This window comes from Halichoerus grypus, chromosome 8, assembly GCF_964656455.1.
Source record: "Halichoerus grypus chromosome 8, mHalGry1.hap1.1, whole genome shotgun sequence".
Classification (NCBI taxonomy): domain Eukaryota; kingdom Metazoa; phylum Chordata; class Mammalia; order Carnivora; family Phocidae; genus Halichoerus; species Halichoerus grypus.
The window spans coordinates 64,466,179-65,397,559 of NC_135719.1; the positions used below are offsets into that span (position 1 = coordinate 64,466,179).

Below are 931,381 nucleotides of genomic sequence, written 5' to 3' on the forward strand. Positions count from 1 at the left end.
ACATCGTGCAAATAACCACCACAATAGGGTTAGTTAATACATCCGTCACCTCACATCATTTCCATTTTATTTTTGTGGTGAGAATATTTAAGATCTACTCTCTTGGCAACTTTCAAATACATAATACAATATTGTTAACTATAGTCACTATGCTGTGCATTAGCTCCCCAGAACCTAGTCATCTTATAGCTGAAAGTTTGTACACTTTGACTGACATCTCCCTATTTCCCTCACCCACAGGCCCTGACAACCATCATTCTGCTCTGCTTCTGAGTTCAGCTTTTCTAGTTTTCACATATGAGTGAGATCATACGTATTTGTCTTTCACTGTCTGACATATTTCACTTAGCATAGTGCCCTCAAGGGCCATCCATGCTGGCACAATGTTTCCCAACTGTTTTTTTTTTTTAAGATTGATTTATTTATTTAGAGAGAGAGAGCAGAGAGAGGGGCAGAGGGAGAGGGAGAGAGAGTCTTAAGCCGACTGCGGGCTGAGTGCAGAGCCCGATGCAGGGCTCGATCTCAGCACCCTGAGAGCACAACATGAGCAGAAACCAAGAGTTGGACACTTAACCAACTGTGCCACCCAGGACCCCCAAATGTTTCCCAACTTTTAAAATGCTTTTCATTACACATTGGTTTTAATTTTTAAGATCAAATTTCTCACTTTTCCTTCATGACATATATTTTGTATCTTAGTTTAAAAATTATTTCCTTTCACAATCTTACATCAGTCTCTTAGACTTTTTTCTGAAATGCTAGGTTTTGCTTTTTTACATTTAAGTCTGTAATTCATTTGGAATTGTGAGTGTGTTGTCATGAAATGAGTTAAAAATTCAATTTCATCTTTTTCTATAAAGGTATCTATTTAGATATCTAATTATCTTAACATCATGTATTAAATAGACTATTCTTTCCTCATCGTCTCGAAATGCGATTTTTGTCATACCCCGATATTGTGTATATATGTGTGTCTGAGTGTGTTGTTTGCAAGCACATGCATGTGTGTGTGTGGTGGGGGGAGGGAAGGAGGGAGGGAAGGGTAAGGGAGAGACTATTTCTGGGCTCCTTATTCTGCTTTGTCTATCACTGTGGTAAACCACTTTATTTATTTTAGCTTTATAGAAAGTCTTGTTATCTGAGAAGGTGAACGCTTCCTCTTTCCCCTCCTCCTTCTTCTTTATCTTCAAAATTACCTAGGCTATTTGTGGTCTTTTGTTACCCCATATATATTTTAGAATCATATCACAATTGTTAATGCACACTTGTTAAGTTCCAGAAAAAGCCTGCTGGTGTTTTTCTTATAATTGTATTGAATTAAGATTAATTTGGAGAAAATTTATTAACTTTAGACTTTGTTGAGATAAGAACACAATCTAACATTCCAAAAGTAGCCATTAAAGAATAGAAATGGAAAAAAAATAGAAATGGAACATGTAACTTCTAAACCAGCCCAAAGCAAAAAGGAAATAAAGAAAACCCAGTGTAATCTACTATTGACATTTTCACACTCAGATAAACCATCTTGGAGGCATGGAGGGCCTGGACTTGTATGCTACACCCCCCCCACCCCCGCCAAAGCAAATATTAAATGATATCAAACAACAAAAAAACCTGATCAGTTATAACCATGTCAGTATTAGCAAAAGGCTACAAGGCACAAAGCCTTACCAAGACTAAAGAAGACCATAATTCTATGATAAAAGGAAATATTTACCAGGAGTAATATGTTATATGTATCACTGATTTGTAATCCCAATATGACAACAAAATATACAAAAGAAAATTGACAGAATTACAAAGAGAAAATAACAAATAGACAACCATATATACTGTTTCCTTTTCAAGTCTACCTGTGCTTTTACTTAGCGCCTAGTGACTATCTTAGGGTATGCACACGCACATGCACGCACAGACACATGCACACACATACACATATATCTTCAGTGGTTTTTCGGTATTCTTACTTATATTCTCTTCCACATTCTTGTCCTGTCACTCTAGTTTCTGGACAAGAAACTAGAGTGTTTAATCCTGTTTTATCTGCTGACTCTTGCACATGGTAGATTGACTCCCTGAGTATAATGATTTTCATTGTAGGCTCATCTTTAACAGACACGCTCTCCCCACCCCCCACCCCACCCCAGAAATCCCTGTGGATTGGGCTGGGACCTGCGAGGTGCGTTTGCTTTTGCCAACTACCTCAGAAGTATCACCAGCTTTCAGACTATATTATGTTAATTTCTTGGTGCAGAAGCTCTTGGAAATGGCCTAGTATGAATCTGGATGCCTGAACAACACAAGGTACAGGTGGGGTAAGCAAAAGTCCTGGTTTGCCTAGAATTGAGGGCGTTTCAAGGAACCAGGACTTTCAGATTTAAAACCGAGACAGTCCCAGGCAAACCGTGACATATGATCATCCTCAGTAAAGGCCTGCTTTCAATTCTTCTCCTCCAGGGAAGATCGGTTTTCCCACCCATGTCTCAGGCAGAGACAGGTAAGCTTCTATGTCAGGCCCCTAACAAGGATAACATCTTCAAGTCCACCCTTCCAATGAAGCTGCCACCTTTGGAAGCTCCCAGCTTTATTCCAGAGCCTTGGTTCCTACTTTCCTCTCACCTGCTTCAAAGACCCTGTCTCCTGTCCCTGCACAGACACCCTGGCCCCACTCTGGCCCTCCTGCTCCATTAGCCTGTGTGCTTCCAACTCTTATTTTAGCTCTGCCTTTATTTCAGGCAATTGGGTGCTCCTCTCCTTCCTCATGAGCTCACTTTGCCTTTAAACATTTTATTTTGTCATATTTTTGCAACATTTTCTGTCTTTGTAGTTGGAGAATGGTCATATTATCTTCATCTGCCATCTCTCCGAGACCAGAACTCCTCCCATAACAAATTTTTTACCAGCCTGCCTGGCCCTGCACATCATAGCCTGTAAAGTCCGTAAGTACAGAGAGTTCTAAATGATTCAAGCGCATAGGTTTGCCAAAGAACAGACACTGGATAATTTGTGTCTATTGGTAAGGGTTCTCCAAAGAAACAGAACCAACAGCATATATATAAGGAGGGATTTATTATAGGATTTGGCTCACACAATTATGGAGGCCCAGAAGTCCCACAATCTGCTGTCTGTAAGCTGGAGAACCAAGAAAGCCAGTGGTGTAATTCAGCCTAAATCCAAAGGCCTGAGAACGGGGACCAGTGGTGTTAAGTCCCGGTCAGAATCTGAAGGCCCAAGAAACTCTCCGAGAGCAGAATAAGATGGATGTCCCAGCTGAAGCAAAGAGAGCAAATTCACCCTTCCTCTGCCTTCTTGTTCTATTCAGGGCCTCAACAGATTGGATGACGCCTACCCACATTGATGAAGGCAATCTTTTTAACTACCAATTCAAATGCTAATCTCTTCTGGAAACACCCTCACAGACAGACCCAGAAATAATACTCTACCTGCTATCTGGGCATCCCTTAGCTCCATCAAGTTGACATATAAAATTAACCATCACAGCATGATTCACCATTTCTATAAATTATTTCTAAAAGTATGCTGTGCAGTAGAAAATACATTGTTTAGTAAAACAGACACAAGAAATTCTTCTTGATGGCCTTGGTAGTCAAGAGAAATCATGCAAACAGTTTGGCAGGGGATATATAAGTGAGAGGATTTATTAAAAATGCTAATATCGATCAGTTCACCAGCATCCCGTATATTTTGTCTCCCATCACTATGACAATAACCTGTGGCTGAGTCAAAACTGTGGCCCATTCTGAACTGTTGGTTCAGGAAAAGGTAACCCACCTAGAAGGAAAGATGTATGTGAAGTGTATGTAGACCTTAATGTTATAGGAAAGTTCTTCTGCTGGGCAAGATCCACACATCCTCCCTGAAAATAACAGAGGCTCCCATCTATAAGTAAACGGACTTATTCAGTAAACCGAAAGAACATATTGCTTTTCTAGAAATTTGAAGAAAGGAAAAAAAAATCTTGAAAAGAAGATAATCTCACCAAAAATATGTCTCTGAAACTGCAAAGGTTTCAATGTGAAAAAAGATAAACCCAGAGAGATAAATAATATGTGCTGTGTGTGTTGCTGTTCTAGTCTTGATCAGTCTACATATCCTTACATCTTGAAATTTTGAGCACTGGAGCCAGGTCATGTGAATAAGTCAGCATTCCTCACTTTTATCTCTACCTTTGGCAAGAGGGCTTTGCTCCTGAAAGATGTCATGGAATGGTGGATAAATGGCATTCAGGATGTTATTTGGCTTTTGAAGCCGAACCAGGTATGCTGGTTACATAACCAACAGCCATTTCCTCTTTGTTCACAAATCTCTAATCTCATTCAGGTTCCTACCTTTTCCCTAGGTCGCTCTGGTAAAAATCCCGATTCATCTTGGTCAGTCACTGCAGTCCCATTTTCCTTGCCAGTAAGTGGGTACGGGAAGGGAATGCGACAGAGCCAGTGGGAATTAAGAGGAAATCTGGTGGGAATTTTCTAGCAAAGGAATCCTTCTTTAAAAATGGACAACTGATAGTAAACAACGCTCTCCTTTGACTGGACTTTGTTGTTTGCCAATAATGTTTGTAGTCTTGGAAGTCATCTCGAAAATTGGAGGAGGAGTTTGTCAAAGACAAGGCTGCTCTGCTGAGGTTGGAATAGTGGAAAGAAGAAGGAACCAGGGTCTTGGTGTCCTTGAGTAGCTTTATGGAGGTACCCTAGAGCCATCTGATGCTAGGACTTCTTGTTGTATAAGGTAATAGTTGTCCTTACTGTTGAAGCCAGATGAGGTGGGATTTTCTGTAATTTATAGCCCAAGTCATTCTAATTGAGACAATAGCAATCTTCAAAGGTCTTGGCTTAATCACCACTCAACTGGCCCTCGTAAGATTTGGAGGACAGGGGCAGAAAGGCTTTGAGAGGTCTTCTAACTTCCCAGATAGCCTAGTGTGGGGAGGGATGATAGATGTGAAATGAGGAGGCTGTAGGGTGTGACATCAAGGCTATTTCTAGCATTCTGTCTGAGGCACAAAAACTCCATTACCCATTTCAACAGAACCTTCTAACTCTGCTGGAGGTACCCGCTAGCTGATCGTTCGATGTTCAGGCTGCTGTGGTTTAATTAGTAATGGGGCTCTTGCCTGCATCGAAAGTACAACATTCTCCATTTTTTTCTTTTCTCCTGTGGTACAAACACTGTCCAAGATGCTTGACACTGCAGGGAGGATAGAGGGATGCGGAAAATCTGTTTCTTTGGCACCTTCACCCCCTGGCAATACTGGAGTCTAAGAGGTTGTGCTGCTTGTTTTGCAATTTGAAAAGGGCGGGAGACTTTCTCCAACTTTTCCCAAGTGAATACAACAGTTCTGAGCAACTGATGACTGCCAAATAAGAATCTGATCTCTTGTTTTGTTTTGCTTGCTTGTTTGTTATTTTCTCTTAAAACTGGAAACAGCTGATGGCCAAAGAGCTCAAGCTTCCAACTGTGAAGCTGTGGTGGACACGCTGAGGCAGGTCCTTGGGGCTGCCTGAATTCCAGTGCGGTGGGCGAGATGTGTACATGAGAATGAAGGACGTGCTCCAAAATTTCCTTCCTAGGAATGCCGTGCTCTAAAAGTTCATGCCAAAATAGAAAAACACCCCAAGAGCAACAGATACCCATCCTTCCTTCCTGTTACTCCCTCCAACCAGTTGTAACAACCACAGCAGTCTGGCTGCAGGTAGGACCCTGCCGTGCTTATCACAACTCTACTGCATCTAGTTTTTCAAAGCCCCGAGGGGAAGGGTGGGGAGTAGGAGGTAGGGGGAGTGGGGAAAGAATATTCTAGGATTGAGCAATATGTATCAGACTGTGGCCAGGAATTATACATGGAGATTCAGAAAATGCTCCCTTAGTGTCACTGCTGTCCCTAATTTGCCACTAGTGTTCACATCTGCAGCCGGACTGCTGAGTCTGAGACTCGCTAGGTCCCTGCACCGGAGCAAGGAGGGTGGGAGGGAGGCTAGTCTCTCACTCGTTACGATTTTCCTCTGTTGATAATTGGGATGGACCCTGGTAAGGGAGGAAAGTGTGAAAAAGGGTCGAAGGGTCTCAGACTCTTTCTCCATTTTCAGCTTTCTTTTGTGGCAGAGTTAATCAACTGTCCTTTGCTCTAGTTACGACTAGCTGGAGTCCAGCCAAATAGTGGGGATTTAAAAATCAAACAAAAAGGTAATCACCCAGAAATCAGATTTAAATCTTCAGGGACTAAAGTTGCTTTGTTCGAGAAATAAAAGTGTTGAGAAGGTTTTTTTCTTCGAAGGCTACTCCACAGTCGTAGCTGGCACAAACAGGTTTGGGGCTGTTTGCATTCAGTGATACAAAGCCCACCTTGCATGTGGAAACAGGCCGTATTTACTTTGATTTCAGGGCTCTTGCAATCGCTCTGAAAACCGGAAACCATTCCTCACTCCGACTTGGAAGAATTGATGCTTTTCTTACTAATTGTCAAGACTCAAAATAACACAAACTTGCTTTTGGTTGGATTCCCAAATACCACCCCTGCATCAGGAAAATGAGAAGACAAATTTGACACGGGAGCCCAGTGCAGGCAAAAATTACAATGCATGTCACGCTGTCATATTACAAAGTGACTTTTTAAAATAGGAAATAAATAAATAAAGCCAGAAAAAAACCCACAGAGACATGTTAATGCCTCAACCTGGAACAATAAAGATCCGTTAAAACCACTTGCCATTAGCCACCATCTGCTGTCAGCAATTGGGGGTAATCTTTATGTCCTCTTGACAGCTTTGCCTCGTTCCTTAGCCCCTTGATGAAACAAAGACCCCGACATGGACAAAACACATAGGGATAAGGATCCCTACCTTACCTAAGGATCAGTTCTGCTGCTTTTCAGTGCTCTGAAGCTTGGTGACCAATGTTCAATAATCTGTTTTGCAAGACCACGTATTGAATTAAGGAAAATCTGCTAACCGTATTTCCTTCGCCACTCATAATGCTCAGTGGGCTCACTCCCCTTGACGTATTTTGGGATTTGGGAAAATAAGAGAACTATGTTCTTACTCTGCTCTGATAAATGAGGAAAGCTGTGTGCAGCAACAGGATTCTCTTGATCAGAATGCTTCCAGGGCACCTGCATTTTTCTCCCATTTGAACATGCGCTGGTAGACTATTTAGTAAATATACTTCTTGTTCACACCAAAAGTAAACTTATTTTCTCTTTCTAGTACTGTGGGCTAAGTCTTTCAAAATATCAGCAGGATCAATGGAGAGTCACGCGCTCCCTGACAATTTGGCAAAGAGCTCTTGTGCAGATAGAGGTACAGAGCAAAGGAAAAAATGCTATTAATATTCTGAGTGCATTCAGACCCCGGTTTCCATCTTTCAGATGTAATCTTACTACATATGAGGAATACGACTAGAGCAGGGAATGAATGCTGTGGAGGTAGAATGTGTGAATGACAGACACTTGTTGCCCTTTACTCCCTATGGACATTTTCCCTGTTTAGCTCTCCGTGGTGGCACTGAGCCATAAAATGCACTTTGATTTTTCTAGAATAGTCCTTCTCCAGTTTTTGGACTACATGGATTTCTTTGAGACAAAGTTCCTGTGTTCTTCTGTGAACCTGCTTATTACGGTAGAGGAAATGGACAGAGGGCATAGAAATGGTCATGGGACAGGTGATTTCTTCAACAGTCTTCAGTCCCAAGGGCAGTGCCCCCTGATCTGCTCCAATCATGCTAATTGCGGTCATGCCCTGTTACTTCAGTTTTGGCTTGTGTCTCCTGGTGGAGAACTGAGAAGGAAAAGGGGATGCAGGAGGGGGGAAGAGTAGAGAAGGGGAAGGAAATACAAAGTGGGCTTAGGCCAGCCTATCAGATGTACTATCTTTCACCCACATTTTTGCATTCCTCTTCCTCCTAACCTGTGGACAGTATTCCTTGCCTTAGTCTCAAAGACTTTATGATTTACTTTCCATTTAAACCGGTGATGATAGTGACATCCCTGTGAATCTATCCAGAGCACTCACAATCTATTGGCAAGAAGTTGCTCTAGACACACAAATTACCCAATCTCTTCTCTTTTCTTTTTTTTAAAGATATTCTTTATTTATTTGAGAGAGAGAGAGAGTGAGTCAGAGGGAGAAGCAGACTCCCCGCTGAGCAGGGAGCCCGATGCGGGACTCGATCCTGAGACTCCGGGATCATGACCGGAGCCAAAGGCAGTCGCTTAACCAACTGAGCCACCCAGGCGCCCCCCCCCCCTTTTTTTTTTTAAAGATTTTCTTTATTTATTTGAGAGAGAGAGAGAGAGAGATTCTCTTTTCTTTTCCTTTTTCTTTTCTTTTCTCTTTTCCTCTCCTCCTTCTCTTCTCTTCTCTTTTTTCTTTCCTTCGTTTTTCTTCTCTTTTAAATCTTAGACTCACTGTGGACTTCATCCAGTCCAAAAATGTCACCCTATACTTGTCTGCTGGTAGTCTGGAGGACCTCAGAAAAACAGTAGACATTATTCTAAAGAGTGAGAACCTCTGCTCTAGGAATTCCTGTTATCTTGAAAGATTCCAAAAATAAGCACTTTGCATAGGTACATGATTTATCAATCAGAACTTTCCTTCATCTACTTGTACCATGTGTGTTCTTTTATGGCAACATGGAGAAATTCCGGAATACCTTTGATAATGGGGATTTATTGCAATCCCTGTGGTATATCCACTCAGTCTCATGGAGAATAAAAATGGTAGCTCTCCACTGTTTGGAATATTGCTCAAAATCAAAGAATGCTTAGTCTCAGTGCAAATCAATAATCATAACTCCCAAGAGAGAGGATATGATCAAGTTAGTTTTCACCATTCAGTATCAAACACCCCACTTAATCAAAGGTTCACCTCATGGTCAGGTGGCCTTGTTTATGTCCAGACCAGTCACCATTTTCATCAACTTTATCAACATCATCATCATCTCAACATTTATTATAGGTCTTGTTATGAGCATTTTACATACGTAAACTCAGTTTAATTGTATCAACAACTTCATAAGGCAGACATTATCATTATCCTCATTTTATAGGTAAGGAAACTGAGGAAAAGAAAGGTTAAGTTACTTGCCCAAGGCCACTCAGCTGATGTTGGAGGAGCCAGAATGTTGGCTCAGGACCCATGCTATTAATTGGTAGCACATTCATACATCCTTGCTGGCCCTGGCTTATCAGCAATCCCTAATTCAATCAGATAGGCTAATTAAAGTGATAATGCTCCAATGTGTCCTGTAGGCCTCTTGCTGTGGCAGTTAAATCTTCAATTGCTGGGTCATGGGGAAGTTCTGGGGTCCTTAAGAAAGAGCTGGGCAGCCTCTTTAGGGCTGGGGGAAGAGCTGTTTTTCAACTGGTAAGGAGGAAGTATTTCAATATGTTAATAATGGGTAGTCCCCAGTGACACGTACAGCCCTCTGAATATGTATGCATATTCACAGTACTCAAATTCTGTCTACTTTTCCTTAATTGAAAGTCCTGCTTCCTCCAGCCACAAATAAAGGTGCCAGTTATAACACCTTTTTTCCAAAACATGCACACCATTTCGGTAATGTACTGTCTGTACTATTTGTACTATTTACTTAGGAGCAAGTAATACCTACATGGGCTATCTTTGGAGCCTATATCTGAAATTAGTTCAGATGTTAGTTCAGATGAAATTAGATCAGATGAGATTAGTTCAGACAGAGAAGTTTACATGTATAACTCATTTTCAAAGATTATTATTAAAAAGGAAAAATATGTTCTGAGGGCCGGACAGCATCTCATTTTGCATTTAAAAAGTATAAGTCTAGGGGCACCTGGGTGACTCCATTGGTTAAGTGTCTGCCTCCAGCTCAGGTCATGATCTCAGAGTCCTGGAGCCTGTCAGGCTTCCTGCTCAGTGAAGAGCCTGCTTCTCCTTCTCCCTCTGTCTCTTTGCCCATTCTTGCTCTCTCTCTGACTCGCTCTATTGCAAATAAATAAATAAGATCTTTTAAAAAAAGTGTAAGTCTATTTAACAATCCAGTAGAGTCCAGCCATACTCTAAGTAGAGCCTAAGTGAAACAATGTAGGAATCAAATATAGTAATTATTTACAAAGAGTTCATTTAATGATATTAGAATGAAAGAAGGAATCAGGTGTATACAGCTGTAAAGCTGAAATTACCACCCAACATTTTAAACACTTGCACTGACTTAAGTATGTTACTGAATGCAAATAATTCACCCTAAGGGGGAAATTAACTGCTTTAAGAGTGACTACAACAAAACTGAAAACAAACGTTGATCTCAAGCCCAATGTTGTAATCAACTTTTGCATACAAGATCCATAATTATATGAGCGGGAGAATTGACTTGCTTGCCCACATATAAACCCTTAACAGCTTTTCCTCGCCCCCAAACTGAGGGAGCCATTGTAACTTGGACAAAGTGAAACACCTTCTTTTTAGGCCCTGTAAGTTTCATTAGTCCGGAGTTCAAGGTCCTAACCTGACAAGAATTTTAAAAAACCACCATGACTACCCACGGCAGTGAAAGCCATATTTTCCGTTGTTTTCCCTTCATCTAGCAGAAAAGATGCATCATGGAGATTCTATGAGGTCCTGCAGCAGACAGGATTCTGGTTAATTCCAAGGTCACACAGGCAATTCTTCTGGAGATACAATTCTGAGAAGAAAACTTTGAGGAAGTAAGGAGGCAAATCTCATGGACATGCTACTTTGAGAAACCTCAGAGCCAGTCACCCTCACTTTTTTTTTTTTAACTGTAAAAAACAAGCTGAGTGGGATAGCTTGAAATTGCCTCCAAGTATAAAACTGCAGGGTGATGAAAGGTAGCTGTTCTCATTAAAATGGTCCCAAGAAAGTCTGTTTTTGTTTATGTCCAGTTCTCCATGAATAGCTGATAAGGAGCAGCAATTGTCAAAGTTGCCAGGTGGAAATAGGTTTGAACCAATTTGACATGGCACCTCTTCTCACATGCCAAGCCTTGACATTTTTCATGTTGTGCCTGAGTTATATGCCCACAAGGACTTAGCTCCTCTCCTCTGATAGCCTTGTACCTCACACCAACTCTAAGTCTTAGAAGAAATAAGGAAAATTTAGTGTTGAAAATGGCCCCTTTGTGACAATAGTATTGCTCAGCTTGCTATCTACTCCGGTGGAGAGCATTCCCTTAACCTCAAACATGCCAGTCCTTCATAAACCACTCCTCCTCCTGGGGATGAGAATATGGCCCACCCCGATACTATAATCCTGGTTACAAGCTGATGGGGTGGATTTACTATAATTATAGGGTACCCAAGCTTCAGGTTAAGACTTCCTTCTTTGACTTTGAAAGACAAAGGTCACTCTGGTTTGAGATATTCCATTCTTGGGGGCTATTTTCTTCTCTCTTTATTAGAGCTGCAGTGTTTTAAGTGAGGACAACGATGACTAATGGCCAGGGATAAAGATAGAATTGAGGTGCAAGAAAAAGCTAGCCATCACTTCTGAACCTTCCACTGTCATCCCAAGGCAATTTGAAATAATTTCTATTCTAGAAGAGGTGAGAAAACTCTTGTCATAATCCAATCAATCTTAGGGGCTTTCTTCCCCTCACCCCCTAAGAATTGTTCAGTAAAAGAATCTGAGAAATCCTTCTGGGGGGATATTTGTACTGCATCATATCTAGTTTTGTCAAACCTTTATTTATTTGTGTTGATTCATGAATCTTTAAGAGGTTGTTCAGTTCAACCAGCTCATTCTACCGACGAAGACGCCGAGGCCTCTGAGAGAGTGAGTGATTTACCTAAGATTCCAGTGTGAAAGCATGGAAAAGCTGGGATTCAACATCAATTCTCAGGACCTGTCTGAGTTCATTATGACCCCATCCCTGCGATGCAATTTACTGCTTAGTAATAATCCAAGTTATAGTACCAACTTCCAATCCACTGAGTGGGAAAAAGATCTGATAGATAAGTATCCATGTCAGAGGGAGTAGTAGAATCTAGGGGGGAAAAAAAGACTCAATCTGACTTTGTTCTCCAAGTTCACATATATACTTTTTTCAAATAATTTCCTTTTATATACTGGGCACAATTTTTACATTCAACATGAGACAGAAGTAGAGCGTGTTTCTAATTTAAGGTTAACTCAAGATAGGTCATGGTTAGAATTTTGTTGGTAATAGAATTGAAAACGTATGTTTGAAGTTAACAACAAGATACTCATTGCTTGTTTCAGATGCCCCATGACTCAAGTCCATTCATGATCCAGGACTCTCTGAGCCACAGACACAGCCATCACACATCAAGGATAAAATCTGAAGGCTAATTTATTTTGCCAAGCAGTTCAACAGATTGTTATCCCAATTTTTAAAAAATGTATTAATTAGATTTTATTCATCAGAACATCTTATGTAATAGGAAATGTAATGTTCAACTTTGAATTAAGGTAAAATATACATAGACGAAAGTTCATATAAGGTTTTGGTTTGATGAATCATCACAAACTGAACGCAGTCATATAAGCAACACCTAGATGAAGAAACAGCACATTATTAGCATCCCTTTTGGACCCCCTTTCAAGTCCCTACCAACCCCACCCCCATCTCTAGTAACCACCCTCCTTTCTTCTACCCACTTATGCTGGTATTTCCTGTTTTGTACATATAAATGGAATGATGCAGTATGTATTTTGGGGTCATCTAAGTTCTTTTGCTCAATCTTGTGCTTGTGAGGATCACCCACATTGTCACATTTATTTGTAATTGTTCATCTATCCTGCAACTATATCACATTTTTTTTAATTTTTAAATTTTTTTATTTTATTATGTTATGTTAATCACCGTACATTACATCACTAGTTTTTGATGTAGTGTTCCATGATTCATTGTCTGCATATAACACCCAGTGCTCCATGTAGTACGTGCCCTCTTTAATACCATAACCATTCTACTTGTTGGGTATTTGGATAGTTATCCTAAAGACTTTTTATTGTGTTGAATTGTTTGCAAAAAACATTAACTCAAAGGTAATAAACTCACCTTTTAGAAGTATGAGAGCTTTAGAAGCTCACACTATGGAATTATTTTCCAAAATCTAGTGTATATTTTTCTGTGTGTGTGTGTGTGCGTTTAGATTTATTGTCCTCCTGACCAACAGTTTCTATTGAGTCTTTCAGTGGTTAGAACCTGAGCCTGACAGTAAGGACCCTTAACATTGCATGCTCCAGTCAAAATGAATGGCTGAATTATTGTGACATTAATAAGCAGGTATTTCATTTCCCATGTCATTGCTCTTCACCTTGAGCTGGTTAGCCAAGCTTTTTCAAAAACCCCAACTTGTTTGACCTGCTCCCAGTTATAGTCCATTTCAAGCTCTTCTGTATAAAATGCAATCTTTTCAAAAGGGAAGACACCTGCTCCCAGCAGGAGGGTTACTCACCAACTGCCAAGTCCTTTGTTACAGTGTCTAGAAAAGAAATGATCTTTCCACCTGGAATGTGTCTGCCACCATGACTGCCGTCCTTGGGTGGACTGCCAACCTCTGTTACAAGAAAGAGGCAGAGACACATGAGAGGAGGGTGCTGGGACATGGATGTTGATGAGTTCTTGATATTGTGATTTTAAAGCTAATTTTCTCTGAAGGAGGAGCATTTACTTTCTGGGTGTCCTCAGCAAAATGCACATATTTCTAGGTCTGGTTTCTCCTTCTGTGACCCCAATTCTAGCTCATTTACTTCTTCTTGCCTATTTAAAAATTTTAAAAAGCCTTCATCAATTCTCACTTTTTCTCTAAAATATTCTCCTTCATGGAAAAGAAACTCTTTTCTTCAGGGCAGGAGAATCCAGTGAGCTGCCTCCCTGCTTCACTGCCCTCCCCAACAGCATGGGACACTGGAGTCCTCTGTCCAGTGGCAGTTAGGTCACACAGACACATGGGTCAGTCCCTTTGCAGTTCAGGCCCATTGAAGGAGGCTCCTCTTTCTAGCTGTTATTTAACACTGTGAGCTGAGTCCACTTGATGGTTAATTGGATGCAGGTTTTCATACCAACCCCCTTCTTCCTGATTGAAAATTACCAGTGTCCCCACAATTTCCAGCAGCCTGCTCTTCAGAGTCATGAAGAAGCAGAGGGCTTCTGAGAAGGTTGATTTTATTTCTATCTCCACTGGGTTGTGCCCAGAACTTAGACATATACAGTTTTCAGATGGTAGATTAATTTTATGTCACACAATGGAAAGTGTACACCAACATAAAGAGAGCATTTTAATAAACAATTAAAATATTTTTCAAGATTACTACTCTCCATTGAAACTCATTTAAAAGATGAGTTTTCAACTCATCTAAGATTTCAACCGGGAACTATTATTTGATGTAATTGTTTTGGATGGGATAAAGGACACCCAGTTTGATGCTTTAAGATAGGATATAGAGAAAGAAAAACTTAACTATTTAAAGGCATTCTATAAATTGTAAAATATGGCACAAATGTAAAGTATTGTTATTTTAATTGACCTCCAGGAATTAAGCGTTTAAAAATTATCTAAATGTTCTTGGTCTCCAGATTGAGTGTAATCCTAAAAAAACAGTGACCACCAAACTACAAAACAAAAACCCTTCCCCTGTAGAAGCTCAGTACTAATCTCTCACTCTGAATTTATTTCCTCAGAAGGTAAATAACTTCCCATGGGCTCCATCTTTGTATCCTATTTAATTAAATCTACACTAATCACCTACTAATCTAGCTCACTCTTAACAAAGTATTGTATTCTAACAAGTCTGGTTGTTGTTGTTGTTTTTTTAATTTGGTTTTCCTCCTCCAGGGAGAAAAAAAAAGATGAGAAAAGGTAGGTATTTGTTTGAGGTCAGCAAGGAGATTTATGTAAGAAAACTAAAGCACCAGGGGAATCAACTCCATTTAGCCATAAAGCATTTCCCCCCACAAGCTCAGGAAGGATTCCAATTATTAACAAACAGATAACATTGTGCAGCTCCCCCAGTATTACAGATAAGTCACCAGAAAACAACTAGTTTGACAAAATTGCCCAGCAGCTCATTAACTGTACAACTCTGCTAAATATCCACCATGGACATCCCTCTGGAATTTGCTAAGGAAACATGGTGGAATGAGTTCCCCACCAGAATTCTGGAAGTCATAAAATAAGAAGTAGGAAATGGCTTATATCACTGATGCACCATTCTATCATTTGAAGGACTTGTTTTCATGTGTGTGTGAGTGAGTGAGTGAGTGTGTGTGTGTGTGTGTGTGTGTGTGTGTGATTGAGAGATTGAGAGAGAGAAAGGGCATAAATAGATGGTAAACATGGAGTAAGAGTAGCTAAATGTTCTGGACCTTCTAACTGTGAATGAATGTTTTATTACAACCTGTCAAGGGGTAGGTCAGCTTAGTGATCACTAAAGAAAGGTGTCTCTTTTGGTTCAGTTTTTGAGAGTGAAAAGTTGTTTTCTTCATCTTACTGTAGATACATTCCTATTGTACTATGGTACAATTGGGAAGGAATTCCGCCATACTAAGCCTGAGACTCTGAGACAAAATATATGACTCTAGTTTAGTGGTTAATGTTTAAAATCCTACCAAGCAACATCTTTGAAGGTCTTTTATTTTCTGCTCCCCTACGATATCTTCTCAACAGACATTGAGAGACATCCAGGTCATTTCTATGTTCTGGGTGGGCGGGGGCGGGGGGGGGGGACACTCTTGGTGAAAAGTTGTTTCTCAAAATAAAGATAAATCTCAAAATAAAAATTACAAAAACTGATACAATTTAAATATTTGTATTTAAGATGTTAGCACTTTGAACACAGAAAATACAGTTTAATACAATTGTGCTATTCCAAACATAGAGGATTTGTTTTAAAATTTAAATTATTGTCATGTATAAGTAGTTTAATCTGGTAATGGAACAAAAGCTTAAAATTGTTGGATGAAGGTCATCTTCTTCCAATCCTGTTACTTCATCTCTGTAATTACATATATAAATAACTTCAGTTGGAGATAATGTCCGAAATCTAAATTTCAGGCAGCCATGGTAATGGGAGGTCCAGGACACAAGGACCGCTGCTGCTTTCATGCTCCTGATAGGCTATTACCTGGCTTCATTTCTACCTGTAAGGTAGAGTAAGGTCTGAGTGTGGGAAGTGATTTGAAGAAATAGATGATTCTTACCGGTGGTTCTCAGAGGCAAGTCCCTGAACTGTCACTTGCTTCAGAATAATCTGGAATTCCCATTAGAAATATAGATTCTGGGGTGCCTGGGTGGCTCAGTCGGTTGAGAAACGACTCTTGATTTTGGCTCAGGTCATGATCTCCGGGTCCTGGGATCGAGACCCACGTCAGGCTCTCTGATCAGTGGGGAGTCTACTTCTCTCCCTTTCCCTCTGCCCCTCCTCCTGCTCGCTCTCTCTCTCAAATAAATAAATAAATAAATAAATAAATAAATAAATAAATATTTTTAAAAAAAGATATTCAGATTCTTGGCTCCACTTAAGACCTTCTGAGTCAGCATCCTTGGGGTGAGTCTCAGAAATTTGCATTTATTATAATACCTATGTGATTTCAGAGGCACAGAAATGTTTGGGAACCACTGAGCTATGGGTTGGGATTGAGGGTAATGAGGGCTGATTTCAGATGTGACTACAGTTGCCACCCACATTTTGGTGGAAATGCTACCTTATAATGGCAATATTTTAAATGCTTACATTCTATCCTTGGGGTCATCTGAGCGGTTCACTGGATTGGGAAAAACTAGGGACATTTTGACCAAGCCAATCTCAAAATCCAATTTTTTTTAACCAACCTGGTCTTGCTCTTATGATGAAACATGGGAAGCAGACACTCTGGGCCCAAGAAGCTGCTGCACTTTCCTTGCTGGTGGGGTCTTGAGCCACTACTTTGAAGGAAATAAGCCTCTCTTCTCCAGAAAAGGCTCCAGAGAACTATGAAAAATACTTGCATACCACATGCTTGGCAGGAATTTACCCTGGGGTGAGGGCCCACCAGGGACACGAAGGCAGGGTAGCAGGGCAGGGCTGTGCCATCCCGGTGGCCTCCCTCTACACGCTGCCTCAGGCTCAGCTCCAAAAATGCATAGGATAAAATCCTTCCCTAGGAGTGAGATGGAAGTTCAGAGATTCGTGGCCAATGGGAATATGCTGTGCCTAAGAACTTGAACATAGGTCAGCCCTCTTGCACCATCCATGCCCAAGCTGTATTTTACTTGGATAGAGAAAGAATATGTTCAACAGGTGAAAAAATACCTGGCCCCTCCCACAGAAAAGGACTTGGAAAGAGTCCAAAGATCAGAAGTGGACAAGTCCTGGGAACGGTTTACAAGGAAGTGAGCCCTCGCATGGCATTGCGGATCACGCTGTTCCATTAACATAACCAGAGGGCAGAGTGTGCTGGCCACAAACGACTCCATTAAGTTGGGTGCTGAAGTAGCCATCCTGGCTTGGGATGGTCTTGGCTAAATTGTATCCCTGAATAAGAAAAAGGAGGTGAAAGCTGCAGATAAATTATAAAACAGTACATGTGTTAGTTGCTACTCTTATCGTTAACAGCAATCAGCAAATTACTAGGTGATGTCACTTGCTAATTAATCATCTCTTTTGATGGAAGGATTCTACCAGCTTTGGCACTGTTACCACGTCCAAACAAAGCTTTTTGAACCTATTAAAGTTATACATTGTGCTGGCACTTGTTTTGATTCTGAATGTTACATTTCGTATTATGAAGGGAGATGTGGGGTACTGCTGAGAAGTCTTATTTATTCCTCCCATCCCTTCCTCCCCACTGAAATCCTTCAAAGCCCAGCACAAATGTCACCTTCATGGAGTTTTCTGACAGCCCTCTCTCCATCCAAAATTAAAAGCTCATTTCTCTGCATTCTGGAAACTTGTAATTTGTACCTCCTTTTAGCATTTCTATCCCTCTGCCTTATATGATAGCTGTTTCATGCCATCCTCTTACTAGATAATGGTCTCTGGGAGGACAGGGGCCATGCCATCTCTGCTTCCCCATAAGCTTACACCAGGGTTTGCAAATAGCAGGCATTCACGAAACATCCACTAAATTCAAGTTTGTAGTCCTACGACATGAGTCACAAACTGGCCAGCCACAGGCCAGAAATATCTACATTTTTGACATAACTGCCTATTGGATTTCTGGCATTCCCCACGGCGATAAGCACCTTGGACAGAGGGGCAGCTGCCCCTTTAGAGGGGACACACTCCCTCCAGTTTCCCGTAATTGTTTTTCCATCATTCATATTACCTGCCTGTCCTCCATGGACACCCTTCTCACAGAGATACCATTCCCTTACCTTCTTTGACGTTGGTCAGAACTAAATGCCTCCACGAACCGGTGTGTGACTATGGTTATGGTGGGCACAGTTCAGAACCAAAGACTATGTTTGCCTGGATAGATCATTTAGAGGTCAGCTGGTAATCAACTGGGTTGCTGTGCTCAATAATCTAGTTTAGTTTTTAAGGGGGCAAAATGTGATCTGATCATATTTTGGTTAATTGATTAAGGACTTTGTGGAATACCAATCAAGCTTCAGTCTGAAGTCAGTACAGATAAATTAATGTAAACATTAACACTTTGTTCTTATTGGTCTGAGTTTCTAGTAGGGTGATACTTCACAATCTCCCTCCTTAATTACTCCTAGGAATCTACTCAGGGTATGCTTATAGGTTCACAAGGTTTTCTCTATCTGAGGTCTCTATCCCCCCACTTCCCACTTTTTCCTTAACCTGCTCCAGCCTGGTCTCTGATACTATCGTGCTAGAGACAGTTCTGATATTAGCTTCCATGTCACCATGGAACATTTTTTAGTGCTCTTTGTATCCAATCTCTTGGCAATTCTTTTACAATTGACCATGCCTCTTTTTCCTGAAAGTCTTTTATCCTTTGGTCACTATGATATCACACTTTTCATGTATTCCTGGTGCCATCTGGCTTCTCTTTGTCCAAAGCTTCTCCTTGCATATCTCCTTTCACCTGGTGATTAATACTAGACGAACCATGAGAGACGATGGACTCTGAAAAACTGAGGGTTCTAGAGGGGAGGGGTGTGGGAGGATGGGTTAGCCTGGTGATGGGTATTAAAGAGGGCACATTCTGCATGGAGCACTGGGTGTTATGCACAAACAATGAATCATGGAACACTACATCAAAAACTAATGATGTAATGTATGGTGATTAACATAACAATAAAAAATTAAAAAAAAATACTAGAGTTCTTCAAGGCTGAACCCTGCTCTTCTTTTCTTTTTTTTCTTGTCATTCTATATATTCTTCCTAAGAAACATACTCATGTCCTTTACTTTAATTACTATTCATATACCAGTGATATAAAAATATATTTATAGCACATATCTTTCCTTTGAGCTCTGGACCATGTAGTCTACTATCTACCTGACATCTTCACTTGGATGTCTCAAGAGCATCTCAAGTTTAATTGATCCAAAAACAAATTCACACCTCCTCCCAAACCAATTTTTTCAGGGTTATCTAGCTAGCAAATATCACAGCCATCCAGTTATGCAAGCGAGAAAACTAAAACCATCTGCCTCACCTACCTCCCCACCCTATGGTTTCCACCACCAAGCCTGATATTCTGTCTCCTAAATGCCTTGAAGCTGTCCCCTTCTCTCCATCTATGTCATCCTATATTGGTCCCAGCTACACCAGCTATTACCTAAACAATTTAGTGAATCAACTGGCTTCCTCCATTTTATTCCTGCCTAGAGCCAGAATAATCCAAATGCAAATGTGACTGTGCTTAAAGGGTCCTTTCAGTGGCTTTCCCCAGTTCTTAAAGACCAGAGTCCCTGACAAGGCAGTACAAGATCTGGCCTCCACCTACTTCCTTAGCCTCACCAGCACTCTCTGTGAGCCAACCATACTGGACCTCTCCACATTTCTAGTTGCTGCAGACTCCTTCCCATAACAGGGCCTTTGCTTACATAGTTTTTTTCTGTCCACATACCTCTATTTCCAAACTGCCCCTCTTCAACTAATTATTTCTATTTCCTTGTTAGATGTCAACTGAAACATCACTTCTCCAGAAAGTCTTTCTTGGCCTCCTTTAGTGTGTCCTCTTCGTAATGGGACTAATTATAGTCTGTAATTGTACATGCATTTTGTGACACATTTAATGTGTCTTTCCCAAACTATGTTTTTGCTCGTTGTCCCCCTAGGACTATCTGTAGCCTCTATGTAATGCAGGGGACAAATATATACACTTTAGGGGTAAAAGGTGTTACTTACCAAATTAGTGATCAGAAATATCTGAGCTCTAAGTCCAGCCCCTCCAGACTCCCTGTTATACTTCAACATGTCACTTCCCATTTCAAAGCAATGCCATATGTAAATTGTCTATAAGACAAAGTTAATAGAAATGCTTTAATTGAAAATAAGAACAGATTTCTGTGTATGGAGCTCCACACATTCTCTATTCACACCCCTCAATTTAAAATTCTTTTGTAGTTTCAAAAAGTAAAGTGTCAAAGATGGATGGCTAATGGTAGAATATTTAAATTACTTCAGTAAAACCATTAAAGAGAAACTGGGAACAATATTTTGATTGATGCAGCACAGGAAACAAATTGCACTGATATGCCTCTAAATTGTTGCTATCATGATCTTTAGCAATTGTATAGTGTAAATCATTGCTCAATCAAGCACTCAATATACTGTGTGAGCTCTAAGAAAAATAGGCTAGATATGATAATTAAGCAAAAGTATGATCGTTACATGAAAATGAACATGAGGCTTGTATCAATTTTGTGATTGTGTACAGTCATCTTGGTCCTCGTATACTGTACTAACAATTATTCCATTACTTTAAGATTCCCTGTAAGGCATTAATACACACTTAAACTCAGGTGAAATTTCTACATCTGAAACACAAAGAATATTATGACTTGGGTTTAGATTTAAAAAAATCCACAGATTTACTGATTTCAAATTTCCAATCACCATTTTCCCAATTGCAGATTTCCTGAATTGGTTGCCAGGGAATGGAGGAACTATCTTGACAGGATTTTTCTGAGTATTGTCAGGCAGACATCCGCAAAAGACAGACCTAACTGGGAAGCCAGAGATCATAGAAAATATTTAAAAGTCAAAAAGCTGTGTTCTCTAGGCTCTGAAATATTTTTTAAGGCAAACCTATTAATTATCAAAGACAAGTGTCTTCCAAGCAGTTTGACTTCCAGTTTCTCCAGGTTGTTCTGTTTGGTCTCAGAAATATCAGTTTTCAATGTCATATGTTTGTACACTCGGTGCTCCTCATCTAGATAGTTCTCAAATCAGAATAGACTTTCAGTGAACACAGGGTAAGAGATGGTCTTTGGTGAGGGCAGAATGTGATCTGAGTCATCTCTTCAGCAGACATTCTGACTAGACTCTGGAGTTGGTTTTTGTCCGAAAACAGATCAATCACTGACCTGCAATGTGACGTCAAATGGCGTTAGTGCTGTGCTGCACTTCTGAGCATTGGGGATCATTCAGAAATCAAATCTTCTAACACAATCAATGACCGCCATTTATCTTCCAAAGGCACATTTGACTAATCAGATTCTCTCATTTTCCTCTATTCTGACTTTCAGCCCTGCTTCCTATTAGATAGAGGAGAAACACAGAACTCTCCTTTCAACTGCTTTCCATACAATTAACATCAAAGAGAAATAAGTGACTCACAATCACAGATAAAAAATTAGCCAATTATATACTGAAACTGGGACAAACAATTATGTCAATAAAATCGACTGGCACAAGAAACCAGACCCATAAAACCAGGGCATTTGGCAGAATCTCATTCTCCCTCCAGTTTGTCACCCACTAGCACCACTGGACAAATGGACAATGGATACCGGAGACTGGGAAAAAAAAAAAAAGGTCATGACTCTGGTGAGGGGGGGGCATTTAGGGCCAATTTATCCAGCAGGATTGGATGAGTCTGGAATGGACAAAAAGCACTTTCCCTTTCCCCTAAGCAAACCTTCACATAAAGACATTAACTTAGCAGCCCTTAGGACAGATGAATGTTATTTTTCAGACATGATTATTTTTTTCCTGGCATATAATTTGGAGGGGAAAAGAGTCATCAGTTTAAAAATTTAAATACTTCAATCTTTGAACACTATTTGCCAGACAGTAAGAATGAATGGCTTGATTCAAGGTCATGCCTCTATGCAATGAAACAACCAGCCGGAAGCAACACCGAGCCAGCTAGCGCGCCATCTTAATGGCACATCAGTTTCTGAGTGGTCAGGGCACATGAGGCACATCCATCTGGATTGAGTAGACAGGCCACAGTGATCCAAAGTGACGGGTTCTATTGCTCCATGGTCTTTCGTTCCAGTTGATTAGACACAGCTTCAATTTTGACTAGTTTACAGACGGAGATGCTCAATGCATTCTAATTTGCGATGATATTATTGAGGGGCTAGAAACTGAGCTCTCATTGGTTATCCGGAGCCTGTGTGGGACAGATAATAAGCTAGAAGCTCTGTCATCCCCAGTGTGTGAACCCCTGCCCAGGAGAAAGGTGCTTAGAGAGGCTTATTAACTATTTAAGGCCATTCAGAATACCATTTAATGCATTATTGCTACAGTAATGCACTCTTACCCTTGCAAAGGAACAGCATGGCCATTTCTGTGGGAGATGGAGAAATGTCAGTTAAGCTTGGCCTCTGACATCCTCCTAACATCTCTAGCCATGCCATTTCCAAGGGGAGTAGCTCTATACATTATTGCCAACAGTGGGGCAAGGGAGGGAGCCTGTACTTAACTAGGACATAAATTTGCACTCTTATAATTACAGTATTTTTTAAAGTCCCAAATGCTGAGAGTAAATTTCTAATAACCAAAAAACAGTTTGGACACAGTATCTGAAAGCATCACTTGATCTTTTTGCTTGTCATTGGGTTTATTTCTTTTAAGACCAGAATTGCATTGGCAATCAAATTCCCTTATCTGTCTGAGGAAGAGAGATGTGGAAGTGGGAGCATGCCTCCTGTCCTGTGTCCCTTCAGATCAGACAAAATATCTCCTTGCCCTGTGTCCAGAGGACCAGCCGTGGAACATGAACACGGGGGATGGAGGATACCCAGCCAGGGCTGACACAGTACCTCCTGCTGCCAACAGGACATGAGGAAATGAGGCATGCCTTGAGATAGCCTTGTGAAGGTCTGATGACCAGGCAGAGTGGCGGGCATTGGAGTTGGACAGAAAAGTCTTTGACATTTTAATTTTCATGTTATGTAACAGATTTATTTCTTTTAAAAAAAAGCGATTGTATTTATTCATTTGACAGAGAAGGACACAGCGAGAGAGGGAACACAAGCAGGGGGAGTGGGAGAGGGAGATGCAGACTCCCCGCCGAGCAGGGAGGCCAATGCGGGGCTCCATCCCAGGACCCTGGGATCATGACCTGAGCCGAAGGCAGACGCTTAACGACTGAGCCACCCAGGCGCCCCTATGTAAGAGATTTCTGACACCATTCATAAACCATCAAGCTTAAGACTCAGACTTCACTATTCTTTAAAAGACAACAGGCTTCTAGTGCATGAGTTGAGAAAGAAAATCCCAAGATCAGCTAACTCCAAATCCTCAGCAATCTTCTTTTCAGTTTTTCCTCCTCACCATTGACCTCCAAGCTAAAGTCCACTGTGACTTGACAGAACTCTCCTGCCTATAAGTGATTTCGAGAACCAAAGCCAGCTGTCAGGAGGAGGGGTCATCCTTTTCAAACATGCTCCCTGGGCTGGTCTCATGGAGTCTTTTTGTCATCCCCATGCCAAACTTAGATAGCAGTGAACAAAGTAGCTGTAGCTTAATTTCTCTCTAGCATGTAGACAAGATTGAATAAGAAGCAGTGCAAGATTGAATAGGAAGAAGAGCAACTGGACCGGTAGGCTGGGACAGGGTTCCAAGCATCAAAATACTCAGATTTTAAGTTTCTCAGCAGCACTTTCGGTGAACACTGACTGAGTGTATCTATGTGCACGTAGAGGGTCAGAGAGGAATGCTTTCTGACAGTCTGTTGTCCCCCCTAATAAATTAATAGACTCGTTTTAGAGGGCTTTAGGTTTATGGAAAAATAAGTGGAGAGTATAGAGTGTTCCCATGTACTCCTTCACCTCCCCCCACATTTTCCCTTATTATGATCCCCTTGCATTAGTGTGGTATATTTGGCCACACCAGTGAGCCAATACTGACGCCCAAGTATGAATTCCAGCCCACAGTTTACACAAGGGCTCACTCTTGGTGTTGTACATTCTGTGCATTTGGACAAGTGTATGGTGACATGTATCCTCCACTGTAGTATCATACAGAATAGTTTCATTTCCCTAAAAATCTCCTGTGCCCTATCTCTTCATCCCTCCCTCCCCTAAACCCCCAGCATCCACTGATCTTTTTACTGTCTCCATAGTTTTGCCTTTTCCAGCCTGTGATGTAATTGGAATCATACAGAATGCAGCCTTTTCAGATTGGCTTCTTTGGCTTAGTAATATGCATCTAAGTCTCCTTTATGTATTTTTGTGGCTTGATGGCTCATTTCCTTCTATGGCTGAATATTATTCCACTGTCTGGATGTGCCAGTTTGTTTACCCGTTCACCCAGTGAAGGACATCTTGGCCACCTCCAAGTTTTGGCAGCTATGAATAAAGCTGTTCTAAATATCCATGTGCAGGTTTTTTTGTCGACACAAGTTTTCTGCCTTTCTGTTTTTCAGTATGGAACTTTGAGAACTGGGGCTCGATCATCTCAGCCGGGGTTCACATACATCATAGATCAAGGAAGGAAGACAAGAGTAGTCACTGCACACCCCAGGTGTAGCACACTGCTGGGCCACTGTAGCTGCTTGGTAAATTGTGGTGAAGCAAACCACTGAATGACCTATAAAGAGGCTCCCTCGGGGTGTTATAGACTGAGTTTTGTCCCCTTAGAATCATATGTTAAGGGGCGCCTGGGTGGCTCAGTTGGTTAAGCGACTGCCTTCGGCTCAGGTCATGATCCTGGAGTCCCTGGATCGAGTCCCGCATCGCGCTCCCTGCTCGGCAGGGAGTCTGCTTCTCCCTCTGACCCTCCCCCTCTCATGTGCTCGCTCTCTCTCATTCTCTCTCTCTCAAATAAATAAATAAAATCTTTAAAAAAAAAAAAAAAAAAAAGAATCATATGTTAAAGCCTTAACCCCCAATGTTATTGTGTTGGGAGATAGGGTCTCTGAGGACATAATTAAAGTTAAATGAGGTCATAAAGGTGGGTCCCTAATCTGATAGGACTGGTGTCCTTATAAGAAGAGGAAAAGACATGCACACACAGAGGAAAAACCTCACGAGGACAGAGTGAGCCGGTAACCATCTGTACCACAGGAAGAACGCTGTCACCAGAAACCAGACCTCCATCTTGGACTTCCAGCTTCTTCCAGCAGACTAACAGAATGGTCTCTCTTCCACCGTGTCGTTGCGGGAGGTGAAGATAAGGGGATAGAGAGGAAGCTTTGTCTATTCTGGGCGCCCCTGTGGGTTTGCCTAGGTGAGAGCTCATTTAGCCCTAAGCTGAGTTGTGACCTCCTTGTGCAGGAGGCACGGAAAGGAGCTCTAATAATGCATCCCTGATTATTTCCTTGGAATTAACTCTCAGATGTAGAAGTACAGAGTCCTTAGAGGTAGAATTTCTGGGTTAAAGGGCATATTCAGCTTTAAAGATTGTTAGATGTGTTGTCCAGTTACCAACTACACCCATTTACGTTTCTACTACAAGTTTTTTAAAGTATTCATTTTACCACATTACCAATGTTGCCTATTATTACTATAAAAGATAAAAGTAAAATAAACCTTGTTACCTTCATAAGCAAAGCACATCTGACAGCTTTTGAAATTTTTATTTATTTGGAAATTATTGAGGTGAAGTATTTTTATATTTTTGTGGTCACCTGTATTTCTTCTGTGACTTGCAATTCATATCTTTTGCTCCTTTTACTGTGTGCTCCTGTTTTTCTTATTAAGTTGTAAGAAACCTTTATATATTGATAAGACTGACACTATCAGCCAAATTGCACATTTTTTTCCATGACTTTCTTTTGACATTTAGTTGTATGTAGGTACTTTGATGTGTAATTTTTAAAAAATTTTTATGTTACTACAATACATTGATCTATTTGGTTTCTGCCTTTAGCATCATGCTCAGAAATCCTCACCCATAGCAAGGTTAAACATTTTTTTCTATATTTTCATCCAGTATTTTGTTGTTTTGATTTTTGCAATTAAATGTTTCATCATCCTGGAAATTCTCCGTGTATAAAGTGTGCAATAAAAATCTCCTTCTGATTCTTTTTAAAGAAGTGTGAACCAACCTCCTTCTCTGTCTCTGTTGTTTTACTCTATTTCTCACTGACTTCTTGAGAAAAATCTGAACTGAATTTGAAGATCTTCCACCAATAGAGGTCATGAAAAGAGAGCTGGGGAGAGAGGGAAGAGAGAAAAAGTGAGATCAAGGGGAAATTCTTGGTTTAAAAAGCCAAGTAGAAAAGTCACTTTGGTTGCTCCATCTTCTAAATGAGCAGGCTGGACAGGATAATCTGTGGAGCTCCGTTCCGGCTCAGTTTCATAGGATTTGAAGATTTGGAGGGCAAACCACATCTCTCATCCCGTCTTTCTCAAAGGAACTCGTGCACACTAAACAACTCTAAGCTGAAATGACTTTTAAGTTCAAGAAATACTGCAACCCGAAAGGATCTTTGAGAACTTTTAACCTCAATTGAATCATTTTGCTGATAAGGGCAGAATCCGGGGGAGGTTAATGGATCTGCTCCAGGTCCCCCAAACGGTCAGTTGCAGGGGGCCTGGGGCCCAGGCCCCCAGATCTGCATGCTGCCCCCCTCCTTCCCACTTCTCCGGTGATCTCTTCATTTCCTCTTGCCTTCCTTGTCTTGTTACAGCTTTCAGGATGAAATTCATTTCACTCTAATCATGATTGCTCCCACCCACTGGATGTGGCACTGTTTGACAGTGAAAGCTGTGAAAGAAGGTGACTTGCAGCAGGAAACATGTAATGGAGAGAGTATCTCTCTTAGGAAATTTACCACTTAAGGCCACTGTGTGCTTTAGCCCCCCTCAGGCACTTTAAAATATTTTCCCCTGGGAGCCCAGAGATCTTTTCAATTCTCTTCTGAGAATCTGACTGCAACCAAAGCAACAGACGCTTCCATTTTTGCCTAAAAGCAACGAAATTATTACCTATATCCTTAATTTAAATTCCCACTGACAGCTCAGACACTGTTGCAGCTGGAGGGGCAAGCTGACCTTCACATCTATTGTCAGTGTAGAGACAGAGGGGAATTTTATTGACCAGAGAGGATAATGTGCATTAGGGAAAGCGAGCAAGGATGTTCTGACCTATCGGAATATAGTGCAAGGTCAAAGGGCGCAGGAGTGGAGCTGCGTGGCATCGTTAGCTTAAATGCCAATCGTGTCCCTTTGTGTGCTCTGCTGCGTCACACGCCTGTCTGTACCTTGGGGACTGGCAAGAAGGTCTCTTTCAGCTGCTCTTTGCTTATCTATGGTATTGAGAAGAGTCGCTCCCAGCGCGCCCCCCCCACCCCTGCCCCGGGGCTGCCTCTTGAAAAAAGGGAAAACAACCGATTGCAACATTGCAAATCCCAGAAATTCCATCTGCATATTTTCAGAGGCTCTGGTACACTGGGTCACTCCTTAGGGGGACAGATTACTGTATTTGCCTTTAGAAATGAACCCTCAGAAATCACTCAAGGGAATGCCCGATGAACAATTCCTTTTTCTTTCCTCCCTCCCGCTCCCCCCGCTAAGTGTCTCTGAAAAGTGCCTCTCCGGGGACACTTGTTTGTGGTATTATTGAACTCCAGTAATACAGAGGACTCCTGGATATTTTTGTTGTGTACTTCTTTCCTCACTTTCCATGTATAGGAAGAAAGGGGGAGGCTCCAGGGCCCATGAGGAGTTCATCAGATGTTCTTAGGGGCTACCGAGCCCTCTTACAGGCATATAGCTTTGTTCTGAGTGGCAAGCACAGCCCTCTGTGTTTGATTGACATTTCTCATTATATAGGTATTACTAGTATTCCCATTTGACAAATGAAGAAACTATGGCACAAAAACTTAATTTCCCAAGGTGATACAGAAAGCAAGTATAGAAGGTGTGATACGAACCAGGCATGTTGGCCCTAAAGCTCATGCCCTTAGCCACTGCCCTTTTCACCAAGACTCTCTCTCTCTCTTTCTCATTCTCTCTCTATAGCAGATGCTCTTGATGCCCCACCCAGAACCCCTTTAGCAGGCAGTGCACCACCCATTAATTACTATCCATGTTGACTGTTCCCAGTTCCTGGCCTTCTCTATGCCCAGGAGGTTATCACCCCCTCCCTACCTCTTCAGTTCTAGGAGTAGCTCATAGAACTAACTGACCAGCTTGGTAGTATAAGAGGGGCCCTTGTCCCAAGTTATGACCAACTGTCACATGCAAATCCCCCTCCAGAGGTGTCAGTAGCATCAGGTCTCTGTTGAGACAACATCCATGCTTATCTTTATTTCTTTGTCCTACTCTCCTTGCCTCACTACCTACCCACCTTTTTTGAGAGCGACTCCTTAATAAATAACTTGGAAAAGGATCCCCTTCTCAGACTGTTCTTCTAGCCAGTCCAATCTCAGACACTTACCATCATGCTTCTCTATGCCCCTCTGTCTTGCTTTCATCTTCAGACTGATTTTTCCATGTGGCCTCGAAACGAGCCCAGTAGCTCTGAGCTTACATTGTCTCCCTACAGGGAGAGAGCTCCTCTTTCTCTCTTAGTATTTTAACAGTCCCTGAAGATAGGTTCTCATGGACCACTCTGGGTATCATGCCAGTGTGTTGGGGTGAAGTGGGGTCCTGTGACTGACAGCTAAACAAGAAGAGAAGAAATATGTGCAAAGAAGAAGGGTTGGAGATGCCCGAGGGAATAGTTCAGGGGGCCATAGAGACTGACAAAGTGACCCAGGTTGCTTATACCCCTTGCTGGCATGTGACAGTCATCACAGAACAGAGAGAACTTGAATTCACACATCCTACCAGGCTGGAGTTAGGGAAATGGTTACCATGGTTCAATTGCATGGCTCTCACTAAGGTGGAGCCAGGGATTTCTGGGTGGGGGCTGACAGGAAGAAAAGGAAAGAGGGGGAGACCTTAGAGAGACAAATCTCCCAGGATCAATCCAGGTTTGGGTCTATTTGGGCAAAAAGTCAACTGGGTGAATGATAATAAAAATGTTTCACATCATTCTGTGGATGCCATGTGTATTGGTGATTGGTCCTTGAGTGAAAGTTTTCTTTCTTGTAATAAATAATGGTTTTGAGTTTTCAGACATTGCAAGGACTCATAGCACATCGATTCTCCCAACAAGCCTAAGGTAGGTGTTATCAGTCCCAAGTACAGATGAGAAGAAAGAGCCTTCTCAAAATCACACAGCAAATCTGCGGCCAAACCCAGATGCCAGCTTCTTATCTTTTGGCTCTCCATGAGTTAGCAGATGGTGGCTTTGTATTTGCTAAGCAGAGGCTGAGGAGTTTATAAGTCAGAGGTGCCAGAGGACAGTTTAAATCATAAACAAAAATTTAGGGTCAAAATTTTCCCTTCCCCCTTTCTGGTGAGTCAACCTGGGACGTATCGTCAACTACCAGCCACTGATTGCTCCTGAACTAAAACAGGTGGTAGGCACTGTGGTTATAAGTCTAGCCGCTAGGGACTCAGCAAGGAGCCAGAACAAGAGCTTGGCTGGCTTCAGACAGGACAGAGCCTGCACCCACTGGGGAGGCTCACACAGCTGGGGAAGGTTTCCAGGAGAGGGCAGAGGAAGGTCAAGAGGAAGAGGTTGTGCCGGCACCAAGACAAGATAGACACTCAGGTGTTACATGGAAATAGAATCAGAGGGTGAATGTCACTACAAAGGTGCAGCAATGGTCTCCGGGGGAGACAGGAACATTAAAGAAAACCATGACCAGGTGGCAAACAATCAGGGGTCCAAGATCTGGGGCCAGCATTTTAATTCACCAGAGAATTGGAGAGCAAGTTCCTCACTTGCTGGAACTGAAGCTCAAGTTTTTAAGTTTACTGTTCTTGCTATAGATGGGTCCTGACAAGTGCAGGGAACATGGGACTCTGATCTCCCTGAGGAGGAATGCTGTTTCTAAGTCTTTGTTAGGAATGCCTTAGCAGAACCCGAATACGGCCCCATCTATAGTTAAGGATGTCTCCAGGCATCAATTGATATGAGTTAATGTGCCTAAAGTCTTTTTTTAAGACAAGGGAGAGATTAGTGTGGTGAGGGCATCTGTCCCCCTGCTCAGCCCTATAGTTCCTACAGATAGATGAAGCACAAAGACAGGCTGTGGGAACTGCTTTCATGAGGATTTTTGTGAGGAATGGAGAAATGATGGCAGCACAGCCCCATTCTGAGGCCTGTGGGGCTTCTCAGTTCTCATTCAGAAAATAAGAGAGCACCCAGAACAGGACAGCATTCCCCTGCACATGGAGTAGAGGTGGCAGGGCACCTGGAGGACATGGTGGGTACTCACAGGCATTGTGAATGCCCAGTGCACAAGACTGGTCATCCAAAGGGGCCCAGGAAGAGGCCGGTAAAAGGTACCTGAGGCTCGTCTTAGGTGAGAGGAGACTTCAAGGGGAGTTTGACAAGGGTTAGAGGGCCTGTGTGTACAGGTGGGTGCCAGAGCAAGGGAATCAGTTTGTTAAAGTTAATACCATTTCATCTGAATTCATAGCTGATGAGGCCTCAGGACACACTAGTTAATATTACCGAGCGATATATCCCCTTAAAAGTTAGTGGCATAACACAACCACTGTATTTTGCTTACATATTCCATGGGTCAGGAATGCAGAGAGGGTGTAGCAGAGACATGTTGTCTGGGGCCTCAGCTGGGAAAATTCAAAGGTTGACAGTGACTTGACAGCTGGCGGCTGAAATCATCTGGAAGTGTCTTCACTCATATGTCTGAATGTTGATGTTGGTTGTCATTAAGAAGGACAAAAAAGACCCAGGATGATCAGCCATCTGCAGAACACATAGACGGAGGGCAGAGTGTGCCAAAAGGGAGCCATGGATCTCACTCATGGAGGGCACCATGTGAGGGGTGGGCTGATAGGATGCATGATCAAATCCAGACTCCAAATGGTCTTGACGTGCTACATCCTCATGCCAAAACCCTGCAGATGAACTTTCTTACTCCTCTTTCTGGGGCTCCCACCTTTTCTCAGGTCCACTTGGTGGTGACCTCCAAGTCAAGCAGGACACGGTCTGAATGCCTGATCATTCCTGAACGCTTTGGGAAATACTTACAAGTCTGTCACTAGATCAAAGTATATGATGATTGGAAGGAATCTTAGAAACTATCTAAATTCGTAATTTTTAACATTTAAAAGATTATCTTAACATGTTTTTCCCAAAGAAAACATAAGGTCCAAAAAAAAAGAAAGAAAGAAGGAAAAGAAAGACAGAAAGAAAGGAAAGAAAAAAGATAACAAGGTCCAAGCCCAGTGTTTAGAGCAGATAAAAGACAGCTGCCCTGATGAAGCAGGGGTGGGGGTGCCACAGTGTCTACACACTCAGCCTCCCATTGGACACCTGTGTACAACCCTGGGGCTCTTTTTGATGAGGAGGGCATTAAATTCCAGAGAAAGGAAATGACTTATCCAAGGTCACCCAGCTGGTTTTTGATGGAGGTAGGAATGGAATTTAGGATTCTGACTCTCAGATTGGAGCTATTTCTATTTTCTAATTAATATTTTTCATTTCAGTTACATAAATAGCATAGTCATTGTAGAAAAATCTGAAAAATACAGACACATACAAGAAAATAAAAATTACTTTTAATCCCACGACCAAGGAATAAACACTTTTATCATTTTAATATATATCATCCCAGTCTTTTTCCTTTGTGGATATATACATGGTAACCTAATACAAACATTGTTTTACAGCCTGGTTTTTTTCTCTTTATAACTTCATGCCAAGATTTCCCATGCCATTAATTTTTTATAACACCATTTTAATGGCTGCACATAAAGAGGTAGCATGATCTATTTAATGGATCTCCTGTTATAAGATTTTTGCCTATTTATGCTCATTCTTCTCTTTTGCAACATCAAACTAAATTGTGATAAGCATCTTTGCAGACACTTCTTCATGCACATCTGGGTTAATTTGATTATAATATATTCCTAGGAGCATATCTTTGGGTGAAAATCTAGACACATTTATTAAGGTCTTTTGATACCTTCTGCCAAATTGACTAGGATTCCTTCTCTGTAACACCAAGGGTGCCTCTTCCTAGAAGACCACTCTACGTTGCACAGTATAGGCTTTCCCCCCTGGGGAGTGTGATATTTATTGTTTTGAGTTCTCTTTATAAGAAAGAACCATAGCAACACTGACCTGGAGAGAACTTCAGAAGGTGGATACACCATCTCTCTCCTTACTCTAACTAATACAATTTAACCTGAGAGTGAGTGAACTGAGGAGAAAATTAATGACAGGAAATCTCAAAATGCTACCACTCTAGGGTCATTTATAAAAGTAAAATGACTAACATAAAGAAATAAGTATCAAGATCCCTTGCATTAGCTTAAGCTTGGATTTAGGGATATCTGGTTATGCTCAGAGGAAGGGTGGAGTGTGCCTGCCAGGGGTATCCTAATAAAAGGAGCCTGAGGAAATGGTTGATTCAAAGATATTGGAAGGAAGGGAACATTCTGAAAAGAAGGATGACCATCTCTAGGCCTGTATTAGTTTCTTCTTGCCACTGTAGGAAATTACCACAACTCAGGGGCTCAAAACAACAATATGGCTCTACACTTCCGGAGGCCCAAAGCCCTAACTGAGTCTTATGGGGCTAAAATCCAGAGGAAGGCAAGGGTGGTTCTTTCTAGAGGCTTTAGGGAAAAATCCATTCTTTGCCTCTTCCAGCTTTTGGTGGCTGCTGGTATTTCTCGGTCTGTGGCCACATCACTCCAATCTCTGCTTTGTCGCATCACTTTCTCTTCTTCTGTAATCAAATCTCCCTCTGCCCCCTCTAATAAGGACACATGTAATTACATTTAGGGCCCTCCAAAATAATCCAGAATACTCCCCCCCATCTCAAAATCCTGCACTTAATCATATCCACAAAGTCTATTTTGTCATTCAAGACAACATTCACCAGGGCCGAGGATTTGGGCCTGTGTATCCTTGGGGGTCATTATTTGGCCTACCACAAGGCCCACCTGCAAAGAACTCACGCCTAAATTGTAGGTCAAGGAAGCTGTGATAAGATTGTCAAGGGGGAAATTACCCTGAAAAAGCGAAGCCATTTCATACAAGTCGGGATAGTGGTAGACTCGCAGAAGCAAACAGGAGCGAAAGGCAGATGACGGCATGTCCTCTGTGTGTCTTCACCGGAGTTACTCATGCGCACAGCATAAGTGCTGATGGTTCTAGTGTCAGTGCTGTTGGCCTCAGACTCAGAACCTGAGCTTGGAAGATGGTAGTAGAGCCATGTGCTTTCCTGATGGTCCCTTGACATGGCCTTGCTGCCATCTTGGTTATCACCACAGAAATCTGGAGCAGAAAAGAAGAATTGTTGGAAATGTAGCCACAAGGACTAATATTCAGAGGCTGCAGAGGTTATAGATCTAAGAACCATGTGGGGACTCGAAGGGGGACAAATTTCCCATGGAATAAGTGTGGTGAGGTTGAGCCAGAAACATCCTATGTTGAGCTTCTGGTAACCATTCGTATCTGTAGACTGGTGGGCCTGGGAAGTGTGGGTTCGACACACAGGTCAGAGCTCATGTGTCTGTGGAGAAGGAAATACAGACTCTTGTTAAACAAGAGGGTGGTGATGCCTCAGCAGGAGCATCACCAGGAAGAAATGCAGAGTCTTAGGTCCCACCCCAGACCTACCAAATCAGAATCTGGGTCCACAAGACCTCCAGATGACTCATCTGCACCGTCGATTTTGAGAAGCACTGATTTCTCAGAAAGGGGAGTGGACGCCGAACAGTGACAACAGATGACTGTTACACAAATTTCCCTGTGATGGTGTTAAATTGATTCTGACAGCGTCTTCCACGGCGGAGATCACTAATGAGTTGAGCAGTTATCCTTTACCAGTTTGAATGTTTTCAGTGACAGATAAGGAAACTCCAACTGAACAGGCTTAAAGAATAGGGAAAAAATTATTATCTTACATGAGAAAATGAAAGTAAAGTAGTTCTTGGGCTTGTTAATTCTTTTTAAAACCTTCCCATGAAGGGGCTTGGTTAAGCTTCTGCCTTCAGCTCAGGTCATGATCCCAGGATCCTCGGATCTAGCCCCGCATCAGGCTCCCTGCTCAGCGGGGAGTCTGCTTCTCCCTCTCCCTCTGCCTCTCCCCCAGGCTTGTGATCTCTCTCTCTCTCTCTCTCAAATAAACAAATAAAATCTTAAAAAAAAACAAAAACAAAAGCAAAAAAAAAACCCTTCCCATGAAAACATATGCCTCCCTGCATATTTCATTGACCGGAACCAGCATCCATGCTCACCTCTACACTGAGGAGAATGGGATCTCCATCCCTGGCCTGGGCCATTCAGGATGTGTCCTTGACTCATGAGAGGAAGGAGTAGATGCCAAAACCAAATCGGGTTCCTGTCAGCAAGGAGGAAAGGCCATTAATACCCAGGGATCAACTTTAGCTTCTTTGGTGTATTTGTGGAACTTCCTAAGATTGCTACTATTTTTGCCAGAACATAGGTCAGTATGCTCCATTTCCTTTTAATCAGTCATTATTTTAAAGCTCTACCTGAAAATAATTAACTTTGTTTACACATCTTATTTTTCCCCGAAGAAGCAAGGACACTTTTTAATAACAGAAGGAAAATAGAGCAAGAACAGCAGGAAAGAATTTTCATATTCAGACTTCTGATTGAGTGTGACAAAAGGCGAAATAAATAAAAAAGGCCCTTGACGGACTCCTTTATAGAAATGGGTCTTATTTGTTTTGTGACTGAGCAGCACAGCTTCCTTTTCCAAGGCCTGCAGCTGGGGTCAGACTGTCTGATCAACCAGGATCACTAGAATTTTTGGCATTGTGCTACTCAAGCCCTGGGGCACACATTTAAATTGTCACACTTGGTCTGCCTCACAATGACATTCTTCGGCAAGGAAAGGAAAAGAGAGTTTGTGGTTGGTGTGAAAGAGTAAAACCGGATACACTTGCAAGTCACACAAGAAAGTCGGAGGTTTTTTTCACACTCAGGCTTGTTTTACTTCATTAAGGTAAAAGACCAACATTGTTCTCAGTTTCCTAAGAACAAGGCCCAGCACTGGGGTGGATGAGAAGATAGTTAATTATGCCCAGTGCTGTGTCAATCCTCTATTGATGACGTGAGTGTTTGTTAGGCAAGGGTGAACAATCCTGAGCCCCCCAGGGGCCACAGTCACTGAATGGATGCCCTCTCTTCAGGGCTCTGTTTAATAAGGGGCTCTCCAGCCACCTCGGCCCCCTGCCTTGTGGCCCACCAGTCTGTTGTGGTAGGGGACAGTGGGTGGTTTTACACTGGCTTTATTTAGTGGCTGAATGGATGGTTTCCTCATGATTTCTTTTGTTCCCATTTTATTAGCAATCGCCCTGTGCAGAGGAGTTTTGGACCAGGGTGGATGCTGGAAGGAGGTTATGTTACAAATTTCACAGGCTTCAGAATGGTCTGGCTGGCACTTCATCAGTCTCCAGCAGGTTTTACTCTTAAAGCCCGGTTGTTTTTGAACATTCGTCTTGGGTTTTACAACAGAAAAAGCATTTGTCATAATTGAGGGTCCTGGAGCTGCCAAGCCCTTTATATGCAGTTAATAGCTCATTTAATGCTTTCAATCACCCTTTGCAAAGTGTAGCATTATCGCCATTTAAAATATGAGCAACGGGGGCTCAGAGAGGTTGTGACTTGCTCATGGTTACACAGCAAGTAGGTGGGAGACCCAGAGTTAAAATTCAACTTTACTTTACACCGAAGCCTGTGCTCTTTACTGGCCCAGGCCCCACCCTGTTTTTTGGACTATGTTGGCAGCCTCCTAAGGAAGACAGTAATTGAAGGGAGCAGAGCCCAGGCTCAGAAGCTTGGAAACCACGGGATCACAGACTGCCCTCAGGGGATTGTCCCAGCAGCAAACCAGGAAACACAGACTTCACTTCTGTGCTCAGAAGCTCACAGCCCTCACTTTCAGCCCTCACCCTATCACTTGGGGCAGGTGCGTGCTCCTCCAGGATGGAGACATCTATCGATGCATCACTGTCTTCCCCGAGCCTAAGAGTACCTAACACATGTGCAAAAAGCACCAGCTGCATTTGAATGGGTGAGAGGGAGTAGGGGTCACAGCAAAGGAGTAGTCCCACTTTTTCTTTCTTTTAAAAAAAAAATTGCCACAGCTTACTTTTTTTAGCTTGAACCTCAAATTGCAAATTGTTGCTGTGTGATTGGGCAAAGTACTAAACATCTCTGACTTTTCAAGATCACAATATTGACCATGCAGTTTTCTTGAGGTAATTAAATAAAATGAGATGTGGGATAGAAAGGGTTTAGCTCAGTCTCTGGACGCGGCAAGCTTTTAATAAATGGTGGCTATCATTAATGGCATCTTGCCAATGTTGGGAATAGTAATTTCACCTGGCTCCCGGAATCCCAAACGGACTAGGTTCAGTGTTTTGCCACCGACAAAATCCAAAGGTCAGGTGTTGAAACAAGAAAGGGATTTATTTCTGTGAGTTCGACACTGGGAAGACAGCAGACTAACGTCCCAAAGACTGTCTCCAAAATGCTGGAAATATTTCTAGGCGTCTATAAGGAAACTGTGGGACGAAGGTGGCTGGGTACTTGCAGGTGGGCAGTAAAGGTAGGGGGATCACTGTCTTGGGATCAATCTCCGGGATCTCGCCCGTGTCAGTGCAGTCCCTGTTGCTGGAGGGGTAGTTTCTGCTCCTACCACGGGATGCTTTGCCCACAGGGTCCTTTGCCTGAGTTAAAGAGATAAGCTGGAAAGAGGAACTCAATCAATTATACAGACCGAGGTCAAAATGGAGGTAGTTAAAGTCCACTTCCAGTAGGAACCTCGGTCTGTTTTCTTAAGGCAAGAACATTTGTGTTTCATGGCTCCCAAAGAAGGTGTCACTCGACCACGTTGCTCTGCAGGGAGTGGGCCTGGAATTCTGACCAGGGTGGAAAGGGCTTCCGTGGATTTCTATTTTCCACACCACTTGCCGCTTTCACAGCTCTGTTACCTGAGGGTTGACTGCTCTCACGAGGCTCCTGACCTACTAGAGCCCTATCATTTCAAGAAACAAACATTGGAATATTCCCCTTCCAGGTAATACAGAGCCTAACTGGTGTTTTCCCCAATGAGTATTTTAAAACTAGAGATTTGTATGGCTCATTCAGAACCATTTTAGCAGAAGAGGCAGCCGTAGGGAAAATGACTTGACAGGACACACGAAAGATGGACTCAGCCTGTCTTTGTGGTAACAGAAATATTGCTGTTATTAATATCATGCACTTAGAGAGTGCTGCTTTCCCAAGGAGCTCAAAGCATTGCACATATATTATCTTATTTCTCCTTGCCGCATGCAAGAGAGGTAAAAGACAGGAATAGGCAAGCTTCAGTAAAAAAAACACTGTTTACTGAAGCGTATTTGGGTTGAACTAGAACCAGACCAAATCATCCCAGTCTGGTAGGAAGAGAGCTCATGAGTCATATTCCCAGGAGCACCCAACTTCCTGCTGGAGGCCAGGGGAAGTAAGAGGTCCCTCTGAGTGAAACACCTGCAACCACACCTTGGACAGAAAGTTCACGGAGTCTCTGGGCCACTCAGCAGCCTTCAGGACCCACAGCTGACCTGGGGGCCCCACTGCCCCCCGAGCTGTGCAGCCTCCTGGATGAGCGACTGGGTCCAGTGCCTGCCCCTAGGCATTTTGTTGATCTTGGTTTCTGATGTCTTCCACGGGTGTTTGTGGAATTCTACAGGTAGAGTCAAGAGCATTCCCCATGACACAGGGCTCTTCCTCTGGAGGATATTGGATGCATTTAGGATTCGGTTGCAGAAGATGCCCTGGAGTGGACTCTTTTATTGCCCCAATGATGGGAGATTGCCTGTGGTGTTGTACATCTAAGAAGCAGTCTGGGAGTTCCGGCATTTATTTCGTGCTCTACTCCCTCAGCCTTAGTTCTCATCTGGAGCATGTCACACTTGAGTCCATCCTAACTTAAATTTGACTCAATAAAGAGCTAGCAGTGATGGGCTACATTTAGATCAATGTTATGCTGTATCCAAACTGGAGACTGGAGGACACATCATTCCCATCTTCGTAGGTGACAGGAATTTAGGATGAAGTTGGGGGCATTTGGGTACAAGCAGCACTCAGAAGACTACCTCAGGACTGCATGGTGCTCAAGACCTCTTTAGATGTCAGATTCTGACAGAATGGAATCTGAAGCCTCAGATCTGCACATACTTACCCATATGTTCTTGAGAAGTCCTTTCAAATTCCTGAGTCTTAGTTTCCTCATTTATAAAATGAGAACCATGACATATATCGAGGGGGTGATTAGAGAGGCACAAAACAGGCTCTTCCTCCTGAAGGGGAGCTCGGGTTGAGACTGTGGGAAACTTCATCTCCCTGTTTTGCTTTTAGGCACAGGTAACTTAGGGCCATTGGTGTTTTCAGGAAATGGTAAAATCCCTGTAGGAAAACTCCAAGGAAGTACTGGCATTTCCTAACTATTTATTATGAGAATATGGGTTCATCCATTTATTCAGTCGGTGAGAGAACAAATATTTAACAAGCCTTGGGCACTGGGCTAAAACTCCAGACACCATGATGGAAAAGGACACCATCCCTGCCCTCAACGTGTGGAGGCTATTGTGTTTGGCCCATTTCTCCCCCCTAGTTGGTGATGTGAGAACCCCAAGTGGCCTAAGTAGAGTTGCTGTCTGCAGGGCAGTGAAAGGAAACAGCAAAAACCCTCTGAGTAGACATAGCCCTGGGATTCAGCAACTCCAGCCACAGCAATTACAGCATTTTCTGTCAAGGTTGACCTTTGAGGAGATTGCCTCAATTATAAAAGGTCAACATCTCCTGGTTCCGGCACAAGCAAGTCCTGAGCAAGGTGGTAAATTATAGCCAAAATTACCCCATGGAGGTCCTCTGCCTTTGCCATTCAGCAGTGACCCAAGGCTATCAGACACCTTTGTAACATAGTGGTTAAATAGTTCCAACAAGCAAGTGTGTGATGCCAAATTAGCACTTACATCTTAATATAAGTAAGTCGCATGGGCTTTTTTATTAGCAATTCACAATGTGTTTTCATAGCTAGTTAGTGGTTACTCTTAAATGAATCCGTTCCAAAGGTCATGTACTTACTTCTCCATGTACTTAACAAAAGTTAAGGTGTATTAGTTAGAGCAGTATTAGGTATCTTTTAGAGAACTCATTCCTCCAGGTAGGAGGGAAAGTGGGCAAGGATATTTGGTATCAAGTGCCTGTTTTTTATCTTGCTGCCTTAACACAAACTCCAAGAAAAGAAATTACATTCCCTGACATTGCCTGTCAGGATAATAGTGACTCTTGACCTAGATGCAATTTTCTATCGTGAAGCTCCATCGTCCTAGACTACAAGACTCTATCTCCCAGTGCCCAGAGTAGAAGACAGACTGGGCAGAATGTTCTCTTCAGAAGGACAAGACAAGGGACGAGGGTTCATAGAGAACAGTGATCTGGGTCAGACCCCCAGCGATTCTGTGGAATTGGTTTCCCACCCGCACAGTTTCTTCTGTGAACCAAATCCAGCCCCGTGTTCACACCAATTCCAGGAAGATGTCCTTGGTGTCACCGGACCAGAGAATTGGCTTATTCTCAGGCCAAAGGCACAACAAAATCAGACTGGGAACTGATTTTGAAGCACATTTCACATAGCCTAGATTTCCTTGTCAGGGAGGGCCTGGAATTTCTAACTCTGTGCCCCAGACATTTAGTTTGTTTTTTAGCTCGAGTTATCAGAAGATCTTTTGATAAAGTGCTCTATCAGACTTCTTTGCTCATTTTTCTCAGAGTACTGCTGGTAGGGCCTTTCTGACGTAGTTAAATATTTGTGCTGCCTGTGGGTTAGTGTTCTCACTTAGACTTTACAGAACATAGAAAAGAGCTCTTAACTTTTAGGGCTCAAGGTCAGTGAATGGGCTGGAATCCTTATAATTATATGCAAGCAATTTTGGATATGTATATTTTTCTAGGGGAAAGAACTGATGTTCTTAATCAGATTCTCAAAGCAGTCAGTGACCTAGAACATATTAAAAACCACTGATCTAGATGAAGTTTTCTTAACTTTGGTAGCTGATAGGTGACTGATATAGATTAGAGTTCAATTATAATGAGAGATTATAATTAGAGAGAGAGACACAGAGAGACAGAGAGAGAGTGAGAGAGAGAGTAGGAGAAGATCTGTCAGCAGTAAGAGGTGATTCTCAGACTCTTTGCGATATGAGTATTATAATCATGGGCCTGGCTCAAATGGAATGCATTTTGGCTTTTGTGTCTGTGTTCTGGCTTCCTGAGACTTCATCCTTTCATTCTGTGTTGAGTTTCTTATGAAGAGATTTGTCCAGAGAAGCACCTCACTTTGATCACATGTAAATTGTAATTTCACAGACTTCTCATGGGAGCAAATGAGAAAGTTTTGCAAATTTGAATTTTGTTGTATTCTGGCAAGACATGGTTTTACTGTCACCTTATCAGGGGAACACCATTGCTGTTACCCAATCTTTTGTGTAACTAGTAACTAGACAGCTAAAAAGCACAAAGCAAATGAGGAGAACTACCAGGACCCAAATAAGCCATCAAAAAGCTATGGAGAAAAGAAATAACTCATAAAATGAAAGAGAATAGCTTAAGACTGTCCTAGATAGTGAATTCAGGGAGATTAGAAAATATACTTTAAAAAGATTTGAATGCTATGAAAAAGAAACACTCAGAGAACAAGAAAAAAGAAAAAGTTCCCACTAATTGAAACATTTTGCCAAAAGTAAAGAAAAAAAATCAATCAAAGGATTAAGTCTAAGACATTTCTCTGAAAATAGAGGAAAAAGAGAGGGGGAGAAATGCAAGGAAAGGGAAGAGACATAGGGAAAGGAAACATCCAGAGAATTCATGCTGAATCAATAAGCTCCCTAGAAAGAAAGAATCGAGAAAATAAAGGGAAGTAAGTAATAAGAAAAGAGATTTTCCCAAAGCCAAAATACTGGGATCGGAAGATTGAAGTAGAAGGACACCAAATGCTAACTCCCAAGTCATGGAAAGACCTCCTTATCTAGATAGAGCCTTGTGAATTCAGAACACCAAGGTTAAAAAGAAGACCCCAAACCTTTCAGAATTTTTGTTGAACATACAAAAAATAAAAACAAAAAACAAAAACAAAAAAGAATATGACTGACTTCACCCTTCTCAAAAAGCAACTTTGGATGCAAGAAGACAGTGGAGCAAGCAACTTCAAAGTGTTGAGGAAAGTAATGTTCAATCTAGAATTTTTGCCCACTCAAGTGGGAAGTCTAAATAGAAACTTTTGCAGATATCAAAGACTCAGAAAATGGGGGCGCCTGGGTGGCACAGTTGGTTAAACATCAGGCTCTTGGTTTCAGCTCAGGTCTGGTTTCAGGGCAGTGAGATCGAGCCCCATGTCAGACTCCACACTCAGGGTAGAGTCTGTTTGGGACTCCCTCTCCCTCTCCCTCCGCCCCTCCTGCTCATGCTCTCTCTCTCTCTCTCTCAAATAAATAAATAAACCTTAAAAAAAAAAAACTGTATGTCTTATGACTGGCAAGTTTGAAGTGTCAGATTGGGAAAAGTAGAGCATAAGGGGAGGCTAAACAGCACCCAGAGAGTTGCCCAAATTAGATCACAGCTTAGTTGGGTGGGACACGACTCCCACCTCCACAGAGGATGGATAACATGGCTGGTCTCACTGCTGCTGCTGGTCCTGGACGCTGGACCTTCACTCTCTGTCTTGGAATCCACAGAAACTCAATACTCTGGCCACTGTCACCAACACCACCATCCCATCCAGAACAAATTCTCTGTGCTCCCTGTTTCTTTGAGTCACTAGCTTTTAACTCAGTCTTCAGTAGGGAAATCTGATAGGTAAATCCTAGGTAACTTGTCCATGCAGAGGAGATTAGAGAAATGGGTTGTAGGCATTTTGAGGTTCCAATAGAGGAACTTGGTCTTTGACCCCCAAAGACTCAACCGGTAGAAAATTCCCCATACATAAAGAGAGAGTTTAGATTCTGAGTAAAAAATTCATAAGATAATTTGGACATACTTGGTGATATCTTAAAGTCCAACATGCAAACTAAAATAAAAATAAAATTGAAGCTCCAAGAAAACAAACAAAAGCAAAGGAGCATAATGGGCCCACTGTGGAGCAAAGTAGAACGTTTGATTTTATGTAATTGATTGTGTATAATGGAATAAAGCGCTTTTAACTTTGATGCTAAAATTTTTTCTACCAATGACTCAGGGATCAGGAGGTGAGATCTGTGAAGAAAGAATGTAATCCTGGCGTGCTGTTTAACACAGCACGGAATACAATCTACACAATCAAAATAATGTTAAGGGTTTTCCTTGTTGTGTTCAATGTTTACTATCAGTTCGTGAATAAAGTACACTTGCTTGTGGTTGCAGCACAGAATGCAAATGTAAGTGACACTGGAAATGCCAATGTGTGGGTGACCGAGAGAGGGACGTTGAGAGTAGGAGAAAGGGTGGAGAAAAATGTAGGACACGAGTATCCTCACCTGACAAGTAGGGTATCAAGAAATACACTGAAATTCAGTGGGGCAAGAAATAGGAGAGCATTCAAAGCTACACCGGGAAACACTAGAAATTTTTCAAAACAAATTTAACTATCAAATGTTAGGAACAGAAGAGAAGGGGGCAGCTTACATGACTAAGATCCTCATCTTTCATATTTGGAAGTCAGTAGAAAAATTTCTTAATTTAACAAATCGAGACACAGTGTAACAAGCCTATCTCTAGGGGTACAGTGATTACCTCAGGATGACTGAAAACTGACGAGATTTGAGATTGCTTTTGGGGAGTGGGGCTAGGAGAAAGAAAGAAACCTGAGACAAGAAGTTTGGCTTTCTATCATTATCTCTTGAGTTGTTATACGTAACTTGGATAAACATTAAATTAAAAGTAAATAAATAAGCATCTTTGATGGAAAAACAACCAAAATGACATTCACTTATTTCCTTTGTTTCGTGAGTAGAAGAAAAACAGGATTGTGTAAAAAGTAGCTGATGGCATTTCCCCTTCTTTATTTTTGTGACGTACACAATTAAAGAGCAATGGTTTATTTTATTTTTACTGAAAATTATTCCTATAAAGATGCTGAAGAAGCATTTTATTTATTTATTTATTTATTTATTTATTTATTTATTTTTGCTGAAGAAGCATTTTAGATGTGTAATATATGTGAGCTCGTTGTGAAATATAAAACAAATAATACGTTTTCAAATTCCTTTTTGGTAAGTATAGATTTGCATGGAGAGATTTTCTTTTTCTCTTTCTTTCTTTGGGGTTGTTACCTTCTGAATTTCAACTTTAGAAGACACCAGCAAAGATCTGCAAAAGAAAACTATATTTTCAAACAAAGAACTTTACTTTGACAGAAGCTGCTGAATTCCCTAATTAATTCTTGTCTGTAGGCCAATGAATTGCGTAAATGGCAGATCAACCTTGACAAGATGCAACAAATACAATCATTAGTGAAATCCTAACAATGCAGAACAATCAACTGTTTGTTGGTTAGTTTGTCTGCCTCGAAACACTTCTCCTAGGTACTATTTCATACTCGATGAGTCCTTATTGTGTGCTTGTCATCTTTTTATAATTGTTCGCAGATAATTTTAAATAGTCTCTGTTTACTTAAAAAATATTTACTTAAGAGATGTGAATATGTAGAACATGGATAGCAGAGTTAACTTGAGGTTTTAACACAGTGTAGGAAACACAGCAGCATGCATATTCTGAGATTCTAGAATAATACTTATGTCTAGAACATAAAGTGGATGGTAGGGCATGTAGGGAGGGGAACGGGTCTGCTGAGAGTAAGGGGGTGGGGTGGCATTCTCTCTCCAGAAGACATGAAAATCTGGACCTGGGGTATTCACTGAAGAATTTGAGAAAGGACAAAAGCAGAGAGGAACCTAAGTGATGGGGCATCTTTCCAATAGGAATGTCAGATTTGGCAGGCAATGGGCCCACAGAGAGGGTCTTCTTCTGCATATAGGGTGGTGCCCGTCTTTTTTCAACATTAAAAGTCTTCCATCACCTTCCATCTGATTGGGTTTTTGTGCTGCTTCCTCCTTCCCATGGAGAATTCTTTGTGGCTCTAAGAAAGACACGACAGGCTTAGTCATATTTGGTTTCCTGGGAGGTTAGTGGACCTGCTGTTTTCACTAGGTCTCCTTTGTGCACAACAGCGTGGTGATTAGGAAGCCCTCCAGGTATGCCAGGCAGACATTTACCCTTCTTACCAACCAGAAAACACAAAATGATCCTGTTTTTATAAGCTTCCCAGGAGGCTCGTGCTTAGGAGTAAGATGCTCTCTAGTATTTTCCCTTCTACCTAACAGTGCCTCTTCAACATTACATTCAGAATTCTTAATCATTTTTATAAACATCTGAGAACAAGGTCTTGAAGGCAAATACAAAGCTCGCTGGAGGGTCTCAGTGCTGCCAGGTTTAATCCTGTTACATCCAGAGGGGCAAACTTTCCCTTGGTCATGAAGTTAGTCAGTCCTCTCAGAAACACAGGCTTGGTGCAGAGATTGCTCATCCCACCTGCGAGGAGGATTGTGACTATTACTAGCCACTTTTCACATACCATGACCTCCGCACTGCCCCTGACACCTTTTCATCATAGTGGGTGCAACGTGCTAAGAACAGAGTTTTTGGACTTTCTAAATCTAACTCTTGACCTTTCTTCTCTTCACTGCTCCTTCATCTGCCCTCTTCCACTCAGAGGATGTATCTTTAGCTTTCCAAGTGCTGAAGCCAGAGACCAGTGAGCACTTCTTGTCTTTATGTTTTTATTGCACACTCTCTCCAATCTGTTCCAAGTTCTATAGACTTTATTTCAAGTTCATCCACTCTGTATGTCCCCATTCCCTCAAGTCTAAACACCCACCCATGTCTCTTTCCTGGACAACAATAATCTAACTGGTCTCCCTGATTCCTTTCTTGGACCTTTGCAGTCCATTCCGCACATGGCTGTGAGAATGATCTTTAAAAAACCAAAACCCATAGATTTCACCATGTCACTGTTGAGCTTAAGGTCCAAATTTTTTAACATATTTTTACAGTGCTTTGAGATGTGGCCCCTGATTCCTTCTCCAGCCTCCAGAATGTGGCCCATTCTTCTCCTGATTCCCACACTCCAGTTACCCTCACCTTCTTCCAATTAGTTGAATGTGGCCAAGCTCTTTCTCACTGTGAGGTCTTACACCGCTGAAAAGTTCCTTCCCTGTTTCCACCTGAATGACTCCTTCCTACCTTTCAGATCTTCCCTTTAATGCCACTTCTTAAAAATCCTCCCTATGATTCCCTCTATAAACTTACATATATGGCTAGCACTGTATTTTATAGGACGGCACAGTTCTCGGGGTGTAGGAAAGGCAAGGCTAGCCTAGCTCCTGCTTTATCTTTGCCTACTTCTGCCTTTCCCCAATTCTACCAGCCCATGGCCTTTGCTCTTTGCATTTTTCAGCATGTCTTGGCTTTGTCCTCACTAATGTCTAGCCAAATCTCAAATTTTTATATGGTTCCTTGGTTGAATACTCAGCACTCAGAACTACACATTTGAGGACTCTAACGATGCACAAACTGGCCCTAGATATACTAAGCTCCATTTGTGGAAACATACAACAAAATTTTTTTTGTAGCTGTGACATGGCAGGTACTGTGCTAAGTACTGGGAACAGAAAAGTGAACGAGGTGGAGGCTCCTCCTGCATGGAGCTCAGACTTGATGAGGGAGACAGATATTAAGCAAATACGTAACCATACACATGGACACGTGCACACACATGTATAATAACACACTGGTGTAAGTTGTTGTAAATTCTACGGTGAAAGTATTATGACTGGAAGATCTATGATTTCACATTCTATAATAACTAGATCTAAAAAGGTGGGGAAAAACCCCCAGTGAAATTACTTTTAATAAAAATATTTATATTTTTTCTTTATCCATAACCAAAATATTATTTTTCAACATGTAATCAATATGGAAAATTAATATTTTCCTTTTTATGTATGAGTCTTCAAACTCTGCTGTGTACTTTACCACACAGCGTGTCTCAGTTCAGACCAGCCATGGTTCAAGTACTCAATAATCACCCATGGCCAATGGCTACCCCATCGGATGGCACAGCCATACGATTCTCAAAGGCTTAATGGTGTGCACCATGAACTTGCCCTAATTTTCTCACAAAGGGATATTATCGCTCAGGTAGGGCAGGACTTGGCTCCTTGAGTGGCACACTCCTGACAACTTTAATTCCACTCAAGGTGAAGGTGGTAGGTAAAGCCGACATCTAAAAGAGAAAGTTTTTGTGTGTCTCCGATAGGCAGAACTAGAACTGAATTTCAAGGAGGCAGATTGTACTCAAAACTTTAAACAATAAGAACTTTCAGGAATCAAATGAAATGCCCTGTCTTGTACTTCTTGTCATGAGAAGAGCCAAGTAGAGGCTGATGCCCACTTGGTCTAGGATTCAATAATTCAATGAAGGCTTCTATCAGATGATCTCTCAAGTTCCTTTGAATCATGAGATTCTGTAATTGAATTAAACTTGAGACATTCTTCCAACAAAGAGTGGTATTTTTTTCTTTTTTGGCCTTTATTTAGAAAGCATTAGAAAATGCCTTTGAAAGCATTTTATTTTCAGAAGAAACAAGTTTTCATCTATAGCTACACATACAGAGAGAATTTAAGAATTTAGGCAACCATTTAGAGAAAAAAATGATGAAAATATTTGAAAGTATCTCTTTAACTCCTTGTTTAGTATAACTATTTGTTAGTATAAATTAGGCCTAATGAATTTTCACCCTCTATAGCATGTTGGACTCATCTATAATATTTTTTGAAGATTTATTTATTTATTTGAGAGAGAGAGAGAGAGCATGCACAAGCAGGGGAAAACAGAGGGAGAGAAGCAGACTCCCCGCCGAGCGCGGAGCCCCGATGCGAGGCTCTATCGCACACCCCGGAGACCACAACCTGAGCTGAAGTCAAGAGCTTGGAAATTCAACTGACTGAGCCACCCAGGCGGTCCTCATCTATAATCTTATTTGACTGAATGATGTATGTCAGTGATGGTAGCTCATTTTTTAAATGAAATTATAACTATACATTTATAAATATAAATACAAATTGTAAATAGACAGATTTTCTATACTGTGGAACTCAGTGGGCCTGGGAAATGCTGACTTACGGTAGTCACTTCTCCATAAATATTAAATCAATACATTTTGCTTCCTGTTTGTTGCCAGGAGTGGCCTTCATGAGGTCTAGGCCTGCTTGGTGCTGAACATTCACTTCCATAATGCTGGGAAGACAGAGCTCTGCTTAGCCAGACAGCTAGGGATTCTCCCTGCTTTTAACCTGGGAGACAAAAATTAACATTTTTTAAAAATAAAAGCATATAGGGGCACCTGGGTGGCTCAGTCGGTTAAGCATCTGAGTCTTGGTTTTGGCTCAGGTCATGATCTCATGGGTCATGAGATCAAGCCTTGCAACAGGCTCTGGGCTCAGCTTGGGGAGTCTGCTTGAGATTCTCTCTCTTTGCCCCTCCTCCCACTCAGGCACGTATGCATGCTAATTGTCTCTCTCAAATAAATAAATAAATCTTTAAAAACAATAAAAACATATAAAGTTGGTTACTGGGGGGGGATGGGTGAAATACATAATGGGGATTAAGGAGTGTACTTAGGGTGACGAACACCCGGTGATGTATGGAATTGTTGAATCACTATATTGTACACCTGAAACTAATATCACACTGTATGTTAACTAGAATTAAAATAAATAAATAAATAAATAAAAGCATATAAAGAAATAAAGTTGGTAATATGAAGAAGAGTGAGATAATGTATTTTGCAGTAATAAGCACTCATTTTTATTTGGTTTTTTGTTTTGTTTTGTTTTTAAGATTTTATTTATTTATTTGACAGAGAGAGGGACAGCGAGAGAGGGAACACAAGCAGGGGGAGTGGGAGAGGGAGACACAGGCTTCCCGCTGAGCAGGGAGCCCGATGGGGGCTCCATCCCAGGACCCTGGGATCATGACCTGAGCTGAAGGCAGATGCTTAATGACTGAGCCACCCATGCACCCCTTTTATTTGTTTTTTAAATGACTAAGGTTAAGGTTGTTTCTAGAAATCTGCAAATTTTCTTTAATTTTGGTATTTATGTTATGATTATTTTCAACGTGTTTACACTTTGTTTTCTATATTTATGGATCTTCTCTTATTAACTCTGTGCATTCCAATCTATCCTCCATGTGCTCTACACCCCTCATTCATGTCCTGCCTCCTACAGCATAGGCACACACCGCCCTCGCACATGCCTGCTGGCCTCACGTGTGCACACGTGTGCATGTGCGTGCTCGCGTACACCCACACACAGCAATAGAAGAGTCCACTCTTTTTTTTAAAGATTTTATTTATCCATTTGACAGAGAGAGCACAGAGGGAAAGGGAGAGGGAGAAGCAGGCTTCCCGCTGAGCAGGGAGCCTGATGCAAGACTCAATCCCAGGACCCTGGGATCATGACCTGAGCCGAAGGCAGACGCTTAATGACTGAGCCACCCAGGTGCCCCCTTTAGCTGATTTTTTAAATGTTTTATTTTTCCCATAATAAATACTCATAGAAAAATTAGAAAATCTGAAGGACTAGAAGATTAAAAATTTAGTAATAGTCTTAACTCCCATAGATAATCAATAGTAACATTTTGATGTATTTCCTTCCAGCCTGTTCTATGCATATTTTGGAAACTTTTTTTGTGATCATGCTGTATGTACAATTTTGTATTTTTTGTTTTTTTTATTTAAAATTTTATTTTATTTTATTTTATTTAAAGATTTTTATTTATTTGAGAGAGAGACAGAGATAGCGAGAGAGAGCACGAGTGGGGAGGAGAGGAAGAAGCAGGCTTCCCACTGAGCGGGGAGCCCGATGTGGGGCTGGATCCCAGGACCCTGAGATCATGACCTGAGGCAAAGGCAGACGCTTAACCAGCTGAGCTACCCAGGCGCCCCAAGGAGTCCACTCTTCTAAGGCTGCAAACTTCTTCTCTATGTTCCCAGGTGAGGTACCGTACCTTTAGAACTCGCTATCTCTTCTTGGGCTCTTTCTGTCCTATCCGTTACCAGATTTCCTATGCAACTAGTTCAAAGCCATTAGTTTTATGCTCAAAGAATAGTTTAGGCCTTAGAAGAAGGTACAGAGTGCTAAATGGTTTCCTTGTCTTATTTAGAAAGGATTTCACTCAGGTGAAAGTGAAAAAATGGAGGGCTCCTTCCTTTTTTAACCTTCCTGTTTAATTAACTGACCTTTTCATTCACTCATTTAGTAAACATTATTTCTGAACTCATGCTTCACGCCAGCCCTGTAAAGGAGGGTAAGCCCAGTCCATACTTACTTTGTTCACAAGTAAGCAGAGGGACATGTTCACCAAAACACTGACTTCACTACCACGTGACAACTTAGGTAATGGATAAGTGTGCGAGATATCATGCCATGGGCATGCTGGGGAGGGAGTGATAAGCTCTGCCCCCCTCCCAGAAGACATGGTATTTGGGCCAGGCCTTCAGGAATGCTGTGCACTTCTGGCACGTGGCAGAGGGTGGGGGGCAGCGGTCCAGGCACAAAGCAGGGAAAGCACCGGGCATGGGTGGGGGGCAACAGGTGGTGTGAAGTGACTGGCTAGCTGGGAGTCAAGGCCACAAAGCCAAGAGTGGGCAGGTTGTGAAGAGCCTAAGGGCTGGAACTGCCCTGGGGACTTTCATCCTTCTCTCTTGACCTTTTGAATGTTTTTTTCTAGGTCTAAAGATGGAGACTAGAGAGTCTTCCAGAACACTAGATGGGAAAATATGAAAAACAATCAGGCTACATTTTGGTGGTGCTAGCAGCAGGCAGGGGTGGCTTCCCCCTCCTCCCTCTATAAAATAGTGAGAATGCATCTTTTTGTAATAATTTTGTGAACAATAGTGCATAGAATGCCTAGACTTAAGGAGACACAGGGAGATTTGGGTACCACTCTGTACTAGTTTTCTCTTCAAAAACAAAATGCTGTTATCTCATACACATAAAATGTTCATGAGTTGGGTTTCTGTGCCCACTGGGAGCCAGCCATGGGCCAGCTCTGCTGTGGAGAGCGCTAGAGATTGCTGAGTAGAATGTCAGAATTCAAGTGACCTCAAAGCCCCATTGTGACCAAATGGCCCTTAGCATGAATGGGGATGTTCACACTCCGGCCTGTGGCCACAGAAAAAGGAGCTGATCCACCATCCCTAGACGATTATGCAGTCTCTGCAAACTAGACTACTCAGAGGCGTGTTTTCTCCTGAACTGAGGCTGTAGATCCCATGGGAAAGCAGAAAAATCAAATGTGAAATCTGTGCCCTACACTGGTTGTAATATCTGAAAAGCCACCATGATGGAAAATGACTGATTAATCTTGTTGACTCTGGCGAGCCGGTACTCGGATTTTAAGAGCCAAGATCACATTAGTATGCCAGTCAGACTAGACTGATCAGAGTGGCCGAGTTATTTTGTGCATACAGACACAGCCTGGATTCCAGCAACAAAGAGTATCTTGGCCTGACTTTTGATAAGGCACTTCCTTGTATATAGGGTAAATTCTAAACCTTTGCTGCTGATCTAAGCACTCTACTCCTTCATCCTTTAAAGGACCAGGTAGCAAGCATCCAGACTTGCAAGCTCACAGCTACAAACATTTTTCTGAGCTCACACAAGGCCATCCCAGGATCACCTTCATGCATTTCAGAAAGGGATGTAAGAGATCAATGAATTGAATTTTGGCAAAATTAAGCCTCTTATACTTAAACTAATTTCTCCAAAATCTCCAAAATCCATCTCAACTTTTGTCCATCTGTATCTATCGTCAGATCTCCCATTATTGGTCCTCACCCCAACCCGTCCACTTATCCACAAAGTTTGTTACTTTCTGTTTGCTCAATCTATTCTCCCCTTTTTTAAGAAGTCAGACTCTTTTTCTCTTACCTAAATCCTTATTCCCGTAGTTCTTGTGGCTCTGCCTTGTTTTTCATATGATCTAGAACTCTTTTCCCCACAATCTCGAGAAACCACAGATAACTCCCCTTCTTTCATTTTCACTGTAGTAAATATTTATTGAATGCCTACTTTATGTCAGTATTGTGTGCTGTGAAGAACATAAAGGTAGGTTAGAGTCCCTGTCCTAAAGAGCTTACAGTTTAAAGAAGAAATTGGTGAAGTAGACAAGTACACCAGTAAGGCGTGGAGAAGTAAGTGCCAAGCACAGTTGCAACCCTGTGCTTTGGAAACCCTAAGGAAAATGGGACTGTGACTGGATATGAGAGACCCACAGAGGCTGCAGTTGAACCCCACCTTGCTGAATGTGAGTAGTCTTTGATTTCTGATTGTTTTCAGTACTTGTGGTACCTCGTACTGCAGCATTTAATTAACACAATGCATTTCTTTAAACATAATGTGACAGTGTTTTACAATATATGTTTTGCTTCATGACCAATTTTGTCACCCATGGGTGGATCTGATCTCCCTGGCAGAGAGTAAACCCCCTTGGTGGCAGCCCTGTCATCATCTGCTCTTCAATTCTCCAGGGACACAGCACACAATCCATTACCCCTGGCTGGGCCATGATGGGTATCAATAGATTTGGTTACTTCAAACAATGTTAAGAACCCAAGACCTCCTTTAAAACAGGGCCTGTTGTTTAGAATCATAATGCGCCACGTGATGTATTTTGAAATCCAACAACACTCTTTAAAGCTGCAGCCCCACCGGAGTGTGCTTACTGTCCCCAAAGGACTCTCTGTAGAGGCCCCTTTAGAGACACTGAGATCTTAGAAGCTAAATTTAGAACCAAAGTAACCTGATGTTGGTGGCCACATATCAACCTTGTCCAGAGCACAGCTAACTCTGCCCTGTGGTCTGGTATGATAGAAGGGGAGGAGCCTTCAGGGCAAGTGGGCAAAGCCCACGTGGGACATCTGGGCAATCCCTACTGCCTCCAATTCCAGACCAAAGCAAAACTGTACCACAGAAGCATTTTTTCTTTATTCCATGAACTTGGTATTCAGTCGATGCTTGTTCTGTTACATGGTAAGCTGTTCATAGACTCCGGGAACTCTGACTTCTTGACTGATAATGCTTCCCAGGAGTTGTTACAGTCAGTCTTCTTGCCTGCTAGAATTGTTGGAAAGATGGATAGATTGTTCATGGGCAATCCCAAACATTAGGAGTCTACCGCAGTCACCTCACCCTGATGTCGGGGCCACATTAGTTTCAAACTGGATGCAGTATTCTTCCTGGTGGCTCCTTGCCTGGGTCACCTCCCTCAACCTTTAGAAGTCAGCAAAGCCAGATCTTGGCTTATCAGACATCAGCAAATGATGATTCCTTCTGCATCTCCCTCTGGTACAATGGAACAGAATGAAGGGCTGGCCACTTGAATGTCTCCTCATCGCATTGTTTTCAAGATTTCAGTTATCACTGTCATGCAGCAAAGCCCTTCCGATCAGGGAAGCCTCACTGTCTAAGGACTTGATTTTCTGCCCTGCTAGCTTGTGTTCAAGGATGTTTGTTTCTCAAGCATGGCACTAAGCAGTTTTAGGAAAAGCTGATACAACTGTAGCAATTTTCCCCAATTTGTTCCTGACAAAGGACTCTCTTCAAAAATGAGTTGGCTTCTTTTCTTTTGTTCGAAAACGCTGGTAAACACAATTAGCCTCATTAACCTCAGTTTCTGTTTCATAACTGAAAATTAGCCTACAATCACTGGTTTGCTGGAAAGCACAGTTGTAATTAGTCTTTAACTGACTGATATGAAAAATCTGCCTATTCTTTAATTTCTTTGACATCTCAGTGCATTTGAAAACACATCTGAACTCTCTCACACTGGCCCTGGAGATGGGAGTAAAAATAGATCAGGGATTTAAATCAAGGATCTCAAGCTGAGACATGAAAACTGATATTCTTGCACATGGAAACTGGAGACGAGGAGGCATTTGTCAAGGAGGAGATGATGAGAAGATAGATCCTATGAAGTCTATTCCCCATACCACTTCTAACGTGTCCAGAGAAGGTTGCTAGGGTGCTGATGAATCTGTCATCCATACGCAAAGTCAAATGATTATTGGCAAAAAAAGATTGGGGAGAAAAGTAGTTGCTCCCTTAGCACAGGTGAAGAACCACTATCCCAGTTCTCGAAAACTATATTGTTGACCAGCTTTACAAGTCCCCTTTTGTGTGGGCAAAAGAAGTCACATTTCATGAGCAGTCTTGGTTCTTGTTCCTTTTTCAGCCAGCACCTGAGGCTGGACTTCCAGGCTTTGTGATCAGACAGCTGGGATGACGAGTTTCATAGAGAAAACCTATGGCCATCATCCCTCCAGTGGACAGGAGCCTAAAGAAAGTGTCCAGTGCAAAAAGGATGAGGATATTCATTTCCTTTCAATCACCCCACAATCTGCTGAGATAAAGGGAAAGAATTTGAAGTAGTTCAACCAGGTCCCTGGGCCTGAGTTTAACAGGGTGTGATCCAGGGAGCCCGGCTGTGACGGACATCCATTTGGTGGAGCCCATCAGTCTGGGTTAGTCACTGAGGTTATACCGACGTGTGCCCTTCCAGGTTGCTGGCTTTGGGGATGGCATGATGGAGATGAATGTGTCAGTGCTCAGAAATCTCAGGCCACTGGGACCTCGTGTGTGTGTGTGAGAGAGAGAGAGAGAGAGAAAGAGAGAGAGAGAGAGGGTAGATAATGTAAGGCACGTCCTTAGGTTGAAGCGTGGATGACTCCAAATGAAGCTCATTGTGTAGAGATATCCTGAAATGGAAGACAGGAGAGCTCTGAGTTGCAAACGTCTTTTCCTTTATTGGCCTCAGTTCCCTTTTGGTGGAATGAGGAGTTTGGAGGTTATAATCCCTAAGACCCATCTAGCGCTGGCACCTTTGAGTGGACACTAGGCAAAATCATAATCTCCAGCCTGCACAAACAAATACTGGATCCCTTAATATAGACATAATTCTTTTCTTTGTCCCTTCACCTTCTCCCTAAACTCCTTTGTTCTCTTAACCCCCACTAAATGTTCTTAATTCCTGAGTTGTTTCTCTATAGACTTCGACAGTGCCCCCTGGCAGACACATGCTCAAGGACTCTGAATTGTCTCCCTGCCCATGTGGACTCTGGCTGGAGGGCTGTGAAATGGAACCTAGCTGTTCTGTCTCAGTGCCCAAACTGCAAATGAGAAATCTTATAATTCAAATTGAAGTTCTCCCGTGTCACTCCCCGCACTCCTTACCAAGTCCCGTAATACTGAAATAAAATAGTCACTAAGTCAGGAAATAATTCAGGGCAATAAAGTAGCTTTTATTAGGCACCTAAGGCATCAGATGCAAATAAAATAATGAGAAAGGAAATTAATATTATTTTCTCTGTGCTTGTAGGAAAAGGTGGTTTGTGACACTTGACTGAGTGGCAATATCTTTGAAACATCTTCCTTATTCTCTTCAGCTTGTAGAAGTGACTGAGTTGGGAAATCTGAAGAATTCCCAGGAATGTACTATTTAGGAACCACTGTATTCCAAAGAATGACACTGAGACTCTTACTTGCAGAGACACATTTTTGCTTAGCTGTCCCCCACCGTATTCTACCTTCTCTGGCCTCACAGCCATACGCTTTTCCATTTCATTTTCTGTTCATTTCAAACAAGCACCACACATTCCCACAGAAAGAGGAAGATTAGGGGTGGTTATTTTGACGAGACACTCAGGAATAGGCACCTCCCTCTTCCTTTGGCATTCATTTCTTGCATGTTTCTTTTGGGTAATTAAACACAGAAAGGTCACCTAGCATCCTGGCAAGTACAGGAAATGGAAGGGGGGAACATAAAGTAAAAGCGAACAATCAATATGAGAAAGTCAACACTGTGTTTTTGTTTTTCTTCTAGTTTCTCTAGAAAGGGATTAGTTATGTATTGATTATTCATATGCCACCTACTTCCCCAAAGATTTTTGAGGCAGTCCAGTGTGAGAGCTTTTCAGTAACACCTGCATGCTCCTAAATTTAATTTCTTGGCAAAAAAAAAAAAAACCCAACAAGCCAATACAAAAATATGATTTGTGTGCTTCTAAGTTCCAGCGAAATAAAAAATTGGTCTCAGGGAAAACATCTGTATTCACTTGTTCCAGCTCTCTGTTCCACCATCCAATCATGTTATCTTCATTTCGTGAAAATGTTTGCTTCTCTGCCCGCTCACATGCCAGTGTCAAAACAGGTACAGCTCCAAGATCTGAAACTGCCCATTTCTTGCACCTTCTTGGCCCCACCCAGCAAGGAATCCCCAGCATCTAAGGGGCTTGTGTCAGAATGAACCCTCTTTCAGTAGAGCTACTTCTGTAGAGGATCACCATCCTCTCCAGATCAGTTCTTGTAGTTGATATCACGATAGTGGTCATTTTGAAATTCTGCTCCCTTTTCATTAAACTGGGTTGTTGCTATTCTGTGAACATATCTCAGGCTTTCTCATTCCATGGTTTTCTTTGTGCTATTCCTTTGGCTTGAAATCCTCCCTATTTACACTGCCTGTCACAATCCTCCTCATTCTTCATGGTTTTGTTGCAAGACTGCTACCTCATGAAGCCTTTGGTATCAATTGTCATGATAAAGCTGAGGAACAAACACTTCATCAAACTGTAGTAGCAAACTCCAGGAAACACTGTTTGATCCCACAGGTCTAAGGGCAACTGCATGGTTCTTAGGGTCTCAGTTGGATTCACCCATGTAACAGCAGACAGCTATGTGATGACAGAAAGGTCTGTTAATCTTGGCTGGGCTCTCTCACATATGAGATGGTTGGCTGGCTTTGAGGTAGCCTAGGATAGCCTTAGTTGGGACAACTGTGCTTTCCTCCACAAGGTCTCTTATCCTCCAGAAGGTTAGCTTGGGCTTGGTCTCATCATGGTTGACAGGGTCTGAGAGACAGATGCAGTGTGCAAAGTACCCTGGAGCTTAGGCTCAGAACCAGCACACTATCACTTCTGCCGCTTTCTATTGGCCAAGGCAAGTCACAGGGCCAACTCCATTTGAAGGGGTGGGGAACGAGACTCTATCCCTTATGGCAGAAACGGCAAAATCACATTGTAAAGGGCATGGAGAGGGAGAATGAAAAATTGGAAAATTTTTTTCAGTCAATCGACCACAACTTTTCTGATTACCTGGCTTGAAGAGGTTTTGTATTTCTTTTTGTTGTTTTGATAGCAATTTAAAAATAGAATATTATTTGGGCACTTGCTTTGTCTTCCTTTATGACCCTTAAAGTCAGAAGCCATGTCTCATTCCTTCTTTGGGCCTCAAGTTGCTTAGTTCAGTGACTTGTCCCTCTTAAGCGTTATGCATATTTAAACATAGAAACAGTCTACAAATAAAGCAAGATAGAAAACATAAGCACACATAATTTTCAATCTGGAGCGACCTCAAAAGTTCATTCCACCATTCTGTCTGGTTGTAGTATGTAAGCTGCTCTAAATAGAAAGCTGATAAAAAATAGTCTCAAAATGTAGAGAAGTCCTTCACTTAATCAATGCCTGTTGCAAACATCTGTGCACCCTAACACTCCTGCTTTACGTTTCCTGCTTCTTAGCAGAGAAAGAAGAGCTATTTTCCCATTTTCATCCTAGCCTTCACTGTCTGCCTTCTTCTTCTCACTATGATCCAGCTACATACTTCGTTGGTGACAATGACATCTGCTCAGCATTCCAAGTTGGAAAGAGAGCCTGAGTGTCGAGAACAGTGCTTTGTACATAGTAGGTGCTCAGTAACTGCTGTAGATGCAGGAGATTTTATTATATGATCCTGCGGGGAATTCTGGCTTCTCTGATGTCTTTCTTGACTTCCTTCCTGAAATGTGGCTCCCAAGGGAGCCAGTCCACCTCCGACCTTCAGAGCACACTAAGTCTCCATCTACTTGAATCTTCCATCCAGCCTTTTGGCCAGAGTTGGCTTTTCAGAAGACAAAGCCAATCCATTTGGGGGGAAGGGGAGGGTATGTGGCAAGGAGTGACTCTGCTCTGAAGAGAAAGAGAAGATTGAGTTCTATATTGATTCATTCATCTTGAGTTCTCTCCATTCTGCAGAAGGGAATTCAATTAATATTTCAGGTTTTTAATGAAACTTGTTCTCACCATGACTTTTCCTGTCACCATTGATTTGAGTTCCAGGTTTGTAGACCTCAGTACTAAAGGTCTTTTATAATCAGTATATACCTTCATAGTTTTCCTGTTTTTGGTTTGCTTCCCCAGCCAAATCACTGACAAATAAAAGCCTGTTTTTTCTTTTAGTTTGGGAAGAGTTTCTAAAGAAGGCCTTTTTAAATCTATAATTCTGTACCCTTTATTGTTAGTTCTAGGTTAGTATGTTTAACCTCAGTTTGTAATACAATGTATCTTTCAGATTCTCTCTGACTCATTTTCTTTGAATCTGACCGTGTGATGGTTAATTGTATGTGTCAACTTGACTGGATCCCGGGGTGCCCATATACTCGGCTGAAGACTAGTTCTGTGTCTGTGAGAGTGTTTCCAGCGGAGATTAGCATTTGACTCCGGAGCCTGAGGAAAGCAGATTGTCCTCCTCAGTGCTGGTAGGCATCGGCCAACCTGTTGAGGGCCTGCATAGAACAAAAAAGTGGAGGAAGGCAGAATTCACTCTCTCTGCCTGACTGCTTGAGCTGAAACTTTAGTCTTTGGCCCTCAGACTGGGACTTACACCATTGGTGCTCCTGGTTCTCAGGCCTTTGGAGTTTATACCACAGCTTTCCTATGTCTCCAGGTTGCAGACGGCAAGTTGTGGCACTTCCCACAGCTGTGTGAGCTAATTCCTTACAATAAATCTCTTTATACATCCAATTGGTTCTATTTCTCTGGAGAATCCTGACTAATCCAGTCCCTTATCGTGATATGACTATGGCTTTGTGACTTTAGGACAACCTGATATCTGGTCCCCTCTGGCCATTTATCCTCAACTGCCAGCATTTCTCCATCAACGGAGGTCAACAGAAGTAATCAAATTGATAGCCCCATCTGCCTTTTTACCTTTCAGGATGGTCTACTATTCTTTATGACTTTTAAGATTCTATCTTCCCTGATTTCCTCAAAATTTAGTCTTTCCTATCAGAAGAGGACAGCTTTCCACTTTTGCCTTTCAAAAAAAAGGCATCTTTCTCTCCAAAATCATTTATTTTCTTTTCCACAGTCAAGGTCTATTTGAAATTTTATATAGTACTCTTAAGACAGGCTAGAAATGGTTACTAGACCTGCAATTTAGAGTGATGAATTACTGGCTAAAATCTTCACAATGTTTTGTTTCAAAATGTTTTTAAAATGAAATTTCAAAGGTAGCTTTAATGTGACTTTTTACTCTATAATTATTTATTCCTGATATTCTCCCAGAGATTTCACATAATAATAGACTTCTCTTTTCTTTGTTTGTCTTTCTCCTTTGAGAGAAACCTTTATTCTGCAGAGAGTTAAAACAACATTTATTGAGCAGCTGCTAGGTAACTGGCACTTGTTTTGGAGACTGAGGATCCAAACATGAATGCCCTCAGGTTGTGCAAGGAACAGTTTGTGTGTCTTCCCACCAGGAGCTTGATCAGGATCCTGAGGGTCCCGACTAGGAAGGCTGGGTAAGCCTTTCCTTCTCTCCTCTTGCTCCCTCTGATTCCAGAATGATGTTTTGAGCACTTGATGTTCATCTAGTTAGTGAGTAAGGTATTGAACAGGTTTCTTTCTTGCTAGGATGCAGTTTTAAAGGGGAATATCTCTGTTGTGTTCTCTCTCTCTCTCTCTGCCACTTTTGAATATTAGGCTGTGGTCATTCCAAATCTTATGTCTAATCACATCCCAGGTAGTATAATCTCTATACCATCAACGATTTATGCTCCCTTCTTTTTCTGGCTGTGCTTTTTCCCCTCCTAAAATGTGTTTCTGTCTCCTCTCTACCAGCCTTTCCCATGAATGCTCAGGCGCAGAATTTTGTTCAATTTTCTGTCATCTCAGTGTCAGACACCAATGAATAATCCACCTACCATTTTGAGGACTTGCTGACCTTTTGCTTCTTATCAACTTGACATATTTTTATTTTTTGTCTTTAGTTTTTACATATTTTTGCTTCAGTTCTCTGGTGTGGCTTCTTTGCACCCAACTCTGCACGCTGGCTACCTAATTTTGCTTTTCAGACCCTCGCTTTCCCTTTCTTCTCTTTCACAGAGGCTCCTCCTCTCTGAGGCTCTTGTTCCCATGCTTCCTGCTCCTGCCTTTCTCCCCAGGGGTCCGCTGTCTGCTTAGCTGCTTGGGTCACAGCTTGTCTTGCCTTCCATTCATGTATTTACCTCTGTGCCCTTACCCTCCTTCTCTTGCCTATGCTGGCTAAATTTCTATTACCGAACTATGCAAAGCAGAATTTCCCGAAAGTGGAAAGCCTCTTTCTTTACCCACCCCACCCCAACCTCAGTCCCTATCACCACTGGTCACAGTGAAACACTGGGAGCTCAGGAGAGGCTGACTGAGTTGGGCAATACTGTGAACAATAGTGACAATGCCTTATGGTCTCTCCCAGGGACAGCATCCCCTCTCTACTCCCTGCTTCTCACCCTCTCTTTATTGGCCACTGAAAACCTATTGTATCATGCAAAGAGATTTGGTTAATATTTTATTTTGACAGTTTCAACTCACAGAAAAGTTGCATAAATAGTAGAAAAACTTCCCATGAACTCTTGACTCAGAGCACCCTTCAAGTTTTGCTATATGTCTCAGCAAACTCCCTTATAGCAGAAGGTCCACACAAAGATCAACTACTGAGCCAGTTGTCAGTATCCCAAGTCTTTTAACCTGGACTGTTCCTTAGTCTTCCCTAATCTCCATGACCTTGACGTCCTTAAGTCCGTAGTCCAGTCATTATATGGAATTTTCCTCAATTTAGGTTTTGCAGTGCTTCCTCATGATTAGGCCCCAATTACATATTTTGTGGAGGGAACATCATAGATGCTGTGATAAATGTACTGTGGGGTGATATTTTGAGACTATGTAAAATCGTTTTTCTCATCCAATTTTTGCCCACAAGTTATAGCATCCTTTGGTATGGGTTTTTTTGGTGTTTTGTTTTGTTTTGTTTTTTTGTTTTTGCCCGAATTGATTATTACTGTGATGGAAATTGCCATTATCCAATACTACCATTCTTTCTACATTCATTAGTTGATTTCCTATCCTAAGAAAGACTTTTCTTCTCAGTTCATTAATTTATTCATTCATTTATTTATATCAATGTGGGCTCATGGCTTCCTATTTTACTCAACATGTTGTAATGCACTCTTATAGTATTATCTATTTTGATGCTCAAATTGTCCAAGTTTGGCCAAAGGAAGTCCTATATATGTGAAATTTGGCATGTCTCCATCATTTCTTGATCATTTCCTTACTTTCTGTTATGAAAAAGATGTCCCAGACTCACCTTGTTCTTTGCCTGACTCAACCCTGGGAAATCAGTCATTTATATATATGTATATATGTGTATGTATGTATATGTGTGTGTGTATATACATGGATGTATGCATATATATGCATATGTGTATACAAACACACATATACACATATTCTATATTTATTCTCTTCCCAACTATATTGAAAACCATGGGTGCTCACTGATACTTTTTTTTTTTTTTCAGATTTACTTATTTATTTGAGAAAGAGAGAGACTGTGATCTGGGGGAGAGGCCAAGGGAGAGGGAGAGAATCTTCAAGCAGACTCCCCATTTAGCTCAGAGTCTGACATGTGGCTAGAATCTGGGACCCTGAGATCATGACCTGAGCTGAAATCAAGCATCAGACACTTAACTGACTGAGACACCCACGTGCCCCCTCACTGGTACTCCTGATTCCAATACAACACCACAGGGTTTATTCTAGCTTTCCCCCTTTCTATACTTGTACTTCCTTTCCCTGACAGTGAGAAAGTTGGCCCCCAATATCTCCATCACCCTGTATGTGACCAATCTCCTGGTCTCACCTGACTGCTATGCTCCTGCCTCCTTCAGATCACCTGCATATTTATGACCGTCTTAGTGTCTTTTTAATAAAGGAAATAAATAAAACAAGAAATATCTTTTAAAGAAGGGAAGAGAAAGAGCAAATGCACAGTGCTAAGAGTTTTTATCCAAATCACATTTGTTATTTCCATCTCTCTTTGAACTTAGACAATTACTTCTTTACCATGTATGAAATAATCCAAAATAATTTAAAAATACATTTTGACTCCTTTGCTCTTATATTTATATTTATATTTGTTGACTGTATGTGCTGTTGCTACAAATAGTTACTGGTCAATTGTCTTTGAGACTAGATGGGGATATAGGACACCCAGTTTAGTGCTGTGAAGAGAATAATTTCTGTTTTGATCGAAATGTGTTGTTAAGCTGTACAAACAAGGATCCCCCAAACCTCAGTGGCTTAACCCGACCAACACTTAGTTCTTGTTTATGCAATATGCCCAAAGCAGGTAGACAGATGGAGATCTCAGAGGCCTAGAGTGATACAGGCTTTATTTCTAAGTGTGTTCCCGTGATTTCCATAGTTGTAGGAAGAGACTGTGACTAATTGCACACTAGCTTTTAAAGTGTCTACCAAGACATGAAACATATTATTTCTGCTCACGTTTCACTGGCCAAAGCAAATCACATGACCAAACTTCCCAGGAGATGGGGAATTCCTATCATGTGTCTTGAAAGAGGAGAGTATGAAATATTTGGAGAAGAGCACTAATGACTCCCAGAGTGTCCATGGATGAGGAACACCAAGGCCGGCGCTCTGACTTTGGCTCTGCCATTTACTACCAGTCTTACCTTGTATTGTTTCCATTTCTTTACCTGCAAGGAAGGAAAACCTAACCCATCTGGTTATTACAACAAAAATACTAAAAGTGCTTTACAAAATGTAAATACTGTAAGACACATGATAGCATCATGACTTCTCTAATAATAATGTCCCCAAATAGCAGATAATCTCCCCGGGAGCTTCCGTATTCCAGGTGCTGAGGAGGATAACCTTTTGATCTAATTATAAAAGTAATAAGTACTCAGTGTTGGTCACTTGCCCAATACAAAAACACATAAATAAGAAAATGCAAATACCCATTATTTCAAAACAGAATATTGTTTACCTTTCGGTATTCATCTTTCCAGTTTTTTTCTGTGTATAGCTTAAGTAGTTGAAATGATGCACAATATTTGGTATTGTTACATCAGTGCGCATTTACTTTCAAGTTGTAATTTGAACCTATATGCAACATTTTTCTATATTTTTACTTAATCTTAAACTTTAAATTTTTTTCTCATGTAATTATAAATTTCTTTTAAATAGTGTTTTTCAAAGCCCACGTAATAGTTCATAATTAATTAAACATTTATCTATAGTTGAGCATTGAGGCTGTTTTCACATACATGATATTCATGATTATTTAACTCTGCCGAAGATGAAAGAATTCTTTGGTTCCACACTGTATGCGTTCTGTGCTCAGATCCCTTCCTCATCCCCCTCTGCTCTGCTCCATGTTCCAGACCCCAGGGTCAGTTGGCTGCTGGCTGAATTCACCTCGTGGAAGACACTAACAGAAGACTGCAGGATAAGGGTAAGAGAGATGCCCAGCACTCTCTTCCCTTCCACTTGGCCTTGGATGGTTTCTCTGGCAGTAGCCATGCCTCCTCCTTGGCTCGGGCTCTCACCAGATAGGATCCCCTGGACATGACCCGACTCCTAGGCCCTCCTCCCTTTGTCTCTCTGACCTGGGTATGATACTGGTTTCCTGCTGTTGCTAGTCTTTCATTATCTCCTGATTGGTACTCGGCTGCTCCATCACTTGCTTTACCAATTCCCTGCATCAAATTCTCTCCAAAGAATGGCTGCATAGGAAAACCACTGGGGCCTGAAATGGAGAAGAGTTTCCTCTGTGATGGAAGGAGTGAGGGAAATGGATCAAGGGATGGATAAATATTGGCATTGGTGATGTTTTATTTTTCTAATTTTTTAAGACTTATTTATTTATTTTACAGAGAGAGAACAAGCACAGGGGAGAGGGTCCGAGGGAGAGGGAGACAGAGAATCCCACTGAGCATGGAGCCCGATGTCCCTGAGATCATGATCTGAGCCGAAATCAAGCTTAACTGACTGAGCCACCAGGCACCCTGGTGATGTTTTATTAGATAAGCTTGATGGTGAGTATAAGTGCATTCATTTTATTATTACTGTTTGAACTAAGTTAAATGTGTATGCTTGCATATGTGATATACTTAGAATAAATATAATGTACATATAAAACATATATATTTAATATATAAAATATGTAATGCGTAAAATGAAAATACTTCTAAATCTCAGTTTATAATTAGCGAAAGCTTAATTTTGAAAGAATAAAGATTTTAAAATGTGTTTCCTTTACTCTATATCTGTTATTGCTGCTACAGAAAATGATGCACAGCTGCAAATATCCAGGTTTTTCTACTCTAATATGAAAATCCTGTATAGAATGATTGCTATGAAAAGTTTCCTTCTGCTTACTGCAGTGGTAGGAAGTTACTGTAAATTTTCTTATCTTCTTGATGAAAAGAAAGTCATCTGTGAGGCTCTTTCTTATGACTCAAAGGTCCTGATTCCATGGCCATTTCCTGTGTGACAACATCAAGCCTACCACCTGACCACAGCAGCTGGGGATGAAATGTGTTCACTTACCATCTCACTGGGCTTTTGCCATTTAATGTTTAATTCCTCCCCCAAGTGAACACCTTATGCAAGACGTATCCAGGGGTCACTCCATCAATCACTCCCTGTTGAGTGATTCTGCACCCTTTGTCTATAGTTTAAATGTCCATCCTCCATCCTCTCATCCAGTCATTTTCAGGAGGAAGGGGACCCTTAATGTCCCCCCAAATGGGAATACTGGCAGAGCCTCTGCTTTTATACTAATTTGCCAGGACGGTGGGTTCCTCATTTGAAGTGTTTAAGTTGTTTTTAACTCCTGCGCATGCATATCTGCACTTTTATTTGTATCAGCCACAGTTTGGAAGTCAGGTCAGGTTCTGTTGTTAGTCATGGCCACTGACTCTCCAATTTTTGTAGCCAGATGTCCCTCAAAACATGGCATTTTTCCAATGTCCCTGGGAACAGCCCTTCCCTAAGGGTTTACCTCTTGCCACTTGTTTTCTTGTGGCATTTGCAGTGATGTGCTGGAGGGAAGCATAATAGCTAGTGAGAGCTGATTGTTAAATACTCAGGAATTTAGCAAGCCACTTGTTAAACGATTGTTAGCATGAAATAAATCATGGTGGGAGTGCTTACACCATGGAAATTGGCAAATGCTACATAAATCAGGGCTTCCTCTCCCCCCAACCCCTGAGAAAGTCAGTTTACTAGCACACCACCACACTTGGGTAATTAAAGTAAAAATAATGAAAATAAAGACATATTTTGTGAACATGGACAACCAGGAAATTTTTATTATTGAGGATACTTAGAAAACGTTCTTTAAAAATTTCGGAAAAAAATGACCCAAACAGGTAAACCAAGATTTTCTAAAGGAAATAAAAATGCTAAATATAAAAGAGTTGATAAACTGGACTTCGTCAAAATTTAAAAATTATTTTGAAATACTGTTAAGAAAATGTAAAGGTAAGGCACAGACTAGAGAGTATATTTACAATATGGCAAAGAGCTTGTATCTAGAATATATATAAAAACCTCTGTAAATACACACATAATAAAAACAACAATTCGATAATGAAGTGGGAAAAATATTTGAATAGACACTTCTCAAAAGAAAGATGTAAATGGCCAGTAATCACATAAAAAAAGGCTCAACATCATTATCATTAGGAGAATGAAAAATAAAACTGCAATGAAATGCCATTTCACATTGACTAGAATGGCTTAAGTCAAATAGTATGTCTAGGACATGGAACAACCCGAGCTCTCAGACTGCTGGTGGAAATGAAAAATGTTGTACCACTTTGGAAAACTATTTGGCATTTCCTTGTAATGTTAAACATACACCTACCCTTTGATTTTGCCATTCTACTCCTACTCAAGAGAAGTGAAAACATACCCACAAAAAGACTTGCATAAGAATCTCTAGTAGCTCTATTCACAATAACTCCAACCTGAAAGCTACCCAAATCCCCATCAACAGGAGAAGGAATATACAAATTGTGGTACATTTATATAATGGAATACAACTCAGCAATAAAAAAGAACAAATTATTTGTAAGTGCAATAACATGGATGAGTATTCAGAACTTGTTGAGTAAAAGAATCGGACACCACAGACTATGTATAGTGTGTTTCTATGGATATGAAGTTCAAGAACAGACAAAACTAACCTTTGAAATCAGAACAGAGGTTACCATGCAGGGGATGGAAATGGTTGAGAATAACTAGAAAGGGACACAAGACAGCTCTCTGGAATGAGGGAGGTATTCTACGCCTTGATTAAGGAAGTGGTTACACGGACTTTGCATGTATCAGAACTCATTATCTGTGTGTTAATTCAACCCAATACTAAGAAGAAGAATAGAAAAAAATATAAGGACACAACCAAAATGAGACTTTCATCAAGTCTCAGGACAATGAAGTAACATTTTCTCTGGTTTTAGTGATGGAAAATATATATCACGGGACGATATCACACAGAGTATCAGACCGTAAGAGAAAAAGAGCAGAGAGCAGAAAGCAATTTAACCTTGTACCATTACACATTTAGCATGATATTACATGAAAACTCTCCACCAATCATTTTATTTCAGCTTAATGGTACCTCAGGAGTAGTAGTTTCATTCCTGGCCTTTAAAAAAATAGTTTGGCCTGTTTGCTCATATTGGTGGAAATAATAAATCTAATAAATCATCGCAGCCTCCCACGCTCCGTGGCTGGCGGTAAGTCGCTGGCTGATGGTGTAGCCTCCAGGCTTGGCAGGCCCTGCACCCACCGGGCTGCTAACTGCTGGGCTTCCACAGGGATCTGAGGAAGAGACTGGAGGAGAGGAGTCAGGGAGTTGAGGAAGGCTGCCTAGGAATTACATGATGGCAGAGGCTGTCAATCAGCATTTTTGAAACTAGATGTGGTTAGTCCACCCTGCCGTGCTTGGTGCTATGGCCCCCGCTGTGCTCAGAGAACAAGGTGGTTTCTAGGAGGAGCACTCAAGGGTCATGGGACGCAGTCTCCTCCCGTCCTGGATGTCCAGGTTAGCTTTGTGGTTTTTTTGTTTTTGTTTTTTTTTTAAGATTTTATTTATTTATTTGACAGAGAGAGACACAGCGAGAGAGGGAACACAAGCAGGGGGAGTGGGAGAGGGAGAAGTAGGCTTCCCGCGGAGCAGGGAGCCCAATGCGGGGCTCGATCCCAGGAGCCTGGGATCATGACCTGAGCCGAAGGCAGACGCTTAACGACTGAGCCACCAAGGTGCCCCAGCTTTGGTTTTACTATTAGAGGAAAATGGCTCCAGCCCATCCCCCATCTTGACTGCCACACTTTTAGTGACCTCCCGGACACTTCTGAGAGTTCCTCTGGGGTCCCCAGGTGTCGTGGTGTCACCTGTGAGCAGGCTCTCCAAACCCGGCTCACTTTCTCAGTCCCTTTTGGCCTCTGGGCTCCAGGAACCTCTGAGCATAGCTCACCATAGTGGTGGTGTCACCAGTGAGACCCTAAACTTAATGGCTCATCAAGCTCTCTAGAAGGCATGAGGGCCACCAGCACAGACGAGTCAGACTGAGACTGGCTGTGGAACGTCAGAGTCGCTGAGCTCTCCGCGTTGGGCTCCCCATCACGGGGAGTCCTTTCATGGGAGCTCTTTCCCCAGGCCTGACTTCCTCATCTTATCGCTGGGACCCATGTTCACCTGATTGAATCCCCTCTACCCCAGCCCGCTCCTGAGGCTGGGACAGATGAAAAGGAAACCTCATCTCACAGGAAAGCAAGCTCTCAATCTCATCACTGCTTTGCCGTGCACGATAGTTTACGTTCTTTTGTCTTGACAACCCCATTCCGTGCCCTCGTCTCCCTAACAAAAACCCCTTAAATAATAGTGCTTGTCTGTCCTCACTCATGATTTCCACACACATGGAAACCCCCACACCCAGTAGGCTGAAAAACTGCCTTCAGTTTCACAAAACAGTGTTTGTTCCTTCCCTTTAGCTCTATTATTTTAAACTCTGAATTAGTTTTCCTAAGGCTGGTGCCCCTCAGGCTAGATGTTTGTAGAAGCTCGGCATTCTCTTGATAGGTATGTACTATTGCCGTTTTGTTACGTATTTTATGGTGGTTTTTGTAGTTCTCTGTTCCTTTCTTCTCTCACTCTCTTCTCTCCTGGTTAGTTGGCTTTCTTTAGTGATATACTTGGATACCTTTCTCTTTATTTTTTGTGTATCTATTACCGGTTTTTGATTCGTGGTTACCATTTGGCTTGTCTAACAAGCTCAGCATTCTACAGAACATAGCAGAAGGCACGACTCCGTGCCCTGCCGGCAGGTCCTCTTGCCTGGCTGTGGAGTCACTTAATTTCTCAGTGATTAGATGAGCTAGTGTCTGCCTCTGCCACCTAGGGCCCTTCCTCCAGGCCACAGAGTCCCCTGCATATGAACGGAAGTAGCCCAGGGAACACACAATGGGCAGCACGTGGTGAGCCCATGTGTTTGTATTAAATGCTTTCCTTCCGCTCAGTGGCTTTCACCCGGGCTCTCCTGTCTGGTCCTGAGTGAGGCGCCTAGTGAAGGAACCACGGTTCTCCGTACTGCCAGGTATAGCCTCATCTGAGGCTTCCCGAGACCACTGTTTTCCAAGGGCTGGTCTCCTAAAGCAGTTTTGGAAGAAGCTTTGCCATTTTTTTTTCATGTAAAATAAGAAGACACCAGGGCCACTTGCCGTTAGCTCCAGCATCAACTGCCCTCGGTTTTACGCTGCGGCAAACTCTTTTTCTACGAGACTTCTGACCCATAGATGAGGCTGCAAGGGCAGACAGGGTCAGTCCTGGCTGCCTGGCCGCAGGCTGAGGCCAACTATAAACAAACCTGGATTAGCATTTTCAAGCAGGCGGAGAAGTATTCAGGACAGAAGAAAATTCTCCTAGTTGGAGCCCTCTCAGACTGTCTTTAGACATTCTCCCATGCCTTTGTTCTCCCGTCCAGGTGCTTATTACAGTATTTACAAAAAAGCTGAGCACGAGCACCGGGCCCGTGAAGCTCCACGTTGACTAGCCTGCTCTCTCTTCCACGGCGAGGAATGAGAAACTGGAGCTGAAAATGAAAATGTTCACTAGCATTTTCTATTACAGTGCACCAGAGGAGACGGCCATGGCTCTTCATTTTTCCCTTTCTTTCTTTCTTTCTTTTTTTTTTTTTTTTTAAATAAGTAGCACCGGGAATTGCAGACATCCAGCTCAGCTTGGGGCAACTTTAAAAGCCCACCGCCAGACTCCCCCCCAGGATAAGCAGCCCCCACGCTGAGATGCTCCACCATCAACTAAGAGAGATGACTGAAGCTGACGATAGGAAAGGGGAGAGATGCTTTTACAAAAATAACATAATTTGGCCCTCTGAGAAAAGGAAAGGCAAAATGCAGGTTGTGTTCCTTTTCCTCTCCCTTGCTTGCCACCCTGGGCGGAATCATTAATAGGCTTAGTGCTTATGAAGGTGAAATCAAAATGAGAGGAAGACAGAGAAACTGCATGAACAATATTCCTAAAGTTTGAGGGTTTCCAGCTGGCTCATTTGCTTCAAGAAAGGCGCTTTGGGGAGTGCTGGGGCTTCTCTCTGCCTTCATTTAGTTTCAAAAGGCAGAAGGAGGGAAGAAGGCGATAGCTAATGTAGAGAGTATGATCCAAAATGATGGAAACTATGTCATGTTTTCACTTCAGCAAGTATTTATTGAATGATTATTATGTGCCCAGCACTGTGCTTGATATGAGAAATATCAAAAAGGACTTAATCGTAGCTTCCCCTTCTCACATCTTTATCATTTAATCTCTCCGAGGATGAAGCAGAGCTCATTGTTGTGAAAGGAGGCCTTCCACTTTCTGGATTGCTGAGACAGCCTTGGATGATTCAAATGGATCAGACGTTAGCAACAGTTAAAATGTCCTATTGTGGGTCATTTCTGAGTCTCTGCAGTGGGGTTGCTGTGCTGATTTTAGGATCAACTCACCCACTCTAATTTGGGAGTTGTTTATCTTTGCCTTTTTTCCCCCGACATCCTGCGTCTGAATTGTTTGCACCACACTGACGTCACTGATGTGAAACTAACCGAATTTCTTTCCCATATTCGACCTCAGTTTCTTCACCTGCGTAGTTACAGAATCATCTGGTCCTAAGTCATTCAGTGTCTTGGCAGAGGCTCAGTACATTTGAAAGCCAGTAGGTGCTTGTTTCAAGTCCTAATGGTTCAGTCCTCCCTGTCTGTCAGTCAAGTGTATCTGCTTAGTATCTCTGTGTATTATGTCTATAAAGATGCCTTATTGGGAAAAAAATCCCTGGAAATACTCACAGGCATAACAGTCTCTTTTCTAGTAATTTGGAATTGTTTTCTGTCGAATAATTACAAAGACTCCAGGAATATTGTGCATTTAAATTCAGGTTCAGGACAGACTGACATTGAAAAGATCTGCTAGAATTCTTCCTTTGAAAAAGAATCTGGCTATGTGGTGCTATAAGCAGCCGGACGGGGCCATGTTATCTTCTCTGGCTTTTTTAAGCCTAGCAGTATGCGTGTGTGTGTGTGTGTGGGGGGGGGTTTGAAAAGTTGGAATGGAAATGAACCTAGACATTTTTGCAGAAATTAAGCAATTACTATTTGCTGATATAATGTCAATTCCTAAGTGACCCTTTAATAGCATCAAAGCAGATCACTTGGAAATTAAAGACAATAACCACTTCACTGAGCAAGCAGATGTATTTGTTTAGGTAGAGCATCCAGGAGTTCCCTAACCCTGCAGCTAACCCAGACTGCAAAGAGACGGTGCCCCACATGCCCATCAGCCCGAGGAGGGACTCGGAAACCTCCATCGCCTACGGCCCATGGGTTCTGACAGCAAAGTGAATCACTTCTGGGGAAGACAATGACTTGTTTACTTTTCACTGAATTGAAAATTGAAGATATTTCATAATAGGATCTGGGAAAATTCGCCAGATGTTTCATTCCACTGTGTTCTTCTGGCAGGTCTACAAGATATAATGCTGAAAAAGGCTAATAAATCAAGGTAGGTATGAAAAGCTTAGGGACAAAATTCATAAAAACTTGAACTGTGGGAAGACACCTTTTCCCTAGCTGCTAGAATATGAGATTTCCTTACTTTTTTTGGTGCTTCACAGACAAGCTAATATAAACTATAGATCTTACTTTTACTCGTTTCTCTCTCCTCTTTTCCTCTTTCCCTTCTTCCTTTCTGTTCCACTTTTGCCAATCTGAGGATCTCTAAACCCAGAATAAGAAAATATATCTTCTAAACTATTTGGATAAATGACCACAGCTCTGGATATAGCTTCAGTGTGAGGGCTTTTTCACCTGGCCCAAGGAAAAGTACACTGGAACAAATTTTGAGATGTTTTAAAGAACAGATTCATTTTGCCAAGAACAAACACTGAATGGAAAGCTTTTGGCTCATTTTCCTTTTCTTCCTCTTCAGATTTTTAAGGTGCTAATGAACTGTGGCATTCACTAAAGGAACACTGGTACAGACTTTATAATGAAAGTCTGTGTCATAGTGACTACAATCCCAGTTGCTGGAGGTATCTATTACTGCATAAAGAAATCATCCTAAAACCTCGTGGCTCAAAACTACAAACATATTGTCTCAAATTTCTGCTGGTCAGAAATTTGGGAGTGGCTTAGCTGGGTGGTCTAGCTCAGGATCTCTCGTGAGGCTGCAATCAGGATGCTGACTGGGGCTATAGGCAATGAAGGTTTGACCGGAACTGGAGGATCTGCTTCCAAGATGGCGCACTCACATTGCTGTTGGCAGAAGGTTCAGTTCTTTACAGCGTGGACCTCTCCATGGGCTGCCTGAGGGTTTTCATGACATGGCAGCTGGCTGCCCCCAGAACAAATGCTCCAAGTGAGAGAGTGAAAAAGAACAAACATAAAGCCACAGGGCCTTCTATGATCTAGTCTCCAAAGTCACACCGTGTGCTTTATTCTATTTGTTAGAAAGCCCTAAGTCCAGTCCATACTCAAGGGGAGGGGAATTAGTCTCCATCTCTGAAAGAGAGGGATATCAATGAATTTGTGGACATATCTTAAAATCATCTCACTGTTTGAACAGCATTTCTAATTTGTGCAGTCGATAGGGAAATATCAATAAACACCATGCCAAAAATAATAATAAAAAAAGAGAAAGAAAAAGAAAAACACAACTCTATTCATGTCACCCTTTATTCTGCTCCACCAACTTCCATCTCAAGCTCCACCCTCACCCCTTATCCCATTCTGACACTGCTTGGGGCTTTAACTAGCTTCTCCCTAACTCCAACTGTCAGTTTTAAAATTGCTGAGATCTTACAACACTGAGATCTCTCAACTTCTTATGGAAAAGAACCCAACAGAGGCAGAGGCCCAGGTACCCCTAAAGTCTGGAGTCACAAGGAAGCCAAAACTCTATGGAATCAGAGGACAAAGGTGAAGCAATAACGTAAGGAGGAGAGAAATTCTTACACGTGTGATCCTTTTTACCCGCTGTCTCCCGGAGTTCTGGGAGGCGTTGCTAAGGCCTCCCAGAGGATCCCCTCTTCTAATGACAGGAGCAGGCACTCGCACCTGCGTGGGGCCAGCACGTCTGGTCTCTCATCACTCCTTCGCGGCTCCTCTGAGCTTCCGAGGCCCGGTACTTCCGGCCTGCGCTGCGCAATAATCACAGCACTAAATCACTCTCTGCCCATTATTATCCAGAGTTTGCCCGTGGACATCTTTACATCCCACCAGCAAGTCTGTTCTGATCAGCCGTTCACCGACTTCCTTTCATACCTACAACAGGCAAGAAAAGTGGCTTCCGGGACTAGCAGCTCACAGGGCGCAGTCAGTCCTAATGGCCTTATCACTCGGCTACCTGCTCCTCCTTCCCAAAGGGAACACCGGTTAGTGTATGTGAGCCAGAGAGTCTGGCTGAGCCATCCTATTACTGTTTTATATAAAGCACTTACTGAATTCCTAGAGGGAAGAGGAGTCTCCAAGGGGGATTTGTCTCATTAAACTGCAGCCTGCTTTCCAAGCAGCCAGAGAGGATCTAAAAGGTGATGAGCAGGGAGGCAAGACCTTTGTGGGTCTTGGTGATGCTAATGCGCTAAACTCTGGGCATGTGGGCAGTGTCAAGGGGGAACAACCTCAGAGGAGAAAACGAGAAAGGTACTTTTCTCCTTTGTCCCATTTAATGGAGTTGAAGAAGAAACAAAGACATTTTTATAGAGTGATAAAAATATGCCCAGTATCAAAGTTTCTTGGTTCCTGCACCTAAAAATGCTTTATGATTTATTCTTTTCTTTCTTTCTTTCTTCCTTTCTTTTTCATAAAGAATGTTCTCCTTCTGTCTCTGCCCTATAGAATTCTCTACTTAGCCTTAGATAGATAAAGAAAATGGCTTCTGAAGATGTGATCTTTTAAAAGCTTGGAAAAGAAAGAACAGAAATTTCTTTAAAAGGCCTCTGGCCATGATGTCTTTTAACTCTAGTTTATAAGAACCATTCACAGTAACCCTCTGGAAAAATGGCTTTTTGCTAAGAAAGCACCACAGAAAACAAGCCAACTCCCGGGTTGACAGAATACTATCTGCAGAGAACTTAGGGATTGCATTTGCAAAGGTTTCCAGAGAAGAGTGATGCACCTGGATGCAATGGACTCTGGGTGTCAGATCATTAGGGACTTCTTTCTACTGCCGAGGCTAAGTCTGGAGGAAGAGGAGAGGGAAGCCCTCGGCACAGCGGAGGACAATTGGGACATGATTTCTGAACACTGTTCTGTCCCGACAGGGGGCTGGGAAGCTTTTACTTGTCCCTCTTCTTAGCTCTTCAACGCAGAGTGGGAGAGTCCAATTCTCCTCCCAATACCTGATGTACATGGGCTAGAGAAAGGTGACCTCCCTGCCTAAAAGGAGACATATGTTCTTTGTGGCATGCATTCCAGAACCTTTCTCCCACGAATGAGACCAAGGCAAGGCCTTACCTTAGACCACATCCTTGTTAGGCTTCTTCCCCTGCCCTATCCTGTGCCAGGCTCTGCTTCTAAGGAACCCAGCCCAATTCAGCTCATCTCTCCTCAATCTGTCATTCCATATAACCCCCTTCTAGAAAAGCCATTTTAACTGGTAGACAGACTGCTTTGCTGCACGGCTGCCCTTTGGAGGCTCTATGTAATCCTAGCAAATTTCCTCAGTGGTTCATTTATATTTAATGAATATTAAATATAGGGCTAGTGGGTCTTTGGTAATAATGTCTTCAGATCATGGGGGAGGAGAAAATGAGGCCCCGTGCTGTAGTGGAGGAGTACTGGCTTAGAATGAAGGGGAACTGGGTCCAGTACCATGATCAGCACTCATTTGGACAGAGGATACGTTTGTGTAGCTCTTGGGTCTCAGTTTACTCCTCTGTCAAGTGGAGAGAGGGAGAAGGTGAGCCTGAATGGAAGTCCCTTCCTGTTCTACCGTTTTAGGAGCTGATGATTCACACTCTTTCCATTTCCACCCAGAAGGAGCATGCAGAAGAAATACGTGGATGGGGTGGACCCTGAAGTCTATTATTCACTTTCTGCCTCCAAAGCAGAGAAGCTAAACACACATTTTGGTGATATTTATTCAGCACTTAGTGCCTTCAAAGAACTGGTTTTGGATACCATGATCTAAGCACCTACTTTTTGGTGGAAGCTGGCAGGAGGGATTTCTCATTTCACCCTGGCAACCACTCTCTTCGTGTCTCTCAGCATTCATGGAACTGTAGGAAAGCCTGTTGAAAAAGGCAAAGCCTGTTCAAATCAGCTCAGGGCTCCTCCATATAAAGGGGGGTGCTTGCTGAATCAATCCTGGGCCATTCAAACATTCATTTAAAAAGTGAACTGTTCACTTGTTTTTTCTTTCCTTTTAATTTTCCAAAATGCCTTCACATCCATTCCTCCATCCATTCTTCCTGGGTCTTGTAACCTGCTAACTTGCTACTCCTTGTTACCTTGTAAGGCACCTCTATTTGGAAAACAAACAAACAGAGGAAAAGCATGGTTATGTGACTTGATTTTAAAGTCACAGAGCTTTAATGTCAACAGTAGTCCTAGAGCACAATCCTCAGGCTCTTAGCTGCCTGAATTTCTACCAAATTACATGGCCTTTCTCAATAGTTGAGAGTTTGCCTAAGTGTTCTCTAAGGATTTCCAGTTCCTTGGAAGGTGGGTACTTGTTATGCAGAAGGGAGTGGCCTATGATGAAATAAGTTTGGGAAGTGAATGCTATGTTAAGCAGGCTACTTTTCGTAGGACATCTCGGAGCCTTGTGCTACTGAAGTGTTCCAAGACAAGGCGATGCATGTAGGAATTCCAAACATACATGACCAGACAGACCTTCACTTCCAGGTCATCTTGCATCTTGGAAAGCACTCTAAGAAAGCATATTCATTGGTGTATATGACACCCAAAGTCTGGCTATTTGGATGATTTCCAGTACCAAGTAAGCATAACCTACTATTCAAATTATTTCAGTCACCAGTACCCTAATGCCTCAGTTTTGGCTTTTCGTTTTTGTTTTTATTATTTATTTTAGAGAGAGACAGAGAAAGAGAGAGAGAGAGTGCGAGTGAGCATGCGAGGGGGGAGGGGCAGAGAGAGAAGGAGAGAGAGAATCTTAACAAGGTTCCACACCCAGCATGGAGCCTGATTCGGGGCTCAGTCTCAGGACCCTGAGATCATGACCTGAGCCGAAATCAGGAGTCAGAGGCTTAACCGACTGAGCCACCCAGGTGACCCTGGTTTTGTTTGTTTTTTGAATTGGTGCATGCCTATATGCTAGCAAACCCTACTTGGTTGCAATATGATGAGGACTGACTGACCACCCTTGCACAACTGATTCGCATCCCACCCTCACAAAGGCTGCAGTAGGCTAAAGGGGCCTCATGACTTCCAATATTCTGGGCATTCCAGGTATACCACATCTGAAACAGCTTGTAATATCTTAACATTAAAGCCCATCCAAGCTGCTTTCCCATTAGAAGCTCCACAGCCCTCCAAAACAGGTTGTCAGCCATCTATAATTACAAGCATTTAATTGCGCACATAGAATAAAATTTCAAGGACTCTCTCACCATTGTTTCCGTGTAGACATATACTTCTTTCAATTAAATAGCACGTACCTATGTTGGACTCACTTTATGCTCCTCTCCAGATTGCTCTGCCCGTCATGTCCCTAGGTCTTGGATTTGGCTCGGGGGACAGCCCCGGCTGTCGCCACCCTGTTTGCTCTCACCACTGGCAGCAGCTCAGGTGCCCTCTACAGACTTTGTTGGATCCGCAGAGGTTCAGGCTCTCTTCATTTTGGGACATGGATTAAACACCAGGGCATGAGGCGGGGGTTTGACCCTCTCTCAGAAGGGCTAACACAACCTGGTAGTGTGTGTGTGTGTGTGTGTGTGTGTGTGTGTGTAAGGGGTGAGGTTGGTGGGATTAACACCCGGTAAGAAAACACCTGACCAGTAAGAGGCAGGAGGCAGAAAGAAGCCAACAGGAAAACTCTGCTTCTGCACCCACCCCCCCAACAGATTGTTCTGAGATTGCCCCTTGTGACATCTCCTGAGCCTTCGTAGCAACCAGCTGTGTTTTCTTGTGCAGCTACAGCCTGCTCAGAAGGCACCACTTTTGACTTGTTCTGCCTGCTTCCCTTGCCTGACTCCCTATGCCCTGGAATCGTACCCCCCGGTGAAGTGTTGGCATTTAAACCCCGCCTTAAGCTCTGTCTTAGAGAACCCAGGCCAACAGTTCCACACATATCCAAGGGATTTCCCTATTTTTGAAACAACCATCCTCATAATCACAGCTCATGCATGCCGAACCTTACTATACAGACTTTTACACATAACATTTCTTACTTGCCATTTGAAGAGAGTACAATAGGCAACTGCTTATAACCCTTTGTTTACTCTTAAGGGTCCTAAAGTAGATCTTTCCCAAAGTCTTTCCTGTAGAGACAGATGTAAAAGTTCATTAAGAAAATATTTAGGCTCTAGGGGCGCCTGGGTGGCTCAGTTGGTTAAGCGACTGCCTTCGGCTCAGGTCATGATCCTGGAGTCCCTGGATCGAGTCCTGCATCGGGCTCCCTGCTTGGCGAGGAGCCTGCTTCTCCCTCTAACCCTCCCCCCTCTCATGTACTCTTTCTCTCTCTCATTCTCGCTCTCTCAAATAAATAAATAAATCTTTAAAAAAAAAAAAGAAAATATTTAGGCTCTAGACAAGGATGCTGCCAGGTTTTATCACTGTTGAAACATGATCGGCTCATGATCTTCCACCCCAATTCTGTTCAAGGGATAAAATGCATTCAGATGTGAAGTGGGACCAGCATACTTTCACAAGCTGTAGGGGCTGTAGGTTGCACACGGGCCTAGAAAGAAACACAGATTAGTTTAATAGTAAACTTCAACATAGCAATAGAAAAAAAATGGATTAATTCTCTGTTTCCATAGCGAAATTATATACAGCTAAATTTTTTATGAAAACTTGGTTCTTTCCTGTGGCCTAGATAATATATATATTTCCTGAACTGGAAGTGAGAAGGATTTTTTTAAACAGTCATCTATAGAGATGTTTCTACGAACTAGGAACATAGATTCTTTCTGTTGGCAGCTAGAAGACCCCCTCTTCCCAGAGGAGATTATGAGAGTCAGATAGAACAGAAAAGGCCAAGTTACTATAACAAGGCAATTATCTTAGTGGCTTTATAATGGTAAAAGTTTGTTTCTTACTCTCCCTCTATGTCCATCAAGGGTAGGTATGGGCTCTGCTCCAAGTCATCCTCAATTTGGAAGCAGCCATCACCAGACCTTACAGTCACCTTGGCAGGGAAGAGAAGAGGTGGTTTAGTAACTCTTAAAGCTTCAACAGAAAGTGCCACAATTATTTCCACCCAAATTTTAGTGAGCAAAGCAAGTCAGATGGCCACAGCTCATTTCAAAGGGGTTGGCAGACAAGAGTTCTACCAAATGTCCTCATGGAGTATTAGAATATTTGCTCTCAGCCCTTATGACTGGCTCTAGGCACTGTCAGCAAAGAAAGCAATTACATCCTGGGAAAGGAAAGTCAGTAAACATTTTGTTCTAAGTGCAGCTGGCCCAGTCTGAGGTCACAGCGGACATCCGGTTGTTCTCAGACATTGGAAGGTACCACCACACAGGCATAACCACCTACTACTACTACATACACACACCCCTCCTCAGATTGCCTAGGAAAAATGTTTACTTAAACCCCCATAGAAGAGGGAGGAGAATTGGACTCTCCCACTCTGCGTTGAAGAGCTAAGAAGAGGGACAAGTAAAAGCTTCCCAGCCCCCTGTTGGGACAGAACAGTGTTCAGAAATCATGTCCCAATTGTCCTCCGCTGTGCCGAGGGCTTCCCTTTCCTCTTCCTCCAGACTTGTCTCCTTTTAGGCAGGGAGGTCACCTTTCTCTAGCCCATGTACATCAGGTATTGGCTGTAGGCCTCTGGGGAGGGAGTTTATCTTCCCAGGCGAGACAGCTTCTGTCCTCTGAGGGTGGTTCTCTGGAGAAGGGAGTAGCTGTGAGTTATTAGTGACCACCTCTCACAGCAGGTTGGGTCTGGGCACTGGCTGGTTGAGGGGATCTGGGCCCGGCCCGCACAGCATCTGCCACAGAAGCAGAGTGTGGGTATGGGAGAGGGAAAAGGTTTAATAGTGGGCAGAGAGAAAAAGTCAGGTTTAATGTCATTCCCTTGGAGATGGGTATTTGTTCAGACCCATCAAGACTGGGCGGAATAGGCAACCATGTGAAACCATCAGACGAATATGTTTGTCTTTGCTGTCGTCATGGTCAGAGAGCAAGGGCCTTCCCAACGTCACATTTCCTTAGGGTTTCTTCTGCATTTCAGTTGTAATATTCTAAGCAAAGATAACAAAAAGGACAGGTGTGATGATATCTCTGAATGCATTGGCAGCCATCCTGCCAAAGTGGACTTGACTTATGAGCAGTGATTTGAAGAAAAAAGATCAGGGCCTCCTAACTACAAAAGCTCTCTCTGGCCCTATCTGGCACCCTTTTTCAGCCCTGATGCTTAAAATTCACTGTTCAGGATTTATTTCTTTAGGTATTGTGGATGTCCTTGTCTTAAGTAAGCCTATTAAAATGTAATGCTCCCGAGTGAGGTGAGTAAAAGGCATCAGGTAATACTTTCAGCAATTTGTCGACAACTGAATGACAGCTAGCTGAACACGGGATCTGGAGGAGAGAAAACAGAGGAGGCCTGCACGGGGGAGGGAGCAGGGTGGCAAGAAAGAGGGAAAGGTGTTGAGAGGAGGAGGCTTCGCAGTTGTGCCCGCGGCCGTGCCTGAAAATGTGGCATGTGCAGGCCAGATAGGGGGTCAAGAGGAACTTTGTTTGGCCTCAAGTTTGATGGGTGGTGCCCAGGCCCCAGTTCTAAAGGGGAACACAATACGTGTTCAGCCGATGGCCTCCAGGAATGAGAGTGTGGCTTCCGAATAGTCCACCTTATTTGGTTTGAAGGGAGAAAGAGGGAGTGCCGCCTCACGTAAGACTCCAGTTTCTCTTCTGCTTCTGGGGAGACATGAGGAAGGCAACCCCAAATTTGGATATTCTTAGACCCTGTCAGGAATCTGCTTGTACATCCTGCAAACTGGTACAGACCTTACATGAACCTTGCTCCAGTCTTCTGCAGGGTATGCGTGGCACTTTTCTCCAAATTTGGATTCTCTTGCCTGCCCATTCTCTAATAACTGAAATGTCACATAGCTCATGGTGAGACAGCTAAAAAGTTGAAAAGTGAACTGGCAGAGCATAGAAAAGAAATGGAAGAGGAAAACCAAACCATCGCAAAGAAGATATCCACATAAAGAAAATACAGAGCAAGAAGTTGGATGGAAATGTTGTCAGGACACGGATAATAGACCTGAGGGAGTGATCATTTTAGAATCATAAGATACAATTTAAAAAAAATAAAGTGAGAGCAATACAGTGAAAACTATGAAAGGCAGAAGATAGACAAAGGCAATCATATGTACATGAAAGTAGAAGTCCATTTCATGGGTATTACAGACTGAGTGTTTGTGTCCCCTTCTCCCCAAATTCATATATCGAAGCCCTAATCCCTAGTGTTTGTATTTGGAGATACGTCTCTGAGGGGATAATTAAGGTTAAAATAAATGAAGTCATAAGGGTAGGGCCCTGATCCAATATGATGTGCCCTTACAAGAGGAAATCCCAGAGAGCTCACACTCTGTCTCTGTCTCTGTCTCAGTCTCGCTCTCTCACTCTCGACCATGTGAGCACACAGTGAGGAGATGGCCATGTGCAAGTCAGAAGACACCAGAATCCAGGCATGATGACACCCTGATCTCATACTTGCAGACTCCAGAACTGTGAGAAGTTAATGTTTGTCATTTAAGCCACACAGTCATTTTGTTACAGCGGCCCAAGCCGACTTACACAAGAGGTGAGAAAATTAAGGCACGGAGAGATTAAGTAACTTAGCCAAGTTCACTTAGAAGGTCAGCAGCAGAGCTGATGTTTTTGACCCCTGCAGTGTGGTTCCAGGGTCCGTGTTCTAAACTGCTGTCCTCTACAGCCTCTCATGGGATACAAAACAAATGGAGTCTGAAAATATTCAGAGATCTAATAAAACAAAGTTTTGTTGAAACGTTAGGAGGAATGGTAAAATATCGTATGGCATTTACCGTGTGTCAGGCTATACAAAACAGCTGACAACAGAAAACCTGATGAAGTGATCTACATCAAAGTAACTCATGATACATGATTTTTAAAAAAGAATCTTGTGGGGGCGCCTGGGTGGCTCAGTTGGTTAAGCGACTGCCTTCAGCTCAGGTCATGATCCTGGAGTCCCGCATCCGGCTCCCTGCTCGGCAGGGAGTCTGCTTCTCCCTCTGACCCTCCCCCCTCTCATGTGCTCACTCTCTCTCATTCTCTCTCTCTCAAATAAATAAATAAAATCTTTAAAAAAATAAAAAATAAAAAAAAATAAAAAAGAATCTTGTGGCACCCAAGCAAATCATAAGTATGAGAAAAATATGAGTGAACTCACACTACTCCATGACAACATTTAATGATAAGCTACATTGACCACTCATGAAAAATCCATATGAAAAATAATTTTGATTGCTTTATTTTTATGTTTACCTTAATTTACACTTTTGACCCAAACAATTACATTTATTATATGAAAATTACATTTTATGTTAATTTTTTATCTCACTACTGTCAGTGGAATACAAATTATGTGAAAATCTCAATTATAAGAACATAATGTGTGACTTGGCTAAAATACAAAAAATAAATACTTAATACTTCATAAATTGTGTATGTACTTGATCACTTATTTAAACATCGAAACACATCAGTTGGAGCAAAAATAATTATATTCAATTCTCTATGATATTCGCCAACTTTTAGCCATATGCAGAAACTATAGTTTTACACGTTTTTTAGTTTTGTCATTATGAAAGTATATTTGTCAAAGTAGGAGGATAAAGAGAATTTCATTTAAGAGCTAGCATTTATAATACTTAAATGTTTAGGCACAGGTTAAGTGGGTTTTTATTTTACTGTTGCCTCAGACCTCACAAAAGTTAGGGCCCAATTAATTAGCATAAATAATAATAATCATGACATGGAGAGAAAGAGCAGGATGCCAATTTCCTTATAATTTATTCCAGAGAATCGATAAACACTGTTGAAAGTCAAAAAGGAAGTTTTGTAAAAAACAAAAAAAAAATTCTCAAGCTATAAATGCTATCCATAATCTTCCCTTTCAAATTTTAAGCATCTTTTAGAAATTTAAAAAAAAAATTATCTGAAAACCGGTATGTTTTATTTTATTGGCTTTTATCCTGTTAACATTTAGGTAAGTTAAACTTAATACATTTTAATAAAAATAGCTTGTCTAGTAACTTCCAACCCTGTTTCTTTTTTTTTGTTTTGTTATGTTAATCACCATACATTACATCATTAGTTTTTGATGGAGTGTTCCATGATTCATTGTTTACATATAACACCCAGTGCTCCATGCAGAACGTGCCCTCTTTAATACCCATCACCAGGCTAACCCATCCCGCCACCTCCCTCCCCTCTAGAACCCTCAATTTGTTTCTCAGAGTCCATAGTCTCTCATGGTTTGTCTCCCCCTCCGATTTCCCCACCCTTCATTCTCCAGCCCTGTTTCTTCTATCTGTATATAGATCACTGAAATGATGTTCCCTAAAGTTCCCTGACACCTCTATTAGGGGTTATTTCTACTGGGGTGACTTCATGTAGTTTTTTTGCTTTGCTCTTTGTACTCTATATTGCTCAATTCCCCCCATACTGCAATCATTTTCTCAAAAAAAAAATCATAAAAGTGCATGTGTATATATGTGTTTAGAGAAAACAAAGATAATTGTATTAGCTTCATCTCCCAGGACACAGTAATCGTTCCACAATTTGTTGGATTGGGGTTCCCTGGTTTGATGATATCAGCCTATGTCATCTCATTTAGATTCCATCTGAGCTGATTTGCATCATCCTTGCTGATTTGCATAGCACCATATGCTGCCCCGACTGAATCTTTGCACAGTATGAAATAATTCCTTTTGACATGATAACCGTTATTACAGCAGGTAGGCCAAACTGGGGGAAAACTATAATCAAATTAAGGAAGCAGTAACTAGACAATTAGGTTTACCCCACCACCAAATGCTGGCACTAATCTATTCAGGATATCTAGAGAGCATTTGGTTGTGAATGGCTCAAGGGCCACTTAGAACATTACCGCAGTGTGAACAGGAGACCTCCTGAAGATTCTTATTCATAAGATGTTTAGGCCTTATTGGTGGTGTTAAGTCCTGATTTTTGCCATATTTTGAAAAATGAACATTTTAGTCCATGCCTCAAAACCCAAAGGTATAGACCCAGGACCAAGAATGCCAACTACAGATTGGCTTTTCTGTTTAACCCAATGGCCTCATGCATTAGTTTAATAACCACGTGTTTAAATTTTAGTGTCATAGGTTAATGTTTAATTATCTGACCAGAAGATACAGTTGCATACTCTGGAATGTAATGCTCGGATGATCCTTCCCATCCTACAACCCTGCCATCTTCCTTCCACCTCACTTCTGTGCTGTCAACAAGTAAACATTTCAGTAAGGTACACAGCGTGGATGTGATTTTACAATTATCGCATAGAAAATTCCTGCTCATGTGGGCAGGCCACAGGGCTCTAGTAATCCCTTTATATTCTGAAACCTCACCCTTTTCCTTGATCAACATGAGGCACTTGACCCCTAGATTCTCTAGAAAATTGCCCCCCTCCCCAATGTGTGTACGTGCACAGAGCTGAGACCCCCCAAGCCAAACTGAAGTGTCTGAGTTGAAAAATTCACTCTGGAAATGATGGGATGGGAGAGGTCAGAATTCCACTGGACATCTCTAGGAGCAAGCGAAGCTTCTGTTCCTAAGGAGGCTGAGCCATTCTGTAGGATGCCATGGAGGTGAGAATGCTTTTTCATGTCTCCTGAAGTTTGAAGAAAAAAACTTAAGGGTGTAATTGTGGGATCTGATGGCTTTTTTATAACCTGGGTCTTTAAAAAAAGTCAATTAAAGTTTACCTGCTGGAGCATTTTGCAGAACAAATCAATATCACATTTATTAAAAATTAAGAACCCATAAGCTTCGAATACACAAGTGAAAAAGCAGGGGGGCCATGTAGTAATGAAGGCTTGGAGGACTAAGGGGGATAAAAGCATAGCATACATTTATGATTTTTTTTAAAATATTTTATTTATTTATTTGGAAGAGAGAATGAGAGAGAGAGCACATGAGAGGGGGGAGGGTCAGAGGGAGAAGCAGACTCTCTGCTGAGCAGGGAGCCCGATGCGGGACTCGATCCTGGGACTCTAGGATCATGACCTGAGCCGAAGGCAGTCGCTTAACCAACTGAGCCACCCAGGCGCCCACATACATTTATGATTTAAATATACCACCAAGTTCAGAGTGTTGTCATGCTGTACTGCATGGCATAAGCATAATCAAGTTTGCTTACTTTTAGTTTATGAGCTATGAGCTGCAGTTAGGCTTGATTTGTATTCTGTTTCTTCCAGATCACAGGCTCCAGCTCTGAAAGCAGGAGAGGAGTTAAAGAAGGGACTCACAGAGGCTGGAGAGATAAGTAGACTACCGGCCTTCTTTGAAATAGAATAGGAAACAGAAAACATGGCCGAATGGAGACTTTTTTAAGATTTTATTTATTTATTTTGAGAGAGAGAGAGAGAGTACATGAGTGGGAGGAGGGCAGAGGCAGAGGGAGAGAGAGGATCTCAAGCAGACTCCCTGCTGAACAGGAAGCCTTGTGCAGAACTAAATCTCAGGACCCTGAGATCATAACTTGAGCTGAAATCAATAGTGGGGTGCTTAACCAATGGAGCAACCCAGGCGCCCTAATGGAGACTTTTCTTATTGAACTTTCCACTTGTAAATTTTGAGTGGGTCTCTTCACCCAAAAACAGCCCCATCCCCAGAAAACAGGTCCTCTCCCCACCCCATACATAACTTTAAGAACAACAGGCCATTGGCATTCCACAGATGCTCTTGCCTGCCGGCTCCACAGCTCAGTCACTGATTGGCTCATCCTGTCAGTACCTGTAGCCACAAATTCTCAAGCTTGTTCGTGCATTTGAATCACCTGGAGAGTTTCAGAAAACACCCATGCCTTGGTCCCACCCCATAAACATTCTGATATAATTGGTATGGGGCACAAGTTGGGCATTGGGATTCTTAAATTCCCTAAGTAATTCTGATGTGCGGCCAAGTTTGAGAACCACTGAAAGGGTTGGTGCTTCTCAAAATATGGTCCTCAGACTGGCAGCATCAGGATCCCCTGGAAGCTTGTCTATCACCACCTTAATCCATTATCTCTGGGCTCTAACTGTCCCCTGGTAGGTCTCCCTGCTGCCAACTTTGCACTTCACACAGAAGCAGGCTGATCATTTCATAAACTATTCTCATATTATCACCATTGCTCTCCCCTCATTGCAAAACATTCAAATGGCTTTTAGAGAAGATCCAAACAGGGCCTTGTGGACTTTGGCCTCTGTCTTCATCTCTGACTCCCCTTCTTCCGCACTTCCTCTACTCCAGCCACAGGAGCTCATCTCATCTGTGGGCCTCCGTACTGTCCCTTTCCTCCAACCAAAACTTTCTTCCCCCAGGAAATTGCATGGCTGTCTTCCTCTACTCAAGGCTGAACTCAAGGGTCTTGTCCTCAGAGAGGCCTTCCCCTGACCACACTCTCTGAAGCCAGTTCTCTTCTCAACTTATAATACTCCAACATCTAGGCCCATCACTATTTGAATTATCCTGTTAATGTTTTTTTCCCCATTGTTCCTTTGTGTGTATCACCACCAGAATATAAATTCATGAGAGTAAATACCTTGTCTGTTTTATTTTTTATATAATGGGCCTTCCATAAATCAAAGAGAATGGTGGCAGGAGATATCGTCTATGCTATCTCCATTTCCATGTTAATTCATTTAGTTTTATACCAGATATAAACAAAAAGAGTTGACAAAACTAACTGTGCAGGTTGGAAAAATCCATATAAATGGACCCATATTTGAAACATCAGCCATTACCCCAGCGAGCTGGGGTACCACGTGATGTGGTGGGAATGAATCATGACTGTTCTCTGCTTTCTTTTTTCAGACCTTGCCTGCATGCTGTGCTTTAAGACTCTCTTCAGTTCTATGATGTTTTCCCACATTTCTTGCCACCCAAAGGAATCACATTCAATTTGCCACTCCCTCTTCATATGACATCCATAAGCCATAGAAACACACCTGGTAGGTGTCCTATTATTTCGCCTATCATTTTATCTTTATGACAGACTCATACTACTTGATGGCAAAAAAACCCCAAATAATCTGATTTAAAAATAGGCAGAGGACTTGAATAGATACTTTTCCAAAAGACACAAATGACCAACAGGTACATGAAAAGATGCTCAACATCATTAATCATCAGGGAAATGCAAATCAAAACCACAATGAGATATCACCTCACACCTGTAAGAATAGCTATTATAAAAAAGACAAGAGATAGCAAGTATTAATAAGAACATGGAGAAAAAAGAACACTTGTGCACTGTTGGTAGGAATGCAAACTGGTGCAGCCACTCTGGAAAATAGTTTGGAGTTTCCTCAAAAAATTAAAAATAGAACTACCTTATGATCCAGCAATTCCACTCCTGGGTCTGTATCCAAAGGAAATGAAATCACTATCTTGAAGAAATATCTATACTTCTGTGTTCATTGCAGCACTATTCAGAATAACCGAGACATGAAAACAACTTGTGTCCATTAACAGATGAATGTATAAAGAAGATATGGCGTCTATATAGACAATGATATATTATTTGGCCATAAAAAGAAGAAACTCCTGACATTTGTGACAACATGGATGGACCACGGGGGCATTATGATAAGTGAAATAAGTCAGACAGAGAAAGGCAAAAACTGTTATGGTATTACTTATAAGTAATCTAAAAAAAACCAAACTCATAGGAACAGAGAGTAGAATTGTTGCCAAGAGCTGGGAGTTAGGGAAAAAGAGAAGATGTCTGTCAAGGGTACTAACTTCCAGTTACAAAGCGAATAAGTTCTGGGGATCTAATGTACAGCATGGTGACCATAGTTAACAATAGTGTATTATATACTCGAATGTTGCTTAGAGAGTAGATCTTAAATGTTCTCATACAGAAAAAATAGTAATTATGTGGGGTGATGGATGTGTTCACTAACCTGATTGTGGTAGCTATTTCAGAAAATGTACTTGTATCAAATCATCACATTCTACACCTTAAACATATACAGTGGTTATATGTCAATTATATCTCAATGAAGCTGAGGAAAGTTCTTTAATGATTCGGGGATATTTTGTATGTTCGACCTACACAATGACTCATGGTCTTTTCCTCAGTTTTTATTTTCTTTTCAAAAGATGAACTAACTTTTCATCATGTTATCTGAGAGATTTAGTTTCATACAAGGGGTGATTAAATCGGTTATTAATATTTTTCTCTCCTTCTCTACACGTATACACGTATACAGATATACATACATCGGCAGTTTCCCAATACGTCCTCTCTCACATGGGAACATTTGATCAATAAGGTCATTTTTAATCTAAACAAACTTATTCTCTTCTCGGTGCTATAGTTGTTGTTCTTAAATAATATATCTAAATATTACAAGGTTTTTTTTTCTTTACCTTTAAGAGAAAGTTGTCTTACAAAGGAGGAAGGAAAGAAAAGAAAATATTAAGCACAGCGTTGCCTCAAGTCCATTAGAATTCACAACAACTGTTATTAAAATTTCACCTCATTAATGGAAACTGAGCTACACTACAATTCAAATTGAAGTTTAAACTAAGATCATCTCAACCGATGGTAGATATGTGATAAAGCAAGTATATTAAAAATGTCAATGGAGGGGCACCTGGGTGGCTCATTCAGTTAAGCATCCAACTCTTGATTTTGACTTGGGTAGTGATCTTGGAGTCGTGAGATTGAGCCCTGTGTCAGGCTCTGTGCTGGGCGTGGAGCCTGCTTAAGATTCTGTCTCTCTCTCCCTCTCCCTCTTCCCCTCCACCCCTAAGCTCACTCTCTTAAAAAAATAAAAATTAAAAAAATAAAGTCAATGTTTTATTATAAAATAAAATCAATAAAATCAATGCTGGATATACAGTTGTTCATAGTAACATTCTTCCAAGTTGGTTGTATGCTTACAATTTCAACATAAAAACCTGGAGGAGAAGGAAGAGAAGGAGATGGAAGATTTGATCATCAAATAGCTCCTCTTTCCTTATTTCTCCCCTTCATGAAAGTACTATTTATACTGAAATGCAGTATTCCTATTTCTGAAAAATAAACTAGAAGAGGGAATAAGCAGGACATGATTACAAATGATGCTTCCATTAAGAATTTCCATCTGTTTTCAAGTTTCAGGTTTAATTTATGCACTTATGACCCAGGGGAAGAAAGGACCTTGAGGTTCTCTACTGGTTTCCAGCCTGAAGCAGGAGCACTTTGTGGATGCCCCAGGGACGTCTTCAAAAGCCTGTAACTGGAGCTCAGGAGGACCTCCTGCCCCTCCGACTGGGACTGAAACACAAAACTGTCCATGTGGAGAAGGAAGGTGAAGGAGGAAGAAAGGAAATAACTTTGCAACACTCATTGTTTTCACTTTTCCTTTTGCTAACTCAGGTGGCAGTCGCTAGCTGATGTTTTATTTTAACTCTGTTCACTAAAAAAAAGAGAAAGAAAGAAAGAAGAAAAGAAAACTAAAGAAAGAAAAAAGAAAAAAAATTAAACAAAGAAAAGAAAAAGGAAAAGAAAAAAAAAAATAAAGAAGATCCCGTGTATGTAACGTGCCCATCCCAGGCTTCACCAGCCAAAGAGCACAAGCTGTTTGAATATCTACATCTCAGTGGCTTCAAGCCCCTCACATATTTAACTGTATTACCCCACCCCACCCCATTTCCAGGGTAACTGGTCTTTATGATCCATCTCTACTGCTTTCTAAACTTGTACTCTGTCTCATGGAGACTCTGCAGTCCTTCCCTGATGTTTCTAGGGAGGGACCATTCTGATTCTAGAACGCAACTCTTGTCTCTGTTGCTGTTGCTTGAATCCTGCAGAAATTGAAAATGAACTGTTCTCCATGTCAAGGAAACTGGAACGCTACCTGGCACCTGGAGGCCAGAGATCCTTACCTGAAGGGGAGGGTGGGGCCAGGAATGTGGAGGGTGGAAGACAGGATTTCCTGCAGAAATTGAGCTTGAGTCTCAAAATACCGCCGGAATTAGTGGTGCAGCTCCTTCCTCTTCCTCTTCCCTACCAGATCAGCAGCCCACACGTGAGCAGCTAGCTCCTCAGAGATCCAGGTCTGAGGTGGGAATGTGCCGCTGCAGTCGTGAGTGCTGCCCGCACCTAGCCGAGGTCTGAAGTGGGGTGTACCAGATGTCCAGAGGGCAACATTTTCAGAGAAAAGGGGAGAAAATGACTTCATTTCTAGCTTTGAAAAAGAGTAAAGTTCCCAGCATAACATTACATGAGTAGCCCTCAAGTATTTGGAGATCTGTTTTTCTATTTCCATACACACACACATACACACACACACACACACACACACACACACACACTGGTAGTGAGTAGCTGGATGTGGTAGATTGGAGATGTGGGTAAACTCTCCAATGCACATTCGATGGCAAGCAGGTCTAGTTGCCTCCCTGTGAATCTGGCTGGCCTGTGTATGGCTGAGAGTACAGGGGAGGTGAATCTACACTGGATCTGTGCCTGGTCTTTAAGCTTCTGCCCTGACCTCTTGGAGCACCACACCATCATCTAAATCCAACCACCCTGCTGCAAAAACTGGGTGGAGAGGAAGTGGGCCCTGCTGAGTCCAGCCTTCCAGCCATCCTGCCAAGGCCCCAAGCATGTGAGGGAAGCCTCTGGCCCCTCCAGATGAACCCAGTCACCGGCTGAATACCACAGGCTGATGCCAGTAATGCCATCTGATGCAGAGGAATCGACCAACCCCTGACCTGTCTACAATGGTTGTTGTTTTAATTCACTAAGTTGGGGACTCCTCTGTTATACAGCTACCCTGTTATATAAATCCTGGAGCCTTGGATAAGGACCATTTCTACAGGCACCTCTAAGCTGTGCTCAGAACTCCCATTCCCTCTCAAGACCTGGGCCCTGTTCCTTATCTGACCCCCCTCACCAGACTCGTTTCCACTGGGTGCAGAACTTTTGGGGCCCCCAGAAGTACAGTCCTCACGACACCAACCAGGTTCGTTAGAAGAGTCAACTTAACTCCTCCCAGCCATTGTAGGTACAACTACTATATTCAAAAAGACTCACTCAAAATATTGGAGCCCCATTCTCTGCCCAGCCAGGATATCCTGTTAGACTTATTTTACAAGTTGCGATAATAGCTATTTTAAAGTTTTTTTTTTAAGGTTAGTTGATGAAGATTAAGCAGGAGAAAAGGGAAATATTTTCAGGTTTTTTTCATAGAATATGAGTGGAAGGAGATATTCAAGGATGCTAAGTGCGTGGATAATTATGGTACTTTAATCCTTCCTTATTTTTCCTTTGTAACCATTATATTTCTCTTCCCCAAGTTCCAACTCCTAAAGACTGTGCTGCGTTTCAGGATATAAATCCAAAAGTTTGTGATTAATATTTTCCATTAGAGCTATTTTTTTCCTCAATTCCTCTTTTTCTTCCCCTGCTAAAATTAGTGTTCCTAGCTGGGATCCATAGTTAACTCAGTATGTTGCTCTAGCTCTGAGTCAGACGCCAAGAACACCTTTTCAATCTGGTTCCCAGGGTGTTGGCATTGATATGCTATGCTGGAGCATCAATATGATGTTCAGTGATGCATAGTTCTTTCTGTTCTAAGGACTACATTTGACTGTTTATAGAACAGCAAGAAACAGACTAATCTTCACCTGCTGACAAAGTGAATGTGGGTGAGATGCTTCTAAATTCATGGCAGTGATGCTTGTGACCAGTGATCAGCTGAGATTAGGTGTGGCTTGCAGGAGGCAGGAGCTTACTGGATCTTAGATCTTCAAATGGCCTTTTCATTAGATTTGTGCATGAAGAGACCTTTTCTTAGCTGGCCAAACGCAAGAAAGATTCAGGAATTTGATGTGTCAAAGTTACAATGCTCTATTTATCAGGGGATCTTTAAGTATTTTCTGATCTTCTCACATCCAGTTGCACGGTATTTGTGAAAAGCATAAAAAAGAAAGTCTGACTGAGGAGGAATTGAAAGGGTTTGTTAGAACGTGTTATTTCAAGTTACAGAAAAACTTGACTGGCCATGTGATTTATTATCTAAACTACAGTACTTTAAGAGTGAAAGAAGGCATCACTAATAATTATTCCACGACAATGGGTATAAACTTGGACTGTTCTAGGCAAATGGGACATAATTTCACCCTTAAAATACCCCAATTCAAATTGACGTAAGCAATAAAGGGGATTTCAGGCTGATTGGGCTTCAACACAGCTCAACAAGTTTCTTCCAATACCTCTACTCTGCCTCCTGGATGGTACGTTTATCCTAGGACTGGTTCTTCCTGTGGTCATAGGATGAGTGTCTGCAGCAATCGGAGCATCATGCTGCTGTTTTACATTAAGCAACAGGGAGAGCACTTCTGCCCCAGCATTCTCAGCAAGATTTTTAAGGTTTAGACATTTATGTCACATGCCCACCCCTATGTAAATGACATGGCCAGGGAAATGGAAGGCCTTGATTAGTTTCAACCAACAAGGGTCCACTGTTGGAGCTGTGAGTGGGGTCAGTTTCTCACAAGTACTGGGGCGATTTGGGGGTGAGTGACTTTTTTTTTTATGAGAACCCGAGTAATATTAAGAAATGAGAGGGGGATGAATACTGGACAGATAACCAGCAAGGACCTGCTCTATTGGAAACAAACCTGAAATGTAATGAAGTGACTGTTTTAAGCTGTGGTAGTTAGGAAGAGAACTTCCTAGGTGTACATCCAGGTTTTACCATTTAATAGCCACGTGAATTTGGGCAAGTTGTTTAACTTCAATCTCGTTTCCCCAACTTGGAAAAGGAGATGATACTATCCACTGGCCTTACACGGTTGCTATGGTATTAAATAAGATAATATATGCAAAGTGCTTGTGACATTGTCTGGCTCATAGTAAGTGCTTAATAAATATGAGCTTTGCTGTAATGGTCATTTAATTGACTCTTTAGGGGGATGTTCATGGGAATTTGTAAAGAAATGTTAAGGTATCAACAATAGAGAAATCCATTTACTTGGTTGGAGGGGAAATAATGAAGGCAGAAATAAGAGCTGGAGGAAGGAGTGGGGTGAGAACTGCCTAGAGGGGAGAAGAATGACCACAAATAAGCAGATGAGTAAATTTGGATTTGAGAAAATTTAAAACGGTTCCTGTCCAAGGCAAGTCTGTCATTCTTAAACATTACAAAACTCTCTTAGGAGCCTTTGCCAATGTTTCATGTTCAAGAAATCCTCTCTTACATTCAAGGTAAATCCCTCCAGTTGTCACATTAGCCCATTTTATGTCTTCACACAGGATAAAACATGGGTAAAGGTTTAACAGAGTTGGAGAGCGAGGATGGAACTTTAGAGATGTTGCAAAGGAAAAGTGACAAGGCTTAGTGATATCTAGTGCTTAGAGACAGGGAGAAAGGGGTAGTGTCAGATGCAGGCTTGTGATAGTGAGCATGAAAGATGAGGGAGACAGCAGGGTCTCTGACACAGAGGGAGAGGGGAGAGGTTAGTCTGCCTGATAAGGAGTTGGATTTATAAATATAAGGTACTGGTATTCCCAGAGCTTTGCTAGGAAAATCAAAATGTTGCCAGAATAGTAAAGAAGATGTATCCTCTCCCCCTCTGTCCTCTCCTGGATATGTAGGCCATTAAAAAAGAGGAGAGGGGAAAATGTTGCAAACAATGAGAACTTTTAGCCATCTGTACACATTCTGGCAAGGTTTACTCATTAGAAAAACATCAAAAACAGATATTATCAAATCCCAGGGGTTTTTTGGGGGGCGGGGGTGGCTGGTGGTGTAGAGATGGTTGTTGGCTTTTCTTTGCTTCCCAGGGACTTTGATAACAAAAGTGGTACTTTTTTGCACCAGTTATCAATCAAGTGAGACTTCTGCTTTGTAAATGCAGTCTGAACCATTCCCAACAACCACATATGTGCAGTCATTATAGTTTTTGTTTTCCTGTATTTCCCTATGGATTTTCTGGGACACTTGTCTCCTGTATTTAAAAAGAAATATTTTCTTGTGACTGGTTTCAACAAAAGACAAACTGGATTACCCAAATTTTGGTTGCTTATTATATATAACTGCATTAACTTATATAACTGCATTAAATGTAACTTCCCCAAAAATTAAATTCATTTTCATTATAAAAAGTTATCTGTGGTTTTATAACTACTTAACTTGCTATGCACGTAGCATCTGGTAATCATTTTGCATCAAAAATAATGAAGAGTAGGTAGGGGTCTGCCTCTGAAATTTATACATTGATTTGGGAAAAGAAATATCTAATATCACTGGTAGAAAATTGAAATCCTAAAGAGGATTGTGTGCCATGAAAAAGAAAGAATATGAAAAGAATTTGTTTTTTTCTTCTTTTTTTGCTTTCCCAGCATACTTGTGTCACAAATTATGGATTTTTTATACAACTATCTTATCTCCATTATCAAATTGATTGCAAGTAATGTGCTTTTTTTTTTTTTTTTTTAACAAATAGGAGTTGTTCAAAAAGTGATTGTGAATGGATGAATGAATCTATTATACTTGAGAAAATAATTCAGGGTTCTGAATTTGTCCATGAGTTGCACTGAAATATTCTGTGTCTTGATGCAAATTTATGGGCACAATAAACTTGCATTTTATATTTGAAAATTATCTAACCCAATTTATTAATATGTTTAAGAATTTAATTCTTGCTTAACCACTTGACCTACCACTGTCCACTAGTTGCAATTACTTAACAACCTAAACTGACACTTAATAAGTATGTAAATGGAAAGCACCCTAACGTAATACAGGTATCTTCCTAAGTGCCAATTATATGCCTCAACATTCCCTTCAATTTGAATGTGTTAGTAAGAATCTAATTACACTGGTTTATAGCTGATGGAATTACAGAAGGAGAAGATTTCTCTCCTACATACTTATTAGACCTCAATAAGTGTTCCTTTGCAATCTGTTGCTATTCAATTACCAAGTAATAAGTGTCTTAATGAATCTAATTGAAATGCTTATTTCAGACTCCTATCACAAAAAAAAAAAAAAAAAAACACTTCGCTTAGAGTGATTCCACTGGATGGGGCCTGACTTGTTTATCCAGAAAGAAGTAACTTCACTGGGTAGAGGTTCATGTTTGTGACAGTTTTTGCAGAGTTTCAAGGACATTCACTTCTCCATCATCCATATGTCATAAAATTGAAGCCCCTCCGCAAAACTCTGCTACTTAAACCCATGCCTACAAGAACAATCACACAATCACTGGGCCTGTCTTTTCCCTTCACAATGAGAAACTTTGGTTTAGCTCTCCTCAATGAAGACAGAATAATAATAAAACTTAAAATATCAATAGCTAATATAGAGAGGGTACTTCCTGGTGCCAATGCTGCCTAAACACTTTACATATAGAAACTCACTTAATCTCCACGAACTCCCTAAGAGGAAAATACACTATTATCATACCCATTTAACAGATGAAGAAACTGAGGATAGTTTATTTTATGGAGAAGGGCAAGTTTGTACAGCATATAGGCTAATTAATGGCAGAGATCATGGAGCAACCCCAGGTCAACTGGCTTCAGCAGTAGAAACTCATAAAAGTTACACTTGAAACACATGAGAACTTGGTCGATACAACCTCTTGTTACTTAGGAAATTGAGGGTTGGAATTCATACAGCAAAGACAGGACAACAAAATAGTTACAAAACAAAAACAACAAAACCCCTTGAGTTAGATGTTCTATGTAACACTCCCTGCCCCACTCCCTCTGCCATTTTGTAACTTTTATTTCCATCAGCAACTGTTAAACTCTTTCATTTCAAGATGATGGCAGAATTTGTTTGAAAGGATGTATATGAGGACAGCCCAAAACATACCACTCTGTTTATTTTCTTAAAGAAACGTAAATTTTCTTGGCCAGAAGTGAGATTGATCCAGGAACCTGTGGATCCCAGACAATTCACAATTTTTATAAGGATTTTGTACGGCTGCCCCACGTACACACGACCACGTCTGGAGAACCAGCAGAGCCCAGGAGCTGCTGACGCAGATGTGCTAAGCCCAGAGTCTCACTGAAAGTCAAGTTAGCCCCAGCTGGCTGTGCTCTTCTCAGATTGGGTCCTCACAGTCATGGAGATGGACAGCCGCCACAGTCTAGCGCTGGGACATATGCTGTATGGATTTTCTTCTCCAAAAATGATGGTGGGTAGCCAGGTAACAGCTCAGTGATAGCGGGGATTTCTGGTGCAGTTTGTCTATGGAATTTACAATGATTTTAGATACAAAAAGACCTGTCTGACAAGAATAAAACCAATGCTTTGTATAAATTATCTAGGTTTGCTGAGGTATCACCTCATGGCTTACATGAATGTGATTTTTATTTGTAACCATTGGTTCCTCTCAGCAGTGCCTGGGGTCCTTGCCCCAGTTAGGAATAATCAGAGAGGGAGTCCCTCAGGCCGTCTCTGTCCCTCATTGTCATCTGTGCGGCATTCTTCTCATTCTAAGCTGTGATGTTTTTCTGCAGACATCCATGCTGGTTCATGCCAATTCCAGGGGCTTTAAGGCTCCTTTGGAATTCACTCAGGAACGTTTTTAAAGAGCAAAGGTCCTGATATCTACCTAGTTAACAGTATCAAAACAGAGACTTCTAATAGAGCAATAACTTCTTTTGTACGGAAAGAAAACACACACACACACACACACACACACACACACTAGGAGTAAGTTATTTATCCTCTGGAGGAAGGCCTGAGTTCCTCCAGGCAGCCAACCGAATCATTTTTGAGTTCCATTTATGTGCCATGCACTGTCCTGGGTTCCCTGCCTTAGGATTTACAGCCTGGAGAACTACAGCTTATAGTTCTGGAGAAGCTCCCAGGAATGTCCTTACAATGATGTCCATGGGAAATTTGCAGTGGGGAGCAAGGAACACGGTGTTGCCCGGTGGACTGGGGAGACCCCAGGCCCTGAGACCTTGACCTAGCCTGGCTAAAAGGTGTCCCTGAAGGTTCTTGGTCTCATCATGAGAAAGAATTCAAGGACACACACAACACAGAGGATGAGCAATACAGGCAAGCAGGTTTGTTAAAGCCAAAGCACACTCTCATGATGTGGGAGCAGGCAAACTGGAGAGAGAGCTGATGCTGTGGTTTGTGTTTCTGCCTTTCACTGACAGCTGTTAACAAGGGGGTGGAATATTCATTACTTGAGGCGGGGATTTCTTGGAAGCAAGGGTTCCTGCTCTTTCTTCCTTATTTGGTCAAGGGTTTCCGGCCTACTTTGTCAGCTATCTTGTGTTTGCAAGTGGTTTGATCTGGCTTCTTGTGGCTTTATTTTGGAGAGCTGCCAGGACAGGCCTCTGACTTTCCCGATAGCTGGCCATGACTTCCTCCCTGCTGGCCTCCAGGCATCCTGTTAGAACCCAACGAAGGGCCTCTAATAACAGGATGGAGAAATGAGAGTTTTACTTAATCCTGTCCTTACTAAGCACAAAAAACCCAGAACAAAGGTTCATGTAGACAGCCAGCAGGCAGGGCCAGTTCTATGCAGAGAAACTGGCTTATGGAATAAAATTCAAAAATTGTCAAGAATTTTTTAAATCCAAAATTGATTTGCGGTGGGGGCTGGGGGTGGGGATGACTACTTATATGTATAGAAGGATCATATGGATTTGAAATACTTTCATTCGAAATTTTACAATATTTTAAATGTGGATCTGCATAGGTGTATTCTATGGTCACAAGCAGTAAATTTAGTAGAGCATGTGGGAATTTTTTTTCCGCAGGGGAATAGATTGTATAGTATTTACAGAACATGTGCTACATACTCTATTCTCAATTGATTTTTTTTTAAGATAGTGGATTGTTTGGTTTTGAACTTCGACAAGGGGTATTTATTTATTAAATTGGGACTCTTTTTACTTTGTTGTTGCTTTAAGGTGCAATATCAACAATCTTTGAAGTGTTTGTGCACCACCCCATCTCCTACTCCCCGCTCCCACTTCTCTCTCACCTTTTGCTTTTTCTCGGTTGACTCTTTTTCTCTTAAAGTATCAAAATCAACTTCAGACTCCCTATTTTGGGCCCAAAGAGTTGATGTGGGTAGAGTTTAATGATTTAAACTCTGGGTTTGGAGATCTTGATGCAAACGGAAAGGAAATAATCCCAGGCTACCCATAGTGTAAAGGGAGGTTTACAGCATTGAAGAAGAGAGTGTCTCTCATTCATTCAACACGTAGTTACTGAGTATCAAGTATGTTTCAGAAGGTAAAGCCCTGAATGAAATGAAGTCCTGCCTCTGCATGGTGCACATTATGATTGGATAAAATAAGTAGATAATATACCAACAAATAAGAGAATATCTGATGGTGTTATAAAAGGGATAAAAAATAAAGGTAGAGCTCAGGAGGAAGGGGTTATTTCAAGTACTAAGGACTCCTGTGAGAAGGCAACATTCAAATTAAGACCTTACAAACTATGTAACTTTAGATCAATTACTTAACCTTATTGAGTCTCTGGAGGGTAAAATTAGGTTGAAAGTACCCAGCTCTTAGTTTATCATAAGGACAAAGGAGAGGAAAAAATATATATAAAGTCGTCCCACAAATAGTAGCTGTTATCACTGTCATTGACAAAATACGATGTCAGTTAGGGTCCGAGCAAGAAACTCACAACACACTCATATTAGGATAATTTGAGTAGAGTTTCACAGGGGAAGAATTTACAAAACTGTGGATGGGGTGTAAGGAAACGAGAAGGGGAAGTGCAGTATCTGGGGTCCAGTGAGAGCGGGCATGAGTATCAACTCTAGACCCACGGGAGAGAACAGAGTTGGTTAGGTACTCGGAGGCAGAGAGAGCTGTGTGGAGCAGGCAGCCAGACTGAGTTAAAACCTTCAGTTTTGTGGCCTTGAGATGTTTGAGGGTCTAATTATGTTCAAGATTAGGTTAGGCGTTGTTGGGGATTACAGAGGTGTGCTGGCTACTGGAGTTTACCACCAACAGACTTATAGTAGAGAATGGGAAATGACAGGTACGTGAGATTTGATTGCGATGTAGACTATAATAAGGGCCATCAAAGGAGTTCATAGAAAGAACCAAGGAATCTCTGGGGCTCCATTGCTTCCAGCCAACAAATTAGAGGAAGGGCCAGAGAAGAGGTGACTGTGTTTGTCCTGGACCTTAAAGCAGAGACAGGATTCACACATGTAGCAGTGGTGGGAAAACCCTACAGGTGTTGGGTTGGGTTGGGAAGTTGAGTTTGACTGGAGCCTCTGGCACAAGAAGGAGATTTAGATTTATCATTTCTATGAATCTGTCCACAAACCAACATGTCTATGAACCTTGTCCTTCTCCTTTCCTCTTTCAACCTATATCTTCTCTCTCCATCTTTCATGGACTTTCTCATCTTTCTTATCCCGTTGTTGGTCTTTTTTATGAGAGGAGGCTTTGGGTGAATGAGACGTTGTGGGGCTCTGAGGAGTGTCACACAGCACGCCGTGTCTACATTTCCCAAGCTCGAGCTCAGTCCTAGTCTGGGACTGGACATCACGTGACAGGATGGGAAATGACAGGGAAAAGAAATGAAATGACCCCATAATGAAGGCTATTTATTTGGCTCTTTAACCCAATTCTCCTGCTTCTCTCCCCATTCTCCAAGAACCAGAAGCAGAAAACATAGGGAAATAAATGGGCAATAGATCTTTGAGAATGTGAGCTTGTCCTTTGTCCTCAGTCTGCCACTGCCATTTTCACAGCCCCACCTCTGTGGACAAGTGAGCTGGTACTGGGGGAGTCAGGAACTTTCTCATGGGTCACAGAATGGCAGCACTTTCTAACATGCTCTACAGCCACACAGACTAGATGCTCTTCCTCTCACAGGACAGCGTGCTTAAGGAAAGATGGCTAAACTGTCCTGCACCTGCCTTTGTATGCTTTCTTCTTCTTCCCCTTCTCCTCCTCCTCCTCCTCCTCCTCCTCCTTCTTCTTCTTTTTTTTGTTTGTTTCTTCATTCACCCTGGCAGCCGAGTTAGAGTGGAAGGTTTAAACTTAGTGCCCTCCCACGGGTTTCTCTAGGTACTTTCACAATGCTCACTGAATGTACATTGAATGAATGAATGTTTGCAAAAGGGTACCAAGGTTGAAGAGCCATCAGAATTATCCCACTGTGTCCACTTTAATTGCCATTTATTATCTTTATTCTTCTCTCCAGTGAGCCTTGCCCAGACTGGGGAAAGAAACAATACTTTGTTCATCTTTGAATCTCTAGGAACTAGAAGACTATCTATGCTTCATAAAAGGTCCTCAATGCATACTTGTTTGAATGAATGAATAACTAAATTAATGAATGAACAATCCTGGTTTCTAAGCATGATTTAGGGAAATGATGGGACATAATAAGGTCCCATCCTTGAGGCCATTTTGGCAAAGGCCTTGTATATAAGACTGAGGAGGTTGGGCTTTATTACTTAATCTTTTTGCTCTAGAGAATGACTGAAGATTTTGAAGGAGTCAGGGAGTAATTTAGTGACCAAGCCTATTTAGAAAGATCCTTCTGATGGTTATGCAAAAGATTAATTGCTGTGGTGCAACATCTAAGTTACTGTTGATCTCAAAGAGTGACAATGGAAACTTCAGTTAACAAAGGACTTTTTAGTTTAAACGCAGAAATGGCTGCCTTAAATCTATTGTCTATTAATGGAAATAAATACATGTTACCCCCTTTCTATTAATGGAAATAAATATACTTTATTTGTCTTATGTGGTTGAAGAGTGTTGTAGAGTTTTAGAAGAAAATGTGTCCTCGTGAAACTAGTATAAACTAAATGTGTGCAATTATTTATCATTTCAGTAAAGTATAAAGTTACAAGGAACTCCTAGATCCTTAATGGCAATCAAGACATCCTCAAACGATGAGAGAGAAATGCTCTTCTTCTCATGTTTAACATCCCTCTGGGAAAGAGAATTCTTTGATTCCTGTGGCCCTTCAAGGTGCTGGACATCAAGTTGTGTGATGTAGTCACTCTAAGATGTGAAAGGTTAGATTTGTAGGAGCAGATTGTTTTGTTTGTTTCTGTCATCTGAGTAGCTTGCCCCTGATGGTCACACCTTAACATAGTTTTGGTCAGTCACTTGGAATTTTCTCAGAGTAACCTGAAATGTTTGGGGCTATAGCTGAGAATAGCTCAGATCCATCTATTTGTGCTTTTTTGTACCTCTAAAATCATACTGAACACCTTTTTATTAACATATCATCATAAATATTGATTACTCACTATGACATATTATATATGGCCATACATTTTTTTACGGCCCCTTCCATAAAGCAGTGGAATCTGTTTCTCCCACTCCCTGAATCTGGACTGGCCTGATGACTTGCTTTGATCAAAAGCAAGGGGCAGACATGATTTTGTGTGATTTCCAGCCCTCTGCTTCAAGAGCCCTTAGATAAGCTTCTACTCTCCCTCTCTTGGACCTCTACACCTTGAAACAAGCCCAGGCTAGCCTCTCTGAACACGAGAGAGCCTGTAGAGAGAGAGAAAAACAGAGAAAGACCATGTAGTGATAAAGGTCCAGCCATCCCAGATATCCTACCTGAGGCCCAAGATGTATGAGGTCATCCAGGACCAGCCGGCCTCACAGGCAGCTCTACTAACTGACTGAGTGCAAACATACCAGTAAGCCCAGCTCACCCCATGTGGAGCAGAGGTGAGCTGTCCTAACTGAGCCCAACTGCCCACCTACAGATTTGTGAGAAATAAATGGTTATTGTTGTCAGCCGGTATATTTGGGAGTATTGTGGTAGACAGAATTCTAAAGATGCTCTCCTGCCAAGATTCCCATTCTCTTGTTATTCAATCAAACACTAAAGTAGGTACTGTTGTGAATGGAGTTTTCAAATATAATTAAAGCCCCAAGTCAGCTGACCTTGTGAAATGGCCCTGACATGATGATTTAAAATGCCGAAATGAGCACTTTAAAAATCAGTCAGGTTTTCTCTGGCTTATTAGAGAAGGGTGCATCATAGAGATTCAAAGAATGAGAAGGAGTTGTTGAACGCTTGCAGATTCACGGATAGAAGGGGCCACGAGACAAGGAGTATGGGAGCCTCTGGAAACTCAGAGCAGAGCCTCAGCTGACAGCTAGCAAGTGGGCTGGGATCTCAGTCATACAACCACAAGAAATTGAATTCTACAAAGAGCCTGAAAGAGTTGAAAGCAGATTCTTGCCCAGAACCTCCACATAAGAGCCTTGTTTAGTCACAACCTTGATTTCAGCCTTGTGAGACTCTGAGCAGAGAACCCAGGCTAGCCTGCCCACATTATCTCTGACCTACAGAACCATGTGCTAATAAGTCTCTACGTTTGTGCTAATTTGTTATGCAACAATAGAAAATTTATACAAGCAGTTATTTTTCATAGTGCTAGATGACAAATACACACACTAACATTTTTACAACACATGGAAAGACACAACACAGAGTAGAGGATTTCAGTTCTGGCTGCACATCGAAATCTTGTGGAGAGAACTTTAAAAATACCAATGCGTGGGCCCACCCCAGAGATGCTGATTTAATTGATTTAATTGTTCTGGGATGTGGCCCAGGCATTGGTATTTTTGAAAAGCTCCCCAGGTGATTCTAATATCCAGCTAGAATTGAAAACCACTAATAGAGAACAAAATATATATGGACAGATAAATGAGAGAGAGAGGATGATTTCCAGCCCCTCAGCCCCCAACCTCCTCCACGCTGAGATAACCACCTTAAGAGTATGCTGGGGACTAATATTCTACTACCAGTTCCAATATGTGGGTTTCTTCCCCACACCCGCAACTCATGGACACTGGCAGGCTGTCCTACAATTCAGCTCAAATCTGACACGACCTACTTGAAAGTAGTGTCAGATTCCACAGGTTAAGGATTCAGTCCTACAAGACTGCTCCACATCTCCCCACTTCAGATGTCAGTTTGGGCTGTTGCCTGTGCTTGGACTAACCGGCTACAGACTGGAGATTCCAACAACCCCCCTTCCTGAATTCAATTAATTTGCTAGAGTGGCTTACAGAACTCAGAGAAACATTTTATGTACTAGGTTATGGGTTTATTACAAAAGGGTTTAACTCAGGGACAGCCCGACGAAAGAGATGCACAGGACAAGGTATGGGGACAGGGTGCGGGACTTCCACGCCCTCTCCAGGCATGCCACACTCCCAACACCGCCACGTGCTCACCAACCTGGAAGCTCTCTGAACCCCATCCTTTTAGGTTTTTATACAGGCTTCATTACATAGGCACAGTTGATTAAATAATCAACCATTGGCAATCAATTCAACTTCTAGCCCCTCTCCCTTACCTGGAAATGGGGGGATGGTGGGGGGGGTGGGGAGTGGCAGGATGGAAAGATCCAACTTTCTTATCATGGTTGACTCCACTGACAACTAGTCCCCATCCTTAGATTACCTAAGGGCTTTCCTAAAGCTGCCCCATTAGTATATATATATATATATATATATATATATATATATATATATATAAAAGACATCTTTATCTTTCTCATCACTGGAAATTCCAAGGGTTTTAGGACCCCTGTGCCAAGAGCTGAATGACCACATATATATTGTTTATTATAAATCACAGTGTCATAATAGCTCTATCACTTAGGGGACTTTCAGCTGGAAGAAACAATATTAGATCAGCAATGGGAGAGCAAGAACATTAATTTCTCCCTTAATAGCAAATCCAGATACAGGGGTCTTTAAAGTTGGCTAGTTCAGGAGCTCTATGCAGCCGTCAAGGGCTTTCCATCTCTTTGGTCTGCCATCTTCAGCATGTGGGCGTTCTCCTACTTTGCCTTTATTGTACCAAGATGGCTGCTGCTGATCCATGGACTATATGTCATGCCATCATCCAAAGGGCTGAAGTTTCTCTTCATGTACTCTCTTTCTATTAAGGAAGGAAACCTTTCTCAAAGCCTTCCCATACTTTCACTCAGGTTCTACTGGCCAGAATTGGGTTATATATCCATGTCCTCACTGTAAGAAAGACTAGAAAAGATGTATTTGGCATTTTCAGCTTCTATAGTGGGAAGTGGGTGTGCTCTCCTAGCAAGTTAGAAGCAGGGGAAGGTGGGTGGATGGTTAGTGGGTAGACTAATAATCATGTCAATTCTTTCACCTCCTTATGCTCACATAAAAATACTTACTTATGTTTGCATATGTAGATATACACACGTGAATGAGATTATATCATAGATGTCCTTTACTGTGGTCATCCTCCTCTCACAATGCTTTATTGTTATTATAGTTTGGACTCACTGCACTTTATGCAGTAACAAATGTTCTCACCTGGTGTTTAATAATTTTAATAATTTTCTCGGTGCTGGGGTACCTGGGTGCCTCAGTCGTTAGGCATCTGTCTTCGGCTCAGGTCATGATCCCAGGGTCCTGGGATCAAGTCCCGCATTGGGCTCCCTGCTCTGCGGGAAGCCTGCTTCTCCCTCTCCCACTCCCTCCCCCTGCTTGTGCTCCCTCTCTCGCTCTCTCTCTGTCAAATAAATAAAATCTTTAAAAAAATAAATAAATAAAATAAATAAAACATGTCAAACAAAAATTAAAAAAATAATTTTCTCAGTGCTTATATAAAGCATAAAAAATGCATACACTTATGTGATGGAGGTGGGGGGTGTCATTTATTTAACAAATAGGATCATGTAGCATATTATGGCAATTCTTTCAAGTCAGGTACATAGAATCACTTAAGTGTTCTCTAAGTACTTCTCTAGTTTTAACCAGCTATTGTTAACTAACTTTATCTAACTAGCTGCTCACATGCAGAGAAGTTTTCTGGGTCTCTTGTCATTAATTTTGTCCCTCCTAAGCTTCTGGAAGCTGCATTATCTCCTAGGGGAATTTAAGACTTTCAGATGTTTTGCATTTCTAAACATGCCACATTTTCCCATGACTTTTGCTACCCAAATGGTAGAAGTTTCCTATTGCAGGCTGGAGAGGAATTCATTCTTTTAAGACTCCCTTCCTTCTCTTCCCATGTTTATTCCAACGGAGGGTTTCTTCACAAAGCTCTAAAATTCAACTGTTCTGCCAAGGATTTCTGTTTTGTTTTATTGTTGTTTATTTTTAGGAGCTATGGGCTTTCTGTTATTTTTTAGTTAGATGTGAACAAAACCAAACTGTTGTTAGACAAATTTGTATAGGAGTTATGTTATAGATCTCTGTCAAACATAGTTAGCCTGAATCTTTTATGCGTTTCTTCTAAACAACTCCCTCCATATACTGGTGTCTGAGGAGAGAAGAAAAGAAGCAAAAGACCTGATCACTGGAAAAGACATAAAACCATTCAAAAAGGATTACAGCAAAATGTGATTCCCGGCCAGCTATACTTCAGGCACAGGGCTTTGTCAGATGGGGGCCTGACCAGATTCTAATCAAATGTGAATAAGGTGTAGAGCAGCAGGGCGCTTGAAAAGTTGTAACCAATGTGTCTTCAGTGTGCCCAAGTGACCTGTTTTAGGAAGTGGAGACTTAGAAATTAAAATTACTCAATGGGGGTGATTTCATATGTAAAGATGGGAAAAGTACTCTTCCTTAAGAGATATCTCTTAATTACCTGGTAGTAGGTGACTAATCTAAAATCAAGAGACAAGTCCAGTTATGTGACTAATTAAAGTGTTTTTCATACTGAGGGTAATTTTCTCTATAGTGGCTTCATTCTCCCTTTTACATCTTAAGCTTATTCTCAGAGAACAAGAAATTGAACTGTCTTGCTAATTGACACTATTGATGTAAGTTAGGACAGTGGAAACACCAATGAGAAAAGATGGTAATACAACATCACTTATCATCAGGGAAATGCAAATCAAAACCACAATGAGATATCACCTTACAAGTGTCGGAATGACTAAACTCAAAAAGATAAGAAAAAACAAGTGTTGGTGAGGATGTGGAGAAAAAGGAACCTTCCTGCACTGTTAGGAATGCAAGCTGGTGTAACCACTGTGGAAGACAATATGGAAGCTCCTTAAAAAATTAAAAATAGAACTACTATATGATCCAATGATTCCACCACTAGGTATTTACTACCCTGCTCCAAAAAGAAAGAAAAAAAAAACCAAAACACTAATTTGAAAAGACATATAGACCATTACGTTTATTGAAGCATTATTTACAATAGCCGAGATGTGGAAGCAGCCCAAGTGTATATCAATAGGTAAATGGATAAAGATGTGGTACACACACACACACACACACACACACATATATATACACACAATGAAATATTCCTCAACCATGAAAAAGAATGAAATCTTGCCATTTGCCACAATATGGATGGAGCTAGAGAGTATTATGCTAAGTGAAATAAATCAGTCAGAAAAAGACAAATACTGTATGATATCACTCATATGTGGAATTTAAGAAACAAAACAGATGAACAAAGGAAAAAAGAGGCAAACAAACAAACAAACCAGACTCTTAAATACAGAGAACAAACTGGTGGTTGCCAGAGGGGAGGAAGATGGGGGGCTGGGGATGGGTGAAACAGGATTAAGGATTAAAAGCACACTTAACCATGGTGAGCACTGAGTAAAGTATAGAATTGTTGAATTACCATATTGTACACCTGAAACTAATATAACAGTGTTAATTATTCTTCAATTAAAAAAAGAAAAAATATGATGATATACAGCTAAATGATAACTTACAGGCTGAATTCCATTTTGACTGCCTACACCAGTTAAGATGATCCAAACACATCTTTAATCTCTGTGGTCCACAGCTATGATAGATAGGAGGGGCAAAATCCCTTCTTCAAAGAGAAAACTTGTTAAATTGATAAAATTCTTTTTTTTAAAGTTTTATTTGTTTAAGTGGGGCTTGAACTCATGACCTGGAGATCAAGAGTTGCCTGCTCCTCTACCTGAGCCAGCCAGGACCCTCCAAATTCATTTTTTTTTTTAAAGTAGGGGGAGGGGAGGAAACGCAGGGACTTTTGGGAGGGGGTGTGGCTTTCCTGACAGCCTTAACAGGCTCAAAGTCACAGAGAGGATTTTGCTCTACTAATTATTTTGTATTTTCACAAGTTATCATTACCATAACAATCTCATTGTCCTCAGATCTACCTGCTCTCTATTCATTAGCTTCCTTGCTTTTTGTTATTCTGGAAGCCAGGGACAGAAGACAAAGGAGTAAATGGGGCTTTGCAGGTTTCTGTGTCCTGCCCATTGAGGCTGACTCAGATTCTCTGTTCTGAGTTCCTGCTCTGGGTTCTGAGGCTGCTCAGCCAGCTGTCCTGGCTATTCTGCCTCAGTGATAGTTCTGTCCCTTGGAAGCCTCTTTTCTGCCTTTCAGTATTTTCACAATTCCCATATTTCAACAGTTCAGTCCTAATATCTCCTACTAAAAGAGAAATACTGTTTAGACCCTCTAGAAGCCAATGGACATCTAGGTCTATCGTAATCACAGACATCTCCCTTGTAGCTAAATTATACATTCTAGGAGTTTGTTTTTGACCGTGGACTTCATCATTTCTTGCGACCAGATAACTAAGTAAAGTCAGAGGCTGTTTCCAAGGTTTGTTTTTTTTTTCTTTTTTAGAGTAAAACTTAGAGACTTTTCCACAATATATGTTTGAGTGGAGCACATTTCAAAACGATATGTTAGTTTTAATGATTACAACCAGTTTTCAATATTTTTGTATGTTTCTTTCTAGAGTCCTTTCTATATGTGTATATTTACATTTAAAATGATTTGAATTCTATTGCTTTCTTCAGGTTAGTATTTTGCTATTTTCATTAAATAAATTTATAATAAATATTTATGTTAATTGAGCAAACATCAAGAGTTCAACTGTTTCCACCTCTCTGAATGTGGGTTGCAAAGGTAATTGGAAATAATCTCTGAGTAAGTCCTGGTGATCGGATGGACTTATTAAGGGGCAGCCTTAACTGAAGAGTCAGTCATCAAGTCAGGTTGGATCCTAAGTTTGACTTCAATTCTATGAGCTGCTGCAGGTACATAACGCCTAACAAATATCCAGTTGCCTAGGCCAGCAAATGGTCTTATTTTTCACCCTGAGCTGTTATTGAACTTTGGAGCCTAACTCAAATCCCAAATGTTCACTAACACTAGAGGCTTTCACATTTGCAAAAGTATTCCAAGGGTTCCATTTCCTTTTTACAGTTTCTAAAGTTTGTCCCCCAAGTCCATGGAATGCTCCTTTCAGAATGTTTAAAGAGTTCTATAATCCTCTTATCTGGGGACCTGATTTTGCAAGCGCTAAGAATGAGTGCATGCTTCTACTATCTTATTAGTATTAACAATGTTGCAAATGTCCAGCCAGGCCATGCTACTTGACCTAGGACGAAGCCCTGGAGCAGTCATTAAATTTGGTCCTTCAACAGACCTTTTCTATGTGCTTACTCTATGCCTCATGGAGGGCCAGGCAGCTCAAATCATCAGGAAACATTCTCCTTTAAGATAAAGTCTCACTCCTATAGTTCCCCCAACCAGAGGGAGTAGTCAAAAAATTACAACCATATTTAACTCCCAATATGTCACCCCAGCGCAATATGAAGCCATTCCAAAATAAGAAATAAAGTGAATTCTCCCCTGAGACTCTGACAGTCCACAGATGTAGATCTGGCAGGATGCCCAGAAACTTAGATGGGTACAATTTGGACACATCGGGTTAGTTTCTTTTAACATCTCTGCATTCATCCTCTTTGGTTGCTTTCAGCCTACACTGTGTCAACTCAATCCATGGACTTTTTTCCAAATAATTGATTTGGCGTGTTCATTACGATGGCCCAGCATGTGACTGATTCACTGAATGTTTCATTTTTCACTGGATGTTTGGCACTTACTCCTGGATACTGTAATTATTCTACCTTTTTTGTTTCTCCTCATTATACATGAAGCGTTGGAGAGAGGCCATCCTTCCTGATTGAACACTGATATTCCCTTTCAGCCTTTCATGGAGGGTGTTGGTTTGTGCACAGGGCATGAGTGTGAGAATATGTGAATTAGCCCTGAGTTGTGAATTGGCTGTCATCTACATTTCCATAGTTGTCAGCCCTGTTGACCTCAATTTCTGTCCCTTGAAAACGTGAATGACAAATCTTATCCCTTTTCAGCAAAAAGCATGTTGCGGATTAACTGCATAGGGCTCAAAAGCACCAGGAAAACACAAGAGGAGCCTGTCCACCCAAACCAAGTGCTGACCCTCTCTCGGGTACCAATGGATGGGCTCATAATAGTTTCTAAATAAGGAAAAAATAAAAACCCACATCCTCCAACTAGATCTGTGATTAGGTGATCAATTGTGAGCCCAGCTCACCATGAAGCACAAGGTGGATATATAAAATGCACAAGGTGTGTCTCGTCTTTTAATCAGAGTCAAATTTGCCTTGGAATTGCTATATTCCGAGCAGCAGTCTGACCTCTAATAGTTGTGGCAGAAGCGGCAGTGGCTTTCTGGACCAGTGGTGTCCAAAATAGCATCTCAGTGGCATTGGCTATATTCCAAGTGCTCAGAAGCCATATATTGCATGCTAGTGGCTACCATATTGGACAGCACATATACGAACATCTTCACCATCACAGAAAGTTCCACTGGACTGGGTTGCTTGACACTGACAAATCTTTCCTCTCACTACTACACTAACTAGCCTCAAGTCCATATTTAGCATCACGTGGGTCCATCTCATACAAAATGAAGAAGAGTCCTAACTAGCAGTGCATATGTAACAAAGTCATGTTTTCATACTTTCCTTCACCCTGCATAAGAAGCTAAGATAAACCAAAGGGCATGTTACAAAGAGATTTATCAACCAGTAATCAATATCTCATTTTAAAAAGAATTATATCATGGGCCAGGGTCTAGAAATATTCTATTTTCTTTTATATGTGAATTCCAATTGATTCATGGTCTGAATATCTGGGATTTGACTGTCCCCCACCCCATCCTCTCACCTCCCCCATTCCTCTCTGAATTAAAGATTGATTTTATTATAGGTCTATTTCCTTCTTGTTTATGGCATCACATCTATTTGATAGAGAATGCAACATTGGCAGAGATTTAAGTATTTTGCATGTTATATATGCAAAAAGGGTAAACATCAACTATAGACCCAAGCTGAATGTCTTAAAGTGCATTGTTTATCATGCCTGATTTTATTGCTAATCCCACATATATCTCACATCTAACAGGGAACAGGCCTCACACACCCATAAAAAGCCTACAAACCAAGTTATTGAAAGAGTAATATTTAAGCATAGCATTCATAAAATACGTAATGGAATTGTAGAGTTGACAGATACCATAGAACTGTCAACAAAATGGATGCTGAGCCATCTCTTTTCAAAAATGAGAAAACTGAAATCCACAGAAGTATAGTGCCACAAAGTTATTTGCTGAGTGACAGAGTCAGGATTAGAACCCAGCTCCCACATGGGAGCCAGGGCTATTTTGGACACCTCCTTTGTTGCCCTGCTCTGACAAAGGGGATGGAAAAGATGAGCTGGGAGGGGAAGACAGAAAGATGGCCACTCTAAGATGGCAGGAAACCGAGTCCTCCTGGTACCTGGCCAGCACCCAGGCTACCCAAGGCCCACTACCTTGGATGGGAGATACTCTTTCTTCTTAGCCTACATAGGCATCTCAAGTGTTCCACATGGCTTCAAAATTGCCATTTCCCAGAGTAACCTAAATGCCAATCAATGGGATTTCTGGAACGAGAGTACAGGTGGTCTGTCCTGGTTAATTTATTTTTTGAGTGTGCCTTTATGATGTCTTCCTTATGAAAAGCTCCAAGTTCTCTAATCCCACATCTCTCAAGTGGCATCTAAGCATTTATCTTGAGGATTCACAGATGTGGTTTTAGGGGTCTGTAAATCCCCTGAAAAGGAAAATGAAATTCAGCTCCCAGGTGGTATTATTCATTAAATTATCAAAGATATCCATGATTGAAAAAAGCCAAGAGAAATCTCCTATAAAGGGAGAAGAGAAAGATGCACTTTTTTTTTTTGAGAGAGAGACAGAGAGGGAGAGAGTGAGAGAGAGAGAGAGAGTACAAGCAGGGGGGAGGGGCAAAGGGAGAGGGAGAAGCAGACTCCCCACTGAGCAGGGAGCCCAATGGGGGGCTTGATCCCAGGACCCCGGGATCACGACCTGAGCCAAAGGCAGACACTTAACCAACTGAGCCACCCAGGCACCCCAAGAAAAATACACTTTTTAGAAGAAAAAAAAATCACTAAACCCAGAAAAACTGGCATGATGACCATAAGGCATAATAAGCACCAATTTAATAGAAATAGGCAATGTAAATGAAGGAGAAATCAATGGTTAGGAAGCCCAGGAAGAAACAAGATTGAAGATAGAGTTTCCTTAGTTGTCTCTTCCTTCTTCCATTTGCCCAAACCCTAAGAGTTATAAACCAACTTCTGCAAGTCAGTGGGTTGGGAGGAAACCTTCCACCTCCTCCAGCACTGCAGGGGGCCACAGGCTGACCCAGCCTTCCCGCAACAGTGGGGCAGGCTTTCGAGTCCCAAGTCAGGCTCCATGACCTGTGGCAGGCACCGGCTCGCTGACTACCAGCTGTAGTGGTGGTAGCTGTACAAAGGGGCAAATCACCCCCCCCCCCCCGCCCCAATCTTTTCCTCTCATGGGAGAATCCCTGCAAACCTTCCCTCGCATCTCTAGACGGGAGTATGCCATGACAGGAATGAAAAAGGACCCCGGAATACCACTGAATGAATAGTGAAATACAGCAGCCTAATTAGATGACACCATGAAGGAGAACAAGGCCCCCGGACAGGAGTATGGCAGCTCCAATTTCTGCAGAGACGCTGCTGGGGCTCCGGGAGAAAACAGGGCCAGGGAGGAGGTACAGAGGGGCTTGGGGCAGGAGCACAGCTGGGACCGAGGGCACAGGGATTGCTATGGACACTCCCGTCGTCTCTCCCACAAGTGTCGCGACACCTTCAAAACCCCCAAGAGGCAAGGACAGGGGCCACCGGCTCAGCCCATGCTAAAGGCAGGACCAAACGGAATCATAATTTTGTCTCCTAAAATGGGATCATGATTTTGTCTCCCATTGCCATATTTGGGGAAGATACCTCTTAACGTAGTCTGTTCGATTAAAACAATGGGATGGAGAAAGGCCGTCTACCAAATAGCAAGAAATGTTCCCGGGAACCTGGTTTTCTAGCTGTAATTTTGGACTAAAAGGACATCAAAATTTTCACATGGGAATACAAATCATGCGTTTTAAAACTGCCTGTCGAACTAGGTGTGTGGACAAGGCGAGTCGCTGGTACGTCTGCCTGAAGCATTTGCCTGTGGATGGGGGCACAGTTCATCGGGCTTTCTGCCTCATTTCTCAGTTTCTCAGGGGCTCTGCCTATCAGTATCAGCTTCCCAAGAAGAGATCAGTATCAGCTTCCCAAGAAGAGAACAGTGGCGGAACCATGACCAAGTAGCAAATATTCCAGATAAGAATATTCTGGTACATTTTAAAAGAAACTCTCAGTGGTGCTGACTGACTCTAATAAACATGGTAAGTCATAAACCTCTTCCGTATCAAGAGGCAGGATATAATGATTTGTATATTTTATTTTGACTTTACATGCGGTGTTAAAAACCCAAAGTACATATTATTTACACATCCACAATACAAGTTTACAAGATATCTATACATGTTAAAGTACTCTATAAAACAGTATAGAGCCACTTCACTTTAGGGTTACTTTTTATGCCGTACCATTAAAAAAGATACAATCTGTGTTTACCTTTGCACAAATGGATAAAGCATTTAAAAATTAAATTAACAGGATAGAGACTAGATTTTATGTTAGAAATTTCAACATAAATACCAATAGAACTCACATTACAAACTACAAGGCAGCACAATGTTACAAAATGTTATCCGGGTTCACATAGAGTTACTGTTCCATTTTCCACACGCTGGGATTAATATTGGTAAGGTGAATTCAAACACGTTTGTTGGCGGTGGACTGAATAGTATTTATCGTTGGTTGGTTTAATTTATTATTAATCTGTAATATTTTAGTTGCAAAGCTGACGTGTTTCAAGAACAGAAGTTCTTCCTAGTTTTTGAGTTTCCAGAGATCTCAGGGAATCACGTTCCTTATAAAACAATATTCTCAAAGGAAAAGAATAACTGTATCAGTATTCTACAATCTGTATAAAAATGCTCTGGTCTTCTGCAACCCATCCTCCCCCAAGTGATACAGATCATCAGTGTTATCACAAGAAATCAGTTGAAATTACTTGTCTAAGTCAGGAGCATTCCTCTGCCTTGGTACTTTCTAGATTAGGTTCAATAAACCATGGTGTGGTGTGCAGCATATTAACTGAAACAGTCATCGGGGTTACACATCATCAACTGTAAGTGGCTTCTGCAAAACTACGAATAAATGACTCTACGGTTCCCGCAGGTGTCACATTACCCGAGAAACCTCATTTGACTTCACATTATCACTGTTTCATCCTTAGGAAAGCAGGAGTGGAATGTTTATCATGGCAAAGGATGTAATGCTGCTATTTGGGTGGACTGTTGGACAATTAATTGTTCTAGGTTGTTTTCACGATTTTTTAAAAGTCTTTTCAGGTGCTGGTTGAAAAACATTTACAACTGGCACTCGGTAAATGATGTGCTATACTGAAAACACTTGACATATTTTAGTACTTCTATCATTCTCATGAATAAGGCACAAAATGCACAGATTCAGGTAAACTCACATGTAATATTTACAGTATATTGTCATTACCTGCATGACTTAAAAGAAAATTCTCATATAACACAACATAGACAACATGATTGCACCACTGTTCGGTTTTCAGAGACTCTCTCTGTTAGGCCAATTAGAAATCCTTTCACATCCCCTTCTTTTGTCTTCTGTTTTGTTTTGTTCTTTGATCTTGGGGGTAGGAGGAGTTAAAGGAAGAGAAATTATACTACACAGGAGAAACCAAACAACATCAAAATAAAACCTTATTAGTGTGTCCAAGGTTAAATACAGTGAGTCAGGTTTGGATTCACAGTGGACAGGTAAATTTTACTACTGAATACTGGTTGATAAATCAAGGATACCTCTTAACATCTCTATCTCCTTAAGCTGGCAAGACTGTAATAGAAGTTTTAATGAATAGCAGCACAAAATTACTTAGAACTCTTACATTCTGGCATTGGGGACCATGTGAGTCAAGTGAATCATTTTGATGGTCAAATCAGCCTTGATTTTATTTGTTTCTTTTCTCAAAGCTGAACCCAATGGACTGCTGTGGGAAGAAGTTATTGTCTCTTGTTCAGTCATGCTCAATGTAAACAAGTCCATAGCACAAAAAGATGCAATGGGCACCAAAACAAATCCTAGTGGGTAGAGAACACACACACACTCACACACACATATGCACGAACGCACGCACACAAACGCACACACACCACAGTTCATTGTTGGCATGAAAAAAATGCCACACTTGAAAAAAATGCTACAGTTTGGGTCAAAGACTGAATTTTTAGCAAATCGTTTGGTAATCTACAAGTTCATTTCTTTGAGACATTACCATTGTTTTTTGACATTTGTGCAAGAGGCAAGGTGAATGCATACAATTAAAATGTTCACATTTAATGGGAAGACCACACACAATGGTAGTCTAAGTTGAACCCATTTTCAAGTATTTGCTCACAGATTCTTCTGAGTACTGTATCAGCTCTCTCTACTGGTAGGGTAGCCCCTGGGAGCTACACATCTCTTTAGCTTCAAACAAAAGAAATGGAATGACCAGCACCTTCCTTTGTTTTCGGGCAAGTACACAGAAGCTTTGCTGTTGTAGCTACATGTGGCAAGTTCTGATGTTGCCAAAGTTAGAAAGAGTTTCTTTGGCCACTTGGTTCTCTTAAAATACAAGGGAGTCTCTTATCTTAAGGTACCCTTACAACATCATCCTCTCAACAACATGGACAGGATAAAGCCACACGGAGAATAGCACACTTGAGGCCTAGTAAGTGTATTTGTTCAGTGGTCTGACAGACGTGGTTTGAGGAACAAATGAAGGCTTTGGTGGCACATCAGGTTTTAAGGACGGTGTCCTCTTTAGTCCCGTCCTAGGAAGGGTGCCATTACTTGTATAGCTGCTCTGTCTGGAGAGGGAAGGCTGCAGATGAACACTCACTGGCGTGCCCTGAATATAGTCCACCTTAGCCCCAGTGGGGGTGGGCATGTACCCTCCACGGTTCATACTAGGCTGTCTAGACAACAAAACACCATTTGGTGAGTTTAAGTTTTTAGGCATTGCAGATATAGAGTGCCTCTGCGAGGAATTTTTGTGATAACCCCTTTGTCTTTCCAGAGATGTCATTGGGACTCCAGGAGTGGTGGGGACGTCCACTCGCTTGGTTGGGCTATTTCTGGGGAGAGTTGAAGGAGGAGAGTATAGTGATGCCTCCCGGTTGGGGACCTTGGGTGGGACCTCAGACATAGGTCCCACAGGATCCAGCATTAGGGTCTGGTGGGCCATCTGGATATCTCCCATGATGGCTTTGGGGTTGCTGTTTGGGTCATTTAGATGCTTCAGGAGATCATTGAGGGTATTTCTGGAATCCACAGAACGCCGGTGATCTCTTTTACTGGATGACTTGGTAAGTGGGTGGTCAATGTTTTGAAGCTTCTTTTCAGCTTTGTGAGCATTGGAGTTTGAGAAAGACATGTTGTAGTCATGAGTAGCATTAGGAAGAACAATGGCACTGGGGATATGCCCGTGACTTAATGGGGAATGGGGTGGTGGACTAGAAGGGAAAAACTGTGGGGTTTCTTTCCTTGAAGCCCCATGGCCATGGGCCTTGTCTGAGTGGCTCTTCATGGCCTGCAGGGTCTTCTGGTGAAGCACAGGTGTAGACTCAGGCGTGGGGAGAGCAGCCAGTTCGGGAGGTTGGCCCCGATGGTCCATCACCATGGATTTAGTATCTCCGTTGGGAGGCAACTCTTTCCGACTGGTCAGCAGGTTACTGTACAATTTGGGAGAATCGATATTCTGTTGATATTCCTTGACTGGGCTGTCAAAGAGACCATTCAGTTTGGCAAAACTTCCACTGGAGTCTGTGCACGACTGGGCAGATTCTGCATCTTTATGAATCTTTCTGTTTTTCCGAACAAACAGGTCACGATAGCAGTATACTGCCACACCTGCAATGAATGCACCCAAAACAAAAGCGGCAAAGACACAGGTGATGAGGACATTCATGTGGACCATCTGGTTGGACTCCCCCGACTGGACCTCCCATCGCACACCTGCAACAGACACGCAGAAACAGAGTCTGAGTGAGCTGCTTCTTTCCAACGATATGAGCCAGCAAATGGCTTCCATTGAGCCAATACTACCTTCTCATGGTCCATATGCTTAGCCTGGAGGGTCAGGGAGACTCTCAAATTCTCATCTATTTATTTTTCTTGAGTCATGATCGGATCCCCAGAGACATATACGATTGCTGCAAATGCCAGGATAACTCTGATCTCCCACTGATCCGTATGCATGTGTGTTTTTCCCCGAAATCCCTTCTAAGTAGTTGTTATCTAACATTCAAAATTTTAAGAGTTTGGGGGTCTAAAAATTAGAGTTAGAAAGTACGTATTTTCTAAATGGCCAATTTAGAAATGCTTCGAAGTGTTTTGTCTCATGATTTTCTCCTAATTCGTAAGTCAGGATTACTGGGCAACTGCTGGAATTAGGAAAATGTATGGGTTGGCATAAATGTACATTATGCTAAAATAAGTATGCTAAAATAACTATGCTATCTTAACTAGAAAAGACACACAACTGGTTCACAAACAAAAAGCGCCTGCTTGGTCGTTGCTAGCTACAAATACGGACTTCCATGTTTGCTTTGATATTTTTTTTTCATTCCATCTTGGAGTGAATTACTCTTGAATTGCTTGCTATGAAAGAAATCCAGAGAGTCTAGAGAAGTATAATATGTAGTAGTTAAGTGATATTATCCAATTGTCTTGAGATATTTAGGAAATATTTAAGTTAGACTAGAAGAAGAGTGGATTAGTTTGTAATTGTTGGGATTTTTAATGCAACCACAGACATCTAACAGTCAATCAAAGAAATGTTAGTTCAAGAGGTATCCAAGTCTGTTACATGCTATAAGCACAGCTATCCCAGGATAAGGTTAAATCAGAGTAATTTTGAAGATTCTGTTGCTTTAGGTTAGTACTAAGGCCTTTGAACATTAGTTGCTTTTAATCAATGTTCGGGATTATGGAATTCAGTGGCACTCGGAAAGACAAAGAAAGAAAAGTAGAAGGAAATGATACTACTGAAGGAAACAAAACAGAAAGAATGATTATAAAACTGTTTACAATGAAAACGTGTAAAACCCAAATCAACAGACGTAAATCATAAATGACAATGTACTGGCATAAAAACTGATTGGAAACCTGATACCGTAGTTTGCTAAGCACCAAAGAAGAGATTTTTTTTTTTTTCCCAGAGTAATATGTCTACTAAGCTAGCTCACCAGGCAGCTGTTTTATAACTGCTTCTATTAAGGGCTGAAAGTGATAGTTATGGACAAGTGCTCTGTTATGTTTTATTGCTTGTGACATTCAAGCAACTCACTAGCACCTTGCATATCCTTTTCATATTGCATATGGAATCGAAGCTAAACAGAAGGCTGGGAAAGGCTATTAGACAAAACATCTGATACCAGGATATTTGCAATTAATGAGTTTGGTGTTTTGATGTTGTTGGGGTGGTCCTGGAAATTCTCTGACACTGAGCAGCCTCTCAGCATCTTCAGGCAGAAACCAACACAGACTAGATTGTCTGAGGGGCCATCTTCTCAACCTTTTCTTTCACAGCTTTCCACCTCTTTGGTCTGTGAAGGGACGCACTCCATACAAGCACAGAAACCGGAGTGAGGGCAGCCAGGGGAGGTGGCGTGAATAACAGCAGAGCTGTGTCAGTCCACCCCCGGGAAACCCTACATCCACCAGCTTCTCAGAGATATCAGGAATCAGGTTTCCACTCAGCAAGAGATGAGTTCCCTGGTGAGGCCTTACCCTTTGGGATACCTGATAAAGGATCAGTAAAATCAGAAGTGTTTGGGTCATCTTGAACTACAAATTTCCGGGAGCTCGTCAGTTTAGGTCTCCAGGTATCAATCACTTTAGGTGTAATTTCTGGGATACTTGCCATTGTGGTAACAGATGATGAAGATACCTCCATGTCTGTGGTGGCAAACAGATTTTTATTAACGTGGGTAGTGCTGATAGATTTCTCTGATCTGTTGCATTTTTAAGTAAAGTTTCAATCAATTTTATGAGAAAGCCTGTTCTAGGATTTCATAAAAAAAAACACATTCAAAGAGACTATACGAAACCTCTTTCTTGCAAGGGAAAAAGAAAAACTAAAAATTAACCATAAAGACAAATTAAGCGGATTTCAAAACTAGAGACACTGAAAACGCTCCTACCGAAGCCCCTATGTGATGAATGACCCTCGTGGAAAAGGTAATACAAATCCCAAAGATGAACTGCTCCTTTCTCGTCTTTTTGTGAGATGGCATCAGTTCATTTCTTTTTGTGTCTATGTCTAAAAGCATTGTCCTGGACGGTTGGAGACTGTGGATCCTTCACTGGGGAACCTACGGGGTAACTTCGCCAGGAAACACCTGCGTGAACACTTGACTTCTGACCCACTGGAGCAGGTTGTTGTGTGTCTACCACGGACCTCCCGTCCATCTGTGCAGTGAGGCCTCCCACCATCCGCGGTAAAGCACTGAAGCAGGGAGGAACCTCACCTGGGCTTTTCAACATGCTCAGGGAATTTCTTCCAAAGAATTAGCAGCAACTCATGCAAAAGAAATGGCATTTATAAACTGAATAAGGATGCTCTGATACGTAAGATCTGGCATCCTTTTCTCCCTTTTGAGGAATGAAACTGCTGTGAGCTTTAGAAGCAGCAGGAGGACCGGAAGGAACTGAACCTCTTAGCACGTGTGTTACTGATTTCCACAAAGTAGCTTTTCCCTCAGAATGTAAGCATACGGTTTTAGGTTAAAATTCTGGAGACCCCCGTTCAGACTGGTGCAATGGTCGCAGATGAAGACTCCAAAACAGATACAGACAGACGGGCACGGAGAGCCCACTGAACACCTTCATACATCAGATACCAGCTTCATTCAACGGGAGCCTTCTGCACACCACCGAGACCACAACATTCAAAGATTCCCGGGCTCACTGCAAACCATTCAAAAAAAGATGTCTAAAATGTATAAATACACATTTTGGGGAAATGTGTATTTGTTTACTAGGCCTTAGGAGAGGTGAGGAGAGAAGGGGGAAACAATGAAATTCTGCCATCCATTCAGTATAGATGGCCAGAGGGAGCATCCACAATGCACAGGGGTGAGAGAGAAGAAAAGCTTGGGTGGGCGGACGTGCAGCTGGAATGCAGTCTACGTGAATCCATTTGATTTTTCTTACGGGATGTGCCTTGGTCAATGATGAACTGTTAACATGCTACACAGGGGTGGAGTGCTGAGTAAGAAAAAGTCTTTCAGTACCATCGGTGGGATTATGAGTGAAAGCAGAAACATGAAAGGCTGCCAAACTGCGCAAAAGGAGGGGAGAAGGGGCTGAAAATGCTGAACTGAAGGAAAGAAAAGGTTGTTAATTCAAAAAAATTAAAAAAAACTAACCAGATGTTGGACCGCCAAATATTTTGTAATCTGGTGTAGTTGAAGTAGGCAAAATTTCTAAAAGAATTAAAGGAACAAGTAATCAGTAAAAAGTAACCAAAAGAAAGCAAAATTTATGAATTCCAATTAACTAAAAAAGTCAAAAGAAAAGACTATAAATTAAAAGATTAACCTACTGGTTAGACTACCTTTCTCTAGATTTTCTACAAAATTGTAAACGGTGAAGGAAAAAAAAAAAAAAGTAAGATTCTTCTCTAACGCATCCCCATGACCAAACAGCTCAGCTTTTGCGAAGTTTAAGTTAAATGCTAGGTGGTATGTGTCCTGAGCCATTAAAAGGCTGATTGTAAAATAATGTTCACGTGCAAATGTGGTCAAAAAGAACTGCTAGAAGGAGAAGGAAGATCCGGGCTTACCATGGCAGTCCCCTAGGTGGGCCGTGTTGCCGTATTCTGTGTCTTGTTCGTATCCTCCAGCGCTGTGGTTATGGAAAGCAAAGAAGTCTTCGGTTAACAGCCTTCATAGGGACATAAGTGACAACCAGAGCAGAACCAAGAACACAGACCGATTAGTAAGAATGGGCGGAGAGAAAAAAATGGACATTTCAACACAGCTTGCTAAAACGAGTATTTCTTCTTTCAACATCTGGCCACTAGAATGTTTAAGAGAGGAGAGAGAATCGTTTGTTCTCTCCATCCATTTCCCTCAGGTATTATGCTGTCTACAATCTTCCTTCCTTATTACAGCCCCAGATCTGATCTTTTCTTTTCTCTTTTCTTTTTTACTTCTCCCATATCAAAAAAAGAAAAGAGAGGAAGGAAAGAACAAAAGTAGTATTACTGGAATTTTTCTTAAATGTCTAGCTTTAGAGACCCCCGAGAAGACAGAGGCAGCTCTCCGAAGATCCTGGCTAATGTGACAGAGCATACTTACAGCATCCCTGGGGTCACTCTGCCACAGGTGCCCTGGCTTAACCAGCCACAGTACGGGTCCCGAGATGCAACACAAGACCTGTATAAAAACCAAACAGAATGGAACTTGGATTTTCTCATCATCAAAGGTCACGACGCTGCAAGACCCATGGTAAGGAAAGAAACATCAGCTTACTTTTTACAGGATCCGTAACGCTCACAGCGACTGAGGGGGAGGCGAATAACGCAGCTGGAGAACGCCACGTACACAGCGTGATGGTCTTTATCCAACTGTAATGAGATGACCTTTCTGTCCTCCTCATTCTCAGCATTACACCTGTATTTGGGGATACATTTGAAGCCCTATGTTTAGGAAGTCGAAAGCTACACGAAATATGCAAGGCAAGTGGGGTTTGGCTTTGCAATTACTAAGAGCTGGGAGATCCTGAGGGATATTCTCAGTAGCAAACCAGTTAAGTACATAGTTTGGGAAGTAATAATTCTAGAATTGGTTAAACTTCAGGTTGGACAAAGAGTTGTTTTTTTTTGTTTGTTTGTTTGTTTTAAGATTGCTTTCTTGTTCTGGTGACGGAAGGGAACTGTGTTTGTGAAGACCACTTTAGACCAAAGGGAAAGAAAAAGGCCAGGGTTTCAATGCACTTAAATCTTGCTGGGCTAGATGTTTCTGATCTCTTTAGTCTCCTTTGCTCCATTTCTCTCACCTACTTGTTGTTTGTTTTAACGGTCCAGTTATCTTTTGTATCAGTGGTTGGAAGACTTGCATTGTGAGCGTGCGCATGTGCATACTTGCAACCAACTGTCTGCCGCAGGCAGCGGCCGAAAATAAACCTGCGGGGCATCAGGGGTGGCTACTAACACGCCATCACTGCCCATAGGTGGAAGAAATGAGGGCTGGATTATTTTTAAACGAATCCACTGCCCACCATCCTAGCCCTAGTGGACTCAGGAAAAACAACAAACTCAGGATTTATTTCCCTAAGGAAAGACAAAACCAAACCAAACACTAATATGCCCAACCACTGCTAATTTCTGGGGCGCAAAGGAAATTACTAGATGAAATACACGCCGGAAAGTTTCGAGCCGTGCTGAAAAGCCTTCTCGTAAAATATACCTACTTTGCATGGTTGTATGCTTCAATCTCTTCCAGCAATACACTGTCATTCAAAGAGAAAGGACTGGTCTTTGCCAAAACTTTAAGCACCACGCCAGCTTCAGAGCCAACAAAGATGACTGTGTAGTTCTGGTGGGGCCCGGCAGTGTGGTCGACGGCGATGGCCGTCAGTCTGTACCTGCCAGAGGAGGTAGGCCAAGTCAGAGGGGGGGCCGATGGGAAGAGAAGGTGTTAGAGGGGCGGGGCTGCTGTTCCAGCGGTATTACCTGATCCGGGTCTTTGTGAACCAGGGCTCGTCGGCAACGGGTGGGACGGCAGAGTCCATCAGCGGGTGGGATTTGATGAACGACAGGGTTTCATCAGGGAAATCGATGGAGGTTTTATAAGCTTCGGCAAGGCCATGCTTTGCACAACAGCCAGGCCTGAAAGGAAAACAGTGTGTTTTTTCCCCCTCACAAACTGTATCTAGGGGAGAAGTGTCCATTCTGAAAGAAGAGGCCGAGAAAGAAAGGAGAATGGGCAAAACCAGAGGAGTAGCGCTCTCTCCCTGCGCTCAGAAGGCTCTCCGCATTCACCCCCGCGGGGCTCAGTGGACTGGCTCTGTCTGCAGTGCCCCCCCCCCCCGCCCCGCGGACCCCTTCCTGGCACGGGAGGTTGGTCCCCCTGCTCTCTGAGGATGGATGCTTCCAGTGACCAGAGGGTTTTGTTAAAGACAAAAACCACTTTCTGTCTTTTTTTTCTTTACCTTGGCTTCGGTACTTTGTCTTCGGGGACTGCTGTCCACACAGAATCTGGGGTTTTCTGTTCTTTAAACCGTCCTTTGAATACTTTTTCAATGTCATCCATGCTAAATGCACACACTGCAGACCCAGGAATGCTGCAAAGGGGGACAGCATCAGGGAAAGCATCCAACAACAGGAGGCCCACTCCTGGGTCCCAGAAGCATGCACAGAACAGCTTGAGAAGTGCCAGGGCTCGGTTCTCACCTGTTGAGCTGTGTGGTGAACACCCCGACCACAGTGGGGATGCCATTGATTTGTATGATGTCTGTAATAGACTGCAGAACATCAAAGTAGAAAAACGAATCTCCGGGGACAGAGCAGTTAAGCCGAGCCTTCAGAAATGAAGTCCAGTGTTTCTCCAGGACCCGCTGGGAGCCACCCATGTCATTTTTACAGATGCGGGCCACACGGGAATACACAGCCTGCCCAGGGGATGAGAGCAAAGCCACAGGGTTATGCGCAGGGAGGGGGAACGGAAAGGAAAAGTTGCTATTTAACACAAAAGTGCTAAAGATACGTCTGGCTCGAAAGAATCTAGCAATCTTTTCTCTAGGGATTTGTCTGGTAAGAAGGTAAACTAGATTTACCTGGGAGAAAAGAGGGCCATTTTCCTGTTCTGCCAAACGAGCTCCCCAAGAAGTAAGCTGTCGATCTGGCTGGGGGAATGCGAACCATCCCCACACTTGGTCTCCCACTTGGTCTCTTAGATCGCTAATGAAATGTGCCATCCTTAAACTTGGCAAAACGAGGCTGCGATGCTTTAAAATTATACGGGCTTTTACTGAAGCCCTCAAAATTGAATAGGGGCCTCTACTTTCCATCCTGCCTTTTGATGCTGAGAGAGAACAAACGATCAACAGATTTCTAAAGCGTTAAAGAAGCATCCATAGCTCAAGGGTGCCTGTAGAACACTCTCGGCGGTGACAGAAAAAATGAAACCATCTCAAGGCCTAAGGTTGCTATTCTCACGCTGGCCATTGTTCAGGTGTTTTCCCGCAATTATTCTCATGATAAGCAATTCACTTCTCTGCACTTGGCCCTAAATGCACTGAGTGCTGGAAACCACGCAAACAGCAAAACTCTACCAAAGCGGGCTCAATTCCATGCAGTACAAGTCCAGGATACAAGTCAAGTGCATATACTTGCCTTGCCTAAATTATTATGTTCCACAGCAATTTCTCGAAAGAAGAAATAGACAAAGTTTCCATATTCTATGGCATGAAGAAAATGTGGCTCTGAAAGAGAAATCGAAAACAAACTGGTTCTTAAAGGATAGTTCAATTAGCACAAGACCCCGGCTGCTCAGCATGACTGACAGACGACACATAGCTACACACAAACTAGTGAGAACCCCAATATGCCAACGCACTCAAGGAGTCCCAGTATGGGTGTGTTGAAGCTTCAAGGAACCTACCGTCTTTCATGTCAGCTAATGGACTGTAAAAAGCCTATTGGAACTGAACTACAGCAAAGGTCTTTGTTTCAACAGATTTATTCATTAACCTATTTAACTAGGGAAGAAAACTTCTTACATGGAGAATGAAAAATCTTGGTATCTAGACTCCAAAGAACAAAGTGGCTCTGCGGAGATGAACTAATCGATAATCAGTGCTAAGTCTGGAGGATAGGTAGATGGGAGTGGACAAGGAACATTATGTGTATTCAGAGGTAGGCAAATTGGCACAGAGAAATGAGCTCTTTCTTTTTTGAGGTCAACTGGAATATAACTGTAGATGAATCTACTTTCTTGACATGGCAACTTATTTCCTCTTTCCTTGTCAATGCTCCCGCTTACAACCAAAGCAACTTGTACTTGCTCTAAATAAATAACATAAAGTCATGCACTGAGCCTCCTGATGCCATGGCTCCTGGTCCCATTTGGCCATCCCACTACCCTTGGCAATCCCACAACGCTGCTTTTCAAGGGTACCTTTAATCCATTTGGAATCATATTTTATTGTACGAAGGGCAGATCCATCACCCATGCTTCGATAAATAACAGCATCGCTGGCCAAGAAGTCAGCCACTGTGGCAGAATACAGCTTCCCATCTGAAACCAGAGTTATAATTTGGGTAAAATAACCATAATTATCCTGTAGTGTGTTATCCTATGTAGTATGTTATACCTTTTGGAGTGCTTTCACCTGTTACCCCTATATATACAAATCAACCTAGACCTGATGCTCATAATCAACCTGTGACAGGTTGCCCCCTGGTATCACTTCATTTTACAGATTAAGGATCTAAGTATCAGAAACCTAAGCCACTTATTCAGGGTCATTGACCTAGTTAACAACAGAGCCCAGTGTCAGAATACTTATAATATGCTCACTTTTAAATCCTCTTTTTTGGAAATTTTTTTCCTAGCTCCTAGACTATGAAACACCTATAACAAGGTAGCTACCCCAGTTATGAGCTTTTTTCCTTTAAATTCCCTTTTACCTTCAATGTCATTAATCATTTATATTCATTACACTAAAGGATCTTACCAGCAAAAAGGGCAACATTGGTTTGTCTGGCATCAAATGGGCATCTTGCCAGGCCACTAATTTCCTCCCCGTCATACTCTAAGGTATTCAACTATAAAAGAAAAATAAATAGCTGGTGTCACATCTGTTCAATGTACCTGTTTGAAGGCAATACTGCTTTATTTGTACTGAAATTCTATTTGAAGAATTTTGTCTTTATTCTTCCATAGCATTAGAGATAAATGGGTTATAGCAGAAAGGATTCAACTCTAACAGCATGACAGCGAAGAAAAAAAGTTGATAAAAAAAGCACACCATATGAAATATACTCACCCTATAGTATCTACACATGGGATTAAATGCATTGGTACCACATACAAAAACCATCTCATCGTTTCTTGGAACAAATACTTTGATAAAGTTGTGGCATTCATCCTAAAGAAAGTAATAATTAAATTACTATTAGACATTCCATATGCTGACATTGTTGGGTGAAGCCCACATAAAGACTAACTCTGGCAGATAACTCGTCTGTTTTACTTACTTTATGTTTGCCTTTCATAGCACAGTTTTCTCGGTCCTGTTGTCTTGACCGCCATGTCAGTTTCTGTATTAACCAAGTAAAACCAAAGTTCGGTATTTTAAGTGAAAATTTTTGGACGGGAGGGAGACATTATCCAAGTTCTGAGGGAATGCAAATAAATTTCACTTGCTCACCTTGCTCGGTATTACTTCTGTTTTGGGGATTTCATTCAAGTTTACTGTATAAACTTGATCCCTGTTGGAAACAAGGCAGTAAGTCATATCATGTGAATGCATAAAAGTGTTAAGCTGCTTCTTCTTATTTTATTTTTTACAGATCTGCCTTTATTGTATTTTGGAGATCATTTGGATTTTCTCTGTCTCCAACAAAGTCAACAAAGAGTACTTTTTCATTAGTGAGATGCTTTTATATATCACTGTGGTTAGGGAGCAAAGAAAGCTCTTCTCTTCAGGCATGGGTCAAACGGCTACTTGGTATTAGCATAGACATACTTCTAATATTTGCTTGAATAATTCCAAGTTAAAAAAGAATAAAGAAAGATTTTATTTTCCCCTGCTGCTTTAGGAATAAAGAATGGTGTATGATTGCTTGATGGCAGTAATAAAATAGCACTGCTGAAGGCTTTAGCTCTGTATTTGTTCCTGGTAACACAACACTGACTCTTCTCAGTGAATATTTTTGGCTACTTGCAATTTTTGATCACAATCACATATTAGTTTTTCATGAACTAGACACATTAATGCAAGCACCACAAGAGAAAAGAATTTTAATCTAATAAACCAACGAGAGGAAAATTACCTGCCAGCAATATAAAGTGTGTCTCGAATTTTCAACATCAGCTGAAAGTCCAGCCTGTGCTGGGATTCATTGCCTGAAGGGCGTCCTCTAAAAACCGGATATTGCCTTGAATCTGCAAGTAAAAATGGGCTAAACTATCAGTCAGGATTATGGAGCTGAAGAATCAATATACAGCATTGATTAGCTGTATATACTAGTTGTAGAAGGGTTTTAACTAAATTCCTCTCTTAAGGTCTTGAATACAAATGAATAAAAGATGGTGAATGTTAGCAAATGGTCTTTTTCTTTTAACAGAAAATATATAACCTATATATGGGTTGCTTTAGAAAAGCAACCAACAAAGCTGTCCCATTTTCTCCAAACACTAAGAAAGGACTCTGGATCAATTAATATGCAAAAACAGTTTTGAGACATATAAAACTCTCTTTCTAAAAACAAATACACGTAGAGGATCAAAACCAAGAAAGCTCCCTTCTCAGAAAAGAAGAATGCTCTTTAGATTACTTACAGTGATAATCAACTGTATTGAGGGGTTCATCATCTTCAGGAAAGCTGACTGCCCTCAGCTGGGAAATCATCAGGAGCAGCATGTAGGCACAAAGCAGGAAGAACCTCATGGTGGGCCAAGATGAAGTCAGAGCAGCCCCTCCTCAGAAATCCCACTTAGCTACCTGGAAAACAGAAACAATTTGGAAAGATCTCTATGCTGTGATGAAACTTTCTGATTTGTAATCAGTTCAATTTTCACCACAAGCTCTCTCCGGTGCCCCCCTCCCACCAGGAGCCCTGGCAGTGGTGGGTGAGGTATCTCTGAAAACACAGGCCAAAGATGGCAACATGCCAGCTCTGATTAAAGCATCTGGTGAGTATATGGAAGTTTTAGGCACATTTGCAGGAGTTTTTGAGGTAACTATGTATGTCATCACAGCAAGATCACCAGAACCACAAACAGAAATGCTGGCTGCTGACTTGGCAAGAAGATGGGCTAAGTTGGGATTAGAATTTTAATTAAACTCCAATCTGCTTCCCTTCCCCCAGCCTGAAATATATCCAGTACAGCTTGTCTCTGCACACCCCCCCCCCATGAAATGCCCAAGCTGTCTCACAAATATCCAGGGAGCTGATGGTCCTGTCGCCCCTCATCAGATCCTTGCTAAAGGCATTGCCAAATTCCCAGCATTACTCAAGCCTTAGGCCTAAGTTCTTAAGTAGAACAGTTCCCTTAGCTTACTGAGACCAACATGGAAGCAAGGAGATGAATGACATTGAATCAGGGTGAAAGAGAATTAAAAGAAATGAAATGATTTCACGATCTACCCATTAAGCAGGACAGGACTGAAGCAGCACAGCTGACAGCAGACCACTGGGGAAGTCTGCCTTTTTACATAAAACCATTTGGACACAAACCAATACCCTAAGTATGCCTGGCCTCTTAGCTTTATTGAACTTTAGAACCACAGGGGGCCTTAGGGACCATCTAGTCCAACCCCCTCAATTTTCAGATGAGAAAACCATGGGCTGGAAAAATTAAGGGACTCACTGAATTTCAGGGAGCTATTTAGAGCATGATCAGGGTACAGACTCACATCACCTGAGTCTCCATCCGGGCTCTTTTCATCAAATTAAATGACGAAATTAAGTGACTGGTTTTTTTTTTTTCTTTCAAAAATATAGCATTACAAAAAATCTTTTTGGACTAATGAATATATTCATTATCTTTATTGAAGTGATGCTTCACAGGTGTATGCATATGTTAGATTTTCTCAAATTGTACATTTACAATGTGCAATATATTGTATGTCAGCATCTCAACATTAGTTGAGCATAATATTAAGCATTAGTTGCACATTACCCGTCAAAAAATTTAAAAAATCTTTAGCTGTTATTAATTTATTAAACAAGAAAATTAGAGCTCTGCTGGGCCAACGGGATGGCTTTTTTGAAACTGTAAATGCTCTACTTTGCAACAATACTACCCCGTCCTCGGCCATAATTATCCCTTACAGCTACTATACCGAACGGTATAGCAGTTAGTTTTAGCTACAGTCTCATCTACCTAAGAACTTTAGGAGAGATCATGAGAATCACTTCAAATTCTGGGTGAGTCCAACTACTCAACTGGGTACTTACTGTGCCTCTTTTATCTTCTTAATGCCAAACACACAGATGCACAGGTATGTAAGCTCTGCAATGCTCTCAATGTTTGTCTTTCTAACTAAAGTAGAAACCAAGTATACGTGAATTTTAGAATCCTAGTTTTGCAAAAGAGAGAACAATCTTGCAATACATTTTTTCTTAACGGAGGATTAATTCAGCAGTAAGTTAACACATCGAAAATGCTCTGCAAAAAGCATGGTGGAGTGGGACCCGTGGCAGCATCATTTTGTACTCAAGTCAAAAAAGTGTGGTTGTTGGCAGTAGTCTGACTTGGGCTTGGTTGGAACTCCACAATTACTAGCTGACTGACCTGGGGAAGCTTCTTCTGTCTCTCTGAGTGTTCATTTATTTATTTATAACATGGGGATAATACCACCTTCCACTGGGTGAAAAGGAAGTAAATGTCTGGCTCCTATAACTTCTGAGCAAAGTTAGATCTCCTTACTCATTCCCTACTGAACACCATGCACATGACCTTTACTGAAGAATCCGGGCAGAGTCTGGGAAAAAGATGTCCTAAAATATTAAAGCTATTTGGCCATTTTTTCCCCACAGAGAGTTATTTTAAAATACAAAAGGATTATCTTTAGAATAATTTTCACAACTTGAGCCTATTTATTAAACCTAGAAAAGAAGGTAAAAAACAATCACTGTCAATCTGACCATCCTAACACAACAACTGTAATGATTTGGTTCTAGTCTTCCTGTCACATGCACATATTTTCAATGATGACAAGGTGACCTCTTTTAATGTACGACTTCTCCTAAAGCAGAGTCTTCCTGTCTCACTTTTCCATCGTGCTTCCATGTTTCGCCATTTATACAGACCCTGGAAAGTTGAAGTAGTATAAACACGTGAAATGTTGCCGTAAGAACAACATGCTGTTATGACATCAATCCCAAACTTCATCCTCTGGATGGAAAGTCACTGGGTGTTTCTCCTGGGGTGTCAGGGGAAAAAATCAGGAGCACCCATCAATCCTAAAGAAACTTAGAAATATCTGTGTGAAAACAAGAGGCAGACAGTTCTGTGAATCTTTCTCCACCATGACAGGTAACTGAATGGTTCACATCATGTGGGCAGAACCTTGATGTCCCAGACAGGAGGACAGGGAGGGGCCCTCACCAGGAAGGGTGTCTCTTGCATCTGTGATTCCAGCATTGAGGCTGAGGATGAAATCACTGCTGACTCACTGGCAAGCACCAAGTTGCCGGCTGAGCTATCATTTCCTATAACTCACTCAACTCATCTGACACTGCAGAAAGCAATTTCTCCTCATACCCTACCCCCACCTATCTCATCCTCTAAAAATAAAGCCCCACCACTAATTGCTTCCTGTCCCTGCATAAAGCTTTATTTTAAAAAATTACTTTCAGATTTGCCATAGAAATTATAAATGGAAGTATTTAATGTAAAATATATATCAAAGTAAGACTGAGTTGGGAAGGGAAGGATCTAGAAATACCTGCGAGAAATGAACCAGGGAGATTTATTTTGCATATAAACTCCTCAGACTATCTGGCTTTTACCTTATTTAAGGAAATATCTCCTAATTCTGGGGATCAGTAAAATAGTGAGACTACTTATGCTGAAGGAGAACAAGTCAAGAGGTAGGGCAAAATGTTGGAAAAATACAGACCTTGGGGTTTGAAAAGTCTGGTTCAAACTTGCTTGTGCCATTTACTTCCTGGCTCTGGGATCTTGTTTAAGACTTAACCTCTTAAAGCCTCAGTTTCCTTAAGCGTAAATTAGGAAATTTGTCATTACTACCTCCTAGGCTCTTCTGAGGATTAAATGAGACAACCTAAATAAAACACCTAACATAGAACCTGGCCCATAATAAATGCCTAGTAAATTTTAGCAGGTATTATTATGACTATTATTGTTACATCTTATTGGGCAAACATGACCCCAGAAGGGGAAAGAAATGCTTATTACTCTTTTATCATGTACAACCATTCACAAAACCATTTATGAGTACCATCATAACAATGACAGGGGTGTTCTTAGAGGATTAAGATACAGTTTCACAGACATAGATGCTTCTGAGGAGGAGGAAACCACCTTCCTCATGTGTAAGGGTACAGTAAAGAACATGCCTAAATGAGATTTTTTTTTCCTTTCAACCAGAGAACGGGGGAAACTGAGTAAGTATATTTTGTCATTTTTTGTATTATATATAGGTATCTCCCACATATATCTGATGCTAAAGCCTAAATATAATGAGGGAAGTTCTTAAAAGCAGTTCAGAGCTGCCAGGATAGCAAGGGTTTGAGTGGCAGAATCCTTGAGAGAAGGGAGGGTGCCAGGAAATGAGCTCCACACTTAGCACTTAATTTCATATTATGGGATTTGCTACTTCTTTTTTTAAAAAGATTTTTTTTTTTTATTTGCAAGAAAGAGAGAGAGAGAGTTGGGGGAGGGCCAGAGGGAGAGAATCTTCAAGCAGACTCCCCGCTGAACACAGAACCTGATGCGGGGCTTGAACTCAAGACTCTGAGATCATGACCTGAGCTGAAACCAAGAGTTGGACACTTAACCAACTGAGCCACCCAGGTGCCCCAGGATATGCTAATTCTTAAGCTACCTAAAGATGAGAGTGTAGCTATAAAGAAAAGCCAGATTTTTGGTAGTATCAAGTTTAGGGCCCACCATGAAGGAATCCCAATAAATATCTGCAGACTTTCTTTTGGACCTCTGAAGATCTATACCCTAAGGAGAGGAGGCAAACATGAGGTAGACCAAATTGTATAAAAACTCCAACTTGGTCTCCAAAAAACCAAGTCCTGGATTGAATAGATGTAATCTCTTCCCACTCTAGCTCCTTGAATAAAAGATAAGGTGAGTCCTCTCTAGAGGAAAATAGTATTATCTGGAGACTACAATTTTTTTATATAAAATTCTTAACAGCAATTACTAACATTCCAAGAACTAAGACTAAGAGAGAAAGGAAGACAACTGAAATAGGCCCATGGGTAAGCCAGATATTAGAGTTATGAGAGATCAATTTAAAAAATAATTGTTTATTTTGTCCAAGAAAAAAGATGACAAAATAGAGAATTTCACCAGAGAACTGAACTCTATTAACAGAGAATTAAATGGAAAGTTTACAACAAAAAAAGCACAATCATTAAAGTATTGTAATAGATGTGTTTAGCAATGTATTTCTTATACCTGAAGACAAAATTAGTGAACTAGAAGATGGGCTAATAGAAAATATCAAACAGAAACATGGAGAGCAAAGATGTTGGGAAAAACAGATGAAAGAGTAAGAGACACATAGGATCTTATGAAAACATCTAACATCAGAGTGCTGGTGAGTGAAGAGAGAGAGAGATGTGGATGGAAGCAACATTTGATGAGATAATGGTGGCATTCTTTTTCAAAACTGGCCAAAAACCATAAGTCTCATATTCCAGAAACTAGAACTTCTAAATACAAAGAAAAACATACTTGAACACATCATAGTCAAGATGCTGAACACAAAGACAAAAAAAATGTTAAAAGCTAAAAGAAATTTTACCTTCAAAGAAGCAAGAATAATACTGACAGCTGCCTTACCAGTAGAAATGATGGAATCCAATAGACCATAGAATGACATTTTTAAAGTGCTGAAAGAAAGTAAATTCTCAGGCAAGATTTCTATTACGAGTGAAAATATTCTTCAAAAATGAAGGCAAAATAAAGACATTTTAGACAGACAAAAGCCTAGAGATTTGTTGTTAGCAAATCCAGACTAAAAGAAATACTGAATGGGAGTTCTTTAAGCAGGATAATGTACAGGGTTTGTTAATAAAAGTTCTTTTTTTTATGTTATGTTAGTCACCATACAGTACATCATTAGTTTTTGATGAGAAGTTCTTTTTATAGTTATAGAATAGTGACCAAATTCAAAATTAATGAATCCCAGATAAATAAATTGGCATAGAATCTCTGTCTCCTTGAAAATTATATTAGTGCAAAGGAAATGAGAATTCAGAAATGGAGTAGGCCTACTTTATCCCCAACCCAGAAGGATACCATGGAACCCAGAAGGATACCATGCTGATTTTAAGGCTCTGGCTATCTTCTGGGGATGCCACTTCTTGAAGAGGAGCTGTTCAGACTCTCCTACTGCATATAACTCAGGATCTGAAAGTGGAGTTGGTTCCTCCCACTTTCCCAATTATTCCTCCAGATCTTGGAACTTCATGCTCTTCAAAACAAATCTTTCTATTTGAGGCCTGCCTCTCCTCCTCCTTTTCAGCTGATAATGTCCTAGTCACTTTCTCTAAGAAGTGAAGTTCAAAGACTTCAGTAGTCCCAGTCTATGGTTCCATTCTGGCACTTGTCATCAGCTGTAGCTTCTTCACCTCAAAACTCATAAAGTCATGCACTTCATGCTTTGCTGTCAATCTCTTGTCCTTCCAGCTTATTTGTCTCACCATTTTCACCGTGACTGCTCCTTCTTCTCATCAGGGCCATCAGTCTCCTAACTGATCTCATTTCTTCTAACTCATTAGGCTTCCTCAATCTTGACATATCACTTTATCCATCTTAGATGTAACAGTCAAATAGTCAATCATTGTAATAATACTTTAGCCCATATTCTAGACTCCTTCATCCTTTGTATCCTTATCAGGCTTTCTTGTAAAGTTCTTGGATGAACTCAACCCTTCACCTTCTGCACCTGCCCCAGGGCAGCTGAGCCCCAGTGAAGACAACCACACTCTGGGACAATTTGGTAGTAACATCACAGAATTCTTGGTCACTGACTACAAGTAGCACTATAATCTGTGGGGATGCTATGTTTCTCTACCAGGTTTGCCCACTCCCCAAATCAATAAGTTTAAACTTTTCCTATTCTCTTCAAAGCCCTCATCTGATCTTTTTCCTCACTCTACTACATTCTTCCCTGCTGCCCCATAGCTACTTCACTCAGAAAGTAAAAGCCATGAGACAGGAACCTTCCTCAATTCCCCTCCTCCCCTTCCCATTACCAGTCAGACTCATTGCATCCTCATCTAGTATTTCTTCCTTCTGTCCTGTTTTAAGAGAGGTTTTCACCGCCCCCCCCCAAGTCCTCTCCATGTGCTTTAAACCCAAACCTTTCTGTCTTTCCTGGAATAGAAAAAGCATGGACTATGTTTTTCTCTCTCTGGTATAGTCTCTAACTTTTTATTGATTAAATACTATCCATCAGCACTCAATTTGTCTAAGCTTCTCTCATCTCAAAAAAAAAAAAAAAAAAAAAGAAAGGAAAAGTAAAAAGCTTCTGTGACCCCAGATCCTTCTCTAGCTACCACCTACCTCTTTCCTTCCATTCACAGACAGACACTTAAAGTTCTATATTCTCACTGTTGTCATTTCCTCACCTCCCACTCATTCTTCTACTTCCTCTGTTCTAGCTCCTCTCTCAATAACACTTTTCAGTAAAGACATGATGACCTCCAGGTAGCTAAATGCAATGGGTGCTTCCAGCCCTGTCTCATATAATTACCCAGTAGCTTTAGACACAGTTGACTGTTCACAGCTTTTCAAAACACTACCAATCCCTGCCTTCCCTTATATGGCATTCTTTTGACCTCTTACCTATTCTGCCTGCCCCTTGTTTGTCTCTTGATCATGTCTAAATGCAATAAGCATTTTCCTTCAGAAAATAAAGCTTATATAATCTCACAATCCTCCAGTAACTTTCTATTACTCTTTGGGGAAAGCCCTGATCTTTGTAATGGAGCCATTAAGACTTTCCGTGTTCTGAGTCCTGTCTCCATCTCCAGTCTTATTTGAGCCTGTCTCCTTCTTTACTTGTGCTTTTACCACTCTGGCCCTGTATCTGGCCATGGACTGTGTCATTCCACCTACTTCCATCAAGCCTTTGTTCCTACTTTCACTCTGGATGTCCCTTCTTGTCTCCCATCCTTGGCCTAGTTAAGTCTTCTTCATTTTTTTTTAGAGCCTAGGGAAGATTCTTCTCAGTGCCTTGGGATAAGCATGTCTCACAGTTGTCTATACTTGAGACAACTGTGAATGAGCAGCAGATGAAGGAAGAAACAAAACTAATCATGGGCCCTGAATCACTACAAGCCCTGCTGAATCTCTCAGGGCAAGATTAGCTTTTCAGACTCCTGTCTAATCTAGATTTATTTAATACTGTTAAATAAACAAACAACAACTATAACAAAGGGCAGCAGAGCCAGGAAACCCTAGGTTCTACTCCCAAATAGCATTCTTTTAGTTGAATATGCTGTGACTAAAGGAAAGAACGGGGGTGGAACCAGAGCTGTAGTGTAAGGGGCACCATTCATTCTATACTCTATGAAATTCCAGGGGGCACTGTTCACATTGCAGTCAATGAGAATGATGGCCCCTGGAGTTACAGGAGTTATAGGTCTGCCACCTAACAGCCCCACAGGACAGAGTGGAAAGGGAGCAATGGGTTTAGGTAGATTGAAAAAGAGCAAAGAGAAGCAAGTTAATTGTTATTCTTTGGAACCTACCAAGACTCAGAAGGTTGTAATTGAAGGTCAATTACAAAAGGTTCTTGTTTATATAGCATTTTCATGTCTGGATTCAAGCAGTATGTTCTGTGTAGGGCTGTAGATTTTAGTAAGTGCTCAACATCAGTATTTAATCAGAATCATATGACAACCAGGCTGACAATATAGCCTTTTAAATATAAGAAGATGAGAGGAAGAGATGACGAACCACTACTAGTTTCAGAAGACCCTTAAGCAGAGTTGAGGTGGGTATTCTAAGCCCTTCTGAGGACCTGGTAGCTCCCTGCATCCAGGCTCACCAAGTGACTCCTGACCAATGGGATCTCTTGGAAGAGCACCAACTCTCTTGTGTAAGGAATCTCTAGTGCTACCCCCACCACACCCACCCAATCGTCTCCTTCACACAGGCTTGTGGACCAGGTGCCATGTGTGAACAAATACATCCTCTCTTACTCTGGGCCAGGAAGAGGTGGCTGAAAGGCTCTTGAATCTGAGACCCTTCTGCCCTCTGGGAACTTGGGTACCCAAGTTCTCAAAGTGCTCAAAGAGGCTTTGTCATTTTAATGACACTTTATAATCAACCACCTAAAACACTGCCCCATGGCTTGTTGAGGAAATGACGAATCAGCTCTCTGACTCACCCTCCACACAGCTGAGTTCCTGCTGACACATCAGAATCTGGAAGGATGTGCATTTTCAAGGAGCAGGGAAGAAACCTTGTGGGGAACTGGGGACTTGGATAAAGAACACATCAGGGATTCTTTTCCCACTGACACTGGCAGCAGGAGGGGAAAGGGACCAGGAACCAGGAGATTTGGGAACACAGACTTGCTGTGTGATCCCCGACAAGTCTCTGGCTTGAGTTTCTTCATGTAATAAAAGTGGGGTGGGGGGACTAGAAGTATAGGAACACCTCTTTCCCTAAGAGTCCATGATCTTCTGAGGGCTGGAGGAGAGAGGACTCCTTCTACCTACTCAGATAAACATCCTGGTGTAATCCCCATTGCTCCACAGGTTCTTTCCCCTCAACATGTGAGCATCTCAAGTGACTCCCATCAGACACACAGTATCTCCCCTGATCCTGAGGTGGCCTGTGTTATCTCCCTATCTCTCACCATCTCCACCAAGTTTCTCTGAAGAAAGGTCTGAGCCCATTGTCTCCATTTTCTCACTTTTTATTAAGTTTTTCACCCACTTCAGTCTAACTTCAACCCTTGTCCATCAACCACCAAATTGCCACACCCAACTCAACCCTCATTCTAAATCTTCTTTCATCTCCCCGAGGTATTTAATCATGTTGGTCCCTCCTCAGCTCTTGAATATCACCTCTGGCTTTCATGGTAATCTCCTTACTTGTCTAGCTACTCCTTTTCAGCAAACTTCTCCAACTTGTCCCACTACACTCACTCTTAGATGTAATTCTTCATGGTTCCACTTGGCTCTTTGGAGATTCACCCACACTATACCCACCTTTTTCACTACCACCAGTTAACTGATGAATGCCAAATCCATGTGTCCAGCACAGACCACATTCCTCAGCTGCAGAGCCAGCTGTCCAAAGTCTCTGTCCAAAGTCAGATATTTTGACCTCAGTAAAATATAAGCACTTTAAATTCAGAAAGTGCAAACCTGAACTTCATATACTTTGCCCTGACTTGTCCTCCTGCTAAATTCCCTACAGAGCACAGGCTCTGGGCTCAATGTGCCTGGGTTCAAATTCATACATTATCACTTACCAACCATGTGACCTTGGATATATCACTTCATCTCTCAAAGTCGCAAGCTTTCTCACCTAAAATGAGGATAATTCCAGCACTTACATCATTACAATGATTCAGTGAAATAATCTATGCAACACATGTAGCCAAATCCTCTGCAACTGGTAAGGATCCGATAGTTACAACTACTCTTATTGTTGTTGTCATTACTGATATTTTTAATATCCTACTCAGTCATTTAAGCCTTAAACCTGAGAATCATCCTAGATTTTTCCCTCTCTATCATCTTCTCCAATCTGTTAGCACACCCTATTGAATTTCTCCCTTTATTGCTCTAGAACACAGCCTTAACTGGTTTTTGCTCTCATAGACTTAAGTTCATTCTCCAAAAGCCACTAGAATGATCTTTCCAAAGCACAAACAGTATCATGTTACCTTCTTGTCTAGAAACAATTTAATGGTTCCTCCTAAAGGCCTGATGATAAAATTCATTTTCAAGATTTACAGGGTTCTCCACAATCTGATTCTCACCACCTTCTGTTTCATCTACCAATAATTCCCCACCTTGATCCCAAAGCATTGGCTCCTATGAACACTATTTTCTCTCAAATGCCCTTCTTGGAAACTGTCTACTTACCAACTCAAAATGTCGCTGGCGTTTGCCTCTTTCCTATTCTTTCCCTCAACCCCAAATTCCTCTCCTCTGGCCACACTGTTCTCCTAAGGATGGCTAATCACACCGTACTACCATGTAAATACTTCTATTACGGAACTTACCATATCATAGTAATTACTTGTTTTCACATTTTCTCTATTAAACTGGGACGCTCAAAAGAGAGAGCAGATCTTAGTCAGCCTCTATCCCAGCATCAGGCATGGGGACTGGCACCTAGGAGGTCTTCAGCCAGTATTTAATGAATATAGGAAGAGGTAGATATATGAAAGAGGTTGTACATGTGACGGGACTCGGCTATGGCACAGGTGCCACATGCACATGTCTCTACCATTGCCCCAAACATCTACAGTCTTGAGTCTACAATGTTCTCCTATGACGTTGGCACGCGATCCTCATTAGCCCCCAGTCCATGAGTTTCCAGGTGCTGCAAAACCAAGAGGTTCTTTACAAATGGCAACAGATGCCTCTTTTCACACTTACCCATCATTAACAAATGGCTCTTTGATCCAGGAGTGACGGGTAACACGGGCCAAAGGGGTAAATGATTTCTGTCACTCCCCACCGGAATTCCTGTTCATTTTGCAGCTTTCCCAGAACAAAGGAGAGGAAAGCAGAGCTGTTCCTGAGATTAAAGAACAGGGTCTATGGGACTGGCAGGAAGCCTATTTGACCCCCCACTACCCAACAAACAAAAATAAAATAAAAATCAGCCAGCCATTAGGCAGAGATCCTGCAATGGGTAATTCTTCCCTTTGGCTGATAGCCTCTTTCCAGCTAAAAAGTAAGTAGTGCTAAAGCATAACAAAGCCAGAAATCAGTATGAATACCTTTCTAAGATCTTTCCTTTGGGCTTGATTCTGATAGAAGAAAAAAGGAAGGAGGCAGTAGATGCCCCGGAAGGGAGATGCGGGCACGCTGCAGGGTACGGAAGCCTGTTGTGTTCTCTATTAATGCCTTGCCTTTATAATCGATGTCTTCCCCAAAGTCGGGTCAATTATGTTTATTTTAATTTAATTTTACATGCATGAGGAAAGCTGGTTATTTTTAAAGTTTTCTGAAAATTAAAGCAGCTCTTATGTAAGGTTTTCAGTTTAAGTCTGAAGTTTTTTAAAGCAAAGCACACCGATATCTCCATCAGTAATGCTTCTGGTCAAATATTAATAATTCAAAAAGGAATTGAACTTAAAAGGAATTGAGCAGGAAGGGACATAAAACAGGATCTAACCTGCCTTTGCCAAATCCTAAGCAAATCAGAAACAGAGATCTCAGAATTTGACCTCTGAGAAGAACCATGGCTCCAGGGAGCAGAATTCTAGTGACAACTTATCTACAAGTTTTGCCGGTCCGTCCTGACTCAAATTGGGTAACATTTTAAAGCTAAATTGTCCTAGAAGCAATCTTCATTTAATGTGAAAATAACACAAGAAAGTAATGAGAGGATGAGCCCCATATCTAAGCCGAGAGGATCTGCCATCCAGGCAGATGACAAACACATCAACTTCTTAAGAGATCAAGAGGAGGGCTAGCTTTGTGAAAACACAAAACATAGGGACCTTCTATGATTGAAAAAGAAAAAAGAAAATTAGATAGCAGAAGATTGCTGTGGCAGATATGAGCACAACAGTGTATCCTTTTTTCAGGGAGGACTGCAGGGCTTTCCAGGCTAACTTGGTGACAAGAGAAATTAAAAGCCTTTTTTTTTTTGTTATCTCCTCCATACACAGAGCCCCAGCTAGGCCCAGCTGCTCCCTGTGGGCCTCCAGGAAAGGAACCATTCTAGACAAAGGAAGAGCTCAGGGTTCCAAGGCAGCACTGAGATGCCAGAGGACTCAGCCTGTCTTTGGAACATTGGCTTATTCTACCAGATGACCTGCTGGGGCTGCCATATGGCCTGCGCCTGACATTCTGTTCAGGATAATAGGGCCTGGGTCCATGCCTGGTTCTGCCCTCTGGGCTGGGATGACAGAAGTAGAGCATGTTTGTTCTGATTCCACTGATTTGTCTGATTCTGCCACTATGGAACCTTAGCTTTCGATATCCTCCATGGCACCTTTTTCAGGTTTTCAAAGGACATGAACGATACCCAGGCAAGGAAAGACTAAGGATGAGCGGCTGCCACTATTCCTGGAAGAGAAGAAGCAGATAAATTAAGGCACATGGGATCCGAGAGGGGGGAAGTCAGTGCAGAACCTAGAAGTCCCCAGAGTCCAGTTCACCATCACTGCCAACAACTAGAGCACTTGCTCAACGTGAAGAGTTCGTGTCTCCATGTTTTATATTCTGCAAACTGCCTCACCAGAGACTTCCAGGAGATGTTGTGACTTAAAATGGTGTCCGAGCGTTTACAGAGGGGTTAAACTCTAACAACCCAGAGAAAGAGAGGTGGTCTTTTTTCATATTTTAAAAGCCAAAAATTCCTGGTTCAAGGCCTATGATTTTCAGTTGCCAAAAACATGGCCTTTGAATTTGCCTTCTGTATTTGAAAACAGTAATAGTTGCTTGTCCGTGGCAGATGTGGTGAAAGATCACGAATGGTTCAGAAGGGCCCAGAGCATCACCATTATCCACATTCCGTTAGGAAACGCAGTTCTACTTGTTTTGAAGAATGCGTTTCACAGGTGGGTGGAGAGTGCATGGCCTCTGTACTATTGTTGCAACTTCCTGTGAGGTTATAATTATTTCAAAATCCTTTTAAAAAAAAAAAGTGTTTTGTCCTACTGATAGAAATGAGAGCCCTGGTGACTTACGTTAGCCCAACAATCCTGAATTAAAAAAGAAGGTGTCATCAAGAGTGAGAATAAATGGCCAGAGTGAATTTCATGGCTGGCAAAACCTCTGGGAAGGCCCAGCCTGGGCCTGAGTCGTTTCCCTGGGACTCACCTACAGACCTCCATCTGCACTCCGCAGCCGAGATCTGAGTTTTTGAAATACCTGGGTCCGCCGAGGCACACTGGGAGCGTAGGTAAATCGTGCCAATTCCTGATTTTTACTAAATCAACTCAACACTCAGAAGGTATGAGAAAAGCGGGGCCCTTCCTTCTGTGAAGGGTGGGGCCTGCCTGAAGTACCGGGCAAAGCACTATCAGAGTGGGGATCGTGGACTCTGGAGCCAGAATGTCCAGGTAGGAGGCCCAGTTTTGCCACTTAACTAGCCATTTGCCCGTGAGCCAGGGGTTAACTACTCTCTGGACCTCAGCTTCTCTGTAAACCGGGAATAAGGCTGGCCGCTTTCTCACAGAGTTGCTCAGAGGATTGAATGAGTTATTAAAAGAGCATACAGAATTCCCAGCACATGTTAGCGATCGGGTGAGTGGCAGGAAGACTGTGCAGGGCTAAAGGCACAACCTTGAGAAAGGGTTGTGTGCTTCTAGCACTAGTGCTGGAGATAATTATGCTTTACATGTTATATTACCCTTATCTACATTTATTCTTGCCTCGCCTTATGAATCACCTGGGCGGGGGGATACTAAACTTACCTGCAACATCAAACACACCTGGAGTTAATAGGGAGTTAGGAAATCTGGATTCTACCTTTGATTCTGCTTCAGCTAGCGGAGAGGCCATGAGAAAGTCAACGCACCTCCTCTGGCTTCGGTTTCCTCCTCTATATAATGACAGGGTTGGGCTAGAATGTCCTTGGTCTCGAAGGCCCCCTCCAAGTCATTAGATTTTATGATTCTGAGTTTGGTGCCTGGTTTGAGAAGGGTTCTTTATCAAAAGCAAAATTATTCTCAATTCACACTTCTAAATTTTCCTATAACATTGATGTTGCCTCTTTACCTCTCTCTCTGTCCCCACACATACTTCAGAGCTGACAGAGGTATTTCATTCCCGTCTGTGTGTGACAGTGGCCCTCAGCTCTCGGGGATATTCATCCTACACCAGGGGCTGGGCAATGAGGTTTTACTTTTTAGAGTGTTTTATGCTTTTAAAGCAAATATGCCTTATCTATTTTGGTCCTTAAATGTTAGGACAGAAATTATTATCGCTACTGAATTTCACGTCAGCTTCATGAGGACAGAAGTTACTTCTGTTCTGGGCTTTATCTTTTTTTTTATTTTTTAGAGAGAGGGAGGGGGTCGGGGCGGGGCAGAGGGAGAGAATCTTAAGAAGACTCCCCACTGAGCACAGAACCTGATATGGGGCTCAATCTCAGGACCCTGAGATCATGACCTGAGCCAAAACCAAGAGTCAGACATCTAACCAACTGAGCCACCCAGGCGCCCCTCTCGGCTTTACCTAGTACCAGATACCTACTTAGAGAATCTTTTTTGCTGAGTTAGTGAATGGATCTCCACTATACAGATGAGAAGTTAAAGAACTGCTCGAGGTCAGGCTGTTAAAAAAAGGCTTCTGCATCATCTGTCTCCAGGTCTGTTGCTCTTTCTATCACCTCAATGACTAATCTCAGAGAGGCTCAAAATGGATTTGCATAGACAAAAATAAAACCTATGTTTCACGGCAACACTCGGCAGTGACCTTAGAAATACAAGGCCGAAGAGGGACCAGGAGGCAGCGTTTGGATGATGCTTCTCTTAGCACCCCACGTTCTGGGTGTATGGATTCACCTAATTCCCAAAACAAACCTCCCTCTCCTACCTCTCTGCCTTTGCATGTGCTTTGCCTACCTCCTGGAATGTTCTTCTTATCCTTTCCTCTTCCTTGATATGGCCAACCCTTAATCAGAAATCATGTTCCACCAAGATCTTCTGCCACCGAAATCTGAGCTCACCTTTGTCAGAGCACATACCACACAATGTTCTATTTCCTCATTTTCTCAACTTCCTTTCTCTTCCCCAGCCCCACACTATAAGTTCTTGAGTACAGGGACTGTATCTTTTACATCCATAAATAAATTCCTAAAACGTGGTTGGTACACAGGGTTTTAATAGTTGTTGGTTGAATGAATTGTTGTGTGCAATCCTGTACCTTATCAAGAGAAAAAAAAAAAGTTGAAAAATCTCCAAAGAGCACTTTTCCCCCTTACGATGAACTGGTAGCAATAGGTCACCCGTATGCACCAGTAATGAACACAGGCCAATGTGAGATTATGCTGCGGGACGTGCGGAAGGCATTCTCTCTCGTGGCTGCTGATGTGACCACAGGAAGACATGGGCTGCTGTGGATGTTGCAATTGCAGGGATGGACCCACAGCAGTCACACTGCTCCAGGGATATTGTCTGGCCCATTTCCTACAGGGACCAGAGCCTTGGGCCTGGGGCCCCAGATTCCATCCCAGCCACAGGAAGTGGAAGCACCTGGGGAAGCTACAGAAAAAAAGAGTGTTGCTTTACACATGCAGACAGGCTGAAAAGATTGTGGGGAAAAAGACTGAGGGAAATTAGCCTAATTACCTTTGGAAGGAAAAGTGTGGCTGGTTTTCCTTTTCACCACTTACCCTTATTATAGACTTGCAGCTCCTTGGTAAAAAGCATTATAAAAGTAGGGAAGGTGGGGGTTTGGGGTCTTTTGTATAAAGGATACAGGGACAAAGTGGGATTATAACAAGAGTAAGTAAAGAACTCTACCAGGACTAGGGAAAGAAAACAGGAGGGACCCCTAGGTTTCTTCCCAAGCTGTGTCTATTCCAAGCTGGGGTGGGAGGGAGAGCTATCTCTTTCATGTTGCACATACTGAAGGTTCCAGAGAGTCTTCAGGGTAGTGGGAACTCAAATAGAGGCGGCCATTAACACAGGCACAAGGCTCACCCGAGTGGGGGTGGGGGCACCACTTTCAGAAGCATTCTAATCAAAAGTTGCCAGGCCCTAAGCTCTATCTCAAGTGAGTCCCTAACACCTTCTCTGCTTCCTGTGTCTCTGCAGTACCCAACCTTCCAAGGCAGAGGAGGAAAGAGAAGGTGCTGCGGAGCATCCGAGGGCTGGGCGGCCAGGGCCCCATGGGCACGTGTGGACTAGCGTGGCCTCCCACACTCTCAGGCCAGCCCTGTTGCCTCTCCTGAGGTGAGATCCGGGAGCATTGCCGCTGAGTGAGAAAACAGAAGTAAAAATACTTTGACAATTGTAAAGGTGCTATACAAGCGTGAAGAAGTAGTATTATTATCAGTGCTTTATTTAGCTGCAGTTTGCATCAGCACTGTACACTGACATCGCGGATGCTTTGGCTCCAATACATATGAACATTCCTCATTCCAAAGACGCACCTGCTCCATGAGTTACCAGCCTCACTGGGCCTCCTGCCCTTTGTTCCTGCTGTTCTCTGGACCTGGAAGGCCTTCTGAATGAGGCTGCTCTGACTGGCAAGTTCCTAATGGTCCCTGAGGGGCCACCACCCTTTTCCATCTCTCTCTGGTCTCCTTTCACAACACCCCATCCATTTCAGCTAGGGACTTGCCACGGTGGGGAGCACTGGCCACCTCCTTGCTCGCCTTTCTGATTAGACTGTGAGTTCCTGGAAGGCAGGAGCTAGGACTTGTCAGTGGAAATACGCTCACAGGCCAGTATGTGAGATGTTCCTCTAAGAGAGCAAAGTTTGCCGTCCCTAACAGACTCTTTTGGCTTACACGCCCCACACCTGGAGTTGTGTGTAATCTGCGCATGCTGGAGGCTGGAGAAGTACCAGTGATAATGATCAGGACAAGCCATGGAGGAATGCTAAGGAGGCATGAGGCATTGTGCTAAGCACCCCCCCTAGGCTGCTCATGCTATTTTCCTGAATTTGTAGATGAGCAAATAAAAGAGGCAATCTGCCTTAGGTCCCCAAACTAAATAGCGGGGCTTAAGTCAGTTTGACTCCAACATCTATGGTCTTAATCACTACACCAGGAGAAGATAATGCAGAAGAAATGGAAAAGAGAGGAGAAAAGAGGCATTTGTCATTTACTAAGAAAAGAATATCCTATTTTTAGCTTGACTTCACTATTGTTGTTTTAAGATATGAACAGCACTATTTCCCCTACATCCCTTCTTCTAGTCTAATGACCTGGCAGGTAATGGCAGCAGACAAATAAAATTTCCATGAAACAATAAAATAATACCAGAGGACTTTCATGCAGAAGAGAGCCAAGATCCTGCCTCCCTAAGTCTCGGGAGTTGGCATCCACCTCTTCCTCCCATCTGCACCTTTGAAATGGTCAGAGAACTCTTCCCTCCCATCCTTGACTTAGCAGCAAAGACCTCCAACTGTTTCCAGGGATGACAGGGCAGGGGTGCAGCAGGGGCAGGGAATCGCCTTGTTCAGAGGCTCCTGCGTAGACACAAATTAGGATGGAAGGCCTGACAGGCCCCTTTGCTGCCAGGTCCTTCAAAGCTAAAGAAAGTTTCACTTGGGAACCCCTTCCATTAAATGTCTGGCAGGCCAGTCAGAATAGATGTGAGGGGAAAGCACGTTACAGGGTAAGTCTCTACCTCTACAGAGAGCTTGTCTACTTTTTTTTTTTTTTTTTTTTTACTTTCTGTCTTCAAGGACCAGTAAGAGAGCAGCAAAGGGGAAGTTCTCACCTACACCCCCTCTCAACCCCATAAAATGACTGGAAAAGGGCTGTCATTGTGTGGAACTCAAGGGAAGAGCAATGGGATGATGGTCCATTCTCGTACCACTCCTGAGAATAAACACCCTCATACAATTCAATGAGGAAGCAAGCTTTCAGAATATTCTGGCTCCACCACCCACTAGCTGTGTGACCTTGGAAAAACTACTTCACCTTGTATCTGTAAAAAATAGAAAATGATTCCACTTGTCTTAAAGAATTGTTCTGAGGGTTATAGGCTCAATATACAGCAAACCTTTAAAACTGTGCCTGGTAAATAAGTGCAGTAAGTATTAGCTGTTAGCATAGTTATTGCTGTTAGTATTATTATTAGCATCACTCTGTTTTCTCTCTGCTCTGTCCCCTGCCCTGCGATAATCTCACCTATTCTGAAGATAAACACTAGAGATTACAGTTCCAAATTCTCTCTTGTAATATTCTTTGGAAGACTGGACAAAGAAACCGACTTCAAATAATTTCCCTTTTCGTGGCACTGGTAATAGAAACACCTAAGTCAACCACTCAGCATTCAGGCAAGATTCTCATAAAGATGGCTGCCAGCACATTAGAAGTTAAGCATTTTGCCAATATAAATGCACCAAATATACCTAATGTCATTATTCTTGAGACTCATCACACACTCAAGCTCATCTTTAATATCTATCAAACAGAAGAGAGCCATGATGACAGATGATTAATAGCACTGAGACTTGGCTTCCTGAAGAAGGCAGGATAATGGAAGGAATACCGCTACATTTCCAGTAGAAGAGAATTCTGTCCAAGAGATGCTGGACTGAATTCTTTGTGGGAAAGGAAATGGGGTGAATGGAGAACTCACTCCTGATGCATTCTGGAAAGCAGGGGTGGAGGTTAGTGCTACAATACATCCCAGTCCATGATGTTCCAAGTATCTAGATGTTCAAACTCTCAAAGGGCTAGAAACTCCGTATAGCAATTTAAAAACATGGCACCCCAATATTTTTATACTGTTCCCATTTAGAAGTGGATATATATATCCTCCCCTTGCATCTGGGATGTAAGTGTTTGAATAATGGAATATGGTGGAAGTGATGTATCAGTTTCTGAGCCCAGAACTTAATAAGTGGGCAGCTTCCACTTCCTATTTCTTCAGACACTTGATGTTGAACCAGCCACCATTGTATGAGGAAGCTCAAGTTGCTCACGGAGAAGGCTTTGTGAAGAGGACCCTGTAGAGAGGAACTCAGGCCAGTCCTAGCTCAACTCTCTGCTAATGAGCCACACTGGCCCCCATGTGAGTGAGCCGTCTCAGAACTGGATGCTACAGCCCCTGGCTGAGCTATCCCAGGTGATACTATGTGGAGCAGAGTAGTATCTGCCAAAATGTAGATTCAGGAGTCAAATCAATGATTTTTTTTTTAAGTAAATGCTGTGTCCAGTGTGGGGCTGGAACTCATGACCCCAAGATCAAGAGGAGCATGCTCCACTGACTGAGCCAGCCACCCTTCCACCCAGACTCCTGATTGTTTTTGTTTTAAACATCTGGTTATGGCATGGTTTCTAATGCAGTTAGATAACTTAATGTATTCCATGTTTAGGGGAGAATCCCTTCCTGGATCCTTTCTAGGTATATTCTCTATCTTGAAATATTGCTTTCTTTGCTTTCTCCTCTTAGACCAGCAAAAGACTGAAATTAGCTGTCGGATATATTGCAGATGACAGTAGTTTTCAGATTGTCTATGTGTCAAACAGTACAAAACTCATCCCTAAGATGTTTTGTCCCAGTCTCTTAAGATAATTCTTCTTATTTTTTATAAGATTTTATTTATTTATTTATGTACTTATTTATTTATTTGAGAGAGAGAGAGAGAGCTCGAGCAGGGGGAGGGGTAGAGGGAGAGAATCTCAAGCAGACTCCGTGCTGAGTGCCTAGCCTGACACGGGGCTCGATCTCATGACCCTGAGATCATGACCTGAGCTGAAATCAAGAGTGAGACGCTTTACCAACTGAGCCACCAGGTGCCCCTTCTTATTATTAATCATAGAGAAGCAAATTATATCAATGAGGTACAATCTCAAATTAGCTTTTTTTTTTTTTTTAAGGATACTATTTAATGCTGGTGAACTTGGGATGAGATCAATATATCACACATGGCAGGATAACTTAGGACAACCATTTAGAAAACAATTTGACAATGTGCACTACACACACTCCCATCCATGTACATTAGCAATACTAACCTTTGACTCAGTAACTTTACCTCTAATGATTTATCTTAAGCAAATAATCTGAAATAAGAAGAAAAAAAAGGAACCTTATTAGAGGAAGATGCTCATTGTAGCCTTATTTATCATGGTGAAAAAATTGGAAGCAGGATAAATTTCTAAACTTGGAGAAGAAATTAAAATAAAAGTATACTGCATCAGCTTCGTGGAATATTATGCAACCATTAAGATGATAACAAGGAAGACCAGACATCCTCAGCTTATGATGTAATACTAAGTGGGAAAAGAATCAGAATATAAAACTGTATATATACTGACTACAACTTTATATAGACAGAGATACATATAAATACACATTAAAATGGAAAAGATAAAAAATTAAGTTATTTTATATAATAACTTACATTAGGTTTTTTCCCCTTTAGAAAGAAAACTTTGTATTTCTTTAATATTTAAAAAGGTAGGAAGGAGAGATGATCCATTAAAAAAAATAAAATTACCCTCCAACTCAATTAAGCAGAGAATTTTCTTGGTCAAGATGGTTGTTATTGCCCTTCTGTTGAATAAAACCAAGAACTAATACTTGGATCCAGTGGAAAATAATTTATTTTAGATGGTAACTTCTTAGACAAAGGTATCTCTATCACTTTGTATCATATTTATCCTTTGGGTGTTCAGTAAGAGAAAATGGAAGTAATTCAGAAATTGAAGTTAAATGAGCACATTATATTTTTGGCTTTGTTCCTCTCCCCTCCCAACCTTCTACTTTTCCCTTCCTAGACTTTCAGAATATGAAGTGCTAAAATAAACCAGCAACAACAGTTTCTATTTTTAGAGTGAACTTTAATCTAATTTTCACCAAGATCCATGCCAATTCAAAATCACTGCTCTTCTCTTGGTGCTAGTAATACAGTGATGGTCTTTTGCATTAAAATTTAAGAATTACAGTCACATAGGAGAAAGAAAAACTTGGCTTAGACTTCTTAGTGGTCAAATGTACACTGGCAAAAGCAAATGGAAAACTGATTGCAACTGTGTACTTGGATATTTAAAGCCAACACCATTTTTACCCCAATGGCTCAAATATTGGCATTAAGGTCCCCTTTCTTGACTCTAAAAACATGCACAGGAAAGTGGAGAAGGAAGGCCTGGCCTATTCAAATTCCAAATTTCCACTTACAGCCCTGCAAGCGAAGGGGCAGGAAGTAAGGACACTTCTTCTGCCGGCTTTCTTGCTCACTGCTGTAGTCATCCCCCTCCTTCACCACGATCCAAATAAGTGACCATCTAAGCGTTAGATTAACTTTTATTTCGATGTGTGGCAAAACATTAAGTACGTGTTCTTATAAACTAATTTCCAAGCAGAACTGTTCATATTTTACCTTAGAGATAAATGGCTGCTAGAACACTGAATCTATCTCAGAATTTGGTCACATTGAGCCATTTTTCTCAGGCATAAAATAAATACCATAGCAGATAAGGATAATTCTGTGCTTCTGCCATTGGTTGTTAGAGCAACAAGAAGCCAGACTTCAGCTCTCTCTGTAGCCATTTACAAATCAGCCCACTCAATACTAATGCAAATGTAAACATATCATTCTGCCAACCACTGGGGCTGAAGGAATATCTTGGGAGCTAAAATGTGAACTCCCATTTGGTTCCAAGGCTTCTAGGCTAAGCATCCTATTGCCACAGTAAAACAGGCGGAAGTCAAGATGTTCTCCATCAGAAGAAAATAAAGTTAAATAAGGTAAATTAAACTAAAATAAGTAAATATAAACAAACCCCTAAACTGGGTAACTTTTAGGAGGCCCAAAGACAGGATACTTGTAGCTCTTGAAAATAGAAAAATTACCATTCTCTCTCTCTTTCTTTCTCTCACATACACATACAAAACCCTAAACTATTTAAGTTGTTTAAAAGAATCTACATTAACACCTCTTGGTCACGGTCAAAGTAAAAATCGCTTATTGTTTCAAAGAATCTACATTAACACCTCTTGGTCAGGGTCAAAGTAAAAATCGCTTAATATTTAAGTGATGAAATCCATAGCACTAAGCATCAAGGCTTTGATCTTAATTAGCTCCTGCTACTGTGACTTACACCAGAGTTGTTTGTAGGCTTTTAACACTACAGACAGGCTCCCCATCTCTTTGCTCTAACAGGCCAACAGCATGCCTATAAAGTAGAGAGGTCCACTTGATGATGCAAATGTGCAGGTGGGTGATTAGAGACACTTTGAGCATCGACTTTTCTTGTGATCTAAAATTTGCTCATGTAGAAGGTGGCTTCAGGCAGAACTAATGATGTATCTAAAAATGATGGCTGCAGAATCTGTTAATTTAGAGGGTTTTTTTTTTTACTTTGAAATGTCTTTATTCAATGCAATTTGCCGGTGACCTCAACTTAATAAAAAAAAACATGAGTGTATCTGAAATCTGTGCTTGCCATGAAATAGCTGTTAGTTTTAATACAGAATTCGTACCTGTGCTCTCAGAGGTGTCAGAATGACTGAACCAGAAAAGATCGCGGTTCTCACACTGAGTAAATGCAGATTCAATGGTGGTGCCTTATTTTTTATACCTTGGAGACACTGGATCTCTGTAGATATCTGGGCCGCCATGAGGATGGTGGCACCTTTCTAAAAGTTAATACTGAGTATAAGACGACCCGGAACACATCTTGAGCTGGCATTAACTTGGTCCCGCACTGTGGGGTGTGTTTCAATTGGTCAGTGCCCATGCCAAAGGGCTGGCTAAATATTTTGATTATCACCTTGCAATATACCAAACTTCTTGGATCGTAAATTAGAAAATTCTCAAAGATGTCAATATTTGTATATTAGAATTTTAAGGTCTTAGACATGGATTTCTTTTTAAGTGTGGCAAAAGTACTGGAGTGAGTTAAGTCTCCTCTGGGATATTAGCCTGAAAACCTAGAGAGAGGAAAGGACAGATCCAAATGAAATGAGCAGAATAATGCCAGCACTCAATGAATTTGATTTTATGTTGTAAAACTATCAAACAGCGTGTAGGCTTAGTCTAGGGTCAAAGGTTTCAACAAGAGCACTGATTTCAACTTTTTTTTTTCTCCTTTTGGTCCCATAATCCCCATGTCTTAATACCAAGTTTTGAGAGTGTGATCATCACAGTTATAATTCAAATGCAGGCCCGACATAATTTTATACTAGTATCTTAGTCTACTGAACTGTGAGGATTGCCCGCAGTGACCCTGGACTCCATGTCTATTCTGCCCTAGTTTACAACCGAGAGAACCAATGCCCAGGGAAATTAGGTGGCTTGTCTCAGTATATGATGCAGTGGGAACTCAGACCCAGAGCTTGGGACTCTTTACAACTCATGTCTGTCTACTCAGATCAATACAAAACAAATGTCATTGGTGAAAAGAAGCTATCAGGATGGGCCACATGATTTGCAGGGGCCAGTGTAAAATGAAAATGTGGAGGTCCTAATTAAAAAATTATTAATAATTTTAAGATAGCTACAGAAGAGCATTCTAGGCATGGGGCCAAGTGTGACTGCACAGGTAACACACCCAGGAAAACGGACCCTGGGTGTCGCGATTTCATTATTTACTGGATGCTGACTCTTGGAAGGTAAAGGGAAAGAAAGGCTCTTTGAACACTGAAAATGCTCAAAAATTATCTGTCACATGGATAAGTGAATGAATGACTATGCACATGAGTGAAAGAATGCACCTAGGAAATTACTACTAAGACTCGGGGGCAGGTTGAGTTAATGCAATAAGTCAACATGAGAACTTGGTCCATTCCTTAACAGTCACAGTTCATAATCTGAAAATACCACGTAACATGATCAACCTTCCCAGCCCCGACACAAATAAGTTATGAGAACTACGTCCAACATGCGAGTGGCCACGTGCGCATGTGGTAGGCATTACTGTGCTATTATGTGCTCAAGAAACGCCAACTGCTTACCAGAACTGTTTTGTATTTTTTCTCTCTTTTTGCATTTAGAAGTATCCATCCAGATACATTTTATGGAACCCATCCATGTGCAAAATCTACAAGCCCTTCCCTTCAGATATGAATATTTCATACATTGCCAGGCATCCTTGATTTAAAAACAATAGTAATAATAATAAAACTACTACAATTTATTGAGTTTTTATTATGTCAAATATCATGCCAAGTGCTTTGAATATATTTCCTCCTGACGAGGGCCTCATAACATCTCTATGAGGTAGATATATTACGCTGATTTTCCAGCGAGGAAAACCAGGCTCTGAGAGGTTGAGTGGCAGAATCAGAATTTGACCTTAGGACTATTTGGATTCCTGAAGACTCACTGCTCTTTGAAAAGAAAATAGTGCAAGTTGGACACACCAAGAAGAGCAGAGCAGGAGATATTGCTTGACTTGAAAGAATGAAACTTTTATTTCATAAGGCCTGAGTGAAGTTTCACTTTGGGGAACAGAAGTGAAAATCTAGGTGGTTAATTTTCAGCTTACTACAAAGGCCCATCAGTCGTACAAAGACATGTGGAGGAGGAGCCTCCTTGCCCACATTTTATGGGGCCTTCGGCCTGATTTATTGCCTTACTATACCAGGAAAAGAGGTTAACAGTGTAACAGTACAGAGTGAAAGAAGGCTCAGAGCCAAAGCTAAGATTTCCTCTCAGGTAGTTTGTAGGATGTTTCATTAAGAGACAAGACAAAGATTTAAAAAAAAAAATGTGCATAACTTTCCTCGGTAGATACAGATTTACAATGTGTAATAGAAACACGGGAATCGTTACCTTTAGAGATTCAGGGGTTAATGGTTTTTGGAAGTAGGAATCATAAGAAAATGTGAGTTTATAATCATGAAATGTCTCAGAATTGAAGAAAATATAGTTAGTGTTTCTGTCTCTCCCTCTCAGGAGATAAAAGTGCCTTCAGAGTTATGGCTTCTATTTATTATGATGTTTCAAAGTGTTAATCTGGCAGGAGTATCTTATTTCTTATTTAAAACAAGCTACAGAAAAAAATAAGGAAAAAATGTGGAAGCGTAGCAAAAGCAAATTCATTTTATATATATTCTGTCCACATTTTGTAGCATTGTCCTCCAGTGTCATATCTTATATATTTTTTAATTGCCTGATTAAATAAAAAGTCTATTTTAGGTATGCAAAATTTTCAAATAACGGCAGAAAAATATTTCTGGCCAAACACCAAAGTTTTATAGCTTGAGAACACTCATGAATATGTCTATGTAATATATACTGTATGTACATAGTATGCGTATATAACAGTGTGATACATACAAATAATTTGTAACAAAATGCTTATTTTGTTCATGTATCCATCCAGTGGTAAGAGAGTCTCCGGCATCTAAGTCCATTGGGATGGTCCCATTCCCCTGTCCAAGATTGCTTTAGGCTTCAGCCATGAGCAGGTGTCATGACTATATACAGAGACCCAGGAGAAATGTGTTACTAAGAAAGGTTTCTTAGTTAGACTTGGTCTCTTGATCTGCTGGCTATTCACTTGGAATGTGCCAGTTTTACTGGAAATATGAAAAGAGCTAGCCAAGGACAGGACAACAGGCTGGGAATGGCAGAGAATACAGAAAGAACCTGAGTCTTTGATGACATTGTTGAACCAAAGAATTTACCAACCCTGGAGCCACCCCATCTCAGGACTTCTTTTTATGTGACTTAATATACATGTCCTCATTGCTGAAGCAACTTTGAGTTGGGTTTTCTGCTACTTGTAGCCAAATGCAACATGACTGACACCTATTATGTTCAAAGAACTATTCTGGCCAATTTCCACACATTTTCTCTAATTGATTTCACATCTCTAAGCTAAGGGATATTTTCTCCACTTAAGAGAAAAGGAAACTAAGACTTGGAGAAACTAATCATATACTCACATCCAGTTATTAGATAGGACAGGATTGCAACCTTAGTCTGCTTGACTTTGAAAGTTATCATTTAAAATCTCTGTACGTGGGGCACCTGGGTGGCTCAGTCAGTTAAGGGTCTGACTCTTGATTTCAGCTCAGATTATGATCTCAGATTGAGCCTGCTTAAGCTTCTCTCTCTCCCTTTCTCTCTGCCCTTCCCTCCTCTCTCTCCTTAAAAAAAAAAAAAAGAAAGCCTCCTAAAATCTCTGTATGCCTTTGTGTACAAGTGTGGTGGTACTGCATTTTTATATATGTCCACACTTATATACCTGTGGTGAAGGTGTTATCTGTGGTAGCCCATCATTTATCACATTTTTCAGTCTTTGAAAAGCTAAGATGTTCAACATAAACATGTTTAACATAATAATGTTAAAAAGACTGAGGCAGAATTGAGGGAATATTTGATAAAATAAAGCAAATGGCATGAGCTGGGAAAAGTAATCATTACCAGGTTTCCTTTTCCACGGGGATTACTTATTTTCCTTCTCATGGGTCAGAGAAGTCCAGCTCTGTTCTTGCAGCTAGCTGAGACATCAGCATCGTGCCAGATGACATCTGCATTAAATACTTATCAATCTGTATGGATACCATTAATGAGGAGGAATGTCGTAAGGGAGATATGTGTCTCTACAGAAGATACCGAATCAAAGATGGCACATTTCCTGGATGGGGGCTACCATGCACCTTCCATTTTCAAAGAAGACTTTCCTAATCAATCAAGGCATTTCTTTTTCTCCCTGACCTTGGATATAGACCCACAGATTTCTTCAACACTAGCTGCGGCAGCCACTACCAATCAGTCAGGTGTGGCCCTCTACTTGGAAATTCATTTGCCCTGTGTGTCCTACATGTTCCACGGGGGATGGCTCTTCAGGGACATAACTGAAATTACAGGGAAATTGTGCAATGCTAGCTTATCAACCCCTGAGAGCTGAATGAAGCGAAATTACTGCTAACTGAAAATATTATCTATGTATTTCTGAAAATTGAGTCTAAAAACTATATTAGCAGCAATGAAGTTTAAGTGACCCCGAAAGAAAAGGGCAAAGTGTTGTAAAATATAAATGGCAATAATAAATTTGAAAGTTGGACTATTTGTGTGTTCGTCTCTTTTTTACAGATAGCTATATGCACATTCGTGAAGTGAATTCATATTTTGAAAAATCACCATTGGATTCGATCCTATCACCTAGCTAATTAAAATATGAAAATAAATACAACATTAAGCAATCCTACTACTAGAAAGAATCTTGGAGATTCTCTAGACTCTCTGCTGCCCATCCCCACCTCACTTTGTTCTAATGAGAAAACTAAGGGCAGCAAGGCCAGTGCCTTGTCCACAGATATTTGCTAACTCCATTAAAACACCTTCCTCATAGCCCTCCAAAATGACCTTCTGGTCCCCCAAATTCTCCTCCTTTACTCAGTCACCCCATGAAAGACAACAGGATTCAGGGATTCTGTAAATGCAGTTAATCAGGTAAATAATATTCATCCTCATGAGAAATAAACGAAAGACTACGAACAGTATGCTGAGTACAAAGTAGGACACGAAGATCAGTATGGTGAATGTTTGTTTTGTTACTACTATAATGATTATTTTTAAAAGCCCCCCAATTGATTATTCTAAAAGTAACAGGGCCCTCCTGAGCACTTATGTTCTATGACTTTATTGTTTCTTCCACTGATGGAACCAAGGAGGTTTTCGAGTGAGTGGCTGAGTTGTGGGCTTTGAAGTCAGACAGGCGTGGGCATGAATCCCGACTCTGCCACGGCCTGCTCCTGGTGAGGTACTGAGCTGTGGTAGACAGAATAATGTCCCCACCCCTCCCCAAAGATGTCCACACCCTAATCCCTGAACCTGTGAAGAGGCTACTTTACCTGGCAAGAGGGACTCTGTATATGTGATTAAGTAAAGGATCTGAAAACAGGGAGATTTTCCTGGATTACCTGGGTGGGCCCAATGTAATCATCAGGGTCCTGAAAAGATGGAAGGAGGAGGCACATAGCCAGGAAGGAGCTGGGACTACAGAAGCAAGTGAAGAAAGGAAGGCAGCCTCCAGAAGCTGGAAAAGATGGTTAAATGGCTTCACCCCAAGGCCTCCGGAAGAAATACAGCCCTGCGGACACCTTGCCTTTAGCCCAGTGACACCCATTTGGGTCTTCTTCTGTCCAGAACTGCGAGGTCACACAGTCGCGTTGTTTTAGGCCTCAGAAGCTGTGAGAATTTGTTATGACAGCAATGGGAAACTAACTGATGCTCCTGAGCATGTGTCCTCATCTATAAAATGGGAATAAAAAAGTATGTGCCCCACAGGGCTGATGCAAAGATTTTATTAAGAGAATATAAAGAAAACACGTTAGTGCTTGGCAGAGATTAAAAACTCAGTGAATGTTCACTGTCATTATACATGTGATATCATCACATAGACTAGGGATTTATATAGTGCTGATTATAATAAACGGTGATTCCATAAAATGTAATTCATTCTATCATAATAATACCTTACATCTGAGCAGCACTCATCTGGCTTTTACGAAGAACGTTTACCTCTGCTGTCTCAGGTGATGCTTATTAGAATTGTGACTCCACAGATGAAGAGACTGAGGGCCCGAGGGGACAGTGCTTTCCTCAGTCACTCAGAGAGCACTCTGTTGACCAAAGTTGGAGTCCAGGTCATCTGATTCCAAATACCATACACTCCCAATCTCATCGTGTGGCTTACAGAAATATACGGGCATGATATGCAGAATCTTAATATGAAACAAAAATGATAAAGCCAAATGATGATGGGGTTATTCATCGCACACCAGACCATTTCCCATACAACCTCACCCAGCGACGTCTTCTGCCAGGGCCTCCAGCCCCTGCTCCTCCAAGCGCAGCCTGAGTACTCTCCCTAATGCATCTAGTCAATTGTGCAAAGCACAAGGGAAAAAATTCCATCCTGACCGCAGCAGGCAATCACCTTATGCCCTGAAGCATGAAGTTTGATTACCCTTATCTCAGTTTATCATTAAATCAAAAACTGTTGCTATGAATACTGGCCTAGGACTCCATTTATGAAATGATATAGGCCAGTCAGCAGAAATAAGTGAGCGCTCTTTTTCTTTCTTAATTTCTGCTCACTGTGAAGATTTTTTTTTTTTTTTGAACGAGGGGAAAAAAAAAAGCCTCTTTAGCTTTGAACGGATTTTATTACTTTCTTCACTCTTTCATGAGCTAGCCGGGATGCCTCTGGCTCATCACCATTCTCCCTGTGCTGTAGGCAAGAGGTTTCAGATCTGATACCTGGTGGCCTACCAATGCTAGCCTTGAAGTCTACACCTTGTTTGGGTAGGGATCTGCACTCTGGCCATACCAGAGCATCATTTATCAAAGCATGGTCAAGGGACTGCAGGGTGTGGGTCACCTGAAAATGCAGACTCTGGACCCAGCAGAACAGAGCTATTAGTGCTGGGGCCCTGGGAATCTACCTTTTAACCCTACGTGATACTGATGAATTTTATCGTTGGAGGACCACTGGTAGAGATCAAAGCTGTGGGTAATGACAGGAATGGTCTGGGAATGTGCCTGGATTTCCCGGGTGCTATTCAGCTTTTCATCAGCCCAGGGGTCAACCAGCACAGAACATATGCCAATCATCTCTATCGGCCTTCAGTACAACCAACAGTAGAAGCCAGATTTCTGCGCTCATGAATCCAAAATGGCTGACATCAGGGTCAGGGTTATGCAACTGGGCATCAGGGTTGGGGTCAATCTCCAGGCCACTGGACCTCTCCTGCCAAACTCCCCTTTCCAGTCTGGCTGAATGTGCAGCAAGTGTCGTGCATGAGGGTAGAGGGTGGCTGGTGGGGAAACTGACTTCAAGGGCTACAGATCAGTTAAAGAGACATGATAAAAGCCCCTGGGAAGATACAGCACAGTATGAGGGCTAAAAGCATGGGCTCTGGAGCCAGACTGCATTTACTTTTGTTTAATAGACACCAAGGCATAGACAGCACTCACCACCTGCCAAGCACTATTCTAAGTGCTGTTCAAATATTAATTCGTTTATGTCTCACTACAACCCTCTAGGTGGGTACTACCATCATGGTCCACGTTTTCTGTGGTGAAACTGAGCCTCAGAGAGGTGAAGTAATGCGCTCAAGACCACAGCTGATCAGTCACACAGCCCGGACTCACACCCCGACGGGCCGGCTCCAGGGTTCATGCTGTTCGATACCCTGCCACGCTATTTCTCATGGACCCAACTCCCCTGGTTTGACCCTTGGAAAACTGCATCAGCCCCCATCCCTGCATAAAATGAGGACATTATTAATAATAGAACCTACCTCCAAGAATGCAAATCAAATCATTTAATAGCTGCACTGAAAAGTGTATCAGGCACACAGTAAGCACTCAGTAAATGCTAGCTCTTAGTTCCCAGTTGGTCCTACACTCTCAGGGGCAGCCTGAGGATTAAATTAGATAACATATTCAAAGGGTCAGGCACAGTGCCATGGCACACAGAAGTGCTAGCTGTTATTATTAGCTGAGTTGAGCCAGGCCAGTTTATTTTAGGTCCTGTCTGGAAGGCAACTGTGCTTTATGCGGGAGAAGGCAGCCAGTCCTCCAAAAAAAATAACTGGGTGGGAGCCAGACTAATTATTAGACTGAACAGGTTCTCTGCTTTATGTCACTGGACTATTCCTGAAAAGTTCCTGATAGTGAATTTGTATATGCTTAATCCTTTTTCCCCACTGACCTATTTTATAATTTCTGATTGATCTTTCATTGGCGGTGATTCTTGACTTAAGTCTTCCCTCAGACTGTCATGTAACTATTAACTTGTAAAAGACTTAAATGTACCAAGGAAAATTGAACCACTGGAACAACTCTTGCCAAAGTAATTGGCTTAATCATTCCCTAATGTAATTGTTTTCATTTTATTTTTCCTGTATTATGTGTTCTAATAAGCACGCTTCTACTACACTGAACGTCCCGTCTTTCCTTCCATGAAGATTATCACCTCCACTAGTAAACGTAACCGTAGTTAAGTGGTTTGATTACAATTTGTGTTAAGTCAAGGGGTGAATGAAGGCTTGGCAACCCTCATACCCAACAGCCTAGCTTGGAGTAGGGTTGGGCATGGGAGGGAGGAGGGACGTGGGGAAGGAGTTGAGAAAGTGGGCTTGTGGGTTGCAACTGCTGGGAGGTGAGTTTATCCTGAAAGCTCAGACCCAGAAAGTGCAGCTGAATCCCTAGGGTCTCTCCAGGATGGGATTTTCCAAAAGGAAGCATTAGGAACTTTCCAGGTTGTTTACTGCTACTTTTTCACTTTATCAGGAAAAAACGGTCAGCTCCAACCCCATTTTTTGCAGAGTTTACCAGGCATGATAGGATCTATCTGCAATGTAATAAAATGTTAAACTCAACTGACACGTTTACTAAGATGTTTGCTGCGCATCACTCTGCTACCTTTCAGAGACGAACAGGCAGTCCAGCCTCACTGGACCTGCAGTGTGGTCTGAGCACTTACAGTCTAGCTCTTATCATTCTCACAGTTTTGACAAGTTTCTACACTCTTCTGCTTCCTCTCCCCACATCCCCTTTTCCCCTCTCCAAAACCCCCCATATATGTATGCAATTTATTCCTTACCATAGAGTCTATGTCTAACATAGAGTTTTTTCAAGTTTAAAAAAGATGAAACCAGTGAAGCAGGACCCTTCTAGTTTGGTTCTGCTAAACATCCCCATGGGGGGAACTGTCTCACTGGGTAATTTGAGGCAAATCATGTTATCCCTTGCAATGTTCCTGTGCAACACTGAACCAGTTGGCAGTTGATACGGGGTTTTTAGCTCTGATCACGGAGCAATCTACTGAATTGCCGCAAGATTGATCCCATTCATTCTGATGGCTTAAGCCATGGGGCCATCTGCTGAATGGCTAAGTAGAGAAAGTAGACCAGAGATACTCAATAAATATTTGTGGCTTGCATGGCAAACTGCCTCTTCACACCTGAAATGCAAGTCTGTCCTAGGCTAGGACTCAAATGTGGACAACTGATCGAGACCCCACCCCCACCCCCACCCCCACCCCAGGGCCTTTGCCTAAGCTGTTCTCTATGCTTGGAATGCCCTCCCTCTCACCACCTCCCCCACTGCCCCTCACAGTCCACCTGTCCAAATCCTACCTAGTTCAAGGACCAGCTCAAATATCAGCGGCTCCACAAAGCCTTCCCTGACTACTCTAGCCAGAAATAACTTCTCACTCCTCTCAATTTCCATAGGTCTGTGTGTTTGTTTTCGGGCCCTTAAAACGCTCGCCATTTTATTTTGGCTATGTGTTTACCTGGTCTTTTCTATACCACTCAGCAAGACCCTTGAGCTCTGGAACTATGTGTCAGTTCCTGAACCATCTCCCTACCCTGGCACCTACTTGTGCAGAGCAGACATTTGGTAAAAGTTGGCTGAATGAACAAATGGTCACCCCAGCAATGACAAAAACAGAAACAACTGCAACATTCTTTATTCCTTCTTCTGCCTCTCCTCCTCCTCCTTCTTCTGTAGCTTTGCAAAAAATGTTTACTTGATCCACCAATTACCCAGGGGAGGAGGTTCAGGGACTTACTGATAGATGTAGACAACTCCACAGACCACAAAAGCTTCCAGAGACCCCTATAATGACAAGTGATGCCTAGGCCAACATAGACGCTGGGGGAGTCTGAGTCTCTGGTCTGCTGACAGCCGGCTCCTGGGAATGGAAGTGTTATTTTCCCAAAGAGCTTCATCTGCTCTGGTTCATATGTGCCAGTTCCTCGTCTGACTAGAAACTCCTGACTTTATTTTTAAATACAGACTCCAGTAATAGGCTAAGTAATCGCAGATCTTCCCGAGACCTTATTTTACATGTCCCAACATACTGGCCTTCTTCGAACCCATATTTCTTTCCTGTAAATACATGTTGAACACCTTAAATTTCAGCATTCTATGTAGTGGTAGTATGTATTTGTTTTTTTTTTCCCCCTCCCGTAGGAATCCTGAACAAAAAAAGGACAACAAAAGAAATGCTGATGCACGAGTGACAATTTCTCAACAATGCGCGTCTGATTACTCGTCTAGGTAAAAGGATTCTCCTGCAACCATAAGTAAGAAAAATGCGTATGACAATGTAATACATAGTCAAACGTCAATAATACAATTTCCATCCTGGTGCCACTAAAGCTTGAACAGCTGCAGCTCTCACTGTCTTTGCTGATGGGGCCCATAAATACTCCTGGGAAATGGGACAAGGATACATAATGGATCTTCACCTGCCAAGAGCAGGGAAATGAGTGTCAGTCGCACCCTGACGCAGACGCACTTCTTGGTGGAGAGTGATGAATATTGCCGTTTGTCCTATGTCACTGTCATCTGGGACAGGAAAGCCTACCATGGAGAAAAATGGTGGCAGAAGAAGCTGTTCTAGGACACTTGAAAAGAAGAGTGTGTCATAATTATTTGGCCACCAGGAATAAAAGTGAAAGAAGTGTATAACAATATGATTTAGTTTAGAAAAGGTTAAAATTTAAGAGGATCCCCACACTGTACATATCCTTTCATTCGGTATAAAATTTTCCCTCAAAACAGGACTCTTTTATTGAAGACCACATGTGAGAAATATCAGGGAGGCACAAAATTGTAGGGTTGTTCATGTTCCCAGAAATAATTCAGTGTAGTGATGAAAGGGTGCGGGCTGACATGTTAGGCAGAAGTGAGTTCAAATCCCGACTCTACCACCCCCCTGCTGGTATGACCTCAGGAAAATGACCTGACTTCTCAGGTCCCTGAGTTTTCTTTTTAGATAGAGCAGTGATAATAACAGAGCCCACCCTGTGCAGCTGATTGAAGGTTACGTGATATAATTATGATGAAGACTAAGAGTAAGTGCTAGGTATTGTGTAGTGGCTGTTGTTTTCCCCCTCTTCCTCTTTCTCCATCACCGTCATCTTCGTCCTATCATCCCAGCTGGTACGAGGCAGTCTCCCCAGCCCACATCAAACTCCAAAAGCAGTACTTCTAATCATAAAAGTTTTCTTTTTAAAGCTTCGCAACATAACAAATGTATCCACCTAACTCATGTCATGCTTGTTTTATCAAGCAATGATTATTGTAACAGATACCTTCTTAGTAAAAAGAAGAACCCCCCTGCAAAAAAAAAAAAAAAAAAAAAAAACTGATAGAAAGTATTGGGTACGATCAGACACAAGGCCCAGATTTAGGGACATCACATGTTCTTTGTGAAAAGGGAAGAAGCAATGACATGCCCAGTTCTCCGAGGAACTTAGACAAGGTCTTTTTCTGTTTTCAGTCATTTGGAATCACAGGCTAAAGCCTACTTCATTCTTTTCTTTGCCTTTTTAAAAAAGACTGCCTTCCGAAGGTCTAGGATGAGTGGTGTCTGAGTGGCTTCTTCTAATTCTGTAATTCTGGTGGTTTAATTGTATCAAGCCCACAGAGGCTTTCCCGTGGGTTGTCTAAGGCTGTGGCAAGTCCTCTCACCAGTGGAGCTCGCCACTGCGAGTCGGCAGGGCCTTTCCGCAGGTGTGCCCCCAGACCTGGATGAGGGGCCCAGCCCAGGTCGCCAAACAATGGAAACTTCCCGTTCTGGGTGTTAACTTTAGTTACCACAGCCAGACAATGCTGCCAGTGGTGTGGAAGAAAAAATTGCTGTAGCCAGCTGTGCTGTTCACAGTCGGATGGATTCTGTGTAGCTCCAAATGGTGATGGAGCCAGCAGCCTGTTGTAGCCAAGGACAGGATGATGGATGATCTACATACTGTGTCCAAGTAGAGAGAATGGCAGAAGTTCACTTCAGGGTTGTTAAAATGCTAATCTGGGGGAGTTAACAAAGGCTTAATAGAAACGAAAAGTTTGAGAAATAAGTACACCTCATGTGGTATCTATGTGGGCCACTGATTTGATCGCCCTTGGTTACCTAAATGGTGGCTTTTCACAGTAAAAACCCTTCCTAGTTTTCCTGTCGGATGAATGGAAGCGGCTCCAAAGTATCTAGCCACACTGCCACCGTTGTCATGGTCCGAGTAGAAAAGTCAGCCCAACAATAGCCACCTCAACTGAAGAAGGTTATGATATGCTTAATATAGTTATATGAATTTTATTCTCTCTCTGTGTCCTGGGAATAAATCAAAACACACTTTTTTTTCTCTCCAACTACAAGTTGGCCGCTGTTCATGAAATAAGCAGCAACCTAAGACATGGGCTTTGGTGGATTTCAAAGTGAAGTCTCCATTCGCATGAGTTCCCCTGTTCTAGTGACAGTTTCAATTCGTAAATTACACTTACAGTATATTGAATGATTAGTGTTCACAATTTAGGATTCAATGGCATGCTTCAAAAAAAGGGGCATATTTACATTTCTTGCCAAGTGATCCATTTTGCCACGCTCTAGTTCTTTGCATTCTTACTTAAGTTGAACATACAGAAACGTGTGTGCCTCACCTGGCGTTGGAACACTGGCTAGCATAGCTTCTTGCAAACGACAGGTACTCAATAAATACGGACTGGTTGGCATACCCCAAGGGCCTCTTGCTTCCTCTAGAAATGAATCCAGAATGTGCAGGCTTAAAGTCTATTAATTGAAATAAAAGGTAATATTTTATCCTGCGATGTGTGAGGGAAGGAGTTCACCTCCTATGGTTACACCAATAATGGTTAGGCATTCAGCCAGGCTCTTAACTCTGCATAAAATGCATCAGAAGGGTGAAAAATGACCCCATTTCAGATGTATTTTTCACTCTTTGTATCTTAGTGAAATTCACATGCAAGAACAATGACTAAGTTAATTACCAGCGTTTATTATGATGGAGCAGCAAGAAGTGAACTTCTCCAGTTTCAGTTAAGTCCTTAGCAATTATGGGCATCTTTGTGAATCAAAGCTCTGATTCCTGCTTACTTGCCTGTGTGCCTTTCAAGCAAGAGAAACCACCACAGGAGGCTGTAGGGGCCCACTTACCCAGAGCACAGTTACTGGACAGATCCTTCCTGTGCAGTAAGCAGCCAGTGAACTGAAATCCACTGGATTTCTAAATTGCCCTCACTCTAAGGGCTAATAGGTTTACGTCAGAGCCATCTTTCAAATCCATCAAACCAGGGAAGACATGACCAGATGGTGCTATTAGTGGGCACCAAAAAAATGAAAGAGAGAGAGAGAAGAAGGAAGGAAGGAAGGAAGGAAGGAAGGAAGGAAGGAAAGAAGGAAGGAAGGAAGGAAAGAAGGAAGGAAGGAAGGAAGGAAGGAAGAAAGAAAGAAAGAAAGAAAGAAAGAAAGAAAGCAAGAAAGAAAGAAGGAAAGAAAGAAAGAAGGAAAGAAAGAAAGAAAGAAAGAAAAGGGCAGAATGCCCACAAATCTAAATCAAACTCGAGTTAATCAGCTGTTTGGTGATGGAGAAGTCACAATATTCTTGGCACACTGTCCTGCATCACAGAAATGTTCCTCAAAAAAGGTCATCTATGTAGCATCTCTAGTAGAAGTGAAGATAGGTAGCAATATTCTGTAGGATCCAATAAGACACAGTAACTGTTTGTTAATCTAACTAAATGTGCCAGTAGAAGAAAATGGTTTGCTAAACAACACATTTTGGAAATCTTAGGGTTATTTATTTAACTGTCTTTCTGAGAGCACATTCTAGGGACCTAAATCAGAGCATAGACAGTAACTATAAAAAACACAACCCAGCTATGGCTGGGCTATAGTTTATTTACCTTAAGATGTTTTAAGTTCATGATAATATAGGCCCAAATCTCAGGGCTTACTTGACAATTTCTATTTATCTAAGCCGGGTAAATGTTTGTGTAATATTTGCCAGCCTGACAGAATATGCCCATCACCCACTACATTAAACAGGACTACACACAACTTAATCTCCTGAGTTAGATAGCTAAGAGAGCACTAGGATTTTTTTAACAACTTGAATAAACCAGCATCAAAACCTATTGTTTATTAAACCAAAAGGATAGTAAAATCCTCATCTTGAGCTGTCGGGGATTTTTCTCAATTCTCCAAGGACGAAACCTGGAAAAATTTCTCTGAACAAGAATTCTTCCTATGCTGAGGGACAGAGACCAAACCAGTTTAGAAAAATGTTAAACCTTTCCCTAGGACTTTAGCCTTGAAATAAACAAAAGAATCCACTTTATTGCTCCAAACATCAAGCAGAGGGAAGGACAATCCTGAAAAAGCAACTAGACTTTTTACTGCAGACTTAAAATTCTCAGTAGCCAGAAGTTCTTGGGAAAATGACCCTAGACATTTCTTTTCCCAAGTCACTGGAAACACTACCGTTATTTTTGAGAGAAAGCAGTCTCCCACAGTGGTGGAAACCAGGTCCAATTACTGTTTACAAAGTCTATATATCTATAATAACGATCTACTGTCCCTTCTGTGTGAAAGTCACCCAGCTGAGACTGGCGAGGGATTGGGCTGCTGGAACGTGGGTTGCTGACTGGTCACCTCAGAACACGGAGTACTACCCTGAGTTCTTCTAATGCTGTAATTAATACTGCTACTTCATTCCCCTCTAGCTTCCACGACATTTAGCTCTTTATAAGTTCAGGATTTAAACACTCTCCCGACAGCGGTGGTCCCGAGAGTCGATTTAGCAGAAATTTTTAAAACCCAGTTCTCATCCACACCAAGTCTTTTATGACCTTTTATTTCAATCCAAGACTTATGCATGATAGAGGAAGCTTTAAGCCCTTCCAAGTTACCCAAGGCGGCTGCTCTATCAGTTTCTGCAGACCAGGAACAAACATCATCGCTGTCAAGACGGGAAATAAAAGTTTCCCTACCTTCCTCCTCACCATCCCCCAGCCAGCGGCTGCCGACGCGAGCGGCGGCTCCCTCCCGGCCGCAGGACGCCTCTCGCCGCGGGAGAAGGGGCTCATGCAAAATTGACTCTTCCTTATTTGTTTCCATCCATAATTGATGGGTAGATGAGAACGTAACACATCTCAGCGCTGGGCTCTTGCCTCCTGGCGGAGACCCTGTCCAAAACGCTTCCGTAAATCATTTCCAGCCGTAGAACAAAGCACGGAAAGTTGCGGGGGAGAGTGGCCAGCGGGAGAAACCGGGGCGCCGGGTGGGCGGTGGGGGTGGGCGGTGGGCAGCTCCGGGCCCCAGAGCCCGCCCGCGGCGCGCTTGGCCAGCAGGGGGAGAAGGAGGGTGGGAAGCGGCTGCCCTCCGGGTTGGAGCCGGGGCGGGAGGTGGAGGTGGCCGAGTACCCTGAGCCCCCGCCCCCAGGCGCTGCCGGGGGCTGTCCGAGCCAGGGGCGCACTGACAGGTAGCGGGCGTCCGCGGTGAGCTGCTGGGGTCTCGGCGGCGGCTCTGCGCCCCTTCTTCGAGCGCGGGCGAATGCCCGCTGGTCCGCTCCTCGCCTTGCCGGCGCCGCGCGACCCCGACGGTCCCAGCGTCGGCTCCGGGGCGGGCGGGCGGGCGGAAGGGGGCGGCCGAGCCCGCGGCCGGTTCTTTCGGCCTTGGCTCGGCTTTCGCGCTGGCTGGAGACGCCGTGCCCGAGCAGCCAACAGCCCGCGTTCCCTCTGAGAATGTGCGGGGAGAGCGCGGAGCCGGCTCTGCCTGGCAAGAAACTTTTACTTGCCCCCTCCTTTCGCTTTTTTTTTTCGGGGGGGGCGGTGTGCACAGTGGAGGGGGCCTCCAAGTCCTCGTGCCCCTCCCCCTAAGCCTCCAGCAATGCCAGTTTGGGCCGGTCCGCCCAACCTCTCCGGCCCGCTGCGCGTCCCTTGCACGGCAGGCGGACGGGGCTGCTTGGAAGAGAAATCAACTCTCCAGTGACAACACACACGCACGCACATACACACACACACACACGCACGCATGCACACAGGCACACGCACATACACGGGCTGCGATTCAGGCTCTGAGGATCTGGGTCCGATCCCCACCAGGCGCCCAGAGCATTAGCAGATTATAAGACAGTCTTACCTCATGGGGCGGGGGGAGGGGGGGTCGGCTAGTAAAAAAAAAAAAAAAAAAAAAGAAAGAAAGAAAAAGAAAAGCAGCTCGTCACGCGCAGGGAAAAAAAGAAAATAAAGAAAAAAAATCCGTCTTTCTCTTTAGGTCTTGGCTTCCTCGATATAATCCTGAAACTCGCCACCACCAGCCCTTGCAGCAGGGACGGCAGCAGCAGCGGGACGGAGCGGGAGCAAAACAAATCGAGGCAAGGCAAATGGTGTAATTCGATCCATCTCCAAGTCAATCCATCAGGCGAGCCGGAGCTGGTTCCCTCCCCGCACCAGGCAGCTCGCGACGCGGGGCCCACCCCCGGGCGCGGACGGCAGGAGGCGCGGGCGGCCCGGCACGCTCACCCTTGGCCGAGCGCCGCCTGGAGGCCCCCAGCCCGGCGCCGCGGCCCCGCTGACCCTTGGTGGCCCCCGCGTCCCTCCTCCCCGGCGCACCCTCCCTCTCCCACCTCTGAAGGGCTGCTCCTTCCAGCAACTCCCAGAGCCTCAGTCATCCGGCTCGCGGTGGCCGCTGCAGCCTGCGAAGCAGCCTTCTCGCTTTCCTCCCTCTTTCCCTCTTTTTCTCCTTCCCTCACTTTTTTTCGCAGCTTTCCTCCAGACATCCAGAGGACAAATCATTGCAGCCCAGAGGAGCTGCAGACGCAGTTGCTCTGTAAAGTTCGGCCTTGGTTTCCTAATCTAAGATTTATTTTTTAAGCACATCCTTACAAAACCGCCCCCATATTACCTTTCTCGTCCCCCAACCCCCTCCAATTTCTCTTTATAACCACTAAGCAAAACAGCTGGGAAGAAGCAATCAAACGTGGCTTTATCTTTACAAAATACAGAAATTGCCTACTAAAAATCCCATTTCTACTTTGAATGAAAGCCATTCAGTACAGTATAATTTTGCAGGCTAATGAGCCGGTTTTACAGGCAAGTGTTTCGTGTAATATGTTGTGGGAGAAATGAAAATGTCCTTGAAGTGACATCATTTAAAATTGACTGTCACAAATGAAAGGGAAAAAAAGGCCATATATTCCAAAACAAGAGGATTTTAATCCAAACTTCATTTCCAAGAACGGGGGCTGTGTTTTATTAATTTCCAGTTGAATTATGAATCACGGAAGGCTCTAAATGGCTGGAATGAACCATGATATCTCTATTTAAAAAAAAAAAAGAAGAGAGGTTTTTCGCCAAACTTTTAATTTTCATTTGAGTATGGTTAATTACCAGGCAAGAGAGAAGAAGGGACTTGAGAAAGGATTTTCCTTTCCTCAATGGTTCCTGCTTTCTCCCCTGCACAAAGTTACATGTTTACATTTAGGAAAAATACCCTGTTCTGAGTTGTTTCTGAAACTTCCACTGACAGCCTTCAAAAGGAACTCAAAAAAGACACCCCAAGGAACTGCATCAGGACTCATCCGGAGAACTGTTTCCTCACTAGGTTACACTTTGTTACCAAAAGGAAGAAGGAGGGAGGAGGAGGGAGAGTCTTTTAAAATATAAACTCTCTTCCTGCTGTTCTTCCTATTCGAAAAAAAGGGTAGGGGGCGGAAAGAACAGCTTTGGCAAGGCTGCTCTGTGATTTTTCTGTTGTTGTGAGGGCTTTTGTTGGCTGGCTGGCTGGTGTTTTCTGGTTGTGCTGGGCTCTGACATCATTGCAAGTTACTTGGCAGTCTGAGCCCTTCCCCAGCCAACTTCTGACCCAGAAAGCTGTGCCTGTTTTACTGGCATCCAGTCATCCCTCCCGCATTTTCTCCATCAAGAGAGCAGGCCCCACTTGCAGGCAGAGGGCTCTGTGCACTGAATGAAGATGCAAGGGGATGACCAGTGGCTTCCATGAGAGTCAAATTGCCACCCACCTGGAGGCAGAAAGCTCAGGAGCTGTTCTGTGTCTGCAGTAGCAGCAAAGGGGGAAAAAAAAAGTTCAGTTTTTTAGATTCCTGAATTCTTTGCTGAAACTCCACGATGGCCAACTTTACAGAGCACCACCCAGTTTATCGTGGACTGAGTTCTTAAATCCAGGAATAAAAAAAACTTTGAGGCTGCAGAAGGATGTGCTAATAGGTCATTTCGAGCCAAGGATTAGACATTTTTTCAGTCTAAATATCAGTCTCTGAGCCAATCTCGATGTTTTGGTTCACTGGGGCAGAGAAGTAGGGAAGTAGACAATCCACTGACATGGAAAGAAAGACACCTTGTATCTTTTGGTCGGGATCAAGACATTACTCTTAAGGATTCATCATCTCCTTGGTTCCCAGAATCTTGATAGTCAGGAAAATGACATTCTTTTCATTTGGATTTTATTTTATTTTATTTTTTTTAAAGATTTTATTTATTTATTTGAGAGAGAATGAGAGAGAGCACATGAGAGGGGGGAGGGTCAGAGGGAGAAGCAGACTCCCCGCCGAGCAGGGAGCCCGATGCGGGACTCGATCCAGGGACTCCAGGATCATGACCCGAGCCGAAGGCAGTGGCTCAACCAACTGAGCCACCCAGGCGCCCTTCATTTGGATTTTAGTGAGAAGAAGTGTAAGGGAAGTGCTCACTCTATGCAATTTGTTATCATTTGTCCTTTCTGTTGATTTTATACACTTTTAACCTTTCAGCCCTGTTTACTTCTCTAGTGCGACCCTCCGGCGCACGTCCCACTTTACATCCATGCTAGGCTCTAGCATCGCATGGCCACTGGGAGCTCCCCACCGTGTCACACTGCTTCATGTCGCCTGTCTTCACTTGTGGTGTCTCTGCTTTTAGGGCTGCTCTTTCCCCATAATTTCAGGTACTTTAATTTCTGCTTTTCTTCACCTTTACCAAAAATTTTGTCCAGGTGTCAGAATGTCCCTCCTCCCACTAGCCCCAGGATGGGTTTAAGCACCTCTTTTCTATGCTCTCCCAGTAAGTTCATCTGTGTAATTTACCACATTGACGGGAAAATACCTGTTTAGGATGTCTTCTCTACTGGGTGCTTCTTGCCTTTTGACCTGGGTAGCCCCCGTGCCTAGCACAGTGCCTGGCATTTACTGGGCGCTCAATAAATACTTCTGAAACAGGTCAGGTAAGGGAGCTTACAACTTTCTTATATTCTTTTATGTGCTAAACCAGAGAGTATAGTCATCTCTAGATTGTGTGCTCCTTCGGAGTAGGGATTTATTCACCTGTATCCCCTGAGCAAGCAGAGTATCCTTGTAAGGATATTGGTTGAGTGAGTGAGCAATGAAGGAAGAAAGAAAGAGGAAAGGAAGGAAGATACCTGGCTCTTTCCACACTCAGAAAGAATACTTAAAGGACTCACTGCTGTAGATGGTTAGTGATGATGATGCTTTAGTGTTATCTGCATACATCTCCCATTAGCGCTAAGTAGTAACTTAATTCACAGTCCTTTGTTTCCTTTAGGAGTAAAATTCAGAATTTAATTTCTATGTTTCATTCCCAATCTTGTTTTCAGAATAAAAGCTATCTGAAAAGTATAGAGAATCTGCGTGTAGTAGTCAATGAAAGGATATCAATCATCAAAGAGTACAACTCATTAACTACTACAGCACAAAGCTTTAGTGCTTAACATGTGCCAAACTCTGTTCTTAGCATTTTACAAATATTAACTCACAACAATTCTATGAGGTAAGTACTATTATTATCTTCATTTTATAGAAGAGGAAACGAAGCTTACAGAGTTCACGTGACTTGCCTCAGGCCACACAGACAGTAACTAAGTAGGACCTGAACCCTAACTCTTGCTTAGTTGTAACAGTGTTTAATAGCGAGGTCACAGTTAATAGTAGTAGTTAATAGTGAAGGCTGTAAAACATTAGACAACCTGGACTCAAGTCCATGCTCCTCCTCTCTTGGGATAATTTATTTGACTACACTGTGCTTTAGTCTTCTCATCTGTGAAATGGGTGATAACAATATTTCAAATGGGACTTATGAAGACTGAATGTGATAATGCATGTAAAGTGCTCAGCATCTTACCTGGAACACAGCAAGCACAGAATAAATATTAGCTAATGTTATTATACATGCCCTGAAGGCAGTGCAATCTTGGAAGCCTGCAGAATTGAAAGGGAAACTTAATCCAACCTCACGTTAAATGTGAGCCTTAGCGCAAAAGCACATGGTATACAATAGGTTTGCAATACCTTTTTGTTCCATTCCCTCATCTATGTCTATATATCTGTTAATTCAGATACGCACACTACTCACTATCCAGTGGATATGAAATACCATTTTTGTATGAATTTTAATGAATAATACAGTTTAGGATCTAGAATTTCATGTTCCAGAATAAAAAGAGAGGTATTGAAATTTCAAAGGTAGCTACAGCGCCTGTGATTACTGTAATTTGGAATGCACATATACAATTCCTTGCGTTCACACATTATAGAAAGTGCTTTTGTGGCAAGGGATTGCTTTCAAAACTAATCTAAGCTCTCCATGACATGATAAATCATTAATAATATAGACCCAAATCTCAGCATCTGCATGGGCACAGCTGGCCTCCTTGTGTCACAGTCTGCATATGAAAGTGACTCTGCCAAGATATTTCACTTTAATGAAAAATATTTATCACGCTAAATCTTAAACTTCAAGATTTTACTGACATAATTCTATTATTATGTACTATGATAAGATACCACCACAGCTATGCTTATGTTTTGAATGATAAAAATGTGCCTTTTTAGTCACTTTGATTACTATTCCTTAGCATGAACAATTTTTGCTGTACACTCTAAGTAAAGGGAATGCACCATGCATTTATGGAAATAATAAATCAGTTACTTATCTAATTTTGCTAATGACCCCACAGGTGCCACTGTGTGGAAGGACAATGAGTGCTCAAGCCAAATAAAATCAGACTTTTTTTTTTTTTTGTACCATCAGAAAGATGAATGGTAAGCAGCCCTTAATAATACTGCTCTTTTGAAAACAGACAAGAGATCAGAAATGCTATCATCATTTTATCAAAGATGTTTTGAAACAGCAGAAGCAAAATAAACTTTTTAGAGGGAGGGTCAAACAAAAAGATGATAACTTAGTCCAAGTTGTTTACTTGTACTTATATGTACTTTGGGAAGGAGTGCTTAGGATACAGGGATGCTAACTTACATCCCTGCAGATATAGGGAAGCTGAGACTCTGTAAATTCCTCAGAGCCTTCTCTCTACAAATTTACAGTAACCAACCCCCTGACCTTGAGGAATTGGGGCTGAATAATATCTATTAAATGTTAGAATCTCTTCACAAAAATGAAAGATAATACAAATAATCAAAAGTGGTAGAGAATTAGAATATTTTATGTTTTTTTGAAATATACACTTTTTAATTTTTTTAACAAAGATATCAGATATCTTTTTTTATAAAAGATTTTTTATTTATTTGAGAGAGAGGGAGCATGAGCAGGGGGAGGGGCAGAAGGAGAGGGGTAAATGACTCCCCACTGAATGGGGAGCCCTATGCAGGGCTCCCAGGACCCCAAGATCATGACCTGAGCGGAAGGCAGACGCTTAAGTGACTGAGCCACCCAGGTGTCCCAATTTTTTTTTTTGAAATAGACCTCACTGCCTAATCACCCTCTTCTTCTTCTTTGCTTCCCCCTCTTTCTGCTTATTTTTTTATTTTTTTATTTTTTTTGCCTCAGCCAATGTTAAAATTCAAATCAACAAAGGGAGAAGAATCTAACTGGGTACTTATTACATCTTAGATACTGATGAGCTACAATAGTGTCCACTTAATTTTTACCATAACTCTTAGAGACAGGAATCATTTAGGAATGAAGAAACCCAGGATTGTTTGAGCTAACCATCTCGTTAAGGTTTCCAGCCTCGTAGATGATGGAGTCTAGAGTCTACCACAGGTCTGTTTGGCTCTCAAGCCTAATTTGCTTTCTAGCACACCATGCTGTAAAAAATGAAAATAGCACAGGTTTGAAAACCAGTGTGTCTTGGATAACACAGGAAATAAAAATATTTAAAACCCACAACTACACTCTCCAAGCTAGGTTAAAAATGTGTGCTTCAATTTCTAATTCTTTGATAGTTGTTGCTTGTTGCATACAAACTAGTATCAGGAATTCTGTGATAGGGTTTATAGCATACTTTAAACTTCCCTACATTATATGCATACTATTACCCATATAACTCCTCTTGATCACTTATAAATAATAATTTTTAAAAAACCTATTTAACAGCATGCAAATTTATATTAAAATAATCCCCACTGGGTAAGCTACAAATGTTTCAATTAATGGTTAAGGCCATAGTGATGGTACCTTTTGCCAAAAAAAATCCTAATCTCTAAATGCTACATATATTAGAACTGTGTATTAGAGCTACAGACTCAATTCATTGCTAGAAACCACTAGCGCCACCTATTGGTTAAAAAAAAAGAATAGGATTCTGGGTAATTTCCATTTTTCCAAACAAAGCAAGCAAGGATACATTTTTTCTTTCCTTTTGCCTTCTCAGGAGGATGTCTTCTATTATGGACATTTGATTAATATTGAATATGTTGGAGTCATTTAAAAAAATGACACTGGTAACGTGCAAGGGAGTGAAGGGTAATATGTGTATGGGAGACAGGAAAAAGTTGACATTCTGGAATAAAAATCAATAGCAAACACTGTTTGCATTCTGCTGTAATTATAGGAGTTGTCTAAAATCCCAAATGCCTTATTAAACTGTGATGAAGTGGCAAGGGCCAGCAGCACATAGGGAGATACATTTGGCTAACAAGTGTTTAAATCTGGGTCTGGGATATGGTGTCACTGAGTCAGCAATGACACAAATGAGGTAATAGGAGGTAACGGTGTCTCCATCAGCCCCAGCGACTGGAGTTTCATTTATGTTCTACAAGGAGGCTCAGGAGAAACCTGCTGTTTGTCTAAGCTTTCATTGGTTCCACGAAGTGATCTCTCCAGATCTCTCTGGCCTTCAAAACCAGAACCCGTCATCAGTATACAGTCAGCAAGTAAAAACAGTTAAGGATCATAAATTTTTACAACAGAATTTTCTTGCTGGGATGATCTTAGCAACCAAGTTAGATTTAAACATTATCCATTTTACTTTACTGTAGTTGAGGATGAGCTCCTCAACGGCTGCCTTCTAAAAGTTTGAATTGTGATATGCACTGAAAAAAAAAATCACTTCGAACTTACATTCTTTTTTTAAATTTAATTTAATTTTATTATGTTATGTTAGTCATCATACAATACATCATTAGTTTTTGATGTAGCGTTCCACGATTCATTGTTTTTGTATAACACCCAGTGCTCCATGCAATACATGCCCTCTTTAATACCCATCACCGGGCTAACCAATCCCCCCACCCCCCTCTCCTCTAAAACCCTCAGTTTGTTTCTCAGAGTCCATAGTCTCTCATGGTTCATCTCTCCCTCCGATTCTGCCCCCCTTCGTTTTTCCCTTCCTTCTCCTAATGTCCTCCATGCTATTCCTTATGTTACACAAATAAATGAAACCATATGATAATTGACTTTCTCTGCTTGACTTATTTCACTTAGCATAATCTCCTCCAGTCCCATCCATGTTGATGTAAAAGTTGGGTATTCATTCTTTCTGATGGCTGAGTAATATTCCATTGTATATAATGGCAAAAATTGACAAGGCAAGAAACAACAAATGTTAGAGAGGTTGTGGAGAAAGGGGAACCCTCACACTGTTGGTAGGAATGCAAATTGGTACAGCCACTTTGGAAAATAGTATGGAGGTTCCTCAAAAAATTAAAAATAGAGCTACCCTATGACCCGACAATTGTACTACTGGGTATTTACCCCAAAGACACGCATGTAGTGAAAAGAAGGGCCATATGCACCCCAGTGTTCATAGCAGCAATGTCTGCAATAGCCAAACTGTGGAAAGAGGCGAGATGCCCTTCAACAGATGAATGGATAAAGAAGATGTGGTCCATATATAGAATCGAACTTACATTCTTAAGGAAACCTTTAAAAGAGGAACCTCAGAGGTTGCCATTGTCTTAATTTGTATTTCAATTATAAAGCTAAGGAAAGAAACTGTTTGGCTAGAAGGCTTTCTGGAAAATCCAGAAAGGGTCCAGAAGGACTGTTTAGAAGCTTTTAACAGTATCACACATCCATTAAATTAGAATCTTTCCATGTTACAGTTGTATTCAATGGTTGACTTTTCAAATCTTATTGCATCTGGATGCACACACACACAATGTATGTGTATGTGTGTATGTGTGTGTGTGTGTGTGTGTATTTTTCTTCTAAGAATTCCTGTTTAAAGTATTCGTGAGTTCTTTCACTATATTAAAATCTTTGGAATTGTGCTCATAAACCAATGTGTTCTGAATTTCTGGGTCATAATTACAGACTAAATAGATTCATTTCTCATCACAAATTTTAATTAAGAATTCCAGTTATGCAATTATTTTCTAATGAATAATACCTACTCAGTACCAAAGCATACTATTAAATATGTTTACTCAAAAGTATGTTTTCTAAAGATACTTCCCATGGGTCAGTTCCTCACTTTTAAGTCATCAACCTTATATTTAAAATAAGAGGAAAACATTTATCTCCTATTTTATTGAGATATGTGAGAATTCAGAAGATAAGGATAGTAGCTGGGAATAAATTAATATTAAAGTCTAATCAATCATGACTTCAGCTCCTCAAAAATATCAAGATACTTAATTCTGTGATTTATCTTTGTTTAGATCATTTGGTGAGTCTACCCAATTGCTTATTCACTGGCTAGGCTTTTGACTAGGAAAGGAGTAGTGAAGGCAGTTATTTGCCCCATGTTTATTTATTTGAAAAAACTACCCCCGGCTACTGATTCCTTCAATATGCTCTTGGTTTCCATGTAATAAGGGAACAATCAATTTGCTTGTTTTTGACTTGTCAGCTTTTATGTTGATGAACAAAAAACATAAATAAATGAACAAATTACTCATCCCTTTTGATATCAGGTAAGTGTGCAGCCTATAGAAGGGGTGTTATTTCTGGGAATTTCAAACAAAGTTAATCCTTTCAAGTTAAACCACTGGAAACACAAAAGGGCTGAGGTAGTCTATCTGTAAAAATGTTTCTCCAAGAGACAGTGAGTTCCAAGGGAACAGAGGACCTTCCAAATCAAAGCAGGACATTACAAAATCCAATCAAGGTGACAAGAAGAGATCCCCCAGATACGAATGTAACTAATGTGGAAAAGGGCAGGATCATTCACGCATTCATCCTTGCATACGTTCATTTCACCATTTGTTATTAATAGCAGCAATCTGCTTTGTGTAAAGCACTGTGCAGAGATAAATGAGATATACCTTGCATTTAGACAGCGACTTCGAGTTTGAAAAGCAGCTTTATCAGTCAGAGTCCTGGCAGGGAACAGATGGCACATTCAACTTGTATAATTTGAAGAGCCTTTAATAAACAGATTATTTGTAAAGGTGTGGGTAGAGTGCAGGGAAACCACAGGGAGAGTTACCCTGGGGCCTGACTACCCCTAGGACCAAGGAGCCAGAGGACAGAGCAACTGGCAGAACTTAGAGACATAGAGAAAATGTGGGGAAGACCCCCTTGCTTAGAAGTCAATTTCTAGAGGTACAGAGGAGAGAAAAAGGACAGAGGCTGCATCTGGTGGAACAAATGGAAACCCATTATTTAATTTTATTTTGATTCTTACAGAATAGTAGGTGGTAGAAATCCTAATTTTGCAAATGAGAAAACTGAAACTAAATTTGCTTATCATAACTTAGTTACATAGCAGAGCCAGACCTTGAACTTGAGTCTTCTGAATCGAAGTCTGGTGCTTATCAACCTATCTCCATATTCCCTCCTTTGGATTTCCTTATGACACTTATCATATTGACTTACTAACATGTTTTATCACTTAGTAGACCGAGCTTCTTGAGAGAGAGAACTAGGTCATTGTATTTAGTGTATAGAATTGCAGCTGGATACGAATCCTGGAGACCTCTGATGGATAGAATGGAAAGACCATGCAACCTAACTGGAGAGACAGATGTATGAGGCTAACATCACATATAGCAGAATGCTGCAAATGTTAAATCCAGAGGTAGAGGGAAAGTGCTGTAAATGGACAGAGAAAGGAGGAATAGGTAAGAGTGTGGGTTGTGAAGACTTTATGATGTGGGGTCATACGAGCTGAGCCAAGCACATTGAAAGACAAGTGTCAAAGGTAGAGGACTATAACCAAGTTATTGTGGGCCGAGGGGACAGCAGAAGCAGGAGCGGGTGGGAGGGCGTTGTGTAGCTGGGCATGCTTGACATTCCTGGAGGCAAGTAGTCAGAGATGTGGCTGGAAAGACAAGATAGGCTCATAGCATGGAATTTCTGAAGTGATACTTGTTGGAATTAGAATGTCTTTCTCAGGGTGTTTAGAAGCCATAGATTTTTGAAGAAAAGGTGATCGTAATCTAGGCTGTGCTTTTGAGAGACAGTGCTCAAACCAAAGGGTGGAAGAGGTTGGAGAAACAGGCGGTTTCAGAGTAAGAATGCTAGGATAGGGGTCAGGGCAGAAGATGGCTTCAGTGGTGTGGGAATCAGTACATACCAGAGACACAGCAGAGTAGGCCGATGTTTGACTATTGGTATGGGATGTGGGAGATTTTTCCCAGTTTTCTTGGTGTGGCCAAATTTAAGAAAATTTGAATTATTAGAAGAGATGGAGACACAGGGAGTGGAGCAAGTTTGCAAGGGGGATAATTGAGGTTGGCTTTGGGTACGTGGAGCTTAAAGTGCTGGCATGGTATCCCTGACGGGCAGCAGCAAATTAGAAATTGTCGTAATAATTATAGTTAGTGGACAGGGGGAACTTTCTATTTTCTGGAGAAACAGCAACATCTAAATGAGCCAAATACATAGAATAAGGGAAGAGGGAATTCAGTTTTTATCAAATGACCTAGGTTAGCCTTCATGCCCTCCTAAAGTCTCACGTGCTCAGAGATGCTCGGGTGAGAAACATAATCCTTCCCATTCCTGGACTGTTTGCTCCAACACAGAAAACATACACTGGAGAACTACAGAATTATTTCCATTTCTCAGCAATGTCCACACAAACATAGGAAGAGCGGACCTGGCAATTCATCGTATTTTATCTAATACCGTCTGGGCCGACTGTTCAGTGATCATCTGTTTTACCTGACACTTTTATAGAAAATGCTGATGCATACTTTTAAAACTTTTTGTGAAACTATTCAAAATCATTATTTTAGCATGCTAAGGGAACTTTGATGTTTCTTAAAGTGGTGTAGATGAGAAAAGTGTCCAAAAATTAATGGATTTAAGCCATTATCACTCCATGTAAAATTAGGTATCCCAAGGATCTGATTATCAATATTTGCTACTGAAATCTAAATGAACTCAAAGAAATACAGTTCCATGGTTTCTTCTCCCAATTATCTTAAACAATGTGAACATTGCCATTTTACTTGACTTGAAATGTTAACATGAAATAGAGAGTGGATCGTTTCAGAGTAAGAAATCACATCTTGACAGCCCGATGATAAAATGCTGTAACAGTAAAGATTAGATCACTTCCAGTTCTCTTTACAAAAAATTTGGGAAAAAACAGAATATGACTTTAAATTCTTCAAGCTTAGTTTTTCTATTTAGAAGAAGAAAGTGAGTGTGGGGGCCATGAACATCATGATATTATTTAACTGTTAGAGTGAGCTTCAAAGTAACTTCTATCAAAACAACTTATAATGTAATGTTTATAGGATTTGATAAGTTTCTTCATTTATGTTATGTAGGTTAAAAACATATAGTGTTCTCCCCCAGTACATAAGGGAGAGAGATAGGAGAGAAGAGGGGGTGGGGCAGAAAAAAAGTAGAGCAACAAAATGAAAGAAAAGGAAGGCAAATGAGAAATCTAATTAAATTTAACGGCACATTTCCAAGAAAAAGATAAAGTCTTTTGCAACATCTGCAGGTTCAGTTTCTGAACCGTAGGTACTTACATGGCAGGAACTTACTTTTCCCCCTTTTTATTATTTGCCGTTAATGGGAGGAGAAATAAAATAGATGTAAGTATTTGTTAATTTCATGCAACCCATTTCAAATTACACAGAATGTCATAGAATGTAAGCTTAATTACATAAGCAACCTTTGTATTAAAAACATCACTTTATTACCCTCTACAAACATTTTATGAACCCGTTTAGTTTATGGTTAAATTAAGAGGAAATGAAAGGCAGGGATAAACTACAAAGGATTCTTTCCTCATCTTTTAAACTGACTTCATTAGAACCATAATTTAGTGCTACGTATATCTGAGCAATCCGAGCGTAGAAATGGGACAAATCTACACTTGTATTATTCAGTCAAATGTTGAAAAAGTAGTGTTTGGCTTTTGATGAATATTTAATATGCCAGAGAGCTCTCAAGATTCCACTTTAGCAGTGAGATCTGGAGCGGTTTTCAGCAGAGACTGAATTGCTGATCTGGCCCCCTGAGCTCGCTCTCCACTTTTCTTCCTCTGATATTCCTTAAGTTGCAGAGAGGTAGAAAAATACAACACCCTGTTGCCCAAACAGTCTCCTATGTGTACTGTGTAAATGAAGAAGGTTAGGAAAAGGACCCTGGGACTGAGGCAGTCCCCACTCTGGAGAAGGAGCCTGGTCTTGGTTTGAGGCCACAGGAGTATGACTATCCAGCAAAGGTTTTTTACTCCCTGGTAATGGCCTTAAGCCTCGAGGGCTTGATAGTAAGCCAACATTTTTCATACAGCAGTATAGAATTTGGACCCAATCTGAGCATTCTGGACCCTTCCTTGTCTCTTAATCAGCACAAGCCAATGTGGGATAAGAACACAGGGCTTTCACAGAGGATCGGGTCTTAGTTATTCCTGTAATTCAGAGGAATTGCGAAAAGCACTCGTTGGGCTGGCCTGGTGTGATCAGCCGGTGATTCTCTGGTTCCAGTGGGAAATGGTGAGCTTCTGGGCAAAAAATCAGGAAAGAATGAATTCTAGAACCTCTGTGAAAAATTATTTATTAAGTCATATATTTTGTTATTCAATTATTTTATTAGGGTAGGTGTACAGGTTTTGGTTTTTTGCTTAGCTTTGGTATCCTAACAATTCCAAGTTTCAGTTTCCTCTTCTGTAATGTTGAGATATTTAATATGAGGTTACTGTTAGGAGTAAAGTAATCAATGTTTGTGAAAACATTATATAGGTTTTATAGAGTAAAACTGTAAAACCTTAAATAAGATTAGATATTACCAAAGTTCAGTGGCCCACCTGGTAGCCAGGTAAGAATCACTTGGGATGCTTTGTTAAAGTATGTGTCACACCTGCTTCCTTCCTTTCCTTCCCCATTATAATCTGTTCCTCCAGTGTCCTTCTCTTCTCTCTCATTGAGTATCATTACTTTAGTGATCCACTGTTATATTGTGTCTCATAAGTTCTTCAGAGTAATAAAAAGGGTAAAAGTAGCTGCCTTTAAGTAGTGAGTGCTACAAAGTCATATTTGTATCTCCAGTGCTTAGAACAGTTATCTGGCTAAATACATATTTATTGACTGGACAGTTTAAATGATAACACAGAGATTACTACCAGAAAGGTGAATGCAATTCTACTACTATAGTACATCTTTTAAAAACTTTAAATACACCTTAGCTACCGCACTGGAAAAAAAAAAAACAACAACCTAGAATAGGATAATTCTTCAACATGATCAAAATGCAAGCCACTCATATCAAAAGCCAACAAGTTCCTTATGGTAAAATACAAGAATTTCTCTTAAAAAAAAAAAAAGCCGTGGCTATCAGTCATCAAGTTCTTCTCTAATATACCATAATTTTAAATGTGCTAGCCAAAGCAGTAAGTCAAGAAAGTAAAATATAGTCATAAATATTAGAAAGAAGGAGGCAAACATTATAAAGCTTTTAGAAAGAATAAGAGAGGGGCACCTGGATGGCTCAGTCAGTTAAGCATCTGCCTTTGGCTCTGGTCATGATCCCAGGGTCCTAGGATCAAGCCCCACGTTGGGCTCTCTGCTCAGCGGGGAGCCTGCTTCTCCCTCTCTCTCTCTGCCCCTCCCCCTGCTTGTGCTCTCTCGCTCTCTCTCTCTGTCAAATAAATAAATAAAATCTTTAAAAAAAGGAAAGAATAAGAGAGTTTATCAAGGTTAATAACTTATAAAATAATGCAAAAATTGGGGCACCTGGGTGGCTCAGATGGTTAAGCGTCTGCCTTTGGCTCAGGTCATGATCCCAGGGTTCTGGGATCGAGCCCCGCATCGGGTTCCCTGCTCGGCGGGAAAACTGCTTCTCCCTCTCCCTCTCCCACTCTCCCTGCTTGTGTTCCCTCTCTTGCTGTGTCTCTGTCAAATAAATAAAATCTTTAAAAAAAAAATAATGCAAAAATCACTAGTCTTCCCATATACCAAATACCACACAAATATTGCAACATATAGTGGAAAAAATATCACATTCACAAAGGCAAATGAAACATAGATTACCTGAGGATAAACTTGGAAAGAAATGTGCTGGATAGACTATAATGCTCTTCAGAGGAATGTAAAAGAAGATGAGTAAATGGAGAACCAGATTTTATTCTTAAATAAGAAATCTCAATAAATATGTCTAGGATCTCTAAATTAAACTTGAAATACAGTATACCTGTAATTAAATTCCCAGTGCTTTATTTTGAGGGTGTATTGAACACTGCTTTAAAAAACATTTAGAATTGTAATACATGATTAATCTAGATAGTTGGGGACAAAGAATGTAACTCTTTCCTGTTTGAACAATAATATGTATGTTAAAGCTACAACTAAACAATGCTACGGTGATGCAGGAAGAAGCATCCAAGTAAACAGAACAGAGTACAGGTATAGACACAAATTTTTATATAAAATTAAATCATTAATATGCAAATTAAAATATAGATATGGTAGCATTTCAAGTAACAGAGAAAGGATAAATTCTTAAATAACCAAGCTGAAACAACTGGCTTTTTTTTTTTTTTTTTTTTGAAAAAAGAAAAAAAGCTGGAATCCTGTTTCATACTTCATTGTCTGCCAAAAAATAAATTTCTAATGGATCATATATCCAAATTTTGAAAAGAGGTTATAAAAATGTGTAAGTGATTATTTCCACAAACCTAATATAGTTTCTATATATGACACAAAACCAAAAATCAGAGTAAAAGACTGATATTTTTCCTATAAAAATATGAAGATTTATACACAGTAAAAAACAATAAAACTTAAGAACACTAACTAGAAACCATCTGCAATATAAAAAACAAAAGGATTATTATTATTTTCTAAATAACGGCTGTACTAAGATGTGATTCACATACTAAAAAGCTCACTCTTTTACAGTATACAATTCAGTGGTTTTTAGTATATTGACAGAGTTGTGCATCCACCACCACAATCTAATTCCAGTATGTTCACATCACCCCGAAGAGAAACCCTCTACCCATCAGCAGTCACTCCTCATCCCTTCCTTCTCCTGACCCTGGTAGCCATTGATCTACTTTTGTCTCTGTAGATTTGCATATTCTGGACATTTCATACATGTGGAATCATACAATATGTGGACTTTTGTGTCTGCTCCTTTCATTTAGCATAAAGTTTTCAAGACTCATCCATGTTGTATCATGCATTGGTACATGGCTGAATAATATTCTTTTGTATGGGTATACCACATTTTATTTATCACTCATCAGCTGATGGACATTTGGGTTGTTCCTATTTTTTTGGCTGTTATGAATAATACTGCTATGGAAATTTATATACAAGATTTTGCATGGATACATGTTTTCATTTCTTTTGGGCGTATACCTAGGAGTGAACTTGCTGTAATAACACTGTCTTTAATTTATTGAACGACTACCAAAGTGTTTTACACACTGGCTACATAATTTTATATTCCTATTAGCAATGTATTAGGGTCCTAATTTCTTTACAACCTTTGTCTTTTTGATTATAGCTATCTTAGTGTGTATAAAGTAACATCTCATTGTAGTATTATTTTGCATTTTTCTAAGGACTAAAGGTGCAGAACTCTTTTCATGAGCTTACTGGCCATTTGGATATTTTTTTTTTTTTTTTGAGAAATGTCTATTTAAATTCTTCACCTATTTGGGCACCTGGGTGGCTCAGTCGTTAAGCATCTGCCTTCAACTCAGGTCATGGTCCCAGGGTCCTGGGATCGAGCCCCGCATCGGGCTCCCTGCTTGGCGGGAAGCCTGCTTCTCCCTCTCCCTCTCCCACTCCCCCTGCCTGTGTTTCCTCTCTCACCGTGTCTCTCTCTGTCAAGAAAAAAAAAAAAAAAAGAAAATCTTAAATTCTTCACCTATTTAAAAATTGGGTTATTTGCCTTTTTATTACTGAATCGTAAGAGGTCTTTATATATTATAGGCAAAAGTCCTTTACCAGATATATGATCTGCAAATGTCTTCTCTCGTTCCATGGGTTGTCTTTTTGCTTTCTGGATGGTGTCCTCTGGAGCACAGAAGTTTAAAATTTTGATGAAACCCAATTTACTTATTTTGTATTTTGTTGCTTATGCATTTGGTGCCATATCTAAGAAACCACTGCCTAATCCAAGATCATGAAGTTTTACTCCTATATCTTCTTCTAAGAGTACAATAGTTTTAGCTTTTACATATACAGCTATGATCTACTTTGAGTTAATTTTATATGGTGTGAGGTAGGGGTCCAAGTTCATTATTGTGCATGTAAAAAATATTATCCTTAATATATTAAGTTCACTTCATAAGAAAAACTGCAAATATGCCAATAATAAAATAGACAAATGATATTGAGCAGTTACTTTCAATCAACTGAAAAGATATCAACCTCAAAAAGTAATCAAAATGCAAATTAAAATAATGAGTTATAATTTATATACAGTAAGTTTAGTATTAACTAGAGAGACCAGTAAAATCCAATGTTGAGGATGTATGGGGACATGCACTTCCTTGTATATATTGGTGGGAGCAATTTGGCACCACGTATCTGAATGTAAGATGTACTTTTCTTTCAACCAGAAGGTTCATCTCTGTGAATTAATTCTTTAAAAAAGAATAATGCTACTGCACATACTTAGGACTACTTATGATAGCAATAAATTTCAAACAATCTAGATATCTATCATTAGAGGACTATTTAAATTATGGTGTATTCAGTCAGGGGAATAGTATACAGCTATTGAAAGGGACATTAATATTTTGTGCATGGAAATACATCTACTACATACTAAGAGATAAAGATAGACTATAGAGCAGTTTATTTCATATGTTTTCATATTTTAAAAACAAAACCCAAATGAGGGGTGTGTGTAAACATAAATAAAAGTGTTAAAAATCCCTATGGTTTTAAAATAGGTGATTTTCTTTCTTCTTCACATCTCCATGGACTATCAGAAATTTTTCTCTTTTTATCAAGAAGGAATTAATTTTATTAGCAGAGAAAACTTAATTGTTTTTAACAAAATCTAAAGCCTTGTAAAACTTTCAATATGTTCCCATGTTTGGTGCATATACACACATAAACCCGCCCCATCTTCCTTCCTTTCCAAAAAAGAGAGAGAGAGAGAGAAAACTGGGCCATTATTTAGTATTGGACCCAAATGTTATTTACATCTCCATTATTGATATGTATATTTCAGGGAGAGTTTTTTTCCTCCCAGGATTATCTAGGTAATTGTATTAATTTTCCACTTTCCCTTTTGGAAATGTAAATTCAAAGAGTACGAGCCATCTTGTCCAGGCTTCATTTTTCCCTGCAGGAAGTTTCTGGAAATGCTCACAAGGTGAGTTGCTTCATGATGGGTTCTTTTCTCTTTTTCCATAGGAACAGTGATATCCATGAAAGTTCACAGAGCTGATCAAAATGTGTCATGTTATTGATATTACGACATAAATAACAGCCTTAGACAATGCCGAACATTCAAATATGCAAATATGCCCATTTACATTAGCTTTAAATAAGAAAATTATATTTCATGTGCTATACAAAAATTGTGAAAATATTTTTATTGATTATACAAAGGGCCCCCAAAACTATAAAACAAATGTATAGCCTATAAAAATACAATTCCACCATGCTATAAATTACAGTGAGCTAAAGCTTATGGGCTAGCTAGAGCAAACATTAAACACTTTGACTAACAATATGTACACGGGCTTTAGAGCTTAGAAATTCTTTTGGAGAATGTTTCAATAGACTGCCTTTTTTTTTGAAAAAGTTGTACATGGAAATTTGAAATAAGGATTTTTTATTAGTAATAAATTCATGGACTGTATTCAAAACCTTTCCATCTATCCTTTTCTTTAAACACACACACACATTGTATCATAATCATTTTGGGGGAGCATTGACGATCATTTGGCTACAAGAAGGGGATTGGAAAGTAGGAGTATCTTAAATTGGATTTTCTTGCTTTTCCTCTGTTTTCTTTTCTCCCCCAAATATTTCCCTTCCTTTGCTACCGAATTGATGCTAAACACAAGAGGGTAATTTAAGCAACTTGTTTAGGCCTGACTTGGAGAGACAGCCACTCTTCTCTGTGGCTGGTAGCTTATGTGTCCAGGACTCCATTTGTTGACCTTTTTTAGAGGTAATTTGATGTAGTGGAAAGAGCACTGCATAGAGACAAATAAACCCAGGTTTATATGCCAATTCTGTTCCTTAATAGCTGTTGGAAAATTACTTAATAAGTTTTAATTTCCTCATGTATAATATAGGAATAATATCAATCCTCATAGGGTTGTTAAACACCTAAAGGAGATAGAATTGGCAAAGCTCTTAGCATAATGCTTGGCACACAGTAGGCTTGCGATAAATATTAGGTCTTGTGTTATTTTTACCTAGGTCGTATGATTACATGGAGGTTAGTTTCAGAGAGGAAATATAGGTGCTGAGTGAACAGTGTTGAATAGAAGTAAAATGAAGGTCTTTGTAAAGCTAGCATAGGCTGACCCTTCACAACTCCACAGGGCTGGGCACAGAGTAGATCTTCAATAAATCATATAGACAGGCTAGAAAGGCAATTTAGGGATTACTGTTTTTTCACGTTCTTCCTCTTTTTTAATCATAGTCACTTCCCTTTTGTCTGCCTTTGTTCTCACAGCCATTTTAAAATTTAAGTTCATTATACAGAGGAGAATGTTATAGCTACTACTTTGGCAGTGGCGGCAGGCTAAAACAGAGCCTGGAACACCACACCATTAGGGACCCAGTTAGTCTCTGGTTTATAGGAGGCAAGTAAGTGGAATATATGAGGCCAACTCTGCTAGATAGTGACTGCATGGGCTACTGCATTGCCAAAGACGATGTGGCTGGAGAACACGTGGGGAACAGTACTGACTGATGAGTTATGCCTGTCATGGGTGCAACAGTATGGACTAGACACCTCTGCACCATCTATTTCTATTTCATATATGGGAATCAGCTATGCCAGAGGGGGGGGTGAAAAATGGAGGAAAGGGAAAAGTAACAGGTGATTTCCAGACAGGAAGGGAACAATCAAGTTTATAAATGTTTCTCATTTAGTGGATTCACATTTTTAGGTCCCATCTACATCAAAAATTTTTTTCATTTCCCTCTTGAGAAGTTTTCCTTGCTAGGAAGATTTTAGCAGCCATACCTTGAGGAAGTCTTCAGAGAGTTTTAGTTTTATTGCGAGAGGTTTTGCCATAGAAGCAAAAAGCATTTATAAAATTTTGTTCTTGCCATTGGAAAGTTTGATCATTTGGTCTGTTAAATATTATCTAAGCTTACACAGGCCCTCTTTTTCTCCTTTTCTCATCTATTCCATTGGTTACATAGAGGTAGGACATCTAAAGTAGCTTTCATTTGAATGTTCATTGACCAAGCCCTCACTTCGTCATAAGCACTGTTCAAATATTAAATTTCATGGATTATGCAAAGTATATGTAATCCCAAGGGGATCTCACCAAACCCATATTTTAATAATGGAAAATATCTATTTTGAGGACAAATAAAAAAGTACACATAGTTCCTACAAGCATATGTTAAAGATCAAGGGATTTCTGATAGAATAAACTCAAAATTGAACAGATTCTAAAGATTATCTATGGTCAAGTCTTCTATTTTACTGGTGCGAAAACTGAGGCCCGGGGAAGTTAGTGATCCTTTGGTCTTAGTGAGTTAGGTAAGCACCATGTTGAAGTGGAATCCAAGTCTCTTGACACTCAGTCTTACCATTTTCTACTAAAGGTCACTGCCCCTGAAAAGAGCTGTGTCAGAAATAAGATGATAAGGATGTGTATTCAGGATGATGCTAGGAGGCTTATGTAAAGGAAAGGGTAGGTAGGTTGTGGAAAAATGAGGAAGGTTTAAACAGCAGCAGACATTGAATTGGATTAATCTCAAATCAGCAGAGCTTCTCAGTGTAGGAAGAGAGATTTTGAAAGAGACTAATGGACAATTGAAAAACAATGAATTAAAGGAGTTTTGGAGTCTGAAGCCTAACAAATGTAGTTTATTGGAGTATTATCTGAGAACAATTCAAAGTTTGAAGTAAAAATAGAATCAACCTTGGAATCCAGTGAGTGTCAGTCAATAATCAATTAAGAAAACAAATGCCACAGCATTTGCTAGTAGGAGAGGAGAAGAGGCAAGAGGTCAAGATGGCAACCAACCATCATGTAGGCACTCTGGATGTCCTGAGACATTCTTAACGGGGAGTTCAGAGAGGGGAGTGAGTCAGGACTGGCTCTTTATCGGAGAGCAGGATAACTGCTAACCCTCAAAATGCAGATAAGGATACCCTGTGCATGGACATGCCTTCCTGTGCTTCTCTGCTCTGGCAGTGAGGAGAGATCTGTAGGTCTCTCCACACCGTGTTCCCTTGTTTCTAGCAAGTTCACAGATACGCATTGCCCTTGTCTTTCCTGGACAAGGGGGATGCAGCTGACATACCCTAGTATGTCCTTTAAAACCTGGGCCTGGTGTGAGAGTGAGAGGAGCAATAAAGGCACCCTTTTCTCTATGTGATAATTGGATAATCTTACAAAAGCTTATCGGACACTTATGAAGTGACAAGCATACCATTATAGTAATAGGGGCCTGGGTAGGACTTACACGATGATGGGGATTACAATGATAATAATAATAACAGCAGTTTCCATGTATTGAGTCCCTACTGTGTCAAGTACTTAATTGGATACTTTAAAAATATGAATCTTTATAATAAATCTATTATCACCAGTAATATATGTATATCCATGACATGTGCAAGCAGTCCCTAGGGCAGGGGCTCAAAAGCCAGGTGTATCACTACCTGTGTGACTAGAGAAAATAACTGAACTCTTGGAGTCTCAGTTTCTTACGTGTAAAATGGGAGTATTAATTCCCACATAGCAGGGTTGTTGCTGAAGTGCCTTTCACAGCACATGACCTCCAAGAAGCCACAGAACAGATGTCAGATCCTTTCCACTGCCTTCCTCCTTTCTCTTCACCTTGGCAGCAGGATAAGTCACTAGGAGCTTTTGCCAAGTTTTCTCACCACAGAGAACCCCTCTTGCTTCCCCCCTCCCACCCCTGCTTCTAAAAATAGCTGCTGAGAGTTGTAATCCTGAGCAATGTCTAAAGCGTGTTGTTAAGGCTGAGAGAAACCCCTGGAAGTTTCTCTTCCCTCTTGAACTTAGCAAGAGACCCTGCTCCTCAGGAGACTTCCAGAATTTCAGTGTCACACAACTTGGACTTGTAGGGATGGTTGGAGAATGCAAAACATCTAACCAACACTTGGAGTGGATAACTATAACCCGGTGAATTTGAAGGCTGAGTTCTCTAAAGAGACTTGGATTGAAAACAAGTTTTTAGGTCCCCAATAAAAACGTGGAAAAAGTGGAGTTCAGATCACCCTCTTAACTCATCAACTGACATCCAAGAAGCACGTTGGAGGTCAGTGAAGAGAAGACTTCTCTTGTGCTAAGGAGAAACATATTTCTTAGGGGGTAGAGGAATTAAATAGCAGAGATGTGCGTGCACATTGGTAAATATGTATGTGGTTTTTTTTCTTGCAACAAATGTTCGCAAACGTGTACTAAAAAGACAAAGGACCTATCTGATTGTAACAATGCGTTACTGAAACCCCTGCTTACTGGATGCACTGACGGCTTACTGGTTACAACAATGTCAGCTTAGTTTATCACAGATCAATAACTCATTACATGCTCCAGAATATACACAATACAATATGAAGCAACTTGCTGTCACATCCAGCCATTCAAATCCCACACCAATATGGACCTTTAGTCACGTGATTCTTCACTTTTCCTTCCTACCCTCTACCAGCTTTGGGGATTAAAATACATTTTATGTTTTGTTAGATAGAAAAATAATAAAAAATATGTTTAGCTTTCATTTGGAAAATTTGACAGCTGAAGGAGTCAGCAGATGAGGATAAAAAACAAAATCTTCTTTAAAAAAGACCTATAAATGTGTGTGTGTGTGTGTGTGTGTGCGTGCATGCACACGCACACGCACACACATGCACAAACAATGCCTCTCTTTCCTAATTAGAAGTTGTCAGGGCTTCCATAATTCAAATTAGCAAATCTATTCCTGCTGATTTTAGCAGAGACCATCCTTGGTACATGGTAGGGGAATGAAGATACCCAAACTGTCCCTATATTGTCTACGCCCATAACGTACTAGGGCCTGAAATACAGCTTCATGGAAGGGAACATAATTTACGTGGCTATGCTAGCAAGATTCTTAAAGGCCAGCAGGAACGGGAACACATTACCTTCTTTTCTCCATTTGAAAAAGTAGAATTTGGGTTTGGCATTACAGATCAGTTTGAGTCCACAGAAGTTTGATTTACATTTGGCCACAAATGAGGAATTTCATTAAGTGTGCCCACTAAACAAGCACTGACCCCCTAGTGACCAGGCAATGTGCTTGTCTGTGTAACTTAGGTTTTAAGCCCTGGGGGCATATGTTAGGCACAGTGTTGCCATCCAAGGAATAAATAACCCCCGTCAGCACAATTTAATTTTTGCCTACGGCAGGGCCTTCCCCAAGCCTAGCATGTTTGGGGCTCTGGATCCTCTCCCTGTTACCTACCGGCAGACATCACTACTTTCTCAGTAATTGTAACACACACTCCAATTGGACACAGACGTATTTTAATTACCAACCTTCTCCACCATGACTTTTCATCTTTGTCACTTTCGTATAAAAATGAGTCTGATTTGAGAAAAGCTGCTGTATTCTTCCTGTGCCCTGCTGCAAAAAATAACTTGCACCTGACTGGCCACAACAGACACATGCGTTGATCTTTTCACAGCTGGGTTGTTTGTATTCATATGAGCCTAGGAAAAATATTGCCATTTGTATCAGGTGAGTGAACCCACAGCTCCACCACAGGCCTGTAAACCTCAGCATGGAGATTGATGGCTACAAGAAGCAGCCCCTAACTCAGCTGGAGGGGACATGTGGCAGGACGGGAGAGGCCTTTCCCTGGGAAGTATGCTTATTTTGCAATTAAGAAAAGGTGAAACTCTCTCTTCTAAATTTATAGTTTGGTGGGTTGGAGCTGGAGACGAGGGGTCTCAAGTTCCTAAACTGGGATCTTTGGACCCTGAGACATCCATGGACCAGAGAGGTAGACCGTGAACTCTCTGATATTAAATACAAAATTTGGGGCACATGTACATTTTGTGTGTGTGTGTGTATGTGTGTGGAAATGGTCCAACTTTTCAGATTCTCATGAGCTTCCAACATGTAAAACCTCAATGCCCTAGATCAGTGTTTTCAAACATGAGCATACATCAGCATTATCTATAGGGGTTGTTAAAACAGTGATCCTGGAACCCCACCCTGAGAGTTTCTGGTTCAGTAGGTCTGCTGTGGGCCTTGAGAATTTGCACTTCTCACAATTTTCCAGGTGACTCTGACGCAGCTGGTCTGAGGACCAAACTTTGAGGAGCACTGAACTAAACGAATGCAAGGTTTCCAAATCTATCTGCACACTGGAATCAATTGGGGGAACTTTTAAAAAATACCAAGTCCTAGTCTCTGCTCCCTGAAATCCTAATTTGATTGATCTGGGGAGCCCAGGTATTTTTTTTTCCCAAATTCTCCAGGTAGTTCCAAAAGTGTGAGGCAGGACTGAGAATCACTGCCTCAGAGCAACAGGGGAGTTGTGGTGATAATGGGGGAGGGAATGTATTGACATAAAAGATCCCTTTCACTTTCAATGATTTAGACTTCTGATTTTTTCCTTTCATCTCAGGTGACAAATGATTGCATGAGTTTGCTAGGCCTTCTGGACGAAGAGCCACAGACTGGGTGGCTTACACAACAGTAATTTAGTGTCTCAGTTCTGCAGACCAGAAATCCCAAATCAAGGTATCTGCAGGGTTAGTTCCTTCTGAGGTCTGGGCAGGAGGTTCCCTTCCAGGTGTCTCTCCTTGGCTTGTAGGTGGCAGTCTTTTTCCTGTGTCTATTCAGATTGTCTTCCCTCTGTGCACATATCCAAATTCCCCATTTTTATAAGGCTGCCAGTCAAACTGGATTAGGACCCACCCTAATGACCTCATTTTAAGTTGATTAGTCCTGCAAAGATCCTATGTCCATACAGGTCACATTCTGAGGTACTGGGAGTCAAGACTTCAACACATGAATTTGGGGTGGAGGTGGGGAATGCAGTTCAATCTGTAACAATTATACTGTTGTTTCTAAAACCATAAATATCTGGGGATGGGAGAGGGATACTCTCTGCTCCTTTTTGCAAATTTACCATTCAAACCAAAGCCTTTTATAATTGTAGAAAATCAATCTTTTGTAAATACTTTCTTCTTAGCTTATAACTGCAGAGTCCAAACTTCATGCTATGCTTTTGAGGCAGAGCATTGAGCTGCCAGAATGAGGTCCCAGGGTCATTGCTAAACAACTAGAAAATAGACAATCTCAAATCAGCAGAGCTTCTCAATATAGGAAGAGAGTCACTGGTATGCAATGGATGGCCCATCCAGTTGACACCATGGGTCATCTCTGCAACAGATCCCAAGAAAACTTGAACTCTTTTCAGTTCAGCCAGCCAAGAATTTTCTGACAGGTTTACATGACTCTGCTTTATTCTGAACATTGGAGAATCGGGTATAATGTGTTTTTAATGTAACGTGACAATATTTAAGGTGCTAGACAACCTTGTTTTCACAGCTTAACTCTCTGTGCTAAAGGGATGCTAAGTTTGCAGCATGCTTAGGGATTTTTTTAAGCAGAGAAAATTGTGTAATCAGCAAGTGGACCTTAGCAAGATCATTACTAGGGCGGCGGAACAGTAATTGGTATGGAAGATATGGGAAAGCAAAGATGGTAAGTGGGTGCACCTTCAGTATTCTGATATGTTCACAGTGGAGGAAGGAAAGCTTTTGGGATAAATAACACTTTCAACTACGAGCAAAATTAAGGTTAAGGGCTGGGGTAGGGGGAGAAATACATTTCTAATACCACCAATGACTTAGAAAAATGCCTAAATCTGAGCAGAATGCTAGATGGTCATCAACAAAGGGGAAAAAAACATGTAAATAAACTTTCTGAAGAGTTTTGGTTATTAAGTATAGTAGCTCTTAAACTCTTCACTCTGTTCCAGTCACTCTGGCCATCTTGCATTTTCTCAAACATCTGAAGCTCTTTCCCATCTTAGAGTCTTTGCCTTTGTAGTTGCTTCTTCCAGAAATGCCTTTCTTCTGGCTCTTTATATAAAGCAATCCTTGTGGATGCCTGGGTGGCTCAGTTGGTTAAGCGACTGCCTTCGGCTCAGGTCATGATCCTGGAGTCCCGGGATCGAGTCCCGCATCGGGCTCCCTGCTCAGCAGGGAGTCTGCTTCTCCCTCTGACCCACCCCCCATGCTCTCTCTATCTCATTCTCTCTCTCAAATAAATAAATAAAATCTTTAAAAAAAAAAAAAGCAATCCTTGCTACCTTTTGGGTTGCATTGTAAATATCACCTCTCCAGTGACGTTTTCTTTTACCATTCCATCTACATATGTTGCCTCCCCTATTTTTTTTTTATAAGAGTTTCACACTGTAATGTTTTCCATTTATTCATTGGCTCGTCTTTCATTATAGTGTAATTTCCATGAAGACAGGGACTATACAACCAGCACCTAGCTTCCGGTAGACACTCAATATAGATTTTTTGAATGAATGAATGAATGAATGAATGAATCAGGCTAAACTAAAGGTCTCATGAACAAGGACAGCTGACCAAAGTTACAAGGAACAGAGACATCTAGCCTGTTTCCCATCAGACATGGTGAATACTTTTTATTAAGTATCTATAATGGGCCTGACCCTAAATGGGAACCTTTTATTTATAATCTTTAATATTCAAATTAATCCTGCAAGATACATACTATTATCACTACTTTGAAGAAAAGAAGGCTAATACTTGTCCAAGACCACAGATCTATGATTTAAAGTGAGGATGATGGAACTCATATCATTCTCATTTTATCATGAGTGTACTAATAATTGTCCCTTAAGTCACTGTGTTCTCTTGCAAATATAGACTATAGACTAAAGCAGCTAGTGACAGGGGTAAAGATGGAAGAAGTATTTACACTGCCTACCACCTTCAGTAAACATAGATACAAATGAGAAAGACCGTATTTCAGCTTTGTTTCAAGCACTCTGAGGTGCACAGTGATTACTATGATGGGCTACATTGGCTCTTGGGTATCATCCTGGAACTCTAGCTTTTAAAAATAATAGTTCAGGGGCACCTGGTGGCTCAGTCATTTGAGTGTCTGACTCTTGGTTTTGGCTCAGGTCGTGATCTCATGAGTCTTGGGATCAAGCCCTGTGTCAGGCTCCTGGCTCAGTGGGGAGTCTGCTTGAGATGTCCTCTGCCCCTCCCCCCACTCATGTGTGCACCTGCATGCTCTCTTCCTCTCTCTCAAATAAATAAGCAAATCTTTAAAAAAATAAATAAAAATAATAGTTTCAAAGAGAAGAACAGTTATTTTTGCAATAGAGAAACCTGGGAGTCACCACTTTAAGCAAGTAATCAAAATTAATATCACTAGTAATAAGACAGAGTGACATCAAGTACCTTCTAATATGATGTTCCGAGATGGGCTTAATATTACTTCTTTGGTATTTTTGAAAAAATGCGTACTCTCATTTTAATCATGAGATAATATAGATAACTCCAAATTGAGGTATATTTCTAACAAATAACTAGCCAGTACTCTTTAAAAGTGTCATAAGATCATGAAGAACAGTCCCAGATTAGGGGAGACCAAGAAGACATGACAATTAAATGCAGCGTGGATCCTGGGTTGACTCCTGAACCAGAATGAGGATATTAGTAGGACAATGACTGAAATTCAAATGAAGTTTACAGATTAGTTAATACTGTTGTATCATTGTCAATTTCCTGTTTTGGATTACTGATCTGTAGTTATATAAAATGTTAACAAGTGGTGGTGAGGGGAAGTTGGGTGAAAGGTATAATAGAACTTTGTGTATATTTTTAGAACTTTTTTAATTGAAGTATAATTAACAGTGTTATATTAGTTTCAGATGTACAATATAACGATTCAACAATTCTATATATTTCTCAGGGCTCATCAAGATAAGTGCACTCCTAGACCTCTTTATCTATTTCACCCATTTCCCCCACCCCCAATTTCTCCTTTAGCAAACACCAGTTTGTTCTCTGTATTTTGGAGTCTGGTTTTTTTGTTTGTCTCTCTCTCTCTCTTTTTTAATTTGTTCATTTGTTCTGATTCTTAAATTGCACATATGAGTGAAATCATATATTATCTGTCTTTCTTTGACGTTTTTCACTTAGCAATTATACCCTCTAGATCCATCCATGTTAGAAATGGCAAAATTTCATTTATGTCTCAGTAATACTCATATATATATATATATATATATATATATATATATATATATATAACACATCTTCTTTATCCATTCAGCTATGGATGGGCAGTTGGGTTGCTTCCATATGTTTTTTGAAAATTTTAGAGTTTAAAATTATTACAAAATGAAATGTTAAAAAACGACAGTTTCTAAAAAAGTAATAAAAATATTCCGATTTCAAAAAACTAAAACTAAAACACGACCTACCAAAGGGAGTTTAGAACAATGTTTTCTTGTAACTTGGGGTCTCTAAGTTTGGTGCCACTGGGAACCACTGTGTAGTGCCGAAGGTTGTTCAGTGGATTCTGAAGGTACAATGCTTTGTTATTATTGTGTCTCCTAGAGGAGGAATCAAGAAAAAAACTTGGAGAATCAATAGTATATCTCTGTATATATGAATGAAAACAGATAGTCTTTGATTCACTCCTTCCCCCATTCTTGAGAAAATGAGGAATTCCTTGCGGAGAATGTAGAGAAGTCTGAACTCAAGAAATGAAGTGGATACTAATTGTCTATGTAACAGCTATAATACCTGTTAAGATTTATGGTTCCTCTTTTCTCCATCTATCATGAAAGACTGATTCAGGTGCCACCCCAGCCCTATCTTTACCATACATACCACACCTGAAACAGACCAAGGAAAGTTCACAATAAGGCACTCTGGGAACACTGACTTCTCAAAGCCACAAGGGGTAATCATCTGGGTTTTGAAGCTTCTGAGCTTTATAGTAGATGCAAGTTGTTCCCTATTGTAGCCAGACTTGAGCGTCACATATGGGCAAAACGCCATGCCTATAGAGGGGCGACACAGAGTGTAATTTCTGGAGGGAGCCAGGGCCTCTATCTATGACAGTAACACTCCACTTACAGACAAACGGAGGTGTACGGCCACGAAAGGAGCTTTGTAATGGCAGAACCAGCCTGCCCAGGCAGTATGTTTCAGGGCAACACTTTGCTCTAAATCCCTGCTTTCCCCGCCCCAGAGCAAATCTCCTGCTGCCCAGGAAACCCCTGCAGAGCTGTGAATAGGAAAGGGATGATGATGAGCAAATTCATGCATACAGAAAAGCTGTGGGCCCCTGCGAGCTCATTTCATCAGACTATTGTGGAAGCTGATGATTTGAGGGAAGGCAAGCTAAGGAGAAGGGGCAGGAATGGAGTCAGGACCTTGCTCTAAAACATGCAGTCCAGCTCATTTCCCAAATAAGTTGGCAGTGCAGCTTCAGGTAGTGGCCAGAGAAAATTAGGCTTCTTAGAGGCCAAATCTCTCCCTCTGCTAGAGCTTTTAGGTTGACGGGGGCTCTTTATTAAAGCTCTGAAGGGAGGAGAGGCCTTTCTTCATTTTACCCACTACCCAGGGCAAGCCCTCACACTGTGATATCAGGAGAAAGAGACTGCAGAAAGCAAACCAGGTCTGTTTATTTTCTAATGTTCTTTCCTATTACCTCATTGAACTAAAAGCTGACTTTACATGGTCAAGACTGCTACCCTAAGATATAACCAATTGGCTAAGCACGAACAAAATTCTCTGGGAATTGCCGTCTGATTGGCACAATTTTATATGTGCTCATTCATGAAGGAACCAAATCAACTTTTACTATGGAATTGAGTTACATGCTGAAACTGCCTTCCTATGGCAACTGTTAGGATTTCAGCATTTTTTGAACAGGCCCTCAGAACCTAGAGATGTTCCAACTGTCCATATGATGAAATTCAAAGAAATGACTAAAATAAAAAATCTGAATGTAAGTGCCATTGTTGAGTATGATTAGTGTGAACATATGACATATCAGTGATATACTTTGCAGTGAAAATTCTAAGCTAATATCTGCCGAGGCTTTCCCAACCCTCCTTTTCCTGGACGGGTCTTTGAGCAATAGCAAATCCCTTAAACCCGGCATGGGCATGATTCAAATGGCTTATCTCTGACTCAGAATTGGTTTACACTGTTTTTGCCAACTTGCACAATGAGCCAAGACTCATTTCCTTTGCCTCCCCAGAAATTATTATTATTATTTTTTAAGTTCTTCCAGCCAACCAAACCATGTATGTGATGCATTTGCGTAACTAAGTGTATTTGGTTACATGTGGGTAGACAGTCTGGTCACGAGTATTACCTAAAGAGGATGAACCTTCACAGAGTTTAGGGACCTCAGCAGATACTTTGTCAGTTCCTCATCTTTCAGTGAGGAGACTGATCACAGTCTGATGAGGCTGCCAGGTTACATTATTACATGGTTGACTCAAAACTAGAAAAAAAGTCTTCTTCCAGGTTGTCCACTAAAATGTTGTTGCTTCATGTATGTCTCTCTCTCATCCCCAGTGTGAATCATAGAATGCCAAGGTTGGAAAAGTACATGAAAGCTGTGTTAACCTACTTATTCAACTGATCTTGTCATTCTCCCTACAAAATCCTTACCAGGTCTTCACCCATCCTATGTTTAAATACCCCCTGTGACAAGGAATGTACTACCTCCATGCCTTTAATAAATAATTGTGGAATAAATGAATACATAATAATTTTAATCCAGCTTCTATGTGATTGCCCTTTTAATATTTGAAGATGAATCATCTTTTATTTAGACTGAGCATTCATGCTCATTTCAGTAATTCTCAGGCTTTATCTTGGTTTTCAGTCACTTCATCACCTGGACCTTCTCTTCTAAATCTGCCTCTAGTGTGGTGCCCAACAATTAATATGATACTCCCAAGGAGAACAGGACTCTCCATTACCTTATTTTAGCACCGGACAGGGTTTTAATGCACACTATCATTACTTTACCTTTTTGTAAAGCCGTATAGCATTTTCGATTCTTTGAACTTAGTGTATATATTCAGAATGTACTTCCTATATATTCTATCTCTAATTCTCTGGCTTCATTTATTCCCATGGCATTACTTATCACATATATGTTGACTATCAAACATGTACCTCATTCAATGAGCTTAGACCTCATTCATGAGCTCCAAATCCTTATGTCCAACTGTACCTCGGTCATCTGTGCTTGAATAACCCACAGGAATGTCAAATTCCACAGGACCCAAGTTTGAATCATTTTCTCTCCTTAAACTGCTGTTCGCCCAATATTTTTATTTCACTGAGTGGCACAATCATATAAGCAGATACTCCAGCCAGAAATGCTCCCCTTACATCTCATATATAATAACTCAGCACATCTAGTTGCTTCAACCTCATAAACCTCTTCCTATTTGTTTCCATTTTTACTGTTACTGGCTATTAGGTTGTCTTGCCTGGGCTTCTCCTACATATGCCTATTTCCACATGATTCCAGGTTGATACTTCAAAGACTCATATCTGATCATGTTAGTTTCCGGCTTAAAACTGTTCAGTGGTCAGGGTGCCTGGGTGGTTCAGTTGGTTAAGCATCTGCCTTCAGGTCAGATCATGGTCTCAGGGTCCTGGGATCTGGGATCAAGCCCCACAGGCTCCTTGCTCAGCGGGGAGTCTGCTTCTCCCTCTGCCCTCCCACCCCAACTTGTGCGTGTGTACTTTCTCTCTCTCTCTCTCTCTCTCTCTCTCTCTTAAATAAATAAATAAATAAATAAATAAATAAATAAATAAAATCTTTTAAAACAAACAAACCTTTCCAATGGGTTCCCCTTGATTTTCAAGTAACATCTAATCACTTAATGTGGCTTAAAAGACTTTCATGATCTGGCTTTTGTTACATTTTCCGATTCTTTGAATAAAACATGCCGCGTACCATTCCCTTCTGAAACACCCCACAACTCTGCCTTATTTAGCTAATTTCCAATCAAGCCTCTCAATCCTCTTTGAGGTAGCTTTTCTTGAAGAACCCCACACCACTGAATCACATGTATCCTTCCTCTACACAACAAAGTTGGTGTAACTATGTTTAGATGCCTCACCCCTCATGTCTAGGGATGAAACTTCCACTGAGGCACTTTAAGGAAGTTTCAGAAGGTTGGAACTTACTTAAATGACCCTTCTAAAATATCTAAATGTTGAAAGAGTTTTCCTTTTGCCCCCAATTTATGATTTGCTTTTAATTTTACTTGTAAATCATTGCAAATGATTTTATAATATGACTTATTCTCCTGGGAACAAGGTAGCTTATAAATGACTCAAAGTCCTCTTACTGTATCTTGCCATGAGCAGGAATGTATCAACCTCTTTTCCCATCCAGATAGTGGCTGAGATTAAATATCCACATTTTTGTTTAAATAAATAAATAAAGAATATCCAATATTTTCATTTCTATTCCTCTCTGCAAATCCAGACCCGCTTGCTCTCCAGTGGACTCTATGTCAGTAATCATACACTCCTCCACTGGCCCATTTCTCAGGTATGCTTCTTTTAGTCAGACTGTCTTTTCTCCCCCATTACGAGTTCTCCCAGCAGTGTTGAATGGAATCTCAAGGAGATGCAAAGCTAAACCAGGAACATGGCACATCTTCCTGGGGTCAGTTTTACTCACAAGTTGAATCAGACTCCTCATGTTGTCAGCCCCAGATCCCCTGGGGCTCGCCCGTCTCTAGGATCCTTGGTCACATGTTTCACCATACTGTTTTTGGTTTGAGACTCCTGCTAGGGGGTCTCAAAACCCTCCTACCACTTTTGGGCTCAGACAAAGCACTACCTACTATAGGAGATGTGACTTGCTCCATGGCTTGTTGAAAGGGCTGTGTGGTCCAGTTCAGCATTCGGGGGAGTTAACTCCATGTGGGGCAAATTTTAATAAATATGGAAGGAAATCAGCAGATAAATTCCTCCAGTCCCTTCCCCCATCCTGTCCAATGGACTGTTCAGCAACACAGTAGTCTCCGTAGGGCCTTCTGACCAGACCAGGCAATCATTGTCTTTGATATAAGTCCTGGCTAACTTGGTGATGTCCCCTCATGTTCACTCTCTCTCCTTTGCCTCATCCCCTTTCTCCTTCCCACTGGCCTCTCTGGAATTTCACTAATCAAAATGAAGTGTTAGCATGGAAGTGTTTGCCTCAGACTTTGTTCTCTAGGGATTGTGAGAAAACTTATTGGATGGTATTGCAAAAAAAAATGTCATGAATTTTATGATAAAACATGATTCTCCAAAGATAGTTAATGCTTAAAATGGACCCCTCATGATATTCATCCAGAACCCTTGGAAGACAGATTTGTTCTCATCTGCTATTAGAAATTCTTCAGTAAAAACATTTGAGAAAGACTGGAATAAAGTGTGAGTTTTTCAACGTATTATTTAATCTTGAATTTTAGTCCACCCTGTCTTTCTCCTCTTCCTTCTTTTGTGACACAATAATTATGTCACTGTGTCTATCACTAGTTTCTTTTATAAGTTTCCTTATGTCTCTGATATTTGGCATTGAGCCTGGCACAAAGAATCTGACTAGTGAATATTTTAAAAGTAAATTTATAAGTGAATGAATGAGTGCACAAATGGGTGGATGGAGTAACTTTCACTTCCTTACCATAATGATTAGATTGAATAACTAAAACTGATTGTACTTATAATAAATCTGCCAATACAGTTTTTAAAAAATGAAATTCCCATATTAAAAGGTCTTATAATTTGTTAAATATTTAACTTTCAATTATAATTGGGTGACTGCTGGCATAGTAATCTTTGACAAACTACTTTCATTCGTTTATTCAACAAATAATTATCAAGACCCTGGTATGTGCCAAGCATTATTACAGACTCAAGGAAACAAAGCAGTGTACTACATAGTCAAACACTCCTGCGTTCCTAGAGCTTATGTTCTTTTTTTTTTAATTCAATTAGCCAACATATAGTACATCATCAGTTTCAAATGTAGAGTTCACTTAATCATTAGTTATATATGACACCCAGTGCTCATCACATCACGTGCCCTTCTTAATGCCTATCACCCTGTTACCCCATCCTCCCACCCAGCTTCCCTCCACCAAACCTCAGTTTGTTTCCTATAGTTAAGAGTCTAGAGCTTATGTTCTATGTCGTGTCTCTGTGCTTTAACACTAACTGTAAAATGGGTGCACACTGTATCTCAACCTTAATTTTTAAAAGAAAAAAATGATTATACATATATATATATATAATAGTATGGATTATATGGTATTATAGTAGATAGTATTATTACATAGTGTTATATAGTATTATAATACTATAATATGGATATATCTATGTCTAAATCTATATCTATATATCTCCATAGTTTTTAAGGTACTACCAAGGTCCTACCAAACATGTAGTTGACACTCAGTAAATGTTAGTAGTTGTTATTCTAGATTTTTTTATTATTATTATTAGGCTGGGGAATGTTCCATAAAACCATATAGCCCACATGAAGATAATGCAAGCTTGACCACCCGGTGAGTGCAGGCAATATTTGATGTAGCCTTTGGAAGGCATCAGCATCTTTTAGGGAGAGGGGAATGAAGCCTATAATGCTTTTCTTTTAGCTAAAACTGCTTAGGTGTAAAGACCATTGAGTCTGCCATTCTGAAGATGACTCCATGTCAATTGATACAAAACATATCCATTCCTTTAAAGAATCCTGCCTCTTTATCATCTGTCTTCAGTACTTCTTGAATTTTGCTATCACTAAGTATTAAACTTTAGGAGTGCTACTAAGTGCATGTTGCTAGAAAAAAGTAAATCAGTTACACAGCACCAGAACTGAACTGAATGAAGACACAACTAATTTTCTTTGTGCAGTCAATATTTCATTCAGTCATGGCCTCAATGCCTGGACTCCCAGAGAAGAATGAATCATTCATATGTCAGTACAACCACATTAATACTTAGGGAAGTAAGGCTAATAGTAGTAATACTTAACTATTTTGAGTATATTCAGATGTATGATTTCTGTTGATAAAAACAAGGCAAATATCAATACAAACCAAATAAAATGTTCATGGATGAATTTTTTCCTGAAATTAATGCAGGCAAGATAAACTAAAACTTATATTCGGATAAACAGTAGGTACTAAACACAAAAAAATACTATGCTTTCCAGGTGCAAAGTTAAGGATTTTGAGATTTTCAGAAACTACTAGCTTTTCTCTGTTCAGAACTTGGACATCACTGCATTTAGGTGCAGATCTTGGCATTAAAAATATGCACACAGACTAATCATTTCTCTTCATGGTCTGCTGTTTGGAGTTTTGATGCAGCCATGGGAATTAAACCTGAGTGAATTCACTGTGTTCAGGAAATCAATCAACAGCATTTATACGCTTAACATTAGTGTTGAGCATGCTCTTTTGCTGGGGAAATCTATCCCCTTCTCTCAAGTGGTGTTTGTGTGGTGTCCAGGGTTTCTATCTTCATTTCTCCCAGTGGACATTTGTGAGGAGAGTTTTATGTACTGATTAGGCCAAATGACTAATATCAAAAATGATTTAATTTTCAGCCTAACTAGGATATTATTAATTGGCAGAGTTGTGTTAGTCTTAGAGTGCAATACCAGTTGATTTGTAATAGTTTTTTACTTTGCAGTCGTCTTTTACTTGTAGAGAATGGTGTGGGGTAAGCCATGCTGGTAAAGAACCATCCCAGACTTGGTATGTAGGGTGAGTAAACCAAGTAAACTAGACCCTGGAAATGGGGGAATAAAGAAAGAAGTCAGTCAGTAAAGTCCTCAATTCTTGGCATATTTTAGTTTGCGATTTGAAGAATGATTTAGAACGATGTGAGTACTGCAGATGTAACTACCACAGCAGTGGCACCTTTGTATCCTGAAATACTACCTGATTGAGAAGAGACCTAACAGTTAACTTTACCCTTTAGAGGTTTATGTATATTCCCTAAATCACACCTTACTCAGTGACATTTAGTAAGATTAACGTTATGGAGCTGAAACGTGGCTTCTATAAAAATTGAATATTATTTGAAACAACTAGGTCATTAGATCTAAAAGCTTTCTCTTAGAGAGTAATTTCTATGATAAATACATATTTTTTAACTGATCACACTTGGGAAATTTTGTCAACAGCAACCACATCCCCATGATTATCTCTCCTTTAGGTGAAGAATACTAACACAAATTATGATAACAATAATAAACCCACCTTTCATTTTATAATGCTTTACAATTAATGATCATTTCACTTTAACCTTACATCAACACTGTATAGAAGATATTACCATCTAAGGATGGGGGAGGTTGAATATCATGTGCATTATACAGTGAATGAGTGACAAAGATTGGTCTGAAGTAGGCATTCATTCATCCACTTACTTATTCATTTTTTTCTTTTTTTACTGTAATATGAGATCAACCCTCTTAACAAATCTTTAAGTACAGTATTTTTTTATACTTTCTGCTCATTTTCTTTTCTTTTATTTCTTTTCTTTTTTTTTTATTATGTTCAGTTAGCCAACATATAGTACAGTATTGTTAAGCACAATGTTGTATAGCAGATTTTCAGAACTCTTTCAACTTGCATGACTGAAACTCTGTACCCATTGATCAGCAACTTCCCTTTTCTCTTCCCACCAATCCCTGACAATCACCACTCTACTTTCTGTCTCTATGAGTTTGGTTGCTTTAGAGACTTCATATAAGTTGAACAATGCATTATTTGTCCTTCTGAGACTGGCTTATTTCACTCACCTTAATGTCCTCAAGGTTTGTCATGTTGTAGCCTGTGTCAGACTTCCTTTCCTTTCTAAGGCAGATTAATATTCCATTGTATGTATATACCATATTATCTTTACTGATTCATCTGTCAATGAGTTTTAGGTTGTTTTCACCTCTTGGCTATTGTGAATAATGCTGTAATAAACATGGGAATGCAATATTTCTCTGAGAAACTGATGTCAATTCTTTTGGATAAATACCCAAAAGTGGGATTGCTGGCTCATACGATTATTCTATTTCTAATTTTTTCCAGGAACTTCCATACTATTTTCCATAGATGCCCACCATTTGACATTCCTACCAATAGTATACAGGGGTTCCAGGTTCTCCACATCCTTGCCAACACTTGCTATTTTGTTTGTTTGTTTGTTTAATAATGGCCATCCTGACAGATGTGAGGTAATATCTCACTGTGATTTTGATCTGCATTTCCTTGATAATTAGTGATGTTGACCATGTTTTCATATATCAGTTGGCCATTTGTATTATCTTCTTTGGAGAAATGTCTATTCAAATTCTTTGTCCAGTTTTTAATCGGGTTATTTGTTTTTTTGCTACTGAGTCATGGGAGTTAATGTTTAGATATTAACCCCTTACCAGATGGATGGTTTGCATATATTTTCTTTTTCTATTATACCATCTAGTAACTGTTTATGCTGAGTCATTTGAGAAATTGGCAAGGCTCCTCCTTGCCAATAAATATCTGACTTTTTGATATGTCCAAGTAACTACATTTATGTCATTGGCCTCATTCTTTTAAGGATAAGGACAGAAAGCCTTTCAACATATACATGTTATCTGGAAGGGGCAATATATTAACCAATTAATACCTACAATTTCATATAAAAATGAATTATTTATTAGGTTTCTATCGTGTTCTTTGGCTCAGAGCAGAATTCATAAATTATGTGACAACAAATACAAGAACTCTAGTGGTGAAGAGGGTCAATTCAGTTGAAGAACATGAGATATACTTAGGAGAACAGGTTTTGGGATATGGAGATGCATTTCAGGGAGCACCTCTAAATTATAAGAAATAGTATGAAGATTCTGGACATATGCTAGTTGCTGCAATGGGCAAGTGATGAAAAGGGCAATAGAGGCAAAATTTTGCTGTTTTGTCATGGAGAGAGGAAGCTAGTTCCCATAATCTTACCTGGACAGTACAGGGAGCCTATTTACACTCTGGGGTATTATCTTTGGAGTCTTAAGCAGCTGAGAGGGGCAATTCTAATGTGGGGGTTATCTGGTGATTCTTAGGCCCTTCATCCTTATATGAACTTAACTGGATTCAGTAATGCTTTAAGGCCCACTTCTGCCATTTAACAGCTTGGAGATATGAGATAATCTAGAAAACAACTCAAACTTAAACCATCTGGATCCCCAGTTTTCTTCTCTGTGAAAACCAGGATTGGCATGAGGACAAAATGAGCCTAAGACTGGGAAAATGATTTAATATCTATAGAATATTATGTTATTAGTGATCACTATAATTGTTTTTCCTTTAGGTGTCTCAGCATTTACAAATTTTGTCATGGGAAAATTGATTTTAACTTTTATCAATTTAAAAAAGTTGCCCTGTGAACCACTTGAGGAGAAGATAGGGAAGTTGTAGAACAGAACAGAATGATGGGGTGCTCCTCTCTGGCAAGGGTGAGCATCAGAAGAGACTGAAAGAGGCTGAAGAGCCAGAGCAGAGCTCCAGGGAAAAAGCGTGTTTTTTTTTTTTTTCTTTTCTCCCATGAAAATGTGAGAGACTCACTTGGAATAATGGAAGAACTCAGGTCAAAGTATTCTCTGTCTTTCTTAGCCAGAATATATGGATGGATAAATACCATGGTTTTGGATCTCAGAATCCTCTTCACGACTATGTAACCCATCCCTTTATTTTATATATAAGGCAACTGCCCAGTTGCCTGAAGAGGGCAATGAACTCCCTCACAGTCACACAGCCCTAGGTGGTAGAGTTTAGGGTCTTCTCATTCTCAATTCAATGTTTTTCACTTCACAAAAATGGGATTTATATTAAAAAACACATACTATAGAACAGTTAATCAAAGCACTTTAATTTGCAGCAGCAAATGTAAGTAAATTCTATGTGCATTAATACACTATTACATTGGACTGACTTTTAATATCAAATTCTTAATTTTCAAGAGTCTAGAAGTAAAAGTATAGATTCATCTTCTCAAATGACCAGAGTTCATTAGGATTTTAGAATCTACCTTAGGAATAGTTGAAACCTAGAGATAGACATGGCCTTTATTCCTGGTTCTAATACTCAGTAGCCTCATGACCTTGGGACCTTAATTTTATCTCCCCAGGCCACGGTTTACCCACCTGTAAGTGGGCCTAATAGTAGAAACTGTCACACAATAACATTATTGTGAGGATTAAATAAATTATTAAAAATAGGTCTAATACAGAGCAAAACAGATAGAAAAGACTCAGTAAACAGCCATTACAACAAGAGTTATGACTAAAGGGATAGAGGAAGTGTGCTGGAAAGAAAATCAGTACTTCACCACTCCCATCAGCAACACTTTGCCAATTACTAGCTATGTGTTCTTTGGCAAGTCTCTTAATTTACAAGAGCTCCTTTTCCCTCAGTTGTGGGAATGTGGGCAATAGTAGTTAGCTGTATCACGGAATTGATGTAAAGAGCCAATGAAATAATTTAGATAGCACTTTCTGATATATAATATACCCATAAGAAAAGATAAAGACAAGAAGGATGGGATGAAGGGAAGAAAGCAGGAAGGAAGGAAGGAAGGAATAGGAAAACATTAGAAAATCATAAAGCATTTTTCACTGTCAGAGGCTAAGAAAGGGACCTCTGTCAATCTGTGGCTGAAAAGTTGCTTTAACTTCTTGCCACAGCTCAGTCAATTGACTTATTGTTTGATGCTGGGAAATCATTTAATCTCTAGATTACGATCTCAGTGCGTGTATATAATTTGTACTCTTCTGCCCCGTATCACTGCATTAGATAAGATGACGTTGAGGTCCCCTTCACCTCTAATTTTCTATGATAAAATTATTTTCCTGTGCTGGTGGTGCCTCTCCAATAAAAAGAAAATAGTAAAACCTTAGGCTAGTGAATGTGTCAAATGCTTTGAGATTTGCAGGAGAAAATTAATGTTCGCGGGGTGGTTCTCTTTGAGAGGGGATACTCCCCATTTTCACACACCCTTTTTCTATTGAGGCTTTTAATTTAGTGGAATTATAATGCTTCTTTGCTGCTCTACAGCTTTCAAACATGGTGTGCTTTTGTGAAAAGTCTTTAATCATCTAATTTCTTACATTCTCTGTCTAAAAGCTACATGAGGATTGCTGGCAATTTAAACTTTTCCTTTTATATGATTTCTTGGTTTTCAGGACATATAGCTAGATAGACATAGATGTCGTTGTTCACAATGAACAAAACACTGAATATTTTTAGTGTGAATGAACTGTAAAAAGTATCTTGTTCAATTATCTCATTTAAGAATTAAAGACCCTGGGGCTCAGAGAGAGAGAAGGCATCTAAACCAAGATCACACAGGAATGGACTCCAATTTCCTGATTCTTAGTAATTATGACAAATGGCATTTTCTAAAGATGGTTGTAACATTATTTCCCATTCCCATATGCTTGTCTGCAATGTGGTTTTTTTCTACTCTTCCATTAAGATATGGAGGCTAATTCCTTTCCCTTTGAATCTGCCTAATAGAATGTGGCACAAGTGACATCAGAAAATAGCAAGACTAGGGCATGAGGGACCTTAAGTAGCTTATGTCTGGGCCTCTTGGGATGCTCTCCCTTAGGATTCAGCCCCCATGTTGTGAGAAGCCCAAGCCACGTGGATAGGCCATGGGTAGGCAACATAGTCAGCAGCCCCGGCTGAGCTCCCAGCCCATAACTACAAGCTACTGCTAGTCAAGAGTGTGAGTTTTCTTGGATGTTCAGCTCAGTAGAACCATCAGAAGACAAAAGTCCCAGCCACGATCTGTGACCCCATGAGACATCCCAAAAGAGAACTCCTCATTTGAGCCCAGCCTACCCACAGAACCATAAGATAATGAATATTTGTTTCAAGATATAAGTTTTGGAGTGTTCTGTTATGCAGCAAAAGATAACCCAAGAGTACCCCTCCATTTCATTGGCTCTCAGATTCCACACTACTTCCTTTTGATTCTACACTACTTCTCCAACTATTTGGGATTAGCAGGTTAATGTCATTAGTACCCTGGTCTTAACTGTTGTATGGAATTGAAAATGAGAGCCAATTTGAGCTTGACAGGAGGAACAACTTAATGTCAGAATTCTTGAAATTGTGCAAATTGTAACTTCCCATCTTTTGCTCGTATGGAAAACTTGCCTTGGTTTCTCAGATTGCCAATATTGGACAAGCTGTCTCTAAAAGTATCAGACCTCATCAAGTTTAATACGAAAGGAGTCAAGCATGGAGATGTGGAAGTACTTTTTAAAGATACAGTGGCAGAAACAGCTATTTGCCACTCTATCTACTTTTCCCATCTTCTTTGGTCATAGAATCCTAATTCATTCATTGTGTCAGTGGACCCACTTAGTACACTGCATTTCTCAGCTATCTTTGCTACTGGGAGTAGCCATGTGACTAAATTTTGGCCAGTGAGATACAGGCTGAAATGTTATATGTGATTTTTCGAAAGACAGCTTAAAAGAGTTAACTTAGCCAGGAGGTAAGATCTTTTCATTCTCCTTTAGCTTCCTTCTTCTTCTGTCCCAGAACTAGATTTGATGGGTAGAGTACCAGCACCTAGCTCGGACAATGAGGTGATATGGAGGATAGAAGTTGCATCTGGCAGGATCTCACCAGGAAAACAAAGCCACATTTTGTTAATACTGATTAAATTCAAAACAGGGTATTGGTTGCATAGGTATTGGAAGAGCTGAGACGCCAAACAGAATGGTGAGAAGACTTAAAAATTAGCAATATAGGTAGCCACTACCAGTGCAAGGTTGGAAGACAAAGGAAGGAGGCAGTGTTCTTGGAATCCAGAGTGCAGAGTTACCCAATGCAAACTGTAACACCGTGGACCTACCCTGCTGGAACGAGAACCCCAGACAGACACAGCTGCTCCAGAGGGGCAGCCCAAGGCAGAAAACCTTCATCCTTTCTCCTGTCTCCTGAACTCTGGCCAATGCTTCCCATTGGCTAAATGCAGCTTGGAGCCAATAATCTCAGGAACCAGGGAGATACCATCTGCAGGGTCAACTTCCTTGTAGTACAGGGCAGATCAGGGAAAAGGTTCAAAATGACTCTGAGGGCAAATGAGCCCAGGACTACCACAGAAGCTAATGCTGGCATGATGAAAGAGAAAGCTAGAAGGAGGCTAACCCTGACGATCATGGAATTACCATATTAGAAAAATGTCAGTCGTCTGTAAGTTGTTGTTATTTTGGATTTTCTATTACATACAGCAAAACACAATACTAACTGATCTTAATGTCTCTTAGGGAGGGGAGTATATTAGTTTATTAAGGCTACGGTAACAAAATCCAACAGACTGGGGCCCTTAAACAATGGAAATTTATTTTCCCACAGTTCTAGTGGCTGAAAGTCCAAGATCAAGGTGTCAGCATGTTTGGTTTCTTCTGGGGCCTCTCTCTTTGGCTTGCAGATGGCCGCTTTCCTGCCTTATCCTCACATGCTCTTCCTTCTGTGTGCACATGCCCCTAGTGTTTCTCTGTGTGTCCAAATTCCTTCTTGTAAAGACACCAGTCAGATTGGATTAGAACCCACCCTAATGGCCTCACTTTAACGTAATTCCCTCTTTAAAGGCCTTTTTATCAGTCACGTGAGGTGCTGGGGGTTATGGCTTCAACACATGAATTTTTGGAGGGGACACAATTCGGCCCCTAACAGAGGTTAAGAGGAAGAATCAGAAAATTGGAAAACTAAGTCAATCTAAATTATATATGCTAAGTAGGAAATAACAGTATTGATAATGGCAAAAAGCAAATAAATTAAGAAACATTTTTATGTGGCTTTATAATACTGTGGTCACTCCTTGATCTTGCTCTGTGTTTTGCATTGTTGATAGGCTGTTATGTAACTCAGCCTGCTTTATTTGCTCATGTGGAGGCCCACCATTAGTTATCACTTAGATCACTGAGCCAGGAGGTCTTCCAAGAGACCTAGGATTTGGCAGGTGCTAATTATTCACTAACCCCTCGACTAACAGGAATTCCCACTTCTGCTGGGGAAAGGATGCAGATGCTCATGAATCGTCAATAAAGGGGCAGCCTCAAAAAACGGTGTCTCTTCCATAGTTGGCTCCTATAATTAGCTCCACCTTAATCCTCATGTACACAATACCTTCTGAGACTACAAAAGCCCAGCCTTATCCAGCTGCCATTCTTCCCCTCTAAGCTTGCTTTTGGCTGGACCATGCTGCTTCTGAAGATGTGATTAAGTGTTTTGGTTGAAAGGACAAAATCTAATAAGTGATCTTGAGTGGTGATAAACAGAATCCTGACCCTCCCAACGGCTACGGCTATAAACAGGGTAAGAGAAAGCAGAGGTAGGTAGAATGTCAGTGAAGGGGGCAAAAGTGACCCAGCAGGTGGGACTTTCAAGCTATTCTCTTAATCAAAGAACAATTAATTGATGATGTTTTCAACCTGAACCAAGCTTTCTCAAAGCTGTGCTCTATTCAAGTTAAATTACGGGTTTAACATGGCCTCAGTGACCACCCATGGCAATGGTGTTGGTGGCTGAAGGGTGGGATGCTCTTTTCATAATCTCCTTTTTTCCTTCCAACTCTTTCTTGCCACGCTCCCTTCTACCAGGAGAACAAGCCAGGCCTGAGGATACTCCAGTGATCTGAAAATTACCCTAAAACTTATTTTTGAGGTAGACAGTAAGTTCTTATTTGGAAATGATTTTGCTATGAACAGCATATTCTCCTTGTTCCACTTTTCATGGGTTCAAACCAATGGGCCTCTGGGGGCACTTGCCCCAGGACGGGTCCCTGGTGCCAGTGCTGGTTTTGTGTGGAAGTGAGGCTGTCCCGTAGGCCATACAGGATGATGGAAGATCTACAGAGAGCGTCCTGGGACAGACGTAGGTGCAACAGCCGGAAGGACAAGATGTGAAGAACCAAATGGGAAGCAATGAGATAAAAAGCAGAGGTGTTAAGACACAGCAAAGCCAGCCTCAGAAAGCACTGTACAGGGGCACAGCCTGAAGACCTATCCTAAGGAACGAAGCAGAGCATTACTTCTCCCACGGAAACCTTTATTACTGCCAGTACGCAAGTTTTCTTATGTGGGCAGAAGGGCATTTCTGCAGGCATCAGGCTAGTTGGGAAATTCACTCCTTGGTTTCTCTTCATAATCTTTCTTCTCTCAGTTATCCTGGTGCTAATCCCTCCCTCCCCCACCCCCCACCCCCACCCCCTCTCGTGCTGAACCACTACAGCAGCTCCCTTCTTCCTTTTCCCACCCCGCTGCAAATTCCTGAGCAGAACTGGCTTTGCCCCATAGACTGGGCTGGTTTTCAGCTGATTATGAAGCTTACGGTGTTGCCACTGCATCCAAACAACAAGCTTTCTCTGCAAACCTTATCCCTGGATTGAACGTGACATATCCCACTGAATGCTTTCTGGACCAGCCCAGTTGTGTGACAGGCATGTAGGCAGCATTCCCAGACATGGATTCTGGTAGACAGCCATTTGAAAGCAGGGGTTAAGTTGGAGAGGGAAAAGGGGAGGGGAAGTGTTCTCAGCTCGTGTTGATTTCTGTCAGATTTCAGTTGAGGTTTGTGAAGAGATAATTGTGTTATATTTTCTCATCCTTCACAGCCTGGTGGTTCCTGTATAATTATATATGCCTGAGCTTAATATTATTTCAGAAAGAAGAAAAGTATACAACAGATTTTTAGCCTCAGGCTTCTTATGATTGGGTACAGATTTTACTCTTGCAAATAATTTAGTTCTTTTTTCCCTTTGCAAAGAGTAATTGTAGGGATGTGGCTCAAGTGGATAGCTGGCCATTGGGGGATTTTCTGGGGATGAGGGAAGATTGCCAGGCTCTGGGCATATGTCGTTCAGGACCCGATGAAACGCACAGAAGTGGTCCTCTGGTGTTTTCGACAGCAACCAGGGAGATGACGGATCTTTCTGCCTCTGGCATCAGAAGCTAAAGGAGTTGGCTTGCAATGAAAATCCCATTTGAAAAAGTTCCTTGTCTCTCTGATAACCCAGCCGATTTGTTAAAATTGTAGGAACATTTCTGAATGTCATTTAATTTTTGCCACTTACATTATTAATGTGATTAAATATTATTAGGTCATATTTATTATGTTGCACTGAATTATTCTGGTAATTATTAATACATTGCCTAGAGTGGAAGAATAAAAGGAAGCAATTCAAACTGAGTGAAATTTTCATATTGATGTTATAGAATTATCATTATTTAACCCGAAAGAGAAGCTGATGCAATTAGGAAAATAAAACATAGTCCAAACGTTTTTATTGATATCATTAATACATGTGCTCAGGACTGCCAATAAACATTTTAATACAACTTGGTGATAGAATAAATTACATCCGTAAAATAATTATTTCAAGTTAATTAAAATATTACTGGCATATATTTTTCTTAAAGCTCAGGATTTAACCCTATGTTCTTCACTGCACTACTTTCAGGGTTTCAGTCTCCATATAGTTGACTTCTACATAGAACTTTGTTTTGGTTTTGCCTTCTTTTTCATAAACTTTTGTTATCTATAGCCAAGAGAGCAGTGGGCATTCCCTATAATACTTTACTTTCTAAAATATGGATATGTAAAATGGGAATGATCAGGAAAGTAATTTCTCACTACTGTTGGACTTTACCTGGTATGATTAGTTAGAGCATATAAAATGCTTTGCAGCATAGCATAGCAGTTGAGTTCAGACTCTGGAGCCAAGCTACGTGGTTTTGAATCCTGGCTTTGTGTGTAATCTTTGGCAAGTCACTTAACCTCTCTGTGCTTCAGTTCCCTCCTATGTAAAAGAGAGATGAATATATCACGTAGGGATATTATAAGGATTATATGTGATAATAATATCATGCAGGGATTTTAACGGTCGTCTACGAATTCATGTAGGTAATGTTTGCTGTGATTATTAGCAGACACCTTGTATACAGTAAATGCACAATAAAGAGTAATAGTTGTTATTCTCACACACATACCCACACATGCATGTCCTTGAAGCAGAACATCACAACTTTCTATTCTACTGTAAACATTGGGATCCTATTCCTCTCTATCACTCAAATTTGTTCTCTCTTGCTTGCCCTTTTATCGACCCAGTTACCAAGCCTTATTGCTGCTTCTTTCACATCTCTTCAGTTCTACTTTATTGCTACCACCACCAGGTTTTCAAACTTAAAATATTGTAACAGCTTCTGAACTGCTATTCCTGCCTCCGATTTCTCCCATTCCAATCCATCCTTTGTGGTAGTAAAAGACATGTTTTACCTGCTCACTTACTACTCGGAGTCCCATTGTCCAGATTCCTTATTTTGTCCACTTGAGCTTTCCATCTCTGGGCCCCAAATATGTTATTTCCTTTCATTACCCAGTGCTCCAGCCATGCTGATTTATCCCTCATGCTCTCAAAAAGCTATAAGCATCATCACTTCTTTTTTGTCTGAAGTCCCCCTACCAACTCAAACCCTAATGCTTTCCTGCTTAAGTTTCTCTTTCTATCCCTCAAATATTTCTCATTATGTCAATTCCTGTAGGTCTCATCTAGATCACATACACATTTGCCATAGGAACAATACTTGTATTGCATTATTTTGTAATTTGACCTGTGTCCACATTTTGTATATACCCTGGAGGGCCTTGGCCACTTCTGACCGTTCTCTTATATGCCCTCCATTACCTAGGATAGTGACAACCAAAATGGTAGGTATTTGAGAAATTCCTAGAACAACTATCTAGCCTAAACTACTCTGTTTCATTTTTCAACTCAATTCAGCATGATTTTCTGGTTCTTATGCACAGTGTATAATGAGATTTGCTTTGAGTTATCAACACCGCAGGGAAATGTTTAAATTAGAAGGGAAAAGCCTACGACCAATTTCTTTGAAAATAGAATAAAAACACAAAGATATTTTTTCTATATTCTATTATCAAAATAAAATCTAAATCCAAAGCTATCATCTTGACAATACCGTTGTTTTTTCAAGAATGCAAACTTGGTTTACAGAATGTACTTATTGAAAGTAATTAAATGGAAACCCAAATCCTTCTAAAACACTACTGTGTAGTATTTCTCGCTATAAAAAAAAAAAATAGGATTGGCTAATGCTTAGTAACTAATGCAGCAGGAAGAAAAAGCTGATACCCACAAGAAAGCCAGTGGACTTGGTAATTTAATACAGCCCTTTAAAAATGAGTGAGACAGGAGGAAGGCAAGTAGGTTCATAAGTGTTAAAGTGTATGTGTACATATAGGAAGGAGGCACTTCCTTCCTTCCTCCCAAAAGGTTCTTCCTTTTGTTCTTCAAGCTTCAATTCCTTAACTGTATTAATCCCTTAGATGTTTTTTTTGTGCATATCATGGGAACAGAAAACCCACGAAGCATTACTTCCAGGGAGTCTACAGTGGTGGGAAGACATCATTAAAGCAGTGCTTCCCCATTTCTCATTGGCTTTCTGCTGCAAGTTGGCCCCAGGAGTCTTCACGGTGGTTTTTTTGGTCAGTCATACCAATAACCAAGCAGGACAGACACAAGAAAACCATACCCATCTCACTTGCAATACTCTGTAAAGTATAACTATTTCTCAGATAATGTACCACATTCTTGATGGTAGGGTTAGCACATGTGTGTATAAAACAAATGAAGACACTAGAGCTCTCAGAGTAGTGCTTTATGACTAGTGTTCACAATGCAACATAATGGATATTTTGTAACAGTGTTAATGAAGGCTAAGGGAGCATAGAGAAGGGATTGACTATTATTCATTCTTGGGTGTTGAAGAGGAGGGCTTATACTCCAGGAATGCTTCACAGTGAGTATGGCATTTGGAATAGATCTTGAAAGATGTGCAGAATTCCTCCAGCTGTAGGAGTGCTAAGGATATCTCAGGCAGGCCCAAAGGTGCAGAATGAGTGAAAGAACTCAGTGTGCTTCGACAACCAGGCAAGCATGGGAACTAATGCCAACTTACTGGCTAGCACATGCTAGGTAGTTGTCTCACAATGCTACTGAACTTACAGTTATCTATGATAACAACACCAACCCCATATTCCGGAAGAATAGAGGCTCGTAACAGCTGTACAATGTTCGAGCTAGGATTCAAGTCCAGGTTGGACTTCAGGGCAGTCTGTTCTACACCATGTAGAATGGGGTGTGATGAATCTCAGAGGCAAGTGTTGCTCAGCAAAGGAAGAAGGATGTTTCATTCTCTGAAATAACTGAGAAGGAAAGGACGGATAAAGGTGAGGAGAATGCAGCTGATGGAGGAATTGATAGGTACACGAGAAGAGGCAGGCTGGGTCATTTTTGATAGTAAAAGGAACAAAGCTGGGATGAGAGAGGGATAAGAGTTCTGAATAGTAGCCATGGAGAATGGGAAAGGGCATCTTTGGATTGTCAGGGAAGGCATGGCAGATGGCTAAGGGAATGAGAAGCTTTGAAGTTCTGGGATGGGAAACCAAAAACGGACTATCCTCATTTAGCCATTCATTTATTTGGGTAACAGTTAACAAACATGCACCATATGCCAGGCACTGGGCCAGGAACTGACAATGCAGAGAAAAATAAGAGAAGGATCCCTGCCCTTAGGGGCTTATAGTGAATCAAGAAGATATAAATTTAGGGCGCCTGGATGGTTCAGTTGGTTAAGCAACTGCTTTCGGCTCTGGCCATGATCCCAGAGTCCTGGGATCGAGTCCCACATTGGACTCCCTGCTCAGCTAGGAGTCTGCTTCTCCCTCTGACCCCCTCCTCTCTCATGCTCTCTCTCACTCTCTCTCTCAAATAAATAAATAAAATCTTTTAAAAAAAAGAAGATACATATTTATATGCAACTCCATGCAAGGACTCATTACATATGCTAAGGCTAAGGTATACATGTGAAAAACTAGAGGAGGATGCTCAAAGGAAGAGTTGAAGATTCCATTTGTGTGGAAGGAATGGGTTCCAGGAAGGACTTCAAAAGATGGTGCTTTAAAAATGTCCTTGTCCTGAGGAGCTCTGTGCCAAAATAGTCACAGATGAGGTGGCCCAATGGTTCCTTCCCAACTTACTTTCAAACTATACAGCAAGAGAAAAGAGAGATAGAAATTTGTGGATAAAAAAAAGAAGATGTGGATAAAGCCAAAGGCAGCAAAATGATAACTGGTGGATCTATATGGGTGTTCCTTATATTTCCCAACTTTTCTGTAAGTTTGGATTAAAACAAATTAAAAAGTGGTGAAGAGTAAAAGGAAGCACCATACAATGAGAACCAAACCGTAAATTATTTCCTGCCAGTAGACAAAAGATGGGAGAGTGTCCAATCTGAAGAGGCTATGTGGGCATCTGGGTGGCTCTGTTGGTTAAAAGTCTGACTCTTGGTTTTGGCTCAGGTCATGATCTCAAGGTTGTGAGATGGAGCCCCAAGATGGGCTCCACGCTCAGCAGGCAGTCTGCTTGAGGTTCTCTCTCTCTCCCTCTGCCCCTCCCCGCACTCGCACACACACACTCTTTCTCTCTCTCTCAAATAAATAAATAATAAATAAATAAATAAATAATCGTAAAAAAAAAAAAAGAAGGGGCTATGATAGCACAGAGGCAAGACTCAGCCTTGGTGGGAATTGCAAGCAGCAGCATTCATTCCTGGAAAAATCAGAACCTTCCTCCAAGCAGGGGAAGTGGGGAGAGATGAAGCTACAGTGGCAGAGAGAGGCCAGTCGTGGTGAGGCAAAAGAGGCTATTCATTAAGTCAAAGAACAGTGATATTGAGGTGTTGGAAGAGACTGTTCCTTCTCTATCTGCAGAGGGTCTCGCTCTGTAGGTTCAAATAAGCTTTTGGTTTCTTGAAGTGGAGCATGCAGAGAGAGGTGAATGGAAGGCAGGATGGCATTTATCACATTGATTTTGTAATTTCTGAGATGTATGAAACCAGAGCAAGCTTCTAGGAGCAGAACAGAGCCCATATATTACCCAGCTCTTTATACATAAGATGTTGGAATAGTGTATATGTTATAAACAGTGGAGTGTGAATTAGTTGGCCAAGAGCTGGAATAGGTCAGACTTCATTTTAGTCTTAACACTTTCCAGTGTTAGATCAACTAGAGGTTTATAGTACGACACAGAACAAACTGGCTCAAGTTATTTCAGAGCCATTAATACTGGGCATTGTTTTTTAGATTATTGTTTTAACAGAGTATATTCCAAACTTCAAAGTACATCAAAGGGGAAATAAAGTCAGTGGAATCCAATATCAGTGATACTTCTGAGTAACCTTGGAGATAAAGAAATACTCCACAGTTGCACTTCTAAGGCATTAACTTTTTCAAAACAAATTTCATAAAAATTGTAATTAACTGTATTTGTTTAAGATGATTTTAAAGGGGCACCTGGGTGGCTCAGTCAGTTAAGTGTCTGCCTTTGGCTCAGGTCATGATCTCAGGGTCCTGGGATCAAGCCCGGTGTCAGGCTCTCTGCTCAGCGGGGAGCCTGTTTCTCCCTCTCACTCTCCATCTGTGCTCGCTCGCTGTCTCTCTCTCTCTCTCCCTCTCTCTCTCTCGCAAATAAATAAATAAAATCTTAAGAAAATAATCTTTAAAAAAGATGATTTTTGAAGCAAAGAATTAAAACTTTTAAAATGTAGGAACATAGACAGAGAATAAGCATATGGAAATAAATAGAGAAGGAGAAACTTTTCCTTATCATGGAGCCTGCCCAAGTGGGCCCCCAGGACCCTGGACACCTCCCTCAGTGTCACGGTTTATGGATCTGTCTGGTCTCTCCTGGGGACCACCCAGTCTGAGGAATTAGGCATCTTCATGTGGCTCTCTATGAAGCGTGAGTCCTGATATGCTAGAGAATGCTTATAGCTTCCCACAAAATTGGACTATGTTGCACTCGAATAGTGCTTTTATTTTTTTAAAAATTTTTTTACCATTATAACACTGTTTTATTTATATACATATTTCACTGTATTTTATAAAAAAATCCTTATTACACAGAAAAACAACAGAGCACTTCTACTGTGAATTAATCCATAATCTATTCATTAATTTATTATTATTTGATAATTATGATAAAATTTGATAAAAATATAATTATTATTATCAACAGAAACATGTAACACTTCTTAATAAATGCCTCATATCTCCAGACTACCAAATGCCATTTATTCTTCAAGATATAAATTAGAAGTTCCCCAATCCCCTCCTCATTCCCTACAAATTTCTTACTGTAAGTTCTTTATGCTCATTCATTACTGTCAAATTTGCTGGAAATATTCTTAATTTGTACTTCTCCTTTTAATGAAAAAAATGAAAATTTTATAAAATCCAGCTTTTTCCTTTCTCCTGTGTTTTGATATACATTTTTCTCTAAATTTTCCCATATTTTGTTTTTCAGGTCTCTGAAATTAATTTTGACATAGGGTATAAGGTAAAAGCTAGATAATTTCCCCCCAAAGTTTCTATTTTTAAAGACAAATTTTCCACACAATCCCTCTTTTGACATAATAAATTTTCATATACAATAGGAAGAATATTTTTCTGGCTATTATTTTACTAATCTGTCTATTATTGTACCATTATTTCACAGTTATTGTTTTTTATAATATTGTCCATATCATGTTTTAATTTTTGAAGCAAAGAGTTCTGTTTTATTACTCTTTTTTTTTTAAAGATTTTATTTATTTATTTGACAGAGAGAGACACAAGCAGGGGGAGGGGAGAGGGAGAAGCAGGCTTCCCGCGGAGCAGGGAGCCTGATGTGGGGCTCGATCCCAGGACCCTGAGATCATGACCTGAGCCGAAGGCAGACGCTTAACGACTGAGCCACCCAGGCGCCCCTGTTTTATTACTCTTATGAGAATTTTCTTTGATGTTTTAGTATGTCCACACACACAAATTCCAATTTGGACTTGTTTTTTCATTGGTATTGCACTAAAATCTTATTATTTTGTGTACTTTCAAGAGAATTCATACTCAAGACTGGCATTTTTAGAATATTTATTGCCCACACAAGAACTTTATGTGTTCTAGAATTCTGGCTTTCGAGCTTATAGCATATTTGGAGCGGCAAATGATAAAAATTTACAAATAGAAAATGTGAATATCTCAACACCTGAATAAGAAATTAAGAGTTATCAAAGCATTAGACAACACCACCCTCCATCTTGCAAAAGTTCCTTACTTGAATATATTTATTACTGAATACTTTTAGAAGTTTAGAAGATAATGTTCAGATAGTTCTTGTGAAGCGAAAAGATATAGGGAAAGTTGTCAGTTCATTCTGTGGTGGAAATATGGCCCACACTTACCAAAACGTAACAAATAGCACAATAAATAAAACTACCAATCTCACTAATTCACTTATAAATACACACCCCTCCACTACCTGCTCTGATCCTGAAATTCTTAATTCTAGTTAATAGAATTCATCAGGGTATTAACAATTAATCAGATAGTGCTTTTAAATACCCTCAGTGTTCTGTATAGCTATTTAGTGTTTCAGCAAATCAAAACTTCAGAATGACAAGTTCATTAATGATGATGGTGATTGTTTCAGTTATTCTCACTTTGTAACAAACCACTCCAAAATGCAATAGTGTAAAACGCCTGTTTGATTATGTTCACAGATTCTGGGGGTCAGGAATTTGGACAGGGCATAGTGGGGATGGCTTGGCTGTGCTCCATGATTTTTGGTGCTTCCGCTGGAAAGACTTGAAAGCTGGGGCGACTAGATAGTGCTGGAATCATCTGGAAGCTTCTTCACTCCCATGTTGGACAGTCAGTGCATGATGACTCTAAGACTGAGCCCAGTTAGGACTGTTGTTTGGAGTGCCTATGAGTGCCCCATGTGACTTGGGATCTTTCCAGCATAGCAGCCTCAGAGTAGCTAAACATCCTACATGGCAGCTTATTTAGGGCCATGTAAGAGCCATGAAAGGGCCATGATCATGATAGTAATAATTTAGAAAGCACTTTTCTTTCAAATACATAAAATGCATTCACATTGAGAAGCTTCATTTGCTGTTCATGTGATGAACACATATTGCCTAGATGTAGAGACTTGGGAGCAAGAGCCAAAGGAGCAGGGGATTCTCACAAGTGGGTCATAGTGGAAAAAATTTATCTGTATTTTGATAACTCTAAGAAGAAAAAATTCTATAAGAGCAGAAAAATTCAGCACTGTACTCTGCACACTAAGAGCATATCTACTTATGCATATCTACTTGTCTCTGTCTTGCTCTCCCTACACAGTTCTGGTTTCCGAAAGATGCCACAAACCCATAGGACACACCTTGCTTAAAAGCTTAAAAGCGTTCTCCTAGCTATAACCTCCCCAATTCTCTCCCTAAATGAAAATAAAGGAGTTCGTGACTAAGCATGGGATTATCCCTTAAATGTCACAATTTGGCCCCAGCCAGTTTGGTGCTAAATATAATTCCTAGTACAATTACTCAATGGGGGTAAAATAGGGATTTTTCTCAGGGCACTGGCCTTGCCATTACGTATAGAGACATGTCTGAGCCCAACTTCCTGAAGCAGAAAGACAGTTCTAATTCTTATTTTCTCTCAGAGCATTCTATGACACTGTGAAAATGCAGACACTGTTAGAGCAGGACTTGCGAGTAGGAATCTGTAAACAAGCATTTCTGTAAATTCAGAAAAACACATCACACAAAATTTCCCCTAACTACTGGCTGAAAATTTTACCATGGATGTCTTGGAAATCTGGATTCTCATGTTGCTGGGACCATCAATGTATTATTCACAAGCACCTAGTTTTAGAACAGAAATATTTTACAAACTAGGAATTGGGACACAAGGTCTAACAATAGGAAGAACCCAGGAACTCTGAGTTTGTTCTGGATGCTCTTGGCTGTAGTGTTGCCAAACTTAATTCCCTAAGGTTGTTTCTTCATCTGTAAAAATGTGAGTGCCAAAACTGATCTAATACTGACTTTTTCTTCTCGATTACGCTCTAAGGGTAAACATTTCTTTAAAAGGGCCCCGAAAGTATTTACCTTAGGCAATGTTTGCCCACACCCTCTCTCTAACTATGATCTTGCTCTTTGCCCTCCTGATGTTCTGTCTTCCTGAAAAGGTTAGAGGATCAGAGAAAAGACTGGAAAGGACATGGCAGAAAATAAAAGACAAAAACATGAATAAAGAGGGGCAGGTACCTGGGTGGCTCAGTTGGTTAAGCATCTGACTCTTGATTTTGGCTCAGATCATGATCTTGTGGTTGTGAGATGGAGCCCCTCATTGGGCCCAGCGCTGGGCATGGAGCCTGCTTAAGATTCTCTCTCTCCCTCCCCCTCTGCCCCTCCCCCTTCTTTCTCTAAAAACAAAAACAAAAACAAAACATGAATAAAGATAGGACCGGGAGACAAGGCAGGAAGGATGGAAAGGGAAGGAGGGAAGGGAAGGAAAGTCAGGAAGGATGATGGACAGGGAACTGTGAGCTTATAACACTTAAGTGTAGAGGATGACTTAAAGCTGCAAAGACAAGAGTGAAGAATAGTTTTCTTTTGACCCTTCCCCTTTTCCTGTTCAAGGGCTGAGGATATCAAGAATCATTCATAATTGCGATTTAAATAAAAAAGTTAAATAACCACTCCACCAAGTCAACACCTATTTGCTATGGCTAGAGGGGATATTTGACAGAGAAAGACATTACATTATGAAGCATAAAGGGCTCTTGAGATGAGAGATGAGAGAGGAGCTTCTAGATGACACTGTGCTTGGGAAATTCCCCCTACTTCCCCCACCCCCATTAAAGGTGGGGAGATGAATACAATCAGAGGGATTCTGTAACAGTCATGGTTGCTGAGGTCATCCATTGAGCCTGCCCAGTACTTGCATCTGTCTTTCCAATTAATGCAAATGCTGTGAACAGTATAAAGACTCGATTGGTAGGACTCAACTCTAAAGATGAGTTTTGAACAAATACAAAGAGAATGCTTGAAAACTTTGCAATTAGATGTTCAGTGTTGATACTAGAAAGTGGCTAGCCACCACAGATTGGCGTGGTTCAAATGAAGAGAACAGGGCAGGTGCCAATGGGCACAAAGGGAAAGGGAAGCCAAAAGCAGGACCAAAGAAGAGATCTCATTCTTCCTGAGGAAGTGCCTTCATAGAGATGCTAAATGCTCTGCCCAGGGCCACATCCTAGCGAGAAGGGGCTATTATGTGATACAAATTATAGTTATGCCTACAATTGTGTGCTACTTAGTTTTGAATATTTTATAGCTGTAATACATGATAAATGGTTCAGTTCCCATTACAGTACAGATTTGAGTCTAAATAATTACTTTATTTATTTTTTTAGGTTAAGAAGACTTCTTAAGTCGAATCACCACTACCTGGAACTTTGCCTGGCACATGCTCACTAAATAGTAGCTCACTATTAGTAGGAGCTCACTAAATATTCTATAAACAGAAATTAGTTATTATAAAGTGAGGAATCTTCAAAAATAACCAATCAGAACAAATTCATCTGTAGTTGTGCGTGCATTTGCAAAGCATAAGGTTGGCACCTTATAAATATAAAACAAATGTCACCCTTTTATGTGTGTTTATATGTAGGTATGAATACATGTTAGTTGAGCAGAAATAACTATAAATAAAAAGTATCTACAGTAGATACAATACCATGGGTTGAAAATTGTTTTGATCTGAGGCTGTGTTAATACATTCACTGTCATTTGTCTTCAGATTTGGTCTAATACTGACTTCTGGATTTTTTTATTCAGAAGATGAATATCTACTCAGTTATGATGAAAAAGTCTGACACAGTAAAATACAAAGAAACCCAGAAGTCAAAAGACTCAGGGTCTGATACAAATGCTCCTAACAGCCTAGGCATCCATGAGCAGCTACTCCGTACTTCGGGAGCTGCATTTCTGTAGCTGCGAAAAAGAGAGCTGAGGCAGATGACTTTAAGTGTCATATCCATGTGCCCAGATTATCTAAAGGACAGTTGCATTTTCAAACTTTCTCTCTTCTCCCATGCAAACCACTAGAATATCTTAGAAATTCCAGCACTTCGGTTTTCTAATTACATTACACGGCTGACTTTAAACTCAAAGAAGCACTGAGATTTTTTGATTGATTTTTGTTTCCAGAATTCTGGTGAAGAACTCTGATGAGTGTATTCCAGGTACCCCCTTCCTATGATATTAAGCTTCCCAGGTCTTTATTTCTGGACACCAGAAGGCCTAGCACCAGTTTACATATAAATGTCTTTTTTCCAAAGCTTCCAACCCCATTGCTACTGTGGAAACAAAACAAAGCATCATCTGTTAATTCAAAGATCAATCCAAGATTAATTCAGGATCAGGAAATAAGGTGATTCAGTTCTAGTGACACTGAATTGAGTCAGAATAAACAGTTTACTGGCCAAAAGGAGTGAAGGACTTCAAGTATCTTTCTATTTGGTACGAAGAAATTTTCCATTGCTGAACATAGCTGGACTTTGCATCGTGACCAGTGTTCTTGGAGCACTCTTTCTGGAAATTGTTCATGTCTGGGTAATCTTTAAGGGCTCCACTGCCCACAGAATTAAAGGAACTGATGTTTATTGAGCACCAATGTTATACCACTATTAAATGCGTTACGTATGTTGTTTCATTTGGTCATCAGAATTGCTTTAAAATATATTATGAGTATTTTACTCTGATCTTCAATGGCTTCTGTATGGTCTCAAGTTAGCTTTTGAGCTTACTTCTCCCCAACATGTAGCATAAGGTTATTTCATACTAACAGAATTATATGGTATTCCCAAAATATTTGATTTGCCCTATCTATAACTTTTATCATCCCATATGAGTCAATTGTGTGTGTGTGTGAACAATACCTACTTACTTTGAGCTCCTTCTCTCCTACAACCTAACCCCTCAATCTAGGTGAAATGCCATCTGCTTAAAAAAAGTCTTTCTTACTCTACTCAACTCAAAATTGGTACATAGTAGTACTCAAAATATATATATACTGAGTTTAATTGAGTTCGCATATTCTGTGTTTAAAATAGAACTTTAAAAGAAATTAACTCCAAGAAGTGATGTAAATATGTATACATACAGAATGCCTAATGAGGCAAGTTATTGCTGAAATGTATTCGGACATATTTAGGGCTCAGATAGAGACAGAGGAAGATAAATTCTGAAAAGGATGCACAAAGAGTGATGAGCTAATAACAGAATTTTCTGGCCTTCCTGATTTTACAACACTGTCATTAGCAGATAAAACTGAGATGAATGCTATTTCATAAAGACTTGGCTAATTTTAGGTTTCAGTGGTGCATTCAAAGAGGATGGCAGAAACACAGAAATGGATTTACCACTGCCATTCTGCTGCTACTTGTCCTGCTGCTTTTGGGGATGGTCCTCAAAGACTGAGAACACAACACAGACACACAGGACTCTGCCAGAGAGTGTGTGCATGCAGGGTGGTGGTGGCAATACTCCTGCTCTGACACTGCATCTCTTTTGTATGCATAGCTTTGGAAACATTGCAAAGCTGCAGACACACACTGATACACTTTAACATAAAACCTCGCGTGCTCTCTTTGGGTTTCCAAGGGGAGGCAAATCAGATACATACCTTGCATTTGCATGTCACACTGGAAGTCTGCAGTGACTGGCTTGGAATGGGCCTCAGGTCAATTCATTGCAGGTGTTAGAAATACCAGAAAAGAAATGAAGACGCAGCTAAGCACTTTCAACTAAGTGATTTGTGGAAGACAACTGGGCTGATTGTCTGATCAGGGCAAGAAGTGTGTCTGAATAACAAAATTATGTATTGGTATCATTTAAAATTTTTGTTTGCTTTATTTTAGGGACACGGGTTCTAATTCTACTGCTGTCCGAACTTTTGACATTTAGAGCAAAATCTCTCCGTAACTAGGCAACGTGGTTTCGCTTTGAACAAAAGGACTCCAGCATCACCTTCTGGGGACACAAGCTGGCCATTCTTCTTCTTGGACGCACAAGCATCATTACCTTCAAAGTCCCCATTTTCCCACAGAGCCAGCGCTTCAGTTCCTCTGTTCACTTCCTAGAATGTGCTTTTCACGAATTCTGTTTTTCTCTCTGAGTTTCTCCCTTCAGGAGAGAATGTGAGAAGCCAGCTCTTCATGCAGTTTCCATAGCTTCACCCCTCACCCAGAAAATCTTAAGGATTGTGGATTTAGCAGAGGAGTGCCAAGGTGGCAGAACCAAAATGGATTTCAAAAATCTTAATTCAGCCTGGCAGGCAGAGATTACATCATCGGTATTTTCATCATCATCAAGTTTTATTTCATTTTTGTTACAATAGAAATTACAAGATGGATAAGTATATAAGAAAAGAGCATTTAAAACAGGCCATCTCAGAAACAAATAGAGTCAATCTTTGTATACATCTCTTATGACACAGTTTCCTGGGGAAATGCCTTATTAGAAAGTCCATGGGGGAGGGGGTGGGAAAGGGGACCAGCAGGTAAATGTTCCCTAGAGAAACGTGCAATGATAAAAGTGGTGCCTAAAGCCGATTAAGAAAGAAAATCTCCTTTTCTTTTACTTGGATTCCTAAGAAAATTAAGTGAATATGAAAAAGAACTGGTATCTGTGACTCAGAGTTCAAAATTGACTGGCTCTCTTTTGCTCGGAGAAGACATTTGGCAAATGTGACTGTGTTTCTTTATCCCAAACCTAACTTTATTAACAGATGAAACAGCAGACTATGCTTGCTTTTCAAATTACTTAAATTTGCGTATGAAAACATGGGTTCTCCTGAACTGTCCAAACAACTGTAAAGAAATAGTGAAAAATCAACTCTTCAAGATCTTCAGGAAGTTTGTGAGTCACTCAGAATGCAGAAAAATGTCACTTGTCATATCAAAACTGGTTCTTAAAAAAACTACATATTTTCATTGAAAAAGCAATACTTGTATATGGCAAAAATTCAAATATTACCAAAAACCATCCACCAAAAAGTAAGTTTTCGCCATACCCTGGTAACTGGGTTCACTGCCTTAGAGCAACTCCTGTTATGAGTGACTTGTTTATCCATACAAAAATAGGTAAATAGAACTTATGCAAGCATCTGTGTCTCCATGTGTCTGTTATTTTTGCCTACATATCGACATACAGTTTTCTGTACCTTGCTACTCTTATTTTCTAATCTTAGAACATACCAAAATTCTCTCTACTTATAGATCTAGCCCATTTAAAAAAATACAAATTATTGCATTATGTCAATTTCTATATTTAATTTAGCCTCATATTCATTAACATTTAGATTATTTCCACATGTTTATCACAATTTTTCATGAAGTATTTTATGCCCTTTATAAGAAACATGACCAGGTGGGCGCCTGGGTGGCTCAGTTGGTTAAGCAACTGCCTTCGGCTCAGGTCATGATCCTGGAGTCCTGGGATCGAGTCCCACATCAGGCTCCCTGCTCAGCAGGGAGTCTGCTTCTCCCTCTGACCCTCCTCCCTCTCATGCTCTCTGTCTCTCATTCTCTCTCTCGCAAATAAATAAAATCTTAAAAAAAAAAAAAAAAAAAAGAAACATGACGAGGCAAGTTATTTAATACATGTCTCAGTTTCTTTATTTGTTAATTGGGGACAATAGTAGTACTCATCTATGGCAAAAACATTTTTTTTTTAAGATTCATTTATTTATTTTATGGGGGGGTGAGTGCAAGTGTGAGAGTGGGGGAGGGAGAGAGTGAAAGAATCTCAAGCCCACTCCCTGCTGAGCGCAGAGCCTGAGATGGGCTTGATCCCAGGACCCTGAGATCAGGACCTGAGCCCCAAATCAAGAGTCAGACGTTCATGGGGCGCCTGGGTGGCTCAGTTGGTTAAGCGACTGCCTTCGGCTCAGGTCATGATCCTGGAGTCCCAGGATCGAGTCCTGCGTCTGGCTCCCGGCTCAGCGGGGGGTCTGCTTCTCCCTCTGACCCTCTTCCCTCTCGTGCTCTCTGTCTCTCATTCTCTCTCTCTCAAATAAATAAATAAAATCTTAAAAAAAAAAAAAAAGAGTCAGACGTTCAACTGACTGAGCCACCCAGGCACCCCTCTGTGGCAAATACTTTTGATTGCCTATCCAGCAACTATTTCCTCCTTTTTTAAGTTTTAGAATTCTGACTTTGTCTTTTTGGCCACACAACATGCTCAGGTAAGTCGGGTCCCTCCCCTAGTCCTACAGGATGAAAAAAATAATTTGTTTTAGCAAGATTAGCAATTATATTCCCATTTGTTAGGGCTTAGTTTAAGCCCAAGCAAAAGATATGGTGATATAATTAATTGTTTAAGAGTGTAACTCTTACTATGTTGAGCTATGTTCCCTCTAAACCTATTAAAACTCTCAGCAAAGTAGGTTTAAGGGAACATAAATCAATATAATAAAGTCTGTATATGAAAAACTCACAGCCAACATCATACTCAGTGGTTAAAAACTGAGAGCTTTTCCTCCAAGATCAGGAATAAGACAAGGATGTCCACATTCACCACTACTATTCAGCATAATACTGGAAGTCCTAGCCACAGCAATCAGACAACAAAAAGAAATGAAAGGCATCCAAATCAGTAATAAAGAAGTAAAACTTTCACTATTTGTAGATGACATGATACTATATATAGAAAACCCTAAAGACTTCTCCAAAAACCCCTAGAACTGATAAATGAATTCAATAAAGCCACAGGATACAAAATTAATGTACAAAACTCTGTTGCATTTCTTTACACTGATAAAGCAGTAGCAGAAAGAGAAATTAAGAAAACAATAATTTGCATCAAAAATAATAAAATACCTAGGAAAAATTTAACTAAAGAGGTGAAAGACCTGCAGTCTAAAACCTATAAAACATTGACTAAAGAACTGAAGATGACACAAATGGAAACATATTCCATGCTCGTGGATTAGAAGAACCAATATTGTTAAAATGTCCATACTCCCCAAAGCAACCTACAGATTTAATTCAATCTCTATCAAAATACCTGACATTTTTTCACAGATCTAGAACAGATAATACTAAAATTTGTATGGAAGCACAAAAGAGCATGAATAGCCAAAGCAATCATGAGAAAGATGGAGAAAGCTCAAGGTATCATTATCCCAGATTTCAAGATATACTACAAAGCTGTAGTAATCAAAACAGTATGGTACTGGCACATTTTAGACACAAAAATTAATGGAACAGAATAGAGTCCAGAAATAAACCCATGCATATATGGTCAATTAACCTATGACAAAGAGGCAAGAATATACAATGGAGGAAAGACTGTCTCTTCAATAAATGGTGCTGAGAAAACTGGACCACTTTCTTACACCATACAAAAAAATAAACTCAAACTGGATTAAAAACCTAAATGTGAGACCTGAAACCATGAAACTCCTAGAAGAAATCGTAGGCAGTAATTTCTTTGACATTGGCCATAGAAACATTTTTCTAGATGTGTCTCCTCAGGCAAGGGAAACAAAAGCAAAATTAAATTAGTGGACTACACCAAAATAAAAAGCCTTTGCACAGCAAAGGAAATCATTAACAAAATGACAAAGCAACCTACTGAGTGGGAGAAGATATTTGCAAATGATATATCCATTAAGGGGTTATTATCCAAAATATATAAAGAATGTATACAACTCAACACCAAAAAACCCAAATAATCCAATTAAAAATGGGAAGAGGACCTGAAAAGACATTTTTTCCAAAGGAGGCATATAAATAGCCAACAGACACAGGAAAAGATGTTCAACATCACTAATCATCAGGGAAACGCAAATGAAAACCACAATGAGATATCAGTTTACACCTGTCAGAATGGCTAAAATTAAAAAGACAAGAAATAACAAGTGTTGACAAGGATATAGAGAAAAAGGAACCCTTGTGCACTGTTGGGAAGGCAAATTGGTTCAGCCACTGTGGAAAACAGTAGAGTTTCCTCAAAAAATTGAAAATAGAATTATATGATCCAATAATTCCACTAATGGGTATTTACCCAAAGAAATGAAAACACTAATTTGGAAAGATATATGCACCCAATGTTTATTGCAGCATTATTTACAATAGCCAAGATATGGAAGCAACCCAAGTGTCCATCAACAGATGAGTGATAAGGAAGATGTGATAAATACACACACACACACACACACACACACACACACACACACACACACTCTGAAATATTACTCAGCCATAAAGAAGAATGAGATCTTGCCATTTACAATAACATGGATGGACCTAGAGGGTATAATATTGAGTGAAATAAGTCAGTCAGAAAAAGACAAATACCAAATTGTTCCACTAATGTGTGGAATTTAAGAAACCATCAACCAGCCAAACAAACAAAAAGAGAGACCCTCCCCACCCCCGACTCTTAAATACAGAGAACAAACTGGTGGTTGCCAGAGGGGTAGTGAGTGAGGGATGGGTGAAATAGATAAAGAGGATTAAGAGTACACTTGTCATCATGAGCCCTGAGTAATGTATTAAATTGTTGAATCATTATATTGTATACCTGAAACTAATATAACACTATATGTTAATTATATTTCAATAAGAAATAAACAAAATAAATAAAAATTAAAATCCACATCCACACAAAAAATAAAACAAAACAAAATAAAATGATAGATGCTAGAAGATGATGAATCAAATCTTTGGTGTTGGGGTAAAGACTGCATAACCTGACACCAAAATTGGACAAAGATAGCTTTTTCCAGTGTCATTTATGAATGTCATGGCTAAAATTGAAAATAAATTCTTCAAATTTAAATTCAGGAGTCTTCTATCATTTCTTTAATTCTAAGCTATACAGTTTTTATATTTTAATGTCTTTGAAGATAAAAAGCACCCTATAACCCATATGTATATTTTACATAGTAATGTTTCTTTTTCCTGTTGAAAATTTCTTTACCATAATAATTGACATCTAAGATGTGAGAAAATACTATAATACATTACAGCCATGTAGGTTCTCCACCCTCCCACTCCAGGAAAGCAAGAATGGTTTAGTATATTTATTAATATGATTACAGCTGTTCAAAGAATAAAATGTATGAATTTATTGAGAGATGTTGAAAGATTTGGGTAAGATCAACAGCTGATTTTTTTTTAAAAGTTAGTAACATACTAGATAAAGAATAATACTTGACTACCATCATAAAAATATCTTAAACCAATTACCACCATCATTCTTAAATAAGACACTACATACAAATGTTATATTAAAGTCAGGATCAAAAGATGAAGTCTTTCTGTCATTGCACGGAATAAATTTTTCTATTAATTCTAGCTTAAGTCTTGTTAGATTAAAAAAAAGGTATAAATGGGCAAGGGAGGAAAACATGCATTGTTTTCAGATATATTCTTCCTCTTTCTGAATTAAATTTTAAAGTAAATTCAATTAAATTTTTAAAATGCCAAAATCAATGAATTCCTTATGCTCTTGTAACCAGGTGGTCCAAAAGTGGTAAAAATATTGTTCATGGCAACAGTAATAATTTTAAAAACCTAGGAAAAAACTTAGAATGAGTAGGAAAAATTGAAGAAAACCAAAAAACTGCTAAAGACATAAAAGCAACTTAAAGACATGAGGAATTATATTACTTCTTTATATAGAAATCCCAAGTATGTCACATATATGATTTTAAGGCACTTAGAACCTACAAATATTTAACAGCTTCCCATTCTTGATTCTGATATTAGGGCTTAAAAGCTTACTACTCAGCTGACTCATTATCATTTGTCTGTGCTCACCCATTTTTGTCTATTAATGTTAGCATTACATTTTTGCTTCTGTCTTTTGCCTTTCACTAGAGGAAGACAAATCAAACTGTACAATTTCCCCAATGCTCTGATCCACTACAGAGATTGAACACATCCTAGTCCTCAGAGTAGCACATTTAGGGTAGCTCTAACATTGGATACAATGGGTGACCTAGAGAGAATCCTTTGTTGGATGACATGTTTTCAACATGGCAGTCTGACATCCTCTAGGATTATAGGCATTACACAGGGCATTCTTTGTGCCCTAATCATTGTAGCTGTTTGCTTTTTTTCCCTTTTGTCACTTGTTATTTTCCACTGTCAGAGTGTCTACTGGTTTCCATGCCTGTTTCTGCTTCTAATTGATGTCACCATGCTGATCACCATCCTTCTCCTCTGCATGTTTTGTAGCTTTTTGCAAAAGGCAGGCTTAGTATTTCATCAAAGGGCTCTTCCCATCCATGTGGCAGCTTTTATCAGCTGCATTTGGTGCTGTGCTGAGTCTTTGTGGCTAAAAAGTTTCATGCATTTTTCCAGCTATTTATGAGTTTGAAGGCTTTCTGGAAGTCTGGCTATTCTAGAAAGCTGAATTCTGGACAGTAAAAGCTTGCATGGAATTGTCTTTACAGATAAGAAAAAATGCAATTTTTATTACAAATAGAATCAATGTGCTCATTGATATCTGGACTTAATTAAAAATAATTTTAAGATGAAAAATCCAAAGAATGCATAAGAAGGGCATGGAGGCTAACCTCTTCTAGCAAGAATTATCTGCCAGCCTATCATGCTGGATGCTTTGTACAGTCAATTCTCATTATTCAAGGTATTTATGTTCTATAAAGTCACCACAACCACTAAATTAGAGAATATGGAACCACTGCTCCTATGGGAAATACAGGGTTAGGTTCCTGTGAGCCTATGTCACAACATTTTTGTCAACTAATCAATACATAGCCTTGTTATATGGGTGTTTTTATCTAAAGGCACCTTATTCAATATATATTGTTCATTGTTCGTTGATTTATTGACATTGAACTCATGGCCAACAGGACTAAACAGGACTATAACTCAGGCCTGAGTGAAGTTTATCTAACACATGCATTTTCTCCAAAAGGCACATCACAGCCTTCTTGCACTTAGAAACAACAGACCAGCCCTTCAACTAACTCTACACTTGGATACATGGAAGCCAATTTGTAAAGCAGTGAAGTTACCAATAAAACAACAGCAACAAAAATCCAAAACATGGCACTAAATAGACCAGGGAAGGATAGTTGTTTACAGAATGAGGGCTGAAACAAGAAGGCAGAACATAGCCTTCTTTGACATCAGCAGGGAATGTGTGTCAGGCAACTCAATTTTCCACCCCTTCGTGCACGTCCATAAAGGACCAGGAAAGTGTCATGAGCATTGATTTTGGAGTTACAAATAAATTTTGGCAAGTAGGCTAATTCACAATTACTGAAATCATGAATAATGAGAATCATTTGTATTTGGATTTTTATTTAATATTTTAAAAAACTCTCAAAGATAAATCTTGGTATCCCCAACTTACAGATAAGAAAGCTGAGATATAGAGAAGCTTCACAGCAGAGAAGTTCCAAGAACATGTTAATAATATGTGGTGCTTTGTTCGTTTAATTCTAAGACCCTAATTCTTCCCACAACAGTTTTCCAAATATGAATAATGACCTTCTAATTCATTTTCTTTGAAGAAACTTGAATATATTTGCAATATTTAAAATAGGTGCATGTACACCTAAAAACAATGAAAGAGTGATCTATGTCATTTTCTTGGGCTTCTTATAATGTTTGTAAGTATTTACAGCAATAATATTCCCTCTTAAATTCCTGACTTTCTGTTTGGAAGAGCTTAAGAATAAAATTATGGAAAGGCAAGAATTATAACCGTAGTTCTTAACTTGGGCTTCACATCAGAATCACTTGAGAAGTTAAAGAAGGAGATATGAATGACCAAATGCCCAATTAATTAGAACCTCTGTGGGTGAGACCTAAGCATCTGTAACATATTTAAAAACATGCCAGGTTATTTGAATGTGCGGCCAGGTTGAGATCCATTGAATTGCGGAGGGATGCAGAAACCAGCCAAGCCAGTTTACTCCATTTTCCTCAATATGGGGTCCTAAAAGGTATGGAAAGAAAGGTAAACATCCATTATAGAATTATAAAACTGTCTGAATAGTGGTATAAATGATAATCTAACACCACTGAGTTAAACAGAAAGAAGAACCTTCTAATTTGGAATTGAAAGATTATCATCATCCCTCCTTTTCTCCTCATCTTAGATTAAGACCTAAATATGGGTCTTTGGTAGAGGATTTACAATCATATCAACAGGGAAGATAAGATTCCATATTACTGAAAATGCCCTAGGGCAAAATAGGGACTATCCCTATTTTGCTTGCATCTGAATCTCCAGAGCCCAGCATAGTGCCTGGAAAAATATAAGTCTCAATAAATATGTATTGAATATATTAGTAATGCATTGCACTGATCTGAGAATGAGTGAGGCAGGGACCTTTGATCCTTGATTAATTCTCTATTCATTTATTCATGGACAGTATCTCCTCCATGTACATGCATGCCTCTGTGTCTCCGTTTATTGTGCAATACATATACAAAAGAAACCACCAAGAAACTTACACTACTGTTGCATGGACAAGGCATATAAAATATTAGTAATCCATATTAAATAATTATTTTAGCAACACCACACTGAATCACAAAGATAGTAAGTATTGCTGTTGGGAGTGTTTAGGCAAAGCTTTACAGAGGCTTTGGGTCTCTCCTGGAGAACCTGCAGGCTCCGCATAGAAAAGAGCAAGTCAGTCAAAGGAACCTTCAGCACATGAAGGAGAGGCTAGTGGCGTCAGCTCTATTCTCTACAGGCCTTGCTATGAAGGAATGAGCCTTCTTCTCTGGGTTTGGGAAGAGTGCGTGGGTTCTAGTAGATGAGCACCAGCAGTCAATTTTCTCTGCTTTTTGTGATTTTTATTTTCATCGTGTATTTGAAGAGTCTCTATTATTTCCTGCGGAGCCAAGTTTCTTTTTATGTGCAGATTACATCGCACATTAAGCATGCTTACATGCGGATAGCTTCGGGTTACTGTTCTATTTGAAGTTTTTCTATGTAAAGAGCGATTCAGCCTTGATTTAAGAAAATTTCTCATTATCTTGCATTTTCCTTGTAAACTGATCTTCCCTCAATTATACCTTGCCAGGTGTATGGGCATGTTTATCTGCTGAGAAGACAGAATTATTTTTACCATCCCCTTTCCTAGCCAAGGAGAACTGGAAGTAGTAAGTATGCTTGAAGAGCAAGTCTCTCAGTGCTCCTGAGTGCTCGGCACCACAAACTCCGTGTCCAAGGAGTACTAGGCTCCTGTATGTTTCACTATTTAAATAATTTTGGTTGCTGCCACTGTGTGGTGAATTGATTTAAAACCAGCTTTACTGTAGTTGGACTGAGGGCCCCTCAAAAATACTTCCACTCACTGATGGGGAAGGGCAGCAGGGGTGTATATCTGACTCTGAGGCAAAGCAGAGACCGAAGTGCTCAATCCCTTAAATAAACGAGACACCAGTGAGCCAACTGTACACCAAGCCCGTCCGCGAATCTTTGCTTGGACCTTGTTTTCTCTTGAGATGTGCGGGACACAAGCTCCATGCAAAACCTTTGAAGAGTATTATTATTAATTATTATTATTATTTTAGGTAATAGTAAGTGCCACAGGAGCACAGTCTGCATTGGAGGCAGATCCAAGAAGACCCTAGCAAAGACCTCTGTGTATGTATGACTCAAAAGTATTAAGCATTATCTAGCTACGTAATTCCACAGTCGCATCTCTAGTGCTCCCTGGAAAGTGGAGAGTGGTGGGAGCTTTAAAGAAGAGGAGGTGGGGGGGGTGGGCTGGGGAATTCCAGAGCCTAGCACAGACTTCAAAGTCCTATTCTTGCTAATCTCATAATGTCCTTGAACTCCTCCACAAACAGCTGCACTTGTTAGTAAAACTCTTCTTAACCCTTAATGTACTAGTACCCTGCAAACTCGGATATCCACACAAAGGCCAGCCAGGTGGCATATCTTGTGAAAACAATGGATTTTTTTCTGTTTTTCTTTCTCATCTTTCTCATCATCTCAGCATTAACTGAGCGGACTTCCTACATGCAAAGTGCTATGTAAAGAGAGTAGGGAATTCCAAATTTAAGAATTATTTCCTGACTACCAGGAGTTACAGTTCTCCAGTGAAGATGGATCAGTATACGTGTAGCAAAAACGATTCAGAAAATAAGGTTATGAATATTAGGAGTAGGATGAGATCACCACCAATGTGGGAAATTAGGGAAGTGTTCCAATATTTAAGCAGGCCATTCTTGAAGGACACACAGACTTCTCACTGACAAAGGTGCATTCAGGCAGGAGCAAGATGCAGTAGTTGCAAGGTGCAAGGGAGTGACCCGTACAGCTGGGGTGAAGGAAGGTTCACATGGGGTGGCAGTGATTGATAAAGCTGAGCAGGGACATTAGGGCCTAACCATATAGAGTGATGAAGTCTTTCTCAGTAAGAAGTACATAGCAGAGAGGATGCTTTAGGAAAACGATTGCCTTATTGGTATGTGGTATTGTTTGGAGACAGGAGAAGATAGAGTATACAGGGCAGTTTGCGGGGTATGAATGATAGTCCTATACATTTTGTGTAGAACTTCACCTTTTATGAAGTGCTTCCACATTTAACTCTCTTAGTACAATAAGGAGGGGAAACTGGGGCTCAGGAAATTTCATGGCTTTCTTGGCAAAACCAGAACACAAATATGACTCTGATTCGGAGTTATATGACAGGGATTTCTTCTGATTTACCACAGTCCCTACTGTTCTGTAAGGGTCTCGGATCTGTGAACTGAGGTGGTGGCTGTGGGAAAAGGAAGGAGAGATGGATATAATAGAAGTTGTAAAGAAAGGACCCCCAGGTCTTGGTGACTGATAATGCAGGGCATGGCTTGTGGGGCAAGAGAACAATCTAGACTCAACTCCTGACTTTCATTTTTTTTATTGAACATTTCATTTTTCTGAATTCCTACAATACGTTGTCTAAAGCACATATCATCCAGTTTATTCCTTCCTAATATGTTCTCTAATTGTTTCTGGAATGTTAGTCTTTTATCTCCAAGTCTAAGATTACCCAAACATGAGACATTACTTTATTTTTGTTGTATTCCCCATATCAATTAGGCCATTACTGGGAAAATACAAATAGATTTATTAAATAATGTTCTATCGTGTGTGAAATGTAACTTCTTTAGGTAATCATTGAGCCAAACATGTACATCATGGAAAGGAAGGAGCATACGGAGTAACAATACTGATTAAGAGATGGATTGATAAAATGTTGACATATTATAATTTTTCCTGATCTAAAAGAAACTAATGTTTGGACACTACTCATTCATCTGTCACTATTTCAGAGTTTCATTTCCCGGAGGTATTAAGGGTGAGGATTAGCTTTTTTTTGTTGTTAAACAAGGCTGTGTTATAACACAGCTAGGAATATAGTCATTGATTCATTTAGCAAACATTAATGGGTGAAATATGTACTCTTATGAAATATGTACTGTCCCACAGAAGTGAACTAGCACTCTGAAACTCTAGCCCTTCATGGGGGTAGTGGGGTGGGTTTCCTTGGGACTGGATAGCAAGGCAAGGAGTCCTAAACTGAAACAATTGGAGATGCTACTCTCAATAGTATATCAGAAAATGTTTAGGACACAGAGAGGGTACAAAATTACTGAGAGGAACATCTAGTAAGTAACATGGCTAGAATATCAGAGTAGAATCAGGAGGTCTGACATAGAAGAAGATTCACCAAAGATAAACTAGGATTGAAGACAGGGGCAGGACATGGAAAGATCCTGAGTAATTGCCTTACTTTAGAACATTCCTTAGGTGTCAAGATTCATAATGCAAAGGTAGTTTAACTCTGATTTAAAGGCCTCAATCAGATCAGTCATGAGTGGATTAGGAATCAGACAGAACAATTTCCACTGGTAGAAGCTCTTTAGGACAGGATCTTTGTTTATTTCATGTTTGTATTAGTGTCCCTGTTACTTGAATCTTATTAATTTTTTGACGGTTCATAGTTTCCAGTAAAGGAAAAGGAAAATGGACCTTTACTTCCTCATGTTATTGATGTAAAGCTTTGTCTGAAAATTATTAATAAAATCATAAACAAGAAAACAGCAAACAATTATAAACACATTCGCTAGCAAGCAGTAAACAAAGAACAGATGCAAACATTATTGTTCCAACGAATCAACAACACAGTAAGATCAGTACTAACTTCCAGATACTTTTAAAGTTCCTTCTTATAACATGTCAGCAAATTTGAATGTCATTTTCATGTTTTCCAGAGGAAAGTATGATCTGAGCAGACTTGAGATGCAGCAGAGTAAGAGAAATATTACCCTGAATTTATGGTTCAGGTCGGTGCGGCACTAGCCTTGCAGTTTGATGAATTAATTAATTCCTTCAAGCCTCATTTTCCTAATCTGTACAGTGAAGACAAAAAAAAAATGACTGTTTTACCCATGTTCCAATGTTATTGTCAAGACAAAATGAGTTAATAAATGTGAATTTGGAAATGAAGGCTTCCTGTGGTACAAACCACTATATAAATGCATGGTACCTGAATCAACTGAGAAGGAAATCAGCAATTAATTACTGATTTGGGCATCAGCTATGTGTGTGTGTGTGTGTGTGTATAATAATAATGTATGTGTGCATATATATATATAATATTAGTATTTATATTGAGCATCTTCTATGTGCTAGGCCGCATATTTTCAAATTTGAAGTCATCAAATACCACTCAGCTGTGAGTTCCCACAGAGCCAGAATCGTTTCTTGGATGAGACGTTGCCACGCTTTTTGCATCACAAGTCCCTCCCCAGGTGATTCTGATCTCTTCATCTATGGATTGATATGTGGACATGTTGGATGAGGTTGTGCAGCATGGCACTCGTGAGCTAGGTCTCTAGAGTAAAGGCAAACCTAAAAAATAAAGCCTGAAAAATAAAGACCCTTCAATGAATACAATTCCAATCAGGAAACTGGGGTCTACTCCTGAATCCTGCACTTAACCAGGAACGTCACCTTGCACAAGTCAGTAAACTCAATGCTAGAATTCTCTGTGCAGGATTGCTGGCAGGATAAAATATCACCAGGCCTGTAAGTGTTGAGCACGTTACTGACACGTCACAGGTGCTCAAAAATGCTTTCTGTGTTGGTGGTGGTGGTTGAGAAAGGACACCAGGGGCCAATAATCTGGTTTCCAACTCTGTTTTATTACCTGGGGATGGTAAACAGCTATGTTTCACAAGAAATACTTTCAGTGCAGCCTATCCTTTTTCATGTACCTTTTTTTTTTTTCCCAGCCAAGACTGAGCTGGTGGGGAAAGAAGTTTTAAGAACACACTACTAGCCCTCACTGATTCATTATGGAAACTGCCTACAGGAACTATTTCGTAGCAACATTTTTGAAAAGTTGTAGGCATTTGGCTTCTATGAAAGTGAACTGCCATCTGTTGGTCCTGCAGGCATTTGCACAAGAAAGAGTTGTAGCCCTTTCTTTTGACGATTTGTGGCTGGCGCCCTCTTTTTTTTCTATTTTCGTGAAGGTCTCTGAGGGAAGCCCCTTCCTGTGCAGGCCCCTTTGATTGGTGTTGGATGGTTGTTCTCCTGTCAGCTGATAATGTTCCAATGGCTCGTGCAGTTCAGCTTTGAATGACTCAGTGTCATCTGTGTCAGGCATTTATTTTTAGTACATTTTGCCCCACAGATACATCTCTGAGATGTGTCTCTTCCATCTGTCTATCTGGCTCAATGCTTCTGTTTAAGTGACACATAAAGCTTTGTATCCAATTCTTTATACCTAAGCCTTTCCATAGCCCTTCTCTTCCTTATGCCATTGAGACAGCCGCACAGAGCTACAGGATTGACCATTTATTCACATGCATAAATGGGTTCCTCGTGGCCATGACTTCAGTACTATAAATACATGTTGAAAAGAGGCCCATTGAAAGTATACAGACATGCATGCATGTATGCACACGTACACATTTTCATGCAATAGATGTGTATCCATTTATAAATACCCACGTCGATGTATTTTATATATATAGTGTCAATATTATATTGTCATGTTAAAACATATATACACATTTATTTATTTATACAGAAATACATTTTTATGTATACATATAAACTGATGTATGTTTTGCTCATCACATTCTTCTTTTATTGTATGTTCCTAAAATTGTCCAGAATATGAACATGTAAATGTGCAGAAAGGAATATTTCAGTCAGCATCTCTTTGTCCCTGCTTTGGGATGAAATGTTAAATTTACTTTTGTAGTTATGTTACACTTCAGGGAGTGTTCTGCTACTTCTCAGCTGTGCTATATAAGAAGCCATGGCCATCTTACAATGTGTAGAATAATTTAGGCTATTTGGATCCCCTGCATAATTTGACTCCATGAAGGCTTTGTCCACAATTGGGCGTGCTCAGTGTGAGTTCTGATCTAGGAACTCCATTTAGTAGAACTTTAAAGATTAAAAATGTGTGAATTTAGTTTCGTCTGCAATTGACCAGGCTGATTTAAGAATTAATGTGTTTCTATTTTTTCCTCTTTCTTTTTTATCCATGTGCTTTGTCACTAAAACATCAATATGCCCATGTTCATTTGGAAATATTAAATATTTTTGCATGACATTTGCACATGCAAAAAATACTCAATACCTCTTTAAGTGTATCCTCCATAACTTATCAGGCATTTCATCTGTCAGCCTGAAAAATAAAGACCTTCAATGAATACAATTCCAATCAGGTAATCCTGCTAGTTCAAAGTGAGCTTCAATAGCCCTTGACAGACCCCAGCAGAACAAGCTCACTGCACGAAAACAAACCACACAATTCTGTTTTTATATGCACATTGGTATGTGTTGTCATACTATTAAATTGTTTTAATAGGATCTACTTAGGAAAGTGTATATCTTGGTAGTTAAAACCTACTACATTGTAAAGTACACTTTATATGCAAAATATTGCTCTCATAGGAAAATTGTAATTACAATGTTTAGACTTCATACCCAAACTATGTTGCTTATGTCTTGTCTTTGGAAAACCTATACTAAGCTAAAATTGTACCTGTCATTGAATCAGCAGTGACGAGAAAAAAAAAAAAGATCACCTGGGGATTTAGCAGAATATGGAGGGTGTAGGTTGCTGCACAATTAACCACAGTTCTGCTTGATTATTTTTGGTCACAGAAGCAGTGTGGATGAAACGTAAATGTCAACCTTTTTTCGTCTCTGAAAATCCTGTTCTTCCATGAAATTTGTTTACCACAGTTTTCTCTCAGAGAAGATGGTAGATAGTGATACATTTTTCAGCTAGTGACATATTTTGCCAAAGGGGACACGTTTACCTAGTGAATAAGTAAATCCAGTCATACTCACACAAGCAGTCACTTCCTTTCATTCTTATCCTGAAGTTGAACTCCCTGGTTGCTTTTGTCATCATATCCAAGAAAGTGAATGCATGGTCCTAAGTATGAATATGGATCAGTATATGCTCAGCCCTTTGGGCTTAGAGAGAAATACTGTGATTCAGAATTATGCTGTCCATAGAACATTCCCAGTTTAGCTACAGCAATTTGATTTTCTTCTTTCCACTCTAAAAATCTTGAAAATGCCATCTGATTTTTCTCTTTCCCCCAAATGATTCTACCAATGTTCAGGAGTGTCTTTTTCTTATTTATAAATGGAGATAGTTCCAAATGTTTTCAGCCAGTTCTCCTGTCTAGGTGGGCATTATAACCTCAAACATCCTTCTTGAGACTTCCTGGCACACATCTCTCACCCACTCTGCCACCACCTGGGAGCCAATCTGCAGGTAAGTTAGTCTATGTAGAGAGAAGATGGGAGAGAAGGCCAGGGAGTGAGCAAGGCAAAGAGCAACTCTGGAAGATGCCATTGTTTTCTAGAAGTGTTGTGAATTACACATGGCAGCATACGCTTGCCCTGTGTCTTCAGAGAGGGAGAAGTGGTCCCTTAAGTTGGAAATTGTTTTTTAGTGATGACAATAGCAACAACACGATAGATGAGAAGAAGAAGATAAAAGGGAGATGCTCATTATCCACAACTTGGCTGTTTTCTTAAAGATGTTTCCAATAAGGGGCTAAAGCAGCACATAATTTTGCCAAGCTTCCCTTTTCCTTCTTGTTTGGATTATCAAAGCTGCAAACGATGAACCAGATTTGGAACCCAACCAGGTCTCTGATAGAGTCCCCGCACCCACATGCTTACTTCACTGTGGATAGGCTGATCTCAACATCTTCACCAGAGTGGATGTTCTTTTGTTGTCTTGGAAACAGATGTGTTTGCCCTTTTAGAGACACATGGATCAGCACGTTTTGTCCCTGAAAAATCTCCAATATGCTAATTTTAGTCCCGCTCTTAATATTAGTAAGCTTCATTTGGTCGTTAAAGACTAACTCAGGCCTCCAAAAGGAAACACCTACAGTTGATAGGAACAGGACAGGTTCCAAGAGCCACCTGAGTTTTTTTCATGACCCACCAGTAGAAACTATTTAATGTGGAAGAGCCCTCCTTACTGTGAGTAGAAAGCTAGAATTAATTCCATCAAACTGTAGAGTTGACACAACCCACTTTTGTCATAATTAAACACTTTTACTTAAATGACATAACATCATCTATGACACAATGATATTTAATGCTGACTGGGTACTGTGTATGCACTTAACATCTGTATATCATTTTCACTCATTTATCAACCATGCATTGACTGAGGATTCACAATATGCCAGAAACAGATTAATTGTCTAAAAGTTTATGATATTTGCAGGAATAAATATTAAGTAGGAGGACAAATAATGGTACAGATATTTTGATCTTTGAATATATTCACTACTTCACACAAATAAAACAGAAAGGCTGGAGTGAGACTTGGCGTAGATAATTTTTAAAAGCTGCCCAGGCATACTCAGGGATGAGGGTAGTCTAAACGAGGGAGCATTAATTGACTGCTTTCCAACCTCACTTATGATCAGGGTCACCATCTCCTGGAAGTTTGTTCTGAATGCAGAATCCCAGGCCTCATGCTAGAGCAACTGAATTGGAATCTGTATTTTAGTAAGGTCCCCAGGTGATTGGCAAATACATAGAAGTTTGAGAAGACCTACTCTGCCACATCACACACTACAGCTGGATTCCATATCTGAAGCCTATAACGAAGCCTTGCCACCTTCCCCCTTCCAACCTGCCTCAGAGGCTTTGCTGGAGGCCCTGAGAAGCTGCATTGTACAGGCAACACACATTTTCCTCCCTTGTCAGATCTTCCAGAGCAGTGGGAATGCAAGCCCTAGACACTTTACGTGCAGAGAGAGCCAAGTCCGTTCATGGTAACTAGTCCAAAACATGTTTTTCATCAGAGAAGTGGAGGTCACATGTGCAAAGTAATAGATTGAAGCCTCTGCACTCACTGTGTGTGGTGTACTCACCACGCACTGTCTTCTTGTTAATACAAGCGTGATGACTGTAGAAAAAGACATCGCACGTATGTGACTCAGTAAAGACTCACACAATTCCAGTCTCCTTTTTCTGGTGCACGTGGGGAATCCTACCTGGTAGCTGGACCGTACAACAATGCCCATCCCTGTCCCTATTTCTGTCTGTCTGTCTCTCTTTCCCCTTATTTCCACCTCCATCTCTACCTCTCAATATATCTAGCTACTCTACCATTTTCCAAGCATTATCTGAGCTGGTTCACAGCAAAAGCACAGGATGAAATCATACACCACCAAACCTCTCCTGCCTTACTGCCTTGTGCTTGCTCTCCTGGAATGGCCTTCTCCACCGTTATTGCACATTTAGCCCCATCTCCCAGAGGGCACGGTCCATTCTCTCTCTGCTCTACTACACTGTCCCTTTTGCTCTCTCTCAGTCTCTAGCTCTCTCTCACAGACTCCTGGCTGAACCACTCCAGGCCTTCTGAAACCTCGTGCCTCCTCTCGGATTGCTGCATTGCTTTTGTCTAGATATGTGCATGCCTTGCCTCTCCAACTAAACAGAGAAGTCTTTGAGGGTGAGGCCTGTGGCTCTGGGTGCTCAAAAAGCCATGCACCCTGCTGTACTCACAGTGGGTCCTCAGCAGCTATGTATTCAGAGTGTGTGTGTGTGTGTGTGTGTGTGTGTGTGTGTGTGTGTGTGTATGTGTGTGAGCGCTTATCTGTTTCTATCACAGGGTAAAGAGGAGTAGAAAAAGCACTGAGTTCTGAGTCAAAAAATCACAGTGTTCTCTAATGACTTCTGTCAAGATATTTAAACTCTGCACCCCAGTTTACTCATGTGTAAAAGGAGGGGGTTGCACAAGTCATCTCTCCATTTCTTTCCAGCTCAGACTTGCTCTATTTCTGTTAGTATCCTCGGATAAGTCCTCTACTGGCACTGACGGCTTTCAAGTCCACTTTAATAGGCACATGACATATCTGTGCACAAAACAATAATGTCCATCATTTTGTCTCTAAAATACAAAAAAAATCCAATCCTATCTCGAAAATACAAAGAAATCATCACCAAGTTAGGTAGGCTGACTCCATTAAGAAGGCTGGGGAAACAGATCATGATGAATCCGACAAACATTTACTGAGTAGCTCTATGTGCCAGACACTGTGCTGAGGCCTGGCGATACAGCCCTCACGGCTAGACGGGGGGGAGCAAACAAAGAAACCAACAATTGTAGCACAGCATGCTCTGCTCTACCTTAGAGGTACACACAGTACCATTAGACAGTAGGCATGCTGCGGATTATCAAAGAGGTGAGTTTTCTACAGAGTGAGCAATACCAGTGGGCAAGGTTGGGGAGCACAGTGTTTCACGGCTGAGGGAGTGGTGGGTGCAGACACGAGACTGGGGGAAACAAAAGCAGTTCAGTACAGTTGAAAGGCAAGAAAGTGTAGAGGCAGAGAGGGCTGAAGAGGAGCAGGGAGCAAAGTCCTGTCAACCTGGATTCCTGGCTAAGGAATGGGAGTTTAGGTGGGACAAACCAGGGGGATTCCCTCTTCCTCACAAAAGGAGCTTCATATCCCCCAAACTCCCGGCCAAGGACTCTTGGAAGAACCCAGCCAGCCGGGATCTAAGCCTTGTCAAGATAAGGATTCCATTAACCTTAGCCCATAGCAGTTACTCTCATAAGCATGAGGCAGAAATTAGGAACTAGAAATTTTGGAAAAGGTGAAGAGAGAGCAGGGAGAGAGAGAGAGAAACACAGAAAGACAGAAATAGAGACATGGAGAAGACAGAGACATTCCTAAGGCTACACAAACAGCAAATAACAGACCCAGGATTCATAGATAGATCCTCTGCCAACAAACCCAATTTTCACTCCTTTTTAGCCTCCAATTTTGAAAAGTGTCCATGTGTTTTTAAAAATCTGCTTAAAGCCATGATATTTCTATAAGTGGCTCTTGTTTCCTGCTGTCCTTGCTGCTCAGCATGGCCACTCATTATTTCACCCTGCTCCCCAAGCTGCATAAACATGTGGGAAGGGGATAAAGGAGGGATGGATGCTGCAGCTGCCCTCAGGGCCAGAAGAAGCTGTGGGGACCTGGTGCAACTCCTCCCCCCTCCCACTCTGCTCCATTTAACTTGGCTTTGAAAAGGCAGACCATTGGGGACCAGGTTTTTTATCACTAGTGACTTCCTTTCCCAAGAAATGTGAGCCCCGTGGATATGAGGAATAATTGGTGAAGTACTTTGAGATTTCTTGAATATAAAGGACTGTGTAGGTGTGTAATATTATTATTACCACTTTCTGTTCAAGAAGTGATCTTTAAAAAAAAAAAAGTATGTAATTTTCAGCTTTTCTCCCAGACTGGCCTATGGCCATATTTAACATTAATATCGTATTCTTTTGGGTGCACATAATTAGGATGTTTTTTATGACTAGTTAACTCTTGACTTGGGAAGTGTATTATATAACATCATCTTTTCTCCATTACTAAGCAGCAAGGAGGCAGAGGCAGCCGACCCTGGTGACCTTCAGTTCATAAAGGAGAGGAGAAAATATCTGCAATACATCAGATAAGGCTGCTAAGACAGATTATTTGAAAAGATACCATGAATGTATAAAATTCTTTTAGATTAATAAACAACTTCCTTTATAATGATCCTTTAGGTACATTGGAAGCCTTTTCAGGGGGTACTGATTTCCTATTTGTGAGAGAATCACTAGAGTACAAGACATTTCTGAGCTCCCTCCAGGCCCAGATAATTTCACAAGTTCACTCTAAGGTGGAGTTGGGCAGGATCTCAAAGGTTGCTCTAAGACCACAGCAAGCTTTTGAAGATAACAGACGTATTTGTATCTTAACGACAGTCCTGATTCTTTATATAGCCTTTTCCTGAGACACCTTGGTTCATCCCATCTGCAGGGAAACCCCTGCAGATGGTGAGATGACTTGTACATGGGAATCTCGCCTTAGTCCCAGCCTGTTTGTTCCTCACACTGTGAATTATCCTTGGTGTCCAATATTTCTTAAAAGAAAAAATTACACATGCTTTTTTAAAAATAGACTTTATTTTTTAGAACAGTTTTAGATATGCAGAAAAATGTAAAAGAGTTACAGAGACTTCCTATATATCCCTGCATCCAGTTTTCCCCTATTATTAATAACTTACATTAATATGATATATTTGTTATATTAATAAATCAATATTGACACGTTATTCTTAACTAAGGTCCACAGTTTATTTAGATGTCCTCTTTTTTTTTTTTTTTTACCTAATGTCCTTTTTCTGATCCTATCCAGGATACTACATTACATTTAGTTGTCAAGTCTTCTTAGGCTCCTCTTGGCTGTGGCAGTTTCTCAGACTGTTTTTGATGACCTTGACAGTTTTGAGGAGTGCTCATCAGCTATTTTGAAGAATGTCCCACTACTGGGATTTATATGATGGGTTTTTTTTTCATGATAATATTGGAGCTCTGGGTTCTTGGGAGAAGACCACATAGATAGAGTGCCATTTTCATCACATCATATCAAAGACACAAACTATCAACATGATTTATGACTGTTGATGTTGGCATTGATCACCTGGCTGAGGTAGTACTTGTCAGGTTCTCCTGTAAAGTTACTCTTCCTCCCCACCCCCCTTTCTATTCAGCCTTCTTTGGAAGGAAGTCACTATGTGCAGCCCATACCTAAGGAGTGGGGAGTTATGCTCCCCCTCCTTGAGAGTGGTGTTCCTCCATAAATTACTTGGAATTTTCCTGTGTGGGAGATTTGACTCTTATCCCCCATTCATTAATGTGTCCAATCACTTATTTATAACATTAGGTGTTTATGGATATTTATTTTATTTTTTGGGTTATAATTCAATACCATTTTATTTATTTTGTTATCCAAATTGTTCCAACTTTGCCCATTAGGAGCTCTTTCAGTTGCCTTCTGTGCCCCTTTTACATACCCCTATCAGTATGTTGGCTTTTACATTTTTTTTTTTTTTACTTGTTTTAAGCATGTCCTTATTTTCTGGTACTGCAAGATGCTCCAGGTTCATCTTGTACCCATGCTTTTCATTGGTGGAAAACATCTGGTCACCAGCAGTTGTCCCTTTAAAGAGATTTGCCCTCAACCTTTGAATGAGACTGAGAGTGGATGTAGTTTAAAACTCCACACTGATTGGTACCTTGTGGAAGCAGAATTGCATCCTCCTAGCTGAGAAAGTGGCCCCAGCTCCACGTGTCACTGTGCATGGATGTGAGGGAGGATGGCACAGACATGCAGGTGACCGGACAGAAAATTATCAGAGGGAGATTGCAGCCGAGCCACTTCTCTTCCTGAGACTAAGTCCTATTTTCTCAAGCTCAGAGAATTGATCATTCTCAGCTGAGAGCAACCATGTAGCCAACCTGATCCATCTGCTCACAGAACATTGGAGTTGAGGCAGCCAGTTTTTAAAGACATTTGGGGTAAATCTTTGGTTTAGACAGGAGTGAGAAATAGGGAGAGCAGAGAGAAGCATCTCTTTGGTGTCATGTGCCAACTGAAATTAACAACTAATGAAAGCAGATTGTATTTAACAGATTTTAATATAAATTAGGTTAATGGTGACACATTTGAAATAGTGCACTGAAAAAATCAGTCTGTAATAACAAGCTAACAGATGTTGGCATTTTTATTATTAATTATACATTTCATTATCATCTGATTATTGTCAAACATCATCATACAGAAAAAAATCATATAAATGATTCATACACATTTGTTACGTTGTTAAGGGGTGCTAGTGTCTGTTTTATTAATGCAGTGACTTGAATATTCTAATATCATTCCAAAAATCTTAAGTTTAGTTAAGACTACTGAGGCATACACAATATGTAGCAATCATCTTTAGCTGTGCTTGTCATTTCAAAGAATTTCACATCCTGATTTGTCTTACCCACCCTTCTAGCCTCTTCAGTGTAAGGCCTATAGTGAGGAGGTTCAGGTTTTGAGGGAATATTACTGAACAAATATAATGGCATCATCACATACCATATCATTATTTTTCAAAAAGATCCCGGAGAGAAACCATTATGAACCTGCTGTTCTAAAGCCTGGGGAACTGAGAAATTGGGTGTTTGTCTTATATAAGCAAAATGAAATTAAGAAATGGGCAGCATAAATAGTCAGTCACCAGACCAGTACAATTTTAAGGTTTTTTTCTCAGATATTCTTGGTCAAATCTGCTTATACAATATATATATCCTACCGATAGTCTGTGCCAGCAGCATAACCTTTCTACTTGGATATCATCCTGGTTATGGTTTGCTGAATACTTCAGACAGATTAGGGACTGTCATAGAGTCTTGTGATGCATGCTTTTTTCTGAGACTTACATTAGGCAAATAGCTCCTTAACTGTGTTGGAGTGTGGGTCATTGATGAAGACTGCCAAGCAAGGTGTGGAAGCACCAGATGTTCCCTCCATAAACAACTGGTAATGGAGTTGGAGATACTTAGCAGAAAGGACAGCTTATATTTGGCTAGTGGGCAAATACTTATTTGCATGATTGAAAGGTTCTAAAAGCCCTTCTGAAAATATCTTCTCCCAAAAGCTTATCATAGCATCATACCTGTTTACTACCCGATCTGTGATTCTCAATGTGAAAGTCATTCCCCTTGGAAAACTGTGAAGATGTCAGTGGCAGAACGTGAGTGTGAAATGTTCCCATTTCTTGAACATAGAGGAAGGCTCATGGTTCTCTGCCATTGATACACAAGGAAAAAAGTGTGTCCTGTATCAGTCAAGTGATTTACCTAGGAGCACTAACCTGGCTCTAAGAACATAGTCAGAATAGTGGATGGACCAGCCAAGCAGCTGCCCACGATTCCCAATCCACATGGGGTGATGGAGCGTGAACAGAAATAAAACAAGATTCAAAATATCACATCAATCAGAACTTCTCAGGGAGAATGATGTTTGGGGTAGAAGAGTATTTTATTAGCTGCTGGAGTATAAGTCAAGGTGTTCTGGAGCATGCTCTAGGAACAATAGGTGGCAGCTATACCGGCTTTCTAGAGGAAGTGCTCAGATCAAAGTGAACCTTTTTTTTCTCTGAGAAGATGTAAAAAAAATGTGTCCAGAGCTAGGTTGCTGAGAACCATTCATGGGGTCTGAGCGTGGGTTCCCTTCTCTGCCCTTCTCTTAACAGCATTGAACTCATTTCTCCTTCAGGCTCAACCATTATTTCAAGAACTGTGTTAACTGGGCTTCAATTTATTAACCTGCTAAGTGTGTTCACACATCTCAGCCAGGCCTACAATAGTCATGAGCAGGTATGGGCCTGATGAAAAATAATTAGGGAAACCTCCAACAAGGGGAGATCAGCTAGCAACATTGATAAGAGATTTGTATATGCATCAGGTAGGGTTCCAGGGCCCTTTTGCACTGCAGGTCCCAGTGCTTTTGCAGCATTCTAGTAGGACTGAAGCCAGTATGTGGCTTCTCCTCTCTGACCCTGGTACAGTGCTGTCTGTGGGGACTGGTAAAGCTGCACTGGGGTCAAGGAGTTTCTTGCCTTGGTCACGAGGTGTTCTTGATGTTAGAAGCATGGAATCATATAAGGAATTAATAGAAGAGGACTGGCCAGAAGGCATCACCTGGGGTTTGGGTAATTGCAAAAGCAGGGAGCCCTGAGAACATACTGTAGCCAAGACGGGTAGGTTCAGCTTGATGAGACATCTGGGGCAGGCAAATTCAGGGGATGGCTCTACTCTATGTTGAAAAGGAGAAAGAGAAAGAGAGAGAGAGAGAGAGAGAGCACCTTGCAAACAGTCTGCACTTCTTTCATAATTCTGCTCATGCTTGGCTTTAAGAAGAGCTTTACCAGGGACAAAGAGGTGCATTCATGTCCTCTTTGGGTGTTATGCTAGTTCTTCCATGATCAACATTAATCTTCAAGAATATAATTCACGTTTTTAAAACTGCCCTTAATTCAGAAAAGAGGAAATTCTATTTGTGGCGCTTTTTATTCTATTACTCTTTTAATTTTTTACAATTTAATAAATTTTATAAATGTATAAAGTTGTGCAACCATCACTACAATCTAGTTTTAGAACATTCCTATCATCTCTGAAAGTTTCTTGGGCCTGTCTGCAATCAATCCTGCTCCCCATCTGCATCAGTTTTGAGAGCAAAAGCAACACACACAGGTTGAGTATTCAAGATTGCCTCTGTGAAAACAGTTGTGTGCTTGAAGCTCCTAATTAGAATGATCCTTCTTAGTAGTAAGATTTTTTAAGATTTAAGTTTTTAAAATCTTTATTTTTTGATCACGGGCAATCTTTATTGATACAACCAGGAGAGAATTTCTGACGCATGTGTATTTAGTTAAAATGTACATAACATCTGTAATGCATGTCTGCTGATGTGGTTGCCTGCCTGTCAAAAATCAGATCCTCAATTTTGGCTGCATATTTTGATGCCCTGGTGTAGGGTATTTTCCAACATCAACAACAAAGTCTCTGATGCCCCAGACACCAACTGCATGTTCAAGAATTCAATTTTTACACCAACTACCCATTGTTAGCACAGACCTCAAAGCTTAGGGGTTCAGTCCCACAAGACTATCCCCCATTTCAGATGCCAGTTGTAAGCCCTGGGACTCCTCTACTTTTGACTGACTAGCTATAAATCAAGGGTTCTCATGACCCCTTCCTCAGATTTGATAATTTGCTAGAACAGCTCACAGAACTCAGGAATACACTTTACTTTCTTTTACTACTTCATTATAAAGGACATTATAAAGGCTACAATTCAACAACCAGTTGAAGAGGTATATAGGGTGAGGTCCTAAAGAGTCCCAAGTGTAGGAGCTTCTGTTCTGTGTGGCTGGGGTACACCACCTTCCCAGCACATGGCTGTGTTCACTAACCTGGAAGCTCTTGGAACCCCATCATTTAAGGTTTTTTATGGATGTCTTGTTATGCAGATATGATTGATTAAATCACTTGCCACTGGTGACTGACTCAATCCCCAGCCCCTGTTCTTGCTCTGGAGGTTGGGGGTGAGGCTGAAAATTCCAAGATTCCAATCTAGATCTTTCTAGTGACCAGCCTCCATCTGAAGCCATATAGGGGCTACCAAGATTCACCTCATTAGAACAAAATATACTCCTATAACCTTTATCACTCAGGGAATTCCAAGAGTTTTAGGAACTCTGTGCCAGGAACTGGGGACAAAGATCATGTATCTTTCTATGATACCATACCTGGAATCACTTTAAAAAGTCTCAGTTCATAGGCTCTACATCTAGATTCTGATCTAGTTGATCTTAGGATGGTCTGGATGATTTTAAAAGTGCTCTTGGTGAGTCTAAAGTATAGCTGAATTTGATAATCACTGTGAAATATCTGTTGATCATCTTCTATGTGCTTAGCAGGGACTATAGAGAACTTCATGGCAATTACAAAGGGAAATAAAACTTATTGCAATACCTCAAGGGATTTATAATCTAGAGTTAGGATCAGATAAATGAGTGCATATATGATAAAACAAAGAAGTGTGTTAAGAAGATATATTATCATTCTATGAAGACACAATAAAGAAACAATTGCTTTTGGCTAGAGGGAGTAGATAAGGCTCTAAAGAGGTGGAGGCCTGTGGTCTGGGCTTTGAAACATGAGTCTAACCGTTACAGATAGAGAATGCAGAATAGGTATTACAGTCCCAGTATATGACTTATCTTCAAATTTCATAGACAACTCTGATGTCTTACCATTGTCTTTCCTTGAAAAATAACCATTCCATTGAAAAATCCAGGTATACATTTATATATTCAACAGAGATTTTTTATTCCTTACTTGCTCTACAAAAAATTTGAGATTAACAAATAATTTAAGGAATTTATGCAAAAATTAGTGAAGACCAAAATAAATATATCCCGTGTTCTGGTACACATCACTCTGGCATACAAAGTATGTACTTGGTATACTTTTGTACAGTGAGCTTGACGCATTTCATATGAACAGTCAACCCATGGTCTGGGAGGGAAAGTGTGCTAAGACAGATCTGTGGAATAACACCTGTTCTGATCTTAATGCAAATTGCAGGACTGTTTATTTCATAAATGAAGGGTGTTTGTATCTCAAGTATGTGCCTTCTAAATTTTCCATGTATTTCTTAAAGCGAAGTTAAAGTTTTATAATATCTGGCCTTTGTTAGGGAGTAGAGAAGACAGTTCACATAGGATTTATCATGGAGGAACAGAGTCTAAAGCTCGAAGGTCATGGCATTGAGATAATGAAGTAGAGCAATTCAGGTAGCTCCAAACTATTAACAGAGCTCTGGTGTTCACTGTCCTATTTAAAGAGTCAGTAGGTTTATTCCATTTATTTGTTATTTATCTCTGTGATTCTATTTTTTTATTCTTTATTTTTTAATTTTATTATGTTAATCACCATACATCATTAGTTTTTGATGTAGTGTTCCATGATTCATTATTTGTGTATAACACCCAGTGCTCCATGTAGAACGTGCCCTCCTTAATACCCATCCCCATGCTAACCCATCCCCCCACCCACCTCCCCTCTAGAACCCTCAGTTTGTTTTTCAGAGTCCATCGTGTCTCATGGTTCATCTCCCCCTCCGATTTCCCCCCCTCAATCTTCCCCTCCTGCTATCTTCTTCTTCTTCTTCTTCTTCTTTTTAACATATAATGTATTTTGTTTCAGAGGTACAGATCTGTGATTCAACAGTCTTGCACAATTCACAGTGCTCACCATAGCAAATACCCTCCCCAATGTCTTTCACCCAGCCACCCCATCCCTCCCACCCCCCACCACTACAGCAAATCTCAGTTTGTTTCCTGAGATTAAGAATTCCTCATATCAGTGAGATTATATGATACATGTCTTTCTCTGATTGACTTATTTCGCTCAGCATAATACCCTCCAGTTCCATCCACGTCGTTGCAAATGGCAAGATTTCATTCCTTTTGATGGCTGCATAATATTCCATTGTATATATACACCACATCTTCCTTATCCATTCATCTGTCGATGGACATCTTGGCTCTTTCCATAGTTTGGCTATTGTGGACATTGCTGCTATAAACATTGGGGTGCACGTACCCCTTCAGATCCCTACATTTGTATCTTTGGGGTAAATACCCAGTAGTGCAATTGCTGGGTCGTAGGGTAGCTCTATTTTCAACTTTTTGAGGAACCTCCATACTGTTTTCCAGAGTGGCTGCACCAGCTTGCATTCCCACCAACAGTGTAGGAGGGTTCCCCTTTCTCCGCATCCCCGCCAACATCTGTCATTTCCTGACTTGTTAATTTTAGCCATTCTGACTGGTGTGAGGTGGTACCTCATTGAAGTTTTGATTTGGATTTCCCTGATGTGGAGCAATGTTGAGCACTTTTTCATGTGTCTGTTGGCCATTTGGATGTCTTCTTTGGAAAAATGTCTGTTCATGTCTTCTGCCCATTTCTTGATTGGATCATTTGTTCTTTGGGTGTTGAGTTCTTTATAGATTTTGGATACTAGCCCTTTATCTGATATGTCATTTGCAAATATCTGCTCCCATTCTGTCAGTTGTCTTTTGGTTTTGTTGACTGTTTCTTTTGCTGTGCAAAAGCTTTTTATCTTGATGAAGTCCCAATAGTTCATTTTTGCCCTTGCTCCCCTTGCCTTTGGTGATGTTTCTACGAAGAAGTTGCTGTGGCTGAGGTCGAAGAGGTTGCTGCCTGTGTTCTCCTTTAGGATTTTGATAGACTCCTGTCTCACATTTAGGTCTTTCAACCATTTGGAGTCTACTTTTGTGTGTGGTGTAAGGAAATGGTCCAGTTTCATTCTTCTGCATGTGGCTGTCCAATTTTCCCAACACCATTTATTGAAGACACTGTCTTTTTTCCATTGGACATTCTTTCCTGCTTTGTCGAAGATTAGTTGACCATAGAGTTGAGGGTCCATTTCTGGGCTCTCTATTCTGTTCCACTGATCTATGTGTCTGTTTTTGTGCCAGTACCATACTGTCTTGATGATGACAGCTTTGTAGTAGAGCTGGAAGTCCGGAATTGTGATGCCACCGGCTTTGCTTTTCTTTTTCAACATTCCTCTGGCTATTCGGGGTCTTTTCTGGTTCCATACAAATTTTAGGATTATTTGTTCCATTTCTTTGAAAAAAGTGGATGGTATTTTGATAGGGATTGCTTTAAATGTGTAGATTGCTCTAGGTAGCATTGACATCTTCACAATATTTGTTCTTCCAATCCATGAGCATGGAATGTTTTTCCATTTCTTTGTGTCTTCCTCAATTTCTTTCATGAGTATTTTATAGTTTTCTGAGTACAGATTCTTTGCCTCTTTGGTTAGATTTATTTCTAGGTATCTTATGGTTTTGGGTGCAATTGTAAATGGGATCGACTCCTTAATTTCTCTTTCTTCTGTCTTGTTGTTGGTGTATAGGAATGCCACTGATTTCTGTGCATTGATTTTATATCCTGCCACTTTACTGAATTCCTGTATGAGTTCTAGCAAATTCGAGAGATAAGTGATACCATAAGATGAAACAATATTAGAATAATTGGGATCCCAGAAGAAGAAGAGAGAGGGGGGCAGAAGGTATATTGGAACAAATTATAGCAGAGAACTTCCCTAATTTGGGGAAGGAAACAGGCATCAAAATCCAGGAGGCACAGAGAATCCCCCACAAAATCAATAAAAATAGGTCAACACCTCGACATCTAATAGTAAAACTTATGAGTCTCAGAGACAAAGAGAAAATCCTGAAAATCCTTAGAGCAGCTCGTGAGAAGATATCTGTAACCTACCATTAGATTAGAAACATTAGATTGGCAACAGACCTATCCACAAAGACCTGGCAGGCCAGAAAGGACTGGCATGATACATTCAGAGCACTAAATGAGAAAAATATGCAGCCAAGAATACTATATCCAGCTAAGCTGTCATTGAAAATAGAAGGAGAGAGAAAAAGCTTCCAGGACAAACAAAAACTAAAGGAATTTGCAAACACAAAATCAGCCCTACAAGAAATCTTGAAAGGGGTCCACTAAGCAAAGAGAGAGACTAAAAGTAACATAGACCAGAAAGGAACACAGACAATATACAGTAACAGTCACCTTATAGGCAATACAATGGCACTAAATTCATATATTTCAATAGTTACCCTGAATGTAAATGGGCTAAATGCCCCAATCAAAAGACACAGGGTATCAGACTGGATAAAAAAACAAGACCCATCGATATGCTGTCTGCAAGAGACTCATTTTAGACCCAAAGACATCCCCAGATTGAAAGTGAGGGGGTGGAAAACCATTTACCATGCTAATGGACACCAAAAGAAAGCTAGGGTGACAATCCTTATATCAGACAAATTAGATTTTAAACAAAAGACTATAATAAGAGATGAAGAAGGACACTATATCATACTTAAAGGGTCTATCCAACAAGAAGATCTAACAATTGTAAATGTCTATGCCCCTAACATGGTAGCAGCCAATTATATCTGTGATTCTAATGACTAGAAGATGTCATCTTCACAGATAAGAGCATCTCTAAAGTGAGGATCCTAAATGAAAATCACATGTGAAAACACATCCCTCTGATGGAATCTTCCAAGTGAAAGGATTTCACTTAAAATATGTTTCATTTACCATATGTATGATGTCTTTGAATTACCATCTTCTGGTGGGAATTACAATCTAAATTTGGCAATTACTATTAGGGACTTTTGTTTTTAAAAAGTCACATATAGAATATTAAAATCAAAAGGGAACTTCTGGTTCATCCAGGATGGAATAGCCCCATTATTCTCAGATCCTCCCTTTTACAACTAAAAAACTGTGAACGTCATACAACAACAAGCATAGGTAGGTTCTGAAAAATGAGAAAAGGCAAACTGTATAGGGACATCAGGATTTGAGGAATGACAAGGTGGTGAGTTCCCTGGATTTCTTTATTATGTCCCATGTATCCTTCAGAGGGGCTTTAGAAGCCAACAGGCATTTACTTAAAAAGTGCCAAAAAAGGCATGTTCCCCCAGATGAAAAACCAGGAAAAGGTGACCCAAAACAAGAAAACTTTTTGATAATACTTGCCATACTCCTGTCAAACACCAATGGAAAACCTGTACCATCACCCCCTATGAAGTTTCAATAGGGAAAGTAGAGAATTAATCTTCCACTTCATACTCCACATCTGGAGAAGTGAACAATACTCTGATCATTTTGCCTAGTGGTGTTGATGGGCAGGAAGCTGATCTTCTATTTCCCACCCAGCAGACACAAGCAGTGCTTCAATTTCTCCCAGTGGTAGAAGAGTGTCAACAGGGTCTAGTAGTGAGTTGGACACAATAAGACTGAACAAGGTTAGCTAATACTCCTGTTCTCCCTCCCCTCCCCACATGTTGTATGTCATGGGATGCAGTAGGTAAGTGAGCCTCCACTTCTGCCCCCCACCCAGAATCAATGAGGGTTTGAAGAAGGACTAGTGGCACTCTACATCCTCTCCTCCCCTCCTATGGTGGCAGTGGAGCCCAGTGGGGAGGGGAACTTCTGCTCTTACCCTGCAGCAACAAAGTGGTGTGAGTCCTTTTACCTCTGGTAAGTCATTTTACCCTTGGTGGGCCAGTGGGGTGATAATCTTCCACCCAACTCAAGACAATGAAGGAGTATAAAAAAGGAAGATTAAGTAGGATCCAGAGTCTCATAATATAAAATCCCAGGGGTGCCTGAGTGGCTCAGTCAGTTAAGCACCTACCTTCAGCTCAGGTCATGATCCCAGGGTCCTGGGATCAAGCCCCATGTCAGGCTCCCTGCTTAGTGGGGAGTCTGCTTCTCCCTCTCCCTCTGCTTGCCTCTCTGCCTACTTGTGCTCTCTCTCTGAGTCAAACAAATAAATAGAATCTTAAAAAAATATATAATATCCAAATGTTCAGATAAAATAGAAAAATCACTAATCATGCCAAGAACCAGGAAAATCACAACATGATGAGAAAAGATAACCTAAAGATATCAAACCAAGATGAATCAGGAGTTGGAATTATCTGATGAGGACTTAAGCAACCAGCATGAAAATGTTTTAACAAGTAATTACAAATTATCTTGAAACAAATGAAAAAAAAACAGAATATAAGGAAAGAAATAGAAATTATAAAAAAGAATGAAATGGAAATTACAGAACAGAACTAAAAAAATGTAATAATCAAAATAAAAACTGGCTGAATGAATTTGATAGTAGAGTGGAGATGACAGAGAATAGAATCAATGAACCTGAGGACAAATCAATAGAATGTACCTACTCTGAACAACAGAGAGAAAATAGATTGAAAAAATTAACTGAGTCTTGAGGGATCTGTGGGACAATAACAAAGTAGCATTTGTATCTTCAGATCTCAGAAGGAAAAGAGAGAGAACATGTTACTGAAGAAGTATTCAATTAAATAATAGCTGAAAATTCCATAGATTTGACAAATGACATAAATCTACAGACTTAAGAAGTTGAGTAAATACTGAATAGGGTAAGCTACCGAAATTCATATCAAGACATGTTATAATTCAATTTCTGAAAACCAAAGACAAAGAAAAACATTGTGAAAGCAACCATAGAGAAATGACATAACTTTAGGGAACACCAGTTTGAATGACAGCAGATTTCTTATCTGAAACCATAGAAGCCAGAAATGCCACATCATTTACAAGTACTGAAAGAGAGAACTATCAACTATGATTTCTATATCCAGTGAAATTATCCTTTAACAATAAAAGGGAAATAAAGACATTCTCATACAAAAGAAAATGAGGAGAATCTGTTACTAGAAAACCTACCCTTAAAGAATGGCTGAGGAGGAACTATGGCTAAAGAAAGTAAATAAAAACAGAGAAGCTTTGGAAATTCATAAAGGAAAGAACAGTAGAATGGGTAAAAATAGGAGTAAATATAATTGAATATCTTCTCATTAGCTTCTTAAATCATGTTTGGTGGCTGAAACAAAAATTATAACACCATTGAATGTGGTGTTCAATATATGTAGAGGATATACTTAAGACAATTATGCTTTAAAAGTGGGGAGGGTAAAAGAACCTAAATAGAATTAGGGTTTCTACATTTCACTTGAAGTGGTAAAATAATGACACCAGTAGACTATGATGTTATGTATGTATATTTTAATAATTAAAGTAAACATTAAGAAAACTATTAGATCATAATATACTCATAAGCACTATAAATAAATCAAGTTAGAATCCTAAAAATATATTCAAATAACCCACAGTAAGATATGAAAAAAGAAACAGTAATAAGAAAGAGTGGAAGCAGAAAACATACCAAAATGACAAACTTAAGCCCTAACATACCAATCATTATCTTAAATGTAAATGGTCTAAATACATCTGCCAATAGATAAAGATTGGCAGAACTGATAAAGGAAAAAAAAAATGGCTTAACTATATGCTGTCTACAAGAAACTTCAAATTCAACGGCATAGGAATGTTGAAAGTAAAAGGATGGAAAAGATACACCATGCAAACAGTAACCAAAAAAAAAAAAAAATCAGAAGTGGCTATATTAATATCAGATAAAATAGAATTCACAGTAAAGAAAAATTACCAGAGACACAGAGGGATCAATTCACTGGGAAGACAAAATGATCCTAAATATGTGCATATCAAATAAAAGAGCCTCGAGTAAACCAAAAGCTGGTAGAGCTGAAAAGCAAAATAGACAAATGCACAGTTATGGCTGCAGGCCTCAACATGGCCTTTGCAGCAACTGATAGGACTACCAGACAGAAAATCAGCAAGGCTATACAAGATCTGAACAACACAACCAATCAATAAGATCTAATAAACAGACAGCATATTCTATTCCAAAATAGCAGATTTCACCTTTTTAATAAGTTCCCATGGTACACACTCCCCAAGATAGACCATTTCTTGTGCCATAAAACAAACCTCAACAAATTTAAAAGAATATAAATCATACTGTGTTCTCCGACCATAGCAGAATGAAACTAGAAATCAAAACCAAAAAGAAAATAGGAAAAATCTAGAAATACTTGAAAATTAAACAATACACTTCTAAATAAGCCATGGTCAAAGAGGAAGTCCCAAAGGAAATTTTTAAAAATACAGAGCTAAATAAAAATGGAAATACAACATATCAAAATATGTGAGATGCAGCCAAAGCCAGTAGTGAGAGGCAATTTTATAGCACTGAATGCTTACATTAGAAATGAGAAAAAGTGAAAAATCAATAACCTAAGTTCCTATCTCAAGAAAATAACAGCAAGAGAAAGCAAAATAAGTCCAAAGCAAGCAAGAGAAAGAAAATCATAAAGATCATAAATCAATGAAATTGAAAAGAATAAAATGATGGGATAAAAAAATCAATGAAACAAAAATGCAGCTATTTGAAAATATCAGTAAAATTGATAAATCTTTAGCAAGATTGATGAAGATAAAAAGAAAGAAGACACAAATCATCTATATTAGGAATGAAACAGGGCATATCACTTCAGATCTCGCCACCAGAATAATCAAGAAGTATATATTGGTTTCCTATGACTGCCATAACAAATTACCACAAATGTGGTGGTTTAAAACAACACACATTTATTCTCCCATAGTTCTGGAGATCAGAAGTCCAAAATCAGTTTCACTAGGCCTCCCTTTGGAGGGTCTAGGGACGGATCTATTTCCTTGCCTTTTTCAGTTTCTAGCTCTTCATTCTTTGTGCTTCTGGCTCATGGCATCTTCTTCCATCTTAAAAGCCAGCAGCTTAATTTCTTGGCTCAGTCACCACATTGCCTTCTTCTCCTTTTTTAGCCAAATCTCCCTCAGCCTCCATTTTATAAGGACACATGTGATTGCATTTATGGCCCACCTCTATAATCCAGGATAATCTCCCCATTTCAAGATACTTAAGTTACAACAGCAAAGCCTCTTGTTGCCATATAAGGTAACATTTACAGATTCTAGGAATTAGAACCTGGATACTTTTGAAGGCCATTATTCACCCTACTACAGAATACAACAAATAACTTTATGCTCATAAATTCTATAATTTAGAATAATGGATTTCAAAAATCATAAACTGCCAAAACTCAACCAAAATGAAACAGAAAACCTGAATAGTCTTAAAATCATTAAAGAAATTGAATGCTTAATTTAAAAGCACCTAAAAAAGAAATTTTCAGGCCCAGAAGTCATCACTGAAGAATTATACCAAACATTTAAAGAATTAACACCAGTTTTATACCATCTCTTCTAGATAATAAAGAGGAAATATATTACAACTTATTTATGAGGCTGATATTATCCTGACACCAAAATCAGACAAAGACAGTACAAAAAATTATAGACTAATATTTGTCATGAACTTAGATGCAAAATCCTCAAAAACTTTTAGCAAATCAAATCCAATGATATATAAAAAGAATTATATACCATTACCAGGTGGGATTTCATCCAGGTAGGAAAGCCTGGTCAAACATTCAAAAATCAATGTAATACACTATACCAATAGATAAAAGAGGAAAAAAAATCATATGATCATATCAGTTAACAGAGAAGAAGCATTTGCCAAAGTCTAAACTCATTTATGATTTTAAAAACCTAGAAAAGGAAACTTGATTTAAACAATCTGCAGAAAGCCAATAATTGGTATCACCATATATAATGGTGAAAGACTGAATACTGTCCTAAGACTGGGAACCAGGCAGGGATGCCCATTTTTATTACTCTTATTCAATATAGAACTGGCATTCCCAGTCACTTGAAGCAAGCAAGGAAAAGAAATAAAAGGCATATCAACTAGAAAGGAAGAAATAAAACTGTTCCTATTTGCAGATAACATGATTGTCAAAATAGAAAATCTCAAAAAATCTACATTGCAAACTCCTAGAACAAATGAGTTCATCAAGATCACAGGATACAAGATCAATATCTCATTAATACATAATTAACAATGAACATGTGAAACTGAAAATTGAAAACACAGTATCATGAAATTCACTCCTAAAAAATAAAATACTTAGATAAAATTAACAAATATGTATAGGATCTGTATGATGAAAATTAAAATACTGATGCAAGAAATTAAAGGAAACCTAAAAAAATCAAGAGATACAACATGTTCATGAATGGAAGTCTCAGTGTAGTAAAAATATCAATTGTCTCCTCCAAATTCATCAGAAGATTTAATGCAATTCCTATCTGGCTCCTAGGAATTTTTTTTGTATTCATAGACAAGCTTATTATAAAATTTGTATGGATGAACACAGGCTTTAGACTAGCTGAAACAAACTCAAATAATAAAGTGGGAGGAACCTCTCACTCTAAAATTAGAGCCTAGTAGATAGTGGGAGAAATCAGCCCACCCAATTTCATGATTTATTATATAGCTACAATAATCAAGAGTGTGTGGTATTAGTGGAGAGATATACACACAGATCAATGACACAAAATACAGAACTTAGAAATAGACCCAAACAAATTGTCCAAATGATTTTTGACAAAGGTGTAGACAAGCAATTCAATAGAGGAAGGACTGCCCTTTCAACAAATGGTGCTGGAGCAATAAACAAAAGATAGATAGATAGATAGATAGATAGATAGATAGATAGATAGATAGAAAAAATTTTGATCTAAACCTCACAACTTATTAAAAAACTGGCTCAAAACAAATCACAGACTTAGATGTAAAATTAAAACTATAAACCTTTTAGAAAAAAAAAGAGAAAGTCTTCAGGATTGAGAGCTGTGCAAAAAATTTATAGACATGACACTAAAAGTACAATCCATAAAATAAAGAAATACCTCAAATGTCTTCAAAATTAAAAACTTTTGCTCTGCAAAAGAGCACTTTAAGAGGATGAAAAGATAGGTTATGGACAGAGAGAAAGGATTTGCAAACCTCATATCTGACAAGGAACTAGGATCTGGAATATTTTAGAAACCATCAAGACTAAATAGTAAAAATCAAATAAGCCAATTAGGAAAAGAGGGAGAATTAACTGAAGAGAACACATGGATAGCTAATAAGCACACGAAGAAATGCTCAACATCACTAGTTATTAGGGAAATGAAAATTAAAACCACAATGAGATATCACTACACATCTAAAAGACCAGCTAAAATAAAAAACAGTGACAACACGAAAGTTGATGAGAATGCAGAGAAACCTAATCACACACATTGTGGATGGGAATGTAAAATGATACAGCTACTCTGGAAAGTTTCTTAGGAAAAGGAAACATGCAACTACCATACAGCAATCTTGGGCATTTATCTTTGAGAAACGAAAACTTACATTCACACAAAAACCTGTACACAAATGTTCATAATAGTTTTATTTTATAATAATAGTTTTATTCATAATAACCAAAAACTAGAAACAACCCAGATGTCTTTCAGTAGGTGCATGGTTAAACTGTCGTATATGCATAGCAGGTAATCAAAAGTGTGTGATAGGGCGCCTGGGTGGCTCAGTTGGTTAAGCGACTGCCTTCGGCTCAGGTCATGATCCTGGAGTCCCGGGATCGAGTCCCACATCAGGGTCCCTGCTCAGCAGGGAGTCTGCTTCTCCCTCTGACCCTCCTCCCTCTCATGCTCTCTGTCTCTCATTCTCTCTCTCGCAAATAAATAAAATCTTAAAAAAAAAAAATTAAAAAAAAAGTGTGTGATATTAGTGGATGGGTAAGCTAACAGAATAGGATAGCATGTAATACTATTCAGCAAAAAAAGGGGGGGCAAATTATTGATACATGCAACAATGTGGATGAATCTTCAGGTAATTATTCTGGGTGAAAAAAGCCAATCCCTATACGTTACATACTGTGTAAGTCCATTTATACAACATTCTTGAAATGATAAAATTATAGAATTGGAGAATAGGTGAGTGGTTGCTGGGAGTTAGGGGCCAAGGGAAGGGGAGAGGGCTGGGTGTAGCTATAAAAGGGAAACAGGAGGGATTCCTGTGGAGATGGAACTGTACTCCATCTTGACTGTATCAGTGTCTATATCCTGGTGTGATATTGTACCACAGTTTTGTAAGATACTACCACTGGAGGAAACGGGGTAAAGTGTACAGAGGCTCTCTCTGTACCATTTCTTACAACTGCATGTGAATCTATAATTATTTCAAAATAAAACATTCAATTAAAAAAATCAAATGGAGGTGAGAGGAGGACTAGCATTTATAGAGCACTTCCTATGAGGCAGAAGCTGAGCTGAATGCTTTTCACATATTAGAGCATATATCCTCACAATATCTCTGGGAGGTATGGATCACTGTCCCATTTTATAGATGGGAAACTATAATGGCTTAGAGACGAGAGTTAAATTGATTTAGGGAACATAACTGAGAGAGGCAGAGCTAGAATTTTAACCCTGGTCAAATTTTAAGAAGTTAGAACACAGATCAATGTGATCAATTAATTGTTTTATTTCCACATCATCATGATTTTTGCTTATTGGGTATATTACATATTCTCAGTGCTGTTCCTTTAACAGACTGATCTCAAAGCAGCATTTGCTATAAATGGATCTGAGAATAAGCATGTCAAAGACAAAGATGAATTTATTTTTATTTCTTTACACTTTCCCCCCAACATCAACCCACACCAGAGCAGGAGGAGGTTGTAGTAGGTGCCAAGCAAGTCAGTGCCACCACCTGTGACAGAACCCTCATCATACCAAACAAGGAAAACCTGGCTGTGGTGATAAGGTGAGCTCTCTTCTACCAGCTTGATTTTGCAGAATTATACTTTTTTGGTTAAGTGATTCTCTTTCTTGTTTCATATGATGTCCCTACTGTTAGTGTTCCTTTGTGCCTCCCGTTCTGTCGAATGATTTTAAACATCAGGAAATGAAATTCTGAACATCCCCCAAACAAAAAATTGCATGCATTGTGGGACATCTCCATCAGCCGAAGCACTGATAATTTTTTGGTAGATAATTCAAGGTTGACTCCCAGTTACTCAGTCGACGCCCTACCCTCTTGAATAAGAGGGCTTGTGATGCATTTCCAAAATTAAAAGAGTGTAAAATGGGCATGGTGTATGTAGAAGGGCAGTTCACAAAAACATAACAATAATAGTAGCAGCCACCACAGCATAAACCTACTACCTACTTACTGCCTCAGGTCCCTTCTTTTTTTTTTTTAAAGATTTTATTTATTTATTTGACAGAGACAGCAAGAGCAGGAACACAAGCAGGGGGAGTGGGAGAGGGAGAAGCAGGCTTCCCGCTGAGCAGGGGGCCCGATGTGGGACTCGATCCCAGGACTCTGGGATCATGACCTGAGCCGAAGGCAGCGGCTTAACGACTGAGCCACCCAGGCACCCCAGGTCCCTTCTTTAATTCATCTTTCTTGGTTTCTTGGTCAAATGAAAACATTGAAAACTTACTTTTTTTTTTTTTTTTTTTAGGATGACAAAGGAAGGGTTTTATTGAAGGGTCTCCATTACTCCAAGTCTTTGGGAAGCTGATGATGATAGTCATTCAAAGTCCACACTCAGTGTTACTGGCCACTTTTATTAAAAAGAGGACACGTATCATATGACCTCACTGATATGAGGAATTCTTAATCTCAGGAAACAAACTGAGGGTTGCTGGAGTGGTGGGGGGTGGGAGGGATGGGGTGGCTGGGTGATGGACACTGGGGAGGGTATGTGCTATGGTGAGCGCTGTGAATTGTGTAAGACTGTTGAATCACAGACCTGTACCTCTGAAACAAATAATACATTATATGTTAAAAAAAAAAAAAGAAAAAGAAAAAGAAGATAGCAGGAAGGGAAGAATGAAGGGGGGGGAAATCAGAGAGGGAGACGAACCATGAGAGACTATGGACTCTGAGAAACAAACTGAGGGTTCTAGAGGGGAGGGGAGTTGGGGGATGGGTTAGCCTGGTGATGGGTATTACAGAGGGCACGTTCTGCATGGAGCGCTGGGTGTTATATGCAAACAATGAATCATGGAACACTACATCATAAACTAATGATGTATGGTGATTAACATAACATAATAATAATAAGAAAAAGAGGACTTCTGAGTTAGACTATCAGTGATGTGCCCATTGGAGGGTAGCCACATGCTCAGAGAACTCACATTTTTTTATGTCACAGATCATAGCATCAGTACATCTAGGGAAGCCCATGCTGGCTCTTCTGTCCCCAGGTTTCATTAGGGAAGTAGTCCTAGCATCCTGATTGCATGTAGAGCCAGCGAGGCTGGGGCAGTCCTTTCCACCATGCCCTCAGAGCTCCTGGGTGAGCGACACAAATGCATTCCCAGGGCCTGAATCTTACCGAACAGCCTCACTGGAGAAGTCTTCTGGCCTGGGAGCTCTGTCTGCCTGGAAGGAGTTTTTCTCATGGGTACTGAAAGCAGTTCTGTATGCCTCGATGATCTAAGCACAAGTTATATATTTAAAAAGTCTACTAATGCTCAGTCTCCCACTTCCCTCTCTCTTCCCTCCTTTTCTTTTTCTCTCTCTCCCCTTGACCCCCTCTCCTGGCTTTTTAGAATCTCTTGACTCTTCAAACCTAGAGGATCTTTAGCTACTGGATGTCTTAGCTAGTGGTCTCCAGAGAGAGGTGTGGTTGCCTCAGAGCTATGAAAATTATTATTATTATTATTGGAGTATAAGAGGAAAATACACGAAGTTATATTTGCCTATAGTTCATTGCATCCTTTTAAATTCCATTTTTGTAAATGGATAAAATTTAGTAGTAGTACACAATCATGCATGTAATTTGTAAGTAAATAAACATTCATATTTTTGTATATATTCTCAATAGATATTTTACTAATCAAGACACAAACATCAAAACTGTGGAGCCCACCCATCTAAACCATGCTTGGCAGATGATTGCCTGTCTTCTTAGGGAGAGAGATTTTTTCAACCTTCAGTCCTGACTATTCTAAATATTTTATCGCTGTCTGTGTGTATGCACTCACTCACTTTAATCTTAAAAATTAATATAGCATATAACAATTAGGCCATAAGCTAGGTAAACGGCTTTGGCTTAGAATTATTTTTCCTCCCCATGAGCAAGTTATTTCCCCAAAGACTCTTTGGGAGAAAAATGATTTGTCAACTAGAATCTTAGGCCCATTTGATCTCTCCCAAACACAAAAGAACAATTCAACCTTCTCATAAAAAAAAAAATCTATGAAATAATGACAATAATATTTAACCTGCAAGGCTGTTGTAAAAACTAAATGACATAACGTTCATTAATGTAGCATGTTGTTAATTGGAACAGTTTAATAATGTAGCAGCATTTTGATTCTCAGAAACAGTAATTCCCTCTTCCAGTCTATGCTAAATAACCTCATTTTCTTTAATATCTCCTCAAAATATATTTCATTCATTTATGACTTAATGGCTGGAAGTGAATGCCCCGCTCTGCTGGAGCCACATGGAGGTAAAAATCTCTTCCCAGACCAATATGTCAAACCTCATTTAATGCGTCTGGGAAATATGAATTTGTCCTGCATTTTCTTTCTATAATGGCACTTCATTGCTTACTCACATTTGCCTCATGGTTAGTTATGTGTCTTAAGTGTCTTTCCACTATGTTTACACTTAGCTATCCTATATTTGTGTTACTGAATTTGTGTTCTTTAGAGGATGACTTGGCATTTGCCATATTACAATTCAGCTTTGCTGATGAAATCATTTTTTAATCTTTCAAGAACATTTACTATTTTTTCCCCACATCTAGAATTCTGGTAACCCCACCTAATTTAATATTATGTACAAATTTGATGAACACATTTGTAAGTTTTTCATAAAGATGATAAAAAATTACATATTCCCTACCAGAAAATGTTTGATAGAGCTTCCCAAGTCAATGCCATTAATAACTCATTTTATCTTCTTCCCATAGGCTAAAAGAAATGTGCAAGGCGGTGGAATACTAAGTGCAATAATATGGGTAAATACCCAGAGCTGTGAGGACATGCAGGTATGGTTCCTGACACAGTTTTGGGAGATCAAGGAAGTCTTCTAAGACCCTGTGACATCTATGCAGAGACAGGTAAAAAAAAAAAAAAAAAAAAAGGTGGGGGACAGGCAAGAAGAATATGCCATAAAACAGGTGTAAAGGTCTGAACGTGACAGCACCAGACCATATTTCTTCTGGGTACTGAGAGCCGCTCTGTATGGCAGAAGGGATTAGGCATACTAGTGAGGGATTGGCATGTCTAGTTCCTGAGGGACCTTGCCTGCCAGAGTAAGGATGGACTTGAGGTCACTGGGAAGACATCAAAGGGCTTTTAAAGCAGGATCCTGATGGCCTCAGATTGTTTTGTAGAAAAATTTAAAATGATTCTCCATTCAGTGTGAAGAATAGATTATGGAGAGGGCCAAATTTAAAGCAGAGGGATGTTACAGCTATCTATATGTATGTCTTATCTTCCCTTCCGGGCTCCAAGTACTCTGAAATATGTGTGTTTCTTGTTTCCTTTCTATCACCTGGCATAAGCCCTTGAAAATGTTCTGGATACATCATATCTGCACCTTCTCCCTTGTCAATCATGGTTACCACTCTATTATAGGAGAACGTTAAACTCATCTGGACTACATGCTCTTCACAAAATACTTTTTTTTTTTTTTTTATCTTCTACACTGTTTGTATCAAAGAGGCTTTCATTATTTAAGCCACTGCTAATCATTCACTTCATGATGCACTCTAGTATACTCCTAAAAATTGTTCTATTGGCTGGCATATCAGTTAGGATATGTTGGCTATCAAAAAACATTATTTTGCTTCGGTTGTCTTATCTGTAAAATAAGGATGATAATTTTACTACACAGTGGGGTTATTATGAGGATTAAATTAGTTAATGTAAGTAAAGTGCACAAACTAGCTGCCTAGCAGATATAAACACTCAGTAAATGTTAAGTTATGTGTCTTAAGTGTCTTTTGGATTGTGATTATTATAGTTATTTTAGCTACAGATAAATGCTGGAGTGTCTGGGAGTTCACAACTCCCCGGTGGCCTTATCAATGACTGACCAGTGCAAGCCTATGGATGCCCAGATTCCCAGCCTTTGGTGGAACAAACCTGAAGGTATAATTTATGCTCCAGAGCTTCCCATGGGATCTGAGTGGGGTTGAGACTTTGCCTGAAATCACATATCTATTGGACTTCTCCTCTGTCCTTCTTGCCTCCTCCCTTGCTGGTTTCCCCCCAGAACTTTTCCTAAGTAAGTCACTCACACTCACATGCATGTTTTAGGGTTTGCTTCTCCAGACCCTCCTGAGACAGGTGCGAGGAGCAAGGAGAGGGAAAGCTGGAGAGAGGCATTAAAGCACCAAGGACACTAAGAAGGAATTCAGCTCTTCCAGACCTGGGCTGGTTCTCCAGTAGCTTCTGTGCTGGTGTGTTGCCTAGGCTGAATTTCCTGGCTCCAGGACAGTCCTCTTTCACATTCAGGACAGAAGCAACATTAGAGGAAACCTCATGGAAAACAAGCAGAATTTCAGCCTCGTTTGGAGACAAGGAATTTGAACTTTGGTTACTCTTACTCTCAAGTTTTGAGATTCCCTGCGAATGAGGGTAGCTGAATCAGCAGTCAGTCCCATATTTTCAATGGCTGGGTTTGGCCTGCATAGATTCAAGAGGTTCACTGGTTTAAAGCTACCACAAAATATTTTGGTCAGGAAGTCATTTATAACCTCAACCACCAGCAATTTACCCTGATGATTCTTGGGTGAGTTTTTGTCCTGTTGAATCAGCCCTCTCAGTGGGCCAGTAAGAATTTCTACCTCATTATCAGAACCCTCTGGGTTACTACCCCACCTATCAAGGAGGCAGCAGCTCCCAGCCTTCAAGTCTCTGGAAATGAGAGTTGGGGTTAAAGTGTGATGCTTGAGGACTAATAATTTCTTAGTTTTCATGAACTTTTTATGCTGCAAAGTGCTTTCATATGCTTCCTTGGTAGCTCTCTGTAACAATATTGTGAAGAAGGTAAAATTGATTGAATTGTGTCCATTTGACAGGTGAGAAAACTGAGGCAAAGAAAGGTCAAGTGAGGTCCTTAGAGCCATAGAAAGAGAAGATCTAGAGCTGGGAGTTGAATTGGGTCAGGATTTCCTGACTGCGTGTTCTGTGCAGAAATGGCTGGGCTGGGAGCGTGGGATGAGATGGTAGCCACTTCTCAGTTCTCTAAGGCATAGGAGCATCTAAGGGCAGCATGTGGAAGTGAGACAAACCGTGCCTGTGAACTCAGACACTCTGGAGCCCCACAGAAAATTGCCCACAGCCTGAGACTGGCTTTATCCAACACAAGTGATTTCTTTGCACAGTTTTAGACTTCCTTGCCAAGGAAGATCTAAAGTGAGTCATTACTGTTGATTCACTGGGCTTATGCATTTAGCTAATTCAGCTAAAATAAAGATTCTAACCTGAGAGAAGAGTTTGGACATGTAGAGCTTATAATTCCCACATTTCTGTCTCTGGCTGTGACTGTGGCTTATGACATTGAACGGTCCTTTTGTTCTATTTAGCAAAAAGTTAGAGATGAGTATCTGTGACATGAGTGAGTACTGCAGATTTTAGCTACTGGGATTCTCACCTATTGTTAGAAGTGGGTACACAAGCATCCATGCACGTGTGTTCACCCAAGGGAGACTTGAGAAAATGCTACCATTTAGATTGGAACAGTCTGGATGAGTTCTAGGATATTTTCTTACCATTGACTGTGAACTAATGAGGATAGAAGAGCCCATCTATGTGAGCTGGTAGGCCCATTGTGTGCACCACACAGCTGTTCTTTCACACAACCCTGGGTGTTGCCCACTGTCCTTCGTCCCCTTCTGTTAGGTCCTTCCTACCGTATACATTCAGGATTCCATGCTGTTGAGAGCTGGGACACATGGTGGCATGTAGCAGGACACTCAGTCTGGGTCTCTTTTTCTAGGAATGGTCACTAGTCATTGAGCCTGGGTTCAGACTAGAGTTTGGTTTGCCCCAGCTTCCCCTTGTCACATGGGAGAGGTAGGGAGATAAGATATATTCCTCTAAACCCCTGTGAACCCAAGGTAAGAAACACACCCACAATGAAATAATATTTGCACAAATAGAAGACAATTAAAAAAAAAAAAGCAAGCACAACCACTCAGCTGCAACAACCACCCCCTAATTTATTGCCTGTAGTACCCACTAGATCACAGTGTGCTGACAGCATGATGAGGTAGGGAAGATGGATACACTGAGTGTCAGCACAGCTGGCTGATTTGCTTTTTAAAAATAACCCAGGACTGGATCAATAAGTAACCAGAGGCTGCATGTTCATCTTAATTTTGAAACTTTAAATATTAGTTATTCTTTCCCCTGTGCCCTGAAATTACAAGAAGTCTCTATTGTCTTGACATTGAGAACAAAGTGGGCTGAGTGCTGACTACTGAAGTGGATGTTCTCAACCCCTCCCCTCAGCGACCCTCCCTCTGAGGCACACCCACACAACAAAGTGGTAGAACCCTTGCAAAAGGACACACTCTGTTTAAAACACCAATTCACATGCCCAAGGTGGTTGTACACGAGTCACAATCCTTTTGTGTTGCTCTTTAGGACGTTAGCGCAGTCTTAGATTGCATTAATAGATGCTTAGTGTCTGGGCAAAGGGCAGGAGTGTCACCACACTGTGACCTGCCAATACCTGCCAAGTGCTGAGCTCAGATGCGGGTGCCATATTGAAACCCCCAGTTTCACTGTCACTATCATCCCTTTCTGAAACATGTTGTTCCCTTACTCACATCCTGTATTGATCATAGATGTAACATGAGTGGGGAAACAAAATAAAAGAATAAAATCTGGGCTTTGGGAGGTCCTCAAAGAAAACCTGTGTCCGTGACCTTTGGATTTCCCAAGCCAACAAAACTGACACAGGGTTGCTAATCTTTATGTTTTTCTAAGTAAGGATGTTATAACAAACACAGACAAAAACTGCCTCTACTTTCAACATCAATTCATTTTAAATAGCCATTTTAATGCCCCAAATTCAGATTACAGAGCAGTCCTGTAAGCCAAAGTTTCTCAGATGTTAATGAGTGTCCAAATCACCAGGACGGCTTGTTAAAAACAGATTCCTGGGCCTCACCCCCAGAGATGCAGATTCATGAGTTTGGGGGCCTGAATTCTACATTAATAACAAGTTCCCAGGTTGTGTTGATATTGCTTGTCTGTGGGCCACATGTCAGGGAACACTGCTATAAAGAAAATAAAATTAGCTTGCTTAGAACTGACTGCCTTGTGCTTATACTTCTTTTGTCCCGGGCCAAAGAACACTTTCTCCTACACTGGCTTTTGTCTGCAGACCCACTGACCAAGCATAACACTTCCCCTGATGCCACATCCCCCCCACTAGATATCAAAGCACATGTCATCCATGGGTTTGAATAATCCCACCCTCTGGTGCATAGCTGTAACTAAAGGCTTAAAGATGGATATAAGGCTCTCCTCCATTACCTCCCCAACACACTCACCCTATTAGTAGCTTGATTTCCTCCAAAGGGGAGAAGTGGGTAAAACCAGGAGGGAAGGCACTAGAGACAGGGAAGTAGTATTTTTCAGTCTACGTGGTGACTAAGACAGGTCTTTCTTTAGTGGTTTGACCGTTTGTGCCCGAGTTTCACTGCCTTGGAAACTACCTGGTGCACAGAACTACCCATGCTTGAGTCTTGCAGCATGTGCACTTACCACTGAGCTTTCCTCGACTCTCCTTTACTCAAAAGGGTCGAGGGAAGAGCTCTTCTGGCCCTTGGGTCACCTCCAGAAAGGCCACCTTTACCTCCATTCAGGAAGCGACCCAGATGGACAGAGTTATTTTTATTACATCAGACTCTATTATTTATCAGGCATGCTCAAACGCAGTGTCTCTTTGAATCTTCATATCAACCCTGAGAGAAAGCTATTATTAGCTCCATTTTTTTTAGATGAAGAAACTGATATTTATGCTCAGTACACTTGCTCGATGTTACCCAGGAGGTGATTCTGTATCACAGCAGTCATTCCACTCTGGCTGCACCGTACACTTATTTTTAAGATTATTCTCATTCAGCTGTGTTCCTCTTTCTACTCTTTCAGAACAGAGAGGTGGCAAAGGTCAAACGTGAAGCTAAATGCAGAGTGGAGATTAACTCTACTATCTCTATAAGAAAAAACACCCCAAATCCCTATAGCTACATCACAGCAAAGCCACCCAATTAATTCAATGACGAGATCAGCCACATTGATCGGCTGAAGAGTCAAGTGAACAATACAACTCATTGATTGGATGTTTTATTTTTCAGAGGCTTGTGTAGACATAGCACAGGAAGTCTCTTCCGAAAATGTTACCATGGCACCAACCAATTGATTTGCTTGTCCAGCCTCCTCTGTTTCCCAGGGCAGTCCTTTTAGAAACTCAGTCAGAGGTCTGCTTGCCTTTAGGTCAAGATCTGAGCACCTCTCCTTGGACTGGATGGCTTTTCAAACAAAATGTGCTTGTCTTCCAGGATAGTCTTATTTCAATTACTAAGAACCTGTTGACTTCACGTTTACAAATTGCTATGCTCCTTTTTTTTTATTAGCAAGCCAAGCACTGAAAGAGAACCCACAGTATTATCACCATCTTACGGACAGATGGGGCATGAAAGCCCAGAGAGGGTTAGGTCACCCAGCAAGCTAGATTGGGGCCAAAATTGTTTCTCCCAGTTTGAATATTCTCTGAACCGTCTTCTGCCTTCACGGGGATAAATCAATGAAGATGCATTAACCTTGAGAATCAACTCAGTTAGGCAAGAACAGACAGGAATTAGAACAGACATCTTATCAGGACCATACCAAATGGATGCCTAGTGAAATCTCAATTGGAGGAAACGAACTCAAATAAGAAGAAGATGTTAAGAGTACCCATAGTTACATGGCATCTAGCCCTTACATTGTACCAGGCATTATTTTAAGTGTTCACAAAGATTAACTCATTTAATCTCTAGTTCAGCCCTAAGAGTTATCTACCATCCCACTTCACAGATGGCAAACTGAGTCTTCCCAGGGTAATTTACCCTTGGTCAACAGAACTGGGATCTAGACCAAGTAATTTAACTTTGCAGGGTATGTTTAGACACTGTGCTGAATACTTCTCAAAGAAAGAATGTTCTACAATATTTCCTTATTGTAGTGGGGGAAAAAACTCACAAAGAAACCAAACCAAATCAAACATATAAATCTGGCCATTTCCTTCTTTCCTTAAAGCCTATTTCTGTTACCATGTCATATTCAAAGCAAATAAAAATTTGTCTATAGCAGCTCTGACAAATTTTTACCAACCCCTCCCTTAAAGAGGCAACAAAGAGGGTGAATGTCACCACATAATACATAGCAAAACTTTGTGCCATTAGCAACTACTTCTCATGGTCCCCTTAGACCCTTTTTTTTTTCATCGTCCCATAATCAACTTCTGATTTTCTCAGCCAGTTTCCTACAAGCATCCAAGCAACAGACTGAAGTCTGAAAGGTGATGAATTCTTCTAATCCTCTCCTGCAGACTGTAGGTAACCTTGGTGGAGACTTTGGAGAAGCAGTAATAAGCTCCAGCTTCTGAGAGGAATCCTGAACCCAACTAACAATGAGATCAAGGTAGAGCGATGACTTTGGCAAGCAACTCACTGTTGAGCTCAGAGAAGGCAACAGCTCACACCTGCTAATGTTCACGCCTGGGAACTAAGTTTGCTGCTGCAAGTCTTGGCCCTGGGCTAATATGTGACTAGAAATTCAGGTGTAAAAAAGCATGTATGCCAAAATCAGCTGTTTCTTAGCAGTTGAGTTGAAGCAGCTGAGGGAATCTAAAATAATACTTCTCAACATATGTGCTGTGCTGTCTAAAAGTCATAGAACTGTTGAGAGAAGATGAGAAGGCTGGGGCTTGAATCCCATAAAGGGGGAAGGGAGGGAGAGTTAGGAAGAAAAGTGTACAGTCAACACTCTGTGTCCAGTCTTCTATTTTTGACATTGACTTTTCCATTTTGGACACCAGGAGTTCCAGCACTTAAAAAGCACACATCCAAATTCTGTCTTACCCAAATCTCTCGTGCATGCATCTTTTACCCACATAAATATCTACGCAATTAAATAACGCCCTGTCCGGACCCATCTATAATTTTTTCTTCAGGTTCAGCTCTTTGGAGATCAACGGCAAGTAGTCCACAATCCACACACTCCTATTTTTAAACATCCACATTTTGCCATAGCAAAGTAGAGTACAGGAAGTAGAGATTTTTTAAGTCAAGGTCCAGTTACTTGACAAGATCACAGTTGAAAAAGGGTGAGCGGTCAGTAAATGATTAATTCAAATATGACATTATCATACAAGAATGTGCACAGGTGCTCCAGCATGGATATAGCTAATCTACAGGAAGGCTTCAAGGTGGAGGTGATATATGAATATCTGAATTGAACCTTAACATGTGTTAGGAGTTTACCAGACATTCAGAAGAAAAATACAGTCTTTAGTAATTGGCTATGACATGTCATTGTATATATTTTGATTTAAAATGCAAAGCTCACATCATTTCAGATTTTAATAATCCATCTGAAATGGTTTTCATCTTTTTGCTTTATTAATGCAAATGCTTTCACAAAGAGAAAATTTCTGCCCAGGCCTTGCTGAGTGTTAAATAAAATGGAATTTTCCTCTTATGTATGGCACACTTCCTTTTCCTTTTATTATCATCATTTGGATTGATGTAGTAATAAAGGATCCTGAAACCAAGTATTCAAATATATTAGAATTCATGCCCCTTGGGTCTTCCTTATCTGTTTTCTTTGATGGCTATTTTTTGGAATAAAATAAAGTTAAAACTTCCTCATTTTTGAAAAATAAACACATAAGCAGATACTTTTTTTAAACATTCAAGGTGGTGTGTGTATATAAATGAAGTCTTAATTTTTATAATTATAACTATGGGAAAGCTATCATGGTAAAGTCATGAAAGTTGGTATATTTTGGGTTGAAGGAAACTCACCCTGAGTTCCAAGACTTCAGGTTTATTCTTTAATAGGTTGTGGTTGACACATATCAAGGCATTAAAAAATATATCTATTGAATGGATCTATCGAGTAAATAGTAATAAAAACAATGGTGAAATACTGGCAAACAATGGCAATATTATATCATTTCATCATTAGATCAAATCCATAAGACAGTTACTGTCATTAACCCCATTTTACACATGAGAAGACTGAGGCTCCAAGGATTAAGTAAATTGCTAAGGTCATACATCTTAAATGGCAGAGTCTAACTTCCAACACAGGGTGGTCTGACTTCTTTTTTTTTTAAGATTTATTTATTTAATTTAGAGAAAGAGAGCGAGAGAGCGCACGAGTGGGGGGGAGGGCAGAGGGAGAGGGAGAGAGAGAATCTGAAGCAGACTCCCCACTGATTGAGGAGCCTGTCGCAGGGCCTTGATCCCAGGACTTTGAGATCATGACCTGAGCCAAAACCAAGAGTCAGACGCTTAATCGACTGAACCACCCAGGAGCCCCAGGACGGTCGGACTTCTAAGCCTTGCATTACAATGACTGTATGTCCTGCACTGTGCTAGGTCCTGGACCCACACAGACTATAAGGTGGGAAATCTCAAGGAGCTGGCATCGTACGAGGGAGTTCATAAGCGCACAAAGACACTCAGCAAGATCAGGGGAGTTATGAAGACACCTGTAGAAGACAGAGGAGCAGGGAGGAGGGGCTTATCAGTGGACTATTTAGTCTTCTGGCTGGTGCAGGATCTAAAGTAACTTAGACAGGAAGCTCTGCTCTCTCAGAGGAGATCCAGAGGCTGAAGAGAAAGACAGGTATGAGCTGCAAAGAATTAAATCAGGGTTGTCAACTTAAAGAAGGTGTTTTGCACCCGATAGGACAAACTCTAGCAAAGCTGACCCATTTGAACCATCTGAATTGTTATGTATTGCCTGCCATGACTAGAGGGAGGTGAAAACTCATAACTCTGCTGTAAGGAGGTGCTTGCAAACAAAGACAAACTGCTTTCTGATCATCCAGAGAGGTGCCAGGGAAGTGGCTTGGGGATGTACTTTGTCACGATGTTATAAAGCAGGGTTTTGTGTATGTGTTGCCTCTCCCTGATTCAATCTTCACTTGTTTAAGTTTCTTAAAGGGGTCTTATGGTCCTCCACCCATGAACTATGCTGACATTTTTTAAGGAATCAAAACTGGGAATGAAAAGTAACTGCTGCCTAATACTAATTGTCCTAAGTTCAAATATTCCCATCATTAACATTCAAAAGAAAAAAAAAGTTTGAAGAACTCTTAACAGTCCAGATATATTGCATGTATAAGCATTTTCATTATTTACAATGTATTCTGTAAGCACCAGGATGGCAAAGGCCAAGTGTTATCCATCTTAGTATCTCACCCTAAACTGAGCACTACTTAATATTTTTGTATTATGAATGCATTTCTTTGCTGCTGATTTTCTTCAATAGAGGGGTAAGCTCCTGAGAGAAGAGACCTTGTCTGTCTTGGTCACTGCTGTGTATACCTGACAGCTGGAGGGGTCCCTAACAGGAGCTCAATAAACCTTTGGTGATGAATTAATAACATATTAATTAAAACAGTGCTAGAAATTAGTAGGAGCTTAAAACATTTCCTAATGAATGTATAAAGGACGTTTAAAAACCTCCCCTTCCCCCACAACTGCAGAGGTAGGACAGAATGAGTTCAGATGAAATCTGCTTGTTTTGCAAGAGTGTATGTGTATGGGGGAGAGGTCTTTCTCAGTGCTGTGCTGGTAGCTATTTAGCTCTGCTATGTAGATGTACATTTTTAAAGTTCCTTAGATTTTAGAATAATCAGCAGCATTCTTTCTTCCAAAAATCATGGAAAAAGAAATAATCTGTAGTTTTAAGGCTCCATGTCGCTCAAAATTTACTGCCATGAAACAATATTCTGTGTTTCTCGGAAACACATTTACATCGGTTCTAAAATGTAGTATTGTTGAGATTTTTATAACTCCAAGATCTAGAAAAGAAGTTATAAAAGATCCAGATTTGTAGTAAGTTGGCAAGAGAACAATGGTTTGCTATTACTTCACTTAAAAGAAGCCACTAGTTGTCAATCTCAATTATTTAGGATAAAACAAAAAAGTAAAAAATAAGCAAAAAGGCCTTTGCTTTGTTAAAACAGTCTTTATCAAAAAGTCTGAGTGTTCAAGCCCATAGGCCTTCACCCACACAAAAGCTCCTCGGGCCCTCACTCTTGGACACAGTGTTAATCAACAGATTCCAAACCCAGGCACAGTGCAAGGGGCAAATGAGAAGGGCTTGGAGGCTGCTGGAGATGGTGAGAAACAATACAAGAGCCAGAAAACTAGAGAAAAGAAGTGATATCCATGAAAAGAAACACAAGGTATCCACAAGCTTAGCCCTCCTAGAATCATTTTGGACAAGAGCTTTTTACAGCACACCATTTTTTAAAGGCATTACTCTGCTACGCAGAAATTCATTGTGTTAATTTTGCCCCAAGGGGATAAATATATTGAATTTCCTCTGTTTAGGTCAGCAAGGGACTGATGGTTGTACTGTACATGTGTTTTATTCTCAAAAATGCTTATTTTCTTAGTAGAAATTTCTGTCGTAGTAAGCCTTAGTGAGCCCTGAGGTTTGGTTACCATAATTCAATTCACTTTCAGTTCTTTAAAGGAATCTATTACAAATCCAAACATGCAAAGGGAAAATGGTACAGCCACAGGATTGGCATAAAGGGTAGTGTTTTACTACAAAATCTGTAGTCAGTATTCCATTCTCTCAAGAACATTCTATTCCATTGCATTTTCAACTTTCACCTTAGTGACTCCTAAGGGATGAACTTTCCTCCCTTAGAAACTAATGCTTTTTTTTCCCCCTAAAGATTGACTGATTGATTGATTATTTAAGAGAGAGGGAGAGAGCACGGAGGGAGAGAGAGAAGCAGACTCCACGCTGAGCAGGGAGCCTGACACGGGGCTCAATCACTGGGACTCTGTTCTCACGACCAGAGCCTAAAGCAGGCTCTTAACCGACTGAGCCACCCAGGCACCCCAAAACTAATGCTTTTTCTAGCACTCTAGGACTTTAACATTTGCAATAACCCTATGCATCTTAACTATCTATAAACATTGTTCTATTATAAGATGTGTTTTCCTATATAATGTCCCATTTTCCTTTATTTAGTTAATATATGCTTATTATAGAAAATATGGACCCCACAGAAAAACATATTAAAAGAATTCCTTGTAATTACATCAGCCTAATGATAAACATGTTGTGGACTTCATACACAGAAACATGCACACACATGTTCATTATATTGTGTATACAGTTCTGTATTTTGGGTTTTCACTTAATGTTTTAGCTTATTTTTGCACATCATTAAAAATTTATTAAAAAACATTTTAACACTATGGGTTTTTGTTCATAAAAATATATCACTGCCATTGTTGAGGCATTTCTTTACTGTTAGATATTTAGGATGTAATAAAGGCCAGATATTTTGCAGCTGAGATGTAGAGAAGTGCAAAGGCTCGTGGAATCTTTGAAAGTCTGAAGCAAAGTTCTAGACTCCTGTGTGTGTGTGTGTGTGTGTGTGTGTGTGTGTGCGCACGTGTGTGAAGGTTGGGGCTGGTAGGCTAATCTATTGTGTGCAACTTTGGCACAAGTGCCTTTGCTGTTGCTTCTATTATGAGGGGGTTTCATATGATTTCACTCAGGTGCTGCATACATTACGAATGATGACAGAACCTCAGGCATCTGCGTGCCATTTGCCATGTGCCACATAAAGACATATGTTCTGAACACGTCTAGGGGTTTTAAAATCTTTTTAACTGCCATATAACATAAAGTCATTCCTTAAATTACTTAATCCACTTTGAAGTGAGCTATATGAGTATCTGTTTCCTTTCCCTGTCCTGTTTTCTTTCATTCTGCACTCTACATTGGAAACAATCATATCAGGCATTTCTATAGTTTATTAACTATATTCTTCAGCAGCAGAAAAATAAGTAAATGCTGAGAAAATTTCTTCTTTAATATTTCAGCACATGGTATTGCTATTAAGAGTTTGGAAGAAAAATGGTACCAAGAACAAATTACTATACTATGAACGAGTAGGATAATATATCTAGGAAGGAAGCAGATTATGGAAAATATTTATTTAAAAGAGGGAAAACTATAAACGTACATTGTAGTGAGGATGTAGCTTGGGCCTCAGCCTGTTACTCTCTGCTGCTAAGGTTCAGCCATGTCTGCAAATTTTTATCACACTGATAGTGAAGATATAAAAAAAAGTTTACTCATATGGAATCCAAAGTTTTTCTTGAGGGTGGAGGATGTGGTTAAAAGTGAAGCCACTGTTGGAATGTGTGTTGAACTTATACAGTGGTCCAGTGGAAGTCTAGTAGGGGTAGGTTGGGGGGTGGGCATGGCACTAAGTATTTTCCCAGGAAAAACCCGTCCCAAGAAGGAGAGACTCAGTGGAGATGATTTTGCTCAAGTAAAAAAAGTCTTAGGTGTTGGTGTTGCCTATGACATGGTACCTATGACTCAAATTAGTCTCTCTCCAAGTATCCTGGAAACATGGTCAACTCCTGGGGAAAGAGGGGGCTAGAAGGAAAATCTGAAAGAACCTAAACTGTCTAACTCATTGGGATTCAAGCCACAGTTCTTTAGGACCCCTCTTTAACCATAGAAGAAATCCATTCTCCTTACTCTGTTGCAGGCTAAGGAATAGTCTGGATATTTTCAAAGGAGTCACCAGGAGATAGTGACCAGACCAGATAGGCCAGCAAGAAAGACAAGGCCATTAAGGCACAGGGAGCACATGTCAGAGCCTGGTAGGTATTGTAAAGGGCAATAGCAGGCGGGAGGGCTGGTGGGGGGGGGGGGGAGTGTTGGAGCCTCAGATAAATACTTATGCTGTAAAAGTTGCTGGGAAAATATGGGAGGCATCACCTGGGAACTCCCAGGAGGATTTAGGGAGGGGGAAATTAATAGACTACTGGAGTTCCTGTGTGAGGAGGTAGGGGATGGAGCCAGGTTAATTGGGTTACAGGTAGTAAAATTTAGTTAAGTCCTATGATTTACATATCACATACCTATGCCATTTTAATGCAGAACATTTCAATTTTAAATAAGTTTTAGAAGCAGTGAATTTCAAAGCTCTCCTTTGGGGTCAATTAAAACCTGCATATGTACCTTCAAATATTTAAGGGAGTTGTTCCTCAATAGAGAGGCAGCTCTAGGTACCGCATACTCAAATAGGAAGAGACTGATAAAATGGCCTCTGAAAAGAGCTTTGGTTTTCTGTTTCTAAATGGATAAATCCAGATTTGTACTTTATATCAAGTTTTGTATACATAGGAACACGATGGTAATGATAAACTAGTAAATTATGCCAAACTGTGTAACTCAACATGTTTTTTTCTGTTGGAATATGGTATGCTCAGCATCCCTCCATCTATACCTGCTTATTTCATGTATTTAAAGTTTTATTTATTAAGCTCTATGTGATGGACAGTGTAGATAATAGAGATACATAAGGTAGAAGTCACTAATCTTACTGCTGCTCCATTTTCACTTTGTTACACAATCTTAGTCAGCAGAACTAGCGTGGCTACATGAACATTTCAAGTCTGACATCAGTAAAAATTCACAATATAATTTTAAACTATTGCATTTAGTGTTTATGTGGGTCTAATGGCTATAGGAGGAACACATCAAATCCTTAACTGTTTGCCTAGTTTTTCTTTTAAAAGCATGAACCAGAATAAAATATATGAATACAGACTAACCAAAAGCAGGGTGCTTTGTAATAATTCTAGGAGTAGATGTGTTTATGATTATTTTCACACAATTTACAGTTTTTCCTTTAGGAAACTACTAGGGATTACAATGGAATTCAAAAGGAAAAGGATTCAACATACAAATGTTCATTTAGTTGTACCAGAAACACATAAGGTACTTGACAGTATGGTTAAGAAACATAAACATCAGATAAGTAAAATGTTGCTTTTTTGTCAGGAAGTGGGGAGATTGAGACATTTTGTTGAATACAGATCCAGAGAAAATATATGGTTAAATCACCTATGCTTTGTAAATAATATACATTTATAGGTAACAATTATATATATATATATATATATATATATATATATATATATATACTCATTCCCAAATATAGGAGGTTATTTGATGCTTACAAGTTTTTGACACACTGCTATTTAATTTATAGGAAAATGAAGAGAGTTATGGAAATTACGGGAATTATGAAGAGAATGATGGAGAAAAACCCCAAAAGTGGTCTCTTTCCTTCCAGATAACAGCTGGTAACTTTGCAATTTTAATGGAAATCTAGAAAATCAGGTATTGTAGAACTGTCTTCTCTTTCCAATAGAAGTAAGGATAGAGGGAGTTCATATTCTATTGCTGAAGTCTATGGGTGAAAATTCCTCTACAAGTAAAACTAACCCTAGTACATGTAATTAGTCTAATTCTTGGTCATTACCAGGTCATTTAGATTAGTCTAGGAAAGATAATTGCTAGTGATAGAGCATAAGGAAGAGAAGTTTATGAATCAATAATCTATGGATTAAAGACTTCTACATCTTTGAAATCATTTAAGAAGGGAAATTACCATGATGCCCCTTTAAGGAAATGGCAGAGAATCCAAGTCTACTCCCATTTGGCACACAAATGAGCCATTCCATAATAATATTATCTTGACTGTGAAAAGAACAGAATCTTTGTTTACATGTACGCTGGAAAACTTCTAAATAAAAATCCTGAGAACGGACAGTGTACTACAGTACACTCTCTGAGGCCAAATTATGACCTCAGTTATATCAAAGACAGTACAGAGAGCCCCAAAAAGAGATAAGAAAGGGACAAAGAGAAGAGACAGGAAAACAAAGTCACCAGAGAAATGTTTGGCAAAAGCCCAGCATAAGCCTGACATCTTCCCCTGAGGCCTCCTGCCTGTCGGCAGAACCACCACTCATCTACCACCAGCTTCTCTCGCCTGAAAGAAATGCCAGCGAACCCCTCCCAGTGCTTCATCAATACCAAATGTGTCAAGATAAATAGGCCCATACAAACCCATATTGCATAGTTTCTCAAAGAAGCTTCTTCACGTAAGAACAAGATTTCTCACTTGCAAGTTTCATAAAATAGGGAACTACATTGTAATTAAGCCTGCACTGTTCAATGAAAATATCTTCTTTTTTTTGTTTAATGAAAATATTTTCTTAAACACTTTGGCACTTTCCCCTTGAAACCAATAATTCTCTACTTCTTGACATGTGTGTTTGTTTAAATAAAAGATAAGCATACATTTACTTATAGTAAACACAGAAAAAATATACCAACTGCTTGGTATAGTAGATGTGTAGAAGAGGACAAGCATTCAGGCATGCCCTATTGCAATCTGCTGCCACTAACTTGCTTTGTCACCTTAGCACAGTATCTTAACTTTTCTGGGCCTTGGGTTCTAGAACTATAAATTGAGAGAGCAGGAAATTTATAAAGCTCTTTGTTAGCTTGATGATCTGTGATCTATCCACACCAGTCAACTTCAAAATGGCATGCTGGAAATACCATTTTGTGAGTCAATTGGAGGATGTAGTACTGACAGAAGGAAGCACATATGATTTTCATATACTTGTAAAAAAAGAAATATAAGGTCTTACTCTCCCCAAGTCAACTAAACATATTCCAAGACCCTTGACCTCATCTTCACCAAAAACATCTGATACGATCCTTATTACTTGATTTAAAGAATTTTGAGTCTTAGAATTGTATGCATTTTAGCTCCAGATGGTGCAATATAGATCATTTCCCTTGACTCTCAGATTTTAGAGATGGGAAAACAGAGGTCATGGTACCACTCAGTAGCAAGAATAGTACCAGAGCCCAGATCCCACAGTTTGTATTTAGTGATCTTTCCATTGCCAGAATCTACCTTCAGAACTTTGAGTTGGACACATGGCTCATTGTTAGGCCATGAGGATTCCAGTGAGTATCACCAGCAAGTTCTTATTTCAATAGCTCACACATTCAATGGCTGGTAAGAGGTCAATAAAATAAATGGATACCATATCATCATCTAACCAAGAAATCATATTCTTGATTACATTCAAACCACAATCATGGGGACACCAGATTTCCTTGAAACATCTGTAGATAAAGGGAGCAAAATCACAGTAGATTCAAAGTCAGCCTTCAATATAGTCTGCTTCTTGGTATTCGTGCCCTTGTGTATTTCCTTGCCACACTGCATCAGAGTTGGTCTGTGTGACCAACAGAATACAGCAGAAGTGATGGGATACCATCCCCTCTACTCCTAAGAAGTTAAGTACCTCAAGATTTTCTAGGCTCTATTCTTCTCTCAAGGCTTTATTTTTATGTGACCAGATGGGTTCTAGAATCTTTCCAGGAATATTCGTTCTGTAATAATAATTATATGTTGATCATTTCCTTATGTAAACCTTTAGTGCAAAAACTTAGATGTGCAAAAAATGTCTCATTTCTTCATTTGTTAAAAATCAAATTAATTTGGAGTGCCTGGGTGGCTCAGCTGGTAAACGTCTGTCTTCAGCTTAGGTCATGATCCCAGGGTCCTGGGATCGAGTCCCTCCTCGGGCTCCCTGCTCAGCAGGGAGTCTTCTTCTCCCTCTGCCCTTCCCCCACTGCTCATGACCTTTCTCTCTTTCTCGCTCTCTTAAATAAACAAATAAAATCTTTTTTTTTAAAAAATCAAGTTAATTTGGTTCCTAATGTCTGTGTTACCAGACAGATGAGAAATCCAACCTCAGTTATTACTGAAGCCTCCTTCTCTCCATCCTTCAGCATCTGGCCTGGTCTCAGTCATTGCCAAAGCAATGGAGAGGGTGTCTGGCCTTTTGTTCCTAGCCTGGCCCTTTACATGCTTATTTTCTGATACCACAGCACGTTTTCTTCAGGCCCAAGCTGGGCCACGTACTTGCAGTGGTGGGAGGAAAACCAAGGAGAGGACAAACACTGTACAAACACTGTACCTCAACAAATCATCCTATGGCAGGCAGTCAGAGAACAAATTAAATTTTGAGAAAAACAGAAAAGAAGTAAGCAACATGGTGCCAGCCTTCGGGTTTCTTAAACGCTCAATGGGAAACAGGAAGTGCAGAAACAATAAACCAAGGAACAAAAGTGGGGCATTTTAAGAAGTACCATTTAAATTTCAGGGGCTGAAGGAATCAACAGAAGGAAATGACCAGAGTGGAGTGGGCTTAATAATAATAAACTTATGCATATATAATCCCTCACATTTGTATGTATATGTTATGAAGGGCTTTTCCCACATTTATAATTTCATTTGAGATACTCTTTAAAATGAGGTTGACAGGACAGACTTTAACAGCTTCATTTTACAGATGAGGAAACTGGGACTCCACTAGCTTTGGTGGCTTGTTCGGTGTCACAGAGCTGGTTAGTAGAGAAATAGAAAACTGAGCCCAGATCTCTCTCTACCTAGTCCTTTCTCGGGCCCCTCCTCCACTTCCATGGTGAACTGGTTCCCTGGAGTTAAGTTCTAAAGCAGGCTGGAATTCTCGATATAGACAAAGAAAAGAGGCATCCAAGAGTGACATGGAGTGTATGCAGCTCCATGGGAGAGCATGAAAATACATGAGAAGGAAATGATCAAGTAGGTGGATGGTTCTGGACAGAAAACAGAAAAGCCAGGGTGTAAAACACTGAAAGGGTGCCAAGTGGTGACCAAGGGAGCCGTTGATCTTAGATAGCAAATTCTCCCCTCCCGCCCCCTGACTAAGAAATTTATCTCTTACCTCTCTTCAAACTGAATGAACATAAAGAAAGCACCACTATTTTCAGGTAGTATATCATCTAATGCAGGCATATACAATCTCTCTTGGGCCCTTTCTGAATCTTAGTCACAGTGAGTGACATCATTCTCTTTTCCTATTCTCTGGGCCCTGTATCTAAGGCTTATATTCTGATCTGGACCACACAGACAGGGGTGAAGTCTTTAAGAAGGGCATCATATCCACTTGCCATTATGCCACTATAATTCTTAGCAATATTTGACATAGCTACCTACACTGACCCCAGATAAAACAGTGAGAGCTTCCAGGGAGGCAGGGAGGCGTCACTCGAGCCAGCTTCTTCCATACAGTACAAAGACAGGGATGGAGTTCAGGAGATGGTGTACTGTATCTCTAAGTGGAACAAGACCACTAAAGGAACAAATGTTCTAAAGGAACAATGGGATGGAGAGTCAATTTAGGATAAGATCCCAGATGTGTACAGTGAACTCTTATGGTGTTTTGATTCTGTGTTAATCTTTTCATAAATATTTTGTGTGGCCTGAAGCTTTGGTGTTGAAAATCTAACGTTGATTTCTGTGCTTACAAATAAGAAAGTTATTAGCAAAATGAAAAACAAAAAACAAAAAACCTCTACCGATACGTAATTTCTTCTGATACCCCTCGCTCTCAACACTGTTATCTGTTTTAATAAGCAACAGTATTTTGGCAAATGAAAATTCTCAAAATCCTCAATCACACCCTTATCCCAAAGCCTGGACTTAGTTTGAAAGCTTTATTGCTCTGACTCAGTAGAGCTGGTTATCCTCTTTAATTGGATTGATGGCGACAATTGTAATTACCTTAGATGAGATTGCCTGTAATGTAATTATGCTTCCTTCATCAGCCTGAGCTGGACTTGTGGAATACATACAGAAGACGCCTCCAATTACTGAGAGGTTAAGGAGGGCAGCATATTGCTTCACAAATCATGTTTGTTACTATATAGGATTTTAAAAATTATGTGGGAAGCTAAAGGAATTAGTCCTCTAAAGCAGCTTTTCTGATCCAAAGATGTTCCTGTATGAGCTATAATGTAGAGTGAGATGGCTACATTCCAGAGCTGTGTTTTTATTTGAATAAAAAACATATTTTAAGGACGTGACATAGAGTACCAATAGTAAACTGTATTTTCTCACTGTTTCGTTACTACTTACTGTTTATAAACAGTGATTGCATCTTAAAAGACATTTTTTTTTTTTTAAATACAATACATCGTAAAGTTTAACCTGACTTTTTTGGTACGATTTGAAAAGTTACAGCTTCTAAAACTAACATAATAAATAACAGGAGGTAATTTTAAAATACTAGTCTTTATGATAGATGGAGCTATAATTAATACCTAAGGAGCCAGCTACTCTACTACAATAATGCCTCTCTTCTATTCTCCAATTAACACATGGAGAACTTTAAAATTTTTCAATTGGAAGCCCAGCCTCAAAGCAGGACAAGTCTGCCAAACGTACTGCAAACACATGTAGTTTAGGAGAAATGGCACATCCTGGAAACCCACCCCAATCTTATTAACTTTAGCATTGCTCTCATTAAAAATAGAGCTGCTTATGGGTTTTTTCCTTCTGAAGCATATGAAACATAGAACTTGGAAATGTGCCCTTTTGCAAAACTTATTCCTGTATTCACAAACCAGATGGTGCACATCAAATGCCTCCCGATTTCCTAATGAAATAAAAAAAGGATTCCTATTGTGTTCTTTAATAAGATTAACGCATCCTCAATTGCTACTTTTGACAGATACTCCTGGAAAGTTAAACAACTTGGCTAATGCTGTCCTGCTGGACCTGGACAGGAAGGCTTCGGCTGAGCTAAAGAGCTGGGGCCATGCTGAGGGGCACTCTGCTTTTAATTTTTCCAAAGTAGGCTCTAGTAGAGGTGCAAGCCCCACCACAGCTGCTGCTCACAAAGAAACCTTCTGTCTCTGAACATTAGAGACGAAGAGTCTGCTGTTTCATAAAAGAGCTAATCAAACAAAAAAAAAAAAGAGAGAGAGAATCTCTCTCTCTCCCCCTCCCTTCCTCTCTCCTTCTTTCTCTCTGTCTCCCACCCTCCCTCTGGTCCACTGCTTGGTCTAGCCATCAAATCATATTTGTAGGGTGCTCTCATCACTAACACCACCAATAAAAAACTAATTTTAGGCACCATTTGATGTCACACTCATGACTTTGAAACACCATACAGTTAAAATGTATCCAAAGCCAATAACATTATGCTGGATTTTTCCAACAAATTAGAGAAGAGTATAATGTTGCTTACCTTGGGGAAGATTGGCTTGTGTGGTCAAAAATCTGAAAAAAGAAAAGAGAAATGGATTAATTTTCTATTACTTCTGACATTTGCCACCATGATACTGCATTAAACATAGCTGTGGTATGTCTATTAATTTAGTAAATCCACATGCCATTTTTCTCTTGCTTGAAGTACTAGAATGGTTTAAGCCAAGTTGGATTCTAACCTGAATCCAGTTGCTCTATTTAATTCCACTATTAAGTTAGGAATATGTTCGGCCAAGAATAAGTATCCACCAATAGACTTGAATAAAAAGCTGTGGCAGTCAAGACATTGTAGTTGTAAAACATTATTATTTTCTTTAACTTTCAACAACTTGAAGTCTTATTTTATCTCCCTCCACAGAGAAGAAAATTTTCTCTTTGTGCTGAAACACCCTGTTTCATGAAATGCAACATCGTATCTCATTTTTCTTCATGAACTGCTCTAATTTAACAGCTGGGCTGGAAGAGCACACATTATCAACAGGTTCAGTCATATAACACCCCAAACTTGGAAATAACAAGTTGGAAGCTTCACATCCTACAAAATAAATCAGTTACCCTATCAATTCTATAAGCCTAAGAGTCTGAAAATTGAAGGAAGGCATTTTGAACAGCACTGTGCAAAAGCTGTTGCTGAGTTAGGTGTTCAGTTAAGCTGAACATCATGTCATGTTCCTAGTTTCCTTTGCAGAAGCATTTATTTTACATTTTAAATATGCATACCTTCTAACTTGGGCGAGAAAGACTTAATTTAAAATAACACCACCACCACCAAGGGATGCTATGGTTGATCAATACTTCAAGATTTGAAAAAGTTTTCCTCAAATGTTACACAATTCCCTGGGACCTGGGAGCCTTTCCTCCCTTTAAGGTGTAAGATTGCTTTTCCTCTTGGTGTTTTGCCATTAAAAAAAAAAACAAAAAAACAAAAACAAAACCCAAAAAACAACAACAAAAAACCTATTTAACAAACCACTACCAAATCCATCTAAAGGTTAGCATTCTTTTTATTTTAGTGCTCCTTCTTAATGGGCAAAAATTGATTGATTAGTTCACCTAGAACATTCTTAGCCTTAGGGCAGAAACAGTGCTTTGTATACAAGAGTGGACTGGATTTTAAAAAGAAAAAGAAAATCAACATTCAAGAATACAGTGAAGTTCAAAAATGGAAGAAAATAGAAAAAGCAAATTTGGAAAGCATATTAGAACTCTTATATTTATTTAAAATCTAAAGGATGTGTTTTAAGTTGTATTGAATTATCATGTGTACTGGCTTTTCATCTTAGCTGGAAATGTACTTACACTAAAAAGTCCAATTCATCTGGATAGTTTATATAGGGAACATCAGAATCACCTTATTTTCCCAAACTCCATACACTTTTTGAGAAAAAAATTAAGGCAAATATTTTCCCAGTAAGTCCACAACCTCTATATTTCCCTTTCTCTCCACCACCATCACCCTTCCACATTGACTTTGAAACTAATTGTAGGAAGAGGATTCTCTAAGTGGAAAGTTTGTTGACCTTTCAGAAAAGACAAGAGGTGAAAGAGAAGCAGCTAACTCCTTGTCACTGGCTAAAATGAAGTGAGTGAACCTGTGTAATATTAATTCTCTTATATTCTGATCTTATCTCTGACCCTCTTCTACCATTTATTGTTTGGGTATCTGGAAGTACCATGCCCCAGCACAATGATTTATACTTAGTGGAAGTGATTTTTAAATTTAAGTGTGCCTGCAAATTCCTTGGAGTGCTTCTTAAAAATGCAGATTCCTGAGCTCCAGCTCAGCTCAACTAAATCTGAATGTCTAAAGGGTCAGTGCCCAGGAATGTTCATCTTCAATAAGCTTTCCAGGCACCTATGGCAGGGTGGTCATTTTGAGAAATACAGACTTAGAAAGATATGAAAAGTGATCTTGGGCTGCACCAAGGGCCAAGCATTGGATGGATAAGGTGTATTAAATTAACACTCACAGAGTAAAAATTTAGTACTTTTACAATGTGTTTGAACTTGTGACCATCAACTTATTATATGCTGCTATATACATAAGATGTCATATAGGAACCTAATGGTAACCTGAAATCAAAAACCTATAATAGATACACAAAAAATAAAGAGAGAGGAATCCAAGCATAACACTACAGAAAGCCATCAGACCACAAGGGACGAGAACAAGAGAAGAAGAAAGAACAGGAACTACAAAAACAGGCCAGAAAACAATTTTAAAATGGCACTAAGTATATACTTATCAATAACTACTTTAAATGTAAATGGACTACATAAAAAACTAATGATGTATTGTATGGTGACTAACATAACATAATAAAATTAAATTAAAAAAATAAATGTAAATGGACTAAATGCTCCAATCAAAAGACAAGCTGACTGAATGGATAAAAATCAAAAAAGATTGTATGTGTACAGACCTACTTCAGGAAACAAGAAAAATCTCAAATAAATAACCTAACTTTGCACCTAAGGAGCTAGAAAAAGAACAAAGCCCAAAGCTAGGAAGGAAAGAAATAATAAACCTTAGAGCAGAAATAAATGAAAGAGACTACAAAATAATAGAAAAGACCAATGAACCAAGAGCTGGTTCTTTGAAAAAGTAAACCAAATTGATAAACCTTTAGCCAGACTCCTCAAGGAAAAAAGAGAGAGGACTCAAATAAAATCATAAATGGAGGAGCAGTAACAACAGACCCCAGAGAAATATGAAGAATTATAAGAGAATAATATTATGAAATAATATTATGAAAAATTATATACCAACAAATTGGACAAGCTAGAAGAAATGGATAAATATCTAGACACATACAATCTTCTAAAACTGAATCAGGAAGAAATAGGAAATTTGAACAGACCAGTTACTAGCAATGAATTGGCAATCAAAAAATTCTCAACAAACCAAAGTCTAGGACCAGATGGCTTCACAGGTGAATTCTATTGAACATTTAAAGAAGAGTCAATACCTGTTCTCTCAAACTATTCCAAAAAATAGAAAAGGAAAGAAAAACTTCCAAATTCATTCTACAAGACCAGCATTATCCTGACACCAAAACCAGAGAAAGACATTATACAAAAAAGAAAACTACAGGCAGATATCTCTGGTGAACAGAGATGCAAAAATCCTCAACCAAATACTAGAAAACTGAATTCAATACATTAAAAAAATAATTCACCCATCAAGTGGGATTTATTCTAGGGATGCAAGGATGGTTTGATATTTTCAAATCAATTAATGTGATACATCACATTAACACAAGGAAGGATAAAAACAATATGATCATCTCAGTAGATAATTTGACAAAATACAACACGTGTTCATGATAAAAACTCACAACAAAATGGGTTTAGAAGGAACATACCTTTACATAATAAAAACCATATATGAAAACCCACAACTGACATTGTACTCAATGTTGGAAACTGAAAGCATTTCCTCTAAGATCAGGAACAAGACAAGGATGTCCAGACCCACCATCTTTATTCAACATAGTACTGGAAGTCCCAGCTATAGCAATTAGACCAAAAAAAAAAAAAAAAATGGCATCAAAATAGGTAAGGAAGAAGTATTATTGTCACTATTTGCAGATGACATGATACTATATACAGAAAACTCTAAAGACTCCACCAAGAAAACTATTAGAATTGATAAATAAATTCAGTAAAGTTGCAGGATATAAAATTAATATATAGAAATCTGTTACATTTCTATACACTAATAATGTAGTAGAAAAAGAAATTAAGAAAGCAATCTCATGTACAAATGCACCAAAAAGAATAAAATACCGAGGAATAAATTTAACCAAGGAGGTAAAAGATCTGTATTCTGAAAACTATAAGATATAGATGAAAGAAATTCAAAACATAAATAAACAGAAGGACATACTGTGCTCATGGATTGGAAAAACTAATATTGTTAAAATGTCTATACTACCGAAAGCAATCTACAGATTCAGTGCAATCCTTATCAAAATAACAATGGCATTTTTCACAGAACTAGAACAATTAATTCTAAAATGTGTTTGGAACCACAAAAGACCTTAAATAGCCAAGGCAATTTTGAGAAAGAAAAACAAAGAAGGAGGTATCACAAAGCCCAGATTTCAAGATATACTACAAAGCTACATTAATCAAAACAGTATGGTACTGGCACAGATATAGACACATAGATAATGGAATGAGATAGAGAGTCCAGAAATAAATCCACACCATATGGTCAATTACATTACAACAAAGGAGGCATAAATATGCGATGGGGAAAAGAGTATTTTCAATAAAGGGTGTTGGGAAAACTGGACAGCTACATGCAAAAGAATGAAACCGGACTATTTTTTTATACCATACACAAAAATAAATAGATCAACATAGATTAAAGACTTAAATGCGAGACCTGAAACCATAAAACTCCTACAAGAAAACATAGGTAGTAACTCTTGGACATTGGCCTTAACAACATATTTATGGATAGATCTCCTTGGGCCAGAAAAACAAAAGCAAAATAAACTATTGGGGTTACATAAAAATAAAAAGCTTTTGCATAATTTAAGGAAACAATCAACAAAACAAAACACAACCCAGTGAATGGGAGAAGATATTTGCAAATGATATATCCGATAAGGGGTTGATATTCAAAATATATAAAGAACTTATACACTTCTCCAACTCAATACCAAAACAAAAACAAAAACAAGCTATCCAATTAAAAAATGGGCAGAGAACCTGAATAGAAATTTGTCCAAAGAAAACATTCAGATGGCCAACAGACATGTGAAAAGATGTTCAACATCACTAATCATCAGGGAAATGCAAACAAAAACCACAATGAGATATCAGCTCACACCAGTCAGAATGGCTAGTATCAAAAAAAAAGAAAAACAAGAAATAACAAGTGTTGGTGAAGATGTGGAGAAAAGAGCACACTTGTGCACTGTTGATGAGAAATGGTGCAATCACTGTGGAAAGTGAGGTTCCTCAAAATATTAAAAATAGAAACACCACATGACCCAGTAATTCTACTACTGGGCATATATCCAAAGAAAACAAGAACACTGATTCAAAAAGATATGCACCTGTATGTTTATTGCATCATTATTTACAATAGCCAAGATATGGAAGCAACTCAAATACCCATCAATAGATTAATGGATAAGAAAAATGTGGTATAGATATACAATGGAATATAAGCCATAAAAAGGAATGAGATCTTACCATTTGTGACAACATGGATCGACCTAGAGGATATTATACTAAGTGAAGTAATTCAGATATAAAAGACAAATATCAAATGATTTCACTTATATGTAGAATCTAAAAAATAAAACAAACACACAAAAAGTGAACAGACTCTTAAATATAGAAAACAAACTGGTGGTTGATAGAGAGGAAGAAGGTGAGGGATGGGTGAAATAGATAAAGGGGATTAAGAGGTACAAACTCCCAGTTATAAAATAAATAAGTCATGGAGATGAAAAGTACAGCATAGGGAATATAGCTATTAATATTGCAATAACATTTTATGGTAACAGACACTGACTACATTTATCACAGTAAGCATTGAGGAATGTATAGAATTGTTGAATCAATATGTTGTACACCCAAAACTAATATAACATTGTATGTCAATTATACTTTGATAAAAAACAATTGACATTAACTAAGATATACAACATGATTATTTAAAGTACAAAAACAAGGATAATATATGGCGTTAGAGTCAAAACAGTGGTTACCGGGGTGGTGGGAGGGGATAGCTAGAAGGTAGCACAGATGAGGGAATTTCTAAGTTGTTGGTTATGCAGGTGTTTTCAGTTTGAGAAAATTCATTCAGCTGAATATATATAATATGTTTTTATGTGTGACTATTATATCTGAATAAAACAATTCTTTAATGTGAAAAAAATGATGTCCCATCTCAGAAGACATACACAATGAATTTTAAGTTTGAAAAAATAGTATTTAATACATAAGTACAACTTGTACATTATTTGCAGATTTTTTTCCTTCTCCTTTATGATTTCCAAACAGATATCTGACCTGCCTTAAGCATTATTTTGCTTTGGTAACCTATAAATCACTGAAAAAGGAGAAAGTATATGAAATGTAGACTCCAATTAATGTGGACCTTATTCATTGTTTATCTCCGGGAAAGTCATAGAATCCTCGAAGTTTATGGTTGGAAGGACTTCAGAAAAAATTAGCCCAATCTTTTCATTTTTTTTCAGGTGAAGAAGCTTTTATGTAGAGAGATTCACTAACTTGAGGATTATTTTATAAATGGGGTGATGTGAAAGATGATGGAAAATTTTAGCTGTGATCTTAAATAATTCCCAGGTGTCTGCTTAATTTTTACCGCTTCTCAGTTCAAATGGAAATATCCATAAAAGGACCTAAGTAAGTAAATACAATTAATCATAATCAATCATGTACTGTCTTGGATTTGCTTAGAACCAAAATACTGAAATGGACACATGTCATCCTGCTGGTTCTAATTTTTCAACAATTCATGAAACACTTCATGCTTTGCTTGTGACAACACAAACCCTTCAGCTTCCTATTATAATTAATGTTATGAAAGGCACTGACCTGCCCATAGATGTGCCATGAAGTTCCTGAGTGTGGAATGGCCCTTTCTGATACATACAGTTTGCATAAATGGTAATAAATATATTATTATGACTTTCTTTGTATTGGCCTCAGGACATCACTTCCTTTATCTATAAATGTTAGATTCAGACTAGATGATATATGAGAATCTAACAGAATGATACAATTAAGCTAAAACAAAAAGACTTGTATAAAGATGCCAAATTTTATAATGTATGGGGATTAACATAACAATAAAAAATTAAAAAAAGATGCCAAATTTTAATTTAAAACATATATAAAAGTGTTTGAAAAATGATCATCTCTCCTATCACCATCATTTCACTGAAAAGGAAAATTTTAACACTAAAAGCATAGGAAGCACATGATTTCAAAATAAAGACCACTCTTCAATTGAAAAAAAGAACTTAGTAAAATACTACATTGTCCTTATGTTTTCCACATTGCTATAGATTCCTAATAACTTGGTCACTGACCAGGAGCAATCTATGAACTACTTTTTGGGAGCTACTGCTCTAAAGTTCTCCTACAAAGAACTTCAGGACAGCATTTCCCTAGGTGTATTTGATATAACACTCATACCCTGAGATGCTTCTAAATAAAGGATTTCCTGGTTTTAGAACAAAAGGGTATGGTGGAGGTGGTGGGTGCTTCACAGTATAATCCCCTTTCAGAAATTCTTAGTGAAAATATTAAAGATTCAGAGTTCTCTCTTTTTTAAAAGACTTATTTATTTATTTGAGAGAGAGAGCACTCGTGAGAGCATGCAGTGGGGAGAGTCAGAGGGAGACAGAGAGAGGGTCTTAAGCAGACTCTGCTCTGAGCAAGAAGCCCAACGCGGGGCTCGATCTCATGACCCTGAGATCATGACCTGAGCCGAAACCAAGAGTCTGACGTTTAACTGACAGTACCCCGAAGACACCACCAGAGTTCTCTTGAAATAAGGCAAAATAAGGCAAAATGTTTGTTTCATCCATCATTCAAAAAATTTATTTACCCCAGAAGATATTTTTTGCATATAGCACCTGTTGACATTCTGCAAAATTAATGTTCTGCATAGCACACTCTCAGGAAGTATTCTACGATTTTCCCCTAAATCAGCTCCACATCCTGAAATGCCAGCTACAGGCCCACCTTTCTCCCACTCCCTAATGGTAACTTTGGAGGAATCTTTGACCTATACTCAAGAAATACTAGTTAAGTGAATTGGAAGTGAGCCAATGCTGCAGGTGGCAGGCCACAAAGTCAGTCCAGAATCAAGCCCTGGAGGAGGGAAGGTCTTCATAAGGGAGATGGTGTCCTCCCACCCCCATCAGGGCAAGCCATATCTTCCAGGTCTTCTTTCTTCCTGGTAATTTTGGAAAGTTCAGCTGTGTGTAAGGAGACCAAAAGAACAGTGTTTTAAACAAGATAAGTTCTATTTTCCTCTGGTATGTATCATTACCTCGTCATGCGCAGTGGTTCTCAAAGTGCAGCCCCAGGGGAGGAGCATCAGCATCACCTGGGAACTTGTTAGAGATGCGAATTTTTGAGACTCTCCCCTTACCTGCTTGAGCAGAGGTTTGCCAAGCCCTCTGGGTGATTCTGATACTAAACTTTCAGAACCAGTGGTCTAGAGGTAGCTGGTCCAGGGTTGGAATGAGGACTCTGTCCAAGGGGTCTTCCAGGATCCCAGGCTCCTTCTCTCTTGATGCTTCACTCATTATACCCTAAGAGGATTCCCTTGTACACATGAACCAAAATGACTTGCTACCACATGTGTTCAGCCACAATGCCTATGCTGTCTTCCTCAGAAAACATTGTCCAAACCAGGCTCCTCTTCTGAGTTCTTCTGTCATAGGTCTGGTTCAGGCCCCATCAGCTCCACCTGGACTGCTGCAATGGCCTCCTAGTTGCCTCTGTCCTGCCCACTGATCTCTTAAGCCTAGTCTACCCCCACCTAACTAGCAGAATTATCTTTTTTTTATGTGACATTTGTCTCTTACTAGACCATCATCTGATTCCCATGGCAAAGCTTAAACTCTACAATGAAGGTGGCACTTTTCAATATCTGGCAACTATCTTTCTTCTCAATTCTTCCTCAATCCCCCACCTGGACACCTTCTGGATCCCAGTTACAGTAAACCCCGTTTCCAGATCTGACCACATTGCTTTGTCCTGCATGTCTTTGTATATGCTGTTCCCTTTCTTTAGAATGCCTGTGTTAGGACTCCTCTACACACACACACACGTGTGCACACACACACACACACCCTCAGACACACTTCTTCCAATCTTATTTTTCACCTCATAAACACCTGCTCATTCCTTGAAATCTAACGTACACAACATGTCTGTGGGGTCTTCTTCAACTTCCCCAAGCGTGGTTCCTTGCTTTCTTGTGCTATCATTGTAGGTATTCCTACGTATTCTGAATACTCATCAAATTGTATTATAATTTTCTGTGTACAAGTCTGCCTCCCACATTAGATGGGAAATTTCTTGGAAGCAGGCACAGTTACTTATTCAATAAACATTAAATGCCCACTTTGTGTCAGGAAGTTCATATCCTAAAGTGTAGAGCTTAGTACAGTGCCAGCGTCCAATGGGTACCCAATAGCAGCAGATTCAAAGCATAAGTGAATGAATGTTTTCTGTAAATTCTCTCAAGAACATAATGATTGTAATTAACTATTTACAATATACCTGTGGGTGTCCCTGAGAAACATGCATAAGTATCTTAGTTGTTAATAACGTGTTGGGTTTGGTCACTTCAGAAATGAGAAAGTATTTTCAGAGTAAGTACTGGACTTTAAAGAGCAGAAAAAAAAGAAGGAGAAGGAGGGGAATGAGAAGAAAACCCCCTGGGATCAGGGCAAAAGAAGTGAAATTTCTGCACTCAAAGCAAGGAATATGTTTCTATCTGGGAAGATAGGGCAAAATGAGTCCTGTAATGATTTCAGCTCTACAGAGAAACAAATATTATCCGTCCAAGTTTGTAAGACTTAATGGCACCTGTCCCTCTTGCTGAGTGGGAGATGGCGAATTATGTTGTCTATGCACTGAGGGATTTAAATTTCCTCAGGCATAGTTGACTGTGATGTCACTTTACCCTGAAATCGTTTCTTTCAATTTTTTTGAAAGAAAGGAGAATGTCCTAATGTTTGAAGCTTTTCTTCTGATCATTTAAAAAATGAAGATCTTTCCAGGGAATTGTCCAAATCCAAGAGCTTAAATTAAAATGCTCATTTTCAGAATTTCTCATGTAACTTCCAGTTTGGATTGAGGATATAGATCTTCTTTAGACTAACCATGGGACAAAGAGGAATGAATGCTTCTGAAATTCTATACCAAGTTAGAATCAAGGACACTTAGCAGAGACAAGTGGTACTGCTGTGGCTCTCAGGAAGAGGCCTAAGGGCAAGCCAATCTTTTTATGATCTGTCCTGTGCCAAGACCTAACTTATTGTTCTTCCATCAGTGAATGCATTCTGGAAGGTTATGTTCATTATGGTACTTTGTCACTAATCTGATAAGAAAAAATAATTAATGTGATTGCCAACAGTGTTACTTTTAATAATGAACTAAGCAATATATATGCAGTTTTGATGCATAATCGTTGGATGTAAAGTATTATGGACTATATTTACAATTTCTTTGTCAATTACAAAGCTACTATACAATGCAAAAAAAAAGGTTACAATATTTTCATAATTTTCATGAAGTGTCCTTCTAGATGCAAATTTTTATTTATGTAATTTTCATAGGATGCAATTTGACGTAGTCTCCATCTCCTAAGCAAGGGGTTTGCTGTAAACACTCTTTAGCTTGCAAGTACCATATAGTTAAATGCCTAATCACAGAAACTCAGTCCATGATCATTGACAAAAATGGCCACACTTAATAGCTGAAATTAACACAGAGGAAAGTGGATCTGCTTCTTACCCACACCCAGAAAGTCAATCATAGGAAAATGGCCCAACCATGACTACAAGTTTGTGATGAGATACAATTAATTTGTGCAATCTGAGTCAGGAAAAAAAAATGCTTATCTTAGGTCCTGTTTTCCCACTCCACGTATGCTGGATGTAATGAAGGGGCATTGGTCCACAACAACAGGGCAAGACATTCAATGTGTTTGGATGAGATGTGTGAACTCTTTTTCACATTTTTCTTACCCATTAACTCTTCTCTTATGGCTTACCAATATAAAGATATTGATTTTTAATGAAATGTACTTATGAAACAGTGATAATATTTTCCCAGCTCCCATTACCTTGATTTCAGAAATAACGTCTAGTTCACATTGGGGACTTATATTATGGCTAGAAGACTCAGGAACTATCACCAAGAATGCCAGAGAGTGGGTAACAATTGCTTCCCCACGGATTTCACTCTAACAGCTGCAAAGTTTATTATTTTATGCTGGCAAGTGTCGGGGTCTTTTGGCATATATTTACTATAGTTAGTTCTCTTTCCCATTCTCCACTGTGGCTCTTTCAAAAAGTCACTCTCCCCAAGTTCTCTCTCTCCTACCATATTTCTTATCAGTGTCAGTAGATAATCTTGCTCCTTCAAACCCAGAGACACTAGAAGTCAATACATAGGAAATCTCTCAACATCCTGAAACTTCTCTGTCCACTTTCACATCCCATTCTTCATCCACACATTTTATGTCTTTACCCCTCCTCCCCTGCTTCTCTCCTGATACAATGCAAGAGGCATTTATCCTACAGTCTAAAGCTTTCAATTTTTAGTGCATCTTTCCCATCAATATCTCAAATCAAAAAACAAATGAAAACTTTCTATCAACCTTTCTACTCCTTAGAAGTCAAACTTCTTTAAAGAATTGCTTCCAATCCTTATTCTTAGTTAGCCAGACCATTAAAAGGACCCTCCAACAAAACATTTCTCCTGGTATTCATGTCCTTGTTTAGTTCCCTCTCTTTGAAGCTGAGCAGAACTTATAACTTACTTTTGGACCAAAAGAATGCAAGAAAGTGACATCATATAACTTTTGAGATTAGGTCAAAAGAACTTTTGCACTATCCACCTGGATCTCCTGTAACACTTGCTCTTGGGGAAGCTAGTTGCCATATAAACAGTCCAACCAACCTGAGACTACTGCATTGTTACAAAACCCAAATTGGCCACGTAAGAGAGGTGGAGTGGAGAAAGAGAGCAATGCTCATCCAGCCCCCAGCAGTTCCTATCATCCCTGATGAGGCACCTGCCATGTGAGTGAAAAAGTCCTCTTAGACATTTAGCCCAATAGAACCTTCAGATAATCACAGTTCCGGTCATGATCTCACTGCAACTGTAGGAGAGACCCTGTATTAGTTTCCTAGGAATGCTGTAACAAAGATGGGTAGCTTAAAGACAGCAGAAATTTATTCTCTCACAGTTCTGAAGGCTAGAAGTCCGAAATTAGGTATGCTCCCTCTGAGACTCTGGGAAGAATCCTTCCTTGCCTTTTCGTAGCTTCTAATGGTGGCCATCAATCCTCAGCATTCCTTGGATTACAGCTGCATCAATCCTATCTCTGCCTCTGTCATCACAGGGCATTGTCCCTGTATGTTTCCTTCCTCCTCTTCTAAGAATGTCAGTCATATTGGGTTAACAGCCCACTCTACTCCAGATGACCTCATCTTAACTATATCTATGAACACCTTATTCCTAAATAAGGTCACATTTTGCAGTAGTGAGGATTAGGACTTCAACATATGTCTTTGAGAGACACAATTCAGCCCATAACAGACCCTCATGTAGATCCCTCCAGCTCAACCCACAAAACCATGAGAGATAACAATACATGGTGGTTTTAAGCCACTAAGTTTTAGGGTGGTTTTTCCCATAGCAATGGATAACCCATATGCCTTTCTTTACTGAAATCATTTCAACTAACTGCAATCCAGCTTCTGCCAACACATTCTACTGACAAGGTCACCAGTGACCTCCTTGATGTTAAATCCAATGGACAGAGGTGCTGCTCCAGAAGGGTGACATAGCCTATACATCTACCTCCCTTCCCCCCTGAAGTCCATCAAAATGACCAAAGAAATTTGTATGTAAGAATAAATTCTTCAAATCTCTGAAAAACAAAGAAAGGTGACATGATTAGGCAGAAATTTGAAGCATTTCTTAAAGACTGAAAGCAGATAGGGTTGGAAAGAAGATGCAGAAACAGCCAGGGAACCCATAGTTCAAGAGGCTGAGGAGAGGGCCACTGAAATGGTGACACATGTGGCCTCCTAAGAGCCCAGGGAAGAGCCCAGGCTCTGAGTTGCAGGATCAGAAGGCTTTGTCAGGGTTGGAGCTAGTGTCCCCTCCCCTCTTTTTCGCTCCCTCTATGCAGAACAGACATGCTCCTTCACCTACAGTAGTTACCAAAGTAAAGTAGGACCTTTCCTGGGGTGGGGGTGGGGCCTCTACATTGGGGGTTGGAGTCAGAAGGGCAAGCAGCAGCATCCTCAGTAAAGGCAGAACTCCACAGACAAGGGGAGAGCAAATTAGAGAGGGGTCTGGTAGCTCAGCACGGGGGCAGAAGCCAAGAAAGTACTTTCTCCTGTCCACTTCCCTCCACTTACCCTTTCCTGCCCCCACAATCCAGGTGGGTGTGGTGCCCTCTGCTGTCCAGCCACCCTCCCACCCTGAAGGAAATTTGCCCTGAGGGGAGCCTCATGTGACTAAAGCCTATCCACTCACCATATCATGTCACTACTGATAGTGCAGAGCTGTTCAGAACAAGAGACACCTTTAGGTCCGTATTTCCCAATGTGGGCACTATTGACATTTGGGTCCAGACAATTCTTTGTCGTGGAATCTGTCCTGTGCACTGTAGGATGTAGGGCAAGCGACATTCTTGTCCTCTACCCACAAGATGCCGTAAGTATGCCTCCACCACCCCCTCCCTGAGTTGTGACAACCCAAAATGTCTGCAGACATTGCCAAATCCCCCTTTGAGAACTGATTCATGACTCACAAACCTCCTCTCTGGCTCTCTGCTTATTACTAGGAGACTATAAAACTCCATCCTCTAGGAAATACTGGTCAGATCTAACTGGAACCACCTTCTCAGCTCCTACTCCACTCTCTAAATTCTTCCAGAGACTTGATTTTCCTTCACAGACAAGAGCCACAACAGAGGCACAGACTTGCAGACAACATCCAGATGTTGGTCTTCACACAGCACTTGCAAATGCCTGCGAGGAAAGCTCGCTGTACTCTCAAATGCATGATTTGTGGTTTCAGATACATGCAGTTCTTGTGCTAACTCAAAACTTCTCCCCAAGTAAAGACCTTATCAAGCCTGAGGAGTGTGGTTTACAAGAGGAAAGGTAGCAGTGTGTGGTTGAAAGGCGGATACCAGGGATTCGACTCTCAAGAAGTGAAGTCAGTGGAGGGAGTATATTATTCTCTGAAGGTTTGGGGTAGAAAAGAAAACAGGCTAAAATTCTGCCCCTACACAATAGGACTTGCTAGAGTTTCATTTAAGCTAATTGCTCCTCTCTGAAAAGGAAATGTCCCCAGGAAAGACAAGCCTCACCCATTTCTGCTTCCCAGAGAGACCTTGAGACCCCAAGTGCCACCAGATGAAGGGTAGGGTGGGAGGAATACTTGGAGAGTGAGAAAAGAAACTTCATTGGGGTCATGGCTGGAGTCTTTGGGGGACTCCTTCTCACAGGCCAACTCCAACTAAGGGGAATGGGAGTGTGTACTAGGGGAGGGGCAAGGATTGGGGCGAAGAGGCCCCTTCAGTTCAGTCTTTCCACAGGGAGTGGGGGAATTTCCTCATTAGTTAGGCATCTAGTTATCTTTCTTTAATGCTTTCCTCTGGAGATAAATGCACACATGTAACCTCCCAGCAGCTCTTTTCAGAGGGAACACATCTGTCCAAGTGAATCAATGTTGCCAGCTCAATGCTCTTTTAGCTATAACAGCAAGCCCACTGTCATGCATATGGAGAAAGGGAAAATGATCCAGGCATTTTATAATTTACCAAGATGTCAAAGTGGTACCTCATTAAAAAAAAAAAAAAGTTATTGCTCCAGAACAGTGGTCAGCAAACTCTGAGCCCATCATCTATTTTTGTAAATAAAGTTTTATTGGAACACAGCCACACTCATATCATCTTTGGCTGCTTACAATGGCAGAATAGATTAGTTGTGACAGAGACCATATGACCCAAAAAGCCTAAAGTATTTATTATCTTGCCCTTTACATAAAGAGTTTGCCAATCCAACTCCAGAGTACTGAAGGCAGAATTGTATTTAATATTCCATCTAGTTGCCTGTTTTTCTTCCCTGTGCTTAGCTGTACTTAAACAGAATGTAAAGTTTTCAGTATAAGACTGACAATTTTTGTAAAAGATATATTTAGATTTCTTCACTTTTTAAAAAAGATTTAATTTGTTTTAGAAAGAGAGAGAGCAGGGGAGGGGCGAGAGAGAGAGAGAGAGAGAATCTGAAGCAGGGTCCATGTCCAGCCCGGAGCCCCACACGGGGCTTGATCTCATGACCCTGAGATCTTGACCTGAGCTGAAACCAAGAATCTGATGCCTAACCGACTGTGCCACTCAGGCGCCCCAGATTCCGTCACTTTTAAACAAATAGTGCTTTTCAGAAAGGTCTGGAAAGCTGGCTGCAGCATGGTCTAGTGTGGACCCGCAAGTCTGCAGGGATAGAAGGTGGAACGAAGAAAGATGACGCAAGGACTGTTTGGATGGGAGAGGCAAACACAAAAGTGCTGGATCTACTTTGCAAACCCAGGACAGAGTCAGGTGACTTGGGGACAAGGCCTGGTGGAGGGAGCCTGGTCTCTGAGGGCCCTTCTCCACTCCCAGCCATCCTGTTTTCTTCCAGTTCTTCTCTTTTTATGGGCCCAAGTTTCCTCCAGCTGTAGGAAGGGGTTTCCTCCCCTGCTTGCCCATCCAGGAATGGGCCAGAGCCCTGTCTTCCTGTCTGTTGATCCTATTTTGTGATCGCCCTCTGCTCTTCCCTTCCTCGCCCTCAAACCCAGAACCCCTGGAGAAGTTCGCCTCCAGCCTAGGCCCTCTGGCAGCTCTCCAGCCCATTGGAAGTACCCTGGGGAGAAGAGAGTGAACATAAACACAGGCAGGTCTTATAAAAAACCTGTCAAATTTCATTTTGAAAATCTCACCCTGCATTTAAATAATAGTTCTAGAACAAAACAAGTAGCAAAACAGAGTTTTCTTTGCAAATTATTGGCTACAGGGTTGGGGAGCTTGTGAATGCATCTGTTCTGTAGGGATTTTTATTGAAGAAAATTCATTTAATTCGGTGAAGCACTGTTACTATGAGCCAGCTGCTGGGGCATACGAGAGGCTTCTGCTCATAGAACTCCAATTTAAAATGATGTTGGTTTAAAAGTAGTTTAGCCTTCCCGAAGTAAAATCTTGTTTATACAATGACTGGATATCAGAACATTTGGATAATATGACCACCTTGTATTTATTTACACTTGTGTAATATTTCACAACATATAAATAAATCACTTCCACAGAGATGACCCTATTTGGTCTTCCAAGCCAATCTGGGAGGCAGGTAAAATGCTATTCCTTTGGAAAAGGAAGTAAATGAGTGCTCAGGGAAGCTCACTGCCTTGTTAACTAAGGCTGCACCATGGTAGGAAGAGCACACTAACCAAGACTTTGATTTCTGAGTTCTTGGAATCTAGCACTCTTGGAGTGTTTTCTAAATTAGATGCTGGTTTTCATCTCATCATGGGCCCCTGTCATTTCTTGCAAGAAGCCCCTGAATTCTTATGCCCACTAAGCATTGTCTACATAATAAAGGCTATATCAGACACATGTAAGGAAGCCATGGTAAATATATAATTAACTCATTTAAAAGGCAACTTTCGTCATTTTTACACACAACAAATATTCAAAGTAAGTGTCCTTTTCTCTAACTGTAGAAAGAGCTGCTCATTTGAAAAGGTTGGAAAACAGTAAATAAACAGGTTTACTGAAGTGGGTACTGCTGGGTTTCAGGGAACCATAGGAAGCTTGTGTCAGGATGTAATCCTGAACAAACGGTTCCCTTGGCCCCATCATTTTGTCAAACAGTCAATTAATTATAATAACTCAATATAGAGAGGCTGTATGCCTAGAATTTAGGGGTATAGTCTGGAGCAAGATAGATCCTGAGCAAGTTTCTCAACTTTTCTCAACTGGAGTTTCTGCATATATAAAATAGTATTTACTTTACAAGGTTGCTGTAGGGATTGAATAGGACAACTAATTTTTATAAACTACTTAACACAGTGCATAGTAATTACTGGATAAATTTTTGTTGTTTTCAATAGTACTGTTGATATAAATAATACATTTTTGGCCTTTCCCCTACCTCAGTCAGTACTTGCCCATTTCTGTGAAAAGATGCTTCATGGCTGATGTGTTGGATGCTTGCTGAAACCTGTTACAGGAAAGGTGGTCTGTCTTTTTCTTATTTCTTGCCACACAGTGTTCTTGCCTCTATTAAGCTAGCAACAAGCCTCAGGCAATATTACCTTTTCAAGATGAGGACATATTCCCACATCGGGGCTGTCAGAGAGAATTTGGGGCATGTGAGCCATTTAAATGAATCAGACCTGACAAATCCGATTTACAGATTAAAATAATGTTGTGATATTTACCAAAAGTATATATAGCAAGTTAAGACACCTCCGACAGGCAGACATTGATTGCCTATCTTAATCAGCTGGTATAATTTAGCTACCACCAGAAGCAAAATGCTTAGGAAAGGTAAATCTGATCATAAATAATTCCGGAACATTTTGATGCATTTAAAAATGAAGTAAGACCTTTGTTCTGGGTTTGCTACAAGGTGACACATCTACTAGATGATGGGAGGTCACATCAGGTTTCATTTGGGTGTTAGGAAAAGATCTGACTTGACATAAACTGCTGCCAAGCAAAGCGTTAAAGCAATTTCATCAGGTGTCGGTGTATTAAGATAGACAGAGAGATGATTGAGACCCACTGGCCGCATATATTCACTAAATCCCTGACACTTCTGGGACTTTATCAATATTATTTCATCAATACCCCCAACATTTCCTAGGAGAATCAAGAATCATAGCCTTGAAAGAGACCTCAAGAAGTTACTTTATCAAGAAACCCTGGAGCAAGGTTATTGCTGAAGAGAAGCATGGCCTGGCTTTCAAGACTTATTTGTTGAATGAATGAAAAAAATTCTCTTCACCTCCCAACCCCAGAAGGCTACTTAGCCCTGGGGGTAAGAGAGGGGCTGGAGAGTCTGGAGCAAACCCAAGGGTCTAAAGCCCTATCCACTTACTTATTATTTATACCCCTCCTGCTTCTAAAAAAGATTTGAGGCAGCTTACAACAAAAGATACCAGCAATAAAGAGCCTTCTCCTCAGTCATCCCTTGCAGGGTTTTACCATCACTTTCGTGATCATCAAAAATGAGTATTAAGTGGCTATTTGCATGGGATGCTATGCCAGGAGCTGAATAAATCAGGCAGATACAGACTCTGACCTCTGTAAATTTCTATCTGTTCAGTTTGAGTATCTGATTTTAAAAGAAGACCAGGCCTGGGGACACAGGGAGTAATCTTGACAAAATAGATGGCTCCTGGAGGCTTGCTGTTGACATGAGAGCTTTCTGGGTGTCCTCAAGCCCAAGATCCAAATGTCTTCCAGTTCTGTGTCCCTAGAAGGCAAGGAGTCCCCAGAGAAAAGATCCTTGAAGGGTCTTACCAGAAGATCGGCTAGCTCCTGAGATAGACTGTAAGGTAGAGAAAGAACCTCTTTAGCTATAGTCCTTTATTCCTTGAAGCAGTAGTTTTTAAACTTTGGGTTTTATAAGAATTTCCAGGGAAGCTTGAAAAAGTACAGATTCCAAGGCTCCATCCTTAGAAACTCCTCTTCTTCAGGAGGTCTGGAGTGGGTCCCGGAATTTGAATTTTTATTAAGCGTCACAACAGCCTCTGAGGAATGGTCTCAGGGCCACCCTTGTGATATACAGCCAAAGGGACATATACATTCTAGGAGAAGGTCTAGAAGAACAGGTGTCCATCTTATTCATAGATGAACTCCTAGCACTTGAAGAGTCTATAGCTCAGGTTATACACTCAACAAATATGTATTGATTTAATTAACGAATGGAGACCTGTCCTGTCTCCTGGAACCCTGTGTGAGTAGAGGGCTTGGTAGCATTTTTTAGTGAATGATAGCTTTGGAAAAGATATAAAGGTATAGCAGAGGCTGCATAAAGGACTCAGGATTATGTAGATGTGGAATGAGGCAGTACAGAACTCGTTTACTGGTTGAAAGGAGTAATCACATGTGGATCTTGCTCTACCCTCAAAGATCTGACAGGCTGAGGGTGGGGGGCGGGCAGGATTGGACAGAAATGCTGTGAAGCTTAGCCTGAGAATCACAGCTCTGCTTAGCATCTCACCATTCACCCTCCCCTCACTAGGCTTCTGGACGAAAGAAAGTTCTGAATGAGGAGTGGTGACTGGCTGACAGAAGGCAGGATCAGGAATGAGGAAAAGCAGGCAGTGAGGGGAACTCAAGGCTGCAGGGCACTGCACACTGGGGACACCTGCTCTGACCTACAAGGGACCCTGAGCACACTCTTAACACCACACCCTAGAGGCAGCGGCCTCTTTTGCTTAGTGTAGAGTGAAACCCCAAATAGGCTGCTTTTGGCCAAGGCCTTTACCCTGTGGCATCTAGCCTATTGTCAGGTTAAATTTATTCTTTTGTCTTCTGACTGACTTCGATAAAAAACAAGTGTCAATCTATGTAAGAAGAGAAATCCTACAACTTCTTTCAGTGACTCATTGCTGGGTCTTGTAATCCACTCTCAGGGAATTCTCATGCCTCATGTCTGATGTCAGTTAGCAGGAGAACAGAGAGAGCAATCCTCACATCCACTGACTGCATCATTAGACTTCATAAGAGCACTACTCAGGGTAGGCAGATCTGGGCTCTGGCAGTTGCTCTGAGCAGGACTGGCTGCCTTACAAATCTTGCTAACATCTATGATGGCTTAGTTGACATTTTGTCTGGTCTGTTTTCCTTTTACTGGTGGAAAGAAATAGGATACAGGGGATAGCCTGCTTAAACTGGACTTCTTCCCAATACCATCATGCTTGACAAAGCAATTAATGGATCCAGAATCTGCCTTTGGACAATCTGAGAAAATTTTCTAATCAATACCTTCTTCCTCAGAGTTCAAAGGAAGGATTCATCTATGGATTGCTGCATATGTATTCTATTCCCATGCAAAAAGATATGAGACCTAGGTTCTGGCTTGGGATGTAACCTTGTATAAGAAGTGTAAACTCAGGGCGCCTGGGTGGCTCAGTCGGTTAAGTGTCTGCCTTTGGCTCAGGTCATGATCCCAGGGTCCTGGGATCGAGCCCCGCATCGGGCTCCATGCTCAGCAGGGAGCCCGCTTCTCCTTCTCCCTCTGTTGTTCCCCCTGCCTGCACTCTCTCACTCTCTCTCTCTCTCAGTCAAATAAATAAATATATAAATCAAATCCTAAAAAAAAAAAAAAAGTGTAAACTCCCCAGATCTCATATCCCTCTGTAAACGGAGTGGGTTCTGCTATCTGTAGTGAAAAAAATCCTCTAATGGCTTCTCATCACACTTAAAATTCCAATTACTTACAATGTCTATATGATTTGGGGCCCAGCTATTGTTTCCACCTCTCTGTTTCACACACTGGCCCTCTTTGTTCCTCTAGCCCTCCCAGCTTATTCCTACTTTAGGACCTCTGCACATATCCCCTCCCTCAAATTCCATCCCCCACCCTGCTGCCTCCACCTCTCCACATGAAATGCCGTTACCCCAGATTTTTGAATGGCTTGCTCCTTATTGTTTTTCAGGTGTCAAGTTCAAATGTGACCTTTCCGGAGAGGTTTCCGTGACCATTCAATCTCATTCCCTGATTTAATTTTTTCAAAGCACTTACCATTACCTGGAATTATCTTATTTATTTGGCGGTTTGCTTGTTTGCAAATAGTTCTGCCATAACATGACATACATGTTCCTAAAAAATCACTGCTACCTGTAATTGTACAATACAAACCACTGGGCTTTTGGCAAAAATGGGGTGGTGGGCCCTATACTCAAAACCTTCGTCAGCGACACATTAAAAAAAGATGGAAACAATAAAAATATAACACAGTGTTATTTATGTTATGTGTTCAAGATATTCATATATACCACAAAAAAATATGTCACCTTATCTAGAAAAAGACTTGAGGTTTGCCTGTGGAAGTAGGCATGGGGAGGGATGCAGTTTGAGAGTTATTGCATGAAATCCGATGGAGAGCTGAAACACCAGATGTGGCTCATAACACACTCAGAGAACCGAGGTAGCTGGGAGATGTTTGAGGTGGCTGCGCACGCCCATTTTGCATATTCCTATCCTTAGCAACTCAGTTAAACTTGGTGCCATTTTCTGTGTTTTAGTGTTTCTCATAGATGAAATCATGCCTAAGCAAACATGAAATTCACATTGTGCTTAAACTCACCCCTAATATATTGGCAGCATTGGAATCAATTCACATTTTTTAAGACAAGCATTATAGGAGATCTGATGGCATTTGCATGCTCTACTCACTAGAATTTAAGCTCCACATGATCAGGGAACTTTCCTGTGTTATTCATTACTATATTCCCATATCTAAACAACCTGGCATGTTATAGGTTTTCAGCCAGTATTTGCTGAATGAATGAATGAATGAATGCATCTTCCTTTGACTTTCTTCTCTCCCCACCTACCAGTCTGCCCTTTCAAGGGTCACAGTGATCTTCATCAGTGTGGGGGTTGCTTTTGGTGAGGGGGCAATAACAAGATAACAGGTCCACTAGAGATGCAAGAAAAAAGTGTCCTCGCGCTTTCTGTCTGTCTCATTATGGCAGTCAAGATTGAATGGGGGAGTACACGGAAAAACCAGAAGAATTTCTGCAACTCAGAAGTAACCTTGTCAACAATGAAATCTTGTTTTACTCCAAAAAAAAAAAAAAAAAATAACAAGATAACAGGAATTTCAAAATTGCTGTGTTGGGGCATATGTTCTCTGAAGACAAACACACGCCAAAAGAAAAAAAAAACAAACCCAAAAACGAAACCCAAAAAACTACCAATTATTATGATGTCCACCTAGGTCCTTCTATTTTTGTAGTCATGGAAGATCTCTAACGTTCCTTGTATGCATTGCAAATACCTAATTCTAATTAGAGATTGTCTTGGGGAATCTGTGCAGAACGATGGATGAAGGAAGGTAGAAACACCACACAGAGCCCTATATTATGTGGAAAGCCTCCTGGAATTCATTCCATCAGGAGTAAAGGAAGCTTCAAATCTAACTGTCAGCGGGTTAATTTTCTGGGAAATTCTAGCCTCTGTCTCTCTCCTTCCTATAAGTATGTCTGAGACCTAAAATCTAATCACTCTTCTACTAAGTCAGAGAACAAAATTAGAAGTGGCTTTGAAAGGTCATCCCAGACAGGTGGGTTATGTCATATTCCTAAAGGGTTTGAAAATTGTTTGAATTTCAGGGAAACTGTCTAGCACTACTAAGTAAAAGGTCAAATCAGAAAGTCCCCAAAGAGCTAAGGAATGCTCTTTCTTCTAAATTTTCTCTGATTTAAATTCTGAACCTAAGAAAATGTGCCTGAAAATGCAAATGTTGTGATTGAGTTGCTTTAGTTTATCAGGCAAAATAGGGAATATTTTGTTATGATTCTTTACTTCCTCAATAACTGCTCAATCTTATGGAGAGTTGAGTGGAGTGGCAAAGTAATTACATGGTGAGTACCATATATTTACGATTATTTATGTTTTCTAGATTGGAGTACAGGGTAATTATTTTTGGTCTTATTAAGTGCAAATTACCAAGTAGTCTTCAGGAACATGTAATTACTTTGTACTGTAGTCACATGCCACTTACCAAGCAAAATGAATGCAGTCAAAATCTTATTTAATACAAGCAAAATGATGCATGTGGTTTTATGAAGCAAAGTACAGGGACCTACCTTTCTGTCTTGGGAGAGCAAATAGAAGCAGTTTTCCTTAACTTAGGGCTCTTTCTCAATGAACTAGATCAACATTTCTCAAAGGTTGGTGCTCATTAAGAATACAGATTTCTGAAGCCCCAACCCAGACATAAACAGTCCTAGGAGGTGAACTTGCAGAGTCCGTGTCTTTAGTAAGCCCTCAAGGTGTTTTATGTGCTCATTGCTCTGAGAGAGCACCTGCCTGAGATTCACAAAATACTCTGACCAGCAGGGTTACCTCCACACATAACAGGTGGAAAAAAATGGGGTCCTAGATGACATGAATTTTTCTGTTTTTCACTGTTCGTCTAGCTTGTGTTCTTTTTGGATTGCACTTTGACATGTATCTTTAATCCCACTTGCAAGGACACAGAGGTGTTATTATACATTGAGCATTCCCTGTGAGTAGTTTTCTATTATACATAGACCATCTAAAGTCCATTTAGTGTAGATCTTTTAGCCATACGAGGCTAAATAGTGATTTGCCCCATGGTCACACACCAAGGGCAGACTTTATTCAGCAGATATTTCCTGAGCACTTACTCTATGTGATGTCATTTTACTCTCTGTACCCATTTATTCAATAATTCTTATTTCTTTAATTGATCATCAGAGTGGTTAAGGGCAAAGGATCTGGAGTCAGGGGACCCCAATCCCACCATTTACTAGTTAGAAAACCATGGGTGTTATCAAACCATGGTCTGAATGTTTGTGTGCCCCCAAAATTCTTATGTTGAAATCCTACCCCTAATGGTAGGTATTAGTAGGTGGGACCTTTGGGAATTTGTGATTAGGTCATGAGGGTGGAGCCTTCATGAATGGGATTAGTGCCTTTATTAAAGAGACCCCACAGAGCTCCGTCCGCCCTGTGCCCATACAACTAGAAGTCTGTAACTAGGCAGAGGGCCCTCACCTGACCATGCTGGCATGTAATGTCAGACATCCAGCCTCCAGAACGTGCAAAATAAATTTCTGTAGTTTATAAAAGACACCCAGTCTGTGGTATTTTGTTACAGCAGCCTGAATGGACAAAGACAATAGGCAACTTACTTCTGTGGCTCACCTTCTTCATTGTAGATTAGGGGAAATAAAAATGCCTGTCTTAGAGGGTTCCTTTGAGGAAAAATATATAATGCATGCAAAGTCCTTAACACACTGCTATCATCTATAAAAGTCTCAAAAAACTGTAGCCGTTAGTGACATATATTCATATATTCGGCACTTGCATTTGCTTTATTAGGCCTAATCTGAAGAGAAAAATCAGTAAGACAATTTTTACACGTATCTTTCCTCTCACATTTAAAAAAGTCCAACCTCACTGACAGGCAAGAGTATAACATGCTTTGTCCTTGCAAGGCAAGGAAAAGGTTAACTTTTTGACTTCAAGAGAAGCCAGCTGGAGAAGCAGACTGTCTGCTAATGGTAAGGGAGGGGAAACAAGAACTAATTTTAGCCATCATTCCTCAATCACTGTCCAGTTCCTCTTACACTCCTCCCTGCCTGCCCCCATCCTTTCTGGACTGTGAGGCATAGGACTGTTTTCTCCAGGGCACCTTCAGTCCCAGGAGGGGGGATATAATTCTGTGGCATCCCACTGCCTCTTCCAGTGAATTGGAAATGCTTATTCCCCAGCTTAAAAAATATCCTAAACATCATAAATACCAGCTTTCTGTCCCTTGTAAATTATGGTCTGTCTTTTTCTCAGAAATACTCATGCAACCATGTGCCTTTCCTGCCATCTTTTGCTGAAAGTTACTTGTTCAAAAATGTGAAGCATTGCTGTAGAAAAATTTGAGAAAGTCCAGACACACTTTAACTCAGTCTTATAGTAAACAAGAATGAAGAAAGCAAAGATTAATGATGATTGTTAGGGTGAGCACATATGCTTGTATAACTTTGTTCAACCTTGCTGCTGAAGTGAAAATATCAAGGGAAAAGGAGAGAAAATTACGCAAGTAAGTATTATATTTCATGGGCCTTTCTGCTATAAAGATTGTGAAATATATGTATGTGTGTATACATACATATATATATGTGTGAAATGCAAACATTTTTCACTTACTAATGTTTATAATTAAGGCACAAGTTCTTACTAAACAAAAATCCTAGCTTGGGGAATGGAAGCATAAACAGAAACACAATTAATGCTTTTGCTGACAGCAGGTTTCTTCTGTGGGTAAGAGCGAGCATTCCACATGTACATAAATACTGAGATGTATTTCTGTACGTACACAAACGTACATGCACATAAAATATGATCACCGGCAATGAGAGCTCGGAAACAAAAGGGAGTATCTAACTGCTCAGATCTGAGACTCACACGGGGCACGTTTTGCTCTGGATTGATAAGCAGTGCAGAAAAGGCTTTGAATGACACAGTCTGGACACAGAGAGAATGAAAAAGGGTTAGTCCTTTTCACCAAGTCCGAGAAAACCCTGCCTGGAAGTATTCTGCTAGTGCTAGCCCAGGCCGGAAGGAGTGAATGTTTGAATAAAAGAAGCCTTAGAATCACAAAGAGAGGCAAACCATAAGAGATGTTGAACTCTAGGGAATAAACTGAGGGAGGTGGGTGGGGGAAGGGGTAATTGGATGATGGGCATTAAGGAAGGCACTTGATGTAATAAGCACTGGGTGTTAAATAAGACTGATGAATCACAAAGTCTACCCGGAAACTAATAATAGAGTATATGTTAACTACATTGAATTTAAATAAAGAGTTAAAAAAAAAAAAAAAAGGAAGGCTTAGAATCTAGGTTTGCCTGTAGAATCAACACCCCAGTGACCTCTGGCCCAGGGTCAGGGTGACTCACTGCTGTCAAGTTGCCTCTGAGCCTAGTAATGGACCAGGCTCAGACCAGGGGAGTCTTTACCTGAGGCTATGTGAGGATGTCAGCACACCCAAATTCTGAGACAAACTGATCAAAGATGGGGAGCTGATCAGACCACCTTGCCCTACTTCCCACTGCCCTCATCAACATCTTCATTTCGTTCTATACCTAAGGGCTTGCCTTGGCACCTGGTCCTGCATTAACCCCCATCTGCAGGTATTTGTCCCTTGGCCTCCTTTACCTGTGATGAGATGTGCTTAGTTCAGCTGCATTTGGACCATAGTCTTAACAAATCATTTTAGTTTTTCTTTACTTCAGTTCTCTATCTCCATTACTCTTCAGTCTAAAGGGTAAATTCCAAACTGGATGCTAAAAATTACAAAAGGTAGGTTTTGGCTAAAATTAATATAAGCACAGATAATAAATTGATCCCAGAAGTCTTTTTTATAAATAAATCATGATCAATTGGTAATGCTTTTAGAAATGTATAGTTTAAAGGAATAGTGTGAATCATTTTGTCACATAAAACTTTTGTGATGAAAATATTTCATTTGGGCAAATCCAGAATTTTTTCTATCATGGGTCCTTGTCAAGGAAGACTGGAAAAACTGGAAGACAGAAAAGATGGTATGTATTTAATTAATACAGAGGACCTACAACATGTTCCTTTCTATTAATTTTTAAGCACATGTGTTCCTCATTCAGCTTATATACTTACAAAGGTGAGGCTCCACAATGTTTACTGATTTCTTTATGAGATCTCCTGGATGCTACCTCAGAGCCTTTACTGCTAGAGCACACACATCCTGTCCTAGCCAGCCTCTACCCACCTGCACCTCCCTGTGCCTTCTAGCCTGGATCCCTTGAGCCCACCCCACATCTGAGCTTTGCTGACACTTCAGCTAAGATAGGCCTGATGTTGATAGTCTCTTAATGATGTTATTTCCACCCCCCTTCCTGCCCAGCAGCTTCACAATATTCTCTATTTAAGAAAAGCTACGTGTTGGGAGAAAGTTATGCATACTCGGATCCTCTTTCAGTACCCTCAAAAGAATCAAGAGACAGAGTGGAATAGATTACTACATAATTGATATGATTAATTTGTTTCAATGAATGAAATGACAATTGTGTCCACAGTGCCCTTATTTCCATCAGCCCAGTGACCTGACCAGTGGATCTAGTTTCACTTCATAGGTATAGCTTAGCAAACTCCATTTGAAAGTCCTCTCATTCAATAAACATTCTGGCATCGTATTTTTAACGTTATGCTTGCTTGTCAAGAAGCTAAGAATTTTTTTGGATTTTACAGTTTGAACCAGGGTTTAGCCAAAACTAAAACTAATCAGTCATTTCCAGGGTAGATCAACGCATTCAGATCCAAATAATACCAACCAAAAACTACTCTTTGAATACTGACCATTCCTACTCTTGTGGAAAGAGCCCCGAGGATGAGATCAGTCTCTATCCCAAAGAACTAAGGTCTTACTCAATAATTGTTTCATTGTACATCAGCCTGAAAGATCCATCAGGTTCTTGCTTAATGTTTAACACAAATAGCAAGCACAGAGCTCTAATGCGTGCTAGGCACCACACTAAGGCTTTACATGCATCACCTCTGTGAATCTACCAATTCACAGAAGCCTGGCTGGACAGGAACTATTATTCTTATTAAAAATAATGAGTCCAGGGCTCCAAATATGTTAATACTTCCGGAAAAAGCAACAGTACATATTCTGTGTTTATGTTTTTTCTTGTGTTGGAAGAAACATCTATGTATGCCTATGTGTTTGTATGTCTATGTATGTGAATGCATGTGACTTAACGCTTAATGTGTCACAAGAGAAGTGCCTGTTTCTGATCTCAGGTGGCTGGGAAAGCAGGAGAGAGTGTGGTCGGTACCCTCTGGACAGAGGGGCAGAGATGGACTCATAAAGGAAGGGCTAAGTAAGGTCTATCATAGCCTCTGTGATCAATATTAAACTGCCATCTAAAATCAAATCTTTTGTTTCCAAACACTAACAATCTAAGTAAAATAATTAAAAATGTACAAAGTATTTTCCGCATGCTTTTTTGTATGCTTTCTCACAATATTAAGTTTAAAAAGTAGCAAAAATAAGAGTACACAAATCACTTATTTCTAAAAATAATCAAGGCTTAAAATGTTTTTTAAAAATTAAAAATGACCTATGAACCTCATTTGATATACATTTTGTCAGAGGAAACTAGTCACTATCACAGACACATTTTAAGAAAATTTTGGATCTAGTTGTTCACTGGAGATGGCAACTAATCTTGAGATTTTTTTTTTAAGATTTTATTTATTTATTTGACAGAGAGAGACAGCGAGAGCAGGAACACAAGCAGAGGGAGTGGGAGAGGGAGAAGCAGGCTTCCCGCGGAGCAGGGAGCCCGATGCGGGGCTCGATCCCAGGACCCTGGGATCATGACCTGAGCCGAAGGCAGACGCTTAACGACTGACCCACCCAGGTGCCCCTAATCTTGAGATTATTGTACTAACCCCATGGCCTTTACTTTCAGAAACATATATTGCCGCGTGATCAAGGAGGTGTTTCTTAATCTGAAGTTTTCAACCTCATCTAGAGTCAAAAGTGATGCTGTTCTAAACCGATGACAATGTATAATTTGGCTTCTGTTTCTATAATACTTTGAACTAAATATTGAATGGGAAACTCAGCTCCAAGCGGAAAATAATAGGTTTTGTTTTTCAAGGACTTTTTGCTAGAAGAATAAATCATGTTTTTGTTAGCTCCTGGTAAGGATGAACTAAAGGATGTACATGTGTACACACACACACACACAGACACACACACAGACACACACTAGTATAATCTCAGATGCCCAATTTTCAGACCCCATATTTTCATAATTTTACCAACATTTGGGCAATTTCCTATTCCTTACCAAAAAATGATCTTACAAAACTTTAATATTTGTGGTTCCTGTGAACATTATCCATTGAGGTCAATGGAACACTAAATATGCCTAAACCACAGCTGTTAAGTGAAACTATTTAACAGTGTTTTCTGCAATGCTTTTTCAGGAAACCATCCCAGCCACAAAATAGATATTCTCAGCATTAGATATCTAGCTTTCTTAAACCCAGATTAAAGATCAGTGATGGTTCTGGGATGCTTTTAAACCACTCCGTAATTGTAAATGGTTAATCAAATTCATTAATCTTTGACTTAATGTACTGCTTTGAACTTGAGAATTCTCTAATCAGACAGCAGAGTATCTATAATTGGCATTCTCAAGGTCAGTGGACGTGGCCTCCACTTGTAAATTCCAGGGACATTAACCTCTGAAAATATCCTTTGTTTTATTTTCAAGTGCTTTTGTCCAAATTGGGCTCCTGGATTTTTTTTTTCTCTTCCAGTTACAGAGTAAGTATAGCTACACTCTTAATATTGGTCTCCAATATATTTAAATAAGTGGGCTAAAGAGTGACTGTCCAGGAGAAATGAACTTATGAACCTGTCAATTAAAAAGAAAGTCATGGCCTCTTGTCTTCCCAGCCTGTCTTGGAAAACAGTGTGGAAGTTCCTCAAAAATTTAAAAATAGAGCTACCCTATGACCCAGCAATTGCACTCCTGGGTATTTACCCCAAAGACACAGATGTAGTGAAAAGAAGGGCCATATGCACCCCAATGTTCATAGCAGCAATGTCCGCAATAGCCAAACTGTGGAAAGAGCTGAGATGCCCTTCAACAGATGAACGGATAAAGAAGATGTGGTCCATATATACAATGGAATATTACTCAGCCATCAGAAAGGATGAATACCCAACTTTTACATCAACATGGATGGGACTGGAGAAGATTATGCTAACTGAAATAAGTCAAGCAGAGCAAGTCAATTATCATTTGGTTTCACTTATTTGTGGAACGTAAGGAATAGCATGGAGGACACTAGGAGAAGGAAGGGAAAAAAGGGGGGGGGAATTGGAGGGAGAGATGAACCATGAGAGACTATGGACTCTGAGAAACAGAGAGTTCTAGAGGGGAGGGGGGTGGGGGGATGGGTTAGCCTGGTGATGGGTATTAAGGAGGGCACGTACTGCATGGAGCACTGGGTGTTATACGAAAACAATGGATCGTGGATCACCACATCAAAACCCAATGATGTATTGTATGGTGACTAACATAACATAATAAAATTAAAAAAATAAAATAAAAATAAAAAGAAAGTCATGGTAAATGTACAAGAAAGATGTGAGGCATAGCTTGCAGACAGGCAAGAGGAGAGTGGGGATGGGAGGGAATTCAGATGAACTTTGTTGTTTTGTAACATTTTGGATTGTACATGGTCCAAAATTTATGTCAGCTTTTGGATCTGTTCATAGAGCAAAAAACTCCCTGGCCCTAAATGTCTATTTGGCAGAGCATGGAAGCATTTGCACCTCGGAGACTCCTTTCAGAGTAGCTTTTCACATTTTGAGCCTTTCCCAAAACATCAGGCCACTACATCACCGCGGCTCCCCTGGCCTCTTCCACCAACTAAAGCATAACCTTGCTGGGTCTTTTGGCCACAGCTTAATCATTTGGGACAGGGCAGTCTGGGAAGAGCTGTAAGGCATCCCAATTTGTCCTGCAGCAAGGGATAGCCTCCTGGACTCAGAACTGAACCAAGTGTGCCTTTGGCGGTGGGGGCAGGATGTCACTGAGCAGATGAGGCCAGAGCTGCAGCCACAGGGTTGTGAGGCACTGGGGCTAACCAGCAGAGACTGAAAAAAGAGGAAATGATTAAATGGCAGGTCCAATCCTTTATGATGCACAGAGTCTTAGGAAAATCTCAGGAGTCAAGTGGTAACTTATTTTTTTTTCAGGCTTAAGATATATTAAAAAATAGAGAAAAGGCAAAATGAGATTTCACCAATCAATGGATATGTAAATATTTACATTTAAACAAAACAATAACAACAAAACACCAAACAAAAAAATCCATATAATTGTACTGTTCACAAGGCAATTATAGGATTTCCAACAAATATATCATTGTAGAACTCACAATAAGCAGTGTAATTGGTAATGGGTCACAATTTAAGTTGAAGTCTGAATTCCTTATTTTAACCCAGTCAGTACACCTCCCCTCCACAGACTGAATATATTATCTCACTTGAAGATGACATCCAAAGCCTCACTGGGTCGGGGGGAGAGGTTAAGGGCCCCATGGCCCACCTGCGTGGGGGCAGGGCATGCAGCACGGAGCTAGCCATAGGCTTTATGAGTACACAGGTCTCTACATTCCTCAGTCAAGAGATACAATAAGTAACTGCTGGGGCAGTGGAGGGGAGATAGGGTGGGCAGCAATGGGCTCTGAAATGTTTTGATGTTAAAAAAAGAGGCCTTGCTCTAAAAAGAAAAAAAAAGAAAAAGAAAAAAGCACAGGGAAATATTGCTCTGGCTCAGTGATTTTCAAATCTTGTAAAAACATCCACCACAAGGTAATTTATTAAAGTATTAATTTATTAAACTATTGGTTCATTAATTTATTAAAGTATTAAATATTATTTATTAAAGTATTCATTAATCAATGTGTGTATGTATCTCCCTCATTGTATCTCTCTCCTCTCTTCCAAGAAGGCGGCCAGCTTATGTGTTTAAAAGTGGAGGTAACTGATCCTGCCACAAAGCAAATGTGTTTGGGAGGGTCCTGCTGTATCAGGGCCTCTGCTTGGAACCTACAAGTTGTCTTGGAGTGGTGTCTGGTCCTCTGAGGGGAATTGCTGCATGGTTCTCTCAAGTGGCTAGACTCAAACACGTGGTCTCCAGTCACTGTAGGTGTGCTGTGCTCCAGATCATTCAGGACCCACTGAGCCACTTCACGGCTCATATCAGCTTGCATGAAAAGCCTATCAGAAATGGCCATGTGCACTATAAGCCAGAGGTTTCTCTTGAAATGCCTGCTTTGCATAAGACCTGTAGAATCTTGCGTGATCCTGGGGGCATAAAGGGCAAGGTAGAAAGGGAGAGCCACTAAGAGATACTGAATTTCTCATCAGCCAGGTGGAATGGAGTTGCGGGATCAGAATCAGATTTAATTTAATGTACATTTCTTACACTGCCACGTGATAGTTGAAAATGTATAGTTCTTACAAAGCTATATAGTTTTTTCTTTAAAGGAAACCCTATTTGGAAGTCCAAGGTGAAAAGAGGTAAAAATTGAAGCTCTTCAAATTGAAACAGGTCATGAGAAGGCCTGAAATCCTGTGTTCCTCTTTCCCCAAAGAGTGCCTAAGAGGCTTCAAAGACGCCTTGATTCCATGAAGTTCTCTGGAGTTCCACGGAGCACAGCCTGAACGCTGATGTTGCACCCAGTGAGCACCAGTGAAGAACATGATGGTGACAATGACAGCATTACTAATGAGGAGAACGGATCGCTCTGTGGTTTAAAAGGCACTTTTATGTATGTTACATCACTTAATCTCTGCAAAACCTGAAGTAGATGAAGCATGTATCCTAATTCTTAAGATGAAGCAACCTGCTCTGGGCCCAGCACCATTAGGTCCAGTGCCTATGTTTTGTTGGTATCTTTTGAGAAAACACATCAAAATACAAAAAGAGTACTGAGGACACATAACAAACACTAATGTTCTTATAACCTGAAATGAGTAAGTATTAACTTCTGTCATAGGTACCTGAGATGTCATTGTTAAAGAAATATAAAGTTACAGATAGAGTTCCCCTCTGTTTGTCTCCCTGCGCCTCATATATTTTATCTTCCAAAGAACCGATATAATTCAGGTAATAATAGGCCAGATTCTTGCTTTATTTATAAGTGATACAAAGATTTATTTTGTAAATCTTAATTTATAAAGGTCATACTCCATGGCAAACTTGCACTGTCATTCAACATTAAATCATTTTACTGCTATTTAATAGTACCACATAATTTGATTCCACTATAATTTATTTATGCATTCTCCTAATGATGGGCATTTGAGTGGTTTCTGACTATATACGCTGTTAAGAACATTGCTACAGAGATGAGCACAGCCATAACTGAAATAGTTTCTCTAGAGGAGACAATGTTAGTTTACAGGGTATGAGCATAATAAGTTTTATGAGATATTGCCACTTTGTTCTCCAAGTTACATTCCTATCAGCAGTATATGAAAATTTGGATATAACTATGTTCTCATCAAAATTGGAAATGGCCTGTTTTTTAAATTTTAAAAGTCAAACAGAGGTTAAATAATATCACATTATTGTTTTAATTAGCATTTCTCTCTATTAGTGAAGTTGAACATTTTTTCATACAATTACTGGCCATACAGGTTTCCACTTCTATGCATCACCTGCTTAAATTTTTTGTAGCTTTCACTTAGTTGGTTGTCTTTTTTCTTGGTGATTTCTTCCATGCCACTCCATAGCCACTATAAATATTGGTGACAGAATAATTCCAAACAGCAAGTTTCAGCTTCCAACAATGATCTCATCCTGGAGAGTAAAGGGAAGCTGGTATTTTCACACTTTGTCCATAAGAGCAAAAGGGGAAGGGGTGCTATTCCTTTCTCCTTTCCCTGATACACCACCTTGTTTTCTTCTCAAACAAAAACGTCTTCCATTCTCTTGAAGAGCTCAGATTTTTGTCAGGGCTAGACTACTCGCCTTAACAAACACTACCATGTGGCAGACACTGTATGAAGTACTTTCCATGCATTAGCTCATAATGACCCTGGGAGAGGTATTTATTACCACCACTTTCCAGATGCGGAAATTCAGGTTCAGGAAGGTTAAATGACTTGCTCACCGTCATACAGTTGTAGGTGGTGCAGTCCAGATTTGAGCCAGGTGTCGGCTCTCAAACAGGCACCCACTTAGTATTAAAGCAAAACGACCTGCCTTCAAAGCTCTTGAGAAGGCCTCTGCTTTCCTTCAACTTGGAAAACCCCAGGCATGTGCTTCCTGTCCCTGCACACGTGGGAGCTTGACTTGATCTCTGAATCCTTGATGCAAGCACACTTGGCAATTTACTAACATGCAGACTGGTCTAAGGCATGCTCTGTTCAAGCGAACGCTCTCCAGCTTTACCTCCTCATTGTCTCTTCCTCTTCTCCATCAACTACTTCATACCCTTTCCATTCATCACTGCTGGCAAGAAGGGATCTCTTTTGAGGTCACTTCCAGCTCTAAAATCTGGGACTTTCTGGGTTCACAGGAGGCAGAAGATATTCCCAATGTCTTTAGACCTCTCTCTTACTCAATATGGCCTGAGTTGGGTCCTTCATGAGGTTAGCAGAGCAGGGGAGGCCCAAACACTGAGATCTAAAGACTTTGGGAATGTCCTCTGTCTCTTGTGAACCTCTGCCTTTGTCAGTGTCAGACATTATCTCAATTTTGATGATGAGGTAACTGGGACTCTATGAGATTACATGACCAACCCAAGGTCATATGCTGAGGAAGTGACTATAGAGGCCTGAAGCCCTGGTTTAATAAGCTATGGCTTTTATTACACATTAGAATCTTTCATTGGGGCTTTGAGATATTTTAAAAATATTTACACTTTATAACTCAGTTGAAAACTAAGAAAAAAATATGGGTTGATAGCCAAGAGAGAAACACTGAAAGTGGAGGGAGAGAAGTTCTCAAAGGGAAGTGGAGGGATAAAGAAAATTTTGCTCACTTCCTGCTTTGCACTGGATAAAATCTATTTTGCATTTCCTTTGGTACTCGTTCTGGAATTTTACAATGATGAAGGTAGGGAAAAGAATAGAGCAATACATAATACACTACACATTTATTATCTCATTAAATTTCCCCCCACCAAAATCTATGAAGTAGGAACAAGTCCCCCTCCTTTTATCTAAAACCCTCATAGTTAGAAGGCTCCCAGACTCAGAATTGTTCAGCTTTTAGAAAGGCGATACATTTATCATAAATTACAAAGCATTTCCGATAGCATCTGGGATAATATCCTGTAATCAAATACTTTTGTATTTATTCAGCCAAAATATGAATATTCTCATTAAGTGGGATTAAACAAAGACTATAAATAGCCTCATATCAGTTCAAGTAAGGTCTTGCAGCCAACCAAGTTCAGATCAGGTCAGATTTTGACATCAAATGGGTTATTTAAAAAAGCTCTGTTTTGAGAGATTTCTGGAATTCGGAACTGCAGATAAGGGATTGGGGCTCTACATTAATATCCTGTATTATTATCATATCACAAATGAAGAAATAGAGGCTTAGAGTTTGAGTAATTGCCTAAGTTCCCACAGCTCCATGCCAGAAGTGGGAATGGAAACCAAAGCCCTCAACACCACACTGTCTTCTCATTCCTGTCTCCAAGGAGGGCGTTTCTTCTCTCAAAGAGATGGAAGGCAATCTTATACTGACACAGGCAGGCTGATACTTGTGCTTTGTATTTTTAACATAGTCCAGGAAGGCTTGCACAGCATCATGTATATGGTCCACAAACTAAAGGCCTATGAACAAATGAATGTCAAGGCTTACAAATGAGCACAAAGGAGATGGTTTGGAGATGCACAGAGGTAGGGTCTGGTTTCTCTGAGTTCATAATCAAGATGGTGGTCAGAACCTCTCAAAGGGGGTATGACAAAGGAGATGTTCACCATGGACTTACAGTCACAAAAAGGAGAGGCTTCTACCTGTCAACTCCTGTCTTTGTCAGGGAGGGTGAAGGAAGAGGGAAGTTCCTTACCTACTGCCACAGGACATTGGCCAAAGAGTCATCATTGGGAAGGGTGCGCATTGTGTGGATCTTTATGACGGTAAATAACCTACGCAAATATGATACTTTTATTAATCCCATAAATGTTGGTTAAGCATTTTACAAACCATTATGGTATTGGAACCTACTGGGAGTATCAAAATAAGTAAAATTTATTTAATGCTGTCATAATGTCCTCAAGAGGAAGAGACAGAAAAAGAGATAAGGCAAACAAAGACTTAATTCTAATACAAAGTGAAGAATGAATAAGGTCAGAAGAAAACAATAAATAAAGCGCTGTGAGAGCTAAAAGTATGGTCATCTGACCAGAAAATTCAAGAAGGGCTTTGGAGATGATTAGAGAAGAAGGGGTAGCACTGGAGATGAACAGAGGTAGGGAGGAATGTGTTTCAGATGGGAGGGACATAATAAATCAAGGCTACTTGGCATTTTGTTTTCTTGGATTCCTGATTAGAAAAGCAGCTATATGGCTATATGTATATTTTTATGCCTATATTTGTAATCCATATTTATGTAATCTTCATTTTTAATCTCTCATATAATCTCCATTGTGTAACCCTTATTTCCCTAATTCTTTCATTTTTTTTCTTCAATTTTTAATGGTCTTCAAGACTTTGTAAATGATTCAATGATTTTTAGTAAATTTATAAAATGGTGCAACCATCATCACAATTCAGTTTTAGAACATTTCTATCACCTAGTGATATTTCTTTCAGCCCATTTATAGTCAGTTCCTGCTTCTACCCCTAGTGGAAGCAATCACTGATCTGCTATCTATAAATTTCCCCTTTCTGAAAAGATGAAATAAATGAGATCATACATTTTGTAGTCTTTTGCAACTGGCATCTGTCACTTAAAGTTTTTGAGGTTCTCTCATGTTATAACAAGTATCAGCAGTTCATTCTTTTGCTGTTGAACCATATTTCACTACATTGATATACTACATTGTGCTTCTATATTCACCAGCTGATGGACATTTGTATAGTTTCCTATTGTTGGCTATTAGAAGGAATACTTTGAATATTCTCAAGTTCCTATTTGGGCGTATGTTTTAATTTCTCTTAGATTACTAAATCTAATAAAATTTCTTGGTTTATGGAAACTTTATATTTAAATTTTTAAGAAACTGCCAAATTGTTTCTAAAGTGGCTGTATCATTTTACATTTCTACCAGCAAGGCACTGGGATTTCTGTTTCTCCACGTCCTTTCCAACACTTGGCATTGTCTAACCTTTTTATTATAGTCATTCTAGTGTGTATCTCCTTGTGATTTAAATTTGCATTTTCTGAATGATTAATGATATTGAGCACTCTCTCATGTGCTTATTGACCATATGTGTGTCTTTTTTGATATGTCTATACAACTCTTATCAAATGTATTATTTGCAAATATTTTTACCCAGTCCTTGGCTTGGCTTTTTATTTTCTTAAAGGTGTCTTTTGAAACACAAAAGTTATTAATTTTAATGAATACAATTTATCTTTTTTATGGATCTTGTTTTTAATGTTGAATCTAAGGTCATGTAGAATTTCTATGTTTTCTTCTAGGAGTTTTATAGTTTGACTTCTTCCATTTAGGTCTATGATGCATTTTGAGTTAGATTTTTAGAATGGTGTGATGTAAGAATCTAAGTTTATTTTAATTTTTTTGCAAATGGATACCAAATTGTTCAAGTACTGATTGTTAAAAAAAAGACTATGGCTTCTCTTTTGAATTACCTTTGTACTTTGAAAATCAGTTGTTCATGTGTGTGTGGGTATATTTCTGGACTCTCTACTTTGTCCCATTAATTGTCTACTTTTATGCATATATTACACTATATTGATAATTGTAGCTTCATTATACCTTCAAATAAGGTAGTATCAGTCCTCTAACTTTATTCTTTTTTTTTGAAATATTATGTTGGGCATTCTTTTTGAATTTTAGAATTTAGATCCTTTGAATTTTAGAATCAGTTTATCAATTTCTATTAAAAAAGCCTTACGGACTTATTATAAGAAAAAAAAAAAAAGAGGCCTATTGGGAATGTGAAAGGGATTGCACTGAATCTATATATCAATTTGGGAAGAACTGATATCACAAAAATATTCAGTCTTCAAATCCATAGAAATAAAATATTTCTCCATCTATTTATATCTTCTTTAAATTTCTAAGCAAGTTCATGTAGCTTTTTCTGTATAAACCTTATACTTCTTTTGTTAAATTTATTCCTAACTGATTTTATTATTTTTATGCTTTTGTAAATGAAATTGTTTTATTAATTTCATTTTTAGTTTTATCTTTGCTGGTATATAAATAAAACTGATATTTATATATTGATTTTGTATCCTGTGATCTTGTCAAGTTCATTTAGTCATTCTAGAATGTTTTAATCTTGGTTAGATAGAGCATCTAATACAATGTTGAATGGAAGTAACATGAATGGATATCTTTGACTTGGTCCAAATTTTAAGGGGAAAGCATTTTGTCTTTCAGCATGAAGGATAGGGTTAGCCATAGGTTTTCACAAATGTCATTCATCATAATGAGGACATTTTCTTCTATTCCTAGTTTGTTTAGAGTTTATATTACCAATGATTGTTGGATTTGGTCAATGACTTTTCTGTGTCTAGTGATATCATCATGTAATTTTTATCCTTTAATCTACTAATATGAGGTAGTATGTTAATTTATTTTTGAATGTTAACTAAACATACCTTCCTGGGATACATTTAACTTAGTCATGATTTTAAATCTTTTTTTTTATATTTTGCAGAATTCAATTACTTTTCTTAAGAGATTTTGCATCTGTGTATGCTCCTCTTTGTGTCTAATAATATTTCTTGTCTTAAAGCTATTTTATCTCCTATTAATATAGCCACTCCAGCTATGTTACTTCTACTGTTTGCATGGTGTATCCTTTTCCATCATTTGCTTTCAACCATTTGTCTTCAAATCTAACTTATGCCTCTTGTATATAGCATACACTTCCTTTTTTAACAAGTTTGATTATCTCTGCCTTTTGAGTGAGGTGTTTAGTCTATTCATAATTGCTGTATTTATTAATATTATTGTATTTACACTCGTCATTTTGCTATTTGTTTTCTATTTGTCTCATGTCCTTTTGTTCCTCTATTTGTCCCTAGCTTCTTTTATGTTAATTAAATATATTTTTGGCGTACTATTTTAATTACTTTGTTGAGATATATACATATATATCACATAGAGAGTCCAGAATATATATATATTTAATGGTTGTTCTAGGGGTTATAATATAATATGCATCTTAACTCATCACAATATACTCCAGAAAAAATACTAACTTAGTTCTGGTAAACTATAGAAACTTCATCCCAATATAAATCCCCCCTCTTTTGTGCTATTTTGTCATATATATCGCATCTATATATGTTATAAACCCAACAACACAGTGTTTTAATTATCACTTTTACAATCTTACCTATTTTAAAGAAATTAGGAAAAATAAAAAAATACATTTATAGAATCTTTCATATTTGCCCACATTTAAGTTTTTCTCTACTTGTCAGTCCTCCAAATTTTTGTTATTCTGCTATCATTTCCTTTGGGCCTGTATGACTTCCCTTCATATTTATTGTAAGGTATGTCTTTTAGCAACAAATTCTTTTAGTCTTTGTTTATCTAGAAATGTCTTTATTTCACCTTCATTTTTGAAGAATGGTTTTCCTGGAGACAGAATATATGGTTGACAAGATTTTTTTTCTTTCAGTTTTAGTTGTCATTCCACTGACATTCCAATTGTTTCTGATGATAAATCAGCTGTTAATCATTGCCCTGTACGTGATGAGTCATTTTGCTCTGGCTGCTTTCAAATTTTTCTCTTTTCCTTCAACTCTATAAACAGTTTACAATGTGTCTAGATGTGGATCACTTGGATTTTGCTAAATGAGATTCACGGGGATCTTTTTAAACCTGCAGATTAATATTTTTATTAAATTTGGGAAATTGTCAATCATTTCTTCAAATATTTTTTTCTGTTCTGTATTAGTTTCCTGGGCTGCTTTAACAATATGCCACAAACTGGGTAGCTTAAACAACAGAAATGTATTGTTTCTCAATTCTGGAGGCTAGAAGTCTAAAATCAAAGTGTTGACTGGGTTGGTTCCTTCTTAAGGATGTGAAAGAGAAATTGTTTCATGACTCTCTCCTATTTTCTGGTAGCATCAGGTTTTCCTTGCCTTCCTTGTGTCACCACATTGTCTTTCTTCTATGCAAGTCGTTCTGTGTCCAAATTTCCCCTTTTTATAAGAACACAAGTCATAATGCATTAAGGCCCACCCTAATGACCTCATCTTAACTTCATCTTCCAACTTCTTAGTTCCAAATAAGGTCACATCACAGGTAGTGGGAGTTAGGACTTCATAGACTTTTTGGAAGACACAATTCAATCTATAACATGCCCCTTTTGCTCTCTCCTCTCCTCTGGAATACCAATTACATGTATGGTGGTATGCTTGATGCTGTTCTATAGGTCTCTGAGGTTCTGTTCCTTTTTCTTCAATATTTTTCTCTCTATTGTTTAGACTGGGTAATCTCTATTGATTTATTTCAAATTCACATTTTTTTCCTTCTTCCATCTCAAATCTGCTCTTGAGGCCTCTAGTGAAATTTTTTATTTCAGATGTTAAAATTTTTGACTCTAGAATTCCCTTTTGGTCTCTTTTTATAATATTTATCTTTGCATTGAGATTCTCTCTTCATTGTCATCATGCTTTTCTTCTGTTGTTTAGACATAGAATCCTTTAATTTGTTGAGCTTATTAATAAAAGCTTTTTTGAAGACTTTTAGCTAAATCTAGCATCTGGGGATAACCAGGACAGTTTTTATTGACTGCCCCCCCCCCAATAGTGGTCAATCTTCCTTGTTTCTTTACATGTTTTGGAATTTTTGTTGAATACATTTTACATAATCTATTGTAGTAATTCTAGATTTTGATTTTTGACTTTTCTCCTTTGTTTTGCTGTTATTTCATTTGTTTAGTGATTTGCATGGACTAAATCTGTGAACTCTGTCTCCCCTGCGAGGAATAGCCACTGATGTCCCTATTTAGCGTTTTCATTTGTTTTGTTTTCATTTTTAGGACAACTTCCTAGGTATCATCCCTTTGTCTGCATCACTTAGTATTCAGGCAAAAATAGGTCAGAAGTTAGGCTCAAACACCTTGAGCCAGTAAGGCTTCCACTCTCTGCTAATGGATGTGGGTGTAGGCTAGAGAACACATTCAGATTTCAGGCCATTCCCAAGTTGATCCTGGCTTTTGCTTCCTTTCAGGCTCTCTTATATTTCCTCTGAGAATTTGTACATGCTCCACCAACAAGGAATGTTTGAATGGCTTGAGCCTGTACCAGTCTTTCCTGCACATATGCACTTTTATGACAGTCTAGTGCATAGCTTGGCCCAGGCAGGACTGTAACCTCAGGCTAGTAAGAGCCCCTGAGAGTCCATAGTGGAGTCCCTATTAGCTTGCTACTAAGCTGACCATTTTAACGGACAATGCTCCAATATAGATGAACATTGTACAGCATGAGTAGCAAGGCTACTAGCAACTATCATGAGCTAACTGTGCTGAGGGAGTGATGGAAGAAGCAACTGACAACACCACCACAGGCTTATATTGTTCTTAGCTGAAATTCATTATTTTTCAAGAATAAATGCTTCTAAATATATTGTATGCTTTGGTTGATTTCCAGAGCCCTAAATGGTTGTATGTGATGTTTTTGTTCAGTATTATGTTTGTTTTTTGGGGAGAGAGTTCCCCATTCTGTCATGCTTGGAGAGAATCTCTCATTTCAGGAGGTTGTTTTTATCAGTCTTGTCTTTGATTTCCTCGGCATTGTACACTGACTCTTTGCTGTGTCCTTACAATGATATTTTCTCCAGTGCTTTTGGTCCTAGCAACTTGGGAGATAGACTAATTCTGGAGGTAGCTGAGCCAAACAAAATGGATAGAACTTTCATTTCCAATCTCTTATCTCTAGAAAATAACAAGCTTTTCAAATACCCTGAGTTTTTTTTCCATCAATTAGCACTCTCTGGAATGTACTGTCTCCCCTTTTCATACCAACTGCTGCTCTAAGACTCTGCTCAAGATCATCCTCCTTTATAAAGTCATTCTTAATTACTTCAACCTCCTCCAACTTCCCTTCTCTTTGAACTCTTTGGTTCTTATTTTTGCCATTATTTTTGGAAATTACACAGAGTCTATCATATATTCTTCTCCTAACTATTCTTTTATGCACTATTGTTTCTTATCTCCCCAGGGAGATCACATTTATTGAAGGTAGAAGCAAAGCTATTATTTTGCATGTCTCATAGATTTTACTGAAATCCTAGATATAACTGGTGCACAATTTAGAGTTGGTAGGTTGAACTGAATATGATCAAGTGAATGGTTGCCTAATTGGTGATCATGTCATCTACTTTTAGAAAAGCTGGAATCATAAAAAGATGTTTTACACTTTTCTTCACACTGAGCAAGTCTCTGCATGCCTAAGTCACCCAACTTCTCAAAGTCTATATAAAATATCTCCTTCATGAAGCCTTTCCCGAATCCCTCCTTCCTGAATTGGCAGTATATCCTGTACTTTGCCTGTGGTGTTTGTCACTCTGTCTGCACCACAGCTTTATGTGTATGCCCTTTTCTCTTAGCTATGAGCATCAGTTTCAGGCAAGGATTTATCTCTGTAACCTTATTGGTAGAATGTCCTGGTATACAATTAACTTGGTACCTGCATACTAAATAAATAAATAAATAATGGGTGAGGCTCAATCTTCGCTTTATAAATTATACTCAGCTTATAGAATATAGTGGTTGAACGTAGGAAGTGTATTTTGTAAAGTCAGAGGAGGTCAACACTGGAAAAGAACTTACAGATGATCTAGAATAGTTCCTTTTCAGATAGGATCACTGGAGTCTAGTTAAGTAAAATGACTTGATCCAGCGAATTAGTAGCTGAGGTCTCTGGATGGCTAATGAGGTTGTTTCACATGTTTTTATCCAGTCTTCCCTCAGGGATGCAGAGTGAAACTGTGGCTTTGCACATGTTACAAGCAACTATTGGCTTCATCAGAATTCCAAGTTTCATTTAGTGCTTCTCTTTATGTCAATGAATTTATATTCAAATCTTTTCACCACCAACAGTAGAGTTGGGCTTACATTCACTGTAGGGTAACTAATTAATGGGCCCATTCTAACAGCAGAGTTACCAGGTCTAACAACCAAGGCTTTCCCTTTGATGGAAAGATGTTAATAGACCCCAATGTAGTGACTGGCCCTTAACAAGGAAGTAAATTCAAAACTAACAAGAAAATGGAAACCTGATGTGATTTCCCTAACCAAAACAGAGAGCAAATAGACCCCATTCTCTCTGAAGTGTACAGCTACTAAACTTTAATGACAATATCAGTTCTGCTTGATGAGGGCAATAGTAAGTCCTCAGTTCATCTATTATAAAGATTGGAATTTGGGCTGATTTCACTGCACTTGGCAGGTGGCCGAGCATTAACGAGCTAATGCAGGCCATATTCTAGCTGTACTTAATGAAGGCAGCACCCAAGACATCAACCTCAAGCAAAAGCTTATATACATATCTGGTTCAGGCTGAACAGCAGAACATTGTGTTTGCCGGGTTGCTGATGTTTAAGAGCATGTTAACCTCAAATTAGAGAAATAGTAAAATCACAGTTGTCTGTTCTTCAAATTAAGTTAGGTAGTTGTCAAATCTATGCTTTCACTGTAATGGGGTGAGGGTACTTTGGGAAAGAACACCAATAGAGTGTGACAGGCACCCCTATAGATAGCCACTTCCCTCTGGTCCTTTTAAAACAATCCATGTTTACAGCTTTTAATAATCTACTGTAGAATTTTTCCTAAGCCCCTCCCCCTCTAGCCATTCTGCCCCTCTGCACCACATGACTCCTCCTATAGCTATGAGAATACTATAATAGAATACTATGAGAATACTATAAGTATAGATAACTGCTTTCACTAATTAAGAACATATTATAGGTCAGGCTCTCTACTAGATGCCTTACACCATCTCATTTAATTACAACAAATCTTTTCAGTTAAGCATTGTTGCATGCATTTTAGAGAGAAAGTGCATTAGAATCAGAGAAATTAACTGCCTTGCTCAGGGTGACATAGCCAGTAAGGGGTAAAGACGTGTTTTAAACACCCAACAGTCTGCACCGACACCATGATTTCTTATTTTCATCCTTGATTTTGACTTTGTGCACCCGAAAGACATCACTTTCACTTACCGTTGTGCATCTTCTTTGTCCTAACTTCAGGGAAAGGAAGCATGCAGCCCTCACCCTGTTATAGTCCTCTAGGGCTTTCCTTTTGGGAAGAGGTTCCATAACAGGGAAAAGCAGTCAGGGAAAAGGGACTTTGCATAATCTATCTCAATATGTATGTAATTTTTCTCAAACTGTATGCCCAAAATATCTTTGGGGAGTCATCCATGGTATACACTTCTATAGTGTGGTCTATAGACAATAACAACAAAAATATGAGGAAAGCCAAGAAATCTTTTACTACTGTATTATGTGCAAAATGCCAGGCATAATGCCTGACACATAACAGGTGAGCAATACATACAAGTTTGACATTTTGATAAGAAAGTATTCTCATAAAAATTCATTTCCTGGTCTATTTCATATGATGATCTTTGTCAATTCATTACACACGGTTATAATGTTAAGTGGAAAAAGCAGAGAATGAAATCTTATCCATGCTATGATTACCAGAAGAAAAAATTATGAGTGAGTACTGAAAATAATTGGAAGGGAATATAAAATGGGAGCAATGATTTGTTGGTATGGTAGAATTGTGGGATGATTTTCTTCTTCCCTGTTGATTCCCATTAAAGCCATGATGGTGTTGTTTATGCAATAAATAATTTTTAAAAGTATAACTGTGAATACCAATTAAAAGTAAAACATGGAGGGTATGTGCCAACACTATCGGGAAGCATAAATGTGGCATTTCTATTTCTGTTGGAGTTCTGGTTTCTAGTGAGAGCTTTATCCTTGTCACAAGGTATAATCAACCCCCAACTAACTGCATTAATGGAGGGAAGTGCTGATGAGGGTCAGCTCAACATGTGGATGCCAAGGGACCCAGGGCACCCTACCAGGTACTCCACTGGAAGCCTTTCTGTTGTCTGGGGGCTTAAGGGCCAAATAGGCATGGTTCTGTAGATCATTTCTAAATAATTTACACTGACTACCATGAAAGCATCTGTACTCTGAGTTCCTTAACAGAATTTGACCCCAATTGCTGTTGTCACTATTATTACATCATGTGGTTTGATAATGCTCAAAGGCATTGTAAGGTCTAAACTAGTGGCTTTCAAAGTATTGTCCCTGAGTAGCAACTTTGGGGGCTTGTTAGAAATGCAGACACTCCAGCCCCTCCATCTTTCTGAATCAGAAACTCTAGGGGGTGAGCCCACAAACCTGTGTTTTAACAAGCCTTCCAGGTGATTCTGATGATCAGTAGCTTTTGAGAATCCTTGGACTACACATACCCCACTTTGTCCCTACCCTGCATTAACCAAAGGGTCTAAATTTTACTTTTGTCAGGACTGATCGCTTAGTTCACATAACTCATTTACTCTTTCAGGTTAAAACAATGAACGTTATTTAAACACAAATATGTTGCATAAAAAGGGTGTTTTAAAAAAATGTTATGTGCCACTAACATGTTAGGTTGAATTAATTCCTCAATTTGCCTTGAAAAAACAGATTCTTCAGGGTTTGGAAGTTGAGAGTTTAACTGGAGAGCAGTTACGAGAAGAGGAAGTGACATCAGGACAAGAGAAGCTATCACAGAGGTAACTGGGGGTAAATCCAGGTCCTGCTAACAAAACTTATCTACCTTTTAGACTACCTGAGCCAGCATTCCATGCATTCAAACCAGTTCACTGTCCTCCTTGGGAAGTGGCTCCCATCTACCTTCCCTTATTGCAAAAGCTGGATGCATCCATTCTCTGAACATATATTAGGGGTTTAGTACTCAAACTGGGCCTGTGCAGAAGCCTCAGTTCTTGTCCAGAAAACACCACCTTCTTATAAGATACAAAGCCATTTTCAATCAGAGCAAAAATAATGTGCAGCTCAAATCTTGTTTTCACATATAATTATGAATCATTTATTCTGGCTTGAGCCCTGCTGAGCATGGTTCCATCCTAGGATCACCGTAATCCTCCTGAGAACACAGACCTCCTTGCTTCAGCACTTCCCCACTGAGGGCTTATTAGAGAAAATACACAGAAGCTACACGACCAAAACCCTTCACCTGAGACTATCAAAGATGTTACCTACAGCAGTGATGTTCAATGGAGGACCTCAGGGTGCGTGCACCCTTCATGTAATGCCACCTTTCATTACCTGCATGTCACTTTGCGTTTGGCTTTGCAGCCACTTGTCTTGCTGAAAATGAGCAGTAGGATGATAGAAGAGTGAAAACATAAAGCTGCTTCCTTGGGCATTAAAAGAAAACTGAATCCTGAAGTCAACACATATTTCCTGTCTAGGTAGGGCCAGGGCCAACCCTAGTCAAATTTACCCTGTGGCAAAGTTTGCTTTCTTCCATCGCTACACCCTCTTGTCCCCAAATTGCCTCTCCATTCCCAAAGTGCCAACTATGTGTTCTATAATGCAACTCTGACTGATGGTATGACGCGTTTTCAAATAACTTGCATTCACACCTTGTTCCTGCTCTTTTCCAGGCTAAATATGCACAGTCTTCTACCATTTTCTCATGACTAAGTAGGGAAGCTGGACAGCATACTGATTATGAATATGGGCTTTTGAGCTGGAGTGTCTCAGTTCAAATCCTGTCTCCATCACTCAGCAGGCGTGTGGCCTCGGACAAGTAATTCAACCCTCATTTTTGTCAGCTTTCTCATCAATATATGTGACATTTATAGCTACCTCATGGGGTGGTCAGAAAAGCATATAGTATGTGGTTAAAGAGAAGTTTGTCTCCTTCCCCCCATTGTTCTATATCTTGTCTCACCCTCGTCTTTCTCTTTTGGTCACACCCATTTGTGGCTCTTCTTCCTAAAATGGGTTGCTAGGAGCACAGTGTACCTGGACATGGTCCCTGCGATGGTTTTCTCTTGGACCTTATATTTCTCTAATAACATATTCATCTTTATATTTAACCCACTTTTTAAAATAGAATTTGGGAAAGCCCCTCATATGCAATCTATTTGTTTCTAAACATTTTCCCATTCTTTTGCCTTCTTATCAAACAACACTGAAATGCCCCTCTTAAGATGGGAATAATATAGAAGAAAATGCTTTGACCTCACACACAGCTGAATGAAGGCTGGTTTGCACCCCAAACACAACTTCAGCTTCATTTCTAATCATGATTTAAAGTCTTTTTACCCCTGTGATGTTCTCTCTTTCAAGTCCAATATTTGCTGGTACAATACATTAGTAGCTTTAACATATCTTTTTCGGGCAGGGAATGTGAGCTATTAGCAGGGCTATATAATACGCCTGCTAAAAGGAAAAGGGTGAGAGGCATGGGTGTGGGCAAAAGGTGTTCTATGCAACCCCACTGGGACATCATCACTTTAGAAAACAATTTTACAGTCATATAGTTAAATTAACTGGTAGTTAGAGGCAATTACGTGATAAAGTAAAAATATTTATGTTCTTTAGAGCTCCAAAACTGTCATTTGAAGTGTGACAAATTTTTAAGTAATTTCACCTGCAACTTTTGAAAGATTAGTTCTATGACTAAGGGCATAAAATTGAAACAGGTTGCCACTGTAAAATAAAATCAAACCTATCTCCTCCTTATAATTTTGCTTGAATGTAGTGCTCATGAAATGTGTCGCTGTCATAGTTCTCATGCTTAAAATCTTTATTTTCTAAACAACTGCAATTTGAAATTTAAGATTTTAAAATGCCATCCTCCCCTAAGAAACCCAAAATATGTGCATGCACACATGCATACACACGTTTGTATGGTTCTTAGTGCCCTGCCTTATCATTTTTGGCCATTCTTTTGATGGTAAGCATAAGCTCACACTTTTTCTTCTTATTCTTGTTAAAAAGTACATTGGAAGCCATAAGCCATAAAAAACAAAGAAATCACCTATGACCATATCTTCTACATAGCTATTTTATGGCTTCTCATTACCATTTTTGTCTCTGCTCATGTACATTTACATTTTTACACAATTGCAACTATAGTGTATGTGCAATTTGGTGTTTTTCCTCAGTACTTCCTATTGTGCATTTTTAGTGCTGTTAGTCTCCATAACCATCATTTTTTAAAAAGATTTTATTTGTTTGACAGAGAGAGACACAGCGAGAGAGAGAACACAAGCAGGGGGAGTGGGAGAGGGAGAAGCAGGCCTCCCGCTGAGCAGGGAGCCCGACTCGGGGCTCGATTCCAGGATGCTGGGATCACAACTGAGCCACCCAGGCGCCCCTGTGACCATCATTTTAACAAGTGCAAAATATTCTTTTGAATGACTACATCCTAATTCATTTTACTATTCTTCTATTGTTGGATACTTCAATGGTTTCTAGTGTTTCACTATTGTACATAGTGCTACAATGAACACTTTTATGCTATGGCTTTTTCTTTCTTTTATTCTGTTTCCTTGGGCTAGAGTCCCACTAGTGGGATTACCAGGTTAAAATGTATGCACTTTTTATTTTGGTAGCTCTTGACACCTAAGGTCAAATTACTTTTCAAAGTATTTTATCAATTGACATGACCTCTAGCAATACAGAAGTTCACCTATATCTCTATGCATTTCAATTTCATAGCAACATGTTTATTTATATGGTTTCAATGCTATTATACATAATTCTAAAGCATTTAACTATGTCTCCTAATCTTTGGCCTTGGTGGAAGGCCTTCTGCTCCTGCAGCTTTCATAGGTGTTACTATCACAGCATTCAAACGCAAGTGCATACAGGGACACACACGTACACAGCCCCAGATGTCAGACGGGTAGTGGGGTAGGAGTGGGGGAAATCAAGCAAATATTTGCCCTCATGTATTGGAAGTACAAAGACACAAATGAAAATGGAATGTAGTATGTGGAGTTCAGTCTCCAGGCTTTCTCAATTTATTCTCACTTCTTCTTTCCACCACTTAACTGCCTCAGTCCTAAACTCCAGCTCCTGCCAAGGTTGTGCTCTCTTTCATTCTTGGCAGGACAACGGCCTTTGTGTATTGTTCTTGGTCCACCTGGCCTTCTGCCATAGTCTACCTACCTCTGAATGTCACCATGAGAATATGTGTGCATTCAATCCATCCCTCCCTCCAACCCCAAACTGCTCCCAGTCATGCACACAAAAGACTGCCCACAGAGCTGTGCATGGAGCAGGCCCCTGGACTGCAAAATAGCACAGGAGATAAACATGCTCCTGACTGTCCAAGCAATGGATAAGCTCGCTAACTCCCACCAATATGGATCATGAGTTGTAGTCCTCTAATCACGAGAGACTGGATCAGAGCCAGTAACTCATTTCACATGGGTCACTCTGGAGCCCAAGATAGAAATAAGTTTGAATCAATGCAATCAAAAGGTGAAAACCTCCATATAACTGGAGGTGTAAGGAGCAAAGCTTATTGATATCTTAAATTGTTGAAGCTCCCATAAAAAGTTATAGCTTTAACCTTTCATATATGATGGTTCTAGTCTAATTTTTATTACAATATTATGGATAATGTATGTCTATTAGAGAAAAGGTGCACTTTTGAAAATGATAATGCCGTATTTACTTTCACATTTTCTTGTACATAGAATTTTGCCTCCATTTGGGGAAATTTCTGCTTGGGGCGGCAATGACAAGGGTCAGCTTTTCAGAGCTTATAGGGCATCAGGTTCCCAGCCACAGGAGACTGAAATAATAATATAGGCACCACATACCTCTGGAATAACTCTTGCAAATGAGCTTGAAAAAGGTAGTGCTCTATACCTCTGTTGAGTATGATGCTCACCTGGCCATTGCAGCTTAGAACTGGGCCTACATGGATGGGTGGGAGGGCTAAGCTGCTGGACCAGGCCATCAGTGGAGATGGATTCAATCACAGAGGTTCTCAAGAGCACACTCCTAGATTCTTTTGCCAAAGTTTGGTTCTCACATTAGGAACATATGTTGTATTCTATTAAAAAGGTGCTTCTTCTATAAAGATCTACATACAAAATTAACTGCAAGCAGGAGCAATTAGTATTGAGCTATTTGTCACTTAATGGAAGGAAGTGAAGAAGAACATGGTATCTGAGTGTGATTCTCTTTTGCCTCTCTCGCTTCACCTGTGGGGATAGAGGAGCATCTGAGTTTTGTTTTACTTTACACTACCAATATTAAGAAAATGGCCCCAGAAAAGATGACTGGCCATTCTTCTACCAGATCAAAACTTCAAAACTTGGAAGGAAAGAAACCGTAGCTCAAAAATTGATTTTTTCAATCATTTGTGCTCACTTTCATTTTTAGCTTCCCATGATATAAAAGTAAAATCTCCTGAAAGGTTATAAAGTACCATAACAACATGTTCTATATTCTCTCAAACAGGACAGCAACACCTCTCTTCTCTCTCCTTAATGAGAACTTAGATTGCCCAGGGAGCACTTTAAGGATGAAAGGAGGGAACACTAAGTGGGAGATCCAGACTTCAATGACCTCTGTCACATCGCCTGTGCAACTTTAGGCAAGTATTGGGACTTTAATAAAAGGAGTAGACTCTCACAGGTGAGTGACATTTGCACAGGTCTATAGTGAAGAAAGACCCACATTTCACACTTCTGGAACCCCTTTAATTTTCTTAAAGTTAAAAGATCTGGGGTGGAGGAGAGGAAGGGTTATATAAATTAGTACTGTAATAAAAAAGTTAGTACTGTAAGTGTTCATAATCACCATTTTTGTTTCAATAATCCTGAAACGGATGTTGGATATAGTTATGCTATTTGGTAGCACACAAATGAATTTATTTTCTTTTGTGCATAAAACCCACAGTGAAAAGCTGTTGATATTCTAGATTTTTTTAAAAAAAATCATATTTAAAACCTTTCTTCCATTTCCTATAAGAAGGGATTAAATGATCTCCCCCATAATAGCTCCATGACATGGAAGAGGACTGTAGTCACAGAGAATCTGACATCACTATACACTCACTACAGTGTGGCTTCATGCCCTGATAGGAGTTCCATAGGAAATAAGCAGACTGTGCTGGGAAAGAAAAAGATTCTCAAGGGTACTAAGACAATGCTGCCAGAAGGCTGGGAATCTTCTTCTCATGTATATTGCTGGCTAAGATTTCCTAGGTTTCCACTAGCAGGGAAGCCAGGCCCTCCATCCCTGCTCCCAGAGCTGACTGCAAGCCATCCTGTCACATTTTCTATGCTAGCTGCTGTGGGAAAAAACTACATGGCTGGCTCCATAGGGGCTGGGGAATTCCCTGTGATACACTTAGCTAAGCGAATATGTATATTTTCAGCCCTGAGGGTTGGATGAATTCAGATCAAAGTGTAATGATCTTCAGCAGCATGTCCTCATAACTCATATGGTGACTTGGAAAGCATGAATGCCATGCTTCATGCTCCATGGTTGGTGCTGTTAATAATATTGATAATAATGATGACATTATAATTAAGAATAATAATAATGATAGTAACAGACAAAAGTTCTCCTAAGGAAGTCCATTATAATTTTATAGGCTCATACTTTCCTATATTTTTCTAAGTGTTTACAATAAGCACATGCTATTTTAGATTCAGACGAAATTATACATGTATGTGTATGTGTATAATCTTTACCTACATATGCATGTAAACATATGTGTATGTGATATATATATATATATATATATATATATATATATATATATATATCCCAATCATCATCCTGAAGGGGATTCTTTTATTCTGTCAACCATGTCTTGGGAGCACAATGTGCTGTCCTAAGAGCATTCATGCTGCTTTGAAGAATGTCCAAATGGCAACTGGGAGGACTCTGGAGAGTTCTGTGAAAGCTTCGCTGAGAGGGGAATGGCTTTCTCCATATTTCTGAACATGTGCAAATTCCCTTGCCTACACTTTGTATACTTCCCCATTTCTGTGTTTGCTTCCAGAAGGGAGAGGGCCAAGAAAAAGCTGAACTTGTTCCAAAGGGAGGTGTTTCTGGCAGGTGTGAGGATTTTAAGATAATAAAAACATGTACCAACCAGCAGTCCCCTCAGCTGAGCTGCAGCTGCCTCTCCACGCTACCCACTGAAGCCTGCTTTGGAAGTGTTGTTGGCTTCAGACACTAAGCGGACCCACTTCTGTGTTTCCAACCATTTGATCTTTTTACTGCTTAGTCCATCACTGGGGATTCCCAACTACTAAATTAGGAAAGTTTGAAAAGCTCTTCATTTCAACCAGTTCCCATCCACTATGGTAGGCAGAGCACATTGTTTTATCTTAAGCACATAATTTTCCTCAAAGAGCTTGTGGCAAATTAAAGGACACAGGGATTAAAATTGAGTCAAAGGGAAGAATGTGTCAGCTGTTATATATTTTGGGGGAAAACAAGTTTTCACCCCAGAGGTGGGAAATTCCAGAGTCTGCTGTGTTTCTGGACTAAACTCAGCACAAATGCAGGTGAGAAATGGAGTCATCTTTTCTTCTTTATACAGTTAATGTGGGTAAGAGCCACAGGGAGCTGAAACTGACTTCATTTTGATTGCTTTCTTGTAGGTAGGAGATGGATGTTAATAATGTTTCAGACGTACATTTTTATAAGGGTTTTAGAGGCCTTAGGCCAACATGGCTGGATTTTTTTTAAAAGATTTCCTTTATGCTCTTTGCACATTTTTGAGCTTCAAACTAAGATTCTATGAGCCAGCTATTTTCAAGTGCAGATAACAACATGATTGAAACAATCTCTATTAAAGAAGAACAAAGGTGGATGAACACATTTTCTTCCATTTTATTGGGACTTACCAAATGTTGGAAGTTAAAAAAAAATAGTCAAAAACCAATATAGCACAGAAACAGGAACAGTGCTGGAATATTTGATATGTAAAACAAAAACAAAAGCAAAAATACTGTTTCGCAGAAATTAGTAGTATAGTTGGAAAGCAAGGCATTTTGCTCTGCAGGAAGGTCTTTCTCAAGCTTTGGGCTATATAAAAGTAAGCAGCGAATATTAATTTAGCCCCACAATTTTCCTGTGATTAGTGGTAACGGTGTTGTTGCTAATGTTTCTGGAGGGACATCAGGGGTTTCTGTGGTATGAGAGTTTATAAGCTGGTGGATTTTGAGATGGATAGAGTATTTTCATCATTTTCCCCCTGTATTTAAGGCTGTCTTGTCTCGAACTGATGTAATCAGGATTTCCCAAAAATAATAATAATCTTCCCAACTAGTATTTATATATGTATAATCTGAGTTAGATGTAAAAATAGTATCATTTCACAAGTGCACATAAAGTCAGAGGTATTTCTGTGTGTGTATTTTTATAAGCAATGATCCCCCCCCCATTGACCCTCCCCAGAGCAGGCTAAGCTGGGAATAAGCTATTTCTGTCAGCTAGAATGTCTGGCTCTTGATGCACAAGTACTAGACAGAACTGGGTTGGAACATGGACTGAAGGGGCCAAGGTCACAGGCTGGATACCAATTAGCTTTGCACAGAGGATACAACTGTGTCCTAGGGGCACAGATGCCCCTTGGTCATCTGACCGGGAGCTGCATATGGTTGATCTCGAGGGAAATCCTAGTGCGAATGATCCAGTATGATCAGTCATATCCACTGAGATCACAGCAAATGCATATGCCCCGCCACAAGAGGTTTCTCCTCCATGGCCACAGGGTGCTGGTCATGTGTACTAAATGTAAAGGGTTGGTGGGGGATGGGAGGGAAGTTCCTGTGGGTTTTGTGGCATTATTTTCTAGGTCATCCACATTGGAACTTTCAAGCCAAGGTTTGATTGTGATCTGAAACCATGTTATGTACTGAGGGGACAACCTATTTCAAAATATTCAGAGGTGTAATATACTTACAGATATATAGCTATAGCTATCCAATATGGTTTTATTGGCTAGATTTCATTAGTTAGGAAATTAGGACAGTACAGTGAAAAGAAGCTCAACTTTGGAGTCAGACAAATTTAAATTAGAATCCCAACTCCATGCTACTTTGTATCACCTTAGGAAAGTTAATTGACCAAGCCTCAGTTTCCCAAACCATAAAATGTAATATGTTTGATACCTATCTTTTTCCCACTTGGTTTTAGTGATACTCCAAATTTCTCTTTGTCTTTCCTCAGTATCTTCCAGCTCTTTTCATTTACATGGTTTTGGAGTTTTAAGTTTCCATAAATGAAAACTTCCTATGCCAGTTCATAACAACTATGAAAACTCCCCTATCCTTCCTAGCAGGGTGAGTTCTAACTTCTCCCACTCCCAGCCCTACATACATGTTGTAAGTATGTGTGCATGTGTTGGAGATGAGAGCTTCAGCCTCTACATTTTTCCACCTTGAGTTGGGTACAGCTTTCTGCTTGCTGCTTCTATCTGGAAGGGGCCTTTTATGTGGCCCAGCACTGTTGCTACACTGGGAGGGGAAGAAGAAAATGAGGGAGAAGTGCTAGAAAAAGGTGGTGTCACAAACTAAGGCCAGAAAACAACATCTGAACTGGAACAAGAAAGGATGTCCTCAAGTGTTGATTCCAGGCCTCCTTTCATTCCTTCTGTCCTCCGAATGGCAGAAGATACATATTTTTTCATCTCTTAGTTCTTTCATAAAATATAAGAGGGATACTACGACTATACATTAAAAATTGATCACATTTACTTAAATCTTAGAAGCTAGATTTAGAGTAACCTATTCATGGACATGCAAAGTAAAACAAGACTATATAATTCAATTCAGAAACTGACAAATTGGGAATACATGTTGATATTCTGAGCTAATAACTATTAATATCAAGAAAGTATGATGTCCTGCTACTGTCCGGTGGTTTTATGAGGCAAACTCTAATCCAATTAGGTATTATAGCCTAAGGAACATGTCTTTTATGACAGACCACCACAACCTTGTTATTGATCATGCAATCCAGAATAGGTATTGGTAGATAGAGTACAAATCGATAAGTGTCCACTGTATTCACCGAGTGATGAATAACTTAGCAACCTATTTTAATTTACCTTAATTTGCAATTCAATTGGTTACACATTTTCCTCCAAAGTGTTAATCAATTTTCAATCAAAGCAGATTGAAGTGTCACCCTGGGTCCCTTCAGAGTCCTAAAGCATTATTTATTTTAGAGGCAAAATCTCAACTCTTTGGTATATGCCTACATTTTCCTGGAAAGAGCTGAGCTATAGATTTGTTGGTTTACTGACCCACTTGTACAAGTAAAAGTTCACATTCTCTTCCCCTACCCCATTCCATCTTGCAAAGAAACCAATTCATATACAATAATTTCCCAGTATAGCAGGTTTAGATAAATTCTTAAGATAAAAATACTTGCTTCAAGCTATAGCTGTATTGACGACTATCCAAACAAACAAACAAAACCCCACAAGTCCCCTTGCCCATGTGTTTTTCTCTCTCTGTTTAATCCTTCTGACTCCCCTAAAGCTGTCTATGTTACCAGAACCACATACAGGAGCATCCTGCCCTGTTCTGGATTTCTAAAGTCCTTCATATTCTAGAAGTCTTTGTGGTTCCTTTCTGCATCAGTTTAACCACCCTGAGTTCCGTTTTTCCAGGACTTCTTGGATGACAAGTACTAATCTGAATTATATGACCTTAGGGACAATGAGCTACGATGGCCTAAAGAACTAATACTTCAATATTGTAAAATATAAGCCCCATAAGAGAAGGACCATGACATTATTTTAACTTACATTTGAGTCCAAACTTTCCAGCACAGTGCCTGACAAACAGTACTCAATTTTGAGCCCGTAAGTATTCAACAGCTATTGTTGAATAAAGGAATAAGGGTACTTATTTATATTCTAATAAGGGTTTTCAAAGTTTTAACCTAAAGCATTTATAATGATGATGTTACTAAAACTCAGAGCACACTTCAAAGGGGTATTTTGGGATTAGGATGCTCCAGAAGGTATGCTAAATGCTTCACGCTATTGGTCGCCTGATCTACCACAGGTAAGGTTAATTACAATTAATGTCACAAAAATAAATTTTTATAAACTATCTAGTTACATTCATTTAGCAGGCATTAAAATGTTCTAATTGAATTTAAAATATATAACTTTGAGCCTACATTGTTTAGTCTGGATGATTCCAGTGGTTAAAATTAACAAAGTAATTTCTTTTTTTTTTTAATTTTATTTTATTATGTTATGTTAATCACCATACATTACATCATTAGCTTTGATGTAGTGTTCCATGATTCATTGTTTGCGTATAACACCCAGTGCTCCATTCAATACATGCCCTCTTTAATACCCATCACCAGGCTAACCCATCCCCCACCCCAGAACCCTCAGTTTGTTTCTCAGAGTCGATAGTCTCTCATAGTTCATCTCCCCCTCTGATTTCCCCCTCTTCATTTTTCCCTTCCTACTACTTTTTTTTTTTTTTTTAACATATAATGTATTATTTGTTTCAGAGGTACAGGTCTGTGATTCATCAGTCTTACACAATTCACAGCGCTCACCATAGCACATACCCTCCCCAATGTCCATCACCTAGCTACCCCAACCCTCCCACCCCCACCACTCCAGCAACCCTCAGTTTGTTTCCTGAGACAAAGTAATTTCTTTATTTACTATATTAGTGATGAATAGGGATGCTTCTGATCCATGATAGACTTCTGAATACTGTAAGACAAGTCTATCAACTAACTATAGTTTCTTTATTTAGGTAACTCACTTCTTCCTCTGATCTGGCGAATTCCTCATTTTCTGATCTCTCACACACATCATTTTAGCTTTATTTTTACTTGTTTGGAAGAAAGCTCCCCCTGCCCAATTTAGCATTGTGAAAGTACCCAGAAGAAATTTTATTTCATTTTTCATTTCATTTTTAAAGATTTATTTATTTATTTCAAAGAGAGAGAGTGAGGAGGGGAGAGGAGAAGGAGAGGGAGAGAGAAACCCAAGCAGAATCCTGGCTGAGTGCAAAGTCCTACCCAGGGCTTGATCCCAAGACCCATTAGATGATGACCTGAGCCAAAACCAAGACTGACTGCACCACAGGAGCTCCCAGAATCAATTTCAGTAGGTTAACATCCCATCATAGAGTCATCAGACTGAAATAACCCCCTAACAGTCATAGAATTCCAGAACTGGAAGAAAACACTAGAGATCATTTAGTCCAAGCCCTTTAGTTGAAAAAACGGATTTGACTCAATAAGTTGTCCAGAGCGACACAGCAAGTTTAGACTAAAATTTAGGCCCTTTAATTCCTATTTCAGGATTCGTCTGAAGTTTCATCCTTAGTCATGGAGTCATTAATTCATTCAAGACCCCTTTCATTAAACATCTATAATACAGATACTGCTAAATCATTGGTGATTCAGGGATATGAGCCAATGCCAGATTGACAATAGCTACAGCACTGTCCCTGCCCTTGGGGTGCTCATAGTCTAATGAATGCAACAGATGACTAAATAGATAACTACCAGTGGTGTAAACTATAAGACTTGTGGAAACTATTAGCAGGGCACGTAAGTCAACCTGAGGTCAGGGAAGATACCTGAGCTGTGGCTCCTCTTTGAAGCCCCATCACTAACCTAAACAGACACAAGGAATCATTGCTGAAAAGAACATCTGACCTATTGGTCATGTTTTCCCCAGAGTCACATTAGTGCTTCTGTGGCATTCTAGTAATCTGCAATATGTAGTATTGCCTATAATAGGCAGAAAAATTGACTAAAAACGACAATGACAACAACCTCCCAGACAACTTAGAAAAAAGAGAATAGCACTTCCTTAAGCAAATAGTATTCTAATTTTTTAGAATGGATAAGAAGGAAAAACAGGAATGCCAGAACCTCTAGCTGGGTAAGATATTAAGCCAAAATAGATCACATGTTCAATGGTGTCATTACTAGTGAGATGCACACAGGATCAACCAATTCTTGTAAATTACCAGGCCAAGCAAGTAGCTTCACAGTCCAAGAACTGCACGTGTAGAATCAAGAACAAGATGCATTTCTATGGTCGGCTGTGGCGACTTACTGGCAGTTCAAAAAGCCATATATGTTCTCCAAGGTTTATATAATCCATATACCACAGGATTGGCTTTTTGTCTAATCAGTTCCTCAGATCATTGGGTTACTTTGCTTTGGAAAGAAATATTTCTTGAATATTACAGGTGGAAGTCAGAAGAAAATAGAATATAATATTATAGGAATTTATGATTGGCTGAATATTATACCCATCAACTGAGGTGCACCTGTGGTTAAGTTCTGTGATTGGTCTTCATGAGGATTTCATTGACAGTCAACGTCTTCATTTTTCTTGTTATAACAGCAACCTCACTCTGCATATATGCATATATTACAGTTTTTTAAGGGAATGCAAAAATGTTTCGAAGGGTCTTTTTAAAAATCAAATAAGCAGCTGCAAATGGGGAAATAACCATTCCAACTCTGTTTGGGAAACAGCTCTGATCACTCAGGGTATTCAGCAACTGCACAGGGAACTTATTTAGAACAGCTCTGAATATACCATGAAAACCAGCCCTAAGCTAATTCATCTGATTGTACTCTTGGCAGCTCTTTTCAGATTGCTAACACTTTGCAGCTGTAAAAATAAAACAAAAACACCCTTGAAATAAGTTAGGTGCATATATGAAAAGCACAGCTGGCCTACTCCCTCAGATCATCTGCAGATATAAGATTCATTTTTTGAATGCTATTTTGCAAAGGGGAAGACCATGGCCATCTCTGAAGAAAAGCCAAAATTGCAAAAAGGATTCATTCATAGTTCTTTTTTCCCTCTATACCTTTTCTCTCCCATGTCTCCTGGAACCATTTTACTGAGCTCCATGGAAATTGCTGTTAGACACATCAGTTTTGGCCAAGTCCACACAAAAGCAAGTAGAGATCAAGCAATTTTTTGGAGGCTCAGAATAACAGAGAATCTGGATGATTCTGGCCACGAAATGTCTTTATTTACCATCAGGATTCTTTCATCTCGAATTCTTTGGATAATTGTTTATCCAAACATAAATGTTATGTTTATGGTCTTAATAAGAACACTTTTAGATGCTATAGGAGTCAAATTATTTTGTTGACTTTTACTGTAATGGAGCTAAAATCTTTCTGGAAAACTTTCTACCCATCTCCAGGAGTCTGCCTAATAGCACTTTCAGAACCAAACACTTAAATATTTCTTATTTGCAATCTTCTTTACTATATTGCACATGAATGTTTTGTCATATGCAAAAGTCAGAAAGCTTGCTGAGGGAAGGGTCTACATCTCTTCTCACACACAGCATCCTCGCCAGCACTCTATTCCTTCGGTTTTCTTCTCCATCAGTAATGAATTACTCATTCTTTTGACACCTCCATGCTTGCTCACACTTGTTGCTTTTGAAAACCCTTTCTCTTTGTTTGGAATATGCTATCCATTTCTGCCTGGGATCTTCCATTTTTCCTTTCCAGTCACTATGACTTTCCTTTGGAAGCCTTCTTGAACATCCCCAGAGCAGCCCTCTGTGTCCTTTTCTCAGCTCTTCTGGAGCATAGTGTGAATTATTTCATTATAGGATAGATCATGTTACCTTTTAATGAGATGGAACTTTCTCTGGGTCCAGAGCCTTGTCTTTTCATTCTTGTATTCAGAAGTGATATATAGGCATTAACCAGTTAGGACACCAGCCACATGTCCAGTTTATCTGTACAGAGTACAGCTGGCTGAGTGCAACCTTCCTATGTCGCCAAAACGAGCAGCTACCATACATTCATTAACTATTTACTGAATAAATTGAGAGATTTAATGGATGAATGAAAAGATGAATGGATGGATGAATGATTGTTTTTTCAATGCGAGTTCATGGAATCTCACTTGCCTGTTGGTGGCAAAGGATGCCTTTCTAATTTTGAGATATCTCACATTCAGAGGTAACTAACCATAAAAACCTGGAAATAAAGTTTCTGGACATTTTATTCAGACCCTGTTTCGAATGGATCTTTCTAAGCTATAGGCAAATCTCATTTATATGTGGGTGGATTCTCTGAATTATGGTTTATTCGCAATAAACCCATGTTTTAAAGTTCTTATTAAGAATTAGCACCTACTCTAAATTAATTAAGTGTTCACAGTGTGGCTTCATTACATGTTTGAAGTGTTGTGAATTCCCAGAGCACCAGACACATCCATATTCAAATGTAAGTGCAAAATAAAATTTAAAAAGCACATTACAGAGCTAGATGTAAAAACTTTTTGGATCATGATCCTGCTATGAGTCCTTCCAATTCTCCAAAGTGTGTTCTCGTGCATTTAAAAGGCCAGGTAAGCTGGTATCATCCCCTTTTACAGATGAGAAAACAGGAACCAATGAAGAGAAGCAATGATTTGCCTAGTGAAATGCAACTCAGTAATGACAAAGAAGGTCCCAGATCCTCTGTCTCCTGGATCAGACCTGGACTCATGTCTTCTGTCCGGCATCTTTTTGGCTACATTTCTCTGCAGTTGCACAGTTGAAAACACAGGTGCACACAGAACCAAGAATTGTGTTTCCTTTCTATGCTCATGGGTATAGGATACGTATTACATGCTTATTTCCTGGGTATAAAACTGAGCCCAGGGTTATGCGGTGAATGGCCTTTGTCTCAGAGGCATTTAAAATTACATTATCATAATATTATTAATCTTTCGATTACATGAACTCATTTCTTTTGAGAATAAATTTACAATGTTTTAATTGTCACCATAGTATGTGGTAGCTAGTGACACAGTTGTAAGCAGATGTCAGTAGAAATTTCAGTGGCAGTACCAGGTGATGACAAGTATATCACAATATAGAAAATACTGAAATAAAATTTTTATGTTCTAAATTATCTGGCTAGATCATAAAATTCAGCAAAGCAGGATATTTCTTGCAATATGCTTTCTAACACCTTGTCCAAGAAAGGTGTGGTTATAAATTTCTCTGAAGCTTAAGTCATAGCTCAAACATTTTCACTAAAAAGAGGCGTTTTGAGGATTCTTAGCTTAATGTCTCTTTTCTTAATTTTATCCCCTGAGCTCTAAGTAGATCTTCTTGATACCAGGGAAATTATTTCTTTTCTTCCTCTGGGTTTACATTCTCTGCATGGTTGTTGAAGGTGTGTCTATGCTTTATTTCTCTTTAAATAACTAAGTTTTCTAAAAACTTATTTTTTGCTAGTATTTTGCCATGTATCAGTGTGCTGAACCAAATAATAATTTTAGTGGACTTAGTATTCATTATTAAACTCAATAAAAGAGAACTTCTTTGTTAGACTGTTAAAGTTTACCTGACCTAAGCCTATTCATTGCTGCTTTAAACAACCACATTCTCTCATATATTATGACAAATATCAATAGCTATTGTGCTTATCTCACACACCAATTAACAAACTAGTGGATTCTGGTGCAGATAATTAATTTGACTGTAAAAGAGATCTTTGCTTAGCTATTGGCTTTCTTTTCTGAAGTTGGTGTGATCCAAGTTCACTACTAGGACTTGATCTGAATTTTAATCCAAAGAGCTATAAAATACCTGGGGCTCTTCTACCCCTCAACTTGCCTGATATGCTCCCAGGTCCTATGGGAATTAGAGTGGAAGGTGAGACATATGACAAAGCCTCTAACCCTACTGGGATAACTCTCAAGTTCTTCAAACTTTTTTTGGTAAATATTAATGACCAGTCACTGGTTTGATGTGGGAGATACAGTATGAGCCAACACACATTCTCTAATCCCCCAGTGACTCAGAAGCAAATGGAACAAACCACGTTACTCAGATAATCATATTAAAAAAGTTAAAATTACATCTATAACAGGTGCTTCCAAGGAGAGAAATATGATCTGATGAAAGCATACAAACAGATTTTATCTAAATAGGAAGTAACTGATAACAAATTTATCTGTGGTAGAAATTCAAGGAGAGTTAAGAGGACTGGCATAAAGGGCTGAGAGCTCAGGACAAGTGGGAAAATAATATGTAACATATAGAAAGACATAGAATAACAGAGAGAAAAGAAAGGATGTGGAAGAAAGGAAAGATAGGGATAAGACATGTAAAAACAATGTACAGCTGATAGAACTTCTCACAAGGTACTGCAACATCTAGATGTCCAGACCATATGGGGTTTGTTGAGAAGATGGTGATGAACCAGCTAAGAAGGGACCAGAACAGAGATGGATGTGTAGCAACATCAGAATCAGGAGGAATCTGGATAGAAAGAGAAACAGGGAATAGAAATCTGAACTATTGACTGTATTCAGAATGTTTTGGGCATTGAGCAATCAGAAAATATGTGGTTCTATCAAATTACTATAGTTTTTGAGAAAATATCTCATCATGCTTTCCCTTTTTGCCTCTCTGATCACCTCTCCTCAGTCTCCCTAGAGGATCTCCAGTTCTGTATTTGCTCTCAAGCTTTGGTCTTCCATCCTGACTTCTTCCTGAACCACCCCCTGGAAGAGCACACAATCTCATATCTCATGACCACAGCCATATCATTGACTTTCAAACCTATTCCTGCAACCCTGACAGCTTTCCTGCACTATAACCCATATTTTATAACCCATATTTTAAATTTGGATAATCTGTTGTCAACCCCAATTCCACACATCCAAAACCAATCAAACTATATTTCTCCCCTCTCTACAGAATCTCTAACCTAGCATTCCCACTTCTGCTAATAGCCATGTATTGCCCCAAACACAAAGACAGAAACCTTTGAGGCATGCTTTGGTCATCCTTGACTGCTTCACTTCCTTGCACCTCCACAGCCAGTCTATCACCAAATCACATGTTTTATCCTATGAGGTGACTCTCGAGTTTGCCCATTTCTCATTCCAATGGCCAACATCCTGGTCCAGGCCCATGTGGCTTCAAGCCTGACCCATGGCAAAGCCTTTGATCTGTTCTCCTAGGCTCCAGGGCTTTCTTCTCTCCAATTTACTCTGGAAACATCTGTGTGATAGTCCATAAATAAATTTTAAACATCTTTCTCCCTTTTAAGAACTTATAAGGGCTCCACAATATTTTACAGTATCTAATCTAAACTCTTCTCCACTGCCTCCATCTCATGCTGGGCTAACCTCTACCTTCTATCTTATACTTGGATTTGCCATGTTTCCTGACCAAGAAACATTTTTCCATAACCTCTTAACCCATATACTTTTTTTTCTTTAGGTCTACTTTGTTGTTTTATAATTTGTTTAAACCCATTCCTAGAGCCATGATATATTTGTCAAGCACTACTCTCTATTATTTATATTGTGAAAATAAGACTGTTTGTTTTTCTCCCTTTCCAAATATAAAATTAATTCATATTTATTGTGATTTTCAAAATTATGTACTACGTCTAAGAAATGATGGTAAGATGTTTTTTATACAACTTGGTCCTCTCTGACTTCCCTATCTAAATGCTTAGAGATGCATCACACTCATATTTTCTTAATGAAATGCTTCATGCACTGTTATTTAAATGTATCATGAAGATTCTTTAACTTAGACAAGTTGTAAGAGTTTGAATTATTTTTACTCTTTATAAAAAATGAAGATATGTGATAATGAAATCAAAATAGTTCCAAGTAATTCCCTCTTTAGACCTGAGGAATATAAAATTGATATATAATTATTAGAAAAGCAAATATTTTATAAAATAAATCAATAGAATTTTTTTAAATCATGCAGTGCTTGTACATGGAGAGATTATTCCCTAAATATTCAAAGATGGCTCCTCTAAGTTGGGTAACTTTCTTGGTTTTTCCATTTTCCCAGCTTTCTCTGTGAATTCTGCTTTGTAGAATAATATGGTCTTTGGAAATTGTGGATTTTATTGTTAATGACCTAAATTCATTCTGATTGGCTTCATTATAATGGATGTGGAATAGCTGATTGTGTTTTGTTCTTTACTACATTTTGTTTTCTCACTATTCATAATCAATATTGATCCTAGAAAAGACATCTGGGGACCAATAATGAGATATAGTCTCCACATGAAGACATGGACATCATTACTGATTTGTGCACACTTAATAATTCTTCCAAACTGTCCCTCAGTGATAGAAAGTCATTTGGTCTAAGTCTGGAGGCCAACTATACAGTCTGACAACTGTGACCGAGCTTGCATTGGCTAAGAGAGAGGAAACAGGCTCCTCACAAGTTAATCCACCATAAACGTTCACTGTGCCCCAGTCAAAATTAATATCCTTTTCCCCTTGACTTTCACAGAATTTTGCATATCTTCATAACACAATACCTGTAAGGAGCTCCTTGAAATCAGGGATATCTTATTTATTTCTATATTCCCCAAATCCACCACAGAAATATGTTGCTAGGAGGTTCTAGATAAATTATTGTTCCGTTGAATACAAAGACAGCTTTATCCACCCCAGACATTAGCATTTCAAGTAACTGTGCCATTCTAAATAGTGGATTAACTTCCCGAAACATACTTGAAAAATTTTTCATAGTTCCCACCCAAATAAAATCCAAATACAGAATTCAAAACTCCTCATGACCTGAACCTGATCCACTTTTCCTGCCTCACTGCCCACTACTCTTCATGAAGGCAACACAGACAAACCACCTGTTGTTCCCTGTGTCCACCCCAAGTTTTCTAACCCTGTTTTCCCTTACCTGAATATTCATCCAATCTTTATACATCTAAATCCAAGTGACTTTCTAAATGTCCCCCTTACAAGGTTTTTCTTCAAACCCCTTCTCTCTTTGCCCACATCCCTTCCCTCTGAACTGGAGATTAATTGTTCTCTTTTGAAAACTCACATACCATTCACCAGTGTCTTCTATTGTTGTATTTATAGCACATTCTATCTAGTATTATAGTGTTTTTATAGCTGTCTTAACTTTCTTTAGGGTAATGACCTATCTGATTTCTTGTTTACTCCTCCAAGGTACTTAGTATTTATGCATAGCAGGTGCTGAAAAAGTATTTGTTGAATTGCTAATAGAATGGTTTCCCAGAATCAAAAAATATAGAGAAGCTCTGCCCCATTTTAGGGACAAGGATTAGGGTCTGTATATAGACTCAGTCTATATCCCATCTCTGCTTCTTCCTAGCTAGTGACCTTGAGCAAGGTACTTGGCCCCTGTCTGCCTCCATGTTCTTAACTGTGGAATGGGGTAACACGCATATCTACAGCATAGGGTTCAGAATTTAATGAGTAATGCATACTTAAAAACTTAGAATAGGTATATAGTAGGTATCACGTAATCACATAAGCATTAGCTCAACCCTTCAGAGCAGTTTTCTCAGATTCTATTACTAATTTTCTAAAAGGGCGCCTGGGTGGCTCAGTTGGTTAAGCGACTGCCTTCGGCTCAGGTCATGATCCTGGAGTCCCGGGATCGAGTCCCACATCGGGCTCCCTGCTCGGCAGGGAGTCTGCTTCTCCCTCTGACCCTCCTCCCTCTCATGCTCTCTGTCTCTCATTCTCTCTCTCACAAATAAATAAAATCTTAAAAATAAATAAATAAATAAATAAATAAAAGATCATTCCCTTTCATCTCACTGGTTTCCTGTCACATTCTTTCCTTTCATCCCTCTCATTTGCCTGATCCTGAATCATCTGCTGTTGAAAGATTCCTCCCCATAGCTGTTCTATTCCTTATTAAGTTTATTCCTAGTGTTCCTAAGATTAATATTACAAATAGCTACATTTACATTTATTATGCATAGGTTAATGTCCATATATTGAACAAAGTGGTAGATCTGTATATGCAAATGATGAAATTTTTTTTATGTTTCCAGTTTTTATTTAAATTTTAGTTTGTTAACATATAGTGTAATATTGGTTTCAGAAGTAGAATTTAGTGATTCATCACTTATATATAACACCCAGTGCTCATCATGACAAGTGCCCTCCTGAATACTCATCACCCATTTACCACATCTCCCACCCACCTGCCCTCCAGCAACCCTCAGTTTGTTCTCTATAGTTAATAGTCTCTTACGATTTGCCTCACTTTTTTTTCTTCCTTCTCCTATGTGCACCTGTTTTGTTTTTTAAATTCCATATATGAGTGAAATCATATGGTATTTGTCTTTCTCTGACTGACTTATTTCACTTAGCATAATACACTGTAGCTCCATCCATGTCATTGCAAATGGCAAGATTTCATTTTTTTTGATGGCTGAGTAATATTCCATTGTGTGAGTGTGTGTGTGTGTGTATATACATATATATATACCACATCTTCTTTATCCATTCATCAGTCGATGGACATTTGAGCTCTTTCCATAGTTAGCTATTGTTGATAATGCTGCTATAAACATTGGGGTGCATGTGCCCCTTCGAATCAGTATTTTTGTATCCTTTGGGTCAATACCCACTAGTGTAATTGCTGGGTCATAGAATAGTATAGGCATTATAACAATATTTGTTCTTCCAATCCATGAGCATGGAATATTTTTCATTTCTTTTGTGTCATCTTCAATTTCTTTCATAAGTGTTCTATAGTTTTCAGAGTACAGATCTTTAACCTCTTTGGTTAGGTTTATTCCTAGATATCTTACGGTTTGGGGGATGAATGGGTTTTTTATTGATATGTCAGAGGGAGATAAGGAAGAGACAGTATTGTGGCAGAAACACTATTATAAAAGGAACTTGTGTGTGTGTGTGTGTGTGTGTGTGTGTGTGTGTGCAGGTAAGGGGGAGTGAGATAGAGTAAAAATTCAGGCTAGGTGAAAAACTAATCTTCCCTCATAAGAAACTTCTTCAAGTATCAGAAATATTCAGAAGCATTACACGGTTTCCTCAATGGCAGAATACTGTCAGCCCAAACAACTAATTTACATGAGCATTTCATTATGACGGTCAACACATTAACATACATTTAATAGTTTTATTTATTTTTTTAAACTTTTTTTAAAGATTTTATTTATTTGAGAGAGAGAGTGCAAAAGAAAGAGAGAGAGCACAAGCGGAGGGGAGGGGCAAAGGGAGAGAGAGAAGCAGGCTTCCCACTGAGCAGGGAGCCCAATGCAGAACTCGATCCCAGGACCCTGGGATCAGGACCTGAGCCGAAGGCAGACGCTTAACCAACTGAGCCGCCCAGGCATCCTTAATGTAGTTTTATTAATGTTAGAAACTGTTCTATTTCTTTCTGATGAAAATCATATTCTTAGGCTGTTTTAGCATTCAGCTTTAAGGAATAAATACTCATTGGTTTAGATTCATTTTTGCTAGTGATGTCCTATAGGTGGACACGTACTTAGTATATTTCCACATTGTGCTCTCTGCCCTGCTCCCTCTTTAGGTATTAAGCACCCCGTCAGTCTATGCCACAATGAACTACATGACTTTGGATTGATTTCACATGTAATGATTTAATGACAAATACATATTTCTGTGTCTTTGCATCTCAGTTAAAATTAACGTCAGTAACATTTTCCAGTAAAACTTTTAAAAGCACTTATGTTACTCACAAATCTGACATAATTCTGCCATTTTGAATTTTGAGTCTTTTATTCAATTAGAGCAATCATAGCACATTCAGTCTGAGTACACAGGCCTATGTGACATCCCAGGCTTGGCTTCAATTTTAAACTCTGTAAATAAGTTCCATCCAACCGCCATCCATTTAAGAAATCAAAAAGCTTCTCTTTGCACATTATTTTTCCAATTGACCCCTGTCCTCCCACGAATAGAATATAATGGTTTGGTGTGAGCAAAGTCAAGGAGTGCAGCTTTGGCAAGCGGTAATAGCCCTCAGGTGGCCTTCCACTCCTTTAGAGCCCATCTCAGCTCAGGGAACTGTCACTTTTCTGTGTCTTTGCTTTCTGTACTTCCCACATGCTACACAGAGAGCAAACCTACAGACTTCGTTCTGAACTTTAAAGAAGACCAAGTGAAAACTGTGCCAACTACTGCACTCTCTGTGTTTCAAAAGATAAAATAGCCATAAACAGTATTTAATAATCCCCATGGTATATTTTACAGATAAACACTGTAATCAATTTATTGTCACCATGCTTATGCCCAAAGTTTTCTTTTATATATCTTAAAAATCATTTTAATAATTTCCAGGAGAGAGTAGAGATTGTTTCTCTGCTGCCTTGCAATACTTTTTTGTCAGATTTACTGGTTTACACTTATACTTCCTGAACTAAATTCAAGTTTTCTTTTTGCAAATTTTCAACCATGTGATCATTATGGTTTATGATCTACTAGATCTATTAGGCATGTAGGGGAAAAAATAAAACATTCTCTTAGGGATAAAAATTTTAGATACCAAGGGTTTCTCAATTTTATTATAGCCATTCTGTGGGTTATCAGTAGTAGCATGTAAAATATTAATAACATCTGAGGACTTTTTCCTATTTTATTTGTGAATGTGACATACAAGACGGGCTGATTCTTCTTTAGGCTAAGCAATCTCATCATATCACCATCATCATCAGTATCATCAAGCAATTTTTATTAAATGATCAAATTGGAATGCCAGTGTGCTGAATGATGTACACTTCACTTTATACCCATGCCAACTAAAATGGGCAATGAGAACACTGAAGTGTATATATAGTGAATTTTCCATTACCCAGCAGTATTGAGATTTCAAACGTTCAGTTTAATAAAAGCTTTCAGTGAAATTGAGATATTTAGTCAATTCGTCAGGCACATTCAACTTCCCTTTCTTGTTTAATCTGCCATAGATAATAGCCTGGAAGGGCATATCTCCACAGGATCTCTACCAGCCCCTGCTGATTAGGCCAAAGGTGGACAAGAGACCAGGAGGAATAAATCCACTCACTGACCAGCTACCAATTAGATATTCTCTCTTAAGAGTTTGAACTGAGAGAACAAGAATAACAAAGTAGGATTCAACTCCGACACTGGATAAATGTTTGGGGCTAGAATCAGTGCCATAACAACTCCAAGCTTCATGGAAGCCAAAGTGATGGGGAGCTGCAACTAAGAGCCTTGTAGCATGAGAACAGAGCATATGTATAGCCCAGGTGAACAGACCCAGAGGAAGAGAGAGACAGACAAGGGTTCCAGGAAAGTCAGACTACATGAAATTGGATTTTATGAGATTTAACCAAAGCCTTTTAATTAATGCCTTTATTCACTGAGCTGATTTGGGGGGTGGTGTTTAAATCTAAACTATCCTTGACAAAGACACTAGTCAACCAAGACAAGTTAATTTTCAGAGGATTAAAATATATTAATGCCCTTTACTAGAAACCTTCCTAGACTGTTACTTGATTTCAAATTGATGCTTGAGAAAGTCCTCCAGGATCCCACAGTGGCCAAGATCTTTGATACCAAAAAGAGAGAGATGGAGGGAATTAGAACTGAGATATAGAGTGGAGAGAAGGGTCTGGGTGCCATCTACCAAGAGGAACATTCTTTTTTTTTTTTAATTTTTATTGTTATGTTAATCACCATACATTACATCATTAGTTTTTGAGGTAGTGTTCCATGATTTTTTTTTTTTTAGAGAGGGGAGAGGGTGAGGGAGAGAGAGAGAGGATCGGGGAGGGGCAAAGGGAGAGGGAGAGAGAGAATCTCAAGCAGACTCCCCACTAAGCATGGAACCCAAAGCCCACTAGATCTCACAACCCTGAGATATTGACCTGAGCCGAAATCAAGAGTCAGATGCTTAACAGACTGAGCCACCCAGGCGCCCCCCATGAGGAACATTCTCTTAGTCCACTAGGTGTTTAGAACCAGAGCCACCTGCACCCTCCCAGGACTCACTCTCTCTCATTCTCTCTCTCCCCCCCCCCCCCACACACACAGAGGACAGTGCACAGCAACATAATCTCCAATAGGTAGCTCATTTGGAAAGTGGATAAATAATGATGGTGGTGGGGCAGGGGAGGGTGGGCAGGAGGAAGGGAAGGCAAGTTGTAACCAGCCAGGGCTTTCTCTTTCATTGATTCCCAACACTCCATTTTTGTCTTGACACTGACCCCCTAGAGATGATGAGGTGGCATAGAAACTAGTGTTGCCCCCTTCTCTCTCCAATCCCCGTTCTAATGATCAACCACAGAGGGAGCACTGGCTAAACTGTTGGATTCATTTGGCAAAATGAAGATAATCACAAATGCATGTGCATATGTGCATGGTCATTTTTGCCTGAAAATATATGCAATGATATAAAGTGCTGGTTATAATAGCATCTTCCAAATGTGCAGTTCCTTTCTGATGCCTGATACTTCTGGTCATAACTATGTTACAGAGTCCAGTGTGTGTGATCATGTAATGAAAGCCCAAATATTTCTCTATGCATATGGAGACAAGGAACAGAAATGAGGTTATGATGAAGATTTCCTGTTTGAATCCTAATTTCCTTTGCACTCAAATCACAATCTTAATGTTAGGCTGATATTTTGCACACATAATTTTAAAGTGTCTATTTGCTATATGTGTATTTATAGCAAATTGACAATACATAGTTTTCTTCACTGGAGTCTAATTTGGTAGGAAACTTTTCATGTACATATAAACAGTACACATCTTTGACCTATTTTTATTTTCACTTAGATTTTGTTTTGATTGTATGAAGGCAAATTGGATAGTGTGTCAGGATTCATTTGTGCTTATTTTTTATTTTTTTCTGTAAATTTGTTTTTATACATAAATACATAAAGTAAAATAATTATATCAATAGTAATATACAATTATTGAATGCTTATCCTGGCCAGAGAGATGATAAGTCCCTAACTTGAATTATTCCATTTAACTCTGTCAATCAACCATATGGAATAGGCATCATTATTAGCCCCATCATATAGATCAGGAAACCGAGGCTATAAGAGGATTTATAACTTCCTCCAAAATTATCCCAGCTAATGAGTAGCAATGGCAGGACTCAACTCAAGCTTGCCTGTCTCCTAACTTTACCATCATAACTACTAAGCCACACCATTTACTCTATCATCTATAAAGGCAGATGATTTAAGCTAAAATTTGCATTCTGGGAAACTGGATCATAAAAAACATCACTTGTGACTTATAACCCCTAGATATGTCCTTTAGTACACACAGTGTATTCAAGGTCTGAGGTCTCTTTAAATGTCTTGTGAGCTTAATTATATAAAATAATAACTATGTCAAAGAAATAATCACAGAGGATATTTTTGAAGGAGCAGAAGGGTTTGAGCTTAGGTGTACATTTTATATGACAACAGGATTTTGTACAAATGGTCCAATTTAGGGGACCATTAGTTAATTATGAAGTGCCTAATTTTTTTGTTTTAAACTGGGACATTTGGTATTTAAAATGAAATATGTTTATGCATTTGTTTAAGTCCCTTTGGGTTGCTCAGAAGTTCAATATTCTGCCTAAAGTAGTTTGTCACGACAGGGAGGAATGCAGGGAAGATTTTAAAAATATAAAGCCCAATTTTTCTAAAGGAAATTCTATTGAACTGGAATTACCCTTCCTCTGCTCCTTGGTGTGTGTGAGTCACAGCAAACAGCTTCTCCTCTTTTATGTGATTCAGGGCCTGAGAGGATCACCATACAAGTATCTTCTTGGTCCAGAAACATGGAAGGAAATCAAGATATGTGATCCCTTTGCTTTGGTCCCAACAGCTGAGCACATCTGTGGAGACCATCTCCTCCTCCCTGCAGAGCTCAGTAAGCTTGGGATCAAATCAGGACTTGTCATGGGAGTTGCATTTCAGACTGAGACTATCACCCAAAGAATGAAGACAAAATACATGAGGCTTTAAATATCTTCCTGAAATACATGCTTCCAAACTCACAGCAAATTGATGGAACAATCACTCCTTCACATGAAATAACCTAAAGATTAAGAAAAATGTCGGTTTTCAAAAATAAATGATATTCTTCCCCAAACCCTACCATCTCAAAGAAGCTTATACCAATGATTCTCATGTGTAGAACAAAAAATTTTCCAAATAGAGCTCCCGAAGATATCGATAATTAAAGACTGAGAAAATAAGTTAAGTATAAAAAAAAAAAAAAAAAGCCTCCAAGTCAGGCAGATTCTTTTAGTAAGACAGCTACTTAGGACTAAAATAGGGAGAAAGCCAGAAAAATAGGAACCTCTTTTCTGAGTGGAAATAGGTTAGCTTTAGGAAACAGATGACAGCCTGTGTTGAAGTTTACCTTCTCCTATCTTCCACACCCCAGAGTCTCCCCTAACAAACAGCTCCAGTCTTGTTATCCAATAGCTACTTTCTTCTCCTTCCATAGTAATAGAATTATCAGCTGGTCACATGGACACTGAGGTAAAGACTACATTTCCCAGCCTCCTTTGCAGCTAGATGTTGCCTGGGTCTGGTCAATAGGACAAGAGAGGAAATGATACTTCAAACTTCTGTCTTGCAACCTTAAAGAAGGGGCCTTTCCCTTCCTCCATCATGCTACATGGTGGTGAACCTTGTTGGACCACAGAGGGCAAAATTCCTTTATTCCAAAGTTACAGATGAGGCTTAAAATACAACGTCTCCTAAATGTTGGCCAACTGAGAGGAATGGAGAGGAATGAAACAGTAAAGGTTAAGACACAAATTAGATGGTCCCCCAGACAACCTTGTCTATTCTCCCACTCTACTCCAAGTTCAGTATCTTTCACTAAAGTGTAAGAACTGTACTCTAAGTCGCCTTAAGAGTAGGATTGGACAATCTAACCTTAGGAGACATGGGGTGATGAGAAAGATCTAGATACAGGGGGCTTTCCTCTTAGGAATTCTCTCCTTAGTTGCTACCTAAGGAATAAACAAAACTAAAAAATACATAAGAATTGGTTATGTTTCTGATTATTTACATAGTGAATGAGTGTTGGGGGAGGTGAAGCATTGCCCTTACTCAGTTGAAAATGGATGCGGTGTCCACATTAAAGTTTAAAACAGAGACTCAGGATTACATCAACCAGGTGCCTTACATTTTCCCTGGCTTTGTTCTGGGTGCAGTCAGGCATGAGGAGCTGAAGTGCTGATCCTCCCACCCAGAGTCTGGCTGGCAATAAAATGATACTACGTTTTGTCATCTAGGAAGCAGTTACTCACACAGCACAGGAACTTTTCTGTTGAAGTAATACTGGAAACCTGGCCTTAAAAAAATAATAATAAAGAATTGTGCTTTACCATACTGACATGCAATATCTTGAAATCTGCAGGGGATTTTCCTACCTGCTGGGGGTTATAGAGTGTGAAAAAACAGCTGTTAGCAGTTTCAACAGTGGATTATTTTACAGAAATTTTCATGAAAAAAAAATTCACATGCATTCTCCAGTATTCCTTTTCTCCCCTCTTCCTTCAGGAAGCATCTGAGGAAGAATATAAATTTAGTTTCCTTCTTTTTTTTTTTTTTTCTCCCACTGTTCAGAATGCCCTAAAGGGAACAAGTGTGGTAGGGAAATAAAGGAAGGCTATGAGTTTTATGAGATTGGCATACAAAATTGCCTTCCTCATTTTGTGCTGTGAACTCAATCAAACACTTTATTTTCTCTAAGAGAAGAAACCCAAACACAAAAACACACACACAAAAGAACACCTTTCATCAATTACTTTCACAGAAAATCTTTGAGAGGTTGGTTTTCTTATTCTCCCTTGGAACTAGATCTATAACAAACTCCCGGACAATCTACATGTGGTATCACAAGTTTTTTTGTTTTTTTATTTTATTTTTTGGCATTTCCATACAATTTGTGGTCAAAACACTCTTTTGCCAAAATATGTATCTGAGATATTCATACATTTTTAAAACACTTGTATAATGTTAACAAAATATTTACTCTTTATTGTTTTCAATATTTCCTCTGAGCAAATGTAAGTGTTTAGTGTTGTCACTACCAGTTTGAAATTTAGAGCCTTACTTTTTTGGAGGGGACTATTTTGTCTGTTTCTGCCTTTTTGTTAGAAAACATAATTATCACTGTTCAGGCCCAGTTCCCACCTGCTCAGCCTGACAGGACATAAACTATTTGGTGAAAATTCCTCTCTTGGGGGTAATTCCTGTCAGGAGTCAGTTGTTGAGCAAAATCCTGAGACACTGAGTAAATGAAGGACAGTTCAGTTAAGAATCACTAGTGCCATTTTAGTGCCAAACAATACCACCAAAACCCAAATCCAAAACAAGCAAAAAACGATTCTGGCAGACCAGGACAACTGGCTGCCCAATGCCATAGCAATGATACCATTTACTGATGACAGATTTGAAATTAAAATGTTTAGTAGAGGGGTGCCTGGGTGAAGCATCTGACTCTTGGTTTTGGCTCAGGTCATGATCTGAGGGCCGTGGGATTGAGCCCCACAATGAGCCCTGAGTCGGGCTCCTTGCTGAGCAAGGAGTTGGCTTAAAGATTCTCTCCCTCTTTTCTTCCCCTCACTCTCGCTCTCTCTCTCAAATAAATAAATAAATCTTTAAAAATAAAATGAAATAAAATAAAATATTCATCACATTTTAACGGCATTGCTAAATATTGGCCATGTCTCTAAAGGATTGGCTAGACACTTTGATCTGAAGTCCAGTCCTTGGGGAGGATTAGTAATAACATTCAGGTCATTAGTAGTCCTTCCCAAGTCACAGCCTACCTCAAAGCCAGGCTTTAATGCATAGATATTTCTTTACATGGAACATTTTTAGAGATGTGCTGTGGAATCTTAGCTCTCAGAAAATCTCTCCCTTTCCAACTTTTGTTTCTCTCAGTTATGGTACATGATTGAGAGAAAGTTTTGAGTTCCTCTTCCAGTTCCCTAATAAAAGGCAAATAGTGGGGCGCCTGGGTGGCTCATTCGATTGAGCATCTGACTCTTGGTTTCTGCTCAGGTTGTGATCTCAAAGTCATGTCTGGTGTTGGGCTCCAAGCTCAGCATGGAGTCTGCTTGGGTTTGTCTCCCTCTCCCTCACCCTCTGCTACTCTCCCTACTCTCTCTAAAATAAATAGATAAACTCTTTTAAAAAAATAAAATAAAAGGCAAATAGTTCTAAGAAGGATGACCATAGGCCATTAGTAGTTCAGAATGAGGGAAATATACGTGACAAATGGTTGAAAGCAAAGTCCTGTAGGAATGGGGTACCAGCTTGTATCAAGGAGGGAAGCAACAAGAATAGAAATAAAGACAGGTGGAGGGGTATGGCCTCACATCAATAGTCTTATTGTAGAAGGGAAATTTGAACAACTAAAACTAAAAAACAAACAAACACCTTAAAAGTTGAAAAAGAAAAAGGAATGGAAATAATCAAGATACAGATATTGCAGTTAAGAAGATGCCAAAGATTGACTCTAGTAAAGAGACCAAATACTAGTGTGAAAGCATGAAATGTCTTTCTTACTACCTTGCTTGCTGAAATCCCACAACTTACCAAAGAAGAAGTGGGTGTTTTATCTCAGAAGCTTTCCTCCCCGGTAGATGCAGAGAGCTTCTAGAAAAGGTGGTCTGCCTCCTCCCCTTTTCCATATCACTGGACTGGTTTTCTGTTTGTTTGTCTCTGATAGACCCTTTTAAATGGCCAGCTGCCTATCTGGTTTCAGAGACCGCTGTGAGGCTCTCCTGTCTCTACTACCCTTGTTGGAAGCTGAAATTGTGAAAACAGAATTACAGGATTTTACAGTGGGGCCAGACCTCTGAGAGCATTTTAAATCTGTCTCCAGCCAATTCAGGGACCCTTTCTTAACCTTCAGTGGCACATGAGTAGTACAGAACAATTATTTTGGAAGTGAGATTCCCCATTCAAATGATAATACTTATTTTCAATTTCTGACTCTTCTTTGTGGATGAGTTTTTAAAATCCATGCTGAAAAGTAGGATTTGAGAAAAGAAAGGAGATAGCAGGGAGAGACAGAGAGCAGAAACAGGAGAGCTACTTACCCAGGTGGCAGAAGAATTCTGAAAAGTCAAAGAGGAAGCCCTAAAGACTTTATCCTTGAAATGAACTATATAGCTGAGGTCCCACCCAGGTTGACCCCAAAGCTTTGGAGCACCTTCTGAGGTATCTCCTTTATGAAGTAGTTGTTTGCAAAAAGATGAGGACCATAGCTATGTTTATCTAAAACACCCCAGGTGACTTGAAGCCATCCTCAGAGAATTATAAATCTCTTATTTGTGCTACCCTAGAGGCACTTGTTTGTCATCTTTTCTATCTCTTTAAATCCTCTATTCTCATTGATCGAGATCATCCATGTTAGAAGGGGGTAAAGGCAGAGAGAGAGAATTATGGCTGGAGGCCCAAGGCACATGGAAGGATGACAGGTGAAGACACTGAAGTGACAGAGACAGAGACACTCTGGCTGTGAAAAGAGAGGAATAAAAGCAGAAAGGCAGCCTGTTTCCTACCTGGTCAACCTCTTTCTAGGAGGAGAGTAGCCTGGAGAGATGCTCAGGTCTCCATGAATGTGACTAAACTTGGTCCAATAACACTGTCATGAGCAAATACTCTGTCGTCTCATCATGCGTATGTTCACCTGGTGCCTGGGTAGCAAGACATAAATACCTTCTTTATGTTTATGTTCCCGAAAGTGAACATGTAGAAACTCCGACTCCAATGGGATGGTGCTTGGAGGTGGGACCTTTGGGAGGTAATTAGGTTTCAATGAGGTCATGAGAGTGGAGACCCTGAGATGGGATTGGTGTCCTTACAAGAGAAAGCGACTTTACCTCTCTCTGCCCTGTGAGGACACCAAGAAGACAGCCATATGCAAACCAGGAAGAGAGCTCACTAAAAGCCTGACCACAATGCCATCCTGATCTCAGACTTCCGGCCTCCAGAACTGTGAGAAATAAACTTCAGTTGTGTAAGCCACCCAGCTTATTGGTCTTCTATTAGGGAAGCCCAAATGACTGAGTCACCTTTTGTGATCACTGGTCTCAGGAAAGGCCCTAATATTTGCTACGTTGGCCTAGTCTAATAAAGTAATTATTAAGCAACATATTTTAGTAGCCTGAGCCCAATTCATCTACCCAGGAAGATAAATTTCCTTATTTGCTACCAGGATAATGCTAAATATGAGTAGAGAAGAGACTTCCTTGCATTAATGAAAATCTTGATACGGTAGTACTGTCTCTCTCTAACTAATTAGGTTTCAGAATGATCACACCCCTGAATCTTTTGGGTCTGACTTGGTATTAAGTCATTTATAATTAGGCATAAACTATAGCAAGCTTTCTATTTGTCTATGATTTATCCATGGTATCAGGCATCTTTAGGAAAGTAAGCCCTTTATATTTCTTTTATCGGCAGAAACCTCATTAATTTGTTGTGTGTGTGTGTGGTTTTTTTTTTTTCTGATAAGGCTCAAATTATTACCAAGGTAATCTTCGAGTAAGTTTCAATCAGCGGCCTCACAAGGGGGAATGGCATGCAGGCAAGTGGAAACACAGGTCCCAGTCACCTGCATGCAAAGCCTGTGCTCATCTTCCCTCACCATCCGTAGTCTCCAGGGGAGATGAGGATTAGGTTGAGCATGTTAATTCAGGACGGAATAAAATGGCTTAAATCTTCAGGCAGTTCCATCCATACCTAGATACGGCAACATTTCACCATGCAGCAATCTTGTCAGCAAGGAAACATAATGCACAAAACTGTCACTAAATTATACACTGACGCCAGTTTGTATCGGTGGCAATAGATTTTATGATAGATCCTGCGCTGAAGCAGGGCACATAATTTATATCTATCCCACGTCTCTCGCCTCTCCTTGATAAAAGTCAGGAGGAAGGCATATTTGTATTCCACTGTCCTCTGCCGAGGGTGTTTAACATGCTTATAGGCCAAATGAAGCTGCTTTGTTTTGTTATCTCCTGGCTTCCAGAAATAGTCAGCTCTGATAATGTGCCACTGGAGTTCTGAGTTACCACATCATGATGTAATGGCTCGGGGAGTACAGTGAAACCACAAATGTCCAAATGAATTGACACAATTTCCGGCAGAGGAAGCAATCTGAAAATAATAGGCAGAAATTCTGGCTCTTTTTACACTTAGAAGAGATGACAATCATCACTGAAGGGGTGTCTGGGAGTCTTCTGGTTGATCCACAAAAGGGAATGCTCACAAAAACCAGGCTTTTTTACATATGTGGTGACCCCATCAAGTGTTCTTTATCTACCTTCTAAAAGGGGGCAGGTTTGTGGAGTAAATAACCAACACTGAGAATCATCCAGCCATCCTGTTTAAGTTTGAGCATCCGATCATCAAGAGTTCCACAAAAGAATCATACTCTCTTTTACTTCTTGATTTTGCACCTGCCATTTTCTCTGTGTGGAACCCTATGTTCCTGCCTAACCGTTACTCATCCTTTCTTCCCTCACCCCATCCTGACTCCTCCCCAGCCTGCGAGTCACAGTTTGAGCTTGGTCTCCATTGGGAATTCCTCACTGAACAAGCCTGGAATTCGGGGAGGTTCTCTCCATGTGCTTGCTCAGCAACCTCATCACCTATGTCCTCTTCAAGCACATTTCTATCCACTAGACTGGGAGCCCCCTGGAGGTAGGCACAGTCCCTTATTCATTCCCTCTTCCATCCCCAGCAGCCCCCACATGCCTGGGACAGAGGAGATGCTCAGTCAATGTTTACGTAAAGATTACTGAGAGAAAGAACCCATGTTATGAGGCGTAGCTTTGTTTTTGAAGTTTGATACTTGGGGTTTTTCCTCTTTAAGCCCATAAAGACATTTACAAACTCTCTCTAGCAGACCTGCAGTTTTTGGCATGCCCCTCTATGATAGATATTCCATTTGCCCTTTGGGATCTACTCTCTACTCTTCTGTATTCTGTTCTATGCCCTGAGAGGTTAACTTCCCAGGCTCTCAGACTCCTGCACATTCTGACTTTCAGTTGGATTCAGTCAGCAGAGGGCACCATTAGGAGACAGAATATGAGAGGAGAGTATGGTGGGGATACTTACCCCCCCCCCACACACACACAACCAAATCCCCACTGCCTCCTTGGCGGGTTGGTGCTAATCCCTCTGTTGGAAGACCATGGTCCTTTTGATAGTCTTTTCCTACAACCCTATGGCCTCATGACCCCCACTCCTCTTGTCCATAGACACTACCTAAGGGTAGTGATGACACCTCTCATTTCTAGGCATAGACGGCTTCTTCATCCCCTAACTTGTGCAGGGGAGTACAGTGAAACCACAAACGTCCAAATGAATTGACACAATTTCCTGCAGAGGAAGCAATCTGAAAATAATAGGCAGAAATTCTGGCTCTTTTTACACTTAGAAGAGATGACAACCATCACTGAAGGGGTGTCTGGGAGTATTCTGGTTGATCCACAAAAGGGAATGCTCACAAAAACCAGGCTTTTTTACATGTGTGGTGACCCCATCAAGTGTTCTTTATCTATCTTATCTACCTGTTCTTTATCTACCCATCATTTAACAAGCATGTATTATGGCTCTGTGCTTGCCCTTTGAGATAAAATAAGTAAGCAAGGTCCCTGACCACATGAAGCTTACAGACTGATAGGGGAAAACCAGGCAATAAACAAGAAATATAATTTATAGCAGTGGAAAAATGCATGGGACCACAATATTTCTGATAATATCCTATAGTTCATATATGAAAATATTTCCTGTATAGGTTCCTATATTTTATTTTATTTTATTTATTTTATTTTTTTTAAAGATTTTTTTCATTTATTTGACAGAGAGAGACACAGTGAGAGAGGGAGCACAAGCAGGGGGAGTGGGAGAGGGAGAAGCAGACTCCCCGCTGATCAGGGAGCCCGATGCGGGGCTCGATCTCAGGACCCTGGGACCATGACCTGAGCCGAAGGCAGACGCTTAACGACTGAGCCACCCAGGCGCCCCTAGGTTCCTATATTTTAAAAATCGAATAGAATGACCGAAATATAATTACAGATGTTTTGCATGGTACTTGAAAAGCACAAGATTTTCCGAGACTCCCTCTAAACTCTGAGTGCACAGCTTCCCCTGGTCTCATGTCAGCTCCATGGGACATGCATACAATCGACCTGGTGCCCACAGAGCTGTGCTATCCACCTGTGGTTTGGAGCTGAGCTGGATAAAAGCAGTCTGATTACTGGTAGGTAAAGGGAGATATATCATGCTTCTAAAGAGCATGCTTAATAATAAGTCTTTGTGATATATTTATTTCTTAGTGCTAAGGAAGGATTTTTTTAAAAATCAAAATAATTTAATTTTGTCCCCTATTATCAGGAGATTATAATCTGGAATGATAGTATATTCGAAGAAAAGGAAGCTTTCTAACCTGGTATCATGCAACGATTGTGGAAGTAAGTCATACCTTTTTTCAAGTGACATTTGTTAAATGCTTGCTATGTGCCAGTTTTGGCATAGGCGCAAAGGAAGTCAAGGAGCCTGTAAGGCAAGCAGGTCCCGGAAGAGTTTACATCTTAGTTGAGGAGATTGTCCAGAATGTCGAAGCAACCTTCAGAAAGGCAACTGCCCTGGGCCTTGAGCAAAAGCGGGTGGGAAGAAAGTCTCCTCTACAAGGTGCTATGGAACCTGAAGCTTCTGTAGAACTCAGGGTACTCTTTCCACAACTGCCCCTCCAGCACGTCACTTACAACATCTCTTCCCCTTCCAAGTGCCCTCTGAGAGCACTGCAACCTGCAACCTATGTCCAGCCTGGTTATGTGCGTTAATGCGAAACTGAATGAGCCCCTATTGACCCATCTACATTCAAGGTGGCCTGGTGAACAGCACAGTTGCTCTTGTCAACAGAGCATCTCTGAGCCAAAACCCACTAGAGGAGGTGGTTCTATTCGGGTACAGCAGCACAACAAGGCAACTTTCCCACTATTCCAACCCAAATTCCAACTCTACTCACCCTCCTAAAGCCGGGTAATTAAAATAAAGTTCAAGAAACACAAAATCCAAGTTTTCTCTTCAGTCTTTGGAGACTTTTCTGCCTCAAAGACAGCCAGTGCAGACACACCATCAGCAGGCACATCTGCCTTTGCTAGATGCTAGCTTTCTTCTAATACCCTCCATTCCCTTTTGTGTTAGCTTCCTAAGGCAAAAAAAAAAAAAAAAAAAGTGCGTGGTATCCATTAGATTCCTCACTGTAATTTCCCATTATTTGACCTCTGATCCCTTCAGCCTCAACTCCTCTGTTTCACAGCATCCCCTCAAGGCCCTGCCATTTGTGGCTGAGATTACAGGTGTTCATGGGATACTGCTCAGAAATAACTAGCTTGCAGAATTTTCTGAAGATCAATGCACAATGCAATATCTCTTCTCCTGGCCATTCTTTGCACTCTATTCTGACAGGTGGAATTGGGAGGTAAAATCTTTAGAGTCAGCCTTTTGGTAGCTCAAATTACATTCCACAGGTCTTGTCTAAGATGTGAGTAAAGAAATGTTAAAGCATCTATGTCCATCTTAGGTCCTCTCACGTTGAGAAAGTGCGATATGATGAGAAAGAAATGACACAAGTTTGTGTCCCCAGAGACCTAGTTCCTCCTCCTCACTCTGCCACTGGCGGAGGGCCTGGGACCTCAGCTTCTCTGTGTCTCAATTTCTTCACAGTACTCTTTTACTATGTGGATTTGTTACGTGCAAAATAAATTCCCAGAACATTATTCCCTAAAGTAAATTTTAACTATCTTTTAAAATCAAAGGAAAATTGATTTTTTATCATGCACTGGTTTCTCCATGACCCTGGCTGGTGAGAACTGCCCAGTTTTCATGGAGACACAGAACTGCATATGAACAGGCCCAGGAAGATGTGGGGAATCTGTTCATCATTGTCCTAAAGGTCTTGCTCACTGATGAAATGCTTCTAAGCTCCTTTAGGGAGGAACTTGGAAGGTCAGCAGCCTGAGGAAGGATTAACAAAGGCTGAGAATCTCATGTTGGAAAATAGGGTCTGTCCTAGCACAAAACACAGTGTGAAATGTTTTCAAGTATTGATGATGATAATAATGACAAAATCTTTTATTTCTCCAAAGAAGCTCAAAGAATTTCATAGGCGTATCAATCATCCTTGCCACTTCCCCATGAGGAAGGATGAGGGCAGGCACTAGTAATATGATATAAATGGCAGCAGCAGAGTAAGCCATCACAATGAACTAGAGCCTTATAAATTGTTCATTGCCCCTTGTAACCAAACAGCAGCTATGTGAGAGGCAGGGAGGGGGCTTGGCCTGGTCTCAGGCCAGGAGCAATATACCCTAGGAGACCTCCAGACAAGTCAGTGTACCCGATTTTTATAAATGGCACTTTAGACAACCATTTATCACTGATTAAAGCCTGTCTTAGATTTTGAAGTTATCTCTGCTGTCCTGGTATTTTTTTACTGCATAAAACCTGGTTTCCACCAACTAGCGATTACTGGATTTCCCCTTAAACCTCTGATTGTCATCAGTATAAACAACTACTTATCATTCCCTGATTGCCATCTGAGTTCTTACTCCCGGGTTCTTGTTGTCCAAAAAGAATGAGCCTGCTTAGTCATCACCCTTTAAAAAAGTAGAGAAGACAAAACCTTCTCTGGGCTTCTCTGGCCTAAATATCTCCTTCTCTACTTTGCTCACTCTCCGCAGTCCTTGCAAGTCCTCCTTATTAAAAATTAAATCCCTATTCCCTGCTCTGAATGACACCCCCACAAATGCTCATGCAGTTCCAGTTTAAGAAGTAAATAAACAGCCATGTCCCTGGCAGCTGTAATTGTCCTCATCTCACTACCATTACCAACATTTAGCGGGCTCCCAAGAAGGTGAGGACACAGTGCTGGCCAGAAAGAGATGAAGCAAGCACAGTCATTGCCCCCAGGGCAATCCACTTCTTGAAATAAGTTGGTATGGCCCAGCTTGGAAAACAAACAGTGGGTAGGGTGGGCTAATTGGGGGAGGGAAGCAGGAAGCCTATGGAGGAAATGGCTTGGGGGAAAAGACAGCTCCCCAACTTGCTAATCCTGGAAAAGCAGTTTTCTTACTTGAGGGTGGAGGTCAGTCTATGAAGGGTTAAGGAGAGTGCACAGGGAGGACCCAGAGGCGCTGGGTATAGGTCACTCTTCTTAAGAAAACAAAAGTGATGGGGAGGATATACAACAGCTAAGGGTGATGCCAAGGTCAGGAGAAGAGTCTCCCCCCAGATAAAAATTTCCTGGGGTGGGGAGGAAGAGGAGAGGAAGGAGAAGGAAACAAATAAGCAACAAAAAGGCAACCAAAAAAACTTCTCCATCTTATGATTTTAAGGCTATATTTTGCTCCCTGTCTCAGTTTCCTGAGGTACCTCTAAAAAAAAAAAGGAAAGCCTAAAATAGAATTCACTGCATTCCTTGTACCACAATATAGGTGTGTAATGAATGCACGGAAGGGAGCAAATAGGTTTTTCCTATAAAAAAAACCAAAACAAAACACGTTCAACTGTCAGGCCAGAGTCCTTTCAAGTAGGTGGATTTCAGAATGGGCCTGTCTGACCTTGAAGACATCTGCCTTCCAATCTGAGAGTCTATGATCTAATTTCCAACAAACCCACTTTGAAAACTCCTGGTAAGCAATACCTAACAATGTGACCACAATGGAAAAAAATCAGGCAGCCAGGGAATCCGGGGCTGCCATACAACAGCCTACAACAGTGTCTTTCCCCTGAATATCTAGGGATCATAGATGATGGTTCATTCCTTATTCATTATAAAGCTAAAGACCTGAAAAACTCTACTGACCATGGTATTACCTTTCCTAGAAGTGCAGCTGGAAGCTACAAAATTAGCAGCACTGGTTGTTGAAAATAGTGTTTTTCAAGAAAGCACTGCTCTGTACCCAAGGAAACTGCTTCAGACCAACACATCCTTCAACAAGTCCTTATTCTTGGACACATAAAGTTTATTTTTTAAACTAATTTCTTCTCTTTACAAAAAAATTAAATAAAATGTATTATTCGATACAGCTCTTTCTGAGTGTGGACTCCTTGACACACTGAAGATATAAGGCTCTGGATCAGCTGCTAGGAGAATATTTTGGCACGCAGTAATTATTTTTCATGAGCAAGTCTTATGACTCATCAATACTTATCACTTTAATGATGTCCTCTTCTAACTAATTTCTTCTAAGAAGTGAGGCACCTCACTTGTTAGCTTGGTAGAGCTGTAGCCAAGGGCACACTTCTATGACACATACTAATTCACAGTGTCCCCACCAGATAGATGGGACTTTCCTGTCCCTTAGCTGTCTATCCACAGAGAACAGTGGGGAGGAGTTCTGAACAGTTAGTATTCTAGGCTTCCTCTTATTCCCTGGGAAGTACAACAAATTGATGAGATAGTAAATTAGTCTCTTGTTAAATCAACTCAGTTTGACAGTAATGGTTAAATTCAAACTAGAGCATCAATAGCATTGAAAAGTAAGTTGACTGTCACTTTATGTGCCTATGGCTGCTGTGATCATCTGAGAGCAAATGGACAATGCATACCATTTCATTCCAGAAGATCATTTTGTCATTTCATTTAAGTTAGTTTTCAGGCCAGGCTACTCATATTGGGGAGCTGAACTTAAGTACTGGGTGGTTTGGCATGATAATGAGCTAAGTTCACATCAACGTAACTGGGTGCCAATGCAACTTCACAATTATGAAATGGTGTATGTATGACTATGGCCCTCCTGAGATCAGGGTCTATAGAGTCACTATAAACAATGGTGTTGCTCTCAACAAAAACCACCCATTCCACATGGCTCAACAGGGGTAATTGTGCAAGTAGAATCCAATAGCTCACAAGTCCAAGGCTCCATTCTGCAGCCAACCTGTTGCCCACAATTTGAGGTGCGGTTTTCTGGTTTCTAAAACTAACTTTCTATCTCTGTCTTCCTTTTCAGATCCACCTAAATTATAGCCTTGGCTGTGAAGAAGGGTTGGAAAAATGACCACATAGTGAAAAAGGTATTTTTTAAAAAGGTAATTGTACCATTTACTGGTTCTGCTTCGAGTCTAGCCCACAGAGTCAAAACGTATCAAAATGACACAAGACAACCTCATTGAAAAGTTGTCCAAAGCATGGCTCATGCCTTTCACTAATTGAAGACATATGCTCCCAACCTGTTGCAGATCATGTTGTAGGGAGATGCTAACTTTGCTCCAACTCCTCAGAAATTCTCAAAGAGGAAAGGAAAACTGCAAATTCCATCCCTGCTGGGGCTGCCCCCAGGAAGGGGTCCTATCTCCTTTCCACTCTTAGATCTTTGTACTCTTCCGGGGGTAAGGAATACCTACTGTTATGTAAGAGTCTCTGTAGAAATTTATATCCAGCCCCAAATTAGCAAGTAGCAGAATATCTACTACATTCAGTAATTCATTCCATAGTGTTTATTGAGAGCCTATTATGCCTCAGGGATGATTTTAGGCACTTTATATCAGTGAAGGTCCTTGTGGAGTTGACATTCATAGCAGGGGGCAGTGGAAAGATAGATAATAAAAATAGACATAATAAGTAGATTATAGAATATATTAGTAGGTGATAAGGACTAAGAAACATAGATCCAAATGAGGGGACTAGGAATTTCAGGAGAGGGGCAGTTAGCAAGTTTAGAATATGGCAGTCTGGGAAGTTCTCTTTGAAAGGTGATATTTGAGCAAAGGCTCGAAGGAGGTGAGGAAATGGTGATACTGATGTCTGGAAGATCATTTCAGGTGGAGGGAACATCCAGTGAGAAAGCCATAAGTCAAGAGCATGAACATGTTTTGAAAAAGTCTAGGAGGCCAATCTGGACTCTTCTAGTGTGACTGCAGGGGGATTAGTGGACAGTGTGGGGGGTGGTGTAGGACATGAGGTCAAAGAATAACAGGAGTCCAGATTATGCGGAGGCTTGTAGATCACTGCTTCTCAAACTTTCAAGTGGATATAAATCATCTGGGATCTTGTGAAAATGAAGAGTCACCTCCACTTGGTGTGGGATAGGGCCTGAGATTTGCATCTCTAACAAGTTCCCAGTTGCCTCTGGTGCTTTGAGTAGCAGAACTTTTGACCACTGTAAATGACTTTTACTCTGAATGAAGTAGGGAATCCAATGGAAGATTCTGAGACTGTTGAGAAAAGACTGTGATGGGGGAAAAGGAGAGAAGAAGGCTATTGTAGTAATACAGGCAAGAGACTTGGATTAAGGAGGTATCAGTGGAAGTAATTAGATTCTGGACGTGTTTTGAGAGTAGAGCTATTATAATTTCCTGATGGATTAGAAGTTGTGTGGGAGAGAGACAGGAACCAAATGATGCTAAAATATTTAACCAGAGCAACCGGGAAATGGAGCAGCCATCTACCTGAAATGGGAATGCTGCAAGTGGAATATGTTCTAGAAGGTAGGTTAGGAGTTCAGTTTGGATGTAATGCATTTGGTGATGTTAAAAAGGCAAAGTCTGAAACTTTAGAAAGAGAGGGCTGGACTGGAGATGAATGTGGGAGTGGCTGACAGAAGATATTTAAAGCCAGAAAACTGGATGAGATCACCCAGAGAGAGTATGTAGATAGAAAATAATACAGTAACAGCCCTGGGGCACTCATCTCCAGAAGACAACACAGAGGAAGCCCGCAAAAAGAATTCTCTCTCAGGTTTCAGTGGAGGCCATACTTGTGAACTGTATTTGAAGAGTCCTGCTATGTCTCCCATACCATGTCTCAGTCACAGATAACAAGGCCATTACTCCTTTAACAATGACTTATGGACTCATGTAGAGAGGGAGAAAAGGTGCACTTTCCCACCCTCTACAATCTCAGCTTCTATGATGGAGCTACATCTACCAGCATGAATTATCATCTGAATGGCCTACAACTTGGAGCCCCTATGTGGTTTGTTGCAACAGGTGAAAAACAAACACCCATTTAAGATAGCAGCACAAACATTTACTTACTCATTCCACTACACAGAGTGAGCAATACAGTGTCTGATCTGAACAATACAGAAGTTACATAGAACATCATCTATGGATTTTACCTACCTAACCATTTCAATAACCTTAACAGCTGAGCTTGGCTGAGATGCTTTATGAACAAACCACACACACACACACACACACACACACACACACACACAGTCTATTGCCCCTGGGAATCTACCTTGGATCCCCTTCTCAAACCTACTCATTCCATCTAGCTAAGCTTCTGTTGCAGATTTATCCCTTTATGACCCTTCTTTTCTCTACCTGCCACCTTGCTAACTAAACTTTAGGCTCATCTATTTTCCTGGAATATGTATTTGGCTCAGTTCTACCCATGCCTAAGGCCAGCTGCAGTTCCCAAGACCCAGAGTGGGCAAAGCTTTAGGCCCTCTGCTTACTCAGGACTGGGGATAATTAGGAACTCTCCTTTAAAAAATTATGGTATAATAGAGATTAGTACTATAGGATTGTTTGGTAAATGAGCCAGGGTATGTATGTGTGATTATTTAATTTCATGTACACATAGACGTGGACTATTAATAGCATAGACACTGTCATGTAACTTGTGGACCTTTGGTCCATTCTGCCTTATGTTCCACCTCAGACTATGGTACCATTTTTGGGGGGGCAGTAGGCGGGGGAGAGGATTGTCATTCTCTGATATCCACCCAAAGGTTAAGTGAGCCTGGTTTCTATTAATAATTCACTCTGGGTCTCTCATCCACGAATTTATCTATACCTTTCCTGAAGCTATTGACATTTTAGAATGTACCACCTCCTGGGGGTAATGACATAGCATTTTATGCATCACTGGAAAGTGACAATGGAGAAGAAATCTGTCAAGGCCTGCTTTGGTTCCTGTTCCCCTAGCCAGCCTCTCCCAACTGCGGGGAACACATTCCTCCCACCTACAGACTAAGCCCTGCCCCAGGCTCTAGGGCCAATCCTATCTTTAATCACAAGGATTTAAAGAGTTCTTCAACATTTAGGGGCCCAGAATCAAATCACTGTAGCTGCCAGTTCTGTTAGACCGCATGACCCAGTTCTATAAATGAGCTTCTGTCTTGTTCCTGAGATCAGCTTCCCCCCTCCTACCCCAGTTCTGGCAGCATAATCTTCGTCTTGCTCCTTTGTATTGAGGTCCCCAGCTTGGTAACCTTCCCAGTACTCCTGGCCTTCTAGGAATATGTCCTGCCTTTTTTTTTCCCGGGACTTCTGCCCGAGTGGTGGGAATCCTCCCCGTGAACCCTGGAATTGCCTGATGCTGCCTGTTTGCATGTCTGCCTGCTTCATGATCCCACACTTCTGTGCTCTTCCCACCTGTCAGGACTGTATGGTGTTTCACATCTGGCCCTCCATGCTCACTGCTTTCTGGATCCACCTGTTGTTACTGGTTTAACTGTGTGTATATTGTGAGTGAGGCATGGATGATATTTGCTCTACCATAAGCATGCATGCAAGAGAAATAAAGAATATTAACCTGAGCCACTGCTTACTGTTGTGCAGATTACATACTGCTCAGTTGCAGAGGGCAACATATGCAAAGTCTGAAAGGTACAGCATATTGCCATGTAAATGGCACCCCCTGGAGTTGTGCTGTGCAGCAACCCTGACGCTAACCACAGCTTGATATCCTGGGGATATCACTTAGGGATTGTGCTTACAGCAAGTTAAGTGGTTATCAGCATATGCATCAGTGTTTAACATATCAGCATTTAAGTTTGGGAATGCTGACTCAAAGCCAGATAAACTTTAATTATAGCCTAATAACAAGGTCAGAGTCAAAAGAAAAAAAAGTGAGGCGGTATGCCTCATTTCAAACACTTCATAAAGTTAAATAATTTAACAGACAATGAGAATTAAAATTTTCATGATTGAGGCAGGCTGTTTGTGCAAGACAGGTGACTTAATCCTGAAATGATACAGTACGCATTCCTGAGTGCAATGGTCCTCAGAGCATATGCGTGGCCTGAGGTGTGCCAAAGGCATTCTTGTTTTCCATCAGTTCCTCCTCCCACCGGCCACAGAGCATACCTCCTCAACATTGAAGTCAGGTTTTAGGATTAACTGAATTGGAGCCCCACTCAACTCCCTCATTTGCCCCCCCCCCCCAAATTTCATCTTAATACAAATCAGCATTAGCGACTCAATGGCTCATATATGTTTCTGAAGGGATTTGTTATAGGCCAGGTGTAGCAGGGAAGAAGAGGAAACAATAATGTCAGGATATAGGGGCAACCTAATACATTTGGGGGAGTGGAAATGATCTGAGAGGCAGGAGAAGTGGGATCTGGTGGAGGTTAGATGACTATCCACTACGCAACCCTGGCCAAGCCATGCTATATCTCTGGGCATCTGCCCTTTCAACTGTAAAGATGAGGGAGTCGTATTAGATGACATCTAAGTTATTTTCCACCACTAAAATCGCAGACTATAAATTGGAAGTTGGAGCTTTTTTTGGTCACAGAGTCCCACAGTGGCGATCTTCAGACAGCACAAGGTCACAAACTAAACCGATGATACAGGAATCCCCAGCCAGGGTGGAGGAATGCCCCAAACCACCTCCTCCACTCTTCCCCCCAAGGCAGCTCTGAAGGAAGATGAATGCTTAATTACAAAGGAGGCACTCAAACAACAGCCATGTGTAACTGAAGAGGTGGCTTCAGAGGTACCATTTAAAACATAAGGAAGTTGGAAGCTGTACACGTTGGCATTCGTTCAGAAGGTAGTATTGCGAACACTTATTATACACCCAGATTTTCCTCTCATAAATTAGGTTATAATGTATGTGGTTAATTCTAGCAAGGTATTAATATCACATTAATCTGAATCCTAAAAATAAAGTGTTTATGGATCTTACTCAGCCCACTAAGAACCAAGTGCCATAGGGAAGGTGGTATTGGAAGATGAGGTCACAGATGAGTCTCCTGGCTCCTATTCAAGGAGATGCACCTTATTCTTCTAGTCTATCGAGGTCGTCTGCCTGTTAGGTTTAGCTCTAGTTCCATTTTGTCCTGAGCAGCTCCCCAAAAGCCAGCCTGCAATCAATTCCCCTCTTGCTGATTTCCTATGGCACTCAATGCCTGCACCTCTTGGTGAACCTCTGCATCCTGGCCACTGTATGTTTTTCTCTAATCATCACATATGTGCAAGTCTTGACATTCCGATTAGATTGTAAGCTCCTCCAGACCAAGATCCTGTGATGCATTGCTCTTTTATCTTTTCAAGGGCCTGGCATTGGAGACTGGCACATATTTAATGCTCAGCAAACATGCTTTGAAAAGAATTAATTTCATAGACTTTTGAGAGTCTACCAGGGACCAGGTTGGGAGAGACAATAGTGGATTAGAGAATCTCTGTCTTGAGCATTCACCAAGGGAAAGTAAAGAGAAAAATGTGTGCACATAATCACTGAGACACAAAGGTAGTGGAAAAAGAAAAAAAGAACAAAACATTTTGCAATCAAAGAGGAGAGCAATTCATTTCAAAAGATGGGCTCAACCTTGGTTCTCAAGCTGTAGCATGCATTGGAATCATCTGGATGGCACCCCTTACTGGGCCCCCCACTTCCAAAGTTTCTTATTCAGTTTTGGAAATGGCCTGAACATTTGCATTTCTCACTAGCCCCTAGGTGATGAACTAACCCTAGCTCAAGGGCAATACTTTGAGAACCACTGGGCTAAAGGGCAAATAGACCTGAAATAGGGAAAAGCATCTCAGCAGTCATTTTTATCTTTTCTAAGGCAGTGGGGGAGGACATTGCCATGTGAGCAGTATAAGCAGGGAGGTAGAGACAGGGAAGCACCCACAATGTTTAGGGATGGCAAATAGCTGTACGGAGAGATGAGGCTCCCAGAATTCAGGGGCATTATTTTCGGGGACTTCAATGTCATGCCACGGAACCTGGGTTCCTTATTGGGCAACAGAGAATACGGGAGTGTTGTACACAGATCCCAAGTAGAGGCTGATAACAGAAGGCAATGGAAGAATGGACAACAGGGCTTGATAATTAAGCCACTAAACCAATCTGTCTTTATTAAAGGGAAACCAAAATAGAACTGAGACATGTGTTCATCCGAAAGCCACTCCATATGTTTCTGGAGTTCATCTGAGCAAGTAGGACAAAGGTCTCAATTCAACCATTGCCCTGGGTTTTGGGATTCTGCTCTTATTATCACTCATCCACAGAGAAACACACAGGTACACCAGGATTTAGAACACGCCTCTTCACACGCCCACATGAGTCTGTAGCTGTGAAGTTAGGATTTAGCCCCAGGGCTAAATGCATGGGTGTGTGGAAGCATTACCAAATTCACAGGGTAAGATACTTCTCTAAGTCAAATCAGGAGCAGTCCAGAATGGAAAAATGATGTACCAAGTGGAGCTAAAGAGGAGGGAAATCACACTGAACTCTACAACAGGCTCTGTCTGAAAGAAAAAAAGTTGGGTTTGAACTCTGTCTCCCAAAATAAAAATAACAGCCAACAGATAGTGCCGGACACTGTTCCAAACACAACAAATACATTATGCTATTGAATCCTCATAAGAGATGATTGTTATCTTTATTTTACAGATGAGAAAACCAAGACACAGAGAAGTAAGGAAATGTGACAAGGTCACACAGCTAGTAAGAGGTGGAGCCAGGATTTGAATTCAGAAAGGCCAAAAATCAACATCTGTGTGTTTATCCACGACGCTAGATTTGCACTCTCAGCTGCACAAGGATCCTGAGATTATACATGCATTTGAAAAATAAAGTCTTGATTTGTCTCTCATTCCTCTTCCCTCCCTTTCTGCCTTGCCTCTTCCTTCCCAAATTATTGAACACCGATGGTTTGTCAGGCACTAGGCACATAGATAGAAGCTGCTTTTTAAGAGTTGAGTGAAGAAACTGTTCTAAACAAAGAAATAATGTTAGCAGTAAATTACATACGTGGCCAGGATACAGGGTCTTCAAAAAGATCATACCACTCCACGGGTACACCCACTCAGAGTGCACCTTTGGCTACACTTGCAACTGAATAAAATTCCAGGACCTCGTCCCCAGCCTCATTTAGTTTCCTATCACAAACCATACTGAACCTTTTTGCAATGCCAAATAGGATTCAAAGCCCCCTGGAAGAAGAGAGTGTAAAGAGAGCTTTTATATACTTACGGGAAAAAAATACCTTAAAACACATTCATCTGAAGCCTTCTTTCAATTCTCCCATGGAATGCTAACCTTTGTTTGCAGTTTGTGAGATTCATGTCAAAAGCTTGCTGTAGCCTGAGGTTTAAACCAGAGAGATTCTGACTTGGTCCTGAGGCAGGTACCTTTGTAGCTTTCTAATCTCTCTCTCTGAGGTTCGGGGCTTTTAAGGGAGGTTGGTGATGTTCCCTGCGGAGGATTTTCTGTCATTCTGTGGGCAGGAATGCATGGTTGTGATACAAAGAACAGAAGTTTAAATCTCTTTACATCCTGCTTAATTGCCATTATTGGCCTAATTGCAGGTACAGGGCTCAAAGAGAACGAATGTCACTTGCCATCTGTAGCCGGAAGGTACTTGAATCAAACCAAATCTGTTCAGGATACAAAAGACACTTTAGCATATGCAGATGCCCGAAATGGCTTTACAGACCCAAATCCTTTTAATAAGCTTAAGACAGGCCTGAATTTATTTAAATGTCTAATTCTAAATGTACGTATGCCTGGTAGTAATGTTTACCATCTGTCTGACACTGCCCTGTTGAGGTAATTGTCAAGCTACAGTATGACATATGGTGCACATATTTGGACCTTAAACATAACAGCCTTGGCATGAAACAATTGGAAACCAAGATTTAATCTTTGGTATCACTCAAGTTGGAGTTGAACAAACAGACAGTTCTGGGCTATTACTGTTTTCTTCCTTTATGATAAATACTCCTCCGTAGACATGCTTGAGAACAACATTGGAGGGGCAGGCCTTGTTTCAATGCACTGCCTTTTTCTTGCTCTGGCTCCAGCACTTGGAAACCCAGTCGGAATGGCAATTCTGCAGTGGAGGCCAGAAGCCAGTCTCCGGCCCAGGCAGCATCTGCTCTCAGCCAAAGAATATAAGGAGGGTTCCACTTGAGAGCCCAGCGGAGCTGGTTGCCCAGGCGGAAGGGGCAGAGCAGAATCCAAGGCAGTGGCAACAATGACAACTCTTCTTTCTATTCTTTATTCTATTTGCCGGCCTTCTCTTTTCATCTCCGTTCTATTTTTTTTTTCCCTATTTTGGTTTCCAATCGTCCTGTCAAATACAGTAGGGTTGGAGGAAGGGAGGAAGAAAGGCTAGACAGAGGCTGACAGCTCCAAGAGCCCCCCCGAGATGCCCTGGGGGAAATGCACATGACTCCAAGAGAGGAGAACAACACCCTTTTCAAGTTATTTTGGTTAAACGATAGAGACCCTAGAGTGACAAATATCTCAGGCACTGCTCCCTTCCTTCTTTAAATACTAGCAGCACTGTAGCATTAGATACAGCTGTGTAGATGCCTAAAGCCTGACTTGAAAGACCTACTTTGTGCTTGGCTTAGAGGATGAGTGTTGCTATTGTGGTTGCAGTCGCTGTCTGGATCTAAAGTGTTGTAAATATGGCAACAGGGATAGTGTAACTCTTGCAGTAATGTACCTAAGAATGTGGTCTATGCCTCTTTTGAATGGGTATGGCATGTCGTTATGCACGGCACTCCATACGATAATAGCTTCCAGTAGAAAGTCAACATAGACACTCTTTCTCTAACCCTGTTTCTATCCCTAGGCTCCACTGCCTTTTCATTTAGAAAAGGAGGCATGGGGGATTCTGGAAAATGAGCAGGATACTTAACAATGATCTGTGTGTGTGCGCGAGTGTGGATGCCTGCACCGTGCAGGAGGTCCGAGAGGCGAAAATGACAATACACGAGGTTAGCCACCAACGTAATCCCGCCCTGGACTTTCCCCCAGTCTGAAATGACAACTTGATTCCAGATCTTGGTATCCTGCCAGGTTCTCTATTTAAGCCTGAAGCTTAACATGTCTTCTGTTCCTAATTAGCAACAAGGCTAAATTTAGCAAAAGTTTCTCTGGTGCCACCACGGTCACAAAACGATTCTAAAACCGAACATGAAGGCAGGTTATACTTGATGGATTTAGGAAAAGACAAAACAAACCTGAAGGTGCCTCTCTGAGATCTGATGGCCTCAGAGGCCAAGAAATGTTGAGGCAAAGGGATAAAATTGGCCATTGTGTAAATACGTAAATTTTGATTCAGGGAAGTCCCTCCCTTGGGACTCAGAGTACACAGTGTGGCAGTCCAGCGGTTACACTCTCAGACAGGCCTGGCCCAGGGAAAATAATGACAAGAGGGCACGATTCGTTTCTCATGCCTCCCAACTCCCCATTAGGCTCCTACTGCTCCCTGTCTTGCCTCCTTTCTTCTGACCAGCCCCCAGCTGCGGGACTGTCCTCAACAGATCAAAGTTCCCCTGTGCACTGTCATGCCCCTGCCCCTCACGCCCGACTTCTCAGCACGTTGAGACTTCAGTTATCATGCAGCAGTATCCCCCACACCAGCCTTTCCTTCTGGTTGGCCTCCTGGTGCTTCCTCCCCACTCTCTACAACTTTTTATTTTTAAAAATATTTCACATCTACAGAGAAGCTGCAAGAATATGATGATGAACGATGAACAGGTGTATAACCTTCACCTCAAGTCATCTTGCTGCATATACTTTATTTTTCCTTTTCTCTTTCTTTGTATGTGTGTGGGTGTGTGTGCACATATGATATACGCAGTATGTTGGGTTTTGTTGCTGAACCATCTGAGAGTTAGTTAGGCATCCGAACTCCTTACTCCTCGGTATTTTCTTTTTTTTTTTTTTTTTTTAAAGATTTTATTTATTTAACAGAGAGAGGCACAATGAGAGAGGGAACACAAGCAGGGGGAGTGGGAGAGGGAGAAGCAGGCTTCCCGCCAAGCAGGGAGCCCGATGCGGGGCTCGATCCCAGGACCCTGGGATCATGACCTGAGCCGAAGGCAGACGCTTAACGACTGAGCCACCCAGGCGCCCACTCCTCAGTATTTTCACATGCATTGGCTAAGAATAAGGACATTAGCTAGATAATCACGATTACAATCATCACACTTAGGAAATTTAACACTGATACTCTATGACTAGGTAATATACAGCCCATGTTCACATTTCCCCAATTGTCCCATAATGCCTGTTACAGGTCTTTTATGTGAGGTATTGATGTTTATGTAAGGTCTGAGCCAGTGATTTTGCCGAATGGGCTTTACTGCTGTAAACATCACTAAGTGTTACCACTTTTGCCACCCCATCAGTGGTCGCAAACATCGCTGGACATGGTTAAGACGTATGTTCTTATCCTCACTTAAGAGGTAAAGAATAAAGATGCCACATGGAGGGTAGACACCCAGCCCAGGACTGGCCAGAGGAACTAGGGCAGAAGAGCACGTTTATGGTCCTTTCTCTTCCCTTCATCTCAGATCCCCACAGCCGTAACTTCAACTTATGTGAGGCCTGATTTCCTTCCTTACTCCTGGTCTATACCCACTTCCCATGCAAACAGCCACTCTGAGCCACTGTAATTATGACAGGAATGAGATAAATTCTCCTGATAGGGACAAGCCCTTACTCCCCACTCCTCCTTTTTTCCCATCAAGGATAGGAATTTCTACTTCCCTCCACAAAGAGAAAAACTGTGGGGAGACTCTACTGAACCCCCTCCTCTGTGAAGTGACTCAAATCTGAGCATGCCCGGCCAGCCCCTTCCTCTTTTGCTCCAAGCTTCCTGTCTGAGCAGACACACTTACAGGCTCACGGCATCCCCTGTGTGTGTTTGCATGTGTGGTGGGTGTAGTTAGGATGACCATGGTCAGCATAGAGAGCAGAGTAAGGGGCCTGTCTGGTGGCACATCAAAGAACATTCTCTAATTAGCTTCAACAAAAATAAGGCTGCTATTTTGATATTTATCTTATTTATCTGTCTGGTGCCTGCAATTCCCTGTTGTTTTCCATTTCAGGAAGCCTAAAGGGTCTTATTTATTGGCTCTCTGAATCCCCAACTTTTTGATCAGAGCATTAACCATAATAGAGCAACACAAGTGGGAAACACAAGTTTCCCACTACCCTCGCCATGGGGTGGAATGGATACTGTGCCAGTACTGAACTCTTCCCTCTTGAAGGGTACGGAGGGTTGCCTAGGCTGTGGGACAATGGGGAGAACGTGGGGTTGTACAGGCAGGGTGGGGGTGGTGAAGACAGAGGTAGCCAGCCAGCTTCAGCTGAGCCCCGGCCAGCTGGTCTGCTCAGAGACTCCACAGAATTCAGAAGGTGGGAGGAGAGGCCCATGATTCTTTTAGGCAGATGCAAAGAAGTTGAAAATGGACAGGCAAAGTCTCCATTTTAAACTTTTGGGGGAAAGGGCAGATCTAGCTGATACTGCCTGTAATATACTATCCCTGGTAACCAGGCAGGAGGACCACCGCAGGAGGAGCAGGGAGCTTTGTGTCTGGCTGCCAAGGGCTAATGCATTTGCTATGGAAACTGAGCCTTGGGTTCCTACCAGGTTCTCTGGAGACACTCGGGCTTCTTTACCAGGAGGTAACTGAGCTGTCCTTTCTAACAAAGACTTCCCCTTAGATACAAAGAAAAATGGCCTCTTGTCAGTTTGGGGTTTGGGTGTGGGATGAAGGTTAAGTGGCAGTAAATGTAAGGACTGGGGTCTTTCAGCCTTCTGCTTACATCACTAAGACTTTAAATTGTCCTGAACAATGTCTGATGTGTCTCTGTGTGTGAGAAGAAATGAAAGAAAAAATGTCATTCAAAGCAAAAGTGAAGCTGTCTAGGCCTTGAGCTGTCACACATAGGGATGTCACATGTGAGTATGCGTGTGTGCGTGTGTGTATGTGTTTGTGTGTATGCACAGAAACAAGCAGAGATACCTATGTTTCCCCCAAGGAAGAGTGAAGTTATTGTTCATGCCATGTCTACAGAGCTGCCAATGTTTGAATAATTCACCTCCACCTCTACCACACACATATGCTTGGTTTCCTTCCCTTTAAAGAGTATGACCAAAATGGCCCCCGTCCCTTGGTCTGGCCCCTGCCCAGTCCTGACTAGAATCATTGCCTTGGTGTGCTGGGCAGGTTTGACTATATGGATTGGTTTCTCAAGTGAAACTTTTAAGACCCTGTGATCAAGGGACTTACACAGTGCATGGCACAAGGGGTGTGTCTAATAAAAGGGTAGACATGTTACATCCTTTTCTGTGAGTGCCAAACAGCAGGGTGTGCAGGTTAATGACAGGGGAGTCCTGTCACTTATTAATTGGGTGACTCTGGGTAAGTTACTTGACTTTCTTAAGTCTCACTTTCCTCATTTATGAAATAACAATAAGGACAGTCTTTGCTATTGTTTGAGGTTGTCATACTATGGCTAAAGTATACAGCTGAATTCCTGGCAATAATCAGAACTCAATAAAATTTGAGTTGGAGCTGAGAGTAGTGCTTTATCAATAAATTGCTATATTGGAAAAAGTCTTAAATCCTCTTCTCTCTTTTTTTCAAACAACTTCTTATCAATTCCTTTTATAAAATTTTTTATAATTTCCATCTTTACAGTCATATTCCATCCCTTCATCATATCAACCCTTATTTTTGTACATATATAAGTTTTTCTTTCTTTAAAATTTTGGGAGGCACTTTCTTCTAACAGACCAAAATACACCCAAAATCTAGTGTGTGGCACTGATCTATATAGCAGCCTGAGCATATTTGATCATATTTCGGTTTTTTTTGTTTTGTTCTGTTTTTGTTTGTTTTTATCTTTTTCCTTTTCTTTTTTTTTTCTTTTTCTTTTCCTCTCTTTCCCTTTCTTTTCCCACTGCTTCAGGTCTTTTCTGATTTGTTTAGAGTATATTTTCTGGGGACGTTGTTACCCTGTTAGCATTTTGTTCTCTCACTAATCTATTCTCCTCTGGACAAAATGACAAGATGGAAAAAATCACCTCAACAAAGAGGTAGTACCGACTGCCAGGGACCTACTCAATATGGACATTAGTACGATGTCAGATCTAGAGTTCAGAATCATCACTTAAAGATACTAGCTGGGCTTGAAAAAAGCATGGAAGTTATTAGAGAAACCCTTTCTGGAGAAGTAAAAGAACTAAAATCTAACCAAGTCGAAATCAAAAAGGCTATTAATGAGGTGCAATCAAATATGGGAGCGCTAACTGCTAGGATAAATGAGGCAGAAGAGAAATTCAGTGATATAGAAGACCAAATGATGGAAAATAAAGAAGCTGAGAAAAAGAGAGATAAACAACTACTGGATCATGAGGGCAGAATTCGAGAGATAAGCGATACCATAAGACGAAACAACATTAGAATAATTGGGATCCCAGAAGAAGAAGAAAGAGAGAGAGGGGCAGAAGGTATAATGGAGCAAATTATAGCAGAGAACTTCCCTAATTTAGGAAAGAAAACAGGCATCAAAATCCAGGAAGCACAGAGAACCCCTCTCAAAATCAATAAAAATAGGTCAACACCCCGACATCTAATAGTAAAACTTACGAGTCTCAGAGACAAAGAGAAAATCCTGAAAGCAGCTCGGGAGAAGAGATATGTAACCTACAATGGTAGAAACATTAGATTGGCAACAGACCTATCCACAGAGACCTGGCAGGCCAGAAAGCACTGGCAGGACATATTCAGAGCACTAAATGAGAAAAATATGCAGCCAAGAATACTATATCCAGCTAGGCTGTCATTGAAAATAGAAGGAGAGATAAAGAGCTTCCAGGACAAACAAAAACTAAAGGAATTTGCAAACACGAAACCAGCCCTACAGGAAATCTTGAAAGGGGTCCTCTAAGCAAAGAGAGAGCCTAAAAGCAACATAGACCAGAAAGGAACACAGACAATATACAGTAACAGTCACCTTACAGGCAATACAATGGCACTAAATTCATATCTTTCAATAGTTACCCTGAATGTAAATGGGCTAAATGCTCCAATCAAAAGACACAGGCTATCAGACTGGATTAAAAAACAAGACCCATCGATATGCTGTCTGCAAGAGACTCTTTTTAGACCCAAAGACACCCCCAGATTGAAAGTGAGGGGGTGGAAAACCATTTACCATGCTAATGGACACCAAAAGAAAGCTGGGGTGGCAATCCTTATATCAGACAAATTAGATTTTAAACCAAAGACTATAATAAGAGATGAGGAAGGACACTATATCCTACTTAAAGGGTCTATCCAACAAGAAGATCTAACAATTGTAAATGTCTATGCCCCTAACATGGGAGCAGCCAATTATATAAGGCAATTAATAACAAAAGCAAAAAAACACATCGACAATAATACAATAATAGTGGGGGACTTTAACACCCCTCTCACGGAAATGGACAGATCATCTAAGCAAAAGATCAACAAGGAAATAAAGACTTTAAATGACACACTGGACCAAATGGACTTCACAGATACATTCAGAACATTCCATCCCAAGGCAACAGAATACACATTCTTCTCTAGTGCCCATGGAACATTCTCCAGAATCGATCACATCCTAGGTCATAAATCAGGTCTCAACCAGTACCAAAAGATTGGGATCATTCCCTGCCTATTTTCAGACCACAATGCTTTGACACTAGAACTCAATCACAAGAGGAAAGTCAGAAAGAACTCAAATACATGGAGGCTAAAGAGCATCCTACTAAAGAATGAATGGGTCAACCAGGAAATTAAAGAAGAATTTAAAAAATTCATAGAAACCAATGAAAATGAAAATACAACTATTCAAAATCTTTGGGATGCAGCAAAGGCAGTCCTAAGAGGAAAGTATATAGCAATACAAGCCTTTCCCAAGAAACAAGAAAGGTCTCAAGTACACAACCTAACCTTACTAAAGGAGCTGGAGAAAGGAGCTGGAGAAAGGAGCTGGAGAAAGAAGCTGGAGAAAGAACAGCAAATAAAGCCTAAACCCAGCAGGAGAAGAGAAATAATAAAGATCAGAGCAGAAATCAATGAAATAGAAACTAAAAGAACAGTAGAACAGATCAATGAAACTAGGAGCTGGTTCTTTGAAAGAATTAACAAGATTGATAAACCCCTGGCCAGACTCATCAAAAAGAAAAGAGAAATGACCCAAATCAACAAAATCATGAATGAAAGAGGAGAGATCACAACCAACACCAAAGAAATACAAACAATTATAAGAACATATTATGAGCAACTCTATGCCAGCAAATTAGATAACCTGGAAGAAATGGATGCATTCCTAGAGATGTATCAACTACCAAAACTGAACCAGGAAGAAATAGAAAACCTGAACAGACCTATAACCACTAAGGAAATTGAAGCAGTCATCAAAAATCTCCCAAAAAACAAAAGCCCAGGGCCAGATGGCTTCCCAGGGGAATTCTACCAAACATTTAAAGAAGAATTAATACCTATTCTTCTGAAACTGTTCCAAAAAATAGAAGTGGAGGGAAAACTTCCAAACTCATTTTATGAGGCCACCATTACCTTGATCCCAAAACCAGACAAAGACCCCATCAAAAAGGAGAATTACAGAACAATATCCCTGATGAACATGGATGCAAAAATTCTCACAAAATACTAGCCAATAGGATCCAACAGTACATTAAAAGAATTATTCACCACGACCAAGTGGGATTTATCCCTGGGCTGCAAGGTTGGTTCAACAACTGCAAATCAATCAACGTGATACAATACATTAACAAAAGAAAGAACAAGAATCATATGATCCTCTCAATAGATGCAGAAAAAGCATTTGACAAAGTACAGCATCCTTTCTTGATCAAAACTCTTCAGAGTATAGGGATAGAGGGTACATACCTCAATATCATAAAAGCCATCTATGAAAAACCTACAGCGAATATCATTCTCAATGGGGAAAAACTGAGAGCTCTCCCCCTAAGGTCAGGAACGCGGCAGGGATGTCCACTATCACCACTGCTATTCAACATAGTATTAGAAGTCCTAGCCACAGCAATCAGACAACAAAAATAAATCAAAGGCATCTAAATCGGCAAAGAAGAAGTCAAACTCTCACTCTTGCAGATGATATGATACTTTATGTGGAAAACCCCAAAGACTCCACCCCAAAACTGCTGGAACTCATACAGGAATTCAGTAAAGTGGCAGGATATAAAATCAATGCACAGAAGTCAGTGGCATTCCTACACACCAACAACAAGACAGAAGAAAGAGAAATTAAGGAGTCGATCCCACTTACAATCGCACCCAAAACCATAAGATACCTAGGAATAAATCTAACCAAAGAGGCAAAGAATCTGTACTCAGAAAACTATAAAATACTCATGAAAGAAATTGAGGAAGATGCAAAGAAATGGAAAAACGTTCCATGCTCATGGATTGGAAGAACAAATATTGTGAAGATGTCAATGCTACCTAGAGCAATCTACACATTCAATGCAATCCCCATCAAAATACCATCCACTTTTTTCAAAGAAATGGAACAAATAATCCTAAAATTTGTATGGAACCACAAAAGACCCTGAAAAGCCAGAGGAATGTTGAAAAAGAAAAGCAAAGCTGGCGGCATCACAATTCTGGACTTCAAGCTCTATTACAAAGCTGTCATCATCAAGACAGTATGGTACTGGCACAAAAACAGACACATAGATCAATGGAACAGAATAGAGAGCCCAGAAATGGACCCTCAACTCTATGGTCAACTAATCTTCGACAAAGCAAGAAAGAATGTCCAATGGAAAAAAGACAGTCTCTTCAACAAATGGTGTTGGGAAAATTGGACAGCCACATGCAGAAGAATGAAACTGGACCATTTCCTTACACCACACACAAAAATAGACTCCAAATGGTTGAAAGTCCTAAATGTGAGACAGGAGTCCATCAAAGTCCTAAAGGAGAACACAGGCAGCAACCTCTTCGACCTCAGCCACAGCAACTTTTTCCTAGAAACATCGCCAAAGGCAAGGGAAGCACGGGCAAAAATGAACTATTGGGACTTCATCAAGATAAAAGCTTTTGCAAAGCAAAGGAAACAGTCAACAAAACCTAAAGACAACCAACAGAATGGGAGAAGATATTTGCAAATGACATATCAGATAAAGGGCTAGTATCCAAAATCTATAAAGAACTTATCAAACTCAACACCCAAAGAACAAAGAATCCAATCAAGAAATGGGCAGAAGACATGAACAGACATTTTTCCAAAGAAGACATCCAAAGGGCCAACAGACACATGAAAAAGTGCTCAACATCACTCGGCATCAGGGAAATCCAAATCAAGACCTCAATGAGATACCACCTCACACCAGTCAGAATGGCTAAAATTAACAAGTCAGGAAATGACAGATGTTGGCGGGGATGCGGAGAAAGGGGAACCCTCCTACACTGTTGGTGGGAATGCAACTGGTGCAGCCACTCTGGAAAACAGTATGGAGGTTCCTCAAAAAGTTGAAAATAGAGCTACCATACGACCCAGCAATTGCGCTACTGGGTATTTACCCCAAAGATACAAAAGTAGGGATCCGAAAGGGTACGTGCACCCCAATGTTTATAGCAGCAATGTCCACAAGCCAAACTGTGGAAAGAGCCAAGATGTCCATTGACAGATGAATGGATAAAGAAGATGTGGTATATATATATACAATGGAATATTATGCAGCCATCAAAAGGAATGAGATCTTGCCATTTGCAACGACGTGGATGGAACTGGAGGATATTATGCTGAGCGAAATAAGTCAATCAGAGAAAGACATGTATCATATGACCTCACTGATATGAGGAATTCTTAATCTCAGGAAACAAAATGAGGGTTGCTGGAGTGGGGGGTGGGGTGGGAGGGATGGGGTGACTGGGTGATAGACACTGGGGAGGATATGTGCTCTGGTAAGCGCTGTGAATTGTGCAAGACTGTTGAATCTCAGATCTGTACCTCTGAAACAAATAATGCAATATATGTTAAGAAAAAAAAAAAAGAAGAAGATAGCGGGAGGGGAAGAATGAAGGTGGGGAAATCGGAGGGGTAGACGAACCATGAGAGACGATGGACTCTGAAAAACAAACTGAGGGTTCTAGAGGGGAGGGGGGTGGGAGGATGGGTTAGCCTGGTGATGGGTATTAAAGAGGGCACGTACTGCATGGAGCACTGGGTGTTATGCACAAACAATGAATCATGGAACACTACATCTAAAACTAATGATGTAATATATGGGGATTAACATAATAAAAAAATTTAAAAAAAATAAATAAAAGAAAAGAAAATGTAACCCATAAAAAAAAAAAGAAAGAAAGAAAAAAGAAAATGAACCTATGCTTCAAGCCCAGACTTTCTGGCTAGGAAGAGAGGGATCTGATTTCCACATGAGGATGGGGAAGAAAGCAGGGTACAGCACCACATACTTTCCTCTCCCAAAGTCCGATGGTGACACCCATAATCCTCTGACCTGATACAAGCACGTAGAGCTACAGTTATTTGGTCACAACACATTCAAGCACAAAACCAGGGCTACCACTGCCCTCAGTGTGGAGAGGAATGAGAGGATACTGCTTGATTCTCCCTTCTCACTGGCCAACAGACTTCTCTGGGGTCTGCCTGGGCCATGTGCCTTTTTTCTCCGGATCTCCCCAAACCATGGCTGCCTTTATCATGGGAACCCTCGAGATGCTCCTTAAAGTACACAGTTGTAAGCCCATGGCTTTGAATGCAGACGAGGGACAAAAGACATGAAGGAAAATGTGTTCGAATCTTTGGCTCCTCCTCTTGAACCTGGCCAAGTCACTTAAATGCTTTATAACTTATTTTCCTCATCTTTGAAGGGCCACTATTGGTGTATATCCCTCACCTTGCTATTAAGGTGAAATGACACACATTTTGAAAAATACCTACTATTGAATCAATGCTCAAATGTGTAAGCTTCCCTCTCCTCGTTGACCGTAACACCTACATGGGGCTGGATAGTACCTCTATCTTTCAGAAGGATTCCTGTCTGCTGGGCAAGTTTTGCTGCATGAAGCAGCAACACCCACAGTGTGGATAACTGCAGGGCCTTGTGTTAGAGAAATCATGATACTGAGGGTCGGGAGACCTGGGTTCTAGTCCTAGCTCCTTCCTTTACTAGCCCCATGACTGCAAGCAAGTCACCTGACCTCTCTGAGTCTGTTTCTGCCCATCTCTAAATCCCTGTCCCACCAAACTCACAAAGTGTTATAAGGTGCAGTAGAAATGCTAGTGCCCTTTCAATGGTAAGGTTCACTATAAACACATCAGATCAACAATAGCAAGATCCCATGGTCAAGTGTCAGCTCCAGAGGCTCCTTAATCTGGACTTCTACTCTGTAGGGGGAGCTGTCCTACTTATCCTATTCTGTGGACACTGGCAAAAAGATAGCACAGACATGTCTCTGAAGTAAAAACTAGAACCAGGAGAGGCCCAAACTTCCCATATCTGGCCCAGTGTCATGGGCTCCCAATACAAAGGATATTCATATATTAGAATTCAGGCTGAGTCTGTAACAGATCTGTGGAGATCTACACTCTTAGGATCATTCCTCGTATCCTAGCCTAGCCAAGGTCCCCCAAATATGGACAGCTAACCCTTTATTAAGCAAATCTTGTACCCTAACATTCATTTTTAAACATTTACTACGTTAATGAAGGTAAAGTAAATGGCAGGCATCAGGCAAATATAAAATTTGGCAAATATTATTTATTATCCCCATCTTAAAGATATGGGAACCTCAATTTCTCCAAGGCCATCTAGCTGGTGAGTGACAGATCAGTCTGTCCTCTTTGACTTCCCCAGACTGACAATCTCATCCTTTCTATAAACAACATATTTATAGGGGTCTGGTGTGGTCCCACTCACTTTGTTTGTCTTTCTGATAAAAGAAGAGTTTACATTTTAAAATGAAGATTCAATATGATGAATGGTGACTCAGGTATATTTCACTTCAAGAAAAATCAACATAAAGAAAACCATTTTTTTTTCCTAAATAGATGTGCGAGCAGAAGGGTTTTCAAGTTTTATCCCAGAATTCATCACAAGATATTACTAAAGATCAACTCTCCATAAGATATCCAGCATACAATTTGAGTTCCAAAAGTCTGATTGATGCAGGTTTTTGTATTATGTTACTACTTGACTAAAGTCAGTATAACATAGTGTATAGTCAATAAAATAGACACCATTAAAGACAGAAAAGAAACTGTATTGTTTCTAGAAGTGTATCAACACAACCATAAATATAATTACTGGTTTTACTAATATTTTGTGTCAAGTGTCAAGGCGAAAATACAAAATGAGGCCAGGCTTTCAACAAAAATGAGATTAGGTGAGGCATAGGAGGCAACCACAATCTACCCATTCTTACTTGGCTCAGTTTTTATGGGGAAATCACGGTGAGAAGACAGTTTGATGAAAATATTCCTCAAAATCAATAGACACATGTAATGTCTTGACCTAATAGCTTGGGTCATAGGACCCAGGAATGGCAGAAGACAGGAATGACATTAATATGTGGAGGGAATGTCTAGAAGACATTTCATGAACCAGTGAACATTCTTAGTCTGAATGAATTTGAAAATTTGTTACAGAAGATATTCCATTCATTTGGGTAGAAGGGAACCATCTTTCAAAGATGATGTGACATGTCCTTGTCATATTCACATGGTTTGGGTCACAGATTTTGCCAATTACTGCACAGCCTTTAAAGTTTTCATCCCATATCAATTTTCTTCCATTCACACCTCAGGCTAGAGGTGGGAGGGTAGTATCTTTCTTTCCTTGTGGCCTTATACTGGGGAGCCCCTTCATCTGGGGGCAGGACAAAACAAAGGAGCACAGACCATAGAGCTGAATGTGCTGGATTCCCAGAGAAGCCCACTTTCTGTAGTATACTTTTAAATCACAGAATTTATTTATGTTCTCTCTCTCCTTTCTGTGGTCAATGACACGGGTCAAAGGCATTTAATCAAACCCTTGTAGAGAGATGGGTCCCATCACCATGCAGTGCGACGATCTAATTTGTCTTCTGTCAAAAAATGTATTTTGGGAACCGAGCTGAATATGATAAGTGTGATGTCTTTTTACGGTCACTGCTGAAATATGTGTACAGCACAGATTTGCTAGGCTCATTATTTCATCTGTCTCTGGGTAAATATTGAAATTGTTGTTAGTGTGGATACTAAATACTGAGGAAACATGGAGACATGTTTTCTTTATTCCGTTCTGAGTTTAGCTAGTGAAAGCCAAAACTACCTTTTCATCTCTGAATCAGAATAATTGAAGACCGAGAAGGCAATGCAATGACAGGAAGGTCTACAGACCAGATGCCTGATTGGTGCTGGAGAAATAATAATGTGAATGAAGCTTAGAGTGAGAAACAAAAACAAAAACAAAACAAAAACTCCTCCAGCCAGCAGGTGGTGCCACAATTTATAGTGTTCGGCTACTTTGGGCTTTATGAACAGCTTGCTAATTGCTTTGTCAATTAATTTAAGTGATGTAATTTAATTTCTTCTGCTGTATCACATAGCAGTTTATTAAAGAAATCATATCCAGCTCCTTGGCCCCGGATGACCAGCTCATCTGTTAATGTTGATAACAATTTCCAGGCATCCTCTGCTGAATTCTTTATCCACCTAACTCCAAGAGGAAGGTACAAGTTTGATCCTAGGTATTAATCAAGTGCAGATATAGACCTAGATTCTGAACTAGACCCTATGTCTTAAACTTAAATCTGAACTTGTAAAGTAAGAAGACAGAATGATGCCCCACTCTCAAGATATTGGAGAAACTCTATCTTTGGTCCCATGTAGGATCTTTTCCCCTAAGACCATTGCAAATTTTTGCTGTATGACAGACAAAGCCCTGGTCAGTCCTCAAGTATTCTCTTGTGTATAATTTATTTTATTTTCTCTGCCAAAGAAGTAGAGAATAAAATTAACACATGAGACAAGGAAGGGAAGTGAGAAATTTACAAGAAACTTGACAAGAAGGGAAAATTCCACCTCTGAAAATAACTCCAGTCAGTGATACATCTCCTAGCATTTACAGAAGTCCCTAATGTCTGGAGCCCTGAAAGCTGTATTTCTAATGCAAATTAAAGAACTGAGGAACTTGGCTAAACTGATAAAAAGAAAAAATGTTAGTTGTTTTGGGATTCCCCACTTGCCCAGGTGCCAAAATTTACTTCAATTCTCTGCAGTGCCTTTTCTAGACATACCCAGACCAATACTTCCCTCTACTGCTTGAAAGCAATTCTACAACGAGTCAACCAGAATTGTTTATACAAAATAGCATACCTGTTTCACAGGTGTAGAAACTGAGGCATAAGCATTATGTTGACTTTTGCAAAGTGAAGTCAAAAGAAAAGTTCAGAAATTATTCAAAGATCTCTCACCTCTGTGGAACATCTCTATGTAAGTGTAGGCAAATTTACCTTTCTGAATGCAAATCTTAACCAACTGACTCTGTTAAGTGAAGATATGAGACTTGGCAAAAATAAATCTTTGAAATAGATTTAAGAAAGGAGCAGAAATGACAAATTATTAAGGTATGTGTATACCCAAGCTTGGGTCTAACATTTTACTGATTAAATCAGAACCTCTGTGGATGGAACCTGGACACTAGCATTTACTGAAATTCTCCAAGCAATTCTAATAACTACTAAACTACTAAAATGCAATGTTGGCTAGCAGGGTTTTTGAAAGCAGTGAAGAAGGGAATTAGAGTAATATCTTTTTTATTAAATCATTATAAAATTGTTTCAGTTTGATTATTTGATATAAGCATGGAATAAATTAATATACACTGATTATATTGTGGTCTCAGTTATCTTAATATAAATATTTGCAAGAGTAACAATTATTGGGCATATAAACATATAATTTAGGAATTCTGAGCAGATATTGGTATCTTTACATTTTTTCATTCATAATTTAGCTGCCCGATTACATTTATTGAATAGGGGCAGACAGGACAAAAGTGCAGTGTGTGAGGGTAATAGGATCTGTACGACCCAACAAATACCTATTATACAAAGAGAGTCTTCTCAAGGGCAGGGTGGCTTCTAACCAGTCAAAACCTCCTCTTTTGATGAGAGGGGTCACTCTACTAGTGTCCCACGTGACTGGCTATGAAAATGACTTCTCAAGGAAACTGAGAGGCTAGTAGTATTGCAGCAAAAGGAATTGTGGGTGAGGAGGAGGTTTTGGGTTCATCACTGATAGGTTAAGAGCCAGATCGTGAGCAACTACCTGCCAAGTAGCCATGGTGATGTCAAGAACTTCTGTAGGTAGGAATATTGGTGCTGCCTTTATTCACTGCAGAAAAAAAAAAAAAAGCTTGAACCACGGCGATAATCACTCATATCACCATCTGGGAGCCTGCTGCTGTATAGGGGAAAAATAACAGGCTATAAACACATGATTTACCTGCAAAAGCTTTAGAACTGCAATCTCAAGCCTTACAGACACAGCTCTATCTTTTAAACAGCCTTTTGTTTCCATCCAAGAAACTATAAGCAATTTATAGATAGAGCTGAACCCCAAGGTTCATAAGGAATATAATCTTGAGAAATATATGATTTAAAATCATGCAACTGAAAGCATTAAAATAACCTTAAATTAGTCCTGAAAGCATGACCTATTCATCATATTTTATGAAGCAAAATATTTAAATACAAAATACCACAATGACATTAATAATTCTATTCAAATGTTTGTTATGAGTTATACTTTGATGAAGTTACAAATTAACAAGTTGCTAATTAATTTTTGTTACAAATGACATAAGTGTTTTATCTATGGCTGGTCTTATTTGGCTTTGCAGGTAAGCAGTGGAAAATTTTCAGAGTCTGGGAGAGGGAGCCAAGGGAATTGTTGAGTGAATGAGCCTGAGAAGGGTGTAGAAGCTGGGATAGAAAGACCATTTCTGGGGACAGATGAGAGGCTTAGAGGGAGATAAGATCTTGGTGTCTGGTCCTGTCCCACCATTTACTAGCTGTGCAACCCTAAACAAGTTTCTTAATCTTTATGACTGCTATAATCTGAATGTTTGTGTCCCCTCTCTCCCCCCAAATTCAAATGTTGAAATCTTAATGCCCAATGAGATGGTAGTGGTAGGTAGGGCCTTTGGGAGATGTTTAAATCATAAAGGTGAAGCATTCATGAATGAGATTAATGTTCTCCAGAGAGATCCCTCACCCCTTCCACCATGTGAAGATGCAGTGAGAAAGGCACTGGCAATGAACCAGGAAGAGGGATTCTATCAGATTCTGACCATGCTGGCACCTTGATCTTGGATTTCCCAGTCTCCAGAACTGTAAGTAAACTTCTGTTGCTTATAAGCCACCCAGTCTGTGGGTTTTTTGTTATAGTAGTCTAAATGGATTAAGACAATGACCTTCAGTCTCCTCATCTGAAAGTAGTAATAGACAATATGTTATAAAATTGTTTTAGGGGCTAAATTAAAATGATGCATAGAAAGTGATGAGCAAGGGGCACAGTAAGAACACAAAAATGGCAACAACAATAATTTATATAATTATTCATAGCTGGTCTCCACTGAGTTACTTAAGAGAATTGTTAGCTATCATTCAATAAATAGTTTGCTATTACAAATTACAGTGCATGGTACAAATAGGTGACAATGTAAGGAGCAATGTAACTACAAATCTACCTGGAACACCTACCCTGCAACTTTTAATTACTAGCTCATATTCCAAGCCACTGTCTTCTTTACCCACATCACAACTCTCGTGGTCTGCAGTTATGAGGGCCTCTTGTACATCAAGTAGCTATGTAGGATATTCTTGGCAGTGTTTCCCAGATCCCCCCAAAGTAAATCTTTCACACAGCTTGTAACAAATATTTTGAGTCAGTCTTTGATAACCACATCTTCAAATTTGGTGAAAATACATCCACCAATTTTCATTATTTGTGGTAACATGGAAGCAGAAATACACTTTTATTGGCAGTGGTTGAGAGTATTATTATTTCCTAAATAACACTAGACATCTATAACCTAGAGGGATTCAGGTTCCTGAGATTCCTCATTCTAAAATGAGGTCACAAAAAAGGCCCTCCCTTTCCTATTCAGAGATTTTCCACCTTATAGTCTTGAGATAGGGATTTGATAATTGATGTCTTTATCAAGAGTAGTAAGAAATGCAAGAAAGGGGTTGAGATGTACCAAAACCAAATTTACCTATGTTTCAGTTTTGTTTCAGGCTGGTATATAACTCTCAATCCTATGATAGAAAGGAGGTATTTCTTTCTTTGGCAAGCATAGGGTATATGTCTATGCCTCTCCATTGCTAAATTTTAGGAATCTGGAATGATAACCTCAAGATAGAAATCCAGGTTATAATCAGATCATTCATTTTCTTTTTATGGAAATACATGGTCTTAAAGTGGTACAGTAGGAGGTAAGGTTGTTAAACCAGAATGGACCAATGTATGAAGATAACGATTGCCACACTTTGGAATATGGACAATGGGGGATCTATAAGGGTTTTAATGGTATTGGAGTCCTGGTCTAAGAAAACAATCTGACAGCACTGTACAAAGAGATGGAAAATCAGGGAGGACATTTATTGTACAATGGTTCCTATGGGAATCTTCAAGGTCATGTGTAGTATTTGCATCAAAAGGACAGAGTTAACCTTTGTAGAAGGCTACTGGAAACTGACTAGAGGCCAAAGGGGGCCAATGAGGGAAGCATGAGAGACAGAAGGAAGATTAGGAAGATTCCAAGACTTCAGTAGTGGTTTACTGGCAGTAAGATGCTTCACCATACAGAATTAAAAGATACTAATTATCGTGGAAAGTGGGCTTGATTTTACATATGTTGGTTGAGGTGCTAAATGTTGTCACAGAATTGGTCCAGAATTGGTCACAGAACTGGTCAAGAAGCATTTGGCATGGAGATCTGGAGCTGTGTAAAGAGATTGGGGTTATATAAGTATACTTAAGAATCATCTATTAAGGAGATATTTGCCACCAAGAAATGCATTAATTTACGGAGGGAGAGAGTGTATATTTATAGGAGGAAATGGCAGTCAAAAAAGAGAGCCAGAAAACAACAATAACAGGAAAGTAGAAATTTCAGAAAGCATCTAAATAGCAGTGTCAAGGTTGTAAGGTCAAAGCAAATGATCACTGAAAAAAAGATGACTGAAAAGGAGCCAAGAGTATAGATTTTGTTTGACACTGAAGGCAAGGAGGAAAGAAAGAAGGCATCAGCTTGGGGAAGTGACAAGCTTAAAAAAAGCTTTGTTTTTCTTTTTCTTTTATTTATTTATTTTTTTCGTGTGGGGAAGATGGCATAAGAATTATGTAAAAAAAAAAAAAGCCAGAGTAAGAGAATGGTTTATGGAGCAAAAGATTAACAGAAGCAGCAAGAATAGAATTTAACACATGAGAAGAAAGGATGAATTTTGGCAACAAATAGGAACACTTCTGTCTCACAGATGAGAAAGGAAGAGATGGAAAACGAGCAATAACTCGTGAAGCATAAGAAAGAAATTAAGGGAATTGTGTCATGTATGAGTTTATCTATTGAAACTGTGGAGAAAGAACTGAGAGTCCAGCTGTGAGACAATGGCGAGTGTTTAAAATCATTGCTGGGAGTTTGGCTGATGCCAACTAGTGGTGAGTAAGGGGACTGCAATGCAGCTATGATGGCTCAAGTGAGGAGAGACTATAAAAATGCTTTCTCAGCTATTCAGTGGCCCAGAAGTCAAAGAATCCAATAATCTTATGGATTAAAGACCAATAAGATGGGGGGGGGGGGTGGAAGGTCAAGTAGGCGAGACATCCTTGTATCATCCTGATTCCAATGTTGAATTTTCTGAAAGGGACTTCAAGCTAAGCAGAAAGTAGGAAAACAATGAGAAATGGGTAACAAACCAAGAAAATGAGGATTCAAGTACCAGAAAGGATGTAGAGGATAAACATCAGATTTAGGTGAAGGGTAGGAACTTCTTTTTTTCTTAAGATTTTATCTATTTATTTGAGAGAGAGAGAATGAGAGAGAGCACATGAGAGGGGGGAGGGTCAGAGGGAGAAGCAGACTCCCTGCCGAGCAGGGAGCCCGATGCGGGACTCAATCCAGGGACTCCAGAATCATGACCTGAGCCAAAGGCAGTCGCTTAACCAACTGAGCCACCCAGGCGCTCTGAAGGGTAGGAACTTCTTATCAGAGGTGAATTAGGACCATTTCAAATATGATGAGATCTAAGATATTGACTAAGTCACTGGTACCCAAGGCAGAATGAAAATATACGTTTCTGGAGCTGAAAAATTTGAGGAGTAGATATTAAATTGAGGGAGGAGCTTGAGCTCCCAGAAAGGAGAGTAACCAAGCGATAGGTTCTGACATCACTGAGGACATTAGAAAGTGTTGGTGAATCTTCAATGAAATAATGGAGAAGATGTTATAAACACAAAGAACAAACATTTCAAAAAATATATCTACCAGATGTTGGTGGGGATGCGGAGAAAGGGGAACTCTCCTACACTGTTGGTGGGAATGCAAGCTGGTGCAGCCACTCTGGAAAACAGTATGGAGGTTCCTCAAAAAGTTGAAAAATAGAGCTACCATACAACCCAGCAATTGCACTACTGGGTATTTACCCCAAAGATACAAATGTAAGGATCCGAAGGGGTATGTGCACCCCGATGTTTACAGCAGAAATGTCCACAATAGCCAAACTATGGAAGAGCCAAGATGTCCATCGATAGATGAATGGCTAAAGAAGATGTGGTGTGTGTGTGTGTGTGTGTGTGTGTGTGTGTGTGTGTGTATATATATATATAAAATGGAATATTATGCAGCCATCAAAAGGAATGAAATCTTGCCATTTGCAATGACGTGGGTGGAACTGGAGGATATTATGCTGAGTGAAATAAGTCAATCAGAGAAAGACATGTATCATATGACCTCACCGATATGAGGAATTCTTAATCTCAGGAAACAAAATGAGGGTTGCTGGAGTGGTGGGGGGTGGGAGGGATGGGGTGGCTGGGTGATAGACATTGGGGAGGGTATGTGCTATGGTAAGCGCTGTGAAATGTGTAAGACTGTTGAATCACAGACCTCTACCTCTGAAACAAATAATACATTATATGTTAAAAAAAAAAAAGAAGAAGATAGCAGGAAGGATAAATGAAGGGGGGGAATCGGAGAGGGAGACGAATCATGAGAGACTATGGACTCTGAGAAACAAACTGAGGGTTCTAGAGGGGAGGCGGGTGGGGGGATGGGTTAGCCTGGTGATGGGTATTAAAGAGGGCACGTACTGAATGGAGCACTGGGTGTTATATGCAAACAATGAATCATGGAACACTACATCAAAAACTAATGATATAATGTATGGTGATTAACATAACATAATAAAAAATAAATAAATAAATAAATAAAATAAAGGCAACCTTCTGAATAGGAAAAAAAAAATGTATCTACTTCCATTGAGTAAATGAATGGTTGGATGGCCACTGATGAGATAAGGAGATAGGACCAACACTTTGAGAGACAACTAAATATGGTTCAGGCCTAATCATGGAGATCATGAAAAATCACTGTACTGCTTAGTATTTGGCCAGCTAGAGAAATATTGAATCTGAAAGTATAATAAATTAGCTCCCATGTTCCATTAAGACACATTAACATCAGTAATCAGAAATTTTAAAAAAGAAGTTTTTTAATGACGAAATGGGAGGTGAGTCCCTACTGTTTTCATTATACTCCATTTTCTAGTGAACATTGTTTCTAACTCCTTTGGAAAATTTCCTTTAGGAGACCAAGTGAAAAATGTATCTATAAAAGAAATATTGATTAGTTTAACAATCTCATTAAGTTTGATTAACCTTTTAAGAGCATTAGGTAGATTTTTAAACTATATAAAGCTAAATAATACTTTTATGTGCAATGAAGGGCACCTTTTGAACACCTCAGAAATGTATGAGAATTGGGTACTTACAAGACTAAAGTTAACATTTAGAATTTTAAAATGTGTCACTCTTCTGTATCTTATTTTTAAGGTGATTCAGAATTTAAAATGACTTTGTATTTGCCTTATTTTTTAAAATATTCATGAAGAGAATGATAAACTATACTAGGCTAAAAGGCCAATAGAAAACAGGTCAAAAAGGGTCCTAGGGACCTTCTTTTTCTTCTTTTTTTACCTTTTCCAAATTCTACGTCATCCCATTTATGATCTCACAGATTCATGAACAAGACCTAGTAATAAGAGTTCTAACATAAATAGTAAAGGAGCCTGTAGGGAAAAGGACCAAAATCAATCCTTGAAATACAGCAGCCAGCTCCTCCATCTCTAGATCCTCAGTAGGGAAAGTAAGTTCTTAGGCATCAGTACAAAGTAGACTCAACTCTGTAAGTCTCAATTTACAACCAAGGCATTACATAGGCTTGAAGGGATAATAGAACTCATCAGTAAATAGAAAACCACTTCTTTCTTTTATTTTCCTTTCCTTTAAAAAATAATGTATAGTAAGAAACATTAATATTTCTCTGAATGGATGGTTGCAAGAATGATTATACAATTCCTTTAATCATACATGATCACAAGAATGACTTTCAGAATTTCTATTTCCCATTTAGAGCAGATTTTTTTAAATTTTATTTATTTACTTGTCAGAGAAAGAAAGAGAGAGAGAATGAGCAGGGGAAGCGGCAAGCAGAGGGAGAGGGAGAAGCAGGCTTCCGCGGAGCAGGGAGCCCGATGCGGGGCTTGATCCCAGGACCCTGGGATCATGACCTGAGCCAAAGGCAGACGCTTAATGACTGAGCCACCCAGGTGCCCCTGTTTGTAACTTCTTGAGGAACCTCCATACTGTTTTCCAGAGGCTGTGTCAGCTTGCATTCCCACCAACAGTATAAAAGGGTTCCCCTTTCTCCACATCCTCGCCAACATTTGTTTCCTGTCTTGTTAATTTTAGCCATTCTGATTGGTATGAGGTGGTATCTCATTGTGGTTTTGATTTGTATTTCCCTGATGCTGAGGGATGTGGAACATTTTTTCATGTGTCTGCTGGCCATTTGTATGTCTTCTTTGGAGAAATGTCTGTTCATGTCTTCTGCCCATTTCTTGACTATATTCTTTGTTTTTTTTGGGGGGGTGTTGATTTTGGTAAGTTCTTTATAAATCTTGGATACTAGCCCTTTATCTGATATGTCATTTGCAAATATCTTCTCCCACTCCATAGATTGCCTTTTAGTTTTTTTTTTTAAGATTTTATTTATTTATTTGACAGAGAGAGAGAGAGAGCACAAGCAGGGGAAGCAGCAGGCAGAGGGAGAGGGAGAAGCAGGCTTCCTGCCGAGCAGGGAGCCCGATGCGGGGCTTGATCCCAGGACCCTGGGATCATGACCTGAGCCGAAGGCAGACGCTTAACCAACTGAGCCACCCAGGTGTCTGTCCCTAGAGCAGATTTTTAAAATAAAAATGGTAAGGCATCAGAAACTTAGCCCCTTATGTAATTGCCCTTTAAAAAATTCAGTATTTTTATTGACTGTCCATTGTATTTTCTTCCCTTGAGATTACTCGTATGGTAATCAAAGCATGGGAATACATAATCAAAGACTGGGAATCATCAAACATTATTACAAAATCCCAAAGGTCTGCTATCATGTGTAGAATGATTCATCAATTATTCTGTGTGTGTGTGTAATTGCTGTGTGTGTGTGTGTGTGTGTATACAATCTCCAGATCGTTTATTGCATTTTGGGGATAAAAATAGGGAAATACGCAATTATTTTTAAAAAGGGGAAAATAATGCAATTATTTTAAATTATAATAACAGATTGCCAAATCCTTCAATAGCCATTTATCATGTAAAATGTTACAGTATTCATTGGTCATGTATGCCGAAAATTCCTGAAACTATCCATCAGTAAATTATGCCCAAGACACATATTACTTAACATGAAAACTTGTGAAGGCTGACAAGGACTTTTGACATATCTCCTATTTGTGACTTTAACGCTGCTTAGACATTTCTTCTGGGCATTTAAAACTCCTTTTGTGACTCTTCATCAGCTGTTTTACAGACAGCAGTGATCTCTATAATATACATTTTCACTTTCTGCATGGTTGAGGGAGTTCATGTGCTATACCCAATTTTAGGTAGAGTATACGATTACATTTCTAGAATATAAGCCGCAGCCATAGAAACTGCACTATTGCTGTTGATAACAATGCCTATTATTTACTGTTTGACGGACATTTGCGAAATGTAGAGAAGATGGTGCCAAGATGATCATCAGGCCACTGTAATTACTGGGAGTGCATGTTGTCAGCTGTAGATAGGCCTGAACCCGCAAGCACTTGGGTACTCGAGACACTTTGAAGTCAGCAGCTTCTTTGCTTTTTTGGAATGGAACTGACTTTGAAGAATATGTTCCAGAAATATATGAAATACCATTCTGGCTGACTTTCTTTGTCTTATTGAAGCCTTCATGTAGCATACTTTTGAGGCTTCAATTTTCCATTGCAGATTTTATTCAAGTTGAAGTTTTGCAAACTACCCTCCATTTCCAACAGCCTCACCATGAATTTTACATAGGATTTCAATGTACTTGTAAACAAAAAGTCTAGGAGAGGCAGACTCGAAGAATAATTTTGAGTATCAACTTTGGATGAGGCTGACCTGAGATCAGATCTTAATTAGTCTTAGGTAAATTACTTAGGTCTCTCTAAACTTCAGTTTCCTCACATTTAAAGTGGGATCATTGTGTTTTCTACCACCCAGGATAGAATGAGGTTTTAATGAAATAATACACATGAACCAGGTAATAAGAGTTTCTGGCAAATAGGAAATACTCAGAACTGTTAGCTAGTATGATTATAGCTAGTATGATTATGAACTCACATACATATATAGGCCTTTTCTGTTAACTATCGTTCAGTTTACTGACCGATTCCCTATAAGGGTCTCTGTAAATGGTAGGGTATGGCTAATCTGCCTCCAGTGCCCAGCCTTGGTATCTGCTGGAAATATATTATAAGGTGATTTTCTAGCTAAGATGTTGTGCTCATATAATTTTCCAATTCTAAAGAGAAACCTCCATGTCTGACCCGATGATGTTTTTGCTTGCCAACAACAACAAAAAAGACCACAAGATGAAAAGATCTAGGGGTAAAAGTTACTGATAAAATCTCACATAGTGCATTTCTCTGGCAGAGGAATGCTTTCAGGAGGCATCATTTTTCCCATGAAAGTACCAAACTCTGAGAATGGGCCACTCTGAGAATGGGCCATTGTTCACCTGTGCCTTCTGCAGATGTGTCCACCACCCCTCTGTTACAGAATGCTGAGCCCAAGGGATGGGAACCTCTTATGAGGAACTGGACCTCAGTGGATGTTTGGAGAATCTTGATTATGGTGGCTGATTCTTACACTAATTCAATTCCTGTTCTTCAGCCAATTTTTTTTTTTTTTTTTTTTTTTTTGAAATCCAAGTGTTTCTTTAAGGCTGGGTGCAGAAGGAAGCTTAGTTTCTTTTCTTGTCCCCCCTTGCTCAGAGGATCTTGGTAATGGATATGGAGGAATTTGATACTCTAAGGACAAAAAGAATCTTACTTGGCAAACAACTAAACCAAAGTTGGGGGCAAGACAACCATCAAAAACAAATGCAAAATGTGGAATCTTTCTTTCTTTTTAAAGGTTCATCATGAACTCTTTATAACATTGTGCTTTTCCACTCAAGGGACCCCAGGTAAAGTTATGTCAGCGTTTTCACCATAAAACCCCTAGTGCCCAGGCCTTGAAAGCAACCTACAAAAATTTATGTGAATACAGAATACAGTATTCCAAATCTCATTATCTGAGTATATTTTTAAAATTCACTTGAAATCAGTATTTCCAGAGTTTTAAAAATGGTTAAAAGAAACAAAGCCACACTCAGGTTCTCAAGTAGTTTTTCAAAACATCTTTATAAATTGCTTGGAAAGGTATAAAAATACAGAAAGGGCTGTGTAAAAAATACACACAATTTAAGGTCCTGGCTAAAGATCAAATGTTCAGGGAGTTGGGACAAGCACTTTGTGCATTTGCCTCAGAAATGTGTACTTCCCTCCCTTGTGGACCACACGTGGGAGAGAGCTTTTTAAGTATTAATCGCAGTTTTATTTTTGTTCCCTTTGCCAGGAATTGGACAGGCAATTCTGTATTTCAATACCGTGGCTCAGTGGGATCTTATGGAAGATATCTCTGGTTTTTATCCTCTATCCTAACTTAAGTCAAGTTTAGATTTATCTGGTTTTCAGTCTAATTTGGATTTTTTTTTTCTTTCATTCTGGGTAACTTCATGGAACAATATTTAAATTGGACATTTCTAATTTGGATCTTCTTATGCTTCTGTGGCCAAAGTTACTCATGTGCTTTCTTAAATTAAGATGACCTGCATTTACTGTAGTCATAAACACTAATTAGGAAATCATCACATTCTTGAATTTCCACATCTTGCATTTCATGACAGATTCTAAAACTCTGAAGCCTAATATCCAGCACTTGTGATCAAGACCTCCCATTTTACAAAGTAATAGCTAACTATAACAGAAAGAAGCAGAACCCAAACACATAAGTTTATGAGTTAATTCAACCAGTGGGTTTGCTTGCTCCAGGGAGGGAAAAATCACTGCTGCATAAATGAGGAAAACTTAGAGCACTGACCAAAGAAAAAATGCATTACACAGAATGAGATTTCTTTGGCAGAAATTAATAACTAAGCTCATTTTGAAGTGAAATCACACAAGTACCTATATGTACACATGTATATGTACATATGTATGTATACATATATATATAAAATCTCAAATGGAAAGGCTTAATTAGATGAACCTTAGTCTTCATTGATAAGGTATTATTGCCCTCTGCATGACTCTCTTTTATCTTATTTCAATTTAAAGTATAATAAGCTCACCACCAGTTCAATAACTAAAAACATTACCATTCACTTACATCTATTAATAAGCACCTCACCATTCCTTGCCTTCCCTAAGAAGTAAACAATACCTTGGATTTTGTGCTTATCATTTCCTGACTTTTTAAAGAATATAGTTTTGAAATCATACATATATATGCATATATTTATAAATGATGTATTTCTTAACTCTACCTATTTTTTAGTTTTATGATGGGGTATCATGCAGTCTTCTTGGACTTGCTCTTCTTCATTCCACATAATATTACTAAGAGTCATCTCTGTTATCCATAACTCTGTTTTTTTTTCTCATTGTCATATAATATTCTACTGTGAAAATATATCACAAGTTATTTAGCCAGGCTCTTGTCAGCCTCTTGTCAAAGACATCTTGGTTGTTTCTACTTGTAGTATTATTTGAGAAGAAGAGGTATTATTGGAGTGTGAGGGTTGAGGACATTTTGTCATTTTACTGCTGAAAAATTTTTGTATATGCCTTCTAGTGATGCATTTGTGCAAATGTTTCTTCTTGTATGTATGTATGTATGCATGCATATGTGCATGTCCATATGTATATATAACTGCTAGATCATAGGGTATGTGACTTTATTATTTCACTTTATGAAATAATGCCAAGTTATTTCCAAAGCAGTTGCTTCGGTTTACATTTACACTAGAAATTTCAAAGAGACCTCACTGAACCTTATTATCTCCAGTACTTGATTTTATTGGATTTCTCAGATTTTTTTTCCCCCAGTTTAAAGGGTGTAACTAGTATTGCAAGTTTGCATTTCTGATTACTAGTTAGATCGAGCATATCTCTATATGTTTATGGACCAAATGTATAAATGCATATTGAGGTTTCTTAAATCCATTTTTAAATTGTGTCTTTTGTATTTTCCTTATTTGTGTGGTGGAGTATTTTATAAACTCTGAATATTAATCCTTTGTCAGTTGTATTATTTTTTTGTATTTTTTACAAATATCACTTTACTAGTTTGTGGCCTGTCTTTCCAATTTTTTAAGTGTCTTTTAGAGAACAGAAGTTTTTCATTTAATAAACTCTAATTTATCAATCATTTCTTTATGCATAGATTTTATACATTAAATAAATACTGAGCACTCATTATATGCATGGGTTATAACAGGCCCTGGGAATACAAACATGAACATAAAAATAGTCCTTTCTTTTAAAGAGCTAAAAGACTACTAAGAAAGTAAAATGGGTAAATGATTATAACATACTGTAATACCTGCCGTTAGAGGCAGGAAAAACTTACTAAAGACAATTAGGGAAGCTTCGTAGAAACGGATGAAATATTTAAGCTACTACCAAACAATTGGAAGAAAGAAATTTTATCGGCATATGCCAAGGCCCAGTGACATAAAAACTCACAGTGGGAAACTGCGGGTAAAATCCACCCAACATGGCAACTGATAAGAGTGAAAAAAAGAGAAGCATTAAAGACTGTAAACCCCAAGGGTCCCACACTGATAGGTGATGTGTTGTGAAGAAATATAAGCTTACAAATGCAGGACTTTTTTGTGTGTTTCTTTATCCATTGCTATATCCCCAGGACTTTGAACAGTTTTGATATATAGTGAATGTTTTCAATAGGCATTTGTTGAATATCTGAGCGAATGAATAAAAGGAAGCAATGCATATCAGTTTCCTAAGGCTGCCACAACAAAGTACCACGAACTTGGTGGCTTAAAATAACAGAAGTTTATTCTCTCACTTCTGGAAACCAGAAGTCTAAAATCAAGATGTTTGCAGGGCCACGCTCCCTCCAAAGACTCCAGGGGACAATCCTTCCTTGTCTCTTCCAGCTTCTGATGGCTCCAGGTGTTCCTTGGATTATCCAAACATAACTCCAGTCTCTACCTCCAGTCCTTGCCCTGGTCTCCTCCCCTGTGTTTTCCTCTTCTTTGAATGACATTTATCACTGGGTTTAGGTCCCACTCAAGTAATCCAGGATGATCCCATCTTGAGATCCTTAATTACATATGCAAAGAGCTTTTTTCCAAATAAGGTCACATTCACAGGTATGTGGGGTTAGGACTTGGACATATATTTTTGGGGGACATATATTTTGGGACACATATAGCCACAATTCAACCCACTACAGAATGTCACTTATACGCTGAAAATCTTTTAATGACTCTACTGTTTTAGAGTAAAATATTAATTCTTTTAAATAGCCTATAGGACACTAAGGATCTGACTGCTGTCTATCTCTCTGTCTTCATCTCACTCCATCCCCTGCTCCACATACTATGCTCTAGGCACAATAGTCTTCTAGAATTTCTTTCAGGCCATGCTTTTCCATGCTCAGGCTGTTTGCACATTAGTCCTTCTGCTGTGGCTGTCTTCCTTCCTCTCTACCTCTGTCTCCTCCTCCAGTTTCAGGCTTTCTTCTCTGATCCTCAAATAAAAGTTATCCTACTACAGCGCTACATGTTTAAATACTAGAAATCTGCATTAACTAAAACAGTGTCTTCAGAAAAAGAAGAGTAGATAAATATCTCATAGTATATCCATACTATGGAATCCCATGTAGTTGTTTCAAAAAAAAAAAGGTCTGACTATGCACGGACATGAAAATACCTCCAAGAGTGTGAAGTGACAAAAGCAAACTGAAATCATATGTATAGCATGATCTTACTTATTGTAATAAAAAGAACATAACAGGTATGTCTATATAGCTTCATATACATAGGTAAACACATAGAGAAACCAGAATAATATCTCCCCACTGTTGACAGCTGGGAGGAAGGCAGGAGGAGTAATGAGGAGAACAAAGAGTCTTTTATATTTCCTCTGAATATTTCTGTACTCTTTCAACCATGTGTAAAGAAAAAGTTATATATTACTTGTATAACAAAAATAGTAATGACAGAAACAAAAAGAAGTAAAAAAAAAAATAGTATGATTTATTCAAGGATGTACAAATAGACCAGTAGAAAAGAACAGAAAGGCTAGTAACAGGTGCATACATATTGGAGATTTAGAATTTGGTACAGGTAGCCTCTCAAATCAGCCACAAATGGATCAGCTCTTCAATAAATGGTACTGAGGCAAGTGCCTGGCAAATAGTGGGGGCTAGGGAGAGGCAGGTAAGAGATTCCTGCCTCTAACCAGGCACTGAAAGTCAGATGAAAGAAAGAGCAAAATATAAAGAGCTGAATTCTAGAAGAGTATATAAGATAATATATTTTACAATATTGGGACTGAAATAACTTTCATAAGCAACACAAACTAGATAATCATCATTAGATAACTACACCTGAAAAATACCTGCATGTGTGCATAAAGAAAAATGTATAAAGGTGTTCACTGAAGCACTGCAGCTTAAAATTAGAAATAACCTAAAGAGCCAAAAATAGGGGAAGGATTAGGTAAAATGTCCTATGTCTTTATTATGGTAGCATTTTACCATAAAAAGCATATGGAATGCTTTTTTAGCATTCAAAACAATGAAGTAGATCCACATTTAGTGACATAGAAGAGTCTTCAAATATAATGCAAGTAAAGAAAATTATAACACATATAGTCCAATTTATGTTTTTAAAAAGGAAGCTATACACTTACACACATATGCACAGATGTATGTATATGTGAGTGCACATGTACATATGCATATGCACATACATAGCTGTGTGCATGTATATGCACAGATGTATGTACAAATGTATATATGTAAGTGCATTAGAAATGTGTGGACATAGGCTTGAAAAAACAAACACTAACTCTTATAATGGTGACCCCTTTAAGGACAGTGGGGTTAGAGGGAGGGACATCTATAGGTATTATCTGATTAGTAATCATTTCCTCCACTTTCCTTTAGGGAGCTATTCTTCCCCCCTTCTTTAAGGTTCTCATGTGGATGCCAAACACAATACACATTCTCTCGTACAGGAATTGATAAGGATGGTCATATGACTTAAGAAGGCCCAATCAGGGTCCTCCTCTGAGACTTTATATATGGATGCCGGGAAAAGAAAGCATCCTCTTTTTTCTAGGGCCACTACCAGTATGAGTATGATTAATCTTCAGCTGTCTGAAGCCATGTTACCAATCCCTGCCTTCTTGGACTAGGAGGAAATGAGAGAAGAGAGGAAAGGAAAGGGGAGGAAGGAGAGAGGCCAATCATTTGGGTCTTCGCATCTAGTTGTCTATTGAGTGGTCATGCCTTGTAGTCAGCCCATCTCTGAATCTCCCAGTTGTATGAACCATAAATTCAACTGGATGTCTTTCACTTGGAACTGAAAGTCTTGACTAATCTAGGCACTTTAATTTTGAGTGTATGTATTTATACAGTTTAACTGTCTTTACATAGAAAATGTATTAATGTGTTACTTGTATAAAAATGTCACACTGATTTAAGTATCTATTTGTATATTTGTTAATACTACTTTGCCCATTAGACTTGAGGGCAGGGCCACTGTAAAAACAGCATCCATTCCTGCTATACAGTAGTTGCTCAATGAATACTTATTTCTAAAAAATGTATTATGGAAATATCAAACTGGAAATATGGCTTTACCATAGGATGTTTAGGGAGTGGTAGGACTAATAAAGATGAAAAGTATTTAAGGGACAAATTATGAAGGACTTTTTAAGCCATGCAATACATTCACAGTCAATGGTAGTATAGATTTAATGTTAGTGCCATCGATTACATTTCTAGTCTAAATTCTTCTCCCTATAAAAATGTCCAAACTTAGTTATACAGAGTTTTCTAACATCAAGAATTCATTAAAATATAATTGTACCCTCCCATGTCTTTTGCCAGTGGAAAAACTGGTTTCATTAGGGTGCATATGAGGGCAAGATAACAGATGTCATTCTTTGGTCGGTCTGTTTTCTTCATTGTAATGCACATCCAGCTGTCTGGCAACCTACACAATGGGAATGGGTGATAGGGTGTTTCCAAGTTGGCACAGATCCACTAAAAAGAGCTCAAAACATTTTGGCCTGTTGGGGAATATCAACATCTTCATCTTCCTTAATAAAAGACAACTTTACAAATGGGAGAGCTTTTCCTACAATACCCTCTCACTGGCAGAATCAACATCAAAAGTCCAATCTTTATAAAATCTATGTAACTTCTTTCATTGTTGTTCCTGCTTATGGTGCACATCTGTTTATTTTCTTGACGTAAGTTGCACATTACAAATTCACTTAGTACACGGATGGAAAATATTAGCAGGAACATTGACTGCAGCTGTCCTTTTCATAGTCTGATATTATTTGCAACTCTGCCTTGTATACCTTTTTTACGCTTTAACTAAAAATGAGTTCTTCAGTGTGACCCGTTACCTTAATGTGGACCTAGAAATATTGATCTGCCTGTTTTGCAAGTCAATGACTCAGATTTTGACCACATAATCATATTCAGATTAGTCATGGTGATACAGATATGGCATTTATGTAATCTGAGACCATGGTAAATCTATGTCCTCTATATCATGAAAGCCACATCTACACAAACTCCAATTTGAAGTGTTCTCAAGATTGAATATTCATATTATTCATATTATGTTCATAGTATTCTAAGATATGTTTGTCCAGTGTGATATGCTATAACCATCCTCGTAGCCTTTGAAGAACAAATGGAAAAGGCTTACTAAACAACTTTTCAAATCTGACTCAGGATTTATCTCACAGGAAATTGCATAGCGTTCTCTTCTCCCATCCCCACAACTGTACAATTTGAAACTGCTCTTCGAATTGACTACTCTCTTGGCAATGATTGGGTTTGGACTATATTTTTATTTATTGTTTATTGTTAGGGAATAAGGAACATAATTTTAAAAATGCTCAAGATATAAATAGTACAGGTTTTGCTTCCTTCTTGAATGCTATCATGAATTCAGAGGTTTCTGGGGACCGTAAACCTGATTGGATCCCATCATTTCCATGCCTGGGGACCCAGGTCTTCAGGGACTCTGACAACGGCATAAAATATTAGATTCATCAATTAAATGGTAATTGTATTTTATATGCTTTTAAAGAACAACAATCTTGGAAATGAAATTTTAAAAAGGATCCTGAGTTGTTGTGTGGCCGCTGCAACAGAATATTTAATCAAAACCAAAAGTATCCCTGAAACTACTCCTCTTGGTGCAAGGACTGTAATGATGTTACATAAGATGTGCCCCCAAAGTACCACAGAAGTACCCCTGCATTGCTACTTAGGGGGAGGAATTTCAATAGTGCTACACAGGAAATGTCTCTAAAGGGTTGTTGATGGAGCAGGGATATTTAATGATGTTACACAGGAAGTACCTCTACACTGCTACTGCTGAGACAATGTCAAAGCACTACCCAATGGGGAATGTTTTCAGCTTCATGCCAGGCATAAAATAACTCTTACTGCCAAAAGGAGACCGAAAATACCCTTTCTGCCACCAGAGTATGCTTAGAATACTACAAAACGCTGAAAAAGAATGTCGATTGTGCCAAAAAGAATGGAAAGAGGAGGGAGCCCTCCTGCATGAGAAGAGCTGCAGGGCCAAGCAAATAGACCAAAGAAGCCATTACAAGGCTAACATGTAAAGCAGGCAGCCAGAATTTTGGTGAGCTGAACAAAAATCTCTGCAAAAGTTCAATGCGAAGTGAACATTAAGCTTTTGCAGACAGGAAGCCCAAGAACTATCAATAAGAATCCTGAAACCAGAAACCCACACCTCCGTATGAAAGAAACAAGGCAGGGTATTTGCAGTAAACCAAAGAGGCTCCAAGAAACAGGAACAATGAGAGAGGAAAGTTTAGAGTTGAGCCAGCACAGATACCATTCCTTTGCCATGAGAGTTGAGAGATTTTAACAAATCCTTGCTGAGAAGCGCATGAAGATGGAAGTCTGAACACAAGTGAGTGATATTTATGGTCATTCTATAGTAAAGGTGGTCTGATGATAATTGAATGGTAAAATCCATATAGTTCCCATTCCAGAGAGTATCCCTCAACAAATCCTTTCATGGTCTTCAAAATGCCCTGAACTAAAAATCTCCTCCAGGTGTTGTTAACTGATAGAAATTTGAATAGACTATACTTAACTATTGCATTTAAAACTCTGGTGTCCTGAAGGGGCAAAATCAGACAATCTGCCCTCATTGTCCTTTGTAGCATAAATCTATCAATGCAAGCAACATGAAGAATCCAATAGGCCAAATGTTCCACACTACTCCATCACCATCACTGGAGGTTACCTACACTTTTCTTTCCTTTGCCAGAAGGCAACAAGATTAGTACAAGATTCAAGATGATCAATCTCTGGCCTCCTAAAAAGTCCTAACACATATCTCTGTAGCCTGCAGGGTCTATGGCTAGTGAGTCCCTATGATCAGAGGTAAGAAAATTAATTGTTAGTATTTCTTAAGTTGTATGCAGTTAACCTAATGAACACTCTGGCAGTAGGTCAAATGGTGAGGATCTATAAATGAATGACTCCTAATTCCCTCCATGCCCCCTGAATTCCTGATCATTCTTGTGCTGTTATACACTTTTCTTTCTTTTATGGTACTTATCTTCTAATGGACTAGGTGATTATTTATTGTATATACTGTTGGTTGTCTGTCTCCTCTCATCGTTGGAATTTATGACCCAGGCTTATTCACTGATGTATCCCAAACACCCAAAAAAGTATCTGGTACAGAGTAATTGCTCAAAATATATTTATTTGAAGTGTTGAATGAATAAAGTTATCAACCCCAATATTATATTTCATCCTTTCTCTAAGGCATTTCTATCTAGTTAATTACAATCACATGGAACTAAGCCTAATAGATTAATAAATAACTCATTTTCTTATCAAACCAAGAATTCCTCCCTCCCTTCTCTATTATATTCTTGTGACAACTCTTTGTAGTCCCTTAGAATTCTACATTGTCAGTCATTTTCTATTCTTCATTTTTCCTCATCCTCTATGTGTATGTCATCCTGTCACCATATCCTACATATGACTTCTACATAATGGCTCCTATTATATCATTTCCACATGTTACACCATAGTCTAAAACAAGAATAGCATTTAGCTATCATCTAGCTTGCCATCTCAAATTGTTTGGTAGAGATTTCCCAGAGGGTTATGCTGAGAAGGATTCTGGTGCCATTCTGAAAGAATTCTGCTTTTGAATAGGGATACCTGTCAGAGAACAGGTAACTATGGCTTGTCATCCCTAGTCTAAGCCCTCATCAGCTCATGCATTTAATGTATCAAACTCCTTTATAGTGCCCAAATTTTAGATCTTTCCTCTCTAATACCTTTAATATAAAAGTTTTAAAACAATTTTCCTCAAAAATATTTTATATTTCTTCTCCCTCACTCAATAATTTATAATGGCTCACTTGGTCATTATGTCAAGTCATATCTTTAGTCTAAATTCTAGACTTATCACTTATTGAATGCTCCCCTCCCCATTCCCAGAGTTTTATTCATTTATGATTTACCTACCCAGAATCCTTACCCTAGTCAAAGGATCTGCCTGTTTTCTTACATGTCTTGCTTGACACTGTCCAAGTCTCATTATGCCATGTTGCATGTTGAGCCTGAAATGGTTGCCCTCCCTTCCCAGATACCTCTCTATTGCTCAGAAAAAAAGACTTTCTCTAATTAATGAGAGCTGACAGGTCATGCCTCAACTCTACCCTTCCCCGGGACTACTATGTTAGCCTTACTTTGTTTCATTTTCTTTTAAACATAATTTTGTACACAAATATAGAGCTACATCTTTAATAGGCAGGGCTGAACTATACATAGCATGTACCTATGTTCCTCCCTTGGGTTTAGCATGTAAAGGGAAACAGTCTACACTGATTACAGATTAAGCCATACCACTTTCTCCCCTTTGTTCAGACCAGTGCAGACATAGTCAGTAATGGAGCTCAATAGATTTGCAAGTTGGAGGTGACTGGGGTTGGCAGTGGCCTGACTTCATGGCCAGGTGTTTGGAAACTGCTGTGGTCATGAGTTAAAACAGGCTTTTATCCATCAATCTCAACTTCTCGGAAACACTCAGTCAAGTCTAGTTCGAGAAGAAGAACCACAGGAAATGTCCCAGTGCAAATAATTGGAGCTCAGTGTCTAAAAAAGCTTAAGAGTTTAAAACACTCACAACTCTCCAGAATCCACCCAAACTCCTTCAAATCTGCCAAAGGTACTTATCCTCTTCATGTACTTAAGTACAGAACTACTTTGTAGCTGTAAATGGGAGTGGCTGTGAACTTCAAGATGACAAAGCCCAGGCTGAACATAATTTTAGAGCCTGAAAACTGGAAGTGTTTTGTGGCTGCTCATCTCAAAAAGGTCTCTCAAATCTTATCTCAACTGCCCTCATCCACTATCTCCATCCTTATCAGGAAAGTGTCATGGATTTGAGCCCTTAAAAAAAAAAAAGTCTTTCAGAATGTACTAAGCACCTATAATATGGTAGATATGATTCTCAGAGGCTTAGGGAATTTAATACTATATAATTCCTTTGGGGGGGATTTTGAGTCTAATAGTGGAGACAGCCCTATAATTAGAAAATTTCATTATGATGATATAGACCCAAGATGAAAGTATGAACAAAAGACAATGAGAAAACACAAAGGTGCACTTAACCCAGCCCTGAAGTTTTAAGAACTTTCTGCAAGAGGTGATATTTAAACTGGGTCTTCATAGTTAAGTAGGAGTTCACTAGGTGATAGGAGATAGCAGGATTGGGGGAAGTAAGTTTATTTAAGTTATTATGTTTTCATTATGAAGATACAATGAGAACTAGGATAAAGTGCATCACCATAGACTGTTACAGTGTTATTACAGAAATGAGTTGGATCTATAAATAAATAAATACATATAAGTAAGAATGGTACAGATAAGAACTTTGGGAGTTCTGGCAGAAGTGGAAGGCGGGGAGAGAAATTAGGTAAGGATGTGCCATTAGTGTGACGTATGAGGTAGATCTTAAAATAAAGGCAGAATTTCAGTGTGGAAAAATAGTTGGGATAGCATAAGCCAGAGAATGGAGATGAGACAGCTCAAGGAATGTCCAGGATACATGAAAAGTGCTATTTAAATTGAAATGCAGAATGTCTGAAGAAGAGTAGTAGGGGATCAGTTACAAACAGCAAGTTGGGCCCAGCTTGTGGGTCCTTGTGACTGTCTGGATAAGGTGACTGGACTGTGTCATGTAGACCCAGAAAGCCACTGAAGGTGTTTTCATGGGACAGTATTGTGACCAAAGTTCCACATTAGATAGGAAATATCTATGCAGTACATAACATACATTGGAGATAGGGAGAGATGGAATTAAGGAAGCTGCTTTGAAAGCATTGCTTTTCTCTAGGTGAGAAATAACAAAGAACACAGGCAGTGAAATAACAATGATGAGAACATAAGGAATTTAAAAAATGTTGCAGTATATGAATTCACAGAATTGCAAAACATTTGCATTTGTCTTTAGATGTGTATTTTCATTTGGGGGGGCCTCTTCTTACCCTGCATTCTTATTACTGGAAATGGCCCCTAGACCTAGTATATGACAACATTTGGTTAATAATAAAGGAGGTCCCATCTCAATTTACTCATCCCAAAGGTTGGTTTCTAAGACACTACTCTGAAATTTCAACTTATTTTACATAGTGATAATAAAAATCAGATTTCCCCCACCCCTTGTAAGACAACCTCATAGAATTGTTCTGATGAGATAAGAATAAAGTGTGTAGTGCTTAAAAGCTAATTGGTATATACACATTTATTAGTATTACTGGAGTTCTCGGGTGTCAGTGGCTGTGTATAGATTCCATAAAAGGTCAATTTCTTGGTACTTAGCACATCACGCCTGCCCGTCACTGAACCTGGAGGGGGACACTGGATGGGTAATTCAGGACACTCTTGCTCATCAAATGGTGCTCAATGTACTAAGCATGGCAGAACACGTGGAAGATTCCTAAAATGAAAGTTTGTACCTTGAGAGCTTATAACTCACTTGGTAATATGAAATTAATATACACATGAAATGACTTTCAGACCAAGACCAATCAGGGCTGAAGAATGTGATTCACACTTTGAAGCACACAGACCGACGGAAAGGAAAGACATGTTCACCATTTTTTGTTTGCCATCTGCTGTAGTTAATCCTTGTCAGAGCTCTGGAAAAGCCGCCACCATTCATGAAGCCTGGTTTTGGTTCTAGTTCCCTTCCTTCAATCCCACACTACCCCAGTTTTTTGCCCTTGGCCCTTTGCTCTTCCCTTCAGACTCCATGGTTGCTTTATAAAGGTCTAATATTAGCCTGATCCTTATGGTTAGCATCACTCTTTCTTTATGACATTTGTGGGACTTAAAGATGAACCAGACAGACAAGAACTTTAAACTCCATTATTGCCCTTCCTTGACACTTTGAACAAGTTAATTGTCTGTTTGCCTTCCTGTAATTACTTTAATTACATGCCATTAGTGACCATTAATAAATGCAAGTGTGTTTGATTTTCACAAATCTTACTTTTCTTATTCTCTGTAGAACTCCACCAAAGCTTTCACATGTGGTCAAAATAGAAAGCGAGGCAACTAAACACATTCACATTTAACCTTTGGGGCTAAAGTGAAAAATAAAGGATAATTCATGAATGGGCTAATTGTTTTTCCCTGCTTCTGACACTGGTCAGCATTCTCTCCATAGTGGTTACATATATATGCAGTGTGTTCATTTATAAGACAGCAAAAGTTAAAAGGGGTTGAGAAATAAAAGCTGCCTAATTGCTGCTATTATCTCAACTCAGGGAGAGAATTGCTGGGTGATATTATGAGGATCGAAAAACCATTGAAGATTTTATTGATGGAACACTTTTGCTCTAACTTCAAGCCCCAGAAAATGAAGGTCATAATTTCAGTTTTTATGAGCACCTGATTGGGCATTTACATAGAAAGAGCTGAACTATGAGGAGACTTAGCCAATATTCCCTCTGCTACAGTTTACTAGATTACATCACACCATCTAGTATAAAAACAGTTTATCCCATATTGTCTTTTGGTCAGCTTTGTCAGTGAAGCCAAATGAAAAATATTTTCTCAAGGCAACTTGGAGAATGAAATGTATGGAGAATGGTTAGTTAGATGCTCCTCACTGTGTCACTTCAACAACAACAATAAAATGATTGGTAAAAATGTATAAATCTGTGGCTATTTAATGCTTTCTGCATAATACTCTTGCTTTTTAAAACATTAAATAGACTAAACTTATTTGTAATAATAGCAAAATGCTTTTCTCCAAATATAAAATGATGATGTTAATCTCTAATTACCAGAATTTATGATTTGAGTTTTTTTTCTTGTAGTGAAAATGGGTTAAGCCAGGTCATTCGTGATCTTTCCCTGCTGTAGACTAATGACAACACTTGAGAAAGGCCAGGGTTGAGCCTGTGGGTTCTCTGAAGCTACAGAAAGGCAATTTAAATGTGTTACCCGACCCAGGTAAACCCAAGAAGGTGGCGTTATTAGTACTCCAGTGTTCCTCATCACATACTCTGCCCAGGTTATGAGGACAGGACTGATAATATAATTTACATGCCACTTCCTGTAGAGTTCATGTGGAGTAATAATTACTCATCTTTTTGGAGTAATAAAAACTCAATACTGTATTTAATTCCAGGTAAAAATATATTTTCCTAAAATTTTAGAAATATCTACTTTGTGATTCTAGTCAATAAATTCTGATTAAATGAAATAATATTCTAGGGAAAATAAAATTCATTCTGTATTATAAAATGTCAGTTTTCTTATTCATCCACATTGTTCTCACATCATGAACCTTTAATCATACAATATGACCTTTTTAAATGACTACTAAGCATTACCATCCCCTCCTTCTTCAAATGCCAACATATTTTTGGATGAAGGGTAGATTTGTACTGAAAAGATATCTGCCCAAGACCTCTCTGCAAAGGAGGGAAGTGAAGTGGTGCTAAGAAAGAGAAAGGATGGGAGTCAGGCAAAAAATTCTAAGGGATGAAACAGGAGTTGTCTGAGGCTGGGGTGAATGGGATGAGTCCATGGACAAAAAATAAAACAACTGATTGAATTAAATCAAACAGTATGCTTGGAGTGTGTTAGTTCATCTATGTCCATACTTCCCCACCCCCATTCCCACTGTTGGTTTCTTTTTCTTTTCTTTTTTTTTTTTTAAGATTTTATTTATTTATTTGACAGAGAGGAGGGCGGAACACAAGCAGGGGGAGTGGGAGAGGAAGAAGCAGGCTTCCCGCTGAGCAGGGAGCCCAATTCCGGGATTAATCCCAGGACCCTGGGATCATGACCTGAGCCGAAGGCAGACACTTAACGACTGAGCCACCCAGGCGCCCCCACTGTTGGTTTCTAAAATGACTTCAGGGGTTTTTTCCACTCATTTTTTGTGCTTTTTTTTTTTTTTTTTTTTGAGGAGACAGGAACACGGGGGAGGTTGTAGATAGGATGACAGGTAAATGGGAGAAGCAGTACATAATTCTAAGTTGTTTATAAGTTCCACCATTGATTTGTGTTTAATTGAACCTAAAAATAATGTGTATCAAATCCCCAGATTCCTAACATACATAAAATGAATACAATAATTAAGTCCATCTCCTTTTATCAAATAAAAACTTATATTTTAGGGTTGTAAAGGTCATTTAAAATTCTCCTTAAATTAAACCTCCAAATTAGCAGGAGAAAAAAAAGCCCTTCCCAACCTGATCCTTAATAATTTTGCAGGCCATCCTATGAATTCACCCATGAAATTTATGCATCAACTAATGACCAGTGTCAACAATAGAGCTAAATGAAAGAATAAATGAATACAGGAATGAAGCCTTAACTTATCAAATACAGAAAACCCTTTCCCACCTCTTTGCCTTTGCTTAGAATGCCCTCCTACCTTCTTTGCCTAAAATATGCCCATGCCTCCATCAAGATCTAGGATCAATGTTACCTCCCTTGTGGCACAGGTCTTCCCCCCACATTTTCTTTTTTCTAACCACCCTCTGTACAAACTCCCACCATAGCTCTGCTATTTAGCAGCATCATTTTGAGGTGCTTGAGGGAAGTGCTCACTACTTGCTTGGCAGTTGTATTAGTCAGGAGAAGCTCCATTATGCAAGTCACAAACTGAACCCAAAATCTCAGTAACTTAACTTAATATGACAGAGGCTTATTTCTTGCTCATACTTTATGTCCTATTCATGGTCAGCAGCGACTCTGCTCCACATAGCTTCTCAGAGATCCATGTTGATGGAAACTCCCATCATCTTGTAGTTATGCCATACAGAACATGGGCCTATTTGATTGTTATAAAATCATGCCATGAAATCATGCCACAAAATCATGAAAAACCTCATATGGGCTTTTACTCACTCAATCCAAATGTGATAAATTCATCACTTCCACATACATGTCATTAACTAGTATTGGTCACAGTACCTTGCCTAATTGCCAAGGCGCCAATAAATACAGGGGAACAAAGGCAATATTTGTTGACCATTATGGTCTTTACCTTAATACTCTATTAAAATATTGTTAAAATGTCCACCCTCTGTGAAGGAATCTACAGATTAAATGCTATTCTTGTCAAAGACCCAAATGGCATTGTTTTTAAAGAAACAGAAGAAATAATCCTAAAGTTCATATAAAAAACCATATAGAAAACCATGAAAGACTCAGAGTAGCCAAAGCAATCTTGAGAAAAAGAACAAAATTTCCTAATTTCAAAATATATGACAAAACTACAGTAATTAAAACAGTATGGTACTGGCATAAAGACAGACATAAAGACCGATAGAACAAAATAGAAATCCAGAAGTAAACCCACACATATATGGTCAACTGATTTTTGACAAGAGTGCCAAGAATACACAATGGGGAAAGAATAGGCTCTTGACAAGTTGTATTGGGAAAATTGGATATCCATACAAAAGAATGAAATCAAACCCCTGTCTTACATCATACATAAAAATCACCTCAAAAGGGATTAAAGACTTAAATGTATGACCTGAAACTGTAAAAGTCCCAGAAAACAACAACAACAACAACAACAACAACAACAACAACAACAACACAGGAGAAAAGCTTCATGACATTGGTTTTGGCAAGTATTTTTTGGATATGACACCAAAAGCACAGGCAACAAAGACATAAATAGACAAGTGGGACTACATCAAACTATAAAACTTCTGCACTGCAAAGGAAATAATCAACAGAGTAAAAGGCAACCATGGAATGGGAGAAATAGATGTAAGTCAAATATCTGACAAAGGATTACTTTTCAAAGTACATAAGGAATTCCCACAACTCAACAGCAAAAAAGAGAGAAAGAAAGAAAGAAAGAGAAAGAAAGAAAGAAAGAAAAGAAAAGAAAGAAGAGAAAAAAGAAAATAGCTCAATTAGAAAATGAGTAAAACCTTTAATAGACATTTCTTCAAAGAAGACATACGAATGGTCAGCAGGTACATGGAAAGGTGCTCAACATCACTCATCATCAGGGAAATGCAAATCAAAACCACAATGAGATGCCACCTCATACCAATTAGAGTAGCTATCAACAAACAAACAAAAAATAAGTATTGCCAAGATTTTTTTTTTTTTTAAAGATTTTATTTATTTATTTGAGAGAGAGAATGAGAGACAGAGAGCATGAGAGGGAGGAGGGTCAGAGGGAGAAGCAGACTCCCTGCCGAGCAGGGAGCCCGATGCGGGACTCGATCCCGGGACTCCAGGATCATGACCTGAGCCGAAGGCAGTCGCTTAACCAACTGAGCCACCCAGGCGCCCTTGCCAAGATTTTTTTTATTAACATATAATGTATTATTTGTTTCAGGGGTACAGGTCTGTGATTCATCAGTCTTACACAATTCACAGCGCTCACCATAGCACATACCCTCCCCAATGTCCATCACCCAGCCACCCCATTCCTCCCACCCCCCTCCACTCCAGCACCCTCAGTTTGCCAAGATTTTGGAGAAACTAGAACTCTTATGTGCTATTAGTGGGAATGTAAAATGCTGCAGCTGCTATGGAAAACAGTATGGAGGTTCCTCAAAAAATTAAAAATAGAACTACCACATGATCCAGCAATCCCATGTCTGGTATATACCCAAAAACATTGAAATCAGAATCTCAGAAAGATATCTTCATTCCCATGTTCACTACAGCATTATTTATAATAGCCAAGGTAAAGAAACAAACTAAATGCCCATCAATGGTTGGATGGATAAAGAAAACGTGGTATATAAATACAATGGAATATTATTTAGCTCTAAGAGAGAAGGAAATCCTACCATGTGTAACAACATGGATGGACCTGGAAGACATTATGCTAAGCGAAATAAGCCAGTCACACAGGACAAATAATGTATAATTTTACTTATATGAGGTACCTAAAATAGTCAAACTTACAGAAGAAACAAACAGAATGGTGATTGGCAGGTGATGGGGGAAGGGGGAAATAGGGACTTGTTCAATGGGTATAAAGTTACAGTTATACAAGATGAGTAAGTTCTAGAGATATGCTGTACAACATAGTACCTATTAACAATAAAAATTTGTGAAAAGTGTAGGTCTCATGTTAAATGTTCTTACCACAAAACAGAAACAACAACAACAACAAAAAAACCCAAAAATGAATGGACATAAGGAAACTTTTGAAGGTGACCAATATGCTTATAACCTTGATTATGATGATGGTATCATGGGTGTATGGACATGTTCAAACTTACCAAGTTGTATACATTAAATATGTGCAATTTTTTGCCTATCAATTATATTTCAATAAAGTTGTAAGGAAATACTCTATTAAGCACTGGAAAAAGAGAAATGAAAGACTTAGTGCCTTCTTGCATATAGCAGGCTGGATAGACACTGGATAGTTTTACTAAAGCCAGTACCTACTAGACACATGTTGCATAATTGAGCATTTAATTGAGGTCACACTAGTCTCTCCGAGAAGAATCATATTTTAAGATAACTTTTTGGAGTCATGTAACATTTGCTGCAAAAAATATACTCATAAATTTAAGTTTAATGCCATATACCCTTTGATATATGCAATGAGGTTTGGGATGCTTAGAAATAAGTGTAGTTTATGTTTATGGTAATTTCATGGGAACATAGAAAGGATCCTAATGTATTGAGCAAACATTCCACAACTAATTAGGCCATTTACTCCTCAATCCACTTCTCCTCTAAACTGAAAGGAGAGAGGCTTCTGGCTAAGAGATTCTGACCCCAGTGGCAACAGGGAGGGTCTGTCTTCCTCAAGGCTCAGTTGTAAGCCTGTCTCAGGCAGCCCTCAAGCTTCTTCCGGAACTCAGTTCACTCCACAAGCCCATAAACAAGGCGACAAGCTGACAGGAACTAAGCCAGGATTCTTGGCCTTCTATTCTGTTTCCTGAGCCAAAGGGAAAGGAGGCCACCTTTCGAGGTCCAGCCAGCTAGGAATTAAGCCTCCTCCTCCCCTCTTACTTTACCCTCGCCAGACAGCCTGTGGACAGCGTTCTCAAGCTTCCGGCACTCCTGGCCAGCTGGGAAAGGAACGGCCTTTCCAGACCCTGTGAGCTCGCCAATAAGCCTTTTTTCCCCCACTCAAGAGCCAGAATTGGGAGATTACAAAGCCACTGTCACAAAATGGTCACTAATAGAGGTTTTAAGGGACCAAGGGGAAAGAAAGAGTTTCTGGGTCAAAGAAAAAGAAAGAAAGTGGTGAGTTTCTTGCAGTGTAGTCATGGTTTTCCATAGTCTGCTGATAATCAGAGAAAATCTTTTCCTTCCAAGGGACCCCAGGCAGGCTGGAAGATGTGTCTCTAAAATCTGTTCAGAGCCGTATTTCATTAGTTTTATTTTATGAGAAGCTTTCTTTTTGAGCATTAATGCCAATTCTCTAATGCATGAAAAATTTAAGTTGATATTTTGTGAAGAGGTGTAAACATTGGTACCAGATCCCTGTTTCACATGCAGACTTCCTGGGGACCTGGTGGGAAAGCAGCTTGAGACAGTCACTCATTCAGATTGTGTTAATGTGCATCAGGGGACTCAAGCATAATTGTTTGATTTGACTTGTGATGTAGATCTTTTCCAAGGCTGGCCTTAGTGTGTCTTGGCCCAGGAACCTCCCTGGCCCTGGTCTCTCAAGTAGTGCTGACTCTCTGATTTAGTCTGGTATTATCCAGGGTCCACTAGGCTCTGTAAATTCCAAATATTCTCCAGGGCCAGGTTTGTACTGGAACCAAAGCTGCCTCTGCAGTGGCCAAGGGGAAAGGCCCAGTGAGGAATAGCAACTGCAGAGTTGTGTGGCTCAAGTGAGGCCACCATATCTTTCCATGGAGGACTGAACGTCTGTCTCCTCCTCTCACCATTGTCCACATACCCAAGCCACTAACAGTATTAGCAAAGTATTTTTTTCCCTCAGGCTGATCCTGGAGAAGAGGTACTGTCTGAATCTCTTTTTCCTAGGAAAGTTCCCATGAGTCTTATGGGAACAGAGCACTATCTAACTTCATTTACTTACACTTTCTAAGGCTAGGACCTACACAAGGCGAAAATGTACTCTCTTAAGCTCTCCCTTCAGAACAATGGATCTACTTACTCTCTGTCTACATAACTATAAGCAACCAGGCAAGTAGTTCTTGACAAAACAAAAGCAAATTCAACCTTGCAAGTGAACTGACCTTCTAACTTAAACTGCAGAATCCAGTTCCAATCATCAAATCAATATTTTCCAGCTTCAACAATTTTCAAAAATCCAGTCTTCACCTATCAATCCTTTATATACATGTCTCATTTAATCTTCTGTACAAATTTATTATATCAATTGTTATTCATAGTTTTTAGATAAGGAAGCTGAAACTCAGGAGAAATCAAGTAACAATATCAGTGTCACACAGATTATAAAAGATGGATGCAAGATTTGACTCCAGTTGTCTTTGGCCACAAAGCTCCTTTTCTTCTACCATTCACATTCTTCTGGTACAGTCCTGGGGCCATTTCGGATGAAGAGGGCATGGTTGGGAAACAGGACTCTATTCTATCGTCCTCACTATCTCTTCCATGTTTACTTTACCTGTTCTACACATTGGGTTTTCATAAAATATTTTCCTTGAAGGTAAGAAAAATTGGAACACAAAATACTATACCATTTGTCTCCCTATTTCAGACTTCTTATTTAGGAAAATATAGAAGCTAAGACAGCGATATATGGCTGACGAGGTATCTTCTAAGGATACAATTTCTGAGTGATCCTGTGAAACATTAATTGGTTATCATGTTACCTTACTAGACAATCAGAGATGATACCCTAAACTCCCTGGTGGCCCAAATTTTTTCTCATAGACCAAAATATTAATTAAGGCCAATGAAAACGAATGCATTTCAGGCTCTTTTAATATCTTTTACATTTGGGAGAAAATATCAAATTTCCTCTGCTCTTGTGATTTGGAAAGGATAGGCTATTGACAATTAAGACAAGTGACCCTCCAATCCGAATAGTGTCCCTAGTTAAACTAAAAGAGTATGGGTAATACACGTCACCCCCTATGGTTTTTGAAAATGCCATCTATCATTAACATTTCCTGATTTCTCTGCACAATAGGGGGTACCAAAATGCATACCATTTGGTACCACTGTCTATTCCAGTGGTACTTTGACACCTTTAAGGATGGAAGACGCAATGCCAAGGTACGTGCCCTCAAAGCTTAGCTGTCACAAGTGGTTCCTGACCAGTCACAACTGCCTTCTGGCTTCTTGCTGATCTTGCTTAGCCTTGCTTTCAGATGATAAAATATGTTTGTCTCTTCTCACCTCTCACTCCTTCTCCTCCTTCTCTCTCTTTCTCTCTGTGTATGCAGTGTGCAGTGGTGTGTGTGTGTGTGTGTGTGTGTGTGTGTGTGTGTGAGAGAGAGAGAGAGAGAGGCAGAACTCTGATTAACTGAAGTTGGTGTATTTCAGGAATGATCTCCCTTTCTCTTGATTTATCAACCTCAGATGTGTCTATCAGGGACTTTGCTTAACAGTTAATGCCCCTTCTTCAGAAAGACACTTCCACATTAAATACAAAAGATACAATCAAAGCCCCTTACCTTGGTTGTCTAGCTCCTCCCACTAGGCCCATTCCCCAATCTGGCTCAAAAACCAAGTCAAATGGGTCTGTGTGCCAGGCTGCTCTCTACTGCCATCTCATGGTGAGCCAGCCTTTTTCCGAGAATTAACCTCTCAGTTGGTACAGACCCTCCTAGACAAAGTAGACAAATTATGAAGGGTCCTTTCCAACTGAAGAACAGTCTTTTAACAGATTGCTTAGACATAAGTTGAAAATAACTAAGGAATTACTGAATGAGTCATAGTTTTAGCAAGGAGTATATTAGCACCTGATTTGAGAAATAAGAAAACGTGACATAGGAAAAGGGGTATCCTGGGAAAGCAGCAAATTGAAAAATACTAGAGTCTTGGAGACATATTTATAGGAACTAACAGACTTAAAACTGCACCAAGAGTCAGTAATGATTTCTATACAATCACTAGGACAACCTACTGGTGTCTCACAGGGTCTGTGTAGAAGTTCACAGTTACCATGATACTCATCCAGTCACCGCATACCACTGTCACTGTTCGAATAGAACTGCTTACTGATCTGACTCTGTTTCCTCAAATATTCATGAAGTAAAACAGTCACATGTCCCAGTCAATTAACAGTCTTTCTTTCATACTTGGTTGCTTCTTCTCTGATCACTTGGTCAAAACCAGTAGTATTTTCCTCTATACACATCATACGACTCGCCTTGCTCCAGCAACTGCCTACCAGACATTGTCATTACAGTAGATATATTTAGTTCCTGAAAGCATAACTTTACATTGATTAAAATTTTGAAATGACTCCGTAAAGCATTTTCAGTATATGGCATACAGCAAACTGACCCAGACTGTTATTCAAATGGTATGTTTAAAGCAGTGTTTCTAATATTTATCTTTATTCTCCTTCTATAGTGTTTTTTCTAAACTGGCAAAGAAGGTTTAAAAATCAAAATAAAACTTGAATTTTGATCTATACTAAATCAAGAAACCAATCTGAAAAGCTAAACTAACCTGACTACTTGGTTGAGCATATCCAAGCCAATATAAGGCAAAAGTCCATATAAGATGATATATATTTCCCTAAGAAGAATGAACCTTCCAAATTCAAGCTTAAATCAAATCATAGTATCAATCCATGTGGAAGAAACAGAATTGCAGAAGACCCATGCCTTACTGTTAGGAGTCTTGGTCTTCCTTAGGATTCCAGGCTGTCAATCTGTGGCTGAGCGATCCAGGACTCTGCATTCTATAGTAAATAGAAAAGAAAATGAACAAAAAGATATCAGGATAGCTACAAATGCAGCAAAAGTGCATTCCTTACAGATTACTAAGGAAATAGAAAATAAATTGGAATTAGGTTCATAATCCCTCTTTAAGCAATACTAGCCCACCATCAAAAATATATATATATATATATATTTTTCCACACAAAGCCAATATGTAAGCCGGTAGTTTTATACAGGGCCTTAGAAACTACACAATGTGGTTACTAAAGGTAACAAGACCATGTTAGGAGGAACTGTCAGCTGTACCCAATTTGTTAACAATGAAGAAACATAGATATGAATAACATATATATACACATACATACACATACACATGTATATGGGTACACATATATATATACATACTGTCACATAGGATTTAAATTAGAAAGGAGGCTGAGGTTGCTGATTTCCTTGACTACATTCTTTTTCCAACAAGAAGACAAGTCTAGTGCAGCAAGTGACAGACAGTGATACAAGCCCATTATTTACATAACATATGTACTGGCCTATGCTTCACCAAGTACTGTTACATAAACCTTCTCATCTGAATCTAACAACACTGCTGATATTATTTTTCTCATACTACAGATGAGAGAAAACACTAAGGACCATAGAAGCAAAGAAACTTTTCCCAGATCACAGAGCCAGTAGGGGAAGGAGTTCAAACCTATCTTCTTTCTGCCTGCTGCCTTAGCAAGCACATCTACTAAATGACACCCATACTGCTGGATTAGGTCCTACAAAAACCCATGATGATAAAGAATTCTATCAGTTTCCTCTTAACAGCCCATCATGGAAAGAAAAGAGACAATGTCCTAAAGTGAAGCAAAATGCCATGATGTGTAAAAGGGATGTGATGAAGGTAGAGAAACAATCCCACTCCCATTTCCCACATATCTAGATCAAGTCTTACAAGTTTTTCCCTAATTAAACAGCCTTTTTTATTCTTCCATCCCTTCCTCTACTTCTCAGTCGGCCATTTAACTAACATTTTCAAGTTATTTTTTTCCCACAAATTTGCCAGCCTTCTTGCATTTTCAGCCTTCACATGTTTAATGAGAACACACTGGGTATAGGCCTTATGTCAATCCACCTACTATAGGTTGCATTTTCTAGCAAGCATTAGCATAAATACCAACATGTTTACATCATAATTACTTTAATTCCCTCGGCCCCTACTAGACCTGGAGTGTGTCATTCCACAGTGATTTCAGGGGTAAGAGATGATTACTGGTCCATGAAACAAAAATTACAATAAATGCTTGGAAACTTGGCACACTGCTTCCGAAACCATCCCAACTTTGCATCAAGGAGGGCATAATGCTTTTATGTTGACGTGAGCAAGTCACCATTTTCTAGGTCTTCAGGTTCTCATTTATAAAACAAGGATCAAAATTCTTATCTTTACCTTTTCTCCATGAACAGTTGCAAATATGAACATTTTGGCATCTGAAAAGCATGTCAAAAAAAGCATGTTTTTCCCTGGAGAAAACCACTAGGTAAATATTATAGAACTGGCAAGATCCTTTCCTGGATTTACAACTTACAAGCAGGGACCTTTCCCTATTATAGGAAAAAGAGTTTAGCACAACTAGCAATGTTGCAAAGTGTCTAGGAAGTAAGGATTTTAAATGGCATGTGAACAATTACTTATTACATAATTACATATGAATATACAAAGGTCTATATTTGGGGCTTATTATTAATAACCAGATAATTAACAGTAGTAGAGGTTGAAGTCAGAAGTCAGAGGCCCATTTTAAATGATTGCAATTCTATGAGGGATATTTCCATTTTTCTTACAGAATAGAGATTTATATATTCACTGGTAAAGCATATTTATTGACTATGCAGGCAAAAGCACTGTGGATATGGGATAGAAAAAGTCTTGTATTTATTGAGCACCTATCATATTGTAGATGCTGTGCAAGGTGCATTTACTTGTGTGTTTGTGAGTGGTGGAGGTGGGAGGATGGGTAGGAGAGAAGGTGTAAGAGAAAGAGAGGAATGGAGTATTCTAGCTGGAGTCTCAGCTCTACACATCACTGGGATTCATATATGTCTGGCAAACTTGTGACATTATCTGTCTATTTGCACAAGGGAGATAAGAACCCCTTAAGAGTACTAATTAAGACAAACTGGCTTGGTCCATGACAGTACATCATTTATTAATGGGGTATGACAATCCATGGGACCGCCACTTTGATTTGTGTTCCGACCTAACTGTGCATGGACTCATATATATGGTACTTGTCTATTAAAGAGGTATTTAAGTTAAATCAGAGAGAAAGAAGAAAGTCTCCATTTTGGCAAGGGTGCAGGGTAGTTTGTGTACATGCAAGACTATGAAGAACACAGTACAACTCTGGCACCTTGAGAGGTTGAGTAACTCGGCCACACCACAGTGGTGGCAGCACAGAGTCTCCATGGCAGCATGCCGGCGGCTCCTCAAAATAATAATCTGAGAAGAGTGAAAAGTAGACCTGGCTGTGGAATATATTCCTGGCAAATGTGGGGGTACCAGGAAGCAGGGCCCTTGGTGTAGAACTGGGCACGGGCAGCAGTGGCTTGGCATGAAGTTGAGAAGCTAGGTATCACCAAAGGCACTTGAAGCAGGATGTGATGGTGGTGGTTGGGAGCGGTGGGAAGGCTGATGTCATCTGATAACTGAATGCATTTCTTAACGAACACATATGAGACACCCCTAGGGACAAGGTGCTGCAGGGGCTGAATTTATTACAATAGCAATGGGTGGTCCATCAGAGAAATGCTACTTACCATTTATGTGACTCTGCAAGATATGTTTTACACAAAATATACATTTAACTGTGGTAATGGAAGGTCACTGTCCTCATCTTACTGATGAGAAACTGTAGCTCAAAAAAGTGAAATCTCGTTAGGATTACTATATAGGTTGAGTAGTGGCCCCTAAAAAGATACATGCATGCCCTAATCCCTAGAACCTGTGAATATTACCTTATATGGCAAAATATATGATTAAGATAAGGATCTTGAGAGGAGGAGCTTATCCTGGATTATCCAAACGACCTCCAAATGCAATCACATGTATCCTCACAAGAAAGAAACAGAGGGAGTTCTGGGGTACCTGGTGGCTCAGTTGGTCTGACTCTTGGCTTCAGCTCAGGTCATGATCTCAGGGGTCATGGGATCAAGCCCCAGGTAGAGCTCTGCGCTCAGCAGGGAGTCTGCTTAGGGATTCTCTCCCTTTGCCCCTCCCCCATCTTGCACATGTGCAAAAGCACACGTTCTCTCTCTCTCCCAAATGAATAAATAAATCTTTAAAAAAAAAAAAGAAGCAGAGGGAGTTTTGAAACACACACACACAGAGAAGACACACAGAAAAAGAGGAGGCAATGCGATCACAAAGGTAAAGATTGGAGAGGTGCAGCCACAAGCCTGGAGCCATCAGAAGTTGGAAGGGGCAAGAACGGCTCTGCCAACACCTTGGTTTCAGCTCTGACCTCTGGAACTGTGACACCATGCATTTCTGTTTTAAGCCATCCACTCTGTGACAATTTGTTACCACCACCATAGAAAACTAATATAGTCACACAATTATCTAGTAAAAAGAGGAAACATGTTTCAGATCTAAGTTTGTCTGACTTTAAAGTCTGTCTCTTTGGGCCTTGCTGGGACGCCTCCTATATAACATCAGTACACGCTGCAGCCGCATACAGGTCTTGGGTCTTGCAGAATACTTACCATCCGCTTTAGTCAACATGACCTTTTATTTGGAAATGCACTAAAACTACTGGATATTTTAAGATTTAAATGAAAAGTATATGCAGTAATGGCTATAGGAACTGAATCAAGAGAACTCGTTATGGTCAAAAATGATCAGGAAAGACTTTATGGAGAAGGCTTTGAATTGTGAGGGAAAGGATGCTCATAATTGGATAATTGTGAAGGACCAGGTAGAACATTGCAGAGTCTCTGAAGAACAGCTTAAGCAATATTTCAAGGGAAAATGACATGCTCCATGCAGAGTACACTGTGTAACCCAGCTTGCAACTGAAAAACTTGTACTAAAATGAGAAACTAATTAGATTTAGATCCTGATTGTTTCTGTTATTGCTACAGTGGATTGTTACTATCCCTTCTGGAATCTGAGGTATTCTTATTTACTTACCGGAGATCCTTTTCTTAAAAAAAAATCCTCCCCACATCCAAATTCATTATTGAATTGGTTTTGTAGCTACATCACTTTGTGGCCAGGCATTTTCTTTCTGTCCACGTGCCTCTTTCAATGCCATCTGTTTTGCTAAAGGATTTAATGAATTACAAGCCAGGCCAGCAACTGTATGTACAGGGCCACAAAGATCCAGTTCTTGAAGAACAGGTTTTAGCTTTACATCAGCCCTTCCTTCTCCACCAAGGTGAATTAAGTAATCTTTTTACAAGAGATGAAATTACCTGCACTCTTGCCTAACATAATAAAGAAAAAGAGAAGGCCTTTTATCTATTCATTGTAAACAGAGTAATCACAATTTGCTATGGCTCACAGAAACAGGAAAAAACAATAACAACAAACCACCACAACTAATGTGTTTTTCATTTTACCTGAGAAACTTAAGAACTTGGTAGTCTTAACTCTAGTTCATTATATCCAACGATTTAATCTCTGACGGCAGCGTAGCAAGAAATATGTTTATGTCTCAGGTAACAACAGCGTCACCCCAGATCAATATTCACAGAGACTGTGGGAAAGAGGTTCAGTTTGTGCAAAAACACCTATGTGTGTCCCACCTGAGAACAGAGAAGCTGAGATGGGGCACTGGGGTGTGGCATCCACTCTCTGGAATCGCTAGTCAGGCAACATCTGTATTGCCACAAAATGGCTTAAAATTAAGAAGGTTTAAAGCATCATCTCTGCCTTAAAAATTTAGTTAGAGAGATGAGACACAGGTCTTAAATTTTAAATAATAGCCCCAAACAATCAAAACAAAAAGAACCCAAAGGAAGAGTTTAAGAAAGCAAAAATAGCCCAACACAGGACACATTTAATTATCAGTAATTGCTACAGGATGTCAGAAAAATAGAGAGAACAGAAGTCATCTGGAAAAGCTCCATGGCAGTACCAAGATTTGAAATGAATCACGCTGGATGTACAAAAAGCCAAAAAAAATCAATATCTAGAATCACCAAATGGTGCCTTTAAGAATATTCAGAAAACTCTGGTAATACACAAGGACTGTCTTGCTCATGTGGCAGGATCAAATCTAATACACATTGACTTGAACCAGTAAACATTTATAGCCTTTTTCATCCATCCCACCATATAAATGTGAAGATGCAAACAGAAACATTTATTCCTCACTTATTTTAAATGTGTTCTGCAAGTGGAAGCTCTAATCTTATGGATTTTATCCTTCTAGGACTAGGGTGTTTCTACTGACCTTAGTTCATCTTCCTTAAATTAACATGCAAGGACCAGATTTTCCATTCCAAAGAGCATGCATGACTCATCCAAGGACAGAAAGCAATTAAATTTCCAAGAAGAAGCCTCTTCCTAACATCCTGTACACCTCACTTTATCAATAAGAATTTACTTAGAATCATGATTGTGATTATGATTACTACTACCACTAATTTTAATGATGGAAAGACTCTGGTTCCATGCCCTCTGTGATACTGTCATATGATTATCAAATCTCACAGACAAACCTCAGATTTCTTGTTCTGCATGTTTCAACCTAACCACTTGCCCAATAAATATTCCAGAATGTCTGTTTCATACATGGCAGATATAATGGTGAAGAGGAAAGCTATAAAGTCTATGTGTTCATGCAGTTTACATCCAAGCGTGTGTATGTATGTGGTGTGCATGTTGGGGGAGACAGACAATAAACAAGTAGTTCAAATGAATAAAAGCAATTTCGATTGTGAGGTGTCTGCTATGTAGAAATGACAGTGTGATAAGATGGACAGTGACTGTGGAGGGTGGCTGTGAGTGGATGTACAGTTATTTTAGATGGTGTGGTCACTAAAGGCCTCTCTGAGAAGGTCATATTTCAAGAATTGAATGAAGGCAGCAATGTAAAGACCAAGGGGAGAGTGGTCCAGCCAGAGAGAAGAGCAAGTATAAAGGTCCTGGGACAGAAATGAGCTTGTTCAAGGAGGCAGAGGCCAGGAGCGTTGGAGAATGAGAAGGGTACTGGTTGGAAAAAGGCAGGAAGAGGAAGTAGGCAGGAGTTAGACCATGTGGGGCCTTGTGGACCATGGAAATGACTCAGTATGCTTGGTTAGGGCAAATATTAATAGTGATTTCATAAGATCAAGGCAAATTTATTTGAATTAATTTCTAGGTCATTATATCTGCTCTTGTATGTTGTGATACTTATTGATAACAAACATTTTATATATTTATTTTCAATATTTACTAGAAATATAACATTTACCAAAACTAAGATTTGTTGTTTACACAATTTTATGATCCTATTTAAGCTTAAATAAGAAATGATAAGATTTTTGCAATATATTTTAATGTTCCCCACCCTCCCTCACAATACTTTCTACACAAAAGTTTGGAAAACAAAGGGAAAAAGCTATGATCACATAACACTAACAAATCACCTATTTTCAGTTGTCTTTGCTCCTTTTTACATCTGTCCTCAAGCATACAGCATCATGATGTAGTTTTAATCATGGCAGAAATATGATTTTTCTTCACTGCTTTCAAAGCACATTTAGAGTAGGGTACTTATTATTTTGTAAGATTTGGTCATTGGCAAGATTTCTTGGCAACTCTAAATAAGCCTGGCAAACCAGGCTCCATAGATCACTGCTTGCAATGATTTCTCGCTCTCGTTGACTCAGATCTCCACTTCTTATCAAAATTGGCCTTTCAGGGTAAAAAAGGACTTGAGACGAAAAGTAATTTCTGATAAGCAGTAATGAGCCTGACTCCTTCTTACGAGGCTCCCTGGGTATAAAAATTAGATTCTAAGTAATTCTAAATAATTTTTGAGAATTCACAGGAGGAGAATTCCTCCTCTTGGTTGAGTGTCATTTGGTTGCAAATGAGAAGACACAGCTGTGGGATGGCTAATTAGAAGACTTTAACCTCACCTCACTATGTCTTAACAAAACCTAGAAAATAGACATTTTCCTTAGTCTTTATGTAAGATTTTAAAGCTCCCTGACATGGGGATTTGAATATAGGGATCTAGAGAGCTTAAAAGGTCAAGGAGGAGTTACTGGAATTGATTTTTTAAGGAATGGATTTTATTTCATAAATTCATGTGTTATTTAGAAAATTGAAGTAGAAGGACCAAATCCAGTATATTCTGCACTACTCCACATTTTCCCCCAGATAGTTATCTCTGATATTGCCAGAGAGATGAAATCCTTTTAAATAGAACTTAATAGAGTTTTCACAGAAATTGTTAATAAAATTTAATATTGGTTTAAGTGGAAAGCTGTAGGAGAAAAAGGGAGAAAAATCTATCATTTGTTTTGTGGTTATTTTACAAGTTTTTAAATTTAAATATTTCCCCTTGCATGTATCACAGGCATCTCAAAATTAGTACAATCAGTACAGAATTCTTGATACCCACATTCACTTCCATTTGTTACTCCATGGTCCTTCCTAGCTTAGTAAATCATGACGCACCCAGTGCCAAATCAAACTAGATCATACTTGATTCTCCTCTCTCAGAGCCTCCTTCAACTCCATCCATATCCAATCCATCTGCAAGTCCTACAGAATAAATCACAAGGCTGCAATCAAGGAGTTGCTGGGCTGTGTTCTCCTCTGTAGGCTCAACTGGAAAGAATCTGATTCCAAGCTTATTCAGGTTGCTCACAGAATTTATTTCTGTGCAGCTGTTTGACTGAGGGGGCTGGATTTTTGCTGACTATTGGCTGAAGGCTACTCTCAGGCCACATAGTGGCCACCAGAAGTTCCTAGAGGCTGTCTATATGCCCTTGCCACATAGGTTTCCTTCAACATAGCCACTCACTCCATTAAGCCTATGAGAATCTCCAATTCTCTTACTTCTATCGGTTTCTGTTTCATGTTTTCTAAGCTCTGTTTTTAAGTGCAGAAATATTTAAGATTGTTATGTTCTCTTGATGAATTGACCTCTTTGTCATTATGAAATGATACTTCCTGGTCATTTTCTAAGATCAATATAGCCACTCATCTTTATTTTAATTAGTGTTATCATGATATAACTTTTTGTATAATTTTACTTTTAGCCAGTTTTTGTTTTTATATTTCAAGTAAGTTTCTTATTTTCTTACAGGCAGCATATCTTGGATCTTGCTTTTTTATTCAATCTGATGATCTCTCATTTTTAATCAGGTGTTTAAACCATTTACATTTAATGTAATTATTGGTGTCATTTCATTTAAATCTACCATGCTTTTCTTTGTTTTATATGTATCCCATCTCTTCTTTACTCCCTTTCTCCCTTTGTTATGGAATGAATGTGTCCCCTCTACCAAATTCATGTTAAAACCTTAGACTACAATGTGATGATATTTGGAGATAGGGTTTTTGGGAGACAGAGTTAGATTAAGTTATGAAGATGGGACCCTCATAATGGGCCTTATAAGGTGGCCCCTATAAGAAAAGGAAGAGAGAGAGATCTCCCTCCCCCTCTCTACATGCCCACACAAAGGAAAGGACATGTGAGGACATAGCAAGTAGGTAGCTATCTTCAAGCCAGGAAGAGAACTCTCACCAGAAACTGTGCATTGGCTGGCATCTTGATCTTGGACTCCCCAGCTTTCAGAACCACGAGAAATAAATTTCTGTTGTTTAAGCCCCCAGTCTATGATATTTTGGTATGGCATCCTGAGCAGATTAAGACGTCCCTTTTTTCCTGCTTTCTTTTAGATTAATTGAATATATTTTAAAATTATTCCACTCTATATACCTTGTTGGCTTATTAGCTATACCTCTTTTTTTTTTTTTTTTTTTACAGTGGCTGCTTTAAGGGTTTACAGTATATACATCTTTAAAATATAGAACTTCAAGTAATATTATGCCATTTCATACAGAGTGTGAGACCACTACAAGAGTATACACCAATTTCTCCTCACCCATTCTTTCATTATTTTTGTCGTACATGTTAATACCACAGATATTATAAAACCCCTCAATATGTCATGATTATTTCTGCTTTAAATAATCAATTATATTTTAAAGATAATTTAAAAATAAGAAAACATATTTTAATATATGCCTACATGTTTACCATTTCCAGTGCTCTTCATTTCTTTGTGTAGATTTAGATTTCAGCTTTTTTCTGAGAGTCTTTATTTTGGTTTTTATGTTTGAGAGATACTCCTGTTGAGTATACATCATTTTAGATTGACAATTTTGTTCTTTTAGTACTTTGCTCTTCTGTCTGGCCTGCATTGTTTCCAATGAGAAGTCTTCAATCATTCTTATCATTTTTGCCTCTGTATTGGCTGTGCCTTTGGCTACTTTTAAGATTTTCTTCTTATTACTTACTGGTTTTGGCCATTTGATTATGATATGCCTTGGTGTAGTTTTCATCATGTTTTTATTCCTGGGATTTATTGAGTTTCTTGGATCTCTGGGTTTATATTTTTCATGAAATTTGTAAATTCCTCACCTTTATTTCTTCAAATATTTTTCTATGCCCTTCTCTTTTTTGAGGACTCCAAAAACAAATATATTAGTCTGATTGAAAATTTCCTACACTTCACTGATGCTGCTTATTTTTCATTTTTCAGTTTTTTCTTCCTCTCTGTGTTTCATTGTGGCTATTATCTATTGCCATGTCTTCAAATTCACTAACCTTTTCTTTTGTAGTATCCAATCTTCTGATAATCTCATCCTATTTACTTTTAAATCTGTTTTTTTTTTAATCTCTATGTTTTATTTGGGTCTTTCTAAATATCTTCCATGTCTCTCCATAATGTGTTCATGCTTTATTTTACTTTTTTGAGAATATGGAATATAGTTTTAATATCCTTGTATGCTAATTCTTTCATATGGATCATTTCTGTCTTTTTGTATTGATTAATATTTTCTCTTATACTGGGTGTATTTTCCTGCTTCTTTGCATGTATGAGAAAATTTTTATTGGATGCTTGATATATGAATTTTTAATTTTTGGATGCTGGATATTTTTAAATTCTTTTTAGTATGTTTGAACTTCATTCTGAGACTCAAACAAATTATTTGATAAGCTTTTCAAGGATTACCTATACATTTTGGTATGGAAAAATCAGAGTAGTCTTTAGGGCTAATTTTTCGTTGCTATTAAGGCAATACAATTCTGAGTACTCTACCCAATGCCCCATGTATTACAAAGTTGTTCCACTCTGTCTGGTAGGAACAAAAATTATAACAAGCCCTGTGTGACTGTTTCACCTGATCCTTTATAGGTTTTTTCTCCAGATGTAGTGATTTCATCACATCCTTGTGCTGAGCAAAACACAGTAGAAGACTTAAGGAGAACACTTTGGAGATCTAAAATGTCCTCTCTCTATGCAGCTCTCTCTTCTCCAGTACTCTGCCTTGCAAATTCTTGCCTCTTTGGCCTCCCTGAATTCTCAATCCCATCTCTTCAGTTCAAGCAAACTACTGGGATCTGGTTACAGCCTCTTCCTGGAAACTCTTGAGGCAGCAAGCTGAGATCATCATAGGGCTTGCCTCTTTTTTTTTTTTTTTAACTTTCCATAGATACCATTGTCTTATACTGCTTATTGTTCAATATCTTAAAACTAATTTTTTATAAACTGTCTATTTTTTTTCATTGTTTAAGGTGGGTGAATAATGTAGTCTTGGTCCCTCATCATTACTAGAAGTGGAAATGTGCAGGGATCCTTTCTTTTTATTTTGTGCCATGGCCTCTATTGGCAGTCTGGTGAAATCTATGTACTCTTCTCAGAATATTGTTATTACATTCATATAACCATAGCAAAGTAAGCCAATTATCCTAAAATACATTTATCAAAATATTTTTATAAATAATTGTGTTACTGTAATATATGTGCTTCTTTATTAAAACATTTAAAAATTCTAGCAGCAGGTGTAATAATTACCAAAATCTGAAGCAGTGTTGGGCATAAATAATATTTCCAGATACCTGCAGCAACTGCATGTATTATGAAAATATTTTTAATTTCTATTGGTGACAAAAAGAATTGCTAATGCTACTCAGATTTGGATCCTGCATTCATAATAGAAAGAATGCTAAATTTCAGTTAGAGGTTAGTGAAAATAGAGATGCATTTTTTTTTCTTATCCATGTTCATGGGCCTCTGCATTGTCCACGAACATCATGGAGGTCTGTGGACCCTATGATAAAAAATGCCCCCCAAATCTTTGATTGTGGAGAGTAGGTCATGACAGAATTTGCTGCCTCCAACACCCTGGTTTCTCAAGCTTGCTGCTAGATCTTTATCTTCAATGTTACTGAAGTCCTAATGAACAATAGGACTAAATGGGATCATAGGTAAAGCCCTTACCATTGTGCATGGCACCCAGTAAGCGCACAATAACCACAATAACATTAGCTATTAATCATCATCACCATATTTATCATGGTGGGAGGGACCACTTTTGTGGCAAGAAATAGGCCAAAGCATATATAATGTGAAGGGCCACTCTTAAAGAAAATCAATAAAATATTTTCCTTTTGCCAGCTTTATGAAAATTTATGGTTATGTGAATGCATTACTCGGGTCTCTCCCAGGGCCTCAAAGCCACTTGGCCAAGTAAGGATTCCTGAAACCTGAGTTTCATTAACTTCATGGTAAACCTACTTCTGTCTGACATTCTCCTCTTCCTTATCTTCATAAATTTTATCAGCTATCCATGATGGCACAGTGATCTCTTTGTCCTCATTAAGGTGGAGGTAGTCATGTTGGGAAATATGGAGGGGTGGTGGATATAAGAGAGAACCACCACCAGGCCTAGCTTCAAACTTTGGAGCCCTTCACTGAGTGTTTGACTCCTGGGGGGATTATTTTCCATGTTCCCAACAACAGGTATATTAGAGTGAACCAGTGACAAAGAACAGAGAGAACCTCTAGAGAGCCCTGATTATGTTACTCCTTACTCTATTGCCATCACCTAGCAAAGTAATAATAGCACATGGTGGATGCTCCATGCAAATGTATCAAAACTATGAATAAATGTAGTTTTATTTTCTAGGAACCCTTTGAAAATGAAAATAAAGTAAAAAAGAAAAGATAATTAATCCAGAGACTGCTACAAATTTTTTAATTTTAACTACTAAATAAAATATGTTCTCATGCTAGAAGGTAGAAAACAGAGGTATATTGGGGTGAACAGAGAAAATGACCAGTTTAATTGTTCTTTAGTGCCTTTCCCACTGCCCTACCAACTGCTGTCATCCTTCCTCCAATTATGCCCTCTGAACCTTCCCCACTTCTACTGTGTTATTCCTATTAATCTTTGGTTGCAACTGAGGTGTTTGTACATAATTAATGATGGTAATAATAGTAACAACTAAAACTTATTAAGTGTTTACTATGTGCCAGGCTCTCAGATGTAACTGTATCATATCCCAATCAATCCTTTCACAATCCCTAAATATAGGTACTATATTCACTCCCTTCTCACAGATTGGGAAATTAATGTTCACAGGACCCAGGTAATGTGTTCAGTGTCACACAGTTAATGACTAGCAGACTCAAGGTTCAAACTTGAGCATTCTGACTCCAGAACTTAGGCTCAAAACTACTTAGTCACCATACCACTGTATTGTAGTAGAATAAAATTCGAAGGCTCACTCAGAAAGCAACTGCATTTTAAAAAGGGTCATTCTACATGAACAGACATTTTCCCAAAGAAGACATCCAAATGGCCAACAGACACAAAAAAGTGCTCAACCTCGCCTGGCATCAGGGAAATCTAAATCAAAACCTCAATGAGATATCACCTCACACCAGTCAGAATGGCTAAAATTAACAAGTCAGGAAACGACAGATGTTGGCAGGGATGTGGAGAAAGGGGAACCCTCCTACACTGTTGGTGGGAATGCAAGCTGGTGCAGCCACTCTGGAAAACAGTATGGAGGTTCCTCAAAAAGTTGAAAATAGAGCTACCATATGATCCAGCAATTGCACTACTGGGTATTTACCACAAAGATACAAATGTAGGGATCCAAAGGGGTACATGCACCCCAGTGTTTATAGCAATGTTCACAATAGCCAAACTGTGGAAAGAGCCAAGATGTCCATCGACAGATGAATGGATAAAGAAGAAGTGGTATATATATACAATGGAATATTATGCAGCCATCAAAAGGAATGAAATCTTGCTATTTGCAACGACGTGGATGGAACTGGAGGGTGTTATGCTTAGCGAAATAAGTCAATCAGAGAAAGACATGTATCATATGACCTCACTGATATGAGGAATTCTTAATCTCAGGAAACAAACTGAGGGTTGCTGGAGTGGGGGGTGGGAGGGATGGGGTGGCTGGGTGATAGACATTGGGGAGGGTATGTGCTATGGTGAGCATTGTGAATTGTGTAAGACTGTTGAATCACAGATCTGTACCTCTGAAACAAATAATATATTATATGTTAAAAAAAAAGAAGAAGAAGAAGATAGCAGGAGGGGAAGAATGAAGGGGGGGAAATCAGAGGGGGAGATGAACCATGAGAGACGATGGACTCTGAAAAACAAACTGAGGGTTCTAGAGGGGAGGGGGGTGGGGGGATGGGTTAGCATGGGGATGGGTATTAAGGAGGGCATGTTCTGCATGGAGCACTGGGTGTTATACACAAATAATGAATCATGGAACACTACATCAAAAACTAATGATGTAATGTATGGTGATTAACATAACATAATAATAAAAAAAAATAAAAATAAATAAAAAGGGTCATTCTATAATGAGAAGCTGTCAGTATTCACAGAAATATAAATAAAAGCGTGACATATTAGGAGATTGAGGTAAATAAAAATCCTCTCATATAAACATCAGCATGTCCCATGTATAAATAAGAGAATCAAAAACTTTGTGTGTGCACACACACCTGCATGCCAGGATAGTGAGCCCTTCCTATGAATGCATCCTCAAAGCTTCATCTCAAGATAGCTCATTGCTTTCTTGCTGGGTAGTCACCATACATGACAGGCAGTCTCATGAACAGCGATCCATCTATTGCCCCAGAAATTTGCTTAGCAAAAAGAGTTCAATACACATTTGTGAAAGGAAGATTATATTCTGGTACCAGGAATAAAACCAGGGAACATTAAAATGACAAGTTGAAAAATAACCTTGGAAATTAAGCTACTTGCAGGAAAAAAGACTGTTTCATTATAAGGACCATTAATGGGCAAGAACTCAGTTACCAAAACTAGACCATAAGTTCTTGAGGTGTATTATAAAACTTCAAGAAGGTAGGGATTCATAGCCTTTGATTCATATTTGAATGTTACTACTAAAGATCCTAGTATATAACCAACAGGCTCTCTATAAATGCTCATTGAGTGCATGAAAAAGCTATACTGTTTTAAACTATATGTTCTCCGCTGACTGCACCACAGATCTTGCATTACTTAGAACATTAGTTGGGTAGCAGCACACTTTTGCTCATTTGTTCTTTAGTCCTATGAAGCAATGGTTGCCACAAATTACTGGGATGTCAGATACTCATGACCAAAGAGAACATCAATGGGGAATGAGCTTTGTAAAGAGCATGGCTCTCTGGGCTTCAACTGAGGAGGGCTCCTATTTCCAACACATATGTTTAGGATCATGCTATCTTACAGCTTCATCTGCAATAGCTTCCAAGTTTGTGTATAGCTTGTCAGAAATTCTGGCCATGGAATGGGACTTGCACTGGGCTCTTGATCCCCCTCTTATGCCATCTTTTTGAAAAGAGTTGTTAGAAGTGGTTCCTCTGATAAAGCAAGATGTTTTGAAATAGATCAAACCAGTGACATTTGATTCTGCCTCTTTGTGGAGTGAGGCTATTTGTTTTAGTTCATGTAATAAAACTGAATACTTGCAGACATGCTGTTACTACTTAAAATTGGACTCTTCTCTGAACATGAAATAAACATAGGCCCCAAGTACCATTCCCAGCTCTTTCCTCTCAGTAGGATACAAAGCTTTTGTGCACATAATGAACTCAGATATTTTAATAGCTGATTTGTACCCTTCAGGCCACTGTTGTCATAACCTCTACTGACTCACTGTGGATTATTATGTGGGCTTAGCATTGTTGATTTACTTTTTTTCATATCTGTTCCCAAAGCAATAGAAATTGTCACTTCCGTCTAAAACACATTTGTTGAAATGGTGTTTTTCTTCTAAAGGGCATTTAAGGCTTTTTTATTTAAAATAAATTAATTAAATTTATCTTCCTCATTTGCCTCTATGTGACCTTTTGGGAACTTGGAAATTAAATTTTCTTCTAATATTTTACTTTCCAACTTGGCAAACATTGACGTTGTTTTAGATTCTGAGCAAAGTTGAAAAAGCACAGATTTCTTTTCAAAATCACTTCAAGTTTAAAACAAGAAATGATAACGAATCTGGAAATTTATCTGCTGTAGTATAAGCTTTACTTTTTCTTTCTAAAATAAATTAAAAAGAAGGTAATGATGAACGTAAAAAATAATGAGATCATTAAAGAATCAACTAAAACAAAAGCCACCCATGAGGGTGATTTCAACTGTAAATATATTCATTTAAAAAATGTAAAACTGTCCATAATGCCATTTAGTAAATATCATTTGATGGTGATAAACATAATAAATTACTGAACAGAAATTTAAATATCTGTTTTTGAGTAGGCCAAATAAAAATTACTAACGGTAATAATGCTAAGCAACCATTTCCAAAATATACCAAAATACAGAATAGATCAAACAATTTGCTATTTATAACTTAACATACTTTTTCATGCTTGATCACATAATCATGTAATAAAACTATTCCAGGAACTTGAAGAAATGTTTTAAAAATTAAAAAAAAAAACTTTCCTGTTAAAGTTCAAAAATGAAGATTCATTTTCCCTAAAATGCTGAGCGAAATAAGTCAAACAGAGAAAGACATGTATCATATGACCTCACTGATATAAGGAATTCTTAATCTCAGGAAACAAACTGAAGGTTGCTGGAGTGGCGGGTGGGGTGGGAGGGATGGGGTGACTGGGTAATAGACACTGGGGAGGATATGTGCTCTGGTAAGTGCTGTGAATTGTGCTAGACTGTTGAATCTCAGATCTGTACCTCTGAAACAAATAATGCAATATATGTTAGGAAAAAAAAAAAAAGAAGAAGATAGCAGGAAGGGAAGAATGAAGGGGGGGAAATCGGAGGGGGAGACGAACCATGAGAGACGATGGACTCTGAAAAACAAACTGAGGGTTCTGGAGGGGAGGGGGTTGGGAGGATGGGTTAGCTTGGTGTTGGGTATTAAAGAGGGCATGTTCTGCATGGAGCACTGGGTGTTATGCACAAACAATGAATCATGGAACACTACATCTAAAACTAATGATGTAATGTATGGTGATTAACATAACAATAAAAAATTAAAAAAAAATAAATTGGAAGGGGCAGAAGTAATGTAGATACATCACTCAGGAATCTATTATGTCATTCAGACAACCAAAGATAGTGGTTTGCACTAAAAAAAAAAAAAAAAAAGTCAGTATTTTCTTAAATGAAAGAAGAAAAATATTTATTGTTGACTAATTGCACACTATAAAAACACTAATTACATATAATTTTATGATTTGTGGAGATATCTTCATACACATCTCCTGAAGAGGTAGTTAAAACAGGTATTTCTTATACCTCCATTTAAAGACATAAAGCTCAGAAAAGTGAAGTAACTCTCCCAAATCATGTAGAAGCTAAGTGGCAAAGCTGGGGCTTGAATACAAGTCATCTGACTTTGAATCCAGTTTTTGAGTAATCAAGAAACACACCCTTCCCCAATCCCTTCAAAAGCAATTTGACAACTGTCTTCTATATGATTGGGTGACATTGACCGGCTTCATTCTTTAATTTGCTTCAGCATTGCTATCATCAACGGGTATTTCTTTAACATAGTGTTTGTTGCTATGGAGAACTCAGAGAAGAGAAAAGAGCAAGCCATGGGCCAGGCCTTCAGGATCTGAGAGGTAGCAGGGGAGCGAGCCAGGAAATGAAGTAGACAGAAGGTCTATGTGTGCATAAAACAAGGGCACCAATTCTAAGTACTAGTGGCCTTCACAAAAAGAAGTGATCAGTTGGCCACTGGGGTGAACAACAAACAGTTCAATTTTTGATTTTGATCTTAAGTCAACTACATTGAGGTATAATTTACATACAATAAAATGTATCTGTTTTCTGTATACCATTCAGTGACCACCACAGTTGAATCCAAGAGCATTTCCATCCCCCCACAAGTTCCCCTCCAGCTTTTCTGCAGGCAATCCCTTCCTCCACCCTTGGTCTCATACATCCATTGATCTGATAGAATTCTCAAAATCTAGAAAGTGGAGAAGGTAAGGGCAACCGTGAGAACACAGGGAGGACATAAATCAGATGAATTTCCCAACTCTTAGAATTCCAGGTTGGAAGTCTAAATAAAATGTCCAGACAAGGAAGGAGATGTGAGTTGGGTTTGTGGGGGGAGGGACAGCCTCCTCCTCGCCTATGTAACTCTATTCCTTTCCAGCAATCTTTTCCCAGCTTCTCACCATCTTATCACAACCCAGGCCCATCCACGCATATATTTATAGAATGAAAATGATACCTGCAGAGCCTGCTGTATTGAGGAGCTGCAAGCTGGACCACACTGGTAGCTCTAACCAGCATCCTATATCCATGAATCCTAACCAAGACTCTGCTCAAGTGGTTCTTAAACTTTGAGGTATCACAAACATCTCTAAGGAAGCTTTTGATATTCTCCCTGGTAACATGCACCTTGGCACACAATTTTCGATTCAATTTCAGGTGGTCTTGGGACCCCTAAAACCCATTCCTGGAATCTAAGGACTGTCAAAAGTTTCCCATAATCATGCATTTTTCTGCACCTTCCTACTTTGAGCAGACCAGGGACATATATCTCACCATGTGCAAAAAGAATCAGGAACGTCTCTGCATCACCCCTTGTAAGTGCTACGTTAGTATTTTCTCTGAAAAGCATTTTTCTTTGGCTTTTATAACACCTTATCTTTCCTTGTGTTAGAGGTGGAGACATCCCACTACTTTGCACAAGGAAATAAGGTTCTGAAGAAAGACTTGTGGGGTTAGGGAGTGATGTGTGGCTTGTCAAGAAAAGATGCAGCAAAGGTGGAGAGAACACAAGACATTCCACGGTTCCTCTTAGTCTTGTTTTTCCCCGGTAGATATGGGCCTAATGTTGAGAAGGTCACAAACCTCGCTGGGTATCCCTAGTATGCTCATATTTCAAATGAGAAGGCACTGGGTTGGATAATGCCTTTGAGCTCAGTATTCTAAGATTCCATACTGCCTTCCCTTATATCATACTACCCTTTCTCTTTTATAATTGTTATAAACTATGCTGGACACTTGAGGTCATCTTATAAAATATCCAGCACACACAGGCAAGCATCCAGATATCTGAAAAGCCCATAAAGCTGCAAAGTGATCTGGAATGTACATAGCCAGGAGGAGGCAGTTTCTGAGGACAGAACTTGCCTCCTCTAAGTCATTCTCTCACAGAGGACCCCTTCGAAGGGAACTCACAATAAAACAGTGATCTGCTTTAGGGACCAACTGTCTGTAAACACACTTACAAAGTAACATTGACAATCACAGGAATGTGTGTGACGAGCGTACTGGGGTGGATAGGTGGCAGCTATGCCAAGGAATATCATTCCCCAAATCATCTAGTATATCATGTAAATACATATGTCTTGAATGAATGCATGTAAAGAGGGAAATTATGTTACATAACCTGGGCACAGAAAGGAGAACAGGGAATGAATGAATTAGATATTTTGAGTTATTTTATCTGGGGTTATCTGATTTATTAAATGTGCATTTAAGATAAGCCTGTCTTGGGAGGTTCTTTGCCTGTGCAATGAGCACTGAATTTGCTCTATTTGCTTCATGTCTAATCCTATTTTTAAAAGACAATTAAAACAGTACCAAACAGTCCCCTATGCACAAGAGGTCAGCCACTCTTCAAAACAACTTTCTCTGGCTTGGTAGTTGTAGAAACTGTGATACGTCTCTTGGAGTTTCCCGAATTCTTTGTAACATTTTAAAATAAGTACTCTGGGACAGCTAAACACATAACTTGTCATCTAAATATGTATTCAGAAACTTCTAATACATATTATAAATATGTATTTAGGGATTTTCTTACAAGGAATAAAGAGCTTTATAATAACTCCTTTGGAAAGATTGTGCTCTATTGCATTATATGCGTTCAGTCTCTTAAAAAATTCATGCTATTTCCCTGATAGACCAGGATGTATGATAAGAGATGGTAACAAGACACTGTCAGGGAGGCATGGAAATTCTCAAATTACACATATGAAGTGAAGCCCCATTCTTCGTGAAAGACAAGGTATGCGGTGAGGAGCTCAGGGTACTTGTTTTCCTTATAAATAATGCAATACGGTTGCTCACATGTCAGCCCATAAATGGACAAACACAATGCACATGAACTGGGTCAGCCAGGTTCAAGGCAATCTGTGAGCAGAAGCCTGCCCACAATTCTAGGAGGGAGATAGAACCTGCCTTTTTATGCAGCTGGCTAAATGCAATGAGTTGGTTTGTAGGATCCTGCAACCCTTTCCCCAGTCAGATCCTTTTGACTCTGGACATATATACCTTATATTGTCTAGTGCAATGGACATCAGCATTTTTTACTATGTACTCCATTAGTAAAATATTGTTATATCTCCAGTATATGTATATTCATCAACTCATATGCTATGTATATTGCATTTTAGTAAAGCTTAAACTATGTACATGAGTATGAGTGCTGATATTTTTCTCCACTCCTCAATAAATTACTGGGTTCTTCGTTTTGGAGAAGTTAACTCAAATTAGGAAGCATCCTCACAGGAAGTATGTCTTGTCTAGACCTTTCTTGCTTCATGATGGTCTCCTCAAAATGCAGAGAAGGGAGTCAAAGCATGCAACCATACCACCAATTCTCTTTGACCACAAGAGAAGCAATGAGGGGCAGAGGGTGAGTTTTCATCTGCTCATTTCTTAGAATGAGATTCTGGATGGACAAAGCAACATAACCCCCTGCAAGACTGGCCGGAGTGAAAGGAGAAGAGGATTTGCCATGCCCCTCTGTTTGAAGCTCTGGCAGAAGCTATCCCATGACAAAGGTAAAGACTCTTGTCTTCTCCCTGGAAAAATGTATCTTCTACAGTCATCACAGGTCCCTCCACAGTGATTATCTTCTAAAGCAAGACTCTTCCTGCAGCTCTACTTGTTTTTCTCTGCAAACTTTTCCCTTCTCTGGTCTCCATATTAAGTACCCAGAGTCCTCATTTCTTTCTCCTCACAACAATAAGGCCATGTTATGCTACTAAGAAAATATTGTGATAAACAGATTTCATCTCCTTTTTATTTGACAAATGTTATTGAGCTCCAACAGTCTTCCAGGTTGAGAAACAAGTGATTGATCAGGCACTACTCCTCCAAGAACTACCTGCTTAAAGAGTGTGCCCCATTGCTAATGGTATAGATGTCAGTAGGCAGATCTCTTAAGCATTCCTGAGGCCATGCCACATACCACTCTGCCTCCCAGAACAACCACCACCTGCAGCCTGGCCAATCAGCTGAGTCAGATCATACTCAGATTATTTTTTACTGAAAAAGAGCCAGTTCGTCTCCATTTATTTGTCATATAGGTATAAACAAAAGATCATGGCCCAGGATTCATGATACACTGGAATTAATACCTGGATTTGAGATCTGTAGAAAGGAGTCCAGAATGATGGAAGGGTGGCAAGGTAAGCAAGAGAAGTACAAAACAAGATCAGCAAGGCAGCCTTCATGAAGCTAATGTTAGTACATCTGTGGCAAGTGTACCTTATGTTGCCCTCAAAAGTGCAGTGTAATTGGGTGGATTTCTTGGTTTCTCTGAGAGTGCCTTGCAGTTTTACACCCACACTGAGAGGGCAACATTGGGCACATTCTTTTGGAGATGGAAATGTTCCATGTAGTTTGGAAAGGGTAGGTGTGGGGTCTACCTTAAAGTGGACATTGGCTTTAAGATCCAGATAAATTGCCTGGTCATTAATCCATCAAACATTCATTAAAAGCTTCTCTGGGAGGAGAAAAGATGGCGGAGGAATAGGAGACCCTATTCCAACTGTTCCCCGGAATTGAGCTCGATATCTACCAGACCACTCTGAGCACCCACGAAATCAGCCTGAGATGTAAGAAGATCTGGATCTCTACAAACAGAATATCGCAGGTGGTTGGTTTTGAGGTATGAAGCGGGGAGCCCTGATTCCGCGGGCAGATATCGGAGGATAAACGGCAGCGGGAGGGAGCCTGGCCGTGGGGATCCTACACTGCCGGTGAGCGATAGACTCCCGCGCTGGGGACGGGGCACAGACTTGCAGTTGGGTAGTGTTGGGGAAAGGACTTTAGGGCAATCCCCTGGACGGAAACCCTGAGTGGTGGGGTCACACGTTTGAACTGGGAGCGGCCGGTGGTTTTAGAAGCACAAAGGGAAGAGATGTGCCCCGACCTGGAGGCAGGACTGGAGGCACTGTGGAGGGGCACAGAACCCAGGACGCTGCAGTTTATAGCAGCACGGACAGAGACGGAGATAGGGTGGCCTGGAAAGCTCACTGAAGAACAGATTGTGATCTCTCTGATCTGAGGCAGAGGGTTGGAAACCGTCTCTTCTGCTCTGACTCTCGGAAAAGACGCGGAAAGCTGCCAGGGAAAGCCTCCAGAGAACAAAAGCCCCCAAAACTGGTTCCCACTGAGCCCATCCCCCGCCACAGGGGGGTAGGGCAACTCTGCCCAAACAGGGTTGCCTGAGTAACTGCACGGCAGGCCCCTCCCACAGAAGACAGGCTGGGAGAACAAGAGGCCAGCAACCCTAAGGTCCCTAGTAAACAGGTGCATCTTGCTTGGGTTGTGGTCAATAATTTGGACTCTATACATTCCCTCAACCACCCATCAACAGAATGACTAGAAGGAGGAACCCCCAAAATAGGAAAGACTCAGAGATTATGACTTATGCCGCAGATGTACGAATGGATGCAGATATAACCAAGATGTTGGAGATGGAATTCAGACTAGCAATTGTGAAGACAATAGCTAGAATGGAGAAATCAATTAATGGCAACATAGAGTCTCTAAGGGCAGAAATGAAAGCTGAATTGGCAGAACTTAAAAATGCTATCAATGAGATCCAATCCAATCTAGATAATCTAACAGCTAGGGCAAGTGAGGCAGAAGAATGAATCAGTGACCTGGAAGACAATTTAATAGATAAAAAGGGAAAAGAGGAGGCCAGGGAAAAACAACTCAGAATCCATGAAAATAGAATCAGAGAAATAAGTGACACCATGAAGCGTTCCAATGTCAGAATAATTGGAATCCCAGAGGGAGTGGAGAGAGAGAGAGGACTAGAAGATACATTTGAGCAAATCGTAGCTGAGAACTTCCCTAATCTGGGGAATGAAACAAACATTCACGTCTTAGAGGCAGAGAGGACCCCTCCCAAGATCAAGGAAAACAGGCCAACACCCCGGCATGTAATAGTAAAACTCGCAAATCTTAGAAAGGAAACCATCTTAAGGGCAGTTGGGGGAAGAGATTCCTTACGTACAGAGGGAGGAACATCAGAATAACGTCAGACCTATCCACAGAGACCTGGCAAACCAGAAAGGCCTGGCAAGACATATTCAGGATACTAAACGAGAAGAACATGCAGCCAAGAATACTTTATCCGGCACGGCTTTCATTTAGAATGGATGGAGAGATGCAGAGCTTCCAAGACCGGCAGAAACTGAAAGAATATGTAACCACTAAGACGGCCCTGCAAGAAATATTTTTTTTTTTTTAAAGATTTTATTTATTTATTTGAGAGAGAGAATGAGAGACAGAGAGCATGAGAGGGAGGAGGGTCAGAGGGAGAAGCAGACTCCCTGCCGAGCAGGGAGCCCGATGCGGGACTCGATCCCGGGACTCCAGGATCATGACCTGAGCCGAAGGCAGTCGCTTAACCAACTGAGCCACCCAGGCACCCGGCCCTGCAAGAAATATTAAGGGGGATTCTATATAAGGAGAAAGACACCAAGAGTGATATACAACAGAAATTTACAGGGACAATCTATAAAAACAACATCTTCACAGGCAACATGATGACAATTAATTCATATCTTTCAATAATCACTCTCAACGTGAATGGCCTAAATGCTCCCATAAAACAGCACAGGGTTGCAGATTGGATAAAAAGACAGAACCCATCCATATGCTGTCTACAAGAGACTCATTTTGAACCTAAAGATACATCCAGACTGAAAGTGAAGGGATAGAGATCCATCTTGCATGCCAGCAGACCTCAAAAGAAAGCTGGGGTAGCAATTCTTATATCAGACAAATTACATTTTAAACTAAAGTCTGTAGTTAGAGACACAGAAGGACACTATATCATTCTTAAAGGGTCTATCCAACAAGAAGATCTAACAATTGTAAATATCTATGCCCCCAACATGGGAGCAGCCATCTACATAAGCCAACTGTTAACCAAAATAAAGAGTCATATTGATAACAATACATTAATTGTAGGAGACCTCAATACTCCACTCTCAGCAATAGATGATCTAAGCAGAAAATCAACAAGGAAACAAGAGCTTTGAATGATACACTGGACCAGATGGACCTCATAGATATTTACAGAACATTCCACCCTAAAACAACAGAATACTCATTCTTCTCGATCGCACATGGAACTTTCTCCAGAATAGACCACATACTGGGTAACAAATTAGGTCTCAACCGATACCAAAAGACTGAGATTATTCCCTGCATATTCTCAGACCACAATGCTTTAAAACTAGAACTCAATCACAAGAAAAAATTTGGCAGAAATTCAAACACTTGGAAGCTAAACACCACTCTGCTCAAGAATATCTGGGTCAACCAGGAAATCAAAGAAGAACTTAAACAATTCATGGAAATCAATGAGAATGAAAACACATTGGTCCAAAACCTATGGGATACTGCAAAGATGGTCCTAAGCGGGAAATACATAGCCATCCAAGCCTCACTCAAAAAAATAGAAAAATCCCAAATTCACCAACTAACTCTACACCTTAAAGAACTAGAGAAAAAGCAACAAATGAGGCCTAAGCCACGCATTAGAAGAGAAATAATTAAGATTAGAGCAGAGATCTATGAATTAGAAACCAGAAACACAGTAGATGAGATCAAGGAAACTAGAAGCTGGTTCTTTGAAAGAATTAATAAAATCGATAAACCACTTGCCAGACTTATCCAAAAGAAAAGAGAAAGGACCCAAATTAATAAAATTATGAATGAAAGGGGAGAGATCACGACTAACAGCAAGGAAATAGAAACACTTATTAGAAATTATTGTCAACAACTATATGCCAATAAACTGAGCAATCTGGATGAAATGGATGCCTTCCTGGAAACCTATAAGCTGCCAAGACTGAAACAGGAAGAAACTGACAACCTGAATAGGCCAATAACCAGTAACAAGATTGAAGCAGTGATCAAAAACCTCCCAAAAAACAAGAGTCCAGGGCCTGATGGATTCCCTGGGGAATTCTACCAAACATTCAAAGAAGAAATAATACCTATTCTACTGAAGCTGTTTCAAAAATAGAAACAGAAGGAAAACTTCCAAACTCATTCTATGAGGCCAGCATTACCTTAATCCCCAAACCAGGCAAAGACCCTATCAGAAAGGAGAATTGCAGACCGATATCCCTGATGAATATGGACTCCAAAACCCTCAACAAAATCCTAGCTAATAGGATCCAACAATACATTAAAAGGATCATCCACCACGACCAAGTGGGATTTATCCCCGGGATGCAAGGGTGGTTCAACATTCGCAAATCAATCAATGTGATAGAACACATTAATAAGAGGAGGGAGAAGAACCATATGGTCCTCTCAATTGATGCAGAAAAAGCATTTGACAAAATACAACATCCATTCCTGATTAAAACTCTTCAGAGTATAGGGATAGAGGGAACATGCCTCAATTTCATAAAATCCATCCATGAAAAACCCACAGTGAATATCATCCTCAATGGGGAAAAGCTGAGAGCCTTTCCCTTAAGATCAGGAACACATCAAGGATGCCCACTCTCGCCACTATTGTTCAACATAGTACTAGAAGTCCTAGCAACAGCAATCAGACAACAAAAAGAAATAAAAGGTATTCAAATTGGCAAAGAAGAAGTCAAACTCTCTCTTTTCGCAGATGACATGATACTTTATGTGGAAAACCCAAAAGACCCCACCCCCAAATTACTAGAACTCACACAGCAATTCAGTAATGTGGCAGGATACAAAATCAATGCACAGAAATCAGTTGCTTTCTTATACACTAACAATGCAACTGTAGAAAGAGAAATTAGAGAAATGATTCCATTTACAATAACACCAAAAACCATACGATACCTCCGAATAAACCTAACCAAAGAGGTAAAGGATCTATACTCTAGGAACTACAGAATACTCATGAAAGAAATTGAAGAAGACACAAAAAGATGGAAAAATATCCCATGCTCATGGATCAGAAGAATAAACATCGTTAAAATGTCTATGCTACCCAGAGCAATCTATACCTTTGCCATCCCGATCAAAATTCCAATGACATTTTTGAAAGTGCTGGAACAAACAATCCTAAAATTTGTATGGAATCAGAAAAGACCCCGAATCGCCAAGGAAATGTTGAAAAAGAAAAACAAAGCTGGGGGCATCACGTTGCCCAATTTCAAGCTATATTACAAAGCTGTGATCACCAAGACAGCATGGTACTGGCACAAAAACAGACATATAGACCAATGGAACAGAATAGAGAACCCAGATATGGACCCTCAACTCTATGGTCAAAAAATCTTCGACAAAGCAGGAAAAAATATCCAATGGAAAAAAATCTCTTCAATAAATGGTGCTGGTAAAATTGGACAGCCACATGCAGAAGAATGAAACTCAACCATTCTCTAACACCATACACAAAGATAAACTCAAAATGGATAAAAGACCTCAATGTGAGAGAGGAATCCATCAAAATCCTAGAGAAGAACATAGGCAGTAAGCTCTCTGACATCAGCCACAGCAACTTCTTTCAAGATACATCTCCAAATGCTAGTGAAACAAAAGCAAAAATGTACTTTTGGGGCTTCATCAAGATAAAAATCTTCTGCACAGCAAAGGAAACAGTCAACAAAATAAAGAGGCAACCCACAGAATGGGAGAAGATATTTGCAAATGACACTACAGATAAAGGGCTGGTATCCAAGATCTATAAAGAACTTCTCAAACTCAACACCCATAAAACAAATAATCAAGTCAAATAATGGACAGAAGGCATGAACAGACACTTCTCTGAAGAAGACATACAAATGGTTAACAGACACATGAAAAAATGTTCATCATCAATAGCCATCAGGGAAATCCAAATCAAAACCACATTGAGATACCACCTTACACCAGTTAGAACGGCAAAAATGGACAGGGAAAGAAACAACAAATGTTGGAGATGTTGTGGAGAAGGGGAACCCTCTTACACTGTTGGTGGGAATGCAAGTTGGTACAGCCACTTTGAAAAACAGTTTGGAGGTTCCTCAAAAAACTAAAAATAGAGCTACCCTATGACCCAGAAATTACACTCCTGGGTATTTACCCCAAAGACACAGATGTAATGAAAAGAAGGGCCATATGCACCCCAATGTTCATAGCAGCAATGTCCACAATAGCCAAACTGTGGAAAGAGCCAAGATGCCCTTCAACAGATGAATGGATAAAGAAGATGTGGTCCATACATATAATGGAATATTACTTAGCCATCAGAAAGGATGAATACCCAACTTTTACATCAACATGGATGGGACTGGAGGAGATTATGCTAAGTGAAACAAGTCAAGCAGAGAAAGTCAATTATCATATGGTTTCACTTATTTGTGGAACATAAGGAATAGCATGGGGGACATTAGGAGAAGGAAGGGAAAAATGAAGTGGGTGGGGAATCGGAGGGAAAGATGAACCATGAGAGACTATGGACTCTGAGAAACAAACAGGGTTTTAGAGGGGAGGGGGATGGGGGGATCGGTTAGCCCAGTGATGGGTATTAAGGAGGGCACGTACTGCATGGAGCACTGGGTGTTATACGAAAACAATGGATTGTGGATCACCACATCAAAAACTAATGATGTATTGTATGGTGACTAACATAACATAATAAAATTTAAAAAATAAATAAATAAAAAATAAAAGTGTCTCTGGACCATGAACAGTATCAGAGCCCTGAAGCAAATAAGGCACAAGCTCTGCCTACAAGAAGCATGCAGTAATTTAGAGGTAATAGAAGTTAAGTTCATAGTAATAGAGAAAGAAGTGTAATAGCGGATGTATGTCATGTTCAGTAGAGGCAAACATGAAAAAGAGATCAATTATGCTAGATGTGAATGCTTCAAAAGGGAGAGGCTGACAGAGCTGAGATGGCCTTGAAGGTTGAATGGCAATATGCATGTTAACTGGGTGAGATATTCCACTGGAGGAAACAACCTGACAAATAGCATGACATAAATAGAGTACTGTATGTAGGTCCACATGGTTACAGCATGGGGTGTCTGTAGGGATAGGGGTGGCAAAAGAGGACAGGCATGTAGGCAAGGAAAAGATCATGGAAGACCTGTGTGCCATGCTTAGATTTCTGGAATTTATCCTGTATGCAAGTCGGAATTATTAAAAGTTTTCAAGAAGGGAAATGTATTTTAGAATGGATTGGGCCTATTGAATTCCTTATCACTTTGCTGAGTATTTCAAAACAGGAGTTCTCAAATTCACTACAATACACATGACATATTTCCACTTGCAGCATGCTTCCACGAAACATTATTACAAGTAACGTAGGTGATGTTATATTTAATTTCTGGCACACTAGCTGTAACTCCATTGTTTTCTCTCTCTTTCTGAAGGAAGCTTGTCAGATTTTAAGCAAAGGAGGGGTGGATTTATCATAAAGATAATATTAAAAAGAAAACAAACGATTTGTGAAGTTCACTACTGAATTACTATGAGTAACTGAACACTGCTCTACACCAGATTAGGGCCTGCCAGTGCGTTATAACAATGAGTGACCACCACTGTTATAAACACATATTTGCAAAGATTGTAGTTCTTATCTTAAAAAGTCTAGGTAATATAGGAAGATGGCTGCAGAGTAGGAGGACCTTAGGTTCAACCTCATCCCATGAATACAAGTGCAGAATGCAGTTATAGGAGAGAAATGGACCTTGGACACTGTGGTAGGGAAGAAGCCACAGTCAATGAGAAGGAAAGAGACTGACTAGCACACACAGGAGCCCACAGGGAAGACGAATCCCCATAGCAATTGGCTTGAAAAGCAACAGGAACGCATTTTGTGAGTTCTTGCAACCAGAAGGACTCAAAGCCTGGAGTTTTAAAGGTCAGCAGGCTTGGCTTGGGGAGAGCCCTGAGGCATTGTGCTGCTCTTGGAAAGAAGGCAGGGAAACAGCCTGTGGACATACAGCAAGGAAACAGTGATCTGAAGAGCACCTTGGGCACACACTAGGGAGATTATCCGCTCATCTCTCAGTGTGTCCCAGAGAAGCAGCATTCATGAAGAGATGCCTCTGGGAACAAAGAAACTGGCAGGTGCCATCCCCCCACCCCCACCACCCCTCAGCATAAACACAAAGCCACCTGTGGGAATGAGCTCAGTGCCTACACTCACAACCTAACTTACACCAAGAACTGTCCCCTCCCTCCCCCTAACTTCCCCCACTCCTTGTCCAGCTCTCTGGTGGAACTGCCCTTCCCAGTCATGCTTGCCTCAGTCCCAGCACAGCAGAAGACAAGCCCAAACCACTGCTCACAGCATGTCTCATGACCCAGGAGTTTCTTCTTCATAAGGCCATTACCCTCAAGAACAGGAGAAGTAGGTGGCTTTGCTAACACACACAAACAGGCACAGAGACTTAGACAAAATGATAAGACAGAGGAAATTGTCCCAAATGAAAGAAAAGGACAAGGCCATGGCCAGAGATCTAAGTGAAACAGATATAAGTAACATGCTTGATAGAGAATTAAGGTAATGACCATAAAGATACTCACCAGACTTGAGAAAAGAGTGGAATACATGAGTGAGACACTTAACACAGAGATAAGGAATAACATAGCAGAGTAAAGGGCTCAATAAATGACATAAGAAACACACTTGATGGAATGAACAGCAGGCTGGAAGAAGCAGAGGAATGAATTAACGACCTAGAAAACAGAAAGTAATCAAGCTGAACAAAAGAGAGAAACAGACATCCAGATCTAGGAGGCACAGAGAACTCCCAAAAAAATCAACAAAAGCATATCCACATCAAGACATATTATAATTAAGTTGGCAAAATATAGTGATAAAGAAAAAACTTTAAAATCAGCAAGGTCGAAAAAAAGGCAAAAAAAAAAAAGACAACAAGACAAAATAAGACAGTTACATACAAGGGAAACTACATGAGGCCATCAGGAGATTTTTCAGCAGAAACTTTCTAGGTCAGAGTGGAGTGGCATGATATATTCACAGTGCTGAATGGGAAAAATCTGCAGCCAAGAATACTCTATCCAGCAAAGATATCATTCAAAATAGAAAGAGATAAAGAGGGGTGCCTGGGTGGCTCAGTCAGTTAAGTGTCTGACTATGGCTCAGGTCATTATCTCAGGGTCCTGGGATTGCGCCCCGCATCAGGCTCCATGCTCAGTGGGAGTCTGCTTCTCCATCTTCATTTATCTCTGCCCCTCTCCCAAGTTATGCTCTCCCCTCTCTTTCTCTCTCTCAAATAAATAAGTAAAATCTTTTTTAAAAATAGATAAAGAGTTTCCCAAACAAAATCTAAAGTTGTTCATGACCAGTAAACCAGCCCTGCAAAAAATATTGAAGGGGACTCTGAGTGGACAAGAAAGACAAAAAGTGATAGTATGAAGGTAGGAAACAAAAAGCAGTAAAAATAAATATTTCTGTAAAATATCGGCCAAGGAACTCACAAAACAAAAGGATGTAAAATATGACACCAAATACCTAAAATGTGGGGAGGAAAGGAGTAAAGAATGGGTTCAAACTTAAACGACCATCAACTTAATATAGACTGCTATATGCAGAAGATGTTATATGCAAACCTAATGGTAACCACAAATCAATAACCACTACTAAATATGTGAAGAATAAAGAGAAAGAAATCTAAATATATCATTAAAGAAGACCAAACCATGAAAAAGAAAGACAAGACCGTCAGAGAAAAATCTGCAGAAACAACCATAAAACAAGTAATGAAATGGCAAGAAATATCCTCCTATTGATAATTACTTTGAATTTAAATGGACTAAATGTTCCAATCAAAAGGCATAGAATGACAGAATGGATAAAAACAAGATCCATCTATATGCTATCTACAAGAGAGTTATTTAGGATGTAAAGACACATGAAGACTGAAAGAGAGAGAATGGAGAAACATCTATCATGCAAATGATGTCAAAAGAAGGCCAGAGTAGCAATACTTATATTGGACATAATAGACTTCAAAACAAAGACTGTAACAAGAGACAAAGAAGGACACTATACAATAATAAAGAGGACAATCCAACAAGAAGATATAACAATTGTAAATATTTATGCACCCAACATAGGAGCACCCAAATACATGAACAGTTAATAACAAACATAAAGGAACTAATCAATAATAATACAGTAATAGCAAGGGACTTTAAAACCCCACCCACATCAATGGACAGATCATCTAAACAGAAAACCCACAAGGAAACAATGGCTTGGAATGACACACTGGACCAGATGTTTTTAATAGATATATTCTGAACATTCCAAACTAAAACAGCAGTATGCACGTTCTTTTTCAAGTGCATATGGAACATTCTCCAGAATAGATCATATTAGGCCACAAAACAAGCCTCAATAAATTCAAAAAAAGTGAAGTCATACCATGCATCTTTTCTGACCACAACACTATGAAACTAGCAGTAAACCACAAGAAAAAAATCTGGAAAGACCACAAATACATGGGGGTTAAATAACATGCTTCTAAACAATGAATGGGTCAACCAGTAAATAAAAGAAGAAATAAAAAGTACATGAAAACAAATGAAAATGAAAAAGAACAATTCAAAACCTTTGGGATGTAGCTAAAGCAGTTCTAAGAGAGAAGTTTATAGCAATACAGGCCTACCTCAAGAAGCCAGAAAAATCTCAAATAAATAACTTAACTTTACACCTAAGGGAGCTAGAGAAAGAACAACAAATGAAACCTAAAGCCAGCAGAAGGAAGGAAATAATAAAGATTAGAGCAGAAATAAATGATATAGAAACTAAAAAAGCAATAGAACAGATCAATGAAACCAGGTGTTGGTTCTTGCAAAACTCAATAAAATTGATAGTCTCACCACACTTATCAAGAAAAAAAGAGAAAAGACTCAAATAAACAAATGAGAGAGGAGAAATAACACCACCCAAATACAAGCAATTACAAGAGAATATTATGAAAAACTATATGCCAAAAAATTGGACAATCTAGAAGAAATGGATAAATTCCTATAAACATATAAATTACCAAAACTGAAACAGGAAGAAATAGAAAATTTTAACAGACCCATAATCAGCAAAAAATGAATCAGTAATAAAAAAACTCCCAACAAACAAACATCCAGGACCAGATGGCTTCACAGGTGACTTCTACCAAATATCTAAAGAAGAGTTAATACCTATTCTTCTCAAACTATTCCAAAAAATAAAAAAGGAAGGAAAACTTTCAAATTCATTCTGAGGCCAGCATTACCCTGATACTAAAACAAAAACAAAAACAAAAAAGGAGAACCACAGGCCAATATCACTAAAGAACACAGATGCAAAAATCCTCAACAAAATACTAGCAAACTGAATCCAATAATACATTTAAAAAAATCATTCACCACAATCAAGTAGGATTTATTTCTGCATTGCAAGGGTGGTTCAGTATTCATAAATCAATCAATATAATATATCATATAAATAAGAGAAAGATTAAAAACCATATAATCATTTCAACAGATGCAGAAAAGGCATTTGACAAAGTACAATATCCATTCATGATAAAAACCCTCAGCAAAGTAGGTTTAGAGGGAACATAATATGATAAAGACCATTCAGGAAGAACCCAAGTTAACATCATCCTCAATGGGGAAAAAACAGAGCCTTCCCCCTAAGGTCAGGAACAACACAAGGATGTCCACTCTCATCACTTTTATTCAATATAGTACTGGAAGTCCTAGCCACAGTAATCAGACAACAAAAAGAAATAAAAAGTATCCAAATCAGTAAGGAAGAAGTCAAACTTTCACTATTTGCAGATGACATACCATATGTAGAAAGCCTAAAAGACTCCACCAAGAAACTGGTAGAACTGATAAATTAATACAGTAAATCATAGAATACAAAATCAATGTACAGAAACTGGTTTCATTTCTACATACTAATAATGAAGCATCAAAAATTAAGAACACAATCCCATTTATAACTGCACTAAAAATAATAAGATACCTAGGAATAAACCTAACCAAAGAGGTGAAAGACCTATACTCTAAAAACTATAAAACATTGATGAAAGAAATTGAAGATGACACAAACACAGGGAAAAACATTCCATGTTCATGGATTGGAAGAAGAAATATTGTTAAAATAGCTATAGTACCCAAAGCAATCTATACATTTAATGCAATCCCTATCAAAATACCATAGCATTTTTCACAGAAGTAGAACAAACAATCCTAAAATTTGTATGAACCACAAAACACCCTGAATACCCAAAGCAATCTTGAAAAAGAAAAGCTAAGCTGGAGGCATCACAATTCCAGACTTCAAGTTAAATTACAAAGCTACAGTAACTAAAACAGTATGGTACTGGCACAAAAATAGACACATAGATCAATAGAACAGAATAGAAAATCCAGAAATAAACCTGCATTTATATGATCAATTAATCTTCCACAGAGCAGGAAAGAATATCCAACGGGATAAAGACAGTCACTTCCATAAATGGTGTTGGGAAAACTGGACAGCAACATGGAAAAGAATGAAATTAGGCCACTTTCTTACACCATATACAAAAATAAATTCAAAATGGGTTAAAGACCTAAATGTGAGACTTGAACCATAAAAATCCTAAATAGAACACAAGCAATAACCTCTTTGACATTGGCTGTAGCAACTTTTTTCTAGACAGGTCCTCTGAGGCAAGGGAAACAAAAGCAAAAATAAGCTATTGGAATTTCATCAAAATAAAAACTTCTGCACAGCAAAGGAAACAGTCAACAAAACTAAAAAGCAATCTATGGAATGGAAGAAGATATTTCCAAATGACATATCAGATAAAGTATCTAAAATATATAAAGAACCTTACAAAACTCAACACCCCCAAAACAAATAATCCAATTAAAAATGGGCAGAAGACATGAGCAAACATTTCTCCAAAGAAGACATACAGATGGCCAACAGACACATGAAAAGATGCTCATCGTCACTTACCATCAAGGAAATGCAAATCAAAACTACAAGGAGATATCACCTCACACCTGTCATAATGGCTAAAATTAAAAAAACATAAGAAACAACAAGTGTTGGCGAGGATGTGGAGAAAAAGGAACCCTCTTGCACTGTTGGTGGGAATGCAAACTGGTTCAGCCACTGTGGAAAACAGTATGGAGTTTCCTAAAAAGTTAAAAATAGAATTGCTCTACAATCTAGCAACCACACTACTAGGTTTTTACCCAACAATACAAAAACACTAACTCAAAAGTATGCATGCATCCTTATGTTTATAGCAGCATTATTTACAATAGCTAAATCATGGAAGCAGCCCAACTGTCCATCGATTGATGAATGGATAAAGAAGAAGTGTTGTATATGTATACAATGGAATATTAATTCAGTCATAAAAAAGAAAGAAATTTCTATTTGCAACAACATGGATGAAGTAAGAGAGTGTAATGCTCAATGAAGTCAGTCAAAGAAAGACAAATACCATATGATTTCACTCATATGTAAAATTTAAGAAGCAAAACAAATGATCAAAAAAAGGGAGAGACAAATCAAGAAATAGACTCTTAATTATAGACAACAAACTGATGGTTACCAGAGGGAGTGGGGTGGGGAGATGGGTTAAATAAGTGATGGATATTAAGGGTGCATTTGTTGTGATGAGCACTAGGTGATGTATAGAAATGTACACCTGAAACTAATATAACACTGTGTGGTAACTAACCAGTTAAAAGAAAAACTTAAAAAACAAAATAAATCTAATAAAAACTTAAAAGAAATAAAAATAGTAAGTCTAAACACCCATTTTGCAAATTGAAGAATTGGAATGTATGCACAATTTATATTGTGTAATCATACAAATTAGTAATGCAATTAGAGATCATAATACATACACTAACACAAATATATTCATGTTCATCCCGGAGACCCACACATAGAAGAGAGCATCCCATGCACACCCCCAGTTGTACAGGCCAGCATCCCCCAAGGCTAGTGGTTTTTCCTCCCAAACCACCCTCACAGTGGCCAAGGAGAAATCACCCCCTCTCCTGGAAGTGATCAGCACCCCAGAAGGGGTTGGGAGGACAGTGTGCCAGTGAGAAGTACACCAACAAGGTTGATCACTAAGGTGCAGGTGGAGACTATCAAGAGCAGAGACGGGGTGATGAATGGAGGAAATTTTCATGTAGGAAGGGAAACATTTGTGTATGGTCATTTATTTTCTCTTGCACGAGGATTGTGTATTTCCCTTTAGTGAGAGGGAAGTGGGAAGTGGTCATTCTTTTTGAGTTCAAAGTACTTTTATGCTTAACTACCACCCCCTAAGTACATTGTCATGATATAACTTATATCCAAGGTGAGCCACTTCACCCTTTGAATATAATCTTTTGAAACAAGTGGTATTTGTCATTTATATGGAGATTGACTAGAGGACACAAAGATATGCTTAGGGGGAGAAGGACATGCTTTGATTTCTGAAATGCCATCTGTTTTTTTTTTTTTTTTTAAGTTGAAAATTTGAGCCAAAATAGTTAAAATTAAAATGTCCTGGAAACAATCTAAATAGACTACAAAAGGGAAATGACTTGGGGAATAGACCCAGGGCAGCAGGTGCTACAGTAGCTAGGAACTGGTTAGGCATCTCTCTGTTCATGTAGTCTCAAGACCTCTCCATGTGGTCACTCCACAAGGGCTAGCTTGGGCTTCCTCACACTATGGTGATTTTAAGTAGACTGTATGAATGGTAACTCTGTAAAAGAGTTAATTCCACCGTGCAAAGTGAAAACTGCATTGCCTTTACACCCAAGTCTTATAAGTCATTTTGAACTGTTCTCTTTTGGCCAACATGATAACTTGACAAGTTTCAAGAGGAGGGAATACAAGACAAACCCCACCTCTCAATGGGAGGAATGTAGGGATGGGAGCTAGTGTTGTGACCATCTTTGGAAATGCCATCTGCCACAAGGTGATATATGTATCATTATATATATATACAGGGAATCAACACCCAAAAAAGATGACTCTAGTGTTACAGTGGAGGACTATGGCAAATACACTTCCTTTCCTGACATTTCTGATGTAGCTAATAACAGTAATGTAGACCTCTATAGCACTTTCCCACCCTGGAAGGTGGCTCTTAACCTAAACAATGTCAACTTGTAATATTTAAAACTTTAAACTTTTGGTAGCACTTCCACAGATGTTTCCTTATAATACAGCTATCTAGGGCAGGTGTTACTCTCCTTTGAATGATGAAAAAAGGGAGAGATAAGGAGATCAAGTGGCATAGGTTATATGCCTAGCTGGTGGCAGAGTGGGGATAAGAATCTAGGACCCCCAATTGCAGCCTAGGGCTCTTCCTGCTCAGCTTTGAGGAGTAGAACAGGTGTAAATTTTTCTGTGGCTGCAGAGACGCAGAAGAGGTAGCTGAGCCTCCCTTTTCTGTACATCACAAAGGTATCTTTTATGTGTCTGTTAACCATTTGTATGTCTTCTTTGGAGAAGTGTCTTTTCATGTCTTCTGCCCATTTTTTGACTTGATTATTTGTTTTATGGGTGTTGAGTTTGAGAAGTTCTTTATAGATCTTGGATACCAGCCCTTTATCTGTAGTGTCATTTGTAAATATCTTCTCCCATTCTGTGGGTTGTCTCTTTGTTTTGTTGACTGTTTCCTTTGCTGTGCAGAAGATTTTTATCTTGATGAAGTCCCAAAAGTTCATTTTCGCTTTTGTTTCCCTTGCCTTTGGAGACGTGTCTTGAAAGAAGTTGCTGTGGGCAATGTCGAAGAGGTTACTGCCTATGTTCTCCTCTAGGATTTTGATGGATTCCTGTCTCACATTGAGGTCTTTCATCCATATAGAGTTTATCTTTGTGTATGGTGTAAGAGAATGGTCGAGTTTCATTCTTCTGTATATAGCTGTCCATTTCCCAGCACCATTTATTGAAGAGACTGTCTTTCTTCCATTGGATATTCTTTTCTTGCTTTGTCGAAGATTAGTTGACCATAGAGTTGAGGGTCCATATGTGGGCTCTCTATTCGGTTCCATTGATCTATGTGTCTGTTTTTGTGCCAGTACCATGCTGTCTTGGTGATCATAGCTTTGTAATATAGCTCGAAATTGGGCAACGTGATGTCCCAGCTTTGTTTTTCTTTTTCAACATTTCCTTGGTGATTCGGGGTCTTTTCTGGTTCCATACAAATTTTAGGAATTGTTTTTTCCAGCTCTTTGAAAAATGCCAGTGAGGGGCATCTGGGTGGCTCAGTTGTTAAGCATCTGCCTTCAGCTCAGGTCATGATCCCAGGGTCCTGGGATCGAGCCCCAAGTCAGGCTCCCTGCTCAGCGGGAAGCCTGCTTCTCCCTCTCCCACTCCCCCTGCTTGTGTTCCCTCTCTCACTGTCTCTCTCTCTCTGTCAAATAAATAAATAAAATCTTTAAAAAAAATTTAAAAATTTTTTTTTTAATTTAGAAAAAAGAAAAATGCCACTGGTATTTTGATCAGGGATGGCGTTGAAAGTATAGATTGCTCTGGGTAGCATAGACATTTTAACAATATTTATTCTTCCAATCCATGAGCATGGAATGTTTTTCCATCTTTTTGTGTCTTCTAAGTGTCTCAAAGACTGTCAAGTAGGTAACAAATCTAGGAAACATCAGCATTTGATGGGTACTATGTAAATAATACTGTTAATAGATTTTAACCAAACTTCTTTTTTTTATTATGTTCAGTTAGCCACTGTATAGGACATAATTAGTTTTTGATGTAGTGTTCAGTGATTCATTAGTTGTATATAACACCCAGTGCTCATCACAACACATGCCTTCCTCCATACCCATCACCCAGCTTCAATGGAAATATTGCTGACATATTGTGGATGCAAGGTTTGCTAGTCATTCAGAATCTCTTCCCAAGCTATTTATGCCCATTATAATATAATGAATGAAATTAGGATGAATTTTAGCTGCCTTCATAATGCTAGAAATTGTACACAATGAGGGTGGTGTGGTAAACTTGGAGGAATATGTTCATAATTTATATATTTAAAACTCGGTAATTATCTCATTCAGTTGTTCCAATATCAATAGTAAACTAAGGAATTTAGGGTTATAAGTGATCTCAGTATAGAGATGTGGCAGTGCCCTCCTGCATTCCATCCCTCCCAACCAAAGGAGCTATAGGGAAATCAGCCTTAGATAGACTACAAATGCTTTCTCTGCTTTACTCCTTAGATTGAAATATTTCATATTAACAGATATTCATAATATATTATGGTTTGGAACATATTCAAATCAACCTTATTTTAAAAATAAAATGTATTTGCTATGATTCTGTAAAACATTTCAGCACATGGAGTCTTCAAAGGCCTTTTGGGGTTTTTTTGTTTTTGTTTTTAGTCAACTGGGATCTGCTGTTGCCAAAAATCATGCAATGTCTATAGTTAAAAGACAGGTATGCATTTTGAGACTCCTGCCAGGGGCATCTGGGTGGCTCAGTCAGTTAAGCGTCTGCCTTCTGCTCAGGTCATGATCTTGGGGTCCTGGGATTAAGCCCCGAATCGGGCTTCTTACTCAGCGGGGAGTCTGCTTCTCCCTCTACCCGGGTCTTCCCCAACTTGTGCTCTCTCTCTCTCTCTCTCAAATAAATCAATAAAATCTTAAAAAAAAAAGAAACTTAAAAAAAAAGAAACTCCTGCCCATAGACATTTAAAAGACAAATGGTATACCAAACTATTATATAAATGACATTGTGTCTGTATTTCTTTATAGTAAAAAACATATCATTTATCCTGCTTGTTGTAAGAGGAACATTCCATTTTTGTCTTTGCATTGGTCATTTCTCACTACATCTTGTTCCCATCCCCTCCATCTGCATTACCATTTTTTGTTGCATCCGACTTGTGTCCACTTTAGTTTCTTTCCAACATTATTTGCTCTGTATTTCCCTTCTCTGTTTAACTTGACTTTCACTTTCCAGATGATTATTTTTCCATTAAATGCCAATTACAGGGTGAGGAACATATTTTGGGATTAGGAATGATTACCCAGGAAAGAGAGAGATTGGAAAGCATGTGATCTACATAGGTGACATAGTTTATATATATATATATATCTAAGAAAGACCAAATGAGACTCATAAAGAGATACAAAATAGTATTATATAAAGTGAGTTTTTAAAAGCTAACAGTACCTATGATTAACCTCACAGGGCTGCCATGTAAAGGTAAGTGTCAAGCAGAGTATCAGAGGGATGGTGGCATTTTAAAGGCAAAAGAAGGAGCAAGTTACATACAAGGTGATGACAAATAGATGACTTAGTTGTAGTGTTTGGTTTCCTAAAGCTCAAGAAAAGAATAAGTGTGAGTCCCAGCAATAGGTTCTCCTGCAGGTCCCATAAATTCATCACAATTCTTCCTTTTTCTTTTTTTCCTTGTCATGTGCTAAACAATCTGAATGCATATACTTTAAATTGTCTCCATGTCCTTACCACTAACTTCTTTCATGTCAGAGAACCTGGTTGCATTTCGTTTTGATAAACAAAAAGTCCTCAGAGATCACCAAAGACCCGAACTCTGTCTTTTTCTGTTCTTGACCTCAGCCTCTCCTATATTAGACTTCATTCACCACCATCTTCTTGACTTTATCTTCAGAGACATTGTACACTTGCTTTCCTTTCTAAATTGAGGTCTGCCAAAGCCTTTCTTAAAAAGTGGTCCTCCCATCTCCTTCATGCATAAATGGCAGTTCTCTTCCAAAGTTGGGGTCTCGTACTCTTTCTTCAATGCTCTGTTCTTTTCCAGCCAATAATTCCCACATGACACTCAATACATGTTTCCATGTAATTCTCCCAATGCAATCCTCAGCTCAATATTTCTTACTGATTATAGGTTGTCATCACAGATTTCTTGCCAATGACAAGTGAAATATAATCACAGCCAAGCTCATTATAAAGTCCCTATTCCAAAATCATGGCAAACCCCCACTTTCATGTCATTTTCTTTGAATTTATTGATGATGAGGATAATTTCTTGCCTCCTTGAGCCCTTACTCATGGGAGGACATCTTCAGGTTCTCTTTTTTGTTTCTTCATTCTGCCAAGTCCCTATATTTCTCTCTCCCTTGTAGGTCTTAGACACATTTCTTCCTCTATTTCTGAAACTACAGTCTTCATCTAATCTCTAACACATTCATAACTGTTCAAGGGTATTCATCACTCCCGTGGTGTCCATCTCTCCTTTTGTTTTCCCAAATTCAACTTATATGTGAGCAACTTGCTTTTCTGTAAGTCTCCGGACTCATCACAAAGCGTGTGCTCAATAAATGTTGAGGCTGACACTTCCTGTCACTTGAGACTATACCTTAGATGCATTGTATTTTTTTTTCCCTTTTTTTCCTTAGTGCCTGGAATGTTTTTTGAAATGAAACTACCATCCTCCTTGTATTCAAATTCCTCTTGCTAATTGTGATATTTTGGGGAACAAATTTTAGTAGTATCTTGGTGAAGGATTTTTAAAGATTTAAGTGAGTTCTTTCTTCCTTTCTTTCGTTCTTTCTTTCTTTCTTTTTTTTTTTCAGACCTTACAGTTACTTTTTATCTGATTTTTATTGTCTGCTTAATTTGACCTCTAAACCCAGAGGGCAGAAATTAGGTATAAAAGTGTTCAGTCATGAGAACAGCATCGGCACTTAGTCAATAATGCACTGTCTACTTCTATCTCTGCCTTTGCAAAGTGAATGAGAAATCCCACATGGAAAAGGCTATAATGAAAAGATACACCATGGCCAAGAGGATATTGTACAGATCATATTATCACTTAGGTCACATGATAAATTTTCTCTGTAAAGGAGAGTTCACACATTCAGAGAAGAAAGTACATCCAAAATTACAGTGTTGGCACAGCTCAGGCCAAATTGTTTCAGTTGTTTCTAGTAACCATATAAACAGAAACACAGAATCTTCAGTAGTGTATAATTAAAGACTTCTAGAGAATTGATCTGTATAAATACAGAGATTATAAGTATTCAGTTTATATAGGTTTTTAAATAGAAGTGAGCTGACTCACAAACATTATTAAAAATGTACACAAACTACTCACTTCTTGGTACATAGCTATTATTTGATTACAAAAATAAAACATTGCTAATGAAATAATTTCCAGAGTATATGCTCAAATTAATTGGCACAGTGGTCTAATTATAACATGCAAAGAATACAAGGTGATCCCCTTCTTTCATTTCATAGGAATCACGAATTAAAAATTCACAAAACCTCCAGTTCTCACATGACTTTTTAGTTTCTCTCTTTAAATTGGTAGACTCAAATGTTTTTATTCTTTCCTCTTCCACTCTTTTCTAAAATGTCACCCCACCACTCCAGCTGCTTACCCATTGCAAGGTATTGAGATAGCACCACATCAAATGCATCCACTAAATATGATGCACATCTGTGTTACAGATACTCTTCTAGGCATTTGGCATATAATAGTGGGCTACATCAACAAAAATCCTCTCCCACATGGAGTTTACATTCTAGAGGGGGAAAACAAACAATAAATGAAATGAAGGAGAAAATTATGTGGATAAGCAGAATTAGGGATACCCAGGGTGAGGGCAAGGACAAATGATCATGGTAGGCCTCATTAAGGAAATAGATGGGCAGACTTCAAAGAGGTGGAGGAGTTAGCTATCTGTGGAAAAAGCATACTTGGGAGAAGAACAGCAAGTGCAAAGTTCTTGGGGCAGGAGCATTTCAAGAGGGTCTCAGGAATGGCAAGGGGACCAGTGTGGCTAGAGCAGAGAGTGGTGGGAGGTTTTATGAGAGGAGAGGGGAGACATAAGAGTCAAATCTTATAGGACATAATGAGCTGTTAAAAAGGATTTTGGCTTTTACAGTGTGTGAGATGAAAATCCATTATGGGATTTTGAGTGGAAGAGTGACAGGGTCTTATCTATATTCTAAAAGATCACCCTTGCTGCTATGTTGAAATAGCTTCTAGGGAATCAAGAGAAGAAGCTGAGAGACAATTTAGGAGTATTTTGCAGTCAAGAGATGATGGCAGTTTGTATCAGAGTGGTTGCAATGGAGGTGGAGAGAAGTGGTAGGATTAAGGATATATTTTGAATATAGAGTCAATAGGACTTTTCTGAAAGATTATATGTGAGATGTGAGAGAAGAGAGGAGTCCAGGATAACTCCAAGGTACTTTGGTCTGAGCAACTGAGATGGGAAAGACTGCAAGTTGAAAAAATTAGGGGGTGGGGGGAAGATCAGAAATTTACTTTAGGACATTTTTTTTTTTTTTTAAAGATTTTATTTATTTATTTGACAGAGAGAGACACAGCGAGAGAGGGAACACAAGCAGGGGGAGCGGCAGGCAGAGGGAGAAGCAGACTCCCTGTAGAGCAGGGAGCCCGATGCGGGACTCGATCCCAGGACCCTGGGATTATGACCTGAGCTGAAGGCAGACGCTTAACGACTGAGCCACCCAGGCGCCCCTAGGACATGTTAAGTCAAACAATTCATTCACATTATCCAAATTCTGTAGCAGTTATAAATTAAAAGTCCTAAGAATGAGACAGCTTTTATAAGCTACCTCCTAACTTATCCCAGATTTTGCTAGAAACTTAAGTCACAGCAAGGGCACAGAGTGAAAAAGAAAACTTGTATAGTAGGGTCATGAATCAAAGAGATTCTTAGGCTATTATTTTGGGTGCTTTCAAAGCAAACAGTATGGAGAGTGGAATGCAGTATGTTGTTTAGAAGAAAAAACAAGCCCAAGGTTTTTATTTTGTCTCACCTCTAGGAAAAAAAACCTCATAATTATAGTAAATTAGCTGAATCATCTTCACTGGGCTATGACTCAGACAAATCAATGCTGTTCAGGTCTCTTGAAGGAGGTTCTCCTTTAGTTGGAGGAAATGAAATTGACTAAGAGCCAGTCAGCAAGGTTGGTATCCAAGGTGGGAGATCACTTCTTTTTCCTCTCAAACTAGACATTGCTTAGTTACTTTGCTAATTTCAGACTGTTGTGGGTGGGGAATGATTTGGAATGAAAGAACAGAATTAATATTATGTAGGCAAATGTGTAGAGGGAAATGTATACAATTTATTTTCAGTTAGACTATAATTGATTATTCAAAAACTTTCCTGATGTGCTTGTAGATAACCAATAATTTTGACACATTGATTCGTTCAACAGTAAATATTTAACATTGCTCACTAACATCATGGATTGTATTAGTGGTGGGGGTAAAAAACATAATAAGATATGACCCTCACCCTCAAGATCACTGTGGGCCTTCCCAGCCTATACGAAGGTTATTTCTTACAGTAATATGAATGGCATATATCATGATTTGGAATGGCCACAGGACATCAATTGGATAATGAGGTATTTGCCTGAATAAAACACTGGAAACTCCTCTTGTAGGGTGAGGAAAGAAATCCTCTTTTAAGTGTCAGTGAGGGACAGACAAACGAACCATCATTTTTAATGTGTGTTCCCAGCATTTTTCTGCAGTGTTTTTCTACATCATAGGATTTAAAAAATTGAATTTCTACTTTAGAAAAATATTTAAAATATATATTAATCATTTAGGGTCTATTAAAGCATCACAAATACTATTTGTATTAGTCAGGTCAGACTAACGATGATGTGTTAATAAACAGCCCCCAAATCTCAGCACCTTAATACAGAAAGTCAAGTTTTTATTTACCCTGCGTATCTAATATGGTAGGAGGCTTTCCTCTTTAGAGTCACTTTGAGATCAAAATGCTGGAACACTTAGCCTCCTTAAGGGGATGAGATAATGCTTCACTGAGCATTGGTTTCTTACTGCCTAAACCTGAAAGTGACTCATACCACTTACCTTAATAACCCTTGGGCCAAAGCTAATCATATCACCCCTACAAAACTGAAAGAATCCTAGGAATATGAGAAATATTTGATGACTAGTTTTCTTTTCCATACCATCTTTTTGTTTATTTTTAAGGAAATGAAAACACAATAACATGACTTGAAGATAGGGTCTTAGTGACCCAAAGTATGATTCTTCTTTAAAATGTATATAGAAGTAAAATAAATAAATAAATAAATATATATATATATATATATATATATAATAAAGAATAAATAAAATGTGTACAGAAGTCAGTGAAAAACATTTTAAAAAAACTTTCTCAATTCTTAATAAAAGTAAGACAAAAGGATCAAATTATTCTGGTCAGTAGTGTTTCTACCTAGAAAGAGCCCCATATGAATCTTGCCTCTCTCAAGAGCCAGACCAGAGCATTCTGAGAGTCTAGCAGACAGCAGGCTCAGAACCTCCCTTACTTAAAGTGCTCACAAAGAAATTAATCTGGTCCAACCATGTAGGGAACCACAGCCTTAGACTTGCCATAAGCAGTTCATTGTTTCTCATCAGGGTCTTTGAGCATGTATATTACAGGACACAAGGCATATATGGAAAACAGTTTCTACCATTCCATGAAGACAAATTTTATCATGGAAGATGGAGACAGAGTGGAGGGAGACCATAATCAATGTGGCAAAGAGTTTGAAGGATTATGGATCAAAGATAGGGACTGATGGTTCACAAACCAGGCTGCTTCTACTGCAGCAACCTCACGGTTTAGAATATTTCCTTCTTCATTTGGGAAAATGGTCTTTTCAAGTATGACTTTCCAAGAAAAGCCCACCTTCCCCACCACCTAATGCAAACCACAAAGTCTCTGAAGAATAAGGCAAAGTATAAAAAGGGACTGAAACTTGAACTGATTTCCAACATGGTTTAGTTTAAATTCTGGTCATTCTCCACTAATTTACAATCCGGTGATTTTCTTTTTTTTTAACATTTATTATCTTCCTTTGGGATCAAGATAAAGCTGTTCAAGAACTGTGGTCTCTGTCTCTGTCTCTCTGTCTCTGTCTGTCTCTTTCTGTGTGTGTGTGTCTATGTGTGTGTGTGTGTTTCTGATAACCAGCTGTGTTTAGTCCCTCTTAAAGGTCAAAGGAGGGCCCCTTTTTCTTCCCATCTGGCATATTTCTTACAAAGAACACACTGATATAAACACACATATTCCTCTTGTGCACCAGGTCTTGCCCTTGGATTGATTCCGGGTTAGTCAATGGGCCCTCACATATGATTCAGAGGGAGCTATGCCATGTGGGACCACACATTACCTATTTATAAAATGGATTCTATATTCCAGACACTATTTATGTGCTGTGTAGGCTATAAAGTGGACCAAACACAGACTCAACTCATGAAGTAGCTTTAGTCCAAAAGTTTATCACCTGTATTTAGTTAATCTTCCTGAAAACTGAGGAAAACAAAGTTATATTTATACATCACTGCTCATGGAGGCAATAAAATAAGGAAAACAGCAGAAAATTATCAGGATGGCATGTAGCAAGAACAGGGACAGAGGGATGGAAGATAGAAGAAGGAAAATATATCTGCTTTGACCCAGTTTATTCCTTTAGACCCAGGACCCTGTTCCCTCTGCTTCAGTCCCACTTCACAGTCAGCCTGTAAGAGTATTTCAATGTGAATGATCTAGAATGCAGCCATTTCAACAGGAGTAAACACTTATTCCTAAACTGCTTCCTCTAAACTTTCTTATTTTTGTCAATCTTCTCAATATTCATCACCAGACTTGAAACTACAGTTATGGTGTTTTCCCCCTTCTCCTTCAGCTCCCAAACATAGTTAGTCTGCCCAATTTTATCACACATCAATTCTCATTTTCTATTATCAATGCCACCATCATAACTGAGGCTTCATCTTTCCGTACCCAGATTGTCATCATTGTTTCATACTTGGCTTTCTCACTTTTATTGAGCCAACTCTACACCATCATTTATGATTTTAGCGGACTTTGTTGGGATGTTGGAGTCTATTGAGATAATGAAAACTTATGTTCCTGCTAAAAATCTTAACATTCAGAATTTTGATGTAATTACTGAATGCCTATCTCATAGCTTGCATTTTCAAAAGCATAAGGAATCTGTAGACAGAATGCAACTGTCACAGGGCAAAGGTTTTCTTTCTCTTAATCTTTTCCACAGCTTCTAATTGAATTGATTTTGACATCTAAGCCATATTTTACGTTTACCCTATTATGTTTTGAAAAGAGACTAAGAGCTATCCAAGGATTCCAAACTTGTGATGTGTGAATCAGGCATCTCCCATACTCCACACCTTCAGTGAGTTCTTTGCCTAATTAATTTTTAACCTTAAAGAAAATTCAGTCCCAGAATGTGTGATCCATGAAACACTGAATTGTAATGTTTGACAGAAAAAGATTCTGGCAAAATAAAGTAAAAGATACATTAAATGCAGCCAATTTTTATTAAAATCTAAACCCTAGTGTTTTGAGGCAAAACCATTATTTATTTAGCTGGAGAAGTTGACTAGTTAATGAAAAGCCACTGAAGTCTCCATTGTTGCTCTTATTGCTGTTATTCTGCATGACAAGCTGTTGTTTAAAAGACACATTTTATAAAGGTAAGGTATTTGGATATATGCCTACGAATCAAGAAATGTAAAACCTTTTATTAATATTCTAATAATGCAAGTAACTCAAGGGCCTGATGCAAACTTGCATTTGCACTGTCCACAAAAAAGAGTTCAGCAAAAGATTATAAAAGATTAAGAGTATAATTACACGAGAAGTGATAATATCTAAAATACTGAAGCACAAGTAGCATTTATCACAATTGGTAATTATAGATTACAGTTTATTAACAGCTTATAAATAGTGATTTACCACGGTAATCTTAGTATGTAGCCCACTGTCCAGTATAAAAGCTCAGAAAATTTTTGTGGAACGAATCAATTCTTTTGAGTACCTTACAAACACTCAAAAGATCCACTCACAAGTAATAGGTGAATCTCTTTACCCACTCTTTAAAAATAGCTCATTAAGTTTTTGACAATCACTGATGGCCCAGTTTATTTTAGGGTTTTAAAAATAATTTTTCACATCTTAAAAATTCACACTTCTCACTAAAGCAAAAAGCACTTTCATTTGATCATTCAGATTTTTAGTTTTTCTAAGCTGAATTGTTTTAACTTGGAAAACACAGTAGTTCTCCCAAGAGATGCCCAGACCAGCTCATAATTTGGAGTGGTTAGTTTTAGAGCTGCTTGTTCATCTCAAGTGTGGTCACATGATCTTTTCAGCATATTTGCCTATCATGCTTCCTCTCAGACAAAGCCTAGTCATTTCACCTTTTATTTTTTTGGCTGATTACTTACTAACTCACTGTGTATTTATATACATATATATGTATTTTATTTTTATTTTATGTAATTCATTGTATTATATATGTATATACTGAGAAAAAGGGGGAGATGAATTAGAAAACCGTCAACTTTCAATAAGAAAAATTTTCCCACCTTCTAACAGTCATCGACCTAAACATAAACTGCTCTGTATTTTTCCTATTGATTCATATTTACAAGCCATATTTATTCAGGGTAATACTTTAACCCTCTCTTCTTATCTCTATATTGTAAAAATAGAGGATGTAAGAATCAAATCTATATACTTTTGTAGAGTGGACATTGGCTATTCTGCCATTTGTTTTCAATGAGGGCATTAACAGGTCGGAAATTGCTCTTGGCTCTTTGGGATTCATTAATGATTTTCATGAACACCCCATTCTCCTCTTAAAGAAGAAACATCTTTTAGGGCTCAGTGGTCTCATGCATTGCTTGATGCACTGGAACATCACCCTTGTCGAGCCATGTATCATTGCTGGTGGTTGGGGTGGATATTTAAAAGAATGAAAAGGAGTCATTATGACTTTTAACACATTTCAAGGTTGTCTCAATGAATGCAAAGTCTTGTGCATACACAGGATGTTTATAAAATAAATAAGAGGTTTATTTATAATTATTATCCTTATTTCAACAGAAACACTAAGACATCCATTAGTCACATAAGACGTCTTGATGTCAGAGGCATTTTTGACTATACTGTATCTGAAATCTAAACTGTTCATTTCTTTTGTGCATGTGAATCAACAAGGGACATTGAAAACATCACACAGAAAGTATTTTTGTGGGTGCCTTTGGAATTGGGGTCAGCATGATTCACTCACATCCACATGCTGGACCTTTAGGGGCAATGACAAAACTGTCCCTGCTGTCCATAGCTCCATCCATCCAACTAGCAAGATGTGGTTAGTGGGCAATCTGGGATCACTGTGGCAGGATATGCTTGCTGAACAATGGGAAGAGGAGCAGAGAGAGAATTGTTCTTGTAATGAGGACATAGAGCAAGGGGTAGAGATTTAGATTCAGAATAATTTAGGCTCTATGCAATGTTAGAAAGGGAGAGGGATCATGTTTCAACTGGTGTTATGTCAAAATTGTGCTTCGAAATGTTAGTTGGATTCTAAAATATAAGATTTTAGTTTATTATTTTTTATTAAATTTAATTTAATATAATATGAATACCCAACTATATGGCAAAAGCCTCAGAAATCAGTTTTTGAAGAGGAGGCTCAAGACTCACATTACAAATTGCCTTACATGTAAATAGCCAGCCATCCTTCAAAGGAAAGCCTAGCATGAGGTAGTGGAAAAAAGTGATGCCCAAACCTCATAGCCACAGGTACCTTTTCATACTAGAAAGTTACTATTGCCAGGTGTTCACAACATGAACCTGACAAGTTTCATTGTGTTTTTCAAGAAAAAAAAAGTAAATATTTGGTTCAACCACGATGAGGAAAAATCATATTTTGAGACCCAAACAGAGTCTAATCCACCTAGAGGTTACTGGTTTTTTAATAGTTGTAGAAATGACCACCATCTGTTATCCAGAGGACCGGCCTGAGTGATTTGCTTCATGAAAGGACTCAGTGGCTAGGGGTCCTGACCGGCAGAGCTTTGTCGGGCCTGACATGTGCTTCCAGGCAAAAGTGCTTGCTTCTGCTATTCAGCCCCCTACCCTCACCCCATCCAAGAGGCTACATTGCTAACATGGCAGAGAGATGAGAAAGAGTGAAGAAGGGTGGTAGCAGTTGATATGGTAGTCTCATGCATTTCTTTCTATCTCAAAAATTTTGCATTTTTATAGACAGCAAATAGAATGTGTACATAAGTTTCAGAAAGGATGTAGCTGTCTTCCTATCTTACCAATGTTCATCTGGACTTTGAGACACTACCTTGGGTCTGTGGGGAACTGGGGTGGGAACAGAGGCAGGGGGAGTACATTATAACCCTGAGAGGAAACATATGTTCCTTCTTTTCCAGCATTTTACATGTTTTCTTCCTGTCTCTCTGCTCTGCCTTAGTACCTCCAGGCAGAGACACATGGGTTTGACCTGCTACGAGGGAGACCCAGCTCACATTATCCTGTCTCTGTCCCATTGTTTCTGCCTCATTAAAAACCATACGTATTTTATATTGGAAGAGGCACAATTAACTTGCTTTTCCCAAACCAGCCCCTAGTCTGATGAAATGCCAAAGAAATAAAAATACTTCCTGGATGATCACAGACAATAAGCAAAAAAACGCGTACCAAGAAAGTGATAGTTTGCAGTAATTGTGCAAGTAAAAATGGGCCCCCAGGCAAAGTGGGAATACTCCCCTCCTCTTTTGCTGTAAGTTCCCATGCTAGAAAAAAGGAATTCTCTTTTTTTTTCCCTCTCTATATCAGAGGAAATGGTTTGGTCTATGAAGGAGACTTTTTGGAGAATGATGTAAAGTAGGAAAGGAAGAATAAGGATTTAATGCTAAAACCAAAAAGTATCTGGCACACTGCACTTTTCTTACTCTCCCTCACTCTAACAAAGTCTGACACCTCAGCTACTCATGTAAATGGTCGCTAAATCAGGTTGGAAAGCTCACCACAGGAGCCTCTCACTTGCAGATATAGTGGTATGGGCCCCTTATAATGATGGGCTCCAAACCAACATAAAAGATACTTTGGCTGTGTTATATTATTTAAAGGTGCAAAAAAGTGAGAAAACTTTCCGTGGATGCCTGCTCAATTACACTAGGTAAGACCAGAACTTTCTAATCACTGGGAAGGTCAACTGATGTGGTCACAAAAATCTGAGAGCTTTAAAACTCCCTGGGACAAGAACAGACACTTTTTTTTTTTTTTTTTTTAAGAAAAATCCTCTTAAAAACACCCTTGAACCATTTTAGTTATTGACGGACTTTGTCAGGACAGAGCATGGTGGCCTTGGCCAGACAATACGACAAAAGTTGATTCAGAAGGGTACCATCTGCCCTACTGTATTCCTTTCCTGGCAGGTGTTTCCTGTAGAGCCAAGTGCTTATGGTCAACGTACAACTTTGTAAGTATTCTACTGCCTTACCAAGAAATATGCAGTATGGTAACAGCACAGTATACTTCCCTTTTTTCCTCCTTCCTTTTCTCCCTCCCTCCTTCCCTCCATTCCTTCCTTTTCTCCCTCCCTCCTTCCCTCCATTCCTTCCTTTCTCCCTCCCTCCCACTCTTGTCTATTCATGCAACTATATAACACATCTGTATTGAGTATCTGAGTATCTACAATATACAATGTACATAAATACCAAGTGATGGGAAAACAAAAATCATGGCACACATCTTATCCATTTTTAAGGACCAGTTTGAGCCCAAATCCACACTTGAAGACTCTTCTACCTCCCTATTCTTAGAACCCTTTTGCTCTTGTAAGTCAAGTGTGCAGTTGTAACTGGAAATACTTTGGTCTCCTGCAAATCCTGTACTGATTGATTTCTATTTACACCATGTGTTCATATTAGCTTCACAGTAAGGTTGTAAGATTTTTTATTAACATGCACACATCATGCTATTCATTTTATCTCTCATGGTCCTGGACCCATTATATTAAATAATATGTACTAAGTAAGTTCTAAGTGCCTGATTTATAGGTACTTTGACTCTATTGTAATATGGCAGGTAGATAGGCCATTTTACACCTAAATTCACCTATTTATTATGATATTAATAATGCTCAGCTTCTCTCTTTTTCTATATTTTTTTAGGCTAAGTCTCTTATGTAACCTGAAAAAAATATCTGAATCGTGGACCTCCTCTGGGGAGCTAATGATTTCAAAGTAATTTGTCTGAAAGCAATTATTCAATTACCCTATTCCATATATCCCATTCCATTTTTCTTTTTCCCTAGGAAGAATATACTATTTCACTTAGTCTCCTCAAAGAGGGATGGGAGGGGCGCCTGGGTGGCTCAGTCGGTTAAGCGTCTGCCTTCGGCTCGGGTCATGATCCCAGGGTCCTGGGATCGAGCCCCGCATCGGGCTCCCTGCTCAGTGGGAAGCCTGCTTCTCCCTCTCCCACTCCCCCTGCTTGTGTTCCCTCTCTCGCTGTGTCTCTCTCTGTCAAATAAATAAAATCTTTAAAAAAAAAAAAAAAAGAGGGATGGGAAGAAAGTTTAGTAAATCAGAAAGGGCTCCAGTATGATAAGTAAGAGTTTTTCACTACTTCTGAGACACAGCTCCTAGAGTTATTATGATTATTATTACTAACTATATTATATATTATATAATTAATAATACTACCATTAATGAGAGCACCACCTCTTTTAGAATCTGTATCCAATAGCCCCCTCAGGGTTAGAGATGATATCACTATTCCCATTTCCCAGCAGGCTTAAATGATATCCCTAAGCCCATATATTTAGCAAAGAGCAGACAATAATCTAACATAGGTTTCCTGATATTACATTCAGCTTCCTTTCCCATGTGTATATTATCCTCTTTTTAAAATAAATGTATTTATGGTAAGTAAAGGATAATATCATCGAGCCCAATGTTTTCCAAAGTGTTTTCTACAGAATCGTAATTTATAAAATGTGGTAGAAAAAAGAGGGATCCAATAAGTTTGGGAAATGCTAGGTTTAAAAACTGTTAAGCTTCAGTATTTCTCAGAGCATCTACCCTGCTGTTATGCACCGCGATTCAACACGAGCCTGCAGCATCTCCCAGACTCATTAGACTGTGGAGCATGTAGCACACAGCATGTATGTGTTCAGAGTTTCTCAAACTTATGTGAGCAATGGCTCATTACAGTGATCAACAACTCCTGAGATTTGTGTCCCAGGACACATACTTGGGGCAATACTGATCTCTACCAATGCCTCTTTTCTCCCTATTAAAGTGTTTCACTATCATGTCTTTAAATTAAAGGAAATGATGCTATCACTGAATATGGATCTTACTTCAATAAGATCACAAAAGAAAATGCAAATATGTCTTACTACACCCTACTGGCATTTGAAATTGCATTTGGTACCTGACTTATTAGTTTCTTTTTACTACAGTTTAGCCTGTATAAAGAAGAATGTGATTTCTACCATTTAAACCCTATCTGCAAAATGATCTTTATATCTTTTTAACTGAAAACATTCTCTTTGGATTTATGACTTGCATCTGGCAGAGAAAAACTATGTAATTTATACAATTCATTACAACAGTAGTAACAAGAATAAGAGTCACAGCAGCCCTTAGGATCTTACAGAACAAATCTGAAACTAGTCCTTGCTAATGTTAGGCTTTCACTTGGGGAAAAAATATTTGGCATTATATGTGTGTGTGAAAGACAGGATTTGAGTTTCTATACCCTATAGGAAGTACACATCAGGGATGTGCTTTTATATGTTAAAAAGTGTTAATAAAAGACCAAAATCTATCTTTAAATATTTCCTTCTGTATTCCCATGCCTTTTAACTAGAAACCCTTGGGAAGAAAAATTTTACCAGCAATGATCCCCAGGCCCTATCTTTCTCTCTATAAAGACCACATCCTCATGTGCCCCACATGATAGGATCAGTATGGAGTTGGTTCAATTAATCCAAATATTTCCATGCAGGATACTGATTATCAAAACTGAATCCACTGTGTGTTTTCCTCTGCATCAGAAGTTCTGCAGGTTCTTGTGATAAAATGGCCAATCATTAGACAAAAATAAATAAAACAGAAAAAAAATAACAATTAAAACTCTTGCACTAAGCTATCTCAGGTGCTAGGTGAGTATGTTTATATTCCTGGAATTGGGGATCATAGCAAAAAAATGAAGAAAGGCTTTCAAGGGATAAGACAAGTAGGCAAAGCAACATTTATTAGTATATAATAGCATAAATGCAAGTTTCTTATAGGTTCTTTCCCCCAGTTATTATGGAACACCTGCCATTAGCCATATACATACAAAAATCTCCAGCAGAGAATGATTAAAAGTAATTAGAACAGGTGTTTATTGGGCTGGGAAATTAGAAGGGAGAATTTAGATTATTCATTGAAGAGAAGCCCTCAAAGTGTCCTTGGATCCTGTGAAAACTTGGAAGTGGAAGGAATGTCTCTTTACAATGCAAGTCCAGTGAAACAAATTCCTGTTGCTTTCAGGGAGAAAGTAAGGGATATCAAAGCACAACACACCAGTACTATTCCAAAGGGTAAAAGAGCTAAACCACGGAATAAGGAATTAGTGTTAATTAGCCTCCGTTAGCCCATTAGCCTTGTAGGCCAATATGGAGGTTAAAGATAGAATTCATACATCTTATTCAGATTTGCTCTGCCTATATCATATAACAACATTACCAATTTTCCAAAGCATGAGAAGGTTTAACATTGACCAATATTGTTGTGGGGTATCTCTTATATACAAAGTGTTTTTAGAAACTGGTGCCTATATATAATAAGTTAGCTTACAGTGATCTTTTTACTCAGAAAGTAAAAATAAAGAGGGATTAGCACTTCATCCCGACCTCTTCTAACATTTATTCATTCCTTATATCATGGTTTATAGTCTCCTCTCTCTCCTATTCAAATGAGAGCTCCTTGTCAGTAGGATCCATCTCTGATTTTCATTTCAGGTTTCTTAAGCTCTACTACTTGCTTTGCCCCAAGAAGTATTCAGTACATGGTCAGTGAATTAGTGGATGAAGAAATAAATTTAAAAATAAATAAATTGAAGACAGAGATAGTGTCTCAGACATTTACTCTGAACATATTTTCCAACTAATTATAAAACTGATAGACTCTAATTTAATCTAGACTTAAAGTAGATAAAAATTTTATTCCATTAAAATTGTTTTATTTCATCATAAATGATCTATAGAAGCAATTGAAAGCACAATGCATTTTTTTAATTTTCAACACAAATTTCCTTTTCTTCCTATTACTTAGAATATATGCAATATTTTAAAGCTCCATATATGTTCTAATTTCTTCTCTTTATATTTCCATGATACACATCTATTTTTGATTCCCAGCAGGAATTAGAGGTTTTGGCAAATAGCACTCTTCTCTCTAGACATGGAATGTTTTAAACGCACTTTCCTAGATAGTACAGTTATTCTCTAAACAAATAACATTGAGCAACATCACAATTTAATAATACTCTCTATGCTGTGTGCCGTTTGCTGCTTCAAATGTTGTTTCCCTCTCTAGGCTTTCACTGATTTTCTGCTTAAAATTTAGTAAAGCTGCAAAATTCTATGAATAGCAGAATCATTCTATGAGCTTGTTTTGTTATATTAGAAACAAGTGGAGACTGTGAGTTCCTTGCCTGTCAATTACAAACAACTTTTGCCTGGCCCCAATGGTTGGTGTTATTTTAAAATGATTTTAGTATTATTTAGTATTCAAAGCAATAAAAGCACTTGCAAACAGTAATGTCAAACACCAGTCATTTTTAGACAACTCCCACCCCCTATGCACACACAAATACTTGTTCCTGGCAAAGCAAGACTGTGAAAGAACAGAATTAGAGCTTGGTGCTGGATCCTTTAAGTCTGGGGAAAAATCCATACTCTAATTCAATTACTGCAGTGGTGAATATTTCATATGCATCAAGACACACTATAGACTATCAAAAACAGGAAATATAATTTCTCACGTTAGGAAAAAAAATTGATTCCTTTATCCTGTGGATTTGTACTTGCTGTTTTTCTTTAGTCTATCATCTAAGGGTTTAATTATAGTATATGTTTGATGAAGAGTAGAAGTTTCATTAGACAACGTCCCAGGTGAGCTAGCAAGTATGTTATTAGATATGCTTTGACTAAGAAAGCAAGGAAGCAGATTTAGAATGATTGTAAGCATTCAAATAATTCTTATAACAAGAAAGGCTAATTTTGAGTGATGTTTCTTGTTTTTTTTAGAATGCCTAAGAGAAGGTGATGGTAAAGATTATTTATCAATGCAGTAAGTTTGAGGTCTAGGCCCCAAGGCAGCTCTGTGTTTTTTAAATACACAAACACACTTACAAGAACCTCCATCTTTGGTCTCCTGCAAAGCAGGCGCTGCTCGGGTGGTTCACTTTTATCTGAGAGTTCTATCACCGAAAGCCAAAGTTAAATGTTCCCCAAGCATAAGAGGTGTGACCCATAATTCTATAATGTGCGGTACAACACACACATCACAGTGACTCAGAGTCAATCAGAAGGAACAGGAACTCCACTTAGAGCACTTATTTTAGCAAAAGGCCAATCCTCACCTTTCATTTATATGTCTTTGTTAAAGGCTCTTTTAGCCCAAGGGTCTTTTCTTCTCTCTCTTACCAATTTCCTTTGAGTGTTGGCCTTCCGTTTCAACTGAGTTATTTTGATGATAATGTTTCCTTTAAGATGATTATTTGTTTAAAGTTCAGGGTAATAAAAGTAACTTAACCCACTAAAAATATTCTGGGGAGCAGAACAACATTTTAGGATGTTAATTGCTCATGTTACCAGTCATCCATGAAACATATGCTGAAAATGCTCTTAAAGGTTCCAAATGTCTCCTGCAGCTATAAATCTTTTACAGGTACAATTATGTGGGAACAGAAATAAGAAAAAGTGCATTCAACATCTGGAGTCAGATGGTTTACTGAAGTAAAATTACAAAATTAAATTTAAATGAACTTAATTAAAAAGAGGAGGGGGATCAAATTTAATATGGACATTCATCATGTCCTCATTGAAGTTTCTTCTAGCACCAGAAAAATACAATAGTCTGAATACAAAAGTTGGATAAAGCCTCTAATGGAGTGTGAAAAGGTGACCAAAGAGACACGGTCGGGCAGAATATATTCTCTTTTTCTTCCTGCTATGTTAACGACATGGAATACCCAATTGTTTTGAAAAGACAATATCAATCAAGAAACTGAGCTTGGAAACTTAGCTGTTTCAACATCTCTTCTGTTTAGAGTTTCACTATACATATTTCGTCACTTAAGGATGGCAATTACTAGGTTCAGTTTTTAATTCAATGAAGCATGATTGAATACTCTAACAATATGCAGCAAAAACAAACAAACAAAAAAAACCACCAAACAGGAAAGTGTTCACTTCAAATCACCTGCCCCTTTAGTTCTCATTCTCTAAAACAATAATATTAACAAAACAGATGAGCATGGGGGAAGGGACGGGGAAAAAAAGGGAGAGAGGAGGCAAACCACAAGAGACTGTTAACTATAGAGAACAAACCAACCAAGGGTTGATGGAGGGAGGTGGGTGGGGGATAGGCTAAATGGGTGATGGGCATTAAGGAGGGGACTTGTGATGAGTACTGGATGTTGTATGTAAGTGATGAATCACTAAATTCCACACCTGAAACCAGTTTTACCATATAAGTTAACTAACTAGAATTTAAATAAAAACTTGAAATAAAAAGAAAAAAATCATGATCATCATCAAAATATTGACCCCCTTTAATACTGTGGTACTGAGTTCTTATTGCTCATTGATCAGCTTCTGTCTTCCTAGTTCTTAAACATCCTCAAACACTCTTCTTAATTTTATGCTATGCTTATATGCTGAGGGATACATGTTAAGAAATGAAATTATATATCATAAAATTACTTATCTACAGTTATATGAAAAGAACATTTTATTTTATTAAATTGATTGACAGATTCTCAAAAGACAGCCAATGTTATTTGGCAGGTCTTTGCTCCCTGGTGGTTCTACATATGATGGACATTGCTAGAAGTTTGGTTTATGAAAACTTTATACCATCAGCTGATACTCAGATTCCAGTCATGTCATCTTTCCCTTCTTTTCCATAAATATTTAGTTTTCTCATACTTAGCCTTAGCATATTTCCTTTAGATCCTCCTTATCTAAACGAGAGACTCCTAACACCTCCCCTTCCCATCTAGTATGGCACACACTGACTGGTCAAGTGGAAAGCAAAGGCAAAAAATGCTTAAGCAGAAAAAAGGAGTAAACAGTGGAGGAGGCCAGACAAACATAAAACAGGAAAGCTAACCAAATACCTGAGGCTGAAACCAAGGAGTACATGATGAATGCATATTTATTGAGCACATACTATTTATAACAGTGTGTTGAACACTTTCAAATACAGTAGAGCAGTTCACACAGCAACCCTATGATAAGAGAACAGAGAATAATAACACTTATATAACTTCCTCAACATTGGACAGCTGGTAAGTAGCAAAGCCAGAATTCAAATATCAGCCCTTTGATGCCACATCCCATGCTCTTACCTCTATCACATTGCCTCAGACTCTGCAGCTGCTGGGAACCATATTAAGGGAGATTGAGTATAACAAGAAGATTGAATCTTATCTTACAGCGGGGATAGAGAAATAACCAGTGGTACAGGTGAGAATGAATAATGAATAATTTTAACTGTTAAGAAAAGTTCATTCATCTAAATCATGTGTTCTTCATTGTCTCACAGCATTTGCTTCCCATAAAAAGTACAAAAATATTACATTTTTAAATTTTTGCAGTATCTCTACATTGTAGGAAAAGACGAGAAATAGCAATTTTATAATTCATAATAATCCCAAAGGTACTGATGGTCTGTGTCACTAACTGTGACCCCATTCTATTCATAATCTATTCCATATGTATGTATTTTATTTTTTTCAGAGAACTGAATACCTGCTCCTAAGGTCATAAACAGAAAACAGCTTAATTTTCAGAGATATTGGGCCTGAAGCATTAGATTTAATTACAACTTGAGTGACTGGCCAGCTATAGTGCCTCTAAAAACTTTATGATTCCCTCCCCAAAAATGTTGATTTTAGAAGTGTCTTAAATGGTAAAAGGAAAAGTTAAGAGTCATTTATGATTCTGCTAAAGTTCTCAAGTCTATTCTGCAAAGACAGAAAGTCAGGACAAAGGAAGAGGTCACTAGAACTTGCAAAACACGTATCTTCACTCAGTTCAGAGCACATGACATTGAAGATGAGCAAAACTGTGGGGTAACCAGTATTTTAGAGGATGCACAAAATGAGAAAATGTAGTACTTCTAAAGAAAATGGGAGAACACAGTCATGTTGACCGTTATTCATTCACTCATTGTATCAAGGAATGGAACAGACCAGGGGAAGAAAATGGGGAGGGGAGGAACAGTTTATAAGTAGGTTGGTGGGAAAAAAATCACAAAAGGAAGTCATTAAAGTTTAACAATGAATTCCACAGTTATGTCTGTATCTGATGTGCCAAATAGTGAGTGCAACGTTCTGCTGGTAAAGGAATTTAAGGGGATTCTTCTGATTAAAGTTGAACCACTGGGTTCTATAATGACAGAACTCAGAGGAAGCCAGCCCATTCAGTGTAAGACTACCTCATTGACGACGACTGTTTGGCTCAAGTCAAGAGAGTATCTGTGTGTCCTGAGTCATACCACTCTTCTGAAGGACAACTGTCTCCTCAGCAACAGTCAAAGTGGGAACCTCAGAACTCTTCATGCTCTTGGAAAGGTCTGCCTTACCACCTTTGAATCTTACACTCAACACTCTCCTTGCCCCAAACACTTACAGTGTCACCACAATCTGTGAGAGCAGCAGGACAGCTATCATCAGGCCTCTGCACATCAGTCTCTGTCATCTCTTGTCCTTTCTTCTCTAACACCCATAGGATTTTGTTCACTACTTGTTCTGACCCTGGCCCCATACCTCTTGAAACCCTTTCCCTGACATTAGATCAATTACCCGATAAGTCCACTTATTCTCAACTTCCTTTGGAAACTTCCCTTTCACTTTTTGCACTAGTTGAAACCTGGCTCTCCTCCACAACACTGATTCCCCTAAAGTCCTTCCAAGAGGTAGCTTTTCCTCTCATAGATCCCTATAACCAAGGAGGCTGAAAGTATGTTAGGTGTCCTCCTTGCTCTTCATTACTGCACCCAAAACTTTCTCTCTTCTTCAGCTATGAAATTCCAGCTTTCATTTCCACATCATCAGGCTATACCACCCTTCACCCCTGCTGGTGTTTCTTCTACCATTCTCCAGTTTTTTCCCCTCTGGAATTTTTAGTGCCTGGTTCATGATCACTCCTAATACTACTCCTATTTAATTTTTTTACATTTCCATATCCAATATGATGATCCTTCCCATATCCTATCCTCTCAGTTCCAAGATTTCATCAGCCATCCTTCCTAACCCCCTCACTTACACAGTCTCACCTTTGACCTTGTTGTTAGCTGTAACTGCAGCCCCTAAAAAAATCTCCATTTCAAATATTCCTTTCTCTGATCATGACCACTTATCTTTCCTGTTCACGCCCTTTAACATCTCAAATCCTACAATTCTGCAACACCACCAGGACCTAAAATCCACTCTCTTAGTATCCCTGGGTTTTCTCCCCCATGATATCTTCTCCTGTCTCCTTGCTAAGGAGATCATCATTATAACCATACCTAACTCCTTTTTTGCTTTGGTGAACTATCCTGGTGAAATCATAATCCTTATTAAAGTCAATCAGACAACCACTCAGTGCCTACACTCATGCATTCTGATATGCCTGATGTTTGGTAGATAATCAAATGAGAACGTCCACACACTCTCACTATCACATCTGTGCCTATCCTTAACTCTCCAATTACTGTGGATAAGTGCCCCATGCTCTTAGTCAAGGTCAGCCTCTCCACTTAGGCACAAAACCTTATCCTGCCCTCTTACTAGAATTATTGCAGCATGCTCCTAAGTGATCTCCCCACTTATACCTTGCCTGCCCACTCCATGTGTCTCCTTCTATCATCCACTCTCAACATGGCAGCCAGATCCTCAGAAAAGTATAAGTCAGATAATCATGCCACTCCTCTATCCAAAACCTCCAAAGTCTTCCCATCTCACTAAGTAAGAGCCAAGTCTTTCATGGTACCAGCTCCCTACATGATCTGGTTCCACACTGTCTCTCAGACCTCATCTCCTACTATCTCTCCCTCTTTCACTCCAACTTCAATGACTTCCTTGCTCTTTTAAAAATATGCCAGGCACCCTTTTGTCTCAAAGCCTTTGTACTCACTGTTCTCACTGCTTAGAAAACTCTAGATATCAGCATAGCTTGCTTCCTCACTTCCTTCACATCTTGCTTCAAAAGGTCTCAAAAGTTCTATCTAGAAAAGCTCTCCTAGGTCACTCTATAATTCAACATCTGTCCCACCCTGCCCTCAACACCTCTATTTTTTCTCTCTGGCACCCATATATATATAAAATACATGTGGGTATATAAAATATGTAAATGCTACATCTTTTAAATTTGTATCTTGCTCAGTGCTCATCTTTTCCACTAGAAGGTAATCCATGGAGGCAAGGGTTTTTATCTGTTGGGTTTACTTCAGTATCCCCAGTACAATGCCTAGAAAGACCTAGTTGGTGATCAATAATTATTTGTTCAATGAAGGAATCAACAAATAAATGGGTATATGAATAACTAGCTAAAGAGAAAACAGAAAGTTATAATGTTTTTCACATGGAAAATTAATATTTAGAGATGGTTATTTTGCTATGAAATCTTCTGTGTATGAAGTCAGGATTTTGGGGGGATCCTAAGATACAACAGTTGTCACAGTGGTGCAGTGACAATATAACAATACAGCTCATTGAGCAACACAAAAACACCAAGATTAAAGTAAATCCTTGAACAATTCTAAAATTATGATGTTTAATCTTAGCAGTAACTGTCACTCCTTGAGGAAAGAGTTATTTGGTAGATCTTGCCCTTTCTGTTTAACCTGCAAAAGTTTCACTTTTGATGATGTGTACTTCCTACTTTCTCAGAAATTCTCTCTCATACACACACACACACACACACACACACACACACACACAAGCAGATAAAGTCTAAAAGCTGACACACATGACCTAGGGGTAGGATGTCAGAACATATCTTTTTGCCTAATACTAGGATGTAATCATAGTATGCCTACACAATTTATGTTTCTCAGCTCCCCTTGCCCTCAACACTCCCAAACAAGCAGAATTTATATTTTTAAGCTTTTAAAATGTTTTCCAGGATCACATTTGTGCCCTTACAATATATTTTTATAATGTATCTTTAGATAGTTAATTAGAATTTTTTGCAGATGGTTGATAAGACACCAGAGAACACATTATTAAAACTATTCCTCCCCCTTCCCACTCAATTCTGAAGAATCCTCCAGTGATATATAAAGATTATCTTTTATCAGAGGCTCTCAATCTATCCCAATTTCCCATAAGTCACTGTGCTCTAATGACATTTTGTCAGATGCAAAACTTAAAAATAAAAGGAGAAAATTCACTTTTGACTTTATTACACCAAAAATGTCTGAATGATAGATGGAACCATTGCAGATATAGTGGTTGTTTGGTTCCTATTGTTAGTCATGTGTTATTTTGATCAGCTGCAAAGGAATAGTGGGTGACTGGAATTGAAAATACTTGTTTGCTGGAGCTTCCATGAAATGCTAATCAAAGTAGTTGAGATTTTAGAGACCCTACTTGAATTTCTATCAATTTCCGTCATTTCATGATCCCATTACTGGGAAGGGTCTTAAGGATTTCTCTTTGCTGATTATATCTCATCTCCATTTTTGCTTTGGGGAGAAGCAGAGGTCAATGATTGAAAAGAGAAATTACCTTTTGAATTGGGAATACTGAAATAATAGTATCCAGATCAGCCAGATCCCAAGAAAATTGTTTCACTGAGTTTTTAGTAGTATGGTCTGCTGTGATGATTAAAAACTACAATTTTTCAGGCTAATTGGGTCAGTTATAAACACACAGAAATCTGTATGGAGTATCCTGAGATAACATTTCTCATACTTAACTTTATTCCTATCTTAATTCTCTTTGGTTACTCTTCCCGGTTAGTTGCAGAATTTTGTGATCCAAAGAAAATTTAAACTAGATTCTAACATAAGAACAGAATGAACCATACCCAAGCTTGAAGGATCATTAGTTACTATTGTTCTCTTAGTAGAATAAATTAGTAGGAATGAAGGTGGGTTTAACAGTCAGAGAAGGTAAAAATGATGCTACCCTGTAGCTGGAGGTCTTGGGACCAGGGAAGAGGATGACAATGTATGTATGTAAACATCTTCACAATGGTGAACTTTAGATGGTGTTCAAATTTTATCCCTAAAAAAACTAAATGGGTGATACTCTTGGTTGGTATTTCATGTATCAGCCAATTTCTCTCACCCACATCCATTAGGTTAACATTCTTCTCTGGCACTCTGGATAAAAATTTGGACACTATGTTTAACTTCATCCATCATTAATAGTCCTTGATTGCTTCTAACATTACTAGATAAACTGGGAACTCTGGAAGATTTTCTGTAACATGTAATTGTTGGAATTTCCTGTTTATTATCTAGGTGATTTTTCTAATAATTATGGCTTTATTCTTTTTTAATTTAAATTCAATTTTATTAACATATAGTGTATTATTGGTTTCAGAGGTACTTTTGTGATTCATCAGTTGCATATAACACCTAATGCTCATTCCATCAAGTGCCCTCTTAAGGCCCATCACCAGTTACCCCATCCCCCACCCACCTCCCCTCTAGCAACCCTCAGTTTATTTCCTGTAGTTAAGAGTCTCTTATGGTTTGTCTCCCTCTGTTTTCATCTTGTTTTTCCTTCCCTTCCCCTATGTTCATCTGTTTTATTTCTTAAATTCCACATATGAGTGAAATCATATATTTGTCTTTCTCTGACTGACCTGCTTCACTTAACATAATATCCTCTAGTTCCATCCACATCATTGCAAATGGCAAGATTTCATTCTTTTTGATGGTTGAGTAATATTCCATTAGATATATACATTGCTACTATAAACATTGGAGTGCATGTGCCCCTTTGAATCACTATGTTTATATCCTTTGGGTAAATACCTAATAGTGCAATTACTGGGCCATAGGGTAGCTCTATTTTTAACTTTTTGAGGAACCTCCATACTGTTTTCCAGAGTAGCTGCACCAGTTTGTATTCCCACCAACAGTGTAAGAGGGTTCCCCTTTCTCCACGTCCTCACCAACAGCTGTTGTTTCCTGAATTGTTCATTTTAGCCATTCTGACCTGTATGAGGTGATATCTCATTGTAGTTTTGATTTGTATTTCCTTGATTAATTATGGCTTTTTTCTTAAAGGACGTGTGATTAACAGTTCTTTGCAGGGGCAAAGACTATGGTGTGTTCAAGCAAACTGTGTTTTTTGACCCAAGACACCTCCCCACCCCCAATTCATATTGACTATGTTTGTAATGAAATGGAGTCAGAAAGTAAAGTCAGGGCTATAGGGGTGTATTTGTCTTAGATATCAAACACTTAAAGTAGGATTTATGGAAGCAGAAGGCTGTGGGTCAATATCCAAAAAAAAAAAAAAAAAAAACTGGATTGTAAACAAGTAAAGGAATTTCTGAGGTGTGAAGGAGAGGAGAAAGGAGACTGGGGAGGGATGGAGAGGAAGACAGGGGCAGGAAGATAAGCAGAAACTCTGGTTTAGTAAAAAATATGTATCTGAAAAAAATTAGAGTGAGAGAAGTCTGGGAAAGACTGATTTACCTCAAGAATCAACCCTAGAGACCCTTTCCTCCCCACCCTACTGACAGGGATGTGTTGTAAATATTTTTTCATTCTTACCCATGCTGTCCTTTTGGAGTAATTCCAGGACACTGAAATTTGGGGTCTATGCATCATAACACCAGAGACTGGTTCAGACACGAGTCAGAGGCAGTTATAACAACTGACTTTTGTGGTTAACACAATTTAGAGAGGAAGCAAATATATTAGAGCCCAAAACAACTGTAAGCCTTTGTTCAATGTGAAGGCATCTGTGATGACCTATTAAGATCCTTTTAGACATAATTTTCAAGTCAGACAAGTGCTATTAATAAGGAATCAACTTTCGGGGCGCCTGGGTGGCTCAGTCGTTAAGCGTCTGCCTTCGGCTCAGGTCATGATCCCAGGGTCCTGGGATCGAGCCCCGCGTCGGGCTCCCTGCTCGGCCAGGAGCCTGCTTCTCCCTCTCCCACTCCGCCTGCTTGTGTTCCCTCTCTAGCTGTCTCTCTCTCTGTCAAATAAATAAAATAAAATCTTTAAAAAAAAAAAAATAAGGAATCAACTTTCTAGCAATACTAAGTTCTGTATAATGATTTTAAGTTTCTCAAAGTGTTTCCCATTTATTATTTTATCTTTTTATAAATCTACAGAGGAGTACAGTGAGTATTAACCTCATTTTACAGAATAAAACCTAAGGCCCAAGAGTTAAGTGACTAAGATCTCAGAGGCAAAAGAAGGAAAAAACAAACAAACAAAAAACTTCTCTAGCTAAGTCAACTATAATGGCAGGATTAGGATTTCGGTCCACTGATTCTTAAATCATTGCTCTTTCTATTATACCCCTCTGCATCAGTGTCTTCTTTCTCAAACAAGTCTGTCTGGCTGACACAGTGTTCTCACACTGCAAAAGTGGCACAGCATTCAGCACTGCCTGGTTCTCTACAGAGATTAGGAGCTCCAAGTCTCCAAGGGACATACCCCAAGGGACACAAATCAGTTCAGCATGATCTACTGGGTTTTTCTGGTAGACTTTCATTCTGGACAACAGAAAACATAATTTGATATACAGGGCTCGGACAAAACTATGACTTCTGTGGTCCAGAAGTGAGTGACTAGACTGCCTCCATGGAGGTTTATTGTTTCATTAAGGCCAATCACATGCATGTTTCTCCTACTTTTGTTTTTCTGCTCAAACTGCCCAGTCTTGGGGATTTTAAAAAGCCCTGTTCAGTTTAACTCTGGCCCTTCTGATATCTGAGATTTAATGACTTTCATTAGGATGTTATCTTGAATTCCATGTATATATGAGAAACCATGACTTATGTATGGGAGTTAGAACTTGGTGGTAGTTCCTAGAAAGCACATCTAAATCATGAAATAAAACATTAAACTCAAATGCAAAGTAATTTAATTTTAAAAGGAATGTGGTATTCAGATAAAAGAAACCATAATAGTACATTCATTTACTTATATGTATGAAAGTGTGAAGTTGTACCGTCATTTTCAGGTATCAGTTTTAAGTAATGCATCTTCCAGGCTATTTAATAATCATCCTTCCATTGTTCCATAAATAGATTATGTGAATACAACCTGTTAAACTAAAAGTTACCGCAATAATATAACTGAATAAAACAGCAGGGCAATTTGAGAGGAATATACTCAGAAGACTAAATTTGAATACTGAATTGCCAAAATATATCCTTTGAAAATTCACGGATATAAGGTCATCTGTGGTATACAAAAAATGGACAAATAAGTTGGTTAAGTCACATTGTGTTCAATGTATTATGGACCTGCTATAAGGCCACATGAAAATGGAGACCAAAACATATGTGGAAAATATACTAAAATGGTAGCCATCAGAGAACTAAAAATGTGGAATATAGTCTCACCCTATGAAGATGTGGCTCACCTTTAAGTTGGTAAAGAATGGGTATTGTTTCTAAATTTAACCTTTTCAGTTCAACAGTTCAGAGTCCAAAGAATATACCTGGGGCAGAGATGATCTTGTCTGACTCCAGTTAACCACAACATGATACATTTTCTACTTTATATTTGAAATGTATCTAGACACTTTGTTCTATTCCATAAAATATGGAAAGTGTAAATAATACTTTATTCAGTACTATATTTGGCCTCAGATCTAAGAGTGTGTGTGTGCACACATATATGTAAATACACGCACAGAGTGGGAGACTTCTCTTTTCAAAACAATCTTCTAATAGCACAATTTGCTATCCATCTGCCAACATCTTCATCATTATGACTCTCTTTTTAAGAAACATCATATGGTTGTGCCTCTGATGTCAACAAGCATCCAGTATATCACCACACCATCAGGCATTCTTCATTTTTATGCAATCACCTAATTGACTACAGATTTGATTCTTTTAGAAACCCAATCTCTGGACCCATACTGAGTCTATGACTGCCCCCTAAGGTGTTAAAAACAGAATCACCTCCCCTTTCATTTGCCCCATTGATCTTAACCTTTGTATCCCTTTGTGCCCTGATAATCATATCTCTTCTGAATAGACACAGTTTCATTGTTCAAAATGGAAACCATTTCTCCTACTTGGTCCAATTGTACAGAAATAAAAAAAAAATCTTGGTATTACTTAGTTTCCCTATTTTTGCCAAAATTCAACATTTATGGATTATAGATTTCTCTTGTATTTACTGTGGTTTTATACAAGGTAATTGAATAGAAACCCATATGGGTAAAAAAAATATTACATATAAACAACTTCACTTTCATATATAGTGTAAAAAACCAGAACCCAGTAATATTTAATGTCCTTCATTGTTATATCTTTAAATCTTACCACTGCAGGCAAATGTGAAAATCCTTAAATCGCTGGCCTCAGTGTTCCCATGTCAACTGGCATATGCTCAGGTTGGTGATCCTGCCAAAAGTCAAAGGAAAGTGTTTATGAGACAGAGCCTGATGGACGATTATTATAATCCTGCATGTCCAGCACTGCCGGCAAGCTTGGTTTATGAATGCCTACTGCTGTTTTAATGATAAGACCTCTTAAACACAGCTGAATGCAGTGCACCAATGGATTATCTTCTTTTTTTTCTTCCCTAACTAGGAGACTGATTATTGATCTCCACCTGGATGCTCTTATTGAGAACACGCCATTCATGAATGCAAGCAAAAAGAATAATGGTGCACACTGCATGGGTAGTTTTAATAAACTGCAATAGAGACACAGTTTCCATGGAAAGAAAAGGAACCAATCCAATCTTAATGAAGTGTGTGCTTACATGACTGAAAAGTCTGTGGACATTCTATGGGCCATGCATTGGATAGTCCCGGGCATCTGGGTTTAACTGAGCACCACATTAGAGTGAATATAGGACCCCAAGGACATCCTATACTCCTACTCCAGGGAGGCTTCCAAGTTCTCCCTATTGCCCTTAGAATAGAAGCTTTGCAGGTAAGAATGGACAGATCTGACTACACTACTGGAACAGAGGGATTTGAACCCAGAAGTGGCTGTAGAGAAACAGAAGGGATATAGGCCCAGTGGGAAACTCGAGAATCCAAAACCTGAATACAGGAGGGTGAAAAGTAGATAAATTAATATCTCCAGGAGCTCTCTGAAGCTGCTTGAAAAACCAGAGAAGCCTTAGGTCAGGAATGAATGGTCCATTGGGCTTAACCCAAAACCTGTGACACTCAACCAACTAGAGATCTTTCAGATACACTCTGGGGTTCCAGGTCTTCTGCTGGTGGGAGGGTACATGAGATATGTATTTCAAATGTATCTGAGTAACTCTGTAGCTTGATCCAGAGTAAGAGATATTCATTCACTTGTTTACCACAGATTTTTTCCTTTCACTTTCAGAACCAAGGTGTTTTAAAGTTAGAAAATGTCAGACATAGTAATACTTATATGGGTTTTTATTCTACCAGGGTATGAGCGTGCATGTTAGTTTTTTAATGCTAAGAGAAGACATAAATTTTATATTCACCATTTGCTAAAGTAATTTTTGGAATTATACATCTGATGTTTTTATATTAAAAAACAAAGCAGAAGTATGGGAATAATTCTTTGATAGCAAGAACACATGCAATTGTGAAGATAAAAATGAGTGTATATACTAAGGAAGCTCCCTTCAGATGAGGGCCACAGAGGTCTCTACACCCCGCATAATGCCTGTCAAGGCATTAACCATACCACAGGCCCTCATCTCCTTGTATTTCAATTGTTCGAAAATGCAAGATTACAAACTTTAGCATAATACACTTACATTTTTCATATATGCTTTCTGAGTTCTGCATTACCTTAACATTTTAAAGGCCAAAGAGTCATTTAGGATAGAATGATCATTAGATTAGTATTATTAAAGACTGAAAATATTTGGGCAAGTATTGAGGAAGGCAATTCTTGAATGTGAGTGTGCATAAGAAGTACTTGGAGGTTTGTAAAAATACAAAAAAATTATTTGCCCCTACTTCCTAAAGATTCTGAATCAAGGGATCTAGGATAGGGTCCAGGACTATATATTTTCAAGGAAAACAGATTACCCTAATACACCTAACCCAAAGATTCAATTTGAGAACTAATTAGTAGAGACCAATTTCAGACCCAGTTAATGAGAAAAACTTTTCTCTTTAACCAGTTCCTTCTTGTGTTTTCTGGCTACAGTTGAGGTAAGTCAAGCACTGAATTTAGCAGAAGTATATGTAAGAGGAACAACAGCTGTAATATTTAAAAAGGGAACTGGCTTTTTAAAAATCAGACATTGCCAACAACAAAACAGGTAAGGTTAATTTGGAGAGAGATATAAACCCAAACTTGTTCCAGTTGTGTTGAGATGCTTTCTGCACAAATGAAGTTATTAAACCAAAAAAAAAAAAAAAAAAAAAAAAAAGCCAAAGCTACACTTTCTCTCACATTAACTATGTTGCTTTTTTTTTTTTTTTTTTAGGATTTTATTTATTTATTTGACAGAGAGAGAGATAGCCAGAGCAGGAACACAAGCAGGGGGAGTGGGAGAGGGAGAAGCAGGCTTCCCGCTGAGCAGGGAGCCCAACACTGGGCTGGATCCCAGGACACGGGGCTCGATCCCAGGACCCGAAGGCAGACGCCCAATGCGCTCCACCAGGCGCTCCACTATGTTGCTTTTTAACATTTGAGTCCAACATCTACTTCGAGTAATAAAGTGCGGCACAATGGCTTTTCACCTGAAATCCCTGAATCCCCACCATCATTTGCCTGCTTAAACAATTTGCAAATGTTATGTGTTCCTGTATGAGGCATTCGCCTTCATCCCATCCCCCACTCCCAGAAAGTCTACAGTTATTTTAAGATGGACACTGACTCATAAGGTTAAGAACCTTTGAATTGGCAGTCTAAGGATGTTGGTTCTAATCTTAGCTCTGCTTCTAACTCGTTTTGTGGCCTTCAGCAACTCACTTCACCTCTCTACACCTCAGTTTTCTCATCTGTGAAATAAGAAAGCTGAACCAGAAAAATCTAACTATTCTTCTGGCTCCTCAGTTCTAGGAAATGCCAATAAAATGGCAACAACTGGGAGGACTGACATGGAATGTATATTGCCATGTCCATTGGTCTAATCTCATTTATGGGGGAGAAAAATAAAGCCTAGAGAGCTTTTCATACAATACCTTATGGTAAAAAATCAAGGACTGAACCCAGAATTTTAGACTCATACATCGATTCACTCTTTTATTCTAACACACAAAAAGTTTATAAAGCTGTATTCCCAGCTTACAGTTTTACTTATTGACCAAGGGAGCATTTCAAGCAGGATTTTCCTTCCTTGGCTGGGAGAGGGGTACAATGTGTCCTTTGGGGTTCTCTCCTAGATTTTCACAGGGAGAGAACATATGCTCAGGTCCCCAGAGAATTGTGCTCTCACACTCACAGCTGTATGACAGACAAGAAAAAGCTGTCTATAAGCTTAAAAAAAACAATAATCAGCATTTGCAAAAGTGCTCTGCGGTATCTTCGGAAGTGTTCCAGGGAGAATTGCTATTATAAAATGATCACTAGGTTCTCTTCTTCTGGATCCTACTCCACATTCAGACATTAGTATTTTAGGTACATCAGTGATACTCATTTACTCATCCAAAGTTCAATAATCAGCAAGTATACCTGGCAACAACAGACCAAGTCCTTGCTCTCATGCAGATTACTGCCCAGCAAGGAACTGTGTCTCCTGGAAGGTCTGCCGCACTCCTGCCAATGTGGACTAAGGGCCAGGGAGAAGTACCGCCTTCCCAAGAAAAGGGCTCATGCTTCCTATAAATTGCCCTTTTTCAAATTTACAAACACAGCTCAGAAGAAACCCTATTACCTTAGTGTGAATCAGTTTACCCAAACAGCTTTCGTTGAACCTAATAAAGCATTAGACTCTGTATGTCTTTCCTCATTCTGTCAATACCTATTTGCTTATCATAATCCAACTCATTCAATAACACCTAGATCAAATTCTCCCTGTTCAATCTTCCAGTATGACTTTATCCTACCTACCTAAGAATGTACAGAGCAATCTCATTTACTTCTCTCATGCAGCACTTGAACTGTAGGAATTCTAGAACTTCACTGGTATATAGGAATTATAAGTCATTGAGTTTAACTTCATTTTATGCATGGGAAAGAGTGGTCTAGAAAGTTGCAGAATAACTGTTAATGAATTATTACAAATCAAAGGGAAAGAACAGGAGAGCAAAAAAAAAAAAACATTTGTTCTGCACTATGTTCTTTGGAAGATATTTTAAGTACATTATTTCAACTAATTCTCAGAAAAATCTTGCTCAGTATATATATTTATTATAAATATTTTCTATCATATTAAATAATTGAAATTATTATAATATAATATATTTTATATATATATATATATAATTATCCCCATTTACAGGTGCAGTAATAAGTATCACAGTGAATAAATAACTCAAACCAGGCCAAACAACTGCAAGTGATAGTTGGCAGAAGTGGGGTTCAAACATAGCTCTGCCTGAGATTGCCAGACCATTTTATGGACCATCTTATCCACCAGTCCCCTCTACTTCCACATGGGAGTCACAGAGATAAGAGGTAAAAGCATTGAAATTCACTGAGAAAGGGGATTTGGGCAGCCCCAGCAATAAATCACAGGTCCCCAACAACTTGGTCAAGGGCCTGCTTCTGAGACCAATTCCCCTTCCCCTATGAAGGCCCAAGAGGATGAAGAAAGGCATGAAAGAGCCATCTTTGTGGGAGAGAAAGCGATGAAGACTGGCAGAATTTGCAAGTATCTGAGCTTCTGGCTGCTTATCAATCAGACGGGCATTGGTAATCACGTTCTAACTTTAAGTTCCAGGAATGATAATAGCTGAGCAGTTGTAAAATGTAAAATCGGTAGGTTTCCACTTTGTATACACCACTCTCAGAGGGAACAGAGGATCTCCTGATCCTTATTTCCAAATATTATCCATCTTATACACATAGGAGGTATTTGGCAGCTTTGCACACCAAAAGGTAGACAGGAATTGGGCATGATGGGTGAACGCAGCTGTTCCCCTGAGGAACAGTAACATTCTGTATCTACTTCAAGTGGACCTTTCCTAATTATTCTGTAATGACAGCCTAAGGACCACTAAAATAATGACAATAACCACACCTTCTGGATATTTAGAATTTTCCACTTTACAAAGTATCTTTACATACACTGTTAATATCCACAAAAACTATATAAAGTGAATAGGATAGTTATTATTTGTCCAATTTTTATTTATTTACATTTTGAACCATTTTTTAAAGAAGGAAACTGAAGCTAAATGAAGTGTTCAAGATAATGTGTAACAATGTAAAAACAATAAAAGTTGAAGTTATTGAGGTCTTGCATTGGGCCACACACCATTGCAAAGTCTATGTAAATTTGCATACTTAATTTGCATAACCACTGCATGAAGTAGGCATCATAATCTTCATAGAAATAAATAATCCAAGGATTAGAGTGGGTAAAATGACTTCCCTAAGATCATACAGCAAGTTAGCACCAGAGCAGGATTCAAATCCAGGCTTAAATCAAAGCCCACAGTCTCAACCAAAATCCGACCTCAAGTCTAAATAAAGTAATAGGATTTCCAGAAGTGTCTTCATTGCCTGAGCATCTGGACTACTTAGCCTGACATGCCCTGCCTTTTGTGCCATTCTGAGGCCTCTGTATCACACCCCAAAATATAGAGAAGTTCAAGTTATTGAACACTTCCATCAAAATTTGTTAGTACCACTCTCCATAATCAGGTAGTTCGAGCAAAATGATCTATGTCAAGTAATGCAGCTACTTGACTTTGTTTCCCTTGTTGTGTTTATGTAGACTGAACTTTGTTGCTTTTCTCACTTTCTCCTATAACTACTGATGGTTACCTGCCTACATATGTGCAAAGCTGTATATAACACATAATGTGCATGCTCAAACAAACCTTTTCCATACTTCTTTCATGGGTTCAGAAAAAGAAACCTGAAGAACTGTGAAGAGAAGAGAGTGAAGAAAGGATATGTTAAAGCTCTTTTCCTTTCAAAGAGCAGTTCTCAGGTCCCCTTGCATATGGCGCCTGTGTGAATGAAAATGTGGCGTGTACTTGGGAAGTGCTGTAGGGCATGTGTCTCTGCATACATATGCATAATGTCCTTTTCACACTTTGGAGTTAACCAGATGCCTGGTTCTCCTGGAAGGGGTTTGGTAACCCACTTGAAATCATGAGGATTCATAACTCATTTATGCAAGCCGCAGAACCCCTCTAGATGACATCTCCTGCTCTAAAGAACGATTGAGACAAAGATGTAATAGAGCTGAAAATGACAATGAAATATTAGCAGCCACAGAGTTTATATGAGGCATTCCGGGTAGATGAGGGAATTATGCAAGTCAGAAGAAGAGCCTTCAGGCAACATGAGAAGCAAAAACAAAAGAAGTAAGAATGTCTAGGTGTCAAGGACTAACTTTGTTACTATGGAAAAGACCCTGAGGCACTGATTCACTGTATAGGCAGGTATGCAGCCCTCAACCTTGGACTCTGTGCTAGCAAGGGCTGGGCAACACTGCTCCTCCATTCACACCTGACCTCTAAAATTACTTAACCCTCTGAAGAAGTGTGTGAAGGTTGGGGGTGGGTAGTTAGGATGGACCTAGGCTCTGCCTTGAGGCGGGACTTTAGGGTCTGATCCTGTTCTCCTGGCACCATCCTCCAATCAAATCATTCCCCATTGATTCTCAAAATTTTTTTCTGAGACACCAAGTTCATGCCATTTCTTTCAACTCCTTCATACCTCCTCCCCACCAACAACACCTCACTCAGGGATGAGATTCCTGTTCCGATGAGAATACAAAGCCCTTTATAATCCTACACAAATTTTTCACTTCCCTCCACATGGAGCTTCTTACATCTCCTAAAACACGTTCAGTTTACTGTACTTTTGCTCTGCTTGTCCCCTCTTCCTTTCTCACTTCTCCACTGGGCAAATTTCCTACTCATTCTTTTAAGAAACAGCTGACACATAAGCAGCTGGGTGAAGACTTGCTCAAACTCTAGGAAAGAGTTAATCATTCCCTCTGCTACGTTCTCATAACCCTGCACACATCTTTACTTGACCACTTAGCATTCACTACTGGAATTGTAGCTTACATATTTTAGCCTGCACAAAACTACGAATTTCTGGAGGGCAAGAACAATGCCTATAAATACACCTTTTTATCCTCTATACCAAGCAAAATACCTAAGATATATTAGCTTAATAAATACATGTTGATTGCAAAAAATGAATGAATGACTCCATTTCCCTCCCATGTGCTTTTAGCAAATTAGAATGATTCTTCATCATTCTTTGATATACTGTAGTGGCGTTATTGAAGGAAAAAAAGCTATCTCTGGAAGGCAACAGATCAGAGTACTGGCTTGGCATCTTTGTCTTGAAACCTATCCCTTTTGCCAATTTCTTCTTAACTATAAAGGACACCCCTCTGTTATAATGCTAGGGCTTTCTCAGGTCACAGGATTAAAGCTCCCAGGAGAGAAGTAGTGTTGTATGCTTCAAAGAGCTTGGGTTTTGTAATGAGATGGTCCTTGGCTCAAATCGAGGTGTAGCCTCTGGTAGTAATGGGAGCTAGAGCAAGTTTCAGAATCTAGCTGAACTTTAGGTCCCTCCTTGGTAAAATGAGGATGAATACTTACCCTATAAGGCTATTATCAAGATCAAATTAAATTATAGCTGCCCACAACATAGCTCATTGTAGGTTCTCAGTAAACTGTAACATTTATTTTTTACAGCTTCAGCCACAATCCCTCCACTTCTGAGCCCTCACAAAGTTCTTTTTTTCTTCTAGAATAAGGATTATCCTTGGTGGGTGGTTAGAAGATGGTTTATACACCATAATCATCTAGGGTGATTTTCCATGTTATACTCCCACATTCACTACTTGTGTAGTGTACTAGGACTGTTGCAGAGTTGTGTATATTTTGTGTATATTTTATTTCTCAGAAGTTATCATATAGAAAGGAGATTGAGAATCACTTCTCTAGAATTACCTTGGAAAGTCTTGCTCTTTATTTTCACAGCCATAATTCTAACTGGGACCCTAAACCTCTCACCTTAAAATTGGCATAGCTTCCTAGCTGACCTTCCTATTTAGAGATTTTCCTCTTGTCAATCTATCCTATATATAATAGCAGGAATCCTATTATATATAGGATAGATTGACAAAAGGAAAACGAACACTCAGTAGTCCCCACTGGGAGAACTAGTTACCTTTCTCCTGAGACCCCCTGCAAGCTCTTTCACACCTTTGTGCCTTTGCTTATGCTCTTGCTTCTAAACGGAGAGTCCTTCCCTTCCCTTCTAGTCTCTATCCCAGCCCAACCCATGTAGCCAAAGAATTTCTACGCATGGTTCAAGACAAACTCAGGTAGAGCTAACCATCTCCTCCACTGTGCCACCACTGGACCCAGCTCACCTCTATTATTGCATTCATCATATTCTGTTACAAGTTATTAGTTTATAGCCTTTCTGCTGTACTAGGTTGTGAATTCTTTAAAGGAAGAAATAGTGTCTTAATTATTCATGTATCTCCCCAGCAAGTACATACTCACTAAATTTTTACTGAATTGAATTGGATTGAACTGAGATGAAGCCCTGTTCACACCCCATTTCAGCATTTAACTTGCTACTGCCACCTCCTAGGATGGGTGTTATGTGTGTGTGTACAGCATGTACTTCTGGGGGTCTCTCATCATTTCCACATTTTTTTCCATAGGCCCTTTCCAGACAAAGATTGCACAAGAAGAGTTGCACATCTACCGGTCAAGTTCATTTCAGACCCCAGGGAAGCTGGGCAAGCTCTCTAGCCAACTCATGGATTGTGAAAAACAGCTTTTGTTAAAACACCTTATTGCTTCCTATTCATTAAATCCAAACTCCCTCCGGTGGACTGCAGGATGGTACTGCCAACTTGACTGAAACTCCACCCAATCTAACTGCCTGGACTGGCCTAGAATGTATAACTGCTTCTTTTTGTGATTGTCCTGTGAACAGGACAGGTTTCTGTGCCCACATGTCTCTCTCTGTCTAGTGGGTGACACTGCTGCAGGCTAGTAGCACTCTGGTATATTCATTCTTCTGTGATGAACGTGTTAGCCTCTTGGAGTCCCAGGAGTTGTTGGCTTATTCCTCAATTCAATGTTTATTCATTCATTCATCAAACATTTATTGATCCTCTTTCCTTACATCAAAGGCTATGGTAAGTCCTAGGGAAATAAAGATGCATAAGAAAAAGATTTTGGTGCTCAATTAAGTCACCCAGGACAGGGAGAAGATAGAACATAAACAAAGAATGACACTATAATAAGACAAGTGGAAAACAGATATATGGGCATAATGTCAGAGGGGCCCCAGTGGAAGCAGATAAAAAGAATCTGATGTCTTTTCCCACGTGTTAGCTCTGTAGGAAACCTGAAAGCACCCAACACAGACATCTTACTTGGGCCCCAAATATCCCTCGTGAACCCAAACATGGTGGAGAAAATTGCTAACCCTATCACAAAAATTATTGCTGCAGTTACGGGAGTGGCTCTGAGAGCCCAAATTTCCCCTCTGAGAAGCCTATCAGTAGAAGGGCTGTAGTGTGATAATAGAATAGTGTTGCTCTCTCATTGAAACATCTTAAAATCTCTGTTCTTCAGTATATGTAACACCCTGACTTTGACCAAGTATAAGATACAGTATATAACTGAGAAGGAAATAAAGATAAGGTGTACTCAAGAAGAACTTTCAATAAAACCCTGCTTCAGCTCTAACTCAACAACTGTGCTGTCCAGTACATTAGTCACTAGCCACAGGTAGTTATTTAAATGTAGATTACTTACAACTAAATAACATTACAGTTCTGCAGTTGCATCAGCCACATTCCACGATTTCAATTGGACAGATACCGAACATTTTCATTATCATAAAAAAGTTCTATTGGATAATGCTGCTCTAGAAAACAATCTAAAATTTGTATTCATTGATTCAACTATTTCATAATTTTATAACTTGCTTACTTTGTAAAAGACTCAGTTATGGCTTCTGGAGAAGGCAGATATTAAAAGTAAAAGTTACCTATTTTTGAAGGGCTCACAGTCTGGTGGGATGATAAATATTTTTTAAAAAGGAAAAAAGCTGGACATTGAGTAATGGATAGTATGAGTGCATGAGACAAAACAGCCTAATATATGCTCTAAAAAGTAAGAGAAGACCTCAAAGAAGAGGTGACACAACATGATTCTTGAAGAATGAGTAGTTACTTTCTTAATTTACCAGTGGACAGGGCACTAAAGATGGTGAGAACAGTACATATGGAATCACAGGACATGGAAGAGCTTAGAACCCTGCAAGTCATTTAGCATTCCTAGAGTGGAGTGTAAACTTCTGGGAAGAAGTCGGGTGAGAACAGGCTGGCAAGGTGGATGGCACAGTGTTCTAAAGGATATTGGGTGAGTAGGAAGCCAGAGGAAGAGAGGTTACAAATTATAACACAGCGATTAATAGCATTGATATTATCCGAAACTAGGTTTCTACTCAAAATCTGCCACTGTTAGCTTTATTATCTTGGCAAATTTTTAAATCTCTTGGAATCCCATTTTTCTCATCTGGAAAATGGTGTTAATAACCCTGCCAACCTTTTACGATTTTTGTGTAGATTAAATGAGGCCATGTGTTTGTCACAATGCCTGGCACGTGTTAAATAATCAAAAATGAAAGTTATTGTAATTTATAAAAGGAATGTGGAGTTATGAAAGGATTTGAGCAGAAGAATAAAATGATTATATTGTATACAGAAATAAGACACAAGACAATTACCTATGTCAATAATAATAATAAAACAATAGCTAATATTTACAGAGTATTTACCAGGCATCAGGCATGATTCCAAGCGCTTTAAATAAGCTAATCGTTTAATCCTCTCAACAACCCTATGAGGTAGGCTACCATTACTATCTCCCTTTTACAGATGAGGAAATGAAGGCACAAACAAGTTAAATAGTTTGTCTCACTACTAATAAATGACAGAATGGGATTCAAACCCAGACATCCAGCTCTTGAATCTCTATCCTTGGCTCCCAGGCCATTCTGCCTCTGTTAGAAATTCTTTGACAAAAGTGTGCCTGATTTTATATTGGATTATTTCCCACCACAGCATGGCTTCAAAATAATTTTATGTAAGTACAGATCTTCAAAACAACATTCTCACACCATGAAAGCTAGTAAGCCAGTATGTGTGCTGCAGAACTATTCCACAGAAGGTCATCTGGATAGAAACGGACAAATGCTTGATAAATTGTGTATCATTAGAAGGGTAGGTTCAAAGCTCCCTTGGATAATCCAGACATGATTGTAATTCCAGAGATTCCTCAACAATAGCGTCCGATAACAACCTCTCATAAAAGTCGGCTTTTTCTCATGAAAATGGGGCTAATGTGTGCCTCATAGGTTTGTAAGAAATATTAAATAAGAGAATGGGTAGAAAGGATTTTGCACGGTGTGTTCACTGACAAGTATCTCTTGTGGCTACAATTTTTGTTCTTTTAATTAAAGCATCATTGTCCAATACAAGGTCTGCTGAGTCTTGAAAAACCTTTCTTAGGACTCACTGGAACTCTCTTAAACATATTAAGGATGGAGAGGAGGGTATCATAGATGTGAAATTCTTCAAAACAAACATGTCCCAGTCTATGACCTAAATTCCAATTCTCCTTATTTAAGACCTTTTCTGGTTAAATTTCAAAAATACGTCCCTGTTTTTACCTGAATCTGGGCCCAGATGAGCCAACAAATTACTGTTTTTATTGACTGACCTCACCAAAGGACTCATCTCTCAAGGAAGTTCTTCCAATTGTCTTTTCATCTGATAGTCTGTCCTTTAGTTTGATGTTCATCTCCAGGTAATTCCACTTTAATGAGTGAGATAACATAATTATCCTTCAAATTTGTTCCATGCTTTTGGAGCAGCCTCTCCCCGAGGAGCCTTGGCTAGCATGACCATGGTTTCTGCAGCATAAGGTACTGGCCTGGGTCTCAGCCCTGGCCAAGGGAGCATGCTCTTTCTTGCTGATGATGGCAAGTAATAATTATGGAAGCACAGATCCTCAAACCACAAATCCCCTATTTTTGTTCTTACAAATTTGGTAGAATCAGAAAGCAGATCTAGGCATCAGCCAGGAAGCCAGAGGAGTTGAAGTCTAGGAAGCCAGGATTTGGGAAGAAAAGAGGTTTAGGTGGCTGATATATAGTTCCCAGGCCCTGAGTTGAGTGAAATTCTTGGAGAGATTCAGCAGGATGGTGGCTGGTAGGAAAATCAGTAAGTTGAATGTTGCTTTGGCACTTGATTAAAAGCAGATTGTTGTGAGCTGAGTTGTCATGGGAATCTCACTGGACTAGAAAGCTCACTGTGGGTTTGTGGCCTAGAATTACCAGCTATGTGACCTTGAGCAAATCACTTAACCTCTTCTCTTCTCTGTTGTTTTTTCTTCACTAAAATGCAGATAATAATAGAAAATAATAAAAACAGCAGAAAGATTTTTGTTTTTAACTGAGAAAATATACAGTAGTTTATAATTTTACACGTGCCTATAAATTTACAAAATACTCTCATGTAAAGAATTTATGTGAAAGCCCTTGGCAAGACTAGTGGTTCACAAGTGTTAACTAAAGTATAGTCATATCAATCTTTTAGTGGTGCATTCTAATGACTATTTTTAAGGCACAAAGAGGCTAAGTATCTTGACCAAGGTTTTGCTGGTGATAAGTTTATCCAGACAGTGTGGACCCTCACACAGGGGCCCCAAACACTCTCTAGAGGAGAGCCCTACAGTCACTGTAGCTTATCTGAGTTGCAAAGGCAAAAGCATCAGGTTGGTTCCTGAGAGACTGATGACAGCTACTCAGCGCCATCAGCCGACTTCAGGACTCCCACAGCAATGGCCATGGCACCACCCAATACTACTCCCTTGCTCTCACTTCCGAGTCTTCATACTCCTCCCTGTGTCTAAAATTACAATGTCTTCCCTCTTCTGTGCCAAGCCATATCTCTCCATTCCTTTAAATTCTCAGCTGAAGTCTCAGGGTCATGGGGAGTAGGGATTAAAATGGATTTCATCAGCCTTTCAGGATATTTAAGAAGCAAAACAACAACAAACCCCTTGTTCATCTTATTGGCATAGACGCAGACTCTGGGACCCTTGGTCCTACTCTGAAGACTCACCAAAGATAAGCAGAAGTTCAGGAATTTATAGCCTGAAAAGTGAGGCATCTATGACTTTAGATGGTTTGAAAGGGTATCTTATTTGATAGCAGCCAATAAAGCAGGGGACAGTGCCAGATCAGATAAGAAGAAAGAACATCTCTGGCCAGAATTAAAAAGGCTATTTTGGGATATGTCAAAAGGAGTAAAGCTAGATTGAAAATGACTGCAAAGGTGATTAAATGGGTGAGAACAAAGAGAACACTTCCTGAGTTCTGGCTAAGAAGAGAACAATTCTTAATCATCTTTTAATTGTACTTCATAATTAGCCAAATCACAAATGTCATGGTTGGGATTAGAAGATTTTTCATTAGGCAGACACTGTTCTGGATTTTTGCTAGGGAAAGTGTCGGGGGCTGGGGGGGGGGGTGAGTACTGAAGGGCTTTCAATTTGTGTAGCGATTTGAGAAACTAGGTTTTATAAGCATATTTGTTCATAAAGCACATTTTGAAAGATACTGTTGTTCTATTTTTGTCTTTTTTCTCATTCCAAAGGAAATGAGAAACAGCAATGGAAATTTTTCCAGAGGAACAAAATCTCAGCAAACAGTGAAGCAAACAGCCACTGGAAACTGCTTATGAAGCTCCTAGAGATAATGGATATATGATATCATAGTTATGTTACAACATCTTCAGTGACAAGTGGTGAAGAGCAAGAAAATGCTGAAGTTCCATCTGAATGAGTTATTCCACACTAAATATTTTTAATTGGTATCACAGAAGGCATGGGAAACAGGTTAATTACTTACAGAAATAAAACAATAAAATCACCTCTAACAGGCATGCATATAATATATCAATGTATAATTTCTGCTGGGGAAGCAAACCCTTTCCAAATTAGAGGGAGTTAAGAAAAAGTCTGTGAGAAAAATAATCATACTTCTGAATAGCTTGCTGGTTACATCTTCATTCATTCTTTGAACATTTATCTAACACCTCTTATGTGTAAGACACTTTGCTCATGAATTGCAAAAACAAATTAAAATACATGATCTGCCCTCATGAAGCCTGAAATCTTGGCAGAAAAACAAACATTTTTTTTCCTCATCTACACCCTCTCTTCTCTCTACGTCTCTGTGATTTCATTTGGTTTATAGCTTTGAATAAGTTCTCCAGGCAGACTAGTATCTGAATGGTATCTCTAGCTGACCCATAATATGAGCAAGACCCACGTACCTAAGTAGGCCCAAGCAGGCCTGTTGGTCGTCTACACAGAAGGCGTAGAGCTCTCAAAACAAGTGTGTCCAAATCAGAGCTGGCCATTTCTCCCATTCCTGCTTCAGTCCAACCTCTACTAGTTGTTCAAGTCCATCAGCAAAAAAAGCTGATGTGGCAGAGAAACAGGATGTAGGAACAGACCCTGAAGGGCCCCATACTTGGTTTAATGCTCTGCTATCACTGTCCGAAGATTCCTAATAATTTTATCTTTCAACTTGTGTTTTGTATGAGAAGTCCAACGAGGCAATGGAACATGTGTATAAGGAGAAAAGATACCCAGATGAAAGGAAAACCTTGATATTTTAGTATCTTTACTGGTGTTTTTTTCCTGTTTTTGGAACAGAACCCCACATTTTCATTTTGTACTGGGGCCTGTAAATTGAGTAGCTGATCCTGTGTATGAATATCACACAAATCAGATTCAGGTGGTATGGTCCTTCCCCCATGTTTGCACTCTATCCTCGTGGTGCTACCCTGCCCCATTCCTTTCCTCCTTGCTTCCTGCTGTGGGTTTTAAATTGGTCTGAGCATCGGCATTTGGTCTTTCTGTTCCATGACCCCTGGAATAGTTTGACTGGCAATGGACTTGGGGCTACCACTGCATCACAGCATTTCCCCACATGATAGCACTTGGCCCTTGGATAGATCTTCTCTAACCTGTGTGCGTTCTCCAGAGCAACAGGCGATGATACTCAAATGGTTTCTTATTCTTTCAAAAGGATGTGCTCTTTTTGTACCATGTAACGGTCAACAAAATATCTTTCTGACAATCCATGGAAAGTCTAAAAAATAAAAAGAGGCACAGTGAACCTCTTATTGCAGCTTTCTGCTTTGAAAATCAGGGTTTGCTCCACAGGATTTGACTATTCCATTTGACTTCTCCATTGACAAAGCCAATGAAGATTTGCATCTTAAATTTCACAACTTTCCAATGACAGTTTCAAACTCTCACTCCCCAAAAGCAGAAATGTTTTTGAAATCCCAGGAGTACTCTTTGAAGAAAATCTCTTCCCCCTCACAGTGCTTAGTAGAACAATGTCCTATAATATATTTTGCAAAGTACAACTAATTGAAGCACTTTGTCTTTCTTAGTTTCCTACATTTCAAAATACATATTATGTATGTAATTTTGTAAATCAGGTGTACTGTATGCCTTACCTTTATGTATTTGGGAATTTCATCATTTCTTAGTTTTTTAAAAAAAATGTCAAGGAAATCTACAAATTTGGGGGGCAAGGCATCTTCAAAAAACATATCTGTAAGACCACAGAGATCTTAATGAGGTTTGCTTTGGTCAAAAATGGCAAAAGGGAAGAAGTGAAAGATTACCTTTTTCTTCACTTAAAAAATAGGCATCATAGGTTGCCACTTCACAGTAATGTCTTAATATTCTCTCATTTAATTATGTAAATCATCAAAGAAGGCTGCTGTTTATGGTAATTTGCACGTGTGGAGATCTGCTTCCCAAGGTAAGCTAATTTAAATCAAATTATAACTAAGGGAGATTTACCACTTGTTGATTTAGACAGACAATCATTTATAACTCCACCAAACGGCTAGCGAAGATGGCAGGATTTGAAAAGTGAGGTGAAACAGTGGTGATTCCGCTGTGAAAGGAATCAGCTGAAACGCTACGGTAGGATTTAGTATTCCTATTGATGTCAGCAAGAACTGAAGCCAGCCTCTTTTGTGAGGGAAGTGATTAGTGAATACCATTGACCCTCACTACCTCCACATTCAAGCCTTCCTTTACACATGAAGTTAAAGGCTGTTCTTCCCAACTAATTCACCACTGTCTTTTAATACAAATCCAGCCCTCTTCAGAATCTGCCTGCATTCTAGTTGCATAGTTGTACCAAGTGCTGTATGTAACGGAAAAAAGACCATTGTGAACCGCTGAAGTGTTCATGTGTCCCCAGCTCCTTTCTTTTCTTTTTTTTTTTTTAACCATTAAAGATACTCCATTTCTGTTTGAGAAACTAAGCATGTACAAATTCATTCTTTGTTTTAGGGGCACATTTGTTACAGTGAATCCCTCCTTAGCTAATGCGACTGGCCATGTGGGTCTCTGATAGACCAAGAAAGGTACACCTCCTCCTGGCTGCTGACACAGGTGTCTGTGACAATGGCCACAACTTGGATTTGGCAACAAGTTGTATAGAAAGTATAGCAAACTGATTAAGAGAGTGGGCTTAAGAACCAGAGAGAACTGGGTCCAAATACCCATCCTGCCACTCACTTGCTAAAAAATCCTTAAGAAATTTCCTCAGCCTCTCTGAACCTCATTGTTCTTATGAAAATATAGCATTAATTATACATTATTCCTAAGATTCACATGATGACTTAACAAGCCAATGCATATAAAGCACAAAGCTTTACATAAATGTTCATCTTCAAAAAATAGCAGCTATGAATAATAACAATAACAATGATGATACTGCAGTGTTATACATGGAAAATGAGCGATTTCCAATATACTTATGGCTAAACAGTAAACAAAACCTTTTTCATTCTCCATAAGAACTTGACCTTCATTTAACTTTCAAGCTGGGTTAATCTTTTAAGAGTAATATGTTGGCTATGTTGCTAATAAATGTTGCTTATGATGAATTGTGGCCCATGATTCAGAAATTGCATCTGGATTGGGAGGCATGTACATGAACTATAAACACCTGGTAGGAGACCACCTGGGACTTCCCTGGGTGTGCTGAATTTGTCACTGACATGTCCTTTGTGGGGACCGTGGAAATTATGCCTGTACTATTGTTATTATAAGAGAAACTGGCTCTTGGAGCATGCTGCTTTGAAGTAGCTGCCCAATTTAGACCCTTTCTCCTTGCAGCTGGCCTGCACTACACAGAATTCTGTGAAGACTCCCACAGAAGAGAAATGCCTCGGGATGTCCTGCCAATATGCTAGGTTTCCTATCCAGGTCCATCTAAGTGAATATGCTGCCCCAGTATCTTCTATGATAATCTTGTGGGTCTGAAAGCTTAAGTATGCCCAAGGAAACACTCTGTAGATACTGAAGAATATTTCAATTTATTTTTTTGGCCACCAAGGCATATGTTTGAAGACTAAGAGTATGGTGACATTCGGATAATATAGGTTCTGGATCAATTATGGATATCTATGGAATACCAACAATTTCCCCTGCTTATATGTATTTTCCCATTTCCTTGAGGGGGACATTTCTGCTACTGATGATTCTTAGGGACTGGTGAAGCCATCTGGGGAGGCCAGAGACTTCTTGATTAGAGTCAGTTCACAAATGTAATCTTCTCAGTATGTCACATGAAGGTGGCCAAATGGAAGAAAAACACAGACCTGCTGGAGATGAGTTTCTCTCCAGAGACCTCTTCAGTGGCCCTCTAAATGGCAATGGCAACCAGAGATATCCCTCATTTTCATTAGAAGACTTTACTCACCCTGGTGGCAACCTGGGGTTCCTGGAGAGAATTAAGCCCTAGTGCCACAAAGCATCTATATTAGTTTCTTGTGGTTGCTGTAACAAATTACCACAAAGTTAGTGCCTTAAAACAACACAAATTTATTATCTTACAGCTCCAGAAGTCAGAGGTCTGAAATGGGTCTCACTGGACTAAAATCAAGGTGTCAGCAGGGCTGTGTTCCTTCTGGAGGCTCTGGGGGGGATGATCTATTTTCTTGTTATTTTCCAACTTCTACAAGCTGCCTGCATTCTCTGGTTTGTGATCCCTTCCCCCATCTTCAAAGCCAGCTGCATAGCCTCTTCACATCGGTCTCTGACTTTGACCTTTCTGCCTCCTTCTTTGACTCCTTCTTTGACTCATTCTGGTGATTATATCCCACTCACCCAAGCAATCTAGGATAATCGTCCCATCTCAAGATCCTTAACTTAACCACCTCTACAAAGTCCCTTTTGCCATGTGTGTACAGTAACAGATTCACAAATTCTAGAGATTAGGAAGTGACTAGTTTGTGTGTGGGGCCACTACTCTGGAATCCTTTGTTTATAATAAATATATAATATATAATATATATATAATATAATAAATTAACTTATCTCTTGTGCAACTAAAATGGTGCCAGTTATGTACCATCGCCAGAAGAATTGAGAAAACAGTCATTCAAATCATTTTGGTGTCCTATGAATTGGATGAGTAATTTCAGTTGTGAAAGAGTGCTTGGTGAGAACAGTACCTTAAATGAATAGGAAATGAGACACTTTTAGTGACAGTAGTTTTACAAATTCTTTTAAAAATTGGATAGAAAAGTAGGCAAAGGAGGTGGACCATAAAAATTAAGTGTGAGCCCAGAAAGCATATGGTGGTGATTTTAAGATGCATTGTTGGGTGTAAGTATATCTATTAAGAGAGAGAGATTAGGGTAACAGGAGTGGGAGAGAATGTAAATATGAATAGCTGGTGCCCCTAAATTCCATCTTTTCTAAAAAGGTACCAGCTATCAAAGTTGTCTTTCTTTCTTTTTAAAAAATATAGCCTTTATTCTAATGACCCTTGCATACTTCAGTGACTACTCCCACAAGAAATATTCCGCAAAAAAATGCATGTGTGTAAAAACCATACAAGAGCTAGTTTCACTCCTCTTGCCAAAAAAATCAATAGTTGTTTCTGTCCCCAAATTTCATCTTGGGCCTCTGTGTGAAATTTAGTGTTGATAGGTCATTCCAGTCAGTGTGAGTTTATATACAATTTAGTATTAATTTCCAGCCAACTGGAAACGAAGGAACTCCAGTTAAACAGAGTCACTTCTCCCTAGTATGCTTGACATTGCCTTTTAACTAGTAATAGGAGCCATTGTCTGACGGATTGATCCTTACAATGATCACATAATGTCCAGCAAGAAGGCTGGAAGATTCATTTACTGTCACTACTTATTTAGAGCTGAGTGAAGCCTTTGTTATAAATTTTAGGCTACCTCGTTTGGCATTAGAATGTTTTCTATCATAAGAAAGAGTTCTGCAGTGGTAGACAAGAAGCCTGGCTGTGGTCGTGGCTCTGCCAGTATCCAGTGTGTATTTGCCTGGAGTGCAGTTCTGATAGCCAAGGAACCAGCTGGTTGAGTGGGGTTACTGATGGCTTATTTGGGGTAAGCTTTTATAGGAGAAATGGGAGCTGCAGTCCGGTAGAAGTCTTGGAATGTCTCTGAACTGAAGAGGAAATACTTTCAGAAGGGAAAGTAGAACAAAAGGGGTTAACTTGTCAGACTGTGGTAAACTGAGGAAGCAAGTGCTAAATTCAGGAAGGAAAGCTCAAAGCAGAGCCACGAGTCTTCTTGACCATGAAGAGAATAAGAACTGGGATAACAGAGAATTTGAGTTGCACACACACCCTTGCAAGACCTAGACTCTGTTTCTGACTCACATCCCACCCCCATGTCTTGATTATTAATTACTAAGGAAGGCTAACATTTCAGACAATACAGAATGGAGGGGGAAAAGTCAGTCTAGTCTTCCCTGAAGACAGATCCCCAAGCTGGTAAAGAGAAAACAAAGGTAACAAACTAATATAAATGCTATGAAGGAAGAAGTCTACTGAGAGAATCACAGGAGGTTACCCCCTACTAATGTCTCCAGGAAAGACTTCTCTGAGGAATTTATATTTAAACAAAATTAGAAAGAACCCTAGGAAGCCTTAGATCTTGATAGAATTATATATTCAAATGTTTCTTGAGGCAGGAAAGAACTTGTTCTGTGTAAAGAACTGGGGAAAAAAAAACAACGACAACAACAATGAGGCTAGATCAAGGTGAACAACGGAGGTGAAGTCAGAAAGGTGTATGTGGTAGATTACTCCCAGGAAAATATTCACTTCTGCCCTCCTACCCCGTCCCGTGGATGAACATACTTGCCAACTTCACTGTTGTTGGACGGAGCCACGTAACTTGCTTTGGCTTCCCGATCGCTGAGCAAAATTTGCTCACACTTAAAGCTGGCCTCAGCCATATCACTTCTCTGGCGAAGGGGACATTAGCAAATATGATGCAAAAACATGTTTAAAATGTGCTTGCACAGAGGAGCTCCCTCTATGGCACTGCTGTCACTGTGGGGAAAGAACATGCCCTAGGTAGTCCACTGGTGATGGGAGACGTGAGCAGCCGACACGGATCCAACACGCAGCTCAGAGTCAAGTCCATCTGAGTCCTACCTAGATCAGCCAACATCCAGCTGATCTGAAGATGCTTGAGTAAGATTAAATAATTGTTGTGTTAAGCCACCAACTTTTGGAGTGTCTTGTTATTTGGCATTATTATGGGAATAGCTGACAAGAGTATATAAGGATCATCTTACAGAGCTTATGGGAAAATAGCTGGAGAGTTTTAAGTAGGGAGTGATATGATATGAATCATGGTTATTGAAGCTCACTCTGCTGTGAGAGGCCAGCAAGGAGGGGGCAGTTGAAATGGTCCATCCGGAGAGAATAGCAGCAATGGAGCAAAAGGGAAGTGAATATATTTGACATAAATCTTAGAGACAGAACAATAATACTTGCTAATGAGCTATATACAGAGAGAAAGGAAAGTGAAGAACTCAAGAGTGACTCCCAGGTTTCCAGCCTGGGCAACTGGGTAGAGAGTAGAACACTTTGGATTTTCCACCTTGCTATTTTTCTCAAAATAATTCAAATAGCTCTACAGTCAGCACAGCATGAATTACTTAATTGTACTTTATGTTGGGTGTTGGTTTGTTTCCTTTTTTATTCTTTTATCAAAACTCAACAGTTAACCTCTAAGTATATTTAATTTTCATATATTTTTGATGGGGTGTGTGTAGATTCCTAGAAATGGGACAACTAAGTCAATGCATTTCAGTAATGTCTATTCTTTTTTCCTCTCGAGAGTCCATTCCTTCCCATAGGTAGGAAGTGAAGTATGACATATGGCAGAAGCACATTCACAAAGAACAATATATTTCACCTTAGTGAAATGTTACAGCCTCCTTGAGGTTCCTAATAATACCAACAGCACACTTACATAAAATGTTTAAATGTGCCAGACACTGTTTTAGGTCCTTTATGTATACATTAGCTGACCTAATCCTCACAACAATTCTAAGAAATACATACTAAATTATTCCCATTTTAAGAAATCTGAGGCCGAGGCGCTAAATAATTTGTCTCTAAGAACATAAGAAGTAGTTGTGCAGAATTCGCCATGTCTGGAGTAAAGATGATGCTGAAACATTTGTTAGTTCACCACAGGTAACTTATGTGGACTTGTAAAGAAATTGCTTCTCACTTTTGTATCAAATAATCCTTGTGCTTATTCTAAGGAAACAGTAGATTTTTATCTGATGAGTGCTGTACCAAATAATTACTTGTTTTTCCTAAGCAAATAGTAGATTTTTATTGGACAAACTTTGTAACTGATGAGGTTCTACCTAGAAAATCTGTAGCCAAATGTCTAGCTCACTTGGGCACATGTCTAGGGCTTTATGCATGTTTATCCTCATTCCTGGTCCCTGTTATGCTTCTAATCTTCTTTTATTATTTACTTCTAATTTTAATTTACACTGTGGTGGATTTTATATATCCTGTAAGCTTCCTTAAATCCTTTCTGAAACAAAGGAAGATTAAATAAATAAATAAACAGACTCAGGCAAGTCTTAAAAAAAAGAGTATCAATATAAAAATAAGTCAATGGCTATGAATCCTACAGAAATTATATTTCATTAACAGTGGTCTCTAGCACTTCCAATTCTTTTAAGTGGTATATTTGATAGACTCAATCAGGAAATGGTACCTGAAAGAGTCCCCCTTTCCAAGCCAGAAAGCTCTCATGCAACCAAAGAGTAATAATAACAATCCTTAGAACAGTAATATAAATTTTTACATAATAATAATGACATTTATTGAGTGCTTACTACTCTCCTAAGTAGCAGAATTTAGGTGGACACTAAGCACTTTATAACAAATTACCTTATTTAATCCTTACACCAATCCCATGAGGGCCTTACTGTCATATAAACATGCTACAGATGCAGAAACAGATTTCAGGGGGTTAAATAATTTGCCCGATGTCACAGAACTCTCACATGGCAGATTTGGGGATTAAACTGAGGTTTGTTTAGCACCCAAGCCCATGTTATTAATTACACGATATTTACATATATTCCTAGGATAATGAGCTCCCAACTTTCTTTAAAATTATCACTGATCTTTTGTTTTAACATTGTCTGCCCTGATGTAACACTCATCTGAATCAATCTGTCAACCAATTACTCAGAGGAAAGAAATGAGCATTTATTGAATCCCTCCCACATGGTAGGTGTGAGATTAGGCGTTTGAAACTATTGATTTAATTCTTATAACAATTTCAAGTTCCCATTTAAACTTGAACATATTGGGACTCAAAAGGTTTGTTACTAATCCAAAGTCACAAAATTAGTTAGGACTGAATCTAAATGCCTCCAAATCCATGTTTGCTTTATCTTTTCCACTAGTAGAGTGCAAGCATGACTTTGGGAAATTACAACTTTAATGCGTCTCAACCTTCTCATCAGTAAAATGGAATAATAAGGCTTGCTTACATTTTCTAGATAGTGTGCTCAAGAGACCACACTTAACAATCAGATGGGGACAAAAGGAATGAAATCTTGCCATTTGCAACGAAGTGGATGGAACTGGAGTGTATTATGCTGAGCGAAATAAGTCAATCAGAGAAAGACATGTATCATATGATCTCACTGATATGAGGAATTCTTAATCTCAGGAAACAAACTAAGGGTTGCTGGAGTGGTGGGGGGTGGGTGGGATGGGGTGGCTGGGTGATAGACACTGGGGAGGGTATGTGCTATGGTGAGCGCTGTGAATTGTGTAAGACTGTTGAATCGCAGACCTGTACCTCTGAAACAAATAATACATTATATGTTAAAAAAAAAAAAAAGAAGAAGATAGCAGGAAGGGAAAAATGAAGGGGGGGAAATCGGAAGGGGAGACGAACCATGAGAGACTATGGACTCTGAGAAACAAACTGAGGGTTCTAGAGGGGAGGGGGATGGGGGATGGGTTAGCCTGGTGATGGGTGTTAAAGAGGGCACATACTGAATGGAGCACTGGGTGTTATATGCAAACAACGAATCATGGAACACTACATCAAAAACTAATGATGTAATGTATGGTGATTAACATAACATAATAAAATTTTAAAAATTAAAAATAAATAAATAAATAGGTGATGGGGATTAAAGAGTGCACCTGTTGTGATGAGCACTCAATGTTGTATGAAAGTATTCAATCACTAAATTCTACACCTGAAACTAATATTACACTGTATGTTAACTAACTGGAATTTAAATAAAAACTTTAAAAAAACCCAGTCAGATAGGGAAGATTACTTCCCAGGGCTGTTATTAATGAAGGATTTTTTTGTGTCCTAGAAGACTGTTCACCACAGGGGATGTAGCCACACGTCTAAGCTGCCCCCTAAATTAGTCTGATAAAAGGAAGCCAGCAGGACCATGATGGAGCCACCCAAACAGCAGAGCCTGAAAGTGCACATGCCCTCATAATGACCACGTCTGCAAGCAGTGCTCTTCCTCCCTCTTCCTGATTTACCATTGTCTCACCCCTACTGCACTTGTAAGTAAGCCCAAAACAGAGATAAATGCTCCTGCCTCTGCACCCAAGCCCAGCTAGCCTGCAAGATAGTTTAATTCTAGATAAAACAACCCATGACTTGGGTTGATGTCTGGTCTCTGTGCCATGCTTATGTGGTGGCCGTTGAGAACACGCCTGACAGACCCCTAACTACTGGGAATGTAACTAGCTAAGGCCCCCAACTGCTGCCCTCTGAAATCCAGCCCCACGCCTGCCCAGAGCCCATGCTTCCCACAGGCTACTGCCAGTCAGTGACTGAGCAGGCCAGGACACTAGGACAGGGCAGAGCCTGGGAGACAGACTTCTCTAACAGCCAGCTTTGGCTGCAGGACTCCTTGATGTCCCTTGAATGTTCATGTGACTGCATGCCCGTCTAGGAGCTTCCCCCTCCTTGCCTCCGTCACTGGGGCCAGTCTTGGATCAAGGTCTGACATTTCACCCAGACTCCACCTCTATCTCCTTATTGTCACTCAGAGGCATTTCCCCTCATAAAATCCTCATACATTTAATCCCACATTGGCCAGTGCTGCTCAAAGGACCCAGACTCACACAATTTATAATGTTTCCTGCTGCTTTGGTTTCTCTTAATATGACCCTTCAAACTTTTCCCATGGAGCAGTAATTGATTCCCCTAAACCCCAAGGTCCAGCTGGAAGCTTTTCCTGTTGCCTCTTATCTTTACTTCTTTTAGGATACCTAAGTAATTTTATCATAAATTATGGTTGTTTATGTAAATATTTTATCTCCTCTACCAGATGTTGAGCCCCTTGAATGTATGGCATCAAAACTTACTGATACATTCTATCACTCTATGCCAGGCATTGTGTGTGAGTTTTACATATGGTACATACCTATGTAATCCTCATCAACACTCTGCTAGGTATACCTTATCAATTCCACTTTACAGAGAAGAAAATTGAAGCCCAGAGAAATGAAATGCCGTGCCCAATGCTGCACAGTTAGTAGTAGACCTTATTTTGAATTTGGGCTTTTAGACTAAATCCTGTGCTCAAATTATAATTCAACCTCTGTCAAAAGCTCTTGCTAATATAATTTAAGTGCTAGATAGCTCATCCTGTTTCTCAAGTCCTAGGAAGCAAAGGGCTAAACTTCCTGCCCAGTGGGAGCAGATGTCCTTTGCCTTGGGGTTCAGTTATTGTTCATAGCCTCAACCTTAACTGTATAATTTTTGTTTTTTGTTTTTCATTTTATTGCTACAGTTCTAATGAACATGAATCATTTGAGGGTGTGGGCATTTATAAAAAGCAAGCAAGAACTTCTGTACCTTTGGGTTCAGATGCATAGAAACAAGGAGATATATTTCTCTGAAAAACCCAAAAGAGGCTGTAAAAAATGATCTCAGACAAAGTAGAAGCCAGGTGGATTCAAACAAAAAGAAATTAATTTTTATAAATTCACACAACAATTTGGTTATGGAAATTAGAATGGAACTCACTACTCTCAGTTCCCAGAGCAAAGACCAAGTTGACTTCATAGCAGAAAGGAAGAGCATAATGTCTACTGTGACTAAGCCAAAATGTATATTCATGTGTTTTGAGACAAGGTATTTCATAAGTGGAAACCAGGTCTATGAAGTCCCTTACTTGACTTAATGGCACTTATTCACTCTTGAATTCTTTATTGCGATGTTCTGTTTGTAGTGCAAATTGCATTATTAAGTTTTGATGAAAATTCCTAAAAATACACCTCTATCTATCCAAAAGTTGGATGCAATATTTGCAGGAGTTATGAAAACTGTTGTATATAATGAGTCGGAACACTGCCTCGTGAATTCTGTGGTAAAAAATTACAGTCCAGCTCCACGAATGTAATTATTCAGGCACCCAGTCTGATTTATCATCTTGATGAGAAACTAAGCCATGAAATATTCTCTGCTAGAAATCAGCCTTCGTTCATTTCACAAATACACTTGAGAGAAACAGGAGGGGTGAGAAAAACAACAAATGATCTGCCAGGACTAGAGGAAACATACTTCTTTTTCTTTACTCAAAAAAAAAAAAAAAAACCCACAAAAACTTTAGTGATCAAATGTTAATTTTGAAAGAGATAAATGGGAAAATGCTGTATATGTTTTTGGCAGTGTGAGCCTGACTCAGGGCTAGAGATGTTTGCTTTCACACCACTTACTCAAAATCAAAACCTAAGGGTAGAGACCCAGAGGGAGGAGCTTCTGGGCAGGAGGAATAGAGGCATTTGGAGCTCCCCACACAGACACCCTCGTATACCACGGTTGGTAGCGATTAGTCCCTTTGCAGACAGCAGTGTCTCTGTTGGCCTCTGCTTGCTGCTCATTGCACAAATTAGTGAAAATGAGTCACAGCATGTGCAAGCAAGTGGGGCTGATGGAATCTGCAGAGGTCAGCTTGCTGAGAAATCATTTCAAAGGAAAATAGGAACTTCCGACAGATGGAAGAGTGGGAAGCTGATAAAGATGTTTCAGGGGAAAGGGAAAGGTGAAGTGGGAAACAAAACCCAGCTTCCCAGCTCTGAACAATGAGAGAACACTTAATGAATAGGCAGTAAAAAGGCAGCAAATATTTTGAATTTGCTCTTTTTTCCAGATCTGTTTAAAACACCTTTTATGCATTGCTAAACATGCATACAATATTTTGGCTTTTCTATTCTTTTGATACAACTGCTATGACTGAGGGGGGTAGGGTGGAGATGGTATGTGGAAGCTGGCAGTTGCCTATTCTGATTTGTAAAAAAAAGAAAACAAATCCTGTCACATTGGTCTTAAACCATTTTGTGGAGTTCCCTGAAATTCTTAACATTTAAAAACAGCCAAAAACGACATTGGGTATGAGCAATAACTGAACCTATTATAAATGAGATAGTGAAAATAGACTTCGTGTGTGTGAGTGTGTATAAGTGTGAGTGTATGCGTGTGTGCTTTGTGGAAACAGGAGCTTGAACTTGGACCAGGAGACATAGAGATGCTTCTGAGAACAAAGGTAAAAGGTTATGAGAAATCGAATGTGTCCTAAAATTTCTTAGCATGCTGGAGACCATTCAGTGTAGTCTGGTGGCTAAGAGTTCTGTGTCATGGAATCAGAAAAGGCGAAGTTTAAGTACAGTCTTACCCCTAGATCTGTAAACGTGGGCACTTATTTAACCTTGCAGAGCTTCACTTTCCATTATCTTAAAATGTGGAGATGATTATAATATTTAACTCACAGGGGTTCTTGTGACATAAAGCAAATAAAGCATTTACTTCATTGTCTGAGACAAGTGAAGCACTCAGTAAATTATTATTATAGTTATTATTATATTATTATTATATTATATATAATAATATTATTATATATATATATAATATATATAATATATATATATTATTATATATATATATATATAATATTATTATATTATTATAATATTATATATTATATCAAAGAGCAGTATACCCTCTTCAGGAACATTAGTGCAGGCAGTTTTAAAAATCAACTGGTAGACAGCCTGGAGATAGGAGTTAAGGATCAATTACAGTGCTGATGCCCATTTCCCTCTGCAGGGGAGGCACTATGATGTGAAATCCCCCCATATTTTCCATATGTCTATCTGAGCAAGATGAATCAGAAACTCTGCTAAAAGCCATTGCCCACACCTCTTCCCAGATGAGCTGCAGTAGAAGTGAAGAGACTAGGATCTTGCCTCTTCGACACTAAGGAATCGTGATCCTCCATATCCTTGGAAATAGGGGATGAGCCCAAGGCCACTTATTTGCATCAAAGTTGTGGAATACCAGGGGGCTGAGAAGAAACTGTCCTTCTCAGGAGGCACAGAGGGAAGTGTCCTGGATCATTTTGAGAGAGAAAAATTAGAGCCATGTATATGTCACCTATTTGCACTACATGGAACTACAAGATTAACAAATGACAGGGCACCTGGGTAGCTGTCATTAAGCGTCTGCTTTCAGCTCAGGTCATGATCCCAGGGGCCTGGGATTGAGTCCCGTCAGGCTCTCTGTTCCGCAGGCAGTCTGCTTCACCCTCTGCCCCTCCCCCCAATCACTCTTGTGCTTTCTCTCAAATAAATAAAATCTTGGGGGGAAAAAAAAAAAACAAGCAACAGTTAAGCACAGAGGGCTGTTCCTCTGAAATCATGCTTTTCTCTTGTCCCACCTAGTAAACTGTGGGCTCCTGTGAAGATGGAAACCATGTCTTAGCCACATCTGTATTCTACTTGGGCACTTGAGCAGCACTTGAATGGTCTTATAACAGCTCTTATAAATGTTTGTTGACTTGGTTTGTACTTTTTAAAGAAATCTCCTTTGGTATAAAAATGCCTCAGTAATCCCATCTTAAAAGGCTTGATTCATCATGTAAAAATTGTTTATTTAAGTTTATGTGATACTATTCCTGTGTCTCTCTTGCTATGTTGATCTAGTAATGTTCTACTGAAAGCAAGCAGCAACTATTTGTCATCTCTTCTCTTTATTTCATCAAATATTTCCTCACCAAAGAGCAGAGCAATACAAAACATTCTCAGGGCATTAACAAGGTCTTATTCACCTTTGTCTCCTCTAAACCCAAACAGAGTCTCTGGCTCAGAGTAAACATTCAACACATCTTCATTGAATGAATGAACAGAGAGGAGCAAATAGGACAAAGATCATTTATAACCATGCATGAGAGTTAGCCCATATGTTCTCCACTGCCTCATTAGTCACTCCTCAAAAGATTTGTTAACAGTGGCTACAAGTTCATTGTGAAGTGTTGAGGCTTACAACTCATTTCTCCCATAATTTTATATTAATATCACATTTTTGTACATTTGCCTACAATTCTATGATTTTTCTTTTTAAGTGTTGTCACAACTGTTATTTTATTTGTCATTCCTCTGCTCAAAAACATTTCCATTTATAAAAAATGTCATGATATCCCCTTTGATAGAATACTTTGAAACCTTCAAGAAAGCCCTCAAGTCACCTCTATTAGAGAAGGTCACCTTCCCATTGACTTTGACTCCAGTATCCCCAAGGCCACAGGTGTGCTAGTGTGCCCCTGAGTTTGGGGCATAGATTAGATTGATTTCAGGAAATTATCCTGCAGTTGTCACTCCAGAGACTAATTTGGGTACGCAAGACCCCATGGAATTAGGCATTTTGGTCAGTCTGCAAGGGCTATCTGTGGATGGGCTTTAGCTCAAAACTAGAAATTACACCTATTGGCTGTTTCCACTAACAAGCTAAAGCCACAAATATGATGCCACTAATTTTATTGCCCAAGTTTTTGGTGCAACCTGTGGATTTGCTCTGAAGTGATCTGTTTTTGAGATTGTAAATCTACCATAATCCACTGTAATTTTTACCATGTAGACATAGTCTAAGTCTCCGCTGCAGTACTCTTGAACCAGATGTTCAAAGTGTAAAATCCCCTAAAAAGAATGCTTGGCCCTGAGCCCAGCAGGCTGGTAGGTTCAGCCTGGCCTAATTCACAGTTTTGCATTTCTATTATGTTTTTGGGCCACAGAGATGTTTAACTTGCTTTTCTGACTGCAGCTGTTTTAACTTTCTCTTTTTAGCATTTTATTTATCATCACTAGAGATGACAGTGGTGGGTGATGTATGATGACCTCCAGCTATTCTGACTGCAAGTTCTAGAGTCACTTTTAATTGGACTCCTAAATCTAGGCTCATCTTTGAGCCTGCCTTCATAATTTGGTTACCATAGCTATTTCAATACAGTATCTCTTTACTGACTGATCTTTACTCAATGGACTTATATCATTCGTCTCTAAAATATATGAAGTGAGACCAGACCCTCTCCACATTGAATTATCTCATTCGGCAGGCTGTCATTGGTAAACCCATACACTTCAACTCCCATAAAATGATGTGATTGCTTTCCAGTGGTCACTTATATATGTACCTAAACCCAGTAATATGGTTGTTCTTATTACAATTAAATTAACCAATTAAATATAAATCTGAAAATAAAGAGAATTGTTGTCATAAGGGAAATTGCATTGATGTTGTGGAAAGATTTTTCTTAAGGTGTGTATAGACAGGATAATTATAAACATTTTTGGGGAAAAGTGAGAGCCATAGCAGAAAGAGATCATATTCATACTGGTTAGCAAATGTCTCAGAATTCTGATCTCATGTCCAAGGAACTGAACCTGGAAATTGAGAATAATACCTCTGTCTGTGGTTAATGCAATATAATCATTAGAAAGAAGAAAGATTCAACAGATCCCACTCAAAGAATATACCCTGGTATTATGTTGAAAAAAACTATGATCGAGTGTGCATTTGTAGGCTTTAAATTAAAATAAAATGTTTAAGGTTTATGTGTTCCATATTTTATGATTCCCTTCCGTGATGTTATTTTTTAATTAAACAACCAACATATGTCAGATGAAATGGCTTCTACTATATTTCTAAATGTGGTACTCAGGCTAAGAAAATCTTGTTCTGTGCTCAAAACTTTCTATTTCATGTCCTTGGTTCTTTATCTCATTTAACAGTTCTCTCCACTAGTCTGTTCTCAAAATCCTATTCAAAATTCACCTCTTCCAGGAAGTCTTCTCTGATTAATTCTACCTGTGCTTTAATTACCTTTACTTTTTATCCCTTTATCATATGGACTCAATCTACCCTATCTCAATTTCTTCTTCTTACACTGCCAAGTATTAAATGCTTTTTTTTTTATCTGTTAGACTGATTTCCCTAAACAGATTATAAATTTTTCCAAGGCAAAGACTGCTTCTTCTCTGTTTTGAAATTTCCTTCAGTGCCTTCAATAGTACTCTGTATAGAGTAAGTTTATTCAATCTATCGTAACTGACCTATTATTTTAGACATTTAAATGAATGGATTAAATAAATGATTTCTATACACAGATATTTTCTTCCTTGAAAATGCCAGTTTGGGGGTGCCTGGGTGGCTTAGTTGGCTAAGCATCTGCCTTCAGCTCAGGTCATGATCCCAGGACCCTGGGATCTAGCTCCACAACGGGCTCCCTGCTGAGAGAAAGAGTGATCTCTCTCTGTGCTGAGCAGGGAGCTTCTCCCTCTCCCTCTGCCTGCCACTCCCCCTGCTTGTGCATGTGCTCTCTCTCTCTCTCTCTCTCTGTCAAATAAATAGATAAAAATCTTTAAAGAAAAATGCCAGTTTTGAGAAAGGCATAAGCAGTCTACCCCCGCCCAAGCACATTATTTCTACCCTAAAATCTATGGAAATTTGGCCAGGGAAATGTAAAAGATTTGAATTAATTTATTGGGAAGATAATTGGTCTTAATCACAGTTAACTGTGTCAACAAAGGCTTTAAAGTTCAAAGGTTTGTAGCTGTGTAGCAAATTATATCCCAGACTACAGCAGTTATAGAGCCAGAAAGAATTTTCCAACATAATTCCACCCTTTCTGTTGAAGTCTCTGGTTGAAGAAGGAGGGAAAGAATTACATGAGAATATGCTGTGTATGTTTTCTGATAGTCCCCTTGCAAATGACTACAAACTGCCTACCTCAACTATGAGAGCTCATGTCTGGAAGTAAGATATATTTTCTGCAACTGGCCCAGTAAGTAGCTCATTAAATTTTGTGATGTCAGAACGGAGTATCATACTAATAGAGCTCTCTGCCATTTCTGGTAATCCCATTTTACAGATTATAGAATTGATTAAGTCAAGTCTGGATTCATTTAGCAGAATCTTTCCAAGCCATAATATATTATGGAGTGAATGAGAGCATCTGGTGAAAAATAATGTATTTAGGCCAGTTTTATGCAAAACATTGTCCTAACTGAAGTAAGCAAGGCAGTAAGGAGTCTGTTTTGGAAATGGGTACCAAGTTTGAGGCACAAAAACTATTCAGGGAATTTTTAAATTGTCATGAAAATTGTTAGGTTGGGAGGAAAGACTAGATTCACCTAAATTTTAAAAGATGTGCGAAGCACACGTCCCAATAATAATATACCAAACAATTGGTCAAACATCTGCTCAGGAAGATCCTTCAATCTTTAACATTGAGAACACTGGTCTGATTTTGATAAGGGAAGCAGAGGAAACACAGCATTTATTTTAAACAAGGTTCTTTTGGCAGCCATCCTTGCTGTGGATATTCTGCTTCTAGAAAGGAGAGAATTATGCTTTTATGATTCCCTTAACCTCCTGTTTTAAAACTGTTTTTAACACTCAAGGAGGTGTTTTTAAGCATTTCTCCCATTAAGGACATTTCCAGTTAATACATTCAATTGAAAGTGACCAGGAAATATAAAGCTTCCTCTAAACACTTTATTATAAACCTGGCTTCAGAAAACAGGTACGTTTCCCAAACATCAGTCTGGAAGGACAACACCCTCCTGACAAAAGGAAATTAAGAACCAGGAGCTTTGTGATTTGCCTCTACTCCTCTCAGCAGGCATAAACACATCATATTCTCCTCAGACTCAGGGAAACGATTAGAGGTCACCTGTAAGACTGCACTTAATTCCTAGACTCCAGGTAACTTTTCTAGTTCTATTCCCAGGCACCTTCCCGCTTCCCACTCAGCCATCCCTTCCCTGCCTTACTTTGGAACTGGCTCCATACAAGATAGGATGGTAGGACATCTTCTGACAACTTCTGATCCTCCCACTTGTTGAGGAGTGCATTTTCATTTTATGAGATCTTATTTTCCACATATCCTTTGCTACTTCCCTACAAGGACTCTTAGGCCCTGATCCTTAGGAGGCACTCAGCAACAGCAACAGACATAAGTTACTATTTCCATCTGATTGCATTGCTAGGAATTACTGAATTTCCCCATGAGGCCACTTGTACCTATTTCATGATGGTTCCAAGGATGACAGCCAATCCTTGAAATCATTTCATGTTATTAAGACACAAATTTATTATCACTGAATAAATTATATATTTGATTCAAAATTCAGGCTAAATGGAAAAATTAGATTATTGCTATCATCCTGTGCAGATTTTATTATTAATTTGTTCATTTGAAATCTAATAATTCTAGGGAGGTCAAATAAATTATTTAAAATTGTATTCTGCCCTCAGACACAAATCCAACATATCTTCAGACATTCAATTACTTATCACATGCAGCTTCTTCAGAAGTCAAGATGAGGTCTGGCAAATAATTATGGGGGAAAATAGGGTCACTGATCAGCTATCAGGTACAAATTATTGATTATTTTAAGCCAAATTAGTTATTTAAATTATCATTGCAATATAGGAACAATAGAAGAAAACATCCAAATTATGCTTCTGATGTGAGCATGGGGAAAATAAGGGGCTGATCAATTTCTCAGTAACAAATCCACAAAAGGTCAACTCAGGGATCTGTGGAGACTGCTGATATTTAACATATTTTACCCCACAAGAAGGCAACCGCCTTTAAAGCACATGTATCTGCCCATCCCACAGTAATATGTAACCTAATAAAGAACCACTGCTCCCTAGCTACCCATTGTCTGGATAGAGTTGTTTATCTTTCTTTAGCAAGCTCTACAGAAAGAAGAGCAGTTTTCCAAAACTTAGATGAACAGTCTGGGCTTACAAAATAGCATTTTGGTTTTCTCACAGTAGCAATTTTAGGCGACACTAGTGCTTGGCTAGAAAGCTAAACACAAGTTATAAACAACCATTCACATAACCACCGGGTGGACATTATGACGGAGCCAACTTTTATGTTCAACATCTCCATTGTGAAACCAGTTTGGCGTTTGGTTTTGTAAAAGTAGAAGGCAGTCTGTGCCCGGGGTGCTGATGTGGATTTCTTGCTGTGCTCAGCATCCAGCAGCAGGCTGAATTCGTTGTATTCAAATGCAGGTTGTGATAAAGAAAAGAAGTTAAAAGGAGTACCCTAGAAAGACAGCTTTGTCAAAGGAAAGATGGATGAAGAGCCAAATGAGAGACCTGAAGCAAAGGGGCCACAGACCAGCCAGGGCAGCGCCACCACTCACCTCTTCTATTGTCTCCTGGAAATCCTTGTCCCTGAAAATAACGGATCAGGTGCTCAAGAAGTGTTTGCTTCTAAAAGAGGTTTATAAAACTTGTAAGTGCATTTTAATGGTATGCACTGTTTGAGGACACAGAACCAGTTCCATTTTAAACAATTCTTTTTTACACGGATTACATCCCATAGTTATTAATATAAACAACATGCAACTGCAGGCTGGGAACAGGCAATATGAGTGGGTCCAAACTCAGCCTACAAAGGCATGCAGTTTTTCTTTTTTCTCTCTATATAAAAGACCAGCATTTGACTCTTATTTTTTTCCAATTAAGACAACGGAGCATAAATGTATATGTAATGGTTATTGTCCTTTAAATTATTTTCAGTGCATTATAAATCATGATCCACACAATTTATTAGTGAAATAAAATTATATTTGCTATGCATCCCTGGTCATTTAATTTTTAACAGACTTCTGTAAGTAAATCCACATCCTTCCCTTTGTCTTATAAGAATTAGAATTGTAACTAGGTCAATAGACCAATTCTTTGCTGAAATGCTCAGAAAGTGAGTTTGACGTTTTTATCTTCTCTGGCCTGGTGTGAAGTTATGCACTCTGCTCACCAGAAGGTTAAAGTAACTAAGATATGCACAGATATTATAATTCAGCAGGCATGTGGACAAAAAAAATAAGATAAGTAATTTTCTTTGAAAAAAATAAGAATATTGGAGAAGGGGAGATAGAGACTTGGAGAAAATAGAAAGCTGAGGGTGGAGGAGGAAAGAAGGGAAGGAAAAGGAGCAGAGGGAGGGAAAGGGGAAAGTCAGCAGTAGGCTCCACGGGGGCAAATGGGCAGTCGGAAATCTTGCCCCTCAAGATTTTAGACTTGTTCTACACCGACACCATTCCTGCATTTCCTAGACTCTGATTTATCCTCACGCTGCTCCTAGCCTCCTCCTGACCCATCTTTTTGGGGCCAGGTATATTTTGCTCTTACAGCATCTATAGCACCTGGAGACTTCTAGTCTCCCAAATGTTAGACTCCTAGTATGGTGAGTCAGCTTTTTCAGACACCTCTCAAGGAGCAATACAGACAAAAAACAGCTAAGAAGTAAGCAGAATGACACGGACAACAAAGGATATATAAGTTCAGAGGTGAGAAGTTATGAAGTGTCCTGGGGTGGGGGGCCAGGAAAGAGCAAGAAGCAGCTGCTGCTAACCACCCCTGTGGGTCTCTGTGACGGGTCCACGACAGAGCTGGAGTCTGATCAGGAGGAGAGAAGACATTGCAGTGGTTGTTCTCTTGGCTTTCCCACACAGCTTCATGCACCAGACCTGGTCAATGTTCCCACACCTAGGTTCCTGGAGCACGGCGAAGGCGGGATCAGTAGGGCATCAAGCCCCAAAGACGGAAACGTTAGTAATTTGTCCCTGCCGCTCCTTCTCATCTTGGCACAGTAACCCTGGGCCTAGGACAGGTGCTAAAAGGTCTTACCAATCACATGGGAAACACTTATATTAAATGAAGTGTGCCTCACATGCAGCAGAAAGCAGCCAAATCAGCTTTAACATCTACGACCACTGGCCTCTCTGTAGGGGCGTCCTAGACAGAGAAGAAACAGAGCTCTAGACAGCCAATTAGGGAGCAAGAGAGGGTTAAGGAAGGACTGATGCTGCAGTTTACATTTGGCTTGCACATAGAGAACAGGAGCATTGCCATTCTTGCTGACTGAAAAAGGCCCCTTCCCAAGAAGGGAGAAGATTCAGCCCTCACCCCGAGAATGAGCTCTGGCACCATTTTCTGCATGGTTCTCTCCTCTCTTGCAGCTGTAAGGAAGGGTAAACAGAGATTAAAGGACTTCTCTTCACCACCTCCACCCTCACTCCTTCTATGGGATTTCTGCCATGAGCCAGTTTCCTACTTCTGATCCCATTTCTTCCCTTCCAAATGAATGTTCCAGTTCCTTACATTAATATCCTTCCCATTTATTCTGGATAATGGGGGAAGTGGTTACATGTTCTTTTTTTTTAAGATTTTATTTATTTATTAGAGAGGGAAAGAGAGAGATTGCATGAGCAGGGTGAGGGGCAGAAGGAGAAGCAGACTCCCCACTGAGCAGGAAGCCCAATGTGGGGCTCAATCCCAGGACCCCAGATCATGACCTGAGCTGAAGGCAGAGGCTTAACTGACTGAGCCACCCAGGTGCCCCTGGTTATTTTGTTCTTAAGGTTGGAAGACAGTAAATGTTTAGAGCTACCATAGATGTTTTCCTTTTTATTTGCAAGTATTCAGCATTCTTTGTCCTAGTACATGTTCAAAATAAGGTTGATTTCTGCCAGCTAATCTTCACATCTGTTGTGGTTCAGTCTTTAGCCATCCATGGGTGAGTTATTTACTGCTGGATGGGTTTGTGCTATGGCCTCTGCTCATGGTCATGCCTAAGAGCCCCAGTGAAATGATAGAAACCAATTGTTTACCTTTATCCAACAAAAGGTTAGCTCTTCCATCTAGATCTGTTGTTCAAAAGCCAGGGAAAGTTTTATAGTCAGTAAAATACAGGTTTTGGTAAAAAATTGAAAAAGAAAACACAATTGTATGAAATGGAGGCTGGAACTTACAGGATGCATCATGAATAGTAACAGTTCAATAACTCAGTGATAAACAGTAATACTTAGTCACAGGGTTGGGGAATATCCAATTTATTTATCATATGTATAGAAACCTCATAATGTTCCTACCACCTGTACCAAACACAACTCAGTCTGTATGTCAGAGGAGTGAGCGGTCGAAGAACACTGTCTTACGGTCTTATGCTCCCTCCCTTTCTTGTCCTCTGTGAGAGACCTTTCTTCCCACACCAGGACTCCAGTATTGAAAGCCACTGGATTCTCTCTTCAAGCCTCTTAAAAAATGGAATTTTCTGAAAAGATGCTGATCATAATCATGTAGGAAAGTTAATGTATGTCATTGTGTTGCTTCAAACATAGGGTATATTTACATTCTAAAATATCTGTAATTTCTGTCCATGTTTCCTTTAAAAATACATAAGCGCTGAAAAACAGATGGAGGAAGAGTGGGAGAGGAGGCTTCCTGGCTCATGCAAATCCCACTGTCCATGTGACGACTTGCTCAAACACAAGTGGATGAGAGCATCAATAGTTCCTGAGATGACATCTCTGAACTACCTGGATCTGATGAGCACTGTGAAGTCATGTACAGCTGGCTTATTCACCCCCTGGATTCTTGTCAGTGTCCCTAACAGTGTGATGCACAAAACTAGTGCTTAGCACTGAGGTTGGAGGTGGTGATGAAGGCCTTTGAGAGCTAGACAGGGAAATAGAAGCTGAGATAGGTTTCATGCCTGTGTGTTCTTGGTAGAGTTACTGTTCCATGATCTAAGTTTGGCGTTTGGTGACCTTGTCATCAAGGAGCTGGAAGTTAGGAATTAAAGTTATGTTTCTGGTGACACACAATCTGGATTCTATTTCTTTCCTCAAGCCTGAAAATGACCCTGGACAGTCCTATGATTATCGACTAGAATTAGCAGCGGATGATGTTCTAGTGAAAACATAGCTCAGTGGCAGGAGGATAACATTTATAAGTATCCTGGAGGGAGTTGCTGGAGTTTTAGGGGCAAAGTTTAATGTAGCTGTTTCTTTCCCTTTTGAAACCTGAGGCCACAAAATAAACAATATTGTGGTTTTATTAAAACACTAAATACATGGTGATTTTCCACTGACATTTACCTAATCATGGGAAGGAGTGTACCAAAGGGGTTCAGAGGCCCCTGCAGATTTGTGCTTTGTAAGCTGTAGCATCAGCAAACATTTGCAGCAGAGGCAGGGAGGTGAGCTAAATAGGGAGCTCTCAGGTCGTGTGTATTTTGAGGCTAACTAAATATGGAGTTGGTTTTTGCTTTGCATCTATCTCTTCGAGTCCAGCTCTATCTTTGCAAATAAAAAGAAAGAAGCAATTTCCATGTTATTCCATCCATCAGTTCAAGCATGAGAAATTTTGGAATTTCCTTTAAAGGTTATATCCCAGGCTAGGTATGTCTGATCTCCTCCTTGCCTGAAGACTGGAGGAGGCCTGGGAGTCGTGCCAACCAAATGACTTGAAGTGCTAGGCCTGAGTTTGATCAGGTAGTCCAGTCACAATGCCAGACACTGAGTGCCAACAGAAAAAGAACTCTAACATCAAAATCACTGAAGCCAAAGCTTTAATCTAGTCCAAATAATGTGTGAAGAGCTGAGACCTGGAGATGAAACCAAAAGACATGGGGTTGCTCCAGGCAGATACAGTATATCACAGCAGGTGCCAGCCTGGGGACGGGGACCACTCGGGCTTCAATACTGACTCCAGCACTTAACACATGTGCGGCCCTGAGCATTATTACTGGATCTCATTAAGCTTCCATTTCCTCGTCTACAAATGGGGGAAAGTATTACTCATAGGACAGTTTTCATTATTGAGAAAATGTTTGCAAAGCACTCCACACCGTGCCTGACAAGAAATTAAGTACTCAATAAATATTATATATGAGGATCATCATCATCAAACACAAAATAGAGCAAGAAGCTGCAAAAGTGAACTTGACGTAGGAGGGCCTGGAGCCTTATCTTCCAAATGCTTAGGATGTCCGAATACATTTTTTAATGGCTCACCAGTTACACGGTGACTGGTTCAGCATGAAAGTAATGGCACACAAAAGTCAACAGGTTGCTCCGCACCACAGGTACGGGAGGAGAATCGTGCCTCCGCAGTAACACCGAGGAGTACCTAAGGCTCCTATACAAGAAGAATGTCTTCCTTCTACTCTTCCCGAAGGTTTTGGCATTCACATCACTTTGAGAAGGGTTTTCTTAAGAAGGTATAGGATTTCATTGATGTGGGGTTGGAACCTAATTGAGGGAACTGAGTAGCAAACACATGTAAGATTTCTCAAGCATTGGCTTGATTCATTTGTTTGACTAATCTATCACATAATAATTCATTTATTTTTTTTTTTCAGCAGACTTTTCTGTTCCTGTGGAAACTATGGAGAAGGGAGTTAAGTATCTACCATCATTAACTGTCAGAAAACTGGGATTTTGAGGGCACTTTTGTGACGAATGAGCATTATGATGGAGAGAAAAAGGTCTCCAGATTGTCATCCTAGGCTAAGAACTTGTTTTGACAAAACACGTGGACACTGGCTTTTCATGAACGGTGGCCCTAAAGGAAAAGTACATAGGAGTCCATACTGATTAGGAAACCATGGGCCAACTGCAGTATTTGGCCACCCATTGTTTTGTTTGGCACTGGACTGGGGGAACTGATTCTGCCCAGCAGCTGCGCACTAACTGGCAGCAAGTTGCATCCAAAGTCCCACCTTCTGAATCAAAGTCCTTTACCAAGTTACCCTTGTTATATCATTCCCTTTACTGCCTCCTGCATTATATCCCCCTTTCTTCCCTCTCCATCAAATGAATTCAGTACTCTCTTCACATAATCATCACTACCCTTTAATTTATGAGATGGTCTCCCCATTTTTCTTACCTCAAGGCTGCCAAGCCCTCATCATTTTCCCATTTAAACTATTTCTGAAATGCCATTTTTCTAAGTATTGGAGAGTGAGGGAGTAACACCTTGAGAATGACCCACTTGCCCTTTCCCAGAAGACAGAAGTCAAACTGAGTAGGTTTAGGCCTCAGCTCTACCTCTTACCAGCCATATAATCTCAGGTAAGTTACATAACATACGTGTGCCTTAGTTTCCTCACCCATAAAATGGGAATAACAAGAGACCTCTGTCTTAGGGCAAATAAATGAGTCAACCCAATGCAATATGCTTAAAACAGAGTCTGGTGTATAATAAGCATTTCATACTTATTTTGTTGCATGTGCCTCCAGAAAGGATATGAATGCTTAATTGCATTGTATATAGATTTTCTGGTCAGAATCATAGTGTCTCAGTATTTGAAAAATTTCCTTTTGGGTAGGAACTTCCTTTATTCTTATGGCAATAACATATACTTTAGCAGGGGCTGGTAATCCAACACAATTCTAATGTACTAACCTTTTATGTATACGGTAAAATACATCAGTGATTACTATAATGATCAGTAAGTTTCAAAAATGAACCACATTTCATCATAATCGGTATCTTATAGCAGAAGGAAAAAAGGAGAATTGTTACTTTTGAATTTCAGTGGGAGGATTTAAAACCGTGATAACAGATTGGGATTCAAATTTTCACACTAAGCCCAACATAGTAGATGAAACATTGGCAATAATGGAAAGATATGGAGGGCAATTTTCTAAGATGTTTTTTCTTTTATAAACTATTATTGTCTTTTTTCTCCTGAAAACTTCAATACATTGTAAAGGTGTCAGATAATTCAAAGAAGTTGCTTCAAAACCCTCTGAGCTCAAACTCGATACAACTTTTAAAAATGTTGTTACTGAATTAGAACATACATACAGAAAAGTGCACACATCATAGGTGTGTAATTTGATTAATTTTCACAAACTAAACACTCCCATGTTACCAATTCCAGATCATGAAACAGAACATGACCAGAACCCAGATGCCCCTTGGGCCCCTTTCATTTCCAACCTCTGAAAATAACTACTACCTTGATTTCTGACACTATCAATTAGTTTCGCCTCCTTTTGGACTTTTATAAATGGGACCACAGAGTAATCATCTGGCTTCTTTTGTTCCACATGGTTTATGACATTAACCCATATTGCATAGCCCCCAAGTTACTTATAGGTTAAAGCAATGATGTAGCTTTCCTGCCAAGAACCCACAGACTGTTAGAAATGTTCAGTGTGATCTCTGAGAGTCTAAAGTGACCAAGAAGCTTCTCTAAGGGAGACTGCATCTCTCTCCAGTAGCAATTTTAAGAAACATTAAGTGCTGAAATGTAGAAGAAAGTAAAAGACTTTTGATCAGAATGTCTGGGCTCCAATCTTGCTCTGTTACTCTAGTACGAACTTCAAGCTTCCAATTTATATATATCTGTAAAAATGGAAATGGAAAGGTCTAGCAAATAATGCAAGGAGGAGGGCAGCATTTTTGGAAGTCCTACTAGGTGCCTGTCACGTGGTTCAATAAAGGTTGGTTTCCGTTTCTTTTGTTACAGAGGAAAAGATACATGGAAGGGTAGTCCAGGTGGGTAGTCCAGGTAGCTTCAATGAGCATGTGAAGAAAGTAGAAGAAAAAGTCAGGCACACCTATTTTTTGCCTTAGTGAAGGTGTTGGAGAGTGAGATTTCTGGAATGACTTCACGGTTAGGAGACTCAAGGCTTTCAGATCACACAGCTGACGGAGCTGCATCCTCTCCCCCTGGCTGCCTCCCTGAATCACTTCCATGGCCAGGTCCGCCAGAGCTGGGGAGCCTGGCATGATGCTGTTAGTTTGTCGTATCTTAGAGATAACTTTTGCAATGGTGTTAGGGTTGCAGGCGCTGGTACCTTAAATAGAAAGATGAAATACTGAGCACACCACTGGAAAGAGATCTGAAAGCCTCGTGAAAAGCTTGTCCTTTTACTATTTTATGTTGGGCCCAAACATTATGTTCTAGTCACACGCCAAATGTTCTTATGAAAAGGAAAAAGGAGCATTAAGCTTCAGGGGGCCTTTGGTCTTTCAGAAATGTCCTCATCTTGTCAAAGCTAAACTGGGAGTTTTTGAGTATGAGCCAAGGCTTGTCATCAGAAAAACAGAAAAGCTTGCTCCAACATTATTTAATTAAAATGTTAAAGAGGGGGCGCCTGGGTGGCTCAGTCGTTAAGCGTCTGCCTTCGGCTCGGGTCATGGTCCCAGGGTCCTGGGATCGAGCCCCACATCGGGCTCCCTGCTCTGCGGGAAGCCTGCTTCTCCCTCTCCCACTCCCCCGCTTGTGTTCCCTCTCTCGCTGTGTCTCTCTCTGTCAAATAAATAAAATCTTTAAAAATAAAATAAAATAAAATAAAATGTTAAAGAGATGCCCATGTTTTCAGCTTAAATACATAGATTGTAGTATTACTTAACGAAGAAGTCAACTGTATTAATCTCTCTGTTTCCCTCTCTCTCTCCCTGTGTGTGTGTGTGTGTGTGTGTGTGTGTGTGTCTATAAGAAAGGGGAGAGTAGTCACAATGGCAAAATCCCAGATTAACAGTTCTCCTTCCCAGCAATTCCTTTTAAAATAGCTTGAAATTACTTTGGCTATAGTTTAAGAATAAAAGATAATTCTTATAAAGCACTGGACAATAAACAGTTCAGAAACCCCACAGGTGAGTATGCCAGAAAGCAGCAGAACTTTAAAAAGTGAGGTTTTTTTAAAGTTATTTGACGTAAGAAGGCAAAATACTTGGGATTTTCTTCTGTTTTCAGTGCTGCTAATACCAAGTAGATATGCTGATGACCTGAGGTTTGTAGTCCACTCAAACTAGACTTGTGATTTATAATCTAGTCAGAGCAGGATTAGGAAGAAAATCTGTTCCATGGGCTCTGTGATGTTTGCAATAACAACTATAATAATAATAATCAGAAGAAGAGGATGGGGAAGGCAAGGGCAGGAAGAGAAGCAGCGGCAGTGTAAGAAGACCCACCAGTAGTTATTGTGCAATTATTAAATACCAGACACTCCGGCAAATGAATTACGTCATGGATTACTTCAGTTCTATGAGGCAGGTGCTATTAGGAATCCCCTTTAAGGGCTAATGAAACTGAAGTGTACAGAGGTTTTAAACAATGATGAGGGATGACCCAAGCATTCCCATTCCAGAGCCTGCGTGCTTACTACTTGGATGCCTCTACAGGCAAGACAGAGCCTAGATGGCTGCCATTTTTCTGACTGGAGCTTAACTTAATAATTCAGTTAGCACTGAATCTATTTCTTGATAAAATTTTATCTTAGATGTCCAAACAGTTGAACAAGGGTCCTTTGTGATCTGGCCCTACCCCACCTCTCTAACTCTTTCATTACACCCCATGTTGTCTGTACCCACTGTCTCCATTGTTTTCTACCACTAAGGAATTTCTTGCCTCTAAAGCTGTGCTCTTTGTTATCTTAAGTCTTTTTATACAAGGATTCTCTGCCTGAAATTCTTTATTCACTCTGTGTAATATCTACTCATCCCTCAAGACCAGGGTCTAATGTCATCTCCTCTATGAAGTCTCTCGGATTCCCTCAAGCAGAGTTAATAACTCTCTTCTCTGTTTCCCAGCAGCACTCTGGTACATACCATGGATATAATCTTAGGGCATTTTGTGCAGTTTTTCTGTCTTTATGTATTTGCCTTTGTCATAGTTCTTTTTGATAGGCAGGGACTTCACCATATTCTATATTCTTACTCTGTGTTATTAAATAGATTACTGCATTTGTCCTTGTAGGAAAATGGACATAAACCAGAGCTGCCATATATAACCACTCAGATTTTAAACTGCACAACTCCAGAGGGCACTATCTGCAAAAGTTTCAAGTGGGAAAGGCTCCTCTGGAGTCATGCAGTACATTCCCTGTACAACTGACCATAACAGGCTGGTATCAACAATAAGAAATTATAATTTGTGAATGAACAGGATACATATGGATTAAGAGCTGTAGCACACATATATATAACTGAAATCAGAGTGACAGAATTTTGACTTTCAGTCTAAACCTTCTTTGTCATTTGTGATCAGTTATACTCCAGTTTGAATAAAACATTGACACTATAAAGAGTATATATAATCAGCTCATAAGTGACCCAGATCATAATCTAAACATCTCCTAAACAAAATATGCTCTGGAAAAAATTTGGTGGCTTCTGTTTCTGATACTATATCTAAATTTGCTCATGCATGGACAGCATAGCTTCATCATAAATATATAGAAACCTGACCCACTTAAGAGATTAGATGCGGATGTTAGAAACAAATTGCTGTAAGAGGAAGAGATATTGGGGCACCTGGGTGGCTCAGTTGGTTAAGCGACTGCCTTCGGCTCAGGTCATGATCCTGGAGTCCCAGGATCGAGTCCCGCATCGGGCTCCCTGCTCGGCAGGGAGTCTGCTTCTCCCTCTGACCCTCCCCCTCTCATGTGCTCTCTGTCTCTCATTCTCTCTCTCTCAAATAAATAAAATCTTTAAAAAAAAAAAAAGAGGAAGAGATATTCACAGCTGTTATATGGCCATGGCAGAGTTCTTTGGGCTTCAGCGGGGTTATCCACCTGCAGGAGTTCCTGGGCACAGTTGTAGGGATAAGGAGATGAAGATTATCCACACTTCACCAAGCAAAACATCAAACCCCAAGAAAAGATAAGAGTGCATATGCTAAAGAAGGGAGAAAACAATTGCAACACTGTGCAATGTATAAATAAAATTGGCTGTCCTGTTTTAACCTTGCTTAGCCAGGCTGTCAACTTAAGGTCTGATGATCAGCAGGTTGTCTATTTTGCTCCAGTCCATTCCTAATGAAGGTTCTGTCTGTGGGATACCCTCCCAGAGTCTTTTAGGCCCTACCAGGCCAGCTGAAGGGCTAATGATTGGAGGCTGCTTTTAATTTCCTCCTGGCTTCCCTTTTGTTATCTTACTGCTTGCCATCTCTCAGATGCTTGTACTTGATGGATTCTGTGGAGATAAAGATAAGGGTAATTTCTTGCCTAGGACGCTTTTCTTTTGATCTTTTGTGGCTTTATTTTTGCACTTTGGAGTGTGGCACTCCTACTGTGTGGCCAGATGTGCCCAGATCCTATTGAGATGCAGCCCAGAGCATACAGACCACAGCAAGGCAGTTCTGAGATGGCCGGAATCATTTGTGTCCTGGGCTCAGGAACAAGAGGAGGGAGGGCAGGGAGGGGTGGCAGGGGACAGGAAGTGGGTGGGAGACTTAAGGCAGGGAAGGCTGGAAGAGGGGCAGTGAAGGAAGGCCTTGGAGCGGGGAGATGGCCTGCTGCTCTACTCTCAGTGTTAAGACACACATTTCAGGGGGCTGGAATACATTCTACGTTGGTTACATAGAAAACAAATTACAGCTACTGTATCAAACTCCACATTTGCAGGGCAGGGATATAACAATGGTAATTATGCTGCTCCTTCCCCAGCATCTTGCATGTTGACCCTGAGCAGACCCCTGGAGCTAGCTTATTTGAACTAAAAATCCCCTTTAGACCTTTTCTTCTTTGGTCTCTGGCATCTTTCGAGTGACTGATGATGAGACAAACTGTCCTGTAGGCCATGGTCGTTTGGAAGCCATGATAATATAATACAGCTGGCTTCTGCTGCCCACAAAATCGATCACAGCTGATTCTGACCTGCAGCTCCAAAGGTATGAAAACAGCTCCACACCTATCCAGCCAGAACTTCTGAAGAAATTTTTGTTTTGGAACAAGTGTAGTTGAGTGACCCCCAGATCAACACAACTCGCATGTGCCATCTTACTCAGCTTGGCTGCACCTGGCTCCTGACTGAAGTAATGTGCTTAATTTTGTAACCTTCCTTCCTAAACAGGCATGCCCTTTACTTTTGTGACTGATTTAACCTGTTCCTTAGCCTTCACAATGACTAAATCACTACCTTTTCAGCACTTTTCATTCCACCATCTTTTTACAAATATTCTGCTACTCGCTTTGTACTCTAGGTCTTGCTTTGTTTTGTTTTTCTGGGTTATGGGGGGCAGGGCCAGCTGCATGGCCATGCCACCTGGGCAGAAGGACCCTGTGTTTGGCTTAATGAAATGGGGCTTAATGACACCATTAATGTCTTCATAAGTTTTGGAAAGGAATCCTGCAAGTTATTTACCCAGTCCCGAATGGGGCACACATTCCCCCACCCTATCCCACCTCAGAAAGTGAACTCAGATTCACATACCCCCATAAGGCCTACTTCGTGCTAGGCCCATGATAGGTATTGAATGAATGCTCAATTTTCGGGAAGTGTTCTTAACACCCTATGAGTCCAGTGTCTGAAGCCGAACACTTGGGCTCAAATTTCAGATTCCACCACTTACTAGCTTTGTGATCCTGGACAGGTTATCTTTTAGTGTCTTACATTCTTCCTCTATAAACAAAACAATAATAGTACCCTTTGCACGAAGTTTTTGTGAGGATCAACTGTGTGAACACATAAAGTTCACACAGTCTCTGGCAGGTAGTAAGTAAATGTTATGTGTTAGCCACTAGTATTATTGTTTTTGTTGTTGTTATTTGGAGATCTTTTTCTTCCTAAACTGAATTTGATCCAGGTATGGGAGGGCAGCGGCATTCAGAAGGTTTCCTAAGGAAGTCAGACTGTTTCAGCAAGCTCTCAAGGATTTGGCCCTTGGCCTGGGAGCGCCTACAATTTTTCCCCAAGAGCAAATGAGCAGCATGAAGTCATCACCTCTAGAAATTCCCAGTGGCCCCAACTCAAGAAACCCAGTCTCTCCCTCCCAGCCGCCCCTCCAGTATCACGCGGGGCTCCTCCTCAATAGAGAAAAATGATTGTGTATTGGCAGCAGAAACTCAGAGGCTGGCAGCTGCCTCTCCCCCACCCTTCCTGCGACTAGTTCCCGTGGGGGCTTCATTATGGTTGGCCACAGCCATGGCTCTCCTCTCCAAACCGCTGGTTAGGAGGCTCCAGGGAGGGCCACTCTGCTTTCTCCACACTGATTACTATGATCTTCAAGAAGCTCGGGCCTGACGCCGATTGTTTGGGGGCTGGTAAACCCACACAAAAGCCCCGTGAGGAGTGGGGTCAGCCGGCATCATGGAGTGTGTAGAACAGGGACACGGAGAGCCCCGAGGTTAAAGTCATCTCGGTAAGGGCCAGAGAGCTGGGAGCCCTGGCTGCTCTGCTGGTCAGTCTGTGTGAGGCCAGGTTCCACTGTCGGGAACAAAGACTTTCCTGCTTGGGGAACAAGAATTCCCATTCTTGCTATGGAATCATGAAGCTCTGTATTTATACTGCATCTCCCAGCATACCACTGATGCACTCCTCTCCCAGACTAGTCTTATTATGCCCCTAGAGCTTCAGCAAGGCAGGAGTCTGTCTCTTTCCCCATGATGATTTCCACTTCACTAGGTAGCCAGCTCTGCCCCCCTTCCTCTCTTTCCCTTTCTTCATCCCCACTCACCCCTTCCCTGGCTTCCATGGTGGTTGCTTGATGACATTTCTCCTTGCCAATTAAGGCAGGCCACTCAGCGTTCAACAATTTAGAGAAGGTGACCACAGAAATCAATGTTTTGTCATAAAAGGGGAACACATTTATGAAGCCCAATTTACTCTAACAAGCTCATTTTTGTTTTAATGTTTTTAAATCTTGGTAATTCTATTAAATTGGAAGTCTTTGAGAAGAATGTTGCAAGGATAATTACACAGTACAGTTTGTTTTCCAGCCCCAGCTTTATGGAGAAATCAGATATTGTGGTGTAATGCAGCAGAGTTTCTGGGACTTTCTAAAAAGAGAAGATACAGCCATGGTAATACCAGAAGTGGTGGCATGCAAGAGCTGAGGGGAATGAAGGCAGTGGGTGATACGGGCACTGGGTCCAGCAGGAAAGGACACAAAGGGAGACAGGTTGGCTCCATCCATTCATTCGTTCCATAAATATGCACTGGGAAGCTGTGGGGTGACCGGCACTGTGCTACACCTTGAGAGATACAGGAGCGAGCAGACGGCTCAAGTCCCTGCCCTCAGAGAACTGCCAGTGTAGCTGGGGGGCAATTAGTGTTTTTACAGAAGTCTGAACGGAAAGGGGCAATAAGAGACTTTCTAGTACAGCCTTTCCACTTTACAAATGAAGACTTGTGCCGTGAAGTCTAGGATTTGCAGAAATCATTGTCAGCACTGAGATGCACCCCCAGATCTCCTGATTTCTACTATAATGTTGTTTTATCCCTTTTTGATGTGACTGAAGGAATAATAAAAAGTGGCCTACAGTTTCTCCATCAGTGGCCTGCCATGGGGCATGAGCTTCTCAAGGCCAATGGTCCTTCCCTAGGGGACATGCACATTTTGACTGAATAAAAGGTTGGTTGGGGGATGTCACAGAAAAAGAGTTTATGTCACCAGCACAGCCGAATCCTGAAACACAGAGTGGCCAGGCTCCAGGCTCCGGGATGCAAGAGAGGAAGAAGGCAAAAGAAGTCCCTGAGAAGGAGGCGAGGAAGAAGAGAGGAACTGGGAAAGGGCCTAGGCCTAGGCGTTAACAACCATCTATATCGCTCATGTGCTTCTACGGTAAATCCTTAGAACAATCCGGTGGGATGAGTTTTGCCCATTTCTCCCTAAGGGAGCCACCATTTTCAAGAGGCAAAGTTAGGACCCAAATCCAGGTTGGCTGGTTTCAAATATATATGTGGATGTATATTTCAAACAGCTACTCCACCACCCTCATAAAATTTCCCAGTTGCATGGTTTCCTGTGACTTAGTGCTTCATTATAGCCTTACATTTTATTTTATTTTATTTTATTTTATTTTATTTTATATTTGTTTTAATTTTTCACTGCTCTCTAAATACAATTAAGAATCTGTAAATATTTAAAAATCAGTGGAGGTAGCCGAATAGAATGTATTCTGAATTGCCATACAAGGAGAATGAATGCTTCCTAAATTATTCTCTTTGTAAGCCTGCAGTTTCGTAGGTTAGGTTTTCTTGAAACAGGACACACTTGCTTTCTATTGACAACTGGTAAATTTTCTTGCCTTGCACCTATAGTCTAGTGTAGCACCATGCCATAGCACTTTCTACAAGAATAGATAGGTTTCAAATTTGTGATGTCCAATATGGTAGCCACTAGACACATGTAACTACTGAGAACTTGAACTGTGGCTAGGACGATGGAAGCACTGAATTTTAAATTTTGCTTAATTTTAACTTAAAACAGCCACATTTAATTTAAATTAAATTTTAATTTAATTTAAAACATATATTAAAATACATTAATGGCTAACATATTGAACAACATAGATCTAAAAGGTTCAATAAATGTAAGTTGCATACATAGACCTACACTTACCTGCTAAGAAAGCTCAGTACATACTGGGGGAAACTAAAGAATGCTGGCACTCTGATATGAAGACAAAAATGTCAGAAGCAATCTGGGATCATAGCTTTAGTAACATCCAGACATCATTAGTGGACTTAAGGATTCATTAAGTTTTAGAATCCCTTCACTGATGAACAGGATGCACTTGTCTGATATGGCTAGCTGTGTCACATTATTGTACGGGCAAAATGAACATTCTCAAAAATTTATGTCCTTGTGTAAAAGGCTAGGAAAAAATAAAAGCAAAAAAACTTTCAGCCTTTGACTATGTCAAGCTCAGAGCACTTCCAAAATCTCCACTGGGCCCAAATCAGCTTTGCCTGTGGATATGAATGCAATCTAGCACCGCTCTGGGTCTTTCACCCAAACACATTATAATCTGCTTTACAGCTTTTGTTTCTCCCCCACCCCCAGCTCTATTTGATCCCCTCAAAACTATGCTGTTTCACAGTGTTTCTAGCAAATGTGTCATAAGACTGAGGCAAATTCCGGAAAAGAATCTCTGAATGAAAAGCTATTATAACCTAACTAGGACCGTGATTATCGGGACACCTCGGTGCCTCAGTTGGTTAAGTGGCAGACTCATGATCTCAGGGTCCTGGGATGGAACCCCATGTCAATCTCCATGCTTCAGGATTCTCCCTCTCCCTCTACCCCTCTCCCAGCTCTCGCTCTCTCTCTCATAAATAAATAAATCTTTAAAAAAAAATTTTTTTTAATTTTTTTTATTTTTAAGATTTTATTTATTTATTTGACAGAGAGAGACACGGTGAGAGAGACAGCACAAGCAGGGGGAGTGGGAGAGGGAGAAGCAGGCTTCCTGCTGAGCAGGGAGCCCGATGTGGGGCTCGATCCCAGGACCCTGGGATCATGACCTGAGCCGAAGGCAGATGCTTAATGACTGAGCCACCCAGGCGCCCCTTAAATTTTTTTAAAAGAACCATGATTATCATTTTTTTTCTCTTTTATATGTTCATTCTATACATTAGATACTAATCCCTAGAAAGATTTTTTAGTTGGTATAAAGTATTTGAATTTTCATAATTCTAAGTGATTGAAATATGTAAAAAATATGTGTTCTACTTGCATAGCATCTTCCTCTCAGAACCTTAAGTCTTCATGCTCATTCTGCTTCATTCCCATGGAACGGAGAAAAGAGGAATTCCACCCCCCTCTCCCATACCTTCCATATTCCAGGTAAATATCAATTGTCCACTATGTGCTAGGCACAGCTCTAAGAATTATAAATGGATTAACTCATTTAATCCTCATGGCAATCCTTATGAAATCACTACCATAGATGATGAAAGTGAGGTACGGAGAGGCTAAGGAGCTTGATCATTCAATAAATGATCAATGAGGTGCCAGATATACACATACCCAGCACTGTGCTAGGTGCCATAGAGATATAGTTCTTACCCTCAAGAAATTTCCAGTCCAGAAAGGGCAGAAGATATGCATCTGGCTATCTAAGATTCAAGATGGCAAGATAAATTCCATAAAAGGTAACATGGCAGACGAAGTATGGTCAGAACTAAAACTATTCTTACTGTAAGAGTGAAAAGCCTCTCTTCTCTTCTGTCTTCTGAGACCCCTACAGATCAAAATTAAGGCTCTCCTCCCCAGAGATGAACACCCTAAGTTTATGTTTAAAATATGAAAATAATCTCGTAGACTATTCAACTGCTCTTATGCATAAAATAGCTGCAGCCATCATGCCCAACCAGGGCCCTGACTCATGGAGAACACATAGTGCTTTCCTCTGACGACATCTGATGAAATCCAGATCTGCCCATGTAAGTGCTGAAAGCACTTCATTCACACATTACCACTTCTGCCCCAGGAAATAAATTACAGCCAGGTGGTCTCCCACCCATTTCAGAAACCAGGAAACTGAAACATATAAAGACGATCTTTTCACCAGATGTTTCAGAAAGCTTTGGAGGATAAAAAATAGGAACCATATTTCCTATCATCCCAGTCCATTCCTTTCCTTCCTCCCCAACAGACCATGATAAGCTCCCATGTTTATAAGGGGATCATCACTAGGAAGCAATTATAGTAAAAAGCTAAACCTATACTCTGTTATTTTTATTATTTTTTAAAATATTTTTCTATAAATAAACTTCTATAAATAAACTGGGGGGGTCAGAGATAAAAATTACTATACATAAAAGGACAGATTATGAACCAAAAGAGGCCAAGAAATAAGTGGTGATTATGATGGCAGTGTCATGGTGATCGTTCTTCAAAGTAAAGTAACTACTAATCATCCAAGGTCAAGCATCATCTTATTCAAAGACATGGGGAGGCTCCCCTTCACACATAGTGTCCACATAATCTTTGGACAGGTAAATGAAGAATTTCTATAAAGAAAACTCAGAATAAAATAAATAAAATAAACTAGAATAAATTGTGGGATTCTGAAAAAAATAGTTTCTAAAAATTCCCAAAGTCTATATAGAAATATGGAGTTTTTTCTAAACTGAGTTTAAATATATTTAGTTCGCCATACATTGGCAAACTCTGTTATGATATGCCTTCCTATTAAGATAATTGTGGAGAACATACCCACCCAAATCACCTTCTTGTTGGATCAGCGGATGGTGTTGCTAATAGCTTCAGAGGATGAAGAACTGCCAGTCTCTGATATCACTAGCTAGCATGGCAGATGGCTCTGTACATAATATAAGCATTTCTCTGATTCCTCTGGTCTTCTCAATGGGTGGATCTCTTGGTGTTTTGGAGGTTTGGGGATATTTTTTGGAATGTTTTACCAAAATGTCACACATAGCCCCTATTTTATGTAAGCATTAGAGTTTGTTCATATCCAAATAGAAAGGATTTCAAGATTATCTGCCCATTTGGTGTAATCAACATCTCTACCCTCCTACATAACTTTGAACAATTGAGGCTTGGCCCTCTTCTCATATTTTAAAATATTCATTGGCTAGTGTTCTCGACAGTAGAGTTCTCCTATTCTTCTCTGGGAGGAGAAGAGACTTAGTGAACTTATGCAGAACTAAGCAGAAACATGGTAGGTACTTACAGACACTTCTGGGGGATCAACTGTTCTTCTATTTTAAGGATGATCTTCCCTAAACGATTTAGCTTTACTTTTTGCTTCTACCTTTTCCCCTTCTCTGTCTCTCAAATGAATGTGAAAAAGGGTGGGGAAAGGAGAAAAAAGGGAACATAGAGAGAGATCAAAAGAGGTGAACTCTCAGTACAATGGGAATACTCAAGTGACCAAGGGTTGAGGAGGCTCCAACTCCCACTGTTCCATCTCCCTCTGGGTTAGACTGTCCCCATTTGGAGCTCTGAAATTCTAAGGTTTTCTTGCTCTCACAATGTTATCCAGAGTAGAATGTCGTGTTTCACTAGAAATACTGTAAACAGAGACTGGGAAGAGCAATTCAAAACAGCAAAATCTTGCCCCTGAAATTGTTTTTGTTATTATAATCTTTGCATTGAGAAAACATGGCCTTCTAATTTACATGCCCTCCTAGTGTGAAGGCCTGATACACATTGATCTGCAATGTAAATCACGAGGAACCCTTACTAGATTTAAGAGAGCAGTTCTTTAACTCTGCAGTCAAGTGCATTGAGTTCTTTTTTTCTTTTTTTCCTTCCCAGAGCTGGTTTAAAAGCTATTTAAGCTTTTTTTAAGCTGAAAGGACAAGCAAATGGAAAGGAGGGTTGCAGGATACAGCAGAACTAAGGAGCCAGAGCAGATGCCTGCTCTAAAAAGACTACAATGGTAAATGCATTTTTGAAACTTTCCTTTTCACACACACATATACATACACACAGCCTTTCTTCTGACAGTCTCTCATCTAGATAATTTTCCACCTCTGATCTTTGAGTACTGAATATCTTTCTTAGGCAACATCAGTTGCAAACAAAACACAAAGCTTTTCATTTTTATCTCAAAACGAAAGGAAAACAGCTTCAACAGGAAATTTTTGAGGAGGTAAAGTTATCATCAGCATCTACTATTTTCTTTTTAACTTAATTTTTGTCTCAACACTTTAGGATCTCAGTCCTCTTTTCTGTATCTAACTGATTGGCAATTTGGTTTTGGAATCCTTCGTTCACTACTTGCAATCTACAACTACTTGGTCTTTCCCTTCCACCTGCATTTCCCTCTCCAGCCTCCTTAACTCTTAATTCCTCCTTCTTAACTCTTCCTTCCCTAACCTGAACACCAAGACCTCCAAAGAGAATAAAGTCTGAAAATGTGAAAGTTTGCCACACAGGTTTACAGTTCAATGCCCCAGATGGAAAATCCTAAACCTTTGCCATCTTCAAACACAGGACTTCAAATATTTCTTCCTGGACTCTTAAGTCTTCTAATTGGTTTCAAATAATATGCAAAAAAATCTCATGAATTCATTGTAACAATTTCACAAATTCTTGAATGATTCTGTCCCATAGAGCCGGACACACACATTGGAGGCAGTTTAAAGCTGTTAAATAAACCAACTTTGTCGCTTTTTTTTCTTCCTGTACTGAGGCTGCCAGGGACAGAGACACGAAATGGACTACAAGGCCTTTTGCTGACCACATGGCTCCTCTCTGCAGAATGGCAAGCAGCCACTTCTAGCCATAACTGTTACGTAGGCCTGTATCATTGCTGCCACCATCCTGCTGATTCACCCTTACCCCCTTCACTGGAGGAGGGACAGGCTAGCTAACTGAAAACTTGTAGGGAAAAGAACATATTCTGGTTTAGTAGTAACTCCCAAATTGCCTTTCCTTTGCCAAGTAACAGCGGACTCCTAATCTTAGGTTTCAACTTCAAAATAGATCAGGGAGAGACTGGCGGGAAGCGGGGAAAGAGCTGAGCCGTGAGAATGGTTCACTGTGATTTGTAAAAATTAAACACAAAATACAAAATTAAAAACAGGAGAAAAATGTCAATCACTCAATTAACTGGTAGCAAAAAATCCTTTTTTTCTCTGTTTTCTTCATGTGAAGGACTAAAGGAACTGAGAATACTTATCCCGAGAAAGAAAATTACAGGAAGGCATGGATATCAGGTGTGGGGACAAGGAAACCTTGATTGTCTTTGAATGGTTGAAGTACTGCAATTGGCAAGAAGGAACAGGTTTGACATATGTGGCCCTAAGGAGAAGAACAAGGTCCAATGGATGGAGGGTACAGGAAAATGGATTTTAAGAATGCTAAGAATATTAGACAGCAGTTCATAAGAATCAGACCTACCCAATGATGGAATGGGACATCTTGGTGGAAGGAGAAATTCAATTACTAAAGTTAGGTGGATCTAATGGCATGATGGAAGGAGCACTGGACCAGGAGTCAGAAATCATTGTTTTGTCACTTAATAGCTAAATGATACTGAGAAAAATCAATTAACCCACTTGGACTTCACTTTTCTCATCTTCAAAACAAGATACTTAGATGTGCTTTTCTCTACAGTCTTTCCAGCTCCCATAACATCCTATTATTATTTACTTACACATTTTTCTACTAGTTAGTCATAAATTGATGAGGTGCCTGGATAATATGTGGACACAATTTGGGCATACTATTTGGATGTACATTTCTCAAATTTTATTCTCACAATACAGAATGCCTGAAAGCATTACCCTTATGCATTGCAATGAAAATTCCTCCTATAACCAGAGGTGCTTGACAATTTTGGTTAATTTCTGTTTCCAGCAAATGGTACAGCTAAATTTGTTCAAGGAGAAGCTGTAAGTAATACAGAGGGGGAAAAATATGTTATACCAAACTAGGATTAGAGCTTACTGGTTTTATTGATGATGCATTCTGCTGCAAGTTGTTCAAAGTAAAATAGAGAACCATGAAAAAGATTGAGGCTATACTCAGGTCTTGCAGGAATCAAGATAAAGGTTCAGTGAAGCACAATAATTTTTTTTCCCTAAGACTGAGGATCCACAAGATTAGATATTGGCAAATGCTCTGCAAAATCTCAGTTATTGTTCCATATCCATCCCTGAAGTCTCCTGTCATCTCATTCTTTGCTCTCACCTCTCAACACACACACCTGCATCAAATCATTCAGAAAGCATTCCATTAAGACATTATGAGAAGATGGGATGGTTAAATTTAAAGGACAAGAATCTGTGGTTCTATATTCTATCTACCCTGGGAAAAGTAAGAATTGGAAAAGTGAGAATCATGAGCAGCCCACCTCTTTGTTGAAAGCCATTATGACATTCAGAGGGGAATGTGCACTTCTTTATTTCTCCTTCTATTCTTAAATTATCAAAAGGTATAGCCCCAGAATAGTCTTATTGAGAAAAGTACCAGCACACCAAAGACCAGAGTATGATGCCAAGAATCAAAAGTTACCTTAGAAATTGAAAAAGTCAGAGAGAGAGAGTGAAGGAGACAAAAAGAGACAGAGAGAGAGAGACAGCTTATTAATGGAGATGATTTAAGAATCCCACAGGAAAATAACTAAATAATATTTTAAATCTGGTTCTTTGTGAAATATATTTTTCAAAATCTTGAAACCATTTCCAACAACTTACCTTAAGATAGATCCTTCATGGGTGCCTGGGTGGCTCAGTTGGTTAAGCGACTGCCTTCGGCTCAGGTCATGATCCTGGAGTCCCGGGATCGAGTCCCGCATCGGGCTACCTGCTCAGCAGGGAGTCTGCTTCTCCCTCTCCCGCTCCCCCCTCTTGTGCTCACTCTCTCTCTCAAATAAATAAATAAAATCTTTAAAAAAAAAAAAAAAAGATAGATCCTTCATAATTGTCTGCATATCCCTTGTATCTATGTTAATGGTCTCAATAAAAAAGGAAAAGATTCTGCATACAACAGTCTTGAAAACCTTACCCAATATTTTACACAAATGATACAAAATTGGCTTCATTTTTGGCTTAGGAAAAGGGATAATTCACTAATTCTTTCCTGACAAATGTTTACTCTCTACCTTTTTTGGACACTGCTCTAGGAGTGAATTCAAAGATGAGATTAATATATTCCCTATCTTCAAGTGATTTATTCTCACACTGAGAAGACCAGACATGTAATAAAATTTAAATAGTATGATAAGGACTACAAGAGAGGTATAGTTTAGAGAATGAAGAGACCAATTCTGCTGGACAAAACCAAAGAACTCTTCATGGAGAAGGTAACGTATGCCCTGAGTGTGACACATTCCCAATGAGAACAGCATATGGAAGGGTACCAAGGTAGAAAGGTACCAAGATAGGAAGCACTGGAGGTGTGCCTCCTTGTTAGAAGCATAAGGTACAGAAAGAAGAGGAAGGAAAATCATTATCTACCATTTATGCCAGGAAAAGGAATTTGATTTTTATTTGGTTGACTCTGGGAAACCCTTGAACTTGTTCAGTATGGTCAGGGATTCCTAAATGGGATGCAGGTCTAAAAAAATCTAAGGCCTCCATTATAAAGACAGAACACATAACTCTTTAGGAACTATCAGTGTAATCTGCCATCCTAAAACTCAGTATCTTTTGTGAGACCCTTGGGATATCTTGAAAAGGTTAATCATGAAGATTTCGTTATGAACATAATTTGACTAAATGTAGGAGATATATAGATACAGATATAGATGATATAGATATAGATATATAATGAATAAATTGTCAGTAGAAAATAAAAGCAGCAAATCAAGATCCTAATAGGAGTCTTCACGACATCTGTGTAGAGCTAAATAAACCTTTGTATGGAAGATTGCTAGTAAGAGATACTGATGTTGTTCCGGTCTCCAAACAGTATTCTTCCAAAAACTATTTTATGAAAATTCTATCTGCCTGGTTCTATCTACAGGATGCTAACAATATATAGGCAAAAAGTAATCAGAATAAATCTTCTTGGGTGACTGGATCTTTATAACACAATATATCCAATATTGGGAATATACTTAATATTCAGGAAGCTAGGAAGCTTTGCAGGACACACAATTCAATTACACCCTTGAGAATGTAGTCAAAAACTGTCAATCAACTAATCCTTCATCCTTATTTCTCTTTATAGCTCATGATCAGGAGCTGCATACTTATGTGTGACCATGGCTGAAGAAAGTCTAACTAACGCTTTTTAGCATTCAGTGTACAATTGTGGATGGAGTTAGGATGACTGAGATAAATGATCCAAAACAGAAGGTTCTTCACCCTTGGAAGGTGAGTTCCTCATAGGTCTACCTGTCACCTCATAAGCCTGAACTACATTCCATCCTTCTGATGGGACATTTCCTCTCTGAATCAGTCTCAGGAAATGATGATTGAAATAGCAGTGTTTATTCAAGGCTGCCACTCTCTTGAGCTTCTAAGGCAGAGTAGTGAAGATAAGATAGCTTGGTAAAGATAAAAAGGTTATTAGTCTTCAGATATGACATCTTATCTTCCAACACCTTCTCCTACTTTAATATTGAGGCTCTGTCAATTCAATGACAGCATGTTGATGAAAATCAGCCAATTATTCATCTGGATGTTATAAATAAATAGACTGTGTCATTCATTATTTACTTTTCTATTAATTATTAAAATATCAATAATATTATCTGTTGCTTAACTAATATTAATTTTTCTTTTAATCAAGTATAACTTTCTGTTTCAGTGGGAAATAGAGATTCCACATATATGTTTATTATACAGTGACAGTGAAAGTTTAAAGACATTTACTCCTTCAATCACAGGACTGTTCTTATTTATTTTCAGATTGACTGGATAATAGCTTTTAAAATCCTGTTTTAATTTTGTTCTTTTGGAACATGTCATTTCTTTTGGTCAAGCTGTATTTTCCATTTTATTTTGATGACAGTTAAACATAGTACTTTCCTCTCTCAGAAATCTTCCATGTCAGAGCTATAAAAGAATGTATGAAAGGTTCTAAATTTTTCAGTTGTTCACCAAATTGTTTTGGACCACACTTACTTTTGTGTGAGACACTGAGTCAAGTCATGTTTAAATACCAGGAAGTATCAACATAAATTTAGCTCTCAAGGAATAACAGCTATAGTAACTCAGGTCATAGGTAATTACACAACAAAGTAGAAAGTGATAAATGACAAGCAAAAGGAGGTGTAGGTATGAGGCATGGTCTTTTCTCCTGGTTAAGGACAAGGTCTATGAATTAGAAATCCAAATCTGAAATCATCTATCTGACCTTGGATAATTGCTGTGCCCTCTCTATGGATTTCTTCTCAGGTGAATTAGGAATAACAATATTATCTACATTATGCGGTTGTTTTGTGGATTAATGAAATAATGTACATAAGGAGCTTTTCATATTATAGAACAGTATTTAATGTTTATTATTATTGTTGTTACTGGTACAGTAGAAAAGAAAGCATCACAAAATTAGATTTATTTTGTGAGAGATTATATAAATGAGAGAGGGAGAGAAAAAAACATGTCCAACTTAAGAATCAGGAAATTATTCAAAAATTTTTGACATTTGAGTTGAATCTTTAAGAGCAGATATGATATAAACACATGGAAATGGGTGGGAAGAGGGGCACCTGGGTGGCACAGTCGGTTAAGTGGCCAATTGGTTTCGGCTCAGATAGTGATCTCAGGGTTGTGAGATTGAGCCCCATGTCAGGTTCTGCACTCAGCACAGCGTCTGCTGAAGACTCTCCCTCTCCCTCTGCCCCTCCTTCCCACGCTCTATCTCTCTCAGATAAATAAATAAACAAATAAATCTTTAAAAAAAATGGGTGGGAAGAAGTGGATGAACTAAGAGACAGAACCAAGAAAGCATCAAGTTTCCAAGGAGAATAAGAGGCTGCTCAGCTTGATAGCTAGGCAATGTATGTGAAAAGAAGAGTCAAAGTGTACTACTAATATCCATGCAACAAAAAATCTGACCTTGATTCTGTAAGAAATGTAGAGCACTTCAGGAGTTTTGATGATGAATGTTATCATATATAACCAAAATAGTATAGATATGATATGGTCTCACCTCCTACTTGGGACAGAAAACCTTATAAACAAAATGGCTGATGAGCTAAGATAAAGAAGCCACTCATGATCCCATTTTCTTTAAAATTTGTATTTACACTAAAGTTCAAATTGTTTGGACTTGCAACATCTGTCCTAAGCTCAATGGCAATAACTAAAACAGCTACAGTTCTTTTTAAAAATATTACTTTTCCAATCATTCAGGTATTTTAATAAAAATGTAAATAAAGCTTTGCCATTATTAATACTAAAGGTAAAAAAAACTTTTGCATTGGAAATATACAGATTTTTGTCTTCTTCCCCTCCCCCCTCCATCCTTTTTATGAAAGTGATATAGAAAAGCAAACACCAAAAGTTGTGTTTGAGTGGAAGGGCCAGGTCTATGGAGACAGCTGGTGGGAAAGGCAGATAAGTGATGCAGAAGGCTCTGTGGTTTACTGCTGTCACTTGAAACACAGAAGCCATGTAAAAACGAGCCTCTGCTAACAGAATACCCTGAGTATCAAATTCCAAAGATAATCTAAATGTTTGACCTACTATTTTCAAGTTTACTGCTTGAAATTCAATTTTTCAACACTTACTTAGTAAGATACTATATGTAAAGTACAAGGCTGATATATTTAAGCCCTTGAGAACAGCTTAGTTTCTGCTCTAGTGACTGACCTGGTGTAGGAATCCAGATCAGGTATTTCAATAAAGGACTATTTTATTAAAAGCTTACTAATCCCCCACTGTTGTTTTTGGTATCTATCCTATGAGATTCTATGACTTTTAATCAAGATCAGTTGAATTAAGAGACTTGATTCGTGATAAAGGGATATGACTGAGTTATCATGAAAACATACTTATGTGACCCTTACACACAAACATCCACACATACACATATCCCTGGGCATATTGAAAAATAAAATGCTCTTTTATTACACTAACTTCTGAAATGAGTACACTGCTCTGAAAATTACATGAAATCATTCTCCAATAATAGACCCCACTTAGTTAATTTGTTATTGTTGTTTTGTGCACTACACAGCAATGGCATGAAATCTTCAAGGGTTGTTTCATCTTCCATAGATGAGGAGTTTATCTCCATGTAGTGATAAAGAAGATCAGGCCAGTATTTTATTCTAGATTATATTCAACAACATTAGCATTGAGACCAAATTTCAGTTTACTCCAGGCAGTTACCAAAATCTGTTTTTATATTAGGCCTTATCTCTAGATCCGTATTTTTTAATAATGATCTCGATTCCCCTTTCTCTCCTGCATCTTTTGGTAGTGCAATGCCAACATTAAGCAGTTAAAATTCATTGTAACACCTTATTTATACTACAACCACACACAGTATTCTCTGTGAAAAAGTATTCACATTTTAAAACAATCAGACAAAGGCCCTTAGAGCAGCAGAACCACTGGATAATAATTCCCTGTCTTTACATTCAAAACATCTTGGCACACTGATATGGTGTTGGGGCATGATCTTCCCTGGGCTTAACCAGATGCACCAACATGCCTGTAGAGTCATGAAGAGTGAACAAATAAACAAAAGCGCCCCTTCCTCATAGAGATGTTAGCCTGCACCTGCAAAATCTCAAATAACATCCTCTGATAAGGAAATCAAATCAAATCCACAAAAAGTGCCTTCCGCTTTTTAGAAGAAAATTGTAACCAATATGCCTAGAAGTATCATTCCTAAGGAATATAATTCCCTTCTGTGTGGGGTAAGCAGGCCAAGATAAATGACTATGGGCTGAACCACTCTGTTTATACCATGGAGAGAATAATGGAGAAAAACGGAGATCCTTCACCCAGGATCTGCTTTGGGATTGTGGGGGAGAATGGAGCTCGGCAAGTTCTGCCATTAGATGTCCTGATTCCTTTCTGCTGCCCTCCTATCTCACATCCTTGAAGAGCAGATCTGCAAAGTGGTGCCTGCAAGGTGGTGCAGCACTTGTTTGGCTAAGAACAAAACCAGCCACCCAAAGTTTCTAATTTCTATAATCCTGTTGTTTCCCACATCACAAATGCCTCTTCCATTCTCTGCCTGATAGCTCTCCTTCTTCCTTAAAATGCTGCCTAAACATCACCCCCTCTGGAAGACTTTCCATGAGTCTTTCCATAGAATTAGTTACTGGTGGTATGGTACAATAGGAAAAAACAATGAGGGGGGGTGGCACCTGCAGTAACACTCTTGAGTCAAGGAGGCTTGGCTTTCAATACTGACTTAGGCAGTTACCAGTGATCTTGAGCACAAGGTTATTTTGAGATATAATGAGATTACATATTGTTATGGACTAAATGTTTGTGTCCCCCCAAAATTCGTATGTTGAAATCCTAATCTATGTGATAGAATTTGGAGGTGGTGCCTTTGGGGTTGATTAGGTCATGAGGGTGGAGTGATGAATAGGATTAGTGCCCTTCTAGGTAGAGACAGTAGTAGAAGTAGTGACTTCTTATGTATATATAGTTCTTACGTGTATGGTGTTATTTTAAGAGTTTTTAATCCTCACAAATCTATGATGAAGCACCAATCTCTCCATTCACAGGTGAGGAAACAAAGAAACAAAGATGTTAGATAAATTTTCCAAAGTCACATTCTAGTAACCAAAACAGGTTCCATTTAAACCCAGGCAGTCTGGCTCTAGAGCTCAGGGTATGCAGTAAGTATTAAATGAAGTAAAGTAAGAGCAAATAAACAAACGATGATCTATATATTCTTTCAGCTTTATACCTAAATATGTGCTGGCTATGTTATTTAGGATGCAAAATCTGAAAATATTTTGATTAGAAAGATTACATCAAAAGAATTATATCAAAAGAACCAGATTTTAATGACAGAAAAGAAGGGTAAAGAACAGGGACTGCCAAAAAACAGAGTATCTAGATATTTATGTGGCAAGACAGAAGAACGTAAGAAACTCTCCCATCCCATAGCATTTTCCCCACACGGCGAAAGACTTTTAATTTCTACCATAGGGACATGACTGAATTTCTGGAAATAATACATCATGTTCATTGACACTAAAATATTAGTGATTTATTAGGAGTAGTAGATCCAATTTCTTTAGAGAAATACAGGGAATGTGTGACCTCTGGTTTTCCAAGGACACATCCGGAGAAGGGAAAAGAGATGATGAGGGAGTGAAAAGACTCAGAAGGGACTCCATGCCTCCTCCATGCTTCTATGGTTCTTTGTGCATTCGCCCTTTCTGGAAGAAGGGACAGATTCTCACAGGGTTTGTAGAAGAAAACATACAGAGCAAAACGTTGCTACCTTGTACACTCTTATTATTACCTATGGATTTTTAAATGTCTCCAGTGAGTTCAAGCTACCTGGTGTCTTCACTGTGATTATAGATGCCCAGCAAGTCATTGAAACAAGTGTTGTAGTCTGAAATGAGCAGAAATGCTGATCAATATTCCAATTGTTATTTGGAGGGAAATAGCTGCTTTCTGTCAGAAGAGCCTGCTCCATTTAATTTTTAACATTGGCTGTGAATAGGTCTCCATTTGTTGGAAGAAATACCAACTATGTGGGATTGAGCTTTAATTTAGGTTTAAATTTTTACCAGTTACTCTAAAGCTGTCCCTGACATTCCAAGGTAAATGGGCTTTATGTTAAGAAATATGTTTCAATAGAATCACAAAAGCTGTGGTAGGATTGCAGGTTGTCATCAATTATACAAACACCACTTCTGCTAGAGTTAGGTAGGATTCTGACAGTATTAACTTCTTTTTAATGTTGTTAAAAAAAATACAAAAATTCACGTAAGACAGAAACCTGGCACCATTCCTAGATGAGAAGATTGTACTTTTAAAACTCTTTTTATAAAAATAGAGAGATTAGCAAATCTTTTATTCCACTCTTACTATGTCATCATAGAGTATCACTGTAATTATTCTGTTTCTAAATTTGAATTGCCTTTATTTGATTTTTATTTAAAGCCATATAATTCTTCTCTCATTACCTTGTGCTATCATCTGGTGGTTGAACTTCCAGTCACCTAAGCCCTCTTGAACACAGCTACAAGCTGGAGGCAAAATGACAATTGTGGAAGAAGTTTTGGGGGATTAAATTTAAGCTCCTTGTTTTCCATATGTGGTGCAGAGATGTTAAGTGACTTTCTTAGACACATGGAATAAATGGAGGCAAAGATCCAGGTGACACTGGGCCAAAAACCCTGGTCTCCTGATGTTATTCCACTGCCTTCCAAAACTCCATTTTGCCTTTGAAAGGAAAATCCTGAGCAACATGAAAAACTTGTCTCCTAGAGTCCATCTACTTTATTTATTAGGAGAAATGGACATACCTGCAACCAGAATTCACTGATGTAGTATGGTTAGCAAAATCAGAGTTACTAAACTAAATCTTTGTCTATACAGCCTTTGAGAAACTTAAGCTCTGACATAGGTAGCAACAGAGTTTCCTGATAGTGGTGTATTTAAGATGACTTTAGCGGATATATATTTTATAATGGTTATATATTTAATATTTTAAAAGTTGTATGAGGTATAATCAATATAATAAAATGCTCATATGTAAAATGCACAATCTGTTTAAACATATATATATATGTTTATATATACACATATATATATACATATACATATATATGTATATATACCTATGAAATTGTCGCCATAATCAAGACATGAACATATATATCCATCACTCCCAAAAGTTTCCTTGTGCCATTCTTACCCTCCTTCGACCTCCCTATCTCTAGGTAACCACTGATTCACTTTCTGTCACAGTAGTAAGTAGTTTGCATTTCCTAGAGTTTTTGTTAACTATATAAGATGGATTCTTTTTGGTCTGTCTTCTTTAACTCAGCTCTATTATTTTGAGATTCATCTGTGTTGTTGCATGTATCAATAATGCATTTTTTAGTAACATTTTTAAAAAGATTTTATTTGTTGAGAGAGAAAGAGAGAAAAAGCATGAGTGGGGGAAGGGCAGAAAAAGAAGCAGACTCCCCTCTGAGCAGGGATCCCGACTCCACACGGATCTCAATGCCAGGGCTCTAGGATCATGACCTGAGCCAAAGGCAGACGCTTAACTGACTGAGCCACCCAGGCACCCCAATAGTTTGGATACACCATGTTTGTTTATCCATTCACTTATTGATGGACATTTGTTTCTAGTTTTGTGCTCTTACAAATAAAGTTGCTATGAACATTCATATACAATTGAATGGTCATATGCTATAATTTATCTTAGGTAAATATCTAGGTATATAATGGTTGTGTATGTAACTTCTTTAAAAAAAATGTCAAGTTGTTTTCTCAAGTGGTTGTACCATTTACATTCCTAAAAGGAGAGACTGGAAAGTTCAGTTCTCCAAATCCTTGTCAACAGTTGACATGGTCAGTCTTTTAATTTTAGCCCTCCTAAAAGGTGTGTAGTGATATCTCATTGTGATTTTCATGTGTACTTCCCTAATGACTAATGATGTTGAGCACTTTTTATGTGTTCGTCAACTTGTACATCTTCTTCAACGAAGTGTCTGTTCAAATCTTTCACCCAATTTTTTTCCTAATTTTAAGAGTTTGTTTGAAGAAAAATCTTTCTTGGGCAGCACCAAACAGAAAGTGGTTAGGAACACTGCACCAACAGGAGCTCAAAGAGAGACTTTATAGAAGGAAAAACAAAGTAAGGACATTGCTGATTGGCTATAGCTGAAAGCCTGTTGGCAGCCCATTGGCCGTGACTGGTTGTCCTTAGGTTACAATTTCATAACCTTGAAGCATGTACAGCCTTCGATTTTAATTTGCTTACAAAGGCCATAATGGCAATACAGCCACTTCAGTCAAATGGTCTTAACAGTTGCCATGTCTCGGCAGTCCCCTTCATTCTGTGACACTTCTTCAGCCTTTCGTTGACCATGTCATTTTTTTTCACATTCACATAGGGCTGCACCAGTTTGCATTCCCACCAACAGTGCACAAGGGTTCCCATTTCTCCGCATCCTTACTAACACTTGTTGTTTCTTGTGTGTTTGATTTTAGCCATTCTGACAGGTGTGAGGTGACATCTCATTGTGGTTTTGATTTGCATTTCCCTAATGATGAGTGACGCTGAATATCTTTTTATGTGTATCTGTGCACCATCTGTATGTCTTCTTCGGAAAAATGTTCATGTCTTACACCCATTTTTTTTTTAAGATTTATTTATTTATTTGAGAAGAAAGAAAGAGAGCACACACGTGAGCAAGGGTAGGGGCAGAGAAAGTGGGCAAGAGAGGGAGAGAAGCAGATTCCACACTGAGCAGGGGAACCCAACGTAGGGCTCAATCCTGTGACCCTGAGATCATGGCCCAAGCTGAAATCAAGAGTCAGACACTCAACCAACTGAACCACCCAGGCATTTTTTAATTGGGTTATTTGTTTTTTGGGGGTGTTCAGTTATTTTGGATACTAGCCCTTTACCAGATATGTCATTTGCAAATATCTTCTCCCATTCAGTAGGTAATCTTTTAGTTTTGTTGGTTGTTCTTTTGCTGTGCAGAAGCTTTTTATTTTCATGTAGTTCCAATAGTTTTTGTTTCTTTTGCCCAATTTTTTATCAGACTGTTTATTTTCTTATTATTAAGCTGGAAAGTTCTTTTAAGTTCCAAATATATGGTCTTCATCAGATATATGCTTCATCTCTGTCTTGTCTTTTCATTCCTTTGGTAGTGTCTGTTGAAGAGTAGAAATTTTAATTTTTTAAATTTATTTATTTGAGTAAGATAGAGCAAGAGCAAGGAGGAGAGGCAGAGGGAGAGGGAGAAGCAGACTTCCCATCGAGCAGGGAGCCCAGTGCAGGGCCCAATCCCAGGACTCTGGGATCATGACCTGAGCCAAAGGTAGCCGCTTAACTGACTGAGCCACCCAGGGACCCCAAAATTTTAATTTTAATAAAATTCACTTCTCAGATATTTCTCTTTTTTTTGTTGTTGTTGTTTTGATTTTTTTATTGTTATGTTAATCCCCATACATTACATCATTAGTTTTAGATGTAGTGTTCCATGATTCATTGTTTGTGCATAACACCCAGTGCTCCATTGCAGAACGTGCCGTCCTCAATACCCATCACCAGGCTAACCCATCCTCCTACCCCCCTCCCCTCTAGAACCCTCAGTTTGTTTTTCAGAGTCCATCATCTCTCATGGTTCATCTACCCCTCCGATTTCCCCCCCTTCATTCTTCCCCTCCTGCTATCTTCTTCTTCTTTTTTTTTCCTTAATATATATTGCATTATTTGTTTCAGAGGTACAGATCTGAGATTCAACAGTCTTGCACAATTCACAGTGCTTACCAGAGCACATACCCTCCCCAATGTCTATCACCCAGTCACCCCATCCCTCCCACCCCACCCCCCACTCCAGCAACCCTCAGTTTGTTTCCTGAGATTAAGAATTCCTCATATCAGTGAGGTCATATGATACATGTCTTTCTCTGTTTGACTTATTTCGCTCAGCATAATACCCTCCAGTTCCATCCACGTCATTGCAAATGGCAAGATCTCATTCTTTTTGATGGCTGCATAATATTCCATTGTATATATGTACCACATCTTCTTTATCCATTCATCTGTCGATGGACATCTTGGCTCTTTCCACAGTTTGGCTATTGTGGACATTGCTGCTATAAACATTGGGGTGCATGTACCCTTTCGGATCCCTACTTTTGTATTTTTGGGGTAAATACCCAGTAGTGCAATTGCTGGATCATCAAATATTTCTTTTATGAATCATGCTTTTGGTATCATATCTAAGAAATCTTTGCCTAGGCTAAGGAAACAAAGGCTTCTTATGTTGTTATCTTCTTGATGTTTTATAGCTTTAGGTTTCACATTTGCCTGTGATCCAATATTAAGTTAATTTTTTGTACATGATACGCTATTAATTTTTTGCATATAGTATGAGGTATGGATCAAAGCTCTTTTTTTCTTTACATATGGCTATCTATTTGTTCTAGCACCATTTCCCCACAGAACTACATTTGATCCTGTGTTGAAAAGCGAGTGTCCATTTATAAGTGGGTCTGTTTCTATACTCTCTTCTGTCCCATTGATCTATTTGTCTACTGTTACTCCAATACCATACTGTCCTGATTACTGCAGTCTTATAATAAGTCTTATAATATTTTAGTGTTAGTCCTCCAAATTTATCATTTTCAAAGTCATTTTGGCATTTGGCATTTTAGATAATTTGCATTTTCATTTTCAAATGAATCAGTTTGCCAATATCTACAAAAAGCTTGCTGCAATTTGATTTAGAATTGTATTGTATCTATAGATCAATATGGGGAGAATTGATAATTTAACAAATCATGTCTTCTAACCCATAAACATAGTATATCAATCCATTTATTTAGGTCTTCTTTAATTTCCTTTACTGGTGTTGTGTAATTTTAGTATTTAGATGGTATATGACTTTTTTTCAGATTTATCCCTAAGTTGTTTATTTGTGATGTTATTCCAAATGGCTTTGACTTTTTATTTCAACTTCCAAATATTTATTGCTAATATATAAAAATACAATTGATTTTTGTATATTGATCTTATATCCCGTAACCTTGCTAAATTAATTTCTTAGTTTATATAGGTTTTTTTTTTTTTTTCTTTTTTGGTACATTCCACTAGATTATCTATATACTTGTATTGTCTGCAAATAAAAGAGTTTTATTTCTTTTTTCCTACCTAGGTGACTTTTTTCCTTGCCATTCTTTACTGCCTAAAATTTCCAGTGTAATATTGCACTGATTGATACTTAACTGAATCCTCAAGGTGGGATACTTTGCAGATCTCCAGAGTTCTCCATGCAATTCTCTCTTCTCAGGATCTTTGTCCTGAGAACTCCTGCCAACTTGATCTCCTCACACACTCAGTTTCATATGGGAGTGTATCATGCTCCTCCTTGGTTCCCCTCTTTGTACTGTGGCCTAGAAACTCTCCAAAGAGTAGCTGGGACAATTATAGGTCCTACTTGGTTTTGTTTCCATCTCTCAGGAATCACTGTCCTTCTTACCTAATATACATTGTCTTAAAATCATTATTGCATATATTTTTTACATTTTTGTGGCTTCTCGGGAAGAGTATAAATCCATTCCTTTTTACTTCATCTTGGCTGGAAATCCTTATATATTTATTTTAATGTATACTAAAATATAAGTAAGTTATACTGGTAGTAGAACAGTGATATAATTATCTTTCAAAATAATTTTAAGTAAAAAGGGGCACCTGAGTGGTGCAGTCAGTTGAGCATCCAACTCTTGGTTTTGGCTCAGGGTGTGATCTCTGGGTGGTAAGATCAAGCCCTGAATTGGCTCCACACTCAGTGTAGAGTCTGCTAAAGTTTCTCTCTCCCTCTCCCTCTATCCCTCCTGCTTGTGCACTCACTCTCTCTCTTTCTCTCTCTTTCTCTCTCTCAAATAAATAAGTAAATCTTTAAAAAATAATTTTAAGTAAAAAAGAAAACTAGTCTGTTGTTGAAAGCATTACATGTATAATACAGATAAAACTGATGTGGCAAAAACCCTGAAGGTAGTACTAAAATCATTAAGTTTATGAAGCACCATAATAGGGGGTAAATTAAAAGCAGCAGTAGGTGAGAGCTTACACTGAAAGGAGATCAACTGGGAAAATACAGGTGACTCTAAGCAAAGAAGCAAAAAATCTAGATGCCTTGAAAGTAATTTGGGTCTATTTAGTATAGAGGAAAGAGGGCTGCACCCAACAAAAATTATTTTAGTTATCACTGTACTGAAGAATGTATTAAGTGTTGTTCATGTGATGATAATTTTAGATCAAAAAAAGGTAAACTGGGTTCAGAATACTATGCTAAAGTAAGTAATCATAAGACATTTTAGAAACAAGTCAATAAACATTTGTTAAAATTCTTGCTTACAGAGATAAGACTTAGATATTTACAGAACTTATTCAATGAGAACATCTTAATAGTGTTTCCTGAAAACTATAGAAGAATAAGACGTTATTGTTCATTACTTTTTAGATGATTAAGGATTAGTAATTTGGCGTTCTAGGGCAAACAAGGAATAGTTTCATTGAATGTAAAGGCTCAGAGCTGGAGCACCCCAAAAGGGTTCAGGCACTGAAGGTGGAAGGAGGGTGGGAAAGGAACAAAACATGAGCTTACCATTAGGGACACTTCATTTCCCAGATGCCACAAGAAATATGAGGCTAAAAGCAGTGTCCTGTGAAATCCTAGAATAATAGCTTTGGCTTTGTGTAACTATTTCTAGAATAAAAACAACCTCAATTCAAATGGTGTGCAAGAATCACTGTAGAGTGATTCTTTAAATCCTACAAAGCTGTTTACTAATAGAAGCAAATATTTATTCATAATTTTACAGTTAAGAAAGTATTTGATCACATTTTATCTCAATTTTAATACTCAGGAAAACTAAAGAGAGAAAGAGATATAATTATCCTTACCTTATAGATGAGATGGTTTGGAGAGATTGTGACCTGTCCAAAATCATACAGTTGCTAAGTGGCAAAACTTGGAAAGGAACACAGACTTTTCTCCCCAAGCTAGTGCTACTTACAACATGCAGAAATATGTTTGGATCTCATTCCTAATTCCATTTTTGATTCTCTGGTAATTAAAAACTTAACCTGAATCCACTGGCAGTCTTGAGAGGTCTCTAAGTCTCCTAAAATGATTTCACATATGTAGACATTTTTAATGAGTGAATGGTCCAAGTCTTTAAGACCAAAATGGGTTAAAAAGTTTTACTTTAGATAACTTTAGAATGATCACTGAAGCTGGAGTTCTAAATCTCCCAATAGTACCTTCCATTCCAATGGTGCAATGGGACTTTTTATATTATGTCAGTAAACAGGAATCTAAGGGAGACAGAGTGGTGTTTCAATTTCCATTTGAATCAGTGCTTTCCTACTGCCCACTTCTCTTTTGCTCAGGACAGTTTATTGGGTTATGGCCCTAACAGCATGATTTAACTCCATGGCCCTAACAGCATGATTTAACTCCATAGCCCTACATCTGCATAATGTTTCTATCAGCCAAATGAAGCCAATTCTGGGGATTCAGCTGATGAATTACAGATCTGACCCCTGAAAAAAAGTAAACATGGTGTAGCAAAAATGATTTTGACTAGAAATGTAAAGTCGTAGATATATATTATTGTCCCTTGACAGTAGGAGTTGACCACTTCCCTGAAAGGGGAAACAGCAAGTAGATGGCAATACGTGACTAACGGAAAGAGTAGAGGGTACTCTGTTCTCCCTAGAGAGGCTGCAGCAGAACTGTCATTCCAACTATGCATTCTCTAAGCAAATTTCTCTTTGAGTCTTTATTTTTTTAATTAGCACTTGGGTAGTTTGTTTTGCCTGGTTCACATGCAAAGCTGGTTTTGAAAAACAATTAACTTGGCTCACTGTCATCTCCAACACTCTCTCCTCTCCTTAATTTCCAGGCAATTCCTTCTTCCACAGTAGCTTATTACCCATCAACTGAGCCCCCCCCCAGCTCTGTAACTTCATCTCCTCCTACCATTATTTCCTGTGCCCACTCTACTCCATCCATATATCCTTGCTCTTTGAAACTGCCAAGCCTTTCACCTCAGTGCCTTTGAACCTAATGTCCCCTCTTTCCCCCAGAGAGCCCAGATAGCCACATGGCTTGCTTCTTCACTTCATTTAGGTCTTTGTTCAGATGTCACCTTGTTAAAAACTACCTTGTGAAAAATAGTGACCTCCCTACTCCCAACACTATCCCCCCCATCTTGCTTCATTTTTCCTTATAGTACTTTGCAACGTCGGGCCTACTATACATTTACTAATTCACTTGTTTATCTCTGGCCTTCGCACAGTTAGAATGTCACTTCCATGATAGCAAGGTTTTTGTCTGTTTTGTTTCCTGACGATCACCAGCAACTAGAGTGATATCTGGAAAAAGGAGGTACTCAATTAATCTTTGCTGAATGACTGAGTAAATAAATGTGTGCCATCAAATTAACTACTTACTTTTCCATTACTTGTTATGACACTTGCCGTCAAATTTTAGGTGGTACTTCCGGGTCCAATACTAATCAGACTATTGCCATCCAGATATCTGGATAAGCTGTTACAGAGTAGTAGACTGTGAGGTCTTAGCTATAGCCTTTGGATCTAGGCCTGAACTTCTTGTCAATAAAATGGGAATACATTAGCATGCAAACCCCAGCTCTCACAGCTTATGAATTTTTTCTTAAAGTTTTTCACCAATTTTTCTTTAGGTTTTGATCAATTATTCTATTTTACATTATGACATACATGTCACAACATCATGAACTATTATAAATGAATATTTACTCACTAAATCCTACTCTATTAGCCATAGCTTAATTTAACTGGAGTAAGCTCTGTAGACTTGAATAGAGCATATTTTAAACTCATGAATTTTTAGAGTCATAAGGAACAAAGGTTGCCAAACCCAGTCTCCCACCTCACTTAGGAAATTCCTCCAAAAAAAAAAAAAAAAAGAAACAAACAAACAAACATACAATAACCACGAAAGTGATAGTATCCATGTATGAAGTTTTTATCTTACTATATTATCTAATTATCTTAGGTTACAATAAGTATTTGAATTTTTTGACTTCCACTGGCTCCTTCCAGTAATCCTGTTAAATAGATGGGCAATAGTCATTGGAGTGGCAACAGTGTAAATGACTGGTTACTTGTGCATACAGCTAAATGGTGCCTCTGTTTAGAGCACTGTTTTGTGCATGTATGCAGATCTGTTGTGATTCAGGACCCATCCCACATAGGGCCCTAATCTACTGCCACAATCCCATATCCAATACGCATGATTATCTTGAGGGTACCCTAGGACCCAACCCCGTAGACCAAGGCTTTCAAGATTATGGAAAGCCTTGTCTTTCTCACCCATATAACTCCTTAAGAATAAATGACCCCACAGCCACAGCTAGATTCCAGAGGGAGAGCTCTGTTCTTGATTTAAAGCTTAAGTGGACTTAGAAAATCATCTTGAGTTACATCCCAAAGGAGGGACAAACACAGTTTGAATAAAGGAAAGCTGCCCTTCTTGTGCCACCCAGGGGCACATTCCCAAGTTCCTTCTGGTTGTTTAACCGCAGCAACGTCAACAACAGACAATTAGGTGAAAGCTTTGAGCTTAAAATTAAGCTGTCAGGGCCAGGACCTATTCCTTCCTGGACTCGGGGCTCAGACATGATGTTTCAGCAGCCTGCCTTTCCCGCAAAGCCTTCCCTGGCTGACATGTCCATGGCTGGAGTGGGAACCTGAGTGTGTTTCTTCAATCTTGCTAGCAGTTTTTGATCTCCACTCAAGGTCACATAAATATGCACAAACCAATTAAAGCTCAGTTATTATGTCAACAAGGAGACAGTGTGTTGGCACTGCAGCACATTGTCGCGCTTTAGTTAAGGAAAAGTAGAATCACCAAAGATGTCTTGTTAGGTGCATTAATGTCATTTACACTCATTCTTCAGATAAGTAAGCTAATTAGAAACAGACTTTAGTCTAAGCACTTCTCATTCAAAACCCTAACACATTGGAAGAATGATAATAAGAAGAGAGGTGAGTTTCCTGCCAAAGTTGTGCACAGTTTTAGGACAATGGCAGGATTCTTTTACTAAAGCTCCTCTTTCCAAGATCATAACTGACTCAGTCATCACCACATCAGGCTGCTATTGGTGCAAAATGTATTAAGTGACTGGAAACATAGGTTATTGCTGTTAGTATGTTTTTCTATGTTGTCTCTTCTCATAATGGCTATGGAGAGAAACATTTACCACAAATCTATTTTTGGCTTTGGTTCTTACTTATCCCTCAGTTTTTTGGTTGTTGTTTTTTTTTTTTTTTTTTAATTTTTAAGTAGTATTTTCATTATAGAAACTTTTGACAATGTTGAAAACTACAGACAGGATAATAAAAATCACCTATAATTATAGCATCCAAAAATACTGTTATTTTGCTTTGTTGCATTTCCTTATATAATCCTGTCTCTATACACATATGTTTACATGTATGTCCATGCATTATTTTTTCCAAAAACTGAGTATAACACCATATATTTAGCTTTGTATTCTGTTTTTTCCAAGGCATATAATGAACATTTTCCATATTTTCCCATATAATTGAGGGGAAAATAAGATTTAATGATATATGATATGATAATATTCTAACATATGAATGTACAATATTTGCTTAAGTAAATTGTTTGAACTTTAACTAGTTTCTAATTTTTACTATTACAAATAATGTTGCATTGTATATCCCTCTGTATTTATCTTGGCATACATATGAGATTATTTTCATATAGTCTACTTTTAAAACAGAGAAAAACATATACTCATTGATAAGGTCAATGCTTATGAGTCCTAGCTCAAGAAAATTAAAAAAAACAAGAATGATGTGGCCAAGGGTTGGACTATTCCAAAAGACATTCAGATTTTCCTATGGTGACCCTTTATCACTTTGGCCTGGTAGGTGGGTAGAGTGCACTAGGAAATTACAGGAAAGTAAAATTTGCCAGTGAGATTTGGGCGGGGGGGCGGGAATCAGAGATTAAACTCATGACCTAGACTATTCAGATCTGATGTTTTTGTCATAGCTAAAGACTGAAATTGGGCAGCATAAACAAGGCTATGCAACATGGAGGAGAAGCCACACTTCTAAGCACGACGTGCATTCTTCTACATCCATAACTAAGTATGCACTGTCGATACACATTGCCCATCCATGTGTCCATGTCCTGGATCCTCTAATCAGAAACTCTCTCTCCTGTCTACTTTGCATTTTACAATGCACACATTGAAACTCACCTCATTTCCTCTGAGAAGGCTTCAATAACCTTTCCAAAAACATGTGGCTACCTCTGAGATCCCATAACATTTTGTGCTAAGAAAGCATTATTTGGCTGTGCGTACAGATTACTGTCAAACAGTACTCTAAGACAACAGAGACTATATCTTATTTATCTTGGTAGGTCCACAGATTCTGGCATATAGTAGGGATTTAATAAATGATGGCTGAATTAAGGAGTAGTGATTGGGACTGATACTAATACCATGAAGCATGGCCCACTCACCCCTACACAGCCCAACAGTCTCCTTAGCCAATTTTGGAACATGGAAAATATGAAAGCACAGATGTGCATCTTAGTGCCTGGCTCCTCAGCTAGCCGCCCCCCCAACATCCATCAGTGACTCTGATCACTATCAGCATAGCAACTCAACTCCATGACTTACATGATGATCCATTTCGAGAGACAGTACCTTTCCCTGAATGCCTTATCCTATGCAGAAAAACTGTGGAGTGCTTTATCACCAGTGGACTAAGGATTACCTACATCATGTACATACAAACACACACACACATGTGCACACACGTGGACACACACAGATACACAGAAACATCACTCATTTCTATAGTTGCATGCAAACATCCACATGCACAGTCCCAGACAAGACCAAGAGAAAGAAAAAGAATAAAATGGGAAAAGCAGAATATAAAATAAAAAGCATAACAAGAAATTATGAATATTTTGTGTATGAGAGATGGGACCCTGGATGGGAGGGGGTGGGTAAACGTGGGGTCAGCAAGTGGGACACCAGTTGCTAATTCTAAACAAAGGCAGCCCTGGATGCACAACTTAGTTCTGTTTTCTTTTCATCTGTCACCTTACCAAGTGGGCAACCTGGAGGCATCAAGCTGGTCACAAAGGCAGTGTGCAGTTCTTAAGCAGCATCTTTATCAGCTGATTAAGGCAATGATGACAACTTAATGAGACAACAGTAGAAAGATATGACTCTAAAGCAGTGTTTTCAAACCTTAGTGTGCAGGAGAAATGTCTTGGGATCTTGTTAAAAATGCAGATAGTCCCTACCCTAAGTAATTTTGATTCTGTGAGTCTGTGGTGGAGGCCAAGAAATGACATTTTTAGCAACCACTCAAGTGTATTCCATGGTAGGCCTGAGGGCCATTCAAAAAGGAAACACTGCTATAAAGGGAATAAAAAGAAATATAGAAAACGGAAGAAGCAGTGAGCTAAACTACCTAACGTACCCCAAACAATGCATACTGTGGTATATCACAATCATTATAGCAAATCACAATGATTTACTCTACTTCAACTAAAATATTCTGACATTAATTTTATTTCATTGACTTGAGATAATGATGGCAAAACTTTATATACTTACTTATTTTCTCATGTATACGTTTTATAGTCAGTACATACAGTGCCACCACGAGACCCATGGCGCCTTTGTTATAGCTTCATGCTATGAGCTGCATGGCTTATTAGTGAAGAGGTTAAGAAAACAGTAAGAGGATGCTTTTTCCATTCATTTTAAATACTTCTTCCATGGAGCTTTCCCTGACCCCTCAGTTCATTCTACCATGAGAAAGCACCCTGTAGGTTCTCAAAATGGTATTTGTAATACTTGAAATTACTTGCCCCCACTCTGTCTTGCTCACCAACTAGAAAGCTCCATGAAGACAGAATCTTATCTGTCTTGTTCAACAGTCTATGGCCAGCATCAAGAACAACGCTTGGCACATTTTAGGTCCTTAAAACTTTTGCTGAAGAATGAATAAGCTTTATCTTGAATGATGAAAATCTACCTTAAAGATAATTTGGCTAAAAAGAAAATCATAAAATAAGAAGCTTGGATTAATGAAAGAATGAATGAACTCTATCTTGACTGATGAAAATCTACTCTGATGACTTGAAGGACGAATAATTAAATGACAAGATACTAAAGATTGAAATGATAAAACAGGCATGGTAAGGTTTCCCCTGACAAATCCACTGTCACCTCTTTGGTGGGCCATTTCTTTCCTTCCTACTCAGTGCCAAGTTGGTAAGAGGTGAGGGATGCACCAGAGATCATGACTGGAGGGAGACAGGCTGGCCAGCAACATCAAGGTGGATCTCATCCACAGATAGGAGCTGAGCCAGAGGCCTGACCAGAGGAGCTGCATGCTAAGCCTTGTTCACCTTCCTGAGGAGTCCTGGGAGATGCTCTGAAGATGGTCTAAAGCCAATGCTTTAACTTACAGCAATCCAGGTGTCCTCCATTGTTTCTGTCTTAAAATGACCCCTTTATGCCTCCAAGGCTCAATTAGGACCTTAATGTGCATTAAAGAAAGCTTCATCCTCTCAGCAATCTCTGGTTTACTGCCCAACAGCATAATTATGTCTGCCAGGTGGGAAAAGCATAGTTTTCAGGGACAAAGCCCACTTTTTTAGTGTTTTGGAAAAACTTCCCCAAATATTCTGATATACTCTCTTGGTTAGGAGTTTAGAATTCATGTCAACTTGGCATCAAAGAAGAGATGACATGATCTTGCTAGCTATATAGTCATCCTGAGAAAAATCAGGTTCCCTGCCTTCTTTGTTCTATCTAAGGTATACAGAATCAAGATTCAAGAGTGGTTTTGTCTTTGTGCCTGAACAATCAGACTTTAATAATTCGTTCTGCAGCTTTCCTCATATTTGCAAATTAAGACCTAATCTTTAGAGGAGCTTGAAAGCTTGAAAGCTAGCATACCTGGATTCAAATTCTGGCTCTGCTCTTTACTGGCAATATATCCATGAATGAACAAATTAGCTGGCCTCACTTTCCACATTTGTAAACTTGAGATAATTGTAACAAACATAATAGGTATAATTCTGTGAAAATTAAAAGAGGGAAGGGTAAAAGTACCTTGATCCTGGCATTTAATAAGTATTCAATAAATATTACTTTCCTCTCCTATTCAGTTTCTCAGAAAAGGCCTAAGTTTGCCTACAAGGCACTCATGAGCATTTGAACATTGCAAATTCTGCAACCCTTCTCTGACAGGCAGAAGCACTGTCCCACGACACACCAGTGTTTCCCAGTCCAACATGTCATGCTTTTCTTTTCCTTAATGAGGAAAGGATTTCTCCACTAAGAAAAAAATGTTTTTTATTGTTTGCATCCCATCTAATATTTACCTTGTATTCATATTTTCTATTTCTAAGTCACAAGTTAAGAGATAAAAAGTACTATCTGAGTAGGCTTGTATGTAAGTACAAACATAGGCTTTCTACTAGCATACCTGTAAAAAAAAAAACTTTTAAAATAAACAGAAACACAAACAACACCTTCAGTTCAAACACATATGTGTCTATTCATAATTAAATGTGGTTAATGGAGCAGAGTGGTCTCTCATTTGTGAATTTTAGCAAAAAAGTTAGAAAATATGGGGGCAGGGCTTTTAATGTAATGAGAATAACTAGTACATGTATCATGCTTTTGTGCCTGGCACTTGGCTGAGTGGTTTACATTAACTATCTGCTTGGATTCTTATAATAACGTTATGAGTTAGATGGGATCATGGGTATTTTACAGGTGAGAAACTTGAGAAAAGGAGGCTAAATAACTTACCCAAGATCACTTGGCTAGTCAGTGGGGAGCCAGGGCGCGAGCCCAGTACCAATGGGCCCAAAGTGCACATACAGTATCTATGCGGTATCCGCTTCCCAAAGGCTTAAACATCACTGATGTAACCAACACCTGATCACCCAAGGGGCATGGTCTCAGCATAGGACAGCAATAATCTGACTCTGGGCTGACTCTTACTGTCATGGGATGAGTTGGCATAGGATTCTGGCTGGCTGTTGGTGAAGCCTGTCCCTTAGAAATGGCACATCCACATGTCCAGAGCATGGTCCAGAATTTTCCAGAGAGGTGTCCATGGCCTACCCACTATAACCATGAGAATAATCATCCTTGTGTGCCTTTGGTGGGGGTGGGCGGAGTGGACAAAGAGAATTAATCTGGCATGGGGAAAATCTCTTTCTTCCCCAACAGATAACAAACTCCAATTACTAAAACACACACACACACACGCACACACACTTCTAAGTCACTGATTTTCCTTCAATAATCAGTGCCTCACAACCAACATGTTACAAACCTGATTCCCACATTCTGAACTTGAGCTTGGCACTTTCAAAATTTCCTGTCACATCTATTTTCAAGGTTCACATGGCAACACTGCTTGTAAACAACTCAGCCCTTACTAACAAAATGTAAGCATAAACCAGGCTGTAATGGAAGACAGTAAACACATTTTGAGAATGGGAAGAGAAAGATATACTTCCCATCTGACCTGTTTGCAATTCTGATCTTCACACATCATGTGAATATATTAGAAGAGCAACACCTTTTGAACAAGAATATGCATAGCAAATGCTTCTAACAGGCCAGGACAGATGGGATGAAATGATCTTTTTCTTTCTGACTGAGAACAGTAGTGGTGACTGTTATGCTACCCTGGTTAATAGCAGAGCCATTATTGTCATAAGTAAAATGAAATAATGTTTATGACAACATTTCTGTAACTCTTTTACAATTGCTCTGATTTGAGATTTAAACATGACTGTGAGGGAATTTAGTTCATTATTTTCATGCTCAGCAGTAAAGAAATGAATGAAAATTGCATTAGGGAATCCGTTTCCCTAATGGTGTCTCACATGGGTCCTCTCCAAGGTGGTACAGCTTAGGGAGGTTTTCATAAGGAAGAGTGGACAGCAGCTTTGGTTTGAACCATAATTATTCAAAGTAACTTAATAGCAGCCACTTTTTTAGAAACCTTCTGATTTCATACAAATCCAAATCCAATTACGTGGAGAGGTTCTAATAACTAGTTACATGAGGCCTTTTTTGTTATTCTTGTTGTTTTCTGGTACCTGGGCAACTGCTTCAGGCAACAAATTCATGTCTCTTATAAGCAATTTTTTTATTTTTTGACTACAGAAGAAGCCCTAAAGATAAAAAACAACAATTGCAAATCAAATACCAACACGTAAATCAGTCCTTTCATTAATAACCTGGCAATTCCGGAAACAGGAGGTACAAGGAGAGAAAGAGCATGGGTAAGGGCAAAACCGAACATTTAGACCCAATCACGGGATGAAGGGATGGCCAGGGAATCACCATAAGGGCATTTAAATGGCAAACAGACTTTAAGGTTGTTTTCATTTTTGCAGAAGAAGCCTTGGTAGGTAATGCATTTTAAAGGGAAGGCATTCTGTCACAGTCCATTAGAATATGTGCAAGGAAATAATATAGACAGATCTTGGATCTGAAAACCCCTACCCTGTGCTCTTCTATCCAAAGATCATGTAATGGTTAAGGACAATGGATAACTAAGTGTTGCCTATTCTAGATAAAGACAATAAACTGAGTAAATTAGAAAAATGTTACAAGGTTAAGTTTAAAGTTTCTGCTGTGACTGAGGGGGACTAGAATAGAGATCAGTTTAGAAAATAAATATTTTTTCTATAGAATTATATTGGGCAAAGTAATTCAGAGAAATATACAAAAAATGGCCAGAAACACACAAAAAAATATTCAAACTATCTAGGAAACAGAGAAAATAAAAGAATGAGGTAATAGTTCTTTTCCTAGCAAAAAGATTACAAAGAACAATGATACCAGTATTCGGATAAAGTGTGGCATATCAGGCACGTGCATATGCTACTGGCAGGAGAGTCAACTAGTACCACCTTTCTAGAGTGTGATTTCAGAAATTTGGATAAAATGGACTTATCCTTTGACTCAATAGCTCCACAAAGATGTGTTCATCTGAAGATTGTCTGTGATAGCAACCACTAGAGCCAAAAATCAAATGCAAATGAATAGAGGGTTTTAAATAAATTAAAGAACAACATTACAATGGAATAATAACAGCCTTTAAAAATTATGTTGAACTGTATTCACTAGCATGGAAGGTAGCTCACAATGTATTTCTAAGTGAAAAGAGCAGATTATAAAACAGTATATCCTACACTTACTATATCTAGACATATATCTAGACATATATATATATATATATCCTACACTTATTATATATACACACACTTATGCACATATATATGGTAAGTATATGATATTTAGATAGTATACAACATAAATAGCATACATTTATATTTAATACAATTTTTATATATGTATGTAAATATATACATATTTTATATGCTTTATATATATAATATATATAATATATATTTTAAATATATATATCATATACTATTTGGCGTCCCTGTGTTTGCTTAAAAGAATCATTAACGATCATTAAATAAGGAAATCCCTGCTGTTACCCATCTTAGACCTTGCAATAATATTTTCCATATGGATAGCAATTGATTATGAACTTTTGAAGTCTACAGTTTTGAAGATATAAGTCTTTTTACTTGGTTTTTATATTAGAAATCAATATGCTTTTCCACCATGGCTTCTGCCACCACATATATATCTCTAAATAGGTAAACACAGGTCAAGTCATTTTTTTGTAGGAGGCATAAAAGATGATACCAAACTAAAGTTTATTTTTATATTTATAAACTCATATTTATGAAAGAAAAATATTTAGGTAAATATCTAGGTGCAATAAAATGTTAATATGGTTATCTCCGGATTGTGAAAATGTGTTAACTTATGTTATATATTACATATTGACTGCCTTCGGTTAACTTTGATATTTAAATTTGTTCCTTTTGGTCTTCTAGTCTATGTACTTTATTTAGCAAAACCAAAATGACCCAAGCAAAACACCAGTAACATTAGATGAGTGCTTTCTTCTCAACTGCCAATGGTACTCACTAGAGTCTAGGTGAATGTAGAAATATGCTCTCCTAGGGAAAGAAAGATAGAAAGATAATTGTCATTTGAGGGAAATACAAAATCACCATTAGGCAAATACCACAGTTGCAGGCAACATCCACTAATGGATGCTAAAATCAATGTACAGATGATTAAGGAGAAATAGGATGTTAACATTAATTCAAAGTATCTCCACCAAGATAATTATCAACCAGAAAGAAAATTCGTCATTCTACAGTGGAGAAATCTAGCAGGTATAAGGTTAAAATCACCAGTAATAATACATACAGACATCATGTAGTCATGGTACAAAGCACTGAAAAGGGTTCAACATTATGTCTGTGGTATTCTTCCCAAAAGTGCATAACCTCAATTGATTCACGAAGAAAATCTGATAAGCCTAAGTTGAGAGACACCGTACAAAATAACTGGCCAGACCTCATTAAAAGTGTGAAGGTAATGAAAGACAAGAAAAGAATAAGAAACTGTCACAAATTAGAATGGACTAAGGAGACACAAAATAACTAAATCCGGACTGGATCCTAGAATAGAAAAATAACAGTAAAGGTAATTTTTTTTAAAAAGCTGGTGAATTTTGAAGGGGCACATGCACCCTAATGTTTATAGCAGCAATGTCCACAATAGCCAAACTATGGAAAGAGCCTAGATGTCCATCAACAGCTGAATGGATAAAGAAGATGTGGTATATATACACAATGGAATATTATGCAGCCATCAAAAAATTAAATCTTGCCATTTGCAACAACGTGGATGGAACTAGAGGCTTTATGCTAAGCGAAATAAGTCAATCAGAGAAAGACAAGTATCATATGATCTCACTGATACGAGCAATTTGAGAAACAAGACAGAGGATCATAGGGGAAGGGAGGGAAAAATGAAACAAGATGAAACCGGAGAGGGAAACAAACCATAAGAGACTCTTAATCTCAGGAAACAAACTGAGGGTTGCTGGAGTGGAGGGGGGTGGGAGGGATGGGGTGGCTGGGTGACGGACATTGGGGAGGGTATGTACTATGGTGAATGCTGTGAATTGTGTAAGACTGATGAATCACAGATCTGTACCCCTGAAACAAATAATACGTTATATGTTAATAAAAAAATTAAAAAAAAAAAAGCCGGTGAATTTTAATAAGATCTGAAGTTTACCCAATAGTATTTCACCGATATAAATATCCTAGTTTTAGGGGAAGCTGGGTTAAGGGTATAATTAGTGAATTCTCTGTACTATTTTTGCAACTTTTCAGTTAAGTAGTAAATTATTTGGAAATGAAGTTTTTTAAAATGGGGGGAAATTGCCATGCCTTCCTTCTGAATTTGATTCTTGTTCCATAGATGTCAAAGAAACTTTCAACTCTTCACATAGTTTTCTATTTTATATAAGCACAGACGTACCCTGCCTGAGTCTTAACAATATAGCTAAGAGAGGCTTTTCACAATCCATAGTGTTAAATTGATATGATAGTGTCTCCCACTGTTTTAATGGTGTCCTCTAATCAGGAAAGGGCTTTCCCATTCTCTGCAGAGTATTAGAGAGGAAGGGAGGGAGATTGTGTTATTAAGCCTTTAAAAATAATCCCATTCAAAGGGTTGAGAGGGTTTATCTAGTCATCTCTGTAACTATCACAATATAAATGCCCAGTACCTAAAGAAGTGCTAGTCACATAAATTTGTGTTGACTGGTGAATAAGAAACATAAAACAATTCTATGCTCCATCTCCCCATACTGAAAAGATAAAAATTATTTTTCCCATAAAGAACTAACACTTCTTCAAATTTATGTTCATTAGATTATGTGGTCATTTCTTATAAGGAACACACATAGTCTTCTAATAAGAATGAACACAGTAACACATAATTTATTATAACAGGTTCTTTGTAGAGGGAAAAAATGAAACAGATATAGACCTCTTAGTTTTGACTCTGAGATTGTGGTTAATGACCGCATTTCTTCACTCAATAAATACTGTTGCATGATGGCTGATGAAATAAATGTATTCCATTATCTATCCCTAAAGTATCTAGGCAAAACCCTATGGCCATTATTCTCTGCATCCCCTCCTCCCCTTTCTAGGGCAGCTCCAAAGTCTGCAATCTAGATGATACACAGTTCTGTCTTATTTGACCTAGAAAGAGACAGAGACTGTTAAGATGGGAGTGAATCCCTAAGACTGTACCAGGTACTCCTTATCAAAAGAGCTTCCCCTGATTGATTTAAGTTTTTGGGACCCAGGAGCTAGCTAGCTAGCTAGCTAGATATTAATAGATATTAATATATTAATTATATTTTAAAATTTAATTTTACCTAGCTAATGCTGTGTAATAAGAGTTAGAACCTTGTTATCAAGTAGTTTTTAATTCAGCATAGAGGAAAAAAATAATACTTTAAGTTAATCACAGAATACATAAATATCAGACCATGTAGTGGGGTCAATATGCCATCCAGCATCACAGCAAATATCCACATATTGTATTACTGCTTTCTATGTAACAGGCACTGCCTGGTATTAGGAAGATAAAGACAAACACACACAGGGGCACCTGGTGGCTCAGTCCATTAAGCATCTGCCTTCGGCTCAGGTCATGATCCCAGGGTCCGGGGATCGAGTCCCACATTGGGCTCCCTGCTCAGTGGGGAGTCTGCTTCTCCCTCTCCCTCCACCTGCCATTCCCCCTACTTGTGCTCACTCTCTCTCTGTGTCAAATAAATAAATAAAATCTTAAAAAAAAAGACAAAACACAATTTCTCTACTCTCAAGGAATTCACAAGTCTAAGGGAGAAGTTAGGAAATTAAAAAAAAAAAAAAAAAAAGCAATACAGGGAGTGAAGTGTTAAAACAAAAGAGAAGGCACTTAAACTCTTCCTGGATGGAAGAAGGAAGAATCTGGAGAGGAGGTGATGTTTGAACTGAGACTTAATGGATGAAAGGGAATTTTTAAAGAAAGAACACAGGTTGGGAGAAAGGGCATCCTAAGCATAAAGAACAGCAGGTATTAAGTCAGGACAGCATGAAAAGAGGTAAACTGTAAGGAGTCATAAAATTTGTGGGTAACTGCAGCCTCTGGTACAGAGGGAGAAGGGGGCAGAAGTCATAGCTAGAAAGGCAGACCAGGGCCAGGGCAGAAAGGACCTTTATGACACACTGGGGAGCTGAGGCTTTATGAGATAGATAATGAGGAATCACTGCATATTAAGTGAAATTGAGTGATATAATTTTGGCTGCTGCAAAGATAAAATATGGAACAGGGCAATAGAGAAAAGAAGACAAATCAGAACACTATTGTGTATTATTAACAGCACGGCCCTTAGGGTAAAGAAGGAGGATTTCAATGAGGACTGGAAGGTTTCTGGCCAGGCTGCTAAGTGGATGGTGCAGGGCTGAGAAATGCAGAGAGGGAGCTCATGAAGTCTCCCTGGATATGAGAGCTGGAGAAGCATCCCTGCAGATATACCTGGTGAATAGTCAGAGAAACTGGGGCAATAGAAAGGCAGAAGAAATGAAAAAAAGAAACAAAACAGAACAAAACAGGGCCTAAAATGGTCTAAAGCTGTGCCACCCAACACGGAAGCCACTAATCCCATGTGGCAAATAAGGCCCTGAAATGTGGCTCCTCTGAATGAGATGTGCTAGAAGTGTAAAAACACACCTGATTCCAATGATTTCATTTTAAAAAATAAAATATCTAAAACAAAAAATTAAAATTAAAATTAAAATATCTCAATAATCTGTATATTGATTCTATGTTCTATGTTAAGATAATAATATTTTGAAATACTGGATTAAATAAACACATTATTAAAATTCTTTTCATCTGTTTATATTTACCTTTTTAAATATAGCTCTTAGGAAGTTAAAATTACGTATGTAATTACAAACGTAGCTTGCACTGGATTTCTGTGGGACAGTGCTAGTCTAAATAGTCTTAACACTGTGGTAAGGTTTAAGGATGTGACGAAGGATGCAAGGCTAGTGTGGGCACATGTTTGAGGGTAGAAGCTGTTCAGAGACTGGGAAAGGAAACAGAAAAATCAGAAGTACGAAAGACATGATCAGTTATCATTTTGACAGGTCATGGTGAGGAAAACAGCCTGGATAGAGTAGACATGCATAAAGATGGACACATAAAAAGAAGGGAATTCGATTATGGGGAATAATGAATGAATATGGCTAAAAATGTCCACAGAGTAAAACAGAGCATCTGGCAAGGGTGGCATCATGATGAGAACAGAGTTTTTTGTTTTGTTTTGTTTTGTTTTGTTTTTTTAAAGATTTTATTTATTTATTTGAGAGAGAGAGAACGAGAGACAGAGAGCATGAGAGGGAGGAGGGTCAGAGGGAGAAGCAGACTCCCCGCCGAGCAGGGAGCCCGATGTGGGACTCGATCCCGGGACTCCAGGACCATGACCTGAGCCGAAGGCAGTCGCTTAACCAACTGAGCCACCCAGGCGCCCGATGAGAACAGAGTTTTAGGAAGAACCGTAAGTCATTGGTACACAGGATGAAATAGAGACAGAGAGTGACTGAAGACAAGAAGGCAGAGGGAGCCGTGGTTGTTGTCTAGCAGTAAATGATGTATTTGTAGAGGGGAGTTAAGAGAAGGTTAAGAGAAGAGGAAAAGGAAAACCTAAGAAAGATGCCTAAGCAAGAAGGGATGCTGTCAAGTGCAGGTGCCATGCCATCTAAACAGGAGCCCATCATTTGCAGCGGCCGGGCCAACGTTACACTCAGAGCTGAGACATCAGAGACATCAAGCCACACCACTTCTCCTGCCTTAGCACACATCTACGAGGTGCCTTACTGCATCAGCACTGCTGAAGATGGCAAGCTGCACAGTCTTCTTACAAGAGCTTCAGGAAACAGCAAGGTCACTGAAGATAGCTCCATAATTAACATCCATCACCTGGACTATCTCCTGAGGCTTTGAGCTGCTGCAGACATTTGGTTTGCCTCATGTAGACACAGGAGAAAACCCACCAAAAGAGATTTCCCATAAGCAAGGAAGAAATGTGAACAGCCTAGGGTAATTCTTGACTTTTGTTGTTAACTACTGTGCAGGGGGAGAAAAAAAAATGTGATATATGGATTTTTTTTCATTCCTGTTCTCTGTAATTTTAATGAGACCCAAAGTTAAAGTAAAAAGATTCAAATTTTCAAATCCAAAAGATAACTTTTAATTTGTAAAAGAAATGGAAATACATCTTTTACTTCAGGGTAAATATCACTGCTGATCTGCAAAATGACCTGATTCTGGAATTGAATACATCAAAATATATGTTAAAAAAATCCACACAGCTCCTTCTGCAGGCATCACATTAAATATCCTCCCATGATCCCCTGTTGGCTCCAAAGCAGATTATATTCAAGAATCAAGAGGTGAAAACACTTGACGAATAAGGGTATTAAAATGAATGCTGTGTCTTTGAGATAGCAATTACATTAATAACTTCTCCTGAATCCTTAAGAAAAAAAAAGAAGTTAGCTTTCACAAAGGGTGTCAAATGGAGTATATGGACAACTAAATCCTACTTTACTTATATAAACTCTTTAAATGGAGAACACGTTTATGCATGTTACCTAAACCAAACAATCAAGGCATTGCATAAAGGGAAAAATGTGTAGATGATGCAACAAAAGTCAAACTCTTTGGGTCAATTCTTCCCATGTCGTGCTGTCAGGAAATCTTGAACAGGCAGCAGTAGGACAATGAGGTCTTTAATGAATGGTCGTTGGTTGCAATTCCAAATTAAATCCTATCCCACTTTGTTTGGAATTTTGCCTCCCAAGTATGCATTGTATTGTAACTTTATTCAGAGTTTCGGCCAAGGAATTAGGCAGTATGTGATATAATCAATCCTAATCAAGCAAGAAATTCTGTACTCAACTATGGCCATAAAGCCAAGGTAGGGATATTCCCATGATTTTTTTTAAGAAAAGGAACAATGGAGGAACTATAATTTATGGGTCTATCTTCAACTTCTGCTAATCATGCTCAGGTATTTTTTTTTCCTTCTGATTTTGTCTCAGTCCTCTCAACAATTGTGACACAGTGTAATATTTAGAAAGAAACTGTGTGATCTTAGGTCTCAGTTTCTTATAGATAATATGTGGAAAATACCATCTCTCCTTATAGGATGGGAGTGAAGATTAAGCGAGATGAAAGTGTCTAGTATACAGCAGATTCTCCATAACAGTAATAACAACTATTACTATTCAAAGAGTATATAAGTTTTGGTAAAAAAAAAAAATCATGAACTATATTTGTATGCACTTAGAGCATTATTTTTGCCCCCAGGCAATTCCTTAGGATTTTATAAACTCCTTCAAAGTAGTCTACAAGTTGGGTAAACCATGGGAGCAAATGTGAAAAAAGCAGCTGGCTCATTTCAAATAAGTAATATCCTGCTTACATGCTTACTTCACCAAATGTAGAAACTGGCCGAAACACAACCTGGACCAGGAATCTAACATCCTTTTCATCATCAGCCCCCATAGCCTCTGCAACTTTTAACTCCTCTTCCAGTTCACAGTTATGATGGGCTGTATGGCTGTATGGTTTCTAAATGTAAGCTGAGCTTGCAGCCCTTTCATCTCTAAATCAGGCTTAGGTATGTGGTTTTGTCAGGACCAAGCAAACAACTTGTCACATGAAAAAGGTGCACTCCATCTATCCTTCCACTTTGCCACAGATCTGAAAGGATGTGTTCACAAGACTCTTTCTTGTACTACTCAAATATCAGAAATTTAGAAGTTTGGGGCACCTGGGTAGCTTAGTCGGTTACATGTCTGCCTTCAGTTCAGGTCATGGTCCCAGGGTCCTGGGATCGAGCCCCGCATCGGGCTCCCTGCTCAGCTCCTCTGCCCCTCCCCCTGCTTGTGCTCTCTCTCTCTCTCTCCCTCTCTCTCTCTCTCTCTCAAATAAATAAATTAAAAGCATCTTTAAAAAAGAGAAATTTAGAAGTTTGTAAGTGAGAAAACTGAAAATGAGTGTAAAGATGAACCATGTCCCCTTTGTTTCCTACAGGCAGTCGGGGGTCCTTCTGAGAAACATGATTCTATATTGCCCTTAGGAATGATATATTTTGTAATTTTATAAGCACATCTCTGAAAGTAAATGTCAATCCTGTAGTAATGCTGGAGGGGCAACCAGAGTGTTATACTTGAAAGATGTTAAGGGATTTAGTAGATGTGTGTTTTAACTTTGGCTATATCCATATGATGCCAGCCAATAAATGACAGAAGTCAAAATAAAAATTTCCAATGGGCTAGCTGTAAAATTTTTAAATAACTAGAGCAGACTTAGCTGTTTGATTTTAGTTTCTGTCTAAAATAGTTCCACTCTAATGGAGAAGAGTTACACTTATATCATTTCCCCCCATTAACTCTCTTTCTACAATTATAGGAACAAAAAGGCAAAATTTGACTTCAATTTTCTGCCAATGGTCACTACGGTCTGTTCACAGAGATGCATGAAGAGCCCAATCCAATACCCTGATGCCATTGCCAACAGTTATGTAAAAGCACCTGAGTCATTTGTCCAAAGGTTACTCTGAGATATGATTATGGAACTATTCTGCCAGTGAAATCTTAGAGATTACAGGTAGAAGACAATGTTTTAAGACCCAACAGATAAGGAAGGGTAATTGTAGACATTATTGAATGCCTACAATATGTCAGAAATTATGCAGTAAACATAACTCTCATTTAATGACAAGATGACACATTCTCATTAGCACAACAGCAAATTGAAGTCTGGGAAAAAAATGGTCATTTATAAAACCAGCATATAATGACTAGGTGGCAGAGCTGGGATTTGAACAAAGGGTCTTTGCAGCTATATAGACATACACCAGGGAGAAAAGACCAGTTAGGCCAGTACTTAAATACTGGTAGATTTTTTCTTTGTCTTCTTAACTTTCTACAAAATATGCTCTGAAATGTATAAGCTTAATAACAAGTTGTTTACCTCTTCACCATCTTGGGGGAAAAAAAAGTAGCCAGGTCAAATTCTGACACATTTTTGCAGGTAGCAAACATGCAAAAACTCATCAGAACTTCTCATCATAAGATTCCTGATTAAACTGCTACTGAAAATACTCTTCGATCAAATGAGTATGTTATCACATTAGATCCCTTTTATGTAATTCTTGTAAATCATCTTTGAGAAGATGGTTTCAAATAATGAAGACTACTTAGCATAACTGTCATTTTGCAAGTGAGTCATTTTTTTTTACTTGTGAGGAAATGAAAGATATTTTGGAGATGAGGAGGAGATACTGACAAAAGCCACTAGAACTGCTTTCTTCTCCTTATTGTATCCCCTTTACCTAACTGTTCAGCTTATAACAAGCAACTAGCCTTGAATGAACATTCTGTTCATAGTGACAGTTACCTTCTTTCCTGCTTTACATTCTGAAGTTTGGCCACTTATCTTTCCCAGTTTTGTACATTAGTGAATTTCCTGGAGAACTCAGGGAAAAATCTTCTCATAATTGAACTGAAAAAATTCATAGTACTTTTCCTTAGGCCTAGGATTAAGCAGGAGTTGGCAGGGAAAATTGTGAAGAAGAATTCTGGGGAAACATACAATTTCATCACCACCCATCTCTCAAATGTGTATCTCATCTTTTTTTTTCTTCCCTAGATTTCCTAGCACATAATGGTTTGTTCCTAACAAAGAAAAATGACAACATAAAAGACTAATTCTAAGAGGTTTGGTTTGCCCAAATGATATCATACATTTGCAGTTAACAAACTGCTCTAGCCTAAATGTGTAATAACGGAGAATTAATCAATAATAACAGCTAACATCTATTGACTATTCCCTATTTGTAGGGCACTTTTCTAAGTGCTTCACATATAATTAATTACATCATTAATCCTCACAACAGCCCAGTGAAAGGAATGTTATTATTATCCCCATTACACACTTGAGGAAATGGAAGCACAGGGAATTTCAGTTACTACTTGGGTCACACATCTATTTAGAGATGGAACCAGGATTCAAATATAAGAAGTCTGGCTCAAGTGCTTGTGTTCTTAAATACCACAATACACTTCTACCAGCAAAATGGAATATGCTCATAGATAAGTTTTCTTTTCAAAAAATATCGACCTGTTTTTGCAAATGCAAATATTCTTATCTATATTGAGTTGCAAAGTCACATATCTTCTATAAATTATATTGGAGAAGGGTATGTATAAAATTTGTTAGAAAGGAAAATATTAGTGATTGCCTCTACTTGGTGGGATTATGACTGATCTCTATTTTTATTTGTGTATACTTGTTTATTTATAACTGTATTATCTGTTTCTTTTTACAATGAATATACATTGCTTGCATAATTAAAACAATGGGCAGGGTGAAGTAAAAAACAGAATTCCTAGAAGAGACCTCTATACCAGAGCCAGCCAGAAGATAAGTTACACTAAACCTTGACTCTTCCTATTGGAAGTCCCACCTACCTATTTCAATAAAACATTTCCTCTTGCATAGCACTTTAGGATCTACAGAAAGTTTGCAAATGTTATCTAAGTATTATCCACCAGAACTCTCAGTTCAATTTATTATTCATTGTGACATTGTGACAGAGAAAAGAGGAAGGCCAAGAGCAGGTGCTAGTATGAGGGATGTAGAAAACCGTTTGATGGCCCAGACAGAAACAGACTGTAAAAAGACCCCTTTTGGGCAAGCAGCTCATCTTGGCTGCCTTGGTGGCAACTCAGTCTCAAAGAGTATATTGACCTGGAACTTCCATGTGGTCAGGTAAAGGTCAGAGCATGCAATGCTTTATCAAAGCAGGATTGTTATGATGGTGGCAACAAAATTGGCAAGTTAGGAACATTCTTCAGTAAAATGTTTCTCATAAGAAAAAAAAAATACTACCTTAAACTAATTCTATTTAATTCACTATAGTATATAAATTGCTAAAACACAAATGGAATGAGACAATCAGCACTGAATTACAGCATTCTACAATATCAAATAGTTTTACCATTAGTTAACATAATCTAGTAACTAAGGAAAGAGGTGCTCTTGTTTCTCTTTTACCAGATGATGCGATTTCTGGGGTAATGACAGTAGAGTGACTTGACTTCTCTCAAAATGTAGCTTTGGTATGGCTCAAGGAAGTGTAGCTAAGCAATCAGTGTCATGTTTCCCTATAGATATTCTCCTGGCTTTGCTATCATTAAGTCATTCTATGGGCCACACCCATGGCAATTCACATGGCAGTGCCACACCAATCTATCTACTCACTAGTCACCAACCCAATGAGAATGATTATAGGGGAAGGACTGCATTATATTCTAACCCAGTAGGCCAAACTTTAAGACACATAATAATCTTCTGTAAAGTTTATTTAAAATGTGGATTCTCTAAGCCCTACTCTTAGAGAATTCAATTCAGTTGGTCTAGGAGAATCCCATGAATTTGAATTTTTTAATAAGCAACCCAGATGATTCTTTCTAGCCTTTATGGTAGACTTAAATGAAAAACAGGTGCTCATATAACAACACTCAGCCTATATTCTTGTTTGCCTTATATATTCTCATCTAAGTATGAATAGAGATGGTCAGGGTGAGTCTTTCAGCTTTGCCTCATTAATAATTCAGCAGAACTGAATATTGTTGTTGAATATATTTAAGTGATTGCAAACTTGGCAGGTCTTGTAGGCAAATTTCCTCCTGTACTTCACATTACCAGAACAGCCTTAGTCATCAGCACTACAGTAAAATACATGTACTTGAGGGCGATGAGGTGTGAGGTGATAGTTCAAATAAGAATCTTGTTTGCACTTTCAACTCAAATGCAACTGAGGAAATAAAAATATGCATCCATCCTCAGAACAAGAGAATGTCTAGCAATTTGAGATTCACAAATAATGAGAAAATAAAAACTATTACATTGCATAGCAGAAATTTAAGATAAAATGTGGAGGATTCTGGACTAGTTTGAAGAAATACCTAATATAGACAAGAAGTAGTTCTGTCAAAATCAATGTATGATTGACCATGTTTTAGTTTGTTTGTTTCTGGTTTCTTGGCCCCTTTTCTTGAAAGAATATGTGCCTCTACATTGAGCAGAATAATGTAGACGTGGCATGCTCAGTTCAAATCAAAATGAGAATAAATACTAGGCCACCTTATGGACTCTAACAGAAGCTTTTATACACAGAATTCCCAGAGGTGCTATTTATAGCATGACTAAGATAACATGACAACCTCTTTCTGGAGAAAGAATGTGATTTACGTACACTTGTGGAAAACTTGTGCTAAAACACTATAGCTAGTCTGAATCTCTCGGGCAGTGTATTTAAACGTAATATCCTGCACACTCACTCAACCTTGCATGTACGTCGTTTGACGTTTTTTCCATGGGATCTGACCAGTCAGAGAGTGATACAAGGGTAAGGGACATATAGGGGTGAGTGGGAAAGTTATTTTGACATGAAGGGAGGTGGCAAAAAGTAGCCTGAGTTCTCAGGTGTAAGCAGTTCAGGGTCCCATCATTGACTGGTCTTTCCTGCAACTGAGAAAACAATGCCATCACCAACAGTGAGCTTGAACTTGTATAGTGAGTGACATAATTCAAAGGGAAAGGCTTATACTTCACCAACACTCCACCAAAGTCTAACAATTCTTTAGTCACCCAATAAATATTGAAAGAATATCTACCAAATGCCAGATAATGCTGGGAATGTATAAGCAAAAGACAAAAATCCTGCCCTTATGAAGCATGTAATTTATGACAGAAGAGAAAAAGCCAAGAAAAAAAATGTCAGATATATGGTGCATCCAGTGGTGATGAGGATCATGGAGAAAGACAGAAAAAGAAAGGGGTGGGGAGTCCAAAGGTGGAGGGGGCATATTTTTAACAGATTGTTTAGGGAGAGTCTCACTAAGAAGGTGACAATTAGGCAAAGACTTGAAGAAGTGAGGAAGTAGACCATGTGGAAGTCGTCAGGAAGAGCATTCCAGGAAACTGGAATAGTAAGTGCAAAGGGCCATGGAGATCATGAGAGACCCTGAAAATGTCAGCATCTAAATCCGTGGTGTGGCTTCACAACGTAGGCGTTGACACCTATCCTGGAAATTCAAATCTACATATAATATCGGATTGTATAGTTGAGAAATGTGCTTTCAGTAATTCCACAACTTTATAAGAGAGCAAGGCTGTGGTGAAGTTTGGTGTGTGTATATCTTTGAGAATCTTGTCAGGCATACTTTTGTTCCTATCTCTTTCCTTTTTATCCAAGAAAAGACACATTCTCATACGAATCTGGAGAAGCAAGATGGATGAAATCAAGATTTTTCATCTGCCCCAAAACAACCAGCATAAGCACCGGACCAGCTCAATTTCCAGAGTGGGAACCATGTGTTCTTGCCATCAATACTTCTGGTACATTTACGCTATTTTCTACAGTGAATTCTTTTTCTATAGCTGCTGTAACAAATCACCACTTACTCAGTGGCTTAAAACAACACGTATTATGTTTCAGTTCTGGAGGTCAGAAGTCTGACATGAGCCTCCCCAGGCAAAAATCAAGGTGTTGGCAGGACGGCATTACTTTCTGTGGAGACTCTGAGTAGGATCCATTCCCATGCCTTTTCCTTATTCTAGAGGCTGTCCATGTTCCTTGGTTCTTTGCTCTCTTCCTCCCTCTTCACAGCCAGTGAGGTCAAGCTGAGTCCTCATATCACATCATTCACCTTGCTCCTTCTCTGACTTTCAGACTCCCTTCTGTTTCCCTCTTCCACTTTTATGGATCCTTGCGATGACACTGAATCCATCCAGTAATCGTGGACACCCTCTAAGTCCCAACTTAATCACACACTGAGAAAGTTTCTTTTGCCATGTAAGACACATATTTATAGGTTCTGAGGATTATCAAGTGGACAAATTTGGGACCCATTACTCTGCCTAACATGGTATGTTTTCCTCTTTTTTCTTTCTTTTTTTTTTTTTCACTTTTCAGGATGTGATCAAATTTTTATAAAGAAGTTTGCATTAGTCACTGAAAACCTGTCAATGGACAGAAAGTCTTCTTACATATGAGCAGAAACAATTTTCTGGGATAATAGTCCCTAAAAGGGCAGCGCATGACTATAGGACCTTAAAAAGAGGGAAAAAAAAAAAAAGGAATGAAAGAATTAAGGCAACCACTGCCTCTTTGGATATTCCAATAATGTGTAAACTGGAGCATATGAATTGACCACTGTGAAGCTCAGTTTTCTTCAAGCAAACTATTGGTCTGTTATGAAAAGTAGAGGGCCACCTGTATGCCACCTGGACTGACATGGCAGTGGCCAGCACCAACCACTTATTTGGCTGTTACCGGTTTTGTCCTTATCATCATCAACATTTTTTTCCTTTCACTTGCTTACTGGTTCCTCTTAATCTAGTCTCTGAATAAAAACCTAGATTTTAAACTATTTTCCATGTAAACTAGTCCTAGATATTGCATTTGACCTAAATAAATATTTCTGCTTTTTTCTCCTTTAGAGTTTGGGGGACTCTTGAACGCACTATGCAAATGAAATCCACCCAAAAGCCAAATCAGTATGCTATGGCACGAACCCTGAAGCTATTTTTAAGAGAACTGCCCTGCGGTCACTGCCCCTTCTCTTTTCTTCCCTCTCACAGCTGCTGCTGAAAGGGACAGTCACCTGGCAGAGAGTGGCAGCAGCAGCTGTCTGTACAAAGAAAGGCTCAGCCCAGCAGCCAGGCTCACGCCTCCTGCTGAAGGCAGCCAGTGAGCTCAGATCAGGTGAGTGGCACATTTAAGATCAGACTGCCCCTAGGGCAGCTAGACACCTGCCTGGTGACCTTCAGGGCCACTTGCCTCTTCAGAAAAGGTAAAGGGAAGCACAGCAGCTACCTATTGTCACTTCTGCACTATTTCTGCTGAGTGTCGAGTTCTTCTCTTATATTGGTGTTAAGCTCCAGATGCCTCAACACCAGATATCTAGTATGGCTAGTATCTGACATATCACACATGGACCCTGAAGCCTCTGCACCCTCTGGCGCAGACCCACGTTTAGACTCATGTTAGCACTGGAGTTGGTGGAGGTCTAGCTGTCACTGTTTACACTGGTTTAGCTCTCTCTCACCTTTACTGACATGAATCATAGAACCACTGAATGCTCAATTTGTGCCTTAGAGATCACTGAATCCAACCACCTAATATGAGGGATAAGGAAATAAAGGCTTATAAAAGGAGAGTGTTTGGCCCAAAGACAAGACTTGGAACCCTGCTGACCTGCCTCCCAATTCACTTTCTATGACACCTCCCTCACTCATATTCTGAGTCCATGCAGCTTGTTGTCTGTACCTTAAGATACACTTACTGCATGGAGGGAGCAGGTGATTAGCCATGTTATTTTCAGAGCTTACTATTAAGCATTCCTTTCTTGCAGATAAGAAGACTGGAGGAAATAAAATGCTGTAGCCCTCTGCCAGTGGTTTAGAGCGATGGCAAGGATCATCAGAAACAATACTTCATTGAAGATGCAGCACCATGGACTGGGCTTGATGGCTGCATGACATATAACAGCTGTGTTGGCCTAACTAGCCTTTGGGAACTGTACAGAAGGCAGATGGGTGGCAGAAGGAAAAGTTGGTGAGTGATAGAGGGAAGGCAAGTAAACATGTTCCTCAACCTCTCTGAAAAATGGATCCACTATTTCCCTGTTCCCAAACATTCACCTACGACTGATTAAAAAAGTGAAACCCAGAGAATGGGAGCCTCAAAAAAAAACACAAATCATCTCAAATGTCAAATCTGTCTGTTCTATTAAAGGAACACCTAACTATATAAGTAAAAAAGGAAAGAGTTATAAGATATAAGCATGTGTGTGATCCAATGGCAGGGACCATGTTTGAGTCAGGATTTTTTCTTCCTTCTGGTCCTCACCAGGTCTCTACAGACACTTCCAGGACTCAAAGCTGTGCTGTACACATAACAGGCACTCAGTAAATGTTTTTAACTTGACAGCATTCTTTTACCCTCACCTAAAATAGGAAAAACTCTCAATTTCTCTTTCTTATGATTTGTCAAGTGGCCCAGGTTCACTTGGCACTACAGACAATCCAAGAGCAATCAGCCAAGAATGAAATGCCCTAAAGACTGGGAAAGCAGACATTAAAAACACTTGCTGGAGAAAGTCCTCAGCATGAGGAACAGGCAAGCTCTGCAACCAAGCCATGGCGGGCACAGACCAGGCGGAACACATCTGGTCCCAGAGCTTCGATGATACCATTACTCTGCAAGTTTGCTCAGATTAATCAGAATCTCCAAATCTTTTGAGGCTCCCTAACACCCAACTAATAGCTACATCAAGGATAAATTTATGCTAATCTGTTAATAGGCACACCCCATAGTCATTAGGTGAGAAGATTGGCTCCTCTATATGATTGCTAAGGGTTTCTTAAATACAGAACTAATGGAAATGTCTTTAATAATTCTCCACATTAACTCTGTATTGTTTTTAGTGCTCACACATATGTGCCTGCAATTTTTCATCAAGTATCTGCAGAATCTTTTTATTTTACAAATGGCTTCTGGTAGACCGTAGCTTCTGAGGGAGAAACAGCTTTTTTAAAAGACATAAGTTATTCAAGTGTATTTAATAGATTCCACAGAGGGTAGGTTGTCATCAAGAATAACAATATAAATATTTTGATTTATCTAGAACTCACTAATTATTTCCTTACCAGTCCATATTTTGGAGAATGTCCATATAAGCAGAATTTACTTATTTTCATCTTCATTTAACTAAAAGCCTTCCTGCAGTTCTGACTGAAACAACTGTTATGTATTGGCCATGCAGATCAGCTTAATTTCCTTGCCAAAGGTAAATACCCCAAAGGAATCCAAAATTATAGTGAATGAAAATTTGGATGGGCACCATTTGTGCTTTAATTTGGGTAAAAACAGTCTTCGAAGGTTATATGCTGTGAGGGAGACTTGGCTTATTAAGTAGGCTTGAGGTTCCTAAATAATTGAAGTTATTCCAAGTAGACTGGATTTTGTCCCAAACTGGTTATTTCGTGTGGACATACACCAGGAAATAAAATGATTAGTTTGAAAGCAATAGTGTGCCTGGTTGATTTAGTCTCTAAGGACCACATGATTCATTTATGTGCTGTGTCATAGCTAGACCAGCCCCATGTCCACCTGATACCCACCCACCAAGCAATCACCTCAACATCTCCCATCCCAACCTTCCCTCTGCACCTTTCTTACACACCCCTGTCTCCTGTCTGAACTTTCTTCTTCACCTATTCCACTGGTTCATCATGGCCTTGGGCAAATCACAGTCTCTCTGATACAAAGTTTTAATGTTATAAAGTTAAGGACACCTTCATGGATGCCCTAAGGAATGAATGAGATAAAACAGGTAAAGCAGCACAATGTCTGAAACACAGTAAATGCTCTATTAATGTAAGTTAATATCATCGTCATCATCATCATCATCCTCCTCAACAATGACCACAAAGTAAGGCACAGGGTAATATCACGGTGATGGAGGAGCTGGGCACAGAACTGGATTTGGTAACTGAGAGAGGGTTTGGTTATTGAGACAGACGCTAAGGGAACCCTGGCAGATGGAAAAGGGTTATAAGACTGAGGCCTGAAACCTGACCACAATCCGAACTCTCACCAGCCCTTCAGCCTACTGGAAGACAGATGTAAAAAGAGAGTTGATAGAATATTATGCTGGCATAATGGGCCATTGAAAGGCTTGAAGTGAATGTTCTATCCAGTGGATATAATCAAGTCATGAAGTCACACTGCCTGGAACTCTAAATTGCATCTTACTCCATACCAAACAGTTGTTTCCTATAGGTAGCTCATGCTGCAAGCTGTCTTAAAGGCCTCTAGTATTTTTTTTTTACCTCCTCTTTATTAATGTTTACAATAAAGGTTATGTGTGCCCAGTGAGAAAAAGAAACATTTTGTCTATATTAGGCTGAGCTTTGAAATGTCCAAGTTGGTCCACCAACAACCACACCTAAGTGCCCTACAGAGCCATGTAATGGTAGTCAATGCACAATCTTCTTCCTAGTGCAAGCTTTGCCCCTCATCTCTGTGGGTCCTGGGCCAATCTCCTATGAGCCCTTATCACCTATTCCCATTGCTTATTGCTATTGCCTTTTTCATTAATTGCCCCTTTGAAAACGATCCTATTAGAGCATAAATCAGATCATGTTGCTTCACCTACATAAAACCATTACACTTTAGAATAAAATCCAAAGTTCCTATCTATAAGCTGCAAGGGACCAGCATGCTCTGGCCCTTCTTTACATCTCCAAACTCATCTAGGACTCCTCGATCCCCAGTACCTCCACTGGTTTACCTTCTGTCCTTCCAATATGCCAGCCTCTTTCCTACCTCATTTGTGTGTGCTTTCCTCTCCACATGTAAGTGTTTTCTCCATTGTCCCCTTGAGGCTACTTGTACTCATCTCAAGTGTCATCTTCTCAGATGGGCTTCCCTGATCATCTGATAAAAAGGAACCCTTAGCTAATACCACTGGAAACTCTCTAACTCAACAGTATTTTTACTACCTTTAGAACTTTTATCACAGTGGGTACTCATTTTGTGTATTTGTTTACTTATTTAGTAATAACTGTGGTTCTTTGTGAGGAGGAACTTCTAAACCACTGCTATATCCACAGCACCCGGGCCAGTGCCTGGAACAGAGATACAGATTAAGTATTTAATAAATGAATAAATGAATGCTTCCATCAAGACTTTCCCATTTTATGCAAAACAACATGATGTTTCACAATTATGCTCACAATCTCTTTATAAACATTTTGGTGAGATAGTTATAAGATCACACAGAATAGTTATAAGATTGCATAGAATAGAATGGGAGGGTGAGAGACTATGGATTCTGAAAAACAAACTGAGTCTAGAGGGGAGGGGGGTGGGGGGATGGGTTAGCCTGGTGATGGGTATTAAAGAGGGCACGTTCTGCATGGAGCACTGGGTGTTATGCACAAACAATGAATCATGGATCGCTACATCAAAAACTAATGATGTAATGTATGGTGATTAACATAACATAATAATAAAAAAGAAAAAAAAAGAATAGAATGGGAGGGAACAGAAATAATGGGTTCTATAAAAGCGCCAGAGAATCATTGATTAGAGCTAAATCACCTGGTGATGGTTGTTTAAAAGAGTGTTTCTAGAATCTTGTACAAGAAACAAAACTGAAAACTAATAAATATGTGTAGGTAAAATGTCAACTTTATAAAACAATTGAGATATCATAAAAATGTCTTATCCCTTTAGGACCTAAATATTCCCAAGACAAACACGTATTTTTAAATGTTATTTATTCCTTTTTAAAGAATCTGATTCTGAGTTCCACTATGCATCACTAATGATAACCTAATCACCAAACTGGCTTGCAAGAGGGATTCTGGCTGAGGTTTGTGTGTCCTTGAACAGGGAAAATACCTCCTGTCTGATTCATTTTGAAAAGTGGGAAGAAATTCTCAAAATGGGCTGAGAACTGTTTTGGGGGAAAGAGAGGGCTGTGTTATAATTGCAGTCTTTTAATTTCCTTTTTACAGACAGAAATGTAAAGATGATTTTTAGAATTCCATTTGCTTCTCTCCCTTTCCACCCAACCACGTGCCTATCAATTCCCCTTACTGAACATTGAGCTTTAAAGGGATGCAGGTGTTAAAGCATATTCATATGGAAAATGTTCCTCAAACATGGTCCTAAATTATACTTGGTGACCAATTGTGTGAATATTTATGGCAGAGTTTGCTCATCCATTAAAGGAAAGAGTATTTTTCCATTACAAGTCTTGTATCTTGATAAAACACTCACCACATTATATTCTGCCTTTCTAAAGGAATCCTCTGTTGGACAGTATATCTAGTACATATCTTTACCTTTACATTGCTATAAAATATGTTCAGGCATATAAACTGTTTTTTAGTTAACATTCCCTCTTGCTTTATTTTTTGTTTCACCTACACAAACTTCCATGAATGTATAAATGTCAGTTGATTATGTGGACAGGCTCAGCTGCATATGCAGCCATGGGTTTTTGCAAGTGATTAATTTTCAGCATGCTGAAGTTGTATCTAGTTTTCATAATGGTATAAAGCAAATATCTATTGAAAAGGAGGCAATAGGGGTGCCTGGGTGGCTCAGTCAGTTAAGTGTCTGCCTTCGGCTCAGGTCATGATCCAGGGGTCCTGGGATCAAGCCCCACATCGGACCCCCTGCTCAGAGGGGAGTCTGCTTCTCCCTCTCCCTCTGCCTGCTGCTTCCCCTGCTTGTGCTCTCAGTCAAATAAATAAATAAAATCTTGAAAGAAAGAAAGAAAGAAAGAAAGAAAGAAAGAAAGAAAGAAAGAAAGAAAGAAAGAAAAGAAAGGAAGGAAGGAAGGAAGGAAGGAAGAAAGAAAGGAAGGAAGGAAGAAAGAAAGAAAGAAAAGGACGCAATATGGTAGCACCTGCTATTTCTGAAGGCAGCCATACCTTGGTGAACTCAGTCTAATTGCTATATATACGCATATACATACACAGAGTCGCTTATTTACCCATCTCTTCAAAAACTGTAACTAAATTGTTCAGGTCTGTAGTTGTTGTGACCTCCTAACTAGATAGCAAGTCTTCTTACAGAAAAACAACTACGTAAAAAAAATCAGGGTGGGCTGGGGAGCTACCAAAAGCTGAGATGCAAGTCCTTAATTAAAATAGAAAACTTAATACATGGACTGCCACCTTGAATATTCGCATAAATATGTAATTAAATCAGAAAACTGACACCTGGGCCCTGTGGGGTCAAGAGTGGTTGAGTGGACCTGCCTGAGAAAAAACAGTACCAAATTCCAACCCTAAGGGCCAGCAGAAGGGCAAGAGACTAGTCATGGAGACAGTATTAGACCCCTATGTATATAATGGGAGAATCTTCCAGGTGTAGAGCTAGACACAGAACAGATTTGTGACAGTTATCTGAAAGGCTAAGAAAAAAACCCTTAGCTAAGTTCAGGAGAAACAGTATCTTCTGCAATTTGGTATGGCCCCCAACTAAATGACTTTTAACTGTGGGACCAAGTATATATCAAACTAAAGTTTTAATGTAACCCTGATTGGATCTGTACCTCATTCTTAACTCTGTGCTTAATCTAACATTTTACTTTTCACATAAAAATCATATGGCCCATTACAAGCATCCTGTATCTGTTTTTGAATACAATTCCTAAATCACTGTTTAAAGATCTCCATTTCTCTGCCATTGAAGTTCAAACCCCAGTCTTGCAAAGTGTTTATTTCAATGGATAGGTTTTGTTTACTCTCCCAAAGATCTACCAATAATTCTTCCAAGAGTTTAAGCCTATAAATTAATAGTGATATTAGGCTTTGAAAAGGACCAAGCTATGCCAAGTCATGTGCCTATATGGGGAGGGGGGAGCAGAGTAGAGGAAGGAGAATATCTTCATTCTTCAAACTGTGGGATCTTAGCTCCCACTGAAGATGGGAAAATAAGGTCAATGATTTATATTTATCTAACCTATAATTATCAAAAATAATTTCTCATTCATGATCTCACTTGAAATCTCACACAAGTAAAAATATAACAAAGCCTTTTTTAAAACCTCCTTAAAAGATGTACAGTTACATTTATTTTCTTTCGTTGTATAGTTGGCAAAACTGCTACGGAGAATACAGGCCTTTTGGCCAGTGCGTGGGTGACTGTGACTCCAAGCCCTATGTGCCCTCTTCCCAGCCCTGTTGTCTTTTTGCTACCCTTGGCTCCTCCTGATCTATTACCAGCCTAGGGCTAAGCTAAGGCTAAAAACTGTCTTAATGATTCCTTTCAAATTGGAGGCAACAAAGACAAAGGAAATATTGCACAAGCGAATGAAATGTTTCAGATTGTATTCCACTCCGGGCAGAGGATAAGAGACATGAACGTTGTCAAATATTGAGATGGCTGCTTCCCACCTCTGTCTTTGTCAATTGCTGGCAATAGCTAAGAAGAAAAGAATAAAAATTTAAGCAATATACACATTCCACCCTATCCCTAACGTTTCAGCTAGAAGCAGGAAGGAAATGAAGGTCTCTGTTAAGTAGAGAGGTAAAGTCCTACAAGAAGAGACCCAAAAGCATTTTGCCAAAAGAGTACATTGAGTTTTATCTCGTTTTTGTTTTTGTTTTTTGTGCAAGACAGAATCATCTCATGATTTACAACAAAGGATGTCCTCTTCCTACCACAAGAAGAAGCCAGAAAATGAGAAACAACACAAACTCTTTCTATAACATTTTTAATTTTACTTTTTAGTTTCGAGATACAGATTTAAAAGAACTAGCATTGTCAGAAAGCAGGGGGAGGGAGACAGATTCCTACAGTCTTTTTTTCCGCTCAGAAGTATAAGGTTCTTCTTAATTTCTCCAGTAGTACAAGGCTCTCAAAAGTACTTTCAGAACACAGTTCCAACATTTCTTTTCAGGCAGTTCTTAAGAATGTTGGAATGTGAACAACAACAACAACAAAAAATGTTGCTTCAACTGTAGTCTTCCCTCTGCATTTGGCCCACAAGCACTGCTGATGTTGCAGAATAAATACCAGCGACACCATGAGCAACTTGAAAAAAATTGTTCTTTTTGGACTGACAAAGTGCATGTTATGCAAGACTTAATTGCATACACTTCTTTACACACAGAGAAACAGCACAATGGTCACAGAACCAAATCCAATGGATTGAACACATTGGGCATTCTAATTACAGAAAACTGGGCATTCTTACCATAATTGTTTATAATAACCATATCCACTGTGCTGCATTAAACCAGTTCTGATTTTAGGACTTAAGCAAACTAGACCCAGACACACACACTGATTTCCAACTCCCTATTGCCATTGTAGACTAAACAACTATTGGTCATTAATAAAACATCAAGATGAGATATAAATATACATGTCCCCCGTCTCAAAGGTATCATGGCAAAGGCCCTTACACATAATAAAACTGTTCATTGCATCTCTTGGAAAGACACAGAGTGCAACCATTGTGCCTGTCTGGGACCTAGCAGTCCAGCTTTTACTAATCCAAACCTTAGGCCACTAAGCCAACTCTCATTACCAAGGAAAAGTGGTGAATTTAGGCCATTCTGATCAAAAAGACAAAAATGCACAATTGTAAGGGCAGACAGCCCAGAATAAGGCCAAGAAAGCTCAGTTAAGATTTAGAACAAGAAAAGAGAGTGAAAAGCTACATCAGAGCAGGAGGCTACCTAGGGTGGAAAGAGGATGCTCAGAGGCCAGTGTGATGAAGAGCATTGCTGGAGGAGCCTGATGAGTTCATGAGGGGGAAGGACTGGGCAGGCAAGGAGGCATCTATTCTGCCTCTATTACTGGCATGCTCACTCTCAGCTTTGATGCTGTGACCGGAAAAAAAAAAGCAACCACCAGGCTCCCAAATTAGACATTTTTCCAAGAATTGAGTTATTCTACTCCAAGATTGGATTCAGTAATCTCAGAGAGAGATGCAGGAAAATCAATTTCCTGATAAAGAAAAAATATCTCATCAAGAGCACTCTTGGGAGACAGACTGCATGGCCAAGCAAACGGGTCCCGATACAAAGGAAACAAAGATTGCCGAGCAACATGAAATGAATAGCAAATATTTAAATTGGTATATCCATCCACTCAGGAAATGGGGTTTTAATGAAAAAGCTATCAAAACTAATGATAAATATTTTCTCCATCTAAGTCCAGTCACCCTTCATTGCTCACCCTGTAGACAGGACCCAGACCCTGGCTTAAGCTGCCAGTCTACACGGAGCTATGGTCCACTACTCAAATAGTGCAAGGCTGATGTTTGCCCTCATTAGGTTTGTTTGTCTGTCTGTGTGCAAGGAAATACCAGACCTTCGAACCCCTGCAGTGTATGCAGCAAGCTAGCTCCCAGGTCAGATCTCAGGGCCCAGTTCATCAAATCCATGGTTTACAAGCTTTCATAAAGGTCCTAAATGCAATCATTGTTTTAAAAACTCATCTGCTTAAAATAAAAAAGGAAAACATTGCCAGGAACTGCTTAACGGAAAACAAAAACTCATTTGATATATTTTTTTTAACTTTTCCCATCAGCTGCCAAGTAAACTTATTAAGTTTTTGCTTTATGAGGAATCATGAAACATGTCCAAAAGCAATTTTATATAGCCAGTAGGTATCAACCAAATACACTGCTATTCACTTTTACAGGTGTTTTCTTCCCTACATCCCACTGTAAACCTTTCAAAAGGAAGATACCACATCTTTTATACACTCCTGTATTTTCTATCACACTTTCCTGAACACAGTGGCCTTTCAATGTTCAATGTTCAATCAATGTTTCCAGGAGTGAAACATTGCATCTTCCAATCACACATTTATTTGTTTTACTAAAAATAACATGAATTATTTATCCATTTTAATGTGTTCTTCCTACACCATAGAAGAGATTTCTTCACAAATAAAAAGTAGAAATTCTGTATGATATGTGCACACATACAAGATTTCTTTTACAGGGCTATCAACAGGTGGAACATAACAACTTGATTTCACAGGAGAATAGAGGCCAAAGTTTTGCTTACTATTGCATACTTTGTTTTGACTTGGGATAGAATGAGAGACAGAGCCAATATAGCTAAAGACTGATCTAGCTTCGACAGACATAATCAAACACAGCTAGAAGCCTATCACGATGTTAAGATACTATCAAAAAATGATAATGGTAAAAATAACTTTCTAAAATAATGTCAAATGTGTGAGTGGTGGAAGGTATAGAAAGGAAATTATTTAAAGACTCTACATATTGGGGGGACAGTAGAGTGGCCTGTAAGGCAGAGTTAAGTGTTTAAGAGTAAAGATATCAGTTTAAAAGGAAGGGATCCCTATTCCCTAAAACTCTCATTGAAAGAAAACCAGGACAAATACTTCAAATAAAGGCAATTGGTTAGGAGAGGAGAAAAGGATAAAACAGACAACAATACGGGCTTAATACCATCTCCAATCAGGTTTCCCCCCTTTCGTAGATACCATCTGTGAGTGAGAGTCCCATGCTAGATTTCTTAGCCTCCATCCTCAGTCCTCATTTCATGGGAATGGGTTTGGGAATCATGTGTGTGAGGGGGCTGGAGAAGATAATGAGGCTTCAGATAACCAACGTAAGACCTTGGGCACCAGCTCAGCTTTCTTCCCTGGCTGCAAGACGTGATGCGGTATGTGAGATAAAGAGGGGTTAAGGAAGAGGGTTGGCAAAAGCTGGAGCAATCTCCGGGTCACCTTTGGTGTAACTCTGTATTTTTATTTGTGGTACTTAGGAAATGTAGCTAGAGAATAAAGAAGGATTTGTAAGGTGTAGGGACACATTGCTGAGTGAATGGATGGACTGTCACAATATCCTGGATGGGTCTCTACTGTAAGAACTTTCACACTGCATTACTCTTTTCACTGGCTCTCCTCTCCATGAGGACAGACACCCTCTCTTGTCTGTTTCACAGTAATAGTGCTTGACTTAAATAAAATGTTTAATCATTTAAGTCATTTATTTCAATTCATGAATTTATTTGCATTATTGTGACCAGAAGGCTCTGGGATCATGAGAAATATTTGAAAGTGGTGGACACAAGTTTCGGGATGAAGGTAATAGCTTATAAACAAAAAATACCTTAATGTGGATAATATCAGAGGTGCCTGTGCTCTCTGGCTATTTTAGGAAAGAGTTAAAGGGAGAATACTCTAAAGTATGCAATTGTATTAGTCAGGTTTCCCTTGCTAACAAACAATCCCCATACAAAATACAGGTTTATTGCTCATTCATGTTACAAGTTGGACATAGTTTGGCTATGGCTCTCCTCTACCTGCCTCATTCCAGAACTAAAGAAGCAGCCCAAATCTGAAACACGCAGAGGGAAAGAGCAAAGGTCATGGTGGCAGAAACACAGTGCCTCTAAAAGCTTCTGCACAGAAGTGGTGTGGGTCACAACCATTCACATTCCATTGGTTAAAGCAAATAATTTGCCAAACCTCAAAGTCAATAAAGGTAGGAATAAATAGTCCTCTTACAGGAAACTGGAGAGTACATAATTGCAAACAGTAATATATCTACTACAAGATACTTCTATAAGATATGAAAAAAGACTATGAAGTTCCCTTGGCTTCCTGGATCCCAAATGGGACCATGGCCAAAGAAGGGTTCATTTTACTGCTACAGCCATCCAGGTCCATAAAGTTTGTATCTGAGTACCAAAAAGGCCAATGGAAGATCAATCCTAGTCACTGGAACCACAATGCCCTCCTGTTTCTTTTGAGTCAAGACAGAATCATCATTAAGTAAATTCACGGATCTCTGGCTTCAGAAAATGCTGCAGGTCACCACTCAGAGTGCATACCTTCTCAATGATCGATTCCTCTGGTGGTTTTATTCTGAACTGTGAAAATGGGGAAAGCATTGGGCACAGTAAGTATCTGAGTTCCAGGAGTGAGTTCCTTCCAAATTTCTACTCCAACCTTGTGTGTAAATATTACCTACATGGGACAACTGCTGAAGCTTGTAACTAACCAAAGGCAATTGACAAATTTTGTGCTTGGAAGTTCTAAAGTATTTATTACAAATGACTCGCAATATCATGACATCTAAGCACTGCATGTTTTCAAAGACATGGAGATAATGATTCAATGCTCCAGTATTCGATGATTCAATGACTTGTGAAGTGTTTCGATCTAAATTTTTAGGAATTACCTTTTTAATGTGGCATCAAAGAACTATCTTGAAGCTGAATTATTGTGTGGTTAGACCTAGTTCTTAATATGAAGAATATTATGCTGCGGTCCTTTCTCCCAAGGCTCTGAGTGAAAATGTAAAACAGGAGCACCTGGGTGGCTCAGTCGTTAAGCGTCTGCCTTCAGCTCAGGTCATGATCCCAGGGTCCTGAGATCGAGCCCCATATCTGCTCAGCGGGAAGCCTGCTTCTCCCTCTCCCACTCCCCCTGCTTGTGTTCCCTCTCTCGCAGTCTCTCTCTCTGTCAAATAAATAAATAAAATCTTTAAAAAAAAAAAGAAAATGTAAAACAAATGGAACAAATGTTTTACTTACTCTCTGTACATGTGTGAGTGTGTATGTTTTTGTTTTTCTGGTCCCACATATTGGCTACATGTATTGGAAAGAAGAAGACTAATGGAAGTGTTAATTCATGAAGGTGTGGTCATTTTTATTACCTTATATTGATGTCTCAGTCACTTGTTCAAATAAGTGAAGTATCACTAGCATGGTAGAAAGAGTATTCAATTTAAATTTGAATACATAATATATAAATATAATATGTATTTACATGTAAATGCAAACTTATAAATATATATTCAAATACACATGATTTTATATATTTATATTTACTAAACATAAATCATGTCCAGTGACACATATATAATTTGTATCTATTTAATTTAATTTTCGTTTTTAAAATGTTTTTATTATTATTAATGAAAAGACATATCGTTTACATTTCAAGCATGTTATTCTTCTATTTACGTAGAACTGGACAATTTTCAATCTCTCAGTTTCTCCATCTCTCTTTCATTTCAGTTAAATTCAATGGACTGGAAGTTAAGTGAAACATTCTCATTTTACTTACATGAGAATATTGCATTATTTTCAAATCTGGATTAGTGCTTGACATGCTAAAGGTGACATAATGACCCCAGTGAGCTTTGGGATTATAGCTTTCGTTGCAATTTTTGCTTTTTCTGCAATTACTGTTATGTATACACCTTAACCTGAGATGTGAATGTACCCTTGTATTTCTTAGATGAAAAATACCTATGTCAAATAGGCAGCATGTTGTAGACATATTGCAGAGGCTCTAAAGAGAAAGTCATTTCTTAACCAAGATCACGAGGAGATTTTTCTTTACTTTTGGGTTATTGTGCTGCCCTTTCCTTTTACACTCAGCTAATGTATCTGAGAGAAGTCTGTCTTTCCCAGACAATTATTTCATTCCTCCCAGGACAAAGCTATAGTGGCCCACCTTCTAAGGATCAGCCTGCCACCATCAACACTCCCGGGATTGACTATGGAGAGGGATGGGTATCTAGAATGTGTGGGGCTGGGGCCTGAATGCTGGCATTCCATTTCTTCTCTTATCTTTGTACCTGTACCCAATGCCCAGGTTACCCCCTCCCAAGGTTTTATTTATTTATTTATGTGTTTGTTTGTTTATCTATTTATTTACTTGCACCTCTATACTATTAGTATTTCCTGTGAGATCCAGCCTCCTGCTTTGTGCTTCTGAAGTTTCTGCAGGGTTGAACACACCCAGCTGTTTCATCTACCTCTACAGAAACAATATCGTCATCCCAAGGGAGAACTGCCATTTCACAACCACTCTAGTTTTCCCCGAAGCCACACTTTTTTCCTTTCACTCAACATTTAATCCCCTTGGCTCTTTGTTGCCACACTGCTTTAGAAGAAAAATTAGATTATAATATAAATACTGAAAAACAAATGTTCTAAACTGAATTTAACTCACTTTTTTAACGTTCACTTTGGAATGATCTGTTTGTGCCCTAAAATAAATCCTCTCTGACATTTGATTCTCATTTAATATTCACCTTGGTTGAAGCTTCTGGGTCTCCATCTCTCTCCAACCTCCCTCCCTTCAACTCTTGGTTGCCCAGCAACCTCAAACAGCTGGTTGTCCAAACCGGAAAAGTAAATGGGATTAACTCTGGAGGAAACTAATTGAAGGAAGCATCAGTATGCTCCCAATCAGAATTCTTTCAATACTAGCTGATTAAGTTGCGCTTTGCTGTCCTAAGTAAGAATGTGGACTGTGGAGTGTACAGGTGGAAGTATTGTCACAGACTTGAAGACACACAGCAGTGGTGACAGCAGCTACTTACTATATAATAGCATTTAACAGGCTACCTGCAAAAAGGGGTAAAGTTATATTACAAGACTTTTGCCCACTTTTCCTCTCATTCCTGTATTCATGCATGAATTCATACATTCATTCACTCACTCCCTTATCCAATCCGGTTACGTATTTATTGAGAGACAGCAGGCTATTACAGAAATTCTATGGACTTAGGGGTGAACCTGACATTGGTTTCAATCCTAACTCTATGACTTTCTAGCTGACAATGAACTAATTTTCTTAAATTCTCTAGGTCTTCATTTCAACATTGGTAAAATCAAGTTATCAAAACCTACCTCAAAGAGATATTCTGAGGATTAAGTAAGATAGAACATGCAAAACAACCACTATAATGATTTGGCCAGATTAGATCTTCCACTAATTCACTTTCCCTTCTACTACATGACATGGGAATGTGGGAGAAAAATTGGAGGTGTGTTAGCTAGTTTGTGGCTGTATTTCAAGCATAAAGCCAAGACAAGAATGGAATTTTATCAGTAGTCATTAAGAGGACTGGGCAGATATGAGACATCTTTTAATGAATAGAATAGGGTGAATGATACATCAGTAGAAATTGTCAAAGGAACCTCCAATGTTTTGAGACTGGATAATCTCAGAGAATGGTGGTGTCATTAAGGAACTAGCAGCCAAGGAAAGGAGGTTAGTCTGTCAAACAATTTAGGTTTAAGTACTGGAGGCAGAGCTGACCCTGGGTAGAACAATGAAGGGCATCACCTTGACTTCTATTTGCCTCGTTTCCACTCTGCTCTCAGACACAGCTAGCTAGAACAATGGAGAAGGCAGGGGTAGGTGAAGAAACAGTTGTATTCAGCTGGAGTTAAAATAACCTAGGCTGCTTATATGAGCTAGAACTCTGACAAACAAAGATTTAACATCAGGCTTTTAAACAATTTTCAAGATTCTTTTCCTCAGAGCAAAAAAAAAAAAAAAAAATGACAACTCCTTTCTAGACCAATTCATGTAGGCCATATATAGCCCCTATAACTTCTGTGTGCTGGGAAACTTCCTCAGGGGATGGGGCTCCAGAATGTCTGTACACAGGAAGCACCCACTCAGAACCTATGTTCTCATATTCTCTGCTGGTCAGATGAGTGGATTTGGGGACTGGATAAGGAACCACGAAGGCCAGACTAGTCCAATCCAGAGTTTTAAAGTTTAGACAAGTCCTTTTAGGGACATGTATTCTGAGTGAGGCACCAATGCTGATACGTAGTATGGAATGATGTAGCCGTGAATAAGCCCAGCATGGCTGTTGTTTATTATCACTCATAAAAGTGATCATAAAAACTGCTTCTTTTTGAAAATGGTCATCCAATGAGCTACAAAGTGTTAGTAAAAATTAGAGAGGTAGTTAATAGGAAAAGGATAACCTGGAGTGTAAAGCTAGGATAGAAATGAGATTGGAAAGAAAGGCAGGAACCTGTGCAATGATTTTCCCATTTGCAAATTCGGAGATGCTTGAAGGACTACTGAAAGAGTGATAAGGTGTGCAGGAGTGGCTACCTGATAATTTCATTCCTCAGGATGAGTGATGCTTTTTGCAATTCTTCTTCTCTTATTTACCCTTCAAAAATGCCCTAGTTAAGTCTATCCACTTTTCATCTGAATAATAATAATATAAAAAGTTCTATGCGGGACGGGGTGGCAATAATATGCAACATAGATTTCAAGAGGTGTGCACAGTTTCGGGATCTGCCCTTGTAGTAGGATGTCCTGTTACTTTCTCCTTCCCCCCTTTTTTTTTCTTTTTTGAACATCTATATCCTCCCAAATGTTTTCCTGTATAAATAAAAAAAATGTGAACTCCTCTCCAATACAGTAAGAAGCAAGATTTGTTACCCGTATTCTTTTTCTTCTACCAAAGACAGAGGCCATCTTTGTAATCTGTCCCTGCTGGAGATTATATATTTCTTCCACTCTGAATCAGTCACCGGAAAAGTAGAAAAGTTCAAAAAAAAAAAAGGAGGCAGAAAATAGGGATGTTTAAACTATACAGAATAAATAAATTATTCAGTAATATTAGCCTCTCAACTACCTGCAAAGCTTTCTTTGTAGCTGGCCTTGTGAGAGAAAAGGTGTTTATCATTTATTTAATACACATGGCTGCAGCCTAAGGAAGAAAAGTTTAAAAGTAATGTCAACAGGCAAAGGATCACACTAGGAGTCATCGAACTCACCTTGCATTCCTCCCTGAGGCAGAGCTGACGTGAATTGATTCAGGGCCATTCTATTATTCATGCAAAGAACTGTCTATCACAAATGCAATATGAAAAGGAGGTGCACCCCATGAGAGGCATGAAATATCATCTCTAATAACTGGCAGTTTAATTCCAAGATTTCGAGACTGCTCATTTAAAAGTACCTGAAGCAAAGTTCTAAAGCACAGAATGATAAAGGAAATCATTGTTGTTATACTTTAAGAAACCATGTCTTATGTCTGCTAGAAAATACAAGAAATTGGGTTAAGAGGAAGATATGAAAAATAATGCAAAAACCGACAATGGAAAGTCATGGCAGCCAGTGCCTCAGAGTAAGAAATTTTCATAACTCTGGAATACATTCACTAGGATATAGTCTTTGTAATCATCTTGGAAAACTGGTCTTATTCTTCTCTAATCATAGAGCAACTGGAAAAGAAGTCACAAAACTTACAGCAGACTCTAGAATTTACAGGAGAACCTAGATCTTGAAGCATAACCATTTTTGCCTGCTGAAAGACTAACAGCATTGCTGACTCATATAACTAGAAAGGACCATAGGAATCACCCATTATAATAAACTTTTACAAGTGGTTAAGAAACTGAGACATAGTGGCAGACATAAGACCAGAACTGTAGACTCAACATAACCTGGTATTCTTTCTACCAAACTCCATAAATGTTTAAAATTATACTAAAAATAGAAGGGGTAGGAAAAATGGTGGAGGAGTACAGGACCCTATTCCAACCAGTCCCAGAATTGAACTGGATATCTACCAAACCACTCTAAACACCCACGAAATCTGCCTGAAATGTAAGAAGATAGATCTGGATCTCTACAAACAGAACATCGCAGACAGTTGGTTTCGAGGTATGAAGCGGGGAGCCATGATTCCAAGGGCACATATCCGAAGATAAATGGAAAGGGGAGGGAACTGCCATAAGTGCTGGCCTTGGGAAGGTGAAATAACACAGGAGCGCAAAAGCCTCCCATGCTGGGGACGAGGCAAAGACTCACAGAATGGTAGCGACAGGGAAAGGACTTTATGGCAGCTCCCAGGACTGAAACCTGGAGCAGTGGGACCGTATGTGCAAACTGGGGGCACCTGGAGGTTTTAGAAGCACAAAGGGCAGAGACTTGTCCCAACCTGGAGGTAAGGACTAGAGGCGCTGCTGAGGGGCGCACAACCCAGGATACTGCAGTTTATAGCAGCACAGACAGAAATGGAGATAGTGTGGCCTGGAAAGCTCACTGAAGAACAGACTGCGATCTCTCTGCCCTGAGGCAGAGGGTTGGAAACAATCTCTTCTGCTCTGACTCTTGGAAGAGACACGGAAAGCCACCAGGAAAAGCCACCAGGAAACAAAAGCCCCAAAAAAACAGTTTTCACTGAGCCCATCCCCCCCATAGGGACCAGGGCAACTTTGCCTAAACAGGGTTGCCTGAGTAACAGTGTAGCAGGCCCCTCCCCCAGAAGACAGGCTGGGAGAACAAGAGACCAGCAACCCTAAGGTCCCTATAAAACAGGTGCATCTTGCTTGGGTTGTGGTCAATAATTTGGTCTCTGTACATTCCCTCAACCACTCCTCAACAGAAGGATTAGGAGGAGGAACGCCCAAAATAGGAAAGACTCAGAGACTGTGATCTGCCACAGACTTACAAATGGGTACAGATATAACCAAGATGTCAGAAATGGAATTCAGGGTAGCAACTGTGAAGACAATAGCTAGAATGGAGAAATCAATTAACGGCAACATAGAGTCTCTAAGGGCAGAAATGAAAGCTGAACTGGCAGAACTTAAAAATGCTATCAGTGAGATCCAATCTAATCTAGATAATCTAACAGCTAGAGTAAGCAAGGCAGAAGAACAAATTAGTGATCTAGAAGACCAACTGATAGAAAAGAAGAATAAATAGGAGGCCAGGGAGAAACAACTCAAAATCCATGAAAACAAAATCAGAGAAATAAGTGACACCATGAACCATTCCAATGTCAGAATTATTGGGATCCCTGAGGGGGTGGAGAGAGAGAGGACTAGAAGATATATTTGAGCAAATCATAGCTGAGAACTTCCATAATCTGGGGAATGAAACAAACATTCGTGTCCTAGCGGCAGAGAGGACCCCTCCCAAGATCAAGGAAAACAGGCCAACACCCCAGCATGTAATAGTAAAACTCGCAAATCTTAGAACCAAGGAAACCATCTTAAGGGCAGTTAGGGGGAAGAGATTCCTTATGTACAGAGGGAGGAACATCAGAATAACGTCAGACCTATCCACAGAGACCTGGCAAGCCAGAAAGGCCTGGCAAGACATATTCAGGGTACTAAACGAGAAGAACATGCAGCCAAGAATACTTTATCTGGCAAGGCTGTCATTTAGAATGGATGGAGAGATGCAGAGCTTCCAAGGCCAGCAGAAACTGAAAGAATATGTGACCACTAAGCTGGCCCTGCAAGAAATATTAAGGGGGGGTTCTATAAAAGGAGAAAGACCCCAAGACTGATATAGAACAGAAATTTACAGAGACAATCTATAGAAACAATGTCTTCCCAGGCAACATGATGACAATAAATTCATATCTTTCAATAATCACTCTCAACATGAATGGCCTAAATGTTCCCATAAAATGGCACAGGGTTGCAGATTGAATAGAAAGACAGGATCCATCCATATGCTGTCAACAAGAGACTCATTTTGAACCTAACGATACATTCAAACTGAAAATGAAGGGATGGAGATCCATCTTCCATGCCAACAGACCTCAAAAGAAAGCTGGGGTAGCAATTCTTATATCAGACAAATTAGATTTTATGCTAAAGACTGTAGTTAGAGACACAGAAGGACACTACATCATTCTTAAAGGGTCTATCCAACAAGAAGATCTAACAATTGTAAATATCTATGCCCCCAACATGGGAGCAGCTATCTACATAAGCCAACTGTTAACCAAAATAAATAGTCATATTGATAACAATACATTAGTTGTAGGAGACCTCAATACTCCACTCTCAGCAATGGACAGATCATCTAAGCAGAAAATCGACAAAGAAACAAGAGCTTTGAATGACACACTGGACCAGATGGACCTCATAGATATTTACAGAACATTCCACCCTAAAAAAACAGAATACTCATTCTTCTCGAGTGCACATGGAACTTTCTCCAGAATAGATCACATACTGGGTCACAAATCAGGTCTCAACCGATACCAAAAGACTGAGATTATTCTCTGCATTTTCTCAGACCATAAGGCTTTAAAACTGGAACTCAATCACAAGAAAAAATTTGGAAGAAATTCAAACACTTGGAAGCTAAAGACCACTCTGTTCAAGAATGTTTGGGTCAACCAGGAAATCAAAGAAGAACTTAAACAATTCATGGAAACCAATGAGAATGAAAACACATCGGTCCAAAACCTATGGGATACTGCAAAGGCGGTCCTAAGGGGGAAATACATAGCCATCCAAGCCTCACTCAAAAAAATAGAAAAATCCCAAATTCACCAACTAACTCTACACCTTAAAGAACTAGAGAAAAAGCAACAAACGAGGCCTAAGCCATGCATTAGAGGAGAAATAATTAAGATTAGAGCAGAGATCAATGAATTAGAAACCAGAAACACCAGATCAGATCAACGAAACTAGAAGCTGGTTCTTTGAAAGAATTAATAAAATCAATAAACCACTTGCCAGACTTATCCAAAAGAAAAGAGAAAGGACCCAAATTAATAAAATTATGAATGAAAGGGGAGAGATCACAACTAACAGTAAGGAAATAGAAACAATTATTAGAAATTATTATCAACAGGGGCACCTGGGTGGCTCAGTCGTTAAGCGTCTGCCTTCAGCTCAGGTCATGATCCCAGGGTGCTGGGATCGAGCCCCGCATCGGGCTCCCTGCTCGGCGGGAAGCCTGCTTCTCCCTCTCCCACTCCCCCTGCTTGTGTTTCCTCTCTCGCTGTCTCTCTCTCTGTCAAATAAATAAATAAAATCTTTAAAAAAAAAAAAAAAGAAATTATTATCAACAACTATATGCCAATAAACTGAGCAATCTGGATGAAATGGATGCCTTCCTGGATACCTATATACTGCCAAGACTGAAACAGGAAGAAACTGACAACTTGAATAGGCCAATAACCAGTAATGACATTGAAGCAGTAATCAAAAACCTCCCAAAAAACAAGAGTCCAGGGCCTGATGCATTCCCTGGGGAATTCTACCAAATATTCAAAGAGGAAATAATTCCTACTCTCCGGAAGCTGTTTCAAAAAATAGAAACAGAAGGAAAGCTTCCAGACTCATTCTATGAGGCCAGCATTACCTTAATCCCCAAACCAGGCAAAGATCCCATCAAAAAGGAGAATTTCAGACTGATATCCCTGATAAATATGGATTCCAAAATTCTCAAAAAAAAATCCTAGCTAACAGGATCCAACAATACATTAAAAGGATCATCCACCACGACCACATGGGATTTATCCCCAGGATGCAAGGTTGGTTCAACATTTGCAAATCAATGTGATAGAACACATTAATAAGAGGAGAGAGAAGAACCATATGGTCCTCTCAATTGATGTAGAAAAAGCATTTGACAAAATACAACATCCTTTCCTGATTAAAACTCTTCAGAGTATAGGGATAGAGGGAACATTCCTCAAGTTCATAAAATCCACCTATGAAAAACCCACAGTGAATATCATCCTCAATGGGGAAAAGCTGAGAACCTTTCCCTTAAGATGAGGAACACGTCAAGGATGCCCACTCTCACCACTATTGTTCAACATAGTACTAGAAGTCCTAGCAACAGCAATCAGAAAACAAAAAGAAGTAAAACGTATTCAAATTGGCAAAGAAGTCAAACTCTCTCTCTTCGAAGATGACATGATATTTATGTGGAAAATCCAAAAAAGTCCACCCTCAAATTGCTAGAACTCATACAGCAATTCAGCAGTGTTTCAGGATACAAAATCAACACACAGAAATCAGTTGCTTTCTTATACACTAGCAATGCAACTGTAGAAAGAGAAATTAGAGAAACAATTCCATTTACAATAGCACCAAAAACCATAAGACAACTTGGAATAAACCTAACCAAAGAGGTAAAGGATCTATACTCTAGGAACTACAGAACACTCATGAAAGAAACTGAAGAAGACACAAAAAGATGGAAAAACATTCCTTGCTCATGGATCGGAAGAATAAACATTGTTAAAATGTCTATGCTACCCAGAGCAATCTATACCTTCAACGCCATCCTGATCAAAGTTCCAATGACATTTTTCAAAGTGCTGGAACAAAAAATCCTAAAATTTGTATGGAATCAGAAAAGACCCCGAATCACCAAGGAAATGTTGAAAAAGAAAAACAAAGCTGGAGGCATCACGTTGCCCAATTTCAAGCTATATTACAAAACAGCATGGTACTGGCACAAAAACAGACACATAGATCAATGCAACCGAATAGAGAGCCCAGATATGGACCCTCAATTCTATGGTCAACTAATTTTCGACAAAGCAGGAAAAAATATCCAATGGAAAAAAGACAGTCTTTTCAATAAATGGTGCTGAGAAAATTGGACAGCTATATACAGAAGAACAAAACTTGACCATTCTCTAACACCATACAAAAAGATAAACTCAAAATGGATGAAAGACCTCAATGTGAGACAGGAATCCATCAAAATCCTAGAGGAGAACATAGGCAGTAACCTCTTTGACATCGCCCACAGCAACTTCTTTCAAGATACATCTCTAAAGGCTAGTGGTACAAAAGCAAAAATGAACTTTTGGGACTTCATCAAGATAAAAAGCTTCTGCACAGCAAAAGAAACAGTCAACAAAACAAAGAGGCAACCCACAGAATGGGAGAAGATATTTGCAAATGACACTACAGATAAAGGGCTGGTATCCAAGATCTATAAAGAACTTCTCAAACTCAACACCCAAAAAAAACAAATAATCAAGTCAAAAAATGGGCAGAAGACCTGAACAGACACTTCTCTGAAGAAGACATACAAATGGCTAACAGACACATGAAAAAATGTTCATCATCATTAGCCATCAGGGAAATTCAAATCAAAACCACACTGAGAAACCACCTTACACCAGTTAGAATAGCAAAAATTGACAAGGCAAGAAACAACAAATGTTGGAGAGGTTGTGAAGAAAGGGAAACCCTCTTACACTGTTGGTGGGAATACAAGTTGGTACAGCCACTTTGGAAAACAGTGTGGAGGTGCCTCAAAAAATTAAAAATAGAGCTACCCTGTGACCCAACAATTGCACTCCTGGGTATTTACCCCAAAGACACAGATGTAGTGAAAAGAAGGGCCATATGCACCCCAATGTTCATAGCAGCAATGTCTGCAATAGCCAAACTGTGGAAAGAGCCGAGATGCCCTTCAACAGATGAATGGATAAAGAAGATGTGGTCTATATATACAATGGAATATTAGTCAGCCATCAGAAAAGATGAATATCCAACTTGTACATCAACATGGATGGGACCAGAGGAGATTATAGTAAGTGAAATAAGTCAAGCAGAGAAAATCAATTATCATATGGTTTCACTTATTTGTGGAACATAAGGAATAGCATGGAGAACATTAGGAGAAGGAAGGGAAAAATGAAGGGGGGGAAATTGGAGGGAGAGATGAACCATGAGAGACTATGGACTCTGAGAAACAAACTGAGGATATTAGAGGGGAGGGAGGTAGGGGGATGGGTTAGCCCAGTGATGGGTATTGAGGGCACATACTGCATGGAGCACTGGGTGTTATATGGAAACAATGAAGCGTGGATCACTACATCAATGTTGAATCACAGACCTGTACCTCTGAAACAAATAATACATTATATGTTAAAAAAAAAAAAAGAAGAAGAAGAAGATAGCAGGAGAGGAAGAATGAAGGGGTGGAAATCGGAGGGGGAGACGAACCATGAGAGACTATGGACTCTGAAGAACAAACTGAGGGTTCTAGAGGGGAGGGGGGTGGGAGGATGTGTTAGCCTGGTGATGGGTATTAAAGAGGGCACGTTCTGCATGGAGCACTGGGTGTTATACACAAACAATGAATCATGGAACACTACATCAAAAACTAATGATGTAATGTATGGTGATTAACATAACAATAAAAAAACATGATGCATGGTGACTCACGTAACATAATAAAATAAAATTAAAAAAAACTAGTGATGTATGTTGACTAACATAATAAAATAAAATTTTAAAAAATAAAAAATAAAAATAAAATTATACTAAAAATAATATGTTAATAGTGTTTAAATTTCCATTTTATAAACATTCTCAAACCCCTTTACATCTATAATGCTATGTGCCCTGCTTAATGGATGCCTCTTATTTTTGCACTAATGAAGGAGAATAACTATCTTACACCCCTGAATTGGATGTGTTGTGGTGGTTTGGGGGGCAATAGGTAGGTTTATGGGGTTCCTAGGGTCAAGCCTCTATAGGAAAACCAAAATTAGAGCAATGGGTAGAGATGATAATAGAAAAGGAAGCCAAAGCCCACTCAACCTAGGAAAGGAGTTAAAAATAGGAGGTCAAAGAGACACCAGGGCTATGGACCCAGGACTTCCTGTCCCAGGGAGACAAGTGCAGGAGCAGCAGCAGATGTAATCAGGACCCCGTCTGGGGCAAGAGCCTGGAGCAGATGCTGTCTATGAATGGTCTGTATGTGCCAGCTGTGGCAGGGTGAGTGGGTGGGCTGATTATGATTAAATACAGGATTGAGACAGGCTCACACATATGGGAAATGTGAAGCTGGTTTGCTTGCTGTATTTCTGGTCTAGCCCCAAATTTTCTCCAGCTGGACACTTCTAGCATAGTGGGAAAGCACAAGCAACAACCAGAACCTCAGCCCACCCACTACTAATGAGGCTTGGCTTTCTTCTTAGAGTCAATTAGACCCCAAGTGTGCCTCTGACCACTTCCAACAGAATGTGATTCATTGAATTTAGGGATTTGTAAGTGAAGAAAATGAGAGTATGGGAAGAAAAGTAGCAGAGATTGAGTGAGAGAAGACAGATATGAGCTATATGTAAACACCAAAGTCTCCAACTGAAAGTCAAAGAACAATTCAACCAATGAACCAGTCTTTGCCTACAGTCCACAATGCCGAACAACTGACTCTTGTGATGTCACAGCCCCCATGGGTGTTTAAATTTAGTGATTCAAGACAGGGCACGTGCTTGAGTGAAAACACACACACACAGACACTTTTCCTCCCACCAATTTTGCTCAGTGTGTCTGCGAAACAACCACACTCCAGGTCCTACCACTTTGGGATGTAGAAGGCTTCAGAATGTAGGACAAAAAGAGATGGGGATAGGGTAGAATATGGAGCACTGCTGTTCCTCAAATGTAAGAAAGGAAACTGTTGTGGAGGATTTTCTCTCAGTTTGGCCTCTGAGAAACCAGGACTAAGAGTCACTCTGGGCTCTAGAAATTTCAGATCCTATTACGTTCAACAGCAGGGAATCATGGTGAATAAACAGAGAGGGTAGGACAGTAAGGATTTGAGAAGGGCTGAGGAATGCAAGGAGGAGGGAGCAGAATGGACAGAGAAATAGCTTAAAGAGAGGACTCAGGAGAGAGATCACATAAAAGGTGTAGTCTACTGCCCAACAGCACTAATATGAGTCCACCCAGAAATGAAAGACATGGCTGGAAACTTGGAGCTGAATTGGGAAACAATGGGGTAGGAAAGATATGGACAAGAATCCATAACATCATCTACCTTGAAAGTTGCCAGGAAAGTATCTGACAGAGTGTCTGTCACATAATAGATTCTCAAAACATGTTAGCACCTTTCCTTTCCATAAAATTTCCTTGAGTACTCTTGGTGATGGGTGGGTCATGACAAGGAGGGTTTCTGGGGAGCTGATAATGTTCCTAACAATGATTGTTAGGATTGTAATCCTATCTCAAAATTAGTCAATGCCCTGTGTTTTTAGGGAGAACATAGACATGCATATGCACACATGCATTCTTTGTGTTTAAAGAGCAGGGCACTAAGCACGTTATTATCATGTATTTTATAGTAACAAGGATAGATGTAACTCTTCCATGGCAGGCAGTATGGTATTATAATGGAGAAAGGATAGGGTCTACTGTTAGAGCTGAATTAAACCATCAATCAGCTACTCACTTGTTCTGTAATTGGCATAAACTTCTATGTGCTTTAATTCCCTTGCTTGTAAAATGGGAATAAAAATACATATAGCATGTATTGTGAAAATTTAAAGAAATCATAAATGGTATATACTAATAGTGACTGTTAATAAAAACATTAATTTCATTTTCACTTTCTCAGTCAGCTTATACATATATATATATATATATATATATATATATATACACACATTCAGTTTTGTGACATAATCATAAGTGCACTTTTCAAGGGTTTTGCATCTCTTCTTCACAGAAAATGGCAGGCGACCTTTAAATCAAATCCTGTCTCTGCAACACACAAGCTGTTAGTATTGTTTCTTCTCATTGGACAACCACTACCATGGTTTTTGAGGTTGGATGTTGATGTATTCTGTTAGTGTTTCCTTTGCCTATTTTGCTTATAGTTAGTCAACTGCACTTAGCATATGTAGCCTGACTCATTCTCATTCATGTCTGCAAACCTCACTGCCCTCCCCAGTAGATCTAAACTACAACTTCAGTGCTGGTGTATTAAGTGCATTCACAGGTTTGGAGAACTGCCCTTCTATTAGAAATTAGGTACAGTCAGCTAATGAATGGTTCCCCTTCTTCATAGACAAATCCATTTGCTGGGACACTGGAACATCTTCAAACTTCCTGACTGACATAGATGATCCAAAGTGAGGTGATGGAATATTAGGGAACTCAGCTATGCAGAGATGGCGAGGCAGAGATGGAAGAGATGAGACAAGAAATGAAGGTTCACTTTTCTACTTAAACTCTTCCTCCTGTGCTTTCCCTACAACTTCTGTATCTTCATAACAGTCCCATTACCTAATTTCTCATCCCATTTTCTTTTCATACATCATACTCTCTCTCCCTGATTCTCAGATTCCTTTTCAATTTTCCTTAGTTTTATGTTTCTCTTTCTCTATCAATCCAGATTTCATATTATATATTTACTGAGCCCATAAGCAGAACTCATGCCCCAGAGGAACATCCTGAAAAATTAAATTCACTGTATTCAACTTATTTTGAAATTAATATGAAAGCAAGTGAACCAAAATTTCATTTCTTTGTATACTGCTTAATGAACCTACATTTTGGCAGACATGAAAGCTTCTTTCAGTGCTTTCCCCTCCTTCTTTTAAAGGCTTTTTAAAAAGTAGCTTTATGGGCAAGTTTCAGTAGGGGGGTGACCATGGAATTTTGATACTACAAACCTTCCCTTTTCTCTCAAATCTCAAGCTTCCCTTCTTTTGCTGAGCATCTTAAACAAGCAGGCGGATGTTTTTCCTCTTTTATTTTTTAATTGCTTATGTTGATGTGCAAGACAACATTTTCAATGAGATGCAAACGGAGTTGCCCACACAGTAATAATGGGGGCTTTGTGGGCTGCTCAGCATGTGCTATGTTTCTCTGAAGCCTTTAGGTCCTTATCCCCAGCTCTACAAAGGGGTCAGTACATTTCGGCTTCCCTCCCTCCCATACCAAAGAGATGCTCTGACTGTGAGAAAAACAGCAGGTAGAATAGCCAATAACAGAGTTTCCCCTACCCCCACTATGCATATCACTTCTTTTCCACAGACAGTCAATTATTACATTTTAAATAATCAGTTGTACTTTATGAGGATTTAATGCAATGCTCCCATGATATGGTAAACCAGAGCTGACTGAAAGAGCTATTTCACTCAAAGATTTTTGCTATTCAATTAGCTTTTCCTGTTAATACATCCTGATAGCTACTGTGATTAGAAAAAATAATATTCACTGATTTACACCTGAATGACATATAAAAGGTTGCTAAGTGCTTTGGAAGTATAACAGGATTATTTTTGATGTGGGAGTAATATATTTTCTAAGGACAGAATTCTGGCTAAAGTCTACAGAGAATGAACAAATAGAAATTACCAATCTTGATTTAGTGTTATTCTAAAGGCCAACTATTCATTTAGGTATTTAGGTAAGGATTTTTGCTCTCTATATAACTTTCGACAGCGTTTATTCAACAGGCAGCACAGACTGTTGATATCTATCCTTTCTCAGGTTTTCTTCACATAAATTATAAGTGCCAAACCCAGGAAATCTCTATGAAAATTAATGCTATGGGAGAAGAGTGCAGATGTTGTCTGGGTAACAGACTTGGGCACTGTAAGTACTAGAGACTTCTGTGGGCCTATTTTCTTAAGGCAGGACAAAAGAGGGTCCCCCTTTAGAAGGGTTAGCTCACTCTTGAGGCATTAAAATTGGAAGTGAAGGGTGAAACTAAGGACACATTTTCCCTTAGAATTCCCCAGAAGACTCACAGCAATGGTACTTCCACAAATTAGTGAATAAACAATGATATAAATAAGAACAAACTTAAAAGATCCTCAACCACGCAGGAGGACTAAGGAAGGTCATGTTCTGGCAGGCTTGGATATTGCTGAGACCTTGAGAAAAAAGGAATTCACCCAAATTTATAGTATGATAGGGGAAGTCAAGTAGCAAGTTCTTGGCTTGGCCTGATATTTTTAAGATGCTTTTAAAATTCCAATCTGACATTTAGGTCTTTAATCCATTTTGAATTGTATTTGTGTATGGTGTAAGAAAGTGGTCCAGTTTCAGTCTTTTGCATGTGGCTGTCCAGTTTTCCCAACACCATTTGTTGAAGAGACTTTCTCCCATTGGATATTCTTTCCAGCTTTGTCAAAGATTAATTGACCATATAATTGTGGGTTTATTTCTGGGTTTTCTATTCTGTTTCATTGATCTATGTGTCTATTTTTGTGCCAGTACCATACTGTTTTATAGCAGTATTATTTACAATAGCCAAATTACGGAAACATCTCAAGTGTCCATCGATAGATGAATTGATAAAGAAGATATGGTGTATATATTATGGTGAATATTATTCAGCCATAAAAACAAATCTTGCCATTTGCAATGACATGGATGGAGCTAGAGAGTATAATGCTAAGTGAAATAAGTCAGAGAACGACAAATACCATATGATTTCACTCATGTGTGGAATTTTAGAAACAAAACAAAGGAGCAAAGGAAAAAAAGAGAAACAAACCAAGAAACAGACTCTTAATTATTGAGAACAAATTGATATTACCGGGGGCGGGAGGAATGAGCGAAATAGGTGATGGGGATTAAGGAGTGCATGTGTTGTGATGAGCATTGGGTGATGTATGGAATTGTTTAATCACTATATTGTATGACTGAAACTAATATAACACTATATATTAACTATACTGAAATTAAAATAAAATTTTAAAAAAGAATCCAATCTGAGATTTCTTATGAAAATTTCCTGCAAAGCAAATTTAAAGTCTTTAGAGTAATTGTAACTTACTATAAAAACCTGTAGTAATTGTAATTCTTGCTGCACCTATGTAAATAATCAGGCCAAATCTAATGAGATCAAGAATAATTTTTCCTTGAGATTATTTTTGATCAAAAGAAGGGTGACTATAGAAAGAAATGTTGTGTTCAATGGAAAACTATCCGTCATCACTAGAACACTTTTCTGGGTTATCACAGTCTAGCCCTGTTCAATGTCTTTGAGGTATTTTGCAACTCTGTAAATTGTAGGTAACTGAGAGATATGCAAACTTTGTCTTGTCTGGTAGAGACTTCGTTTACTTCTTCTCCAATGGTGGAAAAAGATCACTTTCGGTATTTAGATGTAAATTGGCTTAGATTTTGTTCCTTGCACAAATTAATAATCCTTACCAAATTTTTAATTCTTTCAGGTTTCTTCAATATCTAGCTACAATTCTCCAAGCCAACTTTAGTTTTTCTCCCTCCTTCCTAACTTGGCATCACCAAGAGCTAAATTCTAACTGCCCATATACCTTGGCTGCCTTGAAGTTGGCCCTATTACTCAAGATCTAAAGAAGTCCTGCAAGTGGAAGCCAGGCAATTTGGCATAAGACCTAAAAGACTCAAGACCACAGAAGATCATGCATGAACCAAAATTTTCCTTGAAAAGGAAGTCTGGCAAAATACTTGGGTCATACATGCCCCCATATAAGAATGTGGCTAACATCACCAAGACCATCAATATCCCAGCATGAGAGCTTCAAGAAAATCAATAATGGTGCCACATAACCAAGACATTTTCCTCTACTCACATCTTACCTTCAAGGATACACTTCTGCTTCTTTACTCTAGTATAACTTTTTATATTAATATTTTCTCCTTTTCATTTCAGGCATCCCTCTTTTAAAATACCTGATCTCTATGACTCTAAAACCACTGCCTTTTGCCACCAACTCTCAAAAGATGGTCTAACTGATTATACAGAAATGATGTCAACAAGAGTCCTTGAGAAACTATTAAACCCTCTTTGCTCCACATAGGATGCTTATCTCATACAGCCACAAAAAACAGTCTTCTTAAGCAAAAGTGGAGACTGACAATGTTGAATTTTACCTGAGCCCTGTGCTCCCCAAAATCAAAGATGGTTAAGAAATTCCTTCACTCTTTGTTTACCTAAAAACAGCTAACTGCCAATGACCACCTGCCCTCTCATATTCCCATATAAGACTATCCTTCCTCAAGACTCCCATAAGACTTGTGGTTGATTCCCCTGTTTACCTACCTCTGTAAAACCCTAGGCCCACATCCTTTTTTTTGAGATACTCCTCATTAATGAATATTTCCCCTATTGCAATAGCCTGAATAAAATCATCTCCTTATTCATCCAGTGCATTTTGTCTTCCACAACAGAGGCTAGGTCACACAGGTGCATGCATTTGGGCTGGGTTACACAGGTGCATGCATTTGTCAAAAAATCATGAAATGATACAATGCAGGTTTGTGTAGTTCATTAAATATAAATTTTACCTCAAGAGATAAAAGGAGGAATGTAAATTAACAATGAACCATATTTAATATTATACATGCTTAGTTGTTTTGGGGTGAGGCAAATGAATGTCTGCAACTTACTTTGAAATATACTCAAAAAAGGCAATGGATTGATCCATAGTTTGATGGATTGCTAAATAGTTTGTGATTAAGCAAATACAGTAAAAGGTTAATTACTGAATGTAGGTGGTGAGATTATTAGTGTACACATCAAACTTTATAGTGAAATATTGAATTCTTTTCCTCTAAGATTAGAAAGAAGGCAAGGAACTATTTCTGTTCACTATTTCTGTTCACTATTTCTGTTCGAATTTGTACTACGGGTCTTTGTGCAATAAGAAAAGAAAAGAAATAAAAGGCATAAAGATTGGAATAAAGAAAATAAAACTGTTTCAATTTGTAGATGGTAGGATCCATTTACGAAGAAAATTCTAAAGAATCTACAAAGCAGTTAATAGCACTGGTTAATGAACTTAGGTCATAGGATAGGTCAATATATGAATATTAATTACACTTTTATATACTAGCACAAATACTAAAAAGTAAAATTTTTAAAATAGCATTTACAAAAGTAACAACAAAATCAAATACCTAGGAATAAATATAATGAAAGATATTCAAGATCTCTACTTTCTAAACTATGAAACATTTCTGAGAAAAATAAAGGTCTAAATAAATTAATTTATCCATGTTCTTGAATTAGAAGACTCAACTTTTTATGACGTCAATTCTCCTCAAACTGATTCATATATTCAACTAAATTGCAAGTAACCTCAGGCTTATGATAATAAAAATAAAATAATAAATTAAAATATATGTCAGATATGCAAATTCTAAAAATCTTTAGAGACTTTAAAAGACAACAGAGCTAGTTTTTACTTAACAAGGATTCATCTAATTTGCTGATGTTGCAAAGTATCATGAAAACAAGGTCTTTTATTTGAAAGAGCATGAAATTAGTGAAGTAACTCAGATTTCAGTGTCCTCTGTGTCCATTTATCTAGTCACTGACCTTAGACATATTGCTGAACCTTTACTTATTAGATATTCAGTTGGTAGACCTTTGTTAACCCCAGAAAAACCTTACTAAAATCTGAAAACAACTCAACTAAAAGATGTTTATATAATTAAAAAATAGAGGAAGTGGGATCAAAAATAAAGTAAAAATAAAATCGTCATTAATGTACAGTAAGTTTAAATGATTTAACTTATTATATATTAATAAATGAATTTAATCTGTAATAAGATTCACTTTGTTTTTAAGAATCAATAAGGTGTTTTAGCTCTTTTACCTTAAATTGAGCTCATTTTTAACTGTTAATTTTTTTTCAATAATGAGACACATTGTAATTTAAGTTGTAAATCAAATTTATTTGTGCTTGGATAGATCTCATCTGGTGCACTGACAACAGCATTAATATGAACACTCCTGAATATGCAGGTAGCCTTATTTGAAAGACAGATTATTTTTACATATGTGCTATAGTGCATATACACAAACACATAATATTTATAATTACAAGATTAAGAAGTAGGCCTATGTTGCTTGAATAAACTAATAATGATTTTTTAGATTAAGGCATAAATAATAAAAGCATTTTATAGAAAGCTTTTAGAGTCAAATATAAAATGGCTGATACTTAAATTCTGACTGGAGTCTACAGTTTACAGCCTAATGTATGCCAAAAATGCCAAATATTTTGCTTAAAATACAAACACAAATTTAGTTGGTATGAATAGCCACATAACATCTAGATTAATGGCAAAATCAAACAGTGACTTTCTAATCAATGTCTCTAGTGAAATGAAGGAAAAAAAGAGTAAAAATTTTCCACCAGTAAAAGGATAGAGTGGTAGACAACCTTAAGCAATAAATATTTTTAAATGAAACTGTTTTCTGTTATGAAATGGCTTAACATAACCCCTAACCTCACCATCAACCCACAAAAGTAGTACTAAGACAAGAATGTTAAAACAAAACATAACAAAACAAAATATACAAATTGTTCACTAATTTCCTGCAACATAGGAAGAAGCAGTTCTGTCCAGAAGGTGCATAGGTGGTCCTGAGATGAGTAAAGGAATGACCCCTAAGAGTGAAAGCTCCCAGCATTCCAATGGAATGGGTCAAACTTCTTGTCATTTTGAAAGATGACATCCACAAGAATTCGGATGCATCCTTGGCTGGTGAAGTTAAAGATTTAATGGATATCAAAAGAAGGAGCCAAACCCAGTTCCACCATCCATAACTGAACTAGTCCTCCTCTTCTTCCACCTCCATCCTCTTAATACTCCCTCTCTCACATCACAGAATAAATAAAATGCAAGACCTAGTTTGCTGGGTATGTACAGAGGAGGATAAAATGGAAGGAATAAATGACAAACTAAATAAATTGAGAAAAATGACAAAAAGAAGTAATCCATACAATATCAGAAATAATGGAAGGTTTAGGTCAGTGATTCTCAAACTTTGCTGCATTTTAGAATAAGTCTCAGGCCTAGGCCATATCCCATACTGATTAAATCATAACCTCAAGCATCAATATTCTTTAAAGCTCCCCAGTTTACGTCAGTGTGCAGTGAAGTTTGAGCAGTGCCTCTCAAACATTAATGTGCATAATGATCACCTGGGGATCTTGTTAAAATGCAGCTTCTGTTTCAGTAGATCCTGGGTGGGGTCTTTGATTCTGCATTTCTAATAAGCCCCTAGATGATACCAATGTCTCTGGTGTGAAGACCACACTGTAGGTAACAAGAAGCTAAATAGAACTGATGATGTAAAGTTAAGAAAAAATTAAAGGAAAAAAGCATGGAAATTATGCAAATATATTTTTAAAAAAAAGAAAAAAGAAGACAAGCAAAGGAAGAAAGATAAGGAACATAAAATCAAAGGCAGTTTAAAAAATCCAGTTGGAAAAAAATACAATCAAAGAAAAATTAGCAAAATCTGAGAAGTTGTTATGTGCTCCAGGACTTAATAAGAATTCAAAAGAAGTAAAGAATCAGCTCAAAATTAAGACAATAGGACAAAAGGTTTTTTAAAAAATAGAAAGGGAGAATACCAAGCTAAGTAGAAAAGATGGAGAACAAAATTGCTATCAGATTATTGGAAAACTTAGAAAAACATAACAGATTGCAGTTGTTAAATGACCAGAGTGAACCACCAAAAATCAGTCAAAAGATTAAAACAAATATTGAGAAAATGATGGATCTGAGGAATATAGATAATTCAATATGGATAATTGGTATTTTCTAATTAAAGAATAAAATAGATGGTTCTAAAAAAATATTCAGAGACATATGGGAAATATTCTCTTTAATAAGAGGGAAAAGTCAATCTGTAGCTTGAAAGGGTACACCATACATCTGAATGTAAAATAGTCAAAGTGAAAATATATCCTCAATAAGTCATTTAATTTTAGGAATAAAGAAAAAAGTTTGCAGGGAAAAAATGGAGTAACTTCCAAGTACAAAGAGAAAAAAACAGAGCCAGTCTATTCCATAACATCCTTTGATGTCGAAAGACAATGGAAGAGGGTCTACAAAGTTCTAAGGAAAACAAAAGGTCACACCAAGAATATTTTAAGTGGTTAATCTTACTAAAGTACAAATGCAACAGGGAAATATACTTGATCATGAAAAATTCAGAGACTACACATGAACTCTTCTTGAAAAAAAAAATGATTTAGTGATGATATGGAGACAACCAAGGCATAAAGCAAAATGAGGATGTCAGAAATAGAGAAAGCCACATAAAAATTACCGGAGCTGGTTCTACTTCTGGCATGACACAGAGAAGAGCTTTGTGGATCTGCTTCCCAGTGAAACTGGTGAAAATTATTTTAAAACAACAGTTAAATTCTCTGGAAATGGTTTTAAGTGCATGCAAAAAATGAGGAAACGTTTATTCAAGAAAATCTACTAAAACTTGATAAGGAGAGCAAGAGTTTGGGTATTTGAACCATGAACTGTTCCCTCTCTTTTCTCTTCCAGTACAGCAAGACAGAAACTCTAGTCGAGATTTGGTATAGCCAAGAACACAAGTTCCCACCTAGAGGAGTATCTTTCTGGGAGATGGGGATAACATCAGGATTTCTCACTCTGAACCAGGTATCTGTTGCTAAGGATAAGTTCTGGGTGAATGTGGATGAGAACCAAGGGTTTCCTTCTTCTGTCTAGCCTCAACTTGTGGGATAGGCTCTGTCTTGAACACGGTGCTCCTGAGAATGTTGGGGCCCCAATCATCCTCACCCCAACTTGTAAGGCAGTAGTTCTATGCTAGGAGAGCCAGGCTAAAAGGACTTAAGGCTACTGCCCACCCCAACACACACTCAGCATCAAAAGAAGGGTTGTCACCTAGAAAGAAGCACACAAGTCCCCACCTACCCCCTCCTTGACCTGCAGCTCCAGAGCCGTGACTTAGAGATCTTGCCCAGGAGAGAAATAGCCCTGAAACAGATAGATCCTAATCTCATCCTAAAAACAAACAGACAAACAAAAAGTCTGACTTCATTTGCAACATAGTGTGAATTTTAAGCTTTAGGGGGCTCTAGAAAAAAAGTAGTGTTATGGTGAAAGGTAATTGGAAGGAAATTAGATTCATTGGAGATATAAGCTAAACAGGCTAGATGGTTTGCCAGAGAGAATAGGGGAAAGAGATAGCTGAGAGGAACCCTCCAGGGGTCAGAACCAATCTCATATACTGACCTCAGATATTAACCCCTCAAAGGAGCACAAATTTGATTGGATTCATTTGTAGAAAAATTTATTCCATATGGCATTAATGAAAACAGAAAAAACAGCCAGCAATTGGTGAAGTTTCACAACTGGACATATTCAGGGATTGGGACAGTGATGAGAAGCTCTACCAAAACCACTGTCAACTCAGGGTGACTGTGGTCATACCCGTGGCTGCACCCCCTAAAGAGTAATAGCTGAGAGATATAGACTACACTAAAATAATCCAGCCGGTTACTAAATGAATAAACAGGCAAGTAACAATAGCAAGAGTTAGTAATTAATAGCTAAGTGGTTAATTTTTAAAAAAGAATTAAGAAAAATGAGCCTCAGAGAAATATGGGACTGAATTAAGAACATAAAAATACATGTAACTGGAATGTCAGAAGGAGAAGAGAGAAAAGAGCAGACAAAATATTCAAAGAAATAATGGCGAAATTTCCCCAAATTTGTTAAAAACCATTAATCTACACAACTAGGAAGTTCAATGAATTCCACATAGGATAAATGCAAGAAGATCCACAAACAGACCCATCATAGTAAAAATGTTGAAATACAAAACAAGGGGAGGAGGGATTCCTGAAAATAGCAAGAGAAAAGGGACTCACAAATTGTATAGAAACCCCAAAAGATTAACAACTAACTTTTCATCAGAACAAGGGAGTCCAGAGACAGTGGCATAACATGTTCTAAGTTCTCAAAGAAAACACTGTCAACCAAAAATCTTATATGGAAAAAAAAGTTATCTTGCAAAAAGAAAAGTGAAATAAATGCATTCTCAGATCCAAAAAATAACAACTGAAAAAATTTGTTGCTAGCCAACAGCATACAAGATATACTTGTTCTTGTATCTTGAAAAAAATTTCTTCAGGCTGAAAGCAAGTGATTCCAGACAGTACTGTGAATCCAAATGAAAAAGCAAAGAGACTGGTAAGAATGATTACATAATTATAGAAGATAGTATAAATGCATATTTTTCTCATCTCTGATTTAGAAAGCAGCTGTGTAAAACAATATGGATATAATGTATCACTGGGCCCATAACATATAGAAATATATTTGCCAATAACAACACAAAAAACATGGGAACAAAACTGTATTGGGCTAAGGAAATAACTCCAGATGGTAACTTAATTCTACAGAATAAATAATGAGAACCAGAAATGCTAAATAAGAAGATTAATACAATAAAAGCCATAAATACATACTTGTTCTCTATTCTTCTTTCAGCTTCTTTAAGAGACATTAAATTATATATAGAAATAATTATGCAATGACTTTTTGGGTTTATAACATTTAGAGATACAGTACATATATGATTAATACCACAAAAAGTGAGAAAAGGAATAGATCTATATAGGAACAACATTTCTATAGCTCTCTAGAATTAAGGTAGTGTAAATCTAAAGCTGGTTCTGAAAAGCTAAGATGTATATAATAAGCACTAAAACAATCACTAAGGAAATAACTCAAACATATACTGGAAAAAATCATTATCAAAATTAAAATGCTGGGGGGTCTGGGTGGCTCAGTCAGTTGAGCATCCGACTCTGGATTTCTACTCCGGTTGTGACTTCAGGGTTGTGAGATTGAGCCCCATGTCGGCTCCATGCTCAACATGGAGTCTGTTTGAAATTCCGCTCTCCCTCTCCATCTGCCCCTCCCTCCAATCACACTCACTCTCTCTCTAAATAAATAAATAAATGAATAAAGTCTTTAAAAAAATTAAAATGCTACATTAAAAAATATTCATTTAATGCAAAGGGAAACAATAAAGGAGGAACAGAAGCACAAAAATGATATAAGATATATAGAATACAAAAGAAAACCGGCAGATATAAATCCAACTGTATTAATAACAACATTAAATGTGAATGGATTAAACAATCTTTTCGAAAGGCAGAGACTGTCAGACAGGATTTAGGGGGGAAAAAAAATGACCCAATTATGTGCTGTCTACAGAAGAAACACTTTAGATTCAAAAATACAGATTAAAAATAGAAGGATGGAAAGAGATACTATCATGCAAACAGCAACCACAAGAAAGAGGGAATGGCTATGATAATATTATAAAGAGCATATTTTAAAACAAAAAATGCTAAGAGAAATAAAGAAGGACTTTTTTAAAAGATTTTATTTATTTATTTGAGAGAGAGACACACAGCGAGAGAGGGAACACAAGAGAGGGAGTGGGAGAGGGAGAGGCAGGCTTCCCACTGAGCAGGGAGCCTGATGCGGGGCTTGATCCCAGGACCCCAGGACCATGACCTGAGCCGAAGGCAGACGCTTAATGACTGAGCCACCCAGGTGCCCCAAGAAGGACATTTTATAATGATAAAAGGGTCAACATATCAGAAAGGTATAACAATTATAAACGTTCATACACCTAATAGCAAAGCACCAAACTATATGAAGCAAAACTGACAGAAGTGAAAGAAGAAATAGACAATTCAACATAATAATTGGAGATGCAATACCACACTCTCAATAACAACAATTACACAAGAGATCAATAAAGAAATAGAAGACCTGAATAACACAATAAACCAACTAGACCTAACAGACATCTATAGAACACTCCACTCAAGAAGAACAGAATATCTTTCTCAAGGGCACATGAAACATTCTCCAAGATAGAGCATGTGCTAGCCCATAAAATAGACCTCAATATACTTAAAAGGATAGACATATCTTTGAGATAAATGAAAACAAAGACACAACATACCAAAACTTACAGGATGCAGCCAAAGCAGGGCTTATAAAGAAATTTATATCTGTAAATGCATACATTAAAAAAGAAAAAGATCTCAAATTAATAACATAACCTTCTACCTTCAGAGACTGGGAAAACACAGAAAACTAAATCTAAAGCAAACACAAAAAAGGAAATAATAAAGATTTGATCAGAAATTAATCAAATGGAAATTAGAAGATCAATATAGGATTTCAATGAAACCAAAATCTGGTCCTCTGAAAGATCAACAAAAGTGACAACTTTTGTGGTAGGCTGAAAAATCACTCCCCCACCACCGCCAACTCATGTCCATGTCAATCTCTGGAAATTGTGAATGATACTTTACATGGTAAAAGAGGGGGAGGTGAACCATGAGAGACTATGGACTCTGAAAAACAAACTGAGGGTTCTAGAGGGGAGGGGGGTGGGAGGATGGGTTAGCCTGGTGATGGGTATTAAAGAGGGCACATTCTTCATGGAGCACTGGGTGTTATATGCAAACAATGAATCATGGAACACTATATCAAAAACTAATGATGTAATAATGTATGGTGATTAACATAACATAATCAAAAATAAATAAATAAATAAATAAAATAAAGTAAAATAAAATAAAATAAAAAAGATGTGGTTACATTAAGAACCTAGAGAAAAGCTTATGCTGGATTATCCAAGGTATGGTTAAAATGCCATCACAAGTGCCTTTAGAAGAGACAGAGATTTGGCACAGACACAAAGAGAGAACAGAGAGAGGAGGAGACAATGTGACTATGGAGGCCACAAGGAATGCCAGGATTGCTGCTGCCACCAGAATCTAGGAGAGAGGCATGGAAAGGATTCTTCCCTAGATACTCTAGGCAGAGCATAGACCTACGAACACCTTGATTTCAGACTTCTGGATTACACAACTATGAGAGAATGAATTTCTATAGTTTTAGGCCATGCAATTTGACAACTTAGAAGAAACGGACAATTTCCTCAAAAATCTCAAACACCCAAAATTCAATCAAGATGAAACAGATAATCTGAAAAGTACTATAACCATTATAAAAAATAGAACTCATAATTAAAATCTCTAGAAAAAGAAATCACACTCAGTTTCAATGAACACTTTTAAAAAACATTTAATGGAGATTTAACACCAATTCTATACAATTGCTTCCATAAAATAGAAGAGGAAATACTTTCCAACTCATTTTATGAGGCTAACATTACCCTGATATTAAAACTAAGCAAAGACAGTACACAAGAAGAAAACTACAGACCAATATATCTCAAGAACCTAAATACAAAATCCTCAACAAATTCATGGCAAACCAAATTCAACAATGTTTAAAAAGAATCATATGCCATTATCAAGTGGAATTTATTCCAGATATGCAAGGCTAGTTCAATAGAAAATCAATTACTATAATCCACCCAACAATAGGATAAGGAACAAAAATCAAATATTCATATCAATTAACATTGAAAAAAAATTTGACAAAATCCAACACACATTTATGATATAAACTGGCAATAGTGGGAATTACCTCCACTTGATTAAAAATATGTAAAAATAACTTATAGCTAACATTACACTTAATGATGAAAAACAGAATTCTTTCCCCTAAGATCAGGAAAAAAGCAAGAATTTCTGTTCTTGCCATTATTATTCAACATAATACTAGAAGTCTTAGCCAGCCTAATAAGGCAAAATCAATCAACAGAAACCATATAGATTGGAAAGAAATAAAGCTGTTCTGATTTGCAGATGACATGATTGTGTACCTAAAAAATTGAAAGGAATCTATAAAAGGATCTAGATTTAACTGCTTCCAGCAACTAATGCTGATACAAAATCAATAAACAAATATCACTCACATTTCTATATACTAACATTGTCCATGTGGAAACAGAATTTTTGTAAAACTTATTGCTCCAAAAAAAATGCAATACTTAATATACTTAACAAAACTGTTGTATGATATGCATGCTGAAAATTGCAAAATGGTGATGAAAGTAATCAAAGGTAACCTAAATAAATGAAAAGACACACTATATTCATGGAATGGAAGACTCAATACTAAGGATATCCATTCTCCTCAAGTTGATCCACAGGTTTAATGCAATTCCTATCAAAATCCAGCAAGTTTTGTTTTGTTTTGTTTTGTTTGTTTTGTTTTGTTTTGCTTTCTGAGAGAGACAAGATGATTTTAAAATTTGTGTGGCAAGACATGTGCCCTAAAATAACTAAAACAATCTTAGCAAAGAAAAATAAGGTGAGAAGAATTACTCTACCTGATATTAAGGCTTATTATGCAACAACATCAATGAGGCTATCTGGAATTAGTGGAGGAACAGAAATTTAGATCAATGGAACAGAATATAAAACTCAGAAACAGACCTAAACAAAAATGCTCAACTGATTTTTGGAAAATGTGAAAAAGCAATTCTATGGAGTAATTCCATTCCAACAAAGGGTTGCTGGAGTAAGTAGATAGCCAAAGGCAATAAAAATGAACCTCAATTTAAATTTCATACCTTATATAAAAATTAACTCAAAATGGATCAAGGTTAAATGTAAAACACAAAATTATAAAACTTTTAGAAATAACCATAGGAGAATATCGTCTAAATTCAGGGATACAATTGATGACTACAGGATGACCTATAAAAGAAATACTGGAAAAATTAAAAACTGAAATTAACAAATATTAAAACTTTTGCTCTGTGAAAGATCTTATGAAGAAGATGGAAAGATAAGCCACAGACTGGGAAAAAAAATATTTACAAACCACATAAACAAAAAAGGACTGATATCTAGAATACATAAAGAAATCCCAAAACTCAATAGTAAAACTTCTAATCCAATTCAAAAATGGATAAAATATATTAACAGATATTTCTGAAGAGGATATACATTGAAGGAGATATACAGATGGCAAACAAACACATGAAAAGAGGTTCATCATCCTTAAACATCAGGGAATGCAAATTTAAATCAAATGAGGTATAATTACACACTTATCAGAATGGATATAATAAAAAATAGAGAAAAAAAGAAGTAGACATATTTAATATATAATTTAGAGGTAAGGTCAAGTGTACATATGCGTGGAGAGATGTCTAAAATGATCACCAAATGTAAAAACTAGCTATTTCTGAGTAGAAGAAATTTGGTTGAGTTATGGCTGTTTTCTTTGTATTTATTTGCACTGCTTGAACTTTTATAATATATTGTTTAAAAAATCATGAAGTCATTAATTTGGAAACAAAAATAAAGTATAAAAGGGTGGATAGTCCAAGAGGGTGGAGGAGTAGGAGACCTTAGTTTCATCTGGTCCCAGGAATTCAGCTAGATAGCTATCAAATCATTCTGAACACCTGTGAACTCAACCAGAGATTTAAGAAAAGAATAGCTGCAACTCTACAAATAAAAAAGTGACCACTTTCTGCAAGGTAGGACATGCAGGGAAGTGACTCAGAGGCGATATATGGAAAGATAAACCCCAGGGGTTGGGAACCTTAGTAAGCCAGCACTGCAAAGGGATACAGCAGTGGAGCACAAAATCAGAACTTTTACAAGTCTGCTCCAATAAGGGACATCCCTGCCTGAAAAGTGCTCAGGTGGCGAAGTAGGGCAGAATCCAAGTGGGACAGTGTGGTCTCAAAATCCTCGGAGTCACAGGAAGACTGGGGGTGCCTAAGTGCGGCAGAGCTCCCAGGCATGGGAGTGGGAAACTGGCTGCAATCAGTGAGCCCAGGAGTGGGCTCTCAGCTCAGGGTTGCCATATAACACAAACTGTGGCCCTCTCAGGTAACTGCTTTCTGAGCAGGGGCCCAGCTAGCAGAGGCCCAGCTAGCAGCAGAACCACAACGAGACCCTCCTTCCTCCCCCCAGGAGGAGCAGCTTGGGTGCACACTGCCTATGTTTACAGAGTTTGGAGACTCGAAACTGGGTTGTGTGCCTGAGACAGAAATGCTCAGTCACAGGCTGGGTGAGCACAGAGGGTGGATGGAGACCAGGGAGACAGGATGATTGACTGGTATTTCCCTGAGGGTGCACTGAAGGGTGGGGGCAGAGAGCTTTTGACTCCAACGCTGGAGATCGGGAGGCCACCATTTTCATCCTTACTTACCCTGGCCCCTGGCAAGAGCAGTGCAATTTTGCTGGGGGCAAAGACACCTAAGAATCAGTGCAACAGCCCCCTCGCCCAGAAGATCAGCAAGAACATCCAGCTAAGACCAAATTTACTCATCACACAGAACTGCAAAACTCCAGCGCTAGGGAAAAATAGTATATAGAGTTCATGGTTTTTTTCCCATGATTCTTCAGTCTTTCAATTTTAATTGTTTTTCTTATTTTATCAACTCTTTTTAAAATCTTTTTTAATTTTCATATCTACAGTTACATTCAACCCTTTCATTGTATTAAATTTTTTTTTGTACATATATGTTTTTCTTTCTCTACAATTTTGGGATTTAGTTTTCTAACAAACAGACCAACATACACACAGGATCCAGTGTATTGCTCTGTTCTGTTCACCTGAATGATTATATTCTCTTTTTTAAATTTTTATTTATTTATTTAGTTTCGGGTCTCTTCTGATTTGTTAGTGTGTATTTCTCTGAGATCGTTCTTGCCACTTTAGTATTTTGGTCTCCCTTTCATCTATTCTTCTCTGGACAGAATGACAAGATGGAAAAACTCACCTCAAAAAAGAGAACAAGAGGCAGTACTGACTGCCAGGGACCTAATCAGTGTGGATATAAGATGTTGGAACTAGAGTACAGAATAATGATTATAAAGATACAAGCTGGGCTTGAAAAAAGCATAGAAGACACTAGAGCATCCCTTTCTGGAGAAATAAATGAACTAAAATCTAATCAATCAAAATCAAAAAGGTTATGGAACACTACATCAAATAAATAAATAAATAAATAAATAAATAAATAAATAAAATAAATAGGAAAAAATCAAAAAGGCTGTTAATGAGATGTGATAAAAAATGGAGGCTCTAACTGCTAGGATAAATGAGGCAGAAGACAGAATTAACAATACAGAAGACAAAACGATGGAGAATAAAGAAAGAGAGATAAACAACTACTGGATCAAGAGGGGAGAATTTAAGAGGTAAGTGATACCATAAAGCAAAACAATATTAGAATAATTGGAATCCCAGAATAAGAAGAAAGAGAGAGAGGGCAGAAAGACAGAGAGGGGCAGAAGGTATATTAGAGCAAATTATAGAGGAGAACTTCCCTAATCTGGGGAAGGAAACAGGCATTCAAATCCAGGTGGCACAGAGAACCCCAATCAAAATCAATAAAAATAGGTCAACATATTGACATATAATAGTGAAGACTGCAAATCTCAGAGACAAAGAGAAAATCCTGAAAGCAGCTTGGGACAAGAGGTCTGTAACCTACAAGGAAAGAAACGTTAGACTGGCATCAGACCTATCCACAGAGACCTGGTAGGCCAGAAAGGACTGGCATGATATATTCAGGGTACTACATAAGAAAAATATGCAGCCAAGAATACTTTATCCAGCTAGGATGTCATTCAAAATAGGAGAGATAAAAAGCTTCCAGGACAAACAGAAACTAAAAGAAACTGTGATCACTAAACCAGCCCTGCAAGAAATATTAAAAGGGATCCTTTAAGCTAAGAGAGAGCCCAAAAGTAACAAAGACCAGAAAGGATAGAGACAATATACAGAAACAGTGACTTTACAGGTAATAAAATGGCACTAAATTGATATCTTTCAATAGTTAGTTTGAATGTACATGGGCTAAATGCCTTAATCAAAAGACACAGGGTATCAGATTGGATAAAAAAGCAAGACCCATCAATATGCTGTATGCAAGAGACTCATTTTAGACCCAAAGACATCTCCAAATTGAAAGTGAGGGGGTGGAAAACCATTTATCATGTATGGACATCAAAAGAAAGCTGGGGTGGCAATGTTTATAACAGACAAATTAGATTTTAAACCAAAGTGTCATAAGAGATGAGGAAGGGCACTATATCATAATTAAAGGGTCTATCCAACAAGAAGATCTAACCATTGTAAATATTTATATCCCTAACATGGGAGCAGCCAATTATATAAATCAATTAATAAAAAATTAAAGAACCACATCGATAATGATACAATAAAAGTAGGGGACTTTAACATCCCCCCACTCACAGCAATGGACAGATCATCTAAGCCAAAAATCAACAAGGAAACAGGGCTTTGAATGACACACTGGACAAGATGGTCTTCACAGATATATTCAGAGCATTCCATCCTAAAGCAACAGAATACACATTCTTCTCTAGTGCACATGGAACATTCTTCAGAATAGATCATATACTGGGTCACAAATCAGGTCTCAACTGGAACCAAAGGATTGGGATTATTCCCTGCCTATTTTCAGACCACAATGCTTTGAAACTGGAACTCAATTACAAGAGAAAATTTGGAAAGAACTTAAATACATGGAGGCTAAAGAGGATCCTACTAAAGAATAAACGGGTTAACCAGGAAATTAGAGAAGAATTTAAAAAACTCATGGAAACAAATGAAAATGAAAACACAACTGTTCAAAACCTTTGGAATGCAGCAAAGCCAGTCATAACAGGAAAGTATATAGCAATACAAGCCTTTCTCAAGAAACAAGAAAGGTCTCAAATACACAAGCTAACCTTACACCTAAAGGAGCTGGAGAAAGAACAGCAAATATAAAGCCTAAATCCAGAAGGAGAAGAGAATTAATAACTATTAGAGCAAAAATCAATGAAATAGAAACCAAAAGAACAGTAGAACAGATCAAAGAAACTAGGAGCTGGTTCTTTGAAAGAATTAATAAGATCGATAAACCCCTGGCCAGACTTATCAAAAAGAAAAGAGAAAGGATCCAAATTAATAAAATCATGAATGAAAGAGGAGAGATCACAACCAACACTAAAGAAATGCAAAAAATTATAAGAACATATTATAAGCAACTGCATGCCACAAATTAGGCACTCTGGAAGAAATGCATGCATTCCTAGAGATATATAAACTACCAAAATTGAAACAGGAAGAAATAGAAAATCTGAACAGACCCATAATCAACAAGGAAATTGAAGCAGTAATCAAAAATCTCCCAACAAACAAGAGTCCAAGGCTGAATGACTTCCCTAGGGGAATTTTACCAAACATTTAAAGAAGAATTAATACTTTTCTTCTGAAGCTGTTTCAAAAAACAGAAATGGAAGGAAAACTTCCAAAGTTGTTCAATGAGGCCGGCATTACCTTGATCCCAAAGCCAGACAAAGACCCCACCAAAAAGGAGAATTATAGACCAATATCCCTGATGAACACAGATGCAAAAATTCTCACCAAGATGCTAGCCAATAGGTTCCAACAGTACATTAAAAGAATTATTCACCATGACAACGTGGGATTTATTCCTGGGCTGCAACGGTGGTTCAACATCCCTAAATCAATCAATGTGATACACTACATTAATAAAAGAAAGGACAAGAACCATATGATCCTCTCAATAGATGCAGAAAAAGCATTTGACAAAGTACAGCATCCTTTCTTGTTTAAAACTCTTCACAGTGTAGGGATAGAGGGAACATACCTTATATCATAAATGCCATCTATGAAAAGCCCACCACAAATATCATTCTCAATGGGGAAAAACTGAATGCTCTTCCCCTAGGGTCAGGAACACGGAAGTGATGTCCACTATCACCTGTTGTTCAACATAGCACTAGAAATCCTAGCCTCAGCAATCAGACAACAAAAAGAAATAAAAGGCATTGAACTGGCAAAGAAGCTGAAGTCTCACTCTTCACAGATGACAGGATACTCTATGTGGAAAGCCCAAAATATTTCACCCCAAAATTGCTAGAACTCATATAGGAATTCAACATGGCAGGATATAAAATCAATGCACAGAAATCAGTTGCATTTCTATACCCCAAAACTGAGACAAAAGAAAGAGAAATTAAGGAGTTGATCCCATTTACAATTGCACCAAAGACCATATGATACCAAGGAATAAACGTAACCAAAGAGGCAAAGGATCTGTACTCAGAAAACTATAGAACACTCATGAAAGAAATTGAGAAAGACACAAAGAAATGGAAAAACGGTCATTCTCGTGGATTGGAAGAACAAATGTTGTTAAAATGTTTGTGCTACCTAGAGCAATTTATACATTCAAGCAATCCCTATCAAAATACCATCAACTTTTTTCAGAGAGCTGGAACAAATAATCCTAAAATTTGTATAGAACCACAAAAGACCCCAACTAGCCAAAGGAATGTTGAAAAAGAAAACCAAAGCCGGTGGCATCACAATTCCGGACTTCAAGCTCTATTACACAGCCGTAATCATCAAGACAGTATGGTACTGGCACAAAAACAGACACATAGATCAATGGAAGAGAATAGAGAACCCATAAATGGACCCTCAACTCTATGGTCAAATAATCTTCTACAAAGCAGGAAAGAATATCCAATGGAAAAAAGACAGTCTCTTCAACACATGGTGTTGGGAAAACTGAACAGCCACATGCAGAAGAATGAAACTGGACCATTTCCTTACACCATACACAAAAACAGACTCAATGGATGAAAGACCTAAATGTAAGACAAGAATCCATCAGAATCATAGAGGAGAACACAGGCAGCAACCTCTGTGACATCAGCCACAGCAACTTCTTGGTAGACACGTCTCCAAAGGCAAGGGAAACAAAGGCAAAAATAAACTATTGGGACTTCATCAAGATAAAAAGCTTTTGAACAGCAAAGGAAACAGTCGACAAAACCAAAAGACAACTGACAGAATGGGAGAAGATAATTGCAAACGTCTTATCAGATAAAGGGCTAGTATCCAAAATCTATAAAGAACTTATCAAACTCAACACCCAAAGAACAAATAATCACATCAAGAAATGGGCAGAAGACATGAATAGACATTTCTCCAAAGAAGACATACAAATGTCCAACAGACACATGAAAAAATGCTCAACATCATTCAGCATCAGGGAAATACAATTCAAAACCGCAATGAAATACCACCTCACACCAGTCAGAATGGCTAAAATTAACAAGTCAGGAAACAACAGTTGTTGGAGAGGATGAAAAAAAGGAGAACCGTCCTACACTGTTGGTGGGAATGCAATCTGGTACAGCCACTCTGGAAAACAGTATGGAGGTTCCTCAAAAAATTGAAAATAGAGCTACCCTATGACCCAGCAATAGCACTACTGGGTATTTACTCCAAAGATACAAATGTGGTTATCCAAAGGGGCACCTGCACCCCAATATTAATAACAGCAATATCCACAATAGCCAAACCATGGGAAGAGTCCAGATGTCCATCAACAGATGAATGGATAAAGAAGATGTGGTATATATATCCAATGGAACACTACTCAGCCATCAAAAAAATGAAATCTTGCCATTTGCAACAATGTGGATGGAACTAGCAGGTATTATGCTAAGCAAAATAAGTCAATCTGAGAAAGACAATCATTTTATGATCTCACTGATATGTGGAATCTAGGAAACAAAAACAGGATCATAGGGGAAGAGATGAAAAAATAAAACAAGACGAAACCAGAGAGGGAGACAAACAAAAGAGACTCTTAATAATAGGAAACAAACTGAGGGTTGCTGGAGGGGAGTGGAGTGGGGGGATGGGCATTAAGGAGAGAATGCGATGTAATGAGCACAGGGTATAATATAAGACTGATGAATCACTGACCTCTACCTCAGAAACCAATAACATAGTATATGTTATTAATTGAATTACTGAATTGAATTTAAATAAAAAAAAGACACTGGGAAAAAAGTATAAAATAAGCAATAATTTACTCTGCTAACATAGATATATTATATTTGAGTCCCTTATATGCAATCTAGGAAGGAAACTGGAAATGGTTGCACATCCAGAAGAGAACAAGCAGGATGACATGTTTGAAGAAATCTGAACTAAAGTAATTTGAGGGAAAGGACCATAGTCGTCTTTAAACTAGTTGAAGGCTGACATATAGAAGGGAAAGTAGATATTATGTATTGTATTCTAGAAACAAGAGCTATGAGTAGAACTTCCATGGCAACAGATTTACTGATAATTAATCTGCCTCACAAAGTACAGAATGAGTTCAAGCAGAGGCAGGATAAACTTTATGCCAGAAATGTAGAAAGAATGCCTGCAGTTCAGAAGGAGACTACAGCTGTGGCTTGCTAAGATCTATTTACCTAGAATTCTACTTTAAAAAAAAAGAAATGCCTCTGTCTACTTTTAATTGCTATTAATCTTGGACATGGAGTATCTGGCACTTTCTGACCTATCCCTTTGTACTTTCTCCCTCTGGTAGGTGCTGTCTGGAAGACCAGGCTCAGGTAACTTTGATTTGATGCTTCAGGATGTAAATCAGTACAATAGTCCCTCCTTACCCATGGTTTCCCTTTTCATGATTTGTTAGTGATCTGAAAGCAGATAATCGTCCTTGAGACATATCATCAGAAGGTCTACCATAGCCTAGCACTACATCGCAAAGCTTATGTCCTTCACCTCACTTCATCTCCTCACGTTGGCATTTTATCATCTCACATCATTACAATAAGGGTGAGCATTATAGTACAATAAGATACTTCAAGAGAGAGACCACATTCACATTTTTATTACAGTATATTCTTATAATCATTCCATTTTATTATTGTCATTAATCTCTTACTGTGCCTAATTTATAAATTAAACTTTATCATAGGTATGTGTGTATAGAAAAAAAAAAAACATAGTATACATAAGGTTCAGTACTGTCATGGTTTTAGGCAACCACTGGGGGTTCTGGAACATATCCCCTGTGGACAAGGAGGAACTACTTATGTAAATGTGAATCAAGGTGCTTAAACCTTTTAATGAATTACTTCACATCATATATTTCTATGTTATAAACCAGAGAAAGGATTCTCTCCAAGTCATCCCTCCACCTTTTTGAAAATGTAACTGGAAAATTTCTAAGGCAAAATATCCATCTGGTCACGCTAGAGTTACCACAACTAGGTCAAATAGCACTTGGCATATGACAGAAGAGAGCCATACTTGGTGACCTTCATTCCTTCTGGTCCTCAGATCTCACTCTGGGGCAGTGCATCTCACTTTCTATGGCAGACCTTCAGGACACATTGGAAACTTCAAGATAACATTCAGTCAAACAGGGCTAGTGACAGCAACTGCTATTTAAAGGAACTGTCACTCATTTACACAAATTCCAAAGTATTTGAGAAATTATGTGAAGAAAGTTTTTAAACAAATAAACATAATGGGACCATTCCTCCACAGCAGCATTCTTTCAGCATTTGTGTTTTTTATTATTGCTCTATTTATAGACATCCCAGGAAATTAGGCATTCCATAGTTATCCACTGTATGTCATGACTTATACACACTTTCATTAATATATAAATAATCTTGTATTTTCCTTTAGTTACAAAAACAGACAATTCCCACCTTGCAGGTTTACTGTGAACATTAGAAAACCTACTAGTAAAAAGTCTGACATAGTAATTAGTTTTATTTTCTAGGAATTATCCTTCTAGACTACAAGCCCCTCTAGGGCAGGGTCTGTGACCTACTCATCCCTAATGGATATGAATTTGCTCCACAACTCCTTTGTGCATGTATATGACCTTATTTTATGTTTAAAATTCAAATTAAATATTGTTCCATATCCTAAGCAGGCATCTGCCCTGCTCACTACTGCCCAGTACTATTTGATAATCCCAGGATATTTAGTCTGTACAGAAATATGGGGCATGGTCTGTTTTCAGTTCTTTGAACTAGTTGTTGAGAAGCTTATTAACCAAACTGAAGTGGTCCTATTAAAGACAAGAACTCCTCTGCTCACAGCAACCCATTCCCTGTGCCTCATTTGGTCAAGGACCTTTAAGCACATGTTTCTCAAGATTACCAGCTTTTCTATGCCGTCTCTTCCCGTGCCCTTTCTTTGATCCTTCCACTTCTGGAGACACAGATTCCGCCACCTCTTGACTCCTGGTCCACAGCCTAGCTCTTTAGCTCCATTAATCAGAAGACCTTGAGCCCTTTCCTACAACATAGGATGGCCTGGAACCCAGAATGTCACCCTCTCACTTTCTTGAAGTGTGTGTGTGTGTGTGTGTGTGTGTGTGTGTGTGTGTGTGTGTGGCAGGGTGGAGAGTTTATAATGAAGCCATAGGTGGGAAAAAAAAAATGATTTTTTCAGGTTATCCCACCATCCACTTTTGTATCCCCAGTGCCTAACACAGTCCTAACAACAGACCTGGGCACTCATGAATATTTAATGAGTATACAACGGAACTGCAAGCAACAGGTGAACTCTCTTGAGGCATGCCAACTCTAAGATCCTAGAACACAGCTAGCCCTCTGTTTACTGAAGTTGCAGAATTGTCACTAAGCACACACATCATAAACCTACTCAATTTCTTGACTATGCCACTGAGAGTCTGAAGCCTTACAGATAAGGTTAACCAAACTTCTTCTAGCAAGGTGACAGAACACCAGGCTCTTAGAGGCTTCTGTTACTTCATAATCAACCCTGTAAATATACACATCTTAGGGAGCCAGACAAATGCTGATTGTCATGTCTGACATTCTATATTGTAAATCAGTAGAATAGTATAATAAAACTTCAGCTATTGAGAGCTGTTTTCCAAATAACTCTTTAATCTCCCAATACCATTAAAATTTTAACCATTTTGAATGAGTATCTCTCTAGAATACATTATGTATATCCCTGCTGTCTTGAGCAAATCATAGCAAACATAATTTAACCTTTCCGTGATAATTTAATGTAATCATTGCAAACATTCATTATGCCAGACCATATAAACAGTGGTGCCTTCTGGGCACTTTGGAGTAAATTGTGCTCGTTGCATGGCAGGAAATGACCCTGACTGCTGGATTTTCCCAAACCCACAAGATCTGTCTTTCATTACTTTTGAGTGTTTTTCACTGAAGAGTTTTCTCACTCATTGTTTGATACTAGGATATGATGCTTTGTTTGATGATAGCTGTTGTCTTTCCTTTATAATTTTTAATTTTGTTTTTGTTTCTAAGTTGCTAAAGCTTAGAAGATGGGAAGCCAAGATTCATTTTTTGATTTAGTAATACATAAGAACAAATAGTCTCTGGTTTTCACTGGGCTTATATTTTGTCACCTACTTTTGCTAAAAAGGATGTCCAGTTTGGATTCCTTTGGGATGTCCAGTTTGGGTTCCTTTGAAATCATGGCTGTCTTGAGGCCATGAAGGTTGCAGATAGCTGACTTACAAGTATTTACATGTATCTGTATTTGTACTTTTTAGAACATAACTTTGAATTATCTGTTTCTCATACCAGTCCTGTGAGTATTGTTTCATATATTTTATAGATGAGAACTTTGAGGTTTAAAAGGTTCACATCCCCGTAGTCAATATAGGGGATTAAAATTTCATTCCTTGCCTCTTGACCCCAAAGCCCAACACAGTTCCCAGCATGCTGCACTCTACAAATGTTCTGGTCTATGAAAAATGAATTGACCCCATAGGGTCTGATAATCTCACAAATGATGAAATGGCAATGGAATTTTTAGATTCACACTATTTCTTCTCATATTTTAAAATCAAATCTCAACTATTAATCCAGCTACACATGGGTAAACATAGAAGTCTGGGAACTAGAAGAAATTAAGCAATGTCAAATGAAACTAAAAAGTGAGCAAATATTAGATGGTTAAATAGGTAGAGAGAGACATAAGTAAAAATAGAAGTATGTTTATAGTGATTACATTTCCTCCATCAGTCACTGAATACTAAATAAAATTTGTAAGTAACACATGTGAAATAAGACACCTAAGGAGGGGCACCTGGATAGCTCAATTGGTTAAGCCGCTGCCTTCCGCTCAGGTCATGATCCCAGGGTCCTGGGATCGAGCCCCGCATTGGGCTCCTTGCTTAGCAGGGAGCCTGCTTCTCCCTTTCCCTCTCCCTGCCACTCCCCCTGCTTGTGCTCTCTCTGTGTCAAATATATAAATAAAATATTTTTAAAAAAAAGAAACCTAAGGATACTTTGTAGGACACTACACATTTTCATGGGTTCGGTTGACATTTAATGGGTGGCATTGTTATTCTTTCTATTTTTATTTTTACTCTTACTACATAGGAGGTACAATATACGCAAAATGACATAATTTTATTCCAGTATTTTTTCCTTTCCTTTTCTACATTCTTGGAATATTTGGAATACTTGGAATAATTTCTCCCTTTTAAAAGCCTTAATCAGCCTTCTGGGTTCAGCTGAACTAACAACTTCCATAAAATAATTTCCATGAACTCTCTTTTCTCCCTTTTCTCTTATTCCTCCAATACTTCCTGCCTTGATCTCTCATTAACAGTTTCAAGTCTATACATCTCTTGACCTAGTTTGATTGTAAATTTCTCAGATCAAAGACTGTATCTTACATTTCTAGTATAGTTTTTCCTATTTGAAATTAGCAAAGCCATCAAATGTCATTATATAATAGGTGATCAAGTAACAAATGAATAAATATAAGTCAATAAATTGGTAACACTTAAATTAGCCAAGTTCAATATATTTGTACACTTTGCAGAAGAGATATGATGTCAAATTGCCTTTGTGCTGACTATTCTTCATTTATCCCTCTCCACACACCTAGATCTATTTTCCACCTCTCTGCTATGTGCCTTGTGAGGAAGACCCCTGTGGATTACTGTGGTAGACAAAATAATGCCCACCACCCCCCTACCACAAGATGTCCATGACCTAATCCTCAGAACCTGTGAATATATTACTTCATGGCAAAAGGGACTTTGCAGATGTGATTAAGGTTAATTATATTGAGATGACAACATTATTCTGATGGGCCTAATGTAATCACACACAATCTTAAAAGTAGGGAACCCCTCCCAGCTGTGGTGAGAGAAAGAAAAGTGGTAACAGATGCAGGGTCAGAGAGATGTGACAGGAGGACACAACCCTGTTGAGTCACCAGTTTTGAAGACAGAGGAAGTGCCATGCACTAAGGAATGTTGATGGTGTCTAGAAGATGGAAAAGGCAGGGAAATTGATTCTTCCCTGGAGTCTTTAGAAAGGAACTCAGTCTGGGGACACCTTGGTTTTAGCCCAGTGAGACCATGTTGAATCTGTGACCTACAAAGCTATAGGATATTTAACTTGTATGGTTTAAGCCAACAAGTTTGTGGTAATTTGTTACAGCAGCAATCATGGGAAAGGAATATAACTATACGTCTACTTCTAGCTGGATCTCTGTTGGATTCAGTCAGGGGGAGGCACTGTTAGGACTTTGTACAAAGAGAAAAGAACAGTGAGTGGATTTCTTCCCTGCTCTATCCCTATTTCAGCCCTGTACCTTTGGCCCTACCTATGTCCCTTTTGACTCTGGCTGCCACTGGCTGGATCTTGTCTTCAATGCATCCAGCTCCCACTGGGCTCTGGCAATACTATTTTCTTGCTCCATCCCTTCATCTTTAAAGATAGTAATGGTTTCCCACTGTTTTCTAGTTTCTGCAGGTGTCTCTACCCCATGTTTATTCACTTAACTCTGCCCACACCTCTGTTAGTGGTCCCCCATTAAACAATTTTTATTTCAACAGTCCAGAGTGAATCTGTTCCCTGCTAGGGGCAGCCTTGTTTCCTTAAAGCATTGTTAAAGGTTGTTAAAAGGACATGTGGACTTGAGAGAGGAACACATATTAGAGAGACAAGGGTAAGAGTCATGAGAAACCATCTGACCCCTGAAAGAAACTTGAATTTCTTGACTTTTCCATTCCCAGGAGGCACGTCCATGATTTTTTACCTTATTTTGTGATGTCCCCATAGCCTCACAATCCTCTCACCCCTCCACTATAGCCATATATACACAAATATTTTTTTCTTGATGGGTATTTACCCTCTGTGTTTGCAATTTCTTGTGCTTAAAATCCTCTTTCACTTTTTGGTATTTAATGTTCAGAACACAAACACATCTCCGAAAACAAGAAGATCAAATTCTCAGGATAAGCATCACAAAGATCACCAATTTGTTTATGTCCAACTACATTCCATATTCAGCATGTGCAAAGTTGGCACATTCATGAGACAAAGACTCTGAGTAATAAGATGGAAATATAACAGCAGAGCACCTCCCTTATCAGTTCAGATATCCAGGTGTTCTCAATCATTCTGAGCTGTGGCCAGAAGCTGACATTCCCGAACAACCATATTCGGGCCCCGTCCAAATATCCTGGCCTTACTTCTCAGGTAAAAGCTACTTCTCTGTGTTCATATACCATAAAACACAAGAATGGGTGGTCCTGAGTGAACATCTGCTCCACCACCTTCCTTCCATAAAGGAGGAAAGGAAAGCCCTAAAAGAGTTTGGATCATGGAGTCAGGCTTCCTGGGAGTTTGAAACATGGCTCCATCACTTAACTGTGCAAACTTGGGCAAGTTACTTGCCTTGTCTGTGCTTAAGTTTTCACATCTGTATAATGAGGGTAATAGTAGTACGTACCACAGGGTTATTATGAGGCTGAAATGAGACAATATCTATAGAGGGCTTTACAACACAGGCCTACAACCAGTAAATGGGTTAAGAACATTAAAAGGAAAATTAAGTCATGTATTTTCATGCATAATTAATCTTTAACAACTGGAGAAAAGACATTTTCTTTACAGATTATAAAACTGAGGCTCACAGTGTTTAAGTAACTTGGCTAAAGTCACAAGGTTCCTGTCAGTAGAAAAGATTCAAACCTAGATCTCCCTGAGCCTAAAACCCATGCTTCTCACTCACACTCTCCCATGACCACTTTATTCTAAACAGTGAGTTTGTCAGCTCCTCCCATAGCCCATCCCAATGTTCAGTCAATATCCTGAGGTTCATTTTCCTGAGGTTACTGTTGGCTCCTATCTCCCCTCTATTTTAAATATACTATTTAAATTAGCATGGTCACACATTCTCTAATCCTTCTTTTACCTTATTTTTCTTCATACCACTTATGAAGTGGTATGATTGTAAACTCCATACAAGTAAGGACTTTGGTCAGTTTTGTCTATTTCTGTATCCATGTATACATAGCATGTAAAATGCATTCTAGAACATGAGAGGTGTTCAAGATATTTTTGATTAAATATGAATGAATAAATGAATGGATGAATGAAATTCTGTCTCTCAACAAATACTATATAATAATTACACTCAAGAAGAACACTCCACATAGTTACTGATTTCCTTTCTAGGCTCATAGTCACAATCATTTACCAGGGCATAAAATCCACATCTCAGAGATAGCCTCTTTGCTGGTCTCTGCCATTTTAAAGTCATTGTCCATCTCCCCTCCTGCTATCTTCTTCTTCTTTTTTTTTTTTAACATATAATGTATTATTTGTTTCAGAGGTACAGGTCTGTGATTCAACAGTCTTACACAATTCACAGTGCTCACCATAGCACATACCCTCCACAATGTCTATCACCCAGTCACCCCATCCCTCCCACCCCCCACCACTCCAGCAACTCTCAGTTTGTTTCCTGAGATTAAGAATTCCTCATATCACAGACGAACCATGAGAGACTATGGACTCTGAGAAACAAACTGAGGGTCCTAGAGGGGAGGGGCGGAGGGGGATGGGTTAGCCTGGTGATGGGTATTAAAGAGGGCATGTACTGAAAGGAGCACTGGGTGTTATATGCAAACAATGTATCATGGAACACTACATCAAAAACTAATGATGTAATGTAAGGTGATTAACATAACATAATAAAATAAAATAAAATAAAAAGATGTGAGTTTAGCATCTTTAATCAATATTCTGGGGGAAAAAAGTTCTTCTGGAACTATAATTTGAAATGAAATGCTGTCATAAATTTGAGGCCTAATTTAATTATTATATATATATATATGGCTTTTTAAAATTCTAAATATATACTAAAGCATGGTAGTAGAAACTAAATGATTAGGCTGTAATATTTTTAAATAAACCTCTTAATAAGAAAAAAATAAATAAGTAAAGTCATTGTCCAGGGGAACCTGGGTGGCTCAGTCAGTTAAGCGTCTGCCTTCAGCTCAGGTCATGATCTTGGGGTCCTGGGATCAAGCCTCGGGTTGGGCTCCCTGCTCAGTGGGAGTCTGCTTCTCCCTCTCCCTCTGCCACTCCCCCTGCTTGTGATCTCTCACTCTCTCCGTCAAATAAATAAATAAAATCTTTAAAAATAAAAAAATAAAGTCATTGTCCATATCAAGCCATTGTACACAGAGCAATGAAAACACCTTCTGCCATTTTAATTATGCTCCATTACTACTTAAAAACTTCCTGTGTTTGAGATTTGCTAGGACGCCTCAACTCTAACCTGCTAACCATGGTATTTCTGGCTCTTTACAAGCTTCCCCATTTTGTTTTAAAACTAACTCTTCTCATTTCCTGCTATGTTTCAAATTCTAATTATTATTGCTTGTTTGATTTTGAACATAACTATACTGACTTGAATTTGCCTAATGAAAACTTCCATTTGTTCCCATCACATAGCTATTCAAGTTCAAATCAGTTCTTTCTAAAGAGTTGGGTCCCCATAAGATCATTACACCATTTGTTTATTTCTGTGTGGTACTATAAAAAGGAAAATTAAATTGTCTCTGTTCTACCTTCCAGGTTCTTAAAATTTTAACACAAACAGTGCTGGTGTAAGAAGTCAGGACACAAAATACATGCAAATAACCAGTTCATGAGTTGAGGCCATGAGAAGTAAAGGATCTTTTTTAAAATTTCAATTCGAGTATAGTTGATATACAGTGTTTCAGATATACAATATAGTGACTCAATAATTCTATATATACTCAGTGCTCATCAAAATAAATGTGTTCTTCTGTTGGTGGGAATGGAAACTAGTTCAGCCACTCCAGAAGACAGTATGGAGGCTCCTCAAAAAGTTAAAAATAGAGCTACCATACAACCCAGCAATTGCACTTTTAGTTATTTATCCAAAGAATACAAACATAGTGATTCATAGAGGCACCTGCACCCCAATGTTTATAGCAGCAATGTCCACAATAGCCAAACTATGGAAAGAGCCCAGATGTCCATTGACAGATGAATGGATAAAGAAGATGTGTTATGTATATAAAATGGAATATTACTCAGCCATCAAAAAAATGAAATCTTGCCATTTGCAACAACATGGATGGAACTAGAGGGTATTATGCTAAGTGAAATAAGTCAACCAGAGAAAGACATATCATATGATTTCACTCATGTATGGAATTTAAGAAACAAAACAGAAGAACATAGGGGAAGGGAAGGAAAAACAAGATGAAAACAGAGAGACAAACCATAAGAGACTCTTAAATATAGGAAACTGAAGGTTGTTGGAGGGGAGGGAGGTGGGGGGAGCAGGTAACTGGGTGATGGGCATTAAGGAGGGCACATGATGTAATGAGCACTGAGTGTTATATGTAACTGATGAATCACTAAATTCTACCTCTGAAACTAATAATACACTATATGTTAACTAAATTGAATTTAAATAAAACAATAAATAAATAAATAAGATAAATATGTTCTTAATCATTTTCACCCATTTCACTCATTGCCCCACCCACCTCTCCTCTGGTAACCATCAATTTGTTCTCCATAGTTAGGAGTCTGTTTTTTGGTTTATCTTTTTTTTTCCTTTGTTCCTTTGTTTTGTTTCTTAAATTCCACATACGAGTGAAATCATATGTCATTTGCCTTTCTCTGACTTATTTCACTTAGCATTATACTCTCTAGATCCATCCACATCATTGCAAATGTTAAGATTTCATTCTTTTTTATGGTTGACTAATATTCCTGTGTGTGTGTGTGTGTGTGTGTGCGTGTGTGTGTACTTCTTTATCCATTCATCTTTATCCATTCATCAATCAATAGACACTTGGACTGCTTCCATAATTTGGTTATTGTAAAAAATGCTGCAGTAAACATAGGGGTGCACATATCCCTTTGAATTACTGTTTTCATATTCTTTGGGTAAATACCCAGTAGTGCAATTATTGGATCATATCATAGTTTTATTAATTTTTTGAAGAACCTCCATAATGTTTTCCAACAGCTTACTCTTGTTTTTGTTTCCCTTGCCTAAGGAGACTTATCTAGAAAAATGTTGCTATGGGCAATATTAGAGAAATTACTGCCTGTGTTCTCTTCTAGGATTTTTAGGTCTCACATTTAGGTTTTTAATCTATTTTGAGCTTATTTTTGTGTATGGTATAAGAAAGTGGTCCAGTTTCATTCTTTTGTATGTAGCTGTCCAGTTTTCCCAACACCTTTTGTTGAAGAGACTTTTTCTCATTGTATATTCTTGCCTCCTTTGTCAAAGATTAATTGACCATATCCTCGTGGGTTTGTTTCTGGGCTTTCTACTGTGTTCCAATCTATTTTTGTGCCAGTACCATACTGTTTCGATTACTGCAGCTTTGTAAAGTGTAATTTGAAATCTGGAACTGTCATATCTCCAGCTTTGTTCTTCTTTTTAAAGGTTGCTTTGGCTATTCACGGTCTTTTGTGGTTCAACACAAATTTTTGAATTCTTTGTTCTATGAAAAATGCTGTTGGTATTTTGAAAGGAATTGCATTAAATCTGTAGATCACCTGAGTAGTATGGACATTTTAATAGTATTTGTTCTTCCAATCCATGAGCATGGAATAGCTTTCCATTTGTTTGTGTTGTCTTCAAGTTCTTTCATCAATGTTTTATAGTTTCCAGAGTACAAGTCCTTCAGAGAGGTAAGGGGATTTTGAAAGCAGTCAGACCAATCTGGCCACCAGCCTAGGTATGCATTAGTGAGATGTTCTAGTCTGGATTTTACTGTTTGCTATTTCTTCTATTTTGAACTCTCTTCCACTTTTTGTATGAAAATTGCATTTCTCCCCAAACCCCTGTTTTTATTGTAGCATTATTTACAATAGCCAAGATATGGAAGCAACCCAAGTGTCCATTGATAAATAAAGGGATAAAGATGTGAGATTATATATACATATATATATATATATATATATATAGCCACAAAAAAAGATGAGATCCTGCCATTAGACAACATGGATAAACCTAGATGGTTTTATGCTAAATGAAATAAGTCAGATCGAGAAAGACAAATACCATATGATTTCACTTGTATGTGAAATCTAAAAAAGCACAACAAATAAACAACAAAAAGCAGAAACAGACACATAAATACAGAGGACAAACTGATGGCTACCAGAGAGAGGAGGGTGGAGGGCTGGGGAAAATGGGTTAAGAGGAGTGGAAGATACAGGCTTCCAGTTATAGGATGAATAAGTCATGAGGATACAATGTACAGCACAGGGAATATAGTCAATGGTATTGTAATAGTATTTTATGGGGACAGATGGTAGCTATACTTATGGTGAGCACAGCATAATATACAAAATTGTCCAATTACTATATTGTACACCTGAAACTAATGTAACATTGTGTGTCAAGTACACTTCAATAAAAATATAATAAAATAAAATAGCATTTCTCCCCAGACGGCTTCCTAAATCCCAAACTCCACTCAGGCTTAGGGATTCCCATTTCTCTGGTCTAGTTATGGTTAACAGGTTTAGTTATAGACCACAGCTATAAATAGTAGTTTAATTTCGGTTCTCTAAAAAATGTTTATGTAGTAGATATTCACATACACTATGTATTAAATATTTGCTGAGATAATGCACTAAAAGGTAATAAACTTTTATGAACAATGATTACTTCTAGTCTAGATTTTCCAAATTTTCTATAATGATCAAGAATTGCTTTTATAATCAGAAACAATATTATTTTTAAAAAATGTACTGGGGCACCTGGGTGGTTAAGTGTCTGTCTTCAGCTCAGGTCATGATCTCGGGGTCCTGGGATGGAGCCCTGAGTTGGGCTCCCTGCTCAGCGGGGAGTCTGCTTCTCCCTCTCCCTATACCCCTCCCCCAACCCACACCCCACCCCTGCTCATGCTCTGTGCTTTCTCCCACAAATAAATAAATAAAATCTTAAAAAAAAAAAAAAGTATTTCCAATCCAGCACCATAGTTGACCATAAGAATACCAATAAATTTTTCTTTGAATTTTTTTTCTCCTTCAGACCCCTGAGCAAATTACCATTAGTTTATAATTTAACTCAATATCTGTTTTTTGCAGATTTAACAAAACTTCAATCCTGACCCCCAAGTTTGCATATATATGCATATGCCCTATGGCTCCTTCTTCATCACATACCAACCAAAGTCATTAGCATGAAACCTTGCTTGATTAAGCTTGACCAAAGTCTATAAAGCATTATGCAGAACATGAAGGAACAATTGGGAGAAAATTCTGATTAAGCAGCTCAGCTTTGAGAACCTTAAAAATTTCATAAAGCAACTACAGAAAGCAAAGCCAGAAAACCAGGCAAGAATGCGTTGACACCTCAACATACCTCAGTCCATGTTAACTATAATAATAATTATGTAACAAGTACTCAATCTGTGATAGCCTCTGAATAAGGTTGTCATCACAACAATATTGTGGCAACATTGGGAAGCAGGTACTATTTTTATGCCAATTTTAAGGGTAGGTTTAGGGTTCCAGAGTGATTGACTTGCCCAAAGTCACACAGGTGGTAAACAGCAAAACTGGAATTCACAGACCCTTCTTGCTGACTCCTGACCCCAGTTCTTTACTTTACACCCACCTGGTCCATACTGGGGAATCTTGCCCCTGCCAGGAAACTCAGAGCACAAGAGCGAGGAACACAAGGAAGAAAGCTAGTGTGTTACAGAATTTTCTATCCAGTGATGGTGTTCAGGACATGCCAAAATATGGTACTTTGGCATATTGAGCATCTTAAGCTGAAGAAGTCTGAGAAAACGATAGAAGCAGGAAGGTCAATCTGACCTTCCTACCTTGCCTTTCTGCCCTAAAAGGCCAGAGATAAATCTTCACTGTGAAAGTACCCTCCTATACCACGAGGAAAGGAGATATAGAGAGAGGGAATGAGGGTTGAGAATCTGCATAAACAAACCTTGTTAAACTAACTCTTATCTTCCAACTTACTTCTTTCCCACTTACTACTAGCCCAAACCCCTTTGTATTGTCAATTCTTCACAGTTCTATTGTTTCCTCCTCTAAAAGGTACAAAAGCTTCTTGCTCTTATGAAGGCTCCCACTTAAATGTAAAAATTTAGGAAAATTCATATGCTTTTCTCCTGTTAGTCTGTCAGTTTAATTTTCAGACTTAGCCTGGGACCCTGAGAAAGTTGAGGAAAACTTTTCTTCCCCTACACCAATTAGCTTCTATGTCTGCCCAAGTAGATTCAAGCAGAACTAGAAGGTCCTTATGAGCCAGCCACACATTTGGTAAACAATGTTTTGGGTCACAAGCTGATTTTAGAGAGTTCTTTTTTCAGCATTTTCTTCTCCCTCCCTTCCCATCCCCACCCCAATCCTGCTGGTTCCACAGTCTAAATCAAGCCCAGCTCTGGGTCATGTCTGCAGTATTTCCTTTCAATGCACTTGGCCTTAGAATACATTTGGAGCCAGAAAGCACTGAAAACAGGAGAGAGAGAGGGCACAAGAATCCTATTGCAGTTCTGAGCAAACAAAATAAAGCTTCAGGATTAAAAAAAAAAAAAAAAAAAACAGGGGTGCCCGGGTGGCTCAGTTGGTTAAGGGACTGCCTTCGGCTCAGGTCGTGATCCCGGAGTCCTGGGATGGAGTCCCACATCGGGTTCCCGGCTCAGCGGGGAGCCTGCTTCTCCCTCTGACCCTCTCCCTTCTCATGTTGTTTCTCTCTCTCTCTCTCTCTCTCAATCTCTCAAATAAATAAATAAATAAAATCTTTAAAAAAAAAAACATATAGGGACACTTTTTACTCTGTAGGTGGTAACCACTTACACATAGTCTAGCTTTGCCGCTGTCTCTCTCCTTCTCTTGCTTTCAGTCTTTTCCCTTGTGAAATCCTGGAGAGAGACTCTGATTTCCAAGGTCCTTTATATGTTCAACATTCTGTGGTTCTTATAGGGCCTATAAGAGCTAAATAGGAATGGATTATTGAATAGTTAGAGGGAAAATACACTCCAACAGAACCATTTAACACTAGGAATGTCTTTTAAATATACATTTTGGGCTGCACATTGTTTTATATAAGTCTGGATAACAGTGCCATTTGCATTCTAATCCTGGCTCTGTCCCTGCCGTGCTAGCAGATAGATGAATCTCTCATTCTTTTGGTGTTTTAATTTCCTCAGTGGTTAAGCAAGAACGATACACCCAATCTACCTTTCAGAATTTCTGAATGGATTATAGCAAAACCCTTCATAATGTTTTGGCTTAAAAGATTTCTCTCTGAACCGTATTTATGTTTTCATATTCTATTTTCCCCAAACAGTCATCAATAGGATCAACAAAGGAAATATATCCATATAATTGGATTAATTTCTCTAAATCCTTAGATGATCCCAAAATGTTTGGCCATGACTAATCAATGAATTTGAATTTTTGGCAAACAGCAATTATTATGTACATGTTTCAAATATCTGCCCTTTTCTCCACAGTCCGGGAAATCTGTTTTAACTAACTGTTAGAACATAAATATTAATATTCAACAGCATTAAAATACTGTTTTGTTGGAGTAAAATTCCTCTGATGACATGAGAAATCAAGATGCAAAAATTCCATGTTGATGCCAAAGCATAAAATATACCAAATCTATAATATCATATTGAGACTGAATGCTGAAGTTGGAAATGATCTTAAAAAGAAAAAACTAGGGCGCCTGGGTGGCTCAGTCGTTAAGCGTCTGCCTTCGGCTCAGGTCATGATCCCAGGGTCCTGGGATCGAGTCCCACATCGGGCTCCCTGTTTGGCGGGAAGCCTGCTTCTCCCTCTCCCACTCCCCCTGCTTGTGTTCCTGCTCTCGCTATCTCTCTCTCTGTCAAATAAATAAATAAAATCTTTAAAAAAAAAAAAGAAAAAAAAGAAAAAACTAGTGGAAAGACTTGAGTTTATAGATGAAGAAAAGAGGGAAGCAAAATATCCTGAAGCAGCCAGAGGTATTATGCTAAGTGCTTTACTATACCAGTGCATTCAGTCCTCCCCTGCTCCATCACAGCCCCCATTTTACCTAAGAATAATCTGAATGCCAGCAAGGTAAAATAACTTACCCAAATTCAGGGGTATGGCTATTATCAAACCCGAGATTCCCTATCAGATGTCCTAGTTCAGAGATTGAACCAAAAACCTGTAAGTCTACTTCAACAGCAAAATACCAACAAGCCAACCAACAAATTTTCCCCTCTGGGAGATCATAGTTAAAAGCTTGTAAAGAGACAACTGGGAAATGATAAGACTACCTGTGTGCCCCTCTTTGGTGATAACACATCACTCTATATGTAGGAGAATATCAGGCTTATTCCAACTACACATCATATAACTGAGATCAGAACTTATAATAATCCTATTATAAAAATAACAGTTTCAGGGATACCTGAGTGGCTCAGTCGATTAAGCGTCTGCCTCCAGCTCAGGTCATGATCTCAGGGTCCTGGGATCGAGACCCATGTCAGGCTCCCTGCTCAGCAGGAGGCCTGCTTCTCCCTCTCCCTCTGCCTGCTGCTCTCCCTGCTCATGCTCACTCTCTCTCTTTCTCAAATAAATAAATAAAATCTTAAAAAACACTAACAGCTTCAATTTATTGAACACCTATGACATGTCAGGGATGTCAAAAAATGTTATTTCAAAGCCTCATGTAAACTTTAATGACTGAGCCACCCAGGCACCCCTCTCATGTAAACTTTAAAGGTAAATATTACAACCTCATTTGACAGATGAAGTAACTGAAGCTTAGGTAGAATAACAGCAATAATAATAACATAAAGATATTTGTATAGGATATACAATAGGCCAGGTGTTAAGTTCTTTCTTATATATATTTTTATATCTTACATATATAATACCTTATCTTCATAATAAGTCAAGGAGGTAAGCACTAGTATCATACCTATTTGCCATTTGGGAAACTACTATACAGACAGGCTAAGCAACTTCCCCAAACCCAAACCGTCTGGCTCCAACAGCCAGGCTCTTAACCACTGTTCCATACTCAATATCATACAGAGAGTAACTGGCCATAGAAGGATTTGAACTTTGGACTGAACTCCAAAGCCAGCATTTTTTCTAAGTCTTCATGTTTCTCAGCCCTGGCTGCTCATTAAAACAATACAGGCAGCATTTCTGGGGCAAGACTTCCACTGAAGGGATATGATCATGCACACAAACTAAAGGGGTCTCCAGGTGAGTTGCCTACTCTTTCCTAAATGAGGAAAAAGTGTTGATGAGCACCTTCCCTGTTGCTTGGAATGAAAGCTCTCATCAGTTCTCAACTGATTCATCAGGTGACTTGTGGGTAGGTGCTGAGGCTTGGCCTGGCCCATTGCCACTGGCCCCAGCCTAAGGATGACAACCAGTAAACCAGCATCAGAAAACCTAATGGGTTCTGCAGAAATGCTTTTAAGCCTGAAGATGAAATTTTGATCTATATCTCACCTCCCTTAACTTTTCACTTTGACAAACATGTACTGAGTTCCAACTATGGGCAAAATGCTATGAAATACTATGGTAGGCACTTTAGGGAACTCAGATTCCTTGTCCTTAAGAAAAGCACAATCTAGTGGGGGGAATATAAATATTGGCAGCTAAGTATAATTCATATTATAGTACTAAGAAGCCCTTTTGGCTCTGTACCCAAGTTCAAGTTTCTGCTAGGTGTGGGAAAATTTAAAAGGTTCAGGTACACTCTGGGGGTCAAATCAAGGCACATAAAGGTAAGATATGGTGCCTTATAATGTGCTTCACTCTCATAAATGAGTTTAGACAACTCTGTGTGCTTTTAATGTACCCTGGAGAATTAGGTAGATCATTATAACTGTTGTATGAGTTTACAGCATCTTCTCTTCAGTGGTTTGTGTCCCTGAGAGCAAAATAAACTCCACATTTTCTTCCTGCAACCTCTCATGAATATTAATGCTGTCTTTATTTATTGTTTGGCAAAATATGACAAAAATAAAAATGCACTACAGCGAAAATGAACACGCATACACCAAAAATATCTAGCTACTGTCAGAATACTTGTGTCATCATCATTATCAATAAATTGCACACTTGACAAGCATACTCCACACATTACATCGTCCCACAGTTCCTCCTAACCACTGACCTTTCTTAAAGGGTGCTGCTGGTTCTTTGGTTGCTACTTGTACAACTCCCATTAATTTTAAAGTTGTACAGTTTTGTCATGTTTAAGCTAGAAACATGGAGTTCAGTAACACTTGGCCAAGGAGATTTATAATAGACTTTCAGAGCCTCAGAATCTTCCCTCAAAGAGCTTCATACCCAGAAGCTCAAATCTATAAAACAAACAATAATAGAACTGTTCTGGTTGAAAGTGATGGAATCCTACCTGTTTAGACCATCCTCAAATCCTTAAACAGCCTGAAGCGATCCCACAGAGCCCTTTGAGTACTGCACATCACTTGAACAGCCACTAATCCAGTCCACTTTATAGATGCAGGACCAGAATAACAAGCCAATTAAAGTAGCTAAGGCCATAGTATTAGCTAACAGCAGAGCTGGACTAACCTCCCTATCCCTTCTGTCCTAGTCCAGTGATCTTTTTATGCAACTCTTTGCCTCCCTATATATTTCAATTTGAAGGAAGGACAAGTGGAACAATTATTAGGAACATTATCATGATGGTCTGTTTTCCAATATTGGCAAGTTAGAATTCCTCTGAGGTTTGTCACATACTTCTGGGATAACTATTGCATGTTGGACTAATAAGTACAGCAGACAGCTTCAAGATGTCTACCCTGTGTTCTTACTTGGAAAGAACATATGAAAATATTAGTAACCTTGAGGCCTGGCAGCCAAAAGGAAGCTGGGTTACACTGAGAACTTGACCAAGATTCTAGATAGTATGGTTAGATCCTTCTCTAGTTCAAGCTTATTCCTAAGAGTGGCATTGAATTATATAACCCAGCTATTGCCATTGCACCACTCTAATAAAACCCTGTTCAAGGGCACAAAAATTTTTTCAGGTTGGAGTTATTTTGTTGTATATGTATTCATTTGATTCACCAAAAGACAAGCATTATCCAGCAGAATGGACCCAATGTCATTATCATCTGTTTGTAGCTTGGGTCTAACAAATCCCTTCAGTAACTATATAATAAATTGAGCTTTATAGAGTATTAGGGGCTATACAACAAATTAGTGATACAGTCATGATTTAAACTATATCCTGATTCCCAGTCCAGTGCTGTTTGCCAAAGTAGCTTCATAATCTATTGTCTTCTCTTTTCTATAGGAGATATTACCTGATAGGCAAAGAATTCCTAAGCATTTTCTTATTCCCTCTTACAGAGAGGAATAACCAGACCTCTAGCAAGATTTTCTCCATACAACATCTTCTTGAGCAATTATGCTTCCCAATAACCTTCGGCAATAGCAGAATTTATCTGAAGGCAGTCTGAATTATTGTCTCATAATTATATTTTTATCCTTTGTTGGAAGATTAAAAATATAACTCCTTTACACAATATGGTAGAGATAAAAAAATAAACTGATAATACACATGACTGTTGCTAGAGTTTTAAAAGACTATAAATTTATGATTTGGTTAATTGTATTATTACTGATATTGGTCACATTTAGTGTTGTGAATCATAATATTAATTACTTAGAATACTATACATTCCATACTGGATTAATAGAGATGCACAGGGCTAGAGAGGGCCCCATGTGAAACCTCCCACTTGTGGAAGAACTAAACATACCCAGTATGTGCAATCCATTTCTCAAGCTATCCAGGAAAGGGAGGATCTCATCTTCCTTTAAGAATCAATTCTCAGATGTTACAGAAAGTGAAAAGTTAAGAACCTCCAAAATTTTGCCCCTCCATAAAAGCAATGAAAATTATGGCAAAACTATTGGAATCAACTTTTTCAGAACTCTAGACTGTAACTGAAAGCTTGCAGCAATCCAGATAACATTTGGTAAAACAAACAGAAAAACTGGCTAACTCTCAGTAAGAAGTGTAACATCACTCAGCATCAGGGAAATACAAATCAAAACCATAATGAGATATTGCCTCACACCAGTCAGAATGGATAAAATTAACAAGTCAGGAAATGACAGATGTTGGTAAGGATTCGGAGAAACGGGAACCCTCTTACACTGTTGGTGGGAATGCAAACTTGTGCAGCCTCTCTGGAAAACAGTATGGAGGTTCCTCAAAAAGTTGAAAATAGAGCTACCCCTACCTCCCAGCAATTGCACTCCTGGGTATTTACCCCAAAGATACAAATGTAGTGATCCGAAGGGGCATATGCACCCCAATGTTTATAGCAGCAATGTCCACAATAGCCAAAATATGGAAAGAGTCCAGATGTCCATCGACTGATGAATGGATAAAGAAGATATGGTATACACACACACACACACACACACACACACACAAAATGGAATACTAATCAGCCATCAAAAAATGAAATCTTGCCATTTACAATGATGTGGATGGAACTAGAGGGTACTATGCTAAGTGAAATAAGTCAATGAGAGAAAGACAATTATCATATGATCTCACTCATGTGGAATTTAAGAAACAAAACAGAGGATCAGAGGGGAAGAGAAGAAAAAATGAAACAAGACGAAACCAGAGAGGGAGACAAACCATAAGAGACTCTTAACTGTAGGAAACAAACTGAGGGTTGCTGAAGGGGAGTGGAGTGGGGAGATGGGGCAACTGGGTGATGGACATTAAAGAGGGCACGTGATGTAATGAAAACTGGGTATTATGTAAGACTAATGAATCACTGACCTCTACCTCTGAAACTAATAATAGATTATATGTTAATTAATTGAATTTAAATTAAAAAAAAGAAGTGCAAACTTATGTCTTAATTTACACTAGCTAGTCCTATCCTTCAGTACCCTGCTCAACGGCCACCTTGAAAATAAAGCACACATTCCAGGTACTAATACCTGAGGAAGCAGTATGCAACACATTAGAAAAGACTTCTTTGCTCTGTCTCATGGTTCCTTGAAGACCTGCTCACAAGGCCTGTCTTTATATGGAAAATTCACAAATTTATAGAAAATAAACACCTCTAAATCACTAATGGGTCAGAGGTCACAAGGGAAATTAGAAAATACTTTAAGATAAATAAAAATAAAAATACAACATATAAAAGGTATGGGATGTAGTACGCAGAGGGAAATTTATAGCTGTAAATGCCTACTTTAAAATATAATAAAGATCTCAAATCAATAACCAAACCTTGCATCTTAAGAAACTAGAACAAGAGCAAACCAAAACCAAAGCAAGTAGAGGGAAGGAAATAATAAAAATTAGAACACAAGAAAGGAAACAGAAAAATAACAGAGAAAATCAATTAAACCAAAAGTTGCTTCTTTGAACAGATCAACAAAATTGGCAGACCTTTAGCTTTACAGACGTAGTGAAAATGAGAGAACATTCACATTATTAAAATCAGGAATGAAAGTGAGGATGTTATTACTAAAATAAAAATATGTGTTACTATACAGAAATAAAAATATATATGTAAGAGTATACTATGAGCAACTGTATGCCAACAAATTAGATAACCCAGGTGAAATGGATAAAGTTGTAAAATATAAACTACCAAAACTGATTCAAGAAGAAATAAAAAATCTGAACAAAACAGATGAATATAGGGGAAGGGAAAGAAAAATAAAACAAGAGGAAAACAAAAAGGGAGGCAAATCATAAGAGACTCTTAACTCTAGGAAACAAACTGAGGGTTGCTGGAGGGGATGTGGAGGGGGATGGGGTAACTGGGTGATAGGCATTAAAGGAGGGCACTTGAAGTAATGAGCACTGGGTGTCGTAGGCAACTGATGAATCACTATATTCTACCTCTGAAACTAGTAATACAGTATATGTTAATTAAATTGAATTTAAATAAAAAATTTAAAAAAGAAACAAGCAAAGAGATGGAATTAATCAAAAAATTAAGAAAATCCTAGGATTTTCTTTTCAGATGGCTTCATTGCTGAATTCTACCAAATATTTTTAAAAAATTAATACTGATCTTTCTTATACTCTTCCATCAAAACAGAAAAGAAAGGAATATTGCCAAATTCTTTCTATCAAGACCAGTGTTACCTTGATACCAATGTCAGACAAAGACACCACAGGAAATAAAAACCTACATACAGATATTCCTTATGAATATAAATGCAAACATGTTAGCAAACTGAATCCCCAGCTTTAATAGGATTACACACCATGAATAATTGGGATTTATTCCAGGAATGAGAGTTTGGTTCAACATATAAAAATCAATAAATGTAATAAATTCTATTAATAGAATTTTAAAAATGATCATCTCCATAGATGTAGCAAAAGCATTTGGAAACATATGATACCTTTCCATGATAAAAAATACTCCATAAACTAGAAGTAGAAGAGAAATTCCTTACTGATAAAGGGCATCAACAAAAACACATAGCTAGCATCATGCTTAATTATGAAAGAATGAACTTTTCCCCTAAAACCAAAAATAAGTCAAGGATATCAGCTCCAGCCACTTTTTTTTTTTTTAAAGAATTTTTTATTTATTCATTTGAGACAGAGAGATACAGAGAGAGAGAGAGTAGGAGCAGTGGGGAGAGGTGGAGGGAGAGGGAGAAGCAGACTCCCCACTGAGCAGGGAGCCTGATGCGGGGCTCGATCCCAGGACCTGGAGATCATGACCTGAGCCGAAGGCAGACGCTTAACGACTGAGCCACCCAGGCGCCCCTAGCTCCAGCCACTTCTACTCAACATTGCTAACCATGCTAGAATTCTTAATAAAAAACAAAACAAAACATTATACTGGAAGTTCTAGCCAGGGCAATTAAGCAAGGAAAATAAATAAAATAAAAAGCATCCAACTGGGAAAGGAAGAAATAAAACTATTTCTATTTGGCTCTTTCCACAGAGCCAAGATGTCCATCAACAGATGAATGGATAAAGAAGATGTGGTATATATATACAATGGAATATTATGCAGCCATCAAAAGGAATGAGATCTTGCCATTTGCAACGACGTGGATGGAACTGGAGGGTATTATGCTGAGCGAAATAAGTCAAACAGAGAAAGACATGTATCATATGACCTCACTGATATGAGGAATTCTTAATCTCAGGAAACAAACTGAGGGTTGCTGGAGTGGGGGGTGGGGTGGGAGGGATGGGGTGACTGGGTGATGGACACTGGGGAGGGTATGTGCTCTGGTAAGCGCTGTGAATTGTGCAAGACTGTTGAATCTCAGATCTGTACCTCTGAAACAAATAATGCAATATATGTTAAGAAAGAAAAAAAAAAGAAGAAGAATGTAGCAGGAGGGGAAGAATGAAGGGGGGGAAATCGGAGGGGTAGACAAACCATGAGAGACGATGGACTCTGAAAAACAAACTGAGGGTTCTAGAGGGGAGGGGGGTGGGAGGATGGGTTAGCCTGGTGATGGATATTGAGGAGGGCACGTTCTGCATGGAGCACTGGGTGTTATGCACAAACAATGAATCATGGAACACTATATCTAAAACTAATGATGTAATGTATGGGGATTAACATAACAATAAAAAATTAAACATAAAAAAAAACTATTTCTATTTGCAGATAACATGATATTTAATATCCTAAATCCTAAAACACATACACACACACACACACACACATCATAAGCAAGAGGTCATAAAATAATCCAGCAAAGTTGCAGGATATAGGATTGATAAGCAAAAATCCACAGATTTCTTTTTTTTAATTTTTTTTAATTCCAGTTAGTTAACATAGTGTGTTATATTAGTTTCAGGTGTACACTATAGTGATTCAACAATCCTATACTCCATTGATTTCTTTACACTTGAAATGGACAATCTGAAAATGAAATAAAGATAATTTCCATTTAAAATTATTAAATACATAGGAACAAATTTTTTTTTTTTTTTAAGATTTTATTTATTTATTTTGACAGAGTGAGAGACACAGCGAGAGAGGGAACACAAGCAGGGGGAGTGGGAGAGGGAGAAGCAGGCTTCCCGCGGAGCAGAGAGCCCGATGTGGGGCTTGATCCCAGGACCCTGGGACCATGACCTGAGCCGAAGGCAAACGCTTAACGACTGAGCCACCCAGGCGCCCCTACATAGGAACAAATTTAACCAAGGAAGTACAAGACCTATACAGTAAAAACTACAAAACATCATGAAAAGAAATTAAAGAAGACCTAAACAAATGGAAAGATATCCTACGTCCACAGATTTGAAGACTTAGTATCATTAAGATGGTGTTACTCCCCAAATTCATCTACAGATACAGTGCAGTCACTATCAAAATCTTAACTGCCATTTTTGCAGAAATGGACAAGCTAATCCTAAAATTCATATGGAAATTCAGAAGACCCCAAATAGCTGAAATAATCTTGAAAATGAAAAACAAAGTTGGAAGACTCACACTTCCTGATTTCAAAACTTATTGCAAAGGTACAGTAATCAAAATAGTGGGGTACCAGCATAAAGATAGAGAGATAAATGGAATAAAATTGAGAGTCCAGAAAAAAACTCACATGTCTACATTCAACTGATTTTCAACAAAGGATGCCAAGCCCATTCTATTGGAAAAAAATAGGCCTTTCAACAAATGATATATGCAAAAGTATAAATTTGGACCACTACCTCATACCATATATAAAAATTAACTCAAAATGAATTAAAGACCTAAAGGTAAGAGTTAAAAGTATAAAACTCTTAGAAGGAAACATGGGGTGAATCTTTATGAGCTTGGATCAGGCACTGGTTGCTTAAAAATGACACCAAAACACATGCAACAACAATAAAATAATAATAAACTGGACATTATCATAATTAAAATTTTTTGTATGTCAAAGAACACTATGGACAAAATGAAAAGACAACTCACAGAATGGGAGAAAATGTTTGCACATCTGATATATAACAAATACATATATACATATATGTATATATATATATAGAGAGAGAGTATCCAGAATACATAAAGAATTCTTACAACTTAACAATAAAAACAGCCTAATTTAAAAATTGACAAAGGATTTGAATAATTTCTCAAACAAGATACACAAATGACAAACACATGAAAAGATGCTCAACACCATTACTTATTAGAAAAATGCTAATTAAAGCCATAATGAGATACCACTTTATAACCACTAGGTTGGCTATAATAGTAAAAATAAATAAATTAATTAAATTAAATTAAATAACAAGTGTTAGAATGCGGAAAAAAATGCCCTCATACATTGCTGATGGAAATGTAAAATGTGGCAGCCTCTGCAGAAAACAATTTGAGAGTTCCTCAAAATTTTCAACGTAGAGTTACCATACAACCCAGCAATTCCATCCATAGGTATATATACATATACTCAAGGGAAGTATCCACCCAAAAACCTCACCACAAATATTACAGCAGTACTATTCATGATATCAACTGATAAATGGATAAGCAATATGTGGTATATTCTTATAGTGAAATATTACACAGCCATAAAGGAGACTAAAGTACTGATAAATGCTAAAACATGGATGAACTATACTAAATGAGAGTAGCCAGACAGAAAAAGTCACACATTGTATGTTCCATTTAAATGAAATATCCAGGAAAGGCAAGTCTACAGAGACACTAAGTAGCTCAGTGGTTTCCAGGGGCTAGAGGAAGGAAGACATTGGGACTGACTGCGGTTAGGGGGTTTCTTTTTGAAGTGATGGAAATGTTCTGGAATTAGATAGTGGTAATGTTTACATAATATTGTGAATTTACTAAAAACCACTGAAATATATATTTTTAAATGGTGAATTTTATGTAAAAAAAAAATAATCAATTGCCAAAGAAATGTTCTAATTTCTGTCTAGCCTATGGGCTATGCTCAGACAGTTTTTTGGGGTTTTTGTTGTTGTTGTTGTTGTTTTTGGAAAACAACAAATGCAGGATAAGAATTAGGAAATACTTCTTGTTCTAACTGACATCTCCTGAAGGGATAAACTGCTGGGGCACAGTTTCATGTAATAAGAAATAGAAGTATCGTCCTATGTAGGAAACAAAAGTAATTATGAATTAGATATATAGAAGCTCGGCGAATGGCCAATTCTGGAAAGCATAAGTGACAAATTTCATTTCCTCAATTATGTGTGTGAATTTAAAAGAATCCCTGCCTGGAAAAAGTGGGAGTGATGGTGATGAAAAGTGGATTTTTAGTGATCGTGATGCATATTTCAAGTGGTGATTGTTTGTTGGGTGGTGACTTGCTAGAATAGCAAGCACTTGCTGAGATCTAAAAGATTAAGGCAGAGCCAAGTGGTAAGAGAGAAGTGTGTAGAAGCTACGGAACTAGAAAGGGGGACAAGAAAGGCTGGTTAAGAGCAGCCAGTTTGGGTGAGCTGAGAAGGAGTTTTCAGCATTAGTAAAGAAGATGCTAGTCCAGGGTCATTTATGTGAGTGAGAGAAAGGATGGGAAAATTACTTGAAGGATTTCAGTGGCTACACTGGAAATTTCAATCAAATAGAGAGGAAAGTGGCTGTACCAACTTTCATTCCCACCAACAGTGTAAGAAGGTTCCCCTTTCTCCACAACCTCTCCTGAGAAACAAACTGAGGGTTTTAGAGGGGAGGGGGGTGGGGTGTTTTACACAAACAATGAATCATGGAACACTACATCAAAAACTAATGATGTACTATATGGTGACTAATAAAACATAATAAAAAAATAAAAAACAAATAGAGAGGAAAGGAAAAGGGGGAGAAGAGGGAAAAGGAAGAGGAAGGGAATGAGGAAGAGAAGGAGAAGGGGGAGGAAGAGAGGAAAGATGACTAGAACTTTTCTTGTCAATGTACCTACTTGGTAAAAGTTAAGAAACAAGGCTTACTTTGTGAGGAAGAAGATAAACGGGAGGAGAAAAAAAAAAACAAAAGCAAAAAAAACCCAGTAAAACAGAGGAAAAGCCTAGTAAAATCAGACTAGTGACTTTGATTTATTTGCATCAACTACAAGTAAGCCGCGTGAAAATTATCCACATATCCGTTATCTGCATTTTATACATAAGAACACAGGAAACCATTTGTTGTCCTAGTGTCTCTTTAAAAATGTGTCAGAATTACCCAGAGGGCTTGTTAAAACGCAGATCGTTGACCCCTCCTAGAGCTTCTCAGGCATAGTGCTGAGAAGGAACCCAAGACTGTGCATTTCTAACAAGTTCCCCAGTGCAACTGAGAGTTGCTGGTCCAGGGACCACACTTTTGAGAATCACCAACTTAGAAAAGCAGGTTGCAAAGGAAGAAATCCTGATGGCCTGTGACTCTAATGTCTGTAGAAGGATGGATGAGAGTAGAGAAGGCAGACCACGAGCCAGTTATTTATAGAACACGGGCTACCTTGCGCTAGGTACTAGAGATGAGAGACAGAGGGCAGCACGGGCAAATGGTTATCCTCATAGAGCTGACAGAATACTGATGTTTAGGCATTTATATCCCAATTTTTGGCAGTGGGGTTATTTTTGTTTGAATTTTACATGCTAATTGTTCTTATATGTAACCATGGAAATCCAGGATTAGTAAAATGCATTGTGAATTTCAATCCAAGATATACAACTTTGTATATATCAGATTCTGTATAAGAAGAAAATTCGTTACAATAAATTCTATTAAATCAGGGTGTGAGGATCGAACAGCAAAAGCTGGAGCAGATAAATCAAGACCTATGCTCCAAGGGTTAAAAGATAAAAGTTGAGTTGGTTGCTTAATTCCCCAATAGTCTTTATGCCAAAGAAGAATTTCTCTAAGAGGTCTGAAGTGAAAACAGATCTAAGTTAGAGTTGCCAGAATTAGAAAATAAAAATATAGGATGCTCAGTTAAATATGAGTTTCAGATACACGATGAGTTTTTTTTTTTAATGTAAGTTTTGTGTATTATTTGGAGCAAACTTATACTAAAAACTTTCTCATTGTATATCTGAAATTCACATTTCACTTGGGTATTATGATTTTATCTGGAAACTCTAGGTGGACTTTGACCATCCATTCAGTGAACACTTAATATGTCATCAGTCTTCTAAAGAAGATAGAAGCATAGACCATATCCTGTGCCATACATGAGACAACAAAGAATAAAATGATGTCCAAACGGCAAAGGCTTTAAGTACAGTGGAGAGGGAGACCAATGTGACTGGAAAAGTAAAGGAAGGGGAGCTCCATCGGCAAATATGACTTCACCCGGTACTGAAGGTAAGTAGAATTTGATTAGACAAAAGCTGGTAACAAAGCTATGGAAAAGAGGTAAATAGCATGAATATGAAGTGTGGCATCTGGACCAAGGACAGCAGGCAAATAGGAAAGGAAAGAGATCACTTGTGACAGATTGAGCCAATTGCCTCACCGGCTGTATAGTATAAGACCTCTTAGAGCACAATTACGGACCCTCATCAATATTTCAGTATATATCCATGACCATCAACTGTGTCCCCATTTTGTTTCAACTTCACTAGGACCACACGGAGAGATTTGAATGCAAAGCACACCATAGGATATCCAGACAGTCTGAGCTTTTAAGACAAAGAAACAGAATCTGACGGTTGGGGTGCTTTTAATTAGAAAATAAGTGGATATTTGGTCCCAGTGCATTCTCTGATTCTAGTTTGAAATGAAGGTCTGTACTATAGCGTCTTGGAGTCAGTAGATCTGGGTCCTAGTCTCTTAGTATGCTCACAAGTGAGAGTCTCTGGGCTTCAGTTTCCCAGCTGTAATGTGACAGTTTGAGATTATATGATCTTTCAGGGCCCTTCCAATTTAACATTCAATGATTAATTGAATAAATCATCCATTCATTGAACACTTACTGAGAGCTTGCCATATGTAAGGCAATTTGTTAGGAGCTGTGATGGATACAAAGAGGGTTATTTATTCATAGTTATTTATTCATCACTAGGCAAAACTCTGAAGCAAATAGTTTGCCCCCTTTCCCCATCTTTACGCTGAGAGACCTACTTGGGCACTCCATAGAGGGTCTGGCCTCTGGCCCACTGAACTCAGCTTGCCAGGATTTGTTCTGCCGCCTCTCCTTTATCTTTATTTTACCCCCTCCCCAAAGTCTCCTCAAGGAAACTCCACCATCTGCATTTCATTCACTAGGGAGGGCTTCTTGGTCTCAGCTTTCCGGAGTGAAAATTAATTCATCTGATGTACTCAAAAGTGTCAAAACCCTAAACAAGGAAAGGAGGAGCCAAATCGAAGTAACCTGAAGGTAAAGGTGGCCTTACATCTTTTTTTTTTCTAAATATTAGTGACGTCAATCAGAAATTGATTCAGATTAAACAAAGCAAACAGAAAGAAAATAAACATTTACCAGGGTTTACTCCGGCTAGGACAGAGCTAAGTGCTATCATGTATCACCTTATTTGATCTGCATAACCATCTTGTGACAACAGTTTGTTATCTTATAGATAAAGCTGAGGCACGGAATAGGCAGTAAACTTGCCCCAGGGCAAAAGTTCCAGGGCCGGCAGTAATCTAGATTTGTCTAAATACCAAATCAATGCTCTTTCCAGTAACCTGGCTAATCCACAGGCCTGGTTCCAGGGAGCCAGTATGTTTCAAATAACTGTGTGGCATATCAACCAGCAACAACTGAATAACAAACGGTCTTTAAAGAATAGGTCAGTTTTTTTTATAATAATGTCAACTTCATTGGCTTCATTCCAACATGCCTTTTTTGTTGTTGTTCAAAGTAGATCTGTAGCCCAAGGTGAGGCGTTACATATAATCCCTGCCACAGCAATATTTGCTCACACGATGCCATACGTCATTTGTAGTAGAGCTGAAACAAAAATTGGAAAGTACTAAATGGCGATCAGGTGACTGTGGGGATTCTTTTGGGCAAGTGAGCTTTGTTCCAGGCCTGTCTATGTATATTTGTAAGGATGGCCCCACATCTTTAAAGGAGGGGTTTTGTGTGTGTGTGTGTGTGTGTGTGTGTGTGTGTGTGAGAGAGAGAGAGAGAGAGAGAGAGACCAGTGAGAGAGGAAGTGGGAGCCAGGGAAGCAGAAGGAGAAAGAAAAAGGGAGAGGGAGAGAACACAAAACACAGAGAGGCAAAAACAGTTCTCCAATACCCATAAGGAGTTAATTTGGACACCATGACTTTAAGGCAACTGAGCTTTTAATGATTTATATAGCAAAAGGAGAAGCTTTTCTAAGCTGTATTATTATACATGTCTTTTTAATATTTTTATGACCCAAGGTCTCTGTGATAATCATATAGTATTTTGTAAAATACAGCGATGCCTTTGAGGATAATCATGTTTCCAGGAGGTATGCCTCTACTCTAATGAGCTCCTGATCACTTTGCTTTTTGTGGTCGTGGGCATTTTAACAAATGAGTCCTATTTCCCTTGGCTGGCAGGAGGGAGCTTGGAAGAAAAACTTGTTTGGGTGTAGGGTACATACTGAACCGTTGGACTTACCAGGTTAAAAATTCAAAAAGGAGAGCATGGTTGAGCCAGAAAGGACAATTAGAAAAGTAAAACCAGAATATAAGCCTGTACAACAATACCTGGTGCAAACCAAAGCAAAGATAGGGAATAGGTTGAAGGAACGGGCTCTGGAGAGTTAGAGAAAGGGGGACTCCAAGGCAAAGTCTATGGACGATGAGCCAGGCCCTCCCGGCTCATCTTGTTCAGAGTGTGGCTTCTTTATATGCAACAGTGTTGCCTGATTGTCTCTGACACTGTTATTCCTGGGTTCTCTGACTTCTCCTCCCTTGCTATCTTATCAGTATATTGCTACCTTCCATGTCAGTATCTAGATGGAAACTCCTCTTAGCCGTTTGAATCATTTGTTACAGTTATGGATTTGAAAAACGAAAAGACAGTTAATATAAGTTAAAAATGAATGAACAGGCTGTCTGTGAGGGCCTAAAGGTAACACAGTACTCATGTCTGGGTCTGTCCATGACATCTCTTGTAACTACTTAGATAACTTCTTGGCTTATTTCTGGATTTCATCTATGCTTTAGACAGGGAGATGGCCAAATATAGATAGATAATTGCATTCATTTCCTCCAACTTCCATAATGAAGTGCTATAAACTGGATGAATTAAACAACAGAAATTTATTTTCCACAGTTCTGGAGCCTAGAAGTCTGAGGTCAGGATGTTGGCAGGGTTGACTCCTTCCAGGGGCCACGAGAGAAAATCTGTCCCATGCCTTCCCCCTAGCTTCTGGTGGTTTGCTGGCAGTCTTTGGTGCTCCTCAACTTGGAGATGCATCTCCTAGATCTCTGCCTTCATCTTGACATGACATTCTCCATATGTGTGTTTCTGTGTCCAAATATCCCCTTTTTATAAGGACACAGTCATATTATATTAAGGCCCACCCTAATGACCTTGATTATATGCAAAGATCCTATTTCCAAATAAGGTCACATTTATAGGTATGTGGGTTAGGACTTCAACATCTTTTGGGAGTAGGGAAGGGCACAATTCAACCCATAACATTCTGTGTATATGTATTCTGTAAAGGAAAAGGAGCTCTACTTAGGTTCCTACATAAATGTGACGTCTGTGAGGTCGCCTTTTCTTACTCGAGTCTCCAGAGATGATTAAGTTCCCAGTTATAAAAGGCAGACGCATCAAATCCGAGCAGACTGCATGACTTAGGGGCTTGGTGCTCTGCTCCACTCAAGACTAGAAGATGTGAGGGGCTTTCTAGGCAGGTGTGATGGGAGGGGGAAGAGTGCACTCAGGACCTCAGAAGTTGGAATAAGGATCTTCTGCCAGTACATAACCAAGGAGGGTCCCCTCCAACATCCCTACATCTCCACTGAGCAATAAGAGGGTAAGAGAGCACCTAACAAGAATTAAGAAACGTAAAAGTATTGGTTTGGAGTGACAAGAAAGAGGAGGTCAAGATGAGACTAAATAAAGATAAAAGAGCTATTTTTTGATGAGTTGCAGTTGTTAGTAGGTCCCAGAAGTACTTGTAAGTTTAACTGAGTAATTACTGAGGTGAAGAATTTCCTTTCATAGTAATTTATTCAACAAATACTCATTGAGCACCTACCATGTGACAAGAATTTGGGTGACTGGGAATAAAATGGTAAATAAACCACAATCTTTGTTTTAAAGTAATAGTCATGAGTGGCTGCCAAATTTTTGAGGTTAGTGACCTGAGATCAAATCCCATCTGCAGTCTGTCTGTACTTGTTTCCTTATGTATAAAATGGAGGCAATAATAATACTTAATAATACTTAACTCACAGTGTTATTATTAGAATTAAGTGTTATTATTAGAATTAAGCTAGCTATTATATGGATATATATATATATCATTATTATGATATATTCATAACTAATATTCTTATTTTATCTATAGCACAGGGGAGTGAAGAATTAATTCTGATGGGACAAGCGTAAGAATGGATTCATCAAGGAATGGATTCACCAAGGAGATATTCAAGCTGGCCCTGGAAATCTGGGTTAGGATGAAAGTTAAAGCAATGGAAATTTAGTAACAAATAGTGTTCCATCTTTTCTACCATGGGCACCAAATTTGTCCGAATTAAAATGCTTTGGCATTTTTTAATCACAACCTTATAGCAAACTTTAAAGAAAAAAAAAAAATTGCTGCTATTGCTGAGATTCATAAATTATACATTGATATACATATATATCACTTCAGAGGGTAATAAAGAGAGAATAGAGCAGGGGACTATAACTGGAGACATAAAAAGAATAATTAAAAAAAAATATGTGGCCTTTGTAAATCTAAAAATTACATTTTGCAGGACAATATCCTCTGCTGAGCTATCTAGAGTTTTACTCACCAGACAGAATTTGGGCTTCACAATAAGCTAGTGACCACCAAAAAGAGCAAGCAGAGGTACATGAACACATCATTTACCAACAGTAAAGTGCACACACAGGAAGGCAATCTCTAAGCCTCCCCCTTCAAAGTTGAAGGGTAACTTGGAGCCCATCTGACAGAAGGTGACAACACATAAGCTGGACGTCGGAAAACTGTCCGTGTGTAGCACAGTTCAAAAATCCTTAAAGAGCGTTGCCACAGGGGACAAATAAAAATGAAAATCAAAGAGAGAAAATCTGGAGAGAACTCAAGCTTCAATAAGACCCTCGAACATCTCTGGGGGATAAGAGACTATAAATATCTTTGGGAGGAAAAAAAAAATTATAGACATAAAACAGAGAGACAAGATGAAAAGTAGAAAATATTCTTCAAAGGGTAAGTGTGGTAGGAAAATTAACTTTAAAAGATAAAAATAACTTAGAAGTTATGACACTATGTATGATTCCTAATGCTTTTGTAAGATAATTTTATTTATTTATTTATTTATTTATTTTAAGATTTTATTGATTTATTTGACAGAGAGAGACACAGCGAGAGAGGGAACACAAGCCGGGGGAGGGGGAGAGGGAGAAGCAGGCTTCCCGCGGAGCAGGGAGCCCGATGTGGGGCTCGATCCCAGGACCCTGGGATCATGACCTGAGCTGAAGGCAGACACTTAATGACTGAGCCACCCAGGCGCCCCTCGTAAGATAATTTTAAAACAGAATTTTTCATATTTCAAAATAAGAAGTTTGGTTAAAAAGAAGGGTGGGGGAAATGACAGAGGGTGGTTAGCCAAGAGGGAAAACTGCGGAATATTTTTATATGTGTGTATATATACATGTATATATACATATATATATATATATACATACTATGATATATTACATATATGCAATTAAAAGAATGCAATTTTTTCTCTATTCCTTAAAGAAGATAAGAAAGAATTATTACTGGGGCACCTGGGTGGTTCAGTTGGTTAAGCGACTACTTTCGGCTCAGGTCATGATCCCAGAGTCCCAGGATCGAGTCCCACATCGGGCTCCCTGCTCAGCGGGGAATCTGCTTCTCCCTCTGACCCTCTCTCCTCACATGCTCTCTCTCACTCTCTCTCAAATAAATAAATAAAATCTTTAAAAAAAAAAAGAAAGAAAGATTTATTACTTAGGAACTTACTCTTCAAATAGATATGTGTTAGCATTGATTTATATGGGACCAAAAAAATCAAAGAAGACAGTCACAACCCTTGTGAAGATTTTGTAATTATCTACAAAGAAACAAAATATTTTGGGACAACGGTCAGCATTGTAGTTTATCTCTTCAAAGGGTTAATGTGTTAACTCTGCTCTGCCTCTGAGAAATATGGATGGAACCCACAGTCATTGATCAGGCAGTAAATAGCCCACACTATACACATGGTTCTTAGCGGATCTAACGACCAATAAACTATGAATGGTCTCCTTAAAGTTCCTTTAGTATGATTTTTCAGTCACTAAATCTGTTGACAAAGCAAACACTCCCTGCCTGGTCTTAAATTTGCATCTCATTTATTTATCCAATAAGCATAATTTAACTCCTGGTATTAAGACCTGAGAATACTGAAATAAAAGGAAATGTTACTCTCAAAGAACAAGTTAACGGAGAAGATCATGCATTTGTAATACCACACTAGTGGTCATCTCTAGCTCTTCATGGTTAATCTACGGGGTGGGGGAATAATGTTTGAGACTGTTTGACTATCCTGCCAGGACTAAATTATGTTTTCAGTGACAAAGGCAGAATAGCTAACAGATTTGTTCCAGGTTAAAAATGAGTAAGAGGCTTTTTGGTGCTATTGGATGACTTTTATTTTGGTGTGTTTGGCTGTAGCCAATGTTGTAATCCATGAGTGTGTTCTCATCATGGGAATGAAAATGGATGGTTTGCAAAATAGGGTTCAGGAATATGGGAGAGGGTTTCAGAGACTCTGATGTGAAAGGGGGTAAGTGGCAAGAGCATGGAACCAAAGAGGAAAATAAGTGGCATCTGAAAAGGAAACAAGTTGGGGAAAATTCAAGTGACAGAGAGAGTCTGAGAAGCCTGAGTCCTGTACCCAGTGGGACTTGAGGAGCAATGGTCCCTTTCTGAGCAGACATCTCCATGACTGATTGCTCCTATCTGGAACTCTCATATAATGGGTCATTCCTGTAGGATATCTTTTTCCTTAAGTGTGTTTTGTAAAAGACCAGTTCCATGAAATACTAATCCATGAACACGAAAAATGAGTTTCCTGGTTAAATAAATTGGGAAGCTCATGCTATATCAGTCCTGGTTCTGCAGGATATATAATTCACTCAGATGATTTAGGAGTTCTTAATCTCATGTGTGCACATGGGTGTGTGTGTGCACGTTTCTTTTATGTGTGATGAAACTCTTTGGAAGTCTGGTGAAGCCTACGAAACCCATTTCAGAAAATACATAAAATAAAATACATAAAGATTATAAAGGGATACGAATTAAACTAAAATTCAGTTAGCAAAATATTTTAAAAACAAAGTTTTAGTATGAGAATAAATACGCTTCTTTACTAACCTGTTTAAATAATATGATCTAGCATCAGGTCTCATAATGAATGTAGTTTCAAACCACTGATAATAATGAATAATATTTCCAGATAGCAATAAAACCTGCAGTGTGATATGAAAATATCTGTAATATCTGCTGATGACAAAGTCAGAGGTACTGCTAATGTCTTTTACCTACATTCATAACTGAAGGAGATACTAAATTTCATTCAGGTGTTAGTGAAAATAAAGGGATATTTTTTTACTAAGCAAGTTCATAGCACAGTTTTTTGTTTTTTTTTTTTCCCATTCAAGTTCACTTAACCCCTGTTTTCTATCTATAATGTCGTTGAGGTCCTTGGACCCCAGGATAAGAAAACCCCTAAAGACAGACTTTAATGATACAACCTCTTAAGGAAGTGCAGGCAGGGTTAATAAAACAATCAAGGGATGCAGAAACACCCAGGGAATAGCAACAACAGAGATGCCTGTGGTTGAGTGGAGGAAAGAGAAATAGTGTTTCTAGAACCCAGGGAGGGCTGGAGACATGGGGAGGGCCTGCCCTGAAAGAGCTATCATCACAGGAGAAGCCAGCCACTGCCAGAGAACTGACACCAAAGCAGCAAAAAAAAAAAAAAAAAAAGCTGGGAAGAAAAATCCATTTTTGTCCTGCCCTTTTTATCTTCTGCAGATCTTCTATTGGCCAAACCCCACAAAAAGTCAGCTGGCACAAAGCCTGGGTGAGATTCTTCCCAGAGATTAGCCTCCAGGGGATCCACAGCTGGGCAAAGAAGAATGGAAATGGCTTGGTGTGGGAAGGAACCACAATGGCTTGGTGTGGGAAGGAACATGAGAAAAACTAGCACACTATACCTATGTTTCTTTAGGGTAGATTTTCCTAGATACTTCAATATACTAACATGCATTGTGCTGACTCAATATATGTAATAATTATTAATTTAATAAGGAGTGCTTATCAAAGCTATCTTATCTCAGGATCCATTTGTCAAGGAACATCATGGAGGATTAATATTCTGTAGAACAAAAGTTTGCAGATACCTCTCTAGGATTTTCCGGAGACGTGTATTTTATGGCATCGAGTTACTTAGCTATCTAGCCAGGGTCGCATATTAGTTAGCAAACACCTGTGAGGAACCAAAAAGACCTGATTTCTGGAGCAGCTAGAATTATTTGGCAGCAGTGAGAGTCAAGAATGAGCACTGTGGCAAGAAAATGTCTATACGGCCTCGATAACTTATCTTGGTTTTTTGTTGTTGGTGGTGGTGGTAGTGATTGGTTTTTGTGTGTGTGTGTGTTGTTGTTGTTTTTTATTTTGTTTTGTTTTGTTTTTACTATAAGAGGTAGCTGAGAAAGTGTTCATTCCATCATGGCAGTATGGAAAGCCCATCCTCTCATACCTCGCTCAGGAACTCCTTATGTGGCAAGTAGTTCATACAAGTGGTCAGCTTGGGTCCTGGGCAGTTGAGAGTGTTCTATAGCCTTTCCACTGAGGACATCAGCTTGTGGTAACCATTCTGATCACAATATATCTTTTAAACATCATGAATAAACCATTGTGTACCTGTCACTGCAGTTACCTGACTCACTAGGATAGCACCTTGGCACAGATTAGCCAAATGCTAAAAATTACTTTGTTGAGGGGTAGAGAAGAGCAATAAAGAAGGAAGTCTTGGTTGTTTGCTTGCAGAAAGGGCCCCAATTCTCCACCCCTTCCTGCATCCACACCATTTGCAATGTGGCTGTGTAGCTCCTCCCTTTAAGGGGGGGGAGTCGGTGTCCCACTTCCTGTAAATGGGGTGCCCTTGCAATTTGCTTTGGACAGTAAAATATTGTAGGGAATACAGTATAGCAGTTCTGAGCCCCGGCATTAAGAGACCTTGTCTGCATCTGCTCGCTCTCTTGGAAAACTGTCCCGCTGCCATGTGAACAAGCCTGAGCTAGCCTGCTGGAGGATGAGACACCATGTGGATCAGAATCAAGTCAGACCATTTGTGCTAGCCAAGGCCTCAGATGTGTGAGAGCCAAGCCAAAATCAGTAAAGCTGGTCTACAGCTGACCTGAGCTGACCACAAATTAATAAAGAAGTCTAGCCAAGACTAGAAGCAGTACCCAGAAGACTCCAAATTATATTGCTGACCCACTCAAACATCAGTAAAATAAATGCTTGTTGTTTTCAGCCACTGAAAACATTTTGGGGATGGTTTGTTATGCACCAATAGCTAATTGATAAAGTACAGAATATAACTCTATCTGGGCTCAGTGTAGCGCACAATTTTTAAAAACAATTATTGAAAGAAATGTGGGTAGCATAAAAGCATCAGGTTTCTTGTCCTTGAAAAATGAGTAGGAGATTCTGACAGGACATACAAAATAGAAGTCGTGCAAAAATTTTAGTATATGTGCTGCCGAAGTATGTGCTATGCTGAGCACTGTGAATTGTGCAAGACTGTTGAATCACAGACCTGTACCTCTGAAACAAATAATACATTATATGTTAAAAAAAAAAAAAAAAAGAAGAAGATAGCAGCAGGGGAAGAATAAAGGGGGGGAAATCGGAGTGGGAGACTAACCATGAAAGACTATGGACTCTGAGAAACAAACTGAGGGTTCTAGAGGGGAGGGGGTGGGAGGATGGGTTAGCCTGGTGATGGGTATTAAAGAGGGCACGTTCTGCATGGAGCAGTGGGTGTTATGCCCAAACAATGAATCATGGAACACTACATCTAAAACTAATGATGTAATGTATGGTGATTAACATAACATAATAAAAAAAAAAAAAGTCGTGCAAAAATTCAACTCTGAACACTTCACATTCACACATAGGACTAAAGCTGAAGGAAACAGTTACAGACCTGGGTCCAGTACAGGAGTGAGGCATCCACAGTCCATAAAGGAAAAAGAGCAATAAAAAACACATTCTTAAGGATCCTATATCATGTTTTCTAAAACCTTGAATTTCTCCATGTGAGAGCAACAGTGCTTATGACCTGGCAGCCTCCAACCTCCTCGTGGAATCTTAGTGGATATGTTTTGTGTATGGGCAGGAGTTTCAAGGTCACAGTCCACCTCTGGCAACTGAGTGGTGAGCATCCTGACACGATACACTTATAGAAAACCCACTCCAAGTGCTTTTAGCAAGTACATGGGCAACCATAAAAATAAGGACTTCTGCCAACAAAAAAGTATTCTTCTATAAGATAGTCATTGAGAAATTGCTCTAGCAAGGTCAGAAAAGCTTTCTTTAAACAGCAAGTTTAAAGCTGTACAGGAGGACTATGAATGGATTAAATGTTGTAGTGCCAATGCTGACAGGAAAAAAAAATAATAAAGAACAGCTAGGGAAGTAAGAAGTATGCAGCTTTGGAGTACACACTTTAATCAGTTAGCAACACTAGTAAAAAGCACGGGCTTTGGCACCAGATCGACCTGGCTTTAAACTTCAGTTTGGCCTCTTACAACCTACATGGCCTTGCCCATGCTTACCTCTCTGAGTCTATTTCATGTTTTAGAAGATGCTAAGAGCAACGTTTGCCTCAGAGGGTTACTCTGAAGATTAAATGAGATAGTACATATCAAATAATTGACACAGTGTCTGGCATATAGCAAGTGCTCAATAAATTTACATTGTTGGTTCCTTATGTTGAAGGCAAAGCATAATCTCCATGAATGTTTTGCTTTGGCTATCATAGTGTTTAAACTGAAAGCGTTTTTATCAAGAGCTCAATCACACTCTTTGGAGGCAGTGAAAAGCATAACTAAGTTGTAGATAATAAGCAAAATGGAGAGAGAATGCCTCTTTGTGTGATGCTGTTAGTCACAGTCCAGACATCCTACAATTTTCAAAGGACTGCATTCCAAAACTAAACTTGTGAGTCATTTTCTGGCAACAATTTTATAGATGGTGGTTAGATTCTCAAGCCACCTCAGAAGAGTATACTTGAGTATGGTTGACTAAAGTACTTTAACTCTGAGTCCCAGGAGCAGAGCCTCATGTGGTAGAATAGAAAGTTGTCATGAAGAAGAGAAGGGAAATGTGGAGGAAAAAACCCCAAAGCACTGGATTTAAAAAAAAAAAAACACACACTAACATTTATGGTGCATCCTTTAAGTTCTAGGCATTGAGCTATGTGCATAGCAGTTTTATTATTTAATCCTTATAGCATCTCCTTGACATAAGCATTTCCCCAATAAACATAAATAAACAGCAATAAAAGCAACTTAGAAGCTCAGAAATATTAATCAATTTATCCGAAGTCACATAATAAGCAACTAATGAAAGAAGAGCATTTTGAATGTGGTAAAGTCAGTGACGAATCAAGAAGTGATCAGAAAACAGAACTTTAGGGGCACCTGTGTGGCTCAGTCAGTTAACCGTCTGCCTTTGGCTCAGGTCATGATCCCAGGGTCCCGGGATCAAGCCCCGCATCGGGCTCCCTGCTACTCCCTCTCCCTCTGTTGCTCCCCCTGCTTGTGCTCTCTCCCTCTCTCTTTCTCTCAAATAAATTTTAAAAATCTTTAAAAAAAACCACAAAACTTCAGCTAATAGATTCAGGTGGTGTCATCTTCATATATGGAATATCCTTTCCAGTTATTGGCTAAAGAATACTTTACAGAAGTGTGTGCCTATACATATGCACATGTATATACACAATGTGTCTATTTAAATATATGTAATTAAATGAAATCTAGACAAATGATATAAAATTTTTCAAATAGTACAGGAAGGTAGAAAATGAAAGTTAAATAAATATCTCCCACCACCTAAAGTTTTATCTGTACTCTTCCAGTAAAGCGTATGACTATTGCACATACACAAAGGAGAATTTATACTGCATGCTGTGTATATTACTTAATTATACATCTTAAAGTTCTCTCTACATCATCATCAATAGATGAAACTCATTCTTTTCACAGATGCAGAATATTCTGTGCAAAACATTAATTTATTGGCAGTTGCCGTTGATGGAGAATTTTGTGTTTTCCAGTTGTTTGCTATTGCAAGGTACATCCCATTCAGATATTCTAGCATACTTGTGCAAGCATATTATTAGGGTAACTCCGGAACTGTGAAGATACTGGGTCAAAGGTCTTATGAATTAAAATTTTCAATTAACAATGCCAAATTTCCTTTCAAAAATGTTGCACCAGTTTCTAGTTCCACTTATCTTGTCTCGGATAGCTTCTTTCTTCACATCCTCACCAGTGCTAAATATTACTGGATTACCTTTTTGCCAAACTCAATATAAAAATTGTATCTTATTTTGACTTTCATTTAATTATGTGTGATATTCATCATTTTTATATGTTTACTGGTGATCTGTACTTACTTTTCTGTGAATTGTTTTTACCTCTTAGGCATATGTCTTTTTGCCCATTTTTTTAATTGACATTTGTTTTTTTCTTACTGATTTGTACAAGCTCTTTGAAAATTAACAAACTGGCTCTTTGTTTTTCATGCCTCTTGCATACTTTTTTTCTCCTTTGTAATCAGCCACCTCTTCAACTTCAATTTCATCTTCTTAAGCAAATTTCTGATTATGATGTGACTTTCTCTTAAATTGTCTTGCAAGAGAAGATGTTCTGGTTTTGCTATTAGGAATATTCTGGCATATGTAAGAGTTCTATTTCCTCTAATGAAGTAATAAATTGGCAATCTAGTTTTAAATATACTGCTCAGAATTATGTAGGTTTGTGTGTATAAGCTTGTTTTGAATCTTTGTTATTTTGAGTTCTCCCTCAGAGATAGATCCAATTTTGGTGAGCAAAGAAATCACTTTCTTTCTTTTTTATTTTTTAGTAATTCCAGTATAGTTAGCATACAGTGTTATATCAGTTTCAGGTTAGAAATCACTTTCTGATCCTACAAGACAGAGCAGTACGTGGGGTCATGGTTATGGCCACATTCATGCTAACTCTTCAAGGTGGCTCAGCATGTCCCATACACCGCCAGTCAGTTTCTCCTGACAATTCCCCAACCTCGCCCTCAGCTCTTCGTTCCAACTTTTACGGAGCATTCTGGGCATCAATAGAAGAAAAATGTAAAGGTAGGGCTTGGGTCATTGTTGATCTTTGTTAACCAGGAAGAATTCTGGGGAGATGGATTATTCCAGAGCATGAGGCAGTTTTTTAACATTTAAAGAGAAGACGAAATGCTGCACTGGTAGGATTCAAGGGATTTGGAACACTGAACCTCTGAACTCTGTGCGCCTCCCGAGAGCCTTGTAAAGGTTCACATTTACTCATCTCAGCTCCAGATTATTAATGATTAACACTGATGACATATTTTACTGCTTCAAAACCATAGTCTGTCAAACCAATAATTAGTAAATACATAATTTGAAACCTTGAAGTTTTATTCAAGCTCAGGAATCTGTTCCATTTTTTTAATCTGTTGTATTTTTTAATAATTTTATTCTAATTTCACCTTAAAATCTTTTCAAATAATAAGGTAAATCACCCTAGCACTACTTCTAAAAGATAAAAAATGACCATTCAACGGGATCAGTTACCTCTGCAGGGTTGTAAATTAGATATCAGGACTAATTTTAGTCCTGAGCGTCATAACAGAAGAACTTCCTGTCATTTCACAAATTATCTAATTAAGTTTGGGGGAAATGCCAATTCTATGACTCTATAATTTTAAAAATAACACTTATAAGTGGATTATATAGGTCTTTGCCCACAACTCTATAGGAGCATTGATTCTCTACCCCTCTGTCATTGTGCTTTCTGTGCTTCTTAGGTGAAAAGCACATTCTTCAAGCATTTGGCAACATGTGAATACTCTGTTCCTATGTGATCTATAATATTAGCATGTGGTATGTAAGGAATGAGAGTTGTTGAAAGAAAAGCAAAATACCCCAAACTCAGCTACAGCTAATTATTTCCAGTTTTTAAATTTTGAGATACTGATTTATTATGTACATACATGCATATCTATATTCATCTACCCATTGACAAGTATTACCATTTATGAGTACATGATTCATATATAAGAAATACAGCTATAGATGAATTAATATATGAAGAGTTAATGTATCTATGAATTGAAATGTACTTCTGAATGTACATGAACTAAATTATTAAATAAGACAATATCTGAACAAAAAATATATAAATAGCATAATGTATGGCATTATTCATTCAAAACACATATTATTTGAAAAGTGCCGAACATTTTTAACAGTCCCCCTTGTAGCAAAATATGTTTGTGCTTATTTGCACAACCCCCTTTAATACATTTGCGGACAAAGGAAAGCATCCTTGATTTTCAAGGGCAACTACAATCTGGTTCCAACAACTAGGGTTTAGAAAATGCTCATTTTTCCTTTAAACTCCTCAGAGAACAAAGATTCTCTAGCCACAGATCTTTAATAGCTTCTGTCTAGATTCAGGTAGATTACACAATATAAAATATAAACAGCAGACGTTAATTTGAATTTAAATGCAATTGAATTGTCCATCAAAAGGAACATCGCTCCAATTTATAATTAGCCTCCAAATAAATGAAAACCTATTCCTGTCTAAAATGAAGCTTAGGACTGTTTATAGAACAGTCATCGGATCATGTGCTTCCACTGCTTACAGACAGAACACACTCTTCCCTAATGGACTTTTAAATCCATGTAACTGTCAGCAAAGAAAGAAAAACTCAGTGGGCATATGATACTACATGAGCCAAACTTCCCTCTTCCTCCAGCAATCAGTGGGTCCGATATGGTCTTTGTGCCCATCTGCATTTTCTAGAATGAACTCAGACTCTATCCTGAGAAAACTGGGAAATATAAATCTTCTGATGCAGTTTACCTTAATAACAAAATGAATTAGAAGTGATCACAGTTTTCCTCAGGATGAAACTTCACTATGGATGGTCATTTATTTGTATCTGGGCTGGAAGATCATAGAGTCCAATGAGAATTTCTAACATGTCATCTTTTCTATAATAATTTTGTTCTGCCCCTGAGTAAAATAAAGGAACCAAACAAGAACAGATGCCAAATTCCCTCATTATGTATATTCTAAACACAAGTGTCTTCAGAATCTACAAACAAAACCTGAACACATTCAAGAACTCAGTTAAATAATCATTCTGCATGCTGCTAGCAATATTATATTACTTCCTGACCTTCAGACATGTCTTCGTGTGACCTTTTCCTCCTTTTCCATTAAATGTTTAAACCTCTTTGCTTGTGAAGCCTTCCAGACTCTGCTTTTCAACTTTGCCCTAATCCCCCTAATACCTCTTCCACTGCATCACCTTTCCCTTCTCTCTGTCAACAAGATGATTCCTTGGCCCTTTTTCACCTTAAAAACACATTCAGTTAAGTCAGACTTTTTTTACATTTAAAATAGTCTAATTACTAAATGACTGCCATCTTTTTTTTTACAACAAGATTCAGGCAGTGAGAGAGAAAGGATCAGTCCCCATAACCAGGCATCAGTATAGTGTATTTCTGGACATCATATTGCTTATGGTGCTTTTAACAGCCTTCTCCACGGTGACACACATGGATGACATTCTGATCAATGATCCAATCTCATAAGTGAACCCAGGTATGGGACCAACCACCAATGTGCCAGACGCAACTCTACACCAGCTTTCTTTCCCATGAATGTAAATGAATAAGACCAACATCCTTATACCAGTGATCAGGACTATTTTAATTTCTTTAAACAAAAAGGGGAATAATGTGCAAATGCCGACACTTCATTAATAGCAACAAATTACTAACCACATACCACAGAGATGATCACAGCTTCTCAGCGTGTTGTGTCTCTGTGGTTAAGACCTCTTGCTACAGACGGTCATTTTCTCACGTACTTTCTCCAAACCTTGTCACTCACCAAACAATGTTAGGCATACCACAAGAAGCCCTTTATTGATTCTGTAGCTAGTTTCAAAATTAAGTGAGTTCAGTAAAATCCGATCAGATATATAAGAGTTTCTGAATTAAAAAATTAGGAACAGATAAGCATGGAAGAATATCAGATGTGGGCAGAGTTAAGCCTAGTCACAGTAGAAAAAGAGAACCAAAAACACAACACTTGGAGTTAATAGATTAATCTACCCACTCCTCAAAACAACTGGCATCAGATAAAATCTCAAAATGCCAATCGGCCAAGCTGTCGACTAGTGCTTGTGATACTCTAGAACTATGCTGTTCAATAAGGTAACCAGTAGTCAGCTGTGACTACTTAAATATAAATGAAAATGAATTCAAATATACCAAAAATAAAAATTCAGTTCTGCAGTCACACTAGTCCTATTCATAGCCTATAGTTTGAGATGCTGTCCAATTGAACTTTAAGAAAAGTGTTCTGTATTCATGCTGTCCAATATGTATAGTCACTAGCAGTGGCTACTGAGCATTTGGAATATGATTAGTGCAAATGAGGAACTGAAATTTTAATATAATTTTAATTAAGTTAAATTTAAATGTAAATAGTTATATGTGACTAGTGGCTACCACACGTATAGAACATTTCCATCACTGCAAAAAGTTGTATTGTACAGTGCTGCTCTGGAACCATAGGATCCCTTATGCTGGGATGCCAAAAAGAGGGAAGGGGAAAATCACACACACACACAAAAAAATAGGAGTGATGCTAGAGCAGAAAAATAATATTTTTTCACTACCTACTATCTGCCAAGCACTTTGTTATGTGCTTTCCATATGTAACTTCATTTAATATTCACAGCCCCAAAATTGCTATTGACCTAACAGCAGAAGCTCGGAAAATATTTGAATCCACGTCTATGTGACATCTCATGCCATACCCTTTCCTCTACTTCTTGACACAATATAGTCATGGCTCGTATTCATATGGTCAATATAAAGGAGATTAAAGAATGAGGTCCCATGTCATTAAGGCACATAAAAAGAGAGGAAATGCTACCTTATGTACCCAGCAGCAAACATGCAAAATGTGTTATTTTGAAAGATGGTATAGACTTAAAAGGAAACAGAAGTACGGAAAATGAATGATTGATAGTTTCATTATTAAGGGAAACTAGAAATGAGTGAATTGCCAAAACTAAAATTGTAGTAACAATGATCATCATAACAATAGCTATCATTTATTGAATCCTTACTCTGCTCAATACGTCATGCTCATAATCAGCCACCCTCTGAAGTGCAGGTGAGGATGTCACTGTCAGAGATAAAATAGCAGACTGGGAAGCAGAAAGGTCTGACTGATTAACCTCTTTCTTATCGTCTTAAGCGAAATTTCCCAAAGCCTTCTCCCAGGTACACACAACAAAGTGATGAAAGAAAAGATAATGTCCAATATCAGTCAGTGAAGAAATGCATTGCCGTTGTTAAAAGTCCTCATTTAAATTTTAATTTGCCTGTTTCTTAATTATCCTTGCATATGTCCTATTTTTTTTCTCTAAGTTTGTATGTGGTTGTTCATAATCATTTTCAAGGCTGATATTAAAATTTGCTAGGTTGGTAGGTTTGGGTGGATGGTTTAATTTTTATGCATCTTTTATAGCCCTGTCAGGTTACTGTTGATATTAGAAAGGATCTCAGTCCCTCTTGGCCTTCTTAGTATTATCTCCTTTCTAGCTGTTTTTATCAGCAGTCACAGGGCAGAACAGTTATGGATGCAAGTACATTTAAGGAAATAATAAAGACTCTTGACTGTTCGCAATACCCACCTCATAGTGGCTGGAAATAACTTCAGGAAAGCTAATTATTAAATAATCAATAACAATAGTCTCTTAATTAAAGATAATGTATGTGTTAACACTGAACCCAATCCTTGGCACATAAACTCACTCAATAATTATTTCCTTTTCTCCCTTTCCTAATCTTATCTCCTTGACTAGGTCAGATTATAGTATAAATTGTGATTATAAGTAAATATGGCTGAATGTTTTCCTCTTTGGTTCAAGGTCACCACAGAAAAACAAAATTTCTATTCCAAATTTTCTATAAATATGGTGTAAGGAGAATACCAATTCTGACTTTCAAATTTCCTATAATTACTATTAATGCTAAAGGATACTTAGGCTATGTATATGTCTAAAAAATGGTCAAATTAGGATCACACATCTAAAAAATGTATATGTATCTTAATAAGAAAATGTATTCTTGGAAATATACTACTTTGTCTTATCAATGGGCTAAACAGAGTGAGGAAAATATACTTTTATTTTGTGTATAAAATAACTTTAAAAATTGTCCCCATTGATTAATGAATTTGTCATAGATTTTGTGGCAGAATATTGTGTAGCTATTAAAGAGAATGAAGAAAGTCTATAATTATTAGAATGAAAAAAGATCCAAGATATATAGTTATGTGAAAACAGTCAGGTGTACCAGTGTAAGCATGCTATGATTTTTTTTTAAGCAACCTGAAAATTTGAATGATTGTCAAATTGATAGACAAGAAATAGAGAGAGTGATGGATGAATGCTGGTAGATTATTATTATTATCATTATCATTAGGCATCACACACAAAAATCTCTTAATCGCAGTTACCTCTATGAAGTTACCTCTATGGAGGGTGGGGTGGCATTTGTATTTTATTTTGTATTTAAGTAGAATTTAAATTCTCTAATCATGTACATGTATTACTTTTGAAAACTATCACCAGGAGCTATATGGGCATTGACATTATAATCCTCTTGCTTTCCTACTTCTCTCTATTAAAAAAAAAAAACACAAACACACAGTATATGTGATTTTATAAATGACCTTTCATATTATTGATGAAAGTTTAACTGGTCTATCACTTTCTCTGCAAAATTCACATTGCCAAATGGTTGGATTTTTAAGAGCTGCCTTCTAAAATAATAGAGCAATATTGGTTTGGGTACATGACAATATGGTCAAAGAAATGCCAATTATTCATGAGTGCCCATCCTTTAAAAAAAAAAAAAATCACAGCTTATATCTTCAAAAAAAAAAAAAAAAAGGAGATCACATAATATCCTCCATTTATTTATGATGACTTTCCAAAACTCCACCTCCTTTTGTGTGTTCCCCTGGCTGCACACTGAAATGGAATATGCAGAAAGAAGATATTCTGGCTTGGAAGAATTATTATTTTGAACCTATTCAAGGTTCCACTAAAGTCTGGACATAGTAAAAGCTATCAATATCTCCCTTTATTTTAAGAAAATGTCATAGAATTTAATAAGCTAACTATATTCAAAAATTATAAAGTTTGAAACATAAAGGGTAGGACATGAGGGAAAAGATCTAGCACCTTTTCAGAAACAGGACATTTATCGCAAGCAGACTTGTTATCTCATCTTCCTTAACTTTCTCTCTTGCTTACTCGCTGTCTCTCAAATAAATAAATAAAATCTTAAAAAAAAAAAAGTTAAGCCCTTGTTTGTTTGGCATATGAACATTGGTGGGGACCAGCAAAACAGACCTGGATAGCCAATCGGAACCAAGAAATAATTTGGGCTTAAGATTTCTTCCTCACATTCAACATTTGTATACATTCTTAAATGAAATATTCAGAAAATGTATACTATATTCCTAAGATATTTGAACTGAAAGAATAGAATGTGTTATAGTGTGTGTGTGGGTAAATATATAAAGTTTTCAAATTTGCCATTTTCCATGAATGTGTCTTCAGGTAAGTTACTTTTCCTCAAAGAACCTTAGAAAACTAACTTATACAGTTAACACTTTAGAAACCAAAACAGGTAAATACTCTTCTTGCATTTGCAAAAGTACAATTGACCTTTGAAAAAGGGTCTATGGCCCAATCAGCATTCTCAAATTGGGCCAATTAGACTGCTTATTAGTGGATATTCTTGCCTTATTTGGACTCAAATTTGAACAAGAGACAGAGTGAGACAAACCACTTGGGGAGAGAGGGATGCTCTTTAGTCATCCCTAGAAATCAACCCAATCTCATTTGCAAATGAAAATAATAAGCCCAGAAATACTACACAATATACCCAAGACCACTCTGGTGGTCAGGAGCAGCCCTGGAATGAGAACCCATTTTGAATCTGATGCCTGAGTACTTCCAACAGCCCACATCAACTTCTGTCCAGTGATGAGGAGAAAGATGATTAACTGGCTTAAATGTAATTGAACACTAATATTATTTGGGGACACACATAAGGCTATGATGAGAAATAAACAATTGAAAACACTTAAATATTTTTCAATGTTTCTTCCATGCTGTATAATTTCTATGGATCCTAAGATCTTTGAACTGAAGAAACAGAAAGCAATAGAATGTATAGCAGTATAATGTAGTGGTGAGTGCAGTGGCTAGATATCACCCATCTACTGAGCACAGGAAACACAAAACAACCTACAAGCCTCTATAGAACCACAAGTTAAAATCACCCAGTCTACTATACAATGGGATTAAGAGGGTCTCATGTACCAGCAGTTGTTTTATTTACTCTGGGGGGTTAAATAGAGGCCAACTCCTACCCCTCGTTTGTATTTTTCTAGGACTCTAAGCATGATGTTCCTTGTGATAATGATAATAATGATGAGGAGGAGGACTAGTAATTGTAGTAACACTTACTGGATGTTTTCTATATCTCCAGTACTATTCTAAGGGCTTTAAATATGTTTACCCATTTAATCCCTACAATAATGCCCTATGGTAGGTAAAAAATATTTTTCTCATTTTGCAAAATGTGGAAACTAAAGACCAGCTAGAATTTTAAACTCACCCAAAACCTCACAGCTCTAAGTAGCAGAGATGGGATTTAAACCCAGGTAACCTGGTTCCACTGGTGATAGTCTGTAACCATTATGTACATTGCTCATATATGTCTGCTGGTGATTCTTTATTTCATCCATTTCCACAATCACTCCCTCTTGTCCATTATTGATTCCTCCATCATTGATTTCTAAACCTGATGAAGTAGATGAAATATCAGAATCACCTAGAGACATCATAGTTCTCTCTTCAAGGTACCCTGATCCATACTAGACTAATTTCAAAAAGCACACAGGTTAATCTGGAGGCAAAGGTCCAAGGATCCATGTTTGGGAGCCACTGATTTAGAGCTCTTCTCTCTTGGCCTTTATATATCAAAGACACTGTCTGGGTTCACAGAAGCCAATAGAGAAGGAAGGACCCAAAGCATAGCCAGATACATTGGCAAAATCAGCATGTTACCCCAGAAGTCTTCATATCTTCTTCTCACACTATGAAATCCTTGAGGACAAGAACATAGCATTACTCAGATTTGGACCTTCCATGAGTGAGACTAGCACTTGATTCATAATAGGTGCTCAGTTAATATTTAGGTTTCTGCAAGAGTCTTATTGGTCTGATTATAAAAGAATCATTAATTTTCCCACACCATTGTAAATAGGAGATAGTAAGAGGGCTTATTCACTATATTGACACAAAAGAAGGAATAAGAAGGGCAAGAACAAATGGGAGCAAAGGAGAAAACCGTGTTTAAACCATGCCTGGTTAGACAAACTACACATCAATGTAGAGATCTATATTCATTTCACCATATTCATTAAATCAAGTAAGTGTAGCTTTTTAAAAATTCTTTCAAGGCTGGCTTCATAGGACCCTCAAATGAATTTACCCACTCATCTCCCCTTCCACTGCTGCCTAATTGGCCCACCACAGGCTAATGGGCAAACAATCTTCAGCAACTATTCATCTTTTTTGAAGTCTTTTCCTAGAGCCCCCTTTAAGAATAGCAGTAGGTTTTCCCTTGAAGCTATTTTTTTCTCTCTTATTTGTTTTTTTTTTTTTTTTTCAAGCATTTTGGAGAGGCTTCTTTGTTGTTTGTTTCTGAAGCAAATCAGGAACACTAATTTGTTCTTTGTGGATTTTTGGAAGCTACCCCAGTGGGAGCAGCTTGCTGTGACCAGAATTTCTGCCTGCGAATGGAGGGGAGGGGGGCCACAGCAAGGCTGCTGAGACAGAAAAGAATGCTATAGCTAGGTGAACACATTAATACTATAGAGCTGAGAAGCATAATTTCTGATTTCAAGAAGTTGCAACCAATGAATACATGCAGAGGAGACTACCTGAGAGTCATGCGTTTACCTCTGTACAACTGTACACAAAGTTGCAATTACTGGCTGAGGTGGAAACACCTGTTTTCCTTAGGCATGGGAATCTCATACAGATGTGATGCTGCAGGTAGAGAAGAGCCTTCATGGGTTCTGAAGTTGGAAGGAAGCTGACAGCTCATCTCAGGTGGACAGGGAAAGCATTCTGGATGAGGGGTGGCTGGAAAATTCTCAACTCACTCAGAACACATACATTTTGATCCTGGCTCTGCCATTAGCCGGCATTGTAGCCCTGTCCAAATCATTTCATCTACCTGCCAGAGTTCCCCCACCTGTAAAGTCCACAGATCCAATGGTGGGCCAACAGTTCCTTTATAGTATAATGTGCTGCTTCCAGTTTAACAAAGATACATGCACATTTGTATCTTTTGACTTTTTACCTCAAGGTAAACAGCTTTTGACTTTTTACCTTAAATTGACTTTCAGGGAAAATATATTAGATGAGAAAATTAATGTATTTTAGGGATTTATGTTTTAAGACAACCTTCAAAATATATAGCCAGAGATCAATATTACACACATTTAACCCAGCCATCTATTCCAAAATTTCAGTAGAGTGATGTTGAAAACAACTGATGATGAGCCTCAGGCCCTATAAAGACACTGAATTATCAGATAAAAAGGCAACACAGATCTATTTATAACAAAAGAAAATGTGATAATTTTTAGAAGTGTATTGAAAGGTAATATAAATAAATGTTTTTAAAATGCAAAATCACTTATCTTATTATCCTGACACTACTTTTATTTATGCATATTATCTATATATACATACTGTATTTATATTATGACAATAATAATACACATAGTATTTTATATTTCACTATTTTCACAAAATTGTCTCATAAACATAACTTGATGTTTCTACATAATTATCATTTGAATGGCTTCATAATATTAAACTGCGTTGATGTACCATAATCTATTAAATCATTATTTTACCAGACTTTTATTGTCCCCAACTTTTTGCTACTAATATTGATTGATTTGCTACTAATATTGATTGCTCCTAATTTTTTTTTTATGTTTAGCATGTTTTATTTCTGTTCAAACGTTTCCATAAAAAAAGAATTTCTCAGGCAATGGATATGAATATATTTGTGGCTTTTGCTAAAAATGGTCATGTTACTAAAGGGATTATCAACTGGTAACACCACCAGCAAGGAATGCACACATATTTACCAAAATTTCACCATCTTTGATGGTGATCATTTTTATAATGTAATACTTTATGCATTTCAAAACTGTCAGAGTGACAATGATATGTATGACAGAGGGTCCTCAATAAATGTTTTGATCCCTCTCATAAAAACTCTAGACTTAAATTGGAGATTCATGTATTCATTCATTCATCTTAACTGATTCATATACTCTTTCATTCATTCAAAAAACTTTCACTGGGCACAACTATGTAATGATAATATGCTAGACACTGGCTATCTAAAGTAAGTGCTTAATAAATTGTGATTTTAAGACTCTTTCTCCTTCATCCCCAAAGCTGTATATATATATATTTTTTTTTTTTTCTTTGACTCAAATTCTTTCACCTAAAAAATTCCACCTAGGCCCATATTCCACCAAATTTAACTATTCTTCAACATTAATCCTCCCTCCAAACAACAAGCATCATTAACTGAGTGCTTACAATATGTCATGCACTATAGTAAATGATACACATATTATTTTAATTTTTACAGAATCTGCTTTATACCCCCATTCATTCAAGAAATTATGTAATTTGACCAAGTTCTTCCATCCTCCAAACCAGCTACTCCAGTTGCCAAACTTCTGGTGAGCCTAAATAATTTCTATATTATTAAACCAACCCTTCTGATGTGACTCTTAATGGATAATCCAAAAAAAAAAAGACCAAAATCAGGGACACAAGAAAGATTATTAATGTGTCTTTTCTATTTACTCCATTTCTCCCTTTGGCTTGAAAGCATTATTACTTTCTTAGATAAATTAGTGCCTATGAATTTCATAAATAAGCTTGTATAACAGACCTATTCAGACATATGGTAGAGATTTCTGTAATACATGCCATTCATCCTTAATGGTTTTTATTTTGAAATTCTCTTTGTAGAGTGCAGTGTTAGTTCATTTTACTTCGTGAAACACTTGTGTAAGTATTGTTCTCTACAAACAAAGCAGCATAATGTAGAAACAAATTATTTAGAAGTAAATTAAAAGGACTGCGCATTCTAAAATGCAAATCACACAAGCTTTCTACTAAACAGATAAGACAAGGCAAAAGATGATTTCTCTTGTTTCTACAGAGACTACCTTGAATACAGCTTCTGTACTCCCCCCTCATAGCCTCCTTCCCTTCAACCTCTCCATTTAAGCAAGCTCAGAGAGACCATGTAGAGCTCTGGTAAGAGAAGAAACCATGAAGTCATCATCTTGTTCTGGCAATTTTTTTCAAAACAATCAAGAATTATTCTGTTGAGCATAGAAACAAGGAAACTTTGGGGCAGCATTCTTTTTTTTTTTTTTTAAAGATTTTATTTATTTATTTGACAGAGAGAGAGCGAGAGCAGGAACACAAGCAGGGGGAGTGGGAGAGGGAGAAGCAGGCTTCCTGCCGAGCAGGGAGCCCGATGTGGGACTCGATCCCAGGACCCTGAGATCATGACCTGAGCCAAAGGCAGACGCTTAACGACTGAGCCACCCAGGCACCCTGGGGCAGCATTCTAAGTTAACTTTAGGAAAGATCTTTTTATACGTAAAACGTGTAAGATGTATTCTCATGATGTTTATAGGGCAGTTTAAAAAAAAAAAAAAGCTGCCATGCTTTTTAAATTCAGCCTGAAAATGTCAGCACAAGTAAAATGGCGAAATATGTGCAATTTTATTCTAATACCAGGTTGAAACTTTTGATGACTCAACTCTAGAAATTTTGAGCTGGTGGGAATAGCATTTAATTAAATTTTCTTTATTTTAACCACTCACTAGAATATAATAGTTAAAAATAGTTAACACTGACGGAGATGCTAAGAATTGTAAGTTAAAAGTAATACTTTGAGTTTACTCCAGGCATGTTTTATGCTTTTTAGCAAACATTTTATTTCTAACAGACACCTGAATTTTATAAAATATAATATCCCAACTGGAGAAGGATTGCCAATTCTCCCACAAACAAGTATTACTTAAATTTGGTTGGTTGGTTTTTTGTTTCCCAGCCATTCTTTAGTCTGAAGACACTTTTCAGAGATGCAGTCAGTCTTCCCAACAAACCAATACAGTAAGTATATCAGATTTTCACACAGTGAGGAAGCAGAGGAGCTGGATTAAAACTTGGGTCCTCTGGGGGTGCCTGGGTGGCACAGTCGGTTGAGGGTCCTGAAATGGAGCCCCGCGTGGAGCCCCGTGCTCAGTGGAGAGTCTAGTTGAGTTTCTCTCTCCCTCTCCCTCTGCCCCTTCTGCTCATGCGCTAGTTCTCTCTCTCTCTCTCAAATAAATAAGTAAATATTAAAAAAAAAAAAACCAACTTGGGTCCTCTGATTCATTCCACCAGTCTTTCCCGAATTATTCTATGGCAACTTAAGGACACAGATAATCTTCTGCATGTTCCTTCCTTGAGGAATCTTGCTTTCAAGTTTAATGAACACTGCTCTGCTTCAGAAGGCAGTAAACCATGGTGATGAAGATTGTGGTCTCTGAGGTTGGCCTCAGTTCCACCCCCAACCAGCTGAAGGTTGAGCACACTATTTGAAACTCTCAATGACTCAGTTTTCTCATCTGTTAAATAGTATTAATAATATGAACTTTCATAATGAGCACAAAATGAGGTTAATATATGGAACTACCTAACCTACCAGAGTGCAAGGCATATAGCATTAATTTAATAAATGTCAACTACTTTTATTAGATATCTCAGCTTACACATACAAGAAAATACTCTAGAATAAACTTACACTTTCCTTCTGTGAAGGCATGAGAGAAGAGAGATCTACTTTAGTTTAAGAAATTTTTATGGAAAAGAAATATTTAAGGAGTGTTTTATCAGGGTAGAGTTCAGTGTGGATCAGTTTGGGGAAAATACATCTTTAACTCTTTTGCAATTAGGTTTTCACACTGAAACGACATCATTTTCTTGAAGGAACTGCTAAAATGTCTCACACACATATACACACACACTTAGATATTTACATGTTCGTTCAAAAACATTCTGCATGTAACACAGGAACGCTGGAATTCTCTGTCGTTTTGAGTGAGGCACGTACACATGCACTCTTCTTCAGGTAAAGAGTTGTCAGTGGCTCAAACCTTGCCCTGTTTATCTTAAAACCTAATTTGCTACCCCTGAAACAAATAATGCATTATATGTTAATAAAAAAAAAAAACAACCCTAATCTGCCCATCAAGACTGTCCAGCAAACACCTTGCCGGAGGGTACTTTTAATTCAAAGGAATAGTGGAGTTCTTCAGCTGGTGTGATTCATGGTTGGTAATGAGAGCAGCTGAAACAATCTGTTTTCATAGATTTCTTCCCCACCTTAATATAAACCTCATTAGTCAATAGGCCCACTGAACTATCCTAACACCTTTAGTACCTCAAATATTTTTGTGGAAAGGTTAGAAATAAAGAGACAGAAACAAATAAACAAACAACTGTACCTGCAGATGGAAACTTCCAATGACCTTAAAAGCCAATTACCTACCGCAGATGCTTAGGTACACAGGCAAAACCAAAAAGGGGAAAGTGTATGAGAGGTTAGAATTCTTCTCTTCCACCTCTCTCTTTTACCTGTTTAAAGTCTTCAGAGTGATGCTTTTAAAGGAAGTTCCTTCCCAGGAAGGGACTTTATACTATACCCAGGAAAATCTCATCACTTAGAGGTTTCAGAGAGGCACAAAACATTGACATATATAGCTGCCCTCTCTCCTATCATCATATATTTGTATTATCATTTGCTACCAAAATTTTATAAAAATATCAGTGCCAAGTATCTGGGTGGGCTCTAGATTTAGAGAAAAAAAATTTGAATATTGGCTCTCTTGCTTATTAATTTATTAACTCTTTTCACCTTCCCCCAAATGAAAGGAAAAATGATCTCACCAAACTGTGAGAATCCAGGTCCCCGCTTTGTAAACCTACAGTGTTAAAGGTTCACCTTGGAATTATGCAACACGGGAGCCCTTCAAAGTAGGAGTTTCGGAGATGGAAAAGATGGGATCCAAGATACTGTTGTTCCCACTTATCTCCCTGTCTTAAATCACTATCTATAGGGAACAATATGACCTTCGCCAAAATGAGTCCACATTTTTAAAACAGGAGAAGAATATCAGAGGTTAAGAGACAAATCCAAAGAAACGGGTTTGTTACTAGCTTTGGAAATAGATCCACTCAGATTTATGCAGTTGGAGGAAGGAAGCATAAAAAGGGAAAGGGGCTGAAAGCACCACCTCTGAATTAAACTTGGAAAAATCTGGTGTAAGTGAGACACTTAAAGAAGGAGGCTATCCAAAGCAATGTGTGACTCCCTATACATTTCTATACACATATGAGAAGCAAGGGGAACAAACCAAAGAAATCAGAAGTCAGCTTGGACCATAGTTCCAAAGCTATTGCTGCTGTAGAGGACTCAGCAGGAGTATGTAGGAGGTAGGAGGAGATTTACTCATCCTATTCTGAGATGTGAAAAGAACGTATAGTTTCTTTATTTTTCTTATATGATTCTTCTTTAAATTGCCCACTTGGACTTACTAATTCACAATATTTTAATTTTGTTCTAGCTTGAGCAGTCACCTTAAATTTAAGTATTGGGTCTATTCAAAGTTAACTCACTCTTAGGGTTATTTATATATTCATTTTCTGGAGGATATAGTCTTTTTTATCATACATATTTTTTTCTCTTCTCCCTTTCTTCTCTGAGATAATTCCTAGATTGACCATGGGTTTATGACAGTGAATAGAAGGAGCTTCAATCCATGCCAGTTAACTTCAGATGCTCTCAGGTCCCAGAAATAGAGAGGGAGGACCAGTCTGCTCCCTATGTGGGTAAGTAAATTCAAAATATTTAACAATGAGTATGTCATAGCATGAACCAATCAAAATAGATGCCTGTCTGATAAAAATATCAGAAGAGACACTGACTATAAACAAATGATGTAAGCATGCCATTGCAGACCTGCTAAATATAAGCCTTGTGGGTGACTACTGAAATTTGAATACCCCACCTAGTCTTCTGGAAGAACCTGCAGGTGCCCTTCATTGGTGTCCATAGGCACAACCATTTCTCCTAGTCAAGGGTCAGGATCTTAAAAACCCACCACCTCATTCCCTAATTCCATAACTGTTTTTCCTCCCATAATTCCTTAGGGCCAAAGGAGCAGGTTTTCCATTTTCTCTGTCTCATCTTGAGTTTGCTCTACCCCTTGGAATGCACTAAAACTCCCTGATCTATCCTACTATTCTTGTTTCTTGATCTGTTGGGAGTTAATGGGTTTGATTTACTCAGAGCTAATGGATTTAGAAAATCCTTTTTCCTCAACAATACCTGATTTTTGAGAACATTATTGTGCTAAAGCAAAGAAGTCAAGAAGTTAAGCTTTGAAATGCAAAGTTGATCAGTGAGCCCTCTGTTTAATGTAGTACCACATCTGTTCTTTTGCAGGGCAATGGACTCTTGACTCAGCAAGGCAAAGATTCAAATATATCCAAAAATTGTTCCTCTGCAAGTATGAATTAAATATTGATAGTAAAAATTATAATCTAACTTGAAAAAATATAGGAAATATAAATAACAACACCTAGAACACTATAATTTATATATTAAGCAGTATATAAATTAATGGCAGCATGGAAATTCAGATCTTTATATCAAGAGATCAAATCAAGACACTTTTGGTAAGCTGCCCAAAGCAGCCAAAGAAATAGAAACTGGTAGTCTGGGAAAAGCTTCTCAGTGAGTCATGGATCATCAAGCAGGATTTTAGGCTATGCTGGGGGTTTTTTTCCTACTAATTTTGTTGTTATTGTTAGACTTAAATCAGAGGCCATGAATAACCATTGTGGACCTATCTCAAATAATGCCCCAATCTCACTCCCTACTTTCAATCCCTAGCCTAAGTCCTCATCACAAAAAGACACTATTGCAAGCTCAACCTCTGAGGTAAATATAACAAAGCAAAGGAAGACAGAATAGCAGTCTGTAGGACACCTGCACTTTAAGGGGCCATCCTAATCATCCTTCTGATTTTCTACTCTATTCCAAAAAAATTAAAGAGACGGAATTTACTGCCTCCTAAAACTTAAAAGTGTCAGCACATGGAGAACCAGTTAAGGCTGGCTCTCTAAATATCTAGAAGATAACTTCCCATACAAAATACAACTTTAAATCATCATGGTCTACCATGACAGAATCTTCTGTGATGGAGAGTAAAATCTCCCAGGTTTGGGGGAAGAACAAGTGTTCTCAAAAATACCGAAGCAATATTAAAGAATTCACTGAAGAAACTACAAGTCACCGCCTACATCCAACCATCAGAGGTATGTAAATCCAAACTACAGAAAGGTAGAGGTTCAGATTCCCCATTTGAATGCATAGATGAACAAACATTTTCTGAATCCTTAAGTGATTTTTTTCCTGAACAGTGCTAAGATCTACTAGTATATCCTATCCTATTCAAGACACCGTTTTCTAGCATTTAGAATCTGGCATTTTTCCCAGTTACTAAAAATTCTAATGAAAAGAAGCAGTCACACAAACCCAACCCGACAAGCTTAAGATCTTTTGTTGGTTGTCTTCTATAATTGATATTACACGTATTTAGAATAAATGGACGCTGTACCCCTGTGTCATTCACTCATTCTAACATGTTTCACATTCTCTTGAATTGTGTGCAACTTTAGAAATTTCCAATCATCTTACTTTTAAATACCTCAGCTTACAATATAAAAGGACGTAGAGCTTATTTTTTTTTTAATTTTTTTATTGTTATGTTAATCCCCATACATTACATCATTAGTTTTAGATATAGTGTTCCATGATTCATTGTTTGTGCATAACACCCAGTGCTCCATGCAGAACGTGCCCTCCTCAATACCCATCACCAGGCTATTTAAATGAAGACATTATACATAGCTCTGCCTGCACTCTTTCAAAATACTCAATTAACATAAGCTACCTTCCAGAGGATTTGCTTTAAGTCAGGTAGAAAGGAATATTATTTCAGAACTAAAGAAAGAATAAAGAATACAGAATGCACAGCAAACCAAACATCTGGAAAAGCATTAAGACTGTTCAATTTCCCATATTTTAGAGGTGGTGGTATGGTCTTTTTTTTTTTTTTCTCTTTAAAACGTTCTGCCAAAAATTGCATTCTGGGCACAACAAAAAGACCTCGAGGATGTCTCCGAAGGGATATAATGTCCAAAATGTTTCAGTCCCTTCTATCAGACGCTCAGGAAGTCTCTCTGCAGCCTCCAAAATATTGCAGGCTCAATTATCCTTGGGGCGCAGTGAGTGGGCAGCACCATTAATCATTCCCTGGGCACTAAGTGCCCTGAGAACAATCCGGAGTCCTGTAGCATTAAGGGTGTCCACGAACTGAGTGGGTCTCTGACAGCTGGGCCATGCTGCCACCTGGAGGTCAGCAGAAAACACAGCTCCTCAGATACCAGCCTTTTTCCTTCAGTTTAGAGGAACTACAGGGTGTGGGCTGTGCTGAATATTCTCCCCTTCTTGAGAATGTAACCCTGTTCTTCCTCCTCCCAAAAGTATTGGGACTTTCCTCTTCATTGTCCAGTTGCTTGTGGAGCAAGTGAGGCCAACAGCAGTGGGTGAAGGCCAGCCGTCCAACAGTCCTTGCTTTCTATGCTTTCCTCCTCCACGCCCTCACTGACCTTGGAGCCCCATCTTTGGATGCATCTTTTCTCTTGTTCACCCATCCATTAACAGCAACACTGGGTGTCTCATATTCTGTTATAGAGACAAGACATCATACCCATGCTCTGGGTGAAGAGGGAGAAAAAAAAATAGAGGGTCATGGTCCAGTCATGAGTGTTCACACTGGGTGAGTACCAGATGTTGTGGGACAAGCAGAAGGATCCTTAAATCAGTCAGGAATGTTAGGAAAGTATCCAGTGGGAGGAACTCTTCAGAAGCATCATGGAGGGGCGCCTGGGTGGCTCAGTTGGTTAAGCCACTGCCTTTGGCTCAGGTCATGATCCTGTAGTCCCGGGATCGAGTCCCGCATCGGGCTCCCTGCTCAGCAGGGAGTCTGCTTCTCCCTCTGACCCTCCCCCCTCTCATGCTCTCTCTCTCTCTATCTCATTCTCTCTCTCTAAAATAAATAAATAAAATCTTTAAAAAAAAAAAAAAGAAGCATCATGGAAAGAACAAGGGTGCGCTTTTGAAATCTGATGAGCCTATGGTCAAATCATACCTACAAATAGAAATCATGCAAACTTTCCAATTTTTATTTTCCTGACCTGGAAATTTTTTTTTGTAATAACACCTATTGTATAATGGTATTACAAATGGTATTTCAGAAGAGGTAGAAATGATATGTGTCAAAAAGCTATGATAGTATATTAGCTCAACACCAGAGAGTTGTTTTTATTTTAATTACAAGAGCTCTGGCAGAGCAAGCTGGACTTCTCTGGGCAGAGAACAGGGCAAGGAAGGGACAATACACACCAAGTCAGACAGTGGGAGAAGAGTGGCTTTAGGAAGCTCTAAGTGCTGTGTTATCACTGGAAATACTTCAGTTTCATTCTTCTTTTCAGGCTTCTCTATGTCTGTCTCTCCTCCTTTATCTTGTTCTTTATTGTTGTTATTCCACAATTGCCCCCACTCAATATTGAAAGGTAAGTCAAAATGCTGCTTGTTGTAGTGGCTCAGTTGGTTAAGAATCTGCCTTCGGCTCAGGTATGATCCCAGGGTTCTGGGATCCAGTCCTGCATGGGGCTCCCTGCTCAGTGGGAGTCTGCTTCTCCCTTCCCTTCGGCTCCTCCCCCTCCTTGTCTGCCCTTCCTACTCCCCCCACCGCCTGCTTGTTCTCTCTCTCTCTCTCAAATAAATAAAATTAAAAAAAAAAAAGAATGTTCTTTGTTTCCAAAATATTAAACAAGTCTTTAAGTTTTCAGCTAATTCATGATAACAACATTGGTTTGGAGGTGTGTCAGCTGGGAAAGCTTTTTTCTTCAGATTTCCTTTAAGAACTCAGTAGAAAACCTGATGAGTGGGTACTGACATTCTGATAAAATGCTAGCACTACTTTGTCCCTACAGAACGCACTAGTAAGTTTGAGTGAGCTGTAGTGACACCTCCTGGTAAGAGAAAGGGAACATCACTTGATAAAAAACATGCCTTTACAATTTTATGATCAAAAGCAATACATGAAAACATCTTTTCCACATGCAGGGTTTTCCTGTCTAAAAAAAAAAAAAAAAAAAGTTTGCCAAGATAGACACACTCATATATACACATACTCAGGTTTCACTAACTTCCATTTTAAAAACAAGCTAATCCAAACAAGAAAAGTTTTGTTTTTATTTCAGGACATCGTAAACTAATTTGACTTCTTTATAAATCTTTCATCCACTTATTTTGGCATTGCATATATAGAACCTATTCAACTTTCTCTAAAGCTAAGTAGTAAGATGCTGTGGAAGTTGCTTTATGTAGTATTTTCAGCCTGGTTCTTGGTGAAATGCTGATCTGATACTTCCTCTTGAATGCCTCAACTATCAACTCTCTGAAACCTCACCCCCGCCTACCCTGTATCCCAACACCGCAGTTTCCACTTAGGCCATCCCCGGACTGAAACATCTTCAGGTCTAAAGTCCCCCAGTCCACCCATCACTCCCCTCTTCACTCTCAAACTCTCTACTTCTTTCAAAATGCACTTGTGTTCTGACAAGTATATTTAAGGCCCTATGTACCAGAGCCAAAATGATAAGTGTTAATAGTTTAACCTCTGTATCTCCTTAGTAACATACAGACCTTGCAAATATGAAGTTAGCCCTTCTAGAAATGCAATCCCTTGATTATAATAGAATATCAGCTGCCTATCCATCCATCCATCCATCCATCCATCCATCCTTCCAATATTTATTCACGTGCCTAGTACAAGAAGCAAGACTCCTAGATGTTACGGGAAACAAAGGTAACCATGACAGACGTTATCTTTGTTTCAGAGAATTTAAATTCTTGTGGTCAAATAGAGGGGGAAAATGTTAACAAAGAAAAAGTTCAAATTGTGATAAGGTCTATTATGGAAACAGTAAGGTATAGAGACTGAAAAAAGAATAGCAGGAAGTGTCCTTTAGATAAGTAGAATTCAGGGAAGGGCTCTCAGAGGAGGTAGCAGAAGCTGAGACATGTAGGACAAGAAGCAACTATGGGGAGAGTCAGTTGAGAGTGTTCCAAGCAAAGGGAACAGCCTGTGCAAAGGCCCTGTGACAGAATGGACTTGGTATTTTCATGGAAATAGTGAGGAAACAGAAAGTGTCAAGAGTTGATGTTGATGTTGATGTAGAATTCAGGGAAGGGCTCTTATGATCACCTGATCATAAGGGTTTAATTCAAAGTGCAATGAGAAGTCCTTGAATAGTTTTAAAGAAGAAATGGTATAATCTAATTTAGGTCTTGACAAATAGGTAATACATAATAGTACTCACTTTATGCCAGACATTCATTTAATCCTCATAAGAACCTTATAAGATAGGAATTAATATCCCAAATTTTTATCCGTGGGAAAACGGAAGTGAAGAGAAGTCAAGTCACTTGCCCCTCCCGCACCCCAGTCTCACAGCCAATAAGTAGCAGGGCTGGGATTTATAATCAGGCCACCCATCCATGGGATCCATGCTTCAAACACTATGCAATATAGCCTCTCATGTTATCACTTCTGCCAGAGCAAAAGTGGGAAGAACCTGCTAGAAGCTAAGGCAATGATCCAGGCTGACATAATGGGGTCTTACTCTGGAAGGACGGCAGTAGAGATGGTAAAAATTAAATGGATATTTTGGGGTGCCTGTGTGGCTCAGTCATTAGCATCTGCCTCCGGCTCAGGTCATGATCCCAGGGTCCTGGGAACGAGCCCCACATCAGGCTCCCTGCTCATTGGGGAGCCTGCTTCTCCCTATCCCTCTGCTTGTATTCCCTCTCTCGCTGTCTCTCTCTAATAAATAAATAAAATCTTTTTAAAAAAATGGATTTGTGATATATTTTAGCAGTAAATTCTATGGGTCTTGGTGGATTGAATGCGGCAGGCAGGGAGAATGCCTGGTAGGGAGAGATGTTTCAAGAACAATTGAATCACATTGCACAAATGGCTTTTACTCCCGTTTATTCAATGTACATTTTCTATGCTACCAGGATCTTCCCATCAAGAAGTTTTCTCTTTCAAGCTAATATATTCAAAGGATTTGCTATACAGCACACATTTCATCTCAATGCCCTTTGGAACAACCTTTTAACATGGTTCACTAACTTTCCTGGTCTTTTCTATGTACATATATAAAATTGTATGATGTACTATGTACAGTTTAGGATTGTTTTCTCTTCATTTCTCTTCACTATATCAACTTTTACCTTGTCAGTAATTATTTTTTGAAAAAATTAGTTTTAAATAATGCTTAACTTTCTATTATAAAAATGTGCTATACTTTATTGTTTTATTCTATCTTTCGGAAGTTGTATTGCTTCTAATTTTTCACTATTCCAGGTAACATACTTTATATTCATCTTTGACTGCAACCCTGATTATTTCCCAATGCTAAACAACTAAAAATATAAGTTTTAGGTCTAATGGAATATTTTTATGTCCTAACAAATTACATTTACATATTTCTACCTTGTATTCCACTAAAATATAACAATTGAAATATCATCAGTGCTGTGGGAGAGAACCTGTAAGAAGGCAGATTATGTGGGAGAAAATACTGGTAGGTGGATAAATGTGGCAGTGGGTGTCTGCAAAAATTCTTTTTTTATTGTCTCACTTACATCAGTGAATAGGAAGCAAGGCCTTCATCTAAGAGTGAAGGTGTAGACAGAGGTACTGAGTGTTTAAGGAGAGAAGACAAAGTATGATATAGTCCTCTAGAAGAGTGAATGGAATAAGCTAACACAGTAAGAGAATCTGATAACTTCAAGAACCCATTTACCATTAATGCATATTTACCTCATACACAATAAGTCCTTATTCAATGTTTATTAATGAAAGTGTATTTTTCCTAATTAAGGGTTACATTTCCTGATGACCCTTCATTGGCAAGAAATCAAGTTGCCTTGACCATACCCATACCATGCTATACATGACTAGTACATTTGTCAATTAAAAAATAAAACAGGCCCCAGAACAAATTACTCAGTTACTAGTCAAAAGTGTTCAAAATGAGAAACGTATTTACTTCCACATGTAGCTTGAATCCAACATTTATTTTCTGTCTTTAGTTTTAGAATAAAAATTATTTTAATAAATACTATATTTAGATTTTTCTAAACATTTTCATTCTTACAATATTGTTGTAACACACACACACACACACACACATATGCACTCTTACCAAAAAAGTCAAGTTCAAATCCAACTATGGGATTCCTTCAAACAGAAAGTGTCTTTTAAATAAATCTTTAGAGGCACCTAGGTGGTTCAGTCACTTGGGCACCAAACTCTTGGTTTCAGCTCAGTTCATGATCTCAGGGTCGTGAGATCAAGCCCCACATCAGCTCTACACTCAGCGAGGAGTCTTCTTGGGATTCTCTCTCTCCCTTTGCCCCTCCCCCCACTGGCATATGCTCCGCCACCCAATAGATAAATAAATCTTTAAGTAAACCTTTAGGCAAAGATAGGCATTTTACCAATTTGGTAGAGAAATTGGGACATATCAAGTTGAGTATAGCACGAAGAAAATATCCAACAGTTAATAAATTGGAAAATTCTCTAATAAGCTATATCTTTGTAGGCAGAAATTTACAGCATATCTCTTCTTCCTGATACCATGTACAAAATACATACTGAACAAAAATGTGCAGAATAAATGAAGTATTTACTTTTGCATTTTTATTTGGTTATTCTACCATTAGGCAGATATAGACATGGCATAAAGAAAGGAAAGGCCAAATTCTGACCTAATACCATAGTATGAGAATTGCAGTTACATTATAATTCTCTCACTGCATTCTAGAGAAACTTCAATAGCCATTAGAGAATAAAATAGGATTTCAACTCAGATCTTTAGAGGCAGCTATTCTTAAAAATTAATTCATTTGATAAATGTTCAAGTTTCTTCCTCACATTTTTCTATGTGAACATTTATCCTATGTGCTTTGGATGGATGTTACCAAATCTCTGAGTTCAAATTCAAAGCCCCAAGAGTTATTCATACCTGAACAAGCTGGTGAGGAATACTTAACTGGTCTCCAAATCTCTTAGGGATAATTTGAAGACAAATTCTCTACCCAAATGTTATTAATTACATATTTAGCACCTTAGGTAGCTTATTTCTGAGAGGCTTTAGAGATCAAGAGGCATACGAAAAAAAAGTGAAGAGAATCAAAGCTAAAACATCAATTTGAATTGAGCTGCACAATGAGAATTTACTCCAGTACTTTGTTGCAATGTAATCTATACATAACCCTCTGAGGTTCACTTGCCAATTAAGAATCATCACATGGCATGCACCTTAGATGTCAGTAGCTAATTTGCATGTCTGTGAAACATTAATGAAAATTTTAAAGCTTTATTCACTATTTATATCATAATTGGAAGCACAGTAAATGTACCAATACACAGATTTTCATTGTATCCAGTGTGCTTCTTAAAAGGCTACGTTTAAATCATCAATATTTATCATTGTCTATTTGAGAGTTTGCTTCAGTTCAGGACAATATATCTGTGTTTTAGACTTTAAATTATTTTTAACATTAACCATAATTGAGATGTCTGGGAAAAAATGGTGTCTATGTGGGAGACAGAGAAGATGAGAATCAGATTTATACCCAGAGGTAGCTAGTCAGATTTGGAAGTTTAATTCAGAGTCTGTGACCTTAGCCATAAACATGTTACCCTGGGTGAATAATTTAGTTCTAATTTTTTTCAAGTTTTTACTTTTTTTTTTCAAGTTTTTACTTTTTATTTTCTCTCCCTGAGTTTTTCAACAGTCAAAAAGAACAGTTTTGTGGGTGGTCCCTTCTAAAAGCTTAAAATGGTTGTTGATTCAAGTACAAAGGGAAACAACCAGTGGGTGCTTATATTTAACTACTGTATTTAAGTACAGTACTTAGAAAAAATACTGTATTTACATATCCAGAAATTTCATAAGCTGACAGCCTGGTGGAGTGAGCTTGCCATCAGAATTGCCATACCTGTCAGTCAGGCCCAGCCACTGGCTGATTAGGTAGCAAGCAGAAAAGCCAATTTGAGACAGAAGGAAGAGGGGAAGAGAGAAAGAGAAGAGAAATGTCTGAAAATCTCCACTACCAAAGAATCACAATGATCTTTCCAACACTTATTTTTATTCTCACATCCTCAGACTTTTTGGAGTTTAGTATACCCAGAGGGGAATTCTTTCTAATGAAAAGATTTGGTTACTTTGCTTTACCGGTTGGTACTATTAATAGTGTTTTTCCAGAAAGTGGAAGCTGAGCATCATTAAAGATAAGGTCTGGGTTTCTAATTTAATGCAACAGATGTGCAAATATATGTTGACTCATTATTAGCTAATTCGTTATGTGTTTATGGCTTCTCATTCCTGACAGAATATAAGTATCTTTAGATCAGAAGTCATGCTAAGTTTGGATAGGGTCCTCAGCATTTGCTTAATAACTATTTTTAGATTTGATTGCATTTCTAAACACTTATTCCTATTCATTTTGATGGTCTGTCTCCCCACACAATAAAAAAATAGACATTTCAATAAAATACATACGTAAATAGAATAAGGTAAAGTCACTGAGAAATATAACATATACACGCATGCATTCCACAGAGCTTTATATGATCAATAAATTAGACTCGGATTGGCTCTGAGCCTTCTAGTGGCCAAAGCAAAAGAGAAAATATGATCAGTTAAGAAATACACATTATTCTTGAGATTAAAAATAATAATTTTTCATAAATAAGCTATATATAAAAAGTATACACAATCAATTTGCATTGCTCTATATCTTCACTTCATAAATTTCTACATTTTTATCACTCAATTACGTTAATCTTTATTTTTAAAAAAGTCTAAACAAATATTGGCTACTAAAAATATCTTATTCAATACTTTTTCTTCATATTAGTTTATGGGAAGGAAAACTAAATTTACGATTTAAATGCACTTATTTGAATCACTTAACCAATTTGTTTATGGTCACATCTAGTTATAAAAATTGAGTGTCAAGCTTCATCTTCTTTATTAAATATTTAGTAAGTTCTAAACTTGTAAGAGCAAACTGAACTTTTTAAACAAACTGTCTCCAAAATAAACATTGACAATTTTCATTTTTACATAAATAGAATAGCATTCCCTCCCCTCCAGCCTCCCACACACACCCCATACATGGCACAAAAACAGAAAGAAAAAAAGAAAAGAGTGGGTAGTTTTCATTACTTAATACAAAGAAAAATTAATAGAATCAAAGTCACCATTCAAATGTAACAAAGCAAAGCACTATGATACTCTATTACTTTGCCTTATGATATGTGAAGATTAGTGCCTGAATTATTCAAATATATATTATGTGCCACACAGCTTGGACTTTTAAAGGTCAAAGAAGTATTCTTCAATGAATTTATTTAATGAAACCTGCCCTTCTCTTCTTGTGTTAAGCTCTGACTCTTTCCAGGTTTAATAAAAGTTGTTCTCTCTCTCTTTACTCTTCCCCCCCACTAATCCCTACATGTTTCCAACAGGAAGTCCCTTACAGACAATGTTGAAGATATTTACACATAAATTTATGACATAAGATAAAAATAAAAGATTCAGAGTCAACAGAGTATTACTTTAAAAGGAAATTAATTGTGAAGAAGAAAAGAGGATCAACATAAACTCAGCAAGAGTCTGAATGATAGTATATAGTACAAATAATTCTCTATTTGGGGGTCCTGAGAAATTTCAGCAAGTGGTTGTGGAGTAATGAATGTTTGTAATTCATTAGCTACTATTTTAAAATGCAAAGCACACCATGACATCAATGATGTTCTTTTTAATCTCAACAAACAGGCTATTACAATTAAAGCACTTTCAAAATGACAGTATATTTAAATATAGATTTTGATAAGACTTCAATATTTTAATAACAATGATTCAATAACATTCCATAATTCTATAGAAAGAAGAAAATGTGTTATAAGATTGGTTCAAAAATATATGTTTATATACACCAACCTTCTGTGAGTATTGAGTAACAGCTAGCATTTCTATCGTGAAAATGTCTTTTCCTCAGTATCCTTCAGTAAGGTTTCAGTAGATCTTTAAGAAAATAATCACTGTTCACTTAAAAAAATATATTTTTCCCAAGTAGAGAAAATAATAGCATTTTAAAGTGCTTGATTTCTTTTCTCACTTTCCATCTTCCTTCAGCTCCTAGACAACAAAACAATGGTTCTTTCTTCATGTGGAAGAGTAAACTCAATAAACACAAATGGCTAGGGGGCCTCACAGCAGTGAAATTATGGCTTCACAAGGACTTTTTTTTTTTTTGAAGAAACACGTTTAAAAGGACCTTTTTCAACATACTTTAAAGTCATGCATATTTCAATGATATAATTAAATTGGCAACACTAAACATTGCTGACTGATAAATGAGGCCAAAATAATTAAGTTCTGTTTTTTGTACAATCAAGATTTAGTGCAGCAATCAATCTGGGTAAGAATTTGGAGTCAGGAGATTTCAGAAGATGAACAAGCAACTAGATAAAACTGGTCATGTGGGAAGGTGATTAAATGAGTTTACAGTTTATACATAGCTGTGGATACCTTCCACGTCTTAATCTTCATTAGAACCTGGTTGATTAATTGTTCATGTGGTCTCATACTAAACTGGACATGGTATGCAAGTAGACAAACAAAAGAATAGCTTAAAAGATAATCCTAATCCTATGCACTCAATAAGCACTATTGATCTTGAAAATGTAAAAATATTAATAGATTGAAAATATAAAAGTTTTTTTTCAAAGCCAAAACAAACAAACAAACAAGAGGCTCAAATACTGCAAAGGAAAAGATTAAGGAATGAATATTAAGAGTGGTAAGGGGCAGGGGGGAGAGAGAGAGAGAACACAATATACTTTCCACATGTATATTTATGGAACTGAGTATGTTGGATGCCTACTCAGGTTTCCATTTTTATTTATCTTCTACCTAACTCTCTCTTCCTTCCTTAGGATAAATCACACGGTTTTCCATACCCTATTAACAACACCCTCACTCCTCATGGTCTTCCCTGTGGAATCAGACTGTGGTCAGAAAGAGGTGTTCCTATTATTTCTCCTGGGGGCTCGAACTCCAGGCTTCAGCGGACTGATGCACTTAGCAGGTCCATCAGGGAAGTCAGAGTAAAATATAACCAGGGCAGTTGGCTGTGTTAGTAGCCACTGGGATTTACAACCAGCTACAAATATATATATATATATATATATATATATATATATATATATATATATATATATAAATTTTAAAAATCCCTCTTGTCAAGAGCTTACTCTGATTAGTAGCCAGGGACCTTAGAGAAAGAAGGAATATCCTTCTCAGGAAAATGCACCTCCTTTGTAGTGGGCTAAAGAATAGACATCATGAACAGGTGATATCGCTGTAATTTAGAAAAACGGGAAAACTCAAAGAGTGTCCTCCTCTCCAACAAAATGAACAAGCACTAGCTGTTTTGACATCTCCAACTATGGATAACCGTCTCTCTTTGACTCCAGGTACACATGTCTGCCTCCATGAATGTTAGCATGCGGCTAGGACGGGAGAGCAATGAATGTGTATACTAGTGCTCGGCCGTTTGTAGAGTGGAAATTGCACTTTGTTTTTAAAACCGGATTTTCCCCCGCGGAACCCTGCAATTCAACTCGCTGAAAACACAAATAGAACAAATACACATTCAAAAACAGAGGGGGAGGGGGCGAAAAAATAAACCCCACCCAGGAACCTTTAAGAGAAACAGGTGCTAGCTAGCAAGAGAAAGCAGCCAGTTGCCAATAACACTTAAAACTCCATCTTCCTTACTCGGAAAACAATTTCTATGGGGAAATACGCGCCCTGTTTCCGAGGGTTTCATTCACTAGGTTGTCTCTGTGAATTAGAGTCAGATCTAAGTTTCACACTTAGGAGCGGTTTTCGGTGTCGACTACTACTGCCCTCCCAGCTCAGAGAAGTCCGTTTCCAAACTGGGTAAGCCCTTTTCTCCAAGCAGCCTTGACCTCACTCCTCCAGGTCGTCACTTTTATTTACGGCCCCGTGAGCAGTGTCTGTGTCGCTCAGCCCGTCCCCAAGAACAGTCACCGCGAACAATGAGCCAGAGGAGGGACCCACCCAGCGAACGCCTGCTCGCCGGCCGTGCGCAAGCCCGCTAGCGCGGGACGCTCCTGGCTTCGGGGCGCCCGGTGCCCCCATCCTTTCCCCTCCAGAACCCGAGAAAGACGGGAAGGTAAGTCGTTCCCTACACCTAGACTCCCGTAATCACTCAGTAAACCTTGCTCCCAGAACCCACCAGTTAAAGCTGCCGTATCTAAAAAGAAAATCAGAAGAGGGGGCGGCGTGGCGGTCCGACCGGCTGCCCACCCGGATGTAACTAGCCCAGTTGGGGGGTTTGGCACTCACTTAACGCCCGAGTCCGCGGCTTACTGAAATCCCGAAGGATTTGGGGTGGGGGCAAGAGGTGGGGCCAGGAGCCATAAAGTGGCTTCCGCCCCCTCCCCCCGGCCTGGCACGGCTCCGGGATCGGGCAAGACACAAAAGACGGGTAGTAGCAGTGCCACCAACTCTGCCGCCGCCTCCATCTGCGCTGCGCAGGCGAACGCGGCGGCGGGGCCTCGGGGCCGGGTCCCCGCGCCGGCCGGGGCGCTCCCGGAGGCTGGGAGCATCCCTGGACGCCGCCGGAGCTTCCTGGTGCGCTTTGCGCGCAGCCCCCCAACAGGAGCTTTTAGCTCCGCAGATAAAGAGGCTGGGGCGTGGAGGACAAATGGAGAGGAAAGGCAAGACTTACTTGGGGGCCGAAGGCTCAGCCGGACTCCCGCTTCGGACTCGGCAGGTGTCTGGCACCGCGGGCCCAGGCGGAAGGCGCTGGCGCAGCTCCGAGCTGGGCTCCACTTGAGCGAGGACGGAAACTCCCCTTGCCACCCGGCCCCGCGGCGCGCTCCTCGCTGTCACGGCACCGAGCGACGCAGGCACGCTCCCCACTGCCGCCTCTGTCCCGGTGGGTCTCTCTGCCCTCCTCTCGCGGTTCGGCTGCTCCCCCACAGACCACACTCTCTCACCTCAGCAGCCCTCCACTCCTTCCTCTTTGACACTTCCACCGGTTACTCCTCCGTCTGCGTCCTCCCACCCCCCTCAGCCCACGTGCTTCTGCCGCTCCCTCAGCTCTAAACTTCCCCTGCCAAAGCCCCCACCTCTGCTCTGAAAACCTAAGGTCTCCTAGAGGAGGAAAGGTCCTGGGGTAGCATACAGCTGACTGACCTTTAGGTCACCCACCACATCCCCACCCCCACCCCCCGCCAGCCACTTAAGTAAGCAGAACCCATTATTTTGATTTTGTTAATGCGATGGTTTAGGTGTTGTGTATTATATATAAGGATGTGTATTTTTAATAGGTCACATATCACTTTTAATAAAATTTATTCCTGAGTGTCACTTAGTAATCATCTAGCAGCTATTCATTGACCTTTGGGGCTGGACTATCAGCTCAGCTTTCTTCATAGGCAAAAAATCTCAGCAAAATTCTGGAAAACCATCTTTTGTCCAATCCAATTTTTTTTTAATGCCATTTTCTACTGAGAGCCCATCTCCTATTTTTTTTTTTTTTTGCTGTTGTTATAGAAATATTCTGATACTCACTTTTCTCTGTTCCTGCAGACAAAATTAGAGATTCCTTTCTAAGGGCTCCCCTCAGCACTCCGTTCATATTTCCATGATAGTTCTTTCCACCCATGTGGTATTTTCTCTCCGTGTGACTGCCTTTACTACTGGTCCGTAAGTTTCTCCAGGCAGAAGTTTGTTATGCTCTAACTTTATCAGCAGCTTCTAATGTAATTCCCAGTACATACTATATGCTCAAAAAACTGTTCAGGGAATGAATGCCCTTTAAATATGATGCAAATGTTAGTGGTTTTATATCCTATTTAAAGGAATGAAGCCTTCAATCACATGCTTGTCTGAAGCTCAACTAATAGGTCATGTTGAAAACTAAAACCTTTTCACATTTGGCTGGGTGATTTCTCATACATTGTTTAATGTAATCCTTAAAACAAGTCTTCTTTGTACATTTTACCCACTTTTTCTAACTTGTTGAATGTCACGACGTTAGAAGCTCCTAAGCATCCGAGCTGGGCTCCACATTTCTCCAGACTAGCACAAGCTGCATGGGGTTGGCATTCTTACCACACTATCATCCTGCCCTGACTGCCCAATGCCACATGCTAAAGCTACCTGCTAGCTCCATGGAAGAGACTGCCCAACCAGCCTTTTCCAAAGTAGGATTTTTCCCTTCCATTGTTCTATCCTGTAACTCCTGAGCCTCTTAAGTCAGAGCTCTAAAAACAAACAGCAAAAACAAAAACTTCTCTAAACTCAGACCTCTTATAAGCACTTATTGTCTTAATTCTTACCAAAAAAAAAGTTGCTTTGTTTTTTTGTTTTGTTTTGTTTTGTTTTGTTTTGTTTTGTTTTTCATATATCTTGCCTCAGCTATCCTGTGTCTTACACAGGGATTTATTTCTTTGGTTCCTCCACTGAAATAAAGAGCAGCTAACAGTAAGTTAGAAACATCATCTAAAAGCCAGTCATTACTCTGAGCACTTTGCACATATATTAGTTCATTTAATCCCCAACAACTTTAAAAAGTAGAGACTATTTTATACATGGGCAACATGCACAAGGGGCGGGGGGGGGGTCACGTAGCCAGTAATTAGTGGAACAGGGGCTGGATTCCTGACAATCCGCCCCAGGGGCTGCTCTCTCTCCACCTTCAGTGATTCCTTGTACCTAAGAGACGTTAACAAATACTTCTAAATAATGCATATTTATTCCTCTACACTTAGCTTAATAGCAGAAAAAAGAGACCAAAAGTCATGAAATGGGCAGAACTTCAGGTTATCAAGGACATATGATTGGCCCCAACACCACTAGAACTGTTTTCTTTAGTGGGATCATGGACTCTGCCTCTGACATGTATTTGAAATATGAGGGGAATACAATCCAGGCTCATGACTTCAGGTGTGTGTGTGAGATAACCAAGACTTCAAGGTTGAATTCCAGATCTTTCCTCACAATCAGTGAATGACATCCCCAGCTAAACTGACTCCTGGCTAAGCCCACCTAAGCCAATTTGTGTTCTTCAGGGACCCTGCTCTGTGTAAGGCAACCCCTCAGTCCCTGTGGCAGGCTGAATAATGGTTCCCAAAAGACATTCATGTATTAATCCCTGAATCCTCCAGTGTTCCTTATGTGGCAAAAGTATGGACTTCGCTGATGTGATTAATTAAGGATCTTGAGGTGGGGAGATTATCCTCATCCTAAATGCAATTGCCATGTCCTTATAAGAAGCAGCGGGAAATTTGACACTCAGAAGAGAAGGCAACATGATCACAAAAGCAAAGATTGGCATGATGCAGCCACAAGCCAGGGAATGCCACCAGAAGCTGGAGGAGGCAAGAGAGGGATTCTCTCCAAGAGCCTCCTAAGAGAGCACGGTCCTACCTACATGTTGATTTTGATCCAGGAAAAGTGATTTTGGACTTCTGGCCTCCAGAAATGTAGGGAAATAAATGTATGTTGTTTTAAAACCACCAAGTTTGTGGCAATTTGTTATAGCAGCCAAAGGAAACTACTACAGTCCCCAAATCTAGAAGATGACTTTCTGTACCTAGTGTTGAAATAGATGTCCCAAGCAGTTGCTCAGTCCCCTCTTCTGTGGCTGACAGAGACAATCAATTAAGAGAGAAAGAGGGGGGCATTTGACCCCCAGCATAATACTATATAAAAGCCCTGCAATTTAGACTTTGTCATTACCTCCAAATAATAAATACATAAAATAACTGGGATACACTTATACAATTTAAAGTAAACTGGAACTTTTAAATTTGTTTCCCACTATTTGACCACACTACCTAAAGTATATGATAGTTTAATATTAAAATATATATGCTATCATTATGTAGTGAACGGTAAAAATATATCCTCATTGAGTTAGAAGTGTTAATTTGTAAAATGAAAAAAAGATATAAACACTCCATAAACTTTGTAACACTTTTTGGAATTTTCTCAAGTTTTGCTATATTTGGAATCTCAGAACAAAGAAACAAACAAAAAATGTGTTAAGAACTTTGATAAATTTGCTAAATTTTTCTTCTCTTTTTTTTTTTTTTGACTAGGCCTACCTACCAGATAAAATACAGGACACCCAATTAAACTTGAATTACAGATAAACAACTAGTAATTTTTTAGCATAAGTCCACATGCCATGCAATATTTGGGACCACAAATCATCTCTATTTTGAAAGCTGTTGTTAGCCATGCATTATTTGGGATTTGGGGACATGCTTATACTAAAAAGTTATTTATTGTTTATCCAAAATTCAAATTTAACTGGGTGCTCTATATTTTTATTTGCCCAATCTGACAATTCTATTTTGCATTTTCCCATTCTTCTCCCTTCCCCAGAACCTCCACCTTCCCCCTCAGTTTTCACTAGGATTAATTTATGTTCACTTAAAGCAAGGCTAAAAAATATATATATAACCCCTCACTGCTGGCCTAAGTTCTGAAGCCTTGTTTCACATAGAAGAAGCAGGAAAATGATGTGAGTCTTCTAAGGTTTGGTCATAGAGCATAAATCTAGTCCACCATTAGGGGATTTCCCATTAGGTGACACAGTGTTAGGCATGCTACTATTTATCATACAAATAGTAGATTGGATTAAAATGAAGACTTGTTTTTTTGTTTTTTTTTTTTCCTTTTGAACTACTTTCCATCACTCACAGGCCTTTGGATTTAGTACAATAACTCTGGCCAGCAGTAAGCAAATATTCTTTGCTCTTTTTCCACCCTTTCCCCTATGATCTCTGGCAGCAAGATGTATAGTGGGTGGGCTGGGGGCAGAAAGGATCATTGGTGTGGCCTGTATTAGAAACATGAGCAGGACAAATAAAGCAAGTCAGGTAAATCACTAAGTTATTTGCAACTTAGTTTCTTCTGAAGAAGAAACAGAACACAAATCTGTATTCTACATACTTTGTATCTCACTTGTATTTATATCTTTTTTAGACATCTAACATTCTCCACTTTGAATTAAAATTATCTGGAGACATAAGAGTCAGATTTGGATACCAGTACTTTTGCTTTCTAGTTGAGTGAACTTGGCAGATTTTAATCTCTTTTAAAGATTCTCAAGTGAAAACAGAGGGATAGCTAACAATAATCACCACATAAAGTTGTTATGAAATTAAATGAGAAAATATCTGTAAGATGTTTCACATAGAGCCTTCTATAGTTTAATCAATCAATAAATGGTAACTATTTTTGGGGCCTTACCTGATACTATCAATCCGTACAATGCTTTATTCCCCAGACATGGCTCCTATAATAATGTGCACATATTAAGTGCTCAAAGTATATTAGCCAAATCAATGGACAAATGGATATCAGGTAATTTATATGAAAGTACTGTGAAATTGATAAAGTGCTATAGGATTTTAAGAGGTTAGTCCTAATAGTAATAATTAATAAGTAGTAACAGGTAACACCACTGGGTCTTTGATTCTGGCTCAGCTTTGAGAACTGCTCTGCAGGAAATGTTTGATGCCTAACCTTTTTCATCAAAAAATTCAACTGGGAGAGACACTGCCTACAGAAAAGTAACATCTCCTGATCAATGGAAAATGTTTCATTCATTCTGCTTTGTTCAGTAAAAATCCCCTATCTTCCTTCCAAGACTTTTCACTGTATTTCTTTTACTGTACTTATATTATTTTATTTAAATTTGACAGAGACCTCCCCTTTACCCCAAAAAAGTGATTTTTATTTGTCTCTCCCTATCAGAGTGGAGGTCAGCAGGCCACAGCCAATGTGGTAACCCCACAGTCGTGAGGGATGCAAGCTCCAAATTCCCAGAACTGCCTCTTGACTGATGATGGCTGTTAGGACTCCAGTAATCACTTGTCTCTATGCTAGAAATAGAGGGGAAAGGTTAAAGGGTAGAAGGGTAGAAAGTGAGCCCCACTGCTGAGTCAACCTTCTTGAAAGACCTTTCCAAAGCTCTCTGCAATGATTTTCACCTGTTCTGGGTGCAAGGAGAAGCTGGGAAATGTCACTGTTAACAGGACACACTGCTGCTTGAATACAACTAGGGTTCTGTTACTCAGGAGAGAGAAGAGAATGGATATCAGGCAAATAATGAGCAGTGTTTGCCATTGACCTCTCTACTTTTCCCTTTCATCTTTATCTTTTAAGTCTTCCTTTGTTACCCAGTCGGCGACTCCTTGAACATTCTGTAACCTGAATAATTTCCTCTTCTCTTTTTGTGTGCCTTTTTCACTATTTCACAAATCCACTGCTTTGTCTTTTATGTTATCCATGCAGTCTTTTTCCTATTTTTATATTGGTTACTTACTTACCCTAAAGTTCTTCAGATATTTCATTTTTATTCAATTCTCAACTGCTCATACTCTCCACTATTTTCTCTGACTGTTGCCCAATTCCTCTCTTTGACTCCACAATCATTAACTTCATGCATTTTTCCACGTTTACTCCAGATGCTTTCAGGGCCTTTGGTCCTTTGTGATCTAGAAAACATTAGCTTGTGATATGATGTCTGGTATTTGCTTCAGAATAATTCGGTGTTGGGAGGGAGCAAAAGTCAGTGGTGTACAAATGAAACAAGATTAGCCATCTGTTAAGATTACTGAAACTGGGTGATGGATATGTGGGGATTCATTATGTCATTACTTCTAATCTTGTGGATGTTTTAAAATGTATATAATAAAAAGTAAAGAAAGAAATTATTGTGGGGCACCTGGGTGGCTCAGTCAGTTAAGTGTCTGCCTTCAGCTCAGGTCATGATCCCAGGGTTCTGGGATCGAGTCTGGCATCGGGCTCCCTGCTCAGCGGGGACCCTGCTTCTCCCTCTCCTCTGCCATTCCCCCTGTTTGTGCTCTCTCACGCTATCTCAAATGAATAAATAAAATCTTTTTTAAAAGAAAGAAAGAAATGATTGCTTGAATCTCTATTTTGCAGACTCTCAAAGTATGAAGTCCTCTCCAAAATTTCTTCAGAAACCTTTGGGAGGCTTACATTGTGTTAGCCACTTCCCCTTCTGGGATTTTCTCTCACATTGTTGTCACTCTCTATCCCCATCTTCTCATATATAACTGTCTTTTCACCAAATTACAAACACACATACACATTCCTTTCATACAAAGTAATTTGAATAAGGTAGTCTTTGTGAAGTGCTATTGGCCATATGCAGGGTGTACATCATATATTGCATAGCTGTATAAAAGAATACCTTTCTCTTCATTCCTTAGAGCTATGTGTGGTCTTTTAACTTCATTTCCTTGAGATGTAAACAGTTTTGTGCAGTTTTCTGTTCCTCCACCCTTCTGTTTTTTTCCCCTGCTAATTGAAATACAGACCTGAATTTCAGAGCCTGATCAACCACCATGGGCCATGAGGCAAAGCCATTAGATGGCAGAGTGTCAGGATAGAAAAGGCCTGGGTCCCAGAAAACCAGAGGCTACCATGTCAGTTCTGGACTGTCTTCCTTTGGTTTTGTTTATGAATGCAAGAGGAATAAACATCTATCTTATTTAAGCCATTGTTGTGTTATCTGTGTTTTTTCCATTATGCTGTCAAACCTAATCCTACCTGACACACTTACCAAGGAATTTTCTCTTTTCTAAACAAGTGCATTTCTGAGCCCAAGAGAAATTCTACTGCCAGATATTAATAACTTTTTATCACCTTATAATACCTAATTCCTATATCCATTTCCAGGTCCAGTAATAGAACTTTTCTTCTCTCCTTGACTTGCTATTGTCTAAACAAATATAATAAATAAAAATATATTGCAATGGTAATTTCTAAGTGGTTTAAATATTAAATCAAAAGAAGAATATGTTGACTCTTTTAGTTGTCTATTATTGCTAACAAATCACTCCAAAACTTAGTAGCTGAAAATAACAATGTTTCATTATTTCTCACAATTGTGTGGGTTTATCGGGGTCACTCAGATGGTTCTTCTGTTCCACACAGTATGGCTGAGGTCCCTCAGGTGGGTACATTCAGCTGGAAGATCTGTTGTGGCTGGAACATTCACCATGGCCTCTTACCTCTAGGGCTTCCCTCCATCTCGCCTTTCGTTACTTTGTTGTCTAGCCTAAGCATCTTTAAGCATCCAAAAAGGGGGACTCTGAGAGGAAAAGCCCTAATGTGTAGGTATTTATTAAGTCTCTCCTTGCATAATGCTTGCTAATTTCCAATTGGCCCAAAACTGCAGATGAGGAAACGGAGCACAGGGAGTTTTAGTAATTTATTCAGAGTCATGGATTTAGTCAGTGGCAGAGTCAGGATTTAAAACTAGTTATGCTGATTCCACACCATGAGAATGCAATTATGGCTGGAGCTGCAGGGTTTAGAACTTGATTATTGTCTATTTTACATATGTAAGTTTTGGCTCTCCAGTTATTTCCAATTAGAAAAACTAAAGGCAACATATTATGCAGATTTGCAGGGTAAAATCATGAGTGTGTTTTGAAATTTATAAAACATTGTACAAATGCTAAAAATGTGAGAGCCGCCTTATCTTAGTGTATCCTCCACAGTGCTGGCTGAGAGTTGCTGGGTCACACATTAGCTGCGCGTGGTGTCACTCAATGCCGTGGCCTCTCGAGCAAGGCTGGAGCATGGCTATTTCTGGAACGATGGAGGGCATGGGAGGAGGCCCGTGTCTTCCTCATGTCAGTTGAATTTCCAGGCATCACTCTGCCTCCCTCAGACTTGAGACTCACTCTTGGAACAAATGCAGGAGATATACAGAGACACTTTAGGTTGCTGGTTGAGTTTGCATGAAATCATGTGTCAACAGCAGCAGAGAAGTCTAAAGGGAACACATGGGGCACCATTAGCATTTTTAATGATGTCCACTTCAGTTCACATGCCAAGGATGCAATGAAGTCAAACCAATTGTTTTAGGTCATACTTGGAGCCCAAAATGCCCTGTAAGATAATTTATTTTGAAGAAATATCACAAAACGCTTCAAAGGTAATTATGTTCAATGTAGGAAAACACAAGTTCTGAATGTGAAAATTTGTTATGTAGGTTGCATTTAGAAAAGAGGTGGGTAAGGTTAAGGCAGTTTGCAAAGACTAGGGAAATAGAACGTTCAAATAATAGGACTCTGCGAGTCTTGTTTAATTAAAGGAGTGAAGGGGAAAATTTTTAAAGGGCTGAAAAGTGAGAGGGGATTCCTGTAGGGAATCAGGTTCCTATTGTCCTTTGGTGTAAAATCTACTAACCACACTTAATTAAATTAAGTGAGCTAATTACATTAACATATTTAATATCTATCTTTGTTTTTTGTGTACCACTTCGATTGTCTGTGCAAAGTGACATGCCCTAAGTTGTCTGCCCTTCCCCTCCCCTGCCATTTCCTACTCTCCTTCATGTTTGCCCTACTCTAGCCACATTGGCATCCTTGTTGTTCTTCACACACACCAGACCCGCCGTTTCCTGTGCCTGGAACATCTTTCCTTCAGCTGTATGCATGGCTAACTCTTTTACCTCTTTAAAATCTTCGCTCAAATTTCATCTTCTCCATAAGGCCCTATATAGAAATGCACCCCACCACCAATCTCAGTATTTCCCAATCTCCTTTATCTGCTCTGCTCTTTTTTAGACCCAAATCACCTTCTAATAGCATAGTTTACTGTCCACTTTATTGGTTGGCTCCATCGCTGCCTTGCCCACCTAGAAAGCCCTACAGTGGCCTGAAAGCTTTTCAGTACTATTGAGTGACTTATCTTAAGAGCCTAGCACATTGCCCAACACATAGAAGATGCTCAACAAATACTTGTTGAATAAATAATAAGACCGTCAATTGTGCAATGTCTATTCTTAAATAAGCCTTTTGTGACTACAGTGATGTTCAGCCTTCTCATTGCCTTGTGGTTATAACAGAGTGTAATGCTTAATGACATGAGAAATGAAGGGTGAGTTGTATGAAAAAAATAAATTGAAGAAAGGATCTGTACCAAAAGAAGGAGAGTGTTGTTCTGAGATAATATAGTTAGGGTACAGATATGTAATGCCACAGTTCTAGTTCAGGATCTCCAAATAACAGTCCTAAAAAATTGAGCTGGAAGAGGCATAGGACTAAGAATAACTAGTATGGTAGAATATATTTTGATTTGCCTCACTTTCAAATTAATCCCTGTTTGAAAATTCTGACCCACAAAATTGTTACTCAAGAAGATTCTTACAAATACAGACCTACTAATTATTTTATATTTTTAAGTTTTAGTTAGCAATAAGTTTGCTCACTCCAAAACAAAACTTTTTCTAATAGGTCTCATCTCATGTTCAAAAACTTTAGGTGGTTAGTACAAACTAGAATGCTATGGTAAAAGTGATTCCTGGGCTATATTTAGCTTTAAAATAAATTGGCATCAGTACTGATGGCCAGTGTCTGCCATGGGCTTGGGAGGTGGGAGTGTGGCATCAGTGCCTGTATTTACTGTCCTGGGCCTAAAATATCTCTAAGTTGCATATGCTCTGTGAAAGACAATGTATTAAGTGTTAGCAGAAATTCTGACAGAGGAAATTCCAAGTGAATATATTAAGGATTATAACTAGCTGGAAGGCAAGCAGTGGAAATAAAGCATCACTGAAGATAAAATTTAAGTTAGAACTTCCATGTTAATATATGGGCTTATTCACATATATTACTTAATATATGAGGTTTATTTCCACCTCATTAAAATACACCTGAAAATTTTTCAGAAGACAAGAGGTGTGTGTGTTTATGTGTGTGTGTGCGTCTGTGTGTGTTCCTTTTTTTACTTGTTTATTATCTGTGTCCCCAACGAGGCTGTATGTTTCATAATGGTAGGAACCATATATAATTTGTTCGTGAGTCCCTCAAACATAATAGGAAATTATTAAATATATTTTAAAATGCATGAGTTGAAATATGGCTGGTAGTTTGCAGCATGATCCTAAAGAGGATGTCATAACATTTTGTTGGGAAAATAGTGGCAAGAAAATCATCTCTTTGATTCATTTTTTTTGTTCCTTCTAGGAATTCTAGCATAATTGCAATTATAATAAATATTTTTATTAACAAACCATAGACCTGTTTTCATAATAGTTACATTTTTCAGTAGTTTACTGAGATCTATCAGCCATACATTATGCTGTGCCCTACTCCAACTACATATAGTATCATTTGGGTCTTCAGTTTAAATATATCTATTTTAAATGCATTTTCTAAGAAATTACTTTCAAAAAGTAAGATGTTCATTTAAATATTTGTTAAACCTATGGACAACTCCAAGTTGTCCAACCAACTCTAAAAATAAAATTTCTACTTGGCAAATGTAGGGGGTAAAAGCAAATAAACAAAGGCTACCAAAAAAAAAAAAAAAAACCCCACAAAAATACAAAGTACCTAGTAAGCCAAAAAAAATAGAGAAGGCATCAAATAAAAGAACTAAGATTAAACATATTTATTATGACATTTATATGTGAGTTAAACTCTCCTCTTAACAGTAAATGCAAAAAAAAAAAAGATGGAAGCAAAAGTCACAATAACAATATCATAATGGAATTCAAGGAGAAAAAAAAACATTGAATGGGACAGTGGGTAATTCTCTTAATAAAATCCATTGTGAAGGGATAACAACAATAAATCTCCATACACATAAAATATAGCAACAAAAATATTACAAATAATTTGACTTCAAAAACCATTATAGTGAGATGCTTTATCTTAGTAATGTGGCAAATGAAGATACAAAGTAAATAAGCACAAACACTTATGAACAATATAAATTTATGCTCACAAATAGAAAATATATATTTTGTCAAATGTATGAGAAATATTTATAAAATTTAATCCTATCCAAAGCCATGAAAAACCCTCAACTTTTAAAAAATGGTAACATGATGGGCTAGTTTACATCTTTTGTCCAAATATGCACAAAACTAAAAATTAATTAAGATTCCATTGAATAGCAATTTAGCTAAAGAGGGAATAAAAAATGCAATTAAAATGTCTTTAGAAAATAATTGAAATGAGAATAGAATATATCAAAATTTCTAGGATAGTCCAAAATAGTCCAAAATAGTCAAAGATAAATTTACATCCCTACGGGCTATGATTTAAGAAAGATAAATGAATGAGATAGCATCTTATTTAAGAAGCTAGAAAGTTTTTAAAAAGGCAGCCATAAGGAAGGCAAGAAAAGGGAAAGTAATGGATTAGTAAGTAGAAAAAAAAATAAAGTGAATAGATATAAATATGTAGGGATTTTATAATGGACATACCTAGGAAATACACTTATTGAAAATAAGTATATATATACTTATTGATATATATTATATATTTTATATATTATATAATATATTGTATATATTATATATATTATTTATTATTATATTGTATATATACTTATTGAAAATAAGTATATATCTAGGAAATAAACTTATTTAAAAGAAGGAATGTCAGCAAATATCAGCAAAGGGCTGGGTACATAGAGGCTTTCTAAACTTGAAAGCAATATATGAAATTACACAACTGGAGATCTATTGGATTGCCTGATCATTTTAAAACATCTGTATGGCAAAAAACTAAGCATATTAGAAGGCAAAGTGGGAAAATACTTTGCAACTGATATGCCAGACAAAAGTTGATATCGTAATTTCAAAGAAAGTGTGACAAACTATTAAGAAAGTGGTAAAACCCCATTGGAGAAACACCAAAGAATGTATGAAAACATGTCTAACCTCAAAAACATATCTAACCCCATTAGAAACAAAGCAATAGAGATTAATATAACAAAAACCATATATCATTAAACAATTTGATGGGTTTTAGAAATTACAGTCTAGTGCTAGTAAGGGGTGTAATAAAAATGTGTACAATATGCTTATTAAATTAGTTGAGGACCTAAAACTTCATACACATGCTAAATAGTAATAATGGCATGGAAAAAGAATTCAATGGAAATACAATGTACAGTAAAACTCATCTCTTGGCTGTGGGAATTTATGTTTTGTTTCAGTCTTTCTAATTTTCAGTTTATCCAAAATGTGTACACAAAATTACCCCTATTTTAAACCTAAGTAGGCAATTAACATATATAATTCATGTACTGGTCGATAAAAAAGGCAACATAAAAATGTGTCACTATATGATCTCAGGTATACAAACAGAAGTCATGAAAAGTACTAAAAAGTAACACTGAAAATTTTAATGATTTTTTCTGGATCACTTGGTTAAGTGAAATTTTTTTCTCCTTTACATTTTTGCATACTCTATTTTTTCTTATGAGTATGTATTACTTTCTTTTTTCTTTTTTTTTTAAGATTTTATTTATTTATTTGACAGAGAGAGACACAGCGAGAGAGGGAACACAAGCGAGGGGAGTGGGAGAGGGAGAAGCAGGCTTCCCGCCGAGCAGGGAGCCCGATGCGGGGCTCGATCCCAGGACTTGGGATCATGACCTGAGCCGAAGGCAGATGTTTAACGACTGAGCCACCCAGGCGCCCCGAGCATGTATTACTTTCAAATTCAGAAAAAAAGTTCAAATTTAAAACATTAATGGAGATGAAATGGATTCAATTTTAATAATATGGTTTATAAATTTCAGGGTGATACTTGCATAATTTGAGATGTGCCTATTTATAGCTTTTCCTCTATTAAGAAAACTAACAGGAACTTCTTTTATAGGATCATGTAAGCATGAATGGCATTTAAGAGGCTTGATTTAATAGACATTACTTACCTGTATAATAAAACAGTAATTAAATCATTATGCTCTGATTAGATGTAGTGTTCAAATACACTAATACAATAACATTTCTAGGTACGTCTTTGTTTATGCAGCAAAGGGATCGCATTTTGCCAGTCTGTTTGGTTAAATCGATGTAAAATTCCTATCCCAATTCTGTTGGGTTTGAGATGAGATCAATCTGCTCTTCAGTGGATAGCCCTGGGAAAATTCCAGGATAAGGGAAAGAGCATGAAGCATTGCAGTTAACCTTTATATGATTGTGATGCTATAAAGCTAAATGATAGCTCTGTAATGGGCTGGGTACGTGTGAGAATAGAATAGCCATTAAAACCTTATTATCTTTATATGTGGGGTTTCTCTGCCTTCACTTCAGCAGATTCTGCTTGGGTATTATCACTGGGTTGTTATCACCAAAAATAATTATGACAAAAAACCTGGGGCTCAGGCTATGATGGTAACAGTTAAAAGAAATGAAGATTTTTGTTGGGGATATTTTCTTGCATATGTGTCCACATGAGTGCCCATTTTTTATTGGGTTGGTTGACTTTTTATTGTTGAGTTATAGTGAGTCTTTATACGATTTGGATACAAGCTTTTTTTGTCAGATACAGGTATGACAGATATTTTCTCCCAGTCAATGGATGGCCTTTTCATTGTCTTGATAATGTCACTTGAAGATAGGAAGATATTAATGTAGGTGAAGATTGTTATCTCTTTTTTATGTTATCTTATCTAATAAATCTTTGCCTAATTTAGGGTCATGAAGTTTTCCCCTTCTGTTTTCTTCTAGAAAGTTTAGAGTTTTAGCTTTTACATTTAGGTCTGGTTCGTGTCAAATTAAATTTTGCATATAATGAGACACTGGGTTGAGGCTCATTAATTTCAATAGGGATGCCCAGTTGCTTTAGCACATTTGTTGAAAAGACTTTTTTCCTTCATTGAATTGAATTGACACCTTTCCAAAAATTATTTGATCATACATGTATGATCTATTTATGGAATCTCTGTTCTGTTCCATTGATCTGTAAGTTTATCGTTCTAGCAATACAATGTTATCATGATTGCTGTAACTATATTATAAGTCTTGAATTCAGGCAATGTACATCCTCCAATTTTGTTCTTCTTCAAGATTTTGACTATTTTAAGTCCTTTGCTTCTTCAAATAAATTTTAGAATCAGTTCATCAACAAAAAAGACTACTAAAAATTTGAGATTTCATTGAATAAATTGATTAATCTGGGGAAAATGAACATTTTAACAGTTTGAGTCTTTCAGTTTTTGAAAATGGTTTATCATTCTGTTTATTTAGATATTCTTTTAATGTTAATTAAACATTGTTAAATTCTTTTTTTTACATGATTGCTAAGTTTCATTCAATAGTTATACCCAATCCTGCTTTGTAAAAACAACAAAATGTCCCTATCAAAACTATATTGTGATGTGAGTATAGCCTTCTTGTTTTTGATACAGCTCTAGAAAATGGTTGGCACCAACTATTTTAACTTATAAAAAAACTTTTTAAAAGTTTTAAGGCTTAATAAAAATACAGACTAATAATTTTTCAATGCAGCGTAGAAGTTGAGAAAAAGATGCTAAGAGTTAATGAATCTTCCAAATACAGGAAGTCCCTAATATATAGAGCATTTTCCAAATATAAATGGTGACCCCCATTGGGCTCACAGGAGCAGCAGAAACTCCTCTTCTACTTCTCCCAGTGACCATACTACCAGTCACTCTAAACCCATTTCTATGGCCCCAGGGAGGGAAAGATGGGAAGAAAAGTGAGGCAGGGCATCTGTCTTGCTGTGCAGAGGCTCTTGCTACAGTTCATGTTCACCTCCATTCCCACATCTGCCTCCTCCATCTCCACCCAAGCTCCCTGCCAGTGGACAGAACTAGAGAGCTCTTCCTCTCACTGGGTGGACATTGAGGGCAGGGGGGACGCCACAGGGGCCAGCACTACAGGTCAGGGTTCCTGGCAATCCAACTTGAAATTCACAAATCATTTTCTTGCATATTAAAAAGCAAAACAAAACATAGTTATAAATGGCAGTTCATTTCAACCATTAGAACATTGCGCTATTAAGCAAGTTAGCGTGTTTGGGGTTAAACCCTAACCACCACTTACAACATTTTTTAATGGGAGAAAAAATGCTCTGGATTTATAAGAAAAAACTTTCTTATAAATGGCCATTTGAAGGGTGGAGACAGGAAGTACTTGAGAGAGTAGCAAGGAATGAGTTTCTTGACTCCTTATGAGTGAACAGGGCAGTTGAAAAGGGGGAAATCGGTTTTTGTTTAACAAAACCATGCGCAGATCTCTTCAATGCTCCAGGTGTAAGAGGTGGAGCTCAGTAGATAGCTCACTCCTGCAGGCACTTAAGTGTCTAGGCCTCTGTGACTGTGACTAAATAATGTTGTTGCTTTTCAAAATTGTAACAACAATGCAGGTATTTTTAGCACCTGGCATTAGCTTTATAGGCACTCATACCAATAGCCACCCCCACCCAAACCCTGTCCTCTGTTAACTGTTGGTCCAACATGACTGAAGTATAAGAACTGAGACTGTAGCCCTTTAGGGGCCAAATGGGAGAAACTCTTTGCCTGAGGGGTTAAAGCAAAATGACTCTGGCCAGCCCACTATCTTTCCTGGCAAGAATCATGGACTTGGCCGCTTGAGACTTCCTTATCAAACTACTCAATCTTCTGGCCCAAGGTCTCCAGGTCTCTTCTGGAAACTGAATATGGTCCAGAGGCTCTGCAAAGTTTTATAAAGAGTGCTAAGCAAACTTTTCTTCCTCTTTGCTGTATCGGAGCAAATGACTTTATCCTAGAAAGGTATCAGAAACAGATCAGAGTCAACAGTCACTTATGTAAAGCTGGTATTTTAGAAGAGCTCTTTAATTATTAAAGATTCAAACCCAAGAACCCAAGGTTCTGGAGCATCTCTTCTTCCCACCATCAATAGGAATAAAGTAAGATAGATAAAGGATTTAAATAACCCCTTTTATCTGGATGCATGTGGACAGAGTTTAGAAGTCAGGGGGCCTTCTAAACAGGAAGAACTGTGACTTGTGAAAGGAGCTGTCCACATCATTGGTGATGGGCAAAGACTTAGACTGTAGCCTGATGAGAAAAGAAGGGAATCATTCACAGCAAAATCAGCCTGGAAAAGAAAGACAGAGAATGCTAGTAAGATCTGGCCAAGCTTTTAGATGCCAGAAATAGAGTACCTCAGAGCATGAGGGCACAAAATCTTTCCGTAAAGCTGAGACTGAAAACAACTTTTTGGTTTTTGTTAACAGCTGTTGAGGATAGGCCGCCTGGGTGGCTCAGCTGGTTAAGCGTCTGCCTTTGGCTCAGGTCATGATCCTGGTGTCCTGGGATGGAGTCCCACATCGGGCTCCCTGCTCGGCGGGGAGTCTGCTTCTCCCTCTGCCCCTCCCCGCTCTCATGCTGTCTGTCAAATAAATAAATAAAATCTTCAAAAAAAAAAAAAAAAACAGTTGTTGAGGACAAGCAACTGAAGTGTCTCAAGAAGAGTACAGAGCAACACGCATGGGACTGACTGGAGAGGAGCTGCTGGGGGCCAGCAGCTGTAGTCCCAGGGTCAGAAACCACGCCACAGTGAACGGTGTGGTGTGAGCATCCCAGGGACCGGCCAGAGACGCTCACTCCCTGCCATTAGTGTTTGGCTTACAGCTTTGCTCCTCTATCCGACAGCAACAGACAAGGTGGTTTTTTATTTTCTTGCCAAGGCTGTAAACTCTGTTACTTAGTGATTCCTGGACCCCAGGTCAGCCAGCTGGTGCAATGAGGCCATAGGCAACTCCGAGTCACCAGGTCGCACCGTGGCCTTGTACCACCTGCCCTCGAGCCCCTCATAGAGTCCTGTCACATCTGCAGTTATAAAGGAGTACGCACACAGGAAGTCACATTTTATCCCCACCAGGACATGTCTCTTGGCAGCGGTCAGGAAGGCGGGGTGCTCCACGGCTCTGTGATGCCAATGGAGCCTGAGCAGCAGCTTCAGATACTCAACAGAGCATCTCCCCTCCTTTGGGCTAAAAGAAACTCTATTTGAAATCCTGCCTTTCTGGTGTCTTGTCTGGCTACAGGGGAAGCAGCCACCTCCAGACAGGCTCAGGACTTTGTTTTGAGAAGCAGACTGCGGGCCCAACCTGGGCTCGCGGCTGTCACCCGTGGGCATGGGCACAGGCTGCTGGGCTCAGCCCGCTTCTCCAGGGCTGCCCTTGTCACCCGGCTCTTCTCTGGGCAAGGTGCTCCTTGTAGCTTTAAGGGCCGATTTGGGGTCTTCCCCTTCATACAAGAACACGTGGTCCTTGGGTTTGTTTGGGTGTGCCAAAGGTGAAGTGGCAGAGACTGGGGGACCCAAAATACCACTGGTCTTCCCACCAGGTGGGTTCAGACACAGCCTTCACAGGCATTGATTCGTCAAAGATACTACTTCCTTTCCCCTCTGGAGGATTGGTCCTTTTCAGTATGTTCTGAGGCTCTTCAGTGGGTCCAAAAATACTAGATGCCATCCTGTTGGGCCTGCTCCAAGGAGCAGCTTCCAAAAAGATTGCTCCCTCTCCTCCCAAGGGCTTCATGGCCCTGGAGCCGACTGGCCGCCCTCACTCCCTGGACCCTGGAACACGTCACCCATGGCCAGGTGCCTCCTCCAAACATTGTTAAATTTTTTTTGGCCTTAGTTTTAACTTAATTTTCCAATTGTTTGTTGTTAATATGTAGAAATACAATTACTTTTCTTATGTTGACTTTTTATTCTGCAACCTTGTTAAATGCACTTATTTTTCGGGCGCCTGGGTGGCTCAGTTGGTTAAGCGACTGCCTTCGGCTCAGGTCATGATCCTGGAGTCCCAGGATCGAGTCCCGCATCGGGCTCCCTGCTCAGCAGGGAGTCTGCTTCTCCTTCTGACCCTCCCCCCTCTCGTGCTCTCTCTCCCATTCTCTCTCTCAAATGAATAAATAAAATCTTTAAAAAAATAAAAAAAAAATGCACTTATTTTTCTCACAGGGTTTTCTTTTTTTCAATATTTCTTAGTATTTTCTATGTAGACAATGAAGGGGAGCAGAATTTGCCACCCCCAGATATGCCTTGGGCATAAGAATTATTTTAGGTTTATAATTTGGAAGAAGGTGCAGACACAGAAGAACCTCTGAAAAACAGAGTAGAAGTTGCCCTTTTGTAAGAAACATTTCCATTTATTAGAGAACCTCCATCTGTAAGAGTGTTGCTCCCTCTCTGTGCAAGGAATAGAAAGATGACTAACTCTCTGGAAACTCTTATCAGTGGAGAAGGGAAGGATTTATATCTGCATAACAACCACACCCTTACTTGTTACTGTGTTTTTCCTGGTAATCCCCCAATTAGCAGGCCTCCCCTCTTCTCAGCCCCCCAACATCTTTCTTTTGTAGTTAGCTGAAGATGGTATTTAAGCTGTTAGCTTAAGCCATTTGGGGGAATTACTCCGTTTTCTGGGGTATCTCCCATGTATATAGAAGGTACACATGTTATTAAACTTCTGTTTGTTTTTCTCCTATGAATCTGTCTTTTGATACAGGGGGTCTCAGTCAAGAACAAAAGAGAGTAGAGAAAAATTATTTTTCCTCCCCAACAACAATCATATAATTTATGAATAGGGAAAATTTTACTTCTATCCTTCTATCTTTTTTTTTTTAATGCATTTTGCCTTCTTCTTGCTTTATTTTACTGGCTAAGGACTACTGATCAGTTTTAAGAAAAGATATCCTTAAAAATAAAATAAGGCAAAACCAGAGAGGGAGACAAACTATAAGAGACTCTTAATCATAGGAAACAAACTCAGGGTTGCTGGAGGAGAGGTGGATAGGGGGATGGGGTAACTGGGTGATGGACATTAAGGGGGCACATGATGTAATGAGCACTGGGTGTTCTATGCAACTGATGAATCACTGAACTCTACCTCTGAAACTAATAATACACTATATGTTAATTAATTGAATTTAAATTAAAAATAAAATAAAATAAAATAAAATAAAATAAAATACCTCATTAAAAAAAAAAAGAAGAAAAGAAAAGACATCCTTGTCTTTTGTTCTGGTATTAAGGGGCAAACATTCTGTCTTTCACCATTAAGTATGTAACCTTTAGATATTGAAGATGCATACTCATACACACATATTTTAGTGTTTTGGAAAACAGATATTTGGTCAGTATGGTAAGTGGTTTGTGTATATGAACCCTTATTAGTATATTTAAATATTACTTTTAAATTATTGCTATCAACTCAAACATTAAACTGAGTCTTTAACAAATTAGGGCATTTTAAGACTAGTATTTTGAAGAAGTGTGGCAGTAAACATACCTGGAAGAAGTCATTCCCCAATCTTTTGCTTGTGTTATTTTTATTTGTTTATAACTTATTTATTAAATTTTGTTAATTTGAATATAGTTGACACACAGTGATATGTTAGTTTCAAGTGTACAACATAGTGATTCAGCACGTTTATACATTACACTGTGCAGCTACCATCTGTCACTATGCAATGCTATTACAATATCACTGACTATATTCTTCATGCTGTGCCTTTTATTTCCATGGCTTATTCATTCCATAACTGGAACCCTGTATCTCCCTCTCCATTTCACCCGTTTTTCTCATCCCCCCATCTGTTTGTGTTGTCTTTAAATCAAAAAATAAACACATACAACAGTTCTCTAAAAGTTGAAATATTTAGGAATAACAACTGATAAAACACTGACTGACAACACGATATTCCCATGGAACATCACTGTATTAAGGAATTTGGTAAGCTTATCTTCCAGATACGTATGTTCCTTATGAGATTTTGATTATCTCATTTGTTTCCTCATGTTTCCTGTACCTCATATCCCCATCATTACCAGGAATCTTGGTGCCAAAGGCCCCATGGTGTCTCCTACAAATTCAGGGGCCCTCACCTCCACCATCAGCTTTATTTGGCACTTCTGCCGCCCCAACTCCAGGATGTTCTGATCTGACCCCATGAAGGCTACTTTGAGTGATTCTTTTCCCTTTCTGCCCTTCAGTTTGTTTATAGGTAATAGAGTGAAGGGTTGGGAGCTAAACACATTTTTTTTTATGTTATGTTAATCACCATACATTACATCATTAGTTTTTGATGTATTGTTCCATGATTCATTGTTTGCGTGTAACACCCAGTGCTCCATGCAGTACATGCCCTCCTTAATACCCATCACTGGGTTAACCAATCCCCCCTCCCCCCTCCCCTCTAGAACCCTCAGTTTGTTTCTCAGAGTCCATAGCCTCTCATGGTTCATCTCCCCCTCTGATTCCCCCCCTTCATTTTTCCCTTCCTACTATCATCATCTTTTTTTTTTTTTTTTAACATATAAGATATTATTTGTTTCAGAGGTACAGGTCTGTGATTCAACAGTCTTACACAATTCACAATGCTCACCATAGCACATACCCTCCCAAATGTCTATCACCCAGGGTGGCTGGGTGATAAACACATGTTTATTAAATATAGAGAATACAAATTCATGTCTTCTATAAAACTGGTTCTGTATATACATATATATATATATATATATATATATATATATACTTTAAAAAACAAAGCAGGAAAAAAAATCTTTCCGCTGAAGAGTCAGAGTATCAGGAATAGCTCCATTATGGGAGACTCCTAACATCCAGGGAGTTGGCAAGCTCAGGCACTACTTTTGTACTTGAGAACAAAGAACGTAAATCCTTTTATAAAGTTAAGAATCCCTTTGTTCACAAAATAATCACATCCTATTTTATCTGTTTTGTAAGTTTGGATTTTTGTATTCTGGGTCTAGTTAAAGCCAAGCACACCCATGGTAAACACAAAAGTATACTGCTTTGTTCCACAGTACTTTTAAGCCTGCTGTTTTGTATGATCAAAATATAGGGCAGCATACAAATGCATTCGTGTATGTAGAAACTCTTAATGTATATTGGCTAGATGGATTCCTTTCCAAATTCATCTGCTGCAAAGCTACTCCTCCACCCCTACTGGACTCCACCACACGCCAACTTGTTAGCTTTCTGTCTTGTAGCTTTCTCTTTCACTACAACAAAATCTTTCGCTTTCCTTGAATTGCTGTCCTCTTTTATATCTCCATGATGTTGCATTAGTTGTTTTTGTTGCCTGGAATGTCCTTTCTCTCCTCTCAACTGATTAAATCTTACTCAGTTCTTAAGATCTAATGCACATGGTGTTTATCTCTGAAGCCATCCCTGAATTGCTAACTATTATTGAAAGTCCCCATAGCACTCTATACCCATTTTTATTAGAGAATTTACAAACAACAGCTTGGCTGTGTCTGTTGTTCATGTATGTTAACTAGACTAAGCAGGGCCGTGTCTAATTCATCTTTGTATTCTGAATATTGAGGACAAAGTAGATGCTTGAGAACTGCTAGCTGAGTGGTTAAGTGAGTGAATTAATGAATAAATTGAATGAATGATTTTTTAATTTTCCTCTGTTCTGCTTTCTTGAACTCCCTTTTTTTGGTCTTCATATTTTTTCCACAGCCTTTAACACATTCTAACATACTACATAACTTTCTTTTTTTTTTTTTTAAGATTTTATTTATTTATTTATTTGACACAGAGAGAGAGAGCACAAGCAGGGGGAGTAGCAGGCAGAGGGAGAAGCAGGCTTCCCGCAGAGCAGGGGGAGCCCGATGTGGGACTCGATCCCAGGACCCTGGGATCATGACCTGAGCTGAAGGCAGATGCTTAACGACTGAGCCACCCAAGCACCCCAAGCATGTGAACTTCTGAATTTAGTAGTGTCTCAGCTGTTACCCTTTTAGTACCATGCTTCTGTTTTCTGAAAACTCTTCACTGTCTACACTAATCTCTATTGTATAATAAAGAGGCTAAGTTCTCATACGACCTGGTAAGCATTCTGCCTTTCCATGATGTTAGCTTGACCTCATAGTACAGTGTTTATGTCTTGCTCCCTTGCTTTCTAGACCTTTCCCAGACTATTCAACAAATTGTTCTTTCATAAGTGAAAGCAAAAGCAGTTTAGTTACAAGAATAAATTTTAACTTTGATAAAAATTTAAGGGTACACTGACTGAGAATTTCTGGTGTTGGATGTTGTGCAAGTTTGCCATGGGAATGCAAAAATGGAAATGTCTGTTTGATGGAAGGGTGTACAGTTAGGTGGCAGGGATGTAAAGGTTCTATGTAGTTGGCAGACAGCATGAAGGCCCTAAGAAGGGACCTCATCCAAGGAAGAAGAATGGTGGTGCTATCAAAGACATACTTCTAACTCACAAATTAGTCCCAGTCAGCCCAGGTTCAAGACCTCTTGGTATTCTGAGGAGCTGTTGACTCATGGTTATGGTAAATTTCACTCAACCTAGCCTGGCGTACAACCATGTGTCTATTGTCACATTCTGTTCCTCGGGATGCATGCATTCCTCAGGCAGTCTTCCAGAACTAGAATAGTCTTCACTATCAAGCCTTTTCCCAAAAAGCAAAGGTCGTTTTATACCACCTCTCTTCCTTCTTCCTCCAGACAGAGCTCTAATTTCTTCCAGGAACCACTGCCTTTTTAAGTCACATGCTACAATTTCCTTATGAACTACCTCTGTTTGTACTCTCTTCCTTCCTAGTGTTCCTTACTTGTTGCTGAGTATAAATCTCATATTAATTGAGTTTAATTTTTTTTTCTCCTAAATGTAGGATGATGTTTCACTCCTCACAGCAGCAGCTTTCCAATTCTATTTGACAGTTTTTATTTTTCTCTTGTAGTTAAACTTGTACTTGATAGAAAATATACAAATATATATAAAAGTTTGTAAATACATGGATTGAGAATCATTATACAATGTACAGTTAACAAGAGATATCCCCAAAATATAAGGACTTTCACATCTTTGAAAGTAAAAGGTAGAAAAAGATGTAACAGAATTCTAAGCAAATGACAGCTGATGATTTTAATGTACCATATGCATAAGAAGACACACTCAAGAGTGTTCAAAGCAGGAATATCCATAATAGGCCAATCTCCAGGTGAATGGAGAAACAAATCAAAATATGTTCATAACAAATCCTCTACATCAGTGTCAAAGGATAAGCACATCAACAAGGATGAATCACAAGAATATATTGTTTGGCAAAAGATAAAAATCACTAAGAGTATATATGTAGAATTATTTTATAGGTAAAATGATAACTATTAATTAAGAATATGAAGATATTGGTTAAACTGGAAAAAAAGGTAAGGAGATAATTAATTCCAAACAATCAAATTGTAGTCACCTAAGGATGGGGTATGTGAAGGGAAGTTGATGTGATCACTGAGGGGCACACCAGAAGATCAAAGAACGCCATATTCCATTTCTAGAGTTGGGTAGGAGAATATATGGATCTTCATTTTAGTATTATTCTTTATGATTCAATATATTATAAATATAATTTTGCATATATTTAATGATTAATAAAACAATTAAAAATCAAAACAATAACATCATAATGAAAAGAAATGGAAAAATATTAAGTTGCACTTATACTTAGCATAATGGCTAGACTACAATTTCATATATGAACAGCTTCTTCTAAAGAAATTAATAGACCTTGGCAACTTTCTTGTAGAGTGTAAAATCTGTAATCTCAGATTTTCTGAAAATTGCCATGTGGCTTTCTAGCCTCATGTTCTATTAATAGCATAACAATTAAATATTAATAACAGATCCATAAATGGTTAAACACATTTAATGGTGCATTTTGCTTAGGAATTTTTAGTGCAATGTATACATATAACATATTTTGAGAGGCATATTATCTTTGGTGTGTTGTGTATGTGTTTGCATGTTTGTGTGAATCCAATTTCTCTTTAAGACTCACACAGAGATGTAGAAATCCAGGATTCAACCACAGCTTCCCTGTCTCTAATTTTTTTTCACTCTACTTCCTACGTAACATTTAAATTCATCCTCTCTTCTGCATTCTCACTGTCTCTACCTTGGCTCAGACCCTCATCATCTCCTGTTTTTATTATTTTAATAGCTTTTTTTATTTTAATAGCTTTATAATTGTTTTCCCTTCCCCGTCTTTCTCTGCCACTTCAACCTCCACAGAACCTATGGCAGACTGATAGTTCTATAACACGAATCTTGCCCTAAATTCCTAATTTCCTACAGAGTAGAAACTAAACTCCCCAGAATGACATGAAAGTCTTTTAAAAATCCATGTGCAGCCTATTTTTGTAGTCATATATATACCTTATATATACCTTTTCCACTCATATCTATCTTCAGGTTCACCAAGCTATGTCTACTTTCTCTGATGTATGTGATTTTTCCCTCTTGGCAATTAATTGCTGTTTGTACACTCTTAATGAACCTGTTTCTACTCCCTAAAACTTGTCTTCATCATTACCTCCTTTGTCCTCATCCCTTCTGACCTTATCCCATCCCCTGGCACATTTAGATACTTTTTCTTCTGTACTTCATTGATATGTAGGACATATTTCTGTGACCGAATTTTTAATCATATAGTGGACAAACTCCTTTGTTTGTCTTTTCTTCTAAGCTTTGTACACCTCGAGAAAGGAGGTTGAAAGTTATTTCTCTTTGTATTCCTGGGGTTAAAACATTATCTGGAAAGCAGTTTTGTTGAATAAATAAGAAAATCAAGAAAGAAACCATTAAAGAGGGCAAATACAGATGCACAACTTGGGCTAAAGATGGGAAGAAGGAGAAAGATCCTCAGTTTCAAGCTGTTCCTAGCTTGAACATAAGGAAATTAACCAAAAAACATAGTAAAAGGTTTCATTCACCCAGAGTGAAGTATTCCTCACCATGTACCATTAGCCTTAACTGAATAAAACATGGAGAAAAAAAAAATCATTGAACAATGAAAGTGAGTCCTACAATTTATGGTTAAAGAAAGAAATAAAAAAGAAAGGAAAAAGATTTCATTTTTGGTGTCCTCAACCCATGTCCAGAAAATGCCAAGCAAATATTTTGGGAAGGAGAAAAGCAGTGCACCTAGGTGCAGAAGCTTCTTTGTTGGCAAATACGATCTATGTGATGAAATGTTTGATCAAAATGTTGGTGTTCTACTAGACTCAGGAAAGGTTTCTATTCCAAACATTTGCTTTTTGTCATTGTGAAAGAGAGTTCAGTGAATCCAATTAACTGAGCAGAAAAGACTACCTAAGGCCAGATGCCCTCCTTTATTCCTTCCCAGAGGGCACTATGTTGTTTAAACTTACTTGGACATTCCAGCATTTGTCTGGGCTTCTCAGAAATCAGCTAGACTACCTGTACTTTTCTAGGAGGAAAAAATAAAGGGAGCAGCTATGGCCTGCTGTGGGCTGTGTGAAGCCTAGCAGCGAACTCTGCAGCCTGCTCTCTCTGGTAGCACTGCTAGTTGCCATTTTACTGAGCCCTCCCGGTGCCAGGCACTGTGCAAAGCGCTTTACATATATTTATGGTTTCGTTTGACCATCACAACAATACTGTCAGGAACATTTTTGCCCCCATTTCACAGCAGGAAAAACAGAGTCTCAAATAACTTGCTTTAAGGTCACATATACGGCCAGTTAAGCTCTTGAGCCGAGCATGGAACATAAGCTTTCTTAGCTGCAAGATGTAGCAAAAAACAAATTCAAGACACCCAAATATTGTATGGGACATGCTTACACTAAAAAATTAGTCATTGTTTATCTTAAATTCAAATGCAATCGAATGTCCTGTATTTTTGGTAACCTATTTTGAGCGAGCCTAGCCCCTGTAACAGGTGGCCACCCAATAGCCTGCTTTGGCAGATGATGCCAAGGATGTCTCTGGGTGAACAATCTGACAAAACATAGACAATAAACATGCAGATCCAGATTTTTTTATTAGCTCCAGATTTGACAGAGTTGCATGTTTTCCATGCCCTAGATGCAATCACTTACACAGATCCCAGCTACCTGGAGGCTGGAATTAGGACCTTGGATTGAGGAAACTAATGCATAAAATCACATCTAGCTAGAGAGGTAGATTTCTATAAATTCGGTGAAGCTTCAGCCTCAAGGCTTCTCACTTGCATGGGCCTGTAGTCTTAATTTTATGTGGTTTTTCTTATGTTGGACTCTGTAAATTATATAAACTTCAGTCTCCAAAACCTGGGTCTGTCCCACACAAAGAGTTTATGTCAGAACCAGAATTCAAAGCCAAAAATTTCCCCTTCCCAAGTTTTTTGCTTTTTAAATGCTGGCTTGAAATTGCTTAGAATTGGTTCTTACACCTAAAAAGTGCTCAATGCATGTTTGGTAAATGGGTGAATGAACAAATAAGTGAATGGATAGCAGATTTGAGAAAATCAATTAGAAAATTCATGCTCTTAAATACAGTATCGAGAACTTGATTATTCACATTGTTATACAAGTCCTGACCACTTGACCTTTTTCTTCATATTGTTTCATGTTTTCTCTCTGGAAAGAAGTTCATTCATTTAAGAGTGTAATATCTTTTACCAGGGACAGGAATTAGAGACAGGAGTCTCCTTTATTCCTCAGGCCTAGTAGGATTGGAAGGTGGTCCCAGAGTTTGTCTTTGTAAGGCCCACTCTTTCCATTATCTAAGCTGGGATGTCTCAGCATGGCTTTATTGTCATTGTATTTATCCCTATTATGTTATAAGGGGGGTTGTCCCAGCTGTTTTTTACCTTATTAGACGTTTTAGAAGGCTGCTTATCTTTTGCCTGGTTACTCTTAACTAATTGAATGCTTGGGATAAAATGGACTCTGGGCATATTTCTCACCCAGTTAATTACTTTCCTACTCATTGGGATAATTGCAAGTTTTGTCTGTCCTAGAGAAAGGACACCCAAATCAATAGTAAGGAGACTGCAGAGATGGGGAACAGGTTAGGCATGGGATGCTTATTCTTAATAATCCATCAATAGCCATGCAGCCTACTGCAGAAGCAAAACTCCATACTGAAGGTGCTGAAGGGATACATAGCACCTCCCTTACAATGTATCCTCCCAGGACCAGAATATGACTATATGATAAAGCAATATCTTGTAAGGTCATATAGCTACAAACAGTGGAGTTGGAACTTAGAATATATTCCATTCCAAGTCTTTGTCTTGTACTAAAAAAATTGTCGGTCAGAATCCTGTCATTTTTTATATTTAACTGTTTTTATTCATTGATATTAAAAGATATATATGTACACATAGTACATTTGTAAAATATAGAAAAGTACAGAGAAGAAATTAAAAACCAGCTGTATTCTGATAGCTACTAACATTTTATATGTATGTTGTTTTTCCAGTATTTTCATACATACGTATGTACACATGAGATTTTTTTTTTTTGAAGATTTTATTTATTTATTTGACAGAGAGAGAGATAGCAAGAACAGGAACACAAGCAGGGGGAGTGGGAGAGGGAGAAGCAGGCTTCCTGCCGAGCAGGGAGCCCGATGTGGGACTCGATCCCAGGACCCTGGGATCATGACCTGAGCCAAAGGCAGACGCTTAACGACTGAGCCACCCAGGCACCCTACACATGAGATTTTTTTAGAGTAGAGTTGAAATCACATATTCTACAGAACTAACTATAATTTTTAAGGCATTCTTTTGCACAATATGTTTGATAGAACTTAAGAAATAAGCAGGATATTAGCCTATAAATAGGCTATTAACAAGTTCATTAGTTAACATTATATTTATACCTATATTATTTATTGCAATCCTCTGTTTGAACTTAGGTCTCTAATGGTTTATCATCTAGTGGTATCTATCAATAAAAAAATATTAAAACATTTCACAGGGATGTCTGAGTTCAGTTTCCTTACATTAACCTAAATTCAAAATATTTTCCCCCATAAAGTTACATTCAGAGAATGGGGTCTTACCCAACATATAAACAACCATCTATCACATTAGATGTACATCTAGACCATAATAAATGTGATAACTGTTGTTTTCCAGTTAAGATTGTTAGTATTCATTCAGAAAGCTGTTAATACACTAAAAATATATAAATATATGTATTATATATATATATATATAAAATGAATGACTCAATTTAGAATGGTCCAAAAGCCTGTTAAGTAAAACACTTGGACTATGAACTCTATGAATGGACTTTTAATCTGATACATCTAGCCTTTTTTTTTTTTTTTTAAGAACATGTCACAACCTAAATCCTGGACTTTAAGAACTCATTGATTATAATGGGTGCAAGACTCTACCCCTGGGCTTCTGAGTCTCCAAATTCACATAGTTTTTTTAAGTTTATTTTTTTAGTAATCTCTACACACCAATGTGGGGCTCAAACTCATGACCCTGAGATCAAGAGTCCCATGATCTTCTGACTGAGCTAGGCAGGTGCCCCAAAATTCACATAATTTTTAAGCAATAAACTATGATATGTCCTAATGAAGATAATTTTTCACATCTTGACACTCATGTGAGTTAGATAAGAGTTGCAAACCTTCTTTCTTTCAAAATTGGTGGAAAGTAGGAGCAAGGCAATGACGTTTTTGTTTGTTTGTTTGTTTTACCATTGCTGTTGCCAACTGTGATTACTCTTGTTGTCACAAGTCCTGTCACAAGTATTGGCAGCTGGTCTAATCAGAAACCAATAGCTGTTGGCTACCATGTTGTAGATACGTTATTAGGTTATAGAACCGTTTCAACACTATAAATGAAATATATGTTATAGTAATCTCCTGTAATCTGACAAGTGTTTGAAAGTCATACCTAATGATCTGAAATTAAACAAGGTAAACTAACTACCTAACTACAGTTTCCTAACATATAGTAATTGTCATAAGAACAATTTTTAGCCTCCTCAGCTACCTGGCTGGATATTTTAATTATTAATATTTTCATTCCTCCATTCTTTTTACCTTAAATATTTTAAAAAGGAGTATTAAAGGGGCACCTGGGTGGCTGGGTCATTAAGCGTCTGCCTTCGGCTCAGGTCATGGTCCCAGGGTCCTGGGATTGAGCCCCGCATTGGGCTCCCTGCTCGGCGGGAAGCCTGCTTCTCCCTCTCCCACTCCCCCTGCTTGTGTTCCCTCTCTCGCTGTGTCTCTCTCTGTCAAATAAATAAATAAAATCTTAAAAAAAAAAGTTCCTATAACCTTTAAAAAAAAATAAACTAAAAAAAAGGAGTATTATGGCTTACGTAAATTACATATATGCCATAAGAAAAAACATATATACACAGTCATAAGAAAAAGGGGAAGCATATTTTATAGTTAAGAAATACTGACAATGAATTAACATTAAATCTGACTCTCAACAGCCTAGCAGTCAAGACAAAAGTAGAAACACAAAATATTCTGTAATCTTTTTAATATAATATAATAAAATATATTAATTACTCAGGATTGACAAACATTTCCTAGTACAAATGACTATTAAGAGTTTATTGCAAGAGACTTTAATGAAAGGACTCTAATTGAAATTTTTTCAATAACCACTTTACAGAAAATGCCACATCTTTCTTTAGATACTTTTTTCCCCCAATTGGCCCTCAGGTGCAGTCTTGAGTTAATTATACTCCTAGTTAATGGTATACGATTTTTTTTTTTAATGTTTTGGCCTTAAAATATATCAAGATATATTATATCTCAATGAGGATGGTTCTAGGGAAGCATACAGTTTTCTGAGGATGTAAATTAATAGAGGCCTGAAGAGCAACGTAGAGGAAAATCTTTCATAGATAAAATTAGATTTACATTTGTTACTCCAGTGGTCTTCATGCTGGAATATGCTTTCCCCTGGGAGTCCATTAAGACTTTCCACTAGGCACTCAGGCAGGAATAGTCTTAAGGAAATCCATTTCCAAATCTTCAACTGCCATATGTATAGTTTCCTAGAATTGATGTGCCTGACAATTTGCCAGTGGTCAATGCACCATGCTAGAAGCTTCCTGTCTATTCTCCTTTCCTAATTTCTCTTTCATAATTGCTTTTCTCTCACTTTACAAAAGAAAGTCATAGATTTCACACAAAGGGAATCTATATGGTGCATTACCTCTGGGTGAGGGCCTAATCAAAGGGATAATTTAAATGATACTAATGACTAGAAAATAATTTCTTTTGCCAATCATGTGGCTTCTAATTCTTTGCTTTCAATATAATTGAATGAAGAACTAATCTAGTAATTAGATCACTACAGATATATTTTTAATGAGTGATCAATATGTGATTTTTGTCTTATGACTTGAAAGGAATTCAATGAATTGAGCTTCTTTGCCATAGCAAAACTCTTTTCATTCCCATGTATTTATATAAGAACAAGTTATCTCAATAAATATGTCTATAAGAACAAAAAATATAATTGATCTTGAAACCTGCTTTATTTTAGAAGAGGGTACACAAACTAATTGAAACAAAACAAGAGCATCCATCATCTATTTCATTAAGCAATGCATTCTAATAACATTCTACCTATTGTCCTTAATGATTATATATTAAAATTTGTAATACATTTGTTTTGCCTTGCCCAAAATAGATGACCACAGAATATTACAAACAAATATATTTGTACACATTTGCTGCAGTTAAGTATAGAATTTCTAGAAAAGATTTTCATACACTAAACTTATTTTATAAGGATAAGAGTATATGGAGGTAGAGTAGAAATACAAGAACAAGATGAAAAAGGAATGATGGTAGATTTTTGAAGAATAATTTGTTCATTTTTTTCCTAATAGATGATGGTGGGCATCAAATCACCATGACAATTAGATTTCATTGAAAACATGTGAAACAACCGTTTAACATTTTTCTTTTAAATGTTAATATTAGAAAAAACACTAGCTCTTATACATATTTGAAACCATTTAAAGGTAAAATGAGAAAAATTTGGATGTCGACTTAAAATGTACAAGGTGATTCATAGTTTTTCAAAATTGTTTTAGTGAATATAAATAAAATATTAGAAAGCCACTGTATTTATCTATCATGTATAGATTTCATTTCTTTCACCCAGGCTATTGATGAAGGAGAAATGATAGGCAGTGTAGGACCCTTTTATGGCAAGGGTACCAGCAGTGCTGGAATTCTGTGATCTTGACTGGCACACTCTATAATGCTTAAAAAGCCCAGTCGGGGCCACGAAACAAGGTCACCCAACCTTTTCATGAGATAAGCAAATGTTTCTCCTAACAAAGAAACATCAGATCCTCCTAAGAACAGCGAAAGGTTTGGTCAAAAACTCATATGATTTTTGTTTTGTGTCTATGGTGGGTGGAGTCTTTCTTGTTTATCCAATACAATGTTGTCTTTCTATTGTACACCCATCCCACTCCCAAATTCATAGGTTATTTATTTAAAGTACATATTCATTTTCCTTATATTGTCCTTGGGTATTCACTATTGAAATTTCTGAACTCCCAACAATTAAGAACATTTTATAAGTGCTGCCAGAATAAAAGAGCAAGTAACCTCTTCAGTGCTTGCATTCCAAATGAGGGCAATATTTGTTGTTCTCTGGCCCTGTGTTCACTGCTCCTGGTCCTTTGTGTTGCTGCATTTCTTTGTATAGCTCTTCGGAACGCCTAGCCTTCCTTAGAATCTTGTGGTTTCCTGGAGCCAGTGTGGTAAAGCAGAAGAGAACTCAGTCCAAAGGAAGAAGATTTGAGATATTTAACAGATTTGACACTGCTAAGATAGGTTAGCATGGATAATTTCCTGTTCTTTACAGGACTTTGATTTCCTCATCTATAAAATAAGAAGATTGGACTAGATGCCACAGAAATTTCTTCAAGTCTCCAAAGTCTGTAACTACATGTAGGAACTTTTTAGGATAATGAAATGTTTTATTTTATGACTATTGTCTACATTGTAGACATTGTCTACTTGTCTACTTGTGCTACTGTAAACATTATAAAAACTCACTGGTGAATTTTATTGTAATAAAGTTGACAAAAATGAATGACTTTCAGAAATAATGATAACAGTAACATTTATTGAGTGTCATGTGTCAGTTACTAATGTCTTCACATGTATTATTTCATCAACTTATTATATGTACTCTAAGATTTGATACCAAAATTTGATACAATTTTTATCCTGATTGTAGTGGGAGGTAACACAGAGATCTAAAGAGGTTAGTGACTTGCTCAAAGTCACACATGTAGTGAGGGGCAAAGCCAGAATTCAAATACATTTCTGTTAATTCCAAAGACTGTGTTTGGTTAATTTCTTTATTATTAGAAGAAAAGCTGGAGAATGAGGCATGTATACTGAGCTATTCCCTCCCAGATCTACACAGCAGAAAGCAGAAGTTTTTTTTTTTTTGCTCCCTGTCAAGGATTATCCTGATACCCGCCACAGTCTTAGGGATTCTATACCTTTCCTTGTGCACTCAAAACACCACTATTACATGGAAAAATGCAGAAGAAGGGGGCATGCAAACTGAACAAAATCACAACACAGCAATTTATGGTTTTGGTCTTGATGTACATACACGTTTTAATTTAAGATGCACTCAACTGATTGTAAATCATCAGGTACACATAGAATCTTAAGGGAATGCTAAACTTTGCCATCTACCTAACCCGAACATCGTCATTTTCCCTTATAAATCAATCCTGCAATGTGTGCTTTTGTTAGAATATATGCTGTATCAGGTGATTCTTAGAGGAAGAGAATTTCATATAATCAGCAAGGTTGCTTGTAACCTTATTTTAAGTAACAGTAAATAAACATGTCTAAACCCAGAGAAGAAGGTTTGATTAACAAAACTGAGTTAAAAAAAGAAGTGGTCACTGTTTTTTGTTTTTTTCATTAGAATTCTTTATAGCAATCCATATTGTTTTGGGTTTAGTTAATTGCTTTTTTGAAAAATATATAATTATAATATGTGTATTTTAATCATACATGGCATGAAGTAATGACTGAAATGTTTTCTGTCTCCAAGTCAACATGAAAGCTGCCTACATTGGGGGAACAGATTGGTAGTATCCAGAGGGATATGCCTAGAAATTAAAGATTGATACTGGGAGCCTTTAGTCTTTCCCAAGAGAACATTAATGGCATTTGAGGTCTAAAAGTCATACCCTCAGTAAGTTTGTCTGAGAAATTATCATTGGATTTCTTTGGGTCATTGATTCTGCTAATGCACAAGTAATAGATGCTCTCTGCTTCAACCTTTGAGATCTAATTATACCCATTCTTATGAATTAAAAGTAAGTAGTTATTTTACGTTCAGAAATTCCTTAAATATGCTTTTATATTGGGGTTTTCTAGAAGATTTAAGTGGTAACATTAAAAAATGTTTAGAATTATTACAGGTTATCTTTTTTTGGAGTAGAGGGGTGAGGAAGCTATCAAAATTAAGATTAATTTACATAAGGGGAAATAAACTGCCTCCCACGAAGTTTTTCAATCTTTGATGTCAGCTGTGCTCAAACCACCTAGAGAGATTTGTAAAGCACATGTCCTACCCTAGGCTTGCTTCTGAATTGAGCCTTATTTTTGTGTGCAGAAGCAGAATGAATTATAAATAATTATAACATTTAAATTCTAGGTTTATTTTCAAGTGTAGATGAGTTGACTTAAATGGGAATTCTGTAGCTACTTAGTAATTAGGAATGATAGTTCTCGGCAATTCATAATTAGACCCCAAACAGGTGTGTTTTTCTTTTTCTTTCTTTCTTTCCTTCCTTCCTTCCTTCCTTCCTTTCTTTCTTTCTTTCTCTCTCTTCTTCCTTCCTTCCTTCCAAATTAAAAATATTTTCAGCTTTGGCAGAAGAATACATTTACTGATGACTATGATCTAATGAAAAATTTAGCTGAGTGTAAAACACAGGAAGTTTGTATTTTTTGTTACATTTTTAGAAAGTCTTTTTATTGAACAAATTAAGGGAATCTGCATTCCTAATTAAGGTGTGCATCATTTGAGGTTTTGATACCAGTTAGCCAGTCAGAGGAGATGGTTTATTTATTTATTTTTTAAAGATTTTATTTATTTATTTGACAGAGAGAGACACAGTGAGAGAGGGAACACAAGCAGGGGGAGTGGGAAAGGGAGAAGCAGGCTTCCCGCTGAGCAGGGAGCCTGATGCGGGGCTTGATCCCTGGGTCCTGGGATTGAGCCGGATGCAGGGCTTGATCCCAGGGCCCTGGGATCATGACCTGAGCCGAAGGCAGACACTTAACGACTGAGCCACCCAGGTGCCCCAGAGGAGATGGTTTAAATGAGCATTAAAGGATAGTAATAAGAGGGGCACCTGGGTGGCTCAGTTGGTTGAACGTCTGACTCTTGGTTTCTGCTCCGGTCATGATTTCAGGGTCCTGGGTCTCAGGGTTCTGGTATCAAGCCCTGAGCCCCTGTGTGGCTTTGTGCTCAAGGGGGAGTCTGTTTGTCCCTCTCCCTCCTCCTTGGCCCCTCCCCTTGCTCTTTCTCTCTCAAAATAAATAAATAAAATCTTAAGAAAAGGGTAAGTAATAAAAAAATTGAAAGGAAATAAACTCATACAATTATGTGTAAGCCCTTATTCCAGAACACACAAACATACACATATATGTGAAAATTGGACTATTCATATTATAAACTAAACATTAATACAGAACAAAAGCTACATCTATTTTACTATCAGAATCAAAATAATGATGGTTCATAATTTATTTGGGACTATTAGTGACTACTTGAGTCTAAGAATTGTGTAATCCTAACAAGATAAGAAGTTATTAATAGATGGCCCACAGCAATTCCCCAACCTAAAATGTCAATTCAAAAACAGTTTGAATGGAGTATGTTTTCGATTACATTCCCAAAGTAGCATATGCTTAAAATGACTTACAGAATGCAAAACAGAATTAAGAGGAAGGTTATCATAAACTGGACCTATCAGGAGGATTCTGCCGTCTCATTAGGGTGCGTTGGACTAATACCAGCTGACTCTTGGGGCTATCCCAAGAATGACCACAAAAGCAAATAGATAGTCTGCAACAAACAATGTTACCAACTAAGATAAAGATTTACTTCTTCTTTTAAAGGAATGTGAAGTAAAAAGCCCCTGATTTACATGAAATAATGAATTAGGAAACAATGACCTGAACTAAAGATGTTTACTGGAAGATTGCAGCAATTAATCAGATGGTAGGTCATTCCTTTACTTTTTTTGCTTCATTATGTATCCAAATTGTCTTACGGAAGATGTATAATGTCTGTTTTAAAACTTCCCTTTAATTAGCTATCTGCTAGGCTTATGTCTGGAAATTTACTGTGAGTTTGAATTCATCCTATTTTAAAGTTTACTTTAACTTTTCCTTTTTGAAAAATGAACACAGGCTTATTTGAAATATTCTGGATATGCAGTAAAGTAGAAGCAAGCAAGAAAGAAAAAAAGACATAGTGTCTTTTCCCTCAGTAATCAACACTGGAATGCATTGTGTGACTTGAATGACTGAGAAATCCTCTCTGATGTTATTTGCCCTGTTGTGTAAATACAGACTCTAGGGTGATCAAGTGTACATCGTATATGTAATATAATGACTGAAGAAAGGTACAGGGGCTGTAGGCACTATGTGCAGGAAATTGAGAGAACTACTCTGTGAGCCATCCCATCTATTGCCAGCATCTTTAATTGAGGGGAAGATGCAGTAACAAGAGGGAAGAGCTTTGGACCATTCGTGAGCCTTCTCAAATCCAACCATACTGCTTTTCTAGGCAAGAATTTTTTTTTTTTTTAAACACACTGCTTTGCCATTTTATTATAATTTCTTCTTCACATGTTTGGCGTTTAGATTCTAGTTGTTTAAGTTAGGCTCCTTGGGCTCTTCATGGATTTTACCTTCATTCTGGTTTGTAATGTTAATCACAGGTCTGAATGAAGTTTCAAGAAGGTGATGGGATGACCCAAGAATTAATCAATTTGGATCACAACCCTGTCATAAATTTATTGAAATCTTATCATGATAACCTGTTAGGTGAAACTTTCTTCTTTTCCTTTCAATTGCCTCTCTATAAAATGTCTATTACTTTTTAAGCACAAGAAATGTAGTAGCCTTAGAGAATCCCATAATAATTCTACTAATACTGAACATAACTCCCAAGATAAGGAAGGTTTATTCCAGAACTCCAAAAAGCCCATTTTTTCCAGAAACCAGATGTATATAGTTTTGTATTAAACATAAGTCCTCCTGGTAGCATTCTTGTTATTAAAAATTGGAGAGCACTGTGCACTAATCTGTTTATATTGGGTCTTTATCAGAGTACACACCTTAGTCAATGTCAGAATTCAGAAAGAAAAACCTAATATTGATTTTGAAGCCTAACACTGAGAGACGAAGGGCTTAAATAACTTTCTAGTGACATTTTCCATGTCAAGATTTAAGAAAGAAGAGAACAAAGGTCACTTTGATAACTTACTTGATTGAATTACTTGGCTGAGCTCAGAGTATATGAATACGTTGATGAATATTTTTCCATGATAGGCAAAAAGAATAATCCTCAGATCTATTTTGAAAAACGGGTCTCCATTTTATTTTAGCTCCTACCTAAAGAATCAGTCTATTTCTTAAAGAAAATTTTCTCTTGACATTTCTGCCTTCAATGCATCATGCTTCTATTCATATATATTTGTGTCTGTCCTTTTAACAGCTGTGTCATCTGCAATCAAGTATCTGATTTGATTTTCTTCAAAGATCTGATCTCAGATACCTTATCCTCACAGCAGGCAATTTTTATGTAAAACACTGGTATCAACTCTAATGGATTTGATGACAGTTTTAAAACCTTTCTACATTAATGACCTTTCCATTGTATTTAAGTGTCATGTCTCTTATATGCTGTGATGAATGTGACACTGCCATTATAATGTCCTAAGTAACCACTCTGAATGGGACACTATCCATTCTTCAAAACTGTAATTGCCTAATGCAATATATCATTACAATTTATGACTTCCAGGGGAAAAATATCCCTTTAACTTAGATGAGTGTTCAGTTATAAATGTGTGATTATGTGGTTACTTTGCTATTGGAATGTATTTAGAAAAGATAGACCTTAGAGTAAGGACGGGTCCTCCTAATAGGGTTATTAGAATCTCATGTATTGATGCTTATCTGATATCTCCAAATTATTTTTTTGGGGGGGGATTATTTTTTGGTTATTAGCATAGTGTCAAATATCCAGAACCAAATTTAACAATACTAAATTAAACAAACAAACTTTATTGAGTTATAATTGTCATACCATAAAATGCAAGCATTTAAAGTGTACAGTTTGATCGGTATTGATCTATGTATACACCCATGAAACCACCACCACAATCAAGAGTAAGAACATATCCATTATGCCAAAGTTTACCTGTGCCCTTTTAAAATCCTCCATTTTACTTCTGTCTACTCTACCCCATCTCCTAGCAGCCATTAATCTGCTTTCTGTCACTATTGATTAGTTTGCACCTTTTAGAGTTTTAAATAAGTAAAATGTACTATCTTTTGACTTGTTTCTTTCATTCAGCATAATTATTTTTAAAATTCAGGTATATTGTTGTATGTATCAATAGTTTGCTTTTATTTTAATGCTGAGTAGTATTCTATGGTGTAGATATCAAAATTTGTTTACCAATTCTGTTGACAGGGATTTGGGTTGTTTTCATGTTTGGCTAGTACAAATAAAATTTGCTAATATTACAGAACACTGATAAATCAAATTTCTACTATGTATGCTGTGTTATGAGAGATATATTCAGAGATGCTCATGTATTGGAAGATACAAATTAAGATGTCAATTCTCTCCGATTTGATCTATATGTTTAATTCAATCTCAGTGAAAACCCCAGTATTTTTATAGATAATGACAAAATGATCATGAAATTTATATGGAAAGGCAAAGGAACTAGAATAAACAAAACAATTCAAAAAAAAGTATGAGGTTGGAGGACCCCAACTACCCAATTTCAAGATTAATCATTAAACCACAGTAACTAAGACAGTGTGGGATTGGTGAAAGGATGTAATGCATAGATAATGGAACAGATTACAGAGGCCAGAAATAGGCTGGCATAAATATGTCAATTTATTTTTGACAAAATTGCAAAGGCCATTCAATGGAGAAATGATTGTCTTTTAAACAGATGGTGCTAGAACAATTGGATATCTGTATGCAAAAACGAACAAAACCCTCAATATATATCTCACACTTTAAATGAAAACTTAACCCCATATAATCATAGCCCAATGATATTAGCTAATATTTGCAGATGCCCTTTAAGGAATTTCTATTCATAGTTTTCTATTCAGAGTTTTTATCATAAACAAATGTTGAATTTTGCAATACTTTGTCAATATTTTTGCATCTATAGACATGAGCATGTGTTTTTTTCTTAGCCTCATGTAGTAAATTACATGTAGTGATTTTTAAATGTTGAAGAAGACTTGTGTCCTTGGGAAAATTCCACTTAATCATGATGTATTATGCTTATCCTTAATGTATTATTCTTTTTATGTATTGTTATAATTGATATTTTTCTTCCATATCGTGGCTATGTTTGGTTTAGTATTGGGTTATTGCTGGCCTTATGAAATGAATTCTGAAGTATTTCCTTTGCTTCTATTTTCTGGAGGAGACTGTAAGAATTGGAACTATTTCTTTTCTAAATGGTTGGTAGAATTTGCCAGTGAAACTATCTGAGCATTCACTTTTCTCTTTTGGTAGATTTTAAATAGAAATTCAATTTCTTTAGATATGTAACCGTTATTTTATCTATTTCACCTCAAGTGAGTTTTGGTAGTTTGTGTTTTTCAAGGAATTGGTCCATTTTATATGAGTTGTCAAGTTTATTGGCATAGGGTTATTCATAGTAAGTATTTTCTTGTTTTCCATTCGATGTTTATGGTAGGAGTACGACATCCCCACTTTAATTCCTGATGTTAGTCATTTGTGTCATCTCTTTCTCATCATCTGGATAGAGGTCTATCAATTCATTCATCTTTTCAAAGAGCCACATTTTGGTTTCACTGGATATGTTTTGTTGTTGTTGTTGTTTGTTTTGTTTTGTTTGCTTGCTTTAATTTCTGCTCTGAATATTTTTCTTTCTTTTTACTTCTGGTTTTGTCTTCTTTCTCAAGTACCTTAAGGTGTGAGTTTAGGCTAGTGATTTCCTATCTTTCTTCTCCTTGAATATAAATATTTATTACTATAAATTGCCCTTTGAACACTGCTTTAGTTGCAACCCACAGATTTTGGTATGTTGTATTTTTATATTTACTTAGTTTAAGATATTTTTGAACTTCCCCTGAGATTTCCTCTTTGACTCATGGATTATTTAGAAGTGTGTTTTCAAATATCCAAATATTTAGGGATTCCCTGGATATTGTCAGTTTACAATGTTAGTTTATTATCTTTATGGCTAGAGAAAATAATACTGTATGACTTGTATCTTTTAGAATTTGTTGAAACTTGTCTTAGTTCCCAGAATAAGGTCTAACTTGATAAATATACACATACAATATAGAAATACATATATCCTGAAAGAAATATCATATCTGTATCTCCATTTTTAAAATAAGTTTTGTGAAAGTGTCAGTTACCCTGAAGTGTAAAAGTTATTATTTAAAAATAATAATTTGTATTTAAAAGAAATGCATATAAAAAGAGAGATGAAGGAAAGAAGGAAAAGAAAAAGAGAAAAATGTCATAGATCATTGAAGTGGTCAATAAAGCTTGATTCAGAATATGTAAATTGTTTGTTACAGAATTTTGGAGGACAAAGGATAACTGAAACATTGCCTCTAACAGGCATGCCTTGCCATCCCAGTTCCTAAACTCACCGAAGGTACCATTGGCCCTTTGTTTTCACCATCTAATCATATAGGCCTAGAACTTCAAGGTCAGTTAAACAACTGTGGCATTTGTTTAATGATCACTATTTTACTTCTTTCTGTTAGCCAATAACTCAAAAAGCTATCACATTCCAAAATATACCATGCAGGACTATTTTTAAATTTGTGAATGTGTTGAGTTAAAAATTAACAGAGTTTTCATCAAAGACCGTAACATATATTTTTCCTCTTGTTAATTATGTGTATAATTTGCTCAAGCATATATTTTATTTCGCTAGTGAGGACATACTCTGAAATTATTGTGTTGCCGGTCTCAGGAGTTTATTTCCCCTGTCATGTGTTGAGAAGGCTTTCTAGCGGTGTACCAAAAGGCATTTTAACTGAGCTGTAGAATTTTATTGCCCAGTTTTTGGGTATCAGAATTATCTTGGAAGAAGAAGTGGTGAGATATTTCAAATTAAGTGGGTCTGACTCATGTGACTTTCATTTCTGCCTGAAGAAAATCGTTACTTTCCTTCATAGTATATTATGTCAGAATCTTGCAAAGAATGTTTTTAAATACTCTCTTTGAGGAGCAATATGGCAATACCTCCTAAAGTTGAAGATGAGGATGCCATACGATCTATTAATTTTTCTGCTTAATTTCCCTTCTAGAAAAAAAAATCGCACATGTATACACGTAGTAGAATTCTTCTTACAGCAATGTTTTAATAGGAAGAATTGCAAGCAACTTGACTTTTCAGTAAGATGAAGTATATTTAATGGACTACATGTGTTAAAATCGAAGTGATTTAACAGCTACCTACATACACTACCTATTTTTTCTCGGGGGACGGAGTTGCTGATTGGAGGGCAAGCCTTGGGGCGGGGTCTGACTGGAGGGCGCGCCGCAGGGCGGGGCTTGGTTGGGGAGCGTGTTCTAGGCGGAGCTTCGCGACGCTCACACACCCAGGCGCCCTGGCGCTCTTGCTCCACGTGTATGGTTTCTCGTGGCTCAACCCGTGTGGCGCTCAGAGGACCCGGCGGCGAGTGGCCTCTTCTTCGTGAACGCCGAGCGCGTGCCCTGCTGCCACGACGACGTTGTCTTCCCGCCGGACGTGTCCTTGCTTGTGGGTCTTGGCCCGCCGCCAGAATCTTGCGCGTCCGCAGCAGCTGAGCTCTGGACCAGGTGAGCTGGAAACGTAGGTGTGGGATGGGAGGGTGCTGGCGTCTGCGCTAGAGGCTTTGCCCTGTCTGTGCCTCTTCTTGGAGCGCCTCCACACACACCACTCCCCTGGACACGTGGGTGTGAACCTTCAGATGTAGTCTCCTCCTCAGTCTGGCTCCTCAGGTTGGTTCCTTAGGCCGGACCTTAGGCTGGTTCTGATGGCGACCCTGCCACACGCAGACAAGTGCCTTCTCCCCTTTTTTAAAATCAGTACAGCTAAAACTCAAATATAATGTTGAGTGAAAAAGTTCAAAAAGAGAAATATCATTTATATACATTAACCCCACCCCCCCGCCACAAATGTATAGCTTCGAGATAACTACATGTTTAATAGAGCTACAAAAACATGAATTAAAATCATATTTCCCATCTTCAGGATGGTAGTTCCTTTTGAGAAGGAAAGAGGGAAATGGATCTGGAGTGGGTTTAGCTGTGTCTGTACATTTTTATTAATTTACATGGAGAGAGTAATCTGAAACAAATACAGCAAACGATAAGCATGGCTTAAATATGAATAGTATATAAAAGGATTTTCGTTATGTAATTTATTGTATGATGTAATAGTTTATGCTTTAAAATGAAAAATAAGTGAAGTAAATAGACTATAATTTACATATCAATTTATTTGCATATCCAGTTGGAAGTTTCCAGATACTTTGGTATTCCGGGTATTCTTAGAACACAACTCTCAGGGTTCTTATAGTTCCATTAAAATTTTTGTAATTGTGGTAAAGTACACATAGCATAAAATGTATTATAACTATTTTTATATGTCCAGTTTAGTAGTATCAGGTACATTTATACTGTTATGTAACCATTATCACCGTCCCTCTCCAGAACTCTTTTCATCTTCTAAAACTGAAACTCCATTAATTCCCCATTTCCTCCTACCCATAGCTTCTAGCAGCTACCATTCCATTTTATGTCTCTATGATTTTGACTATTCTAAGTACCTCATGTAAGTGGACTTACACAGTATTTATCAGTGACTGGCCAATTTCATTTATCGTTAATATCCCCAGGATTTGTCCCATGTTGTAGCATGTCAGAATTTCCTTCTTTTTTCTTCCTTCTTATTCCACATACTACATTTGCTTATCCATTCATCTTTGGTGGAGACTTTAATTGCTTCTATGTTTTAGCTATTGTGAACAATGCTGCTGTGAACATGGATGTACAAATAATCAATTTGAGATCCTGCTTTGAATTCTTTTGAGTATACACTTAGAATTGAAATTGGTGGATACCATGTTAATTCTATTTTTAATTTTTTGAGGAACCACCATACTGTTTTCCACAGTGGCTGCATCATTTTATATTCCCATTAGCAGTGCACAAGGGTTCCAGTTTCTCTACATCTATACCCACATTTGTTATTTACTCTTTTTTTTTTTTTTTTTGATAGTTGTCATCCTAGTGGGTGTGAGTGGTATCACATTATAGTTTTGATTTGCATTTCCCTAATGATTAGTGATGTTGAGCATCTTTTCATGTGTTTATTGGCAACTTGTATATCTTCTTTGGAGAAATGGGTACTCAAGTCCTTTGTCCATGTTTGAATTGGTTGTTTTTGAGTTTTAGGAGTTGTCTATAAATTCTAGTTATTAATCCCTTATGAGATACATGACTTGCAAATATTTTCTTCCATTCTCTAGGTTGCCTTTGTTGATCTTAAAAATAAGAGTCAGTTATTTTACCTGCAAAAATGGGTTTATTCAGGAATAGCAGAGAATAGCAATTTGAGCTACAGCAAAAACCATAGGCTAGTCCAACAAAGGAGAGGAATGCTATTTTATGGAAAAGGAGGAAGTTGGGAGGGGTTGTGAATGAAAGTCCATTGGAGAAAAGCAAGAGTTCAGGGTAGTGATGATTTCCAATTGGCTACATTGCTGGGGTAGTTGATTTCTTGTTGGAGATGCAATGTGCATCTTTTCCTCTTGGGGTCCGTAATTGACAATTCTTCCTGTGATTGACCCTGAGTGGTATGGCCTGAAAGCTCCCCCTCTGGCCTCTTGACTCCATAATAGTGAGGCTTCCCTTTATTAATGTTCACATTTTTCCCTTTTGATCAAGATTTTTTTCCACAAGTATTGCTGATCAAGTCATGTTTTCTTAATTTAGTGGCCTTTTATCCCTTGGTGCCAGGAAGGTCTTTCCTGGGTGTCGTGTCCTATTTTGGAGGGAAATTGTGCAGGTTGTACACCTATTAAGATCACATTGAAGTGATGAGGAGGGGTAGAAAGGAGAACTCTCAGGCACTTTCCATCTGTAGTTTATATTTATCAAGATTGTAAACACTGGAGATCATCTCCTTATTGGGTATACCTTTTTTTTTTTTTTTTTTTTTTAAGGTTTGAGAGGCATCAAGTACAGAATCAAAAGTAACATGACAATTCCAAATTGTATGGTGGCTCTAAATCAGAACCGTAGGTCTGAAAGTAGCCAATTGAAAATACTTATTGGCACTTATTTCGACTTTGAGGAGAAGAGTTCTCCCTACGGAAGCAAACCTGGAATCATGTATGCCTCTTGGAAGTCCCTGCTTAAAGTGGCCATGAAAGTAGCATAGTTAATACTACAAAAGCACACTGAAAGAATTAACTGCATTTGAGTAGATACAATGCAGGTGTAAACATGAAGCAATAGCTCCTGAACTTCTTGCAAAACAGCAAAACTTCAAAAATGTTTTAAAACTGTATTGTTATTTCAGAACAACTATTTGGAACCAAATGTGTTATCAGTAATACAGCCTGTAAAGTTGCAAGTTCAGAAACCATGAATTTGGATACAAATCCAGAGTCAATTAATAGTCCAGATGGAAAAGAAAGACTTCAGTGACTCCTGAACCTTTTACCAGACTTAATCCAGACATTTTGGGATAACTGTCTTATTAGATGTTGTCTTTTTTAATTCTGGGAAATCTTTACTTTTAGATAAACAGATGGTGTGCAGGTCCAGTTAAGGTTTGGTGCTTTCTTTAGCAGTAGCATGTGAATCCAAGAGGCTATTCCCTCAAGTTTGGTGGTAGAGGGTTGGTGAACAGAACCTGCTAGGAGCCTTTCCAGTGAGGTTTAAGAGAATCTTTCTGGAGGTGTCTTTCCAATAGATGAAATCTTTGGGTTGCAAGGTGTGATGCTTAAGGTCTTCATCTCCTGGGAGTGCACTGTGAAAGATTGCTCTACCAAAGCATGCCTATTTTTAATAGAAACAATTAGGTCTTTACAGTATTGAAGTGTATCTCTTTTTATTGACCATGGGTCAGAGGAAGCAGGACCAAGTACATTGGGCCCTCTATGACGATCTTAATGAATGAGAGCCTATGAGTTCCAAAGGGGCTGGATCTGAGATTTATAAGGACCAATGGTAATACTTTTAGCTAAGGTATTTGGAGGGTCTCTATGATTATAATTTTGCCAGTTCAGCCTTAATAGTGCCATTAGTGAGTTTGACTGACTCTGAGAGTTGAAGCTGATATGCACAATGAAAGTGTAAAACCAGCCAAACAGCAAAGACTTGTTGAAGCACCTGATTAGTAAAATGGGTTCACAGATCACTGTGAAGTTTGAGAGGGGTTCCACCTGGAGGGATAATCTTTTTCTAACAGAATTTTAGCCCCAGAAGAAGCAGTGCCTGTCTACAAGGGAAAGCTTTGGTCCAATGAGAAAATATACAAACCATGAGTAAACATATTTCTATCCATGAGGTGGAGGAAGCTGTATGAAATCCATATGCCAAACCTCAAATGGTCCATTGGGCAGTTCAGAGTGGGAGCAGTTTGAACAGGTTTTCCTGGATTGCACTTCAGACAGGTGGGACGCATGAGGGATAGGTACTTTTTTGCAGCCCTATTAGATTTCCCCACCAGTATTGGTTCATGAATCCTGTAATTTTGTCAGTAGACCTATGGTTTAATGCATATACAGTGTAAGTAGTGGGAATTTCAGAATTTCTGATAGGGCTGGTATGTCCCAAACCAGAGTTCTCTCTTTTTTTATCAAACCAATGATTATTGGATTTCTAATATTGTTTTTCCTTTTCTGGGGCCAACTATTGGGCATCTCTGGTCAGTTTTTTATTTGATGACGATGATAATGATGATGATGGTGTGATGATTTCAGAGAACATCCCTACGGACCATGACAGAGGTTTGGCTTTTGGTTTCCTTGAGAGTAGCATTTTTAGCAGAAATATGAGTGAGGTGGTTTCCTTTGACCTCCAGAGATTTGAGTCTGGAATGACCCGTAGTAACCTTAATAATACTCAGAACAACCAGTTAAAGTATGGCATCTAATAAATTTTGGACATGGGAGCCATTTTAAATTATATCCTCATTGGAGGTAAGGAAACCTTGCTGTTTCCATAACATTCCAAAATCATGAGCTACCCAAAAGGCATAGATTATTGGTATAAATATTTGCAGTTTTACCTGTGGCTAAGATACAAGCCTGAGTAAGGGCATATAACTCAGCCTGTTGGATTGAAGTAGCCAAGGATAGAGGTGCTGCCTTAATGACTTCAAAGGAGTTGCAATAGCATACCCAACATATTTACCATTTTTATCCTTTAAATAAGAACCATCGGTAAACCAGGAAAAAACTACAGTGTTTAGACTAATTTCCTGTAAATTGTCACAGGGAGTCAAAAGGTGATCTGCCAGTATTAAGCGGTCATGAGGGGTTTCGTTTATGAAGGAGAAGAGAATAGGAGGGGTAAGATTATTGCAGGAAGAAAATTATTTGACGAGCAGTTAACAAGAGAATTTCATAAGAGGTGAGATGACTGAAAAGCGTTGAGGGTGATGAAATTTTGGAGAGTTTCTATTGCATGGGGTACAAAGATGGTCGAAGGGGTTCCCATCATTATTTCTACAGTGGCCTTAACAAAAAGGGGGGTGGCAGGAAAGGTTCTGGGGCAGGAGGGATATCCCTGTGCCACAGGGTCTAGTTGTTGGCTGTAATATCGTGTAGGCTGATGGTCCCATGTCTTTGGGTGAGCACTCCAAGGGCATTCCCTTCTTTCTCACATACAAAGAGGAAACAGTGAAGTTGATAATTAGGATGTCCAAGGGTTTGGAGGCTTTAGTAGGCTTTTCTTTAAAGTCGCAAAAGTTATGTCATCCCAATCTTCCAATAAGTGTCAGTTTTGTCATTTTTTTAGTAAAGCATATAGAGGTTGAGCCATAAGAGAGAAGTTTGGAATCTTTTTTTGACCGTAGCCAGCTAGTCTAAGAAAACCTCATAATCGGTGCTTAATATTAGGTTTTGGAAAATTAAGGATGCCAAGAAGCCCACCTGGATCCAAATGTAGTCCTTGTTCCGAGATCACTCTTAAGTATTGAACCTGAGTTTTAGCAAACTGCAATTTTTCTTTGGAGACTTTTTGTTCTTTTAAGACCAAAAGTTTGAACAGATGGATAATGTCTGCCTGTAGAGAGGTTTGAGAAGGGGAGCAGAGAGGCAAATCATCTATGTGTTGTAACAAAGTAGAGCCAGCAGAAAAGTTTATACTATCCAACTCTGCCTTTAGGGTTTGTGAAAAACAAGGTGGACTCTCTGTGAAACTCCAAAGCATTATTGTTCCAGTGTATTGTCATTCTTCCCAAGTGAAAGCAAAAAGATATTGGCTGTCTTTATCAAATTGAATACTATAAAATACATTGCAATGTATATTGCAATTTCAATTATATTGAAAAATTTGCTTTCAGTAGGAATGGATGTTAGTAGTGTATGGGGGTTAGGAACAACATGGTGCCAAGGGATAACAATGTTATGTATTACATTGGAGGTCCTGGACAAATCTCCATCCTTGGCCACTGGGTTTTCTCAGAGGTAAAATAGGGGTATTACAGGGAAAAAGCGCAGGAGATAATGAGGCCCTGAACCTTGTAATCTATTATGGGCTTGATGCCTTGAATGGTTTCTTTATTTATAGGGTATTGATTAATTTTAGGAGGGGGAGAAGTTTTGAGGGATCTATTTGAATCTTGATGGGACATACGGTATAGGGCCTTCCAATATTAGTTGAAGATTTTGCCTATAAATAAGATGGTAGCTGATCCAATAGGGGCAAATGATCAGTGTTCCCAGACTCAGCTGTAGTGCTATCAGAGATGGAGCAAATGAAAGGTGTTGAAGGGTCATTTAATTCACCTGGTTGGAGATTTTGATTACTACTGGTAAGTTTTAGAGTTATTTCCCCCTTTTGGGAGAAAAGAAATTCCAGCATATTTTTCTAAGAAGTCTCAGACCAATAAATGAATAGGGATGGAGGAACTAGGGAGAAGAAAGTGGGTATCTCTTAAAGGGCCTGAACAAAAGGGAATAGATTCAGAGACAGAAACCTGTTGAGGTTTATTAGAGACCCCCACTGTTTGAACCATTTTAGTGTTCCAAGGCAGGGGCTGATTTATAGCATTGAAGTTGAGCACCAAGAGGGTAGCTGTGGTGCCAATAAGGGCAGAGAGAGATTCATTTCCAATCTGGAGAGTTGTTCTCCAAGCCAATTGAGAGGGAAGATTGTGAAGAGCCCTTGTAATTCCTCAGAGCCCTGTCATTGGGAATTACAAGGACATTGGAAAGGCTGGCTAGAGGGCACCTGGAGTGCTTAGGTTGGTAACCGTCTTTTTTCCCCAAATATTCTGGCTCTTCGCTATAATAGCAGAGATCATGTGGTTTTGTTGTGTGTGCGTGTGTGGTGGTTTTTTTTGTTTTTTTGTTTTTTTTTGAGGCTCCGTTTGCTGGAGTTGAAAATTAAGAATTTTAGCAGTGTTTCTTTTAGGTGATTAATCTAAGGTGTGAGCCAGCCCCTTTTGCTCTCCTGGAAGTGGGGATGGGGTAGGGTTGAAAGTTCCAACCCTCCAATCACATGATTGGCTCCACTGACAATCAGCCCTTCTTCCAAAAGTCACCTCATTAACTTAACAAAAGACACTTTTATGGCTCTCATCCCTTAGAAAATTCTTAGGGTTTTAGGAGCTTTGTGCTAGAAATGTGAAGAAGATCAAATATATTTCTTATTAAAAATCACAATAATGCTCCACTTTTATTTCTGATTAATTTGAGTTGTCTTCTCCCCCCACGCCCCCCCATTTAGTTCATTTATTTGTCAGTTTTTTTTCCATCTGAGAACCAACTTTTTGTTTCATTGATATCCTCTATCATTTTTAATTCTCTGTTTTATCTCTGATCTAATCTTTATTATTTATTTCCTTCTGGTAGCTTTGGGTTTATTCTTTTTCCAGTTCCTTAAGTTGTAAAATTAGGTTGTTGATATGAGAGCTTTCTTGTTTCTTAATATAAGCATTTATAGCTATGAATTTCTCCTTTGTATTCCTGTATCTTCTAAATTTTGATATGTTGTATTTTTGTTTCCATTGGTCTCTTAAGTATTTTCTGATTTCCCTTTTGATTTGTTGATCCATTGATTAAGACTGTTTTGTCTAATTTCCATTAATTTGTGAATTTTCGAGTTTTCTTTCTGTTACTAATTTCTAACTTCATCCCACTGTGGTTGGAGAAGATACTTTGTATGGCTTGTATCTTTTAAAATCTAGTGAGACTTAATTTGTGGCCTAACATATTGTCTATTCTGTAAAATGCACCATATGCTCTTGAGTAGAATATGAAGTCTGTTGTTATTTGGTAGAGAATTCTGTATATATCTGTTATATCTGGTTGATTTATTGTGTTGTTCAAGTCCTTTATTTCCTTACTTAACTTCTGATTGTTCTATGCATTATTAAAGAGGGGTATTGAAGTCTCCAACTATCATTGTAGAACTGTTTATTTCTCCCTTCAATTCTGTCAATTTTTGCTTCATATATTTTGATGCTCTTTTATTAGGTGTTTAAATGTTTAACATTTTTATATCTTCTTGCTGTATTGAGCTCTTTATTAATAATGACCTTTGTCACTTGTAACCCTTTTTGATTTTAAAGTTTATTTTGTCTGATATTAGTATAGCCACCCCTTCTTGCTATTGGTTACTATTTTCATGGAGTATCTTTTTTCTGTCAGCCTATTTATGTCTTTAAATCTAAAGTGAATCTATTGTAGACTGCATACAGATGGATCATGTATTTAAGTACATTCTGCTAATCTCTGTCGTTTGATTAGAGAATTTAATCCATTTATATTTAAAATAATTATTAATCAGAAAGGTCCTAATTTTGTCATTTGTTTTTTTCTGTGTGCTTTATAGATAATTTGTCCCTCATTTCCTGCATTACTATCTTCTTTTGTGTTTATTTGATTTTTTGTAATGAAGTGTTTAAATTCCTTTTTCATTTCCTTTTTTTTTCTTTCCTTTTCTTTTTAAACTGGGTTTGCAGCAGGACTTGGGGAATGAGGTGGAAGTCAAATATGAGATGCCTGTTAGACATATAGGTAGATATCAGCTATGCAGTTGGATAGGTGGGTCTGGAGTTATGAAGAAATGTCTAGGCTCAAGTTATATATTTGGGAGCCACGAATGTATGGTTGTTATTTAAGGATCTCAAGGGAATGAATGTGAAAAGTGAAGACAAGAGAATCAAGAATTGAACACTGGGGAATGCTAGTGTGAAAAGTTACAGAGAATTGGGGGAGGGATCACCAGAAGGTCTAAAACACTGCCATCTCCTTCACACTTTCAGATAGTTCCAGGCCCTCCAATAATTAGTTTTTTTGTTTTTTTTAATCTCCCTGCTATATTTTGGTGCATGGGACTGTCGGAACTCTGAGAATCCATCCATACCAGGAAATGCATCTTTCATCTCTGCTTCATGGCACCTCTTTGTTTTATGTTCTGTCACTTCTCTGCTTCCTAGCACCTGAGCATTTATATTGCTGATTCCAGTGTCAATATTCTCCCACTTCTGGTACAGCAAAGTCATTTCCTTTTGTGTACATTCTTTAGCTATATTTTTGTGGTTACCATGGGGACTGCATTTAACATCCTAAAGTTATAACAGTCTAATTTGAATTCATACTAGCTTAACTTCAGTAACATACAGAAACTCTTTAACAGCTCCATCCCATCCCTTTCAATTGTTATGTCACAGAATTACATCTTTATACCTGTGGGCACCCAAACATAAATAATTTTTTAATGCATTAGCCTGTTAAATGTGGAGTTACAAACCAAAGTTACAGTAATACTAGCTTTTAAACTAATAGTTGTTTTTTAAATGTGTTTAATTTTTTTAACATTTCTAAAATGTGTTATTTTAATATACTTCTTAAATAATTTTAAGAGATTTAGATCTCTTAAATTATGTAGAAAACAAAAAGTGGAATTACACCGTTGTTAATAGTGGCTTTTATAATTGCTAATGTATTTATCTTTACTGAAATCTTTATTTCTTCATATGTTCTTAAATTACTATCCACTGTCTTTTCATTTCAACCTGAAGGATCCTTCTAGCATTTCTTGCAGGGCAACTCTAGTGGTAAGAAACTCTCAGCTTTTGTTTATCTGGGAATGTCTTAATTTCTCCCTCACTTTGGAAGGATATTTTTGCCAGATTTAGGATTCTTGGTTTAACAGGGTTATTTTTTCTTTTAGCACTTTGAATATATCAACCCACTTTCTTCTGGACTCCAAAGTTTCTGATGAGAAATCTGCTACTCCTCTTGAGGAGCTCTTGTATGTGATAAGTTGCTTCTCTCTTGATGTTTTCAGAATTCTGTCTTTGTCTTTGGATAGTTTGAATAGATGTCTTCGTGTGGGTCTCTTTATCTTACTTAGGATTTGTTGAGTTTCTTGGACGTTTGTATTCACATGTCTCATCAAATTTGGGAAGTTTTCATCCATTATTTCTTCAAATACTCTCTCCTCCTTGGGGAATTCCTATAACTAATATGTAACTTGGTCCACTGGATGGTGTTCCACAGGTCCCTATGCTTTGTTCACTTTTCTTCAATCTTTTTTCTTTCTGTTCCTCAGGTTCAGTACTTTCCATTGTCCTTTCATATCAAGTAAATCGATTCTTTCTTCTGCCTGTTCAAATATGTCTGACTCTCTAGTGAATTTTTTATTTCAGTTGTACTTTTCAGTTCCAAAATTTCTTTTTGGTTTCCTTTTAGGCTATCTCTTTATAGATATTTCCATTTTGTGCCTTCATTGTTTTGACTTAATCCATGTATTCCTTTTGTTCTTTGAGCATCTTTAAGAAAGTTGTTTTAAAGATTTTGTGTGGTAGATTTACCATCAGGTCTTCAGGAATAGTTTATCTTGTTATTATTTTTTCCTTTTGGAAAAGCTATACTTTCCTGTTTCTTTGTATGCTTTGTGATGTTGTTGTTGAAAACTAGGTATTTCAATCTAATAATGTGGTTATTCTGGGACTTGGATTCTCCCCCTTTCGCAAGATTTTCTGTTTTCTTTTGTTTTTTGATGGTAGGATGTCTCTGTACTAAAGATAAGCCTGACTTATATATTTAAGAATCCTCAGGTCTTTTTGACCCTGTACCTTCCCCTGGGCATGCATGGTGACTTTGTAATTTCCTTTATATCTCCAGTTGCTTTTGAATGTCCTACTCTTCAATGCCTGGCTGCTAAAAGGGGAAACAGAAAAATGAAGGGGAAAAGATACTGCCTCTTTAAATTCCCCTGGAAGTCACTTTAGCCATATAGGGAGAGTCTTGCAATAATGGGGAGTGGTTGCAACAATGGCCACTACCTCTTTGTGTACACCACTCTGGTCAACAGCAGTAGTCAGTAATCAAAGCATAGATCCCTGATATTTGGAGGACAGGGTCCTTTTTGTCCACTCTTGGTCCAGCAAGATATGTGTAAGGTGTTCTGGGAACATGTAGACAACTGCTTGCCATGGGGCGGAGGGGTGAGGGATAGGTAGCTGTTATTGTACTAAGAGCTGAAATTGATTGCCCTATACCATCCAAAGTTTTTTTTTTTTTTTTTTTTAAGATTTTATTTATTTATTTGTCAGAGAGAGAGGGAGAGTACAAGCAGGGGGAGCGGCAGGCAGAGGGAGAAGCAAGGAGCCTGATGCGGAACTCGATCCCAGGACCCTGAGATCATGACCTGAGCCAAAGGCAGACGCTTAACTGAGCCACCCAGGCATCCCCCATCCAAAGTTTTTTCTTGAAGTTGCAAGCCTTTAACAGACTCCAGAGTTCAAAATAGTTATATCAGATAGATTTTACCAGTGCAGTTGTGGTCTGGGTGAGGAGACAAATTTCTGATGCTTCCTCCTCTGCTTTCTTCGAGGCATCCTCTACAGTCCATTTCAATAGATACATTATCCATGATTGTGATAATCATGCTGAGATGAACTTCATCATAGGAATGGCATAGGCAGTCAGCCCTGATCAAAGGGGAGGAAAGAACATTTGCAGTTAGAAGAAATGATATAATTAGTTCTTTGGGTTATTCAGCACTGAGAAATCTGGGCAGCAAACATACAAATGTATTAATTGTTAAGAATATTAATAAATGTGAACACATGTGAACAATATCATTTCTTTATCTAAATGCTGTAATTATGCTTTTCTTCCAGAAATCTATTTAGAGCCAGGATTCCTAACTTGCTATAAGGTTCCTATATTGGGGACGGGAAAAAAGTTCTTTGAGCCACTTAAATTAGCCTGAGAGTCTGCTAAAACTTCCTCCCTGCTTCCCAAATTTTATAATTGTGAAGAAATACTCCAAATTTGGGTAAAAGTTGCCAATTTTTAATGCTTTTTCAAAGTTGTATTTTCATAATATGGTTACATTTGGTGGCTTCTGTACTGAAATAGTTCTTCAGTGTTAAATTATATATAAAGCTTCCTGTTTTGTGTGAATGTGGTATGTAGTAGTATGTAATATGTAGTAGTAATTGTTTTGATAATCTTTAAAATCTTTAAAAATTAATAAATTACCCTGGATTTCCTTAAATTTTATTTAAATATATAGCACAATTATCTTTTTGTTTTATAGATCAATAAAATAATATTTTGAAAAATAAAAAGAAAGTTACCTCATTTTAAAGCTCATATCTTCAACATTTAAAACTTCACAGTTTGTCAGCCTGCAGATAATTGACATTTCTGTTGAGAAAATAACAATTTTGTGTGTATATATATATTTTTTCATCAGTATTCCAAAATTTTGCTGTCTTTCCATGACGCTGACAACTCAGCCAATTACTCTGTAGAAGTTTAGAAACAGGACATGCAGCATCTCTGGTGTCAGTCATCAAAATTAGGATTCAACTCCATGAGCAGCTCATGTGAGAACCTATAGACCAGGACACAAATTAGAAACACAGGAGATAGGAATGATTATGCCAGTTTAATTACCCTCAGGAGACTAAAGGCTCAGGAACAGAACAATCCACTTGACTTTAATGGAGAGATGGAAGGGGGGAAAAACCTAGTATATCCTCCTGAAGCTGAGAAGAAATCTCCAGTATTCTCTGGAAGGCCCTAGGCTATCTCTATCTGAAAGTAAAGTAGTATTCACTCTATCTGCCCCTTTCCAGTCAATTCTCTTCAACGTCCAAACTATGTTGAGCACAGTTATAACTTTTTTCTATATACATTAGTTATATCCTTTTTTTTAAAGATTTTATTTATTTATTTGACAGAGAGAGACACAACGAGAGAGGGAACACAAGCAGGGGGAGTGGGAGAGGGAGAAACAGGCTTCCCGCGGAGCAGGGAGCCCGATGCGGGGCTCGATCCCAGGACCCTGGGATCATGACCTGAGCCTAAGGCAGTCACTTAACGACTGAGCCACCCAGGCACCCCAGTTATATCTATTCTTGAGTCTCATCAAAATGGAACCTATAGTCGATAATCCTTTTGCTTCTGTTTTCCTTCCCTCAGCATACTATTTTTAAAGCCAGTTAAGTTTTAGGCACACTAGAATTTGAGAACCAAAGCTCTCTAAAGCAGAAATCATCATAAGGAAGCCTAACATTGGAACTCCTCTGAAGCAATGGAATTTTTCAAACTACCCCATTTTAAAGCCATATTATATCTGAGGCAAATCCATTACATGGTTGCCAAATAATCTTTTTTTGTTGTTTTTTTTTTTAAGTTGAAATATGATTAACATACAGTGTTATATTAGTTTGAGGTCTACAATATAATGATTCAGCAATTCTGTACATTTCTCAGTGCTTATCAAGATAAGTGTACTCTCAATCCTGTTTCACCCATCCCCTTACCCGCCTTCCCTCTGGCAGCCACGAGTTCTCTGTATTTAAGATTCCATTTTTTGTCTCTTTTTTCTTTGTTTGTTTGTTTCTTAAATTCCATATATAAGTGAAATCCTATAGTATTTGCTTTTCTCTGACTGATGTATTTCACTTAGCATCATAACCTCTAGGTCCATCCATGTTGTTGCAAATGTTAATTTGAGCTTTCCTGCGTTAATGGTTTCACTCAAACCAGCCTCCATGAAATCAACCACTACATTTTCATCATCATACTTTCCCCATTCCTAAATTTATACTTTCTTCATTTTGAAATTCTTTGTGGAGAATTTTAATAGTACTGTAATGACAGCCAGTCAAAATTTCAGTAGTATCTGGCTTTAAATAAAATAATCACAAGTCCATATAACTTAGCATTCACCGTTTCTTCTCAGAATCCTTTCAGCTTGATTTCCATAGGCTTTCACTTAAGAATCCTAAGTAGTTTCTCAGAATGGGGAGAATAACACAACAAGAAAGCAAAGTTGGAATTCTCAGAGGAGCATGAAAATTATGATGGAAAACACCTATTAGACCACCTAGGCTTCAGCCCTGCTAGGGAGATGTTGGTCACTGTCATAGGTTACCAGGTGTTTTGCTGAGTTCATTGCTTTAAGCAATTTGGCTTCTGCTATACTTTTGGCTTCTGTTGCTCTTTTGGCTGAGACTTCTGCAATCAAAAAATTGTTGTAGGATCAAAGTTTTACTAGAGAGGTAACCTAACTTTTCCTTCTAAGTTGGAAAAACATACTCCTGTATTACTCCTTTATTGTCACACTACTACCACGCTTCACTTATGACACCAGATGTGTGGGTTTTCCACACATTAAGCAGGGTGATCTGTAATTCATTTCAGTTTTGACACTACCTACTGGAGATAGCATTAGATCTCACAGGGTAAGGGCTAAGTCCTGTAAGACTGCCCCCACTTAAGATGCCAATCAAAAGTCCAGGTTGTCCCGGTACTTCTGACTGACAGGCTATAAAATGAGGTTCCCATGACCCCTTCTGTGGGTTTGATAATTTGTTAGAATGTCTTGTTTATTATAAAAGATAAAATAAATGATACAGATAAACAGCCAGATGAAGAGATATGTAAGGTGAAGTCTGGAAGGGTCCAGAAGGAGCTTCTGTCCCTATGGAATTGGGGTATATCACTCTCCAAGTATGTGGCTGTATTCATCAATCTAGAAGCTCTCCCAGCCCTATACTTTTGGGATTTTTATGGAGGCTTCAATCAACTCAATCTCTATTCCGGAGGATGAAGTGTAGACCTGAAAGTTCTAAGCTTATAAGCATGGCTTGGTCTCTGGTGACCAGCCCCAGTCTTGAAGCTATTCATGAGGCCACCAAGAGTTGCCTCTTTAGAACAAAAGACATTACTGTCACGTAGCAAATTCCAAGGGATTTAGGAGCTCTGTGTCAGGAATCACAGTCAAAGAGACCAAATATTAGAGCAAAAGATGTTCCTCGTACTCTCATCATTTAGCATATTACAAGGGATTTAGAATCAGGGGGCAGAGACCAGTTATATTTTCAATTATTTTACACTTTCTTTATGTTTTAATCTACAGACTCATACTGCCAACTAGCTTTTTATTAAATACTGGTCTCTTGGCCTCTGATGTCAGAAGATTTCTTGATAAAAGTTAGAAGTGAACTGTCTTACTCTCCTACTGCTATTATACCAAAAAGCCCCTTTGAGGGGGTGGGGGAAATCATGTTTAAATTGAATGCCAAGAGGAATAATCTAGACTGTAGGGGACATCTGCATGACTGATAAGCAGCATGGGAACACTCAGTTCAGGGACTACCGAGAGAGGGCCACTAAAGACACTGTTAACTAAAATTGGCCTCATCAGAGGAATATGCTGGGGAAATTTGTAACTTCATATATTCCCTTTTTACCTGGCATTGTTAACACACTTTCTTTTTCATTCCATTTTGTTTAATTCTTTTTTGAATTAACTATCAGTGTTCAGAAAAATATATAAACTATAATTCAGTTCATAGATGTGAAAATTATACTTTCTTGAGGTGGATATTTTATTCACATTGGATCTTTAACTCTATCCTGTACAAAACATATTACATTTCACCAAGAGATGAATCAGCTTCTAACTGTGGGATATTTAAAATAGCCAATAGGAGACTCACAGATTATAGTCACAGTTCTGCAGGATTCTGTGGTTCTACTCTCATCTATTGTAGGAGTGAAGGAATGAAAGCCACTGTGAAACTCTGGGTCACTCAGATGGCCTGGTTATTCCCATTACCTTCTGCTTCAAAGAAGAATACATCATTGAGAATGTTACTAATTCTGAGCTGAGGTCTTTTCTGTCTCTTTGACCTTTGATGCGTTTCTACTGATTTAGCATGAATTCTGTTTCATAGAGATGGAGATAAAATGCACATTTCCACTCTTTGTTCCATTCCATATATCTCTACTGGAGAAATGGACATTTTCTAACTTTTATGTTTTGTGCTAAAATATTAGGTATCCAAGAAAGGAGAGAAATATTTGCTTCTCAGGAGTCTTAAGATAGATCACAAAGTGATCTATAAAAACAGAACATTTGGATTGGGGACAAAAAGATATGGGTCAGAATCATGGCTCCATTACTGACTAGCTGCAAATCATATTATCTGAACCTCATAGTCTTCATCTGTGAACTGGAGATAGTAATATTTGGTTTACCTGGTGGAGAGGTTGATGTCTGTGTGAGTGTGTGTATGTGTGTGTGTGTGTGTGTGTGTAGATCAAATAAAGTAATCTGTGTGAATGCACCTTGTATACTAAGAAGTATTATGGAAGTGTTAACTTCCTTTTACTGCTACTGGTGCTGGTGGTGATGGCAAGCATGATGGCATGGTGGAAGTCAGATTGGAGTTCACACCCATGTTACTGTTAGACTTAGTGTGTACCATACTTTTATATCATAGTTTCCTCATCTGTAAAATGGGGTAAAGATTATTGTTTTTAACAAACCAACAAGAGGGCGCCTGGGTGGCTCAGTTGTTTAAGCGACTGCCTTCAGCTCAGGTCATGATCCTGGAGTCCCGGGATCGAGTCCCACATCGGGCTCCCTGCTCAGTGGGGAGTCTGCTTCTCCCTCTGACTCTCCCCCCCTCATGCTCTCTCTCTATCATTATCTCCTCAATAAATAAATAAAAAATCTTTAAAAAAAAACAACAACAAGAATATAACTATTTAATGTATAAAATGTATAGTTGTTAATAAATGTTAAACATTTAACAGATGACCAGTAAATACCAATTTTCTTTCTAATTTCTCCCCCTGTTCCATGCACATATTCCAGAACATAAATGTGGGACTAGGTCAGGATTTGGTAATTTACAGCCTTTGGGCTAAATCTGGCCCACCATTTGTCTTAGTAAATAAAGTTTTTTTTTTTAATATAGCCACACTCATTTGCTTACATAGTGTCTACAATTACTACTTTATATTATAGCAGCATTCACTGGTTGTGACAGAGACTGTATGACCCACAAAGCCTAAAATATTTGTATGCCCATATAGCCCTTTACAAAAAAGTTTGGTAATCTCTGGTGTAGAGAAAGTTCTAATATTAAAAACATAAGTAATGAACCTAGTGGTTATTTACTTGAAACACAGACACTTAAACTTGGGGGTATAGATGGTATCTCAAACTTTTTTGGTGTTAGGACCACCTTCCAATGTAGAAAGCTTTTATTTATGTTAGTTTTAACTATCTATATTTATCATATTCTAAATTAAAAACAAAATTTAAAAATATTTGTCTTTTCATTTAAGAATAGACATAAATTACATTTACACATTAAAATAAATGACATTTTAATGAAAAATAACTATTTTACAAAGAAAAGTGAAAAGATTAACATTGCTTTATGTTTTTAGACATCTCTTCAATGTCTGGCTTAATTGAAGACCATGGGAATCTCATATTTGTGTCTGTATTCAATCTGTTCTGATATCACATGTATCAGCCCTTGTGAAATCTCACTATACATTTGTAAAAGAATGATAGTACAAAAGGAAAATAATATCATACCATAATTATGAAAATGGTTTTGAGTGTGGGGAACACCAGTTGTCCCAGATTACACTTTGAGAACTACTTTTATAAGGTGATGTGTGCATGAAGTTATACTGATGCAAAATCCAAACCAGGATAATATAACTCCTCAAAAAATAAAGTTTGACTTACAGTTTGAGCCTGATCAGTTTTACTCTCTGCCTCACGGTGAATAATTTTTGAATACAGATAAATTAAGCAAAGGACTTGTGGTCTAAAATGTAGTCCCAAAGTCTCACATGTTAAAAACATATATTTCTGTTGATCTGTATTTTAAGAAATAAGGATAGATTCACACATGTTGGGCTTAAAATACTTTTATAGATGTAATCCTGTATTTTCCTTACTGAGGAGGCACATCGTACTAGCCCAGAATCAGGGTTTTTTGAGGACTCATTTTAAATATAGTTGCTTCTACTATTTCCAGGTCCTTGCTGTAAAAAGAAAAATAAAAACATACATAAAGTTTGATGTAAATAACATGATCTTTAAAAATTACACCATAATATATGCTCATTGTACATGACTTACAAATACAGATGAACAAAATCAAAAAGAAAAATACATACTAAATACCAATAGGAACAATTACCTTTGGAATGTTTCTAGTATTTTAATCTGACACCTGTGATCCTGTGTACCCAAACCCTAAAAACTGTGATACTGAATTATTTTATCTTTTCCTAAGAAATTCACTTCAAATTCACTTGAAAAATCTAATATACTGTCTTCACAAAATCTCATCACAATAAACTCATTTGAAAATACTAAAAATATATTATCTCTTGAAAATATTTTGCTTAACAAATTATTTTGCTTAGGATTTAAAAAATTACTTAGTAAGACTTCTAATTATTTTTACATGTAAGGACAAAATACTTCTGTTTTTATTAGAGGATAGAAAAATAAGTGAAATGCTCCTTGAGATTTAAATAAGGTTAAATAAACTGGTGTAAAAATGCATTATTGTAATAAGTTGAATTTGACATTATTTCAAGCAGGAAAAGACTGGGTAATGGAATGAACAATGTTGAGATTCTGATTAGCTGAACAATGAGAATTTAATTTTTCTTTTTTTATTTACTTATTTTTTTTCTTTTAAATATTTTATTTATTTATTTGACAGAGACACAGTGAGAGAGGGAACACAAACGGGGGAGTGGGAGAGGGAGAAGCAGGCTCCCCGCTGAGCAGGGAGCCCGATGCGGGACTCGATCCCAGGACCCTGGGACCATGACCTGAGTCGAAGGCAGACGCTTAATGACTGAGCCACCCAGGCGTCCAAAAATTTGATTTTTCAAAAGTAGAGTGACTTAAAAAAAATTAGAAGATTTGACTTTTGGCTAATAAGATCCCTCAGTCATCAATCATATTTAGGATAATTAAGTTTAAAAATTACAGTGAACTCAGGAATTTTTACAAGCTTCTATGTCACATGATACTTTATGTTTTAAAAAGATTTATTTGTTTTTGAGAGAGAGAGAAAGAGAGAGTGAGCAGGGAGAGGGGCAGAAGGAGAGGGAAACTTAAGTAGACTGCTGAGCACGGGGCCAGACTTGGGGCTGGATCTCAGGACCCTGAGATCAAGACCTGAACTGAAACCAAGAGTTGGATGCTTAACAAGCTGCACCATGCAGGCACCCCTCACTATACTTTATCTGTACAGTTTCAGTATTTGAAAGTCTTTTACAGCCTCAGAATCTCCAGCTTCCTCAATATAGTTAACCTGCAGCAAAATAATTGCAATGGAACCATGAGGAAAAAATGCCATGAAGACATATATTTACTGAATATGTATGTTTTAGGAAAAACAGTCTTATTTCAAGAAAATATAGTCTTTTATTGGTTTATGGCATAAAATATTTTCTTGCAGACATGTATATCTTTCACAAAATACATATAGTAACAGTACTGAATTAATAGTCCATCCTCATTAGTATGAGTGAATATTCTCAAAGGAATATAAATTGATATAAATTCCTCAGTGAAATTCCACAGACTGTCTTTTGGCCCTGAAAACTGTTCTGTAAGTGGACCAGGTTTTGTGCTTGTACTGGGTATTGGAGCTTATATAAACATGAAAACTAGAGATTTGCACTTCAGAAGAAGGAACTTCAAAAGGTCATGTGCAAGGGTCAGGGAGCAGTGATTCTAGGTGGAAGGTAGAGTACGATAGCATAAGCAAGTTGTGTGTGGAAGAGAATCTTTTCATGCATGGATCTACTGGTATTAGCTTCCAGAAGGTAGAGTACGATAGCATAAGCAAGTTGTGTGTGGAAGAGAATCTTTTCATGCATGTATCTACTGGTATTAGCTTCCATCAAAAAGAGACTTCTTGCAAAAATGTTTCTTTGGTTTACTTTAGTGCTAATGTGAATGGCTAAGTAGGATAACCATTTTGTCCCCATTTCTACCTGTAGTCCTAGTGTGATTATGAATAATGTCTTTTTTCACATTTGACAGTGTTGAGTTTGTATAATAAATTATATAATCACACTAAAAAAAAAAAGAGACTTCTTCCTAGATGTTTCTCATGACATAAACATCATTTTTCCTTTCCTGTCCTACAGATCAGTTTTTCCTCCAAAGTTCCTCTTTTCTGGAGAAATAAGGTCTGGGAGAAGAAATGCTTAATTGTTACAGTCATTAAAGTTATGCTCATTTGCTAAGGCTACAGCTGGGGTAGGAGAGATAGAAGTCCCAACTTTAACAATATGTCTGCCAACTTCTCTTTCTCTCTGAAGAAAGCATATAGGAATGAAAGTGAGTGTTGTTATTCTGGGGAAAACCTTGAATCTTCTTTAATTTATGAAAGAATAAATTATTCATAATTAAGAGACTTTATTATCAGTAATACATTACTTGTGACATTTTTCATCAGTGTGTCTCAACTTTGAAGGTTGAGACTTTTCTGCTAAAAATGATACCATATTATTCCCATTCACTCTGGTTCGTAACCCTCATAGTCTTCTGTGGCTCCTCATTCTTCCGTGCCTTGCATAACTAATTGTTTGTCAAGTCTAGCCAGTTCTTACTCCTTTGCAATGTGTTTGGTGTCTCTCCTTTCATTATCATTTCCATGGCCACATCTTAATACAGATTTCTGTTATTTGTCATCTGGAAAATCATGAAGTCTCCGAGCTAAGGCACATTGGGAGCTGAGAATATGTGTATGGATATTTTCAAAAATTTTTTTCCCACTTTGGTCATCAGATTCTGTGACCATTTCAGTTCTCTGCTCAGAAGCCACCAGTGACATTCCACTGCTTATCTAAAAGAGTCCAAGCAGTCTGGTTGAATACCAATATGTCTTACAGTGAGAGTACTCTTATCCTGTTATGTAAAGGTTATGTTTCAATCAGAACATTTTATTAAGGGAAGTAATATTAAAATTGGAATAAGTAACATAAGTTACTGAACAAAATTCAAGATTGATTTCTGATTAGAAATAAAATGAAGTAAAAAAGCACAATTTATGGAAGAAGTAGAAATACCAGTATACTTAACTAGTATATTAAGCATGCCAATAAAATTTGTAAACATCATATTTGCTGAATTCATTACTACTAAATGAGCAGGAATCTAAGAATTAATAATTAGCATTTTGACACATTCCTGAGAATCCTGATCAATGCAATAAAATTAAAGACAGGAATAAGTAATTTAAAGAAATGATAGCTTTTATTATTTATAAATATTACAGATATAAGGAAACTTAAAATGATCATGACTTCTGATTAATTATAAGAATGTTTGGAATTGGGCGCCTGGGTGGCTCAGTTGGTTAAGCGACTGCCTTCGGCTCAGGTCATGATCCTGGAGTCCCTGGATCGAGTCCCGCATCGGGCTCCCTGCTCGGCAGGGAGTCTGCTTCTCCCTCTGACCCTCCCCCTTCTCATGCTCTCTCTCTCTATCTCATTCTCTCTCTCAAATAAATAAATAAAAAATCTTAAAAAAAAAAAAAAAAGAATGTTTGGAATCTACCTTAAGAAAATAATACTAAGAAAAGAGTTATGAACAAAAAATTTTTTTGAGGTTATTTATGTTAATAAAAATTTGGAAAAACCTAAGAATTTAGCTATAGGGAAATGATTTGTGACTATGGTACATTTATTTAGACTGGTATTAAACTTAATTTTTATGAGATATTTGTATCACTCAAAGTCTGTATGCATAGACACTGCTGAAACACAGAGAATTGTATACTGAGTATATGATATTACAGTAGCTGTGTAGAAAATATCAAAGAACAAAATGGAATGAAAACAACAGAGCTTGGCATAGTGATTGTCTTTGGACAGTGGATTCTTAGCTTCTTTTATTCTTCTTACTAATTTGAAATTACAAATTTATTACTGTGAGATTACATTATTTTTATAATTAGAATACATGAAACGAGTGCTAAATAAACAAATATGCCAAATTCAGTTTAGAATTCACTTCCCTCAAGAAACCTTCCTTGATTAATCCCACTGGCATCGATCATTGCTTTATACCATGCCCCCATACTTGTGTATTTAGTTGGTATCATACTAATTTACACATTTCAAAAAATCAATTTATGAGCATAATTATGGTATTCCATACGTATATAGTGTAGTCTCCACACTGAATTATAAACTTGAGAATATTAGGAACCTCAAGTGTATGTCCCGCTGTATTTCTAGAATAATTCATGTACTTCTCACAGATTGAATGTTAACTTACTGAACACCTGATGGACCATTGGAAATGTGGTGACATGTGACAAGAGAAATAAACATGAAATATAGTCCAACATTCTCTACTGTTTTTATTGCCACTAAACCCTAGTTGTTGAATTTCAAAAATATATACGCAAAAATGTTGAGTGTTGTACTTTTATAGCTGTATATTACCATTTCAAATCAAGCTTATAGTTTATCCAGCAATGCTGTCCATATAAAATTTTTAAGCTTTAATTTTCTGTCAATAGTATATTACCCTTATGTTCATATATACCATAGTTCTTTCTGAGTTTCCATCAGAAATCAGCTGAAGTATTTTGTTATAAAACTAGATAGTAAAGGAGAAATGGACAACTGCTTCTAGTAGGTAGAAGTCACTACCACTGAATTGCCTATTAACACATACACAGTGTTTCTTTGTGTCCCACATGTTCAGGCATATGGGAATGAAATAAATCAATGAATTGGAACCTCTTGATTCTGTTATTCTGGTGACAAACAGTCTGTATTGCTCATTGATGATTGTTTTACCCTTGACAAAGTGGCAGCAATTGATACTTGCAGATGTAGCTACATTTAATTTCTTTTCTCAATTCCCCACACCACTTTATTTGTCATTCTGGATCAGAGGGAAAAAAACAAAACAAAACAAAACAAGATGTACCACTAACTGCATGTGCTCTCTATACTTATTGAATAGCTAAGGGATATTATTGAAACCAGATGAGAAAAAATGATACATTAAATCCAGTCATTTAGTGAAGATCTTTACTCATTTCAGGGAATGGGGTTTTGATCAAGAATTGTGAACAACTCTGGAGAAAGGGTAAGATAATAGACTCCAGTGATAGTTATATTTTTCCAAAAGCAAAGGAAAATGCAGATGTGTAAATTGAAATCATATATATTTTTTAATTTTAAAGATTTACTTATTTATTTGGGGGGGTAGAGGGAGAGGGTGAGAGAGTCTTAAGCTTGACTCCGTGCGCACATAGCCCGATGCGGGGCTCAGTCTCATGACCCTGAGATCATGACCTGGGCTGGAATCAAGAGTGGGACGCTTAGCTGACTGAACCACCCAGGCGCCCCTCACATAGTGTTTTAAGATCGGGCAAAAGTAGATGTGGATTTGTGAGTCATATACAAATTGATGTGAACATGAACGATGACCCAGACATCCAGATAGAAAGAAAATAAGCTGGGTGAATAATGGTTGCAGTGCTAATAAAATAATGTGATTAGCAGCTCAGTTGGAAGAAGTAGAAAAGCAGTGATACTACATCTAATGTATGGGTGGCAATATGAAGGTTAGTGTTGGCATATAGTTTAAAAAAGAAGAAATTAGTGAAAGCAAAGAATGAAAAGACAAATGAACTTGTCTAATTCATTTTTGTGAAAATTTTCATATATCTAACACTTGTGCTCAAGGCCATTCTAAATGTCAGTTGGCTGTTAATTCTTTGACTTTAGGCTATTTTTCCACAGGCAAATTTTTGCTCAAATATGTGATTCAGTACATATACTCTTTTCTTCCAAAAATGTTTATCATAGTCCAGAGGTTGAAAGTTGAGATACCTATCAAAAATAAACATTTGAAAAGAGCAGAAAACCTAGAATGCTTAAATGGATTACATTAGTTGAGGCAAATTCAAACAACAAAATGGAAAAGAATGCAAACACAGAGAATCACAGAGAGGAACATTTAATTTTAACACTGAGGAAAAACTTTAACATGGGTTCTTTTCAGTTTTACAATAGTTTAATGAACATAGCAACTTTTTTTTTTTCCCAATTGTGATAAAATCTCTTTCATTTGGTTGTAATGCCAGGAGAAGGATTAATATTTTGGAGAAATTGTGATAAAGTGTTTATTTGCACTTGACATGCATTTTTTTAATACATATATTTTTACAAGATTCATATGTCTAATATAAGGCTTGGCTGCTCACCTTACAGCAATTGTTACCAACATGTACACTGGCAGAAGATAATTATCTTCTGTTGTCTGGGGTGAGCATGGACATGTGTTTATGCAAATTAAGGAATTTGGGGCATTTGTATGTTCAGTTTAGTGAACATTTACTGACAATGTGCTAATCTTGGGGAGGAGTGAAGATAGGGGTAGAGTCAAGAGAGATTTAAATTTGGACAGCCATACTGCTAATTCTGTAAGGGCTGACAATACATACAAGTCAGAAACACGTAGAAATCACTGAAATGCTAGGTAGATGGCTATAAATGCTATAATATATCCGAACAATTCCTATTTATAGAATTAGTCCTTTGAATAGATGAATTAAAAAAAAAAGGTAATTTCTGGTTGGGATGGGAGACATCATCTAGGAAGATATCTTGGAAAATTGCATTAATTTTGATTGCTACATAGGAAGAGAAAGGTTATTCTAGGAAGAAGAGATAGCTGAAGCAAGGCATAGAATAATTTTCTTTTTGCACAATATCTGAGAGTCCAACTGTTTTATCAGCAGAAACTACTCTTATTTATTTATTTATTTATTTATTTATTTATTTATTTTTAAGATTTTATTTATTTGCTAGAGAGAGCACAAGTAGGCAGAGCTGGAAGCAGAAGGAGAGGAGAAGCAGGCTCCCCGCTGAGCGGAGAGCCCGATGTGGGGCTCGATACCAGTACCCTGGGATCATGACCTGAGCCGAAGGCAGACGCTTAACTGACTGAGCCACCCAGGCGCCCCCAGAAACTACTTTTTTTTTTTTAAAGATTTTATTTATTTGACAGAGAGAGAGACAGCCAGACAGAGAACACAAGCAGGGGGAGTGGGAGAGGGAGAAGCTGACTCCCCGCAGAGCAGGGAGCCCGACGCAGGGCTCGATCTCAGGACCCCGGGATCATGACCTGAGCCAGAGGCAGACGCTTAACGACTGAGCCACCCAGGCACCCCCCAGAAACTACTTTTAATTTCCTTGGATCCTGGAGGTCATCTTGGAGGGTGGTGGCGATAAGTAAGTCTGCTGATGAAGACTTTGGTCTTCCCATTTGAAATGGGAAAGATATTAACTCCGGGTCAGCTTTTCCAAGAATAGAATCCTGCTTCTCCTGGCTTCTTTCTGCTCCAGGCAGACATCTGTATACTACACCACCAAAGGCTAGAAGCATTTGAGAAGACTGAAGCACACTTGAGCCAGTTCTAGACTTAGGATTGCTGCTTTACGTCCAGTATCAAGGTACACAATGAATCATAGATTTCTCATGAACCAAGTCTAGTGGATTTTCCTATTAGTTATTATTATTTTGTCTTGATTACATATTAACACAGTTCCTCTGCTGGATCTACATTACTGTACCAAATGTTTTTAATTGATATGCTGATAAAGTGCCTAGTACTTTTTTGTTTCATGTTGCAGTAGCTGGAGTCTGCTTTAAAATAAAATGATCACTCACATGACCATCCTTGTTTATTTCCACCTATCAAATAAATGTTTCAGTATTAACATCAGTTCCATTCATGCTTGAGTTTGTTTTGATTTAGGTGACAGATCTATAACTAAGTGTAAATCACCTTTCCCCAGCCTGGCCCAATGTTACCTTCTTTTTTTTACACCATCAGCAGTTACCAAGGCACCAGCTTTCCTTGAGGCTCAAATTGTTTTAAGTATCATAATTGAGGACTCCTAAGCTATATCTTCGTTGCCCTTTTTATAATATTTTTCACTATGGAAACATACATTCTAAACATTATTCCTATTCTAAGAATCTCAGCTCTGTCTTTGTAACAAAAATGAAATGGAAACTTGCCAAATGCTACGGTAGAGAAAAAGTAAAATCATGGCTCTGAATTATTCATAAAATCACAAAATTTAGGGACAAACACTAAACAAGGAAGCATTACTCAATGGCCTGAAACTGAGAAATTTTCTTTAGTTTCTCATGTAATTTGAAATGTATTGTAGTTCATACTCTCACTGTTATAAACATATGGATGGTTCTCTTTTAGTGAAAAGCACCCAGTAGAATTGTTAGACAAATAGGATGAGCTTTTCTCCTCTTCCCATCTCTAAAAGCCATTTTCACACCAACATGTCTACAAATGTATGTTTTAATAGACCTAATCTCTCTATGATGTCATTCTCCCCCCAGACTACCAGAATATATATTTATTCCTCTAGTATTATTTAGCTCTCAGGTGCTGAGTTACTATTTCCCTGGAGTTGCATTGCCCAAAGTAATGTGGACATTTTTCTCATTTTAACTTTCACCTCATATGGTCCCTTGGTTTGTAACATTTTGCGGCTGTTTTTATTTCTTTTCCTCTCTTGGAAATTCTTTGCAAAGTCAGGACAAAAAGTGTTGATGTTTTTTCCATATTCAAAAATTATGGTGGATGAAAACAAAATCTGATGAGGCAACTCCATTGCACACTGTCCCAACCTTTTACTAAGATGAACATGAGGGCACTGAAAAGGTGAGAACTCAGGCCACTGAAAATTTAGAATGTAGGTCAACATCATGCTCGATTTGAGGAAAGCATCAATAATTCAGTGAATCTGTGGTGACTATGGAAAGTAACGATTAGAAGCAAAAATGCCATGCCCTCTTTTTATGACAGAGAAAAGACATCCTGAAAATAAGCAGAGAAACCCTTTATATTTCCCTTATAATTGTTTCCTGACAAAATATAAGGACCTATGCCAATAGGAAAACTATATAGATGTATCTCTCTTCTTCTGGTGTTGACACAGAGGGGAATTTGCCCTCTTCACCATTCTGTAACCTCCATATTATCAGATCAATAATATTGAAACACTTGTAGATATTGACAAGATAGTAAACTGGAATGGACTGCTAACTCCCTAACCAGGATCCAGATCTAAGATGCCACACAAGTGAAGGGACCATGTTTGCACCTGAGAAGTGAATGTGGAAACTGTGAGGAAGCCTTTGACCTCTGATATCTAGAAAAATGGCAGTTAGAGGCTGATGACCCCTTATCACTTGTACTATTTCTCACCTAAGAGCAGTAAGCACCTAACTTGTCTCTCTGCTTCTAGCTTTGCACTACAGTTTCTACTCGGTAGAGTAGGTAGAGTGATCTTGTTAAATATAAAGTAGATAATTTCACTCTTCTGCTTAAAAACACTCTTCTGCTATTAATGGCTTCCCATCCTATCCAGAATAAAATACAAAGTTCTTGCCAAGCTTACAAGCCTCTAGGGGATCCTGTCCCTCAACTGCCTCTCTGAAAAAATCTTCAACCTCCCCATTGCTCACTCCTGTCAGTCACACTGGAGTCCTTGCTGTTGTTTTGAAACAAGTGAAGCATGATTCCAATTCAGGGTCTTTATCCTTACTGTTTTCTCTGCACGCCTTGCTGGATGCCTTGGGCGTTCCACATGGCTTACTTCTTTACTCCCCTCAAGTTCTTTGCTCATATGCCAGTTTAACACAGAAATATTTACTCACTAAAATTGCACACACATCCTTAGTTTCTTCTCTTGTTCCTAACATCCTTGCAGCATTTGTGACTATTATTTACTACTTCATCTTTTCCCACTAAAATATAAGCTCAATATGGACAGAATTCTTTTTTATTGTGGTAAGAAACAGCATGAAATCTACTACCTTAAAAATTATTTAAGTGAACATAACAGTATTGTCAACTATATGCATGTTGTTGTACAGCAGATCTCTAGAACTTACCTTCTTAACTGAAACTCTACCCATTGAACAACATTTCTCTCTCCTGCCAGCCCCTGGCAAACAACATTTTACTTTTGTGTCTATGAGTTTGCCTAATTTAGATACCTCATGTAAGTTGAATCGTGTAGCATATGAAAAGATTTCCTTTTCCAAGTCTGAATAATATTCTATTGTATGAATATAACACGTTTTCTTTATCCATTCGTCTGTTAATGGACTTTGAGGTTGTTTCTATCTCTTGACTGTTGTGAATAATGCTGCAGTGAACATGGGAGTGCAAATACTGTTTGGAGTTTTCAATACTTTGGATAAATACTCACAGGTGGGATTGTTGGATCATACATTAGTTCCACTTTTAATTTTTTTAGGAACCTCCATACTGTTTTCCATAGCTGCTGTGCCATTTTACATTCTGCCGAACAGTGCACAAGGGTTCCTTTTTTTCCACATTCTTCCTTAACATTTATTATTTTCTGCTTTTTTTTTTTTTTTAATAATGCTCATCCTAACAGGTGTGATATAAAATCTCATTGTGGTTTTGATTTGCATTTCCCTGGTGATTCATGATGGTGAGCATTTTTTCATACATCTATGGCTATTTGTATGTCTTTGGAGAAAGTTTTTCTCATGTTTAATTTGGTTATGTATGTGTATATGTATATATATGTATTTTAGAAATTGAGTTTGTAGTTCTTATATACTTTGAATATTCACCCCCTGTCATATATGTGGGTTGTAAATATTTTCTTATATTCCATAGGTTGCCTTTTTACTCAGTTGATTGTTTTCTTTATTGTACAGTAACCTTTTATTTTGATGTGGTCCTTCTGTCTGTTTTTGTTTTGTTGCCTGTGCTTTGATGTTATATCCAAGAAATCTTTGCCAAGACCAATGTTATGAAGATTTTTGCTTGTTTTCTTCTAGAAGTTTTATAGTTTCAGGTCCTATGTTTAAGGCTTTATTCCATTTTAAGTTGATTTTTATGTATCGTATAAGGGTCTAATTTCATTCTTTTGCATATGGATGTAGTTTCCCAACACCATTTGTTGAAAAAAAAATATCCTTCGTCCATTGTGTAGTCTTGGCACCCTCGTGAAGATCAGTTGACCATATATGAGTGGGTTTATTTCTGGATGCTATTCAGTTCCATTGGTATTTATATATAGATATTGATATTGATATATCTGTCTTTATGCAGCTGTCATACTTCTTTGATTACTGTAGCTTTGTGATATGTTTTTAAGTCAAGAAGTATAAGCCTTCTTTTTCAGCAATATTTTGGGTATTTGGGGTTCTTTGTGATTCAATATAAATTTTAGGATGAGTTTTTCTGTTTCTGCAAAAAATGTCTTTGGAATTTTGACAGGGATTGCATTGAATCTGTGCATTGAAACATTTTAACAGTATTAAGTCTTCTAATCTGTGAATGTGGCACCATTCCATTTATTTGTGTCTAGTTTCATTCAGCAATGTTTTATGGTTTTCATTGTACAAGTCTTTCACCTCCTTGGTTTAGTTTATTCCTAAGTATTTTGTTCTTTTTGAAACTATTGTAAATGAGATTGTTTTCTTAATTTCCTTTTCAGATTGTTCATTCTTAGTGTATAGATGTGTAACTGATTTTAGTATTGTTGATTTTGTATCCTGTGACTTTGCTAAAAGTGTTTATTAGTTCTAGCAGGTGTGTGTGTGCACGCATGCGTGTGTGTAATCTTAGGGTTTTCTACATGTAAGATCATGTCATCTGCAAATAAAGATACGTTTACCTCCTCCTTTCTGATTTGGATGCATTTTATTTCTTTTTCTTGCCTACTTTTTTATTTTTTTCCCTCTTGGCAAGGACTTCCATCTGTTGTAATGTCTTATCTTTCATTTCTGATTTCATATAGTTGAGTCTGTTCTCTTTTTTTTCTTAGTCTAGCTGGAAGTTTGTTAATTTTGTTGACCTTTTGGGAAAACCTACTTTTTGTTTCATTTATTTTCTGTTTTGTATATAATTTATTTCTTTTCTAATCTTTATTTCCTTCTTTTTGCTAACTTTGGGCTTAATTATTTGTTTTTTAGCTAGTTGAGGTGTAAATTTAGATTGCTTATTTGAGAAATCTTTCTTCTTTCTAGTGTAGGTGTTTATCACTATCCATTTCTCTCTTAGTACTGTTTTTACTGCATCCCTTATATTTTTGTATATTGTTTTCATGTTTATTTTTCTGAATATATTTTCTAATTTCCCTTTTAATTTTGTTTTTGACCCATTGATTGTTCGGGATTTTGTGCTTTATTTTCACATATTTTTGCATTTTCTAGTTTTCCTGCTGCTGCTCATTTCTAGTTTCTTTCCATTGTGGTCAGAAAAGTTAGTTGTTATAATTTCAGTCTTAAATTTGTTAAGACTTGTCTTATAATCTAGCATGTGATCTATCCTGGAGGATGTTTCCTGAACGCTGGAAAGCATGTGTGTTCTGCAGTTGTTAGGTGAAATGTTGTATATATGTCTTTTAGTTCTATTTGGTCTATAGGGTTGTTCAACTCCTCTGTTTTCTTATTGTTCTTTTGCCTAGGTGTTCTATATATTCTGAAAGTGGGATATTGAAATCTCCTACTATTATTATGTTTCAGTTTGTTAAGGTTTGATTAATATATTTGGGTGCTCTGATGTTGGGTACATATATATTTATATATTTTTTATTTTCCTGATTGACTCTTTTATCATTATATAATGTTTTTTCCTTGTCTCTTGTGATAGTTCTTGGCTTAAAGTCTCTTTTGTCTGATATAAGTATGTCTGCTCTCTTTTGGTTACAATTTGCATAGAATATCTTTGTCCATCCTTTGCCTTTGAGCCTATGTGAGTCCTTAAATCTATAATGATTTCCTTGTAGACAGCGTGTAATTGGATCTTTTTTTTTTTTTTCCATTCACCATTCTTTGCCTTTTAATTGGAGAGTTAATTTCACTTACTTTCAAAGTAATTACTGATAAAGACTTACTCTTGCTATTTTGTTAAATGTTTTCTGTCTTGAGACTTTTTTTTGTAGTGACATGCTTTGATTTCTTATTTTCTTTTGTGTATTTTCTATAGTTCTTTAAATCCTTAATATGAAGTTTGCATAAAACATCTTAGAGTTATAAAAATCTGTTTTAAGCTGATAACTTTAATTGCATACAAAAGTTCTATTCCTTTGACCTCTCCGCTCTCTACAAACTTTGTTATTGATGCCACAGATTATATCTTTTTATATTGTGTATCCATTAACAAATCTTTGTAGTTACATTTTATATTTTTGTCTTTTAATTTTTATAACAGAATGAAAAGTGATTTATGTCTCACTGTTGCTTTATTAAAGCATTCTACATGTCTATATATTTATCTTTACCATGAGCTTTATACTTTCACATGCTTTTGTGTTGATGTCAGGTGTCTTATTGTATCAACTTGAAGTTTTCCCTTTAGCATTTCTTATAAGCCTGGTCTAGTGGTGATGAACTCCTTCAACTTTTGTTTTTCTTGGAAAGTCTTTATTTCTCCTTTATATTTGAAGGGCAGGTTTTGCCTGATATAGTATTCTTGGCATGTTTCTTTTTTTCTCCTTCATCTCTTTGAATTTATTATCCCACCTGTACTGGGCAGCAAGGTTTCTGCTGAGAAATATGCTGTCAAGTTATCAAGAGGATAACTTCTATATGTCAAGTCACTTTTCTAATGCTGCTTTGAAACTTCTCTCTTTGTTTTGACTTTTGACAATTAGAATATAATGTATCTTCATTTGGACTTCTTTGGTTTCTTTCTGATTGGAGTGTGTTGGGCTTCCTGAATCTTGATGCCCGTTTCCTTCCCCAGATTTAAGTTTTCACAATTATTTCTTCAAATAAAGTCATGTCCCTATCTTTCTCCATTTTATGGGAGCACCGTAATATATTTATTGTTCCTTTTGATAATGTCCTGTAGTCCCTACTCTTTCTTCACTCTTTTGCATTCTGTTTCTTTTTGCTTCTCTGACTGTATCCTTTCAAATGATCTGTATTTGGGTTCACTGATTCTTTCTTCTACTTGATCAAATCTGATATTGAACCCTTTTAATGCATTTTTCTTCAGCTTCAAAATATTTTTTTTATATTTTTGTTGATATTTTCATTTTCTTCATGCATCATTTTCCTGAGTTCATTCAGCACCTTTGTGACAGTTATTTTGAATTGTTAGGTAATTCTTACACTTAAATTTCCTTAGGGTTGGGTTCTGGAGATTTATTTCATCTATTTCTTGGGGCGTGTTTCTCTGTTTCTTCAAATTCCTTATAATTTTGTGTTGGTATCAAAGCATTTGAAAAAACTGTCACTTCTCCCAGTCTTTACAGACTGGCTTTGTACAGGGAAAGGTCTTCACCAATTTGGCTAGAGATTCTGGGGGCCTCTCAGACATTTTCTGTGGATGCAGTTTCTCTGGTTTATACATTTTAATTCCAGATTAAGGGATCTGCCAGTTCCTTTTTCGGGAGCTCATAATATCTTGCACCCTCTGGTGTCTGTTTGCAGCATTGCAAGTTTTCTGGAGATGCTCTAAATTTTTCACCTCTTTTTTTCTCAGTGGCCCCCTGGGCTCTTAGGTATGCTGTGCCCCACCAGTACTCCAAGTCAGGTGAAACAGAAAGGGTTCCTAGGTAGCTCCCACAAAAGTCTGAATGTTGAATGCATGTTCCACTCTTGGCTTTAGTCTTGAGTGGTTAGGCTGCTGAGCGGTATCAGCCTCTGCGGTACTCTGCACCCTTTGGAGCAGTAGCAAGCCATCTAGCTTTCTTGTTTTCAGTGGCTGCCAAGCATTTAGAGTGTGTTAGGTCTCATCAGTGCTCTGAGATAGACAAGACAGAAACCAGTCTCTTGGGTAGCCCCTGGAAAAGGTGGAACATTGGACACATACATATAACACACACACACACACACACACACACACACGCACACACACACACATTTTTAACATCCCAGGGAGAAACCAGGACTTGTGACTTTTCTTCTACTCATTCCTAACTGAGTCAGGGGAAGGGACTATAGTGAAGTGAATACTCCAAACCATCGCCTTTGTTTTCAGTTGTCCCCCACCTTATACTTTTTCCTCTCAGCCTTTAGATGCAGACAAGACAGAAATCAGTCTGTTGGGTAATCTCTCCAAAAAGTCAGATTGTTGGATGTATGATCCATGTTTCTCTTTTTCTCCTGAAAGAGAGTCAGGAGTTAGGAGCTTCCTTTCAATTGTATTGTGCTGTGCTGGGGGGAAGGACTGTGGCTAAGGTGTGTGATAATTTTTCTTACCAGCTTTGATGCACCTAGTTTAGAACTTGCCTAGGTTGCAGAAGCGTCTTAACTGATCTCTGATTTGTTTATTATGTTCAATTAGCCAACATATAGTATATCATTAGTTTTTGATGTAGTGTTCAGTGATTCATTAGTTGCGTATAACACCCAGTGCTCATCACAACATGTGCCCTCCTTAATACCCATCACCGGGTTACCCCATCTCCAACCCCCTCCCTTCTGTAAACCTCAGTTTGTTCCCCAGAGTCTAGAGTCTCTCATGGTTTGTCTTCTTCTCTGATTTCTTCCCATTCAGTCTTCCCTCCCTCCCCTGTGTATTCCTTATATTCTACATATGAGTGAAACCATATGATAATTGTCTTTCTCTGCGTGACTTATTTCACTTAGCATAATCCCCTCCAGTTCCATCCATGCCAATGGAAATGGTGGATATTCATCCTTTCTGATGGCTGAATAATACTCCATCGTCTCTATGAACCACATCTTCTTTATCCATTCATCTGTTGAAGGATATCTCGGCTCCTTCCACAGTGTGGCTATTTCTGGATTTTTTTTTTTTAATCCTTTTTTTTTTTTAAGATTTCATTTATTTATTCATGAGAGACAGAGAGAGAGAGAGGCAGAGGGAGAAGCAGGCTCCCAAGGAGCAGGGAGCCCGATGCGGGACTCGGTCCCAGGACCCTGAGATCATGACCTGAGCCGAAGGCAGATGCTTAACCATCTGAGCCACCCAGGCGCCCATATTTCTGGATTTTTCATACAGGGAATTGGTCTGTGTTGCTGTTGAGTCAGTGTCTCTGTGGGGAAAAAAGGTCTGGGTTCTTTTGTTCCTCCATCTTGCTGATGTCAGGACAGGAATTTTTAACCTGGCCCTTCTCTACTCATGGTTGGAGAATGGACGCTGATAGATAGAGACACCTATGAAATAGTTGTTGGGGGAATTGTTATTTGTCACTGATTTCCAAACATTAAAATTTTTCATTATGGGAAATAATTTTTTGATCACTAGTGAAAGTTGTGGAAGCACCAATTAATTACTTGGAAAAGGGAGGAAATCAAGCATTTACCTTGGTTTTTCTGTTCAAGCTGTATTTTGGGATAACCAATAAATATTAGGGAGGAAATTTTTTAAGAATGATACCAGCTAATAAATGAAGGATAAATGAGCCTCATCTTAGTGACTATTGAACATTCAGTTTCCATCTACCTTTGTGCAATGCAGGGCCCATATTAACCTTCCTGCCATAACAGTTTCTAACTTTTTCAAGGGTCTAGAGCTCTAATGAGAACAAAACAGTCACATGTTTTTTAACCTAATGAAGAATTTTCGGCCCATTTCTGGTGTGGAGACTAAAAATGTAGGTTAAGTGTAAGGTAAAAATTCCAGTTAGAGGACAGACATTTGAAGATGAATGTTTCAGGATACAACTGCTGTGTTGAAGTTGAGTCTGGTTATGGGCCACATTAATTATGCCTATTTGTTTCAAAGAGATGGTGTAATAGGTCATATCTTCCTGAAAGGAAATCAGACCTAAAACATGGTGGTGAAGTGTAAGGCCTAAGCAAGAGATTTTTGTGGAAGACATAGACTGATCTATAACACATATCACTTGGAGTAGTAAAATCACATGTTTTACTTATTTAGAAAACATTCAAGGAAGAAGTTTCCTAAATTTATACATATATACTTTTTGTGTAAATCATATACAACTGTCTGATTAATATAGATATATACATTCTTTAAATTCTAAAATGGAATTATATTCACTTAAGAGAGAAGCTTTTGGTTAGTTTCTCTGACATATATCCCTTTCAGTCCATCAGTAATTCTGGACAGAATAATTTATAGTGTTACTTTAATCATTGCATCTTTTTATCAGAAACCTATAATTCTCAGTTTTCTTCTCTTTATATTTAAATTCTTCCTCATTGCTTTGATCTTTCTTTATTCCCTGGTCTCATAGTACTTAACTGAATTTTTTTTGGTTGTTTAAATTTCCAACTTTGCTCTCAAGCACACTGATAGGTATTTTTCCCAGTCCTTCCCATACATTCTCCTTATGTCAAACCCCATGACTTCTCTCTTGTGTTCTCCTTGCCAAGATGTTCTTTCTTCTCTATCCTGCCATATAACCATTAGCCATCCTTCATTGACCGACTGAATTTACTTCTTTCCTCACTTCTTCTCTCCTTGATCATTGTCCTTTCTGAATTCCTTCATAATACTCATAACTTGTCTCCTAAAAGGCAACACTAATTATATTCTCTTGTAATGTTATTTTAAGTATTATTTTTTGCTTTAGTTTTGAATATAAATAGTCAGTAGACAGGGGACAAGCAGGCTGTCAACAGCATTCTTTATTTTGCCAGAAATTATTGCAGTCAAACTTACCTTGTATTGCTACTGTAAGTACATTATCTCAAAAAGGACTGAAAATTTCCATCACTGAGCCACAGTTTTTATTAGCATATTTAACGTACTTTTTTCTTATCTAACATATTTTCAATATCATGAAAATGCCCTTTGGCAAAAATATCTCCATTTTATAGTACATATAGAAGCTTGGACCCAGTGACTTCACAGCTTGCTCAGGAAGTAGGGGACGCCAGGGCACCCTGGGTAATCATCCTCTTGTTTATTCTTATATTGTCACTAAAGACAGTGTCACATCTGCCTCTTTCCCTACTGGGCACTCATTACCACAACATGAAGGCAAGAAATAGTCATTTATGAAAACTACAATGGTTACAATAGTTACCTGGTATTACTCTTTTTGTTTTCTGTTTAATTGAAATAACATTTTACAAATGATCTTTATAAGAACTCAAATGGTCCAGAAGTAGATATACTATAAATTGAAATCTCCCTGTTTTCACTAACCCACTTGCCACACCTTTCTATTAGAAACCTCTGATAAAAATTTAGATTATATCCCCAGTATTTCAATTTATGAATAGACATATAAAAGTACCTTTTGAAAAATGATTATACTAATTATGATTTATAATTATCAAAACATTAATAAAAGTATATTAAACATTTTACCATTATTTTTATTTTTTAAAGATTTACATATTTTATTTTTTATTTTTTTAAAGATTTTATTTATTAGAGAGAGAGTACGCGTGTGAGTGAGCACAAGCAGGGGGAGTAGCAGAGGGAGAGAGAGAAGCAGGCTCCCCACTAAGCAGGGAGCCCGACTCGGGGCTCGATCCCAGGACTCTGGGATCATGATCTGAGCTGAAGGCAGACACTTAACTGACTGAGCCAACCAGGCACCCCAAGTTTTATGTATTTATTTTAGAGAGAGAGCACATGTTGCGTGCACATGGGAGGTGGAGGGAGGGGCAGAGGAACAGGAGAGAGAATCCGAAGCCAACTGAGCACCTCAGGCTCAGCAGGGCTCAATCTCAGGACCCTGAGATCATGACCTGAGCTGAAACCAAGAGTCAGACACTTAACCAACTGTGCCACCCAGGAGCCCCTTACCATTATTTCCAAATCACTGTAAAGTGTTATTTTTTACCTGCATTTAAACAAAGCATAATTGGTGAAAATTTAGGGCATTTCCTTTTCTTTTTCCATTTTATAAACTATTATGTAATGAACAGCCTTTTACATACTGGTTCACATACTTGTTTAATTATTTAATGAGGGTCCTATCTGTGAAGATAAATTAAGAATTGTTGACTCTTTCTTAGGACCACTTCTTAAGAGTGCTTTGGGAAATGTAGGTCATATTTGGTTCTGTCAATGACAGGACATGAGTAGCATTTACCAAGTAGAGGTTAGAGATTCTGTGCATTCTGCAGTTGGGCCAGATAGTCCTACTCAAGGAGGAATGGTCTGAAGGTCCAATTGTACCACTTTGAGAAACATGGCAGTATGAAATATTTCATTATTTTAAGAAATTTTGACTATTTTCCTATTTTCCAATAAATGTGTATTACTCATAATTTGCAAAACAATATACTCCTAATTAACCTTCCCTCACACCAGTCAATAGAAGTTTAATGTAAATCAAGGGTAGGGTTCTTTGAAAAGACAGATACATTAGATAGTAAACAGAAGGAAACTATAGATTTATACATCAAGAAGAATGAGAAATAGGATGACTTAATATTTTTGAAAGAATACAATATGTGAATTTTGGCCAACATATATGAAGATGTATATAAGGAGATTAATTTTTTGGAAAATTTAAGTATAAAAATTGAATCAAGAGGGATGAAAACCAACAACACAGAAGAAATGGAAATGGTTGTAAATTCATATCACCCCTGTGAAGGTAGAGGCAAAACTAGAGATAAAACTCAGGAAGGTGGGTTGGTGGTATATTTGTAATGCCCACTTCACCAAGTCTAGTGAATGCCTCCTGTCCCTCCTGGCAGAAGAGTATTCTCTGAAGAGGTAAAATAGGGAATCTCAAGATGGGAGATATCAACTTTGTTGGTTATACATAAAGTAGGGGCTAAAACAAACATTAACTACTGAAAACTAAGATCTCTTCTATTTTTATTCTTCTCTTAGTCTATACCCTCAGAGAAGGAGACTGGCAGAATCTACTTTGAAGAACATAATTAGCCCAAAAGAATAGGCTAAAGGGTATGTTATGAAGGGTGTTTCCAAGGAAACTGTCCATGTAGTTTATTCCATAGTGAAGCCACAGTTGAAAATTACTACTTATGAACTTAGAGATTACATTTATTACATTGCTCTTGAACATAAACAGATAACTAACAACTGTGATAATCGAGGGATAACCAGTAAGATGAAATACAGAGATAAAAATAAATAAAACAATTAGAAGAAAAAGAGTTTATACAGGGAGGAAAGGAAATTATCATTCATGTTCTCAGAGATAAGATAATACATCCATACCAACCTTACAAGATATGTTTAAGTGGAAAAGAAAAGGTCATAACTAGAAGTAAGAAATTTGTTAATGAAAAAATTTCACTGATAAAAGCAAACATACAGTAAAGGTAATAATGAATCATTTGTGAATTGGGAATGAATGTTAAAAGACAAAAGTCGTAAAATCAAATTACCTATGGTAATTAGTTAAGAGGTGCACAAAATAAAAAGATGTTAAATATAGCATCATATAATAAGGCATGAGGAGGAGTAGTAAAATTGTAGTAGTACCTTTAGAATGTGTTTGAACTTAAGTGACCATCAACTTAAAATAGATTGCTATATACGTAAGGTGTTATATATGAACCTCATGGTAACCACAAATCAAAGACCTATAATAGATACACAAAAATAAAGAGAAAGGAATACAGGCATAACACTAAAACAAGTCATCTAATCACAGGGGAAGAGGCTAAGAGAAGAAGAAAGGGAGCAGAGAAGAACTATAGAAACAATCAGAAAACAACAAAATGGTAATAAATACATGCCTATTGATAATTACTTTAAATGTAAATGGACTGAATGCTTCAATCAAAAGGCTTAGGGTGACTAAATGGATAGCAAAACCAAGACCCATCCATAGGCTGCCTACAGAAGACTTGCATCAGACCTAAAGACACATACAGACTGAAAGTGAAGGGATGGAAAAATATTCCGTACAAATGAACATGAAAAAAAAACTGGGATAACAATTCTTATATCAGATAAAATAGACTTTAAAACAAAGATTATAACAAGAAACAAAGAAGGACAGTACATAATGACAAAGGAATCAATACAAGAGGATATAACAATTGCAAATATGTAGCCAGAATAGGAACACTTAAATAAATTATGCAAATACTAACAGACATACAAGGAGATATTGATAGTAATATAGTAATATATAATAGTAGTAAAGAACTTTAACAACCCATTTACATCAATGTGTATATCATTCAGATACAAAATAAATGCAGAATGAACTAAATAGATATACACAGAACATTTTATCCAGAAACAGCAAAATGTACTTTCCTTTCACGTGCACAGTCAACATTCTCCAGGATGGATCATATGTTAGGGTACAAAACAAATCTCAATAAATTTAAGATGACTGAAATCATTGCAAGCATCTTTTCCAACTACAGTGGTATGAAACTAGAAATCAATTACAAGAAAAAATACAAACACATGGTGGCTGAACAACATGTTACTAAACAATCAATGGGTCAATAAAGAAATCAAAGAGGAAATTAAAAAAATACCTTGAGACAAATGAGAATGGAAACACAGCACTCCAAAATCTTTGGGATGCAGCAAAAGCAGTTCTAAGAGGAAAATTTATAATAGCATAGACCTACCTTAATAAACAAGAACAATTTCAAATAAGCAATCTAACCTTACACCTAAAGGAAGTAGAAAAGATCAGAGAAAACTCAAAGTTAGTAAAATGAAGGAAATAATGAAAAACAGTGGAAATAGATGAAATAGAAACAACGAAAAAAATAGGAAAGATCAATGAAACTGAGAGTTGGTTCTTTGAAAAGATAAATAAAATTGATAAACTCTCGCTAGACTTACCAAAAAAAAGAGGACTTAAATAAAAATCAGAAATGCAAGAGAAGTTTCAATCAATACCAAAGAAACAAAGAATTATTAGAGAACTATAAAAAATTTTGCACCAACAAATTGGACAACCTAGAAGAAATGAATAAATTCCCAAAAATATACAATCTATTAAGACTGACTAGGAAGAAATAGAAACTCTGGACAGACTGACTACTGATAACAAAGTGAACCGGTAATCAAAAAACTCCCAACAAACAAAAGTCCAGGACCAGATGGCTTCACAGGGAATTCTACCAAACATTTAAAGAAGAGTTAATACTTACCTTTTTCAAAATATTCCAAATAATTGAAGGGGACAGAAAGTTTCCAGATTCATTCTACAGAACCAGCATTACCTGATACTGATATCAGACAAAGATATTACAAACAAATAAAATTGCAGACCTTTTGAAATATATGCAAAAACCCTTGACAAAATACTAGCCAAATTCATCAATACATTTAAAGGCTCATTTACCATGATCAAGTGGGATTTATTCTAGGGATGCAAGTATGGTTCAATATCTACAATTCAGTTAATGTGATATACCACGTTAACAAAAAAGATTAAAATCACATGATCATCTCAATAGGTACAGAAAAAGCATTTGACAAAATTCAACATCCATTCATGATAAAAACTCAACAAAGTGGGTATAGAGGGAACATACCTCAGCATAATAAAAGGCCATGTATGACAAACCCAGATCTTCCTCAAAGATCAAAAACAAGACAAGGATGCCACTCTTACCAGTTCCATTCAACATAGTATTGGAAGTCCTAGCCACAGCTATCAGACAAGAAAAATAAATAACATGGATCCAGATTGGTAAGGGTATTGGTCAATATTTGCATATGACATGATACTATATAGAGAAAACCCTAAAGACTCCACCAAAAAACTTTTAAAACTAATAGGGAAATTCAGTAAAGTTGCAGAACAAAAAAATAATATACAGAAATCTGTTGTTTCTATTCACTAATAAGCAGAAAGAGAAATTAAGAAAACAATCCTATCTACAATTGTATCAAAAAGAGTAAAATACCTAGAAATAAATTGAACCGAGGAGGTGAAAGACCTGTATTCTGTAAACTATAAGACAATTATGAAAGTAATTGAAGATGACACAAACAAATGGAAAGATGTACCATGTTCATGACTTGGAATAATATTGTTAAAATGTTCATATTATCCAGAGCAATCTACAGAGTCAATGCCTTCATTCTCAGAATACCAATAGCATTTTTCACAAGAGAAGAACAAATAATCCTAAAGTTTGTATGGAACTGCAAAAGATCCTGAATAGTCAAAGCAATCTTGAGAAAGAAGAACAAAGCTGGAGGTGTCACACTCCCAGATTTCAAACTTTATCACAAAGTTATAGTAATCAAATCAATGTGGTACTGGCACAAATATAGACACATAGTTGCATGGAACAGAACAGAGAGCTCAGAATTAACTCTATACTTCTGTGGTCAATTTATGACAAAGGAGCAAGATATGCAAAGGGGAGAAAACTCATTTATTGAAGTCTCTTCAATATATATATAACTGGACAGCTATATGCAAAAGAATGGAACTGGACTGCTTTTTACACCCTACACAAAAATAAACTCAAAATGGGTTGAAGACCTAAAAGAACTGAAATCATAAAACTAAAAGAAAACATAGGCAATAAGTGCTTAGATATCAGTCTTAGCAATAATTTTTTTCATTTGTTCTAACAAAAGCAAAAGTAAACAATTGAGACTAGTGTAAAAAGCTTTTGCACAGTGAAGAAAACCAATCAACAAAATGAAAATGCCACCCTACTGAATGGGAGAAGACATTTGAAGTGATATTTGCATTAACATGCAAATTATATAAAGAATTCATACAACTGAACTCCAGAAAACAAAAATTTGAGTAAAAAATGGGCAGAGAACCTGAGTGGACATTTTTCAAAAGAAGGCATACAGATGGCCAACAGACATATGAAAAAATACTCAACATCACTAACCATTAGGGAAATGCAAATGAAAACCACAGTGAGTATCACCTCAAACCTGTCAGAATGGCTAGTATCAAAAAGAGAAGAAATAGCATGTTGGTGAGGATGTGGAGTAATGGGAACCCTCATGCACTGTTGATGGGAATATAAATTGGTGTAGCCACTATGGAAAAAGCAGGGAGGTCCCTCAAAATTAAAAATAGAAGTACCATATAATTCAGCAATTCCACTTTTTTCTGGGCATTTACCTGAAGTAATGAGTACACTAATTTGAGAGGTATATGCAATCTTATGTTTATTACAGCATTAGTTGCAATAACCATTATGAAGAATCAATATAAGCAATATAAGTATCCATCAATAGATGAATGGATAAAGGTGACATTACACACACACACACACACACACAGACCCACACACAAGGATATTATTCAGCCATAAAAAGAATGAAATCTTGCCATTTTCAACAACATGGGTGGACCTACAGGGTATTATGCTAAATGGAATAAGTCAGAAACAAAACAAATAAATGGAATAAAACAAACAGAATTTTAAGTCCAGAGAATAAACTGGTGGTTGCCAATGAAGAGATGGTGAGGGGGAGATACGGGCAAGACTGGTGAAGGAGATTAGAGTTTTAAACTTTATAAAGTAAATTCATGCAGATGTAAAGTACAGCATAGGGAGTTAATAATATTGTAATAACTTTGTATCGTGATGGATGGTAACTACACTTACCATGGTGAACATTTTATAATGTATATAATTGTTGAATTAGTGTGTTATACACCTGAAACTAATATAATATTGTATGTGAACTATACTTCAATTGAAATAAAAGATAATACACTCACACAATAAGAAAAAGAACATAAATGAATTAAAAAATTTAATAGAATTCCTAATAATTTAAAATTTTACTGCAAAAATGTATAACTTACCAGTTGATTTTGAAGATAAAGTCGACTGCATTTCTTGGAAAAGTGAGTAGAAATAAGATAGTTTGAAATTGAGAAAGAAGAGTTTAGTGAAATAAAGTATCAGTCCAATGGGGCCAGCAGCTAAAATATAGAGTGAAAGAAATCAGTAATGAATGACAGAACAATACAATGGAGTGTGATATACATAAATAATTTTTTAAAAAGGGGTGAAAATTAAAGTTCATGAGTTTTTAAATTGAATGTGTTCACCAGGGTTCAACCTAGTAGATGAAAATAGACCTATACCAACACCAAGAAAAATAGTGAAGAAAATCAGCACACTGAGATAAAACAGAGGATAATTCTAGCTTTCTGAGAGGAAAAACACAAATAGGTCATTAGAAGACAAAAAATCTAAATCTTGTAAATTGTAAGAAAAAATTATTTCTAATGTAGAATAATATGCCTAGTGAAACTATCAATCACATAAGAGAAATTAATAAAAAGCATTTTAACATGCAAGGTTCTAAAAATGATGCTTCCAATGCATAGTATCTCAGAAAGTTACTGAAGAATGCTCCACTAAATTGAATAGTAAATGAGGAAAGAGAAGGACATAAGCCATAGGAATCTGCAGGTATGTAAGGAAGAGAGCATGTGTAAATGCCCATCATTGTAAATCAGAACTAAAGAAAAAGTTCTTCAAAATGATAAAACTGATAAAATACCTCATGTTTTTGAATGTATTGTTAGAGTCATTAGACAATTGGAGTAGAGTTTGGAGCCTATTTATATATATATATAAATATATATGTAAATATATATAAACATACATATATATATATATATATATATATATTTTTTTTTTTTTTTTTCTCCCTCTCACCTGTTTAACTTGATTGCTTTCCATTACTTTGTCCTCCAGGTTGCTGATCCATTCTTCTGCTTCCTTTAGTCTACTATTCATTCCCTCTAATTTATTTTTAATTTCATTTATTGACTTCCTCATCTCTGATGGTTTCCTTTTTATGTTTTCCATCTATTAAGAGTCTTCCTGAAGTCCTCCACTTTTTTTTCAAGTCCTGTGAGTATCTTTATGACCATTACTTTAAGTTGTCTATCTGGCATATTACTCGTATCTGTTTTGCTTAGGTCTCTTGCTGTGATTTTGTCCTGTTCTTTTCTTTGGGACACATTCCTCTGTCTCCTCATTTTGTCTAACTCTTTGAGTCTGTTGTTATGTGTTAGGAAAGTCAGCTACATCTTCTGTTCTTGAAAGTAGTGGCCTTATGAAGATGAGGTTCTGTAGTGCCCTGTAGTGCAGTGCCTCCTGTTCATCAGAACCTGATGCTTCAGGGATGTCTCCTCTATGTGTTGTGTGCACCTGCTTTTGTGGCTGAGCCGCTTTTGTCTTCTGTCCAGTCATCTGCAATGGCTCTTTGCCTGTTTTGGGCAGTGTTTGGTCCCTGTGTTCTTAGGGAGCCAGTCTGGGGCTCCCTTGGGCTTGAGCTGAGTCAGGTTAGGCATTTGCCAGAGATATAGTTGCACTAAACTGTAGAGTGCTTTTTCTGTGTTGTCCCTGAGAAGCCTTTTATTGGTGATTGAGCCCGCAATCAGACCAGGTTTCTGCTGTCAGCCCACTGCTGGGGCTGCAGTTCTGATTGTTGTGTGTGGTTATCTTCCAGTGGGAGGAGTCACTTTGGAGTGGTGCTGGTCCTTGTCAGGGCTGTTTGCTCACTGCCAGGCTTGTGGCACCACTTTGGGTGGGCTCTGGCCAAGAGCTAACATCTCTAAAATACGAATATTATAGTTTTGATTTACATCATCTCTGTACTTAAAAAAAGAGGTTTCCCAGGTTAAAAAGAAGGGGGAAAAAAAGAAAAAAAAGAAAAAGATGCCATGAAAATGATTGTGCTCTCTTAAGCAAATGGGGTTATCGGTCCAAGTGAATTATAGCTACTTTCTCAGGTTTTTTACTTGACATACATTTTGATTGGAAGAGGAGAGCTAGAGCTGCAGGTATTTAGGGTGATTTTTTTATTATTATGATATAAAGTTGGCGCTTTTATAGAGTTATGCTAATAGAGACTCCCAGTCCATGAACTCTAAATGAGATAGGTGTGCAATTCATATTCACTAGAGTCACCTTACTTATACCTTATTCATATTACCTTATATTCAGCCTAATTTTGATATCTAATCTCCCTGCCCAGATTATTAGGCACTAAATTGGATTAAAAATCTCTTATATGATTCTTTCAGAGTCCTTTTATATATATATTTTTAAGATTTTATTTATTTATTTGACAGAGAGAGAGAGACAGCAACAGAGGGAACACAAGCAGGGAGAGTGGGAGAGGGAGAAGCAGGCCTCCCGCTGAGCAGAGAGCCCGATGTGGGGCTCGATCCCAGGACCCTGGGATCATGACCTGAGCCGAAGGCAGACGCTTAATGACTGAGCCACCCAGGCACCCCTCCTTTTTATATTCTTACTATTTGGTGTAGTCATAACTTTTCTAGATAGTCAAATGATATAAAAATGAATTCTTTATCTCATACCTATATCCAGCTCAGTGGTCAGTTTCCAAGGCCAGATTGGTGATATAGCTAGACAGACTTAACTGCTAGTCATGAAAAGAGTTATTCCCACAGATTACTTAGTTGCTGAGAAAATATTTAGGAAAAATAAACCTTAATTTATGTTGCGTGTTGACATAATTTACTCTGCCTGTCCTCTTCACCATTTTAACAGATAACCCAGGTAAAAATGCGCCCCATTCAAAGGTAATAATTAAAAAGACAATACCATTGTGCCTGTACAAAATGTACTTCATTCAATTTAAATAGAGAAAAGTGGCAGGGACAATATGACAGTGAAAGTTAGACAAGAATACATACTACATCAGTTACCATTGAGCCACAGGGCTAATGAAAATTTAAAATACATTATCCTTTAAAATCAAAACAAGCAAGAAACTTCCCAAACAAATAGGACTCCTCTGACGTAAATGATCAAAAATGAGATAGTAGGGCTTAAATATATGAAAAATGAGCTTAGGAAAAAAGAAAATAAATATCTTTAATTTCAGAAATATAGTAGGAATAGCAAAATGGTGAATAGAGATTTTCAAAATTTACTTAAGGAAGTGGAATAGAAACAAGAAAAAAATCAAAACAAAATGGAAATGAATAGAGAGATAACAACTGTAGAACAATATTTATAGTCATTTCAAGACAGACAAAACTGACCCAGCATATGTTGTATATATTTTATCTAGTTCTATAAATTTTTTTTATGGCTGGATTGGTAATAGTTATTTCATTGTGTCTGTGAGTGTAGGTTTCAAAACTCATACCCTTTACTTCTTATATCTTTATCAAGCCTGTTATATATTTTTCTTCTTCTTCTCCCCCTCCTTTTCCTGCTGCTTCTTCTATGTTTTCATAATATATACTATATACTGAATTATGCAGTCAATGAAAAAATGTAAAATATTAACAAAATAACCTCAAAGGAATGATAACATTTTTTTAAACTGAAGCAGGAATTCATAACTTGAAAATATGAGGTAACAAACCCAAGAAGTGGTTCTTTGGATAAAATAAAAACAGTCACCAGAATTTCAATCTAGATAAACAAGAAATAAATCCGTAATATTAACATGGAAGGGGAATGGAAATATAATCACAGATATTGATCAAATTAAATAATTACACAAGGCCACTTTCTTAACTTTTGCAAATACAGATGACCTTTGAACAACATGGGTTTGAACAGCGCAGGTCCATATATATGTGGATTTTTTGTCAATAAATACAGTGCAGTACTGTAAATGTTAACTTTCTCTTCCCTTTTATTTTCTTAATAACATTTTATTTTGTCTAGCTTCCTTTGTTTTAAGAATACAGAATATAATACATCTACAAAATACATGTTAATTGACAGTTTTTGTTATTGGTTAGACTTCCAGTCACCTGTAAGCAATTATTAAGTTTTTGGGTAGGTGAAAGTTATATACAGATTTTTCTGCTGTGTGTGGGGTTGGTGCCCCCTAACCCCATGTTGTTTAAGGGTCAACTGTATATTCGAAGCCCTGGATGATATGATTTTTTTCTTAGGAAAACATAAATGACCAACATTTCCAAAGGGTTAGAAAATCAGTATCACATTAACAGAGAAAAAGATGTGAGAGGTATAAAAGTATGTATATTCTCCTCTCAACAGATAGAAAAATAAAAGCCAAACAAAGCAGCACACATGGATATTTTTAGGTAGAAATATATTAAGACTTGAAAGTACTGATAACTCAATGCTATTTAAAGTGTTCCACTTCCAATCCCAGCTATAACAAAATAATTTGTATGAAGCCATTCCACCTGGTAAGAACAATTACGAAATTTGGATAAAATTAATTAAAAATAAGGAGCTGTTTAAGGGCATCAGATACCAGTTGAAGCATCTAGTACTGAATGTCCAAGCTCCTAGAGATGAGACAAACACATTGATGTGATTCCAGCATTCGCCACCCCTTTCATTTGATAATTTGCTGAGCAGATAGCCAAAAAGAAAGTGGCTCAATGGGTGTGCAAATCTCATAGATCTACATAGACAAAACTTGTAATTGACTACCAATGTGACCAGGAGGTAAGGGGCCAATAGAAGGGAAATTGCTGACATTCTGTATGGCTTCTCCCCTTGAAACTTTTTCTGATTCCCTAGTTGCAGAGGGTGAGAGACTGAGAAACGGAATAAAATAGCACTTAACTGACTAAAAAAAAAAAAATAGTTAAGCAAAAAGTAGGCAAAATTTGGAGTTCAGGGGCCACCAAGGAAGAGGGCCTAGGGTGATGTCCCAAGCATATTAAGATCATACTTCATTATCAAATAGAAGTCATCAGTAAGTGAGAATGGGTGATTATTAGGAAAAATACTTTACTGTAATGACGATATTAATAGGTCAAAGGAAAACAATAGTGGTCATTTTCAGAAACTTCAATGCTTATAACCAATTAAATGATCTTAGCAGAAGGGCAACAAATAATAAATAATAAAATAGAAAATAAAAATAACAAAAGAAGTAATTTAACCCAAAATTCCGAACCATGTTTATTTTTTTAAGATTATTTATTTATTTATTTGAGACAGAGAGAGAGAGAGAGCATGCACACGCACGTGAGCACATGATTGGGGGGGAGGGGCAGAGGGAGAGGGAGAAGCAGACTCCCCAGTGAGTGGGGAGCCCAGGGCAGACTTGATCCCGGGATCCTGGGATCATGATCTGAGCCAAAGACAGACGCTTAACCAACTGAGCCACCCAGGCGCCCCCACAAGCATGTTTAAACAGAAGAATTTCATTAAATTCAGAAAAAATAAATTAAGATTATTAATTCTAAACATATTATTTTTTGCGTGCTGTATTATTGCATATTATTTAATATGTACAAATAACAATGATATTACACAAAAGGAGGATATAAGAAATAGGCAATTTGGAAAGAGGCAGGATTTATTTGTAAGTATGTTAAATTTATTATAAAAATTAATGAGAATCAACTAAAAAATTCATAAGTGAATTTAGAAATGTGACTTTTGATAAAATTAATATATGAACATCAATAGTTTCCCTGTTCTACTAACAATAACTAGGAAAAACTACCTAAGGACAAGCATAATAAATGAAAAGTATGTATGAGAAGAAAATCTAAAATCCTTTTGATGGGCAAAAATGATACTTGAACAAGTGGAAAGGATACTTCTTTTTAAAGAAGATTCAATAATAAAAATTTAAAAGTCTCCATAAATTCATCAAAAACTCAATCAAAATACATATACGCAGAGGTTTCCATTCAGAACTAAGGCAACCTTTTTATAAAGCATATTGGAAAAAAAATAAGCAAGACATTTTCAGCCATACCTTCACTTTAGTATTAGAGTTATCTCTGGAAATGCAAACTTGATCATGTTATTCACCTTTCCTTCAATCCTAAAACCTTTCAGTAGTTTACAACTGACTATAGGATGAAATCTAAACACTTCAGCATGCATTACAAATACTCAACTGCAATCACTCTCTTGCCTGGTGCCATTTTCCCTTTGTCTTTTTCTCATTCCTTCTAGAGTTAACTCTTCCTTGAATCTTTCTATGTACCCTGGTTCACCATTCCATCTTTATGCTGAAGCTGGGACTTTTTTTCTTGTTTCATAATATATTATTTTTACTTCTATTTATATATATATTTTGAATAAATGGATTATATGCTGTCTCCCCAGCTACACTGATAGGTCATTCTTCTTTGCATCCATGATGCCTACCATATACATAATGCTTTTAATTCCCGCATACAAGATAATTGTGTGTGTGTGTGTGTGTGTGTGTATTCATGCTACAAATGCAGTTTCTTGAGTAAAACATAATTGTTAGTGTCTCAGAATCGTTTGACATATTTGATCTGGCAAAGGTACCATCCTTAAAGGCAAAACAAAAGCAATACTTGCCATAGTTTAATAGCATGAATTTATGAATCTGAATATCATCCTGGAAAGCATGCTGGCAAATCTAATAGTACAGAAAACAGTTTTTTTCTTTGCATTATAAAGTGGCACCAACTTTTGTAGCCTCAAAAATTTTGAAGCTCTTACACTGTTTCTTGAATGACTATATTATAGGTTACTCATATTTCATCATTAGCACTTAGACATAACATATCAAGTAAGGTGATTTTTTTCTGTTTTACTGTTGACCCTTGAACAACATGGGTTTGAACTGTGCAGGTCCACTTAAATGTGTTGTGGTTTTTTTTTTTAGATAAATATAGTACAATACTCTTATTTTCTCTTCCTTATGATTTTCTTAACACTTTCTTTTCTTTACCTTACTTTATTGTAAGAATACAGTATATGATATAAACACAAAATATTTGTTAATTGTTTGTTATTGGTAAGACTTCCAGTCAACAGTAGGGTATTAGTAGTTAAGTTTTGGGGGAGGCAAAAGTTGTATGTGGGTTTTCAGCTGTGCAGAGGGTTGGAAACCTTGGTTCTACCACAGTTCAAGGGTCTCTTGTACCCTTTTTTCTCCAGTAGATATCTCATTTGCAAACGTATTTTAGGAATTCTTTGTTCATTATTTTTTCTTGATTCCATGAGGAAAATGTTGATGCCAGAATCCACTCTCCTAATATCTTAGAATCCTAGAAAGATGTCCTGGAGTACTGAAAAATTCCAGAGGCACCAGAAATTCCAGAAAGAAGACAGAATAATGTAGTAACATCTACTTATTTACCAAGCATTACTCACTAAAATATAGAAATAGTACCAGAAAATTATTATCTTCTTTAATCATTGAATCATTATTAAATAATCTGTAGCCCCTTTAATTCACAGTTGAGAATAGAGAAGAGTCTTTAGGGATTCGTTTTTGGCAATACATGTATGTTCTTTAATTGCATAGCATGGTATGTAGATCTGGACATTGGGAATATAAGGATGAAGCATAAAAACATATTTCTGGCTCTGAAGAAGGTCAAATGTCAAAGGTTTCCAACCTCGTTCATTGAATCCCTATGAGTAAAACCATTTTATGCAAACAGTATATATAACTTATAAGTATACGTTTGCTACATGAGATATAAAAATAATATAAAATTAAGAGATAAGGTAGTGAGACTAATTTGAAAGGTATTTAATTTCCTTTTTTATCATTTCATTACGGAAGGTTATGGGATGAGCCCTGCATCATCTGAGGTCCAGTCTCAGCAAGGAGTTTGCTTGAAGATTCTCTCCCTCTGCCCCTCTCCCTACATATGTGTGCACAAAAAAACTCTTTCTAAAATAAATAAATCTTAAAAAAATTTTCTGGCTAATTTTTGTCAGATAGGTTTAGATTGCCAGTGTTGACCCTAGAAATAAGGGTGACAAAGACCTAGCTTATTTGAGAAGTAGGGTAAGCATCAGTTTTGCCCTTTTCTTGTTCTTGTTGCATAACTAAGATTATGTTAGATATGTAATATCTTTTCAAAAGTCCTCTTAATTTACTTGATCATTTTATCAAGGTTAGTTAGTTAAAACTAAGGGGTACACATCAATTGCAATAGATTATAATGTGCTGAAAACTAGCAAATAAAAGAAGGCAACATTGCCCTCCTCTTTGCAAGGTTGGAACTCCCATTGTCCTCAGGATTGGCTAGTTGCTGTTGATAAAATACAGCCTTTTGATGTAACAACTAATTGGGGGCACTGTTGTGAATATATATGGTAACGTTAGGAAATCTTTTTCTGCTTCCCAATTTTTAGATTAAAAAAGTAAATAAAAGTCTTAAAATTTTTTTCAGCACCCCATTAGATAACCTTGTCTATTTTTAGATTAAAAAGTAAATGTAAATTAAATTCTTAAAATTATTTTCAGCACCCCATTAGATAATCTTGGCTATCCCTGAAGTATATACATCCCATTGTAGAAACCACTGTTCTAGCTAATAAGCAGCAGAATTAAGATACCAGCACAGATGTGCCTGGCTCCAAATTCCTTCCTCAAACCCTATAATGTGACCTGTTTGAGTGATCACTCTCTGATATTTGCTCCAGGGAGCTTTTGGTAAAATTGAGACCATTAAAAATATGTAAAGACTTTCTCACTCCATTGTAAGAAGAGAACACAAGGTAAAAATTTAGGTACAATATGAGACGTCCCAAAGCATAGAAAACATGATAAAATCCAAGCAAATATTAGGGAGGATGACAGCTATAAATGGTTTTATTTCCTTACCAGAATGAGTTGGTAAAAAGCAATTCATACCCTATGATGCTTATAAAAATAATCTTAAAACCTAGTGAAATAGGACAAGTTTTGTCAGGGGGGAAGGGGTTAAAGATGAGCAAAGATATACCCACCCAATGGAAAGAAAAATCAAATCCCAGGTGAGCCATATTAATTTCAGAGTAGAATTCAAGACTAAAATCTTTACAGGCTGAAAGTGCACACATTTACCCATATTATATCTTTCTTATAGATGTGTCAATAAATATAATGCTCTAAATAACAAAACAATTATATAGAGAGCAAAATTCAAACTATACAGTGGTCATCCTTTATTATAAAATACTCCCAAACTGGAAATTAGTATCCAAAGTTTAGGTGAGAAAACCGAAAATCATCTCAAGAACTAAAATAATCATGCCAAATATCAATAAATTCAGAGTTAAAAATTTAAAAATTATGGATAATCTAGAGATTCACAAAAGTGAGAGCACTAAAGACTATTGACGAGGTGAGATCTTAAAAAGGAAAGTTAAAAAAAAAGAGTAGAGGTAATTTAGGAAATTTCTAACACTTTCCATCAGAATTTGGGGGAGATCATGGGGAAATCATGAGATCATAGCTCTGCTCAGAATTTTGTACATAGCATTAAACACTTGCCATGAATAAAAAAGAAAATCAAAATCAAACAAAATAATTCATAGCAAGAAGCTCAAATGAATCTCTATGAAAAGTGAAATATAAAGGACATTATTAATTAAAAATATATTGATGTAAAGCTGAAAAAATAAAAATGAAGTATTGATAAATCTAATCACAGAATTTTTTTATAACAGGTGACACAAAATCTGATTTTTACCCTCATCCTAACACCCAAACAAATACTGATAGGATCAAAAAATAAGTCTCCCAAAAATCTAAACTTAAAACATAAAGAATTAGAATTGTAAATGAAGATTCACAATTTAGAGGCAATCAAAGAAATATATACTAAGGAAATTATTGGGGATGTATTAAAACATGTATGCTAAGGGGGCACCTGGGTGGCTCAGTCATTAGGTGTCTGCCTTTGGCTCAGGTCATGATCCCAGGTTCCTGGGATCGAGCCCCACATCGGGCTCCCCACTCAGTGGAAAGCCTGCTTCTCCCTCTCCCACTCCCCCTACTTGTGTTCCCTCTCTTGCTGTGTCTCTCTCTGTCAAATAAATAAATAAAATCTTAAAATAAATAAATAAATAAATAAAAAATGTATACTAAAGATCTCATTGTAGTGCTATTCATAAATCTGAAAAGTTAAAAACAATTATTGGCTTATGGTTATGTTGATTATGGTATACTCATATCTTGGAACATACTGTGATAATTTTTTAAAGTTTATAAGACGTTTTTTAGTAAGTTAGAAAAATTTTTTGATGTGTCAAATTAAAAATTATGGATACTAAATTACCTATAAAGTAAAATTTCAACTATTTTCTGAAAAATGCATGGTACATGACTAAAAGTAAATGTAGCAGCTATTAATAGTAGAATTCTATTTTATAGTAATGAAGTAATGAAGCAAGTCCTTTGACTTACTATTTATGTTCTTACACATTTTCTCTTTACCAATATGTTCAATATTTCTGTCTTAAACCAGTGACTTTCTACTAGGCATTGTGGTTTTGTCACTATTCCATTTAGTGGGCTATAGGTAGTGTATCTTTATGTTTCAGCTTATGACTGTTTTCCTGGCATAATTATTAATATTGCCCTTTTCATTTTCATAGTGCCCTAGTGAGGACAATAAATTATATAGTTAGCCAAGATACGGGAAACCTAATTCTCATCCTGCATTTCCATTGGAAGTCTACAAATTCTGGATAAGTCATCTATCCATGGAAGACTTTTATCCCTGCTCTAAAATAGAAATAGTATCTCTGCTGGTTAACTTCATAGGAATGCTGTGTGAGGATTAATGTTGGAAAATACTTTGAGCTCCTCAGAGAAAAGTGCTATGATGTTGTCACTGTTATATTTCTCTACTAGCTTGCCATATGGGAAGTCAGGGGAAATCAAGATTTTGCAAGTATCAGCAACGAAACCAGATCAATCATGCATGTTCTTGCAGCACATTTTATATAAGTGCCCCAGAGTACAAAATCTAGTGAATCTAAAATTCCCCCAAACATATACATTACTAGAGACATGTAGACTAAATTTTGACTCTAAATTGGCTATTCAATTAGGAGTTTTGAGTAAATATATTGAACTTCCCTTTCTGGGTGAAAATATTGTGCTCTATCAAGTATTAACCATAATGAGTGTTTGGAAGCTGAACAAAGACTGTTCATTAAGCTTGAAAGAGACAGATCTGAGCCAGCCAGCACTTGTAGCCTGGCATCAGGCCTCTAAACCAAACCTATTATTTTAGAGGGCAATTAAGTTCTGTAGTAACTCAGTGGAAATGCTGCATCTTCACAAAATATTTCCAGTACCTGATAAATTGGGTACCTTGATCTAGTACTAAAGAACTTTTTGAAATTCTTACAAATCAAAATCAAAATCAATAAATCAATCCAGTTTCCAGGCAACAAAGAAGATCATGAAAGGCAAGAATGAAGCAGATTAAAGTTCTAGCAATGATGCCCCAAATATAATAGAGCCTTCATTTGATTAACACTCAGAGGAAGCACCTGGAAGAAGTGCAGACAAATCTTGCTCTTGGTCCCTTTGTTCCCTCTAAAACCTACATCCTTTGTTTTAACTATGGTACCATGTCTGATAATTTTGAAGTTGAGACATAATGCTTTATTTTTTTCTGACATTGCAAGTGCATTACATATCACCAAGTTTCTCTTTTTACAAGAGGAGCTGTTCCCCTATCTAAAATTCATGCCTTGACCTTACATGTCTGTCTGCTAGAACAAATCATCTTTCTCCCATTGTCCATCAAGTTGGTCTCTCTCTTTGCTGTATACTGGAAGCGAGGAAAGCATATCTATATCATTTGCCTATTTGTCAGAATGAAACAGTTGTTCTTTGAGAATGTTGAGCACTTTGATATGCAAAGATGAATTAGTTATTTAGTATTTATTTTTTAAAGGTTTTTATTTATTCATTAGAGAGAGAGAGAGAGAGAGCACGAGCAGGGGGGAGAGGCAGAAGGAGAAGAAGAGGGAGAAGCAGACTTCTTGCTGAGCCGGGAGCCCGCCTTCGGGGTAGATCTCAAGACCCCGAGATCATGACCTGAGCCTAAGGCAGACATTTAACCATCTGAGCCACCCAGGCACCCTGTTGTTTAGTATTTACAAGGAGCAAAAGAGAAAATGTTGAAAACTGTCATTTCTTAAAAATTCATTTCTATTTTATTTAAATACAAATAAAATGACAATTTTTAGTTCAATAGGGAATAAAAAGATTTAGTTATGAATCCTGAAGAATATTTACATTTTAGGATTATATTCACATTTCTGATTGTATGGCATTCTATTGAGTTAAATTTTTCTAGATATTAGTATTTCTAAATAAGAATTACATAAATATGTCTAGAAAATTTAAAAAATACAGTAATGAGAAGATCTAAACGTGAGAGAACACTAATTGTGAAAAGCAATTGCTTAGTGCTATTATTTTAATGATATTTGAATTACATTTTAGAAATTCTTGCCTTTACTCTCTTTTTCTTGGACTCTTGGTACATACTTTTAAAAAAATCCAGTAAAAGATAGTTTTAGGGATTGTCTAGGGAAAAGGTTGCATGCTGTTTCACCGACTCTTACTTACACTGGGACAACTAGGGATATTAAATTTTGAGTTCGTGGGAAGATTATTTCTTCCTCACACAGGTTGAGTACTGGGGCTGTTCCTGCTTCAAATGCGTATTAGTTTAATTTCTCAGTAAGTACTATTTGGAATTTTGTGGAAATACATGATTATTATGCACTTTCCCTGATAAGGGACAATTTTGGTTCCTGATGGTTTTCTTATGCCTACATTTATATGACTCGATCTAGTAAAGTCAGGCATTAGGCCAGCATGTTGATTTGCACATTAGGCATGTGATTACCTATGAATTGCTTTTCTCTGTGATATTCTCAGATGCAAAGCCTTGAAAGAGAGAATGTGGTCAGACCCTTATTTCATTTTGTTTAATAATAATTTTGCCTCTTTCTCAGTTTCAGTTGGCATCGCTTACGGAGCTATAGCAGTGAGAGCTCTTTTAACAGTGATCTTGTGACTTCTGTATAGGATAACTTGGTAACTGGGATAACTAGAGACTGCATTGAGTTTGTCTTTTTGTATGGGAAGCAGGGAAGAGACTACTGTTGCTCACTACCCAAGCTCTCCTTTTGGTTACAGTGCTTTTGCACAAGTAAAATGGCACAGCTTCGTTGGAGGTCCTAACTCTTGCTGAGTGGATGGTAGCTGAGTGGATGGTTATAGATTTATGCTAGAATCTAATCACTGGTTCATTCATAATAAACATTTTGGGCATGACTATATAGTGCAAGATACTGTGCTAGACTATAAAAAATGTATAAGTTATGACCTCAACTCTCAAGGAACTATTTTTGTTTCTGCATATTGTGAGTGTTTTGAGGGAGGGGTTGGGTAAGGGAGGATGAAGAAGGAGCAAGATTTGGGGAGAACACACACATGTACCTAATTCATGATGAGTTAATTGAAGAGTCTGTACCTATGAAATGCCAACGTACCCATCTGATTCATTCAGAACGGAATTTGAATCATTTTAGGTGGTAGTGGATTATATCAGATTTTTTTTTTTTTCCCTTCGGACTTGGGAACAGTATCCCAACAATATCTGTCTGTTGGTTATGCCACATGAACTCGCAAAGCACTTCTGTTTACTCATCTAAAAATAGATGAGATATTGTGTTTTATATGCCTCTCTTGTGAAATTATTGTCATGATTAGAAAATAAATATGGATACACAGTAATGCATAATACACCGTAGGTACTAAATAAGTTACTGCAGCTATTACTCTTTGTTATTTTCATCATAATTTATTCGTAAGTTTCATCTAAGTGATTTTTGTAGTAATGTTACTTTTGAATACTACATGCTTATTATGCTTATTTTAAAAAATTGAACAGTATCAAAAATAAGAAACAAGGAGAAACAAGTTACCCAGAATTGCCAGAAATAACTGGTGTTGAGTTGGAAAAATTCATTTTGGGTCATTTGTTTCTTCTTTGTACTTTTTGGTATTATTCAAAAATATATGGTATTATTTAAAAATAATAACTATGTACTGTTGTTGTAAAAGCTACAAAAAAGTTACATACGTTTCAAATTTCATACATCCTAAAAGTCTGAATAGATTGGTAGATATGTGTATAGATGGAAGATGGATATATAGAGAGTACAGAATACATAAGGAAAATAATTTTATAATAAGAGAATCTGCTATTTTAAGTAAAAGTACTACATATATTTACTTCTTTATTTTCTAAAAGAGCACAACTTTTATTAAGAAAAACATATGAAAAACAGAAGGTGATTGAGTTATTATAATTTCCTTGTCAGATTTTAATTATATGTATAACTATGTGTTATTCACACATATATGTGTATAGTATGTGTAAGGCCAAAACAGAAAGGTAAATGAAATTTATACAGCTCAAGGAATTATCACAAAACAAATACTTCAGCAGCTACCACTCTGGTGAAGAAATATTTTCTGCAAAGTAGATCACCACCTCTTTCTTTGTCTTCAAAGATATCTACTGTTTGGAATATACTTTTCTTACAAAATTTACATATCCACTTTGTGGTAGGCTGATAATGGTCCCTAATGATATGTCCACACCTTAATCCCTGTAAATTTTACTTTATTTCGAAAAAGAGTGTTTGCAGATGTAATTAAGTTAAGGAATTTTGAAATGAGATTATCCTGGGTTTATCTGGCTGGGCCCTACATGTCATCACAAGTGTCTTTATAAAAGAGAAGGCAGAAGGCAGTGTGACAATGGAAGTAGAGAGATTTGAAGATGTGATACTGCAGTTTGGAAAATGGAGAAAGGGGCCATGAGCCAAGGAATACAGCTTCAGATTCTTGAAGAGTCGGTGAACAGATTATCTTTGAGAATCTTTAGATGGAGTGCAGCTCTGTGAAACTGGGCTAGGGAAACTGACATTGGAATTCTGGCTTCTTGAATTGTGAGAGAATACATTTCTGTTGTTTCAAGTCACTAAATTTGTGGTAATTTGTTAGAATAGCCAGAGGAAACTAATACATATTCTTTTTGTTTAACATTATGCATGTGAGATTGATCACTGTTGGTACATATAGTTCTAATTTGTTCTTTTCATTGCTGTGTAGTGTTCAATATACTGTTTTTATATTCATTCTACCTTTTTTTCTTTTTACAAATAATGTTGCTATGAACATTCTTGCACACATCTTATAGTGTAAATGTGTAAACTGGTAGATTTACACATTTATTTTTCTCTCCAGAGTGTGTGAGAATTCTCATTGTTATGTGTCTTCATCAATAACTGTTATTGCTAGTATTTTTAATGTTAGAGAATCGGGCATGTGTACAGTGATATCTATAGTTTAATTTGAATTTCCCTAATGAATAATGATAAGCTTTTCATATTTATTTGATATATCAGAGTGAGTCCAGAGAGGCACCTAGGGTACACAGTGTAAAGATGGGGTTATTCCCTCTCCTTCTCTACTTATTTTTGATGAATTGTTTCTACTTTGTCAAGTAAGCAGCACATAACATTATTATTCTCTCACCCTTGCCCCTAACTTTGTTGTAGCCTTAGATCTATAATTAAATGTATATTAAATATATATATATGTATTATGTGTAGAAATAGGAAGAGCTGATTCATATTTTCAAAATGTGATATTTGACAAGACCAATAAAATAACTCTTTGTCACGTTTAAGGAAAAATTAGAAACCTTAAAATAGAAAAAGGTACTATATTTACTGATACTGAAGGAATTTAAAACTTCATGACCATATTAATTATACTGATAAAGAGGCTGATTTAGAAGCTTGCATTTTTTCAAGTTTTTATTTAAATTCCAGTTAGTTAACATAAAGTGTAATATTAGTTTCAGGTGTAGGATTTAGTGATTCATCACTTACATAGAACTGGTGCTCATCCCAACAAGTGCCCTCCTTAATACCCATCACCCATTTAACCCATCACCCCTGCCCACTTCTCCTCCAGCAAGCCTCAGTTTGTTCTCTATAGTTAAGAGTCTGTTTCTTTTTCTTTTTTTTTTTTTTAAAGATTTTATTTATTTGACAGAGAGACACAGCGATAGAGGGAACACAAGCAGGGGGAGTGGGAGAGGGAGAAGCAGGCTTCCCGCGGAGCAGGGAGCCCGATGTGGGGCTCGATCCCAGGACCCTGGGATCATGACCTGAACTGAAGGCAGACGCTTAACGACTGAGCCACCCAGGCGCCCCAAGAGTCTGTTTCTTGGTTTGCCTCTCTCTCTCTTTTTCTTCCCTATGTTCATTTGTTTTGTTTCTGAAATTCCATATATGAGTAAAATCTACATTAAAAATACACCAAAATAAATTCTAGATGTATCTTAAAGACTAAGATAAAAATTATTAATGTATAGGGGTGCCTGGGTGGCACAGTCGGTTGAGTGTCCGCCTTTTGGTTTTGGCTCAGGTCTGATCTCAGGGTCATGAGATCAAGTCCTGCAAACAGGCTTCATGCTTAGTGGAGTCTATTTAAGACTCTCTGTCTCCCTCTGCCCCTCCCCCATGAGTGTGTGTGTGTGTGTGTGTGTGTGTGTGTGTGTGTGTGTGTATGCATGCATGCGTGCATGTGCATGCTCTCTCTCTCAAATAAATAAATTTTAAAAAATTATTAATGTGTAACATGAATATACAGAATATTTTAATAATGGAGGAAGTAGGAGACCTGCTTAAATAATAAAAATAAGTACTTAAAGGAAAAATAGATTTGAATGTATTAAGAAAAAATTACTTTGAACTATGAGAGCTATCAAAAACAAAGTTAATGATATGATATAGATTAGGAGAAAATACCTGCACAGTACTAACAGGAAAATCTTATTTGTAGTGTATTTTGGCAATACTATATTTTATGGAATTTAAGATGTAATTAGTTATAAGACAGACTATTATTTTATATACTAAGAACAAAGACTACGATACTGGTAATTAGCTATGATACAATGCTTATCACATTGGATTTTTGTTTTATATTCTTTAAATTTGCTTAAACATAGTTTTTAAAATTATATATCAACTACTGTGTGTATTATGTACAACTAATGAATCATTGAACAGTACATCAAAAACTAATGATGTACTATATGTTGGCTAATTGAATTTAAATAAAAAAATAAGGTAAATTTTAACGTTTCTCTTGAATTAACAATCTAAAAATTGTTATTTACTTTTTGACTCCGAGTCATCTGTGTTTCTCTTTGTCCACTCATCATCATTTACCCTACCATCATGAGCATTGTCAATAAATCATTTTGCATCACCAGTGCTCCTGTGCTATCACCAGGACTTTCTTTCATGCCATTCTGCAAGTTTTGATTCTAGTCCTTGTATAATCTTACCAGAATGTGTCAGTGGAAGGTTTTCAGATAACAAACAGCAAATAACAAATAGCTCATTGTGAGAAAAATAAGCAGGTTATATTTATCAAGTCATGCCACCAAGAATTACAACCAAATTTACCTGCATAAGCAAAGACAACCGTATAAGGACTCCTGCCTTACCATCAGTGATTATGATATAGGATTCTCGAAGAGATACATTATAATTTCAAATCTGTTAAAACGTAAAGAGGTTAACACTTAGGGTTAGTAATATGATAATTATCTGAATTTATAATCATATATTGTTTCACTTAGCATTTTTCATCTCTAGCAGATGGTCTTAGGTGTCTGACAGGATCAGTAATAGTACCTTGGCAAATCATATGGGAACCTGAAACTAAAGGAAAAATCAGTAATACTGATTTTGTCTATTTAAAATGCTATGTTGCTCGTCATGGATTTTTTGCATTAACTTCGATTTAGTGAAATATTGCATTAAAATACTATTTATGTTGATTACTGAGTTTTTTGGCACCATTTAAGTTTTGTACCTGAGGAAGGGATCTCACTTGCTTCACCCTAGATGAGGGCCTGCACAAGACCTAATTTTACATTTATATCCACTTAGCATTTAATAGGCAGATGAGACCTTGTCGTTCTTTCTCTATAGCTTACTCCAAAGAACTGGTAAGAGATATTTGCAGAGGGCTACATTCTTTTGTTGTTAGTGCCAGAAAGATAGCTGTATGCCCCTGACTACATTACAGAGTTTGGAGATTCTTTGCTTCACCATTTTTTTTCTCTTTCTTTTCTACAGTTCGTTCCTTTTCGAGAAAGTCAGGTAATGGGCATTGTAACTTGTCAATAAGGGTAGAAATTCCACTTATGTGACATTGGATGAGTTACTTTAATTGAGTCTCAATTTTCTTGCCTGTAAAATGGGGATAATTTTCAATATATAAGGTTCTTGTGTGAATAAATACCATGTAAAAAAAAATCTCATCACATGCCTAGTCCACAGCCTGCACTTATAGATGTCATTTTTCTTTTTTACTCTTTTGCTTCCTATTATTCCTCAACTTGATACTAACAAGCTAATATACTATATGATACATATAGTGTATTATTCAGTTTTGTGATCTAGAACTAAAATATTTTTTTGAAGTGCTTCTACATGTGTCCTTTATTGGTATAATCACATTTGTTACAAAGAGGTCAGTGATAGAGTTTCTTCATTTGAAGTTCGCCCAGCTATGTTTCAGAACAGTTTCATACTTCAAACATAATGAAAGGAAGGAGTTCGTTGGTTACTTAACATAAGAGGAAAGAGTAACCAAAAGGATTACTAAACTCTGATTCCTGATCTAAACCTCAGTATTCAGTTAAATTGTTTTGATGGTACAATTTCAGAAATTTATATTGCTGATTCTAAAATCTCAATGTGTTTTTTAGTTGTTAGAGAAACAAGAGAAAAAAAACTTTTATTTTATTCTAAACCTGTTCTCACTCTGTAGAGGCTATAAAAAGTTATTTATATAAAATAACAAAAATATCTGAAATTCATCTAAAATGAACTTGAGCAAACCACTTCCTAATATTTGTGGAACAAAATATAAGTCTCAGTTTTTCAGTTGTTTTCAAATCACTCAAGCATTTGTTTAAAATTTTAATGAACAAAACTGATTTTTCATATGATTACTATAATTAATATCAGAAGATAAAATTTGACACTGATTCTCAGTTATCTGAAAAAGGAACTCAACCTTGTAAATAATGAGACAGTTTACTGCTTATTGTTGTTTAAGTTTGATTAAAAAAATAAAGCAACTGTATCTGAAAAGTAATTACTAACAGAAAGCAATTAATGATATCTGAATTAAGAATTAAGATTTAGGGGTGCCTGGGTGGCTCAGTGGATTGAGCATCTGGTTCCATTTCTGCTGGGGTCGTGATCTTTGGTCCTGAGATGATCCAACCCCGTCTCTGGCTCCATGGTTAGCATAGTCTGCTTGTCCCTCTCTCTCCCCCTATACTCCCCACCCCACCCCCTCCACCCCTTCCCCCCCTTGCTCCTCTGTGTGTGTGCATGTGCACGTGCGTGCGCGCCCACGTGCGAGCTCTCTCTACAACAAATAAATAAAATCTTTAAAGAAAATAAATTAAGATTTAAGGGCAAATGTGTTAAAATCTTTGCTTTACAAAAAACCCCGTAACATCAGAGTTTATGGTTTTCTGTATATTATATTAGGCTTATTTGCACTAGTATATGAATATTCATAGGTGGATAAGCAAGTCAGTACTATGTAATATATCTTTTCAACTGATTGTGTTTAAATTACATCAGTTTAGAACAAACACATAATTAAAACCAATAAATTCAGGCATCCTTCTATAATTTTTACCCTTTTAAAAAATGATAAATAGCAGACTTGTCCATTGGGGTTTGTTGTAATCATGGAGTGATAAGCCACTATTTAATGCTTTAACAAAAACAACAAAAAATATTTCTCTGTTAAAGAACTTGAAAATTTCTTGTTTAAGTTAGGGTTTCTTGAATAATGATTCAAGGAACAGTTTCTTTTTCAGTTAGATTTGTATTTCTCATCTACTGAGAGATTTTGAGATCAGATTGGATTTTAAAAAACAAAGAACACAAAATATTAGTCTCAAGCAGTGGTGGAAAGTTAACTCTTTGGTGACTATAGTAAACAAGATTGTATATGATTAGATTTCTAATCTTTCATTTTTCTCTAGCATGAGAAAGTATCCTTCATAGGCAAGAAAAGACACTGTATGTGGGGAATGACATTTGATGACAATGGCTAATAAAAGCTTTTCTGAAAATGGTGACAAGGGTGAAAAATGGGAAAGCCCTATTTTTAACTAGATGTAATGATTTTCTGGGAGGGGTGGGAGAGTAATAAGGGAGGAAACTGAAAGTGTCAGTCACTGATACCAGTTTGTAACACAGATTCTCCCAAATTGATTTGAGGTTGACAAACAGACCCTGAGGCCATATCTTCAGATTTTGGTTTGGTTTCCACTTAAAATATCTATATTTTCCATATTATAAGAATAATCTCTTCCATGTTGTAAGAGTAATCAAAAGAAGAATTTAGACTTAAAAAAATCCTACATATAAATGAAGTTAAAATGCCAACTATACTCACATTTTTAAGGTTTTACTGAGAATGAAATTTATACCTGGAGAGGATTTTAATACAAGCAGTGAGAAGCTCTTGGAAAACAAGAAGGAGAGGGGTGGGCTAATAGAAGAGGTATAGCAGAATTTGATACAAATTAAATAATAAGGATGAAAATGTTATCAGTATCATCTTTTCCCCCAGATCTTCCATGTTTTCACAAGATTCCTGAGATGTTTTTTAACCTTCCTGAAAATCATGATCTTTTTGTGTTCTCATCTCATTCTGAAATACCTCTTAGTTTTCTGTTGCCACTGTAACAAAATACAACAAACTTAATGGCTTAAGCAACATAAATTATCACTTCACAGTTCCCTAGGACAGAGGTCTTACATGGTCCAAATCAAGGTGTCTGCCAGTGGGGCTTTTATTGGGAAGCTTTGGGAAAGAGTCTGCTTTTAAGTTCATTCAGGTTATTTGTAGAGTTTGCGGTTTTAGGTCACCTCTTTTGTGCAGTTGCAAATCACTGGTTCCTTGCTGGCATCCACAGGAGGCTGCCTTAGCTCCAAGAGGCCCAACTCTTTCCTATCTTGTGAACTGCTACTTCTCAAAATCACCAATGGCACATTGAATCCTTTTCACTTGGAATCTCCAGTTTCTCCTGCCACATCTCTTGCACTCCAGTTGGAGAAAGTTCTCTGCTTTTAATTATGTGATTAGATTGGGCCTACCTGGATAATTGAGGGTACTATCCCTATCTTAAGGTAGCCTTAATTACAGCTAACCTTAATAACCTTAATTACAGGTAACCTTGATTACAGCTTTTGCCATATTCCCAGGTTCCAGGAATTAGGATGTGGACATTTTTAAGGGGCTGTTGTGCATACTACAAATGCTAATGGGGTGATAATTCATTACCTACTTTTTGGCCATTACCTCACTGACATTTATACTCTACATTTCTTAAAAATTCACTCTGGGCTCAGCTGAAGCACAATAATAAGAGAAAATCTAGGTCATTAAAAATGAAAAACATATTAGGCAAGGAAGAAGAATATCAGAAGTTATTGTTTTTTGAGACTAATGTGTAGAGTTTTACTTTCCCAGGTTTTTAGGTTCAAAGACTTTTGACAAAAGCATAGATGTGAGTAACCCACACCCCAGTCAAGATAAAGAACATTTTCATTACTTTCTGAAAAATCTCATGCCACATTCTAACCAAGTCCTGTCACCCCTCAGGCATTGTTCTGATTTCTGTTACTTTGCCCATTGGTTAATTGGTTGATTTTGCCCATTTTAAACTTTATATGAATATTATCATATGGTGTATACTTTTTTTGGTCAGAGTATTTTGGAGATTCTTTCATGTCATTGTATGTATCAACAGCTCATCACTTTTCATTGCTGTAGTATTTATGAGTACTTATTAATTCTTTGGTTATATCACCTTTTTTTAATTGATTCTCTTACTTTGGGGCATTTGAGCCCTTTGTAATTTTTGGTTTTGGGAACAGAGATACTGTTATCTTCCATTACTGCTGGGCTTGATAACATTTCATAATGATTTTTTTCTTAGATTAATGATGTATTATTTAAGCAATCATATTGAATTTAGAGATATATTTTTTTAGATTACCTGCTCAGAAACATTAACTACCAAATGTGGTCCGGCTTTAATTTTGGTAGGTATATGCATATATACACTTTCAGTTTCCAGAAAGATGAAAACATAATAAGAAATGTGATTAGTTTAAAAAAAAAAAAAAGAAATGTGATTAGTTTAACTTAAAGAACTATTGTCATTCTCATAAAATAATTGCTAGATTCTCCAGTTTATAAACATGGTGACATTTCTGTGTAAGATACTGGAAAACAGTCCTCATTATATATTATTTACAGAGATAAGTTTTCTAAATTGATAAACACTTTTCTAGGATTTTGTCATATTTTTATGTATTCAATCAGTATGTCCTATATATTTGATATGTAATATCAAAGGAATAGGGTTTTATGCTATTTATTTACAAAAATAATTTTATATCCTATTTCTTTGATACATAAGTTTTCATCTCTCTCAGGTAAATTACCAATCTGGTAAGTTGGCACCAACCACAAGTATTTCAAACAATCCTTTTCAAATGTCTTATAATAGAACTTACATCCTCAAACTATTTTATTATAATGAATCAACTATAAAATTAGAATCCTAGAATGATGTAAAAATCTAAATCAAAACTAATATGGGCAGAAATTGCCTTGATGTTAATTGATAATATGTGTATGCTTTTTTTTTTTTGGAACATTGAGAAATAAGGTAAATCCTGGACTTTTAATTAATGAATGGACTTCCGCAAATAAATTTCTGGAAAAAAATTTTTGAGAGCTTGGAGAGAGAATAGGATGCCTCAATATGTTAAGCTAACTAATCAAATGTAGCAAGCTAAAGACCTTTGTTAAACTGCCACCAATAATTCGAAGACCCAGAGCTAAGCAGTGTTTGATTTATATCCAACTAAGTTGAAACTTGAGAGAGGACACTCCTACAACAGATTTTAAGTTTCTCTTCCTTTTGGCAACATAACTGAAATCAACATAAAGGTATTTTAGAAGGTTCATATTTACATTCAAGAATAAGGAAACATAACTTTCAAACCTAGTAAGTAAAATGGGAATTTTCATAATCTGCTTTTTTTTCTTTCTGTATAATTGTTTAAATAAAGATATTGTTGTAGGTAACTGGTTTCAAAACTGGAACAAGGAATTTATCATAATAAATCCATACTTGAAATTTTTTTTCTTCTCCTTTATCCTGCATGGGTGTTCTCACGTTCTTTTTGAATCACCTCTAAAGGGTGGAAGGTAAATATAGAGAACAAAATAAACTTGAGAAGTCTTAGGACTCCAAAAACCTTTTCTTTATCTAGCCATGGAAGCTCATGTTTCAGTAAGAAGGTGTAAAGACTTTTTGGGAAGAGCCTTGGATATATTAGGTTTCCTAGCAGAAATCATCAGACACGACAATTGCTAAGTGGGACTTTAGCCTAAAGCTATTGGATGAAGTTAATAAAATTTGTGTAATTTCCTGTTGAAACTTTTCATTCTTTGCTGTTGCCATTGTTGCTTAAGGAAAACATCTGATATTGTGCCCATCTCCCCACCCAGTGACTTCTAGTACCAACTACTAATAGGCTATTAAGAACCAGGTCAAAGCTTCATTATTTTTTGAAGTTTTATTCAGTTTGCTATTAGCATGTAACTGATCATTTGTTTCATGTACTGTTTTAATAAACACTCATAATTCACATTGATTATGTGACTGGACATGAGGGATTGATAACATTAATTCAAACGGGTATCTCCGAAAAGATTTGTTTTCCTATCCTTTTGTTGCCAGAGTTTTATAAAACCTTGGGAAAGACTAGAATTTCCTGCTAATCTGAAACTATATGCCCAGCTTTTCAACATTAATTGATCTAAGACAACATGAAACAGACCTTTATGAAGTCATTGACCAGTGACCTCTGTGAATTGTTTCAGGTGGCAAATGCTCTTTCATGGGAATGGGGCGGGGGGGAGGGATTCCTGAAAAGAAGGTACAATGGTCTTTAATAATAAATACTCTCCAATTTTTTAGCATTTTCATGCCTTGAAACCTGGTAATTTTAATTTTTCATGGTGCTCGTGTTCATGAAGCGATATTTGATACTTTTCCCAATAGTGCGAGAATCACTCTTCTCTGTCTCTGCCAGGATTGTCACTCGTACCACATGTAGAGATATAAACTCAGGGGTACTGACACACCTAAGAAGACAAGGTTTATGTTCAAACAGACCAATCTGTGTGCCAGTGTGATTGTTTCATTTATCACTTACTGTCACTGGTGATCCATCTATCATACATTTTACTTCTACATATGTTATATACCCCACAATATATAATTATTATAATTATTTTTATTAGTCATTTGTTTTTCAAATAAATTATGAAACAAAGTTTCTTTTTAAATTTATCCACACATTACCCATTTCTGGCTTTCTATGTCTTCAGTAGATTTGAGTTTACATTTTGTATCACTACCCTTCTGCCTGAAAGACCTCCTTCCAACATTCTCCTAGTGCTGTTCCATTGTTTACAAATTCTCTCACCTTTTACTTATCTGCAAAAGTGTTCATTTTGCCTTTGCTTTTGGAGATTACTTTCACTGGATATATAATTCTGAGATGATTTTTAATTTATTAGTATTTAAAATATTTTTTTCAAGGTCAGCTGACTTAAATTTGCTCTGATGTAATGTTAGCAATATTCCTTATCATCATTCCCTTTTTGTGTTATGTGTCCCATGCTGGCTACATTTAAGATTTAAAAATTTTTATTTCTCGGCTAATATTCCCTGTATCTTGTCTCTCTTCCATCTTTTCCTTTAAATCTTTGACATGTTTTAATACCTGATACGTGCTTGCTTGCTATTAACAATGTCCTGGTTATCTGCAGTTCTGTTTTCATGCTTGTTTGTTCTATGTCGTAGTTTCCTACCCTTTTTTTTTTTTCTGCATTTTAAATAATTGTTTTAATTTTATGCTTTTTATTTTCCATGCTATGTTGAGAGTTTAGATTTTTGTCTTCTATAAAATTGTGTTGAATTTTGTTTCAGCAGGCAGTTAATTTACTGTCAGGTCAGCTTGATTCATTGATGCTTGGTTTTAAGCTTTTTATGACTGCTTTTAGAGCATATGAGGCTAAATTATCCCTACTTTGGAGGCATTACTTTCCTGAGTTTTCACTTAAATACCTGGGCATGCTCAGTGAGGTCTCTTCACTTTGGTTAGTTGAAACTCTGATGCCTCCCAACATTATACAGCCAGTGGAATCTCTGTTCAGCTCATTGGTGCTCAGTAACTATTCTCAATCTGGCCATGTAAAATCTCACTCTATATATGTACAATTTAGTATTCAGTCAAAAATTCGAGAAGACTCCTTTGCAGGTTTTGGGATCTCCTTCTCCTTGTAGCGCTTTGCTTTCTGGGACCTTCTTCATAAATTCTAGACATCTTACCTTCATCCTACAGTCTGTTTCTCTATCCAGAAAAATTACTGCTATCTGTTTGGGTTTCTCCTTCCTTCCCTGCACATTTAAAAGTGGACATATATAGGGGCACCTGGGTCACTCCGTTGGTTAAGTGTCTGACTCTTGGTTTTGGCTCAGGTCAAGATCTTGTGGTCATGGGATCAAGCCCCACATCAGACTCTGCTCTCAGTGTGGAGCTTCAGATTCTTTCTCCCTCTCCCTTTGCTCCTCTCTGCTTGTGCTCTCTCTCTCCCAAATAAATGAATACATTCTTAAAAAAAAAAAAAGTAGACATATATAGAAGGCCAGCTTTAAATATGGAGCTCACTTTAAGGATCACAACTCTATACTGCTTGTTGCACAATGCTTAGAACCTGTTGTATCATATATTTTGTTCAGTTTATTGCAGGAGAATAAGCCTCAAGTCTATTATTTTGTTATGACTAGAACCAGGAATCTGCCATGCACCATATTAAATGTTTTTAAATATATAATCAAGTCAGCCTTTACTATTTGCTATTCACCAGGTAGGACTTACATTTTATTATTTTTTGGGAGGAGGAAGCTTACAGCAGACTTTTATTCATCACGGTGCATTTGCTCATGCTGAATATTTCTGGTATATCCTTTGCATACTGCCTGAATTCTGTTTATCTTGTGGGATTTATAGCACCTCTTTTCTGCATTTTTTCCCCTAATTCATCTCCCAAGTCAAACCAACTTTCCCAACTTTATTTTTTCATAAGATACTTTTTAACTCACTTCTATTATAGCATTTACCATGTTGAATTATAGCTATCCCTTTATGTGCCACAAACCCTGGTGAAGTTTAGGCTCCAACTTCCTTTTTCTCATGTTTCAGTCTCTGCTTGTAACACTGTGTTGTACACATTAGGTCTTTAAAGGGTTGCTGTATTGAATATGTGCTATTTGATTTAACTCACATAATAACCTTGTGAGATAGATAGTATAATTATCACTATTCTTTTTTTTTTTTTAAGATTTTATTTATTTATTTGACCGAGAGAGACACAGTGAGAGAGGGAATACAAGCAGTGGGAGTGGGAGAGGGAGAAGCAGGCCTCCCACTGAGCAGGGAGCCCGATGCGGGGCTCGATCCCAGGACCTGGAATCATGACGTGAGCCGAAGGCAGCAGCTTAACGACTGAGCCACCCAGGCGGCGCATAATTATCACTATTCTTAATGAGAGACCTAAGACCCAGATAAGTTAGTTTTTTTTTATTTTATTTTTATTTTATTTTATTTTTTTAAAGATTTTATTTATTTATTTGAGAGAGAGAGAATGAGAAAGAGAGCACATGAGAGGGGGGAGGGTCTGAGGGAGAAGCAGACTCCCTGCCGAGCAGGGAGCCCGATGCGGGACTCGATCCCGGGACTCCAGGATCATGACCTGAGCCGAAGGCAGTCGCTTAACCAACTGAGCCACCCAGGCGCCCTAAGTTAGTTTTTTTTAAAGTACAAGTTATTAGAGTCAGTGATAGAACTGAAATTCAAGCCTCATTTCCAACTCCAAATCTAGTAATCATTACTTTACTGTGTTCATCATGCATTGCTTTCACTCCTATTAGCTCAACCAATAACAAAAGAATACTATGATCTTTAAATATCAGTATAATTACAGAACATCAGAAATGAAAAGGTCAGTAAAGCTTAATTAGTCTAACTCCCCATTCGATGCTAAAATGTCCTCTATAGCATCTCTAACAACAAAAGTGTTACAACCCTTCTGTTTACATCTTTAGCCCCTTAAAACAATCAATATCTAATTGTTATAATTAATTCTGTATAGTTCAAATTTTCAATCCTAAAACTTCTGTCCATTATTTCTTTCTTTTCCCATTATGGCAGTATAAAATTTGTCTCTGTGGTCAAATATTGAGACAAGCTTTTAAATGTTTATATTTCTTTCTTTCAAGCTAAACATCAACATTATTTGCTCTTCACATTACCTAGTTTTTACTCCTTACATCAAATATTCTGCAGTTGTTGTAGCCTAGTCTTTTAAGGAATCTAAAACTATAAAACTCACTCTCCTATGTGATCACATAGATTACTGTGAGACTATTATCTTAGGTGTTATTACAAAGTTCTTACTTTTCCTTTCCAAGATAAACAGCGTAACAACATAAATGAATTTTCCCTCTGGTAACTGGAAGGGTAAGAGTAGTTATGATTTACAGATGAAAGCCTGGGAGCAGAGTCTTCCTGTAGACATTACACTACCTTTTCAAGAGGTGGATAATATATAATATTTTCCAATTATCTGCCCTCTTCCTTCAATCCTGTTGCTCTCTCATGTTGCATTGACTAGTGAACAAAAGGAAATAAGAGAGGCAGTGAATGAGTTATATGTGAAACATGCTCCATCTTTTTCCTGACTGCTCGTCTAGGTGAATAAGCTATGAAATACAGAGGTGAAGATGGATTTTATGAGTCTGTAAAGTTAGGGAATACATATTTAAAAATTGTGCAATTTTAAAAATGGCTTTTGCTGTTAATCAACAGCTGATGGATGGAAGTTGGACATTATGGAGAAAATACACACTAAAAAGAGATTATGAATATAGGTATTATAGAGGATTCACATTTTAATTGAGTGAATGAAGTAAACTCTTGGCTGGATAGAAAGGTTAGATTCTGGTTGATTGTGGTTTTGTCTTAAGTTCCAGAAATATGCCAACTTCCAATTTAGACCAAAGATCCAAATTCACAAAAGAGGAAGGCACCCCCTTTCATACCCAGTGGAAGAAATTAACGTATTCATCAGACCATCCATGATGCCATAATTTTGAGATTTTACTCATAAGCAATGAACTTTTAACAATACCTTACCTAATTTTGGGGTGTTTATTAAAAATCTGTAACCTTTCTCTGAGATGTAGAATTAGCTCGTGAACCAGTATCTCCAAGTATATAAAGACAGTCAGTGCCCGCATATTTCTGAGCAGGCTGTGTTTGCCACTGCTTTTCCAGGGCCCTGGAAAGTTCCTTTCCCATATGAGCACAGACATGCACTCATATGCACACACACATGCACACATACACACAAAGAATGTACCAGTTTTTGTCTTTACCCACTGTATTGAACCAAATCTCCATTTACTGCCTTCATATTTAGCTTCAGACTTTGGTAGACCAGATTAGACAAACCTATTCTACCATCCTTTCTGGCATCCGTAAACTTGGAAGGGATCAATGATCATACAGTCCTTCAGATTTATTATACATATATGAATATTTACTTTCAAAGATTGATTTGTCTATGTGACATCTTAAAATCTTCAGCTAAAGACATGTATACAATTTTGGAAATGCTTTAACATAAACCTATACAAGATAAATCAGCACCAATTACATGTTAAAATGTCTGAACAAAGCTTACTAGCAATACTTTGCATAAAAGGACTTACTGACATCCAGTGATTGTTTACAGAGAAATTTGTTAGCTAGAATTTTCTATGGAAATAACCAATAAAGTATTCTCTTAGAATGCACATATTTCTTTTGGGATACCTACCTTTTTGTCATCTTAAACTGGGAAAGTTGTTAAAATTAGTGTGCATGGTGAAAGTTGGGATGCAGCTGAAAAGTTAGATATAGTTGTTTTATCTTGAAAGCCAATTCCATTCTTCCATTGCCACATTTTAAAAGCTAAGACTTATAGACAGATATTCTCAAGTGATTTTATGGAGCAACTACAGCAGACAAATACAGAAATAAAAAGATGTAAATCAGGCTACCAGTCCTAATTCTGCTTCTGAAAATATTGTCATTGTGCAAAGCTTTGGTTGGTGGGATTGCCCCAGTGAAGCTGTGTCATCACCATCAACCACATTTTCAGGATCCAGAATCTTCAAATATGTACCTTAGTTCTTTAATATTAGAGAGGGAGAAAATGTGATAATTTTGGTGGGAAGATCATCATAAATATGATATTGGGGAAGGTAGCCAACTTAGCAGCGACCTATGCTATGTTGATCAGAGGAACAGTCTAGCAGCTGACAGTGCTAAGAAGTTACTGCCCTGTGTTATAATATCAAGCTTTAAAATTATGGTTTAAAATATCAGTAACAAAATTCCAGTCACAACTGAATTTGATAAAAGTTCAGATTTGTTCTATGATAGTAATATTTAGCTTCAGGTGAATAATGAGTCTGATGCTCAGCCTTTCAGCAAATATTCGGCCAAACGTTTATTTGATACATCTCTACTTTATACATATTTACAAATTTAAGAGTCAGTTTTCATTTTTCCTGGTAATAACCTTCATAACTAATACATACACATACAGAGACATACACATACATATACAAATGTATATACACAGAAATATAGGGACATATTAAAAAAAATGGAACCATTCAAAGCAGAGATCATTACACAAGAAGACAAAACTCAAACTAAACATACCTTCACTACTATATATAACATTTATATATAGAAAATGTTAATTTTAACAATTAAAGAAAATACTCATATGTGTTGGTCTTCTTGTTTCTTCTACTCATATAGAGCCCTTCTCCAACCTTTGCTGCTCCTTTCTGTGTTCCAGGAGGCAAACTCTAGTTGGTTTGTCTCTTTGTTCCTGAGCATCTCTTTCTTTCTCTTATTATTATTTTTAACCCTAGCTATGTCTTTGTAAACAGGCCCTTTATTAAGTTCTCTACAGTTGATCCTCTGAGAAGAATCATGATTCCTTCCAGGATTTTATCTAGTAGCAATGCCAGTGATTCATGGTATACAACAAATAAAAATTAAAAAGCTTGAAAATGAAGCTTTGGGCTAAGGCATGGAAGGCAAATGAAAACTAAGAAAAAGGCAAGGATCACAATAGTAATATAAAGTAAGTTTCATTCGTGGTTGGTAAAAAATCTAAATAGGACAAAGAGAGATACTATATATTAATAAAGACGATGATATACATAAATACCTTATAAATATTTATTAAGTACCATGCTTACAAAATTAATAAAATACATTAAGTAGAAACATTTTTATTTATTTAAGATTTTTTTTTTTTAAAGATTTTATTTATTTGAGAGAGAGAGACAGAGATAGCAACAGAGGGCACAAGCAGGGAGGAGAGGGAGAAGCAGACTCTCCGCTGAGCAGGGAGCCAGATGCGGGCCTCGATCTTAGGACCCTGGGATCATGACCTGAGCTAAAGGCAGATGCTTAGCCGACTGAGCCACCCAGGCACCCCTATTTATTTATTTTAGAGAAAGTGTGTGCATGCACGTGAGAGGGAGAAGGGGCAGAGGGAGAGGGAGAGAGAATCCTCAAGCACGCTCCCCACTGAGCATGGAGCCTGATGTGGGCCTCGATCTTAGGACCCTGAGATCATGACCTGAGCCAAAATCAAGAGTCGAATGCCTAACCAACTGAGCCACCCAGGTGCCCCAAGTAGAAACATATTTTTAAAAGAAAAATTTCTGTGCTCTTTCCTCAGCTGATGAAAGATCAAATGGGCAAAACGTAAGTGAGATTAAAGAGGATGTAATTAATGGTGGAGAAGTAATATGTGGATATTCATTCAAATGCTCATGGAATAGACTAAAGTGGACAAAGTATTTAGCCTCAGGGAAGACCTCAGGATATTTGAAAAAGGAAAAGCAATGCAGATTTTAGTCTCTGAGGAGAATGTAATAAAACTGCAATCAATAATAATAACTGTAAGCAGAAAATGCATACCACCTTTTATAACATCTCTCAGTCTTGTCCTTGGGACAAAGAACAAATCAAAATTAAAATTGTAGTCTAACTAGTAAATAACAATGAAGTACTATACTTTTAAACATTGAATATAGCTATAGTAACACTCAGAGACCAGTTACTTTAAATACTTAACATAAAAAATTAGGATTTATAAATTAAGCATACAAGAATTAAAAAGTGTAACAATGAATTTATCCTTTGAAAGGATAAGTGAGGAGTAACTTCTATTTGTTATTTTGTTTACGATTATTTTATATTTTGTTGAATAAACATTCTGCATTTTTGTATTAAAATAATCAAAATATCCTAATATATACAAAAGTTAATAATACATAATTTAAAAATGCTGTACAAATATCAAACTTAGAAAATAAGTAAACAGTGGTACCATGTAACTTTTCCCAGTTCAGCAAACATATCTATTGTGCTAATAGCCATTAATAAGGTCAGGATTTTATAATTAAATCTTTTTTTTTTTTTTTTTAAAGATTTTATTTATTTATTTGAGAGAGAGAGAATGAGAGAGAACACATGAGAGGGGGGAGGGTCAGAGGGAGAAGCAGACTCCCTGCCGAGCAGGGAGCCCGATGCGGGACTCGATCCAGGGACTCCAGGATCATGACCTGAGCCGAAGGCAGTCGCTTAACCAACTGAGCCACCCAGGCGCCCTGTAATTAAATCTTAAAAGTAAGGTTAGCCATGCCATCTATATTGACTGGATGATGCACAGTTGTTAGTTGCAATAGAGCCCTATCTATTACCTATTTTGATGTGTACATATATAGTAATTTTCTGTTCAGAAATTTGGCTTCATTTAAAAATTACGTATTTCTACAAAAGGAGTATGTATTCATTGTAGCAAAATTAGAAAATACAGAGGAATAAAATGAGCTAAAATATTCCTTCCACCTAGAGATCACCATTAATACACTTTCTTCCAGCCTTTCTTACATGTTATTTTTTATCAAATGCAAACTTCCTATGTTACTGTTTTGTATCCTGCTCTTTCAGTTAACAATCTTCACATTTATATTTTTGTATATTTTTATTACATATAATATCCAGACTGTATTTAGAATCCCTCAATTAATTAAAAATGTTATTTAGAACTAATTTCTTCAAACCAGTATCATTGTAGTACCACATACTCTATCTGATTGTCATGTCCCTTAAATTTCTTTTATTCTAGAACTAATCCCCTTTTTATGACACTGAATTGCTGAAGGAAGGGGACCAACTGATCTACAAAATACCTTGCCTTCTGGACTTGTCTGATTGCTTTCTTGTGGAATCACTTACTTTGTATATCTATAGGTATATCTTAAGCCTCAGTGTTTTCGAGTTAAACATGCTTGACTGAAGTAAATCTTAGGTGATATTGTATCTCATAGTGCATCACATCAGAAAATAGAGGTCAGAAAATACACATTTACATCACTGTTAGTGATGGTTAAGATTGATCACTGGTTTATGTTTCTATTTTTTAAACTTTTCATTGGAATATAGTATACATACATTAAATTGTACAAATCATATGTATACAACTCAATGGGTAGAATGGAATGGATGCAACTGCGAAACTACCATACCAGGTTAAGAAATAGAAGATTAATAGGACCTAGAATGCTCCTTATGCCCCATCCCAATCATTATCCTTAACCTTCTCCCAAAATGTAGTCATTATCCTTTTAGTGGTATAGAATAACTTAAACCTTAAAATTTTATATAAATATATTAATACAGAATGTTTTTGTTTATATATGCTCCTCTTGCCCAAAATTATGATTGAGATTCACATACATTATTTTGTGTCTCTATCATATTTTGATTGATGTATAGTCTTTCTTTCGTCTTCCCTTCCCTCCCCTCCCCTCCCCTCCCCTCCCCTCTCCTCCCTTCCCTTCCCTCCCTCCTTCCCTCCCTCTCTCTCTCTCTCCCTTTTTCTTTCTTTCTTTCTTTCTTTTCTTTTCTTTTCTTTTCTTTTCTTTCCTTCCTTCCTTCCTTCCTTCCTTCCTTCCTTCCTTCCTTCCTTATGTTCAATTAGCCAACATACAGTACATCATTAGTTTTTTCTATTCATATACCACTATTTATTCTTTCCTGTCTTGCTAAACCTTGTTTTCAACTTGGGGCTATTATAAATAGTCCTTTTGTGAACATTCATCAAGTTTTCTATTAGTGCATATGCATACATATGTCTGTTGAATAAAAATGTGGAAACATAGAAACTAAATTTCTAAGTCATGCAGTAAGCATGTGTTCAAATATAGTAGATAATGTGAATCTCTCTTCCAAAGTGGTTATTCTAGTTGTCTCCAGTTGCCTCCGAAAAACATTAAAGAGATTTCCAGTTGCTCCAAAACCTTATCAGCAATTGTTATTTATTAAAATATTTTATTTGTTCTGGTGGATGTGTAGTGGTTTCTCATGGTGGATTTAATTATCATTGATATAGCTGAGGACTAGTGAAGTTGAGCACCTTTTCAAATGTTTGTTGGGTATTTGTACAGCCTGTTTTGTAAACTGCTTTTTTCAAAACTCTTAACCATCTTTCTGTTGGGTTGCCTCTGTTATTGTTGTAATTTTTTTCATTCTACATGTAAGCCATTTTTCAGTGATATGAGTTACAAATAATCTTTTTTTAGACTTTTGGCTGGCTTTTGAACTCTTGCTGGCCCTTTTTTAGAGACTTCAATACTTAATTTTAGTGTAGCTCAAGTTATTAATGTTCTTTTTATGTCCTCCTCAAAAAATCTTTGCCTGTCTAGGCTGTGAAGATATTCTTCTATGTTACCTTCTAAGATTATTATTGCTTTACTTTTCATATTTAGATCTGTGATAAATGAAAATGACTTTGGGGAATGATGTAAGGTAAGAGTCTGGGTTTGTTTTTTCTTATAAATACTCAGTTGCTAAATGCCATTTATTGAAAAGATTATCTGTCCTAGACTGCCTTGTCCCCTTAGTCATAAATCAGGTTGTTCTTTTTCAGGACTCTGTTCTGTTATATTGGCCTATCTACTGCAATAATCCTTCACTTGCTTTATTATGATAGTTTATATATAGGCCTTGATATCTGGTACTAGAAGTACTTTATTCTTTTTAAAGATGTGAGCTATTCTTAGCCTTTAGCATTTTCATGTAAATTTTAGAGTTGTGTCAATTTTTGAAAATAAATAAGCCTACTGAACTATGATTGCTGATGTAATCAATAGATTAGGAAGCTGAATACATTTAAAAATTTGAATTTTAAATCTATGAACATATTTTCTCTTTATTTAGGTTTGATTCAGTTTTACTCAATAATGCTATATAGTTTTGTAGAGATTTTACATATATTTGATTAGATTTATTTCAAGGTATTTGATGTTTTGATAATCTAAGTGGTATCATTTTTATATTTCAATCTTCTATTTATTGTATAAATAATACAATTTTAAATTTTGGCTTTATATTAGAAACCACACTAAGCTGTATTATTTCTAATAATTTAGTAGAAAATTCTCTTGGACATTACTTGGACACAAACATACAGTCTGAAAATGAGAGTGGCATTTTAACCTTTCTTTACCATTACTCTTTTCTCCTTGCTTTATTGCACTGGCCGTGAATAAAATAGGATGAAATTGATTAGAAATGATGAAAGTAATCTAGGAAGGAAAATTTTTTTCCCTCACTTTTACCTTGGAGGGAAAAATTTTTTTTTTTAAAGATTTTATTTATTTATTTGACAGAGAGAGAGAGACAGTAAGAGAGGGAACACAAGCAGGGGGAGTGGGAGAGGGAGAAGCAGGCTTCCCGCTGAGGGGGGAGACAGAGCGGGGCTTGATCTAAGGATCCTGGGATCATGACCTGAGCCGAAGGCAGACACTTAACTACTGAGCCACCCAGGCGCCCCTTGGAGGGAAAAATTTTAACATTTCACATTAAGAAGGATTTTTGCTGCAATTTTTTTTCTCATATTTTTGAAGATGGTTTTATCAGATTAAAAAAAGTTGCCTTCTGTAGTTTGCAGAGGTTTTACCTAAATTGGTTTGACTTCTAGTCTATACCATTCTTCATAGATTTTAGAAAAGCATCTGATTTGTCTTTTCATTCACTGGTGGATTATTCGAATTGGTTTTTAAATGTACTTTTGGCAGATTTGGGGGGCAGGGGAGTAACATTTCAAACTAACAGGAAAGTTGCAAGAAAAATACAAAAACACTAATTCAGAGGCATACATGCACCCCAATATTTATAGAAGCATTATCTACAGTAGCCAAATTATGGAAACAACCCAAGTGTCTATTGATTGATGAATGGACAAGGAAGATCTGGTGTATATATACAATGGAATATTACTCAGCCATAAAAAGAATGAAATCTTGCCATTTGCAATGACGTGGATGGAGCTAGAGTGTATTATGCTAAGTGAAATAAGTCAGTCAGAGAAAGACAAATACCATATGATTTCACTCATATGTGGAATTTAAGAAAGAAAACAAATGAGCAAAGGAGGAAAAAAAGAGAGGGGCAAACCAAGAAACAGACTCTTAACTATAGAGAACAAACTAATGGTTACCAGAAGGGAGAGGGGGTGGAGAAATGGGCTAAATAGGTGATGGGGATTAAGGAGGGCACTTGTCATGATGAGCACCAAGTTTTGTATGGAAGTGTTGAATCACTATATTGTACCCCTGAAGCTAATATTACACTGTGTGTTAACTAACTCGAATTTAAATAAAAACTTAAAAAAAGGTACAAAAAGCACATTCAGATTTGCCAAGTGTTTACATTTTGCCCATTTGATTATGATTCTCCCTCTCTCTCTTTCCTTCTGAATCATTTAAGAGTAATTTGCCAAATTTGCCCCTTCATCTTTGAGTTAATCAGCTTGATTTCCCGAGAACAGGGACATCTCCCCGTAACTACAGTACAATGATAAAGATTCAAGTTTACATATGGGTACTTATTATTAAAACATCCTTGCATTTCTAGAATAAAGAGAAATCTTTTAGGCTATATTGAATTTTTTATATGTTACTGGATTTATTCTGCAAATATTTGTGTAGGAGTTTTGCCTCAATTTTTATAAGACTAGATTGTGCTTTTCTTTCATATAGTATCCCATCAGATATTCTATCCAGATAATGTTGGCTTCATAAAATGTGTTGGAATGGTTTTCTGCAGTTTCTGTTCTCTGTAAATGTTAGTCTGGAATTATTTTTACTTTCTTAAATTTTTTTTTTAAAGTTGCAGATGAATTCTAGCTTGGACTATTCCAAAATTGAATATAGTAAATATTTAATTTTAATATTATCTATCAGATTACTCAGATTTTCTATTTTTCTTGCATCTATTTTAGTACTCTTTTTCTTAGATTTATCTATTCTACATTTTCAAATAATTGCCATAAAGTAGTTCATAAGACCATCGTCATAAATTTTTAAAAATCAAATTTATTGATGCATTATCTACATTCATTAAAATTAATTGTTTTTAGGTATATTGTTTCTGTGATTATTGACAAATATATACAATATGTAACCACCATCAAAATTAAGATATAGAATATTTCTGGGGCGCCTGGGTGGCTCAGTCGTTAAGTGTCTGCCTTCGGCTCAGGTCATGATCCCAGGGTCCTGGGATCGAGCCCCGCATCGGGCTCCCTGCTCCGCGGGAAGCCTGCTTCTCCCTCTCCCACTCCCCGTGCTTGTGTTCCCTCACTCGCTGTCTCTCTGTCAAATAAAATCTAAAAAAAAAAAAAAAAAGATATAGAATATTTCCATCATTCCAATGAGTTCCTTCATGTTCCTTTGTACTAAATCCCTAACCCCTGCCTATAGGCCCTGGCAGCCACTGATGTGATTTTTCTCTATAGTTTTGCCTTTTCCAGAATATCATATGGAATGAAGCAGTTATCCTTTGTGTCTTTTGGGAGATTAATTTATGTTCTTGCATAGATTTGAAATTTATCCTTTTAAAATTGCTAATATTAGGGGCACCTGAGTGGCTCAGTTGCTTAAGTGTCTGCCTTCAGCTCAGGTTATGATCCCAGGGTCCTGGGATCGAGCCCCACATTAGGCTCCCTCCTCAGCAGGGAGTCTGCTACTCCCTCTGCCCTTTCCCCTGCTTGTGATCTCTCTCTCTCTCTCTCAAATAAATAAAATCTTAAAAAAAAATAAAAAAATTTGCTAATACTAGTTTTGTATATATTATAACTTATCACTAGCTGATATACATTTTAGGTTGTTTCCTATTTTAGGGCATTGTGAATAATGATGATATAAATATTTGCATATTGGTGTTTACATGGGCTTCTTCCCACCTCCCTTTTTGGGGTAAATTCTTAGGAATTTCCAGGTTTTATGTAAGTATATGTTTAAAGTTACAAGAAACTGCCAAGTGGTTTTCCAAAGTGACTACATCATTTTTCATCCCCACCAGGAAAGAGTTCTTTTGCTCCAAATCCTCATTAGCACTTGGTGTTTTCAGTTTTATTTAATGTTTAAGTTTTAGTCAATTTAGTATATGTATAGTGGCATCTTATTGTAGTTTTAACTGTATTTCTCTAAATAAATGTTACTCATCATCTTTTCATGTGTTTTGGGGCCATTTGCGTATCTTCCTTGGTGAAGTGTTTGTTCAAATCTTTTCTCAGTTTTAAATTCTTAGGTTAAAGGGGCGCTTGGGTGGCTCAGTCCTTAAGCGTCTGCCTTCAGCTCAGGTCATGATCTCAGGGTCCTGGGATCCAGCCCCATGTCGTCAGGCTCCTGGCTCAGCGGGAAGCCTGCTTCTCCCTCTCCCTCTGCCTCTCCAACCCCCCCCCCCCGCTCATGCTCTCTCTCTTCTATCTGTGTCTCAAATGAATAGAAAAAAAAATCTTAAAAAATAAAAATAAAAAAAAATAAATTCTTAGGTTAAAAAAATGTACTTCATGTTCTGCCAGTGTTTTGCATCTTTAGTTTGTTAAACACTGAAAGGGTTAATTCCAACAAACTGGTAGAATCTGTAGCATCTGATAACCTATGTATTTCCAGTAACTGGTGCAGAGTTGTGATTACTGATTAAAAGTCTGAGAAAGAATAAGAAACAAGCACTTTTGAGTCATTAGAGAAAAAATTTTTCATTTTCCTGGACTGAATTTACAAACCAAGATTGATTCTTCACTACGTGTTTGTTTTTTTTTTTTTTTTTTAAAGATTTTATTTATTTATTTGAGAGAGAGAATGAGAGACAGAGAGCATGAGAGGGAGGAGGGTCAGAGGGAGAAGCAGACTCCCTGCCGAGCAGGGAGCCCGATGCGGGACTCGATCCCGGGACTCCAGGATCATGACCTGAGCCGAAGGCAGTCGCTTAACCAACTGAGCCACCCAGGCGCCCTTCACTACGTGTTTTTGATTATGCTCACAGAACAACATCGTCAGGAGGTAATTCCAAATGTACTGAAAAATATTACATTTTTTTCCAGTCTACTTCTGTCCCTTTACATTAGTCCCTACTTTCCACACTATTCCAAGCAATTACTTTGTGTTTCTCTAATCCATTTTCGAGTCAGGATCTTAAGCTTTTTTCCCTTCCATGGATCTCTTGAACTGATGGTATCTGTGAGAATTATTCTTTGAAAAGCGAAACACAAATCAAAAGTCAAAAATTTGATAAGCAATGAACATTTTCATGGCAAATGTTAGAACACCGTACTGTCAGCATGCTTCTGTGGTGTGCTTTGCAGATCTAATGAAATCAAACATACGAGTCTCAGACAACAGAAAATTAGAGGCTGACTTCTAGAATATGTCTCAGACTTAAAGATTTGGTCAGCTTCCAGGTAAGAGGCTGTATCCAATTGCTTTTTAGCTCTTTCTCCAGTAAGATTTTATCTTTATCAGGAGGAAAGTTTTATATATATGTGTAGTTAAAAACAGGTAAGAAATGAGCAGGCCTCTTGTACTGCAACAATCACTTATAACTCCATTGTAAGTCCTATCAGTGCTAATCATCTGGAAGACCAAGGGAGCACCTCATCAATGCACTCTATAGCATGTAGTATGCCTTTCTCTTTTTGGACATAACAATCTGAATTAAAATGCTACTATTTCATTAATAAATATGATATTTAAATCAGCAAATTAAAAATCACCACTATGTGTTAAAATTCCCTCTGATGACACTTCACTATGCAGAACACAGTAATTTGAGAAATCAGCTATTCCAAGGTAACTGGGCAGTTACAATATTTTATCAAGTAAATTACCAGTCACCATCAACATTCATCAAGGACTCATTTGGATTTTATTACAGGTTGACATTTACTTATTTGCCCAATTTTTAAAATTACAACTGTTGCACAATTGCCCTAGGGCGCAACTGTAGAAAATTAGCACACTAATCACATTAATTACCATAAATAAAAGGTTATAAAAGAGCAGCAAGTAATAGCATAGAATTTTTTAAAAGCAGCTTAGGGCATCCCTAATAATACTCTAAATTTATATGCCACATTGAAACTGTCAAGACTCTTTTACTTCTACAGTTTCTAACTTGAACACCTCTGCCATAGGGATGTTATTATTGATACCATTCCAGAAATGAAGTGGAAGCCTTAAAACGGTTCTTTGGCTGACCTAAGATCATTCTGTATTTAAAGTCAAGTCAAGAACTAAGTCTTCTGACCTACCAACACTCCCATTTCCCCTCTATATTTCCACGATCAAGAGTAGAATATCATTTACCTTTTATGCTCCCATCTCTGAACATATTCAGTGGACTAAAGATCCAAAATATATCCTGATGTGCTTGCCTCTTTATACCTTCATTGCTACCAACTCAGTTTAAGCAAACATCATCTCTCATCTGGACTACTTATTATGATAACTCACTTCCTTCTAGCCTCTGTGAAATACATATTGTACAGAATAACTCAAATGATTTTTAAAAAATGTGAGATCATACCATTTTCATGCTTAAAGTGAATATGGATCCCTGTAATCTGACCCCCTCCAATTTCATCTTCTTATCACTCTCTAGCTTCTCCTTACTCTACTCCCATTTTTCTGAAGGTTGGGTGTGCCAAGATCCTCCCTCAGGGTCTTGGTTCTTATATTTTGCTTTGTTTGGAATGTTCTACACCCAGATTTTTACAGAACTTACTAGAAATTCTTCTTCCTCAGAGACTTTATTTGATAACTGAACCTAACCTGGCTTCTCCTCTTTCTCGCTTTTCCACCTCATCCTATCCTCCAGTCATTCTTCATCACATGATTATGTTTTATTTGTATAGCATGTGTCTTTGCCCTCAGAAATGATCTCACTCGTGTATTTATTTGTGTATTGTACATCAGTTACCATGCATGATCAGATTCATAAGAGCAGACATATTGTATAGCTTGTTCACTTTTTGTACCAGATGCTATTTATTCATTCTCCACTCATGCCCCTTAAGGCCACCCTGGAAATTAACTGCCTCTTCAGTTTCCAGTCTCTTTATATCCTAAAGAGCTTTCTACCTCAACACTTGCCTGCCTGAGGACATTCTCTGGGCATTCTTCCTGGTAGGCAAGAAATGCCAGAAAGTTAACACCTCCAAGGTATAATCCTCAGTCAGCAAATACAATTAGGAAATCAGTAAGTACACATTTTCCTCACTCCTCAGATAGTTTATAAGGTCAAAATTACAAGACTTGTTTTACATCTTTCAGAGAGTCTCCAGTGTAACTGAGTCCTCATTGCACACAGAGCTAACTGGTTTATCCATGTACATTCTCTTTCAGTGACCTCTTTCAGTGATTAGCATTCATTTTTCCATCTTATTTGTAGTTATTAAATAAAAGAAAAAACTTATTTATAAAATCATACCCATTTCCATGTCCCTAGTACCTGATTGGATTCATTATCCTTTGTACTGTCCCCTTCTCTACTCTTTGTTTCTGTCTTCCTTACTTTTTTCTGTCCTTGCTTATCTTACCCGCCCCCCCATAAGGATTTTCCTTTCTAATTTTCTTCCTTGGTCCATGTTACTTTATCTTGCATGCACATGATGTTTAATTTGTAGGTTTGAGTGTAATGTGAGCCCTGAGTAACCTGGTGCTGTGTCAACAATTTGCAAAGGGTACTATATAGATTAACATAGGCATGAATCCCTTGTGACATTACTTTCTAATGCAAAGGAACAAATTTTTCATGATACTTTCTGAGTCAATCCAAATGATTTTTTTCCCCCAGAGATGGCTAGTTGTTTTCAGTATCCATCCATGTTTTCCTCTTCCATAGTTGAGCTCGTGGTCACTCAAGATAAAGACCACATTTCCTGTGCTTCCTTGCAAAAAGGTCTGGATAAGTTTTGGCTAAAACGGTAAGAGCAAAAGAAATATGGGAAATTCGAGTTCGTGCCTTTGAAGGGAATGAGTATGTTTTTCTCCTTTCCCTTTCTTTCTGGCTATGATGAGGATGTGGTTGGTACAACATTCTTGGGCAGTGTAGAATAAGAAGTTGGAGCACTGGGTGTTACACCCAACTAATGAATCATTGAACATTATATCAAAAACTAATGATGTACTGTATGTTGCCTAATTAAATTTAAATAAAAAATAATACATTTAAGATCCAGTTAAAAAAAAAGCTGGGTCTCTGCAGCAGTGATGGAACTCCATGTGGCAGTATCCCATTTCTATTGGTTTTCTGAAGCAGGCTGCCACACCAGCGTGGACGTAATGTGAAGGAAATAAAACTATCTTGTTTAAGCTAATCTTGTTTTGCATCTTTGTTCCATGGAGCTGACTCATGGGTGGTCCAAATGACTAGAGCTGTCCAGTAGACTTACATTCTGGTGCACTGTCCCTCTCTCTCTCTCTCTGTGTGTGTGTGTGTGTGTGTGTGTGTGTGTACATATACCTATATACATATATGTTTCCATAATAAAGTACTATAGACCCATAGAAATCAAACACATTTAACTAGAACCTGTGGTATGTAAAAGAGCATATTTTATTTCTAAGAGAAAGATAGAGTATTAGAGTGTTTTCTCAAAATAATGTGATATATTCTCTTCGGGGTTATCTGTAAGGTGTATGCACAGGTAATAGTAGTGCATGGGAAAAATAACAATGACTCATTCTATGCTAGTGTTTTCCTCCCATTACAATCTGGGGGTCCCCAGCTTTATTCTTTTGACAGATGTTAATGTAGGATTTGAATAATAAGTAGTCTAACAATGGTTGAAAGATAGTAGCATTCAACATTTTTTGTATTAAAGTATCACTGGAGAATTATTATATATAAAAGTTAAAATTTACTCTGCTTTTTTGGTGGTTACCTCTAAAGCTAGTTATATAATTCAGCCAATGTCAATCTCGGGTATTCTAATTCTATTTTTAATGTTATAGTAGAGAGGGGCACCTGGATGGCTCAGTCAGTGAAGTGTCCGACTCTTGATTTCGGCTCAGGTCATGATCTCAGGGTCATGAGATTGAGCCCCACATTGGGCTCCCTGCTGGGCCTGGAGCCTGCTTAAGATTCTCTGTCTCCCTCTCCCTCTGCCCCTCTCCATTGTGCTCACATACCTGTGCGTGCTCTCTCAAATAAATAAATAAATAAATAAAATTATAGTAAAGAAACTCTGTTTGTGTGAATTATATATAAGAAAGACCACGCTGTGATACTGAGTAGACCACCTTATAATTCTGTAGTCCACTTCCATTTTTAAACCATGTCTTGAGTGGTCATAATGCAGCTAATGGAGTGCATGAACATGCTGGAATACCAGGTTAGTGGTTTCTCTGCAGTTATGGAAAGTTGTAAAGTGGGCAATGGCAGGCACTTGATTTTGGGGCAGGTATTTGGGTCCCCCAGTCAAGAAAAATCCAGTGTTTTTCTTTTCTTTTTTTTTAAGATTTCATTTATTTGACAAGAGATAGACACAGGGAGAAAGGGAACACAAGCAGGGGGAGTGGGAGAGGGAGAAGCAGGCTTCTTGCTGAGCAGGGAACCTGATGCGGGGCTCTATCCCAGGACCCCGGGATCATGACCTGAGCCGAAGACAGATGCTTAACAACTGAGCCAAATCCAGTGTTTTTTTAGTGTTGCATATCTTCCCATTGGCCCTTTGGTAATTTCTTTCCATCCCTGTTCTACAGATAGCTTTAGGAATCTGCGGCTATGGGACACCTCAGTGTGTTTCCTTGTCTTCTGGCCTCCAGTGGATGTTATCAGTGGTGAGCAAAGAAGGGGATAAATGATCTCTCTCCTTTCAGGGTGATCACAGATGGGTGTTACTCAAAAGAAAGTCGCTGCTCTTAAAGGTGATTATCTCCATTTCTCCACCCCTTCAGGTCTAGAGATGGTACCAGTGGCAGGGTACATACAGAATTATTCCTTTTGGTTTTTATCTGTTACCACCCACAATTTTGAAAAAGATCATTTTATTATACTTTATTCAAATGACCCATTTAAGTGTATCTTATATTTCTTCTTAGTATCCTGACTAGTACAGTTTGCAAATTAAGTCTTTGGTGAATGAATATTCCAATAGGGATTTCTTGCTTTCGTTCCTTCTTTTTCTTTCTTTCTTTCTTTCTTTCTTTCTTTCTTTCTTTCTTTCTTTCTTTCTTTCTTTCTTTCTTTTCTTTTCTTTTCTTTTCTTTTCTTTTCTTTCCTTCCTTCCTTCCTTCTTACTATATTTTTTCACTTTTTCTTGCACTTGATTTAAAAATTACAGCAGATTCAATAGTTAAGACCAAAGAGATTCAGGACTGAAAATCCTTATGCCAGATTGGAAAAGCACATCATGCTGAGGTCTGTAAATATATTCCTCTTACTTTGCTATTCACTAAAGTCATGAGAACCACAATGATTTTTATCTATTTCTGCTTTTCTTTTTTGATTCACAGAGAAACTACTCTTTTGTTATCTCTTCTTTTTTTCTTCAGAACTCTTATTTTTGTTCTAGCTAAAGCAAACCCTCCCAGTCTTCTCTTTTGGAGGCAATCCTCCTCTTTAGATAAGCATGAAAATATTTTTCCTCTTATTTACCTCTCTTCAGTTTTATTTTACTTATTGAGGTATTACATTTATAGAGTGAAATACAGACATCTAAAATATATATACCTTATGTAACTCACATCTTAATCAGGACATACAAACATTTCTATCATAAGATTCACTCATGCCTTATTCCAGTAAATACTCCCCTAGCCTAAGGCAAGCAGTGATTTAATTTCTATGACCTTAGATTAGTTCTGCCAGTTCTTGAATGTAGTATGAAAGGAACCATAGCATATATAGTTTTTTGTGTCTGATTTCTGTCACTCTGTATGATGTTTTTGAAATTCACTTTATTTCTGTGTGTATTGGTAGTTTGTTCTTTTTATTGCTGAATACTATTCCATTTTGTGAATATGCTACAATTTGCTGCTTCTTTTGATGGACATTTGGTTATTTTTAGTTATGCTTCTCTTCTTGCCCTTCACATTACTTTTTTGTAATGATGAAAGTCTATGGCAATTAAGCGATAAATTGGGTTATCCCTCATTATTCCTTTCTTCCATCATTCCTTATTCCACCATTTCCATCTGCTTCTAGCCTTGAACTCCAGGCTAATGTCTAAGTGGACTTAGAATTTGACTTTTAAAGAAGATAATTATTTTGATCCCAAACAACAAAAGATTAATGGAATATTGATAAACTACTTAACAGAACGATTATAAATTGGCACAATTAATAGATTTCATTACAAGTAAGAGCCCAGAAGTAAGAGGTTTGGGGAAATAAGAGGTTAAACTGATCTCCAGTAATATACAAGATACCACAGTTACACCTCTGCTTTTATGACTCAAAGCCATTGCATAAAGTTTTGCAAGTTGTGCCCTCTACAAGGATGGCCAACAGATAGGGGAAAGTGGCATGATCACACTCAGGCTCTGCTCTCAAGCCCTCATCCCTGGAGTGAGACTACACCCCTCAGTATGCTGCAAGCAAAATACCTTGTTTCTAATTTTGTGAAGAATACTTAAATGGAGTAGGCCATGAACTTGAGAAGTGCATCTACCTGTGGATTATGTCTTTATTTAAGTCCATTCAAAAAGCAATTTGGGATAGCTACATGACATTTCAAAGATTCTACCCTTTCAAAAGCAAATGCTTGTAATGAATATCATATTTTCATAAAGAATCTTAAAAGCATATTTACATATGGCATCGTGACTCTATTTTTAAAAATTCCTGAAACTTTAATGGAAGACAGTAATTTCAAAGCTTTGGACAATTTTCTGTTTTAAAGAGGTTGTGACATAAATTTATCTTTGAGGTTTTCCTTTTTAGTGAAAAAATTGCAAAAATATGGTCATTTAATTATACAAATGTAAAACAAGTATCCATCAATTATTCCTGGGAAAGGTTTGAGTTAACTTAAAAAGAATCCTTTTATTTTTAAACACATTTTTCTTGATGTCACTAAGTGTCAAAACTTTAATGTAGATTATTTTAAAATGTTGACAGATTTTCCCTGGATTTCAGAGGAAAAAGAAATTTTCTTCCTAGAAATCAGTGATAAAAATGAGAAATTGAGCTTGATAGGAGCAATGAATAGAAAGTTTAATACCAGGAAGGCAAGTATTCTGGTTAGTACATGTGGATGGGAATCTGTCTATGCAGATATTCTACTTTGCAGTGAGTTTGTGGTTTCTTTTTAAGGTAACAATTTAGATTTCATTGTCCCTGGAAATTAGCACTTAGTCTTGGAGGGAATGTTTGTATTTTATTTTGTCCAACAAGTTATTTTATTAAGTTGGTAACAGGTGCCAAAGAGATTGAAAAAAAAAAAAAAAAAGACATGCAAGCCTAATATTTACCAGCCTAATATTTACCTTTTCACTGCCAGCAGTGAAAAGATAATAATAAGGAGATTGGAATGGGCAACCAAAGCTCAACATGGACCAGTTGACTGATGTCCCAGATGTGACTGCATACCCAGTCTTAGGGAAGATAGTCCTATATTGTGCAGTTGTATGCTGCTGGGATTATTCCACGGATATTCATCAAGCAGTTTCACTCCGGGCAGTGGAGATGAGAATCTTCTGAGAGCTCTGGAAATGACAACTATGTACCATTCTTTTTTTTTTTTTTTTTTTTTTTTTAAATTTTTTTTTTAGAGATTTTATTTATTTGACAGAGAGAGACACAGCGAGAGAGGGAACACAAGCAGGGGGAGTGGGAGAGGGAGAAGCAGGCTTCCCGCATAGCAGGGAGCCCGATGCGGGGCTCGATCCCAGGACCCTGAGATCATGACCTGAGCCGAAGGCAGACGCTTAACGACTGAGCCACCCAGGCGCCCCCAACTATGTACCATTCTTAAAAGATGGGACAAGAAACGAGGACTGGAAACTGTGGGCTCTGGCTATAAGGTGTTTTGTATTGTTTTGTTTTGTTTTTTTGTTTTTCCTTTCTGAACTCCGTGGTTATTGCCCTTGGAATAAGGGTAATTAGGAAAGAATACATCACTGTACAAAATTAATTCACCTTCTGCTTCAGGGCAGCATTGAGGGAACCAGGCAAGTGACATTCTACTTGAAACTTCTAAGAGTGGGTCTGGGTCTAAATCTGTGTGTTTGTGGGCTAGTAGCATCTGGCAACACTTCACTATTTGTGCTATACTTACATTCTTTCTTGTATACTTGAACTTTTGTAAATCTTGTTTAAGTAGTGCAGCACTGTCTCAGCTATTACTGTTAAGAATTAAGGTACGTGTTTGTTCTCACATATGGAACGAAGTAATTCCGGATATTCTAGCACATATTTAAGTGCCTCAGGAACTGTGAAGGTGGTCAGCAGTGTAGCCAGCCAATTGGATGCTTGAGCTGCAAGGGTGTCATAATACGTGGAATATATAGGCCTACTTGTGGGAAATACAGAAAGTATTTGGGGAAGTAAGACTAATGAACAAATCAATAAAACTAAAAAAAAATTAATAAAAAAATTATTTAAAATGCACTTACTGCAGAATAGTGGGATGGGATCATGAGAAATTGTAATTTTGGGAACAAACTAATAATAAGACCTTGTTTTGTGATTATAACCTGGTAAAACCTTGTCATGTATAACTATTTTCCCTTAATTCTGTAATTTTGTGGAAGATAGCCAATAAGGTTGGTTTCTCCATTCTTGGATGGCTATATACTGAAAGTAAAAATGTACTGGAGAGCAGGCTTGATTAGAATAAAGGAGATTGCTCCTGCCAAGCTTCCTAGTCTTTTCATGGTATCAAACAGAGTGGGGGCTGAAGGATAGGGGTAGGAAATACAAAGTTCTAGAAATTCAGATTACATTATTTTCAACTTCCATTCATTTGCACATAAGTGAAATCTAGTTAAAACAAACATAAAGGGAAGCTTCCCAGGAGAAAAGAATTATAAGGGCTCTCAAGAATGGGCAATTTGTAGGCAAGGGATAATCATCATCATCATCAATTTATAATAATTGCTACAGTTTATGGAGCACTTACTCTTTGCCAATATGCTTTTCATATATTATCTCTAATCTTTTTACAACAATGTGAATAAAGTATTATAATTCCTATTTACTGATCACCAAGCTGAGGCTCAGAGATGTTAAGTGATTTGCTAAAGATAGCACAGCTAATAAGTGACTGTGTCAAGATTCAAACCAAGTTTGGGTTCCAATGTCAATGAGTTCAGCAAGCCAGGGACTGCCAGACAGTTTTGTCTAGATTGTATTATCTGTGAGTTCTTTGGTCCTTTTCTTTTTTCTTTTCCTTTTTATTTCATAAGGTAACCAAGTTATCTTCTTTCCATACTAATGTCTGTGACTCACTCTTCAAAATGATAAGTCTGATTTGTTATACATGTGGATATGCTCCTGGAATACCACCAAAGTAAAGTTAGCCCATGATTACCAGTCTCTTTCTTTTCAGTGAGCAGAAGGCTAGAGGCGCTTTGACTGACATAACATCACTTGTTACATCATTTCCTGAACTACTGGAATTGTTTGCTTTATGCATCTCTACTCACAGCTGATCAGAAATTGACTAGAGTTAGGATCAATGAGATTCAAATTAAATCGAATTATACCTTTATTTAAATCATTAGTTAGAAAGATTTGATTTATGTCTTTCCTTCCCCTATTCCAGGAGAAGCATTTATTACTTGACAGAACCTAAACTATAATACATAATTTTCACAACTCAGACAAGAATGTCAATTTAATTTTTAGATGCTACACAGTGTATATTTGCAATGATTTGTAATGTCATTTTATCAGATTAATTCTACAGTTGCATCAGAAAACTGCACATCTAGATTTGCACATCTAGACAGTTTTACATTCATCAACTTCAAAGTAGTTTCTTCCAGAAAGGAACATTTTTCACAAGGGTTATTTTGAGCTGTTTCTTAGGTGAGCTGTTTGGATTTTACGTAAGTGCCATCCACTAAAACATTCTGAAACAGAAAGGTTACATTTTGGTTTTACTGCCATGGTAGGTTATCTTTGTTTCATACCATCTTGTCATTAAATCTCAAGTGAATGAAGGCTAATACATACCAATACCTGATTACTTAAAATTCTTATTATTTGCTAGGTATTATGCTGATCACTTTGCCTCCACAATTTTATTAATTCTTCTTCCCACACTCACAGTCAGGTTTTATTATTCCTATTTTATTTATGAAAGCAAAACAAAACTGTACGCAAGGAAATCAGAGGTAATGTGTCAAAAGCCACACTGTAAATGTGATTCAAATATATATTATTATGACTCTAAAAACCATGCTGTAGCCACATTGTTGTATGTTTTTCTGGGCCATGTTTGAAATCTAACTCCTTACTGTTTCTGGATTGTTTTACTGAAATGGTTGCACTGCCCCTTCTTTGCATATTTCCCTCCTTGATATGATCCACACTGCTCCTGAAGGTAATTTTACTCTTGAAATTTAGCCGTTTTTAAAGCTGTTCTAATTTGACAAGAAAGAAAAGAGGAAAAAATAGGTGAAACAAAAAGGATATACCTATTTTATGTATGAGAGAGTTAATGTGCAGAAATATTAAATACTTATACAGGTATCAGCAAGGACGACTAGGGCTAGTAAAGAAGCTGCTGTTTTTTTTTTTTCTGCATTTTAATTTTTTGGAAAATACGTTTTCTTTGTTCTTGTCAGAGTGAACACTAAATTGCATGATCTCAAAGATATGTTATTCAAACGACAGCAGATTTCACTTAACTGTAGAAAAGGATAAAGTTGAGAGGTTGCCATCTCTAAAATGGATTAACTTTGATTTCCTAAGATTAGGATCTAGAATACAATAGGGATCAGAGTATGTAAAGCTAAGATAATCATGAAAGGGAAAGAAAATGCAAGCAACTATTTCTTTTATATTAAAAATCAGAGTTACAGATAAAAGAATTTAAAATGCATTAATACAACAAATGTTAAATACAATGGTTGGGTATAGAGAGTTTTTCCAAGAAAAAATTAACATAATGTGATAAATTCAAAGAATTCAACAAATTGTTAAATCTATTTAAAAGTAGCTGTGTAATTGTACCATTGTAAAAATTTTAATTACCCATAAGAGTCTATAGTAATTGCAGCACTGAATGAAAATGCTAGCTATAATGCTAAGATCTCTGGCAATTGGGTAATACATTGAAAACAAAGTACAATTAGCATAAATCAGGAAAAAAAAGTTTAATATGGTCAAGAAATCCTGCACTCATCTGAATAGGAAAAAAAAAATGCCATCCAAATAAGGAAGAATGAAGAGAAATTTAGGTAATGTAACTGTATAAACAAATTTTTGGAAAATCTCAAATTACTAATGATGATATAACACTTACTAAAAGGGTATTGACAGTATTCTAAACATCTAAAAAAAGTGAGGAGCAAATTTAATTAGGTGATGATAATCTTAGTTATTTTAAAATGTAAAATAACATAGTTGTATTTTCTAGTGTTTTGGCTTCCTCTGAGATTATACATATGCTATAGAGGAGCTGTGACAACACTCACATATGACACATTATCATTCTTTTACTTATTATCTCATTGGTAATGGAAGTCTTTTAGGCACAGTTAAGTTGCCCCTAACCACTTCCACCTCCTCAGTTTGTATTCAGCTTCGGACTGCAAAAACACACTTAACCCCCATCTGCGGCTAGGTTCTACCATTTTCTCTGCTTCATTTGGACAGGTCGGGCAAACCAACTAAGAACTTTTGGTATTGATACCCAAACGCATAGAGGGATGACAAAATGAATTTCTTAATTCTCTACAAAGATACAGAGAACTATTTTTAGTATTGAAATTCAAAGGTTTAAATACTTTTCAAAGGTGGATAATGAGCTTCAAGTTTTATATGCTACTATGAGTATCTAACTTTATTTCACTTATTCTTGGTTACTGCATTTTCTATCCCATAGATATGGAAATGCAAAATATATAACATAAATAATATGTTATATATTTTTTATATTTATATAAAATTCATATTTATATGTCATACTTACATTTTTAAAATTTCACCTGCTCTCAATTGTTTTTTGATTAATCTCAATTCAAAGATAAACTACAGAATTTAAAAAATAGTGTAGAAGCTCAAGGCTTACTGGATTAAAGAATGGTTTTCATAGAGATAAGTATCATCTCACTTATGTGTGTAAAAGACATGTTTTACAATTATTCTAACTCAATTACCTGTTATATTTCCATCTGATCCAGTGAATCTTGCAGTGCTGACCTGGGTAAGAAACTCTGGAACATTGTAGAAACAGAGGCTGAAGAGCTAAGTGTGTCTACACATAAACATTCTTCAAAATAGTGATTGGTCTTGGGTGACAAAACTTTGCTTCTGTGATAAAAAGCTTGCTAACAGTGTTTTAATTGAAACTTTTAATCTGAATGTTGTCTGAATCCTGTTAAATGTTACTTTCCTGCCTCAATTCACATTTTCTTAATCTTCATTTTCGCGTTGAATATTGTTACACTGCCTCATTATGCTAAAGAAAGATGAAGTAAGCTATTAACATTCTGAACGGCCTGTGAGATGTTATGATATAGAATGTCATTCATTTTTATGAGCTGGCTGTCAGTGTGGGCTGCAATAAAGTTATAATTCCTCCCTGGAAGTATGTGATGCCTGGTGTTGCTGCAAAATCCTTATTAAAATTTCAATAATTGTAAATTAAAGCAAAAGTAAATAGGACTTTTATGAAATGGTTGTTTCTGAAAGTCAAGTGGTAGGGAACAGGACTTTACGTGGTAGGGAACAGGACTTTACAAGACTGACATTATTTGCTTTGTGGCTCTAAATCATCATAATCCTACTGTTACTTCCTTTATTGAAAAAAAATTTGGATTCATAGTCATTCTGTACTTTGAGCTACAGAGGTTTGCTTATGCTGAGAAAAAGGTGAGGTGACAAAGCAGAATTGTGGTTTCACCACGTCTATCCTTAAATTGCTGCGTGATGTTATTTGCTGGAAAACCTGAAGATTGCAATTTGAATAGGTTTTTTTAATTTAAATATTTGGAAGGAAAGGGGCAGCCAGTGCTTTACATGTCATCTCGTGGCCTTATTAAATGAATATGTTAATGTAGCATTCAGCTTGCAAATTTTCTCACACAAAATAGAAAACAACTACGAGGAAGATTCTCCTAGGACAGATAATGCTGTATTATTAAAGAATATGTTACCAAAAAATGCAAACTGTCATTCAGAACAAAGGAATTTATACTCAGTGGTGTCTTGTGTGTTTGTTGTTTAGCTGGTTGAAAAGTATGTAGTTGCAAAGATAGGAAATATTTATTTTTATTTTTTATTTTCTTATTGAGGTATACCAGGAAATATTTCAAATTAAGTAGATGATACATTTCATTATAATGAATATGATTGGAAAAGAACATGTGAAGGAACACTAGTAATTTTAGGTCACATTTCATTGCATTTATTCTCATCTCTATCATCTTCTTAGATTATAGTAGCTTGAGGTTAGAAATTTGGTGCTTTTAAAGATTTGTCTAACTTTGTGTCATGTTTCTAAGATGCCATACTCAGAGTCAACGACAAATATGTCCCATAAAATTTATTTGCGTGAAAGTATGGAAGTATGAGGGCAGCTTGCCCTGACTCGCGAGGACCTCCATAGCAGCCTCCTTTGCAATCCGTCTCCTTTACCCTCTGAGGTTTTATCTTCCTCTTTCCAGTTTTTGAGAAACATAGCACTGTTTAGGTCTTCACTGGCCTGAGCTTTGAGTAGTGCAATAAAGATGCCCTTATCTGAGTCTCTTGTATTAGACGTATGAGAAAATTCTGCATTGTCTGTCCTAGGTTCTGTCATCCCTCTGTGTGACTGGGAATTACTGACTAGTTTAGGCAGCTTTTCTGATAAATGATGACCTGTTAGTATCTCTCCATCAGTGACAAGTTTATCATCCCTTCCCTCTGTTATACCGCAAAGATAGCACAGATAGATAAAAATAGTACTTGTTCTCTGAGGCAGTCACCTGAACATCCCTGCCCTCCTCTCCCCCCAGTCCCACCAGCTGCTTTTGTCTCTTTAGAAGATCAGACTGAGCTTTTCTGACCACTCATCTTGTCTCTCAGTCCTCATGGTTGCTCCTATTCTGGGACTTAGATTCTTTTGCCTCTGGGCCCAGTGAAGTGACAGTGTTGTTTTTCAGTTGTTCGTTAAGTTTAAGGATATTAAAAATCAAGGAGTTTTCCTCAACTACACCGTGATCCATTAAGATACCATTTTATACATAAGTTTATTTTTAAAAATTTACCAATTTGAATTTTGATATAATTTTGATATAGGAAACGATTTAAAAATGTTGCTGACACATTCCGTGATAATTGGAAATATCTCTGGTCAATCACAAAGCCATCAGATGGTTTATATATGAATTAAAAAGAGGATAATCATGAGTTTTGCAGATGAGTCTCATTCACTACCTATATAATATTAGGCCAGTTGGTTTACTTTGTTCATCTTCAATTTACTCAGTGAAGTGAAGATAAGAAAATGGTGAAAAAGTGATTAACTGTTCAAGGTGTCTGACACAGGGCCTAGCAGTTGGGGACCTCCCACAAATGCCAGTTCCCTTCGTCTGTCTTACCCAGCCTCCACATACTTTCCAATTATTAACAGTTATCTCTCTTAAATACAGGAATACAAATAAAATCACTTTTTGTTAAATGTCCAAGCAGATGATTATTTTTTTAGCAGTCATCTTAGGAAGAAGAGATCAGGAACACTATTCCTTTCTCTCCTCTTATCAGTTAAGATTATTACAACAAAATGGAAAGAAATAAAAAAAAAATCTTATCTCTACAAATTCAATGTGTGAGAAGTTTCTAATAAATAAGGATTGTGAATGTTTTTTACACACTCATCATATACTTATCACACTAAAAATAATCCTTTTTTTCTTTTAGAAATCAGGGAGGGACAGAGGGAGGGGGAGAGAACCCCATGCAGGGCTTGATCTCACAACCCTGAGATCATGACCTGAACTGAAACCAAGAGTCGGGTACTTAACCATCTGAGCCACCCAGGAGCCCTTAAAACGAATCCTTTAAGGGATTCCCCTGAAAAAAGAATCCTTTATAAGAATCCCCTGGGGGGCGGGGGGCGGGAAACAGCTAATATTATTCCTAACATTCCCATAAGGAAAACAAGAGAAATAGCACACACACATAACACACACACACACACACACACACACACACACACACACACACACACAAGTATATGGATACATAAGTGCCACACAAAAACATAAAATCTCTTCTAATAGGGCAAGTATTCACAATGAATTTCTGCAAAACTATACTAAGACATTTTCTTATATTTATCTTTTTATTATTACTTCATGAAAGCAAAGCAAATAATCTAAAAGACATGCTATAATATTTACTGTCTTTTGTAGCTTCTCATCTTTCATAATCCATCCTGCTTAATGTCATGGGGATGGGTGGGTAAAGCATCACCCCTTCTTCCTTTTAGGATATTCGTTTATTACAATAGGCTTTCATAATTTCAAAATGGATTCGAGGATTTTGCAAATTAGATATGTATTCTTGTATCTATGAAACTCAAGGACAAATATTCTGTATTACGTACTGTCACTAGGGTCACTAAACCCATAAAAGGTGACTGAATAAACCAGAAGGATTAAGAAATGAATGTTTTTTACTTGGAGTCATTTAATATTTTCTAAGTTCTGTTATGAATTTACTTCCTCAGCAATAGTGTTGACTCTCTACTAAATGCACATTCTGTGACAGGGGCATATAGGAGATGACAATAATATAAAGATCTCCACTCTTGATATTTTTGCAGTTTAATAGAAAAGCGGAAAATGGTTAATGTTCATGTGAATAGAAAATACAAAAATTCAATCTCTCAGCAGATAATACTATTTTTAAACATACAAATTAGTATAGTCACATCGGGAAGCTTTTATCATAATGTTACCATTGCAAAAATTATTTTGGAAACCTCATAAGCTTTGTGAGGACTGTTTAATAACTATTTAAAAGCTTATTTTATTATGTTAAGAACACAGTATGAGATCTGTCCTCTTAACAAATTGAATGCACAGTGCATTATTGTTGACTATACCAGAGTGTTGTACAGATCTTTAGAACTTACTCATCTTATTTAACTGAAAAGTTATTCCCATTGATTTGTATCTCCCCATATCCCTCTCCCTCGGGTCCCTTGCAACCACCATTCCACTCTTTGATTGTATGAATTTGACTATTTTAGGTATTTCATGTAAGTGGATTCATGCACTATTTGTCTTCCTGTGACTGGCTTATTTCACTTAGCATAATGCCCTCAAGGTTTATCCATGTTGTGCATATTGCAGAATTTCCTTCTTTTTTAAGGTCAAATAGAATTCCACTGTATGTTTTACCACATTTTCCTTATCTATTTATTTGTTCATGGTTGGATATTTAGATTATTTCCACATCATGGCTTGAGTAATGCTGCAATGAACATAAGAGTGCTAATATCTCTTGAAGATCCTGATTTCTTTTTTTAAAAAAGATATTATTTATTTTAGAGAGACAGAGAAAGACAGAGCACATGTGGGGGGGAGGGGGGGAGGAAGAGAGAGAGAGAGAATCTTAAGCAGACTCCCTCCTGAGCTCAGTACAGGGCTTGATCTCACAACCCTGAGATCATGACCTGAGCCGAAATCAAGTGGGATGCTTAACTGACTGAGCCACCCAGGCATGCCTGGGAGATCCTGATTTCAATTCTGTTGGATAAATACCCAGATTTGGGAATGTGGATTATATTGTAGTTCTATTTTTTTTTTTATTTTTTATGAGGAAACTCCATACTATTTTCCTTAGTGGCTGCACCATTTTATCCTACCAAGGGTGTGCAAATATTCCAATTTTTTCACATCCCTCTAACACTTGTCATTTCCTTATTGACAATAGCTAAACTAAAAGGTGTGAGATGATATCTTAATGTGGTTTTGACCATTTTAAGTCCAGAATGTTTTTTCAATTCCCATTTATTTTATTTTTGGAGGGGGCTTTTCAATTTTTATTTATTTTTTATTTAAATTCAATTAGCCAACATTTGGTACATCATTAGTTTCAGTAATTGTAATGTAGAGTTCAGTAATTCATCAGTTGCATATTGCACCCAGTGCTCATCACATCATGTGCCCTCCATAATGCCCATCACCCAGTTACCCCATCCCCACACCCACCTCCCCTCCAGCAACCCTCACTTTGGTTCCTGTGTTTAAGAATCTCTCATGGTGTGTCTCCCTCTCTGACTTCTTCCCATTCAATTTTCCCTCCCTTCCTCTATGACCCTCTGGGCTGTTTCTTATAGTCCACATATGAGTGAAACCATATGACAATTGTCTATCTCTGATTGACTTATTTTGGCCAGCGTAATATTCTCCAGTTCCATCCATGTCGATATAAATGGTAAGATTTCATCCTTTCTGATGGCTGAGTAATATCCCATTGTATATATACATATATATATACACCACATTTTCTTTATCCATTCCTTTGTCAGTGAACATCTGGGTTCTTTCCATATTTTGGCTATTGTGAACATTGTTGCTGTAGTGAAGGTGCCCCTTCGGATCACTACATTTGTATCTCTGGGGTAAACACCTAGTAGTACAATTGCTGGTTTGTAGGGTAGCTCCATTTTTAACTTCTTGAGGAACCTCCATATTATTTTCCAGAGTGGCTGCACCAGCTTGCATTCCCACCAAAAGTGTAAGAAGGTTTCCCTGTGTCTTCATCCTCTCTAACATTTGTTCTTCCTTGTCTTGTCAATTTTAGCCATTCTGACTGGTGTGAGGCAGTATCTTGTTGTAGGTTTGATTTGTATTTCTGTGATGACATGTGATGTTGAACATTTTTTCATATGTCTGTTTGCCATTTGTATATATTCTTTAGAGAAATATCTGTTCATGTCTTCCACCCATTTCTTAACTGGATTCTTTGTTTATCGGGTGTTGAGTTTGATAAGTTCTTTATAGATCTTGGATATTAACTCTTTATCTGATATGTCATTTGCAAATATCTTCTCCCATTCCGTAGGTTGCCTTTTAGTTTTGTTGACTATTACCTTTGCTGTGCAGAAGCTTTTTATCTTGATGAAGTCCCAATAGTTCATTTTTGCTTTTGTTTCTCTTGCCTTTGGAGATGTGTCTAGCAAGAAGTTGCTGTGGCTGAGGTCACAGAGGTTACTGCCTGTGTCCTCCTCTTGGATTTTGATAGGTTCCTGTCTCACATTTAGGTCTTTCATCCATTTTGAGTTTATCTTTGTATATGGTATAAGAAAATGGTTCAGTTTCATTGTTCTACATGTGGCTGTCCAGTTACCCCACACCATTTGTTGAAGAGACTATCTTTTTTCCATTGGATATTCTTTGCTGATTTGTCAAAGATTAGTTGACCGTAGAGTTGAGGGTCCATTTCTGGGTTCTCTGTCCTGTTGCATTGATCTGTGTGTCTGTTTTTGTGCCAGTACCATACTGCCTTGATGATTACAACTTTGTGATACAGCTTGAAGTCCGGAATTGTGATGCCCCAGCTTTGGTATTCTTTTTCAACATTCCTCTGGCTATTTGGGATCTTTTCTGGTTCCATACAAATTTTAGGATTGTTTGTTCCAGCTCTGTGAAAAATGTCAATAGGGATTGCATTGAATGTATAGATTGCTCTGGTTATGATAGATATTTTAACAATATTTGTTCTTCCAATCCATGAGCATGGGATGTTTTCCATTTCTTTGTGTCTTGCTCAGTTTCTTTCATGAGTGTTGTATAGTTTTCAGAGTACAGATCCTTTACCCCTTTGATTAGGTTTATTCCTAGGTATCTTATGGTTTTTGGTGCAGTTGTAAATGGGATCGATTCCTTAATTTCTCTTTCTTCTGCCTCATTGTTAGTGTATAGAGATGCCACTGATTTCTGTGCATTCATTTTAAATCCTGCCACATTGCTGAATTCCTTTATGAGTTCTAGCAATTTTGGGGTGGAATCTTTTGGGTTTTCCACATAGAGTATCATGTTATTTGTGAAGAGTGAGAGTTTGACTTCTCCTTTGCCAGTTTGGATGCCTTTTATTTCTTTTTGTTGTCTGATTGCTGAGGCTAGGACTTCTAGTACTATGTTGAACAGCAGCAGTGATATTGGGCATCCCTGTTGCATGTTCCTGACCTTAGGGGAAAAGCTCTCAGTTTTTCCCCATTGAGTATGATATTCGCTGTGGGCTTTTTGTATAAGGTTTTTATGCTGTTGAGGTATGTTCCCTCTATCCCTACACTATGGAGAGTTTTAATCGAGAACGGATGCTGTATTTTGTTAAATGCTTTTTTCTTCATCGGTTGAGAGGATCATATGGTTCCTGTCCTTTCTTTTATTAATGTGATGTGTCATGTCGATTGGTATGGTGATATTGAACCACCTTGGGTCTCAGGAAGAAGTTCCACTTGGTCTGGTGAATAATCCTTTTAATGTTCTTTTGGATCCTGTTGGCTGTATCTTGCTGAGAATTTGGCATCCATGTTCATCGGGGATATTGGTCTGTAATTCTCCTTTTTGATGGGGTCTTTCGTTTTGGGATCAAGGTAATTCTGGCCTCATATAAAATATTTGGAAGTTTTCCTTCCATTTCTATTTTTTGAAATGGCTTCTATAGAATAGGTGTTAATTCTTCTTTAAATGCTTAGTAGAATTCCCTTGGGATGCCATCCAGCCCTGGACTTTTGTTTGTTGGGAGATTTTTGAACACTGCTTCAATTTCTTTCCTCTTTATTGGTCTGTTTAGGCTTTCTGTTTCTTCCTGTTTCAGTTTTGATAATTTATATGTCTCTAGGAATGCATCCATTTCTTCCAGATTGCCTATTTTGTTGGCATATAGTTGCTCATAATATGTTCTCATAATTGTATTTCTTTAGTGTTGGTTGTGGTTTCTCCTCTTTCATTCATGATTTTATTAAGTTGGGTCCTTTCTCTTTTCTTTTTGATAAGTCTGACCCAGGGTTTAACAATCTTATTAATTCTTTCAAAGAACCAGCTCCTAGTTTCATCGATCTGTTCTCCTGTTCTTTTGGTTTCTCTTTCATTGATTTCTGCTCTAATATTTATTCATTCTCGTCTCCTCCTTGGTTTGGACTTAATTTGTGGTTCTTTCCCCAGCTCCTTTAGGTGTAAGGTTAGCTTGTGTATTTGAGACTTTTTTTTCTTGAAAAAGGCTTGTATTGCTGTGCTTCCCTCTTAGGACCAACTTTGCTGCATACCAAAGGTTTTGAACAGTTGTGTTTTCATTTTCATTAGTTTCCATGAGTTTTTCAAATTCTTCTTTAATTTCCTGGTTGACTTATTCATTCTTTAGTAGGATGCCCTTTAACCTCCCAAGTATTTGAGTTCCTTCCAAATTTCCTCTTGTGATTGCGTTCAAGTTTCAAAGCATTGTGGTCTGAAGATATGGAGGGAATAATCCCAATCTTTTGGTACCGGTTGAGACCTGATTTGTGACCCAGTATGTGATCTATTCTTGAGAATGTTCCATGTGCACTTGAGAAGAGTGTGCATTCTCTTGCTTTAGGATGGAATTCTCTGAATATATCTGTGAAGTCCATCTGGTTTCATTCAAAGCCCTCGTTTCTTTGTTGATCTTCTGCTTAGGTTACCTGTCCATTGCAGTAAGAGGGGTGTTGGAAGTCCACTACTATTATTATATTATTATCAATGGGTTTATTTAAGTTGGTTTTTCATTGGTTTATATATTTGGCTTCTCCCAAGTTCAGAGCATAAATATTTACAATTATTAGATCTTGTTGGATAGGCCCTTTAAGTAAGATATAGTGTCCTTCCTCATCTCTTATTACACTTTGGTTTAAAATCTAGTTTGTCTGTTATAAGCTTTGCCACCCCAGCTTTCTTTTGATGTCCATCAGCGTGATAAATAGTTCTCCACCCTCTCACTTTCAATCTGGAGGTGTCTTTGGGTCTAAAATGAGTCTCTTGTAGACAGCATATGGATGGGTCTTGCTTTTTTATCCAATCTGATACCCTGTGTTTTTTGATTGGAATATTTAGCCCATTCACATTCAGAATAACTGTTGAAAGATATGAATGTAGTGACATTGTATTACCTGTAAATTCACTGTTTCTGTATATTGTGTCTGTTTCTTTCTGCTCTTTGTTACCTTTAGGCTCTCTCTTCACTGAAAGGATCCCCTTTAATATTTCTTGCAGAGGGGCGCCTGGGTGGCTCAGTTGGTTAAGCGACTGCCTTCGGCTCAGGTCATGATCCTGGAGACCCTGGATCGAGTCCCGCATCGGGCTCCCTGCTCAGCGGGGAGCCTGCTTCTCCCTCTGACCCTCCCCCCTCTCATGTGCTCTCTCTCTCTCTCTCATTCTGTCTCAAACAAATAAATAAAATCTTTAAAAAAAAAAAAATATTTCTTGCAGAGCTGTTTTAGTGATCACATTTTTTTTTTTTTTTGTCCTGAAAACTCTTTATCTCTCCTTCTATTCTGAATGATAGTCTTGCTGGATAAAGTATTCTTGGCTGCATGTTTTTCTTATTTAGCAAACAGAATATATCATACCTTTCTGGCCTGCCAGGTTTCTGTGGATAGGTCTGTTGCCAGCTTATGTTTCTACCTCTGTAGTTTATGGACCTATTGTCTCAAGTTCCTTTCAGGATTTTCTCTTTGCTTTAAAATTTCCAAGCTTCAGTATTATATGTTGGGGTGTTGACCTATTTTTATTGATTTTGAGGGGGGTTTTCTGTGCCTCCTGGACTTGAATGCCTGTTTCCTTCCCCACATTAGGGAAATTCCTAGCTATAATTTGCTGAAATATACCTTCTGCCCTCCCCCACCGCCCCCAGGACCAGATACTAGTTCTTTGCTCAGCCCTGATGAAGTTGGGGCATTGGACACACAGATCTACTCTTTGCCTACCTAGGGGGAAGCTAAGAATTGAGAATTTTCATCCATTCACTCTGTGGATGGTGGCTATGAGTCTGTCTCCAAGCGTCTTTGTTCACTTTGCTGGAATTATCAGAACTCTAAGATTGGCAAGATAGAAGCCAGTTCTCTGGGAACTGGGAACTCCTCTCAGAAAGTTGGGATGCTAGATGCATGAACTAAGTAAGCCTTTTCCTCCCCTGGGTGCTAAGGGGGTCTTCTCCTGATTATATGGTGCTGTGCCAGGGGCAGGGACTCCAGAAAAGGTGTCCTGATATCCATATAGGCTTCAGTTAGTCTGGGTTTGCATTTACCTTGGGTGTAGGAACCTTTCATGTAGTTTCTGGATTTTCACAAAGGAAATTTATCTGTGAGTTATTGCTGATTCTGTGTGTGTGTTGGCAGTAGGAGGGTGGAGGGCTTCCTTCTTGTCATCTTGCAGGTATCACTCCCAATTTTTTTATTTATAACTTACTTTTACCTAATTATGTAATGTGACCACCCACATTATTTTGCAGAATTACATTTGAATAACTTTGGCTTCCTCTAAATCTCCAATATACTATCAAAAATGTTTAATAATATTAAAGACAAGCCAAGGAATATCTCCAAAAGGTAAGATGTCAAATTCCTCATCCACTTAAAAAAAAATAGATATTGACAAGCTGATTCCAAAGTTAATATGAAAAGGTAAAAGTAGTAGAATAATCAAAATAATTTCATAAATGGATGTTGAGTTAGGAAAGGACTTTTAGATGTAACCTAACAAGCATGATTTAAAAAAATAATAGATTGAACTTTATCAACATTAAAATCTTGTTCAGTGAAGGGCACCTGGGTGGCTCACTTGACTGACTCCTGGTTTTGGGTCAGCTCATGATCTCATGGGCCATGAGATTGAGACCCGCATTGGGCTCTGCACTCAGCTTGAGATTCTCTCGCTCTGCCCCTCCCCCCATGTGCACACTCTCTTGCTCCCTCTCTCTAAAATAAATAAATAAAAATAAATAAAATCAGGGGCGGAGCAAGATGGCGGAGGAGTAGGAGACCTGGATTTCGCCTCCTCTCAGGAATTCAGCTGGATAGGGATCAAACCATTCTGAACACCTACAAACTCAACAGGAGATCAAAGAAAAGAAGAGCAACAACTCTCTGAACAGAAAAGCGACCACTTTCTGGAAGTCATATTCTATCCCTTCATAGTAGTTACCCGTATTTTTGGCATATATATATAAGTTGTTCTCTCTTTAAAATCTTGAGATAGTTTCTTCTAACAGATCAAAATATACTCTAAATCTCTAGTGTATGGTTTTTTTCTACTCCCCTGCCTGATCACATTCTCTCCCTTTTTTCTTTCTTTTTTTTTTTTTTTTTTTAATCCTCTTCTTTCTTTTTTCAAACAACTTATCAAATCCTTTTTAAAAATTTTTTATAATTTCATTCTTTACAGTCATATTCCATCCCTTCATCATATCAACCCTTATTTTTGTACATATATAAGTTTTTCTTTCTTTAAAATTTTGGGAGGGACTTTCTTTTAACAGACCAAAATACACCCAAAATCTAGTGTGTGGCACTGATCTATAATCCAGCCTGATCATATTTGATCACATTCTGTTTTTGTTTTGTTTTGTTTTGTTCTGCTTTTGTTTGTTTTTATCTTTATCTTTTTCTTTTTTCTTTTTTTCTTTCCTTTTCTTTTTTCTCTCTTTCCCTTTCTTTTCCCACTGCTTCAGGTCTTTTCTGATTTGTTTAGAGTATATTTTCTGGGGACGTTGTTACCCTGCTGGCATTTTGTTCTCTCATTAATCTATTCTCCTCTGCACAAAATGACAAGACGGAAAAAATCACCTCAACAAAAAGAACAAGAGGTAGTACCGACTGCCAGGGACCTACTCAATACGGACATTAGTACGATGTCAGATCTAGAGTTCAGAATCATCACTTTAAAGATACTAGCTGGGCTTGAAAAAAACATGGAAGTTATTAGAGAAACCCTTTCTGGAGAAGTAAAAGAACTAAAATCGAACCAAGTAGAAATCAAAAAGGCTATTAATGAGGTGCAATCAAATATGGGGGCACTAACTGCTAGGATAAATGAGGCAGAAGAAAGAATCAGTGAGATAGAAGACCAAATGATGGAAAATAAAGAAGCTGAGAAAAAGAGAGATAAACAACTACTGGATCACGAGGGCAGAATTCGAGAGATAAACGATACCATAAGACGAAACAACATTAGAATAATTGGGATCCCAGAAGAAGAAGAAAGAGAGAGAGGGGCAGAAGGTATAATGGAGCAAATTATAGCAGAGAACTTCCCTAATTTGGGGAAGGAAACAGGCATCAAAATCCAGGAAGCACAGAGAACCCCTCTCAAAATCAATAAAAATAGGTCAACACCCCGACATCTAATAGTAAAACTTACGAGTCTCAGAGACAAAGAGAAAATCCTGAAAGCAGCTCGGGAGAAGAGATATGTAACCTACAATGGTAGAAACATTAGATTGGCAACAGACTTATCCACAGAGACCTGGCAGGCCAGAAAGGACTGGCAGGACATATTCAGAGCACTAAATGAGAAAAATATGCAGCCAAGAATACTATATCCAGCTAGGCTGTCATTGAAAATTGAAGGAGAGATAAAAAGCTTCCAGGACAAACAAAAACTAAAGGAATTTGCAAACACGAAACCAGCCCTACAACAAATATTGAAAGGGGTCCTCTAAGCAAAGAGAGAGCCTAAAAGCAACATAGACCAGAAAGGAACACAAACAATATACAGTAACAGTCACTTTACAGGCAATACAATGGCACTGAACTCCTATCTTTCAATAGTTACCCTGAATGTAAATGGGCTAAATGCCCCAATCAAAAGACACAGGCTATCAGATTGGATTAAAAAACAAGACCCATCGATATGCTGTCTGCAAGAGACTCATTTTAGACCCAAAGACACCCCCAGATTGAAAGTGAGGGGGTGGAAAACTATTTACCATGCTAATGGACACCAAAAGAAAGCTGGGGTGGCAATCCTTATATCAGACAAATTAGATTTTAAACCAAAGACTGTAATAAGAGATGAGGAAGGACACTATATCATACTTAAAGGGTCTATCCAACAAGAAGATCTAACAATTGTAAATATCTATGCCCCTAACATGGGAGCAGCCAATTATATAAGGCAATTAATAACAAAAGCAAAGAAACACATTGACAACAATACAATAATAGTGGGGGGACTTTAACACCCCCCTCACTGAAATGGACAGATCGTCTAAGCAAAAGATCAACAAGGAAATAAAGACTTTAAATGACACACTGGACCAAATGGACTTCACAGACATATTCAGAACATTCCATCCCAAAGCAACGGAATACACATTCTTCTCTAGTGCCCATGGAACATTCTCCAGAATAGATCACATCCTAGGTCATAAATCAGGTCTCAACCGGTACCAGAAGATTGGGATCATCCCCTGCCTATTTTCAGACCACAATGCTTTGAAACTAGAACTCAATCACAAGAGGAAAGTCAGAAAGAACTCAAATACATGGAGGCTAAAGAGCATCCTACTGAAGAATGAATGGGTCAACCAGGAAATTAAAGAAGAATTAAAAAAATTCATGGAAACCAATGAAAATGAAAACACAACTATTCAAAATCTTTGGGATACAGCAAAGGCAGTCCTAAGAGGAAAGTATATAGCAATACAAGCCTTTCTCAAGAAACAAGAAAGGTCTCAAGTACACAACCTAACCCTACACCTAAAGGAGCTAGAGAAAGAACAGCAAATAAAGCCTAAACCCAGCAGGAGAAGAGAAATAATAAAGATCAGAGCAGAAATCAATGAAATAGAAACCAAAAGAACAGTAGAACAGATCAACGAAACTAGGAGCTGGTTCTTTGAAAGAATTAACAAGATTGATAAGCCCCTGGCCAGACTTATCAAAAAGAAAAGAGAAATGACCCAAATCAACAAAATCATGAATGAAAGAGGAGAAATCACAACCAACACCAAAGAAATACAAACAATTATAAGAACATATTATGAGCAACTCTATGCCAACAAATTAGATAACCTGGAAGTAATGGATGCATTCCTAGAGATGTATCAACTACCAAAACTGAACCAGGAAGAAATAGAACACCTGAACAGACCTATAACCACTAAGGAAATAGAAGCAGTCATCAAAAATCTCCCAAAACACAAAAGCCCAGGGCCAGATGGCTTCCCAGGGGAATTCTACCAAACATTTCAAGAAGAATTAATACCTATCCTTCTGAAACTGTTCCAAAAAATAGAAATGGAAGGAAAACTTCCAAACTCATTTTATGAGGCCAGCATTACCTTGATCCCAAAACCAGACAAAGACCCCATCAAAAAGGAGAATTACAGACCAATATCCCTGATGAACATGGATGCAAAAATTCTCACCAAAATACTAGCCAATAGGATCCAACAGTACATTAAAAGGATTATTCACCACGACCAAGTGGGATTTATCCCTGGGCTGCAAGGTTGGTTCAACATCCGCAAATCAATCAACGTGATACAATACATTAACAAAAGAAAAAACAAGAATCACATGATCCTCTCAATAGATGCAGAAAAAGCATTTGACAAAGTACAGCATCCTTTCTTGATCAAAACTCTTCAGAGTGTAGGGATAGAGGGTACATACCTCAATATCATAAAAGCCATCTATGAAAAACCTACAGCGAATATCATTCTCAATGGGGAAAAACTGAGAGCTTTCCCCCTAAGGTCAGGAACGCGGCAGGGATGTCCACTATCACCACTGCTATTCAACATAGTATTGGAAGTCCTAGCCACAGCAATCAGACAACAAAAAGAAATCAAAGGCATCCAAATTGGCAAAGAAGAAGTCAAACTCTCACTCTTTGCAGATGATATGATACTTTATGTGGAAAATCCCAAAGACTCCACCCCAAAACTGCTAGAACTCATACAGGAATTCAGTCAAGTGGCAGGATATAAAATCAATGCACAGAAGTCAGTGGCATTCCTATACACCAACAACAAGTCAGAAGAAAGAGAAATTAAGGAGTCGATCCCATTTACAATTGCACCCAAAACCATAAGATACCTAGGAATAAATCTAACCAAAGAGGCAAAGGATCTGTACTCAGAAAACTATAAAATACTCATGAAAGAAATTGAGGAAGACACAAAGAAATGGAAAAAGGTTCCATGCTCATGGATTGGAAGAACAAATATTGTGAAGATGTCAATCCTACCTAGAGCAATCTACACATTCAATGCAATCCCCATCAAAATACCATCCACTTTCTTCAAAGAAATGGAACAAATAATCCTAAAATTTGTATGGAACCAGAAAAGACCCCGCATAGCCAGAGGAATGTTGAAAAAGAAAAGCAAAGCTGGCGGCATCACAATTCCAGACTTCCAGCTCTACTACAAAGCTGTCATCATCAAGACAGTATGGTACTGGCACAAAAACAGACACATAGATCAATGGAACAGAATAGAGAGCCCAGAAATGGACCCTCAACTCTATGGTCAACTAATCTTTGACAAAGCAGGAAAGAATGTCCAATGGAAAAAAGACAGTCTCTTCAACAAATGGTGTTGGGAAAATTGGACAGCCACATGCAGAAGAATGAAACTGGACCATTTCCTTACACCACACACAAAAATAGACTCCAAATGGTTGAAAGACCTCAATGTGAGACAGGAGTCCATCAAAATCCTAAAGGAGCACACAGGCAGCAACCTCTTCGACCTCAACCGCAGCAACTTCTTCCTAGAAACATCGCCAAAGGCAAGGGAAGCAAGGGCAAAAATGAACTATTGGGACTTCATCAAGATCAAAAGCTTTTGCAAAGCAAAGGAAACAGTCAACAAAACCAAAAGACAACTGACAGAATGGGAGAAGATATTTGCAAATGACATATCAGATAAAGGGCTAGTATCCAAAATCTATAAAGAACTCATCAAACTCAACACCCAAAGAACAAAGAATCCAATCAAGAAATGGGCAGAAGACATGAACAGACATTTTTCCAAAGAAGACATCCAAATGGCCAACAGACACATGAAAAAGTGTTCAATATCGCTCGGCATCAGGGAAATCCAAATCAAAACCTCAATGAGATACCACCTCACACCAGTCAGAATGGCTAAAATTAACAAGTCAGGAAATGACAGATGTTGGCGGGGATGCGGAGAAAGGGGAACCCTCCTCCACTGTTGGTGGGAATGCAAGCTGGTGCAGCCACTCTGGAAAACAGTATGGAGGTTCCTCAAAAAGTTGAAAATAGAGCTACCATATGATCCAGCAATTGCACTACTGGGTATTTACCCCAAAGATACAAAAGTAGGGACCCGAAAGGCTACGTGCACCCCGATGTTTATAGCAGCAATGTCCACAATAGCCAAACTGTGGAAAGAGCCAAGATGTCCATCAACAGATGAATGGATAAAGAAGATGTGGTATATATATACAATGGAATATTATGCAGCCATCAAAAGGAATAAGATCTTGCCATTTGCAACGACGTGGATGGAACTGGAGGGTATTATGCTGAGCGAAATAAGTCAAACAGAGAAAGACATGTATCATATGACCTCACTGATATGAGGAATTCTTAATCTCAGGAAACAAACTGAGGGTTGCTGGAGTGGGGGGTGGGGTGGGAGGGATGGGGTGACTGGGTGATGGACACTGGGGAGGGTATGTGTTCTGGTAAGCGCTGTGAACTGTGCAAGACTGTTGAATCTCAGATCTGTACCTCTGAAACAAATAATGCAATATATGTTAAGAAAGAAAAAAAGAAGAAGAAGAATGTAGCAGTAGGGGAAGAATGAAGGGGGGGAAATCGGAGGGGGAGAAGAACCATGAGAGACGATGGACTCTGAAAAACAAACTGAGGGTTCTAGAGGGGAGGGGGTCGGGAGGATGGGTTAGCCTGGTGATGGGTATTGAGGAGGGCACGTTCTGCATGGAGCACTGGGTGTTATGCACAAACAATGAATCATGGAACACTATATCTAAAACTAATGATGTAATGTAGGGGGATTAACATAACAATAAAAAAATTAAAAAAAAAAAAAAAAAAGTCTAGGGCAGGGATTGGCCAACTATGGTCCCCAGGACAAATCTAGCCTGCTATTTGATTTTTTTTAAATAAATTTTTTTATTGAAATACAAAAAAAAAAAAAAAAAAAAAAAAAAATAAAATCTTGTTCAATGAAAGACACTGAGAAGAAAATAAAAAGACATGACACAGACCAGGAGAAAATATTTGCCTATAATATTTCTGACTAAGAATTTGTATTGAGATTATATTTAAAAAGTCTCAAAAGCCAAATAATAAAAACTTAATAAAAAGGGGTAAAAGTTCTAAACATATACCTCACCATAGGAGATATGTGGATTACAAACAAACATGAAAGGAGGCTCAATATCATTAACTGTTAGGGAAATGTGAACTATAGCCACAATGAAATGCCCCTGTGCAGCTATTAGACTGAAGAAAAAAGATCTGGTAATGTAAGTAAGATAAGGTCAAGGAAATTTGCAGAAATGCAAGAAATTTGCATGAATATTGAGCAAAGAGATCAAGAGACAGAAAACATGAGATAAGAGTTAAAACACATGGAGAATGATTACAGTATCCCATATCTGTCTCATAGGATGTCCAATAAAAGGAGTCAGAGATAGATAAGGAAAGAGTAATCTAAAAGACAATAGAGGGAAATTTCTTTTGGGTGAATAGAATATTCAAATTGAAAGGTCCCATCAAAGATGAATATGATGAATGAAGAAAGATTCTACACCTTGGCATAGAATTCTAAATCTAGAATTCTGAAAGTTAAAAGCAAATTTCCGTAACTCACAGAAAAGGAAAACAAAATATCCACAAGCAAATGAGACCCAGACTCCATGTAGAAAAGAGGTATTTACTTATGCTATAAATGGTGGATGAAGTGTGTAGCTCTCTTATACTCTCCCTGTATTTTCTACCCTATCTTCCCCAAATTGTTAAAACACTATTTGTAATCCAAATAGTTCAAGTGTTTATATTAATGTAACTATCTAAATGTTTTGATACCAAGCTGGCCTGTACATTCTAATCCTACCTCCTTACTTTTGTAGACTTTTTTCCTCTTTAATTTCCACTTGTCTCTGTCAATATATATCTTTTTGTTTTCTTGAAATATTTCAATTGTTCCAGCATATCATTTATTTTTTGGTTCCGTTTGTTGAGTGTCAGTGGGACCTGTCAGTCATTGTGTTCCAATAGGTGCTGCTTATTTTAAGACTCACTGTATTGTATCAATCTAACAAGGATGGATTCATTGTTACTGGAATCTTAAGTTTTTCAGTTTCTGTGTTTACATCTTTATTCTATTAGTACATTGCTCATGTAACTTTCTTAGAAAGATCTATAGAAGTAAAATTGCTGTGCCATTATGTGCTTGCAAATGCCTTTACAACATACTTTCTTTTCTTTATTCTATACCCAAGAACTGAATATAGATTTCTAGGTTGAAGATAGTTTTTAAGGCAGTATTCTTTTTTTTTTTTTTTTTTAAAGATTCTATTTATTTATTTGACAGAGAGATAGAGAGCACAAGTACGCAGAGAGGCAGGCAGAGGGAGAGGGAGAAGCAGGCTCCCCGCGGAGCAGGGAGCCCGATGCGGGGCTCGATCCCAGGACTGTGGGATCATGACCTGAGCCAAAGGCAGCCGATTCACCGAATAAGCCACCCAGGCACCCCGGCAGTATTCATTTTTTAAGAAAGTAGCCAATACTCCTGTTGAGTAGTCTCATATCCTTCTTATTTTGTCTTTTTGTATCTCATGTCTTGCTTCCTTTTTGGGTTTTTGGAGCATCTCTTAACTCTAATTTTCAGAAATTTTTTGCTTGTCTCTTTTTATTCATTTTGCTGTGCACTTGATATATCCATTCAATCTTTAGACCTACATACATTAAAAGATCTTATTTATTTTATCCTCGCTTTCTGGAATTCTTATCAGTCAGATAATGGCCTTCTTAGTTTAATCCACTGCATTAAAAATATTTTGCATATTTTATGAATTTTGTCTTATTCCCTGCTTGAGAAATTCTTCAAATTTTTATTTAAAATTATATCTCAGCAATGCTTTAAACTTCTAAGAGCCCTTTATTATTATCTGATTATTGATTTCTTTTTTTTTTGCTTTATTCTTTGTTTACCTGAAATCCAAATTTATAGGCATCTTATACTTTATGTACTACCCTCTTTTGCCAAAATTTAATTAGGCCTCAATGCATGTATACACACACATACACACACACACACACACCCTCCACATTTATTATTTTATTGTTCTGTACTTGTTTTACGGTTAAATGTGAGGTAGACCTAACATTTTTAGCCAGAATATAGTGGTTTATACACACACACACATACACACATTAAGAAAATATATGTAAAGGGATAGGGAATCACATCAATAGGATAGAGAATAAATGTATGGTACTAGACATCAGCACAGAGGAAAACTATGGAGATATTAGAAAAATGAAAGTAGATCTTTATGTATTAACATGAAAAGTATCCATAAAAGGACTTGCACATTCAATATTCATTCTACAAACATTTATTGAACGTATATATTAGGTACTGTTCTGGGCAGTGGGAATCAAACAAGTTCCCTACCCCTTTGCTTCAAACAGTGATAAATAATATATAAATTAAACCAGCAGGGGTGTATAGAACAATAGAAGAATGATCAAGCAAAATGTTTGATAATTTTTAAATATATGATTTAAATAAGTTTTTTAAATTGTTTTTTATTTTAATTCCAGTATAGTTAACATACAGTGTTATATAAGTTTCAGGTGTACAATATAGTGATTCAACAATTCTATACATTATTCAGTGCTCACTATGATAAGTGTAACTTTTTAATGCCAATCACCTATTTCACCCCCGCCCCCAACCTACCTTCCCTCTGATAACCATCAGTTCTCTAGAGGTAAGAGTCTGTTTCTTGGTTTGTCTCTCTTTCTCTCTCTTTATTCCTTTTGCTTCCTTGTTGTTTCTTAAATTCCATATATAAGTGAAATCATATGGTATTTGTCTCTCTCTGACTGACTGACTCTGCTTAGCATCATACTCTCTAGCTCCATCCATGTTACTGCAAATGGGAAGATTATATTCGTTTTTATGACTGAATAATATTCCATTGTATATATACACCACTTGTTTTTTATCCATTCATCTATTAGTGGGCACTTGGGCTGTTTCCATAATATGGTGATTTTAAATAATGCCATAATAAACATAGGGATGCATATTACCCCTTCAAATTAGTGTTTTTGTATCCTTTGGGTAAATACCCAGTGGCACAATTACTGGGTTGTAGGATAGTTCCATTTTTAAATTTTTGAGAAACCTCCACACTGTTTTCCACAGTGGCTGCACCCACTGTTGGCATTCCCACCCAACAATGCATAAGGGTTCCCCTTTTTCCAAGTCCTTGCCAACATCTGTTGATTCTTGTGTTGTTGATTCTAGCCATCTGACAGGTGTGATGTGGTATCTCATTGTAGTTTCGATTTGTATTTCCCTGATCATCAGTGATTGTTGAGCATATTTTCATGTGTCTATTGGCCATCGAGATGTCTTCTCTGGAGAAATGTCTGTTCATGTCTTCTACCCATTTTTTAATTGGATTATTTGTTTTTTGGATGTTGAGTTGTATAAATTCTTTATATATTTTGGGTACTATTTATCAGATATGTCATTTGCAGATTATCTTCTCTCATTCAGTAGTTTCCCTTTGTTGATTGTTTCTTTCACTGGCCTAAGCTTTTAATTTTAATGTAGTTCCAATAGTTTATTTTTACTTTTGTTTCCCTAGCCTCAGAAGACGTATCTAGAAATATGTTGCTATGCCCTATGGAAGAGTGATTACTGCCTGTGCTCTCTTCTAAAATTTTTATGGCTTCAGGTCTCATATTTAGGTCTTTAATCCATTTTGAGTTTATTTTTGTATATGGTGTAAGAAAGTAGTGCAGTTTCATTCTTTTGCTTGTTGCTGTCCAATTTTCCCAATATCATTTATTGAAGAGACTATCTTCTTCACATTGTATATTCTTTCTTCCTTTGTCAAAGATGAATTGACCATAGGATTGTGAGTTTATTTCTTGACTTTCTCTTCAGTTCCTTTGATCTATGTGTCTAATTTTGTGCCAATACCATACTTTTGTACTGTTTTAATAACCATACCTTTGTAATATAACTTGAAGTCTGGAATAGTGATACCTTCACTTTAGTTTTTCTTTTTCAAGATTACATTGGTTTTTGGGGGGGCTTTTGTGGTTTCCAACAAATTTTAGGATGGCTCTACTGTGAAAAATGCTGTTGGTATTTTGATAGGGGTTGCTTTAATTTTGTAGATTGCTTAAGGTGGTAGAGACATTTTAAAAATACTTGTTCTTCCAACATATGAGCATGGAATATCTTTCCATTTCTTTATGGCATCTTGTTTCCTTCATCAGTGTTTCATAGGTTTCAGAGTATAGGTCTTTCACCTCTTTGCTAAGTATATTCTTGGTATTTTATTATTTTTCATGTAACTGTAAATGGGATTGTTTTCTTAATTTCTCTTTTTGCCTTTTCATTATTAGTGTATAGAAATACAATAGATTTCTGTACATTGATTTTGTATCCTGCAATTTTGCTGAATTTATCAGTTCTAGTAGTTTTTTGGTGGAATCTTCAGGGATTTCTACATATAGTATCATGTAATCTGCAGATAGTGCAAGTTTTATTTTTTCCTTACCAACTTGGATGCCTTTTATTTCTTTTTCTTCTCTGACTGCTGTGGCTAGGACTTCCAGTACTGTGTTAAATAAAAGTGGTGAGAGTGGATGTCCTTGTCTTGTTCCTGATCTTAGGGAAAAATCTCTCAGTTTTTCCCCGTTGAGTATGATTTCCCCATTGAGGCTGTTGGGTATTCATACAGGGCCTTTTATTATGTTGAGGTATGTTCCCTCTAGACCTATCCTTTTTGAAATTTTTATCAAGAATAGACGTTGTACTTTCTTAAATGCTTTATCTGCATTTATTGAAATGATCACATGGTTCTTATCCTTTCTCTTGTTAATGTGATACAACACATTGATTTGTGAATATTGAACTATGCTTGTATCCCAGGAATAAATCCCACTTGATCATGGTGAATGATTTTTTTAAAATGTATTGTTGGATTTGGTTTGCTAAGATTTTGTTGAGGATTTTTGCATCTTTGTTCATCAGAGACATTGGCCTGTACTCCTTTTTTTGTGGTGTCTCAATCTGCAGGTGCTGTTTGGTCTGAAATGAGTCTCTTGTAGGCAACATATAGATGTATCTTTTTTTTGTTTGTTTTTAAATGTCAGAGGCAGGATTTTTTTTTTCTTCCAAATTTTTATTTAAATTCTAGTTAGTTGCAGGGCAGCTGGGTGGCTCAGCCCATTAAGCATCTGCCTTCAGCTCAGATCATGATCCCAGGGTGCTGGGATCAAGCCCCACATTGGGCTCCCTGCCTGGTGGGGAGTCTACTTCTCTCTCTCTCCCTCCAACCCCCCATGCTCATGCTCTCTCTCTTGCTTACTCTCTCTCTCAAATAAAAATAAAATAAAATATTTTTAAAAATAAATTCTAGTTACTTGCATCTCGTTTTTTGATCCACTTTTTCACCCTGTGTGTTTTTATTGGAGTGTTTAGTCCATTTAAATTCAAAGTAATTATTGATAGATATGTTATTTTTTGCCATGTTGTTACTCATTTTGTGGTTATTATTGTAGTTTTTCTCTTACTGTTTTTTCTGTTGCTCTTTTTCATGGTTTATTTGCTCTCTTTAGTGATATACTTGGATCTTTCTCTTTATTCTTTGAATATCCACTACTGTTTTTTGATTTGTAGTTACCATTCGGTTTGTATATATCATACTATGCATGTTATAGTGTATGTTAAGTTGATAGTTACTTATGTTCGAACCCGTTCTTTACTCCTCCCCACAACGTTTTAGGTATATGGTGCCATACTTTACATCCTTTTATTCTATGGTCCCTTAACTGATTTTTATAGAAATACTTATTTTTACTGCTTTTGTGTTTTTTTAATTTTCATGCTCACTTATGGTCTTCCCTTTCCACTTAAAGGATCCTCTTTATTGTTTTTCATAGGGCTGGTTTAGTGGTCATGAATTCCTTTAGTTTTTGTTTGTCTGAAAACTATCTCTTTTTCTATTGTGAATGATAGCCTTGATGTGTAGTGTATTCTTAGCCCCTTCCCCATTCAGCACTTTGAATATATCATGCCGCTTTCATCTGGCCTGCAAAGTTTCTGCTGAATAATCAGCTCATAGCCTTATGAGGTTTCCCTTGTATGTAACTATCTTCTTTTCTTTTGCTGCTTTTATAATTTTGTTTATTTGTTTGTTTTTTTCTTTTCACTGCTTTTTGCAATTATAATTACTGTGTGTTTTGGTGTGGACCTCTTTGGGTTGATTTTTTGGGAGGATCTGACTCCTGGATCTAGGTATCTGTTTCATTCCGCAGATTTGGGAAGTTTTCAGCTATTATTTCTTCAAATAAATTATCTGCCTCTTTTTCTCTCTCTTTCCTTCTGGGATCCCTATTATCTGAATATTATGCTTGATGGAGTCAGTGAGTTTCTTAAGACTATTCTTAGGAATAGTTTATTCCTAAGACTGTTCTTTGCATAATTTTCTTTCCTCTCAATCAGCTAACTTACTTCCTATTACTCTGTCTTTTAGGTCATTAATTCGTTTCTCTGCTTCCTCTAGCCTGCTATTTATTCCATGAAGTATATTTTAAATTTTTTTATTGTGTTCTTCATCTCTGATTTGTTCTTTTTTATCTCTTTGTTAAGGGTCTCACGGATGTCCTCTCTTCTTTTCTCAAGTCCAGTGAGTATCTTTATGATTATTCCTTTAAATTCTCTATCTGTCATATTATTTATATCTATTTCCCTTAGTTCTCTTTCTGTGGTTTTGTCCTGTTTCATTTGGGATACATTCCTCTGTCTCCTCATTTTGTCTAAGTCTCTGCGTCTTTTTCTCTGTATTAGGAAAGTCAGCTCTGTCTCCTGCTCTTGAAGGTAATGGCTTTATTTTATTATTATTATTTTTTAAACATTTTATTTATTTGAGAGAGAGAGAATGAGAGAGAGAGAGCATGAGAGCGGGGAGGGTCAGAGGGAGAAGCAGGCTCCCCACTGAACAGGGAACCTGATGCGGGACTTGATCCTGGGACTCTGGGATCATGACTTGAGTCGAAGGCAGTTGCTCAACCAACTGAGCCACCCAGGCACCCGAAGGTAATGGCTTTATGAAGAAGAGGTCCTGTAGTTCCCTGTAGTACAGTGTCAACATTTCCCTTGGACCTGGTGCTTTAGGGAGTATCTTCTATGTGTGTTGGATGTGCCCTGCTATTGAGTCCTGGCTGCTTTTTCCACTTTTTCCCTCAGTCTAGTTGTCTGCAGAGATTCTCTTTCCTTGTTGTGGGCAGTGTTTGGTCTCTGGCTGGGTGGGTTGTGTTTTTACAAGCTCTGTATTGGTGTGCTTGCAAAATGAGATCTGCTGCCATTGCCACTGGGACTGAGGTCCTGCAAAACATGCAGGTCAGGAGAGGAGGTGTTGGTAGGGTTTGCCTGGGTCTTTTTGGGGGTGGGGCCCACATCAATAGGACTATGGCAAGTGTGACTGCATAGGGGGGATCCATGGAAGCACTGTGGGCCAGGGCCTAGTGTAAGTAGGTTAGGTAGGGAGTGTCACTGCCATGCTGGTTTCTGTAGGTGGCTGTGTGTTTATGCTCTATGGTAGAGAGGGAATGGTACCTGCTAGCTATTTTGTTCCTGGCAGGGTCTCCCCATGGACCCTGACTCTCCAGGCCATACTCTGAAATGAGTGAATAATTCTCCTTCCTGTCTGCCCCCTGTGTTTTTCAAACTGCTGATTTTATGCTGTATCCCTGCTGGCTTTTTCTTGCTATATTTTTAAGGGCAGGGACTCCACTTCCTGAGGCCCTCCGGGCTCTCCCAGAGCCAAGCCTGTCGATTTTTAAAATTCCAGGCTTAAGTCATCCTGGTTGTAAGAACTCACGAGATTTGGCCCCTCTAGCTTTGAAAGCCAAATGTTATTGGGATTTGTCTTCCCTGTGCAAGCTCCCAGTGTAATAGTCTGTTTTTAGTTCTTCTCCAGGCCACTGGCTCCCTCGAGCTCAGTCAGCCAGGGTCTGTTTTGCTCTCAAACCACAATTTCACCTTCCTGCCTTCTTCAATATGGTCTCTTTTCTTCCTTTAGTTGTGTAGTTTGTTCTTCTAGTGTTTGGGCTGTTTTCTGGGTTATTTACACTGATATGATTTTTATCTAATTGTATTGGTGGGACAAAGTAAGCTTAGGGTCCTCCTACTCTGCCATCTTCTCAGCGTCTCTCTTGAAATAAGGTTTTAAGCAATGTGTATATCTGAATATTGGTGGACTGATTTAATTGATGGAAATATATATGCAAGTTTCTGTTTATTTGCATATATATTATATTTGTGGTAAAGTAAAAACAAATTTTGAAGTATACACACTAAATGTTGGTGATTGGGAAGAGAAAAGAGGAAATGAGTTTTACTACTCTTAGTAATAATCTGTATATATTCCTTACAAATTTATAAAATGCAATAGGCCTTATATAAATAAATATACAGATGTTTTAAAGCAAAAAATAACAAAGCTTTTAAAAACAAAGTTTAATTTGTTTCTACAATCTTTAACAGACCCACTACATTAAAAAATGTCTTTATAGTTTCTTTACTTGATTGTTATTGTGGACTAAGTATTGATATAAGTTTTTGCCTACAAAATGCCAGCGCAATTATCATCCAGTTTTCAGGTGTAAATTATTGATACCTTGAATTTTTAGTTTTTGGCTCTAGAGTAGATATATTTATGTTTCATCCTGATCTGAATGGGGAAATCTCATTAATTACAATATTCTAGTTATTATGTAATATACATATTATGAATGAACTCAATTCCATCTTTATAAATGAGCAGAAATGAAGAAAATTACATAACTTCTTAGATATTACCACTCCTTTCCAAGGTTGCTTGCCTTTTACTTGGAAGTTTCCCAGCTGGAGGCACTATAATGTGTACGAATAATAACTCATTCACATTTTAAAAAAACAGTTTCTTCAAAAAGTTCATGCTAATATTGATTTAATTTTTAAAAAAGTTTATTGAGGTATATTTCATATATTATACTATTCACACATTTGAAGTGTACAATTTAGTGGTTTTTCAGTATACTTACAGTTGTGGGAAACCATTGCCATGGTCAATTTTAGAACATTTTTGTCACCTCAGAAAGAAATTCTGTTTACTTCACATTTTTAATTTCCTAATCCCCATCTCTTCCCTGTCCCCAAGCAAATACTAATCAATTTTATCACACTGCTTTATGACTCTCTAGATTTGTTTATTTTGGACATTTCATGTAGTGGAATCATACCATATATGGTCTTTTGTGAATGGGCATTTTAGAATATTTTCAGGGTTCTACCATGTTGTAGCATGCATCTGTATTTCATTTATTTTTATTGCTGAATAATACTGCATTGTATGAATATACCATGTTTTGTTTATTCATTCATTAGTTGATGAACAGTTGGAGTGTACCATATTTTGACTATTGTGAATTGCTGCTACAAACATCTATGTATAAGATTTTGTGTGAATGTGTGTTTTCATTTCTCTTGGATATCTACCTCAGAGTAGGATGACTGGTTCATATTGTAACTCTATGCTTAATCATTTGAGGAACTGCCAGACTGTTTTACAAAGTGGCTGTACCACTTTATATTTCCCACCATCACTGTTTGAAAATTTCAATTGCTTCACATTCTTGAAAGTACTGGTTATTATCTGACTTCTATTTCTAGGTTCTTAATGGATGTGATGTGCTATCTCATTGTATTTTTGATTTGCATTTTCTGGATGACTAATGATACTGAATATCTTCTCAAGTGTTTATTGGTTATGTGTATATATTTCCTAGAGAAATGCCTATTAAGATCCTTTGCCCATTTTTTAGTTTTTTTAAAAATTCTTTTTATATTTTCAATAAAAGTCTCAAATATTTTCTTCAATTCTGTGGGTTGTTTCTCTTTCTTGATAGTGCCCTTTGAAGAGCAAACTTTTTAATTTTGATGAAGTCCAATTTATTTATGTTTTCTTTGGTTGCTAGTGCTTTTGATATAGTATCTAAGAATCCATTTTCATATCTAAGTTCATAAAGATTTACCCATAAGCTTTCTTCTAAGATTTTTATAATTTCATCTGTTACATTTTGGTCTTTGATCCATTTTGTGCAAATTTTTGCATATGGTGAGAGGTAGGGGTTCAACTTCATGACTGGCCATGGAACTTTCCTGTTGTTCCAGCATGATTTGTTGAAAAGATAATTCTATTCCCATTGAGTGGCATTGACACTTTGGTCAAAAATCAGTTGACTATATTTTTATTTTATTTACAAAATATTTATGTGGTTCTTTTTTAAAAATAGTTCCTTTTTGCTGATACTCTCTATTTAATGAGACATTGTCATCATACTTCACTTTTTAATTATGATTTTTTTGAATATATTTATGATGGATGCTTTGAAGGCTTTCTCTGTTAAACCAGACATCTGGATTTTTTCACAGGCACTTTCTGATATTTTTCTTGATGTCCGAGTCTTACTTTCTTGTTTCTTTGCATGCCTCATAATTTTATGCTGGAAACTGTACATTTTAGGTAATAATTATAGCAACTCTGGGCACTGCCATCTTCTCTCCCCCATCTCTGGAACTTGTTACTTTTATTTGCTGAAACATTTATGATTGGCTGGATGATTTTAATGGAAGCCTCTGATGTTGTTCCTCAAGCAGTGCAGCCTTGGGTATGTTCACAGTTTCTCGGTTGACAGTGGTTTACCTGACCACACCAAGCTACTAAGTTCCATAATTTGTGACAGCTGATTTGTGTATTGTTTTCAACAATACCCTGGGGTATAAACTGCTTCACACACTAAACCAGTCAAATTTCAGCAGCTCCTTTATGGGATAGTTTCTGAAGTCAGCATTTGAAATTTTTTCTGATCTTGGGTTGATTTCCCTCATCGTCCTTGGCCTTCTCACTCCTACACCCCTTTCTCTCAGGCAGACTAGCTGGCCTACAGTTTAGCCTGTACATCTAATGAATCTACCCATCTCTGAACAACAATTACCTTTGGTTTAGTATCTGAGCAATTGTTTTCCAGTGCCCATTATGGTGCTTTGCTCTGAATGAATGAAGAACAGCCTGTCAATGATGCAGCTATATCCTCTGCTGAAGCATCTTAAAGTCTGGAGAAGTACAATTCAGATAATAAAAATGCACGTATAAGGAACTTATCCCCTTGTCTTAGTATTAACATATTTTGCTTGGTTATCATCAAACATTTTATAAAACATTTAATAAATTAATAATATGTGCACTTAATTTCCCCAAATGAAAGTTATAAATCATTCAAATGGAAAAAATACCAAGGTTTCACATTGAAAAGTCGTTGCCTTGTAATTTTGAATGCAACTAAAAGCATATTCATAATCTTAATAAAAGGCTTAGGAAAAATTGTGTATTCATTATAGAGGGAATAAAATATGGGAAGAAAGGGTATTTTTTGCATTTCAACATCTGCTTTTACTTAAAAATCACTTTCAGTTATTTTTGTACGATATTTATTGATTAAAAATTTTATTAGGTTAAAAGTGAAATCATTGCTATGCGGGTAATGCACGTATTTCCCATTAAAGTGTCTAAAATATCTAGACTTATAAGATGAATTGCAAAAATGTACCCAAAATAACAAAGAACATTAAGTTAGCACAAGTTAAATGTCATAGTAATGTTTGGAACATTCAAGAAAATTGTTTGCAAGGGTAATACCAATGGTATTAATACTTAATATAGTATTTTTACTCTCTCAGTTGATGTTTAAGTAGGCTTAACAATAACATGCAGCTAAATGTACAATATTTGTATTTTTGGTGTCAGTGATTTTAAGGATGTGTGAGGAATTGTCAATATTTTGGAAGCATGTTTATTGTGAAGCAAAAAGAAGCTTAACACCCCTCAATATCCCTGCTGGGGTAGTGTCAGAAGAGGCCTAGTGGAGACTTAGGACTTTCACTGTTGTCCACTGGTAATGGGGCCAATGTTACCATGTTATCAGCAGAGACCATCTGGATAGCTAGAACTTACCTTTCTGCCCATTAGTGAAAAGGAGTTCTTCACCTCTGGTGTTAACAGAGGCCAAGTGGAGAACTTGGCCTTCTACTTCCACCTGGAAGTAAAGAAATGGTCTCTGCCATGAGCAGTGTCCGAAAAAGCTAATTAAAACAGAAGATCTTAATAAGACCCAGAGTCTTATTACATAATATGAAAATATCTAGATTTCAATAAAAAAATCATTTGTTATTCCAAGAACCAGGGAGATATAAATCTGCATAAGAAAAGATAAACCCAAGTTGTTAACAGTGAAATGACACAGATTTTAGAAATGGCAGAGATTTTAATGCTGCTTGTTAAAAATGCTTCAACAAATGAACACACTTGAAACAAATAAAAATGTAGAAAGCCTCAGCAAAGAAATAGAAAGCCTCAACAATAAAACTGACACCATGAAGAATTAAATGGGAAATTTAGAAATGCAAAATCTAATAACTGAAATAAAAAGTTAGTAGGTTGTCTCAACAGGAGGCTGATTGGGAGAGTAAAAAGAATCTGTGAACTGAAAGGAAAATGGAAGTTGCCAATCTAAACAACAGAGATAAAATTACTAAATTAAAAAAAAAATGAAAAATGGAAAAAAAAAGATTTAAAAAGTTGTGGAACTACAACAAAAGAACTAATGTTTGTGTCTTTGAGTTCTGGAAAGAGAAGAGAAAGAGCACAGGATAAAAAAAAGTACTTGAGGAAATAATGCTTAAATCTTTTCAAATTTGGCAAGAGACATAAGATGATTCAAGAAGTTGAGCAAACCCTAGATAGGATTAACCCAAAGAAATTCATGCAAAACACATCAAAGAAAAAAATGTCTTGACAATTTCAGGGAAAATTGCTACCTTAGCTCTAGGGGAAAGCATTTCAAATGACAGTGGATCTCTCATGAGAAATCAAGGAAGCCAGAAAGAAGTAACACAATATTTTAAGGTGTGAAAGAAAGAAAGAGAAACACACACACACACACACACAAAAACAAACCCTGCCAACATACTGGTCATAAACCCAGTAAAAATATTCTTTAGGAATGGAGGGTAAATCTAGACATTTTCATATGAAGGAAAACTTAAGAGAATTTGTTGCCAAGAGACCTACCCTAAAAGAATGGTTAACAGATACTCTCTGAACTTACAGAAAGTAATAAAATAAGGAATTTTGGAAGATCAGGAAGGTAGAAAGAATATGGTCAACAAAAAGGTGGACGAGTGTAATAGACTTTTCTTCTGTTGGGTTTTTTATATTATGTTTGATGATTGAAGCACAAATTACAACATTCTCCTATTCTAAATGTATGTAGAGGAAATATTTATGCCAATTATATTATAAATGAGGTAAAGAAAGGGACACAAAAAGTGATAAGATTTCTATATTTCACTCAAACTGGTCAATGAAAACACCAGTAGCCTGTGAAAAATTATGTGTGTATGATGTAGTACCTAGAGCAATCACTAAAAAATTTATATGAATAGATACACTCAATAACACTATATGATGCAAAATGAAATTTTAAAAAATATCTTCAGATTACCCAAGGATGGTAGGAAAAGTGAATAGTAAAAACAGAGACAACAAACTTAAACAAATAAATTATCAGACAGCATTAACATATCAATAATTAGATTAAATATGAATGATCTAAATAAACCAATTGAAGGACAGATATTGGCATAGTGGATTAAAAATGTGACCCAACAATAATGCCTTCTACAAAAACCCACTTCAGATATAATGTATAGGTAGGCTGAAAATAAAAGAATAGAAAAAAAATATATCATGCGAACATTAATCAGAGGAAAGCAGCAGTGACTATATTAATATAAGATAAACTCCAGAGAAAATTATCAGAGACTTTTCATCATTATACAATGATAAAAGTTAGTCCACAAAGAAGACCTAATAGTTCTCAAAGTATATGCACCAAACGAGAGCTGCAAAATATGTGAGAAAAAAAAGATATAATTAAAAGAAGAAATGGATAAATTCACAATTATAATCAGAGACTTCAACAACCCTCTCTTAAAATTTGATAGAACAACTAGTCTGAAATTAAGGACATGCAGTGATTCAACAACACTGTCAACTAATATCTAATGATATTTGTAGAACTCTTCACTGTAAAACAGCAGAATATGCATTCGTTTCAAGTACCTACAGAACATATACCAAGATCATGTATAGGACCATAAAAAAACTTCAACAAATTTAAGAGTTGATATCATACAGTGATATCATACACTGACCGCAAAGGAATCGAATTAGAAATGAGTGTCAGAAAGATAACATGAAATCCCAAAACATTTGGAAGGAAAACAGTATACTCCTAAATAGTCTGTGGGTCAAAGAGGAAGTTTTAAAGGAAACAAAATAAATTATGGACTCAGTGAAAATGGATATACAACATATTAAACTTTGCAAGACCAAGCTAAAGCTGTGCTGAGAAAGAATTTTATTTAATTTTTATTTAATTTTATATTTTATTTAATTTTAGCACTTTAAGTTCAATTAGCCAACATAGAGTACATCATTAGTTTTTGATGTAGTGTTCACTGATTCATTAGTTGTGTAACACCCAGTACTCATCACATCATGTGCCCTCCTTAGTGCCCATCACCCAGTTACCTCATCCCCCCACCCCCCTCCCTTCTGGAACCCTCAGTTTGTTTCCTGGAGTCAAGAGTCTCCCATGGTTTGTCTCCCTCTCTGATACCTTCCCATTCAGTTTTCCCTCCCTTCCTTCATGGTCCTCTGTGCTATTCCATATATGAGTGAAACCATATGATAATTGTCTCTCTCCAGTTGACTTATTTCACTTAACATAATACCCTCCAGTTCCATCCATGTTGATGCAAATGGTAGGTATTCCTCCTTTCTGATGGCTGAGTAATATTCCATTGTTTATATGAACTGCATCTTCTTTATCCATGTATCTGTTGAAGGGTATCTCGGCTCTTTCCACAGTTTGGCTGTTGTGGACATTACTGCTATGAACATTGGGGTGCATGTGCCCCTTCTTTTCACTACATCTGTATCTTTGAAGTAAATATCCAATAGTGCAATTTCTGGGTTGTAGGGTAGCTCTATTTTTAACTTCTTAAGGAACCTCAATACTGTTTTTGAGAGGGAAATTATTTATTTATTTATTTATTCATTCATTCATTCATTCATTCATTATTTATTTTTTATTATGTTCAGTTAGCCACCATACAGTACATCATTAGTTTTTGATGTAGTGTTCAATAATTCAGTAGTTGCATATAGCACCCAGTGTTCATCATGAGAGGGAATTTTAAAGCACTAACTGCATACATTAGCAAGGAGGAAAAGGCTTAAATCAGTAATTTAAGATCCTAATTTAAGAACATAGAAATTAAAGAGTGAACTAAACCCAAAGCTTGCAGAAGGAATTAAATAATAAACAAATGAACAGAATCAATAATTAAACACATAAACAACAACAGCTAAATTCAATAAAATAATGAAATGCTTCTTTGAAAGCAGTAATAAAATTGACAAGCCTCTAAGAAGACACACAAAGAAAGAAGAGAGAAGACACAAATTACCAATATCAGGAATGAAAGAGGGATAGACTATAGATGTTAAAGGGATGAAAAGAATAAATTCCACAAACAACTCTACACACATAAAAATGACAACCTAGATTGCCAAGTCCTCTAAAACAAATTCCACAATTCATCATTATGGAATAGATTATTTTAATTGCCTTATAACTGTTAGGGAATTGAATTTATAATTTGAAAACTACCAAAAAATCTTTCAAGCCAGATGGTTTCACTAGAGAAATCCACCAAATGTTTAAAAATAAGTGAAACAAATTCTATGTAATGTCTTCTAGAAAATAGAAGAGACTTTTCAACTCTTTTTTAGGAACTATTATTACCTTGATATCAAAAACCATACAAAGAAAGTACACAATGAAAAACTATAGACTAATATTTCTCATAAACATACATAATATCTTACAAAATACTAGCAAATAGAATCCAACAGTAGTAAAGATTGTACATTATGACAATGCTGGGTTTATTCTGGAGATGAAAGATTGGTTTCACTCTGGAAAATAGCTTGTCGGGCATTTTAAAAATGCAATTGCCATATGAACTAGCACTTATATTTTCAGGCATTTATTCCCAAGAAATAAAGACTTATGTTTACAAACAAGCCTGTGCTTGAATGCTTTTAACAGCTTTATTTACAGTAGTCAAAACAGAAAAAAACCCAGATGTCTTTCAATGGGTGAATGCTTAAGCTATGATATGATACATCCATACTATGAAATACTATTCTGCAATGAAAAGGAACAAACTATTGATACATGCAACAACCTGGTTGAATCTCCCAAGAACTGTGTGTTAAATGAATAAAGGCAATCCCAAAGAGTTATGTACTGTATTATTCCATTTGTCTAATGTTCTTTAAATGACAAAATTGTAGAAATGGAGAACACATTAATGTTTATCATGGGTTAAGAAGTAAGGGTGGTTATAGGAGGAAGGTGAGTGTAGCTATAAAAGAAAACAGGTGAGATCCTTATGGTTATGGGAATGTCCTGTGTCTTGACCCTACCCATATCAGTATTCTGGTTGTGATAATGTACTGTGATTTTATAAGATGCTTTTTTTGGAACTATGTAAAGCATACATGGATTCTCTGTATTATTTTTTACAATTGCATGTGTGTCTACAAGTATCTTCAAATAAAGAGTTCAAATTAAAAAAAAAAGCATTTCTTAGTTAAGTCAGATTGGATTTTATAAGTAAATAACCTCAAATTATACTAATAATAATAGAGAAAAATATAGAGCCAAAAGAATACAAAAGATATACTGTGATTGAGTGCTATGATTGAATGAGTGAATGCCATAATTATTCAGAACTACAGGAAGTTTGATTTGTCAGATTCTTTTTTTAATTTAAATTAAATTAGGCAACATATAATATGTCATTAGTTTCAGATGTAGTATTAAACAGTTCATCAGTTGCCTATAACACCCAGTGCTAATCACATCACGTGCCCTCTTTAATACCCATCACCCGGTTGCCCCCCCCCCCCAATCTCAGTTTGTTTCCCGGAGTCAAGAGTCTCTCTGTGGTTTCTCTCCCTCTCTGATACCTTCCCATTCAGTTTTCCCTCCCTTTCCCCATGGTCCTCTGTGCTATTCCTTATATTCCATATATGAGTGAAACCATATGATACTTGTCTTTCTCCAGTTGACTTACTTCACTTAGCATAATACCCTCCAGTTCCATTCATGTCAATGCAAATGGTAGGTATTCATCCTTTCTGATGGTTGAGAAATATTCCATTGTATATATGAACCACATCTTTATCCATTCATCTGTTGAAGGACATCTCGGCTCCTTTTGCAGTTTGGCTTATTGTGGACATTACTGCTATGAACATTGGGGTACATATGCCCCTTCTTTTCACTACATCTGTATCTATGAAGTAAATACCCAGTAGTGCAGTTTCTGGGTTGTAGGGTAGCTCTATTTTTAGCTTCTTTAGGAACCTCAATACTGTTTTCCAGAGTGGCTGTACCAGCTTGCATTACCCCAACAGTGTAAGAGGGTTCCCCTTTCTCTGCATCCTCGCCAAAATTTGTTGTTTCCTGTCTTGTCAATTTTAGCCATTATGACCGGTGTGAAGTGGTATCTTCTTGTGGTTTTGATTTCTGTTTCTGTGATGACATGTGATGTTGAGCATTTTTTTCATGTGTCTGTTGGTCATTTGTGTGCCTTCTTTTGAGAAATGTCTTCTCCCCATTTCTTGACTGGATTGTTTGTTTTTTTGTATGTTGAGTTTGGTAAGTACTTTATAGATCTTGGATATTAGCTCTTTATCTGATATGTCATTTGCAAATATCTTCTCCCATTCCGTAGGTTACCTTTTAGTTTTGTTGACTATTTCCTTTGCTGTGCAGAAGCTTTTTATCTTGATGAAGTTCCAATAGTTTATTTATGCTTTTGTTTCTCTTGCCTTTGGAGGCATGTCAAGCAAGATGTTGCTGTGGCCGAGGTCACAGAGGTCGCTGCCTGTGTCCTCCTCTTGGATTTTGATGGATTCCTGTCTCACATTTAGGTCTTTCATCCATTTTGAGTTTATCTTTGTATATGGTATAAGAAAATGGTTCAGTTTCATTGTTCTACATGTGGCTGTCCAATTACCCCACACCATTTGTTGAAGAGACTATCTTTTTTCCATTGGATATTCTTTGCTGATTTGTCAAAGATTAGTTGACCGTAGAGTTGAGGGTCCATTTCTGGGTTCTCTGTCCTGTTGCATTGATCTGTGTGTCTGTTTTTGTGCCAGTACCTTACTGCCTTGATGATTACAACTTTGTGATACAGCTTGAAGTCTGGAATTGTGATGCCCCAGCTTTGGTATTCTTTTTCAACATTCCTCTGGCTATTTGGGATCTTTTCCATACAAATTTTAGGATTGTTTGTTCCAGCTCTGTGAAAAATGTCAATAGGGATTGCATTGAATGTATAGATTGCTCTGGTTATGATAGATATTTTAACAATATTTGTTCTTCCAATCCATGAGCATGGGATGTTTTCCATTTCTTTGTGTCTTCCTCAGTTTCTTTCATGAGTGTTGTATAGTTTTCAGAGTACAGATCCTTTACCCCTTTGATTAGGTTTATTCCTAGGTATCTTATGGTTTTTGGTGCAGTTGTAAATGGGATCGATTCCTTAATTTCTCTTTCTTCTGCCTCACTGTTAGTGTATAGAAATGCCACTGATTTCTGTGCATTCATTTTAAATCCTGCCACATTGCTGAATTCCTTTATGAGTTCTAGCAATTTTGGGGTGGAATCTTTTGGGTTTTCCACATAGAGTATCATGTTATTTGTGAAGAGTGAGAGTTTGACTTCTCCTTTGCCAGTTTGGATGCCTTTTATTTCTTTTTGTTGTCTGATTGCTGAGGCTAGGACTTCTAGTACTATGTTGAACAGCAGCAGTGATATTGGGCGTCCCTGTTGCATGTTCCTGACCTTAGGGGAAAAGCTTTCAGTTTTTCCCCATTGAGTATGATATTCGCTGTGGGCTTTTTGTTTGTGGCTTTTATGATATTGAGGTATGCTCCCTCTATCCCTACAGTGTGGAGAATTTTAATCAAGAATGAATGTTGTAGTTTGTCAAATGCTTTTTTGCATCAATTGAGAGGATCATATGGTTCTTGTCCTTTTTTTTTTATTAAGGTGATGTATCATCTTGACTGATTTACAGATGCTGAACCACCTTTGCAGCCTAGGAATGAGTCCCACTTGGCCGTGGTGAATAATCCCTTTAATGTACTGTTGGATCCTATTGGCTGTAACTTGCTGAGAATTTTGGCATCCATGTTCATCAAGGATATTGGTCTCTAATTCTCCCTTTGATGGGGTCTTTGGTTTTGGGGTCAAGGTAATTCTGGCCTCATATAAAGTGTTTGGAAGTTTTCCTTCCATTTCTGTTTTTTGAAATGGCTTAAGAAGAATAGGTATTAATTCTACTTTAAATGTTTGATAGAATTCCTTGGGAAGCTGTCCGGCCCTGGAGTCTTGTTTTTTTGTGAGGTTTTGATTATTGCTTCAATTTCCTTGCTGGTTATGTGTCTGTTCAGGTTTTCTTTTTCTTCCTGTTGCAGTTTTGATAATTTATATGTCTCTAGGAATGCATCCATTTCTTCCAGATTGCCTATTTTGTTGGCATATAGTTGCTCATAGTATGTTCTCATAATTGTATTTCTTTGGTGTTGATTGTGATTTCTCCTCTTTCATTCATGATTTTATTAATTTGGGCCCTTTCTCTTTTCTTTTTGATTAAGTCTGGCTAGAGGTTTATATATCTTATTAATTCTTTCAAAGAACCAGCTCATAGTTTTGTTGATCTGTTCTACTGTTCTTCTAGTTTCTATTTCATAGTTTTCCGCTCTAATATTTATTAATTCTCATCTCCTATTTGGTTTGGACTTTATTTGCTTCTTTTTCCCCCAGCTCCTTTAGGTGTAAGGTTAACTTGTGTATTTGAGATTTTTCTAATTTTTTGAGTGAGGCTTGTATTGCAGTGTACTTCTCTCTTAGGACCTCCTTTGTGGTATCCCAAAGATTTTGAACAGTTGTGTTCATTCTCATTAATTTCCATGAATTTTTCAAATTCTTTAATTTCCTGGTTGACCCATTCCTTCTTCAGTAGGGTGCTTTTTAACCTCCAAATGTTTGAATTCCTTCCAAATTTCCTCTTGTGATTGAATTCAAATTTTATGGCATTGTGGTCTGAAAATATGGAAGGAATAATCCCAGTCTTTTGGTACCAGTTGAGACCTGATTTGTGACCCAGTATGTGATCTATTCTTGAGAATGTTCTATGTGTCCTTGAGAAGAATGAGTATTCTGTTGTTTTAGGAGGGAATGTTTTGTATATATCTGTGAAGTTCATCTGGTCCAATGTGTCATTCAAAGCCCTCATTTCTTTGTTGATCTTCTGCTTAGATGATCTGTCCATTGCTGTGAGTGGGGTGTTGAAGTCCCTTACCATTAATATATTATTATCAATGTGTTTCTTTATTTTGGTTATTAATTGGTCTTTTTAATTGCCTGCTCCCATGTTGGGGGCATAAATGTTTACAATTGTTAGATCTTTTTGTTGGATAGACTCTTTAAGTATGATACAGTGTCCTTCTTCATCTCTTACCACAGTCTTTGGTTTAAAGTCTAATTTGTCTGATATGAGGATTGCTACCCCAGCTTTCTTTTGAGGTCCATTATCATGGTAAATTGTTCTCCACCCCCTTACTTTCAGTCTGGATGTGTTTTTAGGTCTAAAATGAGTCCCTTGTAGACAGCATATAGGTGGGTCTTGCTTTTTTATCCAATATGATACCCGGTGTCTTTTTTTTTTTTAAGATTTTATTTATTTGAGAGAGAGCGAGAGCAGTGACAGAGAGTGAGAGGGAGTAGCAGGCTTCCGCCTGTGCAGAGAGCCTAACACGGGGCTTGATCCCAGGACCATGAGATTGTGACCTGAGCTGAAGGCAGATGCTTAACTGACTGAGCCACCCACGTGCCTCATACTATGTCTTTTGATGGGAGCATTTAGCCCATTTACATTTAGAGTAACTATTGAAAGATACGAATTTAGTGCTATTATATTGCCTGTAAAGTCCCTGTTTCTGTAGATTGTCTGTTTCTTTCTGGTCTGTGTTACTCTTGGGCTCTGTCTTTGCTTACAGGATCCCCCTTAATATTTCTTGCAGGGCTGTCTTGGTGGTCACATATTATTTCAGTTTTTGTCTGTCCTGGAAGCTCTTTATCTCTCCTTCCATTCTGAATGACAGCCTTGTTGGATAAAGCATTCTTGGCTGCATGTTCTTCTCATTTAGTACCCTGAATATATCATGCCAGCCATTTCTGTCCTGCCAGGTTTATGTGGATAGGTCTGATGTTATTCTGATGTTTCTCCCTCTTTAGGTTAGGAGGCTCTTGTTTCAAGCTGCTTCCAGGATGTTCTCTTTTTCTCTGAAATTTGCAAGCTTCATTATTATATGTTAGGTGTTGATCTCTTTTTGATTTTGGGAATGGTCCTATCTACCTCTTGGACATGAATGCTTTTTGTCCTTCCCTGGATTAGGTAAGGTCTCAGCTATGATTTGTTCAGATAAGCCTTCTGGCCCTATTTCTCTCCCTTTACTCGCAGACACCCTATACAATTTTGACATTGTTAGGTTTCATGGCATCACTGATTTCTTGAAGACTCTCTTCATGGGCTATTAGTTGTTTTTGTCTCTGTTCCTTAACTTCCTTACTTTTCATCAACCTGTCTTCTATATCACTTTCTCTCTTCTCTGCCTCATTCACCCTAGCTGTTAGAGCATCCAATTTAGACTGCATCTCAGTTATAGCATTTTTAATTTCGGCCTGCTTAGATCTAATTTCTGCACTAAGAGATTCTCTGGTGTCTTTTATGCCTTTTTTCAAGCCCAGCTATTAACTTTATAATTGTTATCCTGAATTCCATCTCTGACATCATACTTATATTCATATTGATTAGATCCATGGCAGAGAACATTATCTCCAGTTCTTTCTTTTGTTGTGAATTCCTTCTTCTAGTCATTTTGCCTAGAGAAGAATGGATGAGCAAGAGAGCAGAATTAAAATTATCAACCACAACCCAAGCAAAATACATACTAGACAAATCCAAATAGGTCAGAAACCAAAACAGAAAAGCAAACAAATACAAAACAAAACAAAAGGAAACAAAAAAAAGGGAGTGGGGAGAGAATATAATCTTACAGGGTGGACCGTACAGGGTGATCCACTTGTTCCTGAGTGAATTTTGGTCTCTTTGTTAGAAGACAGTAAATCCCAATATTGCAAGGAAAGCAAAACTTATATATATATATATATATATATATATATATATATATATATATATATATATATATATATAATGAAATAGAGCCTGAGCCCTTTTCAGGCAGGCATGTCTCTCACTGGAGCAGATTTCTGAGGCTTCTGATTTTACCCTCTGGGGCTATATCACGTTCAGGCAGCTGGCTTATGGAAGCTCCCTCCATCCTCCATTTATCTTTTGATATCTCCCCTCAGATTCACTTCTCCATATTTCCTACTTTGCAAAAGGCAGTTGCCTTTCTACTTCTAGATTTCCAGGTATTTTTTTCTTACATCTCAGGCTGAATTCATGGGTTTTCAGAATGTTTTGATAGTTATCTAGCTAAATTCAAGGGACCAGATGAAATGAAGTCCCCTACTCTTCTGCCATCTTGCCTCTCCCCTAAATATTTTCTAATCTGATTTGCCAGATTTTCAATGGTTAAGGATGTGAAAAACATTTGTCTACTTCTATGTATTAAGCATTATAAGAGGGTGTTTCATTTCTATAGACTTCTTAGGCATCTAAAATAGATATTAGCAATGAGTCTATATTTTTCTTCCTTCGGTTGTCATTAAGAATTTCTGTAGCTGATGTGTGGTTATGCCCATATTTGTATAATAAAATAAGTATTTTGCACTGTAATAATGTGCATAAAATAAGATTGTAGTCAATCACAATTGAGATACTTAAAAATAAGACTGGTTGTTATAAGTTGGGGCAAAGAAAAAATGATGAGTAGTTTTTCAAAGAATATATTAATTTTATCCTAATACAGGGCTAGTCTTTTCAATATCTGACTGTGCTTTTAAATTAAAACTAGTGCTCATCTGTTTTCCCGTCTTGCAAAATGCTAAGAGACTTTAGTGTGAAAGCCTAGAATGGATTTAATAACGTCATTTGCTACTGGCAGCTGAGAGGAGGGGGTGGTAATAAAAATATATCTGCATAGCAACTCTGGTGAATATAATTCTGGGGATCTCCCAGCTGGAAAAAGCTGACATATGGCATCTTGTGCTACGTGTTAAAGAAACATAATGGGAAAAATCATGCAATTAGACTGAGAGCTATGATAAAGTCACAAATATGTGTATAAGCCAAAAATGTATGTTGGGATGTTCCAAACTTTTCTAAAGAAAAGCACAGAATCAGTTTTTGTATCTGTTCTCAGGCTCTCTATGCACTTGCTTACAATCTCCATCCATACTTAGGCATAAGAGGAATAGAGTCAGAAATGTCATGAGAAGTAAATAAGAATCCTACCAATGTTTTAGAAAGGCAGTGTTGGATTATTCTATTGAAGGAAAATGTGTCCCCCCACACCTGCAACATAATCACACATATATTTCCATGTATTAATGCATCAGGATTCATTCAGTATTTATTACCATAGAATAAATACTGTTTTAAAATAAGGTTATTTTACTTTAACTGTCCAGTATTGTTTGACTTTTCAGTCTTTTATGACCTCTAGCTTAATTTATCAAGTCCTCTTGAATTTACAGATGATAACTAAGAATTACCCATGGGTCCATTAAATCATTAAAAGCTATATTGGTCAGGTTTCAGCTGAAAACACTGTATGAAAATAATCCAAAATCAGTAGTTCACTACAAAAAGCATATACATATTACTTTCTCTTGGGTGCATAAGCGGGCTATAGTTCTAGTAGGCTAGGTTGTGATTAGCTGAAGTTAGCTTTTGGGTGATATTTGGATTCAAGATTGCTCCTCATGTCTTCTCATTCTCTTTGGTCCAGTGATACCCAGGACATGTTCTTCTCATGACTCATGGCAGAAGCATAAGGAGCTAAATTAAACCACACAAGCATATGTAAAGCCTTTATTTGAATTGAGCTCTTTAATAGTGCAGTGATCAAAGCAGCCACCAAACCTCAATAGGACAGGACAGTAAACTGCATCCACAATATTTGGAGGTACTTTAAAGACTCATGGTATTCACAATCCAAATATGGAGAGGAAGTGACTAATTGGAGAAAATAATGTAATATACTAAAGAAACTAAGTAGGGAGAATGTGGTTGTTCAGATGCTCTTTTTAGTGAAGTTTGACATGTTTATCAAATGGTACAAAATCATAAGTATATAGTTCATTGAATTTTTACAGTTTGCTAAGAGTTTTTCTCATAAATAGATGCTGAAATTAATGAAAGCTTTATGACATGTTGAAATGATTTCATAAATTTTTTTTTCTGTTACCATAGTTAATTGCATTAATTATTATTATCTTTAAATGTTGAACCAAACTAGTACTCATGGGATAACTGGAATTGTTCATATTTTGTATAAATTTTAAAATTCAATTTCCTATTATTTGGAGTAGCATTTGTATATATGTTAACAAGAAAAATCAGTCTTACATTTTTGTTTCTTGTCAAGTTCTTTTTATAAAGTATTTATTTTTTAAGTTTTAAAATATTTTTTATTTTTTATTATTTTTTAAATTTTATTTTATTTAAATTAAATTAATTATCATATAGTGTATTATTAGTTTCAGAGGTAGAGTTGACTGATTCATTAGTTGTATATAACACCCAGAGCTCATTATTACATCACGTTCCCTCCTTAATGCCCATCACCCAGTTACTCCCTCCCCACGCCCTCCTCTCCTCCAGCAACCCTCAATTTGTTTCCTGTGGTTAAGAGTCTCTTATGATTTATCTCCCTCTTGAATTTCATCTTGTTTTATTTTTTTCTCCCTCCCCTTATGTTCCTCTGTTTTGTTTCTTAAATTCCACATATGAGTGAAATCATATAATTGTATTTCTCTGAATGACTTATTTTGTTTAACATAATACCCTCTAGTTCCATCCACGTCCTTTCAGATAGCAAAATATCTTTTTCTTTTTGATGGCTGAGTAACATTCCATTGTATATATATACCACATCTTCTTTATCGATCTGTTGATTGACATCTGGGATTTTTCCATAGTTTGGCTATTATGGACATTGCTGCTATAAACTTTGGGGTGCGGGTGGCTCCTTCAGATCACTATATTTGTATCTTTGGGGTAAATATCCAGTAGTGCAATTGCTGGGTTGTATGGTAGCTCTATTTTTAACTTTTTGAGGAACCTCCATGCTGGTTTCCAGAGTGGCTGCACCAGTTTGCATTCCCACCAGTAGTGTAAGAGGGTTCTACTTTCTCCATATCCTTGCCAACATTTGTTGTTCCCTGTCTTGTCAATTTTAGCCATTCTGATTGGTGTGAGGCACTATCTTGTGGTTTTGATTGGTATTTCCATGATGACATGTGATGTTGAGCATTTTTTCATATGTCTGTTTGCCATTTGTGTATCTTCTTTAGAGAAATGTCTGTTCATGTCTTCTACCCATTTCTTGACTGGATTATTTGTTTATTGGGTGTTGAGTTTGATAAGTTCTTTATAGATCTTGGATATTAACTCTATCTGATAAGTCATTTATAAACGTCTTCTCCCATTCTGTAGGCTGCCTTTTAGTTTTGTTGACTATTATCTTTGCTGTGCAGAAGCTTTTTATCTTGATGAAGTTCCAATAGTTCATTTTTACTTTTGTTTCTCTTGCCTTTGGAGACATGTCTAGCAAGAAGATGCTGTGGCTGAGGTCACAGAGGTTGCTGCCTGTGTCCTCCTCTTGGATTTTGATGGATTCCTGTCTCACATTTAGGTCTTTCATCCATTTTGAGTTTATCTTTGTATATGGTATAAGAAAATGGTTCAGTTTCATTGTTCTACATGTGGCTGTCCAATTACCCCACACCATTTGTTGAAGAGACTATCTTTTTTCCATTGGATATTCTTTGCTGATTTGTCAAAGATTAGTTGACCGTAGAGTTGAGGGTCCATTTCTGGGTTCTCTGTCCTGTTGCATTGATCTGTGTGTCTGTTTTTGTGCCAGTACCTTACTGCCTTGATGATTACAACTTTGTGATACAGCTTGAAGTCTGGAATTGTGATGCCCCAGCTTTGGTATTCTTTTTCAACATTCCTCTGGCTATTTGGGATCTTTTCTAGTTCCATACAAATTTTAGGATTATTTGTTCCAGCTCTGTGAAAAATGTCAATGGTATTTTGATAGGGATTGCATTGAATGTATAGATTGCTCTGGTTATCATAGACATTTTAACAATATTTGTTCTTCCAATCCATGAGCATGGGATGTTTTCCATTTCTTTGTGTCTTGCTCAGTTTCTTTCATGAGTGTTGTATAGTTTTCAGAGTACAGATCCTTTACCCCTTTGATTAGGTTTATTCCTAGGTATCTTATGGTTTTTGGTGCAGTTGTAAATGGGATCGATTCCTTAATTTCTCTTTCTTCTGCCTCACTGTTAGTGTATAGAAATGCCACTGATTTCTGTGCATTCATTTTAAATCCTGCCACATTGCTGAATTCCTTTATGAGTTCTAGCAATTTTGGGGTGGAATCTTTTGGGTTTTAGAGTATCATGTTATTTGTGAAGAGTGAGAGTTTGACTTCTCCTTTGCCAGTTTGGATGCCTTTTATTTCTTTTTGTTGTCTGATTGCTGAGGCTAGGACTTCTAGTACTATGTTGAACAGCAGCAGTGATATTGGGCATCCCTGTTGCATGTTCCTGACCTTAGGGGAAAAGCTCTCAGTTTTTCCCCATTGAGTATGATATTCGCTGTGGGCTTTTTTGTTTGTGGCTTTTATGATATTGAGGTATGCTCCCTCTATCCCTACAGTGTGGAGAATTTTAATCAAGAATGAATGTTGTAGTTTGTCAAATGCTTTTTTGCATCAATTGAGAGGATCATATGGTTCTTGTCCTTTTATTTATTAATGTGATGTATCATTTGCAGCCTAGGAATGAGTCCCACTTGGTCGTGGTGAATAATCTCTTCAATGTACGGTTGGATCCTACTGGCTGCATCTTGCTGAGAATTTTGGCATCCATGTTCATTAGGAATATTGGTCTTTAATTCTCCTTTTTGATGGGGTCTTTGGTTTTGGGGTCAAGGTGATTCTGGCCTCATATAAAGTGTTTGGAAGTTTTCCTTCCATTTCTATTTTTTGAAATGGCTTAAGAAGAATAGGTATTAATTCTTCTTTAAATGTTTGGTAGAATTCCCTTGGGAAGCCATCTAGCCCTAGACTTTTGTTTGTTGGGAGATTTTTGATTACTGCTTCAATTTCCTTCCTCATTATTGGTCTGTTCAGGTTTTCTTTTAATTCCTGTTTCAGTTTTGATAATTTATATGTCTCTAGGAATGCATCCTTTTCTTCCAGATTGCCAGATTGTTGGTATATCGTTGCTTTTAATGTGTTCTTATAATTGTTTGTATTTCTTTGGTGCTGGTTGTGATCTGTCCTCTTTCATTCATGATTTTATTAATTTGGGCCCTTTCTCTCTTTTTTTTTTAAAGATTTTATTTATTTATTTGAGAGAGAGAGAATGAGAGACAGAGAGCACGAGAGGGAAGAGGGTCAGAGGGAGAAGCAGACCCCCAGCTGAGCAGGAAGCCCAATGTGGGACTCGATCCCGGGACTCCAGGATCATGACCTGAGCCGAAGGCAGTTGCTTAACCAACTGAGCCACCCAGGCGCCCAGGCCCTTTCTCTTTTCTTTGTGAATAGTTTGGCTAGGAGTTTATCAGTCTTGTTAATTCTGTCAAAGAACCAGGTTCTAGTTTCATTGATCTAGTCTACTGTTCTTTTGGTTTCTATGTCATTGCTTTTTGCTCGAGTCTTTATTAATTCTCATCTCCTACTTGGTAAAGGCTTTATTTGCTGTTCTTTCTGGAGCTTCTTTAGGTATAAGTTTAGGTTGTATGTTTCAGACTTTTCTTTTTTCTTGAGAAAGGCTTGTATTGCTGTATACTTCCCTCTTAGGACCACCTTTGCTGCATCCCAAAGGTTTTGAGCAGTTGTTTTCCTGCTCTGCTGAAGATTAATTGACCATTCAATTGTGGGTTCCTTTCTAGGTTTTCTGTTCTTTTCCATTGATCTATGTGGATTTTTTTGTACCAGTGCCATACCTTCTTGATCACTACAACTTTGAAGTTTAATTTGTAGTCTGGAATTGTGTTGCCTCCAGTTTTACAGATTTTGATGTCGTTTCATTGTAGCCATAAAAAATGAAATGATGAGTATTCTCTTTTTATTTTGAATTTTGAGAAGATTAATGTTAGTTCATTTAAAAATTTTTGAAGAAACTTAAAAGGAAGCCTTCATGATCTTATGCCTCATTTATAGAAACATTTTAAACAATATTTTGATTTCTTTAATAAAATAGACTATTTAGGTTATCATTTCTTTATGTGCCAGTTTTGGTATATGGTGTGTTTTAACAAATTTGTCATTTATTTGCTAAATTTCTTTGGAGTTTACTTTTATTATTTTTTTAATGTCTGTAGAATCTGCTGTAATGACCCATTTTTCATTCTTGATATTCATGGTATGTTATTTTTTTTCTCCATTCGTTTTGCTGGAGGGTTATTGTTGTATTGGTCTTCTCAAATATCCAATATTTACAACTATCTATTTTCTCTAGTGTGTATTTGTTTTCTTTTTCATTAATACCTGCTGTTATTTTATTATTTCCATTTATCTACCTTATTTGAATTTGATTTTCTGTTATTCAATAACTTTTTCATAAGGATTCTTTTTTTAAAAAAAAATAATTTAGTTTAGAGAGCATATGTTTGTTGGGGGGGAGGTGTAGAGGGAGAGAGAGAGATATAGAATCTCAAACAGACTCCTGGTGAGTGTGGAGCCCAATGTGGCCTTGATCCCACAACCCCAAATCATGACCTGAGATGAAATCAAGTATCAGACACTTAACTGACTGAGTCACCCAGGTGCCCAAGAAATGGATTCTTGTATTAATTTCCAAGCCTTATTTCTTTTATTTGAATTTTAGAACCTACATTTTTTTCTGAGATTTGATTTAGCTGCATATGTCAAGGATTTTTCCATAGAAAATTTCAATTATCATTCAATTAAAATATTTCTTAATGCCCATTGTCTTATCTACTTCAGCCATTGTGTTATTTAGAAGTAACAGGCTTATATTCCAAATATCTGAGGGTTCCTATACAACTTTTTGTTACAGATTACTTTTTTAATTCTACTTTAGTCAAAGAGCATTTTTGTGGATTTCTTTATATTCAAGTACATGATTAATTATGGTAAATAGTTTGTGTACATGTAACAAGAATGTGCACTCTGGCTTTTGTTGGTCCTAATATTCTGTATATGTATATTGAGCTAAGTTTTTTAATTGTGTTGTTCACATTTTCTAGTCATGTACAGTTTTTTTTTTTCTTTTTTATTAATTCCTGTGAAATAAGTGGATTTCCCTATTTCTCTTTTAACTTCTGCCTTTAGGTTATTAGATGCATACAGATTTAGAATGTCTGAAAGATTGATCATTTATCATTTTGGAATTCATTTTTATATTTAAAAATGTTTTTGTCTTGATGTTTCCTGTGTTTGATATTATTACAGCTGACTAGCATTCATTTGGTTACGGTTTTCATGCAGTACATTTTTGGATTATATTCAACTTTTCTGTGTTCTTAAATTTATATACTATGTTTCTTATGTGCAATAGAATGTTCTGAAATCTATTTTGAGCATTTAGTCCATTTGCATATAATTGCAGAAGTAACTGAATTTTATTTTATTTTATTTTATGATTTTATTTTTAGGTAATCTCTCCACCCAACGTGGGGCTCAAACTTTTACATTCCTGACATGAAGAGTCTCCTGCTCTACTGACTTAGGTACCCCAGAGATAATTGAATTTAAATTTGTTCTCTTTGCTCCATATTTACTTTTTTATGTTTTTCTTTTTCCACTTTTAGGGTTAATCAGTTATTTTTAAAATTCCATAATTTGTCTTATTGGCCTTATACTTTTATAATTCTTTTAATAACACAATAGATTACAACATACATACTTATTAAAATTTCAAATAAATTGGGGAATTTACAACTTTGCTGACAAAGCAAGAATCTTAGACTGCTTAAGTCCATATATCTCCGTAATAAATTGTATGCTTTGGGGGCATATATTCTAATTTTACATAATTTTTTAACGCCATAAATTTAATATTACCTTCAGATACAGTCAATATTTACTTATATTTAACCACTTATGTCCCATTTTATTTGATCTACATTCATTTTTTAATTTTACTTCCATTGGGCATCATTTATCACCTTGCCAGAAGAATTTACTTTGTGCCTATAGTAAGACTTTTAATAAGATTCAGCAGGTGATGAGTCCTTTTGTTTTTCTTTCTTCTGAATTGCACCTTCATGTGACTATATTTGAAGAACATTCTCACTGCATATAGAATTCTAATTTGACAATTGTTTTTTCTTAGCACTTTAAACTGTTTCTTATTTTTCTGGCTTCCATCCTTTTTGTTGGAAAGTAAACTACGAGTTTATTTTTCCTCTTTAAAGGTAGTGTGCTTGTTTTTTCTTTGGCTGCTTGTAAGATTTTCTTCTCTATCTTTACTCTTCAGTAGTTTGACTCTGCCTAGGATTTTGTTGGTGGTGGTTGGTTGGTTTGTTTTGTATTTTTCCTTCTATAGTTCATTGAGCTAATTAAACCTCTAACTGTGTGGTTGTTTTTCTTCAGTTTTGGAAAATTCGTGGCCTATATCATTTCATCTATTATTTTGACCCCATTCTTTCTTTTCTCTCCTTTTGAAACCTCCTTTTACAGATACTTTAGACCTTCTCACTATGGCCCACAAGTCTCTTATCTTCTCTTTTTCAATTGGTCATACCCCTCTATCTCTGTGCTTTAGTGTGGATCATATTCTATTGAATTATCAATTAATTAATGCTTTCATCTGCTACATTTCAAATGTTTTTAAACCCATGTACTATACTCCCATCTTTGCTTATAGTAATTTAAGTTCTAAAATTTGCATTTGATATTCCACTTATATGATATGGGTTCTCTGGTATAATTTCTTATCTTGTAATTTACTTCATTTAACGTATTAATTACAATTATTTTAAAGCTCAAGTTTAAACCTATAATACTGTTTAGCTAACTTGAAGTTTATTTCTGTGGTGTCCCAACCACCCTTCCCTCCTGTGATATTTGATCATATGATCCTAAAAAAAGCTATGTGTGTGATTCTATGTTTCAGACATTGTTTGCAGAAATTTTAGTAGGCTCTGAATGTTATTTGTATGTTATTTGCTGTATGTTTTTGAATACTAGTTACCAATTTAAGATAGACATTCTATTATTAGTTTTCTTCTAATTTAAAAATTATGAAATGTGATGCAGCTTGGAAAGATGGCAGAGTAGGAGGACCCTAAACTCACCCAGTTCCATGTTTACAACTAGATATCACTCACATCCATGTAAGTAAACGGGAGAGCAATCCAAAGACTTGGCAGAACAAATTCCACAACTAAATGTAGAGAAGTCACATCTGAGAGGTTAAGAAGGGCAGAAAAGGTGGTTGGGAGTTGCCCACAGGATAGAAGGGGCTGTGGACAAGGATTGGGAAAGAAATGGCCCCTTGCACTAGGGAGCTCAGATGGGGAATACAGATCCACACAAAGTCTGGCTTTGAAATTTAGAAAGGCTGAATTCCATGAGTTTGTATAACTGGTGGGGCTTGGAGCCTGATGCTTTAAAAGTCAGCTGACTCAGCACTGGGTAAGCCAGGAGGGTCATTGATAGTGGGTCCCCACCCTTAAACAGACAGCAGACTGGGGAAGGCAAAATAGAAGCCACAGTTTGCAAAATTCCTGGGGCAAATAGGAAGAAGATCTCTTTATATTGATTTCATAATATTTGGGGGACTTCTCCAGGAACAGAGGAGCTGGCAGGTGCCATTTTACTCCCCCATCCTCCTGAATAAACAGAGGGCTACCTGCAGAAAGCAGCACTGTACACACTTACTACCTAACCTGCTAGCTGTGCACCCAACCCATGCATTCTCCAGATGACTCCTCCACTCCAATCCTGCTGGCCTAGGCCCTGGGCTCAGCACATACTTTGCTATCACTGCTGCCCTGCCCCTGAGCCTTTCTGTAGTTCTATACTCTAGAACCTGCCTGCTTGGGTCTCACTAACACCACAGGGAGCAAGCACAGCCCACAACAAGGAGAGAATGTTTAGATGTCTGGACTGAAATAAAAAGTGACTCAGACATAACAGCAGGATACTAGGAACACACATAGGAGTCTCTCCTGAAGTTCCAGGTTCTGGTGAACAGGGGACACTGCACTGCAGGCCACTGTATGACCTCTTCTTCGTAAAGCTGCTACTTTCAAGAGCAGAACATGTAGCTGACTTTCCTAACACACAGAAACAGAGAGGTAGACAAAATGATAAGACAGAGAAATATGTTCCAAATGAAAGAACAGGTCAAAATCACCACAGAAGATCTAAGTGAAATAAAATATGTATTATGCCTGATAGATAATTTAAAGTAATGGTCATAAAGATACTCATTGGAATTCAGTAAAGGGTGGAGGACATTACTGAGACACTTGACAAAGAAATAAAAAATAACAGAGATAAAGAACTCAATAAATATAATTAAAAATTCAATAGATGGAATAAATAGGTTATAGGAAACTAGGGAACTTATAAGTGACCTGGAGGATAGAGTAATGGAAAACAATCAAGCTGAAGAGGGGAGAAAGAAACAAATACTTCATAATGAGAATAGACTTAGAGAACTCAGTGACTCCATCAAGCATAACATTTGTATAACAAGGATCCCAGAAGTACATGAGACGGAAAAGGGGGCAGAAAATACATTTGAAGAAATAATAGCTAAAAACTTCCCATATCTGGTGAGTGAAACAGAGATTCAAGTTCATGAGGTAAGAGATAAGAAATTCAACCCAAGGAGGTCCACTCCAAGACACATTGTAATTAAAAAGGCAAAAAATAGTTATAAAGAAAGAATTTCAAAGGTGCAAGAGGAAAGAAAACAGTTATATACAAAGGAAACCACATAAGGTTATCAGCTGATTTTTCAGCGGAAACTTTGCAGGCCAGACGGCAGTGGCATGATATATTCTATGTGCTGAAAAGGAAAAATCTGTAGCCAATCTATCCAGCTAGGCTATCATTTAGAATACAAAGAGAGATAAAGAGTTTTCCAGACAAACAAGAGTTAGAGCAATCATGACTACTATACCAGCCCTATAAGACATACTAAAAAGAACTCTTTCAGTGGAAAACAGAAACCATACATAAGAATCATAAAAATAGGAAGCACAAAACCTAAAAAATAAGTATATCTGTAAAAATCAGTCAAGAGAAGTACAAAATGAAAAGATGTAAAATATGATACCAAATATCTGAAGCATGCAGGGGAGAGGAGTAAAGAATGAGTTCAAGATTAAGCAACCATCAGTTTAATATAGACTGCTATATGCAGAAGATGTTATATATAAACTGAATGGTAAGCAGAAATCCAAAAACAGTAATAGATATGTAAAAATAAAGATTAAGGAATGCAAGTATTTCTCTAAAGAAAGCCAAATAATCATGAGAGAAGAGAGCAGGAGAAGAAAGGAACAGAGAGGGAGAGGACATAGAAAACAACCATAAAACAAGTTACAAAATGACAATAAATACACACTTATCAATACTTATTTTCAATGTAAATGGGTAACTCTTCAATCAAAAGACATAGGATGATGGAATGAATAAAAATATAAGACCCCTCTATGCTGCCTATGAGAGACTCATTTCAGTTATAAAAGGTGAAGGAATGGAGAAACATTTATTATGCAAATGGAAGTGAAAAGAAAGCCAGAGTACCAATTCTTATATCAGACAAAATAGACTTTAAAATGAAGGCTTTCCAAAGATCAAAAAAGGACAATATATAATCATAAATGATATAATCCAACAAGAAGAGACAACAATTGTAAATATTTATACCCCCGACATGGGAGTACCCAAATACATAAGGCAGTTAATACCAAACATAAAGGAACTAATTGATACAGTACAGTAATAATAGTAGATCTTAACATCCATTGACATCTATAGATAATCCAAACAGAAAAATCAACAAGGAAACAGTGGCTTTGAGTGACAGCTTGGATCAGATGGACCTAACATATATTCAGAACATTTCATTTTGAACAGCAGAATATGCTTTATTTTTTTTTTTTTTCAGGTGTACATAGACCATTCTCCAAAATAGATGACATATTAGGCCACAAAACAAGTCTCAACAAATTCAAAACGATTGAAGTCTTACTGTGTACCTTTTCTGACCACACCAGTATGAAACTAGAAATCAGCCACAAGAAAAAAAATCTGGAAAACACACAAATACATAGATACTAAATAGCATACTGTTAAACAATGAATGGGTCAACCAAGAAATCAAAGATAAAAGCAAAAAATACATAGAGACAAATGAAAATGAAAACACTATGGTCCAAAATCTTTGGGATACAGCAAAAGGTGTGCTAAGGGGGAAGTTTATAGCAATACAGGCCTACCTCAAGAAGCAAGAAAAATGCCAAATAAACAGCCTAACATTATATCTAAAGGAGCTATAAGCAACCAAAACCCCAAACCAGTACAAGGAAGACAATAAAGTTGAGAGCAGAAATAAACTAGAATCCAAAAAAAAAAACAACCAATAGAATAGATCAATGAAACCAGTATCTGGTTCTTTGAAAAGATAACAAAACCAATAAACCTTTTCCTGGGCTCATTAAAGAAGAGAAGGAGGGAGGGAGGAGGGAGTGAGGGAGGTAGGAGAGAGACAGAGAGAGAACTCAAATAAGATCAGAAATAAAAGGGGAGAAATAACTACTGCCAGAAATACAAAAGAATGTAAGAGAATATGAAAAATTATGTGTCAACAAATTGGACAATCTATAAGAAATGGATGCATTCTTAAAAGCATATAACCTCCCAAAGTTGAATCAGGAAGAATTAGGAAATTTGAACAGACCATTGCCAGCAATGAAATTGAATCAGTAATCAAAAAACTCTCGGCCAACAGAAGTCCAGGGCTTCACAGGTGAATTCTACCAAACATTTCAAGAGGAGTTAAGACCTATTCCTCTCAAACTATTCCAAAAACTAGAAGAGGAAGGAAAATTTCCTAATTCATTCTGTGAAGCCAGCATTACCCTGATACCAAAACCAGATAAAAACACTACAAAAAAAAAAAAAAAAAACTACAGCCAATATCTCTGATGAACACAGATGTAAAATTTGTCAATAAAATATCAAATAGAATCCAAAGATACATGAAAAGAATCATTCACTATGATCAAGTGGGAATTATCCCTGGGGTGCAAGGGAAGTTCCATATTCACAATGTGATACATCACATCAATAAAAGAAGGGATAGGGGCACCTGGGTGGCTCAGTTGGTTAAGCCTCTGCCTTTGGCTCATGTCATGATCCCAGAGTCCTGGGATCGAGCCCCATATCAGGCTCTCCGCTCAATGCAGAGTTTGCTTATCCCTCTGCCCCTCCCCCTGCTCATGCTCTCTTTCTCTCTCTCAAATAAATAAAATCTTTAAAAAAATAAAAGAAGGAATAAATACCATATAATCATTTCAATTGATGTAGAAAAAACATTTAACAAAGTACTATACCATGCATGATAAAAGCCCTCAACAAAATAGGTTTAGAGGGAACATATCTCAACATAATAGAGGCCATATATGAAAAACTCACAGCTAACATTATACTCAATGGGGTAAACTAAGAGTGTTTCCTCTAAGGTCGGGAACAAGATAGGGTTGTCCACTCTCATCACTGTTTTTTTTTATTTTATTTTATTTTTTTATTTTTTTAAATTTTTTTTAAAGATTTTTATTTATTTGAGAGAGAGAGAGTGAGAGAGAGCACACAAGAGGGGAGAGGCTTAGAGGGAGAAGCAGACTCCCTGCCGAGCAGGGAGCCCGATGTGGGACTCGATCCAGGGACTCCAGGATCATGACCTGAGCCGAAGGCAGCTGCCCAACCAACTGAGCCACCCAGACGCCCTCTCATCACTGTTTTTTAACATAGTACTAGAAGTCATAGCCACAGCAATCAAATCAGAGGAAACGAATAAAGGTATCTAAATTGGTAAGGAAGAAGTAAACCTTTCACTATTTGGAGATGCCATGATATTATATGTATAAAACTCTAAAGACTCCACTAGTAAACTACTAGAACTGATAAATGTATTTAGTGAAATTGCAGGATATAAAATCTATGTATGGAGATCCATGGCATTTTTATACACTAATAATGAAGCAACATAAAGAAAGTGAGAAAGGAGTTCCATTTACAATTTCATGAAAGAAAGTATATAGATAGTATATAGACTATGCAATGGGATAAAGATAGTCTCTTCAACAAATGTTGGGAGAAGTAGATGGGTCCATGCAAAATAATGAAACTGTACTTCTGGCTTATACCATACATAAAGATAAATTCAAAATGGGTTAAACACCTAAATGTGAGACCTGAAAGTATAAGAATTTTGGAAGAGAGCACAGGCAGTAATTTCTGTAACATCGGACCTAGCAAAATTTTTCTTGATACATCTCCTGAGAGAAGGGAAACAAAAGCAAAAATACACTATTGGAAGTACATCAAAATAAAAAGCTTCTGCACAATGAAGGAAACAATAAAAAAACTAAAAGGAATCCTATGGAATGGGAGAAGATGTTTACAAATGACATATCTGATATAGGGTTAGTATCCAAATATATAAAGAACTTATAAAACTCAACACACAAAAAACAAATAATCTAAAAAATGGGCAGAAGACAAATTAGACGTTTCTCCAAAGAAGACATGCAGATAGCCAGCAGACACATGTAAAGATGCTCAACATCATTGATCATCAAGGAAATGCAGATCAAAACTCAATAATATATCACCTCACACATGTCAGAATGGCTAAAGTCAAAAACACAAACAACAAGTGTTGGTGAGGATTAGAGAAAAAGGAGCCCTCTTGCACTGTTGGTAGAAATGCAAACTGTTAGACACTGTGGAAAACAGTCTGGTAGTTCCTCAAAAAGTTAAAAATGGAACCACCCCATGATCCAGTAATTGCACTACTGAGTATCCAAAGAATACAAAAAAAAAATTAATTCAAAGGAACATAGCATCCCTATGTTTATAGCAGCATTTTTTTACAATAGCCAAATTATGGAAGCAGCCCAACTGTCCACTGATAGATGTATGGATAAAGAAGTGGTATATATGTACAATGTAGTATTAGTCATAAAAAAGAATGAAATATAGCCATTTGCAACAATATGGATGGAGCTAGAGTGTATTACGATAAGTGAAATGAGCCAGTCAGAGAAAGAAAGATACCATATGATTTCACTCATATGTAGAATTTAAGAAACAAAAGAAAAGAGCAAAGTAAAAAAAAAAAAAAAAAGAGAGACAAACCAAGAAATAAGACTTAACTACAGAGAACAAACTGATAGTTACCAGAGGTTGGAGAGGGGGCAGGTGAAATAGGTGATGGGGATTAAAGAGTATACTTCTCTTGATGAGCTCTGAGTAATGTATCAAATTGTTGAATCACTATTTTGTTCACCTAAAGCTAATATAACATGGTATGTTAAGTATATTGGGATTAAAATAAAAACAGTAAAAAAATTATGGAATGTATTAAAGTTTACCAAATGTTTATTCATCATTAGTTGAGATAATTCTGAGTCACATTAATGAATTTTTATACTTTAGTGAGTATAGATAACATACTATAAAATTTAGATTTTTCATTATTTATTATTTATTTGTTTTTATTTTTATTATTTTTAAATATTTATTTGAGAGGGAGAGAAAGCGAGAGAGAGAGAGAGCATGAGTCGGGGGAGGGGCAGAGGGAGAATCAGACTCCCCGCTGAGCAGGGAGCTCAACACGGGCCTCAGTCCGAGGACTCTGAGATCATGACCTGAGCCAAAGGCAGATGCTTAACTAACTGAGCCACCCAGGTGCCCCTAAAATTCAGCCTTTTAGAGTATACAATTTAGTGTTTTTTTTAGTATATTCACAAAGATGTATGATCATTACCACTATTGAAGTCAATAACATTTTCCTCACCTCAAAAAGACACTCATTCATACTCCTTCCATTAAATCGCCTCTCTTCAGTCTTCACCAGTACTAATCAACTTTCCATCTCTATGAGTTTGCTTATCTTGGACATTTCAAGTAAATGGAATCATAGGACTGTGGCCTTTTGTGAATGGCTTCCTTCATTTAACATAAATTTTCAAGATTCATCCGTGTTTAGATTGCTTCATGTATTTTGGGGCTCTGTTGTTAGGTACATATTTGCTTATAATTGTTATATATTCTTGATGGAATTACTCTTTTATTATTATAAAACTGTCCTTATTTGTCTCCAGTAGTAATTTTTGTCCTAAAGTTGATTTTATTTAATATTTTATCTGATAGTTTAACCATTCTGGCTCTCTATTGGTTACTGTTTGCCTGACATATTTTTTTTTCGCCCTTTTACTTTCAAGCTACTTTTTGAAACTGAACAACTAAATTTGTAGGGTTTTTTTAATCCATTGTGCCATTGTCTGCTTTTTGTTGGGAATCTTTAGTCCATTTTTATTTCATGTAATTACTGATAAGGTAGCATTTATATCTGCAATTTTCCTATTTGTTTTTTTAAATCTTGCATATTTTTTCTTCTATTCCTCTGTTACTGCTTTCTTTTGTGTTAGTCATTTTCTCCTGTATTGTTTTTATTCCCTTGTCATTTCTTTTATTATTGAGGTTTTATTTTAGTGGTTTTCCTGGAATTTACAAATAAAATTTTAATGTAAAATAATCTCACTCAGATTAATATCTATCAACTTAAATTCATTAATATATAAAACATTTTGTGAGACAATTAAAAAAGAAGTTATATATATATTGGTCTCTGCCTCCAGTTCCTGGCACAGAGCTTCTAAAAGCCCTGTGATTTCCTAGATGATAAGAACACGAGGAACATCTTTTCTAGTATTTGGTCTTTGACCCTGGGTCCTCACAGAGTTTCGAAATCCCTTGGAATTTCCTTGGTGATAGGAATGACTTTTGTTTTAATAAGGTGACTTTGGGTTGGCTACTGGATAGGGGTTATCACCAGAAAGAAAAAAAGCATGATTAGAAGTTTGGAAATTTTAGTCTTACATCCCATTCTCTAGAGAGGGGCACAGGACTAGAAATGGAGTTAATGATCTCTCATGCCTCCATGATGAAATCACTATAAAAATCCCCAAAATAGGGGATTCAGAAATTGCTGAATTTCATGCTGAATACATGAAGTTGCTAGGAAAGTGGTGTATACAGGGGATGCATGGAAGCTCCCATGTCTTTTACCACATATCTTGCTCTACACATCTCTTCCATCTGGATGTTCATCTGTGTCTCTTATTATATCTCTTTATAATAAACCAATGAACAGTAAGTAAGCTGTTTTCCTGAGTTCCGTGAGTCACTCTAGCAAATTAATTATACCTGAGAAAGAGGTGGTTGGAACCTCTTACAGTTAATTGTTCAGAAGCATGGGTGACAACATGGAATTTTAGTTGGCATATGAAGTGGGTGGGGGGCATTCTTGTGGGTCTGAGCTTTTAATTTGTGGGATTTGATGCTATTTATAGGAGATAGTGTCAGAATTGAGTTAAATTGTAGGACACCCAGCTGGTCTTGCAGAATTGCTTGATGTGGGGAAAAAAACTCCCCATTTCTGGTGTCAGAAGTATTGTGAGTGTGACAGTGTATGAGTAAAGGAGAACACACAGGAGGAGTAGTGTACGTTTTCTTTACACCTTTGCTCTATGAACTCCATTCCCTTCCAACTTCTTTGTGCTGTTATTGTCATATAAATTAAATCCTTATCTGTTGTACGCTTACCAAAACAGACTTATAATTTTTGCTTTATATGGAAACCAGATAAGAGGAAAGAGTTACAAACATAACATTTATACTTTAGAAAAAGTTTACCTATATATTTACATTTACTGATGCTTTTTATTTCTTATTGTTCACTGACCTTTCTTTCACCCTGAAGGATTCTCTTTTGTATTTATTGTAGGCATGTATTCTAACAATGAACTCTCAGTTTTTGTTTTTTTTTTCCTGGGAATGTTTTAATTTCTCTTAATTTGTAAAGGATAATTTTGCCTGATAGAGAATTCTTGGTTGATGGTATTTTTCTTTAAGTACCTTAAATATACTATGTCATTGCCTTTTGACTCCCGTGGTTTCTTATGAGAAATCAGTTTATATCTTATGATCACTTGTATATGATAAAGCACTTTTCTATAGCTGTTTTCAAGATTCTCATTTGTTGGTTTTAAACTGTTTCGTCATTATATGTCTAGGTTCAAATTTCTTTGAGTTTATCCTACTTTGAGTTAATTGAGACTTTTGAATATGTAGATTAATGTTTCCATCAAATTTTGAACATTTTTGTTAATTATTTCTTCAATATCCATTTGGTCTTTTTTTCTCTCTCTCCTTTGGAGCTTCCTTTATGTGTATCCTGATTTTGTTTTATAATTTCCATGTCATGTCTTCATTAATATTCTCTATTTGGTGAGACATTATTTTCCTATGTTTCCCTAGGCTTTTAGGTATGGTCTCCTTTAGTTTTTGAACATATTTTGAAAAGCTGATTTAAAGCCTTTGTCAAATAAGTCCAACTTCTGTGCTTCCTCAGGGACAAATTCTGATTGCCTTTTTTTCCTCCTGGGTATAGACCATATTTTCTTGTTTCTGTACATTACATATATATACATATATATGTATGTATGTATATGTGTATATGTATGTATTTTTCAGTTGAAAATAGTAAGCTCTGTAAACTCTGAAAATCATATTCTTCCCCTTATCAAGGTTTTTGTTTTGCTGTTTGTTGTAGTGTGTTTGGTTAGTGACTTTTTCTGCACTAATTCTGTAAAGTTTTTATTCTTTGTCATGTGAGGCTATGGAGTCTTCAGCTCAGGTAGCTTAGTGGTCAGCTGAAGACTGCACAGAGATTTCATAGTTCCCTAGAACCAGTAATTATTCCAATGTTTGTGAAGGGGCTCTGTGTGCATGTTAGTGAATACATTTTAACATTGAGCCAGGGACTACTTTGGCCTTCACTTCCTGCTTGTGCAGAGCATCATGATTAGCTAGAAGTTAGAGTATAGGGCCTTTTGATCTCTTTCCAGAGGTAGTATACCACCCTGGGAGTTCAGAGCCCTGTGTACATGGCTTTCTAGATTCCCAGAATTACATCAGAATTTTTTCCAAATCTTCTATTGACATCTTAGTTTTTTTTCTTTACGCTTTTTGATGAGCCTATTGTCTACTTTAATTGTTTTACCTATCACCTCAAGCCACACCTCGGCATCCATCATGATGTTCAACATTTGTCTGCAATTGTTTTTGAAAAATGCTCCCCCCTACATTTTACTCACAGGTAAAGGCTACGCACACTATGCAGTTACTCTTAATCACTTTAAATAAAGACACACTTGCAAGAGAGATCTTCCAAGGAAACACCAGTAGGTCAAATAATAAAAATTCTCTGTGAATGGGGCTATAAAATAGACCCAACCCTTTACTAGCCTCATCTAGTGACTAGTATGCTATTCATTTTCACTGTGGTTGCAGACTTTTGGCTTTCAAGGATATTGCAAAGCTCAGGAGTTAGGGAAAATGAGGTTAGGGCAAGTTAAAATACCACAAATGTGCTTACAGAGAATCAGCTGCTTTTATTGAATAAATGCTCTCTAGTTTTCTACAAGTCTTTGGTTAATTCCTTGAGTTCTGAAAAAGTTTATTCTGAAATTTTTGCCAGTGTTCTCATTGCTTTTGTGGAGGAGAGAATTTTTTGAGGTTCTTGCCCCACAGTTTTAACTGATGTCACTACTAATAAATTCTTGATATTATGCCATCACTGAATTCCTGGACTAAGCTCAATGTGTAATCCGTATGTATTGTTGCATTTAGCTTTGAAATATTTCATTTAAAATTTTTTGATAGTGTTTTTATGCTGTCCTTATCTGATATTGGTATTACGGTTTTCTAATTTTAATTGGAGATAGTAACCAAATAATACTTTAAATTTAGCCATTGTCCGGGTGTTGATATGCATACAGCCCAATGGTCTGTCTACAATTTGTACAATTAAAATGGAGGTTTTAAACAATGGCCTTTAGTTCTATAACAACTAAATCTTTATAAGTATGAAGAATGGGATGCTAAATTTTAGAATAATTTTTATTAGATATTGACATAAATATTTCTCAGCTGATTTGACCTCAAGCATTTCACTTAATCAACATTTTTACTGGGCTCCATAATGATTATTTTACCTGTCTATATAAAGCTCACCAGTACCCATAGCCAAGCTACTAAGAATACTTAAAAATACTGAGCAGTACTTCATGTTGAATGTGTTTTTTAAGATCTGAACATTCCAAATTCCAGCTATAGCCCTTTGAATTACAACATCATCTTTTTGATACATATATGCCTTTATAATGTGTATAAATAAAATTAGTTTGACCTAACAATTTTATATCATATCATTTGTAAATACAGAAGGTGTAAGTATATTAGTAAGATTGGGTGTCCCTGGGGCGCCTGGGTGGCTCAGTCGGTTAAGCATCTGCCTTTGGCTCAGGTCATGATCCCAGGGTCCTGGGATCAAGCCCTGCATCGGGCTCCCTGCTCGGCGGGAAGCCTGCTTCTCCCTCTCCCACTCCCCCTGCTTGTGTTCCTTCTCTCGCTGTGTCTCTCTCTGTCAAATAAATAAATGAATAAAATCTTTAAAAAAAAAAAAAATTGGGTGTCCCTGGTATTTATCTATCCATCTAGAAATCCATTCATTCATTATCCCCTCCTCCCCCTAAAATATTCAATTTTGACGATATACTAAATATTAAATGGACCAGTGATATTATAAGGAAGAATAACACACATTATCTTTCTCTTTAAGGAATCCACAGACTAGTGAGGAGGCAAGTACATAAACAAAATCTTGCAATGTTTTGGAATAAGTGCCATACTTTGGGTGATCATGTAAGTTGGTTTGCCTAGAACAGTCCTAGGATTATATGTGTTGTCCTAATAGAATTAATTGCACCTTCTCTGAATTTAATAAAAGATACACCTTGGATGATAAAATATACTACCTATCTGTCATATCCAAAATGTTGTGAAAGCAAAATTGAGGCAAAGATGGACTATCGTTTTTAGAAAAAAATAACCTTTATTTTCTGTTTTTTTCTTTGTGTTTCTCTGTGTACTTACTAAAGTTTTCCCTTTTGATACAACATCTTAGACCCGGGCTGATTCAGTAATTTCTTATTAACCAACTGTCTTTGAACTTTATTTTCTCCTCCCTGAAGGTCTGGGATTCATCAAAGTGAGGATTTAATCACACAGGCTCAGGCCAGACATACTGTGAGAACATGTTCCATTTGTTACTTGGCTCTGCCAATGCACATAAATCTATCCTGACTTAAGACTGCTTTGTACCAGAGGCAAACATCCACAAAGGAGTCTCAGATCATTGTAATAGGGCCTTGGCTGAGATCATCAGATGCATCTGCTCGTGGATATTTGGTTCCTATTGAGACCTAGGTTCCTGAAATAAAATTCTCAACACCAAAATCTCTATGCTTATGGAAAGTTTAATATAACCCATGAAATACATTAATTTTTATTTGTGTCTTTTCATTTTTAATTGCAGTAATCCAGAGAAGATTAAAAACAAATACTTGGAAACTTAAAAAATTAATCTTTCAGTAAAATCAAAAGATGAATTCTAGATGTCCTTAAAATGTAGGGGCTGAATAGGGCATATTGCAAGCCAGGGCTTTTCCTAGACTATATCTGTAGTCAGAGGAAGCAGGTAGGATCAAGAAAATCATTTTAGGGATTGGAAGTCCTCCCATTATATGCATGAAATATCTATGTTAATGCTTTGGTTTAGTTTTTTTGATTAAGAATTATTCCTACTCTGAATTTTTATTTTATTTTTATTTGTCTAAATTATGTATATTTCATTGTTGATGGGTAATTCATATACATAGTGGAAAATTCAAACATTATATAAAATTTAGGAAACAATCTTCAATCTACCTCTGATCCCAGCCAAGGAGTTCTTTCTACTCTATAACAAACAATATTTTCTGTTCCTTAAATACTTTTCTCAAAATATTTTATGCATATACAATCAAATATGTGCATACCTAGTTGCATAATTCTCCTATGGTTTCTTCAAATACTACTGTGGTTTTATTACATATTTACTTATTTAATTTACATGTAAATGCTTGCTTGGAACTTAATCCAGATAAAATTATTATTTCCATGTAAAAATTTCAACATTGTTTATTAAATAATCCAACTTTCCTCTTTTAATTTAGATGCCTATTTTATCATATACTAAATTCCTATCTGTTTATACATTTTCCCATTCCATCCTTTTGATGTATCTTTACTTTGTATGAACAAAACTATCATTATTTTAATTACTTAATATTTATAAAATGTTTTAATATATGCTTGAGCTGATTATTTCTCCACAGTCTTCTCTTTTCTTATGTCTGACTTATCTTTGACTATTGTTGCTTGTTTGTCATGATCTTGGCATCATCACCTTCCATCTGCTTTTGGTATTTTCATTGCAATCATGTTAATTTTAAAGACTATCTTATGCAAAGCTTTTAGTTTTACAATGTTGACCCTTGTCGTTAAAAAAAAAGAATCTTAGATTTAAGTTTCTTTTTTTTTTTTTAAGTTTTTAATTATTTATTTGACAGCACAAGCTGGGGAGCAGCAGGTAGAGGGAGAAACAGGCTCCCCGCTGAGCAAAGAGTCTGATGCGGACCTCGATCCCAGGACCCTGAGATCATGACCTGAGCTAAAGGCAGATGCTTAACTGACTGAGCCACCCAGGTGCCCCCTGATTTAAGTTTCTAATAGTCTTACTTTGAGTCTCTCAGGAAAATTTTCAAGTTTTATTCATATAAAACATATTTCTTATTACCTTTATTTATAATGTATTTCAACATTTTTCTATTGAAAATGGATGTTTATCTTTTAAACTGTTGCTGTTTTACTATGTGACAGTTACAGATTTGTGTGTAACACATCAATATCAACTCACCTTGTGGCGTTCTATTTGGTACTGATTTTCAATATCAGTTATGTTCTTTTGATGTAACATGTAAGTGTCCTTTTTTTAAAAAAAAAAGATTTTATTTATTTATTTGACAGAGAGAGATACAGCGAGAGAGGGAACACAAGCGGGGGTAGTGGGAGAGGGAGAAGCAGGCTCTCCGCCGAGCAGGGAGTCCAATGTGGGGCTCGATCCCAGGACCCTGGGATCATGACCTGAGCTGAAAACAGACGCTTAAGGACTGAGCCATCGAGGCGCCCCAACATTTTAGTGTCTTAAAGTAGAGATAATTCCATACTGTTTTCCTTTCCCTGCTTTATAACTGCAATGATAGTATCTTAAGAACAATGCTAAATAATAGTAGTGACAATAGACATCTTACCTTGATTATACATTTTTTGGGAATGTATTTAGTGTTTTCTCATTATTCCTGATGCTTGCTTTGGGGTTAGTTGTATTATCATGTTATTTATGTCATCCTATTTCATTAAGATTTTTGGAATCAAGAATGGATAATTAATATTACCAATTCCTATTAATGATCTGTGGGAATTACCTATTTTTCCTTTTTGAACTATATGTTTAATTATATATATATTTTTGTTTTTAACCATTGTTGCATTTCTAGAAAAAAAATCCCACTTGATTCTTTTTAATGTGCTGCTGCTTTCTGTTTTACTTAGAATTACTTAGTTTTTTTTACTAAGAATTAATCGTCAGTTGTCATGGTGAGATTTGCCCACATCATTTTTTCTTGCAATATTTGTTGCTACTGCAGTTGTTTTTAAATTGTTATCCTCACTTCACATAAAGAATTTAGAAGCTTTCTCTTTCTGTGCTTTGGAAAAATCTAAATAGCATTAACTTGTCTGGTCTTGAGAGATGTTGTAGATCTCTTCTGAAAAGTATCTTCACCTAGTGCTTTTTCTGGAGTAGCTCTTTGATGCCTTTTTCTTTTTTATGGTTGTCTTTTTTGATTTTCTATTTATTTACAGTAAATTTTGATAAATATAAATATTTATTTAGGGTCAGATGGCTTTGCTTATAAATTCTATCAAATATTTAAGGATAAAAATATTAATAATATACCAACTCAGAAAATAGGGATGGTGGGAACACTTCCCAATTCATTTTATATAGAGATGAAATTTATTACTTGTGTCAGTTAGGTCATCTGTATCTTTTTGTTTTTAAAAAGTATCCATTTGCTCTGTCATAGGCTGAGTTTAGGGAATTAAAGTATTTTGCTAAATGATTTCTCTTTGGTTTTTATATGTTTTTAACTACAATAATCTTTGCTTTATGATTGTTGATGCTTGTGTTATTTGGTAATCCTGTCTGTTACTTCATCATCATAAATTTCACCCTTAATTGTTGAAAGTACCCTACTATAATTTGCTTAATGTCTTTTTAACGAATTTACCTTTATCTGATATAAAGATCATGCTCATTGTTCTTTTTTGTTTGTTTAATTTGCACTTTACAAACATTTCTTTGCAAATCCTTTTATTTTCCAACTCACTTTGCTTTAGATTGTGTATAAATAATGTATTTTTTTATTTGTAAGGTAATTTGATTTTTTTTCCTTTTACTAAGTGAGTATAAGCCATTTGCATCTATTGATACGGCATTGATACTTGAGTTATCTCAAATTATTTTATGATCTGTTTTGTGTTTTGATAGCTTGTTAAAATGTTTGACTGGCTCTTTCTTTGTTTCATTTTTTAATGTATATTTCCTAAGATATATTTATTTTTGCCATAGTTGTTATTTTTATAACCATAATTTCATATAATAACCTGCATGGTCTTTTCACAAGATTATTTTTTAATTCTCTGTCACACCACATATCTTATTTGTGCCTCTTGATCTACTTTCCATATTCTTTTTTTTTTTTTTTAAAGATTTTATTTATTTATTTGACAGAGAGAGACAAAGCGAGAGAAGGAACACAAGCAGGGCGAGTGGGAGAAGCAGGCTTCCTGCTGAGCAGGGAGCCCGATGTGGGACTCGATTCCAGGACCCTGGGATCATGACCTGAGCTGAAGGCAGACGCCTAACCATCTGAGCCACCCAGGCGCCCTACTTTCCATATTCTTAACCCCTCTCTTCGGTCCAGAAGTCTGATGGTTATGGATCATATCAATAAACTTCCATAATCTCTAGCTTCTGGTTGGGCTCACTCAATGATGAACTCTGGCAAGAAATAGTATGTAGAAGGAGAGAAAGTCTGTGTCCCTTGACCTACCATTACTGTCCCTCTTATGGTGACTAATTCTACACAACCCTCTGTAATGCTTCCCTCATTCTTTCTGGGATCCCTATCCCACAAATTAGTAATTCTGGTTCTTGCTTTATTTCTTGTTATTTCTCTAAACCCACACATTATAAATTATTCCTTTGAAAATAAGCCTACCTCAAATTTTCCTGTTTTCAGTATGTCATCTCCTTCCTACTCGACCCCTGCCTGCTATGCCTATTATAAGCAATGATAAAATAAGGATAATTCCTTCTTTTCTCTCCCTCCATTTCTCCCACTGCCAGATTTTTAAATAATAATCATTTTTCTTATGTCTGTCATTGAGCTCTTACCTATGCTTACAGCTCTATTACTTGAATAGTCACCTCTAACTTATAAACTCGGATTCCCTGGTATTAAAAATGAAGAACTCGCACATTTATGCTACCATTCACATTGCACCCGCACCCCCATACACACCCTCCAAATGTTTGTTAGTTACGTTTCTCTATGTGGTCAGGGCATATGTTTATATAGTGTTTTAATAAACTAATCACCATATTGTTTTATCTCGCTATCCTATTTAAATTTAATGCTCACTGCTTGCTGTTTTACTCTAGTTTCAAAATTACCTTTGGTTGATTGGAGATCCACTTCCAATACGTTTCTTAAATTATTGCTTAAAAGGGTTGCCAGATGAAAGACATCTAGTTGAATTTTGAACTTCAGGTAAATAATGAACTTTTTGTAGTATTAAGAATGTCCAAAAGGGGCGCCTGGGTGGCTCAGTTGGTTAAGCGACTGCCTTCGGCTCAGGTCATGATCCTGGAGTCCCGGGATCAAGTCCCGCATCGGACTCCCTGCCTAGCAGGGAGTCTGCTTCTCCCTCTGATCCTCCCCCCCTCATGCTCTCTCTCTGTCTCATTCTCTCTCTCAAATAAATAAATAAAATCTTTAAAAAAAAAAAAAAAAAAGAATGTCCAAAATATTGCATGAGACTTTTTTATTACTCAGTTTGGCAACCTTATAGCTGGCTTATAGCTACTGAGTGTTAGTGTTAACAATCTGGATAATTTGGAGTCTGTGAAAATGGTAAGCCTGTGTTTTGATGGCAATTATTTATGTTTAGTTTTTTTGGGAACACGGTATGTACTTTCAGCATGTTATTTAAATTTTTTTATTTCCAGTATTTTTTTTTAATTATGTACTTATTGAGTAGTACATTAAAGATGACTATAAATTCTTTGCCATCTCTCACTGAAACTGAGTGGTAGGAATATTATCCTACCCTTTGAATCTGGGCTGGCTCTGTGTCTGTTTTTGTCCAACAGAATGTGATAGGAGTGATGCTGTACAATGGGAAACTTCTGCTTTTACCCCTCTTGGAAGCCAGCTGCCCACCTGGGTGAAGCCCAGGTTAACCATGTAGAAAGATAGGCCATGTGTAAGAACTAACTATATTTGTTACTTGAAGTCTAACTCAGTCACTAGCTGACTGCGGTTGACAGGAGAGAGCAAAAGAACTGTCCAGCACAGCTTTTCCTCACCCTCAGAATCTAAGCAAGTAAAATGGTTCTTATTTTGGGTCACCAAATTTTAGGGTAGTTTGTTACACAACAATTAAATTGTTATGTCAGATTTTTAAAAATTTATGTACTCAGTTTTATAAATGTATGGTATCTTTTTCTCTATTTCCAGTATTTTCTATTTAAATCTTTTAAGCATTTCTTATTTCAATATTATCACTTCATTTTGTTCACTGTAAGCTTTTTCATTTTTATAATTCATTGTCATTTCTGTGTTTTGGGCACTGTCTCTTTCTTCTTGCAGTCCTTTCAATTTACCTTAATTTCTGTAATGGTTTTATCTCGTATTTGTCTTACACTTACGCTTCCATTCCTGAACACTGTCCACTCACTGTTAAGCTCTTCTTGCTGTTGGCAGTCACTTCACTGGACTTCTACACTCTGTGTACTTGTGCTTTGTTTCAGAGAAGCATTGGCTTGGTTGAAATTTTTTTTTTTCATGGTGAAATTTGGCCACAATTTCCAACTTCTAGACTCTCTTTCTTTTCTTGTAGTACAGTTGTGCAGATTTTCTGCTGTTCTCTTTTTGATTAATAAAGTCATAGAGTATTTCCTCCTGCCTCCCCTCTGCCCCCAAGTATAGCTATTTCCTAAATGCTTATGCAGAGGAAGGGTAACTTGTTGGAATTTCCTTTATTTCCAAGGGTTTTGTATGTGAGATCATGTGGTCTTTACTTCTTGCCATCTAATGGTGATAGGTATGTAGTTCTGGGATATTTTTCAATGGAGTGGCTTCCTTTTCCCATGAAGCTACTGAGGCAGACTACTTAATGAAAACATGGATAGTTTGTCTGATTTTTATTTAACCCTATTTCCTGTGCTTCTCAGACTCTAAACTTATCCAGGCAGTTTCAGATCACAGCACATGTACCCTATTTCTTCCCTCACAAAGAAAGATTTTAGGGTTTATGCCGTAGGATGTATCTTTTACCTGTGAAGAGTGTAGGTTGCTAGTTTGTCTGACATTGCAGCCTTGGTGTTTGCTCTCCTCATCCTTTCAGGAACATGCCAGCTTGTTTCCACTTCCTCTTATATGAGGTGGTGAGGTTTTTATCTGTGTCCTACATAGCTAATGGAGAATGTAATTATAAAAAATTATTCTTGTTGCCTTTGGATAATTTCAGAAAGAGCAGTGGAGGTTGTCATATTATCATCTTCAAATGGAAATCTCCATAGAAATATTTAAGGTTGTCATGTTTCATAGTTGTTTTTATTTAGTTATATATCAAAGATATAAAAAAGTGGACAAAAGTATAAAGTAGATGAATAATTTAAAAATAGAATAAAATTGACACTATCAAATAAGCTTCAGAAAGACAAGAAAGTGACTAGTACATAACTCCTAATGTGGTTTCTCAATGAATAGATCACTTTCCATCTTTTCATTGCTTTTCTTTAGGTTTACCATATATGTTATGTTCCAAGACAACATTTTTGAAATTTTACCTGTTTTTTTTCACTTTGTATAAATATATATGATATACTTTCCTGTATCTTTTATTTTTAAATGCCTTGTTATACCTTTGAGAATCACCCATGATGACATGTGTATCTGTAGACCATTCTTTTTTATTGCTGCATTGTATTTCTTTGTTTGAATGCACAACAATGTACCTATTCTATTCTTGATAGGCATTGGATTGCTTCCAGTTTTAACTATTCTGAATAATGCAGATATGAACATGTCTCCTGTAGCATAAAATGTTTTTGTCCAAGGAATGTACATAGGTATGGAATTGTTAAATAAAGATTAGGCTTATCTTCATATTTGTAAGGTAATGCCAAATAATTTTCTAAGGAGATTGTACCAATTTATATTACTATGAATAGTATATAAGAGTTCCTATTTTCCTAAAACTCGGTCAGCCTGTATTCTTACAAATTTATTTATTTATTGCCAATGTATTGGGTAGTTGTGATTTTAAGTCACATTTACCTGGACAGTAGGGTTGAGCATTGTTTTCATGAACATGAGTATCTATATTGTACATATTGTATACACACACACACACACACACATATATTCTATCATTAACATTTCTTTTTCTTTAAAGTACATTTTAATATTTTTCTCCTTTTGTTCTTACTTCTGTGTAAACTTCCCAAATATATATTTTGCTAACTAATCCACTATAAATTACATGATTTATAAAAATGTTCTCTCAGATTGTAGAGTATAAAGTCACTTTATATGACTATAATTTATTCTGGTGAAAATGAATTTTTAACTTTAATAATGTCAAATTTAGCCATTTGTTTTCATTTTATAATCTTTTTATTTTTTAAAAAAATTTTAAAGATTTTATTGATTTATTTGACAGAGGGGGGGAGGGAGAAGGAACACAAGTATGCAGAACGGCATGTAGAGGGAGAGGGAGAAGCAGGCTGCCCGCCGAGCAGAGAGCCCAATGTGGGGCTCGATCCCACGACCCTGGGATCATGCCCTGAGCCTAAAGCAGATGCTTGACTGACTGAGCCACCCATGCGCCCCTATAACATTTATTTCTGCTCTGATCTTTATTACTTCCTTCCTTTTTCTGGGTTTAGGTTTTGTTCTTTTTCTAGCTCTTTCAGGTGTAAGATTAAGTTGTTTATTTGAGATTTTTCTTGCTTCTTGAGGTAGGCCTATATTGCTGTAACTTTCTATCTTAGACTAGCTTTGGCTATATACCAAAGGTTTTGGACCATTGTGTTTTCATTTATATTTGTTTCCGTGTACTTTTTAATTTCTTCTTTTATTTCCTGGTTGACCCAGTCATTGTTTAGTAACCATGTTGTTTAACCTTCATATATTTGTGATCTTTCCAGATTTTTTGGGGGGTGTTGACTTCTAGTTTTATAGCAGTGTGGCCAGAAAAGATGCATGGTATGATCTCGATCTTGAATTTGTTGAGGCTTGTTTTGTGGACTACTATGTGATCTGTTCTGGAAAATGTTCTGTATGCACTTGAAAAGAATGTGTTTTAGGGTGGAATGTTCTGAATATGTCTGTTAAATCTTCCTACTCCAGTGTGTCATTCAAAGCCACTGTTTCCTTGTTGATTTTCTGTTTGGATGATGTGTCCATTGATGTATGTGGGTGTTAAAGTCCCCTACTATTGTATTATTACCGATTAGTTCCTTTATATTATTGCTTATGTATTTGGGTGCTCCTATGTTAGGTGCATCAATATTTACAATTTTTAAATCTTCTTGTTGGATTGTCCCCTTTATTATTATTCTTCTTTGCCTCTTGTTACAGTTTTTGTTTTAAAGTCTACTTTACCCAGTATAAGCACTGCTACCTGCTTTCTTTTGACATCCATGTGCATGATGAATGTTTCTTCATCCCCTCACTTTCAATCTGCAGATGTCTTTCTGTCTGAAATGAATATCTTCTAGTCAGCATATAGATAGGTCTTGTTTTTTGATCCACTCTGTCACCCTATGTCTTTTGATTGGGGGTGTTTAATCCGTTTTCTTTCAAAGTGTTTATTAATAGATACATATTTATTGCCATTTTGTTACCTTTTTTGTGGTAGTTTCTATAGATTTTCTCTTATTCTTTCTTCTCTTGTTCTCTTTCATGGTTTGCAGGTTTTCTTTAGTGATAAACTTGGATTCCTTTCTCTTTATTCTTTGCATATTTATTACTGGTTTTTGATTTGTGGTTATCATTAGGTTTATATATAACATCTTCTGCATATAGCAGTCCATATTAAGTCGATTGTTGCTTAAGTTTGAACGCATTCTTTAATATTTCTTTTAGGGTTAGTTTAGCAGTCATGAACTCCTTTAGTTTTTGTTTGAGAAACTCCTTATCTCTCCTATTCTGAATGATAGCCCTACTGGACAGAATATTCTTGGCTGTAAATTTTTCCATTCAGCACTTTGCATATATCATGTGACTCTTCTGGCCTGCAAAGTTTCTCCTGAAAAATTTGCCAATAGCCTTATGGGGTTTCCCTTTGTATATAACTGTTTTCTTGTCTCTTGCTGTTTTTAATTTTTTTTTATTGCTACTTTTTGCCATTTTAATTACTGTGTGTTTTCACGTGGACCTCCTTGGGTTGAATTTTTTGAGGGGATCTTTGTGCTTCCTAGATCTTGAAGTCTGTTTCCTTCCCCAGACATGGTAAGTTTTCAGCTATTATTTCTTCAAATAAATTTTTTGCCCCCTTATCTTTCTCTTCTTTTTCTGAGATCCATATAATGCAGATGTTATTATGCTTGATGGAGTCACTGATTTTCCTAAGACTGTTCTTAATTTGCATAATTTTCTTTCCTGTCCTTTGGTCAGCTTGGTTACTTTCCATTTCTCTCTCTTCCAGATCATTAATTTGTTCCTCTACTTCATCTAACCTGCTATTTAATCCATAAAGTATACTTCTAATTTAATTTATCGTGTTCTTGATCTCTGATTGGTTCTTTCTTATCTCTGCATTAATAGTCTCGCTGATGTCCCTTACACTCTTTTCTCCAGTCCAGTGAGTTTCGTATGATCATTACTTTAAATTTTCTATGAGGCATATTACTTATATCTATTTTGCTTTGGTTCCTTGCTATGGTGTGGTCCTGTTCCTTCATTTGGGAGCTGTTTCTCTGTCTCTTCATTTTGTCTGAATTTCTGTGTTATTTCTCTGTGTTAGAAAAGTCAGCTACTTCTCTTGTTCTTAATGATAATAGCCTTATGAAGAAGCAGTCTTGTAGTGCCCTGCAGTGCATTGTCCCTTGTTCTCTAGGGCCTGGTTCTTCAGGGAGTGTCACCTGTGTATGTTGCATGTGCCTTGCTGTTGAGTCTTAGCCTCTCTCTCTTTCAGTCTGGTTGTCTGCAGAGTCTCTATTTGCCTATTTTGGGCAGTGTTTTGTCCCCAGCAGGGGTGGGACACATTTGAACAAGATGTGCAGGGGCGCCTGGGTGGCTCAGTCGTTAAGCGCCTGCCTTTGGCTCAGGTCATGATCTCAGCGTCCTGGGATCGAGCCCCACATCGGGCTCTCTGCTCCGCGCGAGGCCTGCTTCTCCCTCTCCCACTCCCCCCGCTTGTGTTCCTGCTCTTGCTATCTCTCTCTCTCTGTCAAATAAATAAATAAAATCTAAAAAAAGAAAAAAAAAGATGTGCAGTGGTCAGCTTGTAAAATGAGACCTGCTCACTTCGAGCATGTCTGGAGATGTGGTCTTGGCAGGGTTTGTGCTGATATTTTGGGCAAGAGGCCTACAACACTAGGACTAAGGCCAGAATGGCTGGGAAGGGTGACTCTGCTGAAAGGTCTTGGCATAAGCAAGTTAGGTAGCCAGTGTGGGTGCAGTGCTGGTTCCCACAGGTGATTATTGTTTATAGTGGGGGTTGAGGGAGGGAAATGGGACCTTCCTGCTCCTTCATTCCTGGAGAGGTCTCCCAGTGCTCTCTGTCTGAGACTTGCTCTGAGATGAGCAAATCCCTCTCCCTCTAGTCTGCTCCAGGCAGTTGTCAAGCTGCGGGCAGTCTGCTGTATCTGCATGAGTTGTTTGGGGTGCTATCTCTTTAAGGGCAAGGACTCTGCTTCCTAATGCCCTCAGGTCTCTCCCAGAGCCAAGACTGCCAGTTTTTAAAATTTCAGGCTTTAAGTCCTGGTGGTTGTAACAGTTCATGAAATTTGGGCCTTCTCACTTTCAAAGGTATATATTACAGATATTCATCCACACAGTATGTGGGCTCCCTGGTGTGAATGTCTGTTTTCTGCCCTTCTCCATGATACTGGCTCCCTCCCCTTCATGGATGACCAATGTCCATTTTGCTTCCATACCACCTCTTCGCCCTTCCTACCTTCTTCAGTGTGGCCTCTTCCCAGCCTTTAGTTGTGGAGTTTCTTCTGCCAGTCTCCAGGTTGTTTTCTGGGTTATTTATGCTGATTTGAATGTTATCTTGTTGTATCTATGGGACGAGGTGAGCTTAGGGTCCTACTACTTTGCCATCTTCCTAGCTTACCATATAAAAGTGACTTATTTTTAGATAGAGATATTTTGTATGTTTTATTTTGAGTTTTTATAAAAATTATTTAAATTCAATTTAGTTAACATATAGTGTATTTTTAGTTTCAAGGGTAGAATTTAGTGATTCATCAGTTGCATATAACACCCAGTGCTCATTATGTCAAGTATACTCCTTAATGCCCATCACGTTATCCCACCCCCCCAACAACCCTCAGTTTATTTTCTATAGTTACGAATCTCTTATGGTTTCTCTCTTTTTGTTTTTATCTTATTTTATTTTTCCTTCCCTTACCCTATGTTCATCCATTTTGTTTTTTAAATTCACCATATGAGTGAAATCATCTGGTATTTGTCTTTCTCTGACTGATTTATTTCACCTAGCATAATACCCTCTTGTTTCATCTACATCACTGCAAATGGCAAGATTTCATTCTTTTTGATGGCTGAATAATATTCCATTGTATATATATACCACATATTTTTTTTTTTTTTAATTTTTAAGATTATTTATTTATTTGACAGAGAGAGAGAGAGAGAGAGAGAGAGATTGCAAGACCAGGAACACAAGCAGGGGGAGTGGGAGAGGGAGAAGCAGGCTTCCCGCTGAGCAGGGAGCCTGATGCGGGGCTCGATCCCAGGACCCTGGGACCATGACCTGAGCCGAAGGCAGACGCTTAACGACTGAGCCACCCAGGCGCCCCTATATACCACATATTTTTTATCCATTTATCTGTTGATAGACATCTGGGATTTTTCCATATTTTTGCTATTGTGGAGAGTGCTGCTATAACATTTGGGGTGCATGTGTCCCTTTGAATCACTATTTTTGTGTCCTTGGGATAAATCCCTAGTAGTGCAATTTCTAGGTCTTGGGTACTTCTATTTTTAACTTTTCGAAGAACGTTCATACTGTTTTCCAGAGTGGCTGCACCAGTTTGCATTCCCACCAACAGTGTAAGAGGGTTCCCCCTTCTCTGCATCGTTGCCAACATACATTGTTTCCTGACTTGTTAATTTTAGCCATTCTGACCAGTGTGAGGTGGTATCTCATTGTGGTTTTGATTTTATTTCCCTGATGCCGAGTGGTGTTGAGCATTTTTTCTTTTGTCTGTTAGCCATTTGTTTGTCTTCCTTGGAGGAATGTCTGTTCATATCTTCTGCCTATTTCTTGACCAGATTTTTTGTTATTTTGGTGGTGAATTTGATAAGGTCTTTATAAATTTTGGATACTAGCCCTTTATCTGGTAAAACATTTGCAAATATCTTCTCCCATGCCATAGGCTGTATTTTAGTTTTGTTGATTGTTTCCTTTGCTGTGCAAAAAAGCTTTTTATCTTGATGAAGTCCCAATAGTTCACTTTTGCCTTTGTTTCCCTTGCCATTGAGGATGTGTCTAGCAAAAATTTGCTGTGCCCCAGGTTAAAGAGGTTGTTGCCTGTGTTCTCTAGGATTTTGATGGATTCCTGTCTCACATTTAGGTCTTTCATCCATTTTGAATTTATTTTTGTGTATGGTATAAGGAAGTGGTCTAGTTTTATTCTTCTGCATGTGTGTCCAATTTTCCCAACATCATTTGTTAAAAATACTTTCTTTTTTCTATTGGAGATTCTTTCCTGCTTTGTCAAAGATTACTTGACTATAGAGCTGAAGATCTATTTCTAGGTTCTCTATTGCGTTCCATTGATCTATGTGTCTGTTTTTGTGCCAGTACCTTACTATGTTGATGATTACTACTTGTTAATATAGCTTCAAGTCTGGAATTGTGATGCCTCCAGCTTTGGTTTTCTTTTTCAATATTACTTTGGCTATTTGGGGTCTTTTCTGGTTCCATACAACTTTTAGTATTGTTTGTTCCAGCTCTGTGAAAAATGCTGGTGGTATTTTGATAGGGATTGCATTGAATGTGTAGTTTGCTTTGGGTTTTATAGACATTATAACAATTATTGTTCTTCCAACCCATGAGCATGGAATGTTTTTCCATTTTTTTTTTTTGGTGTATTCCTCAATTTCTTTCATAAGTGTTCTATAGTTTTCAGAGTATAGATCTTTTACCTGTTTGGCTAAGATTATTCCTAGGTATCTTATAGTTTTTGTGCAGTTGTAAACAGGATCGATAATCTGCTTTTTCTTCTGCCTCATTGTTAGTGTATAGAAATGCAGCAGACTTTTGTGCATTGATTTTATATCCTATGATGTTGCTGAATTCCTGTATTAATTCTAGCAATTTTTTGGTGGAGTCTTTTGGGTTTTCCACATAGAGTATCATGTTGTCTGTGAAGGGTGAAAATTTGACTTCTTTGCTCATTTGAATGCTTTTTATTTCTTTTTGTTGTCTGATTGCTGAGGCTAGGACTTCCAGTACTATGTTGAACAACAGGGGTGAGAGTCCACATATCAGTCATATTCCCAACCTTAGGGGAAAGCTTTCAGTTTTTCCCCATTGAGTATGATATTTGCTGTGTGTCTTTCGTATATGGCTTTTATGATGTTGAGGTATGTTCCCTCTGTCCATACATTGTGGAGGGTTTTTTTCAAGAAAGGATGCTATATTTTGTGAAATGCTTTTTCTTTATCTATTGAGAGGATCATATGTTTCTTATCTTTTCTCTTATTATTGTGTTTTATCATGCTGATTTGTGGATGTTGGACCACCCCTATAGCCCAGGAATAAATCCCACTTGGTTGTGGTGAATAACCCTTTAATGTATGTTGGATCCAATTACCTACTCTACAGTTGAGAATTTTTGCATCCATGTTCATCAGGGATATTGGTCTGTAATTCTCTTTAGTGAGGTCTTTGTCTGGTTTTGGGATCAGTGTAATGCTGGCCTCATAGAATGAGTTTGGAAGTTTTCCTTCCATTTCTATTTTTTGGAACAGTTTCAGAAGAATAGGTATTAATTCTTCTTTAAATGTTTGGTAGAATTCCCCTGTGCACCCATATGGCCCTGGACTCTTATTTGTTGGGAGATTTTTGATTACTGCTTTAATTTCTTTACTGTTTCTGGGTCTGTTCTGGTTTTCTATTTCTTCCTGTTTCAGTTTTGGTAGTTATGTATTTCTAGGTATTTATCCATTTCTTCCAGATTGCCTAATTTGTTGCCATATAATTGCTCATAATTTTATCTTATAATTGTTTTTATTTCTTTAGTGTTGGTTGTGATCTCACCTCTTTCATGCATGATTTTATTAATTTGGGTCTTTTCTCTTTTCTTTTTGATAAGTCTGGCCAGGGGTTTATCAGTCTTATTAATTCTTTCAAAGAAGCAGCTCCTAGTTCTATTGGTCCGTTCTACTGGTCTTTTGAATTCTACATCATTCATCTCTGTTCTAATCTTTCTTATTTATCTTATCCTCCTGGATTTAGATGTTATTTGTTTTTCCTTTTCTAGCTTTTTTAGGTTTAAGGTTAGGTTGTGTATTTGAGATTTTTCTTGCTTCTTGAGGAAGGCCTGTATTGCTATATACTTCCCCCTTAGGATTGCCTTTGCTGCATCCCAAAATTTTTGAACTGTCATGTTTTCATTTTCATTTGCTTCGTGTATTTTTTAAAAATTTTTCATTAATTTCCTGGTTGACCCATTCATTTTTTAGTAGGATGTTCTTTAACCTCCATGTTATTTGTGGTTCTTCCAAATTTTGTCTTGTAGTTGACTTCAAGTTTTACAACATTTTGGTCTTAAAATATGCATGGTATAATCTCAATATTTTTGTACTGTTTGAGACCTGATTTGTGACCCAATATGTGATCCATTCTGGAGAATGTCCCATGTGCCGTTGAAAAGAATGTGAATTTTGCTGGTTTAGGATGGAATTCTCTGAATATATTTGTTAAGTCCATCTGGTTCAGTGTGTCATTCAAAGTCCTTGTTTCCTTGTTGATTTTCTGCTTAAATGATCTGTCCATTGCTATGAGTGGTGTATTGAAGTCTCCTACTGTTATTGTATTATTATCAATGAATTTCTTTATGTTTGTTATTCATTGATTTATATATTTGGCTACTCCCAAATTAGGGGCATAAATATTTACAATTGTTAGATCTTCTGGTTGAATAGCCCCCTTAATAATTATATAGTATCCGTCTTCATTTTTTATTACAGTCTTTGGTTTAAAATGTAGTTTGTCTGATATAAGGATTGCTATTCCAGCTTGTTTTGATGTCCATTAGCATGGTAAATGGTTCTTCATCCCCTCACTTTCAATCTGGAGGTGTCTTTGGGTCTAAAATTAGTCTCTTGTAAGCAGCATATTGATGAGTCTTGGTTTTTGTTTTTGTTTTTTAAAGTTTGACATTTCTTTTTTTTTTTTTTTAAGATTTTATTTATTTGTCAGAGAGAGAGAGAGCACAAGTAGGAGGAGTGGCAGGCAGAGAGAGAAGCAGACAGAGGGAGAAGCAGACTCCCCGCCAAGCAGGGAGCCCGATGCGGGACTCAATCCCAGGACCCTGGCATTTTGACCTGAGCTGAAGGCAGACACTTAACCAACTGAGCCACCAGGTGTCCCTTTTTTTTTTTTTTTTAAATCCATTCTGATACCCTATGTGTTTTGACTGGAGCATTTAGTCCATTTACATCCAGAGTAATCATTGAAAAATATGGATTTCTTGCCATTGTAGTACCTGTTGTGTTGTTACCTATAGATTACTGAAATGTGTTGTTTCTGTAAATTGTCTCTGTTCCTTTCTGGTCTTTGTTACTTTTGGTCTCTCTTTCTGCTCAAAGGGTCCCCTTTAATAGTTCTTGCAGGGCTGATTTAGTGGTCACAAATTCTTTTAGTATTTGTTTGTCTTGGAAACTCTTTATTTCTCCTTCTGTTCTGAATGACATCCTTGCTGGATAAGGTATTCTTGGCTACATATTTTTCCCATTTAGCACACTGAATATATCATGGCAGTCCTTTCTGGCCTGCCAGGTCTCTGTGCATAGGTCTGCTGCCAGCCTTATGTGTCTACCCTTGCAGATAAGGACCTCTTACTACTTAAGGACCTGGGCTGCTTTAAGGATTTTCTCTTTATATTTGTAATTTTCAAGTTTCACTATAATATGTCAAGCTGTTGATCTATTTTTGTTGATTTTGAGGGGAGTTCTCTGTCCTTCTTCGATTTGAATGCCTGTTTCATTCCCCAGGTTAGGGAAATTCTCAGCTATAATTTTTTGAATAAACCTTCCCCCAACTTTTTCCCCTTCTCTTCATCTTCTGGGCTTTTTATACTATGTATATTTTGTTCTATGAAATCGCTAATTTCCTTAAGTCTGCCTTTGTAATCTAGTATTGTTCTTTCCTTCTTCTTTTCATCTTCCTTATTTTCCATAATTTTATCTTCTGTATCACTGATTCGCTCTTCTGCTTTGTTCATCTTTGTTTTTATGGCTTCCATTTGGGATTGCATCTTGGTAATAGCATTTTAAATTTTGGCCTGACTAGATTTTAGTTCTTTTATCTCTACAGTAATTGATTCTCTAATGTCTTCTATGCTTTTTTCAATCCCAGCTAGTATCTTTATAATAATTTTTTTAAAATTCTAGTTCAGATACCTTATATTTGTATGATTAAATCCCTAGCTGTGAGAACTACCTCCTGTTCTTTCTTTTGGGGCGAATTTCTTGGTCTCATCATTTTGTCCAGAAAATGAAAAAAAGCAACAAAACAACAATTCAAAAAAACACAACTAGATCCTGGTTATGTTTTGGTCTGCTTGTTAGATCCCAAATTAGAAATACATGTTATACACACACACACACACACACACACACACACAATAAAATACAATGAAAGGAAACAAAAAATAAATGCATAATGTATGTACAAAAGTACAAATTAAAAAGATAAAAGAATTGAAAAAATAAGAAAATAAGTGAAAAAATAATAAAAGACTAAAGACTAAAAATACAAAGAATGCTATATACTGTTTTCCCTAAGAGCTGAAGCTTTGCAGCCCTCTATGATAGGTAAATTTTGTGCGAGTGAGTTGTTTTTTCTGCTCTTCTGGGGGAGGGGCCTCTTGCACTGATTCTCAGGTGTATTTGCCCTAGTGGAAATGTGCCTCCAGTGTGCAGGGAGGCTGGGCTTGGTGTAAGCGGTCTGGTACTCCACTAGGTGGTGCTGTTTTGCTCCCTGAAGGCTTTCAGCACCAATGGGCGGGATGAATATGGCGGCGCTGTGCTCTCTAGCCCCAGAGATGAAAATTGGTCCCCCCCTCTCTTCACTGAGCCCTCACAGAGGGGCAATCACTCACTCATATCCCTGGTTTCTGTCAGAACTCTGTGTTCACTTGTCGTGTGTCCAGGTGTTTTTATCTCAGGCACGTGACTGAGTTTCAAAACTTCAAATTTTAGGGACTTCTGCATCTCAGACCTCTTGGTGTTCCTCGGGTGCAGGGGGTGGAGGTGGGGTGCCTCACCAGGGTTCTTCTTTTTGCTTTCCCCAGAAGAGGAAAGTTATCACATGACTGTGTAGCAGTTTGCAGTATATGGCAACAAAGAGCAGAAAGCTGGCACCTAGACTTGCTGTTCTCTCCCAGCTTTCACAGTCTTGTGCCTGGGAACCTCTGGTGCACTTAGGTACCACTCATTCTTCTTGGGACCCTGGGGATCCTCAGACCACGCTGTCACATCTGGGATTCTGCCTTGCTTCACCACCTGAGCACCTTTAAGCCAGGCACATCCCTCACTGTAGCAGACTTCTGAAAGTTACAATTTTCCACTCTGCTCCTTATAATACTTTGCGTTAGCCTCCTTAAGCAGGCTCCCTCTCCTCCTTAAGCAGGCTGCTTAAGCAGCCATATCTTCAGCTATATCACACGGAATTCAAGTCTCCGCACCTCCTACCTTCCAAACGTTGGCCACTTTTCTACTTGTAGACTTGCACCATTTGTTTTCTCAGACCTCCGATTGATTTCTCAGGTGTTCAGAATGATTTGATAACTATCTAGTTGTATTCAAGGGATGAGACAAACTTAGGGTCCCTCTACTCCCCTGCCATCTTAACTCCTTCTGCTGTTTTTTATTTTGATTTAAAAAAATCTATTTCATGATTAAACTTTGTTGATCCAGAAAATAGAGGAGTAATTGAAGGAGTAAAGAACTCAAGTAATCAATAGAGACTGAAAGAATTGTATATAGTACATAAAGAGAGAGGTTGAGATTCGATAAAATCAGGTGGCTTATATATTAAAGCAGGGAGAAAGGGTATATGGGTACAAATTTAGGTAGGTAGTGAGATTTGTTGGTGGGAAGGTGAGGTTATTTAGATGTGGTTGGCTCTATATCTTATATGATAAAAGAAGTGAAGTTATCAACCTAGAACAGATAGGGAAAGAATATTGCATATTTGAGAGAAGATAAAGAGTGAGCATAATGAAGGATCTGAGGGAATACATCATCATAAAGGCACACTTTGATGGAAAGAAGAGAATCATTGGTTTCAAACATGGGATGGGATGCTTCCCAGTGACCTGGGAGAAAAAAGGTAAGGGAACTTACCTTACCAAACTAGAATTTGGGCTGGAGAAATGAATGGGCGCCTGGGTGGCTCAGTTGGTTAAGCGACTGCCTTCGGCTCAGGTCATGATCCTGGAGTCCCGGGATCGAGTCCCACATCGGGCTCCCTGCTCGGCGGGGAGTCTGCTTCTCCCTCTAACCCTACCCCCTCTTGCGCTCTCTCTCACTCTCTCTCTCTCTCTCTCTCAAATAAATAAATAAATAAAAAATCTTTAAAAAAAAAAAGAAAAAAAAAAAAGAAATGAAAATGGTGGAAATGGGAAAAATAGAATATTGAGATTATCCTTTAAACTATGTTAATTACTTTACCCACCTTGACTTTACAAACTGCAAATAGATATGCTAGAGTAAAAGTTAGTGTTTGGGGGGGTGCCTTGGTGGCTCAGTTGGTTAAGCATCTGCCTTCAGCTCAGGTCATGATCCCAGAGTTCTGGGATCAAGCCCTGAGTTGGGTTCCCTGCTCAGTGGGGAGCCTGCTTCTCCCTCTCCTCCCTGCTCCTGCTCTCTCTCATTATCTCTGTCTTTCTCTCTCCAATAAATAAATAAAATCTTAAAAAAAAAAGTGGGCAAATACTGGGGAGGGTGTACTCTGTGATGTTTAACAACACCCTACCATTCTCTGAAGTATTTGAATACATTGAAGATACTTATGACATTTTATTTGTAGTTCACTGATTTTCAAATATTTATTAGCTGTTCTCACTTTCTGCTTCTCTTTTATGGGAAAATGCGTACTTAGCTCAGACAGTCCTTAACGTAAGAACCACAGTGTGTGTCTATGGAAAACGAGAGAGGCAACTACAACTAAGAATAAATCCACTATTGGTAGAGATCGAGAGAAGTCAAGGTTTATGTCAGAGAAGTGTTCAGAATGCAATGGATTAGTCAATTAGGAAAAATTAAAAAGGGTAAGTTCAGCCACCTTGTCCCAAAAGAAAGGGAGAGAGTCAGGGTTTAAGAAAAGTCAAAAGATACCTGATGAGCAAGATACTTTGGAATTCAGGGTTATTAGCATTGGTGTGATAATGTGGAGATAGGCTTGGAAGTTCCCTTTGGTGTCCTCTACTTGGGAATAAACATGGAAAGGGGTGAAGAACCTGCAGAAGAGAGGATGGCTCCAAGATTAGGAGAAGAGATTAGTATAAAGTGTAAAACCATTGTTGAAGTAGGTGTTGCAAGATGGTGGCTTTTGAACTGAATACGACCCATTGATGGACTTGCTTGTCCTGAATAGTGTTTAAAATAAACCAATTTAGTTCCAACATCCAAGAACTTTCAGATTCCTTTGTAGCAATACCACACTTGAATTTCTCCATATACAATAAGTAGCTGGAGCTAAGTAGCTGCTGTTACACTTAGGAATATCGTGCACTGTCTTTCTCCAGTTTTCCATGATCCCTACACAACCAGTTTTTCTCATGTTGAGGGTCTGCTTGGCTCCCATCCCTGCTTTATATAAATGGACAGAAATAGGGAAGGGTTGTCAGTTGCTAGGAGGGAAGGAGACACTGTTCTAGATAAATGGTTCTGAACTAGTGATATATCTGACACTTATTAGTATGGATATGCTAATAATAGTGTTCTGCTTCAATAATAGCGTAACTTCCTACTAACCCTTTCTCCTAGTCTTGGGACCATCCTGTCTTCTGCAAATTCTCCACCTCTTACTATGTTTACTCCCAGTTAGAGCACGTCACAGGGAACTTTCAAGCCTATCTCTACATAATTACTCCAACAGAAAGAGAGTATGAAAAGAGGTGAGCAGTTACTGTTTCATATATTTCCTGTAAAACCCAATATATATATATATATATATTACAGGAAATATATGAAATATATATATATAAAGAAGCTATAATTATGGCTTGGGTCATAGCATGGATAGGAAAGTTATAATCTACTACATTATAGCTTGCTGTGCATTCATGTCATAAAACAATACAGAGGGTAGGGGAGAATGGTAAAGAAATGGGAGAGGAAGATGCACAGATAATGCTCAGGTTCACATGACATAAAAATGGTAGCCATACAGTAAGATAACTGATTCATAATGATATTATATCAAGAAGAGCTGTTTGCATTAAAGATGAACATCTGATCTGAGTACAGCTTTATTACTGGAATGCTGTTATTCTCATTGGTCTAGTAAATCCAGTAATTTCTACCAGTTCTACGTTAGCCTTCTAAATGTTTCCTGGAATGGATCCAACAGTGGGTGTGCAAATGCAAAACCTTTTCTGTTTCAGCATTTCCCCAATGAACAAATAAGAGAATGATGTAGGTGTTAACTCGAAGTATGTTAAAGAAGTCTCCAAAGTTCAGTGTCTCTTACCATTGCACCTAGTTTGAAGTAGCAGTGCATTGGTTTATAATTGGAGGCTTTTTTTTTTTTTTAAACTTAATCATCTGAGAAATTTTTTAAACATGATGCAGGATTTCCATAAAAATAGCTCCTTGATATTAATTGTTGTTGGCTCCACTGGACCAAGGACACTAAGCTCTCCTAATATCTTTTGTTATGTGACTTGGTTAGGCCATTTAATCTCTGGATGCCTCGCTTTCCTTGTCTACAAGTAAACGATAATATTTTCTTTAGCAAATAGAATTGCTACTAAAATTCAAGATTATAATGATGTACATAAAAATTCTTAAATAACATAGATTACTCTGTAAATGCGGTTGCTAATTTGCTGTACTTGAATTTTGGTATTGTAAACAAACTATAAATGGATGAGTAAAATAATGAGAAATACATTCCAAGTATTTTTTTAAAGGTGAAATTATATACAGTAAAAATGTGTAGATCTTAAATGTATAGTTCAATGAATGTTGACAAATGTTCACACTCCTTTAACTAACACCCTATCAAGATACAGAGCATTATTGCCATGTTAGAAAATTCCCTAAGATCCAGGAAATCCACTCCCATCTATATATCCAAGGGAAATGAAAGCATCTATCCACAAAAATAGCTGTGTAAGATTTTACATAAACATTATTCTTAATAGCGGAGAACTATAAACAATAAAATGTCCAATAACAGGAAAATATACACAGAAATCATGGCACATTCATGCAATAAAATACCACTTAGTAATAAAAAGGAACTAAACATCAATACATGCAATAACATGAATGAAGCCATTAAACATTGAAAGAAGCCAAATAAATGAAATGATTCCGTATGATTAAGTCTTGAGATTCTAAAAATCAAATGATGATGCTCAACCCTCTACAGCAAAGAGTTTAATAAACAGAAATAAATGTTCTGAATCTCAGAAAGAAAGGGAGGAGGTATTTGAGCACACCTAATTCTGCTTATTTTCTTTTCAAAACATAAGTATCTTCTTCCCTATTTTAATGTGTTTAATTTTATGATTTTGGGTACATTTTTCTGATAAGAATTATTAACATGTTCGAATTATAAGAGATAAGAAAAATTGTGTTAAATATTAAATGTGTCTTGAAAGGAAATAATTCCTAAACAAAATGAATAATTCAACTCAGATTCTTCTATGTATTTGAAGTGTAAACAATATGTAATAAAAAAATCTATTATTGAGTGGTTGCCACATGAATTTTGAATACAAATAATTTTATAGGCATTTTGAGTGTATAATATTCACCATAAATATACCAACAAGGGTCTCTTGGGAAAGTCTTCTATAAATAGATAGATAGATAGGTAGGTAGATAGATAAACACACACACATATGCATATACATCCTTTTCATTGTGACATAGTACACATTTTGTCAGAATTTACTTGGCCCATTGTCTAGGATTTCTTGGTAATTTTTATGGACTATGATGTGACGGTATATGTGGACAACATTAACACTGTTTACTATTTACTTGATAGATTAATGACTTCCTTGTAACTTCTATGATCCATTTTACGCTGAAAATTCATGAAGGGTCTCTGACAGATGCTAAAACTGATAAGGACATTACTAAAAATGTTGTGAGGGAAGTAAAAAATGATTGTGCTGCCTTTACAGTAAAAAAATGTTATAATTGCACTTGTGCAACTTTTTGAATGGTTTAAAAAGTTGATGATGTTGTATACCTGATATGGAAATGTGTTGCTCCTTGATCATAAGTTGTGACCAAGTGACTGAGCTCTATCTTGTTTAGTGGAGACCACAGAATCTTCATATTTGAAGGTATGCAAATGAAGATCACACATTTGAAGTTATGCAAAGGATTATGTAAGAATTCTTGTCTTGGGGAACCTTACATATATTGTGCTGCTGCTTCTGAAGTCAACCTGCTTCTCTCCGTGTTCTCATGCTTTTTTAATTTTAATTTTTATTATATTTTGTTTTTCTTGTTAGATTAACAGAAGTGAAAGTAAATGTTGATGGTTGTAGCTGACATCACCACTCTTATTTTTCTCTGTGGAGACTTTAAATTAGGAGAAATGTTACATGGATATAAAAGGATTGTTTTGTTATAGCACTTGAATACTATTGAAGGTTTTTATAAAAAAAGACACACATCTTTAATTATTTGTAACTAGGCAGAATTGGTTTTCTGATGAACTATTTATACATAGACACATCCTAAAGAATTCTTACGTGGAATTTGTCCTGACAGTGCTTTCCTTTATTTTAGACATGTTTATCTGCACCCCCCAAAACTGAGCTTTCTTTCTTTCTTTTTTTTTTTTTTTAGAACGGAGCTGTCTAAAGTTGAGTTTCCACTGATTGTAAGCCTATAGCTTCAAATAAACCAAAGTAGCATGTTTCTGCCCAGTTTGTCTTCATTGCCCTTCTGTAAAGGTGCAGTATTTTGAGGTCAATAACACATGAAGAAAATATCTTCAGGAACCTCTTCCATTATTTTCAGATCTCTTCCACTGATATTTTAGTTATCACTTAATTGTTCATTATCTCATAGATTATTTTAATCTTGCTATTGATATCTGTGTGTCAATTTTCTCTCATTCAGAAATCTTTGTGTTATCATCCCATGGTGCATTATCATCAAATGGAATGCCTAGAACAGCATTCATCTTTCAGAGATATTTGTTTATGAATTAAACATTTGCTGACACAATGTTTTGTGTATGGTATTTACTCATCTTCTGTGTTTTTATAGGTTTTGCATGACTGTCATAAAAGATTTTGTGTAAGAGTTGAATTTGTATATCATATTTATTTTATTCTCTGCAATCAAGTCCTTCCAACATTTTGCATTATCACAACACAGTACACTTAGGCAATTATTATGTTAGTACACTAGAAGTAAACATATTGTTTGCTTCCAACAAATAGTCTGGGAGCTTCAGCCATCCAGAGACTGGGTATCAAGGATCAATATCTTGAGCATTATTCTGCATGCTGGCAACATAGCAGTGAACAAAATAAGCAAAGTTCCTGTCCTTGTTTTGTTTATAAGAGTAGATAATTTACTATTAACAAATACATAATGTCTATAGAACATAAAGAGGGAAAAGAGTTAAAGAGTGATCAGACAATAAGTAAGTGCCATTTTTAAGTAGCATCATCTGAAAAGATTCTCTGTGAAGATGGTTTTTAGAAAGACCAAGAAGTAAACTAAGTGAGAGAATGGGCTTTGGGGAAATGTGAGAGAACATTTCAGTCAGAGGGAGCAGTTAAGTACAAATGTTAGAGTCTTAATAGAGATGTTTGAGAAGTGGAGAGAAGGCCCAGGTCTTGAAATGGAATAGATGAGGTGAGAGTGGGAAAAGTTGGGGTTAGAGATGGAGGCAATGACAAGATCATGTGGCACCTTCTAAGCCATGGTGAGAAGTTAGGATTTTATCCTAAGTGAAGTGAGAAATGATTGAGCAGAGGAATTACATGACTTGACTTCTATTTTTAAAAAATCATTTTGGCTTCTATGGGAAGAACTGAAGGCAAGGAGACAAAAGACAAACCTGGGAGAACAGTTAGGAAGTTATAGCAATAGTTCAAACAAAAGATCATAGTGACTTGGTCTAGGGGATCTAAGGTTTTAGTGGTAGAGGTAAGAAGGCATGATTAGATTTTGGATTTATTTTGAAGACTGAACCAATGAGATATGAGGATGTGTATGTTTATATATGAGAAAACAAATGTTTATAAAAGTTAAATAACCAGAAGCAAAGGAATAAAAAGTACAGCATTAAGAATGTTGGTAGGGGCGCCTGGGTGGCTCAGTTTGTTAAGCGACTGCCTTCGGCTCAGGTCATGATCCTGGAGTCCCTGGATCGAGTCCCACATCAGGGTCCCTGCTCAGCAGGGAGTCTGCTTCTCCCTCCGACCCTCCCGACCCTCCCCCCTCTCATGCTCTCTCTCTCTCAGTCTTTCTCTCTCAAATAAATAAATAAAATCTTTAAAAAAAAAAAAAAAAAAAAAAAAAAAAAAAAAAAAAAAAAAAAAAGAATGTTGGTAATATTCTAGTTCTTTATTTGGGTAGAGGTCTTAGAGATGCTCATTTAAAATTATGCTTTAAAATTTATATCAATGTTAAGTGTGTCTTTTTATATTTCTTGTATTTCTTATATTTTATATTTTTTTAAAAAGATTTTATTTATTTGAGAGAAAGAGAGTGAGATAGAGAGCATGGGGGGGGAGGATCAGAGGGAGAAGCAAACTCCCTGCTGAGCAGGGAGCCTGATGTGGGACTCAATCCTAGGATTCTGGGACCATGATCTGAGCCGAAGGCAGTTGCTTAACCAACTGAGCCACCCAGGCGCCCATTATATTTCTTTTTATATTAAGTGTGTAAATATTAAGTGTGTCTTTTTTATATGTATAAAATAGCATATAGAACTTAATATTTAAAAAGTTGAGTATCCTCCCCAAGATTTCCAAGCCAGTATGTAGCCCTAGCAAGATGAAGAAAAGTAGAAAATGGAGGGCAAATGAAAATTACTTAGCACATCACACCCTCTTTAGCATCCACTCATCCTTGATTCATTCTGGTAAAAGTTTACATGTCCAATATAAGAGGCATGCAAAGTCAACGTTAATTACTGCAACATCATGGAATGATATCAGTTTACTCATACTTTCATCTAAAATTGAAAATGTTAGTTGCTATACAGTGGAAAAAATGAAGGATCATAAAGCAATAAATTAATATAAATCATAGCTGCTGCTACAGTAAACCACTGCTACCATTTCTGTAGCTGGTGATGAGGTACTCCTTCTCAGCAGTCATACCTATACTCTTAACAACACTCCTCCTGGATTGCCTATACCATCTGCCAGCATATCAACTTAATGGTGATTCTTACCTTTTGGGGTGACACAGCCCTTCATTCCTAGAGGATCTGAGTCCTTGGTGGTCCTTATTGGGTTGCTGCAGTTTCCCATTTATTGTAACTATTGAACAAAAGAATACTAGTACTAATACTGAATTCCCTGAGATCCAAACAGTATTCCTTGTGTTCATTCCGTAGCACCAATACAGTTGGCCCTGGTAATCATGATCAATCACCCTGACTAGTAAAATGACCCTCTTCTCTGAATGTTTGTTTACCATTATATAAAAACTAAGATAACCAGTAATGGTAGCAGCATCCATATCACTTGAATCATGATGGTGTTTGGTAATAAGAACATTCTTCCCCTGGGCTTTAGGATCTCTAAATCCATTGAGCTGAAGGTCAGAGAGGCTAGAATCAGTTTCTTCAATTGGGTTAGTTGGAGTAATAAGAAAAGTCAGTCCTGTGTGTTTTTTTTTTTTTTTTTTTTGGAACCTAGGCACGTATGGAGAAAGTTAGAACCATATTTTGGCTCCTGTTTTAAAATGTATGCTATATCCTATAAAATAACACCGTAGGGTGTTCTATATGTGCCAGTAGGGTTATCTATATGCCAGTGCCATAGGTGAAAATGTTAGCAGTACATTCCCTTCTTCTATCAGCCTAAAGGGGCAATGAGATAAGTCTTAAGAACACTGAATTCTCTAAACATGAACCCATTGCTTCTTCCTTTTTCTTAATATTGATTCACAGAGCATTAACTAGAGAAGTCAAAGCATATCCAACTTCACTCAACCTTTGTATATGCAACTTCTGGAATTAAATGTGCTATTTGCCCCAAAGTGTGTTTTTACCAGTTTAATTAATAGTGCACATGGCCTGTGTAATCAGAAATGACATGTAACAGTAGCAAATTTCTTAAATCTATTGCTTTACAACTTAAGTAACTTGGCCCAAGTACATGAGCAGGAAAGCCACAAAGGCAGAGAATTTTAGATCAATTGCTTTAAAAGTCCTTAGTTGTTAAGTAAGTTTGTTTGTTCTTTCCTTTCCTTTCTCCCTGCCACCTTCCCTCCCACCCTCCTATCCTTCCTTCCTCTCTCCCTCCCTTCCTTCCTCCTCTCTTCCCCTTCTTCTCCTCCTCCTTCTGCTGCTGCTTTTTATTTTTCTAGAAAAGATGGAGGAAAATTAGATCATTCATTTAATTCAGCACAGGAATTGAATCTGAATGTTCTAGAGCATATCAATGATCCTTGTGCTCAGTTTCAAGACATTCTAGAAATTCAGTTCTTCCATCTTCCTTTTTTTTGCTTTTTCTCTTAGAGTGAGAGATCTTAGTGTTAATAATGTAGGTTTTGGCTTCAAAGACGGAGAGCTCTTTCTTTCAATAGTCAGATGACCTGAATGAAAGTCCTTACACTTTTCTGTAAATGTCCCTTTGTTGATAACGAGCATTTAAAAAGTGAGAATATTTTCCCTAAGTGATTTGCAGGACCTTACCACAGGCATCAAACATATGAAGAAATGCCAGTGAGAAGTTTAGGAAACCACGCACAGAAAGGTAGGGTGCTATATGAATTGAAGTTGTTCTATCACAAATACTTAATTTAACAGCATGCTGAGGTGAAGAACCATGGGTGTTACTCAGATCTTGTAAACACAAGATAGGTGTCACAAGGACAAAAATAATAACAGAAAATGTTTATAAATCTTCCCTTTAAGGGTTGCAGATAAAATACAGGACACCAGTTAAATTTTAATTCCAGGTAAACAACAAATATATTTTTAGTATAAATATATCCAAAATATTTCTTTAGGATGTTCTTATACTAAAAAAAAAAAAAGATTTTTTTTTTTATTTATCTGAAATTCATATTTAACTGGGTTTTCTGTATTTTTATTTGCAAAACCTGGCAACTCTATGTTCCTTCCTCCAGGTTCTCCTAGGAAAATTATTTTTATGATATATTGAACCCTAGGGATTTTACTCTTCTGACTGGGGTATTACATAAGAAGAGACTAAATAATTAGTAAAAGAGGATACATTTATTTAAAGTAGAAAGAATGTGAGTATCCTTTCTGAAGAACAAAGTAGATCTGCTAAGTGGGGATTGGAATAAGAATAAGAGAAATGGGGTAGAGATAGAATGAAATGGTGGGTTGAAGTTTTAGCAGAGATATAAGAGAGTTTGGGGAGTATGTGCCAAATTATGAAAGGGGTTTAGAATAGAACTGGGCAAAGACGATTTTTAGGAAGTTTTGCTCTTTGTTATATAACATAATTTCTGTTGTGGTGTTTTATCAACAGGCTTCAGGAAATATATTACTAGTTTTTTTTTTTTAATTTTATGTATGTAGGTGTGTTTTTTTTTTTTTTTTTTGGTGTGAGGGTAAGATGTTGGGTTCAGTTTTTTTTTTTTTTTCCTAAGTTTTGACATCTAGCCTGGAATCAGGCAACTAATGGCCCAGTTTAATTTAGGTTACATCAAAGTACAATACACATTGATCATTCTCAGAGCATGGGGACTATCTTGTCAAAGGCCAAAAATGCTTCTATGCAGCTTTCAATAAAATTGGAAAACAACAATTTAATATTGACTGAAGGGCTTGGAGTAGTTTGTGAAGTAAGGAAAAATCTCTTTCTAAATAGGAGCTATAAAACAGACAAGTGTCAATTTCTAAATTTAGGAAGTCATTTCAGTGAAAGATTCTTGTTGGGGGTGTTATGTCTAGTTCTTACAGACATACTTGTCAGTTCAATAGTTCTGCTTCAGGGATCCCCATTAATAAGTTCTTGAGTTACAGCCCCATGTCTGACTGCCCTTAATTATAACTGCAAAATGAGCTATATCTAACAATGTCATTTAGTTCCCTATTAACATTTATATCATTGCAGTAGATTTTTGAATTCCTGCCTTTGTGAGGACTCTTAAAGTTTCAAAACAGATTGTAAACTAAAAAATGACCAATAGCAGGGCCATTTTTCAGGCTAGCAGTATAAATCAACATGTCTTTGTGATTTAAACAAAGTAGTATTTGTGAAGACTAAGCATATATTGATTTAACGATAAAAGGCCCAGTTTTAAAAGACAGAGGAAAAAATATCAAGAATAATATAATAAACATTTATTTGCCCACATATCCACAATTTTTAAACAGAGGTTAACATGCTGCTTTAGATAGCTGCTTTTTTTTTTTTTTAAGATTTTATTTATTTATTTGACAGACACAGCCAGAGAGGGAACACAAGCAGGGGGAGTGGGAGAGGGAGAAGCAGGCTTCCCGTGGAGCAGGGAGCCCGATGCAGGGCTCGATCCCAGGACGCTGGGATCATAACCTGAGCCGAAGGCAGACACTTAACGACTGAGCCACCCAGGCGCCCCATGATAGCTTTTGAGAAAAGATATTAAGTGGATAAATGTATAATGTTGAACTATCTTTGGTTACCATCTCCCCAGGGGCCACAGCCATCAGGATTTTGGTGCATATCCTTCCAGCTTATATTTTACTTCTTTATATAACTGGTAAATTGAAGAGGCATGAATATGTGGGATTTAATCATAAAGCAACTTCATGTGTCTCCCCGTTCCTTTATACTGATGCTCTGGGTGTTTAGTCTTCCCAAGTGATAGGTGAAAATTCTGGTAGTTGATGACATTTCTGGCTGCCTTTGGTTAATAAAGAATTAAATGGTTATTTAGAGACACCAAATATTGTCTCAATTTGGTAATATAATTTTCAGGTTCTATGGGATCATTAGAGTCTCATGTAATAGTCAAAATGCTAAACTTCAGTTTTAAACTTTAGTGTTTAAACTCTTCCCCACCTTTGACTTGAGCCAAGTGCATGAGTAAAAGTCTAAGGTTGAGATGGAACACGTATGGCGTCCTTATTTTCGTTCTGCCTTGAATTTCTAGAGGGCTTTCCTTGGCTTCTTAACCCTGTTTCTGAGGCCTTTAGAGTTGAAGGAGGTTGGGTAGGAAGGAGATAGAAAGGGATGACGAAAATTCTGACTTAATGGATAAAGGTCTGTGTCAGTTAAGGTGGCAGGAAATAGATGGCGCATCCAAAAGGGATGATTGACGAGAGTTTAATGAAGAAAGTGTTTTCAAAGGAAAGGTGAAAAAACAAAAGCAAAAACAAAGCAAAACAAAAACAAAGGAAAGGTGAAACACCCCATAGCTAGTAGGAGTGAAAAGCCACCACCATACCTGAGGTCAACCAGCAACAGTTTGGCCTTAGGTGGAAGAATACAAACACTGCCAACCCACAGCAGGGCTGGGAGGAACCAAGGGAATAAATAAATCAAATTCTCTTTCATTCCCCTCCTCCCCAGTGTCCTGTGGGCAATTTCTACAAGCTAAAGCCAACCAACAGCTGGAAGAAAGGCCTGGTGCACTCCAAATGGGTTAGCCTTCAAGAGTATAGGGCAGGATCAGATCAGGCTAAATCTTTCTCTCATGGGTGCTTTAATGGGGCTTCAGGTATTTTCCCTTTGCTTTCCTTCACTCCTGCCTAATTTGTGGGGAACTCCTTGTGCATTTCTCAAATTAAGGAGAATGTATCCTGATTACACCTTGTTGCTGTCTCTTAAATGCCTACCAATTATCTAGCAATATGTCAGCTTTCCAATTCTCAATATGTTTATTCATCCAGAGATGTCCTGCCTTCCACATGGCCCACATCAAGTCCAAGGGAATCACTCATGCATTCTTGTCTTTCAAAGATGCTGAGAATGCATATCAAAATGGAGTAGCACTTCACCTTTCAGTTCCACCTTTAGATTAGCAGGTCCATGCACTGATCTCCATTCCTTTATGATTTTCCAGACTAGATTCAGAAACTGATCCCAAACTTTAGGGACACATGTTAGTCTTTTCCAGTGTTGTACTTAAACCCCATGTCTCTTAAAACAAAGTACAGAGGAAATTATCTCACTCTCTTCTGTTCTTGCCTTATGGTTTCCATTTCATTTTTTAAAAATTTTTTATTGTTATGTTAATCCCCATACATTACATCATTAGTTTTTGATGTAATGTTCCATGATGTATTGTTTGTGCATAACACCCAGTGCTCCATGCAGAACGTGCCCTCTTTAATACCCATCACCAGGCTAACCCATCCTCCCGCCCCCTCCCTTCCAGAACCCTCAGCTTGTTTTTCAGAGTCCATCGTCTCTTCATGGTTCGTCTCCCCCTCCGATTTCCCCCCCTTCATTCTTCCCTCCTGCTATCTTCTTCTTCTTCTTTTTTTTTTAACATATATTGTATTATTGGTTCCAGAGGTACAGATCTGTGATCAAACAGTCTGCACATTTCATTTTTAAAATTATCTTTGAACACTTAAGACATTCTTAATGTAAAGGGTGTGGAGGATATAACTTTAGGTCCTGGAATTCTCTTCTAAATTATAGGTAAACCACATTAGGTACCTAGATATTTTTCTTCTTGGTTTCAAGCTTAGCTCTATATTTTTTTTCATATTTTATGTGACATTCCTATATATTTAGTATATATGTGTAGTGGGTGATGTCAGTTTAGTCTGATTTACTGACTGGATATAATTTTAGTTTAAAGGAGATTTTTGTGAGGAATTGGCATTTCCATATCTATGTAATTTGAGCACTTGTAATTTCAGTAATGTAATATAGGTTACATAACATAATTTTTAACTTAATTTAATCCATTACATAATAGCTCCAAAATTTATAAAGATACCACAAATGTATATCAAGAAAAGAACTTTTTATTTGCAAGTAAGCATGGAAGTAGTCAAACACAAAATGTCATATTTCTAGATCTATTATATTCTACCAGCACAATTATATTCTACTATAAATAGGGATTGAAAAAAATCAATTTTTTCCATTACCCAAAACAAAAATTAGAAATAAGGAATGTTATGACAGTTTGAATTTTTTTTTTGATGTAAGAATAATCATTTAGATCTCTCAAGAAATTGATACATGTATTTTATGTATTTGTGGTCTTGTTTTTTCCTGCTTGTCTGATTATGTAGTTTCAAACACATGAAGCATTGGTCTTAAAGTTAAACAGGGAAGTCTGCCAGGAATTTGAAAAGACAGAATATGATACATTGGGAAACTACTTGTTAATCACCATCTAATATTTCAAAATTCAAATTAATCATTAGGTTTGGGGAAAATAAATGTAAAAGCAAGAACTCCATAACTATGGAAGTGCAGTTGAATAGAGAATTTGTTCATTAAGTTATAAATCCAAATAATGCTTTTAAATGCTTTGTTTTATACCACTAACATTAATGCTGAATGAAGGTGGGGTTGCTATCCATTAGACCTGAAAATAAGTGATTAATTCTAGTCTAAAGCCTGTGGGTAAGATCTTTTAAGTCATTATGCAGGAATAAACCAGATATTCATGGTGTTGAACATAAGGACTTACATCATTTTCCCATCCATGTCTTGATTAACATCTCAGTTTTGGAGAGAGCTTAGTAAAACATCAATGAGAATTAGGTCGTTATAGGCAAGTATTATAATAGCAAACTATTTAAGAGAAATGGAAAAATGGCTTCAATTATTAGATGCGATTTTTTTCTTTGCCTGAAGGTCATATGAGGCTTTACTTTATAAAATAATATTAAGATATAAAAACAACAAACTATTTTTTTCAGAATTTTCTGCTTAATATTTATGGTAATGGTTTTTTGAAATCAAAGGCAATGTCTGATAATTATGATGCCACGTTAGGATGCTACTCAGTTATGTTTGCAAAAGTTAATTCTTTAGTATATATTATTTTTCTGAGACTTCATGAAGGGACAAAAATTTTTTGGGGTGTGTGTGTTTGAGGAAATGGGTGGTGGTACTTAGGATGAAGACAGTAGAACTGTGTAGATTTTCTTCTCTCTTATGAAAAAAACCTCTGGATTAGAGGTATATAATTGAGGATTATCAAGCTTAGCTGTTGTTTTGACACCTCCTACTGTATCTTCAAACCACCTTATTTTAGGTTAGTCCACAAAATCACAGCAAAATTAATATTTCTAGATTTGCCTTCTGGGTTGCATAATTTACTGAACACTTTCTTTAATACTCCTTTTAGTTTACTGTTCATCCTTTTGCAATGAAGTGGAAACACCTCTAACTTTGGTTTCATTGACTCCATACTATCTTCAGGTTTTTCTCACTCTGAATTCTTATTCTTTGTCTTTAACTTTCAATTTCACTATTGACTAAAAACCCAATACAAATCAACAATGAGATATTACTTTTTGTTCTATATAATTTACCACTCTTTTAAAAAGACTACTGCAGAAAAATATGATTATGTTAATAGGTGTGCCGGGAAATAATTTGGTAAGTTTCAACAGTATTTGTGATATAAAAACATTTAGCAAACTGGTAATATAGGCAATAATCTTTAATTCAGTACAAGCTAAATACAAATCTTATAATTGATAAATCAATCTAAAAATTATTAATATAGAACAGTACTATCTAATAAAACATAATGTAATCTGAATCAATAATTTACATTTTATTTTTAATTAAAACATTTATGATAGCCATGTTTAAAAAGAAAATTGAAGCAGATGAAATTAATGCACTTTTAAAAACTCATGAGTTAAAAACATTACTGGAAAAATGTAAAGTATTTCAAACTAATAATGAGAAAGTAAGATACCAAAATTTGTTGAATGCAGTTAGATCAGTTATTAAAGGAACACTTATAGTCATATATACACTTCACTGTATATATGTCTTATCTCAACAGCAATAAAAAATTAAAAAATAAAGAGAAGGGTTCTGTTTAAAGTACGAAACTCAAGATGTATGTATGAATGTAGCATGTATGCATCAATAAAAATGTAGAAAGAGAGAGAGTCAAGAGATGTAACATCCAAATGTAATGCTCATCCTTGGTTAGATTTCATTTGAAAAGTGGGAGTATATTGTGCAAGTTTGAGTATAGATTGATAATTAGATTCTTTTAAGAAAACATACTTTTTTAATGTATGATATGGGTATATTATAATGCAGGAGGATATAGATGCACATTGAAGTGTCAAGTGTCTGTAATATACTTTAAAATGGCTTTTTTCCTAGAAAAAAATGTCTTAAGAAACATATGTATGTATATTGATATTTATATCAATATGGTGCTGCATGAGATCAGGCTCAGACTTAGTTTCTTGTGTGAGTCAATATGAAATGCAGCTGGACTTGGCATTTGCATGGCTTTTAAAATTTTTTCTCAGACTTTTTAAGTAGGCTGAAAGATTATTTTATTTAAAAGAAAAAATAGCTTCCTCCAAAACTTGCTGAACCAATTCAAGAGAAATTAAAGTCTTTGAAAACAATCTTAGTTTTTCCCTATTGAGGATGATATTAGCTGTGGTTCTTTTATATATGGCCTTTATGATGTTGAGGTATGTTCCATCTTTCCCTACTTCATTGAGGGTTTTTATCAAGAAAGGATGCTGTATTTTGTCAAATGCTTTTTCTGCATCTGTTGGCAGGATCATACGGTTCTTATCCTTTCTTCTATTAGTATGGTGTATCACATTGGTTGATTTGTGACTATTGAACCACCCCTGCAGCCCAGAAATAAATCCCACTTGCTCATGGTG

At 38.3% G+C, this 931,381-nt stretch overlaps 1 protein-coding gene and 2 pseudogenes across 13 annotated transcripts; 1 reads left to right on the forward strand and 2 right to left on the reverse strand.

Moving 5' to 3' along the window:
- Nucleotides 1-111,133: 111,133 nt before the first annotated feature.
- On the reverse strand, nt 111,134-701,531 carry SEMA6D (semaphorin 6D). 13 transcript variants are annotated; one of them, XM_078079395.1, is made up of 22 exons: nt 701,263-701,531; nt 489,584-489,664; nt 423,170-423,241; nt 283,765-283,796; nt 125,409-125,571; nt 124,901-125,012; nt 124,276-124,336; nt 124,103-124,165; nt 123,892-123,993; nt 123,580-123,670; nt 123,021-123,140; nt 122,237-122,325; nt 121,295-121,512; nt 121,054-121,185; nt 120,575-120,730; nt 120,313-120,486; nt 119,373-119,513; nt 119,199-119,276; nt 118,682-118,782; nt 118,266-118,322; nt 116,638-116,793; nt 111,134-114,849 (listed from the first exon to the last, which is right to left on the reverse strand). In XM_078079395.1, exons 5-22 carry the CDS (start codon nt 125,515-125,517, stop codon nt 113,561-113,563), a joined length of 3,249 nt encoding a protein of 1,082 aa, XP_077935521.1. In that variant the 5' UTR covers nt 125,518-125,571; nt 283,765-283,796; nt 423,170-423,241; nt 489,584-489,664; nt 701,263-701,531; the 3' UTR covers nt 111,134-113,560. The 13 variants fall into 13 exon arrangements, with proteins under 13 accessions (XP_077935521.1, XP_077935518.1, XP_077935522.1 ...); XM_078079392.1 differs by having other exon boundaries at nt 116,626-116,793; XM_078079396.1 differs by having other exon boundaries at nt 116,626-116,793; nt 118,682-118,743; nt 701,263-701,529.
- Nucleotides 305,204-305,324, forward strand: LOC118526023 (small nucleolar RNA SNORA31; annotated as a pseudogene).
- Nucleotides 701,532-718,056: 16,525 nt separating the features above from the next.
- LOC118526013 (jupiter microtubule associated homolog 2 pseudogene) lies at nt 718,057-718,950 on the reverse strand (annotated as a pseudogene).
- Between the last annotated feature and the right edge of the window lie 212,431 nt (nt 718,951-931,381).

What these genes read in the sequence shown, in the direction of transcription:
- SEMA6D (XM_078079392.1), bottom strand. Translation starts at nt 125,517, where the DNA reads ATGAGGTTCTTCCTGCTTTGTGCCTACATGCTGCTCCTGATGATTTCC. An exon ending in CAGAAGTAATACCGAGCAAG is followed by an intron (nt 124,166 to 124,275) that starts GTGAGCAAGTGA and finishes TGGTTAATACAG; the next exon opens with AAACTGACATGGCGGTCAAG. An exon ending in ATTTGGCGGTCCAACATCTG is followed by an intron (nt 116,794 to 118,265) that starts GTTAGTTTTTTT and finishes TTGCCACCACAG; the next exon opens with ACATGGAGGTATCTTCATCA.